General features: G+C 49.6%; 353 protein-coding genes, 3 non-coding genes and 1 pseudogene across 357 annotated transcripts; 185 read left to right on the forward strand and 172 right to left on the reverse strand.

The window, feature by feature from the left end:
- Positions 1-2,053: 2,053 nt before the first annotated feature.
- Positions 2,054-3,257, reverse strand: P170DRAFT_468033 (PhzF family phenazine biosynthesis protein). The gene has a single exon (XM_024852523.1). The coding sequence runs from the start codon at positions 3,183-3,185 to the stop codon at positions 2,091-2,093; it is 1,095 nt and encodes a 364-aa protein (XP_024699625.1). The 5' UTR covers positions 3,186-3,257; the 3' UTR covers positions 2,054-2,090.
- A 2,310-nt stretch (positions 3,258-5,567) lies between these two features.
- P170DRAFT_368194 (uncharacterized protein) lies at positions 5,568-6,767 on the reverse strand (the record flags this gene model as incomplete). Its single annotated transcript, XM_024844846.1, has 1 exon — positions 5,568-6,767. One exon carries the CDS (start codon positions 6,765-6,767, stop codon positions 5,568-5,570), a length of 1,200 nt encoding a protein of 399 aa, XP_024699626.1.
- A 5,112-nt stretch (positions 6,768-11,879) lies between these two features.
- P170DRAFT_368349 (uncharacterized protein) lies at positions 11,880-13,055 on the reverse strand (the record flags this gene model as incomplete). Its single annotated transcript, XM_024844854.1, has 2 exons — positions 11,880-12,266; positions 12,306-13,055. 2 exons carry the CDS (start codon positions 13,053-13,055, stop codon positions 11,880-11,882), a joined length of 1,137 nt encoding a protein of 378 aa, XP_024699627.1.
- A 2,241-nt stretch (positions 13,056-15,296) lies between these two features.
- P170DRAFT_430227 (uncharacterized protein) lies at positions 15,297-17,068 on the forward strand (the record flags this gene model as incomplete). Its single annotated transcript, XM_024847940.1, has 8 exons — positions 15,297-15,566; positions 15,631-15,853; positions 15,951-16,061; positions 16,131-16,454; positions 16,516-16,620; positions 16,673-16,696; positions 16,937-16,986; positions 17,048-17,068. 8 exons carry the CDS (start codon positions 15,297-15,299, stop codon positions 17,066-17,068), a joined length of 1,128 nt encoding a protein of 375 aa, XP_024699628.1.
- A 24-nt stretch (positions 17,069-17,092) lies between these two features.
- Positions 17,093-20,904, reverse strand: P170DRAFT_503002 (bacteriodes thetaiotaomicron symbiotic chitinase; the record flags this gene model as incomplete). The annotated part of the gene is made up of 11 exons (XM_024854190.1): positions 17,093-17,297; positions 17,373-17,516; positions 17,551-19,251; positions 19,311-19,608; positions 19,710-19,850; positions 19,918-20,022; positions 20,087-20,378; positions 20,450-20,564; positions 20,632-20,700; positions 20,747-20,824; positions 20,900-20,904. 11 exons carry the CDS (start codon positions 20,902-20,904, stop codon positions 17,093-17,095), a joined length of 3,153 nt encoding a protein of 1,050 aa, XP_024699629.1.
- A 1,566-nt stretch (positions 20,905-22,470) lies between these two features.
- On the forward strand, positions 22,471-24,034 carry P170DRAFT_480092 (uncharacterized protein; the record flags this gene model as incomplete). The annotated part of the gene is made up of 7 exons (XM_024853753.1): positions 22,471-22,701; positions 22,776-22,998; positions 23,107-23,253; positions 23,310-23,603; positions 23,667-23,771; positions 23,825-23,848; positions 23,910-24,034. The coding sequence occupies 7 exons, from the start codon at positions 22,471-22,473 to the stop codon at positions 24,032-24,034; spliced, it is 1,149 nt and encodes a 382-aa protein (XP_024699630.1).
- Positions 24,035-24,374: 340 nt separating this feature from the next.
- On the forward strand, positions 24,375-25,903 carry P170DRAFT_440631 (ankyrin repeat protein). The gene has a single exon (XM_024850127.1). It carries the CDS (start codon positions 24,462-24,464, stop codon positions 25,680-25,682), a length of 1,221 nt encoding a protein of 406 aa, XP_024699631.1. The 5' UTR covers positions 24,375-24,461; the 3' UTR covers positions 25,683-25,903.
- A 1,336-nt stretch (positions 25,904-27,239) lies between these two features.
- On the forward strand, positions 27,240-28,830 carry P170DRAFT_503006 (putative LysM domain protein; the record flags this gene model as incomplete). Its single annotated transcript, XM_024854191.1, has 5 exons — positions 27,240-27,455; positions 27,523-27,839; positions 27,900-28,069; positions 28,143-28,291; positions 28,348-28,830. 5 exons carry the CDS (start codon positions 27,240-27,242, stop codon positions 28,828-28,830), a joined length of 1,335 nt encoding a protein of 444 aa, XP_024699632.1.
- A 955-nt stretch (positions 28,831-29,785) lies between these two features.
- On the forward strand, positions 29,786-30,869 carry P170DRAFT_503010 (C2H2-type zinc finger protein; the record flags this gene model as incomplete). The annotated part of the gene is made up of 3 exons (XM_024854192.1): positions 29,786-30,116; positions 30,192-30,298; positions 30,363-30,869. 3 exons carry the CDS (start codon positions 29,786-29,788, stop codon positions 30,867-30,869), a joined length of 945 nt encoding a protein of 314 aa, XP_024699633.1.
- A 509-nt stretch (positions 30,870-31,378) lies between these two features.
- P170DRAFT_283466 (YoaK family protein) lies at positions 31,379-32,550 on the reverse strand. Its single transcript, XM_024843198.1, has 2 exons — positions 32,118-32,550; positions 31,379-32,031 (listed from the first exon to the last, which is right to left on the reverse strand). Exons 1-2 carry the CDS (start codon positions 32,314-32,316, stop codon positions 31,421-31,423), a joined length of 810 nt encoding a protein of 269 aa, XP_024699634.1. The 5' UTR covers positions 32,317-32,550; the 3' UTR covers positions 31,379-31,420.
- A 311-nt stretch (positions 32,551-32,861) lies between these two features.
- P170DRAFT_480097 (uncharacterized protein) lies at positions 32,862-33,720 on the forward strand (the record flags this gene model as incomplete). Its single annotated transcript, XM_024853754.1, has 2 exons — positions 32,862-32,878; positions 33,444-33,720. 2 exons carry the CDS (start codon positions 32,862-32,864, stop codon positions 33,718-33,720), a joined length of 294 nt encoding a protein of 97 aa, XP_024699635.1.
- Positions 33,721-34,170: 450 nt separating this feature from the next.
- On the forward strand, positions 34,171-37,002 carry P170DRAFT_513536 (kinesin-3 family protein uncB). The gene is made up of 3 exons (XM_024855120.1): positions 34,171-34,566; positions 34,623-34,929; positions 35,015-37,002. The coding sequence occupies exons 2-3, from the start codon at positions 34,647-34,649 to the stop codon at positions 36,694-36,696; spliced, it is 1,965 nt and encodes a 654-aa protein (XP_024699636.1). The 5' UTR covers positions 34,171-34,566; positions 34,623-34,646; the 3' UTR covers positions 36,697-37,002.
- A 349-nt stretch (positions 37,003-37,351) lies between these two features.
- P170DRAFT_392516 (translation initiation factor eIF2B subunit delta) lies at positions 37,352-39,295 on the forward strand (the record flags this gene model as incomplete). Its single annotated transcript, XM_024845979.1, has 2 exons — positions 37,352-38,047; positions 38,103-39,295. The coding sequence occupies 2 exons, from the start codon at positions 37,352-37,354 to the stop codon at positions 39,096-39,098; spliced, it is 1,692 nt and encodes a 563-aa protein (XP_024699637.1). The 3' UTR covers positions 39,099-39,295.
- Positions 39,296-39,676: 381 nt separating this feature from the next.
- On the forward strand, positions 39,677-40,439 carry P170DRAFT_513538 (Apc13 domain protein; the record flags this gene model as incomplete). The annotated part of the gene is made up of 3 exons (XM_024855121.1): positions 39,677-39,682; positions 39,751-39,789; positions 39,861-40,439. The coding sequence occupies 3 exons, from the start codon at positions 39,677-39,679 to the stop codon at positions 40,437-40,439; spliced, it is 624 nt and encodes a 207-aa protein (XP_024699638.1).
- An 84-nt stretch (positions 40,440-40,523) lies between these two features.
- On the reverse strand, positions 40,524-42,772 carry P170DRAFT_392519 (DNA-directed DNA polymerase alpha subunit POL12). The gene is made up of 4 exons (XM_024845980.1): positions 42,410-42,772; positions 42,153-42,344; positions 40,801-42,100; positions 40,524-40,747 (listed from the first exon to the last, which is right to left on the reverse strand). Exons 1-4 carry the CDS (start codon positions 42,736-42,738, stop codon positions 40,574-40,576), a joined length of 1,995 nt encoding a protein of 664 aa, XP_024699639.1. The 5' UTR covers positions 42,739-42,772; the 3' UTR covers positions 40,524-40,573.
- Positions 42,773-42,929: 157 nt separating this feature from the next.
- Positions 42,930-44,630, forward strand: P170DRAFT_416894 (CRAL/TRIO domain protein). Its single transcript, XM_024847148.1, has 3 exons — positions 42,930-43,025; positions 43,085-43,925; positions 43,992-44,630. Exons 2-3 carry the CDS (start codon positions 43,127-43,129, stop codon positions 44,294-44,296), a joined length of 1,104 nt encoding a protein of 367 aa, XP_024699640.1. The 5' UTR covers positions 42,930-43,025; positions 43,085-43,126; the 3' UTR covers positions 44,297-44,630.
- An 855-nt stretch (positions 44,631-45,485) lies between these two features.
- Positions 45,486-47,811, forward strand: snf4 (AMP-activated serine/threonine-protein kinase regulatory subunit SNF4). The gene is made up of 6 exons (XM_024850128.1): positions 45,486-45,857; positions 46,229-46,352; positions 46,494-46,643; positions 46,709-47,065; positions 47,130-47,239; positions 47,301-47,811. The coding sequence occupies exons 1-6, from the start codon at positions 45,576-45,578 to the stop codon at positions 47,484-47,486; spliced, it is 1,209 nt and encodes a 402-aa protein (XP_024699641.1). The 5' UTR covers positions 45,486-45,575; the 3' UTR covers positions 47,487-47,811.
- Positions 47,812-48,302: 491 nt separating this feature from the next.
- P170DRAFT_468042 (uncharacterized protein) lies at positions 48,303-50,419 on the forward strand (the record flags this gene model as incomplete). Its single annotated transcript, XM_024852524.1, has 4 exons — positions 48,303-48,487; positions 48,520-49,109; positions 49,157-49,468; positions 49,525-50,419. 4 exons carry the CDS (start codon positions 48,303-48,305, stop codon positions 50,301-50,303), a joined length of 1,866 nt encoding a protein of 621 aa, XP_024699642.1. The 3' UTR covers positions 50,304-50,419.
- A 1,386-nt stretch (positions 50,420-51,805) lies between these two features.
- Positions 51,806-52,682, forward strand: P170DRAFT_283516 (uncharacterized protein). Its single transcript, XM_024843199.1, has one exon. It carries the CDS (start codon positions 52,050-52,052, stop codon positions 52,566-52,568), a length of 519 nt encoding a protein of 172 aa, XP_024699643.1. The 5' UTR covers positions 51,806-52,049; the 3' UTR covers positions 52,569-52,682.
- A 423-nt stretch (positions 52,683-53,105) lies between these two features.
- Positions 53,106-53,876, forward strand: atfB (bZIP transcription factor atfB; the record flags this gene model as incomplete). Its single annotated transcript, XM_024844842.1, has 1 exon — positions 53,106-53,876. One exon carries the CDS (start codon positions 53,106-53,108, stop codon positions 53,874-53,876), a length of 771 nt encoding a protein of 256 aa, XP_024699644.1.
- Positions 53,877-54,438: 562 nt separating this feature from the next.
- On the reverse strand, positions 54,439-56,347 carry P170DRAFT_513544 (sugar porter family MFS transporter; the record flags this gene model as incomplete). The annotated part of the gene is made up of 2 exons (XM_024855122.1): positions 54,439-56,132; positions 56,185-56,347. The coding sequence occupies 2 exons, from the start codon at positions 56,342-56,344 to the stop codon at positions 54,649-54,651; spliced, it is 1,644 nt and encodes a 547-aa protein (XP_024699645.1). The 3' UTR covers positions 54,439-54,648.
- A 205-nt stretch (positions 56,348-56,552) lies between these two features.
- On the forward strand, positions 56,553-58,780 carry P170DRAFT_513545 (arylsulfatase). Its single transcript, XM_024855123.1, has 2 exons — positions 56,553-56,919; positions 56,974-58,780. Exons 1-2 carry the CDS (start codon positions 56,762-56,764, stop codon positions 58,640-58,642), a joined length of 1,827 nt encoding a protein of 608 aa, XP_024699646.1. The 5' UTR covers positions 56,553-56,761; the 3' UTR covers positions 58,643-58,780.
- On the reverse strand, positions 58,774-60,905 carry P170DRAFT_416903 (Zn(II)2Cys6 transcription factor; the record flags this gene model as incomplete). Its single annotated transcript, XM_024847149.1, has 3 exons — positions 58,774-58,925; positions 59,034-59,835; positions 59,889-60,905. 3 exons carry the CDS (start codon positions 60,903-60,905, stop codon positions 58,774-58,776), a joined length of 1,971 nt encoding a protein of 656 aa, XP_024699647.1.
- A 512-nt stretch (positions 60,906-61,417) lies between these two features.
- P170DRAFT_450483 (mitochondrial 37S ribosomal protein mS47) lies at positions 61,418-63,012 on the reverse strand (the record flags this gene model as incomplete). The annotated part of the gene is made up of 3 exons (XM_024851127.1): positions 61,418-62,641; positions 62,727-62,888; positions 62,962-63,012. The coding sequence occupies 3 exons, from the start codon at positions 63,010-63,012 to the stop codon at positions 61,418-61,420; spliced, it is 1,437 nt and encodes a 478-aa protein (XP_024699648.1).
- A 550-nt stretch (positions 63,013-63,562) lies between these two features.
- On the reverse strand, positions 63,563-64,881 carry P170DRAFT_440642 (mitochondrial 54S ribosomal protein uL4m). Its single transcript, XM_024850129.1, has 2 exons — positions 64,559-64,881; positions 63,563-64,459 (listed from the first exon to the last, which is right to left on the reverse strand). Exons 1-2 carry the CDS (start codon positions 64,640-64,642, stop codon positions 63,683-63,685), a joined length of 861 nt encoding a protein of 286 aa, XP_024699649.1. The 5' UTR covers positions 64,643-64,881; the 3' UTR covers positions 63,563-63,682.
- On the forward strand, positions 64,792-66,540 carry P170DRAFT_513549 (mitochondrial 54S ribosomal protein mL38). The gene is made up of 2 exons (XM_024855124.1): positions 64,792-65,406; positions 65,476-66,540. The coding sequence occupies exons 1-2, from the start codon at positions 64,872-64,874 to the stop codon at positions 66,198-66,200; spliced, it is 1,260 nt and encodes a 419-aa protein (XP_024699650.1). The 5' UTR covers positions 64,792-64,871; the 3' UTR covers positions 66,201-66,540.
- Positions 66,021-67,046, reverse strand: P170DRAFT_458953 (putative mitochondrial inner membrane protease subunit 1). Its single transcript, XM_024851829.1, has 2 exons — positions 66,618-67,046; positions 66,021-66,551 (listed from the first exon to the last, which is right to left on the reverse strand). Exons 1-2 carry the CDS (start codon positions 66,975-66,977, stop codon positions 66,372-66,374), a joined length of 540 nt encoding a protein of 179 aa, XP_024699651.1. The 5' UTR covers positions 66,978-67,046; the 3' UTR covers positions 66,021-66,371.
- Positions 67,047-67,689: 643 nt separating this feature from the next.
- P170DRAFT_468051 (OBAP family protein) lies at positions 67,690-68,837 on the reverse strand (the record flags this gene model as incomplete). Its single annotated transcript, XM_024852525.1, has 3 exons — positions 68,330-68,837; positions 67,781-68,245; positions 67,690-67,724 (listed from the first exon to the last, which is right to left on the reverse strand). Exons 1-3 carry the CDS (start codon positions 68,556-68,558, stop codon positions 67,690-67,692), a joined length of 729 nt encoding a protein of 242 aa, XP_024699652.1. The 5' UTR covers positions 68,559-68,837.
- P170DRAFT_458955 (glyoxylase) lies at positions 68,821-72,125 on the reverse strand. The gene is made up of 13 exons (XM_024851830.1): positions 71,971-72,125; positions 71,773-71,912; positions 71,196-71,672; positions 70,683-71,142; positions 70,288-70,492; positions 70,115-70,202; positions 69,963-70,034; positions 69,861-69,894; positions 69,588-69,798; positions 69,372-69,463; positions 69,174-69,308; positions 69,088-69,114; positions 68,821-69,032 (listed from the first exon to the last, which is right to left on the reverse strand). The coding sequence occupies exons 1-13, from the start codon at positions 72,088-72,090 to the stop codon at positions 68,949-68,951; spliced, it is 2,145 nt and encodes a 714-aa protein (XP_024699653.1). The 5' UTR covers positions 72,091-72,125; the 3' UTR covers positions 68,821-68,948.
- A 148-nt stretch (positions 72,126-72,273) lies between these two features.
- On the reverse strand, positions 72,274-73,952 carry P170DRAFT_440650 (uncharacterized protein). The gene has a single exon (XM_024850130.1). The coding sequence runs from the start codon at positions 73,691-73,693 to the stop codon at positions 72,527-72,529; it is 1,167 nt and encodes a 388-aa protein (XP_024699654.1). The 5' UTR covers positions 73,694-73,952; the 3' UTR covers positions 72,274-72,526.
- Positions 73,953-83,778: 9,826 nt separating this feature from the next.
- P170DRAFT_283832 (uncharacterized protein) lies at positions 83,779-84,356 on the forward strand. The gene has a single exon (XM_024843200.1). The coding sequence runs from the start codon at positions 83,869-83,871 to the stop codon at positions 84,187-84,189; it is 321 nt and encodes a 106-aa protein (XP_024699655.1). The 5' UTR covers positions 83,779-83,868; the 3' UTR covers positions 84,190-84,356.
- Positions 84,357-88,564: 4,208 nt separating this feature from the next.
- P170DRAFT_416924 (putative NAD+ kinase) lies at positions 88,565-90,543 on the forward strand. The gene is made up of 4 exons (XM_024847150.1): positions 88,565-88,758; positions 88,860-89,844; positions 89,900-90,176; positions 90,231-90,543. The coding sequence occupies exons 1-4, from the start codon at positions 88,672-88,674 to the stop codon at positions 90,385-90,387; spliced, it is 1,506 nt and encodes a 501-aa protein (XP_024699656.1). The 5' UTR covers positions 88,565-88,671; the 3' UTR covers positions 90,388-90,543.
- Positions 90,544-91,558: 1,015 nt separating this feature from the next.
- Positions 91,559-92,407, forward strand: P170DRAFT_368426 (trafficking protein particle complex subunit 5; the record flags this gene model as incomplete). The annotated part of the gene is made up of 2 exons (XM_024844859.1): positions 91,559-91,839; positions 91,918-92,407. Coding segments are annotated over 2 exons (771 nt in total), but the record flags the coding sequence as incomplete, so codon positions are not given.
- Positions 92,408-92,964: 557 nt separating this feature from the next.
- Positions 92,965-94,458, reverse strand: P170DRAFT_450491 (microfibrillar-associated 1 family protein; the record flags this gene model as incomplete). The annotated part of the gene is made up of 1 exon (XM_024851128.1): positions 92,965-94,458. The coding sequence occupies one exon, from the start codon at positions 94,456-94,458 to the stop codon at positions 92,965-92,967; it is 1,494 nt and encodes a 497-aa protein (XP_024699658.1).
- Positions 94,459-94,861: 403 nt separating this feature from the next.
- P170DRAFT_440660 (putative ssDNA binding protein Ssb3) lies at positions 94,862-95,678 on the forward strand. Its single transcript, XM_024850131.1, has 3 exons — positions 94,862-95,113; positions 95,218-95,272; positions 95,459-95,678. The coding sequence occupies exons 1-3, from the start codon at positions 94,871-94,873 to the stop codon at positions 95,524-95,526; spliced, it is 366 nt and encodes a 121-aa protein (XP_024699659.1). The 5' UTR covers positions 94,862-94,870; the 3' UTR covers positions 95,527-95,678.
- Positions 95,679-96,146: 468 nt separating this feature from the next.
- P170DRAFT_430258 (putative GATA transcription factor (Ams2)) lies at positions 96,147-99,948 on the reverse strand (the record flags this gene model as incomplete). Its single annotated transcript, XM_024847941.1, has 4 exons — positions 96,147-97,516; positions 97,586-99,603; positions 99,676-99,829; positions 99,909-99,948. The coding sequence occupies 4 exons, from the start codon at positions 99,946-99,948 to the stop codon at positions 96,147-96,149; spliced, it is 3,582 nt and encodes a 1,193-aa protein (XP_024699660.1).
- A 723-nt stretch (positions 99,949-100,671) lies between these two features.
- Positions 100,672-102,020, forward strand: P170DRAFT_468060 (mRNA splicing protein SMD2; the record flags this gene model as incomplete). Its single annotated transcript, XM_024852526.1, has 5 exons — positions 100,672-100,694; positions 100,816-100,848; positions 101,053-101,170; positions 101,270-101,400; positions 101,490-102,020. The coding sequence occupies 5 exons, from the start codon at positions 100,672-100,674 to the stop codon at positions 101,530-101,532; spliced, it is 348 nt and encodes a 115-aa protein (XP_024699661.1). The 3' UTR covers positions 101,533-102,020.
- On the reverse strand, positions 101,945-104,532 carry P170DRAFT_416935 (putative dihydroxyacetone kinase (DakA)). The gene is made up of 5 exons (XM_024847151.1): positions 104,443-104,532; positions 103,681-104,188; positions 102,993-103,621; positions 102,248-102,934; positions 101,945-102,093 (listed from the first exon to the last, which is right to left on the reverse strand). The coding sequence occupies exons 1-4, from the start codon at positions 104,447-104,449 to the stop codon at positions 102,306-102,308; spliced, it is 1,773 nt and encodes a 590-aa protein (XP_024699662.1). The 5' UTR covers positions 104,450-104,532; the 3' UTR covers positions 101,945-102,093; positions 102,248-102,305.
- Positions 104,533-107,569: 3,037 nt separating this feature from the next.
- P170DRAFT_368309 (cullin-4B) lies at positions 107,570-116,267 on the reverse strand (the record flags this gene model as incomplete). Its single annotated transcript, XM_024844852.1, has 9 exons — positions 107,570-107,630; positions 107,687-108,047; positions 108,107-108,529; positions 108,593-109,673; positions 109,728-110,471; positions 111,105-111,376; positions 111,428-111,583; positions 111,650-115,993; positions 116,084-116,267. 9 exons carry the CDS (start codon positions 116,265-116,267, stop codon positions 107,570-107,572), a joined length of 7,626 nt encoding a protein of 2,541 aa, XP_024699663.1.
- Positions 116,268-116,448: 181 nt separating this feature from the next.
- On the forward strand, positions 116,449-125,904 carry atmA (DNA-binding protein kinase TEL1). Its single transcript, XM_024845981.1, has 9 exons — positions 116,449-116,724; positions 116,776-116,818; positions 116,883-118,226; positions 118,335-118,675; positions 118,728-123,183; positions 123,246-123,636; positions 123,706-124,767; positions 124,844-125,795; positions 125,859-125,904. The coding sequence occupies exons 1-9, from the start codon at positions 116,646-116,648 to the stop codon at positions 125,876-125,878; spliced, it is 8,688 nt and encodes a 2,895-aa protein (XP_024699664.1). The 5' UTR covers positions 116,449-116,645; the 3' UTR covers positions 125,879-125,904.
- A 172-nt stretch (positions 125,905-126,076) lies between these two features.
- P170DRAFT_416946 (gluconeogenesis factor YvcK family protein) lies at positions 126,077-127,969 on the forward strand. Its single transcript, XM_024847152.1, has 2 exons — positions 126,077-126,467; positions 126,531-127,969. Exons 1-2 carry the CDS (start codon positions 126,266-126,268, stop codon positions 127,856-127,858), a joined length of 1,530 nt encoding a protein of 509 aa, XP_024699665.1. The 5' UTR covers positions 126,077-126,265; the 3' UTR covers positions 127,859-127,969.
- Positions 127,970-128,093: 124 nt separating this feature from the next.
- Positions 128,094-131,980, reverse strand: P170DRAFT_392578 (DNA-directed DNA polymerase gamma MIP1). The gene is made up of 2 exons (XM_024845982.1): positions 131,703-131,980; positions 128,094-131,649 (listed from the first exon to the last, which is right to left on the reverse strand). The coding sequence occupies exons 1-2, from the start codon at positions 131,875-131,877 to the stop codon at positions 128,408-128,410; spliced, it is 3,417 nt and encodes a 1,138-aa protein (XP_024699666.1). The 5' UTR covers positions 131,878-131,980; the 3' UTR covers positions 128,094-128,407.
- Positions 131,981-132,166: 186 nt separating this feature from the next.
- P170DRAFT_440667 (uncharacterized protein) lies at positions 132,167-133,387 on the forward strand. Its single transcript, XM_024850132.1, has 2 exons — positions 132,167-132,776; positions 132,826-133,387. The coding sequence occupies exons 1-2, from the start codon at positions 132,389-132,391 to the stop codon at positions 133,017-133,019; spliced, it is 582 nt and encodes a 193-aa protein (XP_024699667.1). The 5' UTR covers positions 132,167-132,388; the 3' UTR covers positions 133,020-133,387.
- A 512-nt stretch (positions 133,388-133,899) lies between these two features.
- P170DRAFT_480131 (putative CorA family metal ion transporter) lies at positions 133,900-136,050 on the forward strand (the record flags this gene model as incomplete). The annotated part of the gene is made up of 5 exons (XM_024853755.1): positions 133,900-135,550; positions 135,605-135,678; positions 135,731-135,783; positions 135,843-135,896; positions 135,948-136,050. The coding sequence occupies 5 exons, from the start codon at positions 133,900-133,902 to the stop codon at positions 136,048-136,050; spliced, it is 1,935 nt and encodes a 644-aa protein (XP_024699668.1).
- Positions 136,041-137,503, reverse strand: P170DRAFT_392585 (uncharacterized protein). The gene is made up of 2 exons (XM_024845983.1): positions 137,237-137,503; positions 136,041-137,163 (listed from the first exon to the last, which is right to left on the reverse strand). Exons 1-2 carry the CDS (start codon positions 137,422-137,424, stop codon positions 136,167-136,169), a joined length of 1,185 nt encoding a protein of 394 aa, XP_024699669.1. The 5' UTR covers positions 137,425-137,503; the 3' UTR covers positions 136,041-136,166.
- A 194-nt stretch (positions 137,504-137,697) lies between these two features.
- Positions 137,698-141,528, forward strand: P170DRAFT_416956 (DEAD/DEAH box helicase). The gene is made up of 2 exons (XM_024847153.1): positions 137,698-137,851; positions 138,104-141,528. Exons 1-2 carry the CDS (start codon positions 137,739-137,741, stop codon positions 141,501-141,503), a joined length of 3,513 nt encoding a protein of 1,170 aa, XP_024699670.1. The 5' UTR covers positions 137,698-137,738; the 3' UTR covers positions 141,504-141,528.
- A 190-nt stretch (positions 141,529-141,718) lies between these two features.
- On the reverse strand, positions 141,719-143,662 carry P170DRAFT_285073 (uncharacterized protein). The gene is made up of 3 exons (XM_024843201.1): positions 143,202-143,662; positions 142,199-143,089; positions 141,719-142,118 (listed from the first exon to the last, which is right to left on the reverse strand). The coding sequence occupies exons 1-3, from the start codon at positions 143,371-143,373 to the stop codon at positions 141,934-141,936; spliced, it is 1,248 nt and encodes a 415-aa protein (XP_024699671.1). The 5' UTR covers positions 143,374-143,662; the 3' UTR covers positions 141,719-141,933.
- Positions 143,663-143,951: 289 nt separating this feature from the next.
- Positions 143,952-147,257, reverse strand: P170DRAFT_368243 (P-loop containing nucleoside triphosphate hydrolase protein; the record flags this gene model as incomplete). The annotated part of the gene is made up of 7 exons (XM_024844849.1): positions 143,952-144,247; positions 144,306-145,824; positions 145,900-145,998; positions 146,775-146,779; positions 146,833-146,869; positions 146,953-147,045; positions 147,132-147,257. 7 exons carry the CDS (start codon positions 147,255-147,257, stop codon positions 143,952-143,954), a joined length of 2,175 nt encoding a protein of 724 aa, XP_024699672.1.
- Positions 147,258-147,410: 153 nt separating this feature from the next.
- On the forward strand, positions 147,411-150,110 carry P170DRAFT_440672 (uncharacterized protein). Its single transcript, XM_024850133.1, has one exon. The coding sequence runs from the start codon at positions 147,879-147,881 to the stop codon at positions 149,778-149,780; it is 1,902 nt and encodes a 633-aa protein (XP_024699673.1). The 5' UTR covers positions 147,411-147,878; the 3' UTR covers positions 149,781-150,110.
- P170DRAFT_285108 (PIG-L family deacetylase) lies at positions 150,109-151,468 on the reverse strand. Its single transcript, XM_024843202.1, has 2 exons — positions 151,086-151,468; positions 150,109-150,971 (listed from the first exon to the last, which is right to left on the reverse strand). The coding sequence occupies exons 1-2, from the start codon at positions 151,318-151,320 to the stop codon at positions 150,232-150,234; spliced, it is 975 nt and encodes a 324-aa protein (XP_024699674.1). The 5' UTR covers positions 151,321-151,468; the 3' UTR covers positions 150,109-150,231.
- A 5,650-nt stretch (positions 151,469-157,118) lies between these two features.
- Positions 157,119-159,579, forward strand: P170DRAFT_440679 (alpha-arrestin). Its single transcript, XM_024850134.1, has one exon. It carries the CDS (start codon positions 157,570-157,572, stop codon positions 159,172-159,174), a length of 1,605 nt encoding a protein of 534 aa, XP_024699675.1. The 5' UTR covers positions 157,119-157,569; the 3' UTR covers positions 159,175-159,579.
- Positions 159,580-159,970: 391 nt separating this feature from the next.
- Positions 159,971-161,948, reverse strand: P170DRAFT_450504 (sugar porter family MFS transporter; the record flags this gene model as incomplete). Its single annotated transcript, XM_024851129.1, has 8 exons — positions 159,971-160,164; positions 160,273-160,721; positions 160,776-160,847; positions 160,902-161,222; positions 161,280-161,330; positions 161,397-161,625; positions 161,690-161,794; positions 161,876-161,948. The coding sequence occupies 8 exons, from the start codon at positions 161,946-161,948 to the stop codon at positions 159,971-159,973; spliced, it is 1,494 nt and encodes a 497-aa protein (XP_024699676.1).
- Positions 161,949-163,914: 1,966 nt separating this feature from the next.
- Positions 163,915-164,853, reverse strand: P170DRAFT_458971 (uncharacterized protein; the record flags this gene model as incomplete). Its single annotated transcript, XM_024851831.1, has 2 exons — positions 163,915-164,523; positions 164,596-164,853. 2 exons carry the CDS (start codon positions 164,851-164,853, stop codon positions 163,915-163,917), a joined length of 867 nt encoding a protein of 288 aa, XP_024699677.1.
- A 680-nt stretch (positions 164,854-165,533) lies between these two features.
- Positions 165,534-167,836, reverse strand: P170DRAFT_513579 (integral membrane protein TmpA; the record flags this gene model as incomplete). Its single annotated transcript, XM_024855125.1, has 2 exons — positions 165,534-167,148; positions 167,814-167,836. The coding sequence occupies 2 exons, from the start codon at positions 167,834-167,836 to the stop codon at positions 165,738-165,740; spliced, it is 1,434 nt and encodes a 477-aa protein (XP_024699678.1). The 3' UTR covers positions 165,534-165,737.
- Positions 167,837-169,539: 1,703 nt separating this feature from the next.
- afeA (adenylate-forming enzyme AfeA) lies at positions 169,540-171,637 on the forward strand (the record flags this gene model as incomplete). Its single annotated transcript, XM_024844832.1, has 3 exons — positions 169,540-169,788; positions 169,983-171,109; positions 171,250-171,637. The coding sequence occupies 3 exons, from the start codon at positions 169,540-169,542 to the stop codon at positions 171,635-171,637; spliced, it is 1,764 nt and encodes a 587-aa protein (XP_024699679.1).
- A 795-nt stretch (positions 171,638-172,432) lies between these two features.
- Positions 172,433-172,935, forward strand: P170DRAFT_285767 (uncharacterized protein). The gene has a single exon (XM_024843203.1). The coding sequence runs from the start codon at positions 172,620-172,622 to the stop codon at positions 172,893-172,895; it is 276 nt and encodes a 91-aa protein (XP_024699680.1). The 5' UTR covers positions 172,433-172,619; the 3' UTR covers positions 172,896-172,935.
- Positions 172,936-175,653: 2,718 nt separating this feature from the next.
- Positions 175,654-176,882, reverse strand: P170DRAFT_285832 (uncharacterized protein). Its single transcript, XM_024843204.1, has one exon. The coding sequence runs from the start codon at positions 176,712-176,714 to the stop codon at positions 175,779-175,781; it is 936 nt and encodes a 311-aa protein (XP_024699681.1). The 5' UTR covers positions 176,715-176,882; the 3' UTR covers positions 175,654-175,778.
- Positions 176,883-177,040: 158 nt separating this feature from the next.
- On the reverse strand, positions 177,041-177,497 carry P170DRAFT_480145 (uncharacterized protein; the record flags this gene model as incomplete). The annotated part of the gene is made up of 2 exons (XM_024853756.1): positions 177,041-177,190; positions 177,264-177,497. 2 exons carry the CDS (start codon positions 177,495-177,497, stop codon positions 177,041-177,043), a joined length of 384 nt encoding a protein of 127 aa, XP_024699682.1.
- A 1,453-nt stretch (positions 177,498-178,950) lies between these two features.
- P170DRAFT_392612 (SDR family NAD(P)-dependent oxidoreductase) lies at positions 178,951-180,267 on the forward strand. Its single transcript, XM_024845984.1, has 2 exons — positions 178,951-179,294; positions 179,345-180,267. Exons 1-2 carry the CDS (start codon positions 179,222-179,224, stop codon positions 180,181-180,183), a joined length of 912 nt encoding a protein of 303 aa, XP_024699683.1. The 5' UTR covers positions 178,951-179,221; the 3' UTR covers positions 180,184-180,267.
- On the reverse strand, positions 180,228-181,564 carry P170DRAFT_468082 (isopenicillin N synthase family dioxygenase; the record flags this gene model as incomplete). The annotated part of the gene is made up of 2 exons (XM_024852527.1): positions 180,228-181,373; positions 181,490-181,564. The coding sequence occupies 2 exons, from the start codon at positions 181,562-181,564 to the stop codon at positions 180,393-180,395; spliced, it is 1,056 nt and encodes a 351-aa protein (XP_024699684.1). The 3' UTR covers positions 180,228-180,392.
- Positions 181,565-181,838: 274 nt separating this feature from the next.
- Positions 181,839-183,452, forward strand: P170DRAFT_416989 (amidohydrolase family protein). The gene is made up of 2 exons (XM_024847154.1): positions 181,839-183,090; positions 183,140-183,452. Exons 1-2 carry the CDS (start codon positions 182,106-182,108, stop codon positions 183,298-183,300), a joined length of 1,146 nt encoding a protein of 381 aa, XP_024699685.1. The 5' UTR covers positions 181,839-182,105; the 3' UTR covers positions 183,301-183,452.
- On the reverse strand, positions 183,291-185,094 carry P170DRAFT_503100 (uncharacterized protein; the record flags this gene model as incomplete). Its single annotated transcript, XM_024854193.1, has 3 exons — positions 183,291-184,525; positions 184,574-184,948; positions 185,007-185,094. 3 exons carry the CDS (start codon positions 185,092-185,094, stop codon positions 183,453-183,455), a joined length of 1,536 nt encoding a protein of 511 aa, XP_024699686.1. The 3' UTR covers positions 183,291-183,452.
- Positions 185,095-186,122: 1,028 nt separating this feature from the next.
- On the forward strand, positions 186,123-187,762 carry P170DRAFT_440688 (putative cell cycle control protein (Cwf23)). The gene has a single exon (XM_024850135.1). It carries the CDS (start codon positions 186,314-186,316, stop codon positions 187,622-187,624), a length of 1,311 nt encoding a protein of 436 aa, XP_024699687.1. The 5' UTR covers positions 186,123-186,313; the 3' UTR covers positions 187,625-187,762.
- Position 187,763: 1 nt separating this feature from the next.
- P170DRAFT_392625 (decapping enzyme complex catalytic subunit DCP2) lies at positions 187,764-192,857 on the reverse strand. The gene is made up of 4 exons (XM_024845985.1): positions 192,529-192,857; positions 191,019-192,401; positions 189,953-190,979; positions 187,764-189,174 (listed from the first exon to the last, which is right to left on the reverse strand). Exons 1-4 carry the CDS (start codon positions 192,557-192,559, stop codon positions 187,857-187,859), a joined length of 3,759 nt encoding a protein of 1,252 aa, XP_024699688.1. The 5' UTR covers positions 192,560-192,857; the 3' UTR covers positions 187,764-187,856.
- A 608-nt stretch (positions 192,858-193,465) lies between these two features.
- On the forward strand, positions 193,466-194,524 carry P170DRAFT_440692 (DUF4112 domain-containing protein). The gene is made up of 3 exons (XM_024850136.1): positions 193,466-193,555; positions 193,619-193,833; positions 193,890-194,524. Exons 1-3 carry the CDS (start codon positions 193,481-193,483, stop codon positions 194,383-194,385), a joined length of 786 nt encoding a protein of 261 aa, XP_024699689.1. The 5' UTR covers positions 193,466-193,480; the 3' UTR covers positions 194,386-194,524.
- Positions 194,518-195,693, reverse strand: P170DRAFT_468088 (uncharacterized protein; the record flags this gene model as incomplete). The annotated part of the gene is made up of 2 exons (XM_024852528.1): positions 194,518-195,532; positions 195,608-195,693. 2 exons carry the CDS (start codon positions 195,691-195,693, stop codon positions 194,518-194,520), a joined length of 1,101 nt encoding a protein of 366 aa, XP_024699690.1.
- A 172-nt stretch (positions 195,694-195,865) lies between these two features.
- P170DRAFT_513590 (putative integral membrane protein (Ptm1)) lies at positions 195,866-198,314 on the forward strand. The gene is made up of 7 exons (XM_024855126.1): positions 195,866-196,152; positions 196,214-196,408; positions 196,464-196,789; positions 196,844-196,884; positions 196,938-197,012; positions 197,064-197,674; positions 197,725-198,314. The coding sequence occupies exons 1-7, from the start codon at positions 196,078-196,080 to the stop codon at positions 198,007-198,009; spliced, it is 1,608 nt and encodes a 535-aa protein (XP_024699691.1). The 5' UTR covers positions 195,866-196,077; the 3' UTR covers positions 198,010-198,314.
- A 172-nt stretch (positions 198,315-198,486) lies between these two features.
- On the forward strand, positions 198,487-200,438 carry P170DRAFT_513591 (uncharacterized protein). Its single transcript, XM_024855127.1, has one exon. It carries the CDS (start codon positions 198,623-198,625, stop codon positions 200,246-200,248), a length of 1,626 nt encoding a protein of 541 aa, XP_024699692.1. The 5' UTR covers positions 198,487-198,622; the 3' UTR covers positions 200,249-200,438.
- Positions 200,430-201,675, reverse strand: P170DRAFT_480157 (WD-repeat containing protein SWD2; the record flags this gene model as incomplete). The annotated part of the gene is made up of 3 exons (XM_024853757.1): positions 200,430-201,208; positions 201,283-201,505; positions 201,565-201,675. The coding sequence occupies 3 exons, from the start codon at positions 201,673-201,675 to the stop codon at positions 200,430-200,432; spliced, it is 1,113 nt and encodes a 370-aa protein (XP_024699693.1).
- Positions 201,676-202,097: 422 nt separating this feature from the next.
- P170DRAFT_440695 (putative mitochondrial oxaloacetate transporter (Oac)) lies at positions 202,098-203,688 on the forward strand. Its single transcript, XM_024850137.1, has 6 exons — positions 202,098-202,296; positions 202,364-202,438; positions 202,510-202,639; positions 202,693-203,164; positions 203,221-203,366; positions 203,422-203,688. Exons 1-6 carry the CDS (start codon positions 202,280-202,282, stop codon positions 203,512-203,514), a joined length of 933 nt encoding a protein of 310 aa, XP_024699694.1. The 5' UTR covers positions 202,098-202,279; the 3' UTR covers positions 203,515-203,688.
- Positions 203,689-204,886: 1,198 nt separating this feature from the next.
- Positions 204,887-206,812, forward strand: P170DRAFT_440696 (ribonucleotide-diphosphate reductase subunit RNR2). Its single transcript, XM_024850138.1, has 4 exons — positions 204,887-205,038; positions 205,117-205,362; positions 205,503-205,836; positions 205,897-206,812. Exons 1-4 carry the CDS (start codon positions 205,009-205,011, stop codon positions 206,499-206,501), a joined length of 1,215 nt encoding a protein of 404 aa, XP_024699695.1. The 5' UTR covers positions 204,887-205,008; the 3' UTR covers positions 206,502-206,812.
- Positions 206,813-207,007: 195 nt separating this feature from the next.
- P170DRAFT_286111 (uncharacterized protein) lies at positions 207,008-207,404 on the forward strand. The gene has a single exon (XM_024843205.1). The coding sequence runs from the start codon at positions 207,076-207,078 to the stop codon at positions 207,367-207,369; it is 294 nt and encodes a 97-aa protein (XP_024699696.1). The 5' UTR covers positions 207,008-207,075; the 3' UTR covers positions 207,370-207,404.
- On the reverse strand, positions 207,080-208,123 carry P170DRAFT_440697 (SRP9/SRP21 family protein). Its single transcript, XM_024850139.1, has 2 exons — positions 207,972-208,123; positions 207,080-207,860 (listed from the first exon to the last, which is right to left on the reverse strand). Exons 1-2 carry the CDS (start codon positions 208,041-208,043, stop codon positions 207,441-207,443), a joined length of 492 nt encoding a protein of 163 aa, XP_024699697.1. The 5' UTR covers positions 208,044-208,123; the 3' UTR covers positions 207,080-207,440.
- A 1,253-nt stretch (positions 208,124-209,376) lies between these two features.
- P170DRAFT_513596 (Zn(II)2Cys6 transcription factor) lies at positions 209,377-211,825 on the forward strand (the record flags this gene model as incomplete). Its single annotated transcript, XM_024855128.1, has 9 exons — positions 209,377-209,433; positions 209,483-209,605; positions 209,663-209,775; positions 209,839-209,922; positions 209,973-210,514; positions 210,582-210,855; positions 210,936-211,111; positions 211,173-211,362; positions 211,433-211,825. Coding segments are annotated over exons 1-9 (1,944 nt in total), but the record flags the coding sequence as incomplete, so codon positions are not given.
- A 40-nt stretch (positions 211,826-211,865) lies between these two features.
- P170DRAFT_392649 (putative proline racemase) lies at positions 211,866-213,233 on the reverse strand. The gene has a single exon (XM_024845986.1). The coding sequence runs from the start codon at positions 213,126-213,128 to the stop codon at positions 211,914-211,916; it is 1,215 nt and encodes a 404-aa protein (XP_024699699.1). The 5' UTR covers positions 213,129-213,233; the 3' UTR covers positions 211,866-211,913.
- A 1,166-nt stretch (positions 213,234-214,399) lies between these two features.
- P170DRAFT_480163 (Zn(II)2Cys6 transcription factor) lies at positions 214,400-215,867 on the forward strand (the record flags this gene model as incomplete). Its single annotated transcript, XM_024853758.1, has 2 exons — positions 214,400-214,439; positions 214,495-215,867. The coding sequence occupies 2 exons, from the start codon at positions 214,400-214,402 to the stop codon at positions 215,865-215,867; spliced, it is 1,413 nt and encodes a 470-aa protein (XP_024699700.1).
- Positions 215,868-216,781: 914 nt separating this feature from the next.
- On the forward strand, positions 216,782-219,212 carry P170DRAFT_458988 (amino acid transporter). The gene is made up of 4 exons (XM_024851832.1): positions 216,782-217,821; positions 217,899-218,098; positions 218,172-218,752; positions 218,867-219,212. Exons 1-4 carry the CDS (start codon positions 217,261-217,263, stop codon positions 219,088-219,090), a joined length of 1,566 nt encoding a protein of 521 aa, XP_024699701.1. The 5' UTR covers positions 216,782-217,260; the 3' UTR covers positions 219,091-219,212.
- Positions 219,213-220,761: 1,549 nt separating this feature from the next.
- On the forward strand, positions 220,762-222,104 carry P170DRAFT_503110 (uncharacterized protein). The gene has a single exon (XM_024854194.1). It carries the CDS (start codon positions 220,805-220,807, stop codon positions 222,053-222,055), a length of 1,251 nt encoding a protein of 416 aa, XP_024699702.1. The 5' UTR covers positions 220,762-220,804; the 3' UTR covers positions 222,056-222,104.
- Positions 222,105-223,269: 1,165 nt separating this feature from the next.
- Positions 223,270-225,273, forward strand: P170DRAFT_392656 (aromatic amino acid and leucine permease). Its single transcript, XM_024845987.1, has 4 exons — positions 223,270-223,554; positions 223,623-224,796; positions 224,847-224,958; positions 225,012-225,273. The coding sequence occupies exons 1-4, from the start codon at positions 223,372-223,374 to the stop codon at positions 225,184-225,186; spliced, it is 1,644 nt and encodes a 547-aa protein (XP_024699703.1). The 5' UTR covers positions 223,270-223,371; the 3' UTR covers positions 225,187-225,273.
- Positions 225,274-225,456: 183 nt separating this feature from the next.
- On the forward strand, positions 225,457-225,792 carry P170DRAFT_480167 (uncharacterized protein; the record flags this gene model as incomplete). The annotated part of the gene is made up of 1 exon (XM_024853759.1): positions 225,457-225,792. One exon carries the CDS (start codon positions 225,457-225,459, stop codon positions 225,790-225,792), a length of 336 nt encoding a protein of 111 aa, XP_024699704.1.
- Positions 225,793-227,485: 1,693 nt separating this feature from the next.
- P170DRAFT_440701 (uncharacterized protein) lies at positions 227,486-228,565 on the forward strand. The gene is made up of 2 exons (XM_024850140.1): positions 227,486-227,650; positions 227,715-228,565. The coding sequence occupies exon 2, from the start codon at positions 227,775-227,777 to the stop codon at positions 228,420-228,422; it is 648 nt and encodes a 215-aa protein (XP_024699705.1). The 5' UTR covers positions 227,486-227,650; positions 227,715-227,774; the 3' UTR covers positions 228,423-228,565.
- An 831-nt stretch (positions 228,566-229,396) lies between these two features.
- On the forward strand, positions 229,397-231,793 carry P170DRAFT_503116 (OPT family oligopeptide transporter; the record flags this gene model as incomplete). The annotated part of the gene is made up of 1 exon (XM_024854195.1): positions 229,397-231,793. The coding sequence occupies one exon, from the start codon at positions 229,397-229,399 to the stop codon at positions 231,791-231,793; it is 2,397 nt and encodes a 798-aa protein (XP_024699706.1).
- Positions 231,794-231,906: 113 nt separating this feature from the next.
- Positions 231,907-233,285, reverse strand: P170DRAFT_430303 (uncharacterized protein; the record flags this gene model as incomplete). Its single annotated transcript, XM_024847942.1, has 4 exons — positions 231,907-232,575; positions 232,639-232,866; positions 232,921-233,025; positions 233,097-233,285. 4 exons carry the CDS (start codon positions 233,283-233,285, stop codon positions 231,907-231,909), a joined length of 1,191 nt encoding a protein of 396 aa, XP_024699707.1.
- Positions 233,286-234,012: 727 nt separating this feature from the next.
- On the forward strand, positions 234,013-236,246 carry P170DRAFT_513605 (amino acid transporter; the record flags this gene model as incomplete). The annotated part of the gene is made up of 9 exons (XM_024855129.1): positions 234,013-234,398; positions 234,449-234,519; positions 234,568-234,681; positions 234,735-234,762; positions 234,811-234,865; positions 234,914-235,294; positions 235,352-235,375; positions 235,427-235,752; positions 235,803-236,246. Exons 1-9 carry the CDS (start codon positions 234,216-234,218, stop codon positions 236,244-236,246), a joined length of 1,626 nt encoding a protein of 541 aa, XP_024699708.1. The 5' UTR covers positions 234,013-234,215.
- A 245-nt stretch (positions 236,247-236,491) lies between these two features.
- Positions 236,492-241,199, forward strand: P170DRAFT_458992 (DUF1446-domain-containing protein). Its single transcript, XM_024851833.1, has 5 exons — positions 236,492-236,993; positions 237,102-237,435; positions 239,125-239,157; positions 239,219-239,565; positions 239,620-241,199. The coding sequence occupies exons 1-5, from the start codon at positions 236,601-236,603 to the stop codon at positions 241,129-241,131; spliced, it is 2,619 nt and encodes an 872-aa protein (XP_024699709.1). The 5' UTR covers positions 236,492-236,600; the 3' UTR covers positions 241,132-241,199.
- Positions 241,200-241,225: 26 nt separating this feature from the next.
- On the reverse strand, positions 241,226-244,008 carry P170DRAFT_417040 (MRX complex nuclease subunit). The gene is made up of 2 exons (XM_024847155.1): positions 243,792-244,008; positions 241,226-243,735 (listed from the first exon to the last, which is right to left on the reverse strand). The coding sequence occupies exons 1-2, from the start codon at positions 243,805-243,807 to the stop codon at positions 241,382-241,384; spliced, it is 2,370 nt and encodes a 789-aa protein (XP_024699710.1). The 5' UTR covers positions 243,808-244,008; the 3' UTR covers positions 241,226-241,381.
- Positions 244,009-244,144: 136 nt separating this feature from the next.
- On the forward strand, positions 244,145-247,932 carry P170DRAFT_468107 (F-box and WD domain protein). Its single transcript, XM_024852529.1, has 2 exons — positions 244,145-244,691; positions 244,754-247,932. The coding sequence occupies exons 1-2, from the start codon at positions 244,349-244,351 to the stop codon at positions 247,786-247,788; spliced, it is 3,378 nt and encodes a 1,125-aa protein (XP_024699711.1). The 5' UTR covers positions 244,145-244,348; the 3' UTR covers positions 247,789-247,932.
- A 733-nt stretch (positions 247,933-248,665) lies between these two features.
- P170DRAFT_440709 (5'-methylthioadenosine/S-adenosylhomocysteine nucleosidase) lies at positions 248,666-253,625 on the forward strand. Its single transcript, XM_024850141.1, has 4 exons — positions 248,666-249,759; positions 249,815-250,353; positions 250,415-251,044; positions 251,109-253,625. The coding sequence occupies exons 1-4, from the start codon at positions 248,801-248,803 to the stop codon at positions 253,460-253,462; spliced, it is 4,482 nt and encodes a 1,493-aa protein (XP_024699712.1). The 5' UTR covers positions 248,666-248,800; the 3' UTR covers positions 253,463-253,625.
- A 1,095-nt stretch (positions 253,626-254,720) lies between these two features.
- Positions 254,721-255,583, reverse strand: P170DRAFT_440711 (uncharacterized protein). The gene has a single exon (XM_024850142.1). It carries the CDS (start codon positions 255,493-255,495, stop codon positions 254,854-254,856), a length of 642 nt encoding a protein of 213 aa, XP_024699713.1. The 5' UTR covers positions 255,496-255,583; the 3' UTR covers positions 254,721-254,853.
- Positions 255,584-256,575: 992 nt separating this feature from the next.
- On the reverse strand, positions 256,576-257,100 carry P170DRAFT_480177 (DUF924 family protein; the record flags this gene model as incomplete). Its single annotated transcript, XM_024853760.1, has 1 exon — positions 256,576-257,100. The coding sequence occupies one exon, from the start codon at positions 257,098-257,100 to the stop codon at positions 256,576-256,578; it is 525 nt and encodes a 174-aa protein (XP_024699714.1).
- A 460-nt stretch (positions 257,101-257,560) lies between these two features.
- On the reverse strand, positions 257,561-258,421 carry P170DRAFT_450533 (methyltransferase; the record flags this gene model as incomplete). The annotated part of the gene is made up of 1 exon (XM_024851130.1): positions 257,561-258,421. The coding sequence occupies one exon, from the start codon at positions 258,419-258,421 to the stop codon at positions 257,561-257,563; it is 861 nt and encodes a 286-aa protein (XP_024699715.1).
- A 428-nt stretch (positions 258,422-258,849) lies between these two features.
- On the forward strand, positions 258,850-259,515 carry P170DRAFT_430313 (class I SAM-dependent methyltransferase; the record flags this gene model as incomplete). Its single annotated transcript, XM_024847943.1, has 1 exon — positions 258,850-259,515. The coding sequence occupies one exon, from the start codon at positions 258,850-258,852 to the stop codon at positions 259,513-259,515; it is 666 nt and encodes a 221-aa protein (XP_024699716.1).
- A 974-nt stretch (positions 259,516-260,489) lies between these two features.
- On the reverse strand, positions 260,490-262,078 carry P170DRAFT_503147 (MFS general substrate transporter; the record flags this gene model as incomplete). Its single annotated transcript, XM_024854196.1, has 4 exons — positions 260,490-260,668; positions 260,739-261,620; positions 261,679-261,924; positions 262,003-262,078. 4 exons carry the CDS (start codon positions 262,076-262,078, stop codon positions 260,490-260,492), a joined length of 1,383 nt encoding a protein of 460 aa, XP_024699717.1.
- A 620-nt stretch (positions 262,079-262,698) lies between these two features.
- Positions 262,699-263,662, reverse strand: P170DRAFT_430315 (dihydroneopterin aldolase family protein; the record flags this gene model as incomplete). Its single annotated transcript, XM_024847944.1, has 2 exons — positions 262,699-262,884; positions 262,940-263,662. 2 exons carry the CDS (start codon positions 263,660-263,662, stop codon positions 262,699-262,701), a joined length of 909 nt encoding a protein of 302 aa, XP_024699718.1.
- Positions 263,663-264,479: 817 nt separating this feature from the next.
- On the reverse strand, positions 264,480-265,086 carry P170DRAFT_450536 (GTP cyclohydrolase I; the record flags this gene model as incomplete). The annotated part of the gene is made up of 2 exons (XM_024851131.1): positions 264,480-264,785; positions 264,844-265,086. The coding sequence occupies 2 exons, from the start codon at positions 265,084-265,086 to the stop codon at positions 264,480-264,482; spliced, it is 549 nt and encodes a 182-aa protein (XP_024699719.1).
- Positions 265,087-265,757: 671 nt separating this feature from the next.
- On the reverse strand, positions 265,758-267,570 carry P170DRAFT_513611 (cytochrome P450; the record flags this gene model as incomplete). The annotated part of the gene is made up of 5 exons (XM_024855130.1): positions 265,758-266,121; positions 266,189-266,802; positions 266,861-267,246; positions 267,302-267,440; positions 267,514-267,570. The coding sequence occupies 5 exons, from the start codon at positions 267,568-267,570 to the stop codon at positions 265,866-265,868; spliced, it is 1,452 nt and encodes a 483-aa protein (XP_024699720.1). The 3' UTR covers positions 265,758-265,865.
- A 484-nt stretch (positions 267,571-268,054) lies between these two features.
- P170DRAFT_503153 (FAD-binding oxidoreductase) lies at positions 268,055-269,530 on the forward strand (the record flags this gene model as incomplete). The annotated part of the gene is made up of 3 exons (XM_024854197.1): positions 268,055-268,483; positions 268,538-268,661; positions 268,731-269,530. 3 exons carry the CDS (start codon positions 268,055-268,057, stop codon positions 269,528-269,530), a joined length of 1,353 nt encoding a protein of 450 aa, XP_024699721.1.
- Positions 269,531-270,259: 729 nt separating this feature from the next.
- P170DRAFT_430319 (uncharacterized protein) lies at positions 270,260-270,598 on the forward strand (the record flags this gene model as incomplete). The annotated part of the gene is made up of 1 exon (XM_024847945.1): positions 270,260-270,598. One exon carries the CDS (start codon positions 270,260-270,262, stop codon positions 270,596-270,598), a length of 339 nt encoding a protein of 112 aa, XP_024699722.1.
- A 337-nt stretch (positions 270,599-270,935) lies between these two features.
- P170DRAFT_430320 (uncharacterized protein) lies at positions 270,936-271,883 on the reverse strand (the record flags this gene model as incomplete). The annotated part of the gene is made up of 7 exons (XM_024847946.1): positions 270,936-271,077; positions 271,136-271,277; positions 271,342-271,422; positions 271,492-271,527; positions 271,597-271,613; positions 271,768-271,789; positions 271,856-271,883. The coding sequence occupies 7 exons, from the start codon at positions 271,881-271,883 to the stop codon at positions 270,936-270,938; spliced, it is 468 nt and encodes a 155-aa protein (XP_024699723.1).
- A 4,771-nt stretch (positions 271,884-276,654) lies between these two features.
- P170DRAFT_480187 (NAD(P)-dependent alcohol dehydrogenase) lies at positions 276,655-277,774 on the reverse strand (the record flags this gene model as incomplete). The annotated part of the gene is made up of 3 exons (XM_024853761.1): positions 276,655-277,512; positions 277,578-277,588; positions 277,645-277,774. 3 exons carry the CDS (start codon positions 277,772-277,774, stop codon positions 276,655-276,657), a joined length of 999 nt encoding a protein of 332 aa, XP_024699724.1.
- A 1,267-nt stretch (positions 277,775-279,041) lies between these two features.
- P170DRAFT_503157 (GMC family oxidoreductase) lies at positions 279,042-280,967 on the forward strand (the record flags this gene model as incomplete). Its single annotated transcript, XM_024854198.1, has 3 exons — positions 279,042-279,365; positions 279,424-280,867; positions 280,921-280,967. 3 exons carry the CDS (start codon positions 279,042-279,044, stop codon positions 280,965-280,967), a joined length of 1,815 nt encoding a protein of 604 aa, XP_024699725.1.
- Positions 280,968-281,386: 419 nt separating this feature from the next.
- Positions 281,387-282,043, forward strand: P170DRAFT_480189 (Zn(II)2Cys6 transcription factor domain-containing protein; the record flags this gene model as incomplete). The annotated part of the gene is made up of 1 exon (XM_024853762.1): positions 281,387-282,043. One exon carries the CDS (start codon positions 281,387-281,389, stop codon positions 282,041-282,043), a length of 657 nt encoding a protein of 218 aa, XP_024699726.1.
- A 411-nt stretch (positions 282,044-282,454) lies between these two features.
- Positions 282,455-283,192, forward strand: P170DRAFT_503159 (uncharacterized protein; the record flags this gene model as incomplete). Its single annotated transcript, XM_024854199.1, has 2 exons — positions 282,455-282,820; positions 282,890-283,192. 2 exons carry the CDS (start codon positions 282,458-282,460, stop codon positions 283,190-283,192), a joined length of 666 nt encoding a protein of 221 aa, XP_024699727.1.
- Positions 283,193-286,946: 3,754 nt separating this feature from the next.
- On the forward strand, positions 286,947-288,251 carry P170DRAFT_430324 (uncharacterized protein; the record flags this gene model as incomplete). Its single annotated transcript, XM_024847947.1, has 4 exons — positions 286,947-287,202; positions 287,277-287,366; positions 287,742-288,059; positions 288,118-288,251. The coding sequence occupies 4 exons, from the start codon at positions 286,947-286,949 to the stop codon at positions 288,249-288,251; spliced, it is 798 nt and encodes a 265-aa protein (XP_024699728.1).
- Positions 288,252-289,349: 1,098 nt separating this feature from the next.
- gel2 (1,3-beta-glucanosyltransferase gel2) lies at positions 289,350-291,464 on the reverse strand. The gene is made up of 5 exons (XM_024845988.1): positions 291,190-291,464; positions 291,003-291,133; positions 290,816-290,915; positions 290,482-290,766; positions 289,350-290,423 (listed from the first exon to the last, which is right to left on the reverse strand). Exons 1-5 carry the CDS (start codon positions 291,196-291,198, stop codon positions 289,518-289,520), a joined length of 1,431 nt encoding a protein of 476 aa, XP_024699729.1. The 5' UTR covers positions 291,199-291,464; the 3' UTR covers positions 289,350-289,517.
- A 904-nt stretch (positions 291,465-292,368) lies between these two features.
- On the reverse strand, positions 292,369-293,047 carry P170DRAFT_430326 (TOM complex receptor protein TOM20; the record flags this gene model as incomplete). The annotated part of the gene is made up of 2 exons (XM_024847948.1): positions 292,369-292,910; positions 292,990-293,047. The coding sequence occupies 2 exons, from the start codon at positions 293,045-293,047 to the stop codon at positions 292,369-292,371; spliced, it is 600 nt and encodes a 199-aa protein (XP_024699730.1).
- Positions 293,048-293,087: 40 nt separating this feature from the next.
- Positions 293,088-295,731, forward strand: P170DRAFT_392690 (exocyst subunit EXO84). Its single transcript, XM_024845989.1, has 3 exons — positions 293,088-293,760; positions 293,847-295,128; positions 295,178-295,731. The coding sequence occupies exons 1-3, from the start codon at positions 293,364-293,366 to the stop codon at positions 295,566-295,568; spliced, it is 2,070 nt and encodes a 689-aa protein (XP_024699731.1). The 5' UTR covers positions 293,088-293,363; the 3' UTR covers positions 295,569-295,731.
- A 1,792-nt stretch (positions 295,732-297,523) lies between these two features.
- P170DRAFT_286362 (uncharacterized protein) lies at positions 297,524-298,802 on the forward strand. Its single transcript, XM_024843206.1, has 2 exons — positions 297,524-297,783; positions 297,855-298,802. The coding sequence occupies exons 1-2, from the start codon at positions 297,667-297,669 to the stop codon at positions 298,713-298,715; spliced, it is 978 nt and encodes a 325-aa protein (XP_024699732.1). The 5' UTR covers positions 297,524-297,666; the 3' UTR covers positions 298,716-298,802.
- A 2,027-nt stretch (positions 298,803-300,829) lies between these two features.
- P170DRAFT_468115 (uncharacterized protein) lies at positions 300,830-301,975 on the forward strand (the record flags this gene model as incomplete). Its single annotated transcript, XM_024852530.1, has 1 exon — positions 300,830-301,975. One exon carries the CDS (start codon positions 300,830-300,832, stop codon positions 301,973-301,975), a length of 1,146 nt encoding a protein of 381 aa, XP_024699733.1.
- Positions 301,976-302,995: 1,020 nt separating this feature from the next.
- Positions 302,996-305,381, reverse strand: P170DRAFT_468116 (dynamin family protein; the record flags this gene model as incomplete). The annotated part of the gene is made up of 2 exons (XM_024852531.1): positions 302,996-303,232; positions 303,282-305,381. The coding sequence occupies 2 exons, from the start codon at positions 305,379-305,381 to the stop codon at positions 302,996-302,998; spliced, it is 2,337 nt and encodes a 778-aa protein (XP_024699734.1).
- Positions 305,382-306,518: 1,137 nt separating this feature from the next.
- Positions 306,519-307,533, forward strand: P170DRAFT_417061 (uncharacterized protein; the record flags this gene model as incomplete). Its single annotated transcript, XM_024847156.1, has 2 exons — positions 306,519-306,582; positions 306,629-307,533. The coding sequence occupies exons 1-2, from the start codon at positions 306,561-306,563 to the stop codon at positions 307,531-307,533; spliced, it is 927 nt and encodes a 308-aa protein (XP_024699735.1). The 5' UTR covers positions 306,519-306,560.
- A 946-nt stretch (positions 307,534-308,479) lies between these two features.
- On the forward strand, positions 308,480-309,027 carry P170DRAFT_480200 (uncharacterized protein; the record flags this gene model as incomplete). Its single annotated transcript, XM_024853763.1, has 3 exons — positions 308,480-308,531; positions 308,583-308,820; positions 308,880-309,027. The coding sequence occupies 3 exons, from the start codon at positions 308,480-308,482 to the stop codon at positions 309,025-309,027; spliced, it is 438 nt and encodes a 145-aa protein (XP_024699736.1).
- A 740-nt stretch (positions 309,028-309,767) lies between these two features.
- P170DRAFT_480201 (alpha/beta-hydrolase) lies at positions 309,768-310,793 on the forward strand (the record flags this gene model as incomplete). The annotated part of the gene is made up of 1 exon (XM_024853764.1): positions 309,768-310,793. The coding sequence occupies one exon, from the start codon at positions 309,768-309,770 to the stop codon at positions 310,791-310,793; it is 1,026 nt and encodes a 341-aa protein (XP_024699737.1).
- Positions 310,794-310,930: 137 nt separating this feature from the next.
- Positions 310,931-312,737, reverse strand: P170DRAFT_368415 (acyl-CoA synthetase; the record flags this gene model as incomplete). The annotated part of the gene is made up of 3 exons (XM_024844858.1): positions 310,931-311,092; positions 311,145-312,289; positions 312,353-312,737. The coding sequence occupies 3 exons, from the start codon at positions 312,735-312,737 to the stop codon at positions 310,931-310,933; spliced, it is 1,692 nt and encodes a 563-aa protein (XP_024699738.1).
- Positions 312,738-313,279: 542 nt separating this feature from the next.
- Positions 313,280-315,784, forward strand: P170DRAFT_417069 (putative ABC transporter). Its single transcript, XM_024847157.1, has 2 exons — positions 313,280-314,055; positions 314,117-315,784. Exons 1-2 carry the CDS (start codon positions 313,299-313,301, stop codon positions 315,649-315,651), a joined length of 2,292 nt encoding a protein of 763 aa, XP_024699739.1. The 5' UTR covers positions 313,280-313,298; the 3' UTR covers positions 315,652-315,784.
- A 61-nt stretch (positions 315,785-315,845) lies between these two features.
- P170DRAFT_468121 (uncharacterized protein) lies at positions 315,846-316,923 on the forward strand. Its single transcript, XM_024852532.1, has 2 exons — positions 315,846-316,330; positions 316,489-316,923. The coding sequence occupies exons 1-2, from the start codon at positions 315,880-315,882 to the stop codon at positions 316,740-316,742; spliced, it is 705 nt and encodes a 234-aa protein (XP_024699740.1). The 5' UTR covers positions 315,846-315,879; the 3' UTR covers positions 316,743-316,923.
- On the reverse strand, positions 316,834-318,812 carry P170DRAFT_392702 (putative histidine acid phosphatase). The gene is made up of 8 exons (XM_024845990.1): positions 318,573-318,812; positions 318,387-318,520; positions 318,212-318,330; positions 318,047-318,154; positions 317,622-317,992; positions 317,310-317,545; positions 317,136-317,244; positions 316,834-317,056 (listed from the first exon to the last, which is right to left on the reverse strand). Exons 1-8 carry the CDS (start codon positions 318,688-318,690, stop codon positions 316,854-316,856), a joined length of 1,398 nt encoding a protein of 465 aa, XP_024699741.1. The 5' UTR covers positions 318,691-318,812; the 3' UTR covers positions 316,834-316,853.
- A 297-nt stretch (positions 318,813-319,109) lies between these two features.
- On the reverse strand, positions 319,110-320,940 carry P170DRAFT_367586 (allantoate permease family MFS transporter; the record flags this gene model as incomplete). Its single annotated transcript, XM_024844814.1, has 7 exons — positions 319,110-319,706; positions 319,754-320,008; positions 320,055-320,114; positions 320,161-320,306; positions 320,409-320,600; positions 320,651-320,695; positions 320,745-320,940. 7 exons carry the CDS (start codon positions 320,938-320,940, stop codon positions 319,110-319,112), a joined length of 1,491 nt encoding a protein of 496 aa, XP_024699742.1.
- A 1,036-nt stretch (positions 320,941-321,976) lies between these two features.
- P170DRAFT_286428 (uncharacterized protein) lies at positions 321,977-322,468 on the reverse strand. Its single transcript, XM_024843207.1, has one exon. It carries the CDS (start codon positions 322,336-322,338, stop codon positions 322,087-322,089), a length of 252 nt encoding a protein of 83 aa, XP_024699743.1. The 5' UTR covers positions 322,339-322,468; the 3' UTR covers positions 321,977-322,086.
- A 73-nt stretch (positions 322,469-322,541) lies between these two features.
- Positions 322,542-329,420, reverse strand: P170DRAFT_367993 (bifunctional carbamoylphosphate synthetase/aspartate transcarbamylase; the record flags this gene model as incomplete). The annotated part of the gene is made up of 3 exons (XM_024844836.1): positions 322,542-322,598; positions 322,653-328,627; positions 328,694-329,420. 3 exons carry the CDS (start codon positions 329,418-329,420, stop codon positions 322,542-322,544), a joined length of 6,759 nt encoding a protein of 2,252 aa, XP_024699744.1.
- Positions 329,421-331,798: 2,378 nt separating this feature from the next.
- Positions 331,799-335,793, forward strand: P170DRAFT_440724 (ion transporter). Its single transcript, XM_024850143.1, has 2 exons — positions 331,799-332,401; positions 332,466-335,793. The coding sequence occupies exons 1-2, from the start codon at positions 332,138-332,140 to the stop codon at positions 335,553-335,555; spliced, it is 3,354 nt and encodes a 1,117-aa protein (XP_024699745.1). The 5' UTR covers positions 331,799-332,137; the 3' UTR covers positions 335,556-335,793.
- Positions 335,794-335,915: 122 nt separating this feature from the next.
- Positions 335,916-337,273, forward strand: P170DRAFT_440725 (synaptobrevin family protein). The gene is made up of 2 exons (XM_024850144.1): positions 335,916-336,178; positions 336,245-337,273. Exons 1-2 carry the CDS (start codon positions 336,141-336,143, stop codon positions 336,975-336,977), a joined length of 771 nt encoding a protein of 256 aa, XP_024699746.1. The 5' UTR covers positions 335,916-336,140; the 3' UTR covers positions 336,978-337,273.
- Positions 337,274-338,331: 1,058 nt separating this feature from the next.
- P170DRAFT_468126 (putative C2H2 finger domain protein) lies at positions 338,332-340,690 on the forward strand. Its single transcript, XM_024852533.1, has 2 exons — positions 338,332-340,145; positions 340,252-340,690. Exons 1-2 carry the CDS (start codon positions 338,477-338,479, stop codon positions 340,545-340,547), a joined length of 1,965 nt encoding a protein of 654 aa, XP_024699747.1. The 5' UTR covers positions 338,332-338,476; the 3' UTR covers positions 340,548-340,690.
- Positions 340,685-341,547, reverse strand: P170DRAFT_440728 (dolichyl-diphosphooligosaccharide--protein glycosyltransferase subunit 4). The gene is made up of 2 exons (XM_024850145.1): positions 341,373-341,547; positions 340,685-341,297 (listed from the first exon to the last, which is right to left on the reverse strand). Exon 2 carries the CDS (start codon positions 341,167-341,169, stop codon positions 340,972-340,974), a length of 198 nt encoding a protein of 65 aa, XP_024699748.1. The 5' UTR covers positions 341,170-341,297; positions 341,373-341,547; the 3' UTR covers positions 340,685-340,971.
- Positions 341,548-341,589: 42 nt separating this feature from the next.
- On the reverse strand, positions 341,590-341,906 carry P170DRAFT_440729 (uncharacterized protein). The gene has a single exon (XM_024850146.1). It carries the CDS (start codon positions 341,782-341,784, stop codon positions 341,608-341,610), a length of 177 nt encoding a protein of 58 aa, XP_024699749.1. The 5' UTR covers positions 341,785-341,906; the 3' UTR covers positions 341,590-341,607.
- A 504-nt stretch (positions 341,907-342,410) lies between these two features.
- P170DRAFT_440730 (Zn(II)2Cys6 transcription factor) lies at positions 342,411-344,867 on the forward strand. Its single transcript, XM_024850147.1, has one exon. It carries the CDS (start codon positions 342,758-342,760, stop codon positions 344,489-344,491), a length of 1,734 nt encoding a protein of 577 aa, XP_024699750.1. The 5' UTR covers positions 342,411-342,757; the 3' UTR covers positions 344,492-344,867.
- Positions 344,868-344,960: 93 nt separating this feature from the next.
- On the reverse strand, positions 344,961-346,911 carry P170DRAFT_440731 (uncharacterized protein). Its single transcript, XM_024850148.1, has one exon. The coding sequence runs from the start codon at positions 346,846-346,848 to the stop codon at positions 345,316-345,318; it is 1,533 nt and encodes a 510-aa protein (XP_024699751.1). The 5' UTR covers positions 346,849-346,911; the 3' UTR covers positions 344,961-345,315.
- A 1,410-nt stretch (positions 346,912-348,321) lies between these two features.
- Positions 348,322-350,259, forward strand: P170DRAFT_513631 (DUF3176 domain-containing protein; the record flags this gene model as incomplete). Its single annotated transcript, XM_024855131.1, has 2 exons — positions 348,322-349,324; positions 349,820-350,259. The coding sequence occupies 2 exons, from the start codon at positions 348,322-348,324 to the stop codon at positions 350,257-350,259; spliced, it is 1,443 nt and encodes a 480-aa protein (XP_024699752.1).
- Positions 350,260-351,511: 1,252 nt separating this feature from the next.
- Positions 351,512-354,253, forward strand: P170DRAFT_417088 (uncharacterized protein). The gene is made up of 4 exons (XM_024847158.1): positions 351,512-352,149; positions 352,219-353,268; positions 353,368-353,448; positions 353,507-354,253. The coding sequence occupies exons 1-4, from the start codon at positions 351,542-351,544 to the stop codon at positions 354,246-354,248; spliced, it is 2,481 nt and encodes an 826-aa protein (XP_024699753.1). The 5' UTR covers positions 351,512-351,541; the 3' UTR covers positions 354,249-354,253.
- A 914-nt stretch (positions 354,254-355,167) lies between these two features.
- Positions 355,168-358,863, reverse strand: P170DRAFT_459014 (TBC-domain-containing protein; the record flags this gene model as incomplete). Its single annotated transcript, XM_024851834.1, has 1 exon — positions 355,168-358,863. Exon 1 carries the CDS (start codon positions 358,495-358,497, stop codon positions 355,168-355,170), a length of 3,330 nt encoding a protein of 1,109 aa, XP_024699754.1. The 5' UTR covers positions 358,498-358,863.
- On the reverse strand, positions 358,382-358,989 carry P170DRAFT_286549 (uncharacterized protein). The gene has a single exon (XM_024843208.1). The coding sequence runs from the start codon at positions 358,904-358,906 to the stop codon at positions 358,601-358,603; it is 306 nt and encodes a 101-aa protein (XP_024699755.1). The 5' UTR covers positions 358,907-358,989; the 3' UTR covers positions 358,382-358,600.
- Positions 358,990-360,016: 1,027 nt separating this feature from the next.
- P170DRAFT_286565 (uncharacterized protein) lies at positions 360,017-361,141 on the forward strand (the record flags this gene model as incomplete). The annotated part of the gene is made up of 1 exon (XM_024843209.1): positions 360,017-361,141. The coding sequence occupies exon 1, from the start codon at positions 360,314-360,316 to the stop codon at positions 361,136-361,138; it is 825 nt and encodes a 274-aa protein (XP_024699756.1). The 5' UTR covers positions 360,017-360,313.
- Positions 361,142-361,389: 248 nt separating this feature from the next.
- Positions 361,390-362,664, forward strand: P170DRAFT_440734 (SDR family NAD(P)-dependent oxidoreductase). Its single transcript, XM_024850149.1, has 3 exons — positions 361,390-361,589; positions 361,716-361,747; positions 361,844-362,664. Exons 1-3 carry the CDS (start codon positions 361,465-361,467, stop codon positions 362,629-362,631), a joined length of 945 nt encoding a protein of 314 aa, XP_024699757.1. The 5' UTR covers positions 361,390-361,464; the 3' UTR covers positions 362,632-362,664.
- Positions 362,665-362,692: 28 nt separating this feature from the next.
- P170DRAFT_286588 (uncharacterized protein) lies at positions 362,693-363,125 on the reverse strand. Its single transcript, XM_024843210.1, has one exon. It carries the CDS (start codon positions 363,037-363,039, stop codon positions 362,755-362,757), a length of 285 nt encoding a protein of 94 aa, XP_024699758.1. The 5' UTR covers positions 363,040-363,125; the 3' UTR covers positions 362,693-362,754.
- Positions 363,126-363,212: 87 nt separating this feature from the next.
- P170DRAFT_450560 (DENN (AEX-3) domain protein) lies at positions 363,213-366,090 on the reverse strand (the record flags this gene model as incomplete). Its single annotated transcript, XM_024851132.1, has 2 exons — positions 363,213-365,585; positions 365,710-366,090. The coding sequence occupies 2 exons, from the start codon at positions 366,088-366,090 to the stop codon at positions 363,213-363,215; spliced, it is 2,754 nt and encodes a 917-aa protein (XP_024699759.1).
- A 1,321-nt stretch (positions 366,091-367,411) lies between these two features.
- P170DRAFT_440737 (uncharacterized protein) lies at positions 367,412-368,183 on the forward strand. The gene is made up of 2 exons (XM_024850150.1): positions 367,412-368,108; positions 368,163-368,183. The coding sequence occupies exon 1, from the start codon at positions 367,442-367,444 to the stop codon at positions 367,907-367,909; it is 468 nt and encodes a 155-aa protein (XP_024699760.1). The 5' UTR covers positions 367,412-367,441; the 3' UTR covers positions 367,910-368,108; positions 368,163-368,183.
- A 1,818-nt stretch (positions 368,184-370,001) lies between these two features.
- P170DRAFT_368053 (ubiquitin-binding serine/threonine protein kinase VPS15) lies at positions 370,002-374,994 on the reverse strand (the record flags this gene model as incomplete). Its single annotated transcript, XM_024844839.1, has 3 exons — positions 370,002-374,532; positions 374,586-374,706; positions 374,781-374,994. The coding sequence occupies 3 exons, from the start codon at positions 374,992-374,994 to the stop codon at positions 370,002-370,004; spliced, it is 4,866 nt and encodes a 1,621-aa protein (XP_024699761.1).
- A 901-nt stretch (positions 374,995-375,895) lies between these two features.
- On the forward strand, positions 375,896-379,351 carry P170DRAFT_367970 (uncharacterized protein; the record flags this gene model as incomplete). The annotated part of the gene is made up of 11 exons (XM_024844835.1): positions 375,896-376,020; positions 376,080-376,217; positions 376,275-376,829; positions 376,890-377,219; positions 377,457-377,499; positions 377,669-377,717; positions 377,780-377,864; positions 378,509-378,584; positions 378,640-378,674; positions 378,737-378,800; positions 378,893-379,351. The coding sequence occupies 11 exons, from the start codon at positions 375,896-375,898 to the stop codon at positions 379,349-379,351; spliced, it is 1,959 nt and encodes a 652-aa protein (XP_024699762.1).
- A 2,138-nt stretch (positions 379,352-381,489) lies between these two features.
- P170DRAFT_430353 (putative C2H2 finger domain protein (Ezf)) lies at positions 381,490-382,693 on the forward strand (the record flags this gene model as incomplete). The annotated part of the gene is made up of 3 exons (XM_024847949.1): positions 381,490-382,368; positions 382,420-382,493; positions 382,555-382,693. The coding sequence occupies 3 exons, from the start codon at positions 381,490-381,492 to the stop codon at positions 382,691-382,693; spliced, it is 1,092 nt and encodes a 363-aa protein (XP_024699763.1).
- A 589-nt stretch (positions 382,694-383,282) lies between these two features.
- On the forward strand, positions 383,283-385,011 carry P170DRAFT_287005 (uncharacterized protein). The gene is made up of 4 exons (XM_024843212.1): positions 383,283-383,474; positions 383,532-383,976; positions 384,044-384,694; positions 384,764-385,011. Exons 2-3 carry the CDS (start codon positions 383,541-383,543, stop codon positions 384,649-384,651), a joined length of 1,044 nt encoding a protein of 347 aa, XP_024699764.1. The 5' UTR covers positions 383,283-383,474; positions 383,532-383,540; the 3' UTR covers positions 384,652-384,694; positions 384,764-385,011.
- A 2,381-nt stretch (positions 385,012-387,392) lies between these two features.
- On the forward strand, positions 387,393-388,249 carry P170DRAFT_450563 (uncharacterized protein; the record flags this gene model as incomplete). Its single annotated transcript, XM_024851133.1, has 4 exons — positions 387,393-387,518; positions 387,576-387,806; positions 387,841-388,010; positions 388,216-388,249. 4 exons carry the CDS (start codon positions 387,393-387,395, stop codon positions 388,247-388,249), a joined length of 561 nt encoding a protein of 186 aa, XP_024699765.1.
- A 665-nt stretch (positions 388,250-388,914) lies between these two features.
- Positions 388,915-390,138, forward strand: idi1 (isopentenyl-diphosphate delta-isomerase IDI1). Its single transcript, XM_024850151.1, has 3 exons — positions 388,915-389,275; positions 389,352-389,690; positions 389,749-390,138. The coding sequence occupies exons 1-3, from the start codon at positions 389,032-389,034 to the stop codon at positions 389,982-389,984; spliced, it is 819 nt and encodes a 272-aa protein (XP_024699766.1). The 5' UTR covers positions 388,915-389,031; the 3' UTR covers positions 389,985-390,138.
- P170DRAFT_287096 (DUF202 domain-containing protein) lies at positions 390,079-390,843 on the reverse strand. The gene is made up of 2 exons (XM_024843214.1): positions 390,652-390,843; positions 390,079-390,604 (listed from the first exon to the last, which is right to left on the reverse strand). The coding sequence occupies exons 1-2, from the start codon at positions 390,738-390,740 to the stop codon at positions 390,178-390,180; spliced, it is 516 nt and encodes a 171-aa protein (XP_024699767.1). The 5' UTR covers positions 390,741-390,843; the 3' UTR covers positions 390,079-390,177.
- Positions 390,844-391,432: 589 nt separating this feature from the next.
- Positions 391,433-393,751, forward strand: P170DRAFT_287082 (MATE family efflux transporter). The gene is made up of 2 exons (XM_024843213.1): positions 391,433-392,770; positions 392,830-393,751. Exons 1-2 carry the CDS (start codon positions 391,697-391,699, stop codon positions 393,634-393,636), a joined length of 1,881 nt encoding a protein of 626 aa, XP_024699768.1. The 5' UTR covers positions 391,433-391,696; the 3' UTR covers positions 393,637-393,751.
- Positions 393,752-393,859: 108 nt separating this feature from the next.
- Positions 393,860-395,074, reverse strand: P170DRAFT_480227 (uncharacterized protein; the record flags this gene model as incomplete). The annotated part of the gene is made up of 1 exon (XM_024853765.1): positions 393,860-395,074. The coding sequence occupies one exon, from the start codon at positions 395,072-395,074 to the stop codon at positions 393,860-393,862; it is 1,215 nt and encodes a 404-aa protein (XP_024699769.1).
- A 329-nt stretch (positions 395,075-395,403) lies between these two features.
- On the reverse strand, positions 395,404-396,610 carry P170DRAFT_468142 (uncharacterized protein). Its single transcript, XM_024852534.1, has 2 exons — positions 396,020-396,610; positions 395,404-395,958 (listed from the first exon to the last, which is right to left on the reverse strand). Exons 1-2 carry the CDS (start codon positions 396,527-396,529, stop codon positions 395,452-395,454), a joined length of 1,017 nt encoding a protein of 338 aa, XP_024699770.1. The 5' UTR covers positions 396,530-396,610; the 3' UTR covers positions 395,404-395,451.
- Positions 396,611-397,500: 890 nt separating this feature from the next.
- Positions 397,501-401,772, forward strand: P170DRAFT_468143 (uncharacterized protein; the record flags this gene model as incomplete). Its single annotated transcript, XM_024852535.1, has 2 exons — positions 397,501-400,345; positions 400,409-401,772. The coding sequence occupies 2 exons, from the start codon at positions 397,501-397,503 to the stop codon at positions 401,770-401,772; spliced, it is 4,209 nt and encodes a 1,402-aa protein (XP_024699771.1).
- A 146-nt stretch (positions 401,773-401,918) lies between these two features.
- P170DRAFT_503219 (uncharacterized protein) lies at positions 401,919-402,833 on the reverse strand (the record flags this gene model as incomplete). The annotated part of the gene is made up of 1 exon (XM_024854200.1): positions 401,919-402,833. The coding sequence occupies one exon, from the start codon at positions 402,831-402,833 to the stop codon at positions 401,919-401,921; it is 915 nt and encodes a 304-aa protein (XP_024699772.1).
- A 796-nt stretch (positions 402,834-403,629) lies between these two features.
- On the forward strand, positions 403,630-405,384 carry P170DRAFT_513647 (uncharacterized protein; the record flags this gene model as incomplete). Its single annotated transcript, XM_024855132.1, has 4 exons — positions 403,630-403,686; positions 403,738-403,878; positions 403,927-405,000; positions 405,058-405,384. The coding sequence occupies 4 exons, from the start codon at positions 403,630-403,632 to the stop codon at positions 405,382-405,384; spliced, it is 1,599 nt and encodes a 532-aa protein (XP_024699773.1).
- Positions 405,385-405,469: 85 nt separating this feature from the next.
- Positions 405,470-407,008, reverse strand: P170DRAFT_440750 (zinc-binding alcohol dehydrogenase family protein). Its single transcript, XM_024850152.1, has 2 exons — positions 406,488-407,008; positions 405,470-406,421 (listed from the first exon to the last, which is right to left on the reverse strand). The coding sequence occupies exons 1-2, from the start codon at positions 406,751-406,753 to the stop codon at positions 405,617-405,619; spliced, it is 1,071 nt and encodes a 356-aa protein (XP_024699774.1). The 5' UTR covers positions 406,754-407,008; the 3' UTR covers positions 405,470-405,616.
- A 195-nt stretch (positions 407,009-407,203) lies between these two features.
- P170DRAFT_392749 (uncharacterized protein) lies at positions 407,204-408,693 on the forward strand. The gene has a single exon (XM_024845991.1). It carries the CDS (start codon positions 407,225-407,227, stop codon positions 408,632-408,634), a length of 1,410 nt encoding a protein of 469 aa, XP_024699775.1. The 5' UTR covers positions 407,204-407,224; the 3' UTR covers positions 408,635-408,693.
- A 388-nt stretch (positions 408,694-409,081) lies between these two features.
- On the reverse strand, positions 409,082-411,935 carry P170DRAFT_430364 (uncharacterized protein; the record flags this gene model as incomplete). Its single annotated transcript, XM_024847950.1, has 5 exons — positions 409,082-410,092; positions 410,156-410,163; positions 410,552-411,275; positions 411,430-411,655; positions 411,901-411,935. 5 exons carry the CDS (start codon positions 411,933-411,935, stop codon positions 409,082-409,084), a joined length of 2,004 nt encoding a protein of 667 aa, XP_024699776.1.
- A 710-nt stretch (positions 411,936-412,645) lies between these two features.
- P170DRAFT_468148 (P-loop containing nucleoside triphosphate hydrolase protein) lies at positions 412,646-414,340 on the forward strand (the record flags this gene model as incomplete). The annotated part of the gene is made up of 3 exons (XM_024852536.1): positions 412,646-412,653; positions 412,708-414,030; positions 414,085-414,340. 3 exons carry the CDS (start codon positions 412,646-412,648, stop codon positions 414,338-414,340), a joined length of 1,587 nt encoding a protein of 528 aa, XP_024699777.1.
- A 2,223-nt stretch (positions 414,341-416,563) lies between these two features.
- gliT (thioredoxin reductase gliT) lies at positions 416,564-417,645 on the forward strand (the record flags this gene model as incomplete). Its single annotated transcript, XM_024853766.1, has 3 exons — positions 416,564-416,958; positions 417,047-417,325; positions 417,384-417,645. The coding sequence occupies 3 exons, from the start codon at positions 416,564-416,566 to the stop codon at positions 417,643-417,645; spliced, it is 936 nt and encodes a 311-aa protein (XP_024699778.1).
- A 344-nt stretch (positions 417,646-417,989) lies between these two features.
- Positions 417,990-419,235, reverse strand: P170DRAFT_468149 (putative replication factor-a protein). Its single transcript, XM_024852537.1, has 3 exons — positions 419,153-419,235; positions 418,964-419,058; positions 417,990-418,901 (listed from the first exon to the last, which is right to left on the reverse strand). The coding sequence occupies exons 1-3, from the start codon at positions 419,154-419,156 to the stop codon at positions 418,149-418,151; spliced, it is 852 nt and encodes a 283-aa protein (XP_024699779.1). The 5' UTR covers positions 419,157-419,235; the 3' UTR covers positions 417,990-418,148.
- A 200-nt stretch (positions 419,236-419,435) lies between these two features.
- P170DRAFT_440752 (ATP-dependent RNA helicase DBP10) lies at positions 419,436-422,430 on the forward strand. The gene has a single exon (XM_024850153.1). The coding sequence runs from the start codon at positions 419,476-419,478 to the stop codon at positions 422,287-422,289; it is 2,814 nt and encodes a 937-aa protein (XP_024699780.1). The 5' UTR covers positions 419,436-419,475; the 3' UTR covers positions 422,290-422,430.
- A 5,632-nt stretch (positions 422,431-428,062) lies between these two features.
- P170DRAFT_287233 (uncharacterized protein) lies at positions 428,063-428,729 on the forward strand. Its single transcript, XM_024843215.1, has one exon. It carries the CDS (start codon positions 428,333-428,335, stop codon positions 428,666-428,668), a length of 336 nt encoding a protein of 111 aa, XP_024699781.1. The 5' UTR covers positions 428,063-428,332; the 3' UTR covers positions 428,669-428,729.
- Positions 428,730-431,210: 2,481 nt separating this feature from the next.
- On the forward strand, positions 431,211-433,009 carry sclB (putative C6 transcription factor; the record flags this gene model as incomplete). The annotated part of the gene is made up of 2 exons (XM_024844815.1): positions 431,211-431,888; positions 432,020-433,009. The coding sequence occupies 2 exons, from the start codon at positions 431,211-431,213 to the stop codon at positions 433,007-433,009; spliced, it is 1,668 nt and encodes a 555-aa protein (XP_024699782.1).
- A 1,364-nt stretch (positions 433,010-434,373) lies between these two features.
- P170DRAFT_513655 (uncharacterized protein) lies at positions 434,374-435,460 on the reverse strand (the record flags this gene model as incomplete). The annotated part of the gene is made up of 2 exons (XM_024855133.1): positions 434,374-435,355; positions 435,404-435,460. The coding sequence occupies 2 exons, from the start codon at positions 435,458-435,460 to the stop codon at positions 434,444-434,446; spliced, it is 969 nt and encodes a 322-aa protein (XP_024699783.1). The 3' UTR covers positions 434,374-434,443.
- Positions 435,461-435,741: 281 nt separating this feature from the next.
- P170DRAFT_417125 (uncharacterized protein) lies at positions 435,742-437,946 on the reverse strand. Its single transcript, XM_024847160.1, has one exon. It carries the CDS (start codon positions 437,923-437,925, stop codon positions 435,892-435,894), a length of 2,034 nt encoding a protein of 677 aa, XP_024699784.1. The 5' UTR covers positions 437,926-437,946; the 3' UTR covers positions 435,742-435,891.
- Positions 437,947-438,773: 827 nt separating this feature from the next.
- P170DRAFT_417127 (amino acid permease) lies at positions 438,774-441,068 on the reverse strand. The gene is made up of 7 exons (XM_024847161.1): positions 441,027-441,068; positions 440,492-440,970; positions 440,207-440,408; positions 440,113-440,154; positions 439,914-440,062; positions 439,397-439,861; positions 438,774-439,337 (listed from the first exon to the last, which is right to left on the reverse strand). Exons 2-7 carry the CDS (start codon positions 440,836-440,838, stop codon positions 438,854-438,856), a joined length of 1,689 nt encoding a protein of 562 aa, XP_024699785.1. The 5' UTR covers positions 440,839-440,970; positions 441,027-441,068; the 3' UTR covers positions 438,774-438,853.
- A 454-nt stretch (positions 441,069-441,522) lies between these two features.
- Positions 441,523-444,220, reverse strand: dbp4 (RNA-dependent ATPase HCA4). The gene has a single exon (XM_024850154.1). The coding sequence runs from the start codon at positions 444,125-444,127 to the stop codon at positions 441,689-441,691; it is 2,439 nt and encodes an 812-aa protein (XP_024699786.1). The 5' UTR covers positions 444,128-444,220; the 3' UTR covers positions 441,523-441,688.
- A 160-nt stretch (positions 444,221-444,380) lies between these two features.
- P170DRAFT_440759 (uncharacterized protein) lies at positions 444,381-445,274 on the forward strand. The gene is made up of 3 exons (XM_024850155.1): positions 444,381-444,465; positions 444,547-444,590; positions 444,666-445,274. Exons 1-3 carry the CDS (start codon positions 444,403-444,405, stop codon positions 445,198-445,200), a joined length of 642 nt encoding a protein of 213 aa, XP_024699787.1. The 5' UTR covers positions 444,381-444,402; the 3' UTR covers positions 445,201-445,274.
- Positions 445,275-445,421: 147 nt separating this feature from the next.
- Positions 445,422-446,779, forward strand: P170DRAFT_440761 (FAD synthase). Its single transcript, XM_024850156.1, has one exon. It carries the CDS (start codon positions 445,586-445,588, stop codon positions 446,564-446,566), a length of 981 nt encoding a protein of 326 aa, XP_024699788.1. The 5' UTR covers positions 445,422-445,585; the 3' UTR covers positions 446,567-446,779.
- A 387-nt stretch (positions 446,780-447,166) lies between these two features.
- P170DRAFT_392771 (putative RNA binding protein MSSP-2) lies at positions 447,167-449,428 on the reverse strand. The gene is made up of 6 exons (XM_024845992.1): positions 448,422-449,428; positions 448,281-448,371; positions 448,143-448,232; positions 447,990-448,084; positions 447,603-447,920; positions 447,167-447,542 (listed from the first exon to the last, which is right to left on the reverse strand). The coding sequence occupies exons 1-6, from the start codon at positions 449,390-449,392 to the stop codon at positions 447,242-447,244; spliced, it is 1,866 nt and encodes a 621-aa protein (XP_024699789.1). The 5' UTR covers positions 449,393-449,428; the 3' UTR covers positions 447,167-447,241.
- Positions 449,429-450,128: 700 nt separating this feature from the next.
- On the reverse strand, positions 450,129-452,060 carry P170DRAFT_440763 (putative dehydrogenase). Its single transcript, XM_024850157.1, has 3 exons — positions 451,647-452,060; positions 451,392-451,582; positions 450,129-451,203 (listed from the first exon to the last, which is right to left on the reverse strand). Exons 1-3 carry the CDS (start codon positions 451,795-451,797, stop codon positions 450,466-450,468), a joined length of 1,080 nt encoding a protein of 359 aa, XP_024699790.1. The 5' UTR covers positions 451,798-452,060; the 3' UTR covers positions 450,129-450,465.
- A 1,011-nt stretch (positions 452,061-453,071) lies between these two features.
- On the reverse strand, positions 453,072-455,778 carry cprA (NADPH--hemoprotein reductase cprA). The gene is made up of 2 exons (XM_024850158.1): positions 453,697-455,778; positions 453,072-453,636 (listed from the first exon to the last, which is right to left on the reverse strand). Exons 1-2 carry the CDS (start codon positions 455,485-455,487, stop codon positions 453,340-453,342), a joined length of 2,088 nt encoding a protein of 695 aa, XP_024699791.1. The 5' UTR covers positions 455,488-455,778; the 3' UTR covers positions 453,072-453,339.
- A 2,160-nt stretch (positions 455,779-457,938) lies between these two features.
- Positions 457,939-466,302, forward strand: P170DRAFT_503272 (putative cell morphogenesis protein (PAG1); the record flags this gene model as incomplete). Its single annotated transcript, XM_024854201.1, has 4 exons — positions 457,939-458,652; positions 458,707-458,937; positions 459,006-462,317; positions 462,392-466,302. 4 exons carry the CDS (start codon positions 457,939-457,941, stop codon positions 465,884-465,886), a joined length of 7,752 nt encoding a protein of 2,583 aa, XP_024699792.1. The 3' UTR covers positions 465,887-466,302.
- Positions 466,303-467,217: 915 nt separating this feature from the next.
- On the reverse strand, positions 467,218-469,665 carry P170DRAFT_368358 (phosphatidate phosphatase App1 family protein; the record flags this gene model as incomplete). The annotated part of the gene is made up of 1 exon (XM_024844855.1): positions 467,218-469,665. The coding sequence occupies one exon, from the start codon at positions 469,663-469,665 to the stop codon at positions 467,218-467,220; it is 2,448 nt and encodes an 815-aa protein (XP_024699793.1).
- Positions 469,666-470,800: 1,135 nt separating this feature from the next.
- Positions 470,801-472,635, reverse strand: P170DRAFT_367413 (UV-endonuclease UVE-1; the record flags this gene model as incomplete). Its single annotated transcript, XM_024844806.1, has 2 exons — positions 470,801-472,348; positions 472,402-472,635. 2 exons carry the CDS (start codon positions 472,633-472,635, stop codon positions 470,801-470,803), a joined length of 1,782 nt encoding a protein of 593 aa, XP_024699794.1.
- A 1,035-nt stretch (positions 472,636-473,670) lies between these two features.
- On the forward strand, positions 473,671-475,138 carry P170DRAFT_459036 (putative extracellular protein; the record flags this gene model as incomplete). Its single annotated transcript, XM_024851835.1, has 2 exons — positions 473,671-474,730; positions 475,001-475,138. Exons 1-2 carry the CDS (start codon positions 473,963-473,965, stop codon positions 475,136-475,138), a joined length of 906 nt encoding a protein of 301 aa, XP_024699795.1. The 5' UTR covers positions 473,671-473,962.
- A 667-nt stretch (positions 475,139-475,805) lies between these two features.
- Positions 475,806-476,662, reverse strand: P170DRAFT_367630 (uncharacterized protein; the record flags this gene model as incomplete). Its single annotated transcript, XM_024844816.1, has 2 exons — positions 475,806-476,121; positions 476,220-476,662. 2 exons carry the CDS (start codon positions 476,660-476,662, stop codon positions 475,806-475,808), a joined length of 759 nt encoding a protein of 252 aa, XP_024699796.1.
- Positions 476,663-477,205: 543 nt separating this feature from the next.
- Positions 477,206-478,039, reverse strand: P170DRAFT_287515 (uncharacterized protein). The gene has a single exon (XM_024843216.1). It carries the CDS (start codon positions 477,790-477,792, stop codon positions 477,316-477,318), a length of 477 nt encoding a protein of 158 aa, XP_024699797.1. The 5' UTR covers positions 477,793-478,039; the 3' UTR covers positions 477,206-477,315.
- Positions 478,040-479,023, forward strand: P170DRAFT_287522 (uncharacterized protein). Its single transcript, XM_024843217.1, has 2 exons — positions 478,040-478,776; positions 478,871-479,023. Exons 1-2 carry the CDS (start codon positions 478,286-478,288, stop codon positions 478,959-478,961), a joined length of 582 nt encoding a protein of 193 aa, XP_024699798.1. The 5' UTR covers positions 478,040-478,285; the 3' UTR covers positions 478,962-479,023.
- A 43-nt stretch (positions 479,024-479,066) lies between these two features.
- P170DRAFT_392794 (polyketide synthase 3) lies at positions 479,067-490,105 on the reverse strand (the record flags this gene model as incomplete). The annotated part of the gene is made up of 3 exons (XM_024845993.1): positions 479,067-486,510; positions 486,715-488,325; positions 488,393-490,105. The coding sequence occupies 3 exons, from the start codon at positions 490,100-490,102 to the stop codon at positions 479,086-479,088; spliced, it is 10,746 nt and encodes a 3,581-aa protein (XP_024699799.1). The 3' UTR covers positions 479,067-479,085.
- Positions 490,106-490,898: 793 nt separating this feature from the next.
- On the forward strand, positions 490,899-491,928 carry P170DRAFT_440772 (thioesterase domain-containing protein). Its single transcript, XM_024850159.1, has one exon. It carries the CDS (start codon positions 491,049-491,051, stop codon positions 491,856-491,858), a length of 810 nt encoding a protein of 269 aa, XP_024699800.1. The 5' UTR covers positions 490,899-491,048; the 3' UTR covers positions 491,859-491,928.
- Positions 491,929-492,127: 199 nt separating this feature from the next.
- On the forward strand, positions 492,128-493,707 carry P170DRAFT_513671 (sterol 24-C-methyltransferase). Its single transcript, XM_024855134.1, has 3 exons — positions 492,128-492,553; positions 492,613-492,644; positions 492,696-493,707. The coding sequence occupies exons 1-3, from the start codon at positions 492,533-492,535 to the stop codon at positions 493,606-493,608; spliced, it is 966 nt and encodes a 321-aa protein (XP_024699801.1). The 5' UTR covers positions 492,128-492,532; the 3' UTR covers positions 493,609-493,707.
- Positions 493,708-493,835: 128 nt separating this feature from the next.
- P170DRAFT_513672 (NAD(P)-binding protein) lies at positions 493,836-495,262 on the forward strand. The gene is made up of 2 exons (XM_024855135.1): positions 493,836-494,907; positions 494,985-495,262. The coding sequence occupies exons 1-2, from the start codon at positions 493,955-493,957 to the stop codon at positions 495,118-495,120; spliced, it is 1,089 nt and encodes a 362-aa protein (XP_024699802.1). The 5' UTR covers positions 493,836-493,954; the 3' UTR covers positions 495,121-495,262.
- Positions 495,263-495,797: 535 nt separating this feature from the next.
- Positions 495,798-496,839, forward strand: P170DRAFT_513673 (EXPERA domain-containing protein). Its single transcript, XM_024855136.1, has 3 exons — positions 495,798-496,008; positions 496,086-496,484; positions 496,548-496,839. Exons 1-3 carry the CDS (start codon positions 495,810-495,812, stop codon positions 496,643-496,645), a joined length of 696 nt encoding a protein of 231 aa, XP_024699803.1. The 5' UTR covers positions 495,798-495,809; the 3' UTR covers positions 496,646-496,839.
- A 686-nt stretch (positions 496,840-497,525) lies between these two features.
- On the reverse strand, positions 497,526-498,697 carry P170DRAFT_430385 (uncharacterized protein; the record flags this gene model as incomplete). Its single annotated transcript, XM_024847951.1, has 2 exons — positions 497,526-498,418; positions 498,481-498,697. The coding sequence occupies 2 exons, from the start codon at positions 498,695-498,697 to the stop codon at positions 497,526-497,528; spliced, it is 1,110 nt and encodes a 369-aa protein (XP_024699804.1).
- Positions 498,698-499,772: 1,075 nt separating this feature from the next.
- Positions 499,773-501,927, forward strand: P170DRAFT_450586 (L-ascorbate oxidase; the record flags this gene model as incomplete). Its single annotated transcript, XM_024851134.1, has 6 exons — positions 499,773-499,941; positions 499,997-500,088; positions 500,139-500,213; positions 500,262-500,500; positions 500,552-501,661; positions 501,735-501,927. The coding sequence occupies 6 exons, from the start codon at positions 499,773-499,775 to the stop codon at positions 501,925-501,927; spliced, it is 1,878 nt and encodes a 625-aa protein (XP_024699805.1).
- Positions 501,928-502,169: 242 nt separating this feature from the next.
- P170DRAFT_368198 (ATP-binding protein) lies at positions 502,170-504,585 on the reverse strand (the record flags this gene model as incomplete). Its single annotated transcript, XM_024844848.1, has 4 exons — positions 502,170-502,711; positions 502,776-503,114; positions 503,190-503,379; positions 503,440-504,585. 4 exons carry the CDS (start codon positions 504,583-504,585, stop codon positions 502,170-502,172), a joined length of 2,217 nt encoding a protein of 738 aa, XP_024699806.1.
- An 887-nt stretch (positions 504,586-505,472) lies between these two features.
- P170DRAFT_320114 (Pfs domain protein) lies at positions 505,473-506,378 on the forward strand (the record flags this gene model as incomplete). Its single annotated transcript, XM_024843306.1, has 1 exon — positions 505,473-506,378. A coding segment is annotated over one exon (906 nt), but the record flags the coding sequence as incomplete, so codon positions are not given.
- Positions 506,379-507,123: 745 nt separating this feature from the next.
- P170DRAFT_417179 (NAD(P)-dependent alcohol dehydrogenase) lies at positions 507,124-508,826 on the reverse strand. Its single transcript, XM_024847162.1, has 4 exons — positions 508,518-508,826; positions 508,336-508,465; positions 507,703-508,261; positions 507,124-507,650 (listed from the first exon to the last, which is right to left on the reverse strand). The coding sequence occupies exons 1-4, from the start codon at positions 508,684-508,686 to the stop codon at positions 507,414-507,416; spliced, it is 1,095 nt and encodes a 364-aa protein (XP_024699808.1). The 5' UTR covers positions 508,687-508,826; the 3' UTR covers positions 507,124-507,413.
- Positions 508,827-508,986: 160 nt separating this feature from the next.
- Positions 508,987-509,823, forward strand: P170DRAFT_503312 (phosphoribulokinase/uridine kinase family protein; the record flags this gene model as incomplete). Its single annotated transcript, XM_024854202.1, has 2 exons — positions 508,987-509,432; positions 509,475-509,823. The coding sequence occupies 2 exons, from the start codon at positions 508,987-508,989 to the stop codon at positions 509,821-509,823; spliced, it is 795 nt and encodes a 264-aa protein (XP_024699809.1).
- A 518-nt stretch (positions 509,824-510,341) lies between these two features.
- Positions 510,342-511,469, forward strand: P170DRAFT_392814 (SDR family oxidoreductase). The gene is made up of 5 exons (XM_024845994.1): positions 510,342-510,475; positions 510,523-510,581; positions 510,652-511,026; positions 511,077-511,274; positions 511,325-511,469. The coding sequence occupies exons 1-5, from the start codon at positions 510,400-510,402 to the stop codon at positions 511,406-511,408; spliced, it is 792 nt and encodes a 263-aa protein (XP_024699810.1). The 5' UTR covers positions 510,342-510,399; the 3' UTR covers positions 511,409-511,469.
- A 24-nt stretch (positions 511,470-511,493) lies between these two features.
- Positions 511,494-513,909, reverse strand: P170DRAFT_450591 (Zn(II)2Cys6 transcription factor; the record flags this gene model as incomplete). The annotated part of the gene is made up of 4 exons (XM_024851135.1): positions 511,494-511,545; positions 511,604-512,391; positions 512,440-513,113; positions 513,174-513,909. The coding sequence occupies 4 exons, from the start codon at positions 513,907-513,909 to the stop codon at positions 511,494-511,496; spliced, it is 2,250 nt and encodes a 749-aa protein (XP_024699811.1).
- A 300-nt stretch (positions 513,910-514,209) lies between these two features.
- P170DRAFT_459045 (general substrate transporter) lies at positions 514,210-515,997 on the reverse strand (the record flags this gene model as incomplete). Its single annotated transcript, XM_024851836.1, has 5 exons — positions 514,210-514,857; positions 514,929-515,160; positions 515,215-515,382; positions 515,451-515,793; positions 515,853-515,997. 5 exons carry the CDS (start codon positions 515,995-515,997, stop codon positions 514,210-514,212), a joined length of 1,536 nt encoding a protein of 511 aa, XP_024699812.1.
- Positions 515,998-516,649: 652 nt separating this feature from the next.
- Positions 516,650-517,574, forward strand: P170DRAFT_450593 (SDR family oxidoreductase; the record flags this gene model as incomplete). Its single annotated transcript, XM_024851136.1, has 3 exons — positions 516,650-516,922; positions 516,985-517,239; positions 517,287-517,574. The coding sequence occupies 3 exons, from the start codon at positions 516,650-516,652 to the stop codon at positions 517,572-517,574; spliced, it is 816 nt and encodes a 271-aa protein (XP_024699813.1).
- Positions 517,575-517,755: 181 nt separating this feature from the next.
- P170DRAFT_468172 (CENP-S family protein) lies at positions 517,756-518,950 on the reverse strand. The gene is made up of 4 exons (XM_024852538.1): positions 518,858-518,950; positions 518,661-518,784; positions 518,507-518,540; positions 517,756-518,345 (listed from the first exon to the last, which is right to left on the reverse strand). The coding sequence occupies exons 1-4, from the start codon at positions 518,891-518,893 to the stop codon at positions 518,207-518,209; spliced, it is 333 nt and encodes a 110-aa protein (XP_024699814.1). The 5' UTR covers positions 518,894-518,950; the 3' UTR covers positions 517,756-518,206.
- A 168-nt stretch (positions 518,951-519,118) lies between these two features.
- P170DRAFT_440780 (uncharacterized protein) lies at positions 519,119-520,298 on the forward strand. The gene has a single exon (XM_024850160.1). The coding sequence runs from the start codon at positions 519,453-519,455 to the stop codon at positions 520,050-520,052; it is 600 nt and encodes a 199-aa protein (XP_024699815.1). The 5' UTR covers positions 519,119-519,452; the 3' UTR covers positions 520,053-520,298.
- A 190-nt stretch (positions 520,299-520,488) lies between these two features.
- On the reverse strand, positions 520,489-524,092 carry P170DRAFT_392818 (DDB1/RSE1 family protein; the record flags this gene model as incomplete). The annotated part of the gene is made up of 4 exons (XM_024845995.1): positions 520,489-520,794; positions 520,854-521,300; positions 521,356-523,262; positions 523,330-524,092. 4 exons carry the CDS (start codon positions 524,090-524,092, stop codon positions 520,492-520,494), a joined length of 3,420 nt encoding a protein of 1,139 aa, XP_024699816.1.
- Positions 524,093-524,397: 305 nt separating this feature from the next.
- Positions 524,398-539,237, reverse strand: sidC (nonribosomal siderophore peptide synthase SidC). The gene is made up of 2 exons (XM_024845996.1): positions 538,371-539,237; positions 524,398-538,320 (listed from the first exon to the last, which is right to left on the reverse strand). The coding sequence occupies exons 1-2, from the start codon at positions 538,911-538,913 to the stop codon at positions 524,584-524,586; spliced, it is 14,280 nt and encodes a 4,759-aa protein (XP_024699817.1). The 5' UTR covers positions 538,914-539,237; the 3' UTR covers positions 524,398-524,583.
- Positions 539,238-541,238: 2,001 nt separating this feature from the next.
- On the forward strand, positions 541,239-543,773 carry sidI (putative long-chain-fatty-acid-CoA ligase). The gene is made up of 6 exons (XM_024845997.1): positions 541,239-541,441; positions 541,510-541,979; positions 542,036-542,333; positions 542,425-542,804; positions 542,868-543,197; positions 543,300-543,773. Exons 2-6 carry the CDS (start codon positions 541,574-541,576, stop codon positions 543,653-543,655), a joined length of 1,770 nt encoding a protein of 589 aa, XP_024699818.1. The 5' UTR covers positions 541,239-541,441; positions 541,510-541,573; the 3' UTR covers positions 543,656-543,773.
- A 1,025-nt stretch (positions 543,774-544,798) lies between these two features.
- P170DRAFT_417196 (GNAT family N-acetyltransferase) lies at positions 544,799-546,499 on the reverse strand. The gene is made up of 2 exons (XM_024847163.1): positions 545,418-546,499; positions 544,799-545,294 (listed from the first exon to the last, which is right to left on the reverse strand). The coding sequence occupies exons 1-2, from the start codon at positions 546,390-546,392 to the stop codon at positions 544,932-544,934; spliced, it is 1,338 nt and encodes a 445-aa protein (XP_024699819.1). The 5' UTR covers positions 546,393-546,499; the 3' UTR covers positions 544,799-544,931.
- A 1,714-nt stretch (positions 546,500-548,213) lies between these two features.
- On the forward strand, positions 548,214-550,365 carry P170DRAFT_459050 (putative pyridine nucleotide-disulfide oxidoreductase AMID-like). The gene is made up of 5 exons (XM_024851837.1): positions 548,214-548,805; positions 548,876-549,217; positions 549,273-549,630; positions 549,688-549,995; positions 550,045-550,365. Exons 1-5 carry the CDS (start codon positions 548,598-548,600, stop codon positions 550,086-550,088), a joined length of 1,260 nt encoding a protein of 419 aa, XP_024699820.1. The 5' UTR covers positions 548,214-548,597; the 3' UTR covers positions 550,089-550,365.
- Positions 550,366-550,514: 149 nt separating this feature from the next.
- P170DRAFT_392835 (TauD/TfdA dioxygenase family protein) lies at positions 550,515-552,009 on the reverse strand. The gene is made up of 5 exons (XM_024845998.1): positions 551,626-552,009; positions 551,451-551,545; positions 550,958-551,399; positions 550,783-550,886; positions 550,515-550,731 (listed from the first exon to the last, which is right to left on the reverse strand). Exons 1-5 carry the CDS (start codon positions 551,846-551,848, stop codon positions 550,528-550,530), a joined length of 1,068 nt encoding a protein of 355 aa, XP_024699821.1. The 5' UTR covers positions 551,849-552,009; the 3' UTR covers positions 550,515-550,527.
- Positions 552,010-553,017: 1,008 nt separating this feature from the next.
- Positions 553,018-555,001, forward strand: P170DRAFT_513688 (putative MFS transporter; the record flags this gene model as incomplete). The annotated part of the gene is made up of 7 exons (XM_024855137.1): positions 553,018-553,254; positions 553,307-553,402; positions 553,456-553,740; positions 553,802-553,927; positions 553,993-554,088; positions 554,139-554,664; positions 554,763-555,001. The coding sequence occupies 7 exons, from the start codon at positions 553,018-553,020 to the stop codon at positions 554,999-555,001; spliced, it is 1,605 nt and encodes a 534-aa protein (XP_024699822.1).
- Positions 555,002-555,185: 184 nt separating this feature from the next.
- On the reverse strand, positions 555,186-557,436 carry P170DRAFT_430403 (Zn(II)2Cys6 transcription factor; the record flags this gene model as incomplete). The annotated part of the gene is made up of 4 exons (XM_024847952.1): positions 555,186-555,983; positions 556,033-556,507; positions 556,561-557,052; positions 557,141-557,436. The coding sequence occupies 4 exons, from the start codon at positions 557,434-557,436 to the stop codon at positions 555,186-555,188; spliced, it is 2,061 nt and encodes a 686-aa protein (XP_024699823.1).
- A 1,194-nt stretch (positions 557,437-558,630) lies between these two features.
- On the forward strand, positions 558,631-559,961 carry P170DRAFT_367881 (putative voltage-gated K+ channel beta subunit (KCNAB); the record flags this gene model as incomplete). Its single annotated transcript, XM_024844829.1, has 6 exons — positions 558,631-558,725; positions 558,790-558,812; positions 558,868-558,934; positions 558,980-559,067; positions 559,126-559,680; positions 559,737-559,961. 6 exons carry the CDS (start codon positions 558,631-558,633, stop codon positions 559,959-559,961), a joined length of 1,053 nt encoding a protein of 350 aa, XP_024699824.1.
- Positions 559,962-560,208: 247 nt separating this feature from the next.
- P170DRAFT_430405 (F-box domain protein) lies at positions 560,209-562,211 on the reverse strand (the record flags this gene model as incomplete). The annotated part of the gene is made up of 4 exons (XM_024847953.1): positions 560,209-561,025; positions 561,092-561,100; positions 561,277-561,956; positions 562,011-562,211. 4 exons carry the CDS (start codon positions 562,209-562,211, stop codon positions 560,209-560,211), a joined length of 1,707 nt encoding a protein of 568 aa, XP_024699825.1.
- A 409-nt stretch (positions 562,212-562,620) lies between these two features.
- Positions 562,621-565,206, reverse strand: P170DRAFT_430406 (MFS general substrate transporter; the record flags this gene model as incomplete). Its single annotated transcript, XM_024847954.1, has 8 exons — positions 562,621-562,649; positions 562,912-563,247; positions 563,490-563,514; positions 563,587-564,345; positions 564,430-564,500; positions 564,558-564,570; positions 564,619-564,991; positions 565,040-565,206. 8 exons carry the CDS (start codon positions 565,204-565,206, stop codon positions 562,621-562,623), a joined length of 1,773 nt encoding a protein of 590 aa, XP_024699826.1.
- A 1,097-nt stretch (positions 565,207-566,303) lies between these two features.
- Positions 566,304-567,993, reverse strand: P170DRAFT_440791 (putative monocarboxylate transporter). Its single transcript, XM_024850161.1, has one exon. It carries the CDS (start codon positions 567,629-567,631, stop codon positions 566,537-566,539), a length of 1,095 nt encoding a protein of 364 aa, XP_024699827.1. The 5' UTR covers positions 567,632-567,993; the 3' UTR covers positions 566,304-566,536.
- P170DRAFT_480283 (uncharacterized protein) lies at positions 567,726-568,459 on the forward strand (the record flags this gene model as incomplete). Its single annotated transcript, XM_024853767.1, has 2 exons — positions 567,726-567,913; positions 568,249-568,459. 2 exons carry the CDS (start codon positions 567,726-567,728, stop codon positions 568,457-568,459), a joined length of 399 nt encoding a protein of 132 aa, XP_024699828.1.
- Positions 568,460-568,798: 339 nt separating this feature from the next.
- On the reverse strand, positions 568,799-571,049 carry P170DRAFT_459058 (Zn(II)2Cys6 transcription factor). The gene is made up of 2 exons (XM_024851838.1): positions 570,603-571,049; positions 568,799-570,534 (listed from the first exon to the last, which is right to left on the reverse strand). The coding sequence occupies exons 1-2, from the start codon at positions 570,788-570,790 to the stop codon at positions 568,962-568,964; spliced, it is 1,761 nt and encodes a 586-aa protein (XP_024699829.1). The 5' UTR covers positions 570,791-571,049; the 3' UTR covers positions 568,799-568,961.
- A 355-nt stretch (positions 571,050-571,404) lies between these two features.
- On the reverse strand, positions 571,405-572,369 carry P170DRAFT_440793 (glutathione S-transferase family protein). The gene is made up of 2 exons (XM_024850162.1): positions 572,233-572,369; positions 571,405-572,122 (listed from the first exon to the last, which is right to left on the reverse strand). Exons 1-2 carry the CDS (start codon positions 572,284-572,286, stop codon positions 571,505-571,507), a joined length of 672 nt encoding a protein of 223 aa, XP_024699830.1. The 5' UTR covers positions 572,287-572,369; the 3' UTR covers positions 571,405-571,504.
- Positions 572,370-572,977: 608 nt separating this feature from the next.
- Positions 572,978-575,325, reverse strand: P170DRAFT_368335 (putative long chain fatty alcohol oxidase; the record flags this gene model as incomplete). The annotated part of the gene is made up of 3 exons (XM_024844853.1): positions 572,978-573,738; positions 573,794-574,905; positions 574,955-575,325. The coding sequence occupies 3 exons, from the start codon at positions 575,323-575,325 to the stop codon at positions 572,978-572,980; spliced, it is 2,244 nt and encodes a 747-aa protein (XP_024699831.1).
- A 1,056-nt stretch (positions 575,326-576,381) lies between these two features.
- Positions 576,382-578,386, forward strand: P170DRAFT_440796 (uncharacterized protein). Its single transcript, XM_024850163.1, has 5 exons — positions 576,382-576,525; positions 576,612-576,870; positions 576,919-577,044; positions 577,098-577,166; positions 577,223-578,386. The coding sequence occupies exons 2-5, from the start codon at positions 576,720-576,722 to the stop codon at positions 578,287-578,289; spliced, it is 1,413 nt and encodes a 470-aa protein (XP_024699832.1). The 5' UTR covers positions 576,382-576,525; positions 576,612-576,719; the 3' UTR covers positions 578,290-578,386.
- A 102-nt stretch (positions 578,387-578,488) lies between these two features.
- P170DRAFT_450608 (rRNA (cytosine-C5-)-methyltransferase RCM1) lies at positions 578,489-580,346 on the reverse strand (the record flags this gene model as incomplete). Its single annotated transcript, XM_024851137.1, has 3 exons — positions 578,489-579,151; positions 579,217-580,038; positions 580,146-580,346. 3 exons carry the CDS (start codon positions 580,344-580,346, stop codon positions 578,489-578,491), a joined length of 1,686 nt encoding a protein of 561 aa, XP_024699833.1.
- A 194-nt stretch (positions 580,347-580,540) lies between these two features.
- Positions 580,541-581,660, forward strand: P170DRAFT_440797 (uncharacterized protein). Its single transcript, XM_024850164.1, has one exon. The coding sequence runs from the start codon at positions 581,028-581,030 to the stop codon at positions 581,304-581,306; it is 279 nt and encodes a 92-aa protein (XP_024699834.1). The 5' UTR covers positions 580,541-581,027; the 3' UTR covers positions 581,307-581,660.
- Positions 581,661-581,728: 68 nt separating this feature from the next.
- P170DRAFT_440798 (FYVE zinc finger domain-containing protein) lies at positions 581,729-583,712 on the reverse strand. The gene is made up of 2 exons (XM_024850165.1): positions 582,844-583,712; positions 581,729-582,616 (listed from the first exon to the last, which is right to left on the reverse strand). Exons 1-2 carry the CDS (start codon positions 583,270-583,272, stop codon positions 582,197-582,199), a joined length of 849 nt encoding a protein of 282 aa, XP_024699835.1. The 5' UTR covers positions 583,273-583,712; the 3' UTR covers positions 581,729-582,196.
- Positions 583,713-587,841: 4,129 nt separating this feature from the next.
- P170DRAFT_288062 (uncharacterized protein) lies at positions 587,842-588,461 on the reverse strand. Its single transcript, XM_024843219.1, has one exon. It carries the CDS (start codon positions 588,270-588,272, stop codon positions 587,886-587,888), a length of 387 nt encoding a protein of 128 aa, XP_024699836.1. The 5' UTR covers positions 588,273-588,461; the 3' UTR covers positions 587,842-587,885.
- A 564-nt stretch (positions 588,462-589,025) lies between these two features.
- P170DRAFT_288066 (2-hydroxyacid dehydrogenase) lies at positions 589,026-590,580 on the reverse strand. The gene is made up of 2 exons (XM_024843220.1): positions 589,484-590,580; positions 589,026-589,405 (listed from the first exon to the last, which is right to left on the reverse strand). The coding sequence occupies exons 1-2, from the start codon at positions 590,497-590,499 to the stop codon at positions 589,294-589,296; spliced, it is 1,128 nt and encodes a 375-aa protein (XP_024699837.1). The 5' UTR covers positions 590,500-590,580; the 3' UTR covers positions 589,026-589,293.
- Positions 590,581-590,640: 60 nt separating this feature from the next.
- On the reverse strand, positions 590,641-591,596 carry P170DRAFT_440803 (Erg28 family protein). The gene is made up of 3 exons (XM_024850166.1): positions 591,265-591,596; positions 590,919-591,206; positions 590,641-590,877 (listed from the first exon to the last, which is right to left on the reverse strand). The coding sequence occupies exons 1-3, from the start codon at positions 591,322-591,324 to the stop codon at positions 590,854-590,856; spliced, it is 372 nt and encodes a 123-aa protein (XP_024699838.1). The 5' UTR covers positions 591,325-591,596; the 3' UTR covers positions 590,641-590,853.
- Positions 591,597-591,607: 11 nt separating this feature from the next.
- P170DRAFT_417230 (MFS general substrate transporter) lies at positions 591,608-593,629 on the reverse strand. The gene is made up of 12 exons (XM_024847164.1): positions 593,565-593,629; positions 593,306-593,514; positions 593,190-593,256; positions 593,107-593,146; positions 592,936-593,060; positions 592,865-592,890; positions 592,536-592,815; positions 592,336-592,491; positions 592,191-592,291; positions 592,059-592,147; positions 591,856-591,994; positions 591,608-591,807 (listed from the first exon to the last, which is right to left on the reverse strand). The coding sequence occupies exons 1-12, from the start codon at positions 593,586-593,588 to the stop codon at positions 591,681-591,683; spliced, it is 1,383 nt and encodes a 460-aa protein (XP_024699839.1). The 5' UTR covers positions 593,589-593,629; the 3' UTR covers positions 591,608-591,680.
- A 421-nt stretch (positions 593,630-594,050) lies between these two features.
- Positions 594,051-595,436, forward strand: P170DRAFT_513704 (TauD/TfdA dioxygenase family protein; the record flags this gene model as incomplete). The annotated part of the gene is made up of 5 exons (XM_024855138.1): positions 594,051-594,461; positions 594,525-594,599; positions 594,656-594,723; positions 594,784-595,267; positions 595,332-595,436. The coding sequence occupies exons 1-5, from the start codon at positions 594,198-594,200 to the stop codon at positions 595,434-595,436; spliced, it is 996 nt and encodes a 331-aa protein (XP_024699840.1). The 5' UTR covers positions 594,051-594,197.
- A 185-nt stretch (positions 595,437-595,621) lies between these two features.
- P170DRAFT_440805 (glutathione S-transferase) lies at positions 595,622-597,064 on the reverse strand. Its single transcript, XM_024850167.1, has 3 exons — positions 596,548-597,064; positions 596,118-596,497; positions 595,622-596,033 (listed from the first exon to the last, which is right to left on the reverse strand). The coding sequence occupies exons 1-3, from the start codon at positions 596,586-596,588 to the stop codon at positions 595,684-595,686; spliced, it is 771 nt and encodes a 256-aa protein (XP_024699841.1). The 5' UTR covers positions 596,589-597,064; the 3' UTR covers positions 595,622-595,683.
- P170DRAFT_440806 (NADH:ubiquinone oxidoreductase 6.6kD subunit) lies at positions 596,955-597,824 on the forward strand. Its single transcript, XM_024850168.1, has 4 exons — positions 596,955-597,258; positions 597,324-597,359; positions 597,510-597,625; positions 597,711-597,824. Exons 1-4 carry the CDS (start codon positions 597,240-597,242, stop codon positions 597,762-597,764), a joined length of 225 nt encoding a protein of 74 aa, XP_024699842.1. The 5' UTR covers positions 596,955-597,239; the 3' UTR covers positions 597,765-597,824.
- Positions 597,825-598,121: 297 nt separating this feature from the next.
- Positions 598,122-599,127, reverse strand: P170DRAFT_417236 (SAP18 family protein; the record flags this gene model as incomplete). The annotated part of the gene is made up of 1 exon (XM_024847165.1): positions 598,122-599,127. The coding sequence occupies exon 1, from the start codon at positions 598,932-598,934 to the stop codon at positions 598,122-598,124; it is 813 nt and encodes a 270-aa protein (XP_024699843.1). The 5' UTR covers positions 598,935-599,127.
- An 83-nt stretch (positions 599,128-599,210) lies between these two features.
- P170DRAFT_417241 (mRNA splicing protein PRP18) lies at positions 599,211-600,541 on the forward strand. Its single transcript, XM_024847166.1, has 2 exons — positions 599,211-600,232; positions 600,285-600,541. Exons 1-2 carry the CDS (start codon positions 599,325-599,327, stop codon positions 600,475-600,477), a joined length of 1,101 nt encoding a protein of 366 aa, XP_024699844.1. The 5' UTR covers positions 599,211-599,324; the 3' UTR covers positions 600,478-600,541.
- A 141-nt stretch (positions 600,542-600,682) lies between these two features.
- P170DRAFT_417244 (uncharacterized protein) lies at positions 600,683-603,018 on the reverse strand. The gene is made up of 2 exons (XM_024847167.1): positions 602,480-603,018; positions 600,683-602,396 (listed from the first exon to the last, which is right to left on the reverse strand). Exons 1-2 carry the CDS (start codon positions 602,562-602,564, stop codon positions 600,820-600,822), a joined length of 1,662 nt encoding a protein of 553 aa, XP_024699845.1. The 5' UTR covers positions 602,565-603,018; the 3' UTR covers positions 600,683-600,819.
- P170DRAFT_392880 (ADP-ribosylation factor family protein) lies at positions 602,929-604,407 on the forward strand. Its single transcript, XM_024845999.1, has 2 exons — positions 602,929-603,441; positions 603,492-604,407. The coding sequence occupies exons 1-2, from the start codon at positions 603,393-603,395 to the stop codon at positions 604,196-604,198; spliced, it is 756 nt and encodes a 251-aa protein (XP_024699846.1). The 5' UTR covers positions 602,929-603,392; the 3' UTR covers positions 604,199-604,407.
- A 558-nt stretch (positions 604,408-604,965) lies between these two features.
- Positions 604,966-605,637, forward strand: P170DRAFT_430422 (uncharacterized protein; the record flags this gene model as incomplete). The annotated part of the gene is made up of 2 exons (XM_024847955.1): positions 604,966-605,061; positions 605,119-605,637. The coding sequence occupies 2 exons, from the start codon at positions 604,966-604,968 to the stop codon at positions 605,635-605,637; spliced, it is 615 nt and encodes a 204-aa protein (XP_024699847.1).
- Positions 605,551-607,567, reverse strand: P170DRAFT_288214 (phosphatidylinositol N-acetylglucosaminyltransferase subunit A/GPI3). Its single transcript, XM_024843221.1, has 6 exons — positions 607,434-607,567; positions 607,353-607,384; positions 607,268-607,302; positions 606,829-607,217; positions 605,715-606,778; positions 605,551-605,658 (listed from the first exon to the last, which is right to left on the reverse strand). Exons 1-5 carry the CDS (start codon positions 607,448-607,450, stop codon positions 605,767-605,769), a joined length of 1,485 nt encoding a protein of 494 aa, XP_024699848.1. The 5' UTR covers positions 607,451-607,567; the 3' UTR covers positions 605,551-605,658; positions 605,715-605,766.
- A 164-nt stretch (positions 607,568-607,731) lies between these two features.
- On the forward strand, positions 607,732-610,356 carry P170DRAFT_440811 (putative ATP-dependent RNA helicase DBP6). Its single transcript, XM_024850169.1, has one exon. It carries the CDS (start codon positions 607,778-607,780, stop codon positions 610,322-610,324), a length of 2,547 nt encoding a protein of 848 aa, XP_024699849.1. The 5' UTR covers positions 607,732-607,777; the 3' UTR covers positions 610,325-610,356.
- An 88-nt stretch (positions 610,357-610,444) lies between these two features.
- On the reverse strand, positions 610,445-611,186 carry P170DRAFT_468201 (peroxiredoxin-like family protein; the record flags this gene model as incomplete). The annotated part of the gene is made up of 2 exons (XM_024852539.1): positions 610,955-611,186; positions 610,445-610,872 (listed from the first exon to the last, which is right to left on the reverse strand). The coding sequence occupies exons 1-2, from the start codon at positions 611,112-611,114 to the stop codon at positions 610,445-610,447; spliced, it is 588 nt and encodes a 195-aa protein (XP_024699850.1). The 5' UTR covers positions 611,115-611,186.
- A 459-nt stretch (positions 611,187-611,645) lies between these two features.
- Positions 611,646-615,749, reverse strand: P170DRAFT_513714 (DUF3433 domain-containing protein; the record flags this gene model as incomplete). Its single annotated transcript, XM_024855139.1, has 1 exon — positions 611,646-615,749. The coding sequence occupies one exon, from the start codon at positions 615,747-615,749 to the stop codon at positions 611,655-611,657; it is 4,095 nt and encodes a 1,364-aa protein (XP_024699851.1). The 3' UTR covers positions 611,646-611,654.
- Positions 615,750-616,096: 347 nt separating this feature from the next.
- Positions 616,097-616,770, reverse strand: P170DRAFT_288245 (PaaI family thioesterase). The gene is made up of 2 exons (XM_024843222.1): positions 616,195-616,770; positions 616,097-616,124 (listed from the first exon to the last, which is right to left on the reverse strand). Exon 1 carries the CDS (start codon positions 616,640-616,642, stop codon positions 616,253-616,255), a length of 390 nt encoding a protein of 129 aa, XP_024699852.1. The 5' UTR covers positions 616,643-616,770; the 3' UTR covers positions 616,097-616,124; positions 616,195-616,252.
- A 1,292-nt stretch (positions 616,771-618,062) lies between these two features.
- P170DRAFT_417255 (glycoside hydrolase) lies at positions 618,063-620,346 on the forward strand (the record flags this gene model as incomplete). Its single annotated transcript, XM_024847168.1, has 3 exons — positions 618,063-619,024; positions 619,084-619,363; positions 619,420-620,346. Exons 1-3 carry the CDS (start codon positions 618,195-618,197, stop codon positions 620,344-620,346), a joined length of 2,037 nt encoding a protein of 678 aa, XP_024699853.1. The 5' UTR covers positions 618,063-618,194.
- A 286-nt stretch (positions 620,347-620,632) lies between these two features.
- Positions 620,633-621,756, forward strand: P170DRAFT_513717 (uncharacterized protein). Its single transcript, XM_024855140.1, has one exon. The coding sequence runs from the start codon at positions 620,662-620,664 to the stop codon at positions 621,466-621,468; it is 807 nt and encodes a 268-aa protein (XP_024699854.1). The 5' UTR covers positions 620,633-620,661; the 3' UTR covers positions 621,469-621,756.
- Positions 621,757-622,024: 268 nt separating this feature from the next.
- On the forward strand, positions 622,025-623,803 carry P170DRAFT_513718 (cytochrome P450; the record flags this gene model as incomplete). Its single annotated transcript, XM_024855141.1, has 5 exons — positions 622,025-622,232; positions 622,299-622,384; positions 622,440-623,201; positions 623,257-623,358; positions 623,415-623,803. 5 exons carry the CDS (start codon positions 622,025-622,027, stop codon positions 623,730-623,732), a joined length of 1,476 nt encoding a protein of 491 aa, XP_024699855.1. The 3' UTR covers positions 623,733-623,803.
- A 569-nt stretch (positions 623,804-624,372) lies between these two features.
- Positions 624,373-626,357, forward strand: P170DRAFT_459076 (pantothenate transporter; the record flags this gene model as incomplete). The annotated part of the gene is made up of 5 exons (XM_024851839.1): positions 624,373-624,807; positions 624,859-625,073; positions 625,124-625,300; positions 625,348-625,887; positions 626,308-626,357. Exons 1-5 carry the CDS (start codon positions 624,389-624,391, stop codon positions 626,355-626,357), a joined length of 1,401 nt encoding a protein of 466 aa, XP_024699856.1. The 5' UTR covers positions 624,373-624,388.
- Positions 626,358-626,717: 360 nt separating this feature from the next.
- Positions 626,718-627,572, forward strand: P170DRAFT_450624 (type 1 glutamine amidotransferase; the record flags this gene model as incomplete). The annotated part of the gene is made up of 1 exon (XM_024851138.1): positions 626,718-627,572. The coding sequence occupies one exon, from the start codon at positions 626,718-626,720 to the stop codon at positions 627,570-627,572; it is 855 nt and encodes a 284-aa protein (XP_024699857.1).
- A 153-nt stretch (positions 627,573-627,725) lies between these two features.
- On the forward strand, positions 627,726-628,515 carry P170DRAFT_288271 (uncharacterized protein). Its single transcript, XM_024843223.1, has one exon. The coding sequence runs from the start codon at positions 627,839-627,841 to the stop codon at positions 628,415-628,417; it is 579 nt and encodes a 192-aa protein (XP_024699858.1). The 5' UTR covers positions 627,726-627,838; the 3' UTR covers positions 628,418-628,515.
- Positions 628,516-629,891: 1,376 nt separating this feature from the next.
- Positions 629,892-630,914, reverse strand: P170DRAFT_367532 (purine and uridine phosphorylase; the record flags this gene model as incomplete). The annotated part of the gene is made up of 1 exon (XM_024844810.1): positions 629,892-630,914. One exon carries the CDS (start codon positions 630,912-630,914, stop codon positions 629,892-629,894), a length of 1,023 nt encoding a protein of 340 aa, XP_024699859.1.
- Positions 630,915-631,216: 302 nt separating this feature from the next.
- On the forward strand, positions 631,217-633,780 carry P170DRAFT_392897 (P-loop containing nucleoside triphosphate hydrolase protein). The gene is made up of 2 exons (XM_024846000.1): positions 631,217-632,312; positions 632,367-633,780. Exons 1-2 carry the CDS (start codon positions 631,263-631,265, stop codon positions 633,393-633,395), a joined length of 2,079 nt encoding a protein of 692 aa, XP_024699860.1. The 5' UTR covers positions 631,217-631,262; the 3' UTR covers positions 633,396-633,780.
- A 374-nt stretch (positions 633,781-634,154) lies between these two features.
- Positions 634,155-635,558, reverse strand: P170DRAFT_288329 (uncharacterized protein). Its single transcript, XM_024843224.1, has 3 exons — positions 634,857-635,558; positions 634,752-634,805; positions 634,155-634,687 (listed from the first exon to the last, which is right to left on the reverse strand). The coding sequence occupies exons 1-3, from the start codon at positions 635,298-635,300 to the stop codon at positions 634,448-634,450; spliced, it is 738 nt and encodes a 245-aa protein (XP_024699861.1). The 5' UTR covers positions 635,301-635,558; the 3' UTR covers positions 634,155-634,447.
- Positions 635,559-636,681: 1,123 nt separating this feature from the next.
- Positions 636,682-637,394, reverse strand: P170DRAFT_440815 (uncharacterized protein). The gene has a single exon (XM_024850170.1). It carries the CDS (start codon positions 637,346-637,348, stop codon positions 636,737-636,739), a length of 612 nt encoding a protein of 203 aa, XP_024699862.1. The 5' UTR covers positions 637,349-637,394; the 3' UTR covers positions 636,682-636,736.
- A 552-nt stretch (positions 637,395-637,946) lies between these two features.
- Positions 637,947-639,559, reverse strand: P170DRAFT_513725 (tyrosinase family protein; the record flags this gene model as incomplete). The annotated part of the gene is made up of 1 exon (XM_024855142.1): positions 637,947-639,559. The coding sequence occupies exon 1, from the start codon at positions 639,552-639,554 to the stop codon at positions 637,947-637,949; it is 1,608 nt and encodes a 535-aa protein (XP_024699863.1). The 5' UTR covers positions 639,555-639,559.
- Positions 639,560-642,223: 2,664 nt separating this feature from the next.
- Positions 642,224-643,218, reverse strand: P170DRAFT_468213 (uncharacterized protein; the record flags this gene model as incomplete). Its single annotated transcript, XM_024852540.1, has 3 exons — positions 643,160-643,218; positions 642,962-643,105; positions 642,224-642,897 (listed from the first exon to the last, which is right to left on the reverse strand). Exons 1-3 carry the CDS (start codon positions 643,179-643,181, stop codon positions 642,224-642,226), a joined length of 840 nt encoding a protein of 279 aa, XP_024699864.1. The 5' UTR covers positions 643,182-643,218.
- Positions 643,219-643,481: 263 nt separating this feature from the next.
- Positions 643,482-644,906, reverse strand: P170DRAFT_468214 (Zn(II)2Cys6 transcription factor). The gene is made up of 3 exons (XM_024852541.1): positions 644,737-644,906; positions 644,031-644,662; positions 643,482-643,980 (listed from the first exon to the last, which is right to left on the reverse strand). Exons 1-3 carry the CDS (start codon positions 644,803-644,805, stop codon positions 643,554-643,556), a joined length of 1,128 nt encoding a protein of 375 aa, XP_024699865.1. The 5' UTR covers positions 644,806-644,906; the 3' UTR covers positions 643,482-643,553.
- Positions 644,907-646,075: 1,169 nt separating this feature from the next.
- Positions 646,076-648,482, forward strand: xlnD (beta-xylosidase XylA; the record flags this gene model as incomplete). The annotated part of the gene is made up of 1 exon (XM_024847169.1): positions 646,076-648,482. One exon carries the CDS (start codon positions 646,076-646,078, stop codon positions 648,449-648,451), a length of 2,376 nt encoding a protein of 791 aa, XP_024699866.1. The 3' UTR covers positions 648,452-648,482.
- Positions 648,483-648,736: 254 nt separating this feature from the next.
- Positions 648,737-649,631, forward strand: P170DRAFT_468216 (alpha/beta fold hydrolase; the record flags this gene model as incomplete). Its single annotated transcript, XM_024852542.1, has 1 exon — positions 648,737-649,631. The coding sequence occupies one exon, from the start codon at positions 648,737-648,739 to the stop codon at positions 649,535-649,537; it is 801 nt and encodes a 266-aa protein (XP_024699867.1). The 3' UTR covers positions 649,538-649,631.
- A 702-nt stretch (positions 649,632-650,333) lies between these two features.
- Positions 650,334-651,334, forward strand: P170DRAFT_368172 (HpcH/HpaI aldolase family protein; the record flags this gene model as incomplete). Its single annotated transcript, XM_024844843.1, has 4 exons — positions 650,334-650,483; positions 650,538-650,689; positions 650,760-650,995; positions 651,072-651,334. The coding sequence occupies 4 exons, from the start codon at positions 650,334-650,336 to the stop codon at positions 651,332-651,334; spliced, it is 801 nt and encodes a 266-aa protein (XP_024699868.1).
- Positions 651,335-651,535: 201 nt separating this feature from the next.
- P170DRAFT_440818 (RraA family protein) lies at positions 651,536-653,061 on the reverse strand. Its single transcript, XM_024850171.1, has one exon. The coding sequence runs from the start codon at positions 652,980-652,982 to the stop codon at positions 651,612-651,614; it is 1,371 nt and encodes a 456-aa protein (XP_024699869.1). The 5' UTR covers positions 652,983-653,061; the 3' UTR covers positions 651,536-651,611.
- Positions 653,062-654,791: 1,730 nt separating this feature from the next.
- P170DRAFT_288371 (estradiol 17-beta-dehydrogenase 12-A) lies at positions 654,792-656,121 on the reverse strand. The gene is made up of 2 exons (XM_024843225.1): positions 656,051-656,121; positions 654,792-655,992 (listed from the first exon to the last, which is right to left on the reverse strand). The coding sequence occupies exon 2, from the start codon at positions 655,852-655,854 to the stop codon at positions 654,829-654,831; it is 1,026 nt and encodes a 341-aa protein (XP_024699870.1). The 5' UTR covers positions 655,855-655,992; positions 656,051-656,121; the 3' UTR covers positions 654,792-654,828.
- Positions 656,122-657,621: 1,500 nt separating this feature from the next.
- P170DRAFT_440820 (cytochrome P450) lies at positions 657,622-659,409 on the forward strand. The gene is made up of 4 exons (XM_024850172.1): positions 657,622-657,813; positions 657,870-657,921; positions 657,979-658,704; positions 658,767-659,409. Exons 1-4 carry the CDS (start codon positions 657,648-657,650, stop codon positions 659,362-659,364), a joined length of 1,542 nt encoding a protein of 513 aa, XP_024699871.1. The 5' UTR covers positions 657,622-657,647; the 3' UTR covers positions 659,365-659,409.
- A 190-nt stretch (positions 659,410-659,599) lies between these two features.
- Positions 659,600-661,382, forward strand: P170DRAFT_392911 (Zn(II)2Cys6 transcription factor domain-containing protein). Its single transcript, XM_024846001.1, has 2 exons — positions 659,600-659,752; positions 659,806-661,382. Exons 1-2 carry the CDS (start codon positions 659,663-659,665, stop codon positions 661,369-661,371), a joined length of 1,656 nt encoding a protein of 551 aa, XP_024699872.1. The 5' UTR covers positions 659,600-659,662; the 3' UTR covers positions 661,372-661,382.
- Positions 661,383-661,547: 165 nt separating this feature from the next.
- On the reverse strand, positions 661,548-666,494 carry P170DRAFT_513732 (putative ABC multidrug transporter). The gene is made up of 4 exons (XM_024855143.1): positions 666,238-666,494; positions 663,519-666,178; positions 661,779-663,465; positions 661,548-661,701 (listed from the first exon to the last, which is right to left on the reverse strand). Exons 1-4 carry the CDS (start codon positions 666,339-666,341, stop codon positions 661,578-661,580), a joined length of 4,575 nt encoding a protein of 1,524 aa, XP_024699873.1. The 5' UTR covers positions 666,342-666,494; the 3' UTR covers positions 661,548-661,577.
- A 362-nt stretch (positions 666,495-666,856) lies between these two features.
- Positions 666,857-668,471, reverse strand: P170DRAFT_513733 (uncharacterized protein). The gene is made up of 3 exons (XM_024855144.1): positions 667,926-668,471; positions 667,767-667,844; positions 666,857-667,705 (listed from the first exon to the last, which is right to left on the reverse strand). The coding sequence occupies exons 1-3, from the start codon at positions 668,462-668,464 to the stop codon at positions 666,871-666,873; spliced, it is 1,452 nt and encodes a 483-aa protein (XP_024699874.1). The 5' UTR covers positions 668,465-668,471; the 3' UTR covers positions 666,857-666,870.
- An 871-nt stretch (positions 668,472-669,342) lies between these two features.
- On the forward strand, positions 669,343-671,019 carry P170DRAFT_480327 (uncharacterized protein; the record flags this gene model as incomplete). Its single annotated transcript, XM_024853768.1, has 1 exon — positions 669,343-671,019. The coding sequence occupies one exon, from the start codon at positions 669,343-669,345 to the stop codon at positions 671,017-671,019; it is 1,677 nt and encodes a 558-aa protein (XP_024699875.1).
- Positions 671,020-671,361: 342 nt separating this feature from the next.
- Positions 671,362-672,970, reverse strand: sur2 (sphingosine hydroxylase). The gene is made up of 2 exons (XM_024843227.1): positions 672,161-672,970; positions 671,362-672,099 (listed from the first exon to the last, which is right to left on the reverse strand). The coding sequence occupies exons 1-2, from the start codon at positions 672,849-672,851 to the stop codon at positions 671,516-671,518; spliced, it is 1,275 nt and encodes a 424-aa protein (XP_024699876.1). The 5' UTR covers positions 672,852-672,970; the 3' UTR covers positions 671,362-671,515.
- On the reverse strand, positions 672,971-673,645 carry P170DRAFT_288455 (uncharacterized protein). The gene has a single exon (XM_024843226.1). The coding sequence runs from the start codon at positions 673,528-673,530 to the stop codon at positions 673,090-673,092; it is 441 nt and encodes a 146-aa protein (XP_024699877.1). The 5' UTR covers positions 673,531-673,645; the 3' UTR covers positions 672,971-673,089.
- A 442-nt stretch (positions 673,646-674,087) lies between these two features.
- Positions 674,088-675,283, forward strand: P170DRAFT_503445 (translationally-controlled tumor protein; the record flags this gene model as incomplete). The annotated part of the gene is made up of 4 exons (XM_024854203.1): positions 674,088-674,102; positions 674,274-674,550; positions 674,629-674,788; positions 674,864-675,283. The coding sequence occupies 4 exons, from the start codon at positions 674,088-674,090 to the stop codon at positions 674,946-674,948; spliced, it is 537 nt and encodes a 178-aa protein (XP_024699878.1). The 3' UTR covers positions 674,949-675,283.
- Positions 675,284-675,678: 395 nt separating this feature from the next.
- P170DRAFT_459088 (uncharacterized protein) lies at positions 675,679-680,980 on the reverse strand (the record flags this gene model as incomplete). Its single annotated transcript, XM_024851840.1, has 10 exons — positions 680,439-680,980; positions 680,067-680,372; positions 679,081-679,214; positions 678,499-679,025; positions 678,409-678,448; positions 677,321-678,356; positions 676,954-677,267; positions 676,827-676,897; positions 675,904-676,768; positions 675,679-675,849 (listed from the first exon to the last, which is right to left on the reverse strand). The coding sequence occupies exons 1-10, from the start codon at positions 680,857-680,859 to the stop codon at positions 675,679-675,681; spliced, it is 3,885 nt and encodes a 1,294-aa protein (XP_024699879.1). The 5' UTR covers positions 680,860-680,980.
- A 918-nt stretch (positions 680,981-681,898) lies between these two features.
- Positions 681,899-683,687, forward strand: P170DRAFT_468226 (aminotransferase, class III; the record flags this gene model as incomplete). Its single annotated transcript, XM_024852543.1, has 5 exons — positions 681,899-681,915; positions 681,955-682,271; positions 682,339-682,685; positions 682,773-683,225; positions 683,301-683,687. 5 exons carry the CDS (start codon positions 681,899-681,901, stop codon positions 683,562-683,564), a joined length of 1,398 nt encoding a protein of 465 aa, XP_024699880.1. The 3' UTR covers positions 683,565-683,687.
- A 112-nt stretch (positions 683,688-683,799) lies between these two features.
- Positions 683,800-687,137, reverse strand: ysh1 (cleavage polyadenylation factor subunit YSH1; the record flags this gene model as incomplete). Its single annotated transcript, XM_024852544.1, has 5 exons — positions 686,729-687,137; positions 686,571-686,668; positions 685,107-686,250; positions 684,403-685,054; positions 683,800-684,350 (listed from the first exon to the last, which is right to left on the reverse strand). The coding sequence occupies exons 1-5, from the start codon at positions 686,879-686,881 to the stop codon at positions 683,800-683,802; spliced, it is 2,598 nt and encodes an 865-aa protein (XP_024699881.1). The 5' UTR covers positions 686,882-687,137.
- Positions 687,138-687,349: 212 nt separating this feature from the next.
- On the forward strand, positions 687,350-688,846 carry P170DRAFT_440828 (uncharacterized protein). Its single transcript, XM_024850173.1, has 2 exons — positions 687,350-688,564; positions 688,695-688,846. The coding sequence occupies exons 1-2, from the start codon at positions 687,536-687,538 to the stop codon at positions 688,701-688,703; spliced, it is 1,038 nt and encodes a 345-aa protein (XP_024699882.1). The 5' UTR covers positions 687,350-687,535; the 3' UTR covers positions 688,704-688,846.
- P170DRAFT_440829 (uncharacterized protein) lies at positions 688,426-689,681 on the forward strand. The gene is made up of 2 exons (XM_024850174.1): positions 688,426-688,640; positions 688,709-689,681. The coding sequence occupies exon 2, from the start codon at positions 688,771-688,773 to the stop codon at positions 689,356-689,358; it is 588 nt and encodes a 195-aa protein (XP_024699883.1). The 5' UTR covers positions 688,426-688,640; positions 688,709-688,770; the 3' UTR covers positions 689,359-689,681.
- A 188-nt stretch (positions 689,682-689,869) lies between these two features.
- Positions 689,870-690,434, forward strand: P170DRAFT_288723 (uncharacterized protein). Its single transcript, XM_024843228.1, has one exon. The coding sequence runs from the start codon at positions 690,081-690,083 to the stop codon at positions 690,393-690,395; it is 315 nt and encodes a 104-aa protein (XP_024699884.1). The 5' UTR covers positions 689,870-690,080; the 3' UTR covers positions 690,396-690,434.
- Positions 690,435-691,751: 1,317 nt separating this feature from the next.
- P170DRAFT_367409 (putative protein kinase (Lkh1)) lies at positions 691,752-694,068 on the forward strand (the record flags this gene model as incomplete). The annotated part of the gene is made up of 6 exons (XM_024844805.1): positions 691,752-692,627; positions 692,687-692,765; positions 692,816-693,163; positions 693,213-693,675; positions 693,723-693,810; positions 693,871-694,068. The coding sequence occupies 6 exons, from the start codon at positions 691,752-691,754 to the stop codon at positions 694,066-694,068; spliced, it is 2,052 nt and encodes a 683-aa protein (XP_024699885.1).
- Positions 694,069-695,033: 965 nt separating this feature from the next.
- On the forward strand, positions 695,034-696,609 carry P170DRAFT_450646 (amidase; the record flags this gene model as incomplete). Its single annotated transcript, XM_024851139.1, has 2 exons — positions 695,034-696,351; positions 696,443-696,609. 2 exons carry the CDS (start codon positions 695,034-695,036, stop codon positions 696,607-696,609), a joined length of 1,485 nt encoding a protein of 494 aa, XP_024699886.1.
- A 298-nt stretch (positions 696,610-696,907) lies between these two features.
- Positions 696,908-697,646, reverse strand: P170DRAFT_430458 (DUF899-domain-containing protein; the record flags this gene model as incomplete). The annotated part of the gene is made up of 2 exons (XM_024847956.1): positions 696,908-697,555; positions 697,632-697,646. The coding sequence occupies 2 exons, from the start codon at positions 697,644-697,646 to the stop codon at positions 696,908-696,910; spliced, it is 663 nt and encodes a 220-aa protein (XP_024699887.1).
- A 291-nt stretch (positions 697,647-697,937) lies between these two features.
- On the reverse strand, positions 697,938-698,904 carry P170DRAFT_468231 (GNAT family N-acetyltransferase; the record flags this gene model as incomplete). Its single annotated transcript, XM_024852545.1, has 2 exons — positions 698,765-698,904; positions 697,938-698,553 (listed from the first exon to the last, which is right to left on the reverse strand). Exons 1-2 carry the CDS (start codon positions 698,878-698,880, stop codon positions 697,938-697,940), a joined length of 732 nt encoding a protein of 243 aa, XP_024699888.1. The 5' UTR covers positions 698,881-698,904.
- A 1,976-nt stretch (positions 698,905-700,880) lies between these two features.
- Positions 700,881-702,335, reverse strand: P170DRAFT_440833 (sideroflexin family transporter). Its single transcript, XM_024850175.1, has 4 exons — positions 702,170-702,335; positions 701,960-702,095; positions 701,815-701,909; positions 700,881-701,749 (listed from the first exon to the last, which is right to left on the reverse strand). The coding sequence occupies exons 1-4, from the start codon at positions 702,272-702,274 to the stop codon at positions 701,069-701,071; spliced, it is 1,017 nt and encodes a 338-aa protein (XP_024699889.1). The 5' UTR covers positions 702,275-702,335; the 3' UTR covers positions 700,881-701,068.
- A 6,677-nt stretch (positions 702,336-709,012) lies between these two features.
- Positions 709,013-710,263, forward strand: P170DRAFT_288901 (DUF2293 domain-containing protein). The gene is made up of 3 exons (XM_024843229.1): positions 709,013-709,390; positions 709,480-709,602; positions 709,671-710,263. Exons 1-3 carry the CDS (start codon positions 709,157-709,159, stop codon positions 710,127-710,129), a joined length of 816 nt encoding a protein of 271 aa, XP_024699890.1. The 5' UTR covers positions 709,013-709,156; the 3' UTR covers positions 710,130-710,263.
- A 300-nt stretch (positions 710,264-710,563) lies between these two features.
- P170DRAFT_288926 lies at positions 710,564-711,491 on the forward strand (annotated as a pseudogene; the record flags this gene model as incomplete). The annotated part of the gene is made up of 1 exon: positions 710,564-711,491. A coding segment is annotated over one exon (688 nt), but the record flags the coding sequence as incomplete, so codon positions are not given.
- Positions 711,492-712,320: 829 nt separating this feature from the next.
- Positions 712,321-713,629, forward strand: P170DRAFT_450651 (uncharacterized protein; the record flags this gene model as incomplete). The annotated part of the gene is made up of 2 exons (XM_024851140.1): positions 712,321-712,710; positions 712,778-713,629. 2 exons carry the CDS (start codon positions 712,321-712,323, stop codon positions 713,627-713,629), a joined length of 1,242 nt encoding a protein of 413 aa, XP_024699891.1.
- A 631-nt stretch (positions 713,630-714,260) lies between these two features.
- P170DRAFT_468236 (pseudouridine synthase PUS7) lies at positions 714,261-716,586 on the forward strand. The gene is made up of 2 exons (XM_024852546.1): positions 714,261-714,510; positions 714,560-716,586. Exons 1-2 carry the CDS (start codon positions 714,296-714,298, stop codon positions 716,520-716,522), a joined length of 2,178 nt encoding a protein of 725 aa, XP_024699892.1. The 5' UTR covers positions 714,261-714,295; the 3' UTR covers positions 716,523-716,586.
- Positions 716,587-716,831: 245 nt separating this feature from the next.
- On the reverse strand, positions 716,832-718,681 carry P170DRAFT_468237 (uncharacterized protein). Its single transcript, XM_024852547.1, has 2 exons — positions 718,543-718,681; positions 716,832-718,483 (listed from the first exon to the last, which is right to left on the reverse strand). The coding sequence occupies exon 2, from the start codon at positions 718,315-718,317 to the stop codon at positions 716,983-716,985; it is 1,335 nt and encodes a 444-aa protein (XP_024699893.1). The 5' UTR covers positions 718,318-718,483; positions 718,543-718,681; the 3' UTR covers positions 716,832-716,982.
- Positions 718,682-719,504: 823 nt separating this feature from the next.
- Positions 719,505-719,907, reverse strand: P170DRAFT_368051 (uncharacterized protein; the record flags this gene model as incomplete). Its single annotated transcript, XM_024844838.1, has 3 exons — positions 719,505-719,567; positions 719,620-719,700; positions 719,764-719,907. 3 exons carry the CDS (start codon positions 719,905-719,907, stop codon positions 719,505-719,507), a joined length of 288 nt encoding a protein of 95 aa, XP_024699894.1.
- Positions 719,908-720,304: 397 nt separating this feature from the next.
- On the reverse strand, positions 720,305-720,964 carry P170DRAFT_430467 (uncharacterized protein; the record flags this gene model as incomplete). The annotated part of the gene is made up of 3 exons (XM_024847957.1): positions 720,305-720,323; positions 720,467-720,477; positions 720,548-720,964. The coding sequence occupies 3 exons, from the start codon at positions 720,962-720,964 to the stop codon at positions 720,305-720,307; spliced, it is 447 nt and encodes a 148-aa protein (XP_024699895.1).
- A 1,303-nt stretch (positions 720,965-722,267) lies between these two features.
- Positions 722,268-724,050, forward strand: P170DRAFT_459100 (uncharacterized protein). The gene is made up of 2 exons (XM_024851841.1): positions 722,268-722,683; positions 722,745-724,050. Exons 1-2 carry the CDS (start codon positions 722,582-722,584, stop codon positions 723,852-723,854), a joined length of 1,212 nt encoding a protein of 403 aa, XP_024699896.1. The 5' UTR covers positions 722,268-722,581; the 3' UTR covers positions 723,855-724,050.
- A 37-nt stretch (positions 724,051-724,087) lies between these two features.
- On the reverse strand, positions 724,088-725,516 carry P170DRAFT_417327 (uncharacterized protein; the record flags this gene model as incomplete). Its single annotated transcript, XM_024847170.1, has 4 exons — positions 724,088-724,236; positions 724,312-724,631; positions 724,692-724,803; positions 724,880-725,516. The coding sequence occupies 4 exons, from the start codon at positions 725,514-725,516 to the stop codon at positions 724,088-724,090; spliced, it is 1,218 nt and encodes a 405-aa protein (XP_024699897.1).
- Positions 725,517-726,155: 639 nt separating this feature from the next.
- P170DRAFT_367737 (uncharacterized protein) lies at positions 726,156-727,185 on the reverse strand (the record flags this gene model as incomplete). Its single annotated transcript, XM_024844821.1, has 2 exons — positions 726,156-726,708; positions 726,761-727,185. 2 exons carry the CDS (start codon positions 727,183-727,185, stop codon positions 726,156-726,158), a joined length of 978 nt encoding a protein of 325 aa, XP_024699898.1.
- A 1,458-nt stretch (positions 727,186-728,643) lies between these two features.
- P170DRAFT_430471 (putative fatty acid elongase) lies at positions 728,644-730,332 on the forward strand (the record flags this gene model as incomplete). Its single annotated transcript, XM_024847958.1, has 2 exons — positions 728,644-729,435; positions 729,493-730,332. The coding sequence occupies 2 exons, from the start codon at positions 728,644-728,646 to the stop codon at positions 730,330-730,332; spliced, it is 1,632 nt and encodes a 543-aa protein (XP_024699899.1).
- Positions 730,333-731,992: 1,660 nt separating this feature from the next.
- P170DRAFT_367836 (glycoside hydrolase family 35 protein) lies at positions 731,993-735,298 on the forward strand (the record flags this gene model as incomplete). The annotated part of the gene is made up of 6 exons (XM_024844825.1): positions 731,993-732,793; positions 732,844-733,840; positions 733,889-734,182; positions 734,233-734,304; positions 734,358-734,445; positions 734,497-735,298. 6 exons carry the CDS (start codon positions 731,993-731,995, stop codon positions 735,296-735,298), a joined length of 3,054 nt encoding a protein of 1,017 aa, XP_024699900.1.
- Positions 735,299-736,520: 1,222 nt separating this feature from the next.
- Positions 736,521-738,026, reverse strand: P170DRAFT_289005 (uncharacterized protein). Its single transcript, XM_024843230.1, has 3 exons — positions 737,137-738,026; positions 736,936-737,055; positions 736,521-736,733 (listed from the first exon to the last, which is right to left on the reverse strand). The coding sequence occupies exons 1-3, from the start codon at positions 737,797-737,799 to the stop codon at positions 736,614-736,616; spliced, it is 903 nt and encodes a 300-aa protein (XP_024699901.1). The 5' UTR covers positions 737,800-738,026; the 3' UTR covers positions 736,521-736,613.
- Positions 738,027-738,749: 723 nt separating this feature from the next.
- P170DRAFT_289019 (uncharacterized protein) lies at positions 738,750-739,663 on the forward strand. Its single transcript, XM_024843231.1, has one exon. It carries the CDS (start codon positions 738,999-739,001, stop codon positions 739,458-739,460), a length of 462 nt encoding a protein of 153 aa, XP_024699902.1. The 5' UTR covers positions 738,750-738,998; the 3' UTR covers positions 739,461-739,663.
- A 1,688-nt stretch (positions 739,664-741,351) lies between these two features.
- Positions 741,352-741,993, forward strand: P170DRAFT_430475 (uncharacterized protein; the record flags this gene model as incomplete). Its single annotated transcript, XM_024847959.1, has 2 exons — positions 741,352-741,776; positions 741,828-741,993. The coding sequence occupies 2 exons, from the start codon at positions 741,352-741,354 to the stop codon at positions 741,991-741,993; spliced, it is 591 nt and encodes a 196-aa protein (XP_024699903.1).
- A 4,208-nt stretch (positions 741,994-746,201) lies between these two features.
- P170DRAFT_368106 (uncharacterized protein) lies at positions 746,202-748,722 on the forward strand (the record flags this gene model as incomplete). Its single annotated transcript, XM_024844840.1, has 3 exons — positions 746,202-747,182; positions 747,239-748,097; positions 748,163-748,722. The coding sequence occupies 3 exons, from the start codon at positions 746,202-746,204 to the stop codon at positions 748,720-748,722; spliced, it is 2,400 nt and encodes a 799-aa protein (XP_024699904.1).
- Positions 748,723-749,874: 1,152 nt separating this feature from the next.
- P170DRAFT_392975 (uncharacterized protein) lies at positions 749,875-751,703 on the forward strand. Its single transcript, XM_024846002.1, has 2 exons — positions 749,875-750,750; positions 750,819-751,703. The coding sequence occupies exons 1-2, from the start codon at positions 750,019-750,021 to the stop codon at positions 751,428-751,430; spliced, it is 1,344 nt and encodes a 447-aa protein (XP_024699905.1). The 5' UTR covers positions 749,875-750,018; the 3' UTR covers positions 751,431-751,703.
- Positions 751,704-752,199: 496 nt separating this feature from the next.
- Positions 752,200-755,303, forward strand: P170DRAFT_430478 (uncharacterized protein; the record flags this gene model as incomplete). The annotated part of the gene is made up of 3 exons (XM_024847960.1): positions 752,200-752,518; positions 752,607-752,819; positions 752,896-755,303. 3 exons carry the CDS (start codon positions 752,200-752,202, stop codon positions 755,301-755,303), a joined length of 2,940 nt encoding a protein of 979 aa, XP_024699906.1.
- A 10,453-nt stretch (positions 755,304-765,756) lies between these two features.
- Positions 765,757-767,771, forward strand: brlA (C2H2 type transcription factor BrlA; the record flags this gene model as incomplete). The annotated part of the gene is made up of 2 exons (XM_024851842.1): positions 765,757-765,769; positions 766,277-767,771. The coding sequence occupies 2 exons, from the start codon at positions 765,757-765,759 to the stop codon at positions 767,596-767,598; spliced, it is 1,335 nt and encodes a 444-aa protein (XP_024699907.1). The 3' UTR covers positions 767,599-767,771.
- Positions 767,772-768,071: 300 nt separating this feature from the next.
- Positions 768,072-768,793, forward strand: P170DRAFT_289282 (uncharacterized protein). Its single transcript, XM_024843232.1, has 3 exons — positions 768,072-768,279; positions 768,350-768,547; positions 768,648-768,793. Exons 1-3 carry the CDS (start codon positions 768,212-768,214, stop codon positions 768,691-768,693), a joined length of 312 nt encoding a protein of 103 aa, XP_024699908.1. The 5' UTR covers positions 768,072-768,211; the 3' UTR covers positions 768,694-768,793.
- Positions 768,794-772,830: 4,037 nt separating this feature from the next.
- On the reverse strand, positions 772,831-773,373 carry P170DRAFT_503472 (GNAT family N-acetyltransferase; the record flags this gene model as incomplete). Its single annotated transcript, XM_024854204.1, has 1 exon — positions 772,831-773,373. A coding segment is annotated over one exon (462 nt), but the record flags the coding sequence as incomplete, so codon positions are not given.
- A 1,532-nt stretch (positions 773,374-774,905) lies between these two features.
- P170DRAFT_367792 (T2 family ribonuclease) lies at positions 774,906-776,010 on the forward strand (the record flags this gene model as incomplete). The annotated part of the gene is made up of 5 exons (XM_024844823.1): positions 774,906-775,150; positions 775,210-775,388; positions 775,452-775,567; positions 775,641-775,833; positions 775,892-776,010. 5 exons carry the CDS (start codon positions 774,906-774,908, stop codon positions 776,008-776,010), a joined length of 852 nt encoding a protein of 283 aa, XP_024699910.1.
- A 568-nt stretch (positions 776,011-776,578) lies between these two features.
- swc5 (putative Swr1p complex component (Swc5)) lies at positions 776,579-777,780 on the reverse strand (the record flags this gene model as incomplete). Its single annotated transcript, XM_024844811.1, has 2 exons — positions 776,579-777,287; positions 777,368-777,780. The coding sequence occupies 2 exons, from the start codon at positions 777,778-777,780 to the stop codon at positions 776,579-776,581; spliced, it is 1,122 nt and encodes a 373-aa protein (XP_024699911.1).
- A 1,745-nt stretch (positions 777,781-779,525) lies between these two features.
- Positions 779,526-780,761, reverse strand: P170DRAFT_417358 (putative DSBA family oxidoreductase). Its single transcript, XM_024847171.1, has 5 exons — positions 780,560-780,761; positions 780,404-780,482; positions 780,293-780,333; positions 780,106-780,230; positions 779,526-780,040 (listed from the first exon to the last, which is right to left on the reverse strand). The coding sequence occupies exons 1-5, from the start codon at positions 780,591-780,593 to the stop codon at positions 779,654-779,656; spliced, it is 666 nt and encodes a 221-aa protein (XP_024699912.1). The 5' UTR covers positions 780,594-780,761; the 3' UTR covers positions 779,526-779,653.
- Positions 780,762-780,823: 62 nt separating this feature from the next.
- Positions 780,824-782,062, reverse strand: P170DRAFT_459112 (uncharacterized protein). Its single transcript, XM_024851843.1, has 2 exons — positions 781,469-782,062; positions 780,824-781,408 (listed from the first exon to the last, which is right to left on the reverse strand). Exons 1-2 carry the CDS (start codon positions 781,796-781,798, stop codon positions 780,992-780,994), a joined length of 747 nt encoding a protein of 248 aa, XP_024699913.1. The 5' UTR covers positions 781,799-782,062; the 3' UTR covers positions 780,824-780,991.
- Positions 782,063-783,018: 956 nt separating this feature from the next.
- Positions 783,019-784,269, forward strand: P170DRAFT_430485 (dihydroorotase; the record flags this gene model as incomplete). The annotated part of the gene is made up of 3 exons (XM_024847961.1): positions 783,019-783,073; positions 783,177-783,256; positions 783,334-784,269. 3 exons carry the CDS (start codon positions 783,019-783,021, stop codon positions 784,267-784,269), a joined length of 1,071 nt encoding a protein of 356 aa, XP_024699914.1.
- A 103-nt stretch (positions 784,270-784,372) lies between these two features.
- Positions 784,373-785,530, reverse strand: P170DRAFT_367736 (MIND complex subunit MTW1; the record flags this gene model as incomplete). Its single annotated transcript, XM_024844820.1, has 3 exons — positions 784,373-784,996; positions 785,065-785,391; positions 785,477-785,530. The coding sequence occupies 3 exons, from the start codon at positions 785,528-785,530 to the stop codon at positions 784,373-784,375; spliced, it is 1,005 nt and encodes a 334-aa protein (XP_024699915.1).
- Positions 785,531-785,893: 363 nt separating this feature from the next.
- Positions 785,894-785,965, forward strand: P170DRAFT_t192. Its single transcript has one exon. It is a non-coding gene; the product is annotated as a tRNA-Glu (tRNA).
- A 614-nt stretch (positions 785,966-786,579) lies between these two features.
- P170DRAFT_339583 (DUF504 domain-containing protein) lies at positions 786,580-786,946 on the forward strand (the record flags this gene model as incomplete). Its single annotated transcript, XM_024843389.1, has 2 exons — positions 786,580-786,625; positions 786,681-786,946. Coding segments are annotated over 2 exons (312 nt in total), but the record flags the coding sequence as incomplete, so codon positions are not given.
- Positions 786,947-787,225: 279 nt separating this feature from the next.
- Positions 787,226-788,330, forward strand: P170DRAFT_367654 (MIF domain protein; the record flags this gene model as incomplete). Its single annotated transcript, XM_024844818.1, has 2 exons — positions 787,226-787,648; positions 787,722-788,330. The coding sequence occupies 2 exons, from the start codon at positions 787,226-787,228 to the stop codon at positions 788,328-788,330; spliced, it is 1,032 nt and encodes a 343-aa protein (XP_024699917.1).
- Positions 788,331-788,562: 232 nt separating this feature from the next.
- Positions 788,563-789,334, forward strand: P170DRAFT_367827 (ADP-ribose 1''-phosphate phosphatase; the record flags this gene model as incomplete). The annotated part of the gene is made up of 3 exons (XM_024844824.1): positions 788,563-788,641; positions 788,716-788,792; positions 788,861-789,334. The coding sequence occupies 3 exons, from the start codon at positions 788,563-788,565 to the stop codon at positions 789,332-789,334; spliced, it is 630 nt and encodes a 209-aa protein (XP_024699918.1).
- A 283-nt stretch (positions 789,335-789,617) lies between these two features.
- Positions 789,618-790,618, forward strand: P170DRAFT_440868 (CENP-X/MHF2 family protein). The gene is made up of 2 exons (XM_024850176.1): positions 789,618-790,315; positions 790,416-790,618. Exons 1-2 carry the CDS (start codon positions 789,650-789,652, stop codon positions 790,461-790,463), a joined length of 714 nt encoding a protein of 237 aa, XP_024699919.1. The 5' UTR covers positions 789,618-789,649; the 3' UTR covers positions 790,464-790,618.
- Positions 790,619-790,665: 47 nt separating this feature from the next.
- Positions 790,666-792,701, reverse strand: P170DRAFT_459117 (tRNA-dihydrouridine synthase family protein). The gene is made up of 2 exons (XM_024851844.1): positions 792,402-792,701; positions 790,666-792,340 (listed from the first exon to the last, which is right to left on the reverse strand). Exons 1-2 carry the CDS (start codon positions 792,567-792,569, stop codon positions 790,853-790,855), a joined length of 1,656 nt encoding a protein of 551 aa, XP_024699920.1. The 5' UTR covers positions 792,570-792,701; the 3' UTR covers positions 790,666-790,852.
- A 358-nt stretch (positions 792,702-793,059) lies between these two features.
- P170DRAFT_393013 (WD40 repeat domain-containing protein) lies at positions 793,060-794,849 on the forward strand. Its single transcript, XM_024846003.1, has 3 exons — positions 793,060-793,223; positions 793,278-794,074; positions 794,133-794,849. The coding sequence occupies exons 1-3, from the start codon at positions 793,199-793,201 to the stop codon at positions 794,757-794,759; spliced, it is 1,449 nt and encodes a 482-aa protein (XP_024699921.1). The 5' UTR covers positions 793,060-793,198; the 3' UTR covers positions 794,760-794,849.
- Positions 794,850-795,044: 195 nt separating this feature from the next.
- Positions 795,045-795,957, forward strand: P170DRAFT_289449 (40S ribosomal protein eS25). The gene is made up of 3 exons (XM_024843233.1): positions 795,045-795,132; positions 795,211-795,244; positions 795,450-795,957. Exons 1-3 carry the CDS (start codon positions 795,130-795,132, stop codon positions 795,680-795,682), a joined length of 270 nt encoding a protein of 89 aa, XP_024699922.1. The 5' UTR covers positions 795,045-795,129; the 3' UTR covers positions 795,683-795,957.
- Positions 795,958-796,057: 100 nt separating this feature from the next.
- Positions 796,058-797,300, reverse strand: P170DRAFT_440873 (putative heme/steroid binding domain protein). Its single transcript, XM_024850177.1, has 2 exons — positions 796,874-797,300; positions 796,058-796,731 (listed from the first exon to the last, which is right to left on the reverse strand). The coding sequence occupies exons 1-2, from the start codon at positions 797,120-797,122 to the stop codon at positions 796,198-796,200; spliced, it is 783 nt and encodes a 260-aa protein (XP_024699923.1). The 5' UTR covers positions 797,123-797,300; the 3' UTR covers positions 796,058-796,197.
- A 912-nt stretch (positions 797,301-798,212) lies between these two features.
- P170DRAFT_459120 (GTR/RAG family Ras-related GTP-binding protein) lies at positions 798,213-799,816 on the reverse strand (the record flags this gene model as incomplete). Its single annotated transcript, XM_024851845.1, has 5 exons — positions 798,213-798,626; positions 798,676-799,359; positions 799,411-799,512; positions 799,569-799,675; positions 799,721-799,816. The coding sequence occupies 5 exons, from the start codon at positions 799,814-799,816 to the stop codon at positions 798,455-798,457; spliced, it is 1,161 nt and encodes a 386-aa protein (XP_024699924.1). The 3' UTR covers positions 798,213-798,454.
- Positions 799,817-801,552: 1,736 nt separating this feature from the next.
- Positions 801,553-803,189, forward strand: P170DRAFT_393025 (FAD-binding oxidoreductase). The gene is made up of 3 exons (XM_024846004.1): positions 801,553-802,011; positions 802,079-802,202; positions 802,263-803,189. The coding sequence occupies exons 1-3, from the start codon at positions 801,586-801,588 to the stop codon at positions 803,054-803,056; spliced, it is 1,344 nt and encodes a 447-aa protein (XP_024699925.1). The 5' UTR covers positions 801,553-801,585; the 3' UTR covers positions 803,057-803,189.
- A 399-nt stretch (positions 803,190-803,588) lies between these two features.
- On the forward strand, positions 803,589-805,099 carry P170DRAFT_368191 (amidohydrolase; the record flags this gene model as incomplete). Its single annotated transcript, XM_024844845.1, has 3 exons — positions 803,589-803,960; positions 804,059-804,267; positions 804,325-805,099. The coding sequence occupies 3 exons, from the start codon at positions 803,589-803,591 to the stop codon at positions 805,097-805,099; spliced, it is 1,356 nt and encodes a 451-aa protein (XP_024699926.1).
- Positions 805,100-805,341: 242 nt separating this feature from the next.
- P170DRAFT_289519 (putative acid phosphatase) lies at positions 805,342-807,874 on the forward strand. The gene is made up of 7 exons (XM_024843234.1): positions 805,342-805,820; positions 805,875-805,887; positions 805,953-805,987; positions 806,047-806,062; positions 806,131-806,296; positions 806,356-806,690; positions 806,777-807,874. The coding sequence occupies exons 1-7, from the start codon at positions 805,584-805,586 to the stop codon at positions 807,691-807,693; spliced, it is 1,719 nt and encodes a 572-aa protein (XP_024699927.1). The 5' UTR covers positions 805,342-805,583; the 3' UTR covers positions 807,694-807,874.
- On the reverse strand, positions 807,801-811,770 carry P170DRAFT_440878 (uncharacterized protein). The gene has a single exon (XM_024850178.1). It carries the CDS (start codon positions 811,299-811,301, stop codon positions 808,056-808,058), a length of 3,246 nt encoding a protein of 1,081 aa, XP_024699928.1. The 5' UTR covers positions 811,302-811,770; the 3' UTR covers positions 807,801-808,055.
- A 350-nt stretch (positions 811,771-812,120) lies between these two features.
- Positions 812,121-814,640, reverse strand: P170DRAFT_393035 (bZIP transcription factor). Its single transcript, XM_024846005.1, has 2 exons — positions 813,254-814,640; positions 812,121-813,199 (listed from the first exon to the last, which is right to left on the reverse strand). The coding sequence occupies exons 1-2, from the start codon at positions 814,221-814,223 to the stop codon at positions 812,334-812,336; spliced, it is 1,836 nt and encodes a 611-aa protein (XP_024699929.1). The 5' UTR covers positions 814,224-814,640; the 3' UTR covers positions 812,121-812,333.
- Positions 814,641-815,372: 732 nt separating this feature from the next.
- Positions 815,373-815,967, reverse strand: P170DRAFT_289602 (uncharacterized protein). The gene has a single exon (XM_024843235.1). It carries the CDS (start codon positions 815,759-815,761, stop codon positions 815,456-815,458), a length of 306 nt encoding a protein of 101 aa, XP_024699930.1. The 5' UTR covers positions 815,762-815,967; the 3' UTR covers positions 815,373-815,455.
- A 2,123-nt stretch (positions 815,968-818,090) lies between these two features.
- P170DRAFT_480377 (uncharacterized protein) lies at positions 818,091-818,416 on the reverse strand (the record flags this gene model as incomplete). The annotated part of the gene is made up of 2 exons (XM_024853769.1): positions 818,091-818,228; positions 818,288-818,416. 2 exons carry the CDS (start codon positions 818,414-818,416, stop codon positions 818,091-818,093), a joined length of 267 nt encoding a protein of 88 aa, XP_024699931.1.
- A 1,639-nt stretch (positions 818,417-820,055) lies between these two features.
- Positions 820,056-822,780, forward strand: P170DRAFT_503498 (ABC-F family ATP-binding cassette domain-containing protein; the record flags this gene model as incomplete). The annotated part of the gene is made up of 7 exons (XM_024854205.1): positions 820,056-820,127; positions 820,205-820,394; positions 820,451-820,645; positions 820,706-820,898; positions 820,950-821,049; positions 821,103-822,197; positions 822,263-822,780. The coding sequence occupies 7 exons, from the start codon at positions 820,056-820,058 to the stop codon at positions 822,632-822,634; spliced, it is 2,217 nt and encodes a 738-aa protein (XP_024699932.1). The 3' UTR covers positions 822,635-822,780.
- Positions 822,781-822,926: 146 nt separating this feature from the next.
- On the forward strand, positions 822,927-825,236 carry P170DRAFT_367866 (molybdenum cofactor biosynthesis pathway protein; the record flags this gene model as incomplete). Its single annotated transcript, XM_024844828.1, has 2 exons — positions 822,927-824,259; positions 824,464-825,236. 2 exons carry the CDS (start codon positions 822,927-822,929, stop codon positions 825,234-825,236), a joined length of 2,106 nt encoding a protein of 701 aa, XP_024699933.1.
- Positions 825,237-825,599: 363 nt separating this feature from the next.
- On the forward strand, positions 825,600-828,586 carry P170DRAFT_503516 (putative potassium transporter; the record flags this gene model as incomplete). The annotated part of the gene is made up of 7 exons (XM_024854206.1): positions 825,600-826,297; positions 826,350-827,203; positions 827,258-827,423; positions 827,475-827,643; positions 827,713-827,781; positions 827,918-827,960; positions 828,016-828,586. Exons 1-7 carry the CDS (start codon positions 826,049-826,051, stop codon positions 828,584-828,586), a joined length of 2,121 nt encoding a protein of 706 aa, XP_024699934.1. The 5' UTR covers positions 825,600-826,048.
- A 378-nt stretch (positions 828,587-828,964) lies between these two features.
- Positions 828,965-831,549, reverse strand: P170DRAFT_440882 (mRNA-binding ribosome synthesis protein NOC2). Its single transcript, XM_024850179.1, has one exon. The coding sequence runs from the start codon at positions 831,451-831,453 to the stop codon at positions 829,084-829,086; it is 2,370 nt and encodes a 789-aa protein (XP_024699935.1). The 5' UTR covers positions 831,454-831,549; the 3' UTR covers positions 828,965-829,083.
- Positions 831,550-831,707: 158 nt separating this feature from the next.
- P170DRAFT_459129 (S-adenosylmethionine-dependent methyltransferase) lies at positions 831,708-835,735 on the forward strand (the record flags this gene model as incomplete). The annotated part of the gene is made up of 9 exons (XM_024851846.1): positions 831,708-831,839; positions 831,898-832,134; positions 832,198-832,601; positions 833,047-833,072; positions 833,143-833,409; positions 833,482-834,183; positions 834,818-835,026; positions 835,160-835,591; positions 835,718-835,735. The coding sequence occupies exons 1-9, from the start codon at positions 831,750-831,752 to the stop codon at positions 835,733-835,735; spliced, it is 2,385 nt and encodes a 794-aa protein (XP_024699936.1). The 5' UTR covers positions 831,708-831,749.
- Positions 835,736-835,902: 167 nt separating this feature from the next.
- rok1 (RNA-dependent ATPase ROK1) lies at positions 835,903-838,101 on the reverse strand (the record flags this gene model as incomplete). Its single annotated transcript, XM_024846006.1, has 1 exon — positions 835,903-838,101. A coding segment is annotated over one exon (2,199 nt), but the record flags the coding sequence as incomplete, so codon positions are not given.
- A 447-nt stretch (positions 838,102-838,548) lies between these two features.
- P170DRAFT_440886 (F1F0 ATP synthase subunit g) lies at positions 838,549-839,499 on the reverse strand. Its single transcript, XM_024850180.1, has 2 exons — positions 839,120-839,499; positions 838,549-839,058 (listed from the first exon to the last, which is right to left on the reverse strand). The coding sequence occupies exons 1-2, from the start codon at positions 839,200-839,202 to the stop codon at positions 838,806-838,808; spliced, it is 336 nt and encodes a 111-aa protein (XP_024699938.1). The 5' UTR covers positions 839,203-839,499; the 3' UTR covers positions 838,549-838,805.
- Positions 839,209-839,773, reverse strand: P170DRAFT_289859 (uncharacterized protein). The gene has a single exon (XM_024843236.1). It carries the CDS (start codon positions 839,648-839,650, stop codon positions 839,342-839,344), a length of 309 nt encoding a protein of 102 aa, XP_024699939.1. The 5' UTR covers positions 839,651-839,773; the 3' UTR covers positions 839,209-839,341.
- Positions 839,774-839,901: 128 nt separating this feature from the next.
- On the forward strand, positions 839,902-841,485 carry P170DRAFT_468276 (uncharacterized protein; the record flags this gene model as incomplete). The annotated part of the gene is made up of 5 exons (XM_024852548.1): positions 839,902-840,387; positions 840,467-840,550; positions 840,611-840,808; positions 840,861-841,235; positions 841,327-841,485. Exons 1-5 carry the CDS (start codon positions 840,160-840,162, stop codon positions 841,483-841,485), a joined length of 1,044 nt encoding a protein of 347 aa, XP_024699940.1. The 5' UTR covers positions 839,902-840,159.
- A 2,186-nt stretch (positions 841,486-843,671) lies between these two features.
- On the forward strand, positions 843,672-845,444 carry P170DRAFT_459134 (NAD(P)-dependent alcohol dehydrogenase). The gene is made up of 2 exons (XM_024851847.1): positions 843,672-844,178; positions 844,243-845,444. The coding sequence occupies exons 1-2, from the start codon at positions 844,012-844,014 to the stop codon at positions 845,234-845,236; spliced, it is 1,161 nt and encodes a 386-aa protein (XP_024699941.1). The 5' UTR covers positions 843,672-844,011; the 3' UTR covers positions 845,237-845,444.
- A 1,450-nt stretch (positions 845,445-846,894) lies between these two features.
- Positions 846,895-849,936, forward strand: agdC (putative alpha-glucosidase; the record flags this gene model as incomplete). The annotated part of the gene is made up of 7 exons (XM_024853770.1): positions 846,895-847,105; positions 847,174-847,781; positions 847,869-848,112; positions 848,180-848,251; positions 848,309-848,782; positions 848,835-848,943; positions 849,000-849,936. 7 exons carry the CDS (start codon positions 846,895-846,897, stop codon positions 849,934-849,936), a joined length of 2,655 nt encoding a protein of 884 aa, XP_024699942.1.
- Positions 849,937-850,637: 701 nt separating this feature from the next.
- Positions 850,638-851,118, forward strand: P170DRAFT_480391 (uncharacterized protein; the record flags this gene model as incomplete). The annotated part of the gene is made up of 3 exons (XM_024853771.1): positions 850,638-850,809; positions 850,893-850,963; positions 851,062-851,118. 3 exons carry the CDS (start codon positions 850,638-850,640, stop codon positions 851,116-851,118), a joined length of 300 nt encoding a protein of 99 aa, XP_024699943.1.
- Positions 851,119-851,653: 535 nt separating this feature from the next.
- Positions 851,654-853,275, reverse strand: P170DRAFT_289968 (putative TIM barrel metal-dependent hydrolase). The gene has a single exon (XM_024843237.1). The coding sequence runs from the start codon at positions 852,842-852,844 to the stop codon at positions 851,816-851,818; it is 1,029 nt and encodes a 342-aa protein (XP_024699944.1). The 5' UTR covers positions 852,845-853,275; the 3' UTR covers positions 851,654-851,815.
- A 664-nt stretch (positions 853,276-853,939) lies between these two features.
- Positions 853,940-855,790, forward strand: P170DRAFT_368381 (putative MFS quinate transporter; the record flags this gene model as incomplete). The annotated part of the gene is made up of 4 exons (XM_024844857.1): positions 853,940-854,036; positions 854,109-854,462; positions 854,526-854,594; positions 854,694-855,790. The coding sequence occupies 4 exons, from the start codon at positions 853,940-853,942 to the stop codon at positions 855,788-855,790; spliced, it is 1,617 nt and encodes a 538-aa protein (XP_024699945.1).
- Positions 855,791-855,982: 192 nt separating this feature from the next.
- On the reverse strand, positions 855,983-859,059 carry P170DRAFT_468281 (putative C6 transcription factor). The gene is made up of 7 exons (XM_024852549.1): positions 858,788-859,059; positions 858,610-858,680; positions 858,080-858,482; positions 857,939-858,038; positions 857,096-857,882; positions 856,721-857,031; positions 855,983-856,650 (listed from the first exon to the last, which is right to left on the reverse strand). The coding sequence occupies exons 1-7, from the start codon at positions 858,887-858,889 to the stop codon at positions 856,142-856,144; spliced, it is 2,283 nt and encodes a 760-aa protein (XP_024699946.1). The 5' UTR covers positions 858,890-859,059; the 3' UTR covers positions 855,983-856,141.
- A 1,172-nt stretch (positions 859,060-860,231) lies between these two features.
- On the forward strand, positions 860,232-861,452 carry P170DRAFT_318344 (uncharacterized protein; the record flags this gene model as incomplete). The annotated part of the gene is made up of 1 exon (XM_024843295.1): positions 860,232-861,452. A coding segment is annotated over one exon (1,221 nt), but the record flags the coding sequence as incomplete, so codon positions are not given.
- A 314-nt stretch (positions 861,453-861,766) lies between these two features.
- P170DRAFT_480396 (uncharacterized protein) lies at positions 861,767-862,882 on the reverse strand (the record flags this gene model as incomplete). The annotated part of the gene is made up of 1 exon (XM_024853772.1): positions 861,767-862,882. One exon carries the CDS (start codon positions 862,880-862,882, stop codon positions 861,767-861,769), a length of 1,116 nt encoding a protein of 371 aa, XP_024699948.1.
- Positions 862,883-863,128: 246 nt separating this feature from the next.
- P170DRAFT_440896 (threonine--tRNA ligase MST1) lies at positions 863,129-865,174 on the reverse strand. Its single transcript, XM_024850181.1, has one exon. The coding sequence runs from the start codon at positions 864,792-864,794 to the stop codon at positions 863,211-863,213; it is 1,584 nt and encodes a 527-aa protein (XP_024699949.1). The 5' UTR covers positions 864,795-865,174; the 3' UTR covers positions 863,129-863,210.
- Positions 865,175-865,968: 794 nt separating this feature from the next.
- Positions 865,969-866,949, forward strand: P170DRAFT_468284 (putative GPI anchored cell wall protein; the record flags this gene model as incomplete). The annotated part of the gene is made up of 3 exons (XM_024852550.1): positions 865,969-866,540; positions 866,714-866,748; positions 866,846-866,949. The coding sequence occupies 3 exons, from the start codon at positions 865,969-865,971 to the stop codon at positions 866,947-866,949; spliced, it is 711 nt and encodes a 236-aa protein (XP_024699950.1).
- A 307-nt stretch (positions 866,950-867,256) lies between these two features.
- On the reverse strand, positions 867,257-868,731 carry P170DRAFT_368197 (putative cytochrome b5 reductase; the record flags this gene model as incomplete). The annotated part of the gene is made up of 2 exons (XM_024844847.1): positions 867,257-868,560; positions 868,620-868,731. The coding sequence occupies 2 exons, from the start codon at positions 868,729-868,731 to the stop codon at positions 867,257-867,259; spliced, it is 1,416 nt and encodes a 471-aa protein (XP_024699951.1).
- An 858-nt stretch (positions 868,732-869,589) lies between these two features.
- On the forward strand, positions 869,590-871,409 carry P170DRAFT_430517 (cytochrome P450; the record flags this gene model as incomplete). Its single annotated transcript, XM_024847962.1, has 3 exons — positions 869,590-869,722; positions 869,789-870,625; positions 870,703-871,409. 3 exons carry the CDS (start codon positions 869,590-869,592, stop codon positions 871,407-871,409), a joined length of 1,677 nt encoding a protein of 558 aa, XP_024699952.1.
- Positions 871,410-872,050: 641 nt separating this feature from the next.
- P170DRAFT_513800 (putative MFS transporter) lies at positions 872,051-873,781 on the forward strand. Its single transcript, XM_024855145.1, has 4 exons — positions 872,051-872,479; positions 872,552-873,037; positions 873,124-873,265; positions 873,362-873,781. The coding sequence occupies exons 1-4, from the start codon at positions 872,082-872,084 to the stop codon at positions 873,728-873,730; spliced, it is 1,395 nt and encodes a 464-aa protein (XP_024699953.1). The 5' UTR covers positions 872,051-872,081; the 3' UTR covers positions 873,731-873,781.
- A 198-nt stretch (positions 873,782-873,979) lies between these two features.
- Positions 873,980-877,248, reverse strand: P170DRAFT_450696 (putative MFS transporter; the record flags this gene model as incomplete). Its single annotated transcript, XM_024851141.1, has 11 exons — positions 873,980-874,067; positions 874,134-874,360; positions 874,431-874,751; positions 874,816-875,214; positions 875,277-875,538; positions 875,591-875,740; positions 876,426-876,491; positions 876,551-876,635; positions 876,702-876,971; positions 877,032-877,128; positions 877,186-877,248. The coding sequence occupies 11 exons, from the start codon at positions 877,246-877,248 to the stop codon at positions 873,980-873,982; spliced, it is 2,028 nt and encodes a 675-aa protein (XP_024699954.1).
- Positions 877,249-879,013: 1,765 nt separating this feature from the next.
- Positions 879,014-881,256, reverse strand: P170DRAFT_480404 (3-oxoacid CoA-transferase; the record flags this gene model as incomplete). The annotated part of the gene is made up of 9 exons (XM_024853773.1): positions 879,014-879,148; positions 879,212-879,433; positions 879,495-879,612; positions 879,726-879,757; positions 879,823-879,902; positions 879,955-880,256; positions 880,317-880,503; positions 880,616-880,900; positions 880,968-881,256. 9 exons carry the CDS (start codon positions 881,254-881,256, stop codon positions 879,014-879,016), a joined length of 1,650 nt encoding a protein of 549 aa, XP_024699955.1.
- A 267-nt stretch (positions 881,257-881,523) lies between these two features.
- On the reverse strand, positions 881,524-884,177 carry P170DRAFT_368185 (uncharacterized protein; the record flags this gene model as incomplete). The annotated part of the gene is made up of 7 exons (XM_024844844.1): positions 881,524-882,227; positions 882,322-882,395; positions 882,469-882,545; positions 882,605-882,743; positions 882,816-883,340; positions 883,399-883,899; positions 883,981-884,177. 7 exons carry the CDS (start codon positions 884,175-884,177, stop codon positions 881,524-881,526), a joined length of 2,217 nt encoding a protein of 738 aa, XP_024699956.1.
- Positions 884,178-884,522: 345 nt separating this feature from the next.
- Positions 884,523-885,745, reverse strand: P170DRAFT_513805 (putative SNF7 family protein Fti1/Did2). The gene is made up of 2 exons (XM_024855146.1): positions 885,603-885,745; positions 884,523-885,488 (listed from the first exon to the last, which is right to left on the reverse strand). Exons 1-2 carry the CDS (start codon positions 885,645-885,647, stop codon positions 884,904-884,906), a joined length of 630 nt encoding a protein of 209 aa, XP_024699957.1. The 5' UTR covers positions 885,648-885,745; the 3' UTR covers positions 884,523-884,903.
- Positions 885,746-885,993: 248 nt separating this feature from the next.
- Positions 885,994-887,386, reverse strand: hacA (transcription factor HAC1; the record flags this gene model as incomplete). Its single annotated transcript, XM_024851142.1, has 2 exons — positions 885,994-887,095; positions 887,184-887,386. 2 exons carry the CDS (start codon positions 887,384-887,386, stop codon positions 885,994-885,996), a joined length of 1,305 nt encoding a protein of 434 aa, XP_024699958.1.
- Positions 887,387-888,436: 1,050 nt separating this feature from the next.
- On the reverse strand, positions 888,437-890,408 carry P170DRAFT_393111 (snoRNA-binding rRNA-processing protein ENP1). The gene is made up of 3 exons (XM_024846007.1): positions 889,914-890,408; positions 889,582-889,826; positions 888,437-889,512 (listed from the first exon to the last, which is right to left on the reverse strand). The coding sequence occupies exons 1-3, from the start codon at positions 890,283-890,285 to the stop codon at positions 888,651-888,653; spliced, it is 1,479 nt and encodes a 492-aa protein (XP_024699959.1). The 5' UTR covers positions 890,286-890,408; the 3' UTR covers positions 888,437-888,650.
- Positions 890,409-891,356: 948 nt separating this feature from the next.
- On the forward strand, positions 891,357-891,444 carry P170DRAFT_t193. The gene has a single exon. It is a non-coding gene; the product is annotated as a tRNA-Ser (tRNA).
- Positions 891,445-892,348: 904 nt separating this feature from the next.
- P170DRAFT_t194 lies at positions 892,349-892,436 on the forward strand. The gene has a single exon. It is a non-coding gene; the product is annotated as a tRNA-Ser (tRNA).
- P170DRAFT_290312 (SPRY domain-containing protein) lies at positions 892,363-894,820 on the forward strand. Its single transcript, XM_024843238.1, has one exon. It carries the CDS (start codon positions 892,767-892,769, stop codon positions 894,624-894,626), a length of 1,860 nt encoding a protein of 619 aa, XP_024699960.1. The 5' UTR covers positions 892,363-892,766; the 3' UTR covers positions 894,627-894,820.
- An 8-nt stretch (positions 894,821-894,828) lies between these two features.
- On the reverse strand, positions 894,829-896,637 carry P170DRAFT_440905 (glutamyl-tRNA(Gln) amidotransferase subunit HER2). The gene is made up of 4 exons (XM_024850182.1): positions 896,485-896,637; positions 896,100-896,415; positions 895,856-896,031; positions 894,829-895,802 (listed from the first exon to the last, which is right to left on the reverse strand). The coding sequence occupies exons 1-4, from the start codon at positions 896,621-896,623 to the stop codon at positions 894,928-894,930; spliced, it is 1,506 nt and encodes a 501-aa protein (XP_024699961.1). The 5' UTR covers positions 896,624-896,637; the 3' UTR covers positions 894,829-894,927.
- Positions 896,638-896,648: 11 nt separating this feature from the next.
- Positions 896,649-898,510, forward strand: P170DRAFT_440908 (enoyl-[acyl-carrier-protein] reductase). The gene is made up of 2 exons (XM_024850183.1): positions 896,649-897,269; positions 897,364-898,510. Exons 1-2 carry the CDS (start codon positions 897,040-897,042, stop codon positions 898,403-898,405), a joined length of 1,272 nt encoding a protein of 423 aa, XP_024699962.1. The 5' UTR covers positions 896,649-897,039; the 3' UTR covers positions 898,406-898,510.
- On the reverse strand, positions 898,411-900,399 carry P170DRAFT_440909 (Ser/Thr protein phosphatase family). Its single transcript, XM_024850184.1, has one exon. It carries the CDS (start codon positions 900,159-900,161, stop codon positions 898,536-898,538), a length of 1,626 nt encoding a protein of 541 aa, XP_024699963.1. The 5' UTR covers positions 900,162-900,399; the 3' UTR covers positions 898,411-898,535.
- A 274-nt stretch (positions 900,400-900,673) lies between these two features.
- On the forward strand, positions 900,674-902,500 carry P170DRAFT_440910 (pyruvate dehydrogenase (acetyl-transferring) subunit E1 beta). The gene is made up of 4 exons (XM_024850185.1): positions 900,674-900,946; positions 901,023-901,146; positions 901,237-901,523; positions 901,625-902,500. The coding sequence occupies exons 1-4, from the start codon at positions 900,696-900,698 to the stop codon at positions 902,094-902,096; spliced, it is 1,134 nt and encodes a 377-aa protein (XP_024699964.1). The 5' UTR covers positions 900,674-900,695; the 3' UTR covers positions 902,097-902,500.
- Positions 902,501-902,607: 107 nt separating this feature from the next.
- Positions 902,608-903,406, reverse strand: P170DRAFT_513813 (putative C2H2 finger domain protein; the record flags this gene model as incomplete). The annotated part of the gene is made up of 3 exons (XM_024855147.1): positions 902,608-903,234; positions 903,295-903,321; positions 903,398-903,406. The coding sequence occupies 3 exons, from the start codon at positions 903,404-903,406 to the stop codon at positions 902,608-902,610; spliced, it is 663 nt and encodes a 220-aa protein (XP_024699965.1).
- Positions 903,407-903,826: 420 nt separating this feature from the next.
- On the forward strand, positions 903,827-904,928 carry P170DRAFT_480415 (MCP1 family protein; the record flags this gene model as incomplete). The annotated part of the gene is made up of 2 exons (XM_024853774.1): positions 903,827-904,058; positions 904,141-904,928. 2 exons carry the CDS (start codon positions 903,827-903,829, stop codon positions 904,926-904,928), a joined length of 1,020 nt encoding a protein of 339 aa, XP_024699966.1.
- A 215-nt stretch (positions 904,929-905,143) lies between these two features.
- Positions 905,144-907,653, forward strand: P170DRAFT_440913 (tRNA (guanine26-N2)-dimethyltransferase). Its single transcript, XM_024850186.1, has one exon. It carries the CDS (start codon positions 905,421-905,423, stop codon positions 907,452-907,454), a length of 2,034 nt encoding a protein of 677 aa, XP_024699967.1. The 5' UTR covers positions 905,144-905,420; the 3' UTR covers positions 907,455-907,653.
- Positions 907,654-907,901: 248 nt separating this feature from the next.
- Positions 907,902-913,608, reverse strand: P170DRAFT_367857 (trifunctional fatty acid synthase subunit FAS2; the record flags this gene model as incomplete). Its single annotated transcript, XM_024844827.1, has 3 exons — positions 907,902-908,012; positions 908,076-913,021; positions 913,086-913,608. The coding sequence occupies 3 exons, from the start codon at positions 913,606-913,608 to the stop codon at positions 907,902-907,904; spliced, it is 5,580 nt and encodes a 1,859-aa protein (XP_024699968.1).
- A 1,756-nt stretch (positions 913,609-915,364) lies between these two features.
- On the forward strand, positions 915,365-922,263 carry P170DRAFT_440916 (tetrafunctional fatty acid synthase subunit FAS1). The gene is made up of 3 exons (XM_024850187.1): positions 915,365-915,504; positions 915,582-921,392; positions 921,446-922,263. The coding sequence occupies exons 2-3, from the start codon at positions 915,600-915,602 to the stop codon at positions 921,884-921,886; spliced, it is 6,234 nt and encodes a 2,077-aa protein (XP_024699969.1). The 5' UTR covers positions 915,365-915,504; positions 915,582-915,599; the 3' UTR covers positions 921,887-922,263.
- P170DRAFT_417508 (transcription factor IIF subunit TFG1) lies at positions 922,004-924,688 on the reverse strand. The gene is made up of 4 exons (XM_024847172.1): positions 923,183-924,688; positions 922,823-923,125; positions 922,529-922,772; positions 922,004-922,450 (listed from the first exon to the last, which is right to left on the reverse strand). The coding sequence occupies exons 1-4, from the start codon at positions 924,518-924,520 to the stop codon at positions 922,206-922,208; spliced, it is 2,130 nt and encodes a 709-aa protein (XP_024699970.1). The 5' UTR covers positions 924,521-924,688; the 3' UTR covers positions 922,004-922,205.
- A 256-nt stretch (positions 924,689-924,944) lies between these two features.
- Positions 924,945-926,574, reverse strand: P170DRAFT_440918 (protein HGH1). Its single transcript, XM_024850188.1, has 5 exons — positions 926,481-926,574; positions 926,328-926,373; positions 926,109-926,212; positions 925,929-926,042; positions 924,945-925,834 (listed from the first exon to the last, which is right to left on the reverse strand). The coding sequence occupies exons 1-5, from the start codon at positions 926,499-926,501 to the stop codon at positions 925,022-925,024; spliced, it is 1,098 nt and encodes a 365-aa protein (XP_024699971.1). The 5' UTR covers positions 926,502-926,574; the 3' UTR covers positions 924,945-925,021.
- Positions 926,575-926,803: 229 nt separating this feature from the next.
- Positions 926,804-930,413, reverse strand: P170DRAFT_393150 (lipase ROG1 family protein). The gene is made up of 3 exons (XM_024846008.1): positions 930,094-930,413; positions 929,155-930,030; positions 926,804-929,087 (listed from the first exon to the last, which is right to left on the reverse strand). Exons 1-3 carry the CDS (start codon positions 930,282-930,284, stop codon positions 927,158-927,160), a joined length of 2,997 nt encoding a protein of 998 aa, XP_024699972.1. The 5' UTR covers positions 930,285-930,413; the 3' UTR covers positions 926,804-927,157.
- Positions 930,414-930,620: 207 nt separating this feature from the next.
- P170DRAFT_440921 (diacylglycerol/lipid kinase family protein) lies at positions 930,621-932,212 on the reverse strand. The gene has a single exon (XM_024850189.1). The coding sequence runs from the start codon at positions 932,143-932,145 to the stop codon at positions 930,739-930,741; it is 1,407 nt and encodes a 468-aa protein (XP_024699973.1). The 5' UTR covers positions 932,146-932,212; the 3' UTR covers positions 930,621-930,738.
- A 370-nt stretch (positions 932,213-932,582) lies between these two features.
- On the reverse strand, positions 932,583-936,379 carry P170DRAFT_368440 (inositol polyphosphate kinase VIP1; the record flags this gene model as incomplete). Its single annotated transcript, XM_024844861.1, has 3 exons — positions 932,583-932,646; positions 932,719-934,006; positions 934,063-936,379. The coding sequence occupies 3 exons, from the start codon at positions 936,377-936,379 to the stop codon at positions 932,583-932,585; spliced, it is 3,669 nt and encodes a 1,222-aa protein (XP_024699974.1).
- Positions 936,380-937,137: 758 nt separating this feature from the next.
- On the forward strand, positions 937,138-940,868 carry P170DRAFT_393157 (rRNA-processing protein UTP21). The gene is made up of 5 exons (XM_024846009.1): positions 937,138-937,416; positions 937,528-939,030; positions 939,108-939,362; positions 939,426-940,064; positions 940,145-940,868. The coding sequence occupies exons 1-5, from the start codon at positions 937,294-937,296 to the stop codon at positions 940,733-940,735; spliced, it is 3,111 nt and encodes a 1,036-aa protein (XP_024699975.1). The 5' UTR covers positions 937,138-937,293; the 3' UTR covers positions 940,736-940,868.
- On the reverse strand, positions 940,860-942,879 carry P170DRAFT_393160 (uncharacterized protein; the record flags this gene model as incomplete). Its single annotated transcript, XM_024846010.1, has 2 exons — positions 942,508-942,879; positions 940,860-942,447 (listed from the first exon to the last, which is right to left on the reverse strand). Exons 1-2 carry the CDS (start codon positions 942,771-942,773, stop codon positions 940,863-940,865), a joined length of 1,851 nt encoding a protein of 616 aa, XP_024699976.1. The 5' UTR covers positions 942,774-942,879.
- Positions 942,880-957,291: 14,412 nt separating this feature from the next.
- On the reverse strand, positions 957,292-957,441 carry P170DRAFT_368362 (uncharacterized protein; the record flags this gene model as incomplete). The annotated part of the gene is made up of 1 exon (XM_024844856.1): positions 957,292-957,441. A coding segment is annotated over one exon (150 nt), but the record flags the coding sequence as incomplete, so codon positions are not given.
- Positions 957,442-1,015,545: the final 58,104 nt, after the last annotated feature.

Here is a 1,015,545-nt window from a genome sequence, read left to right on the forward strand (position 1 = left end):
ATTGCGTCTTCGCGGTGCTTCACTCCGATGTATTCCTTGAATCCTTCGTGGATGGTGTTTTCGCATTTAATCTATTTGAGGTGGATGAACCTGTGGCAATGGACGCTAAGGCGACCGATTCAAAGCGAACGTGGGAGAGTTTGCCCGGTGAATGCCACCCACTAGGCAATCGATCCAGAACGAGGATATTTGCCCGCGACATGACGATGGTAAAGCGGTAAATTGATGGAGAGAAGGGAAAGAAGAGAAGAAAGAGAGACAAAAGAAGTTACACAAACAAATGACTAATCCCCGCCCCAAGCCCTAACGACTGCCCGATGCGTCTCAACACTTTATCTCAACGCTCCGTGGGATAACTAAGGAGTAGACAAAGAAACGAGCTAGAAACTAAGGCCTGGCTATCGGTGGGCTGGGAAAAGGTTGGAAAATTGAGTGGAAGTGGTGCCCCATGCGTCGACTTAATTGCATCTGCGCCTACTGATTAGGATCTTCGGTCTACTTACGGAGAATTTGAACAGATAAAGCATTGCTTTAATCTCCCAGATATCTCCCATACAATCACCCAATTACTACAGCATGTGCGAAGGCTGGCTGGAGTAAGTCGAGGGGCCAACTATCTTGGCTGGGATCAAGCATTCCAAGCCCGTCTTGGTACCCTAACGTTGCCACAATGAACCACGCATATTGAATCCATTTTCTAAGTGAGATATTTTTGGCCAGATAAGCAAGGTTACATGGTTTAGGCAGCGATGGCAGGAAGTTCGGGAATTTCTTCCTGCCCTCCCAATCTTTACCCGAAGGTTGGCAGACTGTCAAATCTGCCACCGTCCGCTTGACAGCCCGGGCTGTTCCGCTTGAGAACGAGGGACCACCTTTGCGGATAATAACCAGTGAACGGTACTTCCCTCCAATCTAGACCTCTTGGGCGGTATCTTGGCTGTTGGCCCATCAGCAAGGCCTCAGTCAATGCAACGTGCCTAGGCATCACGTTACGCCAACATGGCCATCCATCCCACAAGTAGTAAAAGGGGGGTTTGTAAAGACACCAGGGCGATTGCGCCACCAGGATGCTTGAAGTCGAAGCAAGCCACGCCAAAAGTCTTGATCGTGAGGGACGGCGATGGGGCAATTTTAGCTCCAAAAGGCGAAATTAAGGTTTTTCTTTGCTTTTTCCTGTTTGATTAGCGTTGCATTTCCGTCGGGCTTCTCGAAAGGAATACGATCAGACCCTCATGATGGCATCATCGCTGCCCTATCAAAGTCACCCCGCTAGCCGTGCGTTGTTTTACTCCGTTTAAAATATGGAAAGGTCTTGAAGGTATGGTGAGAAACTTGGGTTTTTGGAATATATCCTTGGAATTTTCAAATAGTATTCAAAGAGGGGAGAAAATGTGCTACTTCAAGATTTGAAAAGGAGATGGCGATATAATAGATATATTGGGTTCATTCAGCCTATGTTCTACTGCTTCTGAGCTTCGAGAGTTGATGTCGAACACCTTTCAGCTGAAATAAGCACTAGACCATAGCGCCAGGAATAAACATTATCGGGAAAATCCGACGAACAGGAAAAGAACGGGTGCTGGCCTAATAACCATATGCGGATTCCAATTATTTCTTGGATACCCACGTGGAGGACCCTGAGAATCGAACGTTAGGATATTTTAGTTTTCCTGTTAACATACTCAGGGGGCATTTGTCTAATTTGTTCATATGAAGGCAGCATCCATTGAATTAGAGCTTCACATCAGACAGATACTGTCCCTTTCCCATAGCTTTCCTGCTTCGAAGCAAACTTTAGATCGGTAGAGTAGAGCTCTATGTTTCAACTTTTGCTCGCCCTACTAAAACATGCCATGAGCATCTAGATCTTCCCAAACGGCTGTGTGTATGCCTTTGCCCCTCTATGGCTCAGATATCTATTCTTTGAACAAGTGTCGAGACACTAGAAAATAAAATAAAGATTGTTAGTGTCGTCTCAATGACCTTTTAAACCTTGTATGCTTTATTCTTCTTTATGTGAATTACGAAGATGACAATTTAATAATTCAATCCACTACACATAACTATACACATAACCAGCAAGAAATATATCAAAACTCAATCTCCTCGCCAGGAACAACCATCTCCCCTTTCGCGACCAAAGCCCCGGTCCCTCGAATGACCACCCCAACCGCCCCCCTCTCCTCCAACTCCAATCCAACCCTAATAACACTCTCTCTCCCTCTCTGCCGTCCTTGCACAATTTCAACATGTATCTCCTTTCCATGCTCCCTGCTATACCCTGAACTAACCACTCCATTCTCCCAGACATACACCCCCAACGGCCCCGCAGCCGACCCCGTCGCCGGATCCTCGACGCCCATACCTGGACTGAAAAACCGAGCCTGGAAGCGCGGCACAACATCCGACTCGTTCTTCTCATCTTTATCCACAGAGGCAGAAGTAAGAAGTGGCGCAAATACATAAACACCACTATTATAACTCTGCGTCTTCTCCAGCTCCGTCGCCACCGCCTCACTTGAGAACCGCACGCGGCGAAGAACATGAACGTCGCGCACCGGGACAAGAAGATGGCGAGCCGGAGAGGTCGCTACGACGCGGGCTTCGCAGACGAAAGGTCCAGAGCCAGAGCCAGAAGGAGACTCCGCACCAGGAGCATGGAATCCGATCTCTGACGGGTCAAGACCCAGCGCGGCACTGAGGGCAGCGGGGTCAGGATGTCGAGCTAAGAATTGCGGTTTAGCTTGACGCATTGAGATTTCGATTTTCTTCCCTGCATTCTTCATACTGGCATCGATCTCCAGGTCCTCGGAAATCTGAGATCCCGAAGCTACAATCTCAACTGGGAAAAGGTCATCTCCTAACTGCTGATGATAAACACCCGTCTGGCCGTCCGCATCGCCCCCTAATAGCCCCGAGCGAGCGATATACCACCAAGCCCCGAGGGCATTGTGTCCTGCGCCGAAGACCTCCTCGCCATTTGGAAGGAAAGATCGCAGACGATAGGTGGCGTTGGAGACTGTCGGGGGGCAGATGAAGGTTGTTTCTGAGAGGTTGAATTGGCGAGCGAGGATCTTCATTTCAGTGGTGGAGAGAGGGGTGTCGAGAGCTGGGACTACGGCTAGGGGGTTCCCTTTGTAGGGGGTGGATGTGAAAACGTCGACGATGAAGTAAGGGATGGGCATCTCGGTGGTGATGGTGGCGTATATTGGAGATGGAGATGGATGAGATGAGATGAGGTGGAAATTAGTTCGGTAGCTTTGTGTGCTGGTTAGCTAGTAATGTAATTGATCTTATAAATACGATTCTAGAAGAGAATCGCTGATCTGAGTTACAAATCAGGCATCTCGTATTCAGTGCTAGCCCTACAAGGGGAGGTTAATGTAGAGCCTCGTATTTTGTCTTGGCCCTGCGAGCCAGTGCCCGTTTTGAGGCTCGGATCAGGCTAGAACTGAATTTTGTATATCATGATACTAGAAAAATAAAGTACAGAGAGAACGTAAGATAGCCAGGATGCTCGCGGAATGATACCTTTGATTTTAAATTAATAGCGTAGCATGATAGTTCGTGTCAACTGCCCAGCAGCAACCGCTTAGACCTTATAAAGTGCTATAACCTATTCTTTACACTATAAAACCTTGCAAAACGTACTGGATGCACTGCATAAAAGGGGCAGAAAACAGCCAAAGTCTTCTACCTACGTATTCTTCAGTTGTAGGCCCGGTCCAATGTACCCTAAAATAAAGTCCATAACGTCTATTCAGATGGGATTTAGGCTTCGCAAATTAGGTAGACATAATCGTGTCTTCAAACTCAGAATAAACTTAATTCAAAATCCTAACCTGGAACTTGCCCTGTTTGACTTTGTACACATGCTTACATAGAACCACCTCCATCCATCCACCTCTACTACACATACTCCTCTGCTTCTGAACATCTACACCTCACCCATGAACCCAAACACTCAAATAGCCATACCCAACCACCAGAATCTCACCCAAACCACCCTACCTAATCTGCATATCATAGGTATCTCTACCCTACAGCCTAACGTAGATCCCTCCCTCATAACGCAGCATAACATAATCACCCACGTGGCCACCCACCACACCCTACCCTACCAAACACATCACATCACATCACATACCTGCATAGAACGGCGGCAGACACAGGGTAAGGCAGGGTAGGGTAGGGTAACCCCGCAGAACCCACCCACCTTCCATCTAAGGCCACCCCATGAAGACCAGGTTGTACATGTATGTACTCTACAAGCGCCAAGTGTACTGTGACTTACCTGCTACTGAGGAGAGGAGGGGGGATACTTTTCTACAGATACTGGTTCTGCTAGTCGTCTTCAGCTAGGTAGGGCAGGGGAGTAAGACTAGGTAACGACCCTAACTAGTTAGCACCGCCTCCTCCCCTCTTCTCCCTCTTCTCCTCCTCAAGTATCTACATTGTAAACCAAGAACCTATGTACATATACCTACCCCTACAAAACACTACCCCCAACCACACCACAGCATACACATGCAGCACTGCACGTGCTACCGACACACAGCCCCGCCAGCATGGCATACGCACGAACCTACATGTACATTTTCTCAAGTACATACATACATATGTACGACGCGGCGGCAGATATATTGCATCATGCATCCGAAGGCAGCGAGTGAGCGAGCGGGGTTCTGGAATCTTGCCGCTGGAGTGTAACCAGTAACCAGTAACTAACTACATGGGCCAAGGCGCGTCCGAAGTGAGGAGTCAACCGGGTCTACTGCACGAGGTGCAGAGAGCTAGGGACGCATGGGGTAAGGATTTACAATGTATGCTGATGGGTGGGGTTTGATAGGTTCGAGGGATCGATCACATATTCAGGTTACGGAGGACAGTACTACGGTTTCGTGCCGGTGGTAGCCGATGAAGGTATAAATGATCGATCAGGCTGGAAGATCAGAATATTCATTACTGTGTGGTGTAGATAGAAATAAAGTCTAAATTGAACTGTCTAGGGACGATGGTAGTAGGTGGTCTATATACGCTGTCTCCTCGCAAAGCGCGAAACATTAAATATTAAAAGAATGAATGAAACCAACCGAGCCCGAGACGTCAAACAATTAAATGCGTTCGCAGAATGGTATCATGAAAGACAGAAAGCCATAGACAAAGGGCTCAAGACTTGCAGTAAGAAAAGCAAACTCCCAAAAGAGCAAGCGCCTGGCAAGAAAGCGAAATTCCCCGTCCCAAGAAGGATAAAGGTTGCAGACAAAAGAAAGAACAAAGGAAATATAAAGCTCAAGCGAAATCAAAAGTCCGCGCTGATAGCGGTCCATGTCGCCGAGATGATCAAAACGCAAACGAGCAAATCCAGCCAGAATAGCCAAACCAAACGCGCTCAAATGCAAGGTCGAAAATGCATCGAAGAATCGAAACGGTGTAAAATCGGACGGGTCCTCGGTCGTCGGACCTCGGCCCGTCGTTCAAATGAAATGAGTTCTCAGAATGTGAACTGGATCTTTGGTCAGAATTCCAAATCCCTCTAAACTTCCACTGTAGGACATCGGAATTATCTATATCGCAGTCGGTCGTCGGAGTATATCCTCGCAGTTGGCGTCAAAGCGCATGTTCCATAACCGGATGCTGTTCATCAACTTCTCCGTGTTCTCCAATTCGCGGTCGCGTCCGAAAATCGATTCGACAAATTCACATCCGGCATTGCGGCCCATCGACACGGACTTGCCGCCTTCACGTTTCGCGGCTTTCCACATAAACTGTTCGCAAGTTCTAAGCAACTTCTTAAAGCGGCTCCACAGTCGCTCACCACTCTCCAGAAAGTCCTCAACGACTTCCTGCGCTTCCGGACTGCGGATGCGATCCAGACACTCATCGGCGCGCTTCACCTTGCCCGCCAGCTTGATCAGCAGCAACCACAAATCACCCGCCACGTCCGCCATCGGAGTCGAAGCGCCGTGGTGGAAAACCGTCCAGTCGTAGATCCACTTGCCCAGCGAGCTCGCATCGAAGACGCTTCCCAGGAGAACAATCGGCATTTCGGTGGGGTCCCAGTTCTTGATCGAATAACCCGGAGGGATGCCCGCTCGAACGGCGTCCTCTTCAGTTGCCTTGGGGGTCGGTTTGCTGGACGGCGGGGTAGGCTTGGGTTTGGACGGGGTCCGCGTAGACGTAGACTGACGGCGCGCACGAGACCGCTTGGGCGAGTCGGCGTCATCGTAAGAAGGAGGGACCTGGTTATAGTAGAAATATTGATCAGTGGGTGGCTTTGGCTTGCGCTGAGTCGTAGACGGATAACGTCGAGGTTTGCTGGCTGGATCCTCGCGGAAAACGTATCGCGGCGCATCCTCGAATACATCGTCAACCACATCCACGTAGACGGATTTCCTTCGCGACGAGGGCGACGGGGACGGGAAAGGACCAGCGTTATCCCAGGGATCTGCCGGGGCACCGGACATGGTGCTACGACGACGATGATAGCCACCAAAAGAAGCACTTACAGGATCGTGCTTGCGTGGCGGGGTGCCATATTCGGGCATCGCCTCGTAGAAACTTGTAGGACCATATCCCGGATGCCACCCTCCCGTATCTTTGGGACCGGCGTAGCTGGCTTTGCGATTGTGGCGCTTCGACGGGCCGCGAGGAGAACCGTAGGGACTGGCGAACTGGGTGGCGTAGTAGGCGTAATGGGGAGAAGTCGGAGGAGAGGTCATGTAGTCGAAAGACCACCCGGGAGGTGGACTGGTATAATGATACATTATCGCAAGGCGAGCATAAGAATCGAAAGTAACGCTGCTGGCAAAGAGATCGCAAGGTAACGAAGTCGAGAACTTTTTATGGGTAAACTCCCAAAGCTGCGCAAAACAAATGCTATAAAAACGGAAGAGATATAAAAAAGAAAAAGGCAACAACCCAGATATATTATACAGGATATCGTTCAGAACAAGCCGATCGACGCCGATGCAAAGGACAACGAAATCGGGATGGTGATAGGAGAAATCAGAGGAAGAGAGGACCGTCACCGCGGAACGGTTTCTAGGGGAGAGGAGGGACAGAGGCGTATGTACTGGAAGTGCATTTGAACGTCGTTCGGTCGACCGAGGGCGCGTTGGTAAGCAAAGCGGCTATGCGGGAGGCGATTCGCAGGTAGCGAAAAGGGAACCTTGGAAATCCCCCGAATCCACTAGACGGTTGGGATCTCTTCCAACCGGTTCCTGGGCAGATCGAAGTCGATCTACCGGGGTTTCCAGATGTCACCAGGAAAGGATGCGACTGGTTGGATAACACCCCAAACGGAGGGAGAGAGAAGAGGTGGAAAAATGGGAGAAAGTGGAAGGGAGGAAAGAGGAGGCGAGCAGGCGTTGGTTTTGTAAGATTGGAAGATTGGAAGGCCACGGGACGCCAGTGTGTGGGGGCGTATTTTTCTCGGTTGGTACGCCGTTCGGTCTAGTAATTACGCCGTCTCGCTCGCCTGAAAGCCCAACGCGCAGCCAATCTGGATGCATCGCACGGAGTAATCAGCGAATATTGATTATTCGCATGATACGATATTATACGATCCTGGATATTATGGATCATGGAGTGCGAGATGACTCCCGATCAGATACGAAACGAAGAGTCATGATGACGCCGCCTTACTCTACGCGGACACAGCTGTGCCACCGTCTACGCCATATATACCTAGGCAGCAGAGCAGGAAATTAGGATGAAAAAAAGAAAAAGAAAAAGAAAAACCAACTCGTCTCAGTCCTCCTTGCTAAGCGCCTGTTGGGCCGACGCTGGAATCCTCCCATCCTGAGAGTATCAACTGACTCCTACAGCTCACTCCTCTTCTGACACTGATGGCATCTCCCAGTCGACAAATCCAGTAACGGGTCTCAACATGTCCCTACCGTCCGTCGGGGGAAAATCCCATGGCGCAACCACTCTCCACGGATCGCGATAAGGCTCCCTCTGGGCTCTATTGGCCCGGTGCCCCTACACCAGGGTCTTCACCGGATGCAGTGTCCGCTTCCGAAGATGGAGATTCGCCGGGGGGATTCTACGTCCCCTCCGGAGTGTCGTATCGTCTTCAAACAGGCACCAACCAGCTGGACATACATACGGACAAGGTGGACAGGCGCGGCCGATTCGGGATATGAAAGGCAAAAGGGACAAGGCACAGGGCACAGGCGATCGATGAGTCAGACCTTTGTTTGGCCACGTTTGTGACTAAGTAAGGGATAAAATTAAAAAAAATCCCGCCCGTGGTGTTGAGTCAATGTTGAGTCTGCAGTGGCGAAGCCTGAAACAGGAACTACTTGCGTCGCGTGAGGGTATACAAAAACCAGCCAGGGAAAGAAAGGGCCGGTCCCATGGACTCGATTCGGATGAACCCGCAGAAATTCCATGGTTCTAACACGGAAGCCAGTAAACAAGCTCATCGTCCACTTTTTTTTTCGTGCTCCCCGTGGAGCCATATGGCAAATGGCATAACACTTCTGGCGGATGTCATCAACTAGAAAGCCTGGTTGTTGGGCAACAGTTGGTCGGATGGGCTTTACCGCCGCGCATCTTGCTGGGCAGCAACCACACCCTCTGGGCAACGCCGATGGGGCCCTCGTTGGACAGACCGCAATTTAGTGAGTTAACGGCGGATCCTGGGAAAATGGGGACCGAAGAAATTAAAATGGGCAAACAGAACATTATTGATGCGGCCAGAAAAACCGGTTCCGATCGTTTGGTTGATTGGACTTGACATACATGAGAGATATCGCCGATGGAGCAGCGCCGCGATGCACTATTTCCCAGAAGCGGTAATGGAAAACGCACACTCGCAGACCGTAGAAAGATTCGGTCGACTCGATCAAATGGAAAATTGGGAACGCAAAGGAAATGAGAGGACAGCCTCAAAGCCCTCAAGATTGAGGGCTCAGATTTCGGTGACAATATCACACACTCGGGGCACAATCTAGGCAGTAAAAGCCCCTGACTGGTCAATAGGCAGACTTTTTTTTTTTCATTATTGGTATTTCTTTTTTTCCAGTTCATTTTACTCCGTATCTTTATTTCCCGCCTACTACGTAAACCTTCAAACCGATTTCCAAAGAAACTCGGCGACGTCGCACATGGCGTTCAGCGCCGTCGCAATATTAATAATTCCACCGTTCGGAGTCATTCCAGCGAGAATTGACGGACGAGTGATGATATCAAGCGCCAGAGCCATGGACCCATTATGCCAATCACGACCGCAATGATCCAAAATCAAAAAGTACTGGTGCGGATTGGTCTAAGACCCCCAGACCTCCCAGGCCCGTCTTCGCCGTGCGCGCCAAAGGACGCTAGCTAAATCAAAGTCAAACCGAAGCTCCACCGTGGAGGTCCCACCGGCAGAGTTTTCATCATCCCTTGCTGGGGAAACGATCTAGACTGGCATCTGATTGTTGTTGTTTTGCATCCGCGAGCATCCCAATTTGATACCGAGCTGGGGATGGGTACCGTACGGTACTTACCCTGACCTGGTTTTTACGCGTACACAGGCCGTACCAGCAGGTACCTACCTACCTACCTGACGGCATAGCATACTTCAGCCCTGAGTCGTCTGATTCGACGTGGGTGATTTTTGCCTTGGTTTTCTATTTCCAGAGGGGCTTGGATTCCTGAGCTGTCGCCAGCCGCATGCCGATCGCGTCGGTTGGAATGGCTGGAAAATAAACGAACACATATTTGGCCCTGATGATACGCGACCGAATGCCCCAAGAAAAAGAATGGAAGAAGCGAAGGGGGAATGTGCGCGTGACTGGTGCCCTTGCCCTGAGCCCTAAAATTAAGGGCGGCGTCAGCAGCTGAAAGGATTGCGCGGTTGCATTGATTTGCCGAAGGATTTGCGATAAAATATGAGTAAACGGAAATAGAATAAAAGAAAATAGAAGAAACTAAAGACAGAGTTACGCCGCCCTTACGACGGAGCGGAGAAAACCGCAGCACTACTGCGTAACTACCGGAGAGACTGCGGGCAAACCAGTTCCAAGTTGTCACTCCAGCGAGTGCCTGCAGCCTTCCGTCTTCCGCGACTGGAAGGGCTGCCTTAGGCTGCTACCCCTCATCTTGTCGTACAGCCTGCGCTCTTTGCCCTCTTTGCATTCCTTGCAAAACACAGTCAGCTGAGGGCATGCAACGCTTATGGGCAACGTCCCCCTGAATCTGCCCTGCTCTGACTCCATCGGAGCAATAACGAGCAACGCTTACTTCGTCCTCCCGGCCGGCAAGATCTGCGGACGGACGCACCACTGCGCCGTGCGGTGCTGACCCAAGACATTTATCAGCCCTCAGCCCTCATCAATCATCAATCACACCCCTCCATCGGTCTGACGCAGCGTCTGCCCCTCATCCAATCCCCACTCCGAACGGAATCAAACCAAACCCACTGTCGGACTTTTTCCAGATATGCATGTTTATCAATAGGACCCATGCAGCTTACTCCGTAGTCGTACCGTAGTTGGTCCTGTTCCCCGGCCCTGGCACTGGCACTGGCAGAGACAGACAGTGGTCAGTGACACTCTGGCAATCAGCAATCAATCAATCCATCAATCAACCATCCACTAGGTGCGCTAGGCATAGAAAGTATACGAGTAGTCGGGAATGTGATTGGCGCTCGCCCGCCCTTCAGGCCCGTTTGAACTGCCTAAATGGCCCCGTTACACTAGCCCCATGCATGTCCCTCGCGCCAACGAGGGAACATGCTGGCATTTTCAAAAGCCCGCGCTACTTAGCCTGCCAGTCGTTGACGCGGACTGGTTCGACTCGTGGGTGGAATTTCCGGCCCTGATGTATGTGCGGAGTTGTAGGTGTACATACTCCGTGCTACATGGATGTGTGGTGAGCGCGAAGTACGGGACTTTGGCTGGATTTTGATGCTTCGATCATGATAAGAATTGCGTGATGAGTGCCAGCTGGTCGTGGATTCGACTCTCGTACTCCTAGGCGACTACTTGGAAACAGACTGTGGGGTTGAATACTAGTTTCGACGGAGTCCGTGGCACTGGTGGGATCGCACGGAGAATTCTCTCTCCACTCTCGATGGAATGGCGGATACTCCGTAGATGTGGGTATGGATGACGAGGAGATTGACCCCTCGCGTTGCTCGGAGCGATCGATGGATCATGGCCTTGTTTCTCAGGAAACAAGACGCACCGGAGGTTTTCAGTATTTCACAGTGGGGAGTGGGACGTTGCGCTTGACGATTGACAGCCACTGACGGGCATGGCATTGCATTGTTCTACGGAAACTCCGTCCTCCTAGTACGAAGTAGACACTAGACCGTGAGTCTGGATCCACATCTTGGGGTTGTGTTAATTATGGGGTCAGTACGGAGATGTTGGGCATCGGCCTAGGAGTGAGTCGGTGAGGTCATCTGGCTCTTTCCTCTGATGATCGGATCCTTCGATGCTGCTGGGTGGGACTTTGCCAATTCCTCTGTCGTGTGGTGGCTTTTTGGACATGACTTCAGGCATGGAAGGTCTTGTGAGAAAGAAGTATCATGCCATTGAGTGGATGTCGGTGTGGATATGTTCCTGTTGAGGACCTTTCGAGTATTGGTCTTTATGGCTCCAGTTTATTTTCGATTGAAATTCCTTTTTCCGTTTATGTTGAATTGGAGAAGGTGGATTTTATCGGATGTAGGATGGCTATTGAGAGAGGGGGTAGATAGAAGGCGTTTTTGAATTCTCATCTAGAGATATGTTGGCTCTAAAGATTATATCTAGATGTTAGTAGTATATACCAGTCATTTGATCCCATTTCTCAACACTAAATCGTCCACTGGAATAACCAGAATCACAGAGAAATCCAAGCGAATATCCAGCAGAACCCCCTACCCAAAGCACAAGGACCTACAGAAACCTCCCCTTTTTCTCCAACCACCCACCGACAAAATCATACGCCGTCACCATCGTATCCCCAAACTCCCCGGGATAAGACTCGCATTCAGTACAAGTATCAATCGTATGCTGTGCACCTTCAACAAACGCAATCGAGGTATCATTCCCCGGCGCATTCAAATGAAGCTTCTCCGCATTCAGATACTCCCAGTGCCCCGTCATACCCATCGTCAGCAACGGAACCCTAACGCCCCTGATTGAAGCCAACGGCGCCGTCTGGCTGGATGCGTAATCGATCCCGTCGAAGCCATCCACTCGGTACGCAAAGTCTGATGTAACTCGGATGGCCAGCGTAGACAAGTATCGCTTCACGGTTGTTTTAATAGCGCCATCTAGGAACTTATTGGCCAGAGAGCCAAGTGTGTTGGAGGTTCGGACGGAGGGGATGATTTGGGTCGTTGTGGAGCCGTTCTTGTGCAGGAGCGGCCAGGCGTGTGTGGTGTGTGCTAAGAACCGAGTGTCCTGGGAGAAGAACTTGTTGTTGAAGCCGATGTAGGAAGCGTCCGGGATGAAGAGGGGCTCATCGTCGCTGAAGGTGCCGTTTCCGGCCTCGATGGCGTCGAGGCGGGAGAGCGCGTGATCGAGGATACGGTTATTGCGCGCGACTACCCCGGTCTGGAAGGTTTTCTGGAATGCAGCGGAGTAGTTTGCGCCATTGGAGGTGTATCCATTGGCGGGGGAGTAGAGGTTCAGCGACTGGTTGATCTTCGAACCCGTTGATTCGTCTTCGATGGCTGGGTTCAAACTGAGGAGGGACATGGTCGAAAGGCCGTAGTTGCAGTCAAGCAGCATGAGGCCGTCAGCGGGCTTCAACCCAGCCAGTTGGTTCGAGCAGGGGTAGATTTTCTCTGCGCCCTGGCAAGCCTGGACACCGTTCTCGGCGATGTTCTGATACGCGGCCATCATGGCTCCTCCGCCGCTGTGGCCGAGGATGACGACTTTGTCGAACTCGGTCTGGTTGCGCAGGTAGCTCATGCCCTCGCCCACGTTGAGCATCATCTCCTCGAAGTCTAGATCCGTCATGTAGCCACTCTTACTAGCATCATTGTTGGCGCAGAAAGCTGTGTAGCCACGTTTCGGAAGCTCCGTGCAAGCCGAAAAGCTCAGGTAGTCTTCTTCGGCGTGCATCACGTAGACTGCGATGCGGGATTTGGCGCTGTTGGTAGATGGCCGATAGATGCCACCGACCACGCCACTGCCGACATCCACCAGCTCAGGGGTTGGAAGGGATGAGGTCTTTGCTGAGGCTCCTGGGAAATAAGAGCCCAGGGCGAAGAAAGAGGAGGCAATAAGATTCCAAGATTTCATGGTGAAGTGCTGTGGCTGGGATGATACAGCTCTGTTTGACTGGGTATGAAGGGCCTTAAATACTCGTTCTGGTGGCTAAGATGGACATAGATGACGAGTGCTGCGACATCATTCCGAGGTGGTAACAGGTCTACTACTTCGAAGACCACCCGGTTCTCCCGTGAATCCGTCGGGGATCTGCAGGAGCCAGGCACTGCACATATTAAGAGTGGAGATCACATTTCGAGCTGTATATTTCTCAAGGCCATTGAATCTCAAATACATAACACCCTAGACTCGATATGTAAGTCAAGAGCTCGAGAAGTTGAGTGTAACATATCATCCCAAAAGCACCTACTAGAACACCGCTGAAGTTTCCAACTTTAATCCCAATGCTCAGATGAATATCGCCTGCTTAACAAGTTAGCAGTAGAAATTTCGCTTCAACATAGTATAAACTGCTCAATGAAGTCCGCGTGCAAGCTGCATACTCCACAGTCGAGAAACATGGTATGTTCACGTTAACTCCGACCCACCTAACCCTAATGCGTAACTCCCGCCGAACCTGGACCTGCAGGAACTTCGCCAACACGCGTCGCTGACAGACTGACTTGCGGAGACTAAACTGGATGAAGAAGTATCTTATTTCTCCACGGTCGATCTCAACATGGAGTTCTTTGGAGACGGCGTTTCAGGATTCCTCCGGGAAGTGAAACACACCTGCCTAAGCCATCCCATTTCCGGCGTCTTCTAGTTCTAGGCCTGGCTTGGGCGAAGTGCTTTAATCATAGAGTGTGCATAAATGGTCTTTTACACTGGCTTGCAAAATTTCTAAAGGCTTTGCTCCGCTCTTGATTATGCACACAATGTAGATAACAAAGGGGGGAAACGTGGGCCTTCATTATTGCTTTCCCATCCGGCCTATGATCGGCACGAAGACTCTAATCATGATCTCATTTGAATGTAAAAGAGTGGCCGTAGAACCTGTATGAAACGGATGCTAGTGAATGATCGAGTCATCGGGGAGTTTCTTTGTCATGTTCGTTTGATAGTTCCTTGTATGCCATCAAAGAGACTTTGAAGGTCGTGGAGCTTGATTCAGGAATATCATTGCATGTCACGCCTAGAACGAATAATGAAATGAATGATTCTGGTCGATCAATAATAACAGAGCTTGTTCCTGTTGACAAAAGGCTTTTTGGTCTTGATCGGATACTATATTCCTGCATCATTCCTAGCAGCGAGTCAAAGAAAATTATTAACATACATATCTACACATTAATCCCACTCTTTTTGGCATGGGCCATAAGTAGTCTTATGCATAGTTATAAACTCTTTGGGGACACTTCTTTAAATGACACAATATGCCATTTACTTAGATAAATGATAGTTAACAAAACATGAGATGTCTATATAGGTACGTTGCACAAAACAGGGGCACGAAACATCTGGGGCACTGGGCGAGCCGCCCTCGGACATTCAGTTATGGGATAATGCTAGTTCATAAAGCATGACATGCATGACGCACCTCTTCCAGGGATCAAGGATGTGGCTTAAATGAGTCACGCGGCTAGAATAATATATCGGGTTAAAAGAGGGGAAACTAGACATTGCGTGAATGGATCATCCTTGTAGCCTTGGTAGTCATTAAATCATCATTCAGCCTTATGGCAAGGTACAACCGAGACAGAGAGTTAAATAGTATCTACCACTGGAGCTAACAATAACATGAGGAAGATATTCTTTGTATGTCTTGAACCAGTCAGATTCAGTCAGGGAGCATTAGGTCTCATGTTCAAAGAATCTATCGCTTATGGGTTTCAAGCTGGTTCTTAGCTAGCCCAAGAAGTAAGTCTTGAGTCCCTTGGATTGCACCTAGAAAGACAAATATCTATGTAGTTTTTTGATTGAGTACAAATAAATAACCATGTACAGTTTTAAATTTATGAAGTGTTTCCTTGAAATGTTTACCTTATGCTTTCCAGATAGCTTCGATGTAACTATCTAGAGTAAATGTTTTGAAAGTTCTCTTGTATTTATCAACGCTCGTTACTTCGTGACTGATTCTGCTTCCTCCATACCATGAAGCTACACACCCATGCCATCGAATGGATGACAAGCCTACAAGCGCTTCTGTGGGCAATTCTTCCGTCCCATACATCTGCGTCCCCTTTCATATCATCTCCCGACCTTGTACATTACGATGTTCCATCCAAGAACTCCAACATTATCGACGAGCCTCCTCCGAAGTCGAAAAGGAAAACCAACTATCCCGCGGTGACGTTCTCTTCAACATGCAGTCCGGTCCAGAGACAGTATATCATTGACGAGTTAAGTGAGATAGAGACAATGGTTAGCAAATAGTTCTATTCTTTGACTCCTGGACCGATGATTCCAGAACTGATTATCAGAACAGTTGAATGAAGCGCAAACCCAAATCACCACTATGCTGCAGATCATTCGAGAAAGACAGCAGCCGAAAGATTGGGGACCTCGCTTTGACGAAAACACCAGACTCCTGAATACCTGGCAGGCTTATGTTGAGAAGATTCAACTTAATCGCAGGGCCACATTAGGTCCAGGGCAAGCACCTCGGAGCCCGTGGAAAGTGGCGGAGGGCAATATGAAGACCATGTATGGTTAGTATGCGTTTTCATCTTTCTATTGGTTAGATTCACGCGAGAACGAAAAAGAAGAGAGAGAAGAAAAAGTATTTTTACTAATACGTCTAAATAGAGAAATATTACAATATGGACCAGGTCTTAAAAGCACAAGCCTTAAATGTCATGTTTCATTGCGATGATACATTTCTAAAGTATCAAGAAAAAGAAAGCAACAAAAGTTTTCGTACGATTTTCTCTGTACCCCAACTTAAGAGAGCACTCATAACAGCTAACCCTTAAATGCATTGCACAGGCCTATATAAAGACGAAAGGAACGAAGCCACAGACGGTCCCCGAAATGCAAACATCCCCCTTCCAGCTTCCTTGAGGCTGTGCCACGAGTCCACCTCAATCAGCGGATACAGATATACAAACTCAGTCTCAGGACAGGAGGAGATTTATATCTGCCCGATAACGTTCGAAAAGGCCAAGACATCCAACAAGCTAACCCAGTTCGCTAACGAAATGTCCACCCTGAAAGGGAAAACGATCGATGAAATATTTTTCAATTCGACAGCAAATACCATTTTTCATGAGCTCACCCACTGTGAACACATTCTTGGGAATGAAAGAACCGGTAGATATCCATTTTGAAAATAGAGATCTAATATCTCGAGCTAACGTCACATCTATAATAGCTGATCAAGTCTATGTCAAAAACGGCAAAAGCTTAAAGGCGTATCAAGCATCGGGAATTATGGAGCTTTCTTACTTCAGACCGGATCTTAGTCTGAAAAATGCCGGTATCGTACTCTACATATTCTCGGATTGTCCACGCACTGACATCATATTTAGATACACTCACATATTTCGCACTAGGTTTGTGAACCGCCGAAACTGTCGTTGGGTATTTATGCTAATTTCTTTTCTGGGGCAGCTATGTATTATTTTAAATGCGACTGGTCAAAAATTCTCTGTGGCAGCACAGACAAGAAGCAAGAGCCATTTAGTTTCAAAAGAGAAGAAAAGGGGAGAACTTCATACATGCCAATTGAATATTAGGATTGATAGCTAGGAAAGGAATGCACCAGACTCGATCAGGCTACTGTGAACAAATAGGTAGCCGAGGAAGCACCGAGGAAGCACCGAAAATGCCGAGGTTCTGTCAAGTCATGTTGATGATTTGCAGATAATCAATGAATAAGAAAATATATAACAATCGAAAAATAGCTGTCCGGAATCGAGAGATAGGGAGACAAAAAAAGGTTCCAACTACTATACAAGCCTTGATGATCCCACCGCAGTCACCCCGGAATCGCTGCTGATATCGGTCCCGTTCCCAGCAAACGACTCTAAAAGGCTGTTCGACGTTTTGCAATCGGTCACGTAGTCAACATGCACCCTGCAACCCTCTGGAAAGAATGCTCGTCCGCATATCTTGCAGTCTCCACCCGTCTCCTGGAAGATATGGTCGTAGGCACTAGTTTTGAAAAAGGTCAGTCCAGCCAAACGGGGAAATCCGAGGGAGGGTTAATCGAGTCAGGGCAACACTCACGCTGCTATCTGCTTGCCAGTCATCTCGCAATTGGCACCTTTGACGAAAACCCCACAGCCAATGCCGGCATTCTTGCCGTCCGTGTAACAAGTCCCGCTGTTGATGCCATTGCCCGTGGTTCTGCGTCTGGGTGAGCTGCTTGCCCTGATCTGTTCCTAAGAAGTAAAGAATAACGTACCCGTATACAGTAGTCTCCGTGAGGAAGCTTTTGGCCATGTCACAGAATTTGTGCAGGTTAGCAAATGTCTTGCATCGGCCAGAGCCAGCGCAGTTGTAATCGGTTTCGGTGGGAGCAGGCGGAGCCGAAGTTTTCGTCGTGGTCGTGGGTTTGCTGGTGGTGGTACTGGTTGTTGTGCTAAATGCCGATGAATAGAAACTATCCAGCTGATCAAGTAGCTGACTTGCAAGGTCTGATTCATAAGGAACACTGATGCCAATGTTTGATATTGTGCCTTCCATCAACCCATCCTTGTCAACAGTACGGGTTGTTGTGGTCGGAGTTGCAGCACAAGCAGTGATGGTTTGACAGCGAGTGGTCACAGTCTTTGTTGAATAAGTCGAAACTGGCGTGACTAGAGTACTGGATATATACGCAGTACAAGAGTCTGCCTCTTCTCCCTCGCAGTCCGAATCCTCGGATTGACAGCCTTTGCCAGTACAAACACCATTGGAACAACCACGACCAGAGCAGATTACAACGCGACACCGCGGACCGGTACAGGTGAAGTCAGTCTTGGAGCAGGCAGGACCTATGCATCCCCATGAGAGGCATCGAGGTCCGAAACACAGGCCGGCGACTCCCCCACCGCCGCCACCACCACCGCTGTCGTCGTCGTCATCGTTGTTATTGTCGTCGTCGCCATTGCAATCCTTTCCAATGCACCCATGATCCTGGCAATCTTTTCCAGAGCAATGCCCGTCATCGCAGTTTTTGCCCGTGCATGCCGTGGGGATACAATCATCACCCACACAAATGCGACTTTTGCAGTCAGTGCCAGTGCAACCCTTCTCGATGCAGAGACCGTCTCCGGTACATTTGCCGTTGATACATCCCGGACCGGAGCATTTGCTAAACGAGGGAGGGTTCTTATCAAGGGGATCAATAAAGCTAGATGAGCTTTCTTTGCCGCAATCGACGAGGCAAGGTCCATCGCAGAAGCTATAGCATTTATGACCGCAATTGGCGGTGCAGGTCGGTCCCGGGGGACTTCCTTCTTTGAACGTGACGGTGGGAAACTTGGTGCCATCGGTAGTCCAAGGCCACGGGGGAATACTAACGGTGCGAGTCACAAGAGGCAGATGAGTTACGCCGGACTCTTTCAGCGGGTTCGGATCATCTGTAACCACAACTGGCGCAATCTCAATACTCGGGATGAGAGTTCCGACACTGGAAGTGACAACATCGCTGATATTCCAATTATAATAGTTGATGGTGTTCGTGGTGATTGGTTTCAGAGGGATCGTAGTAGACATAATATGTCGAGTGATAGTGGAAGTGACGGTCGTGACGCCGCTGACAGTGACAGTTTTGGTAGTACTCCATGCAACCTCCAGGGAGGTAGGATAACCACCTCCCAGATCAATGGTCGTAGGAGATTTGAGAACTGACTTGGGAAAGATGACACTGACAGGAGCAATGGCGGTAAAAATAGGTGAATCACCCAATACCTCCTGGCCTACATAGAGAAGACCAGTTCCGTCACTGCCTCCCTCAGCCTTGGCTCCACCCATGCCAGTATCGTCTGCAGTCAACTCATTGGGGTTCTTGAGTGAACCAGGGCCACCAAGGTCAAGAGCCCAGCTGAACAGTCCACCTAAACATTTGCTATTGGCGAAGTCGGCTTTTTGTTTGAGTGTACGGCCGTCATCGAATGAGACCCTAAATCCACCTAGGTTAGGCAACATAGCCCATCGTATCAAGAGTTCGTATGTACGTACCATTGATCTCCACTCCAAGTCATCCAATTCACACCAGCAGTCTCGTCGTAGTTGATGTTGCCCGAAAAGCCGTCTATGATACGATTTATTTCGTAGTCCGACAGGAAGCCGCTAGTCCCAGTACATGTCCCAGCCACAGCTCCTCCAGTGTGATTGTTCTTTGTGTAGAAATCACATCCAGGTTCAGTGCAAGATGAATCGGCCAATGTAAAGGAGCGACCGTAGAAGCCCAGACCAAGCAAGACCTTGCTGGGATCAATGTTGTTGCGCCACAAAAGGTCAAGTCCAGCAGAAATTTCTATACGGGATTATTAGCTCAAGAGCTTCGAAGGAAATTCTGTACGAGAGACCGCATTGCATCAGGGCGTTATAGCCAAAATCAAGTGGTTAGTGACATACCTGTCAAGTTTGTATGGGGATTGACAACGGAACTCGTCCATTTACTTGTACCATCCCAAGTTCCGTGGATGTCATAAGCCATGAAGTTGAACGATTCAACGTATTTAGCAATTCCGGGGAGATCAAATCCTTTTAAATACCCTATTTGATATCATCAGTATTCAAAGTTGATAGACAGTGCTTGAGGATGTATTGATCAAAAACCTACAATATGAAGATGGTAAGGTTATTGTCAGGCCAAACTTTGTACCCACTGCATTTTTGAGCTCAGAAAGAAACGTCACGAGATTGGCAGTATCTCTTGGGGCACCACCTGCTAGTAATTAGAACGAAAAGAACTGTATTGTTAGCGTGGAAAATATGCACGAATCACATACCACGGTCGTCGGCTGCAGGGTATTCCCAATCGATGTCTATGCCATCGAAACCATACTCGGTCATCATTGAGATGGAAGAATCTATAAATGCTTTGCGTGTGCCAGGAAACCGCACCATATCAGAAAATACCTTTCCCCCAACGTCCCAGCCACCCACAGAAATGTATGTCTTGAGCGAAGGCTTCTTCTTCTTCAAGGCATTGAATTTAGGCCAATATTCTATATCGTTGTCATTGGTGGTGGTGATAGTAAAATCAGATGAGTCGATTCCGGCAAAGGAGTAGTATAGGTGCTGATATAAACTGTTAGGTCTTCCCCTGCAGTAGAAGAATTGGTAGAAATAGAAAGGCGGGTTGAACGTACAGTCCATGGATTGACATTGATATTCTCCGGCAGTACAACATCGCAAGGTCGGTTGGGGTTCCATCCTTCGTAGTAGCCAATATAGACGGCTTCGCTTGAGCTTCCGGAACAAGATCTGACGTAGTAGTAGATAGTGTCAGGGTATTTGAATAGACGCATATCTGGAAAGAATAGGTACGTACGGTTGATTGACTGGGTCACACCCACTCTGGCACCCACTTCCACAAAACTCCTCAGTCGTGCCACAGAATCTGTCTATGCTCAGCAACTCATCGCAAAATGTACCAAGAACCATACCCAAATTCAGAACAACAAACATTCAATGGACACTTTGCTCCCGGCTTTTCAGCGTATTCTACATAGCCATTAGTAGATCTTCCAACATCGATGCCTCGGCTTCAGCTACTCACCACCACACTCAGCAACTGCGTCGCATGTTGATATGCAGACATCATCGCCGCAGAAGTCAGGACCAAAGCCACAGTAGCCTTCCTTGGAGCAGCATCCCGTGTCACACTCTTCAGTCTCCGAGCAGCTTCCCATGGCAGCTCGGACAGAGGGGACCGTGCACAAAACGCTGAGCAGCAGCCATCTGGCAATTGTCGGACGCTTCATGATGGAGGCTGGCTCCTCAAAAAGATTCAAGTGCAAGATTTCAGTGCCTTGGAGTAGGCTGGGTCATTTTTCAAAGTATGGTTGGGGCTTTTGTACCCAAACAGTCTGTCAATGATTGCCCTGCCATCCAATCCCACGCCAAACTCGTCCTTGGAGGTAACACAGTCCCATGTACGCACATGATGCAAATTTGGCTCTCGGAATGAAATGGAACTTCTTCCTGTTCCTGGCCTCGGTGTCTTTGACAAATCTCATCAAGCGAACCGCGTGAAACTCCCGGTACAAAATTCTGTATCGGCTATACGGGGTATTGGCCTAGACTGAGGGAGTATATTGGAAGCCAAGAAATAGACTATGGCCAGTCCCCTCACTAACAAATTGCTTGATGAACTTGGCTAGGGTCGTCGATCCGAGTAAAGCCCCAAAGGGGTTCATGAAGGGTGTTTTATTGGCCGGATAAAATGTTCGCACGCTACGCTCTTGGCGACAGATATTAGCGTAACATCGTTAGAAATAGAATCCACGCCTGTATGCGCGACGTCTGATCTAATGCACACTTGTCTATATAGCCATGCAGGAACCTAAGCGCAGTTTTTCCGGCGTAGCCGGTTGCCTCCTGTCGTAGTTTAGCACTAGACTCATCGATGTCATGCAATTGCGGCGTCTATATACTAGCCCGCAAAACCAAGAAGGGAGGCAAACATTTATCGTGGTTAACACTCTTGATCCGTGTCATTCTTGCCCATCCCTGTAATTTTCCTTTTAGCAAAACCTCCGTCCCATGTTGCATCCGGTGTTGTTATCACACCGGTGGCCGGTCCTACGACCTTTCGCCCGGCAGAATGATATGAGCACTCGATATATTGACCTGCATGGGTGGAGTCGCTGCGCCAGGCCAGAGTAGCAAACAAGCAAGCGGTACAATTCTGTACGATACAGAAACTAGGAACATGCCTGAAAGGAGTAATTTCTCCAGAGGTCTAGATTATTTCAACAATATCGGAGCAAAATAGAGAGGTCAAAGGGTGGATAGAATGGTCTCTCATGAACAGGCGTTCTACTAGCCTGGGGCCAAGAAAGCCTGAATGAGATATTTGAGAATGGGGAGAAAACAGGTGTCGAACGAGCTGACCCGGGTATATGCAGGCATTCAGTTAGGTGGGCTTAGAACAAAATGAAATGAAATACCAGGCACCAAAGCTCCCATTTCCCCTGCCCACCAGGAGTGACAGGTACTGTCAATCTCCTAGCACTGCCTTAAGTAGCTACAGTCTGACTTTCATCTGACTCCGTATCTTATGCAGTGTCTTTTCCAATAAGCCTGAAAGACTCTTGGTCCCTTTTATCCCATTGCAGCAATGAATTGGCAGACTGGTTTTCTGTCCACTTTCAGGTGGATGGCAACCATGCGAGCACTTCTGTGGCCACTTTTCTTCTTCAATACTTTTGCATCCCCTTTGGAGCCCCTTCGAGAGCTTATAGAAGATGGCGCCCCAGTCAATAGTTCTGGTCAAGCCTCCGGGCTCCTCGTCAAAAGGGACTGGCCATTGCAATACCCCGGTATAGAATTTGGCCAAAAATGCACGGATAAGCAAAAGGAATACGTGAAAGTCCAGCTAGATGAGATACAGGTGATGGTAAGTACATCATCCATAACAACAGACTCTAACCGCAAGCTTTTACAAAGAGTGAGGACTAATCATCATTGTAGATGGAAAAGTCAATTTCACAACTCGACATTTTACAGGATTTTATTGCAACTAGAAGACAGCCAAGAACTTGGGGGTCTCAGGAAGGCGTTCTCACCAGGCTTTACAATACCTGGGTGAGCTACATTGCGCAGATCAAATTTTCTTCCGGTACATTGCCGATAAGTGGTGGAGCAGAGCCAACTTCGTGGGATGATACAGCTAGAAATGTCAAGAAGCTGAAAGGTCTGTGGTTTGATCAGTTGCTCATGTCCTGAAGCATGAAAAAACATATTTTCTTTTGTAATTGATAGAGGAAGTGACGTTGACTATTAACTAACATATTTGTGACAGAGATTTACACAAAGATCTACGAGGCCTTGCCGGAGGCAACCTTGGATCTTGTGATCCACTGCAGTGATGACTTTTTTGCTTATCAGGATGATATGAGCACTGACCAAAGACGTGAGGTGCCTCCCCTTGAATCGAAATTTGAGAGTCGTGAATGCAAACTAAAACCAGATGGTGTGAAGGTATATATCACGACACAAGACCAGCCACGGAGAGAACAGATGAAGATATTGTGATTGCGGCCAACGGGAGGTTATGCCACGAATCCAACGCAGTCAATGCATGGAGATTCCAAAACAGGGTCACATTGAAAGATGAGATCTGTATCTGTCCGAACACATTCCAAAGAGCAGGAACAAAGAACGAGCTGGCCCATTTTGCCAACAATCCAGCCCAATTGATTGACAAGACACTTAATGACATGTATTTTTGGGCTGTCGCCGGTCCGCTTCTTCATGAGTTGACCCACTCGGTGAGAGTTCTTGGGGATGATAGGACAGGTAACCTCAGTCCTCGCATTTGGGCTTTCCGAGAATCTAAAACTAATAGTGTATGTGCAATAGGGGACCAGATGTACACGTACAGATCAACTAGTCTCCATGCCTACGGAGCGCATAGGATTGGCTCACTCGCTGTTGTCCATCCCGAGCTTAGCTTACGAAATGCCGGTTCGTTACCCTCAAAACGCTTCTCATACTTTCCAAGTCCTAACATCTGGCAGATACCGTTGCATACTTTGCTTTAGGTACGTGAACCACTGAAGTGACTCCTGCGGAGGATCTGCTAACCACAATTCTGGGGAAAAGCCATGTATTACTCCATGTGCGATTGGTCAAAGCTGGAGTGTGCTGGTCCCAAACAGCCACAGGAATATTGGCAAACGACCCCAGCAGGAAGGAAGTACTACTACTATTTTGATCTGCTGATATAAATCAACCTTCAGGGTCCGTCGGCACTGCAAAGAGGATAGGGGCGAGGCATTTTTCTTGACGCGTAGCAGTGAAAAGGTGGCACTCACGTTTTCAATTCTGCGCAGTGAGCAGCAGTACATAGTAATGGGCATCTTTTGTCGTCAAGATCGAATACAGCCTAAGTGTCTTGGTCATTTATGTCTGTGCAGAGGTCCATAAAAGTAGACTTACACACTATGCAAAACGACAGAACCCCCTGTAGAAATTAGTTGAGCTACTCCGCATTGGGTACAGGCGACTGGTCGGCCCCGCGGAATAATTGTTGCCACCAGTTCTTCGCTCCAATTCCCAGCGCCCCCTCCTCTCCCATCTCACCCTCCATCATACACTTCATTCCTGCTTTGATTTCTCCTTACGCAACAGGCAGTCTCGATACTAATAGGCATGATGGCTCGGAACCTGGACCAACTACCGACCGAGATACTTCTGTTAATCGCCCAGTGTCTAGCCGACCAGAGAGGCATCAACGCTTTGGTGCAGACCAGTAGAAACCTATACAATTCTTTGTATCATTTCCTCTGTCTGCATAATGTACAACATGAGAAGGGCTCGGCTCTGTTGTTCGCCGCACAGAATGGTTATACTGGCTTGACAACCAAACTGCTTGATGCTGGACTGGAAATCTCCTCGTTCGAAAGTCTCAATGAAGTTGCATACGACAAGAGCAGGGACGAGGATCTTTCAAGAGCCAATCCGCTTTTAATGAGTGCTCAAGCAGGACATAATTCAACCCTCGACCTCATGCTCTCCGAAAAAAGACCCGACCAAGCATGCTCACGGGCTCAGCTACGCACGGTTCTTCACTGGGCCATTCGTTCTCATAACAAGCAGCTGGTGGAGCTGATGATTGAGCACCAAGCTCCCCTAGATCCCGCAGGAACTGAGAGAGAAGCCCCCTCTGCTTTGGGGGTGGCCGTTTCCTCTCGTTATTACTCCATTATTCCTCACTTTCTTGACCTCGGGGCACGGGCAGGAAAACACGAGTGCCCATGTCCTATCGAGCAAGCAATATACGATGATCAGCCATCACTCATTGCACTCTTATTCGAGCATGGTGTCCGATTGAACTGCGATTGTGGTCTTTGTTATATAGCATCTCGGGGTGACACTGCCACGCTCCAACTTTTGATCGATCACGGAATTGATCTGAGTGTTTACGGCAACGCGGCATTGTTATACGCGATCATGGAAGGTCAATACGACATGACCAAATTACTCATTGACAATGGGGCAAGCCCCAACTACAACTGTCGGTTTACCATATTCAAGGAAGACGACCTCAATGTGTTCTGGTACGACGCCATAGACTTTGCTGTGCACTTTGAGCGCGTTGATATCCTGAAGCTTCTACTAGAGAAGGGGGCTCACCCTGGATACGGTATAAGGACCAAGGATGATAATTATTCGGAAGAGATCCTGAGTCTTCTCTCGAAAGGTCGCAAAAGGTATTCACCCTCACAGAAAAGTCTAGAATCTCTTGCTTGGTTTGGGAATCAAATCAGAGAAGAAGACGACGATCTTAGATTGAACTGGCCAGGCCTGGTATGCGCCATTGACGATGCATATCCCCCTTTTCCTGAGGCAGTTCATCGTGCCTTGGAATCTTGACTGTATTTCTTTGCATTCGCTCACTATTGGCTTCTACATACTTCATGCAATGCTTTGCTGTCGAATATCCTTTCACATATTGATGACTTGGATGCTGCACGGGTTTGTCGTTCTGCTGTACGACTACTTTTCTATTTATCTTCCAACCTCGGTATACCTAGTTTGATTCTAGCTTTTGAACTTTTCATACGGCAGCCCCGAATAGCTTGTTCATATGTGAGACCCTAAAGGTCAGTAGGATTCAATCGCATGATCCATATGTGCTATTGGCACCCGAGTAACTCTTTTCCCTACACGAATCATTTCAGGTAGTTCTCTGAGTGCTTGTTCTTTCAGATCATACGATCTCATTCGATGCCGAGGTAACCGCCGTGTAAATCAAGTCTTCAAAGACCAAGAAGATGCTAAGAATAGGCCGGTTGTTTTTGTGCTGCGAGCTACTACCTATCATATCTACTAAACTACTGACTAGTCATCCGACGCCCGCCGTAGATTGGTACTCGGCGAGTTGCTGCAAATATTCCAGACCGTTCTTTTGGTTATATTAGGATTTCGCCACTAGTTGAAATTACTACCTGAACTGTCACAGTTGAGCAACTTGGTCATCATGGTAAATACAACCTACAGAGTCTCCGCCAGCTGCATGTAGCGCTTGATCAATACACGTGCGGGGGCCCTGCAGTAAGCCCCTGCAGTAAGGTAATTTACCTCAACCTGCTAGTAATTAAATAGTCGGTCTTTAATCTATTTCGGAGAACTCGCCACATCGGGTATAGAAAGATCCCCATGGATCGAGGCGCGATGTCACCAAGCAATCTTAGACGATAATCTCGGAACGAACCGCCTCCTCCCGGCCTTAGTACAATCTCTTAATGCGATGGCCCAGATGCATGATTTACACGGTGCTCCGGAGACCGTCTGGAGACTTGTCTAAAGGCAGCTAGGGTCAATGCGCGTGTCACGCGTGCTTACTGCAGCATTTGGGGCAGGCAAAAGCTGCATGATTAGAGACTATACTGTCACATTAATGACATGGTCTCTTTACCTCTTCCTAAGAGAGCACGACAATATCCGGTATTCGCCGGTGAATGCATGTCGCATCTCGAACAGGGGTCAGCACCTTGTGGGTGTCCTCCGAGTTGCTATGTATGAAAGGAAAGTGCACTGAGACCGTATGATGCATCCTGCAGTATTGTTTATGTGTTACCGTCACCTCTAGCTTTTCAATAGTCCAATATAATCTAATTTAACTGCAAGATGGGGAGGGGTCGTAGGATACAGTTTCTGTCTTGTCTGGCGCAGAAAATTGCCTCTAGTGTCGGTTGGACTTGCTCGGTTTTATCGATGGCTTCTAGTGAGCAAAGTCCGCCGATGCGATACTATAACCAGCAAACATAGAATAGGGACGACATCCGAGTCCAACCGACATGAGTCCATGAGCTGGCTCATGCTATTTAGTCGAAGGACCTTCTGTTGATAGATCTATCCGCAGCGAATGTGAATGTCTGCCTAAAATCTCACTGTCATAAGCAAACGAGCTTTTCTGTCATACACATAATGTTTTTGTCTGTGGCCTTAACACTACTTCTCCTCGGCTCGGCGAATGCTGCTACCATTGGGCTTCAGTTCACCAACGGAGACTCCGCCACAGGTGAAACGGACCCAAATGTAAGCAGTGGTTGTACTTACTGGGCCAACTCCATCGAATCAACGGACACCTGTGCCGCGCTTGAGAACTACTATGGTATCACCACTGCGCAGCTAGTTTCCTGGGTAAGCAATGAGGGTTTTGTCTACGGTTTAACCACGATCGACTAATCGCAACTGACAACGCCTTCAGAATCCTTCCCTATCAGCTACCAACTGTGCTCTGAACGAGGGATGGAGCTATTGTGTTGAAGCTCCTGCCGTTAAGCCCACCACGACTAAGAAGACAACCACCACTACCACTACGAAGGCCACGACAACCACTTCCTCCACCCTCAAGACTACAACCACTGCAGCTACAACAACGAGGGCTGGTGGTCCATCTCCTACTCAGACAGGGCTAATCTCCACGTGCAACTCCTATTACTTCGTACAGAACGGTGATTCATGCTGGGCGATTGTGAACTCTTACGGAAGCTTCACGTTGGATCAATTCTATTCTTGGAACCCGTGAGTCGACTATGATCCATCGAAAACTACCATTTATCTGACCTGTAATGCATGAGCAAGAGCTGTTAAGAGCGATTGCTCTGGACTCCAGTCTGGCTATTATGTCTGCGTTGGCGTCGTCGGATCCGGTGCTACAACTACGACTTCGAAAAAAGCCACAACCACGACAGCGCCACCAAAGACTACCACTGATCCCCATTCACCGCGTCAAAGCGGTATTGCTTCCAACTGTGTGTATTCTTCTTTGTTTTACTATATGAAGACCCGGCCTTAAGGAGACTTTTGGCTAACAGAAATTCCTAGGTAACAGTTACTACTTCGTAGAAGCCGGCGACGAGTGTGGCAAGATCGCTACAAAATATGGCATCACCCTGAGCAACTTTTACGCCTGGAACCCTGCCGTCGGATCAACTTGTGGTAATCTCCAAGCAGGTTACTGGGTCTGCGTTGGCGTTCTCTAGTAGTTTCCCTCTTCTACCGCCCCGACTTCCGTCTCTGCTAATGTCAGGTTACAGGCAAAGCCACCACAACTACTAAAACAACCACCAAAAAGGCTACAACTACAAAGACGACAACCACAAAGGCCACGACAACCACAGCCACCGGGCCATCCCCAACACAGTCCGGCATTGTCGCAGGATGCTCGACCTACTACCAAGCCAAGGAAGGCGACAGCTGCTGGTCAATCGTGAATGAGAAGTATACCTACCTGACAACGGCCAAGTTTTACAAATGGAACCCCGCGGTGGGCTCCAGCTGTAGCAACTTGCAGGTTGGGTACTACTACTGCGTCGCGACAAAGGACGAGGCTCCCATGCCAAACACCATAAGCACGTGCAAAAAGTGGCATCTCGTAGCTAGTGGTGACAGTTGTTGGTCAATTGAGCAGCAGTATTCGATCACTGCGGCGCAGTTTGGGAAGTGGAATCCTTATGTTGGATCGTCTTGTGCGTCTCTGTGGCTGGGATACTATGTCTGTGTTGGTGTTTGATATAATGCGTTCGCGGATGGGGAAGCTGCTGTCTCGTTAGAAGAACGAGTCTTGGTTATTTTTTCTGCCCAGTTTCTTCAGTCCATATTGGTCTATATATGCTTTGTATGTTTTTATCCAACTCGAACAAATTTATTCTCGGGATATACCGCGGATCTGGCGGAAATACCTTATTGTTTACCCTACATGTACGATTCAAGGAATGTAGTATGTGATTGTCAGAGAGAGTACAACATACCTTGTAAAGTCAAGCTACACAGAAAAATAGTTTAATAAAAGCTAATTTCAAATTCTCCTCGATAATGTATCACACAAGATCATCTTCTATAAGTCCTATACAAAGACTGCCCACTTTTATGCCAAACCATCATGACTTTTATAAGCAAATACGGGGATCGTAAGATCTTTTGTATATGCAAAATTGAAACTGGATGATAGAACTGTGCTAAAATAGAGAAAGTCCTAAGGACTCGAGCTTGGTGCGCTTCAATTTCAGCCGACATACTTCTTCTTCAATGGCTTTGTCCTCAGCAGTCGAGGAACCTTCAAAGACACCAAAACAGAACTCTCGTAGCAGTCATCTTATATAAATTGATTGCACGAGGCTTAGTCAGTCTATGAAACGGTTGTTTGTCGATACCTAAAGAGGTAGGCAGGTCATTACTTACCTACCTACTTCCCCCCTCTCATTCTACCACCTCACCTTCTCACCTTCTCATCATTTCACCTTTGACCACCTCAGCTTCTTCTCTTATCCCCAACTTCATCCGCAATTTGTCGTTTGATATATCAGGGTCAATTCACACTTGCTGAAATGTACCATGAATGCCTATCCTGCTCTGATTCCTTCTGGGACATCGAGGACCGTGATGATCACATGGACGAGTACGATCATTGGCCTGAATGTGAAACGTGCGATCGAACCTTTAGCTCCTGGGGTGCCCGCGATCAGCATATGAATGCTCTCGATCATTGGGCGCCTACTTATGAATGTGAGACGTGTGATCGAACCTTTAGGTCCTCGAGTGCCTGCGACCAGCACATGGATGCCAAAGACCACTGGGCTCCAACCTATGAATGTGAGACTTGCTCCAAGGAGTTCTTCTCTGAGCAGGCTCGGGCCCAGCATATGAATGCTCTCGATCATTGGGCGCCTACTTATGAATGTGAGACGTGTGATCGAACATTTAGGTCCTCGAGCGCCTGCGACCAGCATATGAATGATCTCAATCACTGGGCACCCACCTTTGAATGTGAGACGTGTGATCGAATCTTTAAATCCTCGAGTGCCTGCGACCAGCATATGAATGCCCTCGATCACTGGGCGCCGGAAATCCCACGCGAGGCTTTCCCCGAGATAGTTTGCACCCAAAGTGCCGCAGCTCAGAATGTGAAACAGACGGGTCAGTACAATGTCTACTGCCGACAGTGTGACCGTACATTCAAGGATGAGAACAGCCTTAAAATGGTGGGAATCGAATACCCGCTCCAAGTAGACTTTCAAGACCATCAACTAACCAAACTCTTTGAAGCACCTGAACTCAGCCACCCACCGCGGCCGAACCATCGTTTGCCCATTTTGCCAGACTTGGTATACTACCCCCAGCGGCCTTACCCATCATCTCGAGAAAGCAGCCTGCCCGAGTGCTCCAGCACTAAACATAGAAACTATCCACGAGATGATACGCAAGCGAGATCCAAAGGGCATCATCACCATGAAGGGGATCGGGTGGTATCCGCAGCAAAAGAAATCTTACTCTGCCAGTGGTCTTGCGTACAATGGCTCTTACTGGGAGTGCTACATCTGTCATCGGGAATTTGAAACTATAAAAAGCCTCAACCAGCATCTCAACTCCCCCGCGCATCAACAGGTCTTGTACCACTGTCCCAATTATACAAGTCAGTGTGGAAGGCAGTTTACGGCTCTTGGTGCGTTGTTTAATCACCTTGAGAGCGAGGTTTGTTCTTTTATGAGGTTTGAAAAGGTGCAGATCCACGTGGAAGATGTTATATCGGGTCGAGGTCGCATTGCGTTCTGATTGTGTGTTGTTTTCAGCGTCGGGCAGGCCTGCATGGATAGCCTTGCTTTCCCATCCGGATTTTCTTTTTCTTCTAATTTCCCCTTCTTCTCGTTCTGTTCTATTTCATTGCTGTTTCGACAAAGGAGTGTTCCCCATCAAATATTTCAACGCATGTATTCTTAGCTGTACCAGAAAGACCTGGATGATTTCATGGATTTAACAACGGTTTCTACATTCTGCCAGCGATTAAATGGATGGTCTATCGCTGATTGCTTGAGAACCTGTCTTCACACTAGATCAAGTGCTATACGTACCAGCACACTTTTTCCGATCTAAGATTAAATTTGCTCCAGGAACCGAACGCAGAAGTGATCCGTCACGAGCGCTGGAGTACTGACAATTTCTCTGCAATGAAGACCCCGGCAGGAAAATTGACCGGTCAGTCAGAATTAATAATTGATCTATCATCTGCGCTAGAGGACTAATGTCCTTTCGATCTATGTCTATATATTACCACGTCGTCTATCTCCAACAACACCAACATCTACATAAGCCTTTAGTCAACCCGCCTACTTGGTCTCCGTCTTCTTCGCCTTCCAAACCAACCATCCCAGTCCAATCACGAACTTGAATCCAGCCGCCATCCACAGCGCTGACTGCATGCCGCCACTGCTCTTGCTCAACCACCCGCCAACGATAGCTCCAACCAGCAGTGCGACAACGCCGCCAATGCGACGGTTCCGCTTGGGGTTCGTCGTCGGCACCTGCGCCAGTTTCGGATCCGACGCCACGTCAAAGTACACACTCGTCAACACGACAGTGGGGATCTCGTTGTACCCGAGAGAGCGACTGGAGGTGATGGAACCGGCAGACTGGAACGCCAGCAGCGCAATGGGGATCAGTTCCAGGAACAAGGGCCCCCCGGTCAAGGTCATATCATCGGAGGTGTGAGGGATCAGATCGGCTTCGATCAGGGCGACAGCGATGACAATCAAGATGGTTTGCGCCAGGAACGACACGAAGAGGGTGCCGCGGCGGAGGGCGCCGACACGCCGGGTGATGTTGGAGAAGACGAACGCGCCGATGAAGAAGGCGGCGATGGAGACGAGCGACTTCAGCCAGCCCCATGGCTTGTTACCGGGTTGGCCCGACGCGCCGAGGCCAAGGAAAATGGTGTTTCCTGGTGGAGTTTGGTGTCGGTTAGCTTTGGTCGTGGCTCTTGGGGTTCTCGGCGGCTTGAGGGGACCGAGGGTATAGGTGACTAACCGGTTTGCATGGCCAAGAAACATGACCAGGCATTGTAGGCACTGCTGTCGCAGAGACCGGTGACCAGACACAACAGGATACAGATGAGGTCGGCATGCTTGGGATCAACGGATTGCATCCATCGCTGCGTCAGGGACGACGATTGCGCCGGCTGCGCTTCCAGGTCGCGGGGTCCGTCGTTCGTTTTGGTTTCCGCCATTGCGTCTTCTTGCGCGGAGAGTCCCAGGTACGAGGAAGAAGGAGAGGAGGACCTGGGTTAGGGGGAAAGAATGGACGGCCAGGCCGAATGGGAGAAAAGGTCAGGGTAGGGAGGGGGGAGGGAAGAGGGAGAAAAGCATGACTTTTAATCGGGGCGGGCAGAAAATTTGCGGTCGGAGTCATTCGTATCTTTTGCCGGAGCGTCTCCGATCGCGTGCGTTAGTGAGCCTTCACCCTTCCCTTCCTCAATCAATCCCGTCAGCGATCGTCTACATCCCTCCCAATGACAATGGCTGCTGCCTGATTGCGACATCGGCCACACGCCATTTGATTTGTCTCGACGCGCCACTAACTGCTGGCCGGAATCCACCGCTGCGACTCGGTTGTTTGCCAGTGGATCGGGCCCACGCCCCGCACGGATAGGGCTGAGGAATCTTTGATAATGGGCTGATATTATTGACGGAGAGTCGATGGAAACTGGGTGTGGTATGCAATCAATATGCAGCCCGATATTATTGATGATGGGATGCAGGTTGGAAGGAGAAAATGGCCGACCGCGACTAGTGAGCCCTGGCGACTCTAACCTGTCAGCCTCGGCATTCCCAAAGCATCCAGGAAGATTGGTTTTTCCATTCTACTCGGATTGTCTCCATCCAAAAGGATCCCGGTCAGCGATGACACAATCGGGACATAATCAACGAAGAGGATCCCGAGCTTTGTTGGGAAAGACACGTCGACCCTTGCGAACTCTCGCGACCTCATTGAACAACCTCTACGGTCATGACCTCACGCTTTGGCGACCATGGAATCAGCTTCTTTGTCCTCGAGCCTCGACTCGTCCAATGGCCCCGTGCGGAGAAACGCCCCCAGAGAGATGGCGATGAATGTCGTCGTCATTATCATATCATCAACGCCACCCACTGCCATATAAGTAAACCCCGCAACTACACACAATTCTCTTGTTCTTTCCTGCGTCAGAGATGAATCGAATATTGCTACATCACAGACAATTTTGAATCAATACACAGCTTGCTGGTACGTTTCAAGCGGAAAGTTGTCTTGGACGCACCTCAGACAGCTATTGTTATTAGCGTGCTGGGCAGCCGACAAGGTCTAACCAATCAGCAGTAACAACTCCACCATGCCTACTATCCCGACCTCGAAGATTGAAAGCGTTTTCCGCAACATGACCCAGGGGCAGCAGGGTTCCCAACAACAACAAGGTGGTACCTCTCTTAACCCTGAGTGGAACACTGAGGAGATCCTCGAGACAACACTGGACAAGAACGGAAACCCCGTCCCCGATCGCTATGCGTACACCGATGGCGTGAAGATGTCCTCGAAAGGCCCTCATCAACAGCCCGAGGCCGATGCCTATGAAGCTGCTACTGAGGACTTTGATTAAATACTGCACCGCAGCTGACATTGTCGCCCAAAGGGCTCAGACAAACTATGAACATTGACTTTGATGATTTGAAAATGAAATCCGAAATGAATGATATGATGTTGTATGTATCGATGCATTGAGTACTATGCCGACAGCCGAATAGGACTGAGTTTACCGGCAACATGAGATTAGCCTCCAACGTTATGCAGCTCGTAGAATTCATTTTATCCGTAGAGTCAAATTCATTCGGAAAGCATGAAAAGAAATAATAATATACGCATTGACAGCGTAGACCTGGGCCAAGGTGTCGCAGGCTGACCGACAGATGCCCCGGGCGAATTGCTATGGCAACCGCCCAACTCTCCCGTAGCTGCCTCAGGCCGCGAAACCCCCCGAATCGGGCAAAAACCAAACGAATGCAAACTGGATGCAGTGCATTAATTATTCTCCTCCGTATTCTCTCCACGCCGTTTCCCTCTCTTCCGCTCTCCAGATTCCACTTTGTCTCTGGCCCTTGCGTGGTGTCCACTGCATGTTTCTCTCTTTGATCCTCCATCGCAGAAGTCCCTTGGTGGCATATCCCGACTTGCTCCCTTGTTGAAAAGACCGACCATACACAAACCCATGTGTTCCCCTGCACGCGGTGGCCCTGAAGCATAAACCCCTGGCTTGTCGCTGTCAGTGCTTTCGGCAAAAACAAACGGAAAACCAAGTAATTTCGCAGGAACGACCATCTGAGACCCGCGCCTCGCCTTGCGTTTCGACTCGGCCAGCCGGCAGCATTGAATACCGAGCGACCTTCCTATCTATTCCTTGCCCTGCCTGTCCTCCCCCAAACTCGCCATCCATCGGTGGTACGAGCCTGTATGTACCATTACCTTCTCAATCGCCAACGAGACCTCGTCACTCAGTTTGAACAGTTGTTGAGGCATTCCTGTGAGGACATGGCCTTGGATCCCCGTTTCTACAACCACCTCGGCCATGGCACCGGGCCCAGTTCGCAGTCTTCCATTACCTCCGCAGCCTCCGCCGTCACCGGGATAACGAGTCCGTCTCTTCGCTCCACCAATGCCTCCTCTGCGGCTCTGCGGTCCACGGCGTCCAGCCCTTCCCTGCGCGCCAAGGAAAGTGTGATCAGGTCCCCGAGTCGCATGGATGGGGTGGCTAGTCCGTCGCCGGGGGGCAACGTGCGCGTGGTAGTACGGGTGCGGAATTTCTTACCCAGAGGTATGTACTTGCTTCACGAAAGGATGGACTGGGTGGGAATATGCAGGAGGTAAATGTTGAACTCACACGTGGCGATGATGTATAGAAATTGAGCGCAATGCTGAGTGTCTGATCGCCATGGACCCGAACACGCAAATGACCAAGTTAAGAGCGCCGCGCATCAATCCCCAGGATGAAGGGAAACCGAAATCACAGGCCCGAGGGAAGATCCTGGAGGACAAGTCGTTTATATTTGATAACTCGTTTTGGTCGCATGATCAGGAGGACGAGCACTACGCCTACCAGGAGGATGTGTACAATTGTCTCGGAGAGGAGTTTCTCGACCACAACTTTGAGGGGTACCACACTTGCATCTTTGCCTACGGTCAGACAGGTTCTGGAAAGAGTTACACGATGATGGGAACCCCAGATCAACCGGGACTGATACCGCGCACCTGCGAGGATCTGTTCCAGCGCATTGAGGGCGCACAGACGGCTGATATGAGTTTCAACGTCCGCGTGTCCTACTTTGAGGTTTACAATGAGCATGTGCGCGACTTGCTAGTTCCCCGGACGGATCCTCCGCACTATCTTCGCATTCGCGAATCGCCGTCAGAGGGGCCCTATATCAAAGATCTCACAGAGGTGTCAGTGCGAAACTTTGCGGAACTCATGAAGTCCATGCGCAAGGGCGACGTGTCGCGAACTGTTGCAAGCACCAAGATGAATGACACTTCCTCGCGTTCCCATGCAGTGTTCACCATTACCCTAAAGCAGATCCACCACGACCTTTCCACGGACGAAACTACAGAGCGTACGGCGCGTATTCGACTCGTCGATCTGGCGGGTTCTGAACGAGCCAAGTCTACCGAAGCGACGGGCCAGCGACTGCGTGAGGGATCAAACATCAATAAGTCACTAACGACACTAGGTCGGGTCATTGCAGCGCTCGCAGATCCCAAACAAGGCCGCCAGGGGAAACGCAAAGGCAAAGATGTCGTGCCCTATCGGGATTCGATCCTCACCTGGTTGCTGAAAGACAGTTTGGGCGGTAACTCGAAGACAGCCATGATCGCATGTATTTCGCCATCAGACTACGACGAAACTCTATCGACACTGCGATATGCAGACCAGGCCAAGCACATTCGCACGCGGGCCCGAGTAAACCAGGATCACCTGTCCGCTGAAGAAAGGGATAAACAGATCGCAGAAATGGCGGAGACGATTCGCACGCTGCAACTCAGTGTCAGTCTTGCCACAGCCAACAAAAGGGAAACCGATATGCAAAATGAGAAACTGGAGGACTATCAGCAGAAAGTGGAGAAACTCCAACGAATGCAGGAGGAGACCAAGATGGTCAGCGAGTGCAAGATTAAACAGCTACAGACCGAGAACGAAGCGCTTCGCAACCATCTCAAGCTCGCACTCGATAGTTTAAAGAACCCAATTCCTCCGGTGACCCTCGAAAAACGGAGCACCAGTCTGAGCACTGTAAGCGAAAACGACAGCTACATGTCTCGAGGTAAGGAGAACCGTCCCGGATCACCGACATCAGACGTCGAAACCGAACCAGACCTGGTCTGGGAAGATGACGAGGATACGATCCGTATCAACGATAATCAGCTGGAAGTTCAAGACATGCAATCGCACATGGAGGATCTCCTCATGGACCTCAGCCTTTTCAAACGCAAGCTGGCGTCAGACCATGAACGATTCCGAGCGGTCCAGGGACATCCGAGTCGCAAACGCCGACGAGCTCTGGGCGACATCTGGACCAATACCCGGTAGGTCTTGTTGGGCAGCAGCTTGGGTGGCTTTTGTTGGTTTGGGCTTACGGCGCACTGCGATCGGAGTTTTGTTCTTATTGGTTCTGGTGGATGAACAGCGGATGGAGAGGCCATGATACCCTGACCTTTTTTTCCTGGCAGCTAGAGGCTGTCTATTGTCTTGGGAGGTCATTTGTTGCATGCACTTTTGTCTTTTTCTCGAGTGTTTTGCTTTTTTTGATCCTTGCCTTCTTCTTTACTTCTTGTGACTTTTTTGGCCTGACGAAATGACGAGATGAATGTATGCCATAATTCTATGAGGCATGACAGATTAATCACGATGCAATTGATGATCATTTTAGCAATGTTCTAGCGAGCAGCGTAGAAGCCCGACGCATGGTCCTCCCTCCGCCACCAGCCTATGAGACAATATCCTTCTGGTCGACGTGTTTGTCCTGCATGCAAACTGACTTCCCGATCGGGCGATGTTCATGCACGATTACATAATCTGCATCGCCCGTCCATTCACCGCCTGAGGCAGAAAAAAGTCGCCCGATGCAGTAATTTCCCATTATTACTCATTGAATGTGCCCCTCCGACTTTCATTTCATTTCATTCTCTTTGACCGACCCAATTCCCCTCGACTCTCTCCCCCCTTTCATCCCATGCAACCCACCATGGCGAACCCCGTCGAGTCTACAGATCCCACGTCCCAGGGCCTTTCTACACCCGCCCCTCCTGCCCCGTCGCAATCCGTCCCGGAATCCCAGACGCAGCAGCAGCAACCTCCCTCGCAACCCTCGCAACCGCCGTCCGCCGATCCCGCCTCGAAACCCACCCCCGCGAAGCAACCGAAACAACAAGCCAAGCCCGATGCCGGTGCCGCGGACGGAGCAGCCGACCAGAAGCTCACGCCCGGCGAGCTGAAAAAGAAAGCGAAGGCCGAGAAGGCGGCGCGTCGCGCTCGCGAGAAGCTCGAGCGTGAGGGCGCCGGCGGTGCTGGCGCCGCTGCCGGTCCCGGCACGCCCTCGAAGAAGGGCGGTGCTGGCGGTGCGGGTGCGGGTGGTGCTGGTGGCGCGGGATCCAAGGATGCTGCTGGGGCGGGCGGCGCGTCGCAGAAAGGTCAGCGGCATCGGAGAGGCTCCGTGCATGCCGGAGCTCCTGGGTCTGGGGCGGAGCAGAAGAAGAAGAAGCAGGAGGATAAGAACGTTGCGGTTTTCGGGCACTTGTATGGGCAGCCGAGGAGGACAACTATCGCGGGCGCTGGAAAGGAGGTGCATCCGGCTGTGTTGGCGCTCGGGTTGCAGATGAGGGATTATGTGGTTTGTGGAAGTAGTGCTCGATGTGTGGCTACTCTGTTGGCGTTCAAGAGGGTATGTTCCTTGTTCTTTGTTGGAGGGTTGGGATGCAATGCTAATGTGGGTTTAGGTTATCGAGGCTTACACCACCCCTCTGGGTACTTCCCTTCCTCGCCATTTGACTACCCACATGTCTCATCAGATCACCTACCTTTCGACATGCCGTCCGCTCTCGATCAGTCAAGGCAATGCCATTCGCGCCCTCAAGCTGGCCATTTCGTCCATCGACCCGTCCATGCCGGAGGCTAGCGCCAAGGCTTCGCTGAGCGATTTCATTGACAGCTTTATTCGCGAGAAGATCACGGTGGCCGACCAGGTTATTGCGGGAAGCGCTGCGCAGAAGATCCAGGACGGCGATGTGATCGTCACGTTTGCGGGCAGCTCGATTGTCAAGCAGACGCTCCTCACCGCGCACAAGCAGGGCAAGAAGTTCCGCGTATCCATCATCGACTCTCGTCCCCTGTTCGAGGGCAAGAACCTGGCGCGCACTCTCGCCAACGCCGGTCTGGAAGTCCAGTATTCGCTGGTGAACGGCATCAGCCACGCGATCAAGGATGCCACCCGGGTGTTCCTCGGCGCCCATGCCATGACCAGCAACGGACGATTGTACTCGCGAGTCGGCACAGCGCTGGTCGCCATGTCGGCCAAGGAGCGCGCCGGCGGCGTCGAGGTTCCCGTGATCGTGTGCTGCGAGACCGTCAAGTTCACCGACCGCGTTGCGCTGGACAGCATCGTCGTCAACGAGATTGCCGATGCCGATGAGCTGGTCTCCAACCAACCGGCGCAGCAATTCACCGACCTACCAGACCCTGCCGCCGAGGCCGCCGCACAAGCAGAGACCACCAAGAAGGGCAGCAAAGCGGCGGCTCCCAGTCCCGAACCCACCAACACCCCCAAGATCGGCGAATCCCCTCTGACGAACTGGAGAGACACTGCCAACCTGCAGCTGCTCAACATCATGTACGACGTCACCCCGGCCGAGTACGTGGACATGGTGGTTACGGAAATGGGCAGCTTGCCGCCTAGTGCTGTGCCTATTGTGCATCGGATGAGTACGAATCTTTAAGTGGCTTGATTTCTTTTTCTTTTCTTTCCGTTTCTTGGTAGCTGGAATGAATCCGTGGTCTTTTCTTTTTCTTTTTTCTTTAATCTCGGGCGAGGATGATATGATGGAATGGCATTTTCGGAGGACTCGACATGATGTACTGAGTATTGACTAACGGTGTACTGGGATAGTTAGGTAGGCATTAGAGTAAAAGTTTCATACCTTCTTAACTCTGTTGTTTGTTTGCTTCGCCATGTCTTAACCAGTCTATAGCTAGGTCGATAGATCCGGCATACCGCCCGTGAACTGAGTAGGCGGTCAGGGTTCTTGCCCTGATATCTTCAACCTGACCGCCTACGCTATCCTGACCGCCAAAGCTTCGATGTGGACCTGGTCTCTCAAAGTGATATCCTTTGACAGTTCCAATTTATATGCTTACATGTGAGATGTGTAAATGTCGGGCATACGCTTTAATTAGTTCTGTCTTGCGAAGCAGAGTTTTCAAGTGCACCACTTCCATCAAAGCGGACATTTTAAACCCGGCAGTATCCCCACTCAGTCATGTGAGAGATGCCATTCTGCCGGTCTTACCATCCAACATGAAAGTCAATCAACATCGCGTCCTCGACAAACATCCAACAACTACATCCATCCACCTATCCACCCACTCTAGACCTCAAACCACAGCAACGAAACCAACCTCATCAAAATGGTCCGTCCACCCCTCCCCTCCATCCATCTCTCTCCACAATCCCCTCAAAACTAACCCCACAAAACCACCAGAGCAAAGACTCCTCCCCCACAAACATCCACATGCATCACCCTCGCCTCGCCGACTTCTACGAAGACTTCACGCGCCCACACACCTCAAGCCTCACATCCTCAAACCCCACCGCCATCACAACAACCACCCACGCCCCTCCCCCGGGCCCCAACAACCCCAACCCAGCCGGCCCCTCCGGCGGCACCACAACCGTGACCTACGGCTCGACGTCCCCGACGCTCGTCCCCTCATTCCTGCCCATAGAGGACATCTACGTCGCGGCGCAGTATCAGCCGCCGAACCCGGAGGACGAGGACGATGTGGTGCCCGATCAGCATGCGGCGTTTGGGATTGCAAGGGCGATGGAGAGGAGACGCGAGGCGGTGTGGAGGGATCTGGGGATGGAGGAGTTGATGGGGGCGAGTGGGGGAGTTGGAGGGAGAGGAGGGGGAGGGTTGGCTGGGGTGGGTGGTGTGGGTGCTGGTGCTGGGGGTGCGAATATGGGGGTGGGGAGTGGGAGTGCGGCGGGGGTGAGGGTGAGGGTTAAGGAGAGTGGGAGGAGGATGGGGGGGAGGAGGGAGGTGATTTGTTTACGGTGATTTTCGCTTTTTCTTTGTGTTCGGGGGGAGTTGGGGGTTGGAAAGCATCAGGTTATGGTGTTGCTGGATTATGCATGCGTTATACCCGGTCATTAGTTCATTCATGGTCACTAGTCCTATCGATACATTAGATCCTAAATCCGGATGATGTCTACGCGCGCGCGTTCGTAAAGCTTGTGGCTGAGCTGTTTCTGGTCGCGTTCCTCCTCGTCGATGTCTCGGCGGTGGATGGCCATCTGCGCGTAGGTTCCGGCTGCGCGTCGTTTGGAGAGTGTGCCCGGGTTGATGACTAGGACGCTGTTGACCACCTAGAGATGCGGATTTTAGGACGGGTTCGTTCGGCCCACGTAAGATGACTTACCTTGACGAATGGTGGGAGCATGCTCGGCGTGATGAGCACGTCGGGCCGGACGTTCCACCACTCTCCGAGCTTGAGGTAGCTGACGTCGAGCATGGCTCCCGTGGCCAAGTTGTCCTCGATGGGAGGCTTGGGGAACGAGTCTCGTGAGGATGGGGGGAAGATCGGAAGGAAGTGTCTTTGCTCGATGAGGTAGTTGGGGAGTCGCGTGAGCAGGTTTCCTTCCGCAGGCCGTCCGTGAAGAACCTCCTCCTTGCGGAGTTCGTATAAGACATCGTGCGAGCCCATGCCGATGACGGTTTCATTCAGGGATAAGGTCACGGGGTTGGACACCATGCGCACTTGCTTCGGCAGTCCCAGCTCCTTTTTCGGGAGCTGTTCCTGCGGCCAGGAAACGTGTTTGCTCACAGCGTCGCGGACGGACGGCAGCAGGACGATGGTAATGCTGGGCACGGCGGCAGCCAGCCGCTGTAGTGGCGTTGAGATGCAATGCCGGAACACTGTGGTAAGGGTTGCCATGTCCGGGTCCAATCCGTTCAATTCGGGGAGATCGAAGTCACCCGATGCCAGCAGGGGATGTTCGATGTCCAAGAATGGTCCCATCAGGATAAGGCTGTCCGCGAGGCTGTCCGCGGCCTTTTGGCAGATCTCGTGCAGCGGCTCGAACTCCAAATTGTCGTCAGCTGTATACGGGCCCGAGGCAATTAATACGTTCAATGGCGAAGAGCCAGACTCTTCTAAACGGTTGTTGATGTTATCCAGCGCCGCCACAGACGAAGCGGCTGGAGGAAGAAGCGGCGTCGGAAGTATCTCTTTGACTGAGAAATAATTGCCCGAAGCATTGATACCCCTCAGCGCCACGATCTGCCCGGGGATGAAGTTCACCGACGGGAGTGACTCGATTTTCAAAGGCACCCGTAGACCGGCTCCCGTTCGTCTTGATGTCTCTAGTACAAGGGACGCTGGGTTGAGCTTCCCTTCCAGGCTGTCTGATGCGATCCGCCCAACAGCAACAACCTCACTTGTACTTTGGATGGACGCACTGCCAAACGGCAGATCCTCAGTCTCGTATTGTTTCTGGAATAACGCCATGAACTCATCGATTCGATCGTCCAGGATCTCGGACGCTTCCGATTGCCGCATTGCCATGGGCTTATAACCGAATTTCTTCAGATCCGTATTCGCCGTCGGTTTTATCCGAGCTTCCGAGTAGGGTGCCATCGGGGTGTCAGGGGCCGATAACTGCGAGTTGAGGGTTTCGACTGTCTGTCCAGGATTCGGGCGTTCCGAGAAGGGTACCGGTCTGCAGTTGCGGTCAACTAACGTTACTCGAGATTCAGGTTTATGACACCTACTGAGGCCCATCACCCACAGGTCCGCCGTTTGCCAATTTACGGGCAGCTTTTGTGCCCATCGGAGACTCATTGTTGCCTCCTCTCCCAACCTTCGAGATGGACGGTGACCCGAAATCGGACTTCCGCTTCGCTGAGCCATTGGCATTATTGGGCGTTCGGTTGTGAGAGGCATTGGGTGTCAAGCCGTCGAACCTGAGACGCAGTTAGCTCTTGTCATGGGTAGGATACCATCCTCATTTGACAGCACCTCTACTTACATGCCAAATACATCGGAGGTCGCATTAGCCCGAGGGGTTGCCGTGGTCGCCTTTCTGGTTTCCGCATGTCGTCCAGCCTTGCCTCGACTCTCGCGCTCCAAAATGTCCTGCACGTCTCGCTTGAACATACGAACGGTATCCAGGTTCAGTTTCGTCTCCTCCGCGCCCATCTTCAAACAATATGATTCCCATTTATAGAACAGCTCTTGCGGGGCGATGGAATGCACCCGCAGGATGGACTGCAACTCTGCCAGAACATCCTTGGGAATTCCACCTGGAGCGGCTCCTGCAAAGAGCTCGTTGAGCTCTGCGACGACGTCGTCTGCCATGGTGTCGACTTGAGGCGATTGCGATTGACGCTCACCAGTCGAGGCTTCAATGACCGCGAGAAAGTCCCGACGCGCGCCGGACGAGAGACGCGCACCCGCGTGGTGACCGCCTGCCGGATCGGGCTGCCCAGGCGGCGACCCGCCGTCCACGTATTCCGTAGATTATTCTGTCGACGATCGCCTGTGGGCCTGTCGATCACTGCTGACTGGTGACCCTGCTCATTCATTTGTCGGGATCCCCTAGAAAAGACAAAAAGGACAGACAGCACAAAAAAGTGCGCTTCGAGGTGATACACGGCGGTCCTGTTTCCCCTTCTATGCTCATTTGTTGACGTCTACTTTCTAGATCGAACCCTAACTAATTGCCACGCTTACACATCCGCTTACCATGTCCACACCGTCGGAAACCGCTGCTTCGGCGGAGAATTCAACCAACCCACCTGCACCTCAGACTGAGGGTCAGGAACCGACTCCGGCCCAGACCACCCAAGCTCAGGCCTCATCGGAGCCTGCTACCAACGGTAAAGATGTTGAACTTGATCTGCCGACCTCCGCCGCCGACGGTCTCATCCAAAAGCCTTTCCCCCGACCTCTCGAGACCTCGAAGCCCGAACCGCCCGCCGAGCTCAATGAGAAGGAGAAAGCCAAATACGAGGAAGTCCTGAAGACAGTCTCGGAGTGGACAACCGTTCCTACCACCTCGGCAAACAATGCTCCCTCCGAGCCGATCACCGACAACGAGCGCATGTACTTGACTCGGGAGTGCCTGCTTCGATACTTGCGGGCGACTAAGTGGAATGCCCAGGAGGCCGCGGCTCGACTCCAACGAACCCTGACATGGCGCCGCGAGTACGGTGTGGAGGGACTGACGCCAGAGTACATCTCGATCGAGAACGAGACGGGAAAGCAGGTCCTCCTTGGGTATGACATCCACGGGCGGCCGTGTCTCTATCTTCTGCCGTCCAACCAGAACACGGAGAAGAGTGATCGCCAAATCCAGCATCTGGTGTTCATGCTGGAGCGACTGATTGATTTGATGCCGCCTGACCAGGAGACTCTGGCATTGATCATCAATTACAGCGACACGAAATCTGGACAAAATGCCAGCATCTCGCAGGCCAAACAGGCCCTTGGCTTCTTGCAGAACCATTATCCGGAGAGACTGGGTCGGGCCTTGGTCATCAACAGTACGTTGTGCCCGATATTTTCCCCCGCCGAAGCCTAATCTTCATCAATCTAACCTCGTGCAATAGTGCCATTCATGATCATGGGATTCTTCAAGCTTATCACCCCGTTGATCGACCCCAACACCCGACCCAAGCTCAAGTTCAACGAAGATCTGCGACAGCATGTGCCCCCAGGCCAGCTGATGAAATCCATGGGAGGCGACGTCGAATTCCGATATGATCATGCCCAGTACTGGCCTGCCTTCGTTCAATTAACCGAGCAGCGGAGAGCTGCATACAAAGAGCGGTGGGTTCAGGGCGGCAAGCGAGTCGGCGAATATGAGCACTACCTCAAGACCGGCACTAGCCCCAGCCTCGCCCAGAGCCAGTAACTGACGGGCTTTCGATACGGCCCTATAGAGCCGCGCTTGATTTCCGGGTCATTTCTTTCGATTCGTTTAATATCTAGAGGTCATATTTTCAGCCTGCGTTATACACCTGCCGTGACTTCTTTAGAAGATGCATTATCGCTACTGTTGATATATATATATATATACATTTCGGGTTTTAGATCTTTGATTATTTGCTGGTTTCTATTTGGTGCTTCTAGCCTGTTTATTGTTGTTCCATTGAAGAGGCATGCAGAAATCATGTTTATAGACTAGATCGCTTTTCTCTACAAACATCTTGTGTTATACATTTGGACATTCTCAATACAATCTATGCACTGTGCAAGGTCTGATTATATAAAAATCACAGCTAATGCTGTTTATTGCGGGGCATTGGTGTGGGAATTCCCGGTATCCTTGGTAGGCATACCGGAACGTTCCCGCCAAGATGAGGTCATCCGCAGCGATTTACCGGAGACCTCCCGTTGAATTGAATGAGGCCCCCAGCGAGATCGTGAGGTATAAAATGGGGTCCTTTGGTGTATCTAGACCTTCCCTTTATCACCATCTTGATCATCGGAAATTGAACGTTTTATTCAAGACGAATACGGCGTCTTACCTCGTAATTCCTACAATTGGTGGAGTACCAGCTATTTGGATGCCTTATTCCTCAGGCGATGGGGCCCCATACTGCGGTTGTTGGAATGCGGCGGTAGAAGTTCAGGCGCCAAGGCGTGCAGCATCATTGGTCGAGAGATTCGATTCAATAAAATTGACTAAAGCAGAAAAATTCAAGACAGCGTCAATAATCATCCCTGTCTTCTCCCATCCCCCATCCTCCATCTAGCAACGGGGCCTGTCGATCCAAGGCCGAAAGTGAAAGTTAGATATGGACTGGGGTATGGCGATACTACCGTCATCCCGTGTGTAGCGGTATGTCAACTAGCTAGGCGGGATATATGTATAGGTCCATGTAGGTCCATGTACATGTATATGATTTCAGAGCCTTCATTAGCTGTCGGTGTACAGTTTATGCTCCTCTGCTTTCCCCGCTTGAGCTTATGCATTTCCAACGCGGCAACGGCGGCAGTGAACCATTCAAAGGCAGTTCAAGACAAACCGCTGCAAACATCGCTCTTTGGTTTGCTCCAATCCATCCCACTGTCTTCTCTTGTGCTTTCTTTTTTCTGTATTTTTTTTCTTTTTTTTTAACCCCCAGCGCAGTAAAGTAACTTTCTCACGGGGCGGTAACAATCCACACACTCACGATCGACCATCAATCATGACGGCGGGTGAAGACCCCACGGGCAGAACCTCACCACCGCCCCAGCCCGCGGCGACCGACGACATCCATCCCTCCACTACGTCGTCCTCCTCCACCACTCCGATCACCGCTGCCTTCCACCACCATCCAGCCCGCACCCCCTTCCCAGATTGTCAACCAGTCCGTCACGAGGGAGGCTTTGTGCAGCCTTCTTCCTACCTACGGCCCCGAGGTCTTTCGCTTCCAATGGCCCCAGTCCAGCCCGAGAGGGCGATCGATCGGGAAGAACGTCAGGGTCTAGTGAGTGTCCCTCTCTTTTCTTCTTTGCTTTTTTCCCACTTCTCTGAGGCCCTCGTCTCGTCGCGCGTTCCTATTCTGAATGCTATTTTTATCCATCTGTGTTTTCTTTTTCCCGAGTATCCTTGCATCTGACCCCCCCCCCCCCCCCCCCCCCCTCTGTGCCCCTCATCTTACCTGATTGTGCTGGCGGGCTACGATCCTCCGCGTCTAGAGACCCTTCAATGTCGGATGGGATCCTCGAACCCGGGGTAAATTAATTCTACCGTTTGAACCCGTTGAATGGCCAAAGCACTTACATTTGTCGTGAATTTTGTTCAGTTAAACAAGCGTCAAGATCTTGACTAATAGAGCCCTATTTGTTATGTCTGTAGTCTGCCATTCGCAACTTTCTCAAAGTTCGTACCAGTTACGATGTCCTTCCGCTTAGTTTCCGCCTGATCATATTCGACACGTCCTTGTCCGTCAAAGAGAGTCTGAATATCTTGATCCAGAATGGCATGTACCCGTCCCTTCGAATCGCGTGCCCGACCCCTCACCGAGCGCAGCATTGCTGCTGCCACACGATACTCGCCAGCGGGCCCATCATATTGAAGGTTCATCTTGCTAACGAGATGCCGATGGGTGCTCCGAAAATAGGCATTGTTTCCGCTCCGTTATGGGATTCCAAATCCTCCACCTTCGCGGGTCTACTGACCACGTCCGATTACATCAATGTCATCCAATACTACTTCCAAAATCCTGCGGCCCTGGACAGAATCGATCAGTTTCGGCTAGATAGCCTCCGAGGTGGGTAATTTCCATTGACACAGGTATTGCCGGTTCTTGCGGGCTGATTATAAGAATTGTCTCAGACGTGGAAAAGGCACTGGGCGTCGCACCGCCTGAAACCATCTCCATCGACCCTGAGCGACCCCTTTATGAAGCCTGCCGGCGCATGCTCCAGTCTCGAGCCCGAAGAATTCCTCTCGTAACGAATGATAGCCAGACGGACCGATCCCACGTTCTTAGCGTCGTCACTCAGTATCGCATTCTGAAGTTTGTGGCTGTCAATGTTAGCGAAACGCAAAAGTTGAAGAAGCCATTGGGAGAGCTGCGACTTGGTTCCTTCCAAAATGTGGCTACCGCGTCGATGGATACCCCTGTTATCGATGTGATTCATATTCTCGTGGAGCGAAGCATATCGAGCGTTCCTATCCTTAACTCAGAAGGTTTGTGTCTATCCCTTCATAGCCCCATGCTTCATACTAATTCTTGCGGTTTGTTCTCAACTAGGTGTCGTCTACAATGTATTCGAAGCAGTTGATGTGATCACATTGATTAAAGGGGGTGTCTACGGCGACCTAAGTTTGACCGTCGGTGAGGCATTGAAGAAGCGGCCTCAGGTATGAATGATTCGGCCTCTTTTACTCATCCGAAACTGCGCTAACGTAAACCCTCGCGTAGGACTTCCCTGGAATCTACACCTGCTCTCTCAATGATGGTCTGGATACTATCTTCGACACCATTCGCAAATCCCGCGTGCACCGGTTGGTCGTGGTGGATGACAACTTCCGACTAAAAGGAGTGCTCACCCTGAGTGATATCCTACAGTACATACTACTAGAAGGCGAAAACGACGAATTCTCTTGATCAAGCCTGATGTGCGCGTTGGATGCGCCCTTCGTACACTCAACATAGCATGGGACTGGCGTTTATCTGGGTTTCCGTTCAAGCATCGGGTTTGGCTGCTCAATTGCTTTTTGTTTCTTGCACAACCGGGCCTTACGTACCATGGTATGACGGCTTTTTCCATTCTACTTCTTCATGAATACGTGACGTGAAAGAAAAGGAGGTGATGTATGATTGATGTTCATTCTTGGGTCGGTCGGCTTTCTGGCCACTTCGCATTTTGCCAACGACCAACCTACTAGCATTGGCGCTTACTTGGCTTTAAATCAATAGATTTCCTTTTTCTTACACAACGTTTCCTCCCTGTGGTCGTACTTCCCTATTTTCTTTATTCCATCAGTATTTATACGGTATTTTCTCTGCTGCGCAATACAGCGGAGGCGGCTCTTCATGACGCGACAAGTGACGGATCAGTGCGCTTTCCCAGTCAAAGTCTCAACACAGAATTCCATATGCGGAAGGTGCAGTCCTCATTCACGGTCACGACAAGAAGGTGGACAACAAATTCTTCTGTCATCATGTCCTTCTTTCAGTGGACTGAGCATGACACAATTCTCATGAAATATTACTGCTAGACTTACGATAGCGCTGGAGCCTTGTTATTCTGTTTAACCCCTAAAAACGCAATGCGGCTGTTTGATAGTCTCTTTTCTCGGTCTCCAACAAGGGCCACCAACGACCCCGTCACTCGTCCAACTATAAGAACCAGCAACAATGGAATCTCACCAACAGCAGTTGCTATGGATGATCAAGACTTGACGGGATGTGAATTGGGAAATGTCAATATCAGCACAGGTTCAGGAACCTGCAGCCAGATGGACACACTTCCGGAGTTGCCATCGACGTCCCCAAGACGCTCGGCCAGAGGCTCTCGTCGACTGGCCGGTTTCAAGACGTTGCTTCGTCCTCGCAAGAGCCATCGACAAATCGCACTTCCAGCGCAGGTTGACGGTGGCTCTAGTGTAAGTCAAGGATTGACGCACGCTCTCCACAGCTGTCCTGTAGAACTCGAAACCCCGGACGATCGATTTTTATGTGCTAGCACAGAGCCTCGGTGCAACAAATATTTAGATATCGATGCGGAATCCCGAAAAGTGAGCGATACCACCACCCGATCTCACAATTCCGAACAAACAAGCGCAACGGTTTGTCGCCATCCATCGAGGTCGACATCCACTCCAATCGCTCTTGTGTGTCGCGAAGAGACCATCACCCAGAATCCATTTACCGATACTGGTGATCCGATTCATCAAATTCCTAGCTCCAACCCGTTTTCGGACCCCTCCACCACGACAAGATGCTCTACAAGGCAGCAAAGCTCGGAGTTCAGTGGACCAAGTACTCGGTTCCTAAACATCTCAGGGAGCAGCGAAACGGAGGAAATCCCGCTTGCCCAGCGGTATTCTAGCTCCATGCTAGATGATTTGTTCCCACGCCAACCGTCGAACAGCGGGAAGGGACTGGTGAAATTCGATCAACACGCAGCGGTCGCTGCGTTCAATGAATTTGGACCTAGGTTGGGACTCAAGCCCTTGAAACTCGTCAAATCCGACGACGCTGGACCTTCATCTTGTGAAAACCGTGGTCAGTGGATCTCATTCTTCGCCTTTTATCTATCTGACCGTAAACAGACAATAACCCCCGTCTCCCTGGCGAGAAAAAGGTCACCCGGCGCCGCACTGGGATTTTCAAGAGAGTGCAATCAAGCCTTCATCTGAAAGTGCCAACTTCTCCCACCCAGCAACGGCCATTGCGTCGGATGAGGACATTTGCTCACTTCCCCTCGCGCTCTCATGGTATGACCTCGCTGAAAGGCAGATCATTGGACAGTCTGACTCGACTTGGAGGCCACAGCTTTTTGAATCTACCCGCAGAGTTTGCCCCTTCTACCTTGAGACTACCGGTATGCTTTGTGGCCACGGCAACCTATCTCAAGGTCTTTGGTAGGAACCCCATGTCGTAACCCACGATTCGATCTGCTCACGTGTGTTGCATCTAGCTCCCGCGGTGCGCCATCTATTTCACGACCCGGGTGATTTGAAGACGGCAGCTCGGACCTACGACTATTTCGCCCAGCAGGTCCTGTCGGCCGATAGGGAGCAGGGGCGAATTGAGTTGACGTTGAGAGGCAGCGAGATGCCCATTGATCTGGTCGACGTGCTCAACCAAGAAGCACCGGGGCAAAATGTCTCACAGGTTCTGGGGGTTGCATGGGCATTCAAGGCTCTGTTGTCGGGACTTCCGGGGGGCATTCTGGGGTCGACCGAGCTTCACTGCGTCCTGGTGGATATCTACTACAAACACGCGGGAGGGATTATCGGCAGGGACACCTGTAGCGACGAGCGCTTGTTACCTGGGCGGGGGGCGAAGTCTACGGCGATTGGTCTGGCCATCCTTGCCCTCACCCGACCCTTGCAATATAATCTGATCTGCGCCGTTTTCGGGCTTGGTGCGCTTCTGCTGCAAGAGATGGGGCGATCGGCAGAGTTGGCGAAACACGAAGTTGGGGGAGGAGATACTTCGACCCTGATGACCCCCGAAAGTCTGGGGCGGATTCTCGGGCCACTACTCACGGGGCACGAGCCCAAAGACGAGCAAGATATGTTCCGGGCCATTGAGCTCGAGATTGAGAGCCAGCGGGTGGCCGTGATGATGGTGGACGGATGGGTGGAGGTGAGTCGACGATTACGACGATGGCAGAGTCGAGGCCTTCCCGGCGAGCGGCGGGGCTGCAGCCTGCAGTCTAGAAGGACCGCCAGCAGCGACGATACCGGGTAAGACGGCAGGGGCGTTGGCGCGAGATCAGGACGTATGGAATAACCGTTGGGGTAGTGGCAGGTCGTACTTTTGTTGCGGCAGCCACGAATTAATTAATGTCAAATCGATGGGGATATGAGGTTTTTTTCTTTCTTTTTCTTTTTGTTTGCTCCCTCCCTTCTTGTTCCGCCCATTGGCTGGGACGTACGTAATATAGACCCGAGACCATAGATCCAGTGGCAAGGATCATGACTCGGGGCCCACGGACTGGACAGATTTGACTTTGGTGGAGGAGGGGGAGAGAGTCCTTTTGAGGGAAGAAAGAACCAAGGAAGAGACTCCCGGTGGAGACCTGCCAGCTGCAGGACCCCGCTGACTCAGCTGCCGATCCGTCGGTGGTGAATCGTTGGCTGATTCTGCCGGCCCTAGAGGGAAACCAATGGCCCAAAACCGGTTCTACGGACTCCTGTCAGGCTCTCTCTCCCTGCGGGGGCTCGTGAGAAGCACAGTACCTGCTTATATAGGCACTCGAGACACGCGGCCTCTACCGTCGACACGGTTCGATTAGATGTTTCCATCTCCTCAGACTTTTGGCCCGGAACGAAGTGCGCCAGTCACATGCCGAGTGAAAATGTACGCGGGGTGGCATCTCCGCCAATCATCGTCGCAGGTCGAAACGAGATACCAACAACATACTCGTAGGGTCAAGGCCTCCATGGAGGAATGGTGCCACTAGGAGTGACTCTAATCTATGCGGTGGGGCCAGGGAGGTAACCACGGACGAGATGAGAACAATTCCATTCAATCACCGGGGATTTTCTGTCTTCGGCGAGACTCTCGGCCGGTCTGGCCGGCGGAAAAAGGTATCCGACGCTGCTGAAGGTTTTCCTCGAGACGATGGAATCCAAGTTCTTGCGGGATGGAAAGGAAGTCCATCCAGGAGATCTGTCAACACCTTCTCCGGGGAAGCGAGGCACTAAAGAGCCCAAAGGCACTAAAGTAGTCCGCTCCACTTCCCGTGACAGATCGTCCTTTGGGTCGGTGGCTCTTGGCGTTCATTTCCACTCGGATTCCTCTGATTCCTCTGATTCCTCTGATTCCTCCGTCTCTCGTCCGTCAAGCCATCGACCCTGATTCCCGGTCGCTTTCCCCCGTCACCAGATTCACTGTTTGTCCTGCGCAGATCGGCCCATCTCATTGGCCGTGATGTCATCTCCTCCCGTCTGATTGCTGCTTGCCTGCAGGAGCTCTCGCTGCGGACAAGGTTCTGCCCTTCCATTGGTTCCGTCGAGCTTCCATCCCATCCTGCTCTTCTTCATCTCGTCTGGTTTGGGGAATGTCCGATGATGGCATCATTCTTGTTCGGATGGCGGGGATCGCTCCGGAATGCTGTCGACTCGTGGCTGGCACAAACGCCAGATCGGCTTAATGGCACGTCCAGTCCGTCCAGACTCCGGTTTCTTTCCTGGTCGCTTCCTGGCCTTCCCCAGCCAATCAAATGCCGCCGGTCGGGGAGATCCCAAGCCATCCAGTCATCGGTTTCATAGGCTTGCGCAACCTGCCTCCGGGATCTGAGGTCATGGAAGCGCGCTCTCTTCTTTCTTCACCCTTTCTTTGTGTCGCAGTTAGCAAAATGAACGGCGGTCCTGGACGGCCTGAGATTCCCTTGTCCCTTGTTTGGTTTCCCATTGGTGGTCTGTGTGCTGTTTTACCTTTCCCTTCTCTGATGTAGGCCTTTCAATTTCGGCCGTGGAGGGGGGAAGGGTTATGTCTGGCCTGATACTTGAGAGACCGTTTGACCGTTCCACAAGGTTGGAATTGCAATTGACTCCCCTCTTCTTCTTTCTGGCTTGCTGTCCGTTGCCAGTTCCTCTCTCTGTATTGCTCTGGCTCGCTTCCTTCTTCCCCCTTGCCCTCCGGCTTTCTTGGTCTGGGAGCTCTGCACCGGGGTCTGAAGACCTTCCCATGGTTACCGGGTGGATCCTTTCCCCTTCATCAACATATCCGCCGGCCTTTCCTTGCCAGCTTGAACGTCTTTTTTTTCACTTTAGTCCGTGCTCCCTTTGTCGGACAGCGACGGCCCCTCAGCTGCTGGCACTTCCGCCCGCACATCGAACCGTGGTTAGCTTGGCCATCTTCTGTTGGGCGTACCTGCCCACCACAAGGTACATTTCGACTTTGGATTTTTCCTTCCTCCCACGGAACAGAGTCTCTGCCCCTCCATCGTCTGCCGCCGTCTTATTTATTTCTCTGCTGTGCTTCTCGGTTCTTCCTCTCCGCCTGTAAATGGTATTCTTTCACCCACCCCACGAAAGGGCGAACCTGCCTCCGTCAACCACCAACTACTCCCACCGCACCTTGGGCGACCAGTGCCTTGGTGATCTTTGATTGATGAAAATCAACTTTCATCGTCATCTTCTCTAGTTCTCTCGTTCTTCGTCTTTCTTACGTCACACCTACGTTCTTTTTGTACGCTGTCCGAACTCCTCCAGTCGCTTGTCAACAAGCCACACAATGGAGGAGCAGCCTTTCTATTGTCAGATGCCTCCCCAGGGCACTGCTCTGCCCGAGGGTCTTCAGAACACCTACAACCTTCCTTTTGTCGGTGGCTATCAAGGCCCCCCTCGTCCGGTTGATCTGGGACTGTCCCCAGTGATGCCCATGGAGGATACCGGTCATTATAACTGCTGTCCTGTGCAGGCTTCGGTGCCATGGCCTATCAAGAGTGAAGCGCAGGACACTCCCGGACCACTTCCCATGAGCAACACCCATGTTCGCAATGGCCAGCCGACCCCGCCGCCATACAACGACGGAAACGAGCAAATGTCGGCTCTGCCATTTTATACCCTGGCTCAGTATCAAGTGGATGGATTCCAGCCTGTGAATGTGCCTGCTCCGGTTCCGTCTTCCCTCCCAATTGCGCCGGTTACTTACAACGGCAACGTCGAGCAACCCCCTTCCGCGGAGCACGGTCATTCGGTCAACCGCACGTCGGGAAACCCTTCTCCTCCTAGACGGCGCCGAAAGAACTCATCCAGCGCCAGTCCCAAAACAGAAACTGAAAAGCAAAAGACGTCACGCTCCAAGTTCCTAGAGCGTAATCGTCTGGCTGCCAGCAAATGCCGTCAAAAAAAGAAGGACCACTCCAATCAATTACTCGCGATAGATCAGGTGCTTTCGCAGAGAAATAAGGAGTTGAATCAGGAGGTAACGGAACTGAACCACATGCGGCTCAGTCTCAAGAATGCTATGTTTCAGCACTTGGACTGTAAGAATCCGGCCATCGACGCTTACCTACAGCAGATGGTCAATGGCGTTGCAAACCAGCAGCCCAGCATTACCGAGTCTTCGCCCGGCACGACCGCGTCGGAATACATCCCCGTTTCCACGCCGGACACGGCTGCTTTTGGTTTCGACGGCCCTATGCGATTTTCTCCAAGCCCGGCAGCGAACTGGGACGAACTGGAGAGACGAGGCTCGCTCAATTCCATAAATACCGAGTTCACTTGTCCTCTGATGAATGGCGAGCCCACCGAGAACGTGGAAGCAGACGTTGACTTTGATAATCTCTTGGACGTGAACAAATGTGCCTAGAGATCCTTTCTCATCTACCGGGGTCATTTCGCTTTGCCGATGACACTCAACTACCAATCTCTTCACTCATTACCCCCTGTATCCTACACCTGTTGTGTCTCGGTGTACTTGAAAGTCCAGTGCCCGAAATCCCCAAAGGACGCGCTCCTATTTTGTTTCAGCGGTGACGGCCTCTGGGCTTGATATTGTTCTTATCATGCGATTTAGCGATGGAGTTCTGGTGTTCGGAAAAGAATTGTCGGATCCGACCTTTTGTTTATTTTTACGCTTTTCTTTGCTTCCGCGCCTGTTTCGAAAACAAGAAAATCGATGGTTTACTGACCATGCTCACCCCCTATTCGCTTGACTAGCTTGGCTAGCATAGGGTGTGGCCTTTGCTTTGCGTGCTTTGTGCTTGGTGGCTTCTGCCATGGTATTTCTGGGGTTCTCGAATACGAATACCACCTCTTTTCCTTTTCTTTTCTTTTCTTGATGGAGTGTTGTAAAGTACGAGGCCGTGTAGATGGGTTGGTGGTAGAGTTGTAATTTGTAAATTGTAAAAGAATTTGCTGGGAGTATCCATGCCTGATGTATCTTTATAGTATTGTATTCTAGCGTCTATATCTTCTATTCTATAGCCATTAGTAGATACTCCTGATAGGACCAGCTCTCGTCATGAGTATCGAATCTATTCAACGATAAACAACAGTGATTGTTTGAGAATGAGTCCAGGGTGGGAGTGGGTATGGGAAGAGGACGAGGTGAGAACGAAAGAGAGGGAAGAAGTAACAGGTTACGCCCACACACGATCCCTCGAGCTCGAACTCGACCCTTTCCCATTCAACGGCGCAGATTCTCCCTCTTCTCTCTCGTCTTCTCCCTCTCCTTCCCCTTCTTCCACCACCAGTCTCTGATGACCAGCGCTGCTGCCAAAGCTTCCCGCTGAGTCCAGCACGGCCTCGATCTCTTCGAGACTCTTCCCCGCCGTCTCGGGGAGACAGGCGCCCACGAACCCGGAGAACAGCAGGTCGAGCAGGCCGAAGAGCAAGAAGGTGGCCCAGCCCAGACCGGCAAGGATATACGGAGTGGAGAAGGACCAGGCGAAATTGGAGAGCCACTGGGCGGCGACGGCGATGGCGACGCCGGGTTCGCGGATGCGGGAGCTGAAGAGTTCCGACGTGCAGGGCCAGATCAGGGGGCCCCAGGAGAAGTTGTAGAAGACGATGTCGAGGTAGATGAGGGCGATGGTGGCGACGCCGGTGGGTTTGATTGCGGACGAGGAGGCAGAAGCAGGAAGGGGCTGGGTGTGGTCGTTTTTGACGACGGCTGCGGTGGCGAGCATGCAGAAGGACATGCCGAGGGCGCCGAGGATGAGGAGGGGGCGACGGCCGAAGCGCTCGGCGATCCAAACGATGAAGATGAAGCAGCTGGCGACTTTGAGGGCGCCAAAGATGCCGGTAAGGAGGAGGGTGAGCGAGGCGTTGTTCTGGCCGACGAGGAGGGCGAAGAACTGCGGGCCGAAGTAGGCCATGGCGGTGGCGCCGGTGGACTGCTGCGCGAGGAACAGGGTGATTCCCAGAGCGAGACGACGCGTGTTGCGCCATTGGAGAAGCTCACGGGGGTGGAATCCGTCCATGGCGTGACGGTCGGCGTCGAGGCTTTGTTTCATCTCGGCGAATTCGGCGACGACGTCAGGGCCGTTCGAGGCGCGGATCCAGACGAGGCTAGACCAGGCACGGCGGGGGTCGTCGTGCGCGAGGAGCCAGCGCACACTTTCATCTAGCGTCAACATGCCTAGACCCATGAGCGCTCCGGGGACCAGCTGCAGCGCCAGTGGGACCTGCCATTGGGCTGCCGTCGGGGCGCTGAACTGCACGCCGTAGTCGATCCAGTAGGAGATCAAGATGCCGACGGTGAAGGTGAATTGGTAACAGCTGCCCAGGCGGGCGCGCATGTCTTTGGGACTCATTTCCGACAGGTAGATGGGGATGACGGTGGCAGAGCCCCCAATGCCCAGGCCGCAGATGACGCGGCCGAAGTAGAAGACGGAAAGAGCGTGAGAATTGAGCACTTCAAAGACGACGCCCGCGCAGAATATCGCGGAGCAGATCATCATGGCGCAACGACGTCCGAGACGATTGGTTAGAGGCCATATTGCCAAGCAGCCCACCAGAGCTCCAGCCTGCTGGATCCCGACGGCGATGGAACTGACGCGGGTTTGTTCGTCGGCGGTGTACTTGAAGTCGCGAAGAAAGGAGTCGAAGATGAGGACACCTCCTGGGGTATGTGTCAGCTTTGGCTCTTTTTGGGCCATGAGGGAGCCACTCACCAATTACTCCGGAGTCATATCCAAAAAGAATGCCACCGCAGCAAATAACAGCTGTCAACCAGTAGATGCGCAGCTTGGCCAATCGAGCGGGTGAGGAGGGGGATTCGCCCTGCGCGGAGGAAGACGCCTCATCCTGGGAGAGGCGGGTGTAGGGGCTCATGATAGCCCATCTGAAGAAGGCGAAGAAGATGAAACATGTCAACAGGGCCAGGGATGCCGATGTTGCCCAATGGGGAAGGAGGTCATATGACGTCAGATGACCACCCGAAAGGGGCAAACAGCCGACAGCCGACACGCAACTCGCCCTCTTCATCGCGCAATCCCTCTCGCTGCTCCCTGTTATTGGTGCTTTGCAGTCAAATCAATCGGTCTTCTCGTTTCTCTGCCTCCGCTGGCCCTCGTTTCAGAAAGCCGAGAGCCGATAGACGATCGCTTTCCCCATGTCTGTCTCCGCGAATGTGATTGCGTTCCGGCATCTATATATGCTGGTTCACCCTCCATGATCCCAATCGGCCACTCCCAAAGTTGGTTTGGAATAACCAAACCACTACATCTCTCTTGACATCTATCGCCCATTATGGCTCCTAGACGTCCCAATTTCCTCATCGCCGTGGCAGATGACCTCGGTTTCTCCGACATAGGATGCTTTGGTGGTGAAATACGCACTCCGCATCTAAATCGGATAGCAGAGCAGGGTGTTCGATTTACCGACTTCCATGCCGCTGCAGCCTGCTCGTAAGCTATCCTCCAACCCAAATATATCATGCATTTCCTCTGACGAATAGACAGTCCCACTCGGGCCATGATCATGACCGGCACCGACCATCACATCGCGGGACTGGGCAACCTGGTCGAATGGACCAACATTTCGGGCCAGAACGGGCCCAAGGGTTCGCAGATGAGCACGGCTCCGCAGCGAGGCATGCCTGGTTACGAGGGGTACCTGAACGAGCGCGTCGTTGCCCTGCCCGAGGTTCTTCGCGACGCCGGCTACCACACCCTGATGTCTGGAAAATGGCATCTGGGCCTCACTCCGGAGCGCTCGCCCTTCCATCGCGGCTTTGACCGGTCCTTGGCCCATCTGCCTGCCTGTTCCAACCACTACGCCTACGAGCCCCAGCTGCAGGGCAAAGACGAGACGCCCACCTTCCTCGAAGCCAGCACCATCGCCCTGCACATGGAAGACGACAAGTACGTGAAGAAGCTGCCCGACGGCTGGTACTCGTCCGACGGCTACGGCGACAAGATGGTCGACTACCTCCGTGACTGGCATAACCGGGAGGACGAGCGACCTTTCTTCGCCTACCTCCCCTTCACAGCCCCCCACTGGCCCCTCCAGGCCCCTCGCGAGTACATCGACCACTACCGCGGCGTATACGACGACGGGCCCGACGCCCTCCGCCTCAAGCGTCTCCAGCGCCTGAAGGAACTCGGCATGGTGCGTCCCGACGTCGAGGCCCACCCCGTCGACGCCGATGAAGTCAAGCCGTGGGACGAGTTCACGCCCGAAGAGAAGAAACTCTCCAGTACCGCGATGGAAGTCTTCGCCGGCATGGTCGAGTGCATCGACGCCAACGTCGGCAAAGTCGTCGACTACCTCTCCTCCATCGGCGAGCTCGACAACACTTTCGTCTGCTTCCTCTCCGACAACGGCGCCGAGGGTGCCGCCTACGAAGCCTATCCCATGGTCCAGAGCGGCGTCATGCCCCACCTCCAACAATACTACAACAACTCGCTCGACAATCTCGGCAACGGCGACTCCTTCATCTGGTACGGGCCACGCTGGGCCCAGGCCGCCACCGCCCCCTCGCGCCTCTACAAGGCTTTCACCACCGAAGGCGGCGTCCGAGTGCCCTTCCTCGCTCGCTTCCCTGCCTCCGTCCCCGTTGCCGACCACGCCCGCAACGGCACCATCACGGACCAGTTCGCAACCGTCATGGACCTCGCCCCGTCCATCCTCCAAATGGCCGGCGCCACGCACCCGGCACCCCGCTACCAAGGCCGCGAGGTCGTCCCCATGCGCGGTGCCAGCTTCTACGACTGGGCGCGCGGCCAGGCCTCTCGCATTCACGACAAGGATTTCATCCAGGGCTGGGAGACCTGTGGTCGTGCGGCCCTGCGCTTCGGCGACTGGAAGATCGTCTACATCCCGAAGCCGAAGGGCCCTGAGCGCTGGCAGCTCTATAACCTGGTCGACGACCCCGGGGAGATCCATGATCTGGCGGAGTCGCAGCCGGACCGCCTGCAGCAGTTGCTGAAGCTCTGGGATCAGTACGTCATCGAGACAGGTGTGATCCCGTTGAATCCGGACCTGGGCGAGTTCTTGGAGGCCACAGAGGCGCAGATGCCGGAGAATGCATGGATGGAGTATGACTATTGGAAGAAGGGGGCGAGAGATGAGCCGGAGAAGTTTATGCGGAAGCCGCCGCGGATGCAGAGGGTGGTTAAGCCGTTCTAGGCTCTGCGTCTTTTCTACCATGTGAATGGTAGGGAAATGCTATTCTATGCTATGTGTATGTTTATGGTTATGATTGATGAGATGTGTGTTTATTTACATGTGAACGTTTACGCTATATCTACAAGAATGGATTATATCATCACGAAGAAATCAGTGAACATCTCCCGTCGTACGCATCGTGAATCTGCCCATGTGCGAGACGTATCCTGCCGTCTGGTCATCTCTTCTAGCAGAAGAAGCGCTCTGGATGCATTAGGATGACGCTGGGATGAGATTGTGTCGTCTGCACAAACAGCAGCATCAATCTGATCACCACGACTTCGGTCCTGGTCCTGGTCCTGGTCCTTATCTTCATTTTGTTCTTTTCCATGTTCTTGGATATCTGATAGACCAGCCATCCGGTGCATGGCATCCATAATCCATGCGCGCTGCTCATGCGAACCTTCCAGCCCCGCTACAAACAGTGGCCAAAGAAAACTACTCGACAGAGTGTGGTGCGACGCACTCGCAGCTTCCACCGTGGCGAGCTGAATGATCTGGTCGACGGCCCGATGCACGCGATCTGTACGTGGGTAGATGACGAACGCAACGCGGTGTAGATAAATGAAGATTGCCAGGAAGTTGGCGACATATTGGCGGAAGACACGACAGATCTGACTAGCGACGTCGGACCGGAGTGTTGCAAAGAGGTGGGTCTCAGGGTGGTTGTAAATATCTAGAACGCGGGGACGAGTGTTCCAGAGGTATTCAAGGTCTGCGTTGACCTGATGGGCGATTTGGAGAACTTCGAATTCATCGCTGACGGTGCCGCGGCTGCGGTGGTGGAGGTCGATGGAGACGATACGGCGGATCACTTGTTGGGTTTGCGCGAAGAAATGGAAGGCCGGGGCGATGATGGAATTTTGAACAAGGTAGGCAGGCTGGGAAAAAAGGGGACTTTCTTCCTGGTCATCGTTGGGAGGACTTGGTTTACGATTATTGCTGGTTGTGCTAGAAAGAGTACCGAGGTCGAAGAGAGGATCGCCTTCGCGTCCGGCAATTAGGGCTTTGACGTCGAGAAGAGATACCCATGAGACGATGAGATGGCCGAATCCGGTCCATGGTTTTGTTTGATCGTGGAATTGCTGCAGTAAGAGGTAGGCCGAATGGAGGTAGGATGTTTCTGGACGACATAATTCGGGAGTAGACATCAACTTGTTCCTGTTAGTGTAAGATGCGAATTGGGGACGGGGCAAATGAGTCAAACCTCGGTCATCATAAGTAGAAATACGGCGGTGAATATCCGCTTCAACTTTGAAGAGTTCACTGCCCCTTGGAGATATGATTGAATCTTCGAGTTCGCCTGCTGGTGAAAGGTTGGCGCCATCCGCCACCGTTTCCCTTCTCTCATGGCCTTGCGAACATCAGAGTAGCAGTAGATGCTATTCAACAAGGCGCTGCATTCAGTCGAAAGGGCGACAATTACCCCACGGACATAGCTCCATTCGAGATCTACCGATCCAAAAATTGCCGGAGGTGCCTCTGATTGAAGAAAATCCGTTAGGAGTTGTTCTTCATACGTTGACTTTGTTTCAGGCCATGTGCTCATGTCAACAGGGGCGTCATTTTGCACAGCATCTGAATAGCCACTATCGACGGTAGGTACGTCTTCGACCAGTCGACTCTTAGTCTGTGCTGGAGATGGCACATCATCAACCAGGGGAAAATCAGACAGCCCATTCTCCAGATCGAGATGTTTCTGTTCCAAGTCGGAATTAATCTCCCCAATGAATCCAAGAATATCAAAAGCTCCATGGAAATCTGTGGAGATAGACCGCATTGGGCCCTCTAGCGGCTCTTGTTGACCATGCTCCGTGAGATGGGCATGTGAGGACCGCCGACAACGCTCATCTGGCCGCAGCACTGTGTCAAAAAAGTTCAGGTCCGGACGATCAGGAGCCGGCGAGACAGCCGTCCGACCTTGTTTCTGAACACGAGCATTGTGCCGAGGGACTAGACCCGGGACGATGTTCTTGTAGCTGCATTGTAGACGCAGGCGAACGCAATTGGCACAGTTAGGTTTGACTTCGTCGCAGCGTACCTTGCGTGCTCGGCAAGTTAGGCAGCCAGTGCGTCTGCGGGGACCTGATCGGCCCGAACCCCGTGCTTTGGGAGGAGAAGCCTGTGAGGGGATTGAGTCAGCTGGGAAAGTAAGAAGGGATGAAGGGGGAAGGGAGAAGGGAGAAGGGAGGAGTCGGTACCTCCATGATGGCGAGAGAATCATGGCACTGGAAGGAAATGCCCCTCGCACCTTCTCCTTCGAGTGGCCCCGAAAGGGAAGGCGCGTTCCCCGCAGTTCGGCACGTGGCGTGATTTCGTATCATTTCATTTCAATCCTCTATAGAGCTAAAGGTATTTTGATCTGTTATCTGATAGGTTAGAATATTGCTAATACTATTAGTATGAGATCAATATCATTTATTTCAATCATGCCTTCTGAGAAGTTGCAGCAAGGCTAGTGACTAAATATAAACATGTACACTCCATAGGTAAATGAGCAGAGCAATACTCCTGGTTGAATAGCATTGCGGAAGACGTAGATAATTGTATTTGTTCAGATTGACTCAAGATTGAACTGAGCTGAATGAAATTTTGTTTGACTCTCAAGTCTAACTAAAAGTCTGAGATACAATACACGGCAAACAACCAAGGAAAACAAAACCTGTTTATTATACTGATATCCATCCATATGCAAGGAACTGATAAAAACTACACGGACAACAAAGCACATCCACTCTATTTCTTCTTCCATTCCACAGTGCCATCTCCAAGGGTGATGGTGCATCTGGCCAGCACCTCCGACACCTTCTGGCGCACACCCTCCTTGTTGCCCCATTGGGTCAGGAACTTGTTGACGATCTCGCGACGGTCACCGCTGGCATTGAACACAAATTCCTCAATGTCTTTCTGCGTGGGCAGGCCGTACTGCGCGTGCGGGTAGTGGTCGAAGTCTTCATCGCTGAAGAGCGGCAGTCGGCTCTCGCCCTCGGGGATCTGGAAGAAGCTGTCGACATCCGCCTGCGTGACCTCGGCGAGGGTGGCGGGTTGCCAGGCAGCCTGGCGGGGAGGCTTGGACATGAGACGCGCCTTCACGCCCTCCACGAAATCCGGGTGTCTCATGAAATTGCCGGCGATGGCGTGCTCCCGCTGGAACGTCTCGGCGATGGACCACCTCTTGCCCAGACGCATCTGGCGCAGCGTCACCTTCAGCGAGGTGGGCGAACGCACCGACAGCGTCTCCAGCGTCTTCTGCGCCCACTCCTTTTGACCGTTCTCCAGCTGGGTCTCCTTCTCCAGGGCCTCGAAGATCTGCTCCACCGTGTTGAACGCGAAGCAGCGGTCAATGGCCTCCCGCAGGCTGCCGGCCAGCAGCATGGGCTCCTCCCGCTGCGACGGCAGGCCGGTAGAGTATTCCGCCATGGTCTTGTTGACCAGGTCCAGACGCTCCGGGAGCGTGGCAGTGTCGTTGAACACCAGCTCCGACAGACGGCCCGTGAGGTTGCTCAGCACGCTGGAGTGGAAGTAGTGCGTGGCCACGCCGGCGTACAGGGCCTGAGCACCCTTCAGGCGCTCCGAAGTCAAGGCGAGGTAGGTTCCAGTCTCGCCGTCAAGACGGGGCAGGAAGAACGAGCCACCGACGTCGGGGAAGAAGCCGATGGTGGTCTCAGGCATGGCGAAGAGGGTGCGTTCCGTGGCAATGCGGAAGGGGGCATGGACACTGAGTCCAACGCCGCCGCCCATCGTGATACCGTCCATGACGGAGATGAAGGGCTTCGTGTATGTCGCGATGGTATGGTCGAGGCCGTATTCAAGGCCGAAGAAATCGGTCGACTTCTGCTGACCCTCGGGGCCCTGTTCATTCTGCAGAGCCAGAGCGGCGACGTCTCCACCAGCGCAAAGGGCCTTGGGTCCGGCGCCACTGACCATGATCACATTGGCGAGTTGAGATTTTTCCCATTCCTATCGATATCCCAGCAACCTTCAGCAAATCGCGTTCCAGTCGTATATGAATATTCCCACGGGGAGAGGGGCAAAATAAGCTAACCTTCAGTCGAGGAAGGATCTTCCGCGCCATCGAACCATTCAAGGAATTGAGCTTTTGAGGCCGGTTGAGCTCAATCAAGCGCACGCCGTAGAGGGAATTGAAGAGGACATCGTCGGGCTCGTCGCCGGGGAGCTCTGTGGGAAGGGTTGCGGAGGTCGACATCTAGGTACCCATCCATTAGCATTTCCGTCTGGTCCCATAGATTCAAAGCATCGACACCATTGGGAAAACGTACAGGAGCCGCCGTCCTGAAAGCTGGGTTTGTCACCTTAGCGCGCAAAGGCATGGTTGTTGAAGCCCGCGAGATCCAGCTCGACGGTGTTGGTAACCGGGAGAAATTGCGGAGTAACATCAGGCAGAACTCGGCCTGGGAAGGAAGGGAGAAAAGAAGGGAAGAGAAAGGACCAAAAACGGGGGGGTGTGGAGAGAGGGAGGAACTGATGACGAGCAGCAGAAAGTATGAGATCTCCGCTTCGCTTGACCTCGGAGTTTTTCGCGGAGGGATTTTCCTCGACTTCCGAGCTGCTCAACTGCCGAGTTACCGCCAGCCTGTTGGACCTTGGAACATGTGGAATTTATGGGAACGAGATTGTCAAGTATTCTGGCTTTGATGCTTATTTGTAAATTTTTGTAATATTGGGTTTATTGTGGTGGTCGCCATACTGGCCATGGCCCTTCCTGTAGAGGCCCTGACATACTTATTTCGACAGCATCATACTCCGTAGCATCGTTCCAATATTTAGCAGAACGAGTGTACATGTTCATAATTCCTGCTATCGTCTTCCATCCAGTTCCGGGAGGCAATCAATACCCTTAGGCGTGCAATGAATACAATCCTATACCGCAGTCCAAAGTAGACAAATTCATACATAACTCGAATCTATTTGTACAGATAAATAACCGTTCTTCGCCCCAAAAAAGCCAATACTGGAGTCATCCTCCAGTCAGGCATGCAATCAATACAAGGCCTTCGCAACCTTGGCGGTCAAATCTCTCGAATGCTGAGCCAGAATGGTATCCAACGCCTTCTTCTCGATGATCAACCGTCCCGTCTCCAAAATGTCCTTGACATCCAGGTCCTTTCGGTCCAAGATCTTCGCATGCTGGCCCACGCTGCGCACCGTTTCAAACAATTCCTCGTCCACGCGATCCGTGATTAACGTCGACCGTCCGTGCTCCCGACCCCAGCCGTTGACCTTGAATATCTCGCTGACCAGATGCGCGGTGGCACCCTCGGGGATGGCGATCTCGTTGTCGATGATGATCAACTGGCCACGACGGTATCGGTAACTCAGGGCTATCCGCCACGCCTGGTCGTAGATCTTCTGCGGGAGACCCGTGGAAAAGTCGCGGGGGTGAGGACCAAACGCAACACCACCACCCTTGCGAATCGGCGAGGTCTTGTCTCCGACACGCGCCCGGCCGGATCCCTTCTGCGCTTGCACCTTCCGGTGACTGGCGTGCACTTCGTCCCTCCACTTGGTGCTGGCGGTGCCCTGTCGGGTCATGTCACCCTCGTACACGACCGCGCGGTGAAGCAGATCCTTCCGGAGCGGCACGAGGAGATGGTTCTGGGGGTATTCGACAAAACGCAGGGGCTCCATGGAGGGGAAGGAGTAGGTGGTGGCTTGGGCGGGTGCCGGGGTCCAGATTGGCCTGGAGGCGGAATTGTTGGAGGAGGTCTGGGTCTCCGAGGATACCGATCGCGAAAAAGTCTTCGATAGGCATCGTTGCTGCAGGGAGAAACACCGTCAGAAGTTAGTTTAATTGATGCTCTCCTGATGAGATGGACGACGGGCGTGATTGGAAAAGGGAAAGGGAAGGGGCTGTACCGTTGTGGCCTCAGACCCCGAGAGAAGACCGCCGGAGCTGCGAGAGAGCCATCTCAAGGCTCGCAATGCGTCGTTTCCAGGCATTGTGAGGTGTGCAGGGCCCGTGGCGGCGTGGGAAGAGTGGGCGAGAATATGGGGTTGGGGCAGGTGAAGCAGCAAAAGTTCAGATGGCGCTAGTCCGCTGAGGCTTGGCTTTTCGTCCGCGAAAAAAGTTCCCTCCGCCAATTCGATCTCATCCACCTTCGGCCGCCCGTCACCACGACACCTTTCCTCTTCGCTCCTCCTTTCCCTACGCCTTTCAATCCCCGTCACGATGGCCCATTGTGAGCGGGCTTCGAAGCCTTTGCTCCAATGCCTCCACAAGGCTAGCAGAGGCCTCCCCGGCCTCCAGCTGCAGTCGACCCGGGCCTTCCAAACAACGGCCCTTGCTCGCGAGGAAGCTCAGACGGAAACTAAGAGCCAGCCATTTCACAAATCCCCCGACCCGGAGCTGGTCTCGAGCCCTCAACTGGAACGGCGATTGCTACGACAGGGTATCTCTCCTATCGGCTCCCGTCGACGTCGTGCGGCCCTGCAGAACTCGGCCAACATCCCCTTCGAACAATTGCCGTACCAGTGTTTCCAGGAGGCCCGTAATGTTCTGATTGGCGACCGCGCAGAGAAACTGAAGGATGTGACGGCAATGAGGGAGAAGATCGCCCGGCTCGAGGCCATCCCCACGGAGGAAGCCGGCGGGGAGCAGGTGAAAAAGTCGAAGCTCGGGGCTATGCAACGCCATCTCGAGCATCTGAAGATTCTCGCCGACATCAACGATCCGATAGTGAAGAAGAAGTTCGAGGATGGACAGGGTGAGAACTCCGGATTTCGACGCGATAACATACCCAAGTGTACGATCTAACCAACCCTTCGATTCGCAGGTGACATGAGCAAACCCATCTATCGTTTCTTGGCCGATCGGAAGTGGAGGGAATACCGACGCAAGATCTTGGTCCAGCGCATCACGCAGATGAAGGTCATCCCCGACGTTCTTCCCCACTGCGACCCCGTGGCGGACACCAAGCTGTACTTTGGCAGAAATGCGGTGCAGCCGGGAGATTTCGTCAACTCGCAGCTCAGCATGGTTGCCCCCAAGCTTGATGTGCAGCTCTTCGAGCAGGGCGAGAAGCTTGTGACCGTTGCCGTCGTCGACTCCGATATCCCCAACGTCGAGAAGGACGGCTTTGACTACAAGATGCAGTATTTGGCCGTTAACGTCCCCATCTCGGTCACCTCGAACAAGGTCGATCTCGGCAGCCTCTCGACCGACTCCCAGGTGGTTCTGCCGTGGGTGCCCCCTGTGGCTCAGAAGGGCAGTCCCTACCACCGACTGTCCGTCTTCATTATGGAGCAGAAGGACTCGAAACCATTGGACTTCGCTGCCGTCAAGGCTAAGGAAACGGAGCGCGACAACCTGCTACTACGAACCCTCCAGGCCCGCTATCACCTGAAGGCCATTAGCGCGCACCTGTTCCGAACCCAGTGGGATGAGACCATGGCCGCCGTGATGAAGCAGATTGGATATGCCGACGCAGACTTGGAGCTTCGCCGGAAGAGGAGCGAGGCTCTTCCTTACAAGAGGAGAAACCCCTCGACCTTCCGGTGAACCCTCACCCGCATTTTTCTCCCTTTTTTGCGTCTCTTGGTGTTTCTATCATTCGGTCCTCGCTATGTACTGTACAATTGATATGTATGAATATGCACAAATTTCCCACAATTTCCCAACCTTCCAGTCGGAACTCCAAACTCCGTTGTATGTATACAAGATGAGGGCGAATCAGTCGTCGGACAGCTGGGCCGGCTGCATCGTGTTGCGCACCCATTGCATCTTCGAAGGCGGCCAGACGCGACCGATGATTTTCCCATTGATCAGTCCCATCGGTATAGGGCCGTAATTTCTCGAATCCCTCGACCAGGGAAGGTTATCACCACCCACGTACACATGGCCTTCAGGCACCTATACCAGCAACTCGTCAGCAAACATATCCACCGAAATCGTAACCCCGAGGACCTCCAATCATACCTGGATCATCTCCTGCCCCTTCCCAACCTCCGTGCTGAACGGCAAGTCCCGACAGACAAAATCCCCGGGCATCCCAATAACCCTCTTGGCGCCATTGACTCCCAGAAACGTAGGATGGTAGAATCGCACCACATCGCCCACCTCAATGCCTTTGCCGTGTTTGTGCACCCGCGAGATCAACAGGTAATCGCCCCTCGGACTGAAGGTCGGGTACATCGAAGGGCCCTCGCTGAGCTGCACGGTGATCAGATGCTCCCAGACTAGCGTACAGGCGCAGAAGAGACCCAGGCCGTCGAGGGTCAGGCGGAAGACGGCGCCGGGGGTGGCCCTTCGCAGGCCGGTTCGGAAAATTCGCTCCATGAAGGTCCAGGTCCTAGCTTTGGATCATTTCGTGTGGGGAGGTATTGCTATTGCCCTGACGTTCTTGATCTCGGAGGTGGAATTGGCTGACTGATTGGCGGCGGAGCTCCGGGAGGGTCACGTGCGGGCCCGTTTAAAAACTCGGATTTGTGTGCGCAATTCTATCCTGCTTCTTCTTCTCTTTCTGCATGCGATTTGGACTTTCTCTTCCACAGCCACTTTGCTGGTTGGGTTTGATGTTCATGCAGCTGTGTCCTTGTTGAAGGATCAAATGTCGACATGATGAATTTGTCTGATTGCCTCGAGGCGACCTGATCATCCGGGTCTGTCTTCGGCTTCCTGCCTCTGCCTCAAGATTTATGTGTCTAGGCTCTGGCTATGGTACCATGGCATACTGCATTTCATCTAGAAACCCCCGTACACACGGAAGGCCATGACCTTCCTCGTCACTTGTTATCCGCTTCTAAAATTGCTAGAGCTCGTCGTTGCCGAAATTAAACACCAGAACGCGCGAGTGTGGACAGTGAAGCAAGATTGACACCCGCGATCACTTCGGTGGTCGTATCCCTGAACGATAGCTCGGCGTGGACCCCATTCAACTATGGGAATGGGATGCTGAGTGGTAACGATGGGAGACATTCTTAGACTTATACTTTCAATATAAACATTACCAATGCATCCTCACTTCATCTTCATCCTAATAAACATCACATTACCTGCCTTTCTGATTCCACATCGCATCGGCATCTATCAATCAGTTAGCCCTTTCCAACCCCACCCAAATCCACCGACTGAAAACTCACCCGGATCCCTCTCCACCCTCTCAATCCCCTTCCTCAACTCCCTCTTCTCCCTAAAATCAACCCCAAACCTCCGATCCCTCTCCTCACACAACACCCCCAATCCCCCCTCCCCACAAGCCCCCTTAACCGCCTCATCCGACACAAAACTTCCCATCAGCTTCGGCGCCCCCAACGGCACCGGATCGCCCCGATCGACCTGCCAAAAGTGATACGTCTTGCCATACAGCGGCGCAACGTCTCTCATCTCCGCGGTCTCGGCCGCGTCCCACGCTGCGCTGGGCACCGGCGCCGTACTCGGCAGCGGCATGACCAGCATCCCGCTTTTGACTTCGTACTCGTGCGTGTGCCAGAGCGCGCGCTCCTCAGGGGGCAGCGTCCGGAAGAGGCGTGGCGTGATCATGTATTCGATGCCGAGGAGTTTGGCGTTGGGGTGGGGCGTGTCGTAGAGGAGGCATTGGCGGACGTCTTTGTAGTGGTTGGTTCGGTGTTAGGATGTGGATTCTAGGTCTGGATATGCACCGGGTCTACTAGGTCTGGGTAGGTGCTAACCTTCCGTAACATGCGCGCAGTAATGATTCGCCTCGACGCACCGCGTCGGATCGTCTGCGTAGACGTGGAACGCGTTCAGGTGTGCGCAGATCTGCTTGACGGGGGTGAAGTCCTGGGCCATGCTGGCTCCTGTCTCGAGGACATGGCTTTTCGTGGATAGTGGGCAGCCTGGGACGTTGTTGGAGTCGGTGGGGATGTTAGATTCGGTGTTGGATTCGGTGTTGGACATTTTGCTGGAGGGGTATTCAATATCTAGGGGTGTGGTTACTATTGTTGTTTTATGAATATAGGAAGGATATTGGTTTGCTTATATACTTGGGTCTCTGAAAGTGCCTGGTTGTGTACAGGTGAATGGAGACAGGGCCTGACGTCACGATGATAGAGCAGGCCATTACATAGCCATGGCTTGTTCTCTGTCTGACAGAACCAAGTAGGTATGTTCTTGTACCAATCAGAAAGAGAAGAGTTATTCGGGAATATTCAGAAAACGGCGTTGGAAAGCCAAGTCATAGTTACTAAGCTTAATACAACGATGATCCAACGCTCCTGCAAGTGCCACTACAGTTTACCTACCTACTCTACACTTCCCACCAACAACGCCCAAAACATCATGCCCACCTTACATAGCATTCTTCATTTCCCGCAACGCAGCCATAACCTCCACGGGATCTGTCTTTCCAGTCTTTTTCTGGATCTCGGGGTCCTGAATGTACGTCAGTATGACTCTGTAAGACTAAGCATATGGGTGAAAAGCTTACATTTACCCTCATGAACACGTTATGAAGCTATAATTCTGGTCAATAACTACAACTCAACCAGAAAGTGCTGAGGAGAGAGGACATACCTTCTCATCACCAATCGTGAATTTTCCCTGCGTTTCCTTATTCTGCTCCGCAAACGCCTCCAGCTTCTTGATCGGTTCGGATTGCGACACGGCGATGCAGAATTTCACATTGCCCTTGGTGTACTCGTGGCCGGGCTGTATAGTTGATCGGTTAGCCACTCTTCACATTGCATCTATAGGATGAGAAGGGCAACATACGTAGACCTTCGTGTCGTCGGGTAGAGAAGCGAGGGTCTCGTTCAACGCCTTGTGCATTTCCGGGGCCGTGCCTTCGAAGAAACGGCCGCATCCTGGGAAGCGGATTAGTTAGCATTGAAAGTTCCAGATCTCTTGGTTCAGGGCAGTGTTCGTTCCAAGATAACTTCACGGAATGGAATCAGGTTGCAGCAGGAGAGAATAACTCGGATAACTCACCTCCAATGAACAGCGTGTCTCCGGTGAAAACCACCTTCTGCTCTCCATCCTGCATGAAATAGCAGATGCTATCTTGCGTATGGCAGGGAGTGTGTAGTGCCTTCACGGAGATGCGCTCGCCGATCTTGAATGATTCCTCGTGCGCCGGGGTCTGCGTGACAGACTGGCAGTTCTTGCCTCCGATGACGGGCAGTTTGCCGAATTTGTCTAGCTGTAGGGATGTTATGTTAGATGTGGAGGTTTTTGGAGTGAGATATCCAGATTAACGATTACCAGTTCATTGTTGCCGCCAGCATGGTCCCAGTGGCTTTTATAGACGTCAGTATGATTATTCATGAAAATTTCGCTGTAGAATGGAGAGAAGGCTCGACATACTGGTGAGTGTTGACGATGGCCGTGAGGTCGATCTTTCCGGCCTGGAGCTGCTTCTCCAGCTCCGGGATCACCCTGCAGTCAATCCAGTCAGTCTCGTGAGATGACACTTCCGCGGCCAGCTATCCAGTGGCAGTGGCAGTGGCGTCACATACTCAGGCGGATTCGCCGGATCAATGATCACAGACTGCCTCGTCGGCTCATCAGTCACCAGGTAGGCATAGTTGTTGCCCTTCCCGGTCCCTGTCCATTGTCAGACACAAGAATAACCAACTCAAATAGTACAAAAGATAGATTTGCAGGACATGTATAAAATCCGGTAGCTTACACATGGGAATCGATTGAACATGCATGGCTCTGACAGCTTGTCTAGGTAGACGCGTAGAAGCAAGTGGGAATCTGTTTTTCAAGCTGGATCCAATGGAGGATTGAATGGCTCTTGTGAAGCTCATGGACGATGGATTGGTAATTAGACTGAGCAGATGCGGGGTGTTGATAATCCGTTGCACTGGTGGGATTGTTATAGCCATTACCTCATAGGCTGATGGTTTGGGTCAGCCACGCCGGTGACTGTGGCTTATACACTAGTCCGCATCTGGCAATCAACATTCTGTGGCTAAGTTGGATGTTTGCAGTTTTGACAAACATCGCCATGGTGTTGCAGAAGAAGATTAAGGAAAATATGAATATTGATGTTTCATTCTATATACTTTTTGATTATACCACTCCTAATGGTCGGCTGTTCCATGCATCTGCAGTTTCCCATCCAAACTTCTTTAGTTCATTCAGATCATCATTCGTTCCTGCTGCGTTCGACACAGACTCGTCTGTGCCAGAGAGTGATAGACTCTTTGGTAATTGGGGCACCGCATTAATCTCCTTTGGTATCTGCTTCTTCAGTTTTGCCGTCCATTGGTTCGTATGCTCCTGGCAAACGGCCGATATGTAAGCAAGCGAGAGCAGCCGCCTCTGGGACTCCCATTCTGTCGACCTCAAAATGTGGTCCAGCCACAGATAGATCCCTTTGCAACGACCATCATTCTTGGTCTCCGATGTTTCCGTAAAAGCAAGAATATTAATCATTTCTTCCGTCAGTGCCGTTAAGAAAGCCGGATATCCCTCGGTAATGGTCTGCAGGAAGCGATCCCACTTTGTAAAACTCTCGGGTACGGAGTCATCCACCCTACAACGCGAGTTAGCATTTCAAATCCCTCGTAGAGAAAAGGAATATCGCACTTTTTCCCAGCAGGAACCAAGATTGGCTCATCGAGCAGAACTCTGGAAAGCCCCACCGCCCCCTGCTCGGAATCCTTGCATGTCGCAACCAGCTGCGTCGCAACCGAAGACAAACGCTGCTGGACCTTCCTCTTCTTCTGCGGCGGCTCGGACGACTCCTCCTCCCTCAGTAGCGGATCCAAGCTCGACCGAACAGCAGCATGGACAGGGTCCAAGTCATCGCCCGCAACGCCGTTCGCGACATCGGCCATCGGCGCAAACGCGGCGATCACGTCCGTCTTGGCCCAGTAGTAATCCCAGAGCCACTCGAGGGACCGCTGGGCGGCATTCCGCAGAACAATGAGCGACGGCAGCTCACGATGGGTGGCCTCGTGTCGCAGTTCGACGAAAGAGGCCGGTAATCCGAGATCCACGGCTCTCTGGAACATAGTTTTCCGCGGGCCGGCCAGTTTCGAGTCCACAAGGCCCGTCACGAATCTAAACCGGGTCAGAATCAGGTCTGCGGCAGAGTCTGAGCCTGAGCCTGAGCCTGGGCTCTCAAGTCCACGTAACCGGTAAGACGGGGTTGAGCACATACCGACAGAAAGCAGCAGCGTAGGTGGCTCGGATAGAGAAGATTGAGTTTTTGAAAGAGTCATCATGGAGAATGGCGTCGGTCAGCAGCGCCGTGGCTTCGATTGGATGGGGGAGATTCCCGCGCAACTTCCACGACTCAACCTTCGTTCGAGTCAGTCACCGCACTAGGATATAGATCTAGAGTGGGAGATGATGTTACCGTGGCGCAGGCCTTGGACCGCATGTCCGGCCCATCGTGGGATGGGGAGGGATAGAACTGGTTGCGCACGGCAACTAACTGGGACTGATCCTTCCATGGCGAGAAGACGACTTTCGCCATTTTCTTCTTGGTCTTTGGGAGATGGTTAAAAGCAGCCGAATGGGAAATATCATTGGAGGGTCATGCTGGTACTGTATGCTGCGATTTTTATGGGCGGTGGATAGTTTTTCCTTCCGGGTCTCGGCCGCTATTCCTACCCCAACCTTCCTGCGTCTAACAATCACTTACGTCCAAATGATACAATGGAATGTTTCGGGGTCTGCATCGTCAACATCTGAGAACTATTTTCAAGTGGAATTCGTCATCGGTTATTTCTTGTGACATTGATCAAAAGTTTCTAATGCTCGAGTCTAAAAGCTAAAATTGTTCAGACAGCCATCCTTGGGTATACCATTCATACAAAGTAACGCCATAAAACTCAAAAACACCACGCTATGCATCGCTGAAAGATATCAAAGTACAAAGTGAAGCAGGTAAAAGACTGAGCGCGGACAGATCAAATCCATCCATATCCGTAATTCATGCAAGGCTGACCCAGGTTGAAGATCTGCTGAGATCCGGGAACAGCTTGCTGATCGAAGTCGTCATCGTCGAAGAAGAATGATTTGTGCATCATGTTTCCCGCCGATTTGACAGGGTGGTACAATTTAGAGTCCGACGGCGGAATGTGAACCGAAACTTGTTCCTTGCCGATGTCCAGTTCGTCGTCGTCCTCATTCTCAGCGTCCTTGGTGTCATCCGCCTCGTTTTCCGCAGAAGGGGTGAAGGTCTCCTCTAGCTTGAGGCCTTTGCCCGAAAGACCTTCAAAAGTTTCAAATAGGGAATCGGGGTGGTTGTAAAGACCCATTCCGACTAGTTCCTCCTCGGCTTTCGGCTTGGGAACGGTGGCGACAGATAATGGGAGAGAGTTATCGTCAGGCTGCTGGATCGGGAGGAAGTCGGGGGTGGAGGGTCCAGATAAACAACCGGACGACGGAGCGCTCGCGTACCCGGATCCCGCCACGTCGGCCGAAGGCATACTGTTGTTCATGGACATCATATCGAAGGCCCAGTTGTCGGACATGGGCTGGTTGATGCTCGACGTGTGAGCTTCATTGGTGTCCCATGCGACTGGATCACTCATTCCCATGAGCGATGGTTGTTGAATGGAGGTTGTATATTGCATGCCAGGGAAGCACGCATCAGTCGACATCGGGACATTCGGGAGCGCGTATGGTTGCAACATGTTCGCATTCGTCATGACGGGCGGCGAAACATCCAGTGGCTGCGACGCCATCCCCATAACCTCCATATCATTGTGAGCCGTGGTCGGGAAGTTCTCCGGGTAGGTGGCGGTCCCTAGCGATGCCGGGTGCCAGCTGATTGGTCGAGTGGCCGTGTTTCGATGAAAGGCGGCAGCCAGGAGAGCTGGATCATAGGGCGCTTGGTAGTTTTGAGTCGGCAGGTGACGGTACATGGGAGAGCTGTTGGACACTGTCGTCCTCCTTCTCCCGGTATGGGTCGGGCTGTTGCCGGCGCTCCGGGGTTTCGTCACTCGGCCAGTCTGTCTAGGTCTGGGAAAGGCAGACACCAGGTTACGGAAGGTTGACGAGCGTAGACTTGGCTGGCCTTGATACCAGTGGGAGCCAGTCCACGAGGGCTGAGGTTGCCAGCAGTCGGCCATTGGGACAGAGATGGATGAGAAAAGTGTAGGATGGTTGGTGAGAGGGAGGATCGATTGAAGGATGTGGCGCGTATTTAAGAAGAGACGGGAGTACAGTGGACGTTGTGAATGAACATAGTTGAAGAAGTAGAAGGCAGAAGGTTAAAGAGGTGGAGAGGGGAGAGAGAAAGAAGTAGTGAGGGCAAGTGAAGGCAGAGCTTATAAGGAATATTCAATGCAGATAGGATCCATGGAAAACTGCAGGCATGCAAGATGCAATAATTAGATCGGGATTCGAGACTTATCATTCAAAGATGACACAGGGGTGAGAGGGTCACAAGGCATTGAGGCAAGGTACAGGAAGCAAGTGCCTCCTCCTAAGTAGGTAACATACCCTGACGGACCGGCAGCGATGTGGAGGACCATTACCTAAACCAGGCATTTGGATTATTTGATTAGGATTTTATTTTATTTTTCGATTTTAGAATTTCCGCCCACCCAGACCCAAGGACCAAAAGGAAAAAGGCAACAGGAAACTAGGGGGAGTGATACACGAAAGTGGAACGCATTGCTTGATCTACCATCCGCCCCAGCTCCACGATCCCATTTGTACACACGTTGGGATGACACCCGACGACGTTGACACTAACGAAAGGGGCATAGCGGCGGTGGGGAATGGGGCCCAGGCGACGGACAGTTAAGTTAACCACGGCGTAACTAGGGGAAAGGCAGGAAGGCAGGAAGGAAGGATGGAAAATGATTCAGATGCGCCCATGCCACACGATGCTGTCTCCACTTGTTTTTTTTTTCTTTATTTTATTTTATTTTTTTTTCCTGTAAGAAAATAAAATATATGATTTTTGTTTGTTTCCAATGTATCCAATCCAATATCCAATATCCATTGATTCATTTATTCATTGATTAATATTCACTCTATTTATCCCATTTGTTCCATTTATTTTTATCCTTCTTTGTCTTATTTGTTGTCCCTTGTCGAACCTCCTCATGTATGGCAATTCTCCCGATTCCAGTTCTGACTGGTTCGACGGTGATTAGTTTCATTTCCGAATTTTTACTTTTTTTTTTCCTTCCCCCGCCGTAATGCTGAAAGTCTTACTCGGTCGAGCGACAATCCCTGGGCCGGACACTCTGGACTTCCCTGGGACCCATGGGAATGGTGGTTGTTGGCGGTTGGAGGTGGGGAGCCAGTGAATAATGTTGATGGTGGGGATGATCAGACCCATTGGCAATCAGCAATTAGTTTGAAATTGAGGTGACTCCAACCGCAATCCACCGTAATGAAAGGAAATGGGCTCGACGGGCAGCTGATTGGCCCTCCCGGGAAGGAACTGGCACTCCAGGCAGGAGGAACATAGCGAAGGAGCCAAGGAGGGCCGACCAGGCCAGGACAGGTGATGGGAATGGGATGGAGGGAACTGGGAACTGGGACATGCCGAAACTAAAACGCAACTAAAGTTCAGTAAGGCCCGTGTGAGAGCCCCATGGGAGTTACGGAGGAGGTCCTACCTTAGCGCCTGGCCGGCCTGAGTCTTGGCCTCTCCTGCTGCTGCTGCTGCTGCTGCTGCTCCCGGTCGTCCATGATTCATTACCATACTGTACGTCTGGTATGTGATTCCCGGCCTGAAGTACCTCCATGTCACCCATGTATCCGGATGTACGTGCGATGTGTCTACTGTCAGGCTGGCGAGGGATCTGGTCATCACATCCTGCGTCGTGATCAGTCTCCGGTTGGGCCAGAAGCAGAACCTTGTTTCGTCCGCCTGGAGGTCCGCCGTCGAAACCGGTAAAGTAATAAAGACACGGAGGGTTACTTCGACGCAGTATACGGAGGAGACTAGCACAAGCGGTAGGGGTTGGACCCGTCGTTGGTGTGACCTGGTCCTTTTTTTCCTTTTTTTTTTTTTTTTTTTTCCTCCCCTCAGTAGGGCTTAGTCATATCCAGGTACCTGTTCCTCCTGGAAGCAGGAATGTCGCGGTACAGTCGGTTACAGCTACGGAGTCAAAAGCGGAAAGTTCTGACCCACGATCCGACCCGATCGTCAAAAACCCTGTGGACTGGCTGGCCAAACTTCCCATGTCCATTTTTCTTTCCCTCCACCCCCTTCGAGTCACCTCCGTTGATTGTCCCCACAAGTTCACCATTTTCCAACGCGTCACAACGCCCGTTACGCAAGGGTTACAATAATGTATGGGACAGTCCCAAAGACTCTTCCCTGATCCTTCCCTTCCGTTTCCTGCCCACGGTGGGCTTTCTCGTATCTAGGTACGGGAGGAGATGGACGGAGCAAGGTTTCCAGGCTGAGGACTAGTAGGGGGGAAGCAAGACCGCACACCACTACGGAGTACTTCTCAGACCTACCGAGTCCGTAGTCGAGCGTTACGCCGCCCGCGATTTGACTCCTCCCATTCCCCATCAATTGGACTGGGATATGTGACAAGGGGAGAACCTACCAGGACCCCCGACAAGGGACATGACCGCTTTTAGGGTCCCGGATTGCCTATCCTTCGATCGATTCCTTTCGGGCTCGCCGGCGCTTATCCCGCCATCCTTGTGTTTGTGTTACTTTTGCCCCCTTGTCCAACCGCTCCCGTTGGGGCCATCATAGGTCAGGTCTTAATATATTACCCTCATATTACCATCACCACCCTTGGATTATTAGGTCTTAGTCGTGCTTGACTTCCAACTTCCATGGCCTATACTAGTTACCGGTGGTTCGACGTGAGTCCGTCCCCCTCGGCGTACTCGATGTAACTGGAATCCAGCCCGTCATAAGCCGGTCCAGAATAGGCGGTCTTAGTAACGACCCCCATGGTTTGATTTTCTTTTTATTTATTTTAGTTTTATTACGATTTCAATCTCTCTCGGACCAAGCGATGCCAAGCGTTTCTTTCCATCTGGCCCTACCGGTAACTCTATTATTCTTGAAGAATGCAGGATCTAATTTTAAAATCTTTACGTAGCACCTCTCCATACTCATAATGATGATCGTCTGCTCCCGGATAAGATAATCATTTCGCCAGCGGTGAAGATCTGGGATCATCGTTTTCTTCCGTGTCTCACAGTATCACTTGACGGGTTTAATCTACGTAGTAATAATGCCTGCTCATACTACGTGTAGGTTGTGTCTCCTGAACTCCGAGTCCAAAAATCCAAGTCTCAGCCGCGACAATCCCCGTCCCTCAAAATTCGATGCTGTCTGCCCGTTTATTTTAATATACACTGTGGAGTAGATGTTTCATAATCATCCTGTCCATCTTTTTTTTTTACACTCTGCCCGTATCACCGGACACCGCTTGGACAAAATTGCCACCAAACTTACTACTCGCTAGTCGTGGTAGTCTGCCCCCCTCGTTTAGGAACCTGAGTGAGAGACAGAGAGCGGGAGCCTCGGCTAGCTCGTTAGGAGATGACAAGACAATCAATCTCCTGGGACGGAAGAAACGGGCGAAGTTCACAGTTAAGTCTAGTTCTTGGCTAGTCCAGTTCTCCTGGGCGTAGTCCGGAGTGAGAAAAGACAAGACAAGACTCGGGATTCCTTGGAGTGGTGATCCACACTGGACGCCTACAGGGATTTGTATCAGACTTGAAGGCCTCCGTTACGTTGTTTTACTCGGTGGTAATTTTTGGCGGCGTGCGGAGAACCAAACCATGTAACTCTTATGTATGGAGGATGTATGGGGGAACCTACTCGCTGTTATTGTTTGATTCTGACAAGTCCAGCTACAACAACAGCAACAATCATATCACACCCTGTGCGTATGGAAAAGTAAGTTCAAGTTGGACCGACCAAGTGACAAGGAAGAATTACGGAGTCAGTCAGAGTGGCGGAGAGGGGCAACCGCAGATGCATTAATGCAATAATTACGGAGTAGGAAAAAAAAATCAAAAATCAAAACAACCAAGAAAAATAAAACTTCGGCCATTCCCATTCCCATTCCCAGAACCATGTCTGCGGCCCTTTTTTAATCACTCACGACTCGCTAGACCGATTAGTAGCGGCTAGAGCCCGCTCACTGTTCGACTATCGGTCTGTCTGTACCTGAGGCCGGCCCCTCTCTTTTGCGAAAGGCTGGGAATGAAATGATCTGCCCTGCAATCAGAATGCCGGAAAACGCCCGCCTTCCATGGCGTACAGCATATTTCCCAATATTGATGAATGATGACGATGCCGGGCTATCAGTGGCTGTGATTGATCCGTGCTTTCTCTCCCTACGTAGTACAGTCAACATTGAGTTGGAAACGCCTCTTTGTGTACCCGGAACTGCTGATGCATGCCGAGTTCAGAAATCTCCTCTCCCCGGTGACGACCAGACCAGCCCCAGAACCAAAGCCCGGGTTCATCGGGGAGGAGAAGATTATGGAACAACTTAACAAGGTAGCCCTACTCCTATCGGAGGACGGTACGTTCATCCATTCTCCACCGAGGCCGTCATCCATCTAACGTACTCCGGAGTTACTGTATGGAGTAGATGATGGTTCAAAGGAAGGCGCCAAAAAACTATAAAAAATCCAAAAAACGAAAGACAAGAAAAAAAGGAAGGAAGGAAATTAACATTCCGCGCGACACCCGGAATCGACATCATCGACGATTCCATCGGACAATTGAGATCATCGTCGAATCGGCCTACAAATCAGAGGCCGGAGATTACAGGAGAGCGACCGGGAAACGCATGTGCAGGTCCACTTGGGCAGAGCCAGCGCAGGGGCTCCCTTACTCGACCATTCCCTTCCGTCTGGAGCTTCTGGTCGGACAGGTGGCACCTTAGCCTTAGAAAACTCCAGAGAAAACAATTCCAGAAGGCCCAGTCAGGATCAGGGGGGCCAAAAGGAAAGGCAGAGAGAGAGAGAAAGAGAGTAGCATGGTGGGTCACCTTTTGCTCTGGATTTCTCCCTAACTAATCCCTACCGTGACTTTTTGTCCGCCCCTAGTCCAACTAGCTCGTAGCTACGCACAAGCTAGATAGATAGGCCCAGGGACAGGGATCCTACCAAGCAGGAGGTAAGCTACACTCCATAACTACTCCGTAAGTTAGTCTATCAAAGTGGGCGGGCGAGTCATCCCATTCCATAACAGTCTTGCACCGCTTCTGGCTCCCTCGCCTTGCTCGCGGACGGGACCATTTTCAGCCACTCCTTTGGCGAAGGCTACTCGGTAGGATTCTGGGCACCGCTGGTGATAGTCGAGGTCCATTTGACGTTCTCCATCCATCGTGCCCATCATACTACGTCGTCGTCGGTTCCCCAATTCTTCGCCTTAATTAACCCTTGGCTGACACACGCCCCCCCAATCTGCCGATCCTTCCCAACAAAGAACCGCAGTTCCGTTTGCATTTACGAGACGAGACGTCGACCAAAGCGCTGCTTCAGCCCCGAGCGACAGGCTAGAACTGGTCTGGCGCTTATTGGGGATTATTATCATAATCACCATCCAGTACTCCGTACAGCACTCCCTGGCTACGGAGTACGGAGTACTGATGATTGGAAGACCAGTCAGAATCAGCCGGTACTTCACGATCACAATTTCCTACCGCTCCGTAGGTGGCTTTGCTCCGATGCGGCGCAGGAAGAATAATCATCTCGGAGCCTACGCCTACGACCCTATGATCCTATGGTCCCCACCTCTTCCTACGGCGTAGTACTTCGTAGCATATACTCCGTCAGATTGGAAGTGAGCCAGTGACCATGCCAGGCCGATGTCATCGTCACTCTGAGGTAGATGTACATCTGGAATACGATCACTTCGCTAGGGATACGAATCAAGAAATCCACGACCCCCTCGCAGTTCACCTTCCCCCGCTTTGACCAGGCTCATAGTACATACAGACTACGCATACGCCATAGATAGTAGATAGTAAGCTGTAAGGTAGACAAAAGTGCTTTGACCACAGCCAGCCCATCAACAAACGACTCGTCTCATCCATCCATCCCGACCGGGAAACAAAGAAGCCCGGGAGGGGGAAACACTCTCCGTACTCCGTAATGACGAATGACTAAACAAATCACCACGCCAGACATAAAACTCCCAATCCGGACAGCACAACACCGTCATTAAGGTCGTATTAATAATCAGACCAAATTATCCGGCTCATCCGCCCGCCGACTAGGGGAAAACCTACTTGCGCAAGTAATAGGCTAACCCTCACTAATGTACCACGCTCAATCGAGCAAGCGACGCAAAATGGCGGTCGCCGTCCGAGACAGGAGGAATTGGTCTCGGACAAAGTTTTTCAGCCATGGAAGTAGGGATCTTCCCAAGAGCGGGGACGGGGCCGGGTTGGAAGTTGGAGTTGGACAAGGGATCTAGGAGTAAATTGATTGTAACTCAAGGCTAGCTGGGAATGTTCATAACTCCATGGTTATGGGTTTGGGGCGGTTTGTTTGTTCTTGTCACTCTGTCTTTCTTACTGCGTACTGCGTATGTTCTTGAAGGGGAATAAGAAAATATCAATGAGATTAAATTAAATTAAATGAAAAGAAAACAAAAATGTCCGTGCTCTCGGAGCACAGAGTGTTCCATGTATCTGTCCGCCGTCCAGCCTATTATCGTCATTCATTGTTCTTCAATGATGATTGCCTATCCAAATATAGTCTAGACCCGCCCACATTCACTCAAACAATGGCAATTGGGAAGGAGAAAGAGACCGGAGGAAGAGGAGGCGCCACAGGAAAAAAAGAAAAAGAAAAAAGAAAAGGGAAAAAAACCTAGACCGCGCTAATCAATTTGGCTTGCCTTAGTGACATGTCATCAGCCACTATTTTCTGAACCTGCCCCGTGGAAGGGATGCCAGGATCTGATATGGGCTCATGGGAAAGGATTCGCGTCGGCGTGAACTGTATTCTATTGGTGAGCCATGGCGAGTCTCACATGTTGGGCTATGGCACTAGGTACAGGAGACGTTGACTCTAGATTCTAGGCATTTAAGCCGCATTGTGAATTGAATGGGGGTTGATTTCAGGTTCGATGTTACTCTGTACCATCATCTACCCTACGTAGTACTGGGCCATAGAACGTAAAATAAATAATCAAATAAAATTGAGGGAATAATCATAAAAAATAAGATAAGCCACCCACGCCGGCGGCGGTCGCATTTACAGTAGGTCCAGTTTTAGTACTTTTCTTTTTTCCTTCAAAGCAAAAGCCCAGCCAAGCAACAGGGTGAGTGTGATACAACATGCTGTAAGTCACCTCTTCATATGCCTGTATGCGTACGGAGTTGGCCTGCCGCCTTGCGCTCGTGATTTCCCGACCGCTTCGCCCGGTCTACCTGCGGGTTCAGCGCGACCTTTTTCGAACCTTCGAGTCATGATCCTCGATACTGGTAGGCTGGTTAGCCCTGCCGGATACCCATGATCGGTGACAGTGCCTGAGCTTTTTTTTTTTTTTTTTTTTTTTTCTTTTTTCCTTTGTCATTTCCAACCCGACCAAGCAGACCGCAAGAATGGGATAGAGACCCTCCTGGACCTGGTTGCGTGGAGGATGGAATCCTAAAAAAACTACCCGAGTGGGTCACGCAGGGCTTGCAAGTTGCAAGATTATCCTGCCCTGGCCGTCGTCGACTTCGTAAATTTTACCCAACCCTTGTTTTTTCTATTTCTGTTATTATTGGCACCTTTTTTTTTTTTTTTTTTTTTTTTTTTGTCCTTTGTTGTCCTGTCGTGTCGTCAGTCGTCTGGGCGACTGCGGATGGATCTTGTGGGCTCTTCCCTTTTTCTTCTATTTTTTCTTGGGTTCCGTCGATTCCGTCATTTAACTACTCCGTATGGGTTTTTAATCTACGGAAAATGGGTCTTAATCGGATCCAGATTCCCAAGTGAAGACGAGGCAAGGCAGGCAGGGCAGGGCGCTCTCGGCCTGAGGGAGGAAGAGAGAGAGAGGGGAAGGGGCCCAGCTGCAGGTAGCCATGAGTCAAATGGCATGCATGCATGCATGCATAAAGACCGATAAAGGCGGTTCTTGTCATACGAAGGAAAAAGGGGGGAGTCGGCTCGATGTTTGGTTTGGTTTTTTTTTCTTGGGTTGGCAATTCTGTACGACTAGCTAGGCACGTAGATTGTTGTACAACTCAGCTCGGATCTCGAAAGAGAGAAAAGAGAGGCAAAATTACTACCTAAGTCAACACTTGACAGGACGGACTATCACTGGCAAGTAAAAAATAGAAAAAGAAAGAAAGAAAGAAAAAAGCCCTGGTATCGCTAATGTGGCCAGTGCTTAGGTTCAATCCTTCCATGTCAGCCAACCACTGAGCTAACGACTCCGTAGTTAGGGGGGATTTAGTCCAGTAGGACAGACCATCTAAGACTCTTTGAGCAGGAGGATAGTACGAGTAGGTATTACAATTTAGGGTCATGGATCAGGATATGATGCCGGCAAGCCAAGTCTGGAACTCTACTCCATACAGAGTATGGAGACCTTCCATCCATACCCAACTGCCTAAGAACGCACCAACAAAGCCAATCCCGGACCGCAGTTGGACTACGTAAGTCCACAGGCTCCGTTCCGGGTTGGCTATTATTGATCGAGTGTGACTCTCCAGGCATGCAGCCACCGCGAACAGGGGGTAAGAATCATGCAGGGTGCGCACACATACCGCTGCCGAGATACGATAAATGGAGCCACCTGATCGTGTGTCTGAAAGACTTGTTTTTATTTACATGCGCATACTACGACATATCGGAGAGGGTTGGGAGTTGGGACCTCCTCCGTAATCCTAGAGAGAGTAGCGTATCGCTCGGATGGTGATGGATGGCGCAGCAGGGCACATCATCGCTCGTAATTTGGGGCTTTGCGGTGGTAGCCGGTCGCTTCGGGTCTGAGCCTTAGTTGGTAACTTAGCAACTTAGTACTCCGTAGAGTAGCGTGTTCGCGCCGATTAATATCACATTCACCGGCCTAGGCTGACTCCGCAGTTGACCAGCATTCGAGGAGGAGAAAGGGAGAGGGGAAATCAGCGCCGGGATTCGTTTCACTTAACCACCCCCCTACGTCTAGCGATCTGATCCGGTCAAATCCTCCTTGTCTTTGGTGCAACATGTGCGCTCTTCGTGTTCGGATAGATCCCGCTTCTCATTTCCCCATCGAAAGTGGTTATCAATAATGGGTTATTGAGCAGATCGGCTGAGGGTACACCGGACTATCAGGAGGAAATGGAATACGACGATGATGTACCATGACCCATGTTTGACGAGTGATGGTCGGGGGGGTTCTCCACTTTATGTATTACTGAAACAGGCAAACATGACTTGAAAAAGAGAAAAAAGAAAATCCATAAGTTATCGGGACTAAGATCCTGGCTGCAGTGTCACGGTAGATCAGAGTGGGGCTCGGGGGGGGGCATGGAAAATATTGAATATTAATTTTGAATTATTAATCTTCCTGTCTTACTGCATTCTGATGATTTGGTCGGGTCATTTGGTAAGGCAAAGTGGCAATTTTCTTTAGTTTGTTTGGCCTCCGACATATCTCATCTCATCCAGTGATTACGGAGTATATACTACGACGCCCTTCGATCCAGCATTTACTCCTACAATGGAATACGGCGTATGACCGCCAATGCCCAATAATGATTGTCTGACCGTTGGTGGGTCAGTTCCAGGCCACGGTCAAATAAGGGGGACGAGAATCCCTGGGAATCCTCCGCTCTGAGTGGCCATCGAGCAAGTCCAAAGGTCTTCGTGGTGGGGAAGCATCTCAAACCGGGACGGGCGGTCAAAAGATTCACAACTCCTCAAGACGGCAAAGTATCAGACGGGCTGAAAATCCCAGGCGATGGAGTATGGCGTAGGCGACTGGCGAGGGGCGACGATCAGGTTTTAGGCTTTGCACCATCGGCCGAGAAGCCAACCATTGGATTTCCGCGGATTCTCCCACCTTCGATGCCCATTCCATGGGTGGTTGCAGGTCCGGACTACTGGCGACTAGGGCGACTTCAGCCATGGCATTGGGGCGCCTTAGTCCCTCCCTGGAGTCTGTCCCGTCCCGGGAGTAAAGCCACATGGCTGAGTCAAAATCTGCGCAGCAGCCAATTTGATCGCTCCACTGTATTACGGAGGACTGGATGGGGTGTCATTTCCGCTGAGGACGAGAACGATGGTGGCTGTTTGCGGCCCTTACATGGGAACAGGCAACATGTGTCTATATTGACTGTCCATACTCTGTAATAGATATCATCACCGCATGGAATTCGAAATTGCTCTCTATAAGAGCTCAACTATAGTTTCTCAGTCGAAACACGCTATTCCCACTGCGGTTCCATCCCCGTATACGGTGGTATCGGTGTACACAATTTCGGTAATATCAGCTTCCCTGATAGCTCTACTCTGTACGACACTGTCATTGACTCCAAGAAAGTCTATCTTTCAAAGACATCGAACCGACCAACTGGTCTCGGTCTGTATCTTTCCGACTGCATGCAAATGCCTAACCCCTTGCTCAATATGTCACACAACGGCAGATCTTTCTAGATACCAAAGAGAGACATTCGATATGCTATGCTAACCCCTACGTCACACATGAAAAATGTAGCCTAGGTCAGCATTCATCGGAATGTATCAGTACTTCGTTCTCGCCATCCCCTGGGAGCCCCTGACCAGGAGACTAGGCACGCAGCTTACAAGCATGGCAGTGCAGCTTGGCCTATTCGATGGCTCATAGCTGAAGAACAAAGGGATATGCTCCAAGGTCTGGTGATGCATGTGATACTGCCGACCGCTTTCTAGAGTCTGTACTAACACATGGATCTAGATTCACTCACCCGGTGTATAGTATACACCGAGCCTTGAAGACTGCAGGCGTAAATAACAATGCCCAGCTTGCTCTTTTACAGGCCAAATGTCAACCGCCGCTATAGCCTCGACGCATGAGCTGGCAAGACAACATGCCAATCATATGGGAAACGTACCTATAGGCAGCCATATCGCCGAACCCCAAAGTTTACTGCGTACTGCGTGCAGGATATTCAAAATCCCTGTCCAAGATCTCCTGGCGAAGCAAACGTCCCGCTGCCACGCATGCATAGCATCACTGCGCTGAAGAAAAAGTACACTCGATACATCCAACCAGCCGACCGGGATAATCCCTCGTTGCGTCACGACTGCTGCATCGAGAGACAGGCGCCCAAATACAGGCGCTGGGGAAGGCAACGAGATTGCAGGGGTGACAAACTATGCGGGATATCTTGAATAGCCTGTCCTCGGTCAAGGAGAGACAGTAGGCTGAGAAGCAAGGCCCGTCGAGACAGGTCCCCATCCCCTGGGTTCATTGGAGTAGAAGACGGATTGACCGGTAGGGTTAGCCATCGAATCATCTGCTGTAGAGAAGAGGGCATGAACAGCCATCATGCAGTAGGTCTGGCGCAATTTAGACACGAGACAGCGACTGCCAGTACTTTGAAACTAGCATGATCATCTGTGGCTCAATTTTCCTGTCGCTGCAACCGCGTAGAAGTTTTGGTCAATTGGGGATGCAGAACCGGTCCTGTCCGCCTGTGTTACTCCGTAGACGATGACGACATACCGAATACGCAATAGTGACTAGAGCCGTAGTCGTTCGAATACGTTAAAGTATGCCTATTTCTTACCTGGCTATCTTAGTATCTCGTTTGCTGTCAAGTCGGCTCCATAGAATATCAGGAATATTAGGGGGTAATTTACCAGCGACTGCTGCGACGGATGTATTATTACCAGTCTGTATCCTCTCTCCGTACGTCGTGTACCCAGCGTACGATAATCTCGACTCCGGAGTACTTAATTACTGCTAATAGTGCTGCACCCAAGCGATCCCGGCTAAACTCCTCCGAGTCTAGCCCAGTGATGGTCTTGGACGAGGGGCAAAAAGTGGGCGTTGTGGAGCCGCGAATATTCGGTGGCTGGGAAGCTGGCACGTTGCCCGGGATGATCAGTCACTCTGCTATTCTGGTTTGCTCTTTACGGAGGATGATGATTATTATTATTGCAGGCCGTCGATGTAACGCCGACCGCAGGGGCTATCGATTCTACACTAGCTGACTAGCAAGGTTTGAATGGGTTGATCCTGCATACTTCCATACTCGCCGTCCGGAGTCTCGTTATAGGAGTAGCCTTGGCTTGACTACGGTTCGTCCTTCGCAAGCCTTCTTTTCTCGACGTGGGGTCGACGACTCCGTCCAGGAACCTATTGGATACTACGTCGTAGTCTGGATCATCGGCGGATAAAGCGAGGCTATTGACTTTTTCTAGAAGTCAAGTAAATTGACCACGTCTCCCTTCTCAAAGCGGTAGCGTACTCGATGTGGCTGGAATTAAATCTCGGGTCACTGCAGGAATTCCCACTCGGATGTGACATGACACAATGCTATCTCTCTGTTTTCAGGGGGCGGTTTCTCTCTCGCAGTAAGGGAGAAGAAGGAGAGAGAGAGGGGGGAGAGAATGCACAGATCACTGAGTGGATCCAGTGGCAAAAGATGGAGCATCTCGAGTGCATGCTGCATACAGTAAGACTCGGGACTAGTTGGTAGCGTAGTTTACTCCATACGCAGTACGCCGTAGAGCACTGGACTGCGTATGCAGGACAAGGGTGCAGTAGTTAGTTCGTCTTGCTTGCGGTTAGGGTTGGATGGAATGCGGCCGTCTCTCCTTCATGCCACAGCCACAGTTAGTCCTACGTACGTCCGACGGGGTAGGCACCAGGATTATGATGCTATTCTGGTTTGAACTGCGGGCTGAGACTGGGGACCGGGGAGAGAATGCTAAAGCAAGACATTGTTCGTTGTCGACGGGGGAAATGTTCTAATAATACCTACGACAGAGGGATGTGGGCGCTTACGATGGTGATGCAGCCCCTGTGTTGTCGGAAATACCTACAGATGATGGTGGGGATGATCCAGAATGGTTTTATTTTATTTTTATTACTATCATTTTTTGTTGATGATTGGATCATGTCTCATTCAATCACATGGGGGACTTTGTGATGGACTGCAGCCATGGCGGTTGGGCAGACGAAGTGAACAGAGTAAGCTGCATCTGTAGTCGCCGGGCGCCGTGATGTCGCCTGCAGGTTTGGCCTGACATCGGCGCTTCGCTCATCTGGGGATCTCGCCAGAACCCGCTCTGATTTGCCGCTCAAATCTGCAAGTTGCAGGACCTACAGAGGCCCGTCTGTGTCCGTGTCTGCGTCTGGAGCCCATCCTGGTAACGTTATCGCCCCCCGGCTTCGCTTGTATCACCAACTTCTAACTATCTCCAGTGTGTCTGCCGGACTAATATGCTGGACCCCCTCCCTCGCGCAGTCCTCCTGATTCCTTCTTTTTTTCCTCCCCAGCAAGTGGGTCAAGCGCCGGTTCCTCTGCCAGCAAAAGCAGGGCCGCATCGTTGGAGGCGGGGATTACTCTCGGTCTCACTGTCGCTCTTAATATCGCCCCCCTCTACGGAGTAAAAACCAACCGAATACTATGCCGTCCCAAGGCGAGATGAGGAGTCAGACAACCCTCCAGACTAACTAACAACTCACGCGGTGGTCGTCACCTAGCATCTTAGTATCTACGGAATGGGCGTCTGGACCCTGTGCGGGGATCATTGGGCACGACTTTTGCCCGCCGCCACCGAAAACTGCATTCGCGTGCATTGCCAGGGAAAAGATGGCCCGGTCGGCTCCCTCTTGCTCACCTGAGCTCTCGTCTTCCTTGTCGTGATGGAGACTTGCTTTTGCTTCGGATGATTGAGTCCGTGGGCGCCGCCCATCCATCCATCCATCCGTCCACTCGGCTCGGGCGCAGACCAGGAAAATAAACTAATTAAATAGAATAAAGACGCCTTGTGACCCATTTGTCGATAGATAGCGCCCGCTATCGATTCAAAGGCCCAGAGTCCGACGCGGTCAAAGTGTAAGGTGAGGACGCAAGGCAACTCGTGGCTCAGATGCAGACTGTGTGCTCGTCCTTACGATGGCCTTATTGGCGCTATCGGCATCACTATCACGGCAAGGCACCATGTGCCCGGCGTGGACTTCACCTTTCTGACGGTGCGAAGATGACGCACGCATGTAAGGTGTCGGATCTCTCTTCATGCGGGTTCAACCTGTTCCGCTTTGTCTGGCCTTGTCCTGCATGCAGACGCATTGGGGAGGTTGAATGGGATAGATGTTATCCGTATCCCTCGCACTTTGCACGCTGGCTATATGCTGGGGGTGAGGGATAATGCTCACCGATGGAGGACCAAAGACTGGGAGAAGAGAAACCATGAGCTCATTGTCGGTCTTCTTCTTTCCTTGGCGATTAACGTATACTTGGGTGGATGTTCTTGATTGCCGTAGGAGATCAACCTAGGAGATACAAAATGTAGTGTTTGATTTCAGTCTTGGTCTGTTTAACTCGGGGAGATTATGTGTAGATGGCGTGGTCGGCATAATATGGCTTTTATAGTTTCTGATTTGGAACCTTTGGTGTCTAAGAATGATGTCAGAGTAGCCTCTTGTTCGTAGGGGGGGCAGCATAGGAGGGTGCTCTTGTTTTTATATCATTCGTAGTTGTCATGCTTGACTACGAGTATAATTGTCACAGTTCGATCCTACGGTCCAAATTCTTATTAAGATAAAATGTTGGTTGCAAAAAGGTGTGTGTTCTGTCCTTGGACATAATTCAGAGGTGAAAATATATAATAGTGCCACACCAGTCCAAGAGGTTCGCGAGACAATCCTCCCACACAGAACATTCTTTTGACTGAAAAAATCCCCTACAGACAAACCATCGAACCCCATCATGAACAACTCTCGGACTGTCTAGACTAGAGGAATGCGCGACGTGAAGGCTGGTTTGGGCCTCGGGCGAAGTGGAGCGACGTCATAGCCGCATCCCAATCCGTCGCGACTCTCAACCTTTACTCGGCCAACTCCGGACTGAGCATCGCCATGAGAGCCTGAGCGACAGGACCAGCAGAACGACACCGAGAACCATCGTTGCTTTCGAGCCATGAATAATGAACAGCCCCGGGGTCCCACTGTAGGTCGATGAATCGCACCAAGATGCCGCCGGAGCTGACTCGCACTCGAAAGGAAGATGGAGGGGCAGATACGGACGCCTACAATAAGCTAGAGGTATGGCAGATCTCCATCCTCTGCTTTTCTTGAACCCACCCCGACTCTTCCCGATCCCTTGACTAACATTTAATCGCCATGGGCTTTTCCCCCGGGTTTAGGTCGTCATCTCGCCGGATTGTAGTCACCGTCGCAAGTCGTCGTTAGTCATGGCCAATGAGTCCGGCAAGATCCCGCATCTGGATCGCCCCGACGAGAAAACCGCCTGCTTCGTGCATTCGCTGATCGCAGGAGAATGGGTAGATCCGTCGGTCCACGCTCGAGATGCACAGGATCGCGCGGACCTTGGCCATGAGGAATTCATTATCGGCGATGGCGTGGAGGACAACGACGTGATCGTCACAGATACGGGAGACGAGCGCACAAGGACCGCCCAAACGGTGGTGCACTCGCGCCACCTGACGAAGAAGCAGCTATCGGATATGGCCTGGAATGTGCGCAAACTGTCCAAGAAGCTGGACAGCATCAAGCTCAAGCTCTCCGTCAAGAACGTCTTCCTGGTGACCAAGGCGGGAGACGAGACCGTCATCGGCCACACGCGGGAAATTGTGCGGTGGTTTCTCTCGAGTGATCGCGACACTAAGTACCATGTCTACGTGGAGAAGCGATTAGAGTCCGAGCCGGAGTTTGCGGCGTCGAAGTTGCTCCAGGAGGAACCCTCTGCCGAGGGCCGACTGAGGTACTGGGATACTGACTTTGCGCATGAACATGCCCATTTGTTTGATTTTGTCATTACCCTGGGAGGAGACGGCACGGTTCTATATACGAGCTGGCTATTCCAGCATGTTGTACCGCCAGTGCTCTCTTTCTCGCTGGGGTCCTTGGGATTCCTGACCAAGTTCGACTTCAATCACCATCAGAAGACACTCGAAACGGCCCTCAAGGACGGCGTGGCCGTTAGCTTAAGACTCAGGTTTGAATGCACGATCATGAGAAGCAACCCGCTTCCGCAGGGGTCAGGGAATGTCAAGCGAGATATGGTGGAAGAGTTGATCGGTGAAGAAACCGACGGCACGTTAACGCATAAGCCGGATAAGGTTGTTCAGATCCTGAATGACGTTGTTCTCGACCGGGGACCGAATGCCAGTATGTCCCCGTCTTCTTTTCGAGTGCCTATGACAGCGCGATTAACAGCCTACAGCAATGTCATCCATCGAGTTGTTTGGTGACGATGAACACTTCACCACGCTTCTGGCAGACGGGGTTTGTGTAGCGACTCCGACAGGATCTACGGCATATAACCTGGCTGCCGGGGGCTCTCTTTGCCATCCTGACAACCCGGTAATCCTCGTCACTGCTATCTGCGCCCACACGCTGTCTTTCCGGCCGATCATCCTGCCGGATACCATTGTTCTACGGATGGGAGTGCCATACGACGCACGGACAAGTTCGTGGGCCAGCTTTGACGGGCGAGAGAGGTAAGTCAATGCCTCAGCAAAGAAATGACTGGGCTAGGCTGATCGCAATGACAGAATCGAGCTACGCCCGGGAGATTACCTGACCGTGTCGGCATCACGATATCCCTTTGCGAACGTTCTTCCTCAGAATCGACGCGGCAACGACTGGGTGCAAAGTATCTCCAAGACACTGAATTGGAACTCTAGACAGAAACAGAAGAGTACAAAGTAGCAGGTAGACCGGTCTATCATCAGCAGTTTTGAGGTTTACTATACTAAGTGTAAATGTGTAATTGATTTATGTTTTCATAGTGCGCATAGCAGGTCTATTGGGGAATTGATATAGAAAGAAAAAATCCATGCAAGGGTAAAAATGCATGGGCCCGTTCATAATTGATGTGTGATTTTATCTAGAGCGTCTGAAAGGTTCTGGAAATTACCATGAGCAATTGAAACCCATTAGGGCCCATCGGACTGGAGCTGTGGAGGTTGGGAATGATTTTTTCGGCGTTCGCTAGAAGCTTCGTCTGTTGGCGCGTTTCCCCGGCAGCCTCAGGCCGACCCGCTGCACTATAAAAGGCTGCTTTCTCCCGAAAATTTTCATTCTTCATTCCTTCACTCATCCGCTCAACACGCTTGGAACGGGAGCTTTATGCAACTCCCAACGAAGCCTGATGCATTGATTCTTACTGAATCTGCCTCTCTTACTCTTTTCTCAACCCTGCTTTTCCAATTAACTAACTTGGTAAGTCGCAAACTTTTTCTCTCAGTTCCGGATCCTCGATCAAAAAGCCTCCGGGCTCTTATGATGAAAATTTTTTCCTACATTCGCAGTTTCCACGCTAGCCGTCGCTTGAACCCATCATAGACGTGCTCTGTGCGCAATACTTCCTTGGATGTCTGACTATTTTGATCGATTCTGGATCTGATTGAATTTGGATTTTGATGTCGAGCCAGTGCTAACGGTGCTGTTCAGCAGGTTTACCACACATTGCCTTCAGGATTGGCAGCGACACCTATGCCTATAGCTTAGATATAAACATGACAATACACATATTTGACAAGCATTTGATCTCCCTGTAATCGTAAATGAAGTTGTAGAAAAGTCGAAAGTGCACGAGTGGTGCTGTGCGGCGCCGTAACATCTCGATGCCACCAACAATCCTCAGTCCTCCGTCCATCATAGTCCATCAGTCGGTCATTCCACTCGACCTGTCCTTACCTAGACCCTTCAATCGATCACATCGAACCCAAGAACCTACCCATCCTACCTACCACCTAACAACCCAGACCACCATGCCCCAGTCTCCCTGATCTAGCGCTGATCTCACCTCCCATCCTCCGGACCTCCATTATACCCGCCCATCTCGACCTTTCCACATCACCACCCACCACGACAACACAGCATGGCACAACCCCCACGGCATGCTGCCATGCTCTCCATTAGCAACAGCAACTCCAACCCCGCCACCACCGACAAACCCCAACCGACGCAGCAGATCCAGACCATCGCGCAAACATCTCCGGGGCTGCGCGTCCCCTCCAACCGCAAGACCATCTACGATAGACACCTCAACCGCAGCCGAAATGCCGAATCCAGCCGCGCCAGCTTCGCCTTCCTCTTCGCGGAGATGGTCACTTACGCTCAGAGACGGGTTACGGGGATTCAGGATCTAGAGAAACGGTGCGTCTTCCGTCCATCCCATCTATCTAGCTACAGTTGAACACGATAGATAATCGTATACTAACTCTCTCTCTCCAGCCTCAACGAACAAGGCTACCCCCTCGGCCTCCGCCTCCTCGACCTCCTCTTCTACCGCACGATGTCAAGCTCCACGTCCTCGTCGCTCTCCAGCTCCTCGACCTCCGCGTCGCCGCCGAACCGCCCCCTCCGCGTCCTCCCCCTGCTGCACCTCATCCACGGCCCGCTGTGGCGCCTCCTCTTCAACCGCCCCGCCGACGCCCTCGAACACTCCGTCTCCCCCGACACGCCGAACGAGTACATGATCACCGACAACGACCCCCTCGTGAACACGTACATCAGCGTCCCGAAGGAGATGAACCAGCTGAATTGCGCAGCCTTCGTGGCCGGCATCATCGAGGGTGTCTGTGATGGGTGCGGCTTCGAGGCTAAGGTCACGGCTCATAATCAGCCGACGGAGATGTGGCCGAGTCGGACGATCTTCTTGTTGCGGTTCGGGGAAAGTGTGATGGAGAGGGAGAAGGTGTTGGAGAGGGCGGGGGTCAAATAAGTCATAAGTTATTTGGCTCGAGTCCAGTCGAGAGGGAGGATTGGTTGATGTTTGTTCTTTTTCAGCGGAGTTGATACTTGTCGGCGGGGGCTTCTTTTTTCTTGCCCCTGTTATTCTGGGAAATGGGCTGTTTGGGTAGATGGGGCATTATGTGCGGTTCTGCATTCAGATCTTGATCGGTGTTAAGGAGCTTGCTTTCACCGGCGGAAAGGGACTTCTAATCCCAGGCAATCAACTTGATCGGCCACGGCTTTCAGTTGTCTGGAGGGAACAGACCCAGGCCACTTCGGGCCGGCTCCGGCTCATTATATTGTGCTGGCTGTTTATGTATATGCAGCAGATGGCTGGGGATTTACTGTTCGATCTATCGAGCAGATGGCGTCCGGGTGTAAATCTATCTACCCACCCACATGAGGCTTTAAATACAGCGAGGAAGAAGAAAGATGGATCCAAATAGGCAAGAAAGCCATGAGACATTAACCCTGAGCCGCCCACTTTCATGATACCCAGCAACGCCAATAGAAATAGAATGGAATTTTTGTTGGTACATGCGGTCCTTAGGAATCACTTCCCACTCGTCTTCGTTTGTCGCGGTCATCATAGGGCGAAGGGCTTCGTTTCCGCCGCTGGCTATCATCAGGCCGATATCGATCGCCCGAGCGGTCTCTGCGATCTCGTCGAGGGGATCGAGACCTCGACCTGCGTCTCTCGCGGACGGGACCCGCGTTAGCCCCCGTAGGGCCTTTGGGACGGTCATCTCGGCGATCAGGCATGAACCGTTCGTCCGTGATGCCTTCCGGCGCACCCTCGAAGCGACGCCGATTGTTGAACCCTTCCCCAAAGCGACCCGTATCCTCGGACTTCAGATCCCTGTACCGCGTGCGGCCCTTCTTGCCGAGTTTCGTCATGTCCCGAATCTGCATGTACTGAGGCAGCGTCTCGCGCGAGACGTCGTCCACGAACCGCGCACCCATGACGTTTCGCTGGTCCAGTCCTTCACGCTCCAGGTCGTCGCGAAAGAAGGCTCCCTTGTGGAAGTAGCGCTGCATGAACCCGGTCTGGCCGCGATTCGCCTCCTTGTCTTCCTTCTGCCGCGCGATGAATTCGTTGTCTTCGCGCTCGCGCTCCTCCGCTGTCAGGTTGCGACGGCGCTCGATCTCCTCGCGTTCCTTCTCCGATGCCTCAATCGCCTCGCGCTCGCGCTTGATGCGCTTCAGTTCGCGCAGCTTCCACGCCGCGTACTCCGCCTCCGGGTCCACCCCGTCTTTATCGTCGATGGCGCCTTCTTCGGCGAACTCGAGCTCGTCGTCGTCGTCCCAGGCCCGGTTGGCCGTGCTGCGCGCCACGGCGTCTTTCTCCAGCTGGTCGCGAATCAACATGTCTGCTTTTTCTTGTCGTTGGGCCTTCCGCGCCTCGCTGTCGGCGCCGGAATCGACGGGGGCTTCGGATGTCGGTGCTGGTCCTTGGCCGTCTTGTGCTGGGGCTGCTGGTTTGCGATTGTCTTTTTTGATGAATGTAGGTCGTAGGAGAACCCGTCGGGGGGCCTCGTCTTCGGAACTGCTCTCTTCTTCTGAACTTTCCTCCTCCTCCTCTTCAGACCCTTCCTCTGAACTTTCCTCTTTCCTCGCTGGGACCTTGTCCACAGGAGCAGCAGCAGCAGAAGGAGCAGAAGCATCACCCACATTGTCGCCCGCAACACGAGGTGCCACTTTCCCCCCCTCCTCCTCTTCCTCTTCCTCCTCCTCCTCCGTCACAAACCCCTCCTCATCATCTTCCTCTTGAATCTTCACATTCTTCACCCCCTTCGTCACCGCGCCCGCCGGAAACGAACTCGCCTTCGGCGGCGGCGCCTTCGCTTGTTCCCTGCGCAACCGCTCCTGTCTGCGCCGCTCCTCTATCCGCGCCTTCTCTGCCTCTGCTTCGGCCTCGTCGTCGTCTTCTTCCTCTTCGGAGGACGGCTCCTCGGCGACGGCTTTTCCGGGTCGGTAGCGGCCAGGGCGGACTGGGTTTGCGGTCATGCCGCGGTGGTGGGAGGGGAGGGGGGGTGGCATTTTCTTTTTTTTGCCTCCTTGTTTTTCAATTTGGGATCGTACTAGGGAGATGGAGCGGGTATCATGGATAGAAAAGAGGTAGGGAAAGCATGAATAATGAGGGTAGTTAACTAACTAACTACCTGCGATAGTAAGTAAAATCCGTAGCTCGAGCTCCGACCCGAGCCAGCCCAGTTCCCGCCCGCCGATAATTAGACGTCGCACGTGACGACGCGTCGGGCGCGCCGCGAACGACTTTATCAATTACCTCCACATTCACCCAGATACTTCAGCTTCAGCTTCATCTGCGTCCAATCTACCTCACTTTCCTACCAACCCAACGAAACTACTGACATCTTCATCACCGACTCCTCTCCCCAGGCCAAAAACCACCACCAGAAAAAGAAAGAAAGAAAGAAAAGAAATAAAGAAAATGTCCCTCCAAACCCCCCGCGTCCTCCCCGCGCACCTGCACGCCTTCCACCCATCCAGCGCGACCGGCGCGCGATCCACAAACACAGTGCGCCTGCTGGGCACGGTGACGGCCCTGCGCGGCGACACGGCGACGATCTCGTGCGGCAACAACGGCGACGTCACGCTCATCCTGAAGCCCGACTCGCATCTGCAGATGGGCAAGCTGTTTGAGATTGTGGGCAAGGTTACGGATTATGAGGGGGTATATCTTCCTTCACTTTCCCTTGGCTGGTTTCTACTGAGCGGGGATTCTTGGTGGCTTAGGGTAGGGGTAATTAATGGATAATGGCTAATTCGTGTGTCTAGGGTGTGGGCGTTAGAGTCCTCGGGAGCTTTGATTGGGGGAGTCCGGAGAAGTGTGGTATGTCTCTCTCTCTCATTTTTTGTGTCTCTCATTTTTTGTGTCTCTCATTTTTTGTGTCTCTCATTTTTTGTGTCTGGCTTTATTTTGTGCTGGCTCTTGTTTCTGAGTTGTTTCGACTTCATGCCTCCTTTCCCCCCGTTGACTACGTACTATACCGTTGGATGAGAACTAATATCTGTGTAGATTACGGCATCTACGAGAAACTAGTCGATGCGACGCATCGCGTGAAATCGATCTATTACGACGAATAAGGAATGAATGACGAAGATATTGGACTAAAATTGAAGAAGGGACCTACAATTAGTGGAGTTCAAGTTGTTTCCCAGTCCTGTACTAGTTGATTAGGACATTTACATTTCGAGTTATATGCAGATACCAGAATAAATTCACGTCGTATTTATCTATTTATCTAGCTATTACTGCGGATTTAAAACAGGTTATGGAGGGTCTTGATTTTGGTCAATCGAAAGTTCAGTCTATTGTTTACCAGATAGTGATGATTGCATGATTCGTTCAATTCATAGGTTTCTCGCAGAGGAACAGCAATGTGATGAGCTGCCGTGACAGGATTGATATCAGAAAGAAAAAATAAAGAATGATCAACATGATAACCAAACAGCACCATAGGCACTGTAAATGCGCAAGCATCAGACATTAACAACGAACAGTCAAGCCACTTGGAAAGTAGGCAAGATACCAGGAAATAGGGTAGGGGTAATCAAGAGGTAAAGAATATGAGGATTTGTAGGCACCATGCCTAAACCACCGAACGCCATCGCTAAAAGACAGGAAAATGAAAGACAAAAGAATGAAGAATGACTTGTCACGAAGACAACTTGTCGTAAGGTAAATAAAAGAGCAAGGAAACTCATTAGGCATTATTCGCACTGGAGCCTTGTTCCTTATCGGCCGACTCCTCCGTCGATGGCTTGGGCTTGACTCCCAAGGCCATCAGATCGGCGTTGAGGGCATCGGATCCGAAAAAGCCAGAATCCAGGAGGTTTGAATCGGCATAATCAAAGATGTCAAACTGGGAACCGTCGATGTTTTCTTTACCCATCCCCGGATCGGAGAGGATGGCGCTGATCAAGTCCGCGTTTTGATCCTCGTCGGATCCGGCGGGGGAGACGTAGTCGGACGGAAGCCAGTCGACCCAGTTGCTGCTGGATGGACATTTGGATGCCTCGAAGGCAAACAGCGAATCGGTGTGTGCTGCCGATGCATCCTCGGAGAAGATATCGACCACCATATTGTTAATCCCGCCGAATGCTTCGGACCCGAACGCATCGTCCGATAGAGAAGACATATCGGGCATCTGCGAGCGAGACTGTTTGGGCGTTCTGCCTTGACGCGGGGTAGACGACGCCGGGCTGCTCTGGATACGCTGCAACCTTTGTGCAGTCAACTTGGTCGGCGACAGATCCGAACCGACGTCCTTGCGTGATTTCGACGACGAAGGCGAGTTGTACGGCAGGGAGAGACGCTTTTCACTCAAAACGCCTGCGCGAGGATTGCGTCTTCTGGGAGTAGGGCTGGTAGGCAGATCGAAATCAAAAGAAGGACTCTCGAACAGGCCGTCCAGGTCAGCAGTATTACTGCTGCTGCCGCCGTTCTCTTTGTCCTGAGGCCGCTTGTCTGATTCACGAGACGCAATGCGGGGGCTACGTCGCGGACTGTTCAGAACTGACTCGCCTAGAGCTTTCAAAGGCCCTCCCTCATTTTGGGAATTAGGAAACAGAACTCTCCTGACGGGCTTGGGAGTAAGAGTTTTCTCACCCAGCGCTGCAGAACTGCGGTGTTCGAGATTCCGAGCTGGACTAGACTGGATGGCGCGCCGAAGAGCGTCCACCGCGTTCTGCTCTTGCCAACGGTTTCCGGAAGTGTCCGATGATTTCCGAGGCTCTAGGCTGGTGGCTCGACGTCGCTTCGAGGGCAGTTCGTCGGCATCGTCGTTGTTTTCCTGGGCATTTTCGTCGTTGCCGCCGCTTTTCTTGCTGCCACCATTCTCTGCGCGGGGGGTCGCAGGATCTTCGTTCGGCGACGAGGCATCGGAGGCTCCGGGAGATGATCCGTCCACCTTAGCAGATTCGGGTTTGCGGTTTCTCGTCGCAGTATCGTTCGTTGAGAGCGGGCCGCCAGTCTTGCGGTTCCTTGGGGGACGCTTTCTCTTGTTGTTGGAAGACTTGTTCCATTTGTTTTCCGGGCGCATGCACTTGAACTTATGAAGCCACAGACCGCAGGCTTTTTCGTCTCGAGTCAGTACCACAAGAACCAAAGTTGACAAACAAAAAACAAGTTAGTAGCACTTACGGTTACAAAGAAGGACTTGAACAAAGTCATTGTCGGCGTCGACTAAGCTCTTCTTGTAAATCTTGAATTTTATGACTTTGTCTTGTTCATCTTTTTTCAGCGACTGCCAGAAGAACACGGTCGGATCTTTGGTAAGCTCGTTGGCTTCCTGCTCGCTGCCCTCAATTTCCTTAGACCAAGCCCGGCGCCAAGTAGGTGTCTCAATCACACCGCAGTTTTCACAGAAAGGCGGTGCCTGTCCATCCCGGATACATTTGTCCAGACGGGCCTGCACCTGCTTGAGCCGTCTAGCTCCGGCTCCACTGCGAATCTTCCTGTCCTCAGCAGCCATGGGCTGAGCAGCTGGGGTCTCGGCGGTAGGGATATCACTCATTGGACCGTTCCAGGGCTGAGAGTTTTGCCCTTGGAGGTTGTTGTTATTGTTGGAGGGCATGACTGGATCACTCGCGGGAATCGCACTTATAAGCTGCTCCAGCTCACTCTGTGAGATGGGAGCAGGGGCCAGAGGCTTAGGTGCTTGCCGAAAGCTCGCTCGCGAAGACGGCCTTGAGCCTGCAACACTCGCAGGAGCACGAGGGAGCACAGATGTGGCATCCTTCGCAGAATTCTCTGGGTTTCCGACGTTGACCAAGGTGCCGTCATTAGGGGTTTCGACATTCGCAGGCGCGCTCGCCGGGGAGCCAGCTTGTACACCCTGACGAACGGTTCGTTTTTGCTTCGTTCCGTTTTTAGAGGTTGGTGCACAGTCATCCAATGGTGTACCCATATCCTCGTCCATAAGTTCTTCAATACCACCGCTCATGAAACCAGAGTCGGGATCAGTGGTCATAGGCGGGAGGACGGGACTCGAACGGTTCGGGAATCCACAGTCAAGGACAGGGGGAGACGAAGGCATGCTGAACGAAGGCTCAAAAAGGCCCTGGTATCGGGATTCCTCTGGCGAGTGGTTGGGCGGCTCGGCGGGGGTTTGATCGTCGCTCGTCGGATAGGGCGACGTGTACTGGTTCATGCTCTGAACAGATGATTCCCGCAATAGGCTCGGGGGAGGGCGGGATCGACGGGGAAGGTCGTTTGCACCGGAGATAGGAGTTGGGGGGCGGACGGGCTCCTCATTCGAGTTCTGGGCGGCCGCAATGGAAGGGTTGATTGGGGTGGGACGGTGGATTCGAACGGAGGCGGCCGTGCTTGCTGCCACGCGGAGGGAACTAGGCTGTCTTTCAATGTTCAGTTCAGGTTTGCCAGGTCCGTCAGCACGGTACAGCTTAGCCCGCTTGCGAGGTTGAGAGTCCACGTGTTCGTCACAGCTACCGTAGCCGGATTGAACGGATCCTCGGCGGCTGGCATAACGTGCATGGGCTGCAAAGTCCGCATCACGCATCGAAGCACTAGACGAAGGACGAATCATATCCCCCTGAATTCTATCCGTCTGCTGGGTCGACTGTTGGTCCTGTTGAAACGATTGATGTTGACCGAATGGGGTAGAGACCCTGCTCATAGGCGCCACGGCGGACTGTGCTGGCGAGACTGATCGGTAGGATCCGTTCGTGGCCATCTGAAAATCCCTTGGGGTGGATCCCTCGCTGAGCAGCTGGTGGAATCGTTCAATTCCGGAGTGATCCATAGGAGAAGACATCCGGCCCGAAGCCAACATATTGGAATTCTGACGGTGGAAGCTGTTCCAGGATTGTGTATCGAAATCTCGTGGAATGTTGTTGCTGATTTCCCGGTATTTTTGCATGTTGTCAAGGTACTCGTTCTGCATGACCGAGGGAACTGGTACCAGCCGCAGTTTGACTTCGAGGGTTTCCTGAGCGCCCTTCGAGAAAAGACCCAGCACATTTTTGCAGACTCGACCGGTTACCATCGTCTTGGATTGATGTGCGGGGGCATTGGGCGTAGGGGAGGCGGAGGCCAGCAGCCATGATAGCATGCCTTGCCCGACCAGGGGCGTCTCATATTCCGAGTAGTCGTAGGCGTAGACCGTGTAATCCTGCCCCAGTTGGGCCACCAATTCCGGACTGTATGAATAACAAGCAGGTTAGCACCCATCCAATTCCATACCAACCAAGCGTACAGGTACGGGGACAAACCTCGCAGAGACAATGGCTTGAATACACGTTTTCAACTCGATCACTCCAACATGAGTTTTTTCGTCCAAGGCGGCACACTGGATGTCGAGGAGATGGGGCCAGCGAGCCAAGCAATTCGTCTTACTGGCATCGTCGAATGTATAAAGCACCTTCACTGTAAACCGTAAGACCCAATAGTCAGCACAACCCTTCAAAAACGGGGGAGGAAAAAATTTCCATGAGGAGACACTCACGCCTCATAGGCCGGACGGAGATTCCGTCCTGAGATTCCATGCCACCAGATTTCGAATTTTCACCATAAGCCAAAAAGGAAAGACAAGGGTATCCAGAAACGCGGTCGGAGTGGTGGTTAAAGCTGGATCGTGAGACGTGTTGACCGAAATTTGCCGAAGACCCTGAAAGTCGAACGATTCCAAGCAAGGCACGAAATTCACACGTCTAGGAACCCGGCTTATCGACCAGTCAGATCGATCTAATCAGCCGTTGCGTCGACCGGGAGAATGCACCGGTATGTATGCCACAGGCCGCGCGGGGAAATGGGCCAGTTGGAATGCCAGGGCGGGACGTGGAAAGGGAGGGATGCGGTGAAGGACGGAGAGGGGCTGAAAAATAATAATAAAAAAAAGGAGAGAAATCAAGGAGCAGAGAGAGAAGGTTCAAGATCCTGCCTCCAGCTCCAATCAGGAATTGAAGGAGGAGTTCGGGGGTGGTGTGAGGTTGGGAGGGAGGAAGAGAGGAGGAGGAACGCCTTGCATTTAGTAGGCGTGAAGCGAAGCTCGAGAAGATCGGCCCAGAAGCGTGTCGCACGCGACGTGACGCAGCCAATCGCGACCTCGGGAAAAGTGCGCTCGCAAACACGGCAAACACGCGTGCCACGTGACCCACCGCGGGCGCCAAGAAACCCAGAGCCGCGACAAAGCTCAGCGACTATGATATCCCGTCCGTCGAGAAAAAGACGTCCCAGCAAGCTGTCCTGCCTTCTTATACCCGCCCACCATGTCTACCGATCCAAAGATCCAGTACGTTACCCCTCCTTGGGACTTCCGTCCGATTTGTCGCCTATGACTCATCGATACTTGGTCGTCGGTCGAGGCGCAGTCCCGATGGAACTTCGACGGTGTTGCTAACCTTGTACCACAGAGACCTGCTCAACAAGCCTAAGAGCGAGCTCACGTACGTTCTGTCTCCCATCTCGCATCCCCCCCTCTTGACTCCTTTATCTATCTCGATCTATCTTGGAAGCTTTCCTTTCCTTCGGGAAGCATCACATGATTGCACCATCCCACCTCCATCCCATCAATATCGACGCCTTCGCCCACGCCGCACCCTTCTGGTCGCATATGTCAGATCAGCTAACCCATACCCCCCGCATCTTAGTGAATATGAGGTTTCTCTCGTCGAGGAACACGAGCTCACGGCCGGACCTCTCTCTCTTCTCCAGACCGCCACGCGCACACACACCCAGGTGCTGATCTCGTGCCGAAACAACCGCAAGGTAAATGCGATCTCTATCTCCCCCTCCCCGGGAATGCGGCTTAGTCACGCACCAACGAGTTCCGGGAGTCCGTCATCGTACTGACGCTTTGATGCACAGCTGCTCGCTCGAGTCAAGGCCTTCGACCGCCACTGCAACATGGTACTAGAGAACGTGAAGGAGATGTGGACGGAGAAGCCCAAGGGCGGGAAGGGCAAGGGTGTGAACAAGGATCGCTTCATCAGTAAGATGTGAGTTATCTTCCCCCCCCCCCCCCCCCCCCCCCATCCAACCCATCCCATCGTGACGCGATTATCTAATCTAACATGGCTGTCCTCAGGTTCTTGCGTGGCGATTCGGTCATCCTGGTCCTGCTCAGCTGAACGAGGTCCCGCGGTCTTATTCATGTGACATGCGCAATCTGTTGGGGATAATTGGTCTGGTTTTGGCCTGGGCTGTGTGCTACCGGACGGCCGAAAGGACTTGATCTATCTATCTACGATTGACATCGATACCCTCTTTGCGATTTCCGAGGTTATTTTCATTTCATCCAAAGAAGAAAAGGAAGGAATAGCATGTTCTTCAGTCGAAGGGGACGAGAGGCCTTATCCGCTTGTTCCCGCCATCTAGCAAGCAACCTGGAGCGGGGATTTTCTTTTCCATCTCACCCGATCTCGATTCCCATCTGGCTTTTCATCTATTTTCGATACTTCACCTATTTTTTTTATCTTATGAAAGGGGCAAAACTGGCGTTTTTTACTTTTGGGTCAGATTTAAATTAGAAAAATGTGTGGTCGAGTGCATGAAAATTGTACTCAATGTAATATTATCTTTCACCCAAATTAAAAAATAGGAAACGAATAGGAAATTTAAAGCATAACTCAAGCCAAATAAGACGGAAAAGAATTATAAAACCCTTGATAATATATTATTTTGCTGCAAGGCTATATAGAATAGAACCATTAAAGTAAGTAAGCAATCACTAAGCTAAAACCGCAAACCACATGATAATATCGACCACCCTCATAAATGACCCAAAAGATATCATGATCGTCATCAAATTATTAAAAAACACCACCAAATGCAATATATACATACCTTCGAAATGAAGCATGTCCCGAATATAGATAGGTCTGAGCCAGGCGACTCCGGTAATTTAGGCAGCATCAGCAATGCCGGACAAGAACTCGCTGAGTCCGTAGGCACCAGGGTCAGGGACCTTGCCAACCCATTCTTCCTCGCCACCCACGTAGACGGAGCGACCAAGGCTGGCCTTCATGCTCTTCGTGGATTCGGTGCCCTCTTGCGAGGCCTTGGCGGCGGCGCGAACGTCCTTGGTCTCAAGGAGAGTGTTGCAGAAAGGGACCAGAGCGTCAACCAGGGTCCGGTCGCCGGGCTGGGCGGGGGTGTATTTTGAAAGGGCCTTGAGAGAGTGACTGAGGGCCTTGGACCAGACGTCCGCGGTGGCGGGACTAGGCGAGCTGGGGTCTTGCTCGCGAAGACCGTGTGCAAGAGCGTTCAGGAAGATCGCATAGATGGCACCCGAGGTACCGTCCATAGTGTTCTCAACAACGGTGACGATCTGGTTCACGGCGTTGACCACATCATCGGTGATCTTAGATGAAGGGTCGTCAAGGAGGGCCTGGATAGCCTGTGCGCCACGCTTGAGACCGACACCGCAGTCACCGTCTCCGACGATGGTGTCGTAGCGAGTGACCAAGGGCTCGGCATCAATGACACGCTTGAGACCGGATCCCAAGACCTTCTTGAGGACGGCCACATCCACTGTTCGAAAATGTGAGCAAGAATGATTTGAAACTGGAAAGGTAGAGTCAAAACATACCCTTCAGGTTGCTGGGGATCTCCTCAGCAAGCTTCGTCGGCCTGACCTTCACGGGAGCATCACTTTGGTGAGCGGCCCATGTAGACGAAGCAATGGGGGCAGACCAGCCAACTGCCTCGGCAGGAGCATCAAGGAGCTCCAGGAACGTCTTGCCAGCGCCGAGTCCGGTGTCGGCCAGCTTCAGAAGAGAGATGCTGAAGCCCAACCCGTTCAAGCTGGTCAAGAAAGTTCCCTGGATGACTCGGACGGGTTTGATGCTGTGGTCTCGCTCGAGCTGGCGGTAGACCTCATCGGTAATACCGGCCAGTTCCAGGGTGCTGACAGAGCCCAGGTTGTTGATCAGCAGGACGAACTCATCCCCCTGCTTATGAGTGAGGTAAGCGCGGTCGGGGTCATTGTGATCCAGGATTTGATAAAGCATGGTCTGCACAAGCTCCGGAAGAGTAGCCTTGACGCGGTGAGATCCGGGCTCATTGTGAATACCCATACCGACTTCGATTTCACCCTCGGGAATCGAATCCTCGGGGACACCTCTGCCCGGAACGTGGACATGCTCCAACGAAGAGCCCACGGATGCAAGATGAGCGTTGGCCAGCTGAGCGGTGGCATAAACCTCTTCCAGGGAAGCACTGGGATTTTGTCAGCCCCGCGAATTTTTCAATCTTCTGAAACATAAGATTCTACTCACCCAGCCTCAGCCAGAGCACTGACGATCTTCAGAATGAGAATTCCACCGCCGATACCACGTCGGCCGACCTTTCCGCCCTTCTTCTTGCCGACACCGACGTCGTCGTTGATGGCGAAGAATTCGGTCTTGATGCCCGCAGCTCGGGCCTTCTCGGCGGCCATACCGAAGTTCAAGACATCGCCGGTGTAGTTCATGGGGATGATCAGGACGCCCTTCTCGTTGTCGACGCAGTCCAGCGCCGCCTTCCGGATTTGCTCCGCGGACGGAGAGGCGAAGATGGTGCCGGCAGCAGAGGCATCTAGGAAGCCCTGACCGACGTAGCCGGCAAAGGCGGGTTCATGGCCGGAACCTCCACCGGAAACAATGGCAACCTTGGATTTCTTGAGGGAATCCGGGCGGCGGAAGATGATCTTGTGTTCGCGGTCAAAAGCCAGAGACGGGTTCGTCAGAGTGAGGGAGTGCAATGCAGTAAGAACCAAGTGGTTCGGGTCCGAGAAAAAGTGTTTGGCTAAAAAGTTGACATTAGTGTACGCCTTAATGCAGGATGTCTGGGGTTTGGGTAGGTGGGGAACATCTGGGTTCGCTGGGATATATGGGTCTGATCGCAAGTGTGGATAATCCCGAGGGAAATGAACACAGGAAACCAGCTTCCCCGGACGATGATCAACAGCGACCCAGAAGATCCTCAATCCACAGGCAGAATAATAAAATAAAAAAAAAGAAAAGAAAGTTAAAACAACAAGGAAAGATTGTCTGACATACTCTGCATTATGAAGCAACGGTTGCGCAATGGTTACGACAAACAACAAACAGGATCAGTCGCTCAAATCCGGATTGGACGCGCGAACAGTCGAGCCGTCTCGAAGGTGGGGAAATTGGAAGGATGTTGGTTTGACAACCAAACAAAAGTCCTCGTTTGCGGTGCGATTGCTCGCTTTTTATAGACACACGCAGGGAAAGTGGTCGCTGGGAATTCCAAGACGACCGGGCAAATTCGCCTAGACAGAAATTGCCAAAGTAAGGAAGCCGGGCTGATTCGATTCACAAGTATAGAATCGCTATCCAGTCCGAGGCGGGGAAAAAGTGGAGCAGGTGATTGATTGCCTGGAGTCGCGCATCTGTCAGTCCGGAGTGCAGCGAAAGGGGGGATGATCATCTGGCTAACAGAACTCACAGGGAACCTGACAGGTGGAGTGATTGGATGGAAGTGCTGCCGCGAGGTTATCCGATAGTTTGCTAGTTGGGGGAGAGTCGTCGAGTCGTCGAGTCTCGTTCAATGGCACGGTAGAGATGGAAAAGAGTCCGATCAGGTTATCCGAAGTCAGACGGACGATAGAGAAAGGAAGGCGACCCGAGGATGGAAGTCCAGAGACGGATGGAACGGAGGGGAGGAAAGATGGAGAAAGGAAGTATAGGAACCGGACCAGAAGAACGGCGAGCGCAGCCGGATAAATACTCACGATCCTGGCGGGCGCTGAGTTCACGATTTGGTAAGAGGACAGTCTGGGCAATCCGGTTTCTCCTGCTTCCCAATTTTTTGCTGTTCACATGGACACATCCTGAGCGACCCATCGCCTGGATAGGCAAGTGGGCATCAGGCAAGTAAGTAAGGTACCGTAAAGGACGAGGACGTGCATGTCGCCGAGGACAGGGTTACTTACTCAGTATCCACTAGGGAGTACAGTTGACTCCCCATGGGCCGCCGGTCTGGAACGGCTGCGGATTCTGGAAACGTCCCCGTTTTTCTTTTTGGGCGCTTCGGCTTGCCATCTGCGGGAATCCCGCGTAGAACCTCTGCTTTGGGTGCTGTACTTTGGTCCCCCGTATTTCTGGTCCTTTGCCTTTGCCTCTCTGTCTCTCTCGTGTCGGCCGTAGCTCTCCGCCGGTGTTCTGTGTAAACCCTCTTTCTCGGGCGAAAGATATACATTCCAAAAATAAAATCCTATTATCTAGCATTGCAGGGTGCAGAAGGGGGGCTTATCGATAGTGCATGCCACGGATAGACCCCTAACTTCCGGACAGGTAGAAAATCACTGTTTCCAGCGCCATTGGAAGGGAAACCTTCCGGATTCGTCGTCCACTGTCATCAAGGCCATTGACAATCTGATTCCATCGAGTACTTCCTGCGGACGGAGTCATGCTTTTCCTCGGCATAGGGCCACTGGACACGACCCTACGCATCCATCCATTGGTGGCTTTTCTTTTTTTTTCCCTTTTTCCTCCCCCCTGGGACCCCAGCTACTTACTCCGTACTACTATCGACTCCATAGTACTTCTTACTGTCCGTAGCTACGACATACATGGTTAGTCCTCTCTACATGCCGATCCCCAAGGGATAACAAACTCCGGGACAGTTAATCTGCACAGGTGGCTCCGCCGGCTCAGCTGACGATTCCAGCTTTTCCGTTGGGATCTATTGGAAGTTTAATACGTGCATCGTGCAGAGCTGCAACTGAGCTGTCGGATGGGTCAGGCCCAGGTCCCGTGGGGGTGATGGAATCTGTAGGTCGGCATGTCGGGATGTCGGGCGAGAGCACCTCCAGCCGTTGTCGGGGAGGCAGTTGTTGCCATTGGGAATCCAGGCACTGCGCCGTGCAGCTGCGTACATATGATTTATACCATCGACGGTCGATGCCGGCAACTTAGCCGCGTAACCGCTATCACATCGTCCATACCGCTGCGCTGGCAAAAAATAAAAAAGGGTCCCCCCAACGCCTTCTGATTGGCACTAGAATTAAGTCCGCAATTGATCCTTACCGACAAGAGCAGCCAACGAATTACTAAACAATAAACGGGAAAAAAAAAGAACAAGGGGGTACGTACGTCGGTTCCAAATAGAAGCGAGAAGGGGAACCGAGTAGCTAGGAAGACCCATCTATCCCCAACAGAATATGAGGATCATGGGACCTTAAAAAAAAAAAGTAAAAAAGGCTTCTCCGCTGTCAGATCTTAGCGGGGACCACTTTTCCCAGAGTCCAGAGCTGCCGTCGATAGGGAAGCTAAGAAAAAGGGCGTACGTGGTCCTATTTTGATCGACTCTAGCGGGATTCCTTGTGCTTCCCCTGGAATTAATTGCTAAATTAAAGAAACGCAAGAAAAGCTCAGACGTCCACGTGAGAGCCGGATTCGCCCCAGCCCAGACTTGTTCCGCATTCCGCGGTCCCTTCCTTCCGGGGATTTTCTGTTTGCTTTCTGTTTCTTTGCCCGTTCCGGCGTCCAGCGTTGCTCCAGGGCTGTCTTGGAGGTAATCTTCTCTGCCGAGTCCCGTCGGATTTCTCGGGCGAGTCCTGTCTTTCCTGTCTTCCTTTCCCGCCGGAAGTAATGATGCATGCATTGATACCTACCAGCCCCGATCTCCCGCTGAGTCCATGATGCTGACTGAGTCCGATGGGCTACGCAATCTCCTCATCATATGGTCAATAATTGATGGGTTGATGGGTCGATTGATTGACTTTCTGCTCCACCCCAACCTTGTGTGATTCTCGCTAGTTTGAACAGCTATCCCCATCCACGACTCTCACACGACCTGCGACGAGGTACTTACTAACTTACTAGTGAAATCCGGTTGAACCGCATGGAAGCTCATTCGCCTCGGGTGGAGACGCGGAGTATCTCCATTCCTCCGCTTCCAACGATTTAACTCCTACTCCGTAAGGCAGAAAGTACGTTAACTTACGTGGGGAGCGACGAACAAGTTTACGATTTTACGCTTACAGTAGTATCTACTCGACAGTGCTCCTCAACGGTCCGTCATTAGTTCATCGTGCCATATGGTGGCCACATTGTTGCAAACAAGAAACTAAAGCTACTTCGTAAATATACTACTGCATCTGTGATCGTCATGTCGGCCTCCCAATGTACTCGTGGACAAGTCAGTCTTATAAACACGTTATGCCACATATTGATACCGATTCCCTTCTTCCCGCTCCATGTAGTCTTTTTCGATCAGTCTGGTGCCGCTGTTAGTAACGTTGTGTCGTGTCGTAACATGGATGGAAACACCTACTTCTCGATATTCCTCTTGATGTCTGCAGGCTCTAGCACGCCACGGCTTCGGGTAGCCTTGATCACCTCGGCCACCAGTTCGGCGTGCGTGATGGTCTTGCGACTCTTCATGATCCGCACGATCGCGGCCTGCGTCTCGTAGTGCCGGTCGGCAGCCACGCGCTCGTGCGTTGTCTTGTTCTCCTCCTTCGTCTCTTTCAGCTGAATCTGATTGATCTTGATCCGCATCTTCGGGTCGGTAAACCCGGCATTGTACGAAAATTCGTCCGTGGTGTTGACGTCCCGGCCTTTCGGCTTCTTGCTGAGGACTCGGTATTTGGCGCATGCCAGCGATTGGAGTGTTCGCTTGAGTTCTTGGTCAGCTGAAGGGAAGAATCGTTGTCAGTAATTGTCTATAAATGCAGAGCGAAGGGGAACCGACAAAGTTTGGTTGCTTCTTGGATTTGGGAGTAGGTGATCGTTCCACCTTCGGGAAGATCATTGAACAGCAGCAGCACAATCGCTTGGAACGAGCTGACAACCAATTCCTTGTCGCCTTTCGGAAACCTGGCCCGCAGCTGACAGTGTGCCAATTGATGCTTCCAGTGAAGCTTGCGCCCGTTGTATTTGCCATGGTAAAACTTCTCGAAATCGCTGGTGGCCGTGGCGATCTCAGGCGGTATTCGCACCTGAACATCCGGGTACGTAGGCCACGCAGCTGCCGATAGCACGCTGACGCTGAGGTCAACTGGCAGTCGGTTTTTACGTTCGCGCTGAATAGAACTGTACGCCCCCATCTCATCGCGCGCTACATCCATGTCTTTGAACATGGACTCCAAATTATGAGTGAAGCTGGATCCGCATTCTAGTTGCCAGTGTCAGCCCTCCAGTAAATATTGCAGCCAGCTAAGGACGCCACGGTACATACCTGTCTTAAGTCGTGCCAGCATGCTCTTTTCGGCATCGTCGCTAGCGCTCCGACCCATGAGCAGGCGACGGGCGAGGTCATTTTTGTAGAAAGCCTCAAAGACTGCTTTGCCATGTACGAAGCGAAAGAGATTGAGCACTTGGTCCAGCTGTCGATCGATCTCGGCGTCTTCGTCCGCAAGAGGCATGTCGTCGGCCTTTCTCCCGGGAGCCAGTTTCCACCCGCCCTTCAGTAGTCTGTCTACGTATTTAGCGATCATCTCGCCGGTCTTAGGATTGTCGGTCCCGCCGGTTGCCTGCGACTTTCTTCCCTTGTTCATGAATGTCTCGAAAGCTTCGCGGAGAGCATGGCCCAGTTCCTCGTTTCGATGGAATGAGTGAATCCAAGTCTCATCGAGCTGCTGCTTGAATTCGAGCAGCCGGGCAACCATCTCGGCATCTTTCTCTTCATCGAAAACAATCAAAGCGCCCTCTTCAACGATGAAACTGCTGAACGCTGGCCTCAATTTCGAGCCGAGACTCTTCCGTTCAAGAAGGGCATAGAGTTTCTCCAAAGCAATCTTATTTCCCGTCCGTAGCAAGCCGAGGATGTCGGCCTGATTAAGGAGAACTGATTGTTGATCCAACACTAGCGTGTGATCCAGAAGTTCGGACAATTTTTGCTTCGTGCTTCGGTTGAGCGAAAATAGCTCACACCGGTTGACTTCTCGTTCAATCAGATTATGGCTATTCGCGGCGAATGTGGCGAGATATCCCGATGCTTCGCGTTGGGCCCATGATGCGAAATATTTCTTCGATTCGGAAATGAGGAGGGGCTCGAAACCATCCGCGTATACATCGAGACCGTGGAACAATTCGATCGCCTTGCGAAGTAACGATGAATCTGCCATGATGCTCGGGTCCTCATCGCGGTCGGCTCTGATTAGATCACAGGCGCCTTGCGAAATCTTCGCTTTCAGCACTGGATCGGAATATATGTGGTTTCGGAACTGGACGAGACCCATCTCACGGATAACGGGATATTCTTTGGAATGAAGGAGGAACGATTGGTCGAGGTAGTAGAAGATCCATCGAACGGTAACCTAAAGAGTCAACTTTCAAGCAAATAGGCAAATGGATGGGCGATGACCACATACCAGCTTTGATTGCCATGTTGCCCACGACTCGACTACCGCCCGCAATGCATCAATGTTGTCGCCACTCTCTGCTCTGGCCACCAGGGTATCGCGGAGCTTTCCGGACACATGACCCCGACATCGGTCTTGCAGCTGCTTGGCTAATTGAGCAGCTCGCCCTTGACGGCACACATTTTCTGCCCCTTTGTAAAGCTCCTCCAGCGAGACCTCAGGCTTTCCACCTTTGAAAATCGCCGCCAAGGCCGCATCAAGTTGACTCCAGACCTTCTCAAAGTAGGAATCTTGGTTGAATCGCGAGCCTGTCCGAAGATTCTTTACAACCAGCTTCTTTGCGCCCGTATGCGGTGTAAAATTGCTTTGACGCGATGCTGTGTTGAAGGGCCGAGATTTGGCCGGTCCGCCGAGGGGATGCGACCCGGACGTAGCCTGCCCGAACGGCCCGCTAGCTCTGGAATCTTGGTTCGCGAAGTTGTACATTTTGTCGGATGAGGATGGGGTTTGAGGATTCGATGCAGATTGTAGGGTCGAGGGGGGAGACGATAACCGCGGACGCTTGGTCGTCGGGGAAGACTGCCTGTGATGATGATGCTCTTGATCGTAGGTGGTGTGATTCCTCGACAGGAGCTCCGAGATAGTCGCTTGCTGGTTTGGAGGATTCCGCGCAGCCTCCTCCTGATCAGATAGCTTCCTTTTACCGGTCGACTTGCGCTTGCCGCTCCTCTGCTCGGTGGCGGGTCTCGTATGCTGCTGCATGGACTCGGCTCTGCCTAGGGCGAGGACGTTGGAGAGCGCTCGGCGTCGAAAAGCTCCAGACGGCGCTGAAGATCAACAGGTCATGGCAAGATTGGCTTGGGATTCGTCAAAGTGCGATGAATACGTTGCGCTGGGAAAGGGCGGACGAAAGGGAGGGGATGGGTGATGAGAGGGTGTTGGCAAATGCGTGTTGACGGTCGAAGGAGGGCTCTCCGCAGTGGCATTGACGTTGCTGAGTCGGAGATAAGATAATACGTCCGCCCGCAGGTTCCCCCTCGGACAAGTCTACAGGCGAGAAGTACCGACAAACTAAAGTGCTATCCCATCCATTGTACGGAGTGTGTCAACAATTATGCATGGTGTTTTTGGATTTTGGACTTATTTCCACCATTCCCACTCTAATGCGGCAATGGGCTAGATCTAGCCACCCTCTTTGATATAATTCATGTGCATCATTCCTTAAACTACACACTCCAATACTCCCTCCAAATGTTTGTAGATGCTTTATTCCGTGTTTTTTAGGAGAAAAGGTTGGAGCCCATTTGCTCCTTTACCTCGCCATCCTCAAACTGGAAATAGAGTATTAGTACACTGAATGGTCAAACTTTTTCCGGTGATTCTTACCTCTAAGAAATCCGTAGCGGTAATGAGAGCCATATACGACTTGGCCAGGTCACCGAGAGCGCTGTGATGATCTGAAGCGCCCCCACCTCCGATTTTGGCAACACGCTTGAAGATTCCGACCATACTTTGCCTGTTCTCGGCAAGGAAGGCGCGCGTTTGCTCCATCATCTGCTCGTTGTGAAGGCCTCGGGAGAACACGGCGGAAACAATGACGCGGAGCACGGAGTAAAGAAGATCATAGTATTTCCGGAGGGCATCGGGGTTATCGATATCTGTGATTATTAGATCGAGTAGTTCATTCCCTGGACCAGGTAAATACTGACCAATACCAAGATCAGGATCAGCCGCGAACAGCTGCGAATCGCGAACTGCCTGGAAAAGACCAGTCCCAAGAACTTGAATGGCGCCGTTCCTAGTTTGGCAAAGTTGTTGAAGGAGAGACAACAAAGACTCATAGTACGACAAGAGCAAAGGCGTATCTTGGATCCCAGTTAGCATTGTTGGCTCTTGATTTGCAATTGGTTTCACTTGCTGCATAGACTTACCACTAGCTTGCGCATTCTTAAGCTCAACCGGAAGTGTTCGGATGGCATCCAAAAACAGACTCAAATAGTTCGACTGAGACATAGACTCTGCCAACGTAGATTCTTCCCGTTTATCCAGGGCTGCCAAGAGATTCAAGAACAGAAGAGCCGACACACGGCATGTTTCTTGGCCAGTGTACGCATCGTCACATACAGCTTCAATCAAAGTCGGACCCGCTGTCCGGATGACCTGATAGCTATGCTGCTTTGTGTCTCCGTATGATGTTTCAGGAGAAATCACGCGGGAGATGTAGTGCGAGCAGATATTGTAGAAGGTCTCTCGGAGGTGAATGTTGCTGGCAGCCAGAATAACGCCCCGAACGCAAATCTGGAACAACTGATGGAGCTTTTCATCGATGACATCGCCGCTTCGTCGGATAGGAGTTCCACTTGTCTCGGACGAATCCAGGTTACTAACCAGGGTTTCCGCAAGGCGCGCCAATTCAATGGCCTCCGGAGAGTCTTCTTCCACAGCCGCGTCAAGTTTGGGAAGAATCAATTGGATCGAATGCAAGATAAAAGTCGATTTTCGCCCACCTTCGATCTCAGAGCATGTGAGAATTGTCGTTATGAGCTCCGTCCAAGATTGAAGAGCCAGGTAGCGGTTGTGGCTGATCTGCCGGGACTGATTGAGTGACAAAACAAACAGGGTCAAATTTTCAGCCTCGGCCAGAAATTGCTCTTCATCTGGAGTTCGCAGATGCACCGTTGAATGCAGCTCTTCCTTTCGGACTTGAATAAGCTCTTCCAGCTCGGCCATGTTGTAAATAACGAATGAATCACCAGCCTGTGCCTTGGCACATGCCTCCACGCCGATATCTCGAAGAAGCACCAACTCAGGCGGGGGCAGTGGATTTCTAATGTCCAGGTCCGCGAAGTCGAAGAGATCGAAGACAGTGGGTGTCACGATACCCTCGCCCTTCTCTGAAACTGCATTTCCAAACAATGTTGCGAGGATGTCGCTTTGCAGAGTCGGTGAACCAAGCTTGGTGGCCGAGCGGATCTCCGTTGCAGCGTAGTTGTACAGGTAGCTTCTGTAGAGCAAGAACTCTGCGAGGGCAGTGGTTGATTTGGAAACCCAGAATTCTTCGGCCAAGATAGGTAGCCCATCCCATGGGGTGTGCAGTCCGATTATGGGCTGGGTTGCGAGGGTATTGAGAAGAAAGCGGTTAACACGCATTTCAGAAAGCGTGAAGTAGGATGAGAGCTTCGATGACCACAGGTGCTTCAACACTTCAAATCCCATACGCTTGAGGCGCACCATCCATGGTAAGATGTTCCCATTCACTTCATCGGGGTAGTTCTGCAGAAATTCGATAATGGCATGCAATAATGAGGCTTGCTGAGAGAAAAGACCCTCCGGGGAGACATCGAGTATATTTCCGACGCTGCGGAACCCGAGAAGAATGTGCGCTATCGTTGGTTGATCTGTGATTGACCCCAAGCAGGAATTTAGAAGTGCGAGCAGACTCTCACGAATAATGTACCCCGTCGATTGGGCTCCAACTTCAAGTTCCCTAGATTCAGGTTGCATTTGGGAGACAAGCGGGCGGGATACGCTGTCAACATCCACTTCTGAACTCAAGACCTCAACAATTTTGTTTGACGATCGCCACTTGGACAATTCAGGAGACGAGGCCTTATTCAATTTCTTCGAGCTGGAGAGTTTCTCCAGCAGTGCCATTGAAGTGACAGTGAGCTGCTCGTGGCCGGTGCTGCAGTAGAGACATAAAGCGGGGATGATCGACAGATAATTAAGGATACTGTCCTCAAACGCGGAGAGCGCAGAGTTTGCTACATTGGTCCGGCTTCCACCAGCCTGAGACTTGACCAATGGGCGAACAATGTTGAAGTAAGTCGACTGGAGATCCATCATCAGGTCCATGACCTCGAGGCTTCGGACGACAGAAAGAACCAAGACTGAATCAGCCGAGGACTTAGCAACATCTGTAACATCTTGATGAGCCGCTGCAAAGATAGATTTGATCACATCCTCATTGAAGAGCCATTCAGCCACCCGTGCAAATGGATGAAGCCGGATGTAATTGACCAGCGATGAGGTTTTGAGTGTACTATCGGATGATATACTGGGCTGGCTGAGGACTGTAACAATGTTCTCGTTGAAAGATTTCAGGCAAGTCACAACGAAGTCTAAGCAATTGTAGGTGAGCATACGGACTTGACGTTCGTTGAGATCCGGGATTCTTCTCGACAATGCTCGGCCCAGCACGAAATCGATGTAAGGCTCAATGCCCGGCATGCGGTATGAAGAGCCTAAAGATTCTGGGAAGGGGAGCGAGAGGTGGTAATCCGCCGAGTCCGTGGTTGGAGACACGAGCGAATATACAAGGGCCACAAAAGCGTTAGCTTGGTCAAAACTCTCACCAATTTTCTGGAAAGCTTGTTGTTCGTGCCACACAAGAGGGTTTGAGACCAAGGGGACCTTTCCATGGCCAGAAGCGCTCATTGATCCGCTGGAGATCCATTGGTCAATCGAAAGCCACATCTCATTTCCATTTGAAGATGTCCGGTCGGTCATCAAGGCCGACAGAGTATCGAAGACCGTTGCTCTGAGGTGAGTAGGGATCGGCCCACTGGATAACGTCAACAACGTGGTGACAATGCTAAAGGACGGGTGGAGGAGCATCCAGTCCCTGATCGCGACACTTTGCCGACACAAATGACCCATCAGCCGTAGATAACAAGTCAACATCACCGGACTTTCTGGCTCACTCATGTCGGAGGGCTCAGATTTCCGAGCACGTAGCATGGACTGCGAGGAGGAAGGTTTTTCAGTGACTTTGGTCGCATAAAGTTGCAGCTCGGCAAACATCTGTGACCAATTCATAGAGGTAGATCTCTTGAATTTAGCAGACATAAACTTATCCTCCTCAGAAAGGAATCTGTGCGCTGCAGCAGCGTTTTCTTCACCCCCTGAAATAGAACACAAAAGTTCACAGAACGCACTAACACGCGGGACAGTTTGTCGTTTCGAAGCCCATTGGAGGAAACCATACAAGTTCCCGTCCGGGTCAGCCCAAAATTCCTGTGCAGCATCAGGACGGCGCTCAAATGCAAATGCCATGATCACGAGAAAGCTCTCGAGATGAGTCCGAGCCTCGACAAGGCCACGATGGAGACTCGATGTTAGACCATCTCTAAGCGCGGTGATTTGATCTAACCGTTGCGAGTCCTCTTCCGACTTGAGCATTCGAACTGCATCTGGCATATTGGCGATACATGACTCTGCAAAAACCTCAAAATATTCCATCAACAGGGCCTTGAAAAACCCGGAGCAGGCATCCGACTCAAGCGTAGACGATGCACTTTCTTTCAACAGCAAAGTAACCAATTCACTGCGAGCCGGATCTGCCCATTCTTCGTTGTTAACTCCGGAGCAGATGGCGAGCATCGAGTCTAATCCTCCGTCATCCAGCGCGGTCATGAACATTTTGGTGCGTTCTTCGACCTCCTTTGCAGGGTCAACACCGGGAATTGGAGAAGATGGACCGTCAAAGTCCCAGCCACTGTATACCGCAAGCCAGAGTGCAATCACAGTTGAATGAAAGGTTGGAAGCCGCCAAGTTTGACCGTCCTTGGTGGATGTCACGGCCGTATGAAGACTCCGCGCCTCCTTGTGTGAACCAGAGCTTTCAGGTGACCCATGCTGAACGAACGAGGAGACGATCGAAGGGATGTAATGAACCAGTACGCTATCGAATCGATCCAGCTTTCTGAGGCGGTTCAAGAGTATTCGGAGATCTTCGGGACTGGTGTAAGGACCTTTGAACAAGTAGCACAGGATCGCTCCTAGCGATTCGTGTTGTTGCTGTAAGCTGTTGCGCTGGTACTCAATAGCCTCCATTATTTCAAAGTCTTCGGATTGACCGACGATCGAGGCTTTCTGGATTTGTTCACCAAGCAAGGCAAGCCATTTCTCGATGTCTTCCATTGATGTCATGCATTTCCGAGCAAACAGCGAAGCGTTTCGCAAAGGACCGTCCTTTATTTCGACAACAAGGGCCAGAGCGTCCTGCATCAGAGTCTGGTCCGTTTCCCGCTCGACTTCGAAGGATTCCTGGAAGATAAGGCGCAAGGATTCGAGCAAGAAATGGCGACGCTCGTGAAACCGCATGATCGCAGCGATGACAGGGGATCTATCCAACGCTTGTGCGTCCTCCTGAGCCCCTAAAAAGAGCACCGCCGCTTCCACCTCATCGATGTCCAGAGCATCCGCAAGCTGTAGAGCCCCTTCCTTGAATTCATCGTTGATCGAATATTCGACGTTGTTCACCGTGATTTTCCCTAGATTGTCGCAAACACAATCAGCAAACTCCCTAGCTCCAGAGAGACCGATCATTCCGTGAGTAGGGGGCCAAGATTGAAGATACGCACCAGCGATGACAATTTGGCGACTGGGGTTGTTTTTCCTGGGCCGATCGAGGAGTTTCCTAAAATCTTCAATGTGAGTCTCCAGCTCAATTCGGAGACGGTCGATGTTTACAAAAGAAGACACCGAAAGAGCAGAAAGATCCTGGTACAGACCACGGAGGCCGTCCAGAGTATCTTGGTCTTCCATGCTCAGTGATTGTGCGTGTTTTGGCGGGGGGCGCCGTGGAGGAGAAAGATGGGAAGGACCATGTGTTTGTCACCGGCCAAAAAAGGTCGGAGGACGCGATCCAAAATTCCGAGCTAAAAGCGGCGGAGCTTCTGCGCCGAGACTAAAGCCGCACCACCCACCCCATCCATCTATTTACACCCTCCCATCTACCAACTGCAACTACCATCGTCTGCCATCTTCTATTTGGATCGCTTTTCGTGTACTCTGTTCCCGGTGAACGCACAGCTCTGCAGTCGAGAAATGCCAGCTTTTCACGCCTCACAAAGGACATGAGCCCAATATTCTTCATAGGTCTTGGCTGCCTTGCGTAGATTCTAGCCAGAACTCAGCAACGCCATGGGCGAAATTTCTCTTGACAAAGCACTCGTGCTTCTGTCATCCGAGAAGCAGAGGGAGCGCTTGGATGGACTGGCTGGTATGCCAATAGAACCAAGCTATCCTGAACTCGTTCACTAATGTTCACTAGACTTGAAGCATATTTTCCAGCAGAATAAACAAAACTCAAAATTGTAAGTCGGACTTACTATCTGGTCGAAACTTCGCTGCAGGAGCTGACACCTGCACGCTATGTAGAAGCTCGTTAAGTGATAAGGCGTGCCATAAAATATTTGAATCGCTTTTCCGATTTATTGCCGCTGAAAAGTCGGCGTTTATCCGAGCCAATTCCAAGGGGCCATCTGCTTCTCGCTTGTCTACTTGTGCATCTGTGATCCGAACGGCTGTTGATGTCTTCTTGCATAGTCTGCGGACCAAATCTGTCCGCGCAATTACTGATCATATAACTGACATCCTACTAACTCCAGGTCAAAAGTTGTTTGACCTGCTTTGCGTTGATTACACAAAATGCCTGTCCACACTTCTGAGTTACCCCCCACACGTTGAGCATCTAGGTGCTAGCGAATGGGAGAAGCTTATAAGCTTCTGTCTTAGAAGTATAGGCCTCAACGAAGACGAGGACAGCGACCGGCCTTCCTCAAATGATCGAAGATCTACTTTGGACGACTTTATGACCGGTGGCAGTCGCAGCTCGACACCTTCCAGGTCAACCTCCGCATTAGCTGTCAGGGAAAAGCCCAGAGGCAATCAAAGCACAATGAGTGAAGCTCTGAATTGTATTCAACTGCTAACGGCGAGCCCGAGCGCCCCAATTCAAGATTCTGCCGAAAGGATACTTGATGGGCTGGCCAAGTTCCTCAAATCATCGGCAATCGCTGGAAGTGGCCATCTGGCCGCGATCAGCAGCTTGAACTCTGTTATAACGCGAGTCCTGTTTGACCAGTCGAACCTTGTTCGAACATCCTTGCTAGACTTGATCCCCACCATCCGACACCTGTGGGCTACTAAGCTGATGAGCTTAAAGGATGAGCTACTTGTCACCATCACACTTTGTATGGTCATCATGATCGACGCGGCCCGTAGGGAGCCTTCTGAGTTGCTGGCTAAATTGATTGAAAGCCTGGTGGACACCTTGTACTCTGAATACACCCGACGACCGGAGAAGGACACACTGCAGATTGATGAGTTGATCTTCTACCAAAAGGCTTCTGCGCAGGGGCAAAGGTTTCTGATAGGCCCTCGCCATGAAATCCCTAGATCGGAGCACAACTGGACAATAGTATGGGCCATATCAAAGTTGATGGAAATGTCGGAAGAGGTGGCTTCTCGTTTACTTTTGCATCGCGTTGCAAGCGAGGGATCGAGCAAAAAGCAGCGTCTCACCTCGCTGATTGAAGACGTTTTTCGGGATTCCATCGCCTCCTCGGGTGTTAAAAGAGTATGCGCCCTACAGTTGATTCCTTTCCTTATCCAGCACAATGAAAGTGTGGAATCGAGGGATTCACTGCTCCGGCGTTTAACTCCTTACATACCTGACGATAACAGCACAATATCATCTTGGACCATGGTGGCGATTGCAAGGTAGGTGAACATTGGGAGACTTTCATTCCTATACCTTTTGCCTCCCCCACCCCCGTCCCTCTCAATAGGGTTATCCATGTGGAACAAGCTAATCGATGTTCGTAACAGTATTGCTGGTAGTCCAGGTGCAGACTCGAGCTCTTTACGTGACGCTTGGCAACGAGTTTGGGATCTCACGTCTCGTGCTTCTACTTCCCACACGACGTCAAGGGCAGCTTGCACGCTTATGAACTCGATTATTCATTTCGAACTCTTAGAGTATTCAGAAAGGGCGGAAGCGATTAATTCCATGCTTTCGTCTGTGAACCTGAACGGCCCCTCTGTAATGTCAGATTCATCTCTCGCTCTTTGGGCGACAGTAACTAGGGCAATTGCACAGATAAATCCAGGATCTGTCCCACATGCTTCCAAATTGATCTGCACATGGCTCCGAGAGGCTTGGACGATTGGTTTGTTCTGTGAATGAAATTAGTTAGCTGCAGTTGCTAATTATGAATACAGGCACGATAACTGATCGAATACTTACAGCGCAAGTTGCCGCATTTGCGCGTCCTTTAGATCTTTTCAATTTGATCTTAGCCTGCACAAATAGACCTTATGCCCCGCCTATGATTCAATTCAGAGGACCGGAAGGCTTAGTTGCCCGAGGCTGGAAATTCTTCCATAGGACCAAACAACTATTATGTTATGTTTTTGATCTGGAAAAGTCCCTCGATATTGTCGATCTGTGGTGCCCGCAAGAAGAGTTGAATCTGGACACTTTCACTCAGCAGGATCCGAATGACTTCATGGTCATGGAGCTTTTGCACGTGAAATCTGAGATGTTCCTCCAAAACTGGCTTTCTCTGTCGGAGGATAGGTCTACTCATATCACAGTGGATGTTGTGCAAATACTGACATCTTTCTGCATCGTTTCTACTTTGTATACAGAGTCTATGCCACAACAAGCCGAGTCACGCTCCCAGAACGTACGGAAAAATACTGAAAGCTTGTGGAGAAAGATATGCGCTTTCCTGGATGGCCGTGACATGGAATTTGTGCAGGCTTGCCTCATGCTCTTGTCGCCTTTTCTTGGCCCTAAGCTCTGCTCCTCGGGGCCCAAGCCAGCGATCATGAAATCTCTTCGCAAAATCATCAACCCGTTATCTCGAGTTCTTGAAGGTCATCGACAAACTCAAAGGGGTCAACTCTCAGCTCAGGGGAAAGACCATATGGACTTGGACGATCACGATCCATTATTGAGCTCTAATGATCGGCCGAAGGAGACTGCGGACATCGTAAACATGAACCGAGAGGCGGTGCCCGTGTTTCGTGACTTTGCTACTTTCCAGCGTTGCCTGACAGTACAGCTTTCTGTTTTCCAGAGGCTGCAGGCCCCTATAGATGAGACTGGGCAACATGCAAACAATGATTTGATTGAGTATTTGGCAGACTTGGATGAGGTTGATATCTTGTCTGCGCGAGACTTTTTGCCACACGTTTATCGCGCTTGCTCGGACATGGAACGCAGCTCAATGGTAAGGGTACTAGAGGACACTGGTGAAAAATGTTTACAGTCATATGAGCTGGAGCGCTGTGAGAATTCTCATCTTCTTTGTATCCATCTGATGCACAGCTTTGTCGAAGCGTGGGCAGCAGGCCAAAGTGATCACTTGAGTGACTCCGCTTCAGACATTTATACTTGGTTTACCGATGTGCTCTTAGCGAAAGGACGGGCTTCACCCTCGGTTCTGATCGGATTCGCGGAGCTCCTGGGAGGTGTTCTTAAATCGAATACTTCATTCACCACTGGAAAATCAAGTCCGTCTGCAAGGACCAGCCTCCTCACTATTATACATGAAGGCGAGATCGCTGTGAAGTTCGGTGCTGCAGATATTATTTGTCAACTCTTTAACCAGTATCCACTCAAAGACCATGACGCTATTTTCGATGACATCCTGGATAGTCTTCCAAGGGATCCGGATTGGTGCGAGGGAATCGCCCTTCGTTTATACATCCTAGCCCAGCTAGCCTCACGGTGGCATACCCTACTGCGGAGAAGCATCTACCATATGTTTGAGACTCCAGCTCAAGTCCCCGAATCACTTTGGTCCGCCGAAAAATGTGTGGGAAGTGTTGCACGGATCCTTGGACTTAAGGATACGCGAGAACTCTTTCGGTTGTTCTCTTCCCAGATACTATACACATGGACTGAAACGGAATCGATTGCATCCATGCCTTTTAGCATTTTCGGCTATCCGAATCTTGAAAGCATGCTAAATGATGTTCAGGATGAGATTGTTGGTCAAATAATGATGCGTGCGAGAGACGATGACACTGCAGAACTTTCAAAATACATGAAAAAAGCCTGGACTGAGATTCTTGCAGAGTCTTTTTACAAAGCAGAGGCTTACACAATCTCACGAGATATCAGTACACCCCCTGGGCAAGGAAGCCAGCCGAAGGGTGTGGAAAATCGAGTCAAGAAAATGCTAGGTACCCAAAAGTTTTTGGAGTCAATTGATCAGCACTTTGCACAGACAATTGCAACTTTCTTTGTGTCGATGGACCAGTACGAGCAGATTGAAAGGGCATTCTCGAAGCGTGGAAACTACCATGGCGCTCTCCAAATCATGAACAATATAACGGGAAAAAGTGTCTCGAAGATTGTCCTGCCTGCCAATCAACAACCTTCTTTCAGGGCGCGCTATCTTCTTGACGAGCTCGAGTTCTTCTGTGAGCGGAGTGGATACGAGCTTGACACAATATGGACGCCTACACTGGCTTCTTACGTCTGCCGGGCCCTGTTGGAGCTAATACACCCCGCTCTTGGATCCCTTCATGCTTGCTCTGTCATTCGGAAAATTCGAGTTTTAGTTTGTGTAGCTGGGCCTGTCATGTTGAGAGATTATCCGTTTGAAATGCTTCTCCATTCTCTCCGCCCGTTTCTCACGGACATTTACTGCTCGGAGGACGCTCTGGGAATATTCTGGTATCTGTTGGAGGCAGGCAGGGACTATTTGATTGAGAATCCAAGTCTCATGGCTGGAATCACCGTTTCCACTTTCTTGTCTCTGAGAGAGTTTATGGTATCCCCTCCGAAAGATGCAATCCACGAGAGCTTGTCAAGAATTGTATTGTCGGCTATACAAACATTCATGCGGTGGTTTGAGACATACCTGGAAGCTTACGATTCCTCGGTCCTGAATACCGCGACGCGCGAATTGTTCCGTCGTATGATCAAGTCCTCTCAAGGGACCCTCACCACAGAACCGAGAGAAAATGACACGTCGAAGCGAGATTTGCTTCTTGACGTTCTCGATGACCGAAGCTCGGGCAAAAGCTTACTGAGTAAACCCATATCGGATCATGTCATATCGTTGCTATGTATTGATTCAAATGAGCCTCCCGATTTCCGCCAGCCCACAACTGGAGAGAGAAGCCACTATACACCGAACACTGTGGCTATCTATGAAACTTTGCAAAATTTTGAAACCAGTTCTCAGTACAAACTGTGGGCTGCCAAGATCATTGGGCGAGACTTTGCAGCTACTGGAACCATCAGCGATGATTTGTTGAGAGAGCAAGATTTGAGCTTGTTCAAAACCAATCATTCGAATTTGCCTTTGGATCCGTTCTTCTATTCCAAAGCCAGTATACTACAAACGCTTTGCAACAGACTACAGAGCAGCAAACCTATGGATGTCGGTCTCTTCGAGCGGACATTACAGCTCATTGTCAGTAATTTGACACAATCCCCCGCCCATGAAGAGTCTGGAATTGTCATACCGCCGTCATTGATGAAGGCTCTTACCTGGAGTCCTTACAAGTGCCCTGCTTCACATGAACTTGGGGTCCATGATGCTGCGATTAGCTGGAATCCAGACCTTTCGATTTCACATTGGGCTCGCGATGTGGGGATGTTCTTGTCAAGAGCGGCGTCCGAGGACCCCGTAATTGGACCGCTCAATAATATTCTTTCCGCTATTCCTGACCTAGCAGCTCATGTTCTACCATACATCCTTCATGATGTCTTATGCACGGAGCTTGATGGAGATGGAAAGATGCGTCAAAAGATTTCCGAAGTTTTCAGCCAGGCCTTGCGGGAGGTTAATGACAAGACCATTCCCCATGCACGACTCGTAATCAACTGCATGCTTTATCTTCGAAACCAACCGAGGCCTAACGAGTCGACTATTGTGGAACGTGACGAATGGCTTGCCATAGATTTCGCCGAAGCGTCCTCAGCTGCCACGAGGTGTCGCTTGCCAAAGACCGCATTGCTATTCCTTGAGATACATTCTTCTCGTGCAGTGTCTTCATCTCGTTCGTCAGTGGCTAAATTTAGTTCTCCACCCGAAGAGTTGCATGAAATTTTCAAGAACATAGATGATCCGGACTTTTTCTACGGGATCCCACAAAGCTCTTCTCTAGAGTCGGTCATGGAGACACTTGAGCATGAAAGCTCTGGTTTTAAGAATCTTCTCTTTCAGAGCGCTCAGTACGATAGTGAGAGGCAGATGTCGGGAAGCGCAAATAACCTTGGTGTACTGAAGGCACTGAATTCAACGAACCTTCAGGGAATTGCAAATTGCGTGTTCAATTCTACCGGAGGAGGCACCAAGGACATGGCAGTCTCATTCGAAAGCATGCTGCAAGCTGCAACGAATCTCAGGCAATGGGACATCCCAATTTCGCCCTTAAACCCTTCACCATCCGCGACCATATTCAGGGCCTTCCAAACCCTTAACACTTCAGCTGCCTTATCCGATGTCTCTATTTCCATCGACGAAAGCTTTCTGGCAACACTTGGATCATTGACGAGTACTAGCCGATCAGCGATGTCATTACGAACTGCGACAAGGGTCCTTGGGACGCTGGTCGAAATCAGCGACGTGTTATGTGCTACATCAGCTGAAGAGATAGACCAGGAATGGGAAAACATTGCAGGTAGAAGCTCTTGGCTGAAAAACACAAAGTATGGTCTCCTCCCCAACGCGGCCGTTTTGATACGCGAAATATCCCTAATGGCCTGTATAGCGTGCATGAGGTGGGAGAGATATTGAACTGCCATGAGGCTCTGTTCTCGTCAATCAAGCGGAAGGATTACCTGAAATCTGCAATCGGGTTGAATAACCGACAGGCGCAACTTCTGGAAGTGAACGTCATTCGCCAGTCACTCAATACTACAAGGGATCATGGCATTGCACAAGCCTCGTTGAAGTCAGCGGTCTGTCTTTCTAAGCTTGCTGACCACTGTAATTCTTTAGGCATAGACGTTGAAGGTGCGGCGAAATTTGATCTCGCCAACGTTTTATGGGACCAGGGCGAGATGACTGCCTCAATTCGGATGCTTCAACAGCTCAATGATCAAAATGATCTGCATAAGCAGGCGGTACCAATAAGCCGTGCCGATCTTCTTGTGACTTTGGTAGGTCTCTGTCTCAGTCTAATCTTTCATGAAGACCCAATTCCATGCTCGAGCTAATAATACCACAAGGGTCATCACGTTGCCGAGGCACGCCTGGAGAAGCCAGAAGCAATCATCCAAGAGTACCTAGCTCCTGCAGTCAAGGAGTTGAAAGCCCGAACAGGCGGCGAAGAAGCTGGCCGAGTCTATCATGGGTTTGCAATGTTCTGTGATCAGCAACTACAAAATCCTGATAGCTTAGAGGATTTCAAACGGATTGAACAAATTCGCAATCGCAAGCAAAAGGAGGTACAAGACCTCGAGGACATGATGAAGGGCGCCGAGGCGAAGGACAAGGACGGTCTTCGATACCACCGAATCAAGACAAAACAATGGTTCGACCTTGACGATCGTGAATATCAACGTTTGCGACGAAGCCGCGAGGCCTTCCTTCAACAGTCTCTCGAGAACTATCTCCTTTGCCTTAAGGAGAGTGAGAAGTACAACAATGATGTCCTCAGATTCTGCGCCCTGTGGCTTGATACGTCCGAAAGCGATATTGCAAATGCAGCAGTCTCGAAATATCTCCATCAAGTTCCTAGCAGGAAGCTCGCACCCTTGATGAACCAGCTAAGTTCTCGTTTGCTGGATGTCGCCGACGACTTTCAGAAGATGCTTTTCTCGCTAATATTCCGTATATGCGTGGAGCATCCATTCCATGGCATGTATCAAATATTTTCGAGCAGCAAATCCAAAGGCGGCAAAGACGAGACCGCGCTATCACGCAACCGAGCGGCCGGCAAGTTGGTAGAATATTTGAAGAAAGACAAGCGCATGGGGCCTACTTGGATCGCTGTCCACAACACAAACATCAACTATGTACGATTCGCTGTGGATCGGATGGGGGACAAGCTTAAAAGCGGTGCCAAGGTTCCTCTGAAGAAACTATCGACTGGCCAACGTCTCGAGCAAGATGTTGTCACTCAGAAACTACCGCCACCCACAATGAGCATCGACATTCGCATCGATTGTGATTATAGCAATGTCCCTAAACTTGTCCGGTTCAATTCTGAGTTCACAGTTGCGTCCGGCGTTAGCGCACCGAAGATTCTCACGGCCTTTGCCACAAATGGTCAGCGTTATAAACAGCTAGTAAGATATCCATGCCCTTTTCGCCATTCCGTCTGGTTGTTATGCATTGCAATCATCCGCTGACTACATGGAACAGTTCAAGGGAGGAAACGATGACCTACGGCAAGATGCCATCATGGAGCAGGTATTTGAACAAGTCAGTAGCCTTCTCAAGGACCACCAAGCGACTCGACAGCGGAACTTGGGGATTCGCACATACAAGGTTCTTCCTTTGACTTCAAACTCGGGAATAATCGAATTTGTTCCACACACCGTTCCATTGCACGACTTCTTGATGCCAGCCCACCAAAGATACTTCCCGAAGGACATGAAACCGAACGTGTGTCGGAAGCACATTGGCGACGTCCAGACACGATCATTCGAAACGCGGGTCAAGACCTTCCGCCAGGTGACCGACCACTTTCATCCGGTCATGAGATTCTTCTTTATGGAGAAGTTCAATAATCCGGACGACTGGTTCGCCAAGCGACTCTCGTATACGCGGAGCACCGCTGCGATCTCGATATTGGGCCACGTCCTTGGCCTAGGAGATCGACATGGCCACAACATTCTCCTCGACGAACGAACGGGTGAAGTAGTGCATATCGATCTGGGAGTGGCCTTTGAACAAGGACGGGTGCTACCAGTCCCCGAAGTAGTCCCCTTCCGATTAACTCGGGATCTGGTTGACGGGATGGGCATTACCAAGACAGAGGGAGTGTTCCGACGTTGCTGCGAGTTTACACTCGAGGCTCTCCGTCAGGAGTCGTATAGTATCATGACTATCCTGGACGTGCTCCGTTACGACCCTCTATACAGCTGGACTGTATCTCCGTTGCGGATGAGAAAGATCCAGGATGCCCCAGAAACGAACGGGGCTCCTGAACCTCCACGTGCGGACCAACGCCCGTCCAACGAGCCAAGCGAAGCTGACCGTGCATTAACGGTGGTGGCCAAAAAGCTGGGCAAGACCTTGAGCGTGACGGCCACGGTCAATGAGCTCATTCAGCAAGCAACTGATGAGAAGAACCTCGCGCTTCTCTATTGCGGTAAGTTGAGAATGAATAATTCCCAGGCCATGAGAAAAAAAAAGCTGACGTTGACCTCTCTAGGCTGGGCCGCATATGTATAGTAAGTCGATATAACATGAAATATGAGTAGCATAGTGAATAATATCTATTGCAATCCTTCATTTGGAGTGTTGGTGTTGCGTCGTAGAATTAACTTAATGTTGGCCTGGGGTGTCCACCGTGGGAGAAACTGCCTATTCGGGCTGCTCCGCCAACGCCGTTTTGTCCTTTCGCTTTCTTCTTTTCACTTCTCCTCCCACTTCCATTGCAATCTGCTTCATTTCTCTACCCTGGAGCCCATTTTGCCTCGGCTACCAGGGAATACGTTGGCCTACTGCATTGCACGGGCCACGGTGGGGAATGTCATTTGGAACTGGGAAGGGGGGAACAGAGACTAAATAGATGATCCTCGCGACATTTTGCCACACCATCCGGGGTCTCCATCAAACATGACCTCGACACCCACTCCCAATAGAGGCCTGGTGGTTTTCTCGGGAGGAAGTGCTGCTAATAATCTGGTCGATGTGTTCAGCGCCGTTCGCGAGAGCAAAAGCTGCCTGCTCAGCTACATCATTCCCATCAGCGACAATGGAGGCTCATCCTCGGAGCTGATCCGAATCTTCGGCGGTCCTGGGATTGGCGATGTCCGAAGTCAGTTCCTCTCGAACTCTTGAATCATTCTGTTTTGATTCTCCGTCTTACAAAGATATCCAGGTCGTTTAGTTCGACTGATTCCCGACTGCCCGCCGAACTCTGAACGGGCCGCAATCAAGACCATCTTCAATCATCGCTTGCCGCCAGATGCTGCGACGGCCCTTGCCGAATGGCAGTCGATCGTCGATGGGACCTCCAGTCTATGGAGATCGGTCACTCCCGCAAAAAAGGAGCTAATCCGCTCGTTCTTCAATCTTCTGAACCTGGAGATTCTCAAACGAGCAAGGCCTCCATCTTCCACTTTCGACTTCACATCCGCCAGCGTCGGTAACTTGTTCTTGACTGGCGCTCGCCTTTTTAGCGGCAGTTTTGAGAGCGCTATCTATCTCCTAGGCAGTATCTGCGGCGTTCCATCGGACGTTGTTCGAGTGATCCCCGCTATCAATTCCAACTTCTCCCATCACATCTCGGCCTCTTTGGGTGACGGCACAGTTATTGTCGGCCAGAACAGTATTTCGCATCCCAGCGAGGCTACTGCTTTACAGCCTCGGCCAGGGTCCAGAAGACCCAGTCTACTGCTCGCCGATGGCGCCGATGATATCGAGCCGCCTGATGTCGCAGACGCAATCTCCTACGAGGATGACCACCTGCCTGGCTCCCTACCTACACTACGCAACAAGAACATTCAGTTCTCCAAATCGGAAAACGAGGACCTCCCTTCACGCATCACCCGCATCTGGTACATCAACCCTTACGGCCAAGAGATCCGTCCTCCGGCCAATCCGCGTGTGCTCGAAGCTCTGCGCGATGCCCAGGCGATCACCTACAGTATCGGCTCGCTGTACACGTCCATCCTCCCCTCCCTGATCCTCCGGGGCGTCGGACAAGCAATCGTCAGCAGTCCAGCACGCCACAAGATCCTCATCCTTAACGGGTCCCTAGATCGTGAAACAGGCCCGCCTTCCGAACCCTTCACGGCCGTAGAGTTCGTCGAGGCCATTACCCGTGCTGGCGAAGAAAGCCGCGGCCGAATGACCCTTCGTTTACCGGACAATCAGCACCGATCCTCATCTCTGGATCCCAGCATGCCCTACTCTTCGTACGTGACCCATATTCTCCACCTTGACGGCCCTGGAACCCCTCGCGTCGACCGCGACCGTCTAGCCGACATGGGTATTGAAACACTCCGTCTCTACGGTCGGAAGATCGTGACAACCGATGCCGACGGCACAGAGATCCCGATAGGCATGAAGTATGATCCAACGGCGCTTGTACAGGCCTTGGAAGTGGTTCTAGGGAAGAAGGGCGATGCGATGCTGCGCGGCGGTGATGGGAATGGGCTTAGTCGGCGGAACACATTGGATCCGGGGCGAAAACGACGAGAATGATCTTTTTGTCTATTTTCTTTGGGATTCATCTATATTTGGTTGGCTGTTATATAAACGGTATAATATTTATATAGGCTTTGAGTTTTGGTTACATTATATTATGTTGTGAATCGTTAGAATTGTCGATCTCAAACAAGGGAGCAATATATATTGGAACATGACTTTTTGGTCAGGTTTCGGGAATCTACACCATACTATGCAACCGACAACCATTAGAAAATAATTTTATTTTTTCCTCATATTTATTTTAACATCATACTGAAACATGCCACTCGTACAGGCAAAGTTAGTCGTACTTGAACATACACAGCAAGTAGATAAAAAGACAGATCAAGTCCCCGCAACTGCTCGCACGACGCCATCCCAATGCTTGCAACAAACCGCTATTAGATAATACAGGACGATGAAAAGAGTATCGAGTGACTGGATGTAGGAAGTCCACGTCACTGCCTATATATACAAGTTAAATAATCCAAGATGACAAAGAGGAAGTTGTGAATGGAAAAGAAAAAAGGACAGGAAGAAAGCCGATCTCATCAAGTAAGAATTTCAAGCCCTGGCAGACGGCTTCCAATGTTGGCGATTGAGACCAACGGAGTGAGGAGACCTGCTCCCTTCGGGGACGGCGCGGAAGTCATGGTAGAGACCGGAGCCGATGTCAACGAGTACAGCCTTTTGTGGTTCAGCGGAGGGGGTAGTGAATGATTTGGTGCGACCGCCCCTGGAGGCCGCAGCGGATGTGGCGCTGGCTTGTTTAGCAGCGAGTTTGGCTTTGGAAACTTCCTTGACGATGTCTCGGAACTCCTTGTCGTCCTTGGTGATTTGAGCCTTGATAAATAAGGGATCGTCCGAAGTTTGCAGGGATGACATGACGGAGGGTCGCGGTGTGTAAGGATATTTCTGAGGAGACGGCGGCGAGAGTGGAGTGGTAGAAGGATCGAGGAAGGCGTCCTGGTTTTTGTTCAGAAGTTGAACGATATCCAGGGTTTCGCCGTGGGGGATTTTCTGTTGATGAGATGGAGTCACACAATCCATGTCCACTTCTTTGCGAAGAACGTGGTCGATATCGACAGCTGAGAAGTAGGCGCAGGACTGGGGAAGGTCGTTGATGCCGACTTCCTGGGAAAACATGGCGCGCGTCCAGACGTTGGCGATTTGCAGAGCCAAGGCTGCACGGTATTTGTCTTCCTCCTTGACAAGATACCGGATTTCATCATGGACCGTGATTGCTAGACGGGCTTGGATGTTGTAAAGCCGTATTAGATAGTCCATAGCCACGATCAAAAGGTGAAGATAGTCAACACCGGAGGACTGAATAGCCCAATTAATTCGAGATGTCATGAAACTGCCCTTGTTGATGAAACGGCGCATCAAGGCCTCGGTGATACCGGCGCCCAAAGCTGGCGTCTTGGGTCTTTCCTGCTCGGCAAACTCTTCAAGTTTGTTGAATACAAATGATTCAGTACCGCCACGCCAGAAAGGGTTTTCACTCAGGAGGCGGCGAGTAGTGCGGGTCCCCTTAGTCGCTTTGTATAGATTGCTTGCAACTTCCTGGGTCTCCTTCTCGGTCATTGACGGGTTAAATTGACGTAGCAATGTGGCGGCGAACTTGACACCGGCACCATATATACGTCCGTAGTTAAAGACCTTCGCATCGTTGCGAGAAATGCCCAAGATCTTGGCAGTGCGTGAATGCATGTCTGTACCAGCTGCCTTGGACCCTTCCAGGGTCATGAAACCAATCGCATTGCCACCATGGATTTGGAATTGTGCGTCGCCAATGAGACTTGCAATCCACAGTTCCTGAGAGTCGACGTCTGCTCCCACAAACACATGCCCAGGAGGAGCCTTGATCATAGCCTTGAGCTCAGATCCAACACGGTTCTCTTTTGCATTGCTTGCTGTGAGCCAAGTATTTTCGACGGCTCGTCGGGTGATGGTACCCATGGGAATAATTTGAGGTAATATAAAACCCACTCTGTTCCCACCATCATTCTTTGCAGCTGACTTTTGCACTTCATCCTCGTAGACAACAATCTGACTCATGATCCGATCACGAGCACTGATCCAGTAGGAGCACGAAGCATTCATGTCCAGGGCCTCCTTAGCAAGGGCGTACTGCGAGGTGAGTACTCCGCGCTCAAAATAGCCCGAGTACCCCTTGGCCAGGGGATTAACGCAGCGAGCTTGCGGCCCATCCTTGTGTGGAAGCTTAAAGTAGGCGTGTTTCCAGTCATTCTTCAATTCAAGATTTTTCTCTTCCGCCATGTCACAGCGCACGACTGGCTGGTTTTCAAAAGACTTGACTTGTTCACGGGGAACCTTGAATGTCCAACCGTGTTTGTCCGACCAATTCAGGGGATGCCCGCTGTATGACAATTTCAGAAGGATGGGCGCAATCCGTGTTCGTACAGTTAGATTGATATCCGCCGTGTTCGTGGGAAAAAGATCCTTGTACCATTTTGGCATGCCGGGCTTCTTTTGCCTTGCAGCCGGTCGCGGAGGATCACCCTTCTTTTTGCCCTTGACCATTTTGACTTCCTGCCCGGACCAATCTAGTTGTCGTAGCCAGGGATCTTTCATGTATAATTCCGGTTGGTCCTTGACTTTTAGGGCTTCGTCGCAAAGCTCAACTAGCCTTCGTTGCACATCTTCCAGACGCTGATGGTAGGTCGATTCGGCATTCTTGAGGTATTCCTCCCAAGTTTGGTTGACGGGCAAGATGACGGAAGACAAATGTCTAAGAGCACCAAAGCTAACGGGATGCGGGCAGACCTTGAGGAAGTTTGGGAAAACCTTTTTGTACACCCGATGAGTGATGGCTACATCGGCGGCACAGTAATCGAGAAGCTCCTCGAGCTTTCCCAAGATTTCCTCTCTGCCGAGCTCGCCGAAGTAGTCGCGCTGCGCCTTGTCGATCGTAACATCACAATGAAACTTAGCGACGTCGCGGAGGGAGTTTACGGAGCTTCTGCCCACCCACAATTCCTCCTCTTCGTCGCTGAGAGATTTACTTTCAACTAGAGCCGCAAGTTCCACTGAGTTGGCTTCGTTGGCCATCTTGTCTCGGAGATCCTTGTTCTTCTTGTGTCGCATCCAGGTGGGCCTCTGCTGGGAACACATGCCATTCACAGCGACATGAAGGGACATCGTGTCGACGAAGAAGTTGCACGTCTGTTTCATATCGTATTCCTCCAACACACGCGCGCGATCGTACCCAATATTATGCCCAATGACGATACGTGGCTGCGACGGGTCCCCCAGCGGTATCAGTTGCACCTCATTCTCTGATTCGCCCAAAAGCCAAGGCGACAGCCAGGCATACCAAGCCGTAGGACTGACAGCGCAGGCCATGACGGCAAAAGAATGTTCCTTGTACATCACCTCCGTGTCGAAAGACAATATTGACTCATTTGGCGCATCCACCGGTTCCGAAGACCCGTCACTATTGTACTTCGTCCATCCGCTGCGTTTAACCCATTGGCGGGGCATTTCCGGGGAGTTAACGGTAGTGTAGGTTTTTGCATAGGTCAGATAAGGTTCAGACGCATCCATCCCCAGCCTGTGAAAGTGCTCGTCCAATGTCTGGCCCTGGAGCTTCGGCATGTCGAATGCAACCGGCTCTGCGGCCTCTTGGGATTTCCCGAGAAGATCATGTCGTGCAAGATGGTCCTTTGAGAGCGCAACAAGGTCGGGGTTCGGGGTAGCTCCTTTACTCGGAAAGACTTGAGAGAAGACGTGATCGCTTAGTTGTTGAACTCCGATTTCGTTGAATCTGGCCGTCGCGGGAACTACGGAATCAGCACCGGCGAACACTTTCTATTTAGAATCGAGAGAGAATTACCTGACAGAGATCTCGATCGCGATTCTCCCTGGGCATTTTGCACATCTTGCTGGGTCGCATAGTACCTTGCCAGTACCGGGAGAGACCGCGGCCTGGCACTAAGTGGCGAGCGCAATCTCTGCGCGTAATGAATTACACCCCTAGAATAAGGTGCACAGGAATGACTCCACAGCATTTTGTTGTGCAAGGATAAGAACAACAATTTGAATTATCCCATGGTAATATGGCCAGACCGGCGACCGGCAACTAGAAAATCGAGAGGATGATAGCTAGCGAAGCTCCTTGGAGGGCTTTGCAAGGATGTCCGTCGCCTTCCTTCCTATCGCGGTATCTCCGTCATGCCGCGGATCCGGACTTACTGATCTTCCGAGTATTCCTCACCGCCTTCCCAAGGAGGACCTCCAGTCGCTATCATCAGGTGATGCCTGGCGATAAGCAAAGTTGCGTTGTTCGGCTTCTTCAGGCATCTTTTGTTCCTCTCTCTCTTTCTCTCTCATCGCTCGACTTTCATTCACCCATCCGTCGAAAAGTGACGGCTTCCTACTTTCCTTTCCCTCTCAGAATGCTCCTACAGCTTATCCTTGACCGGCTTCTCTAAGCGTTCGACCAGCGATTTCTTTGCACGACACCCCGCATTCCGCCACTTATCTCATTTGCCCCAGTCCCTCTTTTCGCCTACCAACATCATGGATCGTCATGACCACGTTTCATTGCTGTCCTCGGATCCTTACGAGACCTACCAATACTCGCCAGATCCCAACAACTCTTCACCCGTTGACTCCTCGATATCTAGCCCACCCAGAAGAAAGCGTCGCCGCCTGAGTCGCCTGAGCGCAGAAAACCACCCCCCAGAGTTTGATCATGAGAATCACGGAGAGACGGAACCAGCCACATCAATAGACCTGACTGAACCGGAAGGTCCGTCGGCGCTTTCGAAGACTCTAGCAAAACAACGTGAAGACGCAATTAAAGCTCAACAAGGCGCCAAAAACGAGGGGGGTCGGTCTCTGTTGACGGCGTATAAATGTCCAGTGTGCATGGATACGCCTGTTGATGCCACCAGTACCGCATGCGGTATGTCCTCCAGGTGCTGGTGTATTAGAACAAGACTGACTGCGACTAGGGCATCTCTTTTGCCATAAATGCATTATTGACACGTTGAAATTTAGCGAGGAACAACGCGCCGATACTTCTGGGAAAACTCCACGAGGAACTTGTCCTGTTTGTCGAAAGCCTCTCACACGAAACGATGTCCCGGGCCCGCGAAGAAACCTCATACCACTGCAGCTCAAACTTACGACCAGAAAAAGAGATTGAACATCGATGGAAGGCGTGATGGACCCTAGATTTACGACGAAACGACACTTGATATTTCCAAAATAATTACCCAGATACCCTATACAGCTAGTGTGCTCCTTGAAACAATTGTTCTGCACAAATAGGCCGATTCGGGCCGGTTTTTGTCCAATGAGACTGAACGCCTGCCCACATCGTCAGTGCGCGACTCCGAGATCCCTGAATTTAGCGTATGCATTGAACATGTCCTACCACGAAGATGTCTCCCTTCCTTCCATAACGAAATCGGCCAGATCAGGCTATCCCTGACTCGTGGATTAAGTTCGCACACTGGAACGTTCCCGTTCTCCGTATCTAGCATCTCACAATCAATTGGCATGGACCCTGACCAAATCCGGATCGCCGAGTTATGGCACGTAATTAAAGCCCGGCCAAGACCCGCTGGCATTGCATCGCCACCACACTAGCGATGCGCCAAGTTTAGATTATCTACTCCTAAGCTTCCTCTGTCCCTTGAAATTCCCCGCTGCTTATTTCGCCGGGCTCAGCTTGCGGGAGCAGACACCTTTCGTCACCTGTGGCATTGCCACCTTCGAATTTCCAATCCTTTTTGTTATCCTCTCGACCTGCGGAGGAAGGGTCGTTGCGCCGTTCGAAAACGTCATCCCGCCATGCGGAGTTAGTCCCACCTGCCGAAGCTTGTACATCATCCCCCTCTGCGCCCGTGGATCACCGACTACTACCTGGGTAGATTATATTTACAGGGAGGAACGGTGATCGCATATATTCCTTATGCTTTACGCAGCATTGTTTCACTCGAAATTCGCATGACTAGAGTTTTGGCGCCGATGGGTCTACGGTGATCCGGCTCTTTCGAGGGGACAAACGCACGCTTGTCACAATGGAGGGATATCCCCTTGATCGTTTACGGACCGCAGAGGCGCCATCAGACTCTCACAGTGTCATTGACATAGAAGCACATCCCGGCTCAATTACGCAAGATGCAATCTCCCCGACGACTCGCATCCCCCCGTCTATCCCCCCTGACGATGGCTCGACATACCCCGAAATGCTTCCTCCTGCCGCTCGAGTGATTTCCAACGAGACGATCAAAAATCGCACACGACGCTCGAACACCGCGCGCACGTATCATCCGGACTCGGTGGCTCACGATCCCAACTGGCAACCGGGAACAGAGCCTGGCATTGATCCCACAAAGCCACTTCCGGCATATAATGCAGACTGGATGAGTAACATACCTTCTGATCTGCATAAAAGATGCGAGATTATAGTGGTGGATTTTTCGCAACATGAAATGCGACAGTACGAGCTTGATAATGACACGCTAGGGCCATTCCTTGCCAAGGAGAGAGAGCCATGGGTTCAGTGCAGATGGATCAACGTCAACGGTCTCAGCTGGGATGTGATCAGAGCTTTGGGGAACCACAAAGGCCTGCACAGGCTGGCAATCGAGGATTTGATCAACACAACGAATCGTACTAAAGTGGACTGGTACTCGGACCACGCATACATCGTGCTCACACTGCAAAAGCTGATCAAGCTACACGAGGAGAGCAGCGACTCAGACGACGAACCTGAAGGTAGACAATCTCAATGGAAAACTGATCGAAAGGGCTCGTCTACGAGTATCAAAAGCTCATCTACGAAGAAGCCTACCAGACACGGCCTTGTACTAACGGCATTGAAAGACATCTTTGGGATCAGGTCTCGCAAGGAGATATTGCGTGATAAATACACCGCTGGTGGTAGCATCCGTCCTTCGTCAGGAAAGTCCATGCCTGGTGGGGCTGATGATGCTCCTCAAACTGGAAACCCGTTTCGAAGTATTCAGCGTTTCCGCGGGGGACCAAACGAGGATAGAATTGCATTCATGGAACGCCATGCAGTTCTAGCTTCCAAGGGATTGGGGGTTACTCTTGAACAAGTGTCGATATTTTTGCATGGAGACAATACCGTTACTTCCTTTTTTGAAACAAGCGCCGACGATATCGAGGTCCCGATAGTCCGTCGCCTTAGTTCTCCAGAGACGATTCTGCGCCAGTCGTGTGATGCCAGCATGGTTGCACAGGCCATTCTCGATGCGATCATCGATCTCGCGATCCCAGTGACTATGGCTTATCAAGACGCGATGGGTGACCTGGAGCTGGATGTTCTGACGGACCCGGACATCGACCAATCGAAGAGTCTCTACATTCTGACATCTGAGATTGCTATTTTGCGGAGCTCGATGCAGCCAATTGTGACGGTGATCAATGCTCTCCGAGATCATAGGTCGGACCTTATCAGCACTCCAGGTCTTGGTGTGTTCAAGAACTTAGGACCATCGACGCCTGCCGGAGTCGATGCAGGGACATATTTTGGGGCTGGTGCGCCAAACTTGAAGAACCTGAGCGGCACAAGTATTTCTATTAGTCCTATGTGTCATACGTATTTGGGGGATGCACTAGACCATTGCATTACAATTGTTGAGGGATATGACCAAATGAGACGAGCTGCCGACAACATGATCGACCTAATATTTAATACTATTGGTGAGTCTCTACTATAGAGTGAGTCCTCATGAATAATATACTTATGTCCATTAGGGGCATATCAGAACGAAAGCATGAAGCAACTTACTCTTGTGACTTGCTTCTATCTCCCTTTGACCTTCCTAACGGTGCGTTTTGGTATCTCTCCTCAGCCTCAGGGTTCAAACTAACATTTTCTAGGGCTACTTCGGTATGAACTTTGAGAGCTTCTTTGCAATCAAGCACAGCGATGCGTACGTCCCTTATTGATTTCCTTGCTGCGATTAAGGTATACTAATCCTTCAATGTACAGATATTTTTGGATGATTGCTGTCCCTTTTGTATTTGCGACCACGGTATTTCTAATGTAACTTGCCCTTTCCCTTGCATCAAAATTCAGGACTAATCTCGGTTCTAGGCGTGATAAACTGAAGCGTTACATTGTTCTACTCGCTCAGAGACGTCTAATCACCAGCTCACGGAAACAGCGGCGGAGGGAGAAGGCCACGAAAAGATCCTGACAACTCGCCTTCTTATGTGGCAGTGGAGGATAATTGTTGTGCATAGAACAGTCGTACATAGACCCGGGGGTACCTTTATTATAATACATGGATTATCCGACTGGTTCAGACCAGCCTTACAATGTCTTCCGCGTAAAGGCCATATAGGCCTTCCAGGGGAGCTTCCACTCCGACCCAAGCAGCTCTGGCTTGAAGATATCAAAATCAAAGCCTTCCAGCCGGTCCAGCCAGAGCCGCGTACTGACGGCGGGCATGAAGACCCCAAACGCGCGATTCACTTCATCCAGCGGGGTCTCGTTTTCCTGACCCCGAGAAGCATCATACTGATGCCCTTCTTCGCCCTCGTGCTCAAAGTCATGGCCAACATCCTGGCCCGCCCGCAGATTGCTCAGCATCTGCTGCACCGTAATCAAATGGTCGCTCGCCCGCGTGGCCACCGTAAACACCGCATCGCGCAACCCCGGGGCCTCCGCCCCCTGCCTAAACACCTCTTCCTCCTTGACCCCCGTCTGCGCCATGATATCCAGCGGCAGCATGACCGCCCCCTGCTTCGTCCCGCCGCCCAGCATGTTCGCCCCCGCCGCATTCGCATGCTGGCTCTGCGGCCCCGGGAACGCCACCAGCGGCAACCCTCTCAGCACGGCCGCGATGCCCGCCGCCTTGCCCACATGCGACGCCACATGGTCCGCCGTCACCGAGGCCATGGGGATCGCCGACAGCGTGAGGTACATGAGCGTCGAGTAGGTGTTTTCGGCGTAGGACTCCAGCGCCGCGATGTTGGGGTAGGGGTCGTTCGTGAGGGTTTGTTCGCGCGCGTTGATCAGCCGCGTCAACCAGCCTTTGCTGATCCGTGAGCGGCCCTGCGTGCGCTCAAGCAGCTCCGAAATGGCCGACGCGAGCAGGATCGCGACAGGCTCCTTCGGTGGCGACCCCGCGAGTGTCTTTGTTACTGCGTCGCGCCAGAATTGCAGCCGCATGAGCCCGATCGTGTAGGAGGATGTGGTGTCCGGGATGAGGGAGAGGGAGACATTGAGGGCGCGGAGGGCGAGGTACAGCGTTTGCGCGTTTCGGGGGATGAAGGTGCTGAGGGTGTAGGAGGGTCGGTCGTATTTTCTGGTAGACGGTTGAGGTCAGTGGGATTGTTCTTTTTGTTTTTTTGCGACGAGGAGGTCATTCTGGTCCGTACGAGAGAAGATTTGTGCAGTATTTTCGAGCAGCTTCGACTTCGGCTTCAGAGGCGCCGGCGACAGGAGGGCTGAATGTCGGTTGGGATCGGCTGAATTGTCGGATTTGATGGGATTGGAGTCGGCGAGAGCGCAGGTAGGACCGGCATATTTGCCTGTTGGCCAGGCATAGGTCGCTGAGCAATGTCATGATGGAGAGGAGAGACGGTCGGAGGGATTTCAGAATGTCTGCGCCGTTAGTTCGCAGTCTTGGACCTCAGGGCCAGAATCCTCACCGATTAGGGAAGCATTGTGTTCAGGATATGACTTAATAAGGCAATGGAGGTGCTGTGTAATGGACTAAGAATGGACTCGGATTGGTAGATTTTTTTTTTTTCTCCGCGGGAAAGAAAATCCCATTAAAAATGACGTCCGTTTCTTTTCGCGTGTCTCGGCGCGTCTCCCGCGATTCTCTTTGCAGCCTCCGGTCTCTCTGGTCAACCATTCAGGGCTCAACGACTTATCATGGATTTCGGAGATCTCAATGACCGACCTTTAAAGAAACGTCGCTTTTTCGCCGACGAAGAAACCCCGGATCCCTCGACCAACCAGATTAACTCCGGTTCAGACACTGACGCGTTGATTGAACACTCTCGTCGACACGAGCGCAATAACGACATCTCGATTGGAGATGAACAACACCATGAGGAAATATCAAATGGGAATCCGCCACTGAGGCCCTCGGTGCCTTTTTTCTCTAACGATGACTTCCAAATAGCCTCCCACCAAGATACCCCGATAACAACCAATGGACGGACCGAAGACGCAACCGCTTATGACAATGAACGACCGGGGCAGGCCAACGCCTTTCATCTCGAAAATAATCCGAGCCACATAAATGGTACCGCGGTCTCTACATCAAACGATACGGCGGAATCGGAGCGCCCTGAGGAATCGACTGTGGAGGAGACCCTTGAGCAAGGCAACACGGATGCATTCGACACGGAAGCCTTTACTAGCATTGTTGGTGAACAACTCCCGTCGGATACCATACGCAAAATCCAAAATGTGGCCGGCAACGACCTGGAGAGAGCCGTCAACGTCTACTTCGACGGGTCCTGGAAAACGTCGACCTCGCGCGCTGTGAACCAAACCACCTTGACATCTCGAGAGCGGACGACCTCCTCGCAACTAACACCTGTTGAAAGAACTTCCGTGCAGGAAGCAAGGACGCCGCGTCGTACGGGCCAGCCTTTATTACGATACATCGGTGCTTTTGGCGTTGGTGCGTGGGCAACGAGGAGCGGGATGGGTCTGCTTAAGCATGGAGACAAGGTCAATATCGAGAGGGCGAGATCACAGCCAATCTCAAAACGCGGGCGAGGAGGTAGGATCATCACGAATCAGAAAGGAGATGTTTTGACTCGATTCACGAACATTGCTGGCCAGGAGATTGGGAGACTGCCTCGTGAAACGGCTGAATGGGTGTCCACTCTGATCGATCAGAAGGCTTGCAAGTTCGAGGGTGTCTGCGTCTATGCTCCGGACCGAATCCGTGTCAACGACACGATCTACTTGCAGCTATGGTGTTATCTTCGTAAAGAGGCATTTCAGCCCTGGATCATCGACGATAGCCTTGACGATAACAGATCAACGACCATATTCGAGGAAAGAGAGAGCGCGGAAGAGAAGCGCCTGCGTCTTCGTCAGGTTGCCTTGGTGCATTTATTTGACGAAATCGGTCTCAATCCGACATCCATAAATGACATGACAAGAAAGCACAAAAAAGAGGGATTGCTCCGTGCGGCAGAAATTGCAGAGCAATACGACAAGAACAAAAAGGAAAGCAAGTCGAATGGCAACTCATCGGAGGAAGAAGACTCCGCTGAACTCGAGGAGGATCAATTGGACACTCTTTACAAGAAGGCCCAGTCATTCGATTTCAGCATGCCGACGGCGGAGCCACCATCGACATTCACTATGGATCTTCGAAAGTACCAGATGCAAGCGTTACACTGGATGCTTGCCAAAGAGAAGGATAACAAATCTGGCCGGGAAAGATCAATGCATCCGTTGTGGGAAGAGTATGTGTGGCCGACGAAAGATGTGGATGATAAGGATCAGCCGGTCGTCGAGGGAATTAATCATTTCTATGTCAACCCATACTCCGGGGAGCTCAGTCTTGATTTCCCGGCGCAAGAGCAGCATTGCTTAGGTGGCATACTCGCAGACGAAATGGGGCTGGGTAAAACTATCGAAATGATGGCTCTTGTCCATGCCCACCGCAACGTCTATCCAGATCACGCAGACGCTGCCCCCAGCTCCGTCAGTGATCTTACGAGACTTCCCGTCGCTTCGAATACCGTGGTTACCGCTCCTTACACAACTCTTGTCGTTGCTCCCACATCCCTCATCTCACAGTGGGAGAGCGAAGCTCTCAAGGCGTCTGAAGAGGGAACGATGAAGGTTCACCTATATTACGGCAACGATAAACTTGTTGATCTGAGGACACTTTGTTCTGCAAATAATCCCGATGCCCCTAACGTGATTGTCACTAGCTATGGCGTTGTGCTCTCGGATTATCGACACTTCGTGTCAAACATGTCTGCTGCTGCCACTCCTGGTGGCTTATTTTCTGTGGAGTTCTTTCGCGTTATTCTTGACGAAGCCCATATTATTAAAAACCGATTGTCAAAGTCCGCCAGGGCATGCTACGACCTTAAAGCAACGCATCGCTGGGTGTTGACAGGGACGCCTATCGTCAATCGCCTAGAGGATCTGTTTAGCTTGGTACGATTCCTCAAGGTTGAGCCCTGGAACAACTTCTCGTTCTGGAAGACCTTTATTACCGTTCCATTTGAGTCTAAAGACTATGTGCGTGCGCTCAACGTCGTACAAAGCGTCCTCCAGCCTTTGGTTCTTCGGCGTACCAAAACAATGAAAACACCTGAAGGAGAGCCTCTGGTACCCCTGCCTCGTCGGACAATCACGGTCGAAGAGGTCCACCTCTCAGATCAGGAGCGTGAGATTTACGATTTAATCTACACCCGGGCAAAGCGGACATTCAATGACAACGTCGAAGCTGGAACACTTCTGAAGTCTTTCACAACAATCTTTGCCCAGATCCTACGGCTCCGTCAAACATGTTGCCACCCTGTACTCACCCGCAACAAGGCCATCGTTGCAGACGAGGAAGACGCCGCAGCGGCAGCCGACGACGGCAACGGGCTTAAAGATGATATGGACCTGCAAGAGCTGATCAATAAATTCACAACGGCAACAGAGGAAGCCGATTCCAACGATAACCGGGATTCTTCGACAACTTTCACAACATACGCTTTAAAACAAATCCAGAATGAGTCCAGCGGAGAGTGTCCCATCTGCTCCGAGGAGCCCATGATCGAGCCCGCAGTAACGGCCTGCTGGCACAGTGCGTGCAAGAAGTGCCTGGAAGACTATATCCGCCATCAGACCGACAAAGGCGACTCGCCACGATGCTTCTCATGCCGTGCACCCGTCAGCAACCGCGACATTTTCGAAGTCATCCGCCATCAATCACCCAACTCGACGCCCACGGCTGAAACCGACATCTACAGCAGCACACCCCCGACAAGCACCCAGTCGGCGCCTCGAATCTCCCTCCGTCGAATCAACCCGCTCTCTCCGTCCGCGCACACCTGCGCCAAAATCCACTCTCTCATCAACCACCTCCACCGCATCCCCTCCACCACCAAATCCGTCGTCTTCTCCCAATTCACCAGCTTCCTCGACCTCATCGCCCCCCAGCTGGACCGGGAAGGCATCCCCTACCTCCGCCTCGATGGCACCATGCCCCAGAAACAGCGCGCCCAGGTACTCGCGCAATTCAACAAACTCGACTCCTACGACCAGGAAGACATCGAAGATGAATCCGAACCCGGCACCACCCCCTTCCGCCTCAACGCCGCGAAAAGGCCACCCCCTCCCACCCCGCGAGTCCTCCTAATCAGTCTTCGCGCCGGCGGTGTCGGCCTCAATCTCACGGCCGCTAGCAACGTATTCATGATGGACCCGTGGTGGAGCTTTGCCATCGAAGCCCAGGCGATTGATCGCGTGCATCGAATGGGCCAGCTGCGCGATGTGAATGTGACGAGATTCATCGTTAAGGATTCCATCGAGGGACGCATGTTGAGAGTCCAGGAGCGTAAGATGAATATTGCGGGGTCCTTGGGTCTCAGGGTAGGTGGTGATGGAGGCGAGGATGATAAGAAGAAGGATCGCATTGAGGAGCTGAAGTTGCTGTTTGAGTAATTCAGTTTTTGTTCTGCTTGATGGGTGGATGATATATTCCGGGTACATACTCACCTATAGTGAACAGGCATGGGATGGATGTACATTTATATGTACAAGGGCCATGTAGCTAGAATAAATAGATGGATGGCCTGTATACTGATAATGAAGTACAGACTAATAGAAATTCATATAATGAGATCCTCAATTTCAACCCTATCCATACACAATTAGATCATACCAAACAGTCAAAGAAATAAGGAAATCAAGCGTCCGAAACAGGATATAATACACAAAATGGACAACAGTAGTACATTCCCAAAACATACCCAAACCAGCTACTAAAAACACATTCAAAAAAAAAGATTTCGGAAACTCGTAATCGTCAAATCAATTCAGTCAGCAGCCAAAGACCCCGCTGACTACAGACACTGTAGGCAGGCAGGCTGGCTTATTTGTTCGAGTGATTGCCTCGATGGACCACCTTCTCGAGCTTCTCTTTCATATGAGATAGGGTGCTCTGACGACCGTTCTTGGAGCTGTTCTTGGAACCGCTCTTCGCGGATTCTTCAGACGAGGGAGTCTTTTCGGCGGATTTAGCATTGGCGTCACCGAAGGAGTTGGATTTCTTGTGGCCTAGATGAAGAAGAATCATGTTAGTTTCTGCTGGTCTACAGGGACAAACTGAGCTTGGGGGGGGAGGTATGGGAACGTACTTGACTTCGACTTCCGTCTACCACTCGGGTCATCCAACTGCTTCTCGAAATCATACGGCGGCTTGGCCGAGCATTGAGGGCCTTTCAGCGCCTCCTCGCTGACTTTGGACATGGGAGCAGCAGGCCGTTCCGGGGTGCCAGGGACGCCCGGGGTGCCAGAGATGGACAAGCCAGCAGCGTGGCTCTGGCTGGCGTTGTGATCAATGTAGTCGTTTCCTTCGTTGGCGGCACCATTTTCGCCAGCAGCGGCGGCGCCTCCTTGAGACTGCGAGCCCATCAAGGACTGGCGTTTACTCATCTCCGCGCCGGTGTACTTGTCCTTCTGCAGACTCAGACGGCGAGTATCCTCGTCCATATTGGAAGTCTGCGAGCCAAAGGTAGTAGGCGGCACGGTGGTAGACTGGTCGTTGAGACTGGCAGCCTTAGCGGGCTGGTTCTGGGCGTCCTCGGATTTTTCAATTCCGTTGGGAGTCTGGTCGAAGCGCCCAGTGGAGGTGATTGGATTCTGAGACTTCTGCTGCGCCTGCACCGGGCGCGAACCCGCGGATTCCTCGTTCTTTTCATCTATCGCTTTCTCGCCATTAGTGCCGGAGCCACCGGCAGCGGCCGCCACGGAGTCTCGACCGTACAGACCGTCCATGACGGAGGCACGGCCAGTCGTGGGAGTCGTCAGGCTAGGCGGAGGGGGCTGGGTGCGCTGCTCGGGGGTGTTCATGACGCCGACGAACTTGTTACCTGTCGGGGAGGAATCCGGGCGCGCAGGCGCACCCGCAGAACCGTTGGGGACGGGGGCCTGGGCACGACTCTTCTTGGTATCGTCGTCGGCGGTGGAAACCAGGGCTTCAGGGACCAGGGCGGTGTTTTGTTGGCCATCCGGGGCGCCGGGTTGCTCTGCGGACGAACGGTCGATTAGTCTATGAGAAGGGATGTGGGTGAGTGGTGGGAACGACGCAAGAGCTCCGTCATGCGCGGAGGACCTGCAGCCGAACTCAATTGCACTCACCATCGCGGTTGCCGGCGTCGTACGGATCCGTCGGGGTGCCTTTGCCCTGGATGCCGGAGAGAGGTTCTTCTTTGCCGTAGTCGGTCCATGTCTTCTGGGACGACTGGTAGGCGTGGACCTCGCTCTTTAGAGTGTCGGCGGCGGTGTGCCAGGCTTTGTCGAGGGTCTCCATGATGGAATTGAGGGTTCAATTGGGATGAGGGGAGTCAATTCAGTGGTTGAGATGAAGAAAAAGTAGGTCTAATAGTGGAGTAAGTATACAAGAGTCAGGGAGGAGAGTACGATCTGGGAATGGGTTCAATTGAATAGCTTAGTGCCGAGAAGAAGAAGAAGAGACGGCCGGGATGAATTCCCATGGGTATTTATGAGCAGCTCAGCGCCGGGAAATTGGGTTTCTGCCTCCATGGAACGCGCGAGAGAAATTCGCCATGCAGTCGCCGATCAGGTGGCTTTGATGTCATCGTCGTCGTCGCTCTGACGTCACGTCACGTGCTGGGATGCGACAAGGACGAGGCAGACCCAGCATGCATATCATACCTACCTGGTATACCTAGATGGTTTCTATTTTAATCAGAGAGATATTCCAGGAGATTGGTTGGTGTTGCAATATTCCAGCCTATAACAGCGAGCGCCGATGGCAGATGCATTGGATGGGAACCTTCCTATGAGATTGAACAGCAAACAGCAACCACACGTAGCACACAAACTATGAACCCAAAAACAAGAAAAACACGATCAATGGCCTCTCCTTCAATTGCCTTTCTCGGGCGCCTTTTTCTCTTCCGGATTTAGGGGCTTCTCCGGGTCGTAGCCAACGCTTTTGACGATTCCTAGTCCTTTAGTTTTGCCCTCGCGGAACAGCACTCGATCACCAGGAGCCAGGAATTCGGGACGCTGGACGAAACGGAAGGCCACCAGAGCACGATCGCCAGTTCGAATGAAGGGGCGGTCAATGTCAATGACGGAGCAGGTCTGGCTCACCGCTCCGACATGCAGCATGGCTTGATATCGGGGCTTGATGGTGGTTGCATGGGACAGAATCAAAACTATCATCGTACAGTCAGCATGCATAGTGGGGGTTGGGAATGGCGTAATGAATCGTACCTTCGGCAATAAATTCCCGGTATACCTTGGGTGGTTGGTCCAATTTCTTGAGAACAACCATGCCCTTTCGCACCTCTTTCCTGCGAACTCGCTTCAAGGCAAACGAGCCCGACTGGCCTGCAAAACAAGCATTTACCTGGATCCGTTTGCGCTCAATCGACTTGATTGTAGTCGTCGTGAACTGGCCCAGTGAGTCAGGTCCCACAAGCACCGGATCGCCGGCGTGAATCACACCGGACTTGGCCACGCCCGACACGACGGTTCCCACGTGCGGCACGGAGAAGGTGTCGTTGATGAGAAACTCGAAAGGAGCGTCCGGGTTGTACTGGCCGCGATGCGGTAGGATATTGAGGAAGGTTCGTACCAACTCCAGATTCTCTCCGGTGACGTTGGAAACCTGGAAAATGGGGCAGATGCGCTGGCTGACAAACTGCGTGGCCGTGTTGATGGTTTCTTCCATGTCTTTAATGAACACGGGGATCTTGCGAGCCCCGGGAGACTTGAGGATCTTGTTGAGCTGAGAAAGCGTCTCCTGGAGGATCTGCGGAGGACAGATATCAATCTTGGTGACAATCACCATGACCGGCACATTCAGTGCCAATGCGATCCCCAGATGCTCTTTGCTCATGCCGATCAAGCCGTTGTTGGCCGCAACCATCAAGAGACAGTAGTTGGGGCTGCTGCTCAGCATACCGAAAACCGTGGTCCGTAGGTACCGCTCATGGCCAGCCAGGTCGGTAAAGGAAATCACCTTTGCGGATTTCTTGCCGATGTCTTCCCACGAGAGCTTGCGGCCCTGCGAGCTACCAACAATCTCTCCACGACTGTCAAATCCCATGATCTCCAAGCCCACGGAGCTGGTCCGGCCGCTTTCGACTTCATGCTTATGGCGGAAAAGATTGACCCGGGCCTTGCCGCGACCATCGTCCAGATTCCCCTTCACGAGGACTCCCAACATGGTACTCTTGCCAGCATCCACATTTCCCACGACTGCGACCCGGATCTCGGTCATCTCCTCGACGCTATCAGCGGGCTGTCGGATGAGGATCTTGCCCCAAGCCCCTTTAATCCGTTCGTTATGCCACTTCGACTCCTCAGGGCCTCCGACATTATAGGTCATTAGGATGCGACAATGCGCGGAGAGAGTGTCGGCCGCCTCTCGTAGGCGCCGCAAAGCCGTGTTCCATTGCTCCAGGTCAAACGCCATCGATTCTCCACCGTCCTCCAGACCCAGATCGAATATCGTCTCGCCATGGCCTTCATCGATGCGACCTTGCACCAGGCTCGCCAGAGTCTGCAGACCATCCTCCGGTTGATCTCCTGTTCCTAGCAGAAGGTCCTTTAATTTGAACGATTTCGGGGCATCGGACAATCCCAGCTGGTCCAGGATTTCCAACTCAGCATGTTCTTCGGGGGCGCGGGATACGCTGGCGGTGGAGTAGCCGCTGTCGCTGGGCGGTACGGGGGCAGAGCGGTTCGATTGCTGTTTGTCGGCATATTCTGCAAACTCACTGAGCGCCTGTCAGGGTTGAGAAGTCATTAGCAGATGGAGTTGATGAGGGACTGAGGACGGGGTTGTAGTAGGAGGATTTACAATCTCGCCTCGTCGCCGCTCCTCTAGGGAGAGCTTGGGTCCTCCAGGGGGCATAATGATAGATAGTGATAACAGGGGGGAGATAATCAGATAAGTATGCTATTGGGATGAGTGGTAGTGAATGGTAAGTGATGCTATTGAATAAGTACGGTCGGGGGGTTGAGCAAGAGTCGCCGCTGGCGCATTTAGATTCGTATTCGAGGGATCATAGTTCCACTCTGGAAATAGGAAGGAGGGCACTGAGGCGGAAGAAGTCCGTACAGAACAAGCAGGCAGTGGATGGTAGTGAAGACAGGTGGAATGAGCAGAGCAGAGGCAACGGGGAGGATGAGACACCGGATGGGGCAACGGAGCTCTTTAGTTATCGATAACCGCGCCGTGGTTGAGTCATAGCCAGCCCACTAAGGCTGCCAGACAGTGAATCATGGGGCGGTGTCATCGTGGTCAATTAATTCGAGATTCTCTGCGAAACTGTTGGAAGACTACAGAATACAACGGCGTGACTGCTGTCGTCGGGGTTGATTTGGTTTCTGGTGACACAAGTCCCGGGAATCCCAGCGTGTGCGGCCATCCCATCATCCATCGCCATTTCCCCGTCGCTTCCCAGAGCACTGAGACAATCCATGACACAACTAGATTCTTCTCCGGATATAATGTGGCTACTGCCTAATTTCGTGGTCTCATCTTCATGGTCCAACCGTGGAGGAGAGTCAATAGTCCCCCGTCCTGTCCTCGCGTTCCTCCCGTGAGTTATAATCCATTAATCTCTATCATCCGATCGACTGGAGTTTCGTGGGCTGTCGCGTTCTTCAGAGGGAACGATCATGCTTGCGGCGAGATCAGGACGACGGAGTCTCCTGTGTGAGAGCATAGACGTTAGCTAGCCAGGTCTTCAAATCCATTTCGGAGGGTGGGGTGCGTCAGCCAACGAACCTCGCACGAAAAGCATTTCTTCTTGCTTCTTGGTAGTCTAGAGGAGTTATAAATTAGTTCATTGCCGGCGGATTCTCAGATGAGCTGTCCGGGGTAGACAGGGCGAGTAGGGAATCATACGCGGATGGTCTCTTCTCCGTTCTCATCCTCCTCTACCACGTAGACCGTCTCCTCGACCTCTCCCAGGACCACATTGCAATGGCTGTCGTAGGCCTATTAAATATCCCATCAAGGTCAGCAAGCTCTGCGGGCGCGTAGGATTCGGGGGGGGGGGGCGAGTTGTCGGCGGGAGAGCGTACGTGCAGACGACCCTTCAGCTCGCGATCACCACGCAGCTTCACAAAGACAATCTCATCCAGCGACAGGCGCACCAGATCTAAAGGTTCGGAGACGGGCGCAGCGCCGGTATCTTCGGAGTCGGCCATGACGAAGCAGAGACAGAAGCGGGGAACGGCAAGGGAAGGGAGGAAGAGGAGAACAAAGCGAGGTTAATGCGCGAAATGAGGAGAAGAGCAGGGATCTCTGGTCGCCAAGCCCCCGCAAGCCAATGCTGATGAACTGGTGACGCTTCTCCTCGTCGTCGTTTGTTTCTCTCGTCGTTGCTCTCGCGGTGCTGGTCACAATTGCTGCTTTTTCGACAGGTCGACGGGATGCGGAGGTTTGCACGAGCGAGCCAGAGATTTGGCTCTCAGGTCCAGTGTGGATTCTCCTGCTATCCAGGCTCCACTCCACTGATAACGTCCGCCCGAGATTCCACCCGGTGGAGGCCGCTCAGCTCCTCGTCCGCTCCTCGCTTTGCTGAGCACTACAACCTTCCAGACTATGCTCCCCAAGCTTCTCCCCGCTGGGACGGGGTTGATCCCAGCATCCTTCTAGATACTCACTCCTCGAATGATGGGCTGGACGATGCCCCAGTCGGCATTTTGGAGGTCGGGCAGCAGCCGCCGCCGCCACCCAAACAACCACAAAAACAAGCACCAATCCTGAGCAAGAAGCAAATCCAGGAATTCTGGAGCATCATCCGCGATGGCCAACCCGATCAAGTGATGAGTGCGCTGACGGACCCTCTCTTCGAGGGACTCGTTGGCGCCATGCCGTCCAGCACGTTCGTGGGGGTTTTCCTCTCGCTCTCGCCCGCCTACTTCATCGAGCCATTCCGTACGCTGCACCGACCGCTGCACTCGACCACGGTGCATGTCAGCGGATACAAGAGGCTCGAGGTGATCTTTGAGGAGTTCATTCACAATGTCACGGCGGTGGCTCAGATTCGTCAGTCGGCGGGCCACAAACTCGGGCTGGCCGAATACACTCACATTCTCCACTGTGCGAGCTCTATTGGCGATGCCATCTTGGCCGACCAGGCCTGGCATAACATGAAGGAGGACGGTGTCCACCCCGACCTCGCCTGCTACAACCACCTCATGTCGGCGAAGGTCTGGGACTCGGCTCATAGCGGTCTGCAGAGGTATCGGTTGCGAATGACCAAGTACGTCTACCGCAAACGAGGGTACATGTATCCCAACCCTGGGTGGACGGGATTTGGCACCAAGGAGCGAAGTGTACGAAAGGAAGTGGTGAGGATACTGAACGAGATGATGGAAAATGGGTTCCAAGGTGACGAGAACACCTTCATCCACGTGCTGATGTCGTCTTCCCGCGTGGGCAACTCGCAGGGGATCAAAAGGATCCTCAAGGCCGTTTGGAACGTGGACGTGGATGCATTGCTGGAAAAAGCACCAGACATCGAGATAGAGCCCGTCACCCCGTTTCCGCGCTTTTCTCCTTTATATCCGACGAAAAACCTACTGTTTGCTGTGGCTCATTCCTTCGGCAACTGCAGTGACATGCCCGCCGCGCTGTGCGCCATCGAACACATCTCCGAATCATACGGCCTTATAGTCCCCGCGGAAGTCTGGCGAGAACTGTTGGAGCGGGCATTTGTGCTCTCGCGAAGACGTTGGGGCCTCGACTTTGAGGGCAAAGACCGAGGCCAAGTGCTCCCCTCATTCTTATGCGAACTGTATGATACCATGACTTCAGAGCCGTCCAACGTTGAGCCCACGGCTCACATGCACTCGATTATGGCCAAATTGGCGTGGGCCGAACGCGACTTGCCCCTCTTCAAGCACCACCTAGACGCAACCTACGACCTCCTGGCGGAAACGAGACGCAAGCAAAAACTGGCGCGCGCAAAAGTCGCGGCCTACCTCATCAATACCAGGACCTCGCAGGGGCCCAAGATCCGTGGGCAATTCCAGCTCACGCGATTCAAATCACGGCCCTTCGCCAACGCCGTGTACGAGTATGACCTACTACGGCTGCGCGCCGCCCAGGCAACTATGCTCATCAGCAGGCTTGTCCGGCTCCTCATCATCCGCAAAAATTGGGACTTCCCCGGAAAGACCGAACTCGACTGGGAGCGACGCCTTATCCCGCAGATCCTCGATGAATGGCGAGATTTCCTCCCTGACCAAATCCACTACCACACCACGGGTGGCGTGATCAACAGAAAAGGGCCCCGCACCTGGCGTTTTCGAAGATATACCGAGTTTGACCAAATGCCCATCCGCCATTCGACCGCAGAGAACGGCCTCAAAAAACGCGAATTTGACCCCAAGGAAATCGAAGACGACGTCTTCTGGGCCCGGCTGCTGGCCAAATATCCACATTTTCTCAATTCGCGGGCTCTCCATCCCATGAACCGCCTCTTCTTCGGCGTCATTGATCGAAGCACCGTCGCGCACCCGCAGCCACACGATCCGTTTACTTACGAGCCCTTGGCAGACTGCAAAACCCCCGACGACTTCAGGGCGTTCTACCGTAAGTATGATATGAAGGCGGCTCGGCACTACCAGCCAGAGGACATCCAGGATGAGGAGGTGGAGGCGGAGGAGGAAGAAGACCCTTCCGATGCCGCGCTTGATGGCTTCGGCTATTCCCTGGTTTGAATATGTGCTTCGATTCTCTGCGTGATGCGCAAATCGGCAGTGATGCTCAGATCATCCACGTATTCTTCATTTTGAGCCTTTTCTTTCCTTTTTGTTTTCTCCGTCTTTGTTTGCTTTTCTGCGCTCTGATTGTTTCCCCTAAGCGAAGTGCGATGCTTTCTGATTACTTTTACTTTTGTTGGATTTCTTTTCTGATGGCTGGGATGATCTTATCAAATACCCTGTTTGAGGCTTCCCGAGTGGATTGCCCGATTGATGTTTTTACGCTATTCTGATTATTCCAAGCTACGTGCTAGCAGTAGCACAATGAGTCTACGTCTTTCAATCAAGTGAATCTAAATGAACGAGGGCTCTTTACAGTAGTCCAACCATATACAAGGACCCCAAATAACACTAATATACAGACACCCGATCATCCAAGCCCAGCCCAATACCATCAACCACCCCTCCATCAAATCTTCTCCCGCTGCAGATCATTCACAGCCATATACCTCCCCAGGGTAATCCACCCCCACCGAAACCACACCATCTGGCTCTTATGCGCCTTCACCATCGCCGACTGCGCCGTCATCCACTCTCCCACCGAGCTCACGAACAACAACTGCGACGGATTGCCCCCCTCCCTGGACCCAGCGGAGCCCCAATTCCTCGCCAAGCTCGACACCAGCGACGACAGCGCCCCCCGCGCCATCGTGACCGGCGCATCCAGCACCCCGATGTACTTCCGCAGCAGCGTCGTCGTGTGCAGCGTATACAGCGACACCGGACACGAGTACCCCGGCTTATCCTTCATCAGGGAACGCAAGAAGTACAGCGCCCCGTGGTACAGCGAGCGGTGGTTCGGGTGGTTGCTGATGCCGTGCTGGTCGAAGGTGAGGATCATGTCGATGGTGGCGGTGGGAGATGCGTTCTTGGCGTTGGAGCTGGAGTTGGAGTCCCTCTTGCGTGCGGACGACGACGCCGCCGTCGCCGAGGAGGTTGAGGAGGAGCCGCCGCCGCCGGCGAGCAGGTCCGGCGCAAAGGCTGAGGCGAGCAGGTCCGATACGTCGGCCTCCGACCAGGTGGTGGACATGCTGTCGGGGAAGCGGGATGGGTCGTCGACGACATAGACGTCTGATTCGTTGCGCAGGCCGAGCTGCAGGGCGCTCTGTTGGAGCTCTTTCTTGCGGATGTGGCCGAGTCCGTCGGCGTCTCCTGTTAGTGTGGGGGTGGTTAGTCTATTTCATTTGTTCTGTTTTGAGTCTCGGTCTTTCTCTGTCTCTCATCCCGTGGCTGCGCGAACATGTGGATCAGGTGCAGACATACCGGTACTAAGACACAGGATCTTCAAATGATTGCCTAGCTCCGGTTTCGTGAGAGCCAGGACCGTCGGCGCGAAGAACATCGCCTCGTCATCCGGGTGCGCAATGAGCAGACAGATGCGCTGGTTATAGAGACGCGGGAAGTTGCGCGCAAAGGGCGACGACGAGGTGGAGGACATGGTCCAGAAGAGGAAGACCGCGGCAATGGCGACCCCTAATGAGATCAACGACGAAGACATGGCGGTCAATTCACTCGATGAGGGGATCGAAATGCTTGTCTCGATTCCAGCTCAAATTTAGAGTCGCTGGTCGCGAAGGACGTATCAGATAGATAGCTGTGCTTTGTGGATCGGTGCGTCGACGTCAACTACTACCGGAGTAAGCTAGCTGTTGGAGTAGGTATCAGATCAGATCAGACAGCGGAGCGCATTCGACATTCTTCCGCCGAACAACCACTTGATGGCTTGCGTATCGTGGAATATAGTTCTCAACAATTCCGACGTATCATAGACACCTCGCCTGCTAATACCTCGCCAATGCTCAATCGTCAAGACACGGTGGCAGGACGGAACGTGAAGCTTCATGGCCGATCCGGAGAGTCGCGGTCTATCACCACGTGACCGATAAGCATCGGCATATCGTCAGCCTCGGCAGTGGCATTATATTTAGAACGAGGATGCAAGTATTTGGTGGTAGCAGACTCATACCAGAAAAAAGCAACAAGAGAATTGATTCTAAATTGGCATCTTTTCCGATTGGGCACATATGTCTAGGCCCTTGTCGCCCATCAAGCTGCCTTGGAAGCTCATTCTTGTTCCTCAAAATGGCAAGTCCGGTGGGGTTGGTATATACCCGGAGTAGAAGACGCGGGGCAGGAATGACGATGCGTGCACCATGCCATAAGCTGAGCAGCTCAGCGCCCGTTCTTTTCCGTAGAAATCGAAGAGGATGGGACAATACTGTGCAATTGCTTCATTAGTTCTGTCCTTGGACTAACTACAGACCCGTCGTATGTGTTAGAGACTAAGTCCCCACCAAAGCAGGATAGCATGATCATTCCTTCGGATCAGATGACAGAATCTTATACTCCTACAGTGTTTTAGACAAGGAAGGTCTAGGAGTCAATTGCAGAAGTAGCGCCCATCGTAAGGATTACAAAATGCCTGTCTGGAAAACATCCAAGACACTTCGCAATCAATGCCGAGGCACCGGAGTCTAGTCACCTTGGAGCTCAATCTATTCAATGCAATGATAGAGTAGTATCCGCGATGAGCTTCCTATTTCTGCACTCATCGAACATACGTAGTATATTTCAAGAGCGTAGGGCGCTTAGAGCACAAACACATTAACGCCGGGACTCCGCATCAGGAAACATATTCCGAATTCAGGCCATTGAGAGCGACGTATGCAGCGTAGGCTTACGCAGCCTACAGTTACTCAAGGCTGTCTGTATTAAAGACTTTGGGACACCAATCTGCCCATCCATGGACCAAATGGTCCAACCCCATGGGAAATGGCCCTGTGTTTTTTTCTCGATTTCTACCGCACATTGTGCCCCTTCTCACAACATCCATGCCAAGATCCATCGATCCATCGAGTGAAATAATCGCTCATTTTCCACCGCCAAGGTAGCCCTATTAGGTAAGACCAACCAGTGGCCCAATTTACGCCCCCGAAAAAAGATTAAAAAATAAATCAAATCACAACCCAGGAAAAAATAAAATAAAATACGGAGTACCAGGGCGGTCCGCATGGAAGTTGAGCTCCATGACTGAAGTCTGACTGACCAACGCTGGGCCACACGGCGCCCACGCGATGTCGTGAGCCACTTTACGACGGTGTAGTCTGGGTTTTAGGTACTATTGAGTATTGACTGACCATTGGGATCTTACCGCGATACCTGAATCAGGGAGGTGGTATGGGTATTATTCTAGGGGGATTCTATAATCTCACGGAGGTCGGAGTATGCAGATTGCAGTAGAAGAAATGTTCGGAAGTCGCCGACGGCTATATTAACAGGCCAACCAAAGTAGAAGGGTATTGTCGGAGTGGGCTCTTTCTTTTGATTCAAATCGGCTGAGCACTTGATCGGGGGAGGGCAGAAAAATTTCTGAGGCGCTAGTTCCAGGGTAAAAATGGATTGAGGTGCAAAAGGAGTCATGGCGATGGAGTGCGCTAGGCCGAACCGTCGACTGGAAAATCCGGGAATACTCCGTCGGGGCGATGGCGTGCCACCGACACAGTGACTAATTCAAGAAATTATCCACCACGTTTTCTGTGGTGTGGATTTCCCTGTATTTTTGTGATTTTTATTTACTTGGTTTCCCGCGGAAAGACCTGACTGATGGGGATGAATATTCTTACGGAGTCGAACTGGGATTGAGTTAATCGCTAGCCCACACGCGCAATCGGAGAATTCTTCTGTGGGTGCATTCGCAGCAAGCTGTCGTGTAATCTGCATTCGATGGGGAGAGGTCCATGCTCCATACATGCATATCCAGGACTCGATGCGGTTCATGCTGTGTACATCATCTGGTAGCTAGCTGTAGCAATCGACGGGGAACTACGCAGTAGTACCTAGTAGACGACAGGGGCCGTATTAGGCAGGTGAGTACCTTATTGGCAGCGGACAGCAGAGGTCACCCAGGTCCCTGCAAGTGGAGAGAGCACAGGCATGCTCGGTGAACGCTGAACGTGATAATCCCTCAATTGCACTCCCTATTTTGATACCGAAACAAGTTGACGTGATCCTCGATAGCCTTCTCCGCCCAACATCGGAGCCCCAGACCGGGCCGGTGACGAGTTACGACTCAGAGCTCAGGACGTACTCCGTAGAACCCATCCAGGAGCCATGCCGAAAGAGGAAATCGGCATGTTGATGCTGGATTGAAGCACCGGCTGAAACCTACGCAGGTAGCTAAGGTAGCTTAGGTCCTGGACCTCACAAAGTACCTGGCCGCGTACCATCGTTCGGATCAGACATGAATGATCGGTGTGGCAGCAGGGCCGTAGCTGACTGGACCGCCGGATTGAGCATCATAAAGTGGGAAGGAAGTCCCATCCAATGGGAAAATTCCGCGGAAGAAACCGTGCACATATGCAGGTGGTGGTGATACAGGGCGATCAGTCGGAACTCTGAACGGCCAGACCGCATCGCACCCGATCATTCTGGCATGATCGAGTCGGCCATCCGGGGGGCACAGTGGCCTTCTCGTGCCGAAACGCTACAGAGTCGGGACGGCCAACGTTTTCCTTGACAGATCTTCGGCGCGCAGGAAGGGACTCAGGCCCAAGCATCGCCAGGGCAGCGGCGCTTCCAATGGGCAGCCGGGGCGACCATTCTGTTAGGTAATGGGGAGGGTGCGGGAGGGCGGCGATTCGTTCAGGAGACCAGTTCCCCCCTTTCCTCTCCTGACAGCGAACGTGTCTAGAACAAGGCAGGGTGGGCTCTTCTCTGCCATCGCCATCAACTGATATTGTGACTGTTTTCTACAGCGTCAACGTTCAACGTTCGTCCTGGTATAAATTGCGCTCTCATCCCCGGACGTCGTGGCCAACGGCATCACCTCCGAGACGGTCGGATGATGCAATGCCCCGCAGATGCTCGATTCCCTGCAGTGCGGGGAACTTGGGCCGGTGCAGCTGAGGACAGGAATCATAGGCAAAAATATAGATTGCCCAGAAATGTTCCTTCTAGGGCGCGCCTTGGCCCTGTCCGAAAGTAGTAGTTCTAAGGAGAGAACCGCGACGGGATCACATAATCCTGCTGGGAGGTTCGGAGTGGTACTCCGTAGTAACTATACTCCGTATGCATTTACCACAATAGCATAGTCGGTCCATACTGGACAGTTCAGAATTGCAGTTGCGCTTTCAAATGCGGTTGATTGAGAGCTTTTTTTATTTTTATTTTTTTTTTTTAATTTTTTTGTGGTGTCTTGTTTTCCCGTTGACCCCTCTATTCGGTGGGACCTCGACCGAATTGCAACCATACAACTCTGCCGACGATAAAAATTCTGTAAAAGAATTTTTTTTCCCAGGAAACCTTCCCAAAGCGTTTGGACGGGTCCAGCGTCGTCTCCCAAATGCGGTCTGCCCCTCCTTAACGCCGAATAGGAAAGGCGGCATCAGCCATCCAGAGGATCTCCAACTAGCGCGGCCACCACGACGGCCGTATGGTACGATACACCCGCGTATCGGGGCCGGTCACCGCTGGTACGGCAGGACTTGCGCCAGACCGCCTAAGGAACGTCGGACCTTGAGGGCAACGAATGACGCCACGTGATGGTTCGATGACGGCAGCTGACCTGCTCGAAGCAGCAAAGCAAACTGCAAGGCCCGGATGACGGGTGCCGAGTTGGCTCCCTGCCCGCAAAGAACCCCGGTGCTCGTCGCCCGTAGCGCGACCCTGCTGGCAAGGGGGTAGGGGTACGAGGCCCTGTCAATCCGTCCGTCGTCACTTACCCTGTCAATTGAAACGAAGATGGGTCTCTGATGTTTCGCTGTTGTCGATGTCGTGGCAGCCCTTGGTTTCTAAGTATGGAACGGGCCAATCACGCTGGATGGTGCGGAACATTGTACACAGTCCAGTCCGTCTAGAACCTGACTCAGCCCCCGGATCCCTGGGACGGCGGTCAAAGGACAATCGCAACATTCCATTTACAATTGGGCAAGCGGATCAAATGATCGCGTCTCAAAAGAGGGCGTCAATCAGGATTCAATCATGGACACTGGACCGCCGTCGTGACGACCTCCACCATGCCCCAGGTCCCAAGTCACCACTTGCGCATACGGGGGATCCACAAGCGAGGCGTGAGTCCATTTGTCCAAAGGAGCGCCATCCAGGGCCAGGTAGGGCTCAGATGGTCTCGGGACGCATGGCATCTACTGCGTAGTGACGGACCCGGGAAATCACCAGTGAGTCATGGCGCACGGGCTTTTCGCCGATGCAGATTGGAGCGTCATGTGTTGGGGAAACTCTGCTAGACCAGGAGAGTATATTGCGATCATCCTTCGGCTGAATGTTGTCAAATGATGCAAGAGGATTCTGGGTGTCGACCATCCATGCAAGTGTAGACGCCGTAATCCTAATAATCCGAGGTGACGAGGTGTACGCCGTAGGTCCGGGAATGGAGGCGAGGTGTTTGTTGATCAGCCACGGCCAGCGAAGGCGGTACCTGACCAAATACCACCTCAATCGGATCACCAGGGAGCTGTTTGTCGATCTCACATGTTGGATGGCAGGCCATCGCATCATTTTGGACCGACTTGGTCGGTTGTCGATTCCGTCGGGATCTTCCTCAGATCTTTGACAAAAAGCCCCTCCATGAGCAAAGACTCCGGCCTCAAGATCCAATCAAACCATTGTCCGCCAGTCTGGTGTCATTGTTGTTGCAAGTCGTTGCGTGATCTGCGTGCCGAATTCTGGAATCTAGAAGATTCATGCTTACGAGTGACTCCATCCGTCGACTCCATTCCCTAATTCTGATCGAAACACGCCGTATTAAATAAATATTAAATACCTAAACAATAAAGCTCCCGGGAGAAGAGTACCGCCTGCCGCGGTGATGTAATGTGGAATGGGCAGGGTTAGCCAGAATTGCGGGCGAACACGCAAGCCCGTTGGCTCATGATGAGAACAGGCCGATGTCAGAATCGTCGCGAATCTCCTCGGGGAAAATTCTGGCCCGCCAAGACTGGCCGACCGATTCCCATTTGACACCGGGGGCGGTGGCCGTATTGTCACGTACGGAAAGGCGTACGGTAAGGCCTTTTTTCTGCCGCGCCCCACTTTTGTAGTTGCCCGCCCGATGTGACGGAGACGTGAGAGTGGCCAGACCAGGGAACAAATGGTACCTGTTACATGGTGGGAACCTCCTAGAAACTGGCCCAGAAAAAAAAAATTAAAATTAAAATTCTTTTTCAGAAAAAAAAAAAAAAAGTCGGAGGGTCTGTCTGGTATTGGAGTATATATTCTGGTTTTTCTGGAGCTAATAAAGAAAAGCTTGTTCGGAGTCATTCAAAGGCAGCTGCTCGCCCACTTTCTTCTTTCTGCCTTTCTTTGTTTCTTTTGGCATTTGTGTTGGGTCCTGGTAGACTATAGAGAAGATCTATATCATCCTCACTTCGCTCCTCTCTTCTCCAATAACCTCGTCGTCATCCCATGCTTTTATAGTTTCCTCCCACCTGTACTCTTGCAGAGCCTGTGACGCGCAGGCCAAATTCAAATCGAACGCCCGTCATCACCCAATCCTCAAGCCGGAAGATTATGTTTTGGATTGTTTCCTTGGAAACTCAACTTTTGCAACACCGCACTGAATCCTGAAGCACAACTATCCACGCTTTGACAGTTCGAATACCACGGGTCTAAAACACCGAACACACCACACCACTTCCCAAGCACCTGCCGATAGACGTCGATCTATCTCCGAAATCTTCATAAACCACCCTATTATCTGCTAGGCACGGCGTCGTCGTTACATTCAGACACCATGCCTGGCCGACTTCTCCCCAGCTTCGTGCGCCACCACTCCCACTCTCACAACCACCCTTCCTCCATCTCCTCCCACTCCAACTCGTCGTCTACCTCGTCTGTGAATGAGATCCCGAACCCGGCCATGGCTTCTAAGAAGCCCACCGTGACGGCCCATCCCGAGAGGGCACGTTCTCCGGAACGCCGCCTATCCTTTGCGATGGATCAACTGGATCACCTTATCCACCCTCACAGGGAGCACAGCAAGGACAAGAAGCGTGGATACCGACGGGCTTCTCGCTCGAAGGAACGCCATGCCAATGATCATGCATCGGGGTCGTCTGCGAAATTGGACGTGGTCGTCGAGTCTCCCCCCCTTGTCTGCTACGGAACCCCTGCCAACTCCACAGGAGCGCTCTTCTCGGGACGCTTGAAAATCACCGTCACGGAGCGAGCGGAACCGATCTTTGTGGATAAGTTTGACATGCGCCTGATGACCAAGATCACGACGAAGAAGCCGGTGTCGAGGGAATGCTCTAGCTGTTCCTCTCGCACCGACGAGTTGACTCACTGGAACTTCCTGACCGAGCCGCTGAGCTTGAAGAGCGGCGACCATGAGTTCCCCTTCAGCTATCTATTCCCCGGTAACTCGCCTGCGTCCTGCAACGGCTCTCTGGGCAAGATCGAATACTTCTTGTCCGCACACGCCCACAATGTGAACGGTGAAGAATACAACTTCGAGATGCCGCTGCACATCAAGCGTGCGATTCTTCCCGGGAACGACAAGTCCTCGATCCGTATTTTCCCCCCAACCAACCTGACCGGCCGAATTGTCCTTCCTTCCGTCGTGCACCCCATCGGCACATTCCCCGTTCAGATGACCCTCAGCGGAGTCGTTGACAAGGGCGACGAGACCCAGACTCGCTGGCGCCTGCGCAAGATGATGTGGCGGATTGAGGAACACCAGAAGATCGTTTCCACGGCCTGCTCCAAGCATGCGCACAAGATCGGGGGCGAAGGAAAGGGGGTCCTCCACCAAGAGACCCGCATCATTGGCCACAACGAAGAAAAGGAGGGCTGGAAGACCGATTTCGACACCGCTGGCGGCGAAATCAGCATGCAGTTCGAGGCCAACATCAACCCCACTTGCAACCCGGTCTGCGATCTCGAAGCGCCCGGTGGATTGGAAGCCAAGCACAACCTCGTCATCGAATTGATTGTCGCCGAGGAATTCTGCCCCAACCGCAACACCAGGCTCATTACGCCCACGGGGGCCGCGCGAGTGCTTCGTATGCAATTCCACTTGCATGTCACCGAACGGAGCGGACTTGGCATCAGCTGGGACGAGGAGATGCCTCCCGTTTACGAGGACGTGCCCGCCAGCCCTCCCGGATACACTATGCTCGACGGTAGCAGCATCATGGAAGACTACAGCGGGTCGCCACTTGCACTCCCGGAATACGAGGATCTAGAGCACATGGACTCTCTCCGCTTGGACAGCGAGTCCACGCACTCGTCTACTCGGGGACGATCCCGGCTGACCAACGATGATTTGACCACGGAGCCTATGGAGCTCGGAAGCCGAACCCGAGCCCCATCTGCCAACTCCCAAGCGTCCGAATAGCTTTGACTCATTCGGATTCGAATACCCCGACCGACCGCTTCAACCATTTTCATTTTCATTTCTTTTTCACCTTATGACTTTACGAATACACCTGATGAATGGAACGACTTCAACTCGAACTCCAAACAAGATTGCTTGCTCGCTTTCTTCAACAATTCTTTGCAATTACAGCACCTAATATGGAATCGTCTTTCTCTGCTCCTTTCCTTTGTTCACCAAACGACACGAATCATGTTCTTTTTTCCTCTGCGGAAAAATCGGGATTAAAAAAAAGTTGTTGATTTGCTTTTTGTATTTTTTGCTATGATACCCATCATATCTGTCCGGGGCTGCATTTACTTTCTCACATTGCTTTTCTCTATTTTCTTTTCTCTCATGTTACTTTTGCGCATACCCCGTGATGGCAGTGTTGAAGACACATCTGGACAGTATTTAATGAAATTATGCCTTAATTACAACGTTTAAACTGGTCGTACTTCTTGAAACTTGTAGATCCTCCTTTGGGTATGCAGTAGTTGTGTATGATTCGGAATAATGAGCCTGAGATCCAATATTTATTTCTAACTAGGACCGGACACCTTCAAGAATCATCATCGCAGTATATTTCATAACCGTGCAAAATCATTCACTTCTTAAACCTATATATTTATCATATCCATCTATAATCTAGACAACCAGCCAGACATCGGAACAGTAACTCCGCGGAGCACCACTCGCAGTCTAAGCTCACACGCATGTCCACCCTCCACTTCAACCCAAGGAACAGATAGATATGCTAGTATTCCATACAGACTGGCTATTCCTTCTTCTCAGTCGCATGCTCGACCTGCTCCACGGCCGAGTGATGGTCCACCTCCAGACCCTTCTCGTTCAGATCGTTACTGAGCATCCCGAGCGCCCTACCGCCGAAGAGCAGATCGATCTCCTCCAGCGACTTCTGCTTGGTCTCTTTGAACCAGAAGAAGATGGTGGGGATGGTCACGACGACGTCTAATTACGTTAGTATCGTAGTCCAGGTCACTTATCTCGAGGAATGTAGCCCGCAGAAGGTCCCAGTACCCAAGGAGGTGAACGGGATGGGGAAAGAAGGGAACATACTAAAACACGCAAAAATGAAGTAAAACTTCCACCCCAGCTTATCCAACGCAATCGGCGACACCTGACTCCAGATCGTACTAACGACCCAGTTCCCGATGCCCGTGGCGAAGGCGTTCCCCTTGCCGCGGATCTGCATGGGCATGACCTCGGACATGTAGACCCAGCTGATGGAGCCGAAGGAGACGGAGTAGAGGCAGGTGACGCAGAAGAGGAAGAAGACGCCGCCGATGCTGTAGCTGGTGCGCGTGCCGTCGAGGTTCTGCGAGTTGAGGGCCGCTTCGCAGACCAGGGCGATGGTGATGGCGGCGGCGCCGAAGATGAGCGGCTTCTTGCGGCCGACCCGGTCGAGGAAGAAGGTGATGAAGATCAGGTTGGCGAGCGGGCCAACCACGTTGTAGATGCCGGTTACAAGGGTCGCGCGGTTGCCGGTGATTCCGAGGTTTTCGTACCTAAGGGTTTGGGGTTAGTTGGTGGAGGGTGAGGTGGAAGGGAGGGAGGTGTACATGATGTTTTGGTAGTAGTTGATGACGTTGATGCCGGTCATTTGGGTGAAGACTTGGACTAAAGTGCCTTGGCTGGAGGAGGGTGTTAGTTCTGGAGATAGACTGGGAATTAATTCAGGGACATACAATAGCCGGGTCCTCCATTGAGGCACCTGGAACATCACCAGCCATCCGGGCGCGGTGATTTCTCGCTCCGCATCGATGGTGGCTTTGATTTCGGTATATTCGGATTGGATCCAGTCCTCGTTGGTGCCATCGTAATGAAGTCGCTTCAGCACACGCAGGGCCTCCTCATCCTTTTTCTTCTCTATCAAATGACGCGGAGATTCGGGCAGCCAAAACAGGCCAAAAAAGAGCATGATCGAAGGCAGGCCTTGGAAGGCCAAGGGGAATCTCCACTGGACGCTATTATCGTCCGGGGCGTGGAGAGATCCATAGCCGATCCATCTGTTGGTTCCCGAGATTAGCAGCAACCCCAGATGTCAGTCAGACCAGCGGACGTACGTGCTAACGATGAAACCCACGCCAATCATCTGCTGTGCCAGTCCAACAATGCTGTTTCCCCGCCATTAGTTGACCTGGTTGTAATGGTGGTTCAGCTCTGTAAAGGCCTCAACTCACAAGCCTCGTGTTTTAGGATGCGCGCACTCGGCCTGGTAAACAGGAACGGACATGCTCATGGTGCCAACGGCCCAGCCGGCCACGATGCGACCCACCAGGATCATGGCCAATTGCATGGCGGCACACTGCAGGATAGCGCCTATGGTGGCCAGCAATGCGCCGAGCTGGATGGTCGCTTTTCGTCCAAACCGATCGATGGTCAGACCGGCCGTCAGGGCTCCGATAGCGGCTGTTGGCGTCGTGCCATATTAGCGGTGGACTTTTCATTCTATTGCATTGAAAGTGGAACTTGCCTCCGCCAGAAAAGGTGCTGTTGATCGCTCCGATGATCGAGGATGTTTTGGTCGTGTCGAAGAATTCGAGGAAGTTCGGCGATGCGATGACATCGGTCATGACACCTAGATACAGTCCATGAGTAAAGCGATCCAGAAAACACCACTGCCGTTCAGTATTCATTCTGTCGCAAAGATGCAACTCACCCGAGTCATAACCGAATAGAAAACTACCGGTGGCAGCAAAGCATGCCACTCCGATCGTGTAGAACTTGCCCATCTTTGCACTGAACCCGCGATTGCTTCTCTAACGCCATCTCGCATCCAGCGCAGTGGGGAAATCCCCTCCTTTTAACAGAGAAAAGACGGATGGCGACGACCAGACGCAGGACGGTCTTGCACCCCATGGAGAGAGCCCCGGATACGACCTAATATCCCCAGTCCCCACCGCGCCGGTCTAGTCGATCCTGGCACAGGCCTGACAGGCTAAATGGGCCGATTCGCCTGCTCCTGGCATTGGACCATCGCCTTTCTGAAATGAGTCGGTCTCAATCGTAGCCTCTGGCGCCGGATAAATATGCCTGGAATTCTCCATGTCTCGCCGGTCCGTCGCGGAAGTCGGCGCTCGCATTTAGGCAATATTCATCAGGTTTTCGGAATTTCCTGTCTTCGCTCGGTGCGGCATCGGGCAGTCCAGGCTCTCGGCATCAACTGATGTCGCTTGGATGGCGAGTCCTGCTGAAATTCCGCCAATGAACGGTGACCTGCGATGATCGAAGAAATTGTGGCGGTTGAGAGACAAAGCTTGCTCCATCGCCCCTTGTCTTGTGAAGGGTTTGCAAATCACGAGAACAGAGTGAAAACGGTTTGGCAGGGGAATGGCATGACTGTCGTTCTCTTTTGTCGTTGATGGGGAGACCTAGACTCTGACTCGGACTCTGGTGGAGTTTGCGATTTCCTGCGGCCTCGAATCCTCTCCGAATTAGCCTGAGCGTCATTCACGCCAAGGCCGCCCAGGTTTGGGATCAAGTTTTGTCTCTGCGTGGGCTGGCTCGAAGTGCACTGGCCTGTCACTGCTGTGAATAGAATAGATTAGCAGCTGACCGCGACTAAGATCTTTGAGAAGACAATATGGTCGACCTGCTGGCTTGTCTCAAGAATGGCTATAGTCAGCCACCGTATCTCCTTTGTATCCCGGAGTTTTCATTACATTCTTATCCTCTTCACCTTGTACAGGATAGAATGTTCTCTGATTTGAAGGACGTCCACAAGTCTTGAACGTTGCTTCATTGTCGCTGTCGTTTGAAAGGCAGGTCGATATGGCACAAAGTCGGAGTCTTCCCCATTCACTGTCCAGGTAGAGAGAATACTCTGACCGGAAGAACAGAATGATTCAGATTCTGTTCCCATTGGATGTGTATTCCATTTTGACGCGCTGAAAATTGCCAGGAATGCATGGCTGATCTCGCGGACATCTAAGTAGGATCTCGCGTCGACACAAGATGGCCGGCCACTGCCCCAAACCTAGAGAAAACCAATCAATCAATCAACCAATCGAATATTCCATAGCCGTTGCTGCCATCTTGAGTTTTCATACCTGAAAGAAAGCCACGAAACGTCGACAAAACCACCGTCAAGCAAAAAGCCCAACACCACTCCTTGAAGAATGTATTTAACAGTTATTGACCAGGCAATGTGGGTCAATCAATTAGTGATTCGGGAGTTATATCAACCCCGAACACATCCCCCTCAGACCCATGAAACGCTCGCCTCCACCCCATGGATTCCTTGCTCTATCCAACACTCCAAGCCATCGCTATCGCCTCATCTGACCAACTCATGTCATTCTTCTGGATTGGCTCACCAAATCCTCGGGAATCCCCCTTTCTCAGGATTACTCGGTGGCGCGGATACCTTGCATATCGAGAACAAAGAAACGACAATGCGAGACGCAGCCGACCATTTCCCGTGGGTGACGTGGCCTCAGCTATATGGACCAGTTACCCTATTGTTCTGTCAATCTTATTGATGTCTTCGGGGCTGTTATTTAGAAGCGTCGTACACAGTCCATCAATTGGATGCCTGTCTAGGTCTATGTGCTTGTTGTACGACTTATTCTGCGGTTTCGAGCGACGGGTATAAGGATATAGACTTTCTCGTGTATCCATCTAGAGGAAAGCCCCTCAACTCCCCTCAAGTTCAAATAGAGCTATTGATAAACCAGACTGAATACCCGCTAGAGACCATTAAAACATGTCAGACAGCTCTGTCCAGGGATCCGGCGCGCCTATAACACGATATTGAGTTATCAAGACATCCTTGGGCTTTGTCCAGTCCAACCTGTCTTCCTTGGTGCGCACCAATGACAGCCACATCTCCCGTTTGTTCCTCCGTCCTCCCCAGGCAAACAGAGAATGAGCCCACTTTCCGCCAAACTCCTCTCCCCTCTTATTCTTTTCTATGGCCCATTCTACATCGTTAGTACCCTCAAGGTCAAGGTTAATCTCGCCCCACTCCTCTGAAACATTGGTACCGTCTATCACATCGCAAAGCTGGAGCATGTCACAGGTGTCTAAACAGCTTTGAATAAAGACATCCAGCTTGGGATATGGCAACCCTCTGGGACTGCGTATGAAGTTGGAAGGGTCACAGTCAATATGCATGTCGATTGAAGGAACAAGGAAGAAGTAATGATCAATCTCTCTGCTTTTGAACCGGTGGTATGTGTGGATAAGAGAGCAGGGACTGTAATAGGGCCACAGTTTGACTAGGCGATACTGCGTTGCGTGTGGTTCTGACTGTAGTAGCTCTGCTGCCTGACCCACGAGCTCTGTTGGAACGCAGATTTCCCAGTCCTGCGACATGAGACAGATAATATTAGTCTCTGCATGAAAAGATAGGAGATACAGAGCTCCTGAGCGACTTACATCACGAACTCTGCCAGCGCCGTAGAAAACGAGGGCAGCTATACCAACCAGACAGCAAGGGATACCATACTGTTCTAACACCCGAGTAACAGCAAGAGTATCATCCGTGCCATATCCACCATTAGACGCGCATGCACTACTATATGAGGACTCGGTGTCTGAGCAGTCTCGGGATTCATTAATTTTGTCGTCACCATCCGACCCGGCCTGCGAAGTAGTGTCCAGAGAAGACAGGGGATGACGTTTTAGCCAACTCATGATCGCCCCAATAGAAGCGGATCGAAGATGAAAGCCGAATGATGACTTGTTGAATAATAGATAATGGAGTGCCCCTACTTAATTGGAGTGGATTCTCGGGGAAGAGTCCACCCGTACTCGAAGGTCTGCTCAGGGGAATGGACAGAGGTAGTCGATTGGCCTAATTGCACGAGACCCAGGCAGGTAGTAGAACCTAGGAAAACTGTAATATTCTACTAAACGTAGCCCATAGCATGGGTGCTTGAGTGCCTAACTATCAAATATTTGGCCGACGTGGCCACATAATCGGAGGTTCCTCCTTTGACCGGTGTAATCATCTTTCCGCTTCCGATATCAATTTATGCAGGGATGATGGTGTCTCCTTGCCGCTTGGCAATGGCGTGCGTGGGCTATAAAGTTGCCTTTCATCGCTGTTTCAACTACGACTCATTTTTTGCTCTTTTCCTCCCGTTAATAAGATGTAGATGGGGTCGGATACAAACCCAGGAGGCGTAGCAGGTCAGATGGATCTGCGACACAAGAAGTGAGCGGTTTGGCATTGTCAGCTGCAAGTAAGCAGGGCTGTGGCGCTTTGTCCCTGTCTCGCATCCATGGACACGACAGCAGACGGCGGTGTTTGTATGGTGCAGAATGGATTTACTTTTCCGCTTTGTTGTGCGGTCGGCTGACGCCTGTGGGTGGTATGAACTATTTCCTTTGTTTGAATGAACTAGATGGGTATGTACATGTGCGAATGATTTAGTTCTTATTTCCTTCGTCCTGCACTGCGCCCTTTGCTCTTCGGGTCAACCGTCAAGAACATGGTGGGAGAGAGGAGAGAAGATAAGAAAAAAAGGTCAAAAAATGGTGAAGGAAGAAAGTGAAATGAACCATGATAAACCAGATCATGAATCGAAGATGGGCCCGAACGCAGGTACGCCGCTGGATTCTAGTTCATAAACAATCTTCTTGGTTACGAAGGGGTTGCTGATAACGCAGATGGCCTCAGCGTCGAACTCCTGATACAGCTGTCGAATGATGGGCACCATGTCCACGCGACCGGACTGGTTGGTCTCGATGATGACGGGGTTGGGGTCCATTTTGGATACCAGGTTGAGAACCTCCTTGCCATACGTTCGCAGTGGAGCTCGAGTTTGCCACACGACACGAAGGTCGGGGCGGTTGTCATCACCCAGGAACGAGAGGCAGGGACCGATGCCGGAGCCTGTGGTGACGACGACAACTCTCTTGTAGACTCGCATGGCGTACGCAAAGCCATAGATGAGCACTCCTCGCTTCCAGAGGTGAGTGGGTTGTTCTTTGATGCATCCCGAAGTCCAATCCCCGGCTTTGGACACGAGGCAAGAGAAACTTTTTCCATCGGGGTCTGGGAAGGTAGCAAAGCCGTGCCAGTCTCGAAGAGGGTGCTTGGCTAATTGAATACCCTTGCCGAAGGTGGTTGTGGTGTGGTTGAAGTGCAGTCGGACGGCATGGGGTGACAGATACTCTGGCTGCACGGGGACCTTCCTCAGGAAAACCCATGGATGGATAATGGCCACGACAGTGACCACGAGAAACCAAAAGGCCGGCAGCTTGACCAGGAAGATACCGAATGGTACGTTTTCAGCTGCACTGATCTCGTTCACAAAGAGAAGAAGCAGGACCAGGAAGAGTGCGACGATGAGCCACCCGGAGAACCGATGTGTGAGCTCGAAATAATCGTGTTTCTTGAAGCGGAAGCCGGGGTATGCCACGATGATGATCAACAGCAACAAGACCAAGATGACATATGCCACAGCTACCGGAGCGGCTGAGATTGTAGATGTGCCCGTCGGCGGAGCCCAGTATTCCTTGGACATCAACCCCACGAAGCCCGCATACCAGATGAACGAGGCAATCCCGCATCCGCTGTGAACTCCGCCGTAGTGGTATACCTTCGACGCAATTCGACGAATCGCCAGCGGAGCAGTCCTGGGTATCGAGCACACGGTGAAGAAGATGGCATTCACTACCAGGGGCTGACGAGCCAGGCCACAAGCGAGCAGGTTGGCAGCCGTAGCGTTTACCAAAGCCAGGAGCTTTCGGTCTGATACAAAGATGGCAATGAAGACCGCGACGTTGGCCAAGAAGACCAGAGTGAACAGACGACGGTAGATATTGAGGAAATGATAACGGATAGAAGCGAAGCTCTTCTGCTTGTGGTGGACTTGAGCCTCGACATCAAAGGAGGTTTGGACTTGTGGATGCTCTTCCACTTTCTCGGGGATAGTTTTGAAGATGGTGTGGTCTGCATCTGCCAGTGTGGCATCGCTGGACCTAGACGAGCCCAGCGCACACACGGCTGCAGGAGGAACTGAGACGACGCTTTTCTCTGACCACGACATGGTTGCTTGGGTAAGGATATGAGATCGGAGAAAAGGCAGCGAATGAACGATGAGAACCGTGAGACACGGAACAATGAGGTGGAGAGACAAAGCAATGAAAGGATGAAGGCAAGTATGTCTGACTATTTATGGAGATTTGTGAAAGACCATTGATGCGAAACAAAGGAAGTCCCCGTCTCTCGAGGCCGTATAGTAATATACCACAAGGAAGGGCCCGCCTAGTGGACGCAGGACCGACGGTGGAGCAAGGGGAACGAGGCACATCGAGACAAGCGAAAGGAAAGAAAGAGGACGAAGGAAGAGAAGCCTGAGGCTGCATGACGCCATTCACTGTGCCCTCCTCAGGCCGCGCATTTCCCAATGGGGGCAGTTACATCGCCCCGTCGTCCACAGCCCGCGTGTTTTCTCCATCTTCCTCTCTTCTCACCTGAGCCTGACCAAATGCCGCGCTCCATCTCGGTCTTCAATTCCACTTTTCTTTTTAATTTTTCTTTTTCTCTCTCGCAATTTCGATCCTACTCCCCCTCCATCGTCCTCCGAAACAAGACTATTGTACGGGATTCTGTTCCGCCATACTAGTCGGGAAAAAGAGTTTACCAATGAGCACCGCCGGATGGCATGATGTCTTTCTGACTTCGACCCTCAGCTCTCCATCGTCCGCAAACGGAATGGACAGGGAGCCAATGAACGGTGCCACGAGGGGGACAAGGATCCAAGCCCCATCCACTGGCCTACGAGTCTAGCGGTAATGCTGGGCTGAACCGAACGGTCTAGAGAATGCGACGCTTCCCATGCCTTTCCCGTTCAAAGTGGGCAATGCAGCCCGGTCAGGGATCCTGGATCGGCGTGTGCACAAGAACGACTTGAGTAAGACAAGGCGCTCGCCACCCCATGCTCCACCGTCCCAGGATCGTGATAACGAACGATGCGCGCTGATGGGGAGATAATCGGTCCCATCGTGATCCACGAGGTGGGGATGATCGAGAGATTCGCTTGACAGGCTCGGCAAAGCACGATCCAGTCCATGCGATGTACACAGGACTTTTTTCTTTTTACTTTTTTCTTTTTTTTTTCTTCCTTGATTTTTCTGACAATGGGTCGATCCTCGGATTCTACTCGGCTGCTGAAGAAAAGAGGGGTACTGGAGACTTGGTCCGTCATCGGACTCTATCCGGATGATAGGATCCTAGTGATTAGTCGAGGTCAGATACAATGGCATAGTCCAACATACCCACCCTCTATCTTTCCCCCCTTGTCGGTCTTAGCGGGCGGGGTTTGTTAACAAGGGTAAGCCATCCAAGAGGGCCAGAGACGAGGGGACGAGAGAAGGAAGGCTTTGCCTGCACGGCGTTCTGGGATTCGAGTCGAAACGAACAATAAAAAAATAAAAAAAGACGTCAGCCTGGCTTGGACCTTTCGGGTGGATACTTGGCTCCCGCCGGATCGAGCATAACCTACCGATGTCAGTCGAACCTTGGATTGGACTTTGCACACCTTCCAAGAAGTCATTAGCCCCTGGGGCTTGGATCGTTAGTGCGGTTGGGATCACAAGGATGGGAAGGGCAGGGCTCAGCTGCACGGACGAACGGGACCTGGCACAGTCGAGCGGACGACCTGAAGGACGATAGACGAGGTCCTGGACGACAATGACAGGCACCGCACAGTCCAATGAGCGACGGAAGGGTGACAGGGACCAGTCGGGCTGAGGGCTGCCCAATATTGGTTTAAGTTATGGAGACAGGTGATCATGAACCTAGTTCGTCTGCATGACGGGACATGTTCGCCTGCGAGTTGCTTTTTCGACTTGGCCATGAGCGACCCACCGGCTGAGATCTGAACTGCTGCTGTGACTTGACCGACTAGCCGCAAGCGTCTCCATAGCCGGTCGAAGGATCAGCGTCCCGATCTCAGCGGAGACTTGCTGAGTGACGATGTGTCGGGTTTGGGCGCCACGCCCTAACAAATTCCAAATTCCAAATCATTGGGAGCTCTCATCCCAGGTCGAAGGCCCCGGGGACGACCCTGTTTAATTTGACATCGGTTTTGAGATGTCTCCAGCATGACAAAAACCTTTGGTTCCGTTTGGGAGCCTTCCGGTAGGAGGGTATTTATCTCGCGCGAACTTCCCATTGTTTGAAGTTATTTTGTTCCCTTCATTCACTTCCCCTGTACAGGACAATTCACTTCTCTCCCCCACACCCAATTCTCCTTTTCTCTCTCGCGCACCTTCCCATCAATTCTATTTCACTGCCTTCCCTGCCTCTCCATCCTCTCCATACCGCCCTGACCGACCAACTGGACCAAGTTGGCCAAGTTCTGAAAGATGGGTCTCTGGGAATCGTCCTTGGCGGATCCCCAACCGGGTCCTTCCGTATACACCGACTTGTTGTCCTTCGCGTTTCGGGGCCCAGTCCACTACGATCAACAGCGCCCGATCTTTATCGATGCCGAAGACCCCTCGCGTTCTCTCAATGCCGCCCAGTTCAGAGTGCTGGTGCGTACTCTGATTGCCGGTCTCAAGGCCCATCATGTCCAGCGTGGTGATTGTGTCCTGGTCCACCTGGGAAACAATGTAAGTATTTTTTTTTTTCTACACCGAATATGCAACCCCAGTTTTTTTTTGCGGGGATTATACTTTCTTCCTTTTTTTTTAATGTAATTTTTTTTTTCTATTCCGCTTCTCTTCTTCTATGCTGCCCCTCTTTCCCACTTTCTTGATTTCCCTCGCACTGACTCACTCGATCTCTTTTTTTTTTTTTCGTGCAGATCATATACCCCGCCCTCTTTTTCAGCATTATCGGTGCCGGAGGCGTGTTCATGGGCTCGAATGCCCGCAGCCAACCCAAGGAATTAGAGCACATACTGGAGTTGGCCGAACCCAAGTTGATCATCACTTCGCGCGAGGCATTGCCAACTGTCCTTGATGTTTCCGCCAGCCGAGGCATGCTCCCCAGCCAGGTTTGCCTGCTGGACGAGACCGCGCCGGATCACATAACCCAGCTCCTTCTGGCCGGGCCATTGGCTTATGCCGCTGCCGGTGTAGCGTATCTGCCGGGGGGTGGGGATGGCTGTTGTCTGAACTTCGCCCACCTTCTCGGCTACGGCGAGAATGATTGGGTTTCTTTCGATAACGAAGCCATTGCGAAGTCAACGCCGGCCGCCATGTTCTCCACCAGCGGAACCGGGGGTCTTCCCAAGGCTGCCCTGTTGTCGCATCATGCCATTGTGTCGCATCATCTTAGTATCCATTACGACGTGCCCTACCAAGTAACGCGACTCATGTCCCTGCCCATGTTCCACCTCTTTGGGGCACTCTGGACGCACATCTTTCCCATCCGGTGTGGCCAGCCCTTGTTCGTGCTGTCCCGCTTCGACCTGACCCAGTTTGTGGCGGCGGTGTACCAGTATCAGATTACGGAGGCCTACATGGTCCCGGCCATGATTCACACGTTCAACCGGACCCCGCTGCCGGTCGCCGACTACCTGTCGTCATTGCGATACGTCGGAGTGGCCGGCGCCCCCATCGACGGGGGTTCGATGCAGCATTTCCAGGACATGCTCCATGTCGAGGCGCAGGCGTCGCAGCTGTGGGGAATGACCGAGGTCGGCGTGGTGTTCCAGAACCGCTACGGAGACCCGGGAAGTGCCGCAGGGATTGGACGGCAGGTGCCTGGCTACGAGGTGCTTCTCATGGGACGCGATGGCCACCCGGTCTGGGACGAAAACACCCCCGGTGAGCTGTATGTACGTGGCGCCGGGGTGCTCATTGGCTACAAAGGACGCAACGATGCTACCGACGCACAGGGGTGGTTTCGAACGGGCGATGTGGCTTACGTGAACAACGGAAATTATTTTATTGTTGGACGCACAAAGGAGTTGATCAAGGTCCGAGGGTACGTTGGTCTTTTTTTTTCTTTTTCTTTTCTTTTTTTTTTTTTTTCAACCCTCCCCCTGGTCGATTTACCCCTCCATTGATTCCCTTCGGTCAAACAAACAAGAAGGAAAAAATAGCAAACTGACATGCATGTCATAGATGGCAAGTGGCCCCGGCAGAAATAGAGGCAGTGCTGCTGAAACACCCCGGAATCGAAGATGCGGCCGTGACAGGCGTCAATTCTCGAGATGGAAGCACGGAAGTGCCGCGAGCCTTTGTCGTGCGAACGAAAGGGCCGACAGCCAGTCGGTTGACGGCGGAAGAAGTGTATCAGTACGCGCGCCAGCAATTGGCCAGCTACAAGGCGCTAGACGGAGGGATTATCTTTGTGGAGGAGATCCCACGCACCGCCAGCGGGAAGATTCAACGGTTCAAGCTGTCGCAGATGAACACGTACCGAGAGATAGTCACATCCCTGCTAACGCGGTTCAAAGGCGCTAGTCTCCAGACGGTTGGGCTCATGCATCCCGAACGCATTACGGTCTAACATGCCAGGAGAGGGGGCACCAAGCCGATGGCGTCTATTTTAGCGTCTTTTCTTTGCTCTCTGACCCCTTTCCCTCGTGGTTTTCCAAGACTTGGGACGGATTCGGCGTTTAGCATGATTTTTCCGGGGCATGGGTTTCTGAACTTCTGGCGTTGCGCGAAAGGTGTACATTTCTGCATTTGATTCTCACGAATTCCATACATACGACTTCATTTTATTTTATTTTTGTTTCCTCTCACCTCCTGCCCAAATCCTACATGGGATCCATGACATCATGCATGCATCGAGAACCCTGCATCCCGTCTTCCAGCCAGACAGCTGTATGTCATGCTTTCCCTGTCGGCGAGAGACGGGGAAAAGACGGAGAGCTAAGCCCCGTGCCGGGTTTCCGGGATTCCTTGCGTGTCTTTCTGTCTGTCTTTCCCTTCAACGCCTGCCCTGCCTCGATGTAGCAAATCAACCCACCCCAACTGACCTGAAGAATCACTTCCTTTCTCTCCCCTTGGCTGTTGAAGTATCCGACGCGAGGTCGACTGTAGTATGTAAGGGCCGTCAGCAAGCTGGGATTGAAATCCGACTGATAGCCAATCATACTTTTGTTTTTTGAGTTTCTTATCATTAGGTTAGGTAGGCAGCTTAGGTTGGCTGATTGACTTTCTGCTTTGGGTGGATATTGGGTTTAGGTTTAGGTTGATGTGGTTTACTTCAGCGAGCGGAGGATATCGTGAAGCAGAGCTCAGGAATTCGTATTCGGCTGTGTATTAGATAGTTGCCGTTTTGATCCTTGGATGAGATACATTGGGTATCCCTACTTTCGACTTCGTCACGGAGATAATCCGGTTCCTAGCGATAGAAAGAGGGGTGAAGAAAGCCATAACGGTCGGAATGGAAATTTTGTCTTTGCTTTTTCTCATCTTCTTTCTTTCCTACTTGCTAGGTTGCTTGCCTGGACACTTGCTACCTTGCTGCGTTTTCTGTATGTATGTTTCTATTACTAGGTAGGTCTGTGTGTGCATACATACGCAGAGAGAGGGAGGAGGGGAGGAGAGAGAGAGACCAGCCCTACATCAGAAAAGTAGACAAAACACACAGACCCAGAGAAAAAGAAAACACAGCCTGGCAAAGCGAAGCAACGCAAAACGGACCAGGTTCACGACAGGATCCCTACAGCATCCAGGCCGAGTGGGAATTCTATTTGGGGCGGGGAGTCCTAGCTTTTTTCTTTTTTCTTTCTTTCTTTTTTTTTATCCATTTTTAATAGGAAAGAAGATAAATAAAACAAAATAGAATATATGAAAATAAGAATAAAAATCAAAATAAGAAAAAGAAAAGAAAACCTAGAGATTTGCTTGTGATTGGTATCTATGTCCATGGTTACTAGATATAGTGTCCAATGATCTAGAGAATAAATATACTGAGGACGGGATGTACGGGAGTAGATTAATTGATTGATAATTTTCTTTTTCTTCCCTCCTTCCTTTCTGTTTTAGTCCCCAGTCTAGAATCAACGAGAGACACTACTGGGCAAGGAGGTTACATCGAGGGTACTTTACGTAGTTATAGTACGTCTATTATTAATGAGTAATTAATATATTTTTACAGAGTACCTAGGTCTTGGTCTTAGTCTTGGTCTCTCGTTTATTATTATTTTATTTCCCCAACAAAAGACAAGAACACTAAAAGAATCCAGAGTCCAAACCATGATAAAGTTATGGCGATGCCCTAAAAACCCCAACCCGCGACTAAAGAAACTAGTGGACCCAATCAAGGCGCGCATTGATTCATTTGACCAAAGTACCTTTGCGAATCTCATTCATATGATTCTCTGCTCTCAGCACAAGGAAATAGTTCGATCGCTTAGAACCGAGAAAAAGCAAAAAATAGAAGCCAGAGCTGAGGGTGAAGCTGAATGCAAGTGAATGGCTTCCTGTGGCGTAGTCCACTCCAAGTAACAGGTAATTATAGTATGTCGTGCTGAGTGCGTGCACTGCCACTCCTCGAACAGGGAGACACCATGCGAGGATCTCCCGTCAGATGGATCATCGCATTGCCTGATCGGGAAGGTTACACGCCATCAGCTGTCATTATCTCGATGGTTCGTGTTCAGATCGGACGTCCCGCTGGTCGCTCCGGATGGATTCGCCCTACACTTTAGACCGGCTTGGACTTTGGGGCTTTCGTTCCCGCCATCTTTTTTTTTCTTGCCCTCGTGGTCTCAAATTTGGGTTCAGCTCACCGTCATTGTGGTTGTCGCTGTCGCCGACTCTTTTGTCCAAGGTCTGGCACTAAAGGACGACGCTAATTGAGTCGATCGACGATCGCTTTCTGTCATGTTCGGTGTGTCGTGATCATGAGGACTCATCCTAGAAAACCAAAATAAAAGAAATAAAACAGAGAGAGGAAAAAAAGAAGCGATAAAATAAATGAAAGAATACTAATCAAAAAGATCAAAAAAGAGACCCGGGTATGACGCGGACTTGTCCTAATTCCTAGTGTCCAGCCCGTCAACCAGCCGTCGAGCCGTCGAGCCTCACTCAATCCAGTTCCTGTTTCTACTCTCCCCTCTTAATGCTTGTCCGAGACTTTCACGTCACTGGCGTCGATCAGTCAGTCACCCCCTCCATCTTTCCCTCGCTTGTTTTCCCGTCAGGCGGACACACGGAGGAACGAAGGAAGGGCGATCTGCACTCCAACTCAAGGGATTCTGATAGTTAGCAACCAAGAGTCGAAGCAAGCAAGCAAGCAGCAAGCAGCAAGGCACGCAACCTGACCGTTAGGTACAAGCAACCCGAGGCAGGCAGGCATCATGTGACAGGCCCTAGGAGGTTTTGTACCTGTCCTTGAAGTGGGTGGCAAAAGCCTTAGCATAGTAGCTGCAGGCGCAAGTATGCACCGTCGCAACAATCCAGTGAAGGCGTTGTCCCGCAAGGCTATGCTATCATGCGTCGTAGACCCTCGGTCTTTGATCTGGTTTGATAAGGGAAGAGGATGTGCCCGGAAAACGAATAAGATAGAATAGGAAAAGGTCCGATGGGCGCGCACGGTTTGGTTTCCTTCCGTAATCTAATTATGTATGTGTGTATGCGCTATGCCGCATGAACCAGGGTCAAATGCATCCAGTATGCAGGCGAGAGGGGACGACTAGACTAGTCGTTGTAACGGCCCTGGCCAACTCGTGCCGACTGCCGCCACGTCGACAGACAGACAGGGTGGTGTGTAGTGTAGTGCATTGTGCCTTGTCTTGCCAGGGTCGGTGGATTAGTGCCTTTAGTGAGTTCTTGGAGACCCGCGAAAATATAGTGATTCCGGCTGAGTTGTATAGTGTCTTCTGGATATTGCGGATGACTTGGATCTGTTCAGCCGAGGCAGATTTCGAGGTGGAAGGATGTAGGTGGCTTAGGTCTGTTTATCTGTCTATCTATTTGGATTTGGGGGTTTTCGATACCCCCAAGTTGAGGTCTCGAGATAGGTGGTTTTTTTTTTCTTTTTTGCGGTGGTGATGCTGATCGACCTAAGGGAAATTCTATTCCTTCATTGGTATGGAAACCGTTTACATTTCAGGCGAAAGCTGCCGAGTGATAGCTGAGACATCACAAGTCAGGAGAGCTCATAGCTCAATCCAATCAATCCATCCATGACTTGTGAGCACAAGCCATGAGCGGTGCATGTGCATCGGTGCCTGTGCCTGTCGCTTGACGACTGCCATGCTTAAGCGACAGATGCTGTACCACACGGTATAGGTTTGGAGGGAGGAACACCCACCCTTCGTCCTACCTTCCTGCAAAGTGACGATGGGATTTGATCGGGGCCTGAGACAAATGCCGCTGGCAGGAGTCTCGTCACACAGACACCTTCAGATGTACATACACGCACATCCAGGCGAACACGCATGTGTCTTTCCACATGACCCTCGAAAGCAGACCGTGTCTGTCGTGTAAACACTAGAAAGGATCCCGTTGAGTAACCGAACGCCCCATTCGTATGCGTATGCGTATTGATCGCAGGAAAATGGAACTAGCTCCAGCGGATTTCCTTCCCAGCCAGGTCCCTTTGCTCAAGGGTCTTTCATGATGCCGTCCTGGGCCCAGGTCCGCGTTCGCAGAAAGCCGCTCGACCTGCTTGCATTCCATCCAGTCTCGACTCAAATTATGCCGTAGCCCTTCCACCAAATGGCCCAGGCGATCGGACCCAGCGCACCCAAGAGTGCTGCCCCCAGCGGAATCTCCAGAATACTCCAGACCCAGATTGTCCCGATAGCCGGCGCCCGTTTCATCACGGCATAGTAGGCCTCCTCGTTCGTGATGGTCACCAGCTTGACCCCTAGGGCCACGGCGATCGGTAGGAAAATCAACGTGCGCAATGACGGCGGGAAGACCAGACGCCACAGAAACGAGAAGGACCGTTTGTCCGGAGTGAAAGGGAGAAGCGATACTGGCTGACTGGCCCGGGGGTCCGCGCGAACAGCGAACGACACGATATGTCCATGGGCCAAATGGATCAGGAACGTCAGGATCGGGAACGCCACGTAGCCGGAATCTTTAAGAAGATGCTCCATGTTGATACTCTCAGCGTACTGATGGGCGGCGAGGTACGCCAACGTCAGGTGTAGCGTAGTCAGGGGGATCGCGAGAAGGAGCGTATCGATGAACGGTGGGATGGGCGGTGCGTCGTCGGTGTCTTCTTCATCTTCCTCCTCCTCCTCCTCCTTGTCTTCATTATCTTCCACCTCCTCATCGGATTCAATCTCCTGTACACGCGGTGTTGAGTCCAAGCCCGGGTTGGGAATGTTGGCAGTGGGCCCATCGAAATTCGCAATCTTGCCTGACCTCGGATCGATCGTCACAAATCGTGTGCCAGGTTGCGCGCCCTGCTCGCCTGTCCCATCGGGCATCATCATCCCCTGGGCGAGGAGATCTTTTTGTCGCTCGGCAATCAAATCCACCAGGGTCTTGCTCTTCTGTTTCTTCTTAGATTCTCGTGGAGGATGGGCCATGGGGATCGAGGCCGGGTCGAAGGTGTCATCCGCGGAAGACGCCGCGGCGGCTCGTCGTTCTTTGCGATTTCTGGGACCGGTCATTTTGAGGGTCGTGTAGATGGACGGAGATGGGAGGATGGAGGAAATGTGGTCGTTGTCGATGATGTTGTTGTTGGCGTCAGGAGAGTGACAGGTGAAATTGAAAAGCCGATCGTGTCACCGCCGGACTTAAGCCGGGGTTTAGCGCTCTGGGTATTTCTACTGTTGTCCATGAACAACATCAAGGTCTTGACAAAAGAGAATGTTTCCAATGTGTGATTAAAATATGTTAATTTCCGTAATTCACGGGTAAAATTGACTACGACTGTTATAAGACAACACACCGTTGCCCTTTATCAAATCTGAATACAGCACTCAATCACCATCAGCTAACCAGCTTGGTGAAGAGTCGGTCCAGCAACCATAGGTGGGTTGATCGTGCTGAGATTGAACACGGCAATGTGCGGGTTCATGTCCATAATGGCAATAAACATGAGGTCATTGATAGCTAGATCACCAGCATACGCCTGCGAGTCCGGCTGGACAGGGGCTGATGTATGGTGCCAGCAGTGCCCAGGCCCATGAATGAGGCACTCGAACCTCGAATTAGACAGGCATGGGAAAGTAGCCTTCGAATCCGCGGAAGATCATCTGCTGGTGATCTTCGGTAGTGATCGATTGAGCCAGGAGGGTTGTCGCCTCTCGAGAATTCAGATAACCCAGAAAGCTATAAACTCCGAACTCCCCGAAGCGAGTGAGCTTTTGGCAGAAGTCCACGAACTCCTGCACGGTGGTATAGGAATATTTGTAGGTACATTGCTTTGGCGCTAGGATGTTGGTCAACATAGTTACATGTTCAACCTCCTGCTCCCCCATGGATTTCATCAGATAGAGATGTTCCGGTGTCAAGCCGATCGTGCCTTTTGTCTAACTCCGGCAGGGATATATGAACCTGGATCTGCATTTTGGAGCTTCCCGTCACTGGGGCAGGTGGTGGCTGCAGAGGGACCTCTGGACTGGAAATACTTGGTCCAATAAAGGTGGTGTTAAGTGGCTCTATGACGGTGGTTGTTCCATTATATAGTCCATGTGGTAGAGTGATTGGATGGTTGACCACCGGGACCGGTGGATTGACTCAATGAAGATCCTATTGGGAACAGTCAGGCTGATAAACAACAAAGCCAGCAAACCGAGCACCAGCAGACTATCTCAGTGCATCATCAAACAGATGTCTAAGATGAATGTTCCTGGGGTTTCCTGCCAACGGTACAGACAGTACCAACCACGATCTCAAACAGGGCCTTTGGGAGGTTTATACTAATTTCTCCTCAATGCATAATTGGAGCTCATAGATCCTACCTTTGACGCAAGCATCTGATAATCCGAACAGAAGTTGAGCCCGTCTTGTTGGCAACAAGCCTGGGTATTTCAAGCATTCTGTCGGTTGAACCGAACAGCTCCCCATGACATAACGATCGGATATGCGATAAGAAGCTCCAAACATGGGGTTCAGCTGCAGCTTACCTCGATTAAAAGATGTGCATGAGGTCAATGGCTATAAACCACGGTCCATCTTGCATGAATACCATGGTTGGCACCGGCACATATTGCTGCATGCGGTGGTCTATCTTATCAGATCATTGGATCTTGTGGACATCTTGGCGTGAACTGCAGCTATAAGGTTGTTTGACGCTGGTCTATTCAGGTCGGAGTAATAGCTTTCGCAAAGACGCAGATCGTGCACTGTTTTCATATGGAGCTTGGAAACAGTTGGCCAAAGCTTCGGCTGACTCGGGAGCGATGACGTTGATCAAAGCTCGCTTCTTCAATGAACCATTGCGGTTGGATATTAAATCTAGTGGACTTAAAATCTGACAACAGACGCATGGATTCTGTCTTCGTCCCTTGGAAGGGTAGTTGTGGGATGATTGTCGACTGTATTTGATTGACTTCATTGTACTCCTAGTTCTCAGATCTGTTTACTGACATCCCAAGTTCCCCTGAGAACAGCACTTTCCCGAGACTTAAGATGAGTTCATCCAGATATCCGAGAGAAGAAAAGAGACATCTCTGCAGTCTAAGAGGGTCCTGGAGATGTCCAATTCCGATCAACCGTCGGCGCAAGGCCATCTGACAAGGATACTATGGAAATCACCAGATCTTGGCATTTTGGACCGACAATCGAAGTGACGTAAAAGACTCGGCCAAATGCGACAGGCAGAACGAAAAGCATGTCGCACGGAATCTCGAGATGCGACAGGAAGCGATGACAAAGGTTTCATCAGGAGGATCGCCTCAGGATCGTCACTTAATAATCAAGACAAATCACATCACCAGCCCCGCATTTCCTCGCCATCGCCAGCTTCCGATTACTCCTCCATCTCCCCTCTCTGTCCTGTTCCTGGCGAGGTATTTAATCCATTGACATCCCTGATCTTCTGAATCAAATCCCTACACCTCCTGTACAGCGTCAGAGTTTCCTATTCGACCCACCCATCACTTGGCTTTCTATCGTGCCATCTTCCTGCATATACTAGATCTCCATTTCCTCATCTACCGAGCAAATCACCATGTCTCATCTCCACGCCTCCAACCTATTTTCCGTCCAGGGCCAAGTCGCCGTCATCACCGGCGGAGGAAGCGGTAAGTCCTCATCACCCACCCCCAGTAAAACCAATCTAACACCCCCCAAGGCCTCGGCCGCACCATGGCACACACCCTCTCCGCCAACGGGGCCTCCAAAATCTTCATCATCGGCCGGCGACTCGAGTCTCTCCAAGAGACCGCCGCCCAGGCCGAGACCAAGGACACCATCATCCCTGTCCAGGCGGACATCACGTCCAAGGAGTCCCTCGAAGCCGCGTACCAGACGATCGCGGCCCAGACGTCCCACGTAGACCTCCTGATCGCGAACAGCGGGATCGTGGGCGCTCTTGCGCGCCCACCCCCATCCAAGCCAGACGGGACGAGGCCGAGCCTGTCGGAGATCCGCGACGCCCTGTGGTCCATCCCCCCGGAGGACTTCACCAAGACGTTCGACGTCAACGTCACGGGCTCGTACTACACGGTGCTCGCGTTCCTGCCGCTCCTGGAGGCCGCGAATAAGCGCCGCGCGGCACCGCAGAAGAATGTCCTCTCCAGCCCCACGGCGCAGGTCATCATCACGAGCTCCATTGCCGGGTTTAATCGTCTCGTGCCGTTCAGTATCGCGTATAATACGTCCAAGGCGGCGGTGAATCATCTCGTGAAGGTGCTGGCGACGCTGCTGACGCCGTACGATGTGCGCGTGAATGGCATTGCGCCGGGGCTGTATTTGTCGGAGATGTCGGCGCCGAATTTCAAGGGGGATGGGGATAAGGGGATCTCGGATGGGTCGTTTGGACGAGATATAATTCCGTTGTCGAGGGCTGGCGGGGAGGAGGATATTGGCGGCTTGGTTTTGTATATGGCGGGTGCAGCGGGGGGTTATTTGAATGGGAATATCACGGTGACGGATGGGGGTCGGTTGAGTGCGATACCGGCGACTTATTAGATGGGATGGGGCTTTGGTAGTAGAGTACAGAGTTATGACGAGATGCGTTTTTATGTACTAATAGTCAATCGCATAGAAAGGACTTAGACTATAAGACAGGATTCGTATGTACAGTCCTGGTCAATTTTGATAACACTGCTCGCTGAAGAACAAGAACAGAAGACATCATCGTTGCACAGAGGGCAACTCAAATCAGCAAAAGGCTTCGGTTAAATCGTGGCTGTCAGACGTTGCACAAGGTAATCTCCGGCCGTGATACCAGGGTACTTCGCCTGCTGCAGGTCCTCGCCGTACGTTCCGGGAATAGCCTCGATGAACTTGTTCATATTCGGGTTGCAGAAGTACGCGATGCTGTAGCGGTCTGGATACGTGTCTGGGCCTTCCTCGTCCGCTGCCTTGGGAGGCTCGACCACCCGATGTCGAGTGCTCTTGATGGTATCATTGGACCACCGAGCGAGCAGATCTCCGGCGTTGATGACCACCGCGTCCGCGATGGGCGTCACGTCTACAAAGGTCCCCTTGGGACTGCGCGCCTGCAGACCGCCACGACGATCTTGAAACAGAAGCGTGATGGAGCCGTAGTCACTATGCTCTCCGGCGCGGACCTGCAGCGGATTCGCCTTGAACACGTCCTTCGAGACGGACGGATAATGCAACAGTCGGAGCGTATTGTCGCCTTGATCCACATAGGAATCAAAGAAGTGCTCGGGCAGATTCATACCCAGGGCGATGGCGCGCATGACCTCCGTGTGGAGAGTCTTGCACAGGCCACAAAACGACAGCATGGCCTCCTTAAACTTCTTCCCTTCGTCGTCGAGATGATCGGGCCAGCGGTTGGGGAGACCGTCGACGCCCTCGCGGCCGATCTCCATCGTCTCCTTGAGATCCGGGGTTGCGCGCAATTTGTCACTGTCCGCGTCGGGATCGTCGGGCAGGGTTAGCTTCTCTTGTCCCGTCTTCACGTAACCACGGTTCGCCTGTGGGGTAGTCCAGCACAGACCGTCCTTCTGCTCCTGGGGTCGCGCGAAGAAGCGCGCGGACGAGCCAAAGACCCCGGATACCACGGAGGGCGGGATGCCGTGGTCCTTGAGGTAGAGGAAGCCCGAGGATTTGAAGGCCTCTACGACGGACACGGCGACGGCGTGCTTATCGGCGGGAGTGCCGTTCAGAAAGGGAGCGAAGTCAATGATCTACAGCCGGACTTGGTCAGGCCTGGATGGCAGGATGGACGTCTTCGTGAAAGAAACATGCCAGTGCAGTTCGGAGGATAGTTTGGCCATGGTATGAGAATACGGATTCTACTCACAGGGATAACCAGACCATCTTTCTCGACAGCAGTAGAGGCCGGATGGCACTGCTGCCGGGGCAAATTGCCTTCCATCGTGTAGTCCAGATGCGATGCAAGGCAGTGTCAGTGCTGTATACGAGAGAAGAGCTCTTAGACAGATGAAAGGGCACTCTCGACAGATAAATAGGAGTGAAATCGAGGAGTGACAAGATGAAAGAAAAGATCCGAGCGAACAGACTTCGTCTTCCTCGTGACGGCAAATCTAATCGGGCGGATCTGCCAAATCGGGCTTATCTGGCGGCGCCTGAGGTTCCACGAGGCGATAGCTTATCTGGATTTAGATCGATAGCAGATAATCACACTGATGGCCTGATTGTCTGTCTGGTTATCTGGCAGATTGTCTGATTGCCGATAGTGGGAGGGGTGATAGCACTGATTGTTGTCTCCCTTGCATGCCATCGAGTACCCCTCAGTATGCAACCTCAACTAGGGTCCAGAAACCCCGCATTCGACTGATTGGCATCCATCCGTGGTTTCTTCTGTTCAGTTCCCTTGTTTTCATTTCTCCAATATTTCATTCTTCCCCCTTCACATTGTTCTTGCTTCCCTCAATTCACTCCCCAAAACAATCACCATGTCTCTCGTGGTGGATATCCACACCCATGTCTACCCCCCAGCCTACATGGAGATGCTGCGGGGACGCAACACAGTCCCCTACGTGCACGACCCTGCCGGCAGCGCAGACCCGCGCTTGATCATTCTCTCTTCGGACGATGACCCCTCGATTCCTCTCGACGAGCGAGGTCGCCCCGTCGATGCATCCTACTGGGACATCAACGTGAAGCTGGACTTCATGCGTCGTCACGGAATCAACACCAGCGTGATCTCTCTCGCCAACCCGTGGCTCGATTTCCTGGAACCCGCAGAGGCAAAGACCTGGTCCGAACGCATCAACGATAACCTCGAAGACACCTGCGCCAAAGTGAACGACGCCGCCGACCCGGAGAAGACCCTAGCGCTGCACGAGAAACACACCCTGTTTGCGTTCGGCGCCTTGCCGCTGAGTGCCCCCAGCTCCGATATCGTGGTGGATGAGATCAAGCGGTTGAAAACACTGCCGCATCTGCGCGGAGTCATCATGGGGACGTCGGGACTGGGGAAGGGGCTGGACGATGCGAGTCTGGACCCCGTGTGGGGGGCGTTGGAAGAGACCAGGTCGTTGATGTTTCTACACCCCCACTACGGACTGCCTGATGAGGCATTTGGGGGCACGGATGCCATGAATCGCTACGGGCATGTTCTGCCGCTGGCATTGGGGTTCCCGCTGGAGACGACCATCGCGGTGACGCGGATGTTCCTGGCGGGTGTGTTCGATCGCTTCCCTGGGCTGCAGATCCTGCTGGCGCATTCGGGAGGTACGCTGCCGTTTTTGGCGGGTCGCATCGAGAGCTGCATTCATCATGAGCGCAAGTTTATTGCGAATGGTGGCGATGTGCCCGGTCCGCAGCGCAGTGTCTGGGATGTCCTGAAGACGAACATCTATTTGGATGCTGTCGTGTATGGCGAGGCTGGTTTGCAGGCGGCAGTGGAGGCGTCTGGTACTGATCGGCTGCTTTTCGGTACGCTGCGCTTCAACTATGGGTTAATATTGTGCTGACTGATTATCAGGTACCGATCATCCGTTCTTCCCTCCTCTAGATAACAAGGAGGGGCAATGGCCGAGTGTGACGACCAATTACAAGGCGATCAACGCTACATTCGACGAGAATACCGATAAGGTGGCAGGGGTTTTGGGTGGAAATGCGGCTCGCATTCTCAATTTGAAGTGATGCATAGATGAATAACATATAGCGATGCTTCTATCAATAGAAGCTAGACACAAAGATTTTGGAAGTCGGTATACCTGCGTTATAGAGTCATGTGTGAGTTGTTTCAAGAAGTATACAGGAGGTAGTCAATGAAAGTAAGGTGGCCATCTGCCCTAGACAGCCTTTTTCTCAAGCATTTCCCAGCCGAGTAGTCTCCAAGTCTCTTGTATAAACCAGTCGGAAGTATCCTTCTCTGAAACAGGAGAATTGCTCAGTAACCTATCAAGATCCTTCTGGTCAGGCTGAGATAGGGTCTGTAGAGCGTTTTTCCATTGAGGGCTTTCTCCAAAAACTGCCTGTAAGAGAGTGCTCTGCAGTTTCTTCTTGATCTTCTTTGTAAATATACCATTTTCGCCGTCTTTCTGAGAAGCTGATGTCGAGCTCGAGCTTCTGAAAGAATCCACCACAGCTAAAGCCCGTTCTAGAAGCCAGATAACATGCCTGGCTTCCATTTTCGCTGCGCATTGTGCCTGATCATTCAAATCAAATCCATCTAAGCCCGCGGGGATCGGGAGCTTCCCAGGATCTGCATAAAGGTCAGGTCGCAATTGTAGATCTTGGAAAGCGAACAAGCTCAATAACTTTCCTACTCGACTCAGTAAAACAAATAGAAAGCCTTCGAGTAGGTTTTGATGCCCTGCGCAGGCAGCATCAAGGGAAGCCACCATGCTGTTCAGAAGGAAAGCAATTTGTGTCGCCAATTCATTGTCGAGACTCGACTCTGTGCCAGTAGATCCGCCTGGTACGGACCGTTTCGATTTTGCACCTTGCTTCGGCTTGGACTTCTTGCCTCTTGCGGTCGTGTCGTTTGGCGTTTGGTCAGTTTTAGCCTTGCATTCTTCTTCCAAAGCGTTCAAGGTGGACTCGTATAGCACAACTATGTGGTAAACGGTCATACCAGTCTCTGGTGTTGACCCCGCCAGCTTTTTCAGGGCCTGGCAGAGAAGCTGGAAAGCGCAGTCAACGCTATGTAAGGTCGCAGGTATGTCAGGCTGTTTTGTCTGTGGTGGAACTTTCTTCGAACGACCACCGGCAGTAGTCATTCTTGTCTGGCCACTGAGGCTGCCCATCTCTTTGGCCAGCGTCTTGCAGAGAACCACTGCACATCGAGAGATCTCCACATTACTAGGTCGTTTTTGCAAGGTCTTCTGGAGCGCATAGAACTGTCTCATGAATGGCGCGGAGACTAGAATTGTCAGTCATCAACACAGATCAATAAGACAATTATACTAACCTTCTTCGACATACTCAAACTGTCCACCTACACCACCAATCGCGGAACTAGACTCCAAAGCCCTAACATCCCCAGCATTGACCTGCGTCTTAGCCCGTTTGCGTGCCCCGACAGGATTCTTCCCAGCGGGTGTCTTCCGTTTCGACGCTCCCTCGTCCTTTCCAGAATTTGGCTCTTGACACTGTGCCTTAGCAGCAAGAGCTTCGTTGCGACGTTCCAATTCGAAAATGCGATCTAGGAGTTTGCTCTGCTCTGCCTCGGACTTTTCGTACGCTTTCTGCCAGAACGAGACGCTGTCGAAGAATCTTTCCTGGGGGTAGGAGTGTGCGTTTTCTTTGATGGACTTGATGTTTTGTCTGATTTGCATGATATATTCTGTATTTTGATGAGGTTGGCAGATGGTTTCATTGTGACTGGGATATGGGCCACTTACCTTTGATGTCTTGACCGGCGGGTTTATGCTTGACTATTGCCATTGCTAGAGCGATTTGGGCTGGGGATGGGAGCGGCGTATGATCCATTATTGGTTTCTGGATGGTTCGAGGCAGAGGGGGTATATAGTATATTGGGCAAGGTGATGCTGGGTTGCAAAGGACTCGTCCTGGACTTTTGCAAAGATAATCCGGGAAGACCACGTGCCTCCTCGACGACATGTCTGCTTTTCATTGTACAATGAGCTATCAAGGAGATGAATAGGCTGAGTCGAAGACTTTTATGGCGCTGTTGCTAGCTCTTTATATGTTCTATATGCGCATGATGTCTTTCTGTCGAGCAAAGACCCTTGAGGTCACTGTAGGTTATTATCTCAAGCCGACATACGTCAAAACTTGGGCCCCTCGCTGAAAAGGAATGCCAACACTTGACTACATGTCAAAGCTATTGATTTCAAAAGTCTGGTCTATCGTAATGACCATCGACACGCAAGAGAGGCAAAGTATGCGACATCAGATCCTATTCCCAAAGGTCTCGAAACCATGGTGGGGAGCATCTTTGGCCAGAAAATACCTATTTAATCGAAGATAGGATATGACAATAGAGCTCAATTTTATCAAATCTGACCGTGTAAAGAAGAGTAAGCCATCATCGAATTGTAGCTATCTTGAGTGATTGATTAACAATGGCAAGGCCAGTCTGTAGCTTGTTGGCGTAGCTGCAGGAAGCTGGATCTGTTCGAAAAAGCGGCATGAATATCGAATATCTAGATAGGCTACAATTCTGAGCAGTCAAGAGCACACAGGAATGATAGATAGCTCTATGTGGACGACTTTGATGGGTCATGGGCAGACAGGGTTGTCCAGGACTAGGTAGGCATATTTGCTCCAATAAGAAGGGGGAAAATTGAATGAAAATCGGAATAAAAAGTGACACCTCAAAGAATTCCTCGCATTGCGAAAAATCCACTTAAAGATAATCGACCTTGGATAATGCGTCGAGATGAAGAATGCGATATCAAACCCGTGGTTGAAAAAGGGAAGCGGAGCCGATCCCGCGGCCGTCGATGACTTCCGCCACAGCCAAAGCTACTTTTCTTTTCCTCTGACAACCACCGCAGCCCAATACGGCCAGGGCGAACAACTTTCCCCTCTCGTTTTCACATTAAAGAATCTCATTTCTCACCCTCTTCAACCGTCTAAACACCTCACATCTTCCTCAACCCACCTCACCTCACCGACTAGCCCGCAACCTCGATCTCAACCTCAACCTCCACCCTCGCATCGCAACCCCAAAAGAACCACCACAATGGCCTCAACCGACGACCTCAAGACCCACGCGGCCTCAACGCAAGATTTCTACGCCCTCCTCGACATCTCGCCCGCCGCAGCGGAGACAGAAATCCGACGCGCCTACCGGCGAACCGCACTAAAATACCACCCGGACAAGATCGCGAACCCGACGCCCGCGGACATCGACAAGTTCCATCTCCTCCAGATCGCGTACGATGTGCTCTCGGAGCCGTCGATCCGGCAACTCTACGACAATGCGCGGGAGGCGCGGCAGCGCAAGCAGCGCGAGCGGGACATGATGGATGCCGCGAAGAGGAAGATGAGGGAGGATTTGGAGGCGAGGGAGCGCGCGGGGGCTGCGGGGCCAGGTGGGCAGAGGGGCGTGAAGAGGTCGTTTGGGATGGCGGGGTCGAGTGTGGATGACGATGCGGAGGAGAAGTTGCAGCGCGAGATTGATCGGATTGCGGAGGATGGGAGACGGAGGAGACGCGAAATGGAGGAGAAGCTGAAAAGGGAGGCGGAGGATGAGGAGAGGGTTATAAAGGAGGAAGAGGAGGCTGCGCAGCGGAAGGATGAGGGGAGCAGTGAACGCGTCGATCGGTCAAAGGAGGGCGGCGCAAATGTGCCGGAGCTGGAGCGAGGGGTGAAGGTGCGCTGGGTGCGTGAGGGTCGAGGTCTAGAGCTGGATCAAGAGGGCTTGACGTCGCTGTTCGCTCCGTTCGGCAGGATCGAGAATGTCCTCATGCTCAAGGACAAGCGACAGCGTCTGGGGGAGAAGCGGGAGAAGAAGACTGTCGCAACGGGGGTGGTGATTTTCGCGTCGATTGTCAGCGCGCATGCGGCCGTGCTGGACAGCGAGAAGAAGAGACGTCACGGTGTCGGCCAGCCTGATAGCGTCTGGAGCTTCATTGACTCGGTCAACTGGGCCTCTGGCAACGCGCCAGATCTAGGCACGAGCGAGAGTCGCACTGCCTCTGACGCAAACCAAAATGGAGCGCCTCCATCTTCTAAACCGACATCTTCAAATGCGCCTCCCAAACCCAGCTTCAGTTTCGCAGGCCTCAACACCAATAGCGCCGGAAAGAAGCCCGGCGTACCGTCATTTTCCTCCTTCCCTGGTAAGGCAGCAGCAAACTCAGCGAAGCCAGCCTCCGATCCCAATCCTGCAACTAACGGGCAAAATACTCCGAGCTTCGAAGAAGTGACGTTGATGCGGTTGAAGACGGCGCAACGGGAGAAGGAGCGAAAGGCACTTGAGGAGCAGCTCAGAAAAGAGGATGAAGAGGCCGATGCAGCAGAGGCAGCGGCTGCCGCAGGTCAGAGGTGATTGAAACCATCACCTTTGACGTGTAAAACGGTTGGACTCGAGTCCAAAGCTTGGATTTAACCATCCGGCGTTACTTCCTGACATTTGTATAAGATAACCACTATTAGAATATATGATACCCATGAAATTCATTGTCTGTCGCAATCACCACCTGATATCTCTTCTAAACTATAATACATTTCATTTTTATCGATTATATACACGCAGGAGGGTATGATAATACATCAAGTCTTCACTCATGGCGTCGGGCTTCCTCTTCTTCGCCCAGCTGTTCCACGAAATCTCTAGCCCGATGGCCCTCGTCGCCACGGTTACTATGAGAGCTCCTCACTCCACCCGAGAAAATGAACTCTCTAGTCCAAGATGGCACGATGGCCTTGAGCTTCACTTCTCCCGACTCCTGGGCATCGGTCGATTCCTGCTCCCCGGTCCACGACACCTTGAACTCTTGCCCGGGAGTGTATTGAGTCCCTTCGCCAGTGAGCGCGATATCAGTCATCATTTCCAAGCGACACAACGCGAGGCCAATGTTTCCGACGCCACCGAGGAACTTCCCTGCGCTGCGACCTCTCCGTGCACTGACTTTAGAGATGTTGGACCCACTCGGGGGTAGGGGCAGCTGGACGGAAGGATCATAGACAGGGAATTCACCAGTCTCAACAGCGTCCTGGTCAGCCGCATACAGCTGGACGGGCAAGATGCGCTTCCGCACCACACCAGTGTGATGGGTACGGATGGTGAGTTCCTGGCCCACATAGCAGCCCTTGCGGAAATCGATGGCCCGCGACATATCCATGTTGCTTTCCATGGGGAGCGCCGACTCCCGAATAATCTCCGCCTGGCCCTCAGCCACGCCATGAAGCATGCGCCGCACCGTATACGATCCCAGATCCACCTCCTCGCCCGCCACGTGCGTCTCGTCCGGGAGATGGGCCCGGAGGTCCTCCGCGCCAGGCGTGATGATACGGGACCCGAAGCCCGGGGCCCGGGTATCGACGCAGCCTGCGACGGGGGAGGAGGCGGAGAAGGGCGACGAGGCGGGCGATTCCAGGTTATATGCGGCCCAGCGGGGCTCGGTGTGCTCCTTCCAGGACGACCAGACGGTGCGTTCCCCGTCGTCGAGCGCGCGCAGCTTCAGCTTCGCGCGGAGTTTGTGCTTCTTGAGGTGTTTCATGAGGCTGGGGACTTCGTTCTTGTCGACTTCGATGAGCCACGCGGGGTCTTCGGACGCAGACGCCCCGGTCTCCGGCAGCGGGTAGAGGAATGCATCGTTGAGGATTCGGCCGTGGGAGTTGAGAAAGGCGGTATAGGAGCCCGTGTGGCGGGTTGCGCGATTCGGGTCGTTAGTGACAAGCATGTTCTGCGTGATCAGGCCCTGTAGAAAGGTTGTGCTGTCGACGCCTGAGATCGAGATCAGGCCCCGGTTCGTGAGTCGCGAGTAGCCAGTTGTCGGCGGGGAGGCAGGAAGGGCATCGTTCTTCTGCGAGGCACGAGACGGTGCGGTTGTCGAGAACAGCCGACCGCGGCTTAGACAGCGGGCACATACAGTGCTGGAACGAGCATTTGGCCGCATCATGATCGCCCCGATGGTCATCAGTAAATGGATGCTTGTCGGAGGACGGTTTACAAATCAAAAAGCATGAATGACATCCAAAAGAGGGCGGTGGGGCTCGGCAGAACAGGCTCTTATGACATAACCGTCCGGAGCTTCACCGCTGAGTACTCTTGTATGACCAGTTCCACTTCGCCTCAGAAGCCTGCGAGTAATACATGAATAATAATTTAATGGTCAGGAAAATTCTATGGCTCTTTATAATAAATATTATCATCAAGACTAATAGTGTACATTCACTCGTTGCTGTTGAATACGAGTAGCAACGATATATAAAATCGACGCGACTACTACAAATTCGCTCTAGGGCTAACCGAAAACAGCTACAGGGGTGACTGTAAAACGTCTAATAAATCCCCAAAAATTAATTGTCTATTGTTTCTGAAACATATTACTGAAGTATTGCTTCAGGTTCGAATACTGACTACGTGCAAAGTCTTCGAAGCCCCAAATGTGCAAAGATAAGCGGGACTAAGGGCTGATTATCATAAGAGAGGATTAGAGATACTCGCTGAAAGCAGGCGTTGCCATTTGGAAAAGAGCAAGAAAGCTCGGCTATTGTTTGCTCGTGTGCTAAAAAAGTACATTATCCCTCTTCGGACCCGATGGACGGGTGTCATAGGCAAAATTCTCGTCAAATTACCTAGTGCCATTATTTGTTCCCTTTCGCGACACCCTCCAAGAATCCCAACAAGAATGCCTTGTTATCAGGTGACGCAACTCTGCTGGCGTTGATATCCAAGTTTGCTGCCCCGGGGTGTGTTGTAGTTCCGGGAGGCTGGTTGAGAGGCGAGAGGGGGCTGACAACGGGGGAACTCCCCGAGGTTTTCGGAACCGCCGTCTGAATATTAAGTTGCTCTGCTGGGGATGACCCAGGAGAAGCACCTGCTTTGCCGAAAAGAGAGAGCAGAGTCTCCCTCTGGGACGGATTCTGACTTGGGCGACGCTCGTAGTCCCCTTGAAGCTTAGATTCTTGGCCTGAACCGCTTTGTTCCGGGTCGGGAGTACCCTTCGTTCGTACCGGAAGGATGTTGTCAAGATTGTCAGAGCGGCGAAGGATTTGAGGCTGGAATGGCTTAGACGGTTCTGGGGTTCTTGTCTTCTGGTCTGGGCGGGATCGAGAGGAGTTCCGTGAGGACTGGGTCGCTGCCACTGATGTGGGCGTGTGGTCTTTCTTGGCACTCTGTGGCCTGGGCAATATGGTTATCGGCGAAGAAAGATTTTGCGATTTTCTTTCCTTATTCGTCTTCCGATTCGAGCCATTTTGTGCTTTCTTGGGAGTCTGCTTTGGAGCGTACGCGCTGGGCGCCGGAGCAGGTGACCTGGCATGAGTTGCGGGCGACTGGGGCCTGTTGTTATCACGAGGGCGCTGAAGAATTTGTTTGCGAGAGGGAGAGACGGAGTGAGCTGACAATTCCACCGGATCGGGAGCGGCGGGAGCGGGCGCAACGGGCGCGCCAGGCGAACCTTTGAGAAGACTCAACAACTGGTCTTGATGTTGTGATGATTTGCGGCCGCCGAGGGGTGCCGTCTCTGAAGTTGATGCCAGAGTGGCTTTGGGAGTCTTGGGAGTTCTTGTCTTCTCATCCTTGAAAACATTCAAAAGCGCCAAAGAATGGCTTGTGAGTTTGGGCGGCGGCAGCTTACTGGCATGAGGCACAGTAGCTCCTTGAACATGAGTAGGCTGCGCTTGCTGAGAAAATTGAGGGTCTCCAGTCCGCTGGTAGGGGGCCGAGGCGTGACCTTGTACAGGTGGCGCCATTGGAAGGATTGGTGGTAAACCGGCTTCGGGATAATGTTGTGCGGGATGCGGACGATGTGCGAAATCTGGGATCTCCTGGCGTCCTGGCAATGGACCCCGAGGGCTCATGGAGAATCCTTGGGGAATGACACCAGGAGGCACACGCGGGTTCATTTGAGGAGCGGCGCCAGGTGGCAGGTGAGGAATCGGTCCATGCTGCGGCGGAGTGGGTATGTGTGGTGGCAGTTTATCAAGTCCGTGATATTGGTCCTGGGGGAAACCCGGAAATAAGGGCGCAGCTGGATAGGGTTGACGTTGCGAGGGAGCAGCTCCCGCTGTAACGTGCGGCGGTGATGTCTGCTCGTAACTTGAAGAGGCTTGCGGCGCGGGTCCACGAGAAGAACCACTCCTGAGGAGCTCCAACAGAGCATTTGACTTTGAGGGGTCGGGGCCGGAAGCCTGCGGTGGTTGCACAAGGGAAGCAGGATCTTGCGACACCGCCGCAGCATTGATGTTCAGAAGACGCTTCAAATGAACCGACGCATCCTGAGGGGATGTAACTTCGGGTAATGTGCTCGGAGCAGCCATCTCCACAGGCGCTTGATCTGGCGTCATAACATTATGAGCAGCGAGAGATTCGTCCATCGACATCTCCGCTTCAACCTGCAACGCTTGCTTGGTGCTGACGTGAGTCTTCGGATCGAGTCTTTTCTGCTGGGCGATCCATTTCTTGAGCGGGTGCATAAACGGGGCGACCATGTAGAATTTGTTCGCATTCGCGACCGCAAATCCTTGGTCCTGTTGTTTGCTCCTCTTCAACGTCGGCAGTTCCGACAACTTATACCATTCAATCTTGCTGATCTCCTTTCTTGTACGAGGCTCAAAGTGCGCATCGCGAGGCACATCTCGGAAGACATACAGCCTCATGTGCTGTTCTCGCATGGTGATCTCGATGAACTTGACATCCTTCTCGTCCTTGACTAGCCCGGCTTCGTGAACGTCATAGCCCGTCTCCTCATAGACCTCGCGGATAGCGCAGTCCAGGTCCTTCTCGTCCTTGTTGATTTTTCCGCGTGGGAAACTCCAATTGGCACCCTTCTTCCAGCCCTTGACCAGCACCACCTCATCCATGTCCGAGTTCAGCAGGATGGCTCCGCGGACGGGCACACGGGTCTTGTAGGCCAAGAACTCCGAGAAGGCCGTGATGTGGTGATAGTGAGACCATTGCGACATGAGCGGGCAATGTTGAAAAATTCTCAGCGCAAACGCCTTGAGCGACAGCGAGGGAAGCGCCGGGTCCAACGGCCGGATGAAATCCTCGTAAAACCATTGCGCTTCTTCCACCTGGAAACAGATGCGTTCGACGGATTCCAATTCTTCGCGGGGTAGATTAATGATGAACCGGACACACAAGTCATCCAGCCCTGGTCGAGAGGAAGCACGGTCAGTATCACGTTACCAGGCGTCGAGGCGTTGACGTTGACGAAGACTCCGGCCCAACCGAGGGAGGGGAAAGCAAGGAGTAAACAAAGGAACGCTGCAGAAACATACAATCTTCCAACTTCATATTTGTTTCGGTCATACTGTCCGGCGTACTCTAGCATTTCAACGTAACCGGGTGTTGAGCACAGCACCCCCGAGACCAGGAGCGTGGAGAGGTGAGTCGAGAGCGAGCGCGCGTTTGGAGGGGACAGCGCAGCGATGATGCAGCTTCCAGGAAGGGTGCTTGGCAGAAGCGCCAACCCTGAAGCGAGCCGTGGCTGAAAGGAAAAATGGAAACCGTGATCTGAGAGCAAACCCACGGGGTGTCGGTCGGCGCAGCAGACTCTGGGAAGTCGCAAACGAGAGCAGGTCAGGAGTTGAGAGCGAGTCAACTCTTTCTGGGGGGAGGAATTGCGAGAAGCTGAGCTGAGCCGGGCCGACCGACCTGCAATAATGGCAGCCGCCGAACCGGTGATGCCCGGTGGCGCAGCGGCCCAATGACCGGGGGTGCGCCACACCGGTGGCAAGGCTACTGTGGCTCAAACTGTGGCTGGTGACCCACGGACCAAGCCACTCGGGCAGCAAGTGGATTATGTAACGTCATGCAGCGCAACCGGGAAAGGATAAGCAGGTCGAATGACGTCGCTCGGTCGGCAGGTTTCGTGCCTCGCAGAGAGGGATGATCGGGGGTTACACTGTTGCTGCGATGGCCGAAGGTTTAAAAAACCCGGTTTTACCCCCTTTCGCTTTCGCCCGGCTGAAGCTGTGCCAATACCCCGAATTGTCCGCTTGGAAACCCTTCTTTCGCAGCGTGTTTTCTACTGACAGACGCAGGCCAAGCGTCTAGACTGGACTCGACTCGTGATACCTGGTCCCTTGTCGGATGACCTTACTTGAATTTAGTCTTATTTTTACATTTGTCTCGTCCTGAGAATTCTTTAATTCTGGTCTATTCGAGATCTTTTTCTTCCTTCTCTTTTGGTTTTTCTCTCCAAATACCGGTTTACACAACTAGACGGTCATGTCAGGCCCGTTGATGTCGTTGGTGGGGAAGAGGATTCTGGCAGAATCCGCACGAAATAAATTTGGACAAGAGGTAGGCTTCATTGTCATGACGGTCTTTACCGTATCTCACGGCTAATGCGTCTCGCTTGCACAGGATCCGTACTTCGAGGAAGTTCCTGCCTCGCGCCTGTCCCGCGCCTTTGGGAAAAAGACTCAGAAGCGTCGCAAAGCCGTGCCGCCCGGCCTGTCTAAAAACGACGAGCAGGTGTTGACCCAAGTCAAACGTCGAGCCTACAGACTAGATTTGTGCCTGTTCAGTTTGTGCGGCATTCGATTTGGTTGGGGCAGCGTGATAGCTTTGATTCCTTTGTAGGTTTTGACTGAGACTATCTCTTATCTGATTCCGACGCTGACGATGCTCCTAGTGCCGGAGATGTCCTCGATACCGTGTTTGCAATGATGGTTATGAAGAGCTGCGAAAACATCGATGGCGGGCTTCCTTCATCGCTCCGTATGAAGATGACCATGAATATACTCTTTGACTTTGTCATCGGTCTCGTGCCGTTTGTCGGCGATCTCGCAGACGCGATGTACAAATGCAACACGAGAAATGCCGTCATCCTGGAGAAGTATCTCCGAGACAAGGGGGCCCGGACGGTTGCCAAGAGACGGAAGCAAAATGAGGATCCCGATGTGGATTACAGTTTGCCGGACGAGTTTGACAGATACGACGAAAACATGGGCGACAGCGGTCCGTCGAGGCATGCGAGCCGGTCCCGCAGCAAGAGGACAAAAGGTCCGGCCAGACCCCAACCGGCGAAGCGTGCACACAGCAACCGACAGGAGCGCAGATGGTTTGGCGGGTCGGCACCGCCAGACGATGACTTGGAAACCGGCGTCGTTGATAACGCGCGACACTAGATGATGATAATGTTCTTTGATATGAGTATACCCCACGTTGAGAGATATCCCAGGAGTTGACGCCGATGCGTGTATTTAATGATAATATTGTTTCTTTTTCTGAATTCAACGGAAAGCCATTGGATTGTCCAGTTAGCAGCTCAGATCCGGACGAGACCGAGCACAGGCGTAACAAAACTCGGGGGTTTCACCCTCGACAGTAGGTCTGTCTCCTGCCTCCCATTTGGAACTTCCGCAGAAGGTGCACTGAGATGTTGGTGCGGGTCCTTGGGAAGATTGAAGTTTGTTTGCCGTTCTGGTCACATTCAACATCACACCGGGATATTTTTCACCCTGGGTTTGAACGTAGCGCATCATCAGCTGATCAATAGACAGGTTTTTGGTAAGTGCGGTTTCGGAGGGCGGCTCATCCGGTAGGATCATGCGGGCCAGCTCTGGGAAGAAACTGGCGTAGTTGCGCAGTTCGGCCGTGAACAGGTCGCGCAAAGCAAAGTTGAATTCCAAGCCAAATGGAGACATGCCGTCCGATACCTGCCAAGTCAACGAGGAGCCACGTCCCTTGGCAACGTTGGCGAGAGTCTTCGCAGCAAGTGTGGTATCCGAATCACCCCACAGAATCGTCTTCGAGCCAACTTCCTTTGCGACAGCGACAATGAGTCTGGTCATCAGGGCACCGTCCACGTCAGCCTTCGATGTGGCGGATTCAATCGAGCGGCGGAACGCATCCAGGCGCTCCTGATGCGACAGAGAGGGGTTGTCAGTGAATTTCGGGCCAGCAAACTCCGCCATCGTCTGCTGGATGTCAGGGACATGGTCGAATATTTCGTGGAAAGGAATCCGGGTAAAGGTGCACAGCGGGAAGAGCTTTTTCGCCAGCTCAAATCCCTCCTCATGCGCCGGTTGCGAGGGGGAGATAGTCGACGGGTCTATAATGAGCACATGGATATCGAATCCTGGTGGAGGGTGGGTTTTGGAGCGCTGAACCCGAAGCTGGTCGTGTAGCATATGCAGCAGCACCGACGAAGAGAGGCCATAGGAGAGGGGAACCAGAATTTTGTATTCTCCATCTTTTGGCAGATCTCTTCGCAGACGATATTTCTCCGTGCGCCGAAACAATTTGTAGCCGACAAATCGCTTATAGCAGTCTCTGTTCAAGAATAGAAAAAATATCTATTGTCAGTTATTGCACCCCACTTCCGGAGTAGTCGACGGAGGAACGCACATGCATACTCGACGTTTGCGGAGGGTCAAAGTGGACTCGACCTCGCGACAATCCAGACAGGGGTCTAGTAATTCCTTTCCAGGCATCTTCACTGATTTCTCAATCCTTTCTTGTTCGCAATAAGTTGTGGCGCGAAACCGACAAGACCAGGAAAGAAACGAAGCCAAGGCAGAATTCTCTCGGCGGTGCGACGGGCTTAGATAATTACGGGCGGGACGGTCAACACGCGGCTTCCCCGGTTTGTAGCCACGACTGCTCCTCCGAAGTGACAGGCTGACGCATATCGGCACACACGGGCACTTGGATACGGCATCGACTTCTATCGGGGCCCCTGAGTATCTGCGTTATCTTCGTTTATTGTATTCTTCTTATTCTTCTTATGACCCTGGACCAGTGAACAATCCTTGTCGCGCTCGGTAACTCCGGAGCCTACCTAGCAGCACCTGGTTAGCTCCTATTTCTCGGTCACGATGAAGGGCTGGCTCCAGGCCCTCGGTTTAACTGCCCTTTTGGCAGGGCGGGCGCTTGCCAATGAAGTTGAACTGGTGGGCCGATTCTCCTTTGAAGACGACTATTTTCAATGTCTAACTATTTCGTGCTTTTTAGACACAAGATGAAGCCCATCGGCAACGGTGTTCGGGGATGTACAGTCGCAAGGCTTGGGGCGGACAGGTCGACCCGTTCATATTGACCAAGTTTGTCTCGGAGTCGGGCGGCGAGGGCGATCCTCTCGTCAGTATGGTGGTCTTCGAATGGAGTGATGAAGCTTTGATTGGGAGATCGGTGTCTGACGACGCCGAGGTACGCTCTAAATTACCTACGATTGGTTTCCGATCCGCTTATAATTGCACTGTAGGAGAAAGAGACAATCTGCGACGAAGCTAGTGTACGTGCGAAGCTGTGTAAAGAAGAAGAAATCGGCTCCTTCATCCTCGCCGCCAATGCGACCGACGCCTCCCTCTTCCCGATCATGTCCAAAGCGATCAATCTGAATAAGCCGGAGCCAATCAACTACCCCATCAAGAAAACAGGCTTCTACTGTGTGAGCACGTACGGGTTTTCCGGAAAGGACTATAAAGCGGTGGTCGAGTTTAGGAATGCGTACGGAGAACTTCCGGCAGCGCAAATCGCCAAACTACCGTTTTATGGCGGCCTGACCATCGTCTATGCTGTGGTTGGAATGTGCGTATTCTGCATATCGACTCGTCACTGAACATGTGTACTGATCTGGAACAGATTCTGGGCTTTCCTATACGTGCAAAACCGACACGATATTTGTGAGGATTGATTCTCCTGACGTTGCGCCCCGGAAGATTCTAACCGTCGACAGTGCCTGTGCAAAATTACATTACGGCCATCCTAGTTTTCCTGATTGTTGAACAGTTGATGACTTGGGGCTTCTATGGTAAGCTATTTCTTAGATGGGTTGTTGTGTCCGTTCACTAACACCTTTCAGACTACCAAAACAGGAACGGCCTAAATGTCGGTGCAAAGGCACTGATGGTCATCGTGGCAGTCCTCAATGCGGGACGGAATGCCTTCTCATTTTTCCTTCTCTTGATCGTCTGTATGGGTTACGGTGTTGTCAAGCCCTCTCTCGGTCGCGCTATGGTTTATGTCCGCATCCTCGCTATAACCCACTTTGTTTTCGCCGTGATATATGCCGTCGCAAGTTTATCGATCACTCCAGACAGCGCTGGACCACTCGTCCTTCTGATTGTGCTCCCGCTCGCCGGTACTCTGACTGCCTTCTACGTGTGGACGCTGAACTCGTTGAATGCGACCATGAAGGATCTGGTGGACCGAAAGCAGAAGGTGAAGGCCATGATGTACAAGAAGCTGTGGTGGTGTATTCTGGGTAGCATCATGGTGATTTTCGGATTCTTCTTCATCAACTCGATTGTCTTTGCTGGCCGCAGCGAGGCGAGCTTCGTGCCGGACCACTGGAAGACCCGATGGTTTGTGCTGGACGGCTGGCTCAACCTTGTCTACTTGTTCGATATTGGTTTCGTTGCTTACCTGTGGCGACCTACCGCCAACAACCGGCGATTCGCCATGAGTGACGAGGTAGGTACCAAATCCTTCATTTCCAAATTTCCTACTAACGGTTTGTGTAGCTTGCGCAAGACGACGATGGCTTCGAGATCCGGTCCTTTGGTAGCGCGTTGGATGAGGAAGACATTCTCCCCGACAATGAGGGACAACACCCCTCGGAGCAGCGACGTGATCTCTCGCCTGTTCCTCCTAAGCCCGTTCCTTCCGCACCGCGCCAACGGGAGTCCTTGGACGGAGAGACGATTTTCGCTGTCGGTGAAGACGGCGACAAATGGACGGACGACGAGGATGAATCACCACGCAACTCTGGCGAGCGCCAACGACTCACCGGCAAGGACAGGGACTAAAAGCTTTCTTCTCTCTTCCTATGCCCTAGACTGCTTCTTTTCGTGGCGGATGATCCCAAATCGTGGTTGCGACACATGCATCACCTTGTACTGATACCTGGGGTCACTGAACCCCATTCTCAATCGGAGGAATTGAAATGGTTTCTCTTTCAACCTTGGCAGGCATTGAAAAGGCGTTCGGCCTGTTGGTTTTTTGTTGTATCTTTCGTTTTCATGTTCTCCAGCTACGCAGTGGTTCTTTTAGATGACGAGGGATAAAGTGCCCGCTTTCATAATGTAAATGTTTGCAATTCGTTTGTCTGCCGTGTACACTTTAAAAGCTTCCCTAGGAACAGATTGCCTCTTACAGTGAATCTAGTCAGGCGCATTCTTACCCATTTAGGCTTAAACCCAGCCTGGAATGATGACTCAAAGCTGTTGGTGGGGAATGATAGACTGTAGGAGTTGGTTTCCTTCGGTTTCTACCGTGTTGTTTCTGCCATACTACCTCCCTCCCAACCCCAACCCCAATCCCATTCTCTTCCTCATTCCTCACCTTACCTACCTCCTACCTCCTACCTCTTCTCCACAATTCTTTCTCAACCCTCCTCCAACCCACCAACTCACCCCAAAAATGCCACCCACCACCGACCCAGACTCAGACCCCTCACCCTCCCCCGCACAACTCACCTCCGCGCTCATAACCCGCTGCAAGACCCTCCTCTCCGAGCTCGACGCCCTGCACGCCCTGCTCGCACAAACGCAACGAAACCCCCAAGTCGTGGAGGCCCGCTCGCTCCGCTCCAGCGTGCTGTCTGAGCTGCGCACGCTCGAGAAACTGACCGACCGGGTGCATGCGGCGGGCGCGGACGCGGACGACGACGCCGACACGCAGAAACGGCTCCTGCATGCGCTCCGGTCCTCGAACTTACCCTTCTACGAGACGGTGTGGGGCATTGCGCGGAATTCGTGCTCCGGGCTTGTGGCCTTCGGGAAGAGGTTTTATTGGGAGGGTGGGAATTGGGAGGATAAAGCGAAGCTGAAGGCGAATGATAAGGCGAAGGATGGGGATCAGGGGAAGGGGAAGGGCAATGGGCAGAAGGATAAGCGGAGGAGTGTGTATGTGGATATTGTGACGGATGATGGGGAGGAGTGGGTGAAGGTGTCGACGATCTCGGAGACGAGGCTGTTGTTTGAGATGGCGAAGAAGGGGTGGGAGGCTGATTCGGAAGATGGGTCGGAGGGGGAGGGAGACGGGGGGAGGACGATCTTGCAGAATTTCAACGACGGGGCGGGCCATGGCAGTGATGGGGAGGAGGATGATGACGACGAGATTGAACTGGTCAAGTTGGCTGGGGATATGAGGAAGGCAGCGAACGTTACGAGGGTGAACTACAAGCATCCGCGGCTGCGGATGGTGATCCCGAAGATTGCGGAAGGGAAGAGTGCGGAAATCGACAATTTGCTCAAGGTAATACGGAGCTATGGAGTCGTAGTCGAATGCGGAGAGGGAGGTCTGGGATCCTCGTCTGGCGAGGCCAATCCTGAAGATGCCCTTGCGAAGGATCTCCGTCGACTTCTACCCACTCCGTTCAAACGATTTACGCCGCTGCTAAATGTGGACTGTACATTGTTGCTTGCAATCGTTTCAGACGTGTCTTATTTCAAGAAGATACCCCCGTCTCCGTCACTTCATAGAGCAATCCTTCGCCAGCTCGAGGTGGAAAGCCAGCGGCCATTACTTACCACGGAGCTTTGGCCTGCGATGGGTGCGCACGAATTGGTGTGTACCACCGAGGCAGCAAGACGAATGCGTGAAATTGTTGACGTGATCGGCACCGATACTGAAAAGAAAAGGGCTGAGATTGTGATGGCCGATCCCCCTTTCAACGACTGCGACGCGAAAGCACTCATTCAAAGTCTCCAGCAACTGTCCGATCATGAGATCCCCCCACACTGGCAGCTGCCCATAAGAATAGTGGATGCCAACCCTGTAATCGATGAAGCGAGAAACAAGGGTCAGCTGCCACCGGTAGCCCACCAAGTAACCGAGATACTGTCCGATATCAATTACAGTGTCTTCATGTATGGGTGGGCCACCGGAACGACGACGATCTCCAGCAATCGAACGGTGGTTAAGCAAATTGAGGCCACGGTGGAAAAGCAAAGAAACGGTGATGAGGATCTGGAGGGACCGCAAATATGGGTTTGTGACACAGCCAGGAGTTTAGTGGGCAAAGAAAGGGGCCGAAAAGACTAGAAAATGTTTCCCTTAGTTGAATCATCAAGAAAATATTCTGTGGACGGCGGTGATGGATGGGTCGACGAGTGCCAATGACTAGTGTAGCTGATGGGGCATCATGGAACGATCCGCATAGTGGGCGAAAACAAGATTTGGGTTTCCCACGGTTCCTTTCTTGGTGCCTTGCGTTTAGCCCGGTTTACTTCTCGGACGGCTGGTACGTGCTATCCGGAAGCCAAAAGCAAATTTCTTTGTCGGCAGAGGCAAAGAAGTTGTATCTAGGGTTGTACTCAATCACAGCGGTCCGGCCGCGGCTAGGTAGTTTGTTTGCTGGCTGCAACAGGCCGTTGGCATCGGGAGTCTGCTGCGTGTCCCAAACGAGAACGTCATGATGATCGCCTGAGCCGCCAAATACAAAGCGACCGTCAGGAGAGAAGCACACGTCGCCCTGTCCCAGAGGCTTGCCTGTGGTCGAAACCGGAGCCGCTCTTCCAGGCGATCCGTTTTTGCCGACGAGAAAAGCTTTGAGGGTGCCCTCGAATGCGTCGAGGATGAAATGACCATGGTAATCGGTTCCAATGAGCAGATGTTTCCCGTCGTTGGAGAATTCAAGGCGCGTCCAGGCTCTTCCGCGAGTGGATGGGGTGTATTTCTCCTCGTATGGAGCAATGTCGAATGTCGAGAATGGAGCCTTATCGTAATTGCGGAAGTCGTAGAGGAGGATCGAGGACGTAGACTGGGTTGCGACCGCAATGACAGAGGCGGAGGGGTCGAATGCCACGAGATACGGGGTCGCAAGCTTCAGTCTTCCTTGCATGTTTCTCGAGCCCAGGTCCCAGACCGCAATGCTGTCGTCTTTCGAGCAGGAGATGAATGAGTCGCTGCCAGGTGACACGGCCAGAGACGTCACCTTATCTGTGTGACCTGAGAAGTAACGTACGTATCCCTCATTGTGGAGATCAAGCAATCGTAAGGAGTCTTGCACACAGTCAGTAAATGAAGTGTAAATCAAGTAAGAGCAAAGTCGGGACGACGCTGCATGTGGAACATACCGTCGACTTTGGTGCTAGCATGAAGAACCTGGCGGGCATGGTGTGTAAATCTGGCCAGGTGGGCACCGTATTTCTTGCTGGGCACCGACTTGGTCATCTTGCCTTCCTTGATATCGAAGATCTGGATCGTTTCATCATCACCGGACGCTACCAGGTGCTCACCCTGGTCGTCGAAATCAAGAGAGGTTACATAGTGGGAGCTTTCTTTTTGCCGATTGAACGCCTGGGAATCATTAGTCCAACTCGCAACATGGCTGGGCCAGCGAGGAGGCTTGTACAAACCCTGCCAGGACGGAAGCTACGAATAATGTCCGACACCTTTTGTGTCTGTAGCTGGGGTTGCGACGACTGCGGCTGTTGCGACGTTGTCTGCGACGGCTGGCTGTCCGCCATGATTGACTAATTTAAACGATACAGCAAGAGCAAGTGTTGCGAAAGCCAAACAAGCCTAGATCTAGTTAAGGTTATGGGTCTTCGAGATGACAATGCCGGAAAGTTCGAAGACTCCTCACTTTGGCCTCAATCGATTCTCGGTGACAGAAGGAAGCTTCAAGCTGGAATGGAACCGCACGCGATCTGCCCAATTTGACGCGTTTGACGGAGTCTAGCCTGTTCGGGCCAAGGCCGGTGTTTGTCCGGAGGAAGAATGATCCGCTCCGGCGATAGACTCGGCTAGACTCGGCTGACCGCCCGACGTCGGAGGCACAAACGATGGAGACCGGCCCGGTGGCCAATCACCGCCCGTGGAATCCAATCGGCGAAGCTTGGTCACTCAGCTCGCCGCGGCTGCGAAGGAAATGCTTCTTACACCGATCTGACACTTCACTCTCTTTGCCAGTTGGACCACCCTCGTTGACCAGCTCGTTGGGGTCAGGACATTCTTCGCGACACTCTCCACTCTATTGTTTTTTGGTGCTTTCAATTGAACTTTCATTCCCCTTCCTCTGCCGTCGACGATTTTCCGCTCTCCGTTGACCGGGGCTTTCATTCATAAATCATGTCCACAACCACAGGGTATGTTTCGGCACCGGTGGAGCGCGAACAAGGCGAGAAACCTGGCTAATATTGATGTTATGGATAGAGCCTTTATTGCAGGTGGCATTGCAGCATGTGGAGCGGTCACAGTCACCCACAGTTTCGAGACAGTTAAGATTCGGTGCGGAATACTCTGTCATTGAGCGCATACCATAATTCACGTCCCTTGTCTGACGATTACTTCGCTTCCAGCTTGCAACTGCAGGGTGAATTACAAGCAAAGACCGATGCGGCGAAGAAGTACAAGGGCGTCACGCACGCCGTCAAGGTTATTCTACAAAACGAGGGCCCTCGCGGGTTATTCCGCGGGATCGGTGTTGCTGTATGTCATCATTGTGCAGAGTGGGGGGCTACCGGCTAATCGATCGCGTCTAGTATATATACCAAATTCTGCTCAACGGCTGCCGTTTAGGGTTCTACGAGCCCGTGCGCACGACTCTCACTTCGGCGCTTTATAAAGACCCGCAGGTTCAATCTCTGGGCATCAATGTTCTCGCTGGCGCTTCGTCCGGTATCATTGGTGCTGCCGCCGGCTCTCCATTCTTCCTGGTCAAGACTCGTCTCCAGTCCTACTCTCCATTCCTTCCTGTCGGCACGCAGCACAACTACCGCAACTCATTCGACGGTCTGCGCAAGATCTATACCACGGAAGGTGTGAACGGGCTGTACCGAGGTGTGGGCGCTGCCATGGTCCGGACTGGATTTGGTAGCTCTGTTCAGTTGCCGACCTACTTCTTTGCCAAGCGCCGTCTCACGAAGCATTTGGGCATGGAAGAAGGCCCGGCCCTTCACCTGGCCAGTAGCACGGCCTCCGGGTTTGTTGTCTGCTGTGTCATGCACCCCCCAGGTATGCATCGCATTATTGTCAGGCGCGAATGGTCCCGCTAATTAGTTTTGCTCCAGACACCATCATGTCTCGAATGTATAACCAGACTGGTAACCTGTACAAGGGCGTTTTCGATTGCCTGTACAAGACTATCCGCACGGAAGGTCTGCTTGCCATATATAAGGGCTATTTCGCTCACTTGGCCCGTATCCTGCCCCATACCGTGAGTCGTCCCACATAGTCACCCGACATAAAACCGATCGCTGATTATCTTGCAGATTTTGACCCTTTCCCTGGCCGAACAAACCAATCGGTTCATGCGGAAGGTCGAGGACCGACTGCTCTCCGATGACCTGAAGTCGCGCATTTGAATGAAGAGGGGTTAGAACTGTAGTGAACCGTGAAAGAGGGCGAAGTCTTTGATTTGATCTTTGGCTAGTCGAATACCCGGGCGATGGTTAATAAGAGGCGTTTGATCTTGGGTTATCCCGTCACATGATTATAGAGAATTTGTACATACATATGAAAGAATACTACATGTAGACTGCATGATATTACTTAGCTGATCTGTGCCAAGACCGAGTATTCGATTCGAAGCGCGATGTGTCGCGTGGGGAGAATATGGAGGGCATAAGATAATTATGCTTGGCAATTAACGTGTGCCAATTGCAGAAAGCACGTGTCTACACTCAATTGGGAGGCCCATGAAAGTATGAGAGGAAGCAGACTGCGGCACAGAAAGATGCAAAAAGATACAATAATGTTAGAATCAACACTCAAGACACGACCAATCCCTCGCCGACGCGTCTCTGTTTACCATGTCATCATCGATCGCCGACCAGACCGAAAGAAAAGAAACGAAACGACAATAGACTCCACCGGGGAGCCCAGGCCCAGACGCTAGACGTCAGCCCAAGAAAACTTTCTCAGTTCCGACCCGTAAATCCGAGGTGGGTGCCTATTTCAGGCGGAAGGGCCACTCTACACGTCGCGTCGCGTGCTGCAAGGGCAAAGCTCTTTATTCCGTCGGACCAACACTAGCTTATTCGAGCATTATCAAGCCCCCATTCTGGCCTACCGCTGTGGGGATGAGTGGATAGGTTTCATTTGTCAGACTGGTTCTCCTATTACTGAGGATTTCCTGGTTTCCAGCCAGGCTACAGATCCGCGTGCCGATGGAGTGTGGTGTCAGCCATAGGCAAGGAAACAGGTAACACGCGAAGGCGTAACCAACACTGACGGTTAGGAATGGTAAATAATAAATATACCACGCTTAGGGTACATACAGAGAAGGAGGAATTGTAGGCAGCTACCAATTTACGCGGGAGTCATGGCCCATGGGCGAGCAGAGTTAGATCGACGCAGGGAACGATGAAATCTCATCAGATAAGATTAAATCGCCTCTGCTGGGCGACGCGACATGCTCGGTAACACCCTTTCGGGCAATCCAGTATCCCGGTATGTGGAGATCAGGCAAAATACTTGGGAAGTTTGATCGTTCAGTGGAGAATGCAAACACCGGATGGGAGGAAAGGGCAGTGGTCTGACCCAACCAGGGCCAGAGCTGGAGTCTGGACGATGTTTTGTGCTGCCAGGGACGGGCGTGAAGACGCGACTCGCAGCGAGAGACTCCGCCAGCCACCGACCCAGAGGCGCGCCAAGTCACGTGCACCGTGACTTAGCCCGTCGCGCTAGCGGTCACGCTCCTCGTCCCATGGAAGTATTTCTTCGCCCTTCCTCCCCCTCGTAACTGCCATTCTTTCCTCATCCCAATCTCCCTGCTTCAAAGTTTGGCGTGCTTCTGTGTCAGTGTGACCAATTCGTCTGCATCTTTCTTCTTATCAATCTCTCAGACACCGTCCACCATGTCCTCGCAGGTCACTCCCTCCAAGCAGGTACGTGATGTCACGTCTCGCCTCCCGCGCTCGACGCGTCGTTGGTCCTGTGCAAGCTAACAATGTACCTTTCGATAGGCTGCTTCCTCCCTTGAGAACCTCAAGATGAACGACTCGCCTGTCAAGAAGCTCAACTTCGAATCTGTCGGCAAGGAGAACGCGCCTTCGTCCACTCCCGTCGACGTGACCGCCACCAAGCCTGTGGCGGAAAAGCCTGCCGAAGCTTCTTCGATTGCGGCCCAGATCAAGGAGATGGAGGCCAACGAGCCTTTGCTCCAGGAAAACCCCCATCGTTTTGTCCTCTTCCCCATCAAGTACCATGAGGTGAGTTGACACGCTTATTACGCGTCACGCGTAAATTGATTTTTTTTTTTTTCACCCGGCCCCTCCAAAATATCCATGCGTCACCGCCCTCGACCTGCCACAATGTGCTCTCTGCTAACACGTCGTGTTCTCCGCTTTAGATCTGGCAAATGTACAAGAAGGCCGAGGCCTCTTTCTGGACCGCCGAAGAAATTGATCTCTCGAAGGATTTGCACGACTGGAACGAGCGTCTGAACGACGATGAGCGCTACTTCATCTCCCGTGTTCTCGCTTTCTTCGCCGCCTCCGACGGCATTGTCAACGAAAACCTGCTGGAGCGTTTCAGTGGAGAGGTGCAGGTTCCCGAGGCTCGTTGTTTCTACGGCTTCCAGATCATGATCGAGAACATCCACTCGGAAACCTACTCTCTCCTGATCGACACCTACATCAAGGAGCCCAAGCAGCGCACCTACCTCTTCGATGCCATTGACACCAGTATGTTCTCTCAGCCCTGTCTGAGAATTCTTGTGATCGAAGACTAACATTTTTGAACAGTTCCCTGCATCAACAAGAAGGCTGAATGGGCCATCCGGTGGATCCAGGACAAGGAGTCGACCTTCGGATCTCGTCTCGTCGCCTTCGCCGCTGTCGAGGGTATCTTCTTCTCTGGATCCTTCGCCTCCATCTTCTGGCTGAAGAAACGTGGTCTGATGCCCGGTCTCACTTTCTCCAACGAGCTGATCTCTCGTGACGAGGGTCTCCACACTGATTTCGCCTGCTTGCTGTTCTCTCACCTCAACAACCGCCCCAGCAAGCAGGTTGTGGAGGACATCATCGTCGAGGCTGTCGCCATTGAGAAGGAGTTCTTGACCGATGCCCTTCCTTGCGCTCTGCTGGGTATGAACTCCAAGCTGATGTGCCAGTACATCGAGTTCGTGGCCGACCGTCTCCTGGTGGCCCTCGGCAACTCGAAGTACTTCAACGCCACCAACCCCTTCGACTTCATGGAGTCGATCTCCCTGGCCGGCAAGACCAACTTCTTCGAGAAGCGTGTCGGTGACTACCAGAAGGCCGGTGTTATGGCAAGCACCAAGAAGGATGCCGCTCAAGAAGAGACGAAGACCGGCAACGGTGGTCTCTCGTTCGACGAGGACTTTTAAACTGATGCCACACGACTATACCCGGCCTTGTGGGCGGCCATTGGATACGAGCTAATTTGTTTTCATTTTTACTACCCTTTGCAATTATTGTTTTTCGGCAGTGCTATTGATTTATGAGCTTATTTGAGGGATGCGCATGGGACTGGCGTTTGAAGGCAGGAATTATTGACGTATTAATGTCTCACCACATTCGATACGTGCTTGTATGGTATGGAATGGATGGCGGACTGTATTTAAATGAATAGGATATCATTGTACATTCGAGTTGGATATTTCATTTTGTTCACATAGTCTAGAATCAAGTGATTGGCTTTGATCTTTTCCCTGGAATTTACTACAGAGTATTTCGCAGCGTTCAAGAGATGGTGATGCGTAATGACTCTATTATCTTGTAGTGACCCGTACACACCTTGAACCTAAAATTGATGGACAACGATGTTGATCTGCCTCTTATGATTAGCTTGGTTGTCTGGTTCATCCTGTTCATCTCCTCGCCACGAACTTCCATGCTTAGGTTTACTGTGATAAGGCACATTAGATTCAGCCATCGTGCGCGTTGAAAGGCAAGATCGCAATGAATAGACATGACAAGTCATTTGTTTTTATGTACAAGACATACATCATCAAGTGTCGTCTACCAATATTGGCTCCTAGGCGATATTCAGACCCAGATCATCAGACGGAGAAGCCAGCCCAGCACAGTCCCCGCGCACAGTTAACAGAGACCAAGGGCAAAAAAGCAAAGATGCTGGCGCACTTTTTCATCCCCAATAAACCGCCCCGAGAGTGTCGATCACCAAAGTCGTCATCCGATATCCCGTCCAGGTGTGCGCTACCTCAGGCCCCAGGTATCTATGCCCATATCTAAGAGCTTGCTCCCGAATCTCATCACCGCAAAGATTGATATCATATTCGTACTCATTCCAACAAAACCACTCTTCACCTCTTTCCTTTCCCACCCTTCTTCTTCGATTTCCCACCCTTATTATTCGACTCCGTCTTCGCCGCACCCGCAGCGGCAGCGTTAGCAGCAGCAGTCGTCGGCGTAGCCGTCCCCTCCTCAGGAGCATCTGCCATCTCGACATCAGCGGCCGGAGCCGCCGCCGCAGCGCCCAGTCCCAAACTAGCCACATCTGCGCCGCCGGCCAGCTTCCCCAGACTAGTAATCAAGCGACCGACCTCGGCAGCCTTGTTGGTGCGATACTTCAGACATAGTCCGGCGGAGGGGTTGAACGTTTTCAACGTCAGCGTAGCGACTGGCGTCGAGGTCTGCGGTTGAGATTCGGTGGGTGCAGCGTCTGTCGTGGATGTGGTTTTCGGCTTGTGCGAGGGGAAGCTGTATTTTGTTGTGATTCGGGTCTGGGGAGAATTGAGTTAGTTAGATATTGCGGGTGAGGTTGGGTCTATCTGTCTTTTGTCTCTTCTTGTCTCTGCGTGTCTTTGAGTCTTGGGAGAATGGGCAAGACGTACAGTGTCTGGGTAGGCTTCGAGTAATAAGGCGGACTGTTCCAGGTAGGCCTGGGGGGTGGGGAGGTACGGCATGATGGCTTTGGAGGATTGGTCAGGTCTGGGATGGATTGGAAGAGAGGGAGTCGATCTGATCTGGCGGAGGATGAATTGTGGAGGTGGTTACTTTGCATCTGCCATCTTTATAAAGGCGGTGGGTGAACTTCGTGATGGTGCGTCGTGTTTGGGTGGGGTCGTGGCGTTAGTCTTTATCGGCTTTTTCCTTTTCACTCTCATTTCCATTATTTGTTCATGTTTGTATACTCATCCTTTTTATCCTTTTTTGATGGTTCGTATATTATCTATGGCTTCTAAGGGCATACGGTCCTGTTCAATGATTTTTTACTAGATCTATGACCACCTATTGAAGTTTTGATATATTTATCACAAGCTTGGTATATAGTAACTTGCAGTATCAACTTCTCCTTCAAAAATTGCCTAAAATTTGGCCATGCAGATTTTCTGATCTATAACCAGGGTTTATATGATACGTCGAAAGACCCCAAATCTCTCAGCTAGGACTGAGTATTGTTGACCATCTCATTCCGCTTTATCAACACAGGAGATGGGAAAAGTAGTTCATCGCAAGCTTTCTATAACAAGTGCAAATGAACACACAGACTAAAAGGTTATAGGTCACTCTGTTGGTCCTGTTGAAAATACAAAAAAATAACGAAGAGCAATAGCAGGTCAGATGTGAATGCTCCAAATTAATATCTTTTGATCATAAGATCGTGCTAACTGTGAACCTGGGATAGAGTCCGCTGCGACAGCGCGACTAGGGGAATTAGACGACCATGGGAAGGATCTTATTTATTTTTCAGATTCTGCTCTGATTGGATCTCCTGCTCCTGCCTTTGGATATACTGTATGCCAAATCGAATCTCAGGTAGACAGCACAATGTCACGCAAGGAGACGCAAGGGTCGTACAATATAATCTTGCACATTAATTGCAACCAGGCCATCCTCCTCTCATCAACCCCTAAATATCATAGCCTGTCTTAGGAAATCGGAAGTTATCAAAGGGGGGTTGTCTATCAAGTTGATTAGCCCAAGCTCGCAAGATCGAAGATGTGTAGGAAGTGCCACTGAAACGCTTCAATCTGGCTATATTAGAGATGAACATTCATGATAGTATTATCTTGCCAGTCAAACAACCAATGTCGCACCGATTATCTCCCAAATATTTATCTCAATTCTTATTCGAACCTTCGGCGAAGAAAAAAATGGCGTTGCTCGAGAACGGAGGACTGTTCCGAAAGACGGACCAAGGAAAGAGATGACCGGAAGGGCCCTCCGAAGAGCCCTCCACCTCCGCACATTCCGACCGGACCCTCCTTCCGCCACATCTCTATATTCGACCGTGATAACCATCATGGCGCATCGAGTGCGCCGAAGACAGCAATTAGACCGCGTGGCTAATGCGTACGTCGACCCAGCTCATTCTTCTTGGTCTTCACTGATGAGATACCAGATGTGAACCGTGTAAGAAGAGAAAGACCAAATGTTCTGGGAAGAACCCATGCGAACCCTGTATCGCTCGCCAGGTCGAATGCATCTTTCGAGAGGCTGAGAAGAAGATTCTTGTCTCAGAAAGGTGATCCATGCTCATCGACCTAATAAATTTCGTGGAGCTTACTGACAAACATATTAGCTATTTGAGAGAATTACAGCAAATATATGCATCAATGCATAGCGGATCTAACCATGATAGTACGCATGAAGAACAGAGACCGGCTCCAGAAGCTGATATACCGTCAAGAGATGGTTAGCATTGGATCCACAGTCGACATCTCATGAAGGCAGAAAACTGACGGGCTTTTAATCTAGTGACCACAGCCGCGGAAGAGCAAATCACCAATCCTCTAGTGTCTACAACGTCTTTCTACCTCAGAGAGACTTCGGGATATTATCGTATGTCGAGGTTCGAGTCCAATAAGTGCGACCTGTATTAATACATGAAGGCTTTTGTGGTCCATCATCAACTTGGTCGTTTTCCCAGCGCATCTTCCTACTACTGAAAAACGAACTCCCTGGTTTCCCTGCCCCAGATCTTCCGTTTCATATCGATGGAAGTACGTGGGAGTTGAAGTGGAGCCGGGCCAGCCTAGACAACATTTCGATGCTGGAAGGGCTTCCTTCTCTAAGTGATTCTCTCTACCTTCTCAATGTCGTCAAATTCCACTGTTATCATATGCTATTCCTATACGATGAGGATGAATTCATACCTCACTTGCATGAGCTCTACGAAAAGGGAGTTGAAAAAGCCAAAGCAATGCCTTTGTGGTTCGTTCAATATCTGCTGATCATTGCTGTTGCAAAAGCTCTTCTAGCAGCGTCAAGGGGCCCAAGGTCACCCCCAGGGGCGGCGTTCTTCGAGCGTGCAATGTCACTTATGCCTGACTTCGTGGAAATACACCGACACCCTAATTTAGGAATGCAAGTCTCGTACCTGGCAGGCTTTTATTTGATCTCAGTGGATATGAAAGATGCCGCATATGCTTATGTGCGTGAACCCTTGAATTAACCGAAGGCAATAAACAAGCAAGGCTTACGAAACAGCAAGTTTACAGATAGGACAAGCCCTGCGGATGTGCATGATCGAAGGCCTATATAGAGATCCCCCAAATGATATTTTCGGGATCAAATTCGCAAACCAATGCCGAAACATCTGGTGGACGACGTATATATTAGAGCGTCAGATTTCGGCCATGATTGGGGCCCCGTGCTCTGTTCAAGATGCCGAAGTCACTTGCTCCCTGCCTGTATCCTATGACAATTCGGAAATGGCTCTTGTTCTAACGATGCATGCTAAACTGTCACGGATTTTGGGTGACATTCTAAATTGTAAGCAACCCCTTTTATTTCCACGATTTATTCATGTCATGTGGTACACTATAAAGGGATCCAGACTGATTGCCTCGAAGCTGTGTATACAGCGGACAATCGACGGAGACGATCCTTTATATCCACAGTGCAATCGGTTCTTAGAGATATGGCTCATATTCTCCGGGATATTGAGGACATCTTTGCAGACACGGCACATCCTTCGCTTCGTACCCTCTCAACCACGTCTAGCCATCTGTATCTAAGGTATCATCAAGTATGTCTCTCCGCATTCAAAAGTATTTCAAGATCCGCAATAGCTAAAATCATGGCAAAAGTGTATTATTCTAGCAACGCGTCCGTTATTTCTTTACCTCTTGATAAACAGGTTGAAGAAATCGCCCCATTCACGAGAAGACGATGATACATCCATTCCATCCCAACTCAGACCACTGCTGGAAGCTTCGGTACAGTCCGCGAAGATATCGATCCGGACATTATCCTTGCTTCATGAGCAGTCGTCTCTCGGTAAGTGTCTTCTCCAACGTGCCCCATAGTCTAGTGACTGAACGGAAATTAATGTAATTCCCAATGCCAGAGCCATTTCTTCCTTTCGACCTCGACAGCCTCTTTTCTGCCGCATTTATTATCATACTTGCAGGTTTTATCGACGTTTGCTTGATTCCAGACTTGCCAAGCTATATTACTGCAATTTCACGGATGCTGAATGAGTTCATAGCCAAGGGAAACATGGCGGCTCAGATGCGCAAGAAAGAACTGGATCTTCTTCAACATATGACGCAGCAAATTCTTGTCAACGAGGGAAGTAAAAAGGATGGTGGCGGAGAGAACGTAAACAGCGACCTTGGTCAAGAGATCACTGCCGATTTGGATGGCGAGGAGTGGCTTCTGGCCGACGAGGATATCGGCATGAGTTATACGCAGGTGTTAAGTCTAGCCCAGCAGTTGGATACCGTCGATGGCAGCGTATGGGGAACTGATTTTGAGTTTGAATATAACAGCATCTGGGGCTAATGTACGCGCATTTGTCCATTCTATGACTCAATCTACAAATCATCTTAGTTGACCATTCCCTTCATCGTAAACCCACTCGCACCGGTGACATCTCCCTCTTCAACAGCAAAGGTCATAGCCCCGGTATAATATGCCTTTCCCTCGACTCGCACAACCACCGCATTCCTCTCTTCCCCATTATAATGCCTCACACGCACGCCTTCCTCCACAATCTCCGCCGTAAAGGCCCCCGTATCAAAATGGTTCGACACCAGCGAGTTATACGCCCATCTCTTTCCAACGGGCCTCAAGCCCCACGCATGTGCCAAAGCCATTCGCGCCGAGACGCACGACCCCGTCGGCGACCGATCGACCTGATTGTCTGCAAAGAAACACAGCCCCGTCTCTGCGCCGTCGACACCCTCCGGCCTCGATCCCACATCGCGATCCACCACCATCACCGAGTACAAGAACGCCAACCTCTCGTCCTCGACGTTCTGCAGTGCCTTCACCACCTCCTCATGCGTCGACAGATACGCCTTCAGCTTCTTCACCGCGCTCGTCATCGCGTCCACATCCACCTTCCCCAACCCCCCTGCAAACCCCAGCTCCCGCGCCTCCACCAGCGCATAGAACGTCCCCCCATAGCTGATATCCAGCACAATTGACTCCCGTCTCCCTAGTTCCGGCCACTTCACCTCTTCCGGAATCTGCACCTCAATGGACCCCGGGATCGCATACGCCGGCGTACTCAAGAACGTGACAGGCCTGTCGGGGTCCGATTTCAACCCATCCGCCGTCGTCGGCACACTAACCCTCACCAATCCACAAGGTGCATGAATATTCACCCTCACCCTGGCGCCGTCCGCGTCCTTATCAGCATCGGCATCAAGGACCAATTCCCCCCGTCTCGGAAACACATCCGCATCATGCGTATCGACCAAGAACCGACCCAGCGCGATCGTCGCATGCCCACACATAGTCGAGAACCCGCCGTTCGTGGTAAACAGGACGCCGATGTGCGCGGCGCCGCTGCGCACGAGCTCCGTGTCAGACACGATGATGGCGCCGTACATGTCGACGTGGCCGCGGGGCTCGAGCATCATGCGTCTGCGGATGTGGTCGTTGTGGGTAAGCGCGTGAGAGCGCTGATCGAGGAGCGTGATGCCGGGGAGCAGGGGGAAGCCGGAGTAGATGATGCGGGTTGGTTCGCCGGTGGTGTGCATGTCGATGCATTTGAGGGTTTGGGGGTGGGATTGCAGGGAGGTGGCGATGTCCATGATGGGTGCAGTTTTTCTTTTTGTTCGGGGAGGGGGGGATGGAAAAGGGTTTGGAAAGGAGAAGAGAAGAGAATAGGGAGGAATGGAAATCGAGGGGAATGAAGAGAGGTTATACGTTTGCTAAATAGAAGATCTCCGGCTGCATCGACAAGTCTCAACGGCGGGGTTGTGCTTCGGAAGGCCCTTCCGGTGCGGATCTCATCCTAGAACTAAATGCATCCACAGCTCTTGAGATATAAGGTTTCAAAATGCTCTTCTATAGAATCGAGACGTACTAGTTTGAAAGTGACAAAAATGAGCGTAATCAGTCCTAAAGGAATGAAACCATCGATCGAATTGATATTCCTTACTCTACAATATAGGGGCCATGCGTATCCTTGTAAAGCGATGATGCTGCGACAAGCAATCGAATTAATGATGATTTATAATCTCGGGATTTTTAATAGTTAGTAGGAGATTTGATACCGTTCCTTGTAGTTAAATGAAGCTAAAGCGGTTGCCTAAAGAGGGAATAATCTTATGTAGATAAAGAAAATAATAAATCGACAGACTTACCCGTTTAGTAGGTGTTCGGTTAGTTCTTTTCTGCAACATGCCAACATCCGTCCGGAGTAGCTTAGGAAATGCGTATCCTTGATCGCGAAAACTTATAGTTTAGAATTGCGCATAAAGATGGTAAAATTCAGTTGTTTTCCTTTATAGTTTGCGAAGATCATTGGATGCTTCTGGGTAGAGTTCCTGCTATGCTCTGGCTGGCAATGAATGAGAAACTTGAAGATCTGCCTTCCGGTGAGAATTCTATTTATTCTGGGCATTATATGTGCTATCGTCGGCCCCCTTTAATCTCACTTTGGAAGCATTGTAGTGATTCTTAGTGTAATCTAGGGCTTCATGCCTCTGAAAATCGATCAACGATGGCCTTAAGCTCGTCAATTGAACCTGTGCAGATAATGCTAGTTAGACTTTTCGAGTCTATCATAAGTGATAGATTGGAACCGAAGAATTGGTTAATTAGGGGTGTTAGACTATGGGAGTGCACCGGATGAGAGCTCTATAGGGCAACGGCCTTATTGCCACGGACCGAGCAATCGGGTCGGACGGGATGCCGACACACCAGACACCTTTTGCCACTCACGCCAACCACTTTGCCACTTTTTACTCCTAACCTGAATCTGACTATCCCACCAACCTCCCTAATGAAGCACCAATTAAACCCTTTCCCCTGGATTTATCATCTCGTTTGACCTGTTTAAGCTTTTTTATCTCTTCACATGGCCTCTAAGGGACCGTCTGTCTCCACTCCCAATAAAGGTAGATGAGATCTTGATGGAAAATGCCTCGTGCGTGTCACTAACATGACCTGCAGACTGCCAAAAATGCAAGTCCCGACGTATCCCGTGTGATCGGACCCTGCCCAAGTGTCGAAAATGCATCTCGCGAAATTTCGACTGCCCGGGGTATGGGGTCCATCTACGATGGGATCAAGGCGTTGCAAGCAGAGGAAAGCTAATGGGCCGATGTGTGCCTTTGGAGAAGGATCTTCCCAAGCAGGTTGAGGTTCCCTCGCCTCTCACAATCCAGCCCAGTCCAATTTTCAATCAACTCACATCTCAATTAATCCGCCACTTTGACCAAGGCGTCGCGACGAAGCTTGCTTGGATCGATGGCCCAGGGAATCTGTGGCGGAATTTTGTCCTGCCCTTGTCGCATACTTCACCGACGGTTCTCTTCTCCGTGCTGGCCATGGCATCGGAGGATCTGGCATGCAAGTATCCGGCCGATCATCCTTGGTTTAGCAGATTGCGGGGAGTTTCCGGCCATAATCGTGATAAAGCTCTGTCGTCGCTGGCGCAACAGCTGAGCCTTTTCCAGACAGTCACGAATCCTTCCGCTTGGGCTCACCCCGCTCGCTGTGCTCTGGCTTCCATGCTTCTTCTGTATAATACGGAGCTTCTCACGGCTGAGGATGATCGATGGCCGATCCACATCCAAGGCGCGAGGGCGATTGTCCAATGGAAGTCTCAAGCCACGCAGCATGCCGGATCTGTCGATCTGTCTGACGTCTTCCTTCTCTACGAATACTACTTTACTTCCGTCTTTATGAATCTAACGCGATTTGATCCAAGCGATGATATATCTGAGGATATCCCCACCCATGGCAGTATTAGCTTTTTCTCTGATTTCGTTCGAATCATACACGCCATCACTCGAGCCGAACGCCTGAGATCTGCGCCATCGTTGAAATCAGAACTCCCACGTCTCGAAGAGGTCTTTGACGAAACCGTGGCCGCAAAGGACAAAATCATCCACATGGGTCACACCATGGAGTTCAAATCCAGCGAGGCCCGCTGTGACTTCGAGTACCTCGTGTACATGTATTATCATGCGATCCTGATCTACAGCCAGCGTGTTCTCTCAGACAATCCCTCCGAAGAATTCATCCAGCTATCGCGAGACGCCATTTTCACCCACCTTTCCTATCTTTCGCGCAGTGCGTACTTCGCTCATGATCTGGTGTGGCCAGTGTTCATCGCAGGATCAGAGTGCCGCGGGATTCCAAGTATGCAGGAGACGGTCGAGCATGCCATGCTGAATATCATGCAGCTCAGTGGGAGATTGGATCGGCATCGGGTCTTGTCGTTTCTCAAGACATTTTGGGCTTTGGATCTCGAGCCCGGCGTTACGTGGATTCACCTAGCAAGAGCAAAGCCTATTGACCATCGCTTCTTGATATTTTGAATCTGGTTTGGTGGATATTTCGCCGTTTTCCCTACCAGTGTCAGTTCCGAGCAGCACCAGATTTCGTCCTTACGCGGACGATAGTGACCAAACTGCCTAGATCACCAGATATTGACGCCCTTCATGCCGACAACATGCCATGGGCTTTTCAACCTAGAGTGTCGATATGAGCTCATTCAATGGCATCGTTTGTCGATTAAGCCGACCGGTCATAATGTCCAGGTACCAGCGTGTTAACCAACATGGCCATTGGCATACTCGGATGAGTTTTCAACCATAAAAATAACGGAGAAAATACCGGAGGTCCATTTATGCTGTGGATGACAAGGTGATAGCGTGAGGGGAAATGACGAGAGGAAATTGGGACCCAACTGGGGCGGGCGTCCGTTTAAATGGTAATAGCCTGAGTTCTCAGGGCACATAGCGCGTGGGTACCATATGCAGGGGTCAGATCCTGCAGAAGCTCCAAGGTGAATATCTATGCAATCATCTTATCTGACATGTTTCCTATCTCACCCTGTACATCTATAAGCCGATGGTCCAAATTGTATTCGTCTAACCCTCACCCTGAACGGGGGCATAGATACCAAATGACACGGCTTCTGACTGGTATTGTCCAGATTTTTTCATTTCATTTCTGTTTCATCTTCTATTTCCACAGACCCTTCTAAACAGGATTGTATACCTCGGTTGTGTCGACATTTTCAGGCAACGAGGGAAAAAAAAGGCCTCTCGTCGCATAAATCAGAGACTGTGATTGGCTGAAGCCGCGGGGATGAGTGCTTACTAAGACAGCCCCACCGTAAAGCTTATTGGCACAGCTTGGCTTCCGGATCAGGACTAGCGTCCTCGTGCCCGGATTGCCGACCAGAAGGACAGCCACTTGCAACTTGCCTTGACATCCAGAGAGGCACGCTTCTTCTCACTTATCGAATTGAATCTTGATATGATCACCCCAAAAGAGATGGCTCTGTGGCTCTCGCTAAACCAAACATAGCAGCCAAGGTGTCAATCCCCCATCACCGCCGTTATCTGCAAATGAGAGCCAACGATGTTCATCCGAAGATAGCGTGTGCCGCACGCCGACATACTCCATAAGCAACCCACAGACTGTATCGCTGCGGAGTAGTGAGTGTGGATTTGATCCCTCTACGGAGCAGGTATTTGGAAAATTTTCACTGGTTTTCATCAGAGGTCTCTCGATCAAATTTCATTTGAAAGTTTCTTACTCTCGCAAACCCTCTTGGCCATTTCCGCTCTCTCCTGTGACCAGCCAGCGCACTCTGCAGCTTATCCATGCAGGCCACGGGCGAAAACATTAACTTGTCCAGCTCCGTTCTTTTCTAGCGTGTCACGACAGCCCCCCAGGACCCTCGGTCTGGTGAAAGTCACAATGGCAGAATCACCCCAGCCAGAAAAGCGTGCAGCGGACTCGAACTTGGAATCGCTAGGATACATTCCCGAACTATCTCGCAACCGATCAACATGGCAGGTGATATTCATGTGTTTTATTCTTGCATCGGTTCCATATGGCCTCTCCACTACCATGATGTACACTATGGCAGGCGGCGGCTCAGCTAACATGGTATGGGGCTGGGTAGCTGTGTCGCTAATCATGTTGTGCGTGGCTGGATCTTTAGCTGAGATCACCTCGGTCTATCCTACTGCTGGCGGTGTCTACTACCAGACCTTTGCCCTGTCACCCACGTGGTGTCGTCGGGTCACGGCATGGGTTTGCGGCTGGTCCTACATTGCAGGGAATATCACCATCACGCTCGCAGTCAATTTCGCAACGGCGCTTTTTCTTGTTGAAAGCCTGAACGTGTTCAAGACCGATGGTGTTGGGATCACGGAAAACTTTGAAACCTACCAGAGTTACCTTATATTCCTTGGGATTACCCTGCTTTGCCATGCTATTTCCGCATTTGGTAACCGATGGCTGACACATCTAGAGGTACAAGACAAGCAATCCTTTACACCAACCCTTCACATCTCAACTTCATGTCACTAACGCTATAGTTTACTTTCTAGACTCTCGCCATCTTCTGGACTCTCGGAGGAGTAGTCGCTATCATAGTAACTATACTTGTCGTTGCAGCTCACGGCAGACGATCTGCTGAATGGGTGTTCACCAGTTTTGAGCCTCAGTCCGGGTGGCCCGACGGCTGGTCCTTTTGCATCGGCCTGCTTCAAGCCGCCTATGGTCTTTCAGCATCCGGAATGGTTACTTCGTGCGTCTCCGTATAAGTCTTTGTAGACCTCCCAGCGCAACCTAATATACTAATATCCATGCCCATGCAACAGAATGTGCGAAGAGGTCCACAAGCCCGCCATCCAGGTCCCCAAAGCGATAGTCGGCGGAGTCGCCCTCAACTTTTTTGCCGGCATTTGTTTCCTCATCCCCATCTGCTTCGTCCTCCCAGATATCCCTCTGCTAGCGAACCTCGTTAGTGGTCAACCCGTTCCGACGATCTTTTTATCTGCCACCGGAAACTCTGCCGGCGCCTTTTGCCTCCTGATCCCACTCATTCTTCTCGGTATCACCTGCGGTGTGGGCTGCGTGACTGCTGCATCACGGTGCACCTGGGCGTTCGCGCGCGATGGCGCTATTCCCGGCTCAAAACTGTTCCGAAAGGTCAACAAGAATCTAGATATTCCTCTCAACGCGATGATGCTCGGCATGGTCATCGAGATCCTTTTGGGCCTTATCTACTTCGGGTCCACAGCTGCATTCAACGCTTTTTCGGGCGTGGGAGTCATATTCTTAACCATGAGCTACGGCTGCCCGGTTGCTGTCTCTCTGATTCTTCGCCGTCGTGAGGACATTAAGCGGGCACATTTTAATCTCGGTGGACTGGGCATCTTTTGCAACATCGTCTGTATCGGTGAGTAACAGCAAGCTGCACTATTACCCTCCTTTCCTTTTCCCCTTTCATTCGTTTTGCTCCTTCCCGCATATCAAAAGAAACAAAGTCTAACGAAGCTTTGTAAATCTCTAGCATGGACCCTCCTTGCCATCCCTCTTTTCTCAATGCCCACGACAATCCCCGTCACTCTCGAGAGCATGAACTACGCCTCTGTCGTCTTCGTCGGCTTCGTCGCTATCTCGGCCTTCTGGTATTGGATCTGGGGATATAGAAATTATGCCGGTCCGCCGACGACCGAGACGGATTTCAATTTTGACTTTCCCAGTGAAAGCCATGTGAGGGAGAAGGCGAATTGAGTTGAAATATGATAACTGTTGCAGTTTTATATACCAGATCATATGAGAAGGTAGTACATAAAAGTTTGGTATTAACTCTTGACAATCATGTATCCGAGAGATAGTTAAGAACGAAATACCAGAAAACAAAGCATCTCAACATTTCCGAATATCAACATCCGTTCAAGGCCAGTAATTAATATCCCTCTCCCCCGTCAAGACCGCTTCAAAACTTCTCGACGACCCATCACCCACCTCCATCAACCTTTGGCCCCTAGCTATCAGCGGTATTTTTTGAAACACTATTGCCATATTCTTGATTGTCAAGCGACGCGAGACCCATGATGTCGCCAAGGAAAGGACCAACATACCTTTGTTTTAGCCAGTTCACTCCATTAAGCGCCACGATGTCTGTGAGACTCTATTTCCCGTCCGCCGCATACTGATCCGCCGTCCGCAGAAGAGAGTGTGCATGTTCTGCACATTCTAAGCATTTCTTCCAGAGCTTCGTGAGTGCCTCGTGCTCAGTTTCCGAGATAGGTGGGACGTATTGCATAGAATGGGAGGTCAAGGTTCGGATTCTGTTGATTTAGGCCATTCTGAAGAAATCGAGCACGATCTCTGTGGCTGTTGAATGGAAAGATGAGGTTAGCAGTTGGTCTTGCCTCTCTGAAATGTGAAGTTTGAGGAAGAGAAGGAGGGAGGGAGGAAGGTCAGCTTACTATTTTTCAGGCCGAGGAAGAGCTTCTCCAGGCTGGAATGCGTGGTGATACCTTCTACCCAGTCCGATGCATAGACCAACTTTTCAGGAGAGTTGAAGGCGAAGAATTGGAGGTTATCTCCGTCGTACAGGATGACAAGAATAGACGGCGAAAGGCCATTGCTGTCTCTATTGCGAAGTCGCAGGCTAGGGGGCTGTCAGTCAGGAAAAAGAGGTCGGTTAGGGATCATCATGGGAAACCGAGCATACCTGCACATTCGGCAAGGACCTGGCCCTTCATATCTAGCTCTCTACCTCCTGATACCAACTCCTTGTCGATCTCGATGAAGACAAGGTTCAAGGAACCGAGGAGGAAGAAATGAGGTTCGACTTTTCATTTCTGAGTGAAGCGGCCTTCAAAGAGACCTTCTGGCTTGTCGGTCATGGCACCGTTGAAGAGGCTTATGATTTGGGAAAATAACTGCCCGGTATTAGTATTCCGCGCTAATGTCAGCGCCGGTGACAATTAATTGAATACTAAAATAATTAATATCTTATTTAATTCAAGCCTCCGAGAAGTCGTGAAATTGTATGGTTTGAATCATTATTAAGATGTTACTTAATTCAATACTTAGAGGGCATAAATGTTATCCATAGGCATTATGATTAAGATCTTGAATATCTTTATTCACTTATTTAAGATAAATAGAATTACTTCATGCTTCGTCATTCTCTGCGTGCCAAGCCTGCGACCTTTCGCTCCCAGCCCCTGCCGAGTGACGAGTCTCCACCTTCCATTGATAATCTTATCATTCTATGAACTAACCCTTCGAGGCTTTGACACAGCAGGTTATTCAGTCAAAAGTCCCAGTATGTAGTCTGAGACCCTTCATGCCAATACTTGGGCCAGTGATGGTCTCTTTAACGTGCGTTGTCTTCAATCATTCATCTCTGCTAACGTTTCGAACCCTCTAAATAGATCCTGTGGTCGAGTTGCCACCACTTCAACGTGGATAATTCAACTAGATCCGAAAAATGGATACCTATACAGACTTGAAAAATTTACAGGACATCGCCCATGAGCGTTACCCAGAGCTGTCTGCCGCCGAGGCCTTTATCGCACTTCACCGTGACGTTGCACTTGGACTACGCCCCATTCTGAAAGCCACACCTGAGATTACGAAGCTATACGGTCTTTGTACTAGTAATCCAGCTGCCATACTGGCAGGCGAGGGGGCGAGCATGCTCAGGTCCATTATCTCAGAATTATCCGCCGAGAGCTATGAGAAGATTTTCGGTGCCCACACTGCGTCGGGCAGTCTCACCACTGAAGAAGATACCAAAGCAGCTCAATCAGCCGCAGAAATACTCCAGAAGTGGAAATCAGGCACTCTGGGCTTCTCAAGTCCCATCGGGACAGCGACAGCAGACGCCAGCCTTGTTGATGGGAATGTGCAAAAAGCTACGAGTAATGCGACGGCGCCGGTTCGAGGTCCTCGCGACACAAAAGCCTCAGCACTCGAGGTTATTAATTATAATGAATGTGTGCAGACTGCGCTAGTATCCATCCAAGCTATCCAAGGATACCAAGCAGTACAGGCCTTAAATGCCATCGCAGACCATCTCGGAGACAGTAATGCGATTACCGTGTCTGGTTCCGGCGGTCCCAACGGTTTTGCTCAGCATGTATATGATCTCGTGAAAACAAAAATACTGGATATTCACGAGGCGAAGCGGGAAAGTCATCGTTTTTTTATCTACAACCCTGACACGATGTGGTATCCCGCATTCGGGCGGTTGACTAGGGATAACCCTCTTCCGCCGCAGTTCGTTGATAAAGGAGATCATCTGGATCATATCTGTCTGTTCATGCGAGAAGCCAGAACAAAACTAAATGAGGCAGACCCAGAGCACGGACGAGACATTACTTTTCATCTTCTTATTCCGACATGGCAGAAACTGGGTTTCAGAGAGCCATTTCATTTCCCCGAGGATCTTTACCCATTGCAGATTGAGGGGCTGAAGAACGGAGGGGGTAAAGAGATGGTTGAGATGAACCTTCCAGAAGCGCCTATTGGGCTCTTACATGGCGTGGCAAATGCTCTCGATCCTAGATACTGGAACAAGATCGCAGAAGGGGCTACTACTGCTGCTTCATTCATCCTGGGTGTTTTAGGCATGATGTTCAAGGAAGAAGTGTATGGTTTGTTCCGTGAGAAGGCACCAAGGGTACTTGGGTCTAACATGCGCTTAAGCCAGAAAGCGAGGTTCAACATTATTTCGTAAGAGGAGTACTTTAGAATACTGAGACAGCGGACTATCTCACCTGAGGAGGAGTAAAACTAGCCCTGGAATGGTCAGCTATGTATATTGTCAACCTGTCAACCAAAATGACCCTCGGACAGGATTACCATGATTATTCAGCCATCATACTTACATTCGGTCCATTCCTTGATTGTATTAGACCATGTATTTGTCTAAGGCAACGTTTGTTGATGGATATGTGATGTACGAGTAGGCGAGAGAGACAAGATATGGATGGCGTTTTCTCGCAGCCGAAGTCACCAGGAGTTGGGGGGCAGGCCATATGAGGGACTTCATTTCCATCCGCTCACTTAGTGAAACTATTCAAGGGGTAAGAGCTCATGTCTTCCAGGCAAATTATGTCACCGAAGACCCCAAAAGAGTTGTTGACGGTCTGCAAGCCAACTTTTGATGGTTCCATGGTTTGCACTGCATGGAAGCTCCCAACCAAGCTGATCAAACAACCGAGTTAACTATTTTCTCCGTAATCATAAGTATATTGAAGCTTTTCAACTACTAATATTATTAAATTAGACCATGTGAGATATAAAATAAATAGCTATTTATCAAGATAGTTTTATATTATATATTTACTTATTTTTTAGAGAAATATGTTTGCTTAGTTTTTTTCCCTCCTTATTTTAAGCACATAAAGTCTTGATGTAAGGGGCAGCCAGGAGTTCGAGACCTGACACTTGGTTCCCTTAAACAAATATACCACTACTCCGTAGAACTCGGGACCCCTATGATACACTGCAATAACGCCATCGGCGCTAAGCAACCTGCCAAGTGCAAAAAGCCTCCGGAGTTCCACCGACGCGCCGAAATCTTAATCTAAAAGACTTCGACGCTTGTACCGATCAAGCTTTGTGGGTTGGGAATTGAAAAAATGATCGGGAGAGTTCTCCGGAGGCCAATGAGCATGTCTGATATGAATGGCATTGTCAATTTGAATTGCGACAGTTACCTCTTCGTCAGGAGACGCAATATGGTAGGGATTATGGCGGGAAAGCCCTAATGAGAATGTCTGCATTCCTGGCGCCTGCCCCACCACTAAGCATGCATTGGATCTAGTGTGATGGCGTGCTGTGTAACCTCGATGACCTCCTTGCTGTTTGGTTTTTCTTTTCTTCTCGCCCGCGCCCACTTCTGGTGTTGCGGTGGTACCAGCTTTCAAAGCTCAATATGGAATGATTGGATGGTTGAGGTTTCTCCGTACCAGATAGACGGCTGAAGGTCTCGTTCCCCAGGGTCATTTAGTGTTTTCGACTTTGCACATTCCGATTGGACGCGCCAATATGAGTACCAAAACACTGGTCGTTGGCGCAGACAGAGAGCTGTCGCCTGGTCGCGTGGAAGCTGGTCCTGTGCCGAAACCGAGTGACCAGGAACCCGCTATTGTTCACAATGAGGAGAGCCAGAATCTCTCGCGGAGTCTGCAGCAGCGCCATACGCAGATGATTGCGATCGCCGGTGCGATTGTAAGTTCTCGCGGCAAATTCCCCATCCGTAATTATGGATCGCATTAACCATGAACTGTTCTTTCCAGGGAACGGGTCTTTTCCTTGGCCTGGGAGGATCAATCCAAACAGGCGGTCCGCTGGGTGCATTGCTAGGGTACTCGCTCGTAGGGCTGGTCGTGTGCGCCATCCAGATTGCTCTCGGCGAAGTCTCGGCGCTCATGCCTGCGACAGGCTCGTTTGTCCGTCATGTGGAGATCCTGATTGATCCTGGGCTAGCATTTGCGATCGGTTGGAACGTCGTGTATGGAGCTTACATGTCGGTTCCGAGCGAGATCGCAGCCTCGGTTGTGCTGATCCAATACTGGACGGATCTGAACGCTGCTATTTGGATCACAATCCTGATTGTGCTATCGGCATCGATCGCTCTTCTTTCGGTACGAGTATACGGCGAGATCGAGTTTAGTCTTGCAGTGATCAAGGTCCTGTTGGTGATTGGTATCATTCTGATGGGGCTGGTCATCGATCTGGGTGGCGTGCCGGGTCAGGATCGTCTGGGGTTTCGGTATTGGAAGGACCCCGGGCCGTTTGTTGAGTACATCGCGACAGGGTCATGGGGTCGCTTCGTTGGATTCTGGGCTGTCATGACCAACGCCGTATATTCCTTCGCAGGCGTGGAGAGTCTGGCGATGGCTGCTGCAGAAATGCGCAACCCTCGACAGAATATCCCCCGAGCGTGCAAGAGAGTGTTTGTACGGGTCACGTTATTCTATTTCCTGGCTGTTCTAATCGTGGGGATGTTGGTGCGCAGTGATGATCCTCGACTTGGAGACGAGTCGGGAACTGCAGCACAGAGTCCCTTCGTCATTGCCGCGGTGCGTGCCGGCATCAAGGTGGTGCCATCGATCATCAACGCCGGCGTGCTGAGCTCGGCATGGTCTGCTTCGAACCAGAGTATGCTGGCGGGGACTCGAACATTGTATGGATTGGCTTTGAAGGGTCATGCCCCGAAGATATTCTTGCGAACGACGAAGGGCGGCGTTCCGTACGTGTGCTCAGCACTGCAGATTGCAGTTTCATGCTTGGCCTATCTCAGTTGCTCCAACGGAGCCTATACGGTGTTCAACTGGTTCCTGGCGTTGACCTCGGCGGGAGTTCTCATCTCGTGGATTACGATTGCATTCAACCACATCCGAATGCTGAACGCCTTCAAGGTTCAGAAAGTATCTCCGCACAAGCTGCCGTGGCACAATACTTGGTCTTGTAAGAATATCCCTACCTTGCGAGGGGTGCTTGATCGCTAATGGATCTAGTGTACACCTCGTGGTTTGCCTTGATAATGTGCCTGATCTTCTTGCTCACGGGAGGTTTTGTCGTGTTTACTCGAGGGAACTGGGATCCATCATGGTTCGTCTCATCTTATCTGTAAGTGCCCTGTCATTCGAGTCTGCCTTTTGAGGAAGCTTACGTGTATGCAGGGACATCCCACTTGTTCTGTCGTTATACCTTGGGTACAAGTTCATCAAGAAGACCAAGCTTGTTTCGTTGCACGACATTCCGATCGGCCAAGCGCTGTACGAAGCTGAGAATGACGTTGAAAACGAGCCAGTCAAGACAAGCAAGTGGTCTCGGTTTAATATTATCTGGGGATAGATCGAAGTTTGTTGACACGATAGTCAAGTATGAGGCGAAGAATCGCACATAGTATTCTTATTTAGGTCGCAGTAATGATATATATAGAAACGAGATCAATGTGGTATTCATTTGTCATAATATATTTTGCCGACCGACGCAAGACATTTGTCACCAAAAGCTTTTGGATTATTCTGGTAAGCAGCGAGTCTTCCACGCCTTTGAATTTGATCTGCAGTACCAGATCTCATGAAGAGTTCTGAGGTGGACATCGACAGAGAAAAAGACGCGATGCCTATTCGGGACGAAGCGAAGTCACGTGCACAGAACCAGCGCCAAGTCCATCACGTGGCCATCAGCCAATCAGAGGCGGTGCGGTCTGTCGTCCATTTGCCAGTGGACTGGAGACTCATCTTTCTTCCAATTTCGCCCCTGATGTTCGTTGCCATCGAGCTGACAATTCGCTTCCTCAACCCCAGCTTGCCGTTGTATGCAGCACAAAGGTCTCTTGGTCCGTCGGACTTCCTATCGCCCCTATTATCTCAGAACCCTACCTCGAATGAGCCTGTTTTGAGATCCCCGACGAGAGTGGCCTGGGCCGCCTTTATCCACGAGTTCCACTCATAGTGGCCATTGTGGATTGAAATACGGATATAGCGCCGCTTTTCTTGTTCTGAAATCCCGATTAATTCGGAAAAAGTCACCATCAATCAAGGAGTATTCCGGTGATGATTGAAAGTCGATCAAGGGTTCGGAGTAGGATCATCATCCGACATACTCTTCCACCGCCACTTTTGCCATCTCGCCCCCGTCAGAAAATTAGATCGCAATCAAGATGAATCACCGAAGCTGCACGCGAAAGCCAATTGGAAGACGAGAAGCTGTTGTCCTCCAGAAATGACCCAATAATGGAACGGGTTAGTACCGGGTTTAAGGGCGTCAAAATTGCAGCTGCAGAATCCAACAAGCAATGCAAAAACATGATTAGCGGAGGGACTAGATTAAGTACTCTTCCAGGGACCACTTGACAGCAACTGCCCAGACTCGCGGTTTTGGCTCTTGCCAGGAAACTTGCCAAGGACGTTTCCGCCCGGTGTTGGGCGCCGGCCGGAGATGGTATGCTCTACGGCGCGTCGTGCAAAGTAAGGATCGGCATGATGGCACCGACAAGTTACATTTTGTGCGGAGTGCTCCGTACTCCGTACTCCGTATTCTAGAACCACAAACTCAACGCACGGAAACCTAAGGCAAGACCGAGTTTCACGCGAGAGCTGGGAGGTCTTCAAGCCGACTACACTGCTTGGCATACGACGTGGGACTATCGCTAATTATATCCAGAGGTCGAATTCGGCTTCTCCGTTCCATGGAGGAAGAATTCATGTGACCAATGTTACTCCCATGCTTTCACACGGAGGCAAGGGAAATTAGTGCTTTAAACAACTTCCAGGCTAGAGTATCATGGGCCAAACCTGCGAATTGATGACCTAAAGAACAGAGGCGATTGCGCTTGATAAAAGATAAACCATTTTGGAAGATTGCGACAAAAGACATACACGGTATCTTGAGTCCAGTCATTTGGGTCCAAACTAGCGGATGGCCCCCAATGCCCAGACTATATTATGGACCCCACAGAATGATCAGACAACTAGATCGAGTTTCTTTGCCTTAGCGGAGCAAGGGAAAGTCTGGGCAGGGGCTTCGCACAGCCATGAGTAAGTTGTCCCATTTCCCTGTTGGCGGCATCTCCAGAGTAATTAGACAAATCCAATCCTTCTTAGCCCCTTGAATTTCGCCGTTTTTATTGATCGAATCGACGATGAAACCAATCCGCCCAAGACTCTGGGGGCCATATGTGAAAACCCACCATGAACCCCGAATCTCCGACGGATATGCTATTTCAACTTCAACCGGGAAAGCTGGGCAAGGGTGATTGAAGCTAGAGCCAGAAGGGCGCGCGAGAGGATTTAAAGCTGGACAAGGTAGGGGTATAAAGATCCTCCCTTGGGCTTCCTTGACAAAAGTTTGAACACTGAACGCCTTATCTCGCTTTCTCGCTTTTCTTCATAACTTAAATCTTCTTTCAACCATGGCTACGCGAACGGTCGCCGCCGTTGCCATGATGGCTGCCCTGTCCCAGGCTATAACTGTCAAACCTTATTTGGACTCCCAATGCAAGAATGCCACCTCTTTTACATGTAGCAATAAGAAGGATGTGGATGTGGATTCGATTCAACCGAAGGGTATCAGCCAGGAGTTGTCCAACGTCGACTGGTATTTCGAGGCCGACTTTCCGGACGCAAAGCCCGGAGAGGGGAGCTCTGCCTATGATATCTGGTGGCTTGTCACTGACCTTGACCCGGGCTGCCGCTTCTCGTTGATCACCGATTACACCCAGTCCCAGTATGGCATGGTCCCTGGAGTGAACGTCCCCGGGAATCAAATGCTCAACGTCGGCACCTCAGGATGTTACTACAGCTCCATTCCGGTGAGTTAGCTCCACAAGTGTCAGCCCGCTTGGCCAATGCATGCTAACCCCATGATGCTCTTAGTCCCTGAAAGATATCGGTGGAACATTCTGTTGCGGACGAGATGACTGCACGGGACTGAACATGGGCAATGCCGCCATCTCTCTCAAGAAGCGCGAGGAGGACCAGCCCCCAACGGAGAAGCGCGATGCGAGGAGAAAGCATGCAAAGGGCGAGCGGCGTGCTGCTAAGAAGGCTGCTTTCGGGCGTCGCGATGATGAGGAATGGGATGGCACGGGCTGCACGGTTGTGGAAAGCAACGGGCCGTACACTCAAGCTGGCCACCAGACCATCGTCGGATCGACCCAGTACTGCGGCAGCAACGACGCGTGCTCATTCCCCGTCTCTGGCAGTATTTCATCTGGAACTACGCTCAGCTCTTCTTACAGTCAAACCATTACCAACGGATTCGACGTCGGCATTGACGTGTCGGTCGGTACCGACTTCATTGTCAAGACTGACGTGACCACCCACTTTGGATACAACTTTGCCGAGTCCATCGCCGAGGAACAGGGTATGAGCGTGGACGAATCCAAGTCCTTCACCGTCGGCAACACGCTGACCCAGAAACCGGGTACTCGTGCCTTCCTGACTTTCACTCCCACCTACAACTGTGTCGAGTCCATCCTGGATTGCGGAGGAGATTCCAACTCTGATCCACTTTGGCTGTGCAACCCCGAGACTTCGGGCGATCAGATCCAAGGAGATTACATGGTTGTTTACACCAACTAGAGTTCGCATTTCTAATTAGCGCACTCTTGGATGCAGCAGGGATGGGGGGCCGTTGAATATGGAGGGCTTTTCTCGACATTGTTCTTTACATTCTTGTCCTGTTTAACTATAGATTCAAAGATACATTCTTCATGAAATAATCCGAGTTATTAGACAGTCTATTCTTTTCACTCTGGGGCAGCTTGCCCACGTGATGCTGCCGGACTTCCGCGGCCGAGAGAATGCAAACACTCGGCCAAGTTATCCTTTACACATATTTGCCAATTCAATCCAACCGCTCAGATTGCCATTGAGTCACCTTGATGATCAGCATTCGGTATTCCATATCACCAGCTCAAACGAGGAAAGGGCTCAGACCAAACCAGAGCAGAGGAATGATAATTCGAAGTGTTGGGCTTCCACTGAAGTTCTGTTAAGTAGGCTGATCTTCATCAATCCACACACTTGAAAATACTGACAACAATAGATTATCATTGAATACTCACTATCCCAACGAACATCGCGGATTCCCGTAATTTAGGGTTGCGGACCTCCGGCCAATCAAGCCCGACGATCATCAATAACGACCGCCGATAACGCCATCCGCTAACAAACTCTTCAATTTGCATGCCTCAATCTCACTGGTCCATTGGGCATTCCGGATGGCCTGTTCCTAATCACAAGCATCTCGCTTGGTTCTGTTCAAGCATTAGCCTGCTCTTTCGTGGCGCTCGATGCCGCCGATTGACCCGAGTCTGTAGTTCGGCAGCCATGATGGGTCGAGCGAGGTTGCATTGGGCGTGGTTTAGGTCACTATGGGGGTTTCCGTTTTTAATGGAAATTGAAGCACGTCATTTGGTCGTGGGTATGAGAAAGAGATGGGGTTTGCTCTTATAGAGGGTCTGTTCTCGTCTTTGTTGGATTTCCTGTGCAGTTCAGTTGAAACGTCTTTGGGTTTTGCTCGAGCCATCTCAACGGTTCTCTATACCAGAAAGATGGGGTTTCCAGCCAGATTAAGGAGGCTGGCACGAGCTTCTGGCAGTGCATCCAGCGCCTCAACTGCGGCCACTCATGATGAATCCAATCAGACGTCCAAGACGGCAACTGTGACGGAAACGTCCGGCTTTGATGTGCCAGACATCGACGACACGGAAAATATCAGGAAAGTCAGCGAAACCGCGGCAATCGAACAGGAGACTGAAGAAGATCCAGAAATAGCTGCACTCCCTCGTGAGGTGCGCCAATTGGTCAATCTAAATGATGATCCCTCCTTGCCGACGATTACTTTCCGATACTTTATCCTGGCGGTGGTCTTCGTCGTGCCGGGCGCTTTTCTCTCCCAAATGAGCCAGTTCCGTACCACACAAGCCCCCTATTCCAACTTCTTTGTGCAGATTGCCTGTCACTATGCGGGACACTTCCTGGCTCGGGTGCTGCCGCCCTGGATCATTCGCGTGCCTTTCACGCCCTGGTCGTTTAATATGAACCCCGGCCCGTGGAGCCCTAAAGAGCATGTTCTTGTCACCGTTACCGCCGCCTCGGGCGCCATTTACAACCAGGGATACACGCCAATTGCGCTAGCGGAGCTCTTCTACGGCGAGAGGTTGAACCCAGCAGTGGCTATCTTCTTCATGCTTGCGATTGTTTGGGTGGGATATGCGTTTGCCGCCATCGCGCGCCAGGTCCTTCTGTACGATCCCTCGTATATCTGGCCGCAGGCTCTGATGCAGACGACGCTGTTCGAGACATTCCGAAAACAAGACACCTCGTCGCCCCTTGCACGACGCCAGCTGAAGCTCTTCTTTCTTTCCTTCCTCGGTATGACACTATGGCAATTCCTTCCCGAATACGTTTTTCCTTTCACGTCGTCCCTCGCCTTCCTGTGCTGGGTGGCACCTCACAACCCCGTCGCCAACTTCATCGGCTCCGGACTCGGCGGCATGGGCTTCCTAAACCTCTCCTTGGACTGGTCCAACATCAACTGGAATGGCTCATCCATCCTCCTCACCCCCTGGTGGACGCAGGTCGTGCTCTTCGCTGCCTTCGCCTTCAACTGCTGGGTGCTCCTCCCCGCCGCCAAATGGGGCAACCTAGGCTCATACAAGCACGGTCTGATGTCCAACAGCCTCCTCATGGCCAACGGCACCACCTACCCCGTCCTCGACGTTCTAACCCCAGACTTCCGCCTTAACCAAACCGCCTTCGAAGAGTACGGCCCCATGTACATGGGCCTCCAATACGCATGGTCCACTTTCTTTGACTACGGCAAAATCACCGCCGCAATCACCTGGATCGCCACCTTCGGCTTCCTCCAGATCTCCTCGAACTTCAGCAAACTCATCGCCTCCTTCCGCCGCTCCCCCGACGGCTCCAAGCCCCAATCCATCAACCACCAATACCACGACCGGCTCAACGTCCTCCAGCGCGCATACAAAGAGGTCCCAATATGGTGGTACGTCGTGCTCTTCCTCGCTGCCTTCCTCATCATCATCATCGCCCTTGCCCGCGGCTTCCTCTGGATCCCTATCTGGACGCTCTTCGTCGGGCTCATCACCTCCGCCATCTTTGTCATCCCCTTCGGCTACCTGTACGCCATCTCCAACTACCAGCTCTCCATCGGCACCTTCAACGAGATGATGTACGGCTACATGGTACACACACGCGCCGGCGAATCCCACCGCCACCCGTGCGGGCCATCCACCTACGGCGCCATCGCCGGCGACGCATGGTACCGCGCGCAGACGATGCTCCAGGACCAGAAAATCGGCCACTACATGCACGTGCCGCCGCGCACCGTCTTCTTCTCGCAGGTCTTCGGCACCATCCTCGGCGTGCCGGTCAACTACGGCGTCATGCGCTGGGTCCTCAACACCAAATCCGACTACCTGACCGGCGTGAAGCCCGACCCGCTGAACCAGTGGACTGGGCAGACCCTGCAGAGCTATAAGACCATGGGCGTGCAGTACGCTGTGATCGGGCCGAAGCGCATGTTCGCGCAGGGCCAGCTTGCGGTTCTGCCCTATGCGTTCCTAGTGGGTGCAGTGCTCCCGCCGATGCTGTACGTGGCGCATCGCTTCCTGCCGAAATGGCGCATTGATCTCTGGAACGTGAGTATTTTCTTCTCTGGCATGGCGGTGTTCTACGGAAATGTGAGTACCGGGTACACGTCTGCGTTTATCGGCGGATATGTGGTGATGTACTGGGCGTATCGGAAGCGGTTCGAGGTGTGGAAGAGGTATAGTTACATGATTGCGGCGGCGTTCGACGCGGGGTTTAATCTGAATATGTTGTTGATTTTCTTGTTCTTTGGATCGGGCAAGCAGATTTCGATGCCGAATTGGTGGGGGAATAATGGGGTTTCGGTGGAGAGGTGTTTTGCGCTGGATTCATGAGTGTCCGACAGTGCAGATGTATATAGATGCGGGGACGATTAAATGAAAATGTGATAATGGGATATGACCTGATATAATGCACCATTTTATTCCTCTTTTTATAAGCAAAAGTCTTAGTGTGTAGACGACACAACCTCCCATCGCTGCGTTTTCCGGATCATCACTCGTTGACTGCCATCGCTTTCCTCGCTCCTCCGCTCAGCGGGCGTCACATCGCCACGAGAGTCCTGGCTCTTTTGGGAGACGGTAGACACGACAGTCACGGTGCCCATTCCAGGGGCCGGGGGCATCGCTCGATAGATCTCCGGGTTGGGCGATCTTTCCAACGACTTCAACGCAATGCTGCTCGATCCAGTATCTCCTTCACTGGTTAGATTGGTGGTGGCGCCCATGTGCATATCGAAGGCTTGCAGGAATTTGCGAAGACAGGGGAAGGTGGCTGCTATGAGGGAAAAGTGCATGACGACTTCGGTGATCAGGGTGGAGTTGGTGAGGGTGAAGGTGTGGTCTGTTCGAGAGGCTGGGGTTGTTGTGGTTTGTTGAAGGAAGAGGATTCGGATGATTGTAGGAAAGACGACTCTAGGGGATCGGATATGGTGAGTTTTTAAGGTCACGTAGTGGATGAGGAGGATAACGTACAGCAGCTGTAGAGAAAAGGCTAGGACCACTGTAATCTTGGTCCCGAGAGGCATGTGAAGCGACCAGATCATAGCAATTATCAGGCACGGGATGAGCAACTCAATTGCCATGTTCACAGATTCTACCACCGCCCATTGAGCAAACTTCACGTTGTTAGCCAAGGATTAGCAAAAGACCAAGTGATGATAGGTGGGGACGATCAGTACCATGGTGCTACACTGAGTAGTAGCTGCAATATTCCACGGTTGAGGCGTGCTGCATTGAAAGGCAATAAGAAATATTGAGATTATGCCCCAGAGCAAGCTCAGTGTTGTAAGTGCATAGCTTGCCCAGAGATGATATTTGGTTCTCGTGAGACGCGCAATGAGGAGCGCGATGGAGACTTTCGAAGAACACACGGCGACCGGATAGAGAAGCCAAGACACATATAGCCTCTGTAATTGATTCAGATTAGCCAAAATCCCGAATGAAAAGAGAGCCTCAACTACCTTCAAGGCGATGTCCGCCTCACTGGATGTCAATAAGGTCTCACGCGTGCCAATACCATGATTGACCGCATCGAGTGTGACCGAAGTTTGAATCACACCAACAATCTAAGAAAAGAAATTTGAGCTACCTAATTGGACTGCACGTTGATCAAAGAAGAGGCCAACAGACTACTCACTGTACCAAAGATAGCAGCTAGATCATCCCAACCGAAAGGGGGAGTCAGACGCATTCGTAAATAAACTCGAATTCCAATGATAAACACGCTCCAGATCAGCCCAACTAAGCTGGCAATGATCACAAAGGCACCGTGCTTATCTGGTGTGACTTCAATATAAGTGGATTCATAAGTGGTCGAAGAAGACATATCAAGGATTGGACATGGGTCGAAAGAATCAGTTGACGATACCCGAAAAAAAGAATAAAAGAGATCGAGGAGGGCCATCCATGGATAATGGAGACTCTAAAAGATCTGCGATGCGTCTTTTTATCAAATTTTCATTCCGCTTGGAACAGGCAGGGATTGCGAGCCCAACACAGGGGTTTGTGTACCGTCCCATCTAGGAGGAGATGAAGTCGCGATCGGATCATGGTCGAGTCCCAGGAGAGTGGTTCAGGAGACTCATTGGGTCTCAAACGCTGAACCCCAACGTTTTTCGTTTCTTTTTTTTTGACATCGAAAGAATAATTCTATGCAGCATAGACACGGAAAATCAAGCATGTCCCTGGGGCCATTCTTCCGGTTACATGCATTCGGTGTGCGATGATGTTTCCGCGCCCGGTCCAGTTTCCCGTCTCAGTGAAGCCAAAGTACGAAAATGCCGTAGAAGGGCAAGTGTCTCCAAGAACTTCTGAGACGGCCAACAGTCTAGCCCCCGCCATATATCCAGGAATAAATTCGATGTGGACTTTCCATGAGGAGGAAAACAAGGGAATTAAACACGTCCCAGGCGCCAAAGCCTTGGCTGCATAGGCTAATGGCGCATTCATCCTGCGCCGCACCCGACGTACAAATGTCAAGTGTAACGTTATGCCAGCAACCCCTGGCTAGCATATTTGCTGGAGGCAACTGATTGGACGGGATTTCGAACACCCTGGACGACGTTAATCAATGTCCCGTCCCGCTTGAATGCGGTGCCACCACCCCTGGTGAGAACCCTAAGCAGGTTTTCCTATTAACCGCAACTGCCCATTTGCGCCGCTTTTATAGTGAAATAAATCCAGGCAGATCTTTGCTCTTCTTTCGGACTTCTGAGGCCTTCTCTTCCCCCGTACCACAGTCGAAAAAACCTGTAAAATGTCCACTCTAATAGCAGATCAGACAGAGATGAAGGAGGTTGGCGCAGGCCATGCACCTCATCATGTCCTTGCCGAGACAGATGGAGAGGCTTCAAGTGACATTTCCAACGAGGTCAAAGTTGGATTCACTGCCTCCGATCAGCGTGATATGCAGCGCATGGGAAAGAAACAAGAACTCAGAGTTGGCATCACCCTCTTCCGAATAATTGTATGAACGCTAATGGAAAACAGAGGAATTTCCGAATAGTTAGTACAATTGGGTTTACCACCTGTGTGATGGGAACTTGGGAGATTCTATTAACGTGAGACCGATTGATTGTTTCCTGCTGGATCCTGCTGATACACAATAGATCCAACACTCCTGGATTGATCGCAGGTGGGCGACCGGCACTATTCTGGTCTCTGGTGTGGGCTTATTGTGGCCAGTTTTTCATCGTTCTTTCACTGGCCGAGATGGCCTCTATGTGTGTGTTCCTGGTGTGCTTTTTCTTCTTCCTTGCTAATCATTATCATCCAGGGCACCAACGGCCGGTGGCCAGTATCATGTGAGTCGTGTTCCCAAATAGTAACAAACAAAGGCTAACAATCCCAAGTGGGTTTCTGAGTTTGCACCACGAAAATATCAAAAGTTCCTCAGTTATGCATCAGGTATTTCGAAGATCTCTGTCCGTCTGAATCAAGTTTAACGCAGCTTAGGATGGCTTTCGACAATCTCCTGGCAGAGCATTGTTGCACTCGATGCCTATCTGGTGGGTACCGTTGTTCAAGGCCTAATTTCCTTAAATAACGAGTCGTATGTCCCAACTCGCTGGCAAGGAACTCTGTTGGTGTTTGCAGCTGCAATTGGCATGTCTCTTTTCAACATCTTTGGAGCTAAGCGCCTCCCTCTAGCCGAGGGTATTTTTGTGACCTGTCATTTCTTTGCATTTATTCCTGTCATTGTCACACTGCTTGTCCTGGCGCCCAAGGTCAAGGCTGAAGATGTTTTCACCGGATTCACGGACAACGGAGCTGGGTGGCCATCGATCTCGCTCACTGTGATGGTTGGGCAAGTTTCGAGCATGTTTGTTGTTCTGGGTGAGTGCAAATTAGTACTATCTTTGCTGTCATCAATACTAACAACTTCACCTGCAGGTTCTGACTCGGTAGCTCATATGTGTATGTACTCCACTTTGACGCCGCAAAGGAGCGGATACTGACGGTGTTCAGCGGAGGAAATCGAAAATGCTAGCGTAGTGGTTCCGAAGTCCATGATCTGGGCATTCATATTGAACATTCCGTTTGCCTTTGGACTGCTTCTGTCCTATCTCTTCAGCATGCCGGATGTCCAGGCCTCGATCGACTCTCCCACCGGATTTCCGTTCATTTATGTTTTTCACCAAGCGTTGAAGGATACGGCCGGCTCGACAGTGCTGGTGGTTGTTATCCTAGTGCTTCTGATCATGATCACCATCAGCTCGCTAGCCTCTGCGTCGCGTCAAACCTTTGCCTTTGCTCGAGATAACGGACTGCCTTTCTCCACGTGGCTGAGCTCTGTAAGTTCCACCGACGGTTAGATTTGGAGGTTTTCTCATGAGTCCACCAGGTTCATCCTAAGCTTCACATCCCGGTGAACTCGATTCTGTTTACCTGCGCTTTCTCCATGGTCATGTCTCTCATCAACATTGGGTCCACAGTAGCCTTCAACGCGCTGCTATCGCTTTCCACGGTGGCTCTCATGGCCACCTATCTGATCTGCATCGGGTGCATTATCCTGCGTCGTATCAACAATGATCCTCCTTTGCCTCCGTCTCGTTGGTCGCTGGGCAAATTCGGGTTCCCGGTCAACAGCATGGCCATGATCTATGCGACATGGTCATTCTTCTGGAGCTTCTGGCCCAACGAGTACCAGATCGATGCGCAGAACTTCAACTGGGCTTGCGTGCTGTTTGTGGGGCTGATGAGTATTTCGGGGGTTGTGTACTGGGTGCATGCTCGAAAGATGTACGACGGGCCGGTGGTGAAGGTGGAGGGACGCAGGCTGGCGTAGTCGGTCGGGTCTGTGCGGGGCATACAAAAAGCTTGGCTTCGGTCGTTTTTATACATCGCGAGTGGATATTCTGGGAGAAGAAGATGCATGCATGAAGCGTACTTGGGGCAGTTGTAATTAATTTCTAAAGTTTCTTATCTCATTTAAATCGTACAATAACATCGCCATCTGCAGCACCAATCGCTCAATCCCACAGCATCCTTGCCGGCTGCGATGACTCCTCCGTCGGAGTTGTTCTCCAACTCCGCGTGTCGCTCACCTCCACTTTTACATTGCTTCCTCCATCCATCCATCCCTCTTCGTTCTCATCTTTTTTTTCATTCATTCTGTTCATTTCCATCCTAACCTTCTACGATGCCGAAATTCTACGACTCAATATCCAACGACCTGCGTGACTGGGCTCTCCGCCAAAGCGTCTTCTTCGTCGCCTCCGCCCCTCTCCAAGGTCGCCATGTGAATCTATCTCCCAAAGGCCTCCCCGATGCCTCCTTCGCCATCCTCGGCCCTAAAGAGGCCGCATACGTCGACGCCACCGGCTCAGGCAGCGAGACCATCTCGCACCTGCACGAGAACGGCCGCATCACCGTGATGTTCTGCTCGTTCGACTCGTCCCCTCGTATCATGCGGTTCTTTTGCAACGGTTCCGTGATCGAATGGAACCAGCCCGAGTTCGAACCATATCTGGCCCGCATGGGCGGGAAAAATGTTCCTGGAGCGAGAGCGATTATTCGATTGGACGTATTCAAGGTATGTTGGACTTGATCGCTCGTATTGACCGAGGATTCGTGTGCTCGCGGATGAGTCACTCCTGCCTTATGTCCCCCTCCGCTGATAGTTGCTTACATCGTCTTCTAGGTCCAAACATCCTGCGGCTACGGCGTCCCGCAGCTCTCCCTGACAACAGACCCCGACACGAATTCTCCAAAGCCGTATCTCAAAGACCGCGAAACCCTAGGCCACTGGGCTAGTAAGCGGGTTGCGGCAGGTGATGTCCATACATACCAGCGCGACAACAACAATCGCAGTCTTGATGGTCTGCCCGGTCTGAAAACGGCTGTTAAAGATAGCGGTCGGTCGGTGCTGTGGTCCGAGGTGCGGAATTGGACGTATAGGAATCGGGCGGAGATCGATCTGGTCAAGACGTCGGTTTTGATCCTTCTCGTTGCGATGGGCGCTGCACGGTGGCTCGGTATGACTGCTTAGCTACAGAATTGGTTGCATTGCATCAATAGACCACCAGACAAATCGGGAGAGTAGACGTATCGCAGGCCAGACAGAATTGTTTTATTCCGCAACAAGAATGTCTTATATTTTCATTTATAACGTTGACCTGTCATTTTTCGCAGCATTTTATATACACTCTTGAGTCATTGATATATTAAACTTATATGAAGTAAATGTTTCAAGAGCCCTGAGTCAATGTCCTGTCGGACTATCGGCAACATAGGAAAAGAGAAGAAAGCACAAAGACGGTCTATATCAATCTTGACAGGATACCACTATTCAAATAGTCCGGGCTCCCATTGTAGTGCTTTCTGAATTGTCGAAGTTATTAATATGAACAACTACAGATGTCGAAATATTCACTCCCCTGGATGGACCGGCTGGCTTAGATCCTACTGCTACACCCTGACCTCGAAAGTCGAAAGAATCGCGAAAGTCCACTTGCACGTCCCATCCAATAGATGACGTGTTAGGAGACGCGTGCAGGGATCAAGGTAGTAGAAACCATGGTCCACCTGCTGCTAGAGCCATTCTAGAGTGGTGTTCCCCAGGTTTCAAGGTCATTTGGGCACATTCCCTATACCAACGCTGTGGACCAATCAGGAGCCCAGGGCTTCCTGGATGTCGAAGGAATCGCGAAAATCCACTTTGAGGGTTGGGCCAATGGGAGACGTGTCTGGTTACACGCTTTATGTTGTCTGAGTGAATTGGAAGATAGTGAATGAGGACCGGAGCTGTGCAGAGCTTCCTGGTGGGGGGACTACTGTAACAGAAGGCTGTTGTAGACCTCCAGGGCTGCAATCCTGACCAAACCATGTAGGAAAAGGATAGCATTACTTCGGCTGTCTTATAAGAGAACTTCTTTCTGTCGACGTGTATCTAGGTAAGTTCTGTGATAACCCTAGTCCTGGGTTTCGCTCAGTCTGGCCTCTGCAATGTTGTTGGAAGATACTGCACAATCCTGGAGAAAGAAGCCATCTGGTAGTCCTCTAAACTAACTTTCAATTAATAAGAGATGCTCGAGCGTGTGGAAAAGACTACAACTATATCTATGAAGTGGGACCTCGACTACACCAGGGCATATCATATCGCCTTGAATAAGCCGCGACATAGGGTTATTAATACCCCAACACCTGTCCATACTTCCTTGTTTGCGACTATCAGGTACCACAGACAACGTTCAATAGATCAATGGAGACGGGATGGAAAGCAAAACACGAAAAGCTCAATCAACATGGACTTGGTTGCCGGCAGGGGAATCTAGAGACATAGACATGTGACGTCATACCCATACCAGGGGACGCATGTCAATGTTTGCGAAACATCCTCGGTTTATGATTTGATGATTTGAATGGAAGGATTGCCCTTTCAAGGCTTCTGCTGTTCCCCCCGCCAATTCCCAACAGCCTCTTTCTAGTGACACACGCCTGTAGCACTGACCAACCCCGCATCCCCAGACCGAGAACCGACAGCTCCTCGGGCTGCAGTAGCGTTCCAATATTTGGTCCGAATGGGTCCGCAACTCACTTTCCAATGTTTGGGTTATCCCCCTATTTCCGCTTTTCATTTCGGTCTTTTCTTCTGTCCCATTCCCTATCACCCAACATATGAGCTTATTCACTTCGATCTTTGCCCCCAACTGATGATCTCCCAGTGGCAATGAGCTCTCGCCCCATTCGTATTGCAGGTGAGTTCTACCCCGAATAGCATCATCTAAGTTAATTGATTCATATATTCCTTCGTTGCAGGTGCTTCCGGCTCGGCCTCCGACCGCCGCCATGCCATCGCCGAATTTGCTCGGAATCACCCTCAAGACCCGATCGATGTTATCATTGCCGATTTCATGAGCGAGGCCAACATGGTCACTGGAGCAGCACGACGTGTAGACCAGGACAAACAGAACTCAAGCCAACAGAGCTCAGGACCACCGGGACTACCGGGGTACGAGCCTTCGTTTCTCCTGGCCTTACAGCCAGCCCTCGAGGACCTGGCCAAGCATGGTATCAAAGTAGCGGTCAATGCGGGAAATACTGACACCGAGGGTCTATACAAGGCGGTGACACAGATGGTGAAATCTAAAGGGCTAAGCTTAAAGGTGCGGAGTCCAATTAAGATCCAGGGGTGCTTTATCCATGCTAACATGTGGTAGGTGGCTTGGGTATCCGGTGATCAGGTTCTTGCCACAGTCAAGGACGCCTTGTCTTCTGGCAACTCGACATACAAGAACGTGTATACCGGGGAAGCACTTTCAGACTGGAATTTTGAACCCATATTTGCACAATGCTATCTAGGGGGCCTTGGTGTTGCCGCGGCCTTCTCCCAGGGTGCTGACATTGTGCTCTGTGGGCGAGTGTCGGATGCATCGCCCGTGATCGGAGCTGCAGCTTGGTTTCACGGCTGGAAACGCAGCGATCTAGACCAGTTAGCCAATGCGTTTGTGGCCGGTCATCTTATCGAATGCAGTAACTATGTCTGCGGCGGCAACTTCACCGGCTTCAAAGCTCTTGAGAAGCTGGGCAAAGATGGATGGTCCAATATCGGGTACCCTATTGCTGAGATCTCCGCCGATGGAAAAGTGATTATTACCATGCAGTCCTACGCCACCGGAGGTGCCGTTACGGCGGACACCTGCTCTTCACAGCTCCTTTACGAGATCCAGGGACCATGGTACTACAACTCGGACGTCACGGCCATTCTAACCGACCTACATTTCGAACAGATAAGCACCAACCGCGTCGCATTGCGTGGAGTCCGCTCTGCACCACCACCTCCAACAACAAAAGTCGGCATCACTGCGCGTGGTGGATTCCAGGCCGAGGTCTCATGGTACCTTGTTGGATTGGACATCGACGCGAAGGCCCGCATGCTGGAGGATCAAATCCGTCGGCTTCTCGCTCCACAATCGTCCAAATTCACGGAACTCAAATTCTCCACGCTGGGGTCGGTTCCAGATGACCCAAAAGACCAGAACAGCGCCACGGTCACTTTCCGCGTTGTCGTCCAGGCCCGCAATGCTGATGACATTGCGCCTCACAACTTCCTGCGGCATATCGCCGACAATATCATGCAAGGGTACCCTGGAGCTACGTTCCACCTCGATATGCGTCAAGGGTTCCCCAAGCCCGTGTACGAGTACTACGTCAGTCTCCTACCACAGGCGGACATCAAGCACCGAGTCCACCTCCCATGGAGCAATCAAGTCCTCGATGTCCCTCCACCCCCATTGACAAAAGAATACCCACCCCGCCAACCGTCACAGCATACAACCTCAGCCCCAGCAAATCCACAACTCGACTTCGGCCCTACCACGCGAGGCCCGTTGGGATGGATTGTCCACGCCCGGTCAGGCGACAAGGGCCCCGACGCTAATTGCGGGTTCTGGGTCCGTCACAGCGACGAATACCTCTGGCTTCGGTCATTGTTATCGACACCGAAAATTAAGGAGCTTCTGGGACCGGAATACACGGCTAATCCACAGTTGGAAGTGGATAGGTTCGAGCTGCCGCAGTTGCAGGGCGTACATTTCTTGTTCCGGAATTTGCTGGATCGAGGAGTGGGTATCACGACGACGGTGGACTTCTTGGGAAAGAACGTCGCGGAGTATTTGAGAGCTAGGTGGGTGGATTTGCCGGTCAGGTTTTTGAATCGGGGAAAGCTGTAGACATGAAGGTTAGTTTTGGTGAGTTGTCAAGTATATTTGACCCCGACAATAAGTATATAATCTCTATGAACAAGGGCCCAGCCAACGGTACTGAATTGGGAGACTTTTTATTTCACGCTAAAACCTTCTGAGATAATTCCTTTGCTTACATGGAACGCCGAAAATGCAAAGTAAATGAGCAATCTGATCCGACATCATAATTCAATGCTTAAATTTCCACCTCGATCTGATGCCACTGTGACTTCGATGCCTACCTACGCCTATTAGAGCTAGGCATAGGCTCAAAGGCATCGTCACTGTCATCGATATCCTCGCTCACCACACTGACATCTCTCTGTCGAGTTGTGCGGGTGGGCCGTTTCGACTGACTAGCACCCGCACTGGCTTGAGAGCCGGTGAAGCTCAGCGTGGTCTGAGTCTGTCGGCCTCTTGCGCCTGTATTACCCCGGCGGGACGCAGTGCCTCCTACCGTGTTCGAAGACGGGGCGGGGGAGGGCGCCGCCCGAGTACGCCGTTGGCTGGTTGTTGTTTTCGCTGGGGCGGCGGGTGCCTTTGATCGAGATTTTGTGGCAGGTTGCTTCACGAATAAGGACTGGGAGTCATCCTCGTCTTCTTCAGAGATTGCTTGTGCTGCGTCCGGCTCGTCGTCATCGTCATCATCCAACATAATGACATCGTTGTCGTCCTCATCCTCGTCTTCGTCGGAAACGGCACGACGGCCTCGCGCTTTCGTGGTTTTGGCGGGTGCAGCCTTTTTCGCGGTCGATGCTGCCTTGGTGCTTGTGGCTGCTTTGCGAGTGCTGGTGGTTGCTGCGGCGGCTCTGCCTCCGCGACCTCGTCCACGGCCTCGTGTCGAAGCCCGGCCGGGAGGTTGTTCGGTGCCGTCTGCGCCGGCTTCCTCCGCGTTGGGGTCTCCGCCCTCATTGTCGGAGCGGATGAGAGCTCCCGGCTGGTCTTCCCAGGAACCGTCGAATTCGCTGTCCCACTCATCGGGCTTAGACTTGAAGCGCTTCTTGCCGCGAGTGCGCTTCTTGACGCCCCGCGAGAACATGTCTTCCATTTGGGTGCGGTACTTCTCCATCGCCTTCTGGAGCGAGCTCTCGACGGTCGCTTCGTCCATGTCCTCGTAGTCGCGGTCCAAGGACATGAGATGTTTCATCTGGCTATCGAGCGAATCGTTGACGAACATCTCCATCGCGTGTTTGTCGTCTTTGTCGATGAACTGGGCCACGGCGTCGCCGAAGGAGTTCTGTGGGAGGATGCTGAGAGACTGAGAGGAGAGGAAGTCGCGTACTAACTGCTCCACTTTCACGGTGTCCAGCGTCGCGAGGTGGGACACGGCGGCTTCGTCGATCTCATCTTCTTTCGTGCGGGTTGTGGTGTTTTTCTTTTTCCGGTAGAACTGCACCACGTCGTTGACGTTGGCGACCTTGCCCACGAACCGGTTGGAGAATCGCTGCGGGTTTTCGCAGTCAAAGCTACCGCCCTCCGGTGTGGATGTTTCGACACGTAGTCGCACGAGTGGTAGCGGGACCTCTTCTTCCTCGTCTGCGTCGTTGCCTTCTTGCGTTTCTAACCATTCTGCCTTTGCTTCTTCGATGAGTTCCTCGACGATCGTCATCAGAAAGCGCGTCACTTCGGTGCGGTTATTTTCCTTGCGGGCTAGTTTCTGTGCTCCCTTTTCTTGTGAGAGGATGATCTCCCTCATGGCGAACGGGCGCACAGATTTCAGGCGGATAGGCTCGCATTTGAATTCCCGGCCCGTCACACTGAGGATAGCCACATGTTTAGCCACAGCTTCACCAGGCACCAAGGATGTTGCGACTGATGAACCAGGCTGCATTACGTGGAATTTGGTTTCGGGGTTAAGTCGGGGGTTGATCAAGCACTCGTGTTCGTGTCCCCAGATTACAAGATCCAGGAACTCGGGGAGGAAGTTTTCAGGCAGGTAGTTGGTTTCTGTGTATGCGTGGTGGTTCTGATGGACGGATATCAAGTTGAACCAGTCATCCTTTTGAATCGAAGGCTGGTAGAATTTGACCTTGCCGTCGCGAAATGTGCGGAATAATCGCTCGTCCCGAACATTACTCATACCGTAGAGCGCTAGTTTAGTCCGTCCTTTTTGAAGCAAAACAGGCTTGATGTGGATGTTATCTGACTCGGGCGTTCGCCCATAGTAGTTCAGCAGTCCCGACACCTGTAGTAAATCCAAGGCCGCCAGGTGGCCTTCGCCGGACGGGTCGTCGTGGTTGCCGTGGATAGAGAAGATGGGAATCGCCACATTGATGTCGAGATCCTCGTAATTGACGTGGTTGAAGGCGCCTTGGAAGTTTTCACTCGCGTCGCTGAGCATCTCCATCTCACACGGTTTGTCGCCGAGACAGTTCATGCGGATGGACCGCATGACCTGATACATGGACTTCCGCGAGGGCTTGTTCTCATGGAAGAGATCGCCAGCCAAGAGGACCATATCCACATCCTTCTCTTTGGCCAGACACATCACCTCGTGGAAGCTCTTCCAGCTGTCATCGCCCCGGATGGGGTCCCGTTCGTTGTAGCCGACATGGTTGTCGGTTGAGACGAGGATGCGGATTGTTTCCGCGTCTTACCTGGTTAGTACAGACGTATCTTGACTAGGGAAAGTCAGGGTTATAGCATACCGCCTAGATCGGGCATTTTGATCTTGTCGAATATGATGATCGACAAATATTGGAATGAATGCCGAATTTAAAGAGGTTAATTCAAGCCGCGCGGATGTCGCGCGAGTGCTGCCTGAAACAGGCAGAGCCTGGAGGTCGACAGAATAATCCTAGGTAATCAGGGTTATCGGCGGGGCATCACAGTGAAGATAGAGTGCGCTATCTGTCTAGATAAAACACCAACCGACGATGATGGATGAAGCCACTCTCTTCCCAATCGGGCTTTCTGCGGCGCGGGGTCACGTGCCCAACACGCGCCTGGCCGGCGAGACGTGATTGGCGGCAGCGTTGCCTTCCCGTCGCCTCTCGTCCGTCTTTGACTCACGGCAGTTCTTCTCTTCTCTCTCTGCAACCCCTCCTATCGCTTTCTTCTCATCCTCTCCTCCTGTCTCCTCCAGCGCCACCTTTACTACGTTCCTCCGTCCTTCTCGCCCTCGTCCTCTCTACATCGACTGACCCAGACGCCTTTCCTGGTTCAGTCGCCTACATTGATCCCCATTACCCCGCGAAACCTTTTTATGCAACCAGAGCCCTCTGCAGTATTTGACCGGACACAACCAGACCCCTCCTCCAACGAGTCGCACTCAAATACCCAGCATGGACATGATCTCTACGTCGACTCCCCAGGTTCCGGTCTTCTCCGTGAGACCGGAGGCCCTGAAACCGTCCATGCCTCACCGCAGGGCGGGGATCAATCGCCCCTGAATCCGGTAATTCCCGGTTTGTCGACGCCACCCGGTGATAGAGTTAGTCAGTATGAGAACGCGATGGGTCAATCATCCAAGAAGCAAGGCGATTTTGAATTCCAAATGGTGCCTTCGTCGGCGCACTCGGACCTGTCCCTGGACATTTTCCCGAATGGTACGTGAACTCGGTCTTATCAGCCCCTAGATATGGCCAATCATCTAACGGCATGGGATCAGAGGTCTTGACTCACATCCTTTCCCACCTGCCCCCGCCATCGTTGTCATCAATCGCATTGGTGTCACGTCGATTCCACAGCTTGGTTACTACCCCTCATGCCTGGCGGATCGCATTCTCCCGTTTCTTCCCCGGCCCGTATACCACCGAAAATGGAACTCGACTCATTGGATATGATCACCCGGACAATCTGGCGTCCGACAAACGCTTCTTCTCCAGATTGACTGCCTTGGCATCGTGGCGATCCGAATATATTCTCCGAACGCGTCTCATCAGGTCTCTTTCCAGGGGCAAGCCTGCTTCGTTCGAACCTTCAAAGAAGAATGGAACTGTTCGCGCGGCAAACGTGCGCAACGGTAGTGCAGTCGCAACCTACACCTCGCAGCTGTTGTACCCCGTGAGCCACTTGCATGGGGCATACGGGACGGAAGTTGCCAAAAAGGAACCTCATTTCATCCATGGAGCTTCGGAGCAGGGCATCGCGTCGGCCAGTGACCCATCGAGTGTCAAGGTTGGAACGTGGGGTCTCTCCGATCATCAGCTCTTCCGACACTTTGCGGATTTGTATCCAGGTGACGCGGAATATGGACTGGGTGCTGGGAACATGGTTGGTTTGCCGAATCAGATGGACGTCAGCCAGCCGTACGGTATGATTTACGGCGAGGGATGCCCGCAGGGTCGCAGCTATTTTATCTCGACCACTGAGCTCCGTGGGCGGTTTTTGGATCTCACTGAGACCAGTTCGCAGCCACCGCTGGGCATCCCGGCCTTAAATATGATTACCACGGGCGTCACTGCTGTCTGGATTGCCAAGTCTTCCCATGTTCTCAAAGTGACCGGCGGGTTGGTGGGAATGCTGTCTGGTACATCCTCCGGTGTTCTTTCGGCCTTTTCACTGGGTCCCCATCCCACGTATGAAAAGCGATTCGAGAGAGGCCAGGTTACTGCGAAATGGGTTCTTTGTCCCGGGGTCCCCATCATTGCTATTGCGGTCGATGATAACTACTCTCCTAGACGCCATGCTCGCCGGCGCATTTGGGCGACTGTCCTCAATGCATTGGGCGAGGTGTTCTTCCTCTCGGACTTGCCGCAGCAGCCTGAAGTTGGTTCGGCCAAGATGAGCCCTGAAGAGATGAACATGCTGGCGTGGAAGACCGGAAGAAGTGTGAATTGGGAGCTAGTTGAGCTGAGTAGGCGAACTGCCAGGCCGGACCCCTATAGCCGGGAGCCCGTTGATGGCAGCTACAGCCCCCGATCATCCTGCGATGCGATGAAGTTAAGTCAGGACCAGATTGCGGCAGAGACCAAAGAAATAGAGCAATTTCTGTCATTCAAACCGAAGCATTTCCGCAAAGTCTGCGAAGGGTGGGACATGAGACGCGATTTGTTAGTCGATTTTGCCGGCGATGACACTCACGGCGCTGGCGAGTCCATCGCTGTCATTGCTCGCGGCATCGGGGAGCAAGAGAAAGCATCGATACGGCGGTACATGCGCAAAGCATCAACGTCGGCTTTGCCTTCGCACCATTCGAGCAATCATGTTGCTGTTGGAATTGCTCCGTCGACTCTTTTCGGTGGCTCTACCACCCCCAGTATTTCAGAGAAATCTGAAAGCCTTCCGCCATCCAGAGCGTCCGGCCGCTTGAACGATCCAGTGTTTTGCGCCTCGAATACCGAGTGGCGCATCTCTGACTTTGTCTTCGGTGATCGCAAATCTGTTCAGATCACCGCCAGTGCTTTGGATTTGTCAACGTATGCATCAGTGACAGCCGAGGAAGATCCCCTTCTTGGGATGTCTGGCAGCTCGGCAGACTCGTCGACTGTATCTTCACCGCTTCCGCACATGAAGCAACCGTCTTCGCATCTGGAGATCCCTGGACAACGGGGTCGGTACATGGCTGTTGGCACCAACTCTGGCCTTGTCATGGTTTGGGACATTCGATCTCCCACCGCCAAGAACTCCGAAGTCATCAACTCCATCAATCCAGTACGGATTATCCAGACCGAGTCGCCTCAAGTTTCATGTGTTGCAATGTCGTCTCTTTACCTTGTGCATGGTGGAAACGATGGACTCGTGCAGGCCTGGGACCCCCTCGCGTCGTCTGCACGCCCCATTCGGACCATCAATTCTCGATTTTCTTCCCGCGCTCGTCGTCGCCTGATCCAGGCCGAGGCAACTCTTCATGGCGTCGGGAATAATTTCTACGCTACAGGGGCCATTTCCCTGGACCCAGATCCGACCGTCCTTCGGGGAATGGTCGCTCTCGGGACGCACCTGCGTTACTGGTCGTACAGCTCTTCTACTGCCGACCAGTATAAAACCAGTAAGCGTCGCTTGCGTCGTGGTCCCAAGGGTATGAACTCCACCGCGGAGGGTCAGCGGTTCAACAACAGTGGCCGCGGGGCTATATACGACCACATCGAGGACGAGAAGGTGGAGATGAAACGACAAGAAGTTGCAGATCGGAAGGAGAAAGCACACCTAAGCAACCGGTTTGGTGTTGATCTCTTGGGTCCAGATGTTGACGAGGACCAAGTTATCGCATACGCCCGACTCCTGAGCGAGGAGGCTTTTGCCAGCGAGGCCCTCAAGCGCGGCAACATGGGCGCTAGCTCTATCGTTAGTTCACCTTCGTCCAGTGATACCGTTGGTCGGCGCGACAGCTCCTTCGCTCCTGATGAACTTTCATCTTCTTCATCTCCGTATGAGGATCCCGTAGGTGACGACCTGGCTCCCGATATCGCCGAAGCTATCCGGTTGAGTTTACTTGACGAAGCACCGAAATCTTTCGAGTCCGATCCTTTCATCTCCAACTCGTCTAGTGACTGGCAGGGTCATCATGACGACTATTCTTCCCCGTCGCCGGAGTCGGGGGTGGGCGAAAGCAGCCGTGAGCAAGAACTGACTGATCTTGAATTTGCCATTCAGTTGAGTCTGGCGGAGACACAGCCCCAGGAGCAGGAGGAATTTCCGTCCCTTCCCATGTCTAGTTCTCCAGATAAGAGCAAGGGCAAGGGCAAGGGTCGCGCTTTGTAATCTTTTATTTGATTTGTCGTTGAACTTTACCATTGTGATTCTGTGTAGTTCATGTCTCTTATATCTCGGTTTGACATTTCTCATAATGCATTCGTATATGTTTTCCATTGAAATGGCCTGTTTTCCCTGTGGCCCAACTTAGCTGGCTATACCATTGACTACTACACCATAAACCTACTACTCCAACGCAGTATCAACATCCGACTGGGTGATATCGGAATTGCATTCCGCCCAGGTATGTCATGCGGTCATCAGCATTCCCATGCTGCAGATACTGCCAAGGCGGTGGGTGGATCACCTGACCGACCACCTGACCGACGACCCCTCCCGCACCTGCCTTGGTCATCCTGGGGACTCCACCTACGGGTATCATCCTGTTCTCTAGTTAGCAGTCAAGTTCATTCAAATTGATCATTGCATTTCGCCCATTTCGTTCATTCGGAAGTAGTGTTCCTGTTCCTCTCCACAGCGATCGAGATCCACGTTTGGTGGTGTGTAGATCGGCCGGTGGGAGGAGATAATACTTTGGCGTGACGAGGCAATCCATCCCTTTTCATGACCCCAGTCGACCCCTCCACCGAGCAACCTGCATTTCCTCTCTTTAAGATAACAAAGAGAAAAACATACAACAGCCGGGTGCGCTTTAGAAAGCGCCGGAGTCGCCCGGCAACACCCGGCGATAGTTGCCCCGCTTGGTGCTCCTTAGGTCGTCGGTACCTGAACTAGAGCTGCTGCACCGCCGGAGGGCAACAAGACTCGCGTAGTGGCGCGAATGCGTGTATGTTACAGGGATCGGGTTATTTGTGTACAATTATAGGGCAGGGGAGAGGACATATAGGCTTGCGCAATAAAATCAGCTCCGCCTCCCTCGCCTCATCAACACTTAAACGCCAGGCCCTCCGAGTCTTCATTTTGGCCATTATCCTCACTTCGTGCTTAGGAGTCAGGACATCATCATCCATCTATGATACATCGCTCTTGCGACAGGCTAACACATCTGAATCCACAGATCATGGAAGACCAAATACCAGGATGGGAGTGCTTTGGGATGGACGACTCGAGTCATTTCCCTTCAGTAAATACGGCCCAGGACGATAAATCAATTATCCCGTCGAGGCCAAGCAACAGTAACAGTATACAAAGCTACCTCAGTTACGACAGTGGGATAGGAATTCTGAATTTCCATTTCAACCCTCGTCTTCGTCGCCCATCATTCTCCTACGATGATGATAACGCTGCCCCGGCAGTTGAGTCTGAGTTGCAACAGCGAGCCAATAAGCCAAGGTTTACCTGTCGGGTATGTTCGGACAAAGCTAGGAAGACTTATGGGGCTCGTAACAGCCTTAAGCGACACATATCAGAGCAACATTATCCACAATCTGAGATGAGCTGTCCATATGGGGATTGGGTAGGCACGAGTAGAGCGAAATTGCGCCAGCATTTCAGAACTGCACATTCAGACAAATCGTTGCCTAGACGGGGAGACTTGGAGGCCAACTTCCGACCATATGAAGTTCCCGTATCGTGTGCTCTCTGCGGAAGGATTGTACGAAGTTGGGACGAGTTTTACAAGTGCTTGTTGAGGCATTGCGAGATGGAAGAGACGATGGGCGCCACGACACAATGCCCCCCCAAAGAACAGGCAGAGCGTGCAGATGGGTCAAATACACCTCTACCTTCAGCTGTACACCTGGAGATGTTAAGGATGCCAACGAATGAACTGATGGTGAAAACGGATGGCGACCTGGCCTGTGATGAACTCCTCAACAACTATCTCGACCGCTCAGATTTCGTTTTCACATTTTCGCTGGATATCTACAAGAAAGCGCACCCCCCTCGCCATGATGCGAAACGAGTGGCCGTTCTGTTGTCGGACCTACCTGATTTTCTTCGGTATTTCGCGGAGAAACTGAGCTTCAAGGGATCCAAACCCTACCAAAGGTTTAGTCTGATGGTTTGTAACCATGCAGGGTATGTATCCAGAACCAAAGCCTGTTAGATCAGATACTGACAACACACTTGCCAGCGATATCGCCAAGGCCGTATGCAATTATTACACTAACGGAATCACCGACCGCCCCGCTAATCCAGGATGGTCTCTTTACTTAACAACATCAGCCGATCTCAACAGCCCAGCGACGAGCGGGCAGCGAAAATTACATTATTCGGAGCTTCTAGAACAGTTCCCTGCATATAGGTGGTTGGTTGGCTGTGTTCGGAAGATTCTTACCTTGGGCACCGTAGGTGAGAATGTGATGCAAGATGTCGCTCGGGCGATTTCCCTTCAGTTTCCATCTAGCAAAGTTGATTGGGCCCTCCCACCAACTTTGTACGACGCCGATTTCGTACTTGATTGGAATCCGCGGTCATTCCTGCGTGTGCAGGAATATGCGGGTGACCCGGTCAATATCGTCGACCATGTCATCACTTTGACTGGATCCCTGGATAATGCACAGGCATTGACATGTGTCCAGTACATGCGTCAAACATGGCCAGAGAGCTCAGACTGTGTAATCAGCCTCTTGCACAAGTTGTTAGAAGCTAGAGAAAGCTGTTCTAGCTCAGGTTCGTGTGCCTCTGTGATTCTTCCTCGAACAAAGACGCCCTTGACTGATGCTACTAAAAGGTTCGCTCCAAGATGGTACTGTCCTTACAGGGGCGTTCGATGGCTGCAAAGTCGTGGTTCATCTTCAGGGACTCCAGCACGCCATCGTCGAAATAGGACAGCAATTGGCCTGGCTAGGCGCGGCGTTACAGTCAGCGCCCGACAATAGAATTGCATACTGTCGACCAGTGTTGACAAATACCTATACCTTCATGACAAACCTGCGATATGAGCTCAAATTCACTTTTCAGCATGCACAAAGTGGACTGCCACGGTGCAACGGGCGGTGCTGGCATAGTCTATTCAACAACCCCGTTGTAGTATCCGGCTTTCCCATTCGACAACGGCAGCTGCAAAATACTGGCTTAGATACCCCACTCAACATTTTGGGCCGACTCGTGCCATCGCGTCGCATTGCGCACTTCGGGGGAAAGGTCTGTATCAAGGGCCATTGCACGATCCTCGTGCCAACGAAGATCGTAGGTGATGCCGTGATATGGCATCTGATATGCAATGATCATGGATCCTACATGGATTATACCGACTCTCGTATCGACGCCATCCCCGGGTTATACCCTGCAGGCATTGACACCAACCTCATGGGCTTTCGGCACATTGTAGGTTGGTGCCCGGAAGCGCAAGTCCTCACAGGTATGCGGTGAATAAAACTGTATTCTTTTGTGCTAATATATACTAACCACTGCGGAACGTGCAGCTTCGCCAGGGGCAGAATATGGCATCGACTGGTCTGGACTGAATAGAGCGGACACCGGATGCGATCTTCGAGATGTCATAATTTCCCGCGGTACCATAATCCAAAATTATGAAACGCCGGCGATAGGAAATAAAGATAGGCCTTCTCATTCTGAGTTCGGTGAGTACCTCCACAGAATCCTGTCAGTCACCAAGAAATATGCGGTCTTCTACGATGTGTCTACCAGACAAGCTTGGCTTGTCGATGGAGCGAGTGCTCTGCTGCACTTAGTCCGGGCATCTCTTTTGTTGAGTTCCTCCGAGGACCCCATGCAAGAGTTTGTCTTTAGACCCGAGTTGCTCGAACAACATCCTAGTCCCAAGGGCGGGCGCGTCTCTGCCATATCCGTTCTAAAAAGTGAGAAGAACCTAAACCAGCGGCTACACCGCAACATGCCGGAGACATTTCAAGATAGGGTTGAAGCGATATATCACTTATTGGAACAAGCCTATGCATATCAAACCCGGGCCAAACTCCAAAAGAGCGCTGGAATAGCTCCTGGTTGCCAGGCCCGAACACTGCTCGAAGGTTTTGATTTTATGGACCTGGCAGCAGACGAGGACCACTTTAATGCTCGTACAATGAGCGCATTTGACGGTCCCCCGAGATGGCACAGACTCACAGGAGCAATAAATGCCATTACTCTATTTGGCAGAGGCTTCGGTAATCTTCTGAAACCAAAAGAGATGGTGCCTGTCTGCTCCTCATGGACCACTGTCCCATCCGGAAAGGATTACCTCGCTGCGAGGGTTGAAGACATTCTGACAATTATGAGAAAGAAGGGAAACATCTTGGGCTCTCCATGGCGTGTTATAGACGACGTCTATTGGCATATACCTGACAAACTATTCGAGAATTGTCAATGCATTGAGGACTGTTCGAGGGAACGCTGCAGTCACGCTCAAGCACTACTAATCGGCCCTGAGATTACCACACAGGCTTCTGGAATTGTCAGTCCAGTTAGATTAGAACCCGACGGTGCTATTATCTTCGATGGCTTCCCTGTAAACAGTCTCCTCCCGACACCAGAGATATCGTTTTCGTCGACCTTGAGCGGATTCAAGAGCCCTGCTAATGACAGTGCGATCAGTGTTGGATACAGCCCTGGATCAGGCAATCAGGAGAGTGGTTCCTCCAAGGCTGAAGGAAAGCGACCGGTGAACGGCAGGAGTACCGTACCAAATCCCCGGAAACGGATGCGCCGAGAGTCCTCAAACTCGAGCAGCGATATATATCACACAGAAAGAGTGTCAGAATTCCGCCGCCCGTCCCGCAATGAGTCTTTCCTGACGTCCGGGTCGTCATCCCAGGGTTCATCATCGGACAGCCTCTGGGAGTCTCGGTTTGAAACCAACATCCCTAATCGCATCATGGAGATGGAAATTGCGAAAAATATTGAACTGGACCCGGCTGAATACAAAGTTGGCTGGATTTGTGCACTGCAAATAGAGCTGGATGCGGCGCAAAAAATGTTAGACCGGATTCACACTAAGGGCTTCGGACAAGGAATGGACCACAACCTTTATATCTTAGGGCAAATCGGCCAGCTCAACGTCGTGCTAACCTGCCTCCCGATGGGCCAATATGGGAATAATATCGCGGCTGTGGTAGCCACGCACATGATGAATCGATTCCCTAGGATCGCTATAGGGTTGATGGTCGGCATTGGAGGAGGATTACCGAGCGCGAAAAATGACATTCGGCTTGGAGATGTGGTTGTCAGCATTCCACACCTTCAGTACGGAGGTGTTGTGCAGTACGATATGGGCAAGTTTACCAGTGACGGTTTTATCACAACTGGTTCACTCAAAGCTCCTCCAAAGAAGTTATTGCAGGTGCTTAACTTTATGCCTCGCCACGGCTCCCCGATCGCTGGACCCCCTGATATCGAATACCCGGGGGTCGAACTAGATCTGCTATTCGAATCATCCTATGCTCACACCGGGGGCGGCGATACTTGCATCTCCTGTGACGCTCAGCAGGTCATTCCACGACCAATGACACGGACGACCACATCTCCTCGCGTCTTTTACGGGACAATTGCCTCCGGAAACTCAGTAGTCAAGAACTCGAAGATGAGGGGGATACTCATCCAGAAACATGGCGTTCTGTGCTGTGAGATGGAAGCCGCGGGCTTGATGAATACAAGGTTCCCATGTCTTGTCATTCGCGGGATCACTGACTACGCTGATTCGCACAAGAACGAGATATGGATGGAGTACGCAGCCGCGGCTGCGGCTCAGTATGCTCGGGATCTTCTTCAAGCTATGCCTCCGGATCTTGCGCTTCAGGTGGATGAGGGTATACTGCACTGATACTATTGCCCGCGAAGCGTGATATGTGAGCCACGCTCGATGTGATTCATTTGCAGAGGAAAGGACAAGAAAATGGCGCCTTCCATACATAACCAACACCAGCAATCCCTCGTGTATATTTTGTATTTTCAGAGCCAACGATTCTAGTACCGCAATGGAGCAAGGTTACGCAACTGATTTCCAATCAGCTTATAAAATACTACAGCCTAAACCGGGCTTCATATTACTGATGTAAACCCACTATCTACCTGCATAGTGTGGAAATCCTAGCATGACAAAACTTATACTCACAGTGCATAAACATTATACAAAGCGACATGGGCAGAACCTTCTATTCCCTTCAAAGGGTTTAACCTACCCTCTCTCCCTCTACAATCAACGAGAAAAAAACCCTCCTAATTATGAAGGAGAGCTGAGGACTAGAATTAAAGGCAATAATGCGAAAGTACACAGTAAGTCTAGCACTAGCAAACAGAGCCCTATGCTCATATGATTGGTTAATCTTAGCGCGAACGGGTGGCTTGAACACTAAACAATCATCTTAGATAGTGGCCGAAGGACAGAATTGTTAGATCACAGAGCTCGTGGGTAAAGACATACCCATTCTTGTTATGCTACTACATAAGGCGGTCCCAGACATCTCAGTACAAGAGGTGCTGAGATAGTGGTCTTTTGGCTCAGCGGGATGACCACGTGCCTGGGCGTGGTTGTAACATAGTGACCGACAGACTAGTTACAAATTTAGTAATAACTCGTGGTTGGCATGGTAGTCAATCCGATATAACACTTTATTGGGGAGGGATATAACATGCATGATGTTGGCGTATTCTAGTGTCAAGTGAGCCGCAAAACCAGAGCTACCTCGCCCGTATGATTTGTATCCCCTTTGACAGCCATGGCGAGCCGACTGTTCAGAAATTTGCCCCCAAATTTGGGGCCAATTTCGACTGGTGGGTCAATGAGAGACCCGACTGAATATGTTTACTCCGTAGTGCAAAGTTAAGACACTCGCGTCCAGACACCTAAGGCAGCAAGGCATGCGGAACACGAAGAAATACTATTCTGTTCTGCGTGCTTCAGACTCCTGCTTTCCTTGGGTGGTTACGGATATTGCCTGTGACTAGCAGAAACGATGAGTGCCAGCCTCTTGTTTGAGCACCGTCGGCCAGCGTTGGAGGATAGAAAGAGACTATATGGTATCTTAAAGTCCAACCAGAAGATCCAGTAACTACCCTTTTTTGCACATTTTCTCTTCTATTCAAAATTCATTGCGTCAAACTAATATCTCCTCCAGGAGACCGTGACTATTAACATAAGTCAGTCCTATGTTCACTAACTTGGATGCTCGTCATACTATTTTCATCAACTCGGGTATTGGTTACATGATAGGCTTAGTGTGGATTCTCTGCCTGACCAACTTCATCGTGCTCTGCCGGCTTGTCTTTTTCAAATGCTCCCCCCTCATTTACCTTCCTAGGTTGTGGTGTTTCCCAGATGGGGAGGAACCTACTGGTCAACTCCTCATATTCTATCAGGCGCTTCCCATCTGCATAGACAGGCGGGTGTTTAGAATCCATAAACAAGGGCCACGGTCCTTTATCTTTGCTGCTCATCTGCAAGTACCGCTCAAACACCTCTGTGTCCATCCTCTCATCCCTGCGCATCCAAAAACCGTTATTCTTTCGAGTAATGAGATGGCTCGGTTGCTTCGCGTGAAACTTCCCGGAAATTTCATTCCGAAGTCCTGGATCGCACTCGTCGAGGGAGACGTCGTAGCAAATGTCTATAATGTTCCGAAGACCGAGCATATGGATCATGATCAGCTCCGCACTGACGCCAGCCGTTTGTTGTCCAGCTTTGCGAACAGCATAACCAGTGAGGTTCTCAACGCGGGCCTGGGCCCAGGGGATAACAACGGCAGAGCGTGGGGACTTTTCGCTGCGATATTTGGTGCGGACGACGCATCGTAGTGTGAGATTTGTCTTCAGTGCCGCTTCGGTCTGGGCAGAAACTTCGATCTCCAAGTTTGGCATGTCAGAAACAGTACAAGGTTGGAGAGTGGCTGGTACAAAACTGACTGCGGGTGAAGTGCTTGGGAAAGAAAGTGGTGCATGGGAAACATGCAACGAAGGGGGAGAATGTGATTGCACGGATGATGAGTTACCTGGCGGTCGGCGGCTATAATTATCTAGTTCCGCGTTTACGCAACCCAATCGCCAACGAAATTCACTGCGATTGGCCCCTCACTAGGCGCCTTGCTGTGCGAATCAGTGCTCTCCAGGTGCAAACACTCTATGGCTAGGTATTCAGGGAATAGTACTTTATTTAAGGTATTGACATCCAGCAGGGCTTGAGATCCAATCAAGGGCACTGCCACACTGCCAATAGAGACTACGGAAGTCTCTGGGTGCTTGAGGAGGTACCCGTCAAATGTATGGTTAGCATCCGTTTGCATGTAGGTAGGGGTAGTACATAGGATAACCGTCTAGACTGTAGGTAGAGAGAGCAAGCAAACCTTATCCAATCAGTAAGTCTAAGATGAAACATCGACGTTGATTGATAGCGACTCCCACGATGCACACCCTCTCTCTTTGGGTCTATATAATGGCCGACTTTCCTCGACTCCTTCTTAGAATTCCTCAACAAACACTATCGCAAGACACATCATTGCAACAATCAGCCAGTAAATCCTCATTCCAACCCTGCAACGCAACGAATCCACCTGAGACAGAAAGCCAAAAAGAAAAGTCACCGTGTGCCAATGGGAGGTGGTTCTTTGTCCAGCCCGAGGTTGTGTTATAACGGTCGATTTAATACAGGGTTGTGGAGGATGGCACAACTCCGGCCCAGAGAACACCCAGGTGCGTCGCTCTTTGGTGCGCTGCAGGTTGTTCCTAGACCATGACTCTGCCTTTGGATACAGCATCTTATCTCGTAATTCCTACACCATTCGTGGATTAGATTACATTAGGCCTGGGCTGGTATAGACTCTAAAGATGTCTATCTGCAATTTTGTGCTGATTAGAAAAGTAATATTAGATTTCCCATACTTGATTTAGAATCCGACCACCATAGTAACTAGACAGACAAGGCGGATCCAAAGTCCTTTTGTTTCATCGCCCAAGAATTTGATCCCGGTGAATAAACCTCCCATCTCGTTTAATCTGGTTATAGAAGTCCTGCGCCCAGCGTAGGTGGTGGCTGTCGCCCAACTCAGTGAATAACTTCAACGAGAACGTTTGGTCCTCCAGACTTTCGGAATGATTGAGCGGCGAATAGATATAGCGTCTCTGAATCGTGGGCATCGTCTTATCCCAGCCACTATCGACGGCTTGCCGAGCCACTGCGATGGCCTTGGAATCCGTCGCATACGCCTGGGGCGTGCCACGGAACATATTCCGAGGCACTTGGTCCAATAGAAGGATCAACGCCAACGCTCCTTCTCCTTGGCCGGTCTGGATCCACGTGTCGAGTTTACCCTCTTTCGCTGCTTGGTATGGGGCGCCAAGATTGTCGCGGACGTAGGCATCGTCGGAAGCACTGGTGCCGTACCAGAAGGGCTTTTTTTGCAGGTAGGTGGGAGATGACCTAGGACCGAACCAGATGTCCAGAACGTCGCTATAACTGTAGTTCGACATCGGAGGCCGAGTAAAACGTGCTGTTGGCTAGACAGGAAGAAGAGAGGGGGGAAATAAGGAGATCTGCGCCTTTGAAGCTGCAGGTTTGAATATTTGACTAGACGCACAGAAGGTATGGGTTATTATTATGGAAGGGCGAGAAAAAGAAATACTACTTACAGTTGCTTGTCAGGCGAATCCGGGCAGGGACGGTTCCCGCATGCGGATTCGGATTGGACTTCCGCACCGATCAACATTTTCTAACCACCCGCATGTAGAAACCACTGGGTGACGCGTGCGGTTGCAAGAAATGCTACGTGGCGTAGGCAATTATGCTGCTTAGACTGTCATAACTGTGGGCTTGGAATACTCCGTCATTGGAAACTCAGCGGGGCTACTACAGGCAGCCCTAGGCTGCGCACAGCGAGAGGAATAGACCAAACGAAATTCATTCAAGCACTAGCAATAGTCCTGCGGGCTGCTATCCCAGCACTAACGTCCGGAACTCGATACTTTCGCGACCGGGGGCATTCGGTGGGGTCCTGGGGTCGTAGAAAGCGGAATGAGGCACACGACCGGCCACGGATTCGTCGGAGTCACTGCACTTGAGCAGCAAACATTCATCCGGCTGCATACCAGACCAATACAGCCATTCCTGAGCCTTGTTAAATGCCACGCCAATAATCTCTCCGGTGCGGTGCGGCTGATGAAACTTGATAGGAACCAATTCCGTCGATTGAACGGAGCCCGCCCTCGCAAACGCTAGTGGGCACGACTGCACAGGACCCTTCAATGGCTTCCACACGTTGATGATACGGTAGCGACCGCGGAGGGCCTGCTCAGCCTCGCGAGGGTCTGGAATGCAAAGCCGGACGCGGGCGGCCGCCGCCTGCGCCGTCTGGTCCGCATGCGCCGTATGCAGTGGTTTGCGGTGCGTATCGACGCTTTCCATCCGGATAACGTAGTCAAAAATGATGACTCGGTGGGCGCCCTTGATCGAGTCTAGCAGGAATTCCTCCACCGCTGGGTACCAGGTGCTCTGGATTGTTTCCTCGGACTGAATGGCCTCGTATGGTACACGGAGAACACCCTGGAGTGGCTGGAACGCATCTTTGTCCAGGGAAAACTCGTCCTCGCGGCCGCGGATGTCGTTGAGCGTGACGGGCAGCTCAGGCTCGGTGTAATTCATCGCGGGCAACCCCTCTGGTGGCGTCCCTTTGTATAGGAATGGTTGGGAGCCATCCACTGGTGCTTTGTAGAATTTGATTTCTACCTGAGCCGTGCCGCGAGGAATGGACTCAACCGGAGGCTGGGAAGCGGCGATAGTGTCTGTTCTGGTCATAGAGCCGGGAATCCTGGATGATGAAGGTAAGACTTTTCTTGGCCTGTTATGGGTGGTATCGATCGGCCCCTTTGAATGGTTTATATTTATTTTACCATTTGGGGGCACGGTATAGCATAATCAAGTCGTTGCATTTCAGGGTTACTTTACATTCCACCTTCGCCTGGGCATGATATAAGGTTACATTCTATATACTACCCATGGGGGCCGGATTCGTGTACGTGGAGAAAAGCTGCTGGAATGATGGGAATGAAACAGAACCCACAGTGACCCTAGGTAAATAATATAAATAATCATCCGAGAGAAATTTATCTATCTCTGCCCCCATCACCCTGCTACTCCTGCTATAAAGTCCACTAGGTTGGATCACGCAAAGAAACCAATCCTCATCTTATCCCAATCTTATTCCAACTGGCCTTCAGTCCAAAATGGCAGAAAGTGTGCTTTATAAACCAGACCAGTATGACGACGCCTATGCTTGCGACCCAGGCGTTCTGCACTTTCTCAGCACGGTGCTAAGCCATTTACCTCCACAATCCCAAGTTCTCGATGTTGGATGCGGGACTGGCAAACCAGTGGCTGAAACATTGGCCGCTGCAGGCCATTTCATAACGGGGATTGACAACGTGCACGCCATGGTCGAGCTGAGCCAACAGCGGATTCCCAATGGTGTCTTCCAACTTTCTGACATGCGTCAATATGTCCATCCCACGGGGAAGCAGCTCGATGCAGTGTTAATGGTACGCTCTCTCTTTCGCCTGGGCAGGGAGGAGATCGAAGAGACTGTGCGGAAGTATGGAAGCCAGCTCCATGGTGGCGGACTGATATGCATTGCAACAATGGCGGCCGATGATTTCAGCCCCGATAATATACTCTCTGGATATGACCCTGACGGATTGTGTGCAAGAGAGGTCAGAAAACGGTTTATGGGCAATCAAGTGACAAGTGCACTATTCACTCGAGCAGGGTGGAAACAACTCCTGCAAAAGAATGGCTTCGCTATTGTGAATCAAAAGATGGATGTGTTTGGACCACCTGACCGAATTGACTCGGATGCTTTACCATATTATTATATTATTGCTGAAAAGATATAGTGATTCTTTGTCTGCGGTGCCTTGCGCCTTCGCATTAATATATGGAACTTTATCTCCACTCCTTTAGAATACCAATCCAGACATGTTAATTGGCTTTACCGGTGCTATTTAAACATATACGCAGGCATAAAGTACAGTATATCTAGCTCGTAAAAGCTTTATTAATTTGTTATAAATAGATAAAAGATCGTAACTTCTTTTAAAAATAATACAGTAAATAAGAGTACCCTAATTTCTGTGGAATATAACTGGAGCTGGCAAATTCGCACTTTATATATTAAATAAATAATTATAGCTTAGTAATCTAATTAGCCCCATTGGATGCTAATAACAATATCTATAGATTTACTACTCCTACATATTAGAGCGCTACTATCGAAATACAACGATCCGAAATTAGTATTCGCGAAAGCGCCTATTCAAACTTGAATGTTAGAAGTTTTCATTTTCTCTAGGCTAGTTCGGTCCAAGATAGCCTATAATGGACCATGCACTCAACTGAGAAAAACAAAGATTTCGTGTCTCGTACATCCATCCAGCAGGATATATTGGGGCGCAAACTCTCCTGTCCAAGACATACCCTTCTAACTGAAACGGGACAACACAGGGAGGCTGTCGTGATTTTGCGCTTCTACCCGGAGCCATAATTGGTAGCTCTGTTCATTGATGATGCAGACACGCTTTGGCTTAAATAATAGAGCTAGATTTATTTGGATCGAAAAGGCAACTCTAGTAACAGACAGTATGTAAGAAATTAACAACGTAAACCATGAGCCCGATGTCCCACGCAAGGTGGATCAGGACGGTCGATGCTATCGCGTCAGGCTGTAGGTTCAGCCCGCTGAACCGGGAGCCCATTGTCGAAGAAGAAGAAGGTTAAAACCCCAACAAGAAGGGAAACCCCACCTGCAACAATGTAAGATATCTCTGGGCTGGAGATAGCGATAAAAGCAGAACAGAAACCAAGGAATATACTAACCAAACAAGCCCCACGTGTAGTAGAAGCTGAACGCCTCGACTAAAAGTCCAGATAGCAGAGGGCCTAGTGCCAATCCTAGGTTGAAGAATATCTCTATCAAAGAGAACAGACGGGAGCTCGCGCCATAATCACCGAAGACCGTCGGATCCTTAGACTGTAGTTCGTACATAACCCCTGTTGCCGTCAGTGGCTTGATTAGAATAGTCGGCCCGCAGTAAAACCAGAGAGAAGAGTCGCAACGCACTAGTCATCTGCAAAGCTCCCCCGCCGCGGACCAGGCTAAGCATAACACCGATGCCAGTTATACATGTAAAAAAGGAGGCTTTGCCATGGGTTTCGGGGCGGCTCCAGGAGAAAGTATCAGAGCCAGGGACCCCGAGCAGCCAGAGTAATGGAGCCAAGAGGACCCAGCCGACTGTAGTTAGATACCGATACCCTAGAAGGTCGCGGAGACATCCGATGAGTGGACCGAGGATTACTTGAGGGAGCTGTAGCCCAAGAAAGATCAGTCCCGTCGTCATGCTTCTCCAATGGAAGATACCACGCAGGTGGAGAGGCAATGTCGTGTTAAAACCAGCTGTGATAATATTATATAGAAGGAGGTTGGCTGCTCCTGTAAGGAACCTCGGTTCTCTGAACATGAGGCCATAAAACCCTGGGCGCTGCTCGGGGGCATCTGATGGATTAGCCTTGGGAGGTGTTGCGTTGAAAGACGAATAGCCTTGTGATGATGATGATAAAAGCAATGTAGATGCCTCATCCTGGCTTTGGCTTTGTCGCTCCACGGCTCCTTGAGAAACATCTGACGAGTATGAGGCTACCGTGCGGGGATCAGGAACAGAGGGGAGGCTATCTCGCCTCTCCAGCATGACAAGGCGGACGATAATATTGAGGACAAGAACTGCTAGGGGAGCAGTCCAGGCGGTCCAGTATCCAAGGAGCTGGAGGAGGGTTCCGCCGACCGTCGGTCCGGCAACGATGCCCAAAAGCGAAAAGGACATGACTAGCCCCATCGCCTTCCCCATGTCTTCTGGTCCGATGTTATCTGCTAAAGTGGCATAGCCCACAATCCAGGAGGCTGATCCACCGACCCCCTGGATCACGCGACCGAGATAGAGCACCCAAACTGTGTACGGGTAAGCAATACAACTCTTCCTGGGAAGTCCGGCAGGAAAGGACCTCACCGGATGACGCGATTGCAATCAAATATGTCCCGGCTAGAGATGCTGCGAGGGCAATCAGGAAGGGCCCCTTGCGATTGGGGGTCTTGTCGGTAAAATGGGCAATTGGCGGTGCCGCCATGAGAGCGACCAGACCGTGGAGAGTAAGCAGGGCGTTGGTATACCACTGCGTTTCGGACGGGTCAACATTTAGACGAACTTCCAGCATGTAGCTTAGCATAGGGATAATGAAGCTATACAGAAAGGTTTCTACGGAGTCTCGATTAGTTCAGTACTTGATAGCGAGGGACTTAGCCAGTGATGAGAGGGGAAACAAGGCAGGCGCACCAGCGAACAATGCAATGCTGATGGTGGTGATGATGAGAGGCTTCGCGGAACGCCATCCATAGTTCCAACCGCCCATGGTGAAAAATGATCGAGGTGGCGGCCGGGGGTGTGACGAGTAAACTCACTACCTGCACCCGAATTTCGACCGTTAATTATACTATCGGTAGGTCGGATTGAATGGACGAGCAGGAGGAGCAGAAACTTCGATCATGGGGTTGTCGCATTCGGCCCGGATTATTTTATGTCGTTCTCCAGAGCCATCGACCACGGAGTTAGATCGGGCAATCGATGGCAATCGTGCCTGTATTTTAGTGGAACAGGCTACGTGACCTGGCAGGAATTTCCGTTGGAATGTGCCTAAACAGTAGCTGGCAACCTACAGTTCCACAGTCCCTGCGTTAAGTAACGCCCATTACGGCTGTCGTTCTCCGTTTCCGGAGACGATCCACGACAGCTGAACCGTCCTTGACTCTGGGCAAGTCGGTCCAGCTCTTGCCATTAGCATGGTGGAGATATCAACACGTGGGATCTCAATGTACCAGTTCGGGGCAAACTGGCGGTTGTGATGCGCGGCATACAGTGTTAAGGGATACAACTAGCATAGAAAGCAAAGCATTTTTTCATCACTTAATTTCCGGCATGTTGTAAAAGGTCTCCATCCCTAAGTATTGACTGCTATGTCTATGTCAAGCTATTCTAGACTTCCTCTGTAAAGAAACTTCGAGAGCGAGTCACCTCCACGCCGGTTCCCTCTGCGAATGCTAAAGCATTGGGTTTCTCGACCCGCACCGTGACCACATCGTTTCCAAAGCGCACCGTCACAATGCGAGCAACGAACGTGACTAAAGCTTCCACCGACTGAAAGGCTGTTTGATCGACTTCCTGGGAGCGCCATATTGATTAGTTTGTGTTTTCCTGGGTGATAGATCCCTCATACCTCGGCCACGACTCTCGTCATCTCCTGATACATGTCTAGAAAATGCGCCCCAGGACTTTGAAACTTCAATGATACCACAACCACCTGCTTCTCAAGTCGTTCGTGCGGGTTGATGCCAATGAGACAGTGGCAGCGAATATTCCGAATCCGAAACTCCTCTCCAGTCACGACGGCAGCCTCAGCTCCTTCCGGACTTCGCCCCAACGAGGCATGGCAGCGGTACCATAGACCTTGTTCAGCTCGGAGTAGAGCCTTCGGAAGATGCAGGTCCACCTCACATTGTCCGAACTCTTGCTGAATAGCGCCCGGCCTGTTGGCGTGTATCTCCCTGGCTGTTTCCTTGAGGTACCCTAACGCTAAGCTAGCAATTCTCCCAGCCAGGGAGGCTATATCCTGTCCAGGATCGACCGATGGAAGCGCCCTGCACCATTGTAGGATGGGACTCGGATAGCCAGCATGTACAATGGGCCAGTGGCGAACAAGCTCTTCGATGCGGCGATAGAGCTTCCCATAGTCTAGAGACTGGGATACATCATCATCTGCTGCCGATGCCATGATAGAGCAACATGATAGCCTGAGAGACATGGTGCATGGTTGCGGCAGACATGGCCGATGCCATGCCTCTGGGGCGCAGGGTAAAGGGAGTTGAACATTGCGAAGACAGATGTGGTCGACAAGCGGCGGCGCCAGAGGGATTTGAAATGTGGATTTGCATTCACCCATAGTGGCTGCTCTAGAATATGCAAGGAAATAGGCAAAGTTGAAATATCCAACAAGTATGTTATCTCATGAAATGAACAACCAGACGTTAGTCTTACACCATTGGAGGCACGGAAACTGTTGTTTCAGATTGGTAAACAAGCAAGTACCACTGGAATGTGACCTTAAGATGGTTGCATGTTAGGGATCATGCTAATTCTATTTCTAATAAGGCTATTACTAATCTTATCTATTATTTCTGACTGCTTTCGGCCCACAAATAGAAAAGTAAAGTAGTATACAAAAGGCCTTCCGAATGCGGCAGCTTCTGCCAATTCCCTGTGCCTTTTATGCAACTGTATTATACTATTTAAGACACAAAAAATGTTGTTTCAGGTCAGTAAATAAGCAAGTACTAGTAGAATGTGACCTTGAGATGGTTGCATATTATAGAGATTATACTAATTCTATTTTTGATTAGAATATTACTAATCCTATCCATTATTTCTGACTGCTTTCAGCATATAAACAGAAAAGTAGAGTAGTATATGAGAGGCCTTCTAAATACGGCAGCTTCTGCCAATTCCCCGTGCCTTTCGTGCAACCGTATACCACTCATCGGGAATCGCACAGATCGAACTTCTAATGCAGTTCTAGTCCTACTGATGCAATGACTAAAAGAGAAATTACGATATGTCTTAGAATAAACCCAATGGCTACGGATTAAAACGTCCCAGGTAAAATAGGCCGTTTCGATTTCTCTGGTTTGGGTGTACAGTGCGAATCATTCGATACAACATTCCATTACTACCTAAATGAACGAACAAGGCTCTATGTAACCTTAGTGCCGTAGCTTGAGGAGAAACTGAAACTGCTCTTCAGCGGCCTTATCCTTCCGGAAAATTCCCGTCCGACAGCTTGTCGTAGTTACCGCGCTAGTTTTCTGGATCCCTCTCATCACCATACACATGTGGGCGGATTCGATGACAACGACCACCCCCTGTGGCTTCAGGATTTGATCGACAGCCTGCGCAATCTGCTCCGTCAGACGCTCTTGAATCTGCAGTCGTCGCGCGTAGACTTCCGCGATGCGAGCCAACTTGGACAATCCCAGTACCTGACCGTTGGGGATATACCCAATATGGACCTGCGACACCAGTCGGTCAGCCGTATTGCAGTGATATCATGTGCAGTAAGCTTCCTACCTTGCCCATAAATGGGATTAGATGGTGCTCGCACATGCTGAAGACTTCAATGTCCCGAACAACGACGATCTCGTTGTGGTCAACATCGAAGATGGCGTTCTTGGCGATGTCCCACACATTTTCATGGTAGCCTTTCGTCAGGAAGAGCATCGCGCGGGCGTATCGTTCGGGCGATTTGAGGAGCCCATCCCGATTCGGGTCTTCCCCCATGTCGGCCAGGATCTTTCTCATGCTGGCTGCCATTTTCACCTCGCTGGTTGGCTCCTTCCCGTCGATGGGCTCGGCGGAGAGCGTAAGACCTATCTCGTGTTCATGGTTGGCATATGTTCCTTCACAGGGGAGGCATCGGGGGCATACCATGCGTTCCATTCTTGTCGTTTAGAGGTCGACGGTCTACTGACTCCGAGGACTCAAGGATAAGGTTAGATTCTGGGATAGTCATCGCTGTGTTTGCTTAATCTTTTGTGAGATAGGTACAGTGTCGGAGATGGCAATGTACAGTACTTTCGGGCTTACTTATAGTCAGTCACCGAAACTGTGGGTACAGACAGAGAGTATATTATAAAGCATATGATACTTTACTAGCTCCAACAGGACCACTTGAGAAGCAACGCTTCCGGAAATTGATCAGGTCTTTTCCTAGTAGGTCTATGATGGGGGAAAGGTGCTTGGCTGCATAGTGGGTCCTTGCCGATCTATAGGCCTTTAAATCCTCTACCGACGGATGCGGGGAAAAACCTTTAATTTTCCTGTTGATTGACTAGAAATGGGGTACCCCTCGATGAGGGTGGAGAATCAGCAGGAAACCGTTACATCCACAGAGTGGAAAATTAAGACCATTAAATAGGCAACATCACAGCTCGTTTGCAGCTTCGAAATATGCTACTCTGTGTCATTGCCACTAGATAGATTAGCTCGTATACTGTGGTCTATCTTCACTCCGCTGCAAAGCGTATTCAATGGTGTAGTGATGAAAACCCTCCGAATTATTCATGGTTCTCTCCAGGCACCTGAGATCTAGGCTACCAAGCCTCCACCAGGCACCGTTTGCCCTTCGGTGACATCAAGAAATAGGCAATCTGGTCCATATCGTCTACACCCATTCCCTCTTTTGTCGAGACGACTGCCTTGGGGAACTTTCGGAAGAAGTGCGCCGTTGCCAGTCGAAGCTCAGTCTTAGCCAAATGCATCCCGATACAGGTGCGAGCACCGCCACCAAACGGCATAAATGCATCTTCCATCTCCTTAGTAGGTCGTTCCCAGCGGCGAGGATCAAATCTAGTATCGTTAGCCCCTTGATACATACATACATATATATCAGCCTGTTCATGGTAGTTTCTCTTACCTCTCTGGGTCCGGGAAGACGACAGGATCCCGATGTAGGCTATACGCCTGAGTAGTGACCGTTACACCGGCTGGGATCCAGTATCCCCCAAGATTAATCCCCTGTGGCGATACCCGAGGCAGGCCTGAGGGGACACCAGTGTATAAACGCAATATCTCGGTAATGACCTGGTTCAGATGCGGCAGCGAGCGGAGATCATCGTCCTGAAAATGGTCTGGCAGACTTTGCAGCTCCGCCAACAGCGCCTTTTTGATGCTAGGATTCTGACTGACCTCCCATACCAGATAGGTCATGGTCGTTGCCGTAGTATCGCTGCCCGCGATGATAAAACTAATTGCCTCGTTGATGATCTCGCAATCCGGGAGGCCGCCTTTCCCGGCCCCGAATAGCCTCGTAAAGAGAGTTGGCTTTAGGTACGGATCCGCAGCAAGCAACTTTTTATACCGCCGCACAGACTGCGTCGCGTAATTCTCCATACGGGAGCCCGCTTCCGCGGATTGGCGGAAGACGGCGAAGAAAGGAATTACACTCGCCAGGCTGACCATCCCTGGGAAGGCCACCCGCACGGCTTCCATGGCGGACACAGACTCAAGGTCTCTGGAATATTGGGTTTTCTATCCGCCGTCAACCATGGTCATTACATCATCTAGCATGGGGGATGAAAGCACTCACCTGTCCATGCTCCAGCATCCTGAACGAATCCCCAAAGCACAGCTCTCCGACCACGTCCGTCGCCATAAACATCCACCATTTATACACATCCGCTGCACCTCGCACTTCCATCTCCTGTTCTATCCTGCAAATTGCCAGGCGAACGCGGGCAGTGATTGCAGGCTCCAGGACCTTCATGGACGAGTTGGACATGGGCGATGCGAGCAGTCGTCTTCGCTGGCCGTGGAACTTGGGATCACTGGTGTTGAACAGGTTCTTGACGTCGTATCGAGTCAAGTGGCGGTAAAACTGCGATTTGACGAATGGGCTTCCGATGCTGTGAATCTCCTTTGCCACGGCATAGCTGCTAATATCGACTTGATTTGGGCTGACACGGACTACTGGGCCTGGATCCCGGAGTCAGCTCGACGACTAGGAAACGCTTCTAGACAGACTACTAACCGTATCTTTTATGTAGCGAATGCACGTATTTCGCTTTGTTGCCAATAAGCCAATGGTACGTCAGGATCACGTCTGTATATTTCGACATCATCGGCCCGGGGAGCGACGATAGCGGATCGCCCCATCGCTGGATTATGATCTATTGGATATCCTGTAAGTGGCTGGTAAAGTAGACATGCGATAGACACAAGGACGGCGCTGAGATGTCTTACGCGGCTAAGAAAAGTGACCAGGAGGAGGAGAGACAGCGTGATGGCAAAAGCTGGCATGTCGGCGATATTCACGAACTGATTAATTAAGACAAACGTTGCTGGATCTTCTCAGACGCAAAAGAGTGTGCAGTGTTATCCAGGACTGATTTGTTGGGCCCTGTGATAAGAGGAAGCTTTGTCGTGACCTGGCTGACTGGAGCCCAATTCCCTGGCCGGCGTTGGAGCGACCATCATGACCCGGTCTTAGCTGACGGCTTCAGCAGACATTCTGGCAGCTGCAGCCACCAAATTCCTTATCAGGACGATACGGTTTCATTTGGCCGCGTGCGGAATCCTACCCAGTAAATTCCCCACAAAAGCCTCGCGGAGGTGGTTCTACAAGCAGGGCCCGGAATTGGTAACCCATTGCCGCTTCGGGAACAGTGGCCCGGGCCTTGTCAATCCTAGACTGTGAACGTTAGAAATCCGATTGCTTTTTAGCTCTCAAAGGGGTTTGAGATTTCATGCAGCAATGGCCGAAAACCCCTTGATACGAAATATAATGCATATTCTGTGGCATGAGTCGGCGGACGAGGCCGCCTACGAAGCTGCACGTCTCAGCCGGGTCTTCAACCAGCGTTCCCCAGCCCGGTTTCCACTGGGAATAGCAAAACCCACCAATGAGAGCGATATTATCGCAGCGATTAAACTCGCATTGCAATGCAATTGCCGTATTGCCGTTCGAGCAGGGGGGCATTCATTTCCTGTTTGGAGCGTACAGGATCACTCTATCCTGCTGGACCTAGGCAACTTTAAGGTCTTGGAAGTGGACGAAGCAGCTCGCAGCGCAAAGGTGTCCCCTAGTATCACAAGTAAAGAGCTCAACGATGTGCTGATCGAGAAGCATGGGCTCATGTTTCCTGGGGGTCATTGCCCAGATGTCGGCCTTGGGGGGTTTCTATTGCAGGGTGGGATGGGGTGGAATTGCCGGGTATGTCGCATTTCTATGATATTAATAAAATACCTAATCCTTTTTCAATCTCAGAATTGGGGCTGGGCATGCGAAAGCGTGGAAGCGATAAAGGTCGTCACCATGCAAGGGGAATCGGTCTTTTGCAACTCACAACAGAATGCCGACCTATACTGGGCAGCTCGGGGCGCGGGGCCAGGTATGTTATCCTCACCTCATGCACTTTCTGTGCTGGGACCGGTTCCTGGGCTAAAGAATATGATTCAAGCCTTTCCTGCAGTTGTAACGGAATTCCACCTGCGATTAATTCCTTACCCGAAAAACGGATTCCGGTCATCAGGCTATATCTACCCGCGGAATCGGTACCGTGAAGCATTCTCCTGGGTGCTTGAAATTACCCCAACGGTTGACACCGATACTGAAATCACGGTAGTAACGCGGTATATGGAAGGTCAAGCAGACGTTTGCGTGTGTGTATATTTCGTTTGCATGAAGACTACGCCTGAGGAAGCCGAGGCAGCTCTGCACTATATTCACACGCAGCAAAGCCGGCCGTCAGACACGCTGACCGAGTGGTATTGTCGAGAAGACAGCCTGGAGAACCTATACGACAAACAGGCCAAGGCAAATCCGAAGGGTCATCGGTACCACACCGATAGCGCCTATATCCATAATGATGCCGACGTGGTCACAGTGTTAGAAGACGCGTTCCTAGGTCTGCCTCGGGGCAAATCGTTCGCATTCTGGTCGGCTATGAACCCCTGGAGTAGACGTCAGCTGCCTGATATGGCCTTGAGTATGCGGTCAGATCACTACTTCGCGATTTACGCATTATCTGAGGATATAAGGGATGACGTGCAACACCAGTCCTGGGTGCATAAGGTCATGAAAACCATTGAGAATCACTCAGTAGGCACATATCTCGGAGATTCAGATCTCCAGAAGATGGAGCGCTACTGGGACAGCAACCATGCCCGATACTTGATGGAGATATGTGATAAGTGGGATCCTAAAAGTGTAATGTGTCGGTATCAGCCCCGTCGTGATGAACTCGAGACAAAGAACTAGCTTGGATTGTCTTAGTTGTTACGGAATTGGAACCCTCTAACAAAGACGGCCTTTTAACTTCTAATACTAATAATTTAATATAAGGTCGCTAGCAAGCCGGGGTCGCAGCTCAGCCGGTGTATGAATTTAATGTGCCGGTGTATACCTTACACCGGCTAAGATATTCTTAGACCTCTGTAAGCCCGCGGGCGGCCTGTCATGGGCTACGGGCTAAGTTTATAGCCCATGGACTCTTAACAGGCGGCCCACGGTCTTTATAAAAGGGGGAAAAATAGGTTATCTAATAACGGCCATAAAAGCCTATTAAAATAAAGATAACTAACAAACTCAATGACTGGAGGTTCAAGATAAATTGGATAAAAGTAGATAATGATAATCAAGAAATGAAAGAGCCCTAACGTATCTATATCTACGAAAAAAGCCCTCTCCAGCTCACCTCACCCGCTCACTCACCCCACTCACCTTGGCTTTGAAAGCATCACCCATCTCACCCGCACTCACCCTCTAGTTTAGCGTCAATCACCCATAAAGCGGCAAGGGCTGAAGGGCTCAGGTATTATTTGACCGCGTTCACAAGCATGGCTTAAGTACGGCTGAGCGGACGGGAAGCCCTGTTCTCCTCACCCTGTGGTGGTATGTACCAGTCTCGAAGGAAGAATGGGATGTATGGAGGCTTAATATTAACGGACCAATTTAAGATATCACCGCATCAACGCGAGGAGGTCTGCAATGGATGTTCTAAGAAACGCAACACCCGCCGCATTCACCTTTGGCCAGACTTTCGCTCGCGAGCACCCAACCGCCCTCGCTGTAGGCAGTGCGGGTCTTATCTTCGCTACAGCACCACTCGCCGGTCCTGCTGTCCTCGGAACTCTCGGTTTCAGCGCCACAGGGCCTGTTGCAGCTGGAAGTCCTTTCGCTACATTCCAAGGAGCTGCGATGGGAGGCCCTGCTGCGGGGATATTTACAACGGCTTCGGGGTTGGGGGCTGGGATTGTCGGTGGGACGTGGGTGGGATATGGTAGTGGTAGTGGATCTTCTGATGGTGGTGGTGGGACTTTTGTTTGATCAAGTGCTAGGGTTGAGCATAGCTAATTAATCTGGATATAGATGGAAGTCAGAAGGCGGGGGATAATGCCGAAGTGGTAAATGAGGATATGCCTGACGTGGGATACTGCGCGGTTCCGAATCTCTCGGATTTCGTTGGTCTCGAAGATGCGCTGGTGGCTCCAGTGGTATAGGAACTCTTCATTCTGGCAAGGCAAGGCCCGTGAAAAGGATAGTCATTATTCACATTTTCATCTTAGTCTTCCCTGTGTAGCTACATACATACATGGCATTCACATTTCACAAATTGCGTCATCCAAGAATTAACCCCCGTCCCTCGTGCCCCATCCACTCTCATTTAAACAACATATCGAAACTTCGGATGCTCCTTATCAGTAAAGTCCTGAAAGTACGTCATAGAGACACCCTCATCATTGTCCATGCTGCTGGTATTAGCGGCTTCTTTTTCCTTCTTCACATTCCTTCTCCAAAGATAGACTCTATCAGAAGCAAATTTGTTAGCGTCCCTCCCACTGCAACTCGAACTAGGGAACTTACACCATCGACACCTCAATCACAATCATCAGCGCCACACTAATATAGAAGGCACGGAACCCCGTTCGATACCGTGGTGCTTCCTTGTGTCTAAAGACTGGGGAGCCACGATGTGGCCGATGCTGTAGGACATGAACATCATTACCTGTGGAGATTAGTTTACTTCGGTATATTCTACCGTTGTTGAATAAAATTTGGAAAAGACTTACCCCAGTCGTGGCCTTTTTGGTGAAGCCGCCAATATTCGAGGAGATGAGACTCATGCACATGATGTATGTTGACATATATGACTGAAGTATATTGATTAATATCATTTGAGGGGTGTTTGAAGCAAAAAACACCAAAAATGAAGAACTTACTATACAAAGCCCCGAGATTCTTCCCCCTCGGCAGCGCTGTGAATCGTCAGAATTAGCAACACTCCCACCCTGGGTTCAATTCTCATATCGGATAAAGATACATACTCTCAACTAAAGCACTCCTAATCAATATAATTACATTCGTCAGTATCATCATCGCACATCTCGAGTTCGGCACCAGCTGCGAGATAGTCCCTGCTACGATATTAAACATGAGATGAATCGCATGAGGAGGCATGGACAAGATAACTGCCTGGCGCGGCGAGTAGCCCATACCTTTGATAATAAGCTTTCCGAACTGCATTTATCAAGGCTTGATTAGAAGATGTAACATACTAGGGGAATAGAGTCAAATAGAACTCACCGCGCTTAATCCACCCGCCGGGATACATTACAAAAATGCCTGGGCGCAAAACATCCACACCTGCTGCCTTAAGCCAGCTAGGCAGACACTGCTTTGTTTACAGAGAGAGCTTAATCTCAGAGTAGAGCACTAGTTATGAGTAGATACTACTCCGTAGTATAGGTGCTAGTATAGACTATAGGTATTAGGTACTCCGGGATTTATTCCGACCACTAGTCTCCACTAGCCCTAACTAATTCCCAACCGGGTAAAGTGTCGATGGCTTACTAGCTGAAAGAAGCATATCGCGATACATAGATTAATAAACAAGACTTCTGCCTTACTCCGAGTAGTGTCCTGGCATGTCCGTGCATCATGTAGCAACATTGTCCCCCCAATTTCATTTCAGTCGCTTGAGACTGGGTGCTAGCAAGCCACCTCAGTTTGTTATCCAGGCCCCTTAAGGTGTACAGTGATGCCCTGAGCCGTCTTGAAATCTGTTTTGAAGGCTCTGGTCTAGCACCCCTTCATACCCTCGAGGGCGATTCTTCCTTTTTCTTGCGAGTCTATGGTAATCGGCTTAAAACACCTTGATCAGATCAGTAGCTTGGGTAGTGTTTAACATCTGTAGCTCACTTCATAATACAGGTAGATAGCTGGAGTCCTCCAAGCAGCAACAACGGGGCAGCCAGGCTCAAATCATGAAGGGGCCGTTCTGAAAAATGTCATATCTTTAAACACTGAGATACTCATTCAGCTGGCAATCCGAAACTGGGCTGTCTCTGTGTCTATAGGTTGAGGTAGTTTGATTCAATATATCTAGAATATAGCGATTCCTTCCTACTACGGTTATTGAGGATCTAGGTAACCAACGGGATAGATATTCTCATATACTATTACGCTCCATCGTTCCCCCACGACCAAACATAGCACATGGAATAAACAACAAGTAACGCAGACCGACATCCCAAAACAGAGCTGTTCCAGTCATCACACCAGCACGAGTCAAAGCCACAGAATCAATCCGCGTGGTGCTTAGATATCATTGTTACCTCCGGAAACGCAGCTATCGAAATTCAGTCCGGGACCACAATAAGCCTTATCATTGTAGGAACTGGCATGACCCATTCTCAGCCATCCTTTCCAGGTGCCATGGTGGTCTAAGCGCACGCATTGAGTGCCACAGATCTTTCCGTGTTCAATCTTGTCGATGTACTTATGGATGGCTCCAGCGATGGTATTGATTTGGGCAGTAGTGTCACAATTGCGGCCTGAGGCGTAATAGTCGTATCGAATGTTGTCAATGGTGCCGCTACTGTGACCACAGTTATGCTGATCAGAGAGAGCTTTGATTGAACCCCCAAGCGTCTTGGCAAGATGATATAAGTCTTTGGATATAGCGAAACAGGCCGCGGCTGCCGAAATATATGCGCATGTCTCGACGGGGGTGCGCTCCACAAGCTCAACGTTGGTGTCTCTTGTTGTAAGATTCTGCTCGGTGCCAGGCTCGTCGAGAATCAATCGGAATCATTTATCTGGCAGGGGCTGGCCTTCGATAGAGAGGGTCTGGCCATCGATAGAGGAGGGCAAGGATAATGCCTGAGCTGATATTGCCAGACAGCACGTAGTCGCGATCAGCGCATTCTTCACGAATAACATAATAGTGGAGGCCGTTAATAATAATCAAGAAGAATATAGTGATTAGGGGTGTCACTCGGAGAATAAAATAACAAAACTCTAGAAGGGTAACCATTGGGGAGGATGAATGTCGAGATTATACGACAAAGCTCCTTTTTATAATGGACTTGAGAGCATAAACGATGGAGACTTCTCGCTTCTTTGTTAGCTTGTCCGTACCCTGTATAAGATAGTACTAGCATTTAAATCACTACGGAGTAGGTCGTGGTGGGCCTACAAGGGTATTTAACAGACGGTTGCTACCTAGATAGTCCCCACTTGCGCGATTTTGTCGTAACAAAGGGTTGACTTCGTCGAAACGTCAGCTAGGCGTATTACGCCTTCATTAGATCGGGCCCGGGGAGAAACATCGGTGATCTACCTAGAAAGTCCATCGGTAAGATACCGGGGCAACTTGGGATTCGTTGAACACTATGGCTTATAATTATACGGGGCTACTATTATCATTCACACAACATAGCAAGCAAGAGAACAGAGCGAGAGGCAGAATAGTCCAGGAGATATTATTGTCCCTGTCTATCCCCTTGGCCTCTGAGAGCTTCTTAGCTTCCCCTTAGCTTTAGCTGTATCCACTTAGAAGTACGTTCGGAGTATGCTAACCCAGCGCTTGCTTCACAGCCACACCGTGAAATTTACTTTACAAGGCCAGGTAATCTGTCGTCCGACGCTAGTCTTAGGCATCAGCCTAAGTAGTTGCATTAGGGTTATAAACTTGTAATATTGTGTATGGTTCAGTGGTTTAGTGTATAGGTTCCACTTTGCATGAACTACAAAACTATTAGCTTCCTGTCCGGACCCTCCTCTTAATAGTATTATTAGGACATAAAATTTAAGGTAGCCTATTAAAATTATCTAACATAATATCCAGGCTGAAAGCAAGGTAGCAGATATAAAGTACATTATCTTGAATTAGGAGTATGTGTGTATGCTTAAGTTAGAAAAACATGATATCTTCGAGGTTAGAAATCCCCACATGTCTTACCATCGGTTCCACTTTTGAGTAAATGTAACCCTACTAAGCTGAACTATGGTGCTATGAGGCAATGAATAGCAGGCCGTCTTATCCTAAGGGCTCATAAACAGGGCTCTTTTGACAATTATGTCAATCGGTGGAGTACGGATAAATGCTGATGATCCTTTGTGGCCTTGGTTGACCATACTAGTAGGACTTGCTGCATGGGCGACTGATGGGATGCACGAAATGCGAAGGACATGTTTGAGTGGCTTCGAGCCCTGCTTGAGGAGAACGAAGAGAGTTCGACGCCATTACCGACGCCAGGAACGGCGAGATAGACTGAAAAATAATAGATTAACGGCACCGACAGAGCTCATGCGGATCAATTCTTTGCCTACGATGGAACGACACTGCCATGGTGAATGTACATCTTCTCCCACACTATTCATGGGATTGGTTATGCAGGGAGCTAAGCGACAGCATGCGCTCGGTTCTATCCTGCCAACCAATCAAGCTTCCTTGCATAACTTCATCAATGCTCAATGGAAACACGAAAGATGCCCCCCGTCTGTAGAGCCGGACTCATGGTTTGGTTCCAACTTCGAGTTCTACATTGTAAAGAAAGCACCCAGTTATGACACCCGGTTTGGTCCAGTTATATTCGGCTAGGGAGCTGAGAACGAGGGGAGATTTCTCACGTAGGGGTCAGCCAGCGGAACGGAGCTAGGAAACCGCGTGTTACGAAGGCATACGAGCAACGACCAGGTAGCCAGGGGTATCTCCTGCCGTGCTAGACCCTACGGCTCGGATCCGGGTGGTGGATGGCCCGTCCAGACCATAAATCACAACTTGGCTATCGATGACTCACTCATCAACTACCTTTTTAGGCATTTGGGGGTTTTAGCAACACCTCCTCGTCTAGTAGGTCGTGAATGGCTGATTCAGACAAGGATATCCTAGCTGCGCCAGCTTGGCAACAAGTCAGGCTGCAAATATTGGCCCTCTGCAACACATCCAGGAAGCTAATTGAAAGATGTCGAAATCGTACCGAAATTGCTTGAGCCATTGAGTTGGCAGAATTGGAAAGAGGGAGAAGACTGAGATTAAAGCGCGAAGAGAATCGAGAGGATCGCGCGTCCTGAAACCACGTCAGAGACATCCATCGCTTCAGGCGGGAATCGCATGATGCCGTGCCCCTCTTTCAGCTCTTCTTTCAGCTCAGCTGGCCGACTTTGTTGGATGGACCTCTTCCTGCCCTCGACAATTCCTCCCGCGGTAACTTCAAGCCGGCCCCTCCTTGACGCCCGTCTATTCATCGACTATTCAGTTTGCCGACTTCTCTCTTCTCCACAAGAAGCCAAGCCCCCTTGCTGTGCTAGTAGAAAGAATGCTTGATTGACCTATCGAGTACGATGCGTCTGGCATTCTGCTTATTCAAGCAAAGGAACAGAGGGCTGAAAACATGCAAGAAGCATGGAATATACTCACAGCAATCAGATCATCGGCTCAGGCTAAAGAAAGGACTTGTTTGCTTGCAACTTGTGTCCATGACGGTCTCATCTTATGACTCTTTGGGAAATTTGGGAAAGTACGCAGTAGATACGCTTAGTTGAATAGCACGTCCGTTTGGCTTATGCTTCGGTATTTGCTTCGGAACAAGTTATATCCATGATAACGCATGTAGGTCGATAACTCCAGGGTCACCCATGATGGTATTTCTCCACGGCGATAAGCTTGACTAAGATATGTACCTCGGTAGCTGATCAAGGGATGTAGAATAGTTCAAGACAGATTGCCTTCTATTCCGTTCCGTCCTCCTTGTCCTGGGTAGTATGTTGAAAGCACGATGTAGTTTGCCGTTCAGCATGGTACGGATGGGATAGATTTGATGTATTGGAGTGGGCTAAGAATCAGGCTTTCTTAGATAGCTCTGGAAACTCCTGTAAATGGTGGTTTTGATGGGTGTTGGATTTCCTTTTCTGCTTTGTTTTTTCTCTCCAGTCCCACTAGATCTGCTAGGCGAATGGACAAAGAGCTTTGTAATTGCTGGAACTAGAAATGAGATTTGATTGGTTGGTAATATGGATCTTATTTATTTACAGGGATCAGAGGCAATTTGATTTCATTCGTCAATTCCCAACTACTGACTACAGAGAAATCTGAGGGTTCAGGCATCAGCCGGGACCAAAACAGCCCGATAATACACTTCGCCTTTAGCCAACTTATCCATCGCCTGGTTAATTCCCTCCTCGCTCATAGGAAACTCTTCCAAAATTGGCTTTACCTGATGCAATGCCGCGAATTCAAGCATCTTGCGGTGCTGGTTTCGCGAGGCAACAAGAGATCCCTTGACGGCAATCCCTTTGAGGATCAGGGCCATGTACGGGACTTCAAAGTTGCCCTTCGAAACCGACAGCGGGTAGACAATTGATCTAGGGGCCATGATCGGGAGGATAAGATCCCATCTCGGCGGCGTGGAGGCAGTAACGAGAAGTCTATTCAAGGGCGAAGAGACCTGTAGAGGAGCAGCATCTTTCATGACGACAAACTCATGCGCACCGAGTTTCATCGCTTCCTCGCGTTTCTTGTCCGAGCTTGACAGAACGACCACACGACAGCCCATCTTCGACGCGAACTGGATGGCTAAGTGGCCGAGGCCGCCGACGCCAAGCACACCAACGGTGTCTCCGGGGTGGATGTTATCGAGCGCAGCGAAGGTAGTCGCGCCTGCGCATTGGAGAGGAGCGGCTTCGGCATCGGTGAGTCCGTCCGGGATCTTGTGCAGGAAGGCCTCGCGCCAGATGGCGTGCGAGGCAAAGCTTCCCTGATCGTGGTTGGCGAGGCCGTAGAGAGTGCGCTGGGGACAGAAGGGCTCGGCGCCCTGGAGACATTGGATGCAGTGGCCGCAGCTGTCGACTTCGTAGCCCCAGCCGACGCGATCGCCTGTTTTCAGGGTCTGAGCGTCGGGTCCGACGGCCTCAACGATGCCGACTCCCTCGTGGCCTAGGACCATGTTGGCGCATCGCTATGCTAGTGGTTAGTCTTCTGATAGAGAGCCTGTTTTCTTGCTAAGAGAATGTCAAGACTGACATAATGCAGATCTAGGGAGGAGCATTAGCAAAATATCCTTCTTGGAAATGTGATGGCAGAAGCACACCTGTTCCACACACCCCAGATGCAGTCACTCTCACCAAGACATTGTCACCGATAAGCTGGTCTGGCTTCGTGGTGGTGCTCTTCACAGCCACACTACTGCTCTGGCCTTTGAAGACAGTGAAGGAAGGCATGATGAAGACTTGAGATAGTGTTAGATATATGGGAGAAGATGAGGTTAATCGAAAGATGGGAGAGTTGTCTGATCAATTCAGTCTCTCTACCGAAACCTTTTATGTTGATGATCACGGGACCTGCTATGAGACAAAATATCGGAGTCTTCCACTAAGAATCCTGGTTGTGGTATTCACCAAAAGCAGAATGACTGCACAGCCTCGCGGATTCTCAGTGGGATTTATACGTGTGGTATTGTTTATGCCACTGCTCTGAAGTAATCGGTGCAACGGCAATCGGAGTCCCGGAAATGGAAGACCAGAACTCCGAGCTGTGTGCAACCATTGTACCATGTGGAAACCAAGGCGGACATGAGGTATGGTCTGGCTATAGACATCAGAAGCCATTTCACGATCTGCCATGACGCAATTGGAGCAACAGTGGCTACTAATCATTCGTTGGACGGGTTTATAAGATCAACCCCATCATTCGGATGATATTCGGGGCTCCGAGCAGAAATATCCGACATTCAGAATCAAAGCTGACTGTAGAACGCACGAGCTGTGGTGAGACTTTCTGATATGCGAATTGATGACTGATCAACAAATCATTTTGGGCATAAATATTATGCAACTAACATAATCCACTGATGAATGCATAGGGTTACATTATTTTCGGAGGTTGAAGTCACTGCAGTCAAAGTGACAACAAAAGCAATGGGTTCAGTGACTCAGTCTGTACCGTCTCAGTCTCGGAAGCAAAGGATTGACAATCCTGCATGCGGCCAGACAGGATCTAAAGGGCGGTAGCATGGAGCCCGTGGACCCATCGAAGCGCTCAGATCTCAAACGTTTAACAAGGATGTTCCCTGCTACTATATTCAAGGTTACACGGCGGATTATTTCTACATATTCCCCATCAGTCGAGTTTGTATCTCACCTATACAAAGGCATCCGAAGCACCCCGGAGTGCGATTCTAAAGTGAGGGATTAAATAGTCCACCGGTGGTTCGGTATGATATGGCTTTGGCTGATGCTTTCGATTCCCGAGACATACACGTCGACGATATGGAAGTCACCACCGATTCGCTCCTGCCTTCAAAGGACCGAAATGACTCCGGGCGTCCGGAATTCATGACAGCATCGACAGAGCCGCTGATATGATTTTGTCCGGTGGCATGGGAAGCCATTAAAATGTTGGAAACTAATAAAGCGGGATTCTATATCTACCGGTCCTTCGTGCAAGCCGTCCGTTGTTGTCCGTGCCAACATGGTGAGAATTCTCGATATGACCGCCAAAGCTGCATTACTGGCGCTCTTGGCTGCCTTTGCCCAGGCCAGCCCACCCTTTGGTTCTTCTTTCGGTGTTCCCGGAACAAACGCAACTTATGACTATGTTGTCGTGGGTGGTGGAAATGCAGGCTTGACTCTTGCTACCAGACTAGTCCAGCAGTCTGCGGGCACAGTCGCCGTGATTGAGGCCGGATCGTTCTACGAGATTAGCAATGGAAACTTCAGTCAAGTGCCAGCATTTACCGGGGCATCGTCGGGCAGAGAGCTAAGCGATTGGCATCCTTTGATTGATTGGGGATATGCGACCACACCACAGGCTGTAAGTCAATGAAACAAGACAAAAAAGAAAATTGCTGACAACATGTAACTGGAACTAGGGGGCGTACAACCTTTCCATTCATTATGCACGAGGCAAGACGTTGGGCGGCAGTTCAGCTCGAAATTCAATGGTCTACCAACGTGGAACCGTGGGAACGCACGAGCGATGGGCCGATAAAGTGGGGGATGATAGCTATCGATGGGAGAATTTCCATCCCTACTTCAAGAAGAGCGTCAATCTCACAAGACCCAACATGCACCTGCGGTTCCAAAACTCCACGCCTGTTTATGATGCCCTGGCGGCGAGTGATGGGAATGGGCCACTCTCAATCTCATACCCAAACTATGCCCAGGCATTCACCACCTGGAGTATTCCAGGCTTCGCACAAATTGGGATTCCTGAAATTCCGGGATTTTTGAGCGGAGAGATAATTGGACATTCATATTCGACGTTAACTATAAATGGCACCACGATGACTCGGGATTCTTCCGAAACCTCATTCCTTCGCGAGGGCCTGAAAAACCCGAACCTCATTGTTTATCCTATGGCAATGGCCAAGCGCATACTTTTCACCGAAGAAAAGGCAGCGTCTGGCGTGGTCGTTGAAGTGCAGGGTCTTGAGTATGTCCTGTCGGCTCGAAAAGAAGTCCTCGTCTGCGCGGGAGCGTTTGGATCACCGCAATTGTTGATGGTTTCTGGTGTTGGACCAGCGGAAGTCTTGAAATCTTTTGATATTCCAATAATCGCTGACCGGCCGGGGGTAGGGCAAGGGATGCAGGACCACGTCGTTTACGATATCGGATACCAAGTCAACGTTCCGACCATGTCCTCGTTAATGAACCCTGCTTTCGGCGCGAAACATATCCAGTTGTTTAACGAGCACGCTGCAGGCATGTTGACCGGATCCAATACGGAGGCCCTGGCGATGGAGAAAATCCCGGAGTCTCTGCGAGCGACATGGAGCAATAAAACACGCGACCAGCTGAATGCCTACCCAGCTGACTGGCCTGAGGTGGAATATATCACCGTTCCCTTGAACCCAGCCAATTCAATCGCTGAGCCTGGCATCGATTACGGCTCATTAGGCATTGTCCTCGTTGCCCCCGAGTCTCGAGGAACATTGACAATATCTTCGGCCGACACCAATGTGGCCCCGATAATCGATCCAAATTATTTTGATGAACCCTCAGACATGGATATTTTGGTTGCTGGCTTCAAGCGCGCCCGTCAATTCTTCGACACCGAGGCGTTGCGAACTATTGTCATCGGCGAAGAACGCTTTCCCGGCAAGAACGTGTCGACTGACGCGCAAATCGCAGATTTTATTCGGAAAAATATCCATACTATCTGGCATGCATCTTGTACCTGCGCAATGGGCAAAGTGACTGACCCAATGGCTGTGGTCGACGCGCAGGCTCGAGTGATCGGCGTGCAGAAGTTGCGCGTGGTGGATTCATCGTCGTTCGCTCTGTTGCCACCAGGTCATCCTATGTCTACCGTCTGTAAGTTGTACACTCTGATACGAAAAAAGATTAGATCGCTAACGCTGGATTAGATGCACTTGCCGAGAAGATTGCCTGTGATATCTCCGGCCATTGCTGAAGAGGTGGAACAACGGTATGGAATCAGGTTAACCGGAGAACATGTCTGTCTTTACCCACTTATATGCGTCTAGATTAGAATGTGTCTAGCAGGGATTCATCTCAATTCAACATCGACTGATGCTCTACGTCATAAAACCAGTAATAGGCGTCCATGTAAACGCTTATACAACGACACTGCTACATCCAGTATGACTCCACACGAGGCCATTGCACAAGTCTTGGAGCCGCCAGAGCTGAATGTGTTACCAACACATGCAAAGAAAAAGTCCCACTTTTGCCGAGGCTGATAGAAGGAACTAGTCAGTTATTAAGTTACTTAGCTTCTCCGGAGTAACAAAGAAATGCGGAGACCCCGACTTTCTCCCTGTATCACATACATCACAGTGCGATCAGTGCGATCGGATCGTTCCAGCAATCATGCGACCATCAACAACCCTACGGCGCTCTCGATCAGTTTCAGGATGTCTGATCTGTCGCCGGCGTGAGGTCAAGTGCACTTCCCGGTCTTCTCCATGCGAGAAATGCAGCCGCCTCGGCCTCTCGTGTGTTGCCTCTTTCCAGCAAAACATCCGAGTGTGGTCGGTATCGGGGAACTTAAAACCAAAGAATACATCTAGAACAAGAGGAACAAAGCGGAAAATCCATACAACCTCTGTTCTCGGGCTGTTGGAAGAGGAGGCTCAAGCTGGTCAAGCAGCGTCTCCAGGACCGGTTGGGAATTCCCCTCTAGAAAGCTCTATCGATGAATCTACCGAGTGGCTGGGAATTTCTCTCAATCCCGACAATTCATATCATACCACCCAAAGGGAAGTTTCTGCTGTCCAGAGCACCTCTCCTACTTCTGACCACGATCAAGAGAGCAATCCTGATCTACCCGTCGATGTGCATGAGCAGCCGACGTCCGAGTCCCTCATTGACCCCTGGATAGCATGCGACGCGCTCCTGCCACTCCCCTCGCCCAGCTCAAACCCCCTCGAGATCGACGATAGCCTGTCAGGGCTTGTAAATACACTACCAGGTCAAAACTGGGACGTAGTCACCTGGGCCCAGGACATGAACCGCGTCCCCGACTGACTTTCGACTAAAAAGTCCATCTGGAGCTGCTATCACTACCTCATTAACATGGCACAGGCGTTTCCCGACTCCCCCCTTTTCCACAGAATTCTGTGATGGACATATGCGTATCTCTTCCGGCTGGGGCTCATAGCGTCCGAGCCCTCCAGGCTCATCCATTACACGAACACGACTGCCTCGGACTCGATTCAACTTCTCTCGAACCAAATCAGCGATCTGGTCAGTAGTGCGTCGGATCAGCTGTCTCAGTATTTATCCACCACGTTCTTTCTCTGTCATCGTGATCTTATCGTGGATGACTTTCCATCCTTTGAGACACGGATAAACGAAGTCAAACAGACCTTTGTGTACCATTGGAGAAGACAGCTTTTGCCTGGGGCCATAGAATGCTGCATCTTTATCTGGTTGGCATTTATGGAGTTACGATACCTGCTCGTGGGAGGGGAAGATGCCGATGCCGGGCAATATGAGAAAGACTTGATGACCGTGCTCATCGAGCTCGATGCCGTTCCGACTTTGCGTGGGGCTCGGAGGCAGCAGCCGTATCTCACTGAATTCTTCGGAAACGTTATTCCAAGAGAGGAAAACGACGAGGATCTACGGAAAGAGCGCTGCCGGGAGAAGTACGATGCACTATTCTTCTACCTCAGCAAAGTGCGCGCGTTCAAAGCCTGGGATCAGAGCGCCAAATCGCGGATCACTGAGGAGCCATTAATCGAGGAGTTGCGGGAAGCGCAGATCGATGCGCTGCGAGCAGATCTGGGAAGGATTCATGCTGTGAGTGCTTTCAGTTCACGTGTGATCATCAAGTAGCTCTGCTGGAAGCACAGCACTTACAGGTATTAGGAATGCGAGGTGGTATTCGCGTCCCAGAGTCTGCTAAATACAGATCAGCAGGGCGTGGACAGCGGATCCGCTACCTTTGCCATCATGACTGTCAAATCACTCTGTCTCTGTGCTACGATCATGCTGCACCAAGCCGTCCATCACACTGCGAAAACAGATCAACAGGCGCAGTCAGCGGCACAGGAACTGATCAGACTTGCGCGATTGATGCGAAAATTCAAATGTCTTGCTTCCCCTTGCTCAATCATATGGCCCCTTCCGGTTTACTTCGCGGGGATTGCAGTCACCGATGAGATCTACTAGGACTGGACTCTGGGTTATATGAAAGAGCTGGAGCATTGGGGAGCCCATGTTATCAAGGGGAAGAATGTGATGGAGCAAGCTATGAAACGAAACGCGAGTGCCGACACAATATATACCACTAACAAATGAGGGAAGTCTTCACTTTGCATACATATGAATCCTACTGTCAACACCTGGGCTGCTTCATCATGGCCCAGTTGACAATCCGCTGGACAGGGTGATTGCAGATCTTCCGGGGTATCCGTATCGAGGAGTCAATGCCACGGTCGCTTGTATCGCTTACAATATGTCCCAGCGCACGATCACCACCTGCAAGGGTCCGCCCTGTCAGGGTCTTTTCAAGACTTTGGGTTTCAGCCAAAGAGCAAGGGGAGAAGCATTGAACGGCCGGAGCGGGGAATTTGATCGACTGAATGCGGGAGTGATTGGATCTCGTCTTCGGGGGCATTTCGTGGTTGAAAGGGTGTTTGTGTTCTATCCTCATGTGTCGCCACGGACTGGGTGGTCTCATGCGATTGAGTCTTCATACCGCGAGCTCACCGTGAGAGCAAGGAAGGTATCCTGAATGGTTTCGAATATATAGGTCACAGAAGGATCTCATCGATATCTCTCTGATCTATAGGGATCAAAGGAAAAGTAAGAGTTTATATAGCTCACCAACATGATAATTGACTGTCCCCAAGCGTTGAATTGGATGCACTCCGACTTACTCCGAGTTGTACTAGTGATAGTCCGATGGTGCATGGTACTCCGGAAGATCAGGAAATCTGCCATTGGTGACCGGTCGAGATAAGAACTGACAGGGATCTTTAGTACAGATCCACTCCGTAGTCGGACTTGCTCCACAGCCTTAGTCTAGTATCCTTGCATACTCGTTCCCATCTCGATTCAATCAGGATTACGCTCTTTTCACAATTGACATTAAGAGCATGTTCTATGGTAGTCGGTCAGAATGGTAGTTATAGTTGTTTAACTATATGGAGGAGTATGTAAAATGTCAAGGCAGAAAGGAGTAGCGCATTACCACGTCCTCGCTAACATGTTGAACTACAAGATGCCTGTTGCTGTTAGTTCTGCTTTCCGACTAGGGTTTCGGAATCAAAGCACATATACTCCGAAGCAGGGGAGTAAGTATTAATTGATAAAAGATGATTTGCTAAAAAGAGATGCGATGACTATCTAGCAGAGAGCAGCTATTCCACCTCATACTTAAAATTGCGTCGGATCCAATCGGCCAACTGCAGACAACCGCGCCTCTCTTTAACTGTAACTAACATCCACGCGATAAAATGAGCCTCACTTGACTTCGCGCCCACCAATTTGTCCCCCTTCTTCTTTATGGTCGAGTAAAGCGGAACATGTAGCTGTAATTCAGGGTACCAACAAAGTAGCTCTGCTACAGCATCTTTAGTCTTCATGATACTGGCAACGTCTTCTTGAAGTACCAGCACTAAGAGGTTATATCGCGGTCCGCGACAGAATAGGTGACATAAAGCCCGAAATCAAAGTTCATTAAGTGCGAAGAGCATTTGCAGCGCAAAATAATCCACCCCGTACACTAGATCAACGCCAACAGTCTCCAGATACCCTAATAGGCGGGCGTTAATTTTAAGGAGATACACGCGCACACTTCTGTCATGCTATGCGGTATCGCTCCGGGGATGCAAGTCCTCTACTCCGTCATCGTCTGCTCGGAATTCGTGGGTCGAATATTGCAAACGGGCTTCGCAATGAAACATGCCTGTTAAAAATCCCTGACGTAGAATGCTCATAGTGCCCTCGGTTGCCTGGCCTGGGTTCCAGCATCACTATTACGCGAGTATGACTGACTCAAACTATAAAATAATTCTCCTATTACCATCCCACACTAGTCTTTACACATCCTTTCTCACATACCCATTCTCACTTTTATCTCCTCAAGCTCTATATAAGGAGGCTGCTACATCTTTCTTATCACTCACCCATTACTTTACTACTTCTCTACTTCTCTACTTCTAGAATGCGTTTACCACGACCACCAGGGTTGGTTTTCTTCTGTATGGTTACGGTTCACCAGATACTTCTTTCGCGAGATATCACTGAGAGCTTTAAAAGAATACGCCTTCTCGAAGAACAATTAGCGCGGTTAAAAATCACTAAGGATAAAGAACAGCGTAAGAAGGAATAAACTCTGCTTTCTTATTCTTCTCCAAGATTACGCATCTCTCGTCCTCAACCACTATCAATACCATTACTACCACCTCCTCTATCTTAATCAGAGCTACGATCTTCGACACTGGATTAATCGGCTTGCTGAGATAAAAAGACTCCCAAAGTCTTTTTAATTTATTAGTTTTTTTTACCTGTATCTAAGAAAGGAACTTCGCTTTTTATTGCTTATTATCTCTTATTAGTTTTAACTATATAAATCATTTAAACTGTAGTTCTGTCTTACTACAAGATATTAAATAGAGATATGTATGGAACTTCCCCTTTAAGTAACTACATTTTATAAAGTATTTTTCAATTCGAAAATAGCACACATAATATGATATTGTCGCGTAGGGTCTTCCACCCCTCGTCTTACCAGCCGAAGTGGTCGGCCGATGGAGATGGAACTCATTCAAACGGAAATTATGCTCCTCTTGTCCCCATAGTGTCAGCGTCTACAGGGGTAGGTTTGTTATTCATAATTGACTGTACGTTTAGGATTATTGAATATGGACAAGGTCTATATTATTATGACGTAGAACCCTAGTAGCCTGTTATTATTACGCTTCCGCATCTCCTCCACTTCTTAGACAAGGCAATACAGTCAAAGCGAGCACCAAGCAATACCACTTGGTCATTTCTGGCCTCACGCCACCTGGACTCGCTCGGATGTCCAATCTTCTACATCCTAAGTCGTTTCCTGCTACATGATGAAACTGTCTTCAACAGACGGAGGTAAGGATTACAATCGATAGCTGTGGGATACCATTCTTTCTATCTCTACAAAGGCCAATTCACTTGTGACTTCCTCAAGTTGCTTGACAACTCGACCCTTCCCACCCTTCCTACCCTTTGCCTGCCACCTGCCGTCTTGAAACTCAACGCCGCGCCTTCCACATAGAGATTTTGGGAGTGATAAAATGAAGATCGTATGTCCCAAGAAACTTCTCTTCTTTTTCTCCCAGGATCTGAATCGCAATTTAAAATGTCGTTTAAGTTCTTTCGTCGTTTTCCAGTGCTGAGGCACCTTTACTATCATCCAGCCCACCGTGACTGGCTCGGGTTGGCCATCTCCGGAGCGGCAGCGTGGTCTAAAATGAGGGAGCGAGCTGCACGCGGCCGGCCTCAAACACCCGAGGTGCAAGCACCTCGGGTGGTCAATAGATCGTCGCTGAGTGATCTGACGCCAGAGCAGTTGATGCTTCTGTGCGTTGGATGAGTTCGTTGCGGCTGGACATCCAAGACGTGCTTTCGATTAAGGCGGTTACAGGAGCCATAGGGGCCTGTATTCCGGTGGACATCGGCTCTCACGTGTGAAGGCGGTTGCAGGAGCCATAGGGGCCTGTAGTCCGGTGGATCACGTCCATATGGAGACCATGGTGTTTCACTGTCCAGCACTTCGCGATATATCTTGTTTTTGCTATAAAAACAAAAAAACAAAAAAAAAATTGAAAAATTGAAAACCTTGCCTGATGGATGGGTGGTTGGGACGGGCTTGGGATGCTCATGAAGTATCACTATTCCAGGTGAGAGTATCCACATCCAGCAGTTGGACTGGCTAACCATGCTCCGCCGTATGGTGCTGGAATGCAGTCGCCTCTCCGAAGCGCTGACTTCCATCTATCAGTTTCCGCGACATGCCTCAAACAACCTCACGCTAGCCACGGCGGAGGGATATGGCTTGTGTCTGGAGATCACCCCGAGCAGGGTGTACAAGGTGTACGGCAACCTTGACGATGGGTACCTGATCCATACAAACCACTTCATGGACAACGCATTCCTCTCTCGTGACGACGTCGCGGATCGATATCCGGGCGGGGGTAGTTGATTCCGACGCCAACGTCTGGAGCAAGGGGTACAACCGTATCGAAAGGGTCTCCTGACAATCGAGCAGCTCACCAAGGCGTTTTCGGACCACTTGAGCTACCCGGAGGCTTTGTGCTGCCAGAAAGGTTCACTTTCTACGCCGTTACTGCTCCCTGGCGTGAGTTCGACAGCAACTTATACACCCCGAACCCCAAACTGATGTATAGCAGACTCTTCCTTTAGCGATCGTATCGGATCTGTGGTTGGGCAAATATAAGACCTTGTGTATCAGTTCAGGGTATTATCCTCTATTCCAATTACAATATCCGACAATTTACTAATTAACGAAGCATAGGTCGTATAGATGTGGCGCCACTGTGCTCATGGCAACATCTCTTCCGACCAGTCCGCATAACGGTGCCGGTGTTCCTGGATTAGCCATCTCGATTGTCTAGATCGGTCTCGGCGTGGGAGGCGTGAAGGCCACGATTTCTCCATTCTTGAGGAGGTGGTCTTTTTAGATCATGGGAACTGTGTGGCTTATATCGAACAGTTGATCAATATACGAACGTCAAACCCCGTCTTCTCCGGACTAGAAATGGCAGCTACTCCATCGGACAGAGGACAGTAACTATACAGTACACCTGCAACGTCTTTTACTGGTATGATATTCCTCTGTTCAGCCGTTCCCAACTTGTTCATATGATTGACAAACCATACTACAAACCTAGGGCAACCAACATTGCCGGTTTATCAATCTTTGCTTCAACCTTCCTCGAGAGAAAGGTCAGCTTCTGGGCTGCCTATCTGCTTTCCTTGTGTGCTCTTCTCCTGGCACTTGTTATCCTCGTGCTTTGGGGGAAAGAACTAGGTAAGATCTCTTCAGTATTTGTCCAGTCTTATATCTACACTAACAGCTTTATCTCTAGTTAAAGTCCCACCCCAAGGCAACATCCTCCCCCAAGTAGGCAAATGCCTCGCCCACGGAGCCCACAACGGCTGTCATCTAGACTCAGTCCGACCAGCATACCAACTCGAGTACTTCAACCGCCAAGTGTCCTAGACCGATACATTCGTGGACGAGATGGAGCGCGGAATCATTGCCTGCCGAGTGATGTCAGTGCCCCCTCCCTCCCTTGACCCAAACAAACCCCATCCCCACTAACACACAATAAAAGCTTCTCCGTGATCCTCTTCTACCTCTGCTACAACCAAATCTCTACAAACCTGGTCTCCCAAGCCGGCACCATGCACACACCTTCTACTTTTCTAACGACGCCATCCAAGTCCTAAACCCCATCGCCCGCATCACCGCCGCATTCATTCTCATGGGCGCCTCAATAGCCTACGCCGCCGGTATCTAAAGGCTCATATACTCGCGCAGCCCGTGCTACACATCCCCGCTGACCTGCCCTGCCTCAAACCACGGCCAGACTCCCAACTCCGTCAGCGTCTGGGTCCAAACCCCAATCTATTTGGTTCTGGCGGTTTCCGAGATCTTCGGGTTCGTGCCAGTGACGGAGTATGCGTATTTCAAGGCGCCGAGGAATATGAAGGCGTCGGTGCAGGCGCTGACGCGGTTCACGGCGTGTGTGGCGTCGGCACTGGGGATGGGGATTTCGCCGGCGGCGAGGAATCCCAATATGGTTGTTTTTATGCGGTGTTGGCGGGGGCGACGGCTGCTATTGCGGGGCCGTTTTGGTGGGTGTTTAGAGGGTATGATGCGGTTGATGAGAGGTTGGATCGGTTGGGGGAGGGAGATGGGACTGAGTGATTTGGTTCTGGGGTTTTGTGTTTTGAGGTTGTATGTGTGGCTCATGGGGATGGCAGTGGGATCTTTTGTATCAGCCTTGTTTATGTACTTTGGATGTGTATTTATTGGTGTTTAGTTGGTTATGGACACTGCACAAGACTCACCATGAAAGAATACCAAGGACTATGAGTATAACACGTAGAGAACTAGAGATATTAAGGGATTCCTGTGGGTCGTTGGAGGGAGAAGTGGAGAATTGCACCACACCCAGACAGGCAGGCCGCTCCGCTCCGCCAACCATCGTGGCATTTTGTTATGCTTTATCCAAATTCGTGAAATCAAAGTCAAGAGTAAACCGATAGTATAGTTATACGCTAATCCTAGAGATACTGTGCTTATGTTCAGGATCGCAACACCAAGACATTCTATACAAGTTAAAAATAAAAGCTGAATCGTGTTTCACAGCCAATCATGAACCAAAGAAGTCCAACAGAAATATATAAATGTAAGATAACCAGACTAATGTATAATCAAACTGACAAACCAATCAATCAGTCAATTAATGAATAGAAGTATTTACAGCAAGAAACCAGCCAGCAAAGCAGCACCGGTCAACAGGCCCAAAGACACGGAGGTCTGGCCAGCAGCGCCGGTGGCAGTCTGGTCCTCGTCTTCGTCGGAGTTGCTGGAGCCGCCGGAGGTGGCGCTGCCGGAGGTGTGCTCGCCAGGGGCGTTGGATTGGCCGTCCTTGAGAACCTCGAGCTTGATGCCCTTGACCTCGTTACCCTTGTGGTTGTAGATGGTCTGGGGGATCTCCTTGGAGGAAACGTCGACGAGCTTGCCGGTGTTGGCGTCCTTGAGGCCGTCGTCGATCATGTCCTGGACCTTGGAGGGGCGGGAGGGCAGCTTGAAGCTGTCGAGGAAGGTGCTGTTCTGGATGAGGTTGGAGGAGCACTTGGGGGCCTTGTAAGAGGTCTGGGTCTTGTTGGAAGCCTCGATGGCCTTCATGTCGAGCTTGCCGTACTGCTCCATCAGGTTGTCGTAGTCGACGAGCAGGGAGGCGGTGCCGTTCTTGTTGATCTTGACGAGGCCGTAGTCGTTGTCCTCCTGGCTGTACTCGTAGATCAGACCGCCGGAGAAGGACTGCGACATCTCCTTGCTGTAGAGGGCCTCCACCTCGGTGAAGATACGGGGCTGGACCTCGTTGCAGCCATACTCGGAGAAGAAGACGGGCAGCGAAGCGTTGCGGAAATCCTCAGTCAGGATGTCGTAGCCAGACTTCTTGTAGCTGGACTTGCCGCACCACGAGTACGAGTTCAGACCGAAGAAGTCGGAGTGCGAGCTGGGCTCGTCCGAGTCCTCGCACATGAAGTAGTTCAGGGTGTCCAGCAGGATGGGACGGATGTCGGCAGCGGAGTAGCCGACGGGGATGCTGCGCTTAACGTTCTTCTTAATGTAGTCCTTCATATCACGTTGGACGGCCTAAAAGCATTCATCAGCATGATCGGAAGAATGAGCCCAGAAAAGCTGCAACACATACACGCATGTAAGCGGGAACGCTCTTAACACTCTGCTCGTTGATCACCTCGTTACCGGCAAAGAAGGCGAGAGTGTTGGGGTAGTTCTTGAAGCCCTCGATGATACCGAAGACCTGCTCATAGTAGACGTCGTTGTAGCTCGACTTGGGCGAGGTCCGGTCAATGTATCCGCCGTACAGCGGGGAGTTGACGTCGAGGATCATGTAGATACCGGCAGCGTTGAAGATGGAGGCGCACTCGTCGTGGTCGAGGCCGGGGTAGAGGTTGTAGATACGGATGGTGTTGACCTAAACGCATGAGCACCTTCCTAAGAAATGGGTCATATTGCATGCTTACACCCAGGCGCTGCATGAGAGCGGCATCACGCAAGCATGCTTTAGGGTCGCTGAGGGGATCCGAGTCCTTCGTCTGGCCTCCAGAACCACCGGGCTGGTAACTGTTGACGATCAACGACGATCAGTACTACCGCTTTCCGGACAGGGTAACGATCGCATATCCGCCGTTTTCAAGATGAACTGCTTACTCGACACCAATAATCTGGAACCGATCTCCGGTGTCACTGTTGACGAAGTCCTTGCCCTCCACCTCGATGGGCGTGACGGCGTGGGCGGTCGTCGCAAGAGCGCAAGCGGCCGCCAAAAGGCGAGCGTGAATCTGTTATGTCGATCAGTATGCGGTAGATGTAGATATCCCGGTTGTGCAGGACTCACGGAGACCATTTTGAAGAGAATAGATCACGTATAGATAGGGGAATAATAGATCAATAGTAGTGATGGTAAGCGATTGGACGGTATCTTCCACAGGAAGAGCCAAATAACAAGATATGTGGATCGGGTCTAAAAGAGTGACAGCGACAGGCGCAAAAATCCAGATCAAACCGAAAAGTCAACGGCGGAAGCAGCGAGCGTGAGAAGGAAGAAATAAGAAACAAGGGAGCCCGGGAGCAGAAGAAAGAAGAAGGAGAGAAAGAAAGGAGGTGCCAGCGCCGCGGTCAGAAATAAGAAGTGAAGAAAGCGAGTCCAAAATTGCCCCCTCCAGCTGCCCAGAATTAATTAAACCATCCCAAGCCGACTAGAGCGCTGGGCATTTGGCAACTAGCAGCATCCACCGCACCAGTGTCTCAGCTGTCTGGGCCAGGGACCCTTGGCGAAAGGGTCTCCATCGTCATGGTCTCTAATTAGCGCTGGGCCAATCGCTTACGCCGTAGTCCGTCCGTTCTCAGGGGATTCTTGGGTTTGGATTTGGGGGTTTCTTCACGATGGGGCCGGTGGGGTTTCGGAGGTTCATGCCATATTTTCATACTCAATTCATCGCGATCCACGTCGGGACTTTTTCCTTCCTGCACTCACTAAACAATAATCCTATCCTACCTAATACCGAATACCATGGAGCATCTTTAGAATACAGCCCAAGCCTTGGGGAGAAAACGGAAAATCACCGGGGTTGGGAGCCCAGAAATTGGCAAGAATTCCTGTCGGAGCTCCCAAGAACCAAAACACAACCACAACCGGCTAAAAAAAGAAAAGGGGGGCGATGAGCAAGTCAAAGCCAAAGGGGACAAAAGGAAACAGGAAAAAAGGCAGAAAATTTCATGGCGCCGAGAAATACCAAGATGGCCCGCCGCGCCGGTGGCCAAGGCACAGCAAATGCAAATATACAGGGGAAAAGAAAAAGAAAAAAAGAAATCAGCCAAGATAGCAAAGAGCACAGCAATAGTGGAGATGGTGAGAGTGTGACATGGCGGCAATCCAAGATTCAAAAAGTCGATCGATGACATGAGATAGGCCCGTCTGAGAAGAAGCCCAAGACCACAAGAAACACGTGGATCGGCCAAGGGTCTTGTGCAGAAGCGCCGGACGAATGATCGATGGCGGGTTTCAGGCAACTTCTTACTCGACTCCGTGGCTTTCAGCACTGCCACCCTCAGCAGTGAACGAGCCGAGCTTCAGGCCGGCGTCCATGGCGACCATCTCGGCCAGGATCTCCAACACCTCCTTGGGGACGGTCTTGTCATATATCGAGATGAGGTCCTTGGGCTGGGGGTACACCTTCAAGGCCTTGTAGAAGGACAGGGCGGCCTCAATCTTGTCTGCATCCCGGGATTGGTCAGCAAATGGCCACCACGTTGGTTTGATGATGGGCGGATGGAGGGATTGGGAGTGTCGCGTCATCGCAGGAAACATACCTTCGGCGCAGAGAGACTCTCCCTTGGCGACTTGGGTCATGAAGTAAGCCTCCTTCTCTTCCAGATCGGCCGGGAAGCCCTCGTCCTTGGCCTGCTGAACGACCTGCTTGATGGTTTCGCGTTCCATCGCGCCCTGGGCCTCCGCCTCTTCCTTCACGGCTCTCGCCATTCGTCGGTTGTTCTTCTTCAACGATTTGCGGAACTCGGGGTCGGTCTGTCTCTTGTGATCAAAGTACACGGCATAGGCTACGTAGAGGAAAGACACGATCATTAGCAACGGTTGGATGCTGGCACAGAGCCACTGGGATGGTTGGTTGATTCTTACCCAACAGGCCGGTCAAGACCGTGCCGGCGGAGGCGATGACCAAAGTGGACGTCTGCATTATGGTTTTGTGGGGGAATGTGAGGGGAATATAATTAAAACCGGGGATACTAGAATACAAAGCGGAAAGAGAAAAAGACCAGGACGAGAGAAAGTGAGGATGGACGTGCCGGGCGGAAGGTGAAGCTCATCACGGAAGCCTCTTTGGCCGCATAATTTTGAGCGCCGGATCATCGTTGGGCCGCCTCGGTGTTTCTGTCCCGCTCGGGCACTGAACATATCATCATCATCTCCTCTCCTCCACTCTCCACTCTCTCCTGGGACTTGAGCTCCTTCTTCCTCCTCCGACCGGCTGTCTCCTCCGTTGTCCTCCCACCATGGAATCTCGCGGCTTGACTCTCCGCAGCAAGTCGCGTCGCCCTCGCCCTCAGATCAGTGCTCCGAAACCCATCTCCGGTCCGCTGCCGCCTTCCCATAAACCAGCCGATCCCGGCCAGCCACCGGCGACCGCGAGCTCCTCGCGTTCCCGAGAACGAACTCCCCAGAATGACGCGACCTCAGATCTGGTGAAGCGGCGCTATTCCACCCGTTTCAACCAAACCCCGGATTTTGATGTCAATGCTCCTCCGGTCCCCGGTCTCCCCAAGATCCCGCCCCAGTTTGGTGGCCTGAGCCCACCCCAGCAGCAGAGTCGAAGACCGTCGGGAGAGTCTTCGGGGCCTCCCCAGGTAGACTTGAATGCGCTGCGTGATCCGAGTTTGCCTGTCGATAGATGTAAGCTCTCCAACAATGGTTAATGCGGGGTAGTTAACCGTCCACGCGTTCTGTGCCGCTAACTGAGCTATGTTCCTGTTTTTTAGACGTGGCCAACCTGCTCAGCAATGCCACCGAGGAAGACATTGAGGAGTACCAGAGAAGCCTGCGGAAGGTGAAAAATAGGACCTCCACCGATCTCCAACAAAATGTCTATCAGAACCGCACGCAATTCATCAAAATCAGTCAGGAGGCCGACAAGCTCAAAGGGGAGATGCGCACTCTGCGGACCCTGATGTCCGAACTCACCACAGCCCTGGGACAGACGTCTATCGGCAACGCCCCGAACCCGATGTCGCCGACAGTCGACGAACGCCTCCCGAAACGCAACACCAATCGAAGCTCCGTCGCCAACCTCGAGAGTATGTGGAATGTACAGCTGCAGACCTTGTGGAAGACCGTCGAGGGGTCCCAGAAATTTCTTCCGGTGGTTCCTGGTCGGCACATTGTGATGGAAACGGGCCATTGGGTCGAGCTGGACTCGGCAACCTGGAAGCCGAGGCGACCCGTTCATATTGTGCTTCTAAACGATCACTTGCTGGTGGCTGCCAAGAAGCGGAAGCGCGTCGACCAGAGCAATCCGAACCATCGCGGTCCGATCCCCACCAAGCTTGTCGCCGAGGAGTGCTGGCCGCTGCAGGACGTCGACATGATCGATCTGGGTGCCAATCTTGGGCCCGGAGTATCGCGCGAAGAGGCGGAGGACCGGGGTATTACCAACGCCGTCAACGTCCGCGTGGGTTCGAAGCCATTTACGTATCGCCATGATAAACGGGATAGCTCCGCCAAGAGCGAACTCCTCGCAACCTTCCGGAAAACCGTGGAGGATCTACGGCGGACACTCCGATCGGAAACCGAAGCTGCCAGCAAGTCGAACGAGTCGTACAACTACTTGGGGGCCAGGCAGTCGATCTACGCCATCAAGCCGGATGCTCTTGAGAAGATGGATTTCTCGGGCGACCCGCCGGAGGTGCGCATCGATGTGGACGGAAAGCAGCAGAATTTACGTTGGGTGGAGGGTCAAGTGGACGAGCTCGACATCGACATTGCGCTCCAGCGATTTGAAGAGGCAGTTGCCAACATCGAGCGACTCCGCAAGCTCGCCCGGGGCCTGAAGGGCAATTCGGTCGCGCAGGACGTGATCAATGTCAAGGTCGACGAGCGTGCTGCCAAGTTGGCCGGGGTCCTGTCTCGAGTTTTGGTTGACAGGCATTCATTCATGAATGCCACCAAGACCAACGTTGGATGGCTTACGCGCCTAGGGTTCGAGGATCAGGCGCGGGAAGCCTACCTCAAAGCTCGAACGGACGTTGTTTCGAAGCGAATCCGGTATGTGATACCTTCCAAGCTAGCGTGATTAGATACTAACTAGGCTCAGGGCGTGTGTCTTCGAAGGCGACCTTCCCCTCTACATATTCCAGATTTCGTTCGTCTACTTCACCCTTATCAAGAACACCATCGCTATCTACCAACAGTGTTTCCCGCCCGTCATGACCAGCGCCTGTATCAAATGGGCCAAGTTCCACCTGGACGGCTTCAACGCTCTTCTCACCCGCCAGCTCAGCAGCGTCCAGCGCGGCACCACCGTCTGGCAAAAATGCATCGACATCGTGCGCGAGCAAGCCGGCCTTCTTGCCGAGGTTGGAGTGGATTTCACCGATCTGGTAGCAAAGGGCCTAGACGTGAATGGCGACGAGCCGGCCGATCGGCCCAAGATGACACGCTCGGAGACGTTGATTGCCGGTTTGGCCGAAGCCGCTCGGGTTTAGGTGGTTTGGGTCAACTTACATATACCCCGGCTGTATGATACAGTATCTGCTTGTCTAGTTTGATATTTTAGTTGCATGACTGCGTGTATATTGCCTTTGATAGAGCGATGGTGCATGTTTGCCAGTGCTATTATCTGATTTTGACTTGTTTTCAAGGACCTCGACTTGTGCTCATTTAATTTCACCATAAACATTGCAATTATAGAGAGATAAGCACTAGTCATACCTGCATAAGCTGTAACACTCTAATCCTTGAGCCCTGCAGCCTCGGTCGGTCAGCTCCGATAGACCCTTGACTATTTCTATCTTTTGTCATGGTTTTTCTTGTAACATAGGTACTGGATTCTTTTTCTTTTTTTTAAAGAACCAAAAAAATAACTGTCGTCTTTGGCATTTGTATCGATTTGTGTCATCTAGATATGCTAAAAACAATTGGTTCGGCCAGGATTTCGTATGGTGGATATATATTTCCGGCTGTTACTATGGGGATGACAAAAAGAAAAAAGAAAAAGGTGTTCCAAGAACACAACAATCCTAGAGTAAATGCATTCATTAAAACGAAAAAGCCCAAACCATTTCATTATTATTTAATTAGGCTGACAGCGAAACTTGTCACGTAGCCGAAGGGAGAGAGAGAGCAAGAAAGGCGCAAGCTCAGACCCACTATGCTCAGGCAATTTGAGCTTGACTGCCAGCCGGACGGAGTAGAACATGCGAAAATAAGAGAAAACCCCGTACTCCGTAGCGGAGTTAGACCTGGCGAGTCTGTAAACTGAGCGTCAACTTGGACTGCGAGCTTTGGCCTTCCTCCACAATACGGCGGGTTGCCTGGGGCTTAGTTCGTATATACCCGCCTTATCCCAAAATAGAGGGTTCTTTCGTCCATAATGAGCGTCAGTAGCGGCGTCTGACTCATCATATACGAGAGCTGAGCGGAATGCTAGTATGCAGGTTAAAACTACCTTCGTGTACAGTACCTTTTCTATATCATCAAAGATTGAAATCTCCACAAGCTTATTCCCAGATGATGTATTCAGGTATGGGTCTGATATATGTATAGAAAAGGCCAGCTCCATTGTGGCTTGCCATTCCACTGTGCTCCGTAGGGGTATCCAGAATCTAAAATTGACCGGTAGGGCTAATGACTCCTTAATTAATTCCGCCCACAGCCTTGCCGTGCCTTTGAAGACTTGGCCAAATCAGGACTAGCGGGATGTCCAGAAGTAGTCGCCTGCATCGCCTGCAGTTGTTTGCCCGAACCACGTTGTGTCTGCCTCGTTTATGCTCAACTCTAAAACCTTAACCACTGCAGCCGCAGATGATGTCAGGGATGTGGTCAAGGGTCAGACTGCCTGATATGCCCTACAAGGATGTATATCGATGACCCATGATGGGGAAGACAAAGAGGAAGAACAAGCACGCCTGAAAAGCCACGGTGGCTTCGCAGGTTGGCCTTTGATCACCACATCTGACGCCCTGTCGCGACTTCTCGAGACTAATTCCTATGCCATGCAATCCCCGTTGCGAGACGATGTGATTGGCGAGGTACCCTGTCTAGAGTCGCGAATTTGGGTAGAAGCGGTGGGGGCCAGAAAGACGATGGAAGCCGGCGAATTCAGAATTAAGCCTGAGGCTCCACTCGGCGCCGGAGAGCCTCACCCGCACTTCGTCGAGCTCAGCCTCGCATCACCACAGCTGAAATGGCACCACCAGTTACTGTGGAAATGTTGGGGTTGGAAGAATCGACAGACCAGGTCTGTGCACCCTTGTCAAAGCCCCGATAATGGATCGGTCCGTGTCAATTCTCAATAGTGACCTGCAAACAGCCGTTCTGCTCATGCCGGTGGATACACTCTATTGCCATGTTGAATGGCAGTGGGGGCTGAATTGTTGGGTGTCCACCTCCAACACCGCCTCCCCCTAAGTGTGAACTGGAGTAAACATTGCGATCCTTCGAGACTTGAGTCAATGGTGAAATGATTTAAGCTCCTGCTTCTTCCACTGCTTGGCTTGCATTCTTCTCAACACTCCCAACTCTCATAAGCCTTGGCTTCTCTTGATCACAACATTTCAACTGTTCGCTTGATTGGAACACAGCATGTCTGCCCAATTCTTCCCATACAGCCCCGTGGAGAATGGAGGAAATAAAGGAGGTCGGCCTTTGAGCTACCAGCCTCCGGCTCCGCGATTCTATGCCCCTCCTGCTCCTCCTAAGGTATGTCGGTTCAGACGCTGTTGACTGCCGATGACTACTTCGAAGCACCCACTAACATCATCGGAATGCAGATCTCTACTCCCCCGCAGTCCGATTCTCTGCAGCCTACTCCACCCACCTCGTACCGTCATTCGCATTCTTTCAGCACAACTTATGCCGGCGGTCCCGGTTACGGACATCCTCCCGTGAACATGCGCGAGCGAAGCAGCAGCCACTCGCTGGCTCCCACGCCATACTACCCAGGGAGGACCAGCGCTCCCTCCTCACCACGTCTCTCTCCGTCTAGCGGTGCCCATCTCGGCGCTCCCAACGGCCAGACACCCCAGACTCGATCACGCAGCGGCAGCTTCTCGCCGCTCCCCATGGCATTGCAGCCCGGAAGCGGGCCTTCATCGCGTCCTCACTCCCCACCTTTCAGCAGCGCATATCCCGGTGCTCCCAATGGCCAGGCGCCACAGACTCGAGAACGCAGCAGCAGCTATTCGCCACATCCCATGCAATTGCAGCCTGGAAGCAGGCCCTCCTCGCGCCCTCACTCACCGTCTCTCTCCTTCACCGGTGGCGACGAGCTTCACTTTGGTGACATTTCCCATTCCTCGTCCCGTCAACCCTCCCCTCCGTCTTCGTCTCAGGGCTCGCTTCCTCCTGCGCTCCAGGCTACTCAGCAACTTTCTCTCCATCCTCAAGGCGTCGACCACGGACCTCCGGCCTCTCGCGAGCGTTCTCCTTCCTCTTCCTTCCGTGGATATGCACCCTATGTCGCTCCTCAGCCGCAACCTCAGCAATTCCCTCCTCAACCTCAACAAACACCTCCGCAAACAGCCGCTCCCGCTCTCATGTACCCGCAAGACGCCCCTGCGCCCTTGTTCAACGGCGGCTATCCCACTGGCCCTCTCCCATCGATAAATCAGCCTCCCGCAATTATGAACTAGCCTCCTCCAGTCAGCGCCTCTTCCTACGCTCCCCCACCTCCCCATTACCCGCCTCCTGGCGCCGATCCTGAATACCCTCCACACCGCGATTACTTTGGAGGTTCGAACACCTCATACTACGCCCCCACCCCACCCAAGGCCCCTACCCGCCCAGCAAGCCCCGGCACCCGGCACCTAGGCCAGCGAAAAGGGCCTGGGAACCATGATCCTCGCCGGCGGACTCATGACGAACAAGCTTGGTGGCGGCAAGATGGCCACCAAGCGTCTCGCAAAGTCCAACGACTGACCAACCCACCAAACAGGTGTGGCAAACGCCAAGGAAAGAAAGAGCGCAAGGCGCGCGAAAAAGCAGAAGTGCAGATGATGGCGCAGCAGAACCAGATGAACGATGCGAACGCGCAAGCGCTGAGAGACGCGCAGGCACAGCAGCGCATCGAGAAGAACCCCAACGATATCAAGATGATTCTTGCGGTGTTGGAGGCGCAGAATGCAGCGCATGATAGTTCGAGTTCGAGCTCCAGTTCGGGCAGTGATAGTGATAGCGGTAGCGGGAGTGGCAGCGACTGAATGGTTGAGTCGAGACTACGGATGTGATTTGGATGTGGAATTGATAATCGATGGCCCTGGACTGGACTGGTTTGATTGGATTAGTCTAATTGTTATTTCCAGGCGTTGGTGGTTTGCATATCAGTTTGTTTTCATGATAGATTAGAGCTTTAATTGATGGTTTCATTATCACTTTGAAAGATCCAAGTAGTAAGGCTACTATAACAAATTAGAAGCCTACGGTAAAAAGATTCTGTGGGAAGGTCCTGCTATCTCCCGTCACTTTAATGAGAAAAGGTTATTTTGATACCATACACCAGAAGATTTCATATAGACTCATATGGACATAGCTATTTCCATATATAGATAGAAAATTATGGAGCCTCTCTGGTCCAGCGCGCCGGCGACAGTACCTCTGTTAAAGGGAACCAAGTGCTAGGGTTAGAGCCCCGTTGGCTGCCCCTTATAAAAGCGGCTGTACAGCTTATTACTCTAATAGACAGACCTTATTAACTTAACACAATTTTAATTAATTGAATGGTTGGTCGACAGCCTTATCGAATAGAGACAGGTGTTTAGAGCACCGAGAAAGGGTTATACATCGAATGAGAAGAATGAAATGGCCCTGACAGGTAATTAATGACTAGCCGGGTTGTATACCTGCCTGCAGGAGTCCTTGGCATCATAACTTACGAAACCAGCAACTTGCACTTTCCCCACAGGCCTTGACACGGTCGAGACTGCTGTCACGATGTCATGAGCCGTGATTCGGCTCCGTTGGGTTGCATCCGGATTCCAGACAGCGGATGTCGGACCCGCAAGGGAGGGGGGGATCCACAGCAGAATGGAACGTTACGTATATAATAGGAGTCGTTATACTGCTGCATGTGTAATGCTTTAATGATGATGCTATGCCATCCGTCGTGTACGGCGTAGGGCAATGTCGTGGCTCCGGCATCTAGAACTTTTATTTATCTCGGGTATAAAATAGGCGTTGGTCGAAGCCTTTTGCGAACATGGACTGCAAGTCTACGTGACACTGGGATTTGTATAATACAATAAACCCAGGATCTTCATCATGTCATCCAAACCCCCACGAACGGCTGTCCCGGCCGATTTTAAGCCACTGGTTCATAATCGGACTCAAAGACCAAATACCTAGAAGCCTGCGATCTGTGGATATGATTGTTATTGGCGCTTGATGATGTCGACACTCAGGACTTCTTCTTTTCGTGGTGTTGTACGTCCTCGGTGTTGTACGTCAGCTGTATTCCTTTTTCGTAGGAACCATTGCGTAGAGGATAAAGAATTGACATGGTGATGTAAGGGACACCCATCCGCATGCAGAAAGATCCCACCGGAATCAAAGAACAGAGGCTATTGGATCAGTGTTTCTTCTTACGTCAACACTAGAAAGTATTAACACAGCCGGTTGTAGAAGCTACATAAATGCCTGTAACCCACCTGGCGGGTGAGTCCGTGTTGACCTCTTTTCAATACTTTTCAGATACCCCAAGTCATAATATTGATTAACTTGCGAACGATCGTATTTTCTACAGCCAGCCACTATGGGCTGGTTTACCTCTATCGTCCAGGGCGTCGGCAGCGCCGTGAACTGGGCCATGTCAAACGCTGGTGATATCGCGGGCCTCCTCGCTTCCGTGGGGAAGGTCTCTGCTCTACACGCCCCTGAAGGCAGGGCAGAAGGGCAGTCGCCTATCACATCCAAGGACTACTTCAAAGCGTTCCGAGACGCGGGCAAAGTTCTTGAAGCCCGGGCCATTAAGAAGGTGAAAGATATAGAAGAGGACAAAGACTGGGGCGATCCGAGAATGCCCAAAGACGATCCGCAAGAGCCCATTATCACAACGGGGGATATATCCGGCATATGGACGAGCCCGACTCTCTTCAGCAACACGAGCAAGGAGGTGCCTGAGATGTACCGGGACCTTGTGAAGCTCCTCGCCGAGCTGGGCGTCCCGACGCTGATGAAACAACACGGCCGAGACCGCGACGTGGCGGAGGTGGTCGCCCAGGGCATATTCGCCTCCAATCCTCAGCCGCCTTCTCAGATAACCAACTTTGACGCCAACAATGACCACCATCTCCCGACGTATGGCGTGGCCCTCCGGCATGACGATAAATCGTGGCAGGTCTTCGTGGCCCACTCCTACTACACGATCCCGATGGGCAGGACCGGCACTGACACCGCCTGGCACGGGGCGATCCACGTGAAATTCAAGGCTCGACCTGATGCCATCAGCCTGCATGCGCAGGAGATGGAAGAGTTCAGGTTCATACAGGATATAGAACCGCTGGCGGTAGATGTGTGGCTAGTCACGTTCCAGATCGCGTGGAAAGCAGTGAAGGTGGCGCGGACAGGGTACAAGTTCATCAAAAAGGTCTTGGACGAGAGAAAGGACAACCCGAGCAACCCAGGCTATGAAGTGACCTACAACTTTCTCGACGGGCAATTACAGACGGTCAAGATCAAGGCTCCCGCGAACAAAGCCCCGTCCGAAACACTCTTCTATCTCCAGGAAGCGGTTGCGGACGCCGTGGTACAGATGAACCAAAGCCCACAGGAGATGTACTTTGCCAACGACGAAAACAAGGCAACGCAGTACCAGACGCCATACGTTGCTCTGACGGATTCGACAATTCTTACTTCGGATACCGACGGGGTAGATAGGTTGGTAGTTGTGTCTCGTTGAATGCGGAATGGCGATTTTTCTATCCAGGTACCCATTTGCAAGTTCAACTAATTTATGCGGTGTGCTTTCTATTGAGAGTGTGTCAGCTTTCCAAGAATTTCAACGGAGTGCAAAGAAGGTATCGCTATGTCAGTTGATGTATCTTTTATATCAAACAATATCGTTATGCAGGTGTAGGGATACTTCTACCTCGGAATTCCCGCAATATAAGATTCTGCTTTGACTGTAAAGCGCCCGTAGGGCTTATAAGTCTAATGGATATGCTTTGTTAGGTTAATAGAGTTTTGTTTGAGTGATTGTCAAAAATGAGAAAAGAATGATTGATAATCACCCGTGGAGCAGGACAGAACCAGAGCGATATCAAGATGAACTTGGCGGTGTTGGAGGCGCAGAATACAGCGCATAAGAGTTCGGGTTCTAGCTCCAGCTCTAGTTCGAGTAGTGGTAGCGATGGTGTTAGCAGTAATGGCAGCGACTGAAGGGTTAAGTCAAGATTACGGATGTAATTTAGATATGGAATTGATAATTAATGGCCCTGGACTGGACTGGTTTAATTGGATTAACCTATTTGTTATTTCCAGGCGTTGGTGGGTTGCATATCATTTGTTCGATTCCATGATAGATCAGAGCTCTAATGGATGCATTCTATGATCACATTTGAAAGAACCACTAAGAACATTTTGAATTTCTATGTTCCTTGAAATGTGCTTGATTTAAAGTATAATAAGTCTTAGTGAAGAAACGAAGAGAAGAGAATCTGTACCAATTCTAAAATTGAAAGTCATGTTCGTGCTCCGTCTGCCTATAGCTATTCATAAAGTCACTTTCTAGCCTCTCTGGAAATCTAAAGTATGAATATTTTTCTCTCCAGAAACTGTATTGACTGACGCTATTAGAATAGTACTATCAACATCCATGTTGCTTGCCAGCCAGGTGTCTGTCCCATGTCATCCTCCCCAGATATGTACCTTGAAAACCAAGAAAGGAATGAGGATAGAAGAAGCAAGTGGGCATGGTGCTTCATCCCCGGAGAAAAGGATATAAATTCCGTATCGCCAAGTCAAGCTCTTCGGTGACATCTTCATACTCCTTCCGTTTGGCTGCCATATTCTCACTTTTCTTGAAGATTTTCTCAATCTTGTCATCAGTCAATTCACTGACAATTTGCTCATAGAATATAGATTTTGGAAGTTTCTTTAGTAGTGTATCCTCAATCACCATTGCATTGACATACCCGACAAAGGTAATCAAATTCATCTGCGCATGTTAGTCATTCCTTTTCGCGCCAATAAGAACCAGAACATACCGCATAATATTTTTCAAATTGGCCCACCATACGGGTAACAGCCTCTGTCTTGACCCAGGACAGATGCTCCGAACCAGTGGACTGATATCTCTTTTCCCAGACGCTGGTAAGATTATCCAGAAAAAACTTGCCAATGCCACCCGAAAGCTTATTGCTTACGCTGGTGAGCACTGCATTCCCAACAGCTTCCTCAAAAGAGCTTTGCAATCCTTTCGCAAGAATGTACATGAAGTCAGGTGTTTCTTCCGGAAAGCTCACAGACAGTCCAGGACCTGCCGATGATTCCCTTTCGGGTGGAAAAACGCCTGTGAAAGTGTCTAGGAGCCCAGTATTGCCGCTGTGATGGCATTTGAGCAGGTCTTCAAGTTTTCTGTCCAATGATTCCCAAAGACGATCGATGTTTGGGTCAATGACATGAAGGATTAGATCGTCTGACAGTGGCTTCTGGGCACAGAATTCCAGGGCATCAAGTACAACTTTATGCACTGCTTCCTTGATTGTCTTCAGGTGTGAGACAGAAATGTTTTTCCACTTCCTGGATTCTTGAATAAAGACCACCGACATTGAGGACTCTCCGAACTCGCTTGGAGCCTCCTTGCCCCGAAAACGCTGCACCGTTTCTTTTACCAGATCTTCGAATTCTGCTCTGGTAATATCCTGAGATACATGATACCCCTCATAGTGCCTGAAAAGGTCGTCTGTGAGGAAAGAATCCTGCCGCATCTGATGGAACCCTGGATGGTGAGATAGCGTTATTGGGCTACCCTCTTCTGCAAGTCCTGAATTAGTAGATCCTTCTTCCTCTGATGATGATTTGCTGTTCTCGCTGGTTTTAGATTCTGCGCTGTCCCGGATTGAGCCTTCTGAATCATTGGGAAGCATTTTGTGTTCCTGTCCACATTTCCGCATGGTGTATATAAACACCTTTGACAATTCTCTGATATTGGCTCGGAGTCTTCTGATCTGGCTTTGACCCTTATGTTCATCGTAAATCCCAAAGAAATCCAAGAAGTCTGTGTCATCCGAATACGTGCCATTCACTGCATTTGCCAGAAGCTTCTCAAATCTTCTGGCGATAGAATTGAGATGCTCTATCTGATTCTGCTTTGTTCCATCGTTCGGGGGTAACGACTTCAATTGATTTTCGATGCTGGTTTTCTTCTCATGCAGCTCGTCCACAATAGTCGGCAACTGCCTTTTGGTATGCTGAAACATCTCAGTCATCAATTTCTCACGTAGCGCACGTATGCCTTTCTTTTCTTCCGAAACATGACTCCACTTTTGACTCCTGAAAAAGTCACTCTCGACCTGGTCTCTCTCCCTTTGATTGCTGGATTCATATGTTGACAGGTTTCGAATGCAACACCATCCAAGATCAAGGCTAAACTCCCTGTTCTCAATCAACTTGAATGGGTCACTATCGATTTGTGAGTCATCCGGATGCGTGACAACCCCCACCGTTCGACTCTCAGCACCTTCAATGTCTTTGACCAGCCCAAGGGTATTCTGGTCATTTAGAGACTTTCTTGCGGAAACAACTAGCAGGACAATATTCTTGTCGTTTCTGACGTGGGTCTTGACTAGCTTATTCACCAGCTCCATGCCCTGCTTATTTTGAGTTGATGTTTCGGCCGTAAATATTCCAGGCAGGTCAAGGAAATTCAGATTGACTTGGCTCGGGCCCGAGATCTTGAGCGTTAAGACTTTGTCACTGAAATGTCTCGCGGTTGGAGTCGTTTCGGCAGGGGTGATCCCCATGGCCTCAGTGGCTTCGTTGATGAGTTCTGGAATTTTTTTCATCTCAAAGTCGCGTTTATAAAAAGTGTGGCCCTCGATGCCCATACTTGTGTGTGGGGTGTCCGCTCGCCGGAGAATGATTTCGATAGGAAATCTTGTGGAAAGGCCTTCTGCGATGGGAACGGGAATGTTCGATAAAGCTTTGACGACTGAGCTCTTGCCACTGCTTTGATCGCCGACCACGACCAGTTGAGGCAGATCGATGTCCTTGCCCTTGAGCTTTACGAGCTCGTTCAGGAGCGCGACATACTCTGAATCCGTGTCATTTGGCGCGTCGCCATGCTGCTGGTGGCTTCTCGTCATGGCGCATACGGTGTGCGTTGAGCAAGGGGGTCAAGTGATATAAATAGCCGGAATCTTGGATAACGTGTATTGGCAAAAGTCTCTGTGAAGGAGGAGATAATGTTGTCGTGAAAAATAAGAAGAGATGAAAGTTGACAGTGTGTTTCTTCCACCTCTAGTCTTCGTTTCTATAGCATTCGCTTGCCCAATGTAGTTTAGTGCTGCATGTGGCCGGCAGTGAATAGTCTCGCTTCCATCCTAGACCACCACCTTCGTCATTGATTAGGCTGGAAGATGTCTGTCTTATAACATATTTCCGGTTCGTACTTTTCCTGCATGTTTGTCTGCCTGCCGCTTGCTGTCTACGGCTTCCAATTGATCTTTATTTCTAGCCGCTGCGTTAATAGAACTTTCAGCCTCGCCTAGGTTCCAATGGATCCAAGCCTGTTCGCCTGCTATTTGTGGAAAGCCAGTCTTCAGCCAACCAAATGACAGCGCTAAAAGCCACAAGGTTGGGCGGCTCTGTTCTACTTGAAATGGCTGCCTTTATGCGCGCCGACTCGATCGGTAAAGAAAGGACTCCGGTGAAGTGACCATTCACTTGACCCAGTTAGTATGACAAAGACAATGCATTTCTTTATTTAGTTAGAAGAAGTTAGAAGAACCGTTTCAACAAAGCGCTTTTATCCCAACTCTACTTCTGTGCACCGTTCAAGCATCCCCAATCATCCAAAGGTCTTTATTTTTGTACAAAACGCTCCTAGTCGAGGAGCTATTGGTTAAGCCCATGTCAAGCGCCAAAGCCTATCTCACGTCAAATTCCATTTGTTGTCATTCGTTTATTAGTTGACTGTTTAGGCTCAGTAAGCCTCCTGGAGGTGAATGCTGTTTTGACTTTGTAGGTCAGTCAATCTGAACCCAGCAATTTCCATCGGCCCATTTTAAAATTATGGCCTTCTACAGCACGAGTTGATATTTCCTTTCCTCATTAAGTTCAACATAAGACAGCATGAGCCCAGCACTTGATGCAGCCTTTAGTTAGAGCAAAGCCATATAAGCCTTGTGCATTTTTTACCCATAGGGCTATAAAGGCTCCGTTTTCCTGCATGCTGGGATAGCTCTTGTCTTCCATGGAAGCTTCTACCATTTTCCAGAAGACCTCTTACATTCACGGAGCTTTGGAGCAACGGTAGAGGCGACATGAGATTAGATCGTGGTCCTTGTGAGTACATCCTGCCTGGGTCGCGTGTCGCGCTGACATTCCCAAGGGCTGGAACCGCATGAATACACACAGGCGTTAGGCCGGAATGAGATCGCATGGATCAAAGCACACGCGCACCCCCAAATGAATCACCACCGGTCCCTTCGAGACCCCGAGCGCCCTGTCGATGGCCTCGCTCTTCTCTCCCAGTATATGAACGTCGCCCCGTACCTGGTTCCTCCACCGAGCGACGAACCGGCAAGGTCCATCGTCCTTTGGCACCCTGACCTGCACCTGGACAACGTATTTGTTGACCCCGATACTCACGAGATCACCTGTATCGTAGACTGGCAGTCAGCATGTGCAGCACCTCTATTCTACCAATCCAGTGTTCCCAGAATGTTCCGGCACCATCGACCCGTTCGAGAGGGCTGGGTAGTACCAGAGCGGCCGGAAAATTATGACTGCCTTGTCGAAGACGAACAAAAGATGATTGACAATGACCTGGAGAGCGAGACATTACACAAGTACTATGAAGCTCTGGTTTTGAAACGCGCGCCTCGCCACTGGTCGGTCCTTCAGCAGACAAGTGTCCCGACGGTGCGAAAGCCCGTTTGGCTGGTAACTGGCGTGTGGGAAAATCAGGATCTCTTCTTTCTCCGGCAGTCGCTTTTATCCTTGTCCAAGAACTGGGAGGAAGTGACTGCGAGGGGCCAGTTGCCTTGTCCGATTGAGTTCACGGACCAGGAACTGGAGCTCCACTCTAAGGAGGAAGATAACATGGACGGGGTTGGGCACATGCTTACTTTGTTCCGGGACCAAGGCGTGCTTCCAGTGGACGGCATGGTTGATCCCAAGGACTATGAGATTGCGCGCGAAAGCAGCCGTAGGTTCAAAGACATATTCGTTGGGTTGGCGAAGGATGAAAATGAGAGGGAGTTGTATACGAAACTCTGGCCATATCAGGGCTGAAAGTCGAGCAATAGATCAAGGAGGGCTGGTATGTCCTTGAGAACGATACAACATCGATTGGCCAAACGACAAGCGTGATATGTTGGCATTGCGTCATGTACAGATGCAATGTAGTCTTTCTTTCCTTTGCTATCTGTATCCTGTATACGAATGCTGCGGGGTTTCTTCTAACTCTCTGCTTTCGATCCATCCGGATCTATAGCTGCTTCCAACCGAGTCCATCGTACCAAGATGGTACCCATACCGGTCCATCCCCTGCTTTCAGGGACCAGGCAGGTTACATTCTTTCTTGGGCTACTGCCATCAATCCTTGCAATCAATATAAGTTAATCAAGCTAGGAGTGGCTCATCGCACATCCAGCAGGGATACAGAAGCCCTCAATCTCAAGTCTGATTTGAAATAAATCTACCCAGAACTCCTTGACACGCTGGTACATTCTAGTCTCATGCAAGATACCCGACATACGGTTACATTCTGCGCCTGTGGTCGAAAATCGCCCGTCAGCGTCGTTCGTCTCAGACTGGTTTGTCTTGGCGGTTGGCGTTAGAAATGACATGTCTCAAATGAAACAGATTAAGGATCGACAAACTACGGATGATCGCGGGCATCTGCAGATTAGCGTGACTATTAAGCGAGCGTGCCAACCGGATCGTGGCGTGGATGGGGATGAGGTTTGAGATGGTCGGCCCCAATGCGTACTCGACGGCCCCAGATTGCTCGGTCTTCAACAAGGCTGAAACGCTTGGCTGTTGGTAGGGTCTGTAGGTAAGTAGGTAAGCTATATTTCTTGATTGTTACTTTGAGAGCTCTTCCAGGGCAGTCCAGTGTTGAGATGGCATTTAAAGACGTGCCTTCGTCCAACTGACAGCCAGTAGTCAGTACCTTTTTATCCAGACTCCAGACAACAATCGCTCAACTCATTCCAATAGTTCAACAAACTCCACCATGAAGTCCATCGCTCTGATCCTCTCTCTGGCCGGCATGTCCATGGCATCCGGTACGCCTCTCACCCCAAATCCACCCCATAACCGCATACTGACCTCCGCAGTTTGCGGCAGCCTGAACGTCACCTCGCAGGCCGACTTTGACGCTCAAGCAGCCGACTGCACTATCGTCAACGGAGACCTCGAGATCGCCTCCAGCTTCTCTGACGATTACGCCGACAGCCACAAGATCACCGTCATCACGGGGAGCTTGATTGCGAGAAACCTCTCGCTCATGTCGGTCTTTATTCCGGCGCTGACCACCATCGGGGGTGATTTTGAATTGACCGGGACCTTTTATGAGTATGTATACCTGTGAGGTGGGTGGGGCTACCTAGAAGGACGTGCTAAATCGTATGCAGCCCCTCGTTTCCCTCGCTGATGAACATCCGTGGGGACTTTATGATCGCGTCGGAACAGGGGATTTACTGCTCCAATTTTGACAACTTGAGGAACAGTGAGGGTCTACAAGGGAAGTTTGAGTGTGTGGGGGATATTGAGGAGCAGTAGGTGGGAAGTGGGAACGATTGTGCTAGGGATTGTGGGTGGTTGTTGATGTTTGCGGTTCCAACGACATCTCTTCTGCGAAGGGTGTCGTATGAGTGTCTGCTTTGACTTAGGATAGCTTCCATTCTTGATTGTATAGTACTAGTATATGCAGGTACAATACACCCTTTTACTCGCTCTAGGTACCTATGTGTGTCTACTTACCCAATCGGGAACCATGAAGCCAATGACATCAGCAACCGGAGATATCGCGGGCATAAGCAGTACCTCCGCCAGGGATTCACATCCGAAGATCAGCCATCATGACTACCGAATCCTCTTCTCGAACGAGATTCTATAATCCATAGTCCCTGCGCCACCGTGTAACGCCATCTGCCGCATGCCGTCCCTGTCGACTGCTGATTGGAAGCCCGGCTCTTTGTCTGGGCATACTGCTTCGTCGGAGCATTTTGTCCGTGCGAGACAGGCGAGGGTGAGTCGTTATTCACTCCGCTTGGTTTGGTTGACCTCGGCTTGGGGAGGAGAGGAGAGGAGAGGAGAGGGACAAAGAAAGTGAATGTTTGGTTCGGTAGTGGGAGGTTTCGTATTCGCTCTTTGGTTGTCCTTTTTAATGTCTTTTTCTGTTCGCTTCGCTTCTATGTCTCTCCTATCTCTCTTCTATATGAGCTACATGAGGTAGAGTACAGGCTAAGCACTTATTCTACACTAGGTTCTACACATCTCAACCCGATCAATTGACCAAAATGCCTCCCTACTTCATCCTCAAGCCCATCGCCTTCATGCTGCGTCTTCTGCGCAAGCTCCTCCCCGCCATCCGCAGCTTCCCAGACGAAGTCAAATCCATCCCGTCTCGCGATGCCGGCCGATCCATCAAGATCCACATCTATCGACCTCCTCCTCCGTCCCTTCCTCCATCCCTTCCTCCCTGTGATCTCGAAGCCAGCAACCCCCTCGACAGCCAGGATCAGGATCAGGATCACAAAGCACCCCCCTCCCACCTAAGCCCCGTCCACCTCAACCTCTGCGGCTCCGGCTTCGTCATGCCGGGCCACGGCCTCGACGACGCCTTCTGCCGGCGCCTCACCACCTCCGTTCCCTCGGGGTTGACCATAATCGACATCGAGTACCGCCTCTCACCCGAAAACCCCTTCCCCGCTGCTCTGCACGACGCAGAAGACGTCCTCCGCTGGGTCCAGTCCCAGCCTGAGACTTATGACGCCGCACGCATCAGCATCGGCGGGTTCAGTGCCGGCGGGGCGCTGGCTGTCTCCTTGGCGGGGCATATGCCCAAAGATACGTTTTCTGCGCTGGTGGCATTCTATCCGGCGTGTGATGCGAGTGTGTCCCCGTTTAGGAAGAAAGCGCCGGAGGAAGAGGGCAGGCCTCTGCCGGGGTGGTTGTTGTGGGTGTTTCAGGGGTGTTATTTATCGGGGTTTGCAGGGAAGGATAAAGTTGAGGGTGTAGGGGAGGGGGAGGGTGAGGATGGGGTGGTGCATGATACGAGGGTGTCGCCGGCGCTGATGAGGGATTTGAGTCGGTTTCCCAACCGGTGTCTGTTTGTGACGGCGGGGCAGTGTAGTTTGGCGGGGGAGGCGGAGGGGTTGGGAGAGAGGGTGAAGGCGTGGAAGGAGGGAGAGGGAGAGAGCAGAGTGGTGGTGCAGAGAATGCAGGGCTGTGGACATGCGTGGGATAAGTTTGCCAAAGACGGGACGGTGCAGTGGGAGATGAAGGAGAGGGCGTATGCGATGGCGGTGGAGATGTTGACTTAATCTTTTGGGTTCTTCTGTTTCTCCTTTAGAGTCCAATTCTGGTGACACTTTCATAGCATTCATTAGCAGCGCCTCTGTATACCTATACCTATACCTATACCTAACCCTAACTGTACAGTCTATGATCCAACTCTATCCTAATTCTCAGGCCAGTACTTCTGGATGATCGTCTTCTTGTTCACCTTGCCCATGGCATTCCGCTCGATGCCGTCCACCAGCTTCAGCACCGTGGGGATCTTGTACGGCGCCATCTCCTGCTTCAGCTGCGCGCGCAGAGTCTGCAGGTCAAGAGGGTCGGTCTGGATTGTTAGTATCATCCAGTCTCTCATTGGATCAGGGGAATCGACTTACGCCCTCACGCTGCTTCACCACCGCAGCCACGCGCTGTCCCCATTCCTCGTCCGCCAGGCCCACCACCGCCACCTCCTGGATGGCATCCAGCCCCAGCATCTTGCGCTCCACCTCCAGCGCCGAGATCTTATACCCGCCCGACTTGATCAGGTCCACGGACGCCCGGCCCTGGATGAAGTAGGCGCCGGACTCGTCGCGCCGCGCCACGTCGCCCGTCTGGAACCAGCCATCGGACGTGAACTCCTTGGCCGTCGCCTCGGGGCGGCGCCAGTACTCGCGGAAGACATTGTCGCCCTTGACCTCGATCATGCCGTCCTCGTCCGTGCCCTCAATCACACGACCCGTCTCCTTCTCCGTCAACCGCACCTGCACGCCCGGCAGCGGCCAGCCCACGCTGCCGTCGACGCGCTTCTCGACCTCCAGCCCGCAGCTGATCCCCATGCCGATCTCGGTCATGCCGTAGCGCTCCAGCAGCGTCTGGCCCGTGATGTCGGCGAACTTGGCCTTGATGGGCGTCGGCAGGGCCGCGGAGCCGCTGACCACGAGACGCAGGGCGTTGGCACCGCTGCGCGCGGCCTCCTCGTTCTCGGTGCCGCGGATGTGCGTGTCGAAGTAGTCGACCAGGCGCGCGTAGATGGTCGGCACGGCCATGAACATGGTCGACGAGCCGCGGTCCTGCCAGCGCGCCCAGATGGTCTTGGGGTCGAACTTGGGGTGCATTTCGACGGTGACGCCGCTGATCAGGCTGGCGGCCAGGCCGTTGATGATGCCGTGCACGTGGTGCAGCGGCAGCACGTGAATGAGGCGGTCCGAGGGGCTATACTGCCAGGCCTTGACGAGGCATTTGGCCTGGAAGGTGATGTTCTTGTGGGTGGTGACGCAGCCCTTGGGATTGGAGGTGGTGCCGGAGGTGTAGATCATCAGGGCGCGGCGGTCCAGGAAGCAGACGGGGCTGAAGGCGGGCAGGACGATGGTCTTGGGCGACTCGGCCTGCGTGAAGGGTGTCAGGGCCATGAAGGGGATGGCCTTGGTGATTCCATCGCGCAGCGGCTGGGCGAAGTGTTCGAACGACGGGTGCAGGATGATGAGCGAGGGGTCGGAGTCGCCGATCGTGTACAGCAGTTCCGGAACGGGGTGGGAGGTGCCTTCATTCGCGGTGTCGCGTCAGCTTGCGGTCATCGTCATCTCGAATGCGCGGGAGGTCATACAGAGCGGCACACACACGCCACCGGCGGCCCAGACGGCCCACTGCGTCACCACGTAGTCGTAGCCGTTGGGCGCCAGGAAGGCGATGCGGCGCTCCTCCAGGTCGCCGGTCTCGGTCAGCTTCAATTCCTCGAGGATGTGCTTCTTCAGGGCGGAGGCGTCGGCCAGCAGCTGGCCGAAGGTGAAGCTCTGGCCCTTGGTGGCATCGACGATGGCGACTTTCTCGGGGTCATTCTGGGCGATGCGGCGGGCCTCCGCGAACAAGGGCAGGGAGGAGGGAATCGCGGTCAGCGGCAGGGAGGACTCGTCAGATCTGGATTTGCGATTGCGCAGGTTGGAGGTGATTAGCGGGACGGTGACGAGAGCGGCGAGACTCAGAGCGGACATCCAGGTGACATACTGGCGATTGGACGGGGATACCACAGCCATGATGGTGGAATGGGAGGAAGTAAAAGGGGGATGAAGAGGGATGAAGAGAGACGATGTCAGATCGGCGATCGATAAGGAGAAAAGGGTTCGGGTGGATTCAGCGACTAATTCCGAGAACCCACCGGGCTGAGTCTGGGGGAGGAATTCCAGGAGATACTATGGAGTTATATGGATCAATTGTTTTGAATTGATATTAAGACAGTAACTATTAATTGAATCATTTATCGCTAGATCTATACAATTCAGGCCGTAAGGCAGGGAATGACGCTGCCAAGACGCGGCTTCAACAGTCTCAAATGCAGGGAAGATGCAATTGCCACACTAAATCTATAGAGATACTAAATGAAAATAAAAATAAAAATAAAAATAAATAAAAGAAACAGAATGGGAAAAGAAAAAAAAGGCCAGGATGACTAATACACGTGACCCGGAGTTGGTCCTGCTCTCCCCGCGGCGAGACTCCGAAGGCCCTCGATCTTTCATCTTCAACTCTCCCGCCGGTCGGGCAGTCAAGGCGTCATGCCCATCCAGTCCATCATGTTGCGCCCGTCGCTATTACGCTCTCGCTTCGTCAGACCCGCCGGTCTCCTGCGTTCTCGCCCCCTTTCCTCCGCTTCTCCCGCTCCCCCGTTGATTCGCATTCAAAACGGCACCTTCTATCAAAGCTATCCCACCCCCGAGGACGCCGCCACAGACCAGAATCCCCCACTGTTCCCCGACTTCAGTTTCGAGCTCCCTTCTCAACCGGTCACCTCCCTAGATGTCAATGGCAACGAGGCCCCGCAGCAATGGGCCATCATTGGCGCGTCCGGCCGAACCAACCTCCTCGACATTTTCCGCGGCCAGCACGTCTGCCTGCCACCTGCCGCCCGATCCTACCCTTACCTCCTCACGGACAAGATTGCCCAGAAGGACCCGCGACTGCGCTTTGTCGGCAATGCCATCCAGTACGTTGGCTTCAGCGGGGAGGGGTCCGGCGCCATCGGGGGCACCCGCGGCGCATATCTGAGTGCGCGCTACGAGAGTCATCGGGAAGAGACCGACTGGACGGTTCGCCAGTACCTCAAGGGACAGACGTCGCTGAACCCGATGGAAGGCGAGGAGGATGGCACGCGGCGGGATCCAGGTCTATTTGACCAGGTCGTGGCGGATCTGCGCCTGAACCCCCTGCTGGATATGCCCGTGTCAAATTTGAGCAACGGCCAAACGAGGCGTGCCCGCATTGCAAAGGCTCTTCTCGGCAAGCCAGAACTCCTGTTGCTAGATGACCCGTTCAGTAAGTCATTGATCCTCTTAACCTGGCTTTTTCTTTTAGAAACTGGTGATAACCTCTTCAGTGGGCCTCGACCCCGCCACCGTCCGAAGCATCTCCGGCTTGCTGCAACGCCTCGCTGCCAAGTCCAACCCCCGACTGGTCCTCGCCCTGCGACTGCAAGACCCTATGCCGGAGTGGATCACGCACTTGGTGTTTGTCGGACACAAGAATCAAGTCCTCTTCCAAGGCTCCCGATCGGAAGCACAGAAGGTCTTCGGCATCTGGCAAAACGCCGGCAACCCGGCCAAGCCCATCAAGACGGCATCGGGCACAAAAGCGATCTACGAGAAGGCCAAGCGAGACATCGCGGCGGGCTATCTCGATAAATCCCTTCTGTGGGACATGCAGCCCCCGGTCCTGGGGAGATCGACCGCCCTGTGGAAGGATGAGAGGCGGTTCGGGGAGGCGCTCATCGAGATGGATGGGGTTCGCGTGCAGTACGGCGATAAGGTGGTCCTCGGCGATTGGAAGCAACAGGTCCATGGCGCAGAAAAAGACGGCCTGCACTGGACCGTTCGTCGCGGTCAGCGCTGGGTCGTGCTGGGCGCCAACGGGTCCGGCAAGACCACCCTGCTGTCGCTCATCACCTCGGACCATCCTCAGGCGTACGCGCAGCCCGTCAAGCTCTTCGGACGCTCGCGTCTGCCCGAGCCGGGCAAGCCGGCCATCTCCCTCTTCGAGCTGCAGTCGCGACTCGGGCATTCGTCGCCGGAGATCCACGCCTTCTTCCCGCGCCAGCTGACGGTGCGCCAGTCCATCGAGTCCGCCTTCGCCGAGACCTTCCTCGGCAAACCCAAGCTGAGCCATGAACGGGACCTCGACGTCAGCGCCGTGCTGCGCTACTTCAAAGCCGAGCTGGACCCCAACTCCTCCGCCACGGCGACCGCCCAGGAACCGCCGACGGTATCGCCCGACATACGGGACCAGTTCCCCAAGCTGGACTACAAGAAGCGCTACGGGTCTTCATGGACCCCGGACGACTACGAGGTCGACTACGCCGACTCGTTGACGTTCGGGCAGCTGAACACGGCCCAGCAGCGACTGGTCCTCTTCCTGCGCGCCATCGTGCACCGACCGGACATCATCATCCTCGACGAGGCCTTCTCCGGCATGCCGGCCTCGCTGCGCGACAAATGCACCCACTTCCTCGAGGTCGGCGAGAGCGGCCGCGGTCGCAGCTCGACCATGACACGCCGTACCCACATCACGGACACCTGGCTGCAAGGGTACAAGGCCGCCGACCGGTCGATTCGCTACAAGGGGATCACCCACGAGCAGGCGCTCGTCATGATCAGCCACACGCGCGACGACGTCCCCGACAGCGTGCGCCACTTCATGCGTCTGCCGTCCGAGTCCGACGGCGGCGAGGAACCGCTGGATTTCCGCTTCGGAATGCTCTACCAGGAAGGCAACATGCGGGATCGGGAAGTCTGGGACGTCGCGTGGTTGCCGCCGTCCGAGTTCACAGAGAAAGCTCGACGCACGTGGCGCCGCCGGTCTAAAAACGAGGACGACGAACTTGAGGATGATCAGGTATATGAATGGTGGTCGATATAGAGGTGTATATTATGTACGATCTGTTGGATTTCAAGCTAGACCATGTCCCACGGAGTAGATCTCGGAGGGTATCGTCGGGATCCCAATCCGGTATAGAATAACCTCATCGGCGTCCCGATCTGGTAAGCTCCACTGTATATAATCTATCAATATTATTCTCCTTACTTTCTCTCTTTCCACCATAGCCATCCCCCCACTATTCTATATCTTCAATTCTCTATACTCACCATGTCCTCCACAAATCCCAATAACAAACTCTCCATCTCCCTCCACCCCGTCCCCCCAACCCCCACCGCCGCCCTCACCCTCGTCACCCTCCACAACGAAGCCTTCGCTCACGACCCCTTCCTCGAACTCATGTACGGCCCGCTCTCCGAGGAGGTTGATTCCTTCGCGGCCGACATCCAAGCGATCATGCGCGACGATCCGACGGCGCGGTTCACGCAGGCCGTCGTCGCCGCTGGGTCAGAGAAAGAGACAGTAGTCGGCTGGTCCTGGTGGAACGTCTACCCCGACCGAACGTCCTATCTGGCTGCGAAAGCGAAGGACGAGGAGAGGGCGAGGCAGCCGCCCAAGACGGCGCTTTGTCCGGCTGCGTATGTCGACTGGAAGGTGGAGGTTGGGAGGAGGAGGGAGAGGTGGATTGAAAGACATGGGGAGGGGGAGGGGGGTGTAGCGAGTATGATTCCTTCTTTCTTTTCCTTTCTCATCTTCTTTTGGCATCTGTTCTTTTCTGTCTTCACGTCGGGAAAGGATGAAGAAGACAGAGTATACCCATCTCCCACCACACATCCATACATCCACACATCCACACATACTAACACATCTACCTAAAAGTCCTCCAAGTCCTCGTCGTAGCACCAAGCTACCAAAACCGGGGCATCGGCACGCAGCTCCTCCGCCATGGGCTGCAGGAAGCAAAAGCCCTAAAGATCCCCGCCTGGCTGGAAGCCTCGGAGGAGGGATACGGCGTGTACACGAAGTGCGGGTTCCGCGACGTTCAGGACGATATCGTCTTGGATATGAAGAGGTACGGACGGGAGGATGCAGAAGGGGTGGGGAGATGGGGGATTTGTATGTTGATGGATTGATTTTATACTCTTTTTGTTCCTTTCTAAAGGGGAGGAGGTGGGATTGATAATGCGCTTGATATTTATTGATATACATAGTACTGCACATATTGTACATACAAGAAAGCAAATCTACGGCTTCACAACCCTCAAATAACCCACCCCCAGATCCCGAAAGAAAGTCACTGCGCCGTCTCTTCCCGTCGAGACGTCCTCGTCCTTCAGGCCGCAGATCTCAGCGAAGGACCCGAACTTCTCTCTCTGAGAAGACACGTACGAGGCGTACTGGTCTACGGGGCAGCTTTTTCCGCGGCCGGAGTGGCACGAGGGGAGAGCTTTCATCCTATTAGCATCTATCACCAGCACGCAGGTATACAATGAAAGATGGAGGGAGTGGAAGGGGGGAGGACTCACGATAAACCGCATCATTCAACAAGATGCGCACGTTGACTTCGCCGCCGCAGTTCAGACGCTCGAATGCGATGGTTCCGCGCATGGGGTTGACTCTGCTGCTGGTGTAGATCTAACCAACATCAATCAGACGGGATTCAACAACAAAAGGAAAGGAAGAAAGGGAAGGGGACATACCCTATGCGGATCCATCCTGCTCGCAGAAAGCGGCTTCTGGTCCTCAAACACGCCCAGCAGAGACGTCAGCTCGTTGATCTCGTTGTCGTGCGTAAACGCCACGACCAGCGGAGGGAGCGGCACGGTTCCGTTGTCGCTGCCTGTCTTCGCGGTGACATTGGGTCCTGATTTAAGCAGATCGACGATTCCTTGCAGCACGGGAAGCATGACGGTCATGTTGGCGTTTACGCCGGGACCTGTGTCATTAATCATTAGCACACCAAATCCAGCCCCATCATCCCCTACCCAAAGTAAAAGGACAAGAAAACTAACCAGTCCCATAATAATACCTCAAATCCTGCCGATACTCATACTGCAGAATCTCATGCCTCGTGAACACCTCACACCAGGGACTTCTGCGTCCCGTAATCTGCGTCTCGAAGCCACACAGGTACGGAAAGGTCGACACCTGGCTGTCCGTGAGCGTCAGATTCCCTGCGATTAGCTTGTTCAGACGCTCCGTGATCGGCGGCAGGTAGATACTATCCCAGGTGGAGGCCTGCTCGCCGCCACTGGCGTCCTTGAAGGTCGGGCATTGGCCGGACGGCGCGAGGGAGTTTCCGACGGCTAGGGGCGCAGAGGCGTTGATGGCGAGGACGTTGCCGTAGGAGGCGTTGGGGCCGAGGTAGCCGCGGGCGAAGAGTCTGTTTCTTTTAGTTGGCGGGGAGAGGATGGAGATGGGGGAGAGGGAGTGTTACCTGGCGGAATCGATCGTTCGCTGATACTCGTTCGCCCAGAGCATGAAGGGGGTGTTGTCGGTGTAGAAATCAGGGTATCGGAAGCGCAGGTCGGCGCCGAGATTATACCTACAGATGTTAATCTCGCCATTATTATACCGGGCCGGGAAGAAGGATGAATCCTACAGTTCCTTATACCCCGTCACAGACAGCTGAGCGATCTGTTGGTCGGGATGCTTCAAGACCGGACTCCATTTGGAGATGAAGCTCAGTGCGCCAGAGGCAGTGAAGTCGGCGGATTGGAACTGTCCAGTTTATTAGCTATCTCCCTTGGTATTCACATAGGTACAAATAGACTTACTGCGTCATGAAGAGCCTGCCATTCGGCATACGCCCCCGGGTCAGGATACCTGCTTCCATGACGAACGACGTAGACGGCCTGGTCGACGGAGCATTCGTCCGGGACGGCGTTCGAGATAGAATTGACATTCGGACCTGGCATCAATTAGCCTCATCCGAACACACCCAATAAACCAGGGAGAAATACCAGCAAACCAAGGTGAATTGGCGCCTAGATGGTGCAGAGTCTCGAAGTGCGAGGCCTGCACGGCCGATGCGCCCAGAGTCACACTGAGCAGGAAGGCGTTGAGCGCTGTGATGGCCATTTCTTCGTGCTTCGTGCTTTCGCAGACTATGGAATCAATTATGGCAATTATTCCAGCTCAATCCCGGTCGTAGCCTGTTTATATAGCCCGGGAAATTAAACGACATGGTGCCACGAATGGCCTACTTCGGTTCGGCGGGGTTTGGGAACTAAATCGTTAGCTCGACGGCGGCGGATTTCGCGGAGGAAATGACATGCAAGAGATCGACCACGTGCTGGGCGGCGTTGATTGGGCCAATTTATCGGAGAGATGAGAGCAGTCTGGACTGGTTGTTACCGTCAAAATGGACGAGTTGAGTTAGATTTAGATATTAATGCTGAAGACTAGCATAGGCGAGATCACGCAACCGAGGTATCCTCCCTCGCTCGCTGTAGTATACTCCGGAGTACGCATGCTAATCGAACTAACTACTCCCCTTCTCAAACCTGGAATATCCACCGCGAGTCCTTATCGCCCTGGAAATCGCCCTCTGCGTCCCCGATATCGCCCATCAGCGCCTGCAGGCCCTCTCGTTCACGCACCTCCGCCTTGCGCACGTTCTCCCGCTTCAACACCTCCCACAGGATCCCCACCACCGCGATGTTCGCGACCAGGTATCCCAACGCGAACCCGTGGCCGAGATAATACCGCGGGCTGGTCTCGGTGCGGTAGAGCTGCGTTCCCAGCACGGCGCCCAGGTTGCCGATCGAGATCTGCATGGCGTTGGCGATCGCGCGCTTCGTCTGGCCTGAGACGTTGTTGGCCGGCCAGGACAACACGATCGCCACGGCGGGGTAAATGCCTGCTGCCGCAAAGATCGTGCCCAGGTAGGAGACCCCCGGGCGGTGGTCGGTCAGTAGCAGGATGTAGCCGATGCAGGCGAGTGCCGAGGAGCCCATGATGAAGGGGGCTCGGATGCGGGTGCGTTCGGAGAAGATGGCCACGGCGACGGTGAGCACGAATGCTACGGCGTAGGGGGGTACGGAGAGTAGCTGGGCTTCGGCTGCGGTGTAGCCGAGTTCTTTGATGATGGTTGGCTGGGTTCGTTAGATATGGTTCCTTGGATCGGGGGGAGGGGAGGTACCAGGAAGAGAGACAGCGTGTATAAAGGCAGAGACATGGTGTGGAATCCGAGACCATATAACCACACCTTAGGGTCTTTGAATGCGTCTCCCACGGCCGACCAGCTGAACTTCTCATCGCGGGTGGAGTCGTTGTCGTTTTTCAGGCGGAACTGGATAAAGGCGCGCTCTTTGTCGCTGAGGAATTCGGCGGTGGCAGGGTAGTTGTAGACCCAGAAATAGGCGATGATAGACATCACCACGGTAAGTAGTCCTTCCTGTGGCCTTGTCAGCTGAGTCTGCATGGGGATTGACTGGACCTACCAGGATAAAGATCCATCGCCATCCATTGTATCCGCCGACGCCTCTCATATGAGCAATGCCCTGTACAGTCTCAGTATGCAAATCCACCATGCAATCGAGGTCATACCCAGGCAAGAATCCCGCCAAAAGCACCCGCCAGCGACGCAGCGCTGAAGAAAAGAGCCACTCGGTAGTGTTGCTCATTGCGTTTGTACCACATGGACAGGTAGAAGACCACACCAGGAAAAAGACCACTTTCCGCAATTCCAAGAGCTAAAGTACCAAGTCTTCGGTCATGGATCGCCAGGTCCATGAGCCGAGAAGACCCGTCGCGATAAGCAAATACCCCTTAATGAATGACTGGGGCTAACGTACCTGTTCGCGAGGTGAGATACCCGGCCAGGTTCTGCACGACTCCGAGGAGCGTCGCCACAATACCCCAGACCAAAGTAAGAGTTGGTAGCCAGATGCGGGGCGTGGTCTTTTTGAGCACGATGTTGCAGGGTATCTCAAACAGAACGTAGCCAACGAAATACAGCGTCAGGCCTGTCAGGTACTGATTTCCAGCTATGCGGTCGGTCAGCGACGGTTGCCGTTCAGACAGAAGCATAACGTACTCATATTGATATCAGTCGTTAGACCCTCCAGACGGGCATTTCCAACTAGACACGAATTAGTACATAGTATACAATGCATCGCACAAAAACATACCATTACTACGATCCAAGAACGACAAAAGATACAATATCGTCAACGGCGGCAATAACCTCAGATCCAGCTTTCTTAGCAACGCCTTCTCATTAATGCCCTGGTGCTCATTCGCCTCAGCACTGGCCGTCCGAGACGCAGACTTCAAATCCCCCTGCGCGGGAACGTCCAGTTCCTTCTTCTCAGCCAACTCCGCCATGGTGTCTCCCAATTTGTCGGGTATAGATAGGTGGTAAGGCGTGTCTGAAGGGTCGATGTCAACCGCTCAGGGGAACCCTAATTATTTAACTTTCACACATGGCAGGTCGCAGCAGCACCTCATCTTTCCCACCCCTCGCGCGATGGAACCTGCAAATGACAGTGCTCCGACTGGTGTTGATCATGCATGGCACTGAAGCCACCGCGGCGTTAATCAGCGGGCCAAGCAATGAAATAAACGGCATGGCTAGATGCCGGAGGTAAGATGAGATCCAGATAGGCTGCTGATGAGCAATCGGGGTGCCGCGATGACGAATTCGAGGAGTGGAGCGGGCAAGTGAAGATCATGAATCATGTCGGAGTTGGAAAGGCGGCTAATATTGTAGGAAAGTAGTCGCGACGGAGATGGTGGGGTTTATTCAGAGCTGAATGAGAGTATAGATTTAAATATACAAGCGCATTGTATTCGAATGGTTGCCAGACTTGTGCTGCAGCTGCAGATAATCCAATGATGCTGTTCGTGAAGCAGAGATCACGCCATCGGCACGTGCATGCAGTGATCGCCATTCTTCGCTTCTTCACTTGTTCTGCTGGTACCTTAGGGTCGGGGTCCAGTGTAGGGTGGATTATGACGCTGAGGAATCATTGACCTGGTGGTCCGCGGAGATTCCTGTTGGAGATGGTGGTTGCTCCTGAGATCATCTCGACTGGAGGACTGCAAGGCACGTGCCCGGCCATGCCCTAGCCAATGGATCGGTAAGACTGGAGGTCCTTCTCTCTGCAATCTATTCAATAAGTCTGAATAGCAATAGCTAATTAGATTTAAAGCATAAAAAAATGAAGACGTAAATAACAGACAAATTTTATTCCATTAGCGTTGATGTCAGATGGGAGCATGGTCAATAAGGTGGCCAAATCAAGGGAACACACTCCGAGCCCATACTAAAGACAATGTACTTAAGTACTTAGGCAGAACTCGAAAGCATCAAGAATGGAATCAAAATAATATGTAAAGCAGTGTCATTGTTCACCATAATGTGGGGGTATCAAGTGAAGGCCTTCCAGGCATCCGTATCCAATCGCCTTCCCAAACCCCTTTGTAACGCCATGTGGTATATTCCCATCCCAATCCCAAATCATATCCAAATCATATCCAAATCCAAATCCAAATCCCAAAGAAAAGAAAGAAAGAAAGAAAAAAGAACAAACCAAAGACAAACGCCAGACAGAAACAGAAAACAAACAAAACACGAAAAAACCAAACGAACGCAACGAACATCACACACACAACACACATAACACACACCACACGCATAACCACATAACGTGGAATACGCACGGCACACATACATAACACATAACGAGTTCGTCGAGTACATAAGGATATAAGGAAATTCATCTAATCTATCATGCGGGACATTTCTAAGTCCCTCGCGAGACTACGCGGTATATGTAGAGACACTGCATAACTTTTGAAAACATCATGCCGGAAAATTCAGCAACGCAAGTCAAACAACGCAGAAAACGGGGTCATCTGCCATGACACGGATATCAAGGACTGTTAAAGGAGTTCTCCTTCATATACAATGGTCCTGAAATGACCTAAGGCGCCATAATCAATGCAAGCAGAGCCATGCGACAGTAGAGGCCATATCTCATCTAGAAAACAGTTAGTGGGAAACCAGCAAATGATGGGGAAAGGGGAAGACTAACCTGGCGGAAGTAAGCGGCCCGCTGGTCAAAGTCAACCTCCTCGGCAATCTCTGCGTTTCTAGGCAGAGGATGCATCACGACCATGTGGCTCTTGGCGTGCTTGAGGAGAGCGTTGTCAATGACGAAGCTGTTCTTGAGACGCTCGTACTGCTCAAGATCGGCGAATCGCTCCTTCTGCACACGGGTCGAGTAAAGGACGTCGGACCGGGCAACGATCTCGGGAGTCAACTGCTCGGACTCGACAACCAGCTGGCCGGAGGCACGGATCTGGTTGCGGACCTCCTCAGGCAGGGAGAGGTCCTTAGGAGCAACAAGCTGGATGCGGACATCGTAGAACTGGAGCAGCTTGATGAGCGAGTGGACAGTGCGGCCGTAGCGAAGATCACCAGTGAAGGTGATGGTCAAGCCAGTCACGGTTCCAAGCTCCTCACGGATGGTGAAGAGGTCAAGGAAGGCCTGGGTGGGGTGCTCAATGCTGCCGTTGCCACCGTTGATGACGGGGACCTGGGAGAACTTGGCGGCAGTCTCGGTGCTGGTCGGCTCGGGGTGGCGCAGAACGACGGCATCTCCGTAGCAGCCCAGGGTGCGCAGAGTGTCCTGCAGGGTCTCACCCTTCTTGGTAGACGAGTGCTCGGTCGAGATGATCACAGTGCGACCTCCAAGACGCTGCATGGCGGCATCGAAGGAAGCGGAAGTCCGGGTGGAGGGCTCGTAGAAGAGGGTGCACAGGACACGGCCCTTCAAGAGGTCGAGGACACCTTGACGCTGGACGCCAAGACGCATCTCCTGGGCCACGGTGAACAGCAGATGCAGATCAGCGCGAGTGAACTGGTTGACGGAGAGGACGTGCTTCTGCTTGAACGAGGACCGCGAGAGCATCTCGAGCAGGGGAGACGACGCCTGGGGCACCGTCGGGTACAGAGGAGGGCCAAGCTCGGTCGGCGCGCCGATCTGCTCCAGACCCTTGCGGACAGGGCGGCTGGGGGTGGAGATCGAGGGGCGTCGGTCAGCCTGCTGCACCAGAGGCGACATGGCCTTGACGGAAGGAGACGCGGGCACAATGCGGTGTCCGGACATATCGGCACCCTTGGCGGCATCGGAGGTGACAGTGCCATCGAGGCAAGAGGTCTTGCCCTGGAAGGTCACGCGCTGGACAGATCCCCTCACGTGCTTTCCGTTGAAAGGAGACCAGGCCTGGGGGCTCTGGTACAGGTAAGGGCGGTCGATCTCGATCTCAACGGAGCTGTCGGCTTGGTCGTGAAGCTCGAAGATCTTCTTGGGGTTCTCGTAAAGGCGGGCAATGATGTCCTCAACGGTCAGGCGACCCTCAGCCACGGCGGTGAACAGCAGGGGCAAGGTCTCGGCAATACCAACGACGGGAGAAGCCTTGTCACCGGCCAGCTGGAAGGGGATGCTGCCGATGGAGAAGACGTCGATGGTGCTCAGATGCTCCCACAGAGCCTTCTGGTCTTCGGCGGAAGGCAGGAAGCTGCACTCCGGGAAGTCCTCATTGGAAAGGAAGAGGCAGAAGACGGAGACATCGCAAGTGACCTTGAGACCCTTCTCCTTGCTGAGCGCAATCAGACCAATGTCCTCCTTGGAGGTCACACTCATGACGTGGATGTTGCGGCTGTGGAGGCTGGCCAACAGCAGAACCGAGGCCAGATCGGTGGACTTGGCATCAGTGATGATGGGCTTGCTGGAGGGCCAGGCGGCGAAGTGGCTGGTGACCGCGGCGACCTTGCTGATGTTGCCAGAAAGGTGGTTGAAGGGGATGAAGAGGGATCCCACATCGCCCGTCACCTGGCCAATCTGCTCCGAGTTGTTGGAGGTGGCCACGACGGAGAAGTTGAAGTCGCAGGCCGCGTTGTTGGCATTCTGCTGAACAACTCGCAGGGCACGAGCATCGGTCACGGAGGCATCAACACCCGCGGGCATGACGCGCACCATGCTGAAACCGGCAGCGATCGAGGCCTTGGTCATGGCCTCGAAGTCCTTGGAACCGGGCTTCATCAGATCGGGCACGAACGCGGCAATGTTGATCAATCCAGGGAGGATGATGGTGCGGTGGCTCGTCTGGTAGTCGATGGTGCGGATGTTCAGGTCATAGTGGCGAGCAATAGCCTCAATGAGGATCTTCGCGTTCTTGACGTTGGTAACCAAGGGGGTCTGGTAGTCAACGGCCATACGACGCGTCTGGTAACCCTTACTCATGTAGTTGGCAGGACGTCTGAATCGGTTGTTCGACGGCAGGTTGATGTACAGATCGATGAGGTTGTTGGCCAAGTGCTGAGTGAGAGAGTACTCGGACTTGATGTCGTCCTCCTGGCCCGGGAGAACCTCCAGGTACTTGACCGGGACGCCGTTCTCTTTCAGGAAGTCGGCAGTACCGGCGGTAGCAAAGAGGTTGAACCCAATCCGGTGCAGCTTGTCGATCGAGGGCAGCATCTCAAGCTTCTCCTTGTACGAACCGATGGAGAACAGGATGTTGCGCTTGGGAAGGCGGAAACCAGTGGACAGGAGCGCCTTGAGGTAGGCCTCGTACTTGTCACGACCGAACGAAGCGACTTCTCCGGTGGAAGCCATCTCAACACCCAGGACGGGATCGGCTCCGGAAAGACGAGAGAAGGAGAACTGGGGCACCTTCACACCGACGTAGTCCTTGGGGATGCTGACAGGAGGATATTCGGCGAAGGGGGCGCCAATCATAGCCTTGGTAGCCATCTCGATCAGGTCCACACCCATGACCTTGGACACGAAGGGGAAGGATCGAGAGGCACGGACGTTGCACTCGATGACCTTGATGTCGTTGTCCTTGGCAATGAACTGGATGTTGTAAGGACCGGTGACGTTCAGAGCATTTCCGATCTTGCGGGTAGCCTCCACGATGCGGCGGACGGTCTCGGGGTCCAGATCCTGGGGCGGCAGGATCAAGGTGGCATCACCAGAGTGGACACCAGCATTCTCGACGTGCTCGGAGATGAAATGTCCGACCATAACACCGTTGCGGGCCACGGCGTCCATCTCAATTTCCTTCGCGTTCTCGATGTACTTGGTGATCACAACGGGGTGGTCACGCGACACATCGGCGGCCTGGTTCAGGTAGGAAGCCAGGTCGTGCTGGGAGTAAACCGTGTTCATGGCAGCACCCGAGAGCACATAGGAAGGTCGGACCAGCACGGGGTAGCCAACCTTGTCGCAGAACTCGGTAGCCTCCTCGATACTGGTGAGTTCCTTCCAGGAGGGCTGGTCAACGTCAATGCGGTCAAGCATGCGAGAGAACTTGTAGCGGTTCTCGGCGCCATCGATCATCTCAGGCGAGGTACCCAGGATGTTGACATTGAGGCGGTGGAGCGGCAGGGCGATGTTGTTAGGGGTCTGGCCACCCATGGAAATGATGACACCGCTCGAGGTCTCCAGCTGGTAGATATCCAGCACGGTTTCCAGGTTGATGTTTTCGAAGTACAACCGATCGGCCTCGTCGTAATCCGTACTGACAGTTTCGGGGTTGTAGTTGACCATGACGGTCTTGTGGCCCTGCTCGCGAAGAGTACGGATAGTCCGGACGGAACACCAATCGAACTCGACGGAGGAACCAATGCGGTAAACACCAGATCCCAGGACCATGATACCCTTATCATCGAAGTTCACGTCGTGCTCGGAAGCGTTGTAGGTCAGGTACAGATAGTTGGTGACCGAGGGGAACTCGGCGGCAACTGTATCAATCTGCTTGACGATGGGGATGATACCGGACTCAACACGCAGACGTCGAACCGCGAGCTCGTTGGAGCTGAGGAAGGCGGCAAGCTGGCGATCGGAGAAACCGAGCTGCTTGGCCTGGCGGATCAGAGGCCTAGGCACCGAGGTGGCGTTGTAGTTCGTCATGAGCTTGCTGAAGTCGCTGAGACCCTTCAATCGGCTGAGGAACCACTTGTCGATCTGGGTGAGCTGCCAGATGTCATCGACAGTGTAGCCGGCGGCCATGGCGTTGGCGATGGCGAACAGACGCTGGTCAGAGGGTGTCTGCAGCTCGCCCTTGATGGACATGAGCGCGTTCGTCTCGTTGAAACCAAGGTTGTTGAAGTCAACGGAGCGGATGGCCTTCTGGATCGCTTCTTCAAAGGTTCGTCCAATGCTCATGACCTCACCAACACTCTTCATGGAAGAACCAAGCTGGGTCGACACACGAGTGAACTTCTTGAGATCCCAGCGGGGGATCTTGACAACGCAGTAGTCGAGAGAAGGTTCGAAGCAGGCGCAAGTGACCTTGGTGACCGAGTTCTTGATTTCGTTGAGAGGGATTCCCAGACCAAGCTTAGCGGCAATGAAGGCAAGAGGGTAACCGGTGGCCTTCGAGGCAAGGGCCGAGGATCTCGACAGACGAGCGTTGACCTCAATGATGCAGTACTCCTTCGAGAAGGGGTTCAGAGCATACTGGATGTTGCACTCTCCGACAACGCCGAGGTGGCGAATAACGTTGACAGCGGTGGTACGCAGCATGTTGTAGTCCTCATCCGAGAGGGTCTGCGAAGGCGCAACAACAATGGAATCACCGGTGTGGATACCGAGAGGATCGAAGTTCTCCATGTTACAAACAGTGATACAGTTATCTCGGGCATCACGGACGACTTCGTACTCAATCTCCTTCCAGCCCTTCATACTCTTTTCAATGAGGACCTGGGGACTAGCAGCGAAGGCCTTGATGCAGAGGTCCTTCAGCTGGTCCATGTTCTCGGCGAAACCACTGCCAAGACCACCCAGGGCGTAGGCAGCACGGACGATGACGGGGAATTTGATCGCCTCCACCACCTGCAGGGCCTCCTCCAGGTTCGAGGCCGACGCAGACTGAGCGCACTTCTCGTTGATGGATTCCATGCTGCGCGCGAAGAACTCACGGTCCTCGGTGGTGATGATCGTGTCAATCGGCGTACCGAGAACCTTGACTCCGAGACCCTCGAACTCATCCTTGAGCTGGATACCGACCTGGAGCGCAGTCTGACCACCGAAGGTGACGTAGATGGCGTCGGGACGCTCGTGCTTGATGACCTTGCGCACGAAGTCTGCGTTCACCGGGAGGAAGTACACCTTGTCGGCAAGACCCTTGGAGGTCTGGATGGTAGCAATGTTGGGGTTGATCAGGATCGTGTAGATTCCTTCTTCCTTCAACGCCTTGATGGCTTGACTACCGGAGTAATCGAACTCTCCGGCCTGACCGATACTCAGACCACCACTTCCCAGGATCAGGACCTTCTTCACCGAGACGCGGGGAGAGATCTTGATGTTCTCTTCCTTGGTGCCGCCGGGGAAAGACACGGGCTTGCTAAGGGCCGCAGGAGAGGCAATAGTCTCCTGGATGGTGTTGATGAAGACATCAAAGAGGTACTCGGTATCCCGGGGACCGGGCGTGCTCTCGGGATGGAACTGAACACTGAAGAAGGGTCGGCTGGTGTGTCTGATACCCTCGTTACTGCCGTCGTTGGCGTTGACGAACAGCTCCTCCCAGCCCTCGGGCAGGGACGAAGCATCGACGGCGTAACCGTGGTTCTGAGAGGTGATGTGACACTTTCCAGACACCATGCTGGTGCAGGGAATGTTGTGCCCACGGTTACCGAACTTCATCTTCATGGTCTGGGCACCGACGGCACGCGAGATGAGCTGGTGACCCAAGCAAATTCCGAAAACGGGGGTGCGGCCCTCGCCAATGGTCTTGGACAGGTTCTGGACGGTGGTAGAGAGGGTAGCGGGGTCACCGGGACCGTTGGAGACAAACAGACCGTCGTAGTCCTTGCCCGCAAGAGTAGGGAAATCGTAGTTCCAGGGCACAACCAGGACTTCAACGCCGCGCGCCAGCAGGCAACGCAGCTGGTTGAACTTCAGGCCGACATCCAAGCAAAGAACGCGGACAGGGCGGCCCGAGGGGTGTTTCAGGGCAACGTTCTCGGGAGGGGAGAAGAGACGGGGTTCCCGGATGGAGACTATAGCAACATCAGTCAGAATTGGAACTCTCTTTCTCTTGAATCGGAAGATTGTGTCCTACTAACCTTCATCCACGAGGTTCGTCGTGTTGGGGTCAACCCATTCGGTCTCCTCGAAGTATGACCTCCAGGTATCCTTTTCGGTGGGAAGCGAGTCCACGGCGCCGTCAGTAGATCCGGTCTTCTGCAGCAGCATGCGACCCAGCATGCTACCCTTCTGGCGGATGCGCTTGGTGAGGGCACGAGTGTCAACTCCGTGCACGGCAGGGACACCCTGCTCCTTCAGCCACGAGCCCAAAGACGACTCGGCAAGGAAGTGGGAGTAGTCCTCACCCGCGTAGGTGGAAACCACCAGAGCGGCAATGTGGATCTGAGTCGACTCGAAGTACTTGGGCAGCGTCTTCAACAGCTCATCCATGGTCTCCCGCGAGGGCACACCATAGTTACCCACGAGGGGGAATGTGACGACCAGAATCTGACCCCGGTAGGAAGGATCGGTGATGGACTCCGGGTATCCAACCATGCCGGTCTGGAAGACCAATTCTCCAGCCACGCTCTTCTCGGCACCGAAGCTGTAACCCTGGTAGACGGTGCCATCCTCGAGTTCGAGGGCAAACAGCTTGTCGCTGCTGCCTCGGACTCGGGAGGAGGCCGGGGGGATCACAGCGCCATTGCTCAGATTCATGGAGGGCAGAGGCTGCAAATCCTTGCTGGCCTGGCTATAGGCCACGGCGCCTCCGGTGGAAGGGCTCGTAGGAAGCGCGGCCTCCTCGTGACCGACGGACTGAGGCATTGCGGTAATAGTGGGGGGAGGGGAAGGTCCTCTCGGGGACAGTTCGGTATGGTATTCACTCTACCGTAGCATCAGCCGCCTCCAAGACTCAGTATAGGATAGAGGAGAATGGAGAGAGGAGCGGGGGGAGGGGGGGGTATCAGAATTTTGCTGCAGCAGCACAGGAGGAAGAATATAGAAGAAAGGAAGAAAAGAAATCTCGTTCGGATTTGGCAGAAATAAAATTTTGTGTACGGGGGCTGGTTGAGCTCGCTGATTGGGCCGTGGCGTTCACCGATCCGGGGATCGTTGGTCATTCTGCCTGCACCGACCGCCTCGTTTGGAAAATTTTTTCTTTTTTTAACTTTTCTTAGCGGCCTTCTTTATATCCGGTGGTCATTCGCATTACGATCAATAATCACCCGGCGAGGCCAGAATGACCAGAAAAAATCCAGTTTACGGGAATTGGACCCCTACTCCGGAGCAATGCCATCTCCTCGGGCTCTGAAGTGCTGAACACGTTCAATTGAGTGACTCCATCCGCCATTACGTGGGCATCGTCAATTGAGCGGGAGGAAGACGTCGTTAGTAACCTTGACATCACCGGCGCAAATACCGCCTGGTTCGGAGGAGCAGACGACGCTGGCTTTTCTCTTCCGCGCTCGTCTGGAGGGGCAAAGTGGGCTCGCCAACCAACTGCCGACCAAACACATCCGCCGTCGATGCCTGATTCCTCGGGTTTGCCACCGGATCCACTCCGCTTGCAGCAGGTTCGTCGCGGGCGGTCGGTGTTTAGGGCTTGGTCTGGGTCGGGTTCCTTCGATGACAGTTGATTAATTTAATAAACATTAATATTTTCTACTGTATAGTATCTATCTATATCTATATCTGTAGAAATATATATATCTGATAATGAACGTGTGCGGGCTGTTGGTAAATCTGCTATGGGTCTCCCTCTTGTACTGCATTTCCTGTTCCGCTTCCGGAGAGGAATGCTATCCTAATCTCCCAGCCAGCAATAAACGTGCCTCGGCAGATACCACTCCGTAGTAAAGCACCTGTGAAGATGTGGATATCTTCGATTTGCCTCAATGGAGAACAGCAGACCTGTCAGGATACCTGAGAGGCACCGGACTAATCCTTATGCAACTCTCATTCTCAGGGCAGTTGGCAGATGACTGACAAATTCTTGCTGGATTTTACTCAATTCAGCAGGTTGGGATATCTGCAAAGGGTTGGGGCTAACAAAGATCCCGGCATGAAAGAACAAGATTTTCGGAGTAGAGGTGTTCCTTGAGTAGAGCTCCTACCGGTTCCGATCGTCCTGGGTGTACAGCGGCTATCTGCATCTATGGTACGTCATCCAAGCCATTATTTTATGCGTCCGAGAAAACCAACGTACGGAATAAAGCACATATTGGAAGTATAAAGAGAATTGGGAATGCGTGAGCATCCCCTGCAAGCTCAAAGACCTGGTTGTGGTGTCAATGAAATGTAGATCATCTAGAGTCGAGGATATATATACATCCGCCTGTCATATTAAGAGAAACAAATAAACATTTTTGATCGCACCATCGCGCTCTAGTATTCTTGGCTTTTATAGGGAATTTTTTCCCTATTGTAGTATGGTCGCTAAGATATAAATTGATCAGAATTAACACTGTCCGTGCTTTAACAAGCTCACGTCAATGGCAGACCTGATGTGCTTCTGCTACGGGTCAAAACCTGCCCTACGGAGAATGCTGCTCAGCGATGACACAATAAGATGCAAGGCCGTCAGTAAATGAGCGCATACACTCCTGTCCTTATCATCAGAGAGCCGGCGGAAGTAAGGAGCGAATTGTCACGCGGCGCTAATATAGCCGGCTGCAACTGCAACGGCATCCCTGCGGAATCATATGAGGATCTCATATCGGAGTATTTTTAGGTCGATCCTCCGCTTTGATTAAAGTCGGGAAGCACCCGGTCGGTGCGTAAGATAACAGTGCCTCCGCAGACGAGGTGGCGTCAGGATGTTTTCACATTTTTTCTTTTCTTTTATTGTCTGTCAAGGGATTCCTGGGCTGGCGGTTTCAACTGCTTTGAAGTAAGTTTCGAGTAAACGGCGGAACCCCTTTCGGCTAATAGTAAACACGACTAAATTTTCATTCATTATTATTTTTCCTTCTCGCATTGTTGACTTCCGGGAGAGATCGAGTCCATTTGATAATGACCGAGAAATACAATCGAACCCAGTGCGAGGGATTTTAGTATTGGGAGTAAAGTCAAAGGCCCGCGATGACTGGAGTGGCGACCGAACAGGCCATTCGGGGCGCTTTCTGGGCCGCGTCTGGATCGAAATCAAGTATATGGACGCAGTGGAGCCCCTCCTGGGCGCTCGCAGCAGCTGGACCGAATAACAATGGGCCAATAAACCAATAACCCTCAACTGATCGCCCTGCAGCAAATCTCGTCCGGGTCGCGTCCCCCTCCATTACTACTGGCGCATGTGAGCTGCGTGTTTTATCCCAGCAAGTCCTGCGTCTTCTACGGGCTTTCATTCCTGTGCTTCCTTTGGTCAGATTTTTCCCTCGGTCACGCGAATTTTCTTTGATCCTCCCTCAATGGAGCTCTATCGCTTCCTTATCTAGCCAGTTACACGACGCGTTTCGCTGCCTCCCCGGAGATAATGCCTTGACATTTTAGATCCATTCGATTGGGAATCGCAAAAGGATCGTCGATATCGTTGATTTCCCATCATGCTGGCCTCTCTGCTTCGTCCCAAAAAACGTCGAGTCTACGCCGAACGCTCGCCCTTCTCCTCCCCGTACACCCCCCGAGAGTCGCCCTGGCCTTTTCTCCAGCGGAATCCTGACGACGAAGGAAGATACAATGGCGATGGCGGAAGGATATATGACGAATCGGAAGATGCTGGACCTCGCGACGAGGACGAAGAAACTGAGGAAGAGGAAGATGGTCCTATCGAAACCACCCCTCTCCTGCCGATCTTTTCGGCCTCGCACCTAGGTATCGTTGCACATTCTTGAACGCGGGACGATGGGAACGAGATAAGCTGATTGCCCATACCTAGATACGCTGCCCGTTTATGATGTCACACATGCCATTCGATCGCTGATTATCGCTCGCTGCGAAACCACGTTGTCCTGGGATCAATTGCGCTCGCCTCAGATCTCCCAATTCCTCGTCAAGCCGATCCAACAAAAGATTCAAGCCTACCACTTCTCCCGGGCTACGTTGTACGCCCTGATGACGAACTGCCTGCAGTTCACCAAAGAAATCCAACTCAATCCCGGAAACAGTGGCGCCAGCCAGACCAGAGCTATTGTGAGCGAACTTCTAGCCATCAAGCTTCTCAGGGAGTATGACACGCGAGAGTTGATCGATGCTTTATCGTATGAGTTCTACCCGCTCCAGGGTCTTTCTTCCACCGGGACGGAGAGCTCCCATCGGGCCCAAGGCTGGCAGGCCTCTCAGGCCAGTAAGCGGCTCGCTGGAGCTGCCCGAATCTCTTGTCTCGAGATAGCCATCCGTGCCCAAGCCAAGCGACTACTATCCCACCCGCTTGTTGTACAGCAGCTGGAAGCGATATGGGCAGGAACAGTGGTCTTCCACTCTGCAGCCGACCATCTTCATCGATCCGCGGCTCAAGCTCGCCCTAATGGAACCGTAAATAACAATACCTTTGCGACCCAATCGAGCCCCAAGGGGTCGGAGTTACGGCGCTCGGTGACGCTCTATGACCCAAGGGATGCTTCTTTGTTCAAGCTGTCCAGATTGCGGGTACCTCGGTACAGACAGTTCCTGTCAACCTTGTCCTTCGCCGTGTTGCTGGTTTTGTTCCTTGCCGTTTTGCAAGAACGACGCGTGGACATCACAGCTCTGGAAGTTCTGTTCTGGTTCTGGAGTGCAGGCTTCTTGCTGGATGAAGTCGTGGGCTTCAACGAACAAGGATTCAGCCTGTATTTGATGAGCTTTTGGAATCTGTTCGATCTGGGGATTCTGTTTCTCTTATTTTGCTACTACTGCTTACGTCTCTATGGAGTTTTCCTCCCATATACCCGCGCACCTGCAGTCGCAAACCAGGCCTACGACATCCTGGCGGCAAATGCTGTGCTTTTATTCCCTCGACTTTTTTCGATTTTAGATCACTACCGTTACTTCTCCCAACTGCTCATCGCCTTCAGAATAATGGCCTCCGACTTGGTGGCTGTATTCTTCCTGGTCATCGTTGCATGCAGTGGCTTTTTCGTTGCTTTCACCTTGTCTTTCGGCAGCGGGGAGGTCCATTCGCCCGGGTCTGTCGCATATGCGTTGTTCCAGATGCTCATGGGTTTCACCCCAACGGCTTGGAGTCTCTGGGAGGAATACAACGTTTTGGGAAAGACTATACTAACAATCTTCCTTTTCATCTGTCATTTTGTCGTTGTCACCATTCTCATTACCGTTCTTACCAATTCGTTCATGGGGATCGTGCAAAATGCCAACCAGGAACACCAGTTCTTGTTTGCCGTCAATACGATCTCCATGGTCAAATCGGATGCTCTTTTCTCCTACGTGGCACCGGCCAATATTTTCGCCTGGCTGATCGCGCCTCTACGTTACTTGATGCCTTTCCGGGAGTTTGTGCGGATAAACCGCACCATCATCAAGGTCACCCATCTGCCCATTCTCTTTACCATCTGTTTCTACGAGAAGGTCATTCTTAGCTCCAAAGTCTTTGACTCGACAGATCTTATTGATCCGCACGCCTCCGAAGGCCGTGAGCGCTCTCGACCTTCCCGTCAAGGTCGCTTCAGGGCTTTCAGCTCCCAGGCTGCTCGACTTGTGCGAGAGCCATCCGTTGCAACTTATCAGAAAGACCGTGCTTTGGACGAGGTCTTCCGACGGGTATCGCACGAGGGGACAGCTCGAAACCCTGCCAGGAGATACAACCAGAGGACAAGCACCAATCTTGTCAATACCTGGATGCAAGACATGGGTTCTGAGCCGGTCAATCCGCCCGACGAGCAAGATTCCGACGAAGTGAGCAGACTGGAAAGAATGCCTCGGAGATTTCAGCATCCATTCAAGAGGAGACTCACCCGGAGTTTGCGCAACTTTACGGAGTCCAACCGATCGGCTATATCAAACCCCGAAGAGCAGGCCGGACGCGTGGTGTCTTCTCCTGCTACACCTCGCCATACTCGGGAATTTTTGACCCCCAACAGGAAGAGGCAACTCTCGCGGCATACTGGCATGGAAGGTGATGACGAACTCACCAGCGACGACAACGGCTGGGTTGATGAGCAGCAATCCAATGATGATCGTACAATATCTCAGGACAATGATTCTCAAACCGAGGGTGTAAGCCCCGGAAAAACAACGCCGAAGTTCTACAGCTCTCGACCGTCCACGGCCCGCATGAAGTCATGGAAAACGAGCCCAAATCGACGCGCCAGACATCATACCCGGAATTACTCGGTCGCCACTATCCTGTACAACCCCGTGAGCAACGACGGAGAGGCCAGTGTCTCGTCTATCCCCATCAGACCCAGGGCTAAGACCCCGGAGGGCGAAGTCGCAGCCGTTTCAAATTCCGTTGACCGATGGACCCCCAGACGGCACAGCATGGACACTGGTCGGAGTCGAATCGCCACCATGGCCCGGTCTAACCCCATGTCTGTTCCAGACTTTGGCAGTGTCTTGGTTCCCAACGCCGAGCGGAGACAGCGTCATCGCCCGTCTATCTTGGATGGGTTGGGATCGGATTTGGGAGACAACAAGGCGATTGCGAATGGTTTCGTTGGAGGGGTGCCTTCCAGCTTGACGACCCAGATGGTCTACGCAACCGGTGGCATCCGCCGCGCAGAGAGTTCCAACAGCAGTCAGGACTTGCTCAGCAAGCTCGTGCTCGCTCGCATGAACAACATCGAAGAGGGATTCCGAGAAGTCATCAAGGAAGTCAAGGACATGCGACGTGAAGGGACCAGCCGAAGTCAAAGTCGTCCTGATGAGCTGCGGGTAAACCAACGAGAGAAAAAGAGGCGAGGGGATAAGAAGGACGCAAAGAAGAAGACCAATGGTTCTCGGGGCAGCAATGTCAGCAACGATGAAAAGTCAGAGGTGCCATCTGGAGACTCACAGCAGCGTGATACACAGTTTGGCCTGGAGGAGTAGGTATCGAATTTCCCTAATTTTGCGTGTATGGTGCAGCTGTCTGATTATGTATACTGATTTTGTCTTCTAATTGTTTTCATGGCGATTTTTCTATGTTGTTTGCACATAAAACATTTGGGTGGCTGTTTCATCGATACAGTTCGCTATTGATACCCTTGATGTTTGTTTAAGCAGGTTGTTTTCGCCAGAGTCTAGATTTCTTGGTCAATTAATTAGTACATATTTATTTCCATAATGAAGCATTAGTCTCAATAATTGTCGGGGATTTCCCATTATTGTATAGCTTATTGCTTGTCATGTGAACAGGCCTACGTGGCCCTCCTCCGTAGTTCTTCGAGAAGTCTTCATCGATTTCGGAATTCTTCCCTCCCTTCTATCGATGAATGAAACGATTCCTTTCAGCCTAGCTACATAGTAACTGTCCATCGACAACAACAAGTCACGTGCACCAATCTGACCTTCTTGGCGTGTCGACGTCACGGAATCCGATCATCACCTCCGAACCCTCGGCCAGACCAACGCTACGATCCAACGAACAAATCTCATCCACAGGGACCGACTACCAGTCCTCCCATCATCACCAAGATGGCCTCTTCCTCCAAACCCCCGAGCTTCCTGCTCTAGTAAGTTACCTCCTCCAATCCCTAGATTTCCAACAGCACGAAAAAAGACCAACACCTTCTCAACAGCTCATGTATAGCCCACCGCACCACCATCCTGGCCGAACACTCCGCCCCAGGATCCTCCAGCACGTCCGCCTCGTCCCTCGCCTCCATCATCCTCCCCAAGATCAGCCACGACCGGCCCCAAAAGCTCACCTTCACCCATGAGCGCCTCTTCGTGCACTACATCGCCGACTCGCCCACGGGCTCCTCACCCGACGAGTCGGCCTCCACCAGCACCGAGCCCACCTCCTACGCGCCCCTCAGCTACATCGTCGTCGCGACGGCCGAACAAGGCCGCCGGATCCCCTTCGCCTACCTCCTCGAAATGAAGCGCAAGTTCCTCGCCGCCTACTCGCCCTCGAATACCGATTTCGCCTCCCTCCCCGCCTACGGCTGCGCCGCGTTCAACACCGAACTGCGCGCCCTCATCCATACCTATAATACCGCCCCGCCGGCGGACTCGCTGGCGTCGGCGCGCAAGGAAATCGACAGCGTGCGCGACATCATGACGGAGAATATTGAGCGGGTGCTGGAGCGCGGGGAGCGCATCGATCTGCTCGTCGATAAGACGGACCGGTTGGGTGGCAATGCGCATGATTTCCGGATGCGGAGCCGTGGGCTGCGACGGCGCATGTGGTGGAAGAATATCAAGTTGATGGTCCTCCTGGTTGTGGTGGTTATCTTCCTGCTCTACCTGTTTATCGGGATGGGGTGTGGATTGCCGGCTTGGGGGAAGTGTGTCGGTCAGAGCGAGTGAATGGAGTGAAATCTGCGGCCTTGCCGTGTCCATTACTGTCCAAGTGTCTATGTCTAGGGGGCTTGGAGCGTGGTGTCTGACTGGCTGAGCAGAGGCATTGGTCTGGCTTTTCCGATCTTATTTGATGTTTTATTAGCATGGTCGCTTGATGATCTGATCTGTCTTTATTATCTTCTCCTTGAGATTAATGGTGGGCTTTCGTTTGTATTTTTGAAGTTGAGCACCACTCGTTTATTATGATATCACTCAAACGATTTATTTGAAGTCGCAATTCAAGTTAGTTGACGAATGTATAATGGCCGATTACATATTACCTGTAGCTTCAATGCTGATACTGATAGCACATAGACGGCATTACAGACATGGATCCAACATGCAGTACATAATCGACATTAAACCCCAATGACCCACTACGCAGATCAGCTTGAGAGTTTTACTTAAACCCAAGACATAGAAGAAAATCCTGATAATAAATTATATTCAAGAAGCTAACTAATTGACCCTAAATCTAAACAAGCAGAATGTATCTCACTCTCAAACTCGCAGCTTCCTTGCGTTAGCATCAGTGCGAGTCTGCAAGCGAGGCAGAATGATCTGGTTTTACCAGATCTCTGCGGGTTCCTTATGCGCCAGTCGTTTACCTCTTCAACCACTGAGTGAGATTGACGAGGAGATAATTTGGCGGGATTGAAATGAGGAAAGGGGTTGTAGGGTAGGATTGTTAGTTGTAAGGTAGGGTAGATGCTGTGGTGTTGCTGGAGTTGCTAGCAGGGTGATTTCATCTTTATCAGGTATCCTTCAGGACTGAAGCCATAATCCTGGTTCGCAACATGAAGCGAAGGCTAGGATGAGCTCTCCAAAGTAGAGACATTCATTCGGATGTAAGCCAGTCGGTGAAGCTTGAGCTTGGTGAAAACTTTTGGTGGAGTTCCAATGAGATTTGGCCATTGAAGTCTTTGCAAACAGGAGACTTGATGTCCTGTTGAGACTTCATTATTAGCTGCAAGCCAAAGCCTTGAACAGACATTCACCCATGGAAGTTTCCATTTCGAATGCAGCTTTTTGACCGACTGCACGGGGAGAATGCGGAAGAGAGATCACAGGCACAAGAGAAGCGTACCAGACATTGTGCGTCACATGACCTCACTAGGGCTTATCTCCCGATGATTGGCCAACACGTAGCTTGTCATGGACCCATAAAGGCGCATCTGACCGCCTGGCAGAATGGCTGCCAAGTCTCGAGTTCTGCCTCTTGACAGGGGCTCTCATTGGTGAGAGCAGGAAGGCGGTAGGAATTCGGTACATCAAAGATCGTCCCATCGCGAGGCGCATCGCGAGTCACCATATCCACATCCACGCGGTGCTTTCAGGAACAAGTGAATTAACGTGACCTCACTCTTGGATACATGAGCTTATCTGTCTGTGAAGTGCTCTACTTGTCATACTCATGTCAAATATGTTGAAGGAATAATAATCGAGGACCACCCCCACCGCGCAAAATGTCGAACGACGATTATTACTGGCTTCAAAGCTACTTGCAATCAGATCCCATCCAGAATGCCTTGAGATATGGAGATTCGGCGATGCCATCCGTTCAGGGATACCCCGCGTCCCAATACCAACCTCCACGGGCTCCAGTACCATCTCAGCAATATGAGTCTCCATATTCTCAATCTCAATTCCAACCTGCGCCTCCTGCTCAATCGTCACTTGAATCTTACCCCCAACCTCATTCTCAGCCATATTCTCAGCCTTCAGCTCAAACCCCATTTCAATCTCCTCTTCCTCATTCTCACCCCTACTCTCAACCCCGAGATCCGCCCCCAGTTCAACCTGAGAGTTATGTCAGACCGAGCAACATTATGATGCGCCAAATCTCCAGCAGTTCAACTGCTCCTCCAGCGCATCCAACGCCAAGTTCCTCCGCGATGCCTCCTAGACCAGCACAAACAGCAGCAGGCAATTCCCAGAATCCTATTCTCCTGGATTCCAACACCCCAGAACCTGCACTTCCGAGCAAGACCCCGGGTCATGATGGCCACGATGCAAAGCGGCGTCGCATAACCGAACCAAGCACCTCAGCACCCGTTTCTGTTCCCCCGGGCCTCTACATACCGCCTAATTATAAGGCAACAACTCCGGGTGGTATGCCAAGCTACCAGAAGTTTTCGACGTACAACTACACGCCCCGAGATCCTGGGAATAAGGCGGGAATAAAATATCGCGGGGACATTGTCAAGCCTTTGAACCCGGCCGAAGCTGCTAAGAAATTGACGTACGATCCGTCTACCATTGCCAGAGACGTGTTGATCGCGGCTGGACGTCACCCGACCGAGAAAGCGCTCAACCATCATCTCCTCCGCCTTCGCGATATTTTCCCTCGGCTGGACATTTCATCGGATCTGGAGACCTTCCGTTGGGACCTGGTCGACGAGGCCGCCGAACGCGCCACGAGTGCACGTGACCCGGTCCAGACGAGCGCGCCCCCCGCGAAGCCCAGCGTGATCCCGCCCGCCGCTCGGCAGCCGGTGGTGCCTGTCAACAAACCCACCGCCCAGCCTCTGCCGCCTCCGAAACCAGCTGCGGTGCCTGCGTCTTCCGGCCAAAGCGACGCCCAGCAACGGGAAAAAATCCGCCAGCTTTCCGCTCAGATTCAAGTTATACCTTCGCCGCCCCCACCCCCACCCCAACAACGCCGTACACCGCAGAAGACCCCACAGCCTCCTCCGCCCAAACCGCAGGCCACGCCTCAGGTCACGCCTCAGGCGCAACCAAAGGCTCCGTCGCAATCGCCGGCAAAATCAGTGACCCCAACCGTGCAAATACCGTCGGTGAAAATGCCAGGCAAGAGGCCCCCGGGAAGACCCCCTGGCAGCACCAACAAGGTCCAGAAGGTCCAAAAGCTCCAGGTGGCCGTCCCTCCCCCCAAAGTCAATTACCAGGTGTATGCGTGCGGTTGGGAGCACTGCAAGTCTCAGCTGCACAACCTGGACATGCTGAAAAAGCACGTCTACAAGAGTCATGTCACCTACAGCATCACTTGCTCGTGGGATGGCTGCACATCGAAGCAGCCCCAGCCGGCTGCAGAACTCTACAAGCATATCAAGAAAAGCCACATTGACCCCATTGCTTGGGAATTAGGCGATGGACCGTCAGTACCAGGAACGGGTGAGAAATCATCTAGATGATCTGCTGTTCGATTGCATGATTTTGTTTATTTTCCTTGATATGAGATGAATTGTTAATCATTGATTTTGCATTGTCTATGACACAGGAGATACTAGTCCCACCGCTAGTCCCGGTCCTTTTGGCATCCCAGCGCCTAACCAACCTCAAGGCGAAGATTCCCTTATATTCCCAGCCAGCTACCCCTCGATCCGCGCGTTCAATCGAGTCCATGGAAATACGTCGCAGTATGACAAGGCGCGGGAGATTATGAAGGCCGTGCAGAGACTCAAGGACCAGATTGGCGTTGGCATGGACCCTGGTGGATGTCAGCTGGCGACACCCGCCCGCAATGAAAGAGTGAGCGCGGAAGAAGAATACTACGAAGTGATACCTGGTGGATGAGGCATGTGTGTGAACATCTGCATTTGTGAGCTGTGGGCCATTGCGTTCTATCAGCCTCGTCTCTCGCATTAGATCGGAGTGCTCCAAGGAATTGGCGTTCGGGCATCGACATCAAGCGAACATTTGTTGTGCATTTTCTTTCCATCTTTGCATTTTCGTTCCCATCATGTACTTTACTACACTTTTCAAGCCACACACAGCTTTCTTGGCCACTCACTAGCCCGTGGTTAATGAAAAATAATGGAATTTCTCATCCCAATATCATACATACACCAACCAACCAACCAGTCGGTAATCACTCGCAACCCCTCCAACAATCCGAATTATAAAAGCAGGGGGTATCCATCCACATCAATGCCAGGTATCTTGTTCTTCATCACGCCCGCAACCCCATCACAAGTATGAAGTATGTATGTGCTTTGATTTATTTCTCCTTCCCGCTCGACACGCCGCCGTCTGTCGACGAGGCAGTCGCAGTCGCAGTCTTCTTGCTTTTGCCAGAGCCCGCAGGGAGGCTGTCGTCTTTGGAGTTGACTTCGAGGAAATGGTACAGGACGATCATCATCATGGCGCAGGAGCCGAGGAAGACGGCGAGACGGTGGAGATCGTCGTCGGAGATCATTTTGGATGATGTGGGAGGGAGAGAGGGAAATGGTGTTATTCGTGAATTCAAATCGGACTCTTTCCTGCGATGAGGTTTCCCGGATGAGAGGGCGCAGGTAGATAGGTGGATAGATAGAACGATGATAACTGAGAAGCCACGTTAGCTCGCTCGTCACAGCCGGCAGCTGGAACGAACCACCAAAGAAGCCCGAATTCACTCACCTGTTATTACTGAAAGGATTGACGCTCGACAATTAAATCCCAGCACCTCAGGACCAGGAGGGTAGGATAGTACAGGATAGATAGACAGACAGAGAAGGAAGAGGAACGGGGTTAAGGCAGCGCGGCGACGGAGATCCCGCGGCGGCCAAAGAGACACCTAAGGCGGAAAGCGTCGACACCTGAGCCTGAAGGCACCCAATCCGACGCGGGCGGCGCAACGGGCGAAACTTTAATTCTACGCGTAACGTCGAGGGAATTCGGGGGAGCGTTGATTTGGTGCTTTGGATATGCTCAGGGTGCTGGGATATCCGTTGGTCCTTTGTGTTTTCCTATTGGGAGGTGTTCTTGGGCTGGTGGAATCCAATCCGGGCAGGCAGTCTGGGGGACCGACCGGATCAGAGGCCGTATGCATCGGGCATCAATTGTAGGGATTACCCTTGTAGATGGGATCGATAGTTTCTTCCGTTTCTGGACGAGTGATGGACTGGGAGATCTTGCTATTTTGCAGAGACTTCAAGTTGTCTGTGGTGTAGGAACAGGACGATGAGAATTTGTAAGGTACCATTGATTAACAATTCATCAAGGCTTGTTCAAAAGGGAAAAATGTCTCACTCCAGTCTCATTATAGTACGATGCTTTATACCCCAGACCCTGGAAAGCTGGTGGTTACCTCTGTTCGCTCATGCAGAATGCGCTGTCAGAGCGTTGGTCTCACAACGGCTTCGAGATCGATAGCTTTACGAATCGCGATGAATCGCCCTTCTTGGCTCCACTTTGACAGGCTAACGGACCGTCCGGTGGATCCGCACCATGATTGGTGATGACTCGAGGGACTTGAGTCTGGACGAGGGACGAATCCTCATCCCAACGGTCGGTCGAAGGCAATTCAGCCAATTGATCCAATTATGTTTTTATGAAGCCAAAAGGCTGCATAAGTGGCCAATGGGACGTGCTTAGTTAATCCTTAATCCACCGACACCTCAGAAACCAGGCAGCCCGCGGGAGTCCCTTTGCTTGATTTGCATGCGCTGCCTTTCTTTTCTCTGCTCTGCGGCGCATCGACTTCTTCCTCGTCATTGAGGATCCTTCGCTATTCGTCTGTCTGCTGTCATTTCTCCTTCGACCGGGCGTTGTCTGTGCCCCCGATCGTTTTCTTTTTTCCCTTTCCCTGCTGGCCCGTCGTGCTCCACCGGTATCCCCGCCTCGCCCACGCCAATCTTGATCAATCTACCCACTCCCTGCACAGTTTCCGACTGTCCTTTTTTAAAATCGCTTCCCCTCCTCCTTGTTTTCCGCTCTCTTCCCGAGTTTCAGTCTATTCCTCGAGATATATGGGTGGCCTGGTCTGAATCCGAACAACTCACCGTCTCTGATAGTCCGTCAAGATGAACGAGCCATTTAACCCCCCTCAGAACGCTTCCGCAACCGCAACCGCCGTCCCTAAAGGCGCTGGACCTTCGCTCTTGGCCTGCCTCCTTTGCCGACACAAACATCTCAAATGTGATGGAAAAACTCCCATCTGTGGCCGATGCCTGGCCACCGGCTCGGAATGCCAATACACCCCTTCCCGTCGTGGTTATAAGGGCCCGTCGAAGAAACGCCGGGCCAATCCCTCGTCCCCCGACCAGCTGGCCGCAGACCTCGCCTTCGATCCCCAAAACGTTGGCTTGATCAATGTCCCTACCGACTGGAGTCTCCAGGCCAGTCTACAGTATTTGCCGCCGCCGCCTCCCACCACTCTGCCCTCAACCTCGTCGGGAAGCGACATCTTAACCACGAACTCCTCCGAATCGTCGCAGCCGGTCCGATTAGACCCTCTCACGCCCGACTCGTCAACTCCCATTGGCAATGATGGCTACCTCATCGATATATATTACACCTTCTTCCATCCTTCGCACCCGATCCTTCCGCCCCTGCGTCTATTCCAGAAATCCTACATCCCGCCCTTCCTCCAGCATGTGATCAAGTTCGTTGGTTCTCATTTCACCCAGGCCACCTCTAGTGAGCCGTATCGACCTACCGTGAAGACGACCGTCATGGAACAAGACGGCACCGTCGAAAAGTTACAGGCGCTAGTGATTCTGGCTATTGTGCTTCATTCGCGCAATGAGCGGGGTGAGGCCGGAGAATGTCTCGCCATGGCGGTTGACCTCGCCTTCGAGCTGGGGCTGCACACCGAAAGTTATGCGGCTAGAATGGGTGAAGGGGATCCCGTGCGGGAGGAGAGCTTGAGACGAACTTGGTGGGAGTTGTTCATCATCGAGGGCATGTTGACTGCCCTCGGCGTGCAGCAGACTTTCCGCACGAGCTTAGTGCCCCCGGAGGTGCCGCTCCCTTGCGAGGAGCGAATCTACCAAGATGGCTTGGTCCCGCCTCCACCCCCGACAATCGCGCAGTTCGATGATCGGGTATTTGCCGACGAGGAGCGGGACTTCTCGTCCTTCACATACCGTCTGGAGGCCGTCCGTATTCTCGGACGAGTGGTGGCCATTCAAGACATGGTCGAGGGCCAGCAGGACCACGTCGAGGCCATCGACGCGCGCATCACCAGTTGGTTCCACCATCTGCCCGAAACCAAGGCCGAGCTGCTGCGGCCGGACGGCACGGTGGACGAGATGATGTTCCAGGCGACGATGATCGTCAATGGCGCCGCCATCTACCTGCACTTCCCGCGCTCCGACCTGCTCTCGTCGCCCGCCGTCGCCGCCGAGGTCATCTGCGGCCACACCGGACCGTGTAGTATCCCGGCCTTCTCGCACCACGCCCACGCCATGAAGGCCGTCAAGGCCTCCAGCGAGATCTCTTCGCTGGCGTCGATCCGCATGCCCGTCCTCAAGCACACCCCGTTCTTCATCTGTGCCCTCGTCATGAGCTCCATCGTGCAGCTGGCTGCCTGCTCCGTCAAGGCCGGACAGATGCCCGACCCCAGTCGGGACCGACTCACCCTGACGATCGGCGTCTTCAAGACGCTCGGCCGCACCTGGGCCATCTCGCAGGCCATCATGCGACAGATCAAGGCCGTGGCTCGCGACGTCATGGATCTCGGATTGCGTCCGACCATCGACCAGATCGACCTGACAACTGTCCTTGACAACAACGGTCGATTCTGGATGCCTTAGAAGCGAAAATAACCCACCAGACAGACAGAAACAAGAACAAAAACAAATTCAAAAATTGCATTTCATCATATGGACTGGGATGGGCTAATTCCACTTTATTTCGGTTTTTTATATTGCTTTTCTCATTTTCTTTTCGATCTATCTACTGCATTTACATGCCTTAAGTGTTGATATGTTATGTTATGACATGATATCCGACTCTCATTGATCTTGACTTGATCTTGATACTAACTATCTAACACTATAATGATACCCTTATTCACCCGCATGCTACTGTTGAGATGTGCTACTTGAGTGGGTGAAGTCTTGCATATGAAAAGAAAGACGCTAGTTAGCTCTTAGTTACTTTTTTCTATTTTATACATGCATTTGAAAGGTTCGATTGGTTAATCCGCGTCCTCGTCTAGAAAGTCAAGTAAATAATCGAATGGTAATTGAAGGCTTAGACCGACACATCTGCTGCCCAAAAAAGAAAAGAAAAACAAGAAAGCCAAAAGAACATAGCTCGTTCTATCACAACACATCCATGTATAAGGTTAACTTATAAACCTTTCCCGAAAGACGCGGCCAGGGGCACGTGGTGACTGGTCGATTTTCCGGTCCAGTTAAGACAGGACATGTCAGCTCCTATCAAATATCCCTGTTCTCAAAGGAAATAAAACCTCCCTATATAAAATTCGTCATGTCTTTACCTATGATATAACCGCCATCCCACATATAGAACTGATTCATTGAGATCGACTTGTTTGGGAAGTATTCTGGACCTGCAACAGCACCAATATACCTGTAGTCGGAATTTGCAACTATGCCAGCGAATCAAGCACCTATAATCCAGAAAACTCCCTAAAATGCCTATCCTCCCGAAGAACCTCCCAAAGAGGCTCATGCAACGACAAAACAACCTCAATCCCACCATCCCCATCGGCCCCTTCCTTCCTCTTCGCCGGCAAAAAATAAGCCAGCCCATCAACCGACGAATCCCCGGTGAAAGGCGGCCAAGCTCTATCCGGCCCAATGCCTTTGCCCTGCGTATCCGTGTCGAAACAAACACCATAGAAATCCAGCTTATTCCACTGGCTGACGATGAAGCTGTTCGGGGAGAACATGCGCGCTCGGAGCTGGATTTGGCGCTTGTCGGGCTGCGCTAGAACCCAGTTCAGAGTGTTCTGTTGGTCGGTGGGGGTTCGTGAGAGAAGGGTGGTTTGGATTTGTTGTGCTGCTTGGGGGAGCGCGGAGTGGGAGAGATCGTTCAGCGGTAAGGTGATGTAGGGCTCTGACACGGCGTTGGGGAAGTATCGGTGGGGAAGGGCTAGGCGGGTGGAGGATCGCCAGTCGAGGGAGGTGAGGAGGTCGGCGGTTTCAGTCGAGGTCGAGGTGGTAGAAGCATCGTTAGTTGTGTCTGAGGCCGGGGTGGTTTTATTCCGGAGATAGGCTCGTGCGCGCTGGACACTCAGCCAGAGGTGTGCGGAGAGGGCTGAGAAGGTGGAAACCCACTGCCCCTGGGCTTGGGAGTTGGTTGCGGCGTTCTTCAAGGCTCGGAGCTCGCCGCTGCTGAAATGTAGCAGTTTGCCGGTGACGGGCTTGTCTGATTTGAACGAGTCCGCTGTTGGTTCTTGTTCTTGTCGATCAACATGGTAATCCAACGGGTTGAACCTCAGCGCTTCTTTTGATTCCTGCGGGCTCAACGCTCGATCTGACAAGTAGGGTGTGATGCATGGCAGATGCTCCGGCTGCGCAGATGTAGCCGTTCCAGTTCGCAATCCACGATAAACATCCGCCAGATCCTCGACGAGCTGAAGAAAGCCACGCGCGTCACATAGAGTGTGATTCACACGCACGCCCAATGCAACAGAACCACACGCAAATCGAGTGTGCTGGATACTCAGGACAGGCTCGTGTGGAAAACCGTCCGGTGTGCTATTGAATTCCGGCAGCAGCGCATTTCCTTGTCCGGGCATATGTTCTGGGGCGAGTTGCGCGACATGCTGAGGGAACGAGGCATCGCATGTAGCGCTATTTAACTGGGTACCTTCGCCTAAGCGGTGGATTTCAGGACTCCCATTCTCGGGGTTAATGTGTACTCGACCTGTCAGGTGGGGGTAGAAGTCGAGGAGTCGGGAAAGGGCAGTGTGTAGAAGGTCGAATGAAATGAGAGGGTGGGTGGTATTATTAGGGATGCTAATATCGCTCTGAGGAGGCTGTCTCCATACAAAGACGACCGCGATTGTGGCAAAGGCCGGTAGCAGGTGGTCGAAAGGGCCGAGAAGAAAGGGACATGGCACCTGTTCAAGGCGGCTTTTGTCTGCGCAGTGCACTTTGTGCGTGGCGTGGATTGTTACTGGAGAGCCAGATGACATGGCGTGCTGAGATGAAGAGAATCTAAAAAATGAAAGGGGGGACGCAAAAAAGAAGAAACCAATTACAATTAGTAGAGAGAAGAGAAATATGAAGAGGGAAGGCAGCCAGATAACCAGATGCGTCTTTGATAGAGGCTAAAGTGGGGCTCAACTGTAGCACGTGCTTAGTGTACCCTAGGTGTTGTATAGGCCGACTTCGATTCTAGAAATCGAGGATGCCCTATAGGATACGCATAATTGTATTTAAAAAATGTCTTCCTTGGAGTTGGAAATGTTTATATTAATGGTAGAGATAGTCCCCGCGCACATACTATTGAAGTGAATACAATCTTAGTGTAATGTCTAAATATATAGTGTAGTGTTAATAGCCACAAAAGGATTGGCAATAGAGACGGGTTATAGCTCTTTTAGTGTGGCTTTATGGAAGGATGTGGGTGTCATTATGATTTGATAATTTTGATGATTTATACACTAATTACTAGGGCATTTTATATTAGACTGCCGGAATTTACGGCTTCGTAGGACACAAGTAATACTTGATGCGCCGCTGTTTCGTGTTCCAGGGAACTTTTTATGAATCCCTGTAACCCATTCTCGCCTTCTGAAAATGGCTAGCTCTTGATTATTTGTCAACGGACTCTGGATTGCAGGTTTCAGCTGGCTGCCTTCAAATTGTAATGTCTTAGCGCCTGGTTAGCACAGCCTTCTTCTCCACCAGAATCCTCCCGTATAAAGTTTCCAAAAGGATGAGTGTACGACCCCAGCTTTCCACCATCCGTTGCCAATGTTTCCTGATACCTTTTATGATGAGAAATGTTGGAACCTCCTACTATGTTGCTGGTAGATTCCGATTATTTCATAGCTTGTTTTGTTACGCATGTTATGTGACCTTGCCTATATATTTAAGGACATCTTCATTGTAAATAGCTGCTCAGGGATCTCAGAGACCTTGATTTGTTTATTTTACTTATTTTGATTATTAATGTAACCATTCATTCTTTCTTTCCTTCCATTGCCTTTCACAATAGGCAATGAGTCCTCTACTCATTCAAACAGGCGATGCATTCTTTCCTTATTAACATTATTACCTTCACCTATTTCGGCTGATGTCTATATCATTATAACTTATTTTAGAAGCTGTGATATGATTGTCCCTGCCGCGAGAGGCAATTTGCTCGAGGAGTAGTGATATGAGCAGGTTTCGAAGGATTTTTTTAGGTATTTTTTGGAGAGATAATAATCCCTGCTTGCTTTATTCGCCCTGAAGGAGGCGTGTTAGAACCTCCTACCATATTCCTAGTAGATTTCGGATGTCTCATGGCTCGTTCCGCTACGCTTGTCATGTGACCTTGCCTATATAACCAAGGTCATCTTTGCTGCAGATAGTTGCTCAGAGATCTCAGACATCTCAGTTCATTTATTTCATCCATTGCCTTTACGAGAAGAGACTCCGTTCTCCGAATTGACACGGTCATGGCATCCGGGTGCCAATATTCCAGCGTGAACAATCCGCCGGAATCTGACGAGCATCACGAACAATATGAACTAGAACAAGCAATTGAATCTTGGCAGAGAGCTCGAATCTCGGGAGTCGACGATTCAGAAGACCCCGGGACCACTACTCCAGCGATCCAGCCCGCGTACGGTGATGGCCCCGCTGAGATTCCACAACATCCAGATGCCTCAAACACTTCCACTGCAGAGTCTACAAGGCTCAAGGATGGCCACAAGCCACTGTCCGTGAAACGAAAGAACCCCTTCGACTCGGGAGGATCTTGGGTATGGGAGATTGCAAGCGAAACAGTCAGCATTGTTTGCCTTGCGCTTCTGATCGTTTTCCTTGTGTGGGTGGACGGATCTTCATACACTAAATGGCAATATCATATATCTCCCAACTCCATCGTCTCCATAATGGCCACCATCGCCAGGGCCGCTTTACTCGTTCCGGTCTCCGCTTGCATTGGTCAGCTCAAGTGGGTTCACAGCAGCACTTCAAGGGAGCTTTATCGGCTGCAAACGCTCGATGAAGCAAGTCGAGGTCCTTGGGGGTCGTTGGGCTTGCTCGTGACGACTAAACCGAGCTTAGCATCCGTAGGGTCTATTCTCATGGTTCTAGCCCTTGCAATCGACCCCTTTGCGCAGCAGATTCTGAGCTTTCCACTGCGGGAAGTTCCCGACCTGTCGATCATTTCCTACATCCCAAGAACACAAGAGTACAAGATGGAACATGCGTCGCCGATGTATCTGGGAGATAAGAAGCAGAAGATAGCTTTCTCACTCTCCCTTTCTACACAGTTGGCTATCCTGAAGGGTGCTTTTCAGGAAGGCGGCGGTGTCCAGCCGTCGTGCCCTACTGGAAACTGCACATTCCCCAACTTCTTCACGATGGGCTTTTGCAGCAAATGTGAAGATGTTTCGAATCAAGCTAATCAGTCATGTCCAACATACAAGGGGAGCGAGAATGAATTAGGTTTAGGTACGTGGCGTGAGTGCTCATACGAAGCACCATATGGCTTTAAATTCTATTCTGGACAGATGACCTCGTCCTTAGGAGGTTTTAATGCGTTTAATCGTCGCCCAACCTGGATTCCTATGACGAATGTCGACCCTTTAGAGAGACGAATTTCACTTAAGCCCGCATTAGGAATCGAAACGCCGCTTCTACAATTTTTTGCCGCAAATTATACCTTTCCAACAATTTACACATCAGAAAATGACACTTTACCCGAAGTCCCCCCTGAAATGACATTGTGTGTGCTTTATGTTTGTGAGAAAAAATATACCCAGAACAGAGTCACCCGGAACCAATACTCTTACAATGTCTCGAAACATCAACAGCTGGTATGGAGGAATGGTAGTACCGGATATCTCTTTACTTCGGTCGAAGGGGAACATACTCTTTCTCGTGACCCTACTTATATTTCCGATCCAAGAATACTTCACATTTCAGTTATGCTAGCGTTTATGCTAGCTCCTCCGAACCCACTCAACAATAGCATTCAACTCAACCTCATGAACGAGGGACGCGAGAACATCAACAAAACCTTCGCCTCGATAGCAACCAGCCTCTCAGATAACATCCGCTTTTCGAATAAGAAGGTGGATCATGTCAACGGAACGACATACCATGTGGAGACTTACATCCACGTGCGATGGCAATGGGTGATTCTCCCCTTGATCACGACAGCAGGATCAGGCCTGTTACTTGCCATCACAGCCTTGGCCAGCAGAAAACAAGATCTTGTGCTGTGGAAAAGCTCCATCCTGCCTCTAGTCATGGGCCAGCTGCACACGAATCCAGAACGGGACGCGAATTGCTTTCGAGACGTTGACGAGACGAGGCGCTTTGCCAAGGACGTGAAGGTCGTCGTGGCTCAAAACGATGAATCTATCATATTTACAGAGCAATAGAAAACCTGGCAATTGTGAGAATGACGCAGAAAGTGGGTCTTTTGGTCTGAGAGATAATGAGGGGAGTTGATACTGGAAGATGGTAGAGTTTTTCGATCTCGGCCGTTACACTTTGAAACATTCTAGCGATGTAGTTCTCTACTTCCTCGGACTATATTGATATGATAGTGAACTGCAAAGCTGCAACCAAGAGACAATTTAAGTACAAAATGATATCGGCACGGAGTATATATGCCGTTCTTCGCGTTCCTTACCACTCTTTCTCATTCCTTTGCTTTCTTCTTTCTCTTCTTTTTCTTCTGTCTTTCTTTTTTCCTATCTTCTTTTTTTCTTTTCTTTTTCATTTTTTTTTTTTTTCTCTTGTTCCTTTTTCTTTTTTCTCTCTTCTTTCTCTTCTTTAATTTCATTTCATTTCTATTCTAAGATACCTTATTGAACGAGGATTATTGCGTAGACTCAAAGAGGTCCCGTCGTTGCCCATGTAAGATAGCGACGAAGGGCTAATGCTTGTTTATCTAGAACGACCTTGATGGATTGAATGATAGATCAAACACGAAGTAATCGAATCAACGAGACACATGATCTAGTATACCCTTCAATTCATTGATCCTTATATCCCTGATGTAGCCACTTTATCGCAACCAGTAGCTATGCAGGTAGGCACCTCTGAAAAAAATAAACACCCGCTATAAGAATCAAACCCGTAGCCTCTGGTTGCTCGGAAGAGGACCCCCAACCTCTCTCATAAATAGAGACCTTCTTCGTGACGTTCTACCAGTACGCCACGGCAAGCAAGCCTTTAGATGTAAATGTACGGTACCTCCGTCTGGTGCTCGGAATCAAAAGTTCACCCCACATGGCCGGCGACACCGCAGTCATCCGGTAGAGGACAACCGGCGCTAATAGAAGCACCTTTCTGGGCAAAAATGACACCGTATGGGGCTTAAACGAAAAGGCACATAGTCTTAATATCACTATGCTACTGACGCCCAATATTAGGAGAATGATAACCTTTGGTCTCTCCGGGAACTACGGAGTAGCACATTGGTTCATTTATTCCCGGTGTAACGCAAACAATTCTAGTGATGCAACCTCATTCATTCCTTATTCCACCCTGGACTTGGCTTCTCCTTTTATAGAATAGTGCCATGCACGTTGAGAACAAACAAGGCTGAGAAGATTCATACAACAAGCAACTCTCTTTGGGCCTCAGCCTCACCAGTTTCTGTGTCCGCTACTATTCAACTTCATGCGATAATCCTTATGATTTTCACCTCAGACCATGGCAAAAGGTCGCAAGAATACAAGGACAGATCCCTGGAAGTTTATCTCTTCTGCATGGCCATCACAGGTGAAGTATTTCCAAGTGGCCAAAGACCCATCGAACGAAACCAGCAAGGAAGAGAATCGATCGAGTGTCGGTCGATCAGCCTTATCACGAGTTTCGCTCCTGGTGCCCAAGAAACTACGCCACGAAAACTATGAAGCAGGTCGAGAGTGGACCAGGGGCACATTGCTTTGGACTTATGGCGTGGGCGCAATTCTGGTTCTCAATATTATCGTGACGGTGATCGCGAGCACCATCGGCGAACCATCCGAGAGCGGGTTTATGGCTACGAGTATCTATCGCGGAAGTTGCTCGGTATCGAGTCATTGGACTACGGGAATCCACGCGTTTATCAATATCCTTAGCACGCTATTACTCGCTGGTAGCAACTACACGATGCAGTGTCTAGCAGCCCCTTCGCGAGCGGATATCGATAGCGCTCATCAGAGACGCCGGTGGTTGGATATTGGTGTCTTCAACATACGAAACTTGTCGGTGATGAGCAAAAGGCAAAGGGTGCTATGGGGGTTGCTACTGCTCAGCTCGACGCCAATTCATATGATGTGAGTGAGTCCAAGTACACACATGAATAGGTACTTCTACCACCGGTTGCTTGCGGTCTAACTTCTCAGATATAACTCGGTAGTCTTCTCCACGGTCGCGGCGTTGGATTACGCCACGGTCCTAATTCCAGACAACTTGTCCGATGAACCTCTAACGACGAATAAACCCAATTTCGCGACCCGCTTCTTTGATGCTGTCGGTACCAGCGCCATTGATATCCACGCTGAGATCCTCAACGGCACTTATAAAGAAGTGAGCGGACAGGAATGCTTGGAAACATACAACATCGAGTTCAATACAAATCTAGGCACCCTCCTTGCCGTCAGTGACCACCGGAACTTCCATAATACAACAGTTCTTTTAGGCAAGATCTATAATCGTGTCAAACACGCGACGAAGGGAAGGCCGTTCGTGGCCTCATCGTTGTACGGGATAATTCAGTATACAGACGATCCCCAGGAATACATCGACGCAGGCCGGTTCAGCATAAAAGGGTTACATTTTGAGTACCAACCGTGGAAGGTGACTGTGCCAAATCCTGCAGTGCCGGAGCAGGAGACGTCGTTTGAGTTAGAGCACGAGTGGAATTATGACAAAATATTCTTCCCATTAGCTTCACAAGACTGGATCTCCGACGTCTCCACGCTCTATGGCTTCTTGATCACCTACAATCCGGACAAAGAGGCACTCAATGAATATCTGAGTACTCCTGAAAACTGGAAAAATGATACGTGGGCCACAAACACCACGCTCCAACTAGGCAACGATTCAATATCTGGTGTTCAAATGAGCCAAAATATCGATATGGATGACTCGTTTGGATATGTACCCGTAATGCGGTGTATGATCAAGAAAAGGGAATCACTTTGCCAATTGACATTCAGTCCTCTGATTGCTACTGTTGTGATTATATCCATTCTGATCAAAGTAGTCTGTATGTTTTTAACTGCTCGCACCAAACGGAAAGACATCCTATTAACTGTCGGCGATGCTATTTCTTCCTTTCTAGCGAATCCGGACACGACAACTCAGGATGGGAGACACCGATCTGATCTACATGATGAATGGCGAGCAGCTTCTATTCTCTCAAGCCCTGGTCAACACGATGGCTACTCCTCGTCTGGTTCTGAGAATGCCCCTGGTTTGCCAACAAATGACCGGTCTTCGGAAGACGATGAAATAAACGGCTTTTCCTCGGCAGAAGAAGATTCATTGAGCGCTGTGGAGTTGTCTCAGGGCAGGAAAAAACGGTGGTATCAGGCTGTCAGCGGTAAACGATGGACAGGCATCATTATCTTGTGAGCCATCTCTCTTGGATTATAACCCCCTACGCTAATCCGCCCGTGTTACTCTCAGCTTCATATTCTGCGAAGCATTCTCGATATGGATGGTCCGTCTAGCATACAAGTTTCGCAGTATAGACGGCAGTTTCTCGGCCGCCTGGAAGATAGGTTTTGGAAAATTCGACGGCCGAAATCTCATTGCAAGTCCCGGGATCTCCCAGAACACTATATCACTCCTCCTACTCGCCAACACACCCCAGGTCGTCCTGTCCATCCTTTACTTCCTATACAACAGTCTCTTAACCACCATGGCAGCCGCCGCAGAATACAACAACTACGCTCTCCAACGAAAACCCCTCCGAGTCTCCTGGCCGAAAGGCCACCAGCGATCAACCTACTACCTCAGTCTCCCCTACCGCTATAGTCTCCCGCTGCTGGTAACATCCGCAGCACTGCACTGGCTTCTCTCGCAGAGTATCTTCTTCGTCAACGTGGCCGCCTACGACGTGCACGAGAAGCCCGTTGCTGGGGAGTCCATCAAAGGTTGCGGCTTCGCGCCTCTTCCGATGATGGTTATTCTCCTGGTCTCGGTTCTCGGGGCCATAGCGCTGTTAGTGCTAAGTTTCCGTTCATTCAAGTCCCCGATGCCGCTGGCTGTTCGAAGAAGTGCTTCGATTAGCGCAGCATGTCATCCTCCACGCGATGACTGCGATTCCGCTTTAAAACCGGTCATGTGGGGTGAACTGGTGAGTCCTGATACCGGACGGAGATGTCGTACGTTTACGTCGAAGGACGTGGGTCATGTATCTCGATGATGGGTTTGGTTTGATTACTTCGTGCTTCTCCCTCTGCCCATTGTTCCCCATCCCGTTGTTTCATTTTACATTTTTTCCATTGTTAGCTCCTTTGAATGTTGAGTCAAATGTAAATGGGCCAGATATATCTATTCAATAATAATACCTACAATATAAAGCTATTTGATTTAAACAAGAACCTTCAGAGGAGAAGGCTAATATAAATTAAAAATATTTATAAATATTTCATAAAAAAACTAAAATATTAAATCTATATTAGACCTAACACTTAACTAGAAACGCAGGCATAAACTGGGATCCTCAATCTTATGTTTTATACATCTCGAACCTTGCCGGTTGTGAGAGCTATTAAAAAGACAAGAAGGTTAAATGTGCTCGGAATTCCAGTGCGTAGGTATTCGTTTATATATAGTATACCTAAACTAGATAAGTTCCCTAGTAGCGCTACTAGGGCATGCTATGCTAAGAAGGAAGAGGCTAAAGATGGATGGATGATGGACGGATGCCAGTTGAAATAGGACAGCGGTAGTGTTCCTCAGAATTCATAAAGGAATGACAGAGGGAAAATATGAGGTAAAAACAAAAACAAACTATTCTAAAAACTAAAAACATAAAAACGCCATCCATTTATTCCACCCCTAGAAAACCCGCCAAGCCCAGTCTATAGATGAACAAACTGAATGAAGATGAACATCAACATGAAGGAATAGATATAATGAAAGACAAAGAGATGGTATCATAGACATGAAGGACAATGTTGAAAAAGGACAATAAAAGTGGGCTGAACATCGAAGGATAACAAAAGAGTGTATAATGCGAATGTCTTTGAAAGGCAGGCTTAAGTCAAATTTTGAATGGGCAATGGGACAAAAAAGGAAAGGAATGGAAAGGAAAGAAGACATATACGGAGTAACAGTCATCAGTCGTCAGAATCCGCATTGGCCTGACCACCGCCGAATTCGCGCATTTCTCGTAACGCGTCTGTTCTGCGTGCCACCACGTCTTCGCGACGGACTACGTTCCGCAGTGCCTCGCTGGCTTGGATCAGGCCGTCGATGCTGATGGCGTGGTTGGTCATTTGGTGGTTGATGTAGGTGTATAATTCCGCCGGGGTGGAGCAGGTCGTGAGGAGCTGTTGTTCGTTTAACTTCAAGAGGGCCAGCGCGACTTGGAAGAGGAATGTACTGCCGCCGCCACTGCCGGACGCGACGTCATTGGCGGCGGATGCGTTGGCCTCGTTCGCGTCTCGAGGAGCGGTGATGGATTGATTGGTTGAGGGATTGGTGCTGCTGTTCACGACACTAGTGACGTTGAGACACAGCACAACGTCCCAGACACGATAGAGTGCCTCTGCGGAGAGACAGTCGGTGAAGACGGATAGGAACCATTGGAATGTCAACGCCTCCAGTTCGACACCCAGTGTCTCGAGATGAGCCGCAAGTTTGGGAAGAACCTGGGAGATGTACTGCCGCAGCACCACTTGATCAGCTCGAGATGCAAGAAGGCCATGATCGTAGTAATGCTGCGGTAGAATGACCTCAATCATCGATGCCAGGATCCAAAACGCATCCTCAGCAGTAGGAGTAATCAGCAGCAAAGACGCGGCGATGAGATTCATGCCCTGGCAGTATCCGACTTCCGGGTTGCGACGAGAGTACGCCAGGAGAACCTCCTTGAGTTTCGTGACGCCCGGGCCTTTGCGGAAGAACACGTTACCAGTCAGAGTGCGGTTGATATCCATGTCGATTTGCGAGATAACCGACGCATCAGGATCGCAGCCGTCTGTCCCCTTCACAAGCTCATCGTAGTAGCCAGGTATCCGCATGGACGACGCGCCGCTACATTCGGACCAGATCTTGGCCCGGAGAGCGACAGGGATTCCACCGAGGACAAGAGTCCGGAACTCCCGCCACTTTGCACGGCCAACCTTGCCCTTGTTCCCGAGACCAGAGATGCCCACAACTTCGCCATCGGCGAGAGACGCTTCCGGCATGTGGACCGATTGCAGTGGTCGGTCTGCTGCGGCCGCTGCGGCCGCCGCGGCTTCTCCTTCTTTCCGACGCTCTGCGCGCACTTTGCGGAGGAATTCGTTCCATCTAACTGTTCTGTCCCGCTGTAGGGAGTCATGGAGATCAGTGAGCTGCTCAAGGAGCAGCTTGACAGGCTCGTTCTCCCTCGTGGAAGGTGAAGCTGTCACGACAGGCTCCTCACTCGACGCGCCGGAGAATTCGGGACGATCCGCCGTGACCGTGGACGTAGATGCCGACGGTTCGAAATTCTGATTGAGCGCAAGGGAGCCACGCTTGTCCACGCTCACCGCTGAATTACGCGAAGGTTCACCGGTGGTCAACGACACGATAGGGCCAGCGGATGGGGTGTGAGACAGTAACTCGGCCGGCCCAGTGGCGATCTTCAGGTAATCCTGCCACCTCCGAATCGCAACTCCGCCGGCCTCTGGGTCATCCGGAGACGCTGAAACCGGAGAGCGTTGAGATCCCGAGGTAGAGGGCGGTTTACTCGCGGAGTCGCGCTCGTCGTCACCGTCCGAGCTTTCGCTTCGAAAACTGCTGAGAGTTTCCGCGATGCTTAACCGGTTGCTGGCATTCTTGATGGAACCGGCTTCTCTCTGCCTCTTCTTTCGACGCTGGTCGTAGATGAATCCGAATCTGTCGGTCAGAAGCTCGCCAGGCTGGTAGTTGTACACGTGAGACAGGGTTGGAGGCCGCGACTCCATTGGGAGGATGGCATCCATCTCCACAGGCCCAAGGTTGGTTGCGTTTTTGTCGGCACTCTCCGAGCCGGATCCATGCGAGGCGCTGGTGGCTGCGCTCCTCCGAGCAACTTGATTCGACCTGGATAGACTGCCCGGGCCGTTTGCCAATCGTCCCGGCGGCGCACCATGTATGCTAGTATTACTATTGATTCGTTTCAAGGCCGCCACCGCCGACATCGCTCCTTTGGGGTTCACTGAACCAGCTGAAGAATCAGCCTTACCTCTCTCCCTGGTGTTTGACGAGGCGGTGGTGCGCGCGCTATCCGTATCATTCTCCTCCTTGCCCGGTTGGGAGTTCCCTGCAAAGAGCTTGAGTGTCCAAGACGACAGGGATTTAGAAGACTTGCGGGAGTGGACGCTGTTATCATCGCCATTCGAAGCCACGCCCAGCCGTTTTCCATCCCCCGCCACAGAAGCCACCTGCCCATCGGGTGGCGGCTGGAAGAGCTGGTCGTCGAGAGCCTTGCGTCGAGCCAACGCGGGGTTGCTAGTATTGCGTGGAGGCTGGCTCTCTTCTTCGATCTCCCCAACCTCACTCATGATGCTGCTTGCACGACTGGTCTTGCGGCTGCCAACCGTGCTTCCAAAGATGTAATCCTGCCAGCTGCGCAGAGAACTCTGTCTCTTGCGAGTGGTTCCCGATTCCACGCTCGAGGTACCCGATCGGGAGTCGCTCTCTAGGCGTTGCTGCGGACGGATGGTGGCCTGGGCCTGCGGCGCGGGATTCGAGACTTCCTCGTGCGTGTGCGTGCCTACACCGTCGGTCAAGGCTTGCTGCATTAGCCCATGGACGCCAGAAGAAGAATTGGCCGCCTGTTCCATGTGATTACCGTCGTCTGCCTGATCCTGGTCCGATTTGATCGGAGCATTCTCCAGCGCATACAGCCGGCGCTCGATGTCTTGATTCGAGACCGAGACCTCCCGAAGCATCCTCTTCAGCTCCCTCTCGCGCGCATCGGCCCGCTGCCGCAGCGCCGAGATCTCGGCATCACGCTGCGCCAAGTCGCGAGCGAACTGTCGGACCAATTTGACAGCTCCCGTGGTAGAAATCAACCGCTCGATGTGCGCGTCGTCCGCCAAATGCAGCGCGCCGGGGACGTCCCGGATGGGCACCGAGTCCCCAAACAGAGCAGCCCGACCCGAGGACGGCGGGAACCCACCGGTCAGCTTTGCCAGGGTAGCCCTGCGGTCTCGACTCGTGTCGCTGGCCGCATCTCCACCACCGCCACCGTTATCGCTATCCAACAACGCGTTCGACAAGGCGCTGTTCAAGGCGGGCTGGCCGAGGAAGCCGTCGGGCGAGCGGTCGGGCGAGAGCGAGGGGAACGAGGTCAGGTCGGTGGTGGTGTTGGACGAGGCCGACAGACGTTTCTGCGAGATGGCGCGGACGGTCTTCGCCTTCTGGCTATGTCGCGAGGACGAGGAGGTTCGCGAGGACGAGCGACGCTGCAGCTGTCGGGCATCGTGCTCCGCCATGGCTCGTGGGGCGGTGAACAGACCAGACAGAGGGTTGGACGAGTGCGGACTTCATGAATGCGTGCGGGTTTGGGCGTCGACTCTCATCCGAGGCGATCAGTATTCAGGTCCTTACGGAAAAGAAGAAAAAACACCACCGAAGATGGTTCACGCAGCGTGGGGAGGCGGAGGATGGGATGGATGAAGGGACTTTTTTGTGCGGTTGGATGGCGTAATCGTTGTTTTGGCGATAGATAACAAGGACCGATAGCTGCTCCACTCCAGACAAACAATGACTCAAAGACAGAGCCTGGTGTTTTATCTCAGGGATCTCCCCGGAGGCAGAGAAAGAAGAAAGCGCCGAGTCGAGACACGCGGCCGAGGAAAATAAAACGAGAATGAGGAATGTTCTGTTGCGGCGTGTGGCCATGACGTGTGGCACGGTGTCACGTGATGTGATGTCAACTGAACACAGTTGACCATTAATAATGATAATGAGAGAATATCTAGCACTTTCGAATACCTTTCGAATACCTCCTGGCTATTCACTGCTACAGTTTCAGCCCCATAGCGCAGTGTAAGGGGTTCATCCTTGCCACGCTGACACAATCTCACCGCGACGGTCCAGAACCACCAGACCCTGGATCGCAATAAGCATTACAAAGAAGCCAAGCTCCAACCCAAGTGGAGAATATGTACCCTTTGATCTCATCCAGCAGCCGCTTCCATTGTTTCTGGAACACACTCCGTACCAGGAGTAAGGTGGTACAGGTAAATAGCACGGCTCTTTCCCCCCACGACATGCCAACTCATCCTGTGGATATACATCCACGTGTGTCCACCGCTATAAGAGACAGAGGAATACTGCGTGATTTTGCAGGTCTCCTTACTCGTTGAGTTGAGCACGGGGGTGTCGAGGTACTATGATCTCATTCCCAGCCGTCTACTTCGATATGGACAAGGCCCTGTTTTGCCGGCTGGCGTGCATGAAACACAGGTGGGTATGCATGCACGTAAAGAGATTAGAAGGAGTTGAAACTAGCCTTTGATCGCACCAGCCCGGGGAAGTGAGTCTTTTTCATTCCCTTTTGAAGCCAGTGAAACGTTATTTCGTTCTGCCTTTTCAGTACAGGGATGATATGATTAATCAGAAAAGATTCGGGATCTTCTGCAGAAACGCTTATCATCGGTTGATCTAAGCTTATACAGAAACTACTCCGGATTCCCGGCTCCCAGATCCCACGATCTACGAAGTATTCCGTAGGTTGTCTCCACACGGAGCAGTCAGGTCCTGCCGTCCTCTACTCCGGAGGAGTAAAAACCTCGACACTTCGGCGATTAATAATGGAAACATCGCCATTCTCAATCCCTGGGACCGGAAACGACAAACGGTCCGATGTTGGACCGCGTGAGACCCACCAGTCTCTCTAGATTCGAGACTCACGATCTGAGGATACTTTGCAGAATTTTAACACCAGAACCCGTATCAGCTGAGTTTCTGATTTTTCGGGGATGACTGATCTTCGGCAAAATGACCAACGCTTCGGCAACTTTCCAGAATCCGTTGCAGACAGACCCGTTATAAGAACGATGGGCCCCTGAATAGTATGTTTCGTAATTCCAGATCCACGTTGCACTAGAGACACAAAAGATGAAAGACCTACAGCATCGTCATTCAGAGGGCAGGATTGCCAAAAGGGTCCTGAAGGCCTGTGATCTATGTCGACGGAAGAAAGCAAAGGTAAACCTGAAGGACCAGGATGGATGCATCGACTTGCTAAAGCTGGCAGTGTGATGGCGAGAATCCCTGCTGCCGCTGCAAGGCTTCTGGACTGAAATGCACGTTTCACCATACTTTCAAGGCAAACGAGAGACCCAAACCCCAGGGGTGAGCAATGAACCGACCCTCCCTGCTGCACTGCAGCCGAGACCCACAAAGATCTTAGCTGAGAGAGATAGGTACGTCGAAATGCTCGAGAGAGACCGCCAGCACTTGATCGACGGCCTCCGGAAGCTCTATCACCACACAGTCGAAGAATGCCCGGGGGAGCCGTTAGCACCTTATCTCGGTGATCAACAACGCCCTCCCGTCCACGAGATCCTGAGTCGGCTACAAGTGTTGTCGGAGCCGAAAGATTCTGAGCTCACCGGCCAAACGGCTGCTACTGGGACGACGATTGAAACACCGGAACCGTGTTTGTCCTGCCCGAATTTACTTGCCGATCTCCCTGGTAGTGACGATGCCTTGACTCCATCAACACCCTCTGGCTTTGATTTCGATTTCTCGGTCCCCGAGCCGCAGTGGCCGGTGCTTGACTCCGATCCTACCTGCCAGAGTCAGGAGTCGGTGGCATACACGAATGCGACGGCAGACGTAGAAGAACTGCCGCTTCAGGAGGAATGGCCAATGCAGGGGGGCACCGGTTATTTGCTTCCGAGGACACATGAGGTTCAGAATACATCGATAGACGAGATCCAGTGGCCGCCTACTTTCCAGGAACACGCTCTAGAGCCGACGGTAGTCTCTAAGAGACCATTACCCTGGGAATATTGGCCAATGCAAACAACCGGGAGTGGTGCAATTGATGTTCAAAATGAATTGATAGATGTGACCCAGTGGGACTTTTATAACCCAATGAACGACTGGACAGGTCTTTTATGATGCTTTCCAACAGTTGCCAAACCAGTAGACCATCATAATGAACCAGGTCAAGAGAACACTCATCATTCCCTGGATACAGCACATAATCTCCAGACAAAAGCCTGCGAGATCTTATCGGGACAGTCCCCAGAGAGGATCCATGGATACTAGAAGAATGCCAAGCCCCCCGGACGGGGCCAATCACCTGACCCGAAACAACCTCGGCTCTCCGCAAAACAGCCGAATCCATTTACTCGACCCCAATCCTTATTCTTACTTCTCTTGCTCTTACACCTTTCACCTTTCATCTCCTGTACCTTCAGCACTCACACCCTACACAAACCATCATGTCTGGCGCAGCGAAACAGCGTCTCCAAGCCCTCAGCCAACAGCTCGTCGAGGGCATCCCCGACGCCGGGTCCTTCGAGGGGATGCCGAAGATCCGTCAAGTCGCGGGGGATTCAGTCGGACCGTAGGTCTTCCATGTTTATTTTCTACGTTTGTCTAGAGAGTATATGATGTCTCGATAGAGGCTCTATTGCTCAGGTCGGATATACGCACGGAACTATAAATCCCAGTACTAACTCCACCCATGCAGTCGCGTCAAAGATAAAGTCGCCATTGTGACCGGTAAGCATTGATTCCCCACCATCTACATGATATGATACATCACCCTCCTCCCCACCCACCACACTCAACCCAACCCAAACTAACCCACAAAACCAGGCGCAAACTCCATCGCCGGCATCGGCCGCGCAGCAGCGCACCTCTACGCCGCCAACGGCGCCAAAGCCGTCTACATCTGCGACTTCAGCACAAGCAACCTCGACGCGCACGCGCGCGAACTCAACACCCTCTACCCCTCCGTCTCAATCCACGTGCACCAATTCGACGCCGCCGACTCCACCGCCGTGTCAGCCGTCATCACCGACGCAATCACGCGCTACGGCCGGTTAGACATCTACTTCGCGAACGCGGGCATCGTGGGCCAACCGAAGCTCTTCACCGACATAACCAGCGACGAGTTCATGAGCACGCTGCGCACGAACACACTGGGTGTGTTTTTGGCCGTGAAGCACGCGGCCGCGGGGATGCGGATCACCTCGCCGCAGAAACAGTATCCGGGGGGCTCGATAATCTGCACGGCGTCGGTGGCGGGGCTGCGCTCGAACGCGGGGTCGACGGATTACTCGGCGTCGAAGGCAGCGGTGGTATCGATTGCGCAGACGTGCGCGTATCAGTTGACCGGGTCCGGGGTAAGGGTGAATGCGATCTGTCCCGGGTTGATTGAGACGGGGATGACGCAGGCGTTGTTCGATACGGCGAGGGAGAGGGGCACGCAGCGGAAGATCGGGCAGTTGAATCCGTTGCAGAGGGGGGCGGTGGCGGATGAGGTGGCCCGGGTGGCGCTGTTCCTTGGGAGTGATGAGAGTAGCTACGTGAATGGGCAGGCGTGGGCGGTTTGTGGGGGGTTGAGTGCGGGACATCCGTTCGTGCCGGGGAAGTTGGCGTGAGCTGGTGGTGTTCTTGTGTATATATGCGTACGGGATGGAGTTTATTAAATTCAATTCAATCTCCGGCGGAGTCCGCGGAGATGTGGTGTTCAATTCAGAATATCTCAGGCTTGATGGCAGCTTTCAAAGCCGCCCAGTTCCGGGAACTATAGACAAAAGGAAAAGTGTGGACGACAGGTAAAAAAGACAAGGAAACTTCAAGGAGTGAGGGGTGGGGTGGACGACACAACAAGACAAAGGCCTTGTAAGAAGTGAAATGTCAAGAAAAGAAAAGAAAAAGGTAAAGAAGAAGAGGACAAAAGGGCAATCAATCGGACCACCAGAAATAAACAACACTAAAATGAGAATCAAGATCCCCCAAGAAGAAAGGTAAATAAATAGATGGTAAATGGTCTCCAAAAACCCCATGAAGGCAATAGTGGGAATATCCAACGGCAAAGAATCAAGAATGGTAGAAAGAAAATCACATGCCAAAAAACTAACAACTGCCGTTGCACAACTCGCTCAAAGTCAGAGAGGAGCAAGATGTCGTGTCAGAGTCGTCGTTGCATCTCATCTTTTCATCGATGGCGCAAAAGAATTTACGCGACCAGGCGGGGGTTGCTGGTGCGCATGAGATCCTCGCTGCCCTGCTTCGACAGGGTGCCAGTCTCGGTGTGGTCATCAAGACCATCGGTGTCATTGGCGTGCTCGTCATCGTCCTCGACGATCCGCGTCGGGACCTCGCCGGGACCGTACTGCTGGCTCGACCGTTCCGGGAAGGTCGAGTTGCTGACCATCGACATCGAGGTGCTCGACCGGTTGTGGACGAGGTCCGGCGTCGGGGGTACGCTCGAGCGTCGGTGGTCAGGATGCAGGGAGTCCCCCATCTCGCTGCCCTCGCGGTGGTCATCGCCATGAGGGGCCAGGCGGTCTGCATCCTTGCCCGGCTCGAAGGAGTCGTCCTCCTCGGCATCTTGGGCCAGGTGAAGACCCTCCACGGCGGCGGCACACTGGTCGCTGATGCTGCGGATGATGTCCGAGATCGCATCGGTCTTGTCCCGGAGGTAGCGGTCTGCCACGTCAGTAATGCTGAGGCGGGCAAGACGGTTGTGACCTTTACCAAGGCTCATGAGGTGCTGCTCCATCTCCGGGTTCATGTCCTTCACGGCGCCCTTCACAGGGGCGGCGCTGGTCTCCGATCGCGAGCTGCTGCTCGAGGCCTCCTTGCGGGGCTCGGGAGTGGTCGGCTCTTCGGGCTTGGAGGCCACGGGAGCGGCGGTCTGCTCCTCGACGACCTCCTGCTGGGCCAACTCGGACAGCTCGGCCGAGCTGCCGATGGAGCGAACGATGTGTTCCATGTGGTGCGATTGGCCGTTGATCAGGCTGCGAAGGTGCAGCACCACGCGCTGAGCGTCGTCGCGTTGGCGGACAAGGTTGGTGTTGTTGTGCTGCAGGCTGGAGAGCTCCTTCTGGTTGCGCTTGCGCTCGCGCTCCAGCTCCTCGGCAATCTCCTGCTGAAGAACCAGCGCCTCCAGGGCGTCATCCCGCTGCTTCTCCGTTCCGGACAGGCGCAGAGTGAGACGGGCAGCGTCGTCCTTCTGCTGGTCGATGAGACCGCTGAGGCGGCGGTTCTCGCGCTTGTGGTTCTCGATCTTGACCTTGAGCTCGGAGGTCTCCTTGGTGAGCTGCTCGGCGAAGGTCTGGAACTTGAGGAACTGCTGCTTCCAGGTCTCCAACTCCTCAACCAAGAAGTTGTTGCGCTTGGTGACCTTGCTCAACTCGGTGTCCATGCGGCCCTTGAGGTTGATAAAGTCCTGCCAGGCCTCCATGGCATCCCGCGAGTACTGGTTGCGCTCGCGCACGATCTCGTTCAGGTGGCGCATCGACACCTTCGTCATAAGGGGCTTCTTCACGGAGCCGCCGAAGATGGCCTTCATACCTGTGTTGCGTCCCAGCTTCTCGCAGACGCGATCCATGACGCCCATGACGGAATCCTGGTTCCACCACGACGGCTCCTGGATGCTTTCGACCTCGCCGCGCATCACGATGATCTGACCGGCGGGGATCAGCTTACCGCCGGCGTAGGCCGACCGGAGATGGTTGGGAACGCCGGATGGCGAGACATCGCCGTTCAACGCCTGCGTCAAGCGGTTGACAAACTTCGTTCGCTGTCCGGGGTTGAGGACGTTAGGCGGGCTCGACGTCAGCACGAAGTTGCGGTCCAAGTCCACAACCAAGGCATCGGACGGGGCGTTGAAGAGGGTGCGGCATTCCGCCGTGACACCCAGAATGTACGGGCCGGGTTCTTGGACCAGGTCCTTGACGTGACGAGCATGGACCACCGGCACGTACAGCCCGCTCCACTCGTAGACCCGAACGCAGTATCGGATCGTTTCGGCGGCGATGGTGAGCATGGCGGAGTAGTGACTGACGAAGATGATGCGGCGGGTCGGCGACACCGCGGCCTCGATGACGCCCACGATGTTGGGGATGGACAAACAGGTAAATAGCGGCCACATGGCGAAGTTCTGGAAGCCTGTGGGCGACGACGGGAATTGGTAGCACAGCGCGTAATCCTTCATATCGATGCGGACCAGGTCGTTCAAGCGCGGCGCGGGGAAGCTCAGAATCCGCGACACTTCCTCCGCGTGGAACAGGTTGGTGGCCTTGTTCCAGTGAATCCACATACCCCGGAGGTAGTCGCCGAGCAAGTCGTAGAGGGGATATCTCGAGAGGAAACTCAAGCAGTACGGGATCCAGTAGATCTCCTCGGGGTTATCGTAGAAATCGGGCTCGGTCTTCTTGCGGAGTTCACGGATCGTTTCGGCACGCTTCTCGTCGGCTCGGGACCAGACGCGCAAGGCGATACCGTAGAGAGTGTGGGATGAATCCTGCTGCAAAACGAAGGCATGGTGGGCACAGTGAGGCTGGGTCTTGCCGGTACAGATTTCAACATCATGAGGGAAACAGGCCTGAGGGTTTAGTTAGCGGCTGCTCTTTTCGCTCATTTGTCGCTTGTTCTTTTTGTTTTTTTTTTTTTTTTTTTTTTTCTTTCATTTATTTTACGTCATCGAACGGGGCGAATCAAGAACCTACCCTCATAGCCGAATGCAAGGATTTGGCAATCTCATTGTCCTGTTCCAGACGGGGACTGCTACCCAGGATTTCCGGCAGCCAGAACTGGCCCACGGCACCCTTCATATGACCGATCTTTCCCTGGGCAGGCGCAGGAGCCCTGACCCATTGGGAGGGCTCACGGCCCACACCGCAAACCATGTAGGCATGGGTCAGGGTCTTGGGCGTCTTTTGGGCGGGTTTGGCGCTGGACTGCGAAGGGATCGGTTGCGTAATGCGGGAGTGAAGCGAGGAGGTGCGACTAGGAACGACCAGCGAATTTTCTCCTTGATCGCGGGTCACCGGCCGGTCGCGCGTTGACGGACGGGCGAACGACGAGTGATCTCTCAATGACGGACCCATGGTGATTGTAGAATAGGGAAAGGCGGGTGAAAAATGGGCGAAATTTCGAGATCCGAAGTAAACTGATATATATAGATGCGGCGGGGATTGTTTACCGCCACCCGTTGGGTCCGAAAATCCGGTAGATTAGGAGTATAGTTTTTTACCCGTTCCAGGAACGAACGAAAGGGAGGGCGAGTCGATTCCACCGCCAGCGTAGCACTTCTCGCGTGCTACTGTCGGATGAAAGGGAGGATATTTAGAAAGGATAGACGAGATTCGGAGGGAGTCGAAGGGAGTGTCGAAGGCAGCTCTCGGTCCCGGAGTTATGCGGACATGGAGTCAGTCGAATACAGCTACTGCCTGCCAATTGCCACGCGGAGCATCTCCCAGAAACCACACGTCTATTGAACGATGAATGAATCCACCGGACGTGATGAAGCGAGAGAGGGTGTGTTCTCTCGCTGGTTCTTGGCCGAGACTGAGGAGAGAGGGGGGAGGAGGGAGGGGAAGGGAAGGGAAGGGAAGGACGGGAGGAATGAAGGAGAGAAAGCGAGAGGGGAAGACGGGAGAGAAGACGGATCGAAGAGGAGAAAAGGAAGGGGAAAAAGGGAGTTGATCCTGACCCTGAAGAGCGCAAGCTTCGTCCAGAGTTAAAGGGGGTCTGTCTCCGCCGCTGTTGGTACCGTACCGTACGTGCGCTAACGGGCGGAGTCGTCGGTTCCTGAACACCTTTTAGAATGACTTTAGTAGGACTTTAGTCAGGGACGGGACGGAGGTCTCGGTACGCCCTAGTATTTACCAGGCTGTACCATACGGCGACAGTACCGGACTTGCATAATACCTCAACTATACCTTGACTCTGAACTCTGAACTCGACCGGATCAACTTCGACTTGCCAACTCTCTCTCCAGTCCTGAGATGCATCAGCTTGGCCTCGAATATTCCTTGCGCAAATCAAAGAAACGGCTCCCGCGCGAGGATGCAAATGGACTGGCCTCAGCACCCCCTGGACGTTCAGAATCATATCATCCTGCGGAGTCCTCCCTCCAAAGTACCAGGGCTAAATGAGCTAAATCGACTAGAACCAGGTCCCAAAAATAATCCCACCGACCAATGATCCAATATCAAGCACGACTGGACAAACCGCAAGGGACGGCTCGGAGCTCGTCTTTGGCCCACGCGTGAATGGATCCGCCACGAGCCTGGGCGTTTGTTTCTTTGTCTTTCCTTTTTTCGTCCGATTTTTTAATATTATTATGTCTTATTATTGTTCCCCGATTTATTTGACTTTTTTTTCTCCTGCTGACCTTAAATCCGATCCGTCTTCACAGATAACGAGAAAAAAAAAAAAAAAAAAAGAAGGTACCAAATGGCCAATACCAAATCCCAGTCGGCGATTGCTCTCCTAAAAAACGGTCCACCATTTATGCGAACCGCTCGTTGGGAGGATTCAGAGACGGTTCGCCTTATGTTGATTGCCTCGTCCACTGCCAGCCGCACCGAACTGGCAACTGATCGACCGGTCAATTTCCTCTCGCTCGCTCCTTACGGAGTCGAGTCAGGAGAGTCTCCGCAGGTGAAACTGACATTCTTCAACGCCTCAAAGAACCTCAGGGGGAATCACCCAGTAATAATCAATAAGGTTTCCCCTGCTTATCGCCGTGACAGGGATGGCGGCATTTCCGGTCACGGCCCATCTGTCACTGTCACTTTTTGTCGACTCGGACAGAATCCAGACTCCAGTGCGGAAGAATCTGTCAGTCGCACGCCAGATTGCCGACCGTCAAACCAGTCAGTGCTGCGTCTGCAGATGCTCAACTGCACCTCGGTCATTTGATGTACTGGATTTGACTGGATTTGATTTGATTTTACTCCGTAGTTGGAATGTTGGTTTCTTGTCACCAACCCCCAAAGCTTGCTTCTTTCTCCGGACAGCAGACAAACCCAAAGGATATTATTCTCCTGCAGGTACCCTCGATCGTCCCACCGTCATTTGATCTCGATTGCTGTTTTTATCCTGACGAACAGAAAGTTTCCTAGTGAGTCCATTAGTTATTGACCTGCAGAGACTGCAAGGCTATCCTCCATACCCTACTCCAGAACAAACCCAGATAAAACCCTTCAATCCTTACATTACCCATCCTTACCTACCAGGTAACAACTTGTACTCGAATTTCATACTGTAAACCCACCATCTAGAACCTGCCCTTCGCATGTTCTCCAGAGTGATTCTGGATACTCCGTGGATGTTCATTCCACGAACCAACCAACCTGCAGCCGTCCCACGACGCGTTTGCGTTTGCCGTCTACCGGGGTCCACTGGGGGTCCTGGAAAGCTCGTCTGCCAGCCAGTCAGCCCGCGTCCTGCTATACACAATAATTCCGGACTCCAATGAGCACAATCGCCATGACTCTCTGCGCCCGTCAATCCCTTCCTTGCGTCCCGGTCGGGAGCCACATCACCGCCCGCCACAGCCTACCAGATGGCAGGGGCAGATGGAGAAGAGATGAGATGGAGATTCATGCATCTCGGCTTAGTTAGGTCTGCCAGATTTATTGGTCGGTCATTACCGGCTGTGGCCATGGCGAGGTACCGAGATCGACGATCGATGCTGGTCGGGGTCTGCTGCATCCTGGCGGCGACGCTCGCGCCCGTTTCACCCGTCTGTTTGATGTTTGCTTCGCTGGCTCGTCCTCGAGATCGATCGTGATCGAAACTTGATCTGTCAATTTCCCCCCTCCCCTCCCCCTCCTGCGACGTCCGAGCGTGCTTCAGAAGGCGCACAAGGACAAAGGGAATCGGAAACGGTGGCGAGTTAACGACAATACCGTCCCTACGCCCTACACCGTATTCTGTACAGTGTACAGTGTCCTGAGTAAACTAATACAATAACCCCCGAGAATGAGGAAGAAAACTCTGACAGGCATGCTGCATGACTCCTGGACCCTAGTTAAAGTAATTAATCTACTGCAAACCGATGGTGTGCTGCGTTCCATGGTTCCTGGGCGGGTTAGGTGGTTAGGTGGTTAGGTAGACGTGCAGTTCCTTTGGATCGCCACGTCTGTCACGTCTGTCATTAAGATTAACTACTCCGTACAGATATTGTCAAGAGTAGTACTACTAGAAACCGATTTGTGTCCTCACACAATAAATACTTGTTGTTTGCCGATAGACAGTGGTAAGGGAAGGTGGTACAGGACGGCCGCAATCTTGCGAATCCCGGCCGGTCGGGCTCCACTTGGGCGGCGGATATTTTACGTAGATTTATCCCGTCGTTCTTCATTTGTGTTATTTATTGAGTAGTAGATGGATATGTCAATGTGGGATAGTCCTTGTATGAGCATGATTCAGAACACAGTACCCTGTGCTGCGTATGTAGTTACATTATTCGCCTAGATACATACATGACTTGTAATACTGAAATCCTCCAAGACACCCAAATTTAACACTACAGTGTAAAACTACCTCACCTACTATATATATCCCCAACAAGCATCAAAATCTCTCATCATACCTACCACCCATAATCTCAAGCAACCAGATAATTAAATCCTCGACCACCATCGCAAATAGTCTGTTTGCATACGAAAGGACCCAGGGCTCGGATCCTCGACCGTCAAGTGACATTAACTCCAATTACCTAATGGATTACACAGACCGAACGGAGTCAAGGGCCCATGCACATGTACGACATACCACCTCTCTTCGGGATCAGTATGCAGGTTAGTCGCTTAATTTGGATTGGGTATACGGGGTTGATTTCAGATAGGGCTGGGTGCTGCTTCTGGGTGCTCTCTGAAGGTAGGTATTTGGAAGAGGAACCTCTATGCAAAAGGGGGTATGAGTATAGCTGGAATCGAAACCATCAGATTAATTGGTCATGATTAAATTAACACATGCATCTATCGTGAACTACGGCTAAATCAAATCATTGAAAAACATAAACCATGCCCGCACGGTCGACACTGACGACCATGCCGTACGGCGCTCGCAGCACCGCAATGTCCTGGATGAAGTCGAGGTGGCTCTTCAGCAACTGCTGTTGCTGCAGGCTGATCACCGTGCTGCGCGGTAACCGGCCACTGCCGGCCTTGCGACTGGCGGCTCCCCCCTTGCCGCCGGCGCCGGGGGTGGGTGTCGTGGCGGCAGCGGTGGCAGAGCTGGGGAGATGCTCGGTGGTGACGACGAAGGACGGGCCGGGCTGCTCGACGTCGTATCGGGGTCGGCCGGTCGCTACGCCGTCGGTGACGGCGTCGAGGCCGCTGACGATGGATGAGAGTTCCGGTCGGGCGAGGTCCCAGAAGCGGATTTTGCGATCGCTTCCGCCGGAGAGGATGAAGCCGCACCGGGTGCCGTTGTCCTTGCCGTCCTCTGGGGAGTCGAATCCCACGGCGAAGGTGCAGATGCCGGCGGGTGTACCGGGCGGAGTGGGCTTGGAGGCTTGCTCGACGGCTGCGGAACCGGGCCCGTCGATGGCAAACCGGCTCAGCATGCCCTCTGGTCGGTCGCCTTCGACTTGCCAGGCTTCGTATTCTTTGAGGGTCAACCATCCGAGCTTTGGTGAGGTGTTGCCAGCTTGAGGGCTTCCGTTCGCGGTGCTGACACCGGGTGAATCTGCGCGGTATACCTCGCGGCAGCGGATCTTCTCGATATCCCACACAGTGATCTCGTTGCCATGGCTGCCACTGCTTGATACGCAAACCCAGCGCCCGCGTCCTTTGGTTGGGTGGACCTGGAGTCGATGGATGGTGGTCGATCCGGGGAGACCCCACGCCTTCAACTGAACCCGAAAGCGCAGGTCCCAGAGATCGAGGATGCCATGGGTGGTGCCGATGAGGAGCCAATTGTGCTTTCGATCGCAGCAGAACGTGGTCGGCGTTCCGTGGTGGATGGGGTTTTGAAGCGAGTAGATCGGAAGCATGGTTTTCATGTCTAAAGCAAGCACTCGACAGGTGTTGGTGGCGACGAGGAGGATTGACTGCGCATCAACCCGGTAGTGCTCCATCCATAGCGCATATTCAAGGGTTCCATCATCGGCGATAGGCAGTTGGTACTCTCGCACGAGCTGGAGCTTCCCATACCGAATGGTGTCATTGACGTTATGGTAGTCGACCCGGACGGCGTGGATGCTTCCGTCCGTCGCACCGCTGACAAAGGTGTGCGTATTTTCTACGAACGCCAGTGTCTTGACCTTGGCTTCGGTGGAATGACGATACGTTTGGCGAGACCGTGGCGTCAGATTCTTCTCCAGACGGTTTGTGTCCCAGATCTTGACCGTGCCATCGTCTGAACCAGTCACGAAAAATGCGTGATCTGGGGCGACAATCACTCGGTTCACACAGCCGCTGTGTTCCCCGAAAATCGCGACGAGACCCCCTGTGGGCTTCCAGACCTTGTTGATATCATTGCCATTGGCTTTCTTGATCGGTCGCCGGGAGTCTATCTCTTTCACGTAGGGCCCGAGATCAAACAGGTCCGTGGGATAGTTCTCGGCGAACACCGAATCCAGCATTTTAAGAATCGCAGGATCGTCGCCGTTGTAAGAATGATTTGCATGATATTGGTGGGGTTTGTGGGTGTTTGCCTCTTGGTCATGCGTACCAGAAGGTGTAGGTGGCTCGGAGGTTTCTCTTTGCGACGGAACGTCAACCTTGCCGAACGCATTTGCTGAGCTCGTACCCGTCTCCGCATATGCCTTGGCGGAGTAGTCCCTGCGGTTGAGCAGACTCATGGCACTGGACTTTCTCTGCACGCCGGTGGCCAGGTTCTTGATCGTTGGATTCTCTGCATCGGTCGGCGTAGAAGAACTGGTTTGCCCGGGACTGTCCCGGCCCCCAGAGGCTCTCCGCCCGGCGTCTGAGCCAAGCGGCGACATAGGCCGAGAACCAGGCGCACCGCTTGGCGATGATGCTAGCGGCGACGACGCAGCAGAGTGTTCCGTGGCCCTGACGATATCCAAGGCATGTTGTCGCGGAGCCCCCGACTCGCGTTGTAGTTGGCTTCTGGACCGTAAATGTTTCCGACGGCCGTTTGGTGCATTGTCTATAGTAGTTGAAGCGTCGAGGAGGGCATCTGTGATAGTATGCGGTCTCCGCTCGTCGGGCCTACTCGGCTCAGTAGGGCCGTTTCTGCTCAAGGCGTGGTCATCTCTGCGTGGTTTAACATTTTGGTTCTTGTCAAAGAAGACGGTCTGCGGAGTGACCCCGTACTGCGTCAAGGCAACGACATTGTTCAAAGGAGATATTCCCGTATCAGAGTTTTTGGTGTGATGTCGTGATACTCTCAAGATGTATTCTCTGAGAGCGACAAACTTCTGTTCGTCTTCGGAGCCCAACCCAATATTCCGCAGTCGAGAAATCCACTGTTCATCCTCTTCATTTCGCGGTTGCGCACTCAATAAAAAGCCTGAGAGTTTCTGTCCACTACGCGAGGGCAAGCCATCGGATGCACCTAGATTGAACAGACCATCGGAAGCCGCGGACTTCCAGAAGACACCCCTGTCGACCTTTGTTGCCCAGACTAAGGCCAATTCATACAAGTTTCGTGGAAGCGGTTTCTTGAGTGCGTCGAGCAGCTCGGTCTCCGAAAAATCCACCAAGTTCAGTTTGATGAAAGGCCTCACGAGTGGCGCAAGGATACAGAGCCTGTCGGCGGTAGATAGGTATTTGGTAGAATTGGTGACCAGTAGCACCGCTGCCTCCCGAACCCAAAGGTTGGGATGTACCATAAATCTGACTGCGGTGTGAAGCAAATCCCAAGTCGTGGACCGTTGGAAAAGACCGAGGTCAGCCATCGCAGCCAGGGATCGAAGTACTCTTTCCACAACGAATTCCTCAGGGTCGGCCATGGATTGAAGCATCAAAGGTAAGATGTACTGCTCCAGGCTTGTACTCCCCACGTACGCCGCCACACCAACCACCGCCTCGAAGAAAGCGCATTTCAGGATCCAATCGCGGTCATTCAAGTAGGTATTCAGGTGGCTCAAAATCACTTCATTGGTCTTGGCGTTGCCGAAGAACACGCATAAGCTGGAGACCGATCCAAGAAAGGCTCTGCGAACAGATGCATCACTGTCAGTCAAGAGAGCTTTGGTGTGGGCCTCGAAATAGTCCAGAAGGTCGACTCGCGCTACGTCGTAAAGATTGTGATATGTAGCATCTTCCGTCCATCTGGGTTCGGAGCCTGCTGGAATCAGAGCAGGCAGGCGGGTATCAGAGCGCAATGCTTGGATCATATCCAAAAACCGAAGTGACGACTGCGCAAGAGATGCAATGCAGGATGCGTAGGCGGCGCGGACCAGAGAGCTAGGGTTCGAATTTGCACTTGGGACAAATGGTTGGATTCTGGGAAAAATGTATTCCGAGAAGAGGTAAGCGTTAACCGGAGAGACTACTTGGACCATTTCCAGGAGCTGTGCCAATGTGCGAATGGCGGCGACCTTCACCGCATCCGTGCGATCATTGAGAAGAATCATTATATAAGGAAGGATACGATCCAGCTTAGCCTCGTCTGATAATCTTTCAGCAAAGGCCAGAAGAATATCACAGGCTTTGATTCGAGCCGACGCCTTAGAAGTGTTGCGCAGATTAGATACGACAAGCGTCAGAAAGATCAGTACACCATCATCTGCTTGTGTCTGAGATGTTGACGTCAGATTCTCATCGTTGGGGAGGTCGAGATGGACAGGAAGGGTGCTGCCGGTGAGGGTGGCGGTGGATTGGCCCAAGCGGCGGCTCACGGGCGTGGGTGAAGTACCGAGGAAATAGGATATCTTGTCAAAATCAAAAAAGACCCGCTCGATCCTATCGTCGGCCTCTCCCCTGCTGGCCGACTCGCCGTCGACTTGGGCTCTCCCCGACGAAGGGTCAGTCATCAGGGACATGTATTGGTGAAGGAAGCTGTAAAAATACTCCGGAAACGCCTTCGCCTTCCAAAAGTTCAGGTACTCTTCCGCCGAGTATCTCGACTCCGGCTCGAGTTGAATCATGTGGAGAATCATGGCTCGTATTTCAGGGTCTTCTACCTTCATCAACTGGCTGTGCTCCGGGCTGTATTCGCCCTTGCGATATTTGTAGATCTGACTCAAGGTGAAGATAGGTGATTCCAAAAACAGCTCCGCAATCACACAGCCCGCGCTGAAAATGTCCATGGCCCAGTTGACATTCCGGTTCCCCGGCTCTTCACCGGCTTCCAGGAATCGTTCCGGAGCTAGATAACAGGTCCGTCGCCCGGATGTATCGAAATAGAAGTAGAAGTCAGCCGGATTGTCTTCCGGAAGAAAGGTCGGTTTGAAAGATGAAGAGAAATCCGAAAGGTACAGCCAGTTCCACGAGGTGACCAAGACATTTTCCGTCTTGATGTCCCCATGGAACACGTCTAGAGAGTGACAATCGCGCAGAGCACACAGTAGCTGGAAAGCAATCCATTTCTTTTCAATATCCTCCGGAAAAGGGCGAGTGCTGCTTATGTTAGCACCTTAACAAGACTTCGACTTAAGGAGCGCGACACCTACCTCATGCGGTCGTAAAGAGAACTGTGGATGTATTGGCGAACGAGATAGCCGCCCGTGCTGGTTTCCAATACCCTCTGATGGCTTAAAGCGTTGGGGACATCAGCAAGCAACCTGCGCTCCCCTATCGCCGCAGATTAGTATACATCGGCCCCACAAGCCTCCAGACCCAGACTTGCGATGAACAGACAAACTCACTAAGTATGGCTTTGACATAAGGCTCCAGCTTCATGCTAGGATAAGGTTTCATGATTACCTTTACAAAGACCAGACCATTTTGTCGCCTGGCCCGGATGCTCTTCATGAATCTGCCACCGCCCATGGACTTCTCATACATCAGATCGGACAACTCTGGAACATCGATCCCAGCGGAACCCGCTGAGAGGGTTGTAAGGGAGTAACCTTGGCCCATGATGCCGAGACGTCTTCATCTCACAGGGATTGGGGAAATGCAAAGAGATATCCCGCGAAACTAGGAACAGACCAGAGGAAATTCTGCCGGAGCGCTCAGGCGAGCAACAGGAATGGATGGAGTATTGCAGGTCATTTTAAAGTGAAGTCCGTCCGACGCGTTTGGGGGAACGGCCGCTGGTCACATGATGCGGTGTCCGACCAGGAAGGCGGTGAGGCTCCCCGTGACATGGACGCGGGTTACTCCGTTCGGTTAGCGGGAATCACTGCGCAAACATCGCCATCGCCTGGAGACTGCGAGCTGAGAGAAACCGAGAGGAAAACAGACATCCGATGGAATCTACGTTCAATCGCCCTCCAAACGAACTACAGTAACTCATTCTGCCCAATGAGCCTTCTCGGACTCGATTTCGGCGTGTTGAGCGGCTCGGATCCGCCAGGACCCCCTGTTACAGCTACTGATGTCACTAGTAGCTATCAGGTTTGGGGTGACGTGCTGGAACCAATCAACGCACCGGCTATCCAGACATCGGCAGTCATCCGAAGATTATGGATCCTGCCCCATGCCTGACAGTCCTGCTTGATGCTTCACCGATAGTTTCTGCTGACTGCCCAAGTTCATAGCGTTGGTCATATCGACCACTAAGCAGCATATCATCGCAATTCACGTGGCGCGATCGCTGCCAAGACCCGCCTGATAAGCTCTCGAATGTCAGCCATTCTTGCGAAAAGCTTGTTCACCGACTGAGCAATTTAAAGCTGCGAACCTGCTTCTAGAGTCGGCGTCAGGGGCTGGTCAGCGCCAAAATTTTTTTCTCCGCAGCGAAATCCATGGGCGCGCTACCTTGATTTTTCATACATCCAGTTGTCTTGGCCGTGCCGTCCAACGGTGCTGTTCCTACATGTCTTCCTCCACCAGGCCCAATTCTTCGACATCATCGATAGCGCCCGCCGACAATGCACAACTTGAGCCCCCGATTATCGACGACACCGAACCACTGCCCGATGTGGTCCGAAAGCTGTACAAGTAAATTTCCTCATGCACCCTGGCCACCAGATTGAAAAGATATCTGATGTGTCGTCTAGCTTCATAACCCTGGCCGTTGCGGATGTGTCATATACTTTTGAGCAGCTGAGATCTTCTTCCCATGGTCAGCATCTTAGACTTCTTATCTACTCCCTGGCGGAGAACTCACATAATCCTTGCATCATTGCTGCGCTGATGTATGTTCTCTCCCGTGGTCTACCTCCATAACATGGGCTCTGAACGAATTAACACAGGATCCTGAAATGGGAGTTTGATAATACCACTGATGCCGACTGGGGACTTAATGAAAGTCGCGGATATGCCTGCGAGTATGTTGCCTGGCAGTTTCTATGCCACCTCGATCAACGGGAGACCATTGAGTTTTTGCTGGAGGAGCTTAGGCTACCCCAGCACAGTAATGCCTCCCTGGCCCAAGCAGAGCGAGGCGCCGCGGGATTTGCGGATTCCGCTGAAGACCAGAGCAGACGAAATAGTGAAAGAATGCCTCTACTAGAGGGCTCTTCATCGTCTGTGTATAACTTATTCGGAGGCAGGAGTCGCGTAGGAAGCTCTTTTGCTTTGGACAATCGAGGCTCTTGCAGCTCCTCTCATGACGCACAAGAGCTGGAGAAGTTCTCCCTGTTCTTTGGTCTGAATGCACTAGAGATTGCCACCATCGCGCATGCAAAGAAGTTCCTCGGTCAGAAGGTTGTTCAGAGAGTCATAGACAACATATGGAAAGGAGAGATTGTATTCTGGGACACCTTGAGCGTACATTCGACCAAAAGGCCGCATTTCCTTGACAAACGGTGAGGCAGAAAGCATCCGTTCATGCTGTTAGTAGCCCACTAACCTGTGTACGCGAACAGGACGGCAGATCCGTACTCACGTCTCAGAGTACCGGTATACCGGAAAGCGTTTGAAGCGGCTTTCTTCGTATCTTTTCTTGTCCTGTACTACGCGGTTCTCGTCGAGAGGAAGTCGACGGGCATCGGGCTCTTCGAAACACTGATGTATTTCTGGATTGCCGCGTTTGCCTATGATGAGGTGAGTGGCATGGCAGACGCGGGAATGCTCTTCTACCAGATGGACTTCTGGAAGATGTGGAACATGGGTATCATAGGCACCGGACTCGCCTTTGTCATTGCAAGTGAGTCATTCTGTAACAAGCGAATCTGCCTTGTCAACGTTTCAGCTCTGTCCTGTCGGTCTGGAACTGGCACAGTGATGTTGCCCCAGCTGAAAACGGTCCGCATCAATGAACTGATAGGAGGAATATCCAGGGATTATCGGTCTGGCCGAGGAGAGTTATTACATCACGGACCTATCATTCGATATTCTGTCCCTGGAGGCGCTGTTTCTGGTTCCACGGTGAGATCCACATCTTCTGAATCATTGTCAGGTCTTGGTTTCAGGATCTAACTGCGCCGAAAAAGACTATGCTCGCTGGTGAGCTTAAACTCTTACTTTGGGAGCCTGGTAAGTCAGACCCGCCGATCGCGCGCATGGGCACACCGATCTCTAGAACGCCCGGCTGACTGGTTCCGTGTGTAGATTCCGGTTTTGAAGGAGATGGTATGAGCGCATCATGGCACTAGACTCGGTGAATCTGGCGTGGGACGGTGAGGCTGATCAACAGTATGACTAGACCAAAGCGTTTTTCCGCTTCATCCCGGTGGTGGTAGTGCTGTATATCGGTAGGTCTGGGGCCCTGATTGGGCCAGACCCCGGGGGAAAGCCGCAGTGCTAAGGTGGGCAGGGTTCTTGACGACATTCACCATGCTCGCGCGCGACCGCCTTTCTCTCAGGCAAATGTCGTGGATTTTGGTGAAGGTGTTCTTCGGGTATGGCGGTGAAAACCCCCCGGCGTCGACCGCTCTTTCAACTAACGGTGCGAGGCAGATCGAACGTATTGGGCTTCGTGCGTTGTTCCTAAAACTGGTGGAAAGCGTTCTTCAAACTGATGGTGGCTGAATTGATTGGATATTAGGACATCGCTCAGGAAGTAAGTCCGACGCACTAAGCGGCTGTCATGCGGCCTGAATTGAAATTTCCAGGGGTTTTGCGAAATCGGTTGGCTGTCGCGTTAAGTTAACTAACACGCTAATTCTTAGATTTCCCCGATCTTCGGCTACGGTTTAATGTGAGTCTTTTCCATACTGCGCCACAGGAACTTTGGAAAAGTCGGTCGCATACTCCTCCGGTCACGTTCGACGGCGCCAGTGGCGTTGGAGATGCCATGCCCAACGATCTTTTGAGTTTCGATTTTTGATTTTTGATTTTTTGTTCTTTTTTTGGGGCCATCCGCGTGGAATGACCCGATTATGCGCAGTGGGTTGCCGACGAGGGTGATGGGTTGAGCCCCTGTAGGCGCCATGCCGCTTGGACGCTGCCATACTCCATAGGGCATCCAACCCCACGGCACCTTGGCATGGAGCTTCGAATTACATCACAGAGAAAACTGGACACTGACGGCTCTGATTCGCAGGCTAATTTTCGTTTCCATGACAAATCTTCTGTTGATCTCGTCGTTGGTCAGTTTGATGAGTATGAGTCTAGAAGGGGTACGTTCCGTCATTGCGGTTGACGGTCCATTGCGCTGATTAGTTCCTCGCCTAGGTCATGGCTCATGCCCGAGAAGAGTATCTTTTCCAGTGAGTGACCAACCAGTTCATGCCCGTTTCTTTGGGGGTCGTCGTCTAACGGGTGGAAATAGGCTCTCCATCTACGTGCTTGAAAGCAGCAACTCCCGTCGACTAACCTATTTCATGCCTCCCTTGGTCAGTTGATTCCGATATTTGTGGGATTTGCACTGATTTGGATGGACCGACTACCTAATGACTATTGATTACTGACTACTGACGACCACCAGAATCTCATCCCCCTTCTCTGTATCCGTCCTCTGCGGCTCTTCCTGTCGGCCGAGCGCATTCGTCGAGTGCGTATCATTCTACTCCGGGCCACCCACCTCCCCTTTGTCGCGTTGATCTGGACCTATGAATCTAGCCGCCGCTACGTTGCCAGGAGAAGTAATCACTTCCCCCCGACCGCGACGGCACGAGGTAGTAGCCGACCTACATCCTCGATCCAGAGCGGTTTCGCTCTCTCCACGCACCGCGCCCCGCTCTATGCCTCCGCAACGGAGCGTTCTCTGGGCTCTGCGAAGCCTAGAGGGCGCACTAGTCCGGGCCAGCATCCCGAAGCGCGCGGGCTAGGCCCGGGGCAGGCCGGGCGTGTTGACATCGCGGATATGATCGACGAGGTGGAACGGTTGCGGACCCAAGTGGAGCGAGTGGCAGCTACGGTGGCCGTCCACCACCGGCGCCAGTAAATGATGATAATCATTCGGGGAGAAATGATCATTTTTGGGGAGCCTCGGGCAAGGCGGACGGACCACTGCCTAACAGGCTACGCACACGCACCTGCTGCATAAGCCGGTGCCATAGCTAAAGATTTAGTGTGAGGACCGGTCCCTGACCAGCCCCCAAATGGGGAATCGTTCGAAATGAGCCCTGTTCGACAGACGACTCGGGCGTGATTGCTGTTTTTCTTTTTTCTTTTCTTTTTATTTTGATTACGACTGATTTATTTTGGATCATCATTATTTCATTACTTTTTTATTTTATTTTTTTTTTCTCGTCTGCATCATGGGGGCCCTTTCCTTTTTCTGGAATGCGGTGCTTCATCGGTGGGACGGATTGATATAAGGTGACGATTATTAATAGACACGTACACAAATTAACTACCAGGGGTTCGTGACGGGGCAGAGGGCTCTGCCATGGTGTCCAGGTCGATTCCGTGATCGAGATCGGTGTTCCTGCCGCCCAGTCTGGCTCCCCCCAGGACATCCCGAGGCATCAAAAGCATTGTTTGTTGGGCCATGAATAGTGACGGAGCGTCCCTTCGACAGTCCCCTCTTTCTTCGACCAGCACCAGAACCAGACGACCGATGGGTTACCCCTCTCCCCTTTTTCGACCCGGATCATGCGGCTGTGTTTGCCAATCAGACCGGGCGACACGCACTGCTCATTTGCCAAGCAAGGTACCAGACTGTCGGGTCGAGACTTTCCCTCTTCCAGACGAGGGAGAGTCGCAACGAAAGTGCGCGGGTGCTCGTCCGGCCGTCGGTGATCGGGGAAGTCAGAGAGACACTGGGTCCAGTCACTCCAGTCCTGCCAGTCTCCAGCTGCATCCATCCATTCCCAATCCCTCCCTGATGGACCACCCCCCCGGTGATTGATGGACTGACTGGATTTCCCATCGACCAAGTCCTAGGTACGGCTTGCTCCTGCCACCGTCGTCCACCCACCCTGCCGGTGATTATCTTTTTCTTTTCCCTGTTTCTGTTATTTTTTACTCCCCTGTCACTGGGGTTGCCCTCTGGGTTTTCTTCGGTCGTCCTCTAAGATTGCCGTTGGAATATTCTTGATTATCCTTATTAATAATTCTCTCTTTTATTTTAATTTTTTTTTTTCTTTCTCTATTTATTTTTGTAATACTTTTATTTATTTTTCAGTTCTAATTTTTTAATTCGATTTTTCTTTTTCTATCGACCCGGGCAACTCCCATTAGGCGACAATGACGATGCTCATTCCCTCTTCTCCCCCCCTCTTCCTCCACCCCTGTTCGACCCCGGCAGGCACGAAGACTTCTGACTTGACGGGCTGATGGACTGATAATTTGACCTGATCACACTCTTCCGGCGCTAAGTCATTGTGCATGTCGACTTCCTTCTTGTCGCGCCTATCTGAATGCTGCAGAGATGGCCTGCAGTCAACCCGGTCCGGCCCTCTCCCCAGCTAGACCTGCCACACCCCCCTTCACTTACTCATTCTGTGTTTCCCTCTTGTCCACCGCATTCATGCGTCTGCTTTCCAGCAATTCTGCCTTGCCTGACCCAGGCGTCAAGGTTGCTGCTCTTCTTGCTCACTGTGCCAGCACGGCGGCACCGTCCCCTCCAATTGTTATATGGCGTATTCTATCGGTACCCTTTTCAGCCACGGTCCATGTTCGCCACTATTAATCCCTTCCAGCGGCGCTGCTGTTGTGTCATTATCGTCGTTCTTCTCTTATAAACCCTCGTGGTTTCCTGATCTCGTGGATGTAGTTCGCTACCTGTTTGCATTTGGCTTCCCCGTGGTGAGATTGAGAGAGAGAAAAGTTCTCTTAGCTTGTGACAATAAGAACACCAGTCTTTTCTTCACTTGCATTTGTTTTATTTCTTTTCTTTTCTTTTTTTTCTTGAAAACATCTCTTATTTATCTCATAACCCCACTTCCTTTTTTTTCTTCCTTCATTTCTCTATTTTTTTTCTCTTCCGGTTGATACTTCTGCTTGTTTCGTTGCCTCGCGAGGCTCGCTTCCGTCCTCTCGTTTTCGCCGCTTGTGACATTCAAAAGGATGCATTGCCCTTCCATGTCATTTCCTTCGCCGCCCTCTCTCGTTCGATCGCTATCGGACGACCCAATGATGATGGATTCCTCTCCGACTTATTCGTCGCCAATGCGCTCCGTCCCAAACTATGTGCCTCACTCTCAGCCTCCCGCGGGGCTGGGGATCTCTCACTGTGATATGGGTCCTTCCGCCGAACAGTCGAGGGTCTATACTTCCGAACAGTACCCATCACCGACCACCGACTGGTCTGACCAGATAATGCCTCCCGAGTCCGTTCTCGATGCCGCGATGGACGTTGGCCCGTTTTCTCCAGCGACCCAGTACGAGCCATTTGGCGGCTACCCGGATGTTTCAGCCTCACCCCTCAGTTACTACAGCTCTCAGACTTTGAGTGCATCGCCAGAATACGGCGTCCCCATGGACATCGCCGGACATCACGATATGATGCCGAGTCAGAGCTCAGACATGTGGCCGAACGCGAATTGCTCTGACGAGGCGTGCAAGATCAAGGAGGAGCCCAACGATTTCTGGAACCCGAGTCTTTTCCCCATCACCAACGCCCCTACGACTCCCGTGATGGCACCGATGCCGCAACTCGTGGCCAACAACAATCGGTTCCCTCATCCCCAGCAGGCTGGAAGTATCAACGGTACGCTCGTTGAGCTCGACCCAAACGTCGACCGTCTCTCGGAACGATCGGTGGCGCAAAGCCATCCCTACGAGGTAATCTTGAAGTGGACCAAGAATAATGGCGAAGCATCTAACGATGACCGATCCAAGATCCCGTCTGCCAGCGGTCTTGAGTGTACCACCTGTGGTACTCGCTTCACTCGACGCTCGAACTGCCGTGAACACATGAAGAAACACGACCCATCCCGCAGGAAGATGTACCACTGCGAGACCTGCGAAAGACGCTTTGGGAGGAGGACGGACCTTCGACGGCATGTGGATAGCGTAAGTAGCTGGTCCCTGATCCAGACAGCGCAAGCACTGACGAAGTGACAGATCCATCGTGGCATCCGGAAATTCAGCTGCGACGTGTGTGATCAGAAATTCAGCCGACAGGACACATTAACCAGGTACGTTAGATGATTTTGAAGCATATTTACATTGGTTTCCATACTAATGACACCTCAACAGACACCGATCGGATTGCGAGCGACGAAAGCGCCGAGCGGCAAAGGCCAAGCGTGACAAGGAGATTGGCGACGCCCCACAATCCCCGTCGGCGGCCGCCAGTCCTGAAATCAAGATGGAACCCAATTTCCCGGACATGTAATGGATACTCGGTACGGGCTACGAGCAATTTAAGTCTGCGTTGATCGCAGAGATGATGCTCGAGGGTTAACGAATGTGCTTTTTTTTGTTTTTTGTTTTTTGTTTTTTGTTTTTTGTTTTTTTATTGTTTGGTTTGGACAGTCATCAGTAACGGCCAGTGATGTATACTTGGATGGACCCTGGGGGCGGCTCTTGTCATTTTCTTTGCACTGTTTTGCGGTTGTGTTTTGGTTTTGCACATTTTGGGCATGTCGTTAGATCCCGCATTGTAGCGCTTGGGCGCTTATAGAAATTAGGCTTAATGCATGGCTGGTCCATGCTCAACGGATCGTTCTGAGCTGGGGATGGGCTTCACGCCTCTCGACATCTCTTCTGCTCGTTTACCACCCACTGCTTTTGGATTTGGTATTTTTTGTATGTTTATTTGGTACTCTCTCTGCGACTCCACACTCAGCAGGCGTGATGTTTAATATGCCACTCTGCGCTATCGGACGGCCCACCCGGTTATGGCGGAACGGCTATTGCGGGATCTTCCAGTGTTGATCCGCCATTGACTTTCTTAGCCCTTCAGACATATATATCTGGGTGGATATCCGCACAGGCTAACAGACCTAGTGCTGCTACCGGATGAGACCTCTCAATCAACGCAAAGTCTCCAGCCTGGATCCTCGTTGAGGAAATGGGGGAATCCCGTCCAATGTCTAGACGCCGAGGAGAGACTGATACGCCCAAAGTACTAGCCGCTGGATAGTGTCAATTGTGGAGGCCGCTTCGCCCTCGACGTTCGAAATCACAATCCTGCCATTTATTTTTGTTCACTGCCACTGATGACCGGATAGGACTGCGAGATGATCGTCTGCCCAAGATGTGGTGAATTTATACACCCAAGCACAAACTCTGTGACCGACAGGTGTTATGCACTCGAAACAGAGTGGAGACGACACCAGAGTGCAAGAAGCTCGAGCCAAATCCCACCGGCCAAGAATCCACCCCCCAACCAAGCCTTACAGAGTATGTTTACCCGCCCAGTCGATGGAGTTCTCCCGCCTGTAGCTCGAGAACCCGCATCCCCGTCGACAGTCAATTCCTTCCCATGGAGCCACCCAAACAATGAGTTGTTTCCCGGTCTTCCTCTCGCCCGCCGTGCGTTAATTGGGGCCTGGATTCCAATCCCCCTCTCTGCTTCGATCGGCGAAGACCGACAGGATCACGACGAGGGACACGAATCTTTTACGGAGTGCGATTGCGGATCCAGATTCCTGAGAGTATTCGCTTCGTATCAGGGTTCGTCGATCGTTGTGCGATGGAGGATTGCATGCACCGCTGATCCTCTGAACGGAGCATCTCATAGGTGGAATTATCCAGGTCGGTCTGCCCAGGTGGTCTTGCCGAGTCTTGACGTCCTGGCTTTGTTTCTCTTCAGTCGGCACACGAGTGGGATGGTGTCTGTTTATCTCCATTTTTTTACGGTCTTTTTTTCTTCTTTCTTCTGCTCCTCCATTTTCCGTTTTGGCGATAGTCGACTTCTCGTATGTCGATTCTTTTTCTTTGTCCCTACTCCTTGGTTTTATTTGTTTTTGCTTTTTCTCTTTTTTGTTCCTATTATTCGACCTTGTTCGGTCTCTCTTTTCAACTTCCCCAAATGGCCTCCCCCAGCGGCCGAACCCGCCCGGGGTCATGGTTGTGGTTGCGGTTGTTGAAGTCGATACCAGCGCCAATCTGGACCGCGAACAAAAATACCAAATGCCACCAGGACCCATCCACGAAGCTATGGAACGAATCCCTCCCCGGGTGCGGACTAAAAAGTACTATTCCCACCCGACCCCCGAAGGAGAGCTACCCCTGGACTTGGCTCTGGGCCTTCCTTCCTTCCCTTTGGCCCTCTCCGGCCGGAAACATCAAGCGGATTTAGACTCAGCCGGGCCGGGGGGTTTTCATCTTTCGCTTACGGAGTACTGATTGGCTTTTCAGGACTGGCCTTGTTGCTATGTTGGCTGTCGGAGTACGTCGGAGTAGGACGGGGTACTCTGGTCAATCCGTCACACTCAGGCTGACATGATAATGCGATGAGATGAGATCAGATGACACGAGATGAGATGTCGGAGTAAGCACCCTGGATTTCAGCCTCGGGGCTGATTGTGCGTCAATCGACAAGGTATGATTCTAACCGACCCCGTAATCATTCAGAGCAGGATAGAAGACCTGCGCAGTAGCGTAGGTAGTAGGGTCTAGTTTCTCCGTAACAGCTCCGGAGTAGGGCCGTACCTAAGGTATGGAGGAGGGTACTTTCCGAACGGAAATCCGATTCGCGTCAGGCAAGCTAGACCAACCGGGTGAGTTCCGTGAAAATCACACAGAAAGGGCCCGTCTCCATCCAGAGTATGGAGTAAGGAAGTACGCGGTCCTAAAGTAAGGCAGAGACTAGAGACTAGAGCGAGACCCATAAGCTAAATGTGCGTAGTCGTACGGAGTGGCCCTTCTCCGTACCTGGCCGGTGCGTCGCATTATGGAGCACCCTACGGAACGGGGCCCCCCTTTTCCGCTCTAGTTCGTTTAATCTATTGCGACGGGCGGCCGACCCTAGGCGGCCGACCCTAACCTATATACTAATGACTAAGTTGCCTGACTTGAGGTTTCGATTCGTGTTGGAATTAAGCCCACGAGTCAGTCGGTTGGTCCCGGTGGGATTAATATTGACGGGGCCCGGCTCATGTGGTCTGTTTTGGGAAAGATGCCGTGGTGATAGTCTCCAGGCCGTGGTCGGGGGTTTGGATGTAACGGCGGGTGGTCTTATTGCTTTCTTTACCTTCCCTAGAGACTACCCTAGGTACTACCTAGTTATCTAGCTAGCTAGCTAGCAGGGACCAGGTCTCTTCCATGCTTGTTGTTGTAACTTGTTTAAGGTGCGCGGGCCGTGGCCTTTTTGTCGGCGTGGGCCTGGCCAGTGGGCACTGGAGCTCCTCCTCCTCCTCTTCTTCTTCCCACACAAACGTCAAGATCATCTTAACTAACTTGCGCCATGATGAAATCCGATCATCTTGATTGTCGGTCATTAACTGTCCCATGGTCAGACATTGTACTTGAGACGCTGACGTTTGGGGGCTTTTTAATGGCGAAGGCTAGTCTATGTATCTGCATAGCTACGGCCGAAGGTGGTGTGTATACGCAGTACGCAGTTCGTATACTGCTTGGAAAGATAGGCGCGTGGAGTGTTCGTGTACTCTACTCTGTAGGAACCAGGTATTCATTGAATCTGTATCATTTTGTTTATTGTGGAGTTAGGGACTGAATCAGGGTTGTAAACCGGAATCTCTGGCAGGGTCTGAAACGTATGATGTGGGTTGGAACAGCAATGGCTGGGGATTTCCAACTACCTACGCAGTACTAATAATTGTGGATAAGATGCTGCGTACCTGTAGAAATTACTCCCTAGTGGTGCCTACATGTGTGCAGTAGGTAGGTAGGTACTTATCTAAACCAAAAGATAAAGCATACCCTGGCATAAAGTTCTTCACCGAGACGTGAAGGAATTTAATTCCTTCGTCTCAAGCCCTGCAGAACCAATGCCAAATATCTTATCCGCTCGTTTTAACCGTCTTCTAACTACTCTCCTCGACGTTGTCTGGCTCCACTGTTGAGCAGGTGCTAACAGAACAAGGTAGGCAATCAAATTAAACCATTAAAAGAATGCATTCCTCCCCTCCCCAGGAAACAAGTCCCATCGAATTCACACAAGTCTCCAGGTACAGACTCTGAGACAGCAAGCAACGCAAGGCAATGGGAATAATCAGGGAATATCACCACGGTAATTGGCTACGTGGTTATTCCAAATCATCCAGTCATCCAATGGGAAATACACTGGATAGATTAATCGCCTATATAACGCACGAATATAGACACACAACCAGGTGGGCATGATGTAATCTGTACCCCTCTTTGGACTGTTTCAATCATGTGCTGGAGAAGGACAGGTTGCTGTAACTTGCCAGGTGCAGAAAACCGGGTCCTTCGCCCCGAACAATCCAGGCATTGTCGTCTGAGTAACAGAAAGAAAGACATCTTCTGCAGCTATCCATTCATCTACCCAGCCTTTCATCTGTGCTTACTGCGTATGATTACTACACCCAATGCCCGACTATCCCGCAATAAGCAGGAGGTCGGAGGTCCAATACACCTTCACCAAGACCAAGACTAAGACTCCCCCTCACTTGATCCTGGCATTCGAGGCTACGTGCAGCCCAGTCTGGTGTGACAATGCAAGGCCATTCCCTGGGGCTTTCTTCGCTTACGCAGGGATTTTATTGGGTCGGATCGTTCCCTCGATGGTCGGAACAGGTCAGCCTGTAACTCTGTTGACCGGGTTCGAAGGTGTAGAGTGTTTACCTATCTGCCTATCTGTTCTAGGTTCTGAGGTAGGGGTGAGGATTCTCCACAGGGTGGATGGTATTGGTTGTGTAGTGCAGCTTGGCACATGCGAATGATTTGTGGTGTTGTGTAGAGGATACTGGGTAGTGGGTGGATAGTTGGGTTGCTGCTTTTAGGAATGAATACAATTCAGATTCTAGACTTTCTATAGTGAAATGCTGCTTCGACTGCCTAGTCTAGTATTCCACTACCCCATTCGAAGGTCTTTATTCTAATAATTGCGAGAACTTGACTTGCCGGACCCAACTGAAGCGCTATATTGTATCCTTCTCGGAATGACTACTTCTCTAAACACCCAACAATTCCTCTCCGAGCTCTCCATAACCCAACTCCTGCACTCATCAGACAGCTCAAAGATCTTCCCCATCAACCATGAAAGTGCCAAATACTGCCTGAAAGTAGTACGTCACCGAATCCCGCGTCCTGGTCTGGGCCATAATTTACAGCTAGATCTCCAGTTCCACGTCAACAAGGACCCCGGTTTTACCTCCAAAGGCCGCGATCTCTGCCGCTGGCGCTGTGAGATCGAGGCCTACAAGCTGCTCTCAGCAGCAGGGGCATGCGAGCAGGGCTTCGTACCTAAGCTCCACGCGGTGTTTGAAGATATCGATCCGCTCACACCGACACTGGTACCGCATTTGAACGCTTTCCTCGACGATGTCCACCGTCCCTGCGCGGGTTTTACTCCAGTATCTTCCCCGTGCGGAGCCGTTGAACTGTGAGAATTACACACGGGATAGGATCCAAAAGGCCATCCTGGGTATCAAAGCCGTACACCACGTGCGGGTTGTGCATAATGACCCGTACCGGAAGAATGTGTTGATTGTTCCGGGGGTGGAGGGTAAAGGAGGTGATGAGCGGGTTGTGTGGGTTGATTTTGATATTGCGCAAATGTTGGCGGGAGCTTGCAGTATGATGAGGGCAAAGAGACTGCGTTTGAGGATAGTCTTGTGGAGGGCTTTGGAAGACTGCTGGTAAGTTTTGCTATTTGTTTGTTTGTTGTTTACGAGCTTATGTTTGGCAGGAGGATCAGCAGGAAGGCCTGCCGAAGAATACGAAGTTCTACTGATCCGGAATCTTGTGGCTATGTTGTTTTAGCTTAGATGAAACTGGTCAACAACTGAATACCTGACTAAAGCAGCGGCACCAGGTGAGGCATACTCATGTGCCTTACCTGAGCAGGTACTAATAGTGGACAGTGGCTGGCTATATCATATGATGCGTATAGCCCAGGACAGGGATAAGCAGAAGCAAGGGCCTCGAAGAGGAACTGAACATCCGAAACGACCGACGTGGCTGTTATTTCCGGACAAAACATCAACCCGTTCGTTTGATTGGGAGGCGCATTGCCTGGATCAGGATAGCGGGAGATCCTCCGTGTGCTTCATCTTGTTCGAAGATGTTTTACATGCGGTTTATATATAGAACTACCGAGTAAGAGGCATGCCAGCGCTGCCTCGACCGGATTTGAATATTCATGAAGGCTGAAAGAGGCTGTACCTGCACGAACAGGCGTGCAACCTCGGAGAATAACGATGAGAGCGTGAGGATCGCCAATTGGAAACCCGCCGGGCGAACACCGGGAATGCGGGGTAAGGGAATTACATCGGGGGGTGGCATTTCGGAGGACATCGTGGCAGTAGAGGTGGTATGCATGTCTGTCAATATCTGAGGATAGCTGCATTCTGTGCTCCCCAACAGTCCCGTGCACCCTGACAAGCAGGAAGAACCGAGTCGAGGGAGATGAAGGGAGAGGAATGCGCACTGGAATGCGGCCCCCGCATGCCTGAGTCCCGTTCTGCCGCCCGCCGCCGCCCTGCCCGACGGCCAAAATAAAACGAAAATAAGCATCGCTTGCGATCGATGAAGACGATCGACTTTCCTGTTCATTTCACCCCTCGCCACATACCCATCATGAGCGCTACCACCACGATCACTGCCCCGCCCCGCATCACGGCCGACAACGTCGCCTCCCTTTTCCCGGACGTCGACACCTCGCTGGCTCGCGAGGTCTTCCCCGCCGCCGGGGGGAACCCCTCCGTGCAGGAGGGCGGCGAGCTGGCCGGCTACGACGAGGAGCAGGTCCGTCTGATGGAGGAGGTGTGTATAGTTCTGGACGACGATGACAAGCCGATTGGGAGTGCCAGCAAGAAGACGTGTATGTTTGCCCCTGGGGTTCTTGTCGGGATTTGTTTACGGTCGGCTCATCCGCTAACTACCCACGACCCATCCAGGCCACCTGATGACCAACATCGACAAGGGACTCCTGCACCGCGCCTTCTCCGTCTTCCTGTTCGACTCCAAAAACCGCCTGCTGCTCCAGCAGCGCGCCTCCGAGAAGATCACCTTCCCCGACATGTGGACGAATACCTGCTGCTCCCACCCCCTGGGCGTCCCCGGCGAGACGGGCGCCCAGCTGGACGCCGCCGTGCTGGGCGTGAAGCGGGCGGCGCAGCGCAAGCTGGAGCAGGAGCTGGGCATCAAGCCCGAGCAGGTGCCGCTGGACAAGTTTGAGTATTTCACGAGGATCCATTACAAGGCCCCGAGCGATGGGAAGTGGGGCGAGCATGAGAGTATGTTCCCCGGTTCCGGATGTGTTGGATATCGAGACGCTGGCTAATGGCTTCATAGTCGATTATATCCTCTTCATCCAGGCCGACGTCGACCTGAACGAGAACCCCAACGAGGTCCGCGACACGCGGTACGTGTCGGCCGACGAGCTGAAGGTCATGTTCGAGCAGCCCGGCCTGAAGTTCACGCCGTGGTTCAAGCTCATCTGCAACTCGATGCTGTTCGAGTGGTGGAGCCATCTGGGCACCGCCGCCTTGGACAAATACAAGGGCGAGACGGAGATTCGCCGCATGTGAGATGCGTCGGGATCTCTCCACTTGAATATCTTGGGACCCCCCGTCCCTGCAGATTGACTTTTTGCTTCTTGTTCTATTTTCGGGATATACCATGACCAGCCAGTTGAATATTTTATCACAATTTGAAGCCGAAGTGAATGAACCAGTATTTACATTGCACCTCACCCGTATGTCCAGTAGAGTATGTAGACGACTAATTCGACGACTTCGCATCCGTCGCCAGAAACAATATACAGCTGCCCAAGATGGCCGTGCCGACCACTGTAAACGTCATCTGCGTCTTCCAGCCGCTCTGCACCAGCGCCGCCCGCCGACTATACTTCCGCACTGTGCGCACGTAGTTCGCGAACCCGTTCACCAGCGACGCGATGCTCAGCACCCAGAAGATGATGCCCAGCGGCAGGGCCATGCGGCGCTCGAGGCCCGTGGGCTCGCCGTGGAAGTGGAACGAGATGATGATGGCCAGGGACACCACGCCCAGGTACATGGAGAGGCGGAGCCAGGAGAGAAAGGTTCGTTCGTTGGCGCAGTGGTCGCGGGCGTCGGAGGTGGAGTTTTCGAACAGCAGGGCGCCGAAGATGGGGCGGGTTAGGAAGATGTGTTGGCTGTCTTCGAGGTGGCTTTTTGAGTTAGTTGGGTCTGAGTCGGACTGAGTGTTGGAACTCACTCGTCGACCATGACGGGCTTGGAGTTCGCCATGTTGATGAGGGGATTGTAGGATGGGCGCTGTGACGCCTGGGGTTGAGGGTCAGCCATGGTGACTGTAATGGTCACGGAGATGATGTCGATAGAGAGAATGATAGAGATAGCGTGTGCTATCTAGGCATTCTGCTTCAACGCGACCAGCAGCCCGGCTGCCTCGAGCTGGTCAGCGCAGAATCGATAATTAAATATTGAAGTCCGTCGATGGACGACCCCATGACAGGCCACGTGACGGGCTATTCTCGTTCGGGAATGATGTCATGCTCCCTCCTTCGCGTGTCGGCGCTTTGCTACGGAGAGTCCGCGAGTCCTTCCAGTTCCAGTGGAAGAATCCCCACGAGTTGTCTGTTTCTTGGTCTTGTCTCAATGGTCAAATGGCCATCCCAAGTGTACTGACAGATCTTGATCGACACCGCATCTTTGACGGTGGAGACGCGGATTGCGGGGCGTCGGTTTGCAGCTGTGCCTCTCGTGCGATTTGATCTCCATCAGAGCCATCCTGGTTGGGAAGGATTGTTTACACCGGTTCTCGGACAAGCTACCCTTGCTTCTCAAACCAATGATCCAAGCAGCAGCAAGGATGCGGCAAAGTTCACGAAGGCGTGCTGATATGAGTCACCGACCAATACGCGGTGGATCTCGTCCTTGGGATGGACCAAACAACTTTATTTTAATCGCTGGGAGGCAAAATTCTGCCTCCCTCGGAGTGCGCATGGCCACTGAGTCGCCGAAGTCCGAGTGGACTGGACCAAGCTAATTCTAAAAGCCCGTTAGTTCGTCCCCGCTTCGCGTTTCCTTGTCTGCTTACTTTTTCCTTCCAGCCTCTTTTCTTTCTCTCTCTTTCTCTCTTGCGAGGAAAGAATCTCCGAGTCTGTCCCGCTGCCTCGTGTTCGACTCATATGAGAGTCATGCGGGGGTTTAGTGGCCGGTTGAAACATCTCTACTAATTTCACTTACTTTCTCATTGATTGATTCATTGACCCATTTCCCCGACACAATCCATTGCCGTCATGGTCGGGGCCAAGAATGCGCGTTCGCTCAGCGCAACAGAGCACCAAGCAATGCAGGGCCAGTTTCGGTCGAGCTCCCCTCTCGCGGAAACGGCAATTGCTCGGGACTTGGAGAGTTACGCCGACGACGAAAGTTCCGTGCTCGCTACCGACGACGATGCGTCTGAGACGTCGACGATCCGCGCGATGAACAGCCAGCCCGGCACGAACCCTCATTCCCTGGCCGGCTCGTACCAGCGCCCGAGCTACTTTACCACTGTCTCCCATGCGACGGTGGTCCCTCACCGTGCAGATCATGAGGGACTGACGCGGAGGGAGCGCGAACAAGCCATCGAGGACGAGCGGGACCTCCTCAGCGACAATAATGTCATGAGCGCTGCTGGTCGGCGGAAAGAGCGGCGGAGCCAGGACTCCGGGAGACCGGCGGAAACGACGTCTTTACTCGGCGCTCGCCGGGCGAGCTCGCATTCGAATGTTGAGGACCCTGACGAGATCGATCGCAAGTGGGAGGAGGCGGTCATGGCGGGGCTGATTCACACGACATGGAAACGGGAGGCGCAGGTCATTGGGAAGAATGCCGCGCCTTTGGTGGTTACGTTCCTCTTGCAGTACTCTTTGACGGTGGCTAGTATCTTCACGCTGGGTCATCTCGGCAAGAAAGAGCTGGGCGCGGTCAGTTTGGCCAGTATGACGGCGAATATCACCGGGTATGCGGTCTACCAGGGTCTCGCGACCAGCTTGGACACGCTGTGCGCTCAAGCTTACGGCTCCGGGCGGAAGAAGCTCGTGGGGCTGCAGATGCAGAAAATGGTCTTTTTCCTCTGGGTCATCTCCGTGCCGATTGCCGTCCTGTGGTTCTTTGCAGACAAAGTCCTAATTCGGATTGTGCCTGAAAGAGAGGTCGCAGAGTTGGCGGGGCTCTACTTGAAGGTGGTCGTACTGGGTGCTCCGGGATATGCCTGCTTTGAGAGTGGCAAGCGTTACGTGCAGGCGCAGGGGCTGTTCTCTGCGTCCTTGTATGTCTTGCTGGTCTGCGCCCCTCTTAATGCGTTCATGAACTGGTTGTTCGTTTGGGTATGTGTTGCTGGTTTTGATAATTCCTTCTCTCAATCTGATAGGCTAACGAGGACTAGAAATTTAACTGGGGGTTTGTTGGTGCTCCGATCGCAGTGGCCATCACGGACAATCTCATGCCCATCTTCCTCTTTTTCTACGTATATTTTGTTGCCGGTGGCGAGTGCTGGAATGGGTTTACTTCCAGAGCCTTGCGCAACTGGGGCCCGATGATCCGACTCGCTCTGCCCGGTCTGATCATGGTCGAAGCCGAATGCCTTGCCTTTGAGATCCTGACCCTGGCATCGTCATACCTCGGCACAACTCCTCTGGCCGCGCAATCGATCCTGTCCACGATCTCCAGCATTACCTTCCAGATCCCATTCCCCCTCTCGATCTCCGGCAGCACGCGAGTCGCCAACCTGATCGGAGCGACGCTGGTCGGCGCCGCCAAAACCTCCGCCAAGGTGACCATGGTCGGAGCCGTGATCGTCGGCCTGCTCAACATGCTCCTCCTGTCCTCCCTCCGCGACTACATCCCTCGACTCTTCACCTCCGACGACGAAGTCGTCGAGCTCGTCGCCCAAGTCCTCCCTCTCTGCGCCGCCTTCCAGCTCTTCGACGCCCTCGCCGCCAACTGCAACGGCATCCTGCGTGGCATCGGCCGCCAGGAAATCGGCGGCTACGTCCAGCTCTTCTGCTACTATGCCATCGCCATGCCGATTAGTTTCGGCACCACGTTCGCCCTGGGCTGGGATCTTTTCGGTCTCTGGTCGGGTGTTGCGATTGCCCTGTTCTTGGTGTCCGTGATTGAAGCGGTTTTCCTGCGCCATACAAACTGGGATCGGTCTGTTGAGGACGCCATGCAGCGGAATGCTTTGACATAGAAATTTTCCGGTTTGCGTAAATATATATTTGGTTGTCTATAGCTTCATGAACATTTTTCTGTCCGATTTAGTACCAGCCCCTTGTCGCTTTTTACTTATGTAGACCTTAGCGCGCCCCAAAAGCTTAGAGCAGATTGGAAGTATTATTATTAACCATGTTGTCTGTGATTATGGTGAATATTCAATTCGAAAGGTTTCGCTCTTCAGCAGTTAAATCAACATGTCACTTAGATTCTCCGATAAGTGCCAACCACCGTGACACATAATTAACTCGTAGGAGCTGCTGTTCCCTTTCCCCGGGATCGTCAGGTATCACAGTCAGGTGTCCCCCCTCGGGAGTTGGTATTACTTCGCCAGGTCTCCGAGGGACTCCTTCAAACAGCCCAAGGCGATATACGCGCCACGCATCCCAGATGACCAGCCCCAGCCGTCGCCATCGCTTAAACGCCACAAAGTGATAAGAGCATGGTACGCGCTCAAGACTAGCAAGTGTGCTTGCGCGCCGAAACTCCCCCACATGTCTCGGTAGCCATGGGCGGGACTCGGCCCTCAGGGCCCAGGCTTTGTTTACTTCGGTGTCTGGCGGAGGCGAGGGCGGAGTCCAGATCAGCGAGTAGGATCTGGTCATATCCCGTCCTGGAGGCAGGTCGAAGGACCGGAAGAACGGGAGCGGCGTCTCCTCTGGGAAAGTCCAGGCTGCGCGCGAGGACTCCTCCCCTTCTGGGTCCTGGGCTAGGAATCTCTCCTGGTCTTGGAAGGGGTGGTGCCCGTATATTGGGCTCAGGCCGAGATCAGAAAGCAAGGCGGCAGTGGTCCACATCTTTTCGGCTCTCCGGAAATCCGTGTCGTTCCATTTGTTGTAAGCATGTAAGCCATGCATGGATATTTCGTCCCAGTGCCAACGCTCTGTTGCTGCTTCGCGGAGGGAGGCATAGTGCTGGAGGTGCCAAAGGGAGGAGTATACGCGGTATTCCTCTGCGAACGAAAAGGGCTCGCAGGCGATCTTCACCCGGTCAGAGGCTGAGATGTCACCGGCGGGGATCCCAGTTAGAGCCGAGACAAAGTTTTGCTGAATCAGGGTGAGGCAGGCGCAAGCTAGCCGCTGGGTTCGTGCGGCTAGGTGAAGTATGAAGATTGAGAGCTCTTCTGTATACTCGATAGGTGGCGGATTCTCGCATCTCTGTTGATAGTCGACGACGCTTGGAAATTCAGCTGAACGTGTCTGGATTAGGCTGATATTGTGGCACATGTTTTGGATCTCCGGGAGGATTGCAATGGGGTCACATAATAGCAGGTTGCGTATTATAGTAGGCTGAGCCCGAAAGACTGTATTGACTCGAGGCGACGCGGAAATAATGCTCCCTACCGCAGAGAAATCTGCAGTATAAACAAGAACTTTTGCAATGAGCTCAGGGGGTAGTTTTATGAAGGGGTCCATGGTTGGAAAAGAAGCCAGGATAAGAGGGAGATTTGAAGAAGGCAAGAGGAGACAAGAGGAGACAAGGCCATTTATTCCTCGGTGGTGGTGTAATAATACAGATTAATCAACGTAATTCACTAGTAATCGGGCAGCCACGGGGGATCCGCCAAACCTCTAAATCTATGCCCTTTTTGACGCTATCCCTAACAACCAAAGCGATCTACTGATTAGGATATTGTAGTTTCTTTTTAGTCAACCTAGGTAGTTAGTTCCTTTGAGTTACATGTACTGACTGATTGCTGTTATTTTCAGTCGACCAACACTTGAAAACCCGAGGCATTTCTTGACGACAAAGCACATCCCCTACTGGTATGCCTAGTATATAGACAGACTACTTAGATACCCTTGTACTCGACAATATGAAATATCATATGAGCCCACATGTTCTGCCCGTCCTGAGTCTTCCAGAGTCTCACTGAATCCGGAATCCTCTTACCCATCACTCTCTTGTTGGTGAGAAGGAAATGAGCGATCGCCACCCCATTGGGAGTCCTCAAAAGTGCCTTGCCTTCATCGGTACCTTCAACCTGGCCTTTCACCCTTTTATAAATCGCGAACTCGGTTCCTGGCCATTCCTTAAGAGTTGCATAGTTATCCGTAATCTCCTTGATGATAGCCAGAGTATCCGGGTTTACGATGTGGTACCGAAGAAAATACCTGAGTTTCTTGACTTTGTTGCTCTGACCGGCCTGTCTCTGCCATTCAAGGAAGTAGACGTCCGACATTCTGTAAAGGGGTGGATAAGGGTCATCAACGTCCTGTCGAGGATTGTCGTTGTCCTCTGCTGAGATGAAGCCTCTCTCGACACTCATTACACCCTTATAGAATCCGTCTGTTCCATCCTGAGTGAGAGACGATGTCAGAGGTTTAATATATTCTGGGTGGCTTTTATGGATGACTCACTTCATATAATTTGCCCTTGAACTCAAATTCCTGATCCTGCACCCAGTGAAACTTTTGTAGCCCGCGGTCTCCGAGTTTCGTCGGGAGTTTTAAGGCATCCATCTCCTTCGCAAGGGTATGGCCAGTATAGGAGATTCCATCTGGTGGCGCATCAAGTTCACCGTAGTAATTTCCTGTCGAATACCATCTTCTCAAATGTTCCTCTGTGAATTGCATTTGGGGGGGAGCATTATCGGATCCAAAATGACATAGTAGCTCGGACTCCGCCATTCGAGCACCCTGTTCCACAGTCTTGGGAGGAACACGTTTCGATAGAAAATGAAGTGTGTTTTCCGCATGGTGAACTTCTCGGGGATGTAGCGGAAGGGTCGCATTTTCCAGGAGGAAGTGTTCATCAGCCGAATATTCATGTGGTGCTGGAGCCGCACGACTTCCCTGGCAGAAGTATAAGAGTGCAAGTGCAAAAAGAATGCCTGAGAGTAGACGGGTGGCCAGAATGTTAGACGCCATTGTGAAGTTCTGAAGAGCTCTTCAATATGAAAGAGAAAGAGACTACCCAGGAGCCCCTTGGAAGCAAAATGGCAGCCCTCATATATGGGGGAGTAAACGATGGCTAGCAATGTCCCCAGACTTGTCCATAAATGCAACACCTCCGACCTTACCGAGTATTGTAATACAACTAGGGAAATGCGGCACAGTAAACTTTCTCCTCGCCGTGGCAATCTTACGATTGAACCCTGCAGGTACGAGATTTGATGTGGGCCAGCGTCGCATTGCGCACAGAGTCACAGGAGACTTTTGCCTCGGCTACGCAGTATCCCCCGGTAGATATCCAGTACTTTTTGTCCAGGCACTAGACCGAACCCCAGTAAGAGACTTTGTATGGTCAAGGTAGGATATTAAGGGCATTCTTGGCATGGAAACGGGCTTGTGATAATGCTGGTCGGTGTTTAGTTCGCCTCACGAGGGAAGCTGTGCCGGGAGCACGAACCCTAGTTAGCCAAGACCAACGGTGCCTCGATCTAATGCTTAGAGGAACAGCAAGCCCTGAACCTGACTCTTCCGCCGCTAGTCGGATCTCTGAAAAGAGATTGTGATCTGCTCGATCCCCCGGTCCGGCTCCTTGATTTTCTCCCGAGTTGATCCGTACCCACTCGGACATGTTGCCTCCTGAGGTATGCATTGATAGGGTTACTTCGTAGATACTCCGTAGGCAAACAATACAGGAAGGACTGCGACTCGCCTCCGGAGACGGTTGACAGACCAGAGCCCGAGATCAGGGTGTGTCAGTCTAGCACCTGCTAGGCCAGCGTCGGATGCTACCTGCTGATAATGTCGTTTTTCTTCCTTCGCCTTCTCGGTTAACAAGCATGAAAGAGGCCCGAGATTCAACAATAAAATGATACGCCTTCGCCCCGTCTCTGATTCACATTGCGACCATTGTCATTCTTTCTGCTTTGTCCTTGGTCTTAGAGGTCACCATGCCCCTATCACTCTTTCTTTTATCTCTTGTGTTTTCACTCTTCACGTTCTTGTCACAAGCCAGTGCAGGCCCTACCCATGATGCCTGGTCTCGCCTTTGGAGCCCATGTCCAACGGACTGCAGTGACTCTTCACCGGCCGAATGGGCTGCATACAACGGGCTAAGCCGTCTCGCTGCTTGCAACGGGCTAAGCCGTCTCGCTGCTTGCAACCAGACAATGCGTCTTCAATTCTCTTTGTACAATCCTTCAAGTTCCATACGAGCCTGTTCGGCATCCTCCAACCCCCACTCTGTACAAGCTGCACTGGCACCTGCCTTCTCCGAGAAATTCCAATCCCAGGAGGTAAGCCTTGAGCTTGGCTGGTGGGACACTCCGACCTCCTCGAGTCCTGCGGGTGTCAAAGCTGCTGTGGAGGAGGCCCGAAAAGCCCTTATGACCTCGAGCAACAACAAATCCACCACGACATTTAGCTACTCGGGCAAGTCCCTTGTTGGTCTGTATGCTGGACACGGAGTGCTCCACTCGGATGCTGCCACTACAGCGCTCCAGCACTTCACTCAATATCTCGAGTCGCAGGAGACTATCGGTCGAGTGCTCCTTCAGTACTGCGGCATCAACTCAAACAAAGCGCTTGGTATCGTGGTCGACACGACTGGTGACTTTTCGGCAGTGCAGCGCATTATGCGGGACTGGAATGAGGCCAAATGCCAGACCGACTTTGACGGTAGCAAGAAGCTGTCCACCACTGCGTTGCGTCTTGAGCGACCCTTCACCCAGGCAAACTCGACCACCGATGACCTGACCCGCCGCCACTCACACCACCACGGCGCCCATCACGATCATTCCATCCACCGGCGAGCGACCTGCGAGACCATCCAAGTCGCGTCCGGTGACTCCTGCGGATCCCTCGCTAAAGAATGTGGCATCACTGGCGCGAAGTTTGAGGAGTACAACCCTGACAAAAATCTCTGCTCCACCTTGTCAGTCGGTCAGTATGTATGCTGCACTGCCGGTGACCTCCCCGACCTTACTCCTAAGCCTGAGCCTGACGGTACATGCGCTTCTACCATTGTGGAAGATGGGGATTACTGTTCCAAAATAGCCTCTGCCAACGGTATCTCTGTTGAGGACCTGGAGGATTTCAATAAGAAGACCTGGGGATGGGCGGGATGTGACCTCCTCCAACCAAAGCAACGGATCTGCCTCAGCAAGGGTGACCCTGCGATGCCAGAGAGTCTTGATAATGCTGTTTGCGGTCCGCAAGTCCCAGGGACAAAACAGCCAACGAACGGCACGGATCTTGCGGATCTCAATCAATGTCCGCTCAAGTCATGCTGCAACATCTGGGGTCAGTGCGGTATCACCGATGACTTTTGCACCATCACCGAGTCAGAGACCGGAGCCCCCGGTACGGCGGCCAACGGCACGTATGGCTGTATATCCAACTGCGGCACTGATATCGTCAATAATGACAGTCCTCCGGACTCTTTTATTACGATTGGGTATTTCGAGGCCTGGAACTTTGAGCGCAAATGTCTGAATATGGACATAGCCTACTTCGATACATCCGCCTACAGCCATCTTCATTTTGCTTTTGCTGAGATCACCAAGGACTACAAGGTCGACGTTTCTGCCGTCCAGTCCCAATTCGATAGTCTGCTGAGCATGGGCGAAGTGCACCGTGTGTTATCGTTCGGTGGATGGTCCTTCTCCACCGAGGTGGACTCCTTTCCTATCTTTCGCGAGGGCGTGACCGACGCGAATCGAGAGTTGTTCGCCACCAACGTGGTCAATTTCATTGTGGACAATGACCTCGAAGGTGTCGATTTTGACTGGGAATACCCCGGAGCCCCAGATATCCCCGGCATACCTGCCGGGGATGAGGGCGATGGAGAACGATACCTGCAGTTCTTGAAGCTGGTGCGGGAGAAGCTTCCCAAGAGCAAGACCCTAGCAATTGCCGCACCTGCTTCCTTTTGGTATTTGAAGGGCTTCCCGATTGCGGAGATCTCTGAAGTCGTTGACTATATTGTCTACATGGCCTACGACCTGCATGGTCAATGGGACTACGGCAATCAATATGCCACTTCCGGATGTACTAAGGGTGACTGCCTACGCTCCCATGTGAACCTTACGGAGACAACAAGCGCTTTGTCAATGATCACCAAGGCCGGGGTTTCTTCTGACAAAATCATTGTCGGACTGGCCAGCTACGGACGTTCCTTCAAAATGACCAAGGAAGGCTGCACCGGACCCATGTGCAGGTTCGTTGGGCCTGACTCTGGCGCGGCAAAAGGGGAGTGCACCGATACCGCAGGGTATATCTCCGATGCAGAGATCTACCGGATTCTTGACGAAGATGACACGGCAGAGACCTTCTACGACAAGAGCAGCGATAGCAACATTCTTGTCTACGGATCCACGGAATGGGTTGCGTTCATGGACGCGGATACGAGAAGCAGTCGGACAGATTACTATGAGGGTCTCAATATGGGCGGGACGACAGACTGGGCTGTTGACCTGCAGGCAGTCGGCTTTTCTGGAGGAGGCGGCGGCGGCTCCGGCGACGGTGGCGGCACCCTGAATCAATCCATCGTCTACATCTCTCCCAGTATCTGGACGGACGGGGAGGATCCTGCAACGGTGCAATGTCCTGCGCCCTGCGTTCTCGTGCTCCCAGATTTCCCTCTCAGCTCGACGTCCGTCATCTCTCGTCCTCCGTATGTTACGACCCTGGACGTGGCCTGGCCAACGGCTGCGACCTTGACAACCGGGGGATCTACAGTGACGACCACCACCGTGACTCACATTCTACAGGAAACAACCATCAAGGCACCCGCAGGTAAGCCTGGCCCTACTCCTGTAGCTCTTCTGTGTGACACTCGCTAACCATGGTACAACGCAGTTACTGTGAGCTCCCTGCCCATGGCAAATCTTAACATCACGGTGCCCATCGACGGCAACAGCACCATCACCATCACCCCCAGACCACGATTCCCAGCGCAGGCCGTTACCATTACCAATGACCCTAACCCGCTGAGCATCACGGGCGTCTCGCATCCGCCTGTCACTCGCAGTGTCACCTTGCCGCCCTGGCCTCAGGGAACTGTCATCTATTATCCAAAGGACTACGTTGATGACGGCAGAGATGACAATAATGATGATGACGACGACAACGACGATGATGATGATGACAATGGCAACGATGAGGATGACGGTATCGACCTTCCTGCCATCCCGATCATCGTCGTCAAGGACGGACCCGGCTCACCTCGCTGTGGCGCCGACGAAAACTGCGGCCATGTCTGCTCCGGCCCTCTCAGCTTCTGCTCTTGCTTCATCTGCCCCAACGGCGGTGGTGCTGGCGACGGTGGCTTCTCAGATCCCAACGACCCCAACCCACCCCCACGACCCCCCGGAGATCCAGTAAATAACAACAACAACAATCCAGACGACCCAGACCGTAGCTGCACGAAGACATCCACCGAGACGAACTACTGGGTGTCGTGCGAGAGCCTAGCCTCGACCTCAACCTCGTGCACCACAACAAGCAGCATGCTCGCCATCGGCTGCGACGTCACAGCCACAACGACCACAACCGGCGAGGGCGTCTGCAGCAGCTTCAACCCCGACGAGGACCAGGGAGACGCCAACGGCCGACCCACCAGCGGAGGCTCCACGACCGTGCCAACAGTCTCAGCCACAGCAACCACCACTACAAACAAAGAGCCCTCCACCTCTTCCAAAACCACCACGACCAAGACCTCGACGACATCTGCCTCCCCACCGTCCGCCACCGCTGCCGACGGCTGCAGCAAAGTCGGCGGCTCCAGCAGCAGCACCCGACGCTGCTGGAACAAATGCGACCCGGGCACGGGCTCGCCCATCGGCGGCGACTGGGCGCAGAACGATCCCTGGTGCTACATCTCAGAATCCGGCAGCGACGAGTACGCCAATTGCTTCAAGCAATCCGACTGTCCGACTGACTTTGAGTGCGCGGAGTCATGGGGCTGCGTCGTTCCGCTGGCCCGTGGGTGTGCGCCTCAGGGCGGCAAAACGCAGCTGGGGAAGACTTGCTGGAGCAGCTGCAATGAGAAGACCGGGAAGCGTACGAACGATGAGTGGGAGGAGGGAATGGCGTGGTGCTGGCTGAAGAATGATAGGTTTTTTGCCAGCTGCGATGAGGACGACGACTGCGATGCCACCACCGAGTGTGTCCCTGACTCTTGGTCGCATGGCGGCTGCGATACTAATGATAAGGCCTCGTGATAAGGGGATATATGGTTCACTGTAAACTAGTACTTTATACCTTCGAGTCTGTAGTTGTATTGCAATATATTTGAATGCACACGTTGAAAGGAAAGAGATGTAAGCCAACCCCTTCCAATAATCACTTCACCACCAACCTCAACCCACTAATCCTCCAACCTCTTAAAGACAAAATACTCCTCATGCGAACTCTCAAACGTCCTCACACACTCCAACCCTGCCTGCCTCGCCCACTCCAGCAGCTTCCCCCGCTGCCAAATCCTCAACGAGATCTCGATCTGATTCCGCTCGATCACCCTCTCCTCGCCCTCCGCGCTCTTCACAACTTCAAACTCATACTTATCGTACTTCACCGCCCCTTCGACCCTCGAGCTGTGCACTGGAAACTGCTTATACACCACCCCCTCATACAACTGACTGCTGAACGTCTCGGCCTCCCGAACCTCCGCCCATGTATCCCCCCTCAGCGTGAACCCGTCCTGCGTGTCTGCGCTCTCCGAGACAATCAAGTCCGCCTGGATGGGGATGTACGCGCGCCCAGAGCCAGGCCTCAGGAGCTGCGCGACCTGTGTGAAGAACTCCGCGGGCTCGTCAGGCCCCGTCAGGTGGCTGATACTTCCCACCGCGAAGAGGAGGAGATCGATTTGTCCAAGATGAGGAGCTAGCATGGGCAGAGTGGATATCGAGGCAGCTTCGCCAGTGGACCAAGCGACGGAGCGGAAGTTCCTGAAAGCAGGTGTTTGGGTCTGGACGGCTTTTGCGCGGTCGATCATCGCAGACTCCTTGTCGACGCCGAGGAGTGTGATGTGCGAGACATCGAGGCGGTGGGATACGGCGTCGTTGGCGAGGTTGATGAGTACGCGGCCGGTGCCGGTGCCGATGTCGAGGATGGTGAATGGCGAGGAGGGTCGGTCTTGGAGGGCTTCTCTCAGGGCTGTGAGGTAGGTTGGGGCGTCGCTGTGTAGGTCGACGGGGGGGAGATGCGATGCGGTCCAGAGGTCGTAGTATTCGGCGAGGTATTTGGTGTCGTAGAAGTTGCTGGGGATGGGGGTTGACGACATTTTGTGTTTGAATAGTTCTGATTCTTTTGATAGACGGAGAGAGGGAGAAATGAAGTAATGGCAGTTCTGGAATGGAGTGGAGATTCATCAAATATGTCAGGGCCGCAATATATACCAACGATGACCAATGCTGTCTCGGTTTCCATGCAGCACCAAGATTGGCTCGGCTCTCAAAGGAACCGGCGTGACAGATAATTCCCTTGAGTTCATCAAGCGTTGTCATACTGCAGATGGTTTACGGCGGTTGGATCGGGCATCCTCGGATACCCTTGCATGAGACATGCTGCGTCGTACAACCGCCATTGATAAAAGTTGCAAAAGGAACCAAGCTAATCCCGCAACTCGAGCGCAGTGAGGAGAGAAGGCAAACATGTCTTTCATTTTCCAGTCTTCTTCTCCTTTCACCCCGAGACCTCCGGGTTTGACTTCGATGAGTTTCAAACACGACGGACAACACTGTCAGACAAACACGTCTCCACGCAAACAGCATGTGGGCTGATATCATCGGAACAAATAAACCCAGTATTCCATTACCTGCTATAGGCTGAGAGCTGCCTTCAGCTCTACTGAGCGTCGTCATCAGCTGAACGAGACAACGCATATGCAGCCAACTGTCTCATCACAGCGATGGCGGGGATTGACAGTCAGCAAGGTGCATTGGCTGTCATGGGCTTGATCAGATGGCCTGTCTTGATCAGTATAATCTCCATCTATATAAAGTTGACAGGAGAGAGCTCGTTGGAAGTAAGTATTTACCCCTTAAAGTTATAGCCTGTTTGGATAAAGTCAAGACAAGATGAAGATTTGCCTGATCAATTCCTCCTACGAGGGCGTCGACTCGCCCTTCGAGAAGGTGATCCACTTCCTATGTCTCTGTTAGAGAAATACTCGCTCACACAAATAGTACGATGAATTCCCCGACCCCAATCGCTACATCTCCAAAGAACACCACGAGTTCATCACGCGCTACGTGACCAAAGCCAACGCCAAAGCCGAGATCGACGAAATCTGCAAGGAGGATTTCGACATGTTCATGAACTACATGGTACGTTACCCATGCCTTTCTAAATCTCAAAACTAACAGAATCAACAGTGGGGCATCGAATCCGACGACGTTGCCGGCGTCGAAGCAACCCGCTACCTCGAATCCAAAGGCGTCCCCATCCTCACCAACCCCTCGACCTTCCTCTCCAAGACCAAACTTGACCTCCAGAGAGCCGCCAAGAAAGCCCCGGGAACGAGCCTACGCATCCCCGGCAACACCCCCGACAAATACCCCAAAATCGTCAAATACAGCGACGGCTACGGCTCGCTGAACCTCGACGAAGGCTCCATCTGCTCCTCCGCAGAAGAAGTATCTACTCGCGTCGCCCTCCTTCAACAAAGCAACACCACCTTCGGCACCCTCGTTCAAGACTACATCATCGGCCGAGAATGCTCCGCCATAGTCGTCGAAATGGGATCCGAAGTCGTCGCCCTCGACCCCCTCCAATACGTCTTCCCAGACCATACACCTGCCAACGAAGCCTTCCTCACCTGGACCAACAAGTTCGAAGCCGTCGAAAACGGCATAATCAAATACGCCTTTGTCGATGAGCAGCCCCACCGACGCAATCTGCAATCCGCAGCCATCGAAGCCTTCAAGGCCCTCGGCGTCACCGGCGGCGGGGCGTGGGCTCGCGTCGACATGCGGTTAGAAGAAAGCACAGGAACCGTGTACGTAATCGAAGTAAACTGTATTCCCGTGGTCTTCTACCCAAAGGGCAATACACTGGGCGACGACCTCGTCGTCGGAGAACGGTTCCCCGGTGCCCAGAGGGCCTTTTTCGATATGATGCTGGCCACGAAGCTGATGCAGCTGGGTCGGCATACGGCGCAGACGGCGCACCTCGCGCAGGTGTATGATCGGTTTGCGCCGTCTTATACGGCGGTCTGGGAGGCTGCAGGGTTGAGTACCATTCAGAAGTTTCTGGTCGCGGAGTTTGATTACTCGGGCAGCGTGTTGGATGTGGCGTGTGGGAATGGGTCGTTTGGGAAGGTTCTGAGTGCTGGGGGGGTGAAGGCGGATGTTGTTGGCATTGAGCTGTCGCCGAAGATGTTGGAGGATGAGGAGGTGGGGAGGTGCTATAAGGAGGTGAGGTTGGGGCCGATGGAGGAGTTGATTATGGTGAGTTCTTCTTCTTTCTCTTCTCGCACTGCTCGAGTAGATGTTGACAAGCACCAGGGCGCAGGAGAACACGACCACATCACCTGTTTCGGGGCCCTGCATTTCCTCGACACGGTGTTCTTGAACGCTGTCCTGGCGAGGATGTTCATGCTTGCGCGCAAATCGGTGACTTTCGAAGTGGATGATATCAGCGAGGCGTATATCCAAGGCATTAAGGAGAAGCATGGGGAGCTCACGTTCAATGCGAATCATGTCCGGGCAGTGGAGGACTTTGGAGTCCCGAATGGGTGGAAGAGGGTGTATTGCGAAAAGAGTCTTATATATAATTCCCCGACGACTGGGAATGATGTGTATGGGTATACGATGCGGTTTGAGAGGGTTTAGATTAGACGTGAGGGGTTGATTGGGTGTAGTGTGATACTATCGTGGAGTCGAAACAGAGAAGCAGAAGGAAATAAATAGCTATATAGTCAAACTAAACAATTTCTGTTGTTTTGACCAGCTGGCCGAACTTCAAACCAATAGCCCTAAGCGATAGCCATGACATATTCGGATGAAAAAAGAATAAATCCCAAACCAGCCCGTCAAGCTAGAAAGCTCTCTTCTAAGACTCCACCTAGAATTCCACCACCAACTTCCTCGCACTAACCCCAGCCTTGGACAGGTACAGTCCATCTTGAACACATCCCAGCCCCTTTCCAACAACCACCGGTGGCGGGAGACACTGAAGCCTGCCCGTCCTCAACGCAGGAGTCACAAAGTCCCTCCAAACCGGCGCAGCGACATCATTGACCGCGAAAATCATCCCCGCCTTCACATTCACCGGCAGATCCGCCATCGCAGGCGGAGGATGCACACAAGCCAGGTGTCCGCCGCCCAGACGCTCCAGGATCACACGATCATGCGCGTACGTCTCAGGCGTGGCGATAGCGTCGAAGATGCCGATGAATTCAGACTCACCCAGCCGACGCACCGCTTGCACGGCTTTCTCGACTACCGCTGTGTCCTTGTGGTCTAGTACTTCGATCGCGCCGCAGCGCTGGCTGAACACGAAGTTGTGCGCCCCGCTGATGGCGATGACGTGGATTCCCATCGCTGTCGCGAACTGTGTGGCCATGGAGCCGACGGAAGATGAGCCGCCGTAGATGATGAGCGTTTTCTTGCCCGGAGGAAGCGCCGTGTCAGTGTCTTTCAGGGAGGGATACGGCAGACCCAGAGCGGGAGTCGAGACGCCTGGCATGGCGACCCCCGGCTCTTGCAGGCATAATGCACACACGGCGGCCTCCAGGGCAAAAGGGACGACGACACCGTCGGTGAATGGGATATTATCTGGGAGGATAGCGGCCTTGTCGACGGAAACGACTGAGTAGTGCGCGAAAGCCCCATCTTGAGGACGACCAGTCACAAGGTTGATGGTGTGTCTGGTTGCATCAGTAAGATCGTGTGGACTGAGAGAGGATGCCAACTGGAGATATTGTTAAACATACCCAATGACGCGATCTCCTTTCTTGAATCGCTGCACGTCCGCGCCAACTTCATACACTTCGCCGGCCACGTCGCAGCCTAAGATGGCGGGAAACTGCTGCACAAACACCCCGGAGTCCTGCATATGACAGTCCAGCGGGTTGATGGCAGCAGCAGCATTCTTGACGACGATCTCGCCAGGGCCAGCTGTGGGCAATGGAGCGTCTCCTACTTCTAGAGGGGCTCCGGCTTTGACGATCCATGCGGCTTGGTTTGCTGGTGCTGCCATGTTGGAGGTGTTGTGGTTGAGACAGGGTAATGTAGAGAACAAGTGGGCTGAGTGGGAGTTGTGAATCTGAGAAGAGGAGTTTCTTCAACGGACAGTCGGTCTCTTATATGTCCCTAGAAGACCAAACCAACAGAGATGACCATTTTTAATCGACTGTTGTGAACATGAAGGATTTCAAAGCAGAGCAAGATTTACTCCAAAAGCCAAAGGGCTGATTTGTTGATGGGAGAACGCGACATGGAATATCACCAGCAGTTCTGCCATTAGTCAAAAGAGTATGGGAACCACATATGGGGTTCTGCGATATTTCTAATATTTTCCTTGTCGCCCTGCCGCACTAGTGGCGTTTCTCAGCGAATGGGGCTGAGTCGTCGACATCTTACTGTATGATTATGGATCCCAGCTAGTGCCTCATAGTGCTTGGACCGAAAATGCCCTAGCCGCAAGGCTGTCTTTCTCATCCATCTCACGATGTCCACTATCAGATTCGGCCCTCGCGACCTGCTCGAATACGACGCGCGCTATGGAGTGTTGATCTGTCGCGAATGCCGATACGCAATCCAGAAAAGCGCCGTGGAAAGCCACCTGCTGCGACATAAAATCTACCGCTCCGAACGACATGACTTGCTGTGCCAGATTGCCCCCCTGCAGCTGTTGGAGCCCCACCAGGTCCCTCTGCCTGCTGCAACGGCCTCGCCAATTGAGGCGCTCCCCGTCATCTCGGGATATCGCTGCACATCGGCGGGATGTGGATGTCTGTATGCCAGTTCCAAACGCATGAAACGCCATCAGAATGTGACCCATGGCCGTGACGATACCAACCATTTTCTCTCCAATGCTCATCCAGCCAACCTTCAGACATTCTTCCGTGGGACAAAACTTCGGTATTTTGAAGTGAACGGTCAGGTCACTGGCGATCCCGATCCCACCATTCATATATCCGACAAAAGCGAGCCCGATCAAAGCATAGTCATGCCACCGCGCAGTCCTCCCTTGTCCTTTCCTCTCGATTTTGATCTCGACACGCTGACGTACTTTCACCATTTTGTCACCGCGACCAGTCTTATGCTTCCGCGTCCCAAAGGTCGGGGGTCCGTTCAGGGATACTGGCAAACAGACTTCGTTCGCCGTGCTCTTCAGGACCAATGGCTGATGTGTGGTTTGCTGGCTCTTTCTGCCAGCCACATGGCCTCTGAAATAGAGGATGCAGCCATTGCTCGCGTCCACCGCGATCGGTCAGTTCATTTCTTCGCAGCGTTCTCTGCGGAATGGGATGCGACGAGCGAAACAGCCGACCTCCCCGGAGAGATCGGATCAGCCGCTAGGCAGATAATCGGTGTCTTGCGTTGTGTACACTGGGGATGGTCAGAGTCCATACGGGACGCGTCAAATGTGTCTGAGACAACAGACCTGCCGCAACTGCAATCAATCCTGACCACCGTTCGCGGCTTCGCGGATTCTGATCTTACGCTGTGTGTCGACAAAAGCCCCGGAATCACGGCTGATTGCCTACAGACGCTCCCCTCTCGCATGGCAGACTTTTTCGGAAAGCCGGACGATGTTCGTGACGTTCTGGCTACGCTGTCGGCTATCGCTGCGCTCGTGGACTGCTGTGATATGGTGCTGGCTTCTACGGCTTCGGCCTGGGACGCGACGACTGACTGGTTGAACAAGGTGCCAGATCACTTCAACGACTTGGTCTTGCGTGGTGACTCGGCTGCTCTCGTCGTGGTAGCTCACTGGGCAGCATTGTTGGTCCGGCTTGTCGAGCGGTCTGGTTGTTGGTTTTTTGGTGGCTTGTCAACATTGATTTCACGGTTGTCTGGTGGAGGATCAGAATCGTTACTCTGTCCCGCTTCTCTGTTTGAATATATAGCATAAGTGACTTTGTGCTTGATGGTCTGAGCTGCATACCGCAACGTGCTCTCAAACTCGCAATGAAATAAGATCGCGTTAATAGGTAAATCAGTATTGAAGCGTGGTACCTGATAGCTACTACCTAGGCATCCAGATTTGTGCCAAATGAGCCGTAAATTGTTCAGACTTCGCGTTTGCCAGGCATGCTTCCATGTAGTCGTGCTCAACCCCACAATTGCATGTATTTCCGATTATGACCTCCCAGCAAGGCCTTTCCACACCGTGAAGGTAGCGACATCCATCGCCGCTGCAACTACTGGATGCGAACTGTATAAGACCGATAAGCGTGGTTCTTCATCCAAGAGAACAGAGTAGTTCGATGTGTAATCATTTACATTGCAAATGCCGATCATTTGGCAATCCTCGCCAAGGCCGCATATTCTTCCTAGAAAGTTTGCAGGGCAGACGGTTTTAAGAGACGGTTTTAAGTGTGTTTTCGTCATAATGGCCCGGAGCATGCGTGGTCGAGCCACCGACAGTCATAAACCCCACCGCCGGGGAAATCATTGCTGCAGACAGGTTCGCCGAGCTGGAAGATGCTGCAGGCATAGATGACGACGCCGGAAAAGTCGAGAGCAATGGCATCAGGCGACGCACTCGGGAAGCCACTTCCGACTGGAGTTGACTGACCGTATCAAAAGTTACCGCGGCCCGATGAAGTTTCTCCTTGTTTGGGGGGCCGGATAGCTCAATAATCGCTCCCCCTACGATTGCAGGCTGCTTTCGCGTTTTGACCTGCCTTGGATTCGCCAACTCCTCTTGGGCGGATAGCTCAATGGTCGCTTCCCCTACGATGACAGGCTGCTCTCGTGTTTTTACCTGCAATATTTTCGCTAGCTCCACTTGGGGGTCCTGTCCGCTCATTTTCCCGATGATGAATCGCAATGATGGGGATTGCTCGTAGGTGTATGTGGTTCGTTGAGTCTTGCTGTTGGCCACTGGAGACGCGGCAATACCGAAGACTTTCTCGGTGTATTTGGCTTTCCAATTGAACGTTTGACTGGAGAGCCACTTCTGAATGGCATTGTGGAGGGCTTCGGATACCATTGTCATTGCTTCGCCGTTGTAGGTCTCCTCAAACTGCCTCAGATGAGTTCTCATAACATCTTCTCTTGAACAACCCCCGCATCTTCTGTACTGCTTTTGGCTGTGTATATGTGTGTTTGGAAAGCAGTAGCCCGTGAATCTTCCGGAGTAGTAGTCACATCTGAAGAAAAGGTACTTGTGTCCTGGGCTATTCACATTCTGTGGTTGACCTTCGGGGATTGAGATAACCTTGGAATAGCAGTGCTCACGATATTCCTTGGTGGAAATTTCTGCCGTCGCCTCAGCATTACGCTCATCAGATGTTTCTGAGTCTGTGTCACTTTCGGAGCGAATTTCGAAAGAACCAACAAACGGTATCAGAGCGTTATTACCCGTCTACGGAACAGTCTGGGCTCCAGCAGCGAGATTGGTATCATGCAGAGCCTCCATCTTCCTCACGCCTTCCTCTATAACTTCAGATACAAGTGATTATGGATGATGTATCTATGTTCCAGCAGTCGAAGGAGTGGGATGTGCTGGGGAGGCTCATGTCGGTGAGTGCTTTGTTGAGAAGTGTCCCTTTGCGCAGCAAATTGGGATGGCCTCGCTGGACAAGTGGGGAAAGCCTTTCGGATGTGCGCTTAGAGGAGCTTGGACTGTTGCCATTCCAGTCCGCATGAAACCTTGCATCAACCGGATAGAAATCTCTGTCGAAATGGGTGTCGTCCCCGACCGATAGGTCCAAGATGCTGTGCCCATATTTTGTGGTTATTTCAAACTCATCCATCGTAAATGGCATACAATAGATGAACCTGAGATCCCTGGGATGGTGGGAATCCTTGAGCCTCGACACACGGATCCAATTGGGACGTAGGAAATGGGCCTTGTAAAGCTCAATCGCTCTGATTGAGTTCCAAGATTGAAGCATAGCCTTGGCGCCGGAAATGAAACATTTGATCTGATCTTGAACGTTTCTAGGATCAAAGCTACCACATTCCCACGTGAAAACCCCGGGGGATGGGTCATTCTTTGTTGGTTTGTTGGGTTTCAACCGTCCTTTCAGAGTATTACCATCTATGAAGTGTGTTTGACGGTATAAGGATTGGTCTTTTGAGGGGTAAACAATTGTGTTGTCTTCAACACACTCTCGGGTCTTTCTGCATGACAGACTAAATCTTGCCCTTTCCCGTGGTGCGAGCGATGGAATAAGCATAGCCTTGAGGTCGGAAATAAAGCATTTGATCTGATTTTGAACGTTTTTGGGATCAAAGCCACCACCTTCCCACGTGAAAGCCACGGGGGATGGGTCATCCTTTGTTGGTTTATGTGGTTTCAACCGTCCTTTCAATGTGTTACCATCCATGAAATGTTTTTGTCGGTAAAGGGGTTGGTCTTTTGAGCGGTAAACGATTGTGTGGTCTTCAACCCACTCGCGGATGTTTCTGCATATGAGACTGAATGTTGCCCTTTCCCGTGGTGAGAGCGATGGAAGGAATGTCTCCCGAAATCGGTCAATTTCAAAGATGACTCGGAAGAACAGCTCCGGGAAGCTTGGGCGTTCTCGTATAAAAGGATCGGCCTATCGAAAGTCGTGTCAGCTTATACATTGCTCGGGGGACTTGGTGACAGTAACAGACTAACGTGATCTCTGTTGCGATTGGTGAGCTTGCGTAAAATTACGCGACAGAAGAACTACCAGCTGTCTGAGGGACGATTGCGATGTGAGCAGTCACCTCGAATGCTACATCATCGTGGTCTGTATCATCTGTGTTGTTGGAAGGCAAGGAAGCTTCTTCATCCACCTGGTTGATGGTCGCTTGAGGGACGATTGCGATGTGAACAGTCACCTCAGATGCTACATTATCGTGGTCTGCATCATGGGTGGGAAGAAAGGAGTTGGAGCCACCTGATTGATGGTCGGCTGAGGGACGATTGCGACGTGAGCAGTCACCTCCGATGCTATTTTATCGTGGTCTGCATCATTTGTGTAGTCAGAATGACTGCAAGAGTAGATATGGAAAGGGGTGGGAGGAAAGGAGTTGGAGCCACCTGTGGAGGAGGAAGAGAAAGTAGGAGATGAAGTGGGAGATGGAAGTGGGCGATTTAAATAGGCAATGGAAGTGGGCGATTGAAGTGAACAAACTCAACCAGTCAAGTGACAGAAGGTCGACCTGTCGAAGTGAATCTTGATGAAAATGGTTTACTTGCCCACATCACTCTGCTCAATAGTGAAGGGCATGCGGGCGGAAATTGTCTAGAGAGAATGACCACTTCACTGGAAGATCAGAATAGAAGGTGAACTGCCTGTCTTTCAACCTGCCATCCTGCAAATAAAATAAAACAAGGTAAACAAAACAAAGGCAGGCAGAAAACGCATACTCAACCACCTACCAATGAGGAGATGTCGCTACCACTGCGAATATGGAAATCAGACCCCTGTTTGCTATAGACCATAGATGTACGTAGATATAGGGAAAGTTTGGCTCATGGCATGCTTCTTCCAGCGCTTCGTATCCCGTATATACCTTCAGTCCTCTACAATGTATCTAGGACCTTGGTGAACTGCGTATTTTTCCTTTTTCCAAGAGTTTCCATGGCCAGTTCCAGGCAACAAACAGATGCCTGAACAGGAGTCTCTAGCTTTTCAACGTAGTAAATTTAGGAAACCTCGACAGGCTGCTGCTCAATCCTCCTTCACTGAAACTCTGCCACTGCCCCCCCCTTTGCTCTTTATCTTCCACGCCCTCTTCCTCTCTCACCTCCTCGTCCTCTCCATCTCCCACCTCCCATCTCCTCCATCATCCTTTGTCCTCCATCCTCTCTGCGCGGCTCTCTTATGTTGCATCGTTCCTCACAACACCTTCGCTCGAACTAAGCTGAGAAGCTGATCTCCATCGGCTCATACGCCCCTGGAGTGGCCGATCAGCCCAAGCAACTCATTTGATCATCATGTCGTCGTGAGTATCTGACCTCTGGAACTATGACAAAGACTGACTGATCACCTCTTGTAGGTACCACTCGGTGACTTTGATCGGTCCGCACTCCCGGGACGAGTCTGGATACCATCCCAAACTTGCTCAAGCAGTGGAACCCAGGGAGCTGCAGCGGACCTTGGTCGCTCAAATTGAGACTAGGAAAGATGTCGTGGTCATAGCCCCCCCAGGCCAAGGGGTTACGAGTGGCTGTATCCTCGGAATATTGAACGCTGTCCTTGTTCACATCAGCAATCAGGACAAGCCAAACGCAGTGGTCTTGGTCTCCACGAGAGAACTTGCGATTCAGTGTTACGCATTTATCCACTCTCTCGCAACGGACACTGGCCTTAATGCACAACCTCTCATAGCCCAGTCCCCTTACCCGGAAACAGAGCGCCCGTCGACCGATTTCAATGTCGTCGTGGGTACGCCAGGAAGGGTTCTTGGTGGGGTCCAAAGGGGGCAGCTTCCCCTCGCCAACATCCAATACTTTCTCCTTGACGAAGCCCATAACATCGCCAACTATACAGGAGCGAGCCATCACACCTTCCGAATCCTCCAGTCCCTACCACGATCCCTGCCTGCCCGGATTGTGACTTCCACGTGTGCGTTGACCCGGTTGATGCAGCGCATGACTCTTCGAAGTCGAGATCCAGACAAAAACATTCATGTCTGGGCGCTCGAGAACAAGGACGTCTCCATCATCAAGGTTGTCATGAACGTCAACGAAACTCGCCTTGATGCTCTTTTCCGCTACATAGGCACTGTTCCTTCGGGCAAGAAAATTGTGATTGTTGCTAAGACCTTTCTTCTAGCAGACAACATCAATGCATTTCTTAGTTTGCGACTTCGGGGTCGGTCCATCTTGAAGATGAACCAGAAGGAAGGCACGGACTCCCGAGAGAGCACCATGAATGCATTCTACACCCAAACGGCCGACATCGTTATTACCTGTCGCCTGATCCTCGCCGGGATCTTCATTGACATTGATCCACTTGTGGTATTTTTTGAGCTCCCCCGTGACTGGAGCACCTACATCGCCGGCAGAAAACGCCCTGATTCCTGCCATGGCGAAATGGCAATGATCCACAACCCAAGAGACCCAGAAGATCAGGCCAGGCTGAATCAGATTGAACAGGACATAGCGAAATTTTCCAAGTTCGACAAGTCTGTGCTTGACAATCGTACATCGCCGGAGCGCAGCAGCATCAACTCCATGCATCCTCCTACCAGAAAGCTCATTCTTAGATGGGCGGTGCCAGCGGTCAGCGCGAAACGCATCATGGCAGACCTGGCGGCTTATCAGCCCGTACAGGCAACCGTCAGCCCTCGGGCTAAGACATCCGATCCACCAACCTGGTAAGTGCCCCTCCCCCTTCAAAATCGAGACTGCCCCTCGCTAATGACATGCAGTACGGCCTTTGTGCACTTTCAGACTATCCCTCGGGCCACTCGCTGCCTCGATGAGTGTGACGGAACCATGATCTGCGGACATTTGGTCCAAATGGGATATGCGGCTGAGAAAGCTGATGGACGTGATTACCTGAACGAAGGAAGAGGTCGTGAATACGGAAGAGGTCGCGGAGATGGAAGAAGAGGTCATGGATACGGAAGAGGAGGTCGCGGAGATGGAAGAAGAGGTCGTGGATACAGAGGAAGAGGTCGTTGATGAGATCCAAGCGAGGGTGTTTGGCCTTGAACAACGCATTAATCGGGCCATCACCAGAAAGGGGCGGTGTAAATATTCGCGGCTTAAGCCCAAGGGTTTAGCTGCATGAGTCATGGCGTTGACCTTGCAAACATAATGGTGGCCTTCTTCGATGCAATGAGTGCCGGGTTTGTAATACCAATGACAGTTTCATTTGATCCAGAAACTCTTCTTTTCTCAAGCTTGACCTTGTCCCTGGTTCCATAAAGTCATTTTACGAAATAATTTGTTGAAGGAAATACCAGCAGTATGCAATGTCCTTCAACATACCCTACATCATGCTATGGAGCTACTCAGGTATTGAGGTCAAAGTTGACGTTCAAGTTACAACCCACTATATTCAGCACGACCACGTTCTTATCCGATCACTACAGATAGCCTCCCAACAAGAACAATCACGAAACGTCGTGTAAATTATGAGGAAGGTCGGAATTCTTCTTCTACCAAAAAGAAAATCCTCCTTTCATCAGGATGACTGACTAAAGGGTAAACTTCTTCTACTTCCTTCCTTATTCACTCCAACCCCATTGCATTCACACCAACACTCCTTCTATATTCATCTTTCCTCATCCCCTTCCCTCTTTCCAACCCGTCTCAGCTCTGTTCAAAGCATCCACATTCAATACCCAGACTCCTTACTGAATTCTCAGCTATCTCATAAACACCTTCCACGTAATCTTCGGTGTTTATACTGTTTCCTGCAAAGGACTGTCCATTAGTCTCTACGTTTGTCAGACTGGCAGATAACAACGCCATGATAAAAGCCAGCCGAAAAAGGATCAAGCTTTCTAGCAGTCAGCTCACGGCTCAAACTGTTAACGATCAAGTCACAGTCGGGAATCGCCTCGGCTTGTCACTTGTAGAACGAAATTCTGGCCTCACACGCCATACTTCGGCAGTCGAAGCTGAAGTGTCTGAGCTCCAAGCCAACTTCCAAGCTCAGTTACATTAGCGGTCGCAAGTTATCCTTGTATTTCCGGCACTGTTTTCTGTCCACATACAAGCGGGATATACTGGGATCAGTAACGCCCGAAGACCGCCAACATATCTCACAAGCAGAAGGATGAAGACGTCTTTATCTCTCTCTATGGCTTCCCTCGCCGTGCTTTCAAATCGAGCTGTGGGATACTGCTTTCTACTACATTCTGACAGAAGTTCCATTAGCTAATAATGCCTTATAGACATTTGTCACGTCCCTTGTGTCTTTACCAAGATGCATGCAACTCTTGTGGCATCTTATTCGACCAATCCTTCGCTCAGCAAATCCGGGCCTCCATTCAAATGATTCATAAACGCATTTCAAGAATCAGACGTTAATACATACAACACTTATAGCATCTGGTTCGACCAATCCGTCGCCCATCAAATTAGGGCCTCCATTCCCATGATTCATAAATACGCCTCAAGAATCGGACTTCAATGTAGATATCGACTTCATTGGAGATATCCCTTTAGCATGTCCAGACTGAAGAGCCCTCACACGCTGTCTGAAATGCATTCTCGGATTTCAGAGGGCTGTGCACGACAGGCATTAGTAGCTTTGGCGATGGGGAAAACTCCTTGAACATAAAGGGTTATTACAAGGACTGGTCTTTAACCAGCTAGCATTTGGTATGGTTGGCAAGACGTGACTTCTAACAAGACTGACTGGTTTTGGGATGCAGGCTGTTGTTGCTGTTGCCTTTCAGCTTCTCGTTCGTCGTGGGTAATAGTACCACGTTGTTGTTGTATACCACACTTTGGGGATACGTGTCAATGCTGTCCTACAAGTCAGCTGCGGGGCGAGTAGGGATACAAACAAAGAAATTTGGCTTGACCGCATTCTCAAATATTTAGAGCATCTGCTCGAGCCAACGATAATGTTTCAATTGTACCATGGCTACATCCAACAGTAATGAAACGATCTCATTCGAGGAAAACACAGACCGACTGTCGAGGCCTATGGTGCCAGGAATGCCGAGGCGCATCATAAATGTTTATTTCTATATAGAACACGTATTTCACGCTTATCGCGCATGCACGAGCCTTGCTCATTGTCGAGAATTCTTGAGGCTTTGAGTCTGATCTAGGTATACATAGCTGAGCTTCCCTCTTTCAAGCCCCAATCTCACCTTACCCTCCACACATCTTCCCTCCTCTCCCATATTACAAGCGGCCTTCCCCATTCTTTCTTTGTCCACTAGCATGGCGTCTCCTGTCGACGTCCTAATTATCGGAGGTGGTCCCGCCGGCCTCACAGCGGCCCTAACTCTCGTCCGCCAGAACCACTCAGCCATTCTCTTCGACTCAGGCAGCTACCGCAACGGCCGTGCTAAATACATGCACATGATTCCAACCTGGGACCATCGCGGCCCGGCTGAATTTCGAGCAAAAGCAAGATCAGAGATCCTGAATCACCCTGAAAACGTCTCAATCGAGGGCGTTTACCTCACCAGCGCCCGCAAAATCAACGACTCCCTATTTGAAGTCGCCGATGCCGCTGGCAAGACCTGGCAGGGGAGGAAGATTATTCTAGCTACTGGCTCGGAGGACATCCTCCCTGATATTCCGGGTTATAAAGATGCTTGGGTCAAACGCATGTATGTCTTGTTGAGTCTATCTAGTCATCCGCCTATCCCAGACTGATGGCTTCAGTTATGACGGCTAACACCCTGTCTATCGCTTTAGTTACCACTGTCTCTACTGCGAAGGTTACGAAGACCGCGGGGCCACCAGCTCCGGCGTACTAGCCATTCAAACAGCCTCGATCGCGCCCATGGCCATCCACCTCGCCGAGAACGCTGCCCACCTGAGCGCCAGCGTGACAATCTACACACATGGCTCCGAGGAGCTCAGCACCCAGATCCAGACATCTCTGGGCTCCCAGAACAACACGCACAAAATTTTCAAAGTGGACTCCCGCCCCATCTCGCGTCTCACCGTCGTCGAGACAGCCGGTACCCACTGGTATCGAACTCGTCTTCGCGGACGGTACCACCGCCCTCGAAACTTTCCTCGTGCATAGCCCGTTCACGAAGACCAAGGGGCCCTTCGCTGAGCAACTGGGTGTCGAGACAACTCCCAGTCCACTCCCTGGAGCGGAGATGGGTGATGTGGTGGCTTGTTTCCCAGCGTATCAGACGAGCGTGAGGGGTGTCTTTGCGGCGGGTGACTGCGTCACGCAGTACAAGGTTGTTGCAGGGGCGATTTCCAGTGGTTGTAATGCTGCGGTTGCGGCATCGACTCAGTTGTTGGCGGAGAAGTATGGGCATCCGTCTCTGGTTTGATTCATTGGGTTTGGTTGATGCTGGGCTGCACATTTGGGATAGAAACATAGGTCTAGTGGGGATATGTGGCGGTGGAGGTATGAAATATATATGGAAAATCTAAGGTATATAAAATCATCAAAGGGTCGTCCAGTGGCTACCTTTGTTTAGATCTTGTCCGCAGTTTGCCTTGCTAGATTGGCTCTAGTTCCTGAACAGACTGGTACATCGATCCTTAAAAGAGTGACTAGCCAACGGAGAATGGGTATAGCTGTTAACGTGAAAAAAACTACATGCGTGACAATCTACTCATACATGTTTATAGGCCACCGGAGTTATAACTCAGAATGAGCAGAGCATCATAACTTTACAAGTCCCATATCATAGACGTAAAAAGTGCTAACAAATACATAAAAGCAACCGTGATATCTTTTGTCCCCAACCACATGCAGATTAAAAACACTCGCAACCAAATGAAAGAGTGCAATCAACCAAAGTCACACCGAGATAGAAAAAGAGCCAACCTAGAACTCCAAGAGCGCCCAAGTCTGCTCATCCACCGTCGGAAAGATCAATCCCGCCGTCAACAGCTCATCCCCGGCGCGCGCCACATCCGGCATGGGAAGTCCCAACTTGGCCGCGATCATCTGGACATGCAAACCCTCGTTATTCTGCGGCTCCGTCTTCAACAGGTTGTACACCCTGCGCGCCGCAGGGGTCATCGCCGGCAAAGCCCGACCATCATCCATTCCACCCATCGAGGCATCTCCGGCACCAGCGCCCGCGCCAGCACCCGCACCCGCACCCGCACCACCAGCAGCACCACCGGGGGGTCCTCTCGTGAAGAACAGATGCACAGCGGCCGCCTCAAGGAGATGGAGATGCAACTCGTTGATATCCGTAACGGGGCGGACGGAATGGGCGCCGACGAACCGCTTATTCCCGAAGGCCTTGAGCTTGCCGAAGATCTTGGCGTAGCCGTTCAGCTCGACCTGGTCCTTGCCGGGCTTGCCGGGGCCCTTGGCGCCGTCGTCGGTGTCCATGCTGTCGGCTGTCGTGGAGTCGATCCACTGCTTCGCTTCGATCTCGCCGGTGCCGTCGTCGATCTTGTACGTGACGTTGGTGCTCTGCGAGCTGATGTTGCGGACCTGCCCGATGAAGCACAGGCTGGAGACGTCGGCGCCGTCGATCTGGTAGTTCGCTTCGGGGTATGGTTGCGAGGCGTCGAGCGCTTGTTTGACGGTTACGGGGCGTAGGGTGGTGTTGTTGAAGTCGCCCTGTGGGAGGGAGGTGAGTAGGGGTTTTTCTGTGGAGGGTGGAGAGAAGGGAGACGGATTACCTTTCCACCAGCTGGGCTGTTCATTTCGCCAGGCATGAAGCCGCCGCCGCCTCCGCCGGAGCCGTATTGCGAGCCGCCGTAGCTGTTGTAGTTATCTGGATGTAGGGTGTGGATGTGAGCGATGTGCGCAAGAAGTTGGATATTTGGAAATGTTGTTTGAGAGTGACAGATAGAAGAGGGGAGAATTACCCATTGTGAATGATTATAAGGATTTGCTGGGTGTGCGAGCAAATGCGGTACAGTGAACCAGAACCGTGAAAAGAAGAAGATCCGGATCGTTCACTAATATTCTATTTTACCGCTTCGGGACGTGTTGGACGCGTCGCGGGGAGCTTCTGTTTGTTTGGTTTGCATTCCCGCTCGGGATTCGGGGCAGAGTTGATCCGTTATCCCTCACCGCCTTGGGACTTTTTTTTTCTTCCGTAAAAAAAGTCGAGGCCAAGACTGAGAATAGAGGATAACAAAAACTTCATATCAGTTCGATTTTTCGACTGATTATCCACCCAGTCAATATGCCTGCTCGAGCGGCGTCTCCGGCGATGTCGGAGAATGAGTTCGACATCACGAATGCCCTGTTTCAAAACGATAGCGATTCCGACAACGAGCAGCCCGCAAAAGCCCCCAAGCGGCCCAAGGCGGCTCCGGCGCAGGACCTAGATTTTCTCGGAGGAGCAGGAGCCGGCGACGATGACGAGGACAGCGACGAGGCGTTTATCGCGGAGAAGCAGGCGTCTGCGAACCGGAAGGGATCGAATCTCAAGGGCCGCACGGTGAAGAAGGGTGGTGGTTTCCAGGCCATGGGATTGAACGCGAATCTGCTGAAGGCCATCACTCGGAAGGGTTTCTCGGTGCCGACGCCTATCCAGCGAAAGACGATCCCCGTGATCATGGACGACCAGGACGTCGTCGGTATGGCCCGGACGGGTTCCGGAAAGACCGCGGCGTTCGTGATCCCGATGATTGAGAAGTTGAAGGCGCACAGTACCAAGATCGGATCGCGAGGACTGATCATGTCGCCGTCGCGTGAATTGGCGCTGCAGACGCTAAAGGTCGTCAGGGAGCTGAGCAAGGGAACGGATCTGAAGTGTGTTCTGTTGGTCGGTGGTGATAGTTTGGAGGAACAGTTTGGAATGATGGCCGGCAATCCCGACATTGTGATTGCGACGCCCGGACGTTTCCTGCATTTGAAGGTGGAAATGAATCTCGACCTCTCGAGTATTCGCTACGTGGTGTTTGATGAAGCCGATCGACTGTTCGAGATGGGTTTCGCTGCGCAGTTGACCGAAATTTTGCACGGTCTGCCTCACAATCGCCAGACTCTGCTGTTCTCCGCTACCCTACCCAAGTCGCTGGTGGAGTTTGCCCGCGCCGGTTTACAAGAGCCTACTTTGATTCGTCTGGACACCGAGAGCAAGATTTCCCCCGACCTTCAGAACGTGTTCTTTTCGGTGAAATCTGCGGACAAGGAAGGAGCTTTGCTTTACATCCTTCACGATGTTATCAAGATGCCAGTGGGCCCGACCGGGGTGGCTGAGAAGATCTACGAAGAAAAGCACGACCCCAAGAACAAGAACTTCAAGAAGCGGAAGAGACCGGACCTTGGAAAGTCCATCTACAAGGAATCCCCGACAAAGCACTCGACGATTATCTTCGCGGCAACGAAACATCACGTGGATTTCCTGTATGGCCTTCTACGCGAGTCCGGATTCGCCACCTCTTACGCCTACGGTTCCCTCGACCAGACTGCCCGAAAGATCCAGGTGCAGAACTTCCGCACGGGTGTCTCCAACATTCTGGTCGTGACAGATGTCGCTGCCCGAGGTATCGATATCCCCATTCTTGCCAACGTCATCAACTACGATTTCCCCTCCCAGCCCAAGATCTTCGTCCATCGTGTTGGTCGAACGGCTCGTGCTGGGCAGAAAGGTTGGAGTTACAGTCTCGTCCGCGACGCCGATGCGCCGTATCTTCTGGACCTGCAGCTCTTCCTCGGAAGACGGCTGGTGGTTGGCCGTGAGCAGGGCGACCAGGTCAACTTTGCCGAAGACGTGGTTGTCGGCAGCATTCCCCGAGACGGACTGTCTTCGCGCTGCGAGTGGGTCACCCGGGTTTTGGATGACGATGCAGACGTTGCGGCGCAGCGTGTTGTCGCCACAAAGGGAGAAAAACTGTACATGCGGACTCGTAACGCCGCGTCTCTCGAGAGTGCCAAGCGGTCGAAGCAGGTTGTATCCTCCGAGGCCTGGTCCCATCTCCACCCTCTGTTCAACGAACCGGAAAACGACATGGAAGCGGAGCGCGAAAAGATGCTGGCGGTTATCGGAGGTTTCCGGCCGCAGGAAACGATCTTCGAGGTGAATAGCCGACGCAACGGCAAGCACGAGAGCGAGGAAGCCATCGACACGATTAAGCGGGTGCGCAACACGCTCGACTCGAAGAAGAAGAAGCGATCCGACGCCGAAGGACAGTCGGAGTTTGTGGAGGAGGCGGCCACGACTGGTGCCAACGACGCTGGAAATGATGATGATGAACTGAGCGGTGGCGCCGTTCTCGCCGAGGACGACGAGGACGACGCTCAGGGCCCGGCTGACAACATGTCGCTGGCGGACGAGTCCGATCTCGAAGTGACTTTCTCGTCGTATTCGCAACCCAACAACGGCAAGGCGAAGAAGGACAACGCGGCGTCCTTCCAAAACCCGGAGTATTTCATGTCCTACACGCCCAACAGCACCAACTTGGCCGAAGATCGTGCCTACGGTGTACACACGGGCACCAACGTCAACTTCACGCAGGCCTCCCGCGGTGCGACCATGGACCTGCTCGGCGACGAGGGCGGGCGCGGATTCGCCGAACCTCGCACGCAGGTGCGCTGGGACAAGCGACACAAGAAGTACGTGTCACGGCAAAACGACGAGGACGGATCCAAGGGCACGCACCTGGTTCGCGGCGAGAGTGGCGCCAAAATCGCGGCCAGTTTCCGCAGCGGCCGATTCGACGCCTGGAAGAAGGGCAAGAGACTCGGCCGCATGCCGCGGGTGGGTGATGCAGAGACCCCCGGCATGGGCGCCGACCTGCACAACCAGATGCACGGCCGACACTTCAAGCACAAGAAGGAGCAGGCTCCGAAGCGGGCGGATCCTCTGCGTAAGGATTACGGCCGGATGAAGAAGAAGGGCGACGCCGCGCGCGAGCGCCATCTCTCGAAGGCTGGCGGTGCGGCGTCCGGCGGTAAGAGCGAGATCAAGAACACCGACGACATTCGCCTAGCGCGCAAGCAGAAGCAGAAGCGCAGGGAGAAGAATGCTCGGCCGTCGAAGAAGAGATAAGACATAGGCCATGGCTTGTATCCATATGTGTGAGTGGTGTTGGGGGATACTCTAGGTTTAATGTATATATTGATACCATTCTGTTTTACGAGACACGAGCAAGACAATGCTCGGTGAAAATATTTCAAAAGTTCAATCCTGTCGGAGAGTTGAATCTTCCCCATCAGCCATATTCTCTAGTCCTAGAACCTCCACATCCATACACCTGTCCAGATCAACCAAACAACAACATAAACACGCAAATAAACAACCCAAAAGCCAACCAACCAGCCAGCCAAGAACGAACCAACCGGTACGTTTCCAGACCGCCATAATCGCTCATCAAAAACAAAAACAAAAATAAAAAAAGTAAAAAAAACCCTCCACCCTCCACCCGAATAAACAGCCTCCTCTCCGACACCAAAATAAATCCCAAAAACAATAAGGCCATGCACATGCATCTGACATCGATACCCAATCCTATTCTCCGCCACAACGGAGATCACCTTACATGGATACGGATCCATGGTCCATGGCTAGGGAGGTGGCCCAGCGATCCACCGCCAGTAAAACATGGAACGCATCGGATTCAATAAAAGACATGTCACATTGCCGCATCACATCATATCACATCCTTTTTGGGTTAGTAGGAGGATTGGATGGGATTGGGATTTGGGGTTGGATTTTAGAGCTCTGTATGATAATTAGTTACTAGGATTTATGCGTTACTTAATTCCTGTCGATTGGATTTTCCATCTTCTTGCTACCTAGCTAGCCAAGTAGCGGGTTAATCGCACTCATCCACGAAAATCCCAGATCAAAACAGAACAGCATACCCCTCGGAAGAGTAACCTCACCTGCAGATTCTTGGCTCCGACACAGCCCGAGACTATTGGATGTGCGCACCGTAAATGTGATGTGATGTGGATTCTGGCTTAGGTTGTTTGGTGGGTGGATAACCTGCCTGCTGCGTACTCCGTAGTTGGAGGGGACTAAGAAGTAGTCTAATCACGTACAGCATGTATGATGTACATACATACTTATTTATATGCATACTGACTGATTTACCGGGTTGATTACTGGTTGAATCACGCTGTGCTGTGCTGTGCGGTGAGTTTACACACATGCTTTAGTTAGGTTTTCTTTTAGATTTTTGCGAGGTGGAAGTGATGATGAAGATGATGATGAATACTGCATGCGTGCATTGGATGAGCGTCTGGGGAAACTAAATTGAGGTGGATTTACTTCATGGGGGGAGTTTGAAGGTTGGGAAGTAAATTGTCGATCGTCAATGGACAATGGAGCCATCGGTCTGCCCTAAATCAATGAGATATCCTACACTACACTAGTTCAAGCAGAGAGATCAACTCCCCAAGACAGCCTTAGGATTAAGTTGCATAAGTCGAAGGGATCGGGATCTACGACATGGGTTTCGACTTAGCATACTGCAAGCGTGTGGGTTTCGTTACTCCCAGTGACTTACTAGTAGTTAGTAATAGCTACATGCATAAATTAAAATGCTAAGGCTAATGCCAAACCCCCAATTCTGCTCCATCCTGTCCTGCTAAATAGTCCGCCAGTAAACGCACTCAAAGAGCGGTAATATCGCCGTAGACTTGAAGTCAGCCCGCAACTGTAGGTGCGAGGCAGGTCGCACCAAGTACGGTAGGACAGCAGGGCTCCACAGCTGGGAATACAACAAACATTTCCCTACGAGGTTTATTGATTCGCAGTCACTACGAACTTGGCGCTTGAGACCTATTCCCCTCGCTACATGGTCGCTACATACGTGAGCAGCGACTTACATATACGACAGACACCGGGTACTAGTCAGGTTAGTACGAATAGTCTTGCTGTAGGGTGCTGGGACTAGGTGCGATTATGGACATGGGTATTGATATTAATTTGGATCAGGACATGGATATGGACGTATACACCGTACATGACTGGCCTGGAAGCAGGTCGCTATATCCAGTATTCACTGTGAACGCCGTGACGGAGGGTTTAATCTCCCCCCGGGACAATGCCTGGACAATGCCTAAGTCCCTTTTTCTCGTTACGACCCTCGGGGGAATATGGGCATGTCTCGTCAATTATTGAGTAACCCCTTCCATCCGAAGGTCCGGGTATAGTTCCGCGGCGAAAGGGGGTTTTTTCATTATTTTTCCACTGCGGTCCGATCCGAGGGAAATATTGGTTTTATTTATATCTTTATTGTCACGGCTGTGGATACCTTTTCCGCCCGGCGTCTCAGTTGGGAGATAGAAAGAAATGGGTTAACTAGTATGGAGTAAAGAAGAAGGGGAAGAAGATCCTTCATAATGGGGACTATGGTGTTCTCGCAATAATGACTTTATTGCCGGCTTGCAGAAACCTTGATACTGGTCACATCCTCACCGACACTCGCTCGCCTCAACCTCATCCCGACGAACTGAAGCGTTCCCACGCAGGTGACGGATCATTCGTTCATCCCTTGTTGACGGGCTGAGTTCAACGGTTCCCGTCTTTGCTTTTCGTCGATTATTCGGTCATTTGGCCAAGAGTCATCAACTGCCTAGCTACAGGTACAGACCAAACATCCGTCGATCTGGTTCGCTCTCGAGGCCGAGCCGGCCGAGCCCAATGAACCCATGTCGTTACTATATGGAATTATTTTAATTTTTCATTTTCCATTTTCCTTTTCGACGCGCCACCCTCGCGTAAGCAGTCGCGGTAAGCAGGCAGGACGACAAGTCAGTCGGTCCTTGCTCTGGCTTTCCGATTCCATGGGAAACTATTGGTAGAGGGTCTTGGCCCATGGTTGCTGCAACTGCAAGAACCGGCATCTCCCAACCTTCTGGGCCGTCACGAGGAAGATCCGAAGACCGAGCATGTACGGTCAATATGCACCGCAAATAGGCGACGGGTGGAGTATCCAGAGTCTAGATCAGGATGGGGAAGACGGCCAAAGTAAGGGAAAAATAATTGAATGGTGGTGATTAGTTCGGTTGACCCTGCGCCGTCCACTCTCTTTTTTTTTTCTTTTTCGCTCGTCTTCCTCCCATCCGACAGGTATCATCCCGTCCGAGGAGAAATGACCTCCGGGTCAGGATCATCGGATATCCATGTCAGCGGATTCGAGGATCGTGCGATTTCATCGTCCGCTGGCGACGACCTGGTTTGGCCATTGGTCGTTTTCTTCCGAATTGGTCGTCATGCGAGATGAACGGGCAGCAAATGGCCTTTTCTTGCTGGTCTCTCGCGCCGAGGGCCATCATCGTCTGTCCCGGCTTACGTGGAATGCCACCTGGATCGGTGCATGTTGGGTTTAGGCAGTTGCGACGCAAGACCGATGCGTTGGAGGATGCACATCTGGAGAATTAGGACGTATGATATCGGTGCCGATTTAGCAATGTTCCTCGTGACGACTTTGTCGAGACTTTCTTTCTCGCTCGATCTGAAAGACGCATAGTAAATTTGCAAAACAGCTTGGACAACAGAGCATACGGAGGTAATTATCAATTTCCAAGCTTCGGGTCATTTGACTTGGCTATACAGGAATGATAGTAATAAAAATCAAGCACTGGAGGTGTCATGTCGTCGTTGTCCCTTTCCCACCGGAGACAGGTATTCCGAGCATTCAATGATCGGAGAAGAAGGGTCACCTGACAGAGATGCCCAAAGGAGAGGGAAGGTACTCCGTAGAATAGGGGAAAAAGGGGGAGAGAAAAAGAGCGCGGAAAGAGATACCGCGAGACACCGTCCTGACTCGTGATGGATTAACAGGCCCCAATCCACATGCTTCGGGTAACATCTCAGCTCTCCTATCTGCGCTGCCGTATACACCACAGGGTCCTTCCGGGTCGTAGTCGGGAGGACCCTTTTCGGAAGATTATCTCGTGTCGCCCACGCATTGGGATGTACCGCGTCAAGTACCACGGAAAAACGGATGTGTTACGGAAATGGAGGAGATACTTCACTCATTCCGTCATGTCCGGCGAATTTCTCGTGTCTCCTGAAGTCTAGTCCCTTTTTTATTATTTTTTATTGCAATGTTTTATTTTATCTCCGGCCTCATCCGTCGAGGAGAATATTGACAATCAGGGGAATTGACGGGGAAAAAAGCACAGACAACACACTGGCCAGGACCGGGGGGGCGACGTGAAGAACAAGACAGGAGACAGAGGGATTGTCCGGAGGGATCCATGTCGGCAGCAAATGGCATGATCGAGGGGATTTGAACCGGTCGACAAGGAAATCAATAGTGAGGATGAAACTGATAGTCGGCTTGAGCCTCGACGGGAGGTGACAAATACTGCTGCCCAATCAGGCGGTCGTGAGTGGACCGGCACTAACCCCGGAAGAGACTAGGGCGGATCAGCCCGGGTCACGGGGCCGCCGTTCGCGTCGTCCGTCGCGTCGCTTCGTCTTTCGTCTCCAAAACCCCGTGTGTCGAGGTGACACCGCAGCCAGGTTATGTTGACTGACTGTGGTAGGGTATCACCTGCACGCCTTTTGTTGCTTTATCTTCATCGCGATCTGCAACAGACATCATCAGTTCTGGTCTTGTCTTGGTCTTGGGGGAAAAGGAGCCTGGAGACGCAGCTACGCCGTAATCGGTTTCTGGACCCAGTGGCTCGAACTATTGGCCCTCGTCGGCCCCTAAGAGGCAGATCGTGCTGATGTCTTCCGCTCCGGCCTGCATGAACCGCTTACTTTGGCTAGGACTCTGAGCAAGAAGGAAGAACAACCACCCTCTTGCGCTGCTCGTCCGTCCTTAGGGCCCGACAAAGTCAATCGTCTGGACCCCTTGCTGCTGCTGCCCCCGCGTTCCACAATTCCTCGGGGCTCCCCAATTTCCCTTTTCCTGTGCTTTCCCACGTTCAAGGCTGAGAAACTGACTACGACACGACACTACGGGCTTGTCACGGTTGGTTGGTTCAATTGTTAGTTGTTGTCTTGTCTTGACTCTCCTTTTTTTTTTTTTTTTCCTTTTCCCCCGTCTCTCCCCTTATCATTTAGTACGAGTGTTTTACGGAGTATACCCATTTTCCTTTCACTTGAATCCCCGCATCATGTCTTTGATCTCGTAAAATTGAATCCGTCCGGGTGGGCAACACCTCAGAGACAATCAGAACTGACAGAACAAGAAGCCAAGAAGGTGGACAGCTCAGAGAATTCCCCGAGGTGACTCAAGTTTGGATCTTCCCCTTTCAGTCCAGGATCACGACTGGGCCGGTTTGTACCGACCGGATGAAAACAATTCATGTGGGATCTTCAAATGGGAAATTGGCACCCGAAATGAACAGGAAAAATAATTACTGGGGAAAAAGATCTTCAACTACCGCCGTTCCAGGTCGTGCATTTCCATCACTAAAAAAACCGTTGGTAATCCGCCGTCAATTGGTCCCTCCACTTTCCCATGCTGAACAGAGCCGGTGGATCTGCCTCCCTTATCAGACGGGCCATTCCCAGCGCATGGATGAATGGTCCATGGAGAATGACCGCAAATTGTCCGGGGCTCAGGTGACCGGCCTAGACTGATGTTTGTTCCACTGGCCAGGGCTGCTTGCTGCAGCCACATCTTGATCGCAAAGTAATAATCTCTCCCTCACTTGGACCGGACATTAAGGACATGTGTCGAGGTATCCCAAAGGCTTGACTTTGACTGTCTTACCACGCAGAGTCGGTCGGGATCTCACGGATTCCATGACACAAGTCGTATGGCCCGGCCACGACTTGCCGGCCTAATCTGCGTAGTGCGCGGCATGGACATCGTCGTTCATGACGGCGACCATATGAAAATGAGGCCATGATGATTGACACCGATCGTCTCTAACGGTCAGCTCGCTAGATCTCTTTTCTGTCTCTTGATTTTAAAGTTAAACATACGATCACGCGAGCCAGGTGGGCTGCAAGTGCGGTCTACATGGATTATCGCGCCCATTTCCTCTTCCGTGTAAGGGAAGGGAAGCCAAAAAAAAAAAAAACAGTACGACGTCAAAACGAAAGACAAAAAAATAAAATGAAATGAAAATTCCCCCCTGACGGAACAGGATGATAGGGGATCATCCCCCCAAAGGCCATGCATCGCCTATTTCGAAGTACCGACGTCTTCCCAAGTCATCCCCCCAGTCTAGACGGCATGCGATGCAGGCGGGACATAATCGGACACGCCAATGAATGGATTGGCAGGCGACAACAAAGTACATTTTTACACTGCCCAGCCGGGTGGGTCCGGCCATCGACTCCAGAGCCACTGCGGAGAATTGTTGTCTCTCATTCCAATGCTCGGGGCTATTGGGGCTGGCGTCATCTGTCAAGCACAGTTTCCCGTAACCCCCCCTCCTCTCACGACGATACTGTCCGACTAGTCCAATTGACAAATAATGTTTGCGACGGGCAGATCATAACATCATAGGTGTCTCGTGCGTCTACGGGACCGGTTCGTCGCCGTTCACAGGAATTGTGGCTTCGAAGGGATTCGGATCTGCCTCGGATGATCGAAGCCACCGTCGGGATCCAGTAGCAGGAAATATCCTATCAGATGAGCCGACTTTCTTTATTTTTTTTTCTAAACCCCGAGCAGTCGCGGCTTCGAGGACATCGTAAACGAGGTTGCCTTCCGAAGCTATTTTCAGTAATCGGTATACATACCAGTTCGGCGTGACCAAGTCGACGATAAAATTCAACAATAAAACAGGAGACAAGAAAAAGGAAACAAGACGAAAAGGAGAAGAAAAGAAACGACGAGACAAGAGAAAAAGAAAGGAACCCGTCAATCCATTGGACCCTATTGTGCCCAATTATGGGGCAGCAAAATGACAATGGCGGAGAAATGAATAGCATGAAGCAGAGGATTCGCCGTCTCATGAGTAATGGGGCTTTTTTTTTTTCTTTTTCTTTTTTTTTTCACGTCTCTCCTTTCCCTTTTTTTTTTAATTTTTTTCCCGTATCCCTGATATAATTTTTCATATTTTCTATCGTTCGAACTACTCCTGATATCTGACGCCGACCGAGTTTTCGCAAAACGAAGTCCCTGAGGAACCCAAACCAGAGCAAATCCCTGGACGGGGAGACGATCCAGGGTTGACTGGATTTGGGAAGCTCCGCCCAATCCATTGGATTGACAAGCTTAAAATCCTGGCTCGCAAATGCCCCCAACATCGACACCATTCGGTAGTGCCGGCGGACTATTGGCAATGGGATGCAGCGGGCGGGCGCCGACGTCGATCCGTCGCTCCCTTCGCCTTGCTTGCTCAGCTTAGACCACCATCTTTATTTTTGTTTCCTGATTTTATTTTCCTGCTCGTCTTGGTATATGCCTGTCTGGCCCTTTTTTCTTTTCTTTTCTTTTCTTAGTCTTACCCCTCTCTTAACCCCTTTTGGCCAGTGTCACTGACAGCGATGGCCATTCCTTTTTCCCCCATTCTAATGCAAGCCACCGCTGCTCTGTCTCCAGCATGGCCAGGGAGAGACAAATGGGAGACGTTCGTGCGCAGCATCCAGGAAAAAAAAAAAAGGGATTTTTTTTAACAAAAAAGAAAGCAAGAAAATTCTCCCCAAGTCAAACACAGTCCAAGAGGTCTGGTCTGAAGATTGAGCTCATTGGACTGGATCCCCCGGAGGATTGGAACTATTCGCTCTTTCCGATGGAATTAACTCCCCTAAAAAAGCCAGACATGCTCGACACCTCTCCGGGAGGAGTCAAGAAAAAAAAAAAAAAAAAAAAAAAAAAAAAAAAAAAAAAAAAAAAAAGGAAAAGAAAATGAGATCTACCATGATGGAGATCCAAGTCTATCGGCTGCTAGTCTCGCTGGCACTGGCCACCATTTATCCACCTTGGGTTTCCATTCGTTTTGCCGACCTGCTGAAGCCTGTAAGCCTTGTTCATGGGGCCTGCAGGTAAAAAAAGGACCAGGATCCCTATCTCCCTCTCCCCTCGTTCAAGGGTGATGTTCGCAGAAACTCGATCCCTCGACCTTTTAGTGGCATCTCTTTTGATCGAGGAGAATTCCTTCTCTGGACGTGAAAATATCCCTGACCGTTACGTAGAGAACCAGCTTCTGCTTCGGAAAGAACGACGACGCTAGATCTGGGATAATAATATTGATTATTATATTTTTTTTATTATTTTATTTTTTCTCGTGCATGGGAAAAAATAATTGGCTTGATATTATTTTTGGTTTCTTTTTCCTCTCCCCTTCTGACGTTTTATCTCTCCGTTGGGAAGGGCCCAGTGTGATCGCGTCGGAGTTTTACGCCTCACTTTCTGCTTCTTCTATACTTCACCGTTTCTTCTGGCATCTTATATCCGATACGAGCCAACCAAAACAGACATTCCTGGGAGCAGCGCCAGACGCCAGAAAACTGCCATTACCAGTTGTGACCAGGTAAGGTGCAAATCGGTCCCTGCGTGTATTTTTCTTTTTCTTTTTCTTTTTTCTGTTGATTTTTTTTCCCTGATTTCTTTTTTTTTCTTTTTTAAATTAATTAATTCATTTCTGTCTCCCCTTCCTTCTGCGCTTGTTCTTCTGGCTCCATTGATCGCCCACCATGCTGCAATAAATCATCCCAGGATGGAGACCATCGAAGCCATGGAAAAAACTGCCGTCACGATCTGGGAAGTCGTTGCTGATCATCACATCCTAGTTTATGACTCCTCCAATAGTGACCGAGTACTGACTCGATTATAAGCTCCTGGCAGTCCCTAAAAACAACCTGCCAAAGCGTGGACTGGCCGAGGATGACGGGCAATTGAGTCGGACACACCTACACCTACGCACTCACCCTCCTTCTCGCACACCGACTTCGAGGGGATTTAGAACGGAAAACGGGGTTTTTAATTCTTTGCCCTGCCAGATATGCTTCCGCTTCCAATATCTCACCCATTTCGTCTTCCCTTCCTGTGAACTCGTGTCTGTTCGTCGTCCCCGTAGACCCAGGGACCCTACTATTACCAGATGCAATCATTAGTGCTTCCCCCTTCATCCTTCATCGCCACGGAATTTGGACATCCCAGATTCGACCCGGGACCGGACCGGCTTCCCTTGAATCTGTCCCGATCAACAAATGCTCGACGTTGCACTCCGCGGGACCTTCCTCTCCCTCGCTCTATGTCCGACTCGGTCCCGGCAGAAGACCCGCTGGAGACTTCTGCAACCGTCCGACGTCTCGGACATCCGGAGCTGCCTCAGCCAGTGACGACGGTGGCCACCTCGTCGGCCTCGTCGACCGCCGCCACGATATCGGCCGGAGGAGCGCCGGGCTCCCTTCTGGCCTCGGGGTCGCCCGCCACCACCACCACCGTTCACGAGTCGCCCTTGCACCGAGTGCTCTCTGGTCCGGGGGACGATCTATCGCGACAGGGCTTTCCTATCGCAGATAGCTTTTCAGCGTCGCGCTTACCACCTACGTTAGGAGGGCAGGTCCCGCCGCCGCCGCAGCCTTCTGCATCGACCTACTCGCAGACAACCTTCGGGGTCGCCTCGTCCCCAGGAACGGGCGCTCGTGGAATCGCCCAGAAGTCTACGCGACGGACCAAGGCTCACGTTGCGTCGGCCTGCGTGAATTGCAAGAAGAAGCATTTAGGGTGCGATCCAGCTCGACCTTGCCGAAGATGTGTCTTGTCGGGAAAAGAGGTAAGTTCTTATGAAGTCGTTTGAGTTTTGCGTTCGATGCTTTGGAGCGTGTCCTTTTGTTTATTTCTTTTATGCGGATACTCCAAGGACAATCATAAGGCAAATCGGTGCTAATAATTTCCCTGATGCAGGCAACTTGCGTCGACGTGACGCACAAGAAGCGAGGGAGACCCCCCTTGAAAGCCGAAGAAGCTTCTCTGAGATCATATCCGGCCCAGGTGGACAGCGGAGCCGGGCCAGGGGGGCCACACGCACACCATTCGAGACGCGCGATGCATCGAGCGACATCTTCCCGCGAGATTCGACCGGTGACAGATCTGCAAATCCCTAGCGGCCCTCCCGGTGCAATGGGACTTCGAGCGGCCGCGATGCCCCCGCACAGGTGGCCTCCGTCGGTGTATCCTTCGAATCTCGACCCAGCCCTAACAATGCAAAGAAACATCGGCCACAGGCGTTTCTCTTCGTCCGGCTCAGTGCAATCGATCACGTCGGCCTCGCCCCCTGGTTTCGTGCCTATGCCTGGCACGTACAACCCTTCCCTCGGAGCAGGTCGCATGCCCATGGGAGTCGGAAGACCGCTCTCATCCTACGGGAATCAGGCGTTTCATCCAGCAGCATCGCCTCCGCAATATCACCAAGCCTTTGCTCCTCCGATGTCGCCGTATACCGACAGCACGAGAATGGTGAATCGGATGGCAATGGGCGAACCGCCCAGAGAAAGCTATCTCGAATCCCCCGTTCGACTGCCCCCTATTTATCCCCCGACGATGGCGAGCCCGAGCTCCGGGCCGCAGTCTCATCGATTGAGTGATCCCTATTCGACGACGTGGTCTCCCCGAGCTCGTGATGAGGGCTTTGAGCCGCGGCAGCCGATGCCAGCTCATGGCTATCTGGATCCTATATCGCCTACCAGTCAGATGCGCCAGGCAATGTCCGAAGTGAGTTATGGAGAAACCGTCCCACGAGTCCTGAGTGCCGTCGATCCCACCCTCCAGCGCCATTCCTTGCAGCTGTCCTCCACACGAGTCCGTGACGAGGAGCCGACAACTGAAGCTGACAGTGGTGAATCACGGCCGACAAAGAGGCGAAAAATGGCCTTAGACGATATGGTGAACGGCTAAAAGAATCGACCCAGAAAATGACAAAAAAACGAAAACAAAACAAACACAACTCTCAAATCATATAAAGACGACGACTACCGCAACTTGCATATCCACTCACTTTCTTCCCTCTACCCCTCTCTCTCTCTCACTTCTATCTACGGAGCGATCGGGTCGACCAGTCGAATCCACTCAGTCCTTGGTGCTTGTAGCCGGCTCTACAACGGTTAATGACCATAATGTATATTCTCCTTTGTTTCTGTGACAGTGATATTGACAACGTTTGTGCGATCATCATCCGATCCTTAACATTTAATGCCTGTCCCATATTATCTGTGGTTTATCCACTTTCTCTTTCTTTCATTTGTGGTTTAATAATACCTCCCTGTGTACAGATTCTGCCATATTAGGTCATGTTACGTTTCCTTCTATCGTGCTGCACTGGGTGTACACTTCTTTTTTTCTTTGTCATTTCCTCGTTATCCTTGGAGATATTTCTTTTGTTGATCCATTACATATTTTATATCACCATACTAAATAATTTTGCATGAGCCTCGGTGGTTTGGACTTCCACTTTTCTTTCTTTGTCGTTTTTTTATTGTGGGAAATGGGTCGTGGCAAAGGCTTCATTTCAATACTTCCTACGATGCATGGCGTGTCTGTTATTGTCTTGTGTTATGTGTTGCGGTTGATTTTGTCAGGGTCAAGGATTGGTCAGGTAAGGGAGGCTCAGGGGGATCTTTGAGATCCCTACCTACCTATCTATTCACGGGGACCGATTTGCTATGTGTCTTTCATTTTACTTCAGCTGATCTCATTGCATTGCATTGCATTCAAGCATTAGGATAGTTGGTTTTGTTTTGTTTTGTTGTCTTCCTCATAGATGGCGTCGGTGGATTGGGGATGGATGGAGTCTAGGTTTTATATTTAATATATTACTTCTATACTATTTTCTACTGTCTATTGACTATAGAGTTACGATAGATTGGTTGGATTGTATCTGTCACCATACATACCTGTTTTTCTACATTATCGTAAATTTCCTGTTGTAGACATCGCCGCTTTACTGAGGGCGCTCAGGGGCTTTGCTCACGGACTAATTCACATCACGGCTCTATCCCGGCAGCTTTGCTGAACCCACTATGGGGGTGGGGGGCATCTTTTCCACCCCCAGCACTGCGCCGATCGCGACCTTCAACGCTCCCAATCAGTCCGATCCAGGCTTGTTCATGGCCCCAAGTCCAATCATCCGCGAGAGTATGGGAAAATGTGGCGAAAGCCAGGATACATAGATCTGGGGCTAGATCGGTGTTAGGCCACCCTGCGCCAAAGGCCTGCGCCGAAGGAAGGCCGTGGTATCGAAAACAGCAATTCAAATTAGCAACCCGCATTTCTTCCGGGAATCTATACCATTCGCCCCTGATCGCGATCTCGAGATGCCCTGCTCAAGGTATTCTAGTCCTCATCCTCATCACCAGGCGGCGGATCATCCTCCAAATCCTCCCTCATCCAATAATACACCTCACGATCCCCTGCATTCCCAGCAGCCACAATGTAATCTGTACCAAGCTCACCCTCCTCGAAAACATCCATTGGAGGAATTGCCTGGAACCGCTCTAATGAAACTTGAGTTAACCTATCCTCATCAACAAGAATCCGGCCCTGCATTGTAACCCTCCCTCTTGCATCAAGATAAGCGAGCAAGAAATGGTCAGTCTCAAAGGTCTCCTTATCCGCAATCAAGATGTAACTTCTTGACACAAGATGCAAGAAACTCTGCGCGGCAGTATTCCCTTTAACAAGAACATTCAAGTCACTTCTCCACGACGGGTTCGACCGCTTCACCGCGTTCAACCGGCCTTTAAAACGAGAATAGAGTCGATTGTCCACGCGCCAGTCTTTCCGGCGTACCCACCGATCATCGTGAAACAGACGGGCAGCAATTTCCGGCAGGATCTCGAGCACCTGTTGCCAGGGACCGGTGCCAAAATTAAACACCGCAGGATCATCCAGAATCGCCCAAGCCGCGTCATCTTCGAAGAACTCCGAGAGTGTTGCCCAGCTCTTCACGCGCTCGTCATCTTTAGGATCATACCACGTTCTTAGCAGAACTGGATTGTTACCACCGGTATTAGTATAAGCCTCCCAAACGCGCCAGGCTCGTCGACGTATATCATCAGACCGCCAGGGGCGTAGGATTATCGATATTTCCCCTTCGGTCGGAACACGGACGGGTTGAGCGTCTGGGTTGGTACCACCGCGTGTTGGGTCCCAGTCTGCGTTGAAGTAGTCAATATTTAAAAATTGCTTAACTAGACGCGCGCGCTGCGTGGATGGTGGTTCGGTAGAAGCGGGGTTCCAGGATTCCTGTTTGTATATAAATAACAGGATTAGATTCTAGAAGGAGAGTCTCACGATCAGATATTGCTCTGCGGGGAGTTGGCCCCATGAGGGGAGATAGTCGAGAGCCATGTTTGTGGAAAGAGATTGGGAGAGAGTTGGCAGCTGTCTGGGGAGGGAAACAGAAGTCATTTACATTAGCTTAGGTAACTCGAGCGGTGGCTAGAAAATCAAGTACGTATGTGTATTGGCTATGTATGTACCCGGCTTTCTACAGTTTGAACTTTAGTCCACTGTATAGTCCATAGACGTTAAGGCTGGATTCATCTTGCAGAGACTTATTATAGATGAAACTACCCAAAAGCCTTGGCTTGCAGAAGAGACTATATTCCGCCATCTCGAATCCTGATTCGGGATATATAGTAGTACCATTCTGCCAACACCATAAACAAGACATATCGGTTATCATTAGGCTTCTATTAAATCATATATGCGAGAACATGCACTGTACAATTAGCATGGTCCATCCAGACAGCGTCCCTACTCCAAATAGTGTAAACCCCCTATTTCACCACCTCAGTCCGCGCATCCACCCTCTCCTCTGTAACCAGCACGCGATCCCTCCCCCCTAAAAACGGATGCTTCTCATCCACATCCCTCCACCCCCCAAACACCTGCCCTTTCGCCGTAACCGGCACCGCCGCCGTCTGCCCTTCCCAATCCCCAAACCCGCACCCCTCGAACGCCATCCGCTGCAGCTGGAACTTATCGTCCAGCGTCCAATTCACCCGCTTATACTGGCTGCGCGGGAACCATCTCGGCCCGAGCCACCCCATCACTGTATCCAGCGACCAACCCAGGAGGATGATCACGCACCCGACGCCGATGATGGCTGCTACGCCGAGGACGGAGAACGAGATGTTCCCCGCCGGGCAGCGGACCTTTTGGGCCTCGCAGAGAAACGAGGACGCAGTTGCGGGGAGCCGGAAGCGTTGGGCGCGGTAGTGGCGGGGTCCGGTGGCGAATTCGACGCTGCGTTCTTGCAGCTTGGCCAGGCTGGCTTCGAACCAGGATTGGATCTCGATTTGCCATTGGGTAGGTGGCAGGGGGGCCTTTTGGCTGAGGTCGGCGACGGTTTCCTGGGCGCGGAGCGACGCGCCGCTGCGGCCGTAGACGCTGTAGAACATGTTGTTGATGACGAGGTAGGAGGTGACGAGGGCGAAGACGTGGGCTTGGCGCGGGTTCAGGCCCAGGTCGACGGAGGTTTGGATCATATTGTAGGTGAGATCGCCCATGCCGTTGAGAGGGGTGCAGGAGCCTGTGCCGACGCTGCAGACCTGGTATTGGTCGGTGCAGCCGAGGACGGTGGTGTAGGAGTCTGGGAGCCACCAGTTGTTGAGCTCGGCGATGGAGGCGTTGACGTCGGGGAGCTGTTGGAGTTCTTCGAGGGCGGAGCGGTGCGCGCCGAAGATGGGGTCGTCGACGGGGTAGTCGTAGCGGAGGTTGTTGGCGTTGATGAAGATGATGTTGACGTCGGCGTCGGTGCGGTTGAGCGCGGGGATGGGGATCCAGGTCTTGTTGATGGAGGCGGTGCCGGTGGAGGACCATTCCGGGCTGACGGTGTAGGCGATGGGGGCGCGCGCGCTCATGACGTCGTATCGGAAGGTCTCGTTCTGGATGTGGTCGGTGAGTTTGGGGCCGTAGTGGTAGGCGGCGACGGTGGTGTTGGCGAAGGGGTAGTCGGGGAGGGGGTTGGAGTCGTTGTGGACGGTGACAAAGGGCTCGCGGATCAAGGGCGAGCAGGTGACGGCTTTGCGGAAGAGGATGCGCTCCTCTTCGATGGTGTTGATGCCGAGATGGTGATTGCTGTCGAGGAGGCCGGTGTCGAGGGAGAACGCGGCGTTGTCGCCCTCGAAACATATGCCGTCGGCGAACGGACAGGAGACGTTCTTTCGGGCCTGGAAGGGCAGTCGGGACTGCGTGTAGAGCTGGCATTGGGCGAGGTTCTCGCTTTCAGGAGCGTAGCAGGTGCGCGAGTAGGCCGTGGCGGAGTTGAGGGCTTGGAGCTGGATTGCGCTGAAGAGCTCTATGCTGTTCGGGTCGTTGACGTTGGAGCTATTTGACTCCGACCAGGTGCCGCAGTTGTTGCTCATGATGAGACAGTCATCGCCTGCTGGCTTGGTCATTCTCGCCGAGAGCACGGCGGCACCACCAGCAGCTACCATCCAGACCAGGGCCAGGAGGATGAAGCCAATGCTGCGCGCGACAGAACGACGAGTACTGCGTCGCCAGCTCCAGGCTAGCAGGATTGACTCCCATGCCAGGGACGCCGGCGAGGACGTGTTCTTGAACATGACTTGCTGCTGGTGATGGAAAGCATCTTTGGGCTCAGGGGACGAGTGCAGCTGATGCACGATGTAGGTGATGATGCGCCAGATGTGCGCCGCCGAGACGGTCACGAAGAGCGAGAGAAAGGCTGTGAGGAAACCGGCCGACTGCGCCGAGAGAGTGAGTGTCGTTCCATGAAGCCGTCCATGCGACCAGTCGGTCCACACGCCGGTGTAGATGTATTCGTCGTTGGTGGTGTTGACATCCATGCCGAGCGCGAAGTAGATGCGATGCCAGATGAGGAACTGCCAACCATGGGACATCCCTCACCTTATTATCTCTCGGCGCCCCCCGTGCCATCGGGCTGAAATGCCACGCTTCGAAGCCACGGGGATTATACTTAGATGCCTCTAATTTCCATCGGGGTCGGTTTGGCGAGTTCATGCGGCAACGAGCCAGTCAGCTCCGGACGCCAAGGGACTAGATCGTCTCCATCTCGTATTGATGCACAAACACCAGGATTTGTCGGACACGAGTCAGGCACAAGGCTAGACTATTCAGCTCAGCCCTCGATCGAGCAATTGGTGATGTGGAGAATGTTGGGTGATGCTGAACTCTCACCCGGGCAAACTGCCAAACATCCATTTGTCCGACCAACGAGATTGGATGGAGCCTCATTCCTGCGTGCACATTTGGAATAAGACTGGACATAATTCTCCGTTTATCGGTCCCTCCGGAGTTCTGAAGGCTGAAGCTGCCCGGAAGAACCGGATGGACCCGAGTGCTTGTGCTCTCAGCCACAAGCGCCTTGGGGTGGAAGGGAGAAGTTCCAAGGTTGGGAGCTTGAATCCCTGCGACGCTGACTCTCGCCCCTTTCCGCCTGTAACTCCTCGTCACGATTACCCCTTTTGGATGCTTAGATGCACATGCCTGTAATATGCTGCTCATTACTAGGAATTAACATTCTGAAGAAAGACGAGGCTCAGGATATCCACACTTACTAGTAGATTTCAGTATCTCTCGAATAAGGAGGCTGACCGAAGTGTAAGAGTATTCATTAGAATAGAAATAATATATATAATAACTAATGTAAATGTATATGTATGTACTACGACTCATAATTCGTAAGCATAAAAAGTCCCATAATCCGGACATCCCTCCCCATTTTTGATATCCACAAGAAAGAAAAGAAAAGAACTACAAGAAAAGCCACATCCCGACCCTCTTCAGCTTCGCCCAAACGCCCTTCTCCTCGCCCTTCAATGACGCAAAGATCTTCTCCCGCCGCGAAGTCGGCTCATGAGATTCATATTCTGCATTCGGATCAACTCCCTCCTGCTGGACCACGTTGTACCGATCCGTCAGGAGATCCATCTCGCCGAGATGGACGAATTTGGTGCGCTTCACCAGTTTCCAGACGAGGAACATGACGATCATGATGGGGATTTCGATGTAGAAGGACACGAAGTCGATGGGCTTGAAGCTCGGGCTGAAGCAGGACCAGCCTTGAACAAGGATGAGGACGATGTTAAGCCCGACGGCGATGATGGGTCCGACGGGGTAGGTCCAGTTCTTGTAGGGGAGAAGGTGCTCAAGACCCTGGTGGCGGATTGCGGCGCGGAAGCGTAACGAGGCGACGCCGATGCAGGTCCAGGAGAGTTGGTTGGAGACGCCGACGATGCTTGGGAGGTTTAGTTAGGGCTTTCTTGATGAACGGGTAAAGAAAGGGAGGGGGGTTACTTTTGAAGCCATGACCAGAGCTGACCGGCGCCGATATAGCTGGCGCCGAAGCAGAGACCGCTGATAACTGAGGTTGCTAGGACAGCAATCCAGGGTACCTGGAAGCGGTTCAGGTTGCCGAAGAACCGAGGCGCGTAGCCATCAACCGCGAGGGTGTAGAGTAGTCGGGATCCGGCGAACAGTGCATGGTTGGCGGCGGAGATGACGCTGGTCATGAGCACGGCATTAATGAAGCTACCAGCTACAGCACTGCCGGCCTGGGTGAACACGATGGTGAAGGGGCTGGTGGCGGTGTCACCCTCGGACAAATTCGGGTAAGTGTAGGGCACGTTGAGACCGATGATGATGATGGACACGATGTAGAACAAAATGATACGCCAGAAGACGTTGCGAACCACCTTGGGCATGTTCTTATCGGGGTCCTTGGTTTCACCTGCGGTCACAGCGATCGATTCAGTGCCGCCACTACAGGCTGTTAGTTACGATTCAGGAGTCGAAGAGTGAGAGGAAACCGTACAAAGCGAAGGAAGCAGTCACAAAGACCGATGCGAATCCTCCGATTCCACCGACGAATGGCGCATCTCCGATGTAGAAATACTTATCACCAAGATATCGGTGCTCCGTATTCCCGCCACAATTGACTGCAATGCCGAGTATAATGAATATCTAAGCTGGTTAGCTATCTTGCCGAGCTCCACAAGGTATCAAAAACTTACAATGATAGTGATGACCTTCAAGAGACTGAGCCAATACTCGATCTGCCCACCGTGAGGTTAGCAAACCACTCAACAAACCCAGCTAAAGACCTACCTCTCCATAAACCTTCACCGACATCACATTCAGCGCAATGACCACAACCAGAAAAATCAAACTGATCGCCCACCCGGGGAAATTATCCGTCCAGAACTCCAGCAACAGCTGCAGGGCAATCACATCCGACGCCGTCGAGACCGCATCATTGAACCAGTAGTTCCACGTCAAAGCGAACCCCAACGCGTCGTCGACGAACCGACTAAACCAAAACACCCGTCAGCACCTCAGACACTAGGTAGATAATCTCAGACCATCCACATCAATCCCCGGGTTTAAACTCACCCCGCAAACGTACAAAACGACCCAGCAACCGGAATAAAAGCCGCCATCTCCCCAAGACTCAGCATCGTCACGAACACGATCCCACCGCAGATCGCATACGCAATCAGCATGGATGCCGGACCACCGGTAGCCAGCGCCTTCCCCGTGCCCAGGAACAGACCGGTGCCGATTGTGCCGCCGATGGCGATCATCTGGACCTGGCGCGCAGACAGGTTACGCGCAAGCTTGTCGGCGTTGACGGGTGGGACCTGGCTGTCGTAGGGCCCCGTCGAGAGATCGGGGTATTTAGGGTCTCCATGGCCCCGGGCTGCAGTGGCGGGGTGTTTCTCGATGTCGGGAGTGGCCATTTTGGACGCAATTCGACTCAATGGCTATCTAGACTCTGGAGTGAATCAATGGAAGTCCGGAGATCGAATATATAGGACGCAACGAGCCACCGGTTCGAGAAGTGGCTCGAGATGAGCACGTCGCACAGGACCCTGGGACATGGTGTCAGCCACGAACGACGACGACAGGAAGATGGACGTAGGACTACCGGATTGGGAACACCCCGTGGGATCCCCACACGTGATTGACACCTGACCGGCGAAATTTAAAAAAAAAAAAAAAAAAATGGAGCCTCCGATCGATTGCAGTCGCGATTCCAGAAGTTCCCACAGAACCAGAATACAGGACAGAACCCCCCTTAAGAACACCACCATCCCCCGTGTGAAGGCAAATCGAAAATCCCTGCATGCTAGCGCCATGACGTGATTGAAAGCCGTTACGTACAACCAATGCCAGTGAACCGATCAAAGTTCGCGCCATGCGATCCCTTCATCACGTCGAGTCCCACATCCCGTCGGAAGCTTCGATATGCCAAATCCCCGGCCGCCGCTTGTTCTTCTTGGCGAGTGGGCTGGCGTTAGCCGAGCTGTGGAGGTAACGGTAGCGCTGTTAATTTAGACTGTTGCATCGTCAGCTCGGCTCGACCGATGCCTGTTTGGGGAAATGAAGTATACTCCAGCTGATCAGTATAGATGAAATACTACTTTTAATTCACAACACTATATACATCATGCAGACAAAAGAACCCAGAGTCCAAAACATACATGCTTTGCATCCTCTCCGCTAGTAAGAAACGCACAGACAACCCAGAACATATCCACGTAAAAGAGAAAAAAGACATCCACCGCACGACACAAGAAAGAAACCAATCTACCCCAGCAGTCCAGTAGCCAGCGACTCCAGATCCTCCAAGGTCTGGATCTGCGCAGGTTCCTTTGCAGCAGGGCGCTTGCTCTTCTTGTACCAAGGCTCGTCTTCCTCGCTCTTGTCGTCGGGCTCTTGCACGCGAACCTTCTGTTTCTTGCTGGGACGCGGCGCGGGCTCTTCCGTCTCGGATTGCGAATAATCGCCTCCGTCGTAGTCGTCGCCGCCCTCGAAGGGCGCCAGTTGCGCCTCGCGCTCGTCGGCCTCTTCCTCGGCCAGCAACTCGCGCTCGCGCTGCTTGCGCTTCTCCTTCTTCTCCCGCCGCTTCTGCTTGTCGACCGCCTTGTCCTCCATGTCGGCCTGCCGCGTGCGCTGCGTCTCCTCGGCCAGGAACTGTGCCTGCTGGTCCTTGGCGTCGCCGCGCGCCTTGAACTGGTCTTCGTCTTCCATCTCGTACAGCTCGTGCGCGTTGCCCTCGTCGTCGTAGACAAGCTTCGTGCCCTTGCCCTTGAACTTGAGCAGCTTCTTCTTCGATTTGAGTAGTTTCTCGCGTCGTTTCGAGTCCACGACCAGCGGGTCCCGGCCGTCGATCTGCACGGTCTTGAGGTCTTTCTTGTCGGCCTCCTCCTTCTCCTCCTCGTCTTCATCGCTACTTCCCATATCCAGATCCTCGTCTCCGGCAGTGAAGCGCCGTTTGACGGACAGGAAATCGTCCTCGTCATCGCTGTCGCCACCCTTGCTCTTCTTCGTATCGACCATGGTGCCTTCATCGTTGATGATCTTCGAGTAGTGGTCGGCCAGAACGTCCTGGTTCTGTCGCTCGAACATCCGGTCGTATTTAGTCCGCACCTTAGGCTCCTCCTTCTTCTTCGCCGCCTTCTCTTCGCCCTCTTCGCCGGACTCGTCGTCGCTGGACATGTACGCCGACGCGCGAGGGGCGTTCTTGCGTTCCTTCGTATCCTCTCCCTTGATGAACTTGATGCGAGGCGCACCGGGAAGACCCATGCTGTGGGCCAGATCCTCTAGTTTCAGCGCCTTGACGTCGAAAATCTCCTTGTCCTTTTGCACGTAGACCGACTTCACGTAGGAGATGAACGCCTTCTGGCCCAGATACTTCAGCTCGGGGTCCTTGAAACACATGTTCTGCAGCTGGTTCTTGACACTCTGCTGCTTGTTCGCTTTGATGTTGATCCGCTCGACCTGCACCTTCTTCTGCTCCAGGCGCTGCAGCATGCCCTTCTCCTCGCTAGGATCCAAGAATAGAACCGCACGGCCATCACGCTCGTAACGCGCCGTTCGCCCAACTCGGTGAATATACGTGTCAGCATCTTCGGGGCAATCCAGCTGAATGACCCAGTCGACGGCCGGGAAATCCAAACCACGCGCGGCAATATCCGTCGAGAAAAGAACGGCGTTCTTGGCTTGCGAAAACTTGGTCGTGATGTCGAGACGTCCGCCCTGCTTCTGTCGGCCGTGGAGATGCATCAAGGGAATACCAGGCTGCATGTGTCGGAACGACTCGTAGACAAATCGGACCTGTTTCCCGGACGACAGGAACACGATCGTCTTGGATTTCAAATTGCTTCGGATGAAACTCCACAGCACATCTAGCTTCTGCGGTAGCGGAATCACCACGTAGTGTTGTTGGAGCGTCGCCGGGGTCGCGGAGGACGCCGCTTGATGCACGGCCACATACTCGGGGTCCTGCAAACTCAAGCGCGCCAGATCCGACACCTTCTTCGTTTGCGTCGCACTGAACAGCAGCGTCTGGCGCTCCTGGGGCAAATGACCGACGATCGCATCCACCGTCTTCTGGAATCCCATATCCATGATCCGGTCCGCCTCGTCCATCACCAGCATCTGCAGGTTATTGGTGTCGAAGAGAGCGGTCTGATCCAGATGCTGTAGCATTCGGCCCGGCGTACAGACCAGAATGTTCATCCTCCCCAGTCTCTCCTGCTCCTCGCGCAGACTCTTCCCACCGATCACCAGGCCGGCAGAAAAATTGTGATAGCGGCCGACCTTGCGCAGGACTTCGAAGATCTGGATCGCCAGTTCGCGGGTCGGCGAGAGGATCAGCGCCCCCAGTCCGTCGTATTCGGCCCATTGCTTGCGGTACAGGTTCTCGAGGACCGGCACCAGGAAGGCCAGCGTCTTGCCGCTTCCTGTCTTCGCGGCGCCCAGAATATCCCGACCCTTCAGCGCATGGCTGATCGCGCGGGATTGGATATCGGTGAGGGTCTTGTAGTGGGACGACGAGAGTCCGGAGGTGGTCGGTTCGGACAGAGGGAGATCGGAGAACGATTTGTAGGATTCCTTGAGGTCGAGATCTTCGACTCGCTGGACCAGCGACGATAAATCCTCGTCTGCGCGCTTCCGCTTCAGATTGTGAGACTTGTTAGATGGTTTCCCCTTTCCATGACGGGGACCATTATTCGAAGGCATGATGAGCCTGACACCTGGAAGTAATTCGGAGAGAAAATTGAAAAAACCCCGATGACCAGAACTCGATAATAGTGTTTATGCGGCAACAACCCGAGGGTCTTTTTTTTCTTTGGTTTTTTTTTTTCTGCGGAGGCCAAAGTCGCCGGGCGGTGAAGCAACTTTTTTCGGTGCCTGCTGAGTCAGCGCCCGATAAGATCGCAATTCTTATCAAGTGACAATCCTCCCTTCAGCTCAGCTTCCTTTCGCCGGCCGTTGACCTCTGCAGCCTGAACGCCATGTCTTCCGACGAGCAAGATGCCCTGGACGCGCTAGAAAGAGAAGCTTCGGACTTTACCAAGGCATGTGAATCCTCCTAGCTACTATGGACTTACCATTCGATCCTCGGAGAGAGCACACGACCAGCTAACGCCTACGTACAGGACGCGGAGATCGATCGCATTCGCAAAGCCTTCTCATTAGACGCGTGAGAAACCCCGATGAAATTTCTTCCCTGACTCGATGGAATCGAACTGACTCTGCTCCGCTCTACGATAAACAGCTACGCCGTGCTCGACCTCCAACCGGGAGTCCCCGACTCCGATATCAAAATCCAGTATCGCAAAAAGTCCCTCCTGATCCATCCGGACAAGACGAAGAACCCCGCCGCCCCGGATGCCTTCGACCGCTTGAAGAAAGCCCACACGCAGCTGCTCGACGAGAAGGCCCGCACGTACCTGGATGAATGCATCGCCGATGCGCGGCGGCTCTTGATCCGCGAGCACAAGTACACGCTAGACTCGCCGGAGCTGAAGACCGAAGGGTTCAAGAAGGAGTGGCGGCAGAAGACGGTGCAGGTGCTCCTGGAGGAGGAGGCGCGGAGGCGACGACAGAACAAGGCGCGGCTGCAGGAGGAGGGACGGGAGAGGCGCAGGGAAGATGAGGAGATTGAGGAGCGGAAACGGAAACGGGACCAGGATAAGGCATGGGAGGACAGTCGCGACGAGCGAATCGGCAGCTGGCGGGATTGGCAGAAGGGGCAGAAGAAGGGGGACGGGGAGAAGAAGAAGAAGAAGAAGCTGAAGGTGCTGGGGTGATTTTCTTGCTTGAATCTCTCACCAGAACCAACTCACGTACTTAATTTCCATGCACAAATACAAACGAAGTTCCACTGGAGCGTTGTTGATGCCTGCAGTCCCCAGGAATCCATCAGGCACAGATAAGAAGGCGGTCAGGCGATGCGGGGCGCGGGGCGATTCCATTCGATTCGGCTTCATTTCGGCTCGTCGCCCAGAACGTTCTTCTTCGTCGCCTCTGCCATTAGCGTCGTCTGGTGTTCTCCTCGGTGTTGATCTGTCCTGCACGTCCTCTCCGACGACAATCATCCCCTGTCCCGTCCGTCTACCCACCATCCATAGACAATACAACACAACACAACACATCCACCCTCTCCCACCCAGAGATAAGGACACAGATCCTACTATGACCGACACTGGCCTCTCACATGCAAATGGCGCTGCCCCTGCAAAGACCATGACTCCCACGTCCCAACCAGCACCAGCGTCAGCACCAGCCCCGATAGACTCATTATCACCCTTCAACAACAGCAGCAACACCCCCACCACCTCAACCTCGGCCTCCGCCTCGACCTCCACATCCTCGACATCAGCGTCAGCATCCGCGTCCCCGTCCACACCGAACCTCTCCACCGTCATCGCCCAATGCCACCACCGCGTGCACTCCTTCCTCGAAGAATCGCATCCCGAGAACTCCCTGCTGGCCGCCGTGCAACGCCAAACCCGCGCCTCCCTGTCCGTCGTCGCCTCCGCCCTGACCCGCTACAACTGCCTCTCCGAACTCTCCCTCTCCTACAACGGCGGCAAGGACTGTCTCGTGCTCCTGATTCTCTTCCTCGCGGGCCTCCACCCCCACCCTTCCCCGGAGGATGGCGGCCTCGTCTCCATCCCCTCGATCTACGCCCTCCCGCCGGACCCGTTCCCCGCCGTCGAGGACTTCGTGCGCTGGTCGTCCCGCGCCTATCACCTCGACATTGTGAAGTATACGACGCACCCGCCGCATGCGACGCTGCGGTCGAGTTTTCAGGATTACCTCGACCGGAACCCGAGTATCAAGGCGATCTTTGTGGGCACGCGCCGTACGGATCCGCATGGCGCGAAGCTGACGCATTTCGATCGCACGGATAGTGGATGGCCGGATTTCGTCCGCGTGCATCCCGTCATTGATTGGCATTATGCGGAGATCTGGGCCTTCATTCGCCACTTGGATCTGAAGTACTGTCCACTGTATGATCAGGGTTACACGAGTCTGGGTGGGACGGGCGATACCCACCCGAATCCTATGCTTCGCGTTGAATTGCCTTCGGAAGATGACCCGCAGGGTGATCAGTACCGACCGGCGTACGAACTGACGGAGGACCTGGAGGAACGGCTCGGACGCCAATAGCCTCTGCGCAACCTTGGCGCAGCGCAGGTCATTTGATTATAGAATTGTGTGTAGGCTCGAACTCTGCTGGAATGGATTTAGATTCACGAGTTTTAACATCTGTGACATTCTCGCTACGATGTTGTTATTAGAAACCCATACAGTCTGCCTCTTGTGGAGGGTGAACATGAACGCGATATGAACATGCACTTTAGACAGATACAGAAAATTGCCATCTCTTCTTTGAAGCCCTGCCGGTCCTTTTCCTTCCATCCCTTTTCTTCCTCTTCTTCTTTTTTGTAGGTTCCCATTTTCTCCCTTTTTTTGGATTTTCTTCTGAGGCACTGAAATTCGAGTGAATTTCCATCGTCGATGATAACACGCCGTAGTCGATATTGAGTCTGACCGAACAGATCGGCCAACCAGAAGGATAGTGTGTGCGAGAGTGTACTTGCGCCGGACAACAAAATAATGGTTCGAAAAATGACCGAAAAAAAAGTATCAAAATGCAGTGAAATCCCTTCTTGACCAATCTGATGTAACAGATGCCGTAACTGAATATTTCAGAAGGAAACTGCCTGTCAAAAGCAGAACCGGATCGCAATGAGATAAAATAGCAATGTCGAATCGATCGGGAATATGCTATGCAAATGCTCCAATGAAAGCCAGAAACAAACAGAAATCGGTAACCATGCACTAAACGACGGAACGGGGGGAGTGGACGACGATCTCTCGGCGAGAGGAAATCGGCGACAGGGATTCGGCCTTGATGTTTTCCTTCTGGGAACTGCTCGATCCTGCACGACGACCAACGCGAGGAGTGAAGGGCAGACTGGGCTTGGAAGCACCAGCCGTGGCATTAGTATTCATCCAACTGTTGCGGCCAACTGACATTCTTCCGCGATGAAGGGGCGTGTTTTCCAAATTGCCCGGGCTGTTCCTAGAAGACATGGAGTTGAAGCGCATATTGTTCACGGGGTTCTTCACTAAAGGATATCTGTTACAGTTGTCAGTTCCGTCTCCCAGGGAAGACGAGCCGGATGTCCGTTGTACATACGACGGGGAGATGGATGTTGCAGGAGTCCAGGTGGCACCTACGCCGACGGGAGAAACGTAGCTGTTCTGAGAGGTTGGACTCAGGTGCGATATCGCTTGCTGCAGACGATTCACGGACGGCGACGGAGTGGATCCCTGGACAACTTCAACAGAGTAGTTATACTCACCGGCACGATAAGCGCGACGCTCGTTGCTCTGCTGCTTGAGCAGCTTCTGAGCCTTGGTGTCAGCAAAGCGAAGAAGCAGCTTGACGCCATCAGGCGCAACAACGTTGTGATATTCAGAGAGGACCTTCTCGGCGATTTCACGAGTTTCAAACCTAAGGAGGAGCAGGAAGAGCGTTAGTAGGAAAGAACCCATGGGCACAAGTGACATCCAAAGCACCGACCGAGCAAAGCCGACTTCTTTGCTGACTCCGGTTTTTTCATCGCGGCTGATTTTCTCCGAGACAACACGGTAGGGCTCAAAATGATGACGAAGATCCTGTTGGGGAAACACAAATGAGTCATGGAAAGGAACAGCAGAGGAAAAAGAAACTTACAGCCTCCGTCCATTCGATGGGAAGATTGGTGCAGTAGATGTTAGTCGAGGTCTTGTCTTCAAGATCCTTGAGGCGCGAGTTGCGGGATTTCTGCACCGAGTCAGTCCGACACAAGTCAACGGAATCCAGAGAACTTACCTGGGCAAAGCTGGCCTGGTAGCCAAGGTAAAAGAACCCCCGGATACAATTCTCACAGGACTCAAAGTTGTAAAACTGCACAAAGCCAAATCTGGACGAGTCAGTCAAGTTCACAGAAGATGTTGCAGAGCGGCGACTTACCCTTTGCACAGGCCCGTGTCCAGGTCTACAATTGCCTTGCAGCGATCAATCTTCCCAAATCGTGAAGCGAATGCGTGCAGAACCTCGTCCGTGGTTTCTGGAAGAAAGCCACGGATGTAAACATTGGTGATACCTTCACGATTCTCGAGGCATTTTGCGAGAGTCAACTCGGAAGCGTTGGTCCACATTGCGGGCACGGCTCGTGGAATAGCTGGTTCCTGTTGAGTCAGAGACTCAAGATCCTGCAGGATGTATCCAGTCGATGACTTCATCATCTGATACGGAACACAGGCGGGAGCCATCTGGGGCGCCTGGCTGAAAGGGAAGCCTTGAACAACCGGGTTCTCCGAGTTAGGGTTGCTGCTGCTGGTATAGTAGTCGGACTGGTTTCCATTGTCGGCCGACGAGCTAGCAGTCACCTTTTGCTCTTCAGAACTAGCCCAGTGAGCTCGCTTGGGGCCCGCAACATCCGGAATGTCACAATTCATGAGGTAGGGGAAAGGGTATCCCTGCACCGTCGGCATCATCGGGTACGACGGGTTCATATTCGGGTACATGGTGGTGGGAAGGTACGGAAGGTGTCCAAGTTGCTCAGGGGAAGCAACAGGAGACGAGGTGTACGGAGGAACAGGACCCATGCCGTTGAAGATTGGTGCATTGGGCATGAGGACCAGCGGACTGTTGTATCCAGGGCGTTGAGCTCCAGGCATGTCCATTCCTGGAGGCATGGCGACCTGCAAATGATTCTTGGTGGGATTGAACTTTCCTCCAGGACGCTGGCCCGGGAAGCTCAGCGGACCATAAAGGGGAGTTAGGGTTGGGCCAACACTCTCACGGCTGCTGCCGGAGGACATCTGGGAAAAGCCGTTCACGAACGGGGTATGGCCACTCTCATGGGAGTACTGTCCCGACTGACCCGACGGGGCCTGGCTAGAATCGGATGCAGTGGTCTGCTGAGCCTGAGGATTCATGATGATGGCCACCGGGTGTGACAGTAAATGGAATCGCTGTTCCGAGTGTCAGCAGTGCTCCGAGAAAATGTCGCCGACCCGTGGTCAACACCAGCATCCTGAACGAAACCATATAAAAGAACTCGATGTTTACACGGTACTGTGTGGCTAGGAAAGGCCATTGACATGATGAAATGACTTACCAACGATCAAAGAAGGGCTCGATGTCGCACGGAAGAGCTGACACGCAGTGTTCAGTCCAAGGCTGCGACACCATCAACACCAAGTAACTTACTTGATCCCAGACTATCTAGGAGAGTTGAATACGATCGAAATGCGATGAACAGAAACGAGTGAAACTAAGAGAAGTAATGAGGATGAGAGGATAGCTAACGGAGATGGGATGAAGTGGATGGAGTGGATGACGGGGGTAAAGGAAGGTGGGGATAGAGGAGAGGAGAGAAGAGAAGAAAAAGAATGAACACAGAAGGAAAGAGGAAACAGGGGCCTAGGAAGGAAAGGGAATTGGCCAAAACAACAAAGAAATTGGAAGGAGCCCGCTTCACTGTGGGAAAGGGAAGGACAACATTGTCGACTCAGCGATCCAGAAGGGAAGGAATGGAGGGTTTAGGGCCTGAGGCCAGTGGTCACGATGTTGGCTCGGCATCGCATCGTTTTGCACCATATCGCATCGTATCGCATCGCCAGTATGCTGAAGGCTACCAGGAGGAGCAGTGGTTCAATGATTTCAGGTTGTGGAAGTATCTTTTTAAAATTGAAATAATCTCAGATACTAGGTAGCATGAATCATGACCCAGCCGAGCTGCCATAGGAATACAATAATTTGTATATATGCAGGGGATATTTGCACCCTGTTAAGGGTGCATTCTGGTAGTCATGAACGCCGGGAACATCCATCGACAATTTCCGTGCCTCTTTTAGCTAATGCCATGAACCCCAGCCACAAACAGGTGAAATAGAACCGTAGCTCACAGAGGACAGCAAACATTGCCACAAGCCCTGAAGAATGGCGAAAGAAGTTTGTGAGAGGCAAGAACGCTGGAACCGATATTTGTGCCAGCCTACCCATCGTCTCATTGCTCGGACTGTCCCTTCAACCACTGGTATACAACGGAGAAATCTTTTCCTCGGTGCTGCTCCTCCACAGCATTGTACACACTGCGAGCCTGGTCTCCGAGAGCGAGCGGAGAGCCGGACTCTTCGGCAGCAGCAAGGGCCAATCGCAGATCTTTGTTCATCAAGCTGACGCCAAACCCACCCTCGTAGTCGCGCGAGGCCGGGGCGGTTTCCACGACGCCCGGAACAGGGTTATTTACCTCCATTGGCCAGCAGCGACCAGTGGAGGTGTTGACCAACTCCGCAAGGGCCTTGGGTTCAAGACCCCATCGCATGCCGAGATTCATTGCTTCGGCCGTGGCAATGTTGTTGATAGCCAGGATGTAATTGTTGGCAAGCTTCGCGGAGACACCGGTCCCCGGCGGGCCCATGTGCCACGCTTTCTTCCCCATGAGAAGTAGGATGGACTTCACTCGTTCCACCAGTTCGCCCGATTGTGACGAGGCGCCGAACATGAACGAGAGTGCGCCTGCGCGGGCTCCAACTACTCCGCCTGACATGGGAGCATCGACAAAGCGTCCTTGGCGCGTCGTATGAATAGCGTTTGCCAGCTCCTTGGACGAGGCCGGATCTATCGTGGACGTATCAATGAACAGTCGCTCTTGCTCTAAGGCTGGGAGCTCTCCATGCCGGAGAACGCAATAGAAGACATTCTTCACGTGTTCCGGCTCCGGTAAACTGGTTATCATCACTGTCTGTAGAAGAGACAATCAGTATTCTATTAGAACACACAGTCCCAAACCAATTCCTCCTCTCCCACCACAGCTGGTAGCCGAAAGGGGCAAAGCAATTCTGGGAAGATCTCCATCCGATGACGAGCGCCGTTGATCAAGGTTCATGCAGATCCTGTCCTTGAGCGGTGGCAGACTTCTACCCGACTTACCGATTGCTCCGCAACCTCCCTCGCGTTTTGGGCCACCAACACCTTGGAGGTATCGTCCCCTGCTCCGCTGCTCCGGGCAGCCTCTCGGGTTTCCTGGACAAACCGCTCGGTGGCTTTTTCGTTCACGTCTCGTATAATCAGGGTATCCGTTGCAGGGATCTTAGCACGTAGGTTCTTTGCCATGGCGTAACCTACAGGATCGATCGCGTTAATACCCTGAAGACAGCGATCCGTCGGTGCGACGAATTGACGTACCCATTCGCCCCAGGCCAATAAATCCCCAGGTAGCATCGCGTCGTACCGACACCGAGAAGGCCCTCGAGGCCGAGCGCAGCGGGTGCGCAGTGTATGGTTTCGAAACAGTCGCCCTCCGCAGAGGGAGGGCTACAGCACGCGTCAGACTCATGACGGGTTTTTGTGTCGTCAAACGGTCGCAAGCGAGGGTTTTTGGTCTATATACGCTGGGTGATGATCACCATAGACTAAGAAGGCAGAAAAAAGGCAGTGGCGAATGCGACCAGGAAGGGACTATGAAGTAGTTGGAAGTGTAGCCGTAGTAGTAGGCAGACAGGTGTCTTGGGTCGACATGCTCATGAGGTAGTTAAGTAACAGCATATGACTGGACCCGAGGAAGCCAGTTAACCGCTGTTATCCGAGGGTTTCCAGAGCAGACGCAGCGGCCTGACGGACGACTGGGCGATCCTCTCCGCTTCGTCTCCATGCGGGGAAGTCCCGTTTCGGGATGGCTGCGGAGCGCGGAGAACCGGTGCTGATTATCTAATGTCTCTGGCAACGCCCTTGGCTCGATATTAATGAGTCTAGGCCGACAATTGTGGGAGATGTCGTCGAATCATTGGCCTCGTTGGTTCTGACAGACTGCTTCTCCAATGGAATTGTATCCAGGGGGCCCTGATCAACGATGCTGTCTGGTCTTGGCGCAGCGTTCGCGTGTTCTAGGTGAGAATATATAGATCGGTCGCAACAGAGGAGTAAATCGAAAGGTATATATATCAGTCCCTACTAGTTCTTGAGCCAACGTTTGTAATATCTTAGCTGGAACTCTTATTACGAATAAAAAGGAAAACAGAAAAAAAAAAAAAAAAAAAGGATAGGAAAGGAAAGCCCCTCGGACATCATCAATCAAACCCTCCCCTAAAACCAACTCAAACATTCCCAAACGCACCAGCCAGCTTGAAAACTACCCTACACTTAACTAATACACATCCAATGCAATATTTCCACACCAGCCAATAATTACATTGCCGAACAGCCCATCAACCCGCGCCGAGCAACATAAATGAGATGTAATATGCACCCGCGGATAAGCTGCGAGTTCTTCCTATTTGTGACATAGGGACTAACTAGTGACCATTGCTGCTCAAGGTTACACAACATTCCACTATGGGCTATGCAGGATCCTTTGATTGGGAGTTTTGTGTCGGATTGGGCTCAATTTTCAAGCACAAAGCTGCCAGTGCGTACCTATCTACCGAGAGCCACTGGCAATACGGGCGTATATTTATCGAGTACAAATGGAGCGCTGGAAGGGAGAAAAAGAAAACAGAAGTGTAACAGTGACGGAAATAAAAAGATCCGAGATAAATGTCCTCTATGGTGTCGTTTCAAATACAGGAAATCCATCACAGCCCTTGATTGGGCCGCACTCAAAGGAGACGCCTATTTTCAAATCGCAGTTCTTAACATTTTTGACATCTGTCATAATCTATCCTGTCCTTATCACATCTCGGTGAATTCAACCATGCAAAGGTCCCCAAAAAGGAAATAAAATAAAATAAAATAGGCATACACAAGCCACGCCAAAGGGGGAAATAATTAAGCAAAAGGCGAAGTATATATGCAAATATCATCTAGGCATGATAGGAATGAGGAAGGGAAGAGAGAAGGGTAAAGAGATTAAGTCATAGCGTTTGGAACAAGCTGCCAGCGATCATGACCAGACATCCTCCTGGTAGCTGCCGCTGCTGCGCATGTGCTTCACCATCTCCTCGCCCTTCTCGGCGGGGAGACCGCGCTGCTTGGCAATGATTTGTCCAAGCACGAGATTGACTTCGCGGGCCATGTTGGCAGCGTCACCGCAGACGTAGAAAGTGGCTTTCTGCTTCAGAAGGTCACTAACCAGTTCGGCGTGCTCACTCAGCCTGTGCTGGACGTAGACTTTCTGAGCCGATTCACGAGAGAATGCAGTGATGATCTTGAGGGAGTCGCCAAGTTGTTCCTGGAAAGTCTGTAAAGAGAGATCGTTAGCGACGATGTGGGGCAAAGAGGGAAAGGAATTGAATCATACCTTCCATTCATCCTTGTACAAGAAATCTTCGTCGGATTTACGGCAGCCAAAGAACAGTACGGTGGGTCCGACCTTCTCGCCCTTAGCAGCCAAGGCAGCACGTTCCTGGACAAAGCCACGGAAAGGAGCAACACCGGTACCGGGTCCAACCATGATGACAGGTCTTGAGGGGTCCGAGGGCAATTTGAAGTTCGAGTGACGGACATGGACGGGGACGTGAATTCCATCGTACTTGTTGCGGGGACCAGTGATAGAGTAAGTCAAGCCATGAGGGTCGGGGGCAGGTTCGCCGTTTTGCTTTTCCTTGAGCGCGAGAAGATAGTTCGTGGTCACACCCTTAACAATATGCTCCTCACCAGGCAAGCGAACCGATTCCACAACAGCGGTGATACTGATCTTGTCCTTCTGAACCAGGGAAGACGAGGAGATCGAGTAGTAACGGGGCTGAAGCTTGGTAAGGCCTTCGATGAGCAGAGAGAACGGAACGGCAGTGAAAGGCTTGGACGTGATGCTCTGGAGAGCCTGGGCGATGTTGAAGCAACGGTTGGTGATCTTCTCGTGGAAATAGTCCTTGTCGCCACCCAGGCGCACGATTTCGGCCTTGGTAGCCTCATCCGGGGCGAAAGCAGCGAGAGTCGAGACAAATTGACGGGAAACGGGGGCACAGACTTCCAGATAGTAGCGAACCGCAGCATCGTAGGTCGTCGGGGTCGGAATGGGAACCTTGGCGGTGACATCGATACCCTTGACGTTGATGACGGTGTGACGCTTTCCTTCGAGACCAAAAGCTTGCAGGAACCGATCGACCTCGGCACCGGCGTTGGTGGGCCAAACAGCGATGTGGTCACCAGTCTGGTAAGTGAGATTGCTACCGGCGATGCTGATTTCCATGTGCAGGCAGTTGCGGTCCTTGACGTTGAACAGTTCACGAGATTCGGAGATGGGAGCAATAAACGGGTTGTGCGCAGAGTAAGGGCCCTTGGGCTCGCCTTGGAGATGACCTTGGGTGGGCTCACCGAGGTACACGTTCTCATCTTCGGGACTCAGAGACTCATCCTCGGCGACATTGAAGACCGGCTCGTAGACCGCATCGCGCTCCTGCAGGTTCATGGCTTCGGAGAGAGCAGTCCACATGGGTTCCTTCCAGGCCAGGAAATCTTCTTCCATTGTACCAGCTCCGTCATCACCTTCACCGGCCGAACCAATGCGCTGCGCACCGAATTTCTGGAGAGCGCTGTCCACATTACGAACCATGGCATTGTAGTGCTCATACGTGTTGTTACCCAGACCGAACGTGACATACTTGAGAGAAGACAGAGGCTTATCGTCGGCGGTGGCGCCGCTCTCAAAAGCGGCATCCTCGCCCGTGGCGAATTGGTAGAACTCGACCGCGTTATCCGTGGGTTCACCCTCGCCGTAAGTGGCCAGAACGAAGAAGACGACCTTGTCCTCGGGGAATTTCTCCAGGTTCTCGTAGTCGTAGTCCTCCAGATCGGCCACCATGGTTTTCAGACCGAATCGCTGCGAGCCTTCCTTTGCCAGTCTCGACGCGTAGTCCTCGGCAGTACCGGTCTGCGAGCCGTAGAAAATCACACAGTTCTTGCCAGTTTCGTCCATCTTTTCGATAATGTCACGAGTCTTGCCAGCCTTGGCACCTCCGTTCATCGCCGGACCGGTCGAGGCGTAGGGATCTTTGGCGACGGCCCAGTAGGTGCCCTTGGTGAAGTAGGCCACGCTACCCACCAAGAGCGCCACCAGGACGACCAAATCGAGAGTATCGAGTTGCGCCATGATGGAGACGCTCAGCGAAAGAGGAACACGAGCGACCGAATTGCAGGGTCAATGGCGGAACAGGCGTTGAATGGGAGAGAGAGGAGAGTCGGGACGGGAGGGGATGCGAGGAAAAGATAAGAACGTCCAAATCTCGCGAGATGGGCGATCGATAACAAAAAGGGACTAAGAAGAGGAGGAAGAATACGAAGTAACGGAAGGACACCGACGTCGGTGTTCTTCCCAGGCCGAAGAGAGTGGAAGTAGAATAAAAAGAAGAAGAGAAAAAGGAAATAAAAAAAAAAAAAAAAACAGGACGAAGAGAAATAAGAAGTCGTGGTGTGATCACAAGAGACAGAAGCCGAAGACAGACGGACGTGCTTAAGCAGACCGCATAATTTGGGGGGCCGGAAACCGGAGAGCCAGAAGGAGCGAAGTGAGTGGGAATACGGAGTCTGATTGAGGCGGCGTGGCCTTTTGGGCGCTCGTCGTCGGCTTGGGGCGTGGCCGTAAATGCGGAGGGCGTGGCAGCAACGGTGTGGAGCGAGGCTGCTCGGGATGAAGTGCAAGTGTAAGTGATTATTGTGAATCACAGTCCAAATGTCAATCTCTCGGCCTGCATTCAAATCGGCCCCTCCGTCCTTTTATAGGAGGAAATCTGGCACCGTGGGGTATATCAGAATCCAGAAGACTCGGACCCTGTGCCCGAGAGAAATGGTTGCGTCGGAAAGAGAGTTCGGCCCTCGTTGGACGCTAAATCGACGAGAAACTGGAGGTGGCGGCGGAGGATGAAGGCAAATGAGCGAGATTCTGGGGCATTGCAGACGGCCTTCAGATGGCGGATCTCCCGAGGGCCCTGCCGAACTGCGTTTCTAGCCGAGTTCCGCCTGGCTATGGCGGTTGGTTATGCCCATGGGTTATGCCATGGTTGCAGTGCACCCTGACTCTAGTATTTGCCTCGATGGGGCCTTGTTTCCGAAGAGGTTCCGCCAATGCTGGTGGGAGTCTACACATCCATCCTGGCCGGAGATCCCACTGAATGAGCGGACCACGGATTTGATTCCGCACAACGTGTTTGACAGAGTCTAGCAATTTACAAAGTACTGGGATACGTATTGTGTTCGCGGACTGATGCCGTTCTGGAATTTGACATATATTTCAGCCCTAGTCCTCCGTGCTACGCAGTACTGCGTATTCTCTTCCCTGACGATGACTAGTCCAATTCCTTAAGAATACTACCCTCTACCGTCTACCTGTGCGATGACCCTAGAATGAAAGCACGGTGGATGCTCGAATCCTTCTGCGTTGGACAAGGCCAGGTCGTCTGTAATGACTCCGCAGTCGGAGTTGTCATGTCATCGCGAACGTCTCGTATCTCGTGAGACTTGAACCCCTTCCCCCAACCCTAGGGGCTGAGGTGAGATCGGCCAGTTCCTACATGTGAAAATTGCCGATTGATTCCGTGGTTGCAGGCGCCATTCCTCCCGGATTGACCTGAAAGTCTATCCCTGACGAGATGGTCAAACGGTCATGAGGCGCAACCTTCCTCGGTCGACAATCCTCCATAAGGCATCAGTTTAAGCACTCTCGCAGGCAAGATCGCTGCTTGGCATTTTCTCAACAACCAAGGACCCTTGCATGGTATGACGGTGGGAATGTTCCAGACAGAGCAGCCTTGCGTCCGTCGATTTCACCGACACGCGCGAATTCGATGTCTCCCGAAGGCTTCCGTAACCGTGGGTAGGCCTTCGGGCTGACTTCGTTGGCGTTCTGGAGAAGATGCCCAAAATGGAATGAACCACGAACCCACTTGGTGTTCGACTATGATGTTATCGTCAGCCTGGGGGCCCTGGAGGCTGCCGGCACCGACGGGACTGGCGGCCCGGTGGTTCTTTGGGCGTGACTTCGTGGACAGTTACGCAGGATGGGTTGTATTTCGTAGCATTAAATATGAAATAGAAATTGAAAGAAAATACACAAGGAAAAAAGAAAGAAAGCAAAAAAACAGACGAAAAATGCGCGCTGAATAAGACCGGGCCCAACCATCGACATTCTGCCGTCAGATGCCCCGTGCTCGCCGGTCGCGAACGAAACGACTGCGCCTGACAAAGCTCAAGTCTGATACAAACACGCCTTCACGACTTCCACTTTCCTGCCATTTTTGCGGCTTTGGAGGCTGCTGGGCAACAATGAGTTGCTCACCACTGCCCTTGGACTTTTGCACTTCGTTTATTGCACCCCCCAGTGAGCAATGAGTTGGCATTGACCGGGTAAAAAAGGAAGAATCACGCCGGTACAATAGTACGTCGTCTCCCGTCCGATCCTTTTTCACCACTTCTCACGGCGTGCATCGCCATTTTAATTGCTGCTGTGACTCCTGAACCTTAAGCAAGGATAGCCCAACTCTAATATGGTGCACATGTAGTGGCTTCACATCCGTCCATCAAAGCTGGCCCTGTCCAGCCAACGACAATGCCCCTCATCCCTGACGAATCCAGTCCTGCGTCGCACCATGTCTTCACATCCCCACCAGGAAGTTTGGGAGGCTTGGTAACGAGGAGCACCCCTTCTTCCACTGTCCATAGCCGGGAAACCTCCGCCGTCAGAGGAAGACCGGCCGATCCCTCCGCGCTAGCCCCCTCGTCCCTACAGCCTCAGAACAAACGTCGCGGTCATTCGCATTCAAAAAGCCCCGAAACGTCGAGCGGTCGTCCCAGCGCCGCCGCATACGATGCCCCCTTGGAACGGCGGCCCTCTAATTCGTACGGTCATCATCGCCAGACCTCCATCGTTCATGGAATCCAACACTCTCGCAACCCCAGTTTCGCCGCTTCCTCGACCTCCACAAGTCCTCTAAGTCCTGAACTCATCGCATCCCTCGGCCGTGGCGGTGGTGTCGAACCGGATAGTGCTGCCGCTGCGCGGCACGACCAGACAGATATGCACGCGAGTTACCAAAGCCCCGGAGGCAACGCCTCGAACCATTCCCTAACGGGGACACTGAGCACGATCGAGGATCAGGACACCGACGAGGTCGGCAGTCATAGCCCCGCGAATACAGTCCATCGAAGAATGAACTCGAGTGGCAAGCCGTGGAGGGAACGCTCGCATAGTCGCTCGCACTCTAAACACCACTTCGAGTCAAAAACCGTGGGGGAATATGCCTTGCATCATCTGTTCAACTCTGTAAGGCGATTACCGGATCGAGATGCTCAGTATGTCGGCTAATAACGAATTCAGTTTGTCGGTCAGGCGGATAATAAGATAAACCAGGCGATCATGAAACTGGGAGAGTCGGATGCACCGGTAGAGCAGGTTTGTGGGCCAGGCGCTGATACAAACTTTGACCAATTGATCTCTGCCCTGGGACATATTGCGCGACAGAAGCCAAAGCCTTTGATTGATACCATCATGTTTTGGCGAAAAGCCAAAGGAGATGCCGCGATCACGGCCAAACAGGTGGCCAGTCAAGTAAGTGCCATGTCTCCTGTCTGCAAGACCCCCGTGACACTAACGGCATTCACTCGTGTCAGTCCAAGAACAACCCTTTGGAGAATGGGTTGCTGATCCGCCGCAACACTGAGCCACCGCATGTAATAGCTGAATCCCAGAGCGATCCCGCAGCTTCCAATAACAGCCTTCTCCCGCGATCCGACGATGTCGTTTTGGCGGAGCGGCGTGCAACCGTATCGGTATACCTTGTATGCAGAGTGTTGATCGAGGTTTTTAATCAGAGCAGCCTTGCCTTGATCACTCTCGAGATGGCCGATCGGCTAGAAGACATTGTGTTTAGTCAACTCAAGACCGTTGACCGCGACCAAATTACCGCGTCCCCACTTCGTATGGCTAATTGGAGAATCTACTCCCAGTTACTGGGTATCATGAGTGAGACGAACTTTACAAGTGTAACTACTCGCTTTATTGCGGAGCTGGACAAATACCAAAAGGACGAAACGCTGCGAGGCCCGTCCAAGGAGGGCGATGCGAAAGCTGAGCTTTTGGTTTCGGGCATGAGGCACCTTCGCATCAGAACGCAGCCGGATTCCTGGCCGAAGTCGTGTGATTTCATGCGATCGTTGGCTCGGTTGTTTGTCAACGCTCACGGGCAGCGATTAAAACAGGCATATTGTTACATTTTTGAGAAGCTTCTCCTTACGGTAGCCGCAAACCCAAGCTGTGATCTCTCTTTGCCCAAGTGGAAGGAGTTTCTAGATCTGGTCCAGTCGCGATTGACTCAGATGCTCACCAAGCCTCGACATTGGGCTGCTGCCTTCCCTCTACACGTTCTACTCCTCTGTGTTTCGTCGAAGGAAATCTTTTCGTCACAATGGTTATCGGTCATCGCCAGTCTCCCGCCGCGCTTGAAAGATCGTCCAACCCGGGGCCCTGCTCTCCAGGCCATGTGTCGTTTATTATGGACGTACTTTTTCCGTTATTCCGATTCGCCGAATATCACACTTCGAAAAATCGACGAGGTCGCGAGAATAGCATTACCTCAGGGAAAAAGGACGTACCTGAGCACGGAGCCGGCGGTTGCGGATCCTTTGATACAGTTGGTACGCATGATTGGGTTCAAACATCCGGACGTCTGCTTCCGCAATATTATTTTCCCCATGATCAACTCGGATCTGTTTCTCTCCGGAAAGGAGCTGAAAATCGAACAAATGGAACCGGAGAAGATGGTAATCGGAATCAGGGCTTTTCTCGCGATAGTGACCGACCTGGAGACATGTGACCAGCTGTGTCCGCCGTTCCCAACCGGTTCGATTCCAAACCCCTTTACAGACATATCTGCAGCAACGAACTCGCAGTGGCCCCAGTTTCTCACAGATCCCCGCTTGCCAAACTCATCGGACAGCCGGGATGACGATGCCCGTCCGGTAAATACCTCAAGACTAAGCGACAACGTAAAGGCCTACTACATTCGCTTTTGTGAAACTCTAGGGAAAATTACGCTCCTGTGCGACAACACCTTTGGTGGCCAGGCGGCCTTGGATGAGAAGTTTGGCGGTGCAACCCCCAAAACCCCGATTTCAGAGGCTTTCAGCTTTGGGAGACGTGATGACCATCTCAGCACCCTTGACCAAAAGCAGGGGTTTTACGATCTCCTCCACGTTGCTGTTCAGGCTCTTCCGCGGTGTCTGTCTGATCATATTCCGTTCAACTCCCTAATCAACTTGCTTTGCACGGGAACAGCACACATTCAGTCCAATATTGCTTCCTCGTCTGCCGAATCCTTGAAGGTCATTGCGCGGCAATCTCATGCCCAACAAGTGACTATTGGCTTTGCTAGATTTATTTTCAATTTTGATGCTAGGTATTCCACCATGTCGGACGAAGGGATGCTTGGACCGGGCCATATCGAGTCCACATTGAGACTTTACGTTGAACTGCTGAGGATCTGGATTGAGGAAATCAAGCAGAAGACGAGGTGTGCAGCCTCCGACTCTGGAGATAAGACTGCTACCGGAAGTCGTGCTCTCCAGCTGGATCTCTCAACGGTTCTTGCCCATGTTGAGGAGATCGAGTCTCATGGTCTTTTCTTCTTGTGCTCCCAATCAAGAAGGGTACGGGCTTTTGCTATTACTGTGCTGCGCCTGATCACGGAGTTCGATAGCGCTCTTGGCAAGGAAAATACGAGAATGATCAGAATCCTCGAAGCCGACTCTCAGCAAATCCTGGATGTGAACGATGAACAGCTTACGGTAGCCGAAAGAAGTCGCATACAAAAAGGAAAGCGCAGGAGTGCATCGCACAATACGCTCATCGAGCTTTGCAGCAGTGAAGTTTCCTATGATTCAACTTTGTGGTCGAAAGTATTCCCAAATATCATTCGTATCAGCTTTGAGACCTGCCCCTTTGCGGTCACACTAGGTCGGGAGATTGTCTGCGCAAGACTTGTTCAAATGCACAAGACGATAACGTCACTTGCAGAGAGCTCGCATCCTCCCTACTATGCTCCCATGGATGTGACGCAAACTCGTCCGCTGGGGAGGAACAACATGACGGCAGAAATTCTGATCGAACAGTGGAAACTGTATCTGGTCATGGCGTGTACGACTCTCAACAGCGTCGGCGCACAATCCCAGAGTCAGCTAGCAAATGCTCAACATACACGGAAGTCTTCTAAGGGCTCCGCCCAACAGTCCCATGACAAGATCAGCTCCGCGAGAAGCTTGTTCGCTTTCGTGATACCATTATTATCGGCTGAGCGGGCTTCAATTCGCAATGCCATTGTGGTGGCTTTAGGATCCATCAACAAGAACCTTTACCGTACACTGCTCGAGTCGCTTCAATACGCCGTAACAACCTGCAACGAGGAGGCCAAATTGCGGATGAGCACTCATTACAGATCTCCAAGCAGCCCAAGACGCAACCGCAAGACGGATCGGCTGCGAACCGAGGTGACGCATGTGTATAAACTTACGTCTCATTTTCTACAGGAACCAGAGGTATTCACGGACGACTGGATTGTCAATAACCTTGTTACATATGCAAAAGACCTGCGGATTTTCTTGAGTGATGCCGAAGTGCAAAACGATTGGGAATTTCAACGACTGCGGTTTCACTACTGTGGATTGATGGAGGAACTATTCGAAGGCGTCAACCGTACGAGTGATCCATCGCGTTGGATACCATTCGAGTCTAGGAAGTCCGCATTCTCCTTGATGGAGGATTGGTGCGGTTACTCGCCCAATCAATCTCAAATCTCCCAGAGGGAAGAGACCATGCGGAAATTCGCCATTTCACATCAGCATGAGACTGGCGAAATACGGAATACCGCAGCTGCCATGGAAATAGAGAAGAAAAACCTTCGTGCGGCAGCTCTCAGTGCCATGGCATCCTTGTGTGTAAGTAGCACATATTTCTTGTTCTTCGTTTCTCTCCCCAACCGCACCCTTGTACCTGGCTAATGTTACCACAGGCGGGCCCCATTAGTATCACTACGGAGAGTGGTGCCGTTCTTCAGTTCGACGTGGGACGTATGCTCTCGTGGGTAGACATCATTTTCAACACAATCAGTGACAAGTGGCACGCCATTGGCAGGCGAGCGCTCAAAAACTTGATAATCCACAACAAGGAGCATTCATATCTGTTGGAACGATCAATCGAAATGTGCTATGTCACCGAGCGACCCAAGGCATTGGAGAGCTACTTCGAGGTAGTCACGCAGGTGCTTATCGAGCATACTGACTACCCACTTGGCTTTTGGCGAATCTTGGGAGCAGTCCTCGTCACGCTCGGCAGTCAGAAACGGGAGATCAGGATGAAATCCGCCAAGCTACTACGCATCTTAGAAGAGCGGCAGCAAAAGAACTCCAGACTCCAGGACTTTGATATCAGTATCTCTGACAAAACCACGGCTGTTTACAAACTGGCGCAGTTTGAGACGTCCAAGCGACTGGCAAAACAGCATTCTGACCTGGCTTTTACCCTCTTTTCTGAATTCTCCTTGCACTTCAAGAACCTACGTCCCGATAGTCAGCGAAACATGGTCGCCGCCATTCTTCCTTGGGTCCAAACTATGGAATTACAAGTGGACCCCAATGGTGGCCCAACAGTCAAATCTTATATGCTTTTGGCCAACCTTTTCGAGATCACCATCCGGTGTAGCACCATTCTCCCCAACGAAGTCCAAGCTCTCTGGCAGGCGTTAGCGACGGGTCCTCACGGTGGAAATGTGCAGTTGGTGCTTGATTTCATTATTAGCCTCTGCTTGGAGCGCAAGGAGCAGAACTTTGTGGAATACGCAAAGCAAGTGGTTGTGTTCCTCTCGGGAACTCCCGCTGGGTCTAAGGTCATCGAGTTCTTTTTGATGCAGGTCGTCCCCAAGAACATGGTACAGGAAAGAAAGGAAATCACGCCGGCTCCCCCGGATATCAAGAGCCTTCCTTACGTCGCAGATCTAGCGACCGTACTCCCGGTGGGCAACAAGCAGGCAGGGCTTTCCCTCGGTCAAGTTGCACTGATCTTCCTCGTAGATTTGATGGTTGCTCCCGTCACTCTTCCACTGGACGATGTTGTCAAGTTGCTACACATTGTTCTCATTCTCTGGGACCACTATACGCTCACCGTTCAGGAACAGGCGCGAGAAATGCTGGTGCACCTCATTCACGAGCTGATCGCTGCCAAAATTGAAGACGACGCGCCTTCCGGAACACGGCAGTCACTCGAGGACTTTGTCGAGTCCATCCGCAAGAGCGATCCGAAGGTTGTCTGGGAATACGAAGACAACAGCGATAATGAGGGTGACGACGGGAGCCGCGTTCCCGTTTCAATGTCCAGTGTTACCCGCACAGTTGTCAAGTTCTTCAGTCTAGCGTACGAAGGCATCAACGACCTATGGGCCAAGGAGGCTCTGAACTGGGCCACCTCATGTCCTGTGCGACACCTGGCCTGCCGTTCGTTCCAGGTATTCCGCTGCATATCTCTATCTTTGGATTCTAGGATGCTTGCAGACATGTTGGCCAGACTTTCGAATACCATTGCCGACGAAGAGGCTGATTACCGCACTTTCTCTATGGAGATTCTTACAACGCTTAAGATCATCATCAGCTCCTTGGCCCCTGCTGATCTGCTGCGGTACCCTCAGCTCTTTTGGACCACGTGTGCTTGCCTTAATACCATCCACGAAACCGAGTTCATTGAAAGCATTGGTATGCTGGAGAAGTTCATGGATCGTGTCGATTTGAGTGACCCAATGGTCGTATCTGAGCTCATCAAGGGCCAGCCCCCTAAATGGGAGGGAGGATTTGATGGCCTCCAAAACTTGGTCTATAAAGGATTGAAATCGTCGGAATCGCTCAACAAAACACTCGATGTTTTGCATCGTTTGAGTGGTCTGCCTAACAACGAACTTATCGGCGATGGTAATCGACTGTTATTTACAGTGTTGGCAAACCTTTCTCACTTCCTCCATCAATTCGATCCGGTCACTGCCGATGGGCCTATCGATGATCCAAAGACCCTAGCGCGGGCGACCCTGCTGGCACGTATAGCTGAAGGCGAAGGATGCCCCCGGCTTGCGGCTTCGCTACTTGGATTTGCCAATGGACAGTACAAAGCAGAGAATGATTTCCTGGGCCACATCGTGACTGAGATTCGTTCATATTATTTCCCCGATAAAGACGTCCAAAGTCTTATCTTCCTTATGGGGTTCCTCACCAATACCACCGACTGGTTCCGGGTCAAGGTGATGAAGATTCTCTGTATGCTCATCCCCGAGATCGACATGCGGCGCAGCGAAGTGACTTGCCACGGGCCTGACTTGATATCTCCTCTGCTGCGACTTCTGCAGACCGAACTCTGTCCTCAGGCCCTGCAAGTCATGGATCATATTATGACGGTGTCGGGAAATCCAATGGAACGCCATCACATCCGAATGAGCATGGCCTCGTCATCATCATCGCGGGCCATCCGCAAAGAGTACGAGCGGATCCAAAGTCTCTACGGGATACCAGAGCCGACTGGTTGGTCCATTCCAATGCCAGCTACTCAGTCCACAATGACAAGGCACAACGTGCACGCCGTGTTTTACACCTGTGCTGAAGTGGACCGCATGGAAGTACAAGAGACGGTCAATTCCGAAGTGGAGTTCCACGCAGACGAGTACAACGACTCGTTCTTCCCTATGCGGGCTGACACCATGAAATCAATCGATACGCAGGCGGATGGCAACATCGGAGATATCGTCCAGAAACTAGACAGCTTGGATGATTTCTTTGAAGAAACCGAAACAATTATGCCACCACTTGATCATTTGCCTGACTCGACATTGCGGGGCTTCACTGGCAACTACGCCGACACCACCGCCAACCTCTACGACCAGCAAACAGCGCCCATCCTGCGGAAATCCCTCGCGCGCACCAGGTCAAATTCGTCGTTCCACAACGGCCTCGCCGAGTCCCGACCTCCAAACACGCGGTTCGATAGTGCACCTACCCAGTCGTCGGCCACCTCCACACCCCAATCACACAACCCGCTTCCTCGGCCAGTATCCCACACACGTTCCGTCACCTCACCCGTCAACCATCTGTTCTCTCCGACCTCTTCCAATGTCCAGTTCTCCACCCCGCCAATCGGGTTCAGTGAGTCGGCCTTTCTATCTGACGACGAAGTCGACGACGGTATCTATGAGATTGACGAACGTTTGTTAAATCATAAATCCCCGGTGCCCCACCAGATGTCGCAAACACGCAGTGCAACTGATGGATCCTCATCTATTGAGTCCATGATCCGCAGCGGCATGAGACGACTCACTGGTGGCGCAACCACGACTCGAGAGAAGGAGCGACAACGGGACCTGGTTCGAGCCCAACAACGTGCGGTTGCTCAGACGGCGAGCTCTCCACGCGTGCCCAAAGTACCACCGGAATATCTTTCAGGACCAACCAGTAACCCTGCATCACCTGGGCAGTGAGTGACCTGAAACCTGAAACCGCTATCTGTATCTATATACTTGTCCTTCTTTTTACATCTCTTCTCCTTTTCTCACCTCCTCAATCCTTCTCTACATCAACCTCCTTTCGTTTTCTCCTTCTCTTCGACTCACTCTCTCGTTTCCCTTTTCATTTACTTTCATCACCCCCCTTCTATCTTCACAACCGACTGCATTATAGCCCCCAATGAACGCCCGGCATGATGTTTACATTTACATTGATCTTGATATTAACATGACCATGGACATGGATAAGGATATGGATACGGTAAAGGACATGGATAAAGAGGAGTTTCAAGACCCTGTGCTTTTTTCTTTGTTTTCTTTTCATGTTGGTTTATACATACATACTATCATTGACCTGAGGTTGCTGGATCACATAACTCAGTCACATAACCCATAATGTTAAGTTCTATAGCTTAGCTGTATACCTTTTTATTCTTAGATCTTATTATCGATAGACTATTTAGCACTGTACCCATCCTATGCAGCGCTAAGCTTAATAGGTTGTTTCGAGGGTATTCATCTTCTTGCAACTTCTTCAGTTGTCAGTGGCAGGATTTTGACTGGGCCGTCCACGTGCACGGCACTACCACTACCTACCTAGTAAAGTCCAACGACCACCACATCTTGTTCCACACTCTAAGCCTCTCATCTCAAATCTCTCTCGGCCGGCCTTCAGTGAGCAATGGTTTCAGCTGACATTCTGTTTGATCTAGATACTTGGGCTTCTTTGAACACTGCACTATGTTTCTGCCCTCAATAGTAGCACCTAGGTACCAGGTCGAACTAACCAGATCTGGTTACGTCGTCTTTCAGAAAGTCCTCCCATTGGCTCCATCGGACTATGACGTCAGGCTTTGTGTTACTGCACATAGCACGCAGCCAGCGTTGAGAGAGTAATAGGTAGGTCAGGGGGAGAGGGAGACGGTTGAGGTGAAATTGTATAAATGCCAAAGTAGTCGTTGCAAAAGCAAATTCGAATCCTCTTGCATGTATCATACTCACCCTAGTATGTAGGGTGTTCTTTGATGACATTTCTTTGTTTTCTATTTATTTCTTGACCTCAGGAGCTAGTAGTGCACATGTGAAAGTGGTTGGATATAGTATTGGCAAAAATATAAATCCCTAAATCCATGCACACCAGGGTCCAAAGACACAAAAAAGGAAAGAAGGGAAGAGAACAAGATGAACGTGCGGACAGACTGTCCATTTCTTTATTGAATATGTATAAATAAGGAAATAAAAAGAGTAGAGGGACCGTCTATGTACAAGAACCTGACTGCAACAAACCCACTGCCGTAACAGTAGTCCTACGCCTTAAACCCTCCACCACCTGCATTTCGCTTCGCTTCCTTCAACGCCTCCTCTACCAACCAAATACTGACATCTTGCACATCTTTGCCCTCGCGCCAACTTCCAAGGACGACGCCATGGTCAGCCAGAAGATCATGAGCTCGTTCCCAGCGTCGGCGCCACAATTCCTCGCGGCGATTGGGCAACGGACCGACTGCGGAGCTGGGATAGGCGAGGCCAGACTGCGAGTCAGAGTCCTGGCTATCGCTGCTGTTGCGGAGGTTGGAATTGGATGTGGTGGTTCGGAGGAGGTTGGACGGTGAAGGGGCCCAGGGGAGACGGTCAGACGCGTACTGTATTGCCGCGGAGGCGGCGGTGGCTGCAGCCGCTGGGTATGATTGCGGTGGTTTCTGGGGAGGAGGTCGGGGAGAGCTGGTTTGTGTGGAACTGACGCTTGCCGCGGATGTGGAGGCAGCAGTATTGCTTCGACGAGGTGGAGGCGGAGGTGGCGCTTGCTTCGTACGTGAAGGCCTTCTGTCGTTCGGGTCTTGAGATACGAATGAGCTGTTGTCGCTGCTTGGCTTAGGGCGAGTGGGTAGAGAGCTGGTGGAGCTCGTCTCCGATAATCCCTGCCCTGCTTGGGGGTTACGCCGAGCCGGTAGAGGCGGCACAGGTTTCCGTTTGATTGCGTCCTGTGGCAAGGAAGAAGAGCTGCCATTATCTAGTTCGGAGGTGGTCGAGACAGTGCGCAGAGAAGACGGCTTGGACGGCTTTGCGGGAGGTGCTCGTGCATTAAGGGGCTTCAACGCATCCTCCGACGGACTTGACTCAACCTCATCCCGGAGATCAATCAAGTCGGCATTATCCAGCTCTTTGATCTCTGAAGGGGGACTGGGAGATTGTTGTGTTCGGCGGGGTGGTAGTGTAGGTCGTTTAGCAATCATGTCCGAGTCATCGTGAAGGTGAGAGGTGCTGCGGCTTCGTGACGAAGCATTATCTAAATGTTCGACCGACTTCTCAAAGAACCTCTTACGATCTGGCGTTGTGATGTCGCGGATGAAGACCCCCAGGATCCGTCCAGGGTTGGCCAAGGCAATGTCGGTATAAACTTCAAGATCGGCCTCGCCACTATCACCAACTAGAACGAACTTGCGCTCAGGGAAGTCTCGCAGAATTTGCTCAAGGGGCCCTCTTTTGCGTTCGGCAGTGGGCTCGAAAATGCCCTGTAACATACCACTGTACTGCTTCAAGTGGACAGAGCCAGGAGGCAGTCCGACCAGTTTGAAGTATCGTTCAAGCAATGGATATAGTTGCCAAGGTGCATTGGACACGTAGTGGACTTCGACGCCCATCTGAGCCAGCTTGTTGTACCACTCTGGGACTCCGCGGATGGTTAGTTCGGCCAGCTCGCGGACGAAGGTATTGCGGAAGATCTCTTTGGCGCCACTAGCGATGGCGGAATGCTTTATCGTGTCATCGACATCACTGATCAAGCTGACACCCGTCGGTTCGACAATCTGGACCCCCTTCACGGCGGACAGCTCCTCCGAAGCCAGCACGCGAACATGGGTCGGCACAAAAGGGAGCGCAGCACGAAGCATAAAGTGACCGGATTCGTCAGTCATGATGCTCCTAGACTGACTCTTCCCATCATTGAAAAAGAAGACGGTCACAGGCATCTCCGTCATAGGATTTGTCAGGAATGGACGCAGTCTCTCCATGAGATGGGCATTAGCAACAGAAAGCTCATCCTTGCTCATGGGTATTGTCTCCAGTGACGTCGATGTCGATGTCTTTTGCAAAGGTCGACCTGGTAGTGTCCCATCCTCAAGACCCGTGTCTGTCCTCCCTTCGGCCTTTCTGATGATCGATTGTGCTTCCGTGTCCACAAGCTCATCCTCCCTCCCTCCACGCGTGGTTCCCATAGACCCAGCAGCATTTGGATCCTCGGCCTCGTTCGAAGGATTATTCGGAGCCGGAACGCCACTCAGCTTTCGAGCGAGCGCAATCATCAAGCGATGCTTTCGAGTCATCGGCCCGCGATGAGGTGCGTAAACCCAGCCGCGCACGTCGACAGCGACAATTGCGTTTTCATCCTCGATCACCTCCCAATCTGCCAAGGGCCGTTCGATCTCCTCCGAGCCACCCCGGTATTCATCAATCGTGGAAGTCGAATCCCGACGTCGCCTCGCTTGTTCTCGCGAGGGATGCTGGCCCTTGATCAGCCGACGCGCGTAACTCGGAAATATCACCATCTCTTCATCGCCGGACCTCGCGATCTCGACGTCCGGGAAAGCCCCCGGCGTATTGAAGTAATCCTCATCGTAATCGCGTAGGCCGTTTCGTTGCTGTGTCCATTGTGCGGCGTACGACTGGCGCAATTCATTGGCCGCTTTCAAATACTCGAAGACCTTCTTGCGACGTCCACCGGGGGCAGAAGACGACGACGGCAAGTACTGCGACATAGGGACCGGTGCTGGTGGTGCGTTCGCCGCGTTCCCGCCTCTCTTCAAAATGTGCCTGCGTCGATCGTCCGACGACACCCCGCCGCTATTGACCCGACCCGACCGCGATTCCGTCCCCCGGAGTCGTCTCCGTGTTGCCGTGAAGAATCCGACGATCCCCCGTCTACCGGATGCACGTCGCTGGGCGAGTTTGGCCTGTCGCTGGACGATCGCTCGGTAGACCCTTGCCTGGGCACGGTGGCGGAGGGCTGGGATGGTCTCGTAGCGAAACCCCCAGAGGCGCAACTGGGCGCGGCGGCTGGCTTGTGGCCCGAAAAGCACGCGGAGGAAAAGGTCGAATTTCCCCTGGCGACTGCGTCGAGGCTGATCAAGGAAATTGGAGGGAAGAGGGAAAGGCCGACCGAGGGGAGAGCGTCTGATGGAGGAAGTCGGCGGAGGAAGGCGCAAGCGGTTGCGAAGAGGCGGTTTGGGAGCCAGGATCGATGGTTCAGCCTTACAGGCGATGCAGGTTCGATTCTAGTTAGTGTAGGACAAGAAGGTAGTCTAAAATAGTCCTGGCGTTAAATAGATGCCGGGTCTCACTTGCTTGCTGTGCGCTCAGAGTCCAAGGGGGCTGTCAAACGAGAGTGGGTTGTCATTAGGGGGTCAAAAGGCCATGATGGCACTCTAGTGGTGGTCAGTGAGCCGGATTTCAATTAGTGCCAGATGAAAAGGCAACAGGCTGTTTCATGACTGCAGCGAACGATTGCGAGAGTGACGTTATCCTGAGGGAGCGCGAGTCTCGGGCGGTCGCTGGCCCAGGTGGGGGCGCCTGAGGCAGCACTAATCACGGGGGTTACAGGAATAACAGGAAGTGATGCTGGGTCAATGTTCCTCTAGGGATTGTTGGTCTATTTCTATATAATTGCTATTATCGATACATGACGAATCCTTGGAACCCCTAGGAGCCGATTGAACTGCATGATCTTACTCATGCATGAAGCCTCGCGCATATGTCAACCACGTTTCAATGGCTAGAGCGGCACGCTGCGTTAAGTCTCAAACCCCAAGTCTGGCTCCGAGTCTTCCATAATACCCATTTACAGGGTTGAACCGCATATAATACATGAAACAGCATATTTATAGGTAAAGTGGCCTATGCTGATCCACTTTCTTCGGCATAGTTGACCTGCTTTACTCGAGTACTTCGTCGAGTGCCAGAACTCCGTGATGTAGAAGCTTTGGGCGTCTCAGGTGGTACCTCTTCATCTGAAGCAGAAGGGGTCAACTCCACAGAAGCTTTGCGCTTTCTTGTGGTCGACTTCTTTGCGCTGGAAGTACGCGGGGCCCGCGTGGTCTTCTTGGGCTCGGGCGTCGCGGGGGTGCTATTATTGTCGGCGTCTCCATTCTCTTGTGTAGGCCCAACGTTCCCATCATTCTTTCTGGATGCTCGCGGTTTGGCAGGACTCTTGGTCGTCTTAGTCCGAATGACCTTTTTGGGTCGGAGCCATTCCTCCATTCCGGGTGGCCAATAAACCCTGCCTTCAGGGCCTCCCATGCCAATCTCTTCCTCAGGAATATTCTGTAGGGGTGGAACCAGGCCATCGAGATCAACAAAGCCACCGTCTTTTTTGGTCTTGCGCGGGGGCTTATAAAGCTTATTCTCGTCAGTTCGGACGTGGGGTGTAATATCATTCGAAAGCTCATGACCAGGAAGTTTATATATCCGCATCAGTTCCAGGACGGCCTGTTCTTTGTCTTTGGCCTCGATCATCAAATCCATAGTAGGATCGCAGGGCGGAAGGGCGGTAACACGATCTCGATGTTTCCGACGTTCGCGATTCGTGATGGCGGCCGGGGTTGGTTCGGAGTAATGCATTTTTTGCGTGATGTTCTTTCGAGTCCAGGTAGCCTTGATCCTGTCGAAGAGCTGCATGATGTCCAACGTCCCTCCGCGAAGCTGACTTGAATCGAAGATGATGTTGTGGTGATGGAAATCCAGAACAAGCGGGATGTTAAGCTCCTCGCAAATGGGTAACAGGTCATGCACTGACCAGCTCACGTCGTCATTCTCCAAGACAAGTCTGTTCTTGATGTCTTGCGACAGATTCTTATAGTTCTGTCGGAATCGATCGAGGGTGGCTTCCTTGTCACCAAAAACGCCACCCATATGGAGAATCATGACAGCGTCACGGTCCTGCTGGGGCGGTAGACGGAGAAGCTGCAACATCTCCGAGTGATACTCTAGGTCTCGGATGGAGCTCTCGACAACTTCCTCTTTCGGGGTGCCCAATTGCGTGAACTGACCAGGGTGTACACTCACGCGATGGCCTAGCTCTGCGATAACCCGCCCGGTGTCGCCGAGGACATCGGCAGCAAAAGGAGCTAGCTTGTATCCATACTCCTTATGACTGGCAAAAGGAAACATCTCGCTACTTAATCGCATGAACTTGATACCATAGCGGTCATTCCAACGCAGAATCTTGGCAACATCATGGGCGTTAGCAAGCCCCAAGGACTCGACAAAAGCCTGACCACGCGCGACATCCGCGGGCTCGGAGCGATCCGGCCGATTCTTTGTTGGATGAGGAGGCTGGGATGGATCCAATAGTGGGTGCCGGTTTTCTAGAATAGAGGCGATGCGACACGTACGAGAGCAGAAAACCGGTGGGGTTGAATACCGCAAGTAGGTATTCAAACAGGCCTATCAACGATAAGCTACGAAACGTCCGGGAAAGATCGCGGGTTATGACTCACATAGCCTAATCGGCCCTTCCAAGGGAGGGGCAGATAGCTGCTGTTCACCGGTGGAGGTCGCGTCAAGGCCTCTTGGAGCTCTTCTGCTTCAACGGGTACGTTGTCATCCGACTCCGGGTCTATGGAGACATCCTGTGACGGGCCAATTGAACGCGCGTCTCGTTGATCGACGCCTCCTTCGAGGTTTTCGACGGGCGAGACACCCTCTTCCAGAGATACTTTATTGGCCGGCATAGCTTGCGAGCTTGAGCTCTGGGCCTGAGAGGAGGAAAATGATCTCAAGTGGGGTGGCGAAGGGATTGCAGTCGTCGCCAGCTTCAGTGATCGACTGCAAAAGGAATGCAGTCTAGTAACTGTACCACTCGAAACACGGACAGGGAGAGGAGAGGCTGAAGAAGCACTAAAGGCATGAGCTCGCGCCGAAGAAGGCGACCGGTTCGCCACGGTAACCGGGCAAATTATCCGCCAGTTCGACGAGGTGTGGCGAATGCTGCGGAAGTGGGAGCCAAATTCCTGGCCGCCCTGGTAACGCGCGGCATGGTGGAAGGGAAGAACACGACCAGCAAGCTTCTTGTCGATGACAAAACGCAGAGGCATTCAGTCACGGGGATTACAATCGGAAGAAATGAGAAGGAGATGAAAGCCTAGATAATGAGAAAGACTGGCGTCGGAAAGAACATGATCGTGGAGAGGCGCGTGTCGGAGCAAAGATGAGGTCAGAGCCGTCGCGAGCTCCCGTGGTTGTCTGCCTCAGGCTGCGCTGAATAATGACCCGCTTTGCCCTAAAGAAAACAAGATGGCAAAGCATTCACTACGATCAAGCACAAGTCATGTCGGCCACTGGCGTTCTTTTCAAGCTTCGGGGCGCCAAATCTGCAGGTCCAGTAATAGATGTGATATCATCGCGTCCTGGAATCCAGTACTATTTACAGTAACCCCCACCGGTAGGTTCAAGGGACTTGCAAGCCACGTACTGCAGGAACTGCGTGAGTGTACTATTCTGAGCGCAATGGGCATCACGGCGCAAGACCGATACCTTGTCGTTGGTGGGTTTGTGCTCTGGGCTTCACCTGGAATGCTCAGGGGCTGGCCGTGTAGCGAGCGATGTTTGGAAGACTTCCCGCCGCAACATTCCTCGCCGTAAGATGGCCCGTTGCTCCTGACTGCAATGACACGAATTGGCATTCACCATTCCTGTCACAACCGGTTTGTTCAATGGAAAGGACAAACAGGCATACCTGATGGTGCCAATATATAAGACAGGTCCTACCCTACCTCGGGGAATTACTCCTTCCAGGCTGTTCTCTGTTTACATTTTCAAAAATCCAACAGGTTGCTTGTGCGTGCTTCCTTCAATATTCAAATTCCTCGAACAGACCCCAATCCAGTGAAGGGCAAGACATCCCTCGCTCATCCTTGCAAGTCTGAAACGAAAGATCGAATCGTTAAAGCCTGGGAGAAAAGTGAGTAACAAGACCGATCTGGGAAAAATGGAGGGCCGGAACACTCATGTAACTGCAGATTTTCATATTACAAACACTCCTAGAAAGCAACTTCAAAAATGATGAAGAGCTTGCTGTTGGCTGGAGGGCTTCTGGCCTCCTCTGTCGCCGGCCACATCCAGATGTCCAACCCCTATCCAATCCGCAGCCCGTTGAACAAGGATGGAAGTGGACAAAAGGACTACTCGTACACAAATCCTCTGTCCACGGATGGCTCAGATTATCCTTGCAAGGGGTACGCCAATGACCCGTTCACGTCTGTGGCAACCTATAGCCCTGGTTCGTCATACAATTTAGAGTTGGAAGGTAGCGCGGTACACGGCGGAGGGTCGTGCCAAATCGCTCTGTCCTACGACACTGGCTCGACGTGGAAGGTCATTCACTCCATGCTGGGAGGGTGCCCAATTACCAAGTCCTACCAGTTCACAATCCCCAGCGACGCTCAGAATGGCGAAGCTCTGTTGGCCTGGAGCTGGTTCAACAAGGTCGGAAACCGTGAAATGTACATGAACTGCGCCCAGGTCACCATTGGAGGCGGTGCGAACCGTGAGATGACCACTGACCTTGTCCGTCGTGACTCCTTCAGCAGTCTCCCTGAACTCTTCCGTGCCAACACCGGTGGGCCCGCTGGGTGCAAGACCATTGAAGGAGAGGAGGTCAACTTCCCACTGCCTGGGCCATCAGTCGAAGGGTCTCTCAGTGGAAAGGGTTACGAGTGCTCTGGCTCGGCTCCCTTCCTCGGCGGTGGACACGGTACCAATGCTGCTAATGGCATTAGCTCTGGTTTCACCTCCAACAACAACACGAGCTCTGATTCTAGCTCGAGCGTTCAGTCCAGCAGCAAGGCCCCTCAGACCAGCTCCTCAAGCGCTGTCGTTCAGAGCGCCATGATTCCGTCCAGTGTCGCCGTCGGCTCGTCAGCTGTCGCCAGTCCTGCCGGCAACATGGTCGCCTCTACCTTCGGAACTCCCTCTGCGGCGCACGCACTTCCCACCGAAGCTGTCGAGCAGATAGTGAAGCCCGAATCTAAGGCCGACCCGGAACCCGAGCCCGCACGCGAGCTGGAGCCAACGACCGAACACACTGCCGCTGAGGAGACCTGCACCAACGGCTCCATCGTCTGCGGTGCTGACGCAAACTCGTGGTCGCTGTGCGACAACGGTCAAGTCATCCACATGGGAACCGTTGCCCCCGGCACGCAGTGTCGTCACGGCGCCATGCAGCGCATTTCCTGAAGTGCCTCATGGCACCGCACGTTCGCTTTCTCGGTGGGAGCCTCGCCTGGCGCGGGGACAGACCACGTCCACTCGCTGACTCTCAATGACCCGTGTAATATCTTCCTTTCTCACTCTGTTTGTGATGGTGGCTTTTTGTTTTGTGGTTGGACTGTCGTTGTCACTCGTATAATATGTCAATGTTTATTAGATATGATGTTTTTATCGTTTTCAATGTCAATGGTTTGAAGCACTAGTGTTTCTTCCAGGCAGTAGCTGCCAAAGACCTGCGCGTAGACGCCTGTCAGTCGTGTTATCCAATGAATTTCCAGTAGAGGTCATCTTGAGTCAAAATCATTATATTGAAAAGGATAAGGCCTATTCCTATCCGCTATTTTACATAGCAATCCAAATCCATCCAAATGCAGTCCCAGTGGTATCTTATCCCAGTTCATTAAATCATAGACCTTACCCAAAGCCAAAACGAAGGGAAGTAAATAGATAAAAAGAAAATAAATCGGGGTCTCGTACCCCCGAGCGAAACATCTACCATGCGATGTTCGTATGTAGCAGAGAACATGTATTTCAGAACCCGGGGTTCGCAATTCTCATGGTACACATATTGTCGAAACCAGCTCTCACAATTTCTCATGTCTCAATATGACAGGACAAGTGACTTCGACTCATCCTAGTAGTTGCCGGTGTAAGCGGAATTGCCGTATCCAGGAGCGTTGGCGTTCGACTTCTTCCGCGAGAACATCCGGCCCAGCAGCCCTGGCTTTTCCTCAGGGGTGCCTAATTCCACATCATGCGGCGTAGGGTGGCCGGGAAGAATGTCATCACCGCTGGCGGTTTCGGGGTTGTTCTTCTTATTCCGACGGAAGAGGCTCTTGCCTTGAGTGCCGTAGGTGTATCCGTTTGCCGGCGAGGGACCGAAGCGCTTCTCGCGCTTGTGGTGGCGTGCATACAAGACTTGAAAGAGGATCGAGACCAGGAAGAAAAAGCTAAAAAAAGGGGTATAATGTTAGTGGGGAATTCAACTCCAAAACAAACAGTCATGTTTGAGACTTTGATGCGGGTGGCATGATCGTTTCAAACTTACATTCCAATGATCGAGACAGCAAATGCCACTTTTTGTAATTCGCAGACGAACCCGTAGGTCACGTTGGAAGCAGATTCGTCGTCGCTGTTGCCGTTCCCGAGCGGTGTCTTCACGTTACCGGTACACTTCTGGGTGCCGTCGCGGGTCATCACGGCGATGGCAACCATGGCTCCGACGAAGCAGACATCGAGGATGACGGCCAGAGCGGCAAAGAAAGCGATTCCGCCCAGGCAGCAGGTGAAGAGGATGCCTAATAGTCCGTAGAGAGTGGCTGCGCCCGAGAGACCCTCGGTCGCTTTCATCCATTGCGGGATGGTCTGGTCATGGCGAGTTTGGACCGCCAGGAAGTATGAGAAAATACCGAGGATAACGGCTGCATCCAAGAACTGGAGCACGCGAATGGCGAGGTTGAAAAACCGGAGAACCACGCCACCAAAACCCATCCTGACCGGTCGTGGACTCTTGGTCTGGAGGCTGGATTAGGGGGTTTAATTTCGTATGTCTTCTAAGCTGTCCGTCGTTTATGGCGGAATGGCGAGGGGAGGGCGTTGGAAATCCGATGGCGGAGGAATTATATATTGGAAAATGGCGGGGGGAAGAGGTTGGCCAACAGTGGGCAGCAGGGCTTAGTTCAAGGTTTTTCTTCTTTCCCAGGAAGATATAGAGTTTTCAGGAGGAAAAAGGTTCAAACTTTGAAGGCAGCAAAATTGCATTGTCGACGAGGTTCCAGGGGACGCACACCAAGTGTCGAAGGAGGGCAGATCGGTGGAGGTATTTTCCCTGAATGCCTGGGCGCGAGGTGGAACCCAGGGGGAATCAATAAATCTCACAGGCCCTTCAAGGAGGCCATCGCAGACCATCGCAGACCATCGCAGACCATCCTCATGACGATCCACGGGTGACGACAAGAGTGGACCGGTCTGATTGGCAAACCACCCGCAACGGAGGACGGGAAAAAGACGAATTCCCCATCGCGACCACATGAAGCGCAGCCCTGACGAGACCCTGTGATGTCAGCATTGATGCGGCCTCCCCGCTGATTGGCGCCTGGAGGCTAAATGACTAAGCCCCACCCCTGTCGGGCCCACCGGACGTGTCACGTCACATGTCCCAGGCCAACCTCAGGCCGCTTCAGGCAACCCGCCCTGGTGATTACCTCATCCGGACCCGCGCCACAGCACCAGCCCCGGCACCGCCACTCGTGCCTGCTCTTGTCGCAACTCCAGACCGACCGGATTGTCGTCACGATGAAGTCTATTGTCCTCATCCGAAGCCCTGCACCAATGGTCTCGCACAAAGAAACCAAAAATAGATCATGGATGTAAACACGGTCATGATTCATCATTTGGAGGCCTGGAAATTGATTGCGATGCTTCCCAACGGTTGGAACCGTTTCTCGTCTCCATTCCGTGGATGTCGGCATGTCCGAACTGATTCTGGATCCCAACGCCGTCATGCTGGGTTCGTTTTCGGTCAACAACACTGACCAGTTCGAACTTTGAATCGGCCAATGACAACCCGCGCGGTTGATCCGCAAACGAAGCCATGCAGAGATGACCTCGGTGAGCCACATGGTTTGCAGATGGATCTGTTCTCCGCGGCCTTAGGTATCCCATGCAATCGTAATCCAGTATTCTCAAACGGTTAATCGATTCGAGTCAAACGGTCATCACTACTACCTAGTAACTCGTGTGCTTTGGTAGATATCGTGGCAATGATGCGTTTGGCACAATCCTAACGATGATTGACTCTTTCGGAATATATTTTCAACAGAGTTCTTTCTCAATCCACCAATTGACTCGAGCTCCACAATTGTACTGTCCACTGACGACCACGAGTGGTGTTGAATCGACAAGTGCAAACATGTACTGTGATATAGTTAGGCTCAATTGAACTGTGAATTGCTTTCTGCCCAGAAGTGTTCAACATGCTGCAGCCTGAGGCAGGGAATGGCTGGTCGCTCCTGCCTGATGGAGGAATGAATCTCTCCCTCTGTTTCCCTCTTCGCAAGCCATCTGATGTTGTGACCTCTCAACAGAACCCATTCCTCACCTGCGAAAATCAATATGACCGAAAGCCACCCCTGCTGGGACTGGATGATAGTACTTACGAGTACCCACCACTATGCCAGAGATCGCTTGTTCTTCAAGGACTACGTTCCAGTCGGAATCAGGTCTCCCGCTTCCCCGTTTGGAGAGGAGGATCTAGACATCGCCGGGATGGGCACCGTGGAACTCCTTGTGCACACAGGTCCCGAGAGCACTTCTACTACTAGGACTCTGGTGCTCAAAAATGTTCTGCATATTCCTAACGCTCTCTGCAATGGTTTCAATGGTTTGCAGTACTCTCAGGTTAATGGCGGTGGCGGGCTGACCTTCGGATCTTTAACTCGCCAAGGAACAGATAGAGATGGATCTCCTCTCTGGTATGCCAAGCCATTCCATGGATTCAGTCGGCTTGTCATCGCGGGAAATCCAGAGGGGAAGTCCTATCTCGAAGACGGATTGATATCGCTCAGTATCTTTGTCGATGAAACAAGGTTGCCACAGATCGTGCGGTAAGTTGGCGGCTTGCATCGAACTCCCATTTCTCCTTGTGTTGACACAACAAACTTCCATTGGATTGACACTGATTCGAAGTCCGGTCTCAAGGCCCAGAGCTAGAGATCGCGCCGAAGAGACTTCATCCAACTTCAGATGTACCAAGGGAACAGTCTTTCCCCATATGTACCTGGAATTCTGATTTTACGAGAACTATTGACAACCCGAGCATGTCATATTATCGCATTAAAATAGCAATACAAGAATAAGGGTTGATAGTGCCAATCAGCGTGTCCAGCTGGTTATAGGCATCGTCATGCCCCGAATCAATTGCGCTCCCTCTCAATCAACGCAGCCATATCCCTCAGATCCTCCGCCTGCCCCAGTTGTGGAAGGGGAACTTTTACCCCAATCTCGCGGTTGATAGCATGCTGCAGGTGAACCAAAAGGAAAGAATTGCCGCCAACGGCAAGGAAGGAAGAGTGTAGACCGATGTCCGCCGTACCTGCGACTACTCCGATGATATCAATCCAAAGCCTGCGAAGCCTTTCTTCAATTGGCGTGAGCTTTTCTCCGTTCTGTGTCAGGGGCTGGATTGGTGTTTGCCCCGAAGAAGCCGCAAGCGCAGGAAGTGGCAGGCTCTGCAGTAGCTCAAGATCCAGCTTGCCGTTTGGCACAAGCGGCAGACGATCTAACGCAACAATGGTGGCTGGGATCATGTATCGTGGGAGGGGAAGTGTTTGGAGAAGATCCATGAGTTGCCGATGCTCGAGGTGCCTTCCCGGTTTAAAGGCCACATGGCAAACCAGGAACTGTGGCTCGCCGCGAACAGTCACAGCTGCGTCAGCCAAGTCGTCAGGTGCGGCTTCCAAGATTGCACCAGTCACTTCGTTCAGATCGATACGGAGACCTCGAAGTTTGATGACCGTGCTGCCACGTTTAGTTCGACCAAGGAAGACTATTGACCCGTCTTCTTGAATTAGACCTCGGTCTCCTGTTTTATACATGGTTGTGAATTCGTGCTCCACATCCTGGGCTGTCGTGAATGGATTTGCGACAAATACACCGTCATCGAGTCGCGGATCAAGATAGCCGTTGGCTACCATGGTGCCCGCGACGCATATCTCTCCCGGCATACCTGGGGCCAACAGACTCCCGTCATCCTCGCTGGTGATGTAAACCGCATTGTTTGGAACGACATGGCCGATAACGGAGCCGATCTTATCATTTCTTGGATCATGGATCGGATTGGCACCATCGTGGATGGGGATATCTCGGCTCGTCCCAACGGTAATTTCAGTGGGTCCATACCAGTTGGTCAGCATCAGATGGGGTAGTTTCAACTCGCGCAAGCCATCAACGAGCCTTTGAGGGAGGACTTCGCCGCCTGCCCCGGCGAAGCGCCACTCGGTGCATTGCCGCAAACGATCTGGCGCATAGGCAAGAAGCAAGCTGTATTCAGATGGAGTACACATGGTAAACTGGACTTTCTCATCCAGGATGAGTCGGGAAAGCATGTCTGGATCGCCTCGGCTCTCGAATGGGGCGACCACAAGAGTTCCTCCATTGGTGAAGGCGCTGTAGATTTGCGAAAAGGACACGTCGAATCCAATGGAAGTTTGCTGCAAGACTCGGATTTGTCCAAAGTCGTATCGTTTGCTGGAAACAACTGCGTAGTTCATGATACCTCTCTGATGAAGCCTGATACCTTTCGGTACGCCAGTGGAGCCACTCGTGAAGAGAATGTGGCTATCCGATCCGCGCTTCGAAGGAGCTTGCTCGGGAATAGTACGGTAATCCTGTCGGTGAGATCGAGCCAGCTCAGTTATGTTGAGTAGCCTGAATGCGCTGCCCAAATCGGTATGGCTCTCCGCCACCTGGTCGGCAGTTGCCGCGTGAAAGACCAAGGCATGGGGCTTGCATGCCTTCAATATGTCATTTCGTCGCGCGGCAGGAATACTTACATCCAGGGGAACAAAGATAGCCCCGATCCGAAAGACGGCCAGCATTGTCGCGTAAAGATCAATACTCGGCTTGCAGAACACCGCAATGCGAGTTCCACTTGTGGCGTTGGCATCGAGCAATATCCCGGCATAATGCTCTAGCTTTGACTTCAGTTGGCTGTAAGTAATTGCCTCACTACCGTCCTTAATCGCAACTGAGCTCGGGAATTCCGCAGCAACTTGAATAAATCTCTCAGACAACGAGTCGGGCCATGAATGCGGGATGGCAGGGGTGCGTGCCACAGTTCTCGCTTGTTCTAGCTGGGTGTCGCTGAACAGTCTGCAGTCCTTAACTGCAGTCAGAGGCTCTCTAACGAGACCTTCAAGAACACCGACACAGGCCTCGGTGATAAATTGCGTGGCAGAAAGCGAGTAAAAGTCATCGGTGCAGGTGATTCCGAGGACATGGCCGCCTGAAGCCGATCGGCGTACATCAAGGACAAAGTCGTACACAGTGGTGTGATGCGCTTGCTCCACAGCAATGGTACACCCTCCTAGAGTGCTTGGAAGACTATCATCGACTGTGTAGTTATAGGCTACTTGGATAAGCGGCATATTGCCCTCGCTTACTCCAGGGCGGACCTTGTCCACAATGAGAGCAAATGGAGGGTTTGCGTGGTCGAGGCTGTTTAGCAAAGTTGAGCGTGTATTCTTCACGACCTCGGGGAAGGTTCTATCCAGAGTTCCCTTGAATCGAACAGGCAGGATAGAGGCGAGATGTCCGACGGTCTCCCTAAACTTGCTGATTGGGTCACGACCGGTGTGGAGAACGCCAATGACCAGATCATCAATGTTCAGAAGGCGACAGAGGAAGACTTGCATGGCGGCCAGGTAGATTTGCATTGGAGTCACACCATGGGCCTGACCGATCCTTGTAACGCTTTGCACGAATTTGCTGCTCAGCTCTCTCTCACTGGTGTGGTGGCCGTATGCCCGATTGCTCTGTCGGGTTCGGACTTTTGCAACCGGCAATAACGGGAGAGCTTCAGGAATTGGGTCCAGATGATTGATCCAGTAGTGAATACTGTCCTTGAAACGCCCGCTCTGGCTATCGTCGAATTGTTCGCGGGTATAGTCAAGGTATGAGGTAGGGGCAGGGTACTGAGACCATGGTTGAGACTGATACTCGCGGGAAATGTCACTCAAAATAAGTGAAACGCTGACTACATCAATGACGAGCTGGTGAAGTCCCAATACCAAAGTATGCGACTGCGCATCATGACGGACCAGCGTGACCTGAAGAGTGTCCCCTGTCTCGAGGGAATATTCATGCTCCTTGATTCTCTCGAAGGCCTTCCGCACGTCAGCATCCGCCGTTTCAGCCGTCGATTGCAGCCGAGTAAGATGAAAGGGTTTGGTGCTGGTGACGTGCTGTTGGACTTCGGAGTGATCTGAGGTTGCGAAGAAACATGTTCGCAATGAATCATGACGATTGATAGTCCTCTGGAAAGCCCGACTAAGTTTCTCAACATCCAAGGGACCATCAATCCTCCACCTTGTGGTAAGGTTGAGTGCTGTTCTGGTATCAGAGAACTTGTATATGTAGAACAGCCCTGCTTGGGCAATGGACAAGCGTTCTGACCGGATGAACTCCAGCTCAGGCTCTGGGGTTGGGGTGGAGATTGGTGATGAACCAGGTGTCATCTCGGAAGAAGTAGGCGACTCTTTACTGTCTGCAGTGCTGTGGGTACGACCGATCGTAGTCGACCGGACTTGATCATCGAGTGTCACCTCGGGTGTAACTTTTGCGAGCTGACCGTTCGCTTGTGTCTTCGGTGGCTGTGACTCGTCCGCTCCGACAGCGGTGTTCCCATTCGGTGTGCTGTCTGGGACTTCAGGCTTTTTGGCAAGATACTGCTCGGCTACTGTCCGAATGATGGAAGCCGAAGCGTCTCGCCCAAGAATCTTCACCATGGAGATCTCAACCCTGAGCCTTTCCCAAAGCCATTTCCGAATCTCAATGGCGTTAATGGAATCAATTCCTAGACGTGACAAGGGCTCATCTGGATGAATGGAATCTAGAGAAACATGGATCATGGACTTGATCTTCTGGGATAGCAACTCAGTGATCGGCGGAATGGCTTCCTCGACGGTAGCTGCACTGTCTAGCCTTGACTGGTGACTACCAGATGAAGGAGCATCGTCCTCGACAGCTTCGGAAACGCGGCGCACCATATGTGAGAGGAATGGCGTGTTTATCCACCGCGGCCTGGGAATTTGACCTTTGTCATAAAATGTATCAACACCCATGATGACCTCGCAGGTAGGAGAGTCCAGCCGGCCCGCGGAAATTCCCTGAAGAATGACATGGTGAAAGTCCGCTTCGGACAACGCGATTAATCCATCGGTGCGGAGCCATTCTTCAACGTTGGACCCAGCCGAGCGGTCTGCACGAGCCACATACCCAACGTCGACCAGCATTCCAAAGTTCAAAATGGATCCCACCAGACCTCGTCGCTTGCGGTTTGCCACTAAGCTCATCATATAGGCATTACCAGCGTGGTATATTGCGTGCCCGGGGTTCCCGAACACAGTGCCCAGAGAGCCAAAACACATGAAAAAGTCCAGAGGGTCGTTCTTGAACACCTCATCGAGGTGTGCTGTGCCGTGGATCTTGGGCATCATCTGCTTTGCGATACTTGCCGCCGAGAGATTGGCGAATACAGCCGGTTCGAGCACTAGGGCTGCATTGGTCACGCCACCGATCTCCGGCATGGTTTGACGAAGCTTCTTGACAGTCTCGTGGACTTGAGCACGGTCTGTGACGTCCATCTTCACCACGCGAATATCAACACCAACTGACCGGAGATCACGAAGCCAGTTCTGATTGTTCTTGGGGTTTCGGCTGGACAAGACAATATAGCGAGCTCCGCCGCGGACAAGGAAGTTGGATAGAGACTGGCCAAGCTCACTTGCCATACCGACGAGGAAGTAAGTTTTATTCGGAGATATGAGGGTTTGTGGCTCCAGACCACGGATAATCGCGTTGACCGGTCTTTCTCGGTTCCAGTCTGTGACAACAGAGAGGCGTTCAGACTTGTCGACACGTTTCCGAGACAGATCCGAGAGGGAGAAGACAGTGGGCAGAGGTTTGCAATCCAAAACGTCATTATGCGTCTCATAATTCTTCACGGCGTCTTCCACTGACTGCTGGGAGAGAGAACTGGCATCCAATATTTGTGCTGTGCAGCCTGGGGGCAGACACGGTAAAACACAAGCTGCACCGTCGCGGGACAAGTCGAACAGAGCAGTGGCATCATGAGGCATTAACTTTCTCACAGCACGAGTGGGAGTTTGTGGGTGAAGATAAATCCACCCGGGATTTCTGCCCTCTCTGGGGGTCTTGGTGATTGTAACGAACGTGGTCTTTCGGCTTGCTTCCGCGGCCAACGCAGATATCACCTTGGCCAGCTCGTCAGATGCACCGCATACAAGAGTTGTTCCAGAGATCGGCATATCCGAGACTAGATTGGATGCAATCAAGAAGCTTGCGACATTCACGAGAGTCGCCGGGTCGTACTCTTGAACAGCTCGGGATTTGAAATCGAAGTCCTTGTGGATGGTGACAACTGAGGAATCAATTGCTGACAGGGCCAATGCTGCTGGCTCATCACCACCGTCCTTGACCCTGCCATATGATAGGTAGCAAGGTGCTTCATCATTGGCATGTAGCGGGACCGACAACTTGACTTCCATTTGCAAATAGCCTTCTGGGGTGTCGATCGAACGGCTGCACGCAAGCATCGATTCCGATGGGGCCCCAGCTGTCTCGTGAATAACCTCAATTGGCTCTGTAGGTTCAACAGACTTGACCACGCGACGGCGGCCGGCATTATAAACCTCGTTGGATGTATGATCTAGAAGTACCCTTGGTGTGATCATCTGGGAATCCCTGATCACAATCTCTGGCTCTTGCACCCAAAGCATTCCCTCCGTTACGCCCGGAGAAGAAGTTGAGAATATCAGACGAAGAAACTGAGTCATGAGGGTCTGAACATCCCATGGCTCTCCTTGATCGAAATCGAGAAATTGGAGATTGAGATGGATGTGTTCATGTCTCAGTGACCGCCCAATTCCGATCATGATATTGGCATAAGGGTCATCCAACAAGCGGCCGGACGTGACCCAAAGCAGATTTTGAGCATTGCCTAGTACTTCCTTGAGATTCTTCAGTTCATTCACCGACGGAGGAGATGAGAAAAGTGGCTTGTCAAGATCTTGCAAGGTGATGACCGAACATTCGGGCGGGATTCGAGAGCAGTCAATCTGGTCGAAACGACTCCATACTTGGATCTCGGGCGTGCAGCCACGCAGGAGATTCTTTCCCTGCCGAATAAGCTTGGAAACGCGACTTGTTTCACCACCGATAAAGATCACTGGAGTTGGTGTGATCATATGCAGCGAAGTCAGTGGATTGCGCAGGAATTCAACTCGATCGTCCGTGGCTTGCGTAGAGAACACGGAATATCCGTGCATGCCCAGCTTGGGCTGATCGTGGAATATGGAGTCAATGCCGGAGAACCCGTTGTCGGACAGCAGGTTATCCCATTCCCCGGTCTTGATACGTGGTCCTTCTACCAAGAGTCCGGCATTCTCCCACCATTCCTCCGAGCCGCCCAGGATGGCCATTGGCCGAAGAGAGACACCTGTCAGCTCCATCGAGATCAAAAAGCCGCCGGGGCGCAGCAGGCTTCGCAGTCTCTGGACGCTCTCTGAGAGGTCTGGCCTCGCGCGACAGATGTCAGTTACGATGACAACATCGTAAGGCTCTCTACTGGCTGTGGGCTCGGTATTAAGCACCTCGAACGAGATCCTCTTTTCTCTTGCAACATCCAGGCCGATCTTGTTTCTCAAAACATCAACAACGTCATCTGAGGGGTCGGCACAGGTATACGATGCGTACGCATCGTTAATAGCATCTAGGATGTCGGTGACCGTCTTGGCAGAATCACCACACATATGAAGAATATTGGTCCTGGGGAATGTGTGACTGATCTGAACCATCAACTGCGCGATGGCTTGGCTGCAAGAAGCACCCGAACTGGTCTGTTGGTACAGAGAGCTTGACAAGCCATCGACACCAGATCTCCCTTTCAAGAGAGATTGGGTCCTCTCCGTGCTTGACGTCAGTAACGCCATGTCAGCGTCACCTGGGTGACGATTCAATAGATCTAAGATCAATTCAGAAGTGTCATTGAGCCACTCAGCCTGTAAGAAGGCTCGATCATTATCTTCGCGAATCCCCGCCCCCAGCGCGTTGATCGACCGGATTAGCTTCTGATGATGAGGCTGTAAAGTGTCCATCTCCTGTGCACTGATTGAATCGCTTAGACGTCGGAGGTAGAATAAGGCAACACGTTCATACTCTTCAGGTGTATAGGCCGACGAGTCCGCTTGGACGTTATCGATCAGCTCCGCCGGAAGCAGGCCATATGCTGCGTCATGGGCCCAAACTGTCTTGGCTAGGATGTTTCGATCTTCCGATGGCTGCGGCTCTGAAATGGCCTTGAATGCCACGCCTTCCAGCTGGATTTCACAGACATCGGTTCCATTACTTGAGCGTTTAATGTTGATATCGGTTTCAATCCGCGGTCCCAGGCCGACCGTGGGACTGGTCATGTACGCCTCGATCGCCACATCGGTGTTGAAATTCTGGTTTGGATCGATTACCGCCCGTTTGACACCCACTGGAAGATAGGGACTATGCATCGATCTCTCCGCGGTAGAGAGGATAGTTGAAAGTCCTGTCTGGAAAGCGACATCCATGATGGCCGGGTGCAAGGTGCAGGCGATATTCATGTCGGGGTCATCCCAAGACCACGATGCAATTGACCTTGCGTGGCCCCAGACCTTATTGAGCGAGTCCAATGCACGGAAAGCGCCTTCGTATTGGAACCCGATCTCCGACGCCGCGTGATAGAACCGCTCCACGTTGGATGGAGTCAGTTCCACGTCGGAAATGTACGTAGGTGCCAAGTCTGTCGGCTCAGGTTCCCCGAGATGAATGGTTAACAGACCCTCACAGTTCTTGTCCGCTTCCAGCTGATTGTCAGGATAGCTGTAGCAGGTGAACTCTGCTTCGATGACCGACTCAGTGTCAACTTGGTCAGGCAAGACCCGGCGACGGATTGTGAATAAAATTTCAACCTCGTCTCCCTCGCCGATGGGCAGTGCTCTCGGGATAGTCATGTCTCGGAGCTCAACGAACTTGATCGACTGATCCTTGGCAAACACCTTCGCCGCATCCACGGCCAGACTGATATACCCCGTTGCGGGAAACAGAATCTGGTTTTGGAAGACATGCTCTCTGAGCCAGGGCATCTCGTTCAGTCGCAAGGTGTTCCGCCACTTTTGCTCGGACCCAGAATCATTCCAGAGACGACCAAGCAGATCATGTGGAGGGTGTGTATCAAGGCGGTAGTTGCGAGCCACTCGGGACTCCCGCCAATGAGTCTGCGTGTGATCCCATGCGTAGGGAGGTAGATCCTTGATCAGGGGCTTGTGGACATCAAGGCCAAATGCTGTGCGCCATCCAGAGAGTTGCACAAAAGATGGGGCAAGGCTCCAGATGGTGGCCAGAGCCTCTGAGAACGTTTTGATGGCATTAGTTCCCCGGCTCAAGCAGGCGGTATAGAGCATTGAGGTGCTTGCCGAGGACAACTGCTTTAGAGTCTGATTCACCGGTCCTCTTAGAGTGCCATGGGGTCCAACTTCGATGGCGGCTGAAAACCCAGCCTTATTTTCATGCACAGCAAGCGTCACGGCTTGGGAGAACAGCACGGGATGCGTTAAGTTATCAACCCAATATTGGGCCTCTAACTCCGAATCCAGCGGTTCGTCGAGTATATCGGTATTCTGTCTAACACTGGAATACCATCGACACTCTTGATCGACCGATGGTGTTTGTACAGTCACGCGAAGCTCCTTGAGATGAAGCAAGTAGGGTTCAGCACAGGCACGCATGTGGTGCGAATGATAGGCGGTATCGACTTGAAGCGCTCGAGCCTGAATCTGCTTTTCATCAAGATACTCTTTCATCTCCGAAGTGGCGTCCTTGTCGCCGGATAGCGTCACGCTGGAGGGGGCATTACTCGCTGCGACCGTGATCCGACCCTTGAAGTGCGGCTCGGAGCAGATTGCAGTGGCCTCGTCGAAGGACATTGAGGCGGCCAACATGGCTCCTTGTTGACCGGCGTCGCCTCGTGCAAGGTTCGACACATACCCTCGATAGTAAGAAATCCCCATGGCATCCCGTTTAGTCAACAGGCCGGCTGCGTATGCTGCGCCAATCTCACCAGAGGAATGACCAACAACCGTGTGGAATCGAATCCCACAGGCGCGTAGAAAATCAACAAGTGCTATCTGAATTGCCGTGCAGAGGGGCTGCGAGAACTTGGCTTCTGCTACGTGGGATTCTGTAGTATCAGCGGCCAATTCCTCGCTCAGCGACCATGTCGGTGGGTTTGGAATCGATGCTAGGGCGGCTTCACAGTCCATGATAGACTCTCTGAAGGATTTGCAATGCTCTAACAATGCAAAGCCCATTCGTGCTGCTTGTGCGCCCTAGGTTGGTGAACAGCCATCAGCGTCCATAAGACTAATAATTGTAGGAAGGTAGAGACGGACATACCTGGCCAGTAAACACACCCAGTATTGACACTCCCTCCGCAGTGGCGGATCCAGGAGAGGGACGAAGAGGTCCGTCGGATGATGTGCTGAGAATGTTGACTTGATCCTCCAGCTTCTCAATGAGGTCTTCGCGATCAACGGCGGCTGGAATTGCAGCTCGATACCGAAATACAGATCTCTTTGAATTCAGTGTGTTGCTCAAAGAATCAAGGTCCATGGACCCGTTCACGCGCAGGTAGTTGAGCAAGTGCTTGAGCCAGTCCACCAATGAGCCCTGGCTTCTGGCAGAGAACAAGAATGGTCCCGCGAGCCTTCCCTCGACTGAATCGGACCAGCATGTACTGTCATCTGCCAATCCAGCGGTTGGGGTTGCCAAGGACACGGTGGTACTGGGCGGCTCATAGCTCTCGAGGATAGCATGAGCGTTGGTGCCACCAAATCCAAAGCTGTTGACACTTGCCCTGCGAGGCGCACCGCCTGTCTCTGGCCAAGGCAAAAGAGAGGTAGGAATTTGCAAGCCGCCGTAAAAAGGCTCGATTTTAGGATTGAGAGTGCTGAAGTGCATGTTGGGAGGGATGGCTTTGTTCTGAATCGCCAACGAGGCTTTGATCACACCGGCGATTCCAGCACACCCTTCTAGATGGCCAATGACCGTTTTTATGGAACCACAGAAAAGAGTGTTTTCGCTCATCTCTCCGTTCTCATCGCAGAACGCATCTTGGATTGCTTCCGCCTCAGCAGGATCACCAGCCTGAGTACCGGTACCGTGACATTCGAAATATTGGCATCGATCCTTCACGGGGTCTAAGCCTGCATCACGATATGTCTGTTGGATCAGGGCGGTTTGTGCTGCAGGCGAAGGTATTGTGATCCCGCTGCTGTTGCCCTGTCCATCCGAATTCACGCCGGTTCCTCGGATAATGCACTCAATATGGTCGTTGTCGCGAATTGCCTGGCTGAGTGTTTTCAGCACCACCGCACCGCAGCCTTCACCGCGGGCGTATCCACTGGCATCTTTATCCCACATACGACAACGTGACTCCGGCGAAATCATATGCATCGACGATCCCATGATGTACCACGTCGAATCCAGAAGCAGATTAATACCCGCCACAACTGCTTGAGTGGCCTCCCCTCGATGGAGACCTTGCACAGCCAAGTGTAGGGCGACCAGCGAGCTGGAACAGGCTGTATCAAGAGCTAGGGAAGCCCCTTGAAGATTGAAGGCGTAAGATAGGCGATTGGCGAGAATAGAGCGGGATACACCAGTCGCAGCATGGCCTCCCAATGTATCAGGATCCCGCCCTTGAATCAACAGATAATCGTCGGTCATCACACCGACGTGAACGGAGGTCTGAGAGCCATCGACATCGCTCAGGGACCAGCCAGCTGATTCAAAGGCTTCGTAGACGGTTTCCAACAGGATCCGTTGTTGGGGGTCCATATCGGCTGCGTCCTTTGGGTTCATATCGAAGAAGGCGTTATCGAAATGACGAACATCTTCTTCCAGCAAGTATGACTTGTGACGGACCAGTGAACGACCGCGCATGTCGCCGTTTTCGTTGTAGAAGCCTTTCGTGTTCATCCTCTCCGGCGGAAACTCCTTGAGGACGTCCCTCGGCGCCTTGAGGAGATCCCATAGTTTGGAAGGAGAGCTTGACGCACCAGGTAATCGGCACGCCGTGCCCACAATGGCTATCGGCTCGTACATATTGGGGAAATGATTGATAAGTTGGATGGTTGATGTATCCAAGTATTCGTAGTGAATGCTTGTAGAATCGAGGAATAGCACTCTTGGCAGGATTCCGGCAAATTTGTCGACTTCTTATAATCCAGAGTGTATCTTCTGGTCGACCTTGGACTCCAAGACCATTCCAATCGCTGCATCACATTTACCATACGATAATCCGAGACCGTTCCAAACACCGAACACACCACCGTCTTTGTCTCTGCTTACGGGCTGAGTCCCACCGCGGTAGCTTCAAACCACAAACACCCGGCTTACTGCGTAAGTCGGGGTGAGGGGAATATCCACTAAGAAACAGCGCTGTTTCTGAAGCAGCCTCATTCAGATATCGTGAACGTATCGGCAGAGGCTCATCCTAGCGGACGGGTTGACTTTTCCTGTCAGCCAGCGGGAGTTCAATTGGCAGCTGCTGACGAGCCAATCGACATGCCATTCTCCCCTCCATCGAAGGATGCAGGAGTTCCGGATCAGCGTACACGCGTAAGTAAGACAATCCTCTATACGAGCTGATGTGGGAGTTAGCTGGAACGGACTCGTCTTGGCTCGTTAGCACCAGGATCACTTAGTGGCTTGAGGGTTGTCAGACAGACCATTATCCGGTCCACTGGTACCGAGCGGCCTATCCAATTTGAAGATAGTCTACTATACGGATCCTATTCATCAGCAGGAATGGTAGGAATGATTATCATCTTTCGCGCGGTCTGCGGCGAATCTGCGTGATTACTGTCCTATTATCCTCTCGCTCGCCTCGAGTGCCGTGGAGCTTTCATCTCCACGCCACCATCCTCTTCCCCTCTCCGACTCCGCCGGAGCTTCCCTTATTTTGTTCCTTGTTGTGGACTTGACATTGGCAGGACGACATTCTCGCTTTACGTGTTTCTTTCGCGTCGGCGTCTCGCCTGTTCCGATCATGGAGAATCCCGAATTGATCCAGGATCTCGAGTGGCACCGCGACGGCACCAAGCCCCGAGTTCCTCTCTTTCTGATCCACGACGGCGGTGGTACGACCTTTTCCTACCACTGTCTAGACCCCCTTCGGCGCCCGACCTATGGACTTTTCAACCCGCGCTATCACAGCGGCGGTAGCTTCGAGGGTGGAGTGCGGGGAATGGGACGCCTATACGCCGTGATGATCAAGCAGACCTGCTTGCAGGCTGACTTTCCGGGCAAGCGCAACCCCGACGGAAGTGTGGACATCCTCCTGGGAGGATGGAGCATGGGCGGGCTGCTGAGTCTCGAAATCGCAAAGGTGCTGACGGGGGATCGGGACGTGCGGGTCATTGGCGTCCTGATGATCGAAAGTATGTGCCCGGCCCATCTGCCCACTGGTGGAGGCTATCTGGACACTCTCGACCACTTCGACCTCGACAGGACGGACCGGAACTTAGCTCTGTCTATCAGAGCCATGCAGGAGGCACTACGGGTGATTCGGGACTGGGATCCCCCTGTCTGGGCGGGCAGTCAGGCTGCGCAACGACCTCGATTTTCGCTGTTGCGAGCCGTCGATCCGCTGCCGACCAGGACCAAGCGACGACACATCTTAGACATTTACCGTCAGGATCGGACCCTTGGATGGGACAAGTATGATCCCGGGCTGTTTACGGAGACGGTCGACGTCAAGGGCAACCACTTCGAGATGTTCTCGTTTCAGCACATCCCTGGGGTTTCCAAAGCGATCAAGAGATGCTGTGACACGTTGGAGAAGCTTGGCCAGTCTTAAGGTGACATGACACATGTACTTCTGAGCCTAGACCGTTGATTTGTGGAGAATGAGAATCACTGCCCTTGGCGCTGGGGCAATCTGAGTAAGATGACGAAGATGACAGCCAATCCGTGGTTCCCATCGTATGTGTCAGCCTCTGCTGCTTATTTCCTTGATGTAATCTGCGGGGATCGTCTGGGGATTCGGTACTCGCTGATAAGCATGGTCTGATATTGATTCATCCTTCGTCTGCGCTGCTTCGGCAGGATCCCGTTGCTGCCAATCGCCGTCTCACTCTGACACGCTGACACCATCATCTCGCGCATGTCAGACCATGCAGTGTGATATGGGTCGCGGCATGCATCATGTATGCGACCGACGATGAGGTGAGATTGCGTTCCATCCCAGTCGAGACCTTTAGTGCCAATCGAGTAGTAATAGCCTGTTACCGGTTATAGGTCGCTCGGGATTATCGGGGTAACTTCCTCGAATGCGTCGCGAATCGGAGTTTCTGCTGTAAATGCTAGAAAGGAATATGAGTGCGTATTTTGATTTGGCTGACCGTTCCCCTCCAGTGCCCGAGATAATCCCAAGTTCATGAAGCATTGTCGTTCTCCTGTCCAAGAACGAATTCTCTCCACCGAACGGGTTCAGATATTCGACTGCCATTTTTCCAGGGATTAGCTGCAAACATGGGAGACGTCAAGGAAAAGGTAGACTTCTTATCTTCAGAAAGGCAACCATGAATACCAATTGACCCTTCCCTCCACAGACAGACAAGCAAAATGACGAACCAAAACAACAGTACCTCACCCTCTCAGTCCCATTCCTCAAGTCAATCAGCTAACCTCACAGATTCTACGAGCACGGCACCAGCCTCATCGAGCACGTCTTCGGCAGCTTCATCCACGTCTTCCGCCTGACCCCCGGCGAAACGCTCTCCAACGCAGTCACCCGCCACGAGCACTACCTAGCATTATGGATGAAAGTGCACCGGGACCAAAAAGTGCTCGACGTCGGCTGTGGCAACGGGGGCCCGACACGAGAAATCGCGCGATTTCTCGATATAAACGTCGTGGGCGTCGATCTGGAAGAACACCACATCCAACACGCGAAGGCGTTCACCGCGGCAGCCAAGCTCTCCGACCGCGTGTCCTTCATCGCCGCAGACTTCATGAACATGGGACTCGACGACGCCTCGTTTGATGGCGCCTACGCTATCGAGGCCACGGCCTACGCGCCGGACCTGAAAGCCGTCTACGCGGAGATCTTCCGCGTGCTGAAACCTGGCGCTAGATTCGCGGTCTACGAGCCCGTCCTGGCGAGTCGGTATCGCGACGACGACCCTGATCATCAGCTGACAAGACGCACGTACGAGGGTGTCTTTGACGCCCCGCCGCTGCGGAAGGCATCGGAGGCCGTGGAGGCCCTGAAGGGGGCAGGCTTCGAGGTCGAGGTCGCGGAGGATCTGGCGGAGAGGCCGGGCGGGATACCCTGGTATTCGCCGATTGATGGGACGTACGGCATGATGGCGTCGGTGGGTGATACGTTTGCGAAGAATTATTACTCGTTTCTGTTGAATTCGTTCAAGTCCAGGGGGGTGCTGTATTATATGACGGGGGCGCTGGAGCGGTTGAGGATCTTGCCGGCTGGGACGAGGAGCGAGGCGGTGCAGGTTATGCAGGCGATGGAGGCGCTTTATATGGCGGGGAAGAAGGGGATTGTGACGCCGATGTTTTTGATGGTGGGGAGGAAGCCGGATCTTTAGATCTATTTGAGTGGTGTGTGCGTAATGTTATATCAATTTCAAGATCTAGCATGGCAGAGGTGGTAGTGCAGGATGGTAGAGAATGTGAGGCAATATCAGAATCCACCCTCACAGTAGATTGGCTAAAGGAACCACCACACCCAATCACGCAACAAACACCGCGGAAAACCAAGTCATCATTTATTTAGGAAGGTTACCCCGCGTTGCGCTGGCTGACGTTGGATTTCTCTCTGCTTTTCTCTAGGCCTCTCTCAGTCCGAAGCCTTAGCTTTTGAACACGCTTTAATCGCTCAGCCCCTCTGTTCTCGCTCGTCCAGACTCAGAGCAGTCTATTCACCAGTTCGTCATGGATGTCCAGGCCCTTTACCATATGCTGCGCCTGGAAGTGCTGCATCCGAAGCTATTCACCTTCGCCAGGGACGGACCGCTGCCACTGATGTGGAACAATCTCACCACTCGATCCAAGGCCCTTCAACCATCCGAGCTCGATGCCCTCACAGGTCGTACGGCTCTCATCGCAGGTGCCACCTCCGGCTGTGGTCTCCAACTGGCCAAGATCCTCGCAGCCCACTGCACCCGACTGATCATCACCGCTCGAGATCCCCAGCGCGGCCAACAAGCCGTAGAAGAGATCCGCAACAGCCTATCTAGTGACACCAGCATTAAGTCCCAGATCGAAGTCTGGCCGCTCGAAATGGCCTCATTCCAGTCCGTCCGGGACTTCACCGAGCGCGTGAACCTCCTCCCCTCCCTAGACATCGCAGTCCTCAACGCCGGCATCTGGCACCTCCATTTCGCCCGATCCACAGACTCTTTCGAAACCCATCTGCAAGTCAACTACCTCTCTTCCTGCGGCCTCTCGCTCTCTCTCCTCACAGCCCTCGGACGAAACCGTTCCCCCGCATCTCCCCCGGGCCGACTCCTCAACGTGACATCGGAAGGCCACGCTCTCGAGGACATCCCCGCGCACAAATCCGCCAACGAAGTCCTCGAGAGCTTCAACGACCCCGATAAATTAACCTGCTACACGCGCTACCGGCTCTCCAAACTGCTGAGTATGATCTGGACGCACGAACTGGCTTCCTCTATCGATAACGTCGCCCACAACGTGGAAATCGCATCCTTCACGCCGGGAGCAAGCCAGACGCAGATCTGTCGCGACTTAGGGACGGGACCGATCGTGCGGGTGGCCATGGGAGCGTTTTGTCAGTCGGCGGAGGAGGGGTCATGGGGTTATGTGAGAGCGTTAGGGGCGCGGGAGTTTCATGGGAGGTATTTTTTTAGGGAGACGGCTTGCCAGTATGCTTTTCCTTTCCTTTTCTTGGATTCCTTTTGGGAGGGAGTTTGATACGCAGGGCATTGCTGACGCTGTTTAGGCCTACGGACTGCGTTACGGCGGAGAAGTATAAGGCGTTTCGCGAGGACCTTATGAGGCAGACGCTTGCTGTGTTGGGGAAGCATATTGAGGTCCCGGCTGATATCAATGATTGGTTGGGTGACATTTCAAAGTAATTTCCTTGGACTATTTAGATGGATGCGTCGGTTTGATATTGTGATGGATTGGAAAGTTTTGATGCAAAGGATCTATACTTAGGCCTTCTTGTAATTGGAACTACACCGAGAGTGATTTGTTTATGCCAGATTATGCAGCTACGATCTGTTCATGGGTCTATTGGATAAGTGACTGCCTTCATACTGCGTATAAACCGAAGAAATATCCCGTAGCATTTCATTGATCTTGAGGAACCTTGGCGACGGATATGCCTGTCCAACTGCTAATCTCACCGGCAGATGCTGTCTGTTTATATTGTAAAACCCCTCTGCTGATTGGCTGCAAACAAAAACTAGGCCCGGGTCTAGGCTGGTCCGGCAGAGCCCCAAACACAGCCCCTGCATGCCGGGATATGGGGTGTCGTATGCACCAATCATCACGGCCAGATGCAACAAAGACGTGAGATTAAAACTCGACGGGATTTGGGGGAGGCGACGTCTCATTTCCGGCCCACTTGGCAGCCCCGGAACCCGAGCGTGTCTCGATCCGGATCGTATCACCCTCATCCAGACCTGTCAGCTTTCCCCATGCCTCAGGCACCAGCGACGCCATGCCCCTAAATGGATTGTTAATATAATTCACATCCGACGTCCCTGAAGCCAAAATCCTCCGGCATCTCATCTTCATCTCCCCACGCCGCAAACCCACCATGGCCCATCCCCACTCCTACTACCCGGTGGACGCCGCCATCCCCAACTACGTCCCGAACGAATGGACCACCCTATCGCTGGTCTCGACCTTCGCCGTCGCCTGCGTGGTCGTGCTCTCCGTCGCCAAAACCCTCGCGACGAACGCAAACCCTCGCATTAGCATCTCGGAACTCTCCACCGTTCTCTGGTTCACACTATGTCCGTCCCGTCTTCCGCTTGATCCTCCCACCTCACTATTACACCCAGACAGACCAACACTAACAAATAAAAAATAGGCTGCCCCATCCACCTCATCCTCGAAGGCTACTACGCCCTCAACTGGGCCACCCTCGCCGGGTCCCAACACCTCCTCGCCCAGCTCTGGAAGGAATACTCCCTCTCCGACTCGCGCTACCTCACCTCCCACGCCTTCAACATGGTCATGGAAAACGTCACCGCCTGGCTCTGGGGCCCGCTCTCTTTCCTGCTCGCTATCTTCATCGTCACTGAGAACCCCTTCCGTCATCCGCTGCAGATCATCATCTCCACGGGTCAGCTGTACGGCAATATTTTGTACTACGGGACGTGTGCGTTTGACTTTCTCGTGCATGGGGTCGAGTATTCAAGGCCCGAGGAGTATTACTTTTATGGGTACTTTGTGTTTTTGAATGCGTTTTGGATTGTTATTCCGATTGGTAGGTTTTTCTTTCTTTCTTTCTTGTGATTTGTTTTAAGAGTGTTGGCTAACAAGTGTGCAGTGCTTATTTTCAACAGCATCAGAGCTTGCGCGGGGAGCTTCGCGGAGCTCAAGAGGTTGAAGGCCCGGGCTAATGGCGCCGCGAAGAAGTCGTCTTAGACGTTGTTTTCTTGTACTCTGGTTCGAAACGACCACTGGCTGAAACATAGTCTTGGTTGGATTCGGTTTGAATGATTCTTCGAAAGATGTACAGCACCGGAAGAGGCTTGTCTTATACTATAAACCTTTGTAATTAGAATGGCGTGTCGGGTTTGAATTGTACATGCGAGGGAAATCCCTTGCGCATTGGGAATGAGGAGATTCTACGGAAAGTAATTGGGATTCGGACACATGAAACCATTAATATATATTGTTTCTATTGCATTGCCTGTCTGGATAACTAAAGTAGAGTTGCTCTGGCAGCTTGACCGAGACACTCCTCCCGTTAAGGATGGTATCATATCATGTAGTCGATCAGTCTCGTGCAAATTAATCTTTCAAATTGGTTTGTGATTCATGAGTCAGGCCTTCTCACTAGCTGGTCTAGTTGAAACAAATTTAGGCAGGTTCGAAGAATGGGGAAAAGAAGGAAAGGGGATGCCGGTTAGAAAAGAGAAATACCGGGAGATCATGGTAGTAGCACTGTTAACTGTGGCAGAGTAGGACTTCTATCTCCGAGCGTCTTTCTCGGAGTCTTTAACTGACTATATCCAGGACCCACACGGTCGACCCAGGCAAAAGGAGCCTACTTTTCGACTACCGCTAGCGACCAGGCCAGCAGCTTTAGGAAAATGATCACAGGACATCGACAATCTGATAAATTGCTTGAACGTGACACTGGCGAAACATGAGACATGGAGGAAAGTGCAATGAGTCACCACCGGCACAAAGTTCTGATCATTTAGGGCAACTAAAGCAGTGGTAGTCATTCTCGGTAGGATATTCGAATCGAATGTAACGACCTAGGTTCAGCCAGACTGGATATTGATCTCCAAGGATTTCATCTCAATGCGCCTCTCCCCCCTATTCCAATTCCATCTGGCGTTATCCAAGGGTAGAAAACCCAATCCATGCCCGTATTGCGTTCCACGTTTCTATGTTTTCTGCTGACCTCCTTCGCTACCGTTTTTGCACCCCGTTTGATGTCATCTCTGTAGTAATATCCAACGGCACCCGCTACCGCGGCACCAACCCCCGCTGCAACTTTTGTTTTCTTAGAGTATCCCTCTGGGGCTTGGTCTTGAGACAAATCCCCTTGCGTGTTATTGTTTCTGATATTGGCTTCGCGTTGGTTGAATTGATGAAGAGATGGCATAGCATTGACAAGCCACTTCGCTGTCGATTCTCTGTCGCGTTGACCTCCAAATTCCTCGCGCAGCTGGAGGCTTACGGGATGGGAAGTGTTAAAGTGGGATAGGAGGTCGCGTATGCTTTGCTGTGCCCTTCGGATATCATCCTCGCTGTCATCAGCTGTGTTACTGATGCCGTAATGCCGGAAGAGAATTGCACCGCTGTTGAGCATCTGACGCCAAAGAGCCGTTCTGCCCCAGTCATCATGCTTAGCGTCAAATTGGGACAGCTTACTCTGGTTAAGAGCATCCCATTTGGTAGTCACAAATGCAGTGTTTCTCGCGTTGTTCCCACCTATTATGGCGTGCAGGAATTCCGCAGTGCAATCCATTGCCCGTATTGACTTTAGCATGCCAATGTCTTGAAGACACAGGATTCCGTGAATGTCTTTCTCGTGCGCAAAGATATTGTCACACAGCCACTGGCAAATCTGGATCGCTGTATCGTTGTTATTGGTGTCAAGTTCACTGAATCCAGGTGTATCGATGAAGGTAAGTGCCTGGCCATCGATGACGGTGGAATAAGTTCGAACGTTGTTTGTATCTTGGAAGCGAACTCGTATCAGATTAAGCACATTGACTCAGTGGTACTATTATTTATCATACCTGTGTTTCCTGTGTTTTCTGGCTGGATTTCCATGTTTGTTGCGAGTTGGATGCCAGCAGTCTTGCCGGACCCTTTTGGACCGACTACCAAAATATGCTTTCCGGCTTCCTTGAGGCTACGCGCGGGGCCCTCAGGCTCGAGATGGACTTTCTCGTCAGCACGCTCCTTGCCTTTTTCAGGAGACGCGACATTCTTTGTGGCTGGAGGAGAACCCATTGTGGGAAATAGTTGTTTTTTGGTCATCTTTTGAGAGGTGAGGCAGAGCAGAGACGTGATGGAACAGATTTTGTGATTTCACACGGCAGGAAGAAGAATCAATATATCAACGCGTCAGTATGATATAATGGCGTCATTGCACCAAGTAAAAATATCGATTGGTAGGAATGTCAAGGAGAGTTTGAGCTCGTTCGAAAAGGAGCCATGGGTCAGGGGGTTGAGCGCGATAGAACCATAGGAGGGCGGCAGCCTTCAGTGTGTGGATGCTGCCATTATAACGGCACACGCAAAATGCCTTGTACTCGGATTTATCACAAAGGGTCCTGTCCAGAATTTTGTCGATGCTTTTTGCCCTATTGCGCTTTCTAGTGGTGTGTTACGGAGATATTTCCTTGCTTCACTCGCCTTAAGGGCCCTGGAGACTTATTTTTCTGATCAAGTAATATAATCACAAATCCTGAAGAACATTTCTATATCATTTAATATCGGGTTCTTTTTCGTTGAGCTGTAAGAAAGTACGAAGAAAATTAGCCGAAACAACACTCAGGGTCGTGGGCTCGTTCTCTTGATCCCCGAAAAGATAATATAGAATTCCTTTATCAGTCGTCCATCGGCAGCACTAGGAAAATGAGCCTACTGGTACTTCTAGTATTTCCTCCAATCTCACCCGGGATTATATTCGTAGGATGTTCTCCCTGCTCGGACATCTATCTCCGAGTATCTTTCTCCGAGCATCTTATCCTCTCTTGTTAATTACCTCCGAGCCCCAATCCAACACAAGCCTCACCTAACACACTAGCGCAGATCCAGGACGCTAGTTAAATGGAGAGGCTAAGTCCGCACCAAGTCCGCACTATCCGCAATGATCCCGCAGGAAGTTCGCAGCAAGTCCGAGCTGACCCTCCGATCTTCATCGGACTTGTCTTTTACTATCTGCAGGAGGATGGTTGTAGATGCGGATCTGTTGCTGGTACCCATCCGCACGTGTATTTAAGGGAGCTCTATCCCTCAATCAAAATGGCCCATTCAAGCAGGTATTCGATTGGTATCTTCAGCAGCGTTAATCTTTCCGAAGATGAAATTCATCCTTGCATTTCAGCTACTGCTGTTGACGCTCGCATCCTGCTATACGGGTGTGCAGCAAGTCCGACACGATGATACATTCCAACCGCATTATATCTTGCGAGTGAGCGAGAAGGAAGTCTCAATTGCGTGCAGAAGCAGGCTGACTGCCCTTGTCAATGGTTTGGATCATCCTATTATACGCTGTTTGGTGGTTTACTTACTCTCTGTCATCAGGCACGACTCCCGGACCCAGTATCCATTTGCGTGAGAACCAGACTTCCTGGGTACGAGTTTACAATGATTTCACTTCAGATAACTTGACTATGGTAAGTATGATTGCTGAAACTGGAACCCTTCAATGGCTAATTCTAGGAAGCATTGGCATGGATTAAGTCAATCCGTGGCACCCTATAGTGATGGAACTCCCCAAGCCAGTCAATGGCCAATTAAGGTGAAGCATTATTCGCTGTCATAAAACCTCACGTACTAACGTACCAAGGCTCAACATTACTTTGATTACGAGCTCCGTCCTGCGGTTGGCGAGGCAGGAACCTATTTCTACCACTCTCATGTTGGCTTCCAGGCAGTCTCGGTGACAGGCCCATTGATCGTCGAGGAACAGGATAAGCCGCCTTATGAGTATGACGAGGAGAGAACTATTTTCCTCACCGAGCTATTCAACTACACCGACAGCAGGGTCGTCCAAGGCATCACAGCCCCAATTTCCGACTTTCACTGGTAAGATGAATAGTCATCCACCACTATGGATGCCAGTCTAACCATCCTTAGGCCCGGCGAGGCAGCGTCTGTTCTGGTCAACGGAAAGAACTATCCCGGCCTTCTTCCCAACGAAACCAACACCGTGCCCCCATTCATAAAGGCAAACCATTCCATTGAGCGGCCATGCGGCCCGGAAGTCATCAAGGTCAAGCCCGACCAGACCTACCGCATGCGCACCATCGGCGGAGTGGCTCTGAGCCCTCTGGTCTTTGGCTTCGAAGACCACGACAACCTAACTATCATCGCGGCCGACAGCCACTACACCCAGCCTGCCGAGACCGACATGATTCAAATCGGCTCAGGACAACGCTACGACTTCCTCCTCCGCACCAAGACCGAAGAAGAGCTCGAGAAAGCCGGAAAGTCACAGTTCTGGATCCAGATCGAAACACGCTATCGCCAGCAAAACAACACCTTCTACGCTCTTCTCTCATATGAAACGCCCACATCCCACAACCAGACTATTCCCACCCACCCTCCCACCCAGAAGCCAGTGCACCTCCCCATCTCCACCCAACACTGGATGGAATACACCCTGCAACCTCTCGAGGACAACAACTTCCCAACCGCAGACCAAGTCTCCCGCCAAATCTTCCTAACCTCCGCTCAATTCGCCTCCGCCAGCGGATCCGTCTGGACCATCAACAACCACACCTGGACCGACAGCGGAAAGAACCAGGGGAGCCCCACGACCTTCAACCGCGGCCGAGCAGCCGACTCGCCCTACCTCGTGCAAATCTATAAGGAAGGCGAACGCGCGATCCCGGATTACGCCAACGCGGTGCAGAACCATAAAGGCTGGGACCCCGTCTTCAACGTCTACCCTGCTCGGGTCGGCGAGATCGTGGATATCATCTTGATCAACGAGCCGAATGGTCAGAACGGTGGGCTTGATTCTCATCCGTGGCATATTCACGGGGATCATGTGTATGATTTAGGCGGTGGGTCGGGAGATTATAATGCGACGGAGAATGAACAAAGGCTGCAAGGCTATCGGCCTGTTCTTAGGGATACTTCGTTTTTGTTTCGGTATAATACTACCGGCGAGGACGTTGGGATGGGGAATGCATATACGCCTCAGGGCTGGCGGGCGTGGCGGTTGAGGGTGGAGAATCCGGGGTACGTATCTACTTCCTACTTCAGATGGCCTGGTCAATTGGGAGACGCACGGTGGCTAACTGACTGAGTATAGAGTCTGGATGATCCACTGCCATACCCTGCAGCATATGGTGGACGGCATGCAAGCCGTCATGGTGATGGGGAATGCATCGGAGATTACCCGTGGGACATCGCCCGATCTGGTGAAGGGGTACCTGTCGTATGGGGGAGATGCCTATGGAAACGCTACGCATGATCCGCTCGTGAATCATTATTTCGATGAGTAGGTTGGATGTCTGCTGGCTTTGGAGCGATGGGGTATAGAAATAGAATATAGAGGAGGATATGGTTCATGCTAGAATTATTTTACAATAAGACTTGTCTCCATGGTAAATGGAGGATTAAACTAAAAGGGATTGGGGAATTTCGAATAAGCACTACGGCCTGTTTATCTTTCTCGAGAAACCGAGACCGAAAATAGTAATTGGTGAACCGAAAGAAGGAGAACGTTAGGTACGTACTAAGACGCTCACGATATGCTATTGGCCCTCTTGACGCTGTACGAATGTCGGACTCCCGTATCATGCTTGATATTGTCGTCAGTGAGCCCGTCCCGCAGGTCTCGCAGATACTTGCCAAACTTCCCGCCCACGCGCAGTACGCGAATCAGGTGGGCGTAGGCGAACTTCTCATTCTTGAACTGCGCCAGCTGGCGCGCGATGGTGATCGCATTGCGGATCTCCCGCCCATTGACATCCTCGGCGCCGAGCTCGTCCAGGTTGTCCAGCACGTCGTCGACGTCCACGTTCTCCGGGTCCACCTTGCGCAGTCGATTCATGAAGTTGCGCCAGATCTTGCGACGCTGGCTCAGCGTCAGATTCTCGTAATGGAGGGATAGCTGGATGCGGGATTTGAACGCTTCGTCGAAGGTTCCCACTCGGTTCGAGGTCAGGATCAAAATCCCGTTGTGGTATTCGAGCGCGCGTAGGAATACCGAGACCACCGCGTTGCGATTGAGGTCTCGGACGTCCCGTTCCTCGAGAAACACGTCCGCCTCATCTAAAAGAACAACTGTGGCACCGACAAAGGGGTTAGTGGGTGGGCAGGCGTAATCTTTCAGTGGATATGCACTCACCGCAGTCCCAGAGCTTGGCAAGGTGGAATGCAGCTTGGAGGTATTTCTCCACGTTTGTGGCTTCAATGCCCACATCGCCGCATGTAATACGAAACAGTGGTTTCTCCGCGAACTCGGCCACGCCCTCTGCTGTGAATGTCTTCCCTGTGCCTGGCGCACCATGGAGAAGTAGGATTAGGCCGTTTCCCTTGTCACTAATGTAGTCTGTGGCCCTTCGCGACTCGATTTGCCTAGTGACTAATGCTTGCACCAATTCTTTAATCTCATCATGAACCACAAGGTCTTTGAATGCCTGCTTGTTCCAGTCGATGTCGTATATGTAGTCAACGTATAGGTCAGCTGGGGGCAATGACAGTCAGCTTAATGTTACGGTTGCCAGGCCGACAGCATTGAGAAACAGGAGAAATGGCATACACCAGGTCTTGTGTAGCATGTTATATCCCACGACGGTGGGCGGGAAAAGTAACAAGTAGGATCCTTCTGGGGGCTCGTCACGAGCCATATCCCTTCTGCGCATGTCAGATCGAAGATGCGTAGTAGATAGATCTGAGTTCGGATGTAGCTTTTTGTAGGTTGATATGTCGACGAAATAGCGATCCTCTGTCTGTGAGCTTTGTTAATTCGGCTTCAATCCTATCCACATTTTGGCCAACTGGCTCCCTACGCTATTAAGATTTTCCCCAGACGGCATTCTGTATGTGATGAACTTCCTCAACCGAATAGACCAGAATGTCTTGCCTCGACGTTCCAACGTCTTTCGAATGGCTGGCGACAGAAAGGATAACGGAACGTAGGGAATAGTCTCGATGGGGAACGTTTCGCTCTCGTGACCCACGGTCAAAGTAAAGGAAAGCGTCGTGTGTGTTTGCTCGAAAGAGCCATCGTATCTCCAATAGACCACTGGAACCGTGTAATGAAATTTCAGATCCTTGATCTGCTGCTTTGTCCTTCTTTTGGTCGACCGATGCATTTCTTCATATTCCAACACTTCTTCACCGTAGCTCCGCCGCATTTGGGAGTTGGAATCGGCCCACCCAACGCACAAGTAAGCCTGGGTTCTGGGGCCATCTCGTTCCACTAGCACTTCGCCTGGCCCAATCAGGTACTGGACCAAGCGACTAGAAGTATGGCCGTTGGAAGCATGCTTGGCCACACTCGCGTACTCGAATCCGTGGCCGTCATCGATGGCCTCGTGCAGGAGGTCAAAGAGCCTTTGGGCTGGAGGTTCCAAGCTGGACCGTGCCTTGGACAAGTAGGGTAGCGAGTAGAACATGAACAGGTACGGCTCGCGTATATCTTTCCACGGTATAAAGTCCGGAAAGAAGAAATTAAAGCGAGGCACATGGCGCACAAAGCACTCGACGGCATCGATCATCGTTTCCGCCACCAGCCTCAATGTCTGGTGCACCGGCAGAGGCGGCTTAAAAACCCCGTCATTAGTCTCCAATGTGGACATATTCACGGGGGCCCTGGAAGAGTAGAACTTGCAAAAGTAAAAGGCGATCTCCGGGTGCTGGTCTAGGTAATAGTCAATGCTGCGAATAGGATTGTGGGAGAGTAGGCTCAATCCAATGCCCCCCGTCACCCAGCGCGGCTCGTCAAGGAAGAATTTCGTTCTATCAATGCAGTAGAACACATGAGGTCTGTATGACAGTGGAGCAGGAACATCTGGACCATATGGATGCAGCTCTGCCTTTAATCTCTCATTCTCAAATCGAAGTGCCTCCAATTCTTGCCAAACGGACTCCTCCTTCGAGGAATGATGTGGGATTGCATCCGGAAGATGTTTCGGTCCCGCACTGCGCCTCATCTCTGATCGGTAGTCGGACGATTGCTCGTTATGCCCATCATCACTCCATGTTACCGAAATACTCGACCCAGAATCGGGCTTCGCTTGCTCACTCCGGGGCCGAAATGTATTTAGTTCTTCCGAATCCGATCCATCTCTTGAGGACTGATACTTTCTTGCGCGCGGAATACTTCCCGATCTCTTTTGGCGGCTCCTTATCGGTGAGTCGTGGAAAAGACGAGAGGCGTCTAGGCCCGTAGGTATGTTGGGGCCGCCGGAAGTCGAAGTCGGCCCGCCAGGTTCCATAGGATGCATTAGAACCATCGCAGTGTCTGGCTCCTCAAAGTTCTGCGACGTGTCATCTCTCGAAAACCCTCGTCGATTTGACAGCAGCTCCAGTTTATTGGCTCTGTCCCCCACGCTCGGTGCCGGCATTCCTCCAAATTCGTTCTGAAATTCCTCCAGTGCAGGGAACGGGGGACGACCCCGTCCTTTTTGTTTTCTTTCCATTTCCCGAAGAAGGTTTGCCCCTTTCCAAGTATTAGGAAAGTATACCTACATCAGACGGTCAGCTTGCGAAGAAACTGTAAGTGTCAGGTGTAGGTGTGAGATAAGGGAGATGTTGGGCGCCAGATCGAACTCTCCCCGCATCCTAGGTATCAGCCTTGTCGAGCACAGCCTCAGCAAATCAGCGCTAGTCAGCTCAAGCCTCCCAGCAAAGCCCCTTGCAAGTATTGGAGAAATAATTGTTTGCTTTTAGTTAACCCACTCCAGATCCAAGCCCGATCTTGTGTGCCAGCACGTTGGCTTGCTTTTCTTCACCTTTCCTTGGAGAAGGTCCGCATATTCCGATCCTTGGAATCATCAGCCTTGAAAAGGTGAATACAATAATGGCAATGAAGAGGCCGTTATCTTACACTGACTACACGGTCGGATGGATCTGTGCCCTGCCACTAGAGATGGCGGCTTCCAGAGCCATGATGGATGTGGTCCACGAAGAGCTCCCCGCGAAACCGAACGACCATAATGCATACGCCTTCGGGCAGATCGGTCCTCACAATGTGGTGATTGCATGTTTACCCAAAGGGGAGTATGGCATAGCATCCGCGGCGACGGTAGCTATGCAGATGCGGTATAGTTTCCATGCCATCCGGTTTGGCTTGCTGGTGGGCATCGGCGGTGGGATCCCCAGTGAGTCTTACGACGTGCGCCTGGGCGATGTTGTGGTCAGCAAGCCCACGGGGATATATGGGGGTGTGATCCAGTACGATTATGGGAAGGCCTATAGTGGCCATTTCGAGCACACAGGGACGATGAACCGACCGCCTCAGGTCCTTCTGACTGCCCTGGCTAAGCTGGAGGCCAGCCACGAGATGCAGCGAAGCAAGATTAGCTGTCTCCTGGCCGATATGAGCCAGAGAAACCCCTTTATGGAAGGCCGATTTGCTCGTCCGGGGCCTTCGGACCACTTGTTTTCGATCGACTACATCCATGATGCATCGGCACAATCCTGTGATCAATGCGATCTAGCAAGAACAGTCAAACGACCTGCTCGTATTCATAGAGACCCCGTGATTCACTATGGGTTGATTGCTTCTGGGAATCAGGTCGTTAAAGACAGTTGGCTCAGAGACCAATTAAGGCAGAAGTTCGGGGCTCTATGTGTAGAGATGGAGGCTGCAGGGCTGATGAACAATTTCCCCTGCATGGTGATTCGTGGGATCTGCGACTACGCAGATTCGCATAAGAATAAAGATTGGCAGAGGTTTGCGGCGGGAGTTGCGGCGGCCTATACGAAAGAGCTCCTTCTAGTCACTCCAGTGGCCTGCACCGCAGTCCTTCAGTGTGTGTGTGACCATAGGCATCCTATACATCACGATGTTGAGCTCAGTGAAACAAATCAACATGGTATGGGTCTTCTGGCCTCCAGTGAGTCTGGAACCGACCATCCCAGCTTTGCAGAATGGCGCACTAAAACTATCTGGCTTTTCCAGGGGATCAGGCGACCAGCTATGGCATGGCGATCGATACCAATCAGTCTCTTTCCGTTTCTCAGCGAGAGACTATAATTGAGCTTCTCTGTCGGCCACAAAGCTTAGACCACTCCAGATCACTAAGTATGGCTGCGACTTCCTGCAAGGCTCGATCGAGCCGAAATAGGGGCCCCTTGATGCCTCTGGCCGAATTCTGGGTACATCCGCGATTCAGACTTTGGCAGCATACTAATCAACGCGATATTATCCTTCTGAACGGGGACTATAAGTTGCGCCTTCCAGTTCGGTCTTTCGTGGTGAATTTCATTTCCTGTCTCAGTAAGAAGAAGGGGCCAATCATTTGGGCATTGCAACAAAGAACCGAGGGAGACGATGGAATCAAAGGCGCAACTACCACGGATGTAACAAGGAGTCTCATCTGCCAGATTTTCGGGATGGGCAAGAACTTAAAGACCGAGAGCGATGCATCGGCATGGTACGCCCAGGTTCGAGCTGCCGAGCGACCGACACAATGGCTCGATCTCTTAGCGAAGGTTATATCGACCCTTGATCGGTTATACATCGTGATTGAGAGAAGCATGGTTGTGGATTCAGACAAGGAGGCACTACAGGAGGAAGGCTCCTGGGTGGCGATCTTCTTGAGATTATATGATGAATTAACGAGGCGTGGATGCAGGACAATAGTCAAGGTTCTGGTCGTCAACCACAGCAGCCAATCCGCCCCCAGAGAAGTCAAAGTGGCCCAAACCAATCGTTTGCTCATTCCAGCATCACGTAGCCTCGCAGGCTCTCGCATGAGATCTTTACCATGGAGGCACAGACATCCCTGATCGCCAAGCCCAGCTTTTGCATCCTCTAGTCCCGGTACCCATGGATAATGACCTTGATCACATTCTCCCTCCCCTGCCTCACCAGCTCGAACGCCTCCTCCGCATTTTCGAAATCATACCGATCAGTAACAAGTCTCTTCACGTCGACCTTGCCACTAGCAATCAAATCCACCGCCGTCGGATAACAGCCCGTCGTATATCGAATCGACCCCCGAATCGTAAGATCACGAATACAAGCCGTCGTGATGGGAAACACCACATTCTGCATCCCATTAGCTCAACCACGATCACCCTCACTGTCAGGAATGACTTACCTCCTTCCCCATCCCAGCCTGAACATACACTCCCCCTTTCCTCGTCAGATGCACCCCCGCCTGGATACAAGCCTGCGCACCCGTTGCCTCAATCACCACATCGGGGCCCTCACCCAGCCCAAACTGCTCCTTAATCATCCCCGCAACACGCGCACTCCACTCACACTCATCGACCCCCTCGGGCCTCGCCGGCGGCAAAAACACCCCATCCGCGCCAAACACCCTCGCGAAATCCAATCGCGACTGGCTAATATCCACCCCGATGACCGTGCGCGCCGCATACGCCTTGCTCACGGCCTGGCAAAGGAGCCCGATGGGTCCGCAGCCAAAGACGACAATGGACTGGTTGGGTCTGACGCGGCCGACTTTGGTAATCTGCACGGCGACGGCGACGGGCTCGACCATGGCGCCTTCTTCGAGATCCATGTGCGAGGCGATCGGGTAGCAGTAGTCGGACTGCGTGATGTAGTATTTCGACAGGGTCCCGTCGTGGGGCGGCGTTGCTGCGAAAACGGTGTCCGGGCAGAGGTTGTAGCTGCCGCTTCGGCAATAGTTGCAGCTGTATGGCAATGATTAAATTCTGTCTGTGCTTTTTGATGCCATGCATTCGTCAAATGATGGGGGGAGACATACTGTCTACACGGTACACCGGGCTCGACGGCGACTCTCTGCCCTACTTTCAGGTTTCGGACGGCGGAGCCGACCTCCTCGATGACGCCGGAGCTCTCATGGCCAAGGACAATCGGGGACTCGAGAACGAAATCTGCCCTCATCAGTCAATAATACAATGTCCAGTAGATGATAAAGGTACGTACCGCCAATCCGGCCTCGCTGCCAGTAGTGGACGTCGCTGCCGCAGATGCCCGTCTCGGAGATACGCACGCGAACGTCCCACGGGTCTTTCAGAGCTGGAACGGGGCGGTCTTCGAGGGCGACATCTTTAACGGCCCGCAGGACAAAAGAAGGGTTGCTGTCTTGGGCCATTTGATGGGTATGAGCGTCGATGTGCTGGGATGGCGATATCGGACGGTTGGAGGTAGGGCTTCTCGGACAGCTTTCGGAATAAATACGGTCGTGTGTTTGCGAAGGCAGACTTGTTCGTTGGATAATTTATCATTGTCTTGTCCGCTGGCGAGCTAGGAGAGAGAAATTCAGTAGATCCATGCCAGGTGCGTCATGCATTCATTCGATGGTGGACGGACCCCCGCACCCGCGGCGGACGACAGTCTCCGTCCGGAACTGTAGTATGCGATTTGATATCAGTTTTACTAGATCAATTATTAAATGGTGTTACATGTTCAATCTCCCACCTACTTCCTAGTAAATATACTTTGTCCTGTAAATCACATAATATCATCAACAATGGACGAAGCCTACCACAACCTCGCCAAAACAATCCACACCCAAGCCGCCTCCCACCCCAAGGGGCGCTTCATCGTCGCCATCGCCGGCATCCCAGGCTCCGGCAAGACGACCACCGCCTCACGAGTCGTCGAACTCTTAAACACTGAATTCTCTACCCCCTCTTCGTCAGTCACACCATGCCCTTCCACTCCCCGCGCCGCTCTGCTCTCCATGGACGGATTCCATCTCCCCCGCGCAACGCTCGACCAGCTGCCCAATCGCGAGGAAGCGTACATTCGTCGCGGAGCACCGTGGACGTTTGACGCTGTGCGTTTTCTCGAGTTCATGAGGTCTCTGCGTCGCTGGGCGGATCAATCTGCCTCTTCGTCTTCCTCTTCATCCTCATCCCCAAGTTCGTCAAGAGCCAGCGAAGATGACGACACACTTTACGCCCCCACATTCTCTCACGAAACAAAAGACCCCATTGAAAATGGAACCTACGTTACCAGCTCTATATCTATTATCGTCGTGGAGGGGAACTATCTTCTTCTGGACGAGCCGGTGTGGAGGGACGTGCCGGCGCTGGTGGATTACAAGGTGTTTATAGATACGGATGCGATGGTGGCGAGGGAGCGGTTGGCAAAAAGGCATGTTTTTGCGGGTATTGAGAGCTGCGTGGAGGATGGGTTTCGGCGCGTCGATGCGAATGATTATTTGAATGCGTTGGTGGTCAGGGAGAAGATGGTGGCGGCGGATTTGGTGGTTTGGAGTGTTTAGGTCTTCTGGTTTCTATATTTTGGTTTAACTTTTTCTTTACTTATTTCTTATTACACTTTATTTCGTAGTGGAAGGTTAGGCTTTTCTCCCTGTTATTGTACTTTTTTCCTAAAGTGGTTATTATGATTTCGTTGATTGCTGAGGCTTAACTCGGATGTATATAGTAGCATTGTGTCTTGATAAATGCCACTCGGTAAAGCGCGAATGGAATGCTACGGCTGAACCGATGGAGTATGGGAAGAGAAAAATAAAAGACCAAGAAAATAGAACGGAGAAAGAGACGAAAGCAAAAGGCAAAAGAAAGAAAAAAAGAAATCGACATCAGTGGAGAGTAAACGGAACACCCAGTCCGATGTTGGCCGTCGACAACCGGACGCTCTCGTCCGTTGATGGATCCACAACGGACACAACCTCCGTCAGGGCAAACCATCCGCGGGGTGGGTGGCTGCCAGTCAACCTGATGTCCTGTCCGCCCGATGAACTCAAAGTCAACTGATAAATATGGCTAACCAATACTCCCCAAATGTAAACACCCCCGAACACATTTTGAATACCCATCAGTAAACCATCGCCAAAATGGTCCTTGCGCAGCCAGCAAACCAACATGTATCGAAAGCTTTCGACCTCACGGGGAAGGTCGCAGTAGTGACGGGTAAGTTTGAGGATGTTGACGTTGATGAATCATGGTAACATCGCTAGGCGGCGCTCGTGGAATCGGTCTGGATGTGTCCAGAGGATTAGCCGAAGCTGGGGCTCATGTGTGTTATACCCCTGTCCTTTCTCTTCACCGTCTATCTACTGATGTAGTACTAATAATGCCACCGATAGGTCGCAATCATCTATAATTCATCGACAGACGCAGAAGCCGTCGCGACCCAGATCGCCTCGGCCAACAACGTGACAGTGCGCGCTTACCAGGCAAACGTGGCAAACCAAGACTCCATCGACGCCGCAACGCGCAAGATCGTCACAGATTTTGGCAAGCTGGACATCGCCGTGGTCAACTCCGGGGTCGCGTCATGCGTAGCAGCCGAAGAGTACACCCCGCAGCAATGGAAGCAGATCATGGACGTGAACCTGGACGGGGCGTTCTACACGGCCCAGGCAGCAGCAAAGATCTTCAAAGAGCGGGGACACGGAAATATCATATTTACAGCCTCGGTCAGCGCGACATTGGTCAATGTGCCGCAGAAACAAGCTGCGGTAAGATCCCCCGGCAAGCTTGCGGGGCTTTCTAGGCTAACTAAGAGAAGTACAACGCTTCCAAAGCAGGAGTCGTGCAGCTGGCGAAATGCTTGTCGGTAGAGTGGGTGGACTTTTGCCGAGTGAACTGCATCTCGCCGGGCTTTATCGCCACTGAGATTCTAGACATTCATCCTGCGGAATGGAGAGATAAATGGATGGATATGATCCCCGCCAAGCGAATGGCGCAGACCTATGAACTAAAAGGCGTATGTTCCCGATGTACCAGGAAGCTGGGTCCCGCTGATCTTGAATATAGGCATATGTGTTTTGTGCATCGGATGCTTCGAGCTATATGACTGGCGCTAACATAGTTATTGACGGCGGTTATACCCTCCCCTAGGGTTGGATACAGGTTATAATGGACATTTTTTCGTAAGATTTGATAATGATGACTATTTGCGATATTCATAAATACCGAAGCTCGATTACTCCATCCCTGGAAGTCGGTTCATGAATTCCATAATCGTAGATTCTTGCCTAGGTCAAAGTCAGAAGGCAGGTTCAACAAATGAAGAACGGAAGCGGGGGGATATACACAATTGGATCCGTACCATCCAGCTGACCGATTTCCAATGTCGGCCACATCAACGGATACAGATTGGCCAGCTGAGTCTGCGGCGACTCTTCTGTCGGACCCCAGTCATGCACGTTGGGGTGAAGATAACCCCCACATAAGGACCGAACGACCCCTAAACAGCGTGTCGCAGTAGGGTTCAGTGGCTCCATCAGCTCGAAAACCTCAATCGCCTGCAAGATCTGACCACGCCAGCTGTCCGCTAGCGGTGATTGCGGATCATTGCGTAGGCAGATCACCGGGATGAGAATGGCCTGGAACAGGAAGTATAAGCCATACCAGCACGCCATCATTGTTCTTTTTTCATGTCTCCAAAACATGGAGATCAAATCTACTTCCTCGCGCGCTTCATTCAAACAGCGCTCGATAGCGACGTCCACCTGAGCATCACCCCGTCCACGCGGTTCAAGTCCCCGTTCAATGCGGGCCATGAGTCGGCCGACAAGGAACGGCCGGTACATCAAGATTCGAAAGTTGCGACATCGCCACCGTAGAATTGCATGGCAGAGACGGAACCTCGGGCTCTGGATTGCATCCTCTTTGAAAAACGGTGGCAGGTCGGCAAGCCATTTGCCAATGCAATGGTCATCTAGCTCAATCATCTCGGCGGCGGTAGGGAAGGGCAAGGATATCACTTTCGAGTAAATATGTCTAGTGGCCAGATGAAACTCGGCCTGTGCCCGGAGATGGGTGTATACGGTAGTTTCTTTGGCAGGGCCGGGAACGGAGCTCGTCCCAGCAGTTATGTCCTGCTTCGGTCAGTATGATCTCTCGGGATGTGCGGGGTCAGACCTCACGCTGTCGTGTGTGTTGAGTGGTAGTTGAACGTCCACCCCGTCCTCCGGTGAATCTAGCGGTCGAGAAAATGTTATGATAGCACCAATATCGAAAATATACAAGCAATACCACACTCGGCGTCTGATTTCGAGAGTCAGTAAGCTTGCATCCCAGTTCGGAAACTCTTTATGTAGACCAATTCCCATCGCAACCCGCCTTGCAAGGCCCATGTAATTGTATCCCGAATTCGGCTTGTTCCGCTTTTGCAGATAGTTCGAGATAAGAGTCAAAGCCTGCACTAGTGCGAGATTTCCGGACTCCAGTACATCAATCGATAGTCTCGCTTTAGCCGCGTTAAACAGTGCCAGATCCAGATCAGTGGGTTGGGTTGAACTAGAGAAAACGCCGATAGCAGATATTACGAAAAGTAAGACGTGCCATGCATTACCGGATGGCCGAGGAATGATTTCCATAAACTGAGCACGGAAGGTGGCCTCGTGAACAATGGGATAAGAGCAATGGTAAAGACCGAAGTAGGCGTCAATGAAAGGCTCCAGCTGGGACATCGATGATAATGCGAATGGTATATCCGAGTGACGATGATACCTCTCTTGTGCGCCTGCCTCATAGCCGTCGATCCGCTCGGTTGACCCGGTATCTGTAAGTCGCAAAAGAGCAGCGCCCGAGGCAGACCCTAAACGAAGTGATGAGCATAAACAAACTGGAATACCACGATCGATGGATCATAACCTACCGAGATATCCTCCTTCATTGGAACTACTCGTCAGACTGGCCATACCGTCAACAAACCTATCTCCACCTCCTGCGCCCATCCGTTCATCCCATTCAAAATTATTGGACGCTGGAGGTGTTTCCAATGACAATGCCGAGGTCCCAGCCGATCTAGATGCCGAAGCACCAGGCATAGCTCTGCGAGACGAATGCCCCGTCTGGGCGGCCTCGGCTAGAGCAGACGCTCCCGCGCTCAGCGGAAGGGCTTGTCCGTCGAGCGTGGGAGCGGAATGTACTTCCTGACCGGGGACTGCTGGGTTCATGATTGGATAGTGGTCGATGCCGTGTTCAGTCCGGGGAGCGTTGTCCGATACCCCCACTTGTGGCTGTGGGTTGAAGAACTCATTGGAACTTCCCTCGGCCCTGGCTGTTCCGGGATCGACTGACTCGTCTCGCTGAAAGCCATCGGGAGATTCTCTTGCTATGAAGCGCCGCAGCAAAGCCTTTGTCTGGGCTAGCTCGGTTTCCACCTTAGATAGGTAGGTACGCGTCAGGGGAGTCCGGGTCTGCTTCTCATACATGCAGCGACGGTTGAACCGACCACAAAGATGGCAAACAGGGAGGATACGGTCACACTTGGACTTCCTCCGACGGCATTCCCGACATGCCTGGCCGGCGACTTCGCCGGTCAATTGGTCTGGCTCGGGAGTCTGCCGAGGGTCTTGCGGGGATCCAGCCCGGTCGGAGTGCGGGCTCATTTGGTATAGTATCAGGTTAAGACCAACTAACGCGGGATAAGCGACGGTGGTGATGTCAGAATCAGGATGTGGCCAATGGCAGGATGGCATAAGACTAGAGCAACGGAGGATGGATGGATGAGTAGAAGTACATGCGGGCGAAGTGGTCCGGGGAGGAAAAAAGGCAGAAATCAAGACCCCCGCGGGGCCCCGCCGAACTATACTCCGTGCACCCCACGGACACTTTCAAACTACATACACCTAATCTGGCAGAAAATACATAAATGCTGCAATATGGAAAATGAGCATAGGCAAGTCCAATCAATCAGCATTCTCGGAGTGCTCCGCCGTGGCTACCACTCCATCGCCTTTATCGAAAACACCCCCCGATCGCGCAGACGGCCCATCAAACACCGCCGCAATTTCCTCGAGCGAATGCCCTTTGGTCTCGGGGAAGAAGAACCAGGTGATGGCGACGACCACTGCATCGAAACAGCAGAAGAAAATGTAGTAGTGCCACCCAATCCGTTCCAGGGCGATCGGATTCACGAAGGCCAGCACAATCAGAGACCCGTAAACGCACATTAAATCCACGGCGATGCCCTTGCTACGAGTGGAGTATGGGAAGATCTCCGTTGGATAGCCAAGCAGCAGTGGTGTATAGGCAATGTCATAATGGAAGTAGAATATGAAAACAAAACCGATCACCGTGTGGCCTAGGGCCGGGTTTTGCGTTTGATCGAAAAGCGCCGAACATATTGTCCAGATGATGAAGGAAAGCAACATGCCCACTGCAGACCAGAGGAAGAGAGTTCGCCGGCCGAGATAATCGACAAATAGCGCTGCTCCCAGGGCCGCGATGAAGTTGAATACCTGAAGAAGGCCGTTGATAAGGGTTTGAGTGTCCGAGTCGCGAATCCCCACGGTGTTGAGGACAAGAGTCAGGTAGTAGGATACAACAGCAACGCCCTGAAGAACGATGAAAGTTTAATTAGTCCATATCCTCAAATCAGTAAATGGTTGGAGTGGGAGCAACTTACATTCCATTGCGCAAAGGTGCCTATGCACGCAGCGATAAAGGTTCGTTTGCGATTTCCAGGAGACTTGACAAGAGCGGACCAGTGCATCTCGGCAGCCTGGCTTTCCAGCTCTATAGTTTGCACAATTTCCTCCATCTCAAATCGTATGAGTGGATGGGAGCTGTCCCCTGCCGTGTGGAAGCGTGCCAGCAACCGCTCCGCCTCGTCTTTCCGACCCTGCGCGATAAGCCATCTATGCTCCATGTTAGGCAAAACATCATTTCGCAACAATTACGATAGCACTCACCTGGGAGACTCTGGAACACACCACCAGAAAGCTATCTGAACGATGGGGAACCCAGCCTGGATTATGGAAGGGACCCTCCATGACCAATCCGATTGCAAGTGCTTTTGCGTCCCATACGACGTCCATGAAGCAAGAATGGCGCCTAAATAGTACATTGTCCAGAAAGCACTAGACGTAATATATCAGTTCCTCGAAACCTCTGTAAAAGACCCTGAGCATTTAGATTTAGTACTCACCAGGTATATTTGCCGCGGTGGGTAGGGTACGCCAGCTCGCTGATGAGCATAGGCGAGGGATGAACGACGAACATCGACCCAACGCCTACTAATACTCGACTGAACACGAACATGCCATATTGAACCGACGCTGCCTGAATAGCTGAGGCAATCACGATTATAATCGAGCCACTGAGCAATGTTAAGCGCCGGCCAATGCGGTCCGATAGAGTACCGGTCACAGGGAGAGCAAGAACACTGCCAATCGACTGAGCAGCGTTCACCACCCCTAAGGTTGATCCTGTAGGGTTTCCAAAGTAGTTCTGCCACTGCGAGATGGACTGGAGGCCGTTCATCAAAGAGCCTACGTGTAGATAGTGTCAGCTCTGGCCTGAAGCCAAGTATATCACAGGTGATACGTGCCGTCATAGCCCGCAACTGCAGAAGAAAGCAACGGAATCAGAAGAATCAAGTTGAGTTGAAGGAGATGAGGTATCCGAATCCAGATCTTGTTGTACTGAGGAAGTACCGAGGCCAGAGCAGCCCCAACGATGTCTTGATCTTTCATGGTGCCGGAGAGATGTTGGTTATGATATGGGTGCGAAGGCCTGAAGTCAGGGGTGGAGACATCAGCACCCTATATATGAGCGTCGTAGACGGTTTTAGACAGAAGCTAGTATAGTAAAGACATCGGACACAACCATGGCCTGCCCATGGTCTACAAAACACTAGTACGTCACGCCACAAAACCAGTTTACATGCTATAGGCATCAATGACCCCTGTCAGTGGGTACGCAAGGGGGCACCAATCATTCTGTACCAAGAATTAGCGGAAGGAAGTTACCCCACGGGGAAGAAATCCAACGCGTCCTGTCCATTGGAAGATCCTTCGAAAGCGGACGACTTCGTCCGTTGGTTCGGACTGGTGGGGCCGCTCTTATAGTAGGCCGTATTCCGGTCTCAACAAGAGAGCAAGAAAAGTGACGCACTTGGAGTTCCGTTACTCCACAGATCCTAAGGCAGAGGTTTCCGTCCAGATGAACTAGGAGGGGTTGGACACCTGGCGCTAGGAAGAGGATAGTCACCGTGGCTCTTTAAAGTCGACCATATTATCCTGATCTGAGCACTAGAAATCTCCTAGATACTGATGATTTAATTATCAAAATATTTCACAAGAACTCTTTTCCTAGTTGTCACCCCCCTCACAACCCTAGGTGAAAATGGGCTCTCACCAAAACAGTATCCGATGGGCGAACCCAACCCTCCCGGACAGCGTCTTCAAGATGTTTGACATGCACGGCAAAGTCGTCGTCATAACCGGCGGTTCGGGGGGCATTGGCTACCAGATCGCCCGTTCCCTGGCCGAAGCAGGCGCCGACGTTGCCCTCTGGTACCACAAATCTCCCGAGGCTATCAAGCTGGCAGCCACCATTGCCAAGGACTTCGGGGTCCGCGCAAAGGCGTACAAGTGCTCGGTGCAGAACTTTGACGAGGTAGTTTTCCACCCTCTGGCATGTGTACCCATTGCTAGACTAACTGCGATATCGCATCATAGGTCCAAGCAGCAACCAACGACGTGGTACGAGACTTTGGCGGACTCAATGTCATGATTGCAAATGCCGGGGTTCCATCGAAAGCAGGCGGGCTTGACGACCGTCTCGAAGACTGGAATCGCGTGGTAGACATCGACTTCTCCGGGGCGTACTACTGTGCGCGAGTGGCTGGCGAAATATTCAGGAAGCAAGGCTCGGGCAATATGATCTTCACAGCATCGATGTCAGGCCATGCGGTTAATATTCCCCAACAACAGGTACGACACACCGAAACCGTGTACTATCTCATACTAATCAGATACAGGCCTGTTACAATGCCTGCAAAGCTGGTGTCATTCACCTGGCAAAGTCGCTGGCCGTCGAATGGGCAGCGTTTGCCCGGGTCAACTGCGTTAGTCCGGGATACATTGACACGCCGATTAGTGGAGACTGCTCTTTCGAGATGAAAGAAGAGTGGTATAGTTTGACTCCTCTGCGCCGGGACGCTGATCCACGCGAGTTGAAGGGTGTCTATCTCTACCTGGCCAGTGATGCCAGTACTTATACAACGGGTGCTGATATTGTGGTGGATGGCGGCTACACTTGTCGATAGAGCGATAATGATCAGGAGCTCCGTGTGCCGGATCGCTGGAAATGGAGTGATAGAGTAGTGATGCTAAACACGTATTATGATCGAGTATGATATCAAATACTTACCAAACTGTGCTAGTAGACAATAGTTAAGTGTATCAGGTTTCGTAACATGGATTCCGTGCGATTTGATTGCATTGGTAGTAACAACGTAATTTATGTCCCATTTATGGAGTACATTGGATTAGGCAATTGCAAACATGATTCGTTAGGTCCATAGATAGGGCAATGGAAACATCCAAGTTGGATGAAGAGGTGTTGATAGTGTCATAGTTCCCGGGGGCATGTCAGACCTCACGGCCTAGGTTTCTACTCCGGTGGAGTGGGGTGTGAAACTGGCGTCAAATAGCCGGACGGGTGAAGAGTCCGTGGAAGCTTGGCTGGTCTCAACTACCTTCCTGGGATATGTGGAGCGACAAAAGACATCTGGTCCAGACGCGATGCTGTGTCGATAGATCGGGGGTATGTGAAAAAGCGGGGCATCCTCAATCCTCTCCTAGGACTTAGACCCCTTCAATGAAAGTGAAAGGAGCCGCCAATGAGATAGAGGGCCCTGTATGGAGGCATAATGGTCGAAACAAGTCATTAGATATTTCATGACGAATCTTCATCTTGTTCTTCTTCTTCTTCGCGCAGCTGGTCTACGAAGGCGCGCATAATTGATTCCAGGCCCTCGTTGCGGCGGGCAAGCAGCATCACATCGGAAACGTTGATGGTGGAGCGGCCGGCATGTCTAAATCGGGTAAAACCGAGGATGTCAGCCAACGTGATACAAGAATTGAAGAAACAGCGGCCCATCACGCCAAGAATACATGGGATTCGAATTCAGAATCCCATATTCAGATGTTCTCTTCCTTGATGGTGGAGCCGTTACAGCACGGAAGATGCACTTACTTGGCGAACGATTCCAGATCCTGGCTCACAGTTTCTATTGAAAACACGCGGTCAGCATAAGAACCACAAGGGCCCTCCGATGATGCAGTCTGCGCAGTGCATAAAGGTGCAGTCGCGTAGATTCAACATTCTACGTAGGGAGCGATGCTCATACCTATTTGAGCCCAGACCATCTCGGTGAGAGCACCAATGAATTGAGGCGTCGCGTTGACGCCCAGCTTGATGGTTTCCTCATCGACAATCTTCCCGATAGAGAACCACAGTGCCGATTTCAAGCGCTGGGGCCAGTGGATGTGGTTAGCGATTGAGTACGGAATTGAGGATGCTATTATACATAGATATCGCACTTACCTCTTCAAGTCCTACTTCTTCTACGTTCTGATCCATTTTTGATGACAGGAAATAGATAATGGATGAGGATCCAGACGTTTAATGCGAATGAAGCGACATGAACTGAGCGATAGCTGGGCGTGTCCTCAGCACATCGCGTCGACGGAGACGCGCGCATGCACGTGACTATCCGCCGCGGCAGCTTCCGGAAGGATGGTTTATCCGGGGCCGCGACGCTAACCCGTAAACGGCCTTTCCAGGTACGATCAACTTTCGACGACAGAAAAGAACAACCTGAAAACTCCCCAGCAAGGAGCTCTTGACTGAAAAGTCAAGCTAGATAAGTCTCCGATCAGATTCCCTACTACCGTCCGACTTTTCTCCTCGTATAGCACCAAAAACCCTCCAGCCGACCTCATCCGCTCGTCCCGTTCCTTCTCCGGACTAGACGTTATTCTTCTACTCCACTCTCCACCGAATTATTCCCTCAACCTACGCTACAGGGCTCGGAGTGTTTTTTTTCTCGCAGAGAAAACGACGGAGTAACCTCCTTCACTCTCCTCCCTCTCACTTCCTTCTCCCTCATCAATCAAAACTCCTCCCACCCCTCCACAAGATGTCCACCACACCCACCACCGACCCCAGCGACGTGGTCGCCGACGCGATCAACGACTTCTTCGGCCAACTCTACTCCTTCTGCGAGACCCTGTTCGGCCGATTCTTCAAGAACCTGTACACCTCGTTCGCCGACGTGTCCGTGAACCGCTGGACGAAGGTCATCCTCTCCGTGGTCGGCTACATCATCGTGCGTCCGTACATCGAGAAACTGTTCGCCCGCATGCACGAGAAAGACCGCAAGAAGCAGCAGGAGAAGGAGCGCGCGGCGAGGGAGGCCCGCGAGGGCAAGTCGGCCAAGGTGTCTGCGAATGCCCTCCGAGGGGGCGGCGGCGGCGACACCGGCGGGAAGGTCCTGGGCGAGGTCGAGAACACGGACGACGAGATTGAGGACGGAGAGGAGGACTTTGCGACGGCGAGTGGGGTGCCCGAGTGGGGGAAGAATGCGCGCAAGAGGCAGAAGAAGCACATGAAGAACTTGGAGAAGGAGGCGGAGCAGCGCACGCACAACTTGTCGGAGGATCAGCTGATGGAGTTGTTGGATTGGAGTGACTCGGAGGGTGAGGAGAAGACGAAGGGCGAGGAAAAGAAGGCGGAATGAAGGGAATGATTGAATGAGGTTTTTGTTTTCATGGGGTCTTGTTCTGGTCCTGCTACGACCAGTTGTGCCTTGCGAGGATGGGTTTGGGGCAATACATATTTCTTTTAATCATTGTATCTTTAATGCTTGTATTAGTCACTCCGGTGGTGGTCTTCTCTGTGTTCCCTCCCATGCATTTAACGATGGTGATGTTGAAATCTGTCGTTTCAAAGCTTGTATCAGTTGCGGGCTCAAAATTAATATCTTCCAACGAGAAAACCGAAGCTCAACGAAATAAGTAGTAAAGGATAGAGTAAAGGTATCACTGGAATATCTCCACAGCATGTATTTTGTGTAGCTCATGTCTATGCCTCGTCAAAGTATCATACCCCCAACTCGAATGTTTCAACACAAAATCCACCTTCTGGAGATTCTCGGGACAAAATTAATAGTGTCGTCTTTAATGCAGCCTCCTAAGGGCTTCAATCATAATCTTTACGTCAGGTACGTTCATCACACCAACGGCATCCACGATCTCCTCCTGCAAGCTTGGCTCGCAGGTCAGGAACCGCTCAATCAATTCCCCGTCCACAAAGCGATATGGCTCCTTAGACTCCCGGACCATGTTGCGGAATCCTCGGAATTCATTGAACGGCAGGTCTCCAAACGACTCAAGCTTGCTGGCCATGGTGGCTTGTAGGCGCATGAGGAAGTCTTGATGCTCAGGGTTGATAATAGCGAAGAGATAAATAGAACCCTCGACCTATTTTATATACGTTAGACGTTGGCCTCAACAGTACATGTGAATGAAAGATCACTTACGGTTCCCAAAAAGGCTCGTGGGGTAACAGTTACGCTCGCCAATTGTTGAATGTTGACGGGCCTGATACGATTGACCATCTCCCCCAAGGATATTTCACCAGTCACTTCTAGGCGACGTTTGTCGTCCTCTTCGACGCCGCTAAGGTTGCGACGAAGAACGATAAGGTTTCCTTCTGCATCGCTTTCCAGGAACGTGTCCTGACCGATGCAGGCAACACACGTGGCCCACACTGTCTGGAAGTGGCGAGCAACCTCCGTCAACGTATCAGGTAGACCGTTTTCGCCTTCTTTATATTCGACCAGACAAACACTCTTCATAAGATCCGAGACAACAATCAGATTGTCCGTTACAGTAACATCGACCGGGGCAGTCGACGTCCGATAACTAGCTAGTTTTTCAAGCTTGGCCGCTCCGAAGTTGTTGCTGACAACGTCATAGATAACAACCTTTTGAGTGTTAGTACCTGAGATGATTCTTTTTCAAACGCACTGAAAGACTTACCGTTTTCACAAGCGCAGCCACAATCTTTGTGCCGAGCATAGCCAACGCGCGACACGCTCCCTTGACAGGAAGTTCGGCCACCGTAGTTAGCTTACGACCATTGTCGACTTCAAAGATGAGAATCCGTCCTCGGATAGTGTCCTCCTCTTCGCCATCCATGTATGTCGTTCCCACAATGAATCGATCCTTAAATGTATCCCGGCCATGTTCGTCTTTGCCAGCAGGGAACTCAGCGCGAATGACACTTTCGACTAGTTCCTCTGGCCTGAGATCGTACCGATCCAGAGGCCGGAAAAGAATCTCATCGGCGAGGACAAACTGGCTTTTAACCATCTCCACTCCGTCTTCTAGCTTGCGCTCGATGGTCCCAATACCGAAGGCCTTCTCCGGTGGAGAGTACGCAACTCGGCGCGCAGTTGCACCAATTGGAAGGGTCTGAATTTGCGTCGTCCTCTCCTTGTCGACCAACGCAATTTTCAGGTCCTGGGACGTAGCAACGGCGATCGATCCGGGGTATGCCTCGGAGTTGAAATGGCATATACGAGAGGCCCCCTCGGAGTTAACTGCAGAGTATATGATGCGGCCTTCAGAGCCATAGATCAGGCTTGGGTTCTCGCATGTCGCAAACACATTGTACAGCCCATCGCCTCTGGGCAGCCTCTTGAATGTCGGCTGTTCTGATCCAAGAATTAGTTTGTTCACACCCGTTAGAGAGTAGTCTGTGGTGTTAAAGGAGTAGGTGATAACGCTGCCATCAGCCATGGAAATGAAGAGCGTTGGCGGGCTATCGACAAGCACATTTGTGATGAGTACTGATCGTGGAAAAGCTTCACCCTCGGGCCCAAGAGACGTGGTATGTAGTTGCGTCAAACCTTGTAGCTTCAGAACCGAGACCTGCGCTTGTTGAGGGAATGCGACAATGCAGACCTCCGTCGGAGATGAAGGAACCGTGACGCCCGAAATCTGATTATCGGCGCCGAAATCCTTCTGCGTGATGACTTGGACCTCGTTCCGAATATCCAGCGCGGTGACGAAAATTCCACCAATAACCAAGACCATTGTGTCCTCATTCGCCGAGGCAGCAGTGATCACTGCGTTATTCGGTGGAGTCCACTCGTGTACGACCATGCCACCCTCCACATCGGCAATGAGAACCCTCTGCTCCGTGACCTGCAATATACGGCCTCCAGGGAGGTTGGCAGCAAGAAGGGTATTTTCCGCCAAGCTGAGCCCCAGAAACTGTTCCAGTTCCTCGACTTCACCATCGGCACTAAATCGGAACACTCGCGTTTCATCCACAAACGTGACAAGAAGCGTATCCAGAAACTCTCCGCTTGTGCCAACCTGCAAGCCCCACAGGTCGGTGATATGCTCCATGTCACCCAAGACACCCAATTCCTCCATCCCGACTCCGCTGCGCACACTTCGAAGGGTTCCATCATCGAAAGCGCCCGAGCCAGTCACTATTCGAGCCTGACCAGATGAGAACTCATGAGTATGGCTGTCGCTGGTGCGGTTCCCAAGGTCCATTATCGTAAAGTCCAGGATGGGGGCAATATTCGATAAGGTCTGGATGACTTCGAACGAGCCATTGCCTATACGAAGAACTTGGGAGTCTCCCTGATGCGATGCCACAAATATCACACCGCCACCGAGATAAACCAGCGCCGACGCCCTGGATGTCTTCCCCAAGAGATCGAGTTTCCAATCCTGCACTTCATTGTTCGAGTCCAAGACGAGCATCAGGAAGAACAATCTTCCGTAGTCATCAGCCAACAACCAGCGCTGGCTATCGACTTGCTCCCAAGCCACGAACATTGTGGCTTCATCTAACAACCGCGATATGATCTCGTTATTGTCGTCATCGATGTATTTGATAGACATTTCCCCAAGAATGAGAAGACCGCCTGTTACCTGTCAGTGCTCAACACATTCACAAAAGGCCCAAAGCACAAGTAGAAGGAAACAACCCACCTAACGGCGCAGGGACCGGGATAAGATGAGAAGCTCCCAAGTCCAGCTCCTGCACGAAATCCTCCACATGAGCCAGGGTCGCATCTGCGCTCGTGCTCGTCGTAGCAGGAGTATATTCCAACTCGCGGACCTTCATCTTCACCTTCTTTTCATTATCCTCGTACAGCAGCGCCAAACGCGGCGGGCCGGACTGCACATGCAAGAATGCCGACGAGCGCACGAAAAGCTCGTCGATTCGAGCCGTGGTCATCTCGCCCAATTCTCCCACCTTGGGAGCGTTCGGGCCGGAGGGCATCGCCGGCGCCCGGCCCCTCCGTCTAGGCGGCAGCTGCACAATCGGAACCACGGCCACTAATCCCTCATAGATTTCCAGTGTCATGAACCGGCCGCTCGGGTCCACCAAGCATCGGTTCCCCGTTTGCGATTCCCGCGACGACGGGTCCGAAATGTCGACGTAGTTCCGTTCCGTCCGAACCTGCTGCTTCGAGGCGTCCCATGATAATGTGAAATATGAGTAGCGATCGGTACCGACGAAGAGGTGGTCCGTAGGTGAGTCGGCGGGCTTGGAGAGGCCGGTCAACATCGTTACTCGGGCATTGACGGCGCATGACGCGGCGAGGCTTAAGCCATCGGGGGTGAGGGTGTAGAATTCGAGTCGATTCGCTTTCGCGACAACGAGCGATTCCTCCTCGGGGTCGAGGAAGTTCAGCTTCAAGGCGTGGCGGATGCTACTCGCCCGGTGAATTGGCACGACGTAGGCCATTTTGGAGAATGGAACACGGGTCTAACCGTGGAGCTCAGTCGAGTGGAGAGCTGTGTGCAGTAGAGACTGCAACCGGGATTAGGACCCTGCGAGATTGAAAATTATGGGCCGATGGAAAACGGAGGGAGATTCGGGACATCGATTCACGTTCGCTGCAAGCCAGGAAGGGACATGTTATTGCAGCGGGGATGCGGGAAGAAGAAGCGAGTGACGGAGCAGCTTCTGCCAAGACCCGCATGACGATTGCCGCCGTTAACTCCGGGTCTTTACCCCGAGGAGCTTCATCATGTCTAAAGGATCCGTCTATTGCTTCTAAATACAAACACATGCTCTAATTACAAAAATAAACAAAATACCCCGAAAGTATATACACGTCCAACACATATTCTGTCTTATATTTGCCCTTCGTTTTTTTTCTCTCTTTTTTTTTCCCCCTTTTCGCTTCATTTTCAATCAATATATATCCTCCATCTGGCCTTCATAAGCGACCATCACTGCAGCGAAGAGACAATCGCCTCAATCTCGCTGGCAACATCATTCACCAGCTGGTGAACCTCTTCTTCCGCAAGAAGTCCTCCCTCGACACGAACACCAAAGCCGATCGTATCAGTCTTGGGATCGGGTCCAATATCAATGTAGACATTGTCACTGGGAAGGAGAGAGGTGTCCAATTCCGACACCGAAGTAGTCTCCAATCCAGCCAAAGGCTCGACGGGGATAAAGTCCGTAGGAACGCCGATGCGAAGCGGCAGGAAGAGATCGCCGTTATCGGTCAGCTCCTTTTCGGGAGTGGCATCGTCGACTGACGGCATTGCGTTCTGCATCCAGAGTAGATTGACCCAGGCGTTGAAGAGAGGAGTTCCGGTCTGCTCAGCACCAGCCCATCGGAGAACGTCCCAAAGAGAGCTCTGCTCAAAGGAAACACGCTCCGCGAGAGAGGCTTGGACGGCCTGTGCCTTGTCCAAGAGGCTTGAATCAGAGACTGCGTCGGAGACAGTGAATGGGTTGACATTGAGACAAGGTCCGGTGAGTTTCTCGATATCGGTGAACGAGGCGGATCGGCCGGTTTGATACAGACCCATAGTCGGGCTGTTGACGCCCGTCATGCGCGCGAGGCAGCGAGCGACGGCAAGCAAGACCACGGTCTGTAGACTGATTCCTGCCGAACGGCACAAAGTCTCGAGCTGGGATACATTCTTGACCTTCTCCCAGGCCCCAACGAACACTTGATCGGGAAGCTGACTTCCATTTCGCTCTGCAGCATTCTTGATGACAGTGCGCTCACCAGAACCGATGGCGGAAGTCCAGTATGTCTTTTCGTCAAGATCACGAAGGGAGCGGACCGAGAAGTCGACAAAGGACGCGAAATCGGAGTTAGTCTCCAATGGCTGACCGCGATAGATGCTCTCAAGTTCAGACACGAACATGGGCATGGTCCACGCGTCGTAGGCGGCATGGTTCACAAGGACAAGAATTCCGTCCCGATCGCTGGCCTTCAAGAGACGAAGACGCACAGGCGGGACAAATAGAGAAGATGGGTTCAATGCTTCCTCCTTTGCCTGAGCCTGGGCTGCCTCGGTGATGGTTGCCGATGAATTGATCACCTTGAAGGTTTTGGCATCTCGGACGGCCTCTTTCATGATGACTTGGACAGCCTCGGAAGATGAGATGGCTGCGAAGCAAGTTCGAAGGACTGGGTGTCTTTGACGGAGCTGATACCAGGCGTCCTCGAGCTTTGTCGTGTCGATACGTTCCGAGCTGAAGTAGGGCCATGCAGGCTCAAACAGCTTCCTTCCAGACCTCAACCAGCTGACAAGATGATAGAATTGACCGCCGAGACAAGGCAAAATCGTTTCGATAGCCTCTTTCTGAAGTCCAAGCTTCTCAACAACCACCTCTTCTGTACGCTCGTAATTCGCGATAAGGGGCCCTTGGGGCTTCACGGTCTGCTCCTCCATGGGCCGCACGCGCTGACTTATACCACGCAGGGTATTTCCTTGAAGAATGTCAGCCACGCCGGTCCTAACTCCCTTCGATCGACAAATAGAGGCAATGCGAATAGCCGACAGCGAATCCAGGCCAATGCTGAAGATGCTAGTGTTTGGTTTGATGTTGTCCACGGAAAGTCCAGCAACCTCTGCAAGTACAGATTGCACAATGGCTTCGTGCGGAGGTGCTTCGGAATCCTCGACAGACTCTTCTTGGGGCTTGGACACAGACAGTCTCAACGGCAATTCGCCCAGCCGTTCAGGCAGGACGGTTGCACATCTTGTAGGATGCTCAATGATATCTCGGAAGACGGAACCGAATTCAGCCATGAAGTCATCGAGGTTTTGTTGCGACAAGTGCTGTCCGTTGCATGACGCTCTGGCGACAATTCCATCTTTGCTGTGATCGACCTCGACATTCAATTTGTACTCAGCCTGCGCAGCATATTCCTCTGTCTCATAGGGCTTCCAAATCTCTTGGGTCTCCAAGATACCACCAGCAAAGTCTGCACTCTTCTGGAAAACGAAAAGTGTATCGAAGAGAGAAGTTGATGTCAGTTCGTTAGCTTGTCTCAATGAGTTCTGGACGACTCGTAGTGGCGCATGCTGATAGACTTGAGCATCTGCGGTCAGCTGCTGCAATCGAGACGCCATTGCCTTGTTACTCAAAAATTTGGGCTCGAAAGTGACTCTTTGTGCGACCGTGTTGAACAAGGGACCAAGGGTTCGCTCGGCTCCTGGTGTCGGTAGAGAGCGACCGGCCAGAACCTGTCCAAATGCAACATCACGCTTTCCGAGAACACGGGCGAGAACCTTGGCGTATGCCAAGAGAGCAATGCTCTGAACAGTGACTTCCATACTCTTGCAAGATTCAATGATTGTAGGCAGGTCAAGGTCGACGCGGTGTTCCGAGAGGAACATGCGATCGGAAGCCTGATCGGAAGGCAGCTGAGGAACTTCAACGGCCTCGTATCCTAGCAGCTTCTCAGTCCAGAACTTGCATGAGTCTTCTTGTCCATTCAAAATGTGTTCCACTGTTTCTGAGAATTGCGGCCTCTCGCGCTGAGTGTCACCGCTGTATCCCATTGCGAGATCTTCGAAGAAGAAAGGCAGCGATGCACCGTCATAAAGGGCGTGATGCATAACGACCACCAAAAGCTTTCCTTCCGGCTGATCGACCAAAACTGTTCGGATCGGCGGGATTTCAAACGAAGATTCCTCTGCGAACGAAAAGAGCGCACTGACCTCCGAAAGAGCATCAGCGTCAGAAGGAAGACTGATCTCCTTCCACTCGAAAGGAGGCTGTGTATGGACAGCTCCGATCCATGAGTGTCCGAGCTCCGCAATCAGATGGAAGGAAGTGCGCAGGATATCGTTACTCAGAATGACATTAGAGACGGCGTTCTTCAATTTGGCAATGTCCACAGAGTCAGCGAGTCTGACCGGATGGGGATGGACATAGACTTGACCGGCAGAGCCAAGAGTCTGAGTGATCATTCCTGATTGCAAAGGGGTACACTCGAAAACTGCCGAAACCGAATCATTCTCTCCAAGGAGCCGAACATGCTTCTGGTAGACGTCGGCTGGGATTGCGGCTCTCTTGGTTCCATTTGCGCCATTTGTCAGAGTTTGCCCATCACCAGAGGTTACGTCGACGTGTTGAGCCAAGGCACCGACACAAGAAAAGCGCATAACATCAGAAGAAGACGCGTTGAGTCCAGCCTCCCGCAACCTTCGTGAAAATTGGATAGCAGTGACGGAATCAATACCGAGGCTGATGAAGGAAGCTCCTTTAGTGACATCCGTCAAAGACAGACCGCAGAAGTCCTTGGTCATTTCGCGGATTTTAGTTTCCGTAGCAGACCATGTCGTCTCGTCCCACTGGGTAGCCGGGGATCGAGATCCAGTTCCTTCGGACTGGGGAAGGTTGAAGTTGTCCAACGAGAGGATTTCACCAGATACGACGCTAGATAGAACAGCATCCATCTTCTCAAGGAATTCCTCGCCATTGTAGGCAGCGCTGAAAATGGATGAGAATGCACAGTTCAGGTTGACACTGTCCGTGGAGCTGTTGGCCTCGACTTCAACAGCCAGAGGATATTCCGCGGGCATTTGACTGTCCAACTCTCGCCAGATGTTGTGCTGAGAAGGCGTTGTCGCTCGAATGTATGAGAAAAGACAATCGAACAAAGGCGTTTCGGACTTAAGCCAGCGCTGCATGTGTCTCAGAGAGGTGTGCTGGAACTCGAGCGATCTCACTGTCGATTTCTGAACCCGTTCAACGACTTCAGTAACGGTGGTCAGGTCGTTAGTATTAAGGCGGCCAGGGATGGTCGTAATGCAGGGAAGAATAACAGAATCAGCCCCAGGAACAGCGACCGCTCGGCCAGAGAGAACAAGACCGTAAGTCACATCGGAAACCCCAACGGCATCGGCCAGCAGAAGGCCGAAAATGGCTTGCACCAAGGATGGAACAGTCGTCTGGAGGCTGGCTGACCGGCGTTCTAGGTCAGAAAGCTTATTGCCGAGCGTTCTTGAAACGAACTGCGGATGCTCTAGGAAGTTGAAATCGGTGCGGAAAAGGGTTGGTCGGCAACCACCCAGATACTCTGTCCAGTGCTTCTTTGCCTTTTCTGTATCCTGAGTGTAGACGTGCTCGATGAACGCCGCTGGTGCACCTCTCTGCGGAACGGGGGCCTTGACGTATTGTGCTGCGACGTCCTCTAGCAACATCGAGAAGGATTCACCATCGTAAAGAGCGTGGTGAATGGAAATGAAGAGGGCCAATGGCTGGTTAGTACTTGAAGACTTGGCCAGATGGAATCGCACTGGGGGAACCGTAGAGATATTCGTGATAATGTCACGGGAAATCTGTGCTTGCTGTACTCTGAGCTTCTCGGTGGATTCATCCAAGCTCTCATACGTGTCTTCTTCCCAACGGACTTCATGAGAGTCGGCTGAGAACACCACCTGAACAACCTCTTTCTCCAGAGGAGAGAATGAAGTTCTCATGATCTCATTGTCCCTGGCGACAGTTTGCCATGCGGACCTCAGCTGGGCAGTGTCAACATTATCTTCAAGCCGAAGAACAATGTGGTTGATGTAGAGCTGATCGCCTTCGTTGTTGATCGAGCGTGCCACAAGTCCCTCCTGAAGTGGCAGACAAGGTCTGATAGATGCCACAGTTGACAGTTCTACACCCGTCGGAGCGTTCTGGCGGTACGATGATTCCATATCTGCGAGGTTTTGACGCAGCTTGGACACAACAGCCTCTGAGTTAGACGAAGAGGAGGTTCTGGGTAAATGGGCGAGTTGCTCGATGACGGGGTTACTCATTACGAGGGCAACAGTGGCGGCGTATCCGATTTTCCGCAGCTTGATAGATAGGCCTATGGCGCTTAGACTGTCGAGGCCAACTTCGAAGATGTTTGTCAGAGGTCCAATGGCCGAGGAGTCAATGGAAATAACGGAGCATATTTCCTTGACCACGGCCTCTTCGTCGGCAGTGAGGGGTCGAGTGTTGGCTGTGCCGTCGATGCTTCCTGCGTTGTTTCCTTGAAGCACAGCAGCAAGGGGGAGACCGAAGAACAATGCATGCAGGTCCTTCAAGTTGGCCTTTCCAGACATTGGTGCCAGTGGAATATATGTTATGGGCAAGATCAGTTCGGGGACCATGTATCCCGGCAACTTCTTCTTGCAGATTTCCTGCAATTCCTTGCCCAGTGTTGCGAAATCAGATTGAACGAACGCGACTTCGCCGCCCTTTTGACGTTGACGAGCGTCCGATCGTGCAATGAAGGAGATGAGCTGTACTCTGCTTAGACCAGGATGCTTAGCCACACTTGTAACGACATCGACTCCAACAGTGGAGGATGATCGAAGTACTTCGGAAACTTCGCCAAGTTCCAATCTTTGTCCACGAATCTTGGTCTGGTCATCACCACGACCGAGGTATTCCACCGAATCATCAAACATCAATCGTCCAATATCACCGGTTCGATACATTCTTTCGCCGTTCGGACCGGTGGTGAAGCCTGTTGCATCTGGTCTGTTGAGGTATCCCTTGGCGACGAGATCACCAGTAAAGCAAAGCTCACCAGTTTGACCCTTGAGCGCATACGTCTGAGTACCAGGGACAAAAACATGGCAAACACAGGCCGTCAACGGAGGTCCGATGTTTCGCAAGTTGGTGTCACGGCCCACGTGGGCGAATGTGCAGCCGATAGTCACCTCAGTTGGGCCGTACGCGTTGGCCAGGGCGATATGTGAAGTGGCCCACGCATCCAATACCTTTTGAGAGATCTTTTCACCTCCAACACTCATGTACACCAACTTAGGACAATGCTCTGGGAGGATGTTTGCCTGATCAACCAGGGAAGGAACAAAACTTGCGTGGGTGATTTCCCATTTTCCAAGAGTCACCTGCAGATCGTCGAGGATCATGGTTCGGGGAGCTGTCACAGTGGCCATTCCCTGGCGCCAGGGGAAGAACATCTCCACCAGGTGAGGATCGAAGGCCCGGCTAGCTTGTGCAAGATGTCTGCCAGTGCCACCCAGTGTAAGCGTTCTGGGTGCAGCCTTAACAATGAAGTCTGTGAATGACTCGATGAATGAAGAAAGATTGGCCCTGGTGACCATGACGCCTTTAGGCTTGCCCGTAGACCCAGAGGTAAACAAAAGGTACGACAGATCATCCGGATGGGATTGGTAGTCGCGATCCTCAGCGGGCATTGGCGCTACCAACTTTTGGTATTCCGGATCGTCCGTACGGTAGATCTGACAAGTTTCAGGGATGCGGGAAAACGACGCCGAGAACGTTGATTCGGTGAAAACAAGAGGGCAATCACCATCCTCGATCAAAAAGGCCTTTCGATCAGCCGGAAGACCTTCATCAATGGGCAGATAGGTATTTCCGGATTTGAAGATACCGATGATGACGGGGTATGAGGGAATGTTGCGTCCACAGCAGACCGCAATCATTCTGTTCTTGTGACCGAACGAGGCAATGAAAGCGGCAACGCGGTTAGCCTCAGCGTTCAGCGTGCCGTATGTCATGATCTCCTTCTCGATACCGCTCGGAGCTATGTTAGTGGCCACCTCAACGGCGGTCCACTCTGGGTGTTCTCTGGCATTGAGCTCCAACCAATACGTCGGGCTGGTATAGATCGAGTTTGCCACCAGGTCAGTGACCGGCCGATTAGACACAGAGCGCAGGTTTGCCGTAACATGGTTGCCAAGGTTTGACACCTGCTCATCAGGGAACTGAAGCATCGCGCTAACCAGAGCATCGATTTGACGGACGAAGAGTGACAACTGATGCTTGTTCATCAGAGCAATGTCTGAAGATGCTTCTAAGACAAGAGAACCATCTGCACGCTGGAAAACATTCATGGCCATGGGGTGCTCGACATGCAAGCCAATTTGATCCTCAAGCTCTTGCCAGGTCTGGGGCTGCGAGCTCTTGGTTTCGTCGCCTGCCACGTGGAAATTGAAGACTGCTGGGTACAAAGGCTCTCCTCGGGGACGGTTGAGCATTTTGCGAACGTCGCGAGCGTGGATGTGGCGGTGCTTCCATGATTGAACGGAAAGTCGGTGCTGTTCGGCCAGGAGCTCTCGTACAGTTCCTTGAGGGTGGAAGGGGATCGGCACAACAGATATCAATGGACCAACATTGTCTTCGAGATCGGCATGGAGAACACGGTCGGAGAGGGTCTCTGCAAAGACAGTAGCCGGGATGCTCAGGTAGCCGACAGAGACAAATCCCCATGCTGCTCTGATGATGGAAGCAATGGACGACACGCCCAGTTGAGCAGCGGCAGCTTGTAGCTTTGAGACGGGCTCTGAAAGCACACATTCTTCTGCAATGAATCTGTGTTCCTGGACCTCGCCTGGCTGTAGTCTGATTCCAGTAAGATCAGGCCACACTGGCACTTCCAACCCAGAGAACTTTTCTAATTCGGATGCCCAGAAGCTGCGAGTGTCTTTGCTTTTCTGCTCTGTGGGAAGAGTGATGGAAAGAGCGTCACTGAGCTGGTGTCTCGAAGGTGGCTTATAGGCGTAGGCTGAACGTACGTCATCCATGATCAGACCAAGCGAAGGCCCGTCATGAATGGAATGGTGTATCGTCAGGAACATGGTTCTTTCATCTCCTTTGTCGAGTACAGTCACAGCCCATGGGGGACTCTTGAAGTAGTTGCTCTGGTGCTTTTGCATAAGTTGTTCAATACGGGTGTCCCGCAGCTCGACCCAATTTTGCTCGTTGCATTCGAGATGTTGCCAGTCAACATCGGGGAGCTTGTACATCAATTGCAACATGGAGAAGTCGGAATTCTGTTGTTTAGCGCCAATATCAACTTCAGCCACAGGAATAAATCCAGTTCTCAATGCCTCGGTCTTTTGGCAAACAGAAAACCAGGCTTGCTTAAGTCTGTTGATATCCAGGGACTGATCGAGAGAGAAGAAATGGTTGCTCCAGTACATGTTGTATGTTCCCATAGTCTCACTGAGCAGACTCTCTTGGATAGTGGTTGCTCGCACAGTGGAAAATTCGTCCTGCACCTTGGCAGAAACCACGTCGTGCCAGGCACTATTGAAGGCATTCAGATCAAATGTCTCTTGGGTAGCCTTAGATGCATCGGCAGTAGAGGCCAATTTGATAAGATCTTGAACAGTGACACAGTTAAGAACCTCCACAACCGAGATCTGGTGGCCGGCTTCCTTCAATCTGGAAGCGAGACGAATGGCACGGATAGAATCAATACCCAAGCTGCCCAACCGACTAGCCTTCGTAATAATGGATGGTGAGATATCAGCGAGCAATGCTATCATGTTAACAATGTTTGCTGCTGCTGCCGCGTCGGCCGGATCTTCAGATGACTGATCAATAGCACCGTTTTCGGGATTCAGGTCGCCGTCCCATTTGTCAATGTCAACTTCGGCATATGCTGTTTGGAGTGCCCGACGATCGGTCTTAGCGGATGGAGTTCTCGGGATGTTCTTTACCACTAGATAAACGGAAGGAATCATGTGGTCTGGCAAGGTAGCCTGTGCCTGGTCACTAGCAGAGCGAGCAACCTCGAGGGATTTGTCGTTCAGAATAAGAAGCTGCCCTTCGTCTTCAGGGCCTGCAGCACCTGGCGCAGAGAGGAAAGAAACAACCACCTTGGAAGGCCTATCGGGACGGCTGAGAATGAGTGTCTCGATATTCTCGATAAGAGGGTGGCAGTCGCCGAGAGAGAAGCTGATCTCACTCAGCTCAACTCGAATACCACCAAGTTTGACCAGATCATCGACACGGTTGATATACTCAAGGGAACCATCCGCAAGCATGCGAACCAAATCACCGGTGTAATACAAAATTTGTCCGGCTTCCTCGTTCCAGACGTACTTGGCTTTGGTGACATCGTCTTGGTTGAGATAACCAGGGGAAAGCTGCGGCCCGCCCAAGGCCAGCTCTCCCACCGCATTCTTCATCACCATCCGCTGGTTCTTGGTCACAAATACAGAAACTGTGTCCATCGGCCATCCGATGTTTGCACTCTTAACATTCTTGTGCTCGTTTCCAAATTCTCTGACAGTGGAGACAATAGTGACTTCGGCTGGACCGTACGTGTTGAAAGCTCGCATATCGGTACCCCAGTCGTCGGCAACAGGTTGGGTCAATTTTTCACCAATCATTGTGATGACCTTGAGTGTCTCGCAGCTCTTCCTAGGTATACCAGCTGAGAACGCGGGGGTGAGATGAGCATGTGTCGCTTTCGTTAAGTTCGCAAGCTTGGGGAATGATCCCAGCATGATTTCTCTCGAGGCAGAGATCAGAACACCTCCCAAGCCCCAGGTGTAGAAGAAGTCCTGGATGGACACATCAAAGGTGTACTGCGAGAACTGCATACATCGAACGGTGCTACCATCGGCGTTTTGCGGAATGTCTTTGAATAGAGATTTCATACTTGAAACGGCAGCGGAATGCTTGATCGGCACGCCCTTTGGTGCTCCTGTTGTACCGCTGGTCCAGATCAGATATGCCATACTATCTGGGTTGCTTCTTTGCTTCGTGTTGTTTCGCTTCAGTCCATTGGCTTCAGAAGGGCTCTTTTGGCTAAATTGGTGAACATCCACCACGTCAACACCGGCGGGAATGCAGCCTTCGGGCTGTGCACCATCGTTGGAGGAGACCAGAAGGACCTTAGAGTCAGTTCGTGCTATAAGGTCATGGCGACGTTGCGCAGGGGAAAGGGTGTCAATGGGGCACCAAGCTCCTCCCGCTTTCAAAATTCCCAGAATGGCCACGTACAACGCAGGGCTTTTCTCGATGCAGATAGGCACCGGTGTGTTCGTCAGAGGGCCATAAGCTTGAAGAAGATGCTCTGCGAGGTCGTCGGCAATCGCGTTAAGCTGAGCATAAGTCCACGTTATGTTAAGAGGGCTGTGTTCATCATCCAAATCACCCTTGAAAATCAAGGCCAGATCATCGGGGTGAGATTCCGCATGATCTTCGAATCTAGTATGGATCAAGGCACCTTCTAATACTTCATCAACAACCTTGGCACCGGGGTTGAACGAGGACTTGAGTTCAGGCTGAGTGTGCGACGATGCATCCTGGTAGTTCCCATCTGGACTTCCAAGAATGTATGCCACAATATCGGCCATCGACTTCAACATGGCTTCGGCTGCCTTCGAATCAAGATGGGCATCGTTGAAGCTAGCACGGAAGGTCAAAGAGGAGTCGGCACCGGGCCAAACCTCGATCATTACCGCAAAGTCGTTGGCCATCGGTGGGTGGTCGATAGAACTCCAGATCCCACTTGAACTGGATCCAGCGTTGAAATCTTGGTAGGCCAAGAGTGTGTCGTATGGAAGGCGGCCATCGGCTGTCACTAGTGAGCCCAAACGAGGTTGGAGGTGCGATAGTGTTTGCGCATTCAACGCCGTTAGGTGGCGAGTGACCGATTTATTTGTCCAGACTCCTTGAGACTCCTGCTTGACTTGGTTGACGGCCAAGCGAATAGGAACAGTTGTGAAGGTAGGGCCGATGCAGATTTCCGACTCTGGATCAAGTCGCCCAGACACAACGCTACCCATGACGACATCCTGGTCAGGAGTACCTGTGTAAGCAAGCAAGACCGAGCCCCAAGCAGCTTGAAGTACGGCCAGAGGAGTCGAGCCGATGCTCTTGGATTGTTTCTTCAGGTCGTCGCAACTTGTGGAGGCAACGATTTCCACCCGATCTGTTGTCTTGGTTGACAGAGCTCGATAGGGAGTGACTGACGGAAATACGACGGGCGAGTACTGGTCAAGATGGTTCGACCAAAACTGAGAGGTCGCGTCATGGTCGGCGCTAAAGTGGTGCTTGACAATGTGCTCAAGTGACGTCCGCTTGGCCACCTGCTTGCCGGCATAAACGGAAGAAACGTCCTCAAGGAGAAGCTCCAGTGAGCCTCCGTCAAAGATTCCGTGGAACATACTCAGTATAATGAGTGTTCGGTCTGCTGACTTAACCAAAGACAGCTTCCAAGGTGGCGTGCTTAAATTGATGGTGTCCTCTGCATTTCGCAACGCCTTGTTCAATATTTCTTCTTCACCTGAACTTGCAACGGCAGGGGCATCATAAACACTCCAATCCGATTCAGGTACCGCCTGGTTATCAAGGAGGCACTGAGCGAATGGAGCCATGTCGTCATCAAGCCAGCAGAAGACGGTTCGGAAAGAGTCATAATTAGCAACTGTAGTTTGCCATGCGGTCTTAATGCGCTCAATGTCAATCTCTGGCTCAAGGGGGAGAACGGAGTGGTAAATATAAGATCGAGTTGCGAAGGACTTATCAGCGGAGCTACGCAAAAAGCTTGCCAGCATACCAGACTGTGTTGCCGTGGTGGGTAAGACACTTTGGATATTCTCTGGTGTCAAACCAAGACGCTCTGCACATGTCTGGATATTCCGGTCCGAGAAGGATTGCAAGTTCTCACGAAGGGTCTGATCGGCGGATTGAATACCATTGGCCGAAGCATTTCCGTTTAGTTGACGGCGCTCAAGGATAATCGACACCAGTCCCTTTGGAGTCCCCGATTGCAGGACATCGGCAACTGCTAAGCCCTCGATGGAATGATCTCTAAGCTTCTGCAGCAGTCTCATGGCTCCAAGACTATCGATCCCAAGAGAGTAGAGGTCAGCTCCAGCCTTGACATTGGAGCTGTCTTCTTCGGTCGTCTCCGAAATAAGCTGAATCACAAGATCCTGTGTCGACGTGACGTCTTGGTTATCTGTTGCTTCCCAGTCGTCTGACGTGCCGTTCGACAGTGCAGATTTCGGGGAACCGTAAATTTGGAGGCCGCTCTGTTCACCTTGCTGCAGCTTGGCGGCGATTGCCTTGCGATCGACCTTGCCGGAGCTAGATCTGGGAAGTGAATCGAAAAAGGTGTAGGCGGACGGGCACATATAGGAGGACAGATGCCGCTGCGCTGTTTCTTGCGCTTCGCGCAAGATGTCTTGTTTTTTCGCCTCGCTAGCGCCAGGTGCGACCAGGCATGCAACGATCTGCTCGCTGCCTTGTACGTTGTTGTCCCGCTTGGACACCACCGTGACAATTTCTGTAACATCTGCAACCGTCGCAACAACCGATTCCACTTCACTGAGTTCGAGGCGCCGACCGCTGATTTTCACCTGGTCAGAGGTGATACGGCCCAGGAATTCAATGACCTGCGAGCCGGTTTCATCCCAGACAATACGAGCCATGTCACCGGTGCGATAGAGGTAGCCAAACTCGGAGCTGTGAACAAAGGACTTAGCGGTCTCCTTTGGCCGATTCAAGTAGCCCTTGCTAACTTGAGGCCCTCCTATCGCTAGTTCACCGGTGAGACCCGCCGGAACAGCCTTGGGTTCGTGGCTGTTGGGATCCAAAACAAACATAGCGCAGGTGGGCAGCTCCTTGCCGATGATAGAGCCACGGATGGAGTAGCCGAACGGAGCAAGGAAGGTGCAATTGATGGCTCCCTCGGTAGGCCCGTAGGCGTTGACCAGCATTCTCGAAGCACCATCGGGATTGGGCTGAGCTGCGAAATTCTCAATCACCGTTCGGTTGAGTTTCTCACCCATCGTCCAGAGTGATTCAAGGGTCGTCAGGCGGGATGGCCTAAGAAGTGCAGCCAAACTGGGTGTTGCCATCATGACCGTAGCTCTTGCCTCGCTGATCGTTGTTTCCAGGTCTGTCAACGTCAGGCTGCGGTCTGCAGAGCAAAGAGTTGCACCGCAGCTCAAGGTCACAAAGATCTCCATGAGCGACGGGTCGAAGGTCGGAGACGCGAATTGGAACCATCTGAAGTCTCCGATGGCGTTTCCAGGGAGAGGAATAGTTGTGGCGTGGGAGTGAATAGAGCAGGCCCCGGCCAAGTGGCTGACTTGGACACCTTTGGGCTTTCCGGTCGAGCCACTGGTAAACAGAAGATAAGCAGTCTGATCGCTCTGAATATCCAATTCGCGTAGCTGGTCATCTGAAGCGGGCGTCAGAACCTGATCACCACGCAACTGCTTCCACCCGGTCACCTCCGCCACATCAACCCAGGAGTATTGCACCTCCTGATTTGCGTCGGCTTGCCAAGGGCAAGAGGAGGGCTCAGGGCTGTTTCCAAGGATGATTGGAGAGTTAATGTCTTCGAGAATTTCCAGCACTCTCTGAGCAGGCGCATCCTGGGGGATCGGGGAGAATGCGCAACCCGCCTTGAGGATACCAAGATACGAGATATAGAGCTCGGGGGATGTTGTCATATAAACAGGAATAATGCGTCCATAGTCTGCGGAGTTGCTACTGGCCAGACAGGCTCTGATATGGGTAGCCAGTTTGGAAGCAGCGTTATCCAAAGCAGCGTATGTAAGAATACTGTGTTCCGCATCGGATGTCGACGAGGGTAAGGAGTGCACAAAGTCGAGTGCGATGGCATTAGGCTTTCTACGGGCCCAGCCCTCGAAAGCGGCATGAAGAAGGGATCGCTGGGAGCTGCTGGGCCCAGCATCCCCATTCTGTTCAGAATCTATTGATGGGGGTATCGTAAGAGATGGGAAATTAATTATCGATAGCTCGGGTTGGGGCGTCTCGAGTGAGAGGAATGTTGAAGAGCTCGCCAGGCAAGCTGCCAGTGCGTTCAACACCTGCTGTACTGCTTGGTCGGGGATAAGTCGCTTCGGGTAGGTGAAACTGATAGCGAGCGCGCTGTTGTTGGTAGTGGGTTTAATGCGCAGTTTGAAATGCTATTACGGGTCAGTGAGGTTGTGCCAGGTGCGGCGCAGGAGATACCAACATTTTCTTGGACACTAGAGAGGTTCTTCTCGCCATTCTCAGGTTCGGAATTGGCTCCCAAGTCCAAAGAGAACTGGATTTCATCCTTGTTGTAAAGTCTCTCATCGACGTGGCGAATTGTGCAGGTACTCAGGTCGCCCGGTCGCTGGGCCGACTCTGACCAAAACACAGAGGCACAAACCACGTCGCGCACGGGCTCCGACACCGCTTCCAGGGTCGGATAACGGGAGAGAAGGTACGCGACGTCCTCGAGCCCGGTGAAATTCGAAATAAAGCGGGCGTATCCCTGGATGAGGTCGTTGGCGACATCCTGGCCGTCTGCGCTGCAGAGAAGCTCCGCCAAGGGACTATTCGCCACCACATCACCCAGCGATCTGTCCACGGCATAGGGATCGATAGTATCCAGGGCCGGGAATTTAGTCACAGGGAGAATGTCTGCATGCTGGGCGCCGTTGGCTTGTGGCTGCGAATTCGGGCTCACCAAGGCCGCGGAGCTTCGGTGCCCCTCATTGCTCGGAATTGTGCCTGCCATCGGTTTAGTCATGGATTACTGCGGGGTCACGTACCGGAGACAGCGAAGTCGTCGTGCTCAACAGCAGCGTTCTGCGCCTGAACGTAGTCAAAAAGGAATGGACGTCGCTGTCGACGGAGGAGGAGAGAAATGCTGAAGATTAAAGATCTTTCTGCAGGGGCGCGCAAACCCACGCCTTTTTCTTCAACGATGGGCGTGCCGAGACGATCCAGTCATCGTCATTCGAGGTGGACCCCGAAGGTCCCATAGCAGAGTCATTGGACACAGGGTGGCACGGTGGAGCAGAACACCTGAGCTACCGCGGTAGTAAGAAAATGCTAGTGATTGTGATGTGCGGTTGGCAGGTTTTCACAGTGTCTCTGTAGCGCGCGCGGGAGCCGCGAATCAGGAGTCAGACGACTTCCAGGACCGTCGGGTACGAAGTGGGGCGCTCCGGCCTCTCATTTCTCCGGTCTTCGGCCACGTTTTATCTGATTAGATCATCTGATTAGATTGATACCGTCATAACGTGTACCGCGGCTACCGTACGCCCTCCTGACGGTATCGTATTTCGGTCCGTTTCGCGCTCCGAATCCTGACCGGCAAAAATACTCTCGGGGCTGGTTATTTTCAAATGACAGAACGGCGGAATATCGATCGCGTTGCTTGCGGTTGTAACCGACACATCGGGAGTCCCTTTCCATGAATCATTCGTGAGGGTCCTTTTATTCTTTGATTTTATTTCATTTTTTTTTTCTTTTCTTTTTCTTGCCTTCATTTTTTTTTCACTGTCCCAAGCCCTTCCTTCACATAAATCTACTACCAACCATAATCCCCATCCATAACCAGATTACCCGAGGCACGAATTCTTTTCGGCAACACCTACGATAAATGCCCAGAATACTAAGCCAGCCATAGATTAAATTCGTGGACGGCGCCATTCTTGGCTATGCAAGCGTCTTCGGGTGAGCCTTTTGCCTACAATAGCCTCCGTCTTTGTCGGGTTTCGTCCGCTGAATCCTGAACCAGCTGGCGACTTGCAAGACTCCACAAACTCCATACTACGGAGCATGTCTCACTTCGCCACCGGTTGGAGTTCTTGGAGAATTGTCAGGGCTTCGGGTGCAAACCCGTAGTATCGATGAGCAACTAAATCCCGGAACAGATTGATAACAAGTTTTTTGAAGGGAATCCCGCTTTCAGATCACCACAAAATTATCTGATCCGTAGTGGAGCGCTGAGACATTCCTTTCACCATGGAGTTGAATCCTGAAATTGGTACCCCTCCGCGACCCGTTTACCAGAGCCCATGCCTACAAGTCTATAAGATCGATGCCATAAGTCGCCGACACGCCGGGATCCCAATCCCTTGGTTTGCCAAGCCATATATCTAAGCCGATCCTTGTAGCTTGCAGTAATCCGCACCGACCCCGAGTGACAGATAGAGCACCCACTTTTACCTGGAAAATCGCCCGTAGCAGTAATGTCGGACTGCACCGTCGATGGTCCACCATGTGTACTACGGAGTTGTATCGTGCATTCCGTTGGAATTGGTTGCTGCCTTGGCTTCTCGGCTCCCGCATGTACTTCGGGTCGAGGAGCAATGAGCACGGAGAAGGAACACGGCGAGGGTCTAAGAATTGAAGCAGAACTTAGGCCAAAGCGTTATGCAGGGAAACCCCTTCCTTCACATTATGCATCGTAAAGTATGGCCTAAGCAGTGGTTCATGTATATTTTGAAAAATCCCTTGCGGAAATTTTATCCTTCATTTTCTAAAACCCAACCCCATAGACAGGGCAGGCAATACATTTTTCAGTTAGACCATGGTCTTTTCCCGTGGAGGTATCCTAGCTCCTAGGATGTAACCGGCTCCATAGCCCCTTTCCGCGTGCCTCCGTCCGTTTTACCGTTTGCATCGTGAGCACTTGTTAAGTGGCAACCACTTGACGGCCCCATGCCGAATTCAACATTCTGCATGAGCAGATTATGAATAATGTAGTGCAGGTAATATAGAATTGCGTTCCACTAGCCCGTTCTGGACTGCCAGGTTCAGGCCGGACAAGCCTGGGAGGCACCGCCAGTGGTGTGCTTGAATAATTTCCGGTCCCGAGGTCCTGAGCCCACAATTGGTTATCTGATGGGATCCGCGAGCTCTAATGCAACGCCACAGGACATCGCCAGTCTTCCTTTAGTATCCGAGGCGTGCGTGCATGTCGAAATCCTGAATACCATTGGCGCTTCGGTGGGGAAGTCTAAGCCGCCAAGAGGCATCGGGGGGCGAACCATGGTCTGGCTCCGACATGGGTCGTTATCTGATTCTTTCACCCCCTCTCGACCTGAATTCTAACCGAAGTCGAATGGATTCCAGTGATGTAACAGTTCAAGAACTCAGTTTGGTCTGAAGACTGGCAAATTACCGGGTCAGCGGTGAGTGGGGAGGAGGGTGGTTGAAGGCAGCGGAATGTCTCCATCATAGGCCCCGTTGCTCGTTTGGGTACCGAATGCCGAACAGAAGGAGTCATGGACTGATCCTAGGGCTGGAGGCTCGGAAGCATGGCTTAGTTCCGAGGTATGTCTTAGATTAAAGACTGATCGTTTCTTTATCTACTAGCTGATTCCAGCCTTGGCCGGTGCAATCCTTCAGTCATATTTTATTTTTCCCTCCTATATACTGTGAGCGACAACCTACACAATGGCGGCTGTACGGCGTTTGCAGCAGACTATCTCCCATGTTCAACCAGCACAGCCAAAGGAACAACTTTCGATTGTTTATGGTCCTACACAACCAGCGCTTCTAGATATTACGCTCGGAGAGCTTCTAACCCTCCAAAGTATCCGATATGGTGACTACGAGTGCTTGGTGTTCCCCTGGACAGGTGCTCGATGGACTTACGCGGATTTGAGTGACGAGGCGGACAGGGTGGCCCGCGGTCTGCTGGCGATGGGAATTCAGAAAGGCGATCGGATAGGCATTATGGCCGGTAACTGCGAACAATATATTTCGGTCTTCTTTGCTGCTGCCCGCGTTGGGGCCATCCTGGTGGTGCTCAACAACACATACACCCCCTCGGAGTTATACTACGCCTTGGACCATACCGGTAGGTGCATGCCTGATGATCCCCAAGAAGCTTAACCTAACGTTATCTACATTCAGACTGTCGATTATTATTCCTGACACCCCGCATTGGTCGACATTCGCTGGAAGATGTTCTGGCAAAATTGGGCCCTCAACCCAAGCGGAAAGGATCATCGACTGCACTGGAGGAGATCGTCATTCTGCGGGGAGCATACCAGAACTTTGGAACCTACGATGGCCTTGTTCAGCGTGGCTTGCCTCTCTCTACGAATGCATTGTTGGATCGACAGGCTGAGTTGACTCCCGACGATGTCTGCAACCTGCAGTTTACCAGCGGCTCGACGGGAAACCCCAAGGCCGCCATGTTGACGCACCAGTACGCAAGCCCTTCATATGGAACAGCGCTCTTCGACCAGGGCCACGCGGCCTGGTAATTTTCAAAACGCTAACGGCTTCTCGCTTTATAGCAACCTGGTGAACAACTCACGCTTCATCGGTGACCGTATGAGTCTTACGTCTTTCGATATTCTATGCTGCCCTCCGCCCTTGTTCCATTGCTTTGGACTGGTGCTGGGCATGTTGGCTGTTGTTACTCATGGGTCGAAGATCGTCTTCCCCGGTGAAACCTTCGATCCCCAGGCCGTTCTCCACGCGATCTCGGATGAGAAGTGTACAGCTCTCCACGGCGTGCCGACCATGTTCGAAGCGATCCTGAGCCTCCCCAAGCCCCCGAACTTCGATACCCGTAACCTGCGCACGGGAATTATCGCCGGAGCACCTGTCCCTCGTCCATTGATGAAGCGACTCTTTGAAGAACTTAACATGACCCAATACACAAGCAGCTACGGTATGTCGCACATAAGCTCAAACCACCACAAAACCTGACTGACCATGGGCACTCTTAAAACAGGTCTTACCGAAGCATCGCCAACATGCTTTAACGCAGTCACCACGGACAGCATCGAAACCCGACTCCGAACCGTTGGCAAGGTCATGCCCCACGCGCGGGCCAAAATCATCGACACACAAGGCCACATTGTTCCCGTCGGGGAGCGTGGGGAGCTCTGCATCGCCGGCTACCAATTGACGAAAGGATACTGGAACAATCCAGAAAAGACGGCCGAGACGTTCACCACCGACGAGGCGGGTACCACGTGGCTCAAGACCGGTGACGAGGCCCTATTCGATCCACAGGGCCGTTGCAGCATTACCGGGCGATTCAAAGACATAATCATACGCGGTAAGCAGCCAAGAACCCCAACCTTTTGCATAACTCCTCACGATACCTGAGAAACGTGGTCTGGAACCGTATTGACTGACACTGTAACCGTCGTTACCACAGGTGGGGAAAACATCTACCCGTTAGAGATTGAAGAGCGGCTGGCCTCGCATCCAGCCATCGAAGTGGCCTCCGTGATCGGCATTCCTGACCAGAAATACGGCGAGGTCGTTGGAGCGTTTATCGCCGTGGCGCCGGGCCACGAGGGCTCGAGGCCGTCTGTCGATGAATTGCGGAATTGGACACGCGAGACGCTGGGCCGCCATAAGGCGCCGCAGCATGTGTTTGTCTTCGGTGAGGAAGGCGTGGATAAGACCGTCCCTGTTACGGGGAGCGGGAAGGTTCGGAAAGTGGATTTGCGCAAGATTGCTGCAAAGGTTCTTGAGCGGCGCGTCAACGCAAGTGTCGACGCAAGCTGAAAAGGCTATATCCGATTGCGGCTTTTTTAGGCCCGCGCCTTTGAATTCCCATATAGAAGACCTGTACATACCTAGATCAATACCCTGTGCGACTGTTTATTTGTTCGTTGGATTTGACCGCACACGCACGAATACGACTGTCTGTTCATTTTACATGCTCTTCCTACTACGTTTGGATCGTCAATTTTCTGCGCAAAACCACTGCCACAGATATCAATTTCACATCATTTCCAGGCTCAAGCCATTGGCCATGGCAAACCCATTCTACGCTCCCACTTTCCTCGCGAGCGCAGCATACACCCTCATGTCAAGAGACAAGAAAAAAAAAAAAAAGCCTTGGCCGATGACGACTATCAATCAGATTAGATAATCATCTTATCAGATGGAATCCTCTGATTGCACGGATGCCACGGCAAGATTCGACGGTCTTCCCCACCAGCCAAGACTCCCCTGACGACAGTGCGGGCCTTAGCAACCCGTCAAGAAAACAACCCGTGTGAAGAAACACGGAAGACCCAGACGAGAGAAAAGAATTGATTAAAAAAATTGTCAACGCGAAATCGGCCGTCCGGTTTCGGCACGCGAATATCTTACACTAACTCACTAACTCACCTCGCAGTACTTTTATGGGTCCCTTGGCTCTTGGTGCCTTACATATTTACGGGTTTACATACTGCGTACATACAGCGAAGACTGTACGATACGTTCGAGACTGTCGGAGACCTTCAGCAGCGCCGGAAAGTCAAAATCAGATAAGTCGAGCCGAGCATTGGCACTGCGCTAAGTGCCTCCCCTCCTTCATCCTTTGGATTTGGATTCCCGAGCCCTGTGTGGCTTGAGGCTTTTTTTTTTTTTTTTTTTTTTTTTTTTTTTCTCCTTCTCTTGGTCTTGGCCCAGAGCAGTCCAAGTCCCCGAACGCAACCAACCCCTCTTCTTAGTGCGAGGAAACGACTCCGTTATGGAGAGGCGCAATAAAAAAGAGAGGCAGGCCGGAATGCACACGCCCCGCTTTTCATAAATTCCAGATTGGAGACATTTTGCGCTCGGGTTAACTCGGTCGATTTACTGCATGAAAAAAGGAAAACAGGAAAAAGAAAAATTCATTTCGCTAATAATAATCGCAAAGAAAAAAAGGACCCCCCCCCTCCGTCTAGGTATTATCGACATGGAAACCCAATCCCAACTAGGGAAATCTTTTACACCCAGTCCCACACCCGGCCCCGACCCCGACCGAGAGAACCACACCCCATCCTCATGATTGCAATGGGAGAAAAATCTACAACTTCAGCGCACGGAACGGGTCGCGCTCAAGCTGATCGGAGCCATTGAAGCGGAAGGGGGAGATGTGGAAGAACTTCTCGCGACGGCACTTGACCAGCCCGGAGCGTTTGTGCGGCAGGTCGACGATCTTCTCGAGATTGAAGCCGGTCGCGTGGTCATAGGCGAGCGGCGTCAGGTTGCTGAATTGGGGCTCGCCGACAATGCTCTTGGTGCGCGGATCGTCGAGGAACATATAATGCATCAGACTGCACCACCACACCATGACGCGGTGTTGGCCACGGAAGCGGGTATCTCCGACGAGCGAATGGCGACCGCGGTCCCAGTCGTCGGCGTTATAGTGTGCGCCGAGGTGGTCCTCCTGGAGAAAAGGCGCGGTGTTAGTCCGGGGCTACCGAAAGGGGCAGGTAGGTTTGGGAGAGAAAAAAAAAAAAAAAGGACGCGAAGATTAACCGGAGAGATGCGCGCGGGCGGGCTTGCTTACCTTGGCCCAGTAAATCTCGTGGTAGGAGAAGAAGGTGTCGTTGAATTTGGCGAGCACGGCAACCTGGTGCGGGTCTTCGTGGACTTTGCGCAGGTATTCGCGGTGCTGTTCGAGAGTGCCAGTCTCCTTCCATGCCTTCGCGACGCGGGGGTCGTTCTGCCACTTATTGAACAGCTTCAGGTGCTCGTCGTTGGTGTAGTCCAGGGCCCAGATGGAGAAGAACTCGTCGAGGTGGGGGATGTAGCGGCTGTAAATCCTCGATCCCGGGGTAGGCTTGCACGGTCGAACCGGGTGGATGGCATGCACGCGAACTTCAGGGAACTTGCTGGTCAGGACATGCTGGACAGGGTGCAACGGGTACGCCGTCAGAGGGCGACGCAGCGAACTGTAGGCGTCACTGTCTGCCACCCACACCGGCCGAGGCCCGAAGGGAGAACCGGCTCCCTGCCAGAATGTGCTGCGATACACGACCAATTGGCTCGACAGGTCGGGGGAGTGTGGTGTCGGTTGGCCTGGAGGCGCCGACGGGCTGGGATGCTGGATGGCAAGCCCGACAGCCTGCAATTCGCGTGCCAGGATATCCTTCCCCTCGCCGGCCAGCACCACGCGGAAGATCTCGAAGTCGGACTGCAATGTCAACAGCGCATAGATGACATTCCAGATCTGCCCGACCGTTGGAGTATATTGTCCATCCCATGTCCAATGCGTCACAGGGCTTCTCTGTGCTCGCGCCCACGCGGAGTTGTTGCCCTCGGGCGGCGTGTTAGTCGCATCCGGACGGCTGAGGTCGGTGAACTTGAGGGAGTCATGGTGCAGGGGCTCGGGGGGTGGCATGCCCTCGTCCGATCGAGGGGACCGACGAAGCTGGAACTGCCGGATGCCATGTTGGACTGAGATGACTTGGAGGTCATAGGTGGTCTTGTAGGGTTCGGGCAATCGAATCCAAGGGAGCTTGGTCTCAAAAGGGAACGCCATATTTTGAGAAGCAAGAAAGATATGCCAACAAAAATGGGACTATGGGATAGGAATGGAGGGAGTGGAAGTGAAAAGCTGCAAGTTCAGAAAGTATCGCTTATTTCAATCGTTCAATTCTTTCCTCACAATGCAGGGGATTTCATAATGGACCCCAAGTCACACCAAGACCCTTGCAGGCACCTCCATCTCTTCAACCTACATCATTGGCAACCGACGCATTCTGGACAATCTTCGGGAGCCACGGACAGGTACTGTTGGACTAACAGTGTTAGCCAACCTCGGCTTCCCTATGGAGAATTCAAGCTGGAGCATGGTAACATCTCCGAGGCTCGATCCGTAACCCTAAGTCCGGCGTGGTGGCGGTGCTGATTCCTGCAAGTTACGGCTTGGTGTAATTCTCAAACTCCGAGTTCACCATGCCGGTATGGAATGTATTTAACGTATGATACGGACAGTAAGATTGGAAAGTTATCGCTGGTATTTCGTTAACAATACTATTGTGTCGGGCTAGCCGAGTTTTGTGCTATTCCCACAATGGCAGGGATTTTCTTCAGCAATTTTCTTTTGTCTTTTTTTTCTCCGACCATGGGTAACGGCCTAAATCCGTTCTGTGACTAAATAAAATAACGCACCGCATTCCGAACTTGCTCCGTCGGAAGGAGATTTCTGGTATGGGTATAGATCGGGTTGGCATCGGCAGGGTCTCAGCTCGAGGGTCGAGGACTTGTGATGTCTCAGAGTTAGCTTGACCCTGATGATCAATTTCTTAATTCCCAGGTTACACTGCGTCGCAAGTTTCTTTTGCTACGAATAGGTCACAAGCCATCTCGCGTGAAGGGCATGTGGACACTCCGGCAGGAGTAGGTCATTCCTTCCAGGTCTGTCCATGTATGTCCCTTGTCAATAGGGGTTGGAAGTTTTCGTAGCCAGCCAGTGCCTTGCAGCAAGGCAATCGTTTAAATACAAACTACGTTGGGTGTATCGAGATCTCATGCAGGCCTCTACCCGCGCTTTTAGATCTGGCATTAAGAACCGTCTGATAAAGGGACATCACTTGTCAGGCGAAGTTTAAACTTTGCTTTAAATTATATGCATTCAATATGGTCCGAGTCTTCAGCATTCCAATGGATGGAAGATTTAATTTCTCCTTTTGTTATGGTTTATTTATATAATGCCTGACCTAAGTCTACCCTTGTTGGAAAATATATATCGAGCTCGTTAAGGCAGTTCCATAATAGAATACTCTTATAAATCACCAAGAATATTTCATTTTGCGACATTAATATGCTAGGGCAATGACAAAGAAAAAGCCATAAAAAGCCAAATCGTAGATGAACCCCCAGCATCAGATAACTTTATTACAGTGGCCAAAGGCGTTGGCCTCTTAATTTCGGATCAGATAAAAGTAACCTTGGACACGGGCGCAAAATTGTCGATCGGTCGGCCTTGGATTCCTGCCAAGATCACTCTCGTATTCACCCCTTTTTCACGCAAATTCGCTGGGAAAAAGAATCAAACAATTTTCGACTCTCAGGCTCACCGGGCGGAAAATTCTTATCCAGTGTTCGAGGCCGACCCCACCCTTTCACCATCGGGGTTTCCATTATGCAATCGACGGTGGGTTGTTTGTCCAGCCGAGAGGATCCGAACTCGCCTCGCCATCTGATAAGATGGGGTCAGAGTGGGGGGTGACATCGGCTTCTGCCACCTTCCGGACTCGCACGACTTCCTGTTCGCTGGCCAATTCTCGCAATAATTCAAAATAATAATAATAATATGAAACCGATAACCTGCTCCATCCCGACCCAAACATTCAACCCACGGTGATGGAACATGCCTATTCGAGAAGTGGTACCAGCACTCGGGATTTTATGGGAACAAGACCGTCCGCAGCATATCAGCAGTCTTCCATGTTCTCCGGTGCCAGAATGAGGGTGTTCGCACCTGTTCAGAGTAAAAACATCCGTCGGCTCCACTCTTGATGAATCTGATCCCTTGGCTTCGGTTCTGCGCCTCCTTAACATCCGGAATGCTCGTGGGATCCTTTCGCCTTTAAAAACAACGCCCGTTCTCGATCCCTCGCATTTTTCTCCCATATAATTCCATCTCCTCTCCTCTGCCGTGCCTTTTTTTTTTCTTACTTTTCCCGGCCGCGTTTAGACTGTACATCTTTCTTTATCTAATCTGATCTGTAAATCGCCCCTCATGCCCTCCAACGAAGCCTTCACCGCCACCCCCCGCACCGTCCGCGTCCTCATCGTCGGCGGTTCGTATGGGGGATTGAGTTCCGCCCTGTCCCTTCTTGACCTCTGCGGTGGTCGTCTGGCTCGCTTCAACTTTAATGCCGACTCTCAGCCCCCTGAGAGCCAGATCCCCGTTCAGATTACCGTCGTGGACGAAAGAGATGGCTTTTGTGAGCATCCTACCTCTGTTCTTAAGACACCGATGCTTTTCCAGACACTAACACAGTTTCTTCCCTCCAGACCACTTGATTGGATCTCCCAAGGCCCTGGCGTGTGACCAGTTTGCCTCGCAGACCTGGATCCGATTCCAAGATATCCCCGCCTTGCAGTCGCCGAACGTTCGCTTCCTCCGAGGCACCGTTAACTCTGTGAACTGCGAGGAGAAGTCCGCGCAGATCCTCGACCTGGACACCAAGCAGTCTTGCGAAGAGAGCTATGACTTCTTGATTGCTAGCTCTGGTCTCCGTCGCGTGTTCCCTACTGTCCCGCAATCACTGCTCCGACACCAGTTCCTGGAGGAGGCAAAGCGCCACAAGGAGGACATTCAGAAGGCCCAGGATGGAGTGGTGATCATCGGAGGAGGTACGTACACCCATTAACGCAGCCATGCTATGTATATCAGCTAACATGATCATAGGTGCCGTTGGCGTTGAGATGGCCGCAGAGCTCAAGGTGCTGGACCCCAAGCAGAAGGTGACTCTGGTTCATTCGCGCGAGCGCTTGCTCTCCGCAGAGCCCCTGCCCGATGATTTCAAGGAGCGCGTGGCTTCCGTTCTCCGCGAAACCGGTGTGGAGGTTATCCTAGGCCGACGAGTGATTGAGACCACTGCCGTCGAAACGGAGGGTGAGAAGCGCACGTGGCAACTTACGCTGTCGAACGGCACGCAACTCAAGACTGGTCACGTCATGAACGCTGTGTCGAAATGCATCCCTACCTCGTCCTATCTGCCGAAAGACGCTCTGACGCAAGATGGTTACGTGGATATCCAGCCGACGTACGTCATCCCCTTCCTATTGTATCTGAATCTAGCGGAATCTAACGATTGGAATAGGCTGCAATTCCCGGAACGCGCCCCTAACGCCGAGAGCCACTTTGCCATCGGCGACATTGCCCTGTGGGCTGGTATTAAGCGCTGCGGCGGTGCCATGCACATGGGTCACTATGCGGCCACCAACATCCACCAGCTCATGATGGCCCAGCGTTCGGGTGTCAAGCCTGAGTTCATGACTCTGCAGCAGACGCCACCTGTTATTGGTCTTGCGCTTGGCCACACTGCCGTCACATATACCCCGGTTGAGGGAACGCGGCATGGTGAGGACCTGATGGCCTCCATGTTTGGCGAAGACATGGGCCATACTAGTGAGTTGATATGATAACTACCGGAACGAACTAAACTAACTCTTCCTAGTTTGCTGGAACTACATGAAATTGTCCGAGCCATGCCAATGTTAAATGATACCAGCGTCGCATATTTGATACTGTTGTTTTGACGCCGAAGGCATATGCCGCTGGACGCGGCCTTCCTTTCTTTTTCTTTGTTTGGGTTTCCTTTGAAGAAACTCATATGCTTCGGGATATGATGCTCAACTAAAGCATTTGTTTGAAGCAGATTTTGCATACCAGCATATTTTATTTTTGGATTAGGGCTTATTTATCTGGTTATTGGCGTTGAGCATTCTTTTGAGCTTGGGTGGTAGTGTCTAATTTTAGCACGCCTGATTTTGAATTTACATTCTATTTCTCATTAACCGAAATTCGAAAGAGTTTATAGACAGAAGTCATACAGCTAAGATGCGTCTACAGGCTCCATTGTCCTATTCAAACAACACGCCGAAAAAGATAAACCTCGGTTGAAATAAATTAATATTTATCAAGCATCACTAAACATTATCTAAGCTTCCCCAAGTGCCTGCTTCCTCGATTTCGACTGCAGGTCTAGATATGGTGCTTCGCCCAGACTACAGACCCGGTCTCCGGCTCGAGCTTCGGCATAGTCATACGTCGCGCAGTGCCAGGTCGACCGGTTATCCCAGATCGCCATATCATTCTTGCTCCATCTGAACCGGACTTGAGCGTCATGGTTTTGAGTCACAAGCTAACGACATTAGGGTCCTGTCTGTAGGGAATTGAACACCAGTTGACTTACATTGAACAAGTAATTCAGCAACATATCCGACTCATCTTTCGTGACTCCGTTGATTCTCTTGGTGAAGCCCTTGTTCACGTATACTGACTTCCACCCGGAGACCGCTATCCCATATATCAGTATGCAAAGATCTCTTCCGGTTGAAGAGAGATGAGAGGGGGAAGTAAAGACATACGATTGGTCCTGATCACGGGATGCACCGCGGTCAAGTCCTCGCCCGAATTGAGCGGCGACCCTCGAATTCCCTTCCGAAGCGGATTCCCCAGTCGTCTAGCCTCATCGTGAAAGAACGTGGCATCGTGCGTCGCCGTCAACGTCTCCAGAAAAGCCGCCATATCTGGCGAAAGACGATCATAGATCTCGTACCCCGATGCCCAGAGCGTGTCTCCCCCTGTCGCAGGGAGGGTGTGAATCTTCAGCATCGCATAGTCCGAGGGGACGTGTTCAAAACTGATGTCTGTGTGCCATCCGACAGATGCGAATCGGCTGGTGTCGCTAAGCTGGTGGGTGAGACCGCCTCCCTTCTTCTGCTTCTCGCTGCTGATGACGCTGATTTGGTCACCTAGTTCGCTTCCTTCTTCTGTGAGAGGGTGGACGTGCAGTCCGGATGACTCGGGCTGTTGGCCATTGTCAGTTAGATGTCTCGATTGGCGGCTTCGATTACTTACGCATCCTGCGAGAACGGTCAATCGCTCTCCGAATTCCTTCATTTGCTGGGGTGTTACATCTTGGTTGCGCAGGAACAAAACACCTCGTTTCGAAACTGGTTACCGTTAGTGTTTGGGATATTTTACTTTCCTCGATGCGGAAAACAAAGTTTTTCAAGATAGGGCTTGGACGCACTCGTTACAGCAAGGTCTGTGATCAACCGATCGCGTTGTTCTGATTTCAGGATCTCCGCGACTTGAATCTCACTATATTCCGTGCCGATGACTGGGGTCAGATCGCTATGAGGGTACGAGTCCAAGCTGCCGGAATATTCTAGAGGCTTGGGAATGCGTGGACGGGATTGCTCGTGGCCTCCTCGAATTGTCGAGGGAGTAGCTGTCTCAACGGGGACTGGCATTATGAAGGTTTGTTTTTGTGAGGCCCAGTATACTGTTATGTTATTGAAGTTGATTTGAACACAATTTTAGTGAAATGCTCGAATTTCCATAAAAAAAGAACGATGATATTCTCGGTGGGAGTTTGATAGTATATATGTTTGAGACGCTTCTGGAACGCTATCCACGACGTCGCTGACTTGAAACAGAAAGTGGATTACCCGCTGAAATGATATGTTTTGCTGGACAACGAATCACGCTCACAGTGTCTTATGATCGATGTGTTTGCCCATGAATGTACAATCCGCCCAAAGCCCTCGGCAAAAGAAGTGGGTAAACGTTCAGCATCGTCCGATGATCCTTCACCCCGCATTACCAATTGGCTAGCAGGCGGCTTGCATCATCCATTAGCTGGCCCAAGCCGGTGCTATCGTCGGCGGGGCGTCGGCGAAATTCTCGGGGGCTATCTGGGCCTGTGCCTAGCTCGACGATGATGTGATAACGCCATTTCCCTGACCCGCCGACGAATGAACGGTTTCCACCACCCTAGCCAATCCGTTAAACTCGATTCTCCTACACAGGAACCCCCGTTGCGCGGAAAAGGTGCTCTAAACTTTAGAAATCCGGGGAAATTGCATTAGCTGATGTTTTTTTACCGCTGCAAAGGCACTACGGGATGAATAAAATCGAGAGGGTTGAATGACCTAGGAAATGCATCGATCTCTATAACCCTGCCAATCAATGATAGTTTCTGGAAAAAGCCCCGATCTGTCAAGACGAGACGCTAGGAAGCCTTTCGGAGCGCGGCAATGCCATTGGTTTGTCAGGGTCTGATTCCTGTTTATTTCCGGCTAGGTCGCGCATCAAGTGCCATCTAGGCGATGATGTGCTTGTAGCGCGGCCTTGTGCAATGCCTTTAGTGCCGTTCAGCATTTAAGGTCTTCACGACTATGATGGCTGTCAAAACAATGGGTTTAATTGGCCAAGCACACAATTCACTTGTTCCAATTGTTTACTGCTACAGAGGACAAGGAACAGCAAATTTCTCTGTCGCCATCGCTTTAACACCGGGTATATAAGTGCTGCACCATGGCGATCGCTTCCTCTCTCAATCTCTTCGACTCTTGTCGTTTGGCTTTTCTACGTCTGTCTGACTTTGGTTCCGAAACGTCTTAAGTTTGTGGAAGCAGCTATGGCCGACATCGAACGTGGCTATAAAGGTCCTACGACATCGTCTGGCGATGAAGATACCCAATCTTCAAAGGGATCGGCCAACGTCGGCCAGGAACACCTTGCCGGTGTGACTCCTCCTCATGAGTCGTACGAGGGATACCATAGATTTGATCCGACCGCTTCTTGGTCGGTTAAGGAGGAGCGTAAGGTGATATTCAAAACCGACATGTTACTCTTGACCTGCCTTTGTCTCATGGTAAACCCAACACCCCAGACCTGGCACGAGATGAGTTGTTTACGGTATCTAGTTCTTTGGGCTGCAACTGGATCGTGGAAACCTTTCCAATGCGCTGACCGACAACCTTCTCAACGATCTGAACCTGACGAGCGATGACTACAACAATGTTTGTCTACTATCCAGATAGGAATTATATGCCTGCTGACATGGATATTCCAGGGCACAACCATCCAGCTTGTCTGTTTTCTGGCAGCCGAGTTTCCCGTTCAACTGTTGATCAAGCGGTACGGGTTCAAGCGCGTCCTACCGCTCATGATGATCGGCTGGAGTCTGGTGTCGTGGACCCAGGCCTGGATGGAAAGCAGGGCATCGTTCTACGTGACTCGAGCCTTGATCGGAGCGTTCGAGGGAGGATTTATCCCCGGTACAATCTTATTCGCGACATATTTCTACAAGACAAAGGAACTGTCTGTTCGACTTGCATTCTTCTGGTCCACGCTGAATGTGCGTCCTTAACACCTCAATTGGCTCGAGTCTTCGGAAGCTAACGATGTCTTCCCTCTAGGTTGCGCGAATCATCTCCTCTCTTCTAGCCGCAGGTATTCTCGAGATGCGAGGCGCCCAGGGAAAGACAGGCTGGTTCTGGCTCTTCCTCATCGACGGCCTCCTCACTTTTGTCATTGGCCTTGTGGTATGCACAATATCCAACAATATTTCCATCCCCAAATCGACTCACCATACTAACTCCACCCGCAGAGCATGTTCTACCTCCCCAGCTCCCCAACAAACACAAAGAGCGCAATATACCCTAAACCATGGTACACCGAGCGCGAAGAAACCATCATGATCAACGTAAGCACCACCCACCTGAACCCTCACCCCAACCAACTAACAAACCAAAGCGCCTCCTCCGCGACGACCCCTCCAAAGGCCTCACGCACATCAACGAAGCCGCCACCCTCAAAGACGTGCTCAACGCCTGGAGCGACAAATCCATGTGGGGTCTCTACCTCGTCGGCCTAGTCGCCTACATCCCCCAAGGCCCCGTACAATCCTACCTCTCGCTGACGCTGAAACGCCTCGGCTTCTCGACCTTCGACTCAAACATGCTCTCGATCCCGTCCGCCGTGCTGCAGATAATCCTCATGCTGATCCTGTCCAAGAGCAGCGAGTTTTTCGGCGAACGCACCTTCCACTGCTTCGTCGGCGAGCTGTGGACGTTACCGCTCCTCGCAGCGCTCCTGGGCCTTCCGGCTCACGGATACAACTGGCCCCGGTTCGCCATCACGACGCTGATCTCCGGGTATCCGTATTTTCATCCGATTGTGTCGGCGTGGATCTCCGAGAATACGTTCGATGTGAAGAAGAGGGCGATTACAGCGGCGACGTATAACGTGATTGTCCAGGTTGGGTCGATTATTTCGTCTCGTGAGTTTGCACCTCCCCTTCCCCCTACTCCTGCCGTCTGTGGAGATTTGGTGGTGGTGTGTGTTGGGATTCCGTGCTAATTTGGGTTTGATATGCAGAAATCTACAGAGACTATGACAAGCCGTATTACTATACGGGTAACAAGGTTCTTATTTCGATCTGCTGTCTGTCGCTAGCTGTGTTTGTCACTCAGCGCGAGTTTCTGCGCTACTTGAACAGGCAGAAAGATAGGAAGTGGAAGGCCATGTCCGCTGAGGAGCGTATCATCTATCAGTCGGATCAGACGGAGCGAGAGAAGGACGGGAACAAGAGGTTGGATTTCCGCTTTAAGTATTGATTCGATACTATGTTAGAGGATAAGACTTGTTTGTTTGTTTGTTATGTTATGCTTTTTTACTGGTTGTATATGCTAATATTGGATATTATGAGCGGGGGATAATGTATGGGTATAATTCATTTCTAGGATATGAGAAACATTCTTCACTCGATTCGTGAGGTCATTATTTCAATGGCTCGACTGTTCATATCATAAAGCTCTGGTTTGATATATTCTGGTCCATCACGTCGTCACTCATGGGCATGAAGCTGCCAGGTTGATATTGGTCTGGGATCTGCGATATGAAATCGCCAATGAGCATCTCCATGGACCCTGACGCGAACGACGGAGATAACGACGAGATGCCGGAGAAGATGTTCCGGGTGTCATCCAGGACGGGTGGAGCCTGCGTCGAAAGAATAGCATAGCTAGGGTCGTAGGAGTATGCAGGGAAGAAAGAAGGTGGAGTGAGACCCATTCCGGCCAAGCTTGGGGAGATCATATCCTTGTACGAGAACGGGTTTGTGACATGGCTGTACCCGTCTGGCTGTGCATCGGTGGCGATACTAGCGCTGTTTTGAAGCAGGTCTTCATAGCCAATGGTCTGCAGGTCATCGCCCCAGTTGGTCGTCGAGATGCCGCTGTTATGGAGCCCAGGGGGAGTGGAGCGTGAGCTGGAAGGGTCTTTATCTGCCGACCCCTCTTCCCTGAGACCATCCTTACTGGGTCCGCTCAAGGGTCTACTTAGGGCGGGGCCGTGAGGTGCTTTGAGAGATGGCGATAGAGTAGGCCCGCTTCTAACTTGTGCCTCGGCCATTTTCTTGTACAGTATTTCAGCTAGCTCTTTATTTCCGCCGCCGCGGAAGGTGGAGAGAATGGAGTGTAATCGCGCTAGAATGCTGCTGGGGCGACTTTCGCCGTCCCAGATGGGCGCTCTGGGGAGCATTGCCATGTTCATTACAGCATCTGCAAGGGAGTTTGCAATCTCATACAGCTTCAACTCCTGAAAATTGTTAGGTCTCATCTGTGGATATGTCATTCGGAATACTCACCATACCAAGGCCATGGGCCTCTATTGCTGTTCTCGGTAGTTGAGAAACGATGTTCAGGAGCTCCTTGGCGACCATTACTGGAAATGATGAACTTGTAGACTTGTCGGAGGATGAAGACGTAGGCTTCTTTGACGACACCTTCCACAGGATCATTCGCATCCAGTGTCGAGTAACGCACAAGTCTGCTTTTTGTACATCGGAGATTTGATCTAAAAGGATAGAACCGTCTTGCAATTTTCCCTCGAGAAATTCGAAGAACCTAGTATCCAAGCTCTTATCGCCTTCAGAAATAGACTGTAGGTCGGGGTTTTCATCTTCGATGATATCGAACATCTTTGATTGTTCAAAAAGCCGGAAGAGATTGAGGAGCTTCAAGAAAGCAGGTAAGACCTGGGGCTCGTCATTGAAATCCATTTCCGGCGTCGAGATGTTCGTTTTGAGCACCACAGGAAGCTTGTGTAGGATGCAGACCCCTCTAATAGATGTTAGAGTCAAAGCTTAACGTGGCAACTGAAATCAGGATATTACCTTTCTGTCACGAACAGTAACCAGAGTACGCGACGCCGAATCTGTTGTTCCTCAAGAGGCAATCCAGAATAGGAGGCTTCGCGATGAAGAGACATCATCTGAGCCAGCGAAATGGCCTCCCGCAGGTAAAGTAACGATTCACTGCCACCTGGGTGTTGATTTTCGTAGTACACATGGAGGAAAAACGCAGTTCGCACATTATCCAGATTCGCTTTGGACCGATAGTTGCTTGAACTTCGAGCTTTCAAGCACTCCGACGCAAACACCTCGGAGCTGACGGACTTATTAGACTGAACGTTTTGCTCAAGCCTGAGCTGGGCAATGGTCGCGGCTGCAACAGACGTGGCTAAAGCATAGGCCTCTGGGTTTTGATCGTGGGTGTTCTGTAAAATGGACATGACATTTTCGACATCGACAATCGGCCAGACGGGGTACATTCGAACGTGGTAAATGTAAAGTGGGGAGGCAAGGATATTCGTTGGGATTCGAGACCTGTTTTGCACTTGGTTATCAAAAGAACTCTTTACACGTTTCGCAAGCAAAAATTCCGCGGTTTTATTATCAAGAAAGAAAGACCTACCCCTGTGCGCTGATAGCCTGGCTATGTTCCAGAGTTGGATATGAGTCGCTCGTTTCAGCCACTTCCTCGGGCTGTTCTGCGGATTGCGCCTCGATTCCGCGCTGTGTTTGCTCAATCAAATATTTAGTAGTTGAACGCAGTCGCTGCGGACCCCGAGGATGCTGAATCCGAATGTAGGTGCACTTGATGCGCGCATTTTTGCAAGCCTGGCATGGATTGCCGCCACCACACTTGATCTTTCGGATCTTGCATCCGTCACAGGCCCGCTTCGTTATAGTTGTTCGACTGGAAGACATGATTGTGATTGTGTTTAGGTATCAAGCACATTCTGAGTATTATCCGTTTACAGCATGACCGACCGGTTTAAGCCGTGGCGATGGTTGTTTGCCTTGAGGGATCCGATGCGCCGTGCGAAAGTCCGGGGTAGCGATATTATCTGTTCAGAGCGATCATCCCATTCTGTGCGGGGCAATGCTCGAAGCCTTGGCTAAGGAGACTCGGCACGAGGGGTATCGCGAAGTGATCTCACAATGACTGAAGAAAAAAGTGAATGCCAGTTTCGTCAAAAGTGCTCGGGAATTCGATAAACACACGGCGAGGAAATTTGATCAGGCATCCCATGATAATTCTGGCTAATTCCGCGGTTCTCCATCAAGTGGATGATTGCGCTACTATCTCCACGAGGCACGCCATAGTCTAGACCCACAACGTGCCTGGAGACGATAAGCCCATCTTCATGAGTCAACAGAGAAAGTCAACACATGATGTTCTGAACAGGAGATAAATTCATTGATGGAATCAGTGCATGGCATTGTTTAGGCGACACTCGGAGCGATGAATGGATGAAGTGCTTTCCGATGGATCGTGGAGAAATTGATGAAGTCGAAGAAGAGGAGACGGCGATTAACGTCGGCAGCCAGAAAGACAGCGGTTTGCACGTGGAGTCTGCCTGACAGTCAAGGTGTCCAAGACACATCATCTGACATTGTCGATTCTTCAGAACGTTCAACCACCTTCTGCTTCCTATCCAGGCTCATATACCCTATGGCGATGACACCATGTATCCAACGGAGCAACAACAATTCTGATCCGCTATGACCAATTGGGTAAGCGTGCATCATCCCTGACAAGACTGGAACAATTTGGGACTAAAGAAAGACCCTCCGAGCATTCCTCCGAGACCCAACCCACGAAGCCCCGCGTTTGCACGTTCAATCGATTGTTCCATAATGATTGGTGCTATGAGAACGGCGGATCCAGGCATCCGATGAACCTGTATCATTCGCCAGAATGCGGCACCAAATTCGTTGGGCCAATGATGTTTCATGAGGATTGAGCTGCAATTGTCAAGCGTAGGAGCTCTCGCAGGTAAAAGGTTTAAAATGAGGCGGAACCCCTCACTGTCGTTCGAAAAGCATTGAATTCATTCCACGCAAGGCCTTCATCTTGTTACCAAATTTTTCATCCCGTTGGATTGTTGCACAGACAGTATGGCGTGGCCAAACAAAAATCAAGACATGCTCTACCGACGGGTCGGCAACTCGGGCCTGCACGTTTCAGCGATAGGTCTGGGAGGATGGTTGACGTGAGTGTCTTAGCTGCGCGTATGCGGAAAAGAGGCAATGTTATTGATATTTTCCTTCCCATAGGTTCGGTGGTCACGTCGAGAACGGTACAAGCTGCACTCAACTCGGAGTTGTTGATCGTGCTAACCCGGTCCATCTTAGAAATGACATTCAACTGCATGAAACAGGCCTATGACTGCGGAGTGAACTTTTTCGACACAGCAGAAAGGTACAGGCGACCAACATCTCGCAAGTACTTAAGCTGACGGTCTAGCTATGCTGGTGGTCAATCGGAGATAATCATGGGACAAGCCATAAAGAAATTTGGCTGGAGCCGAAGCGACCTGGTCATCAGCACCAAGGTGTGTCCTGTCTCTTCGCTGTCCGAAGTCACTCAGAGCTAATGCGCAACGGTTTTAGATCAACTGGGGCCTTGGAAACGGTGAAATCCTGATCAATAACCACGGCCTGTCGAGGAAACACATCGTCGAAGGTACAAGGGCATCTCTCGGTCGTCTCCAGCTGGAATATGTCGATATCATCTATGCGCATCGTCCGGATCGGCTCACGCCGATGGAGGAAACCGTGCGCGCTTTCAATTATGTGATCGAAAAAGGCTGGGCCTTCTACTGGGGAACATCGGAATGGTCGGCCGATGAGATCGCCGAAGCTTGCGGGATTGTGAAGTCGTTGGGACTGATTGCGCCCATTGTGGAACAGCCGCTGTACAACATGTTGGATCGCGGAAGGGTCGAGGGACAGTTTCAGCGATTGTACTCTCGGTATGGAATCGGACTGACTACCTTCTCCCCCCTGAAGATGGGGCTTTTGAGCGGTAAATACAACGATGCGACGGCAGAGCCTCCCGCGGGTTCGAGATTTGCTGAAAGCAAGGATAAATTTGCCAGCTCTGTTCGAAACGACTGGGAGAATGAGCAATGGGCAGGTACCATTAAGAAGATCGTTGGCTTGAAGGTATGTGAAAGACCAACTATCCGATGGAGAACTAGCAAATTTACTGGAATGCACAGGAATTGGCGGACAAATTCGGAGTCAAATTGTCTCAGCTCGCGCTGGCCTGGTGTTTGAAAAACGAAAACGTCTCTTCGGTGATCACGGGCGCCTCGCGACCGGAACAAGTTGTCGATAACGTGGAGAGTCTAAAACTGCTGCCCAAACTCACACCAGAAATCATGGCAGAGATCGACACTTTCCTGCAAAACAAGCCAGCTCAGGATCCTGCCCGGCAAGATTAGTATGTTGATCAAAGATAGCGGAGGAAGATAATCGAGAATATACCAAGTAGAAGCTCCCAACACTTCATTCCCAACGTTCTCCCAATGCTCTTCTGTCTTCTCCATCAACAACCGTAGCATCGCATAGCCAAGCGATCTATCTGTAGACCGTCAGCATAAACCCTTCCCCTTCCCTTTCCCCTGAATCGCCATACCAAGAACCACGACCGCAGGTAACACAAAGCAAACGCGGCCCATCCACAGCATCTCACCAGAACCGCCCCATCCTCCTCGTCATCACCACGACGCTTTCCTCCTTTTCCTTCTCCGTCTTCTTGTCTCGCTTCTTCAAGCAATCCCAACACTCGCCCATCACCCGCCCATCCCCGTCTCTCATCCCGATCGCAAACTCACGACAGGAAAGACAGATCACGTACGGCGCACCCTTGATGATGATCTGCGCCCCAGGGCCATACCTAGGCCATCCGGCCCTCGGTTGCAGACCGCACTCGATACAGAAGCGTTTTCCTGCCTCGCGACCGTACCGTCCCCGACGTCGATGAATCATGCGATCGGCGAATTCTGATCTCGGGCGCAGGCGCAGACAGTAGCGACACGCGAAGATGTAGTTGCAGGCGGCGAAGTCGGTTTCTTCGGCTTCCATGAGCGCGGCGTGGTTCAGACGCGGGATGATGGCGTTGAAATAGGTGCAAGTGAGTTTCAGATGGATGATGTCGGGGAAGATGAGAAATTTGATGATCATGAGATGCAGCTCGGTGGGGAGGGAGATGAGACGGGATGGCGATGAACTTGGGTCTTGATGATTCATTTTGAGGGTTGGGTCTTTGATGAGGTTGATGTTGGCGTTGAAGTTGAAGTTCTTGAGTAAGTTGAGGATGTGGAGAAGGACAATGAGATCATTCACGAACACGACGGGAGTGGTTTGGTAGCTTGCCGCGTGGCCTGTTTGGGTTGTTCTAATCAATGAAAGAAAGACTTTCAAGAAGTACTTGTAAGGAATGTAGTCAGCTGGTTGAGATACTGGGGAGTGATTCAAGTTTGAGTTAGGAGGGCTGGCGATATACCTTGATGGATGTAGCCTGTCGGTTGCCGTGATATATTTAGGCACAGACATTAGTTTTTCGACTCACTTAAGAACTCTAGCAACGCAAAGTCATTTTAAACTCCATTTCAGTACAATTTATGAGACTGGAAAAGGAAAACATTGACACTTACGCAGACAACCTCACAATATAATTCACCTATCACCTCTCAAGTACATAATCGACAACAACATAAAACAAAAACATAAACAACTCCAAAAACATTCTATCACCTGCCCTTCTCCATCTCCTTCCTCCTCTGCTTCTCCCTCTTCCTCTTCTTCTTCTCAATCTCCTCCTCCGTCGGCAACCGAAACCCCGTCTTATCCAACTGAAACTTCACCCTGCGCGCATGCGCCACCAACAACTCAAACGTCGCCTCCTCCAACGCACCCCACAGCGGCCTCAGATACTCATGAAAATCCCCCTCCACAAGCAACCCACTCGGCCCCTGCCCGTCCCTCTTCAAAAACATCAACCGCGACACATATCCCCGAACGACCGTATCCCGCTCGGTATCCACATCGTGCGCAAACTGCAGCATGATCGCCTCCGCGAACCGCACCGGCGTGAGGAGCCGAAACGGATACATGTCGTCCGGGAGGGGCGCGAAGGCCGCCGGGCTCCCGGCGAGTCTGAGGTCGTTGCTCAGCATGAAGTCGGGGTTACTGTTATGATCCGCTGGGGGAGCGAGCGTGAGATGGAGCTTTGCGGCGAGGGCGGACTGGGTGCGCAGGGAGATCATCTCGTCGACGCGGCTGAGGTGGTGGAAGTGCGTGGTGGCGAGGGGTTTGAATGGGAAGTCGGAGTAGACGTGGCATGCAGGGCCTGCTGCGCATGTTCTGAAGCCGACGGTGACGAGCTGTTTGTGGGCTTCGGTTAGTAGGTAGTCTGGGACGATGAATTCGAATTCCTGTGGTTTGTTAGTTTAGGTAGTGAGGATGTGGAGTGGATGGGAGTTGCTTACAACGTGGTACCGCGCTTCTGTCCGGGGGGAACTCTCGATCCAATCCCAGAGAAAGCTCGGGATCTGGGCATCATCAAAGAGATGGGCGATTTCTGAAGCCAGCTGGGGTCCGAGACGCTGCGAGGGCATTTCGTACGGGATGTCTCTGCTCGGCTCGATGGCTCGAGATCGCGGTTCTTTGAGCCATTTGCGCCAGGACATGGTGAGTTGATCTAGAATGGTTAGACAGTGAGTTATTCTGGTACACTAGATGGCTCTGGCAGGTTATATATCTCTGTTTCTGAAGGAGACAAAGGCTTTGTTGGAGGCATGATATAGACAATCGATCTTCCTTTGTTGCAGCGAGAATCAATGGCTTCAGGTTTCATGCCTCTCATTTTGAAAGAGAAAACCAGCCAGGTACCGATACTGAGCAAAGGATATGGTTTCTATCTGTAGCACTCTCGCAAGATCCTGCAGTGTCCTTGATCGAATGGAATATCCCCCTACATGGTAAACATGTTGGCATAGATGACTGTGCACTATTAGATATTGATCAGAACAAAGAAATGAAAGTAAATCAGCCATTTCCCTCCAAATAAGACGAGATTTAATATATCCAACGCCATATTCACAAATATTCAAGCCAACCAGAACGCCCTAGCCAAAGAGTAGAGTCCACCACCATTAATACACACAACAACATCATATAATCATACACACAACCCACCAACTCATCAACCACAAACCCCCAAGCAAAGCCCACCTCAATCACAAAAAACCCCCCCAAACCACACTCCCCACCACCCCAACCAACGATCCCACGCCCGCACCCCCAACAACCCCCCTCCACCCAGCCACCCCCCAAACCTCGGCATCACCACCGCAGCCAAAACACCCCCCACCACCATCCCCGGCTCACTGAAATCATCCACTCTGACCTGGCGCGCATTATTCCGCAACGCCCAGCTGCGATCCTTCCACTCGATCAGCTCGCGGCCACGCATGCGCAGGAACAGCGCGACGCCGAGGGCGCCGGTGCCGAGGACGCCGCCGACGCCGGCGGAGCGGAGGACGGCGGGCGCGGTGAGGCGGTTGCGTTGGCCGAGGGTAAGGCCGAGATGCACGAGGAGGCCGATCCCCGTGCCAGCTTGGAAGCCGCGGCTGAGGACGTGGGTGGTTAGGATTGTGTGGGAGAGGCGCTGGTCTTCGGCGTAGGGGGAGCGGGGGTAGAAGTGTGACATTTCCTTGGTCTTTTCTTATTATTTTGTTGTTTTGGAGGTGGAGATTGAGGGTTATTACGCTAGGAACGTTGGGATGTCAGGATAGAAGAGAAGAGAACAAATGGCGCTACTGTCATCCAGATCTACGTGGCGGAGTATACGAAGGACCGTCCAATGAACGAGAAGATGATTGTTTGGCTGCGAGTCGCTGTTGGTTCACCCGCGTCTGCCAGCCAGATAGGGCTAGACTCAATAGACAGTTCTGGTGCTGACTCACCGAGGTAAACCAGCCCATAAGACCTCTTTGTGAAGGTTGTAAAGGCATCGAAACATTAAGTATCCTCGCCAGAATCTCCACAGAACTTGCCACGCACTCGAATCCCATCGCCATACCGCATAAGGACCAACGAGGCCGGTATCAGCCCGACCGCAATGAACCCAAGAAGGCTGTTCCCCCAGCCCAAACCCAGACTATCATACAGCGGAGCTCCAGCCAACGGGATCACCGTCCCAAAGGTACTTTTGATGGCGAGGTTAGCCGCCACAGCACTAGCCGCATAGTAGCTGAACCCGTCGACCAGATACAGCTGCACACTCAGTTGAACACACATGATGCCGAATCCCACGAAGCTGGTGCCGATGATGGGCGCGATCCAGTGCACCTTATACTGGGCCGTCCAGCCGTACCAGAACAGCCCGATCGGAAGAACGATCACGCCCGCCACGAGCGTGAAGAGGCGGTGCTCGGGCTTCACGGTCTTGCTGAGGCTCTTGCGCAGCTGGATGTATCGGTCCGAGAGGGACGCGATGGTCAACTGCGCGAGACAAGATCCGATCCCGAGTCCGACGTACGCGAGTCCCGCGTTGCTGGCGTCGAACCCGTACGTGGTCTCGAATACCCGCGTGAAACTCGTGATGCAGATGTACATGTAGGTGTAGGATACGGAGTTGTAGCATGAGGCGATCGTCACGATCGGAGCCTGCACCATCATCCGGAGTGGCCGGGTGATGGCGCGCTTAATCCTTACGCTTGCAGGTTGGCCGTCATCGCTGCTGGCGCGATGCATGATGCCGGTGATCTTCTGGAGTCGTGCTGCTTCTTGTCGCAGGAGAGTCGGTGCGTGGGACTCTTTCTGAAATAGAAAGGCTAGGATCATCACCAGTCCACCCTGACACATTTTAGCTTTGGAATCTGCGAGTATCGAGCGATTACTTACGATTATGACAACCACCCAGACAGTCCATCGCCAACCGGCTCCATACACGATGTACCCTCCAAATATAGGTCCTAAGGTTTACTAAGTTAGCTGTCGATCAACCACGAGTGGAAAGTCCTTAACCCTACCCAAAACCTGGCTCTATTACTTGGTCAGCACACGGTTATGCCTGAGGCCACAAATACATACCAACGAATTTCCAATCGTCCAAGCCGTTAAGGCAGTGCCGCGCTCCTCAACAACCATCAAATCAGCGATGATACCACCGCCAACGGTGCTGGGAACTGACGCAGCAATTCCCATAAGGAACCGCGCGAGGATAATCATCGGCATGTTGACTGCCGCCGCACACAGGATAGACGAGAACAAAAAGCCGACATTAGAGATGTGCGTTATGAGCAATCGCCCATAGCATTCACTAATAGGAGGCAAAACCAGGGGTCCTATTACAGATCCGATCAGGTAGACCGTCACCATGAACGACTCTAAGGAGCCGCTAGAGATACGAAACTCCTCGAGGACATCGGGAACCCCGGGAGCAAAGATGGTGGACACAATCGCGCTGCAGCATGTTAGTACGCGATTATAGTTTGCGACGGCTGTTTCATACCCATTGAAACATGTCAGCGATGTGAGACCAATGATGAACCATTTGCGAGACTTTGACCAGTTATGAGGATGGCCCGGATCAGCGTCCCCTTTCCAGTCCACGACGGTCTTTCCGTCGTCAGAGCGGGTGGTTTCGGTGGTCAGACTGCTCTGCTTCTCTTCGTCCATTTCGGCCTGAATATAGCACTTCTATCCGTTATAGATAGGCTTATTGCTGTGAAAAGTCTTCCGCGGTTCTTCGTCGACAGCAAGAAGGTTCATCTCTTTTCCTAGTTATAACAGACGCCTGACAACATTACCCAATAGCTCTCGAGCTAATAGACGAGAAAGGGGTTGTTCTATCGCCTAGAGGGATCGTCGTCATGCTCCGTATGGAATGCATACCTGAAAGCCCCTTGATCAACCGCTCCAGTTACATATCACCTCGTCTGGATCAAGTCGTCTAGACATTCAGTGAATGAGCTTGATTGACGTTGATCAACCGGACTGATTTGATTCGGGGCTTTCCTGTCAGGAGAAACTCTCCGGATCAACAACGGCGTAAAATTCCCTGAGATGACAGGTCCCAGCAACATTTAGCTTGAATATGCCCGGTCGATAATCGGTTGCACAAGGCATTGTGGATACACGGCAAACATGCTGGAAACTGGTCATCCAATATCGACGGTTCTTACTCAGTAATCTGCCGCAGTTCCTCGCCCTAGCGTTTATTAGTATGAGCAAGAAAGAATTAATAGCACGGAACTGAAGTCGCCAGCCGATACCCGATGAACATCCAGCATCCCTACGTCAGCTATTGACGATCTTGCCTGGTTATATGTGGTCGGAGAATTCCATCGCTCCACCACTGCATCCCTTGCATTTGGCATCCTGCTTGTCTTCATTCCCGCGGAAACTGGTCATCTGGTTCCGAAGTCTTGGTTTGCGATCATCAAATTTGCTTCGTAAGCTCACCGATTTATTTTCAGGTGTGGGTAGCTGCAGGAACGCGCATTTCCCCGTCAGTTGCTTTAGGGTTGATGTGAGATGTCAAGTTCGATCGGGGACAAGTTCCATCGTAGATTAAGCTGACGACAGCTTTGACGCGCTGACAGTATGGAGCTGATTCACTCAGAAGACAATAATTGGAAGAAATGAAGTGGCTGGCTAAGGCGAGTCAGGGATACAGAAATGGTAGAGCAGTCACATGAGCGAGATCATGTACCAACGGAATCCATTTTTCTCTATTCTATTCATCTTCTCTATATCATCACGGCATACCAGACATCATTAATCTAAGTATCAATTTTCTTCCCCCGTCTCCCCTGCAACACCTTCACCGCAATAAAACACACCAACCCCGCCGCATACGTCCCTCCCGCGAACGCAATCAACCCCCAGTACTCACCCTTACTTTTATGTATAATCTCTCCTGCGATCGGAACGCCAGTCAAGGCCCTGCATCATTATTAGCCTCCTTCCCTGCAATATCGCATAGGGCTATACCAGAGAAAATGACTTACCCCAAACTAACAACCGTATAGACAGTCGTATAAAACCTTCCATACTCCTCCGTCGGACACAACTCACCCACACAAACCGGCACCAAGCTCAGATTACTCCCACTCGCGAACCCAAACACCACCGCGAAGACCACCACCGCCACGACGTTCCCGTCCGCAGGCATCCAGATCCCCAGGATCGCCACGAGACAGAGCACATTCGTCGCGATCAGCGTGTTGAACCGGCCTAGTTTATCCGCCACGATGCCCGGGAGCCAGCGCCCGGGGAAGGAGCCCGCGTTGAGGAACACGACCATTAGGTAGGCGAGGCTGTGCGGGATGCCGTTGACGAGGGAGTACGAGGCGATGTACTCGAGGGGGACGAAGAAGCCCCATTCGATGAAGAAGACGCCGGCGGTGGTCAGGGCGAGGAGGGGGTCTTTGAGGATGGTGAGGTCCGGGAGGAGGACTTTCGCAGAGGTGGTGGGCTTGGGTGGCAGGCGGGCTTTGATGAGGATGCAGCCGGGGATCAGCAGGATGAGGGTGATGAGGGCGACGATGCGAGTGGCCCATGCGAAGCCGAGACGGGGGGAGAGGTTCTCCAGGACGAGCGGGAAGATGACGCCGCCGATGCTGCCGCCGCACATGGCGAGGCCGGTGGCGGCGCCTCGTCGACGGAAGAAGAAGTGGCCGATGCTGGCGACGGGGACGATGAAGATGAAGGAGGTGCCCATGCCGCCGAGCAGGCCCATGACGACGATGAAGTGCCAGTATTGGGTGCAGAAGCCGATCAGGATGAGGGTGAGGATGAGGAGGGCGGATCCTGTCCACATCAGCACGCGGGGCCCTTTGGCGTCGAAGACGGGGCCGATCTGGATGCCGCAGAAGAATACCATGAAGTTGTAGAGGCCGAAGATCCAGCCGATTTGGCCCTCGCTGAGCGACTCGAGTTGGTGCGTGGAGATCCACGCCTGGTAGATGCCGATGCTGTTCATCAGGCCCAGGCCGCCGGTGATGGCGCTGAAGCTGCCGAGGACGACCAGGTTGGCGTTGAGGCCTCCTTCGGGATAGGTCTTGTTGTTGGATTCTGTTTCGATCACTTCTTTTGACATGATGAGAACGGTATTCAAGTGTCGTGCTTATCCATCATCAGCAACACCAGGAGACTGGGACGCTTTATAGCCCATCTGGTGGATCTCCAAACCCATGGCATCGGGCAGAAACCTGATACCGACCCTCATCACCATACAGCGCCAGACCTTTTTCTTGCTCTTGGCCATATACTTCGGCCTCCTCCGAACCGCCGACGGCCGCACCAGCTCTCGGCATCCCAACGACTCTCTCGGCGAACCGACAATTGGGTCCACGGCAAACCGCGCCAACACCGTCATCGGGTGATTCCGCATGCTTAATTTCTGCCGATGTCTATTCCATCCGCCGAGGTCTAGACGTATGACACATGTAGGCTTGTCGTGGTATGTATGTATAATGCCAAGATTCAAGTTTTCGTGTCTTTACTATTACGGATCGACGGTTCTATGGAATAGGCCCTCTAATACAAGATGCTTACTATTTGTCAGTTCGCCCATAGACACGTGCCCTAATGATATCCATACAACCCCGGTAGTATAAGATCATGGTGGCAACTCAGGGCAAACTTCCCAAAACCAGCACCAATCCCAGATCATCATACCCCTCGGTATTTGACCGATGAAGAGACTTCAATTAGCCTGCCAAGTCAACCTGCAGACTTTGATCCCGAGATCCAGCCCTCTCCTGGCCGAGAATGCCGACTGACGACGGCGGTGGAGGCCGCCGAGCTGGTGCATTGGGCCGATCCGCAAGCATATGCGTGCATTAGGGCTCAAGACTCAGGCTCAGGCTCAAGCACCGTGGCCGAGATCGCTATAGCCGCCGAAATGGCAGTCGCTTGGTGGTGACGATCTGGTCTCGAGTCTGCAACGGCTCGGACCGGTCGGAGCGGTGGTCAAGAGCAAGATTGTGAAAGAGGATTGGTCCTTCGTAGATGTGACGGCTCAGATGCACTCCAAGATGGTGTGCGTCGGCTTAAACAAGCCAGTTTCGGCGGTGCCGGCATGCTCGTCGACACTTCATCGAGCGTGCTCAGCATCTCAAGAAGCAGGTTCTCGGCGACGGCGGCCGTACCTTGTGTGTCGGGGAACGTGACTACTGACTGCTCGCTGAAGTGACGACATAAGAAAGTGGTGGAAGAAAATAGAGGTGGTAATGCTTTTGTCCACGTCAAGGATGGACGTTCTCAGAATTCAGTAGAAGGTGTCATATGTCTTAAGTACATTTGCCGAACACGCCACTCGTATTCCATCCTTGACTACCCGAATCCATTATATTCGCAATACCTTCCCACTATGAAAACCGTGTATTATGTCCTGGCACCCTCTGCTGGCGCGTAGCTAACTGAAATCAAGGCAAATCCGTGTATGTCGCATCCTTGAAAACACCTAGGTCGCCAATTTCCTCGTGGATCATACGCAAGGCTTCGCGCACAAACGGAACCGCCGATCCGCGGACTTGCAATGCCCACCGTAGTCGTTCTAATACGTTGGCATATTCGATCGCCTCATCCCCCGCCACACTTGTAGCCCAGAGAAGACCAGCAAAGGAACCAATCATAGCCATCTGTGCAGAGGCAGCAAACCCCCAGAAAGACTGGGTGTGCTCAGGTTGGAGGGTTTCGACGAGACTCAGTGCAGAAAGAAGGCGTGCGCGAGACGCAGCTCGTATGGTGAAACGGAGGCTCGGTGGTGTATCCGGTCCCAAGGCGCGAAGTAACGCACGATGCAGGGTGAGCTCGGCTGCCATGTGAGAGAGATGCAAAGCACCACTAGCAGACAGCCGTCGAACGTGGCTAGATGTGTTCAACTTCAGGCCATCTGGCAAGCCAATGTACCATTCTCTGAGTTGCTGTGCAAAAGGATTCGCTAGCCCTGTGATTCCTATCGCACCTAGGCGGTCCAACCGGCCTCCCTTTCTTGTTGCGCCGACAGAGCAAAATGTATATTGGATCTGGCTGAAAATCTTAGTCAGCTCGATGGAGTGCAGGAATGAGGACCGGCCAATTTCTACATCGACGCTGCCGTATGATCCATCATCTGCATTGGTCGATGTTTCGGGGAAATCATCCATCGTGCAAGGGCGAACGTCCCAGTCGGTATCATCACTTTTGTCGCCATTCAGAGCGATTCGATCGGGAATGAGAGATGGTCGACCATGGACAAGAACCCCCCACTTATCCTGCATGTACAGGGTCCATGCCAGACGCCGCCGCAGGCCTTTCTCGGACTTCGAGATAGCCCAGTCACTGCAGTCGACATGGATGCCTAGAGCGTGGCCCAAAGCAACCAACTGTGCGAGAAGGGTGTTTTTTGTACGCCCAACCCGCTGCAACAACAGCAAACCTGCCTGCAGAGTCGATAGTTTCGGTCTCGTCAGATCATCATCCATCGCTCGCATTGCCAGATTCTCAAGCACGGCCACATCGGGAATTTTAGACGCACTGAGCGCCCGATCAAACAGCTGCCAATCCAAGGCTAGGAGATACACTGCAGCCAGAAGGGGAGGAGAAATTTCACGGTAAGATCGCGCATACTTCGCAAGGAAAGCGTCCTTCTGCAGGACAGGAAATGTCGGATGCACGATGTGAAAATACAACTTCACCAAGGTTGGTCCCAGAGGTTGAACCGTCGCCTCGATCCTATCTAGCTCAGCGATGCGCTGGACCTCAAACGCCGAGTCCTCGTTGGTGTGAATCATAAAAGCCGTAGAACCACCAAACTGTCGTAGGCGACAGTCATGCTTTGCCGGAGGGTGCGACGCAGACGGTTTCAGCTCCAGCAACGAGGGCTCATGATAGCTGGAGGGGCCAATGTATTCCGAGTGTAAATGTAATCTCAGACCTAGGGATTTGTCTAGAGAAGAACCAGCTCTACCCTTTGGCCGTACAGGTGACGCCAATTTCGAGGTCGAGGGCTGGGCTCTGTGACGCGTTAGTCTTGCTTCTAGTCCCTCATCGTGATTTCGGGGCTAACGGAGTAGAGCACATACCCTATCGGCGAGGTCTGGTCATTTTTTATCTTCCGTGGCATGGGTCCGCGGAGAAACGTGCATTCTCGATTCTGCTCCTCGCATGAAAGACATCTTTTTTTGGCTGCGTCGCGGTCGCAGCGACATCTGTTCTCCCTGCACTGGTCACAAGGTCGGTTCTCCCGCTCGCGTCGTTTGGTCCCCTGCATTGTTCCTGGCTAAGTTAGCAACATAACTAGTATAGACAGGAGCCAGTGATACGTGACGAATTGATGGAGGGAGACTGCCAAAGATGATGGAATGACTGAATTCAACTAAGACTAGGTGAGTTGATCAAGGAGATGTTTGGGGGAAGAGAAGAGGCCTTGGTAGGTGCTAGATAAATGTGGAAGCAAACGGCGAAATGCTTGGCAGATTGACTTCAGGCTTCGACAAAATTGAAAAAGGGAGGGAGCTGCCATGAGAATGAGAGGAAGATGGAAGGAGCGCATGAGATGCGGACGAAGGATGTTTTGGGAGGCTGTCATGTGGTCAATGGCGCTTTTGATATTCAGTCAATTGGCTTTAGTGAATCTGTCAGCCATGTTCAAGAGGTCAACAATGGAAGTCAGCTTTCAGGATCGGGGGTTTGGCCCAGAGAGTTTGTCAAATTTCTCAGAAACCGAAGGATATGACAGTCTCTAAGATGGTGTCATTTATTATCAGTAAGTATCCCGATGATATACTACATAGCTCCTATGTGAAAAGACATAGACCCAAGCCAAGGTCGTTTCTAATATCCACTGGCCATTGTCCCACGGGAAATTCATACGCATCTATAGCTTTTTGAAAGTGACGAAAATCATGGTCAGATATGCGTTTGATGATTACTTTAAATCTTTAATTCTCATTTCTCATTACCCTCGCATGCCACGCCATATCCTCTAAGACGGAGGAGCCGAGCGCTTCTCAACGAAGTTCTTCTCTCCAAAAGCCTGCTTAACACCCTCGGACTCAGTGACGCGCTCATACCAAGCCATCACGTTCGGGTACTTCGCACGCATCTCGGCATCGACGGAGAGCGCAAAGCCCCAGATGAAAGCGGCGGCGACGGAGATATCCGCCAAGCTCAGCTTCTCGGTGCCAGCGAGCCACGTCTTGCCGGCAAGCTCCTGGTCCAGGTGGCCCATGGAGCGCTCGACGCGGTTCAGGGAGTTGGTCTCGTTGGCCTCGTCGTACTTGTACTTGCTGGGAAGGAAACGCCACAGGCCCAGCTGCAGAATGGGGCTCAGGACCTCGCCGTCGGCGAACTCAACCCACTGGCGGACCAGGGCGCGCTCGACGGGGGTGGAGCCCAGGAGCTGCGAGGCGGCGGGGCCGCTCTCGGCGACGAACTGCGTGATGGCGTTCGACTCGACGATCTTGACACCGTCGGCGGACTCGAAGGCGGGGACTTTGCCGAAGGGGAACTTGGCGCGGAACTCCGGGGTCAGGTTGGTTTGGCCCATGGTGAACTCGCCGTTGGCGATCTCGAGGCCATTGATGTTGGCGGCAGCTTGGGTCTGGTTGGTGTTAGAATTGAATCTACTTATTTACTATTCCACAGGATTCCCTCTTCCGTAGTAGAGAAATGAAGGCGGGGGCGGGGCATTGGATAGATAGTAGAACGAACCTTGATGACCCGGGGGTTGCTGGGGTAGCTGTAGATGGTGCCGAAGGGAGCCATTGTGATGGATTGGTTGATTGATTAGTTGGATGAAGTGAAAGGATACGGCTGAGGCCTGGATGTGCTGTTTAAATACCGACAACAACAGAGGACACGGTGATCAGCGGAATTAACTCCGATCCGAGACTGTTTATTAAGGAAAAGACGGTGATGACAAATGCGACGGACGCTCCACTGTGGGGTGGAAGAGAGTCGAAGGTGTCGGATCATGGATGAACTGGAAGCCATCGTCCAGTGTGACGCTGAAGATGGTGGTTGGTTTCACATAATCCTGCAATTCTGCAATGGCATTGAATAAGATTAAATAAGATTTAAGGTTGATAGAGGACTGTGGCTAGCGGGAGGTTGCTCATTACAGGGGTCGATGGCGCAAGAGCCGTTGTTCATTGTCGGGGTTGGTCGAGTGGTTCCTCGGTCTCCACTATCAGATGCATCGATGCACGATGAATGCGAGGCATAGTACATTGGCATTGGAGCTGAAGCGTTGGTTGGTTCGAATGCAACTTGCAGGATAAGCAATGCTTTCTCGTGTTGGGAACTTGATTGATTCTTCAACTGTAAAGCTACTGAGACGCCTGGCTATACAAGTACAGGATGAATAAACGCCTAATGGTTGCAACTACACGCCGATGGTTATAAAACAAAGTCACATCGTTAGCATCGTATCGTCTTCGTCAACCGAAACCATTGCTCAAAGACGAGCCATCAAACCCTCCTTTTCGATCGATTTAGCAATTCTCGTACTAGCCCAGTCTGCGATCGCCATGTTGGTCACCATGGGATTCACGCCGCTGGCGCTGGGGAACACAGACGCATCCACAACGTACAGACCGTGGGTTCCCCAGACTTGACAATCGGGGTCCACAACGCTCGTCCGCGGCGAGGCGCCCATGCGACAGCTGCCCATCTGATGTGCACAGGCAAAAAGTGTTCGTTCCGGATCGAGAGTCTTCCGACGCAGTTCCGCGATCCACGATTGAAGAGCGGCGTTGTTGACGCCCTCGGACTCGTCCACACCCGCCGGATCTTCCTGTCGGATAAACGGGGGCATCTCGCGGCACGAGGTATGGAATTCCTTCGCGCCCGAGATATAGGCAATCTTCGCGGTTGCGACCAGAGACTCGACCATGTGCTTGCGATCAAAGGCCGAAACTGTATAATCGATGCGGCATCTTCCGTCGGTGGGATCTGGGTAAACTCGGCCACTGCCCCGGTCCTTGGTCAGGGTGATGAATCCGGTCATGCGTGACAGCTTCGCCGCCCACAGCTTATAATCCAGTCCGTCACGCCAGGGGAATGCCGGAAGGAACGCTGCCGGCAGCATAGTGAGACATTCGATCTTGACGCCATGTCCGTGGCCATCCTGATCCTCGAATTCATTGACAACAGCGGTTAGGGCACCCCCTTCCCACGGACGAGTTTCCTCGTCAAACACAGCACCACCGACGATCACTGAATCTTGTTAGCCGAACCGTTTCAACCCAGATGCGCGTTTTGAAAAACCTACCTGGATGCAAATGAAGGTTCCGTCCGACTTGGGAATTTTTGATTCCGCTGCGCATTAGCAGAAGAGGGCTTTGAAGTGTTCCACACGAGACCACGACCTTCTTGGCTTTGATGATAACCTTTCGCTTGACCGAACCGTCGCCCGAGCGACCGAGGTGTGCATCCCGAGATGTCCAGGTCCCTTGCACTCCCGAAGCCACTCGTCCACCCTTTGTGTTGCTGAAAAGCACTTTGTCGGCATTAAATCCTTCCATAAACACCGCACCGGCGCACGCTGCGTCAGCAAGGAAAGTCTCTGTCGGACCCTTCTTTTCCGCCGAATGACATCCCATCGTGCAATGTCCACAGTAATGTTTTTGACCGCCGGTATTCTGGGGCACGGGCTGTGCAGCATATCCCAGCTTTCTAGCGCCCTCTAGTAGAACATTGTTGGAAATATTCTGAGTGGTGTGTTCCGCACTCACACCCATCCTGTCGCACACTCGATCCAGGGAGTTTTGAAATTCCAATGAGGTGAAAAATGGTAGGCCGTAGTTCGCCCATTCCTCGCGAACGTAGCCCTGGGTCTGTAAGGCTGCAGACCAATTGATGGTACCGCCACCTCCCCAAGTCGAGCCCGCAAAGACACCCATGGAGCCATCGTCCGTCCCGGTAACGCCTGCCGCCTCAAACATACTCACAAAGCCCTCGTTGAAATTCATGGGATAGTGCTTTGTCGAGTAATGATAAGACTTCTCTACCACTATGACGTTGTAACCGGCTTCGGCCAAGTTTTTGGCGGCAACGCTGCCACCGCAGCCGCTTCCGACGATGACAACGTCCGTCTCGATGGTCTCCGGCTCGTCCCCGGGCGGGATTTGTAAAAAGTCGTATTTGAAGCCATCGGCCGGTTTTCCATGCACCGGGACCCGAGGGAAGCCAAGAACCGGGCAAAGGGTCGGGCTGGATGTGATCCATGTTCTCTTCACGATGCCTGTCAGAGCTCGGTAGACTGCGCGCAGCGGTTTCAATCTGGACGTTTCCCAGCCGCTAAATATCTTGTCCCGGATTTCAAATGGCTGCTCTTGGAATGGGGTCACCGAGCCGGTCAAAATGAGCGAGCCCGCTTTGGAACTGATCTGATATTAGTACACATAACAGTTTCTACGGCGTCAATACGTACTTTAATGCATTTAAGATAAAGCCCAGCCCGTTTCTCCCCTCCTCGTTGACGTAATCCGCAAAAAGCCGCTGAATCGTATCCCGGAAATGAAGATTGGAGGATGCATTCTCTTCCAGATACCGCATTGCCAGAGTCGAGGCATCGGGGTCGCGGATGTGGGCCGCCAGCTGTGCGATCGTCGTGTTAAGCTGGGACTGGGGAATCACTTTGGAGGATGCGGACGACGGCGCGGAGGGCCCTCGGATGGAGGGAATCACCGTGTCCGCAATCGACAAAAGCGTTGTCCATTGAATTTCGGAGAATATCTCCTTGGAGGAAACTGGGGGAAGCTGCACATCCAGCGGGGTGTACGGAATGGCCTGGTCAGTCATCGCAAACGGCCTTGACGATACACTGGGACGGTCGCAATTGCAATGGTGGATGCAGAGTTAAGGGGGAGGAAAGGGGGAAGAATGATGGGAAGAGAGAGGCCATGGGTGATATACTCTGCCAGAGCGACCTGTCAATTGTCCAATGCGCCTTCCGCAGCGTCACGCACTTAGTCCCAGAAGAGAAGGCCTTGCGAAGGGAGCTGCGGGGAAGGCCAGCGACTACGGCTGTTAGTGGAGGATCATCTCCACGCTCGATCTCCAGCAACGAGATGCTCCCTGTTCCATTTATCGTGACTGGCGAATGCCAGGCCTTAGACCCTCCCAATTTCTGGGACTCAGGAGGGGAAAATGCCATAACCGAGGCAGCGACCAACGATAACACGAGGCGGGTGGGTCAGCCGCCGGGGGTCTCAATATTAGAATCAGCCCATCTTCGGTGCCTGCAGTCTGCACTCTGCAACGATGGGATGGCAAGCTAAAAGATCGTCGGGAAGACACGGATTGTGGTCAATGCGGGGAGTGAGCCGAGCTAATAATGTCCATGTGAAGATGTCGACAGGGGCAGTGGAGAACCTATGGATCTTCGTTCATCTTTATCAAGAGGGATAGCGTAGAGTTATAGAAGGGGCCAACCCAACGCCGGGTTCTCTCCCCAAGTTGGCTTCAATTCATGTCATTTTCAGGGCATCTTCGAGCTGCAGCATCGAACGCAGCATTCAGGACAATGTCACGTGAGTACACGGTGGCGATCACGTGCCTCCCAAAGAGATACGGTCTGATTGGCTGGCCTCCTGTCGCCCAAAGGGGCAAGTAGGGCTTGGGCTGAGGGCTGGCATCACCTGACTCTGCCATAGCACGCAGACACGCGTTGCCAGAGGCCTTGTCCAGAGAACTTGATCAGGGAGGATAGATACGAAAAAGCGGTTTGCATGGAGGTAACAACAAGCCTTATGTTTTGGTTCCGCCTGCAGCGCTATCAGCATGATGTCATCATCGGTCTGCGTGAGTTAGGCCGATCCCGTGACCCGGCGCTTCCACGCGACAATCCAATTGCGACGTTTCCTGCATCAAATCTACCTACAGTCTAGTTGCTATTAAGTGCAACACCTTGAGAAGTTTCGCATTGATATACTAGCTCCGATTGTCTTTCTCGTCCAATTGTCTCGCGCGCAGTGATATCGCTGCTGCGAACAACATCATGTCAGTACTCCATTGTCGATCGCAATGCGCGGTCGCAACCGCAACTCCAATCCCATTTCATTCGAGAAACTAATGATACTGTTTAGTCCGTGTCCTTCGCTCACTGCCTCGAACTCTGCGCCTCAGTCAAATTGATCTTCATGTCCTGAACCCATCCCGTCGACCGCATTTGATACCACTGGATGAACAGCACCATGGCCACGTCGGGCTCCGGGTCCCCCAACAGCATATCGAGTCCCTCGTCGCAAAAAGGCTACAAGTGCACGTTACCTCCGGAAAGGGTTTTTTCCATTCAGATCGGCACCGAGCTCTTCCGTCTCTCGGGAGCGTCGATTGCCTCCGATGGTCAGTTGGCCCGACGTGCGAATTGAGCCCGCGCTAAATGTTTTGGAGCCCCGTCATATTTCTCCCAATTCTTCGAAGAGCAGCTGCGACACAACGGGGATGGCGCGAATATTCGAACGCTGTATATCGATCGAGACCCGGTGACGTTTAAGGATATCGTGCGACATTTACAGGGTATGTTCCCAGAGGACCAGGTGAGAGGTAGCTAATCGGGAGGTTGATATTAGGATACTATGTGCGGCCTAGAGACAGTTCGCAGTTTGTGAAGCTATTTGCGGATGCCCAGTTCTACAGTCGTACGTTCGCATTTCTCCAGCCACTATATCGATGCATGAACTCATGAACCTGACAGTCCCCCGCCTCAACTCCCAACTCTTCGAATCCGAAATCAGCATCCAGATCGGCGACCGCAATTTCCAAATCCCCCGCGACATCTTCTCCAGCCCAGGCGACTCCCCGAACTTCTTCACCCTCGGCTTCGGTGCCTTCTTCGCCTCCCCGTCGCAGACCTTCCCCGGCCTCGAGCGCATCGGCCTCCTGCGTCCCCCGGCCATCGTGCCCCCCAGCATCCCCAACCGATCCGGCGACGTCTTCGCAGACATCCTCCACCTCCTGCGCGGCTACCCCCTACACATCCGCAACGAAACCCACCGCGCCGAACTCCTCCGCGACTGCCGCTACTTCCACCTGCGCGGCCTCGAGCAGAAACTCATCCCCCACGACATCAGCTTCAACCCCGTGCGCCAGCGCTCCGAGATCACCATCCGGCTCGAAGACGTGCGCCGCTCCGGCATCAACTTCGCGCCTGATCCCACCCCGAACCCTAACCCCAACACCACCACTAACAACCCCTCCCCCCCGGGCTGGATCACCTACTCCCGCCCCTTCATCGACGACCAACCCATCGACCTGATCGTCGAAATCGGCGACGAATGCACCCTCGTCGATCTCTCCCGCATGCGCGCCCAATTCCTACACCTCACCAAAACCCGCTTCGCCTCCCTCGTCCAAGTCATTTCCAACAAAATCACCTCTTCCCAAGCCCCGTCCTCGAACTCAACCACCTCTACCCCACCCGCGACAAACCCTCCCACGGCGGAAACCTCCCCCCTCCGAATCGACCGCGACGCCGACCTCATTCTCGACGGCCAGCCCGTGTCGCACGCCGATATCTTCGGGTCTCCGGACCCGAGCCCTGACTCTGCGGAGCAGCTGCAGCCGCCTGCGAAGCGGCGGAGAGGGGACGGATCGTCTGGGCTTTCTGGGAAATGGATCGTAAGGACGGGGCAGTGGCGGTTGCGTGCGGTGCCGGCTGCGAGCGGCGCGGGGGATGTGGATGTTGTGATGGTGGCGGTGAAGTTGGATGCGTATAGTGAGCCGAGAATGCGGAGTCGGGGGAGGGGGTTTTTGGGATCTTAATTATCCCGTTCTGGTTAGGTGGGGGTGTAGGATGGTTGGAGTTAGAGTTGAGGTTGAGGTTGAAGATGTAGTTTGTATTAGATGCGGTGGAATATTACATTGTAATCTTCTATTTTTATACCGGGGCGAGCAAGAGAAGTACATGTTGAGCATAGAATACATGACCATACCACCGGTAGATATGATATTGGTTTTAATCTCAATCGGAGAATCCCTCCCACTCATCGTCTTCCTCTTCCTCACCACCCTCCTCCTCATCCTTTTCTTCATCCACATCCACCTGTTTGACAGCATTCTCGTCCCTCACAAACCCAGCCACAAAGAACCCACCCAGCCCTTCATCATCCCCAGGCCAGCACCTCAAACAACCCTCGAGATCCTCATCCGTCAGGTTCACATCCACATTCCCCTCCTCCGCCTCCACTGCAGGAACCTCACAACCACCATTCTCACCCTCACCCCCTCCAATAGAGGTAGAGGTACGTTGGACCCTCTCCTCCCTCACACCACGATACTTCCACCTCCTCAGCCCCTCAGGCTGCTCATCCCGTCGCATAACCCTCCACCCCTTGGTGCGCGCCACATCCGACGCCAGGACGCGCGACACGACGGCTTCGTTCTCAAGCAGGTGGATCGAGCAGGTACTATACGTGATGCGGGTGGCGGCAGGGAAGGCGAGGGCGTGTTCGACGATGCGGGTCTGCAGGTTCGAGAGCTTGGTGAGACGGTCGGCGGAGAGGGGCGCGGAGGGGAGGTCGTTTTCGTCTGTTGCGGAGGGGGTGTCGGGTTCAGGATTGCGTTGGCCTTTTTGGTGTTTCGTCTGCTGCGAAGGCTCGGGTTCGTCTTGGCGGCGTTTGCGTTTCTTGCCGGGGCCTTGGTTTGTGGGGTGTTGGCGGTGGTGCTGGCGGGGAGAGCAAGGGTGGGCACGTCGTCGCGGCCGATGATGCCGCTGCCGGAGCAGGACGGGTCGAGAAGGAGACCGGAGACGTTCTCGAAGCGCGGATCGTGCGGGTCGAGGGCGAGGAAGTCCTGGCCCTGGAGGACGGAGACGAAGGAGTCGGCGCCTGCGGCGGAGACCATTTTCTGCAGGGTCTTTGCGCGGACGGCCGATGCGTCCATGGAGAAGATGTGCGAGCGCGGGATGGTGCGGCCCTGCTTGGAGGCTTTGGCGGTCTTCGACAGCAGGGATGCCATGTGGGTGGTCTTGTTGCCGGGGGCGGCGCAGCCGTCCATCAGGTCACCGCGCCATGGCTCCTCCTGGTCGCCGAGGAGGAGGTAGGCGGGGAAGCAGGAGGCCTTGTCTTGCAGGATGATCTCGCCGGAGCGGTAGGCGGGGGAGGTCGAGAAGTCGAGGCCGGGGGGCACGGCGACGAGGTCCGGGATGTGCGGGTCGATGCGCAGACGGGGTTCATCGGGGCGGGCCAGCTCGGGCAGAGACTCGACCTGGCGATACGAGGCGAAGGTGGACTGCAGCTGGGCGGCGAGGTCGGTCCGGACGTTGTTGATGCGCACCCAGCGCGGGTAGATGGCCGTGTCGCCATTCGCGGCGTCCTTCTCGCGACGGATGGCATCCCTCAGATCGGCGACGGTGGCGCATCCGCGGCGCACGCGCGCCTTGGTGAATTCACCCCTTAGTCGGGTCTTGTGGCGCTCGACGGCCTGGCGAAGAGGGTGTGCGGCCGGGGCTGCAATGCCGTTCTTTGCGAGCAGGTGATCATGTACAAGTAGGAGTGCGAGATGCGGAGTAAGCTGATGATTTACTTTGTCAGTCAGCAGGTTGATTATTTTCGGAGAGAGAGGGACATTGAAGTTAAAAACAGAAGAATGTCAGTCAGCGCTAGCGCAGTCATCCACACCTTTGGTTCAAGCTTGATTATCCCCGCAGCCTCGATGACCTCCTTCAGCAGAATATCCCATTTCGACGCCTCGATGATCAAGGCGTACAGCTGGGCCGGCGAGGCCTTGAGCGACCGTGAATTGTAGATGCGGGATTTGAACGAACCGCCAGTGGAAGCGGGGGCCGTCAAGACTGACACGGCGTCGTAGTAGAGCGACATGATCGAGTGTCGAGCAAGAGAAGCATTGACAAGGGACGAGTTGACATTTTCGCGAAAAATTGATGTTTGCAGTGTTTGCCTGTTTGTCTTATCGATAAGATTTCTTATCTTCGATTGCCTTTACCAGTAACCACCAGGTATGTACAAAATGTACAAATGAAAGTAAAGTTAAGATGCAGTTCCAGACCAGCCTAGATCCAAGATTCACATGAATCCCCCGTCATTCTCTCCGCTCTGCACTCCATCTGCAGATACGAGACCACCCACGTCATCTGTCGACCAGGGAATCCGTCCTCCGCATCTCCATTTAAGCGCCGTTGCCAGGAAATAAACCACCACGTGCACCCCAGAGAAACCGGTCGGTCAACACTCAACAGTCTGCATCTATCTGGACAACTCATTCATTTATTCCGACGCTCTCCGGTCCAGTCCCGACAGACGGAGGAGGATACACCGAGGCGCTAAGAGCAGACAGGGCACATGATCAGCACCACAACAAGGTCAACAACACACAGCCTGAGTTTCCCCTCGATTGCCCCTCATCGACGGAATCCTACGGGGGATGTCTCCTTAGCACAACTCCACGAATCGAAGGTTTGGTCTGACCCCGACCTGTCAAGCCCAGCCCAGACCACCGAGCCCACTGATCCCGTAGGCTAGGAAGTGATTTCCTAGACGCAGATGATTATCTCTGCGTCTGGCTGGGCTGGGCTGCAGACCACCACTACCACCTACCTACCTACCTACCTACTCCAACCAGAACCCTCCGATACCCAGATGCACGCAAATCTAGGTAGGTCCACTGACGTAGACACGACACGAAGAAGCCGTTTTCAGCAAAGACACAGACAGACACATGCGCGACACAACACAGAGGCTCATGTCCATGCCCATGCCCATGCTCTTGCAGACAGACGCACGCACGCACCCCCGACCAACTCAACAAGGCCAACTCCGTAGCACCTCAGCAGTACAGCGTCCAGTACTTGGGTTCTCGTCACACGGCTCGTGCCGCCGCCTCACGCGCCTTACGCGATCCTGCCGCAGGGCTAGGTTGGCCGTCTCACAGCAGCGTAGCTGTTATGTGACGCACGAACCGCATGCTCTCCCTCCGTCGGGGAGCTGTGGTCGGAGTCGGAGAATAGGGGTTGGACTTGGGTTCGGGCGGCTGGGGATGATTTATGCGGATGCGGTGCTGGATTGGTGAGACATTGATCGGGTGCATGTAAGGAGGGAGTCTGAGTTGCGGAAGGAATCCGTAGGCAGGGGGGGCGCTAGGGGGACAAGTGGTTGGGTAGGTAGTGTTGGGGAGGGATACTTACGTTGAAGACAGGTGTAGCTACTCAGATGTCTACATGTCTACATGTCTACGATTGGATCGATTGAAGAGAAATCATTAATTCAAGTCTGAAGTCTGATAACACCGTCTATCCCAGTAATCGAGTAAACCATCCTGATTGCGCCACAAAGTCGAAAGAATTGAAAACAAAACACGCGACCGCCGCTCGAAAGAAACAACAATTGACGGGGTATCCTGAGTATCAAGGAAAAGAAGAAAATTAACAGCAAAAAACCCCCGCGTCGTAAAAGCTCGAATCGCGGCATTAAGCGGGAAGTCCCCGATGTAAGAAGTGTAAACCGTAAACCGTAAGGCTGAATAAGTAGACCGAAACTCCCAGCAAATGACCGAAACTGGTTAAGAAGCGCCCAAATAGTACAGATCAAGGACAGTAAAGACATGGTCTAGAGCATTATGTCGCGAAAGCCCGCGGACGCAGGCGATGTCAAGCAAAGCCGACAGCAAATAAAGACGTGGTCGTAAAGTCATCATGTGGAGGCCATCGGTTCATTTAGAAGGTGCTCCAGTTCCAGCCGCGAGGAATGCTGGCGGCAATGTCGCCGGCTTGGCTCAGCGCGGCGGCCAGGGCCTTCTTGGAGTCCTCATCCTGCAGAGGGTCGGCCGGCTCGGCCGGGGCCTCCTGAGTGGTGGTCTGGATGGGCTCATTCTGAGTGTTGATCTGGGTCTGGATCTTGCTCAAGCGCTCCTCGCGCGACTCCTCCCAGCGCTGGTAGGCGACCCAGCAGAGGTCACAGGCACGCGACTGGACACCCTCGGGATGGAAGCGCGCATCCTGATCAAGAGGGACGCTGTAGGGGGTGTGCGAAGAGCAGAAGACGTGACCACAGTGGCGGCAGTGATGACGGCGCAAGAAGAGACCGAACGAAGAGCGGCAGGTAGGAGAGTCGCAGTTGGGAGACGCAGAGTCCGCCTATGGGGGAGGATCGTTAGCATCAGATGCGGTAAGATGAGGTCAAGCAGTGAGCAGGAAGCGATCCAATGCGAAGCGATGCCGATGACGCGCTGTGGAGATCACGCAATAATTCGCGAGCGACCATCCGCTCTCACGCCATTGGGTGATATAAATGCATCGGCATCCCCCGCATGGAATCGATTCTCTTATCTCACGCCAACAGGAACGGAGGGAATCGAACTTACTTTCCAGTGGTCACGAGTCGGCATGCCGGTAACTTCGCCGAGGTGTTCCTTCTTCATCCATTCATCCTCGGCCATCTTGCTGATGCTTCCGCTGCCCACGCTCTCAATGGTGGAACGACGGCTGAGAGGATCGTGCACCTCGGTCTCGCTCAGGCTGTCCAGGGAGCCGTGGACGCTGCGAGGGGGCGTGGGAGGAGAGGGCTTCTGGGGACGCTCAGTCGGGCGCAACGCAGCCGGCACGTAGAGGGGAGCCTTAGGCGGGCGCAACTGGCGCGTGTGAAGCGGGAGATATTGCTGACGAGGGGAGGTGGGAGAATTGTTGGCGGTGGTGGTGGCCGAGTTGACGGGAGAAGGGTGGCCGTAGATGGAGATCTGATGGGCGGAAGTCGCCGGGGAGGTAGTGGTTGCAGTGACAACGTGGGTAGCCATTTTGGAATCACAGTTGTGTTGAGTCGGAGGAAAGAAATAAGAGTAGAGAGGAGATATAAAAGGAGGAGGATAGAGGGAGGATGTAGAGGAGAGAGGAGATAAGAGGTGGGAGAGATAGTGTAGATATTCCGAAAACAGAGAATATGTCGTAGTCGGGAGTAGTAGGTCGGGGTAGCAATAGTTTAATATGCCAGATCAATAACGGTAGCCGGGGCGAGGAGAAGGGAAAGGCGGTAACGCATTAAGCATCAGTGGCAACGGAAGGGGGTGGTGACGACGAGATGAGAAAATCGATAAGTAAAGTACGTCCGATCGATTCGCCCCGTCGAGTGAACCAGTGGCAGGAGAAGGGAGGAGAAAGGAAGAATGGCGGGGAGAGGCGGACTAAGTTAAGTAGTCAAGACTCGAATCGGACGGCGAAACGGCGGGATGGAATGGGCGATTTGGGATTTTGCCATGCGCCGGTGGAGCCGGAGGAAGGCGAGGATTAATTATTATTATTATTCGCGTGAATTCATTTGCAGGTCGAGCACGGAGTAGGTTGAGGCTAGAAAGTCCCGAAGAAACACTGCCAGCGGGGCCGTTGGAGAGCAGATCGGAGGCGCCGGATTGGCTTGGGACGATACTGGAGATTCGTATTACGGAGGACTCCTGTCGGTACGGAGTATGATTCTGAATATTATTATTTACTGCGCTGACTATGATTGTAGGGATGATCCCGTTCATCTACATCTGACTGTCGCCGCATGCCGTCTCTGCCGTATACTATACTCCAGACTCGACTTTTTGTTAGCGAGTTAACAGGTAATAGTAATACTCCTAACTCCAATAAAGGATGCTCCCGTCGTATCGGCCAAAAAAGAAAAAGGACGAAAGGAAGTCTCGGGTGAATTCCAGACAGACGCTTGCCTCGATTGGGGGCGGCATGTTGCCGAGGTGGAAAGGAATAGGAATGGCGGTTCCACCCAGGGATTTGCCCGTCTTCCTTCTCCCTCGTTCTTTGTTCTGTCGCCGGGCTTGTCTTAGATTCGACTCTCCCCTCATGACAATACGCCAGACAACAATATGACGGGGGTGAGTGCATCTTCGTCATTAATATTCAGATTCAATATTCTGATTGAATATTCAGCATCCTGAATAGGATACTTTTAGTATTCCGTAGTAGTAACGTATACTTCGTACGACTCCTCGAGGTCAGCAAAGTATTATTGGCGATGCAACCATCGATCCCCCTTTCTCCAATCCGTCAGTCATGATGACAACACAACCACCGCCATCCCTGCCGTCCTTGACCGCTTCTTGTTCTGCCCCTGCTGTTTCCTGCGTCGCCGTCCACTCACCATCCTTCTTCCCGACGGTCGCACATCCATCCCTTGGAAGGTTCCTTTCGTGATTCATTGATTCTGACTCCTTCTGATTTCATCCTGATTCATTCGTCGCGTCCCGTCCGGCATCCTGGCCAGGGATCTGTCCCTCCTCGTTCTTTGAATATCCGGAGCATGACTCGTTTCCTCTTCAGGCGAGTCGGCTCCCCACCTCCTGACTATCTCTCCACCGTGTGGTGTGTGCACTGCGGATGAAGTCCCATCGCCATCTCCAACACTCCACCGCGCTCCAGTCCCAACTCCAGCGCGACTAGTTCGTAGTTACCGGAGGGCTGCTGCGACGCGAGCAGACGGACCGCGACCGACACCTCCTTAAAATCCGAAATGGCGGCACGCTGATTGGCAACGGGGTTGCAGTCGGGGAGGTCCACATGGGACCCACGGGGTCCCAGCCTGACCGATGGCTGCTTACTCCGTCAGGAAGAGTTCACGAGATCCTCGGTATTTGGCTTCATCTCGACATGCGCTTGCAGGACGCTGTGTCCAGCAGCGTACATTTATTCAATCAATAAATCTGTACGGAGGAATCGGTGCATGAGGAATTCTGACATGCATTGGATCTGGGCATTCTCCGGTAGCGACCCGCGGACTACTAGTCTACGACATCAGACATCCTCCCATCTACGCAGTAGGTACTCCGTAGGTATCTCATCCCTTGCGACTTGACCGACTGGAAAAACGGCCCAACATGGACCAGGAGATCAACTGTTCGCCTCAGTCAGGCGGTGGGAACCAATCAGTCTGGCGGCCAACGCGGCGGGTCCCTCGAGCGGCCTCCGGATTGGCGGGTGCGGCATCTCTTTATCGTCGCACGGTGATTGGCCGCTGGGACGTGCTCCGGCTCCCATTGGCCCCTGCCTCGTTGCTGCACGGACAGTCCCCGAGGTTTCGCCTGGCCTTCTCCAGCCGCTGGAAGTTCGGCCAAACGCCCGCGAGGGTTACATGGGCGTTATGTAACGATTACCTCCATCCGGTTAGCCCGTCCGGCCGTTAATTGACATTTGCCTTGGAGGATGGAGTCCTCTGCGGTGTACCTGACTGAGGGCGCAGGAAATTGCCCCCTCCACTCCGTCTCCGCGCCCGTCTGTCTTTGATTAACCACCGAGTCAACACTATACGGAGTACGCAGTATACGGACTCTCAACACCACGGAGCCCTATCCGCCGGGATGCTCTGCTATTACTAACCGACGATGGATCCCGTCGTTCATTTAATTTCACTTCGGCAGGCCGGTCAAGACAAAAAAAGCCACCAACCACCGCTTTTACAATCCTGTTCCTAATCTACTTCGTGGTACTCCGCCGACAAACAATCCTGAACATAGTCTAAATCGCATCCCTGAGCCGCGGTTGGTCGCCATGTAAGACATATCCGCGGGCCTTTCTGTCACTGCATAAGGTAGTTACCAGGAGTACCTACATTAACCCGGTTGGATTTGGTAGAGTCTCCGGGCGGCAGAGTCCAGACCCGCGCGACAGGGCGAATCTTGATAAGCAGTGGTCTCAACTGAAGGTCGCAGGGTTACACTGATCTGTCTGTTAGCGCGCGAGGCAATTTAAACTATGTCCAGCATTGAATCCATTATTGCGCCTAATTGTCTAACACGACGGTGCTCGATCTCGGTGTTGGTCCGTCCTACTCCTCCACTAGAGTACTCCCGACTAAGGTGGTTACTACTCCGTAGTACGAATAGCAAACCCCGATGCAGGCGTTTAAATTTTAATCTAGCAGACTGCAGTCTGGCCCCTGCGTTTCCAGTGTCTAGTTCCTCAGCTGCCTAACTTTGCGACGGTATCAGATGCGATCGAATTGAGTTCACTTCCGACCGAGAATCTTCCTACCGTCGTCAAACGCGATCGGCAATTCTGAATCCAGTCGCAGCTCGCTCGCTCGGGATCCGAAACCTTCGCAAAAGTTAGAGATCTACGTGTCAACACCTGGGATTAGGTGTACGGAATTCGTTGGGGGATGAAGACTGCGATTCGCATGATTGACAGTTGGAGAAGGTTGACGAAGCCTGGTGATTTTCTCCCTCGGCTCGCCACTGTTCTGCAGATGGCCTACTCTCTCCGGTAGTGTGTCCAGTGTACAGCCACCGAGCGACAAGTGGGTCGGGCGGACGGATGAATAACTCTGCGTGCGTCTCGTCTCAGGAGCGCCGGGTATCCGGACCTGCAAAGGATTAGGATTAGATTAGGATTTGGCTGGTTTCGCTTACTTGACTTTCTTGGACTCGGACAGATTGAGTTCGCGACTTGGAGTGTAGGCGAGGCGTGCGTAGTCTTGAGCTCATCAGTCGGGTTGGGATTCTGCGATACGAGGGTTTGGGTTTCACGGCTACGATGAGGTACATACTTCGTACATACATACGGAGTACTGCACGACAAGATCTAGAAGTTGTATTTCCTTGGTCGCGGTCAGATCTATCCTGATCTATCTATCTACTCTGTCAATGTCCGTGTCGGTCGATATGATATGATATGATAAGGTATATCACATCGATACGGATGGAGTATATAATATGTATGTAGGTGCTATGTAGGTAAGGTAGGTAGTATCGGCCCCAACTCCCTATCGATATCATATCGATAACGATAACAGGAAGATATCACGATAGCTGCAAGTCGGCATCGCTCCCGTGCCTGACCTAGGACCTCGACTGGTACTGGTTGGTGTCTGGTAGACTCGGAGCCCCCGTAAGGCTCGGCGTAAAACACCCAACCAAAAATAAAACAAAAACAAAATAAACGGAGACCTCCCAACCTCCCACCCAAACAATAATCCCAACCCACCAGTAACAACGCAAACAATAATCAATAATCACATCCTCAACCACGGTTCAGCACTCACAGACGGGGCTCCCATCGTAGATCCATCCCAAACGAGAAATCCCGCAGAAGAGGCCACGAAGCCTGCCCGAAAGGCAAATTATTGGGAACGTCGGAAGTTGACCTGGAGAGGCGGGAGGGCTAGTTAGTTCGGACCGAGTTTCGAACGACTACTTTTGCAGAGTAACTCCGGATGGAGTTAGAGCAGGGTCTTAGTTTCTATCTCTGCCGTGTCTGTCGGTCAGCGTCCATGAGATTGGGGTTTCTCCAAGACAGACTGAGAGAGAAGAGACTCGAGTCGCCTCCGTCCTAGCCGACGCGGTAATTTAGACAGTAGACTATTTGACGGGGCACCGTTTCGAACCATGGCTCGGAGCTGCAGCCACCCACTTGATGCTTGTCAGGTGGCGGTGGTTCTGTCTGCCCTCCTCGGCACGGTGAGTGGTTGGGCCGGGGGAGAAAAACTGGACCGGTCGTTGTTATTCTTATCGTGGGAGATTGTTTGTGGAGGGTTGTTTTTGTTTGTTTGGCTGCTTGGGTTTGGTTTGCGTTTGCTTGACGGAGTAGGTTGCTCTGCTGATGGCTCCACTGATGTACTTCGCTTCATCAGCAGCTCGGCTCCGTGGCTGGTCGGTGTGGGTTGGGCGGTTGCCGTTGATCGTTGTTTGTTTGGGTGGTGCACACGATGGATTACTTTGCGAGTACGGAGTATGGAGGACTCCAGGGGGGTCTGAACTCTGAATTGTTCGCCTTCTCCTCGGGGAATCGAACATTCGGGATGTTTCATCTTCCGCCTGTTGGATCATCGGATGCTGTTCCATCAAAACTTCGACTGTTTCGTAGGCCTTCGCAAGTATGCATCGGCGCTTACAGTATAGCAACTACCTAACAATGAGCTCTGTACATGGTACATTGTACATACAATAGTAACCTAATCATACATCCAATGATCTACATCCATCCTGCATCACCACTTCTTCAGCTCAGCCCTAAACCCAACACCAGGATCCCAACACAGCAAGCAATCTGTCCTACTCTACACATCGAGCAGCTCTTCTAAAAACAACCCAACCCCTGAGCACCTGCATACTCTCATCCTGCATACATGCACAGCTCATATCGTACTTCTGACCATCGCAGATCCTCAAACCCAACACCTCCAACTCCTAGCCGCCGTTTGCTAGATCACCTGCAGCCGAGGCGGGCTTTCTCCCGATTCGTTGCCACCGCAGCTTGCAGGTCGAAGTGTCATGTTGATGTAGCTGTGCATGAATGGCAATGTGATTGATGTAATGGTGACGGTGATAGGTCAGTTTGGGTTGATGCTGGTTCTTAAGCAGGGGAACAGGGTCTTGATGCGGGTTTGATGCAGGTAAGTCATGCGACGGCCGGGGGCTGGTTTGGAGGAGGTAGGAGGAACGATGGGGCTTTTGGTTGCTGGGGGGTAGGGTTCTTTTCTTTTTCTGGTGTGTTTGTTTGTGTTTGTGTTTGTGGTTGGTGTTTCGTTGTTGTTTGGATTGGTGTTTATTTTTGGAGTGTAGGTCGAGGGGATATTGTATTTCGTTTCTTTTCTCTTTCTTCAACTTCTTCAATGTATTTCTCTTCTTTTCTATGTGTATATTTAATGTGCTACTGTATACTCCGTAGTATGTGGGTTAAGTCAATGCAGACCACCCAGGTCCTCTTGTTAGACTAACACTAAGCCCTAAGCTTATTATATAGCATAGAAATAGACATCATCCACATCTACATTATCCCAATCCACACAATTCCAACCAACCAACCATGTCCAATAATATAAATAAAAATTACAACCTCACCGGCTCCGTCTCCCTCGACACCAACAAATGCCCCTCCCTCACCAACGAATTCCTACACGTCCTCTTCTCCACGAAATCCTGCAAATTCGCCAACGTCACCCCCGCAATTTCACCCAGCGCCTCCTCCGTAAAAAAAGCCTGATGCCCACACACCAGCACATTCGGAAACGTCATCAGCCGCATCAGCGTATCATCATGAATAATCTCCCCGGAGTGGTCGTTATAAAACAAGTCCTTCTCCTCCTCATACACATCCAACGCCAACCCACCTAGCTGCCCTTTCTTCAGCGCCGCAATCGCCGCCTTCGTATCGATCAGCCCGCCCCGCGACGTATTCACCAGCAACGCCCCCCGCTTCATGCGCCCCAGGTTCTCCTCGCCGAGAATGTGCCGCGTCGCGTCCGTTAGCGGACAATGAAGACTGACGATATCGCTACTCGACAGCAGGGTCTCGAGGTCCACGAACTCGCCGTACTGCTTGAACTCCTCGCCGCCGAACGGATCGTACGCGATCATTTTACACCCGAACCCGTTGAAGATGCGCGCGAGGGCCATCCCAATGCGACCGACGCCCACGACCCCCACCGTCTGTCCGCGCAGTGTATGGCCCAGGAAACCCTCGAGGTTGAAGTTCCCCTCGCGGACGCGGTTGTAGGCGCGGTGCGTCTTCCGGTTCAGGGTCTGGATCAGGGCGACGGCGAACTCGGCGACCGCTTCGGGGGAGTAGGAGGGGACGTTTGCGACGAAGAGGCCGAGTTCTTCGGCGACGGCCAGGTCGATGTTGTTGTAGCCGGCGCAGCGGAGGAGGATGGCGCGGGTGCCGTGCGCGTGGAGGGTGCGGAGGACCGGGGCGTCGAGGATGTCGTTGACGAAGACGCAGATGGCGGTGGCGCCGTGGGCCAGGGAGACGGTTTCGGAGGAGAGCGCGAAGGAGTGGAAGGTGAGGGAGGAGACGAGGGAGGGGTGGTGGGTTTGGAGCGTGCTGGTGAGGTATTGCTTGTCGTAGGATTTGGCGCTGAAGACGGCGAGATTGGGTTTCAGGTCGGTCATGGTGGATTGTTTAGGTATTAGGTAGGTATTGGGTAGGTGTTTGCGTAGGTCTTTTCGTAGTTTAGATGATTGATGGAGGTCTGGGGCTGACTGACTGCTTGTATTCTGTGCCACGGTTGTATGACGTAGGGGATCGGACGGCATCAGCCCATTCGGCTTGGCTGTTGAGGGGTTCTTGTATTCAATTCATTGATGGATATTATTCGAGGATTAAGGAATTTAAAGCAATTGACATGGCACTGCATGTTGGGCAACCTCTGGAGTAGTATTTCCGTCCTGTCGGGATATATATCCTGATGTCATCGTCTTATCTGTGGAGTATATCGTCACTACTATATTACTGTACAATCCACACCACGGACTCAACCAACCAGCCCCAGAATTTAATTCGCATTCATTCAATTGAATCAAATACCTACATCCCTAGGTAAAGAATACACCATTTCAAATCAGATCATTCGTCATCTTGATCGAGACAGAACAGAAAGAGGATAAACCTCAAGACCTCAAACATAACCTCCCCTCCCCCACACCATCCAAAAAAGCCCCAACCCGGCCGTAACAAGGGGAAACCAACCTTCCTGCACCCTGACTGTCCTCCAGACCCAAAGCTCACCAACATAGAGCACTAAGACGCCCACAAACGTCACCGTCGCAAGATCATACAGCTGCGGGTTCGAGATGTTGTACGCGGCATAAAGACGGATCAGCCCGCTGTAGACGTTCTTCATGCCGTAGACGTGCGCCAGAAGGGGTGTTTTGGGCGGTGCGAGGGGGCCAGAGAATTGTTGGAGCGCGGGGATCGGCGATATGTAGGTGCTTATGCTGTGGAGGAGGGCGGATAGGGAGGCCTTTGGCTTTATTAGTTTGGGTTGGGAGTGAGAGTTGGGATGGAGGGGAAGAGCTTACGAAGAGGAGGAAGTATGGGAGGTAGCCTCTTTCGACGGAGGGGAGGATGGAGGATGGCATGATTTGGGGTTACTTTTGGTGGATTCGATGATATGGTTTGGTTGGTAGGATGGCTGGAGAGCCGTGGAGTGGATGAGATTGTGGATTGTACCTGGTATTTAAGCTCAACTGCCTGGGATCTACCGGAGAAGCTTGAAAGATGAATGCCACGGAAACTGCCGTAAGCTGCCAGTGAATTCTCGCAGCCAAGATGACAGAAGATATTCTAGGCAGCGTCGATGTCAACAAAGAAACCCCTGCTAACTCCTAAATGCGGCCAAGTAAAGGATCCAGATCCCATCCTGCAGGATCAACCCGTTCATTTTGGCTATCCATAATCCAAACTAATAACAACTTTCACCCAAGTCAAAAGCCCATTACAATTCCGAAATATTGCTCGACGGGCTGGGCTTCCCGACACTCTCCCGACGTTCGTTTCCATGCAGACTAGAGGATTCGGACCGTGCAGGCTTTTCGAGTCCATGCTCGAGTATATCCGGGTTTCTGGGATGGTTAGCTAGAGAATATGGACTAGGCAAGGCAGATACACACTTCTTGACATAAAAGTAGATGCCCAGGATTGATATAATGCTGCCTGCAGCGAATGCCGTCGCGAGTGGGAATCCAATAGGGTAGCGCGGACTGTCGGACGTTCGCCATGCTCGCAGAGGAATGGTGGCGTGTCCGATATCTGGAAGGTCAGTCGATAGGTATCTTACTACTTGTACAACAGCATGTTGATTGATGAGACATACAGACTAAGGTGACCGATGCACCGACAAGAAGAGACCGCGCCTCGGGTTCTTTTCGCAAGATTTCGCCAATCCAGGCGAGAAGAGCATATCTGTCTATGTTAGTGGGTTCTTGTCTGATGAAAGGTGACATACCCCCATGCTGCAGTCGCAAAGGTTAAGAAGTAAAAGGTCATAATAGTAGGCGTCGAATCGGGCCATGCCGACAGCACGGAACAGGCAATAATTTGAAGAATCTATCAAGTTATTAATGGCCCAACTAGCAGAATGTAAACCATACCGCTGGTGCAATCGAAATCTGGACGCGCCAATTCTTCCAGTCACTCAGAGCATTCAGTGCCACCGTACTGACAATGGAGATGGCATAGCCACCGAGTGGGATCAAATTGACGGTGTAAGTGCTATAGAGTGGCTGGCCATCTGCGCCAGTGAGTCCCTAAATTGTCAGTTACGTTTTTAAAATCATGAACGTCGACTCACTTTCAGATATAGAAGGAAGTAGGAATTAGAACGTTGACTCCAGGCGAACTGCAGATAGGCGGCAATGTACATCCACGCCACAGGACTCAGTGATATCTGCTTGGCCTTCCTAAACAGCCTCCGGTAGTCAATCAGTTTGGACGTTTCCGTCTTGTACTCCTCCATGCGTTTGACCGAGAGACGGCGCTCTGCATGCGTCAACCACACGGCTCGCGTAATTGACGGCGAATCGGGAATGATAAGGAGACCGAGGACGCCCCAGAATATGGTGATACAACCACTGCAATGCTGGTTAGAAGTATTTGACAGACGCACGCCGAGGAACTCACCTGACAATGAAGAGCCATTGCCATCCCTAATTCATTAGCCTTTCTCCAAGTCGCAGCTTCAGAAATCTCACCTGCAACCCCGAAACGCCATTCAGGTTCTTATAAAGCGCAGCTTGCAGAATACCAAGGAACATACTGCCGGCCTGCGCGCTGACTCCGAAGATAGCCAGTCTCACTCCCAGCTCCGGCGGTGTATCTTTGACAATTAGTACGGATTGCATACAGGCGCTGACAGTACTCACACCAGTTGAATATAAGACTGACGATTCCGGGCCATGAGGTCTGGGAAGTCAGCGCAGCCATGATATCAACGAAAGACACTTACCGATTCGAAGATGCCTAGGAAGAACCGAATGGCATAGACCGTTTGAGCATTTTTCGCCGCATAGGTTCTGCATCTGTAAGTCACTCCATACAATATCTCCAGGTCCAGAAACATACGCAAGAGTCAGACATCCCCAGATGATCTCGCACACCGGCAAGACGAGCGAAGGGCGAATCAACGTCTGGATCATCTGCGACGGAACAATGGCCAGGGCGTATCCGATTGAGAAATATGTGGTGAATTCGACGAGCTCGTTGCCGTACAGACTCAACGACTCCTGCATCCCAGACACATAGGCTTGCGTTGTCGCGGATTGATCCATATCCTCCCATCGTCAGCCTGCTCGTATCAATCAATACGCAATCAGTTACTTACCTTGGTCAAACCAGCAACAAACATCCACACGAGCAACAGACAATCCAGCTTCAGCACAAACACCCTCTGCGGATCCTGGAAGAACCTCGAAAAGACATTATATTTCGCAGCGGAGACTGGCCGCGAATCTCGATCCGAGTCCATTTTCACTCAGAAAAACAAAACAATGCCCATCAACTCTCCACCGAGGCGATCCGATCATAATATATACGATCGAGCGAAAACATACGAAGTAGTGTTTGGAAATCCATCGCCTCTATGACGTGCTTTGGTCGGTGATCTTTTGCCGCATTCTCGACCCTCCAGTCGAAGCATCACAGCCCAGTCCCGCACTAGATGCGACGCACTGCAGCCAGCAAGACGTGCGATCCACGGAATCCGCCCGATCAAAATTGCCCCTTCGATCGGGGGTGCAGCTGGAGGGCGCGCGATGCTTGTCGTCACTGGTAGGCGCTGACGCCTTTCTTGGCTGCGATGAGCCGTCGTCGGTGACCCGCCCGCGCGCAGATGGAATGATGCTGCGGAGTATAAAGTCGCCCGCATGCCATGTGGGGATTAGATATGGATATGGTTATGGTTATACGAAGGGATCGATCAAAGCTTAGATTTTACGACGTGGCATTGTAGCACGTCATGTCCTCGCAGCCGCTCTACCCTGCCTATCTGCCCGTCAGGCCCGAGGGCTTCACCCCGACGCAAGACCTGCCTCCCTTTAAGGTCGAGGAGCCTGGATTGCGCGCGGATCCGGAACTGCCTGAGATTAAGGTGAAGGGGAAGTTGAAGAACATCACGCCTCGTATTGGGACCGAGATTCGCGATCTCCAGTTGAGTCGGTTGTCGAAGGATGGGCTCGATCAGGTCGCGCTGTTGGCGGCCCAGCGAGGCGTGCTTGTATTCGTGAGTTCAGAATATACGTTCGCCCTTGATAGGAAAAGAAAAAGGTTCAATTGACAGTTCCAGCGCGATCAAGACTTCGCCGATATAGGAACGCAGCGACAGAAAGAGATCGCGACGCATTTTGGCCCGCTGCATAGAGTGAGATATAGTTTTACCCATACATCGCCGTTCATGCAACTCACCTCCACCTGCAGCATCCAACAATGGGTTATCCCGAAGGCACAGGCCCCGAATTCCAAGTCGTATACGCCGATGAGAAAGTGTACGTCCTATCCCATCCCTCCCCAATCTTCAACCCACAGAAACTAAACCAAACCAACAGAGGAACCCTGCGCGACCTCCTCGGCCCCCGCAACACCTACGACCTCTGGCACATCGACCAAACATTCACGCCCAACACGCCCGGCACGACATTCTTCTGGAATCTCGAGACACCAGCCTCCGGCGGCGGCGACACAGCATTCACGTCCCTGCCGTGGGCGTATCGCGCCCTGTCGCCAACTTTCCGCGAAGGCCTCCACAACCTAAAGCTGCTACACACCAGCGCTAGTATCGGCGAGGTCGCGCGCATCGGAACGGAACGCGCCCTGAAAGAAGCCGTGAAGAGCGAGCATCCGCTTGTCATTCAGCATCCTGTGACGGGGGAGCCGGCGCTGTTTGTGAATCCGACGATGGCAAGGCAGGTGGTGGGGTATAAGCCCGGGGAGTCGGAGATGTTGTTGGGTTTTCTGCATGAGCATATCAGGTCGTTGGATTTTATGTGTCGGGTGCAGTGGGAGAGGGGGACGGTGGTGGTTTGGGATCAGGTGTGTATTCACTGTTCAATCAATCTGGCTGATGTTGGGGATGGAGGGCTAATGTGGGTGATAGAGAACTGCGGCGCATTCGGCGGTGCCGGACTTTAATGATGGAGAGAGGAGGCATATGGTGAGGATTATTTCGTATGGGAGTCAGCCGAGGCCTGTGGATTCTTGATGGTGGATGAATATCCTGTGGATTGGTGAGTAGGTACTTGAGGTGGTTTAGGATTAGTCTAAATAGATTTAGGTATGTGAATAGTCAGCAGATGCCATGAATAGTTGGTTCTCGAGCAGGTGTACACAGCTCGCGCGACTTGATTTCCGCAGGAATGCTATTGTTATTCAATAGTACCTAACATAGTAATATTGATTAATCGAACCAGGCATAAAAACATTATAACACGGCATTAAGACATCACCCATCACAGCGAAGCATCAAACTTCCCCTCCACCTCGATCACCTTCTCGACCGCCTTCTTATATCCCTCCTCCTGCTGCAGCCGGTCCACATACTCCTGCAACTTCGGGTACTGGTCTTTGAGCGGCACCCTGCCGGAGGCCGCGATGACGGGGAAACTCATCATGATGTCGGCGGCGGTGAGCTGTTTTCCGCAGAGGAAGGGACCGCCGTCGGGAGCCGTCTTCAGCCGCTCTTCTAGGAAATTGAAGTTGGCGAAGACGTTGGGGTACACGAAGAGCTCTTCGACCTTGGACGCGACGAGGCGCGGAATCGGCTTGATGAAGAAGGGCATGCCGGGGGCGTTTTTGACAGCTGTACCAACGGTAAGTAACCCATCAATTGAACAACGCGTCGATCAACCAAACAAGTTCGACCAGAAACAAGGCGAGAACCTACTATCCATAACCAACTTAAACACCAAAAACGGCATCAGCGAGCCCTCCGCATAGTGCATGAAATACCGATACCGCATCCACTCCTCGCTCTCGGCGCCGACCTGGCCCTCCTTGCCGTCCTGGTAGCGCTGCGGCACCAGGTTGCCGTTGCCGAAGTGGTCACACAGGTACTCGGAGATGGCGCCGGACTCGGCCAGCAACAGCGGCTTGTCGGAGTGTTCGGTCTCGATCGTGATGACGGGCGATTTGCCGAGCGGGTGGATCTTCTTGAGCTCGGGCGGCGCGAGCATGTCTGCGCCGCGCTTGAATGTCTTCAGCTCGTACGAGACGCCGAGTTCCTCGAGGAGCCAGAGGATGCGCTGCGAGCGCGACTTCTCAAGCCTGGGGAGGTTAGCGGGTGGGTTGTTGGTGGTGTGTGCAGGGAGACGAACCAGTAGAGGGTGATCTTTGCGCCTTTGTTTGCGTCGGCCATTTTGATGGGTGATTTGATATAGCTCAGGTTGTGATTTCCGGGGGTTGAGGTTGTGATGCGAGTCGCAAAGTCTTGCCACTAGCGAGTATGTACCGATTTCGGACACTTAGAAGTTGTAGGTAGCAATGCAAGCCCAAGGACAGATGCAGGAGATCGACGTGCTTATATTCTAGACTCGAGCTCAACGGATCTGAATAATTGCCCTGGCACGAGTGTTGAGTAGGAAGATCAACCACAGCCTCGGAGGTCGCGAAGCCTGTGAAAGCCGACTGCGTCATCGAACCGGCAGTGGGTCTACCGAGCAGTTCGCAACGCTAACTCATTTTTGCGATCAGCGATCATCATTCGATGTCTGTCGGGTCTTTGATATCAGGGGACGCCATCACAGGCCTGTTGGAGGAAGCCAGTTCGTGTTCTCGTATTTATCCCGAACATATCGGCCTGAAATCGTAGCGAAGGGGTTTGTATTCGACCGTCGGGGAGTCTTTGGCAGGCGGAACGATGAATGCTCCGACTGCAGCCAATCACAGCGCCGCCATTCCACTGACCCGCTGACTCAGCAACATCTCCCACGTGACCGGTCAACTTCATCGAATCGCGGCAAACGAAGCCAGTCGATGTTCAGCACAGGTGACTCCATTGACCGCAACCATGGCCGGCCCTAGCAAGTGTAAGTGTTCTCAGACTCCCCGGTGTATCGAGACGACGTTCCTGAGCTAACCATCCCCTGCACAGCTTTGATCCTTGACCCGGCCCTCCAGAAATACTACGGTACGGACCCCCTCCGTTTCTCGCCGGGACCGTGATTGAGGTCGACCTGCTTGCTCGATTATCGCCGGGAATTGATATCACGGAATCAATTGGTCCCGACAGGCGGAATCGAACCATCGATGCAAGGTGACCTGTACTGACATCCGACAGAACTCACCGCAAACCGCTACAAGTACTTCCGCTGGACGCCGCGCCATGCCTGGTTCTCGTTCCTCTACATGGCTCTGATCCCCGGCACTCTGGGCTACATTACCTACAAGACGGAGGTATGTCACTGGTGCTATCAGTCTTTACTTGGAAGGGGTTGGACATATTGGTTGGTTTAGATGACGGCCGGGCTGACTTTAACAGGGCAAATGGGAACTCCGTGGAAAGAGGAGGGGCGACACCATCTCCGAGTGGTAGATTGATTTGAGAAAATGGAGGAGTGATGTGGTCTATTGAGCTGTGTGCCCGGAGTGGGCTGCACTTGCAATTTGTCGCTGGATGTGTACCTATTATTGAATATACCGCATGGGTTGGTTCTGTTCTTCAAGCTGTTTGCGTCTACGGAGTAGTCTCGATTGGATGCCAGGAGGAGGGCTAGATCGTAGTAGGCCTATCAATCATGGATTGAGGTCATATATCAAGTCCATTGGTTTTCGTATACGAACCGGGTATCCCATTCCGGATCACAACTCCATGCAACTAGTCAAGCCCTTAACAACACAATCACGAAAAAGAGAAATACAGAAAGCAGATATCGAAAGGCAAACACCCATCTCAATACGGCGCCCACCCTCTCCTCCCCCCTCGTCCTCCACCCTCCGGTAATCTCTCTCCTCGCTTCCAATCCCCCATGGGCATCATCCCTCGATCACCACCACCCCGTCCTCCTCGCCCTCCACCCCTCCCAAACCCAGGCTCCCGGAACGCCCTCATCCCCCCTCCGACCGTCGAGCTCATCGCCCCCCGCCCGACCGTCAACGGCGGCGCAACAGACCCGTCCTCCAGCGGCGGCAACACCGCACAGTCCACATAGTCACCGATCACGAACCGCATCTCCTGCAGCGTCTTATCGGCATCATGGCCCTGGAGACGCAGCGCCCGCGGTGCAGCCTTCTTCTCCCCCCCTTCCTCCTCGCCCTCGCCGTCTCGGTACGGACTCTCCCGCGGCCCCACGACCACGCTCCCCATGTCCTTGCTGAGATAGCGGCCACGCGCGTCCGGCCCCATCGTCGCCGCCGCCTTGGTGTCCGGGTAAATGAGGCGGAAGCACAGGCGCGTCCCGACGGCCGGGTCGGGCAGAAGCGACGGCAGCGCGGAGGTGAGGAGCTGCGAGAGCTCGCGCAGCGTGCACGACTGCCAGGTGTAGATCTGCAGGTGGGCGGGGAGGTTTGAGGCTTGTGGTGGAGGGGGAGAGCGCGAGCGGATCGAGTTGGGTCCGCTGAGAGGACCGCCGTAGGAGTGCGAGGACGAGGGCGGCGCGAAGTCCGAGAGCGGGTGGAAGTTCGATACCCGGTAGAAGAGCTTTAGGTGGAAGGGCGTCGTCGATTGTCGGTCGATTTGGGGCTTGGGCGCATCGCGAGCGGCCATGGTGATGGTGGTTTTGGTTTGGGTTGGAGGTGATTGGAAGATTTTTTTTGGGTTATTTGAATTAGCGGGTTGAGGCGGTGTTGATTGTGAAGATTATGTGAGTGTTGGGTTAGAGTATTTCAAGGTGAGAGCATTGCGAGTGGTGAAGAGAGAAGCGCAATGGAGGTGAGGAGCAGAAGAAGAGAGGTGAAGCTGGTCGGAGGTCACGAGAAGCTGAGCTCCGCCGAAGATCTTCGCCGTTTCCACTTCTTTCTTCTATCCTTCTCTCCGCTCCATCCACTCCGCCAACCTGTCTATTTACCACCTTCTACTCTCCTACATCGATCCCATTTATTCCCGGTGATATTAAATACTCAAATTTAATAGAGACCTCCACGTGCGATCACCACCATGGACTTCGCCGCCTTAATGGCCAAGGAAATCTCCAAGGCCAAACCCCCCTCGGAGAAGAAAGAGTCCTCCGCCGCCACCAACGCCCCAGAGAAGAAATACATGCGTCGCGCAGACGTCGAAGCCGCGCGGATCGCCGCCTACAACGAAGAACAAGAGCGACTGCAGCGCGAGCGCGAGGAGCGACAGACGCAGAAGCGCAAACTCGAAGACGAAGAAGCGGAGCGGCGCCACGAGCGGGAGGAGAAAAAGCGCCGACTCGCAGAGGAGTCCCGCAAGAGACGAGAAGAAGAAGAGGCCGAGCAGGAACGACAGCGTCGGAAGCGACTGGGTCTGCCGGAGTTGCCGGCCGCCGGGGACAAGGACAGCGATGCCCTGGGCGACCAGGAAGAGGATATCCCTGACGAGGAGCTGGTGGGGAAGTTGCGCGAGCTCGGGGAGCCGGTGACTTTGTTTGGCGAGACGCATCGCGGTCGACTACGTCGGTATCGCCGCGTCATGCAGCGGGCGCTGGCGCCGCAGCCGAAATTGTCGGACGGGCCGATCCCCACGACGTTGGAGTTGGTGCCGGAGGTGGAGATGAAGATCTCGACGACCCTGCCGAAGGATGTCGAGGGGCGGAAGTACCTGTTTCGGCAGCTGGCGTCGTATTTCAACATGGTGCTGAAGGAGTGGGAGCTTGCGTTGGCGAAGCGGGATGCGACGGTGAAGCAAAGCCTCCAGGGACGACAGGCCTACAACGCGATGGTGCAGTCCCGGGATAATTTGAAACCGCTGTTCCGGAAGTTCGAGAAGGTTGATCTGGATGATGGTGTGCTTGAGCACATTGTGGAGATCGCCCACAAGGCTCAGCAGCGGCGGTATGTCGATGCGAACGACGCCTATCTGCGACTGAGTATTGGAAAAGCGTATGTCTACCCCCACCCCTTCGATTTATGAAGCATAGCTAACACCTCGCAGTGCCTGGCCCATTGGTGTAACCATGGTTGGTATCCACGAACGTTCGGCTCGGGAGAAACTGCATCAGAGTGATCAGCAGGCGCATATTCTGAGCGACGAGAGCACTCGAAAGTACCTGCAGAGCATCAAGCGGTGCTTGAGCTTTGCGCAAACTCGCTGGCCTCCTGATGATCAGCTGCAGATCATGGGCTAATTGCAGACTCGATTTGATTTGGTCAGATAGAAATAGGCTGTATAGTAACGATGATGAGATTTATACCCTTCAATTTGCTCGAAATCGTATATATGGCATGCGTTGATAAATTGCCGATCCTATGTCAACCAGTGCTGCCATGCTACTGGCTGAAACTAGAAATACTGGGCAAATCTGGATCATAATAACATGGATTGTCTAAGATGAGGCAGTGATACCAGCTTGAGTTACCAGTTGGCCACTCGCTGCGTAAATGCATTCCGTATATACATAACAAAACACCAATAAATACAATGTGTCTATCAAATATAGCATATGCTCATACACCCTTCAAAACTAGTTCTATCCCTTCCATATACCAATGAAAGATCTCCAAATACTCCCAAGGAAGCCAGACTTTCGGATCGAAGGTATCGTGTCGTGCGTGTCGTGCTTTTCCAAGCAGATATCATTCATAGCCGCAGGATAAATATCATGGCCATCCAGACCATGCATCACGCTCAGAGATGAATCCTGCGGCCGAGTGGTGGGGACCGTTCGGTTTCTGGCCTTCGCCTCTCCTGTATACGTACCGATCAGCTTGCCCGCGGTTTGGGCGCAGCTGCCGTATGAAAATCGGATCAGTGAATCCCCCGTCAAGCTGCCGATCACAAAGACGTCCTTTGCAACCTCCATGTTCTCAAGTGCTTTGCCTCGGAGGGTCTGGCTCGAGATGATAGGACTTGTTTCACCCCTTTCATCAACGCCAATGACCTCTGAGAGAAGAGCGTGATCGAGGTAGCCAAGGCTTCCGCGCCGGCCAGTCGCGTAGACCATACCGCGGACAACACGGGTGAATGTCGCCCCGTCGGCCTGGCGGAATGTTACCGTTGCCGACTCTTTCTGGGCGTCAACAGAAATGATTTCGGTGTTGGGATGGCCGTCGTACACCTGGTCCCAGGCGCGATTCTCGAGGAAAGGACTTGAGACGCTTCGCTTCGTCCTGGCAGGACGTTTCGCCGCGCCCGAGCTATGAGCAACGGCGGCGCGTTTCATAAGGCGGTACACACCGGCGTACTCGGGATAGGCTTGCTGATGACAGCCACGCAAAGGAGATGGTCGATTTTCGGGGTCCCATTTGAAGATGTGGAGAATTTGTTGATCTTTGGGTGCCGAGATGATAACATCGGCCGCGGAGAAGCCCGATCCGATGACCAGGAGCGGGAGTTGAGGCGTCGGTTCCAGCGACGCTAGCGGCTCTAGCATCGGACGGGGTTGTATAACATGGGTAAAGATCCCACTGGCCAAAACAAGGTGTTTACAGTGGATATTGTGAGAGCGGATATAAAACCCGTTCGCAGTTCTCGAGATCCCATCCAGGCTTTCGCGACACCGGAAGGCATCGTCGATCTGCACGGCCTCGGGGTAGGCGCGGAAATAATCAGCGGTCTCTTGCCGGCTGGGACGCGTGAATGCCGGGAGGTCATTGCCGGTGACTTTGCGGTAGTGCTCCGCGAAAGAATAACCGGGCAATGACAACATTGACGCATAACTCAGGGTCTGGATTTCCCAGCTAGCCGGCATCAGATTATCATTCCATTGGCCGCCGGGTTGCGGCGTATTGCCGAAGACCAAGTGCGGGACGGCTTTTTCAGGCGCATGCCGCCATTCAATGTTCGTGGTGCTTCCGAGCTCCTCCACGTCGACGCTAGGTCGAACTAGGGTGTCGAGTAGTACATTTACAGGGAGGGCCTGGGTGGAATAAGACAGCCGAGACGCAGCAAAGTGTTCGGTCAGTGCGTCTACATCCGCATCCAGCAGTTCCGGGGCCGCCTTTAACTTGGCATGCAGGAGGGGGTCGGGATGGGGAGGATTGGAGGAGTAATAAGGTAGATGGCCATGCAGGATGAACGATAGGATCATGGCAGATGGCCCGTTCCCTGTCAGGATCGAGATTAGAGTCTATCACGGCATGCCTATTGGCAGATAGAAGCCCCGGATTCCCATGGAAATGGCGACATACCGATAATAATGGTGTCAGTTTCCATTGAAGGCAATTTCTGTGCCTCCGGCCGCCCAGTCAGCGCGGAGCATTCTGTACGAGACATGCGATAGAAAGGTAGCCCTCAATTAAAGTTTCTTTCAATCAGTGGAAAACAGCGAGTCAATGACCTCCCGACAACGGAAAGGCATGTGGACGGCCATCGAGAGCCTGAATCATCGAGGGACGACGTAGTGACGACGAAATCTTCTGGGGAGGCGAGGGGAGGAGTGGAAAAGTCCGCAAACGGTCGCTCGCTGACAAAACCGAGCTCTGGCTTAGCAAGAAATCGAGCCCGCCCCGGCGGGGAATTCGATAGAAACTTGGTTGGATCGGGAAGGCCGGTGGTCTTCGGAGACTTGCGTGACTTCGAATCCATCCGAGCCTGGACTCGTTAGTTCATGATGGCTTCCCAGACATGCTTCATTGTCTTGTCACGCCATTTGCGTGAACCCAAATCGTTTGATATTTTTCTTTTCCGTTGGCGAATCGCCGTGAATCGGAAGCCCATGGACGAGGGACAATCATCGGCAAAGGAAGCCACGGATCCATCGAAAGTTCGGCGGGGACAAAGCCAATCCCGGATTACTCAGCGGCCATGCGGGGTACGTCCGTTTCGGGAGGTTAGGGCACAGGGCTTGGGAGGAGAACAGCCCCAGACCCTACTTTCCCAAAAGAGACACGGCTGACGCGTGGTCTGTCCGGAGGAAGACAGTCGGAAGCAGAGCATCTCCGGTGGATTAACTACGCAAGAAAAACGATTGGGTTTAAGCGCATCAGTCTTATCGGCGCTGCCATGATCGCCTCGTTTAGTTCCTCAAGTCGCCGGTCCTGATCTCCCTAGAGGCTACGTCCGTCGGAGCTGCTCCTGGTCTCCGCAGGGTCCTCCGCAACTATGTACCATCTGGCCAAGTCTCTATATATGCAGGCCACCAGCAAAGAAGGTACGAGACTACGACGCTTGCAGCGCAGTGGCGGCTAATCATCTTGTTAGAATACTCTGTTCTTCTGCTCGGTCTCGACAACGCTGGCAAGACAACGCTCCTCTCGCAGATCAAAGCTCTCTTCCAACCCCGTCCCGATGGCGCTCCTGCTCCGAACCCCGGTAAGACCGTGCCCACGGTTGGCCAGAACGTGACGACAATCTCTCTGCCCGACATGTACCTGAAGGTGTGGGACGTGGGTGGGCAAATAACGATGCGGAACCTGTGGCAAAGCTACTACTCCAGCTGTCACGCGATCGTGTTCGTTGTCGACAGCACCGACGTCGGTCAAGACCCCGACGTCACCCGTCTGCCTGCGTCTTCGAATCGACGACCCAGCTCGGTATCAGGACAGTCGGGAAGCGGCGCCGACGCCTTCACGGAGGAGATGGTGGGCATTGATGCGCCGGGGAGCGATTTCGGTCGGCTGGACGAGTGCCGTCAAGTGCTGGAGTCCGTCTTACAGCACACCGACGTGGCAGGGGTGCCTATCCTGGTGCTGGCGAATAAGCAAGACCGCGAGGATTCGGTGGAGGTGGTTCGCATCAAGGAAGGGTTTGTGCGCAAGGTCTTCGAAGGGGATACGGGGACTGCGCTGCGTGATAGCCGCGTGTTGCCGGTTAGTGCACTGCTCGGGTCTGGAGTCCAGGAGGCTGTCGAATGGGTGCAGACTCGAGTCCGGTGGAATAAAGAGGCTAGACCTCCACTGATGAGGTGATGGGCCCCGTTTCATTGCGGGCCTCAGACACGATGGCGGGAGTAGTCCTTGTTGATCCGTGTTCCTGAGGGAGTATCTCATTTTGGGCGCTGGGGGGTTATTTTGCTTTTGCTTAATGGATGCGATGATACCTATGCTTTGCTCTGCGTTTTACCTGTTCATATTTCTGATTCTATAGATAATTTTGACACTGGCACCTATGGATGTTCACATGTGATATAAACTCTCCTAATACCACGTCGTCCGCGAAACTCGGTGGATCAAGGTAGAAGTAGTCTGGCCATGGACCGGGCGAGATCTGCCCCTCTCGAAGCAAATTAGATCACTTTAATCAGGTCTTGGAATATCGGGTGAGATTGGGGTTATTGTTCGCGCCACCGAAGCATTTTGCCATCGGATCGTCAATACCAACGTCACCCGCAATGCATTCAGCGTTGTACACGGCTTGGAAGAACAGGGATACCTGGCAGGTCATGACGCTCAATGGTGTGTGATCGAGACGACTACCATGGAAAGCGTAGTTGAGATGGAGTTCGATGAAGTCAACTTCACTGTCACCTCACCTTGACGTCATGGGCATAGATGTTGGAAACCCTGGTCAACGAGGGATGATATGAGCAAAGGAGGGTTATAAAGAGTGCTTGTCGAACGTTGCATTGATGCTCATCATATTCAATTAATTGCCGGACGATTAATTAACGTTTCCAAGAATTCTGTCATCCATTTCAACCAGTTCAACTCGTATATCAATTCTCAACACCTTCACAATGAGCAGCACCATCCACAAGGCTCACCCCGAGAACAACAATAAGCAGGGTTTCCATCCCTCCGTTGGCAGTTCGGCCCCTGTGACCGACAAGGGTGTAAGTTTTGAAAATGGCACTTTTCGATGGAGAGCATGTGCTAACGAAAACGTATAGCACCAGCCCGGCCGCAAGGTCGCCCCCCAGGACTTCGCCCCTGAAAATGAGCCCCAGGTCTTCCCTCCAGGAACGGCACCTGCTAGCAACTCCTACACGCCTCACCCTACCAACGAGGTCGCAGGTCAGGCCTTGAACCCCAACGTCGAGCGTGGCCATGGCAAGGAATCGGTGAAGACCAACCCTGGAGACACCTTGATGGGCGCCACTTCTCAGGACGTCCACACCGGCTTCGGACACCCCGGGTCTGGACAGACCAGCACCGAGCTTCATCACGACGGCCAGCACGGTCGCAAGAACCCCGGTAGCGGTCTCGAGGGTGTTGGAGCATCCATGCAGGGCAACTATGAGCGAACTATCCCTAGCCAGCGTGGAATTGATCGGGATCAAGCCAAGCCCAACCAGCGTGGCGACAAGGGTGCTCTCGCTGCTGAGGATCGAGAGCCAGAGAGCGCGGCGACTCTGGACAGAGAGTGGAACTACGAGCCCCAGACCCAGAGACAACGATTCCAGGCATAATGTGTTACGGGTAACGATGTACTATACGATTAATTTCCATTAGCATGCATGATACTCAAAACATTTTTTCAACTTACTTCTCGAATCTCCTAACAGACTAGTAGGATGTAAACTGAGTAGTCCGTCTGTTCAAGACGCAGATTCTATGCGACCTCGGTCATTGCGCTTGATCGTGTGTTGTTGATCACTCTGTTGTAGCTTTTTAGGCCAGCTGCGTGCAATGTCGATATTCGATCGAGGAAACCACATTTCCAAAAAGACGTAGAGTAGAAAGTCGATCACAACGCATAGGCAAAACAGTTTACCGGCCCAGACTCCGCAACCGTAATACCGCTTGAGACGGTCAATTAGAGCGAAACTTCGCACTCGGTCACCACTAGCTTCCCAGCCTTGTCCGGGATAGTATCCATAGAATTCCTCCGGGGTGATCCCGCCAGAGATACCTTTATAAACCCGCTCTGTGCGCTGGGCCACATCCGTCCAGGAGTACATCATCTTCACTTGGTCGTGAAATCGATCAGTCCGCACCTTGTTAGAGCGCAAAGCAGCGATAGCCTTGCCAGTAGCCATGACAATATCATCTTCTTCCGGTTTTGCGTAAGTTGTCATATGCTGCGGGAGCACTTCAGGGATGCCACCAACACGGGTGCAAACGACGTAGAGACCACAACTGGCCGCCTCGACAATTACCGTGCCAAAAGCTTCCGTCAAGCTAGGATGGAGATATATGTGACCTCGAACCATAACGTCACGAACGTCCTCATGTCGAACAGGGCCGAGCATTTCCACTTTGTCTTGTAAAACATTGCGCTCCAGCATCTGCTCCAAATCAATGGCCTTGGGCCCTGAGCCGGCAATGATAAATCGCACATTGGGATGTGAGGCTAAAATTCGAGGTATCGCGGCGATCAGAAGGTCTGTACCCTTATTGTAGAAAAGCCGCGAGATGACAACAATAGTGATAATGTCATCGGGTCCCATCGGCGCCGGCGTAGGTTGTAGCTCCTGCAACTGCCCTGATGGACGCTCATTTATACGAGACGGGGATGAAAGTGGCCGGAAGTTTTCCGCGACCACCGCATTTGGGATTACAGAGACCATCAAGGGGTCTAAAGATGCCCGGAGCACGGTGTTTTCCTTGCTAGTCAAAGTCAGTGGGAACGAAAGGGATTGGCAGAGAGCAATCCATACCATGTATGACTGACACAGATAACATGATCAACATCGCTCAGAGCGAATTTGAGTAGCTTGTTGGTTAGGATAGATCCGGCATCGGCAAATCCAAACAAAGAGTGGTCGGTGAATACTGTTCGCAGTCCCATGGTGCGCGCGTGAAGTATAGCTTCATGGCAGAAAGAGCTCAGACTTGCATGACCATGGACGATTTGGATTTGCTCCCGGATGACAATGTTGCGGAATATGGGGAAGAAAGAGAAGACCGTCGGCATTGTCGTTTCTCGGTATATGACGAGGAAGGGGACATGGTAAACCTTGAGGCCATTTGTGAGATACCGGACCCCAGTGCGTCCTTTGTATGCATGCGTAATGATTATGACTTTGTGACCGCGGTCGATGAGTTTCTAGAGCTGATAAGCATTGGCTGGGATTGAGGAGGCGTTCGTATCCTTACGGTCGACAACTGGTAGATGTGACTTTCAACCCCACCTGCGAATATTAGACAGAGAATAAATAATGGGTAAGAGCACAATGCTAACCTGGCTGAGGGAAGAAAAAATCACTGACCATACTGCGCCAATTGATTAGATCAGTTCTCCACGAGCAGGAATGCAACTCACGCAATGTTGTAAGGCATCTTGGCGGTTGTTCTCAGGAGATCCGCCTGAAAGTGTCGAGGAGAAAGTCAAACCCTCCGTCCCCATGGCCAGACAGGATGTCCCGAGCAGAATGACCGTAAACAGGGAGGTCGATCACGAAGCGCGAACTAGGAAGGACATGAGTTCTCCATCAACACCCCGAAAGGGTCCAGACTGGGCGGCGGTGATGGCGGTGAAGACATTCTGCCGGGGGAATATTCCCCGCTAGAAGAAAATATTCGGAGAAGCTCTTCGCAACGTCCCGAAATCACCAGTTGAACTCACTGCCCTCGTCCTGCGCTTGCGCTGCGCTCCAGCCCTTTACAATGGCCCGCGATAAGCTGGATAACCATGGCTCTTCCAAGAAGGGCTCATCAACACCTTTGAGCGAGAAGAAATCACACAAGAGAAAGAGAGACCAAGATGGCGCCGCCGCCGTTTCCTCGACGCCCACTCCGAGCAAGAAGTCGAAGAAAGCCGAAAGTCCATCGTCCACTCCTACCGCCACTAAGGAGAAGCCGAAAAGAAAGAGAAAGTCAGAGGCCTCTGCGACCGGTAGTGATCAGGAAGAATCGGCCTCGAAGGAGAGTGCTGTCCCGTCGCGGAGCGGCAAAACAAGTTCTTCAAGTAAAGATGGCGACAACGCTGAAGGAAAGAAGAAATCAAAGAAGAGCAAACGGAAGAGCGCAGGAGATAATGGTGACCCGCCTACGAAGGATGCGAATTTAGTGGAGATGGAAGATGTGGACGATAAAGAGGAGGAAGCGCACGAAAAGTCGGACGTGGAATCCCCGTCAAAGCCCGCAAAGAACAAATTCTCGGGAATCCTGTCCAAATTTGAACGGTCGGCCAAGGTGAAGAAGGCGAAAAAGACAACCGAAGACGATAAAGACGAAACGGAGGCCGGAGGTATGACTGCAGAGCCAGTTATTGCGCAGGGACTGGAGCCTCTACCACAGCCAGAGGTGGCTCCCGAGGAGATTGAGAAGCCAACATACTCATCACTGCCTCCGTGGCTGGCAAATCCCTTACGGACATCCGCGGATGAGCGAACCAAGTTTTCCGACCTAGGAATCGAGTCCAACCTTCTACGAATTCTCGAAGACAACGGCTACAAAGACGCGTTTGCCGTTCAATCGACGGTGATTCCTCTGCTTCTTCCCGGACCGAAGACCCATTCCGGCGATCTTTGTATTTCCGCTGCGACTGGATCAGGAAAAACACTGTCCTACGTTCTGCCCATGGTTACGGATTTGAAACCAATGCCAGCTCCCCGGCTAAGAGGAGTCATTGTAGTCCCGACGAGAGAGCTGGTCAAGCAGGCTAGAGAAGCGTGTGAGCTATGCGCTGCTGGGTCTGGCTTGCGGGTTGCCTCGGCGGTCGGCAATGTGGCGATTAAGGATGAGCAGCGGTCACTGATGCGCATTGACCAAGCGTACGGCCCGGAGGCTTTCAAGAAAAGACAGAGCTTCAAGCTGGTCGACGAAGACTGGACTAATTTCAGTCTGCAGGACTGTATCGCTGAAGTTGACGATGAAAGCGAATCTTTGCCGGGTTATATTCACAAAACCGAACCGAATGTTGATATCCTGATCTGCACTCCTGGTCGTCTTGTTGACCATCTGCGCTATACCAAAGGATTTACCTTGAAACATCTCGAGTGGCTGGTTATCGATGAGGCCGATCGACTTCTGAACGAAAGTTTCCAGGAATGGGTTGACGTCGTGATGAACTCGTTGGATGCCCGGAAGGCTGCCGACTCGTTCGGCTTCAGCGGAACGTTTCTGTCGGAACTTGGGCTTCCTATCCAGAGCAAGGAGCCCAAGAAGGTAATTCTCAGTGCCACTATGACACGAGACATATCGAAATTGAATACTCTCCGGCTGTCGAACCCTCAACTTGTCATTGTCGGCTCAGCCGAGCAGGGCGCGGCAGGCGAGGATGGGGAAGAAATGCTCTATGACAACTCGGATGAGCAATTCACCCTCCCCCCGACCCTCAAAGAATTCTCGATTCCTGTTGGTGATGGAGCGAAGAAGCCTCTTCATCTTCTCAAGCTTCTGCGCTCGCACGTCAAGGTCGATGCCAACAAAAACACAAAGCCCGTGCTTTCGGACGACACCTCCAGCTCGGGAGACTCCAGCTCGGAGGACTCTAGCTCCGATGATTCTGATTCTGATGATACAAGCTCCGATGGGTCTAGCTCTGATTCGGACTCCGAATCTGATGACGACACTTCATCCTCGGGCAGTGACTCGGACTCGTCTGAGAGCTCGTCTGATAGCGATAGCTCGTCTGAGTCGGAAGACGAGGTACCTGAGAAGAAGAAACGCGGCCCAGTACGGACCACCGTATTGATCTTCACGAAATCGTCGGAATCGGCATCCCGACTCTCCCGCCTACTCTCCCTACTTGACCCTTCACTGGCCACGACAATTGGCACCATCATCAAGTCCAACAAATCATCGGCCTCCCGCAAAACACTCACCGCTTACCGCCAAGGCAAGATCTCCATTATCATCGCCACGGACCGTGCCTCGCGTGGTCTCGATCTGCCCTCTTTGTCTCACGTAGTCAACTACGACGTGCCGTCCAGCATCACGACATACGTGCACCGTGTCGGCCGAACGGCCAGAGCCGGCAAGGAAGGAAGTGCCTGGACGCTTGTGGCCCACCGCGAGGGCCGCTGGTTCGAGAAGGAGATCGCCAAGGGCTCCGACGGTAAAATCACCCGACTCGTCAAGGTGGACCGAGTCAACGTGAAGCTGGAAGACATGGAGGATGCCAAGTCAAGATACGGACGAGCGCTGGAGGAGCTTGAAAACGAAGTGAAGGCCGGCTCGGTAGTCAAATCCGCCAAACCGGAGGCATAATAATCGTGAATACCCTCAAAACCAATGTCAATCAATAGAACGTTCAATTTACACTTCCATTCCACCTCCTAGACCTTATCATCTCAACCTATTGCCCCCTCCCCAAACCCAACACCCTCCTCACCCCCTCATCGACATCTCCCACATCCCCGCCCCCTCATACACATGCACCCACTTAACCACCCCATCGCTATCCACCGCAAAATCCCCCGCCGTCTGCCACCGACTCCCACTCTCCGTCGGCCGATTCCAGATCCCCTCGCCGCGACCCAAGTTCACCACCGACGCGATCGTCGCCGGGCTCAGCACATGCCAGAGCGACGACACCCCCAGGCCCCAGGCCGCGTAGCTGCGTCGGTCCTCGTCCACGACCACCCGCACCGGCGCGGGGTTCTGCGCATCGCTCCCCGGCTGCTTCGGGTCGTTCTGTAGCGCCTCGATCCACTTGTTCGTAGCCTCTTCTGAGGAATGAGATACCACGATCCCGGTCACCTCGCCGCTTTGGATGGCGGGGTGGTTGGCCAGGTCGCGGTAGGCTTTTTCGGCGACTATAGTACAAATTAGTCTCTTTTCTCTACAAATGTCTCAATTGATTGGGTATGAGATGTAACTAGGGAATGATATACATACACGGACATCCGCAATGGCGGAGAAATCTCACGATCACTTTACTATCGGCAGGGAGCTCGAGGGGTGGACGACTCGGTGCTTTGACGCCTACCCGTGGAGGATCGGAGATGATCGAGATTGGGGGTGTTTTCCAGGAGGCGAGCTCTTGCCAGAAGGACATTTTGGGGTGTTTGTTGAGAAGGGCTTGGGGAATTGATATGGTGCTAGATGTTCGATGGGGTTTTCAGGAGAGCGGAAGCTATGACGTGAGGGTTGAAGTTTATCCCCACCCGTGGGTTTCTCTTCTTGGAGGTTAGAGGGTGGGTTACATATGTTCTTTCTGATACTATTGAGTGGATTTTGGTATGAGCTTCTATCGGCTTAATTGTTTATTATTTATTTTTCTTTTCTTTTCTTTTCTTTTCGTTTTATTTTGGTGGTGAGGCATCGGGGCTGCTGATTTGAAGTATGAGTTTGTGACATATATATCTTGTCTAAGTCGGTTAAAGCTGTAAACCCCATATATTCTTCTCAATTGTTATTGTTAACTGTCTTCGGATAGTTCTATTATTTTACTCTATAATTATAATCACTTAAGTATATTATAGTTTTACACTTTTAGGTTGAATTAGGGTTAATAATCTCGCGTCTAATAATATACGTTAAGCAAAACTTTTTTTATTCAACTATAAATTATTTTTTAGTAGTCTTAGTTCAGTTATCATCTCCTATCACCAAGTTCTTGCTCGCTGTTTAACAGAGTTGAACGAGAATCATGCCCCATCCAAACGGCGAATGCGCTGGGATGCCCTCGGCGCCCACCGTCAATTCTGCTGACAGAGCTCCGCGGACTGTGCGTTGACGTGGAGGGCCCCTCATCCTCTCCGGGCTGGAAAGGAAGCCCAGGAAGTATTGGCTCAGACCTCACAGAGCTTCGGGAGGGGGAAGTAGAAGAAATAGCAGGGGGAGGAGGAGAAGGAGAAGGAGAGAGTGGGGGATCTTTCCAGCTCTGCAGTGTAACATCTCGCCCGATATCGACTCCCCACCTCCACGCCGGTGTCGAGGAATTGTTCGGCGTATCCGAAGCTGCAATGGGCCCATCGCGCCACCATCCAAGCGCCGCGGGCTCGCGCCACTTGCGTAACTCGTTCACGTCGGACACTTGCTCCTGCCGCAGCTGTCTCACTAGTATGCTGTCGGCAAGTAGGGAGAGTCTGGACGCGATGGAGCCAGGCTCTTTGGGGAGGATGGCGTCATCGGGGAAGTGACAAAAGACCAACAGCGCAAAGCAGGCTACGGTTCCTAGAAGCGCGAGGAGGATATACGTGGTTCGGGGATCCTGATGGACGCGGAGTTGGGAGTGGAATAGCCTCGCGGGGATGGTCTGGTTGGCGGACGGGGACAATGAGGTATTACTTGCGACGGTGCGGAGCTCTGAGAGAATCTGAGTGCAGTACGCCGTGTACATGTGTTTTGCTGAGTCTGTCAGTCCATCGGGAGTGAGAAGCCGAGACAGGTTTCCAACTCTGTGCTGCGCGTCTGCGGCCAGCAACTCGAAGAAGTTTCGGCTGCTTCCTCGAGCCGGCCAAAGTGAGTTGCTCCATAGTATCCCATCGACCAAACTATCGTCATAGGTTTGTCCAAACATGTCCATCTCCACCTTCGGAGGCTGGAAATACTCCGGCTGGACATCGGGATAAGGCCGAGCGTATTGGATGGACTCGAGATCAACCGAGACAGGCCTCCATGGGGATAAGGGCGCTCCGGTTTCAAGGGCGACTGGGGTCGGCCTAGTGAATGTAGCGTTCACATTAACGATGGTAAGGTTCCTCCTGCAAGTAGTCGCTACCACAGGAGGCAGCGTAACGTTTAGGGTATTCGGCGTGGCCAAAATTCCATCACCCGCGATGGGTATTGGCGTCATGTTTCTGAAAGAGTGGATGGAGCCTCCCAGAGATGTGAGATCAGCTATGAACACTGAATAATCCGTTCCGGACGCTGGTAGACCCTGCGATTCAGATCCGTGACGAGCCCATTCACTCGGCCAGTCCAAACTGACCTGTCCGGAATAAGATGGAATTTCGGTCCCAAGGGGGTCAGCGGAGAAGTGTCGGCCAGAGCAGCGCTCGGTTGTGCATGTCCAGGTAAATGTCATGCTTTCCCCATCGCCGGGACGGCCGGCACGGCGTAGTGACATATTGAAATCTGAAGAGGGGATAGGTTCGCATTGTATATCAACTGCGATGGCGGGAACGCGGGCTTCAATCACACTGCCAGGGATGTTGTTCTTGACATCGACGACGGCTGTCAGATTATCCAAGACAAGATTGCCAACGATGCCTGGCCGGGGACGCAGGCCGAAGACGGGATTAGTTTCCCACTCAGCAAAATCACAAGCCCGCTTGACAACAGGTGCTATCGTGATCGGGGTATCGGAACTGTTTTTCAGCATATTTCCCAGGTGTGTAGTTATGCTGGTATCAATTTGCACGCTTATGAGGTCGACCACCCCCGTGTTTAATGGAGAGAAAAGCCCTGCTGCGACGAGTTTCATGGCCGGAATGATCAAGATATAGGCAGCCGCGGAGGCGTATAGCGTGGTGTTCATCCATGTAGACCCTAGACCGGAGAGCCGTCCAAGGAGAGTTAAATCGTCCGTGAAGATGGCTTGATCGTTGGGCCTTCTCCGCAAGATATTGAAAGGTGCCTGCGCTTGCGCTGCAGCATCCACACCGGCGAATGAATACCCAAAAAGCACGAGAACCGTGGATGTGGACAGCGTTAAAGCGGCAGACGACACCTGCGTATCCACACAGATTCCATCGTGTGTGCCCGAAAGCCATAGCATGATCCCCAAGCCGATCATCACCACCACAACCGCTACCCCGAGAGCGACCTTAGATGCGATGCGCAATGGCAAGGGCCTCCAGCCGTCTAACTCAGCACCCTTGCCCAGTGACGAGTCCTGGTCCGGATCTTCTGGCGCGCGCTCATAGGCGGCTTCCCCGAGGTTCTGCCCGTTCAGATCCACCATTTCCACCGGTTCCTGTCCCACAGGAGCTTTAGTCATGTCGATCGTGACTGCGGGACGCTGTCCGGCGTTCCGTTGCCGAAGCATAAATCGGGTACTAGACAGACTGGTCGTCATGGACTGTGTCGACGACAGGGCATGCCTTGCCATCTCCTTTTCAACGGCTGCGCTTGACGCAGAGAGTATAACACTTCCAGCAGCCAATGAGCCCGGATCCTCCCCAAGTACGGTTTTGGGCCGAAGTTGGAGTGCGAAGACGATCGCCAGGACGCCTAGAACGCCCAGCAAAGCTTGAACCGTCCTTACCACCGGAGTCCTTAGTAGGACTCTCTCGTCGGTAAGGGCGATGCTGACCGGTATTTCATTCGAAGCTTCACTACGTGCCAGGAAGCTCAGGAGCTCCGCCCACACTATGCCTGCAAATTGTGTGACTTTGCCTTCAAAGACGTCATGCTCGATAGGAGCCTTCTCGGGATATCCATCCAGCGCCACCTGCATGAACGGATCCCGCGGTCCTTCAGTCCAGACTATGGCAGACGTTATGTTCGGCATATTGGCCACTGGCCTAGTTCCTGGGTTATACGTCCCTCTTACGCCGTCCAGCTGCGCTTTGCCAAAGATTTTCTGCGTTTCCGAATCCAATGGATTGCGCAGGTAAAGCCATAGGGCTTCCGTGCTGGTCTTGATATCAAGAGGCTGCGGCTCTGACAACATCGAAAACGCCGTAATTTCAGAGGTTGTGCTATTCACAGACAGGCTGGCTCGCTGACTGGTAAATTTCGGCGAACAGATGAGCCCTGCCATTGAAAGATTGCCGGCAGACGCACTTCCATTCAGCTGAGGAGAATTAGAAACGTAGATTGCCAAGATTTGCGTGTCACGATCTTCGTGGTCGGAGCACTGCGTGATGTTGAGCCAGGCAGAGGACTGGTCTCCAGAGGCGCGAGTTGCAATTTCGAGCGGCATGTTGCACCCAGCAGCTTTCAGGTCATCTGGGTTTGCGGCGAAGGTACTGCTGCGGTTGGTAGGGCTGTACCGAAGCTGTTGGCAGTCCAAGAGCGCAGAGATAGCATTCACTTCGGCAGTGGCAGTGGCATTGGCTATACTGGGCACGGAAAACTGGTCGAAAACATAATTTTCGGTTGTCCACAGAGTGCGAGGCGCGCTTCCAAGGCGCTGTGAGATTGCCCGAGCGTATGGCTCCATCCCAGTTGAGTTCCACGGGATTGTCAAAGAGTCATTTGCCATCACCAGGGGTGAATTGTCAAACTGGAAAGCCGATGTTTGGTTGGACGTTGCTGTTATATTGCGGGGGGCGAATAAGTCCACATACGCGACGGCGTTGGCGAGAGGTACGAGTGCGCCGCAGATGAAAGCACACACGAGTCCCACGAATACTGCCCAGTCCTTTCTGCGCAGGGCCGAAAACACGGCGACGATTTCCATTGCATTGACATAGTCCAGGAGGACCGAACGGCTGCTAGTGGCCCACTTCCCGCTCATGTTGGCCCATGGGGTAACCTTCTTCAGATCCGAGGCCACCCCTTTGACGAGGTATCCAAGCGCGATGATAGCCAGAGTTGGCAAATACCTGGTAGCGAACAGGATGCCCTCATTGTTCGGCGACAAGACACGCACGACGGTAAAATGGCGCAGGATCTCCAGAGCGGCGATGATCCCGGAGGCAGACACGGCCAGGGAAATCAGGGCAAACCATCTTAACATCGGTGGGATCCATTCGGGATGCTCAGGCTCAGTCTTCCCGAAGATAGACGTAAAACGCATGGTGGGGGGTATCGTTTTGCTCGCAACCGCCAGGGGCGGTTCAATTTATAATGAGAAACGCAAGGCTGTGAAAGGCGGTTTCAATTCCCTGACGATCTTTGATGGTGTGCAGGGGACCAAGGCCAATCATCGCTCGGAACGGTTGGGGGCTGAATGCTACAGTCTCTATCTAGACCGTGTTTGCAACTTCTAATTTTCTAATCATTCTAATCAAGGATAGATAAATAAGATCAATTGATTGAGTACCTATGTCATTATATCTAGGTGCCGATTTTACTAGCCAAGCTGTCTACTACATTAACTCCGTATTCAAGGTACCCTAAGCGCCTTAGAGCGCTCAGTGCCCCTGCCTCCGGACCTCCGGTGTCAATCATACTTTATTAAAACAGTTTCATCGTTAGTCGTTACTAACCTTTTACGTACATAATCACATGTTCGATCTCACCTCGTCCGTATTCGCCTTATCATTCTCCCCCACAAGACACTTCCTCCCACATTTTGCATCATACACCTCTGCGCGCATCCTCGCCTTTCCTGAGAGCCCGAAAGTAAGTGACATTCAAGCTGCGACTCACTCCAAGGCTTGTGTAGAATCCAGGCCGCGAGATGGCACCCAACGGGACGGTCGTCAACATGTCGATGATAGTGGCTGCGCAGCCACCGTGGAGGACGCCGCCGAAGTTGGTCATGAGTTCTGTGACGGTGAAGGTGAATGTCGCGGTAGGACAGGGGTCGATGGAGGTGGATTCGAGACGGAGGCTGTAGCGTGCGAAGCTGGGGTCCCAGCCCTGAATGGGTGAAGTGTTAGCGGGAGACCTGGTGGAGGATTCAATGGGGCAGACATACCGGGGACTCGGCAATTTTACGGAGTTGATGGAAGCGTCTTTCGACATTGTGTTGGAATTCTAGTGGTGAGAGGGTCTGGTTTTCTGACAGGGATGCCATGATGTGCTTGGGGATGTTTGGTAGTTTCTTGATTGAGGATGGGTCCTTATCGCAATAAATACATGAGATTGAAAGCTGAAAGCTACGGGTTTTGCTGTTTGCGCCTGAAACCTAAGTGTTAGTTTATACATGCAAAAGTTCATGGTTTGCCTTCTGACATAACCTTCTTTCTATAATCTTATGCGACCTGACTCGTCGAGTTAATTCAAGACTCTGTCATTCGTCCATAGTTGTGCCTCAAACTCTGTCGAAGTGTAAAGCATCTTGATGTGCATGCTGAGCTTCTTGAGAAAGGTACGGGATTTGAAACTTTGGAATAGGCAAGGCTTTGCTCCTTACTGGCACACGTCATGAGATATCATGTTTTAGTATCAACTAATCAGGCTGTACAAGATGACGAAATGGCATGACTCTCTTGCTATGTTTAGCATATTAGTCTCTGTTAGAATAACTTTACAAAATACTGCCATCAAGGCTGAGTCACCGAAATTAAAGTTTATGGCAATCCCCTCGACAGGAAATATGAACCGGAAATACCACGTATATTCTAGCAGGTTTCTTGTGATAAGGGAAAGTTAAGAAAAGCAGTGTCGTGCAATTGTTCGGTTCTATGCTGATCAGTTCTTCCTTCAATAAAAAAAGAAAAAAGAAAAAAGAAAAAGAAAAAAAGGAAGAGAGAGACAGAGAGAGAGAGAGAAACTATGTAAGGTTGATTAGGGCTAGCCTTTGACGTCGACTGATCTCATGAACGCATTTGATCTAATATGATTCTTACGTGCCAACACTGGTTTCAAGTTTGTATATTCGCATAAACCATCTTAATAATATGACAGTATGTTTTTTTCCCTTCCCCACTAGCAGCGTGGCATCAATCGCCTCCCCGCAATCGACTGGGTTTGATCTCCGCACGGCATTGTGTCATGATCGACAGTACCAGTCCATTTGTCTGGACTTGGATAGGTGCGCCTGAATTTATCCACAAATCCCAGGAGACTATACCAGGTAGGACGGAGGTAAGTTGCCGTCTAACCTACTCAAATAGAGTTGATCCCCACGATGTACTTGAAGAGGAAATCGCTACTTTACCAAAACATCATCATGGTTTCAACAGGTAGCTTTGTTCTACATCTTGCCTTACTATTAGGTCCACTTCTAGCTCATGCTGTGATCTTCAAGCCGCAGAATGATTTCAAGTCCATAGACAACCACAATAAATCCATCCCCATTAACCTAAAGCCTCTGCTAAATAACCGCGCCTTCGGATTAAAGCCCAACGAATCAAATTTCGACGGCTACGGAAGTAAGTCCTCCAGCATCACATAACCTTACTCTTCTAACCTCAAGTAAGATGCCTACCCAGCCCAACACCTCCCACCCCCAACCTTCACCTACAGCGGCATCACTTACCACTTCCCCACCTATAACCCCACCGGCCCCGACAATGTCCTCGCGCAGGGCCAGGAAATCCCCCTCCCTCGATCCAAATACCTGAGCGTGCACATGCTCGCCGCTTCCGAGTCCGGCATGGCCGCGGAAACCATCAACGCGACCTACGCCGACGGAAGCACTGGCTCAGGCCCCGTGCTCGTCCCGGCCTGGTGGAGCTGGCCGTACCCTACCGGAGGGGATCTTGTGTTCCCGTATTTTCTGGGTAATGACTCGGTGGATTATAATAGGTCGAATATCTTTCACACGGTCAATTGGTTGGATTCCTCGAGGGAGTTGGTTTCGTTGACGTTGCCGAATGTGACGGGGGGGAAGGCGACGGAGCCGGGTGGGGAGAGTATCGGGACGAGATTGCATGTTTTTGCGATGTCGGTTTGGGAGGTTGAAGGTGGGGGAGGGGAGCGGCCAGTATTGGAGGTGCAGTATGCGAGGTCGACGAGGAAGTGGGTTGATGGGTCGGAGAAGGTGCAGATTGTGGAGGTGAGGGTGAGTAATGTGGGAGGGGAGTTTGTGCTCCGGACTCACTCGGTGAGTCTGCGTGTTGATGCTCCTGGTCTGGAGACGTTATTGCCAGCGCAGATTAAGCGTCTTGCGCCTGGAGATCAAGCTGTTGTGGAGATTGGCGTCAGGAATAAGCCGGGGGTTGAGCCGGGAGTTCAAGGGGTGGCTAGCGTTGTGGCTTTAGGGCATGGTGTACATGGTACGAACTATACGTTCGACGCAACTTACGGCATCCCGGACTACGAGGCAACGTACGAGTCGATCTACGCGCACGAGTCGCCGAGCTGGTATGATAATGCGAAATACGGCATCTTTATCCACTGGGGACCGTACTCCGTTCCGGGTTGGGGGAACTCGGGAGAGAATGAGAACTATGCTGAATGGTAGGTCGTTTCTTTTGGTTCGAGTTGCTTATTGGACACACGTTATAACTTCATCCAAGGTACTGGTGGGATCTTAACCAAGGCCCGAACACGTCAGTTGCAACCTATGAACACCACCTAGACACATACGGTCCCAACCTCGTCTACGACGACTTCATCCAGAACTTCACCGCCGACGCATGGGACCCTAAGGAATGGGTGGATCTATTTGCAGACGCAGGCGCAAACTACTTCGTCCAAGTGAGCAAGCACCACGATGGGTACGCTCTCTTCGATCTACCAGCCAATGTCACGAAGCGGACGTCCTTACATATGCCTCCATACCGAGATCTCATCAAAGTACCTCCATCCTACTACCATGTATCCAGAAACCCAGCCAAACACTAACAACCCAGGAACTCTTCTCCGCCGCATCAACATACCAGCCGCACCTTCACCGCGCCGTATACTACTCCCTCCCCGAATGGTTCCACCCCGACTACTCTCAATACGGCTTCGGCTCGTGGCCCGGAGGAAACGCTACAAACCCCTTCACCAACACCACGCTCCCCTACATAAACTACGTCCCGGTTACAGACTACCTCACCGACAAAATCCTCCCCGAGATGCAAACCCTCGCCACCCTCGGCACCGAAATCATGTGGTGCGACATCGGCGGCCCCAACCTGACCACCGAGTTCGCCGCTACCTGGTTCAACGCCGCCGCGCGACAGAACAGACAAGTGGCCATGAACGCCCGCTGCGGGCTACCGGGGGACTTTGACACGCCGGAATACGCGCGCTACGAGGCCGTGCAGGTCCGCAAGTGGGAGACGAGTCTGGGCATGGACCCGTATAGCTACGGGTATAACCGGGCGACGCCGCTAGCTCGGTACATGAATGCGAGCGAGATCGTGAGGAGTCTGGTGGATGTGGTGAGTAAGAATGGGAACTTTTTGCTGGATATTGGGCCGATGGCGGATGGGAGGATTCCGGAGGTTGAGCAGAGGCATTTGAGGGAGGCGGGGAGGTGGATTCGAGAGCATAAGGAGGCGGTGTTTGAGACGAGGTATTGGTTTGTTAGTCCCGAGGAGGGGGAGGTGAGGTTTACGACGACGGGGGATGCGTTTTATGTGGTTTCGTTGGTGAGGCCGAGGGGAAGGTTGGTGTTGAGGTATCCGGTTCCGTGGGTTGAGGGGGATCGGGTGGTGGTTGTTGGGGGAGACATGCATGGGAGTGTGGTGCCTAGTTGGAGGTTGGGTAATGGGAGCTTGGTCTTGGAGGTGGACAAGAAGGTTGCTGATGCGGATCGGTATGCATGGGTGTTTAAGATTGCATACTGAGGATTAGCTGGGGCTGGGCATTCCTGCTGCGTTGAGTGACCTTGAAGCCAACAAGGGCACGGTTAGGGCTGGAATTTAAGAGATATCAGCCAATGAGTATCGAACACAATACAATCAACTGCCATCAATAAGAAGAGGCGAGAACAGCGTACTAGAATTCTGTACTGATCCGACGAGTGAGTGGTAGTGAGGTGGTAGAAAGCCTATAGAATTAGTGGACTATAGGCTTACAGTCTTACCCCCCACCAAGTTTCACCCCATCCCCATCCACCAACCTCCATCCCTCATCACATCTCCACATTCAATTCAAACACTATGTCCGCCCCTTCAGGATTGCCGTCCAACACTGAAAGACCGCCCGAACCGCCCGACTGGCTCGTGACGTGGAGAAAACGGTATCAAGGCCAGCCCTGGGGGTTCGTGGGCTTCCGAACTACCCCTGCAGTGGAAGAGTTCCCGACCCGAGCCCGAGAGACCGCGGAGATCCCGCTAGACGAGGCCCTGGAGCAAGGGCTGCCGGCTGACGAAATTGCTGAGGCTCGCAGAACGTTCGAGATTCGGTGGTTTGACGTGGAAGAACAAGAAGAGGAGGAGGGGAAGGAGAAGCTGGATCCAGTTGAGAGAATGCGGGCCCGATATCGCACGATGCGAGAGTCCGGGACCCTACCACCGGGCCTCGCTTCGCCGGTATTTCTCTGCGCGTCTCCGTTGGCTGTGGCCTCGGTGCCGGCGATGTCGTCTGGGGAAATGCCCGGGACTACGAGCTCGCGCTGGCGACCCTGGGCGCCGTTTCTGCTAGCTGTCGCGACGGAATTGGAGCAGGGTCTAGTGGATGAGGAAGTGGATGAGTCGATTGGTTGCAGGCGGGAGAAGGATTGGTTCAAGCCTGTATTTCGAGTCGCTGTGGAAGTGCTGGTAGAGGAGCTGTGGTGGGTTGTTGTGGAGCAGATCAACACACTAGGGAGGATGACAAGATTTGTCCAGGAGGCGTCAGTGACAGAGGAGAGACAAGGTGATGATGATGATGATGATGATGATGATGATGATTTGGATGCTATTTGGTGGACAGTACACGCGCCACCGCGCCATATGAGGAAGAGAAGGATGTTTGCTAGCGAGTGATGGAATGAGTCTTTTCTTCATTTGCTTTACGGATCCGGACCAACCTATCGCGACATTGCCACCAGTCTGGATGGAACATTGTGCTCTCACCATAGCCAGTGGTATTTGTCCCTGATGCCGTGAATCGACACTGCAGGCGTCCAGTGTCTGGTTGAAAAATCGAGAACACCCATAATCGGCCGAACAACATCCGAAGAGTGACGAATTTAATTGCTTAGCGTGGATTATCATGCAAGCCAAGAGATCAAACTAGCCTAAACATGCATCCACTCTGGCTAGCAACGCGGAAGGAATAGAAAGAGGAGATCTGACGAGAGCAGAAAAGAGGAGAAGTTGCGTTGGTTATTTGCGGACCTGGCGATAGGCCAATGGCTACTGGGATTATCCTCCAACGACATGCCTCGAAACAGCTACTGCGGCACCTCGCTGATCTTAATTGGGTTCTTGAATATATTTATTCGCGGGGTAGGGCTTATTTGCGTCCCATTTCTGCCTCGCATTTTGTCTTCGAGTGTTCAAAAGTCTCTTGGATTTGTGTTGGGTTGATCGATTGATTATGACTGCGATATTGCTGGAAAAGGCCCAGGCGGCATTGCCTTACCTCTTGGTTGTTGTGATAGGGTTCCTGTTGAAACGAAAATATGCACCGTCGATAGCGCACATCAAAGGACCGTGGCTGGCGTCGGTGTCGACCATCTGGCAGATCTGGCACACCGCGAAAGGAGACATCGAGTACGCTGTGCGCCGAGAGCATCAAAAACATGGTATTTCCTCTACCTACGCTGCGTCCAGTTGACGAGAGACGAAGGAATGGCTAACTCCCAACGCAGGCGACTTCGTCCGAATCAGCCATAACGAAGTATCATGCAGCCATCCCGACAGCATCGCCGCGATTCTAGCACCACCATACCGCAAGGTAAGCTCCAAACAACCTCCAGAGAGACTATCCAGCAACTAACCCACACCCACAGGGGGAATGGTACCAAGCGCTCGCCGTCCCCGACAAATACCACCAAACACCCATGTCCGAGTGCGACCCGAAGCGCCACCGCGAGCGATCCTCCATCACAGCCAGCAGCTACAGTCTGTCGTACCTGATCAAATCCGAGTCGCGCGTTGACACCTGCATCGAAGAGCTCCGCACGCAGATGCAGACTCTCGCTCGCTCCAATCAGCCCTTCGCCTTCGACGACTGGCTCAACTTCGTCGCCTTCGACGTCATCGGCGAGCTCACTTTCTCGCAGCGTCTCGGCTTCGTGCGCACCGGCAAAGACATCGATAACTCCATCGGCAGCATGCGGTTCCTCATGCTCTACCAGGCCGTCATGGGATACATGTACTGGCTGCATCCGCTGGTCTTGCACAGTCCGTTCGCGGGGTACTTTGGGTTGAAGCCGCATGCGCATATCTTCGAGACGGTCAGCGCGGCGGTGGAGAAGAGAAAGGGAAAGGCTGGGCTGAAGAATGATATGGTGTCGCAGTGGATCAGTAATCATCAGAAGTGGCCGGAGAGGATGGAGGAGAGGGAGATTCTGGCAGTTGCGGGCATGACGACGATTGCGGGCTCTGAGACTATGACGGGGGCGCTGGCGAGTTTCTTTTATTTTCTCTTGAAGAATCCGGAGTGTATGGAGAGGTTGAAGGGGGAGTTGAGGAGTGCGCATAGGGCTGGTCAGCTCTCGCCGGTTGTTCAGCATGAAGAGGCGAAGCAGTTGCCTTATCTGCAGGCTTGCGTGGGTTTTATATTTGGTTTGAAGCTCGAGAGTCTAAGGTGCTGACATACTGCAGATCAAAGAATCTCTTCGATATTTCGCCCCCGTGCCGTTTGGCCTCCCTCGCATTGCGCCTGCAGAGGGAATCAAGCTTGGTGACCACTTCTTTGAGTCGGGGGTAAGCCAGAACCCATCTCCCTGATTAACGCAGTGCGATCGCTAAAGAAAAGACAGACAATCCTCTCCGTCAATCCATTCGTCATCCAGCGCGATCGCAGATACTTCGGCGATGACGCCGAGGTGTTCAATCCCGATCGATGGATGCGACCCGAAGCCGCAAGTTACGAGAAGTACCTCATCACCTTCGGGACCGGATACAACGGGTGTCCGGGGAAACAGTTCGCCTATGCGGAGATTGGCAAAGTCACGGCCACTTTGCTGCGAGATTTCGACTTCGAGTTCGACAAGCCGGATACGGAGTGGGAGCATCGCAGCCATTTCACCATTGCGCAGAAGAACTGGCCGGTTAGGATTCGGCAGACCGAGTTGTAGGTATTTTGGTTTGGAGCAGATGAATGTGGGATTATTGAACAAAAGAGTAAGGTTTTGATGTTCGCTTGAGGATGGGATCTTGGGTTGGAGTGTACAGTTGTGTAGCGATTGTTAGAACCAACGACTAACTATTCATAAAATGGGCAATTTGACCGGTTTCATTCCTGTGACGAAATAAATTAGTCGCAGTAGCAGGAATAGGTCTAAAGGTCAAAGATACACCGCACCGGTCATCCTAAAGTATGATACTTCACATACCTCGGAGTTTATCGAAATTGGCATCGAGAGTTTAAGTGTACCGACTATGAGCTGACACTTGACGATTTAACGATGCCTACGCAATAATAGTGGGTTATTTTAACAGAGTCTTGACAAATCAGGGTTTGCATATACAAAGCATACCCAAAGCGCTCCGATAATCCTGCAAATGAGTTATCAATGGTGGAATCAAGCAGCTCCATGGCGCCATCACCAACCGCGTGGAAGACAGCCGTCGAGCTACAGGAGGGGAAGCCATCAAGGGCGACGAATCCTGCATTTCAACCGACGCATCTCATCCCCGGTCGCTGTTGTGTCATCGCCGGCCAAGCATTTATACCGGCGCCCTCCCTGTCAACCGCCACTTCACATCCCGTCTGACATCCACGGCATTTCTCATGATCAAAATGGGCTGGTTCAATCGGGACCGAATCGCCATCGTCCTCTGGGGCCATGACACTAAAGATCGGGCGCTTCTCTCGAAATTAGACTTCACGTTGTTGCCTTACTTCTCGCTCATTTGGTTTCTGTTCGGTATCACGAGAGCCAGTTACTCGTCCGCGTATATCAGTGGGATGAAGGAGGCGCTGCATTTCGAGGGCAAGGATTATAATTACATGAGCACCGCATATATGGTGGTTTATGCGGTGTGTCAGATCCCAGGGACCAGTTTGTTGACGATCCTGAGGCCGAAATATGTCTTCGTCACGGCCAATGTTATCTGGAGTGTCTTGACGCTGGTCACGTATAAGTTGACGGCGGCGTGGCAGGTCATTCTGCTGAATGCGATCGAGGGGGGCTTTTCGGCTATTGCATAGTAAGTCGCTTTGTTGAAGGGGCTGGTGGCGAGATATCTGACTGTCTGAAGTGTCGGAGGGCATTTTATACTCGGCTCGTGGTATCGCAAGTCCGAGCTGGGGAAACGAGCTGCTGTGTTCTGCTGCTTCGGTCATGTCGGGAGTATGGCTGGGGGTTGGATCCAGGCGGGTTTGCTGCAGGCTTTGGCTGGCAAGGGAGGGTTGCCTGCCTGGCGATGGATCTTTATCATTGTTTCGGTGATGACCATCCCGGTTGCGTTGTTCGGTGAGTCTAGCCGATCTTGAAAGGGGGTCAGATATGCTAACTCAGTGCAGGCTGGTTCTTCATCCCCGATCTCCCTGCCCACCGAGCAGCCTGGTATCTCAACCGCGAAGAAAAGGAACACGCAGCAGAGCGGCTAGGCAAGGTCCCCGAACAATCATGGGACTGGACGGTCCTTCGACGAGTCTTTCTCAGCTGGCAATTCTATCTTCTTCCCCTCATCTTCATGCGTAAGTCGCCCCCCAAACTCCATTCCAATCGCAACTAACCTGAGCAGTCTACTCCGTATGCGTCCAATCCCTCAGCAACAACGTAATGGCCCTCTGGATGGCCTCTCGCGGCTACACCGTGATCCAGCAAAACAACTACCCCACGGGGATCTACGCGACCGCCATCGTCGGAACGGTGCTGTACGCCGCGATATCCGACCGGCTGCGCTCGCGCTGGGAATGCTCCGTGGCCATCGGGGTGACGTTCATCGTCGGAAGCGCCATCCTCGTCTCCAACCCGGCCAAAGACACCGGCCACTTCTTTGCCTTCTACCTGCTGGGCACGACCTACGCGCCTCAGGCCCTGTGGTACTCGTGGATGGCGGACGTCACGAGCCATGATCTCCAGCTGCGGGCCATCTCGACGGGGTTCATGAATTCGTTTGACTTTGCGTTTGTGACCTGGTGGCCGCTGGTGTTTTATCCGATTACGGATGCGCCGCATTTCGAGAAGGGGTATATTGCCAGTTTGGTGACGGGGGCCATGACGTTGCCGTTTATTGGGTTGATTGTGTATTTAGATAGGAAAGGGGTTGGGAGGAGAGAGTGTGATGGGGATAGTCGGTTGGATGGGAGTGTGGATGAGGAGAGGATTCAGGTGGTGAGAGATGATAGGAGTGTTAAGGGTGTTTAACCATAGATACAACGAATTAGTGTAGTAGTGGGTCAAAGTCGTACTCCTTGTCCCCTAGATAGTACAAGATAGAGTGTTCGCTCTCTCGGCAGGATTCGTCCCGCGATAGCTTTATCCTGGAGCTAGTCCAGTTTACCGATGTTAATGAGTTTGAATTTGATGATTGTTAAGGTAGAGAAAGGTTTTAAGGTAAGTCCACCCTCTATCTCAGAGCCGAATGGTCTAGAGCCTCTAATGCAGAAATACCCCTTTCGATTCGGCCTGGCTGCCAGGTGCAGGTATCAATAAAGCTATACAGGCACACTTTCACCGATTTACTCTGACATCATATCAGATATAGGGTCAACTAAGGTACAGGTGGGTTCTTGTCCACAGCAGTGTTGATCGATAGGCGAGTGGGTTTCTACAAACCACTCCATTGGCGATTGCCTTGGACAAAGAGCAGATTTCAGTCCGACTGACGTCAAACCCCCGGCCAAGAGTGGGCCAGTTCCTGAGAATCCGATGTCGCTTCGTTCCGGCTGTTCAGAGCAAGAGCCAAGTCCCTTGGCGGTACCCATAGGGCTCTGATTTGGAGGGTCTTCTGGTTCCTCTCCACGCGCGTCGTTCTCGGCGGCCCACAAAATGCAAGGGATGCAATGACGTACCTTCCGAGCATTCTTTAAAGCCCACGTCTGATCGCTGCCATTGAAATTGGACTTTTCCTCACTCGCAAACGCATCCCAGTACACAATACACACAGACATGGATCAAACATTCCAACCCACGCCATCGGCGCCCGTCATCCGCCTCATGGTCCTCGAGACCGACAAGCCTCACCCCGACACATACTCCCAGCGCGGCTCCTTCGGACGGATCATCTACGAGCACTTCAGCCGAGCCGGGCGCGAGCACCGCCCCCCTCTCGGCGTCGAGACGGACCAAGTCTTCGTCGTGACCGAGCAAGGCGGGCGCATGCCCTCCGCCGCCGAGTTCGACCGGTTCGACGGCCTCCTCATCACCGGCAGCGTGTACGACGCCCACGCCAACAACGACTGGATCCTGCAGCTGCTCTCCCTCCTGCGCACGCTCTGGATCCAGCGCCCGGACTTCCACTTCCTCGGCGTCTGCTTCGGCCACCAGCTCCTAGCCCGTCTACTCGGCGGCTCCGTCGGTCCCGCGCCCTCGCAGGACTGGGAACTCGGCCACTGCCGCATCGACCTGACCCCCGTCGGCCAGCACATCTTCCACACGCGCAACGACCACGTCCATCTGCACCAGATGCACCAAGACCAGGTCGTGACGGCCCCGACCGCTGCGTCCGCGGGCCTCGCCCACCTCCCTGACGACACGGAGATCGCGTGCTGGGGCCGCAGTGACCACACGCCCATCCAGGGCCTGTATATCCCGAATCGGCTGTTCACGACGCAGGCGCATCTGGCCTTCGACGAGGATATGGTGAAGCGGCAGATTCAGATCCGGGTGGACGCCGGCGGGATTAAGGATTTGGAGCACGCGGATCGCGCGGCGGAGACGGCGCATCTGGAGCATGACGGGGTGGAGGTTGCGAAGGCGATATTGCGGTCATTTGTGTATGATAGAGATGACGGCGAGGATTAGAATTAGATATGATACGCATGTTGACGCTGTCTATGACTAGTATGGGCTTGGCTATGGCGTGGAGATGGCCGAAGTGTGCCCGAATCAAACATACTAATGCATGGCGCCAACGTGAGTTGCCGCCCAACAGGCCAACGGCCACAACCCCAATGCCCGACCGCACCTCTTTCTATGCTGGCAACGGGAATAGCGACTGCAAACACTCGCTACTATCCTACTAGCGACTCGGGCACAACCTCCCCAGAAATCCCCCGCCCCCTCCTACGATGGCCGCCCTCGGCATTAGCGTCCTGACATCTCCATCCTCGGAATCCTCGAAAACAACTGGCTACGAGGGACTGTCCGGCTACCACTTGAACGCTCCCAACCCCCCGCCGGCGCTCGTATCGAAGGCCCAACCAACCGAGTCACCTCTACACCCCAGTGCAGATACGTCCACGGATCCGACACGGGAGATATCCAGCCCTCGCCCTCAGCTCTTTCCCCCGGGCCAGTCCCCGATTCCCGTCAAAAGAACGATATCCGAAGACTGCACCCAAAGCGGCCCGTCAGACCGGACTCGCAAGTACCACTGTCTACGGAAAGACGCCGAGCGACAGGAAAGACCGCATCGTTATCTGCTCGAAAAACCATGCCTCCCCGCGAGGATGCTTAGAGGCCACCCTGCGCCTCGGCAAATCCTTTCCCCCCAGTCCAGAATCCCCGGGTTCCGGCTTTCAAATCCCTCCATGGGCAACGGAGTCGCGAAGCGGCCGTCGCGCGAGAAGGGCCCGAGAAGAGTGGCACCTCCTATGTACAAACTTCCAGAGTTTACGGGCCCAATGCGCTCAAAAATGGCGCCTTAGCTCTTCACGCGCTGCGTCGCCGACGGTGAGGAGATTTGCTGCACCCGATTCAGTACCGAGAGGGATTGTATCAGCAGAATAACCCTACCAGCAGAGATCGTCGGAGAGCGCGACTGTGGTTCTGATACCTGACCCTGACGGCGGAAGGTCTCAGCGAATGCCACCGGCGGCATGAAGGCGGAAGAAAAATCCATGGGTCAAAGGTAGGACCTAAAGTCGGGTCCTATGCAGTCTATATTTACAGTGTAGTCCATTCCTTTTTCCAGGACTCGGACCGTTCTACTGGGTGAATGACACGGATGACAGCGGGGGACCAAACATATAAGTAGCTCATTCAGGGGTTTGATCGATCTACTCATGTAGCTTGTGTTCTTGGCCGCCTTTCTGGCTCGAGCCCTTCCCCGGAGTTATATTCCTTGACGTCGAAGCCCGCCCATGCGGTTGAGTAACTGGACGCAAATACCAAGGTTCATGAAGGCCGCCTGAGGGGTTAGTTATAACTCACTTCTTACATGCCAGAAGGACGTCTATCTGCACAACGTAAACGGGAAGCATACATTAATGCTGTCGTTAGACACGTGGTATGAGAAGCAGCCGTGAAGTAATGCTTGGCTCATCAATTACTCACCGGTAGTGACCGCCATGTTTTGAATAGATAGGCGGCAAGGCGGCGACGACACGACCAACTGTAGGACAAGCCTAGAGAGAAGGGTCCATGCACTCCCACCAACTGACTCTGGATTCGCGGCGTTTGGACTTTGGCAATGTAGAACCAAGCACCTGAACAGTCGCGCGGGGAAACGCAAGTGCTCGACTGCTAATATCGACATGGTAGCTGATGAGCAGGAGCTTGAGAATCCGCCCTGGCTTATGGAATGCAGATTCGAGCGCGTCAAGCAGTGACTGTACGAGTGTAACTTCTCTGGCCTGCACGACAAGAAATGAATTCTCGAGCTCGTTGAATACTCTGGCTAGGCTGGCGGATGGCCTTATGCTGTTATCTTGTATAACTGTGGGATTCCTTGGTGAGATCCGTTGCACTTGTTGACCGAGGCAACATATGACTTCCTCCGTTGTCAGTGGCTCGTCGTACTCGGGCGTGAGGATCCAGACGACTGTCTGACCTCTCTTTTGAAGAAATGCAACCACCTCGAAAGCGAAGGTCTCTGCCCTCTGGGCTGCGCTTGGACTGTGAGCTTCGATAACAAGAGTGGCCGAAGAGTTGGATTCCGCCCATTCCTTGAGTGCAGTCATCAGCGGGACGGTGTCTGTCGGAATGGGCTTCCACAAACGGCTTCTCTCGGCAAACGACTGGGCTTTGCTCCAAATGCCTTGTAGGCTTCGATGCTGTGTTACTTGATAAGTGTGTGATAAAGGTGGTGGATCGGGTGTGGTATTGGAAGGGTCGTATGCACCCGGGCACAAGGATGCATCAAATTCTGTATGCTCTATCACCGAAGAGGGAGAGCGGACCTCACTGATTCTTGTTCATCAGTGAATCGTGCCAAAAGGTACCCGGGGTTAAAACACACCGGATATCAATCATTTTCGTCTCGCCAGGATATGGTGCATCATAAACTCGCACCTGACTGAGAAGAAGCTTTGCATAAGCCGCAGCAGCTGCAGCGGCATAATCCTGCCATATCTTGGATTTGTGGGAGTCCGAGTAGTCGCATATCCCTCGGATCACGAGTGAAGGTAAAACATTAAGTATCCCAGCCGCTTCCATCTCGAAACAAAGAAAGCCGTATTGATCCGCTAAGCGGTCTCGGAGGACCGCGTCTCTGATCACTTTGTTTCCGGAGGCAATAAGTCCGTAGTGGATACATGGGTATTCGAAGCTCCTTGCTGGACGTTGGACCTTGAGGCCAAGATGACCCTCGCAGTTTGCTTCCGATGGGGCGTGCACGCAACCACGGGGAAACAAAATATCGTACTCTCTTCCCAGGAACGCATACTTCGGGTCCTGCTGCGCAATGGTTTCCAAGAACGCCTGCAGCGGGTTAATTGTAAGGGTCGGGTTCGACCTCAAGCCATTGATCGCGCTCAGCAGAACCCGCGGCGGCCTTTGGAGTGATCCTGTCTCCAAGAAGCAATCTTCTGGAGTAGCCTTTCCCATATCGTATTGTATAACCCCAGACCGTGTCCCGGTGGGGACGCCGACCACCACATCTCCAAGCCCTATATCCTCTTTGCTGGGCGCTCCTCCCGCGATGCCCACCAACAAGCAGAACTGCATCGCGGGAAAGCTCATATACATCTGGGAGGCAACGCTAGCTGCAGAGTTTGTACCATATTCGGCTACAGGGAGACATGTCGCTACGATGCCGTGTCTGCTCAGTGTGCCGAGCGTGTAGGTGTTCGTGTCTCGCGGGTGGACTTTCACTTCGGGGTGCGTCGAGTCTAGCAGGTAGCGGACTGCTAATAGCTCCTTGTCTAATGCGCATATTACACCGACGGTGTAGTCGTATACTGTGAACTCTCGATGGTTGACCATTTCTGTTGAATCAGAGGACGAGATCGAAGGGTTACTGCGAGGAGAGTGAAGGCCAGGGGAACTCCCAGCAGGCAAAGGCGCGTGTACTTAACATGAGCAGTAATAAACCTCAATGACGGTTGAGCCCTCAACAGTCTTGCTGTCTATCTATGCTGTCATCTGTTGTCTTTCCTTTGATACGATCGGGAAGTGATGAAGCAGTTGGGCATGGGCAAGGCGCTCGGCGAGCTGACCATCGACCCCGCTTGCTTGCTTTTTCCAGCACGGCCAAACACAGCAAACATGTGCTGGGCAAAAGTCACCTCAGCTCCTGTCACCAGATATTGCAGAAATACAAATGAATCCACAATGTCACTTGTTGCAAAACGACGAGCTGATCGCGAGCCTGTTGACCGTCCCCACAAAGCACGCAGGCCCTCGCCGACACAGACGAACAGCTTTGTGCCCTTCACCATCCACCGAGCCTTATGCAGCGCCCAGAAGGACCATACAGATCACCCCAGGCGAGCAGACTATTTCGACGCACCCCGTCTGTTTTACGGCGACAGCAGGGCAAGCCATTTACGAGGAGAGGAGCAGATTGACGATCTTGACGAATATGTGGAGAACCACGAGGACATCAGTTTGGTTTGGATAAAGTTTTACTATTGCGATGATTACCACGAATCCGCCCGAGATCAGTTCGAAATTCTTCGGGCGCCTTTGCATCCGATGAACCCGATGCTCATGCGCCACTTCTCCATTCTCTACGCCGACGCCAACGAGGCAATCCCGGAACACGAGGAGATTTCCATTGTCGATGATAAGATCAAGGACGCTGTCGAGGAGGTCATTGATATCAAATGCGATCGAATCTCTACCGCAGTAAGGACACAAGAAACCTCAGCTGCGGTGAGCCGCTTATACATCCATTTGAGGCATCCTAATGTCCAAGACGACGAGCCAGAAAAGGCCTTGGACGATCTTCTGAAATACATGGAAATGGCATTCGAAAAGGAGTACCAGGAGGCGGACGACTTGTTCGCGCGAGGCTACGTGACGCGGAGGCATCTTGCGAAGCTGTTCTGGAAGGACGAGGTCATTGTCGCAAGCCGTGGAGGCCAGCCACGGGCATATTTATGTAAGGGCTGGCCTTACTGGGAGGGGGACGACTTTGTCTTCCCATCCGTCACCTGGTCATTTGATGGACAATTCTTTCGGGGGGAGGAATTGGTCACTCTCGAATACCAATTTCACGCAGAGGAAGAAGTCCCTATAACCGACTTGCCTGTGTATCCTCTTCGTGTCGCCGATGATGTGAAATCACGTTTAATAAGGCGAGGGAGGGCATTCTGGCGGTGCCGAAGCAGGCAATTCGTATCCTACATGCCATCGCCTTCAGCCGTCGAGCTTCCAACGGTATGTCACCTATTCGACTAATGGAATATCGTTACCTTGCTAAGTCTCGCATAGTCGAACCCCCGCTATATGGTAGATGCCAAAACCTATCATCATGTGCATAGCGAGTCGACTCCTGCAGCAGGCCGATCTTACCTCTCAAAACATGAGCATGACCAAGAGTTTCCCCCAGATGAAGAGTTTCAAATTCTCCTCCCCGCGACTATTCCCGCGTTTGGGTTCCATGACAAGAAGTGGATCTCTGTTTCCGTCGAGGGGATTCGCGATATAAAGTGGAACGCCGAGGCTTTTAATCATCTCGTTCTTAAACACACGAAGAAGGAATTGATAAAAGCCCTCGTGGCTAAGCACACGGCTGCTGGTGACACAAATGATGTGATAGAAGGCAAAGGGAATGGCTTGATACTGCTCCTCCATGGTGGGCCAGGCACAGGGAAGACCCTCACCGCTGAGTCGGTGGCGGAGCTCACGGAACGACCACTATATCGCGTCACCTGCGGAGATATTGGTACGAATGCGGAGGAGGTTGAGCGATACCTCGAGTCTGTTCTTTATCTTGGTACAGTGTGGCAATGTGTCGTTCTCTTGGACGAAGCCGACGTCTTTCTCGAGGAGCGCACACAGCAGGACTTGAAGCGAAACGCGCTGGTCTCCGTATTTCTCCGGGTGTTGGAATACTACTCCGGTATTTTAGTCCTTACGTCGAACCGAATCGGGACATTTGACGAGGCTTTCAAGTCTCGAGTACAATTAACCCTTCACTATCCAACACTCGACGAAGTTAGCCGTCGGCGAATTTGGTCCAATTTCATCACCAGGCTACACCGTACAAATCCAGAGGCAAAGGCCGACCAGATCTTGGAAAGGCTCGATGAGCTCAGCACCTTCAAGTTGAACGGTCGCGAGATTCGGAACAGTATTAGGACTGCAATGCTCCTGGCCGAGTTCCGGGGGGAATCCCTTCAGTATAGCCACTTACAGGACGTCATCGACGTGTCCAACGAGTTTGAGCAATACTTGTGCGACACACATGGACACAGCGCGTCCGAGTCTGCTAGATTCCAAAGGATTCGAAAAGACTAGAGCTACAAGGTACGAAGTCAGTCATTATTGACACGCCAAGTCTTCACGGGACAATTAGGCCCACGGAAAATTTGCTCTCCAATGAAAGCTTTCTCGCTAGTATCGGACCGTATATCCGTCAACAATCGATTCTTTCTGTAGCTACACCCATAGCAAACAACAGGGCTTAATAATTGCTTGCCTTCTGCGAGGGAAAGCGAGAGCCGTAGCGTTTCTTTAGCTTTGATTGATCATTCTGTGCTGGCTGCTGCTGACTGGTCTGACACTGTTGTGTCTGAGGCTCCGTACGCTGACTGATGGTACTCGGGACATTTTTCAGCCTCCTCCTGCGAGAATTCGCTTGAACTATTGATGACTTCTGTTAAACCATGGCTAACCCAATAAGAAGAACACCGAATTCCTAACGTGAAGAAGAATACAAATTGGCGCCCGTTGCATCTGCTGAGAGACCTCAGGGAGACCCCCATATCGATCTGCGGATTGAAGTTATGTCACTGAACATGTTCAGTAAAAACCACCAATCCCCGGATAATCCGAGGCTTTCAAGCTCATGATCCGGTATAAAAGGCTTCAGCACCATCCTCGTATTATGTTGCTGTTGCTTTGCCGCCTGGGCATGAGCAGCGGGCTCAGCTTGTCCCTGCTGAAAAGCACCCTCGCCCATCTCCGCACGGTCATGCTGCATAACCTCTATTGCAAAGCCCTTAGAAGCGTGTTAAAACGCAACGCTGTACTCCTGCCAAGCCTGAGGCGGGCACTGGGTAGGCGGTTCATATCGGAACATTAGACCAACAGCCCATATCCTGGTTCATTTTGAATAAGCGTCGTTGATAGAGTTGCGGGTACGGCTGTCGCATGTTCGCTCCTAGGTGCATATTCATGTCTTCCGTGTTCTGCGGCTGTTCTTGCTCGGCAGCAGCAAGAGCAACGCTCGTGCTTGAGCAAACTCCTCGGGGGTGAGCTGGCCGTCACTTAAGCGCCCTTGCTGGGCGAGTAATATCTCTCTTTGCCCGAGAAACTCCTGCTGCCGCTGTGGCGTAAAGCCCATGCCATCACCGATTTGTCCCGTTTCCATCAACGTTGGTAGAGTCATATGAGTTTCTTAGATTCCGCTGCCTGACGATCTTTGCGGGGTAATCCGGCCTCTGGTGTAGTCTTGGGCTTCTCTGAAGCGGTCGGGGAACGGGCTTTCTTGATTGATGGGTGATCTTATGAGCGCGGACGCTCTCTCGCTGGGCGAAACGTTTCTGACAGATGTCGCACGAGAAGGGTTTCTCTCCTGTGTGGCGTCTCTGATGAAACTGACACAGGGCCGGTCAGTCAAGGCTCTCCTTGAGTTAGAGGTTGCATGCTTACCTTGAGGTTTCCTAGCTGTGAGAATCGCTGTCCGCATCCGGGCTCTTTGCAAATCTACGCCTGGTTAGATGCATGGTGTCTCCAGATAAGCATCTTTACACTCACGAAGGGCTTGTCCCCGGTGTGGGCTCTCGTATGGATGTCCAAATGGGTCTTCTGAGCGAAGCTTTTCCCACACTCCGGCAGCGTACATACGTATTCTCGCTTCTTCTTCGAACCAGATTCTGGTGCCTCAACAAGCACAGGGGGGTGGTGATTTGCAACTGGTGGTGACATATAAGGCTGAGAGTAACCATTACCACCAACGTGGGCCATATGGACGGAAAGTGGCCTCAGAACATCAAGATGTGGTTTCTCTCGCCGCTCGATTTCTTTCAGCAGACAGTGGTATTTGCGCGGTTGGTCAGAGTCTGAGACTTTTGTGCAGTCTTCGGATATCGTTCTCTTTACTAACAGCGACGGCTTTGGCTCTCTAGACGGGTGATACTGCCTAGGTCTGGACGTTGCTCCCATCGGCCCAGCAGGAGGGTACATTGGCTTATTTGGCATTGCGCTCACTTGGGAATCCTGCCTTGCTGGGGATTGACCGTCGGAGTCCGGGGTAAGCTAGCCGGCAATCCAGCGTGTTGTTGTTTTGTTATATAAACACAAACACATACGTATATTTGCGACTCGGAGTCGAGACTGACAGGTGAGTAATGCGATGGTAGGCAGATGAAGCTGGCGATTCTGGGTAGCCAACGCGGAGCAATCCCCTCTTGAGAGTCAGTGGCAGTGCAAGGACTTTGGGCTCCAGCACGTTTGTTGGCACCAGCACCGATCAGGTGACTCGCTATTATGCCTCAGCAAGTGGCTGGTGCATGACTTCCTTGTCCAAATTCCTGCGGTCACAAACGGCAGTATGAAAATGTGCCAAGAATAGGCTGGATAGCTGCTGGTTATATTAGTTGAAATATTAGTTCAGGGTCCATTGTTGACTTTCTTTTGCTCCATGTTGACCATTGTGGTCTTTGCTCTGGGGTGGTACTCCAAACAAGTCTCTACTATGAGATCTCGAAATCATGCCTTACTCAGTGGTACATTCACTTAAACTAACCTACTAACTTATACAGCGTCACATAGGACTCTAATTTACTTCCTGTCGGATATTATATCCACGCTTTTCTCGACCCCCGCCAAACAAGCCGAGAAAAGTCCAGCTAGGTATACTTCAAGCCTGCCTCTCATAGCATTACGAATATTGTCGATCTTTAGAATATAGCTCGAATGTTTACCAAGTTTAGTTGGTGAAATAGGTAATAAGTGAAGAAGTTGGAATGATAATTCCTTTAGATAGTCTCGGAAATAATATTAATAGGTATAATATTTATTTTAAAATACCCAATAAGCCTTAAATAACAAGTATATTCGTAGTAACTTCATAGTAATTACTATCAAATGGAATACTGATCCTTTTATACAAGCAACCCCTCCGGTACCTTATTTCCTGAGAGGGGAGCTACCTTTAGTAAAATGTCAGAAATGAATATTTAGAGAGGTAGGGATTGTATGCGCATTACTTTACACGGGATCTATGAAAGAATTCGGGAACAGCTTCATGAATTAATTGATTGAGGACTAGTTAGAATACAGAAGGAATCAGGGGGTCAAGAGCATAATGGGTATAGTTCATTTGACAATAGCGTATCTCAGTTCCTTGAGGGCCAACAGAGCAACAGGTCTCATGAGGATATCGATAAAGCTCCCTACCTGTGTGATATCGTCTATAAATATAGCATTATACTTTTTTTTCTTTGTATTCTCTACTTTATATTATTATAAAATATATTTTCTAATATAAAAAATGGTTTATTTAATTCTTAATAAAGAAAGACATGAGATATCTAATCATTTATTTATTATTTGGTATGAATGGATGAACAAATCAATGATCGAAATGAATGAATTCGTCGATAGTGGATGGCCTGGATTGTAGTCTCATGATGCTATGGATAAAGCTCCTCCACCTGCGTGACATCCCCCACAAACGTAGCTCCATACTCTCTCATGATCTGTATCCTCTCCTCCATATCCATCGCGAAATACATCCTCCCATAACCCCTGGGCAGGTGATCGGCACTCGCAAACCTCAATACCCACACGCCCACTCCATCCGCCGGCCACCCAAATACCACCACCTTTTCTTCTTCCTCCGTCATCTCCCTCAGTCCGATCTGCGCCTCGGCGAAATCTTGCCTACTCGGCCACCACTTCGCACCGGTCCGTCGCAGGAGATCGCAGAATCTGTCTTCTTCGTCGGCGCTGGGCGAGCGCTGCGTTGTATGAGAGCGGGGGAGTGATAGGAAGAGCATATGAACAAGGTCGGCGTTTTTTCTAAGAATCCCGCCAGTCGAGGGGTAGCCGTAGACAACGCATCCCCCAGTGCTGAAAGTGGTCCGTTCAGTCGTCGACAGAGGAGGACATGAGACGTCCTGTCGGTCGTCCATAACCGGCTGTTGGTGAAAGATGGGGAAATGGTCCACGTTGATGGGAAGGAAGCGGCCAATGGTTTGTTGGCAGAGAGTCGATAGAAAGGTGGAGATGATGGCGACGAGCATGCCGCTAAGGCTCTTGCTTTGATAAGGCTATAAACGGGGGAATGAGGAGAATGAGCGCACTCTCAGGCTTATGCAGGTTACTGTCTCAAGATATAGGTAGGAACTGGGAGACGCTCCCTTCAAACGATTGGGCAGGATCCTTGACATTACAAGCACAGTCATATCAGATGACCCACTACAATTTGCCAAATATACTTCCTTGGCCGTATACCGCTAACCAGTTCAACACTAGCTTTAAGGTATTTCCAAGCCTTATAATTCCAAAGTTTCAATTAGTCTGTGCATGGTATGGTCAGAGCTACGTTACATTGTGATGGTTCATTCTCTAGGCAACTCCGTGGTTTCTGCCAAGGTCTGCCTAAGTCGACCTACTAAACTGTTAATTCCTAGACTCAAGTCTACGTGGAATCGATGAAATCACTCGGTAACAGCTTCGATGACTAGCTAGGAGAAAGAAAGAATCAGGGAGATGTAGGTTAAACCCGTAAAACTCGGGTTTGACGGCTCATCTCGCTCAGCACTCTAGCAACCAGGCGCCAACGCTCCACATCTTCGGGTACATCGGCGACAGCATGGTTGAGTCGTAGGTAGTGACCGGCTAAGTCAAATGCTCCAGAGCTGGTTTACCAGGAGCCCCAAGCTCACTATGCGGAACCTTGAAAACCCTTTTATGGTTCTGTATAGCCACATGGAACCTGATTTTCTGGGTGAGATCACCCTGCTGGTCATCTCCGAGTAGGAGGTCAAGCATTTCCTGGCTAATTGGGATGAAAGAAACAGCATCAAGGTGGTTTTGGCAGTTTGCGCAGTTTTCGATGTTCCAGCGACTTAGGATGGGCTCTCGACCGACTTCGACCGACACAGTTATGTCTTGACTCTCCAGATGGTCAGTCGTGGCATAGGTGCGAATCACAAAGGATCCTTCGTAATCGGCTCGGTTGATGTTCGAAACAGCGAACAGGCGGTTGGGAACATCTGGCCCAGAGGGCACATCCACCTCGTCTAGGGACCCGGGGCCATATGTATATCCCAGGGCTTCAATGTCGACAAGGTCCTTGGAAGTATATAGATTTCCCGCGCTGGACTTGGGGTTGACGAAGGGCTCCAAGGGAGAATCCATAGTCAGCACAGTACCCGCTGGCAAATTAACCATGCCTCCAGGAGGGACCTTGGCACCGGGATCCTTCTCATTAATTTCAAAACCCTTGGTGGCCTCGTGTCTCTTTTGCCATTGCCAGAAGACATAGTCGACAAAGCAGTGGTGAAGATAGAAAATCGGATCGAAGGATGCGGTGTTGTTTTCGCCCATATCGCCGTTCGCACCGGGAATTTCACCATCGTTTATATTCCCATCACCCGGGTCGTAAAACCCCCCGACGGCGAGATGAATGGCGTTATGTGGACTCTCCAATGGTACAACATATTGCGGGTTCTTTTGCTTTTCCCGGGTCGTCATTTTGTGCTTGGCGGACTCCGTATTCGAGAAAGTAGTATAGTCTGGCACCTGGAGACAACGCTTGTATTGAGTGAGGACAGCCAGCGTGTCCTTATTCGGGCCTTTGAGCAGCCAGTTCGAGACATTCTCGTTGAGATATTTCGTGCATTCATCCGGATCCGGGTACAGCGCATTATGCGCAGTCGTTTCCTCCTGATCCTCTGCAGTCCCAACCAGGCCCGAAAGGGGGTAGCGAACTGTTTCGTACCCCTCTGGCTTGGTATATCTGTTCTTATCACTAGCATCATCATCAAGCTTGGCTTGCAGTTTGAAAGAGTACAGTGGATTTGGAATTTGCTTGCCATCCAACGGGTACTTCACCCAGGTGAGAACCTCTGGGATGATATTGGCACCCGTGGAATCTCCCGTTATGGAACACTCATCCCAGAAAGGAAGCATGACATCTTCGCATCCAGGAGCGGTTTGAAGAGCACGCTCTAGGCGAAGGAGATAGGCACGATGCCAGGTTGGGAAGAGGACACAGCCATGAAAACAGTATCCTCCCCACCATCCATCCTCATGAGAACTGGGTGGTGTATTGTCACGGAAGGGCTCGCCATGGTAACCGGCGATGACTTGGAAAGAGTTGGGGTCATCGGGCTTTAGGCTCTGGATGTGGACAAAAGCCTTAACCAACTTGTCGAGTGGTTCGCGGCTTCCTTTGTTGTAGTCATCCTGGAGGTCCGCGAGAGAGCGACGTGCGTTAGACATGATGGTCAAGGCAGATGGATGATCTTGCTTGAGGCAAAGAGTAGTTTAAGAAAGAATGAAAGAGATATATCCTTCGTACTACACTGACTGGGCATGAGGAATGGGAATGTGTCCCTCTTATACCTGAACGATATCGTTGTTGACATCATTTCCCATTAGCGAATTAATTGGTCTTTGATAGTTCTCGAGATTCCTTTTTCATATAATCGGACGATAGCCCGGCTGCAGATCAAAAGAGGTGTACACGTATACAGGGCCCCAGCGTGTAGACCCAGCCCGGGGATTCTCCTGGAATTCAAGTTTTCACTATGACTCGCTGTTCATAAGTACGTTGGGAAGGTTGCAACCTTTTTGCATACAGCAAGAGAGATGACAAGGCAGTGATTCCGCATGTTGCGTCTACCTACTTCGCGAGGAGCTTGCAGCACATCCAATCATATATAAGGCGCACAGTACCACCTGATGCCTGTAGGGTAGGGATCGTCGGTGCGGAGGTTCTAGATGTCTATAGTATGATATATCATAAAAGTGACGAGGGGCTGATCATCTCACAGCTCTGGACTACCTTGGTGAATGGAGGGCTGTTTCTGGAGTGGAGAATCATCTAAAGGAGGGGAAATGCACAGGGCCGCGCCAGTCGGAAATAATAAAGGCAATTTCAGCCACTGGCATGCGGTGCTGCAATGCATAGCATATTATTGGGAGCTCACGCAAGGACTCTCAGCTCTACTCATTGTATACAAACTGAATCACCAGGTTCTCTGGTCATGGATACAAGATAGGATGAATAGCTCATGGGATTATTTGCATCGACTCTTCAGCCCGCCAGCCACCGTCGTTATTTGACACGCTCTACTTATACGTTTGCCGTCTATAGTTTATGAATGGTCACAAGGATGTATGATTAGGGCATGCTTTCGGAGTCATGCATCTTTCAGCTGCCTAGGCGTTGCATTTACCTCGGGGTCCACTAAAAGGTGGATTGCGACTATGCCTATCGGCCTATACTGTGTGTGTGGGGATTATGCTTCCAGATGTGGCGGCCTGAGCTTTGCTGCAGTCTAATTAGTTGGTGCCTCTTTGACCTGCCCTTCATCCGGAAAAGCAACATGGGAGTCCATGGCATGTCTAAGAGACCAAATAAACCCTGATCACGTATGGGAGCATTCTCGGCAACTGGTAGTAGTAACTAGTACCTAATGTCATGCTATCCTAGGTCTAAGGTATCCTAGACTTACAAAACTGTTTCGAGCCCTCTGCACTATAGCTCAAGCGGTGTCGACGCAGTAGAACACCGGGTAGGCTCGTACGCTTAGAAGCAAATCAGTAAAGCGGGGTGGCTGCAACCTTTCTACCATATGCAAGTTGCATCAGTACTTTTTCCAAGATGGATATAAACCAACCGGGGGTTATGCACATCTGGGCGGGGTAAGCACTGCTGAATATGCTGAACAGCGAATACATGCATCGCAGCGCTACATGCCCGGCTTGTCTTGAATATACCAAATATGAAAGTATCTCGTCACTCTAAGCTCTCTATTTTACTTTATTATATTCATGTTGTTTGGCTTTTCGAATGTTCTCTCTAATTTTCATAACTTTTGACAAGGCTTTAAAAATCCATATTTAGGCCTTGTTTAAGTTGCGGTTGCGGCCCACTCTTGCCTTGTGGGCCGTGGTTTAGCGCCACACCTTGTTTCTCCTAAAGAACCATAAAGAGGTCATGATATCATGGGTTATTGGTCGATGTAGAGATTGGTTGCTAGTAGAACACTATTGGGCAAGGATTGAGCTATCGCAGGACGCTATCTATCCTAGGTGTTCTGTTTGTCACCAATAAAGACACAACACATTGCGTTAGATGAACATCGTTTTCTCTCATACGAAGCTTGGGCCCCTGGGAATGGTAGCTAGTACTTACTAGTGCCATATGAAAAGTCTAGTTGATTAGCATTCCATTTATCTACCTCGCCTAGAGCAATTCCGCGTCAGACAACAAAGACCAGAGAAATAAGTGTCGACCCTGGGTCTCGACTGTATACTGACTATCCATGCCAACAATCCAGCCTTGACATGCTATCGCGCATATTGGAATAACATAACAGATATAGCATACACTCCTCTCCAACCCCCTTATACTTAGTCAGTCGTAACCCCTCCTCTCGTTGTCTCTACTTTCAGTTTCTCCTTGATTCAAGATAATTAAATAAGTATAAGACTTCCGCATGGAGCTAACATTTGAATTTCTATATCATCATTGATGAGAGTAATTTTGATCTGTTCTTTAAAGAACATTTCAAGATCTTTGGCTATCAGTGTAGATCTATATTGCTTTAGAGAATTGCCCTAGAAGATGGCACCAACAGCATGAGTCCGATCCTACGGGGAGTTAGAGGGGAATAACGATCACATCCACAAGGCAATGACCCCGGGCGACAGCCCATATGCAGATATTGCGATGTCACATTCGAGGAAGCGAGGCTTTTTCAATATGCAGGTAGCCATTACAGAATGGTCATGACAGACCAGCGCATCTTTTCAAGTCGTACAAGTCCGATTGATTAGCGAGACCAGTTCCAGGGACTTCGACGAAAGTATCGCCAGACAAAGCTGCTTCTCTCCAGAACATCCCACCCATTGATCATATGTAAACCCCCAAGAACAAACCCTCAAGTATTAGCCCCCAACCTCACCCAATCCGCAACTCTCCACGGCCAAAGCACCACCGTCTGACGCAATACACTCTCATCCCAAACCCTAACCACCTCTTTCCCTCCCCCTACAAATTCCCCTATCAAACCCCAAATCTCCCTCCACCGACACATATCACCCACATGCACCACAACCTGCATCTTCTTGGCCCTCCTCTCCCCACCTAACGAGCATGAACATGAACACAATCTCAAAATATCCACTACCTGTTCCCCAAACCCCCTATCAAACGGCTCATCTACCCCATCCAGCACAATAATGCCTAGATTCCGTGACTCAAGAGCCCCGCGCTGAAGGTAGTAAAGCATTCGCCCCGGGGTGTCTACTGCAATTTCTGGGAGGGGAGAGGTTGATAACTCCGTGGCTTCGGTTTGGGCACCTGTCGTTCGATTGTGAAAGCAGCAGTGGGTGTGTATGGGAGGGTGGAAGTGAGAGCCGACTCTGTTGGCGATTTTGTGAAGTACGTAGCTGAAGGAAGGGCTGGAGGTGAGGACGATAGATTGACATAATGGTGACAACGATGATGATGTGGTAGGGCTACGGTTAGTGGATGTGTTGATAAGGTTAAGGATACAGATGAACAAGAAGGTATGACGTGAGTGGAAGGGGCCCATGGCGAGAACGTGGTGGCCTGGGATTAGTTAGGGGTTGGGTTACAGGGCTAGGGTTGTTGGGTGTATAGAGGAGGTATTTACCTTCGAAAATAGGACGCATGAGATAGTGGAATGAGGATATCTCGCCATGTAGATTGTCGGCGTCTATCATTTCAGCGAGCTCACGCTTTAGATCAAAGGTGACATGTTCGGGCTCGGATGGTTCGTTGAGATGCTCCGGGGGTTCTTAATTTTGAATTAATTTGATATTTTCGATTTATTGGTAGGATGTAGACATACCTGGACCTAGAATCTCATCCATGCTGTTGGGTGACTGGTCTAATGATAGTCGAAACGATATATATCCAAGCCAAGAGTGTTCATGGTAAAGGTCGTGATTGACTCAGAAGGATCGACACGGCTATGAAAATCTTTAATGCCAAGCTCGGATTGCACGGTGAGATCCCGCGGTTGAAATTGATGGTGGATCAGGCAATCTAGAATGTTGTCGTACAATGGAATAATGAGAATGATTTGGCTGCATACTAGTTTTCTGACTAGCCTGGCAATGTTAGCCCTGTCCTAGTTTAGCGCTCTGTAGTTGTGGCCCCTTGACTCATGGGTTCAATTGAAATAAAACAAATAATTTGTACATCATGCTCAGCAATCCTACATTTACATAGTAAATCAAGGCCTAAAACTGAACCGCTCGGTCGATCTCAAATTCCGCCCTTAGAGACGTCGTGACGTCGACCCAATACTCCGACACCGGCTCTGATAACGGCAGAAGCTCCCTCCCGAGCCGGTAGCCCGCTTCTCCTATATACCAGAATCCTTTGAAAAAGTGTATTCCCAATGCATACAGCGAAAACACCAGCCGAGCCGGAAACTCGTTCGTCTGAAGCAATTCCATGAACGAATCGTCCAGCGACAAAGGCCAGAGGAATAAGTTTCGGCCCTGGGTCTCGACGGTATATTGACTATCCATGCTATCAATCAACCCTTGGCATGCGATCGCGCAGATCTCGAATCGAGACTGGTTGCCTTGACCGGGTTCCGTTTTGAACTTTTCCAGCACCAAAGTACCCATCCGACGGACGGTTGGACCTGGTACTACAGGGCTGCAAATCACTTCAGCATGATAAAGAGCGGGTGTGGTTTGGATACTAACCTAGGGGAGGAGGGGTTCTCGGAAGGGTTGTCTCGCCATAGATATTGTTCCATCCTCAGACCCGAACGAATGTTCATGTTCTCCATGGTTTGGTGAAAGAAGAGACAGCCTTTCAGAAGCGTCCTTGTCTGGAGAATATCAGCCAGATGGCTTGATTGGATTTTATCGCCCAATAGCGCAATGCGAGCGTTCGCGAACAAAGCAATGTAAATTGAGCATACCAAGGCTGGCCGCAGGGTCGAGGCGGAAACTTGACCCACGACCCTCCTCAGCTCCGAACATGCTCTGTTATTGTAGTGTGAGCCAATTTCTAGCCAGGTCTGCCGGCTGTTGGGCTCTAGATATGCAAAATGCAAGGCTGTAAATGCTAGAACGCTGTCCAAGACATAGGCATGGGAGGTGGCCGCCTCGGGGAAAAGGTTGTGCCACTGGTGATAGTCACTAGGACTGGAGACAGTATTACTTGTATTAGTGTAGTAGTGATGGAGCAGTTTTGCTTCTAGCAAGCGGTTGGATGAAGAATCTGGCGATTGGGCCTTGGGACTGGGCGTGGCGGGTGCGACGGAATCGCCGTACATGCAGTCCAGCTTCCGACCAAGACAGAATCCACACTGTGGTACTGATTCGTCGCACTGTGGTCAGATTTAGCCTGCGATTCTACTTGGTCTATGGAGGCTTTGGGTGTGGCAGAGGAACAGAGAGCTACCTTTATGTGTCTTTTCTTGCATTCCGAACAGCCTCGCCTGGATTTCTTGTGGGCTCGTCTTCGGAGCATTATGAAAGACGATATAGATCGACGAACGGAAAGAGAAACCCTGTGTCACATCTAGGGCTATACTAATACGAAGCAAGAGAAGTGTGGATTCAAAGCGAGAGCGTTGTGGGACATGAAGAGAGACGGATCCGCGGGAGAGCAGAAGTCAGCGCCAAGCCTCCTTTTCTGTGTTGAGTTCTCGATGGCCATCTTCGTATTGTGCCTGGCTCATGGCACAGTTCGCAGGAGCTTTTGGAGCTCAGAATAACCCAGACAGTTTTGATTTCTCAAATATTCATCTTCTCTCCTTATGAAGGTCCAAGTTGCAGTTTTGCTGATCCAAGCCAAGAATGTAAAGCCCCTTACATAAGCCCCTGGAGTGATCGGATCTCCCGCGGACTGAACAAGCATCAGCCACACTCGCAAGCACAATCCTTTGGCATCCCCCAGGAGGTTTCGCCGAACTTCTGCCATCAAATAGAATGGCTGCCTCGATGTGGGAGCGATGAATTACCCCGAAATCATCCAGAACCTTGTTTTCTTCCTTGAAAAGCAATGATGGACGCGTCTTGAACTCGGCGCGCATTAGGTTCGCTCCATCGGCTAAATACTGCAATGGGGAGTGGAGATACTGCCACTTGAATGTATTCATGATCGAATCCTTTCATCCCGTGAAACTGGATCATGCAACAATCAATCAACCGCCTTCTTTCTGGCTAAACTGGTGTCTCAAATGCCGTGCTCGGTTGCTGGAAGTCTGGAAGGCAAGGGGCTTTCACCGTTGCGCCATCGTGCAAGGCTTCCCCCCAGAAGAACAGAAATAATGCCCTAGGACAGGGCGGTCGGAAAGAATTCCGCTAATCTGAGTCTTGTCACTTCTTCGACAAATCGACGAGGGTACCCGGAGTAATTTTCGGCATACATACGGAGTAGCAACAATCCTTAGATCTCTCCTCCCGCACAGGGCGAGCTCTGACGTCAATAGGACCAACGCAACATTCAGGCTAAATCAAGCTTGCATACAGAATATCGACGAGAACTCGGTTTTGTTTTGCTTGAAGTCGGACAATCCCCGCGCCTGAATGTCGGATCGACTGCGGGACTTGCTGGATTTGGCCTGAGCTGTGGAGTGCGGAGTCGGGGAAATTGTACATTTTCCCTGGCCGGATTTCCATGCACGGGAGCAGTGTCTCTTGCTGCCTCGCCAATATGACAACCGAAAGCTATAAATTGCCCTTTGGGCTGCCCGTATTCAGGCAGGAGCTCAAGCATCGTCCCGGGCAGTTTTGCTATGCCTTCTCTTACTTCGATCGCTGCCGCGCTGGTGGCGTTACTGCCCACCGCGTTAGCTCAGGCAAACAAGAGCTACGTCGATTACAACGTTGAATCGAATCCAGACCTTTTTCCTCAATGCGTCGCTACGATTGATTTGGGATTCCCCGATTGTGAAAATGGTCCCCTCAGCAAAACCCTCGTGTGTGATACATCGGCTCGGGCCCATGATCGCGCGGCCGCTCTTATTTCGTTGTTCACTTTCGAAGAGCTCGTCAACAACACCGGTAATACAAGCCCGGGGGTTCCGCGACTGGGCCTTCCACCTTATCAGGTCTGGGGAGAATCTCTTCATGGAATCTTTCACGCCAATAACACCCCCGAGGGCGATTGGAGCTGGGCAACGTCTTTCCCTCAGCCTATATTGACCATGGCGGCGCTGAACCGATCCCTGATCCACCAGATTGGAGATATCATCTCTACCCAAGGCCGCGCCTTCAGCAACGTCGGTCGGTTCCCTCTCGATACGTACTCCCCCAACATCAACAGTTTCCGCCACCCTGTCTGGGGTCGTGGTCAAGAGACACCTGGGGAAGATGCCTATTGCTTAAGCTCTGTATATGCATACGAGTACATTACTGGGATCCAAGGCGGCGTGGATCCGGATCATCTGAAGCTGGTCGCAACGGCCAAGCACTATGCGGGCTACGATATTGAAAACTGGAATGATCATTCACGCTTGGGCAATGACATGCAAATCACCCAGCAAGACCTTTCGGAGTACTACACACCGCAGTTCCTCGTCGCAGCCCGTGATGCCAAGGTCCGCAGCGTGATGTGCTCCTACAATGCGGTAAATGGCGTACCCAGTTGTTCGAATTCCTTCTTCCTGCAGACTCTCCTCCGGGAGACGTTCGGTTTCGTCGAAGATGGCTATGTGTCGGGCGACTGTGGAGCTGTGTACAACGTGTTCAATCCTCACCAGTATGCGGCAAACGAGTCTGCCGCAGCTGCCGATTCCATCCGGGCGGGTACCGATATTGACTGCGGAACCTCCTATCAATACTACTTCAGCGAGTCTTTCGATGAGAACCTGCTGTCACGGCAAGACATCGAAAAGGGGGTCATCCGCCTGTACACAAATCTCGTGCGACTGGGCTATTTCGATGGCAATAGCAGCAAGTACCGTGACTTGACCTGGTCCGATGTCGTGAAGACGGACGCTTGGAATATTTCCTACGAAGCTGCAGTTGAAGGAACTGTGTTGCTGAAGAATGATGGGACTCTCCCACTTACGAACTCGACTAGTAGTGTTGCACTTATCGGTCCGTGGGCCAACGCAACGACGCAGATGCAGGGTAACTATTTCGGACCTGCCCCTTACCTAACAAGCACTTTGGATGCACTCGAGGCCTCGAACTTGGACGTGAACTACGCTTTCGGCACCAACATCACCTCCGACTCCGATGAGGACTTCTCCGAAGCACTTGCGGCTGCACGGAAATCGGATGTTATTATCTTCGCTGGCGGCATTGACAATACCCTAGAATCGGAGACCTTAGACCGACTTAACATTACTTGGCCCGGCAAGCAGCTGGACCTAATTGATCAACTAAGCCAGCTGGGAAAGCCGCTGATTGTGCTTCAGATGGGTGCCGGGCAAGTCGATTCCTCATCACTTAAGTCCAACAAGAATGTGGGCGCTTTGCTTTGGGGAGGATATCCAGGCCAGTCTGGTGGCCAAGCCTTGCTGGATATCATTACTGGCAAACGCGCCCCGGCCGGTCGTCTGGTCACCACCCAATATCACGCCAAGTATGCGGAAGAATTCCCTGCCATAGACATGGGTCTCCGACCAAACGGAAGCAATCCGGGACAGACTTACATCTGGTATACGGGAACCCCTGTCTACGAGTTTGGCCATGGCCTCTTCTACACGACCTTCCGTGAATCAGGGAGCGGCGCCAGAAACCGGTCGTCCTTCAATATTGACGATCTTCTCACTCAACCCCATCCTGGTTACGCCACGGTCGAGCAGAAGCCATTCCTCAATTTCACTGCCCGTATCACCAATACCGGCAACACGGCCTCGGATTATACGGGGATGTTATTCGCCAACACTACCGCCGGGCCTGCGCCGTACCCCAACAAATGGCTTGTTGGATTCGACCGCCTCCCAACTTTGGAGCCCAAGTCCTCTCAGACTTTTGCAGTCCCGGTGACCATCGATAGCGTGGCGCGCACCGACGAACAGGGCAATCGGGTTCTTTACCCGGGTCGGTACGAACTGGCCCTCAACAATGAGCGGTCGGTGGTGCTTCCATTTACCCTGACAGGCGAGGCAACCGTTATTTCGACGTGGCCGTCGGAGCATCAGCAGATCTCCGGTGCATAGTGGGATGGATTGACCGGGGACAATGCATTGCACCGAGGTTATTCATTTTTCGCCCGGTTCGCAAGCTGATACCATAGATAGTTGAGAATAGACTTCTAAATTTCGGGCATGATCCGTGGCCGAGAACCGCCTTCCCCGGTTCCCCGTAACGGCGTGAGGAAATTTCGCCGAGCGCGTGGACCGAACCTTAAAGTTAAATCATGATCTTTAACTTATTAATTCCAGACCATCTCCGGAATTCATACTCGTACCTTCAATCATCTGTAATTCCTTCATTCGCTCACAATGGCGCTCACATACACCACAATCCCGCTTCAAGTACAAGGCGTGAACCTCCGCCTCTCCACCATCCACCACCTCACCTCCAACCCGCCCATCCTGTTCCTCCACGGCTTCGGCTCCTGCAAAGAAGACCTCGCCGACGTCATCCTGCACCCGGCCCTGCAACACCACGGCTACATCGCCTTCGACGCCCCCGGCTGCGGCCACACGCAAAGCGACAACCTCTCCGCCACCGACATCCCCTTCCTCGTCGCCACCGCCACCGCTGTCCTCTCTCACTTCCAAATCCCCAAATTCCACCTCATGGGCCACTCCATGGGCGGGTTGACCGCGCTCCTCCTCGCCGCCCAATCCCCCTCCGCCGTCCTCAGCTTCGTCGACATAAAAGGCAACCTCGCCCCCGAAGACTGCTTCCTCAGCCGCCAAATCTTCAACTTCCCCTTCGACGACCCGGAGGCGTTCCTGGACGCGTTCATCGCGCGCACCCGCGAGACGCCATCCTTCGGGAGCCCGTTGTACGCGAGTACCCTGCGCGCGCGGGTGCAGGCGGGCGCGGTGCGGCCGATCTTTGAGTCCATGGTGGGGCTGTCAGATGGGGAGGATCTGCTGGGGATGTTTTTGGGATTGCAGTGTCCGAAGATGTTCATGTTTGGAGAGGAGAATCGGGGATTGTCGTATTTGCCGAGATTAGAGGGGGAGGGCGTCGAGTTGGCGTTGATCCCGAAGAGTGGCCATTTTCCGATGTATTCGAATCCGGTGGAGATGTGGAGGCGGATTGAGGGGTTTTTGGAAAGGGTGGGTTAGACTTTTGGGTGGATTGGAGGGGATAGAATAGAATAGAATGGAATAGACTGGTAATGGAGACTAGATTGTATATGAAAAGGTAGAAGAAAGAGGCTGGTGGCTAGAATAGGTAAAATCTAGGGTTTGAGTGTCGCGTGACATCTTACATTGTTCAGCTTTCTCGTGTGCAACAACAATGAACTTTTCTTCATTGTTAATAGAAAAGGAGGGAAGACTATACTGGCTAACTGTGCGATTCTATCTGGAGATCTCTGGTTTATACTCAGGAACATGTCGCTTAGTATACTTCGGAAGACTGTGGTTTTTTATAGTCAATCTACTCAGAACTCACCAATCGGACTTGACAATGAAACATCTATACTTGCGTTAGAACCAAGAATACGATGACCAATCAGTTGTAGAGTTACGCACCACCGCATGGCTAGCATGTCAGTTGGAAAGCTTGATGGTTGGCTGAACTTTGGCCATGTAGACTTGCAAAAAGCTATCTATTTCTAAGATAGGTTGCATTAAAGTAAATCATGAGCATAAATCGAACGTTCCGATCGGTAATCAATGATTGAATCCGATCATAACTGCCGGTAAAAGGTCAAAGTGCTGCAGTTAAGCACCGCTCGGCATAAATGCATCATCCCGAGAATCGTCAACGAACAGCCGAATCTCTCTGATATAAGGATTGCAAGTCTATATCACTACAGTCCAATACCTCTTACTGTACATTCCATCACCATCCTTTCTAGTCCTCTTAGGAACCCAATTGCACAACCCAAACCATATACCCACCACGATCAACAAAATGGCATACCCATCAGCTATGACCAGCCTACTTCACAACCCCCATCTCCGCCTCCTCAATGCCCTCCGATCCAACGCAAAGCCAATCATGACATTCCTGGGTCTTCCGTCTTTCCGAACTGCTCAAATAGTGGCACAGACCGGCGTCGACGTTAGCCCCCTCCCGATTACCCTTACTCTGAATCCCCACTGACATGTTAGCCAGGGCATCATCATCGACTGCGAACACGGCCACATCAGCGATGACTCCATGCACAGCTCTACAGCAGCTATTGCCTCTCTTGGCATCTCCCCACTCGTTCGCCTCCGAATGACGCACTCGGACCTGGTCAAACGGGCGTTAGACGCCGGTGCTCAGTGAGTTTAGCCCTGCACTTCCTGTCTAGGTGTGTCAGTTCAGTAGTGTAACTGAGCTAACGGAATCCAGTGGCATCGTCGTTCCTCAAATCAACACCGCAGAAGAAGCAAAGGCCGTGGTTCAATGCTCTAAGTTTCCGCCACAGGGCAGCAGGGGCCAGGGCTCTGCTTTCCCGGCCATCACGCATGGCATCGATATCCCGACTTATTTGAAAACGGCGAATCAGACGCTTATCACTTGTTTGCAGATTGAGTCGAAAGAGGGGGTTCAGAAGGTTGATGAGATCTGTGCGGTGGATGGGGTTGGTTAGTTATTCCTTTCTTTCTTCTTCTAGCTACGAAGTGGCCGGCCTGTCAAGGGTGTTTCGCTAACGCAGTCTAGATATGCTATTCATCGGGCCAAATGACTTGGCCCTGTCGGTTCTTGGATATGTCCCTGCGAAGGGCGATGAGCCGGAGTTCGTCGACGCCATAGATAGGATCGTGGCGGCCGCGAGGAAGCATGGGAAATGGGTGGGCCGGTTGTCGAATGATGGGGAAGCGAGCAAGGAGCATCTGAAGGTGTTTGATACGGTGGCTATGAGTTATGATATTCGGGGGCTTCAGAATTGGTATGTTTCGGAGTTGAAGGTGGCGAGGTCATAGGGATGTAAATAGAAATGGTCAAGCTGTGCTTGATTGATATTGACAAACTTGTTTCAATCCAAGATGTATGCCGAAGCACTTTTTATAGTATCCAAGGTACGTTTGCACAAGCGAATCCCCATTGAGCATTTTCTGTAATATTAGCGAACGCGGTGTGTATAAATACTCAAACTTCCATGATTTGTTTGCATTCATATACCAGTTTAGAGAAAGATTGGCTACCATATAAAGAGTTGATCCAAAACCATCAATTTATGTTCATAACAACAATTCCATCTTAACCCTTTCGCTGCAGCGTGTGATAACCGAGCTTCTCTCTCGCCTCCGCAATCGAAGCACCGCCAGCAATCAACTCGCGGATCCCTTCTTCGCTCTTCTCGACCTTTCTTGCAACCTCTGCCACCTCCCTGGCTCGATCTCTCGGAACAACAACCACACCATTTGCATCAGCCACGACAATATCGCGGGGCTGCACGCGCACCTTGCCAACACCGACCGGCTCATTGACGCCCCCGACCTGAACGCGATCTTTGCCCGTCCGCATCCACCGTCCAGCAGTGAAAAGCGGGTAATCGTCGCTAATCGCCCGGTTGACGTCCCGACATACGCCGTCGATCACCGTCCCAGCAATGCCGCGAATCCCAGCGTACTGCGTCATGATATCGCCCCAGACGGTGCAGTCCGTGCGACCGCCGTTGTCGATAACCACCACGTCGCCGATAGCAACGTCGTCGATGAAATCGCCTACGCTGCCGGGCGGGTTGCTGGCGGGTACGTAGCGGACTGTGAATGCCGGTCCGACGGTCACTTTCTGGTAGTTGGCCAGAGGCATGATGTTGAATACTTGTCCGTTGATGCCGAGTTTATCCAGCGCGTCAGAGACGGCAGGGGTGTCGGAGTCGGCGAAGAGAGCTGAGAGCTCCTGGTCTTCGGGGCTCGCGTCTTTGGGATTCCGAGGTGACGGCGCAGCTGCCTGTGTAGGGGCAGTAGTACCGCCCTGGCGAATGGCTTCGAACTTCGAATCATGCATCACCTCCGACACTGGCTTGCCAGCACGCACGTCCTGAACCATCAGCGCCTGTCGCCGATCAATCCGTTCCGCCAAATCCAGGACCTCATCAATGCGCCCAGCAGGAACAAATACACTCCCGCACCGATCCGCAATCACGTAGTCGTCCTGATTCACGGTAACACCTCGCATCTGCACCGGTGACCCGGAGTCCACCTGCACGAGCCGATTCCTTGCACTGATCATCGTCACGCCGCGGCCGTAGACGGGATACCCGACGTCGCGGCTCCCGTCGATATCGCGACTCATGCCGTCGATGATCGTGCCGCGGATCTGCTTCACGCGCGAGGCATTCGCAACGATATCGCCCCAACAGGACACACCCTCGGCGCCGCCGGAGATGACCAGGATGCGGTCGTCTGTGGTCACGGCGTCGATGACCGGCGTGAGCAGGTGCGTCGTCGGTTTGGCATCTGTCTTGGGCCCGACGGTGATGGTGCTGGCGCGCCCGACGATCTTGGGACAGTCCCAGAGGGGGCGGAGGCCGTAGGTGGCTCCTTTGAGTTGGAGGAAGTCTAGGGCGTCGGAGACGGTGTTGGTGTCGAGGGCGGAGAGTCGGTCTAGGGTGGTTGAATCCATTGTGGGGGTTGTGGTTGGTATTATTTTTCTTGCAACCAAAGAAAATTATCAGGGTCGATGAATCGTTGCGAAGGTGCCCTGCCTCTAGCTACATATACATATCTATAGATTATAAGGTGTTGCTGGTATATCGGGAACTCTCTGCTATCCCGACGGATCGGTGAAGCAACCACTCCGCCGATCCGGCATGTGGCGAGACGGCGGCACGGTACTATTTCACCGATGGAAGTATACCGAGGGGTCAACTGACGTTTAATCAGAGTTTACATCTGACTGGATGTATTGTGACGGGCTGTTGGTGACGTGCCGATATTCTGCTGGTCTCGTCAAGGGCTCCTCTCGGTCATACGGAGTAGTCGACACGGCAATAAGTAATTACTACGCCATTCTATGCCCCGAAGCAGATATGTGGCAACGGTCAAATCTTTAAGATTTGCGCCCTTCGTCTCATTGCTTACGACGCTGTGTACTCAACATGTGCGTGAGAACTCGTCGGAACCATAATCTGCAAGGAATATTGTTTTGCAATGTGCCATATCAAAGTCCATATAAGAATGAAAAAGAGATTCGTTTATCCCGGGATCGCACGCTGCGTTGGATCTTATAGCTGCTCTTTTGCAGACATGCCAGACTCAAGTATCTGAATGCCAAAGGGCAACCTAATCCCTGAACATATTCTTGTTGAAAACTTCGAACTCCATCTTCGTGGTATAAAACTTGGTTAAGACCTTAAATTCGAGTGTAGTCCTTCAGACTCCCGCAAGGCCTAACGGTCTGATAGACAGCCCTGGGTTCTTCCTTTCACATAGTCAAGAGTCACACCACGCAAGGTATGTAGTAGTGTGAAGCGACAATTAGAGCATCCAAAGGTACGTCTTCACGTCCCTAATGTCAGTCTTATTTCTCACCAGGCCACTGCCCCGCATGCGATAAGAATAGACCTATCCTCCGCAATTCAAAACGCATATCAAACGGTCGAGTTGCAAGCAATCAATCGATGTGATTCCCTTATCTCGTGGGAAAGATCTTGCTTCCGATAGGTCAGCCTCGAACAACAAAGCGCAAGCCTACCTGATCTTTGATATCCTGACGATCAATCAAGGAAGTCCTCGCGGTCACGGCGGCGACCCGACCTTGTCAGTAATAGAGCTGTATGACTGGACCGAAACTAATAAGCCTTAATAACATCAACCATGGCAGGGACAGGGACAATGTCCAGGCTTATCCTATGGATAACAACTCGCTGCATGGCTGTCTGACAGAGACCGGACTATTCTCCCCCAGAGGATGAGATCCCCCGCATTCTTACTCCATTCGGGGTGATATGACATGTGGCATATGCATGGACTGATGGTCGCTATCTTGGCGTCATCGCGACGTGGATCGGCAGGAGTTGAACACTAAAATCTTATCCCACGTTCGCGTCCCACTAGGAGTAATATTGATGTGTTTTAAGCTCCGAGTCTGGGGCTCAGCGGGTCGCTTGGGTTCTGGAATCGGCAGGTCAATAAGGCATATTCCGATGCATGGATCCATGGCATTTTGCTGATATCAGATGGGACAAGGCGTACTGATGATCTTACCTGGGTATGTTGAAGAGAAGATATCATGCGTATGTGGACAGTTCTGAGGAATTGCTTTCAGCCCGTTTGCTCTCTGGTCCGACCTGAGAATCCCGGGTCACTGAAACACTCCTTCATCAGGGTGCAGCATAAATCTGATCTCTTTTTTTTTTTTTTATCTAATCCTCGTCAACCATGGAGTCAGAATTGATAATCATGGAAACTACTCCCCGTATCCCACTCCTTAGGGCTTACGGCAGCTGACGCCAATCCCTGATCCCTCATCATCTCACCCTCCTGTCCACGCTCTCCCATTCATCCTTCAACCCCCTCAAGACCCGAATGGAAATCCACTCCCGAGCCGCCTCCGGCAGAATATCATATCCCCACGCCTGCAGCACATGCGGCCAATAGGCCGCCACCAGAACCGGCCGATAACCTAGTCTGAAACCGGGGCTGTGTCTTGATCCTGGTCCCAGACGCTGCAGCGCCGCGCGCGCCATGCCCCTCGACGTCGGCACAAACCACCCCTCCGCGAGCGGATGGCCGTCGCTCTGAACGTTCCCACAGATGATGCCTTGGACGGACACGGGCATGTTCTCGGCGCGCATCTCGGCGTGCAATGCGCGCGTGAAAGAGTCAATGTATGCTTTGGAAGCAGCGTAGACAGAAAGGTACGGTAGACCTGTAGCGGAGAGAGACGAGATATTCAGCACGAGGGACGGCGCACGCGATAACACTGGAAGAAGAATGCGGGTAAGCTGCGTAGTAAAGTGTGCGTTGACGTTCATGACACGCGTCACTTCTTCACTGGAAAAGTCCCTTAGACGCTGGTACGTCGATCTAGTCTGGCCGCCTTGGCCACCGACGTTGTTGACGAGCACGCGGAGTGAGATGTCCTGCAGGACGGGGGTCAGGGATGTAGCGAGCGAGGCTGTGGGGGTCGAGGCATCGAAGAGAAAGGTGCGGATAGACCGCAGGGGAAAGGCGCTGCGGAGTTGGGCCGCTGCATCCTGGAGTTCCTGGTCGTCTTTTCCGTGGATGATGACGTTGAATCCGTGCGCGCAAAGCTCTTGTGCAAACCCGAATCCGATGCCGGCTGTGGAACCGGTGATCAGGGCCCAGGATTCGTGGTCTTCAGTGGTGGAGAGATACTCATGGATTGATGATGGGAAGAGGTAGGTTGCGGCGTGGAGGCAGAGCTTTGTGAGGATGTAGAGATGAACGAGAACTCCGGATATGTAGATTGGTAGTTGAATCATGGTAATGTGGAGGGTCGAAGCTGCTTTCTGGTGACACACAGAGCACATTAGCCCAATGGATATTTTATAAGATGCTGTGTTCTTCCATCCTTTCTGACAATTCGCTCCTTAGGCTGTCAGCATTCCTCCAGCGCTTACGACGGATCGCTTCCTCTCTTCGCTGATCCCTGCTCGCCTTCAGGCCTTCTAGCCCGTTCGTTAGTGTTTATACTGGACTCTGTTATTCTGACCAAGGCGAACTAACGTCGATCCTTTCGAATGACTCAGAAAATGTCAAGTTCATCCACAGTTTCTTTTCAGACTGCCAGGGTTATTGCCGCAGCTACGACCACTGCGAAATGACCAATAACGGCGTGTCGCATGGAGAAGCTCTTGTCAGCCTGAATCAAAATTCCAACGTGTTCACAAAGCAATATACCCCAGCAGTGCGCCTCGGACCGAAAATAAGACTTTACGGTAGTAATCTCCCATGGTTCTCCTGGCGTATTCAGCAGACGCCGTAGAGATGGCTCATCGAGACCAACATCTGCATGCAACAGTAGTAGGGGACTATACGAGAATGATCCACGCCGTGAGATGGCACAGTTTCCCATTAAGCCGAGTACTAATCAGCCGCTGACGAGGAGACTCTGGGACAAGACCAATCCCGGGCAGGGATACGTACGGCTGTGGTTGCCTCCATGGAAAGCACGAAAGGCTCCAGGGTCAGGTACCAAAAGTCAGCTTTAGCGTGATCCTTCCACGTCTAACCAAGGTCCTGCATGCGGGAAATGGTCTGATGGTGGGTGACGAAATACCCTCCAGCAAAAGTGTATATACCGCCTATAGCGAACCCGGTTCACTCCAGCTCGGCTATGGTAGATGATTCGAGTCAGAGATAGCACGACCTTACAGTAGTGCTTACAGGCTTGAGACAAGCCATTCAACGAGCATCGTGTCCTGGCGCGATAACTTCGGCGTTTAGTTTCTGACTACCTTCGAGGCGAAGTTAATTATGGCAAGGCTGGTGACGGCGAGGCTGCCCAGAGGCACAGGAAATTCCAGTGTTTTGGAGTCGTAGCCGATGGGGATACCAGAAGGTTAGAACGGGTGATCTGAAACATTCAAACTGATCGGCTCGAGAGGCGTCTCGTTCTGAAATCATTTTGCGAATGGACAAGAATTGAAAGCCGCAGGGCATTATTTAAGGTGTTGGGGAACGAAGGTCAGGATCCTCGTAAACAAAGCTACCAGACCAAGGAGATCAGGCTGACAACTAATCAGTCAAAATCGATCGACAAATCGCGGCTCGGATACGTTTGCCTCGGTGCATGTGTCGATTGATTGGGCTTCTATTAGAAACTTCCCAGTCTATAAAATCGAGAAAACTGTATGGCCAAGTCGAGGCATGATTTCAGGCTGAATATTAACTTCTATTTTGGTTGCTGACACCTAGCAATCCTGACTTGGCTCTCCCTGTAAGCAATTTGATACTCCCAGGATTCAACTCAGCCTGCTCACTGGATTAGATCTTGTTATCAGAAACCACTCATCGGTTGGTTTTCGTACGCAGCATGACTCTACTGTGCCTCTTGTTCTCTTCCTGGCCAATCTACTGGTCCGTTGTAGGTTAGTCTATGACTCCCAAAGACCAAGGAATCTCAGACAAGATCTGAACACGGGGTTACTAATCACCTAGATCCTTCTGCGTGGCATGACGTTCACCCTCTCATCGCCTCTCAGCTTGCTGACGGTCGAGAACTCCAGGAGCCACAGATGACAGAAATAAAAGGACGGTACCTGCGGCTGTAGATACCCCGACATGTAGGTATATCTATTGCTTTGAAGCGGCATTGTGAATCATGGCTTCATCTCTTACTGTCGCCTTAGTGCCCAGCAATAGCTACCTTTTCCCAATTGTCGGTCTTTGTCTGACCCTGCTGGTATGGCGCTTCTGGAGGTTCGTGATTCGTCCCAGACTTTATCCGCACGATCCTAAGGAGCTTCCTTATTGGATTCCAATCGTTGGTAAGATTCCGGCCCTTATATATTTCTGGGGGTAGATGTTAAAGGTTTTTGCACAGGACATGCCGCGGCATTTTTCAATAACTCATATGTGCTGCTGAGAAATGGAGAGTAAGTCTATCATGCATTGTGTCAACAAACGATCCAACTCGATACTAACCAGCGCAGCAAATACTTCCGCGGCTCCAAAGAGTCTTACGCCGTGGAAGTCATGGGTCAAACAATCTACGTGGTGACGTCCGCCCGCGACAGCGCCGAGATCTACAAGAACACGACCACAATGTCTTTTGAGATCTTTGTGCGCAAGTTCATCCGAAGCTGTGGCGCCAGTGACGAACTGCTGGACAGATTGTACGGCGCTCCTCCTTCCAGCGGCGATATCGAAAGCAGGTCGCTCGGCGATAAGACTCATGACTTCCACGGCATGCAGCTTTTCCCGGGCGGTCATCTGCCGGAATTCACTGCCATCTTCAAGGACTTTCTGGAAGATGCTGTGCGGATGGATCGGCTTCCAGGAAAGCGGTACATCACAGCCTCTGGAGACGGCTGGGTGAACGTGAAGCTTCTAAAACTTGTCTCAGACTATTTCGTGGACGCGGGCCAGCGGACGTACTTTGGTAAGCGCCTGGGCGAGATCGACCCCGATCTGGTCTGGACGTTCCTCGAGCTGGAGGATCGGAGCTGGCAGATTCTGTATGAGATTCCGGCACCGTTTGCGCGCAAGGCGCATGCGGCACGAGATGGGATTATCGATGCGATTCAGAAATGGTTCGAGACACCTCGGGAGAATCGGCCAGACGGATCGTGGTGGATGACCACGATGGAGACGGAGATGAAGGCGTTAGGATTCAACACCCGCGAGATGGCCACGACGGTGGTTCCAATTTATATCGGGTATGGTGACCTCTGATTCTGCCGCCCATTTTGATCAGAGACAAGATGCTCACTTCATGCAGAAGCAACACTAGCACCCGGAAAGCCTGTTTCTGGCTTCTCGCTTTCCTCCTCTTCAACCCCCAGCTCATCGACATCGTGCGTGAAGAAACTCGACCGGCATTCGGCAACGGTCCCGTCGACCTCGAATACCTGAAGAACAACTGTCCCAAGCTCAACGCCATCTGGATGGAGACTCTCCGCATGGCCACGTCCGCCGCCTCGTTCCGCTTCCTGACCGAAGACACCATGGTCGGCAGTAAAATGCTCCGAAAAGGAAACCGAGTGCTTGTACCCAGTCGTCAACTGCACTATGACCCGGACGCCTTTGGCGACGACGTCCAGGCCTTCAACCCGGACCGATTTTTGACCGGCAACAAGCTGACCATGGGTCGGAATTGGAAGCCATTCGGCGGTGGCAAGAATCAGTGTCCCGGCCGTTTTGTGGCCCAGCAGCAGACGTTCCTGTTTGTTGCCCTGCTGCTGAATCGTTTTGACATCGAGATGTTGCCTGGGCAGAAGTTTCCGCGGTGGGCTGAGGGAGACCCGTTTCCAGGGATGATGCCGACGAAGAATGGCGATGATCTGACTGTGAGACTGACTGAGAGGAAGGAGGCATAGTAAGTATGTAGAAATACCGCCGTCATCAAATTGATTGGAGTCTCCATTGGATGCTATTAGTAGTAGAAGTTGTCGCTTAGAAGATGGTTTTATTTTTATAGAGAAAGTGGATCCACGTGACGCTAGACCCCATCCGGTGCGCGGGAGCGACGCTAGCCTGAACAGGATTAGTGGCTGTCTATACTTGACTTCTGCTTCTTTCGGCTTTCTTCTTCTTGACTCCCAACTGCGCCCCCTCCAGAGGATGTGAAATACTACGCACGAGAAACAAACAAGCAGGAAATTAGGTCATGCCCAGATGTACAGGCCTGTGCCACCGAGGCCCAGGAAAACAGACATTGTCCGATCGCGCACAGGCTGTCAACCCTGTCGCCAACGAAAAACCAAGGTCCCTCGCCACTGATGTCAAATCCTTGTCCAGCAAAAGCTAACACCAGTTAGTGCGATGAGCGAAAGCCAACATGCGGTACATGCGCTAGGCTAGGGAAGGTCTGCCAGGATCGAGGGCCAGAGTTCAGATTCCGCGTGGTGACTGGGCCTACAGGGCGTGTGTCGCCGGAGGCCGAACAGTCGTCGGCGGATATATCACCCAAGCCTAGAAGCGCAGAGGACACTCAGATCTCAAATCTGGACCTGATAAGGTCTCTGCAGCACACAGAGAGGGATATCTTCTACTCCACATACTGGGAAGATCAATGTCTCCCGGCACTGCATCCAATCTTCCATTCCGTGTCCCGGCTCATTGTCGACAGCGGGATGTTGAAAGACGCCATATTGGCGCTGTCGTCCTGTAATTTGAGTCGCCTCCATGCGGAGCAGAGAGCACAGTCACCTACGTCCATGGGCCCGTTTAGTCCCAGCCTTATCCACCAGACAAGAAGCCAGCTGTACTATTCCTCGGCGATCAAACGATTCACTACTCTAGATCAAGTCGAGTGCCAGGCCAATGCTACACTCGCGCTGGCAGTTCTCGTTCTGTTCGCATACATCGAGTCCTCGATGGGAAACTTACACGGCTTTTCGTGCCATGTCCAGGGCCTGTCGAACATTTTCAGCGACCTTCACGACACAGTCACAACCCCCGAGTTCAAACCACTACTCTCTGCCTGGATGCAAGTTCGCTTCGTGGTTTGGTGGGCCCGTGCCTATTTCAGCTCCATCGAGGTGCATCAACAGCTCCCATCCATCGTCTTACATCAAGCACTGAACGAAACTAGCGCCTCGCTCCACGACCGTCGTGTCACCATCCTCAGCATCATGTGCGAATCTCATCGCTTAAACTTCCAAGCCGCGCTTCAGCACTGGACTCGTAGCACAATATCCCAAGACTCCACGCCCGAGGACCCAGCCATCCAACTCCTAGCAGAGCAATCCCACCGCCTCGACCAATGGTTCCTCCACCTTCCCCCCTCCGAGCAACCCATCTACCATAACACCAATCCCAACACCGACCCCATAACCTTCCTCACCCACGACTCCGCCCTCAACTTCTCCTACGCCCTCATCGCCCGCATCATGACCTCTCCCTCCTTCCTATCCACCCTCCCATCCAGCACGCACCACCACGGCACCGAATGCCTCCCCTCCGAACCATTCATCTCTCTCCTCCTCCGCGTCCTCCAAGGCACAGATCTCCGCACCTCCCTGACCCGAAACAATTACACCATCGGCTTCTCGGGCCTCTTGCTCGCGGCTCTCCTGCGGTGCCAGAACCCTGTTCTAGGGTACCAGATCCAGGACTGGCTACAGAGACTCCGCGATCTGCATCCGACAGAGGAAGGTGCGTTCCCTGTGTATCAGACGCTAGGGGTCGCGAGGGCTGTGAATCGCCAGAGGGAGAACGGGTTCGATGCGTTTGCGATTAGTTTGCCGGTTGATGATGGTGGCGGGAGGCCGAAGTTTACGGCGTATAATAGTCAGAGGATTGATGTTTTGTTGTTTCATGGGAAGTGGAGGGGGTGTGGGAGGTTGGGAACGAAGGAGGCGGTTATTTGGGGGAGTGATTAGTTTGCATTTTGATGGGGATGGGTGGCTTTTTCTATAAAACGTAAATACTATCAAAGCTAAAGCTGATAACTAGGCTATATATAATAACATCGCTTGGGAATCCAAAACTAATAACTTACTAAATCTTCATATCGTGATCGCATTGTATATCCCCCTATATATATCATTATGTCCCAGAAATATTTTCACGATGTTCATGTCTATTCTCATCCCGAGGACGAACCCTCGCCTCCCTCAATCATCTGAATCAACTCTTCATATTCGCCGGTATTACGTAGCATATCCCAGAACACGCCTTGTCTCTTGACCAGGTTGGCAGGCGAGTCGTTCCTAGGTTTTCCAGATCAGCATTCACACCTCACTCGGAACAAACAAAGGGGAAGAAAGAAAAGGGGGGAGGAACATACTCAACAATCTCCCCATCCGCCATAACAAGCACACGATCATAGTCCATAATCGTGCGCAACCGATGCGCAATCGCGATGATCGTGCAGTCCGAAAACATCCCCCTCAGGACCCGCTGCATATGCATGTCGGTCTCATGGTCCACGGAGGCAGTGGCCTCGTCGAGCAAAACAACCTTGGACCGACGACACATGGCCCGCGCGAGGCTGAGAACCTGGCGCTGGCCCTGGCTAAAGTTTTCGCCGTTCGCGGCCACCGGCGTATCGAGCGTTAGTGGCCGGGTGGTGGGTTTTGCGGCCGCGTGGGCATCGGAACTGGGAGCTGGGCCCTCGGGAATGTGGATGGAGGAGGTGCATGCGGCCAGGGCGGACTGGAGTTCGGTTTCGCTGGATTCGCCGAAGGGGTCGAGGTTGGAGTGGACGTCGCCAGAGAATAAGACGGGTTCTTGCGGGATGAGGGTGACGCTGGTGCGGAGGCGGTTGAGGAGGATGGTGCTGATGTCGACGCCGTCGATGGTGACTCGGCCGCTGGCGAGATCGACGAAGCGGAGGAGGGAGAGACCGAGGGTGCTTTTTCCGCTGCCAGTGCGGCCGACGATGCCGATTCGTTGGCCGGGATTCGCGACGAAGGAGACGCTGTGGAGGACGTCCGGTCCGTCGCGGTGATAGCGAGCTGAGACGTTGTGGAATTCCACCCGTCCAGAGACCGGCCAACTGGCGGGGACGGCATGAGCGAGGGCTTGCTTGTCTGTGAGAGGCTCTTCGGGTTCGATTTTGGCGTACTCGCCCATGCGCTGGAACGAGTTGAGTTCGACCTCTAGCTCGTTCATGGATCGTACTAGAGTCAAGATGGTTTGGCTGAGACCAATGGCATTGGTTAACGAGAATCCCACCAGCCCTGCAGATCCCGACCAGAAGTAGGCCACACATCCGGCTGCAGCGGCCACAGAGGCGGCGCAGAAGTCGGAGCGAACCGAGACCCAGCGATTGCAATTGTACTGCGTTTCGGCGGAGCGAGCATGAACGGCCAATCTTTCGGCCAACAATCGCTGAAAGACCTCGTCCATACCATGTCTAGCGCGGATCACACTCAAGCCGGCAAGAGAGTCGGTGAAGTGGGAGAACACAGGAGAATAGTTGATCGAAACGAGACGCTTGATGGAGACTTGAGCACGGGTGTACATCTCCCCGATCACGAAGCCAGCAGTACAGATCACGGCGGCCGGCAGAGCGAAGATAGGCATGATGGATGCAACGCTCGCGATTCGCAGCAGAAAGCGTAGCCCGTTTTCTATGGACATCCGCAGCCAGTCGATAAGTACCGTGTCCATTGATCTCGTGTCGTTTCCAAAGCGGTTTATTGCACGTCCGATCGGATTCTCATCGAACCAGGAGATCGGCGCAGACAGGACTGCTGTCACTAGTCTCTGATGCATTTTCTTAGCAGCAACCCAGCTGCCATACTGATATACCAGATTATTAGTTAGCTGCAACAGGAGAAACACAATGATCGCGATGGCGTATACCGCCAGGTAGAACATGGAGTTCGGGTGTTCGTCTTCTTCATAAGTGCCGGTCCAAATAGAAAGCCAATATGTGATGCCAAAATACGCCAGCTGCACCGTGATAGTGACGAGGATCGCGAGTGGCGCGTAGAGTGGCACACCGAATAACCTCATGTACTGGAAGACTTTTCGCCAGCAATCAGCATCATATACAAGTATCGCAGCAACGAGAACTTACACATCGTGCGGGGAACCCGCCCAGTCGCAGCCGTTTCCTTGGTCAAGCGCCTACCCTTCGTTACGGGTTGAGGATCTTGAATAACTACTGGTGCAATGTTGGACATAGGCTCTGACGGAATATCTTCGGTTTCCACCCTCTGTGGCTCATTGAGCGGCGTCGATGTGCCTGTACCCGGCCCAGGAGTGCTGCATGGCGTCGGCAGCGCAGACGGCAGGACACTCGTAGCGGACTTGACAGAAACCACCTTCCCATGCTCCAAGCGCACGGTCAATTGAGCGTCTTGAAGAGCAGCTGGATAGCGTGTGACAAGCACCACGGTCCGGTCTGAGAGCAAGCCGGAGCGGAAACACTTGTCATATACAAGCGTAGTCGTATGCGTATCAAGGGCAGAGAATATGTCGTCCAGGAGAAGCGTGCTTGAGTGGGAGTACAAAGCTCGCGCAAGAGACACGCGCTGTTTCTGGCCTCCTGAAAGCGACGTTCCTCGCTCACCGACCACGGTTAGATCCCCATCTGGGAGTTGACGAAGATCCTGGATCAGACCACTCGCCTCGACAACAAGATTATAACGGTACTCGTCAAATGGGCTGTAGAATAGAATATTCTGACGAACTGTATCATTCTGCAGCCAGGGGGCTTGAGGCACATAAGCAACATCGCGTGGACAGGATGCAGTGCCGGACTCCAAAACAGTTTCGCCCAGCAACGAGAGAAGCAGCGAGGTCTTGCCACTTCCGGTAGGCCCCGTCACGACATTTAGTGCCCGGGGCCTGAAGTGAATCGATATATCCTTTAGCCTGAACGCAGCAATAGGCGTTCGCTTGAAGGTCGCCTGGTTGAGTTCGAGTGGCCCATCGCGGTGCCGCTTAATCTCGCCTGCGGTGTCGAAGAATCGGTCCACGCGTCGTAAAGACTCTGCTCCCTGTGCAGTGTATCGGCTGACATTTGACAACCAGACGAACTGAGAACGCAAAGTCTCCATAATTGACAGCGACGTGAACGCAACCGGAGCTCGCAGAGGAAGGTCGGTGAACAGGACGACGGTTGAAAACATCACCAGCAAACTCATCATCGGCAAGAGATCTCCAGCCATTGAGATGGTCGCAGCGAAAACACTCCGCCTCCAAAGGCGACGCTGCTCGACGCCTCGGACACCGTTAATTGAGTCCATAGCCGCATGCTCCCATCCAAAATACTTCAATGTCCGTATGGAATTGAGATACTCGGATATTTTAAACAGACGAACATCAGTAGCCTGCATGACCGAGCGTTGGATCTTCGACACTTGGCGAGATGCCAATGCAGGCAGGGGAGTCAATAGCAGCAGCGTCAGCACTCCAAGCAATGACGGCCACCCGATAATCCGATAAAGAAAAACAAGCGCAATCGTGATGGAGATCGGAGCAGCTGCAGAGACGTGGAAGATATCCCGAGAGTTGTAAATAGCGTCGACGTCGTACGACATCAAGGTAGTCAAGTTAGCCTGGCTCGACTTCGACGCCCCCTTCGACGTATCTCCCGGCTTCCGCGATGACTTCGCATTCTTGTCGGCATTCGAAACATCCACAGAGTCGTCGTAAATATACGATCTCATAGCAGTTTGATATATCTCCTGGACCAACGAGACATTGACACGGACAAGCAGCCGAGTAGCTGTAAAGATATACTGCTGGTAGCAGAGCGATCGCAACATGGGTCCGACGAACAAAAGGCAGATCCAAAACGCAGGATGCACGACGGCCGATTCTTCTTCCTCAAAATAAGCCAGCAATCGCAACATGGCATACGGGGCGACGAACTCCACCACCGCCGTCGTCGCCGACCAGCACATCATCGTCTTGATTTCGGTCCTGAGCAACCTGCACAGCGTTCGGAACGTCTTCCCGCCTTTGAGACGTTGCCTCTTGATCTTCTTCAGCCATTTCGATGGCTCGTCGTACGACGGCAATGGCGGTAAATCATCCATCGTCAGATCCTTCCGACATCCACGCAGGATCACATAGGTGATCCACTCGTAAGAGCAGTAGTACGAGAAGAGAGAGCACGTTTCCTCTGGAGACGTCTCATCGTCAATCCACAGCTGCTCTCCAGTCTCCGAGTCGGGTATGAAAGAAGACCGACGCGGTCGAGGAGTAGCCAGTGCAATCACCACCACAGCGGCCAAACAACCCAACAAGGCCGCCGCGGTCGCTCTTGGACGATACGTCGCGCCCACAATAACCATGGGGACCACATCCTGCAGAAACCCCAGAATCAAGGCTCCGAGTGCGATCGCATTCATATGGACATACAGCTGGACCCGGCTGTCCCTATTCTTCCACCCCAGTCGAACCAACCCCAGCACGACCAAATAACTCAGCAGAAGCGCTCGTTGCCAGCCACTCCCATACTGCAGCTCAACGCAGCCCAAAACACAAGCCACGATACACGCGACCAGATGCGCCACCGCATAGGGCAGCGGGAGCAGAATCTCAGACCCGCCACCGCCATTCGCAGGTTCCGGATGCAGCCGATGCTTCGATCTGCGGAAATCTGCAACATAACGGAGTACGACAGACATGACGCCCATGATCAACGACGCCAAGAGCACGACTACATGCAGATTGCCCCCGGCTATCAGAGCCGAGAGCTGCTGAGTTCTATAGCGCCATAGTTGCCTGCGATGCGGAATTAGCAATTGCAGATGAGAAGAGAGAGAACATTGAGTTAATCTAACCTCTGCATATGCCCACCATTGAGGGTAGAAATGGGCTCGTTTCCCGCGGCTTGCCATGTTGAAAGGAAGATGGCCTGCTGGGGAGCTCCATAGATGGACTCCATAGCGGGAAGTCTCAATGGCCAATGCCTCCACGGAGCGCGAGTGACGGGCGGGATCGGCCCTCATAAGCTTGCAGCCAAGCCGGAACTTCTTAAATGTCAGTGCTCCTGCATCAGAGGAAGATTCAGTGGCGTATGGATTGCTATCGAGCACAGGCAGGACCGACAAGGGGCAGACACATCCAAAGGGCGGAATCGTCGGAGTCAAATTTCGACGAGCGGCAGCTGGCTTAGTCATCCCCGGCCATGATGCAATTGCACCGGCGTATAGCAAAACACGCGCCATTAATCAATTTCGGCTCCTTCGTTCAATCAGCTGGGAGCTGGAGAGATTGGAGTTCAACTAGTGCTGTCTAGTGTCGGGGCTTCGCGTGTGATTGCACGATACCCCGTCCGAATTCCCTATCTATCGGCGTTATCTATACTTACTTATCGCGAGACAAGACACGCAATCAAGAGACAAGCGAGAATGCCATTATTTGTGAGAAGAACTATAGTAACTTGAGTTTACTAATAATAGCCAATGACCTGCTCAGAGTCCATAATGATCCAACGGCGAACGGCCGTTTCGATATCTCCATAAGCGACTGAGATGCCAGCCCGGATCAGTCCAGCCACAGCGTTCACTTTCCAAGGCACTGATGGGTGCCATTGCTACCAAGTGAAAGAAATCATTTACTCCTATTGTCACCTCCCCATTATCAAGGGGGAACATAGGATCAAGGTAGTGCTGGACAAACAGGTGGCCGGGACTCTGCCTCAGAAACAAATGACCAAGGTACCGATTTCTCATGCGGATGAAATGTATAACTCCCCACAGGCACACGAAGTCGTCTGAGTTTGCGTAATGCTCAATAAATGGGGCGCGTTGCCACATGGGTGCGCCGACTTCGATTACTTCGAGAGCGGGTGGCCGTGGTGAAGCCGTTTGTTGTCCCCTTTCCGGGACCGAAAATCCTCGGCCCCTTCCCACGTTTGCCATTTGCTGCTCTCCCTGTTCGTGCAGTACACGACTAACGTTCTGGTACTGACCGGCTGCAGGTCCGCGGTCTTTGGGCCGAGGCTCCCCGACACGGCCGTCTTCTCCTGGAAACAGTCGGCGTGGATCATTGAAATGATTGGCCGCATTGCCAAAGGTGTAGATTTCCAGTTTCTGCAGATGCCCCTGCGAGATCTCACCCACAAGCCAGTCCACGATAAGACTTGTCGCTATGCCTCCCTGGCTGTGAGCAATGAGAATCAACTTGTGGCAACCGTCGTCCCAAAGTGTTTCTTTGATGATCTCGTACGCATCCCGGACATCTTGCGTCGCATAGCAGAAATTCCTTTGAATTAGGCACTTGATTAAATCGAAAACGATTCCCGCCCTGTACGGGGCATTAGCAGCCGTGATACTAGACTCTGCGGTACTGTGAGCCAAAGACCTACGTAGGAGTATGGATTCCTCTGACGGGCCGGAAAAATATCTGAGAAAGCCGATTGAGGCTGTTCTGCATCCAGTGGGTTCTGCCAGTGATGCAAAGAAAGTCTCCATGTTAGCTGCCCACAATCCACCACTGAAGAAAGGGATGAAAGGTTCCAACTTGCCCGACTGCAATTCCATTCAGGAAAATCCAACGTTCATGTTCCCGGGGCCAGGGGGGGTTCTCCGGGAGCATGTACGTTGAATGCAAAATCCGGTCCCCCCTGTTCAAAGTCCACCTGCAAATAACCTTATTCACTTTGAAAGCCAACCAGATGTAAGGCAGAAGAAATGGTGCTGGCATCAGGCAAAAGAAACTGAGAACGGGTAGTGATATTAAGAAACCGACTTGATAAAATATAAGAATGATATGCACCAGGATAACCCAAAGGTTCTCCCACGTAAGATTCAATTCGGCTATTGGTCCGTCCGAATCCCTGAGCGGACGAAACATCTGGGGTATATGCCGGTAGAATTGCTTAGCCAGTCTAAGGTCACTGAGAAGTAGCCTCCATGGAGAGGCCGTGTAGGGCAACGGCGGGTCCTGTGTGTCGGTAGGTCTGGAGGCAGTGAAGATGGGGATGGGATCCATAGTGGCTGAAAGTATCAATATGGTTGAAATAGATAAAAGAGCGTATGGAGTTGTAGTGTTTGAATGGAGCATGGATAATTGAGCATTCAATCTTGGAGGGATGTTGAAAGAGTGGCTTTGCCGGTTCCTTCCCACTTCTCACGGCCATCGTTGCGACTTTCCGCGGAAAGAATCACCGATCTGCCTTTTATGAATGAGTCTTTGTGCCTTTGTTCCTCAATAACAAAGCAACATTCAGGGCTTTAGTGGAATTTCCAAGCAGATTTAAATGACACAATACGTAATCTTCCATGTCCTGGAGCACCTGAATGTCGAAAGCCATTGAATGTCAACGATCTGAATACTAGATTTTCACGATTGGCCTGGTGGATAATACCGTGTTTTGCTTTCCTTTCTTCTCTCTTTCCAGGAGAAGTGCAAGTGTCTTCCTCGATATCTGGCAGTTTGGCTATTTGCTTCCTTCGCATCACAGGGCAGAATGAGGCGGAAACAAAGGATACAAGGCAATCCGCCTGTTCAGCGGTGCTCACTCGTAAAGCATCCCGGAAGCGCGATCTCCAATCTTTCCTTTGTAACGGCGTCTTTCCTTTTTCTTTGTTCACGCACAAACTATTGGTCCTAATAATTGCATTATAGCAGAGGACACCTCCGGTAAAATGCGGTCGATATGAAAGCCCATGAATGAATATAAAGGGCTTGTTTGTTCGCGCTCTTTGAGCTCTCTTCTTCCCCTGTCAACTTCAATTTCCTCAAATATATTCATTCTCCAGATACCATGATCATACGTCTGCGCGTATCAACTTTCAGAAAACGAAGAGAAGACATCGAAAATTTGAAGCCGAAGCCAGTGCCATAGCACAAGGCACTGTATCAACTCATCGCAGTTCTACCGAGCTCACGAACCTCAACCTCCTGTCAACAAGACAATTTCCATCAATTCAGCTTTCATCATGCGCAGGAGATCGGAAATGTGTTTTATCCGGAGGGCAATCAAGGCTTCAATCCAGCAGACTTACCCGCTGACAATCGGCGATTTGACGAAAGAGCATCTGAGGTTGCTCATTGAGGTGCTGAAAATGGACAATGTACCCCTAGAGGAACGCACGAAGGTTCCTCAGGATGAAGCCGGGATCAAACAGGCAATTAAAAAGCTTCCCTGGGACCTCCGCCGCCATGCCTTCATCCGGATTGTACCCAACTCCCTGCTGCAACCAGCCATCTTGTGTCCGCCCCATAACGGCTTGAACCCCTACTTGATCGGCCACATCCTTAGACTGGTTAAGCGTGAAGTGACTGAGCACTTGAGCAAGCTTGAGCGATACACCGGCGAGATGGATTCGGAATGCAGGGAACTTCTGACGGAGCTTCAAGGGATTCGTGGCTTATGGTGTTCTGATCGGCGGTACCGAGGGTACATGGAACGCATGAATGCCTGTTATCAGCATAACGGCTGCGAGACATGTATACTGGCGCAGATCATAGATACACCAATCTGGCTACAAAACCTTCGCACAACACTCTTAAGCCGGACGAGGACGCGAGCCAAACACCGTAGGCCTCATCGGCCACCGCAATTGCTGCCGTTCATCGAGAGATGTATCGACACTCACGAGAGTCTTTATACCGAATTATTCTATCGGAGTGGCCAGATGGCATATGCCTTTAAAGCCGTGAGAAAACTGGCGGTCAAGGAATATAGAGGTAAACCTAGATATGGCCAGAGTGAAGATGAAGGCGATCCTGACGACAACTATAGAAATCGGGAGACGATCTTTGTCTACTGGGACAGAGACGCAGAGCGGGATTCCAACAGAGACGCAGGACGGGAATCCGACAGAGACGCAGGATGGGAATCCGAGGCAATCAGCGGCCCAACCGCTGTCGAGTCGTCGAGCTCCGAGACCGCCGTGGAAGATACAGACGGATTCGAGACGCTAGACGGGAGACGGGCGTCCAGGAAGCCGACGCCCAGCGAGGCTCTACTCGAGGAGATAATCGCAGAATATGCCGGGCTGACAGGAACTGAAAACATCGAGGATGCGAGGCTTAGCCTGCTTGCCATGCAGCCTGACGTGGTCACACCCAGTCCCTTGTCTGTCGCAAAGCCAACGTCTGTCACAAAATCGGCCACGAGTAGCCCCGTTGATGTTTCTCCCACCACACCCTATGGTGCGACTGGAAGGCGCACGTATCCTTCATACGTCGCCGGTACCCCCGTTGATGTTTCTCCCACCACGCCCTATGGTGCGACTGAAAGGCGCAAGCCCTCTTTATCAGTCGCTGGTAGCAGCAAAAGAGGAAGCGGAAATTGGGAGTATTCGAATCCGCGAGACAACGTCGATTGGAGGCAAGTCATACACAAGCCTAGTCCCCTGAGCATTCTCCGTGCAAATGCTGAGACAGCGTACCATAGCATACAGGATGATGCGGAGCGTATTGCTCTTGAATATCGTGAACTGGTGAGTCCAACGGCACACTCTGAGTCAGTGTATTCGCGCTCACCAGATGAAGACCCCCGTCGAGCTACCACCTGGGAAATTGTGTGCAAAGACCTGGACATCCAGTACCCAAATCCCCAACTCAAAAAACCAAAAAAGGGGGGATTGTTGAGGAAGTTCCGAAAGTGATCTTCCTCCAAGCTGGACGGGGTGTATATCTTTGTATAATTTGTCTTGGATATATCAAAAGGCAGCCATTTTCAAACAAAACGCTATCGCAATATTTCCTGAGCCGGTTTAGTCATGTCCGGGGTGCATATAGTAATCAATTTCATGCTCAGGGTCCGGGGAAAAGGGCCTTCCAAAATGCAAGAACAGTATTCAAGAACAGTATTATGAATTTGCTGAATTTCATTCTCATATGAAGTATGGATATTAAACAGTGTAAGAAAGAAAGTTATAAAGTTTGTCATACCCGATAATCATGACCGACAATTATTAACACAGAGTAGCGAAAATGCAATAGAAATAACCCTGCAGTGGCGAGGAGACGACCTGCAGCTCCTAATAAAAACCACCGTGATGCCGTTAATGGTTTGTTGAAAGAGAAGAAGAGAAATTAAATATCAGTAGAAGAGATTCCGATGGACAAAAGAGCGTATGGTACTGTATCATTCAGGTCTTTTTACAAGACACTGCTGGCGACGCCATGGTTAGAGCCCTTCAAGCCCTCGACGCGTGGCGAAAGGGTAACCGTCTTTCTGCGCAGGCGAGTGCGGGTACTCGAGTCCGTAGACTCGTCGGTAGAAACGATTGACGGAGTAGAAGTTGCGGTCTCGGGCTGAGTTTCGGCGGCGAGAGCGGCCTCATCCTCAACCTTTCTCTGGGCGGACTCCCGGGACCGTTCGTAACGGAGCGTGACGTCACCTTTCCACTGGGTGTTCAAGAGACGGTCCCAGAAAATGAAAAACGGTTGGGAGAAGTTAGTCTTGATACCCCAGCTCTGATGGTGGATGTCATGGTAGGCGGCATTGTTGGACGTGAGGTGTTGCAAGGGATCCCAGGGGAATGCGTATCCGCAGTGATCATCGACGGTCTTGATGGTGGAGAAAGTAAAGAACCACATGGCTTGGCGGTTTGTCATTTGAGCCGTCAGGAATGCCACGCCGGTACCGGCGGTGTCGAGCAGGAAGCCCTCGACAGGGTGGTTGTAGAGAGCACCAAACGCATACGGGACATAAAGGCGGTGGTGACGCGAGTGGAATGTGACTGCCAAGACCGTCAGAACGCAAAGGTCAAGATAAAGGGGAGAGAGATACCGAACACTTACCATACAGCCAGCGGTTCAAATGCATTGCGCGATGAAGGAAATACTGCCAGGTGTCGACGACACAGACACCCCAGACGAACTGCAGCGCCGGAATGAAGTACCAGTAGATGAAGCTGCCAGCTGCCAGCTCCCAAGCGGCAAAGGCAGGAACCACGCTTTCAGCGCCGTTGTCCAGAACCATGGACTGAGTGAGTCCGGGATAGCGACCACCGGCCAGAATTCCTCCCAAGACGGTATGGCCGTTCAGAGCCAGATTTTTCGACAACCCCAAAGCGTCGATTCCAAACAAGGCCAACAAACGGGGCAGGCCTCGCTGCAAAAGCCGGAGGCGACGCGCCCAAACCGCAACATCATATTCCTCCTTGCCGATGTATTCCGGGGGATCAAAGTAGCTCATACCGAAACCCGCGATAGTTTGAATGACCTGCTGGAGGATAACGTCCCTGACCACGTCCCAGCGAGACACATGGTTGCGCTTCAAAACTTCTGCCGGGGTGTGTAGTCGGTATTGCGGAAATAGGTCATTGACATCGATGTAGTGGTAAACCATAGATAAGCCCCAGTACGCCACGATCGGGAGGATCAGCGATACGATGTTATCGGGAATCGGAGCCCATAGCGGGGGGCGTGGGCTCAGCGTGTACGTCGGAAGAGGAGGGAGATCATATACAGCGGAGGCGTTAGCTGCCATGGTGAAAATGGCAAACGACCGGAGTCTGACGGAGGTGGTTCAAGCAAAAGATGTAAAAGGGATTTCCGGAGAATCAACACATCGGACTGCTTGGATTGTAGCCGGACGGTCCCAATCGGAAGGTCGGGTGGATCGGAAGGTAAGGATCTCGACTTGACGGAGGGAAATTTTCCAAGTATATAGAAGAAAAGAAGTTTGTCCCTGGAACAATCGGAACCTTTCCCAAGGCGGTCCACAATCAGGGGACGCGATGGCCGGAACCGACAGGACGATGATTAATCAGGGAAGGGGAGGTCGGAAAGGAGAGCGTGGGCGATATTTGCGACGATTGAGACAAAGGAGAGGGAAAGAAAAGGAATCCGGTCGGAGAGAAAAGGAGTGTCGCCACCAGACCAAGGAGATTAAGTATCCAAATCGACAGCAAAGGAAAGCAACGTGATGGCAGCCGGGTGGAAGTTGGATGAACTGAGGTGAAAGAAGTGGCACCACGGGAAGGCAACGCCCGCCGATATCTGATCGATCGCTGGGAGTGTATTTGGCGTACGGTACGGTTACCGCTGCCCGTCCGAGGGGCAACCTCTGGGCATCGTCTGGGCGAGGCCCCGAGGTATTCTTGTACGGTACTGTAACCCCTGACGGCCTTCCAAATGGATTCTATGCTGCCTGACCCATCAGGCATCTACTCTCCATGGGCTGCCTGAGTGCCTCAGTCAGCGACCTTAGTCTCCCTCTCCTCCGTAGTATTATTGAGTATACTGCGTACGTACTCCCATTCGCATTACAATCCCGTTCAACTCCGCTCTAGTATCCGAGCACCACGGCGCATTCCATTTCTCATACTTTCCCCCCAAATTTGCCACCAATACCCATCAGCCGGTTTGTTAGCTGACTTCCCTTGGTTGCCAGACTCAAACCACAAGGGCCAGACGAGTCGTCCAGTCCCGATCGGGTTTAGCGCCGCTGTTTGCCCCTCGAAAATCCGAGAGAAAAAAACGGAGGAAAAAAAAAAGAAAAAAAAGAAAAAAAAAAAACTAAAAAAACTAAAAAAACTTCCCCCACCAAAGCGTGGGAAAACAGACGGCGCCACTAAATAATAATCTTCAAATTTCCCCTCTCCGGCGGATCTCTTCCCTTCTTCTTCCTTTCTTTCTTTCCCTTCTCCAGCCCCCGTGCCATTCCTCTGTCTTTTCCTCATTCTTGTCTTCTTCTGGGATCCTTCCTTTCCACTCTATCAAAATGATTATTTTCACGGTATGTACTGCCTCTTCCTGTCTTTCCGACTCTACCCTTTTACCCCGCCTCTTGGAATGCTGGGCAGAAAAAAAGAAAAAGAAAAAAAAATACATCCCCAGATGCAAAAGACACGTCTCTGCACAAATTTCTCTTGATCATCGCAGTCAACTAACTCTCTCCGTTCTGTAGGATATCGTTTCTGGAGACGAGGTTCTCTCCGACACCTTCAAGCTCCAGGAGGTCGACAAGATCTTCTACCAGTGCGATTGCCGCAAGTACCTCAAGAAGCAGAACGAGGACTTCCAGCTCGAGGGTGCCAACCCCTCCGCTGAGGATGGTGCCGATGAGGGTGGTGAGGGTGAGGCCGTCATGGTCCACGACATTGAGGACCAGTTCCGTCTCGTCTGGCTCAAGACCGAGGAGGGTCTCAAGCCCTCCAAGGACGCCTTCAAGTCCCACCTGAAGAGTACGTTTACCTATTACCTATCACCGAGTCCAATGCGATATCATCAGAATCCCTTTACTAACATCATTTTCCGCTTAGACTACATGAAGAAGGTCCTCTCCAAGCTCACCGAGAAGGGTGCCTCCAAGGAGACCATCGATGAGTTCAAGGCCAACGCCCCCGCCGGTGTCAAGAAGATCCTCTCCAACTACGACAACTACGATGTCCTCATGGGCCAGTCCATGGATGGTGATGCTATGTACGTTTGCCTTCTGCATTCCCAATAATACCGAGCATACCCCGAAGGATCGCACCCGCTAACCAACTCCCACAGGCACATCCTCATTGACTTCCGCGAGGACGGTGTCACCCCCTACGCCACCCTCTGGAAGCACGGTCTCGATGAGGTCAAGGTCTAAACGCCTTCCCATACAGCCGTTGTGAACCGTCTCATGAATCTGAAAACAAAAACAACATGACGGATCAGACTTTGCGAACGTCTTAATTCATTCCAGAGCACGAGCCAGGCGGGAAGGACAATTTAGAACCCCCCTTTCAAATACCCAGATGATGAAGATTTCTTTGTCTCATTCTAAAAAATCTTCCAATCCAATCTCTCTGGATCCATTTCCCCCCTCCCCTACTATCCATCTTCTGTCTCCTATCGTCTCGCATCTTTCTGTATCCTGCTTGGTCCGAGTCACGCCTCATGAAATCCCATAGCTGTTACGTCTTATCTCGTCCTTGTCTCGTTAGGATATTCTACCTAGCCTAGCTTTCTAAGCTCATCTATCTACTTTGTGTTCGTTTTCCTGAGGGAATCTGGAATGCTGAAAATCAACGCCACGTATCACGTCCGGATTTACTTTATATCGAATACTCTGTACACTCCGTAAAATCAGTCTTCCAACAATCTGCAGTTCAATCAGGGAAGAGACAGAAACAATATACAAATGTCTAATCATCCCATTCATCGCAAAGTCTAAAAAGTCCCAGTAGTAGACAGGATATATACGCTAGAATACAAGCAAACAATTCCATAACATCAACATCAATCAAAGCGAAACAAACCCAGGCATATCTAGGCCCCAGGAAAAAGAAACTCATGAGGGGAGAAAAAAATTCAGACAAAAGGACGAGGCCAAACAATCAACAATACCCGTACCAATCGGGTGGCCGAACATCATCCATCCCCGTCTCGCTGCCTCCCGCCAGACTACCAGCCTGACTGCTCCGCGAACCTCGCACGCTGCCGAGATCCCCGAACTCGAATCCCGACACGGGATCCAGTTCCATTAGCTCGTCCGCCACGGGGAGATGCTGCCCGAAAACAGCATCCCACTGGTCCCAGTCGAAGTTCAGGTTCGGATCGACCATGGAGGGAGGGGTCGGGACGGCCATGGGCTGATGGGATGGGGAAGCTGTGTCCATGAAGGGCAGAAGGGTAGACGGGGATGGGGACGGGACGTTGGCGGGTTGGTTGTATTGGGCTTGAGCTGGGGCGGGGGCGTTGTTTAGTGGCGGAAGGGTTTGAGAAGATAGGGGAGATGCTGTCAGAGCAGAGTCGATGGAGCGAGAGTTTGTGGCAGGGGTTTGGGGGAACGGTGGAGTAGATGCCATGCGTGGAGTTGCGGGGACGGGGGCCGGGTTCGTAGACTGAGGGATTTGGTTTCGAAGAGGGCTGGGACGTAGCGTAGAGGCCGGGTTGGGGAGTACATGGGACCGGGTCATGTTGTAGAACATCTTGGAGAAGTCGGAAAGCTGTCGCCGAGAGGACATCGGCGCGACTGGGGGTGAGCCGGCGTTGTTGGCGTAATAGGGGTCACTGGCACAAGGAGGAGGCTCATCAGGCGCCGCGACACCAGCTTGCACCTGCGCTTGCTCCGTCCAGAGCTTCTGTGGGTCGAGACCAGCCTTTTGCCATGCGTTTTGGCGTAGTCTGCGAATCATATCCCAGGCTTCGCGGCCGCCGTCCTTCAAGGGTCGTTGTGTAGAGATGCCGTCCTCTCCGCCGACCACACCCCCGTCGGGGCCGGTGAGCGAGAATATCTTATCGATGAATGCACGAGACTTGGGGGCTTCGGGGCTAGAGGGTCGCTCGTGAAGGTCAATGAGCATGATCATGGCGGCATGCATTGGTTGGTGGTTCCCGGGCCAACTCCAGTGAAAGGGTTGGAATTCAGGGTCAGTGGCAAGAGAGATGAATTTCTCCATGAAGCCGTGGCAATGACGGAGAGCACTGCATGCATTCGTCAGAATAATCCATACGGAAAGAGGGAAGAGTGGTTCAGTCATACCTTTGCCTGGCAGCGGGCCATATCCGACTCTTCGCATTCTTAAGAAAAGGTTGATATGCAACACAAAATGCCTAGTTTGGGTCAACATGGTCTGTCCACAAATGTAACACAAGGTGTTCAAGCCCACCTTGTCGATAAATAACGACAGCAGTATCCTTGCCCACTTATGGAAAGATACAAGGACCGGCGTGTGGTACTGTTCAAGGCAACCGGAAGGTCCTTTACCTGGGAGTTCCGTGTCGCTGGAACGGATTTCCACTGGGGACTGGGAGGAATATGATCTATCGGGAGAACTGTAAGAGATGCTTGGTTCGGGGATGCGATTGATTATCGAATTAAGTTGAAGCTGAAGATCAAGAAGGATGGATCTAAGTTCCTCCATGTCTCTTCGAGTGATTGGTTTGATGCCCAACTGGATCCTCAAGATCCGTCGGACAGCAGCTGCGATTAACAATTAGTATCCGTGGATACCTCATCCCATTGGTAAAACTCACAGGCCATGACATATTTCCCTCGGGCCGACAGATAATACACGTTCACCGTGGAGGGTCCGCCACACACAGTCGGGTCATCGGGATTGTCGGGAGGCCGCATACCTGCAGCAACCATACGTTCATAGGTTTCGGCCTGGTGAGTGCCGAGCAGCGTATCCTTTACTTCACTAGCTTCACGAACATCCCAGAAGTTCTCGTCGCTGACCAGCGGTGGAAGTCCACTCGACATGGCCACAACGCCATCCATATGCACAATGTGCCACCAGATTCGTCGGCGATACTCTGCTTCGTAGGGTTGGATCCCAAACTTGGCCGGGTCCCGGTGCAGTCCCATCGTCTGCGCCACTCTCATAGCCAGACTCACAAACAAGCTGCTGGTAAGTGGCTCTTCTTCCTTGGAAAGAATCGTCTGAACCAAGAGATATGCGGCCAGTCCTTGCAATGACGGGCTTCGAGGGAATGAGATCTTGGTCAGCCAACGCGTGACCTCTTCATGGAATGTTTTCGACAAGGCGGAGCGTGATGCAACATTAAACTCGGCTTTGATTATCCGGATAGATACCGTGATAGATCCGCCGTACCAGATAGCGTAGAGTAGCGGTATAAACGAGGGATCCGGGCAAGGCTCGCCCGAGTAGCTACTGTAGTCATACCAATTCCAAAAGGCGTTGTATAGTTTGAGTATTGTCGGGGGGTGAATCACCGGACTGATCGCATGAATTCCGGACATAAAACCTTGGTACAAGATATGGCTTTGGCGTTTTGTCGGGACATGGTCCAGCATCTCCGGTTCCACGATCTTGTCTATCACCGATGGCGATTCACTTGAAGGAAACAACACCGATCGTTGGAACGCTTCGCCAGTAGTTGGCCTGCTTTCGGCGACAGTTCCTCCAGGGCTTTCATCCATTTTCCATTGACTAGTTGGTGTGCGCACCATCGAGTCTGGCATCGGTTCCTCGGCCGAGCCTTCATTGGTGGTTGAGTCATTGTGCGAGCGATTCTGGTCACGTAGTAGTTGGTTGAGCTCGTTTATCTGTGCAGTCAATCAGCCTTTCTTCTGGGTTCGAATGATATACCAATATTACCTCATTCGATATATACGCCCAGTATGTTGTTCCCACATATCTACTCTCAATTAGATCCGAATCGCATCTCCACCAATACTAACAACATACCTTGACCTCCCTCCATCCTCCAAACTCAGATGACCCAAATTCAAGCTCCCTACCGGATCAACCAGATCGGTCGCATGTCCCGAAGGAATAGGAAATTCATCGCCAGAATCAGCCGCCCGCCGCGGACTGTCCGGACGAGAGTTTCCGGCCGATTTCAACGGCAGGCCATGAGTCGGTCGCGCGTCCCTCCTCGCAGCCTCCAAGCCGACATTCTGCGCCAGCAGCTGTCTCTCTGCCGGATCCAACGGTTGATTGGTTTTGCTCAACCGTTCGATCATCGACGTGAGCTTGTCCAGTCGTGCTTCGATCCCATTTGACCCGGACTTCTGCTCCGACGAACCCGCCTGCCTCAAATGGCTATAGACCGATTGCAAATCGTCGATATCGTCCTCCAACGGTCCCGACAGTTCTCGCCTCCGCTTAACCCCGTGTCCCTCCTTTGTATGGCTGCGCGACTCATCCTTGGGCATCGCATCGTAAATGCACTCGTTTCCGGTTTTCAGGCAGTTTCCGCACGTAGGGTGGACCTAGGCCGCATCAGTATCGAAGACTCTGTAGAGAATCTCAAGCCCATGATCTTACCTTGTCACATTTGACCTTCCGCCTCCGACAGGTGTGGCAGCTGTAACTGGCGCGGTTTCGCGTGATCTGACGACCACTGGCCTTTCCTGATGACTTTGTTGACGCATGGTGGACGCTCGATGCCGCAGGAGAATCTGCATTGAAGGGGTTCTGGGCATTCGAGCCGGGATTGGAGACCCCATGGCCGGGGTCTCTACTTGACGGGCTCGGATTCATGATTGCGCGATCGCAGTGGCGGGGTTGTTAAGGCCGTCGGCGCAATCGCACGGTCGGTTCATGGGGGGTTGTGCAAGGGGGTGAAATTAATGCGAACGATGGAAGGTTGAACGAAGGGGCGCAATCCCCATAGACGTCATGCAAGTATATGGAGTAGATGTTCCAGAAGGGCCAGGAACGTCTTCGGCAGGTTGACGTCTGGACCTCCGGGGTAAAGCTCGCGATCGACTCCGTCGGCCAATGAGAGCGGCCTTAATCGGCAGCCGGCGATTGTCCGGCTCTGCACTTCCGAGCTTTGAGTCAGAGGGTATTCTTGATGAGTTTAAGCTGGTTTTAGCAGAAAATAGGGAAGGATAGAGCACAGGAATCTAGATCTTACGATAAAAATCAATATCAGACTACGCTGGTAGGTAAGAGCCGAAGATCGGAGGCAATATACTACGAATTACGCCCAAAGACGATACATCATGAATCCAACTGCCCAGAGTCGTGCCAACATATAGCACATGTCATAAATCCATCTTCGATTCCAACTTGGTATCAGAGAACAGTATATGTGCCCTTTATCAGGTGTAAATCAACCAACGCCTCACGCCCGTGCAATGCAACCAGAAACGCACATTAATATGGACAGTGAATCAGAATTTCTCGGAGTGTCCCATATCCCATACAGCCATCACGTCTGGCAAATTATGCCTTGCCCTTCTTCTTATCCTTCTTCTTCTTTTCGCCGCTGCCTCCGGACGGCTCGCCGCCCATGCCGCCCATACCACCCATGCCGCCCATCAGCCCGGCGAGATCTGGCATCCCAGGCATTTGAGGCATCCCCGGCATACCCTGCATGTTCTGCATCTCCGACATAGCGTCCTTGAGCGGGTTGTCGCTAACACCGCCACCGGTATAAGCCGGAGAGTGTAGGGGCAGGATCTTTCCAATCTTCCAACCACGAGGAGCAGCCGGAGCCTCAGGAAGCTTCTCCGGTGTGGGGAGGCCTCGGATCCTCAAATTGTACGGAGATTTCTCGGTGGTCGGGTGTGCTTTGAGATACTGGGCCACGAGGATGTAGAGATGATGCTCTGGTCGAGGTTAGCAACGGCCGTCGGAATAATAGAAACTAAGAAGCGCAAATGCAGAATACTTACTGTTCTTGATTTTCGAGTTTGTCAACTTCCCGTTCTCATCCTTCAGCAGCACACGCACTCGCCCGGGGTTCGCCCAATCCTTCGGGTGGAGCTTATCCGGCTCGAATCCGACTGTCAACCCGAGCATCTGCACCGCATCGACAATATCTCTGGCCAAAGGATTCTCAACGGCAAGTTCCGCGCCGACCTTGCGACCTTCTGCGCGCGACCGCGACTTGTCGAAGTAGATGGGGTACAGGCATTGGAAATGTTTGGGGATATCGCGCTGCGGGTCGGGGGCCGGTCTCATGGGTATCGAAGACGAGGCAGAAGCAGGAATGTTTGCAGCGGAGAGGAGAGATTCATTAGTGAAGTCGGAGGGAGCAACTTCCTCCGGATCGGAGTCGTCGTAGACCTCCTCGACTTGCGCGTTTCGAGACATGTTTCTGTCTGGGGTATAATTCTCGGTTATCGGACCTCGAGTGACGGGAATTGATAACAGGGGAGAAAAGGTGGGGTGCAAAGGAGGGACTGAACTGGCGGAGGTCGACGTTGAAGCCCAGTCTGGCCTTTCTGTGTGCACCGGGAGATTTAGTGGCCGCCGAAGGCACATGACCACCGGGGCGGCAGAAAAAGGCTGGGGCGGTCAGTCTAGCGTTGGCGGTCAGCCAATGTCCCTTGAACCCTAACTGGGTTTAGCTTGACTCCTCTCCATACATCCTCCATCCAGGGTGCATGAGAAAACGCCTTTCAACTTCAACTAACGAGCCTTGTCACAGTCTAGTGTTGAAGAAGAGTCGAGCTCTTACCTCTATTGTCACATTTATGGTCTGATTGAAGTCCTTCTCTGCGCCACATAAAGATGCGGACGAGAGATTACAGACATATATAATGTCGCCGAGCGGAGAGGCTGGAATTTCACATCTTTGAATTACTAGTCGTATGAATTCACATTTCAAGAAACAGCAAACAATAGCGTGGGATCTTCATCTTGATATTGTGATCATGAGTTGAAGACACGAACTATGCAAGGAACTAAAATTGGGTTGTTGTCCTCCGTTGCTCCTTTGGAGTTCGTGAGTATCTTAATTCTATTGGTACTAGTAGTGGAATTATTAGGCGTGTTCTTGGATATGGAAATGCAACGCAGACATGCTTGACCCCAATCAACTCGGTTATATGCTTCTTTTATCAAAACAACTGACTCATACTAGCTATCAATCATCTCACGATAACCGAGGGCCTGATCGGGATGTCGGCGAATGCAGCCAACCATCGGCTCGGGTTCTCCATCGGCATGCCGAGTGTTGTTGTACCCCACATCGTAGATGGCTGCTATCAGTTGTTACTTGCTACTAGGGTGTAGTCGGAGAACGGTGCCCATGATATAAAAAGGGGATAATTTTCTTTTTCATCATGTCCATTGTTCTCCCACTGAGTCAGACAAGTATCTATACCCATTTACATTCCTATCAACAACAATGGCCGACCCAAGCAAGTACCTCTCCTCAAACTTCCTATACTTCATCTAACAAAGAATCCAAGGCACTACCACACCCCAGAGCGCCGTTCTCCACAGGGACACTCGTTTCATTCCCAAAAAGGCCATCGGCGGCAAAGGCAGCTACATCTTTCTCGAAGACGGCACCAAATTCCTAGACTCGACCGGCGGCGCAGCCGTCTCGTGTCTAGGCCACGGCCATGAGAAAGTCAGCCAGGCAGTGACCAATCAGATTAAACAACTCTCATATTGCCATTCCGCGTTCTTTGGAACCAACGTATCCGAAGAACTAGCGAGGTTCTTGACCGACTCGACGGCCGGGAAACTGTCGAAGCTATACGTTGTCAGTTCGGGTATGTATCCATCGTGAACCAGTACATCCCGCAACCAAAGCGACAGACTAACCAACCACAAAACCAGGCTCCGAGGCCGTCGAAGCAGCCCTCAAACTAGCCCGCCAGTACTACCTCGAGCTCCCCACCCCACAGCCCCAGCGCACGAGATTCATCGCCCGATCCCCCTCCTACCACGGCATCACGCTGGGGGCCCTCGCAGCCGGCCGCCACGTTCTTCGCCGCGAACCCTTCGAGCCTCTCCTCGCGCAGAACACCTCGCATGTCTCGCCTTGCTACGCCTACCGAGGCAAGAAAGACGGCGAGTCCGACGCCGACTACGTGTCTAGGCTGGCGGCCGAGTTGGACGCGGAGTTCCAGCGCGTCGGACCGCAGAATGTCTGCGCTTTTATTGCGGAGCCGGTTGTTGGTGCTGTATGTTGCCTACCCTGTCCAATCCCCTCTCAGATGTTCCCCAACCCACGAACCACGAAGAAAGCGCCAAACTGACCGAAAAACAAGGCCCTCGGCGCCGTCCCCCCCGTCCCGGGATACTTTGAGGCCATGAAATCCATCTGCGAGAAGCACGGCGCACTTTTGATTCTCGACGAGGTGATGAGCGGGATGGGTCGCACGGGGACGCTGCACGCGTGGGAGTCCGAGGCCGTGGTGCCGGACCTGCAAACGATCGGGAAGGGCCTCGGTGGCGGATACGTGCCCGTCTCGGGGGTCTTGATCGGCGAGAAGATCGTGCAGGCGCTGGATCGCGGCTCCGGCGCTTTCCGCCACGGTCAGACCTACCAGGGACATCCTGTTTCGTGTGCGGCGGCGCTGGCGGTGCAGAGGGTTATCGAGGAGGAGGGGCTCTTGGAGAATGTTAAAGTTATGGGGAGGTATTTGGAGGAGAGGTTGAAAGAGAGGGTTGGGGGGTGTGAGCATGTGGGGGATGTTAGGGGAAGGGGGTTATTTTGGGGGGTGAGTCTTTTTTTAACCCTACTTTCTCTTGTGCTTCTGAGCTGGGTTTGGGTGAAGGCTAACATGATTCTACAGATTGAATTCGTCAAAGACCGCACTACCAAAGAGCCCTTCCCGACGTCCGCGTCCGTGGCGGTTCAGATCCAGGAAACAGGCTTGGATCCGGCATTTGGGATCTCACTGTATGCGTCGTCAGGCACGGTGGATGGCACGCGCGGCGATCATGTTCTCCTGGCACCGCCGTATAATGTCACCAAGGAGGAGATCGATCTGATTGTTGAGAAGACAGGTTTGGTGATTGAGACTGTGTTCGCGAAGATTGTGGCGGAGACAGCGTAGAATGGAGGAATTGAGATGAGTGTGGGTTCGAGAGTTATTCATGTTATTACCGCTAAGCTGAGTCGACTGATATAGTTATGGTGGTAGTGATTATAATTCAAGGCAAAATAGATACAGATCCATTCATGAGCTAGCTACTAAACAGCCTCCAGTAGTTCCAGGATATCCTTTGCGAATAAGATAGAAAGGGAAGAATAAAATCAGATAGCACCTAATTATACATAATCACAACGCTCTATGCCTTGGCCTCAATTTCAGCGCCCTTGGAGGGTGCCTGCTGGTCCAACTCTTTCGCCTCGCCATTCGTAGCAGATGTCGGAATCGCCTCGGTCCACATGTTTGCTACCGTTTCCACGGCTCGCTCGATCACCACGCGGACTCTGTCCCTCATCACCGCGTTCGCACACTCGACCTCCAGATTCTCCAGCCAGACCCGTGCAACGTGCTTATCGACCTTGATCTCAATACCCGGCACCGGAATGCCAAGGGCCTGGAGACGAGCCAACTCGGCCAGTTCGGCTTTCACGTTGCTGGTGTCGTCCTCGCTATCGGGTGTTTGATCGGTAGAGTCGGGGTCGGGTTTGATAGAAGTTTCATTCTTGACAGCGCCGTTGCTGGGCTGCTCTGGTAGACGGGGACGCTCGATGGGAGAGATGTCGGATCCGAATTGCGCCTCGAGCATCATGAGAAGACGCGTGAACCGCTCCTCGGCGTCTACTTGAGAGTGAGGGTTGGGGAGTTCCAGTTCGCCATGGTGATGGTGATGGTGGTGTTGCTTAGCCGATTCTATCAAGAACGATTAGCATAGAAAGATGCATACTGGAGAAAGTATACTTACGCTTGACGGATGCAGGGCTGCTCTCGACCGTCAGGAGCACCGCCATAACAGCATCAGCGACTCCGTCGTTCATCATATTGCCCTCCCACTCGAGCTCCACTTCACGTGTCCGGGGGTTGTATCGAATGATAACACAGCCCATGACAAGATAAGTTTGGCTCGCTTCAATCGGAATCTCTTCATCAGCAGGTTCGTTCTTCATCTCCTCGTCTTCCTCGAGCTTGCTATCCACGTTCTCTTCCTTGGCATTGGCTTTCTGGCCGATCTCTTCAATCGCACCAAATGTACCCTCTAGTGCCCACTTGATCAGGTCCATGCTGGCGGAGCTAAGCGTAATGTGCTGCTTGCAAGTGATGGTCGTGGTCGTGAGACCGGCGTACTCGCGGAGGTCATCCGGTGCCATCAAGGACAGGTCAAAGCCATTCTGAACCAAAACACCGGCCATCAGGCTACTGTCGTCTTCTTCCGACGGGGGCGCGATTTGGGCCAGTTTGCCCACAACCTTCGCAATCTTGTCCTTTTTGAACGGAATGCGGACCTCATCGCAATTTGCTGGAGTGTAGACCTTAACCTTCACTGTCTTGTCTGCGTTAAGACTAAGCAGTTTGGATTTCAGTCGCATCATTTGATGCTTTTCGCCATGGACCAGGATCTATAAAGGAATGAGTATCTCGTGTATAAGTAGAGCAAAAAGGGCTACATACCACAACAGGCGCGGCGACTTCCTCGATGAAGTTGCGGTTTTCGACACCGTCCACATGAGCAGCAAAGCTGACCTCGTCCACTGTGCATCGTCTTGGGATCATCACTTTTTGATCTTCTTCGTTACCTGTCATGTTTCGCCTCGCTATGCCCGCCGCCGCTCGTGACATAACGGCGGGAATCTGTTCGGGCTCATTCAACAGCTGCTTTGCCATCGTTCCCTCGACACTGTAACCCGTCATGACCACGCCGTTGCGTTCATTTGGAGCCCACCGTTCCAGTAGTTCTCGACTGGTTCCCGTCTGCAGCATACCAGGGGACGCTAGCATAACGCACCCGCCGACATCATCGAAGCGCTCGAGACTTCGCAAACTTCGGACAAACCTAAAGTCCCAGGGTCCTGCACTGACACTCTTATCCCCGCTAGCTTCAGCCTCCGCCATACGTTGCCGGAAGAGTCGCTTGATGTTATCGTTCATCGCGCCGATATACGTCTGATAAACCACCATACATCTTCGCGCAGTGTTACCAATATAGTAAATGGGCATTTTCTGGAGCTCGGGGTGTTTCTCCCAGTATTCATCCAGAATGAGCAGCAGCTCTTGTGCACGACCGAGGGCGAACACTGGCATCAGTACTCGACCGCCGCGGTTCAACACACCGGTGATTGACTTCATCAGGGCGGCCTCTCGCTCCAAACGGGGCGGGTTGGACGAGATACCAAAAGTCGACTCCGTGATCAACACATCGATCTTAATACCCTTGGGCACTTCGGCCGGGATAAGATGTCGGTCTTCCTCTCGAGAATAGTCGCCAGTAAAAAGAATATTCAGGCCAGCTATAGAAACCAAAAACATAGCAGCACCGAGGACGTGGCCAGCAGGGAACGGCGTGATGCGGATGCTATTGATAGTGTGGGTGGTATTGAAATCAATCGTTTCGATAAGGGGGAGCGTAGAGAGATGGTCATGTTCCGTATACAGGGTGGTGCGCTGATCGGATGACGACGCCGTGTTGCTGACTCGTACATTGTCCTGGATCAACCACTTGTAGATGGCCTTCGTCGCATGTGTCATGAACACACGGCCTTTGAAGTTGGTCTTACTGAGAACATAAGGGAGGGCGGAGGAGTGGTCGACGTGGAAACTAATTCATATATCTGTTAGCCCACTGCTTCACACCAATAATATCGGTGAAAGTGCATGTCGTCGCCACGGGGACGGAACAGATGAAGCAACGCAGATACAAGGATACAATCACCGGGCACAAGAAGTATAAAGCTAGTATAAATTGTATTGCGATTCTCGTATACATGGCCTGAAACGAGCCCTTGGAAATCCCCCTCGAGGAATAGCAAGACCCGACATTGGTCTTGATGCCTCAACCCCCAACGGACCCATTCAAACAAAGATATAACCGCATAGCAAGGATTGTGCAGATTCAAAGGAGAGAGAGGATCAACGTACTGACTGATCAGGAGAATATCAACCGTACTCAAGTCGAACTCGTCGAAGAACGGGAGAGCCGAGAAGCCTTCTTTCGCAGGGTGCATGCCGGCATCGAGCTATAAGCATCTTTGGTCAGCAATGTCCGTAAAACCACCATCGATATAGTATTGACGCACCATGACAGTTTTCCCCTTATACTGAATAATATGACATGAGCGACCGACTTCATTTCCTCCACCTAGGCAGTAAAACGCGACCTCATCCGAGGGATCGACCGGTTCATCGTCAACCGCGGCGTTTAAAGCCGATGCCTTCCGCTTTGTCGCCATATTGAGAAACTATTAGACAATAATATGATGTAAACTTTGGATAGAATCGCCACTGATATGGATGGAGGTCGGCAGAATTGCTGTTAAGTCCAAAGAAACACTGATATACAAGGTGCGCAATATAGCTATGGTTCCTGCAATCTCAAATCACGCGACGCAGACAAGCCATGGCCGGCGCAGAGCGCGATGGAGTAATCAAGCCGTATGCGACCCGGTCGCAAACCAGGAGACCGAGAGGAAATGCGCTTTGCAGGCGTCTGGAGGAGGTGACTCTTTCATGGAGAACCCCGGATGGAATCAAAGAAAGGCAGCGCATTGTGCTGACCTAAGCCCCACGTGACCGTGCGGGATCTCGAGCAAACCTCGTTCTCTGGAAGCTCCCTTTCCGTCCGCGAATTACACGGCCAACCCCGGTATATCCACCGCGCACACGACCTTGCCATCGTTGGGGTCTTCGTCCCCGAGGGAAATTACGATTGTATGCCGAGAGCGATGTTTTGAGATGATTATACCTGGTACCGGCGGCGGTTCGAGCATTCCGCTCAGATTTGCAATTCACGCGCGGGCGTGCCCTTCTTCCGACCGACGTGACAGAATTTGAGCGATTCCCCCGATTTCAAGGACCGAATATAGAAAGCAAAAAGGACATACACCATGGCGCAAACGCAGCCGCAGCAGTTTTCCCAGTCGTTCTCCCCGCCGGGGTCTTCACCCTCGCCGGGAGCTCCATCGCCAGTGAATGGAGGTGGCGTCCCTCCACCCCCCAAACGACAGCGTCTTTCGCCTCTCCCTCAGTCTCCCTACGCCTCACCCAGCTTTGGGACCCTTCAACTTCCCCAAAATATTCCTCAGAACCTCCCACAAAATCAGATCGCCGCCTCCGCCAATGCCATTAATGTGAACGGACTGCCTCAGACACCTGTACAGGCACCGGCACCGGCACCTCCCGGAGCAATGGGGCCACCGTCTCGACCTGCGGATAAGGCTACGGATGCTGCGGAGTTGACGGATGTTTTGGCCTCGTCGGGTATCGATGTGAGGGAAGAAGAGGCCTTCCTCACCAGCAGCTATTCTGGTCCAGGTGTGCAGGTCCAGCAGCCACCACGACCTCAACCACAGCAGCATCACCATCAGCCTCCTCTACCGCAGCAGCAGCCGCAACCTCCCATCAACACATCCTTCACATCTCAAACCTCGACCGGAACGGTATCGTCTCAGCCTAGCTTCAGCGAACCGTCACAGCTCAAGCCGCCCACGGCCCAAGGATCTCCTCTCACCGAATCATCAACTCAGCCTCCAGCGCCCTTCAAAGACCCAAATGAACCGACCCGAGAAGATAGCGAGGCGGCTCGCCGGGCACAATACCATCTACAGGAACCGTTTCTCTTGACGAAGGTCTTGGAACAGAAACTGCAGAGACGGGGGTTTGAGCTGGGGGTCCGCATACCGGCCGAAGGCTTGTTCCATCCGGTGCCGGGCCGTCAAGCGCCGATCGAAGTGACCGGACCCGACGGCTCATCCATCGTGCGCACAGGTCAAACTATTCTCAACCAGGAAGGCGCTCCGTTGGTGGACATCTTGAATCTGATGTCGCTATCATGCGAAGAGCGACTGCGAACCGTGGTTGACTACTCCTCCACACTCGCGCGGAGCCGTCGCGAACATTCCCACGGAGATGTTCCTCTGGAATGGAATGAATTAGCCGTGCCATCTCCTACTGCCAACGGGACCGGAGGTAGTCCCAAGACTCCGCTCAAGAGTATGCTGAAACCTTGTCACGACCTCCAAAAAAAATATAAACAAATGTGCTAACCACATCTGACACAGGATCCCAATCGGCGGCCGACCAACCGGGACCCAAAAGTCTTCCGGAGAAATACCGTCTGCTCATGGACAAAGACAACTCCAGCGAGGAAAGCCGTGCGGCCAAACGTGCCAAGCGCGGTGCCAATGCCATTCTGGGCGAGGGCGCAGGCACCAAGTCGGAGTCGACGGACATCCCCGGCTCGGGCGCATCGACTCCCATCATGGGCGAGAGAGCGCCCAGTCTTGATAAGAAAGGCATGTCGAAGAAAGAAGCCCGCAAGATGGTGGATGCCAAAGCCAGCGAGGCCCAGCAACACCAGCAGTCGGTGGAGACGGCGCGACTGGCGACCAACAGCATGTTGTCCGGTCGCATGTTTGGACAGAAGAAATCCTACTCGTGGCTCAACCGGGGCTCCGCGGGCGGCAGCGGCTTTTCCACACCGTCACGAGCCAACGCCGCCACGCCTAGTGCGACCCCCGACAAGGCTGGACGAACCGGGGAACCCGCCACGGTGCCGGCCAAGCGACTGGGAACCTGGCGAGAGGACAAGGAGAAAGGGGCCGGCGTTCAGGTCCGGGATATTCTGTTCATGCTGGAGCTTGATGGGCGAGGGTCCCGGCACGTCCAGAAGGCGTATTCCAAGGATCTCAAAGAGGATCGCGCGGATTGACGAACGCACCCCTTTTTTCTTTTCTTTTTTTCTCTACAATTTCCTGCCTTCCTTACTGATAATCTAGACCGTCGGTCAAGTCTGTTCCACTATTTTCGCACGGTTACTGCGCAGGACCGTGGTCACTGGCGTTGCGGGTACTTCTTGGTTCTCCTTACGTGGGGTTTTCACTTCGTGGATGTGTTCTTTTATTTCGATCTATTAATCACTGCGAGCATTTTCGAGAGGCGGGCCGGGGGAAACCACAGCATTCGAATGCATTTCCATGACGATTTATTTCCATGTGTTCCCTGCCTGCTTTGTTTTTTTTTTTCTTCTCATGTAGTGTGCGATATAGGGGTGTTGGGGAAAATGACGAACTCGCCTTACTGATAGCCGCGACGAGCGGTAAGGACGACATGACCAGTGATCGTATGCATGCAGTCGTCCATCCCAATATTATGACCAAATAACCGATTGTCCACTATACTTGTAAAATTGTAAATTCTAAATAATCAGAAGACAATCCATAGTAAATAAATAATAAATAATAAATAATGAATAATAAATAATGAATAATGAATAAGAAACCATCCGATGCACGGGCCTGCCATCCGCACGGGGTTTAGCGCCCGAGATCGGCTACGGGCAGCCAGACGCGCCATTCCCGTCAATTCTTCTTCTTTCTCTCTGTCGGTCTGTCTTTCATCTTTTGCTTCTTTCTGTTCGAAGGACAACGGCCAATGGTCTGGACATGCACAATACCCTCATCCCCCCTGCCCTGTCTGACTTTCTCCCTCCCCCCTATTTCCTGTACTAATCCCCACTGGCAACAGAAAACGTCCTCGATGATGTCAGGGCCAAAAAGACCCAAAAAGCGGAGGGGCTCCACCGCCGTGATTGGCTCTTGGCGACAGTCGATGGACGCATGGAATGGAGGCAAATGCAGCCGGCGTCTGTCCGCAAGGGCCGATCAGGGAGTTCTGGAATGGGAGCGACGGGCGTTGTGTTATGGGATTGGACTGGACGGGCCTGGACGGGAGGATTCAGGTGAATGACTCGGGTCTGCTGGACGGTCACTTCGCCACCGTCTCTGCGGTCTGTCTAGTTCGAGGGAAAGCACTGTGGGGAGTACTTTAATCGCCTTGATCAATTATGGTCGATGGATTCCGGTCCGGCGCTGCGGAAGAATCAACTGCATGAAATCCACCCTCAGCAACAAAGAATCGAAATCTCGGACTGCAGTGAGGCCAAAGTGAACTCTCCCCGGCCAGGAGATTAATGCACATGGTCGAGTACATGGGGTTATTCACTGTCAAAATGCAGTAGCAATACGCAGTACGCAGTAGTGTTATAATAGTAAAGGCCATTAATTATCCATGCCTGCCAACGATCTGAGCCTTGCGATCTGCACGACCGGCGTCCGGCACGCCGTACGCCTGTACAATCCGTATTACTCGGGGATGATGATGATGATAGATTCATAATGGAGGATCGTTTAGTATCTTCCACGGTTTTCTGTCCTCATCGAAGGTAGGAATAATCTGGGCTGTAGACGGCGGAAAGTAAAATGTGCGGCGTTGTCGTCGTAACCGAACCCTCATCTCGACCATCTCCCATTGCTCGACGCGAAGAATGAATCAATCCGTCGAATCAATTGCTTCATGTCGGGCGGCTGGCAGTGTCTCATTCAATCCTCCATTGTGACCTTTCCTTTGAACTCGCCCATTAATTGACCCGGACCAGGCCTGGCGACTCCTCGCCGTCCCAATTGCCGGCCGCGAACCAGAAAACGGGCGTTGCCTCTCGCTTCTCCAGCCAAATGATGCGCCTCAATCGTGCGGTCATCGTCAAGCAAATGAGACAAACTGCCTGAAATCCCGTCGTATCGTCGTCTTTTGCAACTTCGCCCCGACCGCCTCTGTCCATTGTGTTCTCCCCACGCTGCTCCGTTTTCCCTTCTCTCTCCCTCCCCTTCCCTCTTCCCCTTCCTCTTCTTCCCTCTCGTCCTCTCCTCGGCCTCGTCTCCTCCTTTTCTCTCTCGAGTCTGGGCCGCTTCGCATCTGCCGTCCGTCGTCTCCCACTTGTCCCTTTCTCAGATTCGACTGGTACTGGCGGCCAACACGAGCATCCCCGGGGTTGCCGACCTGGTGCTTCGAGTCCCCTGTCTCATTCTCTCTCTCTCGCGTTCTTGATTCTGTTTTTCTTCTTCTTTTTCTTCTTGAATTTCTCTGTCCTCCCGTCCAGAAAGATCGTCCGAATTGATTGATTATCCGGCGGCCTACTGCGATCCGACCTGACGGTTGGAGACAGCCCTTCCAGCCCTCCCAGAAAGCCTGTTCTCTCGCTGTCTCGCTCGCCCTCCCTCTCATTCCTCCGCGGCTCGTCCATCCGGCCAGGGTTCTCGATCCATCATGTCGACTCCCTCCACGGCCACCGCGACGCACCCTACCTCTCATCACCCTCAGCACTACGGATACCCCCATCATCAGACCTACCAGCCAAACGTATCCTATCCGACCACGTCCGCCGCAGGCACCGCTCGCCTAGCCTCTTCCGCTTACCCCTACGCCGTCAACCCTTCGACCGCCACTCTTCCTTACGCTCAATCTCCGAAACTCGCTCCCCCTGCGCCCCCCACACCCACGACGACGTCCGTGCCGACGACGACGCCTGCGACGGCGGCGACGATGGCCCAGACCCAGAATGGCGTCGCTGCGGCGGCCGCCTCGGGACAACATGGGCGGAAGAAAAAGCCGGACTGGGGCGAGTTCTACAAAAACGGCATCCCCAAAGAGGTCATTGTCATTGATGACACTCCGCCGCCAGAGCAGCCAAAGGGCGGCTCCTCTCGCAGTTTTGCGACGACGTCCACCGTCACGGCTCCCAACGGCCACGCTCAACCACCACTGCCCGCGGGTAAAAAACGGCGGACCGGGATGGAGTCCGCCTACGATGTGGCCTACTACGATCGTCCCTCGTACTCCATCAACCCCCAGCGCTATGGCGAGGATTCGTCCGCCGCCTCGCTGTCGACGGACCGAACGACCTCCATGCACACCACCGCGCCCACCTCCCTGTCCCAGGGCAGTTCGGGTGCCAGCAATGGCATCTTCTACGAGGATGCCAACGCCGGCCAGAAGCGAAAGCGAGTCACGACGCGAAAGGCCGTTCGCGATGAGCAAAAGCGCAAGGAGTTGGAGAACGTCGGAGATGCGTTTTTGAGTTACGTGCCTCCACCGAAGCCGCCCATCAAGGCCAAGGACGTGCCTGTGCCTGTCGTTCGAGATGTCAGTGAACCCTTATACTCTATCTTCTGCTGAGTGATTTTTGATCTGACCACTTGCAGCCCCCCGGACGGACCGAGAAGTTTGATGATGACGACGGTCACTACATTGTCAACCCTGGTTCTCCTCTAACAGACCGATGTAAGTACTGCGTCCTCGATCTGGATTTGAATACGAACTGACCCGGACAGACACGATCATGAAGCTCCTCGGCCAGGGGACGTTCGGCAAGGTGGTGGAAGCATACGACAAGCAGCGCAAGGCTCGCTGCGCGGTCAAGATCATCCGCTCGATTCAGAAATACCGGGATGCATCTCGGATCGAACTTCGAGTGCTATCAACACTGGCCTCGAATGACAAGCAGAACAGGAACAAATGTATCCATCTGCGTGACTGTTTCGACTACCGCAGTCACATTTGCATCGTCACCGACCTGCTGGGACAGAGTGTGTTTGATTTCTTGAAGGGCAACGGCTTCGTCCCGTTCCCAAGTAGTCAGATTCAAAACTTTGCTCGCCAGCTCTTTACTAGTGTTGCCTGTGAGTTCCTCGAGCCCCAACGGCCGGGTAAATACTAATTTGTGTCCAGTCCTCCATGACCTCAACCTCATCCACACCGACCTGAAACCCGAGAACATCCTCCTCGTCAGCAACGCCTATCAGACCTTCACCTACAACCGGACCATCCCATCCTCCTCCCAGGCCATCTCTCGAAGTGCCCGTCAGCGACGGGTCTTGCTGGACAGCGAAATCCGGCTGATCGATTTCGGTTCGGCGACCTTCGACGACGAGTACCATTCGTCAGTCGTGTCCACCCGTCATTACCGGGCCCCGGAGATTATCTTGAACCTGGGGTGGAGCTTTCCGTGCGACATCTGGAGTATCGGGTGCATCCTGGTCGAGTTCTTCACCGGTGATGCACTTTTCCAGACCCATGACAACCTTGAGCATCTCGCGATGATGGAAGCCGTCATTGGGGACCGGATCGATACCCGACTCGTGCGGCAGGTGATGCAAGGAGGTCGGAGTGGCAGTCAAAACCAGTCGGCTAAGTATGTTATCTCGAATCTCCCACCAGGGCTTCCGCTGACCGATTTAGATATTTTGTTCGGAATAAACTCGACTACCCGAACGATGAGACGACTCGTGCTTCGCGGAAGTATGTGAGGGCGATGAAACAGCTTAACGTGAGTTCTTCTTTTCTTTTCCGTCATTCAGTTTTATCAAGTCAATGCTAAGACCCTCAGGAGTTTATACCCACCAACAACAAGTTCCACCAACTGTTCTTGGATCTTTTGCAACGCATCTTCGTTTACGACCCGAAGGCCCGTATTACGGCCAAGGAGGCTTTGAAGCATCCGTGGTTTAAGGAATCTCTGGTGGACGACGGCACTGAAGCCCTGCGGATTGGGGAACAGTTGCAACGCACCACCCAACGCCGCTGACCCGTCTTGTCCTATATTGATTTCTTTTTCCGGCTTCGGGCTCGTTTGCCATGGAAGCTGCCAACATGTAAGGAATACAGGTACGGTTACGAGAGACGGTCGTTTGTCTCTTGGATAATATGCATCGGAATGACAACCACACGCGCCACGGCGTGACGACGATTGGAATCTACAACGGCGGAGACGTCTGAGGATGGTCTCCTTGGACTTTGTATGGAGTTATGGCCTTGAGGTCAAGGTGTATGGGGTTCAGCGCTTGTCCAGGCACCTTGCGATTTTGCGATCTTTGCGATACTTTGCACCTCGCCAGTTTGTTTGATGTCAGATCAGACCGGGAAAAGACCGAAAAAGAATCCGAGAAAACGGGAGAAAAAAAGCATCGGTTGCACTTCGGGTCGATGGCAAAGCACCTTGTGTTTATTATCTAAATTTCGATTTTATCGCCTTGGGTTGGCCTGGTTCTGGGCATGTGGGATATTTTTATGGTTCATACTCATCACTGATTTTTTATATCTTCTCGTCATCACTTGTGGATGAATTATTTTGACCTGCTCGGATCTATTATCTTCTCTGGGGGCGGCGCCGGTGATTTCTTGATACAGGTTTATTGCATACCTACTGCCTAGTGATTGTCTTGTTTTATATTTTGTCATTCTGTCGGGCCACATCCAGGGCTTGGAGTCTTTTGGGCCCGGATAGTGCGAATTTATATACCTCTTTGTTCTGCGTCACCCGTAGGTGATGACTTGGATAGACGATTGAGATTGCACTTGATATGTATAGTACAGAGTATGGATACCCCTGCTTCCCCTGCATCCTGGCAACTAACGACTCCATGCAGATCACACAATCTCTAGTGTCAGTTGTTGGAGACTAGCCCATCGGACTAAATCCATTGATGCATAAGTCGACCATCCTCCCCGCTTCTCCAAGACTCCAACTCTCCTCCATATCCTTTCTGTCCGATGGAACTCACCATCTCCGACTATCACGACGCCCTGCGCTCCGGTCGCACCACCTGCGCGCACACCGTCGCCGAGTATCTCTCGCGCATCGCCCTCTACAATCCCACCCTACGCGCCCTCATCACCATCAACCCCAACGCCCTCCATGACGCCCGCCAAAAGGACCGAGAGGGCTTTCCCCATTCCCCATCCCCCCTCCACGGCGTTCCTCTCATTCTGAAAGACACCTACGCCACCTCCTCCATGCCCACTACCTCTGGCGTCTGCGCCCTCCGCGCCCTCACCACCTTCGACGCCCCCGTCGTGCAGCGTCTCCTCGCCGCCGGCGCCATCCTTCTCGCCAAGGCCAACCTGCACGAGTTCTCCCTCGAAGGCGTCACCCTGTCCTCGCTCGGCGGTCAGGCCCTGAACCCCTACGATCTGACTCGCACCCCGGGCGGCTCGTCCGGCGGCACGGCCGCCGCATTAGCAGCCAACCTCGCCCTGGCGGGATGCGGCGGCGACACGGTCAATTCGCTGCGGTCGCCAGCGTCGGCGTGCTCGGTCGTTGGGTTCCGGCCGTCCAGAGGACGAGTCGATACGAGGGGTGTTATGCCGGTGTCGTGGACGCAGGATGTCGCGGGGCCGATGGCGCGGACGGTACGAGATGTGCGGATCTTGTTCGACGTGATGAAGGACGGTGAGTATCTTGGAGATCCTGCAATAGTCCCGTCCGTGAAATCATCCTCGGACCCTGTCAGAATCGGCGTCTTGATCGGTTACTTCCCTGATGAATCCACGTCCGACGGCCTCGCCATTATCCAGACCATCACTCACGCCTTGCATCTCGTGGGTTCGAAAACGCCCACCGTCGAGTTCCTTCCGCTCCAGAATCAGCCGGACTGGGACGTCGCGCGACTCCGCGCAAACGCCGATACCCAGGCGTATGAATTCCAATCCGCCCTGGATTCCTTTCTTCAGTCGCCGATGGTCAAATCCACGCCTCATCTCAGCCTGGCTTCCGTCACCGCCAGCGGCGAGTATCACGGCGAGGCTGTGACGCCGGCATTCTGGCAAACGCAGTCTCAGACCCAGCACCATGATGAGAAAGACGAGGAAGGAGGAGAATTCACACCCACCAGCCCCCAATACCGCTCTCGACTCGACACCATCGCGCGGCTCAAAGAATCTGTCACCTCGTGTTTTGAGGACCTAGCGCTCGACGCTCTCGTGTTTCCGCATCAACGCCAGCTGGTCGCGCGCGTGGGGCCCATGGTGCAGCCGGGCAGAAACGGCATCTTGGCTGCTCTGACGGGGCGGCCGGCGATTTGCATTCCTGGTTTGTTTTCCCCCTTGTCTCTTTTCTTGGTGTTTGTTGGCCTCAGTTAGGTGAGTGGTTGGGTTGATCATAGCTAACGGGGTGTATGTAGCTGGCTTCAGTGCCTCCACGGACACCGCGCCGCAGGGCGTCCCGATTGGGCTGGAGCTTATGGGGAGAGTAGGCCAGGATGAGTGGCTGCTTGGGTTGGCGGAGAGGTTTGAGGGGTTGGTTCAGGGGAGGAAGGCTCCTTTGGATGAGGTATATGGGGGTATGTAGGGATTGGTTGGTTGGGTGGATACATACATAATATTGGATTTATAGTTATTTGAGGCGTATATACTTGCATGAGGATATAGTTTAGCGGATGTCTGTTATTGAGCATGTCGGTTCTACTTCACATATAGTTGGAACGAATCTAGTTATTATCAAGAATTAAATAAACAAGCTTCTTACTTAACATACTAACATTACTATCCTAACTTCGTTCCAGAAGACTCCCTACAACCTAGCCACCATATACAGTATCAGATCAGTCTGACCGAACTACCCTCAACAATCCAAAATTACTGAAGAATCAATACTCATCATGCCTCCTAAACCCCCCCATCCCATTCCCCACCTCCTGCCTCCCCAACGGCGTCATATCCAACAGATGATACGTCGAGAGCAGAATCTCCATCCCCCGATCCGTCGTCTCATACGTATGATACACCTCCCCGCCCTCCTTCACAAACACGGCCAACCCAAAAAACCCATTCCCCGGCTTCCACGTCACCGTCTCCCCCTGCTCCTCCGCCTCCCTCCACGCCCGGCACGTCTTCTCACAGCTATAAAACGGAAACTCCCACCCCATGCGCTCCTTGTACGCCTTTATCTCATCGACAGGGGCAGTCGCAACCGCAACGAAGCTCGTCTCGCGACTCCGGAGATGTCGCACGTCCGCGATATGGTCCATGCAGAAGGAGCAGCCGACGCAGCCGTCGTGGGACCCCGGGGAGAGCATGAAGTGGTAGAGGATGAGTTGCTTGCGGCCGGCGAAGAGGTCCGGGAGGGTCTTTTCGCCAGACGGAGTGTCGAATTTGAAGCGCCGGGGGCTGGGGATGTGTACTCGGGGGAGGGCGCGGCGGAGAGAAGCGAGGGTTTGGAGGTCGTGGGTGAGTGCTTTTTCTTTGGTGAGGAGCTCTGCACGTGCGAGTTGGTATTCTTCTGCTGGGGTGGGTTGCTGGAGTTACTGTTAGTTGAATGAGTTGTGTAGATTGATGGGATTGATGGGGGAGGTGGTGATGTCATGTACTTACTTGGTTGGGGGGCATTTTGGAGGGTTGTTGTGTTACTTTGATTGTGGTGGGATGTACGGATTGGTTAATGGGGTGTTAGGGATTAGAGATTAGAGGGAGGCCAGGAAATAATGAATAGAGGTACTTCGACGAATTCAAAGCATAATGAGCGAGGTATATAAGCTCTGGAAGAGTAGGTTACGGGTGGAGAACGAAGCTTTATGACGCGCTCCCTTCCGAGCATCCATACGAGCATATATATATAGTAGCAATAACCACCCCCCAAACTCAACCCCATACCAAAAAACCCACCAGATATACTAACAATCAAAAAGCAAATTCAAACTCAAAATTCCTCCTCCCCTGCTCATCCAAAAACTCCCCCGCCAACACAAACCCACACTTCTCCAGCACCCGCATACTAGCCCCATTGCGCGCGTCCGTACAAGCAGCCAGAGCCCGTTTGATCTCTACACCCCCATTCCCAGTTCCTGGCTTACAGTTCAAACCCGGCACTCCATCCACCAACCCCTTCTCGCTGACCATGCGAATCCATCCCCGCACCGTCTCCGTCGCGAGTCCGCGGCCCCAGGCGTCGGGGTGGAACCCGTAGCCGATCTCCCAGCGTTTGATGGACGGCGAGGCGTTGGGGAGAGGGGAGGAGGAGAGGCGGAGGCCGGTTGTGCCGATGATTCGAGCCTGTCCTTCTTGGTTTTGAGAGGTTGGGGTGGTGTCGATGGTGGGTGTGCTGTTGGTGATGGTGCCGTTTACGGTTCCGTTTGTAGTTCCGTTTGAGGGTGAGGACGAGGCTGGGAGCTCTGAAATCACGTATCCAATTGGAGAGACGTTCTCGGGGTCAATAGGCGTCTGGTCGTCGAAGTGGTTGTATTTCGAGGCCCAGGCGTGCGTGACGGCGACGGAGGGGTCGGGGGCGTGGTTGATGCTGAGGTAGGGTTAGCATTATATTCATATTTATATGACTTATATTAGCATGGACTTGGTGTATGTTGGGGAGTGTGTGTGCATTGTGTTTGTGCATAATGAGATTTGCAGTCTCATGCTCATGCTCATGCTCAATGTGGTACATGTCTGTCCAGAGAGATAATCTCTTATTCTCGGCCCCAGATATATGCTAAAACACCACAATAACATACCTGTATTTCATCACGTCTGCGCGACCCCGACACTCAAAGATGCTCTCGGCATGGGCATCCGCGTTGATCGGGACGAAGGAGAGCCGCGGTGTGTGGAAGGCCGGAGGGTAGGACATTTCGATTTCCAGTGTTTGTTTAATGGGAGGGATTGAAATGAATTGCAATTGCGATTGAATGGAAGATCTCAATGGAGGGAATGGTATCTTATACCCATCGAGGTCGAGGCTAAAGTCTGAGTCACTGATGGTATCAGTCACGAAGGAACTAAGCCGGCCAAATATGGATAGTCTCGGAGATAACGATTGTGCCCGTTCGTATAACGTAATCCACAAGCGAGCCGCGGATACAACCGAACCGCGGATCCTCAATCAGCATTCCACCCCCTTTATTCAACGCGTCATATCTTCAACACTGAATGCAATATGCCTCCTTCTAAAGAATCGCGTATTCAGATAGCTATTTCAGCTTATCAAAAGGGTCAAATTAAATCTATATTACGCGCTGCACAGGTTTTTATGATCCCTGAAAATACTCTACGCGATTGACTCCGCGGTGTAAAACCACGATCAGAAACGCGCGCCAATGGCCATAAACTTTCTCAATTTGAAGAAGAAATCCTTGTTAAGCGATTACTAGATGCAGATACGCGAGGATTTCCAATTCGCCCCGAATTCCTACGTGAAATAGCAGAGATATTACTTCGTTCGCGTTTTCAAATCCCTACGGCAATGATTGGAGTTAACTAGTCATATAATTTTACTAAACGCCATCCTCAACTACGTACACAATACAGCAGACGGATTACATATCAACGCGCAAAACAAGAAGATCCGAAGGTTATAATACCATGGTTTCAAACTATCCACGAGACTATCCAAGAACACGGCATACACGAAAACGATATCTGGAATTTTGATAAAACTAGCTTTGTAATAGGGCTCTGCTCAGCTGCTAAAGTTATTACTACAGTAAAGCGTAATAAGCGGCCACGCAGGGTTATCCAGGGTAATTGTGAATAGATTATAATCATCGAAACAGTCAGCTCAAGCGGCGTACATATACCACCAGTCATTATACTTAAAGCAGGTAATCAACAGGCCGCATGGTTTCAAGAACCTAAACTTGCCGGAGACTAGTGGATTGTAATAAGCTAAAATAACTGGACTACTGATGAAATAGGTCTTCTTTAGCTAAAAAATATCTTTAAACCCTCCTCTAGGCGTTATATAACTAGGGCAAAACGCCTGCTCATTCTGGATGGCCATAGTAGTCATTTAACTGCTGAATTTGACGATTTTTACAAATAAAATATAATAATATGTCTTTGTATGCCTGCTCACGCTTCGCACCTTCTTCAACCGCTTAATGTGGGTGTTTTTGGCCCGCTTAAACGCGCATACGGAAAACTGCTTGAAGGGCGTATGATTACGGGTAACAACTATATTGATAAAGAGGACTTTTTATTATTATATCCAGACGCACGGGCTCAAGTCTTTACTTCTACGAATATCTGCAGTGGTTTCGCAGGAGCAGGGCTTAAGCCACTTAATCAAGAACGAGTTCTTTCAAAGTTTACCTTTTAACTATATACACCTACACCTGCACCGTCACTAGTTAAAGGGTCAATTTCCTCTGCTTTCCAGACTCCACAGAATACTCGCCAGTTAGATTAAAAGATACGCAGCTTACAGAACAGTCTTAGTACTAAACGAAAGCTTTCTAGTAGCCTAATTGCTCATATTTAACATCTTGAAAAGGCTGCTCAAATAGCGATGCAAACCAACCTTCTTTTACAGCAAGAAATCAAGACTTTACGAGCCGAAAATGAGCGAAAATATAAAAAGAAAGCAAGAAGGCGTGCTCTACTAGGGAATAATACCCTTTTATTTGTACAGGAAGGCTAAAATCGCGTTCAGCAGCTAAATACGCAGCTTAATAAGCAGCCTGAGTAAACTACTCCTATACCTCGTCAACGGGCTTTGCCACGCTGCAGTGGCTGTAGAACAGTTAAACATACAATTCGGAGCTGTCCTAGTAAATAGCTGAATTTTTATATATTTATTCAGTAAATTTAATGGAGTTTATGATTGAATAGCTTCAAATAGTAATGGCCATGGCGAAGGATCCGCGGTTCGGTTGTATCCGCGGCTCGCTTGTGGATTACGTTAAGCTAATCTATTCTAACTTCTATTGATCTAGTCTTTTGTGGTCCTTGACATCCATCCAGCACTATATAGCCCTAGATCGACGATTCCTCCCAAATTCTTTTCTTCCTTCAAATAGCAAATAAACCCGATCTAAACATTACATCCCCCGGTTGAACTCCACCTGTCCCTCCTTTCCTCCCCTCCCGTGGAACTCCTCCTCCAGGGACTGCGCGCTGATGGCCTGTCGCTGCGGGAACGCCCCCAGCGCCAGGGGCAGCGCAAACAGCGACGTCGTCAGGACCAGGCCCAGGTTCAGCGGCATGATCATCCTCGGCCGCGCCTTCAACCACGCCGTCTTCTCCAGCCGCACCAGGATCAGCGGCGGCAGCACCATGATGGGCGTGGCGTTCAAGACCCGGCTGATGGCCGTCTCGCCGACCGCCAGGGTCGCGGCCTTCTTGCTCTTGCCGAGACTCTGCACCGCCTCGCCGGTCTCCTCGCGCTTGGCCTTCTCCGCCTCCGACAGCACCGGGTACACGTCGATGCCCTGGCGGATCTCCTCGCCGCGCATCAGGAACACGTTCAGCGCGCTGGCGCTGGCCACCGCCGCGAACGGCACCAGCCGCCCGAGGATGAGCTTCGTGTTGGGCGAGATGCCCCGGAGGCGGGGGACGAGGGCGTTCAGCCCCAGCGCGACGGAGCAGGAGGCCGACACGGCCATGAGGTAGGACTTGGTCATCTGGGAGACGGAGAGGGGGGTGGATTTGTTCGCGTTGGCGTTGTTGATGGCGACATTGAGCGACTGGTTGGCGATTTGCCACATGAGGGTGCCGGTGGCCTGGAGGATTCATCAGTCAGCCATTGTTCGTTGTCCTCGACTCGATCTCTGCGCGGTTGACTCACCTGAAGACCCGGGGTAAGCATTCCAGCTGTTACCACCAGGTTGGACAGCACGTAGCACGACATGCGGAAGGGAAGAAAGACGGGCTCGCCGGTATCTATCCTCGTTAATATCACTCAATTGGTGAACTGTGCCATTCACACTCACCCGGGTGCAGAGTCGCATCGACCACCTTCTTCGCGCGCCACAGGTCCGGCGTCATGCCAGGGACAAGGCTCTGCTTGTACGAGGAGACGAGGCTCTTGGCCTGCTCCAAACCGGAGGAGGACACAAACAGCGTCCTACATCCCAAATCAGTTCAATTCTCCCTCCATCGTGAGTTCTCCAGGAGAGTCCGAATTCGGAGGTGCTGACTCACCTGGGGTCCGAGATGTCAGCCGCATGACGAACGCGGCCCCAGTACGTGCTCAGATCATACTGGGAGGGAGGCAGGTCCCGGTTGCCAGGAAGCGAGGCAGACATAGGGAAAAGGAGGGGGGAGAGGAGAGGAGGGGAACGGGGGAAGAATAGGTGCAAGTCCAGAATGCGCAAAGGAGAAGGCAGAAAAGACGACCGACACAAAGCGAAAATCGTTCAGGGCACCGCACGTGCTATCGGAGGCGGTGAGCCGATAAGCTTCCGGTCCACCAATGAGAGGCGGCCAATTGCTCAGGCCCCACTACGGGGACACTCACCGCCCGGCTCGGGGCCCGGGATCTACGGCGGGCCGGAGTTGTGCCGGAGTTGTCGCCGGAAGGCGTCGATGTTGGCAGAAGGCGTAAGGAGGGATGATGGATGATGGAGATGAAGGCATTATGCAATAGTTAATAGTCAAGAACTGCATCCAGAATGCAGATTAGATACAAAGTACATCAAGAGGTATCACTCAGACTTTTCGTTCGTCTGCCAAGTATTACAACAGTTAGGGCCACTCCCGCATCACGGTACAAAACAGGCATGTTTCAAATAGTCAAGAAACACTGGGGTATGTCTAAAAGATATTGCGTGAACAAAGGAAATCCATGCACAGGTTACAAGAAAAGTGGGCATCAAGGAAATAGAATGAGTGACAAGGTCGTCCAGTCCACAAAAGACCGGCGAAGCAAGAATGGTATGCAAGTCGTGGTCATAAATCTCCATGCGGTAGAGGGAATATGGCTCATGATTATCGGAAGCGATAGGACTTGTGTGCGAGCGGCGACGTAGGGGCGAGTCCAAGGCTGCCGAGAGGAGCTCGAGTTCGATTGTGACGAGTCGGAGTCTGCGCGCAGAAAACGCACACGTACACCGACGGCAGATGGGATCGCTCCAGTCCGACACATTTCGTGTGTAGCCAGTGGCTGCATGATTCACTGCACCGAGTTAGTTGGATTGCGTTCAAATATTATCTTGGGCAAAGATGACGTGGAAATCTTACCATTGGATCATCAAGTGGCCGCCGTTGTCCATGGAATTGCAAACACACCGGGTCCCACTGCTGGGGTTGCTGTATCGGTCGGTACTAGGAGTGGCCAGATCCGGGTCCGTCATGGTGGTAGGCGACGTGTTGGGGTCTCGGCCGCTGAGACCAAGATCAACTCCAAAGCGTGGTGGTGAAGACCGAAGATGTGCCAGAGACCGAGCCGATCGGCTAGACCGCGAGCCATAGCCCACGGTATGAGGTCGGGGGATGCGTCCCTTGTCCTGAAGGACCTTTCGCAGGGCATGCTGTGCATCGCCGCTATCTTCCTCTGGTTCGGGCAGAGGCCGCGGGACGGAACTGGCGCTGCGGTAGGAGAGATCGTAGTTGATCATAGATTGCCGCTTTGGCGTCTTATTCCAGTCCTCACCGATCTGTCTATACTGCGGCCTTCTGGAAGGAGCCCTGGAGGATCCTCCCCAGGGAGACATGCGTCCCGATTGGGATGATGCTGCCGTGGAGGTATACGACCCTTTAGACTGGGGGCGTGAGCCAGAGTCGCTGCGGGCCAGCATAGGTCTACCCGCGTCCGAGAAGGTGAACGACGGGTTCCGGCTGGGGAATGCCGGGTACTCAGCATACTCCGGCGAGCCATATTCGCTTTCAGTGGCAGACCCATTCAGGTCCATTCCCATGACAGGATCCGTCAAGCCGGTTGGTGTTTCGGCAACGGTCTGCATCTCCGCCTTGGCTCTTCCATCCTTGCCGATCTTCAGAATCACAGATTGCGAACGCCTGGGAAGCACGGTAGCAGTTGCGGAGGTGGCCCGTGACAACGGCTGCCGTAGAGGCTTGGTGGGGGAGGAACGGCCCTTGGAGGGACTTTTGCGAATCCCGTTGGCAGAGGCCATGCCACCACTGGGTCCCAGCCGCTGGGCAGAACTCGTCACTGCAGTATGGGTCAGGCTGCGAGTCAGCGTGGGTCGTGCCTGTCGAGGGGTGAAGTCATCCTCCTCATCGTCATCCTCTTCGTAACGAGGGATCTGGTTATGTACACTCTGAGCACGACGGAGTTCTTCTCTTTTGGATTCTTCGGTCTGGTGGTGGTAAGGCTGGCGGGCGGCGGGCCGGGAGAACAGTCGTTTATCGGGGGTGGGCTGAGGGCCGCCAAACCGGCGAGCAGGGGAACTGAGGAACATGGCCGGGTCTTCCGCCTTGGCCATGGGAAGTCGGGGGGAGGTCGAAAAGGGGGCGGGAAACAGAGCGGCGTCGGTGCCGGAGGATAGCCCGTAGGAATGGTTGTTGAACTCGGGGAGTTCCAAATTGTTCTCAATAGAGGGCAATTGAGGGATATGGGAGTCATGCATGGAGGCGTGATTCATATGAAACGCACTCGGCATGTGCGAATTGAATAAGGTGGCGTTGCTCTCCGGCATGCCCATATTGCCGCCGTGCTGTCCCACGTCATTATCCCAGAACAGTCTCTGTTGTGGAAAGAGAGGAGAGGCAGACGGATCAATTGAACCCAGTTGGAACGGATCCGGAGAAGTTTGAAGGTCTCCGAACAATCGTGGGGAAGCGCCCATCATCCGGCTGGGGGTTTCCAAATGGCCCCCAACGGCACTGGAGGCAGACAATCGCCGACCCGTATCGCTGAGACTCGCAAACTCCGCTACCTTTCTCCTTGAAGCGCTGCTCGGCGGAGGGGTCTGCATCGAGGCAGCTGACTTGGCAGAACCCACGGTCCGAGGGCCATCCTCCGCTATATTCCCATTTGGTTTCGACGCACGAATGCGTTTGGCCGTATCGGTCTCCTGCTCCCCTGCCTTTGCACTCCGCAGACCGGGACCATCCTGACCAGCGACCCGATCCGGGCTTGTCTCAGATAATCTGAGGATATTGCCATTGCCGTTCAAAGAGGTGCCCAACCCGAATCTCTGGGGCGTTTTGAGGAATTCCGGACTGGAGGCATACGGATCGGAGGTATCCCAAGTGACTCGGGGATCGAAGAAACTGGACTCGAGCTTGGGGGTCTGGAAAGCGGGATCGCCAAAAACGGTTGTCGGAGGGGTCCTCGTCGGGGTCTGAGGTTCACCGTTTGGATAGCTGAAGCTAAACATGAGCGGCAGCTCCGTTAGCATCATTTTGCAACCTCGATCTAGAGCTCGGGCAGAGCTCCGGGATAGCTAAATGCCAGATTCGAAAGATCAAAGAATCTATAAATGCGGCAAAGACAGGAAGATATGGGCAGAGAAAAAATTGTCCGAGTCAAAGAAGGGATTTCACAGGAGGGTACCAAGTGCAAAAAAAGTTGCAAGAGATCAACCCCGCCTGGGGTCAAGGGAGATAGGGAAAACCTAGTAGATTGAGCAACATACCTGTGGACAGGGTGATCCCAACTCATGTCAGCAACGGTATGATCCTAGCAACCATTCAACGCAAGCTGCCAGGCAACCCTCTCTGGTGGGAGGGAGGTCCAGATACTTGAGAAGCGGCCAGGAATGCCGGAGTGGAGGGGTTCGGTAGGGATCGATGAGCCGATGAATGAACAACGCCTCCACACGATTTCATTGAACTTCCAAGCGGGTAGGCTAAGAGAAAAAAAAGGCCGGATTGAACGAGTGAACCGCTCGAGCAGAATGAATGACAGACAGACCAGCCAGCGATTAGCACATCGTCTGGATGATTCCAATTATCGATTTCAATTTTTAATTCAGAATGGGAGAGACGGCTAGAGGTGGTGGTCGATCAAGGACGAGAACAGGCGTGGACGAAGGAGGGAGGGAGGATCGAGGGCGTCGAAGGTTGGCAGGAAGGTTCCAACGAAGCTCTCCTGAACAAAGGGAGAAGCGGAGGAATGCGTTCGGGGGTAACGGCCGACGGGGATCCTTTATCTTTGTCTGGAACCGAGGAGGAGAGACGCAGGCTGACAGGGAGAGAGGAAGGAGAAGGGATTTTTGTGTTTTCCTTTTGCTCTGTTTGTAATTGAGTAATTTTTTTTTTCTTACTGACTGCGGCGTCCATCCGCCGATCCACTGCTGGGACCTCGTTTTATTTGATTTGGTTTTAATTAGTAGGCCAAACCTGCGATATGGCAGAAAAAAATAGGCCAGAACCCGAGGAATTAACCAGACAACCAGCGACCTGTTAATCAAATCAGAGGCCTTGGACCGATCGTCCTCCACTGCTCTAAGGCGGGTGTCTCGTTTGGGTGGAGACCGTCAGTTCGTTGGAAGCGGGATGGAAGAATTCGAAGGTGTAATCGTTTGGGGTGAATTGCTACGATGCTATTGCTGTCTGATTGAGAGCAGCAGCCAGGAAATATCTACCAGCTACTTGGTATACTTCCAGTCTCGTAGTCTCCGACTCATAGATGTTCTGCTGCTCCGGAGTTGGTCCTTCAGGCGGCGCTAAACCCTCCCGGGTCCATTATGTAAGAGCTCCGTCTACTCCTACGGCGTACGACGGAGTAACTATCAACTATCAACTCAACTATCAACTATGAACTATTAACTATCAACTGCCTGTCCACGGTGAATTCGAGCATCTGATGTCTGCACTCCTTCGATAGCCTAATTCTTCATCCCGAGTCCTCGATGGTTCACATCGGATAGATGTATTATTCCTCAGCCGCAGTCGGTCATCGTCTTGTGCGCAGCGTCATTGGTTCCGCGCACAAGGAACGGCGGCCCATTTCCGTGGATCGGCTCCATCGTCATCTCCAGCACGATCTATTTGTTGGCCGGCTGACACGTCCTTGGTTGCAGCCGTAATCCTTAACCCGTTTGTATAAGTCCCAGGTCGTCCACATGTTTACGGACTATGCTCGAGGTGTATTCTGTCAGTATGGATATTCTTCCAGTAAACGCCGTACTCTGTAGGTACTATGGATTCTGTAGGTATACTCCGTACTATGCCCGGTGCAAACCCTGCAAACACCGTATCTCTGCGTCTTCCCTCCTCGACTAATCCTTTAGCCCGTCTCTTTAGCCCCAGCCAAGGGCCCTTTTTTCAGCTGGCGCCTCGATCGGCTTTCTTCTCCACGACTCGTTCACCCCATGACGACATCCGGTTACTGGTCGCTGCTAGTAGCTCCTCGGAACCGTACTTTAACCCCCGGAGTCCGGAAGATGGAGCCTTGTGCGATGCAGCCTAGTCTGGGTGCCTCCTGAGCTGGTATTCCCCAGCCAGTCCGGCTATTGACAGAAAACGAACGGCCAGTCTTTCCATCCAGGCCAAGCCGTTGATTCTGGTCTGATCGGAGCATTTTCTCTGCAAATCACGTCCGTCCGGAGCCGCCCTGCCCAGACCATGTCCTCGTACAGAGCGAGATTCATTGCCTGCTCCGAATGGCTACCTAAGCAGACGATCGGACCGCGAGGCGAAGTCTAGACTGTCTCGGGCAGGGCGACTAGTCGGCCTTGATTGGCGGAATGTCGGGGAAAGGGGATCCTGTCGACTTTGGGCTGGTCGCGATGACCATTGATCATTTCCAGTCTCATACTCGATATTAATCTTTGCTGGGGTTTCATCCTCGTTGGTTAATTTTATTTTTATCATTATTTGGTCCGAGTTTGTGACGGACTATGGCTAGCTGCCGATAATCACATCCTGCTACGGAGCACTGCTATCCCACACCGGTCGGGCGTCCTCCCTACGCCGTACGGAGTACTTGGTAGTGCCTGGCAACCTGGCCTCCCCTGTGCTAGCAAGCCGGGCACGCCCAATGAGACTTCACCGACGACGCGGTCATGCACGCGAGCAAATGGGACCTGCATCGGACTAGCGGCGCTGCTGTGTAATGCCGCAGGACGTACGTCCTTAGCACCTACATGGGCCGAGTAAATAATGCCCAAGCCCCCTGACATGGCGTCGCCTGTCGCCGGGCCAAATCCCTGGTTTGCCCCCTCAAACGGAGTGGCCAGGTTCGATTTACCTGGTTTTTAAAGTTGGAGACGCCAGCAAGGAGGATCGTCTGCCAAGCTCGGGATGGCCTCCTTGTCCTCAGCACTTGATAGTTAGTTGATAGATTCGTCGTCTCGCAGCGCATCCCGCACTGGGAAAAAGCAGGAGATGCCAGCTGTACCCACCGGAGCTTCCTGCCTTGAAACGGCCCCAATCCCATCGTGACGGGTCAGTTTGTCTGGATCAGGTGGAAGTCGCTTCCCGCAATGTGCCTTGAATCAGTACCATATACTGGTCAGGCCACCAAGTGCAGCCTAGCCTCCAACGTCCCTCACTGCGATTACGAGTGGATTGATTCCATTTTCGAATGCGTATCCGAATTGTGGCTTTGGTCTAGCAGCTGTACGAGCACTTGAGCCGCAATATGGAAGCATCGAATCATGCATTCATTCCTAGCTAATTGTGCTTTCTTTACAGAGTACTCAGTAAGCTATTTCACTCTGCAATACAGCTCACTGGTATCAATCACCAGGCTGCTGCATCCTCTGAAGTGGTCAACCGAGCAAGAAAGTTGCATGCCAGAAGAAACTCCGGAAACGGTGCCTGGACTGCTGCCTGAGCCACCAGGCACCCACGGCCACCGCCTCCGCAACCCCGCGATTTGGGCAGAAAGAAGAATTCCTTTGGACTCGTCGATTCATTCTTCGGATTCATTGCGTTCGGTTGCTTGCAGGTTCCAGTCACGAGATCATCGATTGGATATGCATCGGTAAAGAGACACGACGTGTCCTCCCATTCACCATGGACTCTGCGTTTGCGCTCTTTGTGTTGCGACCCCTCTTTGTCTGTTATCAATTGTTCCGTGTTGGGTGGTGAATGCACTTACTAGAGCAAGAGCAACCCTCTTCATGATTCACCCTGGGGCCAGAGGCTTTTCCTTCCATGAACTTGCCAGTCTCTATCTTTTCCCTCCTTAGTTTCTATTCTTTAATCTTGTACAATCGAAAAAATCTCATCCCATCTTGAGTCTCCCTCGAAATCAACCAAAAACAAAGGGGAAAATGGCATCAACTCCCAACACTACGCGGAGAAAAGTCTCCAAAAAACGTGCAGGCCTGAAGAAAAAGTCCCGGCCAATCCGGCGACCGACGACCCTGGGATCTCCGCGGACGAAGCTGACTCGAAAGGCCGGCATCTCCAAGCGCATCAAGAGGCCTAAACGTCAAGACCCTCGCCGGGCTCTGAAGTATGCCAACCTTGCGATACTTCCGCCTCCAACCAAACCGTTTGAAGAGGTGTGTGGGCGTCCCTGCCCCTTGCTTTGCCTGCAGCTCCCCGCACGGCTGACTATTCGCCTAGGTGGTTAGCTAATTTGACCTGCTAGAACTGCTTCATACGAACGCCCATCCCGGAAAACTATGTCTTCGTGCCCAAGGGAGATGTCTATATTACTCGGCATTGTCGGAGCAAGACAAAGGAGACAGAACGGACTGTATATGTAGTCTACGTAAGGGGTCCCCCTTTATCAACACCTTTCCCCCCTTATCTCTTGTCATGAGACACTGACAAGCATAGGACAACGAGGCAAAATACCCTCAGGGCCTGCGCGTGCCCTCCGACATCTACGACGCCGTCCTGAAATCCGCCGCCGCCACGGCCGAATCCCGCGCCAGCGCTGTCAAGCTCCGCGACGAGAAAGACCTGGCACACTCGCGAGAGGTTCTGTCCAGCGAGTTCCCGTTGATGCCAACCGAGTCGCTTGACGCTATTCTGGATCACGCATTCTGCAAGGGCTCGGGTCGGGTGGGCCGTACGTCATTAGTGGACGAAGAAAATAAAGCTGCCATGGCGGTTGAGGCCCATATTCGTCACACGCATACGCCGTACGAAGAATTGCTGCGCGCGGGCACGAGTCGCGACACTGCGCGACGGAACGTCCGGGAAAAGATTCAAAGCATTATGGCGGCTTGGCAGGGTGGTGGCAAGCAGCCGTCGACGACTGAGCTGACTCTGCGGAGCCGCAAGGCGAAATGAATTGGTCTTATCAGGTTCAAGCCTCTATAGACGCAGGACAGGACCGAGTCTTGGGTTGGTATTCCGGCCTCCCGCCAGAGTTCAACCTCGCTTTCTCAAATTGGCCTCGAGATTTATCAACTGCATTGAGAACGGGAGGCCCATGGACCGGAACCGGCACGATTTTATGATTGCATGATGATCATTGGAATAGATATGTCTTGTCTAGAATTGGTCCTGAATGATTTCGATAGTTAGAAAGACGAACTGGCTCGATCGAGAGCGATTATCATGAGTGGCTCGAATGTGTCAGCAGATCACACCTTGCCCTTGAATAAACATGGTTACAATAACAAACAAACATTTTACATCTACAAGCCTTATTCTATCAATGCAAAAGAAAAGCAAATCCAAAAGAAAAAGAAAGTCAATTCATCTAAAACTCCAACACCAAACAACAACCAAGAACACTCTTCCATCGAGCATCCCAGTCTTCGCCATAACACAATCTCAAACAGCAACAAACTCGTCAACTCAAGTCTACTAATAACTGTAGGAGATATTTATGTTCGTCAATCCATTCTCCGCCGTAATCACCACGTCCAAGAAATCCCCGGGATAGAGCTTATCCTTGAAGAACGGCTCATGCACATTCTCCTTGATGACGAAATCAAACATATGCAACAGCAGCCTCTCGTACACCTTCTCGGCCGTCCTGGCCCGCGTCTGGGACCAGATCCGCAGCCGGATATGCCCCTTGGGCGTCTCGCCGACCGGATTCGCCCAGTCTTTGGCCTCGTACCGACGCTGGAGCTCCTCCTGCGCTTTGCCAATCACCCCGGCCTGGTCTCTCAGGTTGGTTTCGGCCACGCACAGGTCGACGAAGATGATTATGTAGTCTGTGGGGTACTTCGACCGCGCGACGATTGGGTTCCAGTGCAAACAGTCGGGCTTGTCGCAGCCGTTGCAGGCGATTTCGAGCCCTTGGTTGAGGAGGCCGACTTTGCGTGTGTTCTCGCACCGGGAGCAGACGCAGTTGGGGACGCAATGGGAGCAGACGCAGTCGGGGAGGCAATGGGGGTTGGTGGCGACGGGTGGTGTGGGACACATCTTTCTAATGTCAGAATTGGGTTTCCTCAGTAAGTAGACTAGACCGAGAGGTGGTTAGTTTGACCTGAGTTTGGCAAGGGGGATTGTTCAGCCGTGAAAAGTGGATAGAGGTTGATGGTGATGTTGATGATGGTGACAGTTTTCATCTTGAATGCAATGCTGGTATAAAATCTTATTTATACTCCTCTTTCCCCTTCTTGCGCCTCTTTCTGCGAAGTATCCATTCTCTTAATAACGGCCATTTCCTGTTGAATATATAGACATCGACCATCAACAAGGAGACGAGCGAGTGTTGCCGGTTGTTCAATGCGAGTCGAGGACAATGCGACAAGGAATCTATAGCATCGCCAGAAGGGAATATTTCGGACTAACCCAATCCTTTGGGTGGAGCGAACTCATCTCTGGCCGGCAGGAGTTAGGCAGCCAGTTTGACTAACGAACAAAGAAACGGCATGGCTCGGTCTGCCGGAAGACAGCAAGGAAGGCTTCCATATACCTCCCCACTCAAAGGAGCTATCATGGATTTCTCCATGCCGTCATCCATTGTCGAATCCAAAGTCCACAATAGGGCAGAGTCAACAAGTGAGCACTACAGGCAGCACAAATCGGGGAAATGCCCTTTGGAAATACAATGTCTTAAACATTCAACGCTCAGAGCCATCGACAGCATGCACAAACCCGACGAAACCAATCAAATCCAGCCCCATGAAGCCAATTCTAACTCATTCCAGGCAAGACTTTCAGGGTACACCGTCGGGGTTTTTTAGTGCTGACGATCTCCAGTTTTTTCGGATGCGATCCACCCAAATCCAGCACTGATCCTCAGCCCTCCAACTTGATAATCGGAATCCCGCCGCACCATTTGCTGGAATCGGCCTTAGCCCTGCTTCAGATGGGTCCTGTTTGTCTTGATCCAGAGTTGAACGAGATGTCTATTCTTGGTTGTCGCAGGCTTTTTCCACGCCGTAGCTGGATTCACTGCCACCATGGGGGCATTAACGTATCGGCTTCCCGCTTTTTTCGTCCTCTTTTTTAGTCGACTCTTGTCCTTTGCTTGTTTTTCTGTGTTTTTGAATCTTATATTCTTGCGTTCCGCCTGGCCATGTTACCCAAAGGCCGGAGGCTTGTGGGCCGTACAGTCGCCCGTCGACGCTTTCTATTCGTTGCTCTCGCCGTCCTGTCGTTTGTGCTTTGGCACAATCTTCCCCTTCTCCACAAGAATGGCAATCGAGCAGATCGTCGAACGCCCAAGTATGATGTCGACGACGTGCCGCATTTCGTCCATCGTGCGTCCTTTCGGGTCGATCCGGATTTAGAGTACGAAGAGCGCGTGTCGCAAGCCTTGCGCAATATCGAACGAGCGGTTATACATGAGAACGGAGGGGAGTATGTGGCGCGCGACAGGATCTGGCAGGTGATGCTGGGGAAGAATCGAGAGCGGAGTGAGGACTCGTTGGCGTTCGAAGATGAGAACGAGGGATGGGAATATTCGGTCTGCCATCTCTTCTACCTTCAAAGAACTCGAGGGTATAAGATCCCAACTGACCTGTATCATTTAGCTCGTCACCACCGACACGGCCAACGCCTTTATCGACAGCGTCTTCCTAACAGTCCCCGACCTCAAGGACATCTACATGGCCTACCCTCTCGACATCCTCCGCGCAGACCTCCTCCGATACCTCCTGCTCTGGTACCACGGCGGATACTACGCAGACACCGACGTCTTCCCCAAACGATCTATCAAAGACTGTCCCTCACTAGAACCGCTCTTCACCCCTCCCCCTCACCACAAACCCAACATCTCCCTCGTCATCGGCATCGAACTCGACGAGCCCAAAGCCTCCTCGCAACTCATGCGCCACTGGCGCTGGACCCGACGCTACGGCTTCATTCAGTACACGCTCTACGCGCCTCGACGCTTCAGCCCGCTCCTCCGCGAGACCATCGTCCGGGCCCTCTCCCACACGCGACAACACATCCAGCAGTACCTGCTCCCGTGGGGCCCACGGTACAACGAGCACGCCATCCTGGAGATCAGCGGCCCAGGCATGTTCACCGACACCGTGCTGGACACGCTATCGCAGACGCTGCCGCCCACCAACAAGCTCGTCGAGCAGTCCGTCGGCGCAGACCTCGGCGTTGGCGACCTCATGACGCACAGATCGGGCCTCACGCAGCGCCGCGTGACCTGGGCGCCTTTCTTCGGCATCAAAGAGCCGCTCTGCGTCGATGCTTCTGAGGCTACGGACGCGATGGGCGGGCTCTGCGTGCTGCCGGTCAATGCGTGGGGGAACGGGCAGAGACATAGCGGGTCCGAGAACTTTGGGAGTCAGCATGCGTGCGTGAATCATCGGTTCAAGGGCAGTTGGAAGCCGTGGAAGAAGTCGTGGAAGGAGTATTTCTTTGGATAGGTATATACTTTGTTGTGGGTGATGGTTTGGTTTGTTTGAAGCGAGTACATAGGCGCAAATTTATGAATCATGATTGGTTATTTCATTTGAGTTACTTGGCTTTGGAATGAGTTCAATGACTGAATCATATAGAAAGGCATCGTCTTTGGGTCTTAGAGATGATCGATGAGGTGAGGAGAAGACCTGGCCAAGATGCCATGACCCTTGGCATGCATTAGTACTAGAGGCTCGAGGTGAACGGTTCTCATGTTCAACCAGAGAGAAGAAAGAATAAAACATACTCAAGGGTTTTCTCTGGCTATTCCATATTTTGTTAGATTATGCAATGGGTGTAGGCAATGAATTGCTGTCCATCAATGGAGGTTACATCATGCGATCGGTAATAAAGCAACCATTATCAGGCTATATGCAGGGTACTCGTTATATTATGGCAGCCTAGTCATGGGTTTCTATGAATTAAGCCACTGCATTAGACCAAAAAGTACAGAAAAGATAAAAGAAAGGAAAAAGACAGTCATCTTGTAGACAAGTATACTTCCCAATCCGGAATTAGGGCTAGGGCTACACTAGCCCCTTTCGGCGACTCAATCTCCTCCGCCTCTCGCTGCGTTCGCTGCTCTCGCCCCGACCATTTCGCAACTTATCGTCCCCATCCTGATATTCACAATGGAAGGCGCCGAGCCCGTTGAATCGCCGCGCAAGCGATTGAAGACCGACAATGCATCTTCCTCCGAGGAAGCCGTGCTCCCAGGCGCTGCTGCGGAGTCCGCGCCGGCCAAGATCTCCGAAAGCGACGCCCAGGCCATGAAGGAGTTGGAGGTCGGCATCACGCACTTCGTGAGAGCCGATAATGAAGGGTTCTCGGGTGTTCTGAAGAAGAGGTATTGTTGCCAGACGGGCGGGTTGGGTTCAGTGGCTAATTCGCATTAGGTATACCGATTTCCTGGTCAACGAAATCGTGCCGTCCGGCGAAGTCCTGCATCTGCGAAATGTGATCCTGTCGACCCCGAACGAGAACGAAGATGGTGCTGCCAAGCCGACGACAGAAGGAGTCGGGGAGAATAAGGAGGAGGAGAAGCCGGAGCCCGCGGCTGAGGAGGCGCCCAAGGAAAAGAAGCAGTTTGAGCTTTCGGAGGAGGACAAGACGCTGATGGAGGAGTTGTTCGGCGAACCGTCGACGAAGAAGATCGTGGGGCTGCACAACCGCGCTCAGAACAACGACCGGGCCCGACCTAGTGAACTCGGCAAGATCCCTACCGTGGTTGTCGATGACCGCGATCTGCGCGTCAAGATGCATCAGGCGATCCGTCGCATCTTCAAGTCGCAGCTTGAATCGTCGACCGACGCCGACGGCATGATGACCATCTCGGCGGCGCCGAACAGGAACAAGCGCAGCGCAAAGGCTGGCCCTGCGGGTGCTGGGCGCGACCGTGGCCGCGTCAACTGGGATGAGCTCGGAGGACCGTATCTGCATTTCACCATCTATAAGGAGAACAAGGACACCATGGAGGTTATCTCCTTTATCTCTCGCCAACTCAGGATGAACCCCAAGAGCTTCCAGTTTGCGGGCACCAAGGACCGCCGCGGAGTGACGGTGCAGAGGGCCTGTGCTCACCGCGTGCAAGCCGAACGCCTTACCAAGCTGAATGCCTGTCTTCGCAATGCGGTCATCGGCGACTTCGAGTACCGGCAGCAAGGGCTCGAGCTGGGCGATCTCAACGGAAACGAGTTCGTCGTCACGCTCCGTGAGTGCGATATTCCCGGTCTGGACCTCGAGAACCGCGAGACGGCCGTCGCGAAGGCCTCGGATCTGGTGGGCTCTGCGTTGTGGAATCTCCGCGAGCGAGGCTACTTCAACTACTACGGTCTGCAGCGCTTCGGAACGTTTGCGACTCGCACTGACACCGTGGGCGTGAAAATGCTTCAGAGCGATTTCAAGGGCGCCGTCGATGCCATCCTAGACTACAGCTCCGAGTCCTTGGAGGCCGCCGAAGCCGGCGAAAACGCCACCAGCCTGATCAGCTCCGACGACAAGGCTCGCGCGAAGGCCATCCACATGTTCCGCACGAGTGACAAGTGCACCGAAGCCCTGGACATCCTGCCCCGGAAATTCTCCGCCGAATCCAACCTGATCCGACACCTCAGTCGCTCGCGCAACGACTGCCGCGGTGCCCTGCAGACCATCCCGCGGAATCTGCGACTGATGTACGTGCACGCCTACCAGTCGCTGGTGTGGAACTTCGCCGCCGGCGAGCGCTGGCGTCTCTACGGCGACAAAGTCGTCGAGGGCGACCTCGTGCTCGTCCACGAACACCGCGACAAAGAAGGCGACGACAACACCGCCTCCAACGTCGACGCCGACGGCGAGGTGATCATCGCCCCCGGCGCTGCCGACAGCTCCTTCGTCGACTACACGCGCGCCCGCGCCCTGACGGCCGACGAGGCCGCCAGCGGCAAGTACACCGTCTTCGACGTCGTCCTGCCCCTCCCCGGCTTCGACGTGCTGTACCCCGCCAACGCCATGACGGAGTGGTACAAGACGTTCATGGCCAGCGAGCAAGGCGGCGGGCTCGACCCGTTCGATATGCGCCGGCAGTGGAAGGACATCAGTCTTAGCGGAAGCTACCGCAAGCTCCTCAGCCGCATGGGTCCGGACTTCTCTTGCCAGGTGCACCAGTACTCGCAGGACGACGAGCAGTTCATCCAGACGGATCTGCAGAAGCTGCAGCAAGGTCAGGAGGGGGCTGTAGACGCTGCGTCCTCGTCTGGGGATAAGATTGCTGTTGTTCTGAAGTTCCAGCTGGGTTCGAGCCAGTACGCGACGATGGCGTTGCGAGAGTTGATGAAGGGCAAGGTCAAGGCGTATAAGCCTGATTTTTCAGGCCGGGCTTGAGTTAGGGATAATGTATATATTAAAAGTATGATGGTTATATACTTGCATGGAGACCGATGTTTCCGTATTATTGCTCTGGCATTGAGTTGGTTTTTGCCTCGTATCCATTAGCGTTCTCATATACAGAATAGTGCAGTATAACAATCGCCTAGTGATAGACTTTGGCTCAACCTTTATACTATAGTGTATGCAGACATCTTGGGCTCATTTCCATTTCCATAACCACATCATTTCAATCATGATAGACCACGATAAACCCCTCTCCCCTCTACTACTAATACCTAAAATCAAATCCACAGAATAGAACCTCATTCCTAAACATTACCATAATCCTAGTCCTAAGAACCAAATAAAATAACCAGCTAAACCAGAAAACCCAGGAATACCAGCAGTGAGCACCAGCACTGTCCAACAAACTCCAACTCCAAATCAATCCAAAAATCAATCCAAACCAAAGACCTCAGTCCCTCCTCAAAGCCCGCTGACCAGGACGATAACGCTGATCCTCATCCTCATCGTCACTCACCGACGAAACAGACGACCCGTCATACTCATCCCCATCGACATTCCGATAATAATGCCCCTGTCCACGCACCACCCGTCGTCGCCCACTACTCATCCTCGAGATCTCAGACACCGCATCGTCCAGCGGATGATCGAATGGCGAGCGGGACCTTTCGATGTCCAGACTCTGCCCATGCCCATGTCCATCCCCACGGCCACTGTCGCAGTCACGGTCACGGTCACGGTCATACTCCTGCGTCGTCCGCGCCAGCCCAATCCCACTCCCTTCTCCATCTCCCTCTCCCCGAGCTCCAGCTCCAGCTCCCGCCTGAGAAACCGGCGAAGTGGGATGCGAATGCAACGGATCCGGAAAGACCTTCAACCCGGTCACCGACCCCGTCTGCAGAACCGAAAGCTCCGGCCTCTCAGGATGCGGCTGTCTCGTGACACTACTTCTGGACGTGTCGCGACTACTTCTCGCCCCCGCTGCTGTTCCTGCAGTGGCTGCTGCGGCTGCGGCTCCGCCTGTGATCATCGTCTGCGATGTTCCCGGTCCGTAGGCTCCGCTTGTCGGGCCGAGGTAGTCCCATGGGTTGTCGTTTTCGCCTTGCGAGAAGGAGTGCGAGTGGGCGTGGGAGGGGACGATGCGCGAGGAGGATGGGTTTCGGATGTCCATGTAGGGGCCGGAGCGGGTGGTTTTGGAGCGGCGGCGGCGACGGCGGAGAAAGAGGAGGAGGAGGGCGAGGAGGAGGGCGGTACCGATGAGGGAGATGGGGAGGGCGATGGCGAGTTTGGTTTTGGTGGGGAGGGAGGATGAGGAGGATGGGGATGAGGTTGTGGTGGGGAGGGATGTTGATGTTGATGTTGATGTTGATGATGATGAGGAGGAGGTTAGGGTTGATGTGGAGGTTTGGGAGGTGGTGGTGTCTGTTGATGTTGAGGTTTGAGATGTAGATGTGGTGCTGGGAGAGGATGTTTCTGTTTCTGTGTCTGTAGCTGTAGCACTGGCTGTATCTGTCGCTGTATCTGCAGATGCAGTCCACGTCTCACTCTCGCTCTGACTGGTGATCTGCGACATCCAAGACTCCGTAGCAGTCGCAGTATCCGCATCGCTCCATTGCCATGTATTCGTCGGCTGGGGCTCGGTATATCCGTAATTCGTCACCGGATGCGGCTGACCCATTTGATCCCAGGAGGTATGCACTTCCCCCGGTTCTCCTCCGTTCGGATTCGCGTAGAGCTCCCAGTTGTTGGCGTAGTCGCGGTCATTGTTCAAGATGGTGTCGTCCATGGCTGCGGGACGAGAAACCTGTGGTGAGATGGATGTTTTGTGGGGTGGAGATAAGACGGAGCGTAATATTTGATCTGCGAGGTGATGTTTACTGGTCGCAGTGGTAGATCCTGGGTATTATTGAATCTGAGCTGCGTCGAGTTTCGAAATGGCGATGTGTATTTGCCTGGTCTGCGTCTTAGTATCATGTTGTAGTCCAGAATGGAAGAAGCAAGAAAGTACTACCTTCACATAAAACTACCAACCAAGTCTCTAAAATCCAATAAATCTAATAATCACATTCATTCAGAGATGCAAGCTCATCATGGCATGACTCTGGATAGTCACTATCCCCAGGTAGTTAAAGAAGTCAAAGCAAAGCAAAACCGCGCAAGCCAGGAGCAGGGGAGTCAGAAGTAAGAAGTCAGAAACGCCCCAGCAGTCACTAGAAATAGAGGAAGCCTCCGCCAAAGAGGGAATAAAAATAATAAAGAGGAGCTGCATGGCGCAGCATCCATGATCCATCGCCGCAACCAACAATGAGGGTCTCCCGCTGCCAATCAGCCCGCGCGCTTGCAATGCGCCGGGACACGCAGCGTCGCCCCATGTTACATGACGGAGGCCTCAGTTGGGGGACTTTTATCTTTTCGGTTTGGCCTTTGTTTCGTGTGCTTCTTTGCATGGAATCGACTGTGAGCTAGGGTCTGTCTTAGTGCCACTTGGCGGAGGACTTGGTGGTGTATTTCCACGGCCGAACTATACTGACAGATTGCTGGATCTTACATATTGGAGTTCATTTTTTATTTTCATTTTTATTTTTCGTTAATTTATTTTTCAACTACCGAGTCAAACTAATCATAAATAAGAATTCCGATTATGTTGGAGATCAACGTGGTCGGTGGGGGCGCTCAGCCACGACTGTTTGCATCTCACCGATTCTCCAATTCTATGGGGATACATTCTTCTAGAGATGGATCTCTGACTTGAAATTTCGTCTTTTTTACTTATTTAGTTCAATTGTAGGCTTGAGCCCACAAGGCATGCTGTGTTATTCACGACAAGACTCAAAAACTGTTCAATATTACCTCGCTTCAAGCATAGATATGTTGAATATCCTACTGAGATCCATACAAACCCAGCTACATCCATACCTCCCAAATCCTTCCAGATTACCATCCTCAACCCATCATCAAGGCATTGGACCACTCCTAGATGCACTGACAATCCTGGTTATAGCTGTCGAAATGGCATTTATTGCCATCTTTGGCACACTGAAAGAAATCAGCCAGACTGACACAGACCAGAGAAGAGAAAGTATAGTACCTTCTTGAACTTGCACTTGCAGAAAGCAGTTCTTCCATTCTGCGACTTGTATCGGCAGTTGTTATTCTTCTTGGAGCATGTCTGCAGATAAGCGGAATATTAGCTTGTTCTTCTACTGTAGAGGTAGAGAAGCCCGATACTAACTCCAGGATATTTGATCAGAATTCCCGCTTCATCCCTAGCATCTAGATCGTTCGACGCTAGAGCTTCGGATTCGATTGGGCTGCCCAACACCCCCATGGCAGTGAAGAGGATCAGACTGAGGGAAGCGATAGAAAGGAACTTCATGGCAGCAGTGGAACTTGGTCTTGCTGAGATGGTAAATCTGTCTCGTTCGAATGGCTGAGCTGCTCTGTCTTGCTGATTTTGAATTCCTGGACGATGAGTTGTCTTATATAGACGATTCTCATGCTAGCAATACTGTCCCAGAGACTATTCCATCACATTTGCTCGCCAAGGGTTCTCAGGTATCTCGTGCTGCTCATTGCTACCATTCCGAGGTCTCCGATGCAACCATATGAAGTTGCCGGATAGCCTAAGAGAATATCTTGTCTGCTGAACGGTGGGTGTGATCAACTAGTTTGTGACGTGGACAACAGATCCGATGCTTACATGTAACGAACCCATGAGCTATTGAATGCCCAGATCTATATTCCGCCTCGAATGGAGAGAAGACATAATATTATCAGATAGAGAATCCTCCCCTAAGTAGCAATAAGTCTAGGAATCAATAAATCATCAATACTCGCCTGACTTCTCCATCACACATAACCACGAAACAACACCAAATCTCACACCCTATAGCCCGGTTCCAAATCCCGTCCCCCAGACCCAGTCAATCACACACCTCTTGCCCTCCTGCCGTCGCCCGAGTTACACACAATATAATCCTCCCGGTTCGATCCCGCTCAACCGGACACATACATACCCGACCAGGATCGAAATCAGTAACCATGGAACCGCACCTCACGGCCACACTGGACGTCTCACAAGGACGGAACGGTGAGGCTGAGAGCCTGGTATTCCAGGGAACTAGCCTATCTAACTGTAAGGAGCAGTTGTGGTAGTACCAGGGAGTTGCTGACGCCCAAGTACTACCGGAACCCCGGGAGCGAATAGGCATGCAGCTACCCCACGGGGAGGTGGCCTTGGCGCCCGGGCTCTGGCGGGTGAGAGTACGCAGTAAGGTGATGGTATAGCCTACCGTAGCCTGTAGGAGCGGGGGGTGTGGACTATTGTGCGACTTTGGAGGATCTACGTAGCCGAATTTGGTGAGTCGGCAGTGCTTGGGGTCCTTGAGGATCTGGTTAGGGTTGGGGTGGATATGGTGCTTTCTAGCAGTCATGGGGCTTGGTCTAGTTCTTTCAGGCTCTTTATCCTTGGATTGGAGGTTGAATATTGATGGCTTCGTGGAGTGTGTCTTGTAGAATCAAGTTGGTTGTGGATGGGTATATATCCAGAGGTTCTATGCTCGTAAGGGAGGATATGCAATCTTTGTACCTGGGATTTAATAAAACAAAGCGCTAAATGAAGATGGTTAGCACTTCGGGTTAACTAAGAATTTTTGCGCATAACTTTGTAATTCTACATAAGAAAGAAAAGAATAAGGATGGAAGCATGGGATCGAAGCATGAGATCAAACTCAAGCAGGTAAACACACGCACTTAATCCTCCGTCGACGCTCCCGTCTCGGGCCCGAACAAAACGCCGCCCCAAGTTGTCCGGAAAAGGAAAACGGCGAGTCGGTGTGTCTGAATGGAGGCCCTAGCTGACAGGGGATTGTTTTAGTGCGTGGAATAATGTTGGAAAGCAACAAAGAGAAAAGAGAAAAGTCACGCAGACTAAGCCTCTTATGGTTATAACAGCTATAACAGCTACTTGAGCTGCATTTTCACGTTTCGAAAAGCCTTCGTCTCGCCTCGATAGAGGTTGAATTCGAGGATGACATTGGAATAAGTGGGTAACACATTCGTGTTCATGAACAGCAGGAGATTAGAAAGCTGACAGGGTCATGATTGCACCACGTGCGAAGGATTCAATCCTTGGTGCATCGTGATATTTTTAGACTCGAGACGTAGGATGATGTCCGGAGTAGTAAGGAACACCTCGAGGAGCGATCAGCATTGTTGAGGAATTAGGAATTCGAACCGGGCATTGCTTCTCGGATTAACCATAGGTCGCATGCAGGCGGTACATGAAGCACTGCCCGGTGACCCGATTAATGTACGTAGTGGGTTCCCTATAAACCCTGTCAATAAAACACCCATTAGTATATGACCTACGCCGTACTGTGTATATGTTGATTGTGGGATTCAGTCTTTTCATCCATTTCAGGTATCTGGCTGTTTGAACGAACTGACTCGACAGATCTAGAGAGCATTAGTAGACATGCAGCTTGTTTCCTATTATCAGAACGTGGTAAGATATGCAGATGATCTCGTATTCGCACAGCACAACCAGAACAGATACGCATGCTCGTACTGCAAACCCAATCATCCAGGAAGATATTTTAGCCCACCGGAGCTTCCAGCAGTCCGACTCTGGATTTGGAAAAGTCGACGGCCCCTTTGATCCGCACTAGCACTAGTATGGTGTAGGATGGCCCCATCCCTGGCAGTTGGGGGCCAAATTCCAAACAGCTGGCTGCTAGGTGTCTGTATGCAGCCAGGTGCTGACATTCCTAGTGAGTTATGTCAAGTAGTGTGGAATCCTCCCTCAGGATGAGCAGAGATGAAAGATGAACAGGGAACAACAGAAAGAGAAGTTATCGCCACGTGATGCCAGCGGAGATTGGAGATAAGTGCACAGCGCTAACCCCATCTGGCTAGCGCACTCCGGCATAACAACGGCGGGGCGCTGAGGATTACGAACGTCTCGTCATCCCCGGCTGCTTGATCGGCGTCATATCCTGACTTTATTGACTTGATTGGGGATCATCCAGGCTAGAGGCCTCAACGCAATCATGAGTGGAATGGGAAAGGTTTTCAAGGAGGGGTGGCACCCGAAGAGCCGCGAAGGGGGAAAGGAGAGCTGGCGCGGCGACTTCAAGGGCATCAATCAAGTGGTCTGTCCATCCCTCGACAGCCTGTTGGCGAATCATTGGCTGACATTATTCCATACTATAGGCAGGATGGATGGGGAAGGGCAAGGACAAAGACAGCGAACGCGAGGAGCATGTTTCCCGCCCTCTTTCGACACTCAAGGATCCCTCCGCTTTTGGACCGCCACCGAAACATGTCAAATACCATGGCGCTGCGGCGCTTCCCAATGAAACGACGCCGGATCGAAGAGGCCTAGGAGCCCCGCTATCCCAGGAACAGATCGATTATCAAAAGGAGCAGGAACAAGCAGAGATCCAGGCTCAGGAACAAGAGGCACAGAAACCCGCACCGCCTCCGCTTCCCTACCGAGCGAATCGAACAGGTGTCGACCCGAGTGTTCTCCCGCCACCACCGGTCCGACGGATGGGCTCGCCGGCTGAGCCTTCAGTCCCGACGAATACAAGACCCAAGCCAAGCGTTCCGCCTCGAATCCCTCCCCGGACCAATTCCACTCCGGTGTCACACCCGCCTTCTCCGCCTCCCGCCTACTCGCCGAGCGCAGCAGAAACGCCATCCGACCCGTATATCAACCAAGCCGCTACGTCGCGCCTCGCTCAATCGGGGTTCTCGGTACCGGCGCTCGGAATTGGAAATGGAGGAAACCAGTGGCAATCCCCGGGGGCTTCTCCAGCCCCTACCGGCTCAGTCGGCCAAGCTCCCCTCAACGAGCTGCAGTCACGGTTCTCACAGATGAGAACCAACTCACAAAGAGAGGCGCCCTCTCCGCCGCCAGCGCGGGGAACGTACGCCAGTGAGCAATCACAATCGCCTGCTCCGGCGTCGGACACACGCAGTGCCCAGTCGACCGTCAACGACTTTCGCGAGAAGCACAGCGACAAGATCGATGCCGGAAAGCAGAAGCTGTCCGGTCTCAACGAGAAATACGGCATCAGCCAGCGCGTGAATGGCTTCTTTGACGATAAGAAATCTTCCCAGGGAAATTCAGGCCCACCCCCGCCTCTTCCCCGACATCCCAAGGCGGTGCAGCCGCCTCCTTCAGCCAGCTCCGAGTCCTTGGGCCAACGGAAGGCTCCGCCGCCGCCGCCTCCTAAGAAATCGGGAATGCGGTCGACCCCTGTCCCGGCGTCAGCGCCTACACCTCCACCGATCCCATTGGGCACGAAACCTCGCTGAGACATGTTGTTTTTTGATTAGCCGAGTAGCGTAGGATCGGAAGTTGCTTGCAGCAAATGTATCATAGCTGGTGGTGTTGTTCGGTATATTGATTTGTTTTCCGTTGCCATTGCAGCATTTAAGCATTGCAGACAGAGTCATTACAGAAAGAATACGGACTAGATTGATTATCTAAATATACACATGGACCAATCTCAGGACCAACCTCTATCTACAGTACTTATACCCCCTTCTCACACATCATTCTCCGCATGAGTCAGCGTCTCCCACCCGATGAACAACTTATCCGTCCCAGCAGGACGTCGCTCCAGGGTATACTTCTCCGTATTGGTCATGGTATGATTCCCCCTGAACGAAAGACCATTGAACGCCACCTCAGTCACTGCACAAGTTAGTCAGTCGGCGTCTCAATAATCATAAACAACACTCGATAACAGAGAAAGGAATGGGAACAAACCATCATCCAACTCCCTCTTCAACTCCCCGCCGCAAATCTCGTCCGGCAACGACCCCTGCAGCTGATACTTCGTGTGGAACCCCAGCGCATACCGCAGCCTCTCGCCCGTGTCTTCCTCGTACAGATCGCGGCCCTGGATCCGCGCCGTCTCCGCGACGTGCGCGATCGACGCGATGCCGTACCCCGTGTGCGCGAAGTCGCGACACGTTTCCTGCGAGATGCCGTTCTCTGGGAAGGTGGATTGGCCTTGCCAGAAGGAGGTTATCGCGGATGATGAGGAGAGGTTGTCTTCGGGGCTGGTTTTGGGGAGGTCGCCGTCTCTGCTTTTTTTAGTTCCTAGTCCATGTATGGGTTAGGGTGGGTGGAAGGAGGGGACTGACTTGGTGAGGTAGATATACGCCGGCACTCGCTTCAGAAACGTCTCCATGGCCTTGTCGTAGCTTTCTCTATCGTTGATGAACACCGAGATTCCCAGCGCTGCTTCCATCATGACTATCCACCACATCACCACATTAGCTCATCCATTCCCAGTCCACAAAGTAAGTAAGTTAAGAAGGGGGAAACCAACCCAACTCCCAATTCCCATTCTTCCCCGGCGCCCCATCAATAATCTCCGGCAGATACACATCCCTCAACATGTCCTCGAAGCGGTGCACATCACTCTCCTCCCACCCGGCATCCGTATACCGGATGATCTCGGCCACGCGCGCCCACGTCGCAGCAGACCACGCCGCCTGCAGCGGGGCATTGGAGTTCGTATGCGCCTTGAGCGTGCCCGCCCACGCATTCATGAAGTCGATCGCGCGCGCCGCGAACTTCTCGCTCCCCGTCACCACCCACGCCAGGGCGTTTAGGTACGCCGTGAGTGCGTCCTCGCGCTCCTCGTGGCAGCCGACGTCCGGGGTGGAGGTGGGGCCGCATTCGACGGTGGAGAAGGGGGAGGGGGTCGTTCGGGATGCGAACTCGTGCGACATCATGGAGGAGTAGGCGGGGGCTTGGGGGGAGGCGTTGGAGGAGACCTGCGAGGCGATGTGCGAGAGTTGGGCTGAGGAAAGGAAGACGCCCGGGTGGGTGAAGCCATCGGATGAGCTGCTGCTGGAGGGGGTGGTTTTGCTGGGGGAGGAGGTGGATTTGGGTGCGGCGAGGGCGGTGGTTGCGCTGAGGGTTAGGCTTAGGCCGAGGGTGAGGAGGTTGGGGAGGTGCATTTTCTCGATCTTCTCGGTCAATTTGCGTCGAAGCACAGTGTATAGAATCTATGTATGTAGGTGTGTAGAGTGATGGAAATGGTTTGATTGAAAACGGACATGGCCCTTTTATAGTACATCCTCCATACACTCTCCTCTACTCCGTACAAGCATCAAACTCCCCTCCACTAACAGACCTTGTATACCTCCAAGCGAGCGGATCACCGGGCCTGACGGAGTCCATTCTTCAAGCGACCCCTGAAACATCGAACGACACCAATCAAATCAGCGAACGGCATCGAATACGAGACGGAACACTGATTGTGGATCCTTCTATCAGGATCATCAGACAGCGTTGCTTAGCATGCGTGAATGGGGCCGTTTCTGTCGGAGTCCATCGCCGGAAATACACCCAGGAACTATTTCCGTCCGCTAAGCTGACAGGTCGGGGTTCTGTAAGGGTCCGAGATCCTGCGTCTTGCCGGTTTAGGAATTTGGTGCTGGGTTTGCATGCTGAGACAGGATGAGGGAGGTTTGTGGTAGATTAAGGATAGGGCTGGGGCCGAAGTCTATAATTGTCGGGCATGAAGAAACTGAGCTTCCGAGTGGCAAATCCCATGAATAGACAATAATGTACAGAACCTGAAATTAACCTGACCACTAACGCACTTGCAGAATCAGGCCGTTCTTCAGCGCATCGATCTCCTTCTTACTGAAGCAGTCCTTGCCGTTGAAGCTGTGCTCCTTGCGCTCGGCAACGCTCCACGTCGTGATGTCCATGTTATCGCCTCCAATGGCCTTCTTGTGGCCGCTGTTCTTCACGGCGTGGTCCTTCTCGTACTTCTTCAGTCCACCCGCCCAGTTCCAGGGGTCATCTCCCTTCGCCGGCACGTTGATCTCGTCCTGCTCGTCCTGCAGCTCCTCCACCAGCTCGTCGGTGCCGGCCGGGCCACGCAGCGCGATGCCATGTTTCTTGGCATACGCGAGGATGTTGCCGTGGGCCTGGCTGAATTTGAACTTCGGGTCGGTGTCATTGGAGCCGTCGTTCAGCTCGCAGTTGATGTACTTCATGTAGATGGCCATCACGACGCCGAGGTTCTTGATTTCCGAGTCGGGCTTCAGGAGATCGCGCGCCTCGAGCGTGGCCAGCATGGTGAGGAACATGCGCGCCATGAGCGTCTGGATATCAAACACTCGCTCACCGTCGTCGATCCTGGACCGATTGCATTAGAAAATCAAATTTGTATGACGGGTTATAAACATACTGGGTCATGGGATCCGCGTCGCCGCCCAGCAGAAACAGCACCGCCGCCTCGCACATCGCCCACTGCTCCCGCCAGTTGTCGCGCGCCTCGTCGAAATCCAGCACCAGGTTCTCGACGACCTGCACGATGCCGTACCCGTGGTGGTCATTGTACGTGTACATGTCAAACATGTCAGGACAGCGCAGATCCGCACACAGCCGCAGGTCGAAGGACTTGGTGCGGCCGGCGAGGGTGAAAGCCCAGGCATGCTCGGGGTGCTCTTCTGCGGGTTTCCGACACAGACACGTCTTGCCGTCATCGCAGCGGGCTTTGGATGCAGGACCTTCGTCTTTGTCGTCGTTGTCGGCCTCGTTCTCCGAGTCCTCTTCGTCAGTGGTTTCGTAGTCGGACTCATCCTCGTAATTGCGCTCGGGCTCTTTGGCCATCTACTCGGCGTAACTAGCGTAGATGTTGGCGGTGCCGGAGACGCCAGACCAGCGGGTGCTCTTGGGAGCAGAGCCGGTGGTTTTCTGGCGTTTGGAGGCGGCGGCGGAGCTTGCGGCGGCACGTTTAGGAGGCATTTTGTTTGGAAATTGAATTGAGTAGGTATACTGTGGTAGAGGCAGAAAGAAAGAGAGATCGAGAGAGGCGTTGTTTACAGTCACAACATGACGTATGCGATACGCGCCGACGCGTCGCAGCTCATTAGTTGAGCCATTTGATGCGACAGGGATCAGGCCCGAGGTCAAATGGACTGGTCATATTCGGTAGAACGAATCGCAGGACGTACGGAGGAGAGTGGTTAGTTGATCATACAAGTAATGCACTAATTAATACTAAGTAGAATTCGTCCATGAGCCGAGGTCTGCCTGACTCGACGACTCCAGAGACATTTGAATTCCCCGCATTGCGATGACGAAACCTGGTTGAATCCGTGATAGGGCATCCTGCGCTACACTGGAGGCGGAATGATGGCCGACAGATTAGGTTCGTTGGGGGATGCAGAGAGCGACGAGTGACAGGCCGACGGAGAGCCGACGCAAGGGGCCGTTGGGAAGCTCCTCCGACCGGAGAGTCTTCGTTACTAGGGAAGTGGCAAAAAGATTGCCAGCCTGAGGCAGAGACACGTGAGCGGAAGAGGGATCCACCGGCCAACAATCAAATAAAGTCAAATAACGTCGGGATCAGCCTCTGCGTTGCCTCAAGGAGAAGGTTTGCTGGAGACTGGAGTTGGGTTCGTCATGATTCCGATCCTTAGTCTCTCGACCTTCTACTCGACACTCTACCGAGTCATTATTTAGTCAATCGTCAATTCCATACTTCGATGCTTCCAGAACCCTCGTATTCTTCCATTGCCCCATGACTGGCAGCCTCAGGAACCCATCCGGAGTACGTCGGATGAGGATCTCCATTCAGACCCCATAGTATATCCTCTGTACGCAGATATCCAGCAATGCTCAATCACCCGGAATCCTCCTATCTCGACCCCTTGATTCCTCCAAGGGATTCACAGGTCCTTGGCCAGTCCCAATTGTTGGGCCTCGGCTGTTCTCCTGCCAAAATCCCAACAAAACCAGACGGCGGCTCCACTTCTGCGATCCGTCCGTTTTTTGGTTTGTCGAACTACCAGTCGATCATTTTTCTTCTCTTGCGAATCGCCTCAATTGTTGGTCGGTCCCGAGTTAAAGACCCTCTCTTCCCTTCTTTTTTTTTTTTTTTCTTTCTCTCTTTTTATTTGATTTATTTGATTTTCTCTTCTCGTTGATATTTCATTCCCTCGTCGTCTGCGCGTCGGAACTACAGCTTTCTACTTGCGATTGCGCCTTTCGCAATTCTACCACCAGAGTGCTTGCGATTGACTGATTTCTCCTCCCCAAAGGGCCACCAGAATATCACCATCCGTCATGTACGACATCAACGTCGACACCGCATCAGGCCCGGCGGTGGTGCGCATCGGACTGCCGCCCGCCTCCTTGTTGAAATTCCCCCCGGACGAGCTCCCAACGACCCTCCCGGCGCCTCAACTGGCCGAACCCACCTGGGCTCAACCGTTTAACATTCCTCCCGCCTTGTACAACCAGCTGCTGGACGTGCGCGTCCCCATCACCATCGCCAGCGTCTACGCCGTCTCCGTCGTCCTGGTCAATCGCATCAACAAGAGCCGCGGCTACAAGCCCTGGGCCCTCAGCCACACCCGACTCTTCAAACTCTTCGTCATCCTGCACAATGTCTTCCTGGCTGTCTACTCCGCCTGGACCTTCGCCGGCATGTTCCACGCCTTCCGCGACGCCTGGCCCGACCGGAACGACCCCAACGGCCTGGTCGGTGTGACCGATGCCTTGTGTAAGATCAACGGCCCCCGAGGATACGGCAACGCCGCCACCTACGATCCCTCCATCAACCAATGGACCCTGCGCAATCCCGAGTTCAGTCTGGCCGAAGGAGGCGTGCCTGACCCGACCGACGTCGGTCGCACGTGGAACGGCGGTCTGGCCTACCTGGGCTGGATCTTCTACCTGTCCAAGTTCTACGAGGTGCTGGATACCGCCATCATTCTCGCCAAGGGCAAGAAGAGCTCGACTCTGCAGACCTACCACCATGCCGGTGCCATGATGTGCATGTGGGCCGGCATCCGCTACATCGCGCCTCCCATCTGGATCTTCACCCTGGTCAACTCGGCCATTCATGCGATGATGGTATGTTTCCTGCCTTGCCACCGAAATGATCGAGAGACTAACGTGCGATTCTCATAGTACACCTACTACACTCTCACGGCCCTGCGCATTCGCGTCCCCCAGCTCATCAAGCGCTCCTTGACCTCCATGCAGATTCTGCAGTTCCTCCTGGGAACCACCATGGCCGCCTCCTACCTCTTCGTGCACTACACTCTCCCTGCTAACCAGTCCGCGAACGCCGCCTCCGACGTCCAGTCTACCGTCGCTGCTACTGCGGCCGCCGGAGCCGGAGCCGGTCTGGTCCCCTGGTTGAAGCAGGTTGCCCTGCGCGCCGCCGGTGCCGAGGGTATCGCCGAGAACGTCGGTGCGCCTGAGGCGCCCCGCGCTGCCCAGAACCCCTCCGTCGGGCCCATGACGACTTGCATGGACACCAGCGGCCAGGGTTTCGCCATCTGGCTGAACGTCTCCTACCTACTCCCCCTCACCTATCTCTTTGTCCGCTTCTTTGTCCGCTCGTACCTGTACCGCAAGGATCCCAACCCCTGCAACCCGGCGCACATGAACGCCGCCGAGAAGGCGGGTTTGGACGCTCTGAGGGGTGTCAGCCGCGAAATCCAGAAGTCGGTGGAGATGACCGGGGAAACCAGCGAAACCACCGAGGACGAAGCCACCAAGGCTCAAGTGCCGCCACCCTCCGCGAAGAAGCCCCAGGAACCCGTTGTCGCCCATGACTCTCCCATCCGCACCCGCGCTTCCGCGAAACAGAAGGCGCGTGCCGCCGCCAGCGAGCCTCAGGGGTTCTCCCCGGTCTCTGCGAAGAAGGGCGCCAGAAAGGTTACTCAGGATGAGCTGGAGAGCTCTGCCGCCGTCGACCCGAAGGGCAGCAACCCTTTCGAGGTGTTGGATAGCAACGCATAGAGATGAAACTCAACTCCCTGGTTTCTCACTTTACACCCTTTCTCAACGATCAACGAATGCAGCCACCACGATACACTGGTAGACGCACGTCAAGCTGATCCACGGTATATACACCGGCTCGCTGCACTTCATTCGAACCCCGGTCGTCGATCAGACTCGCTAGCCCCTGGGACTGGTTGGGAGCATTCCCTGCTCACCATCCACTAGCTCACGGGTGATATCATGCGACCGCACATCCCACGCCACCGGGAATTGGTCTTCTGCGAAACAGGTTCATTATTCCACTTTTGGACCTTTTCACTGTTTTATCCTTTTTGGAAAGGATTTTGTTATGTAAATATGTTCGCATCGCTCTACCTGGGCCGAGCTCATGGATGGTCAGAAAAAAGCATTGTTTATTTAGTGTTATTAGCTTGGAATGATGATAATATTTAATGAGTATGAAGTCAACCTATTGCCCACACTTACGGCGTAATCCGTAGTCCGTCGACATGGATTATGCTCTGGTCATGTGAGCCATCCTTTTTTCTCCCGTTCTGTCCCTCTCTGCGTTGGAAGTTCGTTTATCTTCCCCATCTAGTTACATCTCCCACCAGTCCGGACTAACATTGTTACTGACATCCTTGAAATTAAATGGACCCAATCACTACTCCGGAGTAATCACTCAATTCGGCTCAGCAAGAAAATGTTGAAATCCCCTCGGACGGGAAAATTTCCTCCGCGCGAGCCGATGAATGGCGGGAAATCCTGCAGTCGGCCTGTCTTCGGAGCTCTTCTGCCACGCACTTTCGGTTTAGTATTCGGAGTGAATACGCCTCCGTACCCCTGCGTCCGTCTACACAAATGCCATCGGCCAAAGTCCCTAGGAGATTGCATACGCAGTAACACCTCCATGTTAGACGGAGCCATGACAGGATATCCTCGTTCTCTCTTTCTGTGCTTACCCACAATCACCTGATTCTCCAGTACTTCAGCGGCAGTCCTTCATTACCTCAGTACCAGAATCATCGAAGTCATCAGAATCAGGATTCGTTTCCACCTGGCAACATCCCTGGAAACCCTCTGCCTTCGCGAGCACATCAATCCCACGGTATGTAATCATTATCTTGGCTTGAACGCTTTCTGGTCCATTCCCCAACCATCCGCACACGCACCGGCCCGCTCGCACCACAATCCGGGGCTCCACGATGCAATATCCTTTCCCCACTTCAACGCTGCGCCGATGGAGCCGATTCATCAGACCATGCCATTCAAAGATCCGAAATCCGGCCCAAGACTCCAAGCAGCGGGGTTCGCTGTTTGTCTCCAGCCTAAGGGTCTTGTAGCGGACCGCACTATACCGAGCATTCCCATTTCCCGGCGGAGGTTCTTGTCCGGCTGTTCTTATAGCCCGATTGAGACTTCGGCAAGCGGGTCAAATGTCACCATCATTTCTTTGGGGCCTGTCGGTTGGAATGCCTGGATGTCAATTGGTTGTACGCTATATTGCCAATATATCACCATGTCATCATCGGCTCGCAAGGTCTGAATTGAGGCTTTTTCACTAGTCTGTCCGGCATGCTATAAATTGACCCGGCATCCTGGAGGCTGGGCTTTGAAACGGCACCCTTCTGAAATTTTCTGCAGGAGTCGTTCCTAGGGATAGAGAAGAGCGCAAGTCATGGCGCCTATTAAGCACCTCGCCGCGCTGCTTCTTTCCAGCGCCGGACTGCTGGCTGCTGCCCAGAATCAGTCCAGCTCTGACTGGCCTCTGCACGACAACGGTCTCAGCACCGTCGTGCAATATGACCACTACAGTTTCCAGGTTCACGGACAGCGCATCTTCGTCTTCTCGGGCGAGTTCCACTACTGGCGCATTCCCGTCCCTGAGCTATGGCGGGACATCCTCGAGAAGATCAAAGCCTCCGGGTTCACTGCGTTTGCCTTCTACTCTAGCTGGGCGTACCATGCGCCCAACAACCACACGGTGGACTTCCACACCGGCGCGCATGACATCACGCCGATCTATGAGCTCGCCAAGGAACTGGGTATGTACATTATCGTGCGACCCGGGCCGTACGTCAATGCGGAAGCCACTGCCGGTGGTTTCCCCCTGTGGGCGACGACCGGTGAGTATGGATCGCTGCGCAACGATGACCCCAGATATACCGCGGCGTGGAAGCCGTATTTTGAGGAGATGTCGGAGATCACCAGCAAGTACCAGGTCACCGACGGCCAGAATACTTTGGTCTACCAGATCGAGAACGAGTACGGTCAGCAGTGGATTGGGGATCCTAGCGATAGGAACCCTAATAAGACTGCGGTCGCCTATATGAAACTGCTCCAGGACAGTGCGCGGGAGAACGGCATCGTGGTGCCGCTGACGGCGAACGACCCGAACCTGAACACTCGCTCTTGGGGAAAGGACTGGTCCAATTCTGAAGGAAACGTTGATGTCCCTGGAGTGGACTCGTACCCCTCGGTGAGTTCATTCTGATTCATACCTGAGTGACATGTTGCTGACTGCTCAAGTGCTGGACTTGTGATGTCTCTCAATGCACCGCCACCAACGGAGAGTACGTGCCTTACAAGGTCATCCCGTATTACGACTACTTCCAGGAGGTGCAGCCATCGATGCCAGCTTTCATGCCTGAATTCCAGGGTGGCTCTTACAACCCCTGGGGCGGCCCCGAAGGCGGATGTCCGGAGGACACCGGAGCCGACTTTGCCAATCTGTTCTATCGGTGGAACATCGCCCAGCGAGTGACCGCCATGAGTCTGTACATGCTGTACGGCGGAACAAACTGGGGTGGACTGGCCACCCCCGACACAGCCACCAGCTACGACTACTCCTCCCCGATTTCCGAAGACCGTTCGATCGGTGATAAGTACCACGAGACCAAGCTGCTCTCTCTGTTTACTCGCAGCGCTAAGGATCTGACTATGACCGACCTCATCGGCAACGGCACCAAGTACACCGACAATGCCGCCGTCAACGCCTTCGAACTCCGAAACCCCGAGACCAACGGTGCTTTCTATCTTACCTTCCACAAGGACACCACCGTGGGCTCGGACGAAGCGTTCAAGCTCCACGTGAACACCTCGGCCGGCGCTCTGACAATTCCCAGCGAGCAGGGCAAGATCCGACTGAACGGCCATCAGTCCAAGATCATCGTGACCGATTTCACCTTCGGCTCCAAGACCCTCCTGTACTCCACCGCAGAGGTGCTGACCTATGCGATCATTGACGACAGCCCGACCCTTGTGCTCTGGGTCCCGACGGGAGAGTCTGGCGAGTTCGCCGTCAAGGGCACCAAGTCTGGCAAGGTCGAGAGCTGCAACGGCTGCTCTAGCGTCAAGTTCAACGGCAAGAAGGACCATGTTGTTGTCGGATTCACCCAGGGCAAGGGAATGAGCATCCTTCAGCTGGATGACGATGTCCGTGTCATTGTTCTCGACAGGACCGCCGCTTATAACTTCTGGGCTCCTACGTTGACTGCTGATCCGTTCGCCCCAGAGGATGAACTTGGTACGTTTTTCATCCGAATACCATAACCAAATGCTAACATAGTCAAAGTCCTGGTCCAGGGCCCTTACCTCGTCCGTTCGGCCAGCGTCTCGGGATCCACCCTGGCTGTCCGTGGCGACTCGACCGACAAGACCAGTTTGGAGGTGTTCGCTCCCAAGGGAGTCGACTCGATCACCTGGAACGGCAAGCAGGTCAAGTCTTCCAAGACCTCGTACGGCAGCCTCAAGGCCACGCTCGCCGCGCCCCCGTCTATCAAGCTTCCCTCCTTCGGCTCCTGGCGGTCGAATGACAGCTTGCCGGAGCGACTGGCATCGTACGATGATTCAGGAGCGGCGTGGGTTGGTAAGTACATTATTTGAGTGAAGACATAAAACCTCCGCTCACAAGGACAGATGCCGACCATGAAACTACGTTGAACCCGCATCCCCCCGTTACTTCCCCGGTCCTGTACGCCAACGAATACGGTATGCTATCCTTCCACTCATCAAACTCAGCTTCATCCACTCACAGTTTCCAGGCTTCCACAACGGTGTCCGCCTCTGGCGCGGCTACTTCAACGGAACCGCATCCGGTGTCTTCCTCAACGTCCAAGGTGGCAAGGCATTGTAAGCACCCTACCTCAACCACACCTTAACATACCCATCTAACTCAAACAGCGGCTGGTCTGCCTATCTGAACGGCCACTTCCTCGGCTCCTACCTCGGCAACGCCACCATCCCCCAGGCCAACAAAACCCTGACCTTCCCCAACAACACGCTCAACACCCGCCCCGACTCCCGCAACACCCTCCTCGTCATCCACGACGACACCGGCCACGACCTGACCACCGGCGTCCTCAACCCGCGCGGCATCATCGAGGCCCGCCTCCTCGGCTCCTCCGCCAACTTCACCCACTGGCGCGTCGCCGGCGGCGCCGGCGGCGAATCCAACCTCGACCCGGTCCGCGGCGTCTACAACGAAGACGGCCTCCACGCCGAGCGCGTGGGCTGGCACCTCCCGGGCTTCGACGACAGCGCGTGGCCCGTCTCGAAGAACGCCTCCTCCTCTTCCCTCTCCGCATCCACCCTGTCCTTCTCCGGCGCCACCGTCCGCTTCTTCCGCACCACTGTCCCCCTCAACATCCCCGACGGCCTGGACGTCTCCATCTCTTTCGTCCTGGGCACCAAGGCCGGCTCCTCCAAGGCCTACCGCGCCCAGCTCTTCGTCAACGGCTACCAGTACGGCCGCTACCACCCGCACATCGGAAACCAGGTCGTGTACCCCGTCCCCGCGGGTATTCTGGACTACCGCGGCGAGAACACCATCGGCGTGGCGATCTGGGCGCAGAGCGAGGACGGCGCCGCCATGACCGTTGACTGGAAGGTTAACTATGTGGCGGATAGTTCGTTGGATGTGGCTAATATCGATGATAAGCGGTTGCGGCCGGGGTATGATGCTGAGAGAGAGAAGTTTGCTTGAGATGGGTTTCTAGTTAGTTTGGTGTAAGGATGTGGATGAAAAGTTTTGTAGTTTGGTTAGCGATGATATAACTGATGATTTATTTGTGCTTGTAGTCATGCTGACAGCCCCATGCCATCCGTCCATATACCCATAAGACAGTAAAATATCTACTTACTGGTGATCTTTTAGTGTAAAAATATTCATCAACTACACCGGCCACAAGCTACCATGATACTTTACGACCACATAACCTGCGCGAGAACCAAATACCCATTAAAAACATATCCATTCGATGTTAGGTAGCAGCCTGATTACACCCTTCACTATCAAGATATTAATCTCTCATATCATCCAGCCCGAGCACATCACAACAACCACACAGACTGTTGCGAAGGAATATATGTACAAGTATGCATGCACACATGCTCAAGCCAAACACCCATCCCCCTACAACCATCGATCAAACGAACAAATCTCCATCCATGCGAGTGCCGTTTTTAAACAACCCGACCCAAGACGAGCCGAGAGACACAGCAGGCCGTTTCTTATGTATTCTCCTTCCGACCATCCCGCTTCCGCTTCCGACTCGCATTCTGCCTCCCCGTCGACTGCGTCCCCTGGAACTTCTTCGTCTGCGCCGGCGTCATGAACATTCCTGAGCCCTGCACCTGGGCCTGGACCTGACATTGACCCTGGGCCTGAGTCTGGACCTGCACCTGAGGCAAAGCCTGAGAGCTCCCAATTCCAATTCCAAGCCCGACCCCGGCTCTCGCTCTGCCCCAGGGACGAGGGCCGTTATCAAACTCACTCTGCGGATTCGATGTCCTCCTTGGCGCCTTTCCCTTGCCCTTGCCCTTGTTCTTCGAGCGGCGCATCGTCGGCGAGGGACTCGAGCTGTCTGTGTCCATGGTTGTCGAGTTATGTTCGCTTCTGGATTCGTCGGGGGTCTCGTATTTCTGGACGGGGCGGAGGGGACCGGGGGTCAGGTAGAGGGCATTTGGCTGACCATGGGAGCTGAAGAGGCCAGTGGGGTGGTGGAGAGGGGTTTTGGATTTGGGGTTGGGTTGGTGAGGTGTTGGGGTGAGGTTGTTTGGGTCTTGTGGTTGGAGGACTTGGTGGTGGTAGGTAGGGTTGGGGTTGGGGATTGAGGCGGAGAGGAATTGGTGGGGACTGCCGTAGCCGAAGGGGCTTGGGATCATGGGCATGTTCATCGGCATGTTCATGTTCATGTTCATGTTTATGGGTAGGTTCATGGGAATGGGTTGTTGTGGGTGCTCGGTGTGAGCGTGGCCGTGGGTGTAGTGGTTCTGGGACACGGGCATGGACATTGGGCTCATGCTGGCGCTGGCACTGCTGGACATTGGCCTCGCAGATAGAATGGGGGTTGTGTAGCTGAATGGGAGCGTCTCGGCGTGCAACGAGGCATTTGGATCAGGGACTTGGGCCGGATTGCCTGCAGGGTACAGAAGATGGGAGTCGTTAGCTGTCACTGCATAGGGACCCATGGGAGGTGGCTGGATCACGGTGTCTGTTGCCATTGAGGGTTCGACCATCTGGGGAAGTGGGAGGCCTTGATCCGGCATCATGACGTCGGTCTGGCGGCAGGGATCCAAGCTAAAGATTTCGGAGGCCATGGGATCCTGCGCGGAACTCACAGATGTGTCGCTGTCCTGCAGCTTCATCCAGTCTGACCCGACGTCGCGGGAAGTCGGGAAGCCGGGTGCAGTTGGGCCTTGGGTGGGATCAGGAAAGGTTGTGCTCCAGGTGTTGATGCTCTGGTAGAGACGGGGATGTTAGCTAGTCATTTCCAATCGAATGTGGTTCGTGGAAATGACTCTGAGGTCTTCCAGACATACCATGCTTGGTGGAGTATCAGATGAATTGGAGCTGGACGCTTGTCCGCCAACATATTGCGAAGCGAGTTGAGGGATAGCATTCACCGTTTCGTCGCACACCATATTCCCCGATGGCAAACGCTTCATAGTCGAGGAAGAGTAAAAAGAAGTGCTGGGAGCACGCCAATCCTTCAACGGCCAGAACAAAGTAGAAACATTAGTGACATCGAACCGCTTGTACAGCAAAAACTCGAGATCAAACATCAGGCCAGCGTTCATGGGGAAGTTAGTATCGCCGCGCGCCGCCAGGGTAACTTCCAGTTCCAGGCTCATGATGTAGGGGTCCTTCCCTGTGTATTTGGCCTTGGTCTCGCCCGGCTGGCCCCAGCGTTTGTGGTCCCCGCGCGCAAAGAAGTCTGCGATTCTGAAGAGAAAGTCGGCGTCGTAGGAGGAAATGTCGAGGATGAACTCCAGCTGCGCCACGGTGAGGATGGCCCATTTCAATCGCTCGACTTTCTCCCATTGCGCGTGGCTCGGTCCCTGCTTGCAGAGCCAGCACGGGTAGTCGGCCAGGGAGACCGTCGTGGTTTCTTCCTCGTGGGTGGTTGCGCCGTCAAAGGGACATTTCATGGAAGAGAGGATGAGATGGTCGCAAGTGTACCAGAAGACGATCAATTGGCACATTGCGTCGGTTGGTGGGGTAAGAGATTGGACTCGACAGTGGGTAGATTACCTACCGTAGAAGGGAAAAGATACTCGATGGGAGAATTGTGTGGTTGTTTGTATAGATGTGCTTGGAAGACCGGGGGTTGGGAGGGGGGAGGGGAAGAGAAGAACTGCACTCACACATCAAGGTCTCTATACTCTTCAAGCCAGAAACATCTCAGTGAATTAGTAGAGCGAGCGGCTGGGGCACTGGCCCAGGGAGCACTGGAAGCCGGTAGGTATTCTGCCGTTTGATTGGAGGGCTGTCAGGCATTTCCTAATCGGGGCATCGTGATGCAAACCGCACTTCAGGGCGGTCTCAAGCACTGCCAGAGACTGCCAGGCACTGTCAGGCTTTCTAGACATCTCTCTGGGTTATCGTCTTGATAGCTGTCCATTGGCCATGGTACTGTCTGGATTGACAGAAATTCTCATCAAAGCATTGACAGGTATGGATGTATCATGAAGATATAGTCCAAGAGTGATATTAAGCTATGGGAGTAGGCATCAAACCGAACGACTGGAGCTGTCTGAGTGGTTGCTGTCTTCAAATATTCACTGCACGTCTGCAGCTTCCTTGACGATTCATGGCTTGATGACTGGAGTAACAGAAGAGTGACTATCATGGTGGATTTCTGGTTGATCTCCCATGCTCCAAGCACTCATTATCGATAACAGAACCTTCAGTGACAGAGGATCATCAAGACCTAAAAGACAGCCATTAGCCAAGTTTCCACATAATCTCAACACCACCTTCATGCCTCAGCCGTCAGCAATCAAACGCATTGTTCATAACTCCAATCTCCATGAATAAAACCAGAATAAAACCAGAAGTTCACCGCTTCGGCCGCGCGATAACCTTAAAATGGATAAAACCGGCTAATCGTGCAGAACCGCCGGAGGACACGCAATCGACGCAGGTCTTCTCATGCAAGGATGGGTGTAGATCGGTGGTGTTGGATGAGACAAAATGCTATAAATATCACGTACGAGTCAGGTTGATGTGCAAGATAAGTACCTCATCGACATTCACTAAGATTCACTTGTTTTTGTTTGACTTTGTTATCTGGTTCTGGAGGGAACTTTAAGAGTGATAAAGCAACTAATTATGCTGTTGAAGGTAAAGTATATGTGTAAGTTACCTACATATCCTTGTCCAGATACTCCGTAGATGTACTATGACGACGTCAGATACCGACTACCGACCGACAGAAACATTAACCCGACTTAACTTATTCTCTAGACAATCTTACCTGGATAACTCATACTCCGACATGAGCACATGGGTGGGGCAGAGGGGGTCCGCCCTGGTCTACTGCCTGCTCCGGCGGGACTCCTGGGAAGGCATCCTTGAAAACACTTCAATCCTTCTTATCAAGACTCAAGAGTCGCATCCAGTGGATCCGCCCCTCATGGCTGGCTGGCGACCCCGCTTGGTGGCTTTCCGCTTGCAGCGACCTGCAGAGGCACCGCTGCCTCGTGCGCCAATCGGCGGCCGATGTCCCCGTCTTCCTACGCAGGAGGAAGTTCCATGGATGGTACGATCGCTGAGGTACGGAGTACGCAGTATGGTCCAGGGAGAGAATCTTGTCTCGGACGGAGATGGTAGGAGAGGTAGTCATCTGACTTTTTTCAGTTGACAGTGTATGCTTCTGTACAGACAGAGGCGCCAGGGCAGAACCCGCCAACTCATGCATCCCCCGTATAGCCTCGCATCCGAAGACAGGGATCTCCTCATCCGTCCACTCGGATTATTCTCTCGCAAACAAAGAACATGCCTGCCTGCCAGCGTTTCATCTGGCCCGAGAGCCCCGTTATCTGCAATGCAGAGTGAACTGTCCGCTCTGCGAGTGCATGGAATGGGAATGCACGTTCGTAATAATCGACAGGCTAGTCTAGTCCGGTCTAGTCCCGGACGATGCCCAGGAGAGATTCAAGAGGGGAAGAGATCTCAATCTGAACGGCATGTACGCAGTACATTCCATGCCCTCAAGACCGGCCAATCACTCGTCGCAGGCCCTCCCTCCGCAGATTCCCGCTGGAATATATGCCATTGGCCTGTGCTCGGCTGGTATGGGAGGATGTAGTACGAGTACGGGGGGGGACTGAGCTGTTGCCACCATGGGTTATGAACTATGTTGCCCGCCGGCGCCTACAGACCCATCCCGAGTTGTCCGAGGCTTTTGGCATCACCCTCGCTAGTCGCCTGTACTCCACATCTTGGTTTCCCCGGATATGGCGTGCGACTGACGGACTATGGATGCATCTGGCACGAGACGTTGACGTGACCCTTCCTGTTTCATTTCGGGGCGTGGATCCCCCTCTGTCCGCCGATCCTGGGCACGCGGACCAAGACCATTATATTACTCCGGAGTAGGCCCCTTGTTTGCGTGCCGCCTAGCAAGCAGGAGAGTGCAGAGAACGGGAGATGGAGTGGTGAGGCGAGGTTCATGCAATCGGACGAGCGTGTTTTAGTCCGTCTAGCGGCCCCTCAATTAAATTAACCGCGGAGATTGGGAAGTCATCAATGCCCTGGCCAATTTCCTTCGCGTCCAATCTGTCTGGAACGACGCGCAGAGCTGATTCCCAGTACCTCCGAACGTCGTCGAGTCCGGGGTTCCTGAATAATTGGCCTGAGATTGGAAGAGGAGGGGTCCGCTCCTCCCTGAGGTCAGGAACATGTCATAATATAACCCAGGGTGGTGGTAATATGACCTCCTGATGATCGTCATCTCGGGCTGGCCTGTCCTCGTTATCGCCCAGGGGAGGGGATATCGAGGGGTTTTGGCATTCTCCTCAGACCAGGGGCGGGCATTTGACAGCCGTTCTAAGGGGATGCAAATCTGCCTGTACGGAAGTGCATCATACGAAGACATCATACTGTACATATTACTGCTGTACTGCGTAAGTCCTTGCTGACGACGCGTTGATAACACGATCGGGTTCATTTAAGCTCCTCCCCTTTGGAGGGGTTCGGATGCACATCACCGTTGGCGAGAATTCGGTTGGATTTGAATTTTCTTAATTTTCCATCTCCCCAGTTCCCTCCCCTCTCGTATCCGGAATTTCGTACGTCGGAAGTGTTCGCTTTACCCACCGACTTGCCCGTAAAAATGTCGGTGGAGCTCTGGAGATGATGTTCGGCTGAGCAACTCCGCACCGTATGATACTTCTCCAACCAGCACCGGTTCCGGAGGTCAATCGGTCTGACTTGGAACTGGAGGTGAGGACCGTTGGTATTACTACTACGGAGTACTAGTGGGAGATATAAAAAAAATAAAAAAGTCTCACGCACAAGACCCAATTTTATGCAGGTCGCACGCTTCACAGTTCATATATTCGGTGCTCGCTCGCTTGCTGGTCTAGTAAATTCTAGGTAAATTTGCCCTCCATTGTGGATATCCCAACCCCCTCCAGCTATTGGCCATCCCCCGCGGGAATCATTCTCCTGCCTCGTCTCCTCGAATGCTCGCTTTCGGCCCCTTGGTCTAAGCCAAGGTCTCGCTCTCCCGTCTTGGGGATCTATCTCCGATGTACGAGACATGGTTCTGCGTATGGCCCGTACAGGGATCCGTCGGTCCACTGGATATGCATCGTTACACGGGTGAACTTGATATCTCCTGCCCAGTACGCAGTAACAATTTCTATCGTACTGCGTACAGAGTATGTTCGTGGAATGGCACGCCCCGCCCCGATCAGACATGGATTCGCCCTTCAGTCTCCAGTCTTGTCTACGGAGTATTCAACCCACAAATTGCATGGTCCATCATCCAGTCACCACGGCAGTGGAAAAAGGACCCCAACTGCGGGAAATCCCTGCGGGTCTGCCCTCTGAAAGTGGACAATCGCAACCCCATCATGTTCCGTGAACGGCAGGTTATGGAGAACGGAACCTCCCCTCCCCCTGTACAGGAGAAAAGGGTTGTATTGTGTATTTACTCCGTACGGAGTGCAAGGTGAGCCGTCAAGCGCACCTGAAGATGGAAGTTATAAAATACAAACGCAAGACCAGGGCATCCTGATATGCGCCCGCCTGTCAACCCGAGTGACGCGGTGGAAAGGGCAAAGCCCCGAATCCAGACGTTGCTTGTCGATCACGCGGGAACTCCTTACATGGATCTGCGCCGGTTGCATCAGATTGCTTACTGCGGCTGGGCCGAGGGGAGGGGATAATTTGCGCTTCACGAGAGGTCGAACCGGTGGATGCGCCGGATGAGCAATGGCCTTATCTGATGGCGACATCGATGTATTATACGGGTTCAAGTGTTCTAGGGACTTTGGCATAGAGACTTTGGCATGGTGATGATGGTTGGAATAGATTCCGGACCGAGTCTAGTCTGCCGCATGAATCGCATTTTTGCTCAATGATAAGGAGCTCAACGATTCCCATTATTATTGCTTGGGGTTGGCAAGACAGAAAAAAAAAGAAAGCATGGAAAAGTGGGCCGCCAATTTCTCCCGCATGCGTTCACTCCACCAACTCTGGCGGACTCCGTTGCATTCAGATAGGAGTATCTGGATTTCATTCGTACTTTCAATATCCTACCGTAGGATATCTATCCGACCGGCCAATGGTCAACAAAGCCCTCGGACGCAAAGACCAAAAACCAAAGATCAAAAATCAAAATCAAAAAATGAAAGAATGGAAGAATGCCTTTACGAGTCTTTATGAACGATCGAAAAAGAAAATCCCGCGGGCTGAAAGTTTATTTCCCGTGGCGGAGCTATTGAATCTTTTTGAAGCTCTCCTCGCTTCTCCCCGTCCCGCGTCGGCTCCTTGACAACGCACTGGAGTTTTGGTTTAAGAGATGTTTAGACTTCGGAGGAGTCAGAAATGATACCCATGGCTCTGTCAATCACGGTTCCCTCCTGCTCCCGTGTGATTGTCTTGCCTCCGGGGCACTTTTCTGCGGTGTGGGTCGTCGGCCACAAGATTTCAGTGCTCGTGTGGAGCAGATTAGCATGTCCGATACAATATATCTTTGACACTGGAACCTGGACGAGCCGGGTTTCACCTTTTGATCGCTGATAAAGTCCATCTACGCCGGAGTACGCTGTATGCGCCGGTTATTCAGAGGGTGCTTTCCATGGAAGACGGTAGACCATATGTACTGCACGGCATATTCAAAATCAAGTCAACAAACCTAGCTCAGAGATTACCTAGAATCACAGCTGTCCAGAATAGCCCTTTCTCAGCGGTTGACTTGTTTACCTGAACAGCTACAGACGTGAGGTTATAGTACACGCCTCGACAAGCAGGCGCATGAATCCCTGCGGACCGATTGCCAATCACCTCTGCCGACGATAGCAATGGCGTGCGATCAGTTCATATCAAGATGGCTGACATCATGTACACAATGTACATAAAAATGCGCCCTGCATGGTTCTTCCGGAGTCAATAATGCTAGCTTGAATGGAGGCTAGGCCGGCGGACTAAAGGAGGGAGGAGCCATGCCAGGGATGCCACGGTTACGGCGGTCGGAAGGGTAGGAGGCTGTGACGAGTTACGAGATGGACACAAACTGTGGGTTAGTCGATTAGGCTCGGTGGGACGCTCTGACCCATGGAACTTGATCGCGGGAAATTCCCGCCGGTTGAGAAAGATTGGGATGCCATGACTCGGACCATGTTTGAAAGACGAGCGGTCCCTCCGCGGTACCTGGCCACGTCGAAGGAAGCGAGGCTAGAGGGGGATTTCAGGGGCGGCGGGTTGACCAAAACACTAGATCCGAGATCCATCGTCGATCGGGGAGTCTCCAGGTTGGATGCAGAAGAATGGGAGAAAGAGCATGGATGATGGACGAGCGGAAGAATCTGGGGAACAGGATCCCGGCATGGGAACAAGGGACGGATGAGCCTCCCGCCGAGTCGGCACATCACGAACGATGTTCACTGCGAGTCTCTCGTAGCGAGTCTTACGGATTACTCCGTCCATACTACTACTACCTACTGCGTAGTAGTACTGCGTAGGAATGGCTGGCGATTTGCCATCCCCTAGGCTAGCCGACTCCAGGCGGTTTCTCCGGTCCGTCCGGCGTGGATGGCGTTACAGCTAAGAGTTTTAGCCGGTCGGCGGTCGCAAATCAGCGTCCAACTGCGTCTCCTCTCCGTTCGCTAGAGAGAGGCTGTGGCCTAATGCATCCAGCACGTTCTTGCTATCGTTTTTTATTCTCTTGTCTTTTTTATTGATTTTATTTATTTTCTTTTATTCATTACTTGTAATATTGTCATTGTATTAACATCATTTCTCTTCAAATATTTTCTCCCCCAACGACCGGAGACCGGAGATACCAGCAAGTCACTAACCCGGAGATCCGATTGATTACCTGTGCTTGGACGGTACCTTCGGGTGCCTGGAGTATCCATGGATCTCTCGTGCCCTTCCTCATTCCAGCACAGGCAGCTCCCTCCTGCTACCCCACAGAAAATATCGTCCGATCCAGGGGAAGCTCATACTCCGTACAGACACCTGCCGTTAGATCGGTCTCCTGCTTCTGACTAGCGACCACGGCGTACGTGTGCAAAGAGCAGAGCCAGGAGGTTTTCGGCGACCCGCTCCGGTACGGTCGTACGTGAGTGATACGTGGGAGTCTGGGCGACCGAGGGAGAATCGGGTAATTAACGGCCTTTACCACACCGATACTTCCAGGACTTACCGTGGTATCTTATTCTTAGGTACCTTACCTTACCCAGGTACGGAGTACCTACTACTGCGTACCTTTACCTACTACCGCCCCAGAGAATTGTCTTACCCGGGAATCGATGGTTGGCTGATTACGGAGGCCTCTAGTCGGTAGCGCTCCCCTCCTGCTATTATTACCTTCGAGGAGATCCAGGAGATTCCATACGGAGTAGTCCTGCGTCCTTTCGTTGTCCAGAGGATTTTAAAATCATATTAAAAAAAAAAAAATAAAAAAGAGACGAAATTACTCGGGAGCGTTTCTTCGACGGACGAGTCCCTTACCAGTTACCATCATTATACCAGAGTAACTTTCCGTATGACTTGCAGCTGCAATAAGAGTAATCGTGGAATAATAGGATAATAATAATAATAATAATAATCAAAATTACTTCGGATCATCTAATATTCTGCTGTCCACCAGCGATTCTCCCCCCTCCAGTGATTCTCTTAGTTGTCCATCATCATTCATTCGGTTCTCCTCGTGATTCCGAGCTCTCCCCAGACCTGCGAATCGTCTTTTCGCCTGCTCGCCTGGTGTTTTGGGGGGTTTTCGCCTTTTCCTCGTTTTTCTTTTGGTGACTCGGATTTCCTCGTCCTAAAGGAAAAACCCTGTTCACTGCGGTCAATCGTCACTGCTTTGCGACCGAAAATTGAAACCCCCAAATAACATTTGCACGAGAAAATCCAGAAGCGAAGGGGAAAAAAAAGAGGTGGCCATTTGGTTGTGGCTGCTTCCTTCTCTCTGGTCCGTCAGTCTCCGCCTGTCAGTCTCCCCTAAAGTGACTAGCATCCATTCCATTCCGCCCATCCTCACCTCTCCCTCCCCCCCCATTATCTCCCTATTCCCTTTTCTTTTCTTTCCACGCCTTCAACCCCTCTTGCTCTTTTCTCTTTTCCCTCTCCCTTTTACTCACCCTCCCCCGTTCATCTCATCGCTTTTCTCCGGTCCAGCGAACGGCCTATCTTCTGCTTGTCCCAGAAGATAAGGTGCCATTCCAAGGATCTGGTAACTCCTTTTTCTTTTCCCCTTCCAACTGGTCGCTTCTGCTTTTCTCTCTTCAACTTTTTATCCTTTTTTTTTTTTTTTGCGCCCTCTCTCCCTCTCTCGTTCCTCTTTCCTAAAAAAAAATTTCAAAACTCATCTGTACATGGCTCGACCGCTCTAGAAAGCATCCGCCATCTTGGAGCCCTGTGTTCCTGACGCCTCACCCCCGTCGCCAGCTCCCTTCGATCCTCGTCCGATCCGAAGCCCTTCGTTTACTCTTCGACAGCATTCATTTCGCATCAACCCTAGCGTGTTTTTAATCATTGTATCTGTATAATCTACTTTTTTTTTTGCATTTATTAGAACAGGTACGGTCAATCCATTCCCCTGGGAGGAAATCGAAACGCCGTTCCCTTGGAACAAACCCACGGTTGTCGATCGTTGAACCAATCTTGGAAGTGCGTCGCTCTTCTTGTGCAATCCTAACTAACGACCGTGTGGCACAGGATCTCCGTTTTTTTCCCTTTCATCATCTGTCTCCCTTCTTCTTCTCCTCTCGAGTTACTCCTGACACTAGACGTCGTTTCTTTCTCCCCCCCTGGCTTGGGTCCCTGCGGATTTTAGCGAGTGTTCCTGTCGAGATCGCTGTCCTACAGACGCCGCTACGTACGCGTCCGACCCCCCTCGCTGTCCCGAAGATTGGAGAATAGCATCATGGCTGCGTTGGTCCAGACGATTCCGCAACAAAGTGGCACGGTACCTGTGCTTCAAACTCGTCCATCATCCTCTTCGGGCACCTTCACATCCTCATCTCAAAACCCGCAACAGCAAAACGCTAGGAATCCGACCATGTCTTGGAACACATACAACACGGTGGGCAGTTCGGGCAGCTACAGGGCAGGCCACCAGGTTGTGGCCCCTTACGCTTTCACCAGCACGCCCAACCTGTCCACTCCCGCCAATGTGCAGAACCGCCAGTCGTGGTCCCCCCATCTGAGACCTGAGCATCGAACTTCGTCGGCCCCGTCCGCCCCTCAGCTATCTCCTAGTCTCCTTCCTGTCGGTGTCAACTCGCGGTCGGCCAATCACTTTGCAGCTGGTTCTGTATCCACCTCTTCGTCCAATTCTTCTGTACAATCACACGTCTCGAAAGACGACACGGCCATCCCTTCCAGGCAGCTGCGGAGTGAGCCTCCTCTCCGCCCCCTATCGACCGTCAACCTGCCATCTCCTTCGTCATCTTCTTTCATGAACATATCTTCCCCTACCGTCCGTCCGTCCCCTGATCGCTACCGTCGAGGCAGTCGACGCCCGGATAGCGTAGTTGGCACGCCGCCCGCCACTACAACGACGAATGCTTCGGGTCCGTCCCGACCTCAGTCGGAATCCCCGGATGAGAATCATTTGCAGGAACCGCCCAGGAATCCCGGCCACCACCGGGGGTCCAGTGCGGATGATACGTCGCGTGGGGAGAAGTCACAACCGGAATTGGCCAAGAGATATAGGCGACGGAGCTGGGGAAATATGGATAATGCCGGCCTCATTAATCTTCAGCTTCATCTGCCGACTTCGTCGCCGACCCCATCCGCAGCAAGTGGTACGGACTACTTTGATACAAACCACCGACCACGATCGGCCCAGTCCCATCGTGACGTTACCACGAGCATTCACTCGACTCCCTCCTCAACCTCTTCGGTAAGTGCCCATTGCATGGGCGACAAGCTCAAAGTCTCCGTACTAATCGTCACCAGGCCCGTGAGCCCGGAACCCCAGAGCCCGCATCTTCGCCCAGCCAAGCTGCGGCCAAACCGGAAGATTCCAAACGGGCCCCGAAGCCGTCCCCGCTATCACAGCCTGTTGATGCGGATCCTACGCCCGTAGCGTCACCCACTCAGCCAGAAAGCAAGGCAAGGCCCACCCCAATGTCAAGTGCTGCCACCCAGCGATTGGAGGAACTGTCCAAGAGCGACCTGAGACGACCAGGGAAGTCCCGGTTAAGAAGGGCATTCTCGTTTGGGAGCGCCTCGGAGCTACTAAAGGCCTCCGCTCAGACCAGTGCGGGGAAGAAGGAGGCTATTGCCCTGGAGAAGGCCCGCAGGGAGTTGCTCCAGGAAGAGCTTGGCCCAGAGCAGGCCGCTATTGCGGAACAGCAGGAAGCCAGTGGCTTGGGAGAGAGCATCTACTCGCATCACCAGGGCCGATTCTTCAATAGCTCCACGGACAACCTCTCCGTGTCCTCCACGGCGTCTTCCGCCTCGATCATGCTTCGCAAAATGGGCAAGGGGATGAAACGATCGACTCGATCTCTCGTGGGATTGTTCCGCCCCAAGTCCGTTATCAGCACGGCTTCGACAGACGCCGGTGCCATTGAACCAATGGCGCCTCAGCTGTCCGTCGTCAACATCGAAGCGGAAAGGAAAAGCGTAACAGTGAATCCAGACCCGCAAGATCTTCCTCGTGGCGGCACCGTATTCCCCAAGGTCGAACCGACTGCCCCGGAGGTGTCGGGCCACGACGAGGCTGCGCTGGACAAGGCTCGCAAAAGCATCGTCGGGGGAGACCGGGAGCGAGCCGAGGTTTTGGCCGCAGTTCGCAAGGGCATTTTGAAAAGTAAGTCACTGACACTTTGCGTTGGTTCTAAATTTCGGTTTGGCTGACTCAATCTGCTTGTATAGAGACCCATTCCGATCCGACGGCTGGCAAGCCATCGGAGGGCTCCCAGACCGTTAGCAGCAACGATACTCCCCACTCCAGTGCTCCCAGCACCCCCGAAGATCAGACGCGATCCGGCAGTCGCCGCCCTGAAACGGTCAGGATTGCCGGAGACGACGATTTCCTCTCGGTGGGCCGGTTTGGCGAGAGCAAGAGTGCCCCCATCAGCCCACAGGCTGTGGCTCCCAAGAGCCTGGTGTTCAGCCCCCGGATCCAGTTCCACGACACGTGGCCCAGCGGGGAGTACGACCGGCGAGGAGATATTGCCACCTGCAATCGGCTGACCCCGCTCCTTGCCCAGCAGATCAAGGAGGAGCTCAACAATTTCAAAATGGTATGTCTCCTTTGTTTTGGTTCTTGGGGGCCGCTGCTAACCCGGTCAACAGGAGATGGAAGTCCACGAGACCTCCAAGGTCTACACCCATTTCCTCTGAAGTATTGCATTCTGAAAGGCGTTTTCCCATTCCAGTTTCCGGGCGAACTTGCATGTCATTTATTCTCTGGACGGCTGTTGGATCTATGACTCGTGCGGTACCCCAGCCTTGGAGTTTTTTTTCACCTCATAGTAGACCTGCTTTCTCTTGCTAGAGCCATGTTTTGGTTGCGCCTTCAGCTCTCCATCAGTGCCCTGCACCTTCGACACTCAACCTCCATACATCGTTTCTCCAATCTCGCAGAATCGCGACCACTCGTTCCATCCACACATCTTCTCTAGGGTTTTACGGCGTTATGGCGATGACCACCGAAGTCCGTTGCGGGGTTTGTCTTTTGATTTTAATGCGTTGAGATTTAATGCGGATTTTACCACCGACGAAGAACAAAAGGATCGAATGTTGGAGTCCACCATTGACCGTCCCGCGATCATATGGCTTCGATCTACTCTCTGCATCCTGAGATTGGGCACCGATCTGTGCGAGTGTTCTTTTTCGATCTTCTCCCCCCCGGGGCCCGATCATGTTTATGGCATTCTTTCCTCTCCTTTTTTAATTCCCTTTTTACTCCGACTCTCTGCCGGCCTTGCCGGTCCACATAGCATCCCAGCCATTTTGTGTTTGTTTCTCTCTTGTTTTCCTTCTTTTCTTTTTGACAGCGTGGAAATTGGGCACCATCTCCTGGACACTTATCTCAGGGTCTTTTCTTTTTGTGATTAATTCTGCAGTACTGGTTGTGATTTTTTATGCGTTTCATTGCGGAGGGTTCCGCCGTACAGCGAACAGGAACCGGGACGTTGTCGATCTTGCCTCGTCCCGTCTATTACTCATTGCCTGGGCAGATAATGCAACCAACATTCGAAGGCCTTTCTTTCTCGTGTATCTTGTATCTGAATTGAACCGTCCGACACTGCGGGTCTTTGTGGTCATTGTGAATCCTCTTGGTCGGGTCTCCTGATAGCCTGTAGATGGCAGCATTCTGCGGAAGCGTGGAAGGTTAAGGTTAATTTAGGGGCTGCCTACTCGGCTCGGTCATTGCTTGGGTCTGACCTGTTGATGTACTGTACATCCTCAACTGCCTTGGATGTGCTTGACATGGCTGATATCACGGGGGACAGTCCATCACGTGCCATCCGATGACTCAGCCCCGTACCGCCCCAATACGAGGGCTGCGTAAATACGACGTAAACACGGGTAAACAGCACCAGCCACATGTTTCTCCCGAGGCCCAGCCGTGCCTGCTCGGAGCGGCGCTCTTCTCCTCCTTCCCCTTAGCTCCGCGCCCTCCTTCCTCCTCTCCACTCGAGCCCGCTTGAAGTATGATTTGAATCGGATTAGCGATCCTCTTGTTTTCTATGCGCACCCCCTGATCGACTTCAGCGACCGCAATGTCCTTCCCTTATTCCCAGGATGCTCGTCGCCGCGGTGCCGGTACGGGCTTCAGCGCCACGGGTCGGCGAACCTTCATGGGATACTGGGTTCCTCTGGCCCTGACGGTGGGCGTCGCGACCATCGGTGTTGCAGCCTGGATCTGGAGCGAACGAAGTGAAGATGATGACGACGATGATAACCACCACCACCACCAACACAACCGCGATTACCCCCACGAAGACGACAGGTTCCCCGCGCCCGGTCCGGCCGCTGGCGGGCCGGGCCTACCGCGCGACGCCTACGAGGAGGGAGACTATGCCCGAGCGACGGGGACGGACATCCACGGGGAGCATCCGGACGATGCCGGCGTCATGGCCCGCATGCAAGGTGCCTTGCGCCGCACGCCCAGTCCGCAGCAGCTCTTCGACGGGGCCAGCAAGCGAGTCGCGGCCGGCGTGGCGGCGGCAGGTGCGTTCGTCGGCGGTGCCTTGACATCGATCCGGGAGGAGGATCGCCGCGACTTTGAAGACCATTCTCGCTGGTCGGAAGAGGTCGAGAACAGAGCTTCTCGCGGCAGAGGGCAACAGCAGCCCGATGTCACGGCTCCGTCGATGAGCGGCGCTCTCCCCGGTCAAGTTGGCGTCGGTGGTCCGGCTGCCGGTGCCGATAAGAGAAAGAGAACTGTGGCTATTGTTGTTTCGTCGGATGCGTCGCACCTGGATCCTGAGGAGTTCTCGTCCGAGCATGTGGTATGTCCTTGACCTTAGAATGCGGGTATAAACATTACATTGAGCCAGATTCTGACTATATCTGACAGTCTATCCTATCCCATCTTCCCGAACATGTGAATCCCGATACCACTCGAATCTTTGTGATGATCTACGCGCCGGGCCTGAAGCATGCGCCTTCTCAGGGTAACGGATCGCACCCCACGCTCTCCGTCACTTCATCATACTCGAACATCGCCCCCGAGGAAGCTCAGTCTCTCGGTGAGCTCCCCTCGCCAGGCACTGTCCCGGCGGCAGACGAGCCCGAGGGTTCCACGCCGCTTTTCAAGACCATGTATACACAAGCCCAAGCCATCGTTGAGAAATCGAACGCGATTATGCCGTTCAACACCCGGACAGGATACGTGCACCTCGTCCGTCACCTTTCGCCCGACATTGTCTACGTACAGGAGTCTCTGGCGGGCAAGGAAGGAGAAGCAGTGCATCACATCTCCGGGTGGGTCAGACAAGTTGTGGTCGTCGTCGGCGACGAAGGTGGCCGAGGCGGCCTGGTCGACAGCGAAGACGAGTCGGCGCTTGGGGACAAAGGTGAGCCATGGTGGCAAAAGGAGGGCACCACTGGGATTGGCAAACGCATCGACGTGGTCGACGCCCTCCGCACCGGGGATGACTGGCGACGAAGAGTGTCTGGCTTTGACTAGAGCCTACGGAGGCAGTGTCGATAATGTGTGCATGCTTTAGGGTCTCTATGTGTATTTTTTTTTCTGTCTTTTCCTTTCTTTCTACCTCCCCTTGTGGTCTTCTTGATGAGATTTGATTCCCCTTGACTTTGTTTTTATTTTATGAACTCTGCCCACAACCTCTCATGTTTTGTGCATATTGAATGATGATATTGGTGGTGCTTTGAAGAGAAATGGACGAAGCATTTGAGGGCGGGGTGAGCCTCAGCCTTGTAGTGATGAAAGAGATTTGAGCGTATATATAGCTATAAAGCATTCATGATTCTTTGTCCAAGTAGGGCTGGCCAGCATGACTAACGGCAGTCAGGTGACCCTCCGGTCACGTCGAGCGCGGCTTGGCATCGCCAACTCCCTTTGCCTTTCCTTTGCCAACCTCCGTCAACCCTTCCGATCTCTTCTTTGATACTCCCTCCCCCCCTGCTTTTCTGCGCAGGTCTCTCGTTCTTCCATGGGCGCCATTCTTTCTCTCTAGCAGCCCCCGGACTTCGTGCCAGTCTCCGCTTCAATTCCGGTCTGCTCGTCGCTGCCCGGTCCCCGTCCTCCGCTCCCCACATGTCTCGCGCTCCGGTTATATCATCGTCGATTTCCGGAGCACGACCGATCTCCCCATCCCACTCGCCCATCCCGAGCAATCGCATCTACGTGCCGCTGGCCGTAGCCGCGTCGCATGCCCGTCTCCGACAATAAAATGGCCACCGCGATCTCCAAACCCACCTCTCACCCGCCCAAGATGAAGCGGCCGCCCCCGCCTTTCCAGCCCGGGGTCAACGGAGTCAAATCTCAACATCCTTCGGCCTCCCCACAGTCTGCCTCCAAACGTATCCCCGGCTCCAATCCGACATCCGCCGCGGCTGGTTCGACCGGCGGTCCGGTCACAAACGGTTCCGTCGAGTCTGCCAATGGCGCCCCGACCAAGGGAGCTTTGAACCGGTCCAGGAAAGATGCGCAAAAGCCCGCCGACCAATCCACCCGGCCACAAAAGACATTGACGAGGAATCTGCCCGCGGACAATGATCGCCACTTGGGAAAGTCGTCTCCGGGGCCTTTTGGTGAGTCGCCTCTCGTGCTTCCTTCCATGTGCCGTCTTACCCGCGTATGCGTGCTAACCATTGGCTGTGTTTTCTCTCCGCGTCCCAGTGAGAACGACGTCCTATATCCTGAAAAAGTTCGCGAAGTCGGCCCCCTCCCTTACTGTGCATTTACATCCGACCCATTTCCGCTTTGAACAGCAGGATGGAAGCTTCTCATACAATTCCGAGATGAAGGTTGTCATTGAACATATCCGTGCTGGCACTGTCCCCCATGATATGATGGAGGAGCTGTTGCGGGGGAACGTGCGATTCTATGATGGTGAGTCCTTATATCTGACTGGCAGCTTCTTGCTGCGAAACGGAACCTTTCTGACGGGTTTTTGTCTGGGGGTTAGGTTGTCTCATCGTCCGCGTCGTCGATCACAAGTCCGTGTCAGCACAGACCAGAAAGTCGACCATTCCATCGTCGAACGAAAGCAACACCCCTTTCTCGATACATAATTACAACGAACATGTCACGCCGTCGGCATTTGTACCATACCCCAAACAAAGCCAATTGACACCAGAAAAGCCGGCCGCGAAGGACGCACCCGCGGGGGCTCAATCGGATCTCAAGGGCGAAGGAGAGCAGTCCAACCTCCCTCAGAACCAAACAAAATCCAATGAGTCAAGCTCTACTCAGCAGAAGCAAGGCCCCTCGAAACCCCGTGTCTTCACTACCGTCCTCCATCCAACCCCTCGCTCCCTCCAGGCAGAGCTCACTCTGCTTGCGACTACTCCCGACCTCAAGGCTCCCAAACCGGCAGCGGGGAATTCGTCAGCATCTCGTACCCCGGGGGGGACCACCTCCACGGCCCCGCCGTCCCCTGGAGGATCGTCAAACCAACCTGATCGCAACAAGAAACAGAAAATGATGCTGGAACCGCAGGAGCTCCCGGAATGCGAGGCCCAATTGACCGGGCTAATAGCACCGCCACTGTATCTGGATCCCGTGGGAAGCTTGGAGGCTGTCCAGGACCTGCTGAAATACATGGAGAGCCCTCTTCACAACAACCCGCCACCTTCACCCAAGAGGCGGAAGCGCACCGTAGCCGAGCTTGCCGCGGACGAGGCTTTGGCTGCCGAGGAGGAACGGTTTATGCTCATCATGGACGAACGATTGGAGCCGGCCTCTTCGAATGGCGCTGGCGGTCCGAAATCTGCAGTTGTGGACGATACAGGCGGTGGCGCACCTTTCGAGCCGCGCTTCTCGCGCTTTAAGACACTCGAGAACATTCGAATGCAGCACGAAGAGAAGGCAAAACGAGAACACGAAATCAAGATGAAGCAGGAAATGGCCAAACGACAGCAGCAGGAGCAGGAGAGGGAGAGGCGGCGTGCTCTGGAACAGCGGCAAGCCGACGAGCAGGCCAAGGAAGATGCCCGGCGACAACATCTTGCCGCCCAGCAACAGGCCCAGGCCCAGCTGGCGGCGCAACAGCAGAACCGGCACGTCATGGCCCAGGCCAACGGGGTCAGTCAAGGGCCGCAGTCGTCGCCTGTGGTTCGCAATCAAACTCCTCAACACACCTCGTCGCCGTTGGTCGGAAGTGCGATGGGCACGCAGGCCGGTGTTCCGATGAGCATGACGTCCTCCATGCAGGGCGCTGGAAGCCCGCCACGACCGCCGTCCGCGTTGCAGCATGCCCATCCCAACGTCATGAGCCATCCGATGGCGCCTTCCAGGAGCCAGCAAGGCCAAAGCCGGCATGGCACGCCCCAGATGACTCAGGGAACACCCGCCATGTCGCACGCAACTCCGATCATGCGCAACGTCACTCCTACGCAGCGCATGAGCCACGCCAGTCCGAGCCGGTCAACGATGGCGCCTACTCCGGTGATGAACCAGGCTATGGTGGGAACTCCGCAAATGAGCGGTGGCATGGGTTTAACGCCTCACCAGCAGCAGATGTTGATGCAGCAGAGACAGCAGCTACTCGCGCAACAGAGCCATCTTGGACATGGACAGCTCACACCGCAACAGCTTGCTCAGTTGCAGGCTAATGTACATGCACAGCAGAACATTCAATCGCATCAACAACAAATGTTGCAGGCTCAGCAGCAAAACCACCAGCCCCAGCAGCAAAAGATTGGCCCTCAAGCGTACCAATCGCAGTTAATGCGTGCTCAGCTTGCCCAGATGCAGATGGCTCAGCAGCAACAGCAGCAGCAGCAGCAACAACAGCAGCAGCAGCAACAGCAACAGCAACATCACCAGCAGCAGCAGCCACAACAACAGCAACCGCAAGAGCCGCAGCAACAACAGCAGCAGCCATCGCAGCAGTCTCAACCGCAACAACCGCAGCCGCAGCCGTCCCAAGGGCAGCAACAGCCGCAAGGACAGCAAGGCCAGATGCACCAAGTTGCTCCTCAGATAAACTCCCAGCAGCAACAAATGTTGATGGCCGCCGCTCAAGCCAATGGTGGGCATATGCCACAGAATATGCAGGGAGCCAACATAGCGCAGGGGGCCATTGCCCAACGATACAGCAGTCTCTATCAACAGCGCTTGCTGCGCTTGAGGCAGGAAATGACCAACCGACTGATGGCACAATATGGTCCACCTACCCAGTATCCGCCCCAACTCGCTCAGCAGTATCATAGCGGAATGGAGCGGAGTGCCAAAGCGTGGATCCAAGAGGTCATGCGACGGGAGCGCGAACAGATGCAGGCCCAGCGCGCTTCCCATATCGCTAACGCGCAAGTTCAGGTGATGCAGCAACAGCAGCAACAGAACATGATGCAAAATGGAATGGGAAAGTAGCTTGACTGGCTTGTTAGCTCTTCGCTGCTTTCTTCTTTCTCATCTTTTTTTTTTCTTTCTCCCTTATTATTACTATTACTTTTTTTTCACCTCCTTGGAATCGGAACCGTATCAACCCGGTATACCCTTTCTGCTGTCTACTAGACCATCCTGTCCAGTTAGAACCTCCAGCTGGGCCTCTCTTTCGAGACTCATAGTTCATTTTCTTTTCTTTTCTCTCCACGCCTATTGGAGACTGTACAGGGAACAGGAATTTCGCGATAAAACCGGCCGGCGTTGTTTGATATTTTGAATGGCAAATCATGGCCTTACCCACCTATTAACGTGACCTTTGAATCGTTCTTTTCATCCTTGCTTTTGCTTTTGCCTTTTTTTTAACGCGATCTGTAACCATTGGGAACCGGGGATTGATTGATTGACTGACTTGATTTGACTTTTTATCTCATTTGATTGATTGACGTTCAGGGGGGGGAAGGGGAGCAAGGGATCGTCTGACTTGATAACTGATACCATTTTTTCTTCTTTTTTTTCCTTTTCTGTGTACAGGTGTTTTTTGCCATGGTGGTTTTGTTTTCCTTCTTGCCCTTTTTGTGTCGTTTTGGTTGTTTTTTGTTTCTAGATGTTTTTCTTTTTCTTTCTTTTTCTTATGTTACATATGAGAATTGATTCATTTTAAATATGGCTTTTCTCTACCGTGCTTATCTTTCTATGGGGTATTGCGGTTTGTGTAGTTGGGGTACGTAGATAGAGCGAGAGGGCTACTACGGATATAGTGGTTAGAATCTCCTGTTTGATGTTTTCATTGTGTGTTTGGAAATATAACAATGCCTCTTTGTTAGGCCTTTGTTCAAATACACCCCTAAATGGAATAGATATATATCCAACTACATGCGGAGAATTAGAAAAAGAAAAAGGACAAGAAGAAGCCGAACTCGGATCTCCCTGTAGATGTTACTAATACTAGTAAGAAGTATATATTTTCTTGGTACCAGATCTTCCTAGGTACATTTTCACAGGTAGCATTTTAATGGTATCGGAAATCAATAATCAACCCTGAACCTGAATCTAACCATCTGGGTAGTACAAGAGTGAACATATAGAATAGATATCTTAGATATTCTTTGCTTGATCTGAGAGCATGAAAGCACCTGTCTAGGATTTGTTGATGTGTTGGCTGTTGTCTGTCCGGTTGTTGTTAAATAGTAGTCATATCATGACTGGTGGTGGCATTCGAGACCGTTGTGTGGAAAATATATTGTTTTACAGATTCATGATATAGTACTGAAGTGCCGTCTAGGCTGTTCTTGGTTGCTTCCAGTCATAGATATTTATTCTAGTATTGAATATATATCATAGGTATATGGTCTTTATAAACCTGAATTTGGATGTTTATCTAGGAAATCCAAAATGGGCAGGGAAAACAGAAAGCGCAGGTCACAGGTCGCGATGGGTAAAACATCTAAGACACTCGAAAACAAGACTCTGTGCATACTATCAGACAAGACAGTATTTCGGCTATTTTACAACAGTCTCAGAAAGACCGCCTTTCCAAGTTTCAGTGCCGGTGTTATGTCTCGGTGGAGAGATGAATCAAAGTAGTAATCTCTATCCTATACCGCAGAAAGATATTTCCTTTACTAATAATAACAACGCCAATAACAGCGACGCTGATATTATTCAACCCAGGAGCACTGTTTTTCTCCGCGGAGATTTCCTTCCGCGCCTCATTCATGCTGGATTAAATCATCCACTCTTCCAAGGCTGTGTCGATCTAGACTTGGCCTCTGCTTGCTCTGGTACGGACTGTATACAACCATTCGATACTACCCTACCTGTGTTCTGTCAGCCCCACTGAAGATAAGAGGCAAAAAAGAAAGAATTCCGGTGTAAGAGCTAGAGAGGGGGAGACAAATGCCAAGGCTGGAGAGGTTTTTTTTTTTTATTTTTTAGTTTTTTAGGGAGGGTCAAAAAAGTCCCTAAACACAAAGACCAAGATCCAGCCGGAGCCCGATCATAATCAGGATCGACGTGATCTCCACCGCATACCTACGTGCAAGTTCATCGAAATAGGTAGGTATGTGCGTATATGCTCATGCGTGGATAGAACAATGGTATTGCGGAAAAAATTAAAAAAGAAAAAAGAAAAAAAAAATCAGGCCAAGTGTCAGGCAGTATACCGTGTTCTGTTGGTTGGCCATGTCGGTCATGATTCGACGCGAAGCTGTTCTCGCGACGTACTCTGTAGCACACCAACGGGTCATTTAGTGGGTCATTCAGTCAGTCAGCAGTCAGCAGTCAGCCATCCAGGTTGAGAAGAGAGAGAGGCACTCAAGAATGGTGGATTATTGGCCACCAGTATTCCGCCTGCATGCCTGGGAGTCGCCAAATGATGGAACGGGTCAATGCATGCATCGGTACTGTTTGGGAAAGCCTTCCCAAAGTTCAATTGGCTGGCTGGCTGGCTGGCTGTTTTGTGATCATGTATATGTGCATTCCAGTGAGATCGACCATGGAAACTTTAGCTGAAATAGTTCGGAAGAGGTCAATGTGGTGGCCTTAGGGGCAAGCGGCGTGATTTTTGTTTCATGGAGTATAACTGAGACTGGATGGAGCATGTAGGCTTGCTCTAGGCTACCATGGGACTTGATGGCTGATACGGCCCTGTCCACCCTGGCGTACTCTGCAAGTATTAGGGCTGACAGTGGTGGCCGAGCTGCTGCTTCGGGGGACGCCTGAACACCATTCGCGAGCTGATTGACCGGATGGAATCCCTGAAGTTAGGTAAGTAGAACAGGAAGCAAGTAACTAGTAAACCTGGAGACTACCGGCGACCATGGGGACCTAGAAGCCGTGCTAAACGTTTGCTGCTCAATCGCCTAGGTAGGGCATATGGGCCCTCTCTTCCCCCCAAAGTCAATAGAATGACGTAGTACGGAATACCACCACTAGGGCATGGCGCAAGGAAGATCTGGACGGTGCTCAGCAAGCCTTGTCTCCCCAAACCCACCGAGAAACCTACGAGAGGGTAACTGGCTATGAAGGATATGCGGTAGTAGTGGTGGTGGTGCACGAGTCTATCGTTGAAGAAGAAATATTGCCAGGATGAACCTGATTTTCCCACTTAGGGCCATGGTCGGGGCATGAGACACAACGCCAAATGCAATGCAATGCAACTCAAATCGATGTTATTGATTGACTGATGAGACGGTGGCGAGTGGATATCACGAACCAAGTTTTGGGTCGATTAATTGGTCACCGCAATAAAGCCCACGAAGCAAGGGGTGCCGGGTCGCCGACCTCGGATTCGCCCTTTTTTGAGCCACAGCCCCATGGCTCTCTCAAACAAGGAAATTGATAACTGGAGGTCGAACCCTGCATGAGAGGGTGATGAGACAGGCAGTAGAGCGAAGCACGGGAGGACGTGCTGCAGGTGAGACAAAAGAAGATCCCCCAATGTGCAACTCGGTCGATCCTGATTCGAAATCATCCGTCGCAAGTGCCCTGCACTGACCATCCGGAGAAGACAAGGAAATCCTCAGCGGTGTTCCTTTCACCGGTAAGACGTTCCGACGCGTCGAAGGTCTACCATTCCAACGAACCTGCAGCAACCAAAGCGAGGGCGATGCCGCTCTATCTATTCTTCTTTTTGCGCTCGAATGCTCCCTCTTCAACGTAGAAATGGCCACGGAGAAATGATTCTTGGGTGCACACATTCTTGATCACCCGGAATCCCCCTAGGCTGGACAGATCAGTAGCGATGTGGGCTTTTCGTTTCGCCCGCAAAGATAACGAATTCCGAATTTAGGTCCCGACTCCTCTACACCCAAGCCATTAAGATGTTGATGACGTGGGTTGGAAATATCGTCTAGGCTCGGTGATTCTAAGCGTGCCACCAAGCCATAGAGCGGTTGTCCAGCGGGTCCAGACTGCGGCCACTTATTTTCCCTTTATTTTTAGCAGATCAAGCGAATAGAAAAATCTTTCGGCGAGCAAAATGGCCCATAAAGAAAGACTCCTTTGGTGAGAAATGATTTGTAGTTTGAAGTCACGAAAGGTTTATTCAAGGGCGACCAATAATCGGTTTTTTTTTTCTTTCCTGCCTTCTTAGATCATCGGGAACTGGCAATATAATTTATCCCATTTTGAAGAAGGAGGAGAATCAGGTGTGAGGTGCTTCCCCTTCGCAAATGATATCGAAGCCCTTGCTGAACGCTAAAACGACCCCGAGAAAAGGTGAGATGAAAGAGGTTTCAGTTGAATCTCATATTGAAAATTTTCTTCTTTTCTTTTCTTTTTTAAGGGTCCAGGAAAATCCCCGCACTAGCCGAACAAGAAACGGTTTAATGTCCAACTGGATATGTCCATCTAAGATCTTAGCGGCAATCTTAGTTCGTGGAGGCGGGCGTTCTGCTTCGAAACCGTTAAGCATCGGCAGTGCTGCCGATATCGGTAGCTCTCGGTAGTTGCAGGATTTGCAACACATCGTGTTAATCTAATAAGGCGCGGGGAATAGATGGCGCTTATTCCTCGACGGAGTCAATATATTGATCCAAATAAGGGCATCGAAACAAGCAAGTAATGAGATTCAGGGCATGTTCTTGGCACCATCATTAGTGGAGCCAAAAGGATCACTTCACCGCAGGAACGCGAGGGAGGATCTGGGGATGTTCCAAATGTCCGGCTAGCTCCCTTGCCGCTTCCAAGCCCGTGCTGCAGGGGCTTCGCATTCGAGATTCAGTGTATCTATGTATGTAGAAGGACGGAAGCGTGGAGAATCCCCATTGGCTTCAGTGGGCGAATCCGCGGCGACCGGCATCAGAATCCCCTTGTGATCGTCTCTTTTGGCTGCCTTATTGTTTTCTTTCATTTTCTTTTCGTCTTTTTCCTTTCAAACTTTGACAATCGATATTATTGCTTAGTCTGTGCGTGACAACTATCCGTTGGAGAGACAAATAGCCTGGGAGTAGTCTTGGCACCGTGTCAGTGCGCTATTTTCCGTGGGAAGGAGATCAAGGAGAAGAGGGGCACCGAGGGAAATTCAAAAAAATATAATGGCACTAGTTATCATCGAGGCCTCTCGTTCTGGCGATTCAATCGGTTATTGAAACCTTCCCCAGAAATAATCAAGGGTTGTGGTAGATTGAGTTCACCTGGAAATCCGGGGTTTGACCAGGGCAAAAGAAGGAACCCGAAACCTTGTTGTGCATAGTCGAAGGACGATATGGGCTCGGTCAGACCAAAGACTTGATGGCGTAGGTCGAATGCTCGTGTTGGTGATAACAGACCAAGCTAGATCGGTTATCATGCTTCTATAAAACAGTTAGAAGGCGTTGTAAGGCTTACACAATCACGACCCCTTGGTGTAATGCTGCTCCTGCAAGTCAGGATGATCGGGCTAGTGCGAGATTGGGTTATGTGGAAAGCAAAAGTGGCTCATGAATCCCGAGGGGAATCGTCGGGGACGATCGCAACGATCGTCACCACCAAAGGGAGGCGCTGGCGACTTTCCGGAGGTCCGAGTGCAGCGCACTTGACGGTTCTGGAAGACTCTCGGGCGTGACCAGTCACTGGTGGCTGAGCCCCGAATGTGGCTGCTCCCCATCACGCGTTGTGGCGATGCCGGGATTGGGATGGAGTTCGTTTGCTCTGCTATGCAACTGCACATACGGCGGCGTTCCCCGAGTGCCTGTATCTCCCAAGACAGTACGAGTTGGGATCCATCCATCTAACGGACGTGTCGACTGTGTACCTCGGCAAGCAGTGCGGTAGATGCCCGTGGATCCGTTGCGGTTGGTGCTGGGATGCGTTGTATCCTGATGCACGACTTCTAAGTATAGGTGAAGTGGTGAAACCCTGGTTCCATGAAACTCCGAAGTTTGGGCAGGGGAGCTGTCAGAGTGGCCAACCATGGATCGTTCATTAGCGTCACCCTAGGCACAAACTTTGTCGGCCTTTGCTGCTGGCAAGTCTTCGAACCGACCTTTCAAGCAGACTTGATATCCAAACGAGAGCTCATAAATTTTCAATACCTGAGAAAGAGACATACACACACCCCTTCTCTTGATCCACGCCTGTACGAGAGCAAGTTGCATTCTATTGGAATGAGGTTCTGGGTTTCTGTGCGAAATCATCTCTTAGAGGAAAAAAAAAAGGCATACACCGCATTTGACCCCGGCTGCAATGCGACACGCTAAGACGCTCTGGTCGTTCCATGCATTTTCGATTCCTCGAGTATTCAAGATCTCGAGTTCAAACGTGACATGAAGGCGATGATCAGCTCTAAGAACTCAGTCGCCTCAGTCAGATCCGACCGGGGTAATTAAGGCGGACATATTAGTCGTGGTATTACAAGGAGCATGCACACGCAAGACCTGTTGACTCGTCGAAAACAAACCAGAAAGCTGAACAGCGTAGACTACGGCGAATGAATGGGTGACTGTAGCCTGGTGAATACGGTGAAGGCTCAGTAAGAGACTGCGCTTGACGGGTCGCCCACGATGCTCGGAAAATACAAGCAATAGGGGGAGGTCGCCGCTGATCTCAGTGGCGACTTAGACCAAATACCTGAATATACCGAGATGGTACTATTTCAATATGCTAGACTCGAGAAAGCTGACGGCGGACCCCCAATCAGTTGACTGATCGAATCTCTAGGCCTCATTCTTGCATGACGAATGGTGGTCCCCCCATGGCCGGCATTGAAGCGACGACTGACGCGTGACAGATCAGAAACTTCGAGGTCTCACCAATCGCACCGGGCCGGAGGACGAACCAACCAGCAAAATGACGATACGGTGATGATCTTCTTACGGAACCAGCGACCGTTGGGAATGGGCCATCCGAGAACCAGATTGGCCCACTTGCAGCGCAAATGAGGTCTCATCGGCAGAAAGCGACTGCGGTGGTCGTGCTTCGGCAATGACGACGGGGTTGCTTTGTACGGGGCACGTAAGACCACTGCGGGACCCTATCATATCGAGAAGCGTCTGGAGCTCCACATTCCAGTGAAAAAAAGAAAAAAGAAAACAAATAGAAATCCAAAGCTGCGGTGGGCTAGGCCTAGTCGGAGCGTTCCTGGATGAAGGTCCGAGTGGTGGTGGGTATCTGACAAAGTTGGAAACCCGAAAGGCTTGCGATAGGTGCAACGAGTGACCGGCACTGGAGAACGAATTTCAAACTTGCAGAAACTAAGCAGCGTCCCGACCGGCGACTCGTCGATCCATTGCGGCCGACATATTGCGCCTTGGCAGATGATGTGCGTCTGGAGCAGTGATCGTCAGCCCAAACAACCTCCACCGTGTTTTGGTTTTTTTCCCCCCTCTTCCCTTTCGAACCATGTCTAAAGTAATCAATCCGGATGTGGGAGGAAGGGTACCTGTGGTGGAAGAAAGAGGATTATTACCCTCTTAGCACGGTACACATTATTATCGTGTTTGAGAAGGGAGGAAAAGAGAAGCCAGAAAAAGCCAGATGGGGCTTGTGCTGCACATTTCCAGATCTCATGGGACAGACCGGATGTAGGTTGAATCCACTCGCTCCACAGTCCAGGAAGTACGTACCTGTAATGCTTGTGTTTGGTGCTGACTGGCTGGTAGGGTTGATTTGGATCAGAAGGATGGAAGGATGCGATGAGGGGTTTTTTCTCCTTTCTTTCTTGTCAGGTGCTTCCGGGTTCTGGCAACCTCAGGCAGCAGTCCTACGGAGTTGAGTCCAGAAGATCCGGACGCAGTGGTCAACACGATCCGGGTCAATTTCCTTCGAGATGATCGATAACCGGGTAATAATCGACTAGATCGATCCTTCATTGACCGGGGCTTCCCCATGAGCAGATTCGGCATTCGGCCTGCATTGAAAATCATTGCTCTGCAGCCGGAGCCAGGTTCGTCCAGACTAGCAAACGCGATGATTTTCGGTCGAAGCAACCGACGGACACCTTGGTTTGACTGATTACCTATCTTAACCACCGGCATACATGCTTCTGTGCAGAAGAACATCGGTCAGTGGGCGATCATATCGGTCTATTGGATCCCAACCATGGAAAGGTGCAAAGAACCCCACGCTGGGAATTCCCGAGCGAGCCCATCGAGGGTTAAACTAGTAGCCATGTATTGGTTCGTTGCCAGTCTATGGTTTCCAGGGTCGCATCTGTTAATAATAACAATGGGGTTGTATGGAACTGTATAGTTGGTGTCTTTCTCCTTCTCGCTTTATCTCTATACCTTTTTTTGCTGGGTTTTCCCGGGGTTGGGAATGAATGCTACGGTGTCCTCCGAGTATTCAAGCGTATAGACCGTCATAGAACACATACCGCGCCGCCAGTTCGAACGTCATTGGTTCATCCGTGACGAGAGACATTGAAAGAGGTCTAGACGATGGCGTTGGGGCCAGAAAGCGAACCCTCCCGACTAGGGCTTTTCGTGGCGTCAAGGCGGGCTGCACAGTACCTTGAACAGTGCACCACCCACTTCTCCAGCATGCCATCGAGGGGAGCCAGGGTTTGGATGAAGATCATGGACCAAGGAAGAATGGGGAGGCAATGGCCGAGCGGTTTATTTCCACGGACTGACCTTGACTTCTCCCTACCAACTGATTATCAGTACTCCCTTCGATTTAGTTTCGGTCTAGTTATGAAAGCAAATTGTCCTGAACCTTCGTGTCCGTATTTCCTCTTAATTGTAATTTTTATTTTCATTTGCTGATTTTCCCCCATCCTTAGCCACAAACGCTATGAGGTTGGCGTTTTTATTGTCCCCATCTCAACGGCCTGGAGATTGGGATGATTTGCAGTATGTCTCAATGCCGACGCTTTTTCTCCACCGGCAGATTTGCCAGTAGCGCCGATCATTCAGGGTTCAGTTGTTCGGCAGATGTGGAGCGGACCAGCCATACTCCATACGTAGTGGAAGAAAGATGCCTGATAACGTAGACTGGCATCTCACCAGCCGTTTCACTTTCGAGAGAAAGACACCGATAGACACGGAAAGAGCGCAAGTCTGATACCGGGGAAAGAACCCGAGAATCTGGACGATCCCGTCGATGCTTAAGGTTTGGATTTCTGACCACGGACTTTACCAGGCACCGCCCTTTAGGTACGTCCTAGTGCCTACGAAGCAAACTGACTTCTGACGTTGGAACATTCCACGTCGGTTTCCTTCCCATGCAGCCTATCGTTGCTTTTTCCTGAGGTGGACGAACTGATCGTGGACATGCGAGAGGAACTGATCGGATTGGTTGATGCCCTCCATGGAGGGATTCCAGTACGAAGTCGTCGGGTTCACTCGCCGATCCTCGTCCGGAGTTAATGCGAAATTCACGGTCTCCAACGACGAGGAACTAACGGCGGATGGTACTGGAGCAGAACCAAGACGAACCGGAGGGCTGGGGGGAAAGGACAAAGGCAGAAACCGAGATGTGAGGGGGATAGGGCGGCAGGAGGGAAGGGGATTTCTTGTTTTTTTTCTTTTTCCCCCAAGGAATAAAAATGTCCTTTTATTTTTAATTTTTCTTTTCCATTTTATTTATTTTGGATTTGGGATTTTTATTTTTTCAAAAAGAAAAAAGGAATAAAAAAAAAGAATTCTGATTATTTTATTTTATTTCCTTTCAATTTTTTTAAACTTCCATTTTAATTTATTTTTAATTCCATTTTTTTTTAATTCCCCCTCCATTCTGTAGAGACAAAGCTCTTCTTGCTGCTGCTGGCTGCCCCCGAAAGAGTAATGAGACGATGCTTCCATAGCTACTAGATGTGATTTTAAAACTCTTGCCTCCCCTCGCCATCATCGAGTCTGAAACCCGATCCAGGATACCGCAGCGCCCGTTAGGATCTTGGTCACACCCCAAGAGCGTCTCTTCTGCCGTGCTTTGCTTGCGACAGCATAAATCCGAGTCGTCGTCCCGCTATAATTGAATTCCGTTCCATCCAGTCCAAACCAACCCAATCTATAAAAGCCCAGACATTATTATACTTCCTCGTTGGTTTTCAAATAATCCTAAGACATTGTCATCATCACTTGCATCTCCTCGATTCTCTATTGTCCCGTCCCCTTGCTGGCCGTTCCGCCTCGATAGCGACATCCCTATCTGATCCTACCTGAGACCATCCCCATCTTCTATCCACATCCTCTTTTCGTCCGCAGGACCCCAGACCAACCCGCGTCCAAGGGCGGATTATCGACTCCCTCCCGCCCTCTCGTTGATCCCGACCCTCCGCCACTGGACAAGAAGTCGTCCGTGTCTTTTATCCAGAGACATTCGCGCCTCCTAGGAAACGGTGTCCTGGTCCCCGGCCACCCATCCCGCTGCCATCTCGCTCCGGATTTGCCATCCGTTACTCTAGGAACTCTATAGTCTACATTCCTGGCCTTGCTTGGGCCTCCGAAGGCACGCGACGCGCCTCTTCTTTTTTCGAACGCTTGTCTCTCGACCGACCTCTCCTTTGGGACGATTAGCGATGGATTCTGCCCGTAAGTGTGATCGGCCCTGTTCTCCCCTCCGGCCTCGATGCCCTGGAGATTTGTTTATTTCACCTCGCCTGCCCTCCTCCATTCCCCAACCTCACCCTCAATCCTTCTTTCTTTTTCCTCTTCCCTTTGCGACAACCAAACAGCACCCATGGTCACCTTCCTTCATTCTTCCCATTGATTGTGCTTTGCATCATCGTCCTTCGTTGCCCAATCACACTCCACTCTCTCTCTTCCACTATACTACTCCCAATTTGTCCTTCTCTCTCTCTGTCACTGACTGCGGGACCCTTTCGTCCTTCTATCATCATTTGATTCTATTTTTGCCACATTCCTTGGACTATACTCTCCTTCTGTGTCGTAATCTACATCGCATATACTGCACTGCCCTTCCCTTAGCTGCATATATTGCTCCCTTAATTCCGGAACCACCACCCAGCAACTACCAACCATCCAACGTCTGGTCCAGAAGCAAGGATACTAAACAGTGCTCGTGAGCAGGTGGAAAAGTCGAAGCACCTCCTCGCAAAGACCGCGATACTACTGAGACCAACGAAGATATGAGATCTCAGAGTACCATTGATCGCCTCACCGTCGAAGTCGATTGTTCTTCCCTGGGCTCCAACGAATGCCCCTCAATGAGTAACAGCTTCTCGCCTTTGGATTCTCCCACCCCCACCCCCACCAGTATCTACAGTCAAGGCGCATTGGCTTCTCCGGGTTGGCAAGAGAGCGGATCGTACCCTGGACATACCTACGACCGCAATCCCGGCCCCGCACCTATGCGAAGCGCATTTAGGCTCCCCGGCATGCCGTCGAACGAGTCGATGGGAATGTCTTATGGGAGCATGGAGACGCAGGAACGGATGCCGATGCCGGACTTCCTCTCTGGATACGATGAGAATGTTGAGCAGTTCTGGATCCCGTCCGATGCGCCGAAACCTTACGAGCCGGGGACTCATGGTCTGCCATACCCGCCGGTCATGCACCAATACCCTCCCATGGCTCGGAGCGGCTACCGTCATCAGAACCCGCCTTACCTGCCTGAATCTACCACCAACCCGTGTCTATCACGGTCGATCTTCCATCAACCCGAGCGGGTGCCGACTTCGATGTCGATGAACAACATGATTCCGTGGATGGCCCCGCCGACCGAATCCATCCCGCAGACCATCGCTCCTTCCCAAGTCGGTCCAGTAACACCACCTCCCTCATACTCTGACTATTCGACATCGATTAACACCTTGAAGTCACACACTCCGACGACGCCAATTCGGTCAGGGTCTCTCGGAACGATCTCGGGCACAGATACCCCCATGAGCCGACTTTCCGGTCATGGTGATTACCTTGATGAATTCCAGCAGTCGCCGGTATATCACGATGGACTTCAACGTCCGCACCGTACTCTGTCCAGGAAGGTTGCCCGCAAGCAGTCGTCGAAGCAAAGCCTTTCGCTCGAGAACCTCCCCTCCATCATTAAGCAGGTCCAGTTCAAATGCAAAGAGCCTGGTTGCAAGGGACGCTTCAAGCGACAAGAGCACCTGAAGCGACACATGAAGAGCCATTCCAAGGAGAAGCCGCATGTCTGCTGGGTCCCCGGCTGCCATCGGGCCTTCTCCCGCAGTGATAACCTCAATGCTCATTACACCAAGACCCACAGCAAGCGGGGAGGTCGCAACCGATACGTTGCCACTTTGGATGAGACCAGTCCCGATTACGATCCGGATTTCCGCGGCCAGCTTACACCCGACGGTCGACCAATTTACGGGTCTAAATTGGAAGAACCCATGATCGATGCTCGCGAGTTGAGCGTGGATGCGTGGGACGATTGAAGAATTACGAATCGATAATCTGGGTGGATAGGGATATGATACCCTTGGGCACGACGGTGCGCCAAATTTTCCTTCTACTATATTTAGATGGGCACAGACGTTCAGGTCCGGACAGGCCTCGGTCGGCGCTTCGCGGCGTTCTTTGTAAAACAATTTTTTTCTTTCCTTTTCTTCGCGTCCTTCGAACGTTGGTATTTTGCATACTTCTCTTTCCTTTGTTCTTTTTTTTTTTTTTTTTTTTTTTTTTTTTTTTTTTTGTCACTTTCTCTTACTGCCCTCTTGGAAAAGGCACCTCGGACTATAAGTTGGATAATACTTGTGCGGAAGACCTAAAAAAGGATTGGAGACCTTGTACGATCGAGTGTCGCTATGCTTGTGTTGTTGATCTGATTGATCTGTTGACTAACTACCCAACACTATATAAAATAATATTTTCTATCTCAAATCGGTTTGCGAATTCGAGGATAAATATGGAAAGGAGTCGAGGATTATCAGCGACTTATTGGATGCGGACACGGATCCATGTGCCTTAGACTCAACGCGTTGTTTGCTCTGTTGATTGACAATTTTCTGATGCATCCGTTGTGCTGGTCAGATCGGGGCTTGGCATGAAATGGCAGATACACCAAGTCAAGGTCACACGGCGATCGCTTCGTGGAGATCGCGTCGCCAGACCATATGGTGGGTTCCTTTTCGTGGCGGGCCTCCCTGAGCCTCTCCGGGCATTCTGGACGTCTGACTGATCTTGTAGGGCTTGCATCCCGCCCTCTTCCCAGGATATGTCATGTATGTACCTCGATAGGTCTCGACGCCGCAGATGTGCCCCCCAGGGAGCTACTCCATACTACCACATCTGGAGTCAGTTCGCTCTGCTGCTCAGCGCGCCGATCTGGATCCACCTGACGCCGAGTGCCATTTCGCGTAAAACCACTACTCTTCCGCAAGAGTGGTAAGTCCACATTCCAGCTCCCCGGCAGTCTCCCTATTGGCGGAACATTCGGTTTCCTAAGACTTCGCGAGGTTGCTGACAATGTCACGTCCACGGGAAGCAATCTGCTATTGGGCGGTAGCAGGAAGTTTGTTGAGCATGATTGATTCCTTCCCCAGTCCGCCGGTATCTCCTCGATCGTTCCCTCAACTATACTCCGTCGACAAGCGGCCCTCTCCTTGCCCCTATTGTCGGCAGGGGACAAGCCCCAATTGACATCCGCCCGAGAACTGTCAACGCTGCTAGCCCAGGCCGATCCATGGCACCACCATCCGATCCTTATTTCGCGACTACGACGGACTATGGATGGCGCCCACGCTAATCCGCCCAAGGATCCCAGAAACCTGGATTCCCACTGAGCTTAACGGGCCATCGTTCCGCATGCCAAGACCCACCGCTTGTTTCTATTTTCCCTGCCCTCCAGTGCTAGTCGCGATCACACGAATGCTTGTCCGCCATACTCCGCTCTCAAATGAAAATGACATTGTGGGTTGCCCAGGACGCCCTGTTTTTGATCTGGTCCTCGAACATCGCACAGAATCCCCACTTCAAACTATCTTTGAATGCCTCAAATGTCCATGGACATGGACTGAACCGTAATTCACGGTGGGGAGAGAGAAAAGGAAATGGGGATGAGACTCCACAGGGCTCAGAAGTACGGTACGTTCCGAGCACATCACTTCCCATGCCCCCACTGAGCATTCACGGATCATCGTATAGAATAATACGACGTAGCTAGGTATGTACTTTGTCGCAGCAGTGATCATGTACGACGTCGGATGCGATGTGCGTGGCAGTTGGGACAATCGTCGAGTCGTGGGGTTGGAGTCGCCAATCAGGACCCCTGCCCACGCCTTAGGGGGCTAAATTACCCTCAGGTGGTCGTTCCACAGGAATTGACTTTCGAATGTTGTACATTCCACAGCCTAGGTTTCCCTTGTGTCACGTCACTAGTAGCTCCTCGTTATTGTGGCCTGAGAAGAAGAAAAAAAATCTTATGCGGTGGCACAGCTGATCTGCAAGCTGAGCGGGGCTGAACTATTTCTGGTGGCTCTCTTGGCTTGCTTTCCCTCTCTGTCGGAGGTGTTGCTTGGAGATGCCCTCTGGGTTTGACAGTACGTTCCGTCTCAGGGCTGGACTAATGGAAAAGCAGCGGAAATGAAAGTCGGCTAGAACGGCATTCCCGGAAGGCTCGTGTGCTGTCGGCTCAGTTACCTTGCTTCGCTGTCGAAGCCTCGTCCTCTCGTTTTCCCGCTGTCGAAGCCGCCCAAAGAGGGAGGTATGGACATGTGCAGCCACCGAGATGGCATTCCGCGCACGGGAAATTATTCTGGTCTGGACCTGGCTCATCGGTATGTGGCCTACTAGTAGTTAAGTCTGCATCATGCATGGTGTGCTCATCTGCGGCCGGAATACCTACTCATTTCCAGCGTCTGCTATCGACGAGGTTGAGCTACCGGCGCTGGTACCTGGCGCTGGTATGGAGACCTACGATGAAGATGTACATACATAACTCTAAGAAGGAGCTTGAGCCCCGATCTTCTGCGCGTACGGAATGTAATAATTGGTTTGCATCTATTGCCAAATCACTTTTTTTTTTCTTTTTTCTTTTTCCTTTTTCCCTCCAAACCTGCGGGGCGTTGGAAGACGGTCAAACTTGGCTAGCAGAGGCTTTGCTTATCCTCCGTCCCCACGACCAAGAAGACAGGATGTGGGTTTCGATGCAACCTCGCAGAAATGGAACCCAGATCGAGCCGACTCTCTGGCTCCGAACGCTCATCTCCTCTGTATGTAGCTGTAGAGGGCCGAATTGGTTTGATCGCAATCTTACATCATGTAATAGTGTCCCTTCTAGTTGGCATCGGAGCTAGCTCTTTTTGTTTCAATATTCGTCGTTCTTTCTGCCCTGTTCCTTGGACAGATGGGGGCCAGGATCGCAACGGGGCCCAACAAAGTACTGAACCAAGGACCAGCTACAAGCTAGGTAGTACCTAGACACCTACGGATAGCGAGGCCGTAACTACTTCGTACTCCGTAAGGTACTACCAGCTGTCGGTCTCACTTCCAGCCCCAGACCCTCAAGGCTCGCACTTAGGCTGGACCCTGCATCCAACAGTTGCAATGCATATCGTCTACCACCCTCCCCCTCGAATACCACCTTCCTCCTCGCCTTAGAGTTCAAACCCTCCCCATGGTCAACGAGAACACCCAGGCAATGCAATGCAGGACAGTACATGGGTATGATCGACGAGGGCCGCACGACGTGGGAAGTTAAGTTACGAAGTTGGCACGGTGAAACAGTACTAAATAAATAAACCACCTACCTGCCCTGCCTCCCTCGCTACTAGGGCCGTATGCGAAGTACGTCTGCTGCAGCTTTGAATCTGCTGCAAGCCTGCAAGTAAGAGAAGAGGCGGAAAGGAGGAGGGGCACCGAGAAGACAAAAAACCCTCACCGACTTCCAGGACGAAGTTTATTTGTCCCCTGCAAGTCGCATGGATGTCTCTGCCGACCGCAAGTACCGTGCGAAAAAAATCAAACAATTAAGTAATTGGATTGAAAAGGCACGATCATCCACTTTGCTACTCATTTCAGATCTATGAGGGACGCAGCAAATTATAATGCAAATGGAGTACCGGTGAGCTGGTTACACTGCTGTGCGAAAGTCGATCCAACCACACTCCTCCGTATTTGATCTGATATCATAAGTAGGAGTAGTACTGACCTGTCTGGATCTGTAGTACGGACTACTCCATAATGCCCCATAATAGTATGAAGAACCGGGATCAGCCAGAAAGGTACCCAAGTAATCATTATTACTCCTCCGTATGACGCTCAGGGACCCAGGGTCATAAACCTCCTGCGTCGCATCATTGGATTTCACAGCTGCAGCCGCTGGTCTAGGATAAATTGCTAAACGTGACTGACTGCAGAATTTCGTAGTTGGGCCCTCCCTCCTCCACTTTCATTCCGGTGGCCCCTCTCGTCGCTCGCGCTATTTAATTTCTCCTTTTCTTCTCGAGGGTCGAGCGCGAGTCCGACACTGTGGGCCGGGATGCGATCGAAGTCATGCGATCGTGTTACGATGGGCTTCAGATGATGACGGCGGTGGCTTTGGGTTGAGGTGCATCAGTAGCGAGAATATTAGCAGGTAGCAGTTCCTCTGCGTCTTGCTCGGGTTTGCTTTCTTCCTGTGGAAGATGTTTGTTTTGGTGGAGTCTTCTTCCTCCGTATACAGCGGCAGATGTTCCTGATCGGCAGAATCTGACCGCTACGTAGACCGCCTAATCCCGACGGAGCCCAGGAACCTCGATCTCAACAAAATGCAGGAAACCATGCTTCGGGATCTAAATCAACGCTCAGGCTCGCAAAAATGATGATAATCCAATTTTAAAAACGGGTCTGGATAGTCTGAGCTTTTGTGCACCTTTTTTGTAACTTTTGTAGCTTTATTCCACCTTTTGGTACTGGCAGAGGCCTGCAAGCCCTAGAGCCCATACAAATTCTGTTATTTCTCATTCCAACCAGACCCAGATGGTCATGTGAAATCTGTGGTAGTTTAGAGTTTTGGCCACCTGATCTGACCCCAAGGCATCAACGGCTTGATGCCTTACTGCATAACCCTCGTGCAGAAATTTATGTACGCGATTACAAATACACTCAACTGCATAAATAGTTGCTAGTGCGATGACATAAGCACACCATGATAAAAAGCCAGCCCAGCAAAATCTGCCGCATTTTTTGACTTCAATTGCGCCGTATATCAGGTCCAGCAATCGACCACGACATGGGCTCGAAAGACCCAGCCATGCATTGATGTGTGCATTCTGTGGGCTCTATTTCAATTGTCACTTTTAAAGGTTTAATTCAGCATGCCATTGATTTGGTTATGTTGCGCGCTGGGAATGTTTGCCGTGGTCATGGTTATGATCTTTCGGCATTGAACTCTGAAGAATCGCTTCCTTCTTACTATGATGACTCTCCTTCTTTTGGCATGATGCAGGACATCCCTGTCGATGAGTGCTTTATTCCAAAAAATTTCAAGCTCAACAGTCTGAGTTCTTACAGGAAGCGATTTTTCATGGTTGAGTAGTTTGGTTATGGGTGCTCCATGTTGTGTTTGATATGCTTGCGCCGAGTTTTTATAATAATAACATATCATTTAATTTTGTTTCAATTGTGTTCGGATTGTTCACTTTATATATGCTTGGGTGTTCTGATGCCTTAAATCGGTCTTCTAATGCCCTGTCTCGTAACATGCTGAGTAGGCGCTGTTGACTCTTATAGCTCTATTACATTCAAGAGACTACTGGCACTCTTCGTACTCATGTCAAATCCAAGCTCAGAAACACCGTCCCCTCCAATGGCGTCTCATAATAAGGCGGGATATCAACAAACCCCAGCCGTCGATACAGGTGAACAGCCCCCGCCATAAAAGGAAGAGTATCCAGTCTCATCTCTGCATATCCGAGTTCCTTTGCTTTCTGAATGACAGCATCAGCCAACGCCCTCCCCAACCCCGTACCTCGTGCTTCGGGAGTGACGTATAGTCGCTTCATTTCGCAGCATTTCCTCGGCCGCCCCTGAGACACGGACTGGGTCTGGGAAATAGCCTGATCATGGATCGCGGAATCTGTTTGGAGAAGGCGAACGGCTACGCAGCCCAGTGGGGTCTTTGTTCCGTCCGTCGTCCAGGCAAGTAAGAGCTCTCCTGAGGGAGGGCTGTATTTGCCCGGTAGGGATTGGAGCTCTGAGGCAAAGTCTTGGAATGTGAGGTCGATGTTGAGCGTCAAGGTTCAGGGCCGACTGATAGCTCCAGGCCTTGGCAAGTTAGACTGGCGAGAGGAGAGGCTGGAGATGCAATCAACGGGATTTCATCCAGATGAGTATCCGGGCGAGCTGTTGAGGATCGAGATGGTCATTGCCGATACGATCGCAAAGACTGTTCATTCGCGATGGACAGGCATGGCTCCCATGTTGAAGATCAAATGTCGCCGGTCCCGGTATCGGGCCTCTCGTGAGTCACAGACTGGCTTAGAAAGGTGTACACGAAGAAACGTGGAACTACCACCCCATGGTATGAGATGGGACAAACAATTGGAGGAAATGGGGGACTCAGGCCACCAGGCCGAAAAGACTGTGGCTTCTTTCCCGCAAATAGCCGGTTTTTTCTCTTCTTCTCCTACTTCTCCCTCTTTCAATCCGTGCTAGTTGCTTTAAACTTGCCGTGGGATTTGATCTTTCTCATGCTTTATTCCTATTCTATTCTATTCATCACCTAAAAAGGACGATAAGGTTACCTGTCACATTTATTGATTCTGGATGGCGCTAGATGCTGAGGGGCTCTCCAGGCAGTACATAGCAGATGGTGTTTTCTATTTTGTTAGCTGTCTGTGTTCGTCTCTACGTTGAGCTTTCCAGCATTCCTTGATGGAATCTATGGGAAAGATTGATGATACGTACCTTCAAGGTTCATGATATTTTTTGACGAGACTCTCTTGCCAGATACAATGACAGTCCTCGGCAGTACACAAACAGCAAACAACTATCCAGCTGGTAAATTTGATTGATTTTATTTTATTCCAAACTGGCCTATTTTGTTTTATTTCCCCCTCAAACATCTTTGCCACTACAACTTTCCACTCAAGTCTTGAATGCTGAAAATTCCTTTATTGCTCACCTGCATTGATTCCAACACTCACGTCCTGGAACGAATCAGCAGGTGGATAATCGGTCTGCGGGGAAACCTGCGATTATCATCCTCATATTGGTGAACAAGAATGAAAACACGAATCAGCCAGTCGATCAATGCAACATTCTGATCATTAGCGCTTGGAACCTCGCCCGCGATCTTCATTGTCTTGCTCGGGCTGACCATCGATCTCCTGCCCTCAACCCTTACCCCGAAGGCCCCCCGACGGGATCATCGCTGGTAACGGGAGCGACCCCTGGCGCTGACATCCAATTGGCCAGGCGCGGTGCCTGGCCATCTCCGACTGTCTAACGGAGTCAGGAGACGGGCGGGTCTCGACGGCGTTATCCGATCTGTTAGCTCCTTTTGATCTCCCGCCCGCTGTGTATCTCCCGTCAAATCAGCAGGCTCTTATCAGGACATGTGCCGCTATCGACAGTCGTTGGCTGCAGAACGAGATTGTACTTAGCCCTCGGCATCGGGGGACCACTTCGATAATAGGCCATCTAGCCACCACGGTGTGATATAAAGTGGGCTCTCTGTCCTTCCATTCTGGTCTTCTTTTTTACTTTCCACTCTCTCGCTCAGCTCCAATTCTCCTTTGTCAAACCCATCGAGTTTCCCATTATGCCTCAATCTCAGTTCCTTCCCTCAGTGGGCATGCTGGCTCTCGGTGCCATGCAGGTGGCATCCGGCGCCTTGGCTGATCTCCAGACATGCCCCAATGACATTCCTCTCAGCTGCAATAACTCGACTGCCGTGTCTGATTCGTGCTGCTTCAATGCTCCCGGAGGTACCCTCCTGCTCACTCAATTCTGGGATACGGACCCTGCGACAGGGCCCTCCGATTCTTGGACCCTCCACGGACTTTGGTAGGATGGATTACACTTTACCACCAGAGGGAAGCCAAAAGTAACTAACACAACACCAGGCCCGATAATTGTGATGGCACATATGAGGAATTCTGTGACTCGTCTCGAGAATTCTCTAACATCACCGCCATCCTTGAGGAGCAAGGTCGGGACGAGCTTCTGTCCTACATGAACACCTACTGGAAGGACTACAGCGGCGATGACGAGTCCTTCTGGGAGCACGAATGGAACAAGCACGGTATGCTAATTCCGTTTAAGACTTCTCTCAGTCTAGACTCTGTCTAATCATACTATCAATCAGGAACCTGCATCAACACCATCGAGCCTAGCTGCTACTCTGACTACACCCCTCAGCAGGAAGTCGGTGATTACCTAGCGAAGGCTGTGGAACTTTTCAAGGGCCTTGACACCTACCAGGTATGCATGCTAACTCGACCACCCATGTCTTGCTGTCCACTGTTTTCTAACCACCACGATGTATCATGGACAGGCTCTTGCCGACGCCGGTATCACCCCCGGCTCCAAGACCTACGACCTGAGCGATATCGAATCCGCTCTTGCCAAGCTCAACGGAGGCTTCAAGCCCTCCGTCAACTGCAGAAGCGGTGCCCTGAACGAGGCCTGGTACTACTTCAACATCCGGGGCAATGCAATCGATGGCGACTACGAGCCGACTGATCCGCGTAAGTTTTGCACCTCTTTACTCGCTCTTCCAAAGCATATTTACTGATCGCATTGAAGTCGCCGACTCGAGCTGCCCTTCCTCGGGAATCAAGTACGTTGAGAAGCCTAAGAGCAACAACGCTTCGATCCCTGCAATGATGAGAAAGAGGATGAACCGGGCTGCTCGTTTGGTTTAAATTTATGAGTGGTGGATTTGTTTTCATGAACAAAAGTAGTGTACATTGAGATTATGTGTGGTTCTGATGATGATTCAGTTTGTATGTACATGTTATGATTAGGGCGAGGACTAAGGTGCCCAGTATATAGTGTTTGGGTGTCGATGAACAGCTGTTATAATGAGGTCGATGTTCAATGCGTGAGTGTTCGAAGCACCGACCGAGACACCGAAGAATAATGAGCGTTCTCTTAAGCCCGCGATCGCTTCGTCAGTGCATGGCACCGTGCAATGGCACTTTTGAGGGTCATTGCGCGAAGGCAATAGTTGTAGTAATAGCAACGCCTGGCTATCACTAAACTTCAGTAACGAGATGGAGAAAAGCTCTCCGGATCGAAACGTTTTGTTGGGTGTCACCGGAAGCCGGGCGTTGGTCTGGCTGATGGAGCGCATCAACAGGTGGACACAGCCCTTGTCGACGACTTGGTCAATTTGAGTCAAATATTTGCCGGTCATTAGTATAGCCTACCATGCACAAACCCCCGATAGATTTGCTGATACAGCGAGCAAAAAGACAGAGATGTAATCATTTACATCCTCTTCAACCGTGCATTTCGCATCTCCTCTTCTCGATTGGCACCCACACGGTCCAAGAAATCCATGCGGCCAAGGAACCCTTCTTTGGCCTTGCTGTGCACCTTGAGCTCGTCCTTGATTCCGGCTTGGTCCACGTACGCCGCCCAGTCGAGTCTGGATTTCTCGACGGTGTTGATCTTGGGCCCACGGGCACCTTCTTCCGTCCCGGGTGCCTGCGCGGCAGCAGGTTGCTTCTCCCAGCTCTTCTTGATGCTCCCGGTCGGGTTCGGATCGAAGCGCGACAGCCTGCGAAGTGGCCGGCGCAAATTCAGAGCCGCTTTCACATTTGCACGCTCGGCGTCTGCGTCTGCCACAGGCACGGTCTCTGCGTCATTGCCGCTGGCCAGATAAATCTTGGCCTCAGCAGAATCCTTGGGGACCAGTTTCTCCTCGGTGATCATCTCGCCGGCGAATTTGTAGGTTCGCTTGATCTTGACCAGCTCCTCCGTGTATTTGGGTTTTTGTTGCGTGGTCGGCGGCTCTTGGGCTTCTTGCGTCTCGGTTTTGTTCGTCTCGCCGTCTGCTGCGGGTTTTGTCTCTTGTGTTTCGTTCTCGGAGGGATCCGGTCCTGAGTCCGTATCAGGCGCATTCATTTTCGCCCACAAGGCATCAACGTCGACCGTGGCTCCGTCGATCTTCGCAAGGGGTTTTCGCTCTTCCTGCCTAAAATCAAGCGCAAAAAATCAGCATCAGTACACCCTAAATCCAATCCATCGCAAGGGAGGCCGAGAACAGTTACATACGTGCGCATCTTCATCGCTCGCGTCCGGACAAAGCCCCCCGGACCACCTTCTTCATCGTCATCGAAATCCACATCATCTTCATCGTCCTCGTCATCATCGCCTTTCGCGCCCCCGCCCTCCTTCGACTTCTTCTGCTTCTTTCCTTTCGATTTCTTGGCCTTCGCCTTCTGAATGGTCGCTTCGTCGCCGGACCCTAGCTCCTCGTCGTCCGCATTCTGTCGCTTCCCTGTCTTGCGTTTCTTGTTGGCTGGTTCGCCGGCTCCGGCCTCTTCGTCGCTATCGGACGATGAAAGCCCGTCTTCGTCTTCTTGGCCACCGGCTGCGTCGTCCAGTTGGAAGTCCTCGTCTTCTTCGGAGTCGTATTGCTCGTCTTCGACGTCGAGGTCGGGGACTGTGGTAGGGTCGGCTGACATCTTGGGGGCTTAAATATGGGAGGAAGCTCCGTAGCTGGAGTGGAGGCCGAAAGCTGAAGTAGATGGCAAAGAAAAGTGTCGAGAGCGTAGATGAAGATATTCTGCCGGGCGGTGGAGGGGATGAGATTGGATTAGGTCAGTTAGGGGATCCAATCAGAGGAGGGAATTGTGTGGAGGGCGGCTAACCGGATTGGTCACATCTAGTATAAGTCCAGTGGATGTCTTCATTGCGCCTTGTAAAGAATTGGGAATAGAAGATCATGACAATATGGCCATTAAAGGTTCCATGTATCGTCGAGGCACCTGATAGACGCAGTGGTTTCGGTAACTACAACATCCTTGGTCTTCAACAAACGCTTCAGAGATGCCGGAAAGTCTTCACTCAGGATTCATAAAGCCACCACTTCACGGTATTCAACGGACCATTTGCCTCTAAGCATCGCGTCAGATCTTCCACTGAGTTTCTAAAATACCAGATCCCAGCCTCGATCTCGTCCGTACTCAGCTCAATCCGCAAGATCAACGGGTGACCCTCTGGCTCGGGTCTCATAGAAAGGCTCATATAATAGCCTATCCGAGGGCTATCGAACGCATAGCAATTCTGAACGTTAAATGCCTGGACCATACCGCAGTTTGTTCTTATGCGACCTTCAAGACCAAAAACGGCGATCTGTATGCTGATTAGCCGGTCTTTGGCTTTATTCTAGGGCAAATCGTTGGACTGAGGCTAGAACTACCTCGTCTGGTTGGGTATGCTCTTTCACGAGATCCGCAGAGCCGTATATTAGCCTGCATGAGTCCCAGAGGACTTGGTACATGCCGTCTCCTTTAAGGATACTCACGGCTACTATCTGCGGGGTGGGGGACTTGATGACTTGTGCTTCGGGTTGATCCATTTAGACGTAAGCTTCCAGATAAGCTGGCGGGGATACAGCTGGGAAACAGATGTCAACCTGCTGTCTAGCTAGGGTAGCTTTGAGAGTAACAAAGAGGGTGTTTAGTAATATGTTGCTATTGAGTATCATTTACATGGGGGACATGGGCACCCAGAGGCTATGCGCATGACCATTCAGTCTACAGGGGGAAAAATTACGAATGCGTTGGCCAGATGGATATATTGGGTATTCTCTGGAGTAGTCATTTAGTAACTGAGTGATCATACTGTGCCATCAAGAGGACAAAGGGAAAACGCCGGTTTAACGCAAGACACGAATGAGAAATACTGGTGTCACTCTATAGTACTATCCAATATAAAGATCTTCGATTCGGGGTTACCCGAACCGTTTCTCTTCAAAGCAAGCCACCGTGATTCTGATACGCCGTTACTCAGTAAGCGAGATTAAATTTGTTCTAATTGGATTTTGATATGGCTAGAACCCAAAGCAATAATTTTAGAACGTTGTCTGCGAATGATTGGGGCTTCTCAAATACCTCCCGCTTACCTGCCCATCTTCTCGTAGAGTCTTTACCCTGAACAAGCTTTCACTGGGCTTTGGGCACTTTGTACTACTGAGATGCCCAGTAAGCTTTCTACGAAATCAGCTCAGAGCCGTAGCCTATGAAACTCGTCTAGTTGCACATAATGCTAAGTGGCAGAAAATCAGAGAGCGCGCTAGATGACTTGAACTCGCTTTCTCGGACTTTGCTCGTCGTGAATTTCTCGGCCACTGTAGATACAATAGGCATTTAAGCCGGGCCGAATTGTGGGAGTGACATTGCAATGCTAGAAACATTTCAAACTCAGTCCCAATCCTACAATCTAGATATCAAGGTGCAGTTTGTAAAGGCAAGTCTTCGTAACTCAACAATAGGGGACACTGAACAGTCACTTTACGACATGCGACAAGTCAACAATCGCCCAACATCCACCCCCCTAAATCTTAGCCCTCAACCTCAAATCCTCAAACGGCAGGTCCAAATAATCCCACATATAATGAAACCGATCACTTCCAAAGAACGGCTCCCCCTTGCCTTCTCCATTCACCACCCAAAACCACGGGCATCCGAACGCGCCCTGCTCCTTGACGACTCGTTCCGTCGTTGCCGCCAACTCAGCCTTGATCTGGGGACTGGCGGCGGCGGACAGAATCGCCTCGACTTCGGAGCTCGAGGAGAATGTCTTGGCCAGCGCTGTGGCAAGGCTCTCCGGCTTGGAGATGTCGAGATGGCCGTTCCACATCGTGTCGAAGCAGGATTGGAATGCTGATGCTAGTTTCTCCTTGGGCTGGGTCTTTTTGATGTGGGTGAGGGCGCGTTGGGGCTGATTCGTTTGTTAGCTATTCGCTTTCTTTCTATGGGTGGAAGCCGAGACGGCAAATGACATACCAAGAGAGAGAGAATCGGAAAGAAAGACGGAACTTCAAAGTTGTGTCCGAAGTACTTCTGGGCTCGCTGGCCGTCAAACTTGGAGTACGCAGCCTTCGCAGGGAGGGTCCAAGGGGGTTTGTTTCCTGATAAAACCATGGCTGGTTAGGATAATTCCCCTGGTCTCAGACAAGAGGATGAGACTAACCACTGCCCACGTTAATCCCCCCTAAGAAGACAGGGATATATCTTGATAATTGAAAATCATCAGCCTCGTGTTCTCTGGCTTACGCATGATCAGAAAAGATAGACAGCTTACTCAATCTCGACGCCCAGCTCCGCCAGCACTGCGGCATTCTTCTGCAGGTATGAAAAAGCATAGAAGCTATATGGCGACACTATTTACGCCGACGAGTTGCTATCAGCAGTCTGAGATGGAAAAGTGTACTGCTGTCGATGACGTCAGATCACGTACCGCAGTCGAGGTAGCATTCGATTTTCTTGCCCATTTTCTGGGGTATCTCAGGGGTGAGTCCAGTCAGTTGTGTGGTTCTGGATTGGGGGAGAGGGGGGTTGTCTTTGTATGTGGAGGTGGTCGGGGGCACGACTAATCCGTGGGGAAGCCGAGGATGTTCCTGGCAATCGGCCGACGGAACGGTAAACAATAGGAGTCAGCGTCAACATTTATTTAATGGTGAATGACGATAAACATAACTAAACATAAGCATAAAATGGATTTGGAATAATGCTCACTGCGTACACTTTTTCAAGCTATCGTTATGAGTACATAAAAGAAAATACACGCTCATCGGCAAACTCGGCAAGACAGCAAGAGTACACGGCGTTGCGATCATAACCTCCAGGGCTCGATCGCTTGCTCAAGCCTTCAATAAAGCAAACTTCTTCTTCAAGTTCCAGGGTATTTGGGCACCATTTCCACCTTCTCCGCCTGGGACCTATCCTGGCCCCGTTGTTTCGAGACATTCCTTTCAAACCAGATCCCAGCTCCCGCCGCAATCCCCATGACGATTTCCAATCCGATAAGAAGCCCCATCATGATGAAAGCCGCCCTAGTGGTTGCACAGTCTCGCGCAAAATGGGAAGGCGGCGTGGCAGGTGTGTTGTCGGGGTTGATTGAAGGGGTCCCTCGCACGCTCTTCCACTTGCATGTCCAAGAGTGAAGAGTCTCATGCTGGGTGAACCCCCTAGGAGGCGACGAGTTTGGCAGATGAATCGCGAGCACGATTCCAATCAAAGCTGCAATGAATCCGGAAATAGCGACAACGGCAGCAAAAAGGTTTAGACGTCTTATATGCGAGCGAGGCTACACATGTTGTTAGAGCATATATTAGGGGAAGATGCAACACAAAGGGACTGAACTAACCGAGGGAAGGAGTGTCGTAACAATGTACAAAATAGTTTGAAATGCGATCACGCATCCACAGGAAAGCAACGCAATTGTGGGGCGTAAATCGAAGTTCAGAGGCCACAGAAACAGCCAGAATCGCTCAAAGTCGGATGTCCTCCGGTAGTGTAGTAGAGGAACGGCTTCGCAGCCAATGATTGAAACAGAAACACTGAATATAACGGCAGAGAGCCCAAGTCTGATCCAGCGAAGCAAACGAGCTCGCTTGAGAAACGCCGACTCTTCCTCGTTGGATGCGCAGGATACAGATGCATGATAGGACCCTCCGAATGATGATAGGGAAGCCATGACCAAGCAAAATAGGATTTTCTGGGTAAGCCGAAAAGCGAAACGAAAATGATAAATTCAAAAGAAGCAGATCAGAAAAGGGCTGCAGGCTTTTTCACTGAATAAGACGGTGCAAGATTACGATCAAGCAATGGCAACACAGACAAATGAATGCATTTAGCCAATCTTTGCCAGAAAGATTGAGCCAAGTTTGGAAGGACGTTGAATGAAGAAAAGCAAATGAGTAAACAAGCGAGCGGAGGGGAAAGGGGAAGATATAACAAACAGAGGCCAAAGGATACGAATTTTGGGCAGACAGCAAACATTCAGATAATTGGTAAGACCCCTATCATCAAGCCCAAAGACACACAGACCGAGTGTGATGTATTTTCAGACACCCAATAAGACCGTTTTCTGCAAGATTGCTGATTCTGCAGGCCATACAAGGCGCCAGTTTGCTGCCAATCCCTGCTAACAGGCTAAGCGCCGAGGTCCCCTGAAGAATAATTCTTCAGGTCAGCTTGAACCTTGACAATCCAGGCGCCTATACTCAGGGGCTGGCGCCTCCATCGGACGAATTAAACTGACTTTCTAATTAACGTCACATATTGACCTTGTTGATCTCCGACATGTTGCGCGTGGTTGTCAGCTTTCGCCTGGACCCGCAGTTTGCTCAGGAGAAGGGCTAGGCCGAGCAGCAAGGTAGGCTTGCTGACATTTGATTAGAGATTCATATATATCATTCTTTCTTTACTTGTTAGTATTTGATTTCGGTTCCAACAACTAGAAGGATCCAGTTATCGTCGAGTCTTGTCGCCGTTCATTGTGGGGTGGTCCATCAGAGTAAGAGTAGGTACTTGTAGATTTGCTCAGGACGGCTGGTCCAATTCATTGTTCTGGCCCATCAACCTTATTTTTAGACGCTGTAAGCATTGCATAGTTTCACATTGAGTATCTTTAGATTAAGCATCATCCAGGGTGGAAGAGAGAGAAGGGAAAAGAGAGAGAAAAGGGAAGAGGCGGGGAACCAAAACACCAGATCCCGTGACATCATGCCCCACGATAACAAAAAAAAATCCGCGGGGAAAAAAGATTGACTTGCTCTGTGCTCAACAGCCACTCGGTTTCTGCAACCTTGAACCATTGGACCTTCTTGGGATTGGCGGGATTGCTTATTCCTTCGTCTATATCATACATCTCCTGTTTGGCCCTGGCAATCTAGCCCTCGGTCTATTGTCATCATGCCGTTGTCGCAGCTGCAGGGGATCAAGCTCCCCGCCTCGGCGGACTTCCATGGTATGTGAGAGACTGTGCGCCCTTGTAGCAGTCTGTCTTTGGCTGGGGCTGGTTCGAGCCAATTCTCGATGTGAGGAAAATGCACGCTAACAACCCGATCAAGTCCATCTTCGTGACGGCGAGATGATGGAACTGGTGACCCCCACCATCAGACAAGGTGGTGTGAACACTGTTTTTGTCATGGTAAGGGCTCGCTTTTACGGAGCGGTCCGATGAATTGCTATTCTGAAGGTCTCTTTAAGATAACATGGTTCTTCTAGCCAAACCTTGTGCCACCCGTCACCACCGTCGACCGTGCCCTCGACTACAAAAAGCGCCTGCAGGCCATTGAGCCGAACGTAAACTACCTCATGTCCTTGTACCTCCACGATACTGTGACTCCTGAAACCATCATCGAAGCCAAGAAAAGAGGCGTCACCGGTGTCAAAAGCTACCCAGCGGGCGTGACGACCAACTCCTCCTCCGGCGTAGTGGACTATACCCAATTCTATCCCGTCTTCGAAGAGATGGAGCGACAAGACATGGTTCTGAACCTCCACGGAGAAGTCCCTTCGACCGGCGACGTGACGGTTCTGTCGGCGGAAGAGCGTTTCCTTCCCACCCTGTTGCAGCTGCACGAGCGCTTCCCAAAGCTTCGAATTATCTTGGAGCATTGCACGACCGCGGCTGCCGTAGAGGCTGTTAAGAAGTGCGGGCCCTCGGTGGCTGCCACACTCACGGCCCATCATTTGGCTATTATTGTCGACCACTGGGCGGGAGATCCCTTCTGTTTCTGCAAGCCGGTCGCCAAAACACCTGCCGATCGCGACGCCCTCTTGCGGGCTGCGGCATCTGGCAATCCCAAGTTCTTCTTCGGCTCCGACAGTGCACCGCACCCAGCAGCTTCCAAGAGAGGAGGAGACAAGGTTGCCGCGGGTGTTTTTACCCAGCCATACACCACCCAGCTCGTCATCGACGCTTTCGAACAGGCGGTCCAGAATGGCGTTCTGAAAGAGGAGGACATTACTCCCGAAATCGTTGAGGGATTCATGAGTAAGTTCGGCCGAAACTTTTACGGCCTTGGAGAGGAGCAGAAGGAATTCTTGATCCTCGAGAAGAAAGAAGAGAAGATTGCAGATATCCTCCAGTCAGGAAAAGTGGACGTGGTCCCGTTCAGAAGAAACCAGCAGACGTGGAGCGTAACCTGGTCCACATAGTTTCCTGGTGACAAATATGTCAAATCACTGTCGGTTCAGATGTAATAAGAAAAGTTGACGAATTTTGACCATGCTCCAGTGATTGTCTTGGCGGCAACGACTATTAATCGGACTTCATGTCGCCCTGGCTTAGCAATCCTGTCACAGCCTCGAGTGCCTGTGCTTCTGTGATGCTCATCTTTCGTCCCGCGACAACCGGGTTGCCGTCACTACCCACTGCAAGCTGCCCAGATCGCTCAAGGTGTAGCCTAATCCGGCTTTCAATGTAGTCCCTTCTCTCATCGGCCTTGGACTCCTTCGCAGTATCCACTGACTTCGGTAGTGCGGTCAATTTGGGTCGGAGCTGTGTAAGCATCGTCTTGAGCGCAGGGAGCTGAGACAATATAAAAGTCGTGTTCGTCGTGAGGGGTGTATGCTGAGCATTAGAGCCTGCGACACCGACCCGCAGCTGTTGAGCAGCCGGGCTGGCTGTCAAGAACGATAGATCCAATTCCTTGCTGCCGGACGGCGCAGGCATCTCGGATTCTCCCTCCGCCTTGGCCGATTTTGCGTTCTTGGTTGAATCCACGGTCGACAAGATAGATCGTAGCTGAGAAATAATCGCATCGTTTCGGGCGCATTCTTCCTTCATTGACCGATTGAGTTTTTTGGTTTCTTGTAGTTTTTTGCGCTGAGCCTGGATTGTCTCGGGAGTTGGCGTGTTGGGAGGAGGATTGAGATCAAGATTCTGCGAAACAAGTCAAGGCATATTAGCACCATGCACGTTAATGTCAAGCTTCCAGCCGAACCCCATACCCGGTAATGATTCAACCGAATCCACCCCAGCAGATCATCTTCCACCCTGAACGTATTTCGCAGCACGATGATTTCGAATTTATCGAACGCCTTGTCGACTGTGGACTCAAGCAGGGTCTCTAATTGATGTAATCCATTTTCAATCTCCAGCCGCGCCTCGGGATAAACAACGTTTCCATCCTCATCGGTGTCGGGGATGGTGGAGCCGTTGTTCGCATGGGAAAATCCCAATCGTTCGGGCGGGGTAGAGAGAAGGCCGGATTCAAGACTTGAGATGGCTTGGTATATCAAGTTGTTGATCGAGTTGATAACGTCATCTATGAGAGACTGCGATCGAGTTAGCCGGGAGAAGCCAGGAGGTGAGGGGCAGGCGCATGTGTCCAGGCAGACAATTACGGCCAGGAGAACTGACCAAAGGCGTATAGCTGAAGTGCTCAGCGAGCAGAGAATTCGTCGCGTCGTTCATCGTGATATGATGGCGGGGCTATCGCGCATCTTCAGTGCAGAGAGAGGGAGGTTGAACCGGTGAACTTTCCCTCCGGGAGACGCGTTGCGCGGGAGTAAAATAGTTGACCTCAGCTTCCTAGACGCGAAATGCCGACCGTTGGCCTAAGACGCGCTAAGTACGAGCGGCGGAGCGGCCCTCAGACGGCATATTCAGATGAAGGGTCTTTGTGTAAGGCATCCAATTAATTTTCTTTTTGTTTTTTGTCGTCGGGAGTTTTTCACTTGGACAAAACTGCATGTTTTGAGGCGCCTTGGTAAGGTCAATGCCTCGGCGGTGGCCCTGGAATATGTAGTCAAAAATGGCAGCCTTTCTCAACAAGAATCCGATATGGTGTAGTGGCTAACATCGCCGTCTCTCACACGGCAGCCGGGGGTTCGATTCCCCCTATCGGAGATTTCTTTTTGCTTTTTTTCCCTTCTGCCGAAGATACTTTTATTTTGGCTGGCTTTGTTTTTTTTAGCAATTGTATCTCTTGTATTTCATTCGTTCTCGTTTTCCTGTCTGCCTCAACCCTCTCATTTGCTTCATCTCCACCCGGAAACCAAATGAGTCACATCGTCACAGTCATCAAGAACACCGCCCCGTCCTTTGACTCATTCGACCAATGCCTCGACTTGTCTAGTTTCACCTGGTCTCTTTCCAGCAATGCCAATCCCTGTTCTGGTGCTCTGACTCCTTGTTGATCTTCGTGTAGCCTAACTAGCCTGGGGCTGTTTGTTGTTTGGGATACCCTTGGACTTGTGTTCACGGCGAATGTAGACGTTGGGATAGCTTATAAGTATCTAGTCTTCCTGAATCAATTGGCTTTCATTTTCAATATACCATTTTTCAGTGATTCAGCATTTGAAGCGTGAAAATCATACACCATGGCGTCTGGAGCACCCACTGTACCCCTGGAAGAAGATCCCACTCGCGATCAGATTGTCCCAGATGCTCAAGATTGTGAAGCCACGGCGAAAGGAGACAGACTTACTCCTCCCCCTACAACGCCCAGACATGCTTCAAGCACGCAGACCCCAGTATCGATGGAAAACAGGCTCCGTCCCGCAGCAGGTATCTGTTCGTTAAATTCATCACGAGATTCTTTCCACTAACAGAGACGACGCAGACATCATCAATCGTATCATCTGGGATTCCAATTATGATAGTGCGAACTACATCATTGGATATGAGGATCGATTCGAAGGACGCTTGGAGGTTGGAATTGGTTCATGGAAGAAGGAATCGACGGACGAGGAATTTATTCCGCAACATCGAGTGCTATACATCAAGCGCAAGTCCGACGGGGAAATCATGTGGGATCGAAGACGAAGGATCGATAAACTGTTTCTCAGTGGGAATTCGGCCTTTGACTTTTTGGCCTTCTTGAGCTGAGCATGAGACTGACGGCTTACCCCTTTGTACACTCCAATACCCAGTCTTCCGTATCTACTCTTATAGAATGGAAGGAACAGTTGCGAAGACCGCCGAGGTGTGGCATACCCACGGCCGCCCTTTCTTCTATGGGGGACTTGCCTTGAATCGGGAAAGTAAGCATCCGCAGGCAGTCATCTCAAAGTCGCAGCGAGTCGAGCAATCCAGCGCAAGTCATCTGTGTCGTCCTCCAGCCTGACAAAACTCGAGGGACATATCTTCCGTCAGTAGCTGCCCAAGATGGCACAACGGCTCCGCAAGCTCGACTTTTCGCGCATGAAGAAACGCAACCATTCCAACACGTCTTCTACAAGCTCCCCAACAGTGCCAGTTCTTGAATCACCCGCAGTGTTCTCGCTTCAAAATATCAGCCCTGGGTCGCCCGGCCAACAAAAGACTCGGCTGGATAGATCTCCGGCCAGGCCATCTGTTTTCGTGGAAAATATCGATGACGATGATGATATGGATGCCCCTGCTGTTCATGGTCCCCCTTCAGACAGCAAGCTTGGTCCAGTCAACGCCGATGGCGAAGACGACTCGATGACGCGAGCAAAAACTCGCTACTTTGAGGAGATCTTCAGTATCCGCAGCCCTCTGGCCTCGCCCAAGACTCGGACCAACCAAGAGTCTATTATAGTAGTCGAGGTCAAGCTACGCACTCGGGTGAGCACTCGCTTTATTTGCCTACTCCCGCGATACACTCTAGGCTTTCTTGGATATACTAACAATACTTTAGGTCAAGGATGTTGAGGCATTCGCTTCCTCAATAGCGTCTCGCATGGCTAGCGTTTACCAGATATCTGAGAGTCAAATTATGATCACCATTCAGCAAGATGTACATCTTTACTTGGGCAATCCTAGGTTCCCCGCCTATTTGATCAAGGTCTTCGCGCTGCCACACTTCATAGCACCAATGACCAATCTTCGCTGCACCATTCTCATTCAGGGGCTTCTTCAAGACCTGACTCTTATCCCTGCGAACCGAGGCGTTATTCTATTTATCCCCATTCACGAGGAGAATTTCGCCACAAATGGTGCTACCATGATGGGGGAAATTCCACGACTCGATCGCCATCATTCCGAGGAGCAAAATCAAGGAATCTTCAGAAGCATTACACGGTCTTTGAGTAGACTGAAATCCGGCAGCACCCATAGTGCATCGGAGGCAACAACTTCTTCATGGACTGGAGCCATAGAACACTCCAGAGAAAAGAGCGCCCTGGGGGATGATACATCGGATGAAGGTGTCTCTAAATCTGTCAGGAAATCGAGAAGTCTGCGGCAACACTTTCTACCGGGGCATGGTGGCTCAGATCCTTCGCATCCAGCAGGTGAAGAGGTGTAAATCCGGTTGGGTCATCACTTGCAGCAGCATTACCCATGGATGCAAGGCGACTAGTCTGCTTTGGTCAAGCGCGTGCTTCCAGAAAGCTCTTTTGTTTACTTGCTTTCACTTGTATTCTTAGCACCTCATTTCCCAGTCAACGTCACCCAAAACCTCCTCAGAACCATCTTCTAGGCGTTGCTAGCTACAGACACAATACAAGATATCTGGAACATTCTCATTTGTGCGGAGAATGGAAAAGTCTCGTTCTGGCAAGATTGAGGAGATGGAAGGCGATCTATTCGACGCTCCAGATGGGGCAGCCTTGATCCGTATGTTTACTCAGTCAGATGGAATGAAAAAAAGAGCATATTCATACTGATCATCCGCTTTTCTTTTGCGCTAGATGCCTGTAACTGCCAAGGGTGTTGGAGTGCCGGTATTGCCAGGGCTTTTAGAACAAAGGCAAGTGAGTGGTTGAAAGTGGATATTGCATTCAATCCTCTCACTTAAGACCACGGTCGCTAACACTGCCCATGGCATATGGCTAGTACCCTGCTGCATATGCCATCTACAAGGCACACTGTGAAAAGCTGATGAAATCATCCAAATCCAGCACCGTTCCTAGCACCAGTAGTGGTGTCTCTGGTGGCAGTAATCAGTCGACTGGGAATCCGCTATCCCCGGAGGGAACTGCGCTCATCATCCCACCCCAGGAAAGAGACTACAGGGCAAGCAGTAGCACCAAGAAGCACTGGATCATTTGCCTCTTCACTTCACGCAACTTCGGAAGGAAGGCCAGCCCCCCTGATGTCATCCTCGCGAATACCGAGCTTGCTGTGGCGGATATGAAGCGGCAGCTTGAGGAGCTTTGGCTTGATGAGTCGGTGATACTGCCGGTTAGTGGGCTTTGGTCATGTCGGTTCAATTCCGGGCTCTTCAGGGTTGATTGGGGTCTGTCACGGAAGGTGTTGGAGAATGCGGGGCTGGATGTTGTGGTGGTTCGTCCTGAAGGCGAAGAGTGATGCTGTCAGAGTGGAACATCCTCGGGATGTATATTTTGACGGTGTAACTCTAGAGCTCAATTCGAGACAAGAATGATCAACCACAACAAAAGTATCCAGCAAAGGAATCAAATGCAATGATTTTCAATCCTTTAAACCTACTGCTCCCTAATCCTGCACACAATCGCAGCAACAAACCGCTGTATATATAGTAGTATACAGATCACCTGACTTCGCGTCGTGATCCCGTGTCGAGCGATAAGATCCAGCTCAATTTACTTCCCCTCAACAACATTTGCTCTCTCCCCAACCAATACCGGTCAATCTCCTCCCGTCATGCCTCCCACAAAACGACAACCTCAGAACCAAAGGCAGCGACCTTTCAAAGTCCCTCGTCGTCAGACAGATCCCGACACTGCGCCCTCCGAATCCACCTCCGCCGCGGAATCCTCAGCAGCAGCCGCCAAATCGAAACCCCAGTCCAAAGCAAAAGCCAAACCCTTGAAAAATGCCACCGCATCCTCCTCCAAATCCAAACCCACTCGTGCTTCGGCTTCCTCGTCCTCCCGCAAGAACAAATCGCGCGCACACTCCGAAAGTCCCGTCGCAGATGACGACGACGATGCCGCAGCCGCTGCTGCCCTCGCCGCCGCCGCGGACACCGACCCAGACTCTGACGCCGGCTCAGGCCTCAGCGATCGCAGCCGCAGTCAGAGTCGCGAGCGCTCGGCCTCCGGCGAACCGGACTTCATCCTAGCGGAGATCACCAACGGCGAGGAGTCCAACGACGTGACCCTCAGCGAGCCCGAGATCCCACCGAAGCTGCTGACCCGGCTGCTGCATGCGCATTTCCAAAACCCCAAGACCAAGATCGCCAAGGACGCCAACGCCGTCGTCGCGAAGTATGTCGACGTCTTTGTGCGCGAGGCCCTGGCGAGAGCGGCGTATGAGAGAGCTGAGGTTAATGGCGAGGGGGCGTCGTTTGCGGATGGCTTTTTGGAGGTTTGCATTTCCCTTTCTCTTCTCTTATTTCCCCTTCCTTTACTCCGGGTGCTGAGGAGTCGGGGCTGTCTTGACTGTGGTGCTAATGGATTGTGTATAGGTCGAGGATCTCGAGAAGATGGCGCCGCAGCTTGTGTTGGATTTCTAGGGTGAGGTTTCAGTGGGCAAGTAACATTTGCATGGTTGTGATTTGAATGGCGTTGTGTGGTTATGGGGTTTCGGGTTGATCTTTATTTATTTTATTTTGTTTTCTAAGATACCAGATGTTGCCCGTTGATGATGCGATGAATTTGATACATTGATTGGTATAAAAAGATGTGCGCCATTTGATAGTGTGAAAAGCACTTTTGCTCTAGTATTGTATGCATCACTGGCGTGAGTCTATGTACTATATTGTATTATCACTGCTTCTGACATGTTCAGCAATGAGACATCTATAAACGCGCTCCCCACTCCTCCCCGTTGGATATATGCAATGTTGAACTCCGCCCTAAGCAAAAGAAAAGAAAAGAAAAGAAAGAAAAGAAAAGACATATTTTAACCGCTAACCAACGGATCTGGGGTTGCTGTAGCTGAAGCCGGAGCCGACTCGCGGGGCGTGGCATCGGAGTCGGCAGGGGGGTTCCTTTTCTCTGAAGGCGCTTCAGCTTTAGAATCGTCTTCGGCTGTACTCTTCTTCTGCTTGGCCGTGAGAGCGCCCAGTTCCATGGCTTCTTCGGGCAAGGGTCGAATGTGTGGTTGGCAGATCCAATAGGGTCGTCCGTATTCAGCGATTGTCGCCTTGGACCCTTTCAGGTCCTGGTTAGGGGGCTCCTCATAGCGTTCAGGGAATTGTTCGTATTCTCGCAAGCCATCCTTGATCGCTTTTTCGACAAGAGTGAGAACGTGCTCGAATGCCGGCATGTCGCCGGGCCGGGACCGAGCGAGTGCGTCACGAACATTAGTATGCTGAGCAACCATGGGACGGAGGAGCTGGAAAAGATGCCCCTGCATCACGCCTAGACTGGGAGAGTTCTGCTTCTTCAGTTTCGACCTGTCCTTCTTTTCCTTCTTGATCTCCTTCTTCAGTTCCTTCCTTTGCTTCTTCTTGGGTGGGCCGTCCTCGACTTCTTCGGCAGGTTCGGCGACTGGCTCTGCAGCCTCGTCCACAGAATCTGATGGGAGATAGAGAGGCTCTCTCTCTGGAACGGGCTGTTCGAGAACATATTTGTAAATGATGTCGAGATACCGCCGCAGTATCGCGTCTATCCGGTAACCACCTTTGCCATTTCTACCACGCCAATATTCCCGTGTCTCGCTGCCAACGGGAGGGGGTTTGCTGAAAATCGCCGGGTCTGATAGATTACCTTCCGCACTCATCACTCCGTCTGCACCTGTGGCTTCAAGACAGGGTTCCAAGTCGTCGTAATTCAAGGTATTTCCATTTGCAAATATCACCGTGTCCGGAGGCAGGTTGTCGCGGAGGTAACGAATGTAGCTCCAATCAGCAATACCCGTATTGTGTCCCTTCTGCTCCCTTCTGCGACCATGGAGGGTGATTATGCTTGCGCCGGCGGATAAGATCATCTTCGCATACTCCAACGTCTTCTCCTTTGTCTCCAAGATCCGAAACTTGGCGGTAACGGGTATCGAAAGTTCATTATGTAGTCGATTAATCAGTTTATAAATGAGATCCCAGTCCTCCTGAAGGAATGCGCCGTAGTGCCCCTTCTTCGCGATTCCCTGGGGACACCCAAGGTTCAGGTCAACGGCATCACAGTATGGCTCAGCATGTCGAGCAGCTTTCAGGAGGTCGTCGGGATCGTTTGCGCAAAATTGCACGAAAAGCGGTCGATCTATGGCGGGGTTTCCATCGAGGTAAGGAGTGCCAGCGCCCTGACCGTTGTCGTCGCGCGTGGGTCGGAAATGCTGTAGACGGATACCAGGCTGTTCATGGAACAAGCGCGCATGGTACATGGGCGAGTAGGACAGGAGAGGTCTAGGGTCATCGGGAGGCATGAATGAACGGGTCAGCATGCGCCAGGCCTGTTATCCGTGTCAGTTCACTAAGGCAAAACAGCATTCGTAGAACATGGGCCGTACGTACGAATTCCGAGCGATCTACCATGGGGGCAACAATATATTTGGGGCTTCCCAAACTCTCGTAGAATGCCCTGCCTAACAACTTCTTCTTCGGCTCCGACTGGGGAGCCGATGGCGCATTCTGCCCGTCCGCGGGGGTTTGCGAAGCGGGCTGCGCTTCAGAAACCGCCATTTTCACAAGATTCGAGTGTTTGAATTGGGGTAGATGTCGCCCTAACCACGGGCCAAAGAAGCGAAGAATCCCTATTGTGGCAGCGTGGAATGAAATGAAATCAGAAGATGGTCAAATGTAGTTTGTCGAGAATCGCAATAATGAAGTACCGACGAATTATCGGATTGCGGGCAACTTTTTTCGGCGGCGATGATGGCGGAGCGGAATAACAAAGTGCCGCCTTATCTTATCGTCTGTGAAGTTTGGTTACATCACTGCCACATGGGAGGAACCCAAATCGATGGAGTACAGTTGTACTATTGCAGTGGCTGGAATCAATTTGACAAGAGGCATTAGATGTCCGACAGCAATTCCAGTGTTCCTGCAGAAGAATTGGGAGAACTCGACCAGCTTGTATATGTGATTACATAATCCACCGGGGGCTTGGCGCGGTTCATCAGTAGAAAACAACAACAACCGGCGGTCTTGCATGTCTGAAACTCCCCATCTCCTCGTCCAGGCGGCCCAAGAATGCGTTGTTATACCTGAACATGTGTGAACAAAAATTGCTTGTAGCTGTAAACATCCGTCACTACCCTGACGACAGCCACTGAACGCCCTGTTTCATTCCGACTAGAAGATCAGCAACAATGGACTCCACCGGCGGAACTGGGGGTAAATCCCCGTATCTGTTGACTGGGGATAACAAACCGCTAACAGATCCTACAGTGTCATCATCAATCTCTCTTTCAGAAGATGGGGAATTTGTTTCGCAGCTAAACGCGAAGGAGCTCGTTTTCCACCTCAACCCGACATCTTCCGAGTTTCAAGATGCACAAATCGTGAAGGTCAAAGAAAATCTCCCGAGATTTGTGAAGATCTCACAAGCCTCCAAAGGCAGCGGCCTTTCGGGAAGGCGTGTGCTATATGCCAGTGATACTCGTGTCCTGGTGTGGCAGCTAGAACCAATGCAGTTGCACGCAGAGATTGATAGCATCGAACCCGGCGCTACGAACGTTGACTTCGGAGGGGATGAGAATGAGGTCGTAGTATTTCATGCGTGGAATACCAAACTCTCCATACATGGCCTGGATACAGGCCGCAGCCAGGTCATCAAGTCGCCCAAATCCTCTCACTACAATGGCTTCGGATACCGACCGAAGACCAGGCAGTTTGCAATTCTGCTGAAGCCTGATGCAGTCGATCTGCTTACTATCCATGAATTCCGATCATACGAACTGATAGGCCGCGCAACCCTACCCACGGTAGATGCCCAAGGCATGAAGTGGAGTCCGGATGGCAGGTGGATAGCTGTTTGGGACGCTGCCAGCGCCGGCACAAAAGTTCTCATATACACCGCCGATGGCCAGCCATTCAGAACATACACGGGCCCGCCCGGTGCCGACAGTTCCCTCGATCTTGGTGTCAGGAATATAGAATGGAGTCCTGCCAGCAGCGGCGGGTCGTCAGAATTTCTGGCTGTCGGAAAGGTCGATGGGACTGTTGACCTTCTCAAAAACAAAACGGTATGGATGCGTTTATCCTTTTTTGTTTATTTACTACAAGCTAACCTCATGGGTATAGTTCTCTTGCTCGACGACACTGTCTCACACGTTCCAAATGGATCAGCATTCTCCGAGTATCTGGCGTGAGCGGTTCGCAACCGTGGATGGTGACCTTGAATATAACGAATGCTCGGGGTCTACTGCATTTAGCGCAATAGGCGAGCCCACAGGGCCTCCTCGAGGGGTCTCGATTATGGCGTTCAGCGCCAGCGGGAGCTTACTTTGCACGGTAGATCAATCGCGGCCCAATATCATTTGGATATGGGCTCTGGAGTCCACCGTGGTACTTCTGTCGGCCCTCGCTCATGAACACCCCGTGAGACAAGTGGTGTGGCATCCCTCAAAGTCCGAGTTTCTTGTTACTACAACAAATAGCACCGGCACTGCTGTACGGAGCTGGTCACTCGACCGACCGCCGTCGATCGTCCGTATTCCGGCGTCTAGAAATGACGCCGGGCGGTATGAGGTGAGATGGGTAACTTCAGAGCATCGAGGGCAATCCCTCTTTTGGTTTGGAACGCCAGATGACTACGTGCTTGGGTACCTCGAAGACGAGAACGGCGTGTCGCAGTTCAAAGCTCTCAAGTCTATCAGTAGCAACCTGAGATTACCTTCCGGGAACTATGGGGCGAATTTGAGCCGATGATTATGAGTTGAGCGCTGATTACGAGGATGCAATGTCTGGAGTTCTATGAGATGATATTTATGATTTCGAACGAACAATATGCATAAAGATATCATATAAAATCCAGGTACATACCCAGTATCTTCATCTTACGTAGATACATGCCTGGGGCATCCAGCCGATATAGTCCGCGGCGACCAATCAGCGGCCCGCCGCCCGCCAATGCTAACCGAGCCAACGCGCGCCGAAAAAAAAAGACCACCAAGGGCTTAGGGTTCCATGCACGTGACGCCACCCTCCCCACTCGAATTTCGCACTTGGGCTCGCACCCTTCTGGCCGTTGCTCTGTCGCGCAGTCACATCCGTCGAACAACCACACTAGATCTTCAAGATGGTGAGTGATGACCCTCTGATCCAGGCGCATCAGGACGTCGCATAATGAATGGATTATACTAATACTGGAAATTTATAGGCTCCCGCACGCAAGAAGTGGTCCAAGGGCAAGGGTATGCAAATCACCACCATCCCAACTCTCCCCCCCATCGTCATCTCGGTCAACGGTTTCGTTTCGATTTTGAAAAGAGGATGAAAAAAAGTTTTATTGTTTCTCTCGGCAAGCAGGGGGACAGGTTTTCGAAATCGACCGGATGATGGAGAAGTCAGGATAATTTGGGATCCGTGTGACTGACGCTCTCTTTTTTCGCCGTATAGTTAAGGACAAGGCCCAGCACGCCGTTGTCCTCGAGAAGCAGACTGCCGAGAGACTGAACAAGGATGTCCAGTCCTACCGTCTCATCACCGTCGCCACCCTCGTCGACCGTCTGAAGATCAACGGCAGCTTGGCCCGCAAGGCTCTTGCTGACCTCGAGGAGAAGGGCCAGATCAAGAAGGTTGTCGGCCACTCCAAGATGAACATCTACAGTATGTTACACCAATACCCGTGACGACCTCGGAATTCGATGGTTATGATGGACGATTTCTAATCCGATCTTTTTTCTTCCTTGCAGCCCGCGCCGTCACCGCCGAGTAAACGTTTCCTCATCAGTTCTTTTTCTCGCGGTCCCTTTTCACTTTTCTACGAATGATATCTCTCAAAATTCGGAAGTTTGGCTGGGCGAATGATGTATAGTGGTTCGAATCAATCAATTTCGGAGTGAACGAACAAAAATACGCGCTACAGGACGTGCCCAGTAAATCCGATCATAAGACTAAGCTCGAGGCAGTCTCGTCTGTTCAGAAGCAAGTAAGGGCGTTCTCTGGAAGACGAGATGCGTAGGATCAAGCCTCACCCAAGAGCGATATGGAACGAGAACAATTCGATCGGCACGTAGATAATCTGCATTTTGAGAAGTGCCCATATACAACGAACCCCGACACCCTAAGACGGAGATTCCTACTATACTATACAATACAAACCTGCCCAAACCAAAACCAATCTTACCTTCGTTCCCAACCACCCTCAGTTCCCTTGCTTCTGCTTCTTCTGCTGCTCCTGCTTTTTCTTATTCAAGTTCTTCCTCTTCGGCCTCTGCTGCCTCGCCGCCTCGCAAAGCTCCCTCTTCTCCTTCGGCAAATCCTCCAGCCCCACGACCTTCCCAACCTCGAAATACTTCTTGTGGTTGCGGAAGAAATTCTCCCAGTGCTGCACCTGCTTCTGCACCTGGCTGCGCGCCTGGCGCAGCTCCTGCTCCCGCCGCGTCTTCTTCTCCCCGCTGCTCAGCGTCTTCGCGTCCTCCTCGTCGTTCTCGATCGGGATGAACATCTCCTCCACGCCCGTCATGTCCGGCGTCTGGTCCTCCTGGAAGCAGCCCGTCACGAACGCCCGCGTGGCGTCGCGCCCCGCGAAGAAGTTGTAGTGCCCGCCCGGCCCGTAGATCATCGGGTTGGCGGAGACGTCGAAGATGCTGCCGTTCACGGCCAGGTAGATGGGGAGGGAAGGGTCGGAGCCGTCGTGGGGGGCCAGTTGGGCGGGCGTGAGGTAGAGAGGTCCTTGCTGTTCGGCGTTAGTGGATGATGATGATGATGATGATGGTGATGTAGCAATTTCCCCTCCGGCCAATGAAAGGGCTTTGAAATCAAAACACCTCAGGGTCCCCGGCTGTCGGGAATTGGAAAAATCAAGGTCCTGAACCTACCAGGTATCGCGTCAACACCGGCAGTCTGGTAAACCAGGGCCGATACCCCCAGAGCAGCGACTCGGACGAGGTCATGTAGTACGACAGCCCGCACGACGCTACCGCCAGAGTGATCACCAGGCGCAGGAGATCCAGGACGCCGATGCCTCCGCTTTTGGTGGCGGCTTCATTGCGTCGTCGCGGAGCGGGACTGTCATTTTGGGCCTTTGGTTTGGCGGATTTGGTGTTTCTTTGGCGTAGGTCTGACATGGTGATTGTCAGCCTGTAGGGGGCAGAGAAGATGGGAAGTGAGTTGAGGAGAGAGAGAGAGAGAGATGAAGGGAGGGGAAAAGGTGGGCGGCGGAGCTGTTTGTAGATTGACTGATTAATGCTAATTTGCGTAGAGGACAGCTATCATATCGATTCATTCGACTGCTATTTTCCGCGAGTTCCGCTCACACTAGACTTGCGTATGGTGTGACATGTCTAGTTTCATGACTATTCGCACTTCTACTGTTTCTTTGGGATTTAAGGTGACCCGTAGATGAGGTTGTCAATACACCCCTGATTATTTGCTCTACGCAATTCGCACCAGCTCAGTATTAAATTGTGCAATTCATTTCGGAAAATCCATGATATTATTATATTACTGTATAATGCACCCAGCTCTTAGATCAACGCCTCAAACTCCCTCAGGGATTGAAGGACGCGACCTCGATGGCCAGCCTATTCTTCAATCCTCGCCTCCAGTCCTGCAAACTCCAATATAGACCCTCATGCCCAAGACGTACAATTCATGACTACTGAAGAGAACAGTTAGCAACAGCCCTTCAAGTAAGACAACGTGAAACTGCATCAGCTGCAATGGCAAATCTCTCAGACATCCAAGGAAGATATTGCGCACAGAGCACGTCTAGAATGGGTTCTCGCGACGGCTAGCGTGGAAACTGCGAATGTGGAAAATAATTTTCATCATCGAGATGGGGTTGGGGAGTATTGCTTTGCTGAATGAAAAGAGAATGCTACTCACCAAGGCCGTTTGTTACAGCGGAGCAAAAGATGTGCTGATGAAAATGATGTTAGTGCTGCATGTTTCAAGCTGCATAAAGCTTGTCTGTTCAGATGGCTGCTGTCATGTTGGGTTTTGGTATGAGTTGCAGAAGGAAAATGGTTGCAGGACGGAAAAGCTCTGGTGACGGCTTTTCTAAAGAAGAAGAAGAAAAAAAAAAAAAAAGGCGCCAAGTGGGCCCCCGATTGAGAGTTGCCTGAATGCCTGAGGTGTCACACACACAATACAATATGCACTCCCACAAGAAAAGTTGCTGCAAAATGTAATTAAATGATCGGTGCATTTAAATATGACCAACTTAGAATGGGCTCGTAGCATCAAAATACAGACCATCGAGACTAGTATACTATGGACATTGTAAACTTCCCAGGGCCTTCCCCATCCCACCTAGACTTCTGAGTCCATCGACAGGGCGGATTCCCATGTCGGGATTCTAAAAGCCCCCGTAAGACATCCCACTAGAGTATGAATTTAGTCACAAGAAAGTACAGCCAAAGAATTAATTAGCGATACCATAGCGAACAAGCTGACAATCAGCTGCTAGGACCTTGTTCCAGGCGACCGTGCCCTTGTTCCTGCTCCTGCTCCCAGCTGCGAGAGAAAACATCGTTGAGAGATTCCTGGAAGGTACGGCAGTTCATATCGATTAATCCCTTCTTCTCTTTGGATTCAGGATTCCTGATCACGGAAACTAGACAAAGATATCTAACAACAGTCAGTATTCTCCTTCGCAAGTCAGGTCGGGATAACACACTTGTTCATTTCCATCAGGTGAATCATTGTTTCATCGTGCAGAACGACATGGCTCTCTGCTTCCTGGGTTTGGTCACCCTTGGGTTTGCGGTCTGGGTGATCCCATGAGTATAGCTCGGAAATATCCACGATGACGTCTATGTAATCGGAGCACATCTCATAGCACGACATGTCCACCGGGCGAGTATCGGACGCGATATAGATCTTGCTCAATACGTCAAAAAGATAGGTCTTCTCGAACCCGCAGTTGTTGCCAAGCGTGTTTATCAGGTTTTCGAGAGTCGAAAGATTGGGAATCAGCTTCTGTATCACTTTGCTGAAAGCCTCGAAAACGGAATAGTCGTAGATAGAAGTGAGATAGTAGTGGACGGGGGCGTTCTCGTACCCGGCATCGCTCAGTTCGTCGGAAATGAGCTGTACGATGTCTTGAAAAGTGTCGGTGCGATACTCGTCCGAGAGCCCATCGACTTTGTGGATGAAGACCTCGATGTTAATATTCGGGTAGTATTGTTGAACAGTCAAAATGGTTCGATTCAGGCGCGCGACAGAGTCCAGATAATCATCTTGGGCGTCAATGACCCAGACGAGGGCGCCAAGGCTCCCGAAGATGTCCTCGAGGTCGAAAGACGGCTCGAAATATTCCAGCTGGCCGGGAAAGTCCCAGACTTGGAAGTCCATGAAAGAGCTGCAACCGGTGTTATGCAAAGATCTTAGCACGCGCGATGAATAAACTCACTGGATGGAATCTTTCTGGATGCGTGTAGTTGACTCTAGGAACAGGGTTTCATTTGGGGGCATCTTGTGAAAAACAACACTTGCGATTGAAGATTTCCCGCTCCTAATTCCGGTTAGTTTATTCTCTCGTAGGGAAGAGTGGGCTCCGGAGAAAATTACCGACGAAGTCCCATCAAAAGGAGACGAGGCTTGGGATCCTGAGGCTTGGTGGCTGCAAGCTGGCCTGGCTTCGCCTGCACAGGCTGCCCGGGGGAGTGATTTGCGACCTGTAAGATACCCTCGAGTTTTAGTTCCGCACTGGTTTTACAAACTGGAGGTCTTCCTTGAAAGACAGAAACATCCGCGAAAAGATGTCTTTCCGGACCAAAGTCGATCCAACGACGGGGGTGACGTGACAGAGGGGCCATCAGGCGGGCAGAGTGTAGATGCTGGGGGAGAGAAGTGCAGCCATGGGAACGGGGGATATGGACTTCAGACTAGGAAAATAATCCAGCAAGCTTGCTCTTTAAGGCTTTGCATCATTTCTGAAAATCCCCGGAGCTCATGGCACGTGGCGACGAGACGGACCAGGGAGACTGGACAGCGAGGGAACTGTCCAGCTTTCGATTGAAGGGGGGATTGCAATCAACAGAGCCGTTGAGCAACGTTAAAGCAAACAGCGCACATCCATTCAGATTGCAATCTGAAAATATCGATGTGTTCCGCAAGCAACCAGCCGTGCTGAAGCTGCAAGTTGCTTGGGTATCGAAAGTCTATCCAGGGGAATTGGCTTTGACGTGTATGAAAATACAGCAAAACATATGAAGCAACAAAATTGACTGGTCCAGCCACACAGGAGCATCATAAAAGAAATTCTTCCCGACGATCGGTTGAAGGTCATTGGGGGAAAAAGTGAGACTTCCTTACCTCCATGAGGACAAACACCGAAAAACCAGCTAATCCAAACAGACACCCGGCTGTGTGAGTACAGCAGTGTAGGTCTGACTACCAAGAGCGTAGTGAGCAATCCATCATAGTCCGGACCAGATAATGTGGAAAGGCAGAAGACTTACCGATTTCGCTTAATATCGAACGAGGTTCAAGAGGTTGGCCGAGATGAAGACAGGATTCAAGGTGCCACCCGAGCGTCCGCAGATTTGAGGAATCACAACACCGAAAAATGAACAACCACCAACAGCACCGATCGTTCACAGTTCTGTGTAGCTTCCGTGTAACGCTGGTCCAGGAACTTGATCGAGTTCAGGAAAAGTCTATATCCATCAAGGAGATTTCAGATGGCTTGCAGCAAGGGACCAGAACCGGAACTAGGGGAATGTAGTTCAACAATTCCGGAACATTGTCAACGAAACCTGATAGTTCGGCTGCAGACAATCGGAATCACAACAGAATAGGCAGTTCTCAACGCCTAATCATACACATGAGGTTGTCATATACTACCCCGAGGATGGTGTGGGGGGGGGAGCTCCTTTGGTGGGTTGAACAAGGGGAAGCGAGCAAGTTGCGTCGGCGGGTGTGTATTACGCTCGCCTGGCGGACCAGATCCAGGAACCAGTGACTAAGAAGAAGTAGAAGACGAACTAGGGCGATAAAGAGCTAGATATGGAGGCGAGATATGATTGATGGACGAGGGTAAGAAGATGCGGTGCGTTCTGGCGATCAGACCGGGAACCCGACGGCTTGGCGGCATTATTCTGTGGGGGAGGCTTTTTCCGCCTTTTTGTGCGCTCTTTCTCTCTACCACTGGCGACGATGTTGGAACTGGCGTACACGACTTTGGTTTATCGGAAGGTAAATTGTCCTGGATATATATAAAAAGAAAGTCAATTCATACAACGAAAATAGAAGAAAAAAAAGTGGTTCTCTGTTTTCGTTTTCTCTTATTTTTATGTTCATCATGACATAAACAATAACAGGGCCATCTCTGCAGTTGCCATCGAATCTGCGGTCCGATTTCCAATGTCAAAATATCAATATCTCGAAGCAGTCATACTCGAAGGTGTAGCCCTGACCTCGATGGTCCAACTTGGTCGGCATTCCCAGATCACGCCCCCGCACGTGAACATGCCCACCTTCCGTGGCTGCTTTCCACCACTTGGAAATAACTATCGTTCCATCCCATACCCTGAACGCGAAGAACTGAATATTATATGAGAGCTCAAGATACCAACAAAATACCATGCAGATTATCTGGAGGGACAACGCGGACGCCCAGGTCTACGAGACTGCCCGCCTGGACAACGTCTTCAACAAACACAGCCCAAATCGATTTCCACTGGCAATTGTCAAGGTGACCAGCGAAAATGATGTCATTGCAGCCGTACAGCTGGCAATCCAACATAAATGCCAGGTCTCCGTGCGGGCGGGAGGTCACTCTTTCCCAGTATGGAGTGTCCAAGATGATTCGATCTTGGTGGACATGGGCGACTGGAAGCAAGTCAAGATTGATCCAGAGAAAAGCGCTGCTACAGTGACGCCTAGCGTCACCAGCAAGGAGCTCAATGACCGTCTTGCCCTCCATGGATTAATGTTTCCCGGAGGCCATTGCGGTGATGTAGGATTGGGGGGTTTTTTGCTTCAGGGCGGAATGGGGTGGAATTGCGGAGTATGTTTCTCCAACAAACAGTTTCTTCATCATGGATTGAGACATTTTTGACATTTTACCCTCCCAGAACTGGGGATGGGGTTGTGAATTTGTCGAAGCTGTAGATGTTGTGACTGCCCAAGGCCAACTTGTCCACTGCAGTGCACAGCAGAACGAAGACCTTTTTTGGGCTTCTCGTGGAGCCGGACCGGGTCTGTATTTATCACCCCGATGCTTTTGTGTATTATTTACGTTTCTGACTATAAACACAGCTTTCCCGGGTCTTATCACGCAGTTCCATGTGCGTCTCATACCACTTCCGCTAGAGATCCATTCCTCGATGTATATCTACCCTCAAAATCTATACTACGAGGCATTCAACTGGGCTCTAGCATTGGCACCTACCTTAGATGGTGACACAGAGATCACCGCAAAGGCCAAATGTGACGAAGGAAAGCCGGTCTTCGCCATCTATTTCACCAGCATGAAGGATACCGAAGCGGATGCCAGAGCAGCTCTTCAGCATGTTCAAAATTCCAGACCCGCAGGCGCACTAACTGAATCCTTCTGTTACAAAGACAGTCTGGGTAAACTCTACGAGGTCATGAGCACCTTGCATCCTAAGAACCACCGATATCTGTCGGACAATGTATACCTTAAAAATGATGCAGATGTGCCCGGTCTCTTAGAAAAAGCGTGTTTTACGCTCCCACACCAAAAGTCCTATCTCTTCTGGACTTCAATGCGTCCGTGGAGTAGAAAGAAGCTTCCTGAAATGGCGCTCAGTATGCGATCAGATCATTATTTCGCGGTTTATCTGATTTGGGAAAAGGAAGAAGATGACCGGCGGTGTCGGGAGTGGCTGCAACAAGTCATGAAAAAGGTTGAAGTCGAATCCGTTGGGTCATATATAGGAGACTCGGATTTCGAGCTACGCTTGACTGAATACTGGACGGTGGATAATGCCCAGCGGCTTACGAAAATCCGAGACGAACGGGATCCCGATGGCCGAATAAATGGGGGGTTTCCTGCAGCCTCCAAGAGAAGCGTTTCGAGACAGGGATAAGAGCATTTGATTTCGTTTTGGTGCTTCATAATGTTGAAGAATGCAATCTATGACGAGATACGAGCCCAGGTTCTACCAAAATTTCATTAAACACCTTCGACCTCGCATCGACACCAGAAAGCGAACTCCTTGGTCTATGTCCATAGGACTCATACTATCACGCATAGAGACTCGTGCTTGTGGATAGCATGCACGGAAAGACTGGGCAGTCGCAAGGTGTACTTCGATCTGTGTCAGGGTGTCCATGAATTTGATAGAATAATTTTGACTAAATTGCCGCAGAATGACTACTGAGTAGGGTTGCTTCAGGTCAGGCTGTAGTGCTTAGTTCGTATTCTATTGCTAAAGCAAAGCAAGGATGGCATGTCATCTTTAGGGAGATATGCACGGTCATGTGCATCTGTCCACCGCCCCCCGCTCTGTCCTTTCATCTTCCTGTCAACCTCCCGTCATTTTGTCATTATCAATAGTTTCAGAACACGCCTGTCTCACTTGCATCTTTTGATGGCCTTCCAACAGGCTGATTTAAAAAATGCTGTACACCCACGCAACCATTATTACCGTTGATTCCGATCGACGTATTATCGAAGATGGCGCCCTCAACGTTCAAGGAAATATTATTATAGACTTGAACAAATCCAGCATTTTACGTGCAAAGTATCCCCACGAAGGGGAATATGATCTCAGCGGACACATCATGATACCAGGGTTGATATCAACACACATGCATACAGTCCAGACATTGATACGGGGAACGGCAGATAACAAAGAACTTCACAGCTGGCTGGATGATAGAGTCCGTCCACTGCAGAATGCGATGACTAGTGAAGATGCCTATGTATCGGTGCAGTTAAGCGTTGCCGAGATGCTGAAATCAGGAACAACATGCTTTCTGGAGAGCATGGTATGCATCGCATCACCCTACTTCTCTCTCTTATCGGAGATTTAATCAACTTCCCCTTCCAAAAAAAGTTGTGAGCAAGCTAAGTATTAGATGGACAGTTTCTCTCTCAACATAATTTTGATGGACTTTGTCAGGTGGTTCAACAAAGTGGGATTCGAGGCTGTTTGGGTCAATTCGCTCCCAACCCTGGCCAAGACAGTGATTTGCCGGACAGCTCCATATCCGACGTAGTGGAGGCCTGGAAGAAGTGGAATGGCGCTGCAAACGATCGTATCCGGGTATGGTTCGGAGCCATTTCTGCGGGACTGTAAGCCTGGCTCTATCTGCAGCTTGACTGGAGTGTGCTGAGTAGAAACGTATCCAGGGCTCTGCATTCTCGAATGAAAGAAATGGCCTCGGTGGCCCATTCTCACGGGATTCCGATCACGATGCACTGTGCAGAAACAAGAAGACAGTTCGAATACTTCAACTCTCTGGGACATAGCCCTGTCTCTTGGGCTGATTCTACAGGTCTACTGTCGCCATCGACTGTGCTGGTTCACATGGTACACCTGGACAATGACAAAGACATCCCAAAGCTAGCAGCCTCTGGCACTCATATAGCGCACTGCCCAACTTCAAACGCCAAACTAGCTTCCGGTATTAGCTCTGTGCCGGAGCTACTTGCGGGAGGCGTCAACGTTAGCCTTGGTACAGACGGAGCTCCCTGCAATAACAGCTGTGATCTACTACAAGAGATGAAGCTTGCGGCTATTATCCATCGGAGTGTTTCACATGATCCAACTCTGATCCCTGCGGAAACCGCATTGGAAATGGCAACTATCAACGGAGCGCGAGCTTTAGGTCTTGAATCAAGCATTGGAAGCCTGGAAATCGGCAAGAAAGCGGACTTTGTGGCCATCAACACGGAAAAGCCGCAGCTTCAGCCATACATTAACCCTGTCAGTGATGTGGTATATGCTGCGACTGGAAGGGATGTGGATGTGGTGGTAGTGGATGGCCAATTGTTGGTAAAAGATGGCGAATTATTGACCATGAGCGAAGGCAATATCCTCAACGAAGCCAAGAGAAGAATCCACGAAGTGACCACCAGAGCCGGATTAGTGGAGAGGATCAAGTCTCCCTGGCCAGTACTGTAAGGAGATAAAATGTTGGGACTGGTTTTGGTCGTTCAAGCCAGCAACTTCAGTTGAATCTCTTCTGGTCAATTGCATGAATCTCTTCTTCTCTCATGAAGCAGACCCTCCAGGCCATTCCCACTCATCCGATTGAGAAATCTCTGCGACACCAAAGAAGTTAGTAGTAGTGTTGTGTTGTCCTCTTGGCTGCAGGGTTCTTGACCGCCAGACGCCTGTTCATATTGTGTCCGTTGGAAGACGGAGATAACAGAGGAAGTTTTGGGCCGATGAGAGAGGGCATATGAGATCTAATCTTGAGGTGTGGTTTTCTTGATGACTCGAAAAAAGAGAGAAGACCTAGGATTGGGAGGAAGGTGTTTTCTCTCTACAATCGAAACCTTGACGCTCAACGCGATTACATCATCCGCAGGTACCCACGTGGGTCCTCAATCGGGAAGGTGATGCGGCAGGCCCGTGACATGGACCAACCCCGCTAATTGGCTGCATGGCCGCCCACCGCCTTCTGGCGTCATTCCCGGCCCAACGTCTGGAGGCATCGCCAACGGTTTGCTTTTTCCTTGTCCAGACGAGCCTTCATTTCTCAGGAGGAAGGCAAAATTGCCTTGTGTTCCGGCATAGACACTCTGCAGAGATGACAACGCTTATTCCTCGTGAGCCCTACTCCAAGGAAGAGCTCGACCAGCTCTATCCCCGGGACTTGAAGCTGCAGTTGGTCCAGGTGGTAAGTCTCCGTGAACACCTTTGGCAGTCGATCGCGAGCTAATGAACCGCACAGTTTCTTCGCCATGGTGAGAATTTATGAATCCCGGCTGCATTTGAATAATCCCAGTCAAACTGACAGTTCAATGTTCAGGTGAACGTACACCCGTATCGTCGCGGTTTCAAAATGTACTGTACCTCGGAACCATGTCCCTTCCAATTGATTGAAACATGCTGATATCCTGAAGGCAGGCCTTGCTCCATGTAAATCACCCTTTATCCTTGCCACATGGACTGCGAATCCTTTCGTCTAATCAACCTCTCCCATAAAGATTGGCCGTACTGCAACGTAGCACGCCAAATGATCCAAATGGCAGCAAGCAATCAAGACGTTTCCTCGTGGAATGGCTTCCAATGGCGGAGAAAGATGGAGACCTTTGGAGACAATGATGAATCAGTGGTGGCAGTTGGCGCGACCGGTGATATAGAGGGCATTTGGCAAGTCTTGGATTCCTGACAAACACGAACTGGAGGAAAGCATATGCTGACTGATGTAGTCAACATGGTGAATTGACAGACAAGGGCCGCGAAACAACCTTTGCTCTCGGCCAGCGCCTGAGACATCTCTACGTCGACCAGCTTGGATTCATGCCCAAGATCAAAACCGACACGGAGGACATGTATCTCCGCACCACGCCCATCCCGCGCGCTCTCGAGTCCCTTCAACAAGCCTTCTGGGGCATGTACCCATCCGGCGCCCGTACACAAGATTTCCCTGCCCCGGTGATTGTTGCTCGTTCTGTATCGGAAGAGACACTTTTCCCTAATGAGGGCAACTGTCGTCGATTCAGACAACTCGCGAAGCTTTTCGCTGACAGGGCCGCACTTCGCTGTACGTTCTTTTCTCCAAGCGTTGAGATTGGGGGGATCCCATAAAATCGGAGGAGTTGATGGCTTACAATCTTCCACAACTTACAGGGAACGACACCGATGAAATGAAGTACATCAACAGTCTTTTGTCCAAATGGATGCCGGAAAGCTCGCCGAAGGTCGCAGTTGACTCTCACCCTCGCCTCTCGGGAATCGCAGACACCATTAACGCCAGTCTCGCCCACGGGCCCGCAACGAAACTCCCGTCAGAGTTCTATGATAAAAAGAGCAGGCAGCACCTTAACACGATCGCCGTGGACGAATGGTTCGCCGGATACACTGAAAGCAACGAGTACCGCAAACTCGGAATTGGAGGCCTGATGGGCGACGTGGTCGACCGCATGGTCAGCACCGCTGTGGATGGCGGCTGGCGCAGCGAGACCTCGGCTTCCGGCTCCTCCACCGAGCAAGGCAAGGCGATCAAGTTTGCTATGAGTGGATGTCACGACACCACGCTGGCCGCAATACTGGGCAGCACCGGAGCGTTTGACGGAATCTGGCCCCCTTTCACCTCGTCAATTGCCATTGAGCTCTTCGCTAAGACCAGCCAACGGTCTGGTGAGAACGCCGGAGTTATGCTGGAGGAATTCTCCAGCCCGGCCATTGCCGCGAAGAAGCCGGGTTTCTTCTCATTCCTGGGTGGCTCTTCGTCCTCGAACAACACCCCGTCCTCACCCTCTGACACCGCTCGTGCCCCCCTGTCGTCATTCCCGGAGTCTGCGAGACAGAGCATGAAGCAACACTATGTCCGTATCCGTTACAACGACCGTCCAGTCCGTATCCCGGGTTGTGCCGCCAAGCCTCAGAACCATCTCCCTGGGGACGACACCTTCTGCACGCTTGACGCGTTCAAGGAGATTGTCGACAAGTTCACCCCCAAGAACTGGAGCAATGAATGTGTACAGAACCTCGGCGAAGGCCTCTACGGCAAGGACGAGAAGGAGAAGATTCAAGCTGGTTTCTAAGGAGGATGCAATTACTTGTATAGTGTGATTTTTCGTAACCCGTTTTGGTGCCCACCCACATACAATTGGCCTATATTTGAAAAAGTTGAGAGGTTTCTTATTAAGACATAGTGAAGAATCTATATTGAATCCCAGTATCGGCCATAGAAACACCAATCAATCCTATTTATACACACACCGGAAGAACCAGAAATTCACAAGGAATGAAAGATAAAACATAGAAGCAAGAATGCATGTAAACCAAACCTCTATCAGGTAATAATAGCAAAGGTATAATTACGCTTTTGGGCGATCTATCTATACATTCAAAAGCCAGTAACAAAAGTAGGCTTGCATACTTCTCCGCTCTCGTAGAGCGTGCTTCACGCACGCGACTTCTTCGACCGAGATCTGGTCATGGGCGGGCTGTAGCTCGTGGGGGTGCTTTTTCGGCGAGGAGTCACCGGACGAGGCTCGAGATCGGCTTCATCGCCGCTGGTGCTCCATCCGCTTTCACTCTCGCTGGCACTCCAGGCAGAGTGTTTCGGCTCCGGTTTCTTATCGACATCAGTGGCGGGCGCCGGCGGCGCAGGTTCAGGGGCTTCAACAGCCTCCTTACCCTTTTTGCCCTTCTTGGAATGTTTGGCGTGCTTGGCTGCTTTCTGCCGCATGATTTCAGCGGCCTGCAGTTCCAGTTCCTGCTTGTGTTTCTCTGACTCCTCGGCAGAGACGCGTTCAAAGATCTGGCTAAGCTTATCGATCGCGGGAGCATAGGCCTGGGTGATAGGCATGTCACCAATGCGGATGCGCATGTAGTCGAAGGCTCCCACCACCGGGACGTTCACCGGTCTCTGCTGGGGCTTAAAGTTGCTGTCGAACTGCACGGGAGGCATGCAGTCCCGGCCTTGAGCCATGGAGGGGTCTTCGTCGTCCAGTTCTTCCAGTTGTTCGGGTGCTTGATCAGTCTGCTCTCCATCTTTGACCACGAGGCGAGGATTGTCTCGTTCAACATGCGAGATTTTCTGGTATCGCTGACTGAAGTGGGTGAGGATGATCGATCGGGCTTGCATCAAACGGCCCACTTCGATAGCCTCGGCAGCCGTGGAGTGTTTTTTGGCCAGAGCCGATCCCGCCATATCATTCTGGAACGTGGCCTCGTGGATCATGACCGTTGATCCAAGGCCGATGGAAGCAAAGGATGGAGAGGGTCGGCAATCGCCCGAGAACGAGACCTTGAATCCGTCTGGGAAGACGAGGGAGACAGCCCTGGCGCCCTTGCAGTGAGCCACTTTCGCGGTCAAAATTTCGGAGAGCCCGGTGGCTTCCCGGAGGAGAGGTGCCAGGGGAGATAGTTTCTCGTTGAAGCTGAGAGTCGTAGTTTCGGGCTCTCCGCCATCGGTGTCGTACCCTGGGTAGGAGCCGTCCGCACGGCAGTGACGGTAGGTAAGCCGGGTCTGGTACACGCCATCCTCCAAAAACGTATCGGGCCTCAAGGGCACGATTTTGCCAAAGCCGTAATCCTCTACGCCGGCGTACTCCTCGAGCCACTCGACCATCATTTTCTCGGACACTAGAAACAAGCGTTTCTCTTTCAGGATTTTGGACATGTCGGTCTCAATCTCGCTGGTTTGGGGAGCTCCGTTGGGGTAATTTTCTTGATACCAGGCCCGGATGACGGAGGCAGTACCTAGATGGTGGTCCGCATGAAGATGGCTAATCCATATGGCTCGCAGGTTCTGCAGAACCTCTCGCAGCTGCTCGGGCTCGAACACGCGCTTTAGCTGGCCCAATGTGTTCTCACCACAGTCGAGTAAATAGTAACCAAATCCGGGCACCCGGACAAGAGTACTCGAGACGTTGCGATACCTGGACGGCACCGATGAGCCCGTCCCCAATGTAATGACCTCCGCGTCGCACCCGGGGAGATTCTGTCGAAAGCTGTCCAATCGACTTTGAAAATCATGTTTCTGGACACGTTTCCGGATGGTTGCCAAACGTTTCTCCACAGCGACTGGCATATTCTGAGCTGCGCTCAAAGCATTGAACCGTGGTGCAACTTCCGAATGGTTGATCTTAAAATTAGGCTCCACGTCGATGAGAAGCCCAGGTTCCAGAGGCTCAAATGACGAGTTTTTGCGAGCTTCCGTCGTAGTCGTCGGTTTAGCTGTAGAGGTTCCAGGTTGCGGAAGGGTAACATTGTCATGGATAGGAATGGGATGGTTTTCGCGTCTTATTCGTGCCATCCGCACCTGCGAGCCCGAAACCCCTCGCATTGACAGGTAATTTGGGTTATAGTCGGTGCTAGACACAGTGTGCTTGCAGTGAGACATTCGTGCCACAAACTCGCGGAGTTTGGGGTGCTCCCCGACACCGGGACCAAGAATCCAAACAAAAGCTTCGAGGTTCGTCGCCACAGAGGGCGAATTCCACTCCGGTCGATTGACCAAGTTTTCAACGTAATCGGCGCTTGGGAGGTCAATGATTGCCACTCCCTTGCCCAGTCGTGGCGGTCCAAGGACCATATCTGGCGTGACGACCTTACCGTCTTGGGAGAGCACGGTTTCGCCTTGCGTCAACTTTCCAAAATCCGCGCCAGGTTTGACTCCACACTCCAGGGCCTTTTTAGGATCGAATTTGCCTCTGAAATCATGGTTTCGCACGACATACGAGAGTGCTTCGTCACACGGCGACGTGGGCGGGATTTTTTCCACAGCCGCGCCGGGCCAAGGCTGTCGTACAAAGACCTTGATGTCGGGCAGAGGTTCATCGCTTCCTGGCGCAGGACCCTTATACAAATCGAATGACTTCGTTTCCGGATTGCGGACAAACATCGCTGCGGGCATTTGAACTTCTGCCAGGGGGGTCTCCACAAGAGCGTCCATCCTCCAAGACGAGTTAAACATGTCGGTAATGATCGACTGCCTGGTTATCTGATCCTTGGTGCGGGAGTCCAACTCAGGCTGCTCCGTTTTGCTCTCTTGGAATTCATCGAGGCTCCTCTTCCTAGGACTTTGCGGACTCCCCGAGGAGGGTTCCTCTGACTGAGGCTGCGAAGAAGGGCGGATAGGCAGGGCCCAGACTTTGATATTGTTATCCGACCACGCCGGCTGCTTGAAGGGATCTTCCGCACCAACCGAGGCGTCTTTAGGCCTGCTCTCGGAGCCATATTCCTTTGCGAATACTGGCATCCCCTGTCTGAAAACGAACCGCCGAGCAGTGGTTAACGTGTGCGCCAGATTGGGGGCCCCATGAAGTGTCAGTGTGCCTCGTTGTACCACCGTCTCTCCATCGTGCACCGCGAGAGCCATGCCATGTTCCGCCTTCCCCTCCTGGGCCCGACGCTCTGCCTTCTCACGGATGCTGGCTTCCTGGGCAGCATTCGAGTTGCCAAGTGTATCGGCCAGCGTAAGTATGATGCCGATCAAGCCGCCATTATTCTTCCACTCCGACCGTCCCGTGATGAATGCATCAGTGAGATATGGAAGTCGAATACCGCGTTCCCCACAAGCCCGCTGGGTACCCTCAGATAGTTGCCCGAAGAAATAGCGCTTGTCCGGGAAGTTGAGGATGAGGGATGTGCCGGGGGTATCGGCGGTTGGGGTCGTCACGACCTGATAGTGGACTTTCATGGGTTGAAGTCCAGTGGACGGGCTCGGCAAGAATTCGAGACCTGAAAGTTTATAGGTGGAAGGGTTGTATGTCAAATAGTTTGGCCGAGATTTCCAACTTCTCGACCGAATTCTTGGTGCGCGAAATACGTAGGTCCCTGGATTCAACGGCTTCGGATTGTATGCTCTGGCGCCCCGGGTTGACGGAGAGGATATGATAGGTTTTTCGACGGGCGGACTCTGAAGGTGGGATTTGCGGGGCGAAAGAATTTCAGCTGAAGGGCGACGAGCGGAAGGAGGCTTGTTCCTGCTAATGGAGCGCGCAAAAATTGAAGAGCGGCAAATCGAGGATGGAGCAACACTTCCGCGAAAGGCTTTGCGTGAGAGCCCGCGGATTAATTGGAAGGAAGCCAACTTGGCTAGGAGAAAGAGAAAAATGGGGCTATAAATAAGGAGTGTGTATTGAACATTTCCTGATGGGTTGTTGTGGGATTGAAGGACGGCTGGAAGGACCGAGATCGAAGTGATGCCTGAGAATGGAGAGATGCCTCAGAAAGAGCCTCCTCTGCCATGTGACTCCAAATTGTCCGTTGGAGCTTTTTTCTACGTCGCAAGGTACAATGAAGGAGCATTTTGAACTTCTTTTGACTTGCTTGATTTCTATCTCTTAAATTTGTTTTGAGGCATTGAAGGAGGCCCATAAAAAGAAAAAAAAATTGAGAAAAAATCCAACTTCCCAGATCACGATTCCAAAAAATCCCAAACCCTGGAATACAACCCAATCCATTCCATGAAACCCCAAAAAGACAAAGGAAACAATAAAAAAAAAGGTGGAAAATAGTGAAGCCAACAGACCAGGCAGATTTAAGCGACGACGCAATATACAGTCACAGGCTCATGAACAAAGGAAAGGCATATTGGTGTCTACACGAAGGACTCATGTTCAGGTATCTAGAACATTTAAAAAAAAAATAAAAAAAATAAAAAAAATAAAAAACATAACAAGAACTTTCTTTACAGGCGGGAAATTGTTCACTCAGACAGAAGGGGGAATCATGAAAGATGCGAAGTGAACATGGAGACACGCTGGAATGAGGCTTCCATGCTGTGGCAAAAGTGAGCGAAACGCTGAGCAGTAGCCTTCGACTCGTTTTCAACAATGAGCTCGAAAACAGGCTCTGACTTGTCGGAAGTAACGCCTTCGAAAGGCTTATCCGACGACTCAGGGACAGATGTCGGCAAGTCTGCGAACAGAGCGAATGCGGGATCGGATTCATCAATTTCAACATCCGGGTTTTCCACGCCAACACCAGGCGCCTGGGGCTGCTCAGTCACCGGTGGGCATTCCAGAACGGGCGCCTCCTCCTTGTTGCTAGCGGTCTCCGGGAGAAGCGATCCAAGAGGAGATCCCTTGCCGGACAAGATCTCCGTGTCCATGACAGGAGGCTCAGGGACTTCGAAGACAGCAAAGATGGGCGTGTTGGCATAGTTCATGTCAATGCCAGAATTCCAACCACCGTTGTTCAAGCCCATAGCAGAGACGTCCAATCCTTGGTTGGGGACCATGACCATCTGGGGGTTCTGTTGCATGGGGTAGTCCTGTGGCGAGTGGGTCGGAGGGGTCTCCTTGGGAAGACTAGCCTGCATCGGCGGCTGCGACATCGTGGGAGGCTGCTGTTGCGCTTGAGGCTGCGCCTGTTGCTGTTGCGACTGGGACTGCTGCTGGGGCTGGTTGGACGTGGGTAGGCCGTTGATGCCTTGCTCATCAAGGAACTGAGAGAAGTTCGGAGACGACAGGAGCATGTGGGCAAGATCCGTCAAACGGGCGTTTTCTTCAAAAAGAGCACGGTTTTGCATGCGAAGATCGTGGGCCTCGTTGGTCCTGGCCGCAACTTCGCTCTCGAGCTGGCCAATGTATTCTGGGACGAGTTAGCGTTGCCATAAATATCAAAGGCAAAGACGTTATAACATACCCTTTCTTCGCGATCGGAAAGCGCGGGCAGAAACTTTGTTGCGGAGCTGACGGCGTTCCTTGCTGCTGAGTTTCTTTCCCTCCTCGCTGGCAAGCAGTCGCTCGTCCTCATCCATGTCTTGTTCATCCTTCTTCGACTTGGCCATCTGGGGCAGAGAAGACGGGGACGGGGAATCGTCAGGGGATCCCATAGCATTCTGTCTCATCTGCTGCAGGAGGCGCGAGATGCGCTCCTCCACGACAGGGTTAGAGGCACGAGGTTGGGGTTGCTGAACTGCTTGCGGCATTGGCTCCTCCACCCGGCGTTGTTGCTGTTGCTGCTGCCGGAGCATGTGGTGGTGTTTCTGCTGCTGAGCAGCCTTGGCCATCGCAGCCTGCTGCTGGTGCATTCCGGGGTACATGCGGCCCACCTGGGTGGACTGGCCAGCGGAAGCGACTTCTTGGCCGCCCAGGGCGCTCGGGTCGACAAACTGGCTCTTGTTGGGGTTGGGAGAAAAGAAATAGGCAGGGACAGCACCCATGTTGTCGGACTCCAGGTCCATTTCTGAGGGGTTGCGGACGGGGACGGCGTTGAAGTCCAGGGGGGCATCTTCGCGCTTCAGTTGAGCGCCGGCATACATGTCTCCGTTCATCGCGAATCCGGGGCTGGAACCACCCAGATTCATGCCGTTCATGTGGTTGAAGGTCATCGCCTGGGCCAGGGCTCCTGGCGGCAGACCGGTCTGCTGCTTGTGTTCATCATATTGATGGCTGGGGCCTTGGAAGGCGATCGGTGATTGACTGCTCGAGGCAAAGCTGGCGCTCCGGACATCGCCGGCAGTGAATTCCGTGCTCGGAAGAGTAGGTTGACTAGTCAAAGCAGCCTTAGGTCGGGACGGTTCTGTGTAAGTGAGCTGGTCGAGGTTGAGGAAGGTGTCGATGTCTTGGTCGTAGGACGGGGCGACCGCCGGATGTTCCGCAAGAGTCGCCATTGTGAGAAATCTCTGCCGGTGTGGTGATTACTAGTAGAATGCCCTCCGGTATTCCAGGCAGTCGAGAAAGGAAAAAAAAAAAAGAAAATAGACTGATCCGACCGGAGACTGCGCTGGATAATCGAAGATAACGAGAGACTAGGCGTAGATTTGGTAAGGGGAGGGAGGGAGAAAGTATTAAAACCAACGGGGAGGTTGACAAGTGGACTAATCCCGATCAGAAGAGGGTTGAAAAAATAAAAAATAAAATAAACGAGAAGAATCACCCAAGAATGGTACGTATTCGTAGAGGGGATTTAGATAGGGAGGTAGGGGAGATAGACGATAGATGGCAAGGCGATGGAGCGGATGGAGAGAAGGGATTAATGAGGAACGAGCGATGAGGAGTTGGGAACAAACAGGGAGATGGAGTTCGCGCCCGGGCGAGTCGAGGTTGGACAGGGCGAGCCAGGGGAACGGAAAAGACCAAGTGGGCAGTTTCTCCACGACAGGAATAGAAATCAGGCGGCGGCTTGCGCGTCCCCCGCTGACTCAGCGCCCTTCCCCGCCGCCCGCCGCGCCCGGATTGGCTGCGGCCGAGCCCTAGTAGGGCTCCGGCGACGCTAGCCCCTTCGCCGGAATCCACCGATCCCTCGCCAGGGAGGAAAAGTCCTGCATCTTTCAGTGGGCAGCATGTATCAGGAGATCGCCGATAAGATCTCGCCCTCGACAATCATCAGGTACGAAATTCAATTCACTTCCAATCGTTGTCCGGTGTGGGTAATGGACACTCAACGTCGTCGATGGCCTTGTCCGGGGGGAGATTCGGCCTCATCTACCTACGCCGTAGTCCGCCGAATCCAGCCTATTAGCCGGAGTCCCCTCCGTAATGTCCTGCGATGCCGCGTCTAATATGCTTCATACAAGCATGGTGGATGGCTTCGAGCCGCCCCCTGGTTGCCCTAATACCAATGACGATTGGCAGCCGTCTGCAATTTCCATCCTGCCTCCCCTGTGACGTTTTGCCGTTTCAGGCCTGCTCCTCCCGGGGCCGTTGGTCACTGGAGGGGGATAAGGGGCGGCATTAGGGCATTAGGGCGTTATTCTTTTATTCTTTTACTCTTTCGTTCGTTTACTCCGTATTGCTACTCCGTAGTTCAATACACAACATGAATCGACCCGGGCTTCCTGCGTACTCGAGATGCTTGATCGTGAGACTTGAGCACCTGGTCGGCCTCGCCTCCTGAACCGCTTCAGTCACGGGGTTCCACCAGTCTCGTTCGGGACCATTTCTGAGACTCCTCCCTTCTGACGTCAGTGGCTGCCCACCGGCCAATGCGAGGGAAGCAGCGCGGTGTTTTTGTTCCGCCGTGAATTCTTCGACCAACAAGAATGAAGCGTCCACATGGGTTTCCCAGGGGAAATGCGCTCAGTGCACAGTGCGCACCCTCCACGGAGGGAGGGCACTTGGGAATGGAATGTGCAGGTCGGCCAATTGACCGTCGAGGATCGTGTCCCGTGGAGCCCTCATGCCAACGTTTCATACGGCGCATATTCATATTTCATCATGAAATTAACGCAACCGAAATCCATCTACCACGGCGGCGCTAACTCCCCTTGGGGACCCGACAAATCACGGCGTTCTAGAAGGACAACAGCCCAAGTGGGTTGATTTTCTCGAGTCTCGACCTCTTTTGCAACTCCCTCAATAATAATCCTTCTGGCGCCGGGTGGATTCCGGGTGGAGAACGCCATCACGGTTCACCACCGCAAGCAAAGCTTGGCGCTTACCTGAGGAGGGCCAACGACGGCACAGCCTTCCCCCCTTTCCAGACTAGGGCCCTTTCATTGGCTGCGGCTGCCAGAGCCAAGCCCCTTAGCCCGGTCTCTGTTCACCTGAAAATCGCTTGTTTTTTAAGTTGGGACGGTCGCCTGCACTAATTTAGTATTCCGCAGCAACGCCCCTGGATCATGGCCGATAACGGCTATCAGAGCCCTGCAAGAACGCCACTCTCAAGGGTCAACATCGCCCGCAAGTACGGCGTAGAACTTGGACTGACGCATTATTCTCGATCTACCTATCGTTACCCAACCGTCATGCCTCGGACGTTACCCCGTAAACGAGACCAATCCGCACGGCTTGTCCTGTAGCCGGCGTCAAAAGTATACATGTACTACTGCGCCTCTCGGTCGCCTTGAAACGATGGATGAAAATGACTCCCGGACGAATTCTCCCTTTATGGTTTAATCCGTGCAGTCGGCACTCTTCGCACCCCCATGAAGCCTCTCTTCGGAGCTGGAATCGTCCGTTACCGCGTAAGCCGAGTGAAGAAAACTTGGGATCTTTGTAGCCTGGTGAGGCTGGACTTGTGTTGTCCCATGTTCTCACGGGCAATGGATCCGTCGACCGACAGAGATACAAGTCTAGAACTTCGAGGTGAATCGGCACTCAAAACCAGACGCCCGACAAGGTGATTCTCCACTTCCAGCCTACTCCGTAGTGATGTGTCCATGAAGACTTTGACACCGCCCAAGATCGCATGTTTGAAAAAAATAAAATAAAATAAATTCATATTTGCAGGATCTGCTCCGTGCTCGGTACTCTGCCATGTCCCAGAAATGGTCCTTGTTCGCTTCACAGACTTCTGGTGAACCAGGCTAACGCAGACTAGAAGCCTTCGAGACGAGCCGGTGGCCGGAGGATGTCCGGCAAAGCTAATAAAGCATATCCCCTAAGCCTAGTACTCCATACTAGTACCAACTTTTATCCCGTTGTGCCTCCGGTATTCGCCAGAATGGCCAGAAGAAAAAAAGCTTGGTCTACCAAACCTTTGGAAAGCGGGAAGACCTTATTCAATTAGGCTGGTGGTGTTTGATCTTCAGATCTGCCCCCGAACATTATCGGTATCATGACTACTACAGTAGCAGCGTGGGACACTTTTCAAACAGCCAGCAAGGAATAAATAGATCTCTGCTCCGCTTCAGGATCTGTTTAAGGATACCATCTAACAGGGGAAGGGGGTTACAACTTCAATTCGTTCACGGTCCATTCCCTATTCCGTGTTAACCCCATTTCTCCGACTACGCAGATAGCAACTTCATTTTGCCTCCCCAGTCGTTCGAAGACCTGAGTTCAACAGAACACTCCCTAAATGGAAATACATACGGTGATTGTAGACTACTGCGTATTGGGGCAGAATTCCGAACCCTAACACAAGTTCGGCATTCCTTTTCGCTCGGACAGAAGACACCGCCGTCAAGTGCACAAGGGCTAGGTTTCTGATACATTGCAGCTGACTACGGGGTGCTTCGGAACAAAAATGTCTCTGTCAGTTGAGGACATCCTATTTTAGGTATTGTGGTTGCCTGTTCTCGCGGCGCATGCGCCCAGCTCGATATAGACCATTGGTCATTGCACCAAATGTGGATGGGCCATTGTGGCGATGAACCCAAACTTAATTCTCTCCTCAGCTGCCGCCAGACAATTTTTGAGATTGCTGAAAACGGTGTTTGAGACCACTTTGGATGAAGTAGCATGTTCAAATTGATTTAGCGAGTTGAAAAGAAAAAAAAAAAAAAAAAAAAAAAAACCAGCCATTCATGATGCTCGTGTTCCCATCTTGTTCCAGTACACATCACCCTCCGTTGCATGATGCACCACGCTACAGACAGTCATGCTGATTTGTCTACGTTTAAATGGAACAGAATCGTATTTCAAATTTATTCATTGATACATTGAACTGGAATGAAATAAGTTCGTTCGATACATAAATACCTACAGAGTTCAATGATATGCGACACATTTGGCAATATAGTAACCTTAACAAAACCTCATAAACAAATCATATCGTCATAATCTGTGAAAATGTGCATCCCAAGCGCACTGCATTACTCGTCGGGATCAGCCAGCTCGTCATGGGTGAATGAGTATCTGGTTCCACGTCTCTCAGCAGTTTCGGGGGCCGCCCAAGTCCCGGTTTGGAAACTTCCACTTGAGGCCTGGTTACCCTGCGCCGCAAATTCGCGCTGGAAGTCGTGGTTAGAAATGTGCAAGGTTCATTATGATTCATTCAATTCAATCGCACCTGAGCGTTAGGCTCCATACTGGCAACCCCTTCCTGCTGGTTGCCCTGGGTGTCCTGGTCAGCAGGGTCTTCGGGGACCTTGATTGTTGCACGATTGGAGAATTTCTCGCGATTGAATCTCGAAGTCATGTTGAGCAAGAATGTTAAATATCGAAGTTCAAGAGATATACCAGGTCTTAGTAAGTGCTGTGAGATGAGAATCTAAACCCCGGGGGCGGACAATGAAAGGTCTGGGGTCGGCACTTTTATATAGGGTTGAAATGCGGGGTTGAGGTCATGATGGTGTCGTCTTGACGTCGATATCAAAGGCAAACCGAAACAACAAGCCAATTATATGTCCCGGCTGTTGCTAGCTACCGCACATGGTCAACTTTGTTTCCCTATTGTCCATTGATTGTCTATTGCCACGGTGAAGTCAAACCGAGCTTTTCCCATGGTTGGCCACGCACTTGACTGGATCTGGTGAACTATGGTCATGCCAACGGCTGGAATAATGTGAGGAGACGTGGGAACTACAGGCAAGTTATACGATCATCGATCTCTGAATTTTTGATTATACCTTGCGATTTCGTCAGTAGACTGGATCGAGGCCTTTCCTGCCCTTCCACAATCCAGGGGTCGAGTATAGTTCGCTGGTCGAGGTTGTTGCTCTTCTGTTTCATGGTTATGTAAGGGTTTGTAACAGCAGTATATATGTTGGTGTGTCTTTCTTTATTCGTTCAAGAGAAAGGGGTCCGGGTTTGGTTTCGGTATGGTTATCCTTATGCATTGTTGGAAATCTACTCCTCGCCCAGGTGATTCCCATATGAGGTGAAAACTTTAGCTACCTGGCGGGTAATTTTCATCGTACGACAAATCCAGGTAGCAACCTTCCTGTAGCATTTTCACCGGTTGGAGATCCCGAAACCAAAATCCTTTCGTGGTCGATGAGTCCTTAGGTCTGTCTCTGGGCGCTTGAATTTGATATCCGAGAGGCTCTATATAAAAATTTAGAGCCCATTTTAACGCTTGTTAACCTCCTATCTAACACCAATTGATAGATAATCTATATATTCATCTACCTACTAGTAGTAATAGGGGGTCAAGCTGAGCCCTCAACATCCATGGCGTTGCTGGTGCTAGCAATAGTAAGTAGAGGATGAAATTATATACAGTTCCGAAAAGCCGACCGACCGTAGGGAACTTCAAGTAGTCCTATGAATTTGTTAGCTTTGCCCCCGAGAGCATCGAATTGGCAGAATAATGTATTAACCAAATATGTCATGAGTCACCCATGAGTCACTGCCAGACTGATCTCCATAAGAACCGGTCGGCAGTCTTGGTTCTCCCAGAAAAGCTGCTGCTCAACACGAGCCTGGATTCCTCAGGCCAGTAATCCCGGCTATTCCGCTTTGGGACCCCGACGCCGATGCGGTCTTGTACACTACTGAAATGAGTCGCCATCGTCGATTTAACCAAATGTGCAGTGACTCAATACAGCCCGTGGGGCTGCATAAGTCGATCAGGGTGCAGTTCGCTTAATGAGTCGAATGCCCGAATGATGTCTTCATTGGTCGGTCCGAGACACCCCAGGGGGGCTCCATAACCGTGTTCTCCGGTCCCAAAGCCATTCTTATAGAAAGGGAGAGGACAGGGGAGCTGTTTCTGAGAATTCGTTACTTCGTGAGAATGTAACCGCTTTGGAATAATTGAAAGGTACTTGACTTGCCGCATTGCTTCTTGACAACTCGGAGTTCGAAATCAATTTGATTCCGCCATACCTGCAATTATGACTGCATCTATCATTGCGACTTGCAAGCAGACTCGGTTTCATCTACTCGGTGATAGACCCTCACAGGAGGTACATGCTTCCTTTCCCATATGCAATTCTAGTTAAATTGGTAACGCTAATTCAACTCCCGCCGAGCTCATCTATAGATCGATGTCGAAGGACTCACCATCGCAGTTTCGTCTGCACGAGAGACGACCGATGACCCCGCGAGGTTCAAACCCAAAGGGAAAGCAAAATCGAGGGCCGATGCAAGAGAGCTTATTACAGATGGACACTTGCGCCTCAAGGCAGGTGTGCACTATGGATTGATCGGCCGGAACGGGACCGGAAAGTCAAGTAGGCTTCGTTCCAATGAACTTGATAAAGGGGAAACTGGCTAACGGAAAATAAAGCATTGCTCCGATCGATGGCTGATAAGCTTGTACCGGGCATTCCGCATCCCACTCGCATAGCTATCCTACAACAGACCGATTCCTCGGCCCAGGAAAGCCTTGAGAGCGGTGACGAGGACGGTCGGAATAAGACAGTGCTAGCATATGTCATGAGCAGTGATCGGCACAAGAATGATCTCGTTCGAAAGATCAATCGTAAGTTCAGGTACCGAGGTTTTTCTCTTCATTGCGTGTCTAATATGTCGGCATCTTCAGTGCTTTCCAAAAGCTTCGAAACAGATGATCCCTTCCAACCAGTCCATGCAATCCGCAGAGTTCGACATGATGTGATTGAAAAGCAATTGTTTCTGGCTCAGAAGAATGCGAGTCTTAAGAGTGGAGCTAGAGGACTGCAGGCACGAAAAGATTTGAGATCGGTGGAATCAAAACATGAGGAATCGCTCAGATTGTATGTATACTGTCACGTCAACCTCGCGTTAACAACTCTGACTTTTACCAGATTAAACGAGCAAAAAGAGTCCATCGAGGCCGAGGTAATAAAGCAAGATACACAGGCAGCGGTTGAAACTCTGCAGGATTTACAATCTCAACTTGAAGCCGTGAGTGGAATGTGACCAACCTGAACGATTGTTGCTAAATATAACATGTTCAGACGAATTTGGTGGATACGGAGCAACATGCTCGCCAGATATTGATAGGCCTAGGATTCCAAGAGTCGGCATTCAGCACGCCATTCCTGACCCTATCCGGTGGCTGGCGTATGCGCTGCATGCTAGCGAGTATCTTAATCCAAAACCCCGATATCATGATCTTGGACGAGCCGACAAACTTCTTGGATTTGCTGGGGGTGGTATGGCTAGAAACGTATCTCCAGCAGATGCGTGAAAGTTCCCCGACCACCATGGTTCTCGTCTCCCATGACAGGGATTTTGTGAACGCTGTCTGCGAAGAAATCATTATCCTTCGGGACCAAAAGCTGTCTTACTTCAAAGGAAACCTCGCAGCGTACGAGAAAGACTTCGAAGAGCAGAAACTGCATTGGGGTCGCATGAAGGAAGCGCAAGAGCGCCAGATTGCTCACATGGAAGCAACTATACGCGACACCATGAAGATAGGGAAAAAGACAAACGATGATAACAAGCTGCGCATGGCCAAATCGCGGCAAAAGAAAGTCGATGACCGCATGGGCCTGCAGGTTAACGCCAACGGGGGCCGATTTAAACTAAATCGTGACCTCGTCGGCTGGCATTTGACTTCTAGGGCAGAAATTGAAGTTCCTACGGATGAAAAGGGTGTCTGGATAACTTTACCTGATGCTACTGAGCTGCGATTCCCAGGCCCTCTCATTTCCTCGGAAGGCGTTGTCTTTCGTTATAAACCACACGACTCTCCTGTATTGAACGGAATCGATATTGTCATGCACATGGGCGATCGGGTTGGTATCATGGGTCTTAATGGATGTGGAAAGTCGACACTGGTCCGCCTGCTGACTGGAAACATGGTTCCAAGCAAAGGGAAGATCTCGAACCACTCGCGGCTAAAACTAGGCTACTATGCACAGCATTCGATAGAAGACCTCCAGACAGAGTCCCAAGCTGACCCTGGTCTCACGGCATTGAGCCTGATACTTAAAGAAGCCAACGGTCAGCTGAATGAAGGCGAGGTCAGGGGTTTGCTGGCGACCCTCGGACTCCAGGGCAGGATAGTCTCGGACGTGCCAATATCTCGGCTGTCTGGAGGGCAGCTTGTGAGTGTTCTGGGGAAATTATCGTACGAATCCCTGACCAGTCGCTAACCCGCCATTTTTCATAGGTGCGCTTGTCATTAGCGAGGGTGATCTGGAACTCACCGCAGCTTCTCATATTAGACGAAATAACCACCCATTTAGACTTCCACACTGTCACAGCTCTTGCATCTGCACTGTCCACGTTCAACGGTGCTATCCTGCTGATTTCACACGATCGATTTCTGGTGCGCTCCGTTATAGAAGGAAAGCAAGACGCAGAGCATACGATGGATGACCATTTTGAAGGTGTGGAGGAAGAGGCCGAAGAAGGGCACAGAAGACGACGAGTAGTCTATGTTTTGACAGCAGGGAAGCTCCAGGAACAGCCGAAAGGGGTGGAGCAGTTTGAACAAAGCCTTGTGAAGAGGGTTCAGAAGATGATGCCCACAGTAGGATAGAGGGGTTGGCATGGATCCAAGTACACCACTGGTCGTTGTATACGATGCGTTACCTAATGAATCATGCACGGATGAGTCATCCGACGGCCTGCTCCGCGGGGAAAGCGGCGAATGACCGGGCGGGATTGATAAGCTTGTGCTGTGTCGAACTCTTACGCAACAGTGCTATCTCTCCATCCCTGCCTTAGTTTATCCTACGCCCCTCTCTTATATATACTACTTCTACCCCCATCTCCACTAATGAAGGAAACAGCTCTTTGCTGGTCCCAGTTGAGCAGAGTCTCTGCTGAAGATGACTGAATTCATATTGCCCAGACGGCGGCTCGTGCCTTCGCTCTTCTCACCGGTTAGGCTTCTCCACACCTCTACTGTCCGAACGCCTTCGCTCCTTCGGCCTCATGGCACGACCTCGACGACAAGAAAGTTCGAGAACGATGATGCCCAAAGTGCGACGGCCACGTACAAACCAACGCCCGAGGCCACTCAAAACGCCCCGTCTCCGCGATGGACTGCACTGAAGACTGCAAAGCCGTTCTCCGAATTTCTAACGGATACGTTCAACCGCCAACATGATTACCTTCGAATAAGCGTCACCGAGCGCTGCAATCTCCGCTGCCTATATTGTATGCCGGAGGAAGGAGTGCAGCTTTCTCCGCCGGCTCGTCTTCTGACTTCCCCCGAGATTGTGTACCTCTCGTCGCTCTTCGTCTCGCAGGGCGTGACGAAAATTCGCCTGACCGGCGGAGAGCCGACCGTCCGGAAAGACATTGTCCCCTTGATGCAGTCGATAGGGGACCTACGGCGCAATGGTCTTCGGGAGCTTTGCCTGACGACTAATGGGATATCACTCCATCGCAAGCTGGAGCCCATGGTGGAGGCTGGATTGACCGGGGTAAACCTCAGTCTTGACACTTTGGATCCGTTTCAGTTCCAGTTGATGACAAGGAGAAAGGGTCTCGATGCCGTGATGAAGAGCATCGATAAGATTCTGGAGCTGAATAAGTCGGGCGCCGGGATCAAATTGAAGATCAACTGCGTCGTGATGCGCGGGTTGAATGACCGGGAAATCCTTCCGTTTGTCGAAATGGGGCGTGAAAGCCCCGTTGAAGTTCGGTTCATCGAATATATGCCTTTTGACGGTAATAAATGGAACCAGCACAAGATGGTTTCGTACCAGGAGATGCTGGCTATCATCCGCGAAAAATACCCAGCACTGGAGAAAGTGGCTGATCACAAGAACGACACCAGCAAAACCTACCAGGTCCCGGGATTTGAAGGCCGGATTGGTTTTATCACTAGCATGACACACAATTTCTGCGGCACCTGCAACCGACTTCGGATCACTTGTGATGGAAATCTAAAGGTATGCTTGTTTGGGAACTCCGAGGTGTCATTGCGCGACATCATTCGCAAGGAGAACAACGGGGAGCCTATAGACGAGGCGACACTAAGGGAACTGCGACTTCTGGAAGCCGTCCCGCGGGCGTCTGGCGAGGAGAGTTTGGCTAGCCAGAGAGAGCAAGAGCTACTAGACATCATTGGCATGGCAGTCAAACGGAAGAAGGCAAAGCATGCTGGCATCGGCGAACTGGAGAACATGAAGAATAGGCCCATGATACTCATTGGTGGGTAGGCGCAGCCCCATTTCTTGTTTTCCAGGCCAAGAGACCTTACGAATGATGACATTTATGCATTTAATGGAATGGTTTTATTTTCTCTAGACTATAAGTAGGCATTCATTCTGCTCAACTTGGGTCTAGTGGAATCTACCATATTTGCCGATCGTCTTTTTCTTTTCAATCTCGGGTGATACTGATAGGCAATAATAGATAATCAGCGCATGAATCATCCCATTGTACCGAGGCTTTCATACGGGCAATCGACAATCCCTTTGCGAGGCAAGCCGTGGTCCAATATACCAACCTACATGGTTCAGCCCGGCACACCGATAACAACGCAAACGCGTGCTTATCATGGCCGTAGCGAAGCGCCATGCGCAACGGAGTCCAGCGATCGGAACACGAACCGGAAAAACACGACCGCTCTCCCTGCAACATCTGACCCTGACCTGCCGCATCTTACTGTGTCACAGAATGTCCATATGACCAAGATCAGCGCCAAGCCGGTTACGGAAAGAGTTGCAACGGCCAGCTGCCTGGTAAGCTTTTCTAACTCACGCCCCTGGGAATTGCTCCGCGAAGGCCGCGGGACTCGAAAAGGAGACGTGTTCAGCGTTGCTCGTATCGCCGGTATCATGGCGGCCAAGAAGACGCCGGATATCATCCCCCTGTGTCATCCCGGGATCGAGATCACCGGGGTGGAGGTCGACGTCAAGTTAGTTGACCCGATGCCCTCCTCAAGGGGAGCGAACGAGTCGACTCAACATGGAGCAATGCGAGTCGTAGCTACGGTGAGCTGCCTTGGACGGACGGGAGTGGAGATGGAAGCCATGACTGCAACGATGGGAGCCGCATTGACCGTGTACGACATGCTTAAAGCGGTGGACAAAGGGATGGTGGTGGGCGGCGTGCAGCTGATGGAAAAGAAAGGAGGGAAGAGTGGACACTGGATTCGCCAGGACGAGGTGGACCAGGGGCAATGAGATGGGTTTCCATGGAGCGAGGATGCGAGATGAATGGAGTCTATCCCGATGAAGAGTGGAAGTGCCGACAGTAGCGCAGCCCTACGCCAATGAAGATCGCCGCCGTTTTGCATGACTCGGTTCCGCTCCACCGCCTGCCGCGACTTTATTTTTTTCTTCGCTTCTTCTTTCTCTTCCTTTTCCCCTTCTCTTTGCCCACCGCAATTCTTCAATTCCATCTTTATATTCCTCCAGCCCGAAACCGTTGAAATGGAATAACACACGCTTGTTATCTCATCCATATCGTCCCAAAGACACCAGCCCAGAATTTCCCACATTCACATTATTCATGCAACTAGCTCGTCTCTCCGACTATCGCACCCCGACTATCACCACCAGCAATATTTACCACCTACGCTCTATACCTGTCATCCGCCCTTCCTATCCGTGGGACAACTCCGCCATTTCCCGTCGTATTTCCCTTCAGCCTCATACAATGAACCATAGGACAAGATCGAGATTAAGAGCATTTCACTTTTTCCAAAATCCTTGCGGGTAGCGGTGTGCGCCGCCCCCGTCACCTGCCTTATCCACCTTATCGTCGACTCGATAGTTCCGCTCTCTCGGCTCTCTGATACTTCGCATTTGGAGCCGTCTTATAGGCTCCAACCTTATTGGAACTTTAATCTCCTTGACTGTTTGGTCCAGATCCTCGAGATCATCTGCACTGAAAATGACCGGTACCTACCTATTGCCCTGCCCCTTGCATATAAGAATATGTCAGCATTCTTCTGGAACACCCCCTCTGGTTGGAAAAGCTGTGGGGATTCAAAATGCTGGTGCAACTATGGAGTACTAAACCCCTTGTTATAGTTCGAGATCGGTCTCGGCCGCTTGCCCAATGCCTGATGGCATTGCTCCCTCCATTCAATTTCATTACGCTCCACTACGCTTACTTTCTCGTAACGCCATTGATATGCAGCGCTATATTTTGGGGGGCTGCAACTCCATCTCGCAGCGTCGCATACGTCGACGCGTTGTTCATGTGCGTTAGTGCTATGACAGGAGCTGGACTAAACACTGTAAGATTTGTCCTGCGCGGTCGTCGCGAATCCCGGTTGACACTCTTCTCAGGTGGATCTATCTTCTTTAAACTCTTTTCAACAAAGCATTCTTTTTGTGCTTCTTTTTCTCGGACATGCTATCCTTATATCGAGCACTGTCCTTTTCGTCAGGAAGAGGGCTTTTGAATTAAAGTTCAAAGGCATCTCAAACGAACGAGCACAAAAAAGTCGATTGAATCAACTGTCATCTTTGAATCGCCCGTCCGACGGAGCCAATGACCCAGTTGACATTGAGCCAGGCCAGCAGTTGTCGGTTTTGAAATCTAACGGCACCCAACCTCTTGCAACGGTAGCTGCCGCTCCGGTAGAGACTTCGGTCATCCCGGAAAATGATGATCGCATTCGCTGGATGGATGATGATCAGACCACGATTGGCCACATGCGACCACGCTCACACCACCATTCCCATCGGGTCTTTCCAATGGTGGGTGTCGGGGCTCGGCCTGACTTGAATAACCACCCAAGAGATGTCCCTCCAAGTCTGTCTCTGCCCAAAGAGGCCGAAGAGGATGATATATCCCGCTTCAAGGGCATGCTGCAAGGAACGCAGAAATATTTTGCGTCCAAAGGCCTTATCTCTCGGAACTCTCAGTTCCATGGTCTTTCTCCCGAAGAGCGGGAGAAACTCGGCGGGGTCGAATATCGAGCTGTTTCCTTCTTGTCACTTATCGTTCTACTTTACTGGTTGATGTTCATGCTTTTTGGCATCATCGGAATGGGAGGCTGGCTGGAGGCAAACCATCCGGACATTGCCCGAGAAAACGGCTTGTCGCCTTTCTGGACCGGGGCTTTCTTCGCCGTATCTGCGTTTGTTAACAGTGGAATGTCTCTTTTGGATGCGAACATGACCGCATTACAAACAAGGTAACATAGCTGGCCTTGACTTTAGACTGTTGAAATCCGCTAACCCGTCCCTAGCGCCTACCCGCTTATCACGATGGGTATGCTGATTCTGGCCGGCAATACACTCTATCCCTGTTTCCTGAGATTCATTATCTGGACCATGAGGCGGTTGATTCCGAACCGACCAGATTGGGAGGCATGGAAGGTTACTTTAGACTTCATTCTGGATCACCCCAGAAGAGTATGTAAAGCGAGAATTGTGTACACTATTCTCTTGCTAACCGTCTGCTAGGTATACACAAATCTTTTTCCTGCTCGGCACACGTGGTATCTGTTGGGAACTATCATTTTCTTGAACGGCATCGATTGGGCTGGCTTTGAATTGCTTGCGATTGGTAATAAGGAGATTGAGGAATTACCAACGGGCTATCGGATTTTGGATGGTTTATTCCAAGCTTTGGGTACGTTACTCCATAACAGACTCTAGGACCATTGTGGCTATTTTGGTACTAATATCAATCGATTTGAAGCTGTGCGTGCGGGAGGTTTTTATGTCGTCACTATTGCCGACCTTCGTCAGGGGTTGCTTGTTTTATATGGTAAGGGTATACCTAGGTTTTTTGGCATCTGGATTTGACTAACTTTGGAATTAACTAGTTCTGATGATGGTTAGTGCTTCATGCCTCTGGGGTGTTTTGATATTATTCAATCTTGCTTTCGTGCCATACTAACCAGTCATCCAGTATGTCTCGGCATATCCCGTACTGGTGACCATAAGGTTTGTTTCACTTCACTCATAGAATTCTGATTGAGCCTTGCTAATATCACACAAGAAACACAAACGTATACGAAGAACGATCACTAGGAGTTTACGCCCATGATGAGCCGCACGAAGTTTCCGATTCTCGGACTTACTCAAGCGTACTCATTGATCTAGTCAGACATCGCCTACTTGGTCGAGAGGGCGCTTCTCCCAAAGAAGCATCCCGAAGCTACTTCGTTCACCAGCAGCTGCGGTCTCAACTCAGCCATGATATCTGGTGGATCGCCCTTGCAGTGCTCTTTATTGCCATTGCAGAATCATCCAACTTTAGGCGCGACCCCGTGGGGTACTCGACTTTCAATATTCTTTTTGAGACCGTCACCGCTTACGGCTGTGTTGGTGTCAGTGTTGGCTATCCAGGAACCAATTCTTCTTTTGTTGGCGCGTGCCATCCTATAAGCAAGCTGATCCTCGCGGCTGTCACCATTCGCGGTCGCCATAGGGGTCTTCCCGTTGCTATTGACCGGGCGATCATGCTGCCCAATGAGAACCTCGCGTGGGCTGAAGAGGAAGACGCTGCTCTCCGACGTGAACAATCACGTACTTGGGGTATGGAGAAGATGCCAGTGGGCGCGGTCTAATACTGCAGCAACCTTGACCACATCTTCTTTTACGTCACATGGCTATATAAAAGGAAGAAGTCTATATCTCCGAATGGCTTTTCTTGCCTTGTTATTGTTGATCAGCATAGCTCCTATGCAATCGCAGTATATAAAAAGTTTTTGCTGTTTTAGTCTATTGTTGTGTGTTTATTTTTTCTGGAATTACTGCAAGGTTTGAAGTATGTTTGAGTCAGTTATCTGTTGTTATTGTTATCTTGAATACGTCCTTTTGGTTTGAATTACACTTGTTCTTGCATTAAGCATCCTACATTATGCATGTTGATAATGCCAAAGTGAATTTAACACAATAAACATTATTTCGTTTCTAGCCTTAAAATTGAACTTTTGGATTGACCTCAACAAGTGAAACAAAAATTTATATCCCACATAGCTATCACCGGAACAAAGATACAGGGAATCAGATACCGGAAGTACAAAGGAAAAAGACGACTAAATAGCGGATGCAATGAAAAGGTTTACTCCTCTTCCATCTCGATCTCATCCTCATCCTCATCTTCTTCCTCCTCTTCCTCTTCCTCTTCGTCCTCATCGCCAGAGGAGTTCGCGTCCTCGCCGTCACTTTCATCATCGTCATCACCGCTGGCCGCGCCCTCATCCATAAACACATCCTTATCGGCTTCCTTATCCTCGGCCCTCCGCTTTTCCTCCTCACGTCTTGACTGTTCCATGAGGATGGCTCGCTCCTCACGCATCTTGCGCTGCGACTTGACGAACGCACCAAGCGGGGTCGACTCCCAGTCCACATCCTTCAGGAAGGTCTCCACCTCCGCCCGGTTCCGGGGGGTGTATGTGACGCTGAGTCTGCGCTGCTCGATCCAGCGGGCGTTGGCTTCGACCTTCTGCACCAGAAGCAAGATGCTCTGGTTGACCTTGGCGTTCTTGTTTCCGCCGGAGCGCGAGCTGACTTGCTTCAGCCAGCGCTTCAAGGAAACAACGACGGGGACGGAGAGCTCGGGGAAGGCGATGTGCTTCGTCCATAGGACAAAGAACTCGGACAAAAGCTCGGCGATTTGCTCGCCGACGCCGTCTTGGTAGACACGGGTACGGAGGTAAGATTTCGGGGTACGGATCGTGGTGTTGAAGTCGAGTTGTTTGAGGGTGCTGGATTTGGGGGGCTTGCGCATCTCGGCGAGGTTGAGAACTTCAACGAGCGCAGAGGCAAGGGGAATGTAGGTTCCCGTGGCTCGGGAGAGACGGAGGAGGGATCGGGTCATCTGGAAACGAAGAGGGAGGTATTGCGCCGTGGGGATGAGGCGCATCGCACCGATGGTGATCTGGACGACGGGGTAGATGAGAGGGCGCATGGCCGACTGCTTGCCGAGCTTGGCTTCGACGAGACCATCGCAGTGCTGAGAAAGGACGCGGGACCAGAAGTCAAGCGAGTGGACGTATTGCCAGTTGTAGATGGTCTTGTAGGACTCCTTGGAGGTGTTGGTGATGCTGCTTCGGAGGTGAATGGCGAGCTGGCGAATAAAGTTGAACCCTGCGGTGTAGGAAACGTTCTGGTCGATGCCCCAGAGTTCAGCGGCCGAGTTCTTCATCAGGTTCACACCTGGGAGAGTGTGCACGGTGGTGTTTCTGCTGCCCTTCACAACGCCCTCATAAGAGGCCTTGAGAACAGACTCTTTGAGCCCAGCATCGCCAATCACCATCAATCGCCGCAACAGAAGGAATGCCGTGATCCGAGTCGCCTCCGCGGTGGAGACATCAGCCCAAATCGCAACGATCGTCTTAACAAGAACCTTGAGAAGCTTCCGGAACTGGAGGAGATAAGGGAGCATAGGCTCGATGGACGAGAGAGTCAGCTTAAGTGTCTGTTCATCGGAGAGATTCGTGAGCAGCTGATGAACGGAGGATGTATGCGACTTGATGAGAGGCGTGAGAGTCTTGAACTTCTTCGAATCGAGAGACAACTTGACTTTGCCGGACGCGGTCTCCTTAACCGGAAGGTGATGCGAAAGAACTCTTGGAACATTGCTGAGAGCTGTAATGAGAACCTGGTGATACACATCTGGGTCCGAGATCGAATATTTTTGCTCTTGGGCTTCGACTTCGTTCACGTAGGCAGCGGCACGGAATGCAAGGACGGCTTGCCGCATCGCCCGAATGGAGTTCTGCTCTTCCATCAACTTCTGCCACTTCTTGACCATTCCGATCGTTAACGTATTGCTCGTCGTCTCTTCCTCCTCCTCTTCCTTCTGGGCCGCCTTCTTCTTCTTCTTCTTCGCCGGCTCTTCGTCCTCTTCTTCGCTCAGCTCGTCGACTTCCGCCAGGTCCCCGTGATCACCGAAATCAAGCAACTCCGAGTCGTTTTCTTTCAGGTACTTGTAGAAATCCGGGTCCTTTTCTTTCAAAGCCTCCAGCTGGCCCTTGTGCGCCTCGAAATCGTCCTCCCCACTGGCGTCGGATCCTTCATCGTCATCGCTTTGAGCTGCCGGTCCGTCTGCTTCCTCACTGCCAGAATCCTCAGAAGCTTCTTCCTCGTCTTTTTGCTCTTCCGATCGCTTGCGCTTTCCGATCTTCGGGGTGACATCCTTCTTCTGTGTCTTCTTGCCCTTGTTGGCATCGGCGTCCGCAATGTCGAATCCGCCGGAAAAGAAATCGTCCACGTTCATTTCCGCAAAGGCATTCTGCTTCTTCTCCTGCTCGGGTCCCTCCTCATCCCCCTCCTCTCTTTCCGCTCTCTTTAGAGCATTGTCAGCCTTGCGCTTGTCCTTGAGGTTGTTGCGCTGCTTGATCTTCGCAACCGATTTCCGACGTTCGAGCACATCCTTCAGATGCTTCTTCTCGAACTTCTTGGTGGATTTCTTTTGACCTCCAGCCATTGTGCCTCAGAGTCCCGATCCAGACGCACGGATTAGGATAAGACTAATAGGACAATAGGAATGGAGTGGAAAATTGATGCGACAGAGAGCTTTCCCTGAGTGAAAGGTTTTTTTTGGAAAAAAAAAAAAAAAATCGGGAAGATTATCGGGGCAGAAAATGGCGGTGCCGATGCGCCCAATTGGGTGACCGCCTTTCATTTCCCCTCAGATTCGCCGTCATGGAGATATACTCCAACTGTTAGTTCCACATCCTCAAGAACACCGATTGCGGTCTCTGCAAACGATACGTTTCTGTCATGTATACCCAGCGTCCTCTGGCATATGCGCCCACACCCTATAGCTACACCCCTAATCCGGCTCTGTCAGCGTCCATTAATCTTGATGAGGTACGACGGAGTGTCCGGTCTGTTTGCTAGGCAGCTGGGCTAACTGCTTCTTCGTCAGGAAGTCAAACTCGCCTCGAGCTCTACGGAGCGGGATCTTTACGAGTCCTTAGCCGAGATATACAGTATTATCGTGACCCTAGATGGTCTGGAGAAGGCCTACATCAAGGACGTGGTGACGGAAGCCGAGTACACGGAAACGTGCACCCGACTACTGAAGCAATACAAGTCCAGTCTGGGTGATGATACGGTCGCGAGGGAGTTTGTCGACCTAGAGACGTTTAAGCGGACGTGGGGGGTGAGTCCGTTTCTTTGGCCGCTATCAAGCCATATGATCTAACGTATTATCTCTCTGGTCTAGCTGGAATGCCCTCGTGCCACAGAACGCCTACGCATCGGTCTCCCCGCCACGGTCGAACAAGCCTCCCACTCTACGCCGGCAGCCAATCTGGGCTCCGCAGCAGCTGGTCCTGCGGCGGGCGCTTCGGGCAGTCTGATCTTAACGGCCACGGAGAATTTCATTACGTTTTTAGATGCGCTGAAACTGAACATGGTCTCCAAAGATGCTTTGCACCCGCTGCTCTCGGAAGTCATCCAGTCGGTCAACAAGGTGACTGACGGGGACTTTGAGAACCGGGGAAAGATCATCCAATGGCTGATCGCCTTGAACCAAATGCGTGCGACGGAAGAGCTGAGTGAAGAACAGGCCAGAGAATTGGCTTTTGATATCGAGCAAGCATATCAAGGGTTCAAGTCCACATTGGGGTGAAACAGGGTCTTGATCCATCATATCGTAGGTGGTTAATGCGGGGGGCATTGGCGTTGGGGAGTGTTGTATTCGATTTATCCGAGAGTGTTAATAGTCATTTCCTTTTGGTCTATCAAAAAGGAAGAAAGGAAGAAGAAACAGAAGAGGATCTTTGGACCGGAGCGGATCCGATCCGCGGAACTTTTGCCGCCGGCCTTTCCTCTTTGGGCGATCACGACTTTTTTTTTTTTTCTTTTTTCTTTCTTTTTTCTTTCTTTTTTCTTTCTTTTTTCTTTCTTTTTTTGCCCCGGTGCCTGAGGCCCGACCAGAACCCGTTCTCCCGTTTGCCACGGGACCGACCTTTATTTAGGATCAGAGGGGCCTTGTCCTGCCTGCGCCGACTGGGAAGAACCACGCACAGGATCTTTCGTCCGCTCTTCCACATTCGCCCAACATGATCAGTGCCGATCCCGAGGAGCCTCTACATGGTATGTGTCACACCCTCTCTAGTACGTCCCTTGAGGGATAGGCGTGACGGGGAACTGATAAGTCTCTCAGTGCTCGACCTACCCCAGATTCATACCAAACCTTCCGGCACCGAGATCCTACGAGCCCTCGACCTCCTAGCGATTAAGCCTCGCAGCTTCGGCTCTAGTTCTAAAACCCAGGAGGCGGCCAAGGGCAGAAGCGTTCACCCAGCTGGCATTACCCGTTATCTGACAACGATCATCTCGAGCTCGCTTTCATGGCTCGATACCGACGAACTGCGGGAGGCAGTCTGGGATGCCACCTCGGCTCGACTCAGTGAGCGGTGTGGTCGAACTGGTACGCGGGAGACAATTCCGTGCTCTTTCATCGCCCTCTGGTTGTCCATGCTCTAACCCATGGTTGTAATAGCAATGCCTGCCATGTCCCGGCTTTTCACCGTCCCAAGCCTTTCGGGCGAAGAACTCACCCTGACCCTGCACGAGCCTTCCCTGACCGCTGATAACCTGGGCATGAAAACCTGGGTCTCCTCATATCTCCTCTCCCAACGACTTCACTCCGTTCTTGAGTCCACGCCGCCGTTGGTCCCGTCCACGGCCACGATCCCAAAGACCGACCGGACTCTGCGAGCGCTGGAGCTAGGATCAGGAACCGGTCTCGTAGGACTTGCCTTTGCCGCCATCCACGGAGAGTCCGCTTCCGTCCATCTCACCGATCTTCCGGTCATTGTCCCCAACCTGGCCCATAATGCAGCTCTCAATGTCGAACTGCTCACCAAGTCCAACGCACATGTCACGACGGGGGTTCTAGATTGGTCCGTTGACCCGGAGCCACTCTCAACCCCCCAAGGAAAATACGATCTCATCCTAGCCGCCGATCCTCTGTACTCGCCCAAACATCCAAAATGGCTGGTTGATACGATCGGCCACTGGCTTAGTCGCGGACTTGATGCTCGTGTCGTCGTCGAGATGCCGCTGCGGGATGCCTACCTACCCCAAGTACAGGAATTTCGGCAGCGGATGACAGATACTGGGCTAACGGCCGTCGACGAGGGAGAGGAAATTGGATATGATGACTGGGAGACGGCGGACGGGGGAGCGCTCGCAGTCCGGTGTTGGTGGTCCATCTGGGGGTGGAGCGAGAAGCTCTAAGTCGATCATGGGTCTCCACCACTCTCCATCTGTCATCAACATGGCAGGATCCACGACGTCACGAGAACAAACGATACACGAACGATGATAGAATATCACGGATACAGCATCGATAGATAGACAAGAAGACTAGACAGACACTCAATGGTAACCATCAGCTGGTATCTCAGAACGATGGCCAATTAACAAATTTCGAATTCCTATGTATCTGGACCAATCTGCCCATGTAATAAGATAAAAAAAAAAAGAGCCATAAAAGCCATATGGTCGACGATTTGAGGATGTTAAACTTGTCGGGTTGGTTCGCCGAAGAAAAAAGAAGCGAGAAGTCCAGCTGAACGCTCCACCTCACGTGTGGCCAGTCTGATGACGTCGTCCGCTGCCATTATTTCCATCTGCCGTCCATCTCCCTCTCGACTTTATCAAAACAAATACCCAAACCGATGGTTAAACTGTTAATGACATCCAAAAGTGATTAGCTTGAACATATTACGATTTTTGCAACTCCAGTGAATTCATATTATTCTTTCCTGATAACTCATAACCTACTCTCCATCCATCGATACCCCCGCTTCCACCACCAAACCAACTCCCAGACATCAAAATGGTCATCGGCCTCTTAACAATAGCCGCCATTCCCACGGTAACAGGTGCGTCGCTGGCCGTCAGCGAACAGCGCAAGGCCAACCAGCGCAAGGAAGACGAGCGGCGCATGAGGAAATTCCACATCGACGTAGAAAGCGCCGGAGAGACCCAAGAAGACAGCGAGGTGAATGGGAAACGGTTCGTGGTGAGAGACGAGAAGGTAGGGAAATCACAAACTCCGATCGGACTCCCCCTCCCCCTCTCCAATTTCTTGGTCTGCACGCGCGATGTATCTTTGAGTGAGAACTGTAATATCAAGGCGGCTAGCTGATTCGTCTCGCATTAATGTGTAGATCTACCTGGATGACCCCGAGGAATCGAATCGCCAAACCCCCTCGCATACCTCCCAGGCGTTCTACATCGAATACCCCGAGCTGGATCATATGAAGCATTTGGATCGGGGGAATGGGCTTGTCACCAGCGTAACGCATATCCCGCCTCTGCTGCATTGGATCTACGCGGACAAGGAAACGCACCAGCTCAAGTACGGGAACCGCACGGGGAGCGCGGAGCATATCGTGGGACCGTGGGACTGGACGGACGAAGAGAAGACGATCACGCTCGAGGAGAACCGGCAGTTCGTAGCGGTTCAGGAGGAGGATGGGGCGTGGGCCGTCTACTTTGATCGGGACAGAGATGACCTGGAGGGCGTGCTGGAGGAACAAGGGAAATTGGATAATGCGTTTGCGCCCATCAATTTGAAAAGGTCGATGGTTCCGCAGGCCGTGCTGGATCTACAGGAGGCGAAGTTGGAGAAGTTCAAGCAGCTCCAGGCTGCGTATGCGGCGCAGCAGTTGAGGGCTGCTCAGCAGGCAAAAGCGCAGCAGGCCCAACAAGAGCAGCAGTGACAGAGTAATGACAATTCATGATTGACGTCTTATATTTATTGGCGTATTCAATTTGTGCCTCGGATTGGGAATCGTAATGTTTTTGAGTAAGATGCTACTGTACATGGCTGAGATTAAAGAAGGACTGGATCCTCAAAAGAGTCATCAAGAGGAACTGAAGTTTGAACACCAGTAAACTCTTAATTGTCCAGGCCACCCCAGCTGCCACCATCGCTATCAGATTCTGCGCCAGGATTGCCTGTAGTCTTCCTGTTACGACTGGCCGTGATGGCACCTTTCTTTTTGTTCTCCATCCGTCGTTCAAAGCCGCTCTTCGTGCTGATTTTGGTCCGGTGTTGTTTCTTGTCGCCCTCAGTAACGTTGGGGTTCGTCTGTCTAGCCTTGACGCCGTGCTTCTTGAGCTCTTTCTTGTTCTTCTTGCTAATATCGGGTAAAGAATCCAACAGCCACTTCTGTACGGATTTGTCGCCCTCCATCCCGCGTAGCTTCTCACTGGCATCGATGATATTGGCAATGCTCTTGACGTAGGGGATATCCTCCTTGGTGTAGTACGTGACAGCAACGCCACCTTCGCGGCCGGCTCGTCCGGTTCTTCCAACTCGGTGGACGTAGACCGCCGCTGAGTTCGGAATATCGTAATTGACAACGCCGTTGATGCCTCGGAAGTCAACTCCACGGGCTAAAAGATCCGTCGTGACAAGGATCCAAATCTCGCCCTTGCGGAAATCCTTCATGATCTCGGAGCGCTGACTGTCCGACATCTCCGAATGAAGAACCGCTATCCGAGAAGAGCCACCGGCCTCAGGGGGGATGTCGTAACGCAATTCGGACTGTAGAGCCACTGCTCGGGGGATAGTTTGGGTAAAAATCAAGAACGGCGGGCGAAGACGCACATCCGAGGCCGCTGCTGCAGAGGGACGAAGGAGCTGTCGGAGACCCAGGAGTTTCCCTTGTTCCGTTGCAGCGTAGACCAGCTTGTGCTGGATGTTTGGAATTGCGGAATCTTTCAAGCCGACGACAAGGCGGATCAAGGGGTAGGATTTTGTCAGAGTAGAGGCGTCTTTGCGCTCCTTAATCAATGATTTGGTGAGATCCTCAATATTAGACCCCATCGTGGCCGACCAGAGACTCGCACGAAGCTCTGGATGCGTGCATGCGCGCCAGATATCAAGGGTTTGTTCGCGGAAGAGAGGATCGAGAAGAACATCGGCTTCGTCAAGCACAATGTTTCTCACCAGTGGCAGAGAAGCCAGTGGTTTTTTTCGGTTTTCGGAAAGCGCATTAACCAGAAGTAGAGGCGTTGTGACGAGGATATCACTCTTGGTTACGGCCGGCTTACTCTTGCCTTTCTTTTCCGTGATGGTTTCTTCGTCCTCCGATTCCGATGCGTCTGAGCTGTCTTCATTCAAAACATCGTTGCTGCCACTTCCAGACTCGTCCGTACGCTCCGCCACTAGCATGCCCTTCTTCATCAGCGTGATCTTCACGCCGGTTCCCCGAACTAGTTTCCGGCCCTCGTTAACAATCTGCCCCGCGAGCTCCTTGGTCGGGGCAACAACGATAGAAAAGATGCCCCGCTCTTCCTGCTGCTCGTGGTGATGGCGCACAATCTTGTTGATAACAGGAATCAGGAATGACAGCGTTTTCCCACTTCCCGTGGGCGCGACAACCAAGAGATCCGGTTCCACCGATTCGTCCGTCTTTGACTTCTGGGAAGCGGCAGGCGCTCCGAGCAGCAGAGGGAGAGTACCCAATTGCACCTCCGTCGGAACAGTAAAACCCTGTTCGGCAATGTTCTCTGCAAGACGACTCGAAATTTTATACTTGGCGCGCAATTCCTTGAAAGAGACAAGCGGTTGCGGGAAAAGTTGACGAGCCTTCTTCTGCTCCTTCTTCGTGAGGGTCTGAGAAGCTTTCTCTTTCTGCTGCTGCTTCTTCTTCTTCTTTTTCTTCGGCTCGTCGGTTGGCACTTGCACCGACTGAATCTCCTCCAGATCCCGCAGATCCGTCACCTTAATCTTGTGCGCATTCAGAATAGTTCGACACTGCACTTCATCCATAGAGTCATCCTCTTCATCTTCAGAAACGCCATCCTGGAGAGACACTTCGACTTGCTCCTTCTTCGCCGCTTTAGCTGCCGAAGATCTTTTCCCGGATCCAAAAAAGTCTAGATCCGCTTCGTCTTCAGATCGGGGTTCATCATCCCCTACATGACCTCTCTTCCGCTTTTTCCCTAGTTTTTGCTCGGCGACGAGCCTTTCGGCTTCGGCATTATGGAAAAGCTGGGGGGTTTCAGCCTTGCCCTTGGAAGGGAGAGATTGCGCCGAAGACGGAGTGGCACTGGTCTTGAACTTGGCAGACCGAGTTAATAGTTTAAATGCATCCATCTTTTTTTCAGGTACACGGGAATGAATGAGACCACCATAGAAAATGGGGCCTAGCGAGCAATCAGCTACTCCGTGGGTTTAGAGGGGCTTGGTTGGAAATTATGAGGTGGATGAAGGAAACATTTCAATATCAAGAGAAGAAAAAAAAAGTCCGGGGCAGAAATTCTTTCCCGCACGGACCAATCAGAGGGGAGCGACCAGCCCAGCGTCTTCAACGGTTGGTTTGCCCATTATTGAACGCGTGGAAAGCAACGTTGCAATTCGAGTAACAGTCAATTTAAAGAAATCAAGCAGTCAATAGCCATGCCATTGATTTCCCCAGGGTTGCAAATCGCCACTCCGGTGTCACCACTCACCAGTCACTACCCAGGGGGCCTCTTCTACCTTAGGTACATACTACGGACGGACCAAGAGATGGCAAGGCGCCTAGCAGACACCGATTTCGGATTCCACGGAACATGAATCTCTATTGCTCACAACTATACGGACTGGCATCTATACGAAGATTTTTGGACAACCATAGAACAAAGAAACAACGGCGGAATATCAGGAATCGACACAAAAGAGATAGGAAATGGAGTCTCCCAAAATCAGGTTTACCTCAGACAACAGTTATATTCCATCGTCTATCATACAATAGTACAGCACGCGGGAAAGGAAATCGAAGAAAGGACAGGTCAGGACATCATTGGGTTGCGATTGACCTAGTGGTCACCGTGGTGCTCAGGGTGGCCCCGGTAGCCGACAATGTTCATTCTGCCGATCATTTCGCCGACGGTGAAAAATCCGATGACCTCCGCAAGAGTGACACCCGCCAGAGCGATCTCCTTCTTGTTGGCGTTGCGGACACGAGCGAGGATGTTCTGGGGAGAGACGAAGTCGGCGTTCTTGAGAGTGGCGGGGTTGCGGAAAGCATTGATCAGAGGCTGGAAGTACGACTGGAAGGTAGCCAGGTTCCTAAGGATGGGCGTTAGCGGATCGAGTTCGTTTTATGTTGGCGATGACCGGGAATGCTTACGGGGGAGTCATGTTCTGTCCGCGGAACACCAGCTTTCCGAGCTCAAGTCCGACTCGCGTGTAGTAGACGGTAGGGGGTATCATGGCTAAGTAAACATCGTCAATGGTTAGCAATGCCAGGAGGGACTGACGGCTCCCACGGAGCAGAACCGCAGGCTTGTGGGTCTCATCAAGGAGGCCAGGAGATGTGATCGGGCATGGCCAAATCAATTCATCTCGCCCATTAGGGGTCAGGATGCTTCGAGACCTCTGATGAGAACCAGAAGGGAAGGGCCGTCTTACAATCGACAAAGGAGATGACTTTTCCGGTTCTTCCACCGACCTTTCTCAGGGCGCTGGCGGCGTTGTTAAGCGCGGGACCGGCGGAGGAAGAGACGCGAGAAAGACCCTCAGACGCCTTCGAGGCAGCCGAAGAAGCAGCCTCACCAGCCTTGGAGGCAGACTCGGAGGTGGAGGAGGCGTGCCTGACAGCGGTCCTCCGGACCATGAACTGCGATTGCCGAAGCACGGCACGGGACGCCGTGGCGGGCATCTTGAAGACCACTGGAAAAGGAAAAGGGTTCTAAAGGGAGAGAATGAAGCGTGGAGGTCGCAGGTGAGGGACAGAGAAGTCCAATGGCGGAGGGGTCAAGAGCCAGAAGGAGGTCGTCGCGCAATTGCAGGACCAGAATCTGAGATTTGACGCTCGGGAAGTTCAGGGAACCCACCCGGTCACGTGGCCCCTCCGCCTTTTGCACGGAGTCCCGGCCTTCCGTTGTCGCCATCTCTAGCACTCTTAATCCACCGGTGTTCACTCCTTCTTCCGTGCTCTAGTCCTGAAAATGACACTGTCATTCATCATGCTGTCTTGCTCCGTTTCGGCGGAGGTAGACTTGACTACCCCCATATCCTAAGGTTCAATGCCATGTCCCCCAGCTTTTTCTCCGCCGTGTCGGATGTGGTGGAATTGGTTGTTTATTTAATAAGACTCGCACATATATATATTTCTATCTCGCTCTTCCCCCATCGTAATACTCATGGCATTCGACTGAACGACGCGCGATGGACCATCTGGCCGCAGCGAGTCCTCGTCCTCAAGGAGATAGTACCAAGCTCAGGAAGATTCGCAAGGGAGCCAACAGTTGTTGGGAATGCAAATGGCGAAAGGTTCGATGTACTTCTGACTCGGCCTCCGACCACGTCTGCATGAACTGTCGACGTCGTGGCACCGCTTGTTTGAGTCAAGAATTCCCAGAAGCGGCAGCCCCCTCAGGCGATAGAGACCTCCCAGTAGGTGCTCGCTTCGGCTCAAATCAAAGGACTGCTTGACTCAACAAGAGATTTTGATAATAAATTTAATGAAAGCAAGCCTAGGGGAGAAGAGGGAAACACGTTGCAGCCCTTGGCCGACGTTCCTACGATTCCACCCTCGCAAAATTCAAGCAGAAGGGAGGTCAGTTGTGGTCCACGTTTAAATGGGCAATGTATATAGAACTTACACTTATTCATGTAGGAAAGCTATTTTGCTATGGAAGGCATCAACTTCGAGAACGGGGATCTAGTAGCTGGCAACACTCGACCCCAGCAGCAATGTACGGACACGGCAAAACATGCGAAAATTTCTCAAGCTTTGTATTCCACGCTACCCTCGCCTGAGGATATCGAGATAATGTGGAAGGCCAGTGCACATGTCTCCATTTACTTTTACCAAGTCATGTTGATGCCCTACCTCGATATCAAACACGACGGACTGGGCTTCTTAGGTGCTGGCCCGCCCCGGATTCAATAACCATCCGGTGTTGCTAGCCAAGTATATCTTTTTCATTGCTACCGTACTGTGGTATATTGATCCCGAGTCCTATGAAACGATCGAAACCATGCCTGAACTACCACAAGTCATGGCTAACCGACTTGTCACCGCTCACGATGAGCTCTTGGGTACCATGGAGGGCTTGGAGTGTATTATGATGGAAAGGATGTACCAAGCAAATTGTGGAAATCTTCGACGTTCCTGGGTTTCTTTTCGCCGAGCCATGGCCCTCGCCCAGTTAATGGGTCTTCATCGTGCCGGCAAGCAAAAGCTCAAATCTGTTGTCCCTAGAGCCAGGATTAATCCCCCATACTTGTGGTATCATATTGTATGTGCGGATTGTTTTCTTAGTCTCATGTTTAGGGCTTCCTCAGGGCTCACCAGATCGAAGCATGGCATCGAAATTAGCATTTGCACAGGACATGGAGATCGGTCGCCTTGAAAGACTCCATTGCACCATTACGTCGCGAATTCTGGAGCGTAACGACGCAAACCCCGAATCGTATAGTTTCGACATAACTCAAAAGGTTGATTCCGACCTACAGAACGTGGCTGAAACGATGCCAAGCGGCTGGTAGTCAATTTCCAACTTGGAGGTTGCTGCAGCCAGTCGCGACGCCCTAGAAATAATCTCCTATCAATGTCTGGTCAGCACATAAGCCGAATGATCGTCCGCCGCAGAAAAAAGCAACCTGAGATGCTTGGGCGATCTAGGACGTCGACATAGCTTTCTTCAACAATCCAATGCGAGGCGCGATGTTGTCAGAGACCGCAAGGACTGCCTTGAGCTTCAGACTTTTGCGACTCAGATGTCTTTGGGCCGTTTCGATGGCAAGGAAATCAATTCAACTCTCCGGCTTAGATAGTAGTTGAACTCCTAATATCAATTTGAAAGATAACTATAGCTCTTTATTCTTCGCATGCTGATTTTCGGGAAATAAATTGCCCCAGTCAATACAACATGGAGCACAACTTTAGTTGGAACCAAGAAAAAGAAAGAAAAAAAAAAAAAAAGGCAGCCGGGGCCCCCAAATATTCTCTATGAAGTCTAAGTTGCCTTGCGTCTATGTGTTACACCCGTCGCAACTGACCCTGTGACAGGCAGTCATACATACAACGGGTTATTGCCGCTCGTTATCGAGGATGGTCTAATTGTCCCCTAAGTCCAATCTCTGCAGCTCAATACAAGATAAGTTTGAGATCGCTATGGCAAGACTGATGAATTGAGCCATAGTTTCTGGGGCAGTACGTTCCGAAGAAAGATATCTGAGTCCCGAGGAAAAGCACAAGCCTCCTGTTACAACCGAGCCAAATTATCTGACTGGTGCTGGATAATGGTTAGACAAGAGGAGGACAGTCCGTCTCGCGCACCCTTCGTGTGCCCTTGTACATCCAGGAGCCATTCTGTTGTGGGTCGTTCAACTGAGAAGAGCTTGGCAGTCCGTGTGATATTAAGGTAGGTGGATAGTTAGGAAGTTCTGACTACCTTGTGGGGATCTTGCGTGATTTTATAATACAGCAAATTCTTCTAGTTTAAAGTCTAGAAGTCATTCCGCGTGGTATGGCTGCGGTTGTCGATGCCATCGTGGCATTCATCGGTCGAAAAGCCGACGAGTGCGTACTTGCCTGAGGCAGCCGCCAGGCAGAGAACGGATCTCAGGCAAATGTTCGTCTGCGCGCAAAGAAGTAGGAGTAAAGTAATGGCTTTAATCCCGCAGTGGGCTCTTGGAGGCGCTTGATCTGCCTTCGAAACCCCAGGGTCGAGCTGTGTGGTAGCTTTGCTCGAGTCAACCGACTTTCAAGCTCAAGTCGCTGACGTACATCTACAATGCAATTGGCAAGCATCCCCCGGTGTGATCCCCGCTGCAGGCCGGTTTAGCCTAGAGGCGAGACCGAATTAAGCTTTTTCTAGAACATCCAAGCTGGAGGAGCTATCGCCGGGTTTTTACTTGACGATACTGACCAATGGCCACGGATCCGCACTGGCGACGATGCACAGCAACAGGGCTCATTCCTGCTAGCTCGGTGATCTTAGGAGGTAATTGGACTCTGAGGGTAATCACACGTCAAGGCATTGGACTAAACAGTAGACTCGACCTCGGGTATTTAGATCGTAGGATAAACCCCGATATACATCGCACCGAGGGAGTATCAATGGAAAGACTGAAGTATTCCACCATGCATTTCGGTCCAGACCGTGAGCAATTCTGTCGATCAGACCAGGAGTAGTCCTCCGATCGAGATGTGCGTAAATACATTTTCGCATACGCAGTATATCTCCCGACTCCGTGCACGCCATCCTTGACAGGTCGGGAAAAGGCCAAGCAGCACACGCAGGGGCAGTAGACTAGACCTTAGTTAGTATCATGAACCATCTCGAAACCGAACCCCGAGGCACAGTCGAGAAGCAAAACATCCGGCATCCGCAAGTTGGCCACGCAGAGGCCCGATACAAGGGGTGGATCCCCGGCGTCCCTGGGATTCTCCACCAAAGAAGGCGTGGAGTCCACCGGAGAATTGCCCCTCTGGGCACAAACAACCCCGTCGCCGGCGGGCGCGATAAGGAAATCAAGGCTAAAAGCTCGAAGTGCCCAGAATTAACCGAACATGGGTCGGACTGTGGTGCCTGGTGCCTGTCTCTTCTTCCTCGATCCGCGCTGCGTCTTCTGGCCGGGACATTGCGGAGTAGCCCCGAGGGCTCCGTGGGTTTCACGATTCTCGAGCACCTGGATGGATGGGATTAGCGCCGACAGCAATTGATTAAAGCAGGAACGGTGCCGGTGGCTGTATTCTCCGGATGATATCGAGAGAATCCCCCGCGCGGGGCAAACGCGCCCGGATAAATTGCTGGCCTCCACATAATGACAATCATGAATGGTTGGTTCTGCCCTCCAATCCTCAGCGACCGGTCACGTTGGAGCAAATGGAAAATCTTTTCTCGTCCTGTCCCTTTCCAATAATGCCACTTGGAGGGGCAGCTTGAACTATTAAAGCTGGTGACGTCCCTCGTCAACCCCTCCTTGTCCTTGTCTCCTTCATCTTCCTCCTCCTTTCGCTATACATCTCCTTCGCCTCGATATTCCCGCCCTGTACTTTGAGACGCCATGGCTAGCGCAACCGTTATCGACAAGCCCAACATTGGTGTCTTCACCAACACCAACCACGACCTGTGGGTGGCCGAGTCTACGCCCTCTCTCGAGCAGGTCAAGAGTGGTCAAGGGTTGAAGCCCGGCGAGGTGACGGTCGAGGTCCGAAGCACCGGAATCTGCGGGTACGTTGTCGTCTCGAGCAGGAACCCCCTACGAGTTGCTAATGAACGGTGCGGTGGTGCGCAGATCGGACGTGCACTTCTGGCATGAAGGCTGCATCGGTCCCATGATCGTCACGGGCGACCACATCCTGGGCCACGAGTCGGCCGGTCAAGTGGTTGCGGTCGCGTCCGACGTCACCCATCTGAAGCCCGGCGATCGCGTCGCCGTCGAACCCAACATTATCTGCAATGCCTGCGAGCCCTGTCTGACCGGCCGCTACAACGGCTGTGAAAACGTCCAGTTCCTTTCCACCCCGCCCGTCGACGGATTGCTGCGACGCTATGTCAACCACCCCGCCATCTGGTGCCACAAGATTGGGGACATGAGCTACGAAGACGGGGCGCTGTTGGAGCCTCTCAGCGTGTCGCTGGCCGCAATTGAGCGTAGCGGGCTGCGCCTGGGTGACCCCTGCTTGGTCACCGGCGCTGGTCCCATCGGTCTGATCACCCTGCTGAGTGCTCGCGCCGCCGGTGCCAGCCCCATCGTCATCACCGACATCGACGAGGGCCGATTGGCATTTGCCAAGTCGCTGGTTCCCGATGTCCTCACTTACAAGGTGCAGATCGGCCTGTCGGCGGAGGAGACCGCAGAGGGTATCGTGAAGGTCTTCAACAACGGACAGAGCTCGGGCCCCGACGTTCTGCGCCCCCGCCTGGCTCTCGAGTGCACGGGTGTCGAAAGCAGCGTCGCATCCGCCATCTGGAGTGTCAAGTTCGGAGGCAAGGTCTTCGTGATTGGCGTGGGCAAGAACGAGATGAAGATCCCGTTCATGCGCCTGAGTACGCAGGAAATCGACTTGCAGTACCAGTACCGGTACTCGAACACCTGGCCTCGTGCCATCCGCCTGGTGAAGAACGGCGTTATCAACCTGAAGAAGCTGGTCACTCACCGTTACACCTTGGAAGACGCCCTCAAGGCGTTTGAAACGGCCGCAAACCCCAAGACGGGCGCCATCAAGGTCCAGATCATGAGCTCCGAAGAAGATGTCAAGGCTGCTTCCGCTGGTCAGACGATCTAACTTCGTGCATTGTAGAGGGGGAACCAAAACCATATATCTGTTCCGGGCGTTGTTGAGAAGGTGACTGGTCACCTTGTTATACCTTTTTTTTTTCTTTTTTCCTTTCCTTTTCGTTCGCTGTTGGACTTCGCATTGTGCCATGACCCTGCCATGTAAATTTTATGCCAATTTCTTATTTAGAGATGCATGCCGGTTGGGAGCTATAGAGATTCCGGTAGAAATCTATTTATTCCCCTGAAGATTTTGTTTACCGATTGACCCTGTATTCTGTCGTGACTCTTCCCAACCCAATCCGTCAGAATTGCATCTGAGGACTTGGGCTATCCTGTCGAATGACGGAAACGTCCAAAGGAGGACCGTGGATGTCTTACGATGGATTAAGCAATTTACCTGTCGTCTTCCTGGCAGTTCCTCTGCACAATCAGTTTGCATGAAGCCCGTGACCCTCGAATCACCTGACATCCCCAACATTTCTTCCGGTGCGACGTCGACTCAGAGTTGTCAACCATCGACCATCGGCCCAGATAGACTCCTTGTACAGCAGGGTAGTCCGGACTCGGGCGGATCAACGGCCATTGGAAACACGAATGTGGCTGCATTTACAACGTGTGGTCTCCAGGTGGCTGGCTCACACTGATTCATTCTCCGACTGGGAGATGGAAAGCTCTTCTCATGGTTAGTTAGCACACCGCTAGACCCCGCTGGGAGGTTCATGCAATTATCAGAGTCAATCCTATCGACCTGTTCAAAAGGCCCGGCGGTTGTTTGATAAATAAAGGAGGCGTCGACATCACTATCATTGTCATCTGCTTTACAATGACGTATCAGATGAAGGAATTCAAAAACAATCATTTGTCGGCCAGCTGGACGGGCGAGCATAAACTTCACGAGCTCGAACCCTTTTTTGGGGTTCCGTACGAATGTTGGGTATCCTCGGTATGAACAGCTTAGTTGAATAACCCTACCACTGTATCTGGATGGCTCTTCATTAATATATACTGGGTTCTAGCGGAGACCAATGCCGACTCGGCATCCCACGCAACGCCATGCCACTAGCAATTCGCTTCGGTCGTCCAACACCAGTCTCCTTGCCGATTGAACTTCGCTCGGAGAAAACGAAAGCAATAACTATGGAGCATAGGGTTCAATTTGCATCATTCGGGGCCGATTTGAATGTTGAAAACGGGCAAGATCCTCGATGACGCTCTTGGAAAGGACAGGGAATTGGTACGACCCCCGATATTTGACCGAGATGACTTATCCATCAGACCCTGCAAATCCCCGCTATTTGCCATGGCGTCGGCGCCATCTAGTGATCTAACCCCAATATTGTCCCGTTAGTGCAACCCCAAGGACTCCACACAGCAGCTGCTGGCCACCCCTTGTCGGCCACCGACCCGACCAATGCCCGCGTTATGGGGTTTCTGGCCTATTCTTCTGATATTGCGGGGACCGGTCATACCACAGCGCGCCACTAAATGGCCCTCTGCTCTTTCCAAATGTACCATGTGTGCGCCGTGTATGCATGTACAACGTATCCGATGCACACACTGCCTACGCGGGCCGACTGGTGCATAAATAGCGGCCGTCGCCCCCCGGTCTAAATCACCAGATCAAGTTCCATCGCTCCTCGACGCATCCTCGGTTTAGAATCCAGCATGCTGGGGTCCCTCTTACTTCTAGCACCCCTTGCAGGGGCCGCAGTCATTGGGTCCCGCGCGGACAGCCAAGACTGCCCCGGCTACAAGGCATCGAATGTCCGTGAGCGAGGCAATTCCTTGACTGCCGACCTGACTCTTGCGGGGAAACCCTGCAACAGCTACGGCACGGACTTGAAGCATCTGAAGCTACTGGTCGAGTACCAAACTGGTAAGAACTTTCCACGATGCAGGTCACAACGTGCAACTGGAAGTCCCGCTAATCTCGCTCCTGGCCAGATGAACGTCTTCATGTTATGATTTATGATGCCGATGAACAAGTTTACCAGGTCCCCGAGTCGGTGCTACCCCGTGTAGGTGGGCGCCACAGCTCTGAAGACGACTCCGTGTTGAACTTTGACTATGAAGAAGAGCCTTTCTCTTTCACTGTCTCCAGAGGAGACGAGGTGCTTTTTGATACTTCTGCATCAAACCTCGTCTTTCAGTCGCAGTATTTGAATATTCGTACCCGCCTTCCTGAGGATCCTTATCTGTATGGTCTAGGAGAGCATAGCGACCCTCTGCGCTTACCGACGGAGAATTACACCCGCACTCTCTGGAACCGGGATGCCTACGGGACCGGTGAAAATACTAACCTCTACGGGGCCCACCCCGTATACTACGACCATCGTGGAAAATCTGGTACCCATGGCGTTTTCCTGTTGAACTCCAATGGCATGGACATCCGCATCAGCAAGTCCGAGGATGGTGAACAGTATCTCGAGTACAATGCTCTTGGGGGTATTCTGGATTTCTACTTCTTTACCGGAAACACTCCCAAGGAGGCAAGCATCGAGTATTCGAAGGTGGTCGGCCTCCCGGCTATGCAAAGCTACTGGTCTTTCGGTGTAAGTTGCTCTTTTCTCTTACCTCATTGCTTTTCTATCGAGGGCTATGTTCATCTCCATGAAAGGGACTTCACTAACCATCACCAGTTCCATCAATGCAAATACGGCTACCGCGATGTATATCAGGTTGCCGAGGTGGTCTATAATTATAGCCAGGCTAAGATCCCACTGGAGACAATGTGGACCGATATCGACTACATGGATCGCAGAAAGGTCTTTACTCTCGATCAAGAGAGGTTCCCCATAAATAGAACGCGTGAGCTTGTGGCCTATTTGCATGAGCATGATCAGCATTATATTGTCATGGTTGATCCCGCTGTAAGCACAGCTGGTAAGAGTTGCGAGGCTTATAGCCATCATGCTGCTTAAACAGTTGTATGACTAATGCTCTCCCACAGAAAACGCAGCTTTCGAGAGAGGTTTAGAGCAGGAAATATTCCTTCAGACCCAGAATGATAGTCTCTACAAAGGTCAGTTGAATATTCTTTCAAAGCCTTCATGATGAGCCGGACTAAAAGATCGTCTAGGCGCCGTGTGGCCTGGTGTGACCGCATTCCCGGACTGGTTCCATCCTGACATCCAAGACTACTGGAATGACGAGTTCGCAAGATTCTTCGATGCTGATACTGGTGTTGATATCGATGGACTGTGGATCGACATGAATGAGGCGTCCAACTTCTGCCCTTACCCCTGCCAGAACCCAGAAAAATACGCCGTGGAAAACGAACTGCCGCCATCGCCGCCACCTGTTCGTCCAGGCAGCCCACGACCACTGCCCGGATTCCCTGACTCCTTCCAGCCTTCCTCATCCAAGAGATCGTTCAAGAGAGCATCGCCAGGAAAAGGACGTAAGATAGGCTTGCCTGGGCGTGACCTTATTAACCCGGCCTACAAGATCCAGAACGCCGCAGGGTCTCTTAGCAACAAGACAATCAACACCGACGTCATACATGCTGGCGAGGGATATGCCGACTACGACACCCATAACCTGTATGGTACAAGTAAGTCATACTCACCATTTGGATTTTGCACCGCCCGTTTAACCTGGATTAGTGATGAGCTCCGCGTCCCGAGTTGCCATGGAGCAGCGTAGACCTGATGTGAGGCCTCTAATTATCACCCGCAGTACATTTGCCGGTGCTGGTGCGCATGTTGGTCACTGGTAAGTTTGATTGTCAGATGCTGTCCTGATTGAAAATATTGGCTCACAAGATTCAGGCTCGGTGACAACCTGAGTCAATGGAGCCAGTACCGGTTCTCCATCTCCCAGATTGTTGCATTTGCATCCATGTTCCAGGTTCCCATGGTCGGTGCCGATGTGTGCGGATTTGGCAGCCACACAACGGAGGAGCTTTGCGCGCGCTGGGCCTCTCTAGGAGCCTTTTATACATTCTTCCGTAACCACAACGAGATCGGTAGTATCTCCCAGGAGTTCTACCTCTGGCCCACCGTGGCCGAGTCCGCTCGCAAGGCCATCGAGATCCGGTATAAGCTTCTGGATTACATCTATACCCAATTTCACCGACAGAGCACAACCGGCGAGCCCTTCCTGCAACCCATGTTTTATTTGTACCCCGAGGACAAGAAGACCTTTTCCAACGGCTTGCAGTTCTTCTATGGTGATGCCATTCTAATTAGTCCCGTGACCGAGGAGAATCAGACCTCGGTCACCGCATATTTCCCCAAGGACATCTTCTACGACTGGTACACCGGTGCGCCCCTGCGCGGCAAGGGCACCAACGTGACGCTCTCTAATGTTGACATCACGCATATCCCCATCCACATTCGTGGGGGTAGCATCGTCCCCGTCCGATCATCCAGTGCTATGACCACGACGGAGTTGCGACAGAAGAGCTTCGAGTTGATCGTTGCCCCTGGCCTGGATGGCACTGCTTCGGGAAGTCTGTACCTGGATGACGGAGACTCGCTGAAGCAGAAGAGCACGTCGGAAGTGCAGTTCGAATACCGTCGGGGCACGCTGTTCGTCAAGGGCAAGTTCGATCGCAAGGCGGACGTGAAGATCCAAGCAGTCACGGTTCTCGGACATTCACGCGTGTCTACTGCCAGCTCAGATTCCGAGGAAACCGGAAGCCAGAGAGTAACCATCCCGACACAGGTGGAGCTTACTGGACCGACTGAGGTGCCGCTGAACTAAGGTCGGAGGATGCTTACACGACTTCCAGTCTCTTGAATACAGAATAACTACGATAGCTCAATACCACTGATGCTTTGACAAGATTGAGAAAACCACACATTTCAGTCCCCAGGGAAATGAAAGGGCCGTCCAGTAGCTGATTGATCAAGGGATAAATAAAGGGATGCGCCCCCAAGGATGAACTCTAACCCATCATCCCTAGTACGAGACCTTCAATCCCACTCGTAAATCCCACTCCCACATCGGGACGACTAAAACAATGATAGATATGATTACGGACAAGGTCATGGCGGAACACTCGCCGATTCACCTCTGCACCCAACCCTACATACAGAGTACATGGTCTGCAGATATGCCGCTGCCATCTGCAGTAGATGAGCATCCAGCAACATGCATACCAAATAACAGCCAGCAAGGGATAAAAGTAACACCATCTCCATCACCCCGTCAACTCTCAGCCATCTCTGCAGCTGGCTGGCTTATTTCTACGAAAAGCCATTGGCCTATGCATCCATCCCCTCTCGTTCTAGCCCAGTATAACATTCCAGCGTGTCCTTGCCTTCCATCCCCCTTTCTTTTAGCACTCGATTGTTTTCTCCGTCTCCATCCCGCTCAACTACCTATCCATCACTATTACCCACATCATTAAGGCACGAGATCTACGCAGGATATAAAAAAAGACCAGCAAGAAAAGGAACACCATGCATCCATCTACTGTCCTTCTCGCCCTCACCACGACCTTCACTCTTGCCGCTGCGGACTCCTACTTCTGCCGCCCGGGGCAGGACAAATCGGGCTTTATTCAGAAGGCCTACTGCTGTACCAAGTTCATAGATGTACCTGGGAACGAAGTCGGGAAGGAATCAGAGGGGTGTATGTTTTTATTTTATTTTTTCCCTTATTCTTTTTTTCTTTTGTCTTGGGGGCTGGTTGACGATACTGACGATGGGAAATAGGCACGAAAATGGGCGATGACGTTAGAGAGCTCTGTGACGACGGAAATACGCCGAAGTGCTGTTATACTATTGTGAGTGTCCTTGTCCTTCTTATTCATTTTTTTTTTTTTGGTTCACCAGGCTGTTTTGGGTTAAGTGATATAACTAACGAAATATTGTCAATCTATAGGGGCCGAAGGTAATCTGCACTGCGGAGGCCCATCCGCAGTTTGGCCTGGAGGGTTGAACACGGATCAGACCAAAGCGGTAATTGCTCTCGGACAGGGAAATGGAAGAGGACTCGGTTGTATGTATAATTCTTATCAATTATCCCAGTTATTATCAAACAATGTGTGATGGAGTACGGAGGATTCCCGAGGCTCTTGGCTCCGGACTCGAATTGCGTAACATTTAACCCAGTTGCTCTGGTGCTATGGTATAATACTACGGCGTATATACTCCGTAGACAGCAAGTCACGAAAAGAGAGAGAAGAAAAGAAAGAAAAAGAAAAAGAAAGAGAAAAAAAAAAGGACGGGCGGCATGGGATCGACCCGACCTCGGGGTTCGACGAATTGCGGCGCTGATGGCGAGCTCGGACTTTGATCGAGACGAACCATGACTACGCTCGAAACGACAAGGGGCCAGGGCTTGAGTCAATTATCAGGAATCCAGGATCAAGTTATCAACGGCATCCTGTCCACCGTCCAGGTCCGAGGATCCACTTTTGCCGACCACCGGAAATCCCGTCAACTTCGACGACGTGCAACCGGCCACTCTCGGTCACCTTCCGAAACGGCCGCCAGAAGTTTCCCGCGGATTACTAGCTGCCTCGCTGGATTCCTTTCCCCGTAGATACTCCGTAATATGATCAATCAGGGTTGTATTATCGTAAGTCGTAAATATGTCTAAATGCACCGTGTGTGGGCTTCAGGGTGATTGATCATCACCTGTGCCTCCCGTCCATCAACTCTTCGGCGTTTTGTCGGAAGATTCGCTCGGCCAGCCCTGGCTCATCGCCGCATAGTCGTAAACAGAGTTCCGTAAATGGTTCGATGTCAACTCCCGAGTGTCGAGTGTGAGGCCAGTCGGTCGCGTAGATCACTCGCTTGGGGGCCTCCAATAGAAATTCCCGAATCATCATCTCGAGGTCGCGCATTTCCTTGTCCTTGCTTAACCGATAGGGCGCAGAGATCTTGATATAAGTGTCCCCTGCGCGCAGAAGCGAGATCAAGGACGAAAACCCCGGCAGAGAGTACGGGTCAAAGGGGTTTCCGTCCGCCAGGCTTAGCGACAAAAGATCGGGGGCGCCAAAGTGGTCGATGCAGACCTTAACCCCCAACTGCGGAGCAATGCGTTCCAGCATGGGCACCATGTCCAGAGCAATATAGACCTGGATGATCCAACCCAGGGGACGCACCCTTGCGGCATGTTGCAACAGGGTCTCGGCTAGCTCATGCTCGTTCAACACCTTTCCCACCGATTTCAGATTCACTCGCACGCCTCGCACCCCCAAGGCGTGCCATTCACATAAAGTCTTCGCCTCGATGTTGGCCGGGTTGATTACCACCACCCCTCGGCCACGAGAGGGGCCGATTTGTTTTAGTGCGTCCAGAAGGCAAGAGTTGTCGGTTCCATATATCGAGGGCTGAACAAGGACGATGTTTTCGATTCCCAGAGACGATTCAAAGGAGACGGCCTCGTCGAGCGTGTGGGCCGATGGTTGGTAGACGGCCGACGCAGACACCGGATAGTGCTGCGGTTCCACGACATGCATATGGGTATCCCATGTTCGCGGAGGGATCCTTTGCTTCAAGGGAAGAGGATGTAGAGGTTTCCGGGTCTCTTTGCAATAGCTGGTCTGCTCACGCTTTTGGATAGATGTGCCGAAGGACAAGCGAAGAGGGCTGTCCAATAGACTCGTAGTCCTGGGCTTCACAGACGTAAGTACGCCGGATAGAGAGGGTTGAACCATCGCTGCAACGCAATCAATAATCAAACGCAGGTAAAGAAGGATGCTAAGGGTGTAAAAGGAAGATGCGAATACAAAATGCAAAAAGAAAAGAGGTGCTCGGGGCTTCTCCAGCAAAGGGAGGTGGGTATATAGATAGTACTCCGTAGTTGACCCCAGCGCGGGACCCAGTCGAAAGTACGACTTACAAGAATCGGTGCAAGTGGTCTGAGGGGAGTAGCTCCTCTCCACAAAGGCTGGATCGATATCATGGTTTCACCGGTTCAAGCTGTCAAGGCAACTGATGAATCGACACCGAACGGGGGGGTGACGAAAGGTTACTGCAGGAATCGGCCACATCACCGATGCCTTCCTGATTCCCTTACCGGAAGCAAGGTAACGTAGTCCGATGTAGGCCAAGGGAGGCCGAGACGAAAAAAAAAAAAAAAAAAAAAAAAATTTTGTCCTACGAATTCACGGCCGGTGACCCACTAGGCCACCAACGATCGTTGGATTTGAAGCCGGAAGATGGCCATGATGGAGGGCGGACGTTGTCCGGTAGGAGAGGAAGAGACGGGAAGCCCTGTCAAGGAGTATGCAATAATAACCTAATAAAAATAAAATAAAATAAAAACTAGAGTCAAATAAGCGAAGCTCGAGTGGATTGGCAGCGGAACCAACCGCCGGATCTGCCGCGACAAGCCACTCCGATCGGATTCGTATCCTGGTGGAATTAAACCGGTCAAATCGATATGACCACGTAGGAGGAGATATTCTCCGTCGATTGACCAGGGGTTCTGGTTGGCGTTAGGCGAGAGGCACACACACACAGCGCGAGAGAGTTTGTTAGCGGAAGAGAAGAACAGAGAAGGAGAAGAGGAAAAAAAGAGGAGAAAAACGGAAGTTGACCGAGCAGGTCACGCCCCCTTCTCGCTTCGACTCCTTCGTCCGTCTCCATCGCGGAATTCCTTTGCCCGCTGACGAACCACCGTAGATGCGCTGTTCAGGCTGATTTCCTCTTATCCATTGCTCGTCAGATTTCCCCGGATTCTTGTTCTATTTTCGTTAGATCCATCCTTCCGGTGGATTCGCTGCTCCTCTTCCCCATCTTTCACCGTCATGTCTGGAGGGGCACGATGGGACCGGTCTCGATGGACCACCAATCCCTTCTATGCCCTCGTTATCTTCATCATCGCCTGTGGCAGTATCCCTAAAGGTAAGACCGACCCGATCGGCCGGTGGATAATAAGATAGATCACGTCGCTGACTCGACTCGTGTTCCCTGCAGGTTATGACGAAGGTGGCTACAGCGCCAGCGTCAAGCTGGACTCGTTTAAAACCGACTTCAACCTGATCTCTTCCAACTGGACAAATGATCCGACCGGGTTAACCAACCGCAAGGCCAACATCACCTCCTTTAATGTATTGGGGGCGGCCTTCGGCGCCTTGTTTGCTCTGGACTTGAACGACCGTTTCGGCCGCCTGCAGTCCTGGCGCTTGTCTTGCCTGGTGTGGGCCTCTGGCATGCTCATCCAGGTCTTCTCCTCCGGCATATATGGACTGTTGTTATTTGCAAGGATCTGGAGCGGACTAGGAGCCGGGGCCCTGACCGTCGTTACACCGTTGTATCTATCGGAGATTGGTGTGTTAACAGTCTAGCCAACACAACCTCGCGCTTCATTTGCTGACTTGCGGTTTTCACTAGCACCCGCCAGGACTAGGGGCTTGGTAGTTAGTGTGTATATGGTCATTCTGTTGGCTATTTTAGCTCTAGGTATGGCGTCCTTCGGCTTTATCTTATCTTTTTTCACTTGCGACCCTCGCCACCTCCCCCCGGCTTCGTTCTCACGGAACTAATTGCCTATCTCCACAGGGTTCTTCATCAACTATGGGGCAAGCCGGCATATGGCTCCCACCCGGACTCAATACCGACTGGTGCAAGCTATCCCCCTAATCCCTGTGGGCCTCGCCTTTTTCGCCTCTTTCATCGTTCCCGAAACACCCCGCTACCTCGTTTCGAAACAACGCCACGAAGAAGGACGGGCGGTGCTCGCTCGTCTCCGTGGCAAGGACATCTCCGATCCAGAAATCGAAAATGAATTCGACGCCATAGACGCACAGGTGCGCACCAAGGCTACGGACCTGGCATCCGTCTCGCACTGGACCGCCTTCAAGGAGACCCAGCTCAACCCGAACTACCGCCAACGCTTCTGGCTCCTCATGGCGATGCAGACCATCGCACAGTGGACCGGCGGCAACGGCATCACCTACTACGTTTCGAATATTTTCGAATATGCCGGCGTCACGGGGAATGACACTTCGCTGATCTCCTCTGGCGCGTACGGCATCGTCAAGCTCGTCTTCACCATGGCTTTCACCTGGGGCTTGATCGATCTCCTGGGCCGCCGTCGCTGCGCACTGACGGGGCTTTGTCTGCAACTCGCCGCCCACATCTACATGGGAATCTACATGGGCCTGCAGCCCGGATCAAGCAACAACAAGTCTGCCTCCGACGCCGCCATCGCCTCCGTCTTCGTCTACGCCGTCGGCTGGTCCGTCGGTCTCTGCACCATCCCCTACCTTTACGGCACGGAGATCTTTCCCACGCGCATCCGCAACGTCAGCTACGCGCTCAGCATGTCCCTGCACTGGTTCTTCCAGTTTGCCGTGGTGCGCGTCACGCCCAACATGTTCGACTCCCTGCACGTCTGGGGTGCCTACCTCTTCTGGGCCATCATCTGTACTCTAGGCCTGGTTATCCTGGGCGTCTGGATGCCCGAGACCAAGGGCGTTCCCATCGAACGTATGGGCGACCTCTTCGATGGACCCTGGTATCTTCGCTGGAAGGCGCGGCCCCATGCCGATTCTTCTCCCGTTACCTCGTCTCACTCGGCGGGTGTGCAGTCCCAATTTGAGACCCATTTTGATACCAAACCGGCAGATACGCAGAAGACGGCGTATCAGTCCTAAACACATGTCGCCTGCATTGCACTCTTTCGTGAACATACGTACCCCTTCACTTATCCGGGGACAACTTAATGTACATTTTGCTTTTTAGGGGAAAGGTCTAGCAGGGTTTGGCTTTCCGGTATATACCCGTTCTACTTTCATGCTTGATACACATGCTTTGACGTGGGACCCTTTGGGGTTGAGATCATTCAAATGCCATATAAATAATTTATGTATAGATTTACTATAACTGTTGCGAATATATGAAGAGTTTTGAGTATATATCCTGAAGCGTGTCCCTCGCCGTCTACATCTCGTGACTCGTGAATTACGTTGTCTCGAACCCCATCGTTTACCACGCGGGGAATGACTTTATGCTAATCTAGCATCGAACGCGGGCGCCATATTCGTTGAGATGGGCTCTGCGTATGAAAACGCCTCGAAGACCTCCGGCGTGATCTCGTACGCGCCGGGGTTATCGAGCGTCATGACAGCATTCGGCATCCCGCCCAGAACGTGCGTCGTGGCCATGGCGGGGACGCTGGTCTGCGACAGCTCAAAGCCCGTGACCGGCTGTTGGAACGCATACCCGGGGAGCATAGATGCAGAGCTCACGCCTGCGGTTGGGACGGAGGCCCCCATAGAAGGCTCGGCAGTTTGCTGCTGTAGAGGAGACACGTGACGGGACGTATTGTGGAGACCTATCGGCTGATTTTGTGGGTGGTGCTGGGAAGGAGAATGGCTGTGGCGGGATGGGGGGTGGGAATGCGACTGATGCTGAGGTCGAGGTTGGTCATGTTGGGTGGAAGGGACGACGATATGAATGTCGATTTGAAGCTTCTGGAGTTCTTGGTAGACTAGGCTGAGGGCAGTCGTAATTACTGTGAATGAACCAAAGGTTAGCAAACGGTCCGAGAATGGACAGACCGGAGTCAGGAGTCAAGAACATACCAGGATTAGAGGCCTTGACCCGCTCCAGGGCGAAAATGCAGAATTTGATCTTCTCCAGAGTCCCTGGCGCGGCGTATTTCAAAGCCTGGATTTCGAGGAGGAATATAGAGGCGGCAGTGTACACGCTGTAGGAGAGAGAGAGGACAACATGGCTGTCCCCAAACGTGCGGCGGTAAAGGTCAAACAGAGAGAGAATGGATGTTGCAGATGTAATGCACTGAACCAGATGACTCTTGTCGTAAGATTCCCGATTTGTCTTCGAACAGAGAATCGGGCGATGCAGCAGGATGTTGATGGTGTGGTACAAGCAGCTGAGGGAAGGAAACGTTAGTCCACCAGTCGACAAAGCGGCGGGGATACAGGAGGGAGACATACTTTAGGATCACTATATGACTAGGAGGAGAATATGGAGGAAGTTCCGAGGGGATTAGCTTCAGATAATCCGGTAACTCCTCCCACCACTCAGCTAGGTTCCTTGCTTGGTCCTGAACACAGCTGTAGAACTCCGCCTCCGAAACCTGCCGGATGGGGTCATAGATGTGGATTAGAATCTGATTTAGAACCTCTGCCAACCCACACATCCGCATGAAGCAGGAGGTGGAGTGTGCCTGGGTCGGCGGATAGTGTGCGCCATCCGGGAAGACCACTCCGTGAGGAGTCCAGATCTCGATCTCCGAGGTGTCATCCAGGATCGTTCTGGGAGGACTAACGCGCGACTGCTGCATCACGGGCGATCGACCAAAATAGAGCGAGACCATTTTGTCCCAGAAGTAACAACTCCAGAAAAGTCGATTGCGGACCTCAATATCCTCGTCAGTCAGATGCGCCGAGTCGGAATATTTGCGGCTATCGATCGATATCCCCAAGTCGTCCAGCATTCGGAAAGCCATGCCACTATATAACCAGGCCTGAGACCGGTTTCCGCGCCCGCATTCCTGTGCACTGAGAAGAAGCAGTGTCTGGATGGTCGGGATTCCAACGTGGCCAACTTTGAGCGAGTCGTACAGGCCTGATACTGCGCGATGCGAAAATTGCGCGCCGCCGTCAAAAGATTCCAGTATGGGCCCAATCCTGGGCTCAGCCTTGCACCACCGCACTGAGTGGGATAGAACCGCATTCAGTAGAGCGTCCGAATAATATGGACCATTAATTTTCATATCACCTGATTACCTGGTTAGCACGTGCTCCCAGGAGGACTGCCGGAAGGCTGATACGAACGAGTGAACGTGGGCCGGTAGACGAAGTTGAAAAGTGGCTGGATCCAGCACCAGTGCGAATCAAGAAGATATTGAAATGGCTCCTGATCCCGAATGAGAATCTGGCTTCCCAGTGGCAGGTGCACGGATGCCCAAGACTTACCGGCATGGTGGCCATCTGCTCGAAGGCCCTCTCTCGCCACGCATTGTTGATGAGCCGCTCTTTTCGGCCGTCCAACTGCAGGGACGGGTGAGAAGGCGATGTGGCCTCATTCAGCGCACCACTCGGCAGCTGGAACAGACTGGTTGGTCCATGGAAGGACACTCGACCGTCATGCTCAACATTTAGACCTTCAAAATCCCGAGCAAGATCGCCGGCGTTGTCCTCCTCCTTGATGCGGGTCCGGATGCCAGGACTTGCACTGCTCTCCCCCGTTGATGCCGGGGAGCTTCCTTTTCGAGCCTCAACCTCGTTGGACGGAGCGTGGCCCCGGAACTTGGAAAGGGCATCCTCCAGCTGAGCCACTCGAGTCTCCAGCTGCTTGGTGTAGGATAATGTCGGGGCTCTGAGAGATGGAATCGTCCCGGATTAGCGATCGACGGAAGAGCCATGCAGGGGGAGCGGGAGCCTCCGCATCAGGCCAAGAGCGCGTGATGACGGATGGAGACGGCGGAGGGGGGAGCTAGACTCACAAGCTATAGACGCACACTTCCCCGCGCGCGGCGCATCGCGAGCATGACGGACTGGCGCCGTTGCATTTCACCTATCACATGCAGAGATCAGTAGGCGAAGATGTAAGCGAAGGAGGAACCTTCTTGGGAATAAGCTCGGAAAGCATCCGAGTAGGCGACGAGGGAGGGGGAAACCCACCTTGCGCTTGCGGCAGGCCTCACAAGAGAAGGCACTTTTCCGAGGCAAAGGCGTCTTCAAGGGCACCTCGGCCATGCCAGAGGAGCTAGATTCTACTACCATGAAAGTGGGAAGACGGGAAGGACGGATCAGGAATCATGGCATCCGCCCTCAGATAGAGATTTCGCAGTCGGCCGGGGAAAGAGGGGGGTGAAGGGGAAGGGAAAAGAGGGAGAGAGGCGTGGGAGTGGGGGGGGAGGAGAGAGCCCTGGAGGGGGGAAGCCGGAACGACGCAATTTTCCAGAAGGAATTCGGGCGAGAGTGAAGAAGCTTTGGTCCATCTTTTGGTTCGGCCAAGTGCATGACGATGCTTCGGGCAACTTAGACGACGCCCCGCCAATCAGCGGTCGCCCTGCGGCTGAGTCAGCGGGGGGTCTCGTGACGGTGGCGAAAAGCGAGGGAACTCATCCGGTTTAGTCGCGCCCCTAAGATTCTCTAGTCCGTTAAGCTTAAGGCGTTGATCCCGGTGGAGTCCCGGGACCTTAATCCTCTTCATCCTCTTCGGCGCATGACCAGGGCCATCGGGCCTACGCGGTACTCCGGATGCACCCCTGCAGCCGTACACACCGCGTACACGGAGTAGGTGGTGGCCTGGTGAACAGGCGTCGGCATCCCGGAGAGGACGCCGGCGGCTTTCTGCAACTGCCGGGATCCGCATGACTCAGCAGAGCGAGCTGCCTGAGGCGATCATCGCGGGGGTGGTACTGCGGCCCGTTCGGGAATAGCGCTGTCAGCCGTCCTACGCATATACTGCGTACTGCGGACTACTACTCCGTAATAATAATAATAAGGTATGCGTAGGTAGCCCTGCCAGCGATTCCTTCCCGCTAATGGCCCCTTCAGCCCGGGGTCCGTGTCGATTCTGCCCAGCCGGCTCGTATCTTGAATCCTTTAACTCTCCGACACTCCGCCTCTCGGAGTACGTGCTGTACTCCTGCTCATCTTACCACACTAGGCCAGCCTCGCAGGAACTAGTGGCCTCGATTGGCGTGTCAACTTTCCCGCCCCTCTCGGTCTGAGAGCTGCGGCTGAAGAACAAAATAAATAAATAAAAAAGTATTAAATCAAACGGTGAAGGTCAAGGATTTCTCTCGCCAATTTTTTCTGTTTCTCTCTTTCTCTCTCTCCCCTCCTTTTTTCCCCCAATCCCCCTCTTCCCCCCACAATGTGTATCCTAGTGTGTTCTATCCGGATCAATTTTTGACATATCTGCTTTTCCTTTAGTGGACAGATAATGCCAAACGGTCTATTATTGCTCAGTCGCATTAGAATCGGTGTCATGGGCTCTTTTGAGCCCATTCATCTAGCAGCCCTTTTACTTTTCACGTAGCAGGCCGGGTCGAAAAAACGCGTCGCTGGGAAGAAAAGGCAAAGCAACCCAAATTAACCCGGAAATACTGCGATTATGAGCTCATTCAAGACCACGCTTCGTGCGGTCTGCGCAGCGGCCCTGAGCACGATGGTCGAAGCGCGATCCGAGCTACCGCTATCGTCGACCGACCCCAAAGCAAGCCTCAAGGAAGATACCGAAGTGACCTTCGACCCGCTCGGTGTCGCCGCCGTGCTCCATAACCCCCGGGCCAATAATAGCGCCGCCATGCTGTATACTCAGTCGGACCACGGGATTTTCACGTGGCCACATACCATGATGATTGGAGGCACCTTGCCCGCGATGAAAATGCTTGTCGATCATCTCACGGAGGAAATGAAATCCACGCATCCCGCAATCACCATGTGCGCACAAATCACCACCATGTTACCCGTTCGCTCCGACGTCTCAGGCTCCGTGTTTCGTGAACTCCCTCTAGATTCGAGCAACGCTTGGCTGAACCACGTTGTGTCTTTCAAAGCTTCACCCAAGCCGGGTAACGATTTTGCGGTGGTCTGCGTCGATGGTATTCGCGAGGATGTGCATGTGCGAAAACAGAGGGTCAAGGACACCATAGGTTCCCTCCGCTGGTGGATCGCCACCTTGACATTGGACCTGATAAGTCTGCTCAATGGACTCATGATGGTCACGGGGCTAGTGATGGGGGTTCTGGTGGCCGACATATGGGCGGCGGTGTTGTTCTTCTTATACTGGTGTCACTGGCTGGGGACAATGCTCATCTCGTTCCAGAGCATGGTTCAAAAGGACAAACCGCACATCAATAAAGACGAGCGGCCAAGATACGCCATTTATCAGCGAAAGGAAGGCGGAACAGTCATCTTCAAAGGCCGACAGGACCAACTCGAAGATTGGGCTCGGTCAACGTGGGAGTACAGGCCGAGACTAGATAAGAATTGCCTACATTGGATGTGGATAACGACAGGCACTTTGTCTGCATTTTGCTCCGTGGCTTGTATGGTGAACATGCGCAGCTATATGCAGCTGGGATTCCTTGGGGTCCTGGTCTACGCCTCTCTTGCCGAGATCCTAGCGATACGCATTTCGCGCAGCTTGCAAAAGAAGGCCAAAGGCGATGACATCCATGAGGCTTATGTTTTAGAGAGTGAAACCAGATCCAAGGCCATCATTCGGGCGACATTGGAGATAAAGCGCACCTGTCGATTGGAAGGGTTGAACTGGATAGAGCTGAATCTCCTTCCGCCAATGTTTGTGTTTGAAGAAATGCAGAAGGTGCTCAAGGATATTGGTACGATGCAGGTAGAATGGGAGAATGCCGAGTCGGCGTTGGATTCGCCCCCTAAATCAGTATGTGAAAGGTTGGATGCGTTCATCGCGCAAGTGGAAAAGCGGGACGAAGGCGTGCCGGACGACCAAAAACAGGGTGGATTGGCGAAAAGAATTCGAAACGAAATTGACAAAGCACTGGAACATTCATTGGCACACGCCGCGGAGATCAATAAGTCCGGCTCAAGGTTTCACATTGCTTAGTGGGACACCAGTCGTAATGACAGGCATTTCTAGGAATCCGTGTTGGACATCCAATCCATAAATCACGCGATGCTTTCTTGCAATCTCTTCAAGATCACTCGATGAAGAAGAATTAAGCGATGGTAGCTTAGAGGTCCGTGGCGCGAATCACTCCTGTTCAATGCTTCCTGACGCCCAGCGCTATTGTACAATGAAATATCACTGGTTGATCGTCTAGGTCTAGTACGCCAAAAGGGAGACTTCTTCGAGGCCTGCATTCTAAGGAATTTGTCTTCGGAGACAGAATTTGTCTTGCGCAGCTCGGGCGGTAGTGCTAAAAGTGTGGTTTTTTCAAGACATTGCAAGGTGGATCGGTAGTTGGCGTCGTCAAACAGATACCCCGCCAGGTCAGAAAATGCCAGATTCAGGGACACGGCACAAACAACCATCAGGCATAGCCAAAACGGATTCCGGGAGTGGCGACCATGGAAGAATAGGTCGGTGTAAAGCGTGCGAACCATGGCCAGAGTTGGATGGGGTACCATCCAATCATCCAAGCGATCATCCAAACAGTTGATATTGCAGTCTAGAGTTCTAGTCCTATCCACAATCCTTGTCTCCAGTTCATGGGAGAACAACTTGATGGCGATCGTGTAGTTTCCAGGATAGATCTTCTCGGCGATAATCGCAAATTTACTGACCCGAGTTACCGTTTGGGTGTCGCAACAACAGATCTCCAGCACACACCACGGTTGACGGAGAACCATAAGCAGCGATTCTACAGCACAATCTTGTCCGAGAATGCAATGATTTCGAGAAGCTGCCGCATTGACCAAGAACCACGGCGGGTGGTCAAGAGGATGTGTTTTGCCTGGCATGGCGGGGTCATGAGTCGGATGCGGTAATGACGAAAACTGCCCCGGGGCAACGTCCTCCAGGTTGATCCAGACTGGTAGCAGCTGTGTGACAGCCGTGGCCGCCTCGGCGAGTTCAGCATCGCCTAAGGAGCCGTCTTGACGGAGCTTGCGGCCTGAAGAGAATGCAGCGATCGAATGTATCGCGAACGAGTCGCCCAGGCCGACACCACCCCCGAAATCGTAGCAGGCGCAGATTTGACCAAGCCCTTTATCTTTGCGGTCTATGCCCCTGGGGTTGACATTTGCCAGAGGCCCCCAGTTCAGCAGTCGGGGATTGGGCATGATTCTGTTCGAGGGGCGAAGACTCCCGAGACGCTTCACCTGAAATGGAACAAAGCGAGAGACAACATTTCATGTTGTAGAGCCATGAGAAAACACCGTGGTCTGGCTCACAATCCGAGGAGATCGTCCGCCGTTCGAGAGCGATGGAAGTGGTGTCCTGCTGCGCCCCGGGAAATCGCCAGCAGGCAGCAGATGACGGGCGTCAGGTGACCTCCCACGGCTCTCACATGATCCGGTCCGGCGGCGTAAGAAAGAAGGAATTTCTATTGTACAGTTCTAGATGTACTACTTATAACATACAGCCATCCTATCCCAGTTGCGCCACTGATCATACAAATCGCTTCTCTATTTCCCTTAGGAGACCATGCACCGCGTCAACCTTCAACGGCACCGCTCTCGGATTCTGCAGCGCCTGTTCTCCCAATCGGCTCGTAACCAATTCGTGCAGCTTCTGAGCATTCCCGTCCGGCTTGCTCTGCATCTGTCCGGTCAAGTCCATCGTGATCCGTGACTCGGCCACATCCTTTGATCCCATAATGAAAATCAGGTTATACTTCATCTGCTTGGCGCGCTGGATCTTTTTGCCAAGCGTCTGACTGCCCGCGTCGACATCAATCAAGAACGTCGAGTCAGTAGAAGAGAGAGGTTGCGGCTGCGCAGCACCGTCCTCGAGCGCACGGAATCCCGAGATCCGGGCTGCTGCCTGATGTGCCTGCTGTACAACGCTCTCATCCTGGTTGACGGTAAGAACGATTCCTTGGCGCGGTGAGAGCCAGAAAGGCCACCGACCCGCATACTGCTCGATCAACAACGCGAGGAACCGCTCCAGAGATCCAAAATTCGCGCGATGGATCATCACCGGAACTGCGCGCCCGGGGGTAGCAGGGTCGTAGTCCGCTTCTCCTTCGGCGACCTGATACTCCAGCTCGAACCGCTGCGGTAAATTCATATCCAGCTGGATCGTAGACAACTGGTGATACTTCCCGGCCTGATCCTGCAGCTGTATATCAATCTTGGGGCCATAGAATGCCCCGTCGCCTTCGTTCAGCGCCCATTCTCGCCCACTGTTCTCCAGCGCCTGACGCAACTGTCCCTCGGCATTTTCCCACAGCTCTAGACTTCCGATGAAATCCTTTTCCGGCCGAGTCGACAAGGCCAGCCGATACGGACCCAACCCGAAAGTGTTCATCACCAGGTCCACAAACCCCAGCGCCTTTTCAATCTCCCCCTTGATCTGCTGCGGCCGACAGAAGATATGCCCATCGTCCTGGTGAAACCGTCGCACGCGGGTCAGCCCGCTCAATGATCCCGAAACCTCATTCCGGTGCAAAGGGCTAAAGTCCGCATATCGAATTGGTAGTTCTCGGTAGGAATGGTTTTGTGTTTTGAAGAGGAGACAATGGCCGGGACAATTCATCGGCTTCAGTCCGTAGGGTTCGTTCTCGCCAGTAGGGTCGTCGGCGTCCGGGTTGGCGTCGGCACCGCGGCCGCGTACCTCGTACATGTCATCCTTGTAGTTTTTCCAGTGGCCCGAGATTTCCCAGAGAGAGCGCTTGTAGATGGTGGGGGTGAGAACTTCGCGGAAGCCGTACTGGAGATACTGCGTGCGGAGAAAAGAGACGAGTTTGTTGATAATATGGGCGCCGTTGGGGAGAAAGAGTGGCGAGCCGGGACTATAGAGGGAAGTGGTGAATAGGTCCTGCGATGCTCCGAGGGCACGATAGTCCGGGTTGGACGTGGTGGATTGAGAGGAAGAGGGCTCAGACGGAGTTGCCGGGTCGGAGCAGGAACAGCGTCGCAACGCGGTGGACGATAGCCATTGCCGGGGCGGAGACCGCGCGAGAGGGGCCCTGGTGAATAAGAACGGTCGCAGGAAGGTCGATGGGCGGCCGAGGGGATTTAGTCGACGCATCGTCCAGGACTGCAATGGGGAGAAGGAGATTCAAATGGCGATGGGAGTTGATGCGTGACGCGGAGGCTGGTCGGCCCGACGGAGTTCCCTCCCTCGACTTCCTTCAGTATGTGCATACTATGGATCCTTCCACTTCCCATCGAGAAACACGGGTCTACACGGCTGGTTTTATCGGAAACATCTCAAATGCTTGGGCTTTTTCTTTTCTTTTCTTTCCTCTTTCCTCTCTGCCTCTCTCTCTCATTCCCCAGCACGATGCTTTGCCCATTAAGCCATATCACATCACGTCGACGCACCTAAGACTAGGCCCTACTGCGTAAATACTTTCGGTGGTGGCCTGTCTTGATTTGTTTGGCGGGATTTGCCAAGGCACACTATGTGATCGAGTCCTCATGGTCGTTCCATGGATGTCTATATAATGTCTCCGATCCCGAACACTTGGGGCTTATATGGCAACAAGGCTACTCACCCTGGACAAATGGAAATCAATCAAGATACAGAGCTGAGCTGACTCGCCTCTCAGTTGCTGTATTAAGCGACCATTGATCGAGAAAACCTGGGTCCGTTCCTGAAAGGGGCCCTCCTCGTATATCTCCACATTTGGGTCTTTGTCATTGGAGCTTGGCTTCGGCTATGCGCGCTGCTCTATAGACTTCTCAAGGCTGAATACGACCGCGGGACAGCGAAGAGGAGAAAAGATGCATGTGTTCATCTGATGGAATCAAGCCTGTCCTTCGGCTTCTCCATTTTCGCCTTGGCAGAGGTCTCATATGACTCAGGACCTTGGATCGTCCAATCTGACCTGCATCTGAGGGATGGGTACGGAGTATCAACCAATAATCACCGCGTATTTGTTCTTTCACTTTTCCTGTCCCGATCAACTAAACCGATGTGGGAGGCAGAGAGCCGCATCTTGCCCCATGGTTGCAATCCAAGGGTCCGAGAGTAAAATGACGATGCCCAATGTAGCTTGCCGTTGATTAGGGGCAAACATAGGAGGGCGTGGAATGGGGAAGTGGGAAGGATTTATAAAGAGAAATCAACCCCCGTGTGATGCTATTTCCTGGAGTCCTTGTTTTTGGATTGATTTTTGCGAAATTTCGCTATCCCCACGACCGCCAGTCTGACCATTCTTTGACTGTGACCACAGCAACTTGGCGCCATCATCACAAATATGCGGTCTGCGTTCTTTTCCCTGCTGTCTGCGGCCCTGGTCGCCGTTGTCTCTGCAGACAGCACCACCGTCGAGATGTTCAATGCTGGGCGTGAAACGTTGAATCTGAATAGCGTTCGTGCCAGTATCATCGGCGCCAACGCAGAGGCCACCACCTACGCCGTGAACTGCCAGTCCGGTGCCCCCGTGACGGTATGCCCGCTCAATTCGCCCATTACCATAACCGAAGGGCCCTCGACATTCACCATGAGTGCCGTCTACTCCACCAAGACGCTCGGCGTGGACGCCAAAGCCACCCTGGTGCAAGACTGCGACATCACGTCCTCGACACAGCGCGCCTCTTGCTCGGTTTCCGTCGGCATTGAGGTCAGCACGCGCGGGCTGTCGACTTCCACGGGCCTCTCGACGGTCACTTCCTTCGCCTCTGATGATATCTACTACCAGCCCATGACGGTCACCGCAGGTGCGGAAAAACTGAACGCGCCCCAGGCGACGGAGACATCAGATGTTGCGGCGCGTAACACCGGTATAAGCGGTGCTGCTGCCGCCGCTCTTGCCGGGGCTGCGCTGAGGTTCTTCTATTAGGCATCATTTTGTGCGGTGCCCGAATGGCCAGGGGTTTATATGGCACAGATATGATAAATATGTCATCATGTGATGAATCATCGAGGCTGATGCTGTGGAATGACACCTAATGAATTCATATGTTTTAGTATGGCAGGTTATTTTTCAGTATGTCTTATAGAACCAGTCACTCACCTATCATCTATACAAACAAACGTATGTACAGTAGATGAATCAAGACGGTCTCCGACTACCTAAAAGTCCTAGGGTTTATAAAAAAAAAAAAAAAAAAAAAAAAAAAAAACACACACAGGGCTCGCCTGCCGAGGAAAAGGGAAATCCGCTCTCGGGGGGTTTCCTATCATCGAGGCCCACTCGACGTACGGAGGAGCTACCGACCTGGGCAGCTACGCCTAGGTACTTAGTACTACGGAGTATGCGTACGGAGTATCTACGGAGCACTAGGTACTGGGTAGGTACCGAGGTGCTCCTGCTGAGATTCTCGAATGACAGGCCGGATTGCCCAATTCGGCAGTGTCCGAACGACGACCGTTGCGCTAGTCCCCCTGCGGTCTAGCGTCCTGTCAGGTGCTCTCCTTTTTTTCTTCGTTTTATTTTCTCTTCGCCTCGGTCTTTCTTTCTCGTCCCTGGTTGAACGCATGTCAATTAATTTATTAATATCCAAAACGAGACCCACTCTCATCTACCTACCTACTGTACATGTCTAGAAACAAAAGATCTGGTCGCTCATCTTTGAGACTGCCCCGGGCGCCTTGAATCCCATTCCCGCCAACGTCTTCTTGCACGCATTGATCATGCCAGGCGGCCCACAGAGCATGATTTTGGTCTCCTCCGAAGGCCCTGGTAGCCGCTCACTTAGCACGGTCTGGTCCACATAGCCTGTTCCGTACTGCCAGTCCTCGGACGCCGTGTCTAGCATGTACCACAGCTTGAAATTCTTGGGGTACAGGCGCGCAAACCTTTCAAGCTCTTCTCGCAGCAGGATGTCGCCCTCGGTGCGATTCGCATAGACAAGGCTGATCTCCGTCGTGTCTCGCTCGTCCTCGCAGATGGCGCGGATGAGCTGGTACATCGGGGTAATGCCCGTGCCGCCAGCCACCATCCCCAGCTTTGTACCGAGCCCTTGGCTGTAGCGCATGGCTCCCTTGGGCCCCCGGAATTCCACTTCGTCGCCCACCTGTAGGTTGGCCAGGTATTGGCCGCTGAGCAATCCGTCGGGGTAACATTTGATGACCAACTCGATGCGACCCTTGTCCAGGTTGTTGGACACGGGTGTGTAGGATCTTGTCACCGTAGTGCCGTCGATCTCGGCACGGATGGCAACGTGCTGGCCGATCGGGAGTCCCAAAGTTCCTTGGGCATCTGGCAATGCGAACACAAACCGATATACGTTCGGGGACAAGAGCTCCTTCTCAACCAACGGCAAATTCTGGTACTCCTTCGGATCAAGAAATCCCTTGACTGAGTGTGGATCGACCCTAACCGCCTTGCGCGCTTTTTTATGCAGCGGGTATCGAGTAAACCCAGATTCGATCTTGAGGAACCTGGCAGCCTGCCGTGCTACAACGCTTCCAATTGCCGCGGAGATGACAGTCGCCGTGAGAAAACCAATTGCAAACCCTCCGCGCGGCAGTCGGATTCCGCTGAAGTATTGGGACACGCCGTTCCCGACGTGCCGTTGCAAATCCAGAGAACCCAGGGCTCCGCGATGAGATGCGTAGATGAGTGATGCTGCCGCTCCCACAACACCGGTCACTGCACCAATCAAACCGCGTGAGGATTTCTGGGGAACCGAAACTGGCTTCTGAGCAATCAGGCGGATTGCCTTTGGCGCAACATATTCTTTGGCTCCTTGAAGAGTACCGATCAGATACTCCTCCATAATCTCCCGAGAATCCTCGGAATGGCCAACATCCTCGAAGGCCTCTGTGGCATCGGTGCCTGCAGTTTCGATGAGAACTTCAGCGCCACCGGGATGGTCTTGGAGATACTCTGTGATGTCAAATACTGCATCGTCCTTAGCAACTGGCTGGCATCAAACTAGACCGTTCAGAGTTTTATTTTACCTTTCCCGTGGACAATGATCCAGATATCGTCTTTGCGGTTATGCGACGCGACGTCTGCTATCGTGAACTGAGGCAGCTGTGCCTCTGTGGAACTGTTGGGGCTCGGCTCCATTGTTCTGATTATTGTCAAGAATCGCCAATCCCTTCGCGGACCAAAGGGTAGCAGGCAAAGGTGAATGAGAAGTGGAAATCATTTTAAAGCCAGGCAAGGAGAGCCGGGTATTTCTATTGCTAATGCAGAGACAGACTTATGCCTCGTCACCTTCAATTCTATCGCGGGGTCTTAGGGACCATACTGTCGGCTCAAACCAGTGACACGCGAGATAAAAGTCAACCGGATACCCACAGTTGCTATTGCGACACGTTTACTACGGAGTGGCACCGGCCCACCGGCACTAGTTGGTCGTCTCTTGTTTTATTTTCGTGATTATTCGCCTTGTACCTCGGGATCTCGACGGACTTGACACCCGTCAGTGTCTCAACGGCCCGAACTGACCAAGTCGGCACGGCACAGCCGTGATTAAATTCGATTTTTTTTTATTGCATTCCGAGACACTGGCTTTGCTTTGCGCCAGCATGGCTTCGGCCGTTAGCAGTGGGTCCCCGATGGCGATCTTTTCCTTCTTTCCACAATCTCATTTGACATCGAGTGGAATAAGTAAATAATTTCGTGAAAGAGCCGAGGTTGACGACCAGGCCATGCCGTTCTAACCATTTTATGCACACCATGGGCAGCGTGGGCACAAATAACCACTATGGTCGAACATGGCGGTTATCATCCTTTCTCACTAACGATGTGGACATTCCTCCGATGTGGGTTCGTGACGAGACCGGCTGGTTGCCCTGATTTGTTGACTATGGCACAATGTCTCCCTAGGATAGGCACACACGGCTCTTATAAATTTGCAGAGCTGTCCTGTGTCATCAAAGAGATCGCTTCTACGCGCTCAAATTCTGTTCCCTGTCCGTCATGCCGTACAAAAGTTTCCACCTGCTGGGAGAGCCCGTCGAAAGCGCAAGGGTAATCGACCTTGACCCGACGCTGAATCGCGATGAACTACGAAACCTCATTGCTGCGCATTTTGCAATCGTTCAGCCTAATGGTTGGTAGCCTACCTCCAACTCCAAATCGGGTTATTATCTTGCTCTAACGCCATGGACCACTACAGGCATCGGATTCCAATCTCAAGATTCTATCTTATCTGACGTGGGAGAGCTGATCGCGAGCGAAAATCCGATCAGCATCACGATAGATGGAAAGCCAGTGCGAGAGATTCCCGGTCCTTCGGGGCTTCCAATCATCGGAAATTTCCTTGAGATCTATCCCGATCATCTGGGAAACCACCAACGTCTCTTCGAGCAATATGGCCCTATCTTCAAGACCACGAATATGGGCCGCACCGTCTACCACACCAACGATCCTGAACTCTCTGCAATCATCTTCGCGGAGACCGACTTCTTCACGAAGAAGATCAATGATGCCCATCCCCTCCGCTCCATTAAAAACACCGAGGCAGGTGTTTTTCTGGCAGACACGGACACTCCGGAATGGAGAGCGGCGCACAAATTTCTTCCCCCGGCTCTAGGTCCCAAGGCCGTACGCCACTATGCGCCAACCATGCAGACAACCGTTGAAGATGCTTTCAATGTCTTTGACCAACTAGACGAGCAAGGTGAAGCCTGGAATGTATACCAGTACATGCTTAAGTTGGGCTCCCAGGCCGTCGGGAAATTGGTTCTGGGAATTGACTTCCAGCATTTCGCGTCCCCCGACGCACCTCCTCACGAACTGATTTCCCTCATCGCCGAGTCGCTCACGCTCAACAAGAAGGTGACCGCTCGAGGAGACTGGTATGCCAAATTGCCTTTCGGAGATCCAAAGCGCCTGCAGACTATCCGGGACCGCGTCTTTGTTATTATCGACGAGTCCATTCAAAACGCCAGTCGCGGTGGTGTCGAGGATCTCCCGTTGCAGGATGCCGCATTGAAGGCAAGCAATATGATCGGTACAGTGCCCTCCCTCTTCCCGATCTCCTATTTTCTATCTCGCCCCCCAAACGAAAGCTAACCATGCTTTATACAGACTACGCCATCCGTGCGACGGACAACAAGGGCGAAAAGCTCCCTAAGACAAGTCTCATGCAGGCTCTACTCGTCGCCACGGGTGCCGGCTTCACCACCACCAGCTCCCTCCTCTCCTGGTTAATCTACAGCATTGTCACCTACCCGGGCATCCAGGAACGTCTGCTCCAGGAACTCATCGACAACGACATCGACGAGAACACGCAGATCACGGCCGAGCTCACCGATCGTCTCCCTTTCATGGACAAATTGATCAAGGAGACACAGCGCCGCCACAACCCCTCTTACCAGCCCGGCCGCACCGCTCGGGTTGACATGGTCCTCCCGGGCGGTTACAAGCTGCCCGAAGAATCCGTCGTCATTGGCGCTCTGCACCACCTGCACAACAACCCGGACGTCTGGAGTAATCCCAACCGCTTTGACCCGGACCGCTGGGACACGGAGGAGGTCAAGAACCGTCACAAGAGTGCGTATATCCCATTCGCGACGGGCCCGCGCATGTGTATTGGGTTCAACTTCGCCCTGCAGGAGGTGAAGGTATTCCTGCCGAAACTGGTGTACCGGTATAAGTTCTTCAAGGAGAATGACGGGCCCATTGAATATGATCCCATGTTCCAGCTGATTCGACCGAACAATCTATATGTTCGCGCTGAAAGGCGCGTCAAGTGGCCGCCTAAGACGGAGTCGGCACCTATGGCTTCGCTATGATCTAGAGGTAGGGGGCCTTTAGTTTGCGTCTCTTAAGGAGCTATGTACAAGAATCTTTTTATATATAATCTATACCAAGAAATAAAAGGTTTATATGGGTCTTTGGATGTGTTCGGATAATTTCAACTAGAATGACATAGTTTAATATACACGCGCCTTCTTCAACCTCCCTGGTGATATAGCTGTAATGATAGAAGGACCCAAAGATTATGATTATTTCAGTCTAAGAGTAAAAGAATTACTACAATGAAATTATAGTTACTTCTAAATCAAGGATTATTTGGCAAATGACCGTGCTTGACAACTAGTAGGGCTATTAACTAGACTTTTGCCAGTAGTGCAGTGGTTAGCACTCCTGAATGCGCCCAGGGGTCACACCATAACAGATATTACTGTAAATCATGGGATGAGCCGCTCGCGAGAATTTTTATCAGGCCCAGAGGATAAAAAACGGTAGAAATTCGATATATACAGAATATATAGTATGTATAGGTACACACGCACTAGACCCAGTCGGGCAGTTCAGCCCTATAAGCCCGCAGATCTCGGAGATAAGATCAACTAGTCAACTTCCCCCGACTTTCCCTCCTTCTGTTCTTTTTCCCTCTTCTTCTTCTTCTTCTTCACATCATCCCCGCCGCCTTCGATTCATCCCATCGCAATCCACATATCATGTCGTCCACCTCGGACTCGCCAGGAACATGGCTGCCTAGGAAAATCCTGGAGGAACTGGGTCTGCTGTCCGTCTGGCAATCCTCGCGCGATGTGAAGTTGCTCGGTGCTCAGCGATTCGTGCGGCTGTTTGCCTACGGCGGTTCCACGCTGATTCTGGCCTCGTATCTCTCGGCCCTGGGCATTTCGGATGCCCGCATCGGTCTGTTTATGACCCTGACTCTGGTCGGAGACGTGGCCATCAGCTTCTTCCTTACTCTTTTTGCCGATAGGATGGGACGGAAAGCCGTTCTGGCATTAGGCTCAGCCCTGATGGTAGGCAGTGGTGTGGCTTTTGCTCTACTGGGGAACTTCTGGATCCTCCTGGCTGCAGCGGTTATAGGGGTCATTAGTCCTAGGTAAGATTTCGCCCTCTTGGTGCATGTATGTATCCAACACCGTGTGTCTTCTCGACACTAACCTTTTCATAGTGGCAATGAAATTGGTCCCTTCCGGGCAGTGGAGGAATCCACCCTAGCTCATCTCACGCCTCATGAGCTGCTGGGCGATATATTCGCCTGGTACTCGCTTGTCGGCACCGCCGGCACCGCGCTCGGCATGATGACTTGTGGATGGGCCATCAACCTGTTACAGGTCACTAAAGGATGGGAATTTATTGCCGCCTGTCGCACAATCTTTCTTGTCTATGCCGCTATCGGCGCAATCAAGTTCTTGCTGGCCATCGCGTTGAGTAAAAAAGTCGAAGTCGAGGATAAGAAGAAAACGACGCAAACCCCTCCGACCCAGGGAGACGGAGAAACCCAGCCTCTACTAGGGGATAGGGCGGTAGCTCCTCCTAAGGAGTCTCCCAAGAAGTCGTTTTTTTCGTTCCTTGGGGACAAAGAGCTCTTTTCACTGGTTGTCCGACTCTTTATCTTGTTTGGTCTTGACTCTTTCGCCTCCGGTCTGGCGTCGTTGTATGTTTTGCTTCACCCTCATTCAACTCCGTGTTCATACACACCTATGTGACACAGCTCATCAGCGCGAGGCTAACCAAGTCTAGGTCATGGATGACTTACTTCTTCAAGCGCAAGTTTTCTCTCCCGGAGGGAAAGCTCGGCTCCATCTTCTTCACCACTAGCATCATTTCCGCCGCATCCATGCTAGTTGCCTCGTCAATCGCCAGGCGCATCGGCAACGTCAAGGTAAGACCGGACGCTTTTATATCCTGCATACTGCCTTTTCTTTCTTTCTTTTTTTGATCCGGCACTTAAGGCAAGAAATCTAATCGACACCAACAGACTATGGTCTTTACCCATCTTCCCTCCGCCGTCTGTCTGGCGCTTATACCTGTCCCCTCCCTCCTCCCTCTAACTCTCACTTTCTTGGTTCTCCGCGCCTGCTCTCAGAATATGGACGCCGCACCACGCTCGGCCTTCCTTGCTAAGGCGCTTCCGGCCGACAAACGCACCGCCATCATGGGATCGATCAACGTGGTCAAGACGTGCAGCCAGAGTCTGGGTCCGTTGATTACGGGAATCTTGGCAAGCCATGGCCTATTTGGCGTCTCGTTTACCATTGCCGGTGTGTTGAAATGCATTTATGATGTGGGCATGCTGCTGAGTTTTGCGGGGCGAGAAAAAGTGAGGGCATCTCAATCCCTTGCGTGAGCCAGAGAGATGCTGGGGAGATTAGAAAAGGTTCCTGTTGTGCGAAGGGGTATGTATATACTTGATGCATTGAGTGTGTGACTATATGTGCGACCGTGTTGGCGTTACAAGAGCAAAAGCAAGACGAAGAAAAAAATTGCGATATATACCTAGATTGTATTTGTATAGATGTTGTATGCCTACTAGGCGGTGATTGGATGTCCCGATTCCAGTATCGGCTGCTATGTTTCGATCTTTATGATTATTCCATCACACGACTTCCACCTCTAGTAAGATATTCGGTGCTGCAGTGCTATTCCGAGGTATCGCGTGGGTCAAATTCCAGTATAGGAAATCACTGATGGTTCATATTAGCCCACAGAAACAATATTAAAAGCACAGGCATATGACCAGGGACACATACTTAATGGCAGCGTCACTCGCACTATACGACACTTGCGGGTTTGGCACCACAGTTCCAGATACGGTGACTTTTAGCCCCGGGAGATCTTCCCAGCCGGTCACATCCTTCTTCTGAGAGAAGGGAGAAACCAAAAACTGGAACTGAGAGGACTCTGTTCCGTAGGGATACGTGAGATTGAGATAACCCGGACCAGCGATGGCGTCAATCGCCATTTCGGTTGCATACAGCTAAGCAAACGCAAGTTTATTAGTCGGGTATACCTCTTCCTCGAATCACCGGGCTTTCCCCATAACTCACAGCTATCCAACCGATTCCTGCGCCGGTGTCCCACTGGATCACCGCCGGGTTGAATGTAGATGGATTCTCCGCCGGCCCGCCGACAACGGTCTCGTTGAAGCTCTCGGCACCAATGCTCATTTTCTCCCCTAGCCATGCCTCGACACGCCGAGGGAAAGAGTCGTAGGGGATGGAGTAGGCCGATGTGGTCACCGAGTGCTCTCCTGGAAAGGCCCTCAGTGCATCGACGACTGATGTCGGGACAAAAGAATTGTGGAAATCCGACAAGACGGCCACGAGCGGGGAGATGGCAAAGTCCGAGTTGTGAGACATCATGTATACCTGGTTGGACCTTTCGTCAGCATATCGTTACTACTAGTCCATAATGCACAATGGGTTCTACTACCTTGTCAATCACCGGAGACTTGTCCTTGCCCACCAGTGTCCAGATGTGGGCGGACATGATGCCGAAATATTTCTGCATATCGAATCCGTAAGAGCGATCCCAAGGTCCGGCGAGGTTCTTCAGCGATGCATGGTATAGATGTCCGATCGTGGTCCAGGTGGCCTGGAGCATCTCTTTCCCCTTTTCCTTCATCACCGAGTCTTCGGCGGCATACTTGGCCCAGGTCGTGAGTGCAATCAGAGACACGCCGGTGTATGTGGCGCTGTTGAATTCCGACAGCGTTTCGGCCCGGTCAAAGAGAGATATAATTTCGCTCGCGTACGTCTCGCCCGCTTTGGTCATGTTGTCATCGCCGAATTTCTGACCCGTCCAGCCGCTGATCAGTGCTCGCATCAATGCCTAAAGGTGACAACAATTAGAGGCAACCGAGTAGCGCAGGAGACGGTCCGACGATTTCTTACCGGGTTAGTATACGAAGGATAGAGATTATCATCGTCGACGCCTCCGACCCGGTAGCTATCACCAATCGTGCTATTGTAGAGAGACGCGTGCATAAGGTCAGTCATGTCGTTGCCGATTAGATGAGGGAACTCCTCCAAGGCGATAATGAATGCCGTTCCAATGAACCCTCGCCAGTTAGGATCCCAGGTGTCGTATATGAGTGGAGGATACGCCGCGCTGCCCACTGTCGGCTCTTCTGGATATTTCTCGTAGTCTCCGTACCTGGTCATGGTTGTCAGTTGTGGCGTCACAAGGAATGAAGCGCACTGCAGACCATTGACTGTCGGGATTCTTAAATTGGGCCGCTATGACGTTCTCGATGATCGTCAGGGCCTGGGAGACATCGTCACCCTGATTGCGAGCCAGCAGACCAACAGCATACCACGCCGACGTGCGGGTATCGTGTCGCAACGCTGTTGCTGCGCTGGGGGCATAGACATAACCGGTAATAGGGTCATATATGCGGTCCAGATACGCCATGGACTCGGAAAAGAGCCCACATGCGTTCACGGACCACGAGGGAAGGCATGGGCTACCGGCGACAAGAGACGCGCAGGCGGCCGCCACGGAACTCGCTCGTACTAGCAACCGACCAAGCATCCTCGGAACTATTCTGCAGCGATGGGCTAGAAAGAACCGCAGTACTCCAGCTGCGTGCAGACATGTCAGGTTGCGCGGGAGGAGAGGGGGTTAAATATCTGTGCCGACGGTTCAATCGACTCCGGCGGGGGTCCGGAGAGGAGACTCCATCTTGCCTCACCAGGCCAGTATCTGGACCGTTATCATGCCGACTAGACGAGGAGACGATCGGCCTTTATCTTGGAGGTCGTCGCGCCCCCTCAGGAGATCCACCGGACGATCTCTCTCCATTGGTGCGATTTCTACTTGGCGGAAATTGTCCTCGCCGACTGCTCAACTTTCCTCGGCAATTCATTGCGACGCCTCTCACGCCGTTGCATTGTGAGGATCTGTATATACTAGGTCCTGAATCTCGACCGACAGGCGTGGTTGCCAATTCCTCCCGAGCCAACTCGACCTTTCCTGGTCCCACGGCGAACTACAGCACGAATTTAAACTCGGGGTCACGGTCATCGTTGTATCCCGCGTACTGGGCATACTTGCCTCGTCGCTTATCACGATTGAGCTTGGCACAGTATAGCACGTTCAGCAGAACCCTGGGCGAGGAGGTTGGGTTAGTGCATCTTGCCTCTGTCAGAAGTAGCGGGGCACCCACATAAACCACGCAAAGATGAGAAGCCCAAAGACTACCGTGTGGCCCCGATGAAACTGGGGCTTGTCCTTGTTGGGATAGATAAACGCTGGAGCCAGGCGGGTCAGTTCGTCACCTTCGGTCCACTTGAGGCTGTCCGCGGGTATGCACTTACTGGCAACAAACCCACCACAGTTTGCAATCGTCAGTTGCATCGCCGACGTGGTGGCTCGCTTGTAGTGCCCTGCCGAATTGTTGGAGTTCCACACCAAGATGCAGGGAACGCTGCTGTACATGCCCGTTGCCATGAGAAATGTCATTCCGTACTTGGCCTTGGGCGTCTCGATGTTGGCAATAGCGCCGTATCCAGCGATCGCAATAGGCAGGGTAAACAGCATGATGACCCCTCGAAGCTTCAAACGATCGGAAAGAAAAGCCACGGCCACTGGGGTTCACGTAACGCTATGAGTTGGGACGTCTCAAAGTGCAGAGAGAGGCAACATACCGGTCAAGACTGCCGCCACGGCGTACGGAATCACCGTCCAGAGTTGCACTTGATTCGCATCTTGCGCAAAGCCACTTTCATCAATGATTGTCGGCAACTGGCCACCACCATCAGTCATTAGCAAACCCTCGATGATCCGGTCCAAGGTACTTACAAATAATCCGAAGGAGTACAGGCCCGATAGGATGGCGAAATAGGCAGTTGCCGAGAGCCACATCTGCAAATTGAAAACGCCTCGGCGCACCTCAGACCATCGCATAGTTTCTTGCTCGCCCGTCTGCGTCCTGTTTCCATAGGTGAGCAAGGGTTCGACAGATGAATCACAAATTTGTCGCTGTTGACCCTATGGGAGTCTAGACGACTGTGTAATATAGCTTACCCCTCGGATACCGACGGACTGTCAAGTTCAAGTCGCTGGCGAGCAAGCAGCCGCTCTTCTGGAGTGAGAAAGGACGCCGTTTCCACGCTGTTGGGAAGACCAAAGTAGCTCAACCCGCCGCATGTGAACGTCTGAGAGATCGATTAGCAGCTGCGAAAGAGCTGAGAAAGAACTTGGCCAGGTAAGCTCACCAGCAGGCCTTCAATAATCATGATCCAACGCCATCCCTCCAGACCACCCCGCGGGCCAATTTCGGCCAATCCACGGGCCAAGAGCCCTGCTATGCATCAGTCGAGCCGCATTCGATGCTCCATGGAAAGGCAATACATACCTCCAAATGCTCCCGACAACGATGCCGCCGTATAAAACAGGCCGATCCGCAAGGCCAAATCACCTCGTCGATAGAAGGACGATAAATACAGTACCTGCGCGACATTAGTGGATGCGAAGAGAGGATGGCTGTGATCACGCACCATTCCCGGTAACAGTCCCCCCTCCGCGGCCCCGAGCAGGGCGCGAACGGCGACGAAATCCCCAAAATTCCTGACAAAGCCCAAGCACATGGTGATGATGCCCCAGATCATAGTGAGAAATGGCAGCCATATTTTCGGGGACGCTTTTTTGATGATCAGGTTGCTTGGAAGCTCGCTAAAAAGCAACAACGGAGACAAGGTTAGTGTGGACAGGGTTGAGGAATTGGATTGAAATTCATTTCCTCAGACTGACCTGCAGACATAGGTGAGATAAAACACCGCCAAGCCGATATCATACTGATGGTTGGAGATATTGATGTCCTCCTCAAATCCCAGCACTTTGGCATTGCCAATGTTGGTTCTGTCGAGAAAGGAGCATAGGAAGAGCACGGCTAGAATGGGAAGGAGTCTTGAGGCGAAAACCTCCCGAGTCAGCCATCTGTCTATGGTCCGGGCATTTGTGCCCACCTCGGGTGTGCGTGCGCTTACCGAGTGTCCAACTTCAACAGCAGACTCCGGATCAGCCGCTCCTCGGTCGTGTAGCCACTGGACAGGCTCTCGGGGGCGTCTTGTCGGGCATATTCGATCTTCTCGCCGGAGGTATTGGCAGAATCCATGGCTGTGTCACCTTGAGAAACCAAGACCAGGAACGGGAAAAGAGAAGCCAGAATGAGATCTGTAAGACGGAAAGGTCGGTGAGGGAGGCGAAGATAGATAAAGCTGTCGAGGAGCAAGTCACGCAGTTCCAGTCGGGCACCATTTCTACCTCCGACGGAGCAGCATGCGGGACGGCATCTTCGAAGGAATGGAATTGGTCATCAAGCAGATGGGGGAGAGGAGGGGGCTTACTCCGACCGGGGGGGAAAGGGAGAAGCCAGAATATCCTTACCCCGGATTCCAAGGCTTGGGCCTAAAGCTTGGCGGCCATGCATGACTGGTCGTCGGCGCTCTAGTGTCGATCTAGCAGTCGCTAGTGCTGGGCGGGCGGACGACAAGACCGCCAATGGTGCTTGTCGGATTTGCGCTTGGACAACAACGCTGCGCCGCGGGAGATGATTGGGTCATTCGTCCATTTTCCTATCGGACACGCTACTACTATCTCTATATTTACATCTCGCATGACCACTGCTCTATTCCATCAACTCGAGCTGCTCGGCAACGGTGAACGGCGCCTCGGTCTTGCTCCGGACCTCTTCAACCTCGACTCCCGGGGCGAGCTCCGTCAATAACAATTCACCCTTGGTCCGATCCACCTGGAAAACACACTGTTGGTTGATCCTCAACGTTAGATCTCAACTCCTGGTGGTCGGGTCTGCGATGGAACTCACCAAATCCGTGATGATCGTGCTGACGCACTTGGCGCCCGTCAAAGGCAAGCCACACTCGGATACGATCTTCGACGAACCGTCCTTGGCGGTATGGCTGGTGGCCACCACGATCTTGGTTTTGTCGGGGTTGGAAATCAAATCCATGGCTCCTCCCATTCCCTTGAACACCTTTCCGGGGATCATGTAGTTGGCCAGATCTCCGGTGGCACTGACTTGCAATGCCTGCGGTTAATTAGCAAATGAGCGGAGCGCGAATGGAATCGAGGGTTTCGGGCGAACGAACCCCCAGGATGGACACGTCTACATGTCCACCGCGAATCATGCCGAATGACTCGGTGCTATCGAACGTGGCAGCGCCAGGAACCAGAGTGACGGTCTCTTTCCCGGCATTGATGATATCCCTTCACGAAGAAAACGAGCGAAACAAATTAGCCTTTGTCGCGGGGAGGGGGAAGACGACGACGACGACGACGACGATCGCCTGACATCACTAATGAGAGGGACAAGCACTTACGCATCGACCTCGTCCTCGGTCGGATAGGGTCCCTTGAGTTACGATTAGCCATCCAGCTCGTGTCAGAAGGCATGCTTCTAGCGGGCACACAACTTACCATGCCTAGGATTCCGTTCTCCGATTGAATCCAAACTTTACGGCCCTCTGGCAAGAAGGACGGGGCCAGCGTGGGAATTCCTACCTCCATATCAGCGTTTGTTTTGGTACTGGCTAGCATGACGTAACTTACCGACGCCCAGGTTCACGTAGTAGCCCTGCTTCAGCTCCTTTGCAGCTCTCCTTGCAATGAGGTTTCGCTGAGCCGCCGCGGCATCCTTCGCCGTCTTGAGGGCACTCTCGTCGTCAGCCGACCGCAGCTTCTTAATCTCAATGTGCTTCTCGTCGGTAGCAGGAACAATTCGGTCCACAAAGATTCCCGGTAAATCGACGTCATTTGGATCTATAGAGCCGAGGGGAACAATGTTTTCGGCCTCGACTATGGTCAAGGCGGCCGCTTTCGCCATGATTGGGCCAAATGCCTTGGTAGTGTAGCTATATTCACACAAGAGTCAGAATCTTGAGAGGACAAGAGTCGGGTTCGCTTGCACTTACCGGAATACACAGTTGCCAGCCTCATCCGCCTTCCATGCCCGAATAATGGCCACGTCGCCAGGAAGCGCTGTCTCCATCAGATATGTCTTCCCGTTGAACAATCGGGTTTCGCGAGGATTGCCATTTTCGACCACCTTCCCGGATTCATCTAAACGGACAGGAATTTGGCCATCTTGGAGGAAGGTGTCTATGGTGCCAGGCAATCATTCCGGCGTTAGCATTCACTCCCATGCAATTTTCTTACTTCCTTTCTCCCCGTCTCTGGGAAAAGAGGAGACGGATGAGGGGCGACGACTTACGTGCACCAGTAGGAGTGAAAAACGCAGGAATGCCAGCTCCTGCAGCTCGCAGTCTTTCCGCCAGGGTGCCTTGAGGGCACAATTCAATGGCGATATTGCCGGTGAGATACTTCTTCTCGAGCGCCTTGTTGTTTCCCAGATAGGACAGAATCAGTTGGTTGACCTGGCCCGCTTGTGTCAACGTAGAAAGTCCGCCTTTCCCAGGGGCACCGGCATTGTTGGACACCGCGGTCAATGAATGAAGGGTCTCGGCTCCTCGGCGGTGCATGGCAGAGATCAGTGTTTCTGGTAGAGTCGGGCGTCAGCTCTCCTGCCAGATGCCATTTTATGATAGGACAAGGGTCCTGGTTACCTGCGACACCACAGAGACCAAACCCGGAACTAAGGATCGTCGATCCGCTCTGGATATCGGCGACGGCTTCGTCGGCATTTTTGAACAATTTCGAGGCACTGCGGTCGATTTTGGGGGCAAGCGAAGGCCGTTCGGCGGCGGCGGTCGAGTATCCAAGATACCCAGCCCCTTTCGATCTCAGCAAGGGCCGCGCGCATATTCGGGGACGGGTTGCCAATTGAATCTGCGGACGAGCCACCATCAGGGCTCTTCGCGAGCAAGCCGACGCCGAAACCCGGAGAGTCGCCATCACCGCGGTATTGAAACAAGACGGATCGAATTGAATCACGGGGGAGCACGAATGGGAGAGGGGAACAAGCCGCGCAGGGGGAAAAGTCTGCAGTCGGCCTAGAAGTAGGAGCAAGTGTTTTGTTTAAGGGATTCGGAGATGGCGAGATGACGACAGACCCTCGGGCCATCGGGCCTACTTCTGGGCGCCGACCGGTGGGGGGTGGAGTTCGGTCTTACGCCGCACGCTCACTCTACGACTGGTCTAACGCCGCACGCACAAGGCGCCTCAGAAGCTAAAATCCGTGGGATTGCCAAGGTCAAGCCATTCCCAATTCATCATGTCGTCCAGGGGCACGTCGGGAACGCTCGTTCCAAATGCCGTCCCCGCTCGGTTCACGGCATCGACGATCTGGTCATCCGACATCGCAGAGAACTGCAGCGGCTCGGACCAGAACAAAGGTGCTTCAAATGGTTGCTGCGTCGAGGAAGGTATTGGGCCGTACCCATCCAGGGTTGACGGGGGCGGGAGACTCTCGGTGGAGGTTACGGCGTGGGATTCCGCTGGGGCTGGAGCGCCCGGGTTTCCTGGGGACCGCCGGACGAGCTCCCGTAAGAAGCGTCCGTACAGGAAGGATGCACCGCTCCGGTGGTTTGGCGTTGCCCCAATCCGCTCCAGGACGCCGGCAGTTTCTTCGATCAGAGTCCGCACACTGGGGGCCAGGCTGGACCGGCTGTCTGCCGGCATCTCGCTGAGACTGAGCGCAGAGCAGGCGGCATACGATATCATGATCACGGTGTTGTTGGGCATGGATTTCAGGCGCGATTCGCCCTGGATGGCTGCCCTTAAGACATTCAACGCCGATGAGAGACCAGCAGCGCGGAAGAACCGCTTGACTTCGAGCGGCGCCGTTGGATGGTTGATCACGCCTCCATACGTTGACAACTGAGTATGGGTCACCAAGATTTCGACGTAAGGCGGAAGAGAGTGTGCTTTCGAGTAGGTTTGACGGTGTTAGTGCGTTATGAATCTGTAGTGGATGTATAGTATTGATTCCTTTCTCCCCAGCAGAACAGTAGTACTCACTTTGACCTTCTCCAATTGCCGGTGCCCAGGTTTCATACCACTTGTCATAGAAGCTTTCTATCATCGTTTTGATCCTAAAGCCTGTCATGAGCTCATGTTGTCCTAGAATGGTTCCATCCACGAGGTAATCTATCCAGGAGAACGTACGATTGGGCAGCTTCGGATCCAGTGTCAGCGATCTGGTGACTGTCGCAGTTAGACCTGACTCTGTGGAATAATTCATCCTAGGTGGCAGAACGTGGGTTAGCGATGACCGGTACCTGCAGCATGGAAAAGAACGTACCAAATTTCGACGGAGAACTGCCATCGAATTCAACGGCCCATCACGAGAGTCGGCAAAGTTGGAAACATGCCATTTATCGCAGTTCCTAATTAGAGAGGTTGGGGGAACCGTGTAACTTCTCCCGTGAGCCAAGCAAACGCTATATTCAGAAGGTCAGCATGCAATGCTTCTTTCCCCTCGGCTCTCCCAGCACAACACTTGACCACCGTACCCTCTTTCAAGCACAAAAAGCGCAATCCAAACCCTTTCTCTTCTCCTCAGAAGTCTCTGACCCCACTCGGAAGCTGGGTCTACGTCTTCAAACCCATCCATGCTCAATGCTCTCCTGGCATCGATACTATCTGCCTTGGCCAGTCTCCTGAGAAGACTACTTTCAAAACTGGTCGATGGAAGCACGATCTTATTCAAGGACAAGTCTAGGGCAACGGTCAGAGCCATGGCTATGTAATAGCATGTATCATCATCGCCTAGACAGCTTCCGGGGGCCATCCACGGGACATTCACCATGAACGCGAGAACAATCTCTACCGACCGGAGACGCTCAGTGATGACCATTTGGGCCAATGATTTGCAGTGTCTGGATAGCCTCTTGGATAGTGCAGCAGCAGAAGGCATGAACAAGGCGGCCGCCGCCATAATCGAAGTAAATAGGAAAGCGGATTGGGCACGCGCGAATTGTGCCGTATGAACAAGAGGGTCAAGGCCCCATCGAGTATGTGCCAGGTTCTGATAGAAACTGAAAGAGGTCAGCCCGGGTCCGGAATGTGATATTGACCTCCCTCCCTCGAACATACAACGAGAACAGCGTCTCGGCCTCGTGCAAAGTCACGAGCCCCAGATCAATGGGATCCATGTCTGGGCCGGTATCCAGCCTTGCCTTGGCGGGAACAAAGAAGGACCTCGCAGCAGTGAGACTGCCATCGAGGCTGTCCCGGGGGGCGCCGGCAGGCTCCACCGAGCCTAAGGACGGCCATTTGATTGTCGCACGCGCTTTCGGAGGTGATAGTTGGAGGTCGGATGCGCGGGCGAGCAACTGCAGCGGGTTTTCCGCATCGTCCAAGGAGAGTCCGTCGCCAGCGTTGATCTCATGAGGGGATTGAACGGCTCGAAATCGATCGGGATCCTCGGACGGGTCGTCTGTCTCGCTGGGTAGTCGCTGTCCCTGTATTTTGTTGAGCAGGTCTTGAAGGTTCGAGATGATGTTCTGGGGGGCACTGGATCCTGACTCGTCGGACTTGGGTCGCTTAATGGCCTCCTCTATCTGATGCAGCGCCTTTTCAAGACCTTTTCGTTTGCTAGAAGCCCAGGGTCGTTAATGTATTGCAACGAGCGTATACCGGATCACGGTGACAGGGGGGGGATTCATCCGCCCTTACTTTTTGACACCCTTTTGCCTGCCGACATGGTGACTGGGCACAATGCATTCTAGGTTGGCCTGCTTGCATTTGTCACAAGATGCATCATCACCTCGGCTTCGATTGCATCGGATCTTGCTCCTTCTACAGTTAAGGCATGCAGCTCGCCTAGCGTGGGGTGCCTTGTCAAGGTTGGATGCAGCCAGCGGATCCTCCATCTCCTCGACAGGAAACATGCATGGGTTCCTCACGAGTCTCTAACGATGTCTCTATGATACATTCGCGATGGTTTGCCCCTGCTCACCAATTAGGATTGCAACTCGTCGATCAATTTCTGATATGAAGGAATCATGAGATATGCAACGGAGGTTGACATACCATTCGAGCATTGCCGGCGCGAGAGGCGATTTGCCGCGGGAGCCGGCGGTGGACGCCCCCAGAGATGCGTGCGACCGTCGATGATCATAACTTGGCCCTCCGTGACTAGTGGGAGTGCTTTCTCCTCAATTTCTTCTTTTGATTCATTTTGTCTTACTCTATCTTACTGTATGTTTCCTCTCCTTTTTTTAAAAGCTTGCTTCATTCTGGTTTATTCTATTCAAACCCCGAGAGAGAGAGAGCCCTGCCGGATCAACAGATAAATACAGGTTTCCTTTAAAACGCCACAAGCACTTCAGAACGCAAATAGCTCTCTAGATATAATGAGATTAGGAAGCTATTATGATATCGCCGGATAGTAAAACTTCGAGGGCATAACTTCGTAAATGTCCATTGATCATTATTGTGGGCATGCTTGCATCGACAGTGCAGCCTCAAGGTCACACAGATGGGACGGGAAAATAAGACAGCACGCTTCTTGCCTGCTGCCTTCTTTTGGTAGGTCAAAGAGCGGAAAAAAAAAAGGCCGGGGAAGGCGAGGAGAGCTGAACACAATGAAAGGATCCTCAGTTAGCGGCCCTGAGAGCTCTGAGCCGTGCCCCTAGACCATCTTCGAGCTCGCTATCGGCTTGTTTTTGATCCTTGACATCTTCTTTGGGTGCCGTGTCGGCCTCCAAAGCCATGCGCATATCTACACCCGCATCGTCGGCAAGTTGCTCCATGAGGCGATCCACATCCGCCTCGCCCTCCGCCCCGTATTCTTGCATGGAAACACCCTGCGCAACGTCCTCGATCGCGCCGCTGGCGATTTTGAAATCCTCCGAGCGAGCCAGGAAGTTGTTGGCATGAGACACCAAAGTCTCGAGGTTGACACTCTTCGACGCCGCATCTAGGCCTCGCGATGCCAGCGCAAGTGTGCGAGACGTGTCCCGAGTGCTCTGTGCGGCCTTCAGTTCGTTGATAATAACATCTGCACGAGCCGCCTCTGCCCTGAGTGTCACTTGTCTTCGTTTCTCGCGTACGGCCGAAGAGGCATGGATGCGAGCGATCTGGAATTCGCGATTCTTCATCGCCTTGTCGGCCTTTGCCTTTTCGGACTTAAACGTGGACTCGGCACGAGCAGCTTCTTTCTTGAGTCGATTGGAGTGCAACTATAATCAAGACAGTCAGCCAACGGAGTGTATGTTTCGGCGCCGGGTTGAAGCAGCCTGGGGAAGGGGGGGGAGGTTAAACAGGACGAGGCGGCGAGAGAAGGGACCACTCACTTTGACATTAGTACGAGCTTCAAAGATGGGATCCTTTCGAACCATGTTGCCGATAGTTGTAGCATAAAAAAGAGGAAAATTCGAGGGATTGGAGACAGAGTGTGTGCAGCCTAATGAACCTACGGGAAAACGGGGGACTCGTGTGGAGAGCACGATGGCAAGGAATTGAGAGACAAAGTACTAACGGGCGGGGCTGCGCGTGGCAATGTCATCCAGACCGCCTTCTCTTCCTTCCGTAGGGACGATACACTCCGTATTCGACATACGCAAGATGTGCCACAATCCGGGCTAACCCCGGCGACAGTGCCAGATATTATTATTCGGTGAATAGGTTTAAATCAATAGATATTAGGGAAAAAATAGTTTTGCTTTACTGTACAGAACCGAATCCTCAGCTTTCCTTGCCCATAAGCAGAGACGTCAACGTCTCGCCGTTGTTTGTTGAACTCCTAGAACTCCATGTACCCCGAGGGGACTTTCCAATCCGATTGCGCCGACCGTTTTGCGCTGATTTCAAACCACTCAAAATTCGTTTGCGTCGTCCCGACTTCTCCAGGCGGTCTATCGCCCACGCGAAGGTTAATAAGTACTCCCAAGTCCAGCCAGTCGCTCCGGCGCCGGCCCCCGACACGGACTCCCGGCACGGGTTCTCGCTAACAGCCAGCTGCAATGCTCTGCCCGTCGCATCGCGAAGTGGACGCGCCATGGCTGGGTTGCACGCTAGCAGTCTTGCGAGAAGCCTCATCCGGAAGGGTGTCGGACGGCTCGGTGCCTTCGAGACCGACATGCTCGGAGTCGAAATTAACCATAGAATCAAATGGAAATGCTGATAGATCTCCGCCGTCGAAAACGTCAAAGGCGAACCCATCTTCAAAGACTGAAGAATCTGGCTCAGCGGACGAATCACCGTGGAATAGGCGGTGGAAGTCATCGTCAGAAAGAGGAGCTGCAACGTCATCTGCAGCGTGACCTGGAACGCCTGAGGCGAGGTCAAAAAGTGGGAGCGCGCTTCCTTCTCCTTCGAGTCCAACGACTGACACTGCAGGTCACACAACACCGCTGCAGGATGTTGTGTCATGTCGGAGGACTCAGCCAGAGTGGAAGGCTTCAGAGTGGGGGAGTAGTCGGTCAAGGATGGCGTCGGAAAGGGGATACGCTCAAGAGGGAGCTCTTCGTGCTCCTGCTTGAACAGGGTAGGAGTGAGAGTCGGGGAGTCACTGGCGGGAGATCCGGGCTTCGGCGTGTTTGCTCGCGAGCCACGGACCTCGGCAGCCAACTGGGCGACTTGCTGGTTGAGACGATTGTTCTCGGTCTCCATCTGGGACAATCTCTGCATCAGAAACTGGTTCTGTTGCTCCATCTGAATCTTCTCGTTTTCTAGCTTCTCCATCTCGAGCCTCTTCCGCTCGCGGGAGGTCTGAGCCGCGGCGCGGTTCCGAAGAACCCGCTCAATACGGCGCTGCTCCTTTTCGTCTTCAGTCTTGGCCCGTTTTCTGCATACCTTTTTGTTAGCGTGCAATTCCGGGGGGGGGGGGGGGGGGGGGGGCAGGCCAGTTTTGGGAGGGAGGTTAAGAGACATACCGAGGGGGCAAGTTGGTCTTAGGGACTGGTAGTTCCTGACCCCACGACTTCCTCTTCTTTGCGGGCTTCTTCTCTTCCGACTTGACGTCGGGCGAGTCTTCGAGTAGATCTTCTAGCGAGGTGTCTGCCGGGGAGACGGTGAGCACCGGGACATCCGATGCGGGGGTCCCGGGCAAAGAGTCGACGGAGTAGTCGTCTTCCATGATGAACCAGTCTCACGGAGAAGTTATGGAGAGCGCGGTGAAGTGATTGCAATGGATAGATGGCAGGGCGGGGTCAGATGCGAGAGAGAGGCGGAGGGCAGGCGGTCATAGTGGACAACCCCGGAACACGGGGTAATTCGGGGTTGCCTGAACGGATGCCTGAATTGGGGGCAGGCGAGGGAAAGGACAGGTGGTCAGAGGCAGAGGAAGCCAGAGTGTCTTCTCTGGACGGAGGTGGGAGGGGGCGACTCTTTTAAAGGCCAGCGTGGTCACATCCGCCCGGCCCCCTTGCAGCTGGCAAGGAGTAAAGGGGGCGGAGTCGCCGTCGTCAGCCACGAAACGGTAATCTTACCCGGCCGCCCTGGAATTCCCCGCGACCCCCCTTTGTGCGCCCTTTCATCGCGCGGGTATTTGGCCCCCCCGGACGGTATGGAGGGGGTACCGCCCGGTAATTTTCGCCCGTCGGCTCGCCCTTTCTGGACCGTCCAAGGCCGCCGCTCTTCAACCTGCGACACGCCGGTTCCACTCGGTCGCTGGGTCTCGAATGTCTCGAATGTCGGAGAGTCAAGTGCCCCGTCGGCCCTCCGCCACTCTCGGAGACCTGAGAGTCTGACTGAGACTTGGTAATTCTTATCCCCCCCCCTGAATCACTCCCCCTTCGACTCGAGGACTCTCCGGCATATTTCGGAGTCCAGCGAATTCCCACGCTACAAACTCCTACGGAGAAGGTACCGCCAATAACACGGAGTAGTGACGGAGTGTACTCCGTAAGGTAGGTACTGCGTAGGTAGCCCTGTGTGTGCACTCTGGGTGGTCGGTATTGATGTATTAATAGTAACCGGAGAATTGCATGATTATTCCGTCAGCCTTGAGAAGGGAGGTGCGCCCCACCTCAGCCGGTGTCGGGCAGACTGAATCCTTAATGTTGTTGGTTACAACCACACCTCGTCAGCTTGCGCAGAGCCGTCGATCATAAATGCCATTGGAAGATATGTATATCTGAATTTGAAAGATGCGAGGGCGAAAAAAAAAAAAAAAAAAGGAAGAAAGAAAAGAAAAGAACGAAGAACTAACGCCTCTCCCAATCGTAGTATACCTCATGATAAAACCCGACCCAAAGAAAGGTGCGCAGAAAATCCATGTCACGATGTTCCCCAAGATCAACAAAAAAAAGATAAAAAAAAAAGAAAGAAAGAAAGAAAGAAAAGAAAAGAAAATGCGACTTTTCGATTTAAACCCCTTCCCAAAACGAACATTTGATCGATTATAGCGTAACATCCATCGTATCATCACCGGCATCAAGGGCACCTTGCTTTTCAGGGTCGGGTACCACCACACCTCGCCCTCGACCAGCCAACAGTTCTCGCCTTACTTCGGGGCCGATATCCTTATGCCCACGAACCAAGAGCAGATCTAGAAGCGCTTCTCGCTGATCCTCGGTGATATCATTGCGGTAGCGCTGGGCGAAAACCAGCAGAGACTGATGCCAGAGGACAGGCAGCTTGTACATTTTGGCGGGACCATCGGTCATCATGGCATCTTCGCCGCCGTCATTAGCTCGGAAGCGCAGGAAATGGAAGACAAGGGCGTCGATCACTTTATAGGGGAGCGCGTATTTCTTCTCCAGGAAGACTCGAATAAACATGTTGACCGCGCCCGTGCTCTCCAGGGACCGCGAAGATTGTTCGGCAGAGAGATCGCACATGCGAAGTAATGCAGCGGCGGAATGCAGGACAGGAATGGAGACCCGTGCAATGACAGATGAGACAATATGAGCCTCGCGCAGGGTGCAGGTACCGCTAGAGACAAGGGGGAACAGCAACCCCTTGAAAAAGCAGGCGGGTTTGTACAGTGCCTTTTTCAACGAGTTGTAGGTGTGCACGTTAAGTTTCTTGGTCTCGTAGATCTCTTCCCGGACTCGGTCGAGAAGGACGGTAGAGATATACTCCTGAGCAACAGCCGGTTTGGATGAGATGAAGATTCGGGTCCCGGCGTAAACAGCATTTGCGGACCATGACTCGGGACGAGTGATGGAAAGGAGAGTCGGCCAGTTGGGTACGGAAGGAAGAATCTTGAACGGCTTGGGAAGAGGTCCGGATTTGTAGCGCGAAAGGATCATGCCGACCCTGTTCTCAGTCAGTTCTGGGTCCAAGAAGCTTTGCGGGGATATTCCATCGGTCCGTAGAAATACATACTTTTCATATACTTCAACGGCCTTCGCCGGTATCTGGACGGCATCTTCTGGCAGTCCTCCACCCTGGATGAATGGACCACCATCCCCCGACTGCTTTGCTTCGTGCTCCGCAATTTTCTCCAATATGAGATCGGCCAGGTTGGTGCTCTGACCATTAGACTCTTGTCCACTAGGGTTGAAGATTGGGTCTTCATCGCCGCCGGGGATGAATTTGTGAAACATATCAAGGTCATTCGGATCAACCTCCTTCAGGAGAATTAGACATACGCTCCCAGAGAATAGGTATGATGAAAATAGAAGCAAAGGTGAACAGGAACACATAGGTTAACATACCACTTCTTCGATTTCTTCTTCATCATCCCATTGGTCCTCTTTAAACTTCTCCTCGTCGTCTGATAAAGCTTCGTTATCTTCGAACCGAGAATCGAAGTTGAAAGCCGAGTTCACGTTCTCCCCAGTCGATCCTATTGCCGCTCTGCGCTCAGCTGCATCCTCATCTGCCAGTTCCTGCCCAATCTGCAAGATTTTCCGAGACATTTTCGCATCGACAAACCGCTCGCCATCGTGCTGATCCTGGTCCTCCCCTGGGCTGCGTTTTCCCTTCTTGCTAGATTGGGTTCGCAAATGGCCCGCCGACATGATATCTTCGGCCAACGGGTTATGCCTGCGAGCGGCAGCGGAACGAGAAGACGTAGCTTTCGGCATGGTGAACAATCCTTCTCACGTCTTATGAGAGGGAAGAAACAAGGAGTGTATCGAGATCGGGATGAGATAAATCTCTGCCGTATGACAGCAAAGCACGGCCGTATCTTGCGGGGTCGCCTGCCAGTGAATTCAAATCGTGTAGCTTTTGCTCATACAGGCGTGATCTAGAAATTGTGTGTAAATTTTTGGATCATGTGACCCCACCCTGGAATTTTTTTTTTTTCCTTTTTAAACCCGCCGATGCCCGAACTCTGTGCAGACCGCCTTGAAAGCGCTCTTATTTATTGGTGAGATTACTCACCGCTTTACAACCCCGCCCGCTCCTGGACCAACGAATCCTGTCCCAAGACGCTCACCGCCATCCGATATCAACCAGCTCGAGACTACCCGACCTACGGAGTAGTATCCAAGCTCTATCGGCCGCTCGTGGTTCTACTGCGTACTGTAGCTCCGTGGGTCGAGCAAACATGCTCTTGTCCCCTCGAGCTTCACATTGCTTATCTTTGGACAATTTCCGAGTTCATGCTTCTTGCTGTGACAATCCCCACATGGTAACTGCGGACAGTTCCTGATGCGATGCTCATGGAGCCACAATTGCGACATGCACTGTTTGGATTGTCATTATTCCTGGAATAGAACGGCATGATGTTATCAATCGTCACTTTTGGAGCTCGGTTCGAAAAGCAATGTAGAGCTTTGCGTCGAGAAAAGACGCAGGACGCAAAACGGGTGAGGTGACTGGGCTGAGAAAAAGGAGGGAGTGGGTTGAGTTGAGAGGAAGAGGTATGAGAGCGCAGGTCTTTGATTTCTCATATAGAAGGGCGAACAACAGCTCCTTGGCTTTGTGGGCATCAGTCAACAAGGGAAGGGGGTGTGTGATTGCCGAGTGAATGAACTATATTATCTATGTAGAAAACGCCTTTTATACATAAAACGGGGAGGGGTTGGACCCAGGTTGCTATTGTCTTCACTCTCAGTATCTCGGATGGCTAACTACATGCCCAAGTAGATATTTATGGTACCCATTAGTTTGGCTACCATTTGATATTATTCTCGGATCCCATCACGTAAGACAGTTTGGCCGAGTGGTTAAGGCGCACGCCTGCTATTTCGTGAGCGTGTACTTTCGAGTGCGCAGGTTCGAATCCTGCAGCTGTCGGGATTACTTATTTTTTATCTTCAATAGCTCCGCTCCCTTTTCTAATTACTCTATATATATCAATTAAGATGTGGTCATTGTTGGGGAAGTACTTATGCTTTCCCTCTTTATACACACTATCTCTTCTCTTGACATGGCTTTCTTCCCATGGCCGATGTACGGGGGACAACAACATTTAGCATCGTCCAAGGAAACCCAGTTCTTTCCTCCAATGCGAACAAGCGGTACAGAGAAGAGAGAACAGAAGTGAATAAAAACAGACGGACAATGGCTTCCCGGCGTGGCCACTATCAACAAAGGACGAGCGAGTCGGTACCGGCTGATAGTCTTGCTGGATCCATGGACTATATTTCCAAAACTCCGTACATTGTTACTGCCTTCCGTCCTAGTGCGTGGTTATGATTATTGTTGCCACCAAAGCCCAGAGCACTAATCAAGAAGACAGTCTGAACTTGTTTCTTCAAGTATCATCTCATATCACCACCCTATACATGGGCAGTTAGCGCACGGATGAGCCAGCCCAAGAGTTTCACCGCTTAATTACTCCCTTTCCGGTATTCAACCCCCATGGCTTGACCATCAATTATCGAATCATTGGAGGCATGCATTCATTTGATAGCTTCGTCAATATTATCTATCCCTTTGGATCGCCGCGCTAGTCCTTGTTTCTGGTTACTTCCGACGCAGAACCGAACAAGTGAATCGCTTTGGAGGTTGAATATACGTCCCTCCTCTTCTCGTGCCCATCCAGTACCTACTAATCATAGGCCTCACCAACGTTCCGCAGTGGCTCCGCAGGCTACTCCCCAAGACTGCAAAACCGAAACTCGACAGCGCCAATAGATATATCATCGGTTTTCCGTCCGGTGTCGGTTTTCTTTTCTTCGGCGAGTGTTACACAAGAGACAGTTTGGCCGAGTGGTTAAGGCGCACGCCTGCTATTTCGTGAGCGTGTACTTTCGAGTGCGCAGGTTCGAATCCTGCAGCTGTCGTTTTTTGGTCGTCCCACAGTCACGTGACAGGGCACATGAACAGCAGGCGGTCTATACTCCCGTATCTGTTGGGTAGTGTAAGACCTTTCTTTATCTAGCCTTTCCCTGGTCGTTCTTTCGTGCAGCCACGATAATAATATCTAACATCCCGCGCCAGTGCAGTGCGGAGGGTAAAACTCGTGTTTCTCTGTGGTTTCATGCCATGGGATTGCCAGCATTAATCCGACCCCAGTTTCTTCTCGTTTGCCGTGACGGTATTCCAACCAATTTATTCCGCTTTAACTACCCCAAAGGATTTCAATACCTTACTTCTCACAACATTTACGCGTCATGGCATCAGCAAACCCAGCAGGGTCTTCTGCGCCCTCGTCTAACATAAACTCACCAATTTTGCCGCCCAGTGGCACACCCCTTTTGAATGGGACACTGTCTGACGCGAATGCGAGATCATCGCCTGTATCACAAGGAAATGCATCAGCCCAGGCTGATACTGCAAGGTCAAAGCGCAATAAACGTGACAGTCGCAAGAAACGTGAGGCGAAGGGGATGGACCAAGAAAACCCCCCCAAAAAGAAAGCAGTGGCTGTCCAAAATACGGCCCTTACCAGTTCGGAACTGAATATCCTTCGACCGTTGTTGCTCGCTGAACCTCGACCATCAGATCTTCTCCCTCCCCAGCCTCGTCAACTGAATCTCGTGGATAAGAAAGCCTCAGATGTGACTGGGCAGATTCGGGCCTTCTATGAGGTTGTTGACAAGCTCACTAATAAGAACGGGTTTCGTTATGGCTATGCCATTGCTGACCCGGGTTTCCCTCATATTAAATACCGTCAGACCGATGTTCGTCCGTACCAGGCACGGTTTAGTTTCGAAGATTCTCCAGCAGCGATTCTCTTCAGCGAGGATGCGCTTGCAGTCACAACCAATGATCCATGGCACACCGCCCGCGCCAACGTTTGCGCACGGGAAGGGAATTTCTACTACGAAGCCCGTATAATTAGCGGCGTGGTAAGCGATATAAACACCGACCCTTCTAGCGGAAGTCTTGGACGATCTTCGAGGGGCCACGTGCGTCTGGGGTTCGCTAGGCGAGAGGCGGATGTCGACGTGAACGTTGGTGTTGATTGTTATGGTTACGGCATTCGGGATGTGAACGGCGAAGTAGTGAATCGAATGCGCTGCGAGTATTTTTTCCCAAAGGGCGAGGCAATCCGGGAAGGCGATGTCATTGGAATGCTCATTTCCCTTCCGCCTCTTTCGCTCCATAAGAAAATAGTTGAAGGGACCTATGATCCAGCCACCGACGACAACAGCGCGCCGAACGCAGAAGCACCTTCGGCTGTCAACATCATTCGTGATCGAATTCCATTCCACTATAAATCCGACTTTTGCTGGCAACAATCGAATGTGTTCCCTACGAAACACTTGCGCGACTATGCCTTCAATCTTAAAGAAACCCCAACATTCGGGCCACCATCTCCACTGAACTCGGAGGATGCATCTTTGCGGACACTCCCCGGTTCGAGCATCACGATATTCAAAAATGGTGTCAAAATGGGCACGCCTTTCAAAGAACTATACGCTTTCCTTCCCCCGGCCAGTCGTCTTGCTAATGGCACCAATAACCTTGGACTCGGAGAGCGGGAGAACGCAGACGATGGGATGATTGGCTACTATCCTGCCGTGAGCTGTTACGGCGGTGGTGCAGTTGAATGCCGCTTCGAAGGTCCCTGGTGGTTTGGCCCACCTTCTCACACGGAGAGTGGAGCGCCTATTCGAGCTATTGGGGACCGGTTCAACGAACAAATAGCGGAGGACGTCGTGGCTGATGTTGTTGACGAGGTCGAAGCAATGCTCCTGTGGGGCGGTGTTGATGGCGATATTGTCGGTAATTCTGAGATGGATGGTTCCAGTTCTGGACCGGTAGGGGGCTCTGAAGTCCTCAAGGCGGGCGTCGGGGCAGCATATGAATCTGCCTTGGCATCGAGTTCCAAGCTTGAACCCGCAACTATCGAGAACGCAGTCCCAGAAGGAACCAGCGAGGTACCAGAGCTAGATCCTGGACTGGGCCCTGGCCATATCACATTCGACAGTACAATGAATGTCGACACCGCAGACACGCCCCATGCGGCAACGCCCTCGACTGTGCCAGAAAATACGACTATTGGTGAAGATATTGAAATGTCTTGATTTTCCAGAGAGATATATTAAGGCCACATACCGTTCGAAGTATGAGACTCTTTTGCAGATAGGCTCACGCGAGTGATTCATTCAGCTTCGGGTATAATAAAGCTTCAACCGGCTATTATTTTTTAACCCCTTGGGATTTAATATGCTCTCCATCGATGTAAACCAGTTATGGCCCGTTGAAATGGATGTCAAATAAACAAAAAGAACATTAAACCCCGCAAGACATTCGCGTGGCTATGATATCAGATTAAACCGAAGTGACTCCGTGATCAAACTATATGCATTCCGGGTGTTTTATACATCAAGAGACTGGTCGGAGATCTTTTCCTTCCAACAACAACCCCCCCACTCTCAACACCAGCTCATCGTCGCCGTACTGGCCAATTATCTGAATCCCGGTAGATTCGATGCCTTCGTCCACAGTGACTGGGACGGACAATGCTGGGAGACCAGCTAGACTTGCAGGCACGGTAAAGACATCATTCGTGTACGCATCTAAAGGGGATACCGTCGTATCACCTTCCAACAAGTCGGATATGCGAGGTGGGGTTGACGGTACAGTCGGGCACATTAGAACATCTACACCAAAGGTTTCTGGTCTAGGGTCGGACTCGGTTTGACGAGGAGCTAAGGGCTGCTCCGCACCGAAAACCGCATTGAAATCATGCTGAACGAGTCGCCGAATGCGCTGAGCCTGTATGAAATAATTGTCAATTGCGTCGGCACTCAGACTGAATGCCCCGAGCAGAATCCTTCTCTTAACCTCGCTGCCAAACCCATCACCCCTAGTCGTGGCATACAGGTAATCATCCGGTTGTGCGCCACCACCGGGAGCAGCGCGAGTCCCATATCTGACACCATCATACTTTGCCAGGTTCGAGGATGCCTCGGCAGGCGCAAGTACATAATATGCAGACAATGCCAGTTTGGTAGCTGGAAGAGAAACCGAGTGGATGGTATGCCCCTGCCGTTGCATGTAGGCCAGAGAGCGTGTCCAAGCCTGGCGAATCGAAGGAGCAAGTTCCGAGATGTTATACTCAGCAGGCACGCCGATCTTCAAAGGGATGGACTTCATTCGAGATGCAAGAGACGGGGTATCTAAATGTGAAAATATCCGAGAACGCGAGGCCGGGGAGAGACTTGTCGGGTCGCGCGGGTCGTGTTGGTTCAAAATATCTGACGCCGATCAGTGCGAGTCTTCGAGAGAGGGCGAAGGACGGAAGACCTACGAAAGATCTCACGGGTACTGGTTACATTCTTCCCCAGGATGCCAACAGTATCCAGCGAGTTAGCATAGGCAATCACACCCCATCGGGAGACGAGTCCATAAGAAGGCTTGAAGCCAACCGTCCCCGTGTACGCGGCAGGAAGCCGAACCGAGCCACCCGTGTCGGTCCCCAAAGCTCTAGAGGCCAGGCACCAGTTCCTTTTCAGCAAACATTTCAGTATAGGTTGACTTTGCGACTGACATACGCATAACATTGGTTCGTGGCGACGGCAACGGCACTGCCCCCCGAACTGCCACCAGCAGACAGGGTTTCTGCGTTGCACCGGTCCCCAACCGGACCGAAATGCGAATGGATGGAATGGGATCCCATGCCAAACTCATCAAGATTCGTTTTCCCCGCCACGATGGCCCCGGCGCTCTCCAATTGCTCGATGACTGTCGCGTTCGATGGGCTGGCGAATCGGTCTAAAATTCCTGAGGCACATGTCGTCGGGAAGTCGCGAGTGCATATGTTATCTTTCACGGAGATCAACTGGCCGTCCACACGGGATTTTGACGTTCCTGAAACAGAAGGGCGCCCTGGGTTAGCTGCATAGAGCAAGACGGGGGGAGTTGGGACAAATCGCAAACCTTGCTCTCGGCGACGATCGGCGGCCTTGACGCGGTCCAGCCACGGGCCCGAGGGCTGCAAATGAGTTATAAAGGCATTGAGGGCAGCTTGGGACTGTTGTTTGGCGAGATACCTTTCGGCCTCGCGCAAGAGGGACATTGAGAAGAGGCGGGGATGGACGATGGGAGGAAGAAAGAAGGCCCAAGGAAGGCCGGCGGAAGACGCGACTCGTGCTTAATAACGAGTCCTGTGCTGCTCAGGCCGGTCTCTCTCTTGCCTGCACACGGAGTACCTCCAGTTAACTACTCCGGAACACCCCTTCAAAGCATCTGGCGATCTACACTGCGGTGATATCCACCATCTTTCCAGGGGATTAATAGCTCCTCACGTACACAGCACAGCCGGTTGCGTCCGCTGGTCGTTGGTTGGTCTCCGCCGGCCCGACGGGGGAACGACCGACGTCATCTGGATTTTCGTTTGAACTAACGCCAGACGAGCTGCCCTTCTAGGCTCCTCCTCGTTCCCTCCCGCCCTCGATCCTCTTCACTTCTCCAGACTGTTCAACTGCCATCCCCATGTTCTCCCGCACCGCGGTCCGATCTACGGTTACGACCTCCCGCAGCAATGCGATTCTGTCGCTGAAAGCTCGAGCGGCCTCCCCTTTGGTCTCGACGGCTGCTGGTCCATGCTGCGGACCTCTGCCCAATGCTTTCATGGGAGGAAAGCGATTCATTGCGGTCTATGGCTACACGCAAGCGAAGGCACTGGTGTATTCTCGATATGGAGAGCCAAAGGACGTCCTACAGTGAGTGCTCCCCGCGGAGTTTGTTACGCTACCAAAACCCATTTGGCGTGCGACCATCCCAGACCAGACAAGCTGACCCTCGGAATCTATGGAGGCTTCATAAGCATTCTATATCCCCCCCGCACGGGTCTCAGGTCACGCTTCGCCTTCTTGCTGCGCCGCTGAACCCGGCCGACGTAAACCAAATTCAGGGGGTGTACCCGAGCAAGCCGCCGTTCCAGTCAACGCTGGGCACGTCGGAACCATCGGCTGTCGCGGGTAACGAAGGCGCCTTCGAGGTCATTGCCACGGGGGCGAATGTCAAGAACCTGAGCAAGGGGGATTGGGTTGTTATGAAGCAGACCGGCCAGGGAACCTGGCGGACACATGCACAGATGGATGAGTCGCAGTTGATTAGGATTGCAAACAAGGACGGCTTGTCTCCGCTGCAGATCAGTACGGTCAGCGTGAACCCCGTCACGGCGTACCGGATGATCAAGGATTTCTGCAATTGGGACTGGATGCGTACCGGCGAAGAATGGCTCATTCAGAACGGTGCCAACAGTGGGGTCGGTCGCGCTGCCATCCAGTTGGCGCGGGAATGGGGCATCAAAACCCTCAACGTTGTTCGGGAGAGGGAAACCCCGGAGAAGACGGAGGCTCTCAGGCAAGAGCTGCGGGAACTGGGGGCGACTGCCGTGGTTACTGAGGCCGAGCTGCTTTCGGGTGGATTCAAGAACCAAGTGAATGAGCTCACCCGTAACGGCAAGGAGCCCATCCGGTTGGCTCTTAACTGCGTGGGGGGTAAAAGCGCGACGGCGTTGGCGAAAACGCTCGCTCCGGGCTCACATCTGGTCACCTACGGGGCCATGTCGAAACAGCCCGTCTCCCTGCCCTCGGGGCTTCTCATTTTCAAGAACCTGGCATTTGATGGTTTTTGGGTTAGCAAGTGGGGAGACAAGAACCCCCAACTGAAGGAAAACACCATCAACGATGTTCTCCAACTGACTCGCTCCGGTAGGTTCAAGGACATCCCCGTGGATGAGATTCGATGGAGCTGGGAGACGGAGGGCTCTGCCCTCACGGCAGGAGTTCAGGAGACTCTGAGTGGCTACCGCGATGGGAAGGGCCTTCTCAAGTTTGAGGGCGGAGACTGATTAAGAGGTGATCATAACGTTTGTATATTGCTGTACTACACTCAATCTATCGTTCTAGTCGTTCTCGGGTATCCCGTAGCAATAACCCATCGATCACGCTGAGCAAGAACAGGGGGGCGCACACATAGCATCACAGGCCAGCACAACTCCAGTTCTCTTTCACCCATTTCAAAATAAGGCTTGTCAGTGTCATGGGTGGCATATACACATCGCTGTCGCGCGAAAAATCAGCATCAATGTCTGCGAATTTGGCTGCCAAAGCCACATAGGACTCTATAAAATCAATGTATACAAGATCCACATGATCCGGGGTGGACGAGGCGTTCAGTGATACATGGGCCTGGATGCAGTTTGGCATACGATAAAAGGGGATGGGGGAGTGGATGGTGTCGTCGCCGTCTGTACCTCCGTCGTCAGTGGTGGTATATCCAGGCAGGATCTTAGGCTTGGACCCGGCGCCACCCAACGCAGAGACTTGATCTGTCAGTGCGCTGTATGGGAGGAGCTTCTCATCATTGACCACCACATCAGCACTATATGCCGATCGTTCGGGCGGGGCAAGAGACCATGTTAGATTGGTTTGATCAGCGAAATCAATGAATATCTGCGGTTGCTTGTTCAGGACCTCGAGAACAAGTTTGGCTTTTTCATAGGGAACATCTTTCACGTATCGGAAACCACTGGTGAACGGGGAAACTATAAAGGTGGTGTCCTGGGTAAAGGGACCCTTGAATATATCAAAGCGTATGGCGCCGGTGTTGACAATAGCGAGGGCTGGCTTTCCCGCACGAGATTCGTCCCTCAAAGACTGGGGAAGAACTTGCGTTTCAAGCCAAGTGTAGATATTCTCCTCGCTCGGATATTTGACCCGGGACATCCATAGATCACGAGGGGAACACCCATGCACCTCGTCCAGCTGCAGTGCACTTCTGGACTCTTGAATCAACCGCGAGACATTCTGGCCAAGATCCGTGTGGAAGGATTCACTATCGAGGTCGGTGTGATAAAGAAAGGAGAAAAGATTGTTATCAATATATCGTCGCTGAAAGCTGGGAGTGCTCAAGACCGACGTCTCCTGTTGCTTATTGGCAGACAGACCGTCTATGGACATGAACCCGATGGTTTCCATAAAACGCCCACTTGCCAGGCCATAGGCTCTCGAGTCATACCGTGCAAAATCACGAATATGATAATGGCCTCCGAAGAATTGGATCGGCGTGTCCCAACGCACAGATCTAATCGCCTTGAAGATGGTTCTGTATTCTTGCGAGTGAACGGGCACATGGCCTGTCACGAGGAAGAGATCAACGTCGGGATCCCGGATGGCCTCCTGAAACCAATCCTCCTTGACGGTCTGGTGCACGGGATAAACCACGGTATTGTTATCGTTCTTGGTGAAGTCAAATAGGAAGCCAAAGGCAACGATGCTGATGCGCTGGTTCTCGGTAGTGAATTTCTTGAAGCGGGGAGCCAGTGGCACGAGATCGCCAGTCACAGGATGCAAGATGTCGATGTTCGATGCCAGGTAGTTCCCATGAAAGTTGACGACCGTGGTGAAGAACTCGGCCTCGGAGGTATTCCGCTTGTACAACTCGTGGTTTCCGGCAGTCATGAGGTCGACCTGCTGTTGACGTAGAATGTCCGAGATGTAAACACCTTTCGGCTCGGAGGAGTCGTAGAGACCGTTGCCTTCTACTCGATCGCCCGTATCGATCACCAGCAGATCCACGCCCTGGGCCTTCGCCTTCTCCCGCATGCGGGTGGCGAAGGAGACATAGTCACCCCAGTCTGCGGCGTAGGATGGTCTGTAGGCGGGAGTGGATCAGCACGGAACCAGGGGAAAGAAGGCCAGAAGAGCTTCACGGTCGTACTCCTGCAGATGGCCGGCCAGCCAGCCATGGGTGTCGGTGGTGTGAAGGAAGTTCAGCTGGCCCCATTTCAAGGCGCGCAGGGGGGCGGGGATCGGGTCTGGGGCGGCGGACTGACTGGCGAGGACGAGCGAGGCGGCGAGCGAGCCGCAGAGGAGGATGGAAGGAGGCAGCATCCTGGAGGGAGGACGAGGGACGCTGGACGGGACGAAGTCACTGGCGGACAACTGATAAGGCATGGCCGGACGGAAGAAGCCGCCGGTGAGTCCCCGTCTTAGTCAGCGGCCACCCAACAGACTCCGGCCGCTCACCAAAAACTCGTTGACGGAAGACGGAGTCGCGAACCCGGTGCCTTTTCTCGTCCTCTCTCTATCAATCTGCATCACCACCCCTCCCCTCATCTCCATCTCTCCCGTCCGGCCATGACTGCTCCTCGAGTTTTCCGCCCCGCAGCTCGCCTGCTCTCTTCGCGCCTTTCGTCGGCCTCGTTCCGTCCGGCCTTCACGCAATCGGCCTGTGCCCCTTCAATCCTGCGCTTCCGGGGCTATGCCACGGCCGGCGGCTCCAAGGAGGTCACCGTGCGAGATGCCCTGAACGAGGCCCTCGCTGAGGAGCTGGAGAGCAACAAGAAGACGTACATTCTCGGAGAGGAAGTTGCACAGTACAACGGAGCGTATGAATCCCCGTTCCCACCACGCACCCAACATAGGAACATAGGTTCGCCATTCTGATACTCGTCCTCTTTACAGCTACAAGGTCACAAGGGGCCTGTTGGACCGATTTGGCCCCAAGCGAGTCATCGATACGCCCATCACGGAAGCCGGCTTTTGCGGTCTGGCAGTCGGTTCCGCTCTTGCTGGGCTACACCCCATTGTAAGTTTGTTTCTTCACTCGTCTCAGACGGCTGCCCACGGATTCCGCCGAAGAATTGTTCCGGAGCTAATCAGAGGGTCCTTTGGGTAGTGCGAGTTCATGACCTTCAACTTTGCCATGCAGGCCATTGATCAGATCATCAACTCGGCTGCGAAGACTCACTATATGTCTGGAGGCATCCAGCCCTGCAACATCACGTTCCGTGGGCCCAATGGATTCGCCGCTGGTGTCGCTGCCCAGCACTCGCAGGATTACTCGGCGTGGTATGGCAGCATCCCCGGCCTGAAGGTCGTTGCACCCTGGAGCTCTGAGGATGCCAAGGGCTTGTTGAAGGCTGCTATCCGTGACCCCAACCCGGTCGTGGTTTTGGAGAACGAGTACGTGTGACCATGGATCAAATACGCCCAATCTGCAAAGATCGAGCGAAGGAAAAGAATAAAGATAAAAAAGGAACCCTTTGAGACTGATTGTTTTGCAGGCTTATGTACGGCCAGGCCTTCCCTATGAGTGAGGCGTCGCAGAAGGACGACTTCGTTCTGCCCATTGGCAAGGCGAAGATCGAGCGTCCCGGCAAGGACCTGACCATTGTTTCCCTGTCCCGCTGCGTTGGGCAGTCCCTCGACGCCGCGGCCACGCTGAAGCAGAAGTACGGAGTTGAAGCCGAAGTGATCAACTTGCGCTCCGTTAAGCCCTTGGACGTGGAGACCATCATCCAATCGCTCAAGAAGACCGGCCGACTCATGTCTGTCGAGTCTGGATTCCCCATGTTTGGCGTCTCCTCCGAAATCTTGGCCCTGTCCATGGAGTATGGCTTCGACTACCTGACTGCCCCTGCTCTTCGTGTCACCGGTGCCGAGGTGCCTACTCCTTATGCCCTTGGTCTCGAGCAGATGAGTTTCCCTCAAGAGGATACGATTGTCGGCCAGGCTGCCAAGCTGCTTCGTTTGTAATTCGACCTTGACTCGAGCGACAAGCGGGCCAAGTTCAAGCAAGACCTAAAATAAAACCGACCTGTTTAGTACCCTTTTGACTGTCGCACTCATCTGTTTTCCCCCAGCCCCCTTTTGAAATCCCTCGCCAAGGCCTTATTTTTCCTTTTTATTTTCCTTTTCCACTTCATTTTTGGGAATCTGTACAACTACACTAAAGAATCAATTCACAATTTGCATCTATAGATTCAGGAACGAGGAGTGTTCGCAGATACTTGGTGAGAGGCATTTTTGATACGGTCATATGCAAGCACCACACCAAGGAGTTCGCTTCTTGGGGGTGGATTTGTTTTGTCATCCAGCAGCCAATGATACATATGCCGCCAGACGAATGTCGTCAAGCCAGCAATTTTACACCGAAGAAAGTAGATCCGACTTTTTGGAGGTTTGAAACCAGTTCGTAACACCCCCAGGCTTGTGAATCACCCGGCCGCGTAAGCTTCGGTCTTTTCCAGATGGACCCGGGCTTTCTTTATTGCAATGGAGAGGTAGCCTCGACAGTTCTAGCACCGACACACTCGGGCCAACAATCGGTCGGTCTTCGGGGGTCGTAGTAGTCACCGCCCACCTTGTTATGCATAATCTCTTCGTCCGTGTCACTTTCTGCAGACTCGTGCCGAATACCGCCAGCGGGACCAGGCGATTGAGCCTCAGCTCGTTCGCCTGTTTCGGCAAGGTCTGGATGTTCGTCGTCGTCGTCGTCGTCGTCGTCATCCCCAAGCACATTTTTCCTAGTCGGTGCTGTGGGTGCTACGGGGCCCTTGACGGCTGTAAAGGAGCTTTTGAACCCGCCTTTCTTGAAGCCTCCGGCACTGCTGACGCCGCCGCCTCCGCCACCCACCGTTCCTGTCCCTAGGGATGCCCCATCCCTATTAGTATCGATTACCCTTAGGCCAGCCTCTGCATCGACTTTTTTCTCTGCTCGCCTTGCCTTCTCGGCGGCATTTGGGTCTCGCGACAACTGTTTCAGGTCCTGGAGACGTTTGCGATGCTGATGGTCATATGAAGAGATATGCGCCTCGTATTCTGGATGGCGGGAATAGGACTTATTGCAAAGGGTGCAGGTAAAAGAGCTCAAGGCAGAGCGTGCAGACTCGGTCTGGGTACGGTTTCAGCGATCAGCCGGGCCCCTGTCGATTGGAGGAGATGGTGGTGGTACCTTGGGAGTCGGATTGATAAATCCTCGCTGTATCACAAAGACACGGGGCAAGTTAGCAACGCCACCAGCGGGTGTTAAAGGACACGAGAAAGCGCAGACATACGGGTGCCATCTTGATTGCAGAGGGCGGAGGTCAGCGCTCAGACACTGTCCAGGGAGAGCTTTCAGGATATATATATATACGCAGTATATGCATGTAATTGCTTGCCTCCAGCATCGGCGGGAACCGAAGGCGGCCTGGTGTTTCTGCTGGCAGAACCGCACCGCCCAGACTTTGCGTTGGCCTGCATTTCGCTCCTCCGGAGTGTTCGGTATGCGGCGTAAGTGACTATCTTACTCCGTGCTTCGTCTAAGTGGCTACTATTCGTGGAGGGAGTACGGTGCAAGTCGCCCGAGACGCCTGCCCCGACCGACTCGCTGATCCAGAGGTTCCCCGAGTGAGTGCCCTCCAATTGACCAATCACGGCGGCCCGATTGAAAGAATTCTATAGCATCAATAGGTCGCTATCACTGCCTTCCTCTGCCATCAGACATGTCTTCCGCCGAAGAAAATGGCCCTCGGAAACTCGACGACGTCGATGCTCGCTCGATGTTCTCCCTACAAGAACTAGATCCATCTCCGGTGCAGGAGGAGTTTCCGGACCTTGAAAATGGCATGCAAACCCCCGACCTGCATGACCTTAGGCCTGCGTCGCTCAACAGGTCCCCGAGCAACATCCCGGCCACAAACCTTGGGCTGCGCGGATATAACTGGGATTCTTGGTGTACGCAGAGACCCCTCCTACACTTCCATTCTTGGTCGCATTCCTCCTTCCGGGTTGGGCAAAAGCACTCATGTCCTTCCAGTATCTGCACTCCAGAAATACTCGACATACCCGCCGACACTATTCCTGCTGCTGCATTTCGCCAACACATCCCTGATTCCCCTTGCGACTCGCTCAGTGCCTGATAGCGATACCTACCTTCTTCTAACGCGGCCGGTCTACCAGGCTCCCTCGCTTGAGCATCTAGTCCTCACAATCCCCGGTCTAGTGCACGTGGCCTCGGGGATTGCTCTCCGCAGCATTCGCTCCTCTCGTCGCGCTCGGCTGTACGGTGTAGAATCTAGGTCGCAGAGGTCTATGTTGAGTTTCTGGCCACGCGTCAGCCTACAGGCACAACTCGGCTATGCCTTGGTCCCATTGCTTGGCTTCCATGTCCTGGTCAATCGTGTCGCGCCGCTGATACATGACGGGGGTAGCTCTGGTGTGGGCTTAGGCTACGTAGCGCATGCGTTTACCCGAAATCCAGTTTTCTGGAACGCCTATTACCTGGCGCTTGTCGCTGTCGGGGTCTGGCATATCATTGGAGGGTGGGCCGCTTGGATGGGGTGGAGGGTGACGACAGTGCGGAGAGAACGAATGCATAAGAAGGGCTCGCTCGAGGGCTATCTCAAACAACCTGAAAACGAGCAGCGATCCAGGAGGCAGAGGAAGATGTGGTGGACAGTCAATGGCCTCGCAGCGGTGGGAGCCTCCATCTGGTTGGCAGGAGCCTTGGGGATTGTAGGGCGCTCAGAACAAGGATCTGGATGGGAGGTCAACGGCTGGAATGAGATATACAACCGAGTACCCATTATTGGGTCCTGGCTGTAAAAGGGGCGCCAGAATGTGTTGTTGTATAATAGTTAATAGTACTCCCCGTAAATAATCACCGACAATAAAAGGGTCCACCGATCCGATGCCCCCGATTCCAGGCCGTCAGGCCGACGCCGCCTGGCCCGTGCATTGCGGCTCTTTTTTTTTTTTTTTTTTTTTTTTCTCGATTGGTCGATTGACAGCAACATTTTTTTGAAGTCCATTTTACTCCCCTCTTCTTCTCCTGTACTCTCTTCTGGTTTCCTGAACCGTCCCTGGCTGATGAGATAGGCCGTCTCTTTTTTTTCTTTTCTTCCCCCCCCTCTCTTCCTTTTGACGTCTACCGGATAGTCGATGGGCCTAAAGAATATCTGGACTTTTTCTCGTGCACCCGGCTTCCTTGATCGCAACGTCTTCCTCGCCATTCTATTGCCTAAAAGCATTCCTCTTTCTCCTTGCTGTCGCTTAAACCGACAATCGTTACGCCACTTCTATTCTCCCTCCCTCAGAATGGAGGAATCTTCTCAACCGCGGATTTCCGACGATCACGTCCAATATGATGGCAAAGAATACAGAGCAGTGAAAGAGGGACTGGCTTTCATCTTGAACGCACCCGCAGAGGATGCAGCCTCCAAGGGGACAAAAAAAGATCTCAAGGTTGATGATGAGGCCCAGTCCGTGTTCTATAACCCGATACAACAGTTTAATCGCGATCTGAGCGTGCTTGCAATTAAGGCCTACGGCGAACACGTGCTGGCCTCGAGGAAACAAAGGGCCGACAAGAGGAGGCAGAAAGAGACACGGGATTGCGGCGCAAATGGGAAAAAGCGAAAGAGGGACGACCCAGATACCGAAGGCCCTACCAGCAAAGAGGACCTGCCGGACTCGGGGACGCACGCGGGCCCAAGTAACTCGCCGTCATTTACGATTCTAGATGCGCTCTCGGCCACCGGCTTACGAGCACTTCGATATGCCTCGGAAATTCCTTTTACCACCCGGGTGGTTGCCAATGATCTGTCGCCTTCCGCCATCGAGGCCATGAAGACCAATATCGAGTACAATGGGCTAGGAAAGCTTATCCAGCCAAACATTGGCGATGCTCGGGCTTATATGTATAACATACCCCACGCGACCAGCATGCAGAACAATGCATCACCCTCTGGTAGGTTCGACGTCATCGATCTTGACCCCTACGGCACGGCTGCGCCCTTCATGGATGCGGCGGTCCAGGGAGTGAAGGACGGAGGGTTACTCTGCGTGACCTGCACCGATGCTGCCGTGTGGGCTTCAAACGGATACCCAGAGAAATGCTTTGCCTTATATGGCGGCGTGCCGTCAAAGGGTTCGCATTCCCATGAGGCTGGGTTGCGCCTGATCCTCCACGGACTGGCGACGTCTGCTGCCAGATATGGGCTATCAATCGAGCCGCTCTTGTCCTTATCGATTGATTTCTACGCTAGGGTTTTTGTTCGGGTTCATCGCTCTCCGGCCGAGGTAAAGTTTGCTTCGGGAAACACGATGTTGGTTTTCAATTGCGATTCGGGGTGCGGGGCTTGGTCAACACAGCCTTTAACCCAGACGAAACAGAAACTCGATAGAAAAGGGAACCCTTTCTACCACTATGGGTTTGCACAGGGGCCGGTTGCAGGGACTCACTGTGAACATTGTGGGTCCAAGACACATGTGGGCGGGCCAATGTGGGCCGGACCTCTTCACAACCCCCAGTACATCCAGAAGATTCTTGACATGCTTCCTGGTGCCAATACAGAAACATACCAAACCTTGGGCCGGCTTGAAGGCATGCTAATCACAGCCCTCGAGGAGGACCTGAGTCTCAGCGATTCCGCGGAAAGTTTGTCTCCAGAGCCTGCCGATGCCAATAGTACCGACTCACCGCAAGAGCACCCAGTGGCTATCGTCGCCCGAATGGATCCAGCTCTCCGCGAACCGCACCCCTTCTATTTCAACCTCAATGTTCTGGCAAAGGTCCTGCACACGTCAACTGTTCCATACGACGCCTTCTGCGGGGCGCTTCGACATATGGGCTATCGGACCACTCGTAGTCATGCGAAACCTAACACAGTGCGCACTGATGCCCCTTGGACCATCATCTGGGAAGTCATGAGAGAATGGGTGAGACAAAAGTCTCCCATCAAGGAGGGTGCCCTCAAACCTGGGAGTGCTGGTGCAACCATTATGGCCAAGAGTCGAGAGATCCCGCAGAGCGCTGATCAAGATCAGCTGTTAGATCTTTTCAAACGAGAAGTCCTTTCCGCTGCTGAGGGCGGGAAAGATATATCCGACTTGGTAACCAGGGTGGAGGCTGCATTGTATCGCTTAGGATCTCGACAGCCACAGAAGGATTCGGCAGAGACAACTGGAGAAGTAGACCCGCGAACGTCGCCAAACAAAGCAGCGCCGGTGATCTTCGACGAAGGCTTGGCTAAAAAAGCATCTGGTAGAAAGCGGCTAGTTAGATACCAGATCAATCCTCGGGCCAATTGGGGTCCTCTGAACCGGGCATCTGGTGGTGGTCGAAGATAAAGCAAAAAAGAAAGATAGAAAGGATAAGGGCCGGGATAGAAGTCTTCTGTTGTTACTGACGATGTATCTAGACAAGCGGCTTCTTTCTTTGCCATCTTCCATGCAACCGAGGGTGTCTTAGAACTCCTAGTTCCATAGACCCAAATCTGCAAGGCGTAGAAAGCAAACTTGTATACAAGGTCATGTTAATCAAACAAGGTGCAAATGATCTGCAAAATATAGGTCTTGCTACATTATTCGATCCCCAAACCCCTTAACCATCCTGGCTTGTAAGGCTACGCCCTGATGCGCGTCTCAGGTCTAGATCAGAAACGGACCTTGTTCTAATTCATCGTTTGCGCAAGTCTGCAGGGCACACGATAAGAAGGGGGGAAAAGATTGATTAACTGTACTCGACACGTCATAGTCATTTATCTTCTAAAACACATTATTGCTCATCAACCGAGTTTAAAATTTTGACACCGCAACCGCAACAGCCTGAGAATCGGTATGGCTTATGCTGACAGTAACCTGTTTGACGCCATTCTGCTGGGCGGCCTCGGCTGCAGCGCCATGGAGCTAGAACGGAGATTAGTTTCCTTTGGTTTCAAAAGCCTGAGCCGGGGGAGGGTGGGAGCTTACATTGACCACGGGTGCCCCGGTTGCGTCATTCACGATCTCAATGTCTTTCAGTGGAGCCCCAGCGCCTTTGCTGGAAACGCCGAGCGATTTGAAAACAGCCTCCTTTGCACTCCACCGTCCAGCGAAAGAAGCCCTGGGAGATGCTGCCTGGCGGCAATATTGTTCCTCCTTGGCAGTGAAATTTCTCTCAACGAACGTTTCATTGTCAATGTTAACGGCCTCGAGATTCTCCACATCTACTCCGATCTTCGAATTGTCAACGACATGGGCCTTCGCCAAGGACTCGACCATCTGTCTTGTGCTCTCGGCCCCTGCATCGGTGTGCTTGGGAGGTGCTGAGGGAAATTTCAACTCGGAGGTCTTCTTGTCCATGGTAACACGGTAATCGGGGTTGAGGAAGACCTTATTTTGGAGGTCATCTTCGTACGGCGCTTTGTTCTTGGCGACAAAGATACTGTTGTTGATCAAGCCGTTATGGAAGAAACGGTATGCCTTCTTCTGCCTGGCCTCAACCTTGGTCTTGTAGGCATTGAATTGGGTGCGGTCCAAGGCTGCGTACAAATACTTCGGGTGAATACCAATGACCTGAGCGCCCTTTTGGCCAAAACCGAAGGAAGTAACCGAGAATGCCTTGATTCCATCCGTCTGAATGCTGCGGCTGGGGTAGACGATGTAGTCAAACTTCTCCATCACCTTGTCAACATTATCAGCGTTGCGATTACCCGGAACAAGACCGCTGTCCAGAACCTGCAAGCATCCGTTGAACATCCACGCGCCCGCCGCACCCTTCGGATGTCCCGTGAGGTACTTTTGGAAGATACCCAGGAGAGCGTTGCCTTTCTGACGGCCCAGATGTTTCATCTGCTGGCAAATGACGTCGGACTCATTCTTATCATTTGCGACGGTGGAGGTGCCGTGGAAGGAAGCAACACCAATATCATCAACGGTGAGACCCCACGTAGCAAGAGCACCTCGGAGGGGAGCGATGCGGGAATCCTGCTTCCAGAAGTTGTTTCCAAGGCTGAATTGTGCGTCCTTTTCTTGGCGTATGGCCTCGCGTTCAATATGCTGGGCTCGCTCCTGCATGTATTCAGACACGTTAAAAGAGTCAGGACTCTGGGACTCCATGGCCCCAATCTCCTCCTGGAGATACAGCAATTCAGATTCCTGCCACTCCTTGATTTGTTTCCTGCGCAAATCCAGCTGTCGGCGGCGGTACTTGATATCCAACAAAGGCGAAGGGAACTTGCCGGGGTTCTCACGGGCAGTGGTAAGAACACCCTGGCCTGGAGCAGGAACCGAGCGACCGATCTTGTCCGTAGCTGTGGTTGTCAGGGCAATGACACCATGAATAGGCACACCCATGTCCAAGGCAAGCTGTGCACTCATGATGAGCTGCATTCCACAGCCCTGTGATTCCATGAACCCAGCACGAGTAGTTGTCGTTGGTCGAGACATTTCCTGCGGAGTGCGACCGTGGGCGAATTCGTCCTCCGCGTTGCTGGTAGCCTTCATGTTGGCGAATTCATATGAGCCCTCTTCCTGGAAATCGTCAAAGCCACCGACGAAACAGACGCGAGCCTTTCCTTCCACGATCGTCTCATAACCGATGTCAACGGACTCAACGGCCGTAGCACAAGCACCAACGGGCGTCTTAATAGGTCCTGTGGAGGACAGGAGGAGCATGTTGACCCACGCACTCATGGTATTGATAAAAGATTCCTGGAGGATGTCTTTCTGGAGAGGCTTGTCCAGGTAGCGGTCCTTATACATCCCCCGCAAGGCATGTGTTCCTCCGATACCAGAACCGATGCAGTTACCGACCTCCGAGAGATGAACGTACTTGTAGAATTCGTACGGGTCGGTGATACCCGCTGAAAGCATAGACTCCGCAGTGCACACGAGAACGAACAACGTGACCGGGTCGACTTGCTCAATGATATCATCGGGGATACCATATCTCTTCGCGTCCCAACCGGTTGGAACTTGTCCAGCAACGAGACGGTCGAACTGGAGAGCCTTCGGTATGAGGAGAGTAGCCCCCTTCTTGAGACGGACAGTGAACTCTCCTGATTCGGGGACCTCGAAGGTTTCTACCTTGTCGCCATGCTCGCGCTTGAACTCCTCTGCAGTCTCCTTTGAAGCCTCAAACGGATCCAAATCTTCCTCGATCACGATTTCTTGGAGCAGTTGTTTCTTTTTGGGATCATAACCCTTGAACAACTCGGGCTCAATAAGCCGAATACCCGAATGCTCGAGAATGAACTTCTCATACTTGGCCTTGATATCCTTATCGTCCACCGGTTCACCAGTCTTCGAGTCAACCCAGCCAGAATAGGCCTTCCCCTTTAGTGGGCCGTTGTGATGTTTGATAAGCCCCATGATCCAAGCCATTTCAACACATCCCTCGAGAGAGAACTTTCCATGCGCTTCCATTTCCCAACGTGTCCGTGAGTTTCCCCAGGGTCCAACTTCTGAGAAGCCAGTGACGACGACGACTTTGTCCAGGTTAACCATGCCCTTGAGAGACTCATTGAGGGGTTTGATATCCTCATCCCAGTCGGGTAAGTTGGGAAACTGGAACTTGATATTGGCACGCGGCTCTGCGTTGACGCGCTTGTAGAGCACTTCACTGTCCTCGCCATTGACAATCTTGTTCTCAATAGCTGTTTCCTTGATAACTGCTTGCCGAACATCGCTTGTTGCCATGATATTTGTGCGGAGTTTGGTCATGAGGCCTTTGAGGTCAGGAATGAACTGAAGACCACCGTTGAGATCCGCCCAGACTGGATCAAGCTGGCAGAGGTTGACAATCGCAGGCGCCATCAGACCAAGGAGATTGAGAGCCATCTCCTGCTGAGAGAAAGTACGGACGCCAAGCTTCTCAACCCCTTCGGCGACCATGTTATTCCCACTCATCAATCCAGTACCACGAGTCCAACCAATTACGGCACCGCAGATAGTCAGGTAATTGTTCCAACTCTCGGAATACCAGCGGTTGAATAGTGTTTCCAAAGCAAGCTTGGACTCGGAATACAAGCCGTCATTTCCGAAGGTGCCGTGGTTGGGAGACAAGGGCAAGATGACCTGGGCAGGGCGAGTCTCGAAGCCGTTAGCTTGCTTCTGAGATTTGATGCAGCCCAGCAGTCGCAAGAGGTTGGTCAACATGATGCGATGAGCGAGCTCTGATTTAGAGTCGATCGAGTCAATCTCGCGGCCATTTTCAGGAATTGCCGCGAACGGGACGACGAAGTCCAAGTCCCAGCCAAGGCCCTTTTTAGGATCATAGATGTAATCAACAAGAGCCTCCACGTCCTGCTTGCTTCCTTGGTTGAAAGGGACCACAACCAATTGCGAGCCACGACCCCCGTAGCGGGCGTACATTGCCTGGTAGTACTCGGTAACCTCACGGGAGTATCGACTGGTTGTCACGACGACCTTGGCCCCGCCACTGATCAGGCCTTGCAGGACTTCAGCTCCAATCGAGCCGGCGCCAGCACCTGTCATCAAAACATTTTTTCCTTGGAATGTCAGTCCAGATCGAGCAGCCGACTCCATGACATCGAGATAAACACCCGTAAGCTTCTTGTTGTATTCCCAACCGTGCTCCATCTTCTTCTTCAGGTGCAAGAAAGGAATCGTTTCAACTTTGCCTGTACGTGGGCTTCCATTGCGCTTGAGACCGTTCCGGCCAGACTTTTTGGTATTGCCATTTTCTTGTGGCATGATCTGGTTCTCGTTCATACTCAAAGCGCGGATCACTTCCTTGTAGAGCGTGTTGAATTGCAACTGAGACGATTTCGATAGGCGGTGTTGTCGTTTGATCAACTTGTAAACGCTTCGAAGGTCGTTTTGCACCTTGGCCCGGTTACTGTATTCTGAAATGGGACCACCCTCTGCCATCTGCTTGACATAGTGCTCCAGCTTGCGAGCGCTAGCTCGAGGAACTTCCTGGTACCCGATATTTCCCCGTGCATCTATAGTTGTCTGGGGGCCGGTAGGGATGGCAACGTCCTTATAAACGGGGGATACACCCAGGACTTCCTTGCAATTTTCGATGAGCTGCTGGCCCAGTTCCTTGGCAAGGTGATAGGTTTCACCCCTGTCAGTTGGGCAGTTGTCGATATGATATTGCATGAATTCAAGAAGAAGGGGATTTGAGCGGTTCATGATGCGGATACATTGGCTGACAATCTCGCGATCGACCACCCTCAGTCTGCCGAAGATAATATCGTAGTACATGCTCAAGGCATCCTGTCGAGCCCAGTTCCAGGAGGAGTCGTATACACGTGCCTTCAACGAGTCAAAGGCCGGTTCAATGCCGGAGGCGTAGAAATCACCGTGTTCAGCCTGCCACAAATCCAGCTGGGCCTGCAGCGTTCTCTGGGTTTCTTGAGAGGTGATGAATGCCTTCTGACCAGCACGTAGATCCATCTTCAAGTACCGTGCAATTATCTCTAGCTGCTGCTTGAAGAGGGCTCGTTGATCCTTGGTCAAAGCATCGATAGCAGCGGGGTCCATAAGCATGCCTCCGGTATTTCCTCCGTTGTCACCGCCACTTGTCGGGGCAGAGAGGTTGACGCCGGCACTCGCGGCATATTTATTTGCGACATCATCAAGATACGCCTTCGCATCAGGCTCGGATCCGATACGAGAGGCAGGCTCCATCGTCAGAGCAAGAAGAAGGACACCATCTTGTCTGCCAGCTCCCAAGCCCCATCGTGTCTCCAAATATTTCCGGACAGCTGTAATATTGAAACCTCCAGGCATTTTGGATGACACCAAGCGAGCAATGAGAGAGGAAGACTGTTTACCCAGCTGACCGTTGAAAGTCGCTTGCATGGATGCGCCCAACTCATCGAGAGGAGTGTCTTCTGGTTTCTCTGGTGTAGATCCGAATTCCTTACCCAAGTCTCCGAGGATTTCATTTTGCAATGTCGATTTACCTATCGATCAAAACGTTTTAGCTTGTACTTGAAAGGGCATCCCGGGTCCATCATGTGAACATACCTCCTACCAAGTCCTTGATAGCCTTGCTCAGGGGTACATCTGACAGGCCCTTCTTCAATTTCTGTGCTACCAGAGTGCGAAGAACATCAACCGCCGTTACCGGGGCGTCCTCAACTGCTGCTGCCGGGCCAGCGCTAGCAGGTGGTGGCGAAGCGGCTGCGGGTGCTGCCGCGGCCGCCGGAGCAGCAGGGGCAGGAGCGCTGGATGCAGGTGCTGCTTCAACTTCCGGTTCCTCCTCTATAGGATCCACATCATAGTATATTTCCTTGGCGTCCTTGTTGTAGCAGAGTATTTGGCGCTGCACTGATGTTGCGGCGTCATATGCTTCATATTTCGATGCAATCGTTCGCCTTGCCATGCCACCCAATGTATCTGCCGGGCCGATTTCGACGATTCGTTCTGTTCGCTGTTCTGCGAGAACAACATCTTGGGTCTCAATCCATCTCACCGGTGAGGCGAACTGGTAAGCCAGAAGCTCAACCAGCAGGGTATGAGCAAGTTCCTGTTCAACTTCCGGTCGCATGGCGGAGCTGACTGAAAATGTGGGATGAGAAGAAAGAGAAAAGAAAGCCCACAGGTGGTTTTCGGTGTCGTTTCGTGAACAATGATTTTCAAACTGACGGTGGCCGCTAGGTGAAAAACGGAGGGAGAGTAGGTGATTAGAACAATAATCTATTTAATATTGACAAACTGTAAAAATGTGCACCAGTCAGTAAAGAAATTAAAGGAGTCAGAAATTCATAAAATTTTCTCTGGATAACTGTTCTGGATCAAGCCCAGTGGTGTACAGGACAGAGACAGTTCAAAAAAAAAAAAAAAAAGAAAAAAAAAAAAGGAAAGGGCCGGCCTAACATACTGTAATGACTTAAAACCTTCACAGCACACCGTCTCAAGGTGGGAATCGCTAAAGCCCACTCAGCTTTGAAACCACAGACAGTGGGGAAAAATATATACCAGCAAACCAGAAGGGAACAAAGCGAATTGTGAAATACCAAAAGAGAGTAGAAGTGAAGATAGAGAGAAGCCAAGGGTACCTACCCGATGGGAAAGACTACCTGTTGCTGAGCTTTTGGTGGGTGTTGGGGCGGGAGGAAAAGAGCACCGCCGTAGAGTAAGTTTAGGTCCACGCCCACGTACCGTACATTACTATCCAGTACTCCGGACTGACTGGCCTACCCAGCTAGGGAGGTACGACCCAGGTACGGTACTTACCGGGATTCCCAGGATTTCTACCACCGGCTCACGACGATGAGAATTATCCGTTATTCACCAAATGAAATTGGCTCTTATCGGGAATTGTAATCAATTTGCAGCCTGGAGTTTTTTTTTTTTTTTTTTTTTTTTTTTGCCCCCTTCTAAATCCACCTCCCGCCTCCGAACACTCCACAAATCAGAAGCCATCTAGCTTGGGATCCTACCGTAAGGTAGTACATAGGTACTCTGTACTTGTCTACCAAACGGTCTTGGGGGATGAGATAAATCTTCATTGATTCAGATATTTGCAATGATCGTGCCTGTCTCCGACGGATGTTTCTTTATCTGCCCCCGCAAAGTAGGTATCTACGAAGAGGTACCTACCTAGATGCTTATATTTTGACTAGGGCATGTTCAAGTCACTAGGTGATTGGTGCTTGCTGGCTGAAAAGATAGAGCTTGGGTACCGGGCACCTACCGTACCGTAGCTACTAGGCATCAGTACCTGAGAAGTGGATGGCTTTGGGGCCTGGAAGCTGCAAGTACCTTGTCCTTAAGGCATCTTACCCTATTATTCCCGTTGGGATGTAGCATTCACCGACAGAAAACCCTGAGATGTGTACCGGCAAATACATCCCAATGTCAGGTATTATTACCATCCGGCCGGATCCAGCCCAACCGTTTTGGACCTTTGGGGAGTTTCCGCTCGGCACTATACCCAATCGGGCCACTTCTCGTTCAACCAGCCCGAAAGTGCGGCTTCTCCTCCGCCCATCAGTTCAACAGTAGGTGCTCCGTCCAATACGGTGCGTTGCGTGGATGGTATTATTTGATCTTTTTTTTAATTCTTTTTTTTTTTTTTTTTTTTTTTGCACAGTTCATCCCTCCCCCCTCTGTCGGCCATTATCATTTCATAGCAGTCCCAATCCCTCCACAGGTCCTTTTTCGTGCACATTAATATTATTTACTTGCTGTAATACCCCTTTTTTCTTCTTCTCCAATTTCCCCCATTATACTCTATTATTCATTTGAAGTCCTGATTTCGCAGGCATCTTCTCTACCCTCATCGGTCTAATCTCTTTTTCTCCCTCCTTTCTTTATTTTCCCCCTCTTCTTTTTTCCTTTTGAAAAAAGACGCGGTGAGGGGTGGACCAACATATGACCAATAAACCCGGATTTGATTGAGATTTTTTTAGAGATAGATCATTCATTTTTACGAAAACCGGTACGTCACTTAAATCATTGGACCCAGCAAAAAGAGGAAGAGAGAGAAGCTAAAGTCAACTTCCAAGCGAACAATAGATACGAGATCACGAGAAGATGTATGGAACATCAACCGGGCCCCAGACGGGAATCAACACTCCACGCTCATCGCAGTCGTTGCGCCCACTGATCCTGTCTCATGGATCCCTCGAATTCTCCTTCCTCGTGCCGACTTCTCTTCACTTCCATGCTTCTCAATTGAAAGATGTTTTCACAGCGTCGCTTCCTCAACCGACAGATGAGCTTGCCCAAGACGACGAGCCTTCCTCGGTAGCGGAGCTTGTGGCCAGGTACATTGGACATGTCGCCCACGAGGTTGAGGAAGGCGAGGATGATGCGCAGGGAACATACTTAGAGGTCCTGAAGCTTGCTCTCAATGAATTTGAGCGGGCGTTCATGCGTGGCAACGATGTCCATGCAGTTATCGCCGGGCTCCCGGGGATCACGGCCAAGAAAATCTCGGTTGTGGAAGCGTACTACGCTGGCAGAGCAGCTGCCGGTCGTCCCACCAAGCCTTATGACTCCGCTCTGTTCCGTGCTGCCTCCGATGAGAAGGCAAGCATTTACACCGTCTTTGGAGGACAAGGAAATATCGAAGAATATTTTGACGAACTCAGGGAAATTTATTCTACGTACCCTTCCTTTGTGGATGACTTGATCTCCTCGTCGGCTGAATTGCTACAGTCCCTGTCGCGCGAGCCCGAAGCCAGCAAGCTGTATCCCAAGGGCTTAGATATTCTCCATTGGCTCCAGGATCACGATTCTCAGCCCGACACGGATTATTTGGTGTCGGCTCCCGTGAGTTTACCATTAATCGGCTTGGTTCAGCTGGCACATTTTGTGGTTACTTGCAAGGTTCTGGGGAGGGAGCCTGGAGAGATTCTGGAGAGGTTCAATGGGACAACCGGTCATTCTCAGGGAATTGTTACTGCTGCAGCAATCGCATCGACAACTACCTGGGAAAGCTTTGAGAAGGCAGCGAAGGATGTATTGACAATGCTGTTTTGGATCGGCCTGCGCAGCCAACAAGCCTATCCACGTACATCCATTGCTCCCTCCGTATTGCAGGATTCCATTGAAAATGGAGAAGGCAACCCGACCCCCATGCTTTCGATCCGCGACCTTCCCAGATCCGCTGTCCAGGAGCATATCGATACCACCAATGAACACCTTCCAGAGGATCGCCACATCTCTATTTCTTTGGTCAACAGTGCTCGCAACTTTGTTGTGACCGGGCCGCCACTTTCCCTGTACGGTTTGAACCTCCGCCTACGCAAAGTCAAGGCCCCGACTGGCTTGGACCAGAATCGTGTTCCTTTCACACAACGGAAGGTCCGATTTGTCAACCGTTTTCTTCCCATCACCGCTCCCTTCCACAGCCAATACCTTGCCTCGGCGTACGATCGGATTCTGGAGGATTTGGAAGACATTGAAATACCAGCGAAGTCCTTGAACATTCCCGTCTACGGCACCAAAAGTGGCGACGATTTGAAGACATTAGGTGATGCGAACATAGTCCCTGAGCTGGTCCGCATGATCACTCACGATGCGGTCAATTGGGAGCAGGCAACCGTCTTCTCTGGGGCTACTCACATTGTTGATTTTGGCCCAGGCGGAATTTCTGGCCTTGGAGTGCTCACGAACCGTAACAAAGATGGGACTGGTGTTCGTGTTGTGCTTGCTGGAGCTATGGACGGCACCAACGCTGAAGTTGGCTACAAACCAGAGCTCTTCGATCGCGACGAACACTCAGTGAACTTTGCCATAGACTGGGTTAAAGAGTACGGGCCTCGCTTGGTAAAGAACAAGACTGGTCAGACCTTTGTCGACACGAAGATGAGCCGAATCCTGGGAATTCCCCCAATCATGGTCGCTGGAATGACACCAACCACGGTTCCTTGGGATTTTGTTGCTGCGACCATGAATGCGGGTTACCACGTTGAACTTGCTGGTGGTGGTTATTACAATGCCAAGACGATGACCGATGCTGTTTCCAAGATCGAGAAGGCTATCCCCCCAGGCCGTGGTATTACGATCAACTTGATTTACGTCAATCCTCGTGCCATGGCATGGCAGATACCTCTGATCGGAAAGCTTAGGGCTGACGGTGTGCCAATTGAAGGTCTCACCATCGGTGCCGGAGTCCCTTCTATTGAAGTTGCTAATGAGTACATCGAGACTCTTGGGATAAAGCATATTGCTTTCAAACCAGGATCTGTCGATGCCATCCAGCAAGTCATCAATATCGCGAAGGCCAACCCCAGGTTCCCGGTTATCCTTCAATGGACCGGAGGTCGGGGTGGTGGTCACCATTCATTTGAAGATTTCCACCAACCCGTCCTTCAGATGTACAGCCGCATCCGACGCTGCGACAACATCGTTCTTGTTGCTGGCAGTGGCTTTGGTGGTTCTGAGGATACCTACCCTTACCTTTCTGGAACCTGGTCATCGTGCTTCGGATATCCGCCCATGCCGTTCGACGGTTGTTTGTTCGGCAGTCGCATGATGATTGCTAAAGAGGCACATACTTCAAAGAATGCCAAGCAGGCCATCGCTGACGCCCCGGGTCTTGACGACAAGGACTGGGAAAAGACGTACAACGGTTCTGCCGGCGGTGTGGTCACGGTCCTTTCTGAAATGGGCGAACCGATCCACAAACTTGCCACAAGGGGTGTTCAATTCTGGCATGAAATGGACCAGAAGATCTTCAAGCTTGATAAATCTAAGCGTGTGCCTGAGCTCAAGAAGCAGCGCAACTACATCATCCAGAAACTTAACGACGATTTCCAGAAGGTGTGGTTTGGCCGCAATGCGGCCGGCGAAACCGTTGACTTGGAAGACATGACATACACTGAGGTTGTCCATCGCATGGTGGATCTCATGTACGTCAACCATGAATCACGATGGATTGATGACTCGCTGAAAAGACTGACCGGCGATTTCATTCGTCGGGTCGAGGAGCGATTTACTGCCTCCGAGGGTCAGCCCTCTCTGCTGCAAAATTACTCGGAGCTCAACACCCCTTACCCAGCGATTGATAATATTTTGGCCGCCTACCCTGAATCGGCTTCCCAGCTCATCAACGCTCAAGACGTTCAGCATTTCCTCCTACTCTGTCAACGACGTGGGCAAAAGCCAGTCCCATTTGTTCCTTCCTTGGATGATAACTTCGAATATTGGTTCAAGAAAGACTCTTTGTGGCAGAGTGAGGACTTGGAGGCGGTTGTTGGCCAGGATGTTGGAAGGACTTGTATTTTGCAGGGTCCAATGGCTGCCAAATTCTCTAATGTGATTGACCAGCCCGTGCAGGATATCCTGGACAGCATTCACCAGGGGCACATTCAGAGCTTGGTCAAGGATGTATATGCCGGTGACGAAACAAAGATACCAGCTGTTGAATACTTTGGTGGTCATCTCAAGGAGACTATCGACGAGCCTGAGATCGAAGGCCTAACAATTGCGGAAGACTCGAACAAGGTAACCTATAGGTTATCATCCTCCCCTTCAGCAGATCTGCCTAGCCTCGACAGGTGGTTGGGTCTACTTGCCGGTGTATCATTTTCCTGGAGACATGCCTTCTTCCTCACCGACGTCTTCGTTCAAGGCCACCGTTTCCAGTCCAACCCCATGAAACGACTTGTCGCTCCCACGTCGGGGATGTATGTGGAAATCACACACCCTAACGATCCCTCCAAAACGTCGATCACCGTGAGAGAGCCCTACCAGTCCGGAAAAATGGTCCGAACAATTGAGGTGAAATTGAACGAGACTCAACAAATCAGCCTCACGTTGTTCGAAGGAAGAACAGCTGAATCCGGTGTTGTTCCGCTGAGTTTCCTGTTCACATATCACCCTGAGGCGGGTTATGCGCCGATCAGAGAGGTCATGGAAGGTCGCAACGATCGGATCAAGGAATTTTATTACCGCGTCTGGTTCGGTAATAAGGATGTTCCCTTCGAGACTCCCACAACTGCAACTTTCTCCGGTGGTCGTGAAACAATTACTTCTCAAGCTGTCGCTGATTTTGTGCATGCTGTTGGCAACACTGGTGAGGCCTTTGTTGATCGCCCTGGCAAGGAGGTCTTTGCTCCCATGGATTTTGCCATCGTTGCGGGTTGGAAAGCCATCACGCAGCCTATCTTCCCTCGTACGATAGATGGAGATTTGCTGAAGCTTGTCCACTTGTCGAACGGATTCAAGATGGTCCCTGGGGCACAGCCACTTAAGGTTGGCGACGTGCTGGATACCACGGCGCAGATCAATTCGGTCATCAACCAAGACTCGGGCAAAATGGTGGAAGTTTGTGGCACCATTGAAAGGGACGGTAAACCTATCATGCATGTTACGAGCCAGTTCCTTTACCGAGGTGCCTACGTGGATTTCGAAAATACCTTCCAGCGCAAGGATGAGGTTCCTATGCAGCTCCACCTTGCTTCCAGTAGGGACGTGGCTGTCCTTCGTTCCAAGGAATGGTTCCGCATGGACGAACCTGATCTCGAGCTCCTTGGCCAAACCTTGACTTTCCGTCTTCAAAGTCTCATCAAGTTCAAGAACAAGTCTGTTTTCAGTCACGTTCAGACAGTCGGACAGGTCCTCCTTGAGCTTCCTACCAAGGAAATCATTCAAGTCGCCTCGGTCGACTATGAGGCCGGCACTTCCCACGGAAACCCCGTCATCGACTACCTCCAGCGGAACGGAAACTCGATTGAGCAGCCTGTTTACTTTGAAAACCCAATCCCTCTTAGCGGCAAAACGCCGTTGGTTCTCCGGGCTCCCACATCCAATGAGACCTATGCTCGTGTCTCTGGCGATTACAACCCAATCCATGTTTCCCGCGTCTTTTCCAGCTACGCCAACTTGCCGGGCACTATTACCCATGGCATGTATACCAGTGCTGCTGTGCGCAGTTACGTCGAGACTTGGGCGGCTGAAAATAACATTGGGCGTGTGCGTGGATTCCATGTGTCCCTGGTCGGTATGGTCTTGCCTAATGACATGATTACGGTCAAACTACAACATGTCGGTATGATTGCTGGCCGTAAAATCATCAAGGTTGAGGCTAGCAACAAAGAAACCGAGGACAAAGTTCTTCTGGGCGAAGCTGAGGTTGAGCAGCCCGTCACTTCCTATGTGTTCACGGGACAAGGCTCACAGGAGCAAGGTATGGGGATGGAGCTTTATGGTAGCAGCCCCGTTGCTCGTGAGGTTTGGGATCGAGCGGATCGTCATTTCATCGAGAACTATGGACTCTCGATAATTGACATTGTGAAGAACAACCCCAAGGAGCTTACTGTCTATTTCGGTGGTCCACGTGGTAAGGCTATTCGCCAGAACTACATGTCCATGACTTTCGAATCTGTGAATGCGGATGGGACAATCAAGTCTGAGAAGATCTTCAAAGAGGTCGATGAGACTACATCCTCTTACACCTACCGGTCGCCGTCGGGACTTCTTTCTGCAACCCAGTTCACGCAACCGGCTCTTACTTTGATGGAAAAGGCAAGCTTCGAAGACATGCGCGCCAAAGGCCTCGTTCAGAGAGATAGTAGTTTTGCGGGTCACTCGCTCGGCGAATATTCGGCTCTGGCTGCCCTGGCTGATGTCATGCCAATTGAGAGTTTGGTTTCCGTTGTTTTCTACCGAGGTTTGACTATGCAAGTTGCTGTGGAGCGAGATGAGCAAGGTCGATCGAACTATTCGATGTGCGCTGTCAATCCAAGTCGCATTTCCAAAAGTTTCAACGAGCAGGCTTTGCAATATGTGGTTGAAAACATCTCCGAGCAAACGGGCTGGCTCTTGGAAATTGTCAACTACAACGTGGCAAACATGCAATATGTTGCTGCTGGTGATGTAAGTCTACTAGTCCCGCGGAGCCTATGAACCTCCCACTAACTCTCATACAGTTACGAGCTCTTGACTGCCTCACCAACCTTCTTAACTATTTGAAGGCCCAAAACATCGACATCCCTGCTCTCATGCAAAGTATGTCGCTAGAAGACGTCAAGGCTCATCTTGTCAACATCATCCATGAGTGTGTCAAGCAAACGGAGTCCAAGCCTACTCCTATTTCTCTTGAAAGAGGCTTCGCAACAATTCCCCTCAAAGGAATTGATGTTCCTTTCCACAGCACTTTCCTCCGCTCTGGTGTGAAACCCTTCCGGTCGTTCTTATTGAAGAAGATCAACCGGACTACCATCGACCCTAGCAAGTTGATTGGAAAGTACATTCCGAACGTGACAGCTCGCCCATTCGAGATCACGAAGGAATACTTTGAAGATGTCTACAGGCTTACAAACTCGCCTCGTATTGCCCATATCTTGGCAAACTGGGAGAAATTTGAGTAAAGGAAAATGGGAACAATTCGAGAATCTGGCTTTACGTCCAATGTCCTAGTGTGCATTCCAGTTGCGTTTCTCGTGTTTATTTTTCGTTTTATCTTTTTTCTTGACATCATGCTTCTCCATGTTTGCTATAAAATACTTTGTCTTAGCGCCCGGTGTTGAGAAGTGTTTTTACATTTCAATTTCACTATTCAATTTACATTAATTCTTCCAGACCAAAGGTCACTTTACCACAATCCTCATTTGGGGGTGGGCGAACGAAAATCGAAAACAAAGCATTCTAGGTATCTCAAGGATGAGCAGCATTGACGCGATTTGACCTTTATTCTCCACCTTCTTTCAGAGCACCGGGCCGTAAAAGACGATCCTCTTTTCCATAAACACCGACATCCTTCACAATCGCTATAAATCGCCGGTGATTTTCCTTGGAATCTCCAATGCGAGGGCGGAATATCTTCAGCAGGTCGCTGCTCAAAATGCCAGATTGTGGGATAGCGGCATGGATCTCTGCAGGTGAGGGAAAGGCTTGACTATTCGAAAGCCCCGGAGTAGACACGCGAATTTGACCTGTATACGTTAGTCGGTTAGATTTTTGAGAAAAGGGGGGGTTGCTTAGTAGCAAACTCCTGGTCTGCAAATAAGTACCTTTTAGTGGTTCTGGACTACTAACCCGACTTCCCGAGAAACTTCGGTTAGCCAGAGGTGTTGGACTGGATGCTCGCGACCCCTGTGGTGTTCCACCACGAGAGGCCAGAGAGGGAGGATTAAGCTTAAGTTTCTTAGTCTTTCCACTTTCGCTCATCTCAGCTCCCGAGCCTGCACCGGGGTCTACATCGCTGGTGGATCCAGCGCCACCGCCTGGTCCGTTTCGAACACGCTTCTTGCTAACCTGGAACACATCAGCTACTAGTCCTAAGAGTTTTAGACTTTGGGACTCACAGGGGCGGTCGACGATGCCATTGGAGACATGGGGCGAGAACTAGGCTGAGGTGTAGGCTGAGCATGCTTGGATTTCCCCTTTTTGCGCGAAGTATCCGTCCCACTCGCGTCAGAAACGTTGGGTGACCCGAGTCGTCTCCGTGTCGCAGTAGCTGAGCCTTTCTTGAGAGGGTCAGCATGCTTGGGGCGACCTGATGGTGTGTTTCCACCCTTTGAAGAAGTCGCGGGATCCTTTTTGTTCTTCTCCTCCTCGGCCTTTCGCTCTTCCTCCTTAACCCGCTCGGCTTCACTTTCATCGGTGCTCTACGTTGCAAGTATTAGCATAATATCAGTCAAAGGATGGAAATGGTGGGGGCTTACCTCCTCATCGGAGTAGGGGTTAACATCAGACCCACTGCTATAGTCGTAGTTCTTTTCTCTCTTCTGCAGTGCTTTCCTGACTTTCTTACCCTGGACTCGGCGAGCCTCTTTTTCCTTCCTCTCTCGCAATTCCTCTTCTTCGTATTCCTTTTCTTGTTTCAAATCAAACACGTTGGCCTTCAGTTGATCCTGTTTGATTCTTTTTTCGGCAGCCTTCGCTTCCTCATCCTCGTTGAATAAATCATCATGCTCCTCATCGTCAGCAAACCTGTCTTCTTCGAAATCCATCTCACCAGCTTCTAAGCCTTCGGCGCCACCTGTGGTGCCTTGTTTGCCAGCGTATACTTTCCGCTGCTTGGCGAATTGCTCCAATTCCTTTCGCTGAGCTTGCTCCTGCTGCTTCTCCATAAACCATCTCGGATCTTTCACCTTCTTCGCCATAAATTTCTCCGCCTCCTCTATGGTAAGAGCCTTAAATTGGTTTTTGGCACTAAATCTGTACCACTTCTCAACTGGTATCATTCTCATTTTTCCAGCGTCCGGCACGAATATTGCGTGGGTTTCTGATAAGGCGGCCTCATAGTTACCGACCCAGATGTTTTTGTTGTCAAAATCCTCCAAGTGCCACGGCAATGCCTCTTCGTACTTGATTCGTGTCCTGGCTATCTCTTCAGGAGTCATGTCTGTTTTTGAAACCTGTTGTGTCTTCTGTTTGGGGGCGTTCGCTCTCTTCGCCGTAGATCCAATAGAGGGCGCTATTTGGGCCAGGTTTTCGGCACGTTCTTTCTCTCGCGCCGCTTTCCTAGCCTCCAGCTCTTCACGTTCGGCATCATCCACTTGGTTGCCGAACTCAACAGGACCTCTTTGCATGCCCTTGTCCGCGCCTACCGCATGTGACTTTGCCCGTGGATCACGGCGCTGAAGCCGAACAGGTCGGGTAAACTGGGTTTCATCGCGGGGGTCAACCGTCTTCTTCGACGCGAATCTGGCAATATGGTGCTTTAGGCCCTCTCGGAATGCTCGCTTGGTAGTGACAAGGGGATAATCTTTGTAGGTCTCGGATAACAGAGGACCGCTGAATCCATTCGCCGACAGAGTGTTTGATGGAGGCTGGGGCTTGCCCTTGTCAGTGTGAGTGGCAGGTGGGGGAATAGATCCAGTTGCTCGCGCCGGAAATGGTTTCGAGAGTGGACCATTCCCAGCTGGCTTGGTAACAGTAGGCTTCTTCCTCGGCCGTACGAGAGGATCTGCCACCCTTGGGCGACGGATCCTCATTGGTGGAGCACCACTTGAGCCAGCTGGCGTCCGTGAATTCGGATTGCTTGTAGGGGTAGTCATGATACACCTGAGGCGAACCGCGCGCCGTATGGATTCGCAAAACCCGGGGTTTTCCGGTGGCTGGGAAGTGCAGCGTTCCCTCGAGCAAAGGAAGGATTTGTGTTCGTCCGGCTAGAAGAAAAGGAGGGAAAGGAAAAGAAAAGACGAAAGAAGGTGGATGAGTTGAGCTTCAGCTTTGAGGTGCCCCGGTAATCAAACGGTTGGTTGAAGGTGGATTCGAAGCCGTTGCTTACATAATCTGACCCTCCAGTTGATCAATGCGGGAATGTTCTTTGTCTTCACCTGGCTTTTTTGTTGATTCACAGCCGAGCCAACCTACTCCGTAGGTGGTAGCCTTTCAACAACTTCTTTTTTTTTATCCCTGGCCGGCTCACTTGGTTACACTAATCGGTTTACAACATACAGCCCCATGACATATAATGGTCTCATCTCTGCACATACACATTCCATCTCAATGATTTCCGATGGTAGATATAATGTTAATGTATAATCATTGTCCACTTAAAACAGCTCCACGACCTTCTCGTCCTCATCATCTTGCCGCCTGTCATTTGTATTGGTGGCGTTTTCCTGCAGCGCATCTGTGCTGTCTTCACCCTGTTCCTCGCGCATCAAAACCTGAACCAGCCTGTCACAGGCTTCTCGAACATCCTCGTCGTCGACGTGGAGATGACACTCGCGGATAATAGGGTAGACCTTAATTGCCCTCATGATGTTTCGTCCCTCGCGCGTGGTTGTCAGCAACAAAAGAGTTTCAAGATGGGTGACTATAATGCTGCTGTCGCTGTCTCTCTTTTTGTCCGGCGGGAGCAATTGTAGGTCCGCTAGCATGTCCATGGACTCTTCATCGACAAACTCCTCTGGCCCAGCAATGGGCAAGAGAATATACGGTAGGATGTTGGCGTCGTCCTCGGAGAGAAGCACAGAATGGAAAGGAATGTCGAATGCGACGTTCTTGATAGTTGACGCAACTCCTTTTCTCCGTACCGTACTATTGTGTTCTGTAAACACGATCAGCTTGGTGACTGGTACAACACCATCATAATCTTGTCTCGATGTAAAATAGGCCCGGCCCTCTTCAGATTTCGAGAGATCGGCAAATAGATATGACAGGTAATCAAAATTAGCGCGTTTGTTCAGAGCACCTTCTGCGCCTTTCACAAAACAATCCATCAGTTGATCGATGGCAAAGGCGGAGCTGGACACAGACTCGGGGGTTTTCCGCTTCAGTGTAAGAAGCCTGTTTATCTTGCTAGACTTTGCAAGGTTGGCAATCAACATCGAGACGTCATCTGCGTTTGGCTCGTTGACATTCTGCACCATTCGTATCAGTACAAATGTTGTTCTAGGGCATGCTGTTTTTGCCATCGTTGGAAATGGGGAGTGGCCTCTGGCCAGGAGGACTAACAGTCAGTTTGACGAGGAGGGTATCCACGAAGGCGTCATCATTTGCGAGATTGGCCAATATCTCTTCGTCGGCTGAAAGATTGATAAGTATTGTCAGGGCATTCTTTGCGATTGGCTATATGACAGGCAAGGATTAGTAAATACGGGAACCCGCAAACTCGGTATTCTTCAAAGAACTTACTGTGTAGTCTCGGACCAAGAGCTTCAGATCACGCACTGGCAAAAGCTGGTGGCGTTTGAATAGGCCGGGCTCGGATTTTGAGAAGCCGACAAGGTTTTCGCATGCTTAAAAGTGAATAACAGAACAGTTACTATTTATTCCTATGCTGCTTTGTTGGGTTTGAACTTCTTGCGGATGATCACGGAAGGCATAGGGGGCTTCTGGAATGGTGGGCGGTACCAATTTGCCTTATTTGAGTGTTGCCATGATGGAGGAATTCAACCAACTAGAGAGAGCAGCAAATGAGCCTCCGGTCCATTCCTGCAGGCAGTCGCTAGGTATTTGGGCGATGATTAGGAAAAGACAAGGGGAGAAAACATATTCTCGGCTTACCTCTTCTAATTCCGTCGGCATTGTATAAATAGTTGCTGATTGATGGATCCGACTGCGCAAGGTATTGAAGGTTGCAGTTCTTTTTTTCCGCAAGGGAAGGGGTAAAAAAAAAAAAAAGAAAAGAAAAGAATACCCCGCCGTTAGTGGTGGGGAAGGCCCTCTGATGTCACTCGCCGGGATTCTTCCGTTGCAGCATCTACAGCAGTGGCTGCACACTATCAGGGCAAACTGTTTTTGATTCCCGATGCGAATGAAGCCATCACGGGTCATACCTATTCTTACAGGCAGCCTGGAATTATCAATTCTTTAGTAGTATTTACCTCCACAAATATAGCTAACTACAACCCCCTCCAAAAAAAAACCGCTGACAAATAGTAAGGCCACAACACTCGAACAAGGCTGATGACTTGCAACATATAGTATACTATTGACCGTACAGAATGCGACGATGCTCTTGTTTAGATTGCCATTCATTTACAGATTTAAACCACCTTCCCGGGTCTCGATTCGGAAACATTAGAGCCATGGCTGTTGTAAGTATTTCCAAGGCCGGGGTCCTCCTGCATGCTTGTAGAAGGATCTCGTGCGGTTGAGTGATCGACTAAAGAGATAACGGTTTCTAAAGATCTATGGTGTTCGTTCTCTGCCTGACTGACCGGTGTGCTTCGTATCCAGGCCTAGACTGTAAATTCGTGGGGCTGGCCCTGGATATTGATAGCAGTGTCATCAAGTAAATCTCTGGAATGGCCAACTTCAGCGGGACTTCCAGTATTGAGGACACCCGACTGGTGTTCATCAATTGCTTCCGGAGGTGGATCGGCCGTCTCCATGTCATAGTTGGAAACATCATCGGTCATCGAGGTGCACCCGAAATGGGTATCAACAAGGTGCTTTACCACCGGCCATCCGTATGCATTTGTGAACATTCGTCTAACAATGATGTTATTGTGCGCATCGGGCTCAAGTCGCACAAGTACTTTCCTCCAGGATAAGTTACGATGGTATGCTCTCGCGATTTTCTCCTCGACTTTGAGTCCGCGCTCGGGTTCAGCCTCGCCATAATCGGTGTCAATTTGAGGATCCTGTAATGAAGATGATTGTGGTCCTGGTTTACTTTGCGAAGAACCGAATGTCAAAGTGCGGCGCTTGGTCGGAAGAGGAGGTGGGATGTCCTCGGGACGATATAAACGGTCATGGAAAATGGTCCGAGCTCTCGACTCGGGATCAACTATGAACTCGACTGGAGGGAGAGGCGGCATGAGGAGATCACTAGCAGATTCAAATAACGTGGTTTTTGGAGGCGTATAAGATCCTGATTCTTCGGGAGGACCGTCGCGAGCAAGACTCTCGCGACGAAACAGACCAGAAGATGATACTCCTTCAAGGACATCACCGGGGGGTAGTGTTTGACTGCGTTTATATATCTTTGTTTGCTTGTATCCGGTGGCGGTGGTGGTTACTTTACCTTTGGGCCGAAACATGGAGAAAATGTTGCCCAGTGAGCCATGTGGAAAGAGCTGCGTTGACTCAACCTTTGGCATAGCTCCCACGGCAGGTATATTTGCTTCAGGATACTTATTTGGGGTTTGACTGGCATTAGGGGTCCCTAAAACGCCATGGCCTATGGCATCGTGCGTGTCGACTGCCGTTGCTGATTTCTCGCCTTTGGGTGGGGGGTTTCTTTGTCTGAAGTCTGCAATAGAACGCGTGGTTTGCGGAGATTTGGAATTAGCACCGGTTAGCTCAGCCCATCCCCATTCAGCCATTGTGCCGACAATGCCGTTTCCTCGCCTGGCCTTCTCAACTCGGTCCAGTCCTTTCCAGTCGAGGAATAGCAGACAAGAGGTCCGTAATGGAACTATCCCATCATTAACGACATTGGAATAGACCGTCCGGTTCTGAAATTTGGATAGAATGTCATGAGCCGGACCACACGGTAGGATCCTAAGCAAAGGCTTAGAGCCAGCGTTTGCGTGTTGGTGCGGCTTCGTGGAGTCTCCCTTGCCACCGATCATGGCTTCCCATCCACTTCTCACTCGCGGTGCGGTCCAGCTGAGCCCTAAATCTTGACCAGTGCGACCGACAAGGCCCAGATCCAATGCAAATCTAACGTACATGGGATTTTCATTGCTGAGACCTAGAAATGGTGTGGCGAGAGCGACAAAGTTGACAGGTTTGATAGCATCAAAGAAGCCGGGATAGTGTTTTTGAATATACGCAATAGCATATGTTTGAATCAGACCACCGAGCGAATGTCCAATGAAGCTGATGCTAGTTATTTTATAAGCATGGCTTTTGCTATCAGGAAGCCCCATTGAGCTGTCGGATCTGGGGCCATCTATGGAAGGCTCTTCGACTGCATTCTTCCAGGTCGAATGAGACTTTGAAAGGGACTTTGTGCTCGCAGATCTGCCGGGTAGATGTGGTTGGTCAGGATATGTCATTAAAAGAACATATTTTGCGAGACGCTTGCCGAGATATTGAATCCCACGTTCGGTGCGGACAGCGTTTCCAGGGAAGCCTCTAACTATAACCTGCTCGACGTCGTCATCAGCTCCATTGCAACTCGCTGTCTTGGAGCTTCCATTAGCGCAATTGCCAGAACGCCTGGTCGTAATACTCTGTTAGTGACAGTCGTGGATAATCAAAGCGCCCGACGAAACAATCAACTTACTCATCACGTGGAGTCCTGCTCTCGTCAGTCTTATTTCCATGCCTTCGATGTCGGTCTTTAGCACAGTCTCTCGTGTTTCTGGCTGCAGTATCGATGCTTTCTTTGAGATAAAGCATATCTGCACCAAGGTTGCTATGTAATCCATGCGTTAGTATGACAAGGTGGATTTTTTTTTTGCATTGGCCGTACTGGGCCGAGCTGGCAGGGTTGTCCACATTTGCTGAAGACTCAGCATGCGGTGCTGGAGAATCCTGGCTTGATCTCTTCTCCTTTCCTTCTTTTTGTTCTTCTGGGGAGCCTGGAAAAGAGGGGAAATTCCATAGACTCGCGGTATCATCGACAAGTAATGTAATGGAATCGGAATGCACGCCTTTGGAGGCGTGCACTTGTTTGCCCTTTGATCGAGACGACCAATGGTCGCGTAGTTGAGCTGCGCGATATCCGTCGGTTGATAAACCTCCTGTAGGGGGGAGCTCCGTGGACTTCTTGTCGCGGCCTACCAAGAGTTCAAAATTGACAGACGCGGTGCTTGAAAAAATTACCTGGGATATTATCTCCACGACCCATGTCACGGGCTCGGATGAAGTGAGCCCAGCTTTGTTGTTTATCGGAGTGTTCTGCGGAACATTGATGACCGCATCCCAGTTTCCTCCTGCTTTGAGATACGGCTCAAACTGTGGGGTTTCGTCGGTATCTTGCTGGGGAGATTTGACGTTGGGGTCAAACGTAGAGGGGTAGCAAGATGCGTACAAGGTGTAGGGACCATGAAGATAAGCCGCTCGCAGGGGAATTGCAGATGTGTTCTTCACTTTGACGAACAGTTTTTCTGGAAGGGGGTGAATTTTCTCAGCTGCCGGTGTGTATGTGATGGTGTATCTATTTGAGGGAGGGTCAGTCTACAATTAAGCAGCGGTGAAAAGGGGGGAGACATGTACAAACCTAACTACCTCACCCACTCGAACACTACCAGCCTGATGGATTAACAGCATTTCAGCTGCCTGCTCGACGTTTCTGCGGACCGCACGCCACCCTTGAGCCCCGAGGAATCTGTATTGATTCGGTTTGTCAAGTGGAAAGTGTCCCCGGTCTGGTGTTTGAGACGCAGAATAAAGTGTTGGATTGAGAAGCATCGATTTGAATTGTGAAGCATTCCATCATAGAAGTAGATTGGGGGGTCATCAAGCCACTGGGCCGTGGGCGCTGTACTGAAGCAATTTCACCCTGGCCTTGGGGTCGATTCCTCGCGACCGATGCATGCGTGCTGAGGTGGGTAGCGACGGCAGCCCGGCCGCATGTAGTCAGGTGCTATTATTGACCCGGCCGCATGCCTAGTACGCTGTAGCGTATATACTAGGGAGGTATTATGCCTCGTTGATCGACACTACATAGTCGAAACTTAAACCTAACAGTCCACGATGTCTATCGATCCCATCCTTTGGCTTTCTACCCGGTACAGTGACAATGTAATTTCTCGTCAATGCGACTGCTTTCACAGGCGTGGCAACATGTAAAGGACAAGTTCCCAAGTGCTTGCTACTCTCGCTCTTCATGATTATATGTATTGCCCAACGGACAATGACACAGTTACATGTCCGAAGGTACTAATAAGTTTAATGCACATCTATTGCCTGTGTTCACCTCAACCCAGCCCTCCTCTTCGACAACAACGATCTTGCCATCAATGCACACCCGTCTCCATTTCTCATCCTTCTCGTCGAAATCAATCCTAAGCCTCGTAATCTCGGAATAGTAAACCTGGTCCTCTTTTACATGTTGACCTTCGCGATAGGCGTGGCTCATCAGTTGCATGGCATGCTGCGGGGGTAACGGGCCGAAATGAACCATTCGAAGACAGCCGTCCAGTGGCTTCGATTCCGGAGAGATCACGAAGGTCTCTTCCAGCCTTGGAACCAGAGTCACCAACAAATACATGTGCTCCCTGGTTTCCATGGTTTCCACGCGCTCGCCCTCGTTTTGACTGTCGCCCCTCGTGAAGGTAACCGTACCAGTGTACTTATGTGTCTCAGCACCACCCGACGGGAAAAGAAGTTCCTTTGCAGCCATTTTGAACCTATCAGCTCCAAATCTGCGATACTCCACAGTGTCACTATCAGCTACCAATGCTGCGTGCATACCCCAACTGATAACCACGGCCCCATATATTCTCGGGGGAAGGCTTTCATTCGTCGACTTATCAGCGATATGAGCCCGAGAACGACCCTTCCCAGTAATGTACTGGGCGCCGGGTGAAAATGTAGCGCTGAAGACGGGTATAGGCTTAGGCGTTCCTCGCAGCAGGGTCACCAACGCTGAAACTGGCCGAGAGGCGATTCCAACCGAGCTTGCCATTGCATTCCCTGTGCCTGCCGGGATCAGAGCAATCGTAGGAGGATATGAAGGTGTTTTCAGGGCAGTGTGAAAGGTATCGACAATATCGGTCAGACCACCGTCCCCGGAGAGAAGAATAATCGTCTGCGCAACTCCAGACTCGGCATTCAAGATAAACCTGGACCTGCACAGATCGGTGATTGTGTACGGCGAGTCTGTTTCGTGAACATCGTAATCAGTCAATCCAAAATGCCGGAGAAGAGGCTGTAAGACATGGTGGTAGATGTGTTTGGCCCTCCCCGTTCCTGAAAGAGTAGATAGTATGACATGTACCTCTCTTGTCTCACAACCGCAGGTCTGGAGGTGACAAGGAACAGACTCGCACAGGTGGAGTGAGAGTAGCTCCGGTGGCAAAGAGCTAAACAGAACCGACTCCAGACGCTCGCAATCATCCTGGAGATCACCACTGGCACCCCGGGGTCTTCGCCCGAGAAACAGCATGGTATAGCCATTTCCGATAGTCTCGTGTTTGGGGATTATGCATACTATATCATCAGTGGCGATCCTTATTTCTCTCTGACGGGAATCATGGCACTGGATATAGTTATCAGTGGTGTTGTAGTAGAAGCAATCGTTGGTTTGAAAACGGTTGAGAGCCATCATTCCGGATGTGCGAAAAGATATGCCTGCTGCCGTCGATGGTTGATGGTTGAGTGTGGGGGAGTCGGTCAAGCTTATGAGATGATAGAGCAGCGTAATCACGCGAAGAAAACTACACCGGGCGGGGTTCTTCCCTATACGCGGGTACGGCATTTTGCATTGTATTCGGCCTATGCATGGACTGCCCAGTATATTAGATAGATGCTAGCAGATAGCTTTGTCCACCTAAAAGAATACGTCGGGACATACGAGAGAAAGAGACAGCAATATGTGTATGTACAGGTCTATGACACGTCCTGCTTAATTTCCGACAGCTACTCTGTACTACTGACATCTCTCACCCCCCCCCTGTCATTCAAGTGACCGTACTCCATGGGCCGCAATGAGAGGTTATGTATCTGTCCACCATAAGGTCCTTCGTGGCATCAAGAAGAAGCATTCTAATAATTAGACACATGCTTGTCACTTAAATTTACTGCGATGAATGTCTGCGGTAGTTTCACACTGAGACAAAAGCTTAGATTAGCAGCCTGGTTCATCCATAACAGACAAGGTACCTATATATGGATTACTTACGTGTCAAATTTTGCCTTGAGTGTTTCGATGACCTCTTTCCAATCCTGGTGAGCAGTCAAACTTCGTCTTGGGGCGCAGCCAATCGCGTGCCTGGAGTCAAGCTGGACATCCAGAGGATCAAAAGCATGACACCCGGGGCTGATTGAAATACGAATCGAGTAGGAGTTCGTTGACGATTCGCAGTCCTTAGCCTCATAAAGTTCAAAGCAAATCTGAGACAAGTAGTCCAGCTCAGGAATAGCCGTTCTTGCTATCTTGGTCTGTATCCCACCCTCCAGGATGCAATTTAGAAGAGTGTAGATATGGGACTCCTTTGTGAAGTAGAAAAAGGATTTGGCATCCTGCGAGGCCTGCACCTCTTCGAGATCCCTCACAACCTCTTGGAGAAGAGGCAGAGACGTTAGTAAGCCGATCTCTAGCTTCTCGGTGTCTGTGATGCCATATTCCTGGGGAGTGACATAGTCAAAAAGGACCTTTGCCAGTTTGTATAGCTCCCTCAGCTTAGAGAGTCTTCCATCCAATTTGGCTTTCGTGGAGCTTGATCCCGGATATAACTTGAAATAGTGATCATAAGTATCATCGAGTACTCTGAAATGGGGCATTGATTCAAACGCGTGCATTCTCTTTTTCAATCCAAGTCGACGAGCGAGGGTAGAGTTGTCGGGGACTTCCTCGCCCCTTTCATGACTTGCTCCTTCGCTGCTAGGTTTATTATCCTCGATGGCATCAACTTCTTCGCCGTCAGGTGGCATGAAAACCCATTCCAGAAAAGGTCGATTATGAAGGGCGTCAAATTTCATACTATCATAGAGCTCAGAGAGTTTACTGGGATCGACCTTTTCGGTGTCACAAAACTCGGCGAATAGCTTCTCCCATCTTTCCTTGAATAAAGTTGGGTCTTCGCCAGTACACCACCGCCCTTGAATCGAAGCGAGGGCAGGATTTTCTGTGTGCATGTCCGACAAGGCAGGGTCCTCAAAGTCATCTGATTCCGTGACATGATGCGGCGGTTTTTCAAGTCTTTGGAAATTGTGTCTCATGACGTCGCGATGGAACTTCATGAGTTCGACAACTGTGGCTAGGACAACCGATGGCTCGGGGATATTGTCTTTGGGCCAGGTAAACTGCGACGGCGCGGAGCCCTCTCGTAGAAGCAGCTTCAACTTCTTTTTGACCTTGTCCATGTGGTCCTTAGCTGCGTTGGAATCGTCCAGAAGATCCTTGCGTACTTGTATGAAATCTTCCGGGAGCTCCTTTTGGTCAAGAAAAGAACAAGCCCAGATTTGAGCTGCATTGCCTGTTTAGTTTGCAGTTCAGAGCGCAAGCTAGGGATATCAAACTTACCGCTGGTGCTCACCCTTCGCTCAGAACTGGTAAATATGCGGACGTTGTTTAGAGCCTCTTTATTCATCAATTTCAGATCATCGCGCATATTAAGCCCCAGATCTTGGGACTGATAGCGTGCTGCATGTGTAGGCTCCCCTCCCCATTTGATAACAAGTTGAAGTTTATCCAGGACAAGGTCATTCTCGGCTGCGGAAAACCTTGAAAACGTTGCACCAGATATTGAATCGCTTCGTGTTTGAGATCTGCTCGTGTCCTTGGTCCCTGATGGCGTCTCAATGGGAGTAGGGCACGTAGTGTCATCCTCAGTGTTGTCGGTGTGTGCCATCTGGTTCGCTAGCAAGTCTTGTCCGCATGGTTTTTCGGATTCCTTCTTACGAAACATCGGCTTGATCTGCACCTTTGTTCCAGGCCAGCCTCCCTTCTTCTGCAGAGATGTGCGTAGCAATTTAAGTTTATCCATATCTTCGAGTCCATTCTTCATCGCGACTCTGACAGCATCGGACACACTAGCCAAGGCTGCTTCTCCTTTGATAACCACCTCTTCCTGGTGCCCTTTGAGCAGGTCAATGAACGGTTGGCTGTGAAACGTAAACTTGAACTTTTGTTTAGGTGTGCGGTCTGCATGGCGAATAACTGCCACCATGCCTTTCAGTTTCCAGGAATGTTTGGAAGCAGGAGGTGGAGGTGGAGCCCCCTCGTTTAGATTTATCGACATGACTGGTGAAGCACTGGGTGGGGAAACGTAGGTGCTCGACGCTGAATGTTTCTCATGCATAGATGAGGCATTGTGGCTAGACACATGATCGCGAGCCTCAGTAGTGGAGGAAGGCGCCAACAAGCCAGAAGAATCTGACGGCTCGGAAGTTTGGTGACCTGGTGTGTTTCCATGAATCTTTGATGCGCTTGGGGATTTAAGCAGTGTCCTTAAAGTGTGCCTGTGGGATACTGAATATCTCCAGGGATGGCCAGTATCGGGAGTAAATGTTTCGGTCTGCTCCTGGTTCCCTTCACGTCGGTGCTTTTCGTTCAGAAAGGCTTCTTTAAGAATACTAGCACATCTGTCGTAATAGTCATTGTTATCTTTGACAAAGCTCCAGCCGTTGACGTCGATCACATAGCTTCTCTCTCCAACTCGAAGCATGTCAAATCCACAGATTCTTTGACCAAATCCATTGGATATCTTGGAGGCAATTGCGGCTTCCTCCTTGCTCAGCTGCGTAATATACCTCAATTCCTTGCCATGAGTGTTTCGGCGAACAAGCCCATCCACCACAGGTGATTTCCGAGTCTCGGCGTGACAAAAATCTGGTCCCACTGTATATGCCTTGACATCCTCTGAATTGTCCACTCTCAGAAACTGTTCATAAATGTAGCTTGTGCCGTCTTCATTGACAGACCTGGGAACAACAAGATCTGGATCGTATTCAGAGCTCTTGTTACCGATTTTTCGGAAGAGCCTTCTTCCACCACCGCCGTACTGCTGATCATTAGGGAAGTATATATGAATGTTATGGTCCTCTCCATTCACGGGCTTTTCAACAAATGGTTTCCTGAAAGGTTTGCCATCAACTATAAGAGAATCCCCATCGTCCGATAATGCGACACTCCTCGTTTTTGAAGCGCCCCCCCCAGTACCATCCTCAGGGCCCTCGAGCTTGATGCCCGTGAGCTTATGTACGTGTTGGGCGAGGTCTGAAGACTCCAGGATTGGTCCACCATCTCGATTAACCTCCAGTCTTTTTGGTGTTGGGACATTCATGTGGTCTAATATCCTCAAGCAAAGACGTCTATCCCACAGAACCTTCTGCATGGGCAAGTCATTGACACAGAACGGTTTTCGTAACCGTGCATAGGCAATAGCCTTATCCAATGGGAATCCATCGGAGAAAAACGCAATGAGAAAGTCGCATACAGGCCAATTCTCTACGGCCTCATCGAGGATGACCTTGTCACCAAATACTATCACCTCAAACCCACCCTTGGACTGAAGGCGTGTGAGGATATTCTGACTTGGCTTGCTGCGCGCTTTGACATCTAGGGCACAGACACCAATTTTTCCAATAGACGGAGACGTATACTCCGCTTCACTGACGGAGCTAGTGGCTGTACTTCCACTTAATCGACGGGGGGCACGACTGGAAGAACGAGTAGAGGAATGAGTGCCTCGACCAGCGGCAATTTGATTCTCGAGCGCGTCGGATCTAGACGTCTTGGATTGATTGGGCTGTAGTCCATATGAATTCCCCTTTAAAGAAATAGATGCCGCGGAATCATAAAGTAGACTGAAAGGAGATTTGTCCGAACGCTCTGGCATGGGATTCGAATGAGGAGCGGTATTGTTTTCTACATCACCTTCGGAGCAACTGGCGGAGGCGTCATGGCCATGGTGACGATCGCGACCAGAATCCATGAGGCGATCAAAGTGCTTGAATAACAGTAGCCGATACTCGAGATCAGCATTAACCGTTAGGCGATGGTGTGCCGGGCTTGGAGTAGAACGCAGTTGGTCACGTATTTGATCGAACTTGGTTTTGGGAGATGAGGTGTGGGGGAGGGCGGCGACGGCAGTCCGATAACTACCTACCTCCTTAGGGCCGTGAGTTCAACAGAGTGCAAAACTCAAAGTAGTGGAACAGACGGTAAGGCAAGACATGATGACGATGATGATGACGATGATGATGCTACCATCATAGCAGTTTCATATGTTCCATACAGATTATAATATACCTGTTAAGAATTAAGAAATCTACTATTAGTATATCCTGAAGATGACGCAAGTCAATGGCACCGCTGGGCGGTAGTACTCAAAGTATGTACGGAGTATGTAAATACTACCTAAGTACCTACCTATGGACATGTACTGTACATACCTACCGTAGGTACATACCTACCTAAAATACCTGGGTACTAGATATAATACCGAATACACAGTGACCGTATGTACGACGTAATAGCCTAATAGGTACCTGTAGCTAGTGGGTCTCGTAGGCGGTACGGGCACCGGATATATACATTCCGATAAGACGGCAGAAAAAAGAAAGGGAAAGAAAAAAAAAAGAGAAGTGAGGTAGAAGCCGGAGTGCGCAGTGATAGCACCAACAATTTCCGAATTTTGACAAATTGGTAGGCTCGCCACACAACCAAAACTCACAAGTTTAGGTGTTGTCGTGCAATTGGACTGCTGCCATCAAAAAACAGACAAGAAAAACAAGAATACGGCTGGGAAGCATGCCATCCACCCACAATGGCGGTTTTGACCTGCCTCTAGCAAAGCGACAAAAAAGATTGATCAACGAGGGTGCTCAGAAACATCCACCAACGACTGGCTCTAGGATTTTTGCTCCATTCCGAGTATGTATTACGGTTGAAAGCGGATTTCAGCCGCTCTCTCTCTCTCCTTCTTTTTCTTTTTTTTGTCTCCCCCTACATCTCGAAGATGCTAATTAGCCTTTCGCGCTCAAGACTCTAGGACTGGTTTCATCCACCCCGATTCCGTTTACCTACGTACGCTTGGGGAAAGCTACTTTTCAGATTACGACCTGTGTAGGGAATAGCCTACAGACATATGACTTAAAGCGAGGACTTACTTTGGTCTTTGTGAGCAGACCTGAAACTCCGGAGAGCATCACGGCTACGTTTGCATGGCAGGACAAGGTTTTTGCAGCATGGGGAAGTGCTCGACCCGGTTCCTCTCGAGGCATATGGGTCTTCAAGCGTGGCAAGAAGGTTGCATCCCTCCAAATACCCGCCGACTTCGTTGAACCAATTGAGCGGCTTCTCGTCCTCGGAACGTGGATTGTCGGTTGCAGTAGCAAGTGCATACAAGTATGGAAAAATAATTCTTATGAACACTACACTACTCTCACGCCTACTCATGCTACGGGCATTGCTGGTGGGGACATTTATACAAGTGAAATGTGCAACATGCCAACATATCTCAACAAAATCTTCGTGGGAAGATACGACGGAAGCGTTGACGTTTGGAACGTGAAAACCGGGAAGCTGGTTTATTCCATGCTTCCGGAGTCAAAAGAACTGGGGGCCGTGAGTGCAATTCAGCCAAGCCCTGCACTATCTCTGATTGCAGTGGCCCACAAGAATGGCGCACTGTCCATTCTTAATGTCGACACGGGGCGACTTGTTTTACCACTAAGGAAAGACTCCTCAAGTCTACAACAGATCACCTCAATCGCCTTCCGGACCGATGGCTTGGGCGCCGGTGCAGACGGCCGGAAGCCAGGTGTCATGGCGACAAGCTGCATGAGCAGCGGTGATGTTACGTTGTGGGACTTGAACAATGGTGGTAGGGTCATGGGCATTCTTCGCCGGGCTCATGCAATATCGGAGGATGAAACGGGGTCCGGGATCAATCACGTTGAATTCTTGGACGGTCAACCGGTGCTTGTCTCATCCGGGAAGGACAATGCGCTTAGAACTTGGATCTTTGACGAAAGTCCGTTTTCTCCGGTACCCCGGCCTTTACATTCGAGGCGCGGGCACTCCGCGGCAATCACAACGCTTGGATTTCTACCTTCAGTTTCTGAGGATTCCGAATTCGGCGGGAAATGGCTGCTGAGTGCTGGTAAGGACCGCAGTCTTTGGGGGTTCAGCGTTCGGAAAGACAGCCAAAATACCGAGATATCACAAGGAGCGGTGGAGCGGAAGGCAAGAAAATCTGCTAGCTCCATAGGTGTAACCATGGAAGGCAGAACGCAAGATACCCTCAGGGCTCCAGAGATCACCTGCATTGCTTGCTCGCTCAACCGCGATGGGGGGATTGGAGTTACGACATCAGGTTCAACGTGGGCAAATCCCAAAATGGCAAACACAGCCGAATCAAATAAAACAGGTTGGGAAAGTATAGTGACTGGGCATCGCGGGGACAAGTATGCTCGAACGTGGTTTTGGGGCAAGAAGAAGGCCGGTCGTTGGGCGTTTGAGACCAGCGATGGAACTGATGTCAAGGTGAGCCGGCTCATCCCCCTTATCCCTCCCCGATCAAGTCAAACAAACTTTTTTTTTCTAAATGCATAATAATACAGAGCGTCGCGGTATCTCAATGTGGGACATTTGCGTTGATTGGATCTGCAGGAGGTTCGATTGATATGTTCAACATGCAATCAGGTGCCCATCGACTCCGGCTTCCTGGTCGTGGAATGAAAAGAAAGAGCAATTTTGACAAAAAGTCCTCTCTTGCTTTCGAGAATAATACAAAGCACACCAAAGCAGTTACCGGCCTGTGGATAGATGGATTGAACCAAACAATTATCAGCTGTAGTCTGGATGGGAAGGTCAAGGTAAGTCTAATCAGGTACAAGGATATCTTTACAGGTGCGAGTTCTAATCAGACATTGTGCCAGTTCTGGGATTTCGTTACTGGCTCACTAGTGGATGAGTTAGATTGGCACCCGATGGCATCTGTCACTGGACTTCGATACAGCAGCGCAAGCGAATTGGTTGCATTCAGTTGCGATGATCTTTCAATCCGCGTTGTGGACATTGAAACAAGAAAGGTAGTGCGTGAGTTCTGGGGCTGTGTAGGTCAAATCAACGACTTCACCTTCTCTGCCGATGGGCGATGGATCATTGCTGCATCCATGGACTCCATCATTCGAGTATGGGACATGCCGACAGGGCATCTCATTGACCTCTTCCGTGTGCCGACTACCTGTACATCGCTCTCCATGTCACCAACAGGAGAGTTCTTGGCCACGTCGCATGCAAATGGCATGGGAATAAATCTATGGTCGAACAGAAGCGTCTTCGTGCCGGTATCAACTCAGAACATGGATGAGAATGACGTTGCCGATATAGCTATTCCTACAGCATCTGGGGAGCACGGAACTGATACCATCGAGGCTGCCTTCGTTGATGCACCAGAACAGATTGAGTCAGCAGGCCCTGTGCTATCCAATGGACAGCTCAGTCGAGATATGATGACTCTTAGCGTTGTCCCAAGAAATAAGTGGCAGGCCCTAATTAAATTGGATTTAATTAAGGTGATTAATACCAATTTACCTCTCTCTCTCCTTCCTTTCCCCTGTGAAAATGTGTCGATTTGTTTCTTACCAACCGGCAGGAACGTAATAAACCTCCTAATCCGCCAAAAGCGCCCGAGAAAGCGCCCTTCTTCCTTCCAGCAGTTTCTAGAAATGCTAACGAGGAGGATATGGATAATTCACTCCTGGCCAATAGCACTGTGGCTGAGCGCTCACGGATTGCCAGGCTCCAACATTCTCGAAAAGTCGAAAATGCAGGCTCCCAGCTGGCAACACTCCTGGGAAATGGACATGTATCTGGAGATTTCGACCCTTTTGTGGAACACTTGAAGTCTTTGTCCCCGGCAAAGGCAGATCTCGAAATAAGATCGCTTAATACCCGGGTACAAAACGGACGCTCCGAATTGTCGGATTTCATAAGTGCACTGTCTAGTCGTCTTCTGTTGAAGAGAGACTTCGAAGTTGTGAACGCTTGGATGGCAGTGGTTCTTAAGATACACGCCGATGTCATTGCCGAATGCTCTGCCGCTGAATCTATCGAGAAGGAGGGGAATGTATTGAAGGAAGTCTTGATCGCATGGGCTAAAATACAACAGCAGGAAGCACAACGCTTGGCTGGGATGGTCGGATATTGCCGAGGTGTTGTCAGCTTCTTACGGTCTTCTCGTTGACAATGTGCAAGAGATGCCCATGCAGCAATTCTGGATTCCACCCCCTTCTACCCATGTTCTTACGATTGGTTTTCATTTGGCTTTTGTACAATAGAAGGGAAGCATAAAAATATTTATAACTATAAATTCATTCACACTCGAGCAGATCATACAGATTACGAGGCGTGCGACAGTCCTTGTGGCTCTTGGTCGGAGTTGCTGGAGGCTCTGTCAAGAACTGCGAAGATTGAGGACAAGTCATACCTCTAACAAGTCGAAGAATTTTCTCAACTAAGTTAGTGATAGACTTTCTGGATGGAATGCATGTCGTCATGATCTGACTCGCTGGCCGCATCATGAGATGAATGGCTGGGAGACGAGCCAGCAAATTTCGTAGTTGTGGCGCAACTCCACTGTCAAACGTTGTAATTTGGAGCACCTGAGATAGAATCCTTAAAGAATATAGCACAGCCTGGATCTGGGCGTTGAGATGAATGTCGGTCCATTCCAACTCCTTGCCCATATGACCGAGAATAAGGAATCGGCTTAGTTGCTCCGGTCCGGGAAGCTTTTGGCCGCCTTCGGTGTCATATACTTCATAGAGAGCAAACAATAGCCAGTAGACAGGGAAGGATGTGCTGACTCCCAATGCAGCTCCAATTGATTCCGTGCGCGCCCAGGTTTGGTCTATTTGAGAAACAATCCACTCTGCGTCGCCGAGATATATTTGGTGCGCTGCGATTCTTCCACCTCGTCGGGCGAATTCATTGATGAAAGGGTGTCTTTCAGATGCCGGGCGAGATGAATTGAGAATTGAATATGCTAGGGATCTAAATGGTAGGCCCGTTGCCCAAGCACAGCGCCGTGAGTGGTCTTCGGTTAGTACCGCAAGATACATATGCGGTGGTTGGCATGGGGCAAACGCGTGTCGCAGCTCATACTGCCAGAACAATTCCGATACTCTTGCATCAAGGTTCCAGGGTGCGGTGTGGCTTGCGCCAACGTTCGCTTCAGCGCGATACTCCTCGAGGAAAATACGAAAGGCCGGCAGTTCTGCGAGCTGGCCTTGCGTTTGGTTGGTTTGCTGTATCAATTCGGCCAATCGTACATGTGGTTGATTCTGGAGGCCATAGGCAAGCCCCATAAGATCTCTAATTCCCAGTCTCTGGGCAACCAAGGTAGGACATATTTTCAGGCATTTCACCTGTGAAGCGGCGGGGGTAGTCGGATCCCAGTTTGAGATATGAAGTGAATTTAATAAAACAACAGAGCCACACGGTCCGAGATTGTAGAGCAATAGGTCCGAGTCGTTGGTGAGTATGGCAGAGTTTGAACATCTTGCCTTACGGGCGCAGTGGGCATCGGCTTCCCCCGAGACCATTACAGTGATGTCCGCCCAAGGCAAGTCCGCCAAATGAATCTGAGGTATACACATGGTATCCTTGGCTACATTCAGTATGTTTTCTCGACTCCACCTATGTTTCAGGTCTTCGAAAACCGCCGGAACAATAAAAGGGCTTTCAGGTAGGGTATTATGCCTTGCGGAGAGACTTTGGGTCCCTAGGACCATTTCAGGATTAACCGCGCGATCATTGCGAGGGGCGTTCGAGCATAGGAACCCTTTTCTGGTTTTAAGACAAAATTGCTCCAGCTTTGTCCTCGACTTTTCTAGCCGAGTAAGGCGTGTCTCGCGCTTCTGAAGAGGCAGGGCCCCGTCGAAACATATTTCTTCGCTTCAACCCTATCAGTACTTTGCATTATAGTTATGAAAATGGATTGAATGTGTGGCTTACATCCGAACTCCAATTATGGTCAATTGAAGAAGGCATATCATGACTCCGCAGCTCACCTCATTGCAGGTTGGCTGTAAGTCTGGGAAGTTGAGTTTTGGATCGGACCAAGAGAGCAAGCGCCCATATACATGGTAAACCAAGCTAGGGCCATCGATCACAATGGACTCAATGTTCTCAGATTCCTGTTGTCTGGTGTTAGCCTTGCGCCCAAGTAAAGCGGTGTCTGAAAATGAGAGCAGATGCTGTGTCAGGCGGGGGATGCCCATGGTGAAATGTATAGGGCTGGCTAGTTAACAATTAACAACCTGCAAGGAGCCTGTTAGCAAGGCGGAATGGAATGTCATGGTGTGGTTGGAAGTTGGGGAAGTTCGGAGGCTTGGCGAGTAGAAAATAACTAAGGAATACGGCTCAGAATAAAGCAATTCTATTAACTATCTTGAAAAAAGAAATAAAGACATTAAAAATTTTAATATTAACTATTTATAGGTGCTAATCATGCCTTCTTAGGCATTATATTAAGCAAAAAATAAAGGGACACAATAACAGGACAGCCATGTAAGGGGCAGCCACAAAGGTTCTGTTCCAGGCACTTGATTCCCTGAGATGGATGTACTAAGGAGTTCAGAACACCTACGATATATCTACAGACTACTTATTACGCGCTAAGAGATATAAGGAGTTAAAGAACAAGTATAAAAATAAATAAAATAAATTATTTAATTTTTTAGAGGTTAAGTAAGTAATTTTTTTAAATAAGAAATTTCTTATATATAATTTTATTATAAAAATTAATTTTTAAATATCTTAATAATCTTATAAATCTTTAATAGTTTAATTATTTTATATTTTATATTAAAATAAATATTAATAATAAATATATTTTTTTAATAAAGTAATTATCCTTAAATATTTAATATAATATTTTATATTTTTATTTTAATATTTTTATATAAAATAAAATTATTTTATCTTACTTTAAAAATTATTTTATATTTAAAATTATTTTTATAATCTATTTATAATTATTATAATTTTAATATTTAATAAAGGATTAATTTATTATATAAAAATTAAAATAATTAGATATTTTATAAGTATTTAAGACTATTTAATATTCTTTTATAAATATAAATAATATAAATAAATTTAATAAAATTAAACTTTTTTTAAAAAAAATCTTATATTTATTTTTCATATTAAAAAAAGACTAATTATAAGATTTTATATTATTTTAATAATAGATTTTATATTAATTTATATAAAAATTAGTCTTTTAATTAATCTTTTTATTTTTTTTATTATTTAATATTATTATAGCCTTAAAAAGGTAAAAATATATTTAATTTATTTTTTTTAAAACAGATTCTTTTTTTATTTTTATAAGTTTTTTTTTAAAAATTCTAATAAGAGCCTTATAATATATATATTAAATTAATATAAAGCTAATTTTAAATATATATAAAATTTAAAAAATTAAAGAATATTATTAAATTAGCTAATTATTACTTTTATAAAAAAAATAAAATTATTATTACTAAATAGATAACTTATAAAAATATTATAAAATATAATAAAATAATTTTTTTCTTAATTAAAAAATTTTTTTACTTATATAAGATCTTTTATAATATATTAAAAATACCTATTATACTGCTAAAGCCGCTATTATTTAAATTATTATTAATAAAAATCTTATTATTAATAAGGACTTATTAATCTATATTATTAAATTATTTTTAAATAATAAATTATTTTTTAAGCTTAAAAGACTATCTATTTTAATATATTATTATTTTATATAAAAGAATAAATAAGATATTAATTCTTTATAAGTTATAACTTTTATTAATATATCTAATTTTATAAAAAAAAGAATATTTTTATAAAAAAATAAATCTTATATATTTTTAAATTTATATTATAATAAAAGTAATTAAAATATAAAAGCTTTAAAAAATATAAAGTCTTTTTTTAAATTTTATATTATTTTTATTTTATTTTTTAAAGATAATTATTTTATTATTTTTTTTAATAAAGATTTAAAATATTTTAATATATTTTTTTTATTATTAAACAATAATACCCCTAGCTTTATACAAGATATTTAAAAGGATATTATTAAAGTTTTTGTTAGACCGGGGTCTATAGGGGTGTAGACAACGTGATGAGTATGCAGTGCGGAGTTATATTATAGAGGATATCTATGAATAGAACTAATTACTAGTTTCTTTCTACTAGTAATATAGTAAAGTCTTGCCCCTGGGCCATATTATATAATCCTAAAGGGCCTTACTTAAATAAGCCCTACCATACTATATGGTGTTAAGATCTGTATTACGGGAGGGTTATATAATAATATATATTTTATTATAAAGTTTTATCTATATTAGATACTATATTAAAGATAATATTATTTATATTATATAAGTAGTTATAATAATTTTTTTTATAAGCTGTGTCCTCATAGCCCTGGATGCCTGAGGTAATTATATATTATATATAATAATTAATAATAGTTACTTAAAGTATATTATATAGTTATATTATAATTATATATTTAATATAATTTAGCAAGATCTCCTGTAGCCGTGCTGTACTCTTATTAGTTCTTATATTAATAAGTTATATATTACCTGATATAGTAATTTTTTTATAATAATAATTAAATACTTGTAATTTATTATAGTAATTCTTAAGTAATAAATATATAATAATTATTTATATAAAAGATTTTTATAATATAAAAGATTCCTTTTTTTAGCTAATTTATATTAATTAATTTATAAATTAATTTTGTTCTTGTTTTACCTTATTTTTTTTAATTATTATTAAATTTTTATTATAGTTTTATTTAATTTTTTTATATATTTTTTTTAATTTTTAGCTTTAAAATCTATCTAGTATAGATATTATATATTATTAAAAATATTATTATAAGTTATAATCTTTTACTCTACTGTATTTATATTAATTATATTTTATTTTTTTTATTTTTTTTATTTTTTTTATTTTTTTTTTATTTTCTTTTATTTTTTTAAAATATATTTAATATTTAATTTTATATTAATTCCTGTTATTTCTTTTATTTTTTTTTATATATTATTATACTATAAGTCTGTAATATAAAGATTATTAGCTATTATATCTGCCTTTATATTATAGAGGGATTCTACCATATAATATTATTATTATATATATATAAGATTTTACTCTTTAGTACTGCTTTAGTATATATAATAATTTTTATTAGATAATTTTACTTAATTACTTATATATTAGTTTTACTATATATTTCTGTTTAATAATTATATCGCGCTAATACCTAAGATATTATATTAATAAATTAATCATAAAATAATTATTTTTTTTATATATAAGCATTACTAATATAATTCTTATACTATTATATATTATTATTTTTATATTATTATTTTTATATTATTCTTACGCCCCTCGCCCTTAATATTTATAATATTGTTATTACTAAATATAAAATTATTATTATTATTATAATTATAGTTTAAAAGGCTAAAGTTAATATTAAGTTTACTCGCACTATTAAAATTATTATTATTACTATTTTTTTAGGGATTAAATAATATTAATAATATATTTATACCCTTGCGCACTATTTTAAGGCTAATTATATATTTAATAAAAATATAGTTTTATATTATTATTATTAATTATAAAACTATAATAAAAATATTTATAATTATTTTATTTATTATTTTATAAGTATTTCTCCTTAGATATATTATATACTTAGAATTTTAGTTAATTTAGATATAGATTTTTATTATTACTGCCCTCCTTATATACTATATTATTTAAATTATTAATATTTTTATTATTTTTAATAATTAATATAATTAAGATATTTTTCAGGATATAGTTTAGTAGATTAATATTATTATATATAAATTTATAAAAATAGGGCCTACTGGAAGAGTCAGGAGTAAAATAAATAATATAATAATATTGCAGTGTCAAACGCGCGAAATGGACTTGTCAAGATGATTATTTATTAGTATGCTAAGGTTGATGATGAGTCTCAAGATCAATAAGGTCAAATACTGAAGAAGCGGAATAACAGTAGTACAAAGCGACCATGTTAGTTAATACAAGAAGATAAACAGACTATTAATACAACTAGTACAGTAACATATAGGTAAAAAAATAAAATAAATGCCCACAGAGTAAGTTAGTATATTAAGAAAAAAATATATTAAGCAGGGAATAGAATATATTAAGATAATATTAATAAAATATTATTAAGAAAAGAGAAATACTCATTAAGTATGATTATTATTATTCTTAATAATTAAATTATTAATAAAGGCAATAAATTCTTTTTTAATAATATTATACACCGCAGGATTATTATAATTATTAAAATAAGTAATATTATTATAAATATTAGAGTAGGAGTAATTATAATTACTAATAATAATAATAATATTATTATTATTTTTAAGATAATCAGAGCAAAAGTAATAATTAAAATAATAAAAACAATAATATATTATTTATTTATAATATTTAATAATATAATTATTAATAATTTTAATAATCTACTTCTTAATATGATTTATTTTTTTAATAAGATTTTTAATTACTAAGTAAAAACGGGTATTAGCCTGGCATAAATAATAAATATATTATTTAAAAATTATTATAATATTATAATAATAAATTACTAAATAAAATTATATTTTAAATTATTTTATAAATAATATATATATTTTTAATCTTAGTGGCAAGCCTTATAAAACTAGGTAAGATTATATTAAAAAAATATAACTTAGATTTTAAAATAATTATAAATATATTTAATTTTAGTAAGATTTTTAATAATTATAAGAGTATTAGTTATAATAATTAAATAATTAATAAAGAAATAATTTATAAAGAAGTTTAGTAATAAAGTAAAAGGCTTATTAATAAATAAAATAATAAAAAGATTAAGACAATAATACTAAAATAGATTAATAAGCCTAAAAAAAATAAATAAGTAGTAAGATTATTAAGTAATTAATAATTAAAATATTTAATAAATAATAAGATAAATAAATAATAGCTTAATAAAAGGATAACAGGAATAAATAATAATAAAACTAAGGTTCTATTATAATAAAAAAATTATACTATAATAAAAATATAAAATAATAATAAATTTAGTAAAATAAGTTTATAAGAAGAATAAGAAGCTAAGCAATATATATTATATAAATAATTAAAGTAATATCTTATATTTAATAATTAATTCTAGTATATTAATATTATTTTCTTGAATCTATTATCCTTCTTTAATTAGATAATCTTACTAAATAATAAAATATTATATATATAAAATTTAATTTCTGCTAATATAAATAATTTAATAATTAATAATCTTTTAAATTTTATAATAATTATTTTTAATAAGCTTAAAATAATTATATTCTCTACTAAAGAAATTATCTTTATAAACTAGCTCTAATTATATAATATTTAACATAAAATGAATTCTTTATATCTGTAATAAGTTAAGATAATAAACTAAATTATTTATTTTTTTAATAATTTTAAAAAGTTTATTATATTATTAATAAAATTTAAGACTAAGACACTTAATAATCAGAAGAGTATAATTTTTATAAAAATAAATATATATTTTATTATTTTTAGTAAATTTAAGAAATTATTAATAATAACTATTATATTAATATTTTATTTTAATTTTAGCGAAATAAAGTAATTTTTTAGTATTATAATAATTAAAAAAACCCTAATAAAAAATAATAATTTTTTTTAATAATTTTTATAGTTAATAAAGATTCATACTAAATAATAATTAATATAATAATATATTAATAATAGCGCTTAGTATTCTATTAATAGTATTAATAATAAATAAAATAATAGTAATCTAGTTAATATTAGGATTAGCTATATAATAATATTATATTATTACTTTAATAGTCTAAATAGTTTATTTAATTAATTTATTAGTTTATAAATAATAGGCTATTAAATATATTTATTTAATATTTAGATATTTAAATATTTTATTTTAAAAATATAAAATAAATAAATAATTATAATTAGTAATAAACTGCCTAGGAAATCCCTAATCATAGGATTATATATAATTGATAGTTATAATATCTTATTATTTAGTATTCTAATTAGATTAGCCAGGTATTATTCTAACACGCTTAGTAAACTTATTAACTATAATAAGATATTAGTTATAATAAAGATCCTTAATAGATCTAGGTATATTAATTATAAAGTTTATTATAATCATATAAAATAGTTCAGTAATAATAAGGATTAGCTAAAATAATTTATATAATAAATAATTTTATAACTTGTTATTTAAGTAAATTAAATAATAATTATAATATTTTTATATAAGTAAATATCTTTTATAAATAATAAAACCTTTAAGTATTTTAAAATATTTCTTAATATTTTAACAGTTATTATTATTATATATTATCTTAAAGAAATCTTTCCCAATTAGTTACAAAATATATAATTAATACTCTTTAATAATTTTATTTTTTGTGATATATTGTTTGATTATATAAAATAAACTATTTTTTATAATAAATAATAAATTAGCTTTATTATAATTATTAATAGCTTAGATAATTTTAGTTACTTAAGGATTATACTGGTAAGTATTTATAATTTATTATTTAAATTTATTAAAAAATTTAATATTTAATATGAAAGTTACTATTTCTGAGGTATTAATTAAATTAAGATTAATATTAATAATTTTAGTATTATTATTGTTATTTAATAATTATAATAATATATTAATAATAATATTTTTCTTGCCTGGTCAGTGGAAAATTCGAAGCTTAAATTATTAAATATAAAGTAATATATATATTAGATATAAATTTAATTATTTAGATAATATAGTATTTATTAATATTTATATAGTAATTCTAGTAATTAACAAATAATTTATATAAATAACAAAGATCTTTTTATATAATTTAATAAGATAATAAATTTTACGAAAAGTCTAGATTAAATAAGAGATTTTTAATTTAATTAGCTAATAATTCTTTTTTATAGTTATTAAGGTATAACTTAGAAATATAATTAATTTAATTATTTTTTATATAAGAAGTTTTAATAAGTTAGTATGGTTAAAATTATTTTTAGTATAATAAATAACTATTTTATAACCTTTTTTAAAGATATTAAGATTAATATAAAACTAATAATTAAGATTAAAGTAAACTAAGAATAATATATTATTAAATTAATTTTATAGTATTTTAAAGGCTTATAATTCAAGTTTTATAAGATTATTAAATATATACTTTAACTATATTTTATATTTCTGTCCAGATTATAAATTATCTTTAAAGAAAGCTATTTTATATACTTATAAAGGTTTAATAATTAATATATACTTAATAATATAATAATAAAAATAATCTGTTAAGTTAAGATAATATTTAAGTTAATTAAGTATTTTAGGAAATTATAAGTTTTGTATAGCTGTAATCTTTTTATTAAATATAAATAAGCTAAGAGAATTAACTTATTAGCCTAATAATATAATAAAGGAGAATCTAAGAAATACTTTAGCTATTATAACCTTTATAGGTTATAATAGCTAATTAATTATAATATTTTTTTAACTAGCTATTAATAAAAAAATTTATATATATAAATTATAGAGATATACAGATATCCGTAAATTAATAAAATAATATTATCCTAATTAGGCACGAGATAAAAATTAGGCTTAGTCTTTTTATTAACTACATAAAAATTAATAATTATATAATCTTTTAATTAAAGTTATTTTATTTTATTATTTATAATAAGTCTTTAAATAATAAATATAGGATATAGCTAATAGCTTAAACTATTTTACCCTGCTAATATAGGGGTTTAAATATATTATTAATAAATTATTAATCGTGTAATTTTATATAATAGATCTTTATTTTTAATAAGTACTTTTACTAATCCTTCTTTATTAGGATCTGTATTTATTATTTTTTAAAGATATTAATAGTATTAAAGGCCTAACCTTTAATTATTTAAATATTAAATTTATTAATAATCTTAGTTATATACTATACGGCTTCAGAATTAGTAATACTGTAAATTATTATATTATTTAATAAAATAATCTGATCTAAGGAACTATTATTCTTATTAATAAATAAAAGATAAGTATAAATTAATAATTTTTTAATTTTTAATAATATTAATAGCTCAGGGATAATTAAGATAATTATTATATAATCTTTTTTAAATATTAGTAAAAATATTTATCTTTACTATGTGGAGTAATCTGCGATTTAATATTAATATTAATATTAATAATACTATCTTAATCACTTTCTATATAATATACAATAATAAAATTAATATTAGAGACAGTGCCTATTCTTATATAATATTATATAATTACTAGTTAAAATAACTTATTATAAACCTTAATAAATAATAAATCCTTGTTAATAAAATAAGTACATATATAAATAGGAACTATTATACTAACTAGCTTAAATAAATAATTTTTATTAGATAGTAATACTTTTCTTATTTTAATAAGAATTTTACCTGCTAAATTAATAAAGACTAATATTTATTTAATTATATAAATAAGGGCCTTAAGTATTTTTTCTTATTTAATATTTATAATAATAAGGAATTTAAAATCTTAATATGCACGGATCTTTCTTATATATATAAAAAAATTAATAATTAGTTTATTTAAGACTATAATATCTGTTTTAATTAATATATTTAGTTAAAGTTCAGGGATAATATAAGTAATAATATTAATTTTATTAAAATATGTAAATTTTTTACTATATATATTAAGGAAATAAATATTAAAAAATATTATTTTAATTATTTAATATCTTAACTTACTTATTAATTATCCTAAGGTAACGCGAACTATAATATATTACTATATATATATATTAATAATATACTAATCAGTGTTAAACTAAAATTAAATAATTAATTTAATAATTTAAACCTTTAACAAGGTATTTAATAGATTAATTATATAAATATTAATTATTAATATCTTATATAAGGTAATATAATTATAAAAATAATTATTTAACTTAAATTTTATATAATAATAATAATAAGTAAATTTAATAATTAGTTTAAAATAATTATTAAGCTCTGTAGTACTAAATTCTGGGTGCGTCTTATTTTAAGTAAAATAATTAACTTATGTTATATAGGCATTATACAAAGTATAATAATTATTATAATTATAATTAAGAGTATTATACTAATTATTAGGTTAATAATTATAAAAACTATAGTAATTATATAGCTTTTTATAAAATAATAGTTTAACTAGCGCAGAATATAGGTTTAGCGTATTAGAAACCTAAGTTAATTAATTATTTAATATTTATAACTTATTAATTATAATAGTTAATTAATTAGGAACTATGTTAGTATTAATTTTATAAATATATTTATATAAAAAAGGTTTAGGATAGTTGTTACTATTATTCTTATTATTAGAATAACTATTTTATAATTATTTATAGCTAGGTTTAAAACTAGGAGTAAATAATAATCTTATATTATTCTAATTATATGGCTTGTTAGTCAGAAGTAATTATTTATTATAATCTTATTATAGGCTGTTTAATAATATTTATTAATCTTATATTTACTGGTTTAGATATAGGAATATTTATATTTAGAAAGGTTAGTATTAAAAGTTATTTAATTAATACTAATTATTTAATTATTATTACTGGTATAACAGCTAGAATAATTATTTAAGTTTATTATTAGCCATGTTATATTAGGCTTAATAATTATTATTTTAATAAGGACCTTAGTAGGGGTCTTAGTATAAATAAATCAGCTATAATTTATTATATCTTAAATAATAATTATTATAGTAATTATATTAGTAATAATTAGTATTAAGATTCTTTTATAAGAATTATTTCTTTTTAATTACCTTAAAGAATTCCGTGTATAATATAGTTATTATTAACTTAGGAATATTATACTAAAGCTAGAAGTCTAAAGTATTTTAAATATAATATATTTATAAAAATTTAGTATATATTTCTGTGTTATAAACTAGATATATTATTTTTTTTAATAAATATAAGTAGAGACTTCTGAGTGATATTATTTAATCTAAATTATATTAATTTTATTTAGTTTATAACAATTAAGGGGTTTAATTTAAAATATTTTTTTAATTTTAGAATTTATTTATTTATTAATATTATTAAATATAATAATTATTTTTTTAAGTCTAATAGCTTAAAAATAAATTATAATAAAATAAGGCCACGCAAGCAGGTCTGTATATTTATTTTAATAATATTTTTACTGTGATATTTAATAATATTAAGTAATTAATTAATAAATATATTAATATTACAATAAAATATTAGATTAATAAGATTACGAGCTCTCGCTTTATTAAGATTAGGCTAGAACTAACTAATTTTATTAGGTTTAACTAAGTTACTTAATAGACTAGAGGGTTCTTAAGATCTTTAAAGTTTAATAGTACTACTTTAATTATTAATATTATTATTAACTTCTCTTATATTACTATTATTATTATTATTATTATTCCTGGGTTAATAACCAGGCTCTATATAATATAAATAATAATATATATTACTAAAATCTTTTAATATATTTTCCTAATATAATTATATAATTTTCTAATTATTAAGTATCTAGCTTAATATAGCTTAAAAAGTTGCTATATTAAATAAAATAAAATTTTATATTTATCCTGCTAAAAATAATTCTATATTATTAAGTCTATAATAATAAGATCTAACAAACTCTTAACAAGGTAGTATAATATTATAAAGATTATTAATAGATGCTTTAGTTTAAATCAATAAAACTTTTAAAATAATTAATATATTATCAAAGATATTTTTTTTAATAAAGTAGCATACTTTCTTAATAAAATAATATATTATTTTAATAAAATAATGTAGGCTTAATAAATTAATGTAGGCTTAATAAATTAATTTAATAATTAATAAGCGTGTTTAAACAGATTAATAAAACTAGTTTAGATAATAGTAGGAGCGCCTTCTAGGGAATTAATATATAATTTACTAAAATATAAAATTACTTATTATTCTAGTTTAAAGGTAATATTAAGAATTAATTTTATTAATTAAGATTTTTTAAGATATTTATTATACTTATTATAATACTTAGAGTGTTCCTCCTCTGTAATCAGACTAATTTAATAATATATTAATTTATAACTAATATTTCGAGTTCAACAAGCTCAGTAAGGGTGTATATAATTAGCTTTTTAATATTTTAAGTAATATAATCAGATCTTGAAAATTAAAAGAGTTTAATAATAATTAAAATTAATAATTATAATTATTTTTTAAAAAAGTACTTTATTTAATAAAATCTTTTATAATATAGTAAATATTAGACTTATTAAGTAACTAGCTTAGAAAGAATAAATATATCTTTATTAATACTAGAAATAAATAGATATAAGTAATATATTAAATTCTTTTAATAAGTTTATTACTTAATAGCTTAACCTAGGGATAATCCGAATACTTATAATATTAATTTAATTAATAACTAAATTTATTAATATTAATCCTTAATAAAATGGCTAAATATTAAAGTAGTAAAATATTAAAATAATAAAATAATATTTAAAATATTAAAATAACAAAAAAATAAAATAATAAAATAATAAAATAATAAAGTGCCTTAATAAGCAAGAATAAGATAATTAATTATTATAAAATAAGTAAAATAATTTTAAAAGGTTTTAAGATACAGGCAAGGATTAATATAATTATTAAAAAAAATAATTATAATCTAATATAATAAAATTATAAAGGATTAAGATAAAAATAATAAGAAATTGCTATTTTAAATTAATAATTAATAAAATTTAATAATAAATAATATTAAATTAAGGGCGGGAGTAATTTATTAAAATAAAAATCTAGTTAAATAATTAAAAAAAAGTAATTAGATAAATTAAATTAATAATATAAATAAAAATAATAATTAAAATACTTAGAGAATAAACCTGTTACTTATATAAAGTTCTATAGAAATTATAAAAAAAATATACTACTAAATATAATATTAAACACACGAAATAGACTTATTAAAATAATTATTTATTAATATATTAAGGTTAATGATGAGTCTTAAGATTAATAAGGTTAAATACTAAAAAAGCAGAATAACAGTAGTACGGAGGAGCGACTATGTTGGTTGATACAGGAAGGTAAACAGACCATCAATGCAACTAGTGCGGCAACAAGTATTATATATCCTGTTTTCTAATATTACCTCTTAGGAGCCCCTTTTTTTTTATAATTTGTGGTAGCCTACTACTGGATCGATGAAGATGGTAAGATTGTTTTATTTCACTAAGTGCGATCCGCCGCAGAGATGGGGTGCGGAATGCTACAGTATATAATATATAATACATATTATATATATTATTATAGCTACTATAAATACTAGTAATATATAATATTATAATATAATATCCTTATTAAATAAGACAAATCTTTCTAGATAAAAAATAATAATATTAAAAAATTAAAAAATTAGTTTTTATAAGATTTATTAGCTCAAAAATACTAGAATCCCTAGATAATACTAAAGAAAGATATAAAAAAATTATCCTTATTAAAAAGATAAAAAAAGAATAATAAAATTAAATAAAATTAAATAAGTAAGAAGAAACTAATATATATATAATATTAATCTGGGTAAAAAAAAAAGGAATAAACTAGAATAATAAACTAAAATAACCTAAAATAAAAAAAATAAAAAAAATCTAAAAAAATATCTTAATAATTATTATTACTTATTTATTTTTATTTTATATAATCTTTCTTAGTATTTTATTAAGGTTATAATATTCGGGGTTATAATATTTAGTTTTATAAATAATAATAATTTTAATAAAATCATAATAGATTCAGGTAAAGTTATAGTAGATTTAATAATATTTATAATAATAAAAAAATTTAATTTATTTATTTATATATTATTATTTTTATAAAAATATATATTATCCTTCTTCTTTAAAATCTTAATTTAAATAGTAGTAGCCAGGTTTTCCGCATATAGAATAATAATATACTTTATTAAAATATTTTTATTTTTATATAAATATTTAATCTTCTTAATAATATTATCCTTTATTTTAGTTAATATATTAATCTATTTGTCAGATGGGGTAGGTAGGTCACGTGGGTTGAATAGAAATTTCAAATGGCTAGATAGAATAAGGAAAATCGATCAGTCAGATGAAGTAAACAGTTCACCTGGACCACCTAGATCTGATGATAGACCAGAGGTCCTACCATTCGCTATGCATGTAGATTGGTGAAATTGATTAAATAAATGAATAAAATTTAATTAAATAAATTAAGTGGATAAATCAACTTAATAAAAAAAATAAATTAATACAGGTCATTAACTGCATATTTATAGATAATTAAATCAGGGCTAATTTAATCTAGCCCTAAGTAAATATTATAAATATAAAATTATTAGATCCTTCTAGGCCTTCACTTATGAGTTATATTATTAATCTAGGCCTTTAAAATCAGCCTTATAGATTATTATTAGATTAATATTTAATTATTTAAATAATTAAATAATCAAGATTTTATAATCAGAATAATTAAAACAATTAAGATTTAATATATAAATTATAATAAAATTATTTAAATAATATCAGAATAACCAGGATAGTAATATTTACTTTATAACTTATAAAATAAATAAGTAAGACATTCTGGATCCTTTATATTAATTATCTAAACAAAGCCATTAATCATAGTGGTTAAAATAAACTTTTAATTTCTTAAATAGGAAATTTATTAACTTATGTTTTCTAATTTTTATAAGATTTTAGCGACTGGTGATTTCCCAAAAAGGAAGGTAAGCTAGTCTAAAATAAGAAATTTTTTAGAAATTTTTTTTTTATTTTCTGTTTATATTAAGCTCAGTTTCACCTCACTTTTCCCATACAATTTGGTGGTGGAAGTGAGAATTTAATAAAATGAAAGTAAAGTTGTAGTAAATTTTAAATAATTTTAGTTATAGGGCTAAATTAGATAATTCTAATAAATTAGATAATATCAGGTGACCTTATTTAACACACCCCTTCAGTTTTAAATTAATAAAAGTATTTGATTAAAACTGCAAATGTTAAATAATTAATTATTATTTAATAAGATATTAAATCTTAACTATATTTAGTTATTTAGTAAATTTTGTATATTCCTGCTTAGTCAGGCGTTTAGTAAGACCGTCTGTAATTATTTAATTAATAGGGACCTATTTTAATTTAATGGATTTCTTCTTGATTTCTTGCCTGATCCAGTAATTACTAATATCTATATATTTTAATTTAGTTTTATAAATTAAATTAGGCTTAGTAAGCAGGTTAATTATTTATTAATTATTATAATAAATATATAATTTTTCTTCAGGGTTAAACCCTATAATAGTGAATAAGTATTTCCACTATAAAAAATACTTACTAGCTATAATTAGGGCTAATAATTCTGCTTCAGTTATAAATAGGGTAATTATTTTTTACTTTCTAGCTGACTAATTAATAGGTCCGCTGAATAAGTAATATATAAAGTTTTTAGATAACTTTCTTTGTAATAAGTTTGCATAGGCTGTATTACTAGCCATTTTAAAAATAAGTAGTGATTTTAATTAATCTATTAAATTAAGACTATATTAAATTAAATTGAATCAGGTTCTATAGATAAATAAAATTAGATAATTTACTGTATTTATATAATTTAAATAAAATTTAGCTACATATTCTGCAAGGATTTCGCAACTTTTTATAATATCTGGCCTAGAAATAACTGCAGGATATAAAACTAAGCTAATTTTCTTTTAATAATCCATGTGATAAGGCTTAGTAAGCGGCTGCCCTATAGATTTGCTTAAATTACCAGATAATAAAAGTATTTTAGATAAATTCTGATTAGCTAATTTAAAGCGGTAAGTAACTTTTTTAATATAATCCGCTTGATTAAGCCAAATTATTCGATTCTGCTGGTTTTAAATAACCTTTATATTTAGGAATTAGTAAATTTTACCTAAATCCTTTAGATTATATATCGAAAATAATTAATCTTTTAATTCGTTAATTTTCGATTAATGATTTTAATTATATAATAAAATAATATTGTCTATATAAATCATTAAAATTATATAATTATTTATAAATAGGCAGGGATCTTCAGGCACTAATTTTAGGCCTAATTTTTGCAGAGTATTCTCTATTTCTTGTTACTATAGTAATAGGGATCAGCATAGTCTATATAAAGCTTGTTTTAGCTTAAAAACCTTATTTCGTTGACTGAATCCGGGAGGCGGTAAAATATGAATTAATTTATCTAATTCACTGTTTAAAAATATATTTACTATATCCTATTAAGCTATTTCAAGGTCAAAAGCAATAATTAGGGCTATAATAATCCTAAATATTCGCGTGGCTAGAGTAATGGCCCTAGAATCAAGATTATTAATTAGTTAAAGATCTCTATAAACATATATTCTTGCTTTAAATTTTAATAATTAATCTTAATTAGTAAATTTATATTTTTATATCTATTTTAATAATAGGGTCTTTTAAATTAAATTATCTATTTTAGGAATAGCTTCCCAGGTGTTTATTTTAATTAATTAATTATATTTAATTTTACATGTATTTAGCTATTTATCATGAAAGGGCGAATTCATTATTTTATTCCAATTAGTTAGCTTAATAGGCAAATTATTTTGATGTAATTTATTATTGCTAATTTAAGCTAATACAAAGTTTCGAGGTAATTTTAAAGGTCCTAGGTCAGGTAATTCTGACCTATTTTTTTTTAGGGATAGTAGTTTATGAAAATTATTATAATTATTAAAATTGAATAGTGAATTATCAATAATGACTTCGGGTGATTAAGAATACAGGATAGAAGGTTAATCTCCTAAAATTTTATCATTTTGAGTATTTAATTAAATTAGATTATGTCAAATGGGGTCACCTGACATCACCTGATTCATCAGAATCACCTGATTTAGCCCCATAACCAAAATTATTCAAAATTCACTACAACTTTACTTTCACTTTATTGAACTCTCACTTCCACTACCAAATTATATGGGAAAAGTGAGGTGAAACTAAGCTCAATATAAGCAGAAAATGAAAAAAAAATTTTCTGAAGAATTTTCTTATTTTAGACTAGTTTACCTTCCTCTTTAGGAAATCACCGGTCGCTAGAATCCTATAGAAATCAGAAAATATAAGTCGATGAATTTCCTATTTAGGAAATTAAAAGTTTATTTTAACCACTGCGATTAATAGCTTTATTTAGATGATCAATACAAAGGGTCCAGAATATCTCGCCTATTCAATTTATAAGCTATAAAGTAAATATTACTACCCTGGTTATTCTGATATTATTTAAATAATTTCATTATAATTTATATATTAAATCTCGATTATTCTGATTATTCTAATCATAAAATCTTAATCATTTAATCATTTAAATAATTAAATATTAATCTAATAATAATCTATAAGGTTAATCTTAAAAGCCTAGATTAATAATATAACTCACAATTAAAGGCCTAAAAGGATCTGATAATTTTATATTTATAATATTTACTTAGGGCTAGATTAAATTAGCCCTGATTTAATTATTTATAAATATATAGTTAATAATCTGCATTAATTTATTCTTTTTATTAAGTTAATTTACCCACTTAATTTATTTAATTAAATTTTATTTATTTATTTAATCAATTTTACCTATCTACATACATAGCAAATGGTAGGACCTCTGGTCTATTTATTTCAGATCTAGGTGGTCTAGATGAACTGTTTACTTTATCTAACTAATTAATTTTTTTTATTCTATTAAGCCATTTAAAATTTCTATTCAACCCACGTGACCTACCTACCCTATCTGACAGTTATAAGCCCGGTCTAGCCCTTTGTTCCTACTATTTATACATACACGTGAATTAATTATTTATCTGTCTAATTAAATTCACATACATTTAATCAAATTCACACCTACACCTGAATTAATTATTTATTTGTTTAATTAAATTCAACCCATATATAAATTAATTATTTGATTACTTACTACTGCAGTGAACTATTTACTATTTATATTAATTTAATTTATTTAACCTGTGTACTCACTTCAAGTGTTTTATTTTACCTGTCTTAAAGTGTTTAATTAATTTAAACTATTTTATTAATTTATTAATTAAATTCATATATACACGAATTAATTAATTACCTGTCTATTCACTATTACAGTAAATTACTTACCTGTCTAATTCAATTGACCCCTACTTACCTAGTTTACTTTTACTTTATTAAACTTTCACTTTTATTATTGATTTATACAGTAAAAGTAAGGTGAAAGTAAAGTAAAATAAAGGTCAAGTGATTTAAATCATTTTATAAATCATTTAAGTTTATTAATATAAATATAAAGCTTAATTTTTAATTAAACCAGTTATATAATTAGATTTACTAGTTTAATATAATTAAAACAATTACTAAAAGCAAACATATTTAGGAATTTATTAATCCTAGTTATATAATTATACTTAATTAACCTGTACGGCCTAGTCACCCGGAGTTATATAATCTTAATAGGAATATTAGATCAATTATTAATCTAACCTAAAATAATTAAGTACTTTATTAAGACCTTTTACACGATTATAAATTAGTGCTTCGAGAATACCGCCATATAGATAAGGGCTTAGCCTTAATTCTATTACTAATTAAGAACTTGATATTATTAACCAATAGGGTTTTAGTATCTGATAAAGAAACCCCATATCACGTGCTGCAGATCCTTCAAACAAAACTAGCTCCCACTAATAAATTAAGAAAACGCGATATTATTAAGTAATATTATATACTTAAAAATCTGCAGAATAAATATTTAATTAATTTATATATTTTACTATGGGAAAACATCTATACTAAAGCGAAATTGCTTGAAATAAACAAAATAAATAATCCACACTAAGTTTAATATAACTTTATTAAAACCATTTATGGGTCTTATTTAATATTTGTAAATTATTAGAGTAAAAAATTAAATAATAAAATTAAATCATATAATAAAATACTATTATTTTTTAATATAACTAAGTGATTCAGAGATCATATAAAGATATTTCTAATATTTAAATATTTAAACTAACCAAGCCGAATCGCTCAGGCAATCTTTAAAAAAGACACCTTAGAAAATATCCTAAGTCCTAGGTTTAATCCTAGAATTCTTAAAAAGGAATAAAACTGCCCCTGTTAATCAGACTTTAATAAAGGTTACTATAAATTTAACTAATGTTTTTATATTAATAATTTATTAAAGAAACCAGAAAATTAGTTATGTAATCCTAAGGCTATTTAATAATTTAATAAAGTCTTTAAGAACCCCAAATTTTGTGTAGTACTTAAAGCTGTAAAAAATCGCTTAAAATTAACAAATTAAGTAATAAATTAAAATAATAAATTTTTAATTAATTTAATTATAATAGCTTCAACTTTAATAAAACAAAAAAAATATATTAGTCCTAATTAAGCATTTGACACTACTGCAGATACTTATATTTATAATAATTAATTATTATTTAGTAATTTTTATAAATTACCTATATTAATCTCTATAAAGAATACATAGATATTAATTAAAGATTTTAAAATAATTAATTTAAAACCTTCAAATCCCTATAAAGATAAAACATCATTTAAATTATATTATTACGCCTATATTCTATAATTTTATATTAATATTCTATCTGTCTTAAAGGCAAGGTAATCAGGTATTTACCTTAATTCTAGGGCTATATACCTAGAAAGCCCTAATTACTGCCTAATTTATAAAGTCCTCGAGATTACAGGTATTTATTTAATCAAATAAAATACTATTAATTAAATTTAATAATCACCTGAATTAACTTCTAAAAATAATCATATTTACTATCTAAATTTATTACAGAATTTATTATTAAATACTAAAATAAATAAATTAGAGGCCTATTTAGCAAGAAATTCAAATAAACCAGTTATTTTCTATAGAATAGCTAAACTATAATATTCAAGATTAAGACACCCGAGCTCTGAAGCCCTAAAACACCTTAATTTAGTAGTTAATACAGTAAAAATTAATAATAAATTAATTAAAACTAAAAATTATTACTTAATTTATTAATTATTAATTTTAAAATATTAAATTTCTTAAATTCTGATTTAATTAGGAATTAAACCATTTAAAACCATTTATTAGGACCTTATTTATTTAAATTAGGGAATCTACTAAAAACAATATATTAGCTATATATACTGTCTTTATTTAAAATTTTATATAGCTAAGATAATTTTATTAAAAGATTATGTAAGTAATTTAATTATTAAAATAATTTAATTTATTAAATATTAATATTACGTAACTATTAAATGATTTTATTTAGATTAAGATAGAAATCTAGCTTATTTTTATAATTACGCGAGATCTGAAAGGGTAATCTATAGTACTAGCCTGATTAAATAATCTGAGCAGAATCTATTTATAGAATATTTAGGTACTTTAATCACATAAAAAATACAGATTCTATTTATTAATTCAGGATTACCGCTATATTTATAGCCAGAATCATTAAATATAGTAATATATATTTTAAATCGCACCCTTACTTATTTACTAAAGTGGAGTACTCCGCATAAAACCTTATTTAAATATTTTAATTAATCTTTATTATATATAATACTACTGCTAAACCTCTCTAATCTAAAATAATATAGTTACTGAGCCTATATAAGGATTTTAAATATTCCTAGGCTTAGTAAGCTCAAACCGAGAGCTCTAATTAGCTACCTGATAGGGTATATTACCCTAAATATATAGAGAATATAGATACCCGGTCAAAATAAGGTTATTTTAGTATATAATTATATCTTTGATAAAACAAAGGTCTATAAAGATAAACAAAATATTCAAATATTTAAACTAGACCTAATTAGGTTAGAAAACCCCGAACCGCTCAGTTTTAAAAAAATTAATAATTTAATCTCTTCAATTTCGATTGATTTACCTGAAACCACTAAATTAGGGTTTACTAAAAATAAAATTATTAATAATATTCATTCTGAACCCGAATAAGGTGAATCAGAACTATCTAATAAATATAATCCTATTCACTATAAATCTGAACATAAAAATCAAATTATTAAATTAAATAATCAAAATAATTAAAATAATTTAATTTAATTAAATACTCAAAGTAATAAGATTTTAGGAGACCAACCTCCTATCCTATATTCTCAATCACCCAAAGTCATTATTAATAATTCACTATTTAATTTTAATAATTATGACAATTTTTATAAACCACTATTCTTAAAAAAGAATAGGTCAGAATCATCTGATCCAGGACCTTCAAAAATACCTTAAAATTTTGTATTAGCTTAAATTAGTAATAATAAATTATATCAAAATAATTTGCCTATTAAGCCAACTAATTAGAATAAAATAGTAAATTCGCCCTTTCGCGATAAATAGCTAAATATATGTAAAATTAAATATAATTAATTAACTAAAATAAATACCTGGGAAGCCATTTCTAAAACAGATAATTCAATTTAAAAGATCCTACTATTAAAATAGGTATAGAAATATAAATTTACTAATTAAGGTTAATTATCAAAATTTAAAATAAAAATATATATTTATGGAGACCTTTAACCAATTAATAATCTTGATTCTAGGGCTATTACCCTAGCCACGCGAATATTTAGGACTATTATAGCCCTAATTACTGCTTTTGATCTTAAAACAGCTTAATAAAATATAGTAAATATATTTCTAAACAGTAAATTAGATAAATTAATTTATGTTTTACCGCCTCCCGGATTCGGTCAACGAAATAAGGTTTTTAAGCTAAAATAAGCTTTATATAGACTATACCGATCTCTATTACTATGGTAACAAGAAATAGGGAATACTCTAAAAAGATTAGGCCTAAAATCAGTGTCTGAAGATCCCTGCCTATTTATAAATAATTATATAATTTTGATGATTTATATGGATGATATTATTTTATTATATAATTAAAATTATTAATCAAAAATTAATAAATTAAAAAATCAATTATTTTTAATATATAATCTAAAGGATTTAGGTGAAATTCACTAATTCCTAAATATAAAAGTTATTTAAAACCGGCAGAATCGAACAATTTGGCTTAATCAAGCGGATTATATTAAAAAAGTTGCTTACCGCTTTAAATTAGCTAATCAGAATTCACCTAAAATGCCTCTACTATCTGGTAATTTAAGCGAATCTATAGGGCAGCTGCTTACTAAGCCCTATCACATAGATTATTAAAAGAAAATTAGCTCAGTTTTATATCCTGTAGTTATTTCTAGGCCAGATATTACAAAAAGTTATGAAATCCTTGCAGAATATATAGCTAAACCTTATTTAAACTATATAAATACAGTAAATCATCTGATTTTATTTATCTATGAAACCCGATTTAATTTAATTTAATATAGTCTTAATTTAATAGATTAATTGAAATTACTACCTATTTTCAAAATAGCTAATAATGCAGCCTATACAGACTTATTACAAAGAAAATTATCTAAAGGCTTTATATACTGCTTATTTAGCGGACCTATTGATTGATTAGCTAAAAAGTAAAAAATAATTATCTTATCTATAACTAAAACAGAATTATTAGCCCTAACTACGGCTAATAAGTATTTTCTATAGTAGAAATACTTATTTACTGCTATAGAGTTTAACCCTGAAGAAAAATTATATATTTATTATGATAATTAATAAATAATTGACCTGCTTACTAAGCCTAATTTAATTTATAAAATTAAATTAAAATATGTAAATATTAGTAATCACTGGCTCAGGTAAGAAATCAAGAAGAAATCTATTAAATTAAAATAGGTCTCTACTAATTAAATAATTACAGACGGTCTTATTAAACACCTGATTAAGCAGGAATATATAAAATTTACTGAATAACTAAATATAGTTAATATTTAATATTTTATTAAATAATAATTGATTATTTAATATTTGCAGTTTTAATCAAATACTTTTATTAATTTAAAACTAAAGGGGTGTGTTAAATAAGATTACCTAACATTACCTGATTTATTAGAATCACCTAATTTAGCCCTACAACCAAAATTATTCAAAATTTATTATAACTTTACTTTCACTTTATTAAACTCTCACTTCCACCACCAAATTGTATGGGAAAAGTGAGGTAAAACTGAGCTTAATATAAACAGAAAATAAAAAAAAAATTTCTAAAAAATTTCTTATTTTAGACTAGCTTACCTTCCTTTTTGGGAAATCACCAGTCGCTAAAATCTTATAAAAATTAGAAAACATAAGTTAATAAATTTCCTATTTAAGAAATTAAAAGTTTATTTTAACCACTGTGATTAATGGCTTTATTCAGATAATTAATACAAAGGGTCCAGAATGTCTTGCCTATTTAATTTATAAGCCATAAAGTGAATATTGCTACCCTGGTCATTCTGATATTATTTAAATAATTTTATTATAATTTATGTGTTAAATCTTAACTGTTCTAATTATTCTAATCATGAAATCTTGATCATTTAATTATTTAAATAATTAAATATTAATTTAATAATAATCTATGAGGTTGATCTTGAAGGCCTAGATTAATAATATAACTTATAAGTAAAGGCCTAAAAGGATCTGATAATTTTATATTTGTAATATTTGCTTAGGGCTAGATTAAATTAGCCCTGATTTAATTATCTATAAATATACAGTTAATAATCTGTATTAATTCATTCTTTTTATCAAGTTGATTTACCCACTTAATTTATTCAATTAAATTTCATTCATTCATTCAATCAATTTCACCTATCTACATACGTAGCGAATGGTAGGACCTCTGGTCTATCTATTTCAGATCTAGGTAGTCCAGGTGAACTGTTTACTTCATCTGACTGATCGATTTCCTTTATTCTATCAAGCCATTTGAAATTTCTATTCAACCCACGTGACCTACCTACCCCATCTGACAGATTATTTTAATTATTTAATTTAATAATTCAATTTTCATGTTCAGGCTTATAGTGAATAAGATTATATTTACTAGATAATTCTAATTCACCTTGTTCGGGTTCAGAATAAATATTATTAATAATTTTATTTTTAGTAAACCCTAATTTAGTGGTTTCAGGTAAATTAATTAAAATTAAAAAGATTAAATTATTAATTTCTTTAAGACTAAGCAGTTCAGGGTTTTCTAACCTAATTAGGTCTAGTTTAAATGTTTGAATATTTTATTTATTTTTATAGACCTTTATTTTATTAAAGATGTAATTATATGCCGAAATAACCTTATTTTGACCAGGTATCTATATTCTTTATATATTTAGGGTAATATACCTTATCAGATAGCTAATCAGAGCTCTCGGTTTGAGCTTACTAAGCCTAGGGATATTTAAAATTCTTGTATAAGCTTAGTAATTATATTATTTTAGGTTAGAGAGGTTTAGCAGTAGTATTATATATAATAAAGGCTGATTAAGATTTTTAAATAAGGTTTTATATAGGATACTCTATTTTAGTGAATAAGTGGGGGTGCGATTTAATATATATATCATTATATTTAATGATTTTGGCCATAAATATGGCGGTAATCCTGAATTAATAAATAAAATTTGTATTTTTTGCGTGATTAGAGCACCTGAATATTTTATAAATAGGTTCTGCTTAGGTTGCCTAATCAGGCTAGTACTGCAGATTATCTCTTTAGATTTTACGTAATTATAGAAATAAGCTAGATTTCTATCTTAATCTGAATAAAATTGTTTAATAATTATATAATATTAATGTTTAATAAATTAAATTATTTTAATGATTAAATTGCTCACGTGATCTTTTAATAAAATTATTTTAGCTATATAAAATTTTAAATAAGGGTAATATATATAGCTAATATATTATTTTTAGTAGATTCCCTAATTTAAATGAATAAGGTCCTAATAAATAATTTTAAATAATTTAGTCCCTAATTAAATCAGAATTCGAGAAATTTAATGTTTTAAAATTAATAATTAATAAATCAGGTAATGATCTTCAGTTTTAGTTAATTTATTATTAATTTTTACTTTATTAACTGCTAAATTAAAATATTTTAGGGCTTTAGAGCTCAGGTGCTCTAATCTTAAATACTATAGTTCAGCTGTTTTATAGGAGATAACTAGTTTATTTAAATTTTTTACTAAATAGGCCTCTAATTTATTCACTTTAGTATTTAGTAGTAAATTCTGTAATAAATTCAAATAATAAATATAATTATCTTTAGGAGTTAATTTAGGTAATTATTAAATATAATTATTAGTATTTAATTTAATTAAATAAATGCCTGCAATTTCAAGGACTTTATAAATCAGGCGGTAATTAGGGCTTTTTAGATATATAGCCCTAGAATTAAGGTAAATATTTGATTACCTTGTCTTTAAGGCAGATAAAATATTAATATAAAATTATAAAATATAGGCGTAATAATATAATTTAAATATTATTTTATTTTTATAGAGGTTTAAAGGTTTTAAATTTATTATTTTAAAATCTTTAATTAATATCTGCGTATTCCCTATAAAGATTGACATAAGTAATTTATAATAATCACTAAATAATAATTAATTATTATAAATATAGGTATCTGTAGTAATATCGAACGCCTAATTAGGACTAGCGTATTTTTTTTGTCTTATTAAAGTTGAAGCCATTATAATTAAATTAATAAAAAATTTATTATTTTAATTTATTATTTAATTTATTAATTTTAAGTGATTTTTTATAGCTTCAAGTACTACACGAAATTTAGGATTTTTAGAGGCTCTATTAAATTATTAAATAGCCTTAGGATTATATAACTAATTTTCTGGTTTCTTTAATAAATTATTAATATAGAAATATTAATTAAATTTATAATAGCCTTTATTAAGGTCTAATTAACAAGGGTAGTTTTATTCCTTTTTAGAAGTTTTAAGGTTAAACCTAGGGCTTGGGGTATTTTTTAAGGCTTCTTCTTTAAAGATTGCCTAAGTAATTCAGCTTGGTTAATTTAAATATTTAAATATTAGGAATATCTTCATATGATCTTTAAATTACTTAATTATATCAAAAAATGATAGTATTTTATCATATGATTTAATTTTATTATTTAATTTTTCGCTCTAATAATTTATAAATATTAAATAAGATCTATAAATAGCTTTAATAAAGTTATATTAAACTCGGTGTAGATTATTCACTTTGCTTATTTTAAGCGATTTTACTTTAGTATAGATATTTTCTTATAATAAAATATATAAATTAATTAAATATTTATTCTGCAGATTTTTAAGTATATAATATTGTTTAATAATATCATGTTTTCTTGATTTATTAGTAGGAGTAAGTTTCGTTTAAAAGATCTATAGTATATAATATAGGGTTTCTTTGTCAGATACTAAAATCCTATTAGCTAATAATATTAAGTTCTTAATCAGAAGTAAAATTAGGGCTAAATCCTTATTTATATAGTGGTATTCTCGAAGCACTAATTTATAATTATGTAAAAGATCTTAATAAAATACTTAATTGTTTTAGGTTAAATTAATAATTAATTTAATATTTTTATTAAAATTATATAATTCTAGATAACTAGGCTGTACAAGTTAATCAGGCATAATTATATGACTAGGATTAATAAATTTTTAAATATATTTATTTTTAGTAATTATTTTGATAATATTAAACCAGTGAATCTAATTATATAACTAGTTTAATTAAAAATTAAGCTTTATATCTATATTAACAAGCTTAAATAATTAATAAAATAATTTAAATTACTTAACCTTTATTTTACCTTACTTTCACCTTACTTTCACTATATAAATCAATAATAAAAGTAAAAGTTTAATAAAGTGAAAGTAAACTAGATAAATAAGGGTTAATTAAATCAGATAAGTAAATAATTCACTGTAATAGTAAATAAATAAGTAATTAATTAATTCGTGTGTGTGTGAATTTAATTAATAAATTAATAAAATAATTTAAATTAATTAAATACTTTAGACAGGTTAAATAAAACACTTAAAGTGAGTATACAGGTTAAATAAATTAAATTAACATAAATAGTAAATAGTTTACTATAATAGTAAGTAATTAAATAATTAATTCACGTGTAAGTTAAATTTAATTAAATAAATAAATAATTAATTCAGGTGTAGGTATGAATTTAATTAAATATATATGAATTTAATCAGACAAATAAATAATTAATTCACATGTATATATAAATAGTAGGAATAAAGGGCTAGACCGGGCTTATAACTGTTAGATAGGGTAGATAAGTTATATAGATTAAATAAAAATTTTAAATGGCTAGATAGAATAAGGAAAATTAATCAGTCAGATAAAATAAATAATTTACCTAGACTACCTAGATCTGATGATAGACCAGAGGTTCTATTATTCGCTATATATGTAGATTGGTGAAATTAATTAAATAAATAAATAAAATTTAATTAAATGAATTAAGTGGGTAAATCAACTTAATAAAAAGAATAAATTAATACAGGTTATTAACTGTATATTTATAGACTATTGAATCAGGGCTAATTTAATCTGGTCTTAAGTAAATATTACAAATATAAAATTATCAGATCCTTCTAGGCCTTTATTTATAAGTTATATTATTAATCTAGGCCTTCAAGATTAGCTTCATAGATTATTATTAGATTAATATTTAATTATTTAAATAATTAAATAATCAAGATTTTATAATCAGAATAATCAGAATAATTAAGATTTAATATATAAATTATAATAAAATTATTTAAATAATATCAGAATGACCAGGGTAGCAATATTTACTTTATGGCTTATAAAATAAATAGGCAAGATATTCTGGATCCTTTATATTAATCATCTGAACAAAGCCATTAATTATAGTGGTTAAAATAAACTTTTAATTTCCTAAATAGGAAATTTATTAATTTATATTTTCTGACTTCTATAGGATTCTAGCAACCGGTGATTTCCCAAAAAGGAAGATAAGCTAGTCTAAAATAGGAAATTCTTTAGAAATTTTTCTTTTTTATTTTCTACTCATATTAAGCTCAGTTTTACCTCACTTTTCCCATATAATTTAGTGGTGGAAGTGAGAGTTCAATAAAGTGAAAGTAAAGTTGTAATGAATTTTGAATAATTTTGGTTGTGGGGCTAAATGAAGTGATTCTGATGAATCAGGTGATGTCAGGTGACCCCATTTGACACTATTTAATATATTTTATATTATTAATATTTATAAAATTATTTATTATAAAAAAAATATTATTTAGCTTATTTTTGTTTTAAAAAAATTATTATTCTTTTTAATAAAATTAATATTTCTTTTAATAAAATTATTCTTATCTTTAATTAAGGTAGTAATATCCTTTTTAAATATTTTATTAGTTACTAATATTATAAATAAATTTTTTTAAAGGGTTTTAATCTTAATTATTATATTATTATAGTCTTTTTTATAATCTATAATATTATTAATAATACTCTATAATATTTCAGTATTTATAATCAAATAATTATAAGCTATATTTTATAATACTTTAGTATTTATAATAATATAGTTATATGTCCTAATTAGCTAATAAATAAACTTTTATATAGTCTTATTTACTTTATTATAGGTTATAATAATAAGTTAAGTAAATATATCTTAATTCTTTTACGGGCTTAAATAATTACTGAAAAATATAAAAACAGGTATATATATATAAAAGGCTATATTAAACTTCTTTTATAAATTCCTGTTCTGTATGACAAAATTTTAAAAATATAAATATAAAAATATATTAATAATAGTAATTACCTACGCATAAAAAAATTTAAGTATAATTATTTCTAATCTACTAAATATCTTAAATAACAGTATATTTTTAAAATTTTAATATAAACCCCAGATATTATCTAATATCTTCTTAGCCTTTAAAAATAATATTTTTATTTAAGTATTTTAAGTATTAATAATTATAATAATATTAAGTATAATAATATTTACTAGAGTAAAAATAATAATATCTACTAAAATAAAAATAGTAATATCCGCTAAAATATACTTATTAAATAATAAATTAGGAATAGTAATAAGTAGTTACTCTATATTCTTATTATATTTTAAACTAATAATTAAATTAGCTTAATTATTATCTTAACTATTATTATTAAAGATTTTAATAATTTTTACTAATTTAGTCTTTTTTATAAACTAAGTATTATCTAAAGTCATGTGTTATTTATTCTTTAATTTAAAAATTAATTCTCCTTTCTTTTTTATGGTACTATCCTTAACTAAATAAATTATTATAATAATAAGTAAATATAGATTATTTAGGATAATATAAACTAGCTTTTTCTTTTTAAATTACAGGCGTGCACCCCAGATATATAAATAGAGAATGTTAAAATTTAAAAATAATAATTTATTATTATATAATAAATTATTTTAAATATAATTATTACATGTGGAGTTATAAGTTATAATCCTATTAATTATTTACTATTAAATTTATATTATATCTGCTTTAATTAAAGTATAATAAAATCACTAGATTATAATATATAAATAATTATTATTATCTCGCAGGATAACAGAATTATTATTTAATAATCTTTTTTTTTAAGATTATTACTACTAGTAAAATTAATAATATATTATTTATTATAATCCTAAACAAAAATCTTCTTTAAAGTAATTATTTTGATATATTATAAATTAGTAAAGTATATAAATTATAAAAGAATCATTAATTAAAAGCCCTTATTTATAATAAACTTAATATAAGAACTATTTATAAACAGCTAAGTATCTGGCTTATTCTACTATTATATAATATACTTTTATTTTATTGCCTTAATATCACACGCTATTATTATTTTTATATTTAGTATTTAATTTCCCTAACAGACTTTATAATTTTTTAAAATTTACTCGCGAGTTTAATAACATTATAATCTTATAAATAAAATAATCTTTTTCTATTTCTTACTTTCGAAATATTTAAAACTTTACTTTAAAAATACTTTAATTATTAAGGACTAGGGCTAGTTAATATTCTCCTAGTTATTATTAGTATTATTATTTTTTAAAAACTAAGACTAATTATTATTAATATTATTATTTTTATTTTTATCTTTATTAATATCTCTATTCTTATTATTTTTAATAATATTAGAATCCTTATTCTCTCTATTATTATTATTATTATTATTATCTTAATTAATATTTTAATCTTTATCTTTAATATTATTATTTTTTATTATATATAAAAGCTCTTTATAAATATTTGTTACTTCTTCTAGTATTAAATTAGGCTTAATTAAATTAAAATTTACTAATATAAAGCCTAAAGTTAATTATTTAGCTATTTTAGTCATAATTAGCAGAAATAATAATAATAAAAATAGTAAGAATAATAATAAAGATATAACAAAGTTATATATTTAGTAATAAGTTAAAAAAATAATAGGGTTATTATAAAAAAAATAAAATAATAAAATTATAAGGATAATAAGGTATTAATAAGATAAAAAAAAAGATTAAAGCAAGTAAAAAATTATACTAATAAAATTATTAAAGTCCTTAAAAGAATTTACTACATAAAAGAATTTATTATATAAAAGAAAAAAATTATTGTATAAATTATTACTTGATAGGATAAAATAAAATAAATTAAGGAAATAACATAAAATAATATAACTAGAATAATAAGAATTAATATATAATAAAAAAAATAAAAAAATATATTAATAAAAAAAATAAATATTACTTTATTTATAAAGTAGCTTTAAACTTATTAATAGGCTTAGAAAAATAAAAATTATTCTTTTTAACTTATTAATTATTTTTAATACTATAGCTCTTTTATTTAATAAAATACTTAATATACTTAGTATATAATCTACCGTGTTTAATTATTTATTTATTAAGAATCCGCTCTACTTTATATTTAGGATTAATATTATTAATAATAGGCAGAAATTAAGAATATTTATAATTAAATTTTATATTTTTCTTAATAGTTTAAGTTAAGTAATTAATACCTAGGGATAGATCTTTTATATTAGATAAAGCTTTAAATAACAAATTAAACTATTATCAGAAATATTAAGAATTTTAAAAAAATTAATATAATAAGACTTATACTTATTTAATTACTTAGCTAATAATATAATATACCTGTAATATAATTTTAGAAAATAAGAATGATCTTTTATATAAATAAAAAATAATATATACTTAGTATTAAATAACTACTTTATTTATAAAATAATAAATAATAGTATCTTTTAAATATTTATTTAATATATAAAATCTTAAATACCTCTGAACTATTTTTTTAAAATATTTTATTATATATAAAGTTGTATTCTATATATTAATTTATAAGAAATTAATAATATTATAATATTTAAAGCAAAATTAATTATTATAATAATAAATAATAATAAAATAAGTTATTCTCTCTTACTTATAGTTATTATCTAATATCTTAATAAAATTTTAATAACTTAAATAATTTATTTAGATATACTATCTATTTAAAAATAATAAGTTAATAAATAAAGCTATTTAATATTAAGTACTTTAAATAAACTATATTAAAGACTACTTATAAACTTAAGATTATAATTAGAGATAATAATAGCTGGAATATTTTAATTATAGGCTTATATATAAATAATTATTTTATATTTTTAATATTCTGTGTTATAATTTTTGCAGTCAGGAATAAGACTTATATATTTTATAAATTTATTTACTAAAATTATTATTATATTATAATCTTTATTAATAAGTAGATCAGAAATAAAATTAATTATAATATAGTAAAATAATATTTTAGGAATAATCAAATATAAATTATTATAAAAAAATATTAATAAAGTTTATTAAAAAGATATTTAAGATATTATAAAATATATTTATATAATAATATATAATCTTTATAAATAATAAAACTAATAAATTTTTAAATATATTAATCAAATCCTAAATAATTATTATTATTATATATAAAATAAAACAGGTCTTTTATTATTAAGTAAGAGATATACAGCCAAAGATTATTTAGATCTAACTTTATATATAAAAGATTATTATATAGTTTATATAAAATTATATAATTCTTACTTTATATTACTTCTATAATATAAATAGCTTAAGTATTATAATTATATTTATCTCAGAGACATCTTTTAAAATTATTATTAATATATATAATTAAAACTTAAAAAATATATATATTATATTTTTTAATAATATTAAAATTAATATCACAAATTCCTGGGTAATAAGCTAGTAAATAACTTAATATATTTATTAAAATATTCTTACTACCTGGCTAATAAAAAATTTAAAAATTAAATTATTAAATAAATATAAATATATAGACTAGGTATAAATTTAATTTTTCTAATATAATACTAAATATTAATATATAGAAGGTAATATCTATTATAAAAATATAATTAGTATAAATAATAATAGGATCACTTATTATTTTAAATAAATAACATATCTTTTATAATATCTATACAAGATAAAATATCTTAAGCTTAATAAACTAATATCTTAATTTAGCTGTAATTAGGGTTCTTAATAAAAATAAAATTAGCTTTATAATTATATGTAAAAAGGGCTTTATTAAATCTATATAATTATAATTATTAAAATAATATAAAATAATTTTAAACCTTATATATAAAATATCTAGGTCACATTATAGCTACACAAAAATATTAAAATATATAAAGAATAACAGATTACTAAAATATACTTATAAAATAATAAATATCTAATATTCTTTATTATTAAATATAAATAATATACTAATTTATTACTTCCGCGAGGCCGGACTTTTTTACGGAGCTTCCTTTAATAAAACTATCTTATATACTTACAAAAATATAGTAATTATAGCATAATTTATAATATAATAATAAAGTTATTTTATTAAGTTAATATAATATTTAAGATTAATAAGTATCACAGAAAAAAATAAGTCTTTAATAACTTAAATCTTCTTAGTAAGTATAAATAAACTAAAAATATTAACACGCTAGCTAAGCAGCTATATAAATAAAAATCTAATAAATGTTTTTAATAATTCTAGCTTAAAATTTATTATTAATAGCTTATTAAAAACTATAAATAAGTGCTTAATATATTTATTTATTAAAATAAATATAATAACTATATTATTTATATAAGCCTTAACAAATAATAATCTATAAAATAAATAATCTATCTGGCGCTATATAAAAAAAATACTATTAATAAAATCTATTATAATAACATAAAAGATCTCTTAGCTATAATAATTAATTATTATTAAGTGATTTTAATAATTTTTGCGAATAAGTTATTAATAAAAAAACTTTATAATATTTATAATTAAAATATATAAACAACCTTTAATTAATATAATAACTTTATTTTAAAATAATAAAAAATAATAATCTTTCTCTACTTTAGTATTTATGCTATATAAGTTAATAATAACATAATTTTTTAACTTAAATATCTTCTTTATATTATTCTAAATAAAATAATAGACAATAAAAATAAGATATCTTATCAGAGTATAACTAATTATTTATACTAATTTACTAGCTTAATAAAACAGTATTAAGGTATTATTAATTATAATTTAATTATATAGGTTTAAATAGTATATCTTAGTCTTAAGAATACAGGATTATTAATTAAAATATATAAGAATAATTATTTATTTTTTTTAAAAATATTAGCTACTCTAATATTACTACTATCAGGAAAGATCTAAATATTATAATTTATAACTAAATATTTTAATTTAATTATATTAGTTTTATTACCAGTAAATATAATAATACTATTAAATAATATTTTTATTAAAAAATTTATAAAATTAATAAACTCTTTATTATTAGTTTTATAGATATTAAAATCTATATTAGTATTAAAAATTATTTTAGTAAAGAAATATTTAATATATTATTAATATAAGTATAACTAATTAGACTTATTTAAAAGGCTAGTTTACTAAATAAAATACTTATCCTACTATAATATATATTATATTAATAATTTAATATAATAAGATTTCCTTTTCCAGGAGCCTATAGAATAATTAACTTAAAAAATAGTATTAACTTAATAATTTAAGTTAGAGGTATCTAAAGTAATATTAAAATAATAATATTAAGAAATAATAACCAGCTAGTTTATAATATTATTTATTTTAAAATTATAATCCCTATCTATCTTAAGTAGGGACTTTATAATAATTTATACTATAGTAATAGTTTATAGCTAGATAACTTAACATATAATTATATAAATAAGATAATTAGTAACCTATTCTTTATATATTTAATGAATAAATAAAAAGATAAAGTTTTTATAAGCTTATATAATATTTTTTTATTTACTAAAGTTTAAAATAATATCTTTAAGTATAATAATATTAATTTTAAGTAGAATCTTAGCTTAGATATTAAAAATTATATAAGTATATATATTAATCTAAGTAAATATAAGATTACTCTTAACACAGGAAAAGTAAACTAAAAATTTAATTATAATTATTATCTTATAATAAAAACTAATTCTAGTAATTATAATTATAGACTAATCTTTATAAAAAAGAATATTTAGTATAAATTTAATAAATAAAATATTTATAATTATATATAAACAACTAGTATCAAAATAAATTTCTAATAAATTAGTAATTTAATTTAAATTAATCTTAATAATAATTATATATTAAAATTAAATTAAAGCTATAAGATTTATTAAGATACTTATATTATATTTAATAAAGAAGATGACTATATTAGAATTATTAAGTAAATTTAATAATATATTAAAATCAGATACTTTATTAAACAGGATATAATTAATTAAGTACTTATAAAGCTTATTATTAAAAAAGAATACTTTATTATAATTATAATAAGTAATAATAAGTTTTTAATTATAATTATAATCTTAATTATTAATTAAATAAATATTACTATAATTATTATAATTATAATTATTAAAATTATTAAAACTATTATCTCCGGGAGTATTATTTTAAACCATATATATATTAAATAATATATTTAAATAATAATTAGGAGGAAAATCATCAGAAGACTTATTAAATATAAATTTATTAGATTTATTACCTATATTTTTAGCCTTATATATATAGCTATATAGTAAATAAGGATTCTAATTCTATAATTAATATTAATTATTATAATTAATATCTTAATATTTATAATAACAGTTCTGTTAATTATAATTTATATTAAATAACTTATTATTAATTATTAACTATAGTTTCTAGGATAAAGCTTAAACTTACTAAGAATTTTAGCCTTAACTATATTTAATTTAATAATTTTATTAATTTTACTAAATCTAATTATTCTATAGGTCTTAACCTTGCTAAAAGTAATTATTTAATTATTATTAATAATATTTATATATATTAGGACCGTATAAAGCCATCTAATTATTTATAAATTATAAATAGCGAAATTAATATAATATTAGCTAATATTAATATTTAAGGCGATTCTGATAGTTAGCCCTATTTAATTATTAATTTAGTTATTAACTATAATTTTGGGTCTTTCATAGTACTTAAGTCCTTTAATTATTTTAAGAATTATTAGTATAATAGTCTTGCTTAATAATAAGATTTTACTAGAGAAAATATTATTCTTATAATTCTTAAAAAAAATTTATATAAGATATATTAAAATATAGTTAATAAATATTATACTAAAAAAATAAATCTAATATATTCTAAATTATAATTAGCTAATTAAAAAGGTCTAAAAGATTAATATTATAAATATAATAAAAAATCTTTTTAATAAATATATAGCATAGAGCTTAAAACTTAAGTTAAGTTTTTAAAGGATTTATTCTAAAATAATAATATAAGAATATAAGCCAGCTATTATAAATTACTTAAGTATATAATTAATTCTTTTTAATTTTAGACAGCTCAGAGATTGTCACAGTGCAGACCTGAGGGCACCGCCAAGCCTGCCAGAACCAGACAGAACCGCCAAGCCGGAAGAACCTATCCCTAATCCTAATCCTCTAATTATTTAAAAATCTAAATATTAGAGATTTTGTTATAACTCTTTAAGCTATATCTTATTTATTATTCTGTATATAGCCTGATTATAATAATAATTAAAGATCTTATAAATCTAACCTACCTAATCTAGCTAGACTGCCTGCCCTGTCTGCCTTTACTATATTAATTTTATTAATCTGCCAGTCTATACCTTAATATTATATAACTCTTATTTATAAAACTAATATTTATTTAATATATTTAAAATTTTAAAGCTTCTATCTCTCTTTAAAGATCTTAAATTATTTATTTAGTATATTACTAAATATACTAAGAAATAATATACTTATTATAACTAGATTTATATATTTATAATAAATACTAATATTAACTAAAAATATCTCCGCCAGGAAGTTTCCTGCTTTTAATAAAATATAAATATAATAATATTATATAAATTATTATTCTTTAAATAAATTATAAAAAAAAGTTTAAATTTTAAACTTATTTAGACTCTAGCTAATAAAAGTATAATAATCTAAAAATAAAACCACGTGATCTAGGCTATTATATCTATAATTAATACCCCGGACTAGACCCCTAAACCTACTATTAAAAAACCCCTAACTATTTTAGTAAAAATACCTATATTAATTAATTCTAGATCTTTTACTTCTGCTTATTTTTCTGAATAATTATCTAATTTTAATAAGTTTAAAAATATTAAATTAAATTTTTATTATTTTATTTCCCAGATTAAAAAAAAATAATTATAAATTATAATTACTTCCTGACCCCTTAGGCCTGTATAGCTTATATTTTCAATTATTTAAAAAAACCTTTTTATACTTAAATCCTCCTATATATTAAAAATAAAATTTATTAACTAAAAAACTATACTAAAATTCTAAAAATATTTAATTATATTTATAAAAACTTAAATTACGTTTATAATACCTGGAATATCTTATATAATCTAAAATAAAAAAATTAAAGGTTTTTTATTTTTTTTATTAAATTCTAATAATTAATTATAGAGAAAAAAATAACTAAAAATAATTTTTTTATTTTTTTTAAAAAAATTATTAACTAAAAAATAAAAATTATATTAATATATTAAAACCTGTCTGTTAAAAATTATATTAATTTTATTATTTTTTTATAAAAATTAAAAAATTATTATATTTAATATTTTTATAATTAACCCTGGAAGCCCGCCCTAATTTTAATTAAAATTAATATTTATTTATAAATTTTAATTAAAAATACCTGAAATTATAATCCTTAAAGTCTAGTTAATAAATCATTTTAGCCTATTATTATTATCTTAAATTTTAATATTATAAATCTTTCTTTAACTTATTGCCTGTTCCCCTATTTTAGGAATAATACTTATAAAAATTATAACAAATATTTTTATTATAAATTAAGTTAATATATAATTAAAAACTATCCTAAACCAGATAGTTATTTATACTAGATTAATTATATTATATACTTTATCTCCCCTTTAAAATCTTATTTATTTTTTTAAAAATAATCTTCTTCTATATCCTAGCCTTATTTTATTTTATAAAGCCTGCTTATATTATTACTATTTTAGATTTTCTAGCTTTAAATAATTTTTTAAATAAAATACTTATACTCTCCAGACTTAAGTAAGTAATTAAAAAAAATTAATTTAATTTAAACTATAATTAGACAGACTCTTTTATATAAGTTTACTAAATTTTTAAAATTATTATTAAAAAACTTTTTATTAAAAAAAAACTTTAAAAAACTAATTTATTAATTATTTTTATTATACTAAACCCCGGTAAAAATAAAATTATTATTTATACTATATTTAATACTAGCTACTTTATATTTTATATTATAAATAAAAATTAGGCTAAAATCTAGAATCTAATTTTATATCTTTTAAAAAAGCTTAAATTAATTATAAGATTTAATAACTGTAAAAGCAAAATTAATATTATTACTTATTATACTTATATAATTCTAAAGACTTATAATTATATTAAAAAAATATTTTATTTTTAATTATTTAACTTATATATTTTTTTATTATAATTAGACTTCTCTAGCTTAAAACCTATAATTTTAAAATAAATTTTACTAAATATACTCTCTAGTTTAATAATTAATATTACTAAAAATATTATAATATCTTATTTTATTTCTAAAAAATCCAGGCCTTATATAATATCCCTGTCCAAACCTATTTAATTAACTTAAAAATACTAAAGGCCCTCTAGACCCGTGATATTTATATAATATTTATAAAAGCTTACGCCATATATATAAGATAGGGGAAAAAAATCTTTATTATTATTATAAAATAAATTAATTAAATAATTTATAAAAAATTCTTTAAAAAACCCCTAGCACAAAAGATATCTAATCTTAATTAAAGCTTTAATATTTTTATAAAATTTTAGGATTTTAATAATATATTTTTACTAAAAAAAGTAAATAAATTACTCTTATATAAAAACTATAATTATATAATTACCCTAGAATTTAATAAAAGATTATTATTTAGTTTTCTATATAATATATCCTAAGAAAAACTAAAAGCCCTCTAGGAATAATTATTTAAGAACTTATAAAAAAATTTTATTTATCCGAGTTTATCTTTTATAATATCCCCTATCTTATTTATTAACAAACCTAATAAAGGCTTATATTTTTATATTAACTACTAAGCCTTAAATATAATTATAGTTCAAAATTATTATTTATTATTTTTAATAAAAAAAACCCTAAATAATCTAAAAAAAATATATTATTTTATAAAAATTAATATTATAAGTACTTTTAATAATCTATATATTTAAAAAAATTAAAAGTAAATAACTATATTTTATACCCGCCTGGGCCTATTTAAATCTTTAATAATATTATTTAGTTTAACCAGAGCCCCTGGGATATTCTAGTATTATATTAATAATATTTTATATAATTATTTAAATATTTTCTGCATTACCTACTTAAATAATATCCTAATTTATAGCTAAACTTATTCTAAATATATCTGCTATATTTACTAGGTCTTATAAAAGTTATAAAAAGTTTACTTATTTATAAAACTTTTAAAATATAAGTTTATTATCCCTAAAACTAAATTTCTAAATCTAATTATTAGTTATAAAAGGATCCGGATAAACTCTTTTAAAATTAAAATAATTATTAACTAGCCTATTCTAACCTATATTATAGATATTTAAATATTTCTAGGATTTAATAACTTTTATTATTATTTTATCTAAAATTTTTTAAAGTTAATTATTCTATTTATTAGCCTAACTCGCAAGAAAATATTTTAAAAATAGATTTTATTCTACTAGAAGGCCTTTAATTATTTTAAAAAAGCTTTTATTAATATTCTAATTTTATAGTTTTTTAACTAAATATATATTATAATTTTAAAAATTAATATTTTTAATTATATTTTTACTAGAGTTTTATCCTAGTATAATAATAATAAAATTTTATATTTTATTATTTTTTATTTAAAAAAATACTTATCTGCAGAGTATAATTATAAGATTTATAATAAAAAATTATTTATTATTATTTAATATTTTAAAAAATAATATCCTAAACTTAAAAAAATTCTATCTCTGATATAAATTATTTCTAATTATTATAATCTAAAATATTTTATATTAACTAAGCTCCTAAACTAATAATAAATTTATTAATTTAAATTTTTATTTTAATTTAAATTTAAGATTATATATTACTCCGGAAAATACAGAACTAAACTAAATAATTTAATTAAAAAATTAAAAAATCTCTTTAAAAAGGAAAATAAGTACTTATAGTATTAAAGCTAAGTAATATTAAAATATAAAAATTTTAATATTAATAAATTTAAATCTAATTTAATAAAAATTTTTAAACTTCTGACCCTGCTTGCTCCTATAATTTAAATCTATTAAAATATTATTTTTAAAAATAAATAAAATTTACAGCTACCACCTGAAATCTGGATAAACCTAAGAAAAATATATAAAAAAAATAATTTAATTTATAAAATCTAGAAGGCTTTTACTATAAAAAAATTATTATTTAAAAATTATTTTAATTACTTGTAAAAGATAAAATAGTCTTTTATTTTATAAAAATTACTTATAAATCTTTAAAGATAATAAACTCTAAATTAAATTAATTTATCTAGTATATAATAAGCCTGTATTAAAATACTTTAGAAGAAATTATATATATAAATTTTTTATTTATAAATATTTTTAATCTAATATATACTAATATATAGTTTAATAAATCTAAAACTATTATACCTGTTACTAAAATACTTGATTTTATAAAATTAAATAAGATATCCTAAAACCCCTGCCTATATTTAAATATATTTAATAAAATATTTCTATAGATTTTATTACATATCTATTTAAAAGCTAGAGTTATAATACTATCCTAATTATTATAAATTATTTAACTAAAATAAAGTATTTAATCCTTTATAACTTAACTATTAATATACCCGCTATAATTATAATATATATATAATATATATAAAAGTTATATAATCTGTTTTAAATAATTATATTAGACTAAGGACCCCAATTTATTACTAAATTCTGGAAACATCTAATCTAGTATTTAAATATTATAAATAAATTATTAACTATGTACTATTCTAAGATTAATAACTAGACTAAATAAGTAAATATTATATTAGAATAATATTTCCGAGCTTATATAAGTTATTTATAAAATAACTAGAGTATCTAGCTTTTTTTAACTAAATTCTCTCTAAATACTATATACTCTAATTTAATTAAAACCAGCCTATTTTTTGCTAATTATAGCTTTTATTTATATATAAAATTTAAATCTGTTTTAATAAAAAATTATTATATATATAACTGTTTTACTATACAAAATATAAAATAATTTATTATAAAAATATAAGTTATTACTGAGTTCGCCTGAGCCAAGATATTATTTATTTAAATCTACTATATTAAATAAATAGACTATTAGTACTGCCTTGTTTATTTATTTAAAAAAGACTAATTAGTTTAATTAAATATTTAATATATTAAAACCCTGTGGCCCAGTAAGAAACTAGACTAGAATATTTTAGATTTATACTATATTAAAAAAATTATTAATTTATATATTTATTATCTAGAACTCCTGTCTAGTATAAAAATTTATTTTATATTTAATATAAGCTTATTTATCCCTGCTAGCTGAAATATTTTACCTGGCTAGTAAAACTTTTTTTTATTTTATATTAAAATTAATAAACTTAAAAAATAAAAAATTAAAGATATTTTTAATTTATTCTAGGATTATTATAACTGTAGCCGCCCTTAATATATATTATAAAATAAATTAGATATATAAATCCTATTACTAGGCCTGTTAATTACCTAAAGTATATTAAATAGATTATTTAAAATTATTACTGCTAGTATTTTAATAAACTTGGCCTTTTTTAGCTTTAATAGAGCTTAGTTATAAAAAAAAAGTATATTATTATAATATAAACTTAAAAATACTACTAAGCCTGCCAGAACTAGATAGAACTATTAAGCTAAAAAAACTTATCTTTAATCTTGATACCCTAACTGCTTAAAAGTTTAAATATTAGAGATTCTGTTATAGCTCTTTAAGCTACATTTTATTTATTATTTTATATATAGCCTAACTGTAGTAATAATCGAAGACCTTGTAAACCTAGCCCGCCTGACCCAGCCAGACCGCCTGCCCTGCCCGCCCCTGCTGCACCAACTCTACCAACCTGCCAGCCTGCACCTTGACAGAGATAAACTAGATAAAGATTATATTTTATATATATAATTATATATTTACTTTAATAGCTGCTTCACCCTTATAAATTAAGATATTAATAATTTAATTATAAAAGATATTTATATTATTATAAATAATTATATTATAAAAAAATTAAAGAAATCTGTTATCTTAAAAATCAGGCTAAAACAAGTTAACTTTATTTATTTTTTAATAATTATTTTATATATTATTATTATCCCTATAGTTTCTCTTATTATTTTAATTATTTTTATTTTCTTTATTATCTTTAAGTATTAAGCAGTTCTTTAAGAATATTAATTTATTATACTATTTAGCAAGCAAGCGACAAGACTTTATAAAATCACTTTATATAATATTATACTTAGCTTATATGACTTTCTGTCCTTAAAAAATTTATATAAGTATATTTTTTATTTTTATTAATTTAGTAACTAAACCAGAAGTCTAAGACATAATAGATAGTATAATAGGCTCTAGTATAATATTATATATAAAATTAAATATTTATTAATTAAACTTGTACTTAGTATTAGAAATTAATAATTTCTTTATAAAAGAAATAGTTATATTAAAATTAAAAACTAATATAAATATAAAGCTTTATAATATTAGATCTAAACTAGATAAGCTAAATAAATAATATCTAGTAATATCAAGATATTTATTAATATTCTTTATCTTGGCTTTACACGCTAACTTAATAATAATAAGTGAAATAATAGTGTTAAAACTCCCAGGAACTATAGGGGTCTTTAGCTTATTAATACTATTTTTATTATAATTATCCTTTTTTTAATTATAACTTTTTTTCTTAATACAGGATATAATACATGATAAATAACTAATCATATTAATAAGATCTAATAATAAAATTATAAATATAACTTTTAACATAAATATCACTAGAAATCTCTTTAAAAATAATTTATTAATAAAATATTTATTTTATCAGTCCTAAAATACTTAATTAATAAATAAAAATACTAAGATCTTAACAAATTCCTTAATAATATATCTTATAAAAGAATAATTAATATCTTAATTAAAAAAATATATAAATTAGTATTCTAGCAGAGATAAAGAGATTATAATAATAAATTAAGTATATTAAATAATATATATATTAATATTATTAAGAAAGTAAAATAATATAATATAATAATATATATAAATTTAATAAGTAAGCTTAGCGAGCCTTCTTAACATCAGAAATAATAAGACTAAATAAAAAAGACCGAATAAAAAAGGCTAAAAAGACTAAAAATAATAAATAATAATATAGTAAACCTAAACTAATCAAAAAACAAATCTCTAAATACTATAAACTCCGGGAATAAAGCTATTAAAAATAAAAAATAATAATACTAACCAAATAATATTAAATAAATAATTATTATTAATATAGAATAAGAAAAATTTCAGATAAAACCAGATATACTACTATATAATAGCTTACTACTAGATTAATAAAGATAATAAGATTATTTTATTTTACTAAGTATAATTTACTACAGAGATGGGGTGCGAAACACTACAGTGTATGATATATGCCATGTGTATTACTACGGCTGCCATAGATACCAGTACTGCACAACACCATAGTGTGACATAATTAGGAGGTTTAAAAACTTTTTATAAAATTAATTATATTATTAGAAGATTAAGTAAATAAGTTTTTTTTATATATAATTAATTATTTTAACAGGATACTTTATATTAAATAAATATTATTTTTATTTTTTTTAAGATTATTCTTTTTTTATAATTTTTATAGGTTATAGATATTTTTTTAAAAAAATAAATATTAAATATTTATATATTTTTAATATTTTTTATTAGTTTTTATATAATATTTTTTATTAGTCAATATTATTATTTAATAAAATATTCTATTATATTATAAATCTTTTTATTTTTTAATATAGCTTTTATTAGCTATTCTATATTTTCTCTTATATTTATATTATTTTTAATATTATTTATTTCTTTTAATATATCCGCAAGTTCTAATAATAATATATTAAATATTAAATATAACTATTTAAATCTTAATAATAATTATAATATATAAGCTTATTTTTTTAATCTGTTAGTAATTCTAAAAAATTTAATTTATTTATTATTAATTTTTTTAGATAGTCTGCTAGTTTATATATTTTTAGTATAAATTATAATCTAGTTATTAATCTTATAAATATAAATAATATATTTTTATTATATATATATATTATAATTTCTTTACTCTACTAAAGCCTCTTAATTAAATAAGCTTATATTTTTTAAAGTTTTTTAATTTTTTTTATAAGTATATTAATTATTATATTATTTTTAATTTTAATATTAATCTATATCTTACTTTTAAAACTTATAAGTATAATATTTAAAGCTATTCTTATAGTAATATATATTATATTATTATAATATAACTAAGCTAGTAGTAACCATCTAGCCTAATTATCTTATTATTAATATATATATATATATATATAAAATATTTTAGTATTTAATTTTATTATTTAGTTTAGCTGTTTATTTAGGGGTAATATATAGTTAATAATTATTAATATACTATAAGAAGATAGTATAAAATTAACTAGCGTTTATTAGTAAAAAAAGATTTTTTATTACTTATAATATTTCTTAGTATTCTTACTGTAGAGCATATATAATTATATAATAAAATTATTAACTTAGATATAATAAGATCTTTTATAGTTAGTAAATATTATATAGATTTAAAAAATAGATTTATTATAATTAATATAAAATTATATACTTTTTTATATTATCTAAATAGTGGTAGCCTTATAATAAAATTTATATTAATTTAATCTAGGGATTTTACAGATACTAATAAGGTCTTAAAATAATTATATAATTTATATTTATATATAATAATTTATTTATATTTTATATATTATTATATATATTCCTTAATTTCCTAATACATATTATATTAATAATAATATTATTAGATATTTTTTAGGGTATATTTTTCCTGTAAATATCTTTTTTATAAATTATTATAATTAATTTTTACAATCTTCTACTATACTACAGTAATATTTAGAATAAATATATAATTTTAAAATCTAACTAATTTATTTTTAAATGTATACTAAAATAAGTTATACAGCTGCTTAGGATCTTTTTAATAAATATAATTCTAAATATAATAAAAAAAATTATTTTTATTTTAAATCTTTTATAATAAATTAATTATTAGTTTTATACTATTAGCTAAGTATACTATCTTAATTTTTATAATTATATAAACTATAAGTTATAATACTAGAATATCCGGAATTCTTATAATATTATTAGTATAACCTTTATTTATAAAATTAATTTAGTTATAAATATTAATAATATTGTCACACTATGGTGTTGTGCACTATTGGTATCTATGGCAGCCATAACAACACACATGGTATATATTATACACTGTAGCATTCCGCACCCCATCTCTGCGGCAATCGTACTTAGTAAAATAAAATAATTTTATCACTTTTATCGATTTAGTAGGAGGCTACTATATAGTAATATATCTAGTTTTATCTGAATTTTTTCTTATTCTGCGTTGGTAATAATTGTTTGTTCGACATCATCTGCTTATTATTATCGTTTTTTATTGTTGACGGCTTTATTCCCGGAGTTCGTGGTATTTAGAGACTTATCTTTTAACCAGCTTAAGTTTATTATATTATTATTTATTACTTTCAGTCTTATTAGCCTTCTCTATTTAGTCTTTTTTATTTAGTTTTATTATTTCTGATGTTAAAAAAGCTTGCTGAGCTTACCTATTAAATTAATATATATTACCGCGTTTTATTATCTTATTTTGTTATTAATATTGATATATATATTATTTAGCGTGCTTAATTTGTTATTATAATCTCTTTATCTTTACCGGAACACTAATTTATATATCCTCTTAATTAAAATATTAATTATTCTTTTATAAAGCGTGTTATTAAGGAATTTATTAAGATTTTAGTATTTTTATTTATTAATTAAGTATTTCAGGACTGGTAGAATAATTATTTTATTAATTAATTATTTCCAGAGAGATCTCTCGCTATATCTATATCACAAGTTATATTTATAACTTCGTTATCAGACCCTATTAACACAATTAATTATTTATTATATATTATATCTTGTACTAAGAAGGAAAATTATAATTAAAAAAAAAATAGTCACGATAAAGATAATATTAATAAATTAAAGATTCCTATAGTTTCTGGTAGTTTTGATGCTATAGCTTCGCCTGCTATTATTAAACTAATATATAAAGTAAAAAATATTAGCGAATATCTTAATACTGCCAGATATTATTTATTTAGTTTATTAAGTTTAGATCCAGTATCATATCCAGTATCACAGAGTTTAGTTTCTGATCCTGATCCTGTTAACCCTGATATAGTTATTTTTTTTATAAAAGAATTATTAATTTCTAATACTAAATATAAATTTGATTAATAAATATTTAATTCTATATATAATATTATACTAGAACCTATTATACTGTTTATTATATCTCAGACTCCCAGTCTAGCTGCCGAACTAGCAGAGATAAAAAATATACTTATATAAATTCTCTAAGGATAGAAAGTTATATAAGCTAAGTATAATATTATATAAAGTGATCTTACAGAGTCTTGTTACTTGCTTGCCGAGTAATATAATAAATTAATATTCCTGGAGAACTGCTTAATATTTAAAAATAATAAAAAAAATAAGAGTGATCAAGGTAATAAAGGAGACCGCGGGGATAATAGTAATATATAATATAGTTATTAGAAAGCGGATAAAATTAGCCTATTTTAGTTTAATCTCCAAAATAACAGGCTCCTTTAATCCTCTTATAATATAATTATTTATAATAATGTTAATATCTTCTATAATTAAATTATTAATATCTTGACTTATAAGAGTAAAGCTATTATTAAAGCAAATATACAGTTATATATATAAGATACAGCCCTTATCTGGTTTACCTCTGAACTATCTGAAATTAAAAAGGATTAATTATGCACCTAACCTATTTATAATAGCTGGCTTATATTTTTATATTTTTACTTTAAAATAAACCCTCTAGAAGCTTAGCTAAAGCTTTAAGCTTTATACTATATATTCACTAATATCACTAAGGGTAAAATATCTTATATATTTACTAAGGAAGTTTTTCGCTATACTTATAATATTAATTTTTTAGACCCTTTTAATCAGCTAATTATAATCTAGAATATATTAGACCTATTTTTTTAGCGTGATATTTGCTAACCATATTTTAATATATTTTATATAATTTTTTTTTAGAAATTATAAGAGCAGTATTTCCTCTAGTAAAACCTCGCTACTAAGCAAGACTGTTATACTAGTAATTCCTAGAATAATTAAAAGACCTAAGCATTATTAAGGACCCAGAATTACAATCAGCAGCTAAATTAGTAATTAAACAGGATTAACTATTAGAATTACCCCAGATATTAATATCAGCTAATATTATACTAATTTTGTTACCTGTAGTTCGCGAATAATCAGATAGTTTTATACAATCTTAATATATACGGAAATCATTAATAATAATTAAATAATTGTATTTAATAGAGTTAATAAAATAACTAAAGTTATTAAGCCGGGCGCAGTTAACCCTAAAACTAGCAAGTTTAGGCCCTGCCCCAGAAACCGCAGTTAGTAATTAATAATAAGTTATTTAATGCAAATTATAATTAATAAAACCGTCGTTATGAACGTCAAGATACTAATTATAATAATTAATATTAATTATAGAATTAGAACCCTCGCCCGCCATATAGCTATGTGTATGAAGCAGAGGATATAAATAATAAACCTAATAAACCTATATTTAACAAGTCTTCTGATAACTTTTCTCCTGATTATTTTTTAAATATATTATTTAATATTTACACAGTTTAGGATAACACTCCAGAAGATAATAGTTTTGATAATTTTAATAATTATAATTATAATAATTATAATAATACTTATTTAGTAAATAATAATCATAATCAGGAACCTATTACTATATATTATAATTATAATAAGATCTTTCTTTCTAATAATAAATTTCACAAGTATTTAATTAATTATATCCCGCTTAGTAAAGCGTCTAATCTTAATATATTACTAAATTTGCTCTATAATTTTAATATAGTTAATAATATAATTATTTTTTCTGTTAAGTATAATAATACTACCTTAACAGACCCTATAGCTCCAGTCTAAACTTGGCGCATAACTACTATTAAAGTTAGTTTAAATCAGACTATAGACCTGTCAGAAATTTATTTTAATACTAGTTATTCGCGTATAATTATAAATGCTTTATTTATTTAATCTATATTAAATATTATCCTTTATAAAGATCAGCCTATGATTATAATTACTAGAATCAGTTCTCACTATAAAATAACTATTATAGCCAAATTTTTAGTCTACTTTCCCCGTGTCAAGAACAGCCCTGCATTCGCTCAAATTAATATACACGCTTATATAGTGCCTAATATTCAAGCTAAAATCCTGCTCGGAACCAATATAATTATACCTAAAGGTATCATCTTAGACTTCAGCAAGCAGGAAGTCATCCAGCCACAAACCACTGCCGCAGTACAAATCGCTACAAAGTCCCCGCTCAAGGCAGATAAGGATTATAACTTTAGAGCAAGCAGGAACACTCCAGTTAACTATAAGAATTATCTGGTTAACGCGTTATTCGCCTTTCTGGAGGTAAACAATACCACAGACCGGCCGGTCATTATTTCTTAATATTATTACTTTAGTATTATTTTAGATGCCTCTGGCTCAAGCTACCAAGTTAATACTATTTTTTAAGCTAATAACTCTACAGGCCCCTAGAAAAGAAAACCTTGTTATACTAAATTACTAATATAATATATATTATAATAGGATAAGTATTTTATTCAGCAAACCAGCCCTTCGACTAAATCCAGTTAATTATATTTATATTAATAATATATCAAATATTTATTTACTAGAGCGATTTTCAACACTAATATAGATTTTGATATTTATAAAATTAATAATAATAAGCTTATTAACTCTGCAGATTCTCTAATAAAAGTATTACCTAATAGTATTACTGTTTTTATAAGTAATAAAACTAATATATTTAAATTAAAATACTTAATTATAAATTATAATATCTAGGCCCTTCCTAATAATAATAATATCAGAATAGCTAATATTCTCAAGAAGGAATAAATAACTATTCTTATATATCCTAGTTAATAATCCTGTATTTCTAAGACTAAGGTATACTGTTCGAACTCGCGTGACTAAGCTGTAATTAATAATACCTTAATACTACTTTGTCAAGCCAGCAAATTAGTATAAGTAATCAGTTATACTCTAATAGAATACCCTATTTTTATAGTTTATTATCCTATTTAGAATAACACAGAGAAGGTGTTTAAGCCAAAAAATCATATTATTATTAATTTATATAGTGTAAACACTAAGGTAAAAAAAGATTATTATCTTTTGTTATCTCAGAATAAGATTATTATATTAGTTAAGGGTTATTTGTATATTTTAATTATAAATACCGCGAAATTTTTTTACTAATAGTTTATTTATAAAAATTATCAGAATTATTTAACAATAGTTAGTTATTATAGTTAAGAGATCTTTCGTGTTATTATAATAGATTTTATTAATAATATTTCTTTTATATAATACTAGATAAATCATCTACTTCACAGTTTACTATTTATTAAGGCCTATATAAATAATATAATTATTACATTTATCTCAGTAGATAATTATATTAAGTATTTATTTATAATTTTTAATAAGCTCTTAATAATAAATCTTAAATTAAAACTCTTAAAAATATTTATTAAATTTTTATCTGTACAGCTGCTTGGTCAGTATATTAATATTTTTAATCTTTTTATATCTGCGGAAAAAATTCAAGCTATTAAAGACTTATCTTTTCTTATAATACTTACTAATCTTAAATATTATATTAGCTTAATAAAATAATTTTAGCATTATATTATAAATTACACTATAATTACTATACTACTACAGGTATATAAGATAGTCTTATTAAAAGAAGCTCTGCAAAAAAATCCTGCCTCACGGAAGCAGTAGACAAACACATTATTTATATTAGATAATAAAGAGTATTAAGTATTTACTATTTTATAAGCATATTTTAATAATCTACTATTTTTTACACATTTTAACGCCTTTGCATAATTATATTATAATTTAAATATTTTATACACAGGGTTTAGAATTATTCTGTATTATCTTAATAACTATAATTATACAGACTTGACAAAACCCCCTCTGTATATAATTATAAAGCTAATTTTATTCTTATTAAAAATCCTGACTACTACTAAATTAAAATATTGGCTTACTAAGCTTAAGATATCTTATCTTATATAGATATTATATAAAATATATTATTTATTTGAAGTAGCACGCGATCCTGCTATTATTTATACTAATTATATCTTTATAATAGGTATTATTTCTCACATATTAATATCTAGTATTATATCAGAGAGGTTAAATTTACGCCTAGTCTGTGTATCTATATTTATTTAGTAGTTTAATCTTCGAATTTATCACCGGCCAGGCAGTAAGAATATTTTAATAAATATATTAAATTACTTACTAGCTCATCACCCAGGAATTTGTGATATTAATCTTAACACTGTTAAAAAATATAATATATATATTTTTTAAGTTTCGACTATATATATTAGTAATAATTTTAGAAAGTATCTCCGAGATAAATACAGTTATAACACGCAGGTTATTTATATTATAAAAGCGGTACAAAGTAAAAATTATATAATTTTATATAAACTGTATAATAATCTTCTGTATATAAAATCAGGTCTAAATAATCTTTAGCTATATATCCCTTACTTAATAATAAAAGATCTATTTTATTTTATATATAATAATAATAATTATTCAGGATTTAATTAATATATTTAAAAGCTTATTAGTTTCGCTATTTACAAAGGCCGTGTGTTATTATATAAATATATTTTGTAATATCCTAGATATCTTCTTAACAAATTTAGGCGCTATTTTTCTTATAATAATCTATATCTGATAATTCCTAAAATACTATTCTATTATATTATAATTAATTTTATCTCTGATCTGCCCACTAATAAAGATTATAATATAATAATAGTTTTAGTAAATAAATTTATAAAACATATAAGTTTTATTCCCGGCCGCAAGGATTATAACACAAAATATTAGGGATACACAATAACTACCTACATATAAACACATAACTAGGATATTCCGGCTATTATTATCTTTAACCGTGATCCTAAGTTCACGAGTAATCTTTAATATAATTTATTTAAAGCGCTTAATATTAAATAGTTTTATTTATTAACCTATTATCCCCAGACAGATAGCATGTCTAAATAAATTATTTAAATTATTAAAATTATACTAAGATACCAGATAACAGCCGTGAATAAAAAAGAATAGCTTATTCTGCTACTACTTATTATTATAATAATTAATTCTACTCTGAATATTATAATATTATTAAATTTCTATAAATTAATATATAGAATATAATTCTGTATATAATAAAATATCTTAAAAAAATAGTTTAAAAATGTCCAGGACTTTATATACCAGATAAATACCCAGGAAGCTTTATTATTTACAGCTTTACAGATAAAGCAGTTATTTAATAATAAATATATATTATCTTCTACTTATATAAAGGGTTAATCCTGTTTTCTAAAGCTATATTATAAATATATTATACCGTCAGCCAAATAATTAAACAAATATAGGCCCTGTTATACCAGTTCTTTTAAAATTCTCAATATTTCTAATAACAGCTTAATTTGTTATCTAAAACTATCTTTAACATAAAAGATCTACCCCTAGATATTAATCGCACAACTTAAACTATCAAAAAAAGACACAAAATTTAATTATAAATACCCTTAACCTCCGCCTGTTACTGATAATAATAATACTGAGTATAAAATAAAATATATTTTTAATAAACAGATAATTAAGCACGGCAGATCACAAACCGAATATATTAAATATTTTATTAAATAAAAGGACTATAGCGCTAAAGATAATTAATAAATTAAAAAAAATAATTTTTATTCTCCCGAGCTTATTAATAAGTTTAAAGTAACTTTATAAACAAAGTAATACCTATTTTTTTTATTAATATATTCTTTTATTTTTTTTATTATATATTAATTCCCGGATTTATTCTATTCTATTAATTTATTTTATTTTATTCTATCAAGCGGTAATTAGTGCGGTAATTTTTTTCCTATATAATAAACTCTTTTATATAATAAATTCCCCTAAAGACTTTAATTACTAGTATAATTTTTTTTTTTATTTATTTTAATAACTATTAAATTCTTCTTTCTTTTATTTTATTTATATTTATAATTCTTTACTTTTTTTCTTTTTTTTATAACAACTCTGTCATTTCCTTAACTTATTACTAAATATATAACTCTATTATATTTTTATTATTATTTTTATTATCTTTATTATTATTATCCTTACTAATTATCACCAGAATAACTGGGCAATTAATTTCAGGCTTTATACTAGTAAACCCTAAACTAAATAACCCTGACCCGAAACTAAGCAACATAATAAATACCTATAAGGAATCTTATAATAAACTTTTATATATAATAAAAAATAACAGTATCAACAAAAAGGATTAGTATACTAATAAAAATATTATACAGAATAATTATAAAAAACAGTATAAAAATTAGAATAATATAAATAAAGATAATTAGAATAAACAGAACCTAATTATATAAACTATAATAACTTTTATAAAGACTATTATTTTAAAACAGATATTTATATATTTTAAAACAAATAACTGGGATAATTTAGTTATATAAAAAAAAAATAATACCGGAATAAATAAAAACATGTTAAACAATAAGTGCTACATATAAATTATACTCCCAGTATAGCCCCTATATCCCTAACAGATACTATTACAAATAAATATAAGTATATAGCTTAGCAGTCAGCGAAGCCTTTGACATAGTTATATATAAATAAGTATATAAAAAAAATCTTATCAGAAAAAATAATAATTAATACTCTGCCTAAATAGACTTGCCTTAGTAATCTAGAATATATAAAGATTATTTTGAATATTATTAAAATTACTCGACAAGATTATAGCTTATAGTACACTATTAATTTTACTAGTAACGGGGACTTAAAAAAAAAAGAATTCTATATAATAATCCTGTTATTCTAAAAAATAATAATAATAATCTATATATTACTATGATCAGATTTTTTTATACCCTAATTAGTTAAGAACTTACTAAGAAGAACTAATAGGTTCTAAATAATACTATAACTAGGAATACAAGTTTTAATTTTTATGTATAGAATAACTTGCTGTGTTATACCGGATAAATATAGCTAAACTTTTTTAAAAAAAACACTTATTCTTATAGATAGGGTATATAATTTTAATTTATAGGCTGTATTTTATACTATATTACTTTTAATAATAACACCTTGCTTATTATTATTATTATTAATAGTGTTAATACAGAGGAAAATATAGAACCTAAAGGAAAATTAATTTTTAAACTAAAGAGAAAACATATAACTATTAAAAATAATAGTTCTGTTTAAATTTAAACCCCTGTCAAGAAAATAAAAACAAAATTTAAGAAATTAGTAATTATTATTATTAACAAAAATAAGTAAGTTAATTTAGTTATTAAATTAAAAAATAAAGATAATAAAACTCTCAGATAACTGCTTATTACTATTCCTGATTTATTATTTAAAAAATATATTTTAGTAAATATTACTACTTCTGCTCTAATAAATAATATTATTATATTTATTAGTATCTGGAGTACTTAAATAAAAATATTATTTTTAAGGGTTAAAAAAATATTAAATAATATCTGGAGTTTATATTAGGAGTTTAAAAATATACTACTGTTTAAGATATTTGGCAGATTAAAAATAATTATACTTAAATTCTTCTCTTATACACAGGTGATTACTATTATTAATATATTTTTATATTTATATTTTTAAGATCTTATTATACAGAACAAAAATCTATAAAAAAAGCTTAATATAGTCTTTTATATACCTATACCTGTTTTTATATCTCTTAGTAATTACTTAAGCCCGCGAGAAAATTAAGACATGCTCACCCAGCTTGTTATAACTTATAATAAAGCAAATAAGACTATATAAGAGTTTATTTAATATCTGATTGGGATATATAACTATATTATCATAAATACTGAAGTATTGCAAAATACAGCTTATAATTATCTAATTATAAATATTAAAGTATTATAGAGTACTACTGATAATATTACAGATTATTAAAAAGATTATAATAATATAATAATTAAGATTAATTAAGAAGATTTATCTAAAATATTAATAATTAATAAAACGCTTAGAAAAGATATCACTGCTCTAATTAAAGGTAAAAATAATTTTACTAAGAGAAATACTAATCTTACTAATAAAAATAATAATCTTTTAAAAAAGAAAAATAAGCTGAATAACACCCTTTATATAATAAATAATTTTGTAAACACTAATAATATAAAACATGTTAAATAGATTAATATATTAATTAAAATAAAGGATAATACTATCAAGAAGATTGAATATTTATATAAAAATAAGAATATTTTAATAAAGCATATCACTATTCTGTCCGCGGAAAACCTGGCTGCTATTATTTAAAATAAGACTCTGGAGGAAAAAAACAAAAATAATATATACTACTATAAGAATAACAGTATGCAGATAAATAAACCAATTTTTTCTATTATTATAAATACTGCTGAACCCGCCATAACTTTACCTGGACCTATTATAACTTTACTAAATATTATAACCCCGATAAAATGCCGAGGAAAACTATATAAAGCAAAAATAAATAAATAATAATAATTATTATAATATTTTTTTAAGTTTTTTCTTATTTTTTTTCTCACCCGGATCAATATTATACATGTGTTAGTTTTTTTTTAATTATTTAATTTTATTTGATTCTTTTATCTTTCTGATAATAATAATCTTTTTATATTTTTCTTTAATATTATCCGGGGATCCTGGCATCTTTAAACTAATAAATAAGCTAGTCTTTTAATTCTTTAATATTATTATTTTTTATCCAGGAGGATTCGTTTTATTCAATAAAAATATCATACTATAGTGTTATACACTATTAGTATCTATAACAGCCGTAGTAACACACATAGCATATATTATATACTGTAGCATTCCGTACCCCATCTCTGCGGTAATCGCACTTAGTGAAATAAAACAATCTTACCACTTTCATCGATCCAGTAGGAGGCTACCACAAATATTAGGAGTTTTTAACTCCCTTAGTTTAAATATATTAGCTATAACTAATAAGTATAAGATTTTATTTTTTATTTTTTTAAATTAGTTTATAGTTTTCTTTAAAAAATTAATAATATAAATTTTTATATAATTCTATTTTTTTAGCTTATAATCTAAATAATAGCTTAGTATATTTACAGGGTTTTTTATTCTAAAATAATATTTAATAATAAAATTAAATATAGTAAATCTTTTTATTTATTTTACCTAATATTTTATTAGTTTTTTAGTTATTATAAAATATTATAAATCAATATAATTAAATAATATTATATAATAAGGTATTTATTTCTTTCTAGATAGTATTGTTAATATTTAAAATTTTTAATAATTATAAATATTTTTTTATTATATATTTTATAATATATTTTTATATTTTATAATTTTTTTAAACCAGAAAGTTATAAAATATTATATTTTATTATTTTAAAATTATATATAAATCCTTATAATTATATATTTAGATATATTAGATTTAATTCTTGGTTTCTTATTAAAATTAAAATATTATAATAATAATATTTTTATAAACTTAGATTTTGATATATTAAAATTATTTAATATCTTAAAAGTTAATTTAAGTTTTTATTTTTTTTAATATTTTAAGTTTTATATATCTTTAGTTATTTTATTTAAAAATATAATAATTTTTAAGTATTTTTTAATAAATCTATAATAAAAATTTTTAAATGTAAAAAATATCTAAATATTATATATATTGTTAAATATAGATCATTTTTTAATAATTTTTATTTTCTTTTTTTATAAATACTTCTATAGGATTAATAATAAATCTTAGAAATTTAATTATATCTATATAAAAGATATATTTATTAAATTTTATATATAAGTTATAAATATAAAATCTTTTTAATATTTCTTATATATAATATATATATTCTTTATTATTCTAGGAGTAAATCAGGATGTTATTTAAATAAATTATATAATATATATTCAATAAATCACTTATTACGCGGTTAATATATAATTAGAAGGTTATAAGTATATTAGTTAATCTAAATAGTATAATTTAGTATTTAAAATATTTATATCTAGTATAGAATATTATTAACTACTTATTTTTTTAAATATATAATTTATAATAAGTATTTTATAAATTTAATTAAATAAAAATTTTAGTATTCTTTAAATAATTAATAATCTTGCTAATTAAAAGTAAGAAATAATAATTTTTAATAATAATTATATTAAAGCTCTTATAATTTATATAAAAATAAAAATTATTATTTTTTTAAAATAAATAAGATTAATACTTTTATAAGATTTTTCAATAATCTAATCTAATTTTTTTATAATATATCTTTAATATATTTTTTAAAGATCTTTAAGTTTTATTCTAATAATAAATAAATTAGCTAATATAAAAGTTATATATCTAATTAAATTTTTATAATATAATTATAATTATAATACAGGGCTAAAATACTAGTTTTCTTTAAAAAAAAATATTAATATAATTTTTAAATTTTATAAATATCTTTTTTATAAAGGCTACCTTTAATTAGAATAAGATATTTTTTAATATTTTTTAATTATTAAAATATATATTAATATATTATATATTATAATTACTATATAAGCTTAAGATAAAAAGATCTTAATTTAATTTTTTATATTTTTTATATTATAATAAAATTATTTAAATTTTATTTAATAAATATTAGGGTCCGTAGTCTTTAATTATAGAAATTTAAGGATTATAATATATTTTTTTATATTTATTACTTTAAATATTTTATATTAATTATATAATATACTTATATTATTTATAATACTAAGGTTTAGTTTATAGCTCTTATAAAAGTATATTATAATATTATTAATTATTTTAATAAGCTATATTAGGCCTTTCATATTAGATAAATATATTTTAATTTATTTTTAGCTAATAAAGCTAATTTTTATATTATTATTTAATAAATATCTAATTTATACTAGCTTTATTTTAATACTAATAATAATATTAAATATTATTTTATTATTTTTAATTTTTTACTTTAGGTCTAGAATTATAATAATATTTAATATTAGTTTATTTATTTTTTTACTATAATATTATTAATACTTAATATATTAAAATTATTTTTTTATTTTATAAATTAATATTTATTTATTTAATAGCCCAGTTTTTTATAATTATTATAAATATTAGTTTAATTTTTATTTTTAAAGAGGCTTTTTAAGACTTTTTTTTTTATATATTTATATATATATTACTAGAGCCTTACTATATACTTTTTATAATTAATTTAATATTTTTAATTTTATTTTTATAATTATTCTATAATTACTCTTATTATTTAGATAAAATACTTTTTATATTTTATAAATATATAATATAATTACTATATTTTTCTAGTTTTAATTTAATGTGTTAGTATTTATATTATAATATAAATTAAAGTTTAATATATAAATAAATTTTGTAATAATTTTTATTATATTATAATATTATTTACCTTTTTAATAATAAAAAGTAATTTATAAGATTAATAATAATCTAGGATTTTTTTTAGTAAGCCTTTTTATAATTTAATATATATTTATATTTTAGGGAGTGTAGATTATTAATATATTATTAATAAAAAATTTTAAATTTAATTTAAATATAATTAATTATAAACTTATTTATTTTTTTAAATTAGATATTTAGATACTTTATATTTAAATAATTTATTATATAAATAATTTTATAATAATTATTAATAAATTATTTTTAATATTTTAAAAAATAATTAAAGGTTTATAAAAAAAATAATATTTTTATAATTATAGTTTATATTATAGGTATTATAATTATTATATTAAAAAAAGATTTTTAAATTAATATATATTTTTTTAAAAATTTAAAGATTTAGTTAAAGAATTTTATAAAATTTTTATTATATTATATTTTATATTATCTTTCTGTAATATAAAAGTATAATTAATTAAGTTTTTTTTATTTAATTATTTATACTTTTTAAGTATATACTTTAATTAAAAAGATATTAATATTAGTAATAAATATTTTTTTAATATTATTTAAATAATATTTTATATTTTATTTTTTATAAATATATAAGTAAATAATTTTAAGGGATTATTAGCTATAATATTAATAAATATTACTTTATTTAAAAGTATATTTTACGGGTCCAGAAACAGATTTAAAAAAAGATTTATTTTTTAAAATATATTACTAATTATATTATATAGTTTAATAGGCTATTTATTAAATTTAAATAATTAGAATTATTAAACTAGGCTTTATAGAGGTATAAAGAATATAATAAGTATATAATATAGAATTATTTTATAAAAGATATTTATAAATAAAATTAATTACTGGTTTTTTTTATTAGTAATATAATAAGGTTTTGCCCCTAAGCTATATTATATAATTTTAAAAGGCCTTATTTAAGCAAGCCTTACTATACTGCGTGGTATTAGGATCCATATTACGGGAGGGTTATGTAATAGTGTGTACCCTATTACAGAGCCCTATCTGTATTGGGTGCCGCACTGGGGGTAATGTCATCCGCACTGCGCAGGTGGTCGTAACAGTTTTAAATAAAAACTTTTTTAAAGTAATTATTATTTATTTTTTATTTTCTTCTAGTCTCCCTTAAAAATTAAAATTATTTTATATTATTATTTTATTTTATCTTAAAGCCCCCTTTATATATAATTATAAAACTAATCTTATTCTTGTTAAAAGCCCTGACTGCTACTAAATTAAAATATTAGTTTATTAAACTTAAGATATCCTATCTTATATAAATATTATAGAAAACATATTATTTATTTAAAATAATAAGTAATCCTATTATTATTTATACTAACTATACCTTTATAGTAGGCATTATCTCCTATATATTAATATCTAGCACTATATCAGAGAGATTAAATTTATACCTAATCCGCGTATCTATGTTTATTTAATAGTTTAATTTTTATATTTATTACTAGCCAGATAATAAAAATATTTTAACAGATATATTAAGTTACCTACCAGCTTATCGCCCAGGAATTTATAATATTAATTTTAATATTATTAAAAAATATGGCGCATAAGCCTTTTAAATTTCAACTATATATATTAATAATAACTTTAAAAAGTATTTCCGAGATAAATATATTTATAACACTCGGGTTGTTTATATTATAAAAGTAATATAAAATAAGAATTATATAATTCTATATAAACTATATAATAATTTCTATATATAAAGTTAGATCTAAATAATCTTTAATTATACATCTCTTGCCTAATAGTAAAAGACCTATTTTATTTTATATATAATAATAATAATTATTTAGGATTTAATTAATATATTTAGAAGCTTACCAGTTTTATTATCTATAAAGGCTATATATTATTATATAAATATATTTTGTAATATCCTAGATATTTTTTTAATAAATCTTAGCGCTATCTTTTTTATAATAATTTATATCTGATTATTTCTAAAGTATTGTTCTATTATATTATAACTAGTTTTATCTCTGATTTATCTACTAATAAAGATTATAATATAATAATAATTTTAGTAAATAAGTTTATAAAATATATAAATCTTATTTCTAATTATAAGGATTATAATACAGAATATTAAGGATATGAGGTAATTACTTATATATAAGCTTATAACTAGGGTGTTCTAGCTATTATTATCTCTAATTATAATCTTAAATTTATAAGTAATCTTTAATATAATTTATTTAAAGTATTAAATATTAAATAGCTTTATTTATTAGCCTATTATCCCTAGACAGATAGTATATTTAAATAGATTATTCAAGTTATTAAGATTATACTAAGATACTAGATAATAACTGTGAATAAAAAAAATAATTTATTTTATTATTATTTATTATCGCGATAATTAATTCTGTTTTAAATATTATAATATTATTAACTTCTTATAAATTAATATATAGAACACAACTCTATATATAATAAAATATTTTAAAGAGATAATTTAAAAATATTTAAGATTTTATATACCGGATAGATACCTAGGAAGCTTTATTATTTATAGCTTTATAAATAAAATAGTTATTTCATAATAAACATATATTATTTTATACTTATATAAAGGATTAATCCTGTTTTCTAAAGCTATATCACAGATATATTATATTATTAATTAAATAATTAAGTAAGTATAAACCCTATTATACTAGTTTTTTTTAAAATTCTTAATATTTCTAATAATAGTTTAATTTATTATTTAAAGTTGTTTTTAATATAGAAGATCTAATTTTAGGTATTAATTATCTAACTTAAACTATTAAAAAAAATATAAAATTTAATTATAAATATTCTTAACTTCTGCCTATTATTAATAATATTAATTTTAAATATAAAATAGAACAGATTCTTAATAAATAAATAATTAAATATAGCAGATTATATACTAAGTATATCAAGTATCTTATTAGATAGAAGAGTTATAGTACTAAAGATAATTAATAAATTAAAAAAAATAATCTTTATTTTCCTGAGCTTATTAATAAGTTTAAAGTTATTTTATAAATAAAATAATATTTATTTTTTTTATTAATATATTCTTTTATCTTTTTTATTATATATTAATTTTTGTTATCCCAGTTATATTATTTTATATTATTTTCTTAATTTATTTTATTTTATTAATTTAATTTATTTTATTTTATTAATTTATTTTATTCCATCTTATTAAGCGATAATTTATACAATAATTCTTTTTTTTATATAATAAATTTTTCTGTGTAGTAAATTCTCTTAAGTACTTTAATAATTTTATTAGTATAATTTTTTACTTATTTTAACTTTTTTTTTTACTTTAGTATTTTAATCTCTTCTTTTTATCTTATTAATACCTTATTATTCTTATAATCCCGCTATTTTATTTTCCTTTTTTATAATGACCCTGTTATTTTCTTAGCTTATTATTAAATATATAACTCTATTATATCTTTATTATTATTCTTATTATTCTTATTATTATTATCCCTGCCGGCTATTACCAGAATAATTAAATAACTAATTTTAGGCTTCATACCAGTAAACCCTAATTTAAGTAATCCTAATAAGGAATCCTATAATAAGCTTTTATATATAATAAAAAATAATAGTATTAAAAATAAAGATTAAGATAATAATAATAATAATAACAGAGAAAATAAGGACTTTAATAATACTGAGAATAATAAGAGCAGGAATACTAATAAAAATAAAGATAAGAATAATAACACTGATAATAACTAGCCCTAGCCTTTAAAAAATAATGATACTAATAACAACCAGGAGAATATTAACCAGTTCTAGTCTTTAATAATTAAAGTATCTTTAAAACAAAATTTTAAATATTTTAAAAATAAAAAATAAAAAAAGATTATTTTATTTATAAGATTATAATACCACTAAACTCGTGAGCAAATCTTAAAGGATTATAAAGTTTATCAGAGAAATTAAATATTAGAAATAAAAATAATAATAATATATAATACTAAGGCTACAAAATAAAAATATATTATATAATAATAAAATAAGCCGGATACTTAGCTATTTATAAATAGTTTTTATATTAAGTTTACTATAAAAAAGGGTTTATAATTAATAATTCCTTTATAATTTATATATCTTATTAATTTATAATATATTAAAATAATTATTTTAAAGAAAATCTCTGTTAAAGATTATAATAAATAATATATAATAGATTTTACTAGTAGTAGTAACCTTAAAAAGAAAAAATTACTAAATAGTAATCTTATTATCCTGTAAAGTTATAATAATTATTTATATATTATAATCTAGTAATTCTATTATGCCTCAATTAGAGCGAATATAATATAAATTTAATAATAAATAATTAATAAGATTATAACTTATAACTCCGCGTGTAATAATTATATTTAAAATAATTTATTATTATATAACAGACTGTTATCCCTAAATTTTAATATTTTTTATTTATATATCTGGGATACACGCCTGTAATTTAAAAAAAAGAAACTAGTTTATATTATCTTAGATAATTTATATTTACTTATTATTATAATAATTTATTTAATTAAGGATAGTATTATAAAAAAGAAAGAAAAATTAATTTTTAAACTAAAAAATAAATAATATATAATTTCAGATAATACTCAGTCTATAAAAAAAACTAAATTAATAAAGATTATTAAAGATTCTAATAATAATACTTAAATTAATAATAATTAAGCTAACTTAGTTATTAGTTCAGAATATAGCAAGAATATAAAATAATTATCTATTATTATTCTTAATTTATTACTTAATAAATATATTTTAGTAGATATTACTATTTCTACTTTAGTAGATATTACTTTTACTCCGGTAAATATTATTATAATTAATATTATTATAATTATTAGTACCTAGAGTATCTAAATAAAAGTACTGTTTTTAAAGGTTAAGAAAATATTAGATAATATTTAAAGTTTATATCAGGAGTTTAAAAATATATTATTATTTAAAATACTTAATAAATTAAAAATCATTATATTTAAATTCTCCTCTTATACACAGGCAACTATTGTTATTAATATATTTTTATACTTATATTTTTAAGACCTTATTATATAGAACAGAAATCTATAAAAAAAGCTTAATATAAATATAATCTTTTATATATTTATATTTATTTTTATGCTTTTTAGTAATTACTTAAACCCGTGAGAGAATTAAAACACAGTTACCTAACTTATTATAACTTATAATAAGGTAAATAAAGTTATATAGGATATTATTTATTATCTTATTAACATATATAATTATATTATTATAAATACTAAAATATTATAGAATATTATTTATTATTATTTAGTTATAAATACTGAGATAAATACTAAAACTGTTAAGGATTATAAAGAGGATTATAATAAAATAATAAAGAAGATTATAGCCCTTTTAAATAACTTATTTATAATAATAATAAAAAATAAGATACTTAAGAAAAATATTAGCTCTCTGATTAAAAGATATAATAAGTTTAATAAAAAAATAATAATCTTTTAAAAAAAATAAGCTAAATAACATCTTTTTTATAATAAATGATTTTATAAACATTAATAATATAAAATATATTAAACAGATTAATATATTAGCTAAGATAAAGGATGATACTGTTAAAAAGATTAAACTTTTATATAAAGATTAGATTACCTTAATAAAATATATTATTATCCTGTCCGCGGAAAACCTGGCTACTATTATTTAAATTAAGGCTTTAAAGAAGAAAGGTAAAGATATTATTACTATTTTTAATATATACTACTATAAGAATAATAGTGTGTAAACAGATAAATTAATTTTTTTTATTATTATAAATATTACTAAACCTGCTATAATTTTATTTAAACCTACTATAACTTTATCAGAACCATTATTATCTATAAGATTAAATACTATAACTCTAATAAAGCACTAAGAAAGACCACATAAAGTAAAAATAAATAAGTAATAATAATTATTAGAATGTTTCTTTAAGTTTTTTCTTGTTTTTTTTATCCTAGTTTATTTCCTTTTATTATTTTAGTTTATTCCTTTTCTTTTTTTTTTACCTTGATTAATATGTTAGTTTCTTTTAGTTATTTAATTTTATTTAATTCTATTATTCTTCTTTTATCTTTCTCAGAGGATTTATTTAATAAAAATATTTTTTTTATATCTTTCTTCTTTCTTTAGTATCATCCGGGGATCTTAATAATCTCTTTATGTTTTTTATCTAGGAAGATTTATCTTATTTAATAAAGATATTATATTATTCTTTATTATATATTCTATGGCTCTGGTCTTAATAGCATCCTGTAATCCTGCATTGCAGGTGTTAGCGGTGTTCTGTAGCTTCTGCCTCCACAAAGCGGAGGACTTAGTCGTTTTGAACGAACAATCTTAGCACTTTCATTGATCCAGTAGTAGGCTACCACACTTTATATATATAGGCTAGGCGGGTGACTAGGTCTTTTAAAATAAAGATTACTAAAGAGACTATCTATAATAACTTTTTAAATTTATTAATGTTTTTATAATTATTTTTAAGACAGGGATAAATAAACCCTAATTATTACTAATTATAGAGATTAAAATTTTTTATTATTATATAATATTTAATTTTTATTTTTATTTTAATAAAGTCAGTAATAACTAGGATATATTAAAGATTATAGATTTTAGTATTACTTAAACTAGGGTTATTATAAATATTATATATAAAAATAATATAGTCGCCCGCGGATATATATATTAATATAATATATTAAGCTAAATAAAGTAATTACTAGCAAAAAATCTTATAAATAAAAACATATATTTTTAGTACCTCTGGGGGCTCTATTAATAAAAAAATAAGATTATATTAGACTTTAATCTTAGGCAGGTAGTATATAGTTATTAATTAAATAATATTTTTCTTATGGACCTAGGGCTTTTATATTATAATAATATTATACGTCTTAATATATAAATTATAGAATATGACTATTATTACTTTATTAAAGTCTCTTATTATATTATATTATAGGATCTGTAATATTTCGCCCATACTTATATTTTTATTATTACCTACTTTTAGCAGGTAACTATAGCTCTATAATCTATAACTTTATAGTAATAGATTAAAGTTTTATAATAGTTTTTTGTTCCTTAGAGCTAGTATTAAAAATAAAGATAACCTTTAGGGAAGGTCTAATAAATTTAATTAAGATTTTTAAAAAAAAGATAATTTTATAGGAGCCCCTAGTAACTAAATATAAGCTTTAATATATTATCTTATTAAAATATCCTCCCGGTTAAATAAAAAATAATTATTTTATTTTTTTCTTTATTATAGGTCCTGGTTCTATAATAAAAGAAAATTATAGTATTCTCTAAATTTAGTAAAGCTATATAATAATCTTTCGGGGGTAGCCCTTCCGCAAATATAAAAATAACAATATTTATAGTACTTATACTTAGCCTAGCCTTAAATTAAGTATATATATACTATTTTATATTACTTTATGAAGGCCTTAGCCTAAATTAAAAAAATACTTATTAATATTTCTTTTTTAATAAAATAAAAAAAAATCTTATTTTTAATAAAAAAATATAAATATTAAGAAAACCAGGGCTTTACTTATTATAAAAGCTTAGTTTAAATAAATCTGTAATATCTTTTTTTATAAAATTAGATTTTTATAATTAGGACTAAGGTTTATGCATAATTTTATCCCCCGCGTAAATCTAATTAGAAGTGGCTTACTCACGCGAGTATTAAAGGTGATATAGGTTATTAGAATTATTTAAGTATTATTATAGGGTATGTTATTAGAGATTTATAGAATATATTAATTAATCCTTAGTTTAACTGCTATATTAATATTACTATTTTTATTTTTATTTAATAAACTTATTTAGCTTAGCTAGGATTCTCTACTGGCTAAATACTATACTTAGGTCTCTTTAACTAATTTACTAGCTCTAATATTAGAGCAGGATAAGGATCCTGCTTGCTCCGGCCTAGATTATTTATTATTAATTATATATTATATTTAAACTTTTTTAGTTGACTTATTAGCTTAGGGCCCTAAATAAGAGTAAATTATTAAATAAAATAATCACCTGTGATATTTAATATAAAGGAGGCCTAGAATGGGTTTTATACAGGGAAGATAATTTCCGGAAAAATATTATATTAGCCTGGTTTAGTAGTAAGTTAATTATTATTATCTAGTTTATTATTAAAGTTGACTAGTAAAACAGGTAAGTTAATTATATAAAAAATTAAAATATTAAAAATAAAGGAGAAGGCTAAATAAAGAATAAATAAAATAAAAGATAATTTAGTAAGATAAATTTATTAATTTTTATTCTACTAGCATGTAATCTTATATTTAGCCTTTTAATATACTATAAAGCTACTAGACTTACTTATTTTACTTATAATTATTTTTATAAAAAGTTATAAAGCTATAGTTAATTAAAAAGTATTTTAAAAAATAATATATTAAATTACTTACTCCTTTATTTACTAAGCCTTAAATTAAGTAAAGGCTGGTTATTTTAAGGGGTTTTACATCTTATTAGATAATTATTATTAATAAAGGCCTTATATAGTATTTACTTAGTTATTATTTATAAAGATATATAAATTTTTTATAGCTTCTCAGATTTTATTTTTATCTTATTTAAAGCTTAAAGAATACTATAAATACTACTTACCAAATATTAAATAAGCTTATATTACTAGCTATTACTTGCCGCGGCCTTTTTTACCTTATCTACCATATTACCTACGGGGGTTTAACCATAATTTAAAAAATAATTATTTAATATTAGTAAATCTTATAGTTTATAAAAATTCTTCTGAGGCTGTTTAGTAATTAAAAACTAAGAAGATTTAATAATTAGAGACTAAGAAAATCTATAATTTTAAAATTAATTATTATAGGATAATAATTGCCAGGGCAGGCGCAGGTATTAATATTAATATAAAAAATATTAATATTAATATTAAGTATTCTTATATAAACAGGGAGATAATTAGCTCTAAAATAATAATAAAAATAAAAGTAAAAATAAATATAAAAATAAAAATAACAGTAATCTAGGGCAAAAATCAGGATAAGATAATTAATAAAATTACTCTGACTGGTGAGCTGCCTTAAATAAATATATTTATAACTAGGAGATCTAATAATATAAGCGGCTATAATAATAATTTACCGAGGATATAATATATCTCTTATTTTATTTTAAATCTTAGCTGTTTTAGTAGCCCTTAAGTTATATTACACAGTATAAAGTTTATATAAGCTTATAAAATACCTAATTAGGATAAGCTAGTAAAAATTAGAAGTAACTAAAATATTTAATCCTATATTAAAATAAAAATATAATTTCGGATTATATCCCTAGTAAATAATTAATATTATAATATAGCTACTAGTAGTATTTAAGCTATCTTAATAGTTTTAGCTATTATTTTATCCCTCTAAATCTTTTATACTAGCTAATTAATCTCTTTTTTTATTTTAAAGATTTTTACTTTTTATTAATTACCTTAGTCAGGCTTAAGATATCTAGCAGGAGCAGGTATATAAATAAAGATAAAAGTAAAAATAAATATTAATACTAGTAATTTAAATAGTTTAATAACTACCTTTATTACTAGAAGATTAGCTTTAGCCTATAGATTTAGTAATAACAGAACTAATATATAATTATTTAATATCTTAATAATTATCCTAGTAAGGCCGGGTATACTAAAAGTCTCTAATAATAAATCCTTAATTAATAAGATTAGATCTAATAATAATAAAAGAAATAATTAAATATTAAAGAGCTCTATAGGTTCCGTGATAGATATAAATATAAGTGCCAGTATTAAGGGTAAATAATTATTAAAAATAAATATATTAGCTAGGCTTAGGTCTCTAATAGTTTCCGTGATAAATATAAATATTAATAAATAATCCCTAGGGGGCCTTAATTAAAGTAAATAGTCTTTAAAGTATAAAACTAGATTTAATAAAAAAAATAATTAATCTTTAAGGGTCTTAATAGGCTCCGCGGTAAGTACCTTAACTAGTAAAATTAAGTCTAATAATAATAAATAAGGTAGTTAAGTATTTAGGGCTTTAATAGATTCTGTAAAAAAACTTAATAATAAAAATAAGTAATTATCAGAGATAAGACTCCTAGTTTAATCTAGATTTTTAATAATTTTAATTATTTTCACGGTAAAAATAGATTTTTTAGAGATTATTATAATAATTAACTAATTAATTTACTTACGCTAGCCTCCGCCTACCTCCTATATTTATAGTTATTTAGGCACAGGAAAAACCCGGGATTTTATTTTTTATATTTTTTTAATTTTTTCTTGTATTTCTATCTCTCAGGATAATTATTATATATAATAATATATAATTTTAATAGTTCGGGCAGTAATATTATTTTTATAAATATTAATAATATAATCTTTCAGGAAATATATCCTAGTATAATATAAATAGTAAATAGAAATAAGGCAAGAATACTAAATATATTTAAATTAATAATATTATAGGCATTAAACCAGGTAGTAAACTAGATTATATAGCTTTATATTAAAAAGCTAGTTTTATAAATATAAGTAATTTTTTAGTATTATATTTATATCTTATAAATTAGTAAAGGTAACTAATAATAAAAATATTTTCTTACTTATAGATATAAAAGATCTCCCGCACTAGCTTATATACAGGATATATATCTTTAATAATAATTATTTTTAATTAGTATTTAAAATTATTTTAGTTATATCCTTTTAGGCTTATATATATATTTATGTTTTATCTTCTCTTACTAAGTACTAACTGGCCGGGATATTATAAATAAAAATTTTATATTATAATTAAATAATTTATATATCTTTCTTTAATAATAATAACTATATCTTTTTATTATAAAATAATTACTCTTAGTCTATATAAATAAGTAGGTAAATATTAATATCCCTTAATAATAATAGTTTAACCATCTTAACCCGTATAAAAAAATAATAATTATAATATAATAAAATATACCCTAGATACTCTCGAGTAAAATAATTTTATTATAGCTAAACTAGTAATATAAAAAATAATTATAACCTTTTTTAAACTATATAATCTATAATTTTATTTTTTTTCTTACAGGCTGGGTGGCTAGGGAACTATTTTTAATTTTTTAGCTAAATATTAATATATTACTAGGAATACCCTAGGTTTATATCTTAATTTTATAAGTATTAAATATTATAAATAATAAGGCCGGGTTAGTAATAAATCTTAAAGATTTAATAAAAATATATCTGCTAAATAAAGTTATCTGGCTAAAAACTATTATAAATATTACCCGGGTTTTCTCCAGGAAGGCCTATATTATATTTAGTTTTTATTGTTTTATAATTAGTTCTTTTTATACTAACTATCTAACTAAGCTGTTTACGGTAGCTGCTAAGCTAGTAATATATTAAACAAGTAGCTTTAACTAAGAGTAATTATCTATATATTTTATTACCGCCTGGTAATATATATAAAATTATAAAGTAAAGACTTATTAAATTACTAATATATCTATTTATATAATATAATAAATAGTAGTTTTAGGATATTTAGCAGGAAAAATTCTAATTTATATTAAAAAAGCTTTATTGATTAAAAAAGACTATATATTTTAACCCTTAAAAGCGATATTTATCCCGGTTTATATATTAACTTATTTAGTTAATAATAAGTTCTCTTTTATTAAAGTAAGAAATAATAAGCTTACTCCTATTATTATTACTTGTTATACTTACTTAAGAACTGTTTTAGATATTAAAATAATTATTATTAATATATATTTTATAATAGTAACGCCAGTCTCAGATAATAAATAGACTAATATTAAAATTAAAAATAATAAGATTAAGCTATAACTTCTTAGATATTTCTAATAAGCTATTTAGAATAAAGGATATTATATAGGCCTCTCGATCTCTCTGCATTGCTCGCCTTAGAGAGATATATATCTGCCTTTTTCACCTTTCTGCCTCTCGATCTCTCTATATTACTTGTCTTAGAAAAATATATATCTGCTTTTTTTATCTCTCTGCCTCTTAATCTTTCTATATCGCTTGTCTTAAAAAGATATATATCTACTTTTTTATTCTCGAGACAAGCAATCCGGCGGAGATTAGATATCCCCTTATATAAATCCTCTTTTTTCTGAACTGACCCCTACACAGCTAGAGACCTTATTTAATCTTAAAAAATATAGCCCCTAAAATTAGTATAGGCAGGCAATTAAGTATGCTATCTGCAGGGCCAAAACAACACTATTAATATTAGTTTTATTAGCTAACCAGGGCGGCCTTATTATCTATATTACTTAGGAGCGCTAATTACCGGGCCAAGCAGGCAGTCCTATAGCGCCGCCTAGTATTTAACAACCCGGCTTAATAATACCTGTGGTAATATTATAGATACCCGCATTGTTATTATTAAGCAGCCCTAAAATACTATATAGTTAAGCCCTTATAGCCCCTGTGGCTAAAAAATCTCGTAGCTATATAAGGTCTTATTAGGGGCTTAATATCTTTAGATACTATATAGGTAATACTAAATTATTAACTTTTTAAATATACTACAGTCCCTTCTAAGCACTCTAGTATTATAGCTTTTTTTATATAATTTATTTTTAATAAAATTTAGTTTTCTGTTATATTAATCTTTTAATCTCCAAATTAAAAAATAAATAACGCGCTACTTCTAATAAAAATAATAGTTTTATATAATTTATAAAAAAGATTAAATTAGCAAAAGTTATTAAGGATTCTAATAATAATATTAACAATAATTTTAACCTTAATTCTACTAAATATTAAACTCTGAAAATAACTATTATTATTAATAAGAATAATTAATTTAATTTAATTATTAAATTAAAATATAAGGATAATAAAACACTTAAATAATTATCTATTATAATTCCTGATTTATTACTTGATAAGTATACTTTTTTAAATATTATTATATCTAATATAAATAATATTATTATAATTATTAGTATTTAGAATACCTAGATAAAAATATTACTTTTAGAGGCTGAGAAGATATCAAATAATATTTAAAGGTTATATTAAAAATTTAAGGACATATTAGTATTTAAAATATATAATAGATTATAAAGACTTGCGCAAGAATTTTCAGCTTACATATAAGTAACTATTATTATTAATATATCCTTATATTTATGTTTTTAAGATCTTGTTATATAAAACAGGAATTTATACAAAAAAGTTAATATTTCATTTATATTAATGTTTATTTTTATATCTCTCGGCAATTACCTAAGCCTATGAGAGAATTAAGATGCGGTTATCTAATTTAATAATATAAATAAAGCTATTTAGGTCTCTATTTGTCATCTTATTGATATATATAATTATATTATTATGAATATTATAGTATTATAAAATACTAGGGTTATAAATAATTATATAAATATGGATGTGAATGAGGCTTTTTATAAAAGTAATGATAGTGTTAAGGATTATAAAAAGGATTATAATAAAGTAATAAAGAGGATTATAGTTATTTAAAACAATCTATTTATGATAATTACAAAAGGCATTTAAAAAGAATATTAGTACTTTTACTAAATAGAATAATAATCTTTTAAAAGAAAAGAAGGAGCTTAATTAAGCCCTTTTTATAATAAATAATTTTGTAAACATTAATAATATGAAATGTATTAAATAAATTAACGAATTAACCAAGGTAAAGAATAACACTATACTAAAGATTAAATTCTTACGCAAAGATTAAAATAGCTTAATAAAATATATTGTTTTATTTTTCGCGGAAAACTTAATAGTAATTATGTAAATTAAAGCTCTCATAAAGGATAATATTAGTAATATCACTATTAATATTTTAGATTTATATTTTTATAAAGATAATAGTGTGTAAACTGATAAACTAACCCTTTATATTGTTATAAACCTTATTTAACCTATCATAACTCTGTTAGAACTGACTGTACTGCTAGAACTAACTATAATACTTATAATAACTCTGATGAAGTACCGCGGATGTCTAATAAAAATAAGAATAAAATATACTTCTGATTTCTTTTTTTAGTCGGTTTATCCTCTTAATATAATTATGGTTTTGTATAGTTCCTACTCCTTGGTTATTTTCTTCTAAGTCATACATTTTTCATCTTTCTGAGGTGAAATTACCTTATTCTTTTTACAGAGAGGATCTTAATGTTATTCTGGATTAATAGTTTGAAGTAATAGTAACTAAGGATAATACAAGGTCTTTTCTTTTTATAATATTATAATTTCGTTACTTTATTCGGGTTCTTTTCTTATTTTTTCCTATTATTTTCTTCTTTACGTCGTTCAGGGGAACTCATCTTAAAGAATGGGAATGTCGCAGTATAATATTCTGTACTACTGGTGCCTTATCTCCGCAGCGGCGGAGGACTTAGTAAAATTAAATAATCTTATTACCCCATAAATCGATCCAGTAGAGGCTGTGACATAGAGAGATTTATAAAAGCCTGGTAAAAAAAGATTAGTTAATAATAAGCGGACTTTTTAATAAATAAATAATATTCCAAATAAAAATAAATAATTTAAAAACATCATTAGTATAATTTACTTAAATATATAGGTTTTATATAATCAGATTTTCGCGGATTAAAGATAAAATAATTTTTATAATAATATATTTTATAATATAATAAGCCTTACGCTTTTACCTAAAAATATATCTTTCATATATAGGCGCTTGTCCTAATAAGAAATACTAATTTTATATAATTTTAAAATTTATATATAATAATTTATATAAAAAGGGTTTATAATAAAGTTTTAAGAAAGTATAAAAGAGAATTTTACTTAATTGAAAATAGGTTAGTATTTAAAAAAGAAAATTAAGAAATCTCTTGATATAAGAGCGGCTTATTATACCTTATTAAAGAGTAGTAAGAAGACTTAAGAGTAGTAAGAAGACTTATAAAGATTTAAATATTTAAGAAAAGAAAAGATAATAAAAATTAATAATATAGATTAAAAAAAGTATAAAATACTTACTATTTTATAGCTGGAAAAATTAATATAAGAGATTTTAAAATTTATTATTCTTTTACTTTAAGAAAGAACCTAATTAAAAGATTTTAATATTTAAAAATTCTGATGTACTATATAGTAATTATAAAGGATGGAAAATATTTAGAAATATTTAAAATAAAAACTTATACTAATATTTAAATATAAAATTAAAGTTTTATTTCACTAGTTATAGGTCTGTTTAAGCATTAATAAGGATATAAAATAATAAAAAAATAACTTAGTATTTTTAGATTTTAATTTTACTTAAAAATTGGTAATATATTTTTACGTTTTAAAAGCTGAGATCAATCTAACGTCTAATAAGAGTTATTTATTTTTTTAAAGCTCTTATTTATAAAGCTTAAAGTTTCTTTAAAAGAATAAAAAGAGAAATAAATTATAAAATCTATAAAATTATTAAAAAATTTAAGTTATTAAAGAAGCAGATTTTTAGGAAGAATTTAGCTTATATAATTTATAATACTAAAAAGAAGTATTAAGAAATATAAGTTAGAATATACTTTTTTAAGAAAAATAATACCTAAAAAGATTAAAAAAGAGTTATTAAGGAAAGTTAAGATTTTAAAGGTTTTATTTTTTTTAGCCTAAAAGAATTTAAGGTAGATAATAAGGCCTTAAGGGCTTTTTTTTTCTAACTTAAAAAAGCCTAAAATAAATAATTAGGCTTTAAGGGCCTTTTTATCTTTTAATAATAAATTAAAGAGATTTAATTAGTATTAATATAATATATTTATAGCTATTTACTTATATATAATATTATTTTTAAAAGCTTGGTTCCAGTAGGCCAACATTAATCTTAAAAAATAATCTTACATTTTTAATAAAAAGGATATTAAAGTTTGGGAGGAGGAA

Source organism: Aspergillus steynii, assembly GCF_002849105.1.
Source record: "Aspergillus steynii IBT 23096 chromosome Unknown P170scaffold_9, whole genome shotgun sequence".
Lineage (NCBI taxonomy): Eukaryota > Fungi > Ascomycota > Eurotiomycetes > Eurotiales > Aspergillaceae > Aspergillus > Aspergillus steynii.

Bases quoted from the DNA above. Each gene is read 5' to 3' on its own strand.
- P170DRAFT_468033 (XM_024852523.1), bottom strand. From the start codon at position 3,185: ATGCCCATCCCTTACTTCATCGTCGACGTTTTCACATCCACCCCCTAC.
- P170DRAFT_440631 (XM_024850127.1), top strand. From the start codon at position 24,462: ATGGCTCGGAACCTGGACCAACTACCGACCGAGATACTTCTGTTAATC.
- P170DRAFT_283466 (XM_024843198.1), bottom strand. From the start codon at position 32,316: ATGGCGGAAACCAAAACGAACGACGGACCCCGCGACCTGGAAGCGCAG. The intron at 32,032-32,117 runs GTTAGTCACCTA...AAACTCCACCAG, and splicing joins TTTCTTGGCCATGCAAACCG to GAAACACCATTTTCCTTGGC.
- P170DRAFT_513536 (XM_024855120.1), top strand. From the start codon at position 34,647: ATGGCCTTGGATCCCCGTTTCTACAACCACCTCGGCCATGGCACCGGG. The intron at 34,930-35,014 runs GTATGTACTTGC...GATGATGTATAG, and splicing joins GCGGAATTTCTTACCCAGAG to AAATTGAGCGCAATGCTGAG.
- P170DRAFT_392519 (XM_024845980.1), bottom strand. From the start codon at position 42,738: ATGGCAGACGACGTCGTCGCAGAGCTCAACGAGCTCTTTGCAGGAGCC. The intron at 42,345-42,409 runs GTAAGTAGAGGT...ACTGCGTCTCAG, and splicing joins ACCTCCGATGTATTTGGCAT to GTTCGACGGCTTGACACCCA. The intron at 40,748-40,800 runs GTAAGTCATCTT...CCGCATCTCTAG, and splicing joins TGCTCCCACCATTCGTCAAG to GTGGTCAACAGCGTCCTAGT.
- P170DRAFT_416894 (XM_024847148.1), top strand. From the start codon at position 43,127: ATGTCCACACCGTCGGAAACCGCTGCTTCGGCGGAGAATTCAACCAAC. The intron at 43,926-43,991 runs GTACGTTGTGCC...CTCGTGCAATAG, and splicing joins TCGGGCCTTGGTCATCAACA to TGCCATTCATGATCATGGGA.
- snf4 (XM_024850128.1), top strand. From the start codon at position 45,576: ATGACGGCGGGTGAAGACCCCACGGGCAGAACCTCACCACCGCCCCAG. The intron at 45,858-46,228 runs GTGAGTGTCCCT...TTATGTCTGTAG, and splicing joins GGGAAGAACGTCAGGGTCTA to TCTGCCATTCGCAACTTTCT. The intron at 47,066-47,129 runs GTTTGTGTCTAT...GTTCTCAACTAG, and splicing joins TCCTATCCTTAACTCAGAAG to GTGTCGTCTACAATGTATTC.
- P170DRAFT_283516 (XM_024843199.1), top strand. From the start codon at position 52,050: ATGTCTGGCCTGATACTTGAGAGACCGTTTGACCGTTCCACAAGGTTG.
- P170DRAFT_513545 (XM_024855123.1), top strand. From the start codon at position 56,762: ATGGCTCCTAGACGTCCCAATTTCCTCATCGCCGTGGCAGATGACCTC. The intron at 56,920-56,973 runs GTAAGCTATCCT...ACGAATAGACAG, and splicing joins CATGCCGCTGCAGCCTGCTC to TCCCACTCGGGCCATGATCA.
- P170DRAFT_440642 (XM_024850129.1), bottom strand. From the start codon at position 64,642: ATGCCTGGAAACGACGCATTGCGAGCCTTGAGATGGCTCTCTCGCAGC. The intron at 64,460-64,558 runs GTACAGCCCCTT...TTCTCCCTGCAG, and splicing joins CGGGGTCTGAGGCCACAACG to CAACGATGCCTATCGAAGAC.
- P170DRAFT_513549 (XM_024855124.1), top strand. From the start codon at position 64,872: ATGGCCCATTGTGAGCGGGCTTCGAAGCCTTTGCTCCAATGCCTCCAC. The intron at 65,407-65,475 runs GTGAGAACTCCG...TTCGATTCGCAG, and splicing joins GAAGTTCGAGGATGGACAGG to GTGACATGAGCAAACCCATC.
- P170DRAFT_458953 (XM_024851829.1), bottom strand. From the start codon at position 66,977: ATGGAGCGAATTTTCCGAACCGGCCTGCGAAGGGCCACCCCCGGCGCC. The intron at 66,552-66,617 runs GTATGATTGGAG...TTGCTGGTATAG, and splicing joins AGGGGCAGGAGATGATCCAG to GTGCCTGAAGGCCATGTGTA.
- P170DRAFT_458955 (XM_024851830.1), bottom strand. From the start codon at position 72,090: ATGGCGAAAGTCGTCTTCTCGCCATGGAAGGATCAGTCCCAGTTAGTT. The intron at 71,913-71,970 runs GTAACATCATCT...ACTCGAACGAAG, and splicing joins GGTCCAAGGCCTGCGCCACG to GTTGAGTCGTGGAAGTTGCG. The intron at 70,493-70,682 runs GTATAATCAAAA...TCAGCCTATGAG, and splicing joins ACAGCCGACCATTAGGAGTG to GTAATGGCTATAACAATCCC.
- P170DRAFT_440650 (XM_024850130.1), bottom strand. From the start codon at position 73,693: ATGGCCGACTGCTGGCAACCTCAGCCCTCGTGGACTGGCTCCCACTGG.
- P170DRAFT_283832 (XM_024843200.1), top strand. From the start codon at position 83,869: ATGGAATTCGAAATTGCTCTCTATAAGAGCTCAACTATAGTTTCTCAG.
- P170DRAFT_416924 (XM_024847150.1), top strand. From the start codon at position 88,672: ATGAATCGCACCAAGATGCCGCCGGAGCTGACTCGCACTCGAAAGGAA. The intron at 88,759-88,859 runs GTATGGCAGATC...CCCCGGGTTTAG, and splicing joins ACGCCTACAATAAGCTAGAG to GTCGTCATCTCGCCGGATTG. The intron at 89,845-89,899 runs GTATGTCCCCGT...AACAGCCTACAG, and splicing joins CGACCGGGGACCGAATGCCA to CAATGTCATCCATCGAGTTG.
- P170DRAFT_440660 (XM_024850131.1), top strand. From the start codon at position 94,871: ATGTCCCTCCAAACCCCCCGCGTCCTCCCCGCGCACCTGCACGCCTTC. The intron at 95,114-95,217 runs GTATATCTTCCT...TCGTGTGTCTAG, and splicing joins AGGTTACGGATTATGAGGGG to GGTGTGGGCGTTAGAGTCCT. The intron at 95,273-95,458 runs GTATGTCTCTCT...ATATCTGTGTAG, and splicing joins GGGGAGTCCGGAGAAGTGTG to ATTACGGCATCTACGAGAAA.
- P170DRAFT_416935 (XM_024847151.1), bottom strand. The intron at 103,622-103,680 runs GTGAGTAGAATC...ACAAAATCCCAG, and splicing joins AGTGCTCTGGCTGAGGCTGG to TGCTTCCCTGGAAGAGGTTT. The intron at 102,935-102,992 runs GTATGTTTTGAC...ATTTTCGAACAG, and splicing joins GATCCCCAGCAACCTGAAGG to TGGATGTGGCCGTCCTCAAG.
- atmA (XM_024845981.1), top strand. From the start codon at position 116,646: ATGGGCGAAATTTCTCTTGACAAAGCACTCGTGCTTCTGTCATCCGAG. The intron at 116,819-116,882 runs GTAAGTCGGACT...CACGCTATGTAG, and splicing joins AATAAACAAAACTCAAAATT to AAGCTCGTTAAGTGATAAGG. The intron at 123,184-123,245 runs GTATGGTCTCCT...TGGCCTGTATAG, and splicing joins TCTTGGCTGAAAAACACAAA to CGTGCATGAGGTGGGAGAGA.
- P170DRAFT_416946 (XM_024847152.1), top strand. From the start codon at position 126,266: ATGACCTCGACACCCACTCCCAATAGAGGCCTGGTGGTTTTCTCGGGA. The intron at 126,468-126,530 runs GTCAGTTCCTCT...AAAGATATCCAG, and splicing joins TGGGATTGGCGATGTCCGAA to GTCGTTTAGTTCGACTGATT.
- P170DRAFT_392578 (XM_024845982.1), bottom strand. From the start codon at position 131,877: ATGCTGTGGAGTCATTCCTGTGCACCTTATTCTAGGGGTGTAATTCAT. The intron at 131,650-131,702 runs GTAATTCTCTCT...CTGATTCCGTAG, and splicing joins GCGATCGAGATCTCTGTCAG to TTCCCGCGACGGCCAGATTC.
- P170DRAFT_440667 (XM_024850132.1), top strand. From the start codon at position 132,389: ATGGATCGTCATGACCACGTTTCATTGCTGTCCTCGGATCCTTACGAG. The intron at 132,777-132,825 runs GTATGTCCTCCA...GACTGCGACTAG, and splicing joins TGCCACCAGTACCGCATGCG to GGCATCTCTTTTGCCATAAA.
- P170DRAFT_392585 (XM_024845983.1), bottom strand. From the start codon at position 137,424: ATGACATTGCTCAGCGACCTATGCCTGGCCAACAGGCAAATATGCCGG. The intron at 137,164-137,236 runs GTACGGACCAGA...ACCGTCTACCAG, and splicing joins TACTGCACAAATCTTCTCTC to AAAATACGACCGACCCTCCT.
- P170DRAFT_416956 (XM_024847153.1), top strand. From the start codon at position 137,739: ATGGATTTCGGAGATCTCAATGACCGACCTTTAAAGAAACGTCGCTTT. The intron at 137,852-138,103 runs GTTGATTGAACA...AAATAATCCGAG, and splicing joins TCCGGTTCAGACACTGACGC to CCACATAAATGGTACCGCGG.
- P170DRAFT_285073 (XM_024843201.1), bottom strand. From the start codon at position 143,373: ATGGAGACCCTCGACAAAGCCTGGCACACCGCCGCCGACACTCTAAAG. The intron at 143,090-143,201 runs GTGAGTGCAATT...GTTCGTCCGCAG, and splicing joins CGACGCCGGCAACCGCGATG to AGCAACCCGGCGCCCCGGAT. The intron at 142,119-142,198 runs GTACGTTCCCAT...TTCTTCATCTAG, and splicing joins TAGACGGAAGTCGAAGTCAA to GCCACAAGAAATCCAACTCC.
- P170DRAFT_440672 (XM_024850133.1), top strand. From the start codon at position 147,879: ATGAGTGCGCTGACGGACCCTCTCTTCGAGGGACTCGTTGGCGCCATG.
- P170DRAFT_285108 (XM_024843202.1), bottom strand. From the start codon at position 151,320: ATGTCTTCGTCGTTGATCTCATTAGGGGTCGCCATTGCCGCGGTCTTC. The intron at 150,972-151,085 runs GTATGTCTGCAC...CACTAACAGGAG, and splicing joins GATCCTGTGTCTTAGTACCG to ACGCCGACGGACTCGGCCAC.
- P170DRAFT_440679 (XM_024850134.1), top strand. From the start codon at position 157,570: ATGCCTGGCCGACTTCTCCCCAGCTTCGTGCGCCACCACTCCCACTCT.
- P170DRAFT_285767 (XM_024843203.1), top strand. From the start codon at position 172,620: ATGTTTCTATTACTAGGTAGGTCTGTGTGTGCATACATACGCAGAGAG.
- P170DRAFT_285832 (XM_024843204.1), bottom strand. From the start codon at position 176,714: ATGACCGGTCCCAGAAATCGCAAAGAACGACGAGCCGCCGCGGCGTCT.
- P170DRAFT_392612 (XM_024845984.1), top strand. From the start codon at position 179,222: ATGTCTCATCTCCACGCCTCCAACCTATTTTCCGTCCAGGGCCAAGTC. The intron at 179,295-179,344 runs GTAAGTCCTCAT...ACACCCCCCAAG, and splicing joins CATCACCGGCGGAGGAAGCG to GCCTCGGCCGCACCATGGCA.
- P170DRAFT_416989 (XM_024847154.1), top strand. From the start codon at position 182,106: ATGTCTCTCGTGGTGGATATCCACACCCATGTCTACCCCCCAGCCTAC. The intron at 183,091-183,139 runs GTACGCTGCGCT...ACTGATTATCAG, and splicing joins TACTGATCGGCTGCTTTTCG to GTACCGATCATCCGTTCTTC.
- P170DRAFT_440688 (XM_024850135.1), top strand. From the start codon at position 186,314: ATGGCCTCAACCGACGACCTCAAGACCCACGCGGCCTCAACGCAAGAT.
- P170DRAFT_392625 (XM_024845985.1), bottom strand. From the start codon at position 192,559: ATGACCGAAACAAATATGAAGTTGGAAGATT. The intron at 192,402-192,528 runs GTATGTTTCTGC...CCTCTCGACCAG, and splicing joins AAATATGAAGTTGGAAGATT to GGCTGGATGACTTGTGTGTC. The intron at 189,175-189,952 runs GTCACCTGATAA...TGCTCGTTCCAG, and splicing joins ATCAACGCCAGCAGAGTTGC to CACTGTATGTGCCCGCTGTC.
- P170DRAFT_440692 (XM_024850136.1), top strand. From the start codon at position 193,481: ATGTCAGGCCCGTTGATGTCGTTGGTGGGGAAGAGGATTCTGGCAGAA. The intron at 193,556-193,618 runs GTAGGCTTCATT...TCGCTTGCACAG, and splicing joins GAAATAAATTTGGACAAGAG to GATCCGTACTTCGAGGAAGT. The intron at 193,834-193,889 runs GTAGGTTTTGAC...CGATGCTCCTAG, and splicing joins GTGATAGCTTTGATTCCTTT to TGCCGGAGATGTCCTCGATA.
- P170DRAFT_513590 (XM_024855126.1), top strand. From the start codon at position 196,078: ATGAAGGGCTGGCTCCAGGCCCTCGGTTTAACTGCCCTTTTGGCAGGG. The intron at 196,409-196,463 runs GTACGCTCTAAA...ATTGCACTGTAG, and splicing joins CGGTGTCTGACGACGCCGAG to GAGAAAGAGACAATCTGCGA. The intron at 196,790-196,843 runs GTGCGTATTCTG...GATCTGGAACAG, and splicing joins GTCTATGCTGTGGTTGGAAT to ATTCTGGGCTTTCCTATACG.
- P170DRAFT_513591 (XM_024855127.1), top strand. From the start codon at position 198,623: ATGCCACCCACCACCGACCCAGACTCAGACCCCTCACCCTCCCCCGCA.
- P170DRAFT_440695 (XM_024850137.1), top strand. The intron at 202,439-202,509 runs GTGCGGAATACT...CTTCGCTTCCAG, and splicing joins TTCGAGACAGTTAAGATTCG to CTTGCAACTGCAGGGTGAAT. The intron at 203,367-203,421 runs GTGAGTCGTCCC...ATTATCTTGCAG, and splicing joins CCCGTATCCTGCCCCATACC to ATTTTGACCCTTTCCCTGGC.
- P170DRAFT_440696 (XM_024850138.1), top strand. From the start codon at position 205,009: ATGTCCTCGCAGGTCACTCCCTCCAAGCAG. The intron at 205,039-205,116 runs GTACGTGATGTC...ACCTTTCGATAG, and splicing joins AGGTCACTCCCTCCAAGCAG to GCTGCTTCCTCCCTTGAGAA. The intron at 205,837-205,896 runs GTATGTTCTCTC...ATTTTTGAACAG, and splicing joins CTTCGATGCCATTGACACCA to TTCCCTGCATCAACAAGAAG.
- P170DRAFT_286111 (XM_024843205.1), top strand. From the start codon at position 207,076: ATGAATAGACATGACAAGTCATTTGTTTTTATGTACAAGACATACATC.
- P170DRAFT_440697 (XM_024850139.1), bottom strand. From the start codon at position 208,043: ATGCCGTACCTCCCCACCCCCCAGGCCTACCTGGAACAGTCCGCCTTA. The intron at 207,861-207,971 runs GTACGTCTTGCC...AATTCTCCCCAG, and splicing joins TCGAAGCCTACCCAGACACT to ACCCGAATCACAACAAAATA.
- P170DRAFT_392649 (XM_024845986.1), bottom strand. From the start codon at position 213,128: ATGGACATCGCCACCTCCCTGCAATCCCACCCCCAAACCCTCAAATGC.
- P170DRAFT_458988 (XM_024851832.1), top strand. From the start codon at position 217,261: ATGGCAGAATCACCCCAGCCAGAAAAGCGTGCAGCGGACTCGAACTTG. The intron at 217,822-217,898 runs GTACAAGACAAG...TTTACTTTCTAG, and splicing joins GATGGCTGACACATCTAGAG to ACTCTCGCCATCTTCTGGAC. The intron at 218,753-218,866 runs GTGAGTAACAGC...GTAAATCTCTAG, and splicing joins TTGCAACATCGTCTGTATCG to CATGGACCCTCCTTGCCATC.
- P170DRAFT_503110 (XM_024854194.1), top strand. From the start codon at position 220,805: ATGGATACCTATACAGACTTGAAAAATTTACAGGACATCGCCCATGAG.
- P170DRAFT_392656 (XM_024845987.1), top strand. From the start codon at position 223,372: ATGAGTACCAAAACACTGGTCGTTGGCGCAGACAGAGAGCTGTCGCCT. The intron at 223,555-223,622 runs GTAAGTTCTCGC...TGTTCTTTCCAG, and splicing joins TTGCGATCGCCGGTGCGATT to GGAACGGGTCTTTTCCTTGG. The intron at 224,797-224,846 runs GTAAGAATATCC...TAATGGATCTAG, and splicing joins GTGGCACAATACTTGGTCTT to TGTACACCTCGTGGTTTGCC.
- P170DRAFT_440701 (XM_024850140.1), top strand. From the start codon at position 227,775: ATGGGCAATGCCGCCATCTCTCTCAAGAAGCGCGAGGAGGACCAGCCC.
- P170DRAFT_458992 (XM_024851833.1), top strand. From the start codon at position 236,601: ATGCCGAAATTCTACGACTCAATATCCAACGACCTGCGTGACTGGGCT. The intron at 237,436-239,124 runs GTATGACTGCTT...ATGATCTCCCAG, and splicing joins GGGCGCTGCACGGTGGCTCG to TGGCAATGAGCTCTCGCCCC. The intron at 239,566-239,619 runs GTGCGGAGTCCA...AACATGTGGTAG, and splicing joins CTAAAGGGCTAAGCTTAAAG to GTGGCTTGGGTATCCGGTGA.
- P170DRAFT_468107 (XM_024852529.1), top strand. From the start codon at position 244,349: ATGCAACCAGAGCCCTCTGCAGTATTTGACCGGACACAACCAGACCCC. The intron at 244,692-244,753 runs GTACGTGAACTC...GCATGGGATCAG, and splicing joins CCTGGACATTTTCCCGAATG to AGGTCTTGACTCACATCCTT.
- P170DRAFT_440709 (XM_024850141.1), top strand. From the start codon at position 248,801: ATGGAAGACCAAATACCAGGATGGGAGTGCTTTGGGATGGACGACTCG. The intron at 249,760-249,814 runs GTATGTATCCAG...CACACTTGCCAG, and splicing joins ATGGTTTGTAACCATGCAGG to CGATATCGCCAAGGCCGTAT. The intron at 251,045-251,108 runs GTATGCGGTGAA...CGGAACGTGCAG, and splicing joins GGAAGCGCAAGTCCTCACAG to CTTCGCCAGGGGCAGAATAT.
- P170DRAFT_440711 (XM_024850142.1), bottom strand. From the start codon at position 255,495: ATGCCAAACTTGGAGATCGAAGTTTCTGCCCAGACCGAAGCGGCACTG.
- gel2 (XM_024845988.1), bottom strand. The intron at 290,767-290,815 runs GTAAGCATGCAA...TCATGCGTTTAG, and splicing joins CTCTCATGCAGCGCCTGGGT to GTCAACACCATCCGTATCTA. The intron at 290,424-290,481 runs GTATGTGTTGCA...GAATGCTTTTAG, and splicing joins GCGTTCCCGCTTACATGCGT to GCCGTCCAACGTGATATGAA.
- P170DRAFT_392690 (XM_024845989.1), top strand. From the start codon at position 293,364: ATGGAATCTCGCGGCTTGACTCTCCGCAGCAAGTCGCGTCGCCCTCGC. The intron at 293,761-293,846 runs GTAAGCTCTCCA...CCTGTTTTTTAG, and splicing joins GAGTTTGCCTGTCGATAGAT to ACGTGGCCAACCTGCTCAGC. The intron at 295,129-295,177 runs GTATGTGATACC...AACTAGGCTCAG, and splicing joins GTTGTTTCGAAGCGAATCCG to GGCGTGTGTCTTCGAAGGCG.
- P170DRAFT_286362 (XM_024843206.1), top strand. From the start codon at position 297,667: ATGTCTGCCCAATTCTTCCCATACAGCCCCGTGGAGAATGGAGGAAAT. The intron at 297,784-297,854 runs GTATGTCGGTTC...ATCGGAATGCAG, and splicing joins CCCCTCCTGCTCCTCCTAAG to ATCTCTACTCCCCCGCAGTC.
- P170DRAFT_417069 (XM_024847157.1), top strand. From the start codon at position 313,299: ATGCCCATCCAGTCCATCATGTTGCGCCCGTCGCTATTACGCTCTCGC. The intron at 314,056-314,116 runs GTAAGTCATTGA...TAACCTCTTCAG, and splicing joins GTTGCTAGATGACCCGTTCA to TGGGCCTCGACCCCGCCACC.
- P170DRAFT_468121 (XM_024852532.1), top strand. From the start codon at position 315,880: ATGTCCTCCACAAATCCCAATAACAAACTCTCCATCTCCCTCCACCCC. The intron at 316,331-316,488 runs GTATGATTCCTT...TCTACCTAAAAG, and splicing joins GGGGGAGGGGGGTGTAGCGA to TCCTCCAAGTCCTCGTCGTA.
- P170DRAFT_392702 (XM_024845990.1), bottom strand. From the start codon at position 318,690: ATGGCCATCACAGCGCTCAACGCCTTCCTGCTCAGTGTGACTCTGGGC. The intron at 318,155-318,211 runs GTAGGATTCATC...TAACATCTGTAG, and splicing joins GTGACGGGGTATAAGGAACT to GTATAATCTCGGCGCCGACC. The intron at 317,057-317,135 runs GTGAGTCCTCCC...ATAGGATGAAAG, and splicing joins GTTGAATGATGCGGTTTATC to CTCTCCCCTCGTGCCACTCC.
- P170DRAFT_286428 (XM_024843207.1), bottom strand. From the start codon at position 322,338: ATGAATTTCCTTATATCCTTATGTACTCGACGAACTCGTTATGTGTTA.
- P170DRAFT_440724 (XM_024850143.1), top strand. From the start codon at position 332,138: ATGCTGGCCTCTCTGCTTCGTCCCAAAAAACGTCGAGTCTACGCCGAA. The intron at 332,402-332,465 runs CTAGGTATCGTT...GATTGCCCATAC, and splicing joins CGATCTTTTCGGCCTCGCAC to CTAGATACGCTGCCCGTTTA.
- P170DRAFT_440725 (XM_024850144.1), top strand. From the start codon at position 336,141: ATGGCCTCTTCCTCCAAACCCCCGAGCTTCCTGCTCTA. The intron at 336,179-336,244 runs GTAAGTTACCTC...CCTTCTCAACAG, and splicing joins CCCCCGAGCTTCCTGCTCTA to CTCATGTATAGCCCACCGCA.
- P170DRAFT_468126 (XM_024852533.1), top strand. From the start codon at position 338,477: ATGTCGAACGACGATTATTACTGGCTTCAAAGCTACTTGCAATCAGAT. The intron at 340,146-340,251 runs GTGAGAAATCAT...TCTATGACACAG, and splicing joins ACCGTCAGTACCAGGAACGG to GAGATACTAGTCCCACCGCT.
- P170DRAFT_440728 (XM_024850145.1), bottom strand. From the start codon at position 341,169: ATGATCTCCGACGACGATCTCCACCGTCTCGCCGTCTTCCTCGGCTCC.
- P170DRAFT_440729 (XM_024850146.1), bottom strand. From the start codon at position 341,784: ATGCATACGGCCTCTGATCCGGTCGGTCCCCCAGACTGCCTGCCCGGA.
- P170DRAFT_440730 (XM_024850147.1), top strand. From the start codon at position 342,758: ATGAACGAGCCATTTAACCCCCCTCAGAACGCTTCCGCAACCGCAACC.
- P170DRAFT_440731 (XM_024850148.1), bottom strand. From the start codon at position 346,848: ATGTCATCTGGCTCTCCAGTAACAATCCACGCCACGCACAAAGTGCAC.
- P170DRAFT_417088 (XM_024847158.1), top strand. From the start codon at position 351,542: ATGGCAAAAGGTCGCAAGAATACAAGGACAGATCCCTGGAAGTTTATC. The intron at 353,269-353,367 runs GTCTGGTTCTGA...AGATTCATTGAG, and splicing joins CAACACGATGGCTACTCCTC to CGCTGTGGAGTTGTCTCAGG. The intron at 353,449-353,506 runs GTGAGCCATCTC...TGTTACTCTCAG, and splicing joins TGGACAGGCATCATTATCTT to CTTCATATTCTGCGAAGCAT.
- P170DRAFT_286549 (XM_024843208.1), bottom strand. From the start codon at position 358,906: ATGGCCACACGCCGCAACAGAACATTCCTCATTCTCGTTTTATTTTCC.
- P170DRAFT_440734 (XM_024850149.1), top strand. From the start codon at position 361,465: ATGTCTGGCGCAGCGAAACAGCGTCTCCAAGCCCTCAGCCAACAGCTC. The intron at 361,590-361,715 runs GTAGGTCTTCCA...CCACCCATGCAG, and splicing joins GCGGGGGATTCAGTCGGACC to TCGCGTCAAAGATAAAGTCG. The intron at 361,748-361,843 runs GTAAGCATTGAT...CCACAAAACCAG, and splicing joins TAAAGTCGCCATTGTGACCG to GCGCAAACTCCATCGCCGGC.
- P170DRAFT_286588 (XM_024843210.1), bottom strand. From the start codon at position 363,039: ATGGGGTTTTTGGAGACCATTTACCATCTATTTATTTACCTTTCTTCT.
- P170DRAFT_440737 (XM_024850150.1), top strand. From the start codon at position 367,442: ATGGCCAATACCAAATCCCAGTCGGCGATTGCTCTCCTAAAAAACGGT.
- P170DRAFT_287005 (XM_024843212.1), top strand. From the start codon at position 383,541: ATGATCGTCTGCCCAAGATGTGGTGAATTTATACACCCAAGCACAAAC. The intron at 383,977-384,043 runs GTTCGTCGATCG...AGCATCTCATAG, and splicing joins AGTATTCGCTTCGTATCAGG to GTGGAATTATCCAGGTCGGT.
- idi1 (XM_024850151.1), top strand. From the start codon at position 389,032: ATGAGCGCTACCACCACGATCACTGCCCCGCCCCGCATCACGGCCGAC. The intron at 389,276-389,351 runs GTATGTTTGCCC...CGACCCATCCAG, and splicing joins GAGTGCCAGCAAGAAGACGT to GCCACCTGATGACCAACATC. The intron at 389,691-389,748 runs GTATGTTCCCCG...ATGGCTTCATAG, and splicing joins GAAGTGGGGCGAGCATGAGA to TCGATTATATCCTCTTCATC.
- P170DRAFT_287096 (XM_024843214.1), bottom strand. From the start codon at position 390,740: ATGGCTGACCCTCAACCCCAGGCGTCACAGCGCCCATCCTACAATCCC. The intron at 390,605-390,651 runs GTGAGTTCCAAC...TAACTCAAAAAG, and splicing joins AAGCCCGTCATGGTCGACGA to CCACCTCGAAGACAGCCAAC.
- P170DRAFT_287082 (XM_024843213.1), top strand. From the start codon at position 391,697: ATGGTCGGGGCCAAGAATGCGCGTTCGCTCAGCGCAACAGAGCACCAA. The intron at 392,771-392,829 runs GTATGTGTTGCT...AACGAGGACTAG, and splicing joins TGAACTGGTTGTTCGTTTGG to AAATTTAACTGGGGGTTTGT.
- P170DRAFT_468142 (XM_024852534.1), bottom strand. From the start codon at position 396,529: ATGGCGTCTAACATTCTGGCCACCCGTCTACTCTCAGGCATTCTTTTT. The intron at 395,959-396,019 runs GTGAGTCATCCA...TCTCTCACTCAG, and splicing joins TCAAGGGCAAATTATATGAA to GATGGAACAGACGGATTCTA.
- P170DRAFT_440750 (XM_024850152.1), bottom strand. From the start codon at position 406,753: ATGGCAGCACCAGCAAACCAAGCCGCATGGATCGTCAAAGCCGGAGCC. The intron at 406,422-406,487 runs GTATGTTTAACA...TGATGCAACCAG, and splicing joins AAAGGAGATCGCGTCATTGG to ACACACCATCAACCTTGTGA.
- P170DRAFT_392749 (XM_024845991.1), top strand. From the start codon at position 407,225: ATGTCCACTATCAGATTCGGCCCTCGCGACCTGCTCGAATACGACGCG.
- P170DRAFT_468149 (XM_024852537.1), bottom strand. The intron at 418,902-418,963 runs GTAATCCGTCTC...TCCCTCCCACAG, and splicing joins ACAGCCCAGCTGGTGGAAAG to GGCGACTTCAACAACACCAC.
- P170DRAFT_440752 (XM_024850153.1), top strand. From the start codon at position 419,476: ATGCCTGCTCGAGCGGCGTCTCCGGCGATGTCGGAGAATGAGTTCGAC.
- P170DRAFT_287233 (XM_024843215.1), top strand. From the start codon at position 428,333: ATGCATCGCCTATTTCGAAGTACCGACGTCTTCCCAAGTCATCCCCCC.
- P170DRAFT_417125 (XM_024847160.1), bottom strand. From the start codon at position 437,925: ATGGATGTCAACACCACCAACGACGAATACATCTACACCGGCGTGTGG.
- P170DRAFT_417127 (XM_024847161.1), bottom strand. From the start codon at position 440,838: ATGGCCACTCCCGACATCGAGAAACACCCCGCCACTGCAGCCCGGGGC. The intron at 439,862-439,913 runs GTACGGTTTCCT...AACAGCCTGTAG, and splicing joins GTGACTGCTTCCTTCGCTTT to TGGCGGCACTGAATCGATCG. The intron at 439,338-439,396 runs GTAACCCCCCTC...AAACCTCCCAAG, and splicing joins CTCTGGTCATGGCTTCAAAA to CATCGTCGGCGTCTCCAACC.
- dbp4 (XM_024850154.1), bottom strand. From the start codon at position 444,127: ATGCCTTCGAATAATGGTCCCCGTCATGGAAAGGGGAAACCATCTAAC.
- P170DRAFT_440759 (XM_024850155.1), top strand. From the start codon at position 444,403: ATGTCTTCCGACGAGCAAGATGCCCTGGACGCGCTAGAAAGAGAAGCT. The intron at 444,466-444,546 runs GCATGTGAATCC...GCCTACGTACAG, and splicing joins AAGCTTCGGACTTTACCAAG to GACGCGGAGATCGATCGCAT. The intron at 444,591-444,665 runs GTGAGAAACCCC...TACGATAAACAG, and splicing joins AAAGCCTTCTCATTAGACGC to CTACGCCGTGCTCGACCTCC.
- P170DRAFT_440761 (XM_024850156.1), top strand. From the start codon at position 445,586: ATGACCGACACTGGCCTCTCACATGCAAATGGCGCTGCCCCTGCAAAG.
- P170DRAFT_392771 (XM_024845992.1), bottom strand. From the start codon at position 449,392: ATGAATCCTCAGGCTCAGCAGACCACTGCATCCGATTCTAGCCAGGCC. The intron at 448,372-448,421 runs GTAAGTCGCCGC...TGACTCGTCCAG, and splicing joins GACACGGGCCTGTGCAAAGG to ATTTGGCTTTGTGCAGTTTT. The intron at 448,085-448,142 runs GTAAGTTTCTTT...TTTCCCCAACAG, and splicing joins CCATCGAATGGACGGAGGCT to GATCTTCGTCATCATTTTGA.
- P170DRAFT_440763 (XM_024850157.1), bottom strand. From the start codon at position 451,797: ATGAGTCTGACGCGTGCTGTAGCCCTCCCTCTGCGGAGGGCGACTGTT. The intron at 451,583-451,646 runs GTACGTCAATTC...TCGATCCTGTAG, and splicing joins TATTGGCCTGGGGCGAATGG to GTTACGCCATGGCAAAGAAC. The intron at 451,204-451,391 runs GTAAGTCGGGTA...TCTCTTCTACAG, and splicing joins GGGAGGTTGCGGAGCAATCG to ACAGTGATGATAACCAGTTT.
- cprA (XM_024850158.1), bottom strand. From the start codon at position 455,487: ATGGCGCAACTCGATACTCTCGATTTGGTCGTCCTGGTGGCGCTCTTG. The intron at 453,637-453,696 runs GTATGATTCAAT...CTCTCTTTACAG, and splicing joins TGTACAAGGATGAATGGAAG to ACTTTCCAGGAACAACTTGG.
- P170DRAFT_287515 (XM_024843216.1), bottom strand. From the start codon at position 477,792: ATGTGGCTCACCGAGGTCATCTCTGCATGGCTTCGTTTGCGGATCAAC.
- P170DRAFT_287522 (XM_024843217.1), top strand. From the start codon at position 478,286: ATGACCGAAAGCCACCCCTGCTGGGACTGGATGATAGTACTTACGAGT. The intron at 478,777-478,870 runs GTAAGTTGGCGG...TCCGGTCTCAAG, and splicing joins AGGTTGCCACAGATCGTGCG to GCCCAGAGCTAGAGATCGCG.
- P170DRAFT_440772 (XM_024850159.1), top strand. From the start codon at position 491,049: ATGGAGAATCCCGAATTGATCCAGGATCTCGAGTGGCACCGCGACGGC.
- P170DRAFT_513671 (XM_024855134.1), top strand. From the start codon at position 492,533: ATGGGAGACGTCAAGGAAAAG. The intron at 492,554-492,612 runs GTAGACTTCTTA...TTCCCTCCACAG, and splicing joins TGGGAGACGTCAAGGAAAAG to ACAGACAAGCAAAATGACGA. The intron at 492,645-492,695 runs GTACCTCACCCT...CTAACCTCACAG, and splicing joins AATGACGAACCAAAACAACA to ATTCTACGAGCACGGCACCA.
- P170DRAFT_513672 (XM_024855135.1), top strand. From the start codon at position 493,955: ATGGATGTCCAGGCCCTTTACCATATGCTGCGCCTGGAAGTGCTGCAT. The intron at 494,908-494,984 runs GTATGCTTTTCC...GACGCTGTTTAG, and splicing joins TTTAGGGAGACGGCTTGCCA to GCCTACGGACTGCGTTACGG.
- P170DRAFT_513673 (XM_024855136.1), top strand. From the start codon at position 495,810: ATGGCCCATCCCCACTCCTACTACCCGGTGGACGCCGCCATCCCCAAC. The intron at 496,009-496,085 runs GTCCGTCCCGTC...AATAAAAAATAG, and splicing joins CGTTCTCTGGTTCACACTAT to GCTGCCCCATCCACCTCATC. The intron at 496,485-496,547 runs GTAGGTTTTTCT...ACAAGTGTGCAG, and splicing joins TTGGATTGTTATTCCGATTG to TGCTTATTTTCAACAGCATC.
- P170DRAFT_417179 (XM_024847162.1), bottom strand. From the start codon at position 508,686: ATGGCCCAAGACAGCAACCCTTCTTTTGTCCTGCGGGCCGTTAAAGAT. The intron at 508,466-508,517 runs GTACGTACCTTT...TGATGAGGGCAG, and splicing joins GCAGCGAGGCCGGATTGGCG to ATTTCGTTCTCGAGTCCCCG. The intron at 507,651-507,702 runs GTAAGTCATTCC...AATGGGATGCAG, and splicing joins AGGCTGGGATGGGGAAGGAG to AATGTGGTGTTTCCCATCAC.
- P170DRAFT_392814 (XM_024845994.1), top strand. From the start codon at position 510,400: ATGGTCCTTGCGCAGCCAGCAAACCAACATGTATCGAAAGCTTTCGAC. The intron at 510,476-510,522 runs GTAAGTTTGAGG...TAACATCGCTAG, and splicing joins GAAGGTCGCAGTAGTGACGG to GCGGCGCTCGTGGAATCGGT. The intron at 510,582-510,651 runs GTGTGTTATACC...TGCCACCGATAG, and splicing joins TAGCCGAAGCTGGGGCTCAT to GTCGCAATCATCTATAATTC.
- P170DRAFT_468172 (XM_024852538.1), bottom strand. From the start codon at position 518,893: ATGGATCAGAACGTAGAAGAAGTAGGACTTGAAGAG. The intron at 518,785-518,857 runs GTAAGTGCGATA...CACTGGCCCCAG, and splicing joins AAGAAGTAGGACTTGAAGAG to CGCTTGAAATCGGCACTGTG. The intron at 518,346-518,506 runs GTAAGTGCATCT...TACCCGATTTAG, and splicing joins GATCTGGAATCGTTCGCCAA to ACATGCCGGCCGCTCCACCA.
- P170DRAFT_440780 (XM_024850160.1), top strand. From the start codon at position 519,453: ATGTCCACCACACCCACCACCGACCCCAGCGACGTGGTCGCCGACGCG.
- sidC (XM_024845996.1), bottom strand. From the start codon at position 538,913: ATGACTAAACCGATGGCAGGCACAATTCCGAGCAATGAGGGGCACCGA. The intron at 538,321-538,370 runs GTTGGTATCTCC...GACCCGTAATAG, and splicing joins TCTCTAGTGTCCAAGAAAAT to CATTTCAAACTGCGCATTAA.
- sidI (XM_024845997.1), top strand. From the start codon at position 541,574: ATGGCGGCTGTACGGCGTTTGCAGCAGACTATCTCCCATGTTCAACCA. The intron at 542,805-542,867 runs GTATGTCGCACA...CTCTTAAAACAG, and splicing joins CCAATACACAAGCAGCTACG to GTCTTACCGAAGCATCGCCA. The intron at 543,198-543,299 runs GTAAGCAGCCAA...TCGTTACCACAG, and splicing joins CAAAGACATAATCATACGCG to GTGGGGAAAACATCTACCCG.
- P170DRAFT_417196 (XM_024847163.1), bottom strand. From the start codon at position 546,392: ATGGCGTTCCCTTTTGAGACCAAGCTCCCTTGGATTCGATTGCCCGAA. The intron at 545,295-545,417 runs GTAAGCAAGCCC...CCTTTTCTCCAG, and splicing joins ACGAGATTTACTGGGCCAAG to GAGGACCACCTCGGCGCACA.
- P170DRAFT_459050 (XM_024851837.1), top strand. From the start codon at position 548,598: ATGCCCTCCAACGAAGCCTTCACCGCCACCCCCCGCACCGTCCGCGTC. The intron at 548,806-548,875 runs GTGAGCATCCTA...TCTTCCCTCCAG, and splicing joins GGACGAAAGAGATGGCTTTT to ACCACTTGATTGGATCTCCC. The intron at 549,631-549,687 runs GTACGTCATCCC...CGATTGGAATAG, and splicing joins TACGTGGATATCCAGCCGAC to GCTGCAATTCCCGGAACGCG.
- P170DRAFT_392835 (XM_024845998.1), bottom strand. From the start codon at position 551,848: ATGCCAGTCCCCGTTGAGACAGCTACTCCCTCGACAATTCGAGGAGGC. The intron at 551,546-551,625 runs GTGCGTCCAAGC...AACGGTAACCAG, and splicing joins CACAGACCTTGCTGTAACGA to TTTCGAAACGAGGTGTTTTG. The intron at 551,400-551,450 runs GTAAGTAATCGA...AATGGCCAACAG, and splicing joins TGACCGTTCTCGCAGGATGC to CCCGAGTCATCCGGACTGCA.
- P170DRAFT_440791 (XM_024850161.1), bottom strand. From the start codon at position 567,631: ATGTCAAAAGAAGTGATCGAAACAGAATCCAACAACAAGACCTATCCC.
- P170DRAFT_459058 (XM_024851838.1), bottom strand. From the start codon at position 570,790: ATGCAGGGGACCAAACGACGCGAGCGGGAGAACCGACCTTGTGACCAG. The intron at 570,535-570,602 runs GTATGTGCTCTA...AACGCGTCACAG, and splicing joins GACCAGACCTCGCCGATAGG to AGCCCAGCCCTCGACCTCGA.
- P170DRAFT_440793 (XM_024850162.1), bottom strand. From the start codon at position 572,286: ATGGCTCCCTTCGGCACCATCTACAGCTACCCCAGCAACCCCCGGGTC. The intron at 572,123-572,232 runs GTTCGTTCTACT...AACACCAACCAG, and splicing joins GCAACCCCCGGGTCATCAAG to ACCCAAGCTGCCGCCAACAT.
- P170DRAFT_440796 (XM_024850163.1), top strand. From the start codon at position 576,720: ATGGCCACGTCGGGCTCCGGGTCCCCCAACAGCATATCGAGTCCCTCG. The intron at 576,871-576,918 runs GTCAGTTGGCCC...AATGTTTTGGAG, and splicing joins AGCGTCGATTGCCTCCGATG to CCCCGTCATATTTCTCCCAA. The intron at 577,167-577,222 runs GTACGTTCGCAT...TGAACCTGACAG, and splicing joins GGATGCCCAGTTCTACAGTC to TCCCCCGCCTCAACTCCCAA.
- P170DRAFT_440797 (XM_024850164.1), top strand. From the start codon at position 581,028: ATGATTATCTCTGCGTCTGGCTGGGCTGGGCTGCAGACCACCACTACC.
- P170DRAFT_440798 (XM_024850165.1), bottom strand. From the start codon at position 583,272: ATGGCTACCCACGTTGTCACTGCAACCACTACCTCCCCGGCGACTTCC. The intron at 582,617-582,843 runs GTAAGTTCGATT...CCTCCCCCATAG, and splicing joins CGACTCGTGACCACTGGAAA to GCGGACTCTGCGTCTCCCAA.
- P170DRAFT_288062 (XM_024843219.1), bottom strand. From the start codon at position 588,272: ATGAAACATCCCGAATGTTCGATTCCCCGAGGAGAAGGCGAACAATTC.
- P170DRAFT_288066 (XM_024843220.1), bottom strand. From the start codon at position 590,499: ATGCCGTCCGATCCCCTACGTCATACAACCGTGGCACAGAATACAAGC. The intron at 589,406-589,483 runs GCTGATGACGTT...TGAAATTGCGGG, and splicing joins CATGATGATACGCTGATGCG to GGTGACGTTGGCGAATTTGC.
- P170DRAFT_440803 (XM_024850166.1), bottom strand. From the start codon at position 591,324: ATGCCATCCTCCATCCTCCCCTCCGTCGAAAGAGGCTACCTCCCATAC. The intron at 591,207-591,264 runs GTAAGCTCTTCC...ATAAAGCCAAAG, and splicing joins TCCCATACTTCCTCCTCTTC to GCCTCCCTATCCGCCCTCCT. The intron at 590,878-590,918 runs GTTACGGCCGGG...GGTGTGGGGGAG, and splicing joins AGGAAGGTTGGTTTCCCCTT to GGGAGGTTATGTTTGAGGTC.
- P170DRAFT_417230 (XM_024847164.1), bottom strand. From the start codon at position 593,588: ATGTTTGTTGCTGGTTTGACCAAG. The intron at 593,061-593,106 runs GTGAGTACTGTC...TAATTGTCAAAG, and splicing joins CAGTCTTATATTCAACTGGT to ATACACCGCCGGAGCTGGGA. The intron at 591,808-591,855 runs GTGTGTATCTGC...TAACCATCCCAG, and splicing joins ATCTACTTTTATGTCAAGAA to AAACCCGGATATACTCGAGC.
- P170DRAFT_440805 (XM_024850167.1), bottom strand. From the start codon at position 596,588: ATGGCCGACGCAAACAAAGGCGCAAAGATCACCCTCTACTG. The intron at 596,498-596,547 runs GTTCGTCTCCCT...TAACCTCCCCAG, and splicing joins GCAAAGATCACCCTCTACTG to GCTTGAGAAGTCGCGCTCGC. The intron at 596,034-596,117 runs GTAGGTTCTCGC...CCGTTGGTACAG, and splicing joins GTTTAAGTTGGTTATGGATA to CTGTCAAAAACGCCCCCGGC.
- P170DRAFT_440806 (XM_024850168.1), top strand. The intron at 597,360-597,509 runs GTACGGACCCCC...GACATCCGACAG, and splicing joins GGCCCTCCAGAAATACTACG to AACTCACCGCAAACCGCTAC. The intron at 597,626-597,710 runs GTATGTCACTGG...TGACTTTAACAG, and splicing joins ACATTACCTACAAGACGGAG to GGCAAATGGGAACTCCGTGG.
- P170DRAFT_417241 (XM_024847166.1), top strand. From the start codon at position 599,325: ATGGACTTCGCCGCCTTAATGGCCAAGGAAATCTCCAAGGCCAAACCC. The intron at 600,233-600,284 runs GTATGTCTACCC...AACACCTCGCAG, and splicing joins CGACTGAGTATTGGAAAAGC to TGCCTGGCCCATTGGTGTAA.
- P170DRAFT_417244 (XM_024847167.1), bottom strand. From the start codon at position 602,564: ATGTCTCGTACAGAATGCTCCGCGCTGACTGGGCGGCCGGAGGCACAG. The intron at 602,397-602,479 runs GTATGTCGCCAT...CGATCCTGACAG, and splicing joins AACTGACACCATTATTATCG to GGAACGGGCCATCTGCCATG.
- P170DRAFT_392880 (XM_024845999.1), top strand. From the start codon at position 603,393: ATGTACCATCTGGCCAAGTCTCTATATATGCAGGCCACCAGCAAAGAA. The intron at 603,442-603,491 runs GTACGAGACTAC...TCATCTTGTTAG, and splicing joins GCAGGCCACCAGCAAAGAAG to AATACTCTGTTCTTCTGCTC.
- P170DRAFT_288214 (XM_024843221.1), bottom strand. The intron at 607,218-607,267 runs GTAAGGATACGA...TATCAGCTCTAG, and splicing joins ACATCTACCAGTTGTCGACC to AAACTCATCGACCGCGGTCA. The intron at 606,779-606,828 runs GTATGGATTGCT...GACTTTGACTAG, and splicing joins ATCTGTGTCAGTCATACATG to CAAGGAAAACACCGTGCTCC.
- P170DRAFT_440811 (XM_024850169.1), top strand. From the start codon at position 607,778: ATGGCCCGCGATAAGCTGGATAACCATGGCTCTTCCAAGAAGGGCTCA.
- P170DRAFT_288245 (XM_024843222.1), bottom strand. From the start codon at position 616,642: ATGTCGAAAGACGCTTCCATCAACTCCGTAAAATTGCCGAGTCCCCGG.
- P170DRAFT_513717 (XM_024855140.1), top strand. From the start codon at position 620,662: ATGTCCGCCCCTTCAGGATTGCCGTCCAACACTGAAAGACCGCCCGAA.
- P170DRAFT_288271 (XM_024843223.1), top strand. From the start codon at position 627,839: ATGGCCGCCCTCGGCATTAGCGTCCTGACATCTCCATCCTCGGAATCC.
- P170DRAFT_392897 (XM_024846000.1), top strand. From the start codon at position 631,263: ATGTCACTTGTTGCAAAACGACGAGCTGATCGCGAGCCTGTTGACCGT. The intron at 632,313-632,366 runs GTATGTCACCTA...AGTCTCGCATAG, and splicing joins CAGCCGTCGAGCTTCCAACG to TCGAACCCCCGCTATATGGT.
- P170DRAFT_288329 (XM_024843224.1), bottom strand. From the start codon at position 635,300: ATGCCAAATAAGCCAATGTACCCTCCTGCTGGGCCGATGGGAGCAACG. The intron at 634,806-634,856 runs GTGAGTGTAAAG...AACCAGGCGTAG, and splicing joins ACACCGGGGACAAGCCCTTC to ATTTGCAAAGAGCCCGGATG. The intron at 634,688-634,751 runs GTAAGCATGCAA...CAGTTTCATCAG, and splicing joins CACAGCTAGGAAACCTCAAG to AGACGCCACACAGGAGAGAA.
- P170DRAFT_440815 (XM_024850170.1), bottom strand. From the start codon at position 637,348: ATGCTCGTCGCCATCATCTCCACCTTTCTATCGACTCTCTGCCAACAA.
- P170DRAFT_468214 (XM_024852541.1), bottom strand. From the start codon at position 644,805: ATGCTCCGAAGACGAGCCCACAAGAAATCCAGGCGAGGCTGTTCGGAA. The intron at 644,663-644,736 runs GTAGCTCTCTGT...ATCTGACCACAG, and splicing joins GCAAGAAAAGACACATAAAG to TGCGACGAATCAGTACCACA. The intron at 643,981-644,030 runs GTTAGTATCCAA...AGTGATTTGCAG, and splicing joins GAGAACCCCTCCTCCCCTAG to CCCTGTAGTACCAGGTCCAA.
- P170DRAFT_440818 (XM_024850171.1), bottom strand. From the start codon at position 652,982: ATGGATTCAACCACCCTAGACCGACTCTCCGCCCTCGACACCAACACC.
- P170DRAFT_288371 (XM_024843225.1), bottom strand. From the start codon at position 655,854: ATGTGCTCTGTGTGTCACCAGAAAGCAGCTTCGACCCTCCACATTACC.
- P170DRAFT_440820 (XM_024850172.1), top strand. From the start codon at position 657,648: ATGGCTTCATCTCTTACTGTCGCCTTAGTGCCCAGCAATAGCTACCTT. The intron at 657,814-657,869 runs GTAAGATTCCGG...GTTTTTGCACAG, and splicing joins TTATTGGATTCCAATCGTTG to GACATGCCGCGGCATTTTTC. The intron at 657,922-657,978 runs GTAAGTCTATCA...TAACCAGCGCAG, and splicing joins GTGCTGCTGAGAAATGGAGA to CAAATACTTCCGCGGCTCCA.
- P170DRAFT_392911 (XM_024846001.1), top strand. From the start codon at position 659,663: ATGTACAGGCCTGTGCCACCGAGGCCCAGGAAAACAGACATTGTCCGA. The intron at 659,753-659,805 runs GTCCCTCGCCAC...AACACCAGTTAG, and splicing joins GTCGCCAACGAAAAACCAAG to TGCGATGAGCGAAAGCCAAC.
- P170DRAFT_513732 (XM_024855143.1), bottom strand. From the start codon at position 666,341: ATGGAGTCCATCTATGGAGCTCCCCAGCAGGCCATCTTCCTTTCAACA. The intron at 663,466-663,518 runs GTAAGTTCTCGT...GCTGGCGAAAAG, and splicing joins GCGGGTTCCCCGCACGATGT to TCTTCCAGTACATGAGGTTA. The intron at 661,702-661,778 runs GTATGTTCCTCC...TGGAAAACCTAG, and splicing joins GCGGATGGGGAGATTGTTGA to GAACGACTCGCCTGCCAACC.
- P170DRAFT_513733 (XM_024855144.1), bottom strand. From the start codon at position 668,464: ATGCTCCATTCAAACACTACAACTCCATACGCTCTTTTATCTATTTCA. The intron at 667,845-667,925 runs GCAAGTTGGAAC...CATCACTGGCAG, and splicing joins CTGAATGGAATTGCAGTCGG to AACCCACTGGATGCAGAACA. The intron at 667,706-667,766 runs GTAGGTCTTTGG...TGCCCCGTACAG, and splicing joins AGAGGAATCCATACTCCTAC to GGCGGGAATCGTTTTCGATT.
- sur2 (XM_024843227.1), bottom strand. From the start codon at position 672,851: ATGGCAGCTAACGCCTCCGCTGTATATGATCTCCCTCCTCTTCCGACG. The intron at 672,100-672,160 runs GTAAGTGTTCGG...CGGTCTTGGCAG, and splicing joins TTTGAACCGCTGGCTGTATG to TCACATTCCACTCGCGTCAC.
- P170DRAFT_288455 (XM_024843226.1), bottom strand. From the start codon at position 673,530: ATGCCTGATGGGTCAGGCAGCATAGAATCCATTTGGAAGGCCGTCAGG.
- P170DRAFT_440828 (XM_024850173.1), top strand. From the start codon at position 687,536: ATGGCGCAAACGCAGCCGCAGCAGTTTTCCCAGTCGTTCTCCCCGCCG.
- P170DRAFT_440829 (XM_024850174.1), top strand. From the start codon at position 688,771: ATGGACAAAGACAACTCCAGCGAGGAAAGCCGTGCGGCCAAACGTGCC.
- P170DRAFT_288723 (XM_024843228.1), top strand. From the start codon at position 690,081: ATGGTCTGGACATGCACAATACCCTCATCCCCCCTGCCCTGTCTGACT.
- P170DRAFT_440833 (XM_024850175.1), bottom strand. From the start codon at position 702,274: ATGTCTGCCTCGCTTCCTGGCAACCGGGACCTGCCTCCCTCCCAGTAT. The intron at 702,096-702,169 runs TGAGTCAGCACC...GATTTGGGATGT, and splicing joins CTGACATCTCGGACCCCAGG to AGGACGCTGTTTGTGTCCTC. The intron at 701,910-701,959 runs GTGAGTGTGAAT...TAACGAGGATAG, and splicing joins CGATGCGACTCTGCACCCGG to ATACCGGCGAGCCCGTCTTT.
- P170DRAFT_288901 (XM_024843229.1), top strand. From the start codon at position 709,157: ATGGCATCAACTCCCAACACTACGCGGAGAAAAGTCTCCAAAAAACGT. The intron at 709,391-709,479 runs GTGTGTGGGCGT...TTGACCTGCTAG, and splicing joins CAACCAAACCGTTTGAAGAG to AACTGCTTCATACGAACGCC. The intron at 709,603-709,670 runs GTAAGGGGTCCC...TGACAAGCATAG, and splicing joins GGACTGTATATGTAGTCTAC to GACAACGAGGCAAAATACCC.
- P170DRAFT_468236 (XM_024852546.1), top strand. From the start codon at position 714,296: ATGGAAGGCGCCGAGCCCGTTGAATCGCCGCGCAAGCGATTGAAGACC. The intron at 714,511-714,559 runs GTATTGTTGCCA...AATTCGCATTAG, and splicing joins TCGGGTGTTCTGAAGAAGAG to GTATACCGATTTCCTGGTCA.
- P170DRAFT_468237 (XM_024852547.1), bottom strand. From the start codon at position 718,317: ATGGACGACACCATCTTGAACAATGACCGCGACTACGCCAACAACTGG.
- P170DRAFT_459100 (XM_024851841.1), top strand. From the start codon at position 722,582: ATGAGTGGAATGGGAAAGGTTTTCAAGGAGGGGTGGCACCCGAAGAGC. The intron at 722,684-722,744 runs GTCTGTCCATCC...TCCATACTATAG, and splicing joins TCAAGGGCATCAATCAAGTG to GCAGGATGGATGGGGAAGGG.
- P170DRAFT_289005 (XM_024843230.1), bottom strand. From the start codon at position 737,799: ATGTGCCAATTGATCGTCTTCTGGTACACTTGCGACCATCTCATCCTC. The intron at 737,056-737,136 runs GTATGTCTGGAA...CGTCTCTACCAG, and splicing joins CTGATACTCCACCAAGCATG to AGCATCAACACCTGGAGCAC. The intron at 736,734-736,935 runs GTGAGTTCCGCG...TGTACCCTGCAG, and splicing joins TGCAGGACAGCGACACATCT to GCAATCCGGCCCAAGTCCCT.
- P170DRAFT_289019 (XM_024843231.1), top strand. From the start codon at position 738,999: ATGACGACGTCAGATACCGACTACCGACCGACAGAAACATTAACCCGA.
- P170DRAFT_392975 (XM_024846002.1), top strand. From the start codon at position 750,019: ATGTCCTTCCCTTATTCCCAGGATGCTCGTCGCCGCGGTGCCGGTACG. The intron at 750,751-750,818 runs GTATGTCCTTGA...TATATCTGACAG, and splicing joins AGTTCTCGTCCGAGCATGTG to TCTATCCTATCCCATCTTCC.
- P170DRAFT_289282 (XM_024843232.1), top strand. From the start codon at position 768,212: ATGGCAGATACACCAAGTCAAGGTCACACGGCGATCGCTTCGTGGAGA. The intron at 768,280-768,349 runs GTGGGTTCCTTT...CTGATCTTGTAG, and splicing joins TCGCGTCGCCAGACCATATG to GGCTTGCATCCCGCCCTCTT. The intron at 768,548-768,647 runs GTAAGTCCACAT...GTCCACGGGAAG, and splicing joins ACTACTCTTCCGCAAGAGTG to CAATCTGCTATTGGGCGGTA.
- P170DRAFT_417358 (XM_024847171.1), bottom strand. From the start codon at position 780,593: ATGGGCAAGAAAATCGAATGCTACCTCGACTGCG. The intron at 780,483-780,559 runs GTACGTGATCTG...CGGCGTAAATAG, and splicing joins CGAATGCTACCTCGACTGCG to TGTCGCCATATAGCTTCTAT. The intron at 780,231-780,292 runs GTTAGTCTCATC...TGGTTTTATCAG, and splicing joins GGGGATTAACGTGGGCAGTG to GAAACAAACCCCCTTGGACC.
- P170DRAFT_459112 (XM_024851843.1), bottom strand. From the start codon at position 781,798: ATGGCTTCCCTATCATCATTCGGAGGGTCCTATCATGCATCTGTATCC. The intron at 781,409-781,468 runs GTTAGTTCAGTC...CAACATGTGTAG, and splicing joins TTACGACACTCCTTCCCTCG to CCTCGCTCGCATATAAGACG.
- P170DRAFT_440868 (XM_024850176.1), top strand. From the start codon at position 789,650: ATGCCTCCCACAAAACGACAACCTCAGAACCAAAGGCAGCGACCTTTC. The intron at 790,316-790,415 runs GTTTGCATTTCC...GATTGTGTATAG, and splicing joins TTGCGGATGGCTTTTTGGAG to GTCGAGGATCTCGAGAAGAT.
- P170DRAFT_459117 (XM_024851844.1), bottom strand. From the start codon at position 792,569: ATGGCGGTTTCTGAAGCGCAGCCCGCTTCGCAAACCCCCGCGGACGGG. The intron at 792,341-792,401 runs GTACGTACGGCC...CACGGATAACAG, and splicing joins TGGTAGATCGCTCGGAATTC to GCCTGGCGCATGCTGACCCG.
- P170DRAFT_393013 (XM_024846003.1), top strand. From the start codon at position 793,199: ATGGACTCCACCGGCGGAACTGGGG. The intron at 793,224-793,277 runs GTAAATCCCCGT...CAGATCCTACAG, and splicing joins CTCCACCGGCGGAACTGGGG to TGTCATCATCAATCTCTCTT. The intron at 794,075-794,132 runs GTATGGATGCGT...TCATGGGTATAG, and splicing joins ACCTTCTCAAAAACAAAACG to TTCTCTTGCTCGACGACACT.
- P170DRAFT_289449 (XM_024843233.1), top strand. The intron at 795,245-795,449 runs GTATGCAAATCA...TTCGCCGTATAG, and splicing joins GAAGTGGTCCAAGGGCAAGG to TTAAGGACAAGGCCCAGCAC.
- P170DRAFT_440873 (XM_024850177.1), bottom strand. From the start codon at position 797,122: ATGTCAGACCTACGCCAAAGAAACACCAAATCCGCCAAACCAAAGGCC. The intron at 796,732-796,873 runs GTAGGTTCAGGA...AACGCCGAACAG, and splicing joins CGGTGTTGACGCGATACCTG to CAAGGACCTCTCTACCTCAC.
- P170DRAFT_393025 (XM_024846004.1), top strand. From the start codon at position 801,586: ATGCAGATTATCTGGAGGGACAACGCGGACGCCCAGGTCTACGAGACT. The intron at 802,012-802,078 runs GTATGTTTCTCC...TTACCCTCCCAG, and splicing joins GAATGGGGTGGAATTGCGGA to AACTGGGGATGGGGTTGTGA. The intron at 802,203-802,262 runs GTCTGTATTTAT...CTATAAACACAG, and splicing joins TTCTCGTGGAGCCGGACCGG to CTTTCCCGGGTCTTATCACG.
- P170DRAFT_289519 (XM_024843234.1), top strand. From the start codon at position 805,584: ATGGCCGCCCACCGCCTTCTGGCGTCATTCCCGGCCCAACGTCTGGAG. The intron at 806,297-806,355 runs GCAAGTCTTGGA...TGACTGATGTAG, and splicing joins GGTGATATAGAGGGCATTTG to TCAACATGGTGAATTGACAG. The intron at 806,691-806,776 runs GTACGTTCTTTT...CACAACTTACAG, and splicing joins TGACAGGGCCGCACTTCGCT to GGAACGACACCGATGAAATG.
- P170DRAFT_440878 (XM_024850178.1), bottom strand. From the start codon at position 811,301: ATGAAAGTCCACTATCAGGTCGTGACGACCCCAACCGCCGATACCCCC.
- P170DRAFT_393035 (XM_024846005.1), bottom strand. From the start codon at position 814,223: ATGGCGACTCTTGCGGAACATCCGGCGGTCGCCCCGTCCTACGACCAA. The intron at 813,200-813,253 runs GTATGTTATAAC...AACTCGTCCCAG, and splicing joins TTTCCGATCGCGAAGAAAGG to AATACATTGGCCAGCTCGAG.
- P170DRAFT_289602 (XM_024843235.1), bottom strand. From the start codon at position 815,761: ATGAATATGCGCCGTATGAAACGTTGGCATGAGGGCTCCACGGGACAC.
- P170DRAFT_440882 (XM_024850179.1), bottom strand. From the start codon at position 831,453: ATGGCTGGAGGTCAAAAGAAATCCACCAAGAAGTTCGAGAAGAAGCAT.
- P170DRAFT_440886 (XM_024850180.1), bottom strand. From the start codon at position 839,202: ATGATACCCCCTACCGTCTACTACACGCGAGTCGGACTTGAGCTCGGA. The intron at 839,059-839,119 runs GTAAGCATTCCC...GCCCATCCTTAG, and splicing joins GGACAGAACATGACTCCCCC to GAACCTGGCTACCTTCCAGT.
- P170DRAFT_289859 (XM_024843236.1), bottom strand. From the start codon at position 839,650: ATGCCCGCCACGGCGTCCCGTGCCGTGCTTCGGCAATCGCAGTTCATG.
- P170DRAFT_459134 (XM_024851847.1), top strand. From the start codon at position 844,012: ATGGCTAGCGCAACCGTTATCGACAAGCCCAACATTGGTGTCTTCACC. The intron at 844,179-844,242 runs GTACGTTGTCGT...GGTGGTGCGCAG, and splicing joins CGAAGCACCGGAATCTGCGG to ATCGGACGTGCACTTCTGGC.
- P170DRAFT_289968 (XM_024843237.1), bottom strand. From the start codon at position 852,844: ATGGTTCAACCCTCTCTATCCGGCGTACTTACGTCTGTGAAGCCCAGG.
- P170DRAFT_468281 (XM_024852549.1), bottom strand. From the start codon at position 858,889: ATGGTAGTAGAATCTAGCTCCTCTGGCATGGCCGAGGTGCCCTTGAAG. The intron at 858,483-858,609 runs GTGAGTCTAGCT...TCCATCTCTCAG, and splicing joins GAAGTGTGCGTCTATAGCTT to AGCCCCGACATTATCCTACA. The intron at 858,039-858,079 runs GTAAGTCTTGGG...CTGGGAAGCCAG, and splicing joins AGCAGATGGCCACCATGCCG to ATTCTCATTCGGGATCAGGA.
- P170DRAFT_440896 (XM_024850181.1), bottom strand. From the start codon at position 864,794: ATGCGTCGACTAAATCCCCTCGGCCGCCCATCGACCTTCCTGCGACCG.
- P170DRAFT_513800 (XM_024855145.1), top strand. From the start codon at position 872,082: ATGTCGTCCACCTCGGACTCGCCAGGAACATGGCTGCCTAGGAAAATC. The intron at 873,038-873,123 runs GTATGTTTTGCT...AACCAAGTCTAG, and splicing joins GCCTCCGGTCTGGCGTCGTT to GTCATGGATGACTTACTTCT. The intron at 873,266-873,361 runs GTAAGACCGGAC...CGACACCAACAG, and splicing joins GGCGCATCGGCAACGTCAAG to ACTATGGTCTTTACCCATCT.
- P170DRAFT_513805 (XM_024855146.1), bottom strand. From the start codon at position 885,647: ATGGTTCGAAAGGATCCCATCTTTGAAGCTCGTACTAATGTCAAA. The intron at 885,489-885,602 runs GTGAGTGGTCCC...TCTTGATTATAG, and splicing joins AAGCTCGTACTAATGTCAAA to TTGCACTCCAATCGACTCAA.
- P170DRAFT_393111 (XM_024846007.1), bottom strand. From the start codon at position 890,285: ATGCCGAAAGCTACGTCTTCTCGTTCCGCTGCCGCTCGCAGGCATAAC. The intron at 889,827-889,913 runs GTATGTTAACCT...ATTCTCCTGAAG, and splicing joins AAGAAGAAATCGAAGAAGTG to GAGGTTGATCCGAATGACCT. The intron at 889,513-889,581 runs GTATGTATTTCT...GACTGAGAACAG, and splicing joins GCCGTTGAAGTATATGAAAA to GGTCGGCATGATCCTTTCGC.
- P170DRAFT_290312 (XM_024843238.1), top strand. From the start codon at position 892,767: ATGGCATCAGCAAACCCAGCAGGGTCTTCTGCGCCCTCGTCTAACATA.
- P170DRAFT_440905 (XM_024850182.1), bottom strand. From the start codon at position 896,623: ATGTCCCTCTTGCGCGAGGCCGAAAGGTATCTCGCCAAACAACAGTCC. The intron at 896,416-896,484 runs GTTTGCGATTTG...CTTCTGTTTCAG, and splicing joins CGATCGTCGCCGAGAGCAAG to GAACGTCAAAATCCCGTGTG. The intron at 895,803-895,855 runs GTAGGTCTTCCG...GATCGGCGTCAG, and splicing joins CAGTACCCGTGAGATCTTTC to ATATTTTGAACCAACACGAC.
- P170DRAFT_440908 (XM_024850183.1), top strand. From the start codon at position 897,040: ATGTTCTCCCGCACCGCGGTCCGATCTACGGTTACGACCTCCCGCAGC. The intron at 897,270-897,363 runs GTGAGTGCTCCC...GAATCTATGGAG, and splicing joins GAGCCAAAGGACGTCCTACA to GCTTCATAAGCATTCTATAT.
- P170DRAFT_440909 (XM_024850184.1), bottom strand. From the start codon at position 900,161: ATGCGGGAGAAGGCGAAGGCCCAGGGCGTGGATCTGCTGGTGATCGAT.
- P170DRAFT_440910 (XM_024850185.1), top strand. From the start codon at position 900,696: ATGACTGCTCCTCGAGTTTTCCGCCCCGCAGCTCGCCTGCTCTCTTCG. The intron at 900,947-901,022 runs GTATGAATCCCC...TCCTCTTTACAG, and splicing joins GTTGCACAGTACAACGGAGC to CTACAAGGTCACAAGGGGCC. The intron at 901,524-901,624 runs GTACGTGTGACC...ATTGTTTTGCAG, and splicing joins GTCGTGGTTTTGGAGAACGA to GCTTATGTACGGCCAGGCCT.
- P170DRAFT_440913 (XM_024850186.1), top strand. From the start codon at position 905,421: ATGGAGGAATCTTCTCAACCGCGGATTTCCGACGATCACGTCCAATAT.
- P170DRAFT_440916 (XM_024850187.1), top strand. From the start codon at position 915,600: ATGTATGGAACATCAACCGGGCCCCAGACGGGAATCAACACTCCACGC. The intron at 921,393-921,445 runs GTAAGTCTACTA...ACTCTCATACAG, and splicing joins AATATGTTGCTGCTGGTGAT to TTACGAGCTCTTGACTGCCT.
- P170DRAFT_417508 (XM_024847172.1), bottom strand. From the start codon at position 924,520: ATGACTACCCCTACAAGCAATCCGAATTCACGGACGCCAGCTGGCTCA. The intron at 922,773-922,822 runs GTGAGTCCCAAA...GATGTGTTCCAG, and splicing joins TGGCATCGTCGACCGCCCCT to GTTAGCAAGAAGCGTGTTCG. The intron at 922,451-922,528 runs GTACTTATTTGC...TAACGTATACAG, and splicing joins TAGTCCAGAACCACTAAAAG to GTCAAATTCGCGTGTCTACT.
- P170DRAFT_440918 (XM_024850188.1), bottom strand. From the start codon at position 926,501: ATGCCGACGGAATTAGAAGAG. The intron at 926,213-926,327 runs GTACCGCCCACC...TTCACTTTTAAG, and splicing joins CACTCAAATAAGGCAAATTG to CATGCGAAAACCTTGTCGGC. The intron at 926,043-926,108 runs GTAAGTTCTTTG...CCTGTCATATAG, and splicing joins TCTTGGTCCGAGACTACACA to CCAATCGCAAAGAATGCCCT.
- P170DRAFT_393150 (XM_024846008.1), bottom strand. From the start codon at position 930,284: ATGCTTCTCAATCCAACACTTTATTCTGCGTCTCAAACACCAGACCGG. The intron at 930,031-930,093 runs GTTTGTACATGT...TCCCTCAAATAG, and splicing joins CGAGTGGGTGAGGTAGTTAG to ATACACCATCACATACACAC. The intron at 929,088-929,154 runs GTAAGTTGATTG...TATTACGACCAG, and splicing joins AGCAGGACTCCACGTGATGA to GCGTTCTGGCAATTGCGCTA.
- P170DRAFT_440921 (XM_024850189.1), bottom strand. From the start codon at position 932,145: ATGATGGCTCTCAACCGTTTTCAAACCAACGATTGCTTCTACTACAAC.
- P170DRAFT_393157 (XM_024846009.1), top strand. From the start codon at position 937,294: ATGCCATCCACCCACAATGGCGGTTTTGACCTGCCTCTAGCAAAGCGA. The intron at 937,417-937,527 runs GTATGTATTACG...TTCGCGCTCAAG, and splicing joins GGATTTTTGCTCCATTCCGA to ACTCTAGGACTGGTTTCATC. The intron at 940,065-940,144 runs GTGATTAATACC...ACCAACCGGCAG, and splicing joins TTAAATTGGATTTAATTAAG to GAACGTAATAAACCTCCTAA.